General features: G+C 36.2%; 1 protein-coding gene and 5 pseudogenes across 1 annotated transcript; 4 read left to right on the top strand and 2 right to left on the bottom strand.

Annotated features, from left to right (window-relative positions):
- Window positions 1-2,605: 2,605 nt before the first annotated feature.
- LOC118729683 (eukaryotic translation initiation factor 1-like) lies at window positions 2,606-3,469 on the bottom strand. Its single transcript, XM_036457102.1, has 2 exons — window positions 3,381-3,469; window positions 2,606-2,858 (listed from the first exon to the last, which is right to left on the bottom strand). Exons 1-2 carry the CDS (start codon window positions 3,467-3,469, stop codon window positions 2,606-2,608), a joined length of 342 nt encoding a protein of 113 aa, XP_036312995.1.
- Window positions 3,470-133,658: 130,189 nt separating this feature from the next.
- Window positions 133,659-144,184, bottom strand: LOC118729682 (annotated as a pseudogene).
- A 308,753-nt stretch (window positions 144,185-452,937) lies between these two features.
- On the top strand, window positions 452,938-453,452 carry LOC118729325 (annotated as a pseudogene).
- A 283,769-nt stretch (window positions 453,453-737,221) lies between these two features.
- LOC118729681 lies at window positions 737,222-738,361 on the top strand (annotated as a pseudogene).
- Window positions 738,362-1,053,753: 315,392 nt separating this feature from the next.
- LOC118729369 lies at window positions 1,053,754-1,054,451 on the top strand (annotated as a pseudogene).
- Window positions 1,054,452-1,128,382: 73,931 nt separating this feature from the next.
- On the top strand, window positions 1,128,383-1,130,601 carry LOC118729680 (annotated as a pseudogene).
- Window positions 1,130,602-1,153,433: the final 22,832 nt, after the last annotated feature.

Raw genomic sequence — 1,153,433 nt, 5'->3', positions numbered from 1 at the left:
ATTATACTAAGTGACATAAGTCAGGGAAGAAAGACAAATACCATGTGGTTTTGTCTCCTTAGTACTCAGTATCTGTCAATATCTCTACTCAGTTCTCTCAGCCTTCAAGCTATTGCTATTCTCACTTATATTTGAATTTCTGAAAGGATTGGTAGTTGGTTGCCAGAACAAGGGGATTTGGAGGTGGAGGAAGTGTGTGAAGGGAATCAAAACCATGAACTTCCAGTTATAAAATAAGAGTCCTGGGGAAGTAATATACAGCATGGTAACTATATATATATATATATATATATATATATATATATATATATATATATATATATATATAAAAGCATAAACAACCGGTCAACCAGTAGCTATGACATGCACTGACCACCAGGAGGCAGATGCTCAATGCAGAAGCTGCCCTCTGGTGATCAGTGCGTTCCCACAGTGAGAGTGCCACTCCGCTGACCAATAGGTGCCAGATGCCAGGCTCATGGATGAAGAGTGATGCTGAGGCATGCTCCCGAGGACACTCCCCGCTCCCCATCTGGACCTGGACAGAATTGTGACTGGACCAGGATAGGCATTGGGACTAACTGGGCACAAGCTTTGGCTGCTTCTCGGTTGTGGGCACAACAGTATCGCCCAAAGAGGGCACACAGAGACTGCAGCGGAGCGGAGGCAGCGAACCTACTGAGCCCTAGAGGCAGCAGGCATAGCAGGGCTGGGGTGTGCTGTAACGGCACAGGGCCCGATTCTGGCTCCTCCCCTGATGCCTGCTGCTTCAGCACTACTACATTCCTTGAGAGATCTAGGACTGCTGGTTTTGACCCATCCCTGCAGGCCAAGCCAAGGGACCCCACCCATGCACTGGCCTCTATTAGTTAATAATACTGTATTGCATATTTGAAAGTTGCTAAGACAGTAAATCTTAAAAATTCTCTTTACAAAGAAAAAAAAACAAACACATTTCATAACTATGTATGGGGACAGACATTAACTAGAATTATTATGGTGATCATTTCAAAATATATAAATATTGAATCATTATGTTATATATCTGAAACTAATACAATGTTGACCAATTATACCTTAAAAAAATGTACTGGAAAAAATAACATAAAAGAAGTAATCAGTTTGGGGCCAAATTTGCATACAAACTCTCTCCCAAACTCTTTACACACACACACACACACACACACACACACACACACACACACATATATATTATTTTTTACATAGAGGAAGGGAGAGAGATAGAGAGCTAGAAACGTCAATGGGAGAGAAACATCAACCAGCTGCCTCTTGCACACCCCCTACCAGGGATGTGCCCACAACCAATGTACATGCCCTTGACCGGAATCGAATCTGGGACCTTTCAGTCCGCAGACGGACGCTCTACCACTGAGCCAAACCGGTTTCGGCTCTTTACTTTTTCTTGAGCCAAGTATGCATCGGATGAGATGCCCACCAATAGCTTGAAGGCTGAGAAGACTGAGTAGAACTATCAACAGATATTGAGTACTAAGGAGACAGAATAAAGTACAATTCCTGCAAGTTAAAAGTCTACTTGAAAAAATTAAGAAGATGATTCTAAAATTTCTATGGACATGCATACAATTAGAATAGAAAAAACTATCTAGAAAAAAATAGATCAAATAGAAAAAATGTTTGCCTCTTGGGTGAGGGATATAAACAATAGGGGCACAAGAGAATTTCTAAGGTGATGGGAATGTTCTATATCTTGATATGATAGATGGTTCCATGAGGGTATAACTCTTTCAAAATTCATTGAACTCTATTCGATAATAGGTACATTATGTTTTTTCCCCCTTAAAACAAGTTTTATTTAAATAAAGGTTTAAAGACATAGCATAATATTAAAACTGAAAAAGAGGAAAAAATGCCCCAAAAATCTTTTTTTTTTTTACTTCACATGGCATTGAGCAGCTGTTGCTAGTAAATTGCAAGCTCTATAGCTAGTGACGGACACTTTAGTTGAAATTTGATCCATTGTCAAAAATTTAACTTTGATAGAAGGTTGGCCTCAAATTATGGACTTTGGACAACAATTAGCTAGGATGTGTCTGGTCAAAAAGATCTTGGTGGAAAGCCAGAAGTGCTTACATCTCACCGGAGGGAAGGTGGCAGACGGCTCTAAGCTCCATCCACTGGGCCAGCTGCGGATCTTTGACTACAGAAGGCTCCCTCTAGTGGTACATATGCCACTGCTGCCTTAGCCTTCTCCTCCAAGCTTCAGGGAAGGCGGCTGTTCAGGTGGTGACATTCTCAGAGGGCAGGGAACTCTGGTGAGGAGTTTCTGGCCAGGAGCAATAATGTACAAACATTACGTTATTGCTCTGTTTCAAGCTGGACACTGACAGGCGCCTATAGCTTGACCTCTGTTTAAATGAGGGACTTCCAGACCAGACGACATGGCTCTTTCCAGTTTATTGCATGAAGGATAAACTGTTGTGACTGGACCAGGATAGGCATTGGGACTGACTGGGCACAAGTTAAAAGCAGACCCCAAGTGGTTACATTATACAAGCTGTGGGGTTTTTTAACTTGTTTTTACTCATTGCAAAGAAATCCTTAAACTTCAGTGAGCCAAAAGCACTTAACACCCATGAACCTTTAGCTGGTCATTCTTAGACAGTCCAATCTCTATGAGGAACTGGCATATATTCTTGCACTGGTCACCCTGCAGCTGAATTACTTCTCCATATTCCAGATACTCAATTATACTACCATTGCAGGCAAATTTCTTCTTAAAGGCCTTCACTAGTTTCTTTTTATTGTAAACATCGGCGATCTCTTGGACAGTGGTAAGGGTTTTCCTGTTGTTTCTCTGTTGAATTCTTATATGGATACTAGAGGCCTGGTGCATGAAAATTCATGCACTGGAGGGGAGGGTTCCTCAGTCTGGCCTACCCCTCTCACAGTCCGGGGGTCCTCAGAGGTGGTAGGTGTTCCCTGAGATCAGGGAAAGGTGATGTCCCATCACACCTCTGTTGCTGCCACTGCCCGCAGCACAAGCTTCGGTCAGCCCTGGTTACATGAGCCTCGGGCGGCCCTGGGTGACTGGGCAGCCACCACCCAAGGCTTGCCTGCACCTTGGGCTGGCCCTGGGTAGCTGAGGGGGCTAGGGTGCTCCGGAGGCAGGTGTGCAGTGGGCTGAAGGGACTGGGCACCACCATTTTCTGGCTATGGGCACCAACATCTTTGAGGGCAGGGCAGTTAATTAGCATATCCCCTCCTCATTGTCTGTGGACACTGCCATATTTGAGAGTGGGGCAGTTAGTTAGCATATTCCCTCTTTATTAGCTGTGGGAGCTGCCATCTTTGTGATGGCATGAGGGTCAATTAGCACATTTCCTCTTAATTAGATAGGATAATCCTCAGTGCCAGTGGGAAGCAAATCATCATCCTTACTTGCATCAGCAAAGGGGTTGAAAGAGTGGGGGTACTGGATAGTGGACATACAATATGATTCCTTTTCCTTGGTGGAAACTGCCTGCAGAAGGCTGAGGTAGGAGAAGATGAGCAGTGGGGACAGAGCATTGGGAAGCAAGGGGGGGGGGGGTTAAGGGGAGGTTGCTGAGTCTTTGGCTGCAGCTCAGTCACTGGGGCTACATTATGTTTTTTATAATTCATCTTCAATTAAATAGAATATTATAATATAATAAGATAATTTCAAAACATTCCTTGTCCTTAGAGGAACCCACACAAATTAGGAGCCTTGAACCTTAACCTTTGATACTTTCATGAAAAAAAAACACACAAAAAAAACCAACCACATCTTTATGGTTATCCCACTTGGTTCTCTGATTTCTGTCCATATGATTACTGCTGGGGACATCTCAGATTTGGTCAGCTCTTGGTTAGTTTCATTATTTCCTCTTCCCTTCCTCCCCACCTTAGAGGCCCTGAGAAAATCTGGCTGATTTTGAGATCTGGAGCTCTGAGAAATTTAGCAGGGTTGTTAATGCTCCATCTCTGTGCTTTTCTATGGACCAAGAAAAATCGTTTGACTTTACTCGTAATGCTTGGGCACATGAATATGGCATTAGATTAACAAGCTGCACTTTGGCCATTTGATCAATGATTTTTAACCAGTGTGCTGCAAGAATTTTAAAACATGCAACACCTGACTACTTAGTCAGGGGCACTGACCTGTTTTCCCTTTGATTGTCAAATTAAAAAATGACAAGATCCAGCACAATAGCCATTCAATTTTAATGATTTAAAAATTATGCCTGTTTTTGTCAGATCAGCAAAAAATACTTTGTGTGTGTGTGTGTGTGTGTGTGTGTGCTGCAGAATTTTAGTAATTACTTTGGCAAACAGTTGAAAATTGCTGCTCTAGATGTACCATATTAACAGCTCTTTCTACCCTGGTTTGATGAGGGTGGGCTTAGGGGAACTCTGGGCTCTTGCAATTTCTCCAGTGTCTAAACCCATTTTTAAGTCCCAGGTGCATGATATCCTTGGATTTTTCAAATCTACTACTTTTCTAAAAAATACTTCCTCTTTAATTGAGGGAGGTCATCTAAAAGGAAGAACAGTAGAAAGCAAAAGAATTCCTGTAGTCTCTCAGGTCTTCCCTTGGGGTGAAGCTTAGAGAGCTTTGAAGCCTCATTCTCCCTCTTAATATTGATGTGTCCTGGAAAAAATACCTTATTTCAATCTGTGTAAGGATCTATAAACTGTGTATGTGTATAACACATATCTCCTAGGACTTTTCAGAGGACTTGATGAAATAATGTAAGATATATTCAAACTTTCTGTTGTATAGTAAGAAATTAAAATAAAATTAACTACTATTAGTTACTCATTGGACTATAGTTTGAGAAAGAAATTGGAATTTGTTATCAGAAATTGTAAAATTCAGTGGTATCTTATTATTCCTGGAGCACTGGGCATAAAATACTCTAGGTACAGATGAATGAGGAACAAGAAATATATGGAGGAAAGCAAACTAGTATAATGTATAAACCTATTACCCTGATTCACTTCTCTAGGTCATAATTTCCTATGTAGAGAAAATAACATCCTTATAAGGTTATTGTAAGCTTTGCAAAGGAAAATAATGCATTCAAATTTCTTAGCTCAATGCATTCAGTAACTAACGTTAAGTGAACTGACTTAAATAGTCATCGTTTTTCATGAACTCAGGGGAGAGGAACAGATATAGGAAAACATTTAACTGGTATAAAATGAAACAATGGCCAATTGCATAATTATTCCTAAAAGTACTGACCTGAGTAAATGAGCAGCTAATAAAAATATTGAGCCATTATTTTTCTAACTTAATGATAATTTACACAAACATAAATTTCTATTATACTAATTATCTGAGATAATCCTGAAACCTAAAAGATAAACATTATTTCTCTTTAATGAGAGGTCACAAGTCCAGTGGAGGTGACACACAGCTAAGTGTCAGAGTTGGAATGAAAACCCATGAAATTCCGACTCAAAAATCTCTGGACTCTTCCATCAATCCCGAACTTTTTCATATGCTAAAATAGAGCAAGCTGTTTTCAACCCTAACCAGCTTTTCCAATTAGGACTCCCCTGAGCCCTCTCGCTTATCCAAGTTCTTTCTGGCTTATTCTCCCATGAAACCTTTTTGCTTTTTATCTTTTTCTAATTAGTTTTGAAACAATGCTTTCGTGCATTCTTTTCACTGGGTCTGAGTTACTGCAGAGACTGAAAGAAAGGTGACAATGTGTTGTGGGGATGGGAGGTATAAGCACTTAAGAGAGAAAAATGAATGGAATTTAAATGAGTATGTCAGTTAAGAATGGGCAAGAAAGAACCAAGAAAATGGTTTTCACTTATCTTCCTTCTAATCAAAGCCTGCAGCTGAGCAGATGAGGTCCATCCCTCAAGTCAGAAGGCTAAGGACTCTGTAATCACCAGCTATTAATGTATGGTAGAACACACTCTACTGTCCATGTTGTTGATAAAATGGAGAGAATTCATCTTTTAGAGACACATTTTTTTTTTTGTTTTCCTCTGGATAGATGAAATTTTATATGTAGTAACTCTGATACTAATTTGATCAGGACTCATATTTTTCCAGTGTTTCTTTGTTTCTTTGTATGCAAATATTGTAAAATAACCAAGACATTAACTGATAATGAAACTTTTTATTAAAATAAAGAGCTTGTGTACCACAATAAGTAAAGCACTTAATAGCTAAGAAAGTGTTTCAGTATTAGTGCTGGTATATGAAAAGTTAAAAATTATCCTTCCATCATTACTTCATTGAATTTAAATGTTTTGATCAACTCATTATGATATTGCAATTTTGGGTGAATGCTAATAAGTGCAAATATTTATTGAGAAGACACAGGAAGCTATGTAGTCAGGAATTGGGACCATGGGAAGAAATAAAACTGGAGAACCCAACTAAGGCACCCTAACTGGGTGGGGAAGGAAGGACACACGGGAGAGGCATGAACTTTAAAATGTATGGATATTGCCAGGACAGAGGCAGTAAGGTGTATAAATCAATCCTATGATGTTGCTAAGGCAGAATTATTTGAAAAGATCAATTAGGAGCTAGCAAGGCTGTCTCCATTGCCCAAGTTAAAAGGTGTATTTCTTCTCGCTCTCTCTGACATGCTAGATTCTTAGGGTGACAGCTGGAGATGTGGCCCCCTGTACCCATGTGACTTAAGGCTATATGGACCGCCACACATGGACTGGTAGACTTTAATTCACTTAGATACTGAATAACTCTTTACTGTAACATGGAAAGGAAGCTCTGTACACTGGCCTGCTCTTGTAAACACAGGTGCACCTTTTCCTGGACTGGCTTCTCTCCGTAAACTTGCTTTCCCTAATTGTTTTTGTCTACAACTTCTTTCTCCGATTTCACAAGACAAAGAACTCAAACACCCTACATTTTGTTTCATTAAGATACAATCCTATATAATAAAGAGGTAATGTGCAAATTAACTCTTATGCCCTCACAAGATGGCTGTCTACGACCAGGTTGGCAGGGGGTTTAGTGAGGGAAGACCAAACAACTGAACAAGCTGGCTGTGTGTGGTGACCAGGCTAGTGGGGGATTTTGGATGACAGAGGTTACAGAATAGACTCCTTTCTAAAAAATATGTAGATATTCAACTTATAGCAGTTTAATTGTACTACTAACAGATTAAGAGTATTGATAATGACAAATAAGCTTGAGTGTATATATCATTAAATCAGAGTGTACTGGAATAGTGAGATAGTAAGTCTATAGTTGTACACATGGTTTCCAGATTTTTTTTAATACCTCTCTCTTCATATCAGTGTCATCCTCCCACTCAAACCTCCTCTATGGCTCACATATGAACCACTATTTGAAGAGGATCTATCTGTCAGTCACTCACAAAATTAACAATCCTATGAATATGAATAAATGTCACTTTAAGAATGGTTGATTTTTCTATTCTTTCCTCAAAGCATAATTTCCTCATTCCCACAGCAGACATTTTAAAAGTTACTATTATTTCATACTTATCTCTCTCACAAGATAAAAAAAAAATGGCTTAGTTTATGGTAAACAACAGTTATAATTTGAAGAATCAAGAACTGGCTTCTTTTCCCTAAATCGAGATAGGATACTCTTACAAATTACTAAGGAGAAAGAAGTTGGCATTTTTAAAAGACAAAGAAGAGCATTTTGTTTTTTCTTTTCAAGGAGTCATTTCAATATCTTAAGTGCTCATTTGCAATCCTACAAAAAGTTTTCTTTCTCTTTAAATGTCAAGGTGATTAATGTAAAATTAAGCTCACAACTCATTCTTTGCACCTTAAGTGACATTAATAGGTGGGAGACAAACAATTATAAGTAGGTTTTCCTGAGGCTAAACACCTTTACCGCTGAACTTAACTTATTACATAATTCAAACACATTTTTTGCTCTAAATATTTTTAAGGCATTAAGCAAACACTAAAGTACCAAAAACGCAAAAATGTACTCACAACAAATTTAATTGCATATCCAGCAGAGAAGCAGCTGTATTTAAGTATGACTATCATTACTCAAATAATCAGATTTATTTTAACTACTAAAATTACACCAACAATAATAGATCTTATATTTTGTCATTCACAGTATTTCCAAATTACTGCATTACCAGAGTCATTTTGCTCACAACAACCCTAGGAAATATGGAAATTAAGTATTATTGTCCTAATAAAAATTATGAGACAGAGAGAATGACAGGGCTCAGCTGAAAATCACATAGATGAATAATGATGAAGATAGAACTAGAATAAAAAGAATTTCATTCTCTGCCAAGTTTTTGTCTACCTAGAGCAGTGATCAGCAAATTGCAGCTTGTGAGCCACGTGCAGCTCTTTGGTGCCTTGAGTGTGGCTCTTCTACAAAATACCATGGCCTGGGCAAGTCTATTTTGAAGAAGTGATGTTAGAAGAAGTTTAACTTTAAAAAATTTGGCTCTCAAAAAATTTTTTTCTATCATTGTACTATTGATATTTGCTCTGTTGACTAATGAGTTTGCTGACCACTGACCTAGAGTAAGCCCTCTATTCACAATAATTGTTTTGGAATATTTAATATTTATAAAGTAAGTCTTAATTCTATAATTCTATGTAAAAAAGTGAAAAAATTATAGATTTTGAACACTGTTGCTAGGGAAATAATATCCTATCAATATCGATATAAATTATAACATTCATCTGAGCGGGGATTGTAGTGCTGTGACTACAGGCATTTCCATTTCCATGCTTCAGTCTCAGACCCACTGGCCTCATGTGGTGGTCCCAATGATATCTGAATTACCTTCAGGGGCATTCTCTCCTTCTCTAGAAGCATTAACACACATTTACAGCAGAACAATTTTATGTTCATAGAATCAAAGAAGTTCTTCCAACAGCTTCCCTCACTCCATCCCATTTTCTCTCTTCTCTTCAGGCCCACCTACAGTATTTCTGCTGGTCTAATCTCATCTCCATTCCTGGCTTCTATTGTATGGCTGATTAGGTCCATGGTTTATACCCACTCCAGTCACCTCATCAAAATGCTTGGTCTGTCACACCCTCCCTCAGTGATCGCTTCAGAACATGCTCTCTTTTTTTTGCAATATGGACAGGTTGAGAATTTTTAAAATCTTTAAGTTCTAGTTTCTTTTTTACTTATTGCTTACCAATTTTTTCTTCAATGTATTTATCTTTTCATTTGTAAACAGTCAGGATGAAATAAGCCACTCCTTCAACACTTTGTTTAGAAATCTTCTCAACTAAATACGCAATTTATAACTCCCAAGTTCTACCTTCCTCAAAACAGTAGAACATGAACACAATTCAGCCAAGTTCTTGGCCACTTTATGACAAGCATATCTTTTCTCTAGTGTCCAATAACATATTCCTCCTTTATTCCTGAAACCTCCTGAGCATGGCCTTTATCATGCATATTTTTACCAAATTCTGCACATGATTATTTATGTATCAATATTTGCCCTGAAGTGTTTATGCAGGTTTCCTTTTGTTACATAACTCTCTCCAGGATCGCTTTTAACAGTTCATAGACTTTTTGTATTATGTTCCTCAAAACTCTTCCAGCCTCTATTACACATTCCTAACGCCACTTCCACATTTACAGGTATATGTTTTTGTAACAGTGGTGTTCTGCTTCTCAGTACCAAAACATATCTTAGTTTAGGCTGCTATACTAAAGTACAATAGACTGGGTGGCTTAAACAGTAAACATTTACCATATCAATATTGATATAAATGGTAATTATCATGTTAATATTGACTTGAATGATATAGTTGCCTATAAAATAACATATGTTATATTATACAATGAAGTATCTAATGGTGGCTCAAACTAATAAGAAAAAACTTATTTAAAAAGCATGTTTATATGGTAGCACATATATAAAAATTGGAATGAGTCAGAGAAGATTAGTTGGCTCCTTTCAAAGTATGACACACATTTTTAAAGCACTTTATGTATACTTTGTACATCATGTGCTCTTGAGAAAGAGTTTCTGCAAGATATTCAATGCTGGATAATAGGCAACTTTACTAAAATATGTTAAAAAATTTTAAGCTTGTAATTTCAAAGTTACTTTTAAAGATGAAATTTTAAATATTAAGTGCTAAAGGTGGCCTACATTGTTTTCTGAATTAATACTATATTCCCAGTATTTTACTTTATTCTCATGAAGTAGATTTAAAATAATAATTATATTTTAAAATGCTATGACAGTGTAGTATTTGGATATTATTTATGATTCACCAACTCATTTGTGCTCTACCAGAAATTTTCAATTCTAAAGGGAATAAAACAATTTAGAGATGATAAACTACATTTTAATATTGCAAAAACACAATACATTTTACAAGTAAATTATAGTAATCTGTAGTGTGAAATAAGAGATGCATTGATCATAACAACTTATTTTGCTTTTCAATTATTTTCACCTACTGCATCTAATTTTTCTATATATGTCCACATTTAGTGACACAAAATTATGTACATTTTATAATGAATTAAAACAATTTTTATCCTTAGATGTTTATTGAAGCTTGAGAATTCCTTTTGAGAAAACAGCACTGTAAAGGTATTTAAGTAAAAGGAAAAGGTGAGAAGGAAAATGGTAATTTTAGAAATAGAAAAATGTACAATACATTGGAATGCCAGTTTGGAAAACTATATACAGCATAGTAATTAGAGTAATAAAAGACTATATAAGAAAATATGTCAAAAATTCAGATTAATATTTAAGTGATCTGCAGTTAAAGAAATGTCAAAAAACATATTGTAAGAATAGATAAATTATTTTATTGTAGAAAATCACTTATTACTGTACATCTAATTATGATTATATATTTCTTAAACTGTCATTTGTGAAATCTAAAAATGTTTTTAATTAAGGGTTTGCATTTGATTTGGTCTGTACCAAAATAACCTTTAGCATCCATTTTGTGATTATGAAGTATTAAAAACAATTAGTAGAATTATCATTATCCTATTTAATAAAAGAGCAATATGCAAATTAACCACAACTCAGCTACATCCACAAGCCATACCCACCAGCCAATCAGGAGCAAGTATGCAAATTAATCCCAACCAAGATGGCTGCAGTCACAGAACAAGCAGGAGGGAGGCTTGGTTTCCCTGGCAATAGAGGAAGCCAAGCTTTCCACACACCCTGGTAGGCCAGGCCTCCACTCAAGGCTACAAACTTTCAATTATTGAAGATAAATAAATTTCAACAGAAGTGGTGGCAGCCACTGAGCTGCAGAGAGCAGGAGGCTAGCGTTGCTTCCAACAATGGAAGAAGCCAAGTTTCTGTAGCCCTGGCCTACCTTGGTCTCCACTCAAGGCTACAAAGTTTAAATTATAGAAGATAAATAAATCCCAACAGAAACATCTGCAGCCAGAGTGAGCAGGAAGTTTGGCTCTGCTCCATGCTACAAAGTATTAATTGTAGAAGATAAATAAATCCCTGATACCAGGGCCTCCACTTGGGTAGTCAGGGGGTGTGGCCAGCCTGCAAACTACCACAGGCCCTTCGCCCAGGCCTCCCCATTCCTCAAGGGAACCCCACTCTGATCCAGGACACTCAAACCAGCTGGCCACCACCCATGCACCAGGCCCCTATCCTATCTAATAAAAGAATAATATGCAGACTGACCAGAACTCCAACACACTAGATGGCCACCACAAGATGACCAGCAGGGGAAGACAGTTGGGAGGGACCAGGTCTGCAAGGGAGGGCAGTTGGGGATGGTCAAGCCTACAGAAGAGGGCAATTAGGGGTGACCAGGCTGCCAGGGGAACAGTTAGGTGTCAATCAGACTGGCAGGGGAGTGGTTAGGAGATGATCAGGCTGGCAGTCAGGAGCTGTTAGGGGCAATCAGACAGGCAGGCAGGTGAGTAGTTGGGAGCCAGCAGTCTTGGATTGTGAAAGGGATATCTGACTGCCCATTTAGGCCTGATCCCACTGGGGTCCCTGACTGGAGAGGGTGCAGGCTGGGCTGAGGGATGCCTCACCCGCATGAATTTCATGCACCGAGCCTCTAGTTTCATAATAATGAAGGGTAATGGAGTTACTCAAGTAACTTATACTTCAAAATTTTATAAATAAAATATAAATATTAATATTTTAAATTTGATTACAGTAAAAAAATAATATAATATAATTTATTTTATAATAGAAACTGTTCATTCATTTGAAGCATTTGTGTGTGTTTTTTACTAATGCCATTTATTTCATCCAAACAAAAATGTATCTGATGAATCCATTTCTTCTTCTTATAATAGATAAGTTTATTCAGATGCCTATTCATAAAAATCATACTAGTCTATCTTGTGTACATTTCACTTGGTGGCCGTATTATTTACCACTTATGGTCCTACACCCCTTAGATACAGCTGATTAATCCAGAGCAAATACTTTACCCAAGGACAATGAATCCCATATCTGGTCAAGTGTTTTTAATTTATTTATATTTTTTAGTATGTTTTTATTTATTTTAGAGATATAAGAAGGGAGTGGGGAGAGAGAGAGAGAAACATGATCAGCTGTCTCCTGCATGCTGCCTACTAGGAATTGGGCCTATATCCCAGGCATGTTTCCTGACTGGGAATCAAACCAGTGACCTCTTGGTGCATGGGACAACCCTCAATCCACTGAGCCATATCACCTGGACTGGTCAAGTGTTTTTAAATAAAAAGTTAACAAACAAATCACTCTCAATAAAATCTGAACTACCATGTTTCCCCGAAAATAAAACATCCTCCGAAAATAAGACCTAGTGCATGGAAAGATAAGACATCCCCTGAAAATAAGACCTAGCGCAACTTTGGGAGAAAAAAATTAATATAAGACACTGTCTTATTTTTGAGGAAACAGGGTAATTAAATCTGAGAAATAAGTTACATAAGGTTATCAGTTGAATGTCATGAGAAAAAAGATTAAAAATACATACTGGAATGTGTTCATGTCAGTTATACAGAAAATATATTATTCTTAAGTAAAAGAATGTTGTTGGTAAAGCGACATGGATAGCCACAAAAATATGCAATGAGAGAGAAAACTGATGACACACTAAGGCACAACCCCATAGGTTTTGGAAGATTGGTATATCTATTCTATATGTATTATCTTCACAATAACATTTTTTTCTTCAACTCAGCATATTTCCCCTAACAAAATAGTTCTGTACTAGATATACTAGTAAAGAACCAGAGACTGATTTTTAAAACTATATAGGGGAAAAAAATTCTTCCATTCCAATAAAAATTCTCTAAAGAATTTTTCTAAGAACTTTTTTTCTCTACAGGTTGGCAAATTGGGCTGTTAAAAAACAAAATTCAACTAAGTAAATTTAAAGATCAAATCAGCTTTACTCAATGATACATGAAACTGGCAGCATCCCATTTAGCAAATAGAAAGAAGTTCCTAAGAGCTGCACAAAATAAAAGGCTTTTATAGACAGAAGGGGGTGGGAAAATGTAAGTTCTAGGAACCAGTATATTGTTTCAAACAAGGTCACTTTTCTATGGAGAAAGCAAAGGGTCTATCAGGCAGGTGACCTCACTAGCACTGACCAAGTAATTCCAGATTGGACTGGTTAAAGGCTACATCCCTGGGAGAGGCTAAAACTGCAATTGGCTTGCTGAACTGGAGATTAGCACAGGAGACTCCATTTTGGGCTTCTTATCTTTTTTTAATATTTCTAAAAGTTATTTTATAAGTATACACAGAATCATATATTGCCCACTTTTTAGGTTAAGAGTCCTTATAGTTAGTGAAATTATTCTCACAATTTTCAATAAAACTAAGTTTTCATGGCTGAAGCCACTAAAGAATCTAGTATTTTGGTGAAAATATATACTGATAAAAATAGATATTAACCTGCATTTGTATATTAAAATAAAGACATCTTAATGAGACAAAGTATAAAGATAACTGGTAGATACAGTTGGACAAACTTGAATATTGAATGTCCTAAATATTAGAACTTCTAAGTCTTTGAATGGTACTTTCTCCTTATTCAAACCCTCAGGATTTGAATGTTAAAAATAAGAAGCAGAAATCCCATTGTCACATTTATACATTAATAAATGATAGCACAATTCATTTTATTTTCACTCAATAAATTGTTAAAAATAATCATTATGCACACCATGGATTCTTTACTGAGTAAAGCTATTATGCTCATTCCAATGTACTTTGTAATCTGTTGCATTTTAATTCTTCCTTTGAGATAGTGAATGTTGAATAAAATTTAAATACCTTAATATATTATTTTAAGCTGCTGTTCAAAAAAACTTTTAAAGAAGTAAAAGGGTCATCTATGATAGGATTGCATATACTTAAAAGGTAGTGTCAATCTAGTCCAGATGCACAGAAAGACAAAGAAACACAATTTAAAATAAATTAATATTTTATTTTTAAATTACCCTATTCTATTTAGATTTTACATTTATAAGTGACTTATGCTAATATAGGAGGACAATATATATGCATTAAAATTCACTTGAGAAAGAACAAGTTATACAAAGAAATTTAAATACTTTTTTTTGGAGAGAGAGAGAGAGAGAGAGAGAGAGAGAGAGAGAGAGAGAGAGAGAGAGAGAGAGAGAGAGAGAGAGAGAGAGAAATGTAAGAGAGAAATGTAAGAGAGAAACAGAGCCACAATTGCCAGGGCACAAAATTTATTTATTTACTTATTTATTTATTTTTCTAAAGGAGAACAATATTTATTGCACAGACTACTTGTAAGAGTTTTTTTCTTTGTAGTTAAAGAATTGTAACTGAAAAGAAATATCAATTATACCTTTTTGCTATTCCCTTGACTCCTGTGACAGGATTAGCTTTGGGGAAACTTGGGGCTACCTTGAATATGAGCTTCTCAGGGGAGAAAAGCAAGTCAAACTTAACCTTCAAAAGTTTCTTTATGGTATTGGCTGTCTGGGAGGCTGTCAAATTGTCCTGTGTCTTTTGGGCATGAAAACCTTTGCAATTTTTTATCTGAATATGACTACTTTATATTAATGTCTTAGGACATCACAGTGATTTTTGGACTATGGGAAAATTATTTGGGCATTATCACATGCATTATTATTATAAAAAATGATTTCATAATTCTAATTTTTCTCCAGCTTGGAATCAGATAAAATCTGTGTTTGATACTTGGTATTTTCAAAGAAATTTAACAAAACATTACTGCAGTACTTCTTGCTGATCTCATTATTTACAAGGTTGCAAGCATGCCAGCCCTTAATTATTCAAGCCAGTGGGTAACTGTCAATGAGCAGAGGGCACTTTCATTTTAATCAATTGATACAATTTCTCCTTCCAACTCATCTAAAATATCAGGCACTTCCTGGAAATATATTTGAACTATTTAATTTATTTTCCTTTTATTCGCCTTTTATGCCTCTTGGTACAACTCCCACAGTGAAATTGCTTCTGCGTAAATCACCAATAATTTTCATGCTACGAAAGCAAATGGATACTATTTGGTGTTGTGTGCAATAGAAAAAAAAATTATCAATTCTTCTAGGTTGGTTTAGGTGTTCTAATAGTTAAATTGATATAAAACTATGCCAATTTAACTATTAGAAACATGATAAAATAATCAAAAGTAATTATATGCATTATATGAGAACCACACATACATTAGAGATTCAGAGACAGAAAGGTAATATGAGGTATATATGACATCCTGAGCTAAGGAATGAAGTAAGATGCCTTGAAGCTTCCAGGAGCAGTGGGTCATTCATAGGATGATGCTCAGTCATTGCAGTTTTCCCTTCCATATAGATAGGTCATAAAAAGTTATTTCTGATGACACTCTTGTTATAGGCAACACCCCAAATTTAAATTCTTAAGTGCAAGATAAAAGTTTCTCCTGTACTCTCAGGGTTTCAGTGGCTTTCAGCTCAATATAATCGACATGTCAAAGTAGCCCAATTTGAGGAAGGCCTTCAATGATTATTTTGTTTAATCTGTTTTCATTCATTCTTTAATGAATTGTTAAACATTTGTCATTGCCAGGCACTGGGCTAATAGAGGTACAGAAGATAGACTCAGCATATGTCTTTTCTTATCTTTCTTTCTTTCTTTCTTTCTTTCTTTCTTTCTTTCTTTCTTTCTTTCTTTCTTTCTTCCTTCCTTCCTTCCTTCCTTCCTTCCTTCCTTCCTTCCTTCCTTCTTTCTTTCTTCCTTTCTTTCTTTCTTTCTTTCTTTCTTTCTTTCTTTCTTTCTTTCTTTCCTTGCATCCTTCCCAGCACTAAGTATTTTTTAACTTTATTTTATTATTGACACTTTTACAGATGTTTCTATCTCCCACCTCCTTTGTCCATCTCCACCCACCCTCCTCTCTCTATTTATTTTTATTACTGCAGTCCTTTAGAATTTCTTGCAATGATATTTTGGTGGTAATAATAGCCTTGCTGGATAATATAGCTATGGATGCAGGTCCTTGATTTTTACTACTTTGAATACATCATTCCATTCCCTTCTGAACTATAGTCTTTCTTTTGAGATATCAGCTGACAGCCTTATGGGAACTCTCTTGTAGGTAACAAACTGTTTTTCTCTTTCTACCTTTAATATTCTTTTTGTCCTTAACCTTTGCCATTTTAATTATGATGTGTCTTGGTGTGATTCTCTTTGGGTTCATCTTGATCAGGACTCTGTGCTTCCTCAATTTGTGTGACTTTTTCCTTTACCAGTTTAGTGAAGTTTTTTTTTTTCTTTTTGTTTGTTTATTTCTTTTGTCATTACTTCTTCAAACAGGTATTATATCCCTTACTCTCTTCTCTTTCTGGTACCACTATTTTATGGATGTTGTTATATTTTATGATGTCCAAAATTTCCTTAACCTATCTTGATCCTTTTAAATCATTTTGTTTTTTTGTTGCTCTGACTAGGTGGTTTTTATATCTTTTTTTATATCTTATCTTCTAAATCACTGATTCTGTCCTCTACTTCATCCAACCTACTATTTATTCCTCCTAGTGTATTCTTTATTAATGTATGGTATTCTTCATTTCTAACTTTTTTAATGGCTTCTATGTATTTTTTATGCTGTTGAGTATCCTTATAATTATTACTTTGAACTGTTTAGATAAATTGCTTTCCTTTATTTAACTTAGCTCTTTTTCTGGAGATTCCTCCTGTTCTTTCATTGGTTCTTCGCCTCCCAATTTTCTGTCTCTTTGTGTGTTTTTTTCTTTTTTCTATGTGTTAGAACTTATATGGCTCCAAGTCTTGGTGGGGTTACCATCTGTAGTAGTTGTCCTGTGGGACCCAGTGGTGCAGTTTTCTTGATCTCCTAAGCTGGATACTATAGGAATGCTTCAACCCCTTCTCTCTGGCAACCATCACACTGCTGTTAGTGACCATGGGTTTCAGTTTTATATCCTACATATGAGTGAAATCATATGGTTCTTAGCTTTTTCTGACTGATTTACTTCACTTAGCATAATATATACCAGAAGAATTTAGAAGGATAGAAGGAAAATTATTTTCTGATTCTACAGAATGCAGAGTTAGGGGAGGCTCTCTTAACCAGGAATGGTCATTGGAGTTTTTTATATTATAAATGGGATTTTAAAAATGGTGGCCTTTTATAAGTAAGGAGAAAATATGATAATCCAGGAAAAAATGAATAAAACTCATCATTTACTCATTAAAGCTAATAATTTTTCTTTCATTTCTGGCCAAATATATAATTATTGGACTCTATCTTAGCTCCAGAGTGGAGTCTGCTTCCTAGAAGTGAAAATAATAATAAAGTAGACAGGAAAGTCCCTAAATTATTATCAACTATAGTCAGTCCAGAGGGAATTTTAACATCCACCATACCCTCAAATCCAGCTTTCATGATGTGTTTATAATTTGTTCATATTACCTAGAATTATTTATATATGTGATTATCAAGAATTTATGAAATGGCAAAATGGATCTAAAATCATTTTCAGTCTAACATAAATAATGTTGAGGAAACTCATCTTAGAAACAAAACCAAAGTGGAAAAATCTGAGACACCTAATAGGAAAAATAAGATTAGACTTACACTCCCAGACCTTGCTTTGTCTTCCTTTCCATGAAACCTAAGTTGGTCTTATCTATTTATACCATGTTTACCTCTGCTAATTCTTGTTCCCATCAGGACTGTTCTATAAATTTGTCTATTTCCCATGCCAATTGACAAAGGGCATAGCACAGGTTCTGCCAGCAAACTTGCTTTGTGAGATCTCATCACTTCTCTAAATCTTGCCTGCTCCATGACACTGGTTTTCCAGACAAATTTTGGGTTCCTATTAGCATAATCCCCTGATCTCACACACAGTCATTTAACAAGGCAATGTCTCTTAATTAAAACATATGATTAGCTTTATCAATTTAAATAAAAATGACTCTAATTTGGACATAGACATGGAACTTTAAAATTAGAAGGTGCCTTGGAGATCACTGGTAAATGAATGGTTTTAGCAATTGTTCTCCCTGCTGTGTGCATTAGCATCTGCTTGCATTCAGTGCTGTCAAATACAAACTTTTAAAAGGAATAATCTGACCTTAGGAATATAGAAAGTTTCTAATAGTTGTATTTTTTTTTTTTAACAATCTTGCTAATGTCCTCTGACCTTACAGTTCATGAAATAATTACCTATTAGGTTAGGGAATCATTTATGGCTTAGAGTAGATAATATAAAGAATTACTACCAAGGCAGTTTCTTCCCTAAACTGACAGTTTTCTTAAGCTCTTTCCCTGTGGCAACAGAGCAATTACTTTCCAGTATGTTGATTCCTTTATACTTTAAATATAGATAAATGTAATCATGCTGAAAACCTGGGGCTACCTAATACTTCTGAATTGAAATCCCAAACTGCAGAAAAGCATTGATTCATAGATTAGTTTTCTACAGAACCTGGTTACAAATGTACTAGTATGTGAAGGAACAGATGGCTCTCAAGTCAGTCCATAATTATCATAGTTGTGAAGAATAAAATCTAATATGTAGAGCTTGAAAGGAATGTGTGGAAAAGGTGAACAGGCTGAGTTGAGAATTTTTTTTTTCCTTAGAGTGTGGTTGTGGTAGCCCAGGAAACAAATATAAAGGGAAGACAAAGATGAAATTCTTGGAAACATTGCCTTTAGGTTGAGAACCAATGTGGAAAGAAACTGGGGAGCAAAAGGTAGATAATCGACAAAGACTGTTACACAAGTAGCCAAATTTCAAGAGTTTCCTATCTAATAAAAATGTAACATGCAAATTAACTGTCACTCAGTCACAAAGATGATGGCGCCCATAGCCACAAGATGGTGACACCCAGTCCCCTCAGCTTTGCTAGAGTCCCCCAGTCCTGGGGGGCTGCTGCTGAGAGTGGGCAGTGTGAACTGCCTGGTGGAATGCTTGCTTCTTTGCGTCAGCAATGGAGGGCACAGAGAGACCAGGGCACATGCTTGCTTTGTTGCTGCAGCAACTCCCAGGGCATGGAGGGCCTCTGGGGACAGGGAGGCTGGCTGACAGCTTCCTTGGCTAAGCACAGGCCCAGAGAGGAGCCTGGGGCCCAGCCTCCCACAGAAGCAGCATGGTTCCCAGTGGCATGCTTCAGTTCCTGGACTATTGCACTCAATATCGTACGATGGGCTACTAGTTTTTTATAAAAATAAAATAATGAATAGTGTAAAATCTAATGCCAAGACAAAAAAAGAGGGATGAAAAGAAGTCATTTGATTCTCACACTAAGATGCCATTAAGCTTATCCTAAATTCATACCCTTGATCCATAAATGTTATTAGGAAAAAGATGGAATTCACCTGGAAATATTTTAAAATTGAAAGTTAATTTCTAGAACCAGAGAAGTTCTATAAAGCAGAAGGCTTCAAATTTTGATGACAGATACTTATTAATTAACAAAAACAGAGCCCACTGCTCATATAAGTAAAACTAATTATAAATCTTATACATTCACTACTCTAATGTAATTATATTATAAAACATACAACATGATTAAAATTTTAGTGATTAAAGTTGAAATTACAAAAATATTTAAAATAATTATATGTCAGTTAATATAATTATCTTATGAACATGCTTGCCTTCAGTAAAAATTGTGGAGAAGGAAACTAAGAACACTGTTGAACAGGCCTCTCTGATGGTGTGAAAATTAAAATTATGGTGTGAAAATTAAATTAATTGGTAAGAAAAACCTTGCCAAAAATGTCAGCCAGGAAATTTTGCTTTCCTCAAAGATTAGCTCCAAGTTTGTAGGCGTCCATTCTCTCTAATGTGAAAGCTTTTATTCTAAATACAAAAGAAAGCATTTTATTCTCATACGAAAGAAAAATCATGCTGTGTGTTATTATTCATATTATTTTGATCAAAACATCTGCTGTTTTTCACTGAATAGGAAGCAGATTTCTGAAGTGAATTCATATCCTGAGAGGGGAAAAATTTCATTACAATTATCTCTCTACTTCCCAGCATCCCCATCATGTCCCAAGGACAAAGAAATGAAAAACATTTCAAAAGCTTTCAGTGGCAAGCTGATCATCCTGATGATACAAGACAGGAGTACTGTACATTCTGAGTATCAACCACTTCCAGAGAGCATTACAATCATTTCGCTGAAGCAATTTGCCATTAGGATTAGTTTTGTTTTTTTTTGTTTTTTTCATAGACTATTAAATAATCTTTTTAAGACGTATGCATTCTTCTTTAAAAAAAAAAAAAAAGACTTTCATTTGCTATCTAGTGTAGCATGTAGACACGCCATCTGGGAAACACACCATGCCACTAAATAACAGTTCTTACCTGAAAAGGTTATTAGCTTTCCTCTTTACTATTAGTTAATTATAGGGGTACTTCATTTTTTTTTTTTTACATTCACTACTCTAATATGTAATTATGTTATAAAACATACAGCTGAAGGGATGTGAACTACTTCTTCCTATATTGTCTATTGGTATTTTAGTTTTTCAACATGTTTGTCAGATATTTATTTCATAACAAATCCACCATGTAATTTTAGGTAGGAAAATTATGTGAATTTTTAAAATCAAATTTAGAAGAAATATAGGGGTCTTCATTCAAAGATAAATATGTAATTTACTAAAGGATGCAAAAGATAGAAAATAAACTGAGCAGTGAAATATGCCTAACATTGTTAATCCTGTATTCAAAAGGATGCTACTCTGGCCTTGACTCATCAGTTCTGTTAATCAGCCTTATCCTGAAAAGTGAAGCAAATTTAGCTTTATCTCATAGGGACTTTAATTAATTACTGATTACAACATATTCTGAAGAAACACTCATTAAGTACCAAGCTGCTGGCAAGGTGCTATCTCCTCACCTCACTAGTGAATGCTGAGTGAGCTTGAAAAAAAAAAATCACATAAAGACTTGGTTCTCCAGTTTCATCAGTATGACATGGTGGGATAAATTATGTTGATTCCATCAATTTCAAATCAAAGTTATAACTTTTTATTATCTTCTGCATGCATTCTTAATCTTATTTTTTTATTAATAGGGAAAAAGTACCCAAATCTCTTGTTAACAGAAGCCATTCAAAAGTTACTCTAAATTATGGGCATATTTACAGTTTTGATGGTTGATAACTTATTATTACAATATTAATTTTCATCCAAATCAGCAGTTCATTGTGAGCTTTTAAAAGCTAAAATATAGTAAAGAGGATGGCTTAGGCACAACAGGACTCAAAAATGTTTTCCCCTCTATTAAACTAATTATAGTTATAATTGCTGTAAATGGATCTATTTAAGATGAGCTAAAAACTAACTTTGAATGGCTAATGCTTAGAAAAGAAGCTTAGTTTTGTTTATAGTTTGCTAAGAAATGATCATATTAAGTTTTGGGTTAAACAAAGATTGCATTTCCAAAATATCAGGGCTTCAAAAACTGCTCTATAGGCAGATCATATTTTTCAATTTGGGAAGAACTTTCAGGACTAGAGGAGAAGAATTGCATGTAATGAGTCTTCAAGAGGGAGAAATTAATGATGGTGTGAAAGCTTTACAATGCAAAGATCTTGTCTGCAAGTATTTAAATTTTATCCTTCAAGCAGCCAGACAAAAGATGAGTAGTCATCGCCGCGGCATTTTGATTTTTGCTCTCTCTGTGGATCTCTTTATTTTCATTAACTTTCAGGGTCATCATATTTCAAAATTGGGAAGGAGTGAGAGGACTCACTCCTCCTGCCTTGTAACAAATTAGTATCTCACAGTGTTCAATAACTGCATCCAATTGCAAATGTCACCAAACAGCTATTAGATAGCAAGTCCTATGCTCAAAACTCAATGATGCATGACACCTCTGATTAGGTACAGTTTCTTTTTTTTTTTTTTTTTAGGATGATTATTTTTAGAAGGAATATACCATTACTCTGAGTCCAGTTTATGCAACCATAACCCAAAGCCTCATAAAGATATGTAACTAAACCTCCATATCAATCTATCAGTGCTTGTGGGTTGTTTTGGTGAACCATCTGTATGATTGAAGTGCACTATTCCAAGTTATGTGTCAGGGCTTATTAAAACTCTAATCAATTGCATTGTTGAAATTTTAAAAAGGTTCTATCATTTCAATGCATGATTTATATTATCCTTCACTTGAAACAAAGCAGTGTTCTCTGCAGTTTCCAAGCAACACATCTTTTTCAATTACTAGTTAGCATTGAAATCTGCACCTAGATTTCTATTGCACTTACCTTTGTCACCATGTGTATATTTAGTCTTGCAGAAGAATAAAACTATTGTATTACTTTGACCAACTCTGCCACACATCATGTGTAAATTTTCTATAAACAAGATCAATATATAAGGGTATTCAAAACTGAATGACATCAGTTGAATTTTCTTTTACCAAAGAAAGAATTCAATTTAGTTAAAGCTTTATTCAAAATGCATTATTACCAACAGGAGTTTTTATCTTATTTAAGAAGGAAATAGAGTAAAAATTCTGAACTCTTAAATTATAAATTGCCTAAGATAAGATTATAACTACATATCAGAAATGCTGATTCATTAACATAGGCTTAAAAATATAATGATGATGATGATGATGATGATAGGTACACATCAATGCTTTTCATGTGTGGTTGGCCTTGGTCTTAGCCTTTAACATATATTAGTTGTCTAATGCTCAAATTAATGCTTAAATTGATAATAAGTCTTGCATTAGTCTTAGTTTTTATATTGATAGATGAGGTAACCAAGATAGAGGGAGTTCATATAATACTCCCAAGGTAAAAAAAAATAAAAAAAAAATCAATAATTGGCAAAGACAGCATTTGAAAAAAGATAGTCTAACTTTGAACTATGAAATAAAATAATTAGTAGATGTTCTAAAATTAACTAAGTGTCAATTTATAATTCTATTTAAAGTTAAATTCAAAGGTATACCAAAAGAAATTATCAAAGTGTTTCAGTACATCCAGTTAGTTCTGAGTTTTCTGACAAAAGTTGTATAGCAATTGTTTGTTCAAAAAGCAATCATGACTCCATGACAAATCTTATTGTGAAAAGTATTACCAGAAGTAAAATAAAATGAGATACATTTTATTCCCCATGCAGTGAAGCTCCATACCTATTGTAGACACCCAACTTCTTTATCTAGATTGTTTCCTGTTGTCAGGGTGATTTTCTCTGGAAAAATAATTAGGTCATGGAAAAGGCTTTGCAAAGTGGCTGTTGTTTCAGACAAGAGTTTCTCTATTGACTGGCATTGGAAGAAAAGTTATTGGGCAAGGAGATTTCTCTCTGTGGATTTCTCTGTAAATCTCTCTATGTTATTGATATTTTCCAGGCTAGAGGGAAGATAAAGTTTTTAAAAAAATACATCAATTCATCAAGTAGCATATTCTACTCATTTGCTTTAACAGATATGGTTTGGTTTTTCCATGCACACAGTGTAATTTATAAACTTCTTAGCTTTTTAGGAAGTCTTCTGTTATACATTTTGATAAAGTACCACTATTCAAAAGACAAAAATTAGTGTCTAAAAAAAAGTATCTTAATGTTTTGTAGGCTTTCTTGGATAATAGACGGAATTCACATATAATAAAATGAGGCCTGACCAGTGTGGCTCAGGGTTCGAGCATTGACCTATAAACCAAGAGGCCATGGGTTTGATTTCTGATCATGGCACATGCCCAGGTTGAAGATTTAATCTCCAGTAGGGGGCGTGCAGGTGGTAATTGATTGATGATGTTTCTCTCTCATTGATGTTTCTATCACTCTATTCCTTTCCCTTCCTCTCTCTAAAAATCAATAATAACATTTTAAAAATAATAATGTACAAGAGACTTAACAGTTTTTATATAATTATCCAGCACAGCAATGTAAACTGCTTAGCCACATACACATGTAGCCAAAATAAAGAAAAAAGTTTACTGTGGGTATATAAAAATAGTTGCAGGTGGCTAAATATTTTATATGCATTTGGAATTGAATAAGTATTCTATGCCCCACTGTTCCAAAGTTTAAAATAATTGAACAATTCTCAATTTTTACCTGTGGTACCATAAAGCTAAAGGTATAAAAGGGCTCAAGTTCTCCCCTAATTCTAATGGAGTAACATGTTATTCAATTTTTTTTTTCTGTTCTAAGCAGTCATGGATTATTTACTCTATGGTTATAATCTAACACATACTGAATCAATAGAAATAATTTAAGTGATCAGGCACCGCTATCCATATGTCTCAGTGGCCATGTCTACTTGAAGGAATAGTGGTTTGGATAAGCTTTTCATTTTGGATCATGAAGAACCATTGTGCCAACCTCATTCCCTGGCACAGAATGAGCAGAGCATGTGATGGGATATGTTGAATAAAGAAAAGAATTCCTAATGGTATACTGGTCCAGCCAACCATAATGGGCTGCTTACATGGTAGCATAAGAAGAAGGATGAGACAGCTATTGTTAACAACATCGTGACTCAGACACAAGACCAAACCTGGCATGGGTTTTCCTAGCCAATGAGAAGGAAAGACATGTGGAACCTTGTGTGAGGTGTGTAGTGGCGATGGTCAGAGGCAAAGAAAGGTTAGTGGTAAGCAGGGAGAACAAAACCAAGAATATCAGTAACATTTTTATGAAGACAATTATTCCAGTTTTGCTTTACTTCCAAATTTGCCACCTTAAATCTATTTTCTCTGTTATAGCCAGAGGAATCATTCTAAAACAAATATTTCTTCTGTGTCCTCTTCCCCACATAAATTTCTTTCATTTTTATCCCATATTCTAACATTTTAAGCATTGTCTTTCTCATTACTTTTATAGTCCAGCAATACTAAAGAAGATTATGTGTTTACTAGAGAGCCGGTACACAAATTTATGCACCAATGAGGTCCCTCAGCCTGGCCTGCAGGGATTGAGCTGAAATGGCTCTCTGATATCACCACCTGAGGGGTCCCGGATTGAAAGAGTGCACAGGCCAGGCTAATGGACCAGGTTGGGATGCTGGAAGTTGGCCAGCCTGGGAGGGACTGTGGGACAGGGCATGAGAGCTGCCAGACCCCAACAGCAAGCTAACCTACCAGTCGGAGCATCTGCCTCCTAGTGGTCAGTGCACATCATAGCAACTGGTTGACTGGTTGACTGCCTGCCCCCTGGTGGTTAGTGCACATCATAGCAAGGGGTTGAGCAACCTTAGCATATCATTAGCATATTGCACTTTGATTGGTTGAATGGCCAACCAGACACTTAGCATATTAGGCTTTTATTATATAAGATAGGGAAAATCATTAAAAAAATCAGAAATATTAAATATATAAACCTACCATCAATATCTATTTTTATTCATGTTCCTTCAGATTCACTGTAGAAAGTATTTTTTTTCTCATAAAACATACTAATTTGAAATGTACTTTTTTGTTTATCCTATCTACTTTCATTCATCCTTTGCTCCCTTCTTACGAACCATACTCACTGTTGACATAAAAAATGTCCAAACCTGTAGAGAATTTCTATGTTTATTTGAGCCAAACTGGACATATGCTGGAGAGCAAGATCTAAAATGCTTCTAAGAATAACTGTTTTGTAGTGTGTGTTTTTTTAATGCATTTGAAATTAAGGAGGGAGTGTAATTAAAGTTTCATGAAGGTGGGAGAAAGCAAGGCAGCGATCTGATTACAGGATAGTTAAGATTATGCTTTAGGAAAATTGGAAAGGGGAGCATTTAAAAGGTGTGCTAACCAAGATGCACAGAAACAATGATCATGCTTACTTAAGACAAATAAGTATTTTACTAAAGAAGTTATACACCTAAGATGTGACTATTTACTGTGGCCTGCCCAGTTAGGAATTTATGATCAGATCGCTCTGCAGGTTATTTCTCATAGAATTCATATTGTCCACCATACTATAAAATGTACCTTGAACCTCCTTTAATCTTTAAACTTTCTCTTCGGTGCATCCTTCTAATTAAAATCTAAATCTAATTCAGTGTTTTTCATAAAAATTCCTTTTAAAGCCCATGTCCTATTTTCAATACTCTTTCTTCATTTCTTCTCTTTTCACACAGACTCCACAATTCAACTTATAGGCCGAGGGAATGAATGTGACTGCTCCTGCTCAATTCACCAATGCCTTCAATCATGCAAAATCAGGAACCTGATTCTGTTGACTGCTCCTTCCATTATAAAAAACTTTGGCTTCTTAAGTTACTGACCTTTTCATAGTTTATTTATATAGCTTTATTTATATCTCTCTGATTATTCTTTCTTTGTTATTCTTTGGGGCATAAAGAGAAAACTACAGGCCCAAAATGGCATCACATACTCTAAATCTCATGATACCAACCTGGATTCAATACCTGACCTCCTTGTTATTTCAACCTTCTTTGACATATATCCTTAATAAACAGCTTGGAATTTTCTGGTCAATACCTAGGATGTATTCTATCAAGTAGACTCCCTTTACCACCTGCACCCCTGATTCATAGGAAGAAGAGGCAGTCTGCATGATAAAAACCCTCTGACTCCCTGACTCTCAAAAGATAATTCTTTATTTTATTTTCATAATAGCTCCCCATCATCCTATACAATATAAGGCCATAATGGCATAATGACCAGAATGACTGATCCACTAGTTGCTGTGAGGTTCATTGACTCTTGGTTCCCCCTCCTCCCCCCATCCCACAGGCTCCGATAGATCACCAGATGGTGAACAAGGAGTCAGAGTGGGTGTCGACAGCGGGACAGGACTGGAAACTGGACAGTACATATAAAGGCTGACCTCTTGGTGCCTTCAACAACCCCTCCCCCCACTCCCGCCCTGCATGCAGGCTTCGAGAGATCACCAGATGGCAAATAGGGAACCAGAATGTGTGTTGGTGGCGGGGAAGGACTGAGGACTGGTGAAAGTGTGAAAGATGGCCCTGATCACAGGCTAGGCCTAAGGACCGTACCTGTGCATGATTTCATGCACTAGGCCTCTAGTTCTTTCTATAAAAGCCTTCCATCTTGCACAAGTCCTCCCAGGGCCCTTTCTAGTTGCTAGATGGGATGCTGCTGGATTCATTAATTGCTTATTAAAGTTAATTAGATCTTTAAATTTGCTCAGTTGACTTTTGTTCTTTAACACTATTTTCTCCATTTTTGCTAAAACTAAATACATGAGTTCCATAAGGATTTGTCCTACACTCTTCCCTTTTCAAAGTATACTATTCTTATATAGGAAATCTCCTCTCCTCCCATAGAATCAAAAAAGCATCTATATGTTGAAAGGTAGCCAAATAGGCTACCCCAAAAGCTACCAGTTTGGATATTGATTATTTTGAGCTGCAGGCACTTGAAAAATAGAAAATACAGGAAGACTTTTTTGAACTTTCTTTATCTACCTAAAGTTAAATCTTCCAAAAGAAATTCAATTGTCATAGATCTCTTTCAGGAGAGTGAGTTTTATCAACCAAGGAAGATTGACTCATCACTGGAAAGGTGACTAGAAGTCAACACCAGATCCAAACTATCATACTTTCAATCTATTCTTCTAAGGACCAATTCATCTTTCCTAAAAATCATTTTTACCTCCCTAAAATCTATATTTTTTCCTCATTTTCCCCTATTAACATGGTATTTAACCCTGAATTCTAAAGCCACCTTTTTGAGTTATTTATTTTCCCCTGGTTATATTACGTGTATATGTGAAATAAACATGTTACGAAAATCTTGTTTGTTTTTCTCTTGTTTTTACTCCTTTTTATTGAATTTTTTAGGTTGCACTAGTTAACAGAATTTTACAGGTTTCAGGTATACAATTCTACAACACATCATTTGTTACTGTACTGTATGTTAATCACCTGTTTTTCTCTTATTAATCTGTTTTTTATTATTGGGAGCCTGGCCAAGAACTCAGAAGAGTAGAGAAAAATTATTTTTTATCTTTTACCATGTCAACAAACTCCAAATTTATAACTGTAGGTGATAATTTATTACTGTCTATTTAACATATCCACTTGGTAACTCTCAGGCATCTCACAATATGTCCAAATTTTTAAATGTAATTATTCTCTTTCATTTTCTTTCCCTCTCTATTTATTTTGCCTTCAATGTTTTCTTTTATCCGTTAGGATAGCCTCATTTCTGGGCATTATTTTTGATATTCTTGATAGCTGATTCCTTCCTATACCTAATGATTCAATGAATACCACTCTTTATCTGATTATACATCAAATCTATCTGCTTCTTTCCCTTTGCATAATAAGCAGGCCAGGCTAACAATACTGTTGCCCATATGACAACTGTGGCCTCTGATTTTGCTTCACACATCTTCTTTTACTTTGGTTTAACCCATTGTCCATAGAGAAATTAGAACAACCTTGTGAGGAAAAATCTGCAAATTTGATTAAGCCGGTTCTCTTCTCAATATGCTATGACACCCCATTGATTTTAGGATAGCATTCAAAGCATATTGTATTCACTACTGCCTAGCTCCCTGGTTTTATTTTACTGAATTCTTATAACACTGTGTTTTAGCCTTCATTTCTTTACTTAAAGTGAACCCTCATCTTCCCTCTTCAAAACATGGTTTATACATATTTTTCTGTCAAAAAGCGTTTCCCATTCCTTTCAGCCTTGACATTTTTGAACCACTGTTAAGGTCTGAGATTAAATCCCATCATTCTGAAATCTGTCCCTCACTCTCCAAGCTAATTTTTATTGCTGTTGTTATTATTATAGCATTTTATTGCAGGATAGTAAAAAGCTAAGAAAATTTGGGGGTAAAGTGGAAGGGGAAGTTGAGAGAAGAAAATTAAACAAGGCCAAACAGTTTGGACAACTTGCAGCCAGCTTGTGAATCAAGTACTTTATCTTTCCCAACCAACGACACTTGAGAGCAAACGATTAATACCTCTCTTTTCTAACTAGAGAATATAGGAAAAAGAGTAGGAGGAAATAATGGGGAGTTTTATCTCTCCCAGTGAACAAAGAAGACAGAACTTTTGGGACTTGCCAAGATAAAATTGCCAGATGTTCTCACAAACTTTGGGAAAAACCACAGCAAAGAAAAAGGAAGACCTTGTAATCTATATCTGGCAGGATCTATATGAAAAAGGATATAAAACCCTTTGAACCCCCACCAATTGTGTGCTCAGACTAGCTGAGTGTCCTCTTTTACATTTGCCAAGAGTATTTTTAATAAATTTGCTTGTTTTCCTTCCTTAATAAATCTGCTTGCTTTGCTATAATGCTGTTGTCTGTTACTCATCTGAAAACTTTCTTATGAGATTTACAAGAGCCAAGGAGGGGACAGCCCTTATCCTCTGGCTCAGAGAACTGTCTATTAAGAATGTTATCTTTTCTTTACATAACTTGGAACAATTTTAATGAAATAATTTGTATAACTATATCTTAAATATGTGTATAACCTACCAGCTACAAATTCCATGAAGCCTCAAACCTTGTCTTTTTCCTTAGCATCATTTCCACCATATAATAAACACTAAATAAAATTCTGTGAAATGAATAAATAATGAATAAATTATTCAATCATATTACTCAAGTACTTTTTTCTCTAGCTATTCCTTTGTTTTAGCAGAATTTGAAGAACTTAGCAGAAAACAGATAGAAAATCAACTGTAGAGTTTAGTGAAGTTCTCTTCTGATCTTTAATTTTATATTCTTCTGTGTCCCACAGGTTTAAAGATTTAATATTAATGGGTTACTAGACTAGTGACACTTCCTATTATTTAGTATACCAAATATCTTATCAGATGTTGTTTTGAACTTGGAAAATTAAATAAGATTAGCAAAAAATGGTGAAAGTTGACATCCTTGTCTTGACCTGACCTTAAAAATAGTTTTTGCCCATTGCTTATGATGCTAACTGTAGGTTTTCATTACTTGACTTAAATTTTTTCTTTTATACCTATTTGTAGAGTAATTTATGCAAAAAAAGATTATTTTAAGAATTTCCACTTTGAAAAAAGTTCATAATGCATTTATCAAATAAACTATTCCATAAAATTTCAGATTACTTTATTTGATATTTGCTCACAAAATGCATTTCTGATATTCTATTTGTATTAATGTCCATTACTATTAAAATTTTAACTGTAAAGTAGCATTTAAAAAACTTTAAATCTTTAAAAAACATAGATTCATTATATAAAATTTAAATAGCTTATATTAGAAACATAGGGTTATAATTTTGAAATTAAGAGGAATGTTTTATGTAGATTTTAATTAATTTAGTATAACACATCTTATAACACTTAGTTTATATTATAACAAACTAGAAAGTCAGGGTAATATATACCTCCTTCATGTGTAAATATTTTTAATCCCTACTTTATTCAAAATTTCAGTAAACTAATTTAGAATCATTAGCACGATTGTCAGTTGAGCATAAACAAACAAATAAGAAAAAATAAACACACAGCAAGGGATAGGAAGACTGGTAGTATTACAGTCTTTACCATTGCAAAAAATACTCCGCAATATTATGCTCACAAATATACAACATGTAGTCACAGAAACTCAAATAGATCAAAAGCACTTACAGTGAATCATAGTACACTTGACATACATGGCAATATGGCTGCCTGAAGATATTTATCAACCACAATTTGTCCACTAAATGGCTACGTATTGAAAATAAATGTTTATACTCAGAAAGGCAAGATATTATAGAGCCAAAATGCTGTGTAGAGATTAGGAGTCAATATTTAGAAAGGTGTTTAACCCATGTAACTTGTCTAAATCAATCTGTTCCTTCAAAGATAGTGTGGAATTGGCAAATGCAATATTTTACTGAGTGGGGTTGAAGCATTTTGCTCTATTTATACAGCAATTATAACACCACCATTTGATCTCAGTTAGAGATTGTTTAAGTACTGCTTAAGTATTTGCAAGATAAGCAATTTAAAATGGAAAAATTCAGTTATATTCACAATCTTAAAAACATGAAGTCTTACCAATTTGTAGTAACGTAGTCAAATAAATGATTGCATTTATCCCGATTTCATTCAGTGTTTTGTCTCATAGGTGCCCCGCTTTCATCTAACACAATGCACATTGAATGCAGTGAGGCATGGAGAAATGACTCCTAAATGTGAATCTTATTTTTATAATTTTGAGCTCTCTTTATAGGACAAGTCATTTAACAATTGAGATAATTATGTCTACCTTGAAGACAGGAGATAATATAAATTGATCAATCATGCTTGGCTATATTAGATACATAATAAAGGATGTATGTTTTTACTGAATTCAAAAAAACATTCCTATAGCCCTTGAGAATAGAATAAGAATTAAAGAATAAGAACAGAAATACATGGCAGGATTATGAAAGAATAGATAATCTTCCTTAGATAAGAAAGTGAAGTAGTAAGAGGAAATAATTAATAAATATTTAAATAGTACCAATTTTGTGTTGGGTACTTTACATATTTATATTGTATCATATAATTCTCTTTTTAAATATCCCTTAAAGTATATATTTTAAACTCCAGATCTCTTAAGATGGTACTGTGGCTCCTAGAGGTCAATGCAACTTTCTTACTGATGCCAAAGCTTATGCTTGTCCATGTTGCCTCAGAGGCTGGGTTCTCCCTAAATGTAGGCCATGATTCAGGAAAGGCACTCACCAGGAGCCTCGACCTGTCTTCTGGTGAAGGGCAGAGGACAGGTTCCAGGTAGAGGAAATCTGGGTCTGAAGTGCACAGGGGAGCTTGCCTATAGCTACATGAAACTGAAGGCTCTATGACTTCCTGCTTAAATCTTTAATGGAGCACAAGATGCAAAGGGTGTTCTGTTAATATTATGATTGTTTTGTTTTAATATTCAAACTATCTTTTATTTTTAAATATATTTTATTGATATTTACAGAAAGGAAGGGAGAGAATACAGTGTTAGAAACACTGATGAGAGAGAAACATCAACTGCCTCTTGCCCGCCCATTACTAGGGATTGAGTCCACAACCAAGTTACATGCCAATTACTAGATTTAGAACATGGGACCCTTCAGGCCACAGTCTGATACTCTGAGGCAAACCAGTTAGAGCTAATATTCTGATTGTTGATCTGATGGTTGCTGGAATACAAATGTGGTAATTTCCAGATATATGAATCTGTATACCTTTAATTTTTATATACATATGCACATATATTTATATATGCATGCATATCTATAATAATAAATGCATAATATGCTAATTACACCATATTCCTTTCTTCCTGACAAAGCCTTGGCAGGAGGGGGCCAACGCAGAGGCAGTGGAGGCCAAGCTCTTGCACAAATTTCGTGCACCGGACCTCTAGTATAAGTATATACGTATGTCTATATATCTGCTTCAATAAAGCTAACAAAAATATCAATGCCAAGTGTGAACTTGTAAAAAAGAAATCTGGCCATAGCCTAAAAGGGTCAGAGAGCTCACACAAATTACATTTAAGCTTTGACTTGAAAGATAAGAGAATCTAGCCAGAGTTACATGACAAAAGCCATTAAAATGTGTACCAAATGTTATTGAGGTCAAAGAAGCATTCACAAGTGGACACATATATTAGGAGATTAGCCAGAGAATCACTAGAGTAACCTGGACAGAACAGCTGATTCTTAAAGGTGAGTGCAATAAGAACATTTACTAAAAACATACGAAGCAGTAACTTTTACGAGGACATAAATGTTAAAATCTCACATCTTAAGTTAATATTAGTCATGACACACCTCTTTGCAGGAGTACAAGGTATTCTTTCTGATTAGAATGCTTAATGGGTGATCTTGCTGTGAGAAAAGTTTTTTAATTGGTTGTTTTTCTACATTCTGTGAAATGCACTAAGAACTTGCTCCTTAGCAGTAAAAGTGACATTTTGCAATGCACATGGAGTCTCTATTATAATGAGACATGGACTTTTTTCAGGAATAGGGCAAACCAGCCTGTTGAAGATTTATATTCCATATTCCTAATAATTAAATAAGAACAGAATATCTCAAGTTAGCTTAAGATATTGTCCACCTAGCAGGCATCTTCAAACTACGGCCCGCGGGCCACATGCGGCCCGCAGAGGAATCTGATCAGGCCCGCCAGGTTTTTTGGGCAGTGAGCGCAGCCGAGGTGTTACAGTAGGAATTAGTAGTTCATATAGTCTGGCCCTCCAGCTCTCTGAGGGACCGTGATCTGGCCCCCACTTTAAAAAGTTTGAGGACCCCTGACCTAGAGGATCTACTTCACTTTGATAATTCCAGTGAGTTCCTTGTTAATGAGTGTCAAATCGTGATTTAAAACTTCATGATTGTTTACCTGTTTATTGTCTACCCCCAGTAGAATTCAATCTCCTTTAGGAAGATGATCCTTCTCTGTGTTGTTATATCTGTAGCATTTGCACAGATCAGTTGCTCAAAACTTTTTTAAAATAACTGGTTCTCATTCTCCATCTTGTGCATCTTTGAAGCACTTTGCAAAGTTAGCAAACTTAATTAAACCAACATTCAAAACCATATATTCACCTTTCATTCCAAAAGTACTTCAGTCTTCTTTCTTCATATGATTCTCAGTCTTCTTTTTAAATTCTCATTTGTTAGAGATTCTTTTTATTTTCTTGTTTGTCTTTGGGCTATCTCCTTCATTCATAGAGAGGCAAAACATGATAGTAATAAAAGAAGACAAACTCCAAAATCATATCCTAGGCAAATTATACTCTATTAGCCTCGCTTTTTGAATCTACAAATTGGTGTCCTAATATTGTTTATTCTGTAGTATTATTCTGAATACTAGATGAAATAAAATTTGTAAATTATAGCAACTGACCTGTACTATATTTTTTGTTATTATTTTCCCTCTGCAAATAATAGAAATCACAAACTTCCAACTTTAATGTGTTTCATATTACATTTTCAAGTTTCTGATGGCTATCAACAGAGGTATCATTTTAAAACTTTCAATTCAACTTGTCTAACACCAAGCTAATTTTCCTCCTAATTCAGATAACTTGATATCCAATGATTTTTTTCTCCTCTTCAATACCCAATCAATAAATTGTTTAGTAATTCTTTTTAAGTTATATAATTACCTTTTCACATTAAAAATGTTCTTCTATTTCTAGGGCTACCTTAATGATACAAAATCTATTGATGTTCCTATTACAATAGCCTGCAAATGCTACCTGCATTCTTTCCTTCTTGACTCAGTTATTTTACAATGCTACATCTAGAAAACGTCTCAAATACAGCTATATGAAAATATCATTGCCTTCTCACTTTTTATTAGCAAAAATGAGGCGTCAGTGATCCCAATTCCAGTGAGATCCGGGAGTTTCAACTTTGTTTTGTGCAATCCCAATCCTCTAATCTACAGGCGGCTTTCCTCCCTGAAAAAGCATGCTAGGGATACTGGGTACAGATGCTCTCGGATGGCAGTAAGGTATAAGTGGAAATGGTCATGAAACTCCCAGGGTCTGGATGAAAATCACCATATTGGGTCCTGATATGAGATCTTAAGCATGAGGCTTTAGAAGACCTCATGCAGATACATTTTGCAAGTTCAACCTCTTTCCTTTTGGGTCCTCTCATTTTTCGGATTATTTTCTTATTTTATTTTCCATAATATCCCCTATCCTCTGTCAATTCTAGGCTTCCTGGGTCCATATCTTCCTTACTTTTTCAATGGATAAGGGAAAATAAGGAGGCAGAAAAAATAATCACAAAAACTTTATATATTTTTATTTGGTGTTCCTTTAATATCAGAATATGAATTTTTCCCCCTGACATAAAGGACAGAATGTAAGGGAAAATATTTGCCCTGGTATATCTTTCTTATGCACACAAAAAAATATAAACCCACTTGAGGGTGATTAAATGTCCCAGTGTATAAATGTCCCACAGCTTTTTTACACATCTGCTGATGGACACTTGGGTTGCTTCCAAATCTTGGCTATTGTAACACAGCAATAAAGGTAGGGATGTACATATTCTTTTGAGTTAATGTTTTGGATATTTTGGAATATACTCTCAGAAGCAGAGTTGCTAGGTTATAAAGCAGTTTTATTTTTTGAGGAACCTCTACCCTGTTTTCCACAGTGATTGCTCCAATCTTCATTCCCACCAGCAATGTGCTCATGTTCCTTTTTCTCCACAACCTTGTGACCATTTGTTTGTTGATTTATTGATGATAACCATTCTGACAGGTAAGAGGAAATGTCACATTGTGATTTTAATATTTATTTATATGATGATTAGTGATGAGCAACTTCTAATCTTGAGAGTGATTACATGAAATTTCAGATACTCCATTGATGCTCTGCTTTCTGGCCTATGGACATTCATTGTATTATTTTTATTCCTGGTATAAACATTATATACTTTATGAGTCCTATTTTTTTTCTTTAAAAAAGGGGAAACATTGTAGAGAATTGGAAAAGAGAGCTGGAAATCAACTTTAGAGAAATGTTTAGATTTTGATAGGATAATTTAAGAATTTGGACACTATTTGAAAGTATATGAAAGAGAAATTGATTCTTTTGAAAAACTGTCTACACTCTAGGTTGCTTCTATGCTCATTTGTATTATGTAAAGACTGCACTAATTCATTATGTAAAACACAGAAGAAAGCATGAATACTGAGAACAAAAGTACAATACATTTAAGTTTCTTTCTGGTGATTTATTGTTTAAAAATACTAGCTGCGGAGAAGAAAATGTCCAGTAATGAAAGTTGTGGAAGTGAAAAACAAGCTGGAGTCCTGGGTAACAAGACAAAAACAAGGTGAGATATAAGGAGAAAAAATGAGTTTATGATAACTTTTAGATTTCTAAGCTCCATAATTGATATAAAGACAAGCTAGCCTTGCATACAGTAAAAGAGGCAAAGTCAGTTTACTATATTAACACCTAGTTCCATATCCCAATAAGGAAAGCAATAGCCTGTTTGGGAAATTACTTTGATATAATGTCTAAGTTGTTACTGATGTCAAGTGTACCTTATAGAATCCTTGCTATGGTAATATGGTAATTTTAATAGGGGCAATCTGCTAAGTAAAGCTTGTGTTCTACTAGAATTGAATATGATACTTAATCCTGAGCTAGATAAGAGTCATGCGAAAGCAAAATTATTCCACTGTTGCCATACTCAAATGTCCTAATTTCTTTTTTTCTAAAGAGTCCAATTATCTAGAATTGGTTTTCAGATAGGGAATAAAATCTCAGAACAAGATAGACCAAATTTATGTAATCCACAGATATGCTATCTACTGGGATTGTTAGTTTGCATTAATTTGGTAAATTTGAATTCAAAACATTATGGCTCTGCTTGAGATGGGAAATATTTGTCAGTTGATTAATTACATGCAGAGAGAGGATTAAATAGTTATGAAAATGTAAAAGATTATGAGAGAACGATTATAATTTATTTATATTTTACCTGACATTAAAACGTATCAACTGTCAACTCTAATATTTTTTTCTAAAGGGCATAAATCTATGATTAAAATGTTTTTAATAAAATTTACATTACTCTAAAATGTGCCATATCCCATTTAGTGCACTGTATTCTAGAGCTATCAGTCTTACAAAGCAATGAATTTCTGTTGTATACTCCATAAGTTCCTGTGATAACACTTTATATTGCTTGTCTGCTACCTGAGGAGAAGAGTAAAATATTATTTCAAGGTGCTTTATAATTCTAAGGAGACTATATATGTTTACTTTAATTGTCCCGTTTTTGCAATAGGACAGTGGTTATCAGATATAAAGAGAAAATAAAAAGGATTTGTTCTGTCTAGCTTGTGTGGTTCAATGGTTGAGCATTGACCTATGAAACAGTAGGTTATGGTTTTGTTTCTGATCAGGGCACATGCCTCGGTTTCATGCTTGATCCCCAGTGTGGACATGCAGAAGGCAGCTAATCAATGATTCTCTCTCATCATTGGTGTTTCTATCTCTATCTCTCTCCCGCTTCTTCTCTAAAATCAATAAAAATACACTTTAAAAAAATAGGGGGGGAAAGGATTTTTTTTTTCCTCAAGGAAAGATGGAAAAATTTGGAAGAGGAGAAAAAAAATAGAAGGAGGTAATAAACCAATGAGATCTTGGGTTGTGGATACTAAATTGGTGATTGCCTATTGAGGAAATCTAGCCCTTTGAGTTGGTTGCCTGGAATGCTTTAAGAATATTAAACAAACCCTACTTAGTTTGGCTCAATGGATAGAGCATCAACCTACCAACTGAAGGGTCCCAGGTTCTATTCTGGCCAATGGCACATGCCTGGGTTGTGGGCTCAATCCCCAGTAGGGGGCATGCAGGAGGCAGCCAATCGATGGTTCTCTCTCATCATTGATGTTTTTCTCTCTCCCTCTCCCTTCCTCTCTAAAATCAATAAAATATATTTAAAAAATGAATGTTAAACAAGTGACCATACATTTTGCTCCGTAGTAAATATTATAAGTCAAACCATGCAACCCTTAAATATTCACTATTGCTTATTGGGGTTAATTTTTGTTTGTTTCAGTGTTTTGGGTTGAATTGTGTCCCCTCAAAATTAATGTTAAACTTTTATCCTGTTTGTTTTTATGGTTTTTATGTCCTTTTTAATGCTTGTTATCTCTTTTTTAAAGTTCTCACTGAGTTCCTTGAGCATTCTTAATGACATTTTAAAAAAATATATTTTATTGATTTTTTTACAGAGAGGAAGAGAGAGGGATGGAGAGTTAGAAACATCGATGAGAGAGAGTCATCGATCAGCTGCCTCTTACACATCTCCACTGGGGATATGCCTGCAACCAAGGTACATGCCCTTGACCAGAATCGAACCCAGGACCTTTCAGTCCACAGGCCGATGCTCTATCCATTGAACCAAACCGGTTTCGGCAAGACATTATTTTTTTGAATTCCACATCTTGTTGTTTGCTTGTCTTTAGTAAATTTAGTTTTTGTTTTGTTTGCTCCTGTTCTTTCATTTGGGTTGTATTTCTTTGTCTCACCATTTTGGCTTGCTCTCTATTTATTAGGTATATCTGCTATGTGTCCCAGTCTTGGTAAGGTGGCCTTATATAGTAGGTGTCCTATAGGGCCCAATGGCACAACCTCTCTGGCCATCCAAGCCAAGTGCTCCAGGTGCACCCTGTATGGCCTGTGTGCATCCTTCTGTTGTCCTTGAGCCTTGATTACTGTTGGTACATCAATAAGATGTATTGACCCCAGGCCAATAAACTATAAATATTGGCTGTGATGATAATTCAGGAGCTCCTGTGCAAGAACAAATTCCATGAAACAGAATTACTTCAGCAGAACTCTGGTGCCTGCTGAGTCTGGTGTGGCCCTCATAGAGGTGGTCGGGTGGGGCAGCTCTGGCAAGGTCTGAAGCTGGCCACAGGGTGCATTGGTTCTGGGGCTTTCCAGGAGGTACAGGCTAACATAACCTGCTGCTTGTGTCCTGAGGGGCCATCTGGCATGAGTTACAAAATGATCTGTAAATGGATGCTATGATACTTGGGTTGGCTTGGAGAAACCAATCAATGAACCAAAGCCAGTTCATTGATTGGTTTCTCAGGGTTTGGGACCTCTTTAGCAAGAGGTAAGGAATGCATGGAGGCCAGATCCTGCTGGTTTGAGATTTTAGGGAAGTTCACAGCATGAGTCATGACAAGCCATTTACATGGAAGAGCCACTGAAAGTGGCTTGGGTGGGACCAGACGTTGGGTGGTATGGGTTCTCAGAGAATCACCAGGGTGGGTAAACAGTGTTATCTGGGTTGATGGAGAGTCAGACATGGTGCCCACCTGTACCTGCAGAGGGAGGTGCTCAGCAAAGAAACCATGCCTTCTGCCAGCACTTTTGTCTGGGAGAAAGCTTCCCCTTCAGCGCTTGCCCGAAGCCTGACAGTTCAGTTCTTCCTTGTATGTCCCTGGCACCCTTCAAGCTGATGCCCTGTCACTGGAGCTCAGAAGGAGTGACTTCAAGTAAGTCCATGTGTGGGCCCTTTAAGAGGAATGTCTGGGACTCCAACAACCCTCCATCTCATTCAACCACAATCTCCACTGTTTTCCACAGTGGGCATTCATTAGAATATCTCTTCCTGGCACTGAAACCTTGGGCTTCAGGACCTGGTCTGGAGCTGGGACCTCTCACTACACAGGGGAGATCTCCACAGCTGAGGTATTCCACCCTACTTTTAACTACCACATAGAGTGTGGGACCAACTTATTTCATGTTTCCACCCCTCATACCAGTCTCTCTGTAGTCCTATGGTATATACTTAGAGGACTTCTGTTCAGATAGATTTCAGGTGGTTCTAAATAATGCTTGTTCTGTAGTTTGGTTGTGATTTTGATGTGTCATGGGATGTCAATATTGCATTTACCTACTCTGCCATCTTGACTGGAATCCCAATATAATTTTATTTTTAAATATACCTTTCAGTCTCCTGCATTTACTTTTTAATGTTCACCTTATGAACACAAGTAAGTTATTTTTCACCTCAGAAATTTTAATTTTTCATCTAAAGTACAATAGTAGTAAATAACAGTAGGTATCAGATTACCCAATATGTATTATACTTTCCAACTTTAAAACAATGATTCCATGTGTAATTTTTTCTTCATAAGTATTTCTGCTCTTTCAAAATCTTATGAAAGTTAGCAAGAGCTGAATATTTCCCAGTTCACGCTGTTTACATTTTGCCTGATAATGTTGAAAAAATTAGGTAAGAACTCAGTTCCATTGCTGAGTTCCCATCCAATGGCCATATATTTGCTTTTTAGAACTAAGTATATTAAATATGTATTTTTATTATTTTGTTTTAAATATTAACAGGTATTAAAGAATGTAACTATTTTTAATTTATACATTGACACTATCTTTTTATAGATTTCCATACCTTTTGGGAATACTAAGTGGAACAGAATGTGAAGAAATGTTAATATAAATATGCTGAAACATTTTCAACCAATATGGTCTCTTGTACATATGACAAGACATATAATCCAAGGAGTGAAGTCCAACTATTTTATATTATATTTTGTTATACTATTAGGGTCATGGAAGATCTATGTGTAGAGTCATTGATGCTATTTTTATCCAAATGGCATAGTTAATCCTTTTGAGAAACAAAAACAAAAAGATTAGTTGTGAAAAATGAAAGTTTAGAGACACAGATTTAATTTTGAACCATATGCCACTTAGTAGCTCTGAAACTTTGGAATATCAATTAATATTACTGAATTTTTATTTTATTTTCAAAAAAGAAATAATATTTACCACATAAATTTGTGGTAATGATTAAGTAAAGTAAGCATGCAAACAGTTTGTGATAATTGATAATTATTGTTATTTCATAATGACCTAGATACATTTTCCCTCTGATTGCAAACTCCAAAGGTATCCTTCCACAAAATGCAAAACATTTTTTTTTTATGTATGGCTAGATTCACTTTTGTTTAAAATTCTTCCTTTTCTCTTGACTCTATACTTTTCAAAAATAACAATTTTCTTTTGTCCCTTTGTTCCTTTCTTCATTTCTTTCGCTTCGCCTTTTCCTAACTTTACTTTTTGTTGCTAACCTATATAATACAGATGTAATATGCAAATGGTTGTTATGCTGTGAAGTGTAATGACGGACCATGTAACAACCAGAGCATAGATCAGCAGGAGGTGGGCATCCAGCTACAAGCAGGCAGCAGCTGAGAGCTACAGGAGTGGGCAGAGCAGTAAGCTACTGGGGAGGCGTGGCGTGGGTGGGTGGAGGGAGCTCCAATAGGGTGGGCAGTGGAAAGAGAGCTACAGGAGGGCAGCAGCAAGCTACTGGCTACAAGCGGGCAGTGGAGAGCAGCAAGCTATGAAGAGAGGGGTGTGGGATGGGGGCAGAAGGAGCTACAGGGTGTGGGATGGGGGCAGAAGGAGCTACAGGAGGACAGGGCAGCTAGCGGAGAGCTACTGGAGGGCAGCAGTGAGCTACTGGTTAGCTACTGGTGCACAGATTCATGCACAGGGCTACTAGTGTTTTATAAAGTATTTGGAGCTACTCTTTATAGTAATCAGTGTTGTCCACTGAAAGCAAAACCAATAAGATGTGTGTGTGTGTGTGTGTGTGTGCATGTGTGCATGTATGTGTGTGTTTGTGTATATTTGTGTGTGTATTTTGCCTGAGGGAGGCTAGTCTTTTGTTCTGTTCAGGCCTTCAGTTGATTGGTTGAGGCCCACCCACATAACAGAGAATAATCTGTTTTATTAAAAGTCTCCCAATTTAAGTGTTAATTTAATTCAAAAACACTCTCACAGAAACATACTCAATAATGTTTGACTACATGTCTAGATAGTATGTCCCAACCAAACTGACAGTTAAAACTAACCACTCCCCTCTCTTAATTGTTATCCTTTGAAAACAATAACTCTGAACTTACCTTTTAGACTGTGGCACAGAAAAACACATTAAATGGAACCAAATTATTAATTTTCAGATGGTACCTAATCATATGTGTTAAAAAATAACATGAAATAAATGCGAGGGGTTAATCATTTTGGAAGATACAGATTTATGAAACTGTAATAGCCAGACAATAATTCATCACAGCCTTGTATTTTAAAATGGAATTATAGTTTTATTAAATTTGTAATATAATGGCTTTATAGTTCTCCACATCAATGAGAATATTCTTTTAAATATTAAAGTTTCATCTATTTGTTCATTATAATTAATAAAATGATTAACGTTCAGAAATAATAAAAGTTATATGTATTAAAATACATTTATACAATATTTAATCTAATTGCCAATATTATATCTAGAATTACTAGTTAAAATATTAGACCTATACTTTAGGGTAGTAAATGATGCATGCTAGTAATTTATATAGTTAGCTTTATAGCTTGAGAAGTTTTTAAAAAAATACTCATCCAAGGATATGTTTTTATTGATTTTCAGAGAGAGAGGGAGATAAAAACATAGATGTGAGAAACATCAATCAATTACCTCCACCTTATAGACCGACCAGGCTTGAACCTGTAACCTGGGTATTTGCTCTGATGGGGTATCAAACCCACAACCTTTTGGTGTACAGGACTACGCCAGGGCTGGAAAAGCTTTTGATAACTGAAATTTAATTTTTTACAATTGCATTTCAAAAGAAACACCTTCAACACCTCCTATCACATAGAAATATGATCACTTTGTTAACAGCAAGAACAATATTTTGAAGGAAATATTATTTCAGTGTCTAGTTTTAGGAATTGTAACTAATGATGTATTTTCCAGGTAAAGATTTCACATTAGACTTCATTTATGCACTAACTCTGTGGCCTTGCCTAACTCCCAAGCTGTTGGGCCTGCATCCATCAGGCAGTTCCTGTGGCTGCAGGTGTGATACAGGACATGATTTGATCCAATTAAGTGGGAGAATAGATTCCAGTTTCCAGTTTGGATGAATTCCAAACAGGAAAGAACTTTAAAATTGTTTTTGTCATTTCAGGCTAAAGAAAATGCCAATGCTGATGGAGTGAAATTAGCAAGTGAAGGAACAGAATGCAAAACAACTTCACACATTGTAGGGAAAGTTGCTTCACCAGGACTGCATTTAGCAAAAATGACTCAGAACTTTCTACAAAGAGTTTAAAACTTGAGAAAACAGACATCAACACTCCAGGGCAGTGCAGAGAAGAGCAATGTGGAACCCAGGGACTTGAGTAGAAAATAGAGCTTCTTATCTTAGCCACAATGATGGCTTACCAGGTTACTAAAAGGTAAACAGGATTAATAATATGGCCTGAACTATATCCCCCTCCAATTCAAATGTTGAAATTCTAGCCCCCAGGACCTCATAATGTGACTGTATTTAAACACAAGGCCTTTAAAGAGGCAATGAAGGTAAAATGAGGTCCAGTGGGTGAGCCAGCCCCACATACTGGTGTCCTTCACACCAAGAACAGCGGCCTGGAAAGAAACCAAACCTGCCAGCATATTGATCTTAGACTTTTAGCCTCCAGAACTGTGAAAAAAATTAATTTCTGATGTTTAAGCCACCCAGTCTGTGGTATGGTGTCATGGCTGCCCTAGCATATTATCTACTTGGTGACAACTTACTAGAGCCATGACATAGGATTAAATAATTTATTTCATTTTCTGTGAGTACAGTCCACTTAAGTTAGTTTTCCTTACAAAATGTGTGTTCTCATATTTTCATTTTATTTTCATCAAGGGACAAGTTAAATAGAAGGAATTCTACAAATGTATAGATTTTGCATTGCATGATTAATTTTAAGAATTGTTTTAAGGTTTTAATATAAATAAAGTAGGTAACATGGGTTTTTGGAGGTCCTATTCATATGTCACTCTTTGTTTTACACATGTAAATTTTTAAATTTCAAAAGTACTAGTATACATATTCAATATAAAACATGCATTAGGAAATACATTAAATAAATATTCTAGAAAATTAATTTTATTGATATAATAATATACTTATGAGGAAAATAAAAATTGTTACAAACTAAAAATACGTTGTAAGAAAGAGTAGCATAATTGTAATAATTATACCATTACTAGAGGCCCAGTGCACAAAATTTGTGCAGAGGGGTTGTCCCTCAGCCCAGCCTGCACCCTCTTCAATCTGGGACTCCTTGAGGGATGTCCAACTGCCAAATCAGGCCTAAAAGAGCAGTTTGACATCCCTCTCACAATCTAGGACTGCTGGATCCTAACCACTTGCCTGCCTGCCTCATAGCCCCCTAACCACTTCCCTGCTGGCCTGAATAATGCCTAACTGCTCCACTGTCAGCATAATCGTCCCAAACTGCCTTTATCTGCTGGCCCGATTGCCCCCAACTGCTTTCCCCTGCAGGGCTGAGAAGAGTGGGGGCCACCATCTTGTGGCTGTGGGCACCACCATCTTGTGAGGGCGTGTCAGTCAATTAGCATATCACCTCTTTATTGGCTGTAGGTGCCTCCATCTTGTGAGGGAGTGATGGTCAATTATAATATTCCCTCTTTATTAGATAGGATCACATTGTAGGCATTCTAACCAGAGCCCGAGTTTGCCATATATTCATCCATTCAATTTGCTTATATATTCTAAACATATCATTTGTAGTTGAATTGTAAGTAATAGGCAAAAAGGCCTAATTCCAATATCATTATTTGGTTTTCATCACAGATGAAATAAGTAACTATTTCTGGAGTAATCATAGACTTCAATTCCTTTTTTTTCCACTTAGGAATACAGTTCACAGGGTCCCATTTAAAAATATTTATGTATAAATATTAAACTATTATTTTTATATTACATGTTTAATTCCACAAATCCTTTATTTGAACAGCATAGTACATGCACTCACAAAAGCTGTGCTTTCACAGGAACTATTTTGCAAGTTACGGGAGAGTCCAGCACACCTTGGCATATATGAATTATATGGATCTTACTGAGCACCTAGTAGATAACAGGCCTAATGGTAGATTCTGTGGTGGGGAATTATTTGAGCCATTTTGCAGTTTTTAATTTGTGCACACATTCTTTAAAAATTCATAAATTATGTGATTGACAGGAATTTTTAAAGAAAACCCTCTAATGTAGGCGAGATAGAGGCACAATTCTTATGAATGACTTGCAAAGCAGAAACAAAGATTGTATTAACATGTGTACATCAGTGAACCACCTGAAGTAATGAACAAAAATAAACATCTAAAACAGTCCCACTCTTGACCTTGCTTATATACTTTATGTACAAAAACAAAACAAAACACAAAAACAACTACCATTGGATCCCAAGCATATACTTTCAAAGGCTTGTTTCTTATAAATATGTGTATAGTTCCTATTACTAAAATTTTTCACTTTGCACAAATTATTACAGTGTTTTAAATGATCATATGTAGACTTTTTTATTGAGAAATTTTTATCTCACATGCATTTCTGATTCTTTCTTATCAAAGTTATAATATGCATTTAGAACATACAAAGAAACTTAATTTGAAAGTTCTGAGCCACTTCAAGTATAGAAGATATGTTATATTGAAACTGATCTCATTACCTAGGAAACAAAATGTGCCAAAGGAATTATTTCAAGGTTATTTGCCATTCTGAAGAGAGTTTTTGAGTTACTGACCTGCCGATATATGTCAGATTTAATTTTACTTATAGACTTATGGGAATATATTTCAGAAGTGTAATTAGATAGAGAAATATAGGTATTATAGTTTCTATTTCTATGCCTAGAATATTCATTACATATAAATATTATTAAATTAATTAGAAATATAGTATTACTACAGGACATCAAGGAGAGTCAAGAATTCCATTTTAGGCTCAAAAATAATCAAATACAACTTAAGCTAACATCCTTTTTATAATAGAATACATTTTTTAATAGATCACACTTTATGACAACTTTAAACACAATCATATTTAAACAATTTCATTTCTCTTATTTCTGTCATACAATATCTTTCCAAATTTTTTGTCTTTGTAAAAATCCATTGGTAATTTTATAAACAAATGAAACTACATCAAAATAAAAAGCTTTTTTACAGCAAAAGAAACCATCAAAAAAACAACAAGAAAGCCCATGGTGTGGGAGAACATGTTTGCAAATAATACCACTGATAAAGGTTTAATCTCCAACATCTACAGACAGCTGATACAACTAAATAAAAGGAAGATGAATGATCCAATTAAGAAATGGGCAATGGACCTAAATAGAATATTTTCAAAAGAAGACAGAAGAAAGGCCAAAAGGCACATGAAAACATGCTCAAAGTCACTAATTATCCGAGAGATGCAAATCAAAACAACAATGTGGTACCATCTCACACCTGTCAGAATGGCCAACATCAACAAATCAACAAACGACAAGTGTTGGCAAGATTGTGGAGAAAAAGGAACCCTCGTGCACTGCTGGTGGGAATGCAGACTGGTGCAACCACTGTGGAGAACAGTGTGGAATTTCCTCAAAAAACTGAAAATGGATCTCCCATTTGATCCATTAATCCCACTCCTAGGAATATATCCCAAGAAACTAGAAACACCAATCAGAAAGGATATATGCACCCCCATGTTCATAGCAGCACAATCTACAATAGCCAGAATTTGGAAACAGCCTAGGTGCCCGTCAACAGATGATTGGATCAAAAAACCATGGTACATCTACACAATGGAATACTATGCTGCCATAAAAAAGATGGAATTCTCATCATTTGCAGCAACCTGGATGGAATTGGAGAGCATCATGCTGAATGAAATAAGCCAATCAGTGAAAGAGAAACACCACATGACCTCACTCATTTATGGATAATAAAGGATAATAAACTGATGGACCAAAAGATAGATATAGAGACAGTAAAGCAACAAGCAGACTGTCAATTTACAGTAGGGAGGGGAGAGAGATCTGGGGGAGATAATAGATTAACCAAAGGTCTTGTATACATGCATATAAGTACAACCAATGGGCATAAAACTCTGGGGAGGGAGGATATGTATGGGAGGGAGGGAGGGGGGCAAAAAAAATCGATAAAATATATTTAAAAAATAAATAAATAAAAATCCATTGGTAATTTTATATTGTAGAATTACATCCTTATAAAGACTTTGGAGTAAATTTTTCACTTAAATTCTAATCACTGATCTAAATACACATTAAATTGTTTTGTACTTATTGACCTAAGAATAAGTTTAATTTTTTAAAAAACTAGATGTTTAAGGTCAAGAAATACAAAGATTCACTTTCCCAAAAGTGAGGAGACAGAAGAAAGCTAGGTAGATAGGGTGAGACTATAGGAAGGGAAAGTAAAACTCAAGAAGCAACTAGGCAGAGTTACCAAGACACCTCAACTGGGTTGGGAAGGAAGGGTGCAGGAGTGAGAGAGGCATGCACTTTAAAATGTATGGTTATTCCAATGGACACAAAACTCTGGGGAGGGAGGGTATGTATGGGAGGGGGGGACAGTGTTAAAATATGTACACAGATAATAATTTAATAAAAAATATTAAAAAAAATAAAAATAAAAGAGGCATCCCAATAAAAAATAAAATAAAATAAAATAAAATAAAATAAAATGTATGGTTTTTGCCAGGTCAGACAGTGTACAGATAACCAAGCACAAGATAGTAAAACATATAAACCCATCCCCAGGATATTGCTAAGGCAAAATACTTTGAAAAGACCAATTAGGAGCTAGGAAGGCTTCTCCACCTCCTAAATTAAAAGGTGTGTGTTTCTTTTCATTCTCTTCTCTGCACACAAACTCTTCTGGATAACAAAGTGAAAAAAAAACAAACACTTCTAAACTCTTTTTATAAACTCAGCATTAATCTGGTAGAAAAACAGACAAAGATGCTATAAGAAAAGAAAATTATTGGCCAATATTGCTCATAAACACTTATATAAAAATCCTCAACAAAATATTAACAATTTGAATTCAACAACACATTAAAAATACCTTATAATCTAGTGGAATTTATCTAAAGATGCAAAGATGGTCCAATATCCACAGATCAATGTGATACACCACATAAAAAAGTCAAGATAAATGTAATCATATTAACAGATGTGGAAAAACCATTTGACCAATTCAACATAATTTTTTTAAAATAAAAACTTACAACAAAGTGGATATAAAGGATATAATGGGTAAAAGAAGGGGGCATCTGTAAAATTTTCAACAATAAAGATAAATTTAAATAACAAAGGATATGTATCTCAACATAATAAATGCTATGTTTGACAAGCACACAGCTAATATAATCATACTCGGTGGTGAAATCAGGAAAAGGCAACTGAAAGGCTTTAGATACAGAAGACCACGCTAGGAATGCATACAAGATGGACAGACAGAGGGAGGCAGCTCCAAACTGCCAGATTGTTTATTTTACATACACAAAGGACAGAAGAATGTTATAAGGTAAAGGAGGAGAAGGAAAGAAAAGGGAGGGCGGTATAAAGCAACAAATTCAGTAAAAGATCAATGTACAAACATCTATTGCAATTCTATACACTAATAAACTATAAGGAAGAGTAAGAAAACAATTCCATTTACAATGCTGCCATAAGAATAAAATACCTAGTAATATCCAGGAGATCAAAGATCTGTCTACTAAAAACTATAAAACATTGATGAAAGAAGCTGAACACACAAATAAATGGAAAGCTAGTCCATGCTCATAGATTGGAAGTATATTTTGAAATATTCATAATACCCCAAGCAAACTACATAGTCAATGCAATCCCTATCAAAATTTCAATAAAATTCTTTTGCTTTTTTACAGAAATGGAACAAAAATTTTCAGAAATATTTAATTAATGAAGACCTCGAATTGCCCAAGTAATCTTGAGATAGAAGAAAATATACTAAATTATGCTTCCTGATTTCATACTAAATTATATGGCTATGGTCACCAAAACAGCATGATATTGGCATAAAAACATACATAGATCAATAAAACAGAATAGAGAGCCCAGAAATAAACCCATGCATATGGGAGCAATTAGGTAGTGAGAAAGGGTTCTCACTACATAATTGTAAAAAAAAAAAAAAATTTTTTTTAATTCAATTCAATGGTAAAAAAAAAAAAAATTCAATAGGCAAAGGACAGTCTCTTTAATAAATGGTGTTGGAAAACTGGACAGCCACATGCAAAAGTGAAACTGGACCACTATCTGACACAGTGTGATTTAAAATCCTAGTAATATTTATAATGGATTTCCAAAATGTATGTCAAAGTGCAATGAACAAAGGAAACTGTAGACTCTTGTAGAATAATAAGATATAAAATTTTGTCTCTCAGAAACCAAGAGATATTTTTTTAAAGGACAGTTTATTGATTTTTAGAGAGGGAGGAAAGGAGAAGAAACATGAATGTGAGAGTATAACATCAATCAGCTGCTTCCTACACACCCTCTATTGGGGATCGAGCCAGAACCCAGGCTGTGTCCTGACCAGAAATTGAACCAGCAAACTCTCTGTGCACAGGATGATGCCCAACCAATTGAGCTACACTGGCCAAGACACCAGTAAATATTTTAAACTGACTGGCATTACTACAGAATGAAATGGGCACAAAGGCTATCAAAGAGACTAATGAAACAGAGGAGAGATACACATGAATGCTGGGTTTATGACAGGACTGGTATTTAAGGCAAAATGTCCTTTTAAATAAAATATTATTAATATATTTTTATTGATTTCAGAGAGGAAGGGAGAGGGAGAGAGAGAGAGAAACATCAATGATGAGAATCATTGATCGGTTGCCTCCTGCATGCCCCACAATGAGGGCTGAGCCTGCAAACCAGGAATATGCCGCCACCAAGAATCAAACCCTGGACTCTTCTGTCCATAAGTCAAAGCTCTATCCACTGAGAAAAATGGCTAAGGCTGGAATCTTTTTGGTATTTAATTTTTTTACTTAGCTGATCAAGATATCAGAGATATGTTCACTTTGGGGGATTCATTAAACAGTCTAGTTTTGTTGTTAATCCTCACCCAAGGACATTTTTCCATTGATTTTTAGAGAGAGAGTGGAAGGGATGGGGAGAGACAGTGACAGAGAAACATCAATGTCAGAGACACACATCAGTTGGTTGCCTCCTGTGCATCCCCTAAACAGGGCAAGGGATAAAGCCTGCAACTGAGGTACATGTTCTTGACCAAAATCAAACCAGCCACCGTTTAGTCCCACGGCTGACACTCTATCCATTAAGCCAACCCAGCTAGGATGAATAGTGTGGTTTTCATATATATATATATATATATATATATATATATATAATCTCCACTTATTTGTTGCACTTCAATTGACTAGGAAAAAAAAAGGAAGAGCAAAAAAAGAAAAGGAAGTAAAGGAGAAAAAGAAAATTAGACTGAATAAATGATTTAAATCAAAGGTATTCAGAAACTGGCCAGCAAAAAAATTGAAGACTCACATATAGGATTACTTTCTGAATTTTCACATATAGAACTACTTTCTGAATTTTAGTGCAATATAAGTAAGGAGAAGCTCTCACAAATGTCAAGACTGAAGAGGAAAAGAAGGTCAGTTACAAAACAAGGGTAAGACCTGCCTTTTTAAAGAAAATCAATTTTGGATTACAAAAGATAGAGGCAGAATAACCTCACATTTTAAAGGGAAGACAGTATTCAACCTTGAATTCTACATTGAGACAAACTGTCGAGCATAAATGTAAAGCAAATACATTTTCATAAATCATAGCATAGTGATCAACTCTCTTTGTGCACTGTTTCAGGGGCAGTTACTCAGTGCAGAGGTAACGACAAACAGAAACAGAGGCTATGAAATTGCAGAAACAGTAGCATGACTGAAAAGCTCAAGGAAATAAAGTCCTGGGATGAAGGTTCTGCAGCAGGCCTTGTGTCTGAGACTGGTGGCTACAGCAGAATAACATAGGCTGGATGACTTCCTATCTAATAAAAAGAAAATATGCAAGTTGACCGTCATTCCACTACAAAGATGGTGGCACCCATAACCACAAGATGGTGATACCCAGTCCTCTCAACCCTGCTGGAGTCCCCCAGTCTCGGGGGTGGGGAGGGGGAGGCACGGGGGAGGGGGAGAGACAGCTGCTGAGAGCAGTAAGCATGAGTGGCCTGGCAGAATGCTTGCTTCGTTACTGTGGCTACGAGGCAAGCTTTCCACTCTGGTCTCAGAGGGCCTCTGGGCAGCAGGCACAGGATGGTGGGGGTGGGGTGGGGGGAGGAAATGCTTGTGTCAATGCCCTGGCAACAAGGCAAGTGTTCTGTACACGACCTGGGAGAGCAGTTGGGGGCAATCAGGCCAGCTGGGGAGGGCAGTTGGGGTGATCAGGCCTGCAGGGGGTCAGTTGGGGGTGAGTAGGCTGGCAGGCAGGGTAGTTAGGGGCAATCGGGCAGGCAGGCAGGTGAGCGGTTAGGAGTCAGAGGTCCTGGATTGTGAGAGGGATGTTGGACTGCCGGTTTAGGCCCAATCCCACAGGGACATCCCCTGAAGTTGGACATCCCCCAAGGGGTCCCAGATTGAAGAGGGTGCAGGGGCCAAACTGAGGGACACCCAGCCCCGTGTGCAAATTTCATGGTCCAGGCCACTAGTATGAACAATAAACATTTATTTTTCACAGTTCTGGGAGTCTGGGAAGTCTAAGATCAAGGCACCAGCAGATTTGGAGTCTGGCTATAACCCACTTTCTGGTTCATTGATGACCATCTCTCTTGGTAACCTCACATGGCAGAAAGAGAAAGGGAGTGCTTTTATAATGGCACCAATTCCTTTCAGGAGGGTAGATCTGATTTACTCCCAAGGCCTCACTTCCAACTACTATCACTTTGAGGAAATAGGTTTCCGCATATGAGTTGTGAAGGGGACACAAAGCCTAGCTGGTGTGGGCTCAGTGGATAGAGTGACAGTCTGCCAACTGAAGGGTCCCAGCTTCGATTCTGGTCAAAGGCATAAGCCCAGGCTAGGGACGTGCAGAAGGCAGCTGATCAGTCAATGATTCTTTCTCATTATTTTTGTTTTTTTTCTCTCTCTCCCTCTCCCTGCCTCTCTGAAATCAATACACACACACACACACACACACACACACACACACACACACACACACATATATATATATATATATATTATTGATTTTTTTATAGAGAGGAAGAGAGAGGGACAGAGAGTTAGAAACATCAATGAGAGAGAGTCATCAATCAGCTGCCTCCTGCCCACCTCCTACTGGGGATGTAACCACAACCAAGGTACATGCCCTTGACTGGAAATGAACCTGGGACCCTTCAGTCCGCAAGTCAGTGCTCTATCCACTGAGCCAAACCGGTTTCAGCATATACATATATTTTAAAGCAATGCAAATAATCAATCTATAATCCTTGAAAGTAGTTATAGTAGGTCTGAATTTTAGTGGCTCCAGAATTGTTAACTGAAAAGACATTGGCTAGTGAACATTCAAATTATTGAATGGAAAATAAAAGCTGGAAGGTGATAATTACATATAAAATGAATTACCTATTTTTTTAACCACAGAATAAAATAATTAAAAATTAGAAAATTCAAGAAAAGCAAAACAATAAATATAAGCAGTCTAAAGTCAAGATGTACATATGAAGAGATATAAAATGTCTTTCTCATTATTTGGAACAATTAATGGAATATGAGAAATAGAACTTGTCCTTGATATTAGGAACATTCTTCTGTGTTCATCTTGTCCTGACACTGGGCCTTAGAGAAACTAGTTAAAGAAGAAAATGGTTTTGACTTCTGCTGTATATTTTACAATGAAACACACTTATCTAGTCATATTCATGCAAATGCTTGCTTGTTTTTAACCATTAGAAATTATCTGTAGACAAAGAACTAAATACATAGTTTAAAATGTAATTGATACAATATTCCATTAGTCTCAGGTGTACATAATACTGATTTGATATTTATATAGATTATAAAATGATCCCCATGATAAGTCTAACTGATGTATGTCACATAGAAAATTATTACAATATTATTGACTATATTCCTTATTTTGGGCTTTTATTTTATAAGAGGTATTTTTATACCTCTTAATTCCTTTCACCTATTTTTCCTCAACCTCTTCCTTCTATGGTAACAACTAGTTTGCTTCCTGTATCAAAGAGTCTGTTTCTGTTTCTGTTTTTTTTTTAATTTATATATAAGTGGAATCATATGGTATTTGTCTTTCTGTCTGACTTATGCACTTAGCATAATACCTTCCATGTCCATTCATGTTGTTGTTAATAGCAAGATTTCATTCTTTTTATAGCTTAGTAATATTTCATTACCACATCTTCTTTATCTATCCATCTATCAATAGACACTTAGGTGGCTTCCAATATAATTTTTTTAAAGAAAAATGTATTTACTCTAATAATATAAAAATATAGGGACTTTCAAATTTGAAAAAAAAATGGAGTAGGGAAAAGATGTGTAGTGAATGTAGAAATACAAATATTTACACTCAGTAACTAAGAGAGAGAACATCTAAAGGAGAATAAACAATACATAGAAAATATAAATTATGTAAAATAATCAATTAAAAAACTAAAGCTGATTTAAAAATTTGATTGAGTGAGCCTAAGGAAAGAGAAGTGCAAATAAAATAGGTTTCACCCTTGTCTTTCATAGTAGGTGTCAAACATAATTGAAAAAAAAGAATATATTTTGAAAGAGTTCTACATATATATATATGTGTGTGTATATATATATATATATATATATATATATATATCTTAAAATTACAGTCATTACCATAAGTATAACCAATAATAAATATGCTTATATATAGTTGTCTCTGGAATTTGACAAAGTTATGGAGTGAGGGGGACCTATTGAAATTGAAAGTAAATTGTTGGATACTATTATTTTACATTTTTAAAAATAATGAAAACTTAAACAATTTGCCTTCATTTTGATTTGCAACATTTAATAATACTTTAAATTCTTTCTTTGTGTTTTCTCCTTTGAAATGAAAAATCTTCACTCTTAGGTTAATATGGAGGTCATGTGCTTAGCTGACCATAACGGCATAAACTTCTGTAGTTCCCTTTCTGAATTTGCTACTTAACCATCTTCATGCTTTAGGAAATTTTTTTTATCCTTTAGTATTCTTAATGCTGTTTAGACTCAACCAGCATCCACTCTCACTCATCCCTAATGAAGGAGGCAGAGAAGAATGAAGCAGAGTCAAAAGCTAGGACACATGAGTTTGCCAATTCTTGTTTCAGCCAAATTATTATAATTTGATTCTCTGCTCCTGCCTGCTGTGATGGCCATTTTTACTAAATGTAATCAGTCAAACCCATCAAGACTTGTTGATGTGCACAAGAGGAACTGACGTAGACTATTTGGGACCTACTCAGGTCCCAAACTTCTATTCACTATATGCTGCTTCCTCCCCACCGTCTCCAATGGCATTCCATAAAGAATGAAATGATCTCTGTTCCTCCCTTTACCAGTGAAGTCAAGCAAAAAAACAAACAAACAAAAAAAACACACAAAAAACACAACAAATCAATCAATATGCATTAAATAAGTTATAATTTAGAAGAAGCCAGATATATTTTACAGAATTAAGCGCACAACAATGTACATAGCAGTTTCCTAAATGAATGCCTGGCATATCCAAAAGATAAAGCAACATAATTTACCAAAATGGTTGCTTTCTCTCATATGACAGGAGACAGTTTATTGGCATATTGCTTCAAAGAAACATTGACATTTTCCCTTTGAAGTAATAGTTGTTTTGCTGTTTTAAACATGGGTTTTACGTGAAATGTTCACATATCATTTGTCTTAGGCACTGCAAGGTAGTCCTGGGGTCAAAAACAGTGTGATGCCGATCAATCAATAGTGTTTTTACCTAATGTTGTGAAGTGCATTTCTGACACATTTCCAGTTGTTTCCAGTTCATATAGTAGCATCATGCTCATTCAGGTGTTGAAGAAATTGAATCCATAATGATGCAATCTCCCAATTGTTGCTTTTCCCCTCCCTGTAGTGCTGCTAGTTTTAATATTGGCAAGCAGAATTCAATTTGCGTTGTCCAGATAGTACCTTACAAGTTAGGATCCCTAAAATTAAGGAAATCTCATATACTATGTTTTTTATAGATTGATGTAGGGCTCAATGAAAGATTTTAATATTTCCTATTAATGTTCATTTTATTAAGATTTCATTTAAAGAATCACAATGCAACACATAATAGGAAAATTGATTGGAGATACTAAATATTTCATAGAAAATGCCTGGTAAATGTTTTTTAAAATATGTAGTTCCAATCATTCATTTATTGAGCTTAACTCATTTATAGCACAGTAGGCAATAGAAATAAATTGCTACAAAGTGTCTGGAATTGAATATTGACTCTGTGATTTGTTAACAATATGGCAGTTGATTTGTTTCATTTATAGTAAGGGGATAATCACTTACCTACATCATAGGTTGATATAAATGCTAAAACATATCTAACCAACCATGTAGAATAGATCATACAAATTATACATGTGTATGTTATTATTATTTTTTCATTATACATGATATTTATCCAGCAGTTATTGGGTGTCAACTGTGTTTCAGTAGGTACTCAATACTTCCTAAAAATGTCAGTACCTATTTTGCATTAAAAGCTGTTCTGTTTATGGGACATGTAAAAATATACAAGAGGTATTACTGCTAAAGAGAAATGTACAATTTATTATATTAGATAGATGGATAGCAAATGTGAAAAGAGAGGTTAAGGAGGAAAAGTAACACAACACTTCAAGAAAATATGGACATTTAGTTGAGATGTTTAAGTTACTACACAGACCTAAAAGTTCAAATAGAAAGAAAGATGATACTCATGAGAATTCCAAATAATCTTACAATCATTTGATGCAGATATTTTTAAGTAGACAAGGGGTTGAACCTGACTTCCACTATACCCATGAAGTGGATGTTCGCTCTGGGGCCATCATGTTTCAGCCAGTTCACGCTTCAAGTTGGAAGAGGACATGTACTAGTAAAACAAGCCCTGCATTCTGTTTATTTCTGGGTACATTGCTTTAACCGTCTACCAAGTCTACTGAGTATTTTCCTCATACATTCCCATCTTGCAGAGTACCCAACCCATCATTCTCATCCACTCAAATTATATTCTATTCTTCAAGTAGTTTAATTATATATTTTTTTCAAAACCTCACTCAAGGATATGTTTTCATTGATTAGGGAGAGGTGGAGTAGGGGGGGGCGGGGAACAAAGGGGTCTGGATATCAATCAGTTGCCTTCCTTATGGCCCCATCTAGGGATCAAATTTGTAACCTGGGTATGGGCCCTGACCTTAAATTGAACCTGCGATCTTTTGGTGTATCCAATGACACTCAAGCCAACTGAGCCAGGGCTAGTTTAATTATTTTAACTCCCCCAAAGACTTTCTTAAACACCTTCACTTGAGATAAGATCCAACTGCACTATGCTTCTAAAGTGTAGTTACTATAGTAACTAGTATCTTTATGATCACTAAAGCATGCCTTTATTATCTCATTTGCATCTTTGTTGTGTAACTTGTATCACTTCTGTGTCTTATTTCTCAAGCAGACTATAGGATGTTTTGGGGGACTGAATTGACTAGATCAAAAACTGTAATGTATTGCCCCCCAAAAAACCCACTGGCTTTGAAACTGGAGACATGTGATTTACTCACTGAATCACATTTACATGTGATTAAATTTCTGAGTGTCAGTCATTTTCCCCTTATTTATAAAAACCAGTAGGACATTTGTCTTTATATTTAAAAGGCTTAATGCAGTGCAGATTGAAAGGTTTTAAGATTTGTCAATCTCCTTTTTTTGAGATCCATGACCATATCTTGAATTTCTTCTATATTTTGCAGTATTCAGATTAGTTTCTTAACATTTTCTTTGAAACCTAAATGTGTGGAATTGATTCTGCTTAGTAAAAACAAAAGAAATGTGTCTCACTAAAGTATGGCAACAGAACTATGTGAGCATATATATATATATATGTATATAATGTGTTGCAATGTCCCATCGCTATTGATTGTAAGCACACAGCATGGGCAGCAAGATTTTGATGGTGCCTATCAATAAAAAACGGACTGAATTGACTAGATCAAAAACATTAGGCAGCCAATGAGGAAAAAGGCAGAACATTAAACAAATTTAGGTTTTGCTAGCTTTATTTCGAGTCTCCAACCCGAGGACAAATTACAAGTACTGGTGAAAGCACTTTAAGTCATGTAGTTATCTTTTAAGCCTCATTTATTCATCCAAGTCCCACAATGATAATATCATTGTAGGAAGAAAAATGTAGAGCTTCAAAAGCTGAAATACATTCAAATGCAAGCTAAAATGCAGCTTTGCCTTATGCAAAATAGCTCTTTAGATTTAGATCATGCTTCCTTTCATTCCCATTTTAGATTGTATTTTCTTGTGCTTGAGATCATCAACTGGGAGAAACTTGATGCTGGAGACACTGAGAACTGGTATAGTAGTAATTAGGATGTGGAGGGAAGTTATTTTGTTGTAGGGTTCAGTTATTCCAAGCAGGAGGACTTGTCTTGGATGCAAACACAAGAGATTTTTCTCCTCCACTTCACCCACATTGCCTGGGAAAATCAATTATTTGACATTAAAAGTGGAGCCCACTGCTGATCAGCAGCAGGGATTGACAGGTTGTGATGAGACACCCTCAACTACTGCTGTTCTCCTCCCTTTTATAGCACCGATTGCAGTGGAATTTGATTTAGATACTTGGAATACAGAAAATTATATGTTAGGTTGGAAAATAAATGTGAACTATTCTTTTGTATTTTTGTGGTGAATTAAAAAATAAACATACATAAGATCATAATCTACATTGCAAGTTCCTCATATTCTTCTCAACCATCCCTGAAGCAAAGCAGTTAGAATATGTTCTTTAGGAAAGATGCTATTTTTTTTAAAGGTATTCTATGTATCATACATTTCTCTGATGTATATATTTAGCCTTAAAATCAATAGGGGGAACAATTTTCATGGGGCTGCTGAAAAGGTTAATGTGGTCTTGGACTAGTGAATGCTGTGGCACAATTGATGGTGGATGAACCAGGTGACCTCTGGAGCCTGTGATTTCATGGCTGGAGAAGGATGGACTGACATCATGGTTATTAATAGTGTAGGACTGGCTAAAATACCAATGTTCTCTAAGCTGTGAAGGAGTAAAGAATTTCTTTGTTCAGCAAAACTGCGGTGTGCAGCCAGGGTGGTTAAAAGTGCATCACACTGAGATTCTGGAAACCTAGGTTCTGCCAGGGGTCTTCAAACTACGGCCCGCGGGCCACATGCGGCCCACAGAGGAGTCTGATCTGGCCCGCCAGGTTTTTTGGGCAGTGAGCGCAGCCGAGGTGTTACAGTAGGAATTAGTAGTTCATATAGTCCGGCCCTCCAGCTCTCTGAGGGACCGTGATCTGGCCCCCACTTTAAAAAGTTTGAGGACCCCTGTCCGGTTCTCTAGCAATGTGACCTCAGCCAGCTCAATTAACCTCTCTGCATTCCTTTTCTTGCATATGAAACAGACAGAACAATACCTGCCTTTTCTAACTTTCAGGATTGTTTTCCAATTCAACTGAGATAAAACATGTGGAAGTGTTTTAGAATGCCTCGTGCAGCATACAAATGGAAGTTAATAGTCATTGCCAACTCTGTTTATGCATCTTTTCCTTTCAAAGACTGTCCTTACTCAAAATGAGTCATTCCTCTTCCTGCAATTACTTCAAACTGATTATGTGTTCATTTTGCCCCCCCTGGTATTCGACAGTAACACCAAATGCACTGTAAGTCTCTATTTTTTTTTTCCTTTTGTATACTGCTTTATGTCTTCCCAATCAAACTTAACTGACATTCTGAAGTTGTTTGGGAAAATAGATATTACCCATTAAGTATGTTTTCTCCTCTCAGTAGAATTAAGTTTTGGTAAATGAGTTATCTACATTTGACAATGCACTATGTTTTCAGACCTTGTTCTTAGCCATATGGTGTTGTAAATTCAATGAGTTATACACGGCTTATAGGTGATATTAATAAAATGGGATGCGGTTGCTATAAGAATGCTGAGTCTAAGAAACTTTAGCCCTATAGTAACTGGTGAGTGTGTTTTATGATCAGAATCTTGATGCCCTATACATATCCATCTCTATATGGTTACTTTTTCATACTTGGTCCCCAGAAAACCAGGCCGAGAAACATACATCACTATTTATTATTCTGGATTCGTTGAGCCTCAAATCATGTCTCCATACCCTTTCTGTATATCTGACCACTGCTCTTGTATCCAGTACATTAGCTGGAAACAGCAGGGTTGTCAGAATTTACCTATGTACCTTAAGACACTAAACGTTTATAACATTCACAGCAAACTGATGGCATGTTGCCCAAGGGGCATCTAGCAGGCTATCTATGCATAAGCAGGATTTGGGGTCAAGCTGCTCACACCTTTTCAAGTCCATTTCTAAGTATTTTGGGATTCTGTCCACTACTTGCCAAGGTATTGTTCTACCGAATCAAATATCTGGATCCAACTTGAGTGGCAGGTCAAGAATGATGGAAGCAGCCACTAAGTGGCTGTAGGAACGGAACAGATCCCGTGAATGGAAATGAGATAGGGGAAGCACATGAACCTGCTGCTGCTATCAGTCATTCACTAACTTTGTTTCTCACCAAACTGTAAACTTCTCCGCAACAGACCCATGTTTTTTTGATAAGGGGTTTTCAACTTTTCCTCCTCACCTACCATGCCCTAGAAAATATGAGAACAGGGAATTTATTTTGTGCTAAGATGATCATGGCCAAAATTGCTGAGTATAAGGAATTTCTACTAGCTTATTTTTCAAAGCTTATTATTTTATCTAGGCTTGGGGAAAAACAGATATACAAAAAAAGATTTCAGAAAGTCTTCAATTTCATTTGAAGACACTGAGACCATTACTACATTACAGACCTTGCAATGGAAAGTCTGACTGAGATGTGATCTTGAAACTGTAAAATACCTAAGATATTAAAAAATCCAAGGAGCCATATTTTCTGTGACTGACTGAGTACCTTGACAACAAAAAGCTCTCTCTGAGATTGGTTTCACATAGCCAAATATTTGGATGGCTCTAGATCCAACTGCAGGAATGGCATCTCTGGACATTACAGAACATTTTGTTTATAAGTCCAAAAGCTGAGTTCCAAGATTTTTGGTGACCAGAATATTGACTATATATAAACAGAGATATTATTAACAGAGATAAAATTTTTCTTAGAAGTTGCATCACTGGGCTATGATGGGTGTATAGCTATTTTTTCCCATTTCATTGATAGCTATCACATAGAGTTGACAGTATTTTTATAGACTGTATTGATATCCTAAAGAATGGGAGAGGGTTTGTCTTAAACATAGATATACCCAAAGTATATCTACTCCCTTCTTAGTTGTCAACTGGGAGATGAGAGAATTCTCCCATTTCAAAACTCATGAGGTGATTTAAAAAAAACAAAAAAACACAACAATAATTTATAATTTCTGGTATGCTGTCAGTCTTCATTTTATTGCTCTCCTACCTCTCTTTTAAAAAAAAATATATTGTATTGAATGTTTACAGAGAGGAAGAGAAAGGGATAGAGAGTTAGAAACATTGATGAGAGAGAAACATCCATCAGCTGCCTCTTGCACATGCCTCAATGGGAATGTGCCTGCAACCAAGGTACATGCCCTTGACTGGAATTGAACCGGGACCTTTCAGTCCGCAGGCCAATGCTCTATCCACTGAGCCAAACCGGTTTCAGCTCCTACCCCTCTTTTAATGGTCCCATTCTGCACATTAAACTGGCTTATTCCATTTCTCAATGTAAGTTTGGAAAAAAGTGGGCAGGGTACCCTTCCTTGGCCACCCTTTTCTTGAACCCACCACCAGAGATCAAATTATTATAATAAGAATTAGATTGATACATTTTGAGGGGGAAAAATGTCAGTGTGATGGGTAATGTTATTTGTCAAGTTGGTTAGAATGTGGTATCCAGATATTTGGTCAAACATTGCTTTAAATGTTTCTGTGAAGTGTTTTTAGATGAGATTAACATTAAAATTAGCAGGCTTTGAGTAAAGCAGATTACTCTTTATAATGTGGGTGGGTCTCATCCAATCAATTGAGGGGATTGATTAAAAAAAAAAAAAAAAAAAAAAAAGACTGAATTCCCTGGAAGAATAGGGAATTCTGTCAGCAAATGTCCTTTGGCTTTGAACTGAAATGTGGACTCTTTTACAGATTGCTAGCCTACCCTGCAAAGTTTGGACTTGCTAGCCTCCATAAATACATGAGCCAATTCCTTAAAATAAACCTCTCTTGCTTTTTAGGCCTATTAGTTCTGTTTCTCTAAAGAACCCTAATTTCAGTGTTATCCACACATAAGGAAACTACTTGTAGTTTCAGTTCTTTCACCTCCCCTCCCCCTGCATATTGGAAGTGAAGAATAAGTCTTTCAGAAGGAGTGTGTCCTCCTGGAAGCTTCTCCACTCTTAACATGGCCCTGTCCCTCTTCGGTGTGCATTTGTCATTATGGACAGAACTTCATTATTATCATTAGTGACCAAAGCCCAACTATCTCCTTGGTAAAATACTCACAAGTTCCACAGAAAGGAATTATATTTCTTGGATCCTTCTGGGTGTGTGATTTCAAAGGTTATCTTCTCAATTCTTATTACAAAACTCTAGAAGGATAATGAGTTCTAAGCCATAAGCAATTTGACAATGAGTCATTGAATTCTAATGATAAGAGCTCTGAACATGCCAGTCCTTTTTCTAAATGACCTTTTCTGAAAACACATCTGTGCAAATGCATTTTTATTTTTTTGGTGGGTAATATAGCCTAATTTTGTACTGACAAAAGACTATTTATGAAATTAACAAGCTCTGATTAACCATATAGAGCTTTCTCCCTATAATATTTCATTTATCTTTATAATATCTCTCTGCATATGTAAACATTTATTTTTACTTAAAAGACATCATATGTAGTGATATTTTAATCTTTTGGGGGAACCTCTATTGGATTACTCATAATGATTATATCAATTTGCATTTCCACTGAAAGTGTGCAAGGGTTCCCTTTTCTTCACATCCTCTCCAACTTGTTTTCTCACCACACACACACACACACACACACACACACACACACACAATAGTAATTATGTGAGGTGATAGATATGTTAATTAGCCTGATTATGGTAATTATTACATGGGTATATTTATACCAAGGCACACTGAACACTATATATATATTAGAGGCCCGTTGCATGAAGAGATTTGTGCAATAGGCCTTCCTTCCCTTGACTTCCAGTACCAGCTTTCCTCTGGCTCATGGGACCCAGGCCTTCGCTTCTGCAGGTGTCTCCCGCCTTTCCTGCAAGCTCAGGCCTGAGTCTGACCTCTTTATTTTCACTGTGGCCAGAGTGCTGCTCCTGTAGATCCCTTTGTGCACCCACCCACACACCCCCCAACTTTCCTCTCATATCAGAGTTCCTTCCAGCTCACTTGGAGCAACTGGGCAGCTGTTATATTTCTTCTTCTAATTTGCATATTCTCTCCTGATTGGCTGGTGAGCATAGCAGGGTGATGGTTAATTTGCATGTTTCTCTTTAATTAGTGTAGATATATATACATATATATAGATATAGATAGATAGATATAATCATTTATACCTCAATAGAGTTAGATAAAATAAAAAGTAAAAAAATAAATTAAAAGATGGGTGAGATGAGATTACATCAGAATTTTATAAGTGTACTAATCAAGTACTTTCTCACTTTAAGTATTAAAATTATATTGTGTTTTTTTGTTTGTTTGTTTGTTTTTTAGCATGAATCTAGACACAGAAGTCAACAGTTGAGATGCACCTTCTATTTTCTTTCACCTAGTAAATTCTGTCAAATAACATGGGACTGTTTTCAGCTTTATTGATCTTTTCCTAGGTTTTAACCTTGAGAGACCACTAATAGCTAAGTTGCTTGGTGTCACTAGAGATCACATATAAATTGATGCCAAAAAGACCTTAAAGCCCCCAGGGCATTCAAGGTCAATAGCGACAATCTCATGGCAGGCCACATAAATTTTGAGAGGTCAAAAAATTTATTTTTAAACTTGTATCTTCATGATTTCATAATTCTAGATAATGTAGAGGTATAAATAAATGTTTTTTATATATATATACACATATACATTTACACATTTTCTTTTTCAAAACTGACAAAAATAAAAGTATATCTTTATGTTTTTCTATTCATTTTTATAACTTAATCTTGTTTCAACTATTAGTTCCATCCTTTAAATATTTATAGGGACATATAACTCATAAGATATTTTTATGTTACATTTTTTATATAATCCTCCAAAAGTTAATTGGCCTTTAATAGAAATTATAGTATGTCAAGTCAACCAATTTACTGCATATACATATGTATATAAGCACAACCAGATAAAAACTCCCTTGTTTTGTGGAGTCTTCATTGAATCTATGTTTTTTCATTTTATGACCATATTTGACAATTAGTGTCACCTGTTTTTAAATTTCCAAAGGCCCAAATTTCATGGCTCAAAATCATGGTACCTTTTTGACTCATGCTTTTGTACATTGATGAACATGAAATAAGTTCTTTTAATGAAAGTTTTGAAATCATGCAGAATTCCTATTCAGCCAAATGTTCTTGTTAGTTCCTAAATATATTTGATAATTGTCAACTCAAACCTCTGCTTTGTTTAATTTTAAAACATGCACATTTACTCAATCAGCAAAATGGCATCTCTGCACTTGTTTATTGCAGCTGAATATGATTTCAAGGTCCCCAGAGTTCATTTACTGTCAAAAGCTGACATCTGAGAAATAAGGATACACATTCCCTCTGTTCCTACATATCAGTGTTTATCGTGTGTTAACAGGGACAATTTCATTTTACAAAGATAGATTTAGAGGCCCTGCTGTCACACAGAATCAGACACTCTTGGATCAAAACCTTGGAAATATTACCTTTCGTAATCACTTCATGTAATTCTTATGCATACTAAATTTTGGAAATTTCTGCCTTGGGTAATCCAAATTCTGTCCTTAGATCAAATTAGATGATGAGAAAGCTGTGCACTGGGGTTGCTCTCTTTAGCCTCCGCATACGTCTGCTGTGCTGAATAGAGACAATTTGACAAGGTACCACCTGCTTCTATTGGAAGAAGTTAGGCCTTATGAAACTCCCCATTATAATCAACCTGGGCATATCACAGATAGCACAGACATGCGGTTCCTTGGAAAATATTTCTCTTAGGTCTCATAAGATTTAAGAGGCCTTCTGTACATTTTAGATTTGGTGCATAATATTTAATCATTCATTCCAAAAATCCCTTTTCTAAATATATATTGTGGTCAGGCACCATGTTACTTGAAATTTAAGATTCTTAACATTGTTACCAACTATGATTAAAATGCTCAATAACTGATTCCATCCAGCCTTTCTCTCAGTACTTCTCACATCGTATTGGGTCAATGGGGTTCTAATGTGTCACTGCAAACTCTGGGATTTTTTTTTTCAATACAGAGATGCAGCGATGCAGCGAACTATTAGAAAACCATGTTTTTAGCCCTATGGTGAACCTATAAGCACTGCATTATAAGTAGGAATGATACATTTTATTGAAAAATTTTCATAGCCTTATGAGGTTTTCTACAAATCCAACACAGCTATACAGACAAACATTGATCAAATTGTCTGTTCTTTTTTTTTTTCCCCCCCCACTTTAGCCACTGCTGATGTGGCTACTTAAGAGTCTGATTTTCAAGGATATACAAATCAGATCTGTTTGAAGTTGTTTATATCTATCTATAATGTCTGCAAGTGTGTAAAGGCATGTGCACACTCAAATGCACATGCATAATCATGCATACATATTTTATACTCATTTTTCAAAACTGCATAATGTACATTTCAAGCATAAAGTAGAAAACAGATCTCATTGTGTGGGAGAGACAAATTCCAATCTTAGGTAGTGACCTTAAGACTTTGAATAAAGCACACGCACATACCACACCTAAATTTTTAGCACAGGAGACCCAGTTATCTTACTAGGGAAGAAGCTGAGTTATTCACAGCTTATCAAAAATTATCTTGTGTTTGTTTATCTTGTTCATTCATTTGTTGCTTTCAATTCTATATCCTACATATGAGTAAAATCATATGGTTCTTGACATTTTCTATCTGTCTTTTTTCACTTAGCATGATATTCTCAAGATTAATCTATTTGCAAATGGCAGTATTTTCTCTTTTCCTATTGCTGAGTAGTATTCCATTGTATATGTACCATATCTTCTTTTTTCAATCATCTATTAAGATACGCTTTGGTTGTTTTCATGTTTTGCCTACTGAGAATAATGGTGCAATGAGTATAGAGTTTCATATATCTTTGGGAAATAAATGTTTTAAAATTTTCAGGTACAAACCAAAACTCATAAGCATAGACAAAAGTATGGTGGTTATCAGAGGGATGATGGTAAGGTAGTAAAGGGTAAAGTGGGTCAAATATATGGTGATGGAAGGAGATATGACTTTGGGTGATAAACATAATGCAGTATACAGATGATGTACCATAGAATTGTACACTTGAAACCTATATACTTTTATTAATCAATAATCACCCCAATAAATTTAATAAAAAAGTACATTGTGTTTAAAAACTAATATCCCTTACTGGACAACTCATTTCATGAACTTCAAATTGGAACTGAGTTTCCTTTAGCATACTTCTTTTTAGAAGTCTAAAATGCTAAGTCTTTTTCACTTTTGGTAAATCTATTATTTTCTACCTTATGAGAATTTTTTTTTAATTGTGATATTTAGCTATCATCTTGAGATAAAACTTGACCATAGACATAGTGTCAGGAAAAAATTACATATGCTCATTTATGATAGTCTATCTTTCTTTGTTTCATATATATTTATAAATATGTATGTGTATTTATATGTGTACTTAAAGTTTATTTATTTAAGATCAGACATTAGTCATTTAGAACTTTCACACTGTGATGAGAGGATAAACCTCCTGGTGTTACTAAAGAAGAACATCCTAAGGTGATCTGATTTATTCTCTTCTGGAAGACATAATCCCTCCCCCACAAGAAGAGCCTCAAGACACACATAGATTTTAGAGTTATAGCATAAGTACCGCTTCTCTGTAGACCTTTTGTTGGATATTAACACCTAAGGAAAATATAAAACACAGCTCTCTTACAGAATACATTTGGAATGTTTGCCTTGAATTTGAAAATAATTTTGTTCTTAATGAACTCAGGTTCTCTAAGGGTATATCATTTCCATTTCATTCCAATTATGTTACAACTTGTGCAGATAGTAGTATTTTATACTTTGAAGTTGAAACAATACACAAAACAATGTTAACACTTAACTGTCAGTAAGAAAAATTAATAGTTTTAATTTAATTACCTGAACTTTGTAGGTTCTCTCTTTTTCTTAAGAGCTGTCATAATTTAGTTATACCTGACATGTGGTAAGATATTCTAGGCTGCATTGAGTATATATTACTCTAGTGATTATAATAGATTTTAATGTTCTTGTAAAAGACTTTGCTTAATCTGCCTTTGTGGGTTTGACAAGGGTCATAGTGTTACAGAAAACCATAGAAAAACCAAGCAATGTTTAGAGATGGAGTTACATTTATTATTATTATTACATGCGGGCCCAGAAGAAAATGCCTCTCAAATTCTGGGCAAAGTCACAGAGGAAGTTTCCTGTATTTATACTTTTTTACCCTCTTCGTCTTCCAAATATGGGGATTTCCAGTCCCCTTTGCAGTTCTTGAAGAGCCTCCATGTGCTGGGGCTTTGAGACAGCAACCAAAAAGTTAGCCTGGTGCCGGGACTGATAACTTCGTCTGGGGAAGGTTTAATGGTCTCTTTGAGATGGGAGGAGTCTTATTTTCTTTATTATTTAAGCAAGCAAACATTTACAGAAGCCAAAATACCAGGGTTAAAATTTCAAACAGCAGTTTTTGCATAAGATGGATGCTTCAACAGGTCCTGGACTATTTAATTTTGGACCATTCCCTTTTCCAGACAACAGTGTAGTAGAAGTAATGACTGCCAGTGTAATAGAAGACTCTATTGATTTACTCGAGGTCCCTTCTACCAGTTACTAAGCATATTTAATATGCCATACCTCACTGGTTGCCAACATGAGTAACAGAGAATTCCTGCTGTGTTAAAAAAGTCTGATGTCTAAGAGGCTGCACTAGGACTGCTGGGGACTTCCCAAATTCATTATCCCTGGCTGCTTCATCTTTGTCTGTAGCTACAAATGAGCAATTTGCTGTAAGAAAAAGTCATAGAACCTGAAATACAGGAAATGTCTTTAAGAAGCAGACTTGACAGGGAAGGCATCTTTCTGCTTCCTGCTCTTTCCTTTCCTCTTTCATGGAATGTAGGACTTGAACATATATAACAGCATCCATCTTGTTACCTTAAGGATGAAAGGCATATTCTAAGAACAACTGAACAGAAAGAAACAATGACTTGTGTATACATTGCATACGCACTGGACTAACTACCTATGGACTTTTTTTAAGTGAACAAATAAACCCTTAATTTGTTTAAGACACCATAACAAGTCTTTGTTAGTTGCACTCAATGCAATTTCTAAGGAACACGGTGGTTAATATGTAAACAAGTGCATTGCAATGGATCATACATATTGCTACTTTAAATGTGCAAAGTGTATTCATTATATTTATCCCCACCACAATGCATATTACATAGGATAAATTGTGATTATTTATTTACTTTAAAAATACTTTCATTGGTTTTTTAGAGAAAGAGAAAGAGAGATCAATATGAGCAGAAAACATCAATCTGCTGCCACCTGCATGCCCCCCACGGGGGGTCAAGCCTGCAACCCGGACATATCCCTGCAACCCGGGCAACACCCAGCCAACAGAGCCACGCTGGCCAGGGCAGTTGTAATTATTTATTTGATTTACTCTATTGTCTGTATTCACCTACTGTACCCCTCCCCTCTAGAACAAACATCCCACAAGAGAGTAGAAACTTGGTTTTGTTTACTAATACATCTCCAATATCTATCATAGAACAATGCCTGATATATAGCCAACATTAAGAAAATATTTGTCAAATGAATTAATTTATGGCTACATGGACAGGATGGTTGGATAAGCACATGGAGCTTACTCAAAAGACATCACTTTTATCTGTCAGGGCAGTAAATGATATCAGAGAAAGGTCCATTTGTGCTTCGGCAGGTCAATTTTGGTAGGATACACTTTCTGGCTGCTGAATAAAGGTTTCCTTGTTTTTCAGACTAATGCTTTATTGTATTATTTTGTAAATTAAAGAATAAATGGAAAAATAACCAAAACTCTGGCCTAGTTTTACTCTATAAGACATTTAGCAGTTAGGTTTGGCAAAGTAATAGCCAAGTGGTACTTAGGAAAGTGTAACGACAGGTAAGTGTATATATTACATAAATTATTTTTACCCCTATCAAACATTTATCAAATCTTCTTTTCTACGTAACTAAGCATACTTTTAATTATTTTTTAGCATTCTTAATAATACCTTATTACATCTATTCTTATACAAATTCCTACATTTATATATATTATGATATATTAGTTACCAAAAAAAGAAAGAAAGAATATTACTTGCTTGGTACATTAAGAGCCATGTTATATCAGTGAATATGAGCCATGTGGTCCCAAACATCAACAGAGTTGAGTTTGAGAAGCCTTGCATTAGTGTGATTGATACCAAATAAAACTTAATTGAGAATTATAAATAAATATCTTTTATGAAATTTTATTTAAGATGAAAATATTTAAAGTGTAATTTTGTTGTGATATGAAAGATATTTTATTAGAAAACATAAAGTACAGATCCAAATTTTTCTTGATATTCATACCAGAATTTATATAGAAAATACAGCATAAGAATAAATCACTTCAACAATATACTCTGTAAAGATTATCAGACATATTTCACTTGGGAACTTGGTTGGTATAAAGGAATGAGGTAGACCTTTTCCTAGTAAATCCTGGGAAAAGAGCTCCCACTTTTCTCCCTCCCCTGCAAATATCCTATATAATAAAACTCTAATATGCAAATTGACCAAACAAAGGAATGACCATTCGCTATGATGCACACTGACCACCAGGGGGAAAATGCTCAATGCAGGAGCTGTCCCTTGGTGGTCACTGCGCACCTACAGGAGAAGCGCAGCTCAGTCAGAAGTCGGGCTCATGGCTAGCGAGTGCAGTGGCAGTGGCAGGAGCCTCTCCTGCTCCTACAGCAGTGCTAAGGACCCCTCGGGGGATGTCTGCCTGCCAGCTTAGGCTCACTCCCCTTGAAGGTACAGGTCAAGCTGAGGGACTCCTCCCCCTTACCCCCATGCACAAATGTCTGGCCTCTAGTTATCAAAATTTTTTTTTTAAAAGTGCATATTCCTCTATGTGGCCCAAGGGTTTTGGTTTATTTGTTTGTCTTGTTTTGTTTTGTTTTGTTTTTAACAAAGCTGTTATTTATAAAAATATATTATTTTAATTAATCACATCTTCACATAATTTTATGGAGTAAAATCCCAGTGGTTTACAAAATAGACATCTTCTAAATTGATAACGCTTAAGAAATGTTTAAATTATTAATATAGCTCTGGCTGGGTGGCTAGGCTGTTTGGAACATTATCCCATACATCAAAAGGATGTGGGTTCTATCCCCAGTCAGGGCATGTGCCAGAGACAACTGATAGATGTTTCTTTCTAACATAGATGCTTTTCTCTTTCTCTGTCTCCCTCCCTCCCTCTCTAAAATCAATAAATACATATCTTTGGATAAAGATTAAAAATATTATCGAATTTAAATTGCCAATGACCCTGACAAAGAGAGAGAAAAATATTTGTTCAATTTTTTTTAGACAAATAACTTTGAAATTAGCTGATCATTATTTAATAGAAGACATTAAACCTCAGGAGAGAAAGGAGAAGATATGTTCATGAAACTACTTTTCTATTAATTATTTTAAATATGTTTGTAAGATTAGATATGAAATTTAAGACTCTAAGATTTGAATCACTAATATCAAATAAAAAATAATAACTGACCTTGTCATACAATTTTTTTAATTGAATAACAAAAAATAAGTAAAAGCAAAAATACAAAATGGGACTATGTCAAACTTAAAAAACTTCCACGCAGCAAAATAAACCATCAACCAAATGAAAAGGCAACCTACTGAATGGGAGAAAATATTTGTAAAATATATCTAATTAGGGGCTAATATCTAAAATACATAAATATCTGACACAACTCAATAGCAAAAGTAAAATAATCTGATTTAAAAATGAGAAAAATATCAGAATAAACATTTTTCAAAGAAGACATAAAGCTACATAAAATGACATTCAACATAACTAAATCATCAGGGAAATGTAAATCTGAACTACTAGTACAGTGAAATATCTCACACCTGTGGAATGACTATTATAAAAAGGGCAACAAATAGCAAGTATTACCAAGGATGTAGAGAAAAAAGAATCCTTGTGCACTATTGGTGGGAACATAAATTATAGCTTCTCTATGAAAACAGTATGGTGGTTATTCAAAAAAGTAAAAATATAATTACCATATGATTCTAGCAATTCACTTCTTAGGTATTTATCTGAAGGAAATGAAAACAGTAACTCTTAAAGGTATTGGCACTCCAGTATGCATTGCAGCATCTAGCCTATATAATAAAGAGGTGATATGCAAATTAACCCTCACTTCATAATGTCATCATAAGATGACTGCCTAGGAGGCAGAGCTTTTGACACTGACTGGCATAGAAACCGACCAATCAGAACTAAATCTGGATAAACTGCAAGGAGTTGATGGCTGCCTAGGAGGCAGAGCTTTTGATGCTAACTGGCATAGAAAATGAGCAGTTAGGGGTGAGATCAGGCTGGCAGGGAAGGGCAGTTAGGGACAATTAGGCAGGCCGGCAGAGAGGTTAAGGGTGATCAGGCAGGCAGGTAAAGAGGTTAGGGGTGATCATGCAGGCAGGCAGGTAAGCAGTTAATTGCCAGCAGTCCCAGATTTTGAGAGGAGAAGTCCAACTGCCAGTTTAGACCCATTAGGGATCAGGCCTAAACCGGCAGTCTGACATCCCTTGAGAAGTCCTGATTCGAGAGGGTGCAGGCTGGGATGAGAATACTCCTCCAGTACACAATTTTGTGCACCAGGCCTCTTGTGTGTGTGTGTGTGTGTGTGTGTGTGTGTGTGTGTGTGTGTGTGTATGCCTAAGTGACAATTACAACCAGATGACCAGAGGGAGGACCAGACAACCAGACAGTAGCTATGACATGCACTGACTACCAGGGGGCAGACACCCAATGTAGCAGCTACTCCCTAATGGTCAGTGTGATCCCTCAGTCAACCTCCCACATTCCTCACCCCTACCCCCAGCCAACCAGCCTGATTGGCACCGATCTCCAGCCAGGCCAAGGGACACCACCTTGAATTCATGCACCAGGCCTCTATTTATAATAGCCAAGATATGGAAACAATATAAGTTTTCATTAAGGGATGAGTGGAAAAATAAATTGTGGTATAAGAATATACAATGGAATATTATTCAGCTATAAAAAAGAAAAAAATCTTGTCATTAGCGGTAACAAGTTTAGATAAAAAGCCCATTCTAAGTGAAGTAAGTCAGAGAAAGACGAATACCATATGATCCTTCTTATAGAGAGGTGGGCAAAAGTAGGTTTACAGTTGTTAGCAGGGAAAATAATACAATCGTTAAGAAATTATAACCCAAGAATAAACACTGTTTATTGTACTGACAACTATAAACCTATTTTTTCTGCCTCCTGTGGAATGTAAAAAACAAAAATCAAAAGGACAAATATATAATACTTAATCAATAAAGAAATTTAAAAAAAACCCTCTCAAACAATAAAAACAAAAACAAACAAACAAAAAAAACTTACAGATACAAAAAAACTGAATGATGATTGCCAGAGGCTGAGGTGGGTAGGTTGGGTGAGGGATAGGAGAAATGGGTGAAGGGGTTCAAAAATATATATTTTTAAACTTGAAAAAAAATATCCTAGGCCTTTTGTAAAAAGAAATAATGCAAAAATAATTACTATAGCAGTAAGAAGTTGCAGCCAAATCATTTGTATGGTAACAAATGAATAGCTTTATCTCTAAAAATTTCTGATATTGCTTTGATCTTAATTATTCACATTTTCTCAAAATTCAATCAAGAACTATTATGGCATCACATAAATCATATTATATTAACTATAATATTTACATCTTCACAATTATATAGCCAGTTTCACAGTATTGTAAACTTTATCATTTCAGAAGGAAGAATGCATCTTATTAGTTAATATTTATCATACAATCAAAATGTGTTCCTTTGGCTGTTATGTCTTTTGTCTAAATGGAATCAAAATCCAAATGTGATATTTTGATTTTGTAAGTGGAATTTCCTGGTGCCAGTATAAAACTCCATTAAATAATTTCTCTTAACTAAACTGATATGATTTCTTCAAAGGAATATTACTTTAAATTACTTCTACATCAGAATAGGATATTTTATTCTCTTTCTTTTTTTATTTTTGATTAGTGTAACAACAGAGAAAACAGTAAGAACTTTACACTGCATTGTAATAGTCAATTTGTATATCTCTCACTGGATTACATTTAGCTGAGTAAGTGGAATTTTAATACTATTTGTCAAAGTAACATAATTGAAAAATGTAAATTTCTATTGAGAATTATAACTACAACCATAGGTAGTTGACAGAAATTTATCTGAATGTGTATCAAAGCTAAGTTTAAAATTAATTCTTATTGCAAAGAAATGTTGCTTCCTCTTAGCATTATAATCTGCTTAATGATTGGTTTTAACTTTTTTTTTTTTTTTGAAAGCAGGGTAATGCTTTAATCAAATGAAATCATCCTGAAGTCTCAGTGTATAAACTGGCTGATCAAAGATGCTATGGTAAAAATAGTGTCCCAAAGACATGCCATATCAATCTTCCTCAACCCTTCTTTCCACCAATCAGAACATCTGAAGATGGCTTGAATATCACCCTTCTAAACCAGTTTCAGAGAATTGGTGCAAATGTAATTGTCATTATAAGAGTTTTTGAGACAAAACAAACACAGAGCTATTAAAGTCTACATATGAGAGTTTCTTATGGTCTAGTCCTTATATTCACCTTATATTTCTTTTTTTTCTTGAACTAATGTAATTGTTACATCAAATTGTTGTAATTTTTTTTTCTATCAGAAGATAAGTCTTGCATATATTGGACAATACTATATATTTTTGAGGGGTGTTACAATATTAATTCTATGTTCAATAATCTTTATAATTCTTACTCTAACCTCAATCTCAGAATTGAAATATGTTACTCTAGTAACATATTTGGGTTTTTAATCTCAGAATTTCTATTTCCATGCATTTTTTTATATTATTCTTTAAAACTTGAGATTTTTTTTTATTATTATAAACACAAATACATATTCACACATAAGTGCCTCTGTAATGCATAAGTTAATATACATATATGGGAATATGCACAATGGGAAATGATAGTAATCTTGGGAATGCTGATATAAATATTCAAATCCAAACACTTTAGTTCAAATTCAAATTATTCATGAAGTAACCCCAAGTCTGTTCAGCACTCTCCTGAATAAATTCCCAGAGTCTCTGAACACATGCTACACTCCAAAACCTGTGATTTTGCGAAAGCTGTTCCCTCAACTTGGATTGCCTTTACTTTCATCCTTTCCTGCCAATTTCCTCAATCCATTTTTCAAAGCTTACCTCAAACCATATGTAATTCCTGTGAGGAAATAGAAATAGCCTCAGAGAACCGTGATAAAAATAAACATTTTAGCACAAAGATCCACTGCAAGTTACATTTCACTGTGATTAGTCAAAGGGATTGACTTTAGCGATGGGTACTGGAGAATGGCTGGCAAGGGAAGTTTACTGTGTGCAGTTCTTGCTCTCCCTGGTTCCTTGCTAGACATATGCTGAGTTTTTTCACCGTGGAATTGTGTCTTTCCCTGATGAACTCCTGTCAATGTGAGTAATGGGTGTGAGCAAAAAAAAAAAAAAAAACTTTATTAAATTAAAGTAAATGTTTTAGGAAGGGGGAGAGAGAGAAAGAGAGAGACAGGGAGAGAAAGAGAGAGAAAGAGAGGATGGGGGGGGGGTCAGGGGAGAGAAATGTGGAAGCAGAACTTTGATCAGCTGCCTCCTTCATATTCCCCACTTAGGGGATTGATTCTACAACCTAGGCATATGCTCTTACCTAGAATTGAATCGGTAACCTCTCAATGCATAGACAATGCAAAAATACATGAGCCACACTAGACATGGCACAAACTAAACCTTTTTATGCATTTCTGAAATATGACTTACAAAGCCACATCAGGTAGACCTAACAATGAATTTTGGATTCAGTTTCTTACCTAATCATTAATGGATGATTGTACAATATGTATAAAAGCCTATGCACAACTGTTATGACTGAATGAACAGAATGACCAGAATGGCCAGTTGACCAGTCGCTATGAGGTGCGCTGACCACCAGGTGGCAGATGCTCAATGCAGGAGCTACTCCCTGGTTGTCAGTAGTGTGTTCCCACAGCCAACCTCCCATGGCAGCCTTCTCCCCCACCCTCCCCTCTCCCCTCAGCCATTAGTGCTGCAGAACGGCAAGAGAGTGGCAGGACACAGCCATCAGTGCTGGTTGGGCATTGATTTGGCCCTGTGACTGACATCCAGGTGCAGTTACACTGCATGTTTACGTTTGTAGGGAAGCAGGGCAGCCAGTTCCTGCCTCCCACATCACCTTCTAGGCTAAGAAAGGCCTGCTGGTCTCTATATTTCTCCTTTTGTCCGGAATCAAAATCTCTTGGGGATGAATGATTCTAGCAATGGCCCCAACATTATGCTCGGTGTCATGGTCACAGACATTCCCAGTCATTATAGCCTGTTCCTCAGCCTGCAGGGCCCTGCTCCACCCACTGCCACTCCTTACCTGTCACCCTTTGAGGACTGCCCTATGTTATCCTATCTGAAATGTGAGCAAGGTCTCAAATGTTCCCCTGTCAATAGCTCCCTTGCCCTACCTTTCTTCCTCTAAAATCCTTGCATTTTAAAAATATATATTTGATTGATTTCAGAGAGGGAATAAAGATAGAAACATCAATGATGATAGAGAATCATTGATTGGCTACCTCCTGCACATTCCAAACTGGGTATCAAAACCTTTCCTGGTGCCTCCACCAATCCCTCCCCCAGCCAGCAGGCCCCTGGTAATGGCACAGCACTGATGGAAGGAGAGGGAGGAGGTGGGGAACTGTGGGCTGATGGGGTTCCAAAGGCAGTGTCAGCATCTGGCATCTGTTCCTTCTGCACCAGGCGGGGCCACCATCACCTCCTCTCTTAACCCTCCAGGGCATTCAGGCCCTGATCATCCTGGCCCTGATCGGCCCTGATGGCCTTCTAGGCCTAGGGACCCTACACGTGCACGAATTTCATTTACTGGGCCTCTAGTTTGCATACAGATTCTTTGGTTAATCTCTCCCCCATGATTCTCCACCTTCTTTCTGAAATCCATCAGTCTGTTCCACGCTTCTATGTCTCTGGGTCTATTTTGTTAATCAATGTATTTTGTTCATTAGATTCCACATATGCGTGAGATCATGTGATACTTATCTTTCTCTGACTAGTAGCTTATTTCACTTAGCATAATACTCTCTTGATCTGTCCATGTTGTCTCAAATAGTAGGATATCCTTCTTCTTTATAGCTGCATAGTATTCCATGATGTATATGTACCATGTATTTTTTTTTTTTTTATCCACTCATATACTAGTGGACACTTGGGCTGTTTCCAGATCTTAGCTATTGTTAAAAGCACTGCTATGAACATAGAAATACATATATTCTTTCTGATTGGTGGTTAGGGTTTCTTAGGATATATTCCCAGAAGTGTTATCACTGGGAGGAAAAAGGGGGGTGGGCATCTGTAATACATTCAACAATAAAGATAAATTTAAAAATACAATATAAATCATATTCCTAAAGAAAAAATTATTTTCTTGATTTCAAAACTACCAAATTAATTGAGTCCTATTAGTATTTAAACAATCATGTCACAGATTTTTCAGCAACTAAATATAATCTCAATCTCATCCAGATACTGGCTCAGTGCAATTATACCTAGGTGAATTGGAGTTCTCCCTCCTCTAATAAGTTGATGTTAAGTTGAGAACTATAATGGATCTCAGATGTTACTCTCTTAAATAGTTAGATAGCCAGACTGATAAGGCAGATATGTCCTAGGAATTTTTCAAATGTCTAAAGTGGTGCATTTTAATAAAAAATAAACTTTTCAGAGAAATCACACAGAAAATCTAAAAGATTTTAAAAGAAAGACCTGGAAAGTTATAACTTGCCTTTAAAAGTAGGACAAGAAACTATTTAAATAAGATTGGAGGCTTTAGGGTGCAGTGAACATTTTAATTGCATATTTAATTAGAAATATGCTAGAGAAGTATTGTTTAGATTAGCTGAGGCTCATGGGCCTTGACAAAACATTTTTTTCTAACCAATATTTTATTTTTAAGTAGATTGAGCTGAATAGAATTTAATTTTGTAGCTATTCATTATAAAAGGATTAGAACCTTTTACTTTCATATGGAAAATAAGTTGACAGGTTTATTGGCTTTCTTTTCTCTTTTAATTATCCTTGAAACTTATTTAGCACCTCAACATTTGCTCACTTGACAGTTCAGGAACATTTAAACTAGCATCTAAATTGTATAAAATCCACTGTCTTTTACATGTTTTACCACTTAACCCAAAGCTTCAATACCTGGATGACTATTGCCAGTAAGAATTTGGAAAAGGTACAAGACAAAATTAGCCAGAGTGCATTGTTCCATGTGAAGACATTGCATTAACATTGTAAGCAAGGGAAAAGTAAAGACTCATAAGTATATACTAGAGGCCTGATTCATGAAGATTTGTGCAAGAATGGGCCTTTCTTCCCCTGGCTGCTGGCACATCCTTTGTTCTGGCCCAGAGCCACCTTTCCGCCTTCCCATGCTGCCCAGAGGTGAAGAATGCCTGTGTTGTTCCCTGGCCCCTAGTTGCCTGTGTATACAAATTAACCCTTCATATTTGTTGGGTTAATTTGCATACTCAGTCCTGATTGGCTAGTGGGTGTTGTGAAAGCATGGTCAATTTGCGTCTTTTTCTTTTATTAGTGTAAATTACACTGTACTTAAGAAAGATATTCTTTTCTATGACTTAACAGGATTGAGAGGAAGGTTATACAACCAGTGCAGAAAAAGGGGGTTGGATTTTGATGGTTCTGATGATATATGTCACAAAGACAAGAAGCAGATTATTTAAATGGTGAACAACAGAAGCTGAAGTAGAGTTCATCTCTGATTAAAGAGTTTTTACTGTCACAGCATTTTACATTCTGGGCAGAGTAAGTTGAAAGCATGCAATTACTCATGGGGCTCAGATTGAACCCTGATGGCATCCTGAGACTTAATCATTCACAGAGGCACCTGTGAGTATCAACTCTTATCTTGATGGTCTCTCCGGAGGTGTTATCTCTTCAAATGCATTTCTCATTGTCAGGAGATACTGATAGGAAGCTGAGTGTATGAGGGGATACAGTTTGCTTCTATTATTATTGGCATTGCTCTGTGTCTAAAAATGATAAATGTACTCCTGAAAGGTAAAGGAAGCTACATGGAACTGGGACACATAAGACAGGAAATTCAAGAGATAGAATCAAGAGTTAGAACGTATATCATGGCAGAAATTTAAAAATTATCTCATCCTAATGGATTAAGATAATTATGTGGACTTGTGGATTGTTGAAAAATGTATGTTTATGGGGCAGGGGTCATTGATAATCACAATGAGTAATGTATTGGTTTTCCATTGTCACAGACATAGCAGTTTAAAACAAAGCCTGTTAATTGACTCATAATTCTGTAGGTCATAAGTAAAGGTGTGTGTGTGGTTCTCTACCTAGGGTGTCCTAAAACTAAAATCAAGGTGTGAACTACATTATCTTCTAGCAAAACCTTTCTTCTTCCAAGCTTACATGGTTGTGAAGAAATTCTGTTTCTCAAGTAGGTGGGACTAAAGTTACATTACTTGCCCTGTGGACCCCTCCTTTTTTTAAGACAGCAATAAAGATCTCCCTTGCATCTTCTTATGCTTAGCCAAAATCCCTCACATATTTAGAACCTGTCTTCAAAAAGAACTCAGTCCCTTTTAAGGTCAGGTCCAATCAAGATATATTTTCTTTTTTAAAAAATATATTTGTTATTGATTTTTTACAGAGAGGAAGAGAGAGGGATAGAGGGTTAGAAACATCAATGAGAGAGAAACATTGATCAGCTGCCTCTTGCACATCTCCTCCTGGGGATCAAGCCTGCACAATCAAGGTATATGCCATCAACTGTAATTGAACCTGGTACCTTTCAGTCCATGGCCCGATGTTCTACCCACTGAGGCAAACAGTCAGGATGACCTATTACTTTCTTAAAGTCAATTGCAACTTACATCCCAACTACAGAAGTGCAACTTATCATGTTTATAGTCCTGGAGATTATATAGGACATACAAAGCAAGGGTAGGAATCTCAAAGCCATTTTTAGAATTTTGCTTACTAAAGATAGGTTCTGTATATTCTTTGTACTCAATGAAAATACTTAAAATGAATACATAAGTATAAAACTGTGAGAATAGTTAAAAACTCCTAAAGACATAGTAGAAATCAAATTAAAAAAAAATGTTTTCTAAGGCCCATGAGTTTTAGCTAAACTAAACCCTACCATTCTAAAATATCTCTAATTAAATACAGTATTAAAATTATTTTACACTTATTACCAAGTTGTGATAATTATGAACATGTAGAAATTAATAATATAACTTTATTGAGAACCTAGGATCAGATTCATAAAAATAAATAATTCCATATGAATGGTAGCACTATAGATCAGTGAGAAAAAACGAACACTTACAATTACTTATATATATCAAACATATCAATAAATAAGCATGTATTGAGCTCCTTTGGAGTGCCTAAAACTGTGCTAATACTGTGATGATAAAAGGGAGGCCAAGGCCTGACTTTTAAGGTTGAACTATGACTAGGCTAATTAATTACCAGTGTTTCCCAAACTTTTGACATATGTGTACCCCTTGTATAATTTTCCTAATGCTGAGTACCCTTCGTACTCATGAGAATGTAGAATTAGGCGCAGCTAACCATATCCCCACCAAATGCCGGTGCAACGCGTAACCCCACCAAACTCTTCCTGTACCTCTGGGGGTAAGCATACCACATTTTGGGAAACACTGAATATTAAGATGCAAATGGACCATACCTTCACACCAGGAATGAGTATGCAGGTGCCCAACAGCCGGGGGGCAGGGCAGGATGCTGTGTCATCAATGGCACAGGTGTTCTGCACTGTCTCTGGCTGCTCTGGGCAGAAAGGTGGCTCCTGCCAGAGCTAAGGCGGTGCTGGCAGCCAGGGGAAGGAAGGCCCATTCTTGCATGAATCGTCATGGATCTGGCCTCTAGTTTACTATAAAAGTCAATAGTGCCCAAACATACAATAATCACTCTGTTGTAGTGCAAAACAACAACAGTAAACAACACAAAAAGGAGAATAGAATAGTAAGAATATGAGATAATTTCATGTCAGAGGCTCTATACTATAGGGAAGAGTGATTTGGGCTTTAAAGGATGACCCAGACATGAACAAACACAATGGAAAAAGGACAATCTCTCTGTTGTGGGTTTGAGTCTGGAAATGGAAGTAGAAGTTTCAGAAATGGTGATTAAACAAAAGTTGTATGTTGTGGAAAAGTATATTTGAACAAGTGATGGGATGATTTATTGGATGCTATAAAGATTGCACAAAGTCCTGTGTACCATAAAGAGCAGCTGGAGAGCAATATAATGAAAGTGGTGTTTCATAAAGATTAATTATGTAGGTTATAGAATATTGTGGAAATGCCAAAGTCATTTTTCATAGACAAGTTCAAAGGTCTCTACTCAGGTATTGACCTTGGAACCAAAGGAGATAGTGCAAGTCTTGGTGATGTTTCAAAGAAGAAACCATTGTAATTGGAGACAGCTTGTCTTTAACCAGGTAAAGCTTACCACCTTTACTTGTCCTCAGTGTCTTTGTAGCTTCCAATCTGGTTGGTCAGAAGATGGTTAGCACCACAACTAAACTGATGACCTCTCACTGGGATACAATTTATCAGTGATATAGAGTGACCCAATAAACTTTAAAATAGTACTTTTTTTAAAAAAAGAGAAAAATAAGAACCATATTTCTTCTATATATTCATTGAGTTTCCACAAAGTGGCAGGTACTATATCATTCTAAATTTAAACCATTATGTCCTTCTAATTGGCTTTTGTCCTTCCATCCACTCCAGCAGTTACACAATGAAAACACATTATTCAACTCTATCTCAGAGTCTTTGATCTGAAGATGCAACTGCCAAAATGTTACTATTGCTGCATGCCTTCAGGTACAGAGAAAAGCCCTTGGGGGCATTCTCATTTCCAAAACCACACACTAGGTTAGCTAACTCAGATTAAGCCTAACAAGGTGATTTCCTTCAGGTAATCATTAGGGGATTCTGTATCCTGAGTAAATAATGACATAATTCAACACTTTTAAAACTGGAGTTGATTTTATTTTCCAGAGATACACTTAAAGTAAGTCATGGAATGGCATTAAATGGCATTTTTTAAAAGCCACAAGGGTATGTCTGTTGGAAAAAATAATGACTGTTTTGTTGTTTGCATTTGAGCATTCTACTCTTTCACTGCCCATCACGTTAATAAATATTTTTAAACTAGTGTTATTATTTTGTTACAGGAAATATAAATGTTACCATTTAATTTATTATGTACTTCAAAGCTAAGTATTATTTTTTAAAGTTTTACTAGTATATCATGAAGCATCCAAGCACAAATAGCTAAAAGTGTGAGGTCCTTTAACTTGACTTTCCAAGTTGCAATACTATTGCGGTAATCCTTGGATCGTTCTCTGACAGTGGTCATGCTGACAAGTTCTCCTTCTGAGATAATCATTGTCTAGATAGCTAACTTAAGTTACTTGTCCTAAACTAGCAGAAACAGGAGCTCTCATTTTATTATTTAAAAAAAAATTTTTAATCTAGTACATAGAACAGACACTTATGTGCCTTATTTTTAAAATATATTTTTATTGATTACAGAGAGGAAGGGAGAGGAAGAGAGACATAGAAACATCAGTGATGAGAGAGAATCATCAATTGGCCTTCTAGTGCATTGACTCCCATCAGGGACTGAGCCTGAAACCTGGGCATGTACCGGGACTAGGAATCAAACAGTGACCTCTTGGGACATAGGTCTTATCTGCTTATCTGCTGAATTACACTGGCCAGTCCAGGAGCTGTCATTTTCAATCAGACTGATCAACTACCACTTATTTTGCAAGGCAAGACACACAGACAGATGAGCCCACACACAGCAAATGTTGCTACAGTGAAGCTAGTGTGGGATATATAAATGTCCTCTGGCTGTACTGACTGAAAAGTTGCAGTCAGGAGAGTTTTGTGACAGTTCTGTGAAAAAGTATAAAAGAATCCAAATTAAGCCAATTCTTAGGTTTCGAATGGCCACAGAGAAACCATTTTCTTTACTTACTGGTAAAATTTAAAAACATAAAAAAGATAGGATGTAAAGTAAATCTTCAACAATCTAACGTTCAGAAAACTTTTTTGAGACAACAAAAAAATCACACCTTTAAATAACAAGTATTGGAAAATAATATTGACTATGTTATATGTAAAACAGTTTTGAGGTGAAGAATTACAGAAGATGAGAAAAAAAGAGACATAAAAGTGAAACTCATACATCAAGTCTCTGTTGAATGTTGCTTATCCATTAAAGGCTCTAGTGATTTGTTTATAGGTTGGCTTTCTACTACATTTGATTCCGGGACAGAGTAGGCACTTTATAATAAACCTTTGACCGTAAGGTTTCATCCTGCATTTTCCAGTTTTGTTAAAAACCCTACAAAATAAAAAGCTGACATTCATCACCTTTGTGTGTTACATTAAAAAGGAAATACTTGAAATATTTGCTGCCAGCAGCTCTGAAACTTTTCCTGTGGTCCTTGGCAATTTGCCTGTGTTCATAATGAAGATAAAGAATTAACTGGTCAGTTGAATATGGAGGAAGAAAGTCTGGTTTAGAGACCTTTCCAGCAGAAGAGATTTAGCATCATTGTTCCTGTATATGGCCTTCCACAACAGATCTTCTAATTGTACTTCCAAATTAGAACTAATACCTTCTGAAGACAACATTGTGACTTAAGACTCTTCAGTTCTATGGCAAAGCGGGCATTCATTGTAGTTAGATCTTATGGGATTTGCAAAGGCAACCTTTTGAATGTACCAATTCCCCTTGTGGCAGTAATTATGGACCACATTCTCAGCCAAGTTCAGAAAGAAAAAAAATCACCATCAGGACTTCTGGCTTTGGTATTTTCTCTTTAGTATCAGGACAATGAGTTTGTTCAAAAGTCATCTAAAGAACAAGATGATATGTTTAACAAATTTCAAGCTTCTGTATGGTTTATACTAACTTGCTCTTTCTAAAAGGAAAAGGAAAGACACTATTATTTAATTAATTATTGTTAGTTTAGTTTGTTTATTAAAACAGCTATGGTACATTTACACAATGGAATATTACTCCGCCATAAAAAAGGAAGGGCATCTTACCTTTGTGACAGCCTGGATCACCTGGAGAACATTATGCCAAGTGAAATAAGCCAGCCAGAGAAAGACAACTGCCATGTGATTTCACTCACATGTGGAATTTGATGAACAAAATACTACACATTTTATTTTTATTATTATTATTGTTATTTTTAATTTGAGATTTCCTTCCTTCTTATGGCAGAATAGTATTCCATTTTGTAAATGTATCATAGCTGTTTTAATAAACAAACTGAACTAACAAGCAAAATAGAGACAGAATAATATATAGAAAGCAGGCAGACATCTCTTATGGAGGGGAAACTGGGGTGGTGATGGAGGAATTAAGCACAAAAAAAGAAAGAAAAAGAAAGAATTCATGGATACGATTGTGGTGAATTAAACTTTTAAATATGTGAATAGATTCTTTTCAACCTAAAATAAATGGTGATTGCAGAAGAGAGGGGGGCGGAGGGTGAATGGGGGTGAAAGAGTGTATAGTGGGAATAAATGGTGATAGAAAAAAGAAAAGAAAAATGTAAAAAAAAAATATAAACTGTTCAAGACAGAGAAAAAAATGATAAAATTAAGTAATAAAATAAAATGCCTGGTGCTTTCGGTTGGTAAGGTGCTTTACTAGTAGCTTATGGACAGCTACAGCTCTTTGGGGTTTCAAAAGTTCCAAGGAAAAGTCATACGATGCGATGTAGTAGAAGAGTCTTCTGAAGAAATTGCCATTTATTTTAGGTTGAAAAGAATCTATTCACATATTTATATGTTTAAATCTACTAAATATAAAAGTAGGTAAACATGAGTGCAGGAAACCACCTACTGCCCATATTATCATGAGCGTGCACCAAGGAATGGAAGGCCGGTGGATCTTGGGTGTGAGCAGGGCTAACACCAAGCACTATTGTTCTGAGATAGCAGTGGTTCAAAGCAATTTCCTGACCTAATAGCCTCAAAGTAAATGTTTACAGAACCTTACTGATCTTTACTGATCTTCATTGACCTTAGAGAGGGTCTGTCTGCTACCTGTTTGCTGTGCTTTACTGAGGGCAAGATGTATATCTAAAGTTGAACAAAAAGGAGGCCAGGCTTTGGTGTGCCTCTCCAAGATAGAGGTCTCCACCTGGCCCCCCATGACTTCTAAATTCTTATTTCTTACCTAGTGTTTCCCTTTGTGCGTTGGCCCCTTCCTCATATCCTGAACCTCTGCCACAAAAGGTTGAGGCACATGGAGTTCTTGAAGTTTTCTAAGTTTTCCAATATTCAAAATAGTGGGATTCAGAACAACATCTCTGAGGATAACTATGGAGTGTTTAGCCCTTTTTGGATTATAATATGCATCTTGGGATCTTGAGGATGTCAGGCAGCCAGAATAAAATTGACCCAGGACCCACTTCTTTTTTACTCATATAGTAGATCAACATTCATAAGTCAGGGGATAGGTCCCTATCTAATTAAAGTAAGAAGCTAAAAATAAGACAAAACAAAATAGGAAGCAACTGAGGCAGAAAGGCAAGGGACTAAAAATCACAAAGAGAGGGTATATTAATAGCTGTGCTTTCTCTCTGGTCCCCTGGCAGCCTCTTGGGCTCTAATCTGCTTACCCTGAGGAAAGATTAGGACCATTGCCTGGGCCAACTTTTTTTTAATAACAATAAATAACAAATGTAATAAAATTTAAACCGTTTGCCCTGGCTGGTGTGGCTTAGTTGGCTGAGCATCATCTTGTGCACTGAAAGGTCGCTGGTTCTATTCCTGGTCAGGGCACATGCCCAGGTTGTGGGCTTGATTCCCAGTAAGAAAATGCAGGAGGCAGCCAATCCGTGCTTCTCTCTCACACAGATCTCACACAGATGTTTCTCTCTCTTGTCTTCTTCTTCTCTCTCTCCCTTCTTCTCTCTAATTAAAATCAATTAAAATATATTTAAAAAATAAAACATGTTTAATTATTTAGGATACCAGTTCTTTTAGAAGGGTTGCTTTAGAATTAATGTTAACATGCACTTATTTAATTCTCAGTGGTCTTTTGAGATTGGTATCATTTTTTTAGCAATAAAAAAATACAAAGATTAAGTTAGATAAAATTGGAGAGAAAAGCCATATCTGTCTGATTCTAACTTTCATGATCCTTCTATTTTTAAGAGTTGAACATTTTTAGAACAGTGACTGGAAAAAAAGGGAAAAAATTATATATCGTATTTTTCGGACCATAAGACGCACTTTTTTCCCCCCAGAAGTGGGGGGGGAAAGTCCCTGCGTCTTATGGTCCAAATATAGCCTACACATATACTTTAAAAAAAAAGTTTTTTTACTTGCCCGGCTCTGTGTGGTCTCTGTGTGCTTGCCCGGCTCTAAAATGGTTCTAAATGCTGCTGTTTACTTTACAGGGTTGATTACATGTGTTTATGACTGTGATGTTGGGTTTTAATGCACATAAAATATTTTAGGACACTATTTGTTTCAGAATCTTTTTTTCTTCATTTCCCTTCTCTAAAAACTGGTGCATCTTATGGTCCGGAGCGTCTTATGGTCTGAAAAATACAGTATATGTATGTGTTAGTCTGCTATCCAGAAGTATTAAAAAAGAATGTATGCTTGAGCATGATTCAGGAGTATTGAACACATTTTATTTCTCAGAAATATTGATGACTTAGACTTCCCACTCCTATCTCTGCTGCCTGCACTGTAGGTTGTCATTTTAGCAGGTTTTACAAGTATTCTTCATATCTGTCTTTGATTTTTCTTAAGAAAGGGATGGTAAGCTATTACTTAAGAAATTATTTAATTATAATAAAAGGAACTGCTTCATCTCTTTATTTTTTTATAGATATTATTCATATACTAGAGATCTGGTGCATGAATTTGTGCACTAGTGGAGTCCCTCAGCCTGGCCTGTGCGATCAGGCTGAAACCAGCTCTCAGACATCCCTCAAGGGGTCCTGGATTGCAAAAGGATGCAGGGCAGGCTAGGGACCCCACTGGTGCACGATTGGAGCTGGGGAGGTACATGGGAGGTTAACCAGCTAGGGAGGGGCCCTGGGAGTGCTCCAGGGCATCTGTGGCCTGTCTTGCTCAATCCCAATTGCCTGGACCCCAGCAGCCAGCTAATCTACTGGTTGAAGCCTCTGACCCCTTGTGGTCAGTGCACATCATAGTGAGCAGTTGAGCGGCCTTAGCATATTACTAGCATATTATGCTTTGATTGGTTGAAAGGACAACTGGGCCACTGGACACTTAGCATTTTAGGCTTTTATTACATAGGATTCTTTTATTTTGAATTTTAAATATTTAAAATCCAGAACCCTTCCTTTTTCTATTTTAATAGTTAACAAATATAAGTAATTCATTTTTTAAAAAAATGATCATTTAGATAATATGAAAATAGTTTGAGATGTCTCAATGGAGGAAATATAAATAAATATAGCCTTTAAGATAATGTGAATTGGCTGTTTGAATATGTACTATCAATCTTAACTTGGACATACTACAATATATTCTCCAGAAAAAAGAAAAAGTTTATCCTGCTGATCAGCAAATGTTATGAGTTGTAATAATAGCATGCAAAACTCTTGTACAAAAAAAAGTTAAATTAAGAATATATTTAAAATTCGATATTGTTATCTATTTTTATTTATTTATTTATTTATTTATTTATTTATTTATAAAAATATATTTTATTGATTTTGTACAGAGAGGAAGGAGAGAGATAGAGAGTTAGAAACATCGATGAGAGATAGACATCGATCAGCTGCCTCTTGAGCACCCCCTACTGGGGATATGCCCGCAACCAAGGTACATGCCCTTGACCAGAATTGAACCCGGGACCTTTCAGTCCCCAAGCCGACACTCTATCCATTGAGCCAAACCGGTCTTGGCATAAAATTCGATATTGTTATTTAAATAGAATAATAATATATTTTAAGAAAGTAAAGCAAAATGTTCTTTATAAAATCAGAAATGACACACATTGTTTTTAATTCACATTAGCATTCTATTTTATTATTTCTTCTCTGTGATGATGCTCCTCACTTCCTAATAATCTATTTGTTTTTGAGTTTATAAAAATGAAAAACAATGCCATTGAGGGTTTTATTCCTGTTTATTTTCATTCTGAGAGAGAAGACAAAGCTAATCAAAATTTTATTTAGCAATTTTCAATTGTTAGATGATTTTAAAACAATGTTTCCCTCATTATGCAAGTTGACAGATTTTTGTGTTTTCTTAACGCAGAAACAGTTTTCTTTCACACACTGATAAAATTTGTAACTGTTATGAAAGGTATGTCTCTAAATACATCAGAAAAATGTTGGATGGGAACAAAAAACTTTAAAATACAAATATTTAAAAATAATTTTCTGTTATGTTAGCAATATAAATTCTCAGATATACAGATTAATAAAAGTATAAATAATGTGCTCAAGAAAGAAAATAGATGAGGACAAAATAAAGAAGATATTATTTTATGCTCTGTTTTAAAATTGCATTTCTTTTACTGATAGCAAGCTTTGAAAATACTTAGAAATAATTTAAAAAAAAAACTCCTATGCAAAGATCACAGAAATTTAATAGATTATTTCTTACATTGAGAGGATAATTTGTGTTTGTGTGTATGTGTGTGTGCACATAACACCTTATGACACTGACATCAACACTGAAGATATGTGATAGAGATATTGCCCAAACTTCAATGACATCACTGAAGAATCTGGTTATTGATGATATTCAAATTTAAGCAAAATCAACCAGGATAAAGTTTTCTTAAAAGAGTTAGATTTTTAATTAATTGAATTTATTACAAATAACTTTTATGGAACACACATCCATTCACCCACTTACCTGTCGTAAAGCTTGAGTATAGTATAATACAGTGACTCAGAGTTTTTCTACTAGAAGTATGGCCTATGACCAGCCACAGCGCCATCACCTGGGAGACATAAAATGCAGAATCTGAGGTGCCACCCTTGACCTGGATCTTTCAAAACTTTTAAATAATTTGTACACATATTGAAGCATGAGAAACACTGATATTGTTTATTAGTGAAAGATTGAAAGCTTTTCCTCTAAGATTTAGAATAATAAGATTTAGAAAATGTAGGGGAATTACATTTCTCTTCATTCCTTCTCCTGAAAGGTGCCTACTCTCATCTTTCATCACTGCTGAAATTACCTGCATTGGAGTAGAATTCTTAAATATTGACTTTCTCTTAGATAAAACACCTGATTTTTTCTTTGATTATAATGTTTAGAATTTTCCCAGCAAATGGGAGAAATTAGCATAAAGCAATTCTTATAACTTGTAAGTTCTTTTCTTTTCCTCCAGCAAGAGTGCATTGCATGTCTCTCCATCATGTGTACTGTGCATTAGCCATTTTTTTTTTTTCAGTTCTGAGGTTGGGGATAGTCTCATAATTGCTATTTTGGGTAAGCAATTGCAAGTCTTTTCATGATGGGACAGACTCTCTTTTTTATTAGTAGATCACTAAAGTTCTTAGAGTCTACTGTTCAACAAAATATTTAACCAATCACTATTTTAATATTCAGTGTATATTACTCTACTATTTCACTCTGAGAAATAAAATATTTTTATGCAGACTTCCACTTTGGCCAGGTAGGTATAAGAGGGAACATATTTACTCTTTTGCGTGGAACAACCACAAAATTAGGGGGAAAAAATATTTGAAGCAATGACTTTCAAAGTCCTGGACATTAAGCAACAAAAGACAGTGACCTCCGGGCAATGGAATTCATTTTTCCCAAGCTAGATAGTGCCATGAGACAGATATTTTACTTGAAATACAATAAAACCACACTCTGAATGAACCATATGAATTAATCCATTTATTGGGCCGTGTAAGGACTCCTGTTTATGTGCTCATGTGGTTGCAGGTGCATGCGTTTGTGTTGGTGTGTATGGCTATGTGTGTGTATTCCGAAAAAGAGAAAGAAAGAGAGAGAGAAACCTTTACCCGGTGCTGTGCTAGCACTGAGTGGTAAACAGGTAAGCAAGATAGACATGGCCCTAGCCCTCAGAGAACTTAGAAACTAACAGGGAATACTGATACTAAACAATAATAAAATTAAAATCATAATAATATAATGATGGGATATATGGAATTAAAAAGTCATAAGTCAGAAAGATACATTTTTCTGGGATATGTCTATTTTGATGAAATTTGAAATGTAAGGATTAGTGAAACAAACCAGAAAAATATGTATGAGAATGTTGGAGATGGAATGGAAGGTTACATGTAGAAGGAACAGTATTTTCATGAGAAACAGCCTGGGATCTTTGAGAAATAAACTCTTCAATATAGATTGAAGATGATTCTGGAAATATGATATGAAGAAGTAGGTATAAGCCACATTCAGAATGCTAAATTCATTGTGAACCATTGTAATAGAGTTTAGTCTTACTATTTTTTAATCCTCTCCCAAGGATATGTTTTTTATTGATTTTTTAGAGAGAGAGGAAGGGGGGAGAGTGAGAGAGCGAGAATGAGAGTGAGTGAGAAAGAGAGAGAGAGAGAGATGTGAGAAAGAAATGTTATTTAGTGGCCTCCCTTATGTGATCTGATTGGAGATCAAACCCACAAACCAGATATGTGATCCTACCAGGAATCAAAACCACAACCTTTTGGTGTACAGGACAATGTTATAACCAACTAGCCACCTGGCCAGGGTGATTTCAGTTTTATTTTAAGGGCCATTAGAAAGATCTTTGAATGATTTTATGTAAGAAGAAATATAATTACACTTACATTTTAAACAATGTTGATTGAGATGTAGAGAATGGACTGGAAAGGCGCAAAATTTGAGTAATGGGTCATTAGTAAAAACTCAAGAAGATAGTGACTTAGACGGGGCTATTGACAGTGGCCATACATTAAAGAGGTTGGATTCAAGAATAATTCAGTAGATTTTTTGAGTAACAGTGATTAGCCTCTAAGAGACAGAATTCTCCTGCCATTGTTTCTATTTGAGCTTTACCATTTTCTAGCTATGAGGAGATAGGCAAGTTGCCTTAATTCATTATTTGAATACTAGAGATAAAGATAGTGCCTAATTTATTATTTTTTTATAATCCTTAAAGCTGATTGGTATAAAGAATTTAGGACAGTATCAGCCATAGAGCAAGTGCTTTAAAACAGCATTTTTCTGCACGTCATTGATGAGATTTTAGAAGATGAGGGAAGAGCCATATAAAAGACTTTGTTTTTTGGTCATGCACTGTATGGAAGATTGTTATATATTGGAATGGGAAATGCTAGAGAAGGGGTATTTGGGGAGAAATTACATCAGTGAAATTCAAAGAATGTAGAGTTTGATACAGTAGATAGATATCTATTGGAATGTTAACCAGTCTGTAAGATATGAATTTATAATCCAGAGTAGAAATCAGTAGTACATACATATATTAGGTATTATGAGCATGCATCCTACCTAATAAAAGAGAGTAATATGCAAATTGACCATTACTCCAACACACAAGATGGCTGCCCCCACATGGACACAAAATGGCCACCACAAGATGGCCAGCAGGGGAGGGCAGTTATGAGTGATCAGGCTGGCAGGAGAGCAGTTAAGTGTCTATCAGGCTGTCAGGGGAGTGGTTAGGGGTGATCAGGCTTGCAGGCAGGTGAGCAGTTGGGAGCCGGCAGTCTTGGATTGTGAGAGGGCTGTCCAACATGGGATTGGGCCTAAACAGGCAGTCAGACATCCCTCAAGGGGTCTCAGATTAGAGAGGATACAGGCTGGGCTGAGGGACACCCCCCAGACCGTACATGAATTTTATGTACTGGGCCTCTTAGTTTCCAATATAAAGAGTAAGTGGGTAAACATGCACATTAAAATCAAAGAGACCTGGATACACATCCTAGCTCTATTACTTTATAGTTGTCCTGGGAAATGCTTTCAGGCATGATTTCCTTATTTCAAAGTGTGAACAACGTAGTTTCAGATAATACAAATTACTTGAAGTGGTATGTAGCAGTTAATATCAGAGGTAATGAAATTTTAGAGAGTTTGCCTGTTTCCTTGCTCCAACAGCTTCTGCATTCACTACCACTGCTTTGACACCAGCCAGTTGCCTGCAAGCAGACGTCAATAATGCATTGTCTCATGTCTCAACTAGGCTTACCTGCCTCTAACTCCAGTCCCTGAGATTTTGAGACTTAGTGAGACTTGCCTGCATACAAAACTATAAAGTGCAGGGGGATTACATTTATCTTCATTCCTTCTCCTGATACCTATCCTGCTATATAAACTATTAATTTATAACATGTACAGACATTGAATCATTAAGCTGCATAGCTCTTTGAACCTCACATCTGGCAATACAATTTTTATAACCTCTGCCAGAGAACCAAGACTCCAAACACTGAGCTGTAAAAAGCAAACAAGGCTTATGTCCATAAGGGCCGTAAGGACAGAGAAACATTTTTAAAGGGCTTGTTCAGGCTCACCCATAAAAGAGCTTAGCAAAAACGCAACCAACTGAAAAGTGTCCAGTCTGTAAGACACTTTATTTTGTTTATCTTAAAACTTTGGCCTAAAGGGCAGAGATCTAATTGAACACCTATCTAGGGACTATGGTCAGAAGTTAAAAACAAGGAAAGAATTTTGAAAGCAGCAAGACAAAAACAACTTGTTGCATAAAAGGGAATTCCTTTAAATCTATCACCAGATTTTTCAGCAGAAACTTTGCAGGACAGGAAAAAGAAGTAATGAATGTTAACTAGAGTTATGATGGTGATCATTTAATATATAAAGCAATATTGAATCATTATGTTGTACACCTGAAACTAATATATCAATTATATCTCAAGAGAATAATCACTTGCAATACCTTTCCATGTGCTAAACCATGCTGCCCTCAGGGAAAATGACAAAAACAAACAAACAAACAAACAAATAAAAAACCCAATAACCTTCTTCCTTCTGCTACAGCTCCAGCCTTCTCTCGTCTGCCGTCTCCCATAGCACCAGCCTTCTCACCTTCTCCCTTCTCCTGTGGCGCCTCCTCTCATGGCCTCTGCAAAAGGGATCATGGTGCTCAACTGGCCCCCGGCCCTTTCAGCACTGTGTCTTTGTCTGGAAGGACATCAGGAAGATGTCTGGCCTAATTAGCATATTACCCTTTTATTAGTATAGATTTTGTATTTCTTTTTTGGTATTCTTTACCTTTAACTTATTCAAAAATTTATTAATACTTCCTTTGTTTTATATCTTTACTCAGTGAACAAATATTTAAAATACATTTAAAAGCCATGACACTTACAATTGTAGATATGCAAATATGATAAGCAAATATCATTTTACTCACAACCACTAAAAACACATAATTTATATAACTTATAATAAGCTGTTTTTCTTTTTGTACTTAGAGGTATTAATGTTTTACAGGCAGGTGAGAAGTAAAAGGGAAGAATGATATTGTTTTAAAATAGTAAAACAAAAATCTGATATACTTTCACACCCACAAGCTGTACCACTTAATACTAATAAATTCACTGCAATAATAACTGTACTAAATGAAAGATGAAACAGAGAGGGCCAGAGACCAGGATGCCAGAACACAGGCTTTATTGAAGAGAAGAGTACCACTGCCGGCTGCTTCCAGAGAAAGAGAGCGAGGGCCGGGGTTCATTCACCTTTTAAGGGGAGGAAAGAGAGGGGATGGGGCTTAGGGCACTCAGCACACACTGATTGGTGGTTTCGTGTAAGACCTGTGATTAGGGACCTAGGTACTTAGGAATCAGGGGCTTAGGGTATTTGGCAGGTGCTGATAGGTGGTTCAGTGCTCAGGGATGTCTGGCTGCAGGTGGAGTTTACCTCAGTCTAGGGGAGTCGAACTCAATCAGAGAAGGGGCCAAAATCTAAAATCCAGCCTAAATCGCGGGCTGAATGGTTTACTGAACAGTCATAAACTGTCATTGTGATGGAAACGCAGCGGAGTGCAGTGATGACAGCGCGGTGCGGGCCACATTGCAAGGCCTGGCAGGACAGATTTGGCCCGCGGGCCTTGTGTTTGACACATGTGCCTCAGTCCATCAATTGGAGGAAGGGAGAATCTATTATTTTGTGAATTTCTTAAACATGCACATGATAGATAATTCCAGAATATCATGGCATTTTTTGACTATCCAAAATGTTAATGCTTTAACTCCTTGAATATTGTTTATAAATCATTTTTTGTGAACAATGGAGGAAAAAAGACAATTTAGTATAGTAAGATATTATTACATATAATTTATTTCTCCAGAATAATAAATAATAATCCCTTACAGTTGTTAAATTTACAGAGTGTCTGGGTGACAGGAAAGGGGTGAAATCATTTGCGTGCATTCCCTTTGAAACTTTGGAGCTCTGTGCCATCAGCATGCATTATGTAAGCATGTCCACTTCTGAAACTAGAGCTGAGATTCTATGATAGGGAGAAAAAAACAATTGCATTGTATTTTGCAAAGTAATTTAGCCCTTGCATTTTCCATTTTCTAACTATCCAGCTCACAAGTAAACCACCTGACCTCTTCAAATGCATCCTTTCTTTAAAAAAAAAAAGATAAAATTGGCCAGTATGAGAAGAAGACATGAACCTGACCCCTCAACCACCCCCACACCCCACCCTCGGTTAACGGTGGAAGGTTTCTGCTGAGTCACTGAATTCTCTAATTAATTCCACCTTATGAATTTTGGCCCAGGTAGAAACCCAGTGGGCAGTCATGGGATAATATATTTCTACGCATAAAGCTAATTGGCATGTATGCTGCTTTGCTCTGTGACCCTGGACTCATTAGAACCAATCTCAAACCACCTTAGCAGCTTGGATACTGCTTATCAAGTGGATTTCTGCCTTTCAGTGCAGAGAAGTAAGACAAAGAAAACAACATTTCTTGACTTTCAGATGGGGAAAAAATGTAAATAAGAATAGGTTTTCACAATTTAAAAACCCTTTCCCATAAACAGCTTGATCAGATACTGGAAAAAGAAAAGTTAGATCTCTAAAGGCTGCTCAGGAGTGACACAGGACATCTGTACTCTGGTTCCTGCCCACCCCAGTGACAAACGAGGGTCCAGCTAGAGGGTTTGAACTTCAGCTTTCCTTTCTGGATACCGTATTAATCTAGATTAACTCTGTTTCTAATCAACCGGCTCAATATCTGCTTAAATAGATGTTGTAAATAAACTGCTGCCAACAATAGAGATAAAATGTCAAGCTAACAGATTATGTTCTCTGAGAACTTGGATAACCACATGTCATCACCCTTTCTAACGACAGTATTTTTGCAGAGGCCGAGCCAGCTCTCTCACACATACCGTAAATTCACCAAAATAAATGGCTCAGTTGTCATGCGTATCACAGACAACATAAAAAGGTTTGTGGATGCCGGGACTGGTTTGGCTCAATGGATAGAGCGTCGGCTTGGGGACAGGAGGGTCCCGAGTTCGATTCCGGTCAGGGGCATGTACCTTGGTTGCGGGCATATCCCTAGTGGGGGGTGTGCAGGAGGCAGCTGATCGATGACTCTCTCTCATTGATGTTTCTAACTCTCTGTCTCTCTCTCTTCCTCTCTGTATAAAATCAATAAAATATATTTAAAAAAAAAAAAGTTTTGTGGAGCTCAGACAGAGAATTTAGAGACCACTTTTTTCCATATTTGCACATCAGAGTTTGAACTCATTAAGACTTTACAAAAGACTGAGAGCTGTAATTGAGAACATGAAAAAAATCATTGCAGTGATATTAGTATTTGGGAGTATTTTATCTAGTCCTTCTTCCATCTGTCCATACATTTTTCAGTGGCAGTGGTGTTGGTGGTGGTAGCTGTGTTGGTGGTGGGAGTGGCAGTAGTAATTCTGGTAGTGTATTATTTTGGCAAGACACAATTCATCTCAGTAGTATTAAGCACTTATTGTTGGCACTTATAATGCTAAGCGTGTGGGGAAAGAGCAGTGGACAATACTTGCCATCACAGAGCTTATAATGTTGTCTTTTATTGAAACAAAACATCCTTATAAGAGTTACAGGTCTCTAAACTGATCCATTATTAAAAAAAATATCCTATATACAATGGCAATGAAATAAAGAAATCAGAAGGACAAGACTCAGTCTGGTGCCTCATATGATACAGTATCAATTCCAAAGCAGCCTTGGGTTTGAGTCTTAGTACTGAGCTGATTTATTAGTTTAAAATATTTTTTTTTTGGTGTTAAATCTACTCGATTTTCTATGGGGGAGTGTGACTATGTCACTGAAGAAAATGACACTGTCTTTCAGTCTTTATGTTTTATATCTGTTCCAGGGATAACTCCAGGATTATTTCATTATCTGTAATAATAAAAGGGTAATATTCTAATTAGACTAGGTGTCTTCAGGGCATCATTCTGGACATCCGTCCTGATGAAGCTGGGGCTGGAAGGAAGCCAGCCCAGGTCCCAGGGTCTTGCAGGCAGCTGGAGGAGAGAAGCAGCCTGGGTGTCTGGGTGGCTGGAGGAGGGAAGACCAGGTCCCAGGTGCCAGAGGGAAGCTGGTGCTGGCAGCCAGGAAAAGGAAGGCCTACTCTTGCATGAATTTTCATGCATCGGGTCTCTAGTTATTATATCATTTTGCTATCCTTTTTAAAAAATGTATTTTTTTTTAATTTTTTACAGAGAAGAAGAGAGAGGGATAGAGAGTTAGAAACATCAATGAGAGAGAAACATCGATTAGCTGCCTCTTGCACAACCCCTACTGGGGATGTGCCCACAACCAAGGTACATGCCCTTTACTGGAATCAAACCTGGGACTTTTCGGTCCGTAGGCCAACGCTCTATCCATTGAGCCAAACTGGTTTTGGCAATTTTGCTATCCTTTGATAATTAGTATTTGATTTAGTATCACAGCATTTTCATTTCTATATTAGAGGCCCGGTGTCCCATATTTGTGCACTGGATGGGGGAGTCCCTCATCCTAGCCTGCACCATCTCACAGTCCTGGACCCCTTGGGGGATGTCTCCCTGCCAGCTTAGGCCACTCCCCACTGGCAGGCAGAGATCCCCTGAGGGGTCCTTAGCACAGCCACAGAGGCAGGAGAGGATCCCGCCAGCACATGAACCTGACTTCTGTCTGAGCAGTGCTCACCCTGTGGGAGCATATTGACCACCAGGGGGCAGCTCCTGTGTTAAGCATCTGCCCCCTGGTGGTCAGTGCATGTCATAGCAACCGTTTTTCTCTCCGTTCAGTCCATTTTCATGTTAGGATTTTATTACATAGGATACAAGAGGTCCAGTGCACAAATTTGTGCACCTGAGGGATCAGGCTGAAACCAGCTCTCTGACTTCCCCTGAGGGGACCTTGATTGTGAGAGGGTGCAGGCCAGGCTGAGGGACCCCACTGGTGCACAACTGGGACTGGGGAGAAAAGTGAAAGGTTAGCCATCCGGGGAGAGAATGTGGGAGGGCTCCAGGGTATATTCAGCCTGTTTCACCCAGTCCTGATCAACTGGACCCCAGCAGCAAGCTAACCTACCTATTGAAGCATCTACCCCCTGGTGGTCAGTGTGTGTCATAGCAATTGGTCAACCAATTGACTGTCTGCCCTCTGGTGGTCAGTGCATGTCATAGTGAGTGGTTGAGCAGCCTTAGCATATAATTAGCATATTATGCATTGATTGGTTTAAAGGATGACTGGATGACCAGACACTTAGCACATTAAGCTTTTATTATGTAGGATGGTTAATAAGACTGTAAACTTACTTTGTTATACCATTTTTATTTAGCACGAGAATCATGATCATAAAAATCACATAAAATTAAAGTGATGGTGGCTTAGTGTGGGTTCCCCAAAAAGAAAAGCCTGAGATAGGAAAGTGGGTTTAGTTAGTCCTTTTGAGAAATTATGGGGAGAGAGAGACAAGGAAGAAAGAGAAGGCAAAAAGCGGGTTTGTTTCAAAGCTACTGATGTTGGAAATGGGGTCCAAATTCTGCTCTAGGACTCCTGAGATTGTAGTGGTATGCCTTTTATAAATCTGTGGGAAGATCAGGTGAGTGTCAGTTTGCCAGATCCCCTTACTGATGAATTGAGGCTTGAGACTTAAGTCCCATATATTTCAAAACTGTATTGGTAAGTGGATCCAATAGGCACTTAATGCCTTGGTGAAAGTCCCATGTCAGAAAGCAAAAAACTGGTCAGTAGGAAGGTAGAAGGTGGGTCTGAGCTTGAATAAGACTATCTGATACTGATACCAGAATGAGCTGAGGGGATGTGATATGGGGTACAAAAGATTTTTGCTACAAATCCTTCCTTTTCTACTCAGATCTACTTGTGTTCTCTTTGGTCTGTTTTGTTACTGAGTCTTTAAGCTTGAAGTCAGCCTTAATATCTATTAAAGCCAAAATGAAACCCAATTTGTATCAAGCTACAATCAATACTTCTGCAACTGACCTGAGGCTATTGATTATATTGATCATCTTTCTCTTTTACTACCCATTTTAGACTTCTTACCCATCATTAGCATTTCTGCTGGTCTAGGTAAATTTTCAAGTTGAGGTTGTTTTGGTCTGAACACTTACTCTTATTAGTTCATGGTTAATGCAAGTAACCTATTTGTCATTATCACCAGGGAAAAAAGTACCATGATGCCCCATAGTTTCTTTATAAAACAAAGTATAAAAATATTTACAAAGTAAAACAAAACAGCTGCATTGCCAATAGATTATCAGTGTTGCAACTCCGTATACCTCATATATTATTTTTCCAACTTGATTGTACTTAATGTGCCAGGAAAATTTTCTTGGGAAATTTTACAAAAATGTGGTTAATATCTGCTTATTATATCACTAGAGGACCGGTGCACGAAATTAATGCATGGGTGGGAGGGCGATGTCCCCCAGCCCAGCTTACACCCTCTCAAATCTGACATCCCTCTCACAATCCAGGACTGCTGGCTCTGAATCGCTTTCCTGCCTGCCTTGCTGATTGCCTCTAACCGCTTCTGTCTGCCAGCCTGATAACCCCCTAACCACTTCCCTGCCAGCCTGATCAACACCTAACTGCTCCCCTGCCGGTCTGTTTGCCCCTAACTGCCAACCTTTGCCAGCCAGGTTGCCCCCAACTGCCCTCATCTGCCAGCCCAGTTCCCCCTAACTGCCCTCCCCTGCAGGCCTGGTCCCCCCCAACTACCATCCCCTGCAGGCCTAATTGCCCCCAACTGCCCTCTCTTGTAGACCTGTCTCTCCCAACTTCCCTCCCCTGCCGGCCATCTTTTGGAGGCCATCTTATGTCCACATGGGGGCAGCCATCTTGTGTATTGGAGTGATGGTCAATTTTCATATTACCTCTTTATCATATAGGACCTCTATGAACCATAATTTACTAAATTGTATAATCTTAGAAATTTAATTTTTTTCTATCAGTATTATAACATTTTGATAAAGTATTTATTCTATATATTTCTTTAAAATAAATATTTTTGTTGTGAAAGTACTAGAGCAAAAATAATAGACATTTTTACAATTTCTAATACTGTCTGTCTATTTTGTATACAGGGGTGGGTAAAAATAGGCTAGCAATAATAAATAACATAATAATTACTAAATGATAATACAAAAACTGTATTTCGTATCCTCACAACTGTAAACATACTTTTGCACATCCCTGTATATAGCCTTTCAGGATAAGAAGGATCTTTGGATATTTGCGTGCTTTGAAGAAAAAAATGTAATAAAGTTGATAAGTCTGGTCAAAGAAAAATGGTATACATTGTGAATATTTAATGATCCAAATTTCTCAACATATATAAAGCCAGTTTGTTGTTGTTTGTTTGTTTGTTTGTTTTCTTTTTAACAGTAGGCGGTGGGCACAGACCTCAGTTCTGAAAGCTAGTTAGATATTAGTCTGGTCAGGCCTTGACTTAACACCAATATGAACCTGTGTTGATGCACATCACTACACTGATTTGCCATTAGGTTAATTTTACTCTTTTACCACTCTGTATAAATCTTTATGAATACAATCTTAGTTAAAATGACAAAAAAAATTATAATATTTTATCTTATTAAGTTTCCAGGTCTAGATGTTATTTCATGTTTTCTCTTAATTTCAGACCTATTCTATGGGTGAAACAAAACGCTACAAAGAAAACAAAGTACTGATAAAGCGGAAGTTTTCCAGAAGAGTCAGTGCTCTAGTTTGCACCCTTTTCAATTCACTCCCTAAGAACATTCCTATTGCATATTCAAATAAAACATGGGGAAATATCAATGTTTCCACATATTTCTATTTATTGATTGCTTTTCCATTTTTATTGTAAAACTTTGGAAAATCAGAGGTACAGAGTTACAGAACTAGCCGGTTCCAACTTCAATCTAAATTTCAATACTACTTTGATAAATGGTCTCTTTACATTTTACAGTTGATTGAAGATCAATCCCTCAAGGTCTTTTCAAAAGATACCAGTGTTCCTTTCTGTCTCATTTAGTAAATCAATACTTACTGTCACTTGTAAAATATAAACCGTTTTAAAAAGTGTTTTCCCAATATTTCCTAAGAATTGTTACCACCCACAACAATTGTTAAATGACATGAGTATTTTCATAAAGCTGGGTAGATAGTGAAACAAGACTAAAAGTATGATCTTCTGGTATCTTACCACATTGTTCAGGCAATTGTTAAACTTTAATATGAACATGGCTACTCAGCTATCTACAAAAGTATTTTTTTAAGGGGGGGGGATTGATATTCAGGATATTCTAAGGGGCATAAAAATTAATTCTTTAGATTTTCTAAAATTTAAACTCACTTCATTCTTATAGAAAAGTTATATTTAATAATTCAGTTTAAAATGCAGTATCAATTTAAATGTTTGAAGGTTAATTACTATAACTTGATTTTTCTGAAGGTCTGTAAAAAAATCTTGTCAATATTTTATATATTCTCTAATCTACTTTTGAAAAGAGTAATTATATACAATATGTGTATTTTAAGGATCAACATGAAAAGTTCATGAATAATTTAATGAATTAAGCATTAACCTAGAAAATATTTCCATCTTGCAATTAACAAATTTTCTGGAATATATACTAGAGGCCTAATGCACGGATTTGCGCACCAGTGGGGTCCTTTGGCCTGGCCTATACCCTCTTGCAATTTGGAACACCTCAGGGGGTGTCAGAGAGCTGGTTTTGGCCCAATCCCCTCAAGCCAGGCCAAGGGACCCCACCAGTGCACAGGGACTCTAGTATGCATATAAGATTTTTGGTTAATCTCTTCTCTCCCTTCCCATTTCCCTCTGAGATTTGTCAGTCTGTTCTGTTTCCATGCCTGTGGTTTCAACTCCTGTGTTGAGTGTCTGCCCTCTAGTGGTCAGTGCACATTATAGCTACCAGATGGTTTAGGCTTTTATATAGAGAGATTTTTCCTTTTTCTTGACTTACAGGAAGTAATAATAGAAGCTTGAACTCCTATCACACCCCCACCACCAAGTGTCCAAGTAGATTTTTTCCTTAAGCATAGGGGATGAAACTATGGCTCTAAAGTCAAATCCTGCCTTCTGTTTTTGTAAATAAAGTTTTATTGAAACACAGTAATATCATTTTATGTACTGTCATTGCTGTTTTTGTGATACCATTGCAGAGTAGAATGATTGAGACAGATTGCGTGGCTGGAAAAGCTGAACATGTTTAGGTTTTATTCTTTTACAGAAAAGGTTCATCAACCACCGCTCTTTTACATTTGGCTCATACCTGGAGATATTATTTCATTTTGTCATACGTTTATGATGGTATTTTTAAGCTAAAGTCTACCTTAAATATCTTTATATAATAGATACAGCTGGATTTTAAGAAAATTAATTAGAAGAACTGATTATGTTGGATTACCTGTTGTCAACTTGGTATCAATACCTCCTCCCTTTAAGGTTTTCTGTGGGTCACAGAGAGAAAAAACTGTAATTTTATTTTGCATAATTATCTCTCCCGTGTGGCTCCAAGTTGGACTTTCCCATTGAAACATACTCACACAAAAATGGAAGAAGAAGGAGGAGATTTTAATCTAGAGACAGGTGTGGCTAGATGTGTGAACATACTTGAGATTCATAGATTAATTAGTATATTTGTGGAAACTGCCTGCTTTACTGCTACAGACAAAATAAGTAGTGAGAGCTCTCTAAAGACTGAGATTCACTGCAGCTTCCTAATGAGAACCTGTGAGACCATCTTCACTGATGCTTCAAACTAAGGAATTGTTACTGACCTTTGTTTTCCTAATGTCTGTTTAAGCTTCTGATTCATATATTAAAGCACCTGGAATATATCAAGTGGCATCTATTTTCTTGACCTAGCTTTTAGTAAAAGACAAATATTTAGGGGGGAAAAAAGGTTATTTAAAAATGGAAACTGGAATTAGTTTGCTAATATGATTAGATTTGAAGGTAAGCATAATGTTACAACCAGCATAAAATATGACACTGGGAGTTCAGAGCACACAGTAGCAAACAGTAATTAAATGACCACTTATAGTTGCAGGAGCTCAAATGCATAAACAAAGGACTTGAAAGGTTAAGTAGCTGCTGCAGTAGAATAGCAAACATAAAGCATACAAGACTGTGGGGTGTGCTGACTAAGCCTTCATACACAGCAGAAGTTGAAGGGAAAAAACAATTGCCATCATCTGGGCTTTAAATTCTCAGCTCTATTTCCAAGTAGAAAATTAGAGAATTTCTATGAGAGAAAAAAAGTTTTATTTACTGTGACTCTCAACTTTTAAATAAAGGATTAAATATTCTTCCTTTTACAGCAGAGTAATATTTTATTGTGTAAATGTACCAGAGCATTTTTATCCACTCATCTACTGATAAACACTTAGGTAGCTTCCAAGTCTTGGCTATTGTAAATAACTCTGCGATGAACATAGAGGTACATACATTCTTTTGAATCAGTTTTTATCCTTTGAAACAAACAACATGCATGGACCTGGAGAACATTATCCTAAGTGAAATAAGCCAATCAGAGAAAGACAAGTACCCTATGATTTCACTCATTGGTGGAACTTAGTGAACAAATTGAACAACCAAGCAAAACAGAGACATATTCATAGATAGAGAGCAGGCAGACAACTTTATGAGAGGTGTGGGGCAGGGTGTGTTAGGGGGATGGAGGGATTGAGCAAAAATGAAAAGAAAGAGAGAGAGAGAGAGAGAGAGAGAGAGAGAGAGAGAGAGAGAGAGAGAGAGAGAGAGGGAACTCATGGACATGCACAAGTGTGATGATGATGGTGGGGGAGCAGGGTGTGGGTGGAGGTGGAAGAAGGCATAGAGGGGATAAATGGTGATGAAAAATAAAATAAAATATAATGAAAAATAATACATAAAATAATAAATAAATAAATGAAGGAAGGTCCTACCTATGGGTGGCTGAATTATAATGTACTCAACGCTTTGTCAGTTGTCTGTGAGAACATTAATTTATTATTGAGGAAAGAGTGAAACTATGGGGGTTGGAAAGGAATAAGGCATTTTCCAATGAATCTGAGTAGTTTGATGCTCTAAATATGGATGAACTATCATTGCTGGCAAAAACAATCTCTCCCCTTCTGAAGATGGCCACCGTTGCCCCTAAATCTGTTGAAATCTGGCAGGGAATACTCATTCTTCTCAAGACCCACATGCACTCCTCCGCCTTGGTTTGAGATATTTAGCAAAACTCACATTCAAGCTGCTGCCAGGTAGACATGTCTAGCCTGGTGGGATGTTCATACATACAAAATGCAAGGTTTATGCTGCAGCATCCATTGTCAACTTGGCATTAGCACTACCTCCTTTTAAAGTTTTCTTTGGGTCACAGAAAGAAAAGTGTAACTCTGTTTTGTAAAATAATGGATGTGTGAGAATGGATTTTAAGAGTACCAGACTAGGGCATAAGAGCCATAACATAGGACTGAACCAAATGCTTTGATACAAGTACACCAAACAAAAGGCTAGATTTATTCTTTTAGCTCAGGTGTCTGGAAATGGGTTCAAAATTGCTTGCCAGATTGACTGAAACCTTTCTCATTAGTATGCTACCTTAGATGAAGTTGAAGTAACAGGCAACTCGAGTGCAATGTAGAGTTAGGAACCCAAAGTCTCAAAGAAATAGATATATTGAATTTGATTCACTATTTAAGATTTGCTTAAATCCTCTTTAATTATGTTTCCTAAGACATTGAAAGGATGCCCTTTCCATCACTACTAATTGGAACAGCAGCTTATGTGAGAGAAACCTGAGCAGCTACCCTGCCCAGGTCAAGAATGGCTGCTGGAGACGTCAGCTTTGAAACAACTAGTCTGAAGCCAACTCTAGCGATGGGATCCTTGCACTCCAGAGACCTAGGGAGAAGGGGTCACTTCTTTTTGTTGTCAGGGCTCTTACACAGCTCAGCTGCTCCACATATTTCTCTCTCTTAAAGTTTACCTCATTTCTTTTAGTTCTTGATATGTCTCTGTTCATATACCAAATATTGATAATATACACCAAACCACAGTTCTTCTCTCTTCTTCCATAAGTCTTAGCAAAAAGTAAGAAAGTATTATGTTAAGTTTAATGAAGTATTCAGGACGCTGGGGAGTTTTTATGTTTTAAATCCCTTTTAAAGTAGTTTTTGCCTTCTAGCCAGACAGAGTGCTGGCCCTTGGACTGATGGGTCCCAGGCTTGATTCTGGTCAAGGGCATGTACTTGGGTTGCAGGCTTGATCCACAACCCTAACTGGGGCAAGTGTGGGAGACTCCTAATTGATGTGTCTTTCTCACATCAATGTTTCTCTCTCTGTTTCTCCCTCTCCCTTTCCCTTCCACTCTGTTTCTAAATAAAATAAAATAGTTTTGTTTAATTTATTTTTTAATATATTTTATTGATTTTTTACAGAGAGGGATAAGAATAGAGAGTTAGAAATAGCGATCAGCAGCTTCTTGTTCACCCCCTACTGGGGATGTGCCCACAACCAAGGTACATGCCCTTGACCAGAATCAAACGTGGGCCCCTCAGTCCACAGGCCGATGCTCTATCCACTGAGCCAAATCGGTTAGTGCTTGTTTAATTTCTTATGAGAATATTAGATTACTGCAAAAACAGTAAAACCTTTTACTCCAAACTACAATTAGACTCTATAAAGACTTACTTTGTTTTATTCAAATGAATCAATGCTAACTATTCCAATTGACTACTGCCACAAATATTAATATCCTTGGAATAATATCACAAAGGTAATATTCATGCTACACTGTACTGGCTAGATATTCCAGTCATATGCTTAATGAGTAGTGGCAACAGTGAAAATCTTTGCTTTGGTCAGAATCTTATGAAGAAAGAATTCTCCTTTTTCTTTCTTTCTTTCTTTTAACCATAAGTAGAATATTAGCTGTAGTTTTTCTGTATATGCTCCTAATCAGTTTGAGGAAGTTCCCATTCATTCCTGTTCATTGAGAGGTTTTAACAGCTCATGTTTAATTTTGTTAAATGTGTTTTTCTGTATATAATATTGTCAAGTATTGTTTCCTCCCCCCTCTTATAATTAGTCAATGTGGTTAATTACACTGAAGGTTTTAAAAAATCATGTCAGGTTTATATTTTTTTTATAAACACCTCTTGTTATTGGTTTTATATACTTTTGAATCCATTTTATTAAGATTTTGAAGAGTTCTGCATCTTTATTAATGAATTAATGTATTTTTTTTTTATATTTTTTTACTTTTGGTATCAATATACTGGCATCAGTAGGTATTTTGGAAGCAATCACTATTTTTCTATTAGTATATCATTGAACTATGTAGAAATGTTTGCTTTTTCTTTAAGTTTTTGGTATAACCTACCAGTAAAACCTTTTGGATCTAGAGTTTTCTTTGCTTGAATATTTCTAACTCTGAATAGAATTTTATTAATAGGAACAGGATTATTGAGGTTATCCCTTTTTGGGTAAGATATAATGGTTTGAATATTCTAAACTATTTCTCTAATTCATCCAAACTATCAAATTTATGGGTATGAAATCGTTTATAATATTCCACTATCATATCTTAAATGTCAGTAAGTCCATAGTGATGATGTCACTTATATTTCAGACACTTGTTGTCTGTCTTCTCACTGTTTTTCTTCATCGCTCCAGCTGCAAATTAATTAATTATACTGAAACTAGAAGCCCAGTACATCAAATTTGTGCACAGGTAGGGTCTCTAGAGTTGGTTGGTGATCAGGGCCTATCTGTGGGGAGACCAGTGGGACAATTGGGGGGACTCTGCTGGCACTCACCTTGGCCAGCCTGGCACTGTTACAGAAAACCAAAGAAGAACAAAGCAATACCAGAGAGATGGAGTTACATTTATTTATTACGCACAGGTCCAGAGAAAAATGTCTCTCAAATTCTGGGCCTCCGCATGCAGGAATTCTCCCTATTTATATGGTTATACCTTCTTTGTCCCCCAAATATGGAATGTTTCTGGCCCCTTTTGCAAGTTCTTAAAGAGTCTGTATGTGCTAGGCCTTGAGATCTCAACCAGAGGCCTAGCCTGGTGTCAGCACTGATAACCTTGTCAGGGGAAGGGTTAATGGCCTCACTGAAGTGGAGCAAGGTTAAAATTTCAAACAGTAGTTTTTACATAAGATAGATGCTTCAGCACCACTCACTTGCCGGCCCCACCCCCCATTGCCACCACCAGTCACCTCTCCTGGCAGAGTGACCAGCAGGGTGATCAGGGCCTACAGGCTGGGGACAGCTCCTGCATTGAGCATCTGCACTTTGGTGGTCAGTGCACATCATAGCAACCCATCATTTCTGTTCATTACTCTACTGTTTGGTCAATTTGTATATTAGGCTTTTATTATATGGGATATATTTTCACCAAATTCAAAATAAAATGAGGCCTCTATTTATTCACATCCTTAAACAATAAAACCAGATTAGCAGGTAGTTATGGAAACCTTAGATAGTTTTCTTGGTCTTTAATTATGAATCTGAAGTTTGAAAATGTTAATGTGTATCAGTGGATGACTACATCTTAAAAGAGCACTGTTGTGTGTGTGTGTGTGTGTGTGTGTGTGTGTGTGTGTGTGTTTTCATTTTATTGCCTGATGATTTCAGTTTGTAAAGAAGTGGGATAATACTTGAAAATACTAATGGCAGTGGAGAACTTGCATTAATTCCAATGTGATAGTTACATTCTCCAATCATTTCTGATGAGCCAAGAGGAAATGTAAAATATCTATGTTTATCACAATTTAGCTTACTGATTATTGGGACTTGCATCCTATTTACATATTTTCTTTTCAAAGCTAAATTGATACCAACATAAACTGTATAAGAATTTTTGATAATTATATTAGAAATAATTAGCCCATTCCCTCTTATCTAATGTGTTAGTATGTGTTCTTCCCAATAACCTGAGGAGACTAGGTATTTTGCAGTTTACAATATTGTATCCTCAAGAGGACTCTCAATGAAGCTGAAGATAAAGTGGGGAAAATAACAATAACCATGCCCTTGGTCCTCAGCAGAGAGCAAATATATATGGTTAGAAATCGTCTTCCTATATTATGGCAACATCTCTGTACTATACTATTTATTTTATAATCAAATGCATTCTCTATTTATTTTATGTAAGTAACAAGTGCAATAACACATTAAGCCCATTTAGAATTATATCAAAGCCATGATCCTAGAAAGGAGAGGACTCCTCAGAGGACCAGGTCCAGCCCATCTCTCCCATCTATCCAAGCAAAGCTTGCATCCTCAGTTTTGTTGTTGGCCGCATCCTAAAACCCTGTCGCATAGGCTGTGCTTATTTATTTTTAAACATTTTTAGCATAATGTAACGGATTATCCACCTCTGAAGACTTCTAATATGATTACTGTAACACATATTTGATTGTGAGCCTGAATATCATAAAGTGCATCATTCTTTACACTAAACTGAAATTTGTCTCCTCAAACTCTGTGCTATTTCTGCCTCCTACAGATGAGTAAGTCTATATAGTCTCTTTTCTTTTTTAATTTTATTGGGGTGACAGTGATATTCAATATGAACATATATCATATCATCATACCTAATAATAGACAAACATGTAAATTGACCATACCTCTGCTACAGCCACAGCCAGAGTGAATATGCAAATTAACCCAATTTGCATACACAGGCACCCAACAGCCTGGGTCCTGGGAACTTTCTCAGCACCCAGGTCACTCTAAGGTAGGCCCTGCATAGATCCTGAGCAACCTGGGAAGGGCCTGAGCCAGTGGCAGAGTCTGTGATTGGAGGGATCTATGGGTTCTCTGCCCAGGACCCAAGCCTCTGGCTGAGGCTTGGGTCCTGGGCAGGGGTGGAGCAGGCAATTGGAAGGAGTTTGGGGCCCTTCGCAGGCTCAGAGGCTTTAGGCTTTGCAAAGGGTAGAGCCAGAGATCAGAGGCAATAGGTGTGAACTATAGAGGAAGCACCTTTTCTGACTGCTCATTGGCTAAGCTCCCTGTTTACCACTGATAATATTCTTAGTAACTTGAGTATAAGAATCCAAAAAGATGATCTAGGGTTTTTTCACTACACTCCTGGAAAAAAACAAAAACAAAACAAAACAAAGGTCTGCTGCTGGAGGGCTAAGAAATGTCACATCCTGCTTGGCTCAGTGGATAATGTCTAGGCTTGCTGACCACAGGGTCCAGGTTCCATTCTGATCAAGGGCATGAACCTAGGTTGTAGGCTTCTCCCTGGCTGGGGCCCAGGTCAGGGCTCATGTAGCAGGCAACCAATCAAAGTGTTTTTCTCATTGTGATGTTTCTCTCTGTCTTTCCCTTTCTCTTCCACATTCTCTAAAAATCAATGGAAACATATCCTCAGGTAAGGATAAAAAAATAAAGAAATGTCATATCCTATGAAAGACACATCTTGAAAATGTCTAAAGAAAGTTGTCATTTTTTTATGGTGAAGGGACTGGAGTCTGTGTTAATGAAAACACCTTGGTGGCTGTGGTGACTGGCAGTGACTGCAGCAGTGGGGTGATGGGGCTGGTGCCTTCCCCTGATCAGCCTTGTTGCCTCCACAAAGGGAGGCCAGACTGCAGCTTAGGCCCACTCCCCCTGGAAGGACATCCTCTGAGGGCTTCCAATATGTGAGAGGGTTCAGGCTGGGCCGAGGGACATACCCCACTCTCACAGTGCACAAATTTCATGCACTGGGCCCCTAGTAATAAATATTACTCTAGCAACAGACTATGGGATATTTGGGAGGAAAGATACACTAGAATCAAAGAAAAGAATTCAAGAATTGTTGTGGCAAGACTAACAATGTGAAGTTAGAACCATAATCTACAGGAAAGAAAAAAATTGGCTATTCAATTTCCAGAGAACACTAAGTACTGATGTTACAGAAGACCAAAGAAATACCAAGCATGCTTCCCAGAAAAAGGGAAGGACCCTGTTTATTAACACTAGTGGACTAGGGGAATAATTTCCAAATCAGAGTGAAGAAACATGCAGAGAGCCTGTCTATATATATCCTGCTGGGGTCTTTGTCTTGCAGATATGCCCCCTGTCCCCTTTGTGGCCCTGCAGGAAGGCCCCCAGGTGTCAGGCCACATTCAATGGTCAGTCCTGGAACCAGCAGAACAACATCACCCCCTCCCCCTCTCCAAGGCAGTGCATTGTTCACAGTTCCATGGCCTCTGCATTTAGATAACAAGTTCTATAAGACCAGTTTCCTCCTCACTGAGGATCCATGAACTCTTTTTAATATTTTAAGAAGAAAAAAAAAGGTGCTTAATATTTACTCAGAATACAACTGCTGCACTTCTTTAAAAGTTTTCAGGTTTATTTGGTTTTGCTTAAATGAAATAAAGATAGTTTTAAACCTTGAATAAGAAATGGAAAAATAAAATACTTGAATACCTATTCATTTTTAAGGAGCAAACTGTGTTAGGGGAAAATTACATAAAGGGTTTTTTATGGTAGCAGCTCAGGGTCATTGCCTTAGACCCGGTTCATTCTCCACACTGTGTACTCAGGGGTGGCCTGATACCCTGCTGTCTGCTCAATCAGCATCTCAATTAGATGAAGAAATAGAACCAAGGTTATTTCTTTTTGCTTCAGAATTAAGAAAAATTTTGTTTCAGAAAAATAAATAGGCTGTTACTCTAAATTTTATAAGGATGTGTGCATATGAGCTCAGAGAATTGCAAAAGTGATGTACTCTATTTATTGCCAACATATGAAGCTAATTTATATTCATTTATACTGAAAGTAGGACACACTTGACAGCTATTAATCCATACAGTAATTAACATTAGCTTTGCAAGCTGAAGATAATATAAAAAGCTTATGCTGCGATATAAAATTTTTCAATGGATCATAATTAATACACAACTTCAGTTTCTGATTAATCATTTTTTCTTAGATTGTTCATAGTGAAACTGGAATTTTTAGAGTTGAAAAAGGCAAGTTTAGGACATTTTGGATATTTTAGAAATTAGGGGGACAATGAAGGAAGCACAGGGCTGCAGAACAGCAGAAGGTAAATTTCCATAGAATGGGGGAGCTGGAAAGCTGCAACAGGTACATTTCCATAGAATGAGGGGCTGGGAACAGCAAAAGGTCTATATTTACAAAATAAAGAGAAGGAACCCCTTCATCCAGAAGGAGAAGAAAGCCCAAAGGGTATAGAAAAATAATAGAGAAGGAGGTGAGAGAGAACCTCATGTGTCCCATATGAGGTTTGACTTTTGAGCTCAGGAGTTACTATAGTAACCAGTCTAAGGGAATAGTGACCAATCAGAGGGGATATCAAGGCACAAAGATATGCAGGCTTTGAAATATGGTGGCAACCATACTTTGGTAAAAAGAAAAGAAAAAAAAAAGAAAAAAACCTGCTGTTTGCTGTTTGAATGTTAACCCTTCTAGTTTGGTTCTTGCACCTGATTAAACACAGGGAGGGCGGGGGGGGGGGGGGGGGGGGAGCTGTTTACCTTAGGTTTCAGGTGGAGACTTGGAGGCTAAGGCAATTTTCCCTTGCCTAGGACCAGGAGGACAGGAGAGTAATTCCCACTGACTCAGTAACCTTCAGAGATAGAAGCTGTAGATAACCTCTGAGCATAACCTCTGAGGTCTGCTTCTGTGTTATCGGTTATCACAAGATATGGCCACATTTCAATGTCCAGCAGAATGTGACTAGCAAGGACCCTGCGGGTTGACCCCAGTCTTTAGAATGTAGTCTTTAGGATTTAGAATTTAGAACAAAGGAAAATTCTTGTAGTTTGACCCACCCCTGAAACTGTGCAGTCGTGTGGAGTCCACCTGCGTGTGGTGCTCTTGCAACTGTCCTGGCCAGTATTTATTTCAATAAATCTTTGCCTCCTTTTTTTAATCAATCATCAGCCTCTGGTGGTCTTATTCTGAACCCAGGGTTTGACCTCACAACAGCTTTATAAGCCATAGGGCAGCGGTCAGCAAACTGCAGCTCCTGAGCCACATGCAGCTCTTTGGAACCTTGAGTGTAGCTGTTCCACAAAATACCACATGCAGCCCATGCCCAGAAGTCAGTTTTTGGCTCTCAAAAGAAATTTCAATAGCTGAGACCGGTTATGTACCTTGGTTGTGGGCACATCCCCAGTGGGGGGTGTGCAGCAGGCAGCTGATTGATGTTTCTCTCTCATCAATGTTTCTGGCCCTCTATCCCTCTCTCTTCCTCTCTGTAAAAAATCAGTAAAATAAAATAAAAATTAAAAAAAAGAAATTTCAATAGTTGTACTGTTGACTAATGAGTTTGCCGACCACTGCCAATGGGACTCTTCCCCTCTCCCCATGTGCGAGTCTGTACTTGTTCTTTAATAAATCTCCACTTTTGCCATACCATCTTCTGTCTGGATTCATTCTTCGACTCTGGTGGACAAACAATCCGGGACATCCTGCCCATTTCAAAGCTTATGCTTCAATAGGTTATGCCTAATTAATGAAAATAGATATAAAAGTTTGGTCCAAAGTATTGGAAGTCCAAAAAAAGTTATAATTTTACTTTGCTAATACTCTTTAAATATTGACTAAAGTTTAGATTGTTTCACATGAGATTATAATTACCAAAAATTTTTATTTCACTAAAAATAAAACCAGTGCTTTTTACTCTTTCTGGAACTTTAAAAAATACAGTAAGATAAGAATTTTGCTATAGAAAAATTTATTTTTAAAATCAGACTTAAGAACAACTAAATATCTGCAGGATTGTCAGTCATTCTCTTATTTCTTGTTTTATACAAAATATTTTTAATATTCTCCATTCAAACTTATGTCAGTATTTAAAAAAAACATTAAAAATTTAGTGGCAATGAAAATAATATATATACTGTATAAAATTAAAATCATTAAATAAATAATTGGTGTGTTTTTTCTAAATGAAAGATATTTGACTATTACCAAAATTGCTAAAATATTGTTTTCGGATCCAGAATCCCCATTTATAATACCAAATAGGAACTGATTATTTTTGTTTCAAGTTATGAATGTTGGCCAAATTTCTTTTGAATGTTATGCTTCTGTAACAATGAAGATGGTGTCTGTGGAAAGGTGACTCCAGTTCCTTTACTTGTGGTTTCACAGATGATAATAAGCCAAGGTCTGGATTCCTTTCCTACATGGATGTTATCCTATAGTCAGCACCTCCCCAGTGGACACGTATAGCCAGGAAGGTCAGTGGGCAGTGGGCAGGCACTAACCGGCAGTCTTTCTTGCCCTACAGAGGAGGAACCTAACAAGGTGGTGTTGGTTGCCACTTTGTTTTTGTGTTTTTTTGTCTTTTCAGATGGGGAACCTGTGTGCCACCAAGGTCAATACCCCCTAGATTCCACAAACCCTGAAGAGAAAGTGTGCTCAAATTGTGGCCACTTTTTGTGACCACAGGGAAGTGGTCTGAGGTCCCATATGTTTTGGCCTCCTTTGCTTTAAGAAACAATCAGAAATTGTGTCAGCAATACAAAATTGGCCCCTCATTCTTGGCAGCATTGACCCAAAGAATTCCAGGAAGTCAAAAGCCCTTAAGAAGATGACAAGGCCTAGTGGCCCACCGAATACACCTAAACCATCCTGTCCTCCTTATCTAGTACTCATGAAAGGACAAGTCCTTCCTAGACCCAAGGGGAGTTGGCCACCCAGGTTCCTGGCTACCCTTTGCACTCCAAGCAGTGGCAAGGGAAGAGTCCAGACCCATCAGGGTCCTGGTATTATTTTCCCTACAGGAATTAAGACAAATTAAGATGAATTTAGAAATGTTTTCCGATAACCCAAACAAGTAAATAGATGTTTTTCAGGAACAGACACAATCCTTTAATTTATCATGGAAGGATATAGTGCTCCTTTTCAGTCAGACACTCTCAGGATCTGAGAAATGGCCAATCTTAAATACAACCCAACAGGCTGGGGGGACGAATGCTTCTTAGCAAATGCCAACAGGGTTCCCCATGATCAGATTGAACTGTTTTTACCGCAGGGCTTTAGAAAGAGCCCCACTTGTTTTGTCAAGCCTCATGTCAATTTAACCACCTGCAGAGCAAAGTACACTACAGAGGTCACTAGATTCACTGACTCAGGTGTTCCAGATCCTAAAATGACCTTTCCTACTATCTATATAGTGCCCTTGGTGGAACGTAGGTAGGTTCTCTCTCTCTCTCTCTCTCTCTCTCTCTCTCTCTCTCTCTCTCTCTATATATATATATATATATATATATATATATATATATACACACACACACACACACACACACCGTATTTTTCGGACCATAAGACACACTTTTTTCCCCCAGAAGTGGGGGGAAAAAGTCCCTGCGTCTTATGGTCCAAACATAGCCTACACATATACTTTAAAAAAAAAGTTTTTTTACTTGCCCTGCTCTGTGTGGTCTCTGTGTGCTTGCCCGGCTCTAAAATGGTTCTAAATGCTGCTGTTTACTTTACAGGGTTGATTACATGTGTTTATGACTGTGATGTTGGGTTTTAATGCACATAAAATATTTTAGGACACTATTTGTTTCAGAATCTTTTTTTCTTCATTTCCCTTCTCTAAAAACTGGTGCGTCTTATGGTCCGGTGCGTCTTATGGTCCGAAAAATATCGGGGGGGTGTGTGTGTGTGTGTGTGTGTGTGTGTGTGTGTGTGTGTGCGTGTGTGTGTGTGTGTGTGTGTGTGCGTGTGTGCGTGCGTGCGCTATGACCCTCTTCAGCTGGAAGAATCCAGAGCGGTTGTTGCCCTCATTCCTAACAGCAGTTGGAGATTCCAAATCGGAAGGGCAAATGAGGAAACAGAGGGAAGCTAGGTAGACAGGGACAGGAACTGTTGGGAGGGAGGAAGTAAAATGAGGTGGAGTTACTAAGACACCTCAATGGGACAGGGAAGGAAGGGCACTTGTGGGAGATGAACTTTAAAATGTATGAATGTTGCTACTACAGACAGCTTGCAGATAACCAATCACAAGGCAGTGAGGCATATAACTAATCCCAAGAATGTTATTAAGGCAGAATCTTTAAAAGGACCAATCAGGAACTAAGAAGCATATATACAAAAACATGTAGGCACTTCCTTTCCGCTCTCCCAGCTGGCTAGGTTAATGGCAGGAGATGCACTCCCCATGGCTCACGTAGCTTATGACCATGTGGGACTCTACACATGGGCAAATGGATGCACTCAATAAACTTTGCTCTGCTAACTGTTTTTGTCCACAGCTTCATTCTTCCTTTTCATGAGACAATGTACTCGGACTCAACACCCTATATTTTGATTTCATTATTTTATGGGGACAGATTATATCCCTTATGTTTTTAATTGTGTTAAATGAATATTATTATTTCAAACGAGAATTTATATAAAGTTATAAATTACCACAAGACAGCTAAAAACCCTATAAAACTCTATTGATTAGCAATGAATTTGAGCTATCAAATATTTTTTTCTTTTTAATTATATCAATTTTTGAAGTTCTCAATGATCTATTCATAGCTCTCTATCATAGCTAATTTATACATTGGAGTTAATAAATCTCTTATGAAATCACATGAACATCTGTAAGTCAACAAGTCGTTAAATGTATTTTAGCTCAGAGTTAGGGGCTACTGCTAAAAGAACAAATGCCCCTCTGAGTTGAATTTATATCTGGATTTTAAACTCTGTATTAATACAAATATTTAGATTGAAACATGAATTTAGTCTTTTCATGATAAAAAGCAATTCTAATTTGGCTGCTTGGTTAGATGTTGAGGACTGAGTTTACTATTTAGTTTATAGGATGAACTTTTTTATATTAACTGAGCTAAACCTCTAGCTCTAAAATTTTTCTGAAAATATACTTAAAACATGTAATAATATGTATGCTTTAATAAAAATGTAGACTTAGAAAATGTCTATTGACATTAAAAACAATTTGTTTTTGCAAAATTATCTAAATGTTTTAGTCTAAAGAAAAAAATTCCTCTGAGGGGGGGAAATGAACAGGTATATTAAATTTGTAAGAGACTGAAAATGTGATGGACTCTACTAATTGAAGAATAAATATTTTCACATTTCTTTACATTAATAAAATTGAATGGTATGGCAAGCGGAATTATCAGACAATAAATCAATAAAAATGAACTTTAATGATTGATCATTATATGATTTCTAGCTTATAACTAATGGAATTTAAATTCTTGAATGAAATATTATAATAAAACACATTTTATTTTCATTTACATAAAAAAGTTTTTTTCAGTGCCGATATCTAAAAAATATATTGCTATAAAAGGAATTATATACTCTGATCATACTCCAGCAATAAATATGTGTTTCCTCTTTCATTAAGAACAAGATGTTCACCAGGAAAATTTGTAGCATTTTACTTTTTTATTTATTTATTATCTACTGTTAATAATTGAAATAAAAACCATCTGAATATTTTCTTTTAATTTAGAGACTTCTAAGAGAAATAAAAATTAAATTTCAAGTGTGTTCTAGATTATGTATGAAGGGTTATTCATTTCAAGGATGTAAAATTCAAGGATTAGTGAAAGATGCTGGCAAAAAATTCTGTTGGATAAATCAAGTAAAGGTTTTAAATAAAAAGGAGACATAAAATAACCACCTATTAAAGAAATGCTTGTTCATATTTTTTAAATGAATAATTATCATCAATATATCACTATGTCATTACATCATATTTGTGAAAAATAAATGTAACTTTTAACTGTTCATAATATAATATGTTGGGAATTGTGTATGTTATGATAATTGAAGCTCATGATTGAATATTTTAGATGGAAATGTAAATTGTATAATGGTGTTTATATATATGTTTTTGCACAATTGCTTGTCAACCACTGTGAAGTTCCATGTATTTACCTTGCTGGTTAGAGCTGTGGAGGAAGAACGATTGTTAAGGGTGGCCTGTTCTTCCCTCCTTCTGAACTTAGTCCCTTCCTCATTCTTTTGCTCCCTCATTTCTTTCTTGTTTCTGTTTTATTTTTCCACAGCTTACCATACCTTAGAAAAATTAAAATCAGATTCATTTTCCAACAAATAACTACCACAGGATATACATGCAAGTTTCATAATCCATCGTGCTTCATAATAATTATTGAACCTTTTTGTCATGTAAAATGACAAATCTTTCTCCTTGATTTTAAGTTAAATTACAGGATCACTTTCAATTTAGTCCTAGGAGATGTTATAAAAATTACCAATCCTCTCCTTCTCCCTTCCTTATTTTTTGCACTTCTTGAGTCTTTATTTTTAAATTTTATTGAGATACAATTGACATGTAACATTATATTAGTTTCAGATATACAACATAATAATTTGAGATGTATACATTGCAGAAGGATCACAATAAGCCTAGATAATATCTATCACTGCAAATATTTACTTTTTCTTATGAGAATTTTTAAGATTTTCTCAACTAGCAACTTTCAAGTATACAATAGTATTAATTACTAGAGGTCTGGTGCACAAAATTAGTGTATTGGGGGTGGGGTGGGGAGGTTTCTCAGCCTGGCCTGCACCATTTCACAATCTGAGACCCATCAGGGGATGTCTGACTGCTGATTTAGATCTGATTCTGAAGTTTGACATCCCTCTCACAATCTGGGACTGCTGGCTACTAACTGTTTGCCTACCTGCCTGCCTGATAGCCCCTAACCACTCTACCTGCTTTCCTGATCACTCCTAACCACTTGCCTGCCTGCCTGCTCTCCCCTAACTGCTCACCTGCCTGCCTGATCACCCCTACCCTGTCTGCATGCTTGTCTGGTTGCCCCAACTGTCTCTGCCTCAGCCCCCACCATGGTGGTTCTGTCCAGAAGGACATCCAGAATGATGTCTGGAAAGGTCATTTGACTGTCTAGTCTAATTAGCATATTACACTTTTATTATTATAGATTGTCCAAGGACTTATATACAATTGGATGCTGATACCTTGTGACCCCATTTCCCCATTTCCCCACCTCTCCATAAACCCAACCAGACCACTTTTCACCATACTAGCAACCACCAATGTGTTTTTTGTATATGTGAGGGGTTTTTTTGTTAAAAAAAAAAAAAAAAATATATATATATATATATATATATATATATATATATATATATATATATATTATTTTACTAGTAGTATTTTTTTAATCCTCACTTGAGAAGTGAGAATATTCTTTCCATTGATTTTTTTTTTTTTCAGAGAGAGTGGAAGGGAGCAGGGAGAGAGAAGAGAGCAACATGAATGTGAAAGAGACAAATGGATTGGTTACCTCCCACACATGTCTAGAACCAGGGTTGTGGATTGAACCTGCAACCTAGGTACTTGCCCTTGACCAGGAATCAAAACCATAACCCTCTGGTATGCAGTTCACTGAAGCTCTAACTGCCGAGACAAGCTGGATAAGGCTAAAAAAATTAATATTATATTACTATAATATTACTAAAACATTAATATGATTTTATTTTTAGGTTCCACATATAAGTGAGCTAATAGATATTTTTCTTTTCCTGTCTGAATTATTTCACTCTTGACCACAGGGAGGGGTGTTTTTTTTCTCTCTTTCTTCTCTCTCTCTTCACCTCCCTTCCTTTCTCTCCCTTTATGAGTGAGACTCAGCATTAAAAATGTATAAAGGGTCTACAGACCATTTTTATCTTTTCTTAATCTTTCTTATAATTCAGAGCAAGTTGATTAGCCATTTATTAGTCTGGATTTCTTTAATTACACTAACAGAATTAAAATGTGCAGTAGAGAGTTATTTCCTGGGGTTCTACTTTATGGAAATGTGGCTTTTTGTGCTGTTGGTTGGATTAAACTTAATTGTGATGCTGGATTCTGTGCTTAGGCATTTTCCAAACTCTTTAGAAGGAAAGTTTAACATAGAAAGAAAAGCAGTAATTATTTGTTCTGAAAGCAGATTTGTATCTGTACTTTGTACTTTATTAGAAGAGATTAGCTTGCCAAGGTGATAACTTGCATGATTATTATACTTTGAATGCACCCTCCTAACCTCATTTACTGTATGCCAAGGAGGTGTTTGTAATGAAGCAATAGATAGACCTTTAATATTTATAATTATTTCATATTATGTAAATGTGAGCTAATTTAAGAGCCATATTAGGATAATTCATCTTAATAGAACCATCTAATAAGCATTGCTTAATTACTCATTGCCCTGATTTATAATTTAGATTTAAACTTTTAAGTCTGTAGGATGGCTTTATCTTGATTTTATTCCATGTTTTAAATAAGTAGAAGTGAAGTAATGTTTTAATTTTTAACAATTCTTTTGAGAAATTTACATTTTATTTATAAGTCAAAATATTTAAAGGTAAGAATAGTTGACATTTTTGCACACAATTTTTTCTCAACACTTTTTTGGAGGCTATTCTATTTTTTTATTTCTTGTTATCAGTTGATTGAATTTAATTACAACAACAAAAAGTCAAACAGATAGTATACAATACTAAAGGAAAAATAAATGTAAAATATTTTCATTGTGACCTTACACAATGGTTTTCATCTTATTAGAGCTTCTTGCAAATATCATTGGAATAATCCTATATAATAAAAGTCTAATACGCTAAGTGTCTGGTCGTCTAGTGGTCAGTTCAACCGATCAAAGCATAATATGCTAATGATATGCTAAGGCCTCTAAACCACTTGGTATGAAGTGCTTTGACTACAAGGGGCCAGACGGTTGACCAGTCACTATGATGTGCACTGACCACCAGGGGGCAGATGCTCCGACAGGTAGGTTAGCTTGATGCTGGGGTCTGGCCAATCAGGATTGAGTGAGATGGGCCAGACACCCCCTGGAGCCCTCCTATAATTCCTTCCCAGCTGGCCAACCTCCTGCATCCCTCCCTGATCCCAATCATGCACTGGGTCCCTCAGCCTGGTCTGTGCCCTCAACTTCCCCTGGGACACTTCAGGGGATGTCGGAGAGCCGGTTTTGGCCTGATCCTGCTCAATACAATAACTGCCTTGTGGAAGTCAGTACATGCCTACAGGAGCTGGGCTGCTGTTTGGTCAGCACAGCACTGGTGGTAGGAGCCTCTCCCACCTCTGTGATAGAACTAAGGATGTCCGACTACTAACTTATGCCCACTCCATTGGACATCCTCTAAGGGCTCCTGGACCCTTGGCCCCCTCACCCTCCCAGAGTGCATGGATATTGTGCACTGGGCCTCTAGTTATTAATAATAATGTTTGCCAAGTATATAGCTAAGCACTTTATATGCAGTTTTGTCATTTACTAGTAATCAAAACAGTATTCCATGAGTTTCTCTCATATTAAATTTAAGCAAATTGTTCAATGCTACACCACATATAAAAGGCATATCCACAATATAAATAAGTGCCTGAATACTAGTACACTAAAGAGTAGCTAACCTTCTCGGTTTTATTATAATTAACTAGAGGCATTCGTGTATGGGTGGGATAAGGCCTGTGATAAGGGCCAATCAGGTTACCCACCTCCCTACCTCCTCTTTCCCTTGCCACCCATGTTTGTTGCCACCCAACCCCGGTTCCCCATCCCAGCCTGGGGCCCGGCCCTGATCTGGCGATCGGGACTTGCTGGCTGAGAGGAGAGACCAGGAGGTTGGCCAGCAGACCCCGTGGATGATTGAGGCCTGCAGGCTGGTGGCAGCTCCTGTGTTCAGCGTCTGCCCCTGGTAGACATTGCGCTTCATAGTGACCAGTCATTCCGGTTGTTCTGGTCTTTCTGTCATAATAGCCACTTAGGCTTTTATGTATGTAGATAATCTGAGTTTAAGGTCATTTATTTATAAAGTCAACAACTTAAAGATAGATGATTTGTAATCTCCTGTTACTTTTCACATATTTAGTGCTTTAAAGTGGAGGTTGTATTCTAGGTTGTTTTCTTAAAATTATGAATGGCTAAAATATATAGAAAATGATTTAATAAAATTGGTAAGTGTTCCCTTATCACTCCGTTTTTTATATGGCAGTGCAAACAGCCTTTATTTTTATTTTTTTAAATAGTTCAGAGAGAGTTGAAAAGTAAAGAAGTATTTTTACAGCCATCCTACCTCAATTCACCCAATAAATATTATAGTTTATGTACAGAAATTGATTCAACATGTGTCAAAATATTATAATTTAATTTAACCCGAGGAATGAAATACAATAGAATACAATAGAATACAATAGAATAGGCGAGACAAACACTGTAATACAAGTTTTAATCACTATGAGAAAAGGTCAGTCAAAACTGTTCACGTTCCCTTTAGTTTCCTTCAAATGAGCAGATAAGCATAATTCAGATATCTCCTGTAATCTGTTCAGCCCAATGGCCACCACCAATGTCTCTGTGCCACAGAATTAGGTTTTTACTTAATGACTGGAGCTGCATAGTAAAATGTTACTGTCTTCTGATGAAGTTAACAAGCTAGAAAGTGTGAGAGAGATTATTCTAATTCTATTTAATAACACTTTCTCTGGCAGAATCTAATCTAAGTTGAAGTCCAATTACATATCCCTTCTGTTTTTCAGGAAACAAAATACATCTTTTCCTCGTTGTTTTTTTTGTTTTTTTTTTTTTAATGGAATACCACTGGACAAAATTCTCATATAAAAGGGAAATTATCTGGGAGAAAATAAATATTATTAATTTTACTATAATACAGATTAACAAAAAATAGTCACAAGATCTTGATGAAACCAATTTAATAAAGACAGTGTAAGGTGTTCTTTTCAAAGGGAAGATACCATAATTACTTTGAGGAATGATTTTCCTTTCTTATCACACAAATCCTTCAGTTTACAATTTCTTGAAGATTGTGGGAAGCTTTATTTTTTATTTTAATATTTATTCTTTTAGGCATAGGAGATCATAAAGAATTTCAAGCATTGTTGGGAATTCCTTAGTGAAGCTAAAAAAATAAAAACTGCTGATGATATAAGAGATAAAACAAAAGAAAGAGAAAATAATTTTAGGTATAAAAACTTTGAGAGGTTTTGCCAAAACCGGTTTGGCTCAGTGGTAGAGTGTTGATCTGTGGACTGAAAGGTCCCGGGTTTGATTCCGGTCAGGGGCATGTACATTGGTTGTGGGCACATCCCCGGTAGGGGGTGTGCAGGAGGCAGCTGGTCGATGTTTCTCTCTCAATTGACATTTCTGGCCCTCTATCCCTCTCTCTTCCTCTCTGTAAAAAATCAACAAAATATATTAAAAAAGAAAAAAGAAAAAAAACTTTGAGAGGTTTGGAGTTGGTAGAATTCAGTACAGAAAACAGGCTGACCCATTCATAGGTTTAAGAAGTAGACAGAAGATTTAAGCTTTGGGGTAATATTGAAAAGTAGAATTAAAGAGAAAAAGATATTAGTGCTGATAGTATAAAGAAATGCATGTTTACTAGGTGAATTTTCATTTACATTGAAGACTGAATTACTTAATGTTATAATCTATTGTATAGGCTTATTTACATAATTTTAACACTAGCAGCCCAGTGCACAAAAATTCATGCATGGGGGAATGAGGAGGTTCCCCTCAGCCCAGCTTGCACCCTCTCCAATCTGGGACTCCTTGGGGGATGTCTGACTGCTGCTTACACCAAACAGCTATTGTCCTTAAGACCCCTCCTCAGCCCCCACCTTAGCTTCTGCCTTAGCAGTTCAACCAGATTAGGTTCTCATTGGTTGGTTTCTATGTCAGTCAGCATCTAAAGCTCTGCCTCCTAGGCAGCCATTGGCTCCTGGCACTTCACCCAGATTTGGTTCTGATGGTAGGTTTCTATGACAGTCAGTGTCTTCAGGCCCATCTTGGGGCCTGATCAGAGAGGTGGGGCTGATCAGCTGCCTGGAGGAGGCCCAATCAGAAAGAGGAGAGAAAGAGAGAGGCAAGGGCTGATCAGTAGCTGTCTCAGAGGCTAATGATTAGACCCTGCTTCTTTCTTCAAGCCTTTCTCAGGGCTTGATTCACAGCCCCCTCAGCAGTTAGTTCTGGGTCACCATGGCAACCCAGCACTGACTATAGGATTGACTTCCCATCAGACAAGGCTTTGATCATTACAGACCCTGGGTTTTTATATATATTAGAATATTAATTTATTAGTTTTAATTAAAATATACATTTTTTTATATATTTGAAAGTTTTTTGAGAGACCACAAATCTGATATGCTTTATTTACACCATCCTCAAATGCATTCTGTTAATCTGATCATTGGCATTTCTTCTTACTTCCTATGTTTTATATGTGCATACTGAAGGCCTGGTGCATGAAATTTGTGCATTAAGGGGGGATCCCTCAGCCAGGCCTGCACCCTCTCACATTCTGGGAGCCTTTGGGGGATGTCTGACTGACAGGAAGCAGGCCTAAGCCATCAGTTGGACATCCTTAGCACTGCTGTGAAGGCGAGAGAGGCTCCCACCACCGCCACTGCACTAGCCAGTGGTGAGCCTGGCTCATGGCTTCTGGCTAAGTGGTGCTCCACTATGGGAGCACCCTGACCACCAGGGGGCAGCTTCTATGTTGAGCATCTGCCTCCTGGTGGTCAGTGTGCATCAGAGTGACTGGTCATTTGCCAGTTGATTTGCCTTTTATTACATAAATTTATTTATACTATTTTAGAATTTTTGATGTTTTCTAATAGTGCTTCAGAACTCTGAATTTCTCTTTGTAGGCTTCCTGTTTTGTGTGACTATTCCTGATGGTGATTAATCCACAAGTAGTAACATTCAAGCTATTCTTAAAAATAACCATTAAAATACCCAGCAATTTTACACATATTGACAGAGCTGTTATGGCCCAAGCTTTCAAGTTTTCAGTCATTCTAATCAGCTCCTTTCATGTTGTTTCATTGTCCCTCTGCAGAGACAAACTATACTTACTTGACTGCACATTCAAAAGTTAAACAATTAACAGTTTTTCTTAGTTACTGGAAAAAATAGCTAAACTTGTTGCAATACAAAGCTGCATCAGAATGATTTGGTAAAAATCTTTAGAGAAGAATAAATAAACAGAACTTTGATGTCTTCATTCAGAAATTCTGTTAAATCTGAGGGCTTTTATCTTTATAACTCTTTGTTCCAGTTAATACCAATTAATAGCATCTCTTATGGTGAAAATCTGGAATGCTTTCTCTAGAGAGGGCTTTAGTAAGTCCATAATAGCCTTGATAGGTATAAACAACATAATTTACATGCTAACCCGTTTTCCTGGCTTAGGATTTGGGGAGTTTCCTGGAATCATAAATTTTAGTGCTAACACTAGACAGTCCTCAGCCAACTGAGATGGTTGTCAATGAATTAATAATTGTGGGTGTTAAGTGTTTTAAAGGTGTCAGAGGTAATGTTGGCTGCAGCAAGAATGGCACCAAATATTAGACCTGTGGAGTTGGACCGACTTGAGTTCAGCAACTTCGGTACTTGAGTTCTGGCTAAGAAAGAATTCAGAGCTAAGATTCAAACTATAGGAGAAGTCACAGACGTAGCAGTGAGCAATAAAAGAAATGGGATCAGGAGCTAACACCCAGGGGGAAATAGGAGGGTGCTGGAGAGGAAGGACATGTTCCCAGGAGGGAGAGCTCACTGGGTTCTGGGTTCTAGGGCTTTTAAAGGTGTTGGGTTTGGAGAAGGTCCCAGAGAATGATCTCAATAGATCTAATCAGTTTCCCAGTTATGTCTTTCAGGGTCATGGTGTCCACTGATTGGTCTGTGACAGGATAGGGGGTCATTAACCATCACAGTTGGACCTTATGTCAGCCCTGATGTGGCTTATCAGGTTTTGCTGCTTTTCTGGGCCTGGAGCTGAAACACAACTGAGGCCTAGATGTATCTGATACAGGTCAGAACCTCATTGTTCTGGGGGCTTAATGCTTAAAAGTTATTCTCCAACACCCTTGTTTATTTCTCTCTATAAGGGGATATAACCTGCATGACTAGCAACATGCCAAAGAAGAAATATCGATATCATGGGAGAATCCAAACTGTATGATCAGCGATATGCTGGGGGAAGAAGAGATATCCTTTGGGTGAGTTCCTTGTATTCCCATTTTTGCTAAGCGCCTGGTGACCTGTACCTGGCTCATCATCCTTGCTCTGCCCATGTCTGTCTGCCTACCGCAGTAATCTTCAATAATCAATGTGCTTGAATATTGATATAATAATATATATTTACAATTGGAAAACTTGTACATCCTTCTATACTACTTGAATTTACATCTGATAAGGCCTTAAGGTTTTGAATAATTCACAAAGAACTCCACTAGGAGAACTAGACCTTACCAAAAAAGGACAGTCAAAATCCTAAAGACACCTAGTCCTTGTAGTGTCTCTTTACACAATAAAACTTCTTTCTTAGCACTGGGCCACTAGTGCAGGTAATAATGACCTTGTACTTTTAGCCTGTACTGAGGTTGAGATTCATATATTATATATCCCATTGCCTTTTTTTGGCAGATCAACCTGGAAGATCAGTCATCAATATCAATCAAATAACATTCAAGCTATTCTTAAAAATAACCATTAAGACACCCACCAATTTTACACATACTGGCAGAATGAAGCAGTTGAGTCATCTCCTACAAACTATTCCTATCTTGTTAAATGGCACCCTATGCATCAATCACTCAGACCCCAACATAGAAGATACACTAGATCCCTTTTGCTCAAACTCTATATCCAGTTCTTCAGTATGTTCTGGTCCTCAGCCCAATTTTCAAAATGATATATATTTTAAAATAAATATTTCATCACTACTTCCCTAAAGGCTTGATCTATGGTCATAACTTTCTTGCCTAGTTAAAATAACTGCCCCCTATATAATCTCTTTGCTTCAATTTTTCTATTTCCTCCTGGAGCACTCACTATGCAATATTTCTAAAGTATCACTAAGTCACATCACACCTCTGCTTGAAGGTGCAAAGGGCTTGTCATTAATCTTAGAATAAAAAAGCACATTCTACAATCTGTTATTGTTATCTACTACCTATTATTCACCTCTGCTAATCTCTACAATTATCTCCCTTCATGACACCTTTTTTCCCCTACCCTCCCAATGTTTGGTCCTTTTCCTGGTCTCCAAAAACAATGGGCTAGTTTGAATCTCAGGGCTCTGATTCTGGCTATTTCTTTTACTTGGGACACCGTTTCTCAGGTCTTTCTCAGTCATATGCCAAGTCGAATGTTAATTTCTTAAAGCTGTCTCCTGAAAATTTCACCTTATACAATATGCTTCTTAGTACGAGTAGCTTTAATCATATTACATTATTTTTACTCCCTGTATATTACTTCTTAATACCCAAAATTGCCTTATTTATTTGTTTGTTTAAGTGTTTATTCTCTGCCTACTGAAATTAGAATATAAGTTTTGATGGCAGGAATCCTGCCTCTCTTACATGCTGCTGTACTAGGCTCTGTAAGCAGTGCTTGTTACAGATCACATACTCAGTGGTGACTGAGTTCTGTAATAAGGGCTTCCCAATGGAGTGTATCATGAGCTATTGTTTTTCAAGGTGTGAAGACTTTATTTTTCTATGTACAGTATTATTGGTGTGTGCGTGTGTGTGTGTGTGTGTGTGTGTAAACACATGTGTTCTGCAAAAGTTTTTATGATGTTCTTCAGATCTGGCATCCCTCAGCCTCTTTTAATGAAATTTCCACATGAATGAGCCCCTTCCAGAGAGTTGCATTTAGTAATTCTTTAAACTTGGGCAGAATCTAATAACCTTAGCCTCCGCTGATGATGCAGGAGTGGACATCTCCAACAGAAGATAACCTGTAATCTGATTTGTGCCATTTGATGTGTCCTGGTTCAAAAACTTGACAGTTGTGTGGAAATTCATTTTAGGTGATGACTGGAAGAAATGACCTTGTCCATTCTCTTATGGAGTTTGAAGATGAGAAATATCAAGGAAGTGATCAGTTGTCTAGGAGATCAACTAAAATAAATAAACTTTTAGAGTTAATCATATAATATTGTGTGAGCATTCTTGTCTCAGATAGATATACAATAGAAAGAGTATAAAATAATATATTTATAATATAAAACAATAAATAATACTAGAAAACAATTTTGCTGAGCAGTGTAAAAACTGATTCTTCAGAAGGAATTCACATTGCAGTATGATTCTTTGTATGTAGTCCCTTTAGGAAAAAACATTAACTATCATAGAAACACAAATTGAGAATTAACATATCAAACTCATGCTTAATCAAATCTTGTTAGTATCTTTCTTATTGTTTATGTTGTATTTATAAATCTTATGTATAAAATGCTTTTTAAGAAAGACAGTTTCCTTAAATTCTAAACATCAAATAACACTTTAAAAGACCAGAGTTGGTTATATACTACTGGTCATACATTTTCTCAGCTTCAAACAAATTCATTTTAGTATTGATCTGGATAAGTGTTTAATTCATGTATTCTTCAAATAAAATTAACTCTACCTCTCAAAGGCCTCTTCTCCAAATACAATCATGATAGAGCTTCAACATATGAATTTTGGGAGGACACAAACATTCATTCCACAACAATTTCTTTCCTGTATGCCACCAGAAGTGGCCTCTTCCAGTCCACAAATATCCCTGCTCTCCATTCCCAAATTTTCCAACAAGTCATACTATAATAATAATAATAATAAGCAACTTCCTCATATAAAATTTAATTAACCTCCAATGTTCTTATCTTAAAACTAAAGGCCTGATGCATGAAATTCTTGAAAGGGCTTTTCTGCAGCCCCCTCCCACTGAGGCTTTGTCTGGAAGGAAGGATGTCTGGTCTAATTAACATATTTTGCTTTTACTATTATAGATTAGCCTTTAAAAAAAATCAATAAATCTCTTGTGGTAGAAAGTAAAATCACAAACTTAGAATTAGTTTTAAAATGCCTTTATAAAAGACCTTCATCATATTCCAAGATACATCACAGAAAAGAAGGATGAGAAGTCTCACATGCTAGAGGCTGGGACCATATCCCAGTTCCTTTTTATAGCCTAAGTCTATTTTCATCTCCTAGTACTCAAGATAATCCAAAAGAGTACTGGTGAAATACACTTTAAACACTCATAGTATTTTGGCCATATGGAAACTTTTTCTGATCAATACGTATTTCTGTTTTATTATAGAGATATTGACTTCTTAATTTTCTCCTCATTTGTGGTTATATCTTTAACAAATCCCCATATTATTGTAGCCCATCTTTATTTCTGGGGGATACATCCTAAGATATCCAGTAGATTCCTGAAGTCACAGATAGTGCTTGAACCCTACAAACACTGTATTTTTCTATATATACTTCTGATAATATTTAATTTATAAATTAAGAACAGTAAGAGATAAACAAAAATAACTAATAAAGTAGAACACTTATAATAATACACTTCAATAAAAGTTACATTGATGTAATCTGTCTGTGTCTCAAAATAGCTTATTGTACTGTACCTACCTTTCTTTTTCTTGTAATGAAGATGTTAAAATGACAAAACCTATTCCTGAATCTGTGTAACCATCTCTTATTTGGAGCAAATGCTTTCTGTCACTCATTTCAGGGGATTCTTCCTAAAGTCTGTATAGGCTTAGTGCTTTCAGACCAGAGACCTTATTTTCAATTGGAACATGTTTTATGCTCATGTCTCCACCCAAAATTTAATGCCTTTACCATTTTAACTAAGCACTTATCACACACTATGGCTATAACTTTTGCAGTTTGAGGTGTGACAGAAAAACTAGTACATTTTTTTCTCCTTCACAAATTTAAATAGGAGAGTCATTCTAATCATAGATCTTAGCACTTCAGCACAGAATTTCTTTTTATGTCCTTAAGTCGAGAACTTCCAGCTTTTCAATCAAGGGAAACACTTATGGCTTCTCTTTGGCTTATCTGAATTGTGAGCTTCACTAGTTCTGTGCTTTGGGGACATTATGAAGTAAAATAATGATTACTTGAACACAAGAACTACGATCAGTAGACAGTCATAAGATAATCAAGATAACTGAGATGGCTACTAAGTGAATCATGGGCCGGCAGTGTCTACAGTGTACAGATACATGGCAAAGGGGTGACTCACTTCCCAGGCAGGATAGAGTGGGACTCTCAAGATTTCTGTTCAAAGCAATGCAAAATTTAAAATGTATGAATTATTTATTTTTCCATTTAATATTTCAGATCATGGTTGACTATGATAACTGAAACCAGGGAAAGTGAAACTTCAGATAAGGGCACTGTGCTGTATTACTATGTTAAAGTGCTTTCTAGAAATCTCCCTGCATCAACTGTTTTTGTTTTGTTTTGCTATTAATATTTTTAGCTTTTGTTTTTCAATTACACTTCACCTCTAACATCACTTCGTATTGGTCTCAGGTGTACAGTGGCCAGACAATTATACACTTTGCAGTGTTCTTCCCAGTATTCCCAGCACCCACTTGGCACCATACATAGTCACTAAAATATTATTGACTATACTAGAGGCCCAGTGCATGAAATTTGTGGATGAGGGGGTGTCCCTCAGCCCAGCCTGCACCCTTTCCAATCTGGGACCCTTCTAGGGATGTTCAACTGCCCATTTAGGCATGATCCCTAAACAGGCATTCAGACATCCCTCTCACAATCCAAGACTGCTGGCTTCCAACTGCTTGCCTGTCTGCCTTCCTGATTTCCCATAACCACTTCTGCCTGCCAGCCTGATCACCCCCTAACCACTCCCTTGCCAGCCTGATTGCCTGTAACTGTCCTCCCCTGCATGCTTGGTTGCCTCCAACTGCCCTACCCTGAAGGCCTGGTCCCCCCAAAACTGCTCTCCTCTGCAGGCCTGGTCCCTCTCAATTGCACTCCCCTGCTGGCCATCTTGTGGTAGCCATCTTGTGTCCACCTAGGAGCAGCCATCTTTGACCACATGGGGGCAGCCATCTTGTGTGTTAGAGTAACAGTCAATTTGCATATTACTCTTTTATTAGATAGGATTCTCAATGGTGTACTTCGTATATCTGTGACTATTTTGTAACTACCAATTAGTACTTGTTTTAGAAAAATATATTTTTATTGATTTTCAGAGAGAGAGGAAGAGAGAGGGAGAAGGAGAGACACATTGATATGAGAAAGAAGCATTGATGTGAGAGTGAAATGTTGATGTTTCCTCCTGCATGCCCTCTACAAGGGATCAAGATGACAACTGGTGCACTTGTCCTGATCAGGAACCAAACCAGTAACCTTTTGGTGCATGGAGATGACACCCAACCAACTGAGCCACACTGGCTAGGGCAGTTTTTATTTTTTAATCCCTTCACCTCTTTAATTCCATCCACCACCTCCCTCTTCTCTTGCAACCATTAGTCTACTCTCTATTAGTCTGTTTCTATTTTATTTGTTAATTTATTTTGTTCTTTAGATTCCATATATAAGTTAAATCCTATGGTGTTTGTCTTTCTCTAATTTATTTCACTTAGCTTTATACCCTCTAGATCAGGCGTCTTCAAACTACGGCCCGCGGGCCACATGTGGCCTGCAGAGGAGTCTGATCCGGCCAGCCAGGTTTTTTGGGCAGTGAGCGCAGCCGAGGTGTTACAGTAGGAATTAGTAGTTCATATAGTCCGGCCCTCCAGCTCTCTGAGGGACCGTGATCTGGCCCCCACTTTAAAAAGTTTGAGGACGCCTGCTCTAGATCAATCTACACTGACAAAAATGCTAAGATTATACTCTTTTTTTGGCCAAGTAACATTCCATTACATAAATATATGAACTTTTTATCCATTCATCTATTGATGAACACTTGGGTTGCTTACAGATCATGGTTATTGTAAGTAACACTTCATTGCAACAACTATGGTAAGACATGAAAAAGAATGCACTACTACAAAAGGAATAAGCTTAGTGACGTCCATGTCTCTATCCTAATTGCTGAGAACAGTTCATGTACATATGTTCTGTAAAGATTTAATGGTGGTCTTCAATTTGTTGTAACATATCCTATATAACAATCCTATATAATAAAAGTGTAATATACAAATAGACCAAACTGTGGAATGAACAGTAGGTGGTGGACAGGGTTGGCGTAGGCAGTGCCAGGCCAGCCAAGGTGCATGCTATCAGACAGAGGGAGAGGATGGTGACTGGGGGGCAGTGGCAACCAGCAGCAGCAGAGGGGCAATGGGGGGGGGGGGGGGCCCAAGGCTGGCCACTTGCTGGCTGGTGCTGTCCCAAGATGGGCCTGTCTAGTCACCTCCCACAGAGGGAGGTGTCACTTGGACATCCCCTGAGGGCTTTCAGACTGTGCAAGGGTGCAGGCTGGGCTGAGGGATCACCCTGAGTGCACAAATTTTTATGCACTGGGCCTCTAGTACAGGATAAAAAGCACTTTCCTCTCAGGGCTAAATTTTCCACAAGATGATAACTTTGACATTTAGCTTGCAAGTCTGATTTTTCTATCAATTTTCTTTATATATTTATATCTTCCAAATTATAGTTGCAATACTACCACTCTAAAAAAGCCAAAGCATTTTCTGCATTGCAAGCATATAAATTAGAAAATATGCACAACTTTCTTCTTAACACAGAAATGTGAATACTATGAGCTTGATTCTCATAAATATTTCTCTGCTTAGTCCTAAGTCTGCTTGGGTTGAAGAACACTCACCCATTAAGGAAGAAGTTTATTGTCATCCCAATTAATTGAGGGTCCTTAGACTAGATATAGTAACTGGATGGGACACTTTAAACCACAGTTTTAGTGGTTAGGTGAATGATTTTATTACTTCAGAAAGTATATAATTACTTAGAACACATTGTTATATTTAAGCTACATTAATTACTTAATCATCTGTGTATTTACAGAAATTTGCAGTTCTAACTTTGGTTGACACATTAGGTTAAATAAGTATCTTTCTCCTAAAGACTTTAGAACTTAATAGAATCTTTAGCTATATAGATTTAAGTTAAAGACTTTTAGTCTTGACTAGGTTTTGCATTCTTTCTTATTCTTAGGCTTATAAACTATTTAAAGGTAATTAAAATAATATTTAATATTTAATATTTCAGATATTTTGCATGGTTTTATCTGGCTTAATGACATGTAATTATTAAACTGATAATCTTCCTTGTATATTGTGTTTACTCTTTTAAATACTCTATCAATAAAATAAATGAGTTAATGATACCACATACGTAACAGGGCACAAAACAATAATGTTTTTCTTATTTTAACCTTGGTTGATTATTATGGACTTTTCATAGATTCTATATCTTATATAATAAAACCCCAATATGCGAATCTACTGAACAGTGATACGACTGGTCACTGTGACGTGCACTGACCACCAGTAACAATGCTCAATACGTGAGCTGCCCCTTAGTGGTCAGTGAGCTCCCACAGGGGGAGCACCATTCAGCCAGCAGCCAGGCCCATGGCTAGCAAGCACAGTGGTGGTGGCTGGAGCCTCTCCCACCTCTGCTGCAGATGGGCAGTGAAGAGCCAGGGGTCCCAAACTATGAGAGCCCTGGACTGCAAGAGGGACTAAGACAGCAGGCCGACATCCCTGGAGGGGTCCTGGACTCAAAAGGATGCAGGCCAGGCTGAGGGACCCCACCCCTGCATGAATTCATACACTGGGCCTCTAGTATTTTAATGAAGTACAACCATTATCTTCCTTTTGATGCTTAAATTTTCCCTTCTTTGGTTGGTTTTTATGTGGGTTTGGCATGACTCTATTATTATTTAGAAGCATTATTCTTTTCAGACTCAATAATTCTCAGTGTAATTTTTTAAAAACCTTAATATTTTTATTAATTAAAATTTAAACATTAAAATATTAATGTGCAGGTTTTGTTTGTATAGCCCTGATCCAGAAATAAAATAAATCAGTTCTCCAAAGATCACTGGTTACTTTCAATTTAAAAATATTGGAGAACAGGATCTCCACATATGATTAATTGATGTGACATATAGATAGAAAATTTATAAATGAGAGATGATAAATAGATAAACTGATAGATACATATATATTAATACGTACAATGAAGTACAAATTCAAAGTGCTCCTTCTTTCTTTTTTTTCTAATCCTTTTTTTCCCTATCTCCTCTCATATTGGATAACTTGGTTCCTAGTAAAAATGACATACTTAGTTATTTGCTTTATGTGAGAAGGAGTTAGAAGACAACAATTCAACATTAATGTGATTAGTGAGCCTGTGGAATAAAACTAAGATTCTGTTTCCTCTGGTTCTTTGATGCACTTGACCATTTATGCACAGTTGTTTTATTTTTTCTAAGATATCTTATTAACCATCATTGTATGTGACTTCATAATTACATACCTGATGGACAATTTCATCAATCGTCTTGGTTTTCTTTCTGTTTGAGAGCATTGTTATTGTAATATTTTATAGTTCTAGCTTGGTGGAGACTCTAAGATAATTATCTTTTATTGGTGATCAATGGAAGAAAAAGCAAAGATACACGTACTTGTCTAGTTTGAGACAATAAGAAAATTCTAGGATAGCCGAAACCAGTTTTGTTCAGTGGATAGAGCATCAGTCTGAGGACTGAAAGGTCCCAGGTTCGATTCTGGTCAAGGGCATGTACATTGGTAGCGGGACATCCCCAGTAGGGGGTGTGCAGAAGGCAGCTGGTAGATGTTTCTCTCTCATGGACGTTTCTAGCTCTCTATTCCTCTCCCTTCCTCTCTGTGGAAAATCAATAAAATATATTAAAAAAGAGAAAAAGAAAGAAAATTCTAGAATATTAATTCCCAAAGTTCTGTATAAAATTTTATTTTGAACCTGTCTGGTTTATCTACACTATGACTTGATTCAGAGTTAATAGAGTTATAAATACTTATATATAATCTCTAACTAGACTAAGTTATATATTTATGTTCTAATTAGACAAACTATGTCTGTATATAACTATTTAATATTTAATAATGTATGACATTTGTATTTCCACATTTTCCATTAAATTTTAATCTGATCAAATTTCATTCTGAATTAAAACTTTTTAATTTATCATGCTCCCTTCTCTGATCTTCAAGCTCTTCTTCTTTTTCACAATACACTATATTCACTTATCAGTGTAATATATTCTGTAGTGTTATGATAATATCAAGATTTGTTTTGAATTAGCACATTTGATTTTCTTAACCATATTAACTTATGTGCTATCAATTTGAGCCTTAATTTTACTCTGTAAGTAAGAGGATCAAGTAATTTTCTAATGTTTTGCTATTGTATATTATTATCTAAGAAAAACTTGTAAATACAGGTTTTGTATTAAATCCTTTTTTACCACGAGGATAAAAATATACTTTATTTCATACAACTGTCTGTAGTATTTCCAGTTTGTACTCACAGACAACCTTATGGTGTAACTCCCAATTTCTAGAAAGTGTGAGTAATACAAATTCATTCTTTCAACCTATGGCATATCAAACCTTCCAACATCCAACTGAGAATGTTTAAAACAACCAAAGTATATGAAAAGAAAATATTATAATTGCCAAGAATTTCCAGAAACAACCAATATTCTATAGTTATTTTATCTAGGAAGTGTGTCAGAACTTTTGTTCTCATTCATATTTGTTTCTGATTACCTAAAAACAAATTAATACACAGTAGTTTTAACATTGCTAGCATATTTTAGTTTACTATGTTTTTGAAATTCAGTGATCTGTAGGCTTGGGTAAGGTGACCAGACATCCCGATTTTTAACAATTTGTCCTGTGTCCCTCGGCGTTTTTAAAAAAGTCCCTATTTTTGGAAAGAATGCACGGCAAGCTAGGGAACAGTGGGAGAACAGGAAGGGAATATATGTTTTTTGGCGGCCCTGTGGCTATTTAGCCAGAATATGAATTTTATATGATTTTTGTTCATTTTATAATGTTAAACTCTAATAATAACAAATAATTGTTGAGAACTGATTATCAAAGATCGTATTGTTGATCAGTTGTTAGAAATGTGGAATACACGCTGTCCTTACCAGGAACCAGTGCTGTGACTGAACGCGTTTTTCCTATGGTAACTAAAGTGTGGACATCAGAAAAATCACCATAAAGTGTTGAGACTTTGAAAGCCATTTTATGTGTGACATATAATTTAACAAATCTTTGTGTGAAAAATTTCATGACCTTTTGAACAACGACAGCGATCTACTAAAAAATAAAAATAAAAAAAATTCACTCAAATGAGAAACATGCCAAAGAATAAAATACTATAAAAATAATATTTATTTATTTATATTTGTAAACAGTACTTATGTTGACATTTAAAAAATACATATTACAATACTATTTTTGCGTCCTATGACATTTTTTGTTGCTCCATATAGACCAAATTTTTAATCAAGAACACCCCCGCCTCCCCCAAAACCCCCCATCAATGGTGTCCGGATTAACCAATGTTACAATCTGGTCACCTTAGACTTGGGGACCCCTTCCGGGGCCTCCACGCCACGGAGATGGTACCAAAGGCCTCGGGGACCTGGATCTGGGTGTCCTCCTCCTCCTCCGGCTCCTGGCAGCACCTGCTGCAGCGGCAGCAGCAGCTCCTCACGGGGCCGGGGAGAGGGCGGCGTCCCAGGGCTGCGGGGAGCGCAGGCCCGGGGCAGGCAGCTCCAGGGCCGCAGCGCCGCGGGCAGGACGGGGGCAGCGGGCCTGCAGGAGCGGGAGCAGCAGCACCAGAAGGATGGCGAGGACCACGGGCGCCCCCACGCCCACCAGCGCCGGCCAGCCCGCCAGCGAGAGGCCGAACACGGCCAGCGGGAACAGGAGGAACAAGGTGACCAGGTAGAAGGCGGCAAACCAGCGGTGCTTGGCGGAGAGGTCGCCCCGGCCCTTGGCCAGGCGGACGGGCAGGCGGCTGAACGGGACTGGCTACCACAGAAGGATCCCCGTGATGTTGAAGAAAAAGTGGCCCAGGGCCATCTGGAGCGAGCTCTTCAAGGTCTTGCCCGGACTGGCCAGGGCGGCCAGGAGGGCGGTGGTGGTGGTGCCCAGGTTGGCCCCCAGCGTGAGCGGGGAGGCCCTCTCCACGCTGATCACCCCACACCGACCAGCGGGGTCAGGGTGGACGTGAACACCGAGCTGCTCTGCACCACGAAGGTCACGCCTGCCCCCACCAAGATGGCCAGGTAGCCGGCCAGCCAGGAGAAGGGGGAAGGGAAATCCGTGTTGATGGTCTTCTTGATGACAAGGGCCACTTGCCCCTGAAGCACAGAGGACAGGAGCTTGACGATCATGAGCAGACAGCCACAGAGCACCAGCAGGGAGGTGGCCAGCAGGAGGATGCCCACCACCACGTCCGGGAGGCTGGCATTCACGAAGAGGTGCTGGCACTGGGCGATGTCCTCCCGGCGGGTCACGTTCTCGATGGTCCAGGTGTGAAGGCCGTCTGTCCAACAGAGGCCGGGCGAGGTGCAGTTCTGGATGGAGGGGGCGGTGACGTTCATCTGGGTCACGCGGGTCAGCGTTTTGCACCAAATCTTGATCAGGCTCTTGTTCTCAGCTGCCGGGTCGTTCATGGCGATCCGGTTGATCACCTTCTTATCCAGCTGGATGATGAGCTTTGTGAGGGGTTTGGTGATAACCTTCAGCAGTTCCGGGGCTTCCTCTCCACTTTGGAAATGGAAGGACTCCACCACCAGGTGGGTCAGGGCCTCCAGGTAGTGGGTGGAGACCTCCACGGGCAGGAGCACCAGCACGGAGAGCCAGTTGAAGAAGTCGTGGACCGTGGCCCCTGCGAAAGCCCTTCTGAACACCTCCTGGTCTCCGACCTGCATGAGCGCCACGAGGGTGTTGGTGATGGAGGTCCCGATGTTGGCGCCCATGACGAAGGGGATGGCGGTCCGCACCGACAGCAGTGAGGAGGCCACCATGCTGACGAGGATGGAGGTGGAGGTGCTGGAGCTCTGCGCCAAGGCGGTCACCAGCACCCCGATCATCAGGCCCGCCAGGGGGTTGGACATGACGGAGTTGTTGCTGAAGAACGTCCCGGCCATTTTCCCGCCAACCAGCTGGAAGGCGCTGCTGAGAACATCCAGGGAGCACACGAACAGGTAGAGGAAGCCCAGGAGCAGAAGGAGCCTCCCGACCCCTTTCAGGATGGACAGAATCTTCCCTTTGGCGTCTCTCTCCGACCACTTGGTCCCCTCGGGCTGAAGCTCCGGCAGGTCCCAGAGGTCTTCAGCGTGGGTGGGCTCCTCCCTCTGGGTGGCGGTGGAGTGGTATGGCTGAAGCTCGGTCTTGGTTTCAGTGGTCCCTGCGACACCTGGCCAAACAAACAACAAAGGTCAAGGAGAAAGGTGGGGGATCAGCCCTGCGTCTCTTGGGGTGCCCCTAGGACCCACTGTCCTCCCTGTGAATTTCAGCAGAGGAGCAGCAGCGTTCTGCTCTCCTGAAGGTGCCGTGGCTTCTGCCACTCCCGCACCCACACACGTGCTCCGGACGGGTTTGCTGCTGCCACCCTGGTCTTCAGCCACTCTGGGCAGGGGTTGCCATTAGGAACCCATGTAGGGTGACGAGGAACAGGATTAACCCAGCAGTCCTGGGGCAGCCAGGAAGCCACTCACAGGCATTAGCCAAAGCAGGAGCAGTGATGTTTTATAAAGTTAGTCCGGTAGTCTGAACTAGCCACAGAACTGGTTTCTGAATCACATGCCACTGGCTTCCTCCTTGACCAGCCTGTACCCTTGAAGCACACATGCCCTCCTAAAGGGACGTAAAACCTATCCCTGTTGGGGGCAAATGCTCTTTAGTCATGTTTGCGAGCACTTACATGAAGGATAGCTGTCCGACTAGTAATCCTAGTAATTCTTAAAAAAAAAAAAAATTGATTTCTTACAGAGAGGAAGGGAGAGGGATAGAGAGCTAGAAACATTGATTCAGCTGCCTCCTGCACACTCCCTCCTGGGGATGTGCCCACAACCAAGGTACACGCCTTTGACCGGAATTGAATCTGGGACCCTTCAGTCCGCAGGCCGCGCTCTATCCACTGAGCCAAACCAAACCGCTGAGGGCATCCTGATAATTCATGCCTTTTTCTCAATGTTCCTGTTTCTTTTAAAGGATTTACTGTTTTTTATATTGGGATGATGTAAAGACCCAATTTAAATAAAAGAAAGATAGTTTTGTTTTTAATCATGAATTGCAACCCTCCTGGAAGGTTAAAGGAAACCAGCAAAGAAATTGAGTGATGGGAAAAGTAAAATACAGGAATGTAAACCTCTTTTCTTGGCGATTGTGTTAGGTAAGCAATGTAGTGACCTTTTTAACAGAGTCCTATGCAGGTTTCATCTATTAATAACTAGCTCAGGCTCTTTATAGCTTAAGCATCATGCTCATGGGATGGGGTGGCCCAGCCTTTTCTTTGTCGTCAAGCTTCTACCTAGTGCAAACTTTCCTCCGCACTCAGATGTGTGACACACAGCCAGGATGTGGGCTTTGGGTCTGTGACCCGTTTGGGTTTTAGAGCTCATGGGTGGGGACTTTCAAAGGTGGACATACTGTGTGTGTCGCTGGCTGGCGGCTGCCATTGCCGTAGGCATTGGTCCATCCATCTGTTTTATCTCTGTCTCCCTTTCTTTCTCTTTTTTTTTTTTTTTTTTTTTCCCCCTCCAGACATCTCAGAAGTGCTTGGATTCCTGTAATAAGATTATTCACAAAAAGGAAAAGAAAATCATTTAGATCCGATAGTAATAGTACTGGTTGTTAGTTTCCAGGAGGTTCTTATGCTTCCTTCACAAAGCTCTGAAATTCAGGAATTTATGATTGAGCAATTAAAAATGAGGACGGCAACAAAAACCAAACAAATGTATTGTATGAATTTTCTCTCCTATCCACAATTTCATGATTAAAATTCAGCAAACAAAAATGTTTCTTATTGGTTCTATGTTAGGTTGACTTAATTGACTTCCCAGCCGTTGTTGTGCTGCAGTTTGTACCATCAGTGTGCATGGCTGGCTTGGCTGGGTGAGGAGAGGGGCTGGTTGGCTGGTGTTCAACCTGCTGGCTAGTGAGTCCTGCTTTGAATTAATCCTTAGGGGGATATACTGATGTCTTTATCAAAATAATAAGTTTACTGTACATACACATAAAAATATACCTGCACTTCTCCCTTTATTTTTGGTGTTTCAAATCAGAACCAGAGCTTATTTTAATTGAGCCCGGTATTTGCAATTATTCTTCCAATGTAGTTTACATAAAAAAAAAAAAAAAAAAAATCATGTGGCTTTTGTTCCCCCACTTCCCCTGGAATTTTTAAAAGTTAGACAAATTTATTATTTCAGAAGTAGAATCAGTTCATTCAGTGTTGCTAATTTGGTAAATTTAATCGTGTTTTTATAGAAATGAGACTTTCTGCGTATTATGCTTTACGGGAAACATCGACTTGGTTATCTTTTTGGGGGGGGAGGGGGGAGTTTGATCATCTTTATTTTTCCCTTCCCACAACCAGTTAAAAAAAATACAATCAATACAGGTATAAGGATCCAATCTGTAGAGTGCAAAGAGGGCCGCCTCCCCATGCAGGCTTAGCTTTCGTATTTCCAGGGAGGCACGGGCAGGGCTAACAGAGGCCTGTTGAACAGCCAGCATCACAAAATACAGAGAATCTTGTTTCCCTTGACATTTGCAAATGAGAGCCCCACACAAGTCCTGCTACGATTACTATATAAATTATAAAAATGCTGTATAGGTGCACGACTATAAATACAGCATAGAAACAGCTGTTCATTAGGGAATTGGTATCTGCACGGGGGAAGGCCAGGAGAGGGCTTGGTGTGCTGTCCCGGCCTGTCATGACAGATGTGCTGTGGCATAGTTCCCCCCTCCCTGGACTCGGCTGAACTTCCTCTCCAGGAAGAGCTAAAGGTGAGGAGTGTAAAGGGCAAAGAGGTAAATACAGCTGGAGCTCTAGAAGGCACAGACAGCATGTGGGGCAAGAGGAGCACATCCCTTGGACACACACACACACACACACACACACACACACACACACACACGGATCCTGATGCCACCTGATCAAGAGGCAACAGGTGGGTCAAAGTGCATCCTGACTCCTGGAAACTCAAAAGACTCAGCAGGTAAAATGCTTGGACTAGCCAGACCTACCCAGGGGAGGGGGCCTTGGGGGGCACTGGGAAGAGAGCAAAGCCAATGCCTGTGTCCTCCAAGGCCCCTTGCCCTGAACTGGCCTGCTCTGGGGAGAGGACGCCTGGGAGGCAGCCGCTCTGGGTTGCAGCCAGACTTTGATGAAGGAGAATTTTATCACAATGAGAAAAGTGTATCTGTGGGCATTTTTGAGAAACTTCCATAAATGCTCCCCCCCCCCCCCCATGACTTCAGGAGATGGTTACGCCTGAGAATATGTCCCATTGTGTACAGGAGTGGGTGGTGGGTGGAGGGGATCCGTTATCTAGCATTCACATTCAGTTTGGGTGTAAAATTTTTCTGTCTTTTATGAACTTAAATACACGGTTGCTCAAGCTCTTAGTAAATAGCTCCATCTAAAATCTCCATGCCATTATATACATTAAAATTAAGATAATATTGCAGCCCAGCCGCTGTGGCTCAGTAGTTGAATGTCAATTTATCCACCAGGAGGTCAGGTTTCTTTGCTTGGTCAGGGCACATGCCAGGGTTTTGGGCTTCATCCCCAGTGGGGGGCATGCGGGAGGCAGCAGATTGAAGATTCTCTCTCATTATTAATGTTTCTATCTCTCTCTTCCTCTCTGAAATCAATAAAAATATATTTTAAAATGGAATTTTCCATTTTTTCCTATAATAATATTATTTATTAATCTTTGAAAATATAAAATGTATTTGTCAAGAAATTCCCCCTTTTTACGATAAATGCTGCAGAAAAACAGCAACATTCATATCTGAGTCTTTTAACAAGAAGATTGGAGACTATTTGTTCAAATCTGAACACCTAGAACCAGGACTTGCAGATCCTACCCAAAGGAAAAATCTCTTATCTGTCTCAGTCAGTGGTTTGTTTTTATCTTTGAATATTTAAGTTTCTCTCTCGTTATAGTTTGCTTCACAAAGTACTTTTTGCAGACCTTGTTTTCCTACTAAAAATCTTCCAGCATAGGCACACTATTTTTTGAACAAAATATTCTCACAAAATTTTTCACACTTCTCTCAAGTTTTATGCTCTATGAATTTTATTTTATTATTTATTTATTTATTTTATTATTATTATTATTATTTTTGGTCAATGGTAGTGGTAGAAGGTACTAGTTTTTGTGCCTTTTTAAACCCCTCACAAAGTATGTTCATAGAGTAATTTAAGAAGATTGTACAACCTCTTCTGGCTTTCCTTGATGAAGGGTTTGGTCTTTCTCATATTCCCAAAGACATTTTGATTTTACCTACAATTCTGTTTCTATCAGTTATTCCAGAATGTCATGGTCTGAGGACTCAACAAGGAAAATCGTCAATTTGGAGTCATTAATGGTAATAAAAAATGTACAATTTAATTTGCAATTAGAGAACCATAAACTAAAACAACAATGATTGATTTAAAACTAAGAAATCAGACAATACAGAGGATCTGAGGAGTGGTTCAGAGAGGTCTCTGCCTACATACAGTTATTAGGAAATTTAATGGGTACCACTGCTTTGGGAAAGGTGTTTCTATTTTCTTGTAAATTTGACCATTTTCACACCTTATTGCTCAGGAGCTTAGCCCCTAGATACACAGGGCCCACCTGAAAAAAAAGAAAAGAAAAGAAAAAATATCTGATACACATGTGGCAGGAGCTTACTAAGGGAGGAAGGGTTTAAACAGCCACATGGAAAACTCCTGTTATTAACACAAACACAAAAGATTGCTTTTGAAACAGCAATATGTCTTGAGTTGACCTTGAACATGAAATCAATGTTATGTATCTCCAAGTCTCCTGGTAAGTATATTTAATGAACAAGAGCAGAGCTTAAGTTGGGGCCAATGGAAACTGGAGGGCTAGTGAGGAAGATGAGGACCCAGTTAACTCATCACACTAAGATTTGGGAATAGTGATCCAAACAGGAAGGAGTTCATTTTTAAAGGAACTGGGCAGCAAGATGACATTCCTTTTTACTGAAAACATTTGAAGAAATGAAATTAAATCCTCATAAATGCATGGGACACCAGAAATAGGAATGAAGACACTCTATGAATGGAAGAAGAGAAAAGTGAGAGAGCAAAGAGGCTGTTTTTGACAATTCCTGATATAAACCAGTAAAGGGTTTTCCATTGACTGAACATTATCATTTTCTTTGTTACCTTCATAAAGGGGCAAATCATTGCTTGTAATAAGTATTTAAAATTTGTTTATTTACATGAACAAATTAACTTGTACTCAAAAGTCAGGCAAGGTTGAGGATCAATTGCTCTGCCGGGCAATCTGTTTGACTATTAAATGGTAGTAATCTGCAACCCAAAGATTGATGCTATATAATCACCAATGAATGACTGAGCATTGAACTGCGTAGTATCATAAATCGATTTTTAGACTACAGGTGTCATTCAAGTGTGTTTTTAATCTAAATTTAGAGCATGACTTTAATAGTGTGTGAAGAAAAGCAAAGACAAATCCTTTTTCACAGTAGCGTATTATATTTTCTTTTTATAATATGAAAAATGTTTTTACTTTATGCCTCAAAAATATGGTGTCTCTCAAAAAAACTAAAATGAATATTAAAAAGGAAATTTATTATCTTCATTCAGCTAATGCCAAGAGGAATAATACGTGTGAGAATTTTAGGAAAAGAAAACAGGGTAAACATCTTAATTTACCACTGTTTTAGCTCTCATTCAAGATTTTAAATATATTAATAAAATAATAAACTTTCAAAACTAGATTTTAAAAATGTTTATAAGTGGTAATTTTAGTAATAAAGACCTACTTAATGCTAAGTGGACCAATCATAATACATGCTATTAAAATAAACAATAGTTACATAATCACAGTAGAAAAGGTGGTTATCAGTTTTCATGATCAATAGCCAGAATAAAACAAAAAAGATAATTATAATTGCAAATCATAATGCAAATATGATTAACATACACATAATTATATACATTTTAGGGGGAGAGCAAGTAGAGTGACACAGAAAACATATAAGCATCTGTTTGTTTTCATTGTTCATATCAGTAATTCAGTCAATATTGCTTAAATTGATTATATCAGAAAATGAGGAACAAACATTTTTAGAGTCTTAAAATTTTATAGTTATAGAAGTGTCTATTAAAAGAACTGAAAATAATAGTAAAATCAAGCAGAATAAGAAGGAAAAGGAATTTAATTTAATGAGAAAATAATAAAATGAAGATTGTCATCAATGATATAAAATGTCAAAAATAATATTTATAAGCAATCTATGCAAAACTATATTAATAATACATAAGTGAGAAAAGAAGAAAGGATCTCCAGTTATACTGTTAAGCAATAAATAAGTAGATTTTGAGTAATCCTCTAAAATGTTATAATATAAATAATCTTATATAACAAAAGCCTAATATGCAAATTGATAGAATGAAAGAATGACCGGTTGCTATGATGCGCACTGACCACCAGGGGGCAAAAGCAGGAGCTGCTCCCTGGTGGTCAGTGTGCTCCCACAGGGGGAGCACTGCTCAGCCAGAAGCTGGGTTCACAGCTGGTGAGTGCAGCAGCAGTGGTGGGAGCTTTCCTGGCTCTGCTGCAGGCAGGCAGTAAGGATAGAGGGGTCCAGACTGTGAGAGAGATGTCAGGGGGATCAGACCTATGCTGGCAGGTGAACATGCCTCGAGGGGTCCTAGACTGTGAGAGGGTGCAGGCTGGGCTGAGGGCCTCCCTGTCCAGTGCATGAATCTTGTGCACTGGGCCTCTAATATTAGAAATAAATTAAAAACATAATTTTGGTAGAACTTCCTTTGCTAGTAAAAGTGAAGTAGAAAAGGCCAAATATATTTTCCTAACTGAAACAATTAAAAACATGAGCAAAGTATAGGTAGAATGATTTTCATACATTGTATATTAGGCAGTTCAAGACTGTGATACCCGCTGGGACCGGTTTGGCTCAGTGGTAGAGCGTCGGCCTGCGGATTGAAAGGTCCTGGGTTCGATTCCAATCAAGGGCATGGTCAAGGGCATGTACCTTGGTTGAGGGCACATCCCCAGTGGGGGGTGTGCAGGAGGCAGCTGATCGATGATTCTCTCTCATTGATGTTTCTAGCTCTCTATCCTTCTCTCTTTCTCTCTGTGAAAAATCAATAAAATATATTTAAAAAAAAAAAAGACTATGATACCCAAGAAAAGGAAACACAGAAATGAGTTGTAAGATTGACACAGCTCTGAGAAGAGTAAAGCTGCTCTCCTGCTAATTTAGGAGGGAAAATCTGGAATCCCTCTGAGTTGAAATCTGGGATTGAGAGTCTGGAAGAACCAAGGTAATTAGTTTGTAGAACATATTACCATAGAGGACAGATCTATCCAGAGGAGGAACTAGGACATATATAACTCATATATATATGAATTCTCTATTTATTTAATTATTTATCAGATTTCTGAACATAAAAATGTATTTTACAAGATGAAAAATACATAGACGTGCTAAACCAAACATTAAACAGTACAGAAGAAAAGACTTATAACCTGGATGCATAATAGTAAAAACTATTCAAAATTAAATGCAAGATCAAAATAGACCCAGAAACATAGAAGCTTGGGGATTGCTGTCTTCTGCTGGACCCCCCTGGGGATTGAGCCTGAAACCCAGGCAGGTGCCCTGACTGAGAATCAAACCATAGCCCCCTGGTTTACAGGTCGATGCTCAACCACTGAGGCACGCCTGCTGAGTTTGTCAACATTTTTAAAGACAGTATTGTGTTTTAGTTTCCCAACACGTCTACAAAATATCTATGTGTGTCTTGTGCTTCCGGTGAGAAGAAGAGAAAGCCAAGTATTCTTGAGATGAAACTCAAGTAACTGCCAAACTGTAGGCTAATATAAGTGTTCTGAGCACATTTAAGATAGTGGATCTAAACAATACAGTAATCTCAAACTCCAATTCCCAGGATCTATTGACATGATAAGGGGAAAGGTGCTAAGCAGTTGTTTAAAGAAGAGTATAAGAGTATTCCAATGAGAAAGGTGTTATAAGTCATTTTTGTTACTCTCCACTATTGAACAAATGTTTCATATTTGATGTGGAACAGGTCTTCACAATTAGAGTATTAATTCTCTTTCATAAATGCATCCATTTGCATGCGTTTGCCATTAAAATTAGTTTTCATAAGAGGAACAGAATAATTTGGTACTATCAATATAAAGAGGAAAAATAAAATATGATGTTGAGAGAAGTATAGTTAAAACATTGACTCTTTCTCCTGATCCCAAGTTAGCAGTGGAATCAACTACCTCAGTTGGGGTAGTTGGGGAGGGGGAGAAAGCTGATAAATGCATAATGGATAGATTTTGAAGTCAAGAAAAGCTTAAAAGAAAAAAAAAATTAGAATATTCTGGGTCAAAGATTTAGGACATTCCCCAAAGATGATTAAATTTTGCCAAATTACAAAGCGAATAGAACTCACTAATGGGGTGTTATACTAATTAGTAACCTGCAGTTCATTTCACTAATGGAGTACTATATTAATTGGTGACTGCAAAAAGAGAGGAAATAATGAATGTTTCTCAGTGAATAGCAAAGCCTGGTTTTGAGAACACCACATAATCAATGTATTCCTATTACAAAAGAAATGGTTCTGAAAAACTGATCTTGGCCTAATTTATCTGGACCCAGATAGCATAAGAAGTCAAACCTAAATTTGAGGCTTTTTTTTCTGTAGTATCTGCTTACCTAGATGCTCTTTAGTAGTCCCTGGAATTAGGATATATGGACAATCCCTCCTTAGAACTCTGTGGTCAGAAATACAGGAAATATTGTGTTTGTATCCAGTCATGTTTCCTTATACTCAGGCTTAACTCACCAGTAACAAAATGTCATACTAGTTGCTTATTTGCTTGGAGAAATAAAGAATGCATATCACATTCTTATATACCTTTAATGCCACCATAAATAACGTCACTGACATTTAAACTTGTTCCTTGGAATTTGAAAAGGAAAAAAGAAAAAAGAAAAGGAACAAAGAATATAATCTTACCTACCATTGCTTTCCTTTTGTGGATAGAGGTACAGGAAGTGAGGGGAGGCACTGAAAAAGTTATATGGAAAAACCCTAGGAATTTGACCAGTAGTAGGGGCTAAATTAAACTAGTTCTAGAGACCTTAGCAAAGAGAATGTTTAATCATACCTCACTGTTTAGAATTTAGAGATTTTGATAAATAATTCAAAGTGATTTTTGAAAAGAGATAATGCAATAGAAAACACTGTCTATGAACAAGCTGGTTTTTATTACTTAAGATATCTATCATCACCGGAACCGGTTTGGGTCAGTGGATAGAACGTTGGTCTGCGGACTGAAGGGTCCCAGGTTCAATTCTGGTCAAGGGCATGTACATTGGTTGAGGGCACATCCCCGGCAGAGGGTGTGCAGGAGGCAGCTGTTCGATGTTTTTCTCTCATTGACATTTCTTGCTCTCTATCCCTCTTCCTTCCTCTGTGTGGAAAAATCAATAAAACATATTTTTAAAAAATATATCATTTTTATATCAGGAATTCTTCTGTAGATATTGATGTATTTATTCAATATTTAATTATTTTCCTTATGTCAAAGAAACTGCAGAGAAACTAATTTATATGTGAGCTTGTGTGTGAATAGTTATATAAACAGACACATATATATATTACATTCTACCTATCTAGTTCTAAAAACACAACATGATTTTAAAGGATATAATTGCACATTCTTTAATATGCAACATTTACTTCAAGGGCATGTTATTGTATGCATGCTTTACTATTTACTGGTATAACTAAAAATATACAATAAAACAATGTACTTTCTTTACACAGTGACACCACAGAACAAAATATCAAAGTGCTAGGGAAATCGTACCTTTGTAAGATAAAATAGTTTGAAGTTAAAAGTTTTAATGCTGTACATTGAGCAGAAATTCTGTTTCAAATCTTCTCTTCCAAAATTATCCTATTTCCTAGGATAACTGGCACAGCAAAGCAAGTAAAATCTGACAAGCTCCAAGCCTCTGAACTAAATTACTAATCATTAGAATCTAAAGTAAAAAAAGGGGCAGAAAAAATTATAAATGAAGCATAACCATGTGTAGACCATATTTCAAGTGTGAACTGACATTTCCAAGAATTACTATTCAGGCAGAAAGAAAGGAATGCATAGCGGTGTGGGATGCCATAGAATTGTGTCTACCTGCTTGTAATTGTCTAAGAATCCTGTTACATTCCATTTCTCACTTATTTTTTAGAAACCAACTTGGAAAGATGTCCTTTGGCTTCCAAAATGGAGCAATTTCTATAGCTACTAAAATTCTGCATTAAAAATCAAAACAATCTTCTTGTCAGAAAGAGAACAAATACGTGACCTCTAAACAACACAGCTTATTTTAGAGACAGCTGGAATGAGCTCGCAGTGATTCTTTCACATTCACTGGAGAAAAGCCTGCTTATTTGCTAGACTTCATTTTCATCCCCAAATGATTCAAGTTTAAAGTTTTCAAGTGCTTTACTAGAGATAGGTATGTAGTACTATGTGAGTAAGGTGAAGTGGCACATAACTCTATCTACACTAATAAAAGAGTTAGATGCAAATTGACCACACTTCATGATGCCCACCAGCCAATCATGAATGAGTATGCAAATCAACCCAACAAAAATGGTGGGTTAATTTCCATACAAGGGGCCAAGCAGCCAGGGGTGGGGCAGGACACTTGCATCATCACAGGCATGTGCACCTCCCCAGCCGCTTTGGGCCTCTGGGCAGCATGGGAAGGTGGAAAGGTGGCTGCTGGCAGCCAGGGGAAGGAAGGCCCATTCCTTCACTAATCTTTGTGCATTGGGCCTCTAGTCTGCAATAATTTTAGAAATCTAATAGAGGTGACACAAATAATTGAAGAGAATTCCCATCCAACTTGAATTATTTCATATATCTATAAACTGTAGAGAACAACTTCAGGAAAATGTTGCATCAAGGGAAAGTCAATGCATAGTAAACAACTACAAAAACAAAAGATATGTTGAGTTATTGGATAACTACCTAAGTAATTGTTGCCATTGCCTGTAATCATTGAAGTGGAATGAAAACAACCTAGATCTTGAAAGAAGTCCCTTGTTTCTTCTATTAAAAGATAAAGTATAATTGACTGTGGTATATCATAAATATCTGGCTAAAAATATAGTGTATAAAAGTTTCAATGACCTAATTCCTAATAAGTCAAAATTTGGTAGCATCTTTATATTAACCATCATACTTAATTTTGTTTGCCTTCTTTTGCATGCATGTATACTAGTAAATGTGGGAAGCCGTGTTCCGTGGGGCCCGAGGGCAAGGATGGAGCATAGGGTAGGAATGCCTACCTGCTCTCCTGCAGGGGATTGAGCACAGGGTAGGGACGCCTACCTGCTCTCCCCTAAGCTTTCAGGGTCAACCAAGGACAAGGCAGACCATAGCCCCATTGTTAGAGAGTGCGCGTGATGCACGACTTATCTGGATGTTCTCAGCTAGGCTGTTCTCAGTGATATCTAGCCAGATGCTTGCTCTACGTATCTTTTCCAAGAATGTCTTGAGGAGCTGTTGGGAGGCCTTGTCTTGGGAAAGGGGCACTTGGAGAAATGCCCAGAAAAGCCTCATAAATGTATGCTTGCAACTAATAAAGTTGCTGCAGTCTCATCATGGACTAGCAGTCCTCCTGAAGTTCCGCTTTCTCTTGTCTTTATTTCTCTTAAAACCTCCTAGCCCTACCTCCAGGACCTGTGATGCCGGCTGGATCCAGTAAGTAAATTATTTTTATTTAGTATTGAAAGGATTGTTAAAGATGTCCTTCAGTTTAGTCACACAGACCAGTGCCAGCAGCTAGGCACATGTAAGAGGATCTTGAAATAACAAAAATGCTAAGTTAGTACATCTGCTAATAGACAATTTAATAATTTGCAGTAGCAGGATGAGAAACAAAAAGCCCTATTTCTCATGAATATTAAAGTGCTTTGACTTTCTCAGGACTTTTAATATTGAATTAAGAGAAGGAAATAATATTCCTAGTTTTCTGAGTGTAAGAACATAAATTTAACCTAGCCAGCATGGCTCAGTGATTGGGCATCAACCTATGAACCAGGAGGTCACGGTTCAATTCCTGGTCAGGGCACATGCCCCAGTTGTGGGCTCAGTTCCCCATGTGGGTATGCAGGAGGCAGCAGATTAATGATTTTCTCTCATCATTGATGCTTCTATCTCTCACTCTCTCCCTTCCTCTCTAAAATGAATAAAAAATACTTAAAAAAAAAGAATATGAGTTTAACAAAGCTTGTTTGCTTACATAAGGTGGTTAAATAGACCACCTTATGTAAGCAAACCCCACATTTCATTTTTCTTCTTGTAAATTCAGATGATTTTTAAAAAATGTTTGATTATCAATTCATGGTTATTGTTGTCTAGAAAAAAGAGTAATTTTCAATATCTAAAATTGTATTTTAAATCATGGCAAAATAGGCCAGCAAGACTATCTGTCTATTCTATAACCAAGTTACATTTAAAAAAAATGGAAATAGTAAAAAAGAAAAGTAATTTTAACCTCTTAAGTTATTTTAGGAAGACAAATTGGTTTAAAGAGACCATGTGCTACTTTTCCTAAATTTCTAAAATAAACCAGGACATTGACACATTATTAGCAGTAGTAATCAACAGATCTCAGGTTTCTTTTTTTGTTTGTTTGTTTGTTTTTGTGTGTGTTTTTTTAATTTAATTTAATATTTTTCAATAATGTCTTATAATGTTCTTCATAGAATTCATGCAAATCTTTTTTTTACATTTAAACTGAGAACCTTGTAATGCTCTTTTATAATTATTTTAATGTTATGATGTGTGTAGATATGAAATTGAGATTTTTATATATCCTTTAAAAATTAAATAATGTTGCTATACTTAACTAGATCCTTTGGGATTTCCCATGTTGACAAGTATCACCTGCATATAAAAGTTTTTGTGTTTTTTTTTCTAATTTCATGTCTTTGATTTCCCTATTTTGCCTTACTCAGCTGCCTTTGCTGGAAGAATTATAGGAGCCTTTGTCTTGAACCTGACATTAAGAGGATTACTTTTAAATTTTAAACAGTAATAATAGTTTCTGTAAATTTTTTATAGATACAACTTATAAGCTTAAAGGACTTACATAAGCGTTACACAATACAAGCTTGACAATGGTAAAGTGCTTAATCTAAGTAATTTTAATAATGATAAATATTAATATTATTATACATACTTTAAAAATATGTTTAAATTAAATTTTTGAGGTGGCATTGGTTAGTAAAAATATATAAATTTCAAGTGTACACTTCTATGAGACACAATCTGCATATTGCATTTTGTGCCCACTGCCCAAAGTCAAATAATTTTCTGTCACCATATGTTTGACCCCTTTACCCTTTACTAACCACCCCTCTTCTTCCTTTTGGTAACCAACATGCCATTGTCCGTGTCTATGAGGTTTTGTTTGTTTGTTTTTCTTATTTCTTCATTTGCTGCTTTTAGTTTTATATCCCACATATGAGTGAAATCATAGGGTTCTTAACTTTTTCTGTCTGACTTATTTTGCTTAGTGTGATATTCTCAAAGCCCGCCCATGTTGTCATAATGGCAGTATCTATTCTTTTCTTGTGGCTGAGTAGTACTTGATTTTATATATATATATATATATATATATATATATATATATATATATATATATGTATTGGTGACCCAATTCACAGATTCATGCACATTGAAAAAAAATTAATTAGAAGAAATATCTTCAAATTGTTATTCTCCTTCTATAATAGAAGTGTCAGAGATGAAAATTAGTAAAATGTATATAAAAACAATATATAAATTGATTAATAAATAAACTATAACATAATATAACAACAAAAACATGATATAAAAACAACATTGATAAAATCAATGGCTGATAAATTGATTAAACTTATTCTACCATCTCCCTGTATACCACATTAAGAGTGAAAACACTCAATACATTATTTCAACGATACTGGCTTTTTTCGGCTTCAGAACTACATTGTGCCAATAGTTGGTCTTCAGACATATTCTGTCGATGACACTGCTTTTTTCAGCTTCAGAATGTCAACAAAACAACCAAATTCATACTCAACAGTGACAGATTGAAACACACGTGTGTGATTGACGCCAGGGAGAGCTTTATATGTATCACACACACACAAGTCAATGTTTGTTTTTAAATTGCCAGTGCGCATCATATGTAATAGCCCCATGGCTGGCAAACTGCAGCTCACATGTGGCTCTTTGGCCCCTTGAGTGTGGCTCTTCCACAAAATATCATGGCCTGGGCAAGTCTATTTTGAAGAAGTGACGTTAGAAGAAGTTTAAGATTAAAAAATTTGGCTCTCAAAAGAAATTTCAATCCTTGTCCAGTTGATATTTGGCTCTGTTGAATAATGAGTTTGTCAACCACTGGCCTAGCTGGTTGGTCGGACATATGTATAGGTCAGTGACTTAACATTTTATATATATATATATATATATATATATATATATATATATATATATATATATATATATATATATTAGAGGCCCAGTGCACAAAATCCATGCCCAGCAAGGGGTCACTCAGCCCAACTTGCTCTTTCTCACAATCTGGGACCCCTCAGAGGATGTTGGGCATAAACTGGCAGTCAGACATCCCTCTTGCAATCAGGACACTGCATGCACCAGTGACCATACTTTTCATACAGGAGAAAGGAATCTTGCCCTGATTATCAAAAGTAGTATATAACATGATCCTTCTGAGGCAGTAGTACCATTTCCCCCATCTTATGGTTGAAAAACTGAAGCAGAGAGAAGTTAAGTAATTGGCTTTGTCACACAGTTATAAGTGTCAAATGAGGGCTGACCACAAAATGTGCAAGCCAGAGTCCATGCATGTCATGGCTGCATCGTCCTGCTTTTTTTAGTGTTAGAGTAGCCAGGTTTTAATTTTCAAATCTAAGAGACTATTTCCAATATAGAGGGTAGGGTCCCTAGGCCTGGCCAGAGATCAGGACCAATCTGTGGGGAGATGGGCAGGGCAATCATGGGGCCCCTGGTGGCACTGCCTGCTCAAGGGCTCCAACCAGGGGGCAGCTCCTGTGTTTAGTGTCTGCTCCCTGGTGGTCAGTACATATCATAGTGACAGGTAATCCCACTGATCTTTCTGCCGTTTGCATATTATGCTTTTATTATGTAGGACTAGAGGCCTGGTGTACAATCGCTGAGAGCTGACCTGGGAGAGGGGCTGAGCAGGCCAGGGGGAGAGACTGTGGAAGGCTGGATGGCCACAGGAGGTTGGCTGTGGGAGTGCACTGACCACCACGGGCAGCTCCTGTGTTGAGTGCCTGCCCTCGCATGGTCAGTGCTTGTCATAGCTACTGGCCAGTTGTCCAGTCATTATACATATAGACTATGCCCTGGTGCACAGATTTGTGCACATTGAATGGGAATTAATTAGAAGGTGACCAGCAGGGTGGGACTGGGTGAGACGAGCCAGACACACCCTGGAGCCAACGTCCTACATCTCCTTCCTGGTTGGCTGCAGTGGCTCAAAGGGCATCTGCAAAGTGAGCTGGGTCCAGCAGGTGGGGCCCGTTGTCCTGGACTACAGGGATTGTGCTGAAACTGGCTCTTTAATGCCCCCTGTAGGGTCCCAGATTGTGAGAGGGTGGTTCTTGGGTGATACACCCAGAAACTGGGCTCCCTCTTCTCTGGTTCCAGGGTGCAACACCCAAAAACTGCTACTGCCAAGTCACTGCAGTTCGGCAGCTCCTACATTGAGTGTCTGCCGTCTGGTGGTCAGTGTGCATTATAGCTATTGGTTGAATGGTTGGACACGGTCACTTAGCCTTTTATATAGATAGATATATATCACATCTTCTTTATCCAATAATTCCAAGGTTGGCAAACATGCAGTTCTTTGGACCCTTAAGTGTGGATCTTCCACAAAATACCACAGCCTGGGCGAGTCTATTTTGAAGAAGTGGCATTAGAAGAAGTTTAAATTTAAAAAATGTGGCTCTCAAAAGAAATTCCAATCGTTGTACTGTTGATATTTGGCTCTGTTAAATAATGAGTTTGCAGACCATTGCAATAATCCATCCAAGGACACTTTATTTCCATATCTTGGAAACACAGTAGTGAAAATATCTTTTCAAATAAATGTTTTCCAATTTTGAGGGTAGATACCCGTAAGAGGGGTTGCTGGGTCATATGGTAATTCTATTCTTAACATTTTTAAGAACCTTGTACTATTTTCCATTGTGGCTGTACAAGTCTATATTCCCACCAGGGGTAAATTGGAAAGCTACATGCAAAACATTTAAACTAGACTACAGTTTGCCCACATATACAAACATTTACTCAAAATGTATCAAAGTTCTAAATATCAGACCTGAAAATATAAATTACATAGACAAAACATAGATACTAAACTTTTGGACCTTGGTCTTAGAGAAAATTTTATGAATATGACCCTAAATGTAAGGGAAGTAAGGGCAAAAATAAATGAATAGGACTACATCAAACTAAAAAGCTTTATATAGAAAAAGAAACTGCCAACAAAACAAAAAGGCAACAAACCAAATGGGAGAAAATATTTGCAAACAACATTTCTGACAGAGGTTAATATCCAAAATTATAAAGAACTTGTGCAACTCTGGCCAGTGCGGCTCAGTTGGTCGGAGTATTGCCCCATATACCAGGTTCACTTCCAAGTCAGGGCACATACCTGGCTTATGGGTTTGAACCCTGGTATTGGGGGAATGGAGGGTGGGAAGGTAGCAGCAGCCAATACATGTTTCTCTCACATAGATGTGTTGTTGTTTTTTCCCCCCTCTTTCTTCCTCTCTTTAAAATCAATTTAAAAATTGAATTCATACAACTCAAAACAAAACAAACAATCCAATTAAAAAATGGGCTGAGTCCCAGCAGGCATGGCTCAGTGGTTGAGTGTCAACCTATGAACCATGAATTCATGGTTTAATTCCGGTCAGGGCACACTCCCGGGTTTTGAGTTTGATCTTCAGCAAGGGGGATCAGTGATTGAGGCAGCTGATTAGTGATTCTCTCTCATCATTGATGTTTTTATCTTTCTCTCTCCCTTCATCTCTGAAATCAATAAGCATATATTTTTTAAAAAATGGGCTGAGGACCTGAACAGACACTTCTCCCAAGGAGACATACAAATGGCCAACAGTTATATGAAAAGCTGCTCAACTTCAGCTATTACTGCAAATGCAAATCAAAACTATAATGAGATACCACATTATACATGTTAGAGTAGCTATTATCAAAAAGAAAAGTAATAACAAGTGTTGGAGAGGTTATGGAGGAAAAGAAATCTATATATACTTTTAAATAATGCTTCTTTAGATGTAGTTCAAAGTGAATCAGAGCACACACATTTCTTTACCCCTGTTTTTTTAATTCTCCATGGTTTCCACTAAACTCTTTGCTGAGGCAAACCATAGTTTTTACTTTATTGTACCCTCTGAATTTGTTGGTGGGGCCTACTAATGTTGAGATCAGTCCTCTTCATTTACCAAGGCTTTTTTCTTTTCTTCCTGTCATCTGCAGAATGAACAAGGCTAACTTACCCTCAACCTTAGTATTCTTGAAAATACTGTGGTAGAGGGCTTGCCCCAGTCAACCTCAGCAACTCATTGTTGGTGCCTTGCCTTGTACCTTAGCATCCAATTAAGAGTGTTTCACACCATAATGCTATTCTCCATTAGCTAATCCTTGCATCAAATTTTTTATCCTTCTCTTCAGCAAGTCTGATCATGTCTTAATCTCTCCCTTTTCTGCTATCTGTGTATCCTCCATTACTCATTCCCTTATCTGCTTAGGTTAATCTCCTTGTTTCATGACTCTAACCAGTTTTCTAGTTGCAAACTCAATGTACTCATTCTTTTCCCACTTATTTCCTCTATATGTATCTTCTTCACAACACATATATTAAGACTTTGCCAGTTTAAAAATATATATATTTGTTTGAATTTATTTAAACTAGTGTTTCTTAAATGTTTCCCAAGCCCTTTAATAATTCTCAAATATTTCTCAACCAACTTTGCAATGGATTTTTGACCTTGCTTGGGTTGCTATTTACTTTTAAATAACACTTTAATCTTTTCAGTTTTAGTTTTGAGCACAGTTTGAAAACATATCCCCAGCCAGCTTTCATTTTTTATTCATTACAGGAGTCAATTAAGCTTTACATTACACTTCTCTCCCTTTTAAACACTCTTTGACGAGATAACCTTGCCTCCTACTACGGGGAAGTAATTGAGGCTATCTGTCATGAACTCCCTTAACAACCTACTTTCTCCACCAATAAACATCCTCTTTCTTCTTTCTCTTCAGTTTAAGTGGGATTGATGTATCCCTTATAATCCACATTTAATTGTTTTACATCTGTTCATAGCTCCATTCTTTCCTATGATTTCCAAGTGGGCCTACCTTTATCAGCTCCCTTTCTTTAGTGGCATCAACTTTTTTTTCTCATGAGTCTTTGTTATAAATATATATAATAATACATCTCTTCCACCTTAAAAAACTAATAAAGGACAACACCAAACTCTCCATTGAGAGTTAAATTTTAGGCAATGATAAATCTCTCTTCTAACTTTAACAAGTACATTTCTAGAAATAATGCTTTATGCTTACTGACTTTACTTTCTCACTCTTTGCATATTCATCCATCTGGCTTCAAAATTTATTTCACTCTGAAACTGCTCTTACGTAGGCCAACAGGCCAGATGGTCCTGAAAACATATACTGTGAGCTGGTAATGGTGAGAAAAATCTATTAGAGAATTTTACATTTTTAAGAGTCATGAAGACTTTCAGAATCAGAAATACTACATAAGATTTCTATTTCACAGGCAAGACTGGCAAAACTCAAATTCTCCAAAGTGTGTCAATCTCATGAACCCAATAGCCATTCCATGAAATTTTGTTTATTTTTTGTTCATCTAGCTACATGGTAGAGATAGAACTAAGTGGGTAGAGATAGAACTAAACTATAGCATTGCTTAAAATAATTAGCAAATATATAGATTGCCCATAATTCCCTGATCTAAAGTTTAAGAGTGTTATAATGAATGAAATTGTAATGCAAGGAGATATGGTTATTTATTGTAGGAAAGCTGCACTGATATCGTTAAAAGAACACTTAATCGATGTAGGTCTTATTTCAATGATGAGATATAAATATATGTTTATATGTAACTTTTTTACGTGTAAATTTAGAAAATATTTTAAGGATAATTCTGAGTATGCGAAAATATGACATAAATTTCTAATAGCATTATAATATGGTACCACAGTTTTTTTTTTTTTGGAAAAAGTGTTATTATAAAGCTTCTTACTATTTAGTTTTGAAACCATACTATTTTGAGAAGTTAATGTGTATATGGTGAAAAACTGAAAGTCTAAAATCCACCAGTAGGTGGTGTACTAAAATAATCATACTTATATATAATGGCATACTTGGAAGCCATTAAATATTCTACAGTAACAAAGTATATACTACTTAGAATATGTCCATCATGGGAGATTTAAATGACATGTGGGTTATAAAATAGTATCTATCATAGAATTCTAATTCTGTAACTCAAACATAAATGTGTATTTGTATATACAGAAAAGAGATTGGAAAAATTTGCAGTTGTTGATCTTGCTTAATTTTTGGTTGTGAGATTACAAATAATTTTTGCTTTGGGTATAGCTAAATATTCTAATTCTAAAATGAAATACAATATAATAATATTATGCATTATATGAGGAAATGATAGAATTGTTACTTCTATTCAATTTCCTGAACCTACCTAAGCAACTGATTGAAAGATTTAATTTAATAAAGGAGTGTATTCTACATATAACCATGTCTTCAAATAAAATTTATTAAACTATCTATTATACTTTATGAGTATTGATACATAAATTATGTTAGAGGCCATAACAAGTTTCTAATGCAGATGTTATTCAAAATGTGTGATTCACTCTATGACTCTAACTCTTTGGGCCACGAATTCCAGTAATCAGGGCTCAGATCTCTTCTATTCTTGAAGAGTTACTAATACCCAAACAGGGCCTTTCCAAGATCTTAAAACTGCTCTGCATATACATAAAATAATATATGTTCTTTTCATATGTATATGGAAAAATCCCAGCATACCTTTAGTTTAAACAAATGGACTGCTATTGAATTGTATGTCTTGAACTCTTACATTTATCCACTCATACTTTACTCAAGTTGAGAATGAATGACTACCTACTTTGTATTTTCATTCTTGGCAGTGAAGTTTACGACCACAGTGTGTGCATGAGATTGCATTTACGTGGCTAATAAATGCCTTCCTGTGCTTGAATCATAAATGGCCAAAATTTTAGTTTTTCAATTGAATAATTAATGTGATAGAATAACATTTTTATTAGAAAAATATTTACTGAACTTTTATCCAAGTTTCTTACATTAAACATTTAATCATAACAAATTACATTTTAATACACATGTCTAATTAAGATAATTTGAACATTTATTCTCATAACCTGGGCATACTTTCTGTCTCTTCTATAGAGGTTAAATATATGTTTTATTGATGTTGACACATTACACACATTCACATTCATAAGTTTTACCATATAGATATAATTTAAGCAACATATTAAAATAATATCTCCATTTCCAGGGTTCATTATCAAATTCCATTAAAGATGATCAAATTCCATTAAACCAAATTAAATTAAACTCTTTGGAAATAGGTGTTAGTTCTAGGAAAATTAAGAAGACATTATCAGGTGCGGGATTTAAGACTCAAAAAGCATTATATATTTTTCAAATTATGCATGACTTGTTTAGAAAAAAATGTGTCAGGAATACATTGTATTTTGTTTACCTATAGACAATTTTCACCATTTCTCATAAATTTCCCCCTTTTTCATGAACATGACAGTAGAGCAAGAATACCATATTAAGTATGACAGATACATAAATGCATTTTAGTTCTTCAACTGTAATTTATATTTAGCTTTCTTCATGAATTTCCATATATTTTATCTTTATATTATGCTCACAGAAGTTGCTTCCTCTTACATAGATGCTTTCTTTTGCATTTATCTTCTGTAATATTCATTTCTTTAATTTTGTCATAATGGGAACAAGAATCAAAGCCTATGTTTAAGTATGCAATTCTCCTGAACTATGTAAACATAGTTTCTTGCATATTTATCTCTAATGTATCACGTAAGTTAACTCAACAAAATGACTTTTGGTGTCTATTTTTATTATTTATATATTTATATGTATATTCCTAATGTAGAATTGGGAAGATATTCCTTTGATAGGCTCAGAGTAAAAAAAAAAATTCAATCAAAGCCATATCTTCCTCCCTGTAAAATGTATATGATAATTTGGTCAATTTAATCAATTTCATAAAAAAAAACTCATTTTAATATTTAAAAATACGACACTATATCCAGTTGCTTTGCACTCAACCAGTTTACTTCATTTGTTTTGTTAACACTTATAGCAATAGTGAAGTGTAGATACTGAGGACACCAGTCAGAATCTTTTTCAAAATTGAACTAATGTTTATGATCCCAGCAAAGAAGTGTCAGAAATGAAATGAAAGTATATAATTATAATGTATCTAAAACTTGCTTTGTAACTATTGTTCTGATGGATACATTGCATCTATTATATTTATCTCTTGGCATGGAATTCTTTTGAATAATACCCACAAAAATATCAAGTTATTACACGTCTTAATCAACATATATATATATATATTTTTTTTTTACAAAGTCAGGTTCTAAATTAAAATTGAAAAAAAAGAGAAAGTATTGCAAGGTCAGAAAAGGTTGGATAATTTATTTGTTTTATTTGTTTTATGTCATGTTTTGGGGGATGTGTACTTTAAAAGGCAGTGTTATCAATTTACACACTTTAAAATCTTGAAGATACATTAACCTACTCAAGTTAGAGGTTTGTTGTGTTTTGTTTTTTTCTATTTTGAGCTGGATAGAACTAAATGACACAATATTATCATGCTTATTTTGTCATTTTAATAAATTATTTTCAATAATATTAACAGTGAATCTATAATACATATTGGCAGAAATCCAAATTCAAATTCCGCATATGAAGAAATGATTGGTCTTTAAGCAGGAAAATGTATCTAAAAGTTAAGAGAAACACATTTTTTAATTAGAGTATGTAGCCTACTTAGGACTCCAATGATAAGCATTAAAAGAAAGTGAGCAACACAAAGCTGTCAAGTCTCCCAAACAGTTCAAGATCCTTGTTACTTTTACATCTGACCCTTGAGTTTAAACTTCAGAATGACACTCACTTTTGAAAGGTCACATTGCAGATAGATTCATGAATGAAGTACCCATTCAAATACACTGCTAATTTAGAAGTGAAAGAAAATTAATTGAAATGATCCAACACTTTGCACAGTTCAGTGTCTTCAATGGGAAGACTTGCAAACTGTTCTATGTTAACAACTTGTCTTGTTTCTAAAATTAATTGCCTTCAGCTGTATTAACAATAGAGCATGATCAAGTAACATAAAAGCTTTGGACAGATCACTAATAAAGGCATCCTAATTTATCCTTTGTTCACCATCACCACCACAAGATTTATAATTTTCAAAAGGGCCAATTGAATGAAGTCGTCAGCCTAAAAATGCTGCAAAAACATTGCCCAAATACAAAGTACAAAACAGTTCCTCAGAGTCAGGCAAAACTAACAAAGTAGGGGGAGGAGGCATTTGAAAATACTGACACATTTTTTAAACATCTGCTACAAAATGCCATAATCCATAAGAGGAAGAACTGTCTTTTTTCATATGCAAGGCTCAAGGGAGGAAAAAAAATCGAGAAATGAATGACTTGATGGCCAAAAGAGTTTGTTGCAGAAAGCCATACTGCTTTACCTTTATTTTTGTCCTTCTTATGTAGAACACACACATGTGAAAAGTTTGATAATGAAAATCTTACATAAGAAAAACAACCAACGGAACTAGACTGGCCAGGGCTGATCTCTTACACTGCTTGTGCTCAATTGTATCAGTGTGGTGGACAATAAATGTGGACCTTTAGCCTGCATAATTACATGATCAATATCAGCTTAAGAAGAAGGTATGGGGGTATAAATGGTGACTTGGTATGGGGAACACACAGCAACATACAGGTCATGTATTATAGAATTGTACATCATAACATGTAATTTGATTAACCAAAGTCACCACATTAAATTAATATGTTTAAATATTTTAAAAAATAAAGGAATTTAAAGTTTCAAAATTTAAATTAAAAAAATAAAGAACGCTATTCTTAAAGATGTTAGTTTCCTTGGTTCTGGGAAAGATGAGGAAAGGAGGACTGGATTTTTAATTGTCTTTGAGATTTAAATACATATTAGAACTCAGTTCACTACTCATGAGTCTCTCACACACTACTATAGGGACAATGGTAGAAGATGAAAAGTATAAATTGGAGATATGCCAAACCCATTATATGCTAATTAAATTATTGATAATAATTTTTAACAACAAATCAGAGTAAACCACTGGGTCTCAGGGACAATAAGTGTAGTAACATGCGTTTCTCCCAGAACTGTGTCTCAGGCAGGTGGCAGTTAGTTGGTCATCTATGATATTGAAAATGCCTTCCTATAGAATCACATTTGAAATTGTCACCTCATTAAAGTTCTGTTGTTTATCCCTATTATTCTGGGAAAATTCCATTTTAATCTTTAGAAACTTAGAAACAGATATAAAGATTGAAGTTCCAGTAAGGAAAAAAATTCAGAGCCTGGTAGTTACAAATATTGAGCTTAAGTATCAAGACTGAATTGCCAGTCAAGATAAAATGTTAAATAAACTCATTATTAATCCAGTTACATTTATGTGTGTTGAGTCTACTTAATAAATTTAATCTAGAATTACAGTTGTACAATACTAGAGGCCCAGTGCATGAATTCATGCACCAGTGGAGTCCCTTGGCCTGGCTTGTGGGATTAGGCTGAAACCAACTCTCCAACATCCCCCAGGGGTCCCAGATTGTGAGAGGGCACAGGCCAGGCCAAGGAATCCCACTGTTGCACAGTTGGGGCTGGGGAGGGACACGGGAGGTTGGCCAGCTGGGGAGGGACTACAGGAGGATTCTAGGGCATGTCTGGCCCGTCTCACTCAGTCCCAGTTGCCAGACCCCAGCAGCAAACTCACCTAACAGTAGGAGCGACTGCCCCCTGGTTTTTTAGTGCATGTCATAGCGACTGGTCAACTGGTTGGCTGTCTGCCCCCTGGTGGTCAGTGGACATCATAGCAAGCTTTTGAGAGGTCTTAGTATATCATTATCATATTATGCTTTGGTTGAACAGACAACTGGACACTTGTACACTTAGCATATTAGGCTTTTATTATATAGGATTCTAATTATGTACCAATAAAAAGGTTATATTTTGAATCTATTTTAAAGAAAGCACATTGGATTAAAGAATGCTTGAAAATGGAAAACTATGACCAATAACACAGAGGTTCTTTTGCTATTAGCATCTGTCATAGGCATGTTTATTAATATTGTAACCATTTTCCAGAGCAGGAATTGTTTCACCTTCCATTTTATATTGCAACAAATAATTTGGGAAATGATTAATGAGGTTTTTAATTATAGATTGAGTTTACCTTAAAACAGTCTGTGCCATTACAGATGTAAAGGATTAGGCTGTAATTACATCCAGTAAAAAGTCCACAGTGAATCAAAAACAACTGTTTCAGGGTGCCTAGACCTTTTCTATCCCTGGTTCACCTTCACACTTGGCTGCTTAGCTCCATTATGTAGCACATGGTGCTAACGAGGCCATGGTCATGTTTTACTCCTCATATGTGCCAGTCAGCTTCTGTTTCAGTGACACAGATTCTTTTCTTAAAGTTGAGCTGCCAACTCAAAGATTCCTCCACTCATTCACCTAAGAGATCGGGGGGTGGGGGGGGATTTACAGTAAAATTAATAAATTAATACTACTTCTGATTGCATGGGATGGTGGTAAAAATACTTATTTAGAAAAATCAGTGTCATCACATTCTTCAAAATAGCATGCTTATCCAGAGGCTTCCTCTGACTTAATTGCTTTTAGTTTTACTTTTAACAATAATGACTCAAGGGTGGCAGCACAGAAAAAAATGACACTAGACTAGGATTTGGATGCCTAGATTTTATTTGAATCACTTTTCCAGATTAACTGCATGCCCTTTAACTGTTATCTTATTAACCTATGCTCATTATCCTATTCTGGAAAGTCTGAGTATTGTCTCTTATGATTGCCCACCAGGTGAGCTCTCAGTGCTTATAATTCCATGACTCAAGATGTCAAGTGTTGGAAGCATTATTATGCATGAGGCTGGAGGTGGAGGAGACCTGATGCATCTTAAAGACTCAAACTGTGTCTCAGGCAGATGGTAGTTAGTTGTCAGGATCTCTTGTTGAGCAAAAATGTGCTCCCATTGACTTACAGGTGCTTCTGTTTGTAGCACTTGTTTTATAGTTTTGTAGCTTGCAGGAAGTGTGCAACATCAGCCATCAGGCCACGGGGGAGAAACCCATGATACTGGTCTTGATGCATTTGCTCACTAACTATCCTTTTTTCTCTTTGTCTTCTGCCTTAGGCTTGGAATGAATACATTCTTTTCTATCAAGTCCTGGGAATTCTTTTTCATCATAAGCCAAGAGCCCCTTTCAGCTATGCATCATGAAATAACTGTCAGAGGCAAGTGCCATGACAAGAAAGGTCCCTCCTTAAAATGATTTATTTCTTTCTACCCAAAAACGTCTTGTTGAGGAAAAGGTTGACATAAAGTTGTCCTGCTTCATACAAAAAACAACTAAAAAATAAGGAATGTTCTTATTTCCTGGTATAAAGGTGAATTACATTATATTTAACATAAGTATCTATAATAAGGAGTAATTTTTTAAAATATAGGCTGAATAAAAATGACAAATCAAATCTTATTGAGGTATATACATTATTATACCTAATATATCTAAGAAACAGTACCCATTTTTAGTTTATTCAGATTCACTATGAGGGAGTGCCAGGGCTAACCAGCAGACCCTGAGCAATGAATGAATAGATTACTCTGACACAATGTTTCCTGTGTAAGAGAGGGCTAAGGGAGAGCCTGCCTAAAGGAATCAGGCACCCTCAATTGCCTGCCTCAATAAACTTTTATAGTAACAGCAGTTTGAGATGAAGTTTATCTTTTAGATACAATCAATAGGGTAAGTAATTTTGGCAGGACAATGTGTTTGTAATGTCCTTTAAGCAAGGACACCCAAAGATTTAAGCATAAGGATTCTTGTAAACACCTGGGGGTCTGCTCATGCACAGACTTGTTTGGAAAGGTCAAGAAACTATAAAAGGCACTACCTTCAGCACTCCCCTAAATCAGAATTCCAGTATACAGAGTAGGCAGCCTTCTGCACACTTCCCTTTTCTCAGAATGTCCTCCTAACAAACATCTCAACCAAGTCTCATGCTTCTGCCCAGGGAGAAAGATAGACTGGGAATGTTTTAATTTACGAATGAATGGATTTCCATTGCTGGGTCTTTGTGGGACATAGCTTTGAGTATTGTTTCATAGAAACATATATATGTGTACAATACAGATACTTCAGTCACTTTCAATCATTCATACACACACACACATGCATAAGCACACATACACAGAACATTTGGGGTCATTTATTCCATTTCCTTAATTCTTGCATATATATATGCAAGAATTAAGGAAATGGAATATATATATATATATATATATATATATATATATATATATATATATATATAAATGGAATAAATATATATAATATTTATATAAATATATAAATAAATATATATATAATCCTTCTGATTCTGAGTCTTCTATTATCCTTTATATTTCAACCTGGTTCTATTTGTGGGAGGGAATAATTCACATTTATAGTCTGGTGGCAGAAATTTTACAAGGATCCAGTATATTCATCTTGGATAAATTTGTAGATAATGTTGTAAAATAATTAAAGGGGCTATACCCTCCTTGATCACATCCAATTAGGGACCACACCATTATATTCCCTGCTGTTGAAATTCACTGCATATTAATTTCTGTTAGAAAAATAATTTTATATTTATAGGAAACATACAAATACATTAATTAATTTTAATTGAGGATAATTGTTTTACATTTTCATGTTGATATGGACTATAGGTCATTGAGCCTCAGTTTTTACCCTTTATATAGAGTAGGATAAGGAGAGCTAATGCTTCATGTAGTAGTGTATACTGATGATTAATTAGAATTATTATAGCACTCATATTTTGGAAAGAAATAGGTTTTTGGGAAACTGTGAATTCTAAGTTGTCAGAACAATCACTGTAAAAGAATGTTAAGATTTTCCCTCCCCAACCCTAAATCCTTTGCAGTTTCCTTTTTATGGGGTCACATAGTGAATAAGAGAATATTTATGAGAAACATATCAAATAATAATAAAATATTTTATGTTAAAACACTGAAAGCAGTCTGGCCTGTATAGCTCAGTGGTTGAGCATCCACCTGTAAACCAGGAGATCACCATTCAATTCCCGATCAGGACATATGCCCAGGGTTGCAGACTTGATTCCCAGTAGGGGTGTGCAGGAGGCAGACAATCAGTAGTTCTCTCTCATTACTGATGTTTCTTTGTCTTTCTCCATCTCGCTTCCTCTCTGAAATCAATAAAAATACATTTTAAAAAAACAACACACTGAAAGCACTCTAAGATTAGGAGACATACAGGAATGTAAAAGTAACTTATTATTATCATTGCTCTGGAACTCAGAGAGAATGCCAAACAAAAAGCAAGAGATCTTCTATAATAAAGAGGTAATATGTAAATTGACCATCACTCCAACATACAAGATGGTCACCCCCATGTTGTAAAAGATGGCTGCCTCCATGTGGACACAAGATGGCTACCACAGGGTGACCAGCAGGGGCCAGCAGTTGGAAGGGACCAGGCCTGTAAAGGAGGACAGTTGGGGGCAATCAGGCTTTCAGGGGAAGGCAGTTGGGGGGATCAGGCTGGCAGAGGAGGGAAGTTAGGGGCAACCAAGCTTGAAGGGGAAGACAGCTGAACAGGGACCCAGGCCTGCAGGGGAGGGCAGTTGAGGGTGACCAGGCCTGCGGGGGAGGGCAGTTAGAAGCAATCAGACTGGCAGGGGGTGTGGCTGTCCTGCAAACCACCCTCACCCAGGCTGACCCACATCCCAAAGGAACCCCTACCCTGATCTGGGACACCCTTCAGGGCAAACCAGCTGGCCCCATCCATGTACCAAGCCTCTATCCCACCTAATAAAAGAGTAATATGCAGATTGACCATCACTCCAACACACAATATGGCTGCCCCATGTGGTCAAAGATCCTGCCCCTATGTGGATACAAGATGGCCACCACAAGATGATATCTGGAATTTATTTATCTTCTACAATTGAAACTTTGTAGCCTGGAATGGAGGCCTGGGCTGGCCAGGGTGTGTGGAAAGCTTTGCTTCCTCCATTGCCAGGGGCAACCCTAGCCTCCCACTCTTTCCAGCTCTGTGGCTACTGTGATTTCTGTTTGGATTTGTTTACCTTCTATAATTGAAACTTTGTAGCCTTTAGTGGAGTCTTAGGCCAGCAAGGGTAGGCAGAAAGCTTGGCTTCCTCCATTGCCTGGGAAACCCAAGCTTTCCTCCTGCTCTCTGTGGGCTGTAACCATTTTGGTTGGGTTTATTTGCATACTTGCTCTGACTGGCTGGTGGGCATGGCTGGTGGGCATGGCTTGTGGGTATAGTGAAATGATGGTTAATTTGCATATTACTTTTTTATTAGGTAGGATAGTAATTATGTAAAAGAATTGAGAACACATGTGAAAAGTCCTCTGTGCTGACATGAGTCTCTCCTCATCTCTCACCCATGCCTTCATGGTCATTGTAAAGCAGGAAGCAGCAGTGGCAAAAAAGAAATACATATCAAGACTAACCATCCTCACTATCACCCAATACAGTTAACCTTTTTCTTGATATATAGGGAAATATGAAAACTTAACCTTCAATGTCAGTGTAAACATTCATATGTACTTTAAAAAAAAAAAAAAGGACTAGAAGTAATATGCTTTAAAATTAACTCAGTTAACCAGAATTTTGATAAGTGTAAAACCAAAATTAGAGAATGGAAGGTAGAGTAAAACTATTGGGAAAAGCACAGTAGGGAATGTAAGTGGAGTGTGAAAACTGCTGTGGAACAAATTGCGGTTATAATTAGAGACAATATTTCACTCTCCTTTAAATACAAGGCTTTGGAAATTGCTCTGAGTGGAAGACGGGGAGGTACAGCTGTTTCCGTGTACAACTGGTGGGAATCACAAGGACCACAGTCAGATGTAAACTAGCTAAAAAATAAACCAGCTAACTAAGTAAGAGTAACACCAAGCTTGACCCTTAGATGCAAATATACACTGTTTTTAAGAAAATAAAATATAGTAAGTCCACCTGAGAATTTTTATGATAGGAAAATGCTCACCTGATATGAAATAATATATTACCTATATTTAATGATTTCAAGTTTTCATTATACAAAAATGTTAAAAGCCTAAATCTAGAAAACATGGTATTTATAAATAATGATTAATATGGATAATTACAGAATGCGTATTAAATTATATTTTTCTATAAATCTTGAAGAGAATTATTTAAATACTTGGTAACTATTCAAGAGTCTCCTCCATTTTCAGTGAAAAGACTATTGAAAGGATGTTCAGGGAAGATATTTCACACACCCAATGAATGGGCTCACCAGACCTTTGTGTGTTCTTTGGAGAACCACAGAGCTTTGACCCCCTTCTCTTATTTTGTCTTGCTACAAAAGTGCTAGACAGAAAAAAAGAAAAAGAAAAAAAAAAACCTAAATACTTACTCTTTGGGCTGAGAGTTGACCCAAATCTCAGCAGTAGCAGGATTGCTTATTTTGTTCCCTCATCTTTGAATGTTATCAAATAATGACATATATCAGAATTTTCTTTCTTCTTTTTTTTTTCTATAGCATACAGAGAAGAACAGTTCTTACCAATGTGTTTGCTGCAAAATTGTATAAGCAGACCTACCCTTTAGATTTTCTTTGGAAGGCTATTATGATATTTGTCAAAAAAGAATGATCTTGTGAGTGAGAGGATTGTCAGAGGTGATAAGTGACTCTGCAAAGTGGTCTGTAAGAACTCACAGGCTGTCTGTATTTAACCTTCCTAGATCATATTCAAATGCAACCCAGGAGGCCTGATGGTACTTGCCTTTACAACACAGACAATTTTCACTTTTCTGCATTCTACCAGGGAAGAAAGGGATGTGAAGAGGGGCAAGCTCTGACGGGAATCCAAATATTCAACCAGCATTTCTTTTGTGTGTATCTCTTCCTCTCTGACTGCTGTTTCATGGAATAGTTGTACTTTAGCAAATGACTAAAATTCTTCCTTGTAAGGAAAATTTTTAGTCATATTTCATGCTACATTCTTCTGTATTTCGCTTAATCTGCAGCAGTTGATAAATTTATTGTAGAGAAGTTAAAGGTATAACATTTCTAATCTAATCTACCCTTCCTTGCAATATAGTAAATATTTGCCATATTCAAATTTTGTCTTTTAAGCCATTCACTTGTAAGTGTGTCTTGATTACCATTTCTAAGCAATAAGAGTATTCCCCTTTTATTTTGAAGAATATGGGGCACACAAGAAAGAATGAGGACAAGAGACTGATTTAAAAAAATGATGTGGAATACAGTATAAAATCACATAAAGTCAACAAAAGAAGGTGACTCAAACAACTTTTGAAAACAAAATGCTTTGTTTGAACTTCTTAGATATCCTTCTCACAATCCAGAACCACTGGCTCATAACCGCTTACCTGCCTACCTGCCTGATTGTTCCTAACTGCCTCTGCTTGCCACCCTGATGTCCCTAACTGTTCTCCCTGCTGGCCTGATCACCCCTAACTACCTCTGCCTCAGCCCCGACACTATAGCTTTGTCCAGAAGGACATTAGGAAGGTCACCTTGAAGATTTCCAGTCTAAATAGCATATTACCCTTTTATTAGTATATTGTAGATACCTATAATGATAAGAATCACATTAGGCAATGTATGAAAGTAGATTAAAATTGTGGGCTAAGAATAGGTGTGATGTATTCATCCTCTCCCACTAAATATTCCTTAAAGTTAGCAAAATATTTTTACTCACCTATAAGGATAGAATGCACGCTCAACTTCTTAGCTGAAATTCTCTGAAACAGATAATGTGATATTATATTCTTTAATAATGCCCCATCTTGTTTTATATTTATTTATTATATTCATAATAATTTTTTTCCTGCATGGAGGACAGATAAAATATCTACCCCCAGTGCTCTGAACAAAATCTGGCACATACTAAATACTAATTGCTCACTGAATTATTAATTATTCATTCTCTTAAGTCTACAGATACTTTTGTGCATTTGCCCTTGTGGACTACATTCTACAAGAAGGAATTTTAGACAATAAAAAGATGTAAGTAAGTCATTCATTTTCTTAGAAAGATAGGAATGTTATGGGAAAAAGGAATAATATAATAGCATAAGAAGGATTAAGGGTGCTGGCATAGGGAGTAAGGTAAAAGAGGCCTCATAAAGAAAATGTGTTTAAAAAAAAAAAAAGTGAGCTTGATTTTAAATGTAATTTCTAATAGAAAACTGCTCCAGGCAGAGAGAAAAGACACACAAATATCTAGCATCTTCAAGGAACAAAAGTTATTTCTGTTGAAATGTTATAAAAAACACACATGTATTTTTATTTTTGTCCCTTCTTCATAAATAGTCTTTGTATTTGTATTTTATTAGGATGGCTTTACAGAATTCCCATGTATTATTTTCACAGTTAGCATGATGGGAATCCAAATACTGTCTTTTGACACCACCGATCTGTTTTCCAACAGAGACATTCACTCCTTCTATCTGAAACAACCATGGAGAAATAGAGTTGAAGTGTAATGGAGCTTAAAATCAACTTTATTAAATTGAATTTCTCTGGAATTGAGAAGACATCTCACTTTTTCTATAGCCTTCAGGTAAACACTTCCAAAGAGGTATTTTAATAACATTTAAGCACACAAGGACAGCTGTTCAAGTGGTCTCAGAGAGGATGAAAAATTGCCTATGTCATCTGCCAGAGCAGATACTAAATTACCTTGGTCTTCGGAAACTTTTTATTTGCCTAGAAGGTATTTATTTTCCCACTTGAGGTGTTGGAAAAACAATAGCCTAAACTTCCTGTGACAGAAAATATATCAACCAAAACTCAGCATTACTTTAATTTTTTATAACATACTTTGTTACTATGGTCTAAACTTTCTATGACAGAATATCAATAAAACAGCATCACTTTCCTCTCTTACTATAATATATCCTCTGTTACTATATTTTATGCTTATTAAGAACACATGCCAAGGACTTGATCATTTTTTTAATGTTCATTTCTTTAATATTTCATATAATATATTTAATCAAAAGAATACATGGTTCACATAGATTAAATTATTGTCTTTCTGAGGATTGCTAAATTTGTATATCACATGCTGCCTTCCTAAGGACTTTCTTTTGGGAGATATTTCAATAAAATAAATCTCTAGATCATTGTTAATGTACTTAAAAAAGTTAAATTAATTGAAAAAAAATTCATTGCTACATGTAACATTGAATATCTATATATTTTTACCTTGTGAAATTTGTGGTAATTTATGCCAACATGGATAAAAGGATGAATATAACAAATATAACTATTTTTGTTAATTGCTAAAATAATTTTCATTGTTAATTCTTAGGTTTCATTATTTATATAAAGCAAACTTTTAATTTTACAAAAAATATTAATTCATATAGTGAATTTTTAATTTAAGAATGAGGAGAGAACACTCACCATCATTAGTATGACTACTTTTAAAATAACAAGTATTGGTGAGGGTATGGGGAAACTAACAAAGTTGTGCAAAATTGGCAGGGATATAAAATAGTTTAGCTTCTGTGGGAAACAGTATGGCATGACTCAGCAATTCCACTTCTAGGTATATATCTAAATACTTGACAATGGAGTATCAGTATATTTGTACAACTATCTTTATAACAGCATTATTCGCAGTTGCTAAAATCTAGAAGCAACCCAAGCATCTATATTTTTTAAAATATATTTTATTGATTTTTTTACAGAGAGGAAGGGAGAGGGATAGAGAATTAGAAATATCAATGAGAGAGAAATGCCAATCAGCTGCCTCCTGCACACACCCCACTGGGATGTGCCCACAACCAAGGTACATGCCCTTGACCAGAATCGAACCTGGGACCCTTCAGTCTGCAGGCCGATGTTCTATCCACTGAGCCAAACTGGTAGGGTCTAAGCATCCATTGAAGGATGAATGGATAAGCAGATGTATATATACAAAATTTATATGCACATAGTGGAATATTATTCATCTTTAAAAAGTAAAGAAATTTTGATAAATACTATAACATGGATGAAATGGAAGGCAATTATGTTCAGTGAATTAAGCCAGTCACAAAAAGACATATACAACATGATTCCACTTGTAGGAGAAACATGGGGGCATCAAAATCATAGAAAGTAGAATGGTGGTTTCCTGGGGATTGGGAAAGAAACAAAGGGGAGTAATTTTTTTAATGGATATAGAGTTGCAGTTTTATAAAACAAAAGATTTCTGAAGATGTATAATGGTGATGGTAGCCAGCATTATGAATATACTTAATATAACTAAACTGAACTTAAAAATGATTAAGATGGTAAATTTTATGTTGTGTGTATTTTACCACAGTGAAAAAAATTGAAAAAAAATAATAGAAAGATTTCATATAAATTTTTATCAAATTGTATGTAAGTTCATTGAGCAATGTTACCATATCATCACATGGGCAAGTTATCATAGAATCCACACATAACAAAAAAGTGAGACTATTAACAGTGTGAATATGCGTGTGTCTAACTTATCCAAACTTCATTGTGGAATTGTAAGTCATGGTCAAATTTAATAAGCAATCTGATAAAAAAAAGAAAGAAAAATAAGGTAGTTATAAGCACCCAAACAATTTCAAATAGATTGCTGAATTTTTCATTTTTAATGGTGAAGAAAGAAATGTTACATAGAGTGTATGTTCCTAAATTGTTCCTTTTTGTCTCATAAATCAAAGTCTGCTTGGGAGGAAAAAAAAGGGGTATGGTTATGGTCTTATTTACATATGTTCAGGGTTATGGCTTTTTTGCTTGTGGTGACTCTCATTTAATAGGCATGCAGGAGGTGGCCACCAAGAGGATATGACCGTCTGTTGACCCTTGATCTGGACCCGGGAAATCAGAGGTTCTCACTCCTTCCCTGTTCTTGGAAAACACTGTGCATTCTGTCCACAGTTTCCACAGGAGTCATTTTAGGGACACAGCCTTGAGTGAGAGATGTGTTGTTGAGACCATCTGGATGATATATGTGACTGACATTTTTAAGAATCTGGTGGGGCCAGGACCGGTTTGGCTCAATGGATAGAGCGTCGGCTTGGGGACTGAAGGGTCCCGGGTTCGGTTCCGGTCAAGGGCATGTACCTTGGCTGTGGGCATATCCCCAGTAGGGGGTGTGCAAGAGGCAGCTGATCGATGACTCTCTCTCATCGATGTTTCTGACTCTCTATTTCTCTCCCTTCCTCTCTGTACAAAATCAATAAAATATATTTAAAAAAAAAAAAAAAAAAAAAAAAAAAAAAAAAAAAGAATCTGCTGGGGAGGTGCAGAGATCTATCTATTCAGCTTGTGGTCACCCAGACAAGCCTCATACTTCCAGTTCCCAGCCCAGTCCCTTGCTTGTTAAACTTGACACCTACCTATCTGAAGTGATCTGACACTTTCCTAGGTCTCTCCCTTTTCTCCGTGCAGGGAGCTTATTTCTAATTCACCCTGGGAACTCCTTGGGTTGCTAACCAACAAAGCATGAGCAAAATGTTTCTATAAAGCTTGCAAATGTAAATATTAACTGGAGGACCTGTAACAGTTTACTAAACCTTTAAAATAGATGATCATATTTGCCCACTTCTGTTATAAAACCTAAGAATGGACAAGTTGTATAATGTAACTGTACAAATCCTGCTTGTCTTCTTTTGTCATCTGAATGTATGTGACTGCTTTGTGCTTCCGTCCTCCTATTGGGGCTGCATTGCAAGAATTAGGTGGCGCTGTGCAAATCCAATTCAAATGCCACACACAGAACCTTTATGCCACAACACATTCACATACATTGCAAAATTTCAGGAGTTAGGTCGGGTGATAGTCATAGAATAAACTATGTTAAAAATCCACATAAATATTTAAGGTAACAATCTATTAATACTGTATTAATATTTATGGTAACAATATATTAAGACTAATTGTTGAAAATAATCTCACCCTGAACACGCCCAATCTCATCTGAATAGACTAACTGAATCATGACCAATAACCAGGTGGTCCTCTTTAAGTGACTATAGACTAAAATGAACATGGAAATGTAATTTACCATATTCTAGATTCATTTAATGAATGATATTGCTTCTTTCATCTCAGAAAAACTATATTTATGTGTTACTGTAATTTACATAATTGAAAAAATCAGCTAATTTTTGCTAAATGTGCTTAAATTATTTTATTAAGTAAAATATTATTTTAGTAATATAATAGTTTTTTAGTTTGGGAATTTGGTAGTTATTTGTGGCAATGAGGAAAAGTAGAACAACTATAAACTTATAGCTCATTTTACATGTCTTTTTCTTTACCTCAATTTCTTACTTCTGCAATAAATCAATGAGTATCTGCAGTTGCCTTATCAGTGAGAAATAACTAGGCTGTCTGAACTAATTTGACTTCATCAAATAGTGATTTATTTCTGTTATAAAAGCAATATAAAGGAGAGTCCTTCCAACCAGTATGGCAGCTCCATGTGTCTTCAGTGACCCTTACCACTTTTAGCCTTTTTTTCCTCCTCCCTCCTGAGGTAGCTTCATCCTCATTCTTGCAAAACAGCTTCTGCATCTCTAGGTATCATTATACTGTGTCACAAAGTTGAAGATAGAGGAAAGAGAAAAGGTAAGAGTCAAAAGGTACAAGTGTATTCTAGAGATAGGCCAACTCTTACAAGCTAAAAGCAAGAGATAAAGCAGATTTTATTATTATGGGAGAAAATATAATAATACATATTTTAATTTGCTTTCCTTAAGCATACCAGATTGGAATTGGGAGTCAAATGGGTCATGGGAAGGTAAAACCTTCTTAAGTATGAACAGTGTTAAAACACCAAAGATAAAAGAATAGGCAAGATACATATTATCCAGAATCAGAACTAAGGCAAAGAATTAGAAGCAAAGAATAAACCAAGAGGAATTGATGGGAGAGAATAAAATACATAGAAATGCAGACTTTAAGAAATCAAGTTCATCATACGTGTGGCTTGGTGCAGTGACTGGAATGAATGAAAACATAAGATAGAAAGATATTTATTTATCTTTTATACACCTTTTAATTGACATTTTGGTTAGAGGTTAGAAACTAGATATGAGTGATTCACAGCTGTTCAGAGAAAGTGATAGCAATTTGTTGCCAATAACAGGTTTGCTGTAACATTTTATTTTCACCTTGGCTGGAGTGAATGTGGGAGTTATAGAATTACAATATCTTTAACAGATACTGCCTAGCATTCAATGCACTTCATAAGAAAGCATAAACTTGGTGACAGACTTTTCTGATGAGAAGATTTCACTGGGGTAAATACGTAGGGGAATATTACATTGATTCCACTACTGTTTCAACCCTAATGTAAAAAGGCTTTCATGGATTAGTATAGATAAGTTTGTGTGACTGAGTGAAAATTAAGTGGCAAAAACAAAACTATTCCAAGAGGTTTTAAAACATAAAAGTGAGTTTTTAAGTGGCTATACATATATTTATATTTAAAAAGAATAATTGAAGTATTGATTAAATAGTTTTTAAAAAAGTGCTAGCAAAATATTTTATAATAAACACTGGATAAGGAGAATCTTATATTAAAAAATATAAATCATTTTCTTACACAGTAAAATGTATATATGTTCACATATTTTCTGTTCTGCATAAATTTATTATGTACCCTGTTTCCCCTAAAATAAGACAGTGTCTTATATTAATTTTTTCTCCCAAAGTTGCGCTAGGTATTATTTTTAGGGGATGTCTTATTTTTGGGGAAACACGGTACATGAATATATACAATTACAATATTATACATGCAATCAGCATAATTCTATGTTGCTATTTTCCCCTAATATTATGTTCCAAATAGTCAAACTGATTTGGAAACTTATCTAAAATGACTGTACACTTAATTGCCTTATATTGGTATCAGACCTATTCATATGCAAATATCATTTCTGTGAAATACTTTATGTAATTTTAGAAAAAACTAAGCATCTCATACAGCTACATATTCCTCATTTGTGAAACAAAACAAATGTTTAATTTTGAGATATAATAATTAAATGAAATAAAATATACATTACTTATGCATATATTTGTTATGTAAAATGCATATATGTGTTATTATTAAAATATTATAATCATATTTATATATCAGTTCTTGGCTATTATTTTCAAAATTTTTCATATTCCTGTTACAAAGCTGCTACCCAATATATATTTCTGACTAAATTTTATCTTATTACTGGTATGAACTTTAATTTATTGAACTAATTATAAATTTTGGGATACTTAGCTTTTTCTTATTATAATTTATAACAAATGTTTTAGAAATGATTTTTATTCATATACTAGTGACCTGGTACATGAATTAGTGCACAATGAAAGGAAATTAATTAAAAAAAATATTTTAATATCACTATTTTCCTTGTCTCTATAATAGAAGTATCAACCAAATTCAACTTGACAATGACAGATCAAAACACACAAGTGCAATTGGTGCCAGTGAGAACTTTATATGTATCGTGCCTATGTGAGTCAACTTAGCTATTGATAGCTATAGAATAAGCTTGCTTAATTAAACCTGCTTTCTGATTTAGCTAAACTTTTTCCAGCCCAGTGAAGCATCCAAACTTCTCTTTCAGGTAATTGTCAGCAATACTGCAATAAATATCAACACAAAGCAGATTATTGTTGTAGATCATGCAGGGAGAACAAAGGGTAAAATATTTTGACTGCAGCAGTGTTTGATTACATTCTATGCAGTGAGAAAAACATGAAGTCATTTTCAAAGTCCACCATTTTTTACTTCTTTTCAGTTTCTAAGCTTTCTAAATCTCCATATTCCAGCTAATGAAAAGAAAATAGGATTCCAGGGAGTCTCCTATCAACCTACTCTAGGACTTCTGTGAGGATCAAATGGGATGAGGCACGGGAAAATGCTTCACAGACATTTGGTTAAAGTGTAAAATATTTCCACTTGGCTATAAAGCAAGTTGTGTTCCTGGGCTGAAGAAACTCCAAGAGGCTAGTCTCTAGGGAGAGTAAGCAGGGAGTTGCTATGTGATATCATTACCTGGGCAGACATTTAGCATATTTGCCTTTTATATACATAAATTTAGATTGGAACAGCAACCTTTTCCTTAATTATTCTCCAATATCAGCCCCAGTTTTATTATTGCACATTTACATAATGTTCTTTTCCTAGACAGAGCATAGCTTTTAGATTGTATGTACTTAAAAGCATTTTATGGAGCCAATTTCTTGAGACTATAAGATATACTAGAGGCCTGATTCATGAAAATTCATGCACTGGAGGGGGGTCCCTCAGCCCAGCCTGCTCCCTCTCACAGTCCTGGAGTCCTCAGGGGCAGGAAGTGACCTAATGATCAAGAGAAGACTACACCCCCATCACACTTCTACTGCTGCCACTGCCAGTAGTGCAAGCCTTGGTCAGTCCTGGTTATCTGTGCCTTAGGCCGGCTCTGGGTGGCTTGGGGGCTGAAGGGACTGGGGGGACGCTGGAGGCAGGTGCGCAGAGCTGCCAGGCCTGCCTAGGGGTGGGCCCAGCTTTGCCATGCGTCTGCCACCTTGGTGGGATTGAGGGGACTGGGCACCACCATCATGTGGTTGTGAGCACCACCATCTTTGAGGGTGGGGCAGTCAATTAGCACATTCCCTCCTTATTGGCTATGGGCACCTCCATCTTTACGATGGCATAGGGGTCAATTAGCATATTCTCTCTTTATTAAATATGATACTGCATACTGAACTAAAGCTCAATATCATAAAAAGATATGCTTCTTTCAGATAAATATTATCACCAGAGTCTAATCTTATTCTCCTCTTTTTTCTCTCACCATCCCATGCTGCCCAGGTGGTTTGAAAATACTATGCAGGGCTTGCTGGAAAGTCCCTGTGATTGATGTAGGACTAGGCATTGAATTTTGAGCAGGCAAGACTGGTAAGCATCTTGAGTCTACATAAAAATATCTAACTTTTCTAAAATGGCTAAACCAATTCCATTTAAAACACTAGGAGGCTGATACATAATATCCATATGGGATTACAATACATTTAAGAGTTCCAAATTTGGAACATCAAATTATAGCAAACAATAGTAACAGAATCATGCCCATTTTGTTTAAAGACAATTTATCTAAAAATAGGTTAAATTTGTTGTGGATTCTTGTTATATTATCTTGTCTAATATAACTACAGATCATACTGAAGATATGGTAAATTTATCTAACCCTTTTTAATATTTTTTCACCCTTTTTATGTTTCATAGATTTTTGTTTTCGTCAGAAATTTCAAATAAAAATGTTCAATAATAAAAGTAGATAGTTGTTATTTTTGTCATTTCTGGTAATGGTTGAAAAAAAATAGAAATTCTAGCAATGTTTTCTGTTCTTTTAATGTTTTAATATGTCACATTTTATTAAGACTTTATTTTAAAAATTATCAGCTGACATCTTTCTTAGGTTTTAAATTGTTTTGTCTATAATAATTAAAATAATAATTAAAATAATATAACTCCAATCTTTATTTTCTTAGTTTCATAAAAATTTAAATGATAGATGTTTTAGGCTTTAAAAAGGAATCATGCTTGTCTTTAAAATTTAACTGAGAATATAAACTCATTCTTTCAAATAATAACCACTGTTATGATATATGTTTCTATTATATATATTTTAATTTATCATTTTTACAAATCTTCAATTCATAAATTTTGGCTGGCAGATTCTTCAGTCATCTAATACTTTTTAAAGAAAAATCATTGCTGTTCTTAAGAGATGTCTTCCTCTTTTATTTTATTACAGCTGTTTTGATGGCCTCCAGTGATTTGTTGATTTATGCACTCAAATCCACACTGTATTCTTTTTCAAACTATTTCAAGTTTTCATCCAATTCCATGTGGTCAATCTAACCAAGTTGACCATTTACCTTATGCTTGATCTGCTTATTCTCTACTTAATACCACTGAAAGAGTACTATGATGCCCAGTAGGTGTCTCCAACCTCTAACTACAACTACCTTCAGGCTGTAAAGACCATCCAAATCACATATTCTAGAGGCATTTTCTTACACTGGACTTGCTTGCATTTGACTTCAAGAAACGATCTTACTCCATAAACCTCAAGTTTTTGGACAATGTTATCTTCATAGCAACATTAATAAATGTTATTAACACAGATGTTTATAAACACTTCTCTAAATGCATTACAGAAATTATCACATCCCTTTTTCTGAGAACATTCTTCTCAAAGTATTCTACACATAAAACTCATTTTAATTGAAATATAGTTGACATATAACATTGTGAAAACTTAAGGTGTACATGTTGATTTGATACATTTACGTGTTATATTATGATTGACATAGTAGCAATAGTTAGCACCTCTATCATATTACATAGTTAATTTTGTGGTGAGAATAATTGAGATCTAATCTCTTAGCAAGTTTAATTATTATAATGAACTATTTTCTATATTTACCATACTCTGCATAAATCTCAATTCTTCATACTCATATTTATCACTGTTTCCTAAATTTGGATGGTCTGTTTCCAACTCTTAGAGCTGTATTACCTAATCTCTCTAAACATCAGATCAGATAAAGAAAAAGTACAGATATTTACTGATATAATTTTGAGCAATATTAAGTAAAGTATTTTTTAAAATATATTTTTATTGATTTCAATAAAAGGCAAGGAGAGAGCGAAAAAAACAGAATCATTGATTATGAGAGAGTACCATTGATCACCTGGCTCCTGCATGCCCCACACCGGGGGATCAACACCACAACCTGGGCATGTGCCTTGTCTAGGAATTGAACTGTGATCTCATGATTCATAGGTATTTAAATAAAATCTTTAACAGTGTGCCTGGTAAATAAAGAATGTTCAGTAAATGTTAACAATTATTATTATATAATCATCATATTCACCAAATCTTGAAATGATTTTATTCTAATGTCAGTGAATACTAGTGGTAGTATAAAATCCTTTATAAAAATTTTATTTAAAAATTAATATTACAAGTTACAGGGAATGTATTATAAGGAACATTCTATTTACTTAAAATTAAACTCATAAATAAAATATTCTATTTATTGTGCATTAAATCAGACTGTACAAATTAAGAGATGAAAAGTATTTAAGATTTCTCCATTTTAAGAACTGCATTTAATAGGGAAGACAGAAAGAGTGTGATTTGCAGTAAAATTTCCCATCAAAACCTCACTGAAGTAATCAATGTTAGAGAAAAATAGATTTGGCATATTATAATTAATTTTCAGCCCAGTCAGTGTGGCTCAGTTGTTTAGACTAGACCTATGAACCAGGTAATCTAAGTTCAATTCCAGGTCTAGATACATGTGTGGGTTGCTGGCTCGAACCCCAGTAGGGGGCATGCAGGAGGCAGCCAATCAATGATTTTCTCTCATTGATGTTTCCCATTCTCTCCCCTTTTTCCTTCCTCTCTGAAATCAATAAAAATATATTTTAAAATGTTTTTTAATAAGAAAAGAATTAATTTTCATGTTAAGTCATATTTTATGAGATTGTCAGAAACTACAGAATATCAAAAAGTCCCTTATTTCAGTTCTAATATAATTTTAATGTATGTTTAAAACTGTAATTTTAACTTGGGGGATTCAACATCATTGATTAATTTATTTTATTCATATTTTTAAAGGTGCCTAATATGCAATATCACTATGCTAATTATTTTATAAATGTATTTAACAAACTGACTCTTCATATAACCTTATCAAGTAGGTACTCCTATTATTGTCATTTCAGAGAGGAGAGATAGACAAGATAAATTGGCTCTCTCAGACAAACATTGATTCCACCTTTTTGTAAGGAGTATTTGTACATACCTTGTAATTTTCCAATAAGACTATTTATTTGGCTTATCAAACCTTCTATTTCTGAGAGTAATCTAGTACAATGAGATGAAATTAGGTTAATGAATTTATAACCATTTTCCTATAATTTGCCTTCTACATCTTCCAAAATCCTATATAATAAATAGGTAATATTTAAATTGACCCTCACACCTTGGCACAAGATGGCCACCCCCATATGGTCAAAGCTGGCCTCCAAAAGATGGCCGGCAGGGGAGGTTAGTTGGGGGCAATAGGGCTGGTAGGGGAGCAGTTAGGCATCGATCAGGCTGGCAGAGGAGTGGTTAGGGGGTGATCAGCCAAGCAGGCAGGCAAGCAGTTGGGAGCCAGCAGTTCTGGATTGTGAGAAGGATCCCAAATTGAAGAGGATTCAGGCTGGGCTGAGGGACACTCCCCACTAGTGCATGAATTTTGTGCACTGGGCCTCTAGTCTATATATATTTGCCTAAGCAACCCAACAACTGAATGACTGAATGACTGATCAACCGGTCGCTATGATGTGTGCTGACCACCAGGGAGCAAAAACTCAATGCAGGTGCTGATCCTTAGTGGTCAGTGTGTTCCATAGTGGGAGCACTGCTCAGCTGATCAACAGTCGCCAGAGGCAGGGCTCACGGCTGTGGTGGTGTAAGCCACCCCTGTCTCCTTGGCAGCATGCTACTGAACAGTGGTGCAGCAGGGCTGGGATGAGCAGGAGCAGTGCGGCACCCAGCCACCTACCTCTGTGCACACTACTACATCCCTGAGGGGTCCCGGATTGTGAGAAGGCACAGGCCAGGCTGAGGGACCCCACCATTGCACAAATCCGTGCAATGGGCCTCTAGTAGCTATATAAATATGTTTATACAAAGTACTTGTCAAATGATTCTTCACCAGGTTCCACAATTCTTTCCTTATCAGGTAATGTATTAAAGGAAACCTCGTGTATACCTAATAATTTCACAAATTTGAGAATTATTGAGCTACCATGAGTTAAAAGAGTGCTTCATTAATACTATGATTTCTTTTTAAAATATATATATTATTGATTTTTTTATAGACAGGAAGGAAGAGGGATAGTGAGTTATAAACATCAATGAGAGAGAATCATTGGTCAGCTGCCTCTTGCACACCTCCTACTGGGGTTATGCCCACAACCAAAGTTCATGCCCTTGACTGGAATCGAATCGGACATTTCAGTCTGCAGGTCAATGCTCTATGCACTGAATAAAAACCAGTTAGGGCTACTCTGATTTCTTAATATAATACCATGTATTACAGTACCTATGTGTATGTATGTACATATATATATATATATATATATATATATATATATATATATATGACTAATATGCAATGTGTCCCCTTGGGAGTTTGATCAAATGTGAATTCAATAACTTGCTATGATGTGCACTGACCACCAGGGGGTGGCGCAGAATGAAGGAAGGCCTTGGCAGGCAGCTGGCAACTGCCAAGGACCTCACCCGTGCACAAATTTCATGCACTGGGCCTCCAGTAAACATATAATCCTTTCATCTAATTTTCTGGTAAACTTTAAACATTTAAAGTTGCCAATTAGCATAATTGAGGTATAACTTGCATGATTCTCAATCAGACTTTGGTTTCTCTTTTTACATTTTTCAGTATCCTTTTTCAATTGATTGCTTTTACCAGAAAGTGTTTGCTCAGTTTTTGAAATATGCAAAAGATTAAGATTGCTGAGTAACTGATTATCACTTTATTGTAGGATTTTGCAACAGGAATGTTCTGGATATATACATCCCAAATTATAGCTTCTGTGAACCACCTCAGATTTAGATTTGCATTTCAAAAGGAGAATTTTAAGCTTTCTATAAGAATAAAGATACCTATTTGATGCTTTCATGGAAAAATAATGTTTAAATTTTATTTTAATCTCCAAGATTAACCCTGGATCTAGCATTTTCATTATACAAATTTGTTCGGTATTGATTTTATGCTTACCTCTTTCTATCTTATGTACACTGATAATGCAGAAGTAATAATAGGTTCAAAAAGAGTATTCTGTAAAATTTTTGAAATAGGTATAATGGAAAAACACTGTGTTGCATTAGAGTAAATGGATAACTGAGACGCACAGGCTGGGATGAAAGCAGCCACAGGAAGGAATTACCATATTCTTTATTGAGTTTACATCATTTAGATCTCTTTGTGTCCTTGGCTATGTAATAAAATCAGGTTTCCTAACTTATCCTGCTTGTTTCAGTTTTAGGATGGAACAGTGATTTTTTTTCAAATTGATTTATTTACTAATGCAAATACCTACAAACCTCAAGTCTCCTGCTAATTGTTGGGAATACAAATAACCACCTATTTGCATTCAATAAGGATCATAGAAGAAATTCATCACATAACATATATATATAGAGAAAGTGAAATTGAATTCAGCTCTACCTAGAAAAACAAAATATGGCTTTTCAAAGTCTGCTCTTAGCCATTCTATATAATAGGTATGCAATAGTATCATGTTGTGATTTTAATTTGCATTTCTTTAATGATTAAATATGTTGGGCATAATTATGCTTATTTCATTTTTTGATGAAGCAGCTATTCAGAGTTTGTCCATTTTTTTTTTAAATTGGGTAGTTGGTTTTATAATTGAATTTTAACTTATTTTAATATTATAGATACAAGTATTTTATCAGCTATATTATTTGTAAATATTTTTCATACAAATTGTATCTTATATTTTCCTCTTAGTAGCATATTTCAAAGAGAAGATGTTCTTAATATTTATCAAACAAATTTATCATTGTTTTCATTGATAGACTGTGTATCAAAGAAATTGTTGACTAACCTAAGTTCACAAAATATTTTTATTATCTTTTCTTCAAGAAATTCAATAGTTTCAGATTTTACATTTGTGTCTATGATTCATTTTGAGTTAATTTAATATTCTGTGGCATTTGGAAACAACATTCATGTATAAATTCATGACATCTTCAAATAAACATGATTATATTGTTTTTTTATTTAAATTGAACATTTACATAAAAGGATAAGACCAAACTGCAATTAATCTCATCCCATCCAAACTGATTCTTAAATATTTCCGAAATCTCTAAAATCTCCTGAAGAAAATTTCCACCAGGAAACTTCCAGAAGAATGGACACTCTAAAGTTTTATTCTTATTTTATCTTTGACACTTTTACTGTTGAACCTCACACTACCAAATTGTCCATATGCATTTTTTCCTCAGTGAGTGCATACTCCAAGAATAATGATTGGCTCTTGTCCATTAGCAATTTGGATGCAATGGTAGGTGCAATGGTGTGCTTAGCTTTCAAGTAAGGGTACTGATTATTGCACCACAGTTCAACAACTGCAGGTGACAGTTTCATCCATGGCATTTGGCAGGGTGCACAGATGCAGAAAGGCCATTAGCAGAAGGAACCCATTACTATTCATAGTTGATCTTGAGCACTCAGACTCCAGGATTTGTAACAAAACATCACTTTCCTCTTTAATCCTGCCTCCTTCCAGTCTACACACAATCTCCTTTAAGTGGGTTCCTGGAATCTCCTCATTTATTGGATTCTCCTTCTTCTCTTTTATCTCTCTGGATTCTGTAGAGAATCCCAGCTCCATCCTGGTTAAGGTTACTTTAGTTTATTTATTTAGGTTTAGCCCTATGACTGAAACCAGGGATATCAGCTAATCCTCAGGGCCCAGATTAGAGAGAAACATTTGACTTTTGTCATGTGATCACCTTTGTAGTCAAGAAATTACTAGGGAAGAAAATTATCTTCCACAAATACTGAATACCACTTTGTTCTCATGGCAAAAATTTTGATGTATTTTTATGTTTAAAAAAACCTCAGAGTTTAAGAGTAAAGGAGAAAGAATAGTGCTCTGGCCAAAACCGGTTTGGCTCAGTGGATAGAGCGTCTGCCTGTGGACTGAAAGGTCCTGGGTTCAATTCCGGTCAAGGGCAAGTAGCATGATTACGGGCACATCCCCAGTACGGGGTGTGCAAGAGATGGCTGATCGATGATTCTCTCTCATCGATGTTTCTAATTCTCTGTCCCTCTCTCTTCCTCTCTGTAAAAAATCAATAAAATATATTTAAAAAAACGAATAGTGCTCTGATGTATATATATTTTCTTATTGCTATGTATCTGCTCTCTTATTTGTAAGCCGAGAACATACTTCTGTTTATATGAACACTTACGTATGTATGGTATATATAATACACATAAATGCACATATGGCAAGAGACATTTTAGAGTATACTGCACATTTTATTTCCTCATTCTTCACAGCTCAGAATGTTTTTCCTGCAATATTAAATGTATATATGTCTAACCTACTAGCTTAAGCATATTGATCTTTTTGAGATTAGGGGATGTAACCATTTGCTTTATATTATCTCACTATATGTAAGATATTTGAGCACTCTGTTTTGATCTATGGAACCATTAGTATTAACTGAAAACTTATTAGAAATGCAAATTCTCAGGATTGCACCTCTGGAGATGGTTGCCAACAGTTTGGGTTTTTAACAAGTCCTGTGGGTGTTTTTGAAGCATACGCAAGTTTGAGAAGCACTGCCTTGAAGAATAAGAAAATGAAAAGCAAATATTAGTTTAGTAATTGGGAATTGTGGATTAATGCTATTATATTTTATGCTTGAGAAAAATAAATACCTTATAAAGATAATTTAAAGTTCTGATAGGAATATATCTATGAAAACAATGAATGATAGACATATATCTTTACTAGTCATTTCATCTAACCAGAGAAATGTTTGTTGATTTCTACTAAAATGTATTCCTTGTTTTAAATAAAACAGTTGATTTATGAATAGTAATGTTTAGTTTGAGAGGGATACATTTACCTTTAGTGAATTTGACAAACTACTTTTTTTTCCTCATTTGTCTCAATGCCAATTATGTATAAATAAACAATGCAAATATGTCCCTGCTTCAGTTGTAACAGATTAGACTGCCTACAGGAGTGAGAACTAGTGAAGGTTAAGCTTATTTCTGACAAAAAGGAGTTGTACAGAGATGCCGAAGGAGAATAAATTGCACACATTATTCAAGTTTATCTTGGAAAACCAGCTAGATTGCTTATTATGTCTCCCACAAAAGGAAGTAAAGCAACAGTGGTGTGGATCAAGCAGTAGTCAATTCTTCTGACCCATCAATAATCCTAGATAATAAAAACCCAGTGACCAAATAGCAGAATGACCAGAGCAACCTGTTGACCAGTCACTATGATATCCACTGACCACCAGGGGGCAGATGCTTAATGCAGGAGCTGCCCCTGGTGGTCAGTGCACTACCACAGTGGGAGTACCACTTGGCTGACTGGAATGAGCGATGGCTGCTTCCACTGAGAACCCTGGGCCTACAGGCAGGAACCCAGGTTGTAATTGCTGCCTCTTCAGCCCAGGCTCCTCCTCCTCACTCCCTGCTGCTTCCTGCACAGAGCTGATCCCAGAGGCTGGGAGGCAAGTTCATGGATGCCATGGGACTGAGGCCTACTCTGTCACCTCTCAGTGCTATTGTACCAGGTCCCCTGGAGAGGCAAGTGCTCCAGCTCCACAGGAGATGCCACACAAGGGAACAGCCACCCAGGGGGCAGGTCCACAACCACTTGGCTGACCAGGATGAGCAGCGCTTCCACAGCAGGCTGATCCCCCAGGCCATGCCCCCCACCAGTGCAGGAATCCCATGCAATAGGCCTCTAGTTGTGAGATAATAAAGTTGTGTTGTTTTAAGTCAAGTTTGTGGTAATTTGTTATGCCAGCAATAGAAAACTCATACACTTCTTACTCAACATTTCAAAAATGTATCTCTAACGTTCTCTCTAAAACAGATTATCCTCCAAGTTTTCTTATCTCTACACATACATCTATGTGCATGATCTTCCCCCTGCTTATAGGACTATCTGTTCAGAGGACAAATGCTTCTTCTAATGCTTTCTTTCTCAGAATGATGAGTGGAAATGGGTGCTGAGCAGATCACTGGCTATCTGCTGCAGACAGAATACAAGAAACAGCCCAATGATGAGAGATGTGCAGCCCAAGCACAGGTATGAACAGAGGTCCATACACTCACTACATGTCTGCATAAATTACTGTTACAAATCAGTGTAACAAAGTCTAATGTGCTCTACCTTCTAACTTGTTAAATACATCTTCTTAAAGTCCAGATAGGCCAGATTTGAATTTAGAATTCTCGAACTCCTGGGGATTCTATGTCTGTTTGTATCAGTGCAAGGAGAGCCAGCATCCACACAGGCCCTAAAGCATGGGGCTCATGGAGGGCTCCTCCAGCATGGATCAAAGATAGGTACAAAGAATAAAACAAGCAAAAATGCCCAGACCTCATGAATCATATACTCTGGTGGGAAAACAGAAAATAAATAAGAAACATAAATAAAGTAGATAGTGGATTATAGAATATGTCCATATCCATATCCAATTTCAGTAGGAATTATCAATTTTTACTAACATATCTTTATTATTTTTCCATTGCTGTGTAACATAGCTCCACAAATGTAGTAATTTAAAACAGTGTACACTTGTTATTTCAGTTTCTGCATCTCAGAAATGTGGGCACTGTTTGCCTCAATTTTCTTAGCTGCATCTCCCAAGGCCCCAATCAGGTTACAGCTCTTATCCAGAAGATCAACAGAAGAAGAATCTGATTTCAAGCTTTCTGTTGGCATAATTCATTTTCTTGTGCAAGTATGGTGGGGGATCTGGATTGGAGAGAGAGAGAGAGAGAGAGAGAGAGAGAGAGAGAGAGAGAGACCTCATCAAGACTGGTAGGAGGGGTGGAGATGCAGAAAATTCTGGTTTTATATTCACCTCTGGTGGTTAAAAATTGGGAGCAAAATCTTGGCTGCTGTGGTGTCCCCTCCCACCCCCCAATAAGGAGCAAGGGGTCTCAGCCCCACACCAGGCCCCCCAATCCAGAGTTCCAGTGCTAGGAAAAGAAGTCCTTATAACTTCTGGCTGTGAACACCAGCAAAAAATGTGACTGAATGAGACAGAGGGCTCTGGAGTACCAGGTATTCCTCTTAAAGGGCCTGCTCACAAACTTACTCTGACTCACTTGTTTTAAACTCCTGCACCTGGAACAACACCAGGGATATAAAGTAATGAACTGAATTGTCTGACATGAGGGTGAGGGCTCAAGGGGCAGCTTTCTCCCAGACAGAAGTTCAGCAGAGGCTTTTGTTACTTTACTGAGCCTGCCCCCACAGAGCCAGAAGGTGGATGCCAAATCTGAGTCTAGCATCAACATGGCTAATGCTGTTCATTTTACTCTGGTAATTCCCTGAGATCCTGCCCCAACCAGCTTGTGAGCCCACCAAAGTCCTTTCCAGTAGCTTTCCCGTACACATTGCCTGTCTTGGCTCATGCTTCAGACTTTTCTGGAATCTCTCTAACAAGCAGCATGTGGACTTGCTGTGCCCCCACATCTCATGTGAAAAGTGGCCCCAGGCCATGACTAATAGCAGCTGGAGTTGGTTTGCAGCTTGGCCTTTCCTGGAACTTCTAAGCCTTATACTCTGTCGCTCATGCCAGACTGGGCACAGATGGCAGCTGACCTTGGCCTGCACCACCTAGGAGGTCTCAGAGGCAATGTGCCCAGTGGACCCTTCAGATCACCCTGTAGTACCACCCAACTACCCTGATGAGTGACACACTTAAGGGGTAGCCTCAGCAAGTACTCTGTGGTTACAGATCCTGCACAACAGATCCTTTGCCAGGCACTGCAGCTGATTGGCCTGAAGGTAAAGCCCTTCTATCAAGAGCAATGAAGGCTCAGTTGCAACAGGAGGATGTGCACAGTTCACATAGGGGAGTGCATCTTGAGTGCCCAGCTTGGGTGAGCATGGAGGGTGCACACTGTGTCCTTCAGGATATCTACTACAAAAGGCCACTCTACCAAGAATGGAAGACATAGTAGTAGCTCTCTCTAATACATAGATATAAACACAGGGAGACAGCTAAAATGAAAAACACACACAACAACAACAACAAAGAAACATGTCCTAAATGAAAGAACAAATAAAAAAAAACAGAAACAACAAAAACTAAGCAAAAGAGAGACTAGAAGTCTACCAGATGCAGAGTTCAAAACACTGGTTGTCAGGAAACTCACTGAACTTAGGGTAAGAGTAGAGGATCTTAGTGAGAACTTCAACAAAGAGATGGGAAACAAAAATGGAGATAGAAAACATAAAAGAACTAGTCATATGTGAATAATACACTAACTGAAATAAAGAACACATTATAGGGAATCAAAAGTAGAGTAGATAAAATATAGAATAAAATTAGTAATTTGGAAGATAAGGAAGCAGAAAACACCAAATTAGAACAGCAAAAAAATAAATTAAAAAAATAATAAATAATGTGGATAGTGTAAGGAGCCTTTAGAACCATTTCAAGCATACCAACATTCACATCATAGGAGTGTAGGAAGAAGAAGAGAGAGCACAAAAAATGAAAAATCTATTTGAAAAAATAATGATAAAAAAGTTCCCAGACATGGTGAAGGAAATAGACATGCAAACCCAGGAAGTGCAGAAAGTACCAAATAAGATGAATTCTAAGAGGACCTCCCAAGACATATGAAAATTAAAATGCCAAAGAAACTTTTAAGAAAAATATAGTAAGTTACCTACAAGGGAGTTTCTATAAGACTTTCAGCTGATTTCTCATCAGAGATTTTGTAGACCATAAGGGATAGTAATGCAAAGCAAGGACCAACGAACTTGGTAGTCTCCAGCCAAGACTATTCCACCCAGCAATGCCATCCTTTAAAAATCTAAGGACATATAAAGAGCTTTCCAGACAAGAAAAAGTTAAAGGTGTTCATCACCACCAAACCAGAATTACAGGAAATTTTAGAGTCTTCTTTAAGAAAATGAAAAAAAAAGATAAAAGTATGAATAATAAATACAAATCTAGCAAAAATTGCAGTAAATGCAAATGGATTATATGCTCCAGTCAAAAAATCTACAGCAGCTGCATGAATAACAAAACAAGACCTTTGCTTATGCTATCTACAAGAGACTCACTTTAGATAAAAAGACACACAGAATTAAAATAAAGGGAGGGAAATAGTTTATGAAAATGAAAAACCCCCCAAAATGCTAGGGTAGAAATAATTATACTAGAAAGAATGGCTTTATAACAAAGGTTATAACAGCAGCCAAAGATAGACCCAGCAATTCCACTTCTGGGTATTTATCCATAGAAAGCCAAAATACTAAATTGAAAAGACATTATGAGTCCATATGTTTATTGCAACATTACATTACAATAGTCAAGATGTGAAAGCAGCATAAGCATATATCAATAGTGAATAGATAAAAAAAAATATGTGGTGCACATGTGCATTGAAATGTGATTCAGCTATAAAAAAATAATAAAATTTTGCCATCTGTAACAACATGGATGAATTTAGAGGGCATTATGCTGAGTGAAAAAGTCAGACCAAGAAAGACAAATGCTAGATGATTATGTGATAATTATGAAATCTAAACAAAATAAACGAAGAAGCTGAACAGAGATTTCTATATAGAGAGAACATTTTGATGGTTGCCAAGTGGGAGGTGGATTGGGGGATGGGTGGAAAAGGTGAAGGTTTTAAGAAGTATAAATTGGTAGTTACAAAATAATCATTAGGGTATAAACTATAGCATAGGGAGTCAAGACTATTTTATTAACTAAGTATGTTGTCAGAAGGGTACTATATTTATATAAATGTCTAATTATGTGGTTATATACCTGCAACCAATATAATATTATATATCAACTATACTCTAAAATTTTTTAAATGTTTAAAAGAAAAAGAAAGAAAATCATGCATTGTCTGTCAGAATTTAGTGTCTACACTTTTGGTAATTATATGTACTACTCATCATGGTTAAACATTGTCAAAACACTAGAGGCCCAGTGCACAAAATTTGTACATAGGTACGCTCCCTAGCAGCTGCTGGCTGCCTTCCCTTGACTGTTGGCCACCACTGCTGGCCTAGGGCCACCTTTTTCACCCACCATGGCCTGGCACTGCCAGTTCACCTGCTCCACCATCCCGCTGTGGTCCAGCTCTCATCTCTCCCTGGGGCTCATCGGAGCTGGAGTTCCTCTACTACTGCCCATTGCCAGTATTTTGTCACTGATGCCTGCCATGTTTTGCGCTGTTCCCTGGTGGTCAGTGCAGGTCTAACTCCAGGTAAGTCAAACTCCTGCCTGAGGAAACAATTTGCATATTAGCCTTTTATTATATAGCATTATTTTAATACCTAAAATCCTAGCTACATGAAATTTTTATTATTTTACTTTATTATTTGCACTTTTTTCATGTGTTTGTGAGTATTTAGTACATTGAAGCACTGAATATGCATAGCATATTAAATAAACTATGCTTACATGTCCAGTTATAAAATGACTTAAATGGCATAATTAGAAAAATATGCCAACATAATTTATAATTTCTTAACTTGTAAAAAGCATTAGACATACTAATTTAATAAAAAGTGGATAAGCTATGCATAACTTCCTGTCATCACAGCAATTAATAAATTAATTTTATACAATAAGTCATAACAATGGCCAGATGTTTGTATATTATTTAGGGTCCATTAGAAAATTTAAGAGAGCTATTGGGTAAAAAATTTGAAAATCCGTATATCAACTTTTTATTTTAAGGCAAGGAAAATTTCTAAAATGTTCCATAAAATTATTCTACTATACTAAATCAGATTATCTAAATTGATCAAAATGGAAATTTTTTTTTACTAAAAATTATTTTTAAAAACCCAAGCTGTTAAAGTCAGCTGTTCTGATATAAATAAAACAAGTTAAACCATAACAGAATCTTAGAAATTTGAAAACTTAATCATGCCATCTAGAAATATATAGATTAATTGGAGAATGCAAATTTAGAGAAAAATAAAACTATAAATATCTTGAACTACAATAACAAAAATATGTTACATTTAGCCTCTTATTTGCTTACCACTTGCAGGGGTCCTCAAACTTTTTAAAGTGGGGGCCAGATCACGGTCCCTCAGAGAGCTGGAGGGCCGGACTATATGAACTACTAATTTCTACTGTAACACCTCGGCTGCACTCACTGCCCAAAAAACCTGGCGGGCAGGATCAGACTCCTCTGCGGGCCGCATGTGACCCGCGGGCAGTAGTTTGAAGACGCCTGAAGAGGATTACTATATATCTTTACTTCTATTGTAGTATAGTAAATACTATATTTCTATTGGTAGTAAAATTTAAATTTTTTAATAACCATATGATAATTTTAGGCTTTATTTTCCATGAATAAATTGTTACATTTCAGTATGCAACATAGGTTAATTGTCTGTAAATTAACTCACAGAAATAAAGATGCTTAGAGAAGATGGATTTGAAGATGGTAGCAAAGTAGAAGGAAGCTACATTCATCACCTATCAGGACCAAACTGGAATTACAAGTATAGAATAATCATCCTGAACAACCAACTGAAGAAAACCTGAAGAGAAGTTCTATAAACAAGGATTTAGAAAAAAAAAACTACATTGAGATGGATAGGAAATGTGGAGGTGCAAAGAGGCCCTGCTCCCACTAGCAATGGTTAAGGTTCTGCAGGGATATCTCATCTGTGGGGTGTTCACCCTGAGAAACGTTTGTCTGAACCCTAAGCCAGACTCCATAGACCAGAGCACCAGAGCCAATAGAGGTGCTCACATAACATATGGCTGTGAAAAGCAGAGGGGTTCCCTCCACCAGGGAGAGATGAGAATCTGTCAGAGACACAGGAACCCTCTTAAAGGGCCACTGGTGAAGTTTCTCCAACAGTCAAAGAAAAACTAACACCCATCCTTCTCAAAGTAAATAAACAAAAGAAAAAATTCAAGAGGAAGGGGAACTGCCAAGCTCATTTTACCAGGCCAACATGATTCCCAAATCTAAAACCATATACACTGCAAAGAAAGAAAGTTATAGGCCAATATTCCAGATGAACAAAGATGCTAAATTCCTCAACAAAATATTAGCAAACTGCATCCAGAAATAAATTAAAAAGAACATACATCATGAGCAAGATGGATTTATTCCAAGAATGTAAGGTTGGTATAATGTCCACAAATCAATAAATGTGATACACCATATAAACAAATGAAGGATAAAAAAAACACATGATCATATCAGTAGATATAGAGAAAGCATTTGATACAATACAGCACCCATGTGCTGTATGATTTAAAAAACTCAATACTGTGGGAATACAGGAAATATATCTCAACATAATAAAAGTCATATATGACAAACCCACAGCCAGAATCTTATTCCATGGGCAAAAATGCTACTATTCCCCTTAAGATTGGAAATAAGACATGGATGGCTACTTTCACCACTCTGGAAGTAATAGATATAGCAAACATACAAGAAGAAGAAATAAAAGGCAACCAAATTAGAGAGAAAGAAATAAAACTGTCATTATTTGCAGATGACATGATACTGTATTTAAAGTAATCTAAAGATTCTACCAAAAAATTACTAAAACTGATAAATAAATTCAGGAAAGCAACAGGATACAGAACAAATATCCAGAAATTAGTTGCATTTTTATACACCAATGATGAACTATCACAATAGGAAATAAGAAACCAATACCATTCACAACTGACTCAAAATAATTTCTAAAAATAAGTGTAACCAAGAATGGAAAAGACCCTCATGCACTTTTGGTGGGAATGCAGACTGGTGCAGCCACTGTGGAAAGCAATATGGATTTACCACAAAAAAAATTAAATGGAACTGCCTTATGACCCAATGATTCCACTTCTGGGAACTTATCTGAAAAAATACAAAACACTAATTAAAAAACAATATATGCACATTGCAGCATTATTTTCAATAAAGAATTTGGAAGCACCTTAAGTGTCCTTTAGTAAATAAGTGGATAAAAAACATTGGTACCTTTATGCAATGAAATACTATTTAATGGAATACATTTTAATACTAGGTCATTAAAATGAAGTAAATAGTACTCTTTTTGACAATATGGATGGACCTGGAGAGTAATATGCAAAGTGAAATAAAATAGTCAGAGAAAGAAAAGTACATGTAATTTCACTCAAATTTGTAATCTAATGAACAAAATGAACTGACAAAGAAAATAAAGAACCCATAGATAAAGAACAGGCTGTTGGGGTGAGGGGACTGGGTTGGAGGCTGGAGGAATTGAGCAAAAAAGATATAAAAGAAAAATTCATGGGCATAGACAACTGTGGTGATTGATGGGGGAAGGGATAAATAGTGATGGACAGGTACTTGACTTGGGGTGGTGAACACAGAATGCAGTGTACAGATGATGTGTTGTAGAATTGCACACTTGAAATCTGTATATTTTTGTTAACCTGTGTCACCCTAATAAATTCAATGAAAAGGAAGAAGAAAAATGCTTAGAAAAATTCTATACAAAGATCAGAATGTGGTGTGTGTTTGTGTGTTTGAGTAGAGAGAGACAGACAGACAGAGAGACAGAAAGAAACAGGAAGAGAGCACAATCTATATTCTTCAAAAGGATTTTTTAAAATTTTGAACTTTAGTAACATTGTTAAGTGGGAAAATGTCCAAGAAATTATGAAGATAATTGTCCCTAATGCAACAAGCAAACATATCTCATAAAAGTAATACTGTGCCTTTAAACTATTTATATCTCTGTGTGTATGTGTATAATAACCTGCTAAGAATTGATTGTCCAAATCACCCTACCTGTAGCAGCTACTGATGCACTGTCCAAGCTCTCCAACCCTTTCTACACTCTTTACCTGGGGCAGAATTGAGTGTTGTGAAAAATTATCATTGAATCATAATAAAAGTTGTATAATTGTCTGTTTCATAAACTTAATTTTGTACACTATTCATATTTTGGTAACCTATTATTTTCTATTGAACAATTAGAACATTCCACTGGTAAAAACATAGAGGATATATGGGTAAGTCTTCTAAATTCCCTGGGTAGGAAAATAAAATTTTCTTTTCATCAATCATCAACATTTCTCTTATATTAATACTGACAAAATTAAATACGGCATACTGCATAATTTATGGCTAGAGTAAATATGACTTCAGTCCACCTGAGAGAATTAAGAATGCATGAAATTTTGACATTCTTATAAATATTGATTACATGCCTTTATGACTAGAAATATACATGATGTTCTGGTTACACATACACTGAAATTTGAAATTACATTTTGTGTTTATATGACAAAGTTTGTCATTTGCAAGATGGAGAAATGTAGACAAAGAAATAAAAATTAGAAATAAAGAAGAGGAGTAGTTAGGTTTAAATATGATATCTAACATATTGATCAGAAAAAAGGACTGCCAAAATGACATAGAGATATTTTCTACTCTGTATTAAACCAATGACAATTTTTCTCTAGTAATTTAGACTCCCAATAAATCCCTTTCTATGCGTTCTTATAATTCAACTTTTATAAAATTAAATAGAGATTAGTATTTTAATGTGGGAGAAATGCTATTATGTATTTTCATTTGAGGAATGTAGTAAATAAGGCTTATACACATGAGATCTTCCAGATAAACCTTTCAGATCTCCTGATGAACAGTCTAGTATTATCAATATTGTTGCTCATCTAATTATAATATTTTAATCTCCTTTGAAAGAAAAAAAAATAAAAACTTAAATAAATAAAAATTTCTCTAGAAGGTATCTATGTCTCAAATAATTTACCCATGTTGTAACATTGACATATGCTACTAAATTTAATTCAAGTAAATATTGCTTTAGTAGACACTCAATTGATTTATTTCGGCCTTCTAGCCTAGATAGATCATACATATTTAAGCAGAATCATAGAAAATAAATTGAGTAGGAAAAATCCTTGATCAAAATGATCAAAGTACTGTTTGTTCTCTGGGAAAGCTACTCAAGGTTAGTTCCCAATTTTATAAAGTGTGAAATTTATAAAGTGTGAATCTTATTCTGTAAACATTCTGGAATGATTTAAGTTCAGCTGTTGGACTGGATAACTGGTAATTATATCATATGCACATTATTAGTTAGTGTACCAGATAGTTCAAAAAAGGTAAAATATGATGTTAAATACAGCAATATAGTGATATAACCTCCGTGTCATAAAGGCAATGCTGAAAAAATAAAAGAAACCAGGCATTTGAGAGGGTTTACTTATTTACTAATGGGGGGGGAAAAAAGTAGGATTGTGTCTATAAAAGTGAGCTGCATGTGCAGAAAATTTAAATTTTAGTTAAATATTTATTGATCTAGGTATCATGATTACACCACTGGAGTTGTGTGCTTACTTGAGTTTCATCCTCACAATAACTATCAGAGTGTGAGTGAAATGTCATAGAAGAGAACATTGAAGTGTAACAGAGAACTGTAGTCTAAGAAAGTCCTTTGGCCAGACTTTGGTTCAGGTGTCCAAGGTATGAAACCCAAGAAGCTAACCACAACCCTAGTACCTATCCTAGGAAAGCAGCTTTGCATCACTTTGAATAGTTGACTTTTTTTTTTTTTTTAAATAGATTTCAGTTTTAGGAGAGTTAGTTGGTTCTTTACAGCAACAGCAAACACTAGTGGAATAACTATCGAGTACTTCTCAAGAGGCACATGGGGAATTTAGTTTTACTTCAGTGGTGTTCAGATCAAAGGAGTGCCTGGGGCCACAACAACACTTCCCTCAGGAGGTTGCAGTGAGCTCCTCTCCCCCGCAGGAGGGCTTTGAGGAGAGGGGGTCCTCATGCTGGTACTTTTGGTACAGTGACTACTTGAAATTTTCTTCTGATTCTACAGAACTTCTTATGAAATACTTATCCACAGACCAATGCTTCAGGATAAATAAAGCCTTTATCAGTCACTTCAAAGATGATCAGAAAACTAACAAAGTCATCCTTAGATTTTTGAAAAGGGTGACCAGACATGGTAATTCAGTATTGCTTATCAGATTAACATCAATAAGATGATTTAATTTTTTAAAAATTATAGAAGGTGAACACTGGGTCCAGAAGTCTACACTATTGGTAGATCAAAAGGTGGGATTTAAAAAAAATAAAAATAAAAAGATGGAATTTAAAATTTAGTTATTTCATACTGCACATTCAAGGACATGAAGTGGGTAGTAAAATTATGCCCAGAAGCAATTTTTCTAATAAATTACAACATAGTGAGGACTTGCATGCTGCATAAATTTTGTTACAGGCAATACCCACAGCCTGGAATGAACATTTTTTTTAACAGCATGTGCTTGCTTCAAAGACCTTCCAAAACAATGTAACAAAAAAGCATGAAATTAAAGTTGTTTTCCAAATAAAAGCACACAGTTTACAGTTGGCATCTGTTTCAGATTCTTTGGCATTTTGAAGCTATACCTATACAATAGTTAATTACAGATGGAAAAACTCAGTCACTAAGCCAGCTGTTTTCATTGCACTGTTTCAGGTAGCTGTTTTCACTGATTTGTGTTTCCTTAATTTTTAAAATATATATTTTTATTGATTTCAGAGAGAAAGTGAAATGGAAAGAGAGATAAAAACAATGATGAGGGAGATTCATTGATCGGCTGCCTCTTGCATGCCCCACATTGGGGATGGAGCCTATAATACAGGCATGTCACCCAGCCTAGGAATTGAACCCTGACCTCCCAGTTCATAGGTCAGTGCTCAACTACTGAGCCCATGCCAGCTGTTCTGTGTTCACTTAATTTTAAAGACTTAGAATGTGTTTTCTTTTTGTTGAGTGCTAATGTGTGTGTGTGTGTGTGTGTGTGTGTGTGTGTTAGTCTGACAAGTGACAAAGAGTAGTATCACAATCTGAAACTATACAATTTGTTTCAAAAATAAAAAATGTAGACATATTTCTTAACTTATATATTCATAAAAAATAATCTGATTGATTTCTTATGATTCTCTTAGTACTATTCATTAGTTGACTTAAGTAGTGTTGGAAATATTGTTAAACACAGTTACTGGCTGACTTTGGAGTTATGTTGCTTATATAATTTAAGAAAAGGGAGAAGATTATTTATTTATAATCCCAATTCATTTCTCAAAGTGAAAAATGTGAACAATTTACTATACATCAAAGATACATTAACTGAGGCAGTAAAATATTATAGCTATATATATATATATATATATATATAACTACATATATTTATATATATAACTACATATATTTCTATGTAAATACAAAATATATTTAAAATTTTATAAAATACATTAAACACAATAATGAATCAAGATAAAAAAGAGATAAAGGCAATTGTAGACTTCTAACAGCGTGTAAATATGTAATTCTATCACATTGGCTTTTAAACATTATTGAAGCCAAAGCCTTTCACCATTTTATGGGCTTATTTTTTTTTTTAAAACTAAGGCTGTGTTATTCTCTGAATCTGACAAGAAACATTTTATTTTGTCTCTAAATTCTGAAAGAAATTTCTCAACTAAGGCTTACTATAAAGAGGTTGAACAATTAATTTCATGGAACTCTATAGATAAATGACCTGACAAAATCTGATTGGATAACATTGGAATTTATGAGTTTACTTTTATATTCAAAATTAAACAAAATACAGCAAACATTTTAAGAAATAAATTTAGTTCAGTGGTTTTCTTGAATGTATCATGCTATAAGGGCTGAATAATATATAGTATCCAGATTTAGAAGCCCCAAATTCTGCACCTTTTCCCCATTCTATGTGTAAGACAGTTTATAATCTCACAACAACTGCAGTCTCTGACAGACAAAGTAGAAATGAAACCACCATCATACCACTTGATTGTATGTAACATTTACCTGTTTTTGAGTCTGTTTTCTCTTAAAAGAATTTAGTAACTTCTATCTCATAGGAGTTTTTGTAATGATTAAATGAGGTAGTTTTCACAAAAGCCTAGCATGTGCCTTATGAGAGGCGCTATTATTACTAAACAAAGAAATAAAATATTTAATAGATTGAGAGAGATGGATAAAGTAGGATCAAGATATATATATATATATATATATATATATATATATATATATATATAAAATTCCATATTATATCTGGATTTTATACATGTTTTTCATCCTAGTAAAATGCTCCTTTCACTTCAATCACATGCTTGATTTTTGTTTCCATTCAATCATAAATGCTCTGTTTTTGTACAAGGATAATATGGAGATTGCTCTCCAAGATGATGCAGAAATCATTTTCATTATGGGACCAGCCCATTACTTCATTGAAATAAAGGGAGGAAGGGAGGGAGGGAGGGAGTGAGGGAGGGAGGGAGACACAGAGAGAAAGGATTTTCTTAGTTTGGTTTCTTAGTTTATACTTCTCAGTCTTCTGTCTTCCTGGCCAGATTGTTTAATGGGCCACAGTAGGTTCTTAGCTTACAAATACAATCAAAATTATTTTACCCAGGCATGGATTATTAAGGATCCTATACACCTATATGAAATATTATATGAAATAACCATTGAAAAAGCAACTTGGAATGATGTATCTGCATTGATAGCAATCATGCAAAATCATATCCTCAGATATGTTTGGAAGAAATTATATTTTTCCTTTTGGCTTATTTGTGGTATCTAAACATTTCTTTTAACTTTGGTTGCCTAATTAAATATACCCAAAGGCAACAAATATTTTTAAAAATCTAAAGCAAACTATTTACCTTCTTGGTACCATCCCTATGATAATTCTCCTGCTTAATATTTGGCTAGCCTTCTGTGTCCAGCAAATGAATACAAAGGTCTTATATTTTATATTTCAAAGGTCTCTTTAAATTGCATAGACTATAATCAGATAACCACTTTCCTGGCTTTATATGAAAATGGATACTTGATCATTATTCTTGAATATATTTCCTCTTCATTCACATAGGTATGGGCTGTGGAAATTTTGTAAATATGAGTTTATATTTAATATTTGTTTGAAAGTAATTGCATTTTGGTATGTTATCTTTTCCTGCAAATCAAGTTGTCTCACTAAATCAGTGGTTTATAAGAGCAAATGCTTATTTTCTCACAGTTTCCATGAGCAGCTTGGTTGGGAATTCTTGTTCATTGTCTCCCATGGGCTTTCTATCAAGCTGTTGACAAGACCTGCAATCTTTTCAGGGCTCCACTGGGAAGACCTGCTTCCAGTGACTTGTGAATCCTGACAAGCCTCAGTTTCTTGTTATGTGCACTTCTCCATAAGCTCCTAGAGTAGTTTCATAATATGGACCAAGCTTCCATCAAAGCAAGCAATTCAATGGAGTGTGTGTGTGAGTGAGAGAGAGAGAGAGAGAAAAAAAGAGAGAGAATCAAGAGAACTCAAGATGAGAAGATGAGAAGTACAGGGTTTTTTTTTTAAATCTAACTCTGAAGTGGCATCCTATCACTTCTGCTATGCTTTATTCTCTAGAAATGAGTTATTAAAACCAGCCTACCCTCAAGTGCAGAGAAATTAAGTCCACCTCTTGAGGGGAGCAGTATATAAGACTTGGTGGATATAGATTTGAAACTATCACAGTGCACTTGTCTAAAACTAGAGGTCCGGTGCATGAATTTGTTAGTGGGTGGGATGGTCCCTTGGCCTGGCTGGCGATCAGAGCAGATCAAGGTCATCTTGCCCAGTCCCAATCAGGGCCAATGGGGGACGGCTGGCCAGGGTCCATGGGCCCTGGACTGGAATCGAACCTGGGACCTTTCAGTCCATAGGCCGACACTCTATCCACTGAGCCAAACCAGTTTTGGCATTAAGCTTTTATTATATAGGATAGCTATTCAACTGGATATTTACACAAAGCAAATAATAATTATGTAGCTGATAATTTCAAAACCTACAAAAATTTTAAAAATACACTGCTTTCATATATAGTATTGCAAGGAATTAACCAGAATTCAACAGGTGTGATTGTGTAATGATTTTGTGCTGACCTATTTGTTTGCATTATCCATCTTGCCGTCCATATAATGAAGATTGGGCATTCTGAGTTTTATAGATAATTCAGATATTATGTTTGCTATTTGCATATATGTAGTGTGTCTAAGAATGTCTGGCCCACAACTTCTCCCTTCCCACCTCAATTTCCGAGAACTTTGTTCTTTAAAGCAGTAATTTCCCTCTGGCTTTGTGGTATGAAAAATTTCACTGTTTATATAGTAGAACAACCCATTCAACATCCACCTGGGCCTTAGGTACCTATGATATGCTTATTTTAGGAACACAAATTGTGGAAGTATGAGAGACCATTTCTCCTTTCCTTGGAGAAAATATTCAGGACTAATAGGGTAATACACTTAGTGGCCAGATTATTATGGTCTCTGAATGTATAATAATCTGGCCACTCAATGTATATCCTATATAATAAAAGTATAGTATGCAAATTGTTCCCTTGACCAGGCAGGCTGGCCAATCGCCCATGTCCCCTCCCCTTGGTCAGGCTGGTTGGACCCCACCATGCATGAATTCATGCACCAGGCCTCTAATCTATCTATCTATCTATCTATCTATCTATCTATCTATCTATCTATCATCTATCTATCTATATACATATAAACTGAGTGGCCAGATTATTATGCATTCAAAGATCATAATAATCTGGCCACTCAGTGTAGACACACAGTAGCCAAATATATTCTGAAAACCTTCTGCCTTATGTCTTATTTTTTATTTCATTCTTCATGATGTTTTTATATTTTTGCTACATTCAGATGTTTATGTAGAAGAAAAACACTTGGATCTGTTCTATTTACAACTTATTAGACTTTATTTCTGTGAGTAGCTGTATTCTGTTTGGCACAAAAGACTGGTTAATGCTTCTTTTAATGGTTGAGTAAGGCTAAAAGTATTCACATCCATTTTCCATTGCCACAAAATGATCTGGGTCATGACAATCCACAAGCCAAGTTACTAGACCATTACTAAACTACCATGGCATAAGGATAAGTTAGCAAGTTTGACCTTTTAAACCAAACTGCAAAATGCTCTATTGATTAAAGTCTACAATAGTCCCTGGAAATCTCCAGGGCTGAAAGTTAGGAATTTAACATAACACTGAGATCTTGGCAGATAAATGTAACTTTACTCATAAGCCTTTCAACTCACACAAAGATTTAAATTCCCTTGCTCTATAGTATTACCATTCTGTGCTTAGTTTTATTCTAAAGCCAGCTGCATTGGTTTCCAAGGTAAGAACTCATGACTAGGAAGCCAATTTAACCCAAGCAAGTAAAAACTTTATTCTTTCTGAGAAAATTGGATATTTAACAATAAATACTCTAATTAGTCCTTACAACCTAGGCTTATGGGTAATTGCTGGCCACTTTTGAAGACTTTTTTAAATTTGTCACTTCAATATTTCTCTAGCCTTTTCAGCATTTTTATTTATTCTTAATCGCTAAATCAACTACATAGAATATTAGGTCTAGTACTAATTAATGTCGTTTTCTAATACTTTTTTAAATCAAATTTATTTAAACAATACAACAAAATTTAATCAACAATATAGTTGCCATTGTTTTCTACTACTTGTGCCCAATGCTCAGGAAGCATTTTAATCCCTCTGTTGTAAAATTCTTGTGATTTTGATGCAAAAAATTCGGTCAATGCATTTTTGAGGCATTCTTCATTATTAAATTTTTTTCCAAGAAGAAAGTTTTGCAAAGAACGAAACAAATGATAATCAGAAGGGGCAATATCAGGAGAATATGCAGGTTGAGGGAGAACTTCCCATTCCAACTGGCGCAGTTTTTCAGCAGTGATTCTTGCAGTATGCGGTCGTGCGTTATCGTGGTGAAGAATTACGCCCTTCCGATTAATCAGCGCGGGTTCTTTTTCTCTTAAAGCTTGGGCTAACCTTTCCAATTGGGCACTATACACTGCACTTGTAATGGTTTGGTTAGATGGTAAAAGTTCATAATGAAGAATTCCTTTAAAATTCCACCAAACACACAACATCACTTTTTTCGCATGCAAGTCAGGTTTTGGCGTGGGCTGTGGAGCCTCATTTTTGTCCAACCATTGAGGCCACCTTTTCAAATTAACATACAGCACCCATTCTTCATCTCTGATAACAATTTGCTCTAAAAACGGCAAACAGTTTTGACGAGAGAGGAGCGAACTGCAAAAATTGTGACTCTTTACGGTTGTTGTTGGTCAACTCATGAGGAACCCATTTTCCAAACATTTTCCAAGTGCACACAATTGATTGGAAATTGTTTTTTGTGAACAATTTAAAGTTGTCGCAAGCTCTTGTTGGGTAATTTGAGGATTTTGCACCAAAAGAGCTTGAAGAGCTTCTTGATCAAAATTGAACACACGGCCTCGACCACTCTTGTCATCTAAAGAAAAATTTCCCTGGCGAAATTTTTCAAACCAACGCTGGCATTTTCTGGCGCTAACTGCATCTTGACCAAGAGCACTACAGATGTTTTTTGCAGCCTCACTTGCTTTTCTTCCTAATTGGAACTCGTAAAGCATGCAGTGCTGAATATGCTCTTCATCCGCCATCTTCTTAGCCCTAGTTTTGCAACAAAAACCAAACCAAACACAAACTTTTTCAAGCAAAACTTGTTAATTGCACTTCACACGTTCTGTAGATACCACGTGTTTGAAGGTTATGTCAATACAAGTCAATGCCAAGCAAGATTTTAAACGAATGTTTAAAAACGACATTAATTATTACTAGATCCGATAGTAGGTGAGTAAACCTTTTATCGTTTTAATTTTTGCACACTTAATATTTATTTGCATTTTTTGTTAATCCTCACTTAAGAATATTTTTTCTCATTGATTTTTTAGAGAGAGTGGAAGGAAGGGAGGAAGAGAGAGAAACATCAATGTGGGAGAGATACATTGATCAGTTGCATCCCACACACACTCCAACTGGGGTGGGGATCCTGCAATCCAGGTATATGCCCTTGTTTTGAAATTGAACCCAAGACCTCTTGGTCCAGGGGGCCAATGCTCTAGCCACTGAGCAAAACCAACCAGAACCCTAATATTTATTTGTAACCTGGCCCATGCATTTCTTTTCTTTTTAATCTTCATTGTTGAGATTGTTACAGATGTCTCCCCCCCCCCCCCACTCCCCATTGCCTCCCTTCACCTGCTTCCCACCCCACCCCAGGCCTTCCCCACCTTATTGTCTAGTCCTATAGGTAATTGCATATATGGATAAGATCTTTGTCTAATCTCTTCCTGCCCCCACCACACTTATCTCTGAGAGTCATCAGTCTGTTCCATTTACATGCCTGTGATTCTATTTTATTTACTATCAATAGTTTATTCTGTTCATTAGATTTCTTATTAATTTATTTTTATTTTTAGATTCAATTGTTAATAGGTATGTATTTGTTGACATTTTATTTTTCATATATATTTTTTTCTTCTTCTTTTTCTTCTTAAAGAATACCCTTCAACATTTTTATATAATACTGGTTTGGTGGTGATTAACTTATTTAACTTTTTTCAGTCTGTGAAGCTCTTTACCTGACCTTAGATTCTAAATGATAGCTTTGCTGAACAGAGTAATCTTGGTTATAGGATTTTGGTATTCATCAATTTGAATATTGCTTGCCACTCCCTTCTGGCCTGCATAGTTTCTGTTGAAAAATTAGATGACAGTCATATGGGAATTCCCTTGTAGGTAACTAACTATTTTTCTCTTGCTGCTTTTAGGATTCTCTCTTTATCTTTAGCCTTGGCATTTTAATTGTGATATGTGTTGGTGTGGTCCTCTTGAGTTCCTCTTGTTTGGGACTATCCATGCTTTCTGGACTTTTAAGTCTATTTCTTTAACTAGGTAGGAGAAGTTTTCTATCATTACTAGATCCCCAGTGCATGAAATTTATGTCTCTCAACTTGGCCTACACCGTCTCCAACCTGGAACTCCTTAGTGGATATCTAACTGTTGGTTTAGGCCCAATCTCAGGCCTAAACCACAGTCGGACATCCCTGTCACAATCCAGGACCACTGACTCCTAAATGCTCACCTGCCTGCCTACCTGATTGCCCTTAACTGTTTCTGCCTGCCAGCTTGATCACCCCCAACTGTCCTCCCCTGCTGGCCTGATTGTTAACAACTGCCCTTCTGTGCTGTAGCCCACCTCCTCTGCCAGGACCCACCTTCTCTGTGCAAGGCAGCGGAGACACTGAGACTGGCCTCCTTTACACTGCACAGAACAATGGGACCCCCAGGCCTACCACATGAAGCGGCCACTCGGCCCTGCTTCCACTGTGCATGTGGCCATCTTGTGGCAGCCATCTTGTGATGACATTGCACAAGGGCATGGCACTAGCTAGGCTTTTTTTTATATAGTATTTGTTCAACTAGGTTTTCAATATCTTACTCTCTCTTTTTCTGAAACCCCCATAAAATAAATGTTAGTATGCTTAAAGTTGTCCCAGAGGCTCCTTACACTATGTTCATATTTTTTTAATTCTTTTTTCTTTTTGCTCTTCTCATTGGGTGTTTTGTGGTTTTTTGTGTGTGTGTTTTTGTTGTTGTTGTTGTTGTTGTTTGTTTCCTCATATTTCAAATTGTTGACTTGATTCTCAGAATCCTCTACTCTACTATTGAATCCCTATATATTATAATTTATTTCAGTCACTGTATGCTTAATTTCTGACTAGACTTTTTCCATGTGTTTGACATTCTCACTAAGATCCTTACATGTCTCACTAAGTTCCTTGGAGGTTTCTAGAAGATTCTTGAGTAACCTTGTATCTGTGATTTTTAACTCTATATCCAGTACTTTGCTTTCTCCCATTTCTGACATGTTTCTTTGTCTCTGCATTTTGGCTGTCCCCTGTGTTTGTTTCTATGTGTTGGGTAGAGCTGCTATGTCTCTTTGAGTTGGTAGAGTGGCCTTGTGTGGTAGGTGTCCTAAAGGGCCTAGTGGCTCAGATTCTCCAGTCACCTAAGCTGGGCATTCTAGGTGTACCTTTTGTATGTTATGTGCACAATCTTGTTGTAGTTGAGCCTTGATTGCTGTGGGTGTCACTGGGAGGAATTGACCTCCAGGCCAATTGGCTATTGGTATCCACTGTGACTGTAGTTAGAGAGCTGCTATGCAGGAAACACCCTTATGGAGCAGGACTTGCTTCAGTGGGGCTTTGGTGCTCACTGAGTCTTCCCCTTGAGTGTGTCATTTATAGATGTGTAGAATTGTAATCTGGTAATGGTTTGACACTCACCACTGTGTACACTGGCTCTTGGGTTTTCAGGGTGGTACAAAGTCAACCACTGCCTGGGGCTACCTAGTAGAAGCTACAGAGAGATTTGCAGATTTGTCCTTTTTGTAGCAGGTTTGGAAGTGGCCAGCTATGAGGCAAGGTGGGCTGGTGCTAGATCTTGGGCTTTTTTAAAAAAAAAAAATAGGTTTGGGGCTCCCTGACCTAGCTGCAGCTTGTTTGAGATTTCTTAAGGTCAGGCCATTCATTTGCAAAAGCCTCTGCAGGTAGCATAGGTGGGGCTATAAATTGAATGAAGTGGGGTCTTAGGAAATCACCAGGATGGAGCAAACAGAAATGGCTGTAAGTCACCCCTGTGACCAAGGAGGTCCCAACATAGGAACTATGATACCTGCAAGCACCTCTGTCTAGGAGAAAGCTTTCCCCAAGTTTCTGCCCTGATCCCAGATAAATGTATACCCCAGGGCCTGGAGCTCAGAGGAAGCAGGACCACGTAAGCTCAGCTTATGGTGCTGCCCTTTTAAGAGAAACATTTAGGTCTCCAGCAGCCTCTGGGTCACTGAGCTCCAATCCACACTTGTTTTTAGAGCCCATAGTTACGGGGACTTCTTTACCCATTTCTGAAACCCTGGGCTGGGGGTCTGGTGTGTTGCTGGGACCCCTTGCTCCTCCAGGCAGCCTCTACAGAGATACTCTTTCTTCCAATTAAAAAAGCAGCCCCCATGGGTGCTAGACCAGACTGTTCCCACGCCTCCACACTTCCTACCAGTCTCAGCGCGCTTTCTTCTTTACTGCTCTAGTTGTCGTACTTCCACTCAGCCAGTTCTGAGTGATAGTTCTGTATTTTAGTTGTAATTTTGATGTGATTGTGGGAGGCGGTGAGTACAGGCTTTTACAGTCCCTACCATCTGGCCCATACATTTCTATCCATATTTTCTACGTGCTGACTTTAACATAAATCTACACTATACTTTGTCAATAGTAGTTTTATTCTTCATGCACATGAATATTTTCGTTTTCACATTTTCATGTTTCCTGGCTTAGAAAATATATTAGAGAGCTAGAAAGTCCATATATGTAGACTTTTCATTATTTGTCTTCCACAGAAACAACATAGATTTTGAATAAAAGTCATTTTTCTCATTTTAACTTGGGTAACTAAGTCTTCTTAGTGTCTCTTTGGCTTTGAATATTATTAGTTATTCAGAATTAATTTAAAAACTTCCAGGGGCTTTTCATTGGTGTGTGGGAAAAATTATATTACACTTTATTATCCTGTGTTGTTTTCTTGTATAAAGTTAAGTTTGTTTAAATGTATTTATATCAAAGAAAATTATTTTAATATAAGACAATATTATTAATATATTAAGAACCAGTAGATATTTATTGAGTTTGCATTTTTTTATTGATACAAATAATATTTTGTTTTCTTTTAAATTCTAATAGACTTTTGTGATTTATGCTTTTTCCAAATTGACTTTATTATTCTTTATAATTAGTTCATTTTATCTCAGGAGTCTTTCTGCTTCACTAAACTTTTTAAATTTTTAGTCTGTTACTTAATATCTCAGGAGAGCCTCAGAATTTCTTCTGTAGTCATCTCCATGAATAGGAAAAAGAAATAAGCAAGTAAATATACACATTATAGGATCATATCCTAAAATGAATCTTAATTTTTCTCTTTTCTCTTTTTTATGTATGGGTACTGGCACAGATTTTCATTTGATATGGAAGGCAATGACTATTTTTGGTAACCATTGCTTAAAGGTATTATTTGGTTTTGAATATTACTTTTCAAAGTCACATTATGCCTGTCCTATATTTTAACGATTTTGTCATTTGCTTCCCCCTTGCTACCTACAGATCTCTAACATTAGCACGTTTACCTTGGCCCTCCATTTCCTCATGTTTTATAAAATATTCTAATGTCACAACTTTCAAAACATGGGCATATCTCTATCATCTAGCTCTCTTTTAGACAAAATTTTGTCAAATAAGCATGCAACTTACACCACATACGCTTGTCATATACATTAGCCGAGGCTGCATTTATCTTTTTAAAAAAATATGTTTCTCCTGATTTCAGAGAGAGGAAGGGAAAGGGAGAAAGAGAGAAACATCAATGATGAGAGAGAATTGTTGATTGGCTGCTTCCTGCACCTTCCTGCTGCCCCCACTAGGGAATTGAACCTGAAACTCAAACTGTGACCTCCTGGTTCAAGGCTCGACACTCAACTACAGAGCCACACCTGCTCGGTGATTGCATTTATCTTTCTAATTTAACAATTTAGCTCTGATTAATAATCTACTCCTGATCATTTTGGTGATACATTTCCTAGCTAAAAACAAATCAGAATAGTCCTAATAGTTCCTTAACTGTGAAAGAAAGGGGAAAAATTACACATTTTTACAAGATGTGGCCTTGGAAGATCACCTAAAGGGATTATTATTACTGAGATGGTTTCATGCTTGGCTGCTGCCCTGAAAACATACACAAAAAATTGCTGTTCATTGTTTTAAATTTTTTTTAAATAAATTGCTTCTATAATTAATAAGTGCTATTTTTTGACAAATCTTACAATAAATAGTGATGTTAGTAAGTACATAGTATAGCTATCTATTTTGTGAGTAAACATTACTATTGCTCAGTTCTTTGATATGTTCACATTTAAAATTTCCTGGAAATATGCACATATAAAGGTATAACTAGAAATACAAGGTAATTCATCATAAGTTTCATATGCATAGTACTGATTATTACATATTCAGGCTTTTGGATGAACTTGAGATCTCCAGCTCAAATAAAAAGGTTTTCATAAACCCAGATGTAATGTTGAGTGATGGAGAGTGAGATTTTTATTGGTGGCCGCTCAACATCTATTTCCCTTTATTTATTTTTTTCTCCTTAAAAGCTCCCAATTCTGTTTCAGTGCCCACCTTTTTCCAAGGGAGATTAGCTCATTGCAAAGCAAACCCTACAATGTGAGTCTTGGTTATTTTAATAAAATAAAGGCTTTGCATTTTCCTTGCTGTGACCGATTTAACTATAACCGTATGATTATTTGTGGCCAATAAGATGTCAGGAGAATTCAAGGAATCTTTTAGAGGCTTCCTCACATTTGATATAAAAGAAAATAAATAAAAGGATAGGCAATCTCTTTTAGCATGTTTATCTCCAGGAACTGGCTTACACATTTTGTCAAAATAAGAGTATGTGGGTAAAAGAAAAGCTCTTGCCCTCGCTGGCGGCTCAGTTGGCGGGAGCATCGTCCAGGGCACCAAGAAGGTGGTGAGTGTGATTCCTGGTCAGAACACATACCTAGTTTTTGGGTTCGATACCCAGTCACGACATGTATGGGAAGCAACAGATCAATGTTTCTTTCTCACATCAATGATTCTCTCTCTCTCCCTCTACTTTCCTCTCTCCCTCTACTTTCCTCTCTCCCTAACATCAATAAACATATCCTCAAATGAGAATTACAAAAAGAAAGAGGAAAAGAAAGAAAAAGAAGGAAATCTCTTATGTTATTAAAGGGGGGAAAAAAAAACCTTGCATGACTGCAAATGTTTTAAACAACTGAATATTCTAACTCCAAAGAGCTAAATGTGGAGTATTGATTAAGAAAGTCAATAATTACCTTCACTGGTATTACTTGAGCCAGACATTTCCGTTGCTTACATTTAGCAATATAGGCCATGCTGGAGAGAAGAAAAGAGCATTCATACTCAGTATAATTTGTTTGTTTTTATTGAATTTATTGGTGTGATACTAGTTCACAACATATCATCTGTACAATAGATTTTAAATGGGCTTGGGAAGATACTTAGCATTTAAGAATATGGGTAATCATCAGTTATAAAAATCATCCAATATGTAAATACCTTCTTAAATAAGCAAGAACTGATAGAAATTGATGGAGCTTACATATTTGAACCTACATAGTTATTATTTACGAAGTATTGTGTTAGAGAAGCTTGAAATATCATTTCAGCTAAAATAGAGGACAGCACAGGTGTTGGAAGAAGGGAAGTCCAAGATTCAGCAAGTGACATGGGCAGTTCTCAAAGAGGTCCATGGCCAAAGCATATTAAAAATTGAGTTAAAGGACGTAATGAGTGCTGAAAGTGATCCATTTAAGTAGGAGGTCTTCAATGGATTGATTCTATTTACATTATTTCTAATGGGGAAAATGATTTTTTTTAATAAATCACTTCTCAAATAACATTATGAAAATAAGTTAAGTTTGAGAACTGATGTTCTATAATACTATAGTAGTTTCATTCATTTAGTTCCTCATGAATCATCCTTTCCATCACTGGTCATTTTTAAAATTTTATTTTATTAATTTATTCTATTTCATTTTTTTTGAGAGAGAGAGGAAAAGAAAGGGAGAGAGATAAGCATCAATGTGAGAGTGAAGAATCAATCAGCTGTCTTCTGCATACCCCCTACCAGGAATTGAGAGACAATTTGGGCTTATGCCCTGACTGGGAACTGAACCCACAACTCCTCAGTGCACAAGATGATACCCAACCAACTGAGCTGCACTGACCAGGGCTTGGTAATTTTTATTATTCCTTCTGAACATAAAAAAAATTAGTTCTTTAGTTTTCTATAGTGTCTTAAAATTTCTAAATTTGTGTAGCAACTACATATATTTAATCATCACACAAGAATCTTCATGTGATAAAGTAAATGGTACTTTTATTAATTTTAATATTTTAATAGCACTGGAGTTTCCAGAGAGGACATTATTCATAAAAATGCTCTAAAAAGCAACCAAAAGCAAATACCTATAATTCCAATTCCAATGAAAGGAAGTGATTTTTATAGTTCTGAATCTATTTTGGTAAAGAAAACAATATGCTAAATGGCTAATTTGATAGCAATTATTCCTTTCACTTATATGGTGTTTTATAATAATATTTGAAATGTTTTAATTTGAACAATCTTATTTTAACCTCTAAATGTTAACTAAATTCTCAGCAGATAGAGAAAATGGCAGATATAAATCTAACTTGGGCATTATTTTATCCAGGCACATTTTAACTAAATAAAACTAAGACCACGCCTATTATGTATTTCCTTGCATCAGCATAGTAACAATGCCTTTAACTCAATTTAGATCCTCCTGTGACAATTTCCACAGGAGGAATCACAATGTGTTCAGGTTATATTACTCTGTCATAACACACCCGATATTCCTGTTTTTTTATTTAAGAATAATGGGAATTGAAGAGCGATTTGCAAGCTCTAATAACGGATGAAAAATAAACTGCATTCAATTTTTTAAATCTTACATAATGCTAATGTGCCTCTCATCTCTTTAAGGACAGAGCTGTGCTGGAACAAGGCAAGGACCATTAATCACAGCAGCACAGTTAAGGCATAGACCTTTTCTCAGAGAACGTATTTGGGTCATCTCAATTGATCTCTTCTTATCATTAGTAATAGTGATTCCTCTTGTGATAACTAATGGAATGTTTCTGCTGCGCTGTATTCTAAGCAGTGCCCCAGTTCTGCACTATTCTTAGCAAGCCAGTCTTTCTGAAAAGAACACTGCCAGCTTGCACACAAGCAGCCTGCCTGATAAACTATACCTGCAACATTATTTGTCTTGTGCTGTCCTCAAAATGTTTAGATCAGTAACATTTTGCCATGATGAGTTTATTTTCTTCCCATCTAAATGCATCTTAGAACTTTTCTTCCCCAAAAAGATAAGAAAAAGCACAGCAAACAACTTTATGCGAGATTGTCCTTAACTGAATAATTAATTCTGTCTACAGATGCCATAGTAGTGTGTATCGCCTATGCCAACCATTGTGTGAACATCATTGAAGGGTAAGAAACAAGAGATGGGCTTTAAAAGCAGACAGACATGGTCCCTAATCAGGTTATTAGCCACTATCTCTGAAGCTATGTCTGAACTCAGTAAACCCCAATTTTCTCAAACAAGAAAGCAAATAGCAAAAATACTTATACATCTACAGAGTTATTATAAGGATCAGTGGAATTGAATGTATTCAGTATGCCTTTATAATTTGTGTGTAATGAAAATGTTGGCATAGCTTTCAAGATATGTATATAACTACTTCATTGTAATAAATTTCTGTTCTGTACAACAAATCCCTAAACTCTGTGGTTTGAAACAATGTACTTTTATTACCTCATACTTTCTATGGGTCAGAAGTCAGAGCTGATTAAGCTGACTTCTCCATTCAAATCTCACAAAGCTGAAATCAAGGTGTTAGCTGGGCTTCAGTCTCACCCGGAAATGTGTCTGGGAAAGGATTTGCTTCTAAGCCCCCTTAGGTTGTTGATAGAATTTAACTCCTTGTGACTATGGAATTCATAGCAGTAGGCTTCTTTAATAACTGGGCATAGAGAGAAAGCTCTTGTTACTTTGATCCTATAACTAGACAAAAAAACTGAGCTCTCTTTTAAGAGGACATCCTGACCTGATTAGGACGATCTTTCTTTTGATCAACTCCAAGACTATTGATTGGAGATTTTAATTACCTCTGCAAATCTTTTCATTCTTTTTTATTCCCCCCCCCCCCCCATATTACATTAGTTAGAAGCAATTCATAGTGCTGCCCATATTCAGGACAGGGAGTTAGACAAAGGAGTGACTTACAGAGGATCAGCTTAGAGTGTGTACAGCACATTCCCTTTTAGTAAAAAATATGTACATCATTGTGCTGCACCAGCACGATCAAGGGTAAACCTGAGTGGGGGTGGTTGAAAGGCATAGAAAAGACAGACAAGAGAATGAAATCTGTGTCTCCGTGGGTCGCTGCTTCTCTAAGAGACAGTGACGACACCCACAAGGTGTGTCTTATTTTGGGATACATCTCCATTGACAGGCACCAATAAAGCTCAAGATTATGCTGTATCATCTCTACTCACCAAAGAAAGGAAAATGAAGCCTACATAAGGAGTTATATTTCATTCAAACTGTGACACTGAGAATGTTATGAGACAAAGTCAGCTTCATCAAGGAAACAGAACCAAATACTGCCAAACAGTGCATCACATCTCCCTAGCCATAGCAACAGTGGTTGTTTCATGAGTGGCACACCACTTACTGTATTTTCCGGCGTATAAGATGACTTTTGAAACAAAAACAGTCAACCGAAAATCGGGGATCGTCTTATACACCGAGTATACCCCGAAAAACGTCTCGATATGCCGCTAAATGAATTTTCCAACTCGATCCCGAAAATTGTCAGGAAACATGCGTGCGCCACAATTGGATGTTTTATGTAGCTTTGTCATAAAAGCCTGGAATGATATTACTGAAGAAACAGTAAAAAAAAGAACTGGTGTTGCCTCAGAAGTGGGGGGTAGTCTTATACAGCGAATATAGGCCTAAACCTATGTTTTAACTGTAAAATTAGGGGGTCGTCTTATACGCCGGAAAATACTGTAAGCTTATACAAAGTGTATCCTAGGAAATTTGTAGAAAATACAAAGAAATATCCTTTACCTCACTTGAACCTGGGAAGGTGTAGAGACAAAGCTGTTGAGCTGTTGAAATGTCAGTTGCACATGGTATTAAATGAATCAAATGTCAAAATTAAAGGATTTTCATTTTGGGTGAATTACATGACTCTGAAAATAAAGGTCTTAATCCAGCTTTATTCCTGTTCTTGGAGGTTGTGATTTAATATATTTTTCTATAACTTAAACTCATTTAATTGAGTATTTTTATCACACATAAGCAATATATATAGCTTAAGGCTGTGCTAGCATTATTGCTTTTGATCTTGCTTTTGTTGGCATACTCAAGGTACACTGACCTTTAAATGCTTTCAATCTGGAGAGTGATCATGTTCAATGATTCTGAGCCTCTAAAACAAAGTCTCTGAGATTGTTGTACAATAGAACCAGAATATGATTCTCATCCTCTGTGGATAAGATAATACTAGTTAGAATATTCACTTGAACTGTTGGTGAACTTAAGAACTTAGATTTAAATTCTAGGTTTTAAATTTAAAATCTAAGTTGTTCATGCAACATTGGCTATAATATTGGAGGGCCCTAGCCATATAACTCCTCATCACCGCTCCCCCACCCCCACTCTCTACCTCAACCCCCTGTGATAATAAACATTACCCATTAGATATGATGAAGTGGTAGCACATTGAAAACCTGAAAACCTGGTATATGAACATAATAATAATAATATACAGAAATAGAAAACAATAGCTATTGAAACTCTTATAGTCTGAAAGTTGTACCTTTTCAGGTAGTTCTTTGGACAATGAGTGAACTACATACTACTTTAAGGAAACATCCTCAATTACCCTTTATAACAAAAAGCAGAATCAGAAAAATATTTCTTTCACTTCCTGCTGAATCATATAAGAGAGCTAGTGCAGCAAACCACAAAAAGCTAACTCAGGGTTGTTGATAATTTGTGTTCCAACTTAACACCTAAAAGAAAGATTCAAAAGAAACTGGGTCATCAGAGAAGAGGAACAAGGAGAAATTCAGGCCAACACTGGATATTGAATTATTTTCTGCTGAAAATAATTAAAGAGGAAAAATAAAAGAATTATTATGGATCTTGCACTAAGATTGCTCACCAGTTTATCCCAAATTAAGAGGACATTAATGGTTTAGAAGACTACAGGGTGGGGCAAAAGGAGGTTTACAGTTGTTTGTATGAAAAATAATACAATAATGAATAAATAATAATACAAAAATAAACTGTGTTACACATACTTTCAAGTTTAGTACCACACTATAGATGCAGAAAGAACTTTATTTAAGTCATCTGCCTTTGTTCTCAATAAGAAATTAGGAAAAGATATGTCATGAAAAGGCTACAGCTGAAAGTAGAACTGGATGAGACAAAATATGATTATGTAAAAAATAGAATGTAAAAATGTATTTTATATAGATAAGAACAGAAATGACAATGAAGACAATATAATCACTAATCTGAAGCATAACCTAAAATACTCTTCTAGAATGCAAAAAATTTAAAAATGAGATTTAATGTGAGTGCTATGCAACAGAAAAACTAGCAAAAGCCAGAACTAAAAGAGATACTAAAGCAATTCCCACACTCCAATGGAAGGTACTTTTATTTTTAAGACATAACTGGAATTATTAATAAATTAAGTGAGATTGTGATGTGTTTTTTAGATTAAAAAAGAAAAAGAAAAAAACCCTGCAGACCCAGACTTTTCCAAAATAATAAATAGAATAAAATAGTCATATCATTTACTGAGTATAGAAGAAGAAATTGCTTGTAATCTATGTTTACTACCAAGTTGTTTATTTCCAAAAACAATTGAAAATAATCAGATATTTAAGACTCTGAAATAAAAATCAAATTCTCTGAAATAAAAATCAAGTTCTGAAAATTATTCAAGGCCATCTTCAAGTCATCTGATAAAAGCATCAAATAAAATCAGGAACATAAAGCAGTACCTTTCTTTATAGGTCTTCCATTCTATGTTTAAAAAAACCATAAAAGTAGTTATTTAAAATTTTTAAATATAGTGCTATGCCTTAATCCAATCTTAAAATATCACTCCAACAAAAAATATATAATTTATGTTTTAATTATTTCTTTGTCTTTCACCTCAGTGAGTTTTAATCTCCCATTTTCACTCACATGATGCCCTTCTTTATGACTTATGATGTACTTTATTATTTCCCTAGGAGAATAAAAGTAAATTTTCTAAATTTATTGGTATGCAATGACAAGATGAAATAATTTAAGGTGTTATTTATTAATGAAATACAAATCAATTGTTAATTTGACTGGGAATTGCTCAATGAAATTGAAATTTAATGTAGAAGTCATTAGTAACTGGGTAGATGATTACAAAAAGTATATTGTTAAATTTGTCAAAGTTTTAATAAAATAAGTAGCTGATTTAATGGTTTTGTTCTCATTGGTAGAGTTGAGATCAGTAATTTCAGATTAGTTAATTAATCCATTAATCTATTTTATCTTCTGCAGTACATGTTACATAGTTAACTCTCTAGGGTGTCTACCAGGTGACCCGATTGTTATGATTTATTCACTAACTGCAAGAGAACACTGTTAATTGCATTATATTCATTATCTTTTGGCTTCAGCATTATCTGCATAACTAGTGTGTGATTATTTTTCTTGAATAGCTAACTAAATGAACTAGGAGTTCTAAGTAATTTGAAGAGGAATTATGAATCTATGAAAAGCCCTCATAATTATAAGACTTATAACCCTGGGCAAATCACTTAACCTTTTAGACTTATTTCCTTTCAACCAATAAAATAGGTTTATGGAGGTAGTTCTGTTTAATTAATGAATTTTGTCAGTAATATATATTAGAATATGCATGAAATTGTTTTATAAACTTAATATACTGTTATTGTTATTATAATTGCACTGATATAAATTTCTTGCTATGCTCTCATAAATTTCAAAATGATATTGTAGATCAAAGGCTAGTTCTGTGATTATTGAAAAGTTAGTTGGCAGAGTTCCTCTATTATTTTTGAGTAAGAAGAGATTGTGGTTAGATATATTAACTTCACGATTGGATTAATAGTGTATAGGTCATATATAGAACAAAAATGGACAGAATCCTATATAATAAAGAACTAATATGCGAATTATACTGAACAGCAGAACGACCATCTGGACGACCTTCTAGAATGAAGCTGGGGCTGCAAGGGCCAAGACCTTTGCAAGAATTTCATGCATTGTGCCTCTAGCTTATCTATAAAAAGCAAGATAGCAACATTATAGACTTTCCAGGCCAAGAGGCAAATTTAGGATATAAGTACTTATTTACCATTTAAAGTATTTAAAAAATACACTTTATCTGGTAGATCATTCAAAGCAGTGAAAATTATATACATTTTTAAAAATCAACCCTATACATGAAAGATTGTTTCCAAATGGTTCTATTTTAAACAATTCTGCAAAGATTTTTTTTTTATTGTAAATTTCTCCTATTGCTCATATAGGAAAGTTTTTCTGGTGTCTACACAGAATTAGGATCATATAGTTTTATGTATGTACATCTTCAATTAACTAATAATGCCAAAATTTTCTTTTAAGTATTCATACCCATTTTTATTTGCAAAGGAAGCCTATGACTATTTCTGTTTTTGCCTATTTTGTCAGATTTTACAATTTTTTTTTCATCTGGTGCCTAGGAAATGTATTCTAGTGTTTGTTATATTTCCTTGCTGTATGCATATGCATGTGTTTGTATGTATGTATATAGTGTATATATACACGTATGTGTGTTTGTATATGTAAGTGTATCCAAATAAAACCAAATTAATTAAACTAATCAACATCAAATTCAAATGAGTGTTTAGCTATCATGGAGATGAAAGAGTGTGACTCGGGACATAGAGTGCTTAGAAGTATATATTATATATATGTAATATTTTTCTTCATTTAATTATATGTCTAAAAAGTGCATTAGTATTATATTATTAATGCAATCCATTGCATTAATTCATGTATTTTAATATTCTGAGATATTTAAATTTAAATTTTATTTAAACATTTCATGCATGATTATTATGGCAGACATGCTTGGTCAACCTTGTCAAAGTCAGATAATTTGTTTTCCAGCCTCTTTTGATGCTATAGAGCAGTGATTTTCAAGGTGCACAGAGGCACATTGGTGTGCCACAAATATTTTAAAATATGCAATACCAATTATTTAGTCTGGGGCACTGACCCCTTTTTCCTTACCTTGTCAAATTAAAAAATGACAACAGCCAACACACAATAATAGCTATCTGGTGTGAATGAATCAAAATAATACCTATATTTTTTTTATCAGATCAGCAAAATTATAATGTATTTTTTGATGTACTGCAGAAATTGTGTAATTCATTTATGTGTGACATGGCATGAAAAAGCTTAAAGATCTCTCCAATAGAGGGTCACATAACTATGCTCTAACAGTATCAGTTTAGGAAGTCTGCTGGAAGATTCTGGGAGATAATTTCTTTGCTAATGAAAGAAATGAGCCTTGGGATAGAGTTTGTGTCACCCCAATGGGCTTTTCCTACTTCCTTGCTGTGAATATAGTTAATACATGCTATATAATCCTATATAATAAAGCCTAATATGCTAAGTGTCTGGTCATCCAGTGATCCACTCAACCAAATAAAGTGCAATGACATGCTAAGGCCACTCAACCACTCACTGTGATGTGCACTGGCCATCAGGAAGTAGACACTCTGACCAATAGGTTAGCTTGCTGCTGGGCTCTGGCCAATCAGGACTGAGTGAGATGGGTTAGACATGCCCTGGAGCCCTCCAGTGGTCCCTCCTCAGCTGGCCAAACTCCTGCATCCCTCCCAGCCCTGATTGTGCACCACTGGGGTCCCTTGGCCTGGCCCGCACCCTCTTGCAAACCAGGACCCTTTGGGGGATGTTAGAGAGCCAATTTGCAGATTAGCCTTTTATCCCACAGGCATAAAAGGCTAATCTGCAAATCAACCAAATGGTAGAACAACCAAGTCACTGTGTTGCACACTGACCACCAGGGGCAGACGCTAAACACGAGAGCTACCTTCTGCTGGCATTATTGATTTGCAGGATATTATTCATTTCATTTTTTTCATTTCCAGAAATATTTTTAGAAATATTTTTAGAAATATTTAAGTATTTTCCAAAAAAAATGAGTTTAGATAGTTTCAAACTTATTTTACTGTCGGTGAGTTTTTAATCATTGAACAAAATAATTGTTATTTTAATTATTGCAAAATTATAGCTAAAGGCAAGTGATCAAAATAATAAAAGTATTTTCAAGTGTATTTTATTCATTCTTGATCAAATGTTTTATTGCTTAAAAATAGGTCTGTGTATTATTTGTAAAATAAACAAATGATCATTTTGGATATAACTACATATTGCTTTTGATATATGTTACCATATTTCTTATCTTGTAATGGATAGTAAATTTATATACACATTCTTAATACAGCCAATGCAAAAATAAATTTTTTTTATTGATTTTTTACAGAGAGGAAGGGAGAGAGATAGAGAGCTAGAAACGTCGATGAGAGAGAAACATTGACCAGCTGCCTCTTGCACACCCCCTTCCGGGGATGTGCCCACAACCAATGTACATGCCCTTGACCAGAATCGAACCCGGGACCTTTCAGTCTGCAGACCGACACTCTACCACTGAGCCAAACCGGTTTTGGCAATAAAATTATTTTTAAATAAGCTAGCAACTACTGTTTGCACAAGTTATTGAAAATTTAATAATTCATAATGATTTGGGAGATTTATGAGAAGTGATTTAATTAAAAATATTATTGCTGACATACTTGTGTGCTCAGTTGACTTCCATAATATGCATAAAATCTGTTTGTTTTGGACATTCCTGATTTGTTATCTTAATCAATACATGATTCTAATTCAACTGTTCTGTAACTAGAGAAAAAAGAAAAAAACAAATTCTAACCAAAGATTAGGGTGGAAATGGGGACATCTGTAATACTTGCAACAATAAAAATTAAAAATTAAAAAATAAGTTCAGTTACTTTTATATAATGTTCAATAATAATATAATTTCTAAAACTTAAGTGCAATGCTTTTGTCATCATGTTTACAGTATTTTATGTTGCATATATTGCTCACACTTTTAAAAAACTAGAGACTTTAAATGCTAATTGAAAAAATTCCTAAGCTCCAATATATACATTATTCCTATAAATTTTGCTTCTTTTTTATACAGTGAATTGTGTAAATGTGCTATTAGTTGTTTTTTCATTCATGGGTTTAAAGGTGTAAGTGGTAATGTGCACTTATCGCTATAACTAAAAAACTCAGTTTTAAGAATTTATGTCATATAACACTAGATTCTCATTTTACATTTGTTAAGGACCAATTTAATCAATTTTATCAACTCATATCCATGTAACGATTTTCACTAGGCATATCGATAGTCCCAGGCTGGGTAGTTCAGAGAACATGCATCAGTAAGGTGACCAGACGTCCCACTTTTGGCAGGACACTCCCGATTTTTAACAATTTGTCTGTGGCATTTTAAAAAAGTCCCAAATTTTGGAAAGGATGCACGATAAGCTAAGGAACAGCGGGAGAACGGGAAGGGAATATATGGTTTTTGGCAGTCATGTGGCTATTTATGACCACATGAGTTTTATATTATTTTTGATAATTTTATAATGTTAAACTTTAATAATAACAAATAATTGTTGAGAATGATTATCGAGAACTGCTTATCAAAGTTCGCATTAGCCACATGACCACCGAAAACAATATATTCCCTTCCCATTCTCCTGCCGTTCCCTAGCTTGTCTTGCATTCTTTCAAAAAATCGGGACTTTTTAAAAATGCAGCAGGACATGGGACAAAAACTGGACATTTGGTCACCTTATGCATCCGCCACATGTAGCGCTCAGAATTACCTTCCTCAGGCTTTTCACATGCTGGTGTGATTACGGAAAAACAGATTTTACCTTTGGACTCAAGAAATAATTTCTCTATAATGAAATTCAGGATCCAGTATCCCTTACTATATTTTTACACCATTGAAGTAATAAAGATGTGCAAAAAGTTTGGATCGAAAGAGTAAATATCTTGTTCACTTAACAAATACTAGAGGCCCAGCACACGAAATTGTGCTCAGGTAGTGTCCTCAGGCCTAGCCAGCAATCAGGGCCATCTTCTACCCACTGGCCAGTCCCCAGTCCAACCCCGACACCGCCACCCACCTGGCTCCTCGTTCACCATCAGGCAATCAAAAGAGCAGTCCACTCTGCCTTAGGTGCCTTGTGCCATCAAAGGGCACCTGGCCCTTTGCTCCCTTTAAAGAAGTACAATAAACGCCCTCTCTCTGCACCTGTCTCTTCTCTCCCTTGTGAATCCTTTCACAGCCAGCATCACCAGTCAAAACCCTAACAAGGACTTGGGTAACTCAACCAGAAAGGGCTATGCCTGTGGGAGGTGGTGCAGGGAACCAGGGCTGCCCCCTTGCTCCTGTTCTCCCCTTCCTCCCTCCTTCCCTCTGTCCTTGCACTGGCCCAGACACCTGGCTAGTCCCTGCCCCATTGCAGAAATGCTCTGGCCCCATCAATCCCACAGGGAGGAGTACCATATGTGCAGTTTCTTGCAGACCCAGAAGCATCTGTGGAGTAGGGAGGTGGTGGATTGTTCCAGAGAAGGGTGTTTGTGCTTTAAAGCTGATGCTCTCCATCCACCTCCCAGCAGTGAAGGCTCTGAGGGTCGCTGCAGGCACTGAAGTCCTTTTTGAAGTACCTGCTCCAGAGCCTCTCACAGCGGTGAGTCCATATCCCTGGAGGTTGCCAGTGGAGGCACCATGTTCCTTTCAGAAGAAACTGAGGATCCATTGGAGCCTGTGGGCTGCAGGGAAAGACCAAGAGGCCTGCCTTCCACCTGTTCACCAGTCCCCAGTCCTGCACACCTCCTGGTTCCCCATGGTTCCCGTTGGCTATCCAGTGATCGGAGCTTGTGCACTGGGGGTGGTTAATGCACCTCATAGCAACTGGCCACTGTTCTGGTCGTTACACCTTTATGGTCGCTGGCCTTTTATATAGGATTACTAGGAAGTTTAGTAGCAATTAATCATTGCAAATAGAAATGAGTGGACTAGCAGTGCATACCATCACAGACCAACAGTCTTTTTCTTTGAAAAGTTCTCTTTTCCAAAAATATAAATTCAAGTATGCCCTCCCCTATATAAGATGGGTGAATAATAAAAGGTTGCAAGTTGGTTGATTGCCCATATGGACTAATATGATATCCATACTTCCTGATTCCAAACTTACACACATGGCCTTAGACAATTTAAACTTAGAAGTTTAAAATGGAAAACCCCATACATGTAGGAGATTCTCTATATATCGTATCATATATATAATCTAAACTTGGTATTTTTAACATTATAAATGTATATATTTGTGTGTATATCTATAGGTATACATATTTATCTCACTTAGGATGAGTTTTTCTTGTGTGTAAATAAGCAAATATCAGTAGCATCTTTGCATTTTAGATGGAGTCAGGACACTTTTTGTCCTCATAATTAAAAGTAAACTTTGTCTACTTGAAAACAAAAGCAGGAAGGTGATTACAAACTATTTCTTGGTTACTAAAAGACATCCAAATTAGAGACAGCATAATTTATTAGTTACAACTACTTTAGACACTGATGAACATTAAATATTTTTGTATAAATAGTGCCTAAAATTATATATATACTTTTCATTTATTTTTAGCACTTTTCTCCCACATAGACCAAATGCTTAGGTTAATTAGAATTACACTGAATAAAAGTTTTTTGTGGGGTTGAAGAAAAAATTAAAATTTAAGATCAGATGTGAGAAAATGCAACAAGAATAATGGGGAAAGTAAGAGAAGTGGGAAGGCCTTATTAGCAGTTGATTGTCAGCATGTCTGGGTGAATCATTAATTATAATTTTGATATCCACTTCCTATTGCTGCTATAATAAATTACCTGATTTGATGGCTAAGAAAACCCCACTGATTTACCATGTTATAGTTCTGGGTGTCAAAAGTTCTAAATGGATCTCTCTGGGCTCAAATCAAAGTTTGGCAGATTATGCTCCTCCAGGATGCCCTAGAGGAGAAGCCACATCCTCCCTTCCCCCTCACTTTTTAAACCTTATGACCAGTTTCCCATACAGGCAGGAATGGCTTGATGGGACTTATTCATGCAGCTTGTCTATAGCACTGTAACTACCGCCTCCCTCTTTGACTTATAAGACCCTTTTATAATGGGATCCTCCCACATAATTAAGGATAATCTCCCCATTTTAATGTCTGCTGATTAGCACCCTCAATTCCATTTTCAACCTAATTCTCTTTTCCATGTAGCATAATGCAATCACAGATTCCCAGATTAAGACATGGATAACTTTGAGAGGCCAACATGTTGTCTTAAAGGAGACATATTGTATAAGAAGTTATTATATTAAATATAATATTTGGCCATTGATTTAAAAGATTTTCATGGTGAGCCGAAGCCGGTTTGGCTCAGTGGTAGAGCATCAGTCTGTGGACTGAAAGGTCCCAGGTTCGATTCCGGTCAGGGGCATGTACCTTGGTTGCAGGCACATCCCCAGTGCGGGGTGTGCAGGAGGCAGCTGGTCGGTGTTTCTCTCATCGACATTTCTAGCTCTCTTTCTCTCTTCCTTCCTCTCTGTAAAAAATCAATAAAATATATTTTAAAAAAATAAAAAAATAAAAAAATAAAAGATTTTCATGGTGAAAGAATCAGCTAGAGTAGGGAGATGAAAAATAATGAGTAAGGCATGAGGGATGAAAACAATAATTGCTATAGCACATCACCTTCTCTAATAAGCCTTGTTGTTTCATATGAAAAGATATCAGTTGAGTATCTCAGAAAAAATGTTTAATAATTTCCTTATAAGTAGAAGGTGAAGATTTGTAGATACTTAAGAAGCAGTTAAACATAAGAACATTTCAGTCCAATTTCTAGAAATATACCTAAGATATGGCAATAATACCAATAAATAAAATCCTATATGATAAAGAGGTAATTTGAAAATTGGCCCTCATGCATTCACAGGATGGTTGCCTACAACCAGACCAGCAGGGGGGTTAGTGAGGGACAACCAAACAACTGAACAAGCAGGCTGCATGGGGAGATCAAGCCAGTTTGGGGGGGGGGGGAGTTAGGGGCAACCAGGCCAGCTGGAAGGTGTAGCTGTGGGCAACCAGGCTGGTGGGGGGAGGGGTGCAGTTGGGGGCAATTAGGCTGGTGGTGGGACAGTTCGGGGCAACCAGGTCATCAGAGGTGGGCAGTAAGGGGTGACCAGGCCAATAGGGGGTCAATTAGGAGCAACCAGGCCAGCAGGGAGGTGGCATTTGGGGGCAACCAGACTGGCAGTGGTGGGGGAAGTTAGGGGCTATCAGGCTAGCTTGCAGAGGCAGTGAGGGGAGATCAGACTGGGGGGTGGGCAGTTAGGGTGACCAGGCAGGCAAGTCAGTGATTAGGAGCCAGTGGTCCAGGATTGTAAGATGAATGTCCAACTGGGGCCTAAGCCAGCAGTTGGACATCCCCTAAAGTGTCCTGGATTGGAGAGGGTGCAGGCTAGGCTGAGGGTACCCTCCCATGCATGGATTTCATGAACTGGCCTCTAGTAGCCTATAATAAAAAAATGAGGCATTTCAAATTTATTGGATCTGCAAAACTCTGAAAACTTTTTGCAAAATAATTCTATAGACTAAGCTCAAATAATTTCATGCTTTATAATGGCAGGCACTTATTTTAGGATGCTTTATTGAACTACAGATATTAGAAAGTTAAAAAGTCTCTTTACTCATTAATAATTATTTATCTATTTGAATTATAGCTCTACAAAAACCATAATTTTACATACTAAGACTTAGAACTCTAGGATGGGAAATACATGTTTACTTTTTGTATTTTGTGTTTTAATGGCATCATTTAAACTCTAATTATGCATGAAATTATATTGGATTTCTGACTAAATTCAGAGGAAGAAATATTTTAATGAATCATTCTTTCTTTGGTAAACATTTCTAAAACTATATTGCTGATACAGCTCATCAACTAAACCTTATGAGAAATGAAATGTATGGAATGAAAACACTAATTAGCAAGATTTTCTATTCCACATACACATGTGAAATTCCCATTAATGTCAATCACCAGGAAATGGCTTTCTCCAGAATCCCCCTGGGTAAGGATGTACATCTTCCCTTGCCTTTCCAATTAGAAACACATTTTATTTTCCTTCAAATTGTCAACAAGCAGCATTACATTTTAGATCTAAAACTTTGGTTTCCATAAAAGGAGAATGTTACTTAAATGTTCAGATGAGATATTCTGTATAAGAAAGAGCTAATATGCTAATTAGACCAAACAGCAGGACTGTCCAGATGACCTTCTGGATGAAGCTGAGGCTGCAAGGGCTGGCTGAGGCAGTGAGGGGCTGTGAGGGCTGGCTGGGGTTGGGAGGGCCAAACCCCTTGCTCGAATTTCATGCATCAGGCCTTGAGTATATTATAAAATGTAGTTTTTGAAGGTGATTTTAAATTAATTTGTTTATAGTTGTTTTATATTCACTATTCTGCATCATCTCTATAAATGAATTTTCCGTTGAATAGTAGCCAAGATTTAGCATTAGTTTCATGTAATAGCAGCCTATTTGATTCTTTATATGCTATTTTAAGTGATTATGTTAGAACTGAGTACTGCAATATAAATTATACAAGTGCTCCCCATAACCTAGAAACACTACAATGCACTAATTTAATATATAATGTATTAAATACTGAGGCATTTCACCATGCTGTGGTGATGTGTAAAATTGTTTTCAATAGTACAAAACATAACAATATTCTTGCTCAGGAAAAATAAGAAGTATCAAAAATAAGCACTGTATTCTATCAAAATACACATAATTCTGCTTACCAGCTAACACTTAAATATGTAAAAAATAGATAACATTTTTGTCAACAAAGATTAATTTCTCTATAGACAGTAAAAAATATTTCCTAGATTCATATAAACTGTTTTATGTATTTCAGGGGGGTATATTAGTCAGTGTTCCCCAAAGAAACTGGACTCCCCAGAGAAAATATATGGAGCGAGAGAACTGACTTTTTATAGGAATAAGACTGAGAAGTAGCCAGCCATCTGTAAAATGGAGAAACTGAACAACAGCATAAAATTCAACCTGAGTCCAAAATCCCAAGAACCAGAAGCTGCCCTTTCCAAAGGCAGAAGATAGGTGGGCATGCCAGCACAATTAGAGATAGAATTTGCCTTTTTTTCTCTCTTAATTTTGTTCTATTCAGGCCCCCAATAGATTGGATGATTGTCGCTCACATTAGCGAGAGTGGATCCGCTTTACCTTGTCTACTGGTTCACATGTTAGTCTATTCTGGAAACACTCTCACAGACATACCCCAAAATAATGCTTTATCAACTATCTGGATATTTCTTACTCAGACAATTTGACATATAAAATTAACCATAAAAATGGCTCCTACAAAATATTACGGGCTCATAAATTATACAACATGTAAGGCAACAATAATATCATCCATGGCTTATATTGATTATTGGGACAATGGCTTACTAATTTGGATAACAGATTGAATCACCATTGCAGGAGATGGGATTTGAAGATAAACTTTTAGAGTGAATATTTCTTTCCCATTATGTTCCAAGCACAAGCAGTGTAACATCATTTTATCTGGTTTTAGTAAACCACTGAGTTAAGTTACTCACCTAGTACATAAAAGTACTGTGTAGACATTTTATCCTATTATCTGTAACTCACCAACATTGTGTTTAACAAATTGTGTATCTTTACAGTAGAACCAAGCAGAACCTCCTGGTTAAAAGTAAAGAAATATTACCTCATTACTTGTGGGAGGCAGGAGAAGTAATCTTTGTAAAATAGGAGCAGAACCTATTCCACAAACTTCATCAGAACCTTGTCCCAGAGTTTGAGAGAAGGACAATCCTCTCACTCAGTTAACAAACAGTAAAAGGATAAAGAGTTAATATGCTAACACCTGTCAAAATAAAACTGGAGCCAAAACTGGTTTGGCTCAATGGATAGAGCATCGGCTTGGGGACTGAAAGGTTCCAGGTTCGATTCCGGTCAAGGGCATGTACCTTGGTTGCGGGCATTTCCCCAGTAGGGGGTGTGTCAAGAGGCAGCTGATCGATGACTCTCTCTCATCGATGTTTCTAACTCTCTATCTCTCTCCCTTCCTCTCTGTACAAAATCAATAAAATATATTTTAAATAAATAAATAAGTAAATAAAATAAAAATAAAACTGGAGTGGCTACATTAAGAGAAACAAAATGTTTAGAGCAAAAACAGAACCTTTTATCAGAGATTAAAAAAAAGGGGGAGTACTACATACTAATAATATAATATGTAGTCTACACAATAAGAATTCTATGTTCATTAAATTCTATGTTACATTAATTCTATGTTCACTAAACAAAAGACTCAATATTCAAATGTCAGTTCTTCATAAACAGTGCTGGGACAAGTGAGCATCTGCATGGAAAAAAACAAAAAGAGAGAAACTTGACACAGACCTTATATCTTTCAGAAAGTTTAACTCAGAATGATTACAGACCTAAATGTAAAATGTACAACATTACAATTAAAATCTTTAAAAATAGCAAAATTCTACATTATTTTGAGTTTGACCATGATTCATAGATATAAAACTAATATCATAAAACATGAAGGAACAATTGATAAGCTGGATTTTATTAAAATTTTAAACTTCTGCTCTGTAAAAGCTACTATTTAAAAGAATGGAAAAAGTTGCAAACTTGGGAGAAAATATCCTGTGAAACAGGCCAATAAAGAACATATATTGCCTGGCTGGCATGGCTCAGTGGTTGAGCATCAATCTATAAACCAGGAGGTCACAGTTTGATTTCCCATCAAGGCACATGCCTAGGTTGAGGGCTCAATCCCCAGTGTGAGGCATACAGGAGGCAGCTAATCAATGATTCTCTCTCATCATTAATGTTCCTATCTTTCTCTCCCTCTCCCTTATTTTCTGAAATAAATAAAAATATATTCTTAAAAAAGAACATATGTTAATAATATTCAAATATATTAAAAAAAAAAAACAATAATAAAACATCTTAATAAAATGCCCATGGCATTAATAGAGGATATAATGAATGTATGGTATATGAGGTCTCTCTGAGAATATTTTCACAATAATTCTATAACTCTGTAACTATTTAAAAATTTAAAAAACTTATTACAAAAAAAAAAATAGTAATTGAAGAGGCTTAAAGACAAATTAAGTACTTTACTCTTCCTAAATTCTTGCCAGAAGTCATAGCAGAATTAGGGCCTGCCATGGAGAAGATACTTGAGGGGGCATTATCCAACAAGTCAAGGGTAATGAAGCAAACAGCTTTGTCATAATTGAACCATAATTATGCTTCAAGCACTTACATGAATCTATTCATGGGCAAGTAGCTATAAACATACAGATTGATGAATATTCTGGGCTCTATGTAAAGATTCTGAGGTTTGGAATGGGCAGTCAAGACTAGGTCAAATTCAAATCTTACCTCTAAATAAAGCAGGTTTTGTTTTAAGAAAGCTACTTATTAACCATAATGTGAAAACAGAATGTAGAAAATTAGTCAGGAAGGGCACTTAACAACATTGATGGAATGAATAAAAATAAAAATCCTTACTTGTGAATCCAGTTTGACAATATTGTCTACAAATTATTGAGATGTTAATGCAAAGAGATTTAAGTTGGAAAAGTTTGTTTTAATTTATTTTCTTTAAATTAGCACATTTTTACTGGATAAGGGAGGCTAAGGCATAAGGAGAAAACTAGAAGGATTTTTGGACTCAATCCAAATGTATGAATAATGATTTTTGTTGTGGGGTCGAACCCTGGGTTCAAAATAAGACCACCGGATGCTGATGATTGATTAAAACAGCAGGCAAGGATTTATTGAAAAACTGGCCAGGACAGCCGCAAGAGCACCACACGCAGGTGTACTCCACACGACTGCACAGCTTCAGGTGTAGGCAGTCCCTTTTAAAGGCTCAAACCACAGGAATTTTCCTTTGTTTTAAATTCTAAATCCTAAAGATTACATTCTAAAGACTGCGGTCAGCCTGCAGGGCTGTTCCCAGTCACATCCTGCTGGACATTGGAATGTGGCCCTATCTTGCAATAGCTGATAACACAGAAGCAGAGCTCAGAGGTTATCTACAGTTTCTATCTCTGAAGGTTACTGAGTCAGTGGGAATCAATCTCCTGTGGTCCTGGTCCCAGGCAAGGGAAAATTGCCTTAGCCTCCAGGTCTCCACCTGAAAGCTGAGGTAAATATCCTGTGTTTAATCAGGTGCAGGAGCCAGATGTAAGGGTTAAAATTCAAACAGAAGTTTTTACCAAAGTATGGTTGCTACTATATTTCAATTTTCAGAAGCAGAAACAAAGACAATAGAAAAGAGGAAAATTATGGTCAACATTTATTAACTTAGTAAATATGTGAGTGGAGAGTGAGAGAAACAGTAAAATTAAGAATTGGATTTTCTGCCTTTAACTCTATCCTGACAGGCTTTCTCTGTAGAAAGCAAGGCTGGTGGATCATAAATCAGATGTTTAAATTATGTTACACGTTAAACTTAATGAGATTGGACCAGAGAGAAATTCAGGGGATCTTTATGTTGTGGAAGAGTATATATTAGCCATGGTAATAGCTGATTTTAGAGATCATTTGTTTTTGTGAAAAGGATAAAAAGTGTACAATGTGTTTAAATGGTTGTGCTGATGTTCCATTTTGACAATAATGACAACACAATTATGAAGGGGAATTGCTCATTTACAAACTGTAATGACAAATCTTAATCCAGCAATGACTGAAAATGTACTCCATTACACATGTAATTGGCAGTAATCTGTATCTAAGCACTGGTCCAGAAAGACAACAGTTGAGGACAAAATTCTCATTTCCTGGATGTATTGTGTTCCTTGAAATAAATAGCCTAATAACTGTTGTTATTGAGGCATACATTATTTTCTAACAATATTAATATGAATTTTTTTACAAGTTCACATTTATATTCAACTATCTGAAAACACTAGGCATTTGGCTTAATGAAATTCTAGTCATTTATCTGAAGGTTAAGGATATATACTGCTTTGTAACTCTAAAAAAAGTTTATATTGGTCTGAGTTTAATTTAACATCATCTTTTACTGGAATGCTTTACCTTTAAGTCGGTGTAATGTAATGAATGCTTCATAAATATTAAACTCATTGCCCACAATAGGTCAGTGTTATAACCAACTTCAGGAGCATTAAAGAAAATTGCTACAGTTATGAGAAACACTACAAGGAACAGGAAAATTAATGGAGACTATTTATGGTGGCTACCATTTAGTCATGATTAGTCATTCTCTTTCTCTTAAAATTGGCAAGTCTTTGCCACATATGATCACAATAGCAGCAGTTTTATTTTCAGTGGTGTTTGTTTTCCTTTAAGATTATAGATGCTTGTATTGTAATAACTATGCATGGTGACAGGTGAGTACTGGAAATATCAAGGGAAACACTGCAGATTTAAATATTGCCTAACCACTATGCAATACACTTGAAATGAATACAAAATAATATTTAAATAAACTGTAAACAATAAATAATTAAATAAAAGAAAAATTACAGATGCTTAAAGATACATTTTTTTAAAACTATTTCACAAATAACACATTCATGCACAAGCTTGTAATTATTCTTTCTATGCAAGACCAGCATTCCTTTTATCACCTCCTTAATATAATCCCCTGCCCACTTACCCTGAGATAATCACATTCATTATTTTAGTGACTATCTTTTCACTTGTTTCTAAAATTTTAAACACACACACACACACCACACACACACACACACACCTTTTAAATACTTTTTAAAGTTAAAATGTATGTATTTAAAAATACTAAGTATTTAATTGGAAAAACCTAAATGCCTATGGTTAAGGAAATGGCTGAAATATTGAATATTTGTAGTTATATTCATATTACAAAATAGTATATAAAATTGATAACATTTAATAACTATTCAATGAAAAGAAAGTTTTTGTGTCACTGCTAACGTAGAAAATATTTGTTATATTCTTTAAAAATAGCTTTACAATTCCTTTATGTTTTATATATTCCTTAATGAATGCAAATATTACTAAGAGATACCCATGCATAATTAGGTAGAGAGTTTGTGTTGAGGCAATGGCTATATGGTAGGAAAGGAGACCAGATAATAAGTTTGAGTCAAATAATAACATGCTCAATACCTTTGTAAAATGATTTTTCTCTCTCCTCCCTCCCCTCTTTCTCTTTTTATTTTCCTTTTTTACAGTAGATATTCTCTGGGAGTTTGAATTAAGGGACAGGTATGGTTATATATAGCTACTTAAAAAATAAATTTGGTTTCCATGTTGGAGTTAGATCACGTGACAGGGAAACAAGTTAGAAAATCATTGCAATAATATATGTGAGACATGGTGAGGAACCAGTTCAGCTCCTGGCATAGTAACGCTAAAAAAAGTTTAGATTGGTCTGGTGAAAGTCAAAATGTTATGTCAATAATATGTATAACAATAATAGTAGAAATTAATCTGTGGGTTTCACCTAAAATGTATAGATACTTTGAATGATTATACAATTAGTGTCTATTAACCTGCAGTTCATTTTCAAAACTTAAAAGATTCTACAGAAATGATTTTTTTTTTTTTTTGTCAACACCCATTTTCAAACTGAGGTTCTTTCTGGTCCAGGCACTGCTGATAACATGAAGGAAAGGAATCAGAAACATCAAGAATCATTCCTTTCAGTATTTGTGCACTCTCAATTTTTTTTTTATTATTATTTCTGGTTTTGTACCATAAACTTTATCTTTTATGTATCCTTACAAAAAGTCTAGTGAATACATTTTCTTTGTTCAAAACTTAGTGTGGCTTCACCCATTATTTCAAATCAGTTAAACCCGAAAAGGAGTGAGTTAGCTGTTAAGTGAATTATCAGCTGTTATAGTGTATATACACACTTTGAATAATTATAAAGGCAATATTTGTACTATAACTGTGTTGTCAAACTTCCAGTAACATTTTAGGATTGATTTCCTTTGTTCAAAACTTAGTCTGGCTGAAAAGAAGCTATCAGCTGTTAAAAGTGTGTATACATGTTTTTGGGACACTCTGTATCATTGCAAGGTGCCTGGAACTTTACAAATCAACTTCAAATGCATTATACTAATTGAATATCTCATAATTAATGAGTTTGAGATAGAATATAATTGATAAACTAACATTTATACTATCCAAACACGACTTTTGGACAAAGATTATTATTACTTGAATAATAACCTTACCAACTCCATTTGATGAAATAATCATAGTTTGGTAAGTGTGGTGAGGGTTTAGTACTTTAGAGCAGGATATGTTGTCATGATAATTCAAATGGTACAGTTAAATATAATTAATTAAAAATTTTAACTAGAGGTTTTATAGCAAATACATAAACAAAATACATCTAGTTATGCAGTTTGAAAGGAAAGATAAAGCTTTATTTGCAGAAGACATGATCTAGTTGTTACAAAATTGCAAAGAAGTACACATACATAAGAACACACATTCCTACTGCAACTAAACATGAGAAAGCAAGATTACAGAAGAAATCATCTCATGAATTGGAAAACTCATTACTGTCAAGATGATAATTCTCGAATTCACCCATGAATTCAAAACTTTATCTATGAAAATTCTAGAAGAATCTTTTGTAGAAATCGCCAAGCTCATCTTCAAATGTACATAGTAATTTAAATGACATATAATAGCCTATATTATTTTGAAAAATAAGAACAAAGTTGCAGGAGTTAATATTACACAATTGCAAACCTTCTATGCAGCTATCATACCTAGATATTAAGGTATTGCCACAAGATAGGCTTATGGCTTATTGAAACAGAATTGACAATTCAGAAATCTATAATAATAAAAGCATAATATGCTAATTAGACAAGATAGCCAAACAACCTTCTGGACGTCATTCTGGACATCCTTCCATGATGGGGGCCAAGGCAGAGGCAGTTAGGGGATAGCAGGCAGGAAGGCAAGTGGTTAGGGGTGATCAGGCAGGCGGGTGAGTTAAGAGTATCAGACGGGTAGGCAGAGGTAGTTAGGGGCAATCAGCAGGCAGGCAGAGTGAGGGACAATTAGGCAGGCAGGTGAGTGGTTAGGATTGACCATGCAGGCAGGCAGAGGGGTTATGGGTGATAAGGCAGTCAGGTGGATGAGTGACCAGGAGCTAGTGGTCCAGGATTTCGAGGGGGATCCAACTGCAGTTTCAGGCCTGATCTGCATGAGATAGGACCAAACTGGCAGTCAGACATCCCTCAAGGGGTCCTGAATTGTGAGAGGGTGCAGGCCAGCCTCCCTTAACCCCCCTTCCCTGGTGCATGAATTTCATGCACTGGTCCTCTAATATGTATATGCCTAAGTGCCTGTTACAACCTGTGCCTGTTACGACCAGACAATCAGACAACTGGGTGACCAGCCAGTAGCTATCATGTGCACTGACCATCAGGAGGCAGGTGCTCAATGCAGGAGCTGTCCTCTGGTGGTCAGTGTGCTTCCACAGCCAACCTTCTGTGGCTGGCCAACCTCCCATGGTCCCTCACTCAGGCTGCCCGGACCTGATTGCCCTGATTGGGATTAAGTGAGATGGCCCTGATCTGTGGGGAGGGAACCCACCTGTGCACAAATTTGTGCACTGGGCCTCTAGTAAACTCATATTTGCCAATGTTGCCATGATAATTTGATGGATAAAAAAATAGTTTTTTTTGTGTTTGTTTGTTTTTTCCTACAAAAGATGCTGTGAAAATTGGATATCCACATTAGTCTATTAGTTCAGAAGCTTATCCAAGTTATATATACAAACTCTCATTTACTAATTTACAGACTATGGGTTGACCATGTTTGGGATGGGGAATATGATGAGCATGATATTAAACTTGGTAGTTTTGAGGTGCTAAATATTTAGCTTTGTAAAAATGATGACTAAGAAACTGGATACATGAGTCTGGAATCTGTCCCAGCTTTTTCTTGGACTGGTTTCAAGCACCTGCAAAATTTGAATCAATTGATAGAATTGTTTTTCAAGAGGGAATTCAAACTTAGAAAAAAAAAAAAATAACAGAAGAAGGAAAACTAAACAACACTAGTGAAATGCAAAACAAAGCTATAGAAAAGAACCCATGTTTTGGCACAAAAAAAGATAACTCAATGAAATTAAATGGAGTGATAAAATAACAATAATATAAAGAGACACAAACTCATCTATATATAAAAGCCTAATATGCTAAGTGTCCAACCATTCTGTCAACCATTCCATCAGTAGCTATGATGCACACTGACCACCAGGGGGCAGATGCTTCTACTAGTGGGTTAGCCTGAGGCTGGGGTTTGGCCTGGGTGATACAGGCCAGACATGCCCTGGAGCCAGTCTCCTGCAGTCCCTTCCCAGCCTCTAAAATATTTCTTCTAATTAATTTCCTTTCAATGTGCATGGATTTTGCAGAGGGCCTATACTTAGTAAATAATGAAATGAAGATGATCAGTCTACACCTATTAAACTGGTAATGATTAGAAATCTAGGAAATGGTAGATGTTAGTAAGAGTCTGGCAGAGATATAAATGCTGAGCATACAGCCATTCTACAGAACACTTTGATACAACTCAGTCAAATTAAGAACAAGCATATCTGTTGCTTTTCCCAGAGAAAATGTCCCATAGCTATGAGTTGAGACCTAAGCAAGGACATGGGGTGTTGTATGTAAGGCTGGTATCTTATCCCTGGGGTAGAGTAGGGGAGGAGCTCCAATGTGGCGCCATTTTCTTGAGCTTGCATGTCTCCACACAAGTGGTGTTGACAAGCTTATCCCCAGTCTGACTCAAGCCTTAGCAGAATGCCCCTTGGCTTTACCCAGGACATGGAGAAATAGGTAGTATTGTGAGTAGCTGTCACAAGACCCTTGTGTGAGCTAGAGAAGTACCCTATTTTGCAGATGGCCATTTCTTATGCATTCCCTTAGTTTTAGGAGAGTAAGGGGTATATCACCTTGTCAATGTCCCTTAAGTACATCTGTAGGCTACGAAGTCACCTAACTAAAGCATAGAATTTGATCTTCCATAACTGAGTGACCCATTGCTTATGACATCTGTTTGGTCAATCCACTTCATTCATTTCTGTGGTCCACAGGTAACTGAAATCCTGCTTATCTTGCTTCTGCTGTGTGTGTTTGGTCTTATTGTGGCCTGTCCTTACTGAACAAAGCTATGGCAGACCGGTAGGCCAACTGATTAGTCACTTCTGCTTATGGAATGTTTGATTCCTTGACAGATGATGGACAGGTAAAAAATGGTAGATACACACTAAAAAAATATAAAGCAGTTAGAAGCAATATGTTATATATACACAGAGCAACATTAATAGATCTTAAAATACAGAATCTCAAGTAAAATAAACAAAATATAGAATGAAATAAATGAGAGTAAAAAATAGGGCTATGAGTAATAATTAAATTAAAATTCTGAGGGTTTAAATTTACCCTTGTAAATTAAATGAGAGAGGAGCCCAGTATGCACATCGCTTTGGAAATTGATTTACTCCGTCTTCTACATTTGAAATTTATAAAACCAAAATAAAGTACAAACAATAGCAACAAGAACTGAACAAATGCTGAAATAAATATCATTACTAGACAGAAAGTATTTTGTGGTGCTTTTAGGAAAAGAAAATTAGCCCTAGTTATTAACTCTTAGTACTGTAATCAAGAGTCAGGTCTTTATGTCTCATTTATCCATAACCTTAAGCAATAAAGTTCTTAGAAATTAAATATTTTAATTTACAAGTCTAGTTACCTTGTGGGTTAATAGGTTAGTTGACTACTGGGTTCTCTGGTGAGTGCTTATTCCTTATAGGGGAGATTTCTTCTCTTTTTAAAACCTTAAAATGCATCATACTCATCCCATATTCCTTTACTGCCAGGTTGTTTACCTGAAATCCTTACAACAGAGTCTTCAAGGAAGATTCTAAAATGATTTGCCTTTCCGAAGAAAGCTATCCTTGGTTCTGTCCAGGCTGAATTCCTGTCTTGGACTATGTTGTACATTAGCTGGTACGTATCTGCTATGGGAGATGAAAGAACACACAAGCACAGAACTCACTGATAGTGCAACCACCTACACAGTCAAGGATCTGAAAAAAAAAAAAAAAAAGGTTAATTTATTCATTTAGAGAAATACTACCTTAAAAACAACGTAAGCAATGAAAGTGCTGTGTTTTATTGCCAGAGATGAAAGATTTGCTCAAAAAAGCTTAGGTTTAAATTCTGAGGCTGGCATTTTCAAGTTGTTTGGCTTGATTAAAATTTGAGCAAGTAAATTTAAACTCTCTGAATTTTAGTTTCCTCAGCTTTGAGAAATGGGTAATAACGTATGAATCACAGGACCATTCTAAGCAACAAATGAGAAAATAAGTGTAAAATATTTTTTCATAAATTGGAATAAGTTTTACACAGATTAGATACATATATGAATATATAATATATTAAAATATTCATTGTGTGTGTGTGTAGGAGAACAATGAAATAAGAATAAGCACTTTGAAAGGCAACAGCATGTTTTTTATAAAACCAAAGTCTGTTATAGGCTAAATAAGGACAAATGCATAAAACACTAGGAAAGTGGTATTTTCCCTCTACAAAGAAAATAAGCATGAGCAAATAAGCAGGAATTGATTTCACACTGTGTCAAATTTTCAGTAACTCTTAAATTTAATTTTGTATTTCTTATAAGATTTCAAAGGACAGAGAATGTGTGGGATAAAGGGGCATAAGTAAACAAAGTTATTTAAAAAAAATAATTCAATCATTTAATTGCCCTAGAAAATGCAAATTATATTTAAGCTGGTCACTTTATTAATGCAGTTTTCCTAGATTAAAAGCAGCACTTATTGAATGTATCTCGAATAGAAACAAAGGTCTTCTCATCCCTTGCCTAGCTGTCAAGAGTATAGGTATGTCTTAGTATTTGCTTTATTTCCATTCAATTTTTCTCTTTCTTCTCTATATAGACTCATAGAAAACAAAAGTACAATCCTACCCATCTGTCATTTAAACAGATCAGTGAAAGATTCTAGTATATAAATATACACATTCACAATGGCTAAAAAAAAAGCTTTTGTGTGGTAGGTGTGTGTGTGTGTGTGTGTGTGTGTGTGTGTGTGTGTGTGTGTGTGTGTGTGAGAGAGAGAGCTGTTTTCAGCACCTTGTCCTTCCCAAATCTCACATGAACCACTTGAAAAACTCCTGGCTCATAACTAAGGTCATAAATGCCAGAAATGTGTGAGGGCAAAAGCTTTTGCAAAGAAAAACAATTTGATGGGTGACTGGATAAGATTCCAAATGAGAAAGAACAACTTCCCTAGCAAAAACAATAGGGGGAGCATATAAAAAGAAGTAGTTTTAAAGCACATGAAATGATTGAGATTGACCTTGTCACTTTCAGAATATTGGAGAGGAATCCCAGTTCAGACAACTCAAAATTAAAATATATTTATTTCATTAACAAGAGTTTGAAATATTAATCCCCTAAGGATATTTTTTTATTGATTTTTGGAGAGGAAAGAAACAGAAACGAGTAAGAGAAACAACTGATTGTCTGTCATTTGCACCTGACAGGGGATCAAACTTGCAACTTAAGTATGTGCCTTTACCATGAAATGAATCCACAACTTTTCTGTATGGATGATGCTCCAACCAACTGAACCACCTGGCTGAACTATTTTTTTAAAAACGTATTTAAGTGTTGCCTTTGTCTTTATTCTCTTACTATACTACCACAGCTATTGGTATTTAAAATCTTCAATAAATCCATACAGTCCTTAAAGACTGACTTATAGTAACAGAAATAGTCTAGTTTAGATGTGTTATCCTTCAGAGAAAGAAGGGCAGAGGAGAGAAATCTGCTTGCACTTGACTCCTGGGCTGGTTTTTCCTGTTGTGGAGTGAAAGAGATCAGACAGAACTGTGTTCATGAGGCACTTGCTGTGAGGCTGAGCCAAAATGTGTTTTCTTCAGAGGCTCTGAGAACAGCACATGCCATCGCTGTGGAGGGGGATGGCTGCCTCTCCATAGACTGAGCACTCCAGCCTGTGAGCCTCCTGGGTGCCCATCTCCAGGCCACAGGCATTCTTATGAGACAGTTTGAAGATATGAAGCTTCTCTGAGGAACTTCGTTACCGACATATCAGAAGAAAGAGCCTGTGTAGACAACAGCCTGCGTTAGAATAACATGTAGACATTTCTTTGATTGATTTCTACAAACATGTGGGTTGGAGATGTATTCGCTGGGTTTCCAGTTGCTCAGTTACAGAGACCACTTTATTTGCAATTTTATGTGCTTTTAAATGTGATCCTGTGGTCCATTTACTACAATAAACTCAATTTTGTTCTTTCTCCAAACTATTATTTTTCTAGTATTTGTAGAATACTTGAAAAATAACAGAAAATGGTAAAGGAACAAAACAATTTATAATGCAATGAAAGGTACAAAATTGCAAATTCGGTTCTCAGTTACTATAATATCAAGCTTTTGAGTTTTTTCCCTCTGTTTTTTAATATATCCAAGGTGCCAGAATGCATTGAAAATTATTATATCTGTTAATACCTGCTTTTGCAGCAAAGCTCCCTGATGCTCATGCTATGTGTGCTCCTGCAACCTGCAGCCTGCAGTTCACACCACCACTCCATAGTCTCTGTGCTGCTCAACGTGTTCTCCAGTTTTGATTGAAAGGCTTCCATTTTTGTTGTTGTTGCTAATCCTTACCGGAGGGGATTGATTTTTAGAGAGAGTGGAAAGGAGGGAGAGAGACACAGAGAGAAGCATTGATGTGAGAGAGACACATGTATTGGTTGCCTTCCTGCACGCATCACAAAGGCATGGGTGACGGGGTGATCTACTCTGCAATCAAGGTTTGTGACTTTGGGACTCTTCAGTACACAGGCCATCACTCTATCCACTGACCCAAGCCAGCTAGGGCAAAAGGAACCTAATTTGATTCCTTTCATATTGCTCACCCTCCCACACCACCACATACCATTAGTCATTGCATTTGATTGCCAGAGTGTTGCTTTCAGTTCTCCTCGCCATGTTTTTTTATTCTGATCTCAGTAGTTTGTGGGGTGATTCTTTCTGTTTGTATGTCCTGTACTAAAATCAGGTAAAATAGTATTTATTAATAGTTCACCTCGGCCTTTTATCAAGTATATTGCAAGTATTTGAAGATAAAATGTTCATGTAGCTCAGAGGTAACTGTAGGCTTCTCTCACCAAATATTGGATAATTCTTAGGTGGAGTGTGGCTAGAATAGTGTGGTCTCAACCTAGGATGGATTATATTTTACTTCATTTTCCTAGTTCCAGATGCTAGGGCAGCACTGTATATTCTGGATCCTATCTGTACTAATAAAAGTTTAATATGCTAATTAGACCAGGAGACCTTCCAGATGTCCTTCCAGACAAAGAATGGTGGAGGGGCCTAGGCACAGGCAGATAGGGGTAATGAGACGAGGAGGGGAGGGCAGTTGGGGGTAATCAGGCTGGGGGGGGGGGCAGTTTGGAGCAAGTAGGCAGGCAGCGGGAGGCAATTGGGGTGAGCAGGCCAGCAAGCAAGGTGCTTAGGGCAATCAGGCAGGCAGGCAGGAGAGCAGTTAGGAGCCAGCAGTCCTGGATTGTGAGACGGATGTCTGACTGCCAGAAGTCAAACATTCCACCAGGCGACCCATATTGGAGAGGGTGCGGGCCAAGGTGAACCCCCCCTTACCCTCCCCCCTGCCCCCGTACACAAATTTTGTGCACCAGGCCACTAGTGTTTGTATAAATGAGAAGAGTTACTTCCTAGTATCAGTACTTTGCTTTCCATCATGTACTGTCAGTGTACGCTTAGAGAAATTTCAGCTCCAGTCAGGAAGAAAAGATACATGCATTATTCTGAAAAATATGAAAACCCTTCTCTCATTTCTATCAATTTGAGTTTCACCCAATTGATTCTTACCTCTCAAAGTCATCCTTAGAAGGCATCACTCTTTCTTCCAATCTCTACCCCATATCTTCTTTGGGTTCTTCTTTTAACCATCTTCTTCCTTAGCTGCAAATAAATATTACCTGTCCTTTGTGTTATCCAAGAGCATGTTTCCTATCAATCTTATAATGACTGCATTGAAATTAAACAAGTGGCTTCTCCCATGCAATATACTTCATTTGAGTTAAAAAAAAAATAGAGTGATAACATCTGTAGATGATATATTTGGGGGATAGTCTTGCAATTTATTACCCATAGAAAAGTACTTGTGCTTAGAAAGATTGTATATGTAGAAGGCAGGGGAGTGATGAAAGAGTAATGTGGAATCTGTGGGAAGAAAGGAAGGGCAGATGCATGGAGATAAGCTTTTTTCTGTGATCAGTAAAAGGTGACACACAAGAGCAGCTGGAAGGTTACAATAGAAGGTTAATATGCAAATTGACCAAACAGCAGAATCACCAGTTGCTATGATACACACTGATCACTAGGGGCAGATGCTCAATGCAGGAGTTGCCCCCAATAGTCAGTGAGCTCCCAGAGGGAAAGCACTGCTCAACTAGAAGCCGGGCTCACAGTTGGCAAGCACAGCGACTGTCCGCTGCAGGTGGGTGGTAAAAAGCCAGGGGTCCTGGACTGTGAGAGCCATGGACTGTGAGAGGGATGTCTGACTACCAGCTTAGGCCCATTCCCAGGGGGTCCCCCAAGGGGTCCCGGACTGTGAGAGGGCACACACCGGGCTGAAGGAACCTTCTCCCTTCCTCCCTCCTCCCCTCCCCGTGCATGAATCCCATGTACCAGGCTTCTAGTATGTCTATATATGGAGAGGGGACATAAAGAGCTCTAAACACATTAACTTTATCTTTAGCATTCTCCTATCTCAATTATACTGTATTCGAGTTTTCTGAAATTTTCAACTGTTAAATGTATATTAAACATAAATATTATAGAAAAAGAATAGTATAATTCATGGATACGTTTAGATATTCAGCAGATAATCGAATTCTTTTTGTTCCCACATTAATATTTTTATTTTTATTTTTATTTATTGATTTTAACAGAGAGTGGGAGAAAGAGAAAAAAACACTGATTTTGTTGTTCCACTTATTTATGCATTTATTGGTTGTTTGTTGTTTGTGCCCTGACTGGGGATGAACTCACAACTTTGGCACATCAGGACAATGCCCTAACCAACTGAGCCAACCAGTCGGGTGCTCCCACACTAATTCTTAAAAACTATTCAGAAAACACCTGGCTGGTGTGGCTCACTGGACTGAGTGTCATGCACCAAAATGTTGCAAGCTCCATTCCCATTAGGAGGTGTGTAGGAGGCAACCGGCAACCGATTGATAATGTTTCTATCTCTCCCTTCATCTTCTCTCTCTCTCTCTCTCCCTCTCCCTCTCTCTCAAAAATAATAATGAAAATATTTTTTAAAAATAATTCAGAAAACTATTGAGTATTTTACACTACATAATAAGTTACTCCTTAATACTGAGATTGATTACATTATATGTTTATTGCATTTTATTCTTATTGTGCCGGATACATTTTAAGTGTTCAATTGTAAAGATTAAATTAGAAATGTTAATTTTCATTTAAAATGTTATAATTCAAATATCCATATTGGTATAGCTTCTTGTTTCACTTTTTTTTCAAGATACAAGATTATTGATTTTTAAGATATCTGACACTATATATCCATTTTGATGAGCTCTATTATGAAGTGACTTTTTTAAAGACATGATAGTCTTAGACATTGCATATTCAAATATTGCCTATTATCTTAGATATTTTTTATTTGGAACTAAATACTACTTTTAAAACATGAGCTTAGAAATGCATAGTTTTATTCATATATGTTACCAATAATAGAACATCAACATTATAACATACAATTGTTGAGTAAATAAAAAAGCAAGAAACTAGAAATGTAGACATTAATCTTTTACTATTCAAGTCACTAAATTAAAATGTATAAGTAATCATCTGAATACTATCTTATTTTTTTCTATTTTCTTGTGGAGTTAATGTATTTAAGTTACTTTTAACTTATGTTAATAGATGTGTTATCACCTATAAAATAGCCTCTAGCTGTTTCCAAGTAAATCACGTCACACTCCAAAACATCTGGGGACTTTAGTTAGTCCCAAACAATATGCTCAAACAGACATCGTGTGCAGGGGCACCACTTTCAAATGTAACTAGCCAATCCTAAGCCCCTTTACCCTGCCTCACCCTTCCTTCCTGTAGAAACCAGAAGAAAGACACATGCCCACAGTCCCATTTTCTCCGCTCTGTAACTGACCACAGTGCTGCCCTGAGTGACTCTGTATTGCAATACTGTACTCACCCCAGGAAACTGTGAGTATAATAAACCTTTGAAACCTTTTCCAATTTCTCTGCCTTGGTCTTCATCTGGCCTACTGTATTTCAATCATTATGATTTATTGTTCAAACACTTAACCACAAGCTCTAACTATCATTTGAAAAGATATGCATTTAAATGGTCAACATAGAAATAAAATTAAATGATCCTGTGTGGAATCATAATATTTTTCTGAGAAGATAGTGATAATTACCTTCTCTTTCTTTCCAGTAAATTAGGATAATATAACATCAAATAGAGCTCAAAATGATTTGTTCCATAGGCAATGACCTCTCTGTGTACTACATCCTGTGGAGTGAGAGGGCAGGGCGGGGTGAGGATGAGCTCCCAACTCCGCCCCGTAGGGCGGAGTTATTCCTAGCCTTCAAAACCTCTGGACTGGGAGAAATTCGCTCTCTTCCGCCATGCTGCCTGCGTGAGTGGGGGAGCCTATGCTAGCATGGTGAAGGCTCTTTTGCTTATTGCATCGGACTCGGCTCCCTGGTGGTCCTTGGGGATCACGAAGTCTGGGCATAACAAATGGGGGAATTCGTCCGGGTTCCCCAGCCAAGACCATTAGGGAAACCCCGATCCGGAGAGCCTGACTGGCCGCGGTAGGTGTGTGCGGGCTCTGGAGGGACATAAAACCCCTCATGGAATTGATGCCCGAAGACGCCTGGTGGATGCACCATGAAGGCTACGGGCAGGAGGATCAGAAGACATTCTGATCTCCCTGGAGGGCCCTAGAGGGACCCTCATGTGGGGAGAGGGATAAGCCTCTCCCAGGACGAGGTGAGTGGCGTGAGCCGTTGCCTCACCTGCGGAAAGTGAGCCTTTCCCAGGTCTGAGTTTGGTATCTGTGGGCGGCATGGCGCCCCGGGATGGAGTCGGCGAAGTGTGGCCGGCATGGTGGTGCGGGGCCCCCTGGAGGCGTTGGGTCAGAGGGGGGGCTCCCGCTGGGCTCAGTCTGCGCATTGGAGCGCAGCTGGGCAGTGGTGGCCTCGCTCGGGGAGCAGGCACTTGGGTTAATTTGCTGGCTGCCTGGGGAAGGGGAGGCGGAGCCAGGAAGCCGCTGGGGCAACCGCGCTTTCTCCTCGGGCTGCCTGAGTAGCGTGGCTGGGGCTGCGGCCAAAGCAGCCTCACTCAGGGGGCCTGGGCCCGAGGGGCCTGGGCCTGGTGAAGGCATCTGGCGTGAAGACAACTGGTAAAGGAGAAGAGCTCAAGGGCGAATCTCTGTGCTCAGTAAAGTGAAAGGCCAGTTCAAAACGAGTGCGCATGGTTTTGGGCTATGCTTAAAAACACTTTTCTGGGTACAGAATAAGTTTTAAAAGTGGTCGAGATAACTGGGAGATAAATTAAAACTGGTTTCCCAAGTCATTGTAAGCAGCTTTTGAAATTCCCCGCCATGAGGCGGAAACTAGATGGTAATGGCTGAGAGTCTTCAGCTAAGAATGTGTTCATTTGCATTTGAATGCTACTCCAGCAGCAGGGAGTGGCAGGTGATTGGTGGTGAAGCAGCCCACAATGGTTAGTCTTTCTTGTCATTGGTATCAGCTAAGCAGAGTCATATAGCTACTTAAGTATGAATTGTGATTGACCTATGATTTTCTGACATTGTCTTAAATCCTAGTAAACTGCCTCTGGTGTGGAGAGGTCTAGGGGAGGCCAGAGAGCGCAAGACTATTAGTTCTCCTACAAAGAGATTATTCAGTGCTTTGTTTGAACTTCAGAAAAAAAATTTTTGAGATCTGAAAAAACTATGATTAGATGTATTGCTGAAACTTTACCCTAAGTAAGTAGGATGTATTAAAAATGTAATGTTATTAATCTAAGAAATGCCAAATTTATTTGACTTGCCAGCTTTAAAAGTTCAAAGTATAAGTTGAATTAGGAAAAGTTAATTGCAGTAACTAGATGCCTAGAATATGGCAGGCTAAACTGTATTATATATGTTAAGAATAAGCAGTAATGATCAAAGATCTCAAGGATTGATTTATTCTCATTTGTCAGATGAAAAAGTATGTAATGCTTACACTTAAAAAATTATTTTAAGTCAGTGATGCAGTATTTTTTTTAAGTCAGTTTTTCTAAAGTAATGTTTTATATTTGATTTGTTTTGCTTTGCTTTTCTCATATGCCATTGTTGTTGAATTTAGGCTTGTACCTGCATCTTGAATTTTGTTTAAACTTTGGGAATCATTTTTGGTTTCAGTCATGTATATCTACTTTATAGGTTTAAGTAGACTTCATCACAAAGGTTTATAATTTATTTAGAATTGTGTTAAAACAATGTGAAAACAATTATTTGTATGATTTAACCCCCTGCGACTGCTTGGACAATTTTCACCGATGTTCTGCAGGGGGGAGTAGAGGGGCTTAGAAATGTAGATAGATCTGTATCTGTAGGAAAAATGTGACATTTTAAAATTCAAGCTGTTAGAGGCCTGGGAACAGGTACTGGACCTTCTCCCTCCTCCCTTGCCTTTTCTTTAAAATTTGAAGCATGGTTATGTATTTTTGGAAGATAAGATTTTTATAAAAGTTACAAAGAGTATATCCTGACAGGTTAGCTAGGAGAGGCAAGCCTGTTAGTTTCCTGATGGGCATGGGGGCACCCTATTTAGTCTTGAGAGAGCCAATAGGACCCGTACATCAGCCCAGGAAGCCATCGGACAAACTGCCTGTTTTCCTTGGACATCAAGAAGGACTGTGGTCCTAAGAAGGAACACGTACTGGGGGAATGCAGCTGTTGAACTGGTCCAAAGTGGAACAACGGATCTTTGAGGAGCTAAAGAAGGCTCTCATCTCAGCAGCTGCCCTAGCCTTGCCGGACGACGCAGAGCCTTTCCACCTCTACGTGAGTGAGGTAAGAGACATTGCCAAAGGGGTTCTCACTCAGACTCTAGGTCCCTGGAAGGGACCTGTTGCCTATCTGTCTAAGAGACTGGACCCTGTGGCAGCAGGGTGGCCAGCGTGCTTCCAGGCAGTGGCTACCACAGCATTGCTGGTGAAGGAGGCAGATAAGCGGACTCTGGACCAGGAGGTAAGCTGGATGGGCCAGGCTTTTCTCCTGGACCAGCCCGGTGTCCAGATTCATAAAACTCTGGCCATCAACCCTGCCAGCCTGCTTCCAGATGATGATGAGGAACCCATTCATGACTGCACAGAGGTAACAGACGACAAGGTACTGTTCACGGATGGGAGCAGTTACGTTCAGGATGGGACCTGATATGCAGGGGCAGTGGTAGTCACCTTGGACCACACCATTTGGGCACAGTTCCAGAACTTTTGGCCTTAATCCAGGCCCTTTGATGGAGACACTGTGCCATCCACAAAGAAAAGAGGGTTACCAACTGCAGCCAGAAGGAATTGGCTGACCAGAAGCAAGCCACTGAAGGACCAGATGGTTGATGGACCCTCCAGATGACAAGACTGTTGGTCCCAGAGGCTCTAGGTCAGAGTTGCCCAGTGACACCAGGTTAAGTGTCACCAAGACTTCTGAACTTCTGTGAGGCAGAGTTGCTAGAAATACTGTCTGTGCACAGGTAAATGCTAAGCAAGGTAAGAGGATCCCCCCTGGGAATTTGGGTCCCAGGGAACCTCCCCAGGAGAGCATTGGTAGGTAGATTTCAGAGATTAAACACCAGCATTAAGGTCTAGTTTTTATAGACACTTCAGATTAGGTTGAGGTATACCCCACTATCAGATAACAGCCTTGGTAGCTAAGGTATCTCATAGCTCTAGCCTTAGGACAGGTGAGACTCTGGAAAAGGGGGTTTAACTAAATGTGTCTTAGAATCAGTGAAAATTGGACCAACCCCCTGTCCTTTGCCCTCTTGAGGGCCAGGTGTACCCCTTACTGGGACAAGTTTCCCCTTTTTGGGAGGGGATCATGTATGGTAACCATTTCCTTGCTCAAGTCCTTACAGGCTCTGCAGTTTGCTTGTTCCAAGTGCACTGCCAGTGCCCACCGCAGACCCTGTAGCCCCGGAACTCAATATGGGTAAGGAAATTTGCTGCTCAAGGACTCAAAGGGATGCTGCACTGTTATCCTGAGCATGCCCACTGCTGTTGAAGTAGATGGCACCCAGACCTGACTACATGACTCCCAGCTCCTGCGTGTCCTGGATCCTGGCAACTAGAGGCCAGGAGGAGAACTGATGCCTGAGGAGGGGAATTGGACTTCAGTGAGGACAATACTGATGGGAACTGTGGTACCAAGGGTCTGGGTAACTATTTGTTGTTTATGATGAAAGGAAGTAGGCTGAGTCAATGATTTGACTAGGCACATTAGACAAGGGGGGAATGAGAGGGCAGGGCGGGGTGAGGATGAGCTCCCAACTCCGCCCCGTAGGGCGGAGTTATCCCTAGCCCTCAAAACCCCTGCACTGGGAGAAATTCGCTCTCTTCCGCCATGCTGCCGGCGTGAGTGGGGGAGCCTATGCTAGCATGGTGAAGGCTCTTTTGCTTATTGCATCGGACTCGGCTCCCTGGTGGTCCTTGGGGATCATGAAGTCTGGGCCTAACAGGAGCATATACACGCATGGTAAATGGAAGGAAAGAAGTTCGTTTGTAATAATTATGAGGTTCATTTCCTCACACTTTGAACAATGAAGACAACTTTTACTTGCCAATTTTCAGATAGGAACCAGTTAAAAGGCAGGGTGTACTGAAAAAAGTCCAAAATCACAAGGGCATTTCAGGTACCTGTGTCATTAATTTAAATCAAATTGACTGTATCTTTGTTTGTATAACTGACTGTATATACAATGTATAACTGACTATACTGATCCTCGTATTATAACACCTTTATTATATAAATAAAATTTTGAAAATAACATAATTAAAATGATAAAAATAAAGTATCTACCCTAATAAAAGAGAAATATGCAAATTGACCATAACTTTGTGATGCCTTATGTTAGGTCGAGGCAGGGGGGAAGCCCAGAGCTGATACAAGCATTTGCAAGGTAGATGGTGACAAAGATAGTTGGCTAGCTGGTGCCTTCCTAGGGCCTTCCTAGACCCCTGGCCAGAGGTAGGAATTCCACACCTCTCATGTCCTCTACCCTCCCCTCCTTAAACAGCTGTATAAAAGAAATACCTATGCCGCTTTTTGACGCCAACTTTCCTGGCCCACCCAGGACCAGCGAGCTTCTCCTGGGAGCTCAGATTAAAACCTCCCTCCCCCCACCCCCCCCTTAATCACCTGGATTCCATGTCTTGCTTCTGCGGTTGCAAACTTCTCAGCTGGGACCTTACACCTACCAGCCATTCAGAAGTGAGTATACAAATTATTGATTGTGGTTAAATAAATTGAAAATGACAATGCATCTTCATATTATGTATCAGCAACATCAGTAAAATTATGCTCAGTACTTTGACTATTACATTGATAGAAAACAATAAAGCCTAACTCAAAACTTTCCTCTTTGACAAAGTGACATGGTGTTGCTGAAATTAAAAGAAAAAACTGGAATATTTACTAACTTCCTTTCCATATAGATAGATAGATAGATAGATAGATAGATAGATAGATAGATAGATATAGATATATATAGAGAGATTATATATATATATATATATATATATATATATATATATAGAGAGAGAGAGAGAGAGAGAGAGAGAGAGAGAGAGAGAGAGAGATCAGAGAGGAAGAGGAAGATAGAAACATCAATGATAAGAGAATCACTGATTAGCTGCCTCCAGCACAATCCCTCTTCCCCGACTGGGGATTGAGCCTCAATCAGGGCGTGTGCCCTGATCTAGAATCAAACTGTGATCTCCTGGTTCATAGGCACTCAAGCACTGAGCCATATTAGTGGAGGCCCCTTCCTTATCTTTTGAAAATTGCCCCCAGCAATGTTAACTTTGTGCTTTGAAGGGTTTTTGGTCCTTTCTTAAACTTTAGGAAAAAAATCAGAGGCAGAAAAGTGAACAATGTGGAGGGCACTTGATCTGGGATGTTAGCTAAAGTGTTCAAAGGTCTTCACTAGAGTGCTGCTGAAATTTTAGTGATCTGAGAGGCTGGGACATAGAACATAAAAGGTGTTTGCTGCAAATCTAAATCTTCAGTTGCAAAAAATCCAGAGTAAACAAAAGGTCAAAAGGCTGGGACATAGAACATAAAAGGTGTTTGCTGCAAATCTAAATCTTCAGTTGCAAAAAATCCAGAGTAAACAAAAGGTCAAAAGAGGAAATGGCCCACTGGGAACTGCTTTTGGCAGGCAGATTAATTACAGTCACCTGTTATTGGGCTGGGAGATGAAAGGGCAAAAGGTGGAGAAACCTACAGCAAAAAAGGTTCATTGTACTTTAATAGATGCTCTTCAATGACATGGAAAGTCAGAACACCAGGGAGACCAGACACAAACACACTTTCTTCCTGGAATGGATTTGAGGTCAAGCACAAAGCAAGAAATAGAATACATTCCTGTTGTACAACCTTTCACCAAAGAGGCAGAGCAATATTATATCCAATAATCTATAAATGGGCAACAATTAAGTTTCTTTTCAACTTACCTTTTGCATCAATAAATAACAAAAAGCAGTGATGTCAGAATTGAAGTTTTCAAGGAGTAAAATTTTCATGCAATACTTTTATATTACTTAGTTATTTTTCATGTGCTAGTGGTAAGGGCAGAAATAGGATATTGAGAACCAACTACAATGATAAGAAATATAAAACATGCTCTGTTCACCATGATGGTTCTGTTCTGATTAGGGAAAGGACATTCTAGCCTGGAGAAGAGTCCTATATCCTGGCACAGGGGAGCTAACATTGAAATGCAGTCCATCCTCCTTTCCAGAGTCCTGCCCATCATTATGGAAAGTTTTACAACCTGGTGGCTGAAACAATCCAATCTGGGAGGTACCCAATCTTTATAAACCCTAGCCCTTATTGCCTATAATCTGGTGGGGGTGCCCAGAGGCACCCGCCTTTTGTTTAATTGACCCAAGTAGTGACAGGCAGCCCAGATCCCATGGTTGGTTGGTTATACTAGATCATACACATATGGTAAATTTGTCTAAAAATAATGACTAATTAGCAATACAAACAAGATATATACACATGGCTACTTTAATTTAATCACAAAACACACTTCAACAAGGAAATTTAAAAGGTGTAATATAAAACAATACCATTATAATTATAGGTAGCGACTTCTGGATTATATTAGAAAGTGAAAATTGAGGAGAAACAGCGAGGAATAAAATATTGAATTCAAGGTAGTGGACAGAGCTGAATAATTAATAAAAATACATAACATGGAAATCATGAAAGCTAACATACAAGTATAAAGCCTAAATAATTAGAAATTAGAGATGATAAGTGAATATCACAGAATTAGTACATTAAAATAATACAGGAATGTGAAGATTAACATACACAAGTAGAAGCAAATATGTGAAACATTATGGAAACATATAAAAATCTCTTTATTAATATGTTATATTTCAGCGTGAAAAATTGGCAGTCATACTTCCTTCTGAACCATAGAATTTAGCCATAAAGTATGTAACTAATAATTTTCAGGAATAAAAAAGAAAATAAAACAAAACATACAATCATAGGTTTTAGCATTCCAGTCTAAAACTTCAGCATGTCAACATATTAAAATTTAATTATATAATCATAAATAAAATTATATCTATGATCAAATAATAATAATAAGCAAGTATTTCTAAGTACTTGTTAGGTGCCAAGAGAAGTTTTGATGCAGAAAGAAAATCTATTGTTTGATTACAGATTATATTCCTCTCTTTTATTATTATACTTTAATCAATTAGGGAGTTTACGTCTTTTTTTTTAGATTCTATGTGACAAGATCAAGTTTGTTGGAAAAAACCCATGAGCTTAAACTGAAGCCTAGTAACCTCAAACATATTGTTAGATAGTAAAATAGAAAACATATACATTTATTTGAAGAATGAGTAACAGTGATAAAGGTAAACGTCATGAAAATAAAAGTCAATTTTTTATCTGAAGACTCTCATGTTAAACAAAGGAAAATATTATTTTAAAGGAGTTAATATGTTGACATTTAGGAGTGGTAGACATTTGCTTTTACTTAGCACACTTTACACATTTGGTACTCTTGGCAACCGCATAAAATAAGCATATTATTATTCTCATTTTACAGATGAATGAACTGAGGCACAAGAGATAAATTAACCTGTCAATTTCACATAGCCAGCAAGTGGCAACAGTAGACATAAAGTCTGGGCTCTGGATCCTTGCTATATACTCATAACAAATCCACTGGAATTAATACTTTTCATGCAAAATAACATAATGTAATTTAAGAAAAAAATGTCAAAATAAATATATGTTAATGTTATGTCTATAAAGTACCCAATCTAAATACAGAATATACTTAATTTACCCACAATATTTTTGGAGAAAGTTATTGATTTTGGAGAAAGTAATTTCTAAATGTATGGTTGACTTTCAAGAAGCTTTTTCATCATTAAGTCTATAATTACATATATTCAGATACCCCTGCTTTCAAAATAATATCTGGTCTTAGCAATGATTGTTTTTTTTTAATGCTGCAAACCAAAATAAAATAACTTGTCTTATTGCGCCTTTTAAGTGTGGCTAATGCTCTGGTTTCCTAAATATCAAACTCTATAGTATTCTTTAGTTATTACAAAATGTTTATACGTAAGATTTCTTGAAGGTTCTAAAAACAAGAAGCATATATATATATTTTAAATTAGCTAAGAGATGAATGTTTAAATCCAACAATATTTTCCAAAATAGTGTCAATTCTGTCTCTACTGATGTTTGCTATTTGGATAAGGCTGGCAATTGCAATGAGTTGAATACAATATTAAAACTGGTATGTTTCTTCCCACTGATGATTTATAGGCCTTTGTATCCCTGTGTAAAAGGTCTGATGAACATATGGGCAACAGTTGTTTTTTGGTTATTCTGAAATGTTTGGTTCATCTCATTAAGAAGGAATGACGTCAAGAGTTATAATTTTTGCTAATTGTGAGTTTTTGAAAAACAATGACTTGATCAAACTTCAGATGTTAGGTCATGAAAATTTTGTCAATTTTATAACATTTTCTTCAAAGAGTCTTTAGCTTGTTCATTTGGAATAATCTAAATAAAACCTCTTTGGATTTCCATTTTTGGCTCAATTCCATTTCTCATTCTCTCCTATACCATAGCCTCATAGCTAGCCTCTTGGCTTATGAATTTAGATTCTTACATTGCTTTATTTCATGGTCCAACTCTACCTTTGCCAGTCCTGATCTGGGTATTGTCCTGGTCCTGAAAATCAGAAAACTGTAATTCAATGCAATTGACCTGTTATGAAGTATCGGTTGTCTTACTTGTTTCAAGCAACTTCCACAAAAGCTTTATCCTGGGAAGAGTTCAGGTTGCTGGTTTCAGAAGACACATGCTCTTTAAATTAAGATTATTGTCTAAAATGTTGACAGTTTTATGAATTCACATTGAGGTGATTACTTAAACTGTAGTTTATAATAGAGAACACTTCCCCACAGAAAATGATTGAAGAACTAAAGGTTAAAATTGCTGTTATTTTAAAATTTATTTCAGTAACATACATTAGCATGGAACCAGAAAAAGTATTTTGTCACATTCAGAACTTTAGGAAGATTTCTTTCTGAACAAAGTGTTGGATGAACTTTCTTATGCTAACTGCTGACAGTTTTAAAGCTGATGATAAAGCTTGGGCACTCATTCCTTTAGCAAAAGCCAGCAGTTTAAACTATGCAAACCATGGTACTATGAGAAGAAATTCTTGCTTTGACCACACCTAAGAATAAAATTCAATTTCTTTTACCTTTTTTTGCTTTCTTTTCATACCTACTGAAAGAGTCCTTCTTGCTTATTCTAGAAAACCTTACTAGATGAGTAAAAAAAAAAAAAAATTGGTATTATGAGCCTTGGCATTTGAAATTTTCATAGAATTCCAAAATTTATCTATCTATCTATCTATCTATCTATCTATCTATCTACCTACCTACCTATCATCTATCATCTCTATCTATCATTTATCTTTCATCTATCTATCATCTATCTATCATCTATCTATCATCTATCTATCACACATACCTCTCCAACTAAAGAGAGGCACTTCAGCTAAGAGTCTGTCACATCACTCTGATATTTGTCTCAGATTTATCCCCTACTATGTACAGTGGGTCAAAAATAGGTTTAGAATTATAAATATGGGAAACACATACTGTATTTTCTGGCATATTAGGCGACTTTTGAAACGAAAAAAAGCCTGCTCAGATTGGCCAGAATCAGAGAGGCGGTCTATTAAAAAAAGAACTGGTGTTGCCTCGGAAGTGGGGGGTAGTCTTATACAGCGAATATAGGCCTAAACCTATGTTTTAACTGTAAAATTAGGGGGGGTCGTCTTATACGCCCGTCATCTTATATGCCGGAAAATACGGTAATTTATTCTTATATTATTAGTCATTATATTATTTTCCATACAAACAATGATAAACCTACCTTTACTCCATCTTTCATATATGCTTGTACAACATAAATAGGTTTTAAAAAATAGAATTTTTTCACTAAATAATATCGTATCCCTAAATGTTTGTCTTTCTTTCTTCAAGGGATACTCTCTGAGATTCCTGGTCATATTTTGATAATTTTTAACTTTTTATTTGAGTATTAACTCCAGAGACTTGAGTGTGTAGATCAGTAACCAGAATAAAGGGGAAGGGGGAGTAGAATTCAATGAAGACTAGGAAATTTATTTTATATGTTCTACTGTGAAATTCATGTACAGGGGGTGGTGTCTCTTAGCCCAACCTGCACCCTCTCCAATCTGGGACAGACCCTTCGAGGGATGTCTGACTACCCGGTTAGGCCCGATTCTACTAGGATCAGGCAGTCGGACATTCTTCTCATAATCCAGGACTCCTGGCTCCCAACTGTTTACCTGTCTGCCTTCTTGATTTCCCCTAACCACTTCTGCCTGCCAGCCTGATCACCCCCTAACCACTCCCCTGCCAGCCTAAGAGATGCCTAACTGCTCCCCTACCAGCCTGTTTGCTCCTAACTCCCTCCCCTGTAGGCCTGGTCCCCCTCAACTACCCTCCCCTGCAAGCTTGATCACCCCCAACTGCCCTCCCTTGCAGGCTTGGTCCCTCCCAAATGCCCTTCCCTGCTGGCCATCTTGTGGTGGCCATCTTACATCCACATGGGGGCAGCCATTTTGACCACGTGGTGGCAGCCATCTTGAGTGTTGGAGTAATGGTTAAGTTGCATATTACTCTTTTATTAGATAGGATTGTCTAATGCCAATGGGTCCCTCTATTTTCTAACATAACCAAACTCCTTGGACAGTAGTTTGCATTCAGTCTTCAAATCCTACTTTTTAATCACTCACTTTGGCTTTTACCCACACTGCTCCCTGATCATAATCTTACCAAAGCTATTATTGAACTGTGGTAAGCTCCTTGTATATGCAAGCAGTGTCTTTTCTGTTAAGTACTGCACTTCCTCTCTCAGCCCACCAGCCCACCAGCCCACCAGCTTTGCTCTGCTGACTCTGATTATTCCATGTCTCTGCTCTCTATTTGTTCCCAACGTTGCACCAGAAGCCCTTTCTATTGCTTCCATAGCCTCCTTTACTTCATCTGCTAAAGAATTCACTACATTTTATTGCTATGCCCTGCTTACTTTTCTGAATCCTATCAGACATGAATACTATGAGTCCTGGGCTTAGAGCAATTTCTTCAATGGTAAGGTTTTCAGAAGTATAAAAGTTCTAGTCAATAATTATATGTTGAATTAGTGACTCATCAATTTTAATGGAACATTAGTCATCAAATTAATTGTTAAAACAAATGGATCTGGAAAGAGAAAATATGATTAATTCATCTTTGAAATTTTCACAGTTTACCTCTCCTTTCTCAACAGGAATAGAAGTAGAGTGTTTTCCCAAAATGGAAGGAAAATATACTTGACCTTAGTGTCCTATCAAGGAGAAGCTAGGGATTGGCTTTCAAGATTGAATTTTCTCTAACATAAGCCCTTCTTTTTCCATCATACAAAGAATAATAGCCTGTCTGCCAGTTTCTCATCCAAATCCTAAAAGTAAGCATATCATTTGTGCTCCTATCCCAATGCCATAATATTAAATAGAGAATTCTTTTATTCCTGGGAAAGCTGACAGAAACAGAAAATTCATTCTGGCAATGCTAATCAGTTGACTTAGATTTCATTCCTAAAAGTGAAATGTCATCCTGGGATCATCAAATATTCAAAGAACATTAGTAGAAAAAACAAACAAACAAACAAACAAACAAAAACAAAACCATAAATGAACATTTAGAATGACAGAAGAGAAAATAATGAAAATTTTAGAAATAAAATTTTAATGATTTTAGAAAAATAAAATATCACTGATAGAAGAAAGAAGAGAATTTCAGAAGCAACTATTTTTGCTCCTAATAATTTAACATTTAATATAAACTCAAAAATATAAATTATTAAGAATAAACAACCTGTCAGTGCAAATAGGAGGGAGAGAAAGAACTATTTATGAGAGAGTACCATACCCAGAGACCCTTTGAAAATCCCACATCTTACGACAAAGATATTGGATATTTTCCATATATGAGTCTTTCTAGCAGCTGGAAGATGTAAAACCTATAAACCCAGAATTAATTTTCCCAAAACGTGTTACTACAGAATCTGAGCCATCCAAATCCCTAAAATAATTTATATTGTTTGTAAGAAAGGATTTGACAAAACCATGAGATATTCTTCCATAAATGGTATATATGTCTCAAAGAAATAAATCATATTTCTTATTTATTAATATTTCTATTAGAAATTATTTTTTAAAAAGCCTAAGTATCATTAACTCAAATGAAGGGGGAGGTAGTTATACTTTCTTTCATTGGGAAACAACCAAAAACATGTTAATAATTCAGATAGTGAACTAGTCAGAACTCCTTGTTTGTTCAGGCAATGTTCCAAAATAGTACTCAGCAATACATAATTTCACCTTTGAGTAGAAGCTGACCAACCTACCACTCCATTCATGGGAGCCAGAATGCTATTCCTCAAAAGGCCATTACCACCACATTAATCCATCATCAGAAAAAAAAAAAAGAAAGAAAGAAAAACCTAATCTCTATCTTTTAAACCTTATTATTAGGAGTAGGAGTATAGAGAGTTAAGACCTTGTTTTCTCCTTAAAACATATGTTTAGTTTTACTCACAATGCTTAAATTTACAGTTGTCCTTTCTTTTTCTGGGTGTCCAAAATGGAGATTTCTTAATTCATTTGGACCTTGCGAGTGACTAAAATTTTGATGTTTTTAATTTATCTAGTTAAATAGCTGTCCCTCACCCACAAATATACACTCCCTGTACGTGAACACACTCTCATTTTGTTCTTTCACTCACTCACTGTCTTGCAGTCTCTTTTTCCCTCAGCCACCATCTTCAGTCTCCTCACTTAATACTTTTAAGTGTATCTGGCTGCCTTAATTGCGAATCTATACATCTGATAACTATTTGTCAGTTAGATGGCAGATCTAATTTATATAGGAATAGACTGTTTAAAGTAAGAAAAAAAATAACAAATAGTAAGAGAAAACATAAACGTTTAAAAGAATCTGAAAACTGAAACACTCTAATAACAGAGATTATCTGATGCAATTATGTCATACTTCACAAAAGCCTAAAAGCATAAAAAAATCAAAGAAAATAAAATTATTTCAAACTAAAAATTATTAGATGTCAAAAGCAATTCAAAATGATGAATCCACCCTGAATATCTCTAAATAACTTGGCTGTTGATTTCCTGAAGCATTGTCTCTTTCTATTTCTTCAACGCAGACAGAATAATTAAACCACTTAGAACCTTTGCTCTCTAGTATGTTTCATTTGTGAATTTGGAAGTTTTGAAAAAGGAAAAGATGGATGAAGATACATTTGCAAATTTACAGACTTTCAAAATATCTCTAATGACTTAACTGGTAAGATTTCACTTTAGAACATTTTAACAGCATACTTCAGCTCCAATTAGAGACCACAATGTGCATTGATTAGGAATGTCATAGCATCCATAGGAAGCTTGGATTTGTAAATCAATTACATTGATTTGTAATGATTTGTAATGATTTCCAACTGCCTGGATAGATAAAGCAGTATTTTTTAAGAAGGAAGGAGTTCTGTTGCATTTTGCAGTTTGGGTCTGTGATTTATTTATGCTTATGAAGTTGTGCTCATAAAGAAGTAAGCATTGCAGCCCAATCAATGTGTCTCTCTCACATCAATATTTCTCTGTCTATCCCCCTTCCTTCCACTCTCTAAAAATCAATTGGAAAAAAAAAATTCTTCAGTGAGTATTTAAAAAAAAATAAAGAAGAAAGAAAGAAGCATTGCATGCATATGTGTCTTGTACAAGCAGCATCATTAAATGTCAATTATGTTTGTTTACACAATTACTCAAATAGGTCTTGTCAGCAACTGGGGAGAAAAAATGCCATGCAGATGAAATGAAGACTGTTATTTAAGAATTGCTATTCTAAGGCAGATTTGCCTTCCAAAGGATAATGTACCTATTCCCCAGTTGATTGTCCCCAAACCAATGTGTTACCATTCTCTGTAAGCATACCAATGTTATGTTTCAAGTAACACTGTTTGGGGAGCCTCTCTATACCTGATGAAAGTAAGCTAGACCTCCTTGGGTATAAAGTCAAGTCAGGGGAAGTATGGCTCTTTAAAAGAATGCAAGGAAAATAAAGCAATCCTCTGAGTAAAAATTGCACTGAACCCAGTTAGACAGGCAGGGAAAGTCTATTCAAGACCATTGCAATTGAAGAAATAGTCTGAAATGAACTCCTTGAAACAAAGGCCTGGAAAGTTTTTAATAACTGAGGTAGTAGCGGTGTGAACATAGACTAACTGGTTTTAACCAAAGGAAAAATACACTTCCTTCTATCTTCATGACAAGAGGTGGTTTCACAACTTGAAGCAAGGCTTCTCTTGAAGACTAGAGGCCTGGTGCATGGATTCGTGCACCAATGGGGTCCCTCAGTGTGGCCTGTGGGGATTGGCTGAAACTGGCAGCCCAATACTGCCTACCAACTCCTGCCTGCTGCTCCTGCTCTTCCCCGGAGCTGCTGCGCCTGATACTGCCACGTGATAGGCTTGCTACAGCTCCGCTGTGGTCTCCTGGCTACAGCAGCAAACTATGAGCCCTGTGTCTGGAGCCCATCAGTCAGCTGAGTGGTGCTTCCACTGTGGGAGTGCACTGACCACCAGATGGCAGCTCCTCCATTGAGTATCTGCCCCCTGGTGGTCAGTATGCAGCATAATTACCAGTTGACCAGTCAACTGGTCGTTTAGGCTTTTATATATATATATGGATATACTCTCTCATAGACACCAAGAGATAGGGAATGCAATGCTGCATTTCAAAGACATGGTTCTCAAGTTTTTAAGAAAGGTTTGCCTGGGTCTTAAAGCCTGCAAGAGACTTTAGATTGGTTTATACACAGTTCAAGGTGTTAATAAAAGAATTTGCAATGACAAGTGTTCTGAAGTAAATGTTCTAAGAAAAGGGACCACAAGGTCCTATAGTCAGGAAGAAAACTGTCTAAAATTTAATCAAACACAGATGAACATTAAGACTGTTTTGGCCATAGTACATCTGAGTAGTTTTATAGTTGCTTTGACCTAAGTCATTTCTCCACAAAAGTGTATTTTTCTTTCTGTCCTTATGTTTCCACCATCTAAATAAGATGCCTTTTTTCAGTATTTTAGCTAAGTGAATTTCAGTTTTGCTTCTACCTGATTGTTTTCATGTTCACTAATCATTTTTCTTCAATATTCAATCATCGAATGAGAACATCTAGTGAACCATTTTTTCCCCAACATTCCACTATTAATTTCTATAATTTTAATTTTCTTCTATTTTCCTCTTTAAGCCCCTCTATTTTTTTTCTCATTATGTTTATCATTTTCTTTAAATTATTGAGTGCTTTTATACCTGCTTTTCAAAATACCATTTTTGATAATTCCAACATCTGGTTTATCTTTAGGTATTTTTCTATTGACAATTTTCTCAGGGTTATGTATACATTTTTATAAATTTTGCATATCTAGTAATTTTTTAAATAATGGATTTGTGCATGCAATTTTATTGAGCCAGCTTGTTGTTATCTTTCTTTAAAGGATCAGGCAGTTAATATATTAACTATTGTGATTGATCTTGCTCAGGTTTGGCTTTAGGCTTTATTAATTCATGTTGTATATGCAGATTAAGCTGTGGATAGATGGAGGCTTGAGTTTTCTGGTATTTCTACTCAAATACTTAGCATGTTCAGCAAGTTCTCTCCAGTGCTTCTGGCTGGAACTACACTCTCCTCCAGATCTGGATGTTCTAAATCATGTCCGATAAAGTTATAGCACCGCAATCATTCTTTGACACCATTTCACAGAATCTTACCACATGCATGCCGGGCTTATCATTTAGTCAGAATCTCAAGGTAACTCCTCTTCAGCTTTCCTGAACTCATTATCTGTAGAACTTTATCTTCTCTAGCAATTAGCCTAAATTCCAGCCACATCAGCAGACCACTCTGATCTCTATTCCCTCCATCCAGTGAGAATTCTGCTTCTTGTTTGAGCTTAGTATCTTTATGCTGTGGATTAGAAAGTACCAGTTAGATTATTGGAAAGTATTTGAAGTTTGCCTTATTTAATTTCTTATATAACACATGACATCCTGGAGGTGTTCAACACCTTAACATATTAGTTCCTATATATTTTCTTGTTCTGCAATTTTTTGTGCTACAAGGCTAAGTCAGATACATATTAGTCATGGCTTTACTGTAAGTGAAGTATCTTTTATTCACTCCACATTATATTCTCTTTTTTATAGCAATTTAAGAAAGATGAAAAAGCTATGTGAGAGAGTGGATGTTTCTGTCTGTTTCCAAAACTCACAAAACCCAAATTTTTTTTATGATTTTGATCTTTATTTTACATTTGTACTGTTATGATTTGAGAACTATTTCCCATTTGTGTGTTGTTGTTTTAAGATTCCTCTTAAAATGAATAAGGTAATATGTTTGGATTCAATGTAAAAAGGGTTACTTAAAGTGCAGTGTGTTATGATGGTAATTATTTTCATAACCTTTATAAAATATTTTTCTGAATCAAGAACTAAATAAAGGTGTTACATAAGCTTGTGTAGTGTTTACTGCTTATGTGTCTGGTCTTGCTTTGGGATTATCCCTTAATTACAAGTTTAGCCTTGGCAGCCAAGATGAATATAAATCATGTTAAAACTCCAATCTGCCATTTCCCTTGTTCTTTTGCCAGTCAGGGAAATAAATTTACAGTACCTTCATGCAGATACCTTATTGGAATAATTGCTGTAAATGCAAAATTTACAAAAAGATAAGTGGTACCAAGTAGCTAAAAGAAAATGAAGTAATTCATTTTATGAGACTTCAGAATTAGAAATGAGATGGCTTTTTTTTTTTTTTTTTTTTTTTTTTAGCATTAATTATGCTTTGGTTAAACAACACACAGATGGTAGTGGGAATCTGACAAATACCAATATTTTGAATAAGGATCAAAGGGTACATACAATATGAACTCATTTTTAACATAAACAAATATTGACAATATTTGATAGCCTCACTTCACAAATTTTCAGTGAAAGTCTATAGTTTCCATTAGTTCATTTCCTTTAAAAATTAGAAACATTTCAACATGACACATTATGCTGATTCTATCTGTAATCATCATTAAATGATTCACTTGGTTAGTTGAAATTTACTTTTTGCATAACAAGGTTGGAAGCATGAATTTAGAAGTACTAATTTAATGTTACACACAATTCTATTTTCAGAATAATAAAATAATTTTACATATAACTTTATAATCAAAATATTTACTCTACACTCACCTTGTATAAATGTTATTTCAATGTGATCATATTTTAAATTGTGATATTTTTGTTTATGAACTTAGAATTTTTATCTAAAAGAAAAGCTTTTGTGAATCACTGCTGGAAGGTTATGAACAAACTGACCAAATTCCAATGAAACATGAAGACATTCTGACCCTTCAAAGATAGTGCAAATTTGGCAAATAGGAAAAAAGTTATATAAATGTGTCATTTCAGGAAGACATAGTAAGCTGTCAAATTCAAAAATAATATTTTATATTAAGATTTATTAAGACAGACCTTCAAAATCTTTGCCTATAAAACAAAAACAAGGGTGTTTTTTTCCTGTACAAAATGGTTTTAATTCAACAATGAAGTATGATATTGGTTATATTTTTAGTTACATTTTTCCTGCTTGTAATCATATAAATATAGAAAGACATACAGGTAGATACATCATGCATAGATAACTTCATAAGTTGATAGAGAGATTAATAGTCTGATGTCTATTATATTTATGTCATAAATGGCATTTTATTTCAGAATATATTACATTAGAAATAAAAATTTGATATTTTCCAATTGAAGGCCACTATTATGGAGGGACTGTGATCATTTGATGCACCTAGATTTTCTAAAATCATATATTATTTAACACTTGTCCTAATATAGTTGAAAAGTTAAAATTGCCTATTAAACTCTGCCATACCGATATTTAATTATAGTTAAATTGTATAAAAATAACTCCCTATGAATCCCCACCAAACATTTTCACTTCAGGCATAACATTAGACTTCTTATAATAGTTAGATTTCAGAATAGTGCTTAATGTTTAAAAGTTAAAGAAAATGAAAAATCATTAAGTTTTACATTTCCCTTTATTTTGGATGTGATCAAAGAAGCTCAGAAAGATCAATATGCTTACCTAAGCTCATGTACTGTATTGAATCCATGTGAGCCATGCTTGAACCAGATCTCTTAACTACTAATTTGTTGTGCTTTTCACACAAGCACACTGTCACCTATAACTCTCAGGTGTATTTCTTTTCTTTTCATAAAAGATTCCATTAATCCTCAGTGACTGATTGTGTATTCATTGAGATTTCTAGATTGACTTTCTATCTTAGGAACTTATTACTTCAGAGAAGCAATGTGGTTGATTTTCCCCCCCTACTATCGATAAATTTACTTGATGGTTATAATTTAATTGTCTATACTAATTTTCATTTCGGTATATGTTAATAAAAATATATTGCCAAAATTCATGACATGACCTGCTGTTTTCTGTAATTTAAATGTAATAAGTACGATTTTAAAATTTAGCCTATATGTATTTAAAATTTATAACTACTTCACTAAAAGAATCTTCATTGATTCTGACTCAATCATTTCAGGGATATAAAAAGCAAAATACTAAGATGTAAAATTATGTTAATACATTTAAATAGTTATTCATAGCATTGAGTTATTTTGTTTTTACAATTTTTAATTTAATTTTCAAGTATTTTGTCTCATGTTTTGTTCACCATTTTATTTTATTCACTTGAATCTTGTATTTTCAAACACATTAGATCAATGTAGTCCAACTTATGTTCACTAAAGCAAATTTAGGGAATATTGTATGTAATTTCTCTCCATTTAGTTACTCATCCTATCTAATAAAAGAGTAATATGCAAATTGACCATCACTCCAACACACAAGATGGCTGTCCCCATGAGGTCAAAGATGGCTGCCCCCCTGTGGACACAAGATGGCCACCACAAGATGGCCAGCAGGGGAGGGCAGTTGAGAGGGACCAGGCCTGCAAGGGAGATCAGTTGGGGGGAACTAGGGCTGTAGTCAGGCAATCGGGCTGGCAGGGGAGCAGTTAGGCATCAATCAGGCTGGCATGGGAGTGGTTAGGGGGTGATCAGGCTGGCAGGCAGAATCGGTTAGGGGCAATCATGAAGGCAGGCAGGTGAGCAGTTAGGCATCAGCAGTCCTGGATTGTGAGAGGGATTTCCAACTGCCTGTTTAGACCCGATCCTACTAGTCAGACATCCCTCGAGGGTTCCCAGATTGCAGAGGGTGCAGGCTGGGCTGAAGACACCCCTCCCCTCGTGAATGAATTTCATGCACCGGGCCTCAAGTAGTGTATATAATCAAGTTTATAGTTCTGAAAAGTACTGTAGTAAACAATTCCATTTAGCAAACCTTTATTCCTATGTGTATTGGCTTAATATCAAGCAACTGGTTGTTTTAACAGGACTTGCTAATGAAGGAATAGTCTCAGACACCTTCTCTACACATTGATGTCCCTTTTAAAAATTTGGAATGATCCCCATCTGCTGACTCATGTTGATGTATATTGATTGATAAATTTCTTTGCCTCACTTTGTGTTCCTGTAAAAACCAGTTTTTAATATTTCTACTCTTGATTCTGGAGGTATGTGGAGATTTCTATTTTTCACACAACACAGACTCTAGAAAATGGTTCTTGTTTGGTCCTCTCTCTGTGCCCCATAATATGTTATATATTCATGACCAGGAGAGCAAGTCTTTCTCTTTACAACTGCCCAGTAGTTTTGAATAATTGTCTCCTGGATTAAGGAAAGGAGTCTGTTACCTTCTACTTTCCCTGTGGGAAAAGATGAGGGGAAAGGCTGGCTTTTATTTAAAAAAAAAAAAAAAAAATGCCTACCCTCCAATAAAGGTTTACCTTTTTTCACAGTAGTAGAAAAGGTAAACCTTTTGTTAAAATGATACCTCTTAGTAAATGCAGGCAGTTGGTTGCCCTCAGCATATGGTGAGTCTCTGAACTTAGAATTTGGGATATTTACTTTTTGTTTTTAGTTGTGGTTCTCAAATATCAGTTCTGAAAATAAAAGGGATGGGAGATGCTCTTTAGCATCTAATGCCATCTGGTTTGTATCTGTGTTTTCACATATCTTTTTTGGATTTTTGGTATTATATAATTCTAATGAACTTCCTACATGCACATATCACCTCATATATCTCAATTACTTTTGCTCTTTACTATAATACATATACGCAGTAGCTATTGTTAAAGTCCATTACTTCCTTGGATTTTGCAGATTACTAAAATAATCTACATTTGCAAGCATATTGATTGACAAAAGATTTTGCAAATGTAAAACATAGGTTAAATCTAATCAATTTTAAGTAGAGGAGAAGCAATATATAAGTTGAGCTTTCAAACCTAGTTCCTACATGAGTCCCAAGTCAACTACAGGCAATTTTTTTTTCATAATAAAAGAACAATTGCTTTAAAGCTTCTTTTTATCTAAAAATATAGACAACTTATAGGGAAAAAGTCAAATATAACATAAAGACAGGTTTTCAATACTCATTTTGATCAATAATCCAAAATATAAATGTAAAACATAAATATAAATGTAAAACATAAATATGACCTAGGTTTACTTTATTCTGTCCAACAGTAACTTTTCTTAAATACATGCAGAATATTTGATCTTTATTTCAAGGGTTCTTAGATACAAATAGGGCAGAAGCTTTTATTTAAAATAGATTTTCATTTTTATTCATCAAATAATTCATGTATAAGTCTCAAATTTATTCTACCTTTTAAAGTACAAAAATATATTTTAACCATAATATTTGAAAACACTTTAGATGTGGGAAATTGACATTAATATATTTTTTTTCTGAATTCATTTTGCTGCCTGACTTTCACATAAAAAGTTTGGTTTATGGGTTTGCATTTAACATCTTTGAGTAGAAATATTGTGAAAATGATACAAAATGTTATGACGTTATGTGAGAAGCAGGCAAACTAAGGCTCTCAAAGCAAATCTGGACTTCAGCTGTTTTTGTACATTTTTATTGGAACACAGTCATACCTATTCATTACAAATCTTTATGACCATTTTCATGCTATAATAGCAGAGTGGAGTAGTTGCGACAGAGACTTATGGTTTATTAGGCCTGAAATGTTTACTACCTCTTTCTTTATAGGAAGATGTTGCTGACCTGGCTCTATGAGAATATTATAACTACCCCCATTTTACACAAGAGATAACAGAATTGCAGAGAATTAAACACAGGCTCTGGAGCACAAAGCTGGTAAAAATTGAAAACTGTGTTTCTTGTTTAGGTGAGTTTGATTTCAAAAAAACACATAAGGATTAGAAGAAAAAACATATCTGATGCAATTGATTTAAACTGATCAACTTTCTTATGTGATCTAATCCCTAAAATGATGAAGCCCCTTTCATGTGGGTAGGGGATGGGGAGGGGAGGAGGATGGGGTGGAGTAGGAGTGTGTCAGGAGTGGTGGTGATATGTTTTATACATTGGAGAGGCCCAGAATATGGGATTAGAGCAGAAAGCAAGAACAGATTACAAATAAATAGCTCTGTGACTAAGCTAATAAGTTTAATCTCAATGCTGCAATATTAATAAATGAGCAACATGGTCAGATTTGTTTTTTTAGGGGTATCAATATAGTAACATTATGGGAGAAGATGTGGAGCTAGGCCACTCTAAAAATGGTATGATTGTTGAAGGGATATTAGCAAGACTTTAGTAGAGCATTACATAATAGTTGGGGAAGAAAGATCAAGGCACTGTGCATGAATGAGTTGGAGTGAGAATGACAAGTAGAGAGTGACTACAGGCATGTGGTTTAAATGACACATTGATGGCTGTGCCTCATGCTATGACAGATATTGTAATTTGAAGGCAACATAAGAGGAGTTCCAGTTTCAGGAGGGGGACAGGGTGAATTCTCTTTTGGAAAAGTTGGGTTCGATTGTTCATTGGTTTCGAAATGAAGATATCTTGTAGTTAATTGGTGGTTGGTTATGCAGATCTGTCGCTTTGGTGACTGTGTGAGCAGACTGCAGGTATCCACCAAGTGTTTAAAGCAGGATTGGTAGTGTGAGATGGGCAGAGTGATCAGAGGGACATTGTAGCCATTAAAGGGCAAGCAGAAATAAAAGAGCCCATGATTATCATCAAGCAGGTGAAGCTAAAAATTACAAAGAAAGACTATGAACCATATTGCTGGGCAGCTTTGAAGAATTGTTTCAGAATTTCACAAGCAGAAAGCCAACACAGCACCAGGCATTCTATCACAAAAATGTTATAATTTATCTCATTTCTCAGATGTTTGCATCTGGTATAATGCTTGTTTCCCATAACCATAGCTCCCTCTTCTAACACAATGTTTATATGTGCACGTATACAATCACACACATGCATTCACAACCAATAGCAAGTAGACCAAACTATGTTCTAAGATGAATTGGGATAACATGAACAGATCATTCAAAACAACCCTTAATAGTTGGATTATCATTCCTTAACTTTCTTCTTCACCTCTCTGGCTCCTCCCCCACCCTCGTTTTCCTCCTGCTCTTCCTTCTCCTCTACCTGTCCTTTTTTCCTTTTTCACCTCCTCTCCATACCCCTCCTTATCATTGGAAGAAACAAAGAACTGAAGTATAAATATTTATAAGCTGAAGCTTGGATATTTAAGTATTAAAACAAAGCTCAAATGACAGGGACTGCCTATAAAGAAACTTAATGTTCTCTAAAGAGTACTCCCCCCATCCCCAATCTCTCTGTCCTAAGATTCTGAAACTCTTAGTGCCCCGATGCAGGTTTTGTGTGTAAAACTAAATCAAAGCAACTTCAGAAACCAGAAAGGTCAAGGCCCTCCTATCAAACCATCCTTATGTATACACTAAAGCTTCATTATTGCACACACAGCATCAGAGGCCTTCGAAAATGTATCAGATTATTCATATTCATAAGTGCTATATACTAAAAGCTTAATATGCTAAGTGTCTGGTCATCCATTCAACCAATCAAAACATGCTATGCTAATGATATGCTAAGGCCACTCAACTGCTCACTATTAGGTGCACCAGGGGGCAGATACTCTGATAGGTTAGCTTGCTATTGGGGTCCAGCCAATCAGACTGAGTGAGATGGCCAGACACATCCTGGAGCCCCCCTGCATCCCACCCTAGCCCTGATCATGCACCAGTGGGATCCCTCAATGTGGCCTATACCCTCTCGCAATCTGGGCTGAGGGGAACTTCCCTCCTGGAATGCACGATTTCATGCACCGTGCCTCTAATATATAATAAACTTACTGCTTATTTATTATCATATTTATTTAATAATAGATTATAACACTACATTACACAATAAAATTTTTGTTTTAATAAATACTCAGTATAAATAAAATATCTTCTAATCCCTACATTTTAAAAGAAACTTTTTTTGCCCAAAGATCTTGTTTCAGAAATTCCATAGGTCAACTTTTTTTTTTAATCAAAAAGTTAATATTGCATCTCACTAATTTCATTGTGGTGAAATTCTGATTACTATATTACCAAAACAGTTACTCTAAAACTTTGGCTAATGATAAAACATTTCTTTTCTTTTCTTTTCTTTTCTTTTTTTGACTCGCTGTTAATATATTTACCTTTCAATTTTCTGATTTTCAAGACAATGCCTCAAATCTTAATAAATTATTCAGCTTTATGTCTTCTGGTAACAAATATTGCTACCACTATTTTCCTAAATATATGGTAGTCTCTCAAGTATTCACTCAAATATAAAGATCAGTGAGGTGTCTAATGCAATGTTGTAGTTAATATTAAAACCCAGACTCTGAAAACTTTTTCATTTATATTTAATCTGTTGTATTGTCAATCATCGAATGAGATACAAAACACCTTAATGAGCCAATTAATTAGGTGTCATTTATTGCATGTGGCCCAGAGGCAGGTGTTTCTTCCAAATCTCTGAGCAACTCATATCAGAAATTTTTCCATATTTATACTCTTCGAGCCTCTTTGTTTGCAGATATTACAAAGGGCTCTGTGTGAGTTATTGTTACAGAGAGTTGTAGCCTTGAATTCATAATGAGTTTGTACGTGGCATAATTATTATCAGTATTAGACTATTACATTAGGTGGCTAGCTTGCAAAGTCAGACAGTTAAGTTTATCTTTTTCTATTATTTGAACTAAAAACAAAGTCATTTTATAGAATAATAGACCATCTTAAAGTGACAGAGTTTAGAAATACAGAATTTACAGGACTAGGGACTACCTAACAAAAGCAGAGAAATTAAAAAGCAGTTTTATACAAGATGGAGGCTGCTATGCTTCAAAACTGGAGGCCCAGTGCACAAAAGTTGGGCCAGGGGCTCTGGCCTTGCAGCCAAGGCAGCTTGCCTAGGCCCTCGCAGCTCCAGCCTCCTCCAGAAGGGAAGGTCATCTGCAAGGACATCCAGTCTAGTCAGCATATTACCATTTTAGTATTACAGATATGTATCTGTGTCTGTTTCTGCATGTTCACACTACACACACACACACAATAACAGGTAAAGTAATCCACACTGAAGACCTCATAGAAAATTTACTACACTCTATCCAGTTTCCTGTTGTCTCCTTTACTCAGCTCCAAACAGAATGTGACTGTTCACAGGAAGTGAGCTGTTATCTCTGTCTAGTGCAATGTGTTCTGTTTAACATGTTCTCTAGAGGTAGTTATAAAGAGCTTTTAAGTTTAGGAAGTAACCAGCAAGTCAAAAAGTCAAGATGTTTTCACTGCTTTTAGTGAGTAACAGAGATATAAATAAATTCAATATTTCAGTAGAGTTGCTTTGTCATCCTTGTAAATATGTATCCCATTTTTCTAAATGTATAAAATCCACATAGAAAGTTAACTCCACATTTTAAGATTATTTCAATAGGCAAACTATGGGGAATATGCTACATAGTTTCAAAAGCAAAGTGCATTTAGTGTTAAAATCTAATGAGATTCAATTCTATTATATAGAAGATATGGAGCACACAACACAAACACACACACACACACACACACACACACACTCATACACACACACACCCAAAGTATTCTACATTTCATAGTTGTTTTTCCTAAAATAGGTTGTTTTTCCTAAAATAGTTTGCTTCAATTATGTGTCCACTCTGCTGCATCTATAAAAGTCTGCCAGCAGGGCTCTCCCTTGCATTGTAATTTAGAAACAAATGCTATAATTTTTATTTTAATGTTCTTGGAAGAAAATGTTAACCCTGAAATCTCTACCAAAACTAAACACAGGCACACCATACCTCAGAAATATTGTGGGTTAAGTTCCAGACCACCCCAATGAAGCAAATATGTCAATGAAGAGAATCTTTTTGTTTTCCTGTGCATAGAACAATTATGTTTACACTATACTGACATCTATTAAGTGTACAATATAGCATTGTGTCCAAAGGAACAATGAACATTCTTAGTTAAAAATTTAACCATCATTGAGCCCTCGGGAAGTCAGAATGTTTTTGCTGATGAAGGATCTTGCCTTGATGTTGATGGCTGCTGACTGAGCAAGGTGATGGTTGCTAAAGATAGGAGTGGCAATAGGAAAGGGCTGGGAGGATATTTACTCTTGGCTATTTAATTTTTCTTATTTAACTGAGCCCAGTGACAGCTGCTTCTCTGAGCACAATGCCAGCTGGCTCAGGGCTAGCCATACCTGGAAGGCAAGCAGCAGAGCTGACCTCGGTAGGTGGGCAGTTCCCTAAGACTCTAGGCCCCTCCCAGCTCCTCACTCCAGCTCCCTGCTCTCCCCCTTTCGCCCATAGGTTCCACTGGTGTGGTGAGCTCCAAGGCTTGGTGTCCAGACACCTGGGTTGCAGGTTCAAGACGCTCTGCCTCCTTTGGACACTTTGAGCTATAAGCACCAGCAGGGACTTTTCCACTGGATCTTGGTCTTTGGTCACTGCTAAGAGTTTCTGGACTCTCTAGGCCAGGGACAGCTAGGACCTTTGCCTCTGACCAATGCTGTGCTTGCAGCCTGACTGCAGTACCCCCAGCCCCGGGAAAGCATTTAGGTGTAGCTGGCCTGGGTGAAGTGCCTTGGGGGGTGGGAGGATTGACTAGCCTCAATTGGGGTAGGAGAGGCTGATCAAGGAAGGGGTCAGGGGAGGGGCTGGGCAGGGCAGCTATTGTGTGATGGCATTACAGTATGAATGTCAATTTGCATATTACCTCTTTATTATATAAGATGGGTATAGATCACTCTGTAGTACATGGTTATAAGATCATATAATGAATACCTGAATTATAAAATAAATCTGTTATTGAACACAAAATAACCTTGTAACTCAACTCTGCTATATTATTTTATTGGAATCATTCTACATGCACAAAGTTGAGTAGCCTTACATAGGATCTTATTCTTTCCTAAGGTATCAGAGAGCTTTTCTTTGCAAGGAATTTTACCCTTTTTGAGCCCAATCACTTGGTTGGCTTTTTAGATATTATAACTACTTCCTAGAATAGAAAATATTTATTTGGTCACTGAATCATATAGAATCATTTCTACATTTTACCTAGCCAGTGAATTGTAAATTGGTCTCAAAGAGCCCTAGTTGAATATACTTTTATGGCTATATACTGTCATGAAAAAAAACAGATAGATTTATTTTCCTAAAATTTATGTGGCTGCTTGAGATCTTATGCAGTATGAACATATCATGATAAGGGAGCCTAAGAGGCTATGGACCTATGACCAGACATTTATAGGGCATCAATATATCTGGTTAATGAAAGATACTATCAACACTGGGAAAAGGGTGAAGAGAAGTCGTGGCTTTTCAGGGCAGATGGATGGTGTTATTTAGGATACATATGATTAGAAATGACCCTGGCGCAGGGACTTTCATGTGGTGGAAATATACGGTGACAAATCAATGTGTCTTTGTTTTTAATCTGTGTTGTCTCTGGACTATTTATCAACTCTGCCACTGAGGGCCTAATCACATCTAGGAAAATGAGCCTATAGTAAAAAATGTCCCCTTTTATGTGGGCAATATGTTTTCTGCACTACAGATTCAGAAGATGCTACAAAAGAGCTTGATTGAAAAAAATAACACATCTTCAAAATTCAGACAATTACATTTACATACATCCTTTCAATTAAAAGAGGAAAAATACATTTAAATAAATATACTCAAATGATAGATAATAAATGGACAATGATTAATACATTTAAATAAACTTATTTAAAACTAGAGGCCAGGTGCACAAATTCATGCACCAGTGGGGTCTCTTGGCATGGCTTGTGGGATCAGGCCGAAACTGGCTCTCTGACATCCCCCAAGGGGTCCTGGACTGCAAGAGGGCACTGCTAGGCTGTGGTACTCCACAGGTGCATGATCAGGGCAGGGAGGGATGCGGGAGATTGGCCAGCTGTGAAGGGGACATGGGAGGGCTCCAGGGCATGTCTGGCCTTTCTTGCTCAGACTCCATCAGTTGTACCCCAGCAGCAAGCTAACTTACCGGTCGGAGGGTCTTCACCATGGTGGTCAGTGCATGTCATAGGACTGGTCAACTGGTTGACTGTCTGCCCCCTGGTAGTCAGTGCACATCATAGCAAGCAGTTGAGCAGCCTTAGCATATCATTGGCATATTATCCTTTGGTTAAATGGATGATCAGACAATAGGACACTTAGCATATTAGGCTTTTATTATATTGGATAATAATGTACAGACTTTCTTCAGAGATTAAATTTTTAAATTTTGTGTGAATGAAATAATTTAAAGTTGTGTACTTGTGTACAGTGTTTGGGATAGGTATCCACAAAGCAGTCATGTATTTGGATGGGCCTTGCAGTGCTCTTCTTTGGTGTATAGACTGAACCCATGTACCAGAAAATAGATGGAAGACAATGTTCCAGAGGGCTGTATATGAACATTGTAGACACCTCCTCTCCCTTCACCACAAAGGTTTTAAGCTCTACACTGTAACAATGATAGTACACCCATTTACCCAACCACTGAATTCTTCTGCCTCAAAATTTCATTGCGATTGGGTTAATGTCCATGTGAAGATAAATTAACATATAAAAATGATAGCAATTCAAACAAGAACCCAATATTTCAATAGTTAGTTTCTCATAATACACACACCACAGCATGTGGAGAGATTTAGATTTATGTATGAAGGTTATGTGTTATCTTTTCAGACATTACCCCCCATTGCCTAGGAATGTCTACCTTAATATAAGCCAATATCTAAATTTCTACTTTTTCTGTTCTTGTTAATACTCACCTGAAGATATTTTTCCATTGATTTTTAGAGGGAATGGAAAGGAAGGGGAGGGCTAGAGAGAGAAAAACATTAATGTGAAGAGACACATTGATTGGTTGCCTTCCACCTGGGATTGAGCCTGCAACTGAGGTATGTGCTCTTGATTGGAATTGACCCAGGACCTTTCAGTAAACAGGTTGATAATCCATCCACTGGGTCCAAACCTCGCTAGGGCTAAATTTGTACTTCTTTGAATCATATGTATCTAAATATGTTCATATAATAGCACCTAGCTATAATACATGTTGCTATTTTATTTAAATAAATCAAAACAACATAAAATTAAAAATTCTGTTTCTTGGTCATACTGTAAGGCTACTTTCAATATGGGAGCTATTGGATACCATATTGAGGGTTGGTGACATGGAGGAATGATTTTTTTTTGTATTAAGGTTTTTCACACTGTTATTGTTGTTCCCTTTCAGCTTTTCTTTTCCACTTTAAGCCCCATGAATTCTTTTCAGCTATTTCTTTTCCCCCCAAATATCAAACATTCTCTTGTGAATATAATCCTCATAAACTACTGACAACTTGAATGCCTCAAAGAGAGTTCATAAACACATCTACAACCCTTCTAATATCAGTTACCTTAGTCAAAGGAAACATTATTTACATAATTACTCTACCAAAATCTTCAGTGTCTTTCTTAACTGCTTATTCTCCCTCACATTGAGAAGTAGTAACATTTCTAGTCTAAAAATACAACTCATGGGTCCATCCTTCTCCTTGTCTATATCAACATGGACTCCCATCTAATACAAGTCACCTCTAGGTTTGAATAAACACAACAGCTTCATTTTTTTTAATCTCCCTGCTGATATTCTGTTTTTTACACAATTTTCTTGTACATTAACTCTGATAAACATTAAAGATAAAAGAGTTATAAGTCACATCACCCTGTGTTCTATTGGGTCTATTTATTACCATTGAAGCATATCACATTATTTCTTTAATAAATACTATGCAGTCTACTTATTGCAAGAAGTATATCATAGAGGTTAAGAAGGAAGGCTCTTTATCAGCCTGATTTGTGAAGAATCCTGACTCACAGACTTACTGGCAATGTGGTTTTGAGCAATTATATTAATTGTCAAATGCAGGTAGGATTAGTTCCTTTCTCAAAAGATAGTTGTGAGGGATACAAGAGTTAATTCACATACAGCATTTACAATAGTACCTGGTACAGAGTAATTGCCCAGTAAATATTCAATTTATTCTTTTAGGGCCCCAAACAGTATGATTTAGACTCTACCTTCTCTGCTTCCTCTTATTCTCCTAATCACTCATACTAGGCTCAATACCTAGCCTCTGATCAATTTCTCTAGCCTACCAAGTTTTTCTTTTTCTTTTTTTCTTTTCTAGCTCTGAATTTTCATTCTGAAACTGAAATACTCTTCTCCATTTTTCCTATGCTGTCTTATTCTCAGCCTTGCTTGGTTCATTGTCACCTTTTCAGCAAACTCTCCCCCAAATCTCTATTTCCATCTGACAGACTATATAATTTTATTTCAATCGATTGTTTCCTAATCATCATAAATATGTTTAATTACTTAATTGTCTATTTTATGTTTGTCTGCTGTTCTCACTTGTTCAAATTTATTTTGCAATGCCTCTTAGATAAAAGATCTCAATAAAAATGCATTGACCTGATCAATGCTAACGTAAATTAATGACAGCATTATAAACCCAATACATTAGGTGTACTATGGCAGAACACAAGATAACGGAACTAAAAATGCACTCATTCTACATATTATTTTTCTACTATAATATTTAAAATAGCACTTTTTCAGTATTTACTCAGTGAGTTGATTCTGAATCAAAATTCCTGATTGTTACTGTTGGTCCCCGCCCCCATATGTGAATCAGTAGTTTTAGACCTTTATAGGAAACCGCTAAAGATTATCTCATGAGTTTTAAACTATAGATTTAATGTATAAAACTAGCAATTATCTTCAATACTTTATATTGTCCCACCTCTTTGTATAACATAATGATTGCCAAGTAAGTGCAATGTTGGTTCAACTGTTAGGCAAGCAATAACCTTCAAATATGAGTGCCTTGTAATAAACAAATAGTATTGGCATGTAAAGACTTATTCTCCCACCTTGGATTGATGTTATCTGGGTTCATAAGATAGTGTAAACCTATCCACAGTCATGCAGAAAGCTAGAATCAGGAGATACTAGAAAGTGAACCACACTGAATAGCTACAGAATAACTACCCATAAGGTTGGTCACCACATAAAGAAAAAAGAGTTCCATATCCTTGGGCTTAACCAAGTCTAGGAAGTAATATAATCAAGACTGATGCATTAGTGACCTTTGCCTTCTTAACTTCAACTGTGGTAAAATATTTCTTTAAATTGTCAGGTTGTGTGAAGTTTTCTCTCATGTGGACACTAGAGTAAGTGATAGATGTGTTTATAATCATCCTGGTCTTTTCAGGGAATGGGACAGAATGGCAGAGGAGAAAGAATTAAAGCTTCTCTTCTTGCATCATGTAAAGTCATTCTTCAATATCTCCTTTAATAAAAAAAAAATGATGTCCCTCTCTTATTACAGGTTACCTTATCATTTTTTTCCTCTGAAATTTATTCTTTCAGATATCCACATGAGAATTAAAGGTCTTTATCTGAGATCATTTTTTAAAAACCAAGGGATTGTGTATAGGTTGAGAATAGCTAAAGATAAACAACCCTTGGAAAATTAAAAAAAAACAAAAAACCTTTGGGTATACAGTGAAAGAGTTTCTAAATAAAGAGAGATGTGGAAGGAGATTAATGACTGTGGATTCAGACTGGTGGCGATTAAGCTAGTTGGTGGAGAGGGGGCCACAGCTGAGTAGTGAACTTGGTAACCCAGATATACGAAGATACTTTCAACTACACTACACTACTAATAAAAATGAGCATTGGCTTTGGTTGTTGTTTTCTTATAAAAAATAATTATCAGCCATGAAATCGAACATACATTTTATTTTGTATAGTGAAGTAATCTTAGGGCATTTTTTTCAACTTTTCATTGTAAAGGAAAAACAACAACCAAAAAAACCAAATAAACCACTAATTTGTAACTGAAGTTGTAAGTGAAGTTATCTGTATTTGTTTTGTTTTGGTAAATATAAGAGGTAAAGAGGGATTCATTAAATAATTCTCTATCATATATTGTAAAACATGAAAAAAGTAAAATAGATAAAATTTTACTAGATAAAGTGGCACATCAAAAATGACAAGTTAAATAATTTTCATTCTAAATCAAATATAAACAGTTAAAGTGGATTCAGATTTTAAAGTTCTTAACATATGTATGTTCTGTGCCTATAAAACTAAATTGTCCATTAAAATTCATACTGTTGTAGAGGATATCAAAACTTTTATTGGAGTTCTTATTTAATATTTAAGATAGCATATAAGTATCAAACTTAATTAAGTCAAAGAACAAGAAATATCAAAGATTGACAAAATAAATATCAGATAAACTTCATCATGGCATATGATTACAAATAGCTATTACAAAATGCTTTCAAAATGTTTATACATTATATTCAATTCATTTTCTCTGTATAATATCAACATTACCTTACACAGTATCATTTTGTAACCAAAGGATATAATGCTTTATGTTGTTCCTCTGAAATAATCTGTTAAATGTATTTAAATAAGTAGTTATTGAAAAGTATTTATAAATGTTGTACTATAAACAGTGTGAAAGATATGAAGATGGATAAAACATGTCCCCAAATTCAATAAGCCAACTTTAATAAGTGAGTATAGGAACATAACCAGAACCATCTCATTATATTTCATGTTAAATATATATAATATTTATTATTCTAATCATAGATGATAAAAATTAACCTCAGATAAAGTAATTGACTGATTTAAAATCCCTGTTGCACATAATATTGGCCATATTAAAAAAAAACACACACACACACACAATGGCTAACATCATATTAAAGGAGGAAAAACTGAAAGTGTTTCCCTTAAGATCATAAACAAGGCAGAGATGTTCACTTTCACCACTCTTATTCCACAGGTGTACTGGAAGTCCTAGCCACAAAAACCAGACAAAAAGAATAAATAAAAGGCATCCAAATTGGAAAGCAAGATGTAAAACTGTCATTATTTATACATTACATGATACTATACATAGAGAATTTTAATAATTCCAGCTACTAGAACTGATAAACAAATTCAGTAAAGTAGTAAGATACAAAATAAATATTCAAAAATAGGTTGCATTTTTATATACCAATAAAGAACTATTAGAAAGGGTAACTAAGAAAACAATCCCATTTTATGATTGCATCATAAAATGAAATATCTAGGAATAAATTTAACAAAGGAAATAAAAGACATGTAGTCAGAAAATTATTAGATGTTGAAGGAAGAAACTGAAGAAGATACTAATAAATGGAAGCATATACCATGTTTTTAGACAGGAAAAATTCATATTATTCAGGTGTCCATACTGACCAAAGCAATCTATAGATTCAATGTAGTTTGTATCAAAATACCAATAGTGTTTTTCACAAAACCAGAACAAATAAAATATTTATGTGAAACCACAAAGGATCCTGAATAGCCATAGAAATCTTCAGAAAAAAAGCAAAATTGGATGTATCATGCTACATGATATCAAACTATACTACAAGGCTACAGTAATCAAAACAGCATATTATTGGCATAAGAATAGACACCTAGATCAGTGGAACAAAAAAAAAAAAAAGTGTGGGAATAAACCCACACCTGTATGATCAGTTAATATGTGACAAAACATAGAATGTAGTAAAGATAATCCACTCAATAAATGGGGTTGGGAAAGTGGTACACATACATGAACTTTGGCCCTGGCTGGGTAGCTCAATTGGTTGGATGACTATTCTAATACAGGAAGGTTGTGGGTTGATCCCTGGTCAGGCACATACAGGAAGTAACCAATGAATGCATGGATGAGTGGAGCAATAAATATCTCCTCTCTCTCTCTCTCTCTCTCTCTCTCTCTCTCTCTCTCTCTCTCTCTCTCTCTCTCAATAAATGAAGGTTTTTAAAAATATATATATTTTATTTATTTTTTACAGACAGGAGGAGAGAGGGATAGAGAGCTAGAAACGTCGATGAGAGAGAAACATTAACCAGCTGCCTCTTGCACACCCGCTATCAGGAATGTGCCCTCAACCAATGTACATGCGCTTGACTAGAATTGAACCTGGGACCTTTCAGTCAGCAGACAGACGCTCTACCACTGAGCTAAACTGGTTTTGGCTAAAGGGTTTTTTTTTTTTTTTTTTTTAATGCTAAAATAAAAGAAGTAAGATCACCTTCTTACACCGTATACAAGAATAAACTCAAATTGGATTAAAGTCTTAAAATGTAAAACTTTAAAACCATAAATCTCCTAAAAGAGGCAGTATAATTTTTTTAACAATATTTTTTTCCTAACATATCTCTTTCAGCAAGGGAAACAAACAAACAAACAAATAAGGAAATGGGACTACATCAAGATTTTGCACAGCAAAGGCAACCATCAACAAAATGAAAAGGCAAACTACTGAATGGCAGAAGATATTCGCCAATGATGCACCCAACAAGTGGTTAATTAACAAAATTTCTAAAGAACCCATAAAATTCAAAACCAAAACAACAACAAACAATCCAATTTATAAAATGCAACTAAGACTTTAATCAACACTTCTTCAAAGTTTATTTGGTGAATAAACATGAAAAGACACCTCATGTCACATCATTAATCATCACAGCAATGCAAATTAAAACCACAATGAGATATCACCTCGCACCTGTCAGAATGAGTACCATCGATAAATCAACAAACAGCAAGTCTTGGTGAGGATGTTGAGAAAAGGTAACCTTTGTACATTGTGGGAATGCAGACTGGTGTAGACACTACGGAAAACAGCATGGAGGGTCCTCAAAAAATAAAAAGTGGGTATCATCACTCGTTAAAATGTTTGCACTCTTATGACTGAAAGATAAACTATATTGTGTGTGCATTATAATATGCATATTGAAGCTTTTAGAGAAATTTAATATTTTTCCATTTTTCATAATGTGGGGTGGACATTTGTGTTCTGTAAATTGTACATATGTATTTTACATTGTTTATTGAGTGGTCTGTGTTTTTTGTATTAATGTTTAAAACTACTTTGAGTTTCAGTGTTATTAAATTATTATAGTGTGTGTATGTATATATATATATATATATATATATATATATATATATATATACACACACACACATACATATAAAGAGTAATATGCTAATTGATCTGTTATGGTGTCCCAGTCACAACCAGTCTGTGGGCGGGGATGGGGTGGGGACTTCTGCTCCCAGTGATAACATCAAGCTGCCTGCCTGCATCCCCACCCAGCACTGAGGTGAAGCAGTCTGCCTGCATCCCCAGATAGGGATGTGACACTACCTGTATGTGTCCCTGTTCAGCTCTGAGGAGACTCTGCAGAAGGGAGGGGGTGGTGGTGGAAGGAAATGGGATTCACAGGGAACCTCACCCAGTGGGGCTTGGTGGGAGACCTCAGGCCATACCCTCCAGCCCAGTGTCCTGCAGGGACACCTCAGGCTGCACCCCCAACCCCAGTGCTGGTCGAGGGGACTGCAGGCTGTGTCCCCCGCCTGGTAGGGCTTAACAGAGGACCTCAGGCTGCACTTCCCATGTGGACACAAGATGGCTGCCACAAGATGGCTAGCAGGGGAGGACAGTTGTGGGTGATCAGGCCAGGAGGGGAAGAGAGTTGGGAGGGACCCAGGCCTGCAGGGGATGGCAGTTGCTAGGGAATAGACCTGCAGGGAAGGGCAGTTGGGAGAAACAAGGCCTGCAGAGAAGGGCAGGTGTGGGTGACAAGGCTGGCAAGGGATGGCAGTTTGGAGCAATTGGGTCAGCAGAGGAGCAGTTAGGCACTGATCAGGCTGGCAGGGGAGTGGTTAAGGGGTGATCAGGTTGGCAGACAAAAGCAGTTAGGGGGAATCAGGCAGGCAGGTAGGCGATTCGTTGGAAGCCAGCAGTCCTGGATTGTGAGAGGAATGTCCAGTGTGATTGGGCCTAAACAGGCAGTAGGGGGTCCCAGATTGGAGAGGGTGCAGGCTAGGCTGAGGGACTACCCCATCTACCTGTGCATGAATTTCATGCACTGGGCCTCTAGTCTTAATATAATCTTTTAAATTTTAAATGAAGTGAAATATTTCTAGAATATTGTACTTCTGATAATTTTTAATGCTTCTGTAAGTTTTTGCTTTTTGTGGAAACAAACCTTGTTATAATATTTATTGGCATGTAACATGTGATGGCTGCTTTCATGCTCTGTGTATGGTGGTTTTATATATATATATATTTGTTTTTTCACAGAGAGAAAGGGAGAGAGATAGAGAGTTAGAAACATCGATAAGAGAGTCATTGATCAGCTGCCTCTTGCACGCCCCCTACGGGGGATGTGCCCGCAACCAAGGTACATGACCTTGACCAGAATGGAACCTGGGACCCTTCAGTCTGCTGATGCTCTATCTACTGAGCCAAACCGGTCTCGGCAATGCCTGCTTTTTTACTGCTTATTTAAATTGACATGGGATTCTACTTGGTCAGATATGAATGTATTTTTGTCATCTTATTTTAATTAGTTTATTTTAATACTTTTTTTTTTTTTTAGTTTTAGTCTTTCTTCTCTATGCATATATATTTTAGATATATATATATTTTTTTCTGGTTCACATTGTGGAGCAAAAAGGAAGGAGGCAAAAAAGCCAAATTTCAATCTTTCTGTGGAGGTGTTTAACTGCACACTTTACAAGCTGTTGCCTGGGGTCTGGCTTCCAAAGAGCACACATCTGGGTGCTGACTGTGTGATCCTCCCAGAGCTCAAAAAAGCTGCTTTCTCCCTTTGCCTTGCTACATCAATAAAAGCACGTTGTCAATATCTTTCCCAAAGGAACTTACGCACACCTGTAGTGCCTAAACATGTACCGTTGCCACACAAGGGAATCAAATCAGCTAGCTCTAATAGCCAATGGAACTTGCACTTACGAGTTTCACGGGACTTTAGCCAACAAGCAGACAGCTTTTTAAAGGACACAGGAGAAACCCCTGTAGCTATACACCTGGACTCTGAGCAGAGGGAGCGGGAACGCATCCACCTCCAGCTGCGCCCTGGAAGGAGTCTGACTGCACGCTTCATAAGCTGCTGCTGAGGATCCAGCTTTTAAGCAGGATGCATCTAGGTGCTGGCTGGTACGCTCGCCTTTGAAACTCTGCCAGGTCTTGGACACATCACCAACCATTAGCGCCATAAGGACAAATGTAGTATTTTGGACAGTCACAGAGGTTTGAGAGCCAAACAGGAGCTTGGGCCAGGCTATTGACGTGGTTCACTTCCTACATGGGTACAGTCTTGCAATACTGGGAATACTGAGAGAATGCTGTTTCCCTATGCCCAGAAATCAAGACAGAGTCAACAAAATAAAGGAATTAGGGAGTATATTCCAAGCAAATAACAAGACAAATTCCCTAAAACAAGCATTACTAAAATGAAAGTGGGTGATTTGTCTGACAAAAAGCTCAAAATAATAGGCAAATCACAGATGTTAGGAGAACATAGAATGCAGGAACACAGTAAGAACTTCAATAGAGATATAGAAAATATTTTAAAGACTAAAACAGAAATAATAGAAATGAAGAATAAAATAACTATACTGAAAAATGAAATAGAAAGAAATAAAATAATGTGATTATCTCAATAGACACAGAAAAAGCATTTGACAAAATTCAACATTTTGCTATGATAAAAAGTTTGAAAAACCCGGGTATTAAGAAATATATCTCAACATAATAAAGGCCATGAATTATAAACTCAGAGCAAATGTCATCTTTAATGATGAAAAGCTGAAAGCATTTTTCCCCCTGAAGTTTAGGTGTAAGACCAGGGTCCCACAGTCATTGCTTTTATTCAACATTGTGCTGGAAGTTATAACAATAGCAATGGACAAGAAAATAAATAAAAGTCATCCAAATTGGAAAGAAAGAAGAAGAAGAAGAAGAAGAAGAAGAAGAAGAAGAAGAAGGAGGAGGAGGAGGAGGAGGAGGAGGAGGAGGAGGAGGAGGAGGAGGAGGAGAAGGAGAAGGAGAAGGAGAAGGAGAAGGAGAAGGAGAAGGAGAAGGAGAAGGAGAAGGAGAAGGAGAAGGAGAAGGAGAAGAGGAAGAAGAAACTGTTGGAACTAATAAACCATTTTAGTAAAGTTTCTTATTACAAAATTAGTATACAAAGCCAGTTGTGTTTATCATTTACAAAAACATCATAAAGAATAAAATACTTAGAAATAAATTTAACCAAGGAAGCAAAAAAAAACAATGCACTGAAAACTATAGAACACTGAAAAAGACACAAATGGAAATAATTCTATGTTCATTATTGGAAGAATTAATATTGTTAAGATGACAATTTCATTTATCTGTAGATCCAGGAAAATTTTTTATTAAAATTCCAATGCCTTTTTTTTCTCATCAATAGGAAAAACACAAACAAAATTCACATAAAATCACAAAATGCACCAATAGCCAAAAAAATCCTGAGAAATAAGAGCAAAGCTGAAATCATTACAATTCTTGATTTCAAACTACATTGCAAAGCTAGAGTAATCAAAACAGAAGGGTTGGTATTGGTATTAAAAAGAAATACATAGACCATTGAAACAAAATACAAAACCCAGAAATAAACCATGCATATATGGTAAATTGATTTTTTTTATAAAGACACCAAGAATGTACAATGGAGAAAAGATCACACTTGAAATAAATAGTGGTGGAAAAACTGGACAGCCACATGCAAAAGAATGAACCTGACTTCTCTCATATACCTTACTAAAAATTCAACTCAAAATTGATTAAATGACTTGAATGTAAGGCATGGCACTGTAAAAGCCATGGAGGGCAAACTACGAAACATAGGTTCTGAATTTTTTTTATTTTTATTTGACATCGAAAGCAAAGCAACAAAACCAAAATAAACAAGTGCGGCTAAATAAAACTTAAAAGTGTCTTCACAGTTAAGGAAACCATCAACAAAATGAAAAGGCAATATAATGAATGGCAAAATATATTTGCAAATCACATATTCGATAAGGGATTAATACCTGAAATATATAAGTAGCATACAATTAGTAGCAAAAACATTTAAAAATGGGCAAAGGTTCTGAATAGATATTTCTCAAAAGAAGTCATAAGATGGAAGTTACCTTCCTATTCATCAGGGAAATGTTAATAAACCTTATACCTGTTAATATATTTCAATAGCTATTATAGAAAAGATAGATAAAAATTCCTGAGGAGGAGGTAGAGAAAAATCAATATTATATTCTCACCAACCATATTGTATATCATTGGAGAGAATATAAACCAGTACAGTCACAATGTAGGTTCCTCAAAAAATTAAAATTGACTGCAATATGATTCATTAATCCCAGCTATTAGTGTATATATTCAAAGGTAATGAAATCATTAGGATATATCTCAAATGAAAGTGATTTTCATAGACTTAATGCAATTCCTTTTGAAATATCAATGACATATTTCACAGATATAGAAAAAATTTTTCAAAAAATTATGGAACATAAAAAGACCCTAAATAGCCCCAGTGATCTAGAACAGTGTTTTTCAACTTTTTTTGGGCAAAGGCACACTTGTTTCATGAAAAAAATCACGAGGCACACCACCATTAGAAAATGTTAAAAAATTTAACTCTGTGCCTATATTGACTATATATAAAGTAATTCTCTTGAATAGGAATCAAATAAACACAAAGAAAGTATTTTATAATTACTTTATTATGAAATATTAAGTAAACAAAATAGTGAAAAATTATAAAATTCTTGTCTTGTCTGCACCTACGGCACACCAGGCAACATCTTGCGGCACACTAGTGTGCCGCGGAACAGCGGTTGAAAAACGCTGATCTAGAAAAAGAAGAAAGTTATAGGGATCACAGTACCAGATAAGTTTTACTACAAGCCATTGTAATCAAAACAGCCTGGTACTGGTATACAGATCAAAGAAAGAGAAGAGAGACCAGAAATCAATTTATGTCCCAATAGTCAATTAATATTTGACAAAATAAGTAAAAGCATACAATGGAGTGAAGACAGTCTCTTCAATAAATGATGTTGAGAAAATTGGACATGTACATGCAAAAAAAAAAAAAATGAGAAGAGACCACCAACTTAAACATTACATAAGAAAAAACTCAAAGTGGATAATAGGTTTAAATGTAAGTCACAAAACCATAAAAATCATAGAAAAAACATAGGAGGTGAAATCTTAGATATTTCTCATAGCAATATGTTTGCTGAAACATCTCCTAGGGAAATGGAGAACAAGGAAAAGATTAACAAGTGGGACTACAACAAAATACAAAGCTTTTGCACAGCAAAGGAAACCATCAACAAAATGAGAAGGGAACCCACTATATGGTAGAACATATTTGCCAGTGATATATCTGGTAAGGAGTTAATTGCCAAAATATATAAATAACTTGAACTACTTAACACCAGGAAGAAAAACAATTCAATAGAAAATGGGCAAGGGACCTGAGTAGACACTTCTCCAAAGAGGACATATATAAAACTTTTGAAAAAATATTCCATGTTACAAATCATCAGAGAGATACAAACTAAAACCATAATGAAATATCACCTGTCAGTCAGAATGGCTGCAATCAAAAATGAAAAAAAATAAGTGCTGGTGAAGATGTGGAGAAAAGTGAATCCTTGTGCACTGTAGGTTGGAATGCAGACTTGTGCAGCCACTGAAAACAGTATAGATTTTCTTCAAATAATTAAAAAAAAAAAGGAGTTGGCTAGACCCAGCCATCCTACTTCTGGTGGGATATCTGAAGAATCCCTAAATACCTATCAGAAAGAATAAATGCATCCCTATGTTCATAGCAGCTTTATTTACAATAGCCAAGATCTGGAAATGGCCCAAATACCAATGTATAGATTAGTTTATATAAAAGCTGTGGTACACCTACATAATAGTATACTACTCAGCTGTAAAAAAAGAAGAAACTCTTTGTGACAGCATAGATAGACCTGGAGAATATTATGCTAAGTGAAGTAAGCCAGACAAGCACAAATACCATATGATCTCACTTTTAAGTGGAATCTAATAAACAGGCATGGATACATGGAACAGATTGAGAGAGGTCAGTGGGGAAAGGGTGGGATACTGGATGAAAGGTGAAGAAATTAGCCAAAGAATATATATGAATAACTCATAGACACAACAACAGTGTGGTGATGGCCAGAGGGAGGGGAGGTGGATGCTTGATGGAGGGGGGGCAAAGGGAGGAAAATGACAGACATCTGTAATAGTGTCAAACAGCAAATAAATACATAAATAAATACATAAATGAATAAATAAAATGGAACTGTGAGAATCAGAAAAACATAGAAAGATGATGATAGGAAAGAATTTTATTATTTAATTAGTCAAATATTTACATGAAAACTACAATCACCTCTATTTTATTAAAAATAGAATATAGCAAGGGTGGTGCCAAACATATATATCAGAGTTAAATATTCATTTGTGAAAGTTTCTAAACAGTAAAACATATACAATGAATATAGAGGATGAGACAAAATGAAGAGGAAAATGGGTTTTAAACCATTTGAAATTATTTTTTTCGTGGCATAGTGTGTTCTCACCCTGATGAAATAAGTTTGTCTAGTAAAATATCCTTCAGTTCCATTCTTCCAACATTCACAGAACTATCATACATTGCATACATTGCATGTCAGCATTCCTTATCTCCTCTTGTATACTAGGCTCAGATTTTCATTTCTGAGCTCCTGAAAGAACAGATTGAGCTATTTATTTACATGATGCTTCTTGCTGCCTGTTGGCTCTAAAAATTCAGTCTGATGAAAGTGATCAGTTTATGTGTGTTTTTGAATGATTTATTTCATTATCTTATACTCTATAAAGTGAGCATAAAATGAAGCCAATTATAAAAGTTATATATCATTTTTAAAAGCATGGCTTATTTATCTTTGATTAAAGTAGAGCAAAATTGAAAATAATTAAACATGTCTAAAATTGTTAGCCTCAAATGAACAATTTTTAGACTTATACTAGTCAACTATTGGTTCAACTGTGAAAAAAATAGTGAAATTAAAGAAAGTATGTGAAGTTCTATAAAATGGCATTAAAATACTTTTTAAAGCTGCTGGTATAATAATGAAGCTTGTTGTTTGTATCTCTTTTGTGTACTCTCTGGAAATAGAATCATACTTAGGATATCCCTTTAATGTGCTGAATTATTCATTTTTTCTCCTGAATTTATGGTTAAACAAAATGGGGAGCTGTGAATGTCTTGCCTTCATGAGAAGTCTCATCTGTCCCTTATAGCATGATTTCCTTTCATCATGCCAAGATTGACAACATTTTTATACAGTCATCGGACGGAGTTCACTATGGGATTACTCTTATGGCCAAGTAGACTTCCCAGGGACATTTCAGTCAGTCCTCTGCTATAGATCTGTACAACCATAGCCTTTTGCATCTGTAGCACCCAATCTTTGGATATTTTTTTAACTTTATCTATACATATAAAAGCCCAGCGAACAGAATGGTGGAACTACCAGAACAACTGGAATGACCAGTGGCTATGATGTGCACTGCGGTGGCCAACCAGCCTGACCCAGGCCCCAATTGGCCCCCAACACCCTGATAAGGGGTGGGACCATCTGTCCATTCCCCTGCAGCACCCCATTGCTGACCTGGCTCGATGAGTACCCATCAGGTACTCACCCATGTACAAATTCATGCACTGGGCCTCTAGTTGAAGTATAAGAAGATAAGTGACAAGGAATATCATTTCTAACAATTCTAGCAAAAAAAAAAAAAAAACAATGCAAAGTATGAGAGATTGCATTTAAAGAATTAATTATCTTTGTTTTCACAATCTATTAAACACAGAAGGAATTAACACAAAAAGTCTTTAATTAAGAATATGACAGACATAAAAATAAACAGGTTAAATAAAAATATGTATTATATAAGAGACTAAGTATTTTCACCAGAATCAAAATGATAACTTTCTCTATAGTATACTATATTTTTATTTTCCCATGTTTATTTAGCAATTGCAAAGCAATCTCCTGTGCCATCTGAATATATTTATATCTACCTATGTCTGTATTTATATGTCCATATCTATATTTATATCTATATCTATATATTTTTATAACTATATCTAATCTTTATACTTATTTTTGGAGCTCTTAAATTATCTAAAAGCTTAAATTATACCTTTAGCTTTAAGAATTTGTGAAAGAAAAATAATAACATTTAGATACAATAGCTAATTTGCAAAATAAATTTTCCAGATATTAAATGAACATTCAGGAATTATTCTTGATTACTTATTATTTACATTACTCTATGCAATTGTTCATCTCTCCACATTTCCATAGTGCACAAGATTTTTTTTTAAATAAACACTTGCACCATAGCAGGTTTGACTCAATAGCTAGAGAGTCAGCCTGTGGACTGAAGGGTTCTAGGTTCTAAATATTTAGTCAAAGGCACATGCCTGGGTTGTGGGCTTGATCCCCAGTAGGGGATTCTCTCTCATCATTGATGTTTCTATCTGTTTCTCCCTCTTTCTTCCTCTCTAAAATCAACAAAATATATTTAAAAAAAAATAAAATAAACACTTGCACCCTAACTGGTTTGGCTCAGTGGACAGAATGTCGGCCTGCAGATTAAAGGGTCTCAGGTTCGATTCTGGTCAAGGTCATATACCTTGTCTGTGGGAATATCCCCAGTGGGGGGTATGCAGGAGGCAGCTGATCAATGTTTCTAACTCTCTATCCCTCTCTTTTCCTCTCTGTAAAAAATCAATAAACTATATTTAAAAAAATAAACACTTGCTTTTAAATATTTTAAGACCTGAATAAATTAATTTCTTTAACAATTTAAGCATAGTTTTAATCTTTGGGATTGTCAAAAAAACAATTTCATAAGGAAATATTTCTACACATGATATTGTATTTTTATGACATTTGTTTTTACCTTTGAATTTAGAGAAATCTAATTTGCTTGTCTTTTGACTGAGTGCTTTCTAATTAACTAAATATCAGCATAGCCAAACTTGCATGTTATGCTTTATACTTTCAAAGATTTTTATATAACCTAGTCAGTCATCTGAACATTCTATTACTATGTAATCAAAGGCATTTTAATACTGCTGAGCGCCCATAACTATATATTTGCCAACACTGAAAGTCCCTTATGACCTTTGTGAAAATTATAAAAATGATTAGAAATGTCTGAGCAGCTAGACAAAACAAATAGCACTAGGTATTCCAGGAGTGTGAAGCATAAGCCACAGAACATCTGTGCTGTGAATGTTTAAATCCATATCAAATCTGCCTTTGTGCAGCAAGCACCTAGTAACACTAAGCACATAATGGTGGTTTTTGCAAAATACTTTAGTTCTAGTGCAAGGAATTTTATCATAATATAATAGGAGTAATGACAGAACTACAAAGCCCTGAGAGGTATATGATGGCATTTGGATCCCAATCATATAGTTTAATTTGTTAAGGTCCCCAGGTGGAGATAATTGTGTCCAAAACAAACAAAAAATCATCAGTATATAGGTTGATCTCAAGTAGTGTATTTTTACCTCATATTAAAGAATCATAAGTATGTAATTTTCATGATATGTGAAGTCTTCTCATTGTTAATTGTTTTCCCTATCTGTTTCTTGTAAGTCACCTATTTGAATAAATTAGCATATCCATATATTAAGAAATAAACTTCTAAAAAGTAGGAAATTTTTCTGTGCTTCCCTTTCCTCCTTTTAAAAACTACAATTTAGTATTTTTTAGTTGTTAAATAGATAGCATAACACACACACACACACACACACACACACACACACATAATACTGGACCTTAAAGTTAGAAAATAATTTTTCATATAAACAGTTATTATTGAGAAAGAATGATTTTGCTACTCAAATTTAAATATTTTTCAATGTTGTGAATAAAATTGTATTTGATTTCCAAAGGTGCCTGATTCTTTCTTAAGGGAATGTTGAGTGAACTAATGATTAATAATCATCTTTTGTAACAAATAACTATTGGATAGCAATATACAAGCATTATATACCAGTTCACTTAAATAAATAGCCATAGCTAGTAATGAACATTGCTAAAATAAAAGTGTAAATAAATGTTTTTTTCTCTAATTTTCATGAAAGCAAGTTAGAGCTAATATTAATTACTATATGCCAAGTCCAGTGCTAACCATATTACATAATTTATATCTGTAACAAATTTCTAAGACAAAATTATCTCATTTTTGCCAAAACTGGTTTGACCCAATGGATAGAACGTTGGTCTGTGGACAGAAAGGTCCCAGGTTTGATTCCGGTCAAGGGCATGTACATTGGTTGCATTGCAGTCACATCCCTGGTTGGGGGTGTGCAGGAGGCAGCTGGTCGATGTTTCTCTCTCATGGATATTTCTAGCTTTCTATCCCTCTCCCTTCCTCTCTGTAAAAAATCAATAAAATATATTTTAAAAATTATCTCATTTTTATACATCATAAAACAGAGACTTAAAAAGGTAAGTAACATGCTGAAAGTGGCACAGGTAGAAAGTGGTGAGGCTGTGGCTGGAATCCAGGCCATCTGACCAAAAAGGCTTCATCTCGTATCCATGAATTTGTTCTACTGAACATTACGCTGCTAATAATACCAGCTCTCCTTTCAATTTCTGTTTTTCTTTCAACACATTTTCATACATAGAAAATGTTGTCCTGTTGTTCTCTGATTTTTAATAGAAGCATGCATAACATGGAAGAAAATGTTCACACCATTTCCAAATGTACTTCTCACATAGAGTCTGGCAGAAGGAAGACATTTTATCACATTATGATCAGTCACACTTGCAAATACCATGTGAAGTGTCAAAGTGAAAAAGTCTGCTCTTTCTGCTGTTTTCTTAGCTCTGTGATTTAATTTAAAAAACCAAACATCTTGACCTATACTGACATTTCTGTTTATACTTGAGGCCCAGTGCACGAATTCATGTACTGGTGGGGTCTGGCTGGCCCACCCTGATCAGCCGGGCAGACCTGCCCCGACCCCTGGTCAAACTCCTGGTCAAGGGGACAATTTGCATATTACCTTTTTATTATATAAGATATGTGCATAACAGAAAATATCAAGAGTTAACATTTTCTCTCTCTCACATGATTAAAATCATACTGTCCTCAATTAAAGACTTTAAAACCTGCCAAACTGCACTGAATTTGTATCATTTAGATCACATGTGTCAAACACAAGGCCCGCGGGCCAAATCCGTCCCGCCAGGCCTTGCAATGTGGCCCGCACCGCACTGTCATCACTGCACTCCGCTGCGTTTCCATCACAATGACAGTTTATGACTGTTCAGTAAACCATTTGGCCCGCAATTTAGGCTGGATTTTAGATTTTGGCCCCTTCTCTGATTGAGTTCGACACCCCTAATTTAGATCCTTTAATTAATTTTGAAGTGCAACTTTCTCTTTTATCTGTATGAGTGAAACAAAAGAAAGATCTGGGGCCTGGGGAGTAGGAGATGGATTCTAAAAAGACGCAACTATATCTCTATTTAATTTCTTTCTTTTTAAAAAAATATATTTTATTGATTTTTTACAGAGAGGAAGGGAGAGAGATAGAGAGCTAGAAACGTTGATGAGAGAGAAACATCGACCAGCTGCCTCTTGCACACCCCCTACTGGGGATGTGCCCACAACCAATGTACATGCCCTTGACCAGAATCGAACCTGAGATCTTTCAGTCAGCAGACCGAAGCTCTACCACTGAGCCAAACCAGTTTCAGCTATTTAATTTCTTGGTAAAGATATTTTGGAAACATTTCCCATGGAACAAAAATGTGCACAAACACTCAAAAGTATTAGCATTATTTCAATAACACCTAGATTTTTGATACCAGGGAAAGTTTTTACATTACTGCAAGTTCATGAATCTCAGAAACCTTATTAAGACCCTGTAATATTTTTGGAAGCAAATAATAGACAAGTAGGATCATACATCAAATTACACTAATTGTTCTGTGGGTTTTGGGTGGCTTAGATACATTTTATGGGCTTTCTTTAAATTTCACCAATTCTTACTGTTACTGTGTATGTGTACCCCAGTGCATATGCATTTTGTCTGCTGAGAACACAGCAGCTTCTCTGAGCCACATTCCTCTTTTCATTCCAAGTGTTTCGTAAATTCACTTGGACTCCTTAACGGGTGCAATGATATTCTTATGAAGACTGGAAGTTTCCAGTTGTACAGGTGGTTGCATTGTTTTTCACTTCTTAAAGTAAAAAGAGAAAGCTGTAGTTAACACAGGACTAAATCATTGTGTTGAAGAATGAAACTACCTCCAACATGTTTTCATTATTATTAATAAGGTATTCTTCCTTTAATTCACAACATTCATTGGTTCAATATGTTTCAGTTTAACAAATCTACAGTCTTTTGTGTGCAAAGAGAGCATGTGATTATAGGATTGTTTGTTCCACATAAGTAATGAATTCTAAAATACATCTGAATGTCACCTTGATACTCTGTAAGTAAGCATTTTAGTATACTGTATTAGATTAAGCATTTTTTCAATAAAATGTATGTTGCATATTGGATTATAATTCTATGCTATCTTCCAAAATTTTTATTCATTTTTTCAACTTCTCTCTGGTACTAAATTGTCTCTCTTGTCACATCCTATATCCTATATCATAAAGAATCCTATATAATAAAGAAGTAATATGCAAATTGGCCATCAGAAGATGGTTGTCCCCATGTGGTCAAAGATGGCCACCTCCATGTGGACACAAGATGGCCAACAGGTGAGGGCAGTTGTGGGAGATCAGGCCAGCAGGGGAGGGCAGATGAGAGGGAACAGGCAAGCAGGGGAAGGCAGTTGGGGGCAATTGGCCTGTCAGTGGAGCAGTTAGGCATCAATCAGGCTGGGAATGGAGTGTTAGGGGGTGATCAGGCTGGCAGGCAGAAGCAGCTACAGGCAATCAGGCAGGCAAGCAGTTGGGAGCCAGCAGTCCTGGAGTGTGACAAAGATGTCCCAGATTGGAGAGGGTGCAGTCTGGGCTGAGGGACAAGCCTACCCCGCTAACACTCACATCCCCCCCCCCCCCCCCCCCCCGCAAAGCAGGAATTTTGTGCACCTGGCCTCTAGTTTTAATTATGTTTACATAAAGAAGCAAATACAAATTGGATATTGGACTAAATTGATTTTTTCAGTTTTAGGGAACCCTATCCTTATTTCAAGTAATTTTTGCTTCCTAATTGTAGATGCAATCACCTATTTTGTAGGACTCAAGAATAACCTGGAAAAGCCTCATATCTTGATCAACTTTATATCCACTGTATACACATATTTCTATACATTTTCCCCTCAAACCCAAACATAGCTCCCCATTTCTTGCCATGTTCTTTCAATTTAGACAATTATTTTTGTGTAAATTATGTGCCAAGTCATGGAAATAATTTCACTTCTATGTGGGCAAGAACTAAAGGTAATTTGTTAGACACTAGGTCAATCTTAGTGGAGTAAGTTTTCTGTAATAATTGTCTATAGAACCAGGCTTACCTGGTACTCTTGTCACACTTCTGCAAAGAGTACGAGTAATTGGGGAAATAGAAACTACTAGTGAGATTAATGAGCACACAATGTAAAAATTGAAGACACTTGTATTTGGTAAAGAATGGAACCACTGGGCAGAAAATATTGAGATATTAGATCTCACTATGACTCCCAATACCTGTCACTTTGAACAATTCACAAAACCCCTCTGACTATATTACACAGCGAATTTGTGGATCTAAACTTTAATGTCCCTTCCAACTCAGCAATTCTTAACATTTTATTTCTAAAAATATTTCCATTCTTATTTCATTCTTAGAAGTAATAAAGGAAGGCAGAAAAAGGAGGAACTTCTCCATCGTTGATCCTAGTTACACTCTAACTTCTAGGATTGAGTTTTAATAATAATAATTTAAAAAATCACAGCAGATGCTGTGGCAGAAATAAAGGAGACAAAAAAGGAAGTTCCCTAATACTCAAACATAAACTTATTGCTTTATCTCAAGGCACCACCAATGGCGTCTTCCGTTTAAATATCATCATGGGGAGACTCTCATAGCTTTCTACTTTTCTACACAGCTGGTGATTGTAGAGAAAAATTTATTTCGACAAAGTTAATTCTACACATGTAATACCACCTGCTGTCTGTACTATATATATATATTTTTTTCATTCTGAAATGGCTCTGATGTTATCATTGTTACTTCAGGTACAGAAGGAAATAAACTACCCCCTACACTCCTCTCCTTCATTTGCCCTCCTCCTTAAAAAACACAGAACCATAAAAACATGATTTTCAGAACTGGAATGAGAGATCAGAGTGTTATTTTTTTATTAGGATGCCAGAAACATGCCTGCAAGGCACACACTGGCTGCCACTATCATTCTTTGTTATGTACAGTCCAGGGCCTAATAATCAGCACTGAGTTCTTCCTGGGATTATTCATCTGCTCCTTCTTTACTGCCTCTTCCACTCCTAAAACCCTTAGGAAGATCCTAATAGATATTAATTTTATGTGGTGACTTTAGTGGGATGGCCAGATAGCTGGTAGGATATGGTTTCTGGATGTGTCTGTAAGGGTGTTTCTGGAAGAAACATTTGATTCAGAGATGGCGAAAAGAGATCCTCCCTTCCAGTGTGTCACCCAAACTGCTGGTGGACTAGTAGGTAGAGGAAGGGTGAAATTTTTCTCTCCTTGAGCTGGGACATCTATCTTCTCCTGCCCTCAGAATTGGAGCTCCTTCCATCAGATATTGCAGCTCCTCATTCTCTGGCCCCTGAACTCTGGACTTACACCAGCAATCCTGATTCTCAGGCCTTTTGAAGTCTAGTGGATTATAGTATCTAGTATCATGTGTCCTAATTCTTAGCTTGTAGGTGGAGACATGGGGCTTCTAGAGACCCAAAACTGTGTAAGCTAATTCTTATAATGAATCTCCTGAATAATAAAAGTATAATATGCTAATTAGACTGGACAGCCAAATGACCTTCTGGACATAATTCCAGATAAAGCTGTAGCAGCAGGGGCCAAGGCAGAGGCAGTTAGGGGCAATCAGGTAAGCAGGTGAGCAGTTAGGGGTGATCAGGCAAGCAGGTGAGTGGTTAGGGGCAATCAGGAAGGCAGGCAGGCAAGCAGTTAAGGGCTATCAGGCAGGCAGGCAGAGTGGTTTGGGGCAATCCTACAGGGCAGGGATGGGGCCTAAACTGGTAGTCAGACATTTCCTGAGGGGTCCAGAATTGCGAGAGGGTACAGGCTGGGCTAAGGGACCCCCATCCCTGTGCACGAATTTCATGCGCTGGGCCTCTAATATATTTATAATAATAAAAGCATAATATGCTAATTAGAGCGGATGTCTTCCAGAGGACCTTCTAGATGAAGCTGGGGTTGTGAGGGAAGCGGGGGACTCTGGTGCCAGAGGGAAACCTGTGCAAAAGGATGGTCTATTCTCCAGGAGGCATTAGCAGGTACAAACATGAGCTCTGCTGCACTTAGATTAAAACAATAAAGTGGATAGATAAAGAACATCAATTTAAAAAAAAAAAGAAAAGAAAAAGGGAAGAGAAAAAAGTGGAGTACTTTCTGCAGAGTTTCCTGCATCCTACTCTTCCATGACTGTGGCTGACTCTTCTGTCTGTCAATTCTGGGCTTCCTGAGATGCACATGGGTGCTAACCACTGTCAGAAGCTGTCTTGCTTTAGCTTTCAGGAACCTGCGTGAAGCTCCAAGCAATCCACAGCTGTGTCTGTCTCCACAGGATATGCAAGCAGGAGGGGCCAACCTGCCCTCTAAAGCAGGTTTGTTAGCAGCATGGGGCCAGGGCTGGGTCAATTAATTCCTGTTGTTCCCGGACTCTACCTCAGCCCACCTTCACCTTCCAGGAGCTCTCAACCTTAATCACTCAAAAGTCTGTTCCTGCAATGGACGTAGGCAGAATCAGGAGTCTAGACCTCTGGGTTACCTGAGAAGGGGAGGTGGTGTTCAGATTGTAGGGAAAGTTCTGGGTGTGTTTTCCTGTCCTAGAGCTGCCCCTCTGTGAGGGCCCAGGCTATTACTCTGTGCCAGGCTCGGCAGAGATCCTTATATGCAGTCCAGAGAGATCAGCTGGAAATCTGAAATTTCTATCAGCTCTACTGTGCGGGAGAAGCACCAGTCGGGTTCCTGGGAGAGTGGGGAAGACAGGCCCACCCCCAACCCAGTCCCTGATGCTTCCTGAGACTGGTCAAACCCCCAGGATTGGTCTCTACTGTTGTCTCCTATGAAAAGGTCAAATGCAGGGTGTGGCAGGCAGGGCTCCTGAGGGTGGGTGGGCTGTATCACCTAGGTCAGTGGCCAGCAATCTCATTAGTCAACAGAGCCAAATATGAACAGTACAACCATTGGAATTTCTTTTGAGAGCTCAAGTTTTTTAAACTTAAATTTCTTCTAATGCCACTTCTTCAAAATAGACTGGCCCAGACCATGGTATTTTGTGGAAGAGCCACACTCAAGAGGCCAAAGAGCCACGTGTGACTTGCGAACTGCAGTTTGCTGACCACAGACCTAGGGTGTTTTTTAATTTTTAATTTTTATTATTCCTGAGCTGTGGCTTCTGTGAGCAGCTAGCTCCTCACAGGAGGAATTGCCATTTTAGTTTGGAGGAATACAACCGAGTGCCTGACTCCCAGTTGCTGCTTTTCCACCCCAGCCTCTCCATAGGCCCCTCAAGTCTGCACTGCCCTCCCTGCACGGATGAATAGCTGCAAATAAAACTCCTACGCTCTGGGTATTTTTTTTTTTTTTTAATAAAACAGAAACCCTTTCTCTCCAACCAGCTCCAGTCCACTGGCTCCAGACTCCCCATTGGTCAGCAGCTGATCTAGGCTCTGGCACTCTGGGCTGTGCAGCCAGCCTGGGTTCCAGGCCTTCATCTTCTGAGGGAAAAGACCTCCTGTATCCAGGGGCTCCCTCCTCACTCTCAGTGTCACCCCTGGAAGCTGGGTGGGCCCCTCTGTCAATCTCACCTTCCTTCAGTCTCCAGGTGTCTTCTCACCTTCCTTGATGTAAGTCTCCTCCTCACCTGGGCCTCAGATGGTGCTTGCAGGAGTCTGTTCCCCACTTTAGTTTCATTTCCAGGCTGACACTGTGAGGAGGTGCAAGAAAGGTCTGCCTATTCGGCTGCCATTTTCTCTCCCCCTTCCCTTTTCCAAGTGCATGCAGAGCTCTGCCTCCCCATCCCATGAATCTCCTGTCGCTAGGTTTTCTCCTCTTAGTCTCTCAGGGACTGTGGAAAAAAAGAACACGGGGACCCTCTACTTTAGGTTTCAATCATATGGAACAGGAAGGCAGCAAGGCCAATCAATGTGTTGTTTAGTGGGACAAGAAATTTACCATTCGCCATTTTACACCAGATCCTTAATGTATTATGGCCTATGAGGGTAAAATGAGGGAGGAATGTTCTCATAAATTTTATCCCCCATCTGCTGAATTTGCTTAAGATAAGAGAAGCAAATACCACTGTAATTTTTTAGAATTATTTATGGCCTTGCTTGGAAGAAGGCTCCATTTACTATATAACCTTATTTTTATACTTTTGACATTTGGTGTTCAAGGATAGATTCATTCAGGGGTACTTTCATTGCAAATGAGGGAGAGTCTTAATCTGCTTGAGATCATTTTATTTGTTTCACTTTATTCGGCATCCGTGTTCCTGAAACATGCTTGCCAGTGAGCCCGATAGCAGCTTATCTATCATTTTCATTGGTATCTTCCTACTCAAACTTTCCCTGTTACTTTAATCAAACTAATTCATCATCTAACTTTCCCTTGATGTTCCTGGAGATTTGTATCCTATATATGAGCATTACATCTTTTCAGATTGATTTTTCTCCGTGTTCAGTATAAATAGTATAACCTCGCTTGGTCTGATCAAGCAACATTCCATGTCTTAAATTGAATTTTCAGTTATTTCTAGAGGAATTGAGATTTCACACTGATCAGCACTGCTGAGAGCAAAATGAAAGAAATGTACCAAAGAAGTATTATAATTTGATATATTCATGGGCTTTATTGATTACTGAAAGAGTATTCCATTAAATTTTATTCTACTATTATGACTTATAGGCCAACTTGCACATTTAATAAAGTATAGCCATAATTCAGGATTTATCAGTTATAAGAAGCAGCTAATTTATATATGGTGGCTGGGGTTGGGAGTGTGTTAATAGTGTTCTAAGATCAGTGTTGAGACATCCTGCATAAAAGAGCAGGATAGATGCTAAGGAAACCACCTAGACCTAAGGCGGTAGGGATAGGTTACAGTTGGGGAGCAGACTACAAAGCAACAAAGGACACAACATGAAGATGTCCGACATCATAGAATCGGACACAAGTTAGTGGCATCTCAATAGGCAGATAGTACATAAAGAGAGACAACTTTAAGTGCAGAGTAAATATTTGTCACTTATTTTATCTTTTTATTTAAAATATATTTTATTTATTTTTTACAGAGAGGAAGGGAGAGAGATAGAGAGCTAGAAACATCGATGAGAGAAATCATCGACCAGCTGCCTCTTGCACAATCCCCATCGGGGATGTGCCCGCAACCAATGTACATGCCCTTGACCGGAATCGAACCTGGGACCTTTCAGTCCGCAGACCAATGCTCTACCACTGAGCCAAACCGGCTTCAGCACTTATTTTATCTTTTAGAGATTAACTTTCTACAAACTAGCTTTTGGGAATGAGCTTCCATTTCTAGAAAATGAACTGGAAAGAGCCAGAGAGGAAACCAATTCTGAGAAAAGACTGGGGAACAAGACAGGTTACTAGAATCAGAGCAGAGAATCAGGCCACCCCTGCGGACCTGGGCATGTGATGGAGAATTGTGCATTGTAATAGGTGAAACTGCTTGGCCAGCATAATACATTTAATAAGATAATGAAGAACCCAGTGCTTAGACTAGCCGTCCTCATGTTGGATCAGAGTTTTCTGACAAGGGCACAATTGGGTCCAACTGCAGAATGCTGTAAATTGCCTCAGGAAATGGATTTGCTGTAATGAGCTGAACAAGGAAACTTGCTTAAGAACAATCCTGTACCTAGCACTAAAGTTCTTAGTAGTAAGTTTAGGGGTTTCCAACACCACCCTCAGTTTTGGTAATTTTCTAGAAGGACTCACTGGAATCTGTTATATTCATGGCAACAATTTACTAAAATGAAAATACACACATCAAAATTAATCAGTGGAAAAGATGCATGGGCCAGAGTGCTGGAGGACTCCAAATGCATCCAATTTTGCTCTTTCTGTAGCCAAAGACAGCATTACCTCCTCCTAGCAATGGTACATGACCATACGCAGGGAGCACTGCCAACCAGGGACGTTCTCTCAAGTCTTAGGTTTGGGGGGACAAGCCCATTCATAGACCACTCACTGTGTTATTTGCCAGGTAGAAAATGATCAAGTTTTTACTGGGCCCTGTCAGATAGACAGGGTGAACTGCCACATAACAGACCTCTGCCTCCAGCCCATCTGGAGGCACTGAGTTGATACCTTGTCTCCTCAAATCTCTCACTATAAATCACTCTGATAGATTCGTTGGCATGGGCTAAGGACCCCAACAAATAAAGACACTTTCATCAGGCAGGACATTCCCAGGGCTTAAGAGATCACTTCCCAGGAGCCAAGGGCAAGCTGAAATTCTTTACTAAACACTAAGAAATGTGTGTTTTATGTGGGTTTTTTTTTTTTTTTTAAGTTTTCTTATGTGAAAAGTCACATAAGCTGGTTTCAAAATTAAGGAAAAATATAAACCTCAAAATCCTAGAATAGACACATGACTAAGGATAAACATTTTAGGTTATCAAAATGATTTTGAATTTTGTAGCTTTAATTAATTGCCTGGGTGCAGAAATTTTTCTGTCCTCTTGTGTTAGAAAATCAAGGATCCTCAAACAAAGAAAGGAGTGAACAACAAAGGCAGGTTCAAAACATCTAGACAGCTAGCAAACAACCTAGAACCAAGGTTTTGAAGAATTAGAGTTGATACAGGCAACTAAGAGAAAAAATTAGACACTAAGTAACCCCCATTCTCATTGTTTCACCCATCTTAGAAGCTCTTTTCAATTCCATACACTATTTATTCTCTTCCTCAAGTTAAAAATAAAATTGCTATAGGAAAGCCCTGCCTGATTCTCAAATATGTCAGGTAATCTTATTATAACACACATGCACACACACACTAACACAGTGTCCTTCAATAAACATGATATATATATATGTTAATGTACACACACGTGTGTGTGCATACACACCTGCATGCACAGATATATGCATACACATATGCATTCATACACACATATATACCTACCTACATACATAGAATTGTCTTGTGTATGTGTGTACATGTCTGTCACCTCTAATTTGCACTGTGCTTTAGCTTTTTTAGTCCTTGTTGCAAAGTAGAGTTTAATAATTATTGATATTATTGTTTTTTCATAAAACCCACAGGGGCAGAACCCTATTAATCTTGATCATTTTCTACCTGCACAAATAAAGCAATGAATGGTCCATGAATGGGCTTTGAAGCATTATTCATTACTGTTAATATTTGTTGAAAAAATAAATAGCTATTATACAATAGAGTGGTAACAAATAAAATCATTGAAATCAGTTAAAAACCTAGAACACTAATATGTATAAGATAAACAAGGAATCAATTATCAGAGAGGACAATTATAGACTCAGGAAGTTTGGTAAACACATAAGAGAAAATGCAGATAAAATGTCATTGGATGTAGGCATTATAAGCTTATACTAAGTGATCTTTTAAAAAAAAAAAACTGTAAATATAATTAGAAGGGTATTGTTATGGCAGTGTAACCACAGGAACCAAAACACAATAGGTTTAAACTATAGTCTTTTAGCACCAATCTCAGCCTTCTATACTGGCTCTGTGATGCTGGGGCTAGAATCCTGAGCACCACATATTAGGATAGGCTAACAGCATTGGCTGGAGGAGGAAGAAGGGATTTATTTGCTCATTCTTCTCTTCTTATCTGGCGGGATATGGGGGTGGGGGGCACTTCTCACTTGCTATTCATGGGGAGTTGCCTGTTCACACTTGAAGCAAGTACTCCTTTATTGTAGCAGCAGCTAAATCCAGTTCCTAGTTTCCCCTAAATGTGCCATCCCAGCTTTATGGTAACTGCCTCTCTAGAACAAACAACTGGGCAGGGCCCCATCCCACTGGGCCCTCCTCCAAGCACAGGTTCATTTATCTGCACAGCTACTCCCTCCTCAGGAGTCTTGCTTTCATCTTTGCAGAGCCCTCTTCTAAGTTTTTAAGATTTAATAATTCTAACCCATTTCCCTGGTTCCCAGTCCCAGAGATGATAGTTACTTTCTGCAGAAGCTACCTCCATGCTGTGCTGTAGTTTTCCGTCTACCTTTCTAGTAACAAACACCTTTATACCTACATAGGAGCCTTTATAGCATTTTCTTTGTAACAATAACTGGGTGAATTCTGTTTTCTGACTGAACACTAACTCATGCAGCAGGGAGCACATATTGAGGAAATAAGGAAATAAGTAGAGACTGAATATAGTTTGATAGTGGTGACTTGGCAATAAAGAGAAGAGTGACAGCAATGGTTTAAAAGAATTGATGTAGGGCATTGGGAGGATCTGAGGCTGTTTGGGGATAGATAGGAAATGCTGGTGGAATGAGAAGGCTTGAGAACTGATGAAATGAAGAGAGCGAATGAGGCTAAAGTTCCCAGAGGCAATAGAAGTCATTTAGTTTAATGGATAAAGGAGATGTCATTAGTTTGGAACTGAGGAAAGTGACATCTTCTCTATAAGCAGGAAAAAAAAAAGGAACAGGTAAAAAGCAGTTTAATGTTACAGGGAAGTTTTCAAGGGAGAAATGAAAAACACAGGGATAAAAGAGACTGAGAAATTTAACTCCCATTGAAGAAGGTAGTGAATATCTATCAAAATGAATAAAAGAAAGGGATTTGAAAGAGTAGTAAACATTTAGACTTCTGGCTATGTAGGTTTTAGTCATGGTAATCAATGGACAGGACTCTAATAGTTTAAATTGTATTAGCCAGAACACTTTTTTTTTTTTTTCAAATCACAGAGGCTCAATTTGATAAAAAGCAACAACAAAAACGAATTTAATGGATGTATATAAAAGTAGCTTATAAGTTAAAGGGGAAGATAATCAGGTCTTGATAACTTATGAACCAGGAAAATATAGTAACAGACACAACCATTGTACTTTTTATGTCTTTTATACTTCTTTCTGGCAATTGGCTCCATTAATGCTTTCTCTGGGATAGCTTTGCTCACCCAGCAGAAAACATGGCCATAGCAAGCTCCAAGGTCATATATCTTTTTACAAGTTGAGAGAAAGAGAGAGAGAGAGATCAAATTCAGCATAAGAAACCCAAGTAAAAAATTCTAGATAGCCAGCCTGCTTGAGCAATTTCTATGCCTGTGGTGAGATTTATTGATGACCCAATGTGGGTTAATGGCCCATGATGTGGAAATATAGGAAAATTGCAATTCCCATTCAAAATACTCATTGAGAGTGCATTATTTTTCAATGGTTGTGTGAGCCCTCTTGCAGGTGTGAAATCATCGGCCCTGTCCTTTTTGTGTCTGTCAGCTGGGGACTGCTCTTCACTTCCAGAGGCCAGCATCAGGTGTTGGACTTGTGGCCTTTCCAGAAGGCAATTTACAATAAGGTTGTTTGCTTGTTTGGGGGTTAGCAAGAAAATATGTTCATGATGCTTCACCTTTTTTTAAAGAGCTCACCAAATAAGTTTAGGCATACTTACAGTGATCTTTCATTTGGCCACTTCAAAGTCAACTGTCTAGGGATCTTGATTATATATATATATATATATATATATATATATATATATATATATATATATATCTTTTCTGTAGATTAATCAGGAGAGTGATATTCCATCATTTTCATTGGTTCTATCCACAATGAAAGGGAGGACCTAGAGAACATATAGATCAGGGTGTGGGAAACTTGAGAACCATCTTAGAATTCTGCTTACCAGGATCCAGTTCCTGGCTCTCAGTGATTCATGTCTATCCCATATGAATATTCATTAAACACTATCCTAAAAACTTCCAAGAGTCTCATTCTGACATAGCATCAGCTTGACATCTAAATTCTCATATGGAAATCATGTAAATCTCGTATGTACAATGATTCTGTGTGTAATTCAATAAGTATAACTACTGGACACAATTCCTCCCCATCTGTAGAAATATGATACTAAATACATAGGTTACATATCCTCCATATTCCCAATGTACAATAGTTGGATAGACATAAACAGTCATGCATAGTCTGACAAAAGATAACAAGTGTTTATGAGGATGTGGAGCAAATACAACTCTTGTGCACTATTGATAAGAATATACATAGGTGCTACTGAGCCAGGTTAGTAAGAAACTAAAAAAAAAAAAAAAAAAATTCTGGCAAGTAGAATGAGGAAACTGAGATAAATAGTTGAACTAACTGTAGGAACCACAGAGCAATTAGCAGTCAGCTAATAGATCACAAGACCCTACCTTGCTAAGTGAAGATGCCTAAAAGCATATGTTTCAAATCACCAGAGTCAGGGAGGTTGATAAACTAGTTAGAGCCAGACTACTCCAAGATGGAGGAAAAAAAATGACCAGAGAATGGCCTTAAAGTTAATTATTCCATTATTATAATGAAATGGACACCACAAGTAGAAAGGGAGGTCAAGGGGAACAAATGCTCTGACACTTCCAGAAGGGTCCATATTAGGAACAAGATTCCTCCCCACCAGAAGGTGAGTCAGAATTTGAAGCCACAAAGCTTGGAGACACCCTGCCCAACCCTTCCCACCACCCCTACCTTGGAAACATAAAATTCCAAGAACTAACTGACCATGTGCATAACTCACTGGTATGTTAGCCAGCAACCACTCAGATGCTTACTTGCTGCTTTCACAGGGGTGCTTACACACTGGCCTCACTTGTTTTCTTTACCTGTGTAAAACTTGCTTTGTTCTCACTTTGACTTATCTTTGAAATTTTTCCTGGGTGAGTCAAAAATAGAGAGGTCGCCGGACATGCAAAAGTTCCTGCATTGTGCTGGGGCAGGGTCAAACCTCCAGCATGGAAATGGTGTGGAACCACAACCACTATGGGAAACAGTATGGATGGTCCTCAAATAAATAAACAAAAAACTGCCATAGGATCCAGCATCTTGGTATACTAGTATATTCAAAGGAAACAAAAACAGGATATTGACAAGATGTCTGCATTTCTTGTATGATTCACAATAGCCAAGATAGGGAAACAACCTAAGTGTCCATCAATGGATGGATAAGGAAGGTTTACCAGTATAGCGTAATTTCATCTTAACTCAGTCTCTTTCAGTCTGAGTTGGCATTGTTTGTGCTGAAGCAATCTTTTTAAGAATTTTCTGGATCTTTTGTGAATTTTAGTAGGTTTCACTTATAAGATTTTTTGAGATAATTCTTTATCTTTGGCTTTTTGTGGATAGGTTTTGGACAACATCCTTAAGCTTCCCAGAGACTCTCTAGTTTCATTGAAACAATAATGAAGCATAACCTTACCCCTCCTTTAAAAAAATGTTTTATTGATTTTTTACATAGAGGAAGAGAGGGATAGAGAGTTAGAAATATTGATGACAGAGAAACATCAATCAGCTGCCTCTTGCACACCCCCTACTGGGGATGTGCCCGAAACCAAGGTACATGCCCTTGACAGGAATCAAACCTGGGACCTTTCAGTCTGAAAGACAATGCTCTATCCACTGATCTAAACCAGTTTCGGCTACCTTTATCCTTTTGAAAAGGTTCTTTGTGTTATTGAACACTGATTTTTGATTTCTCCGAGATTTTAGCAAAAAGTTATGTAGTGACACACTACCTTTTTCTCTGTGCCAAGTTCCCAGCAACCATTTCCCAATTTGAGAATCTACGTATTGCTGTCTCTAAGAGTTGAAGGTTTTCTAAATTATCCATTCTTGGTTACTCTTTGTTTAGCATCTCTTTTCTCATGTAGGAAGAAACTAGGTAATACCTTTAATACTTTGGTTAGAAATTTCTTTTTTTAACTTAAAATTTATTTATTTTATGACATTTAATTTCTGATCTTGATGAAAGTTTATTTTTTTTTTTTACTTTTATTAAGATATAATTGACATTCAGCACTGCATCAGTTTGTGGTGTACAGCATAATGATTTTATTTATATACTGGAGGCCCAATGCATGAAAATTCATGCACAGGAGTGGGAGGGGGTCCCTCAGCCCAGCCTGCCCCCTCTCACAGTCCTGGAGCCCTCAGGGGCAGGAGGCAACCTGGCAATCAGGGAAAGGCAACACTCCCATCACACCTCTTCTGCTGCCACTGTGAGCAGCGCAAGCCTCGGCCTGTCCTAGTTACCTGAGCCTTAGGCATCCCTGGGCGGCTGGGCAGCTGCCATCTAAGGCTTGCCTGCACCTCGGGCCAGCCCTGGGTGGCTGGGGGTTGATGGAACTGGAGGACTCTGAAGTTTGGTGCATGGAGCTGCTGGGTCCGCCCTCAGGCTGAGGGGACTCGGCACCACCATCTTGTGGCTGTGGGCACCATCATCTTTGAGGGCATGACATTTAATTAGCATATTTCCTTCTTATTGGCTGTGGGTGCCACCATCTTTGTAAAGTTGTGATGGTCAATTTGCATATTCCATCTTTGTTAAATAGAATATTATGAAATGATTACAACAGTAAGTTTAGTTAACATCCATAATCTCATAGACAAAAAAAAAAAAAAAAAATTCATTGTGATGAGAACTCTTAGGATTTACTTTCTTAATGATGTTCAAACATTCCTTAAGCCATGTTGCCTATAGCTATCATGTTGTATTTTGCATAATGTGCCTTACATCTCAAGCAGAAATCTCTTTACCTACCTAACTCAACACTTTAAAATTCTGTTTTCTACATAAGTACAATTTTGCTAAGTTTTCTGCCACACATGATATAGATTCCCGTTCCTCCAAATCCCAGTAACATGTTCTTGACTTCATTTTGAGCACTTCAGGCAGCTTCCTTAAAGTTCCAGTATCTACTTGTGGTCTGTTCAAAAACAATTCAGGCTTTCTCTCTCATGCTCTTCAAAATTATTCTAACCTCTGCTCATTGCCTGATTCCAGTGTGGCTTCCAGATTTTTGGTGTTTGTTTCATAAGTACCCCATTTTCAAATACCAATATTTGTGTTAGTTTTCTTTTACTTCCTGTGACAAATTACATCATCATGACCAGGTTAAGATAAGAGAAAATTATCATCTCACAGTTTCTGTAGATTAGGAGTTCCAAGAATAACATCATGGTAGTCTTTTGGGGCCTTTAAAAACAGAAAATCAAAGTACCATCTGGGGCACTGTTTCATTTGGGGTCCTCATCTAAGCCCATTCAGATCATTGGCAGAATTCTGTTCCTTATGGTTGTAAGACTGAGATCACATTTTTCCTGTTGGCTTTTCCTATTGGCTTCTAAAGGCTTCCTGCAGGTTTTGCAATGTGGCTTTCTTCACAGGTCATATATAACATACATGACTATTTACTTTCTTTCAGGGATCCAGGAGACCTGTTCAATGATAATTCACCTTCTTTTAAAGATATTTCTTGATTAGTCTCACCCCTAATTCAGTGGCTTAGCAACCTAATCATGAAAGTGATGTCCCATCAAATTCACTGTTCTTACATGTAATTTGAGAGAATGTTATAGAATGTGAATCCTTAGAAGTCATTTTTACCACCACAGGTAAAGACGGTAACAATTCTTCACCCCCTGCCTTTGCTGCTTCTTTACGTGTTGAGTCTACTATAAAGACTATATTATTTATATCTATTAAGTGTACATTTCTTGCCTCAGTCATTTTCAAATAAACAAATGACACTCTCCAGCTAATTGGCCAAGATCAAAAGGAAGTCATTCTTAATTCCTCTTTTTTTCTTACACCTATAGTGTAGTTTATTAGCAGACCCTGTCTTCAACTCCAAATCCAAACAGCATCATCTCTACCACTTTTACTCTTACTCCTTACAATCTACTTTCCATATTGTAGTCAGTGCTAGCTTATGAAAATACATCAGCAACATCTTGAAATATAATCCAATCATGTAAATAAAATAAGTAAAAATTAAAATATTCAATACTTGCTCATTAGACTTAGAATAAAATCCAAACTGTTTATGATGTTCCACATCATATAGTCTAACCCCTACCTAAATCATCTACAGCATCAGCTATTATTATCCTATGCACCCAACTCATCCACTCATTTCCAGCCACATTTCAAAATTTTGTTAATTAGGATTATTATACTGCCTTGTTTTATTTACATGTGAGACTCATCATCTTGATATTGGCAAACTATTTCTTCATTCTACCACATTCCTTGACCATTCCATCCAAATTGTGATCTCTTATTTATACTCTTTCTCATCCAGCTGACTAGCATTTACTTTATTTTGCCTCCTTAAAAAAAAAGAAAAGAAAAATGATTATCTACAAGTCTATAACTTCTATCCCCACTTTTGAACTGCCATTTCTATCCCTATGGAAGGGCTCAGTTCACTCCTGTACCCTAGTGTCTCACCGTATCTCCAGGAGGCAGTGTTTGCTTCAACTATGGCTCTGAAGACTTCAATCCACACAGTGCACTGTTAGCATGCATTGAACTATCCAGTATCCTTTGAGGTGAAGGAGACAATGATGAAAGTGGTGATCTGATAATAGTAACAGGAACTTCAGGTTTAGATATCATTGTTAGAACCTTAGATAATTAATATTAATGCGATATCTTTACCATGCAAACTAATCTGCAGATATACGTAAATGAAAGTTGTTAAATTCTCTCTGTTATTTCTACGATTTTGTGACTCAGAATTAATTTTACTTTTAGCTTATTACTGAATGTCAAACCATTTAATTTTAGGACTTATTTTATGTTACATGTGTTTAAATGCTCATATTTTACTTATATTGGTAAAATTTTTAATCTGAGCTAGTTTTAATACGTAATACTAAATGTTTAGATGTAAATACAGTAAAATGTTTACTAAGTTTTTAAGGTAAACATACTTAAAAAAACTAAGTAAAATAATTTACATTTATTTAAATATTTATTGCAGGATATATTTTTATTCAAATGAAGCACTATAATAAAATAGCTGATTCACATTCCACAAAACACTATTAACTTACTTAGGATTTTTAAAAATGCATTTATGGAGATGCAATAGGTATGTGTGGTTATGTAGGGGAGTGTGGATACATAAATAAATAAATATAGGTCATAGTGGTTTAAAAATAATCTGATTGAAAGCCCTATTTTTTAATACTAGTCATAGAATTCTCCAGCTGTTCAACTTTTAGAAAATTACTTTTTTCTTTTTAAATTTCTGTTTTCTTATCTGTGAAATGGAAATAATATCTAAAACAAGACTTTTATGAAAATTAGAGTTATGGAAAGTTCTTCACATAATAAATTCATAGTAAGCATATAATCAGATCTATAAATAAGCATATTAACAGTTTGGAATATATTAGTTTTTATTGATGCTATAAAAACTTTTCATTCATTTAACATCTTAAAATAACACAAAATTGTTACCTTTCAGTTCTGTATTTCAGAAGCCCAAGACAAGATTCTCTGGACTAAAATATAAATGTTGGCAAAATAGAGTTACTTTCTGTAGGGGAGAATGTTTCCTTACTTATTTGAGTTGTTGGCAGAATTCAGTTTCTTGCTGCTGTAGGACTGAGGTCCTATCTTCTTGTCAGCTGAGGGCTGCCTACATTCCTTGGTTGCTCCATCTTCAAAGGTAGAAGCAACTGGTTAGGTTCCTCTCACACTGAATCTCTCCTCCCTCTTCTTCTGCCACATCTCTCTGACTCACTCTTATGCCTTCCTCTCCCACTTCTAAAGGTCCACATAATTACATTGGTCCCTCTTAGAGAGTCTGGAATATGCTAATGTTTTTTACTATCAGTAACCTTAATTCAATTTGCAATACATCCTTTTGTCTTATATTAACAAGTTCCAGTGATTAGAATGTAGACATCTTTAGGGGGACACTATTCGGCCTATCGAGACTATGTTTGTTAAGAGTTGCTGTACACCTTTTTATATAAAATATGACTGAAAATATCAGATAAATATATTTTCCAACTTTCCATATCTTTAATAGGATGTATTCCTCTATCTTTGTACTCACCTATATAGAATCAAATATGCAAAAGCCTTAATGGAGAATGACTGCATTAACACCAAGCAATGAACAATATACAATTTCATATCAGAACTAGAGGCAGGGTGCACAAATTCGTGTACCAGCGGGGTCCCTGAGCTGGCCTGTGCCCTCTCACAATCCAGAACCCCTCAGAGGATGTTGAAGAGATGGTTTTGGCATGATCCCCACAGACCAGGCCAAGAAACAGGCCTCTAGTATGCATATAAGATCTTTGGTTAATCTCCTCTTGCCCTCCTTTCTTCTCCTCTCCCTCTGTGATTCATCATTCTGTTTTATGTTTCCATGACTGGGTGTCGCGCATCTGCCCCTGGTGGTCAGTGTGCATCATAGCTACTGGTCGAATAGTCGCTTAGGCTTTTATATATATAGATATACAAAGATGAAGATTCATATAAATACACCTCTATTTAAATCCATCCACCTCTGCCTAAAATCAATATGCAGATCTAAGTACAATGTGATTTTTATTTTAAGTCTTTCAGCAGCACCTGAGAATTGACATTCCTCTTCTTGAGAATTTGAGCAAGGGAAACTTCACAGTTATATTTGCATCTGATGTTTATTGTTCTCTTTTGTTTTCTGGCTCTCATTGAAAAACTCATTTGTCTGAAATCAGTCTTTGTTGGGAATCACTTCATTTTTACAGCATATTTTTCACCAAGCTTTCTCAATTTATTTGCCAATAATTTTAAGAAATTCAGGTGCAAAGTACAGGTTCTTCGTCATCTGATTTTTGAGAGCTGTTTATATCCTTTTTTTCCCCCCTATTACCTGCTGCACAATCTCCAACCATATGAAAACTTAAAATGACTATTTCTCTCCTCCAGTTTTGATAAAAATATGCCTGTCACAAGTGCCTTTTGACCTCAAAGGAACAATTTCACTTTTGGGCTCCAATGCAAGGAGGGTAGTTATAAAGACTGACCTAGTTTTAGTGGAAAGAAAACAACATCTAGTCTGAGTCACACCTGGAAAGTATTCTCTAAGGTGAAAACACACACACACACACACACACACACACACACACAAACACATAAAACACATTTATTCTATCTATTCATAATTCTTTTGTTTCAGAACCCAACATTCCTTGCCAACCACAGCCACCTGGGTATTGCTGGTTCATTGTCCCATACACACTTCTGTGTACTGCTGCCCATCATGGTTCTATATTTTTACAAATGTAATCCTGGCCTAGAGAAGTATTTCATTTCACACTAAAGGCCCAGTCCACAAATCTGTGCACCTTGAAAGGAACTGTGTGCCAAGAGGCTGCAGTGGGTGCAGGGTGGGGGGTGTTGGCCCATCCTCTGTGCTCCTGCCCAGCCCCTCCCCACCTGCTCCCTTCTCTGCCAGCATCTTCAGAGGGTGTAAGTGGCAGTTGCTGCCCTGAACACCTCGCATGAGCAGGGAGAGGTGGAGAAGCCCTCAGGGGTGGTTGGGTCAGCAATTACTGCTCACACCCACTGATGGTTCTGAGCAGCTGGGACCAGCACCAGGCGCCAGTAGCAGGTGCCAGCAGTGGCTCTGGCTGCAAATGTGAGTGGGGGCCGTCACTGGCAGCAGGTGCGAGAGGCAGCTGCCATCTCCGATTGCCCCTCAGGAGCAGGGAGAGGTGAAGCCATGAGAGGCGATCAGAGCTGGCAGCTGCCACTTGCATCCACTGATCGCTCCAAGCAATCAGGTCCAGCACCAGGGACCAATAGCGGGTGTCAGGGGCAGCTCTGGCACTAGCAGTGGGTGTGAGTGGAGCTGGTGCCAGCAGTAGGTGTGGGTGCTGGGTGAGATTATGGTGCACAGGAGCAAAGAATTTTCCATAATCACCAGAGGTTCACCCCAATGGCAGTGACCAGTTTCCCACCATGGCCAATGCCCACTGTGTTTTGTGCTCTGCTGCCTGTTGCTGACACCTGCCATATTCAGCATGTGCCCTCTGGTGGTCAGCACAGGTCATAGCAAACGGTTGTTCAGTTGTTCTGCCATTCGGTCAATTTGCATATTAGGGTTGTATAGATATAGATTTAATCTTATATAACAGCTGTCAATACCTAACGATTAGAGGGATAAATCTCATGAGCCAATGTTACAATTTTTTAATCACTTCACTATTTACACATCTTGTTTTATTGCATAAGGGTTAGAGTGTATGCATTCAATTAAAGCATTAATTTAATATTCATCTCAGTTTTTTATGGGTCTGTGATTAACTCAGAACTTGTTCTTTTTCCCCTTTCTTTTGTAAATTCCAAAATTGCCATAAGCATTTTTTTTTTTAAAGAACATTGTTGAAAAACTTGCCCTAATTCTAACCCTGTTTCTTAGAAATAATGATATATGATGATTTCTGTTCTTATTTCTTCTGGTAGTCAGCTCTTTAATTGCAAGCAATATGTTTCTACATTGCTTCCTATTTATCAACCTAGACCCTATCTTTTTACTCCCTCCTACAAGCACTGAGATAGATAGCTGACTCACATTATCTTTCCTTTTCACTTTCCCATTTCTCCTAATCTTTGTTAGACTTATTATTTCTTTTTTTCTTTTTATAACACTTATAAATCTGAATACCATGTTAAAATGTAATTTTGATCCATCAGGTTTAGATAGTATACTTTGACATCTTTTTATATTAAATGCTTGAACTGTACTGGTCTATCTCTCTCCCTCAGCTCCGTAAGGATATCTCCTTCCACAGTGTTAGTATTTAGTTTTATTAAATAGCTATAATGTTTTCATGCTTTGTCTTTGATTGATTCTGAAGAGTAAATGTCATAAACACTTTTTATTACAGAAGTCATATAAGCATTACCTTCTGAACAGCCATCGTTTTAGACCTGTGAAGGAAATGAAATCAGCTTTCTCTAAAACTTATTCTTCCTAAGGAGATTAGCTTAACAGTCAAGACTAATCAGAATCAGATTTTTAATATTCCATAATTGCATAAAGTCATGTCACCTTTTCATGTCCTTTACATTTGGGCCAGAAGTGACATATCAGTTATTTTTTTCCATAAAATGTTTTCATTTCTATTGTTGACCAAAGATTGTAAGGCTTTTTCTCCACATCTGTGAGATGGTCAAGTATTTTTACTCTGAACTGAAGATTTATGCAAAATGTCATCCAAAGATTTGTTTTGAAGAAAAGGCTGGGTGAGATCCATGGTTTCTTCCATGTAAATAGTAAAAAGCTTTTTTAGTTGCTTGCTTGGTTGCGTGTTTACTTTTAAACTTTTGTTGATTTGAAATCTTTTTTTTTCCTCCTTGTAGGTTAGCATGATGTCATAAAGAACCAGAAGATGGGCTGATTTTACATTTATAAAGCTGAATGACAAATGACACAGTGTACTCTAGAACTAGTCCTCAAGCATGCAGTCCAATTATCCAAGGAGAGCTCCTGAGGGTTAAGTGCATCTGGGTACCTGAACAGGCTGTGATTTTAGGGGGAGAAGTTGCTCACCTAGTTTCATGATAGGCATAGAAACTGAGCTTCTTAGTGGATAGAAAATGGTAAATATTTCAAATGCCCAAATTGTGAGCTAATACTTGAAATTTTGAGAATAACACCAGTCATTTATGATTAGAAATTAGAAATTATTCCGATTCCACCAATAGTTTTATTTGCTGTTCATCTAAATTTTTAATGTGTTTTCTGAGCTATAGGTTTTCTTTGAGTTGTCATAGATATATTAGTGACACTTTGGGAAAAAACACATTAAAGGCTGCTATACACATGTTACATTTCCATTTAAAAATGTGTCCATTTAAAAAAATGTTTTTTATTTATATCAAAATATGGTGGATGTCTTAACATTTTATAGGGATTATTCTTCTCTGGTATGAGGTGCATAGTTGAAAATGAGACTCCTCATTATTTAAACTTGGCAAGGCCAATCATGGTCCATCCCTTTAAGATAATCTAAAAGAGTAGCAAAGTGTTTGATGCAAAACTGAAATTCATGCTTTTGTATTTCTAATTTTAACTAAGCTAAAAGTAGAAATATACCTAAGGCCAGAAACTATGATTTCAAAAGAACTATTTCTTGTGCAGAATGATGTTTGAAGTTTATAACAAAATTTATACTCATAATGCTCCTTGATTTGGGGTACTTTAGGTATTGCCTATTGTATTTAAATTTTTCATTTAATACATGAAAGAGTGTTCAAAGTATTATGCTTTTTACTAATTTGTTATATTAGGATTAACTTCCTGCAATGCTTAGTTTTTCTAGATAAGTAGCTTCCAAAATACCCACACAGCTGTGTTAGACAGAATTTGGGTTCTTAAGTAAATATGCAAAGCCACTATGTCTCCTATTGACTATATTAAAATGAAAAAAAAATAAGTAGAAATGAACACACAATTCTTTTGTAATAAATGATTGCTTTTAATTAATACATATTGAGAAGGCATTTATGAAATATGCCTAACAGAAGTTCAGGAAGAGAGTTAGTGCTTAATAAAGGTCTGTTCGGTCACCTTATGCTATTACTAGCTATAATAAAAAGAAGAAACAATGTTAATCAGAGCATTTATAAAATTTATACTAGGAAAATACCTGTTCCATTCAGTCAGAGTTTTTAGTCTCAGGAAAAGTAAATCTATATATATAAAAGCATAAGCAATAATTCCACCATTCTACTCTTTGACCAGTCTCTATGATGCATACTGACCACCAGGAGGCAGATGCTCAATGCAGCTTCTCCCTCGTGGTCAGTGCGCTCCCACAGCAGACTAAAGGAAGACAAATGGCATTGGAGTTGACTGAGAACAAGCCTACAGCTGCTTTTCAGTCATGGGTGTGCCAGTATTACCCTAGGATGGGCACATGGAGACCGCAGTGGAGCAGCAGTGAACCTACTGAGCTGCAGGGACCTGGATGAGTAGGGGTGGTTCAGAGCCTGCCCAGGGCTCAGGTTCCTGCCTGGCCACCAACCACTTCATGCACTACTGCATCCTTTTGGGGATGTTGGGCTGCTGTTTGTGGCCTGATCCCTGCAGGCCATGCTGAGAGACCCTGCTGGTGCACAAATCTGTTCACCAGGCCTCTAGTATAATAATAAATCTTTATCTAGCTCACCTAACTACGAAAACAAAGTATTCTGTATCTAATAGTTCTTAGAAGAAAATTCCCAATGATTTAACAAATGGTAGCATGTTTTCTGGGCTGAATCATAAATAATTAATTGTGGAGAATTATAAAGTCTGAAATTACATGCCAAAGTTTTCTTGAGATAAGAGTAAATTGAATAGAACCGTGGTAATCTATCAGTTATATTCTTCTATTTACAACGTATTCTATGCTACATTTATGAGTTAGAGATTATTTTTTCTGATGCTCTTCACTCCAATGAGTTATAACCATTTTCCAAAACAAACTGAAGTGAGATAATGAGTTTGTTATTTGTACCTTTCAGTATAATACCTGTGAAATCAAAATAAGAAGGGTTTCTTGCTCACTGGATGTAAATTTTAAGAATATATATAAATGTTTTTGTGAAATTTAAGACCATTTATTGGATTGCATGGATAAAAACACAATTTAAAAATAAATTTTCTTGAGGTAAATGATTAGCATTTTTTGAAGCATGTAATGAGATTGCACCTCTGTCTTATTTTTATGATTAATACATAAGTTATTCAATATTTAGAGTAAATACACAAATAGCTTGTTTATGAGCTAAACAGTTCAGTAATTCTTTATAAGTGAAGGATATTTTCCAAGTAATACATCGAAATGTTTCAGAGAACTCATATCCTAAATTGTGGAAGAAGCTTCAGATAAATTCAAAGAAAAAGAATTTCAATTTATAAGGTTGATTACTCTTTTCAATTTTAGTTCTAACAAAATAGGGGGGAAAAACTTTTTTGAAGCAAAACAGATGTTTTAAACCAAAAAGTTCTAAGTATGTATATTTTAACCAATTAACATGTATACATATTTATGAATATGCTGACCATAGTAAACTATGAATTATAGCTTTTTAAATTGGTAGAATATAACAGTTTTAAAAATGAAAGTTCTATAAAATGTAAAATTGTTATCAAATTTCAAAATAATAATTTTAGAAATAGTGTACATTGTGATATTGTTTATTTAATTTTCTAATTCACCCTAATTTGTGGATTTGTAGAAAATAAAATAAAATAAATGAATATATAAATAAAATACATAATGGCACTAAATTTTTCTTTATAACCTTTTCTAAAGAATTACAAGGAACACATCAAAATGAACCATAGTTCAACTGTATTTCTTTCTCGTAATCACGACATTAAGAGAATATCTAAATGATACAGCTGGATTCATGAAGTTGGATTTTTTTTTGTCATTTAGAATTAAATGTAACTAGTTGAGACAGTTCTGTTTTGTTTTTTTTAATAATTACAAATTTAAGAAGTTTAGTTGCAGGAAGGTCATAGAAAAATTATGACAAGTTATTACTTCTAAATGATATCGTGGATATTTTCATTTATTTTCTTTTTTGTCATTGTGTATTCTAATATTTCTATAGTGACTGTGACAAAGCTGATAATATGAAAAATAATTTATTATTATTTTTGAGTTATCCACTTTCCCTCAGACAACCCTGAGTGTTAGTGAATTTCAAATACAGAAATCAAGTTTCAGTAGAACTGTATGCCTTTAACCAAGTATCATTCTTAAGAGGAAATATTAAGGAAACAAATGAATCAAACTAAATTGATTAATAAAAAGAATTCCATACCTTTTTATTTCATCCTCACCCTAGGATATATTTATTGAATTTAGAAAGTGAGAAAAGGAAAGTGAGAGGGAGAAAAACACTGATTGGTTGCCTCCCACATACACACCAACCCAGTTAGAAACTGAAACCTAGGTATGTGCCTTGACCTGAAATCAAACCTGCAACCTTTTCGGTGTGGGAGGACTCTCCAACCGAGCAACCTGGCCAGGACAGAATCTCATGCATCTTAAAAGATGTATGGAAACACATTTTTGCACTGACAATAAGCAGACTTTCTCTAGCCCCAATATAAAGGGAACTACCTATTGGTCTGTAAGGTAGATGATACTAACAAGATAGGGTTTAAGGCATCCTGATCACTGGGCTCAGAGAAATCATGTTTTATACCCCCTAGAGGCCTGGTGTATGGATTCATGCACAGGTGGGGTCCCTTGGCCTGGCCGGGGATCAGGACCAATCGGGACCAGCCAGCCAGAGGGAGGGGCCTCTAGGGATTGGCTGATAATGGGAGGTTGGCTGTGGGAGCACACTGACCACCAGGGGGCAGCTCCTGCATCGTGTCTGCCCCCTGATGGTCAGTGTGTCATCATAGTGACTGGTGGACCGGTTGTTCTGTCAACCAGTCATAACTATTGCTTAGGTTTTTATATATATAGATTCCCCCCAAATAAGTAAGTTTGAGACTGCAAACCAGTCATTTCGTATCTCTGAAACTCAAATTACTCTTCCCATAAAATAAAAAATAGTAATAGTTGTTTTAAAACCACTTTAACATTTTATATTATTTATTCCTTTCCCTCCTCTTTGTAGAACAAACAATTTTTAAAAGGTAATGATATTAATCTCTTCCTATTTGTTTCTTGATTTTACTTTTACTTCTGTATGCACTGTTCCTGAATCTGTAAATGTAAATAACTCCAGTGTTTAAAATTATGTTTTTTTTGCCTACCTTTTACTGATTGTACTAGTTGAATTAAATTACACTGAGTGGCCAGATTATTATGATCTCTGAATGCATAATAATCTGGCCACTCAGTATATATCCTATATAATAAAAGGCTAATATGCAAATTGTCCCCTCAACTAGGAATTTGACCAGCAGGTAAGCTGGCTAACCACCCATGTTCCTTCCCCCTAGCCAGTCTGGTGACCTCACCTTTGCATGAATTCATGCACCAGGCCTCTAATACACACACACACACACACACACACACACACACACACACACACTGCACAGTGTGGCCAGATTATTATGCATTCAGAGATCAATGTATTTTCACACAGAAAGCTAAGCTATCCATTTCTAACTTCCTCAGAAAATACTAAAAATGTAATAAACTTTTACATATGAGAATTATTCTTTTGCTTTAATGATTGTTAACTTTAAGATGAAATTTGCTGTATCTGGATCAGGTAACAATAAAATAGTTTATGTTGGAGTAGCCTTCTCATAGGTAACAAACCCTAAACATGATGTAAAAAAAAAAAAAAAATTACTGTTTGAAGGGTCTGCAGAGTGATCACACACAGAGAAGAACTAGAGAAAAATTCAGCACTTGAATGAAGAGCTGCTCAGGTGATTGCACTGCAAGGTCATTGCAAGAGTAACATGATAACAGAAAATAAAAAGGAACTTGTTCAGAGCTGAAAACACAGTTAAGGAAAACAAATTCCTTATAATGTTCTTGAAAATTTCTCATACGTTTGAGATTCTTTCAAGTAAAAATATTTTTTTAAAAAGTTAAGTAAATATAAAGGCAATTTAAAAATTAATTGAAGACAATTTACCATGAAAAACTAAGCATTGGAAAGCTAGTGTATGTCTATTATCATACAATAAGGTAAAGTAGATTAAAAAACAACAGCACTATCGGTGATAGAGACATGCTAATAACTGATGCAAGGAGAAGTTTTGAAAGTTAGTTTTAGAAATGAATCACTACATTTAGTGAATTAAGTTGTATGGTATATAAATCCAGCCAGAGCCATCGAGTCAAAAGCTTGGCATCAAATTCGATTAGCTATAAAATCCTATAACAGTGGATCCTACCAGTAAATACACAAATAAACTCAGATTTTATTCTAGAGCATCTTTGTATTTCTGTGAAACAATAAGGATGTAGTATAAACATTCCATTCTGACATGACTCACAGTGTTACAAAACCAATTTTAACTTTAAAAGCTATACTGGAAGTTGTTGAAGTTATATTTTAAAAAAATTATTTGGTATTGTTCTGTATACACAGAAATACAACGAACAGAGTTTTCCTAAGGTTGGGTGAAATGAGAGAACTTTTATATTTGACAAGAATTGTGGCTGAAAAATCTTACATTGTGGTGGCAATTATTAAAATATAACTGTTGCTCTGTTTGTTCCTATTAGTGATCATATACTTGGCAATGAAATATGACATGGAAATGTTGCATTTTACTGTATGTTATAAAGCATATATTTTTAAATATACAACATCTTCCTTTTTTCATACTCAAAATATCTGAAAATATGCCTTCTTTTAAGTTCCTTTGTTAAAATATGAGAAAGGGAAATACTAGACTTTATGGATAAAGTAAAAATAACACAGAATCACAACTCATTTTTGAAAATGGCTTTAAGGAATTAGCAACTTGAGCATTTTTAACTTGCCTCAGCCTTTGTTTCATGAGAAGCTTTTACAAGGAAAACATGAGGGACATTTCAGTTAAGAAAAACTCTCCCGATTTTCTTACCATCAGTAGCAACTTAATCTTAAAGTTTTTTTTTTCTTCCATCTTTGTGACTATAATTCTTGAATTTACTTTTGCTCCTTATTCAGCATGGTTCCATGGACTTCCATGTATCTCTCCCAACCCCACTCCCCTATCCCATCCAGAGATCACTCTTCTAGGCAAGTAACTATCTGGTGTATACAGAAATGATATCAGATTTTATTATGGTGTGGAAAATCTCAAGTCACAGCCATGGTTATAGAGGTCATCTCTGAACAGCTTTGTCATTAACTTCTCCATTCAGTATTTTTTTGCAGTATTCTCAGTTGCTACCAGATCCAATCCTTGATAAAGTGCTCATCTTTCCAGAGTTCCCTCAATTTATTTTTCAATGAAATATTTCCGAGTAAGAAGTAGAATTTTCTCCAATGTCAGTTTCAAATAACCCAAGGTTGTAGCTACATTTCATGTCCTGGAAAACCAGAAAGCACATAAGCCTGACTGTATCAATCATGTATCTCCTCCTCAATGTATTATATTCTCTTATAATTCTGATTGCAATAATTTCTTTCTAGTTACATAAGCCTGGTTTTCAACTGCATCCCTGACATTAATATCCCTGACATTTTTCATAGTATATCTCTATTCATTAGGAGTTAAGTTATATTCACATACAGTGATATGATACAATTATGGAGAAAGCACAAAATATTTTTTGTAATATAAAGGATACACAGGATATAAACAATTGAAAACATTTTGCTAAATATCACTGTAAAAAATTCTACAAATCTCTACCCTTGATAGCATCCTTCATTAATATGACATCATAAGAATATTCTGGGCTTGCTGCCTAAAGGTGCCCTCTATGCAGAGCTGGATGAACTCCAGGTAGTTTATATGCTGCCATTGCCACAATGTATAGAATTATACATCATTTTTTATTTTGACAGGGTACTGACATGGAGTTAAGCCAAAGTACAAGACCTTACATTATACATGTAGCTCTGTCTCATGAAGGGCTGAAACAGTTTTTGCCACAAAACAAAACAAACAAAAAATGCAATAGAGAAAATCGTAGAAGTTATAAGATTTGTTCTGGATTTTAAAAAAGCAGACTAGTGATTCTATTGCATCGGGGTCTTCATTTGAATGGCTTGAGGTCAAGCCTGACTTCAGCATAACTCCTGGTGAGATATACTTGAATAACACAGCTTTTCCTTCATCTCAGTTTCCTGTTACCTTGTTTGTCCAGCGTACCCCTGATTGCCAGCCACACTTCAGCAACATGCAGAATGTTTGCTGTTTCTCACAGCAATTCATCTTAAATGCTCAGCTACTAAGCCAGAGAAAGATTGGTCTAAAACTCTTAAGAAGCTTCTTACTTCTTACTATGATAATCAGTTTTCTAAAGAGTAACATATACCTTTAAAAAAAACCATGAATTAAATAATTTATAGAATATTTTATGCAGTGCAGTCTATAGCACGTACATTTTCACTACCCACAACTATAATGACCTTTAAGATGCAAATTCTTTAAAAGGACAAATTTCCAAGCCTAACAATAGGATTACAGAACTCTGTGTAAGCTTGGAAAAAACAAAAGGATAAAAATTATACTAAATCTATATGGATAGTATAATAACTATAATTAATGTAAAACTATTTTAAATTCAGTTAGGATTTGTACCATGAAAATTTAACTATCCATCTATTTATAAAAGACTAATATGCTAAGTGTCCCTCTGACCATCTGGCCAGTTGCTATGATATGCACTGACCACTAGGGGCAGATGCTCAACACAGGAGCTACTGTGACATGCATGGCCATTTACAAAGAAATGGCACCATGGACCTGGAGCTGACAAAGCAACCCTTTGCTTCCCCCAAGTGGGACAACCCACCAAAGCAACAACCCACCAAAACACAGGCAACACTGCTGAGACCCCATGGTGCAAAATGTGGCCCATAGCCCAGCCCAGCCCTGGAAACAACAAAAGTTGATTTAAATTTATGTTGAACCCTTCTCTACTGTAAGAGTATATAGCATATACTAACTAAAATTTGTCCTTACCATTTTAACTAGAGTCTAGCTTTGTTTATCTTTGTTATGGTCAATATCAACTCCAGGAAAGTGATAATGGTACAATTCAAGACTTTATTCAGATTTCAACAGTTTTACTTGTACGTGTGTGTGTGTGTGTGTGTGTGTGTGTGTGTGTGTGTTTGTGTGATTTTATACAATTTAATCATGTGTTTAAAACCATATAACTACTAATACAATTAAGATGCTGGCTATTCCATCACTACAAGATCCCTTTTGCTATCTCCTTATAGTTATACATTTCTCACACATCTCCTCCCATTCTATCACTATAATTTTGTGATACATACAATCACAAAAGATACATACAATCATCCAGTATATTCTTTGAAGCAAACTATAATTCCATTGCACATACTATAAGTTGTCCTCTGTATAAATAGTCTGTTCCTGCTTCTTGTCAAGTAGTGCCCATCAGAGGGATATAACATAGTGTGTTTAACCATTAATCTACACAGGGACATCTGGATTGTTTTTAGTTTGGGCTATTACAAATAAAGTGCCACATATACATTTTTGTATCAACAAAAGTTTATTTTTCCTATGGGATAAATGGCTAGAAGTGAGATTGCTGAGTTATGCAATAAGGGTATTTTGTTCTGTTTTGTTTTTATTAAAAACCTGCCAAAATATTTTACAGAGCAGCTATGTCATTTTACATTCTCAATATCATAGGAGAAATTGCTTCTCTGTATCTTTGCCAACAACTGGTAACCTAGTACATTTTATCATGGAGTAATTAGCTTCATCATGGTGAGACAGGTCATATTATAATACATTTGTAAGATATTATTTAAGTAATTACATAAATTTTAAATACAGAAATATAAAAGCAAAATATAGTATATTTAAGTGAAAAATGTGTTATTCTTCAGATGGCAATGTGTTGCTGCATATGCTTTTAACATAATTTCCACTACATAGAAAAATTTTGCAAAATTGCATTAGAAGAAATAAAATTGCTGGTATTTGGAAAGTTTATAATAACATTTCATAGTCTCATAAATTGAAAAATACCAAACTAACTGCTATTATTGAAGTAAGTTATGAAGTTGGATCAAGTAGCTGCAGAGCTGTCTAAACAACACAAAGTGAAGCAAGCATTTCACAATTATTCAATTTTGACAATTTAAGTATTTTGTAGCTAAAAGTCACAGTGAATTATGCAGCTCACAATGTGCTTTTCTCAGTGTACTTTTCTCGTCCATTTTGACTTTTGGAAGCTGACAAGCCTTACTGTTGCTTAAATACTTAATTAAATTTAACATTTTGTGTGTTCAGTTACCATGAAATGCTAAAGTACAACTCTATATTGGAATATACTTTTTTCATTAACTTTTATGTAAAAAGGGAGTTTCTCCACATGTTATATAAGATAGCATTTATGTGTGTATACTTACAACTGTGTGTAATACATGCACACATCTTTACATCCCATATGTATGTGTGTGTGTGCTTTCCTCAATATAGTCAAGATGTATTGAGCATTTTTATGTGCCAAGCATTATTATACAATGCAATATGTATATTATCTCATTAATTATGAAACCATCATGTAATATATTTTAAGGTGAAGACTCAAAGTAGTTACATTTTTTATCTACAGGCCACATTAATACCTACTACCCTATATTTTATTAACTTTCACAGAGAATCAGATTTGAATAAGTTAGTCACCACGTTCAAGCATGAGTTACATTGACTTACTTGAGCAATTTTGCAGCTCTGATGGACTGGTTGGCATCCCCCCCACCTCAAACTCATATACACATTGACTAATTTTCTGAGCAAAATTGAAAAGATTGTTTCCTAGTGTGCTTTGAAAGCATTTATACTTGTAGTTACTTTATGATTTGCTGATTATTATAGATTTTGGTGATTTATAAAAACTCGATAAAAATCTACTGCCAAGAAATCTGCTTTGAAGCTTTCTTAACTTCTTTGAATACATCCTGACTGGATGTACATCAAGTAATTATTTTTCATTGAATTTATATGAAAGCTTCCGATTTTCCATATTCAACTCTACTGACTCTCCTGATGAAAACTTATACATGAACATGCACTCCTCTATGTGAAAGATTAGTGGTACCTGCTGTTTCCCATCAAAACACCGTGGGTTGTTACCTGCCCTGAGTTGGAAATTGGTTTGCATTTAGAGTTGTCAATTTATTCATCCTTTTCATTTATGTAAGGTTTTTGGACACAACTCTCAATTCTTGTAGAGAGAGCAACACATTGTGCTTTTCTACTGTGACCGGGAGCACGAGGCTCCAGGGATGCATCTCTGCAGGAGAGACTCTGATGGCTTGTGGCCTGGAGATGATGTTAGACCTGGAGGCAAAGGGCAGCGGGAGAGGGGACTGCAGAGGCAGGAGCGGACGGCCTGCGTGAGCCTTGACAGGAGCAGCATGTGCAGGGCCAGCGATGCTCTCCTCTCGGCCTCCTGAGGGCAGAGCCTGGTGCAGGGCTGTGTCTGTCTCAGCTCCTCCTCAGAACTGACGGGCCCGCAGTGGGGTTGGCAGAGGCTGTGGTGGCGGATATGGAAGCCAGATTGCTGCAGGGTGAGACCTAGCAAGAGCAGCTCCCCTGCAGGCCTGCTCTGCCTCGGGGACCTGGCCTGGGAAATTGACTTGATGGTTTGGGGGAAGGGGCCTCGCAGTGAGCAGAGTGTGGCGTCCTGTTGCTCCCAGGCCAGCCTGGCCTGTCCATGTGCCCTGGGAGGCGCCAGGCCAGACCAGGCTTAAAGCCGCCCATCATGACTGCGGGGTGTTCTTCCCTGCCATGGGCTTGGGAAGCGGTGGATGCCATTTCTGGAATATGCCCAGTGAGATGCATCTTGCTAGATGACTGCTCCGGGGACCTTGGCTGGCTCACAGGAGCCAGAGCCGTGTGTGAAGGCTGCATGGCCAGGAACTGTGCACAGAATTTGGAAATTAACTGCAGGCAGCCACGGGAGCTCAGTGGCTTCCAGAAGCTAAGGTGCTTCGAGTCAATAGCCAGCAAGGAGCTGGGGCCCTCAGTCCACCAACTGCATGGGAATGGATTCTGCTAACAGTCTCGAAAATCTATAATAATCAGCAAATCACAAAGTAACTAGTCTTGGGAGTGAGCCCTCTCTCCAGTCAAGCCAGCACCTTGATTGCAGTTTTGTGAGATGCTGAGCAGAGGACACAGATCAGCCAGGCCCAGACTAGGGCCTGCAGGCATTGTAAAATAGCAGGCCTGCTGTTTTAAGTTGATCTGTTTTTGGTAATTGTTTAGTATAACACAATAAGAAAACTGGTATTAGGTCAAACTGACTGAATTCCCAAATTTATTGAGATTAAATTTCCACCAATGTAATGATTAAACCTAATTACAGAGAATATTTTAAAAGTTATATTTTTGAACACTTGAGAATGAAGTAAAGATTTGTATTCACTCTACAACACACTTGATTTTTCTTATACATGTTGAGTCTGGTATTCATATCACTTGTTTCCTCCCCGCCCCCCCACTAAATTTATGTTCTATTTCCATTTTAGTACATTTGGATTTGCCTCATTCATTTGAAATGCTTCAAAGTATTTTATAGCACAGATAAGAGTAAAATTTATCCAACTATCTTCTTAAGGATGGGTTCTGTTTTTGTTCATTTTCTGGTTTTGTTATCACAATATTATGAGATGCTTAGTAATTGCTCTTTTTATTTTTATTAAAAAAAGTGAGCTACTGGTCTGAAATCTAATTGTAATATGAACAGAAACAACATTTGAAAAGATAATATAATACAATTTTTTTTCCAAACCATTTAGGTTCACTTGCAATAAATGCAGTTACTATGGCAGAGAAAGAACAACCTCGCATTAAGATGAAACAGGCCATGCTTCCTTTGATTTCAGAAAATACACCTCAAGTTGCATAAGAATTAAACCTGCTGTCATGCAGCATTCTATGAGATTAAGAGTGCATGAATAGTAGTAATGACAGGCAGTAAAAAAGTTCTGATTCTTATACCAATCAAACTTGTTGTTGTTGTTTTTTTTTGTGTGTGTGTGTGTTTTGGTGTGTGTGTGTGTGTGTGTGTGTGTTGGTGATAGATTAATTTCTATATCAGTAAAACAAGAGGAACACTCCCCATTTATTGTACAGTGCTATCACATTCTCTTAGCTTATGTGGCTGCTATGTAAAATGTTGTGAATGATTATAAAATACTTGGTACTTGTCTTGGAGGGGATTGGGATAAAACGTGGGACTTCTTAGGATTGTCTCTGCGGAACTCTTGATTAAAGGACTGTCGTTGAAATCCCAGTATGACCACTGCAAGGCTAATATGTTTTTCATGTGAATAGGATATTGCCTGTGTTTCCTAGAGTAGTTCATTTTAGTCTCAGATTGGAAGGAAAACAGAGTGAAGAAAAACATTCAAAACTTGTAAGTCGGACAATGAAATAAAGAAGGGAGTTGAAAGATAAACTTAAGGACAGGAAGTTATTTTTATTAAAGTTATAAAAGTTAAGAGCAGAACTTTTTGTTTCAGATTCCATTATTACCAGAAAAGGACAGACCATGCAGGCAGTGCACCAGAACATGCGAGGAGAAGTGTCATGATGAACTCATTTCTATGGAAATGACCGTCACAAAGTATTTAGCTCAGAGAGGAAGGTTCTGAAAAAATTAGCACGTCAAGACTGAAGACCCGGGGAGAACCAAAGCCTGAAGCTATCTTTTAATTCTTTCTCATTTTCCTTTCTTCAGTTTTACTTCATTATCCCTTCACCTGTGCAAAAATCACTTGCTATCTTCTCTCTGAGCTAGAACGTCAGGTCTTAGAAATGCTTAAAGCTTCCAGACTCACAAAAATAAATGTATAAAAATTGAACTTAATAAAAAAACATAATGAAAATTATGTGTCTGGCATATTTTCTGAGCTTTTTAATAAGGAAAATAAGTGAGGTGAACAAGATTGAGACCCTGCAAAGAAAAAGGCTTTAATATTTCACCACCATTTTACCGCAGGATCGAGATACTGTGAAAGACAAAATGCCCTGCATGATTAGGGGGTGGTTTTCTTTAGCTGATTTCTCAGGAAGAGAAATCGTTAGTGACCGAGGTCTCAAAGAAAAGGAAGTGGGCTTGTGATTGTATAGATGCAGATAAAGAGTCATCCCTGAATCATACAAGAGTCGTGAGAAATGAGGGACAACAAAGCATAATGAAAAGGGGTGGTTCTTTTAAGGTTAGCTCTCTCTGGAATACATGTGGCAGGAGACATTCTTAACCATCACTATTCGCTGGGAGCATGTAGCCCAGGTCAAATTCAACATTCACCAGTTTATATGACCACTAATTCTCTGTTCTGTTGAGAACTACTTTTTGCCCTGGCTGGTTTTCTCAGTGGTTACAGTGTCAGCCTGTGGACAGAACATTCTTGGTTTCCATTCCCAGTCAAGGGCACCTGTCTGATCCCTATCCCAAATGCATAAGACAACCAATGGATGTGTCTCTTTCACATGGAGGGGAGAGCGCGAGCTCTGATCGCGAGCGCGCGCTCGCGCGCGCGAGGTAGCGCGGTACGCAACGCTCTTTCTCTCGCTCTCTCTACTCTCGCCTCTCTCTCCGCTAGCTCTCTCTCTCTCTCTCTCTCTCTCTCTCTCTCTCTCTCTCTCTCTCTCTCTCTCTCTCTCTCTCTCTCTCTCTCTCTCTCTCTCTCTCTCTCTCTCCTCCTCCCTCCTTTCCTTGTACTGTCCCTAAAAAATAAAAATCAATGGAAAAATATCTTTGGGTAAAGATTAAAAAAAATACTTTAAACTGCATTGTCTATTGTTTTGTTCAATATCTAGTGAATAAGGGTGTGCAGGAGGCAGCTGATCAATGAATTCTCTCTCATCATTGTTATTTCTCTCTCTCTCCCTTTCTTCCCTCCTCTCTGAAATCAATAAATATATGTTTATTATATATTTATATTATATTATATTAACATTACATTTCTAAGAAAGAATACTAATTATCTTGAGAATAATTGATTTTTTCTTTTATTATATAGTGAGATTTATATAAAATAATTATTATATAAAAATAATAATTGTTCAGTACTACCTATACTGAAAGTCAAAATAAACTCTCTCTGTCTTTATATATACATACGTATGAATATATATGTTTTATGGTTTGTATGATTGTACATTATTTCTATAATATTGTTTATAAGCATTCTATATTAACAGATTTATTGTTTGAATGTATTTTTTTTAAAGCACCGAAGTCTTTTTGACAGGAAGCAATATAGACACAATACAATTAGTTCAATGAAACAAGGTCTATTTAGCTTCTTTTGTTGTTTCTTTAAAGCTCACTTTTTAAAATTATTTATGAACTATAAAGAATTTTAAATTGAGTCTCTGGAGACAATGGTAGCAGGACAAGAATGATGTGCCTACTGGTGAAAATGGTTATATAGGAATTATTATAGAGATTATAAAGATATATTTGGCAAAGTAATTATAAAATAAATGGTTATGGAGTAAAAGAGAATAATCTCAATGATATGCAAATCTGAGATTATATAAAAACTCAGAAATATTTGTGAAGTTTATTTTTGCACTATTGTCTTATTCTGGATTTTCATCACTTGACTAAGAGGGATTGAGCATGTCAACATGAAGAACTTAGAAATGCCTAAGAAGCAACTTACTTGGGTAATTGTTATTCTTTCTACTAAGATTGTTATTAAAATTCTTCACAGTTTTACACTTAAACTGTTCAGATAACTGCAACAAGTATTCTTGAGAAAAGTAAAGTAAGTGATATTTGACTGTCTGCTATATACAAAGTAACATTTATATACCTTATCTCATTAGATTATAATATATTTGATGTCACAATATCCATAGCCATGCTACTCAAAAAGGTGGCCTGGCATTATTTGGAAACTGTTTGAAAGTACATATTCTCCAGACCTATCCTAGACTTTTAAAAATCAGAAATTCTGGAATCTCTATCTTAATAAGCTACCCAAGTAATTCTTTAAAAAAGTAAAATTGAGAAGCACTGGGTTATGCCATTGTACTAAACAGAAAAAGTGCCAGAAATATTAAGCAATCAGCCCAAATTCATGCAGCTATAGGGAGTTGCAAAATGAGAATGAGCATTGAAATAAACGACCTCTCTTTTTTCAGCACCAGCTCTTATATCTTTAATTCACTATCTCTCAAATAATTTCTGTAACCAGCCTGCCTGCTCAGTCTCTCCTGTTCCCCTTGTTCTATGACCTCATCAGATCCATCAAGATATTGATTTCCCACTTTCTGTTTAGTGAATAACACTTGTAATTTTATTGCTTTCTCTCTAACATGAGATTCATGGTGAATCATTTAAAATGCTTTACTTTTAATATCCTAAACTTACTAGATTTCCCTTGTATTACATTTTATTGGTGAAACTCTCAGGTAATATGTACCTGGATATCAGCTGCTGCTGTGATAGCAGCTTGGCAGTGCTGGGAGTAAGTAATACAACTTGGAGCTTTGGATCCACGGAGATCATCTATCTTAGCTGGATCTTAGCGATGTGTCAAATGTTATTTCATTTTTTTTCCCTTCTTGACTCTCTGTCATATTTCTCACAATGTCTATTTTAATTTTCTGTACTGTCTCTTACTGTGCTAATTTTGCTACCTCTTTTCTCTTTCTCAAGACGTGACATTGCCTTCTGCTTAGAAGATGAAATAGAGGCAATTATGTAGGAGCAACTCCATCAAGTCACCATCTAAATATACCAACCTAAATAAATTTGTATGCTAAACTCTTAAAAAGAGATACAATCTCTTCACTCTGGTCACTGTATCTTATTAATGTTCTTCTACTTTATTGGGCTGAATATTCTTTCTTTATTCTTTATCTTCATCTTTTCTCTTTATTATATGTTATCAACATTTAAGCATATTTTAGGCTTTCTCATATGATAAACATTATCTGAGTAAATGGCACCAGCTATCACCAAGATATAATCCAGAGTTCTATGAGTCACTTTGAATTCTACATTCTACAATCATTCATTTAATAAATTTATTCAACATATATTGAATTTTATGTTGAAATGCTGTTTTATAAATATATGTGTAATATTTCTTTGTTATTTGTACTTAATCAGTTTCCACCTTGCTACCATTAAATTTATCGTATTTTCCTACCAACAGGTAGATTGAATAAAACAATAAAATTCATCATCACATTCCTATCTTAAATTTGTTTAGTATCATTCTATTACCCTTAAGAAGAAGTAGATGCCCTTAGAAGAACTTGTGTGTTTGGTTCCAAAGGCCTCTATATTTGAAACTCTCCTTGCCTTCTTTGGACCAACTTGGAATCAACTCTTTAAATTTAACATTTTTTTTATTTGCCTCTAGGTTCTTAAACTTCCTGTTTCTTCCCTTTAACTTTCCTATTATTCACCCAGTTGCTACTTAACCTCATCATAGTCTTTGTAATGTCTCCTGAGAAAGGCAGAGGCCAGTGTAACTATGACACACTATCAAATTAGACTTATGGTTCATTTCAAAGGATACTTCTTATTGTCAATGCATATTCGATGTTCATATCCTCCATATTAAAAGGTGATTTACAAAATAAGGTGTTAGAGAGATATAAACATTTTTTATATTTAACTCATTATTAATATGATGTTTTAAGCAGGTTAATGGAGAATCCAAAGACCAGAGATTTATTATTTGGAATTTTTAAATTAGTGCGTGCAAATGGAGGCAAAGAATGCTTACTTGGTGTGCTGGGAGGAAGGCAATTGAGCAGACTGAATTGGACATAACCTTGCATCTCTATTGACAGTAATTATTTTTCACTGTTATCAGATACCTAAAACTTACAGAATTGTAAAATAGTTCTAATGAAAGGAAAAGTTACACCTGTCACATCTGATACAATTAGAAATCCTATTGACCTGTTAAGCCCCATCTCAGTACTTTCCTCTATGAAGATTCTCTTAATTGTCAACCCTAGTCTAGTTCACCCTCCTCCTCCTTCCACATTAATAACTGTTTATCTCAATATTTGTGCTGCTGCTATATTTGGCACTTGGTACATTCTTCTGCTTAGCAGGCTTCATGGAATTATTTTGATTAAAAGTATATACCCTTCCCTACGAGACAGAAGATAGAAAACTTTTACTTTTATCTTTGAAACTCAGTGTGCAAACATTAAATAAATTTTAAAAATGAATAATAAAATGGTGATAATATGGCAATTCTTCTTACTTTTTATGAAGAGAACTACCTAGAATAACATTTTGTCAGAGAGTAAAACAGTCTCCTTTAGGATGAAATACCAGGGGGGAAAATAAAAGTTGAAATAAATGTTTTGAGGTTTTAAAGTATTTTCAATTTCAAAAGTCATAACGATGAAAGAAATACATACATGGAGTTCAAGGTTGTAACTGGTGCCAAACCATGACCAACAGCTTTCCGCTCAAAATGGATATTGTCCACATTTCAGCCACTGTGGAATAGAAGACATCAAAGGAGATGTTATCTCAAAATGCTACTTTCGAAACAGCACAGTCATATAATTTGTTTTTCTTTTTCAGCAAAGTAGTGTCAAATTGCAGTGTAATAGCATAGCGTGGAGACAGCGCTGATGGTGAGTCCCAGCAAGGGCATAAAGTCAGCGCTATAAGGGTTAGCTATGACTTTGGCTCCTCCTAACCCTCTTCTCTTAGAGATTGCGGGAAGGGTGTAAAGTATAAACAGATTTTACAGAAAATTAGATGTTTTGCGAAGCAGAATGGCAGAGAACATTTTTGTATTATATATAAAAAAAGAAATTAGCCTTTTCTAAGAAGTTGGCTTTTTCCCATAGCTCTGACGACTAACATAAAGCACAGCTTGACTGATTGTGTTCTTTGTGTCTTTTACTCCATTATCTTTGTGTCACAACCAAGTTCCCCTGATAGTCATTCGAGTTTTACACAGCAGTGTAGGCTTTGTACATTTAGAAACTTATTAGCATGTTCGGTTAGAGATGAACTGAGAAATACTACTTCAGGATAGTTTAGCATTTTATGCAGTGCATAGTAGAAAACATCAGTATTGTTTGGGTACAATTTCAATAATGGTGTGGGGTATTTCAAATAAAATTAAGCCAGTTCCTTGGGTACAATTTCAATAATGGTCTGGGGTATTTCAAATAAAATTAAGCCAGTTCCTTTTTCATAAAGATTTTTTTATGTCACTTATTTAATATAATGTGCTTTTTCAAGAGGGCAACATGCACAACTCCCTTTTCAATTTTTGAATGATGTAACCTTTTTCTTAAGAAGAAATTTCAGATACTTTATAGCATGTAACTCTACCCATATAATCTTGTTTTGGAAACAAACAAAACGCATCTTATCTTCTAGTATATAAATAATATTGTTGGTTTTATCTCATTGTTTCACCTGTAATTTTTTACTTTTGGAAATACGACCAACAAAAGGATAAAATCATAGGCAGCCCTTTACACCCAGAGATGCACAGTAGGTGAGTTTTTCAGTTGTTTATTTGGTTGTTGTTAATGTTGGCCAGACTTATTTTCTTGTGGATTTGCCAGAGACTTTGGATTTGCTTTTCATGTTATTTGAGCAAGAATTCACAATTGTTCAGTGATCAAATATAAACTACACGTTACTGAACATTAGGTAAATGTATATGGATTTCTTTTTAATATAGACAATAGAAAAAGAGAAAATAAGAGGGCAGACAATATTAATAGCTTTTAATTTATTGCTTCCTCTGTGCTGTTGGCTATGCTAAGTGCAATACTTACATGATCTAATTTATACGTCACAAAAACCCTAGGGTAAGATACCACCATTACCTTGATGTCATATATGAGGAGAATTAAAAAACTATAGGTTAGGTGATTTGATCGTGGCTTCCTAACCAGCAATAAGGCAGGATCCAGACTGAGGCAAACTGACTTTAGAGTGTACATTTTTAGTGATCAGTGCTTGTATGCTCCTCCCCTCCCCTCATTATGCAGTGCACTGAGGCAGGAGTGAATAGGTTAGGACCTCAGCAATGAGTGAGATTTCTAGATTTCTAAAGCAACATGCTTGATTTCCAAGAGTTAAAATTTTGGATATATAAATTATATACATTTTGAGTCTTTGTTGATGTCTCCATTTTTTTTTTTATACTGGTATTTGCAAAATGTTCTCCTTCCACAGTCAATCTACAGAGATTAAACTCATCTCAGATTAAATGTCACCACCCTAGTCATAGGAAAACCATAGAAGGGAGACTATGCCTCCTGTTCAATTTATTGCTACAATCCTTGATATGAGGTAATGATCTCCTGAGTGGCCAGTTTGCTCTTCCATGCCCTACCCATGAGGAACACTTGGTATGTGGAGTGGAACTAAGGTGCGATGAGATCAATATAGAGAATCCATTGCATAAAACTTGGGGTGGCCCTTTTACAAACCCAGGTGTCAAGTCATTGGTCATTGTGAGCATGATGGGAGCTCTCATTTTTTCATCCATACCAACCCAATACACTCACAGAGATTTAAGGGGTACTGCTACCAACCATCAGCATGGATGGATAAGGTTAAGACAGACATCTTAACCAGTCCTAGAGTTTGATTAGGGTTTGGACATACGAACAAGTTCCAAGAAAAACTCAGAGCAATATTCAAAATATTTTGTACACACTCTCTCCAACAAATATACACAAATTATCTAACTATCCTAGAAGAGGAGTTGATTTTTACACAAATTGTGCCTCTATAATTTTCTAAAAGTTAAGCTTTTTTAAAATATATATATATGGTTCATTAGTCATGAATATTAAACATTCTCAAATCTGATTTCTTAAAATTTCATTTTATGAAATCAGTATTTTCTTAATCTTTATTTTCTCTTTCAATTTATTCACCAGTAAAAAAATCATCAGAATAGTACCTTTGTCTTTTTCTTCCAGCCTCAATATAACACTTTGTTATTTTTCCTCCTACCAATTTGCTAAAACTACAGTTTGAGAGCTCAATTCACCAGCGACCTGCTAATTAACAAATTCAATGGTCTCTTCTAAGTCCTTACTCAACTAGACCTCTTCACAGCAATCAAAAATCACAGCCCACTTGATCCTTCTTGAAAAGCTCTTATAAAAGAAAGAAGAAAATGACTGTATCTTTCCCATAGGAGATAAAGGAAAAGAATGGCCCTTGGCTAAGAATTTAATCAAGTACTTATGTGAAGTACATAATTTCAAAGCCTCCACCTGGTCTTGGTGTAGCTACTATAGCAAGCTGTATAAGATGTGTGGATCAGCATTCCCCCAGTTAATATTCCAAGTTGACCTGAAATCACATATTTAAAAAGAAGGTGTGGAGCCCGGCTGGCATGGCTCAGTGGTTGAGCATCAACCTATGAACCAGGAGGTCATGGTTGGATTCTTGGTCAGAATACAAGCCCGGATTGTGGGATAGATCCCCAGGGGGAATTTGTAGGAGGCAGGAGATCAATGATTCTCTCTCATTGATGTTTCTCTCTCTCTCTTTCTCTATTCCTTTCTCTCTGAAATCAATAATATAGATAGATAGATAGATAGATAGATAGAGATAGATAGATAGATATTTTTAAAAAAAGATGAGGATGCTGAAACCAGTTTGGCTCAGTGGATAGAGTGTCGATCTGCGGACTGAAGGGTCCCAGGTTTGATTCCAGTCAAGGGCATGTACCTTGGTTGCAGGCACATTCCAGGTAGGGAGTGTGCAGGAGGCAGCTGGTGGATATTTCTCTCTCATGATGTTTCTAGCTCTCTATCCCTCTCTCTTCCTCTCTGTAAAAAAATCAATAAAATATATTAAATAAAAATAAATAAAAACAGGGTGAGAGGAAGCATCAGGACACTGCATAATAATGAGAATATGCTAACTCCACTACAGTTATGTGAACTTGTGGGTTTTGAGGCAATTAGGAAAGTGTTCATTTTTTCCACTGAGAGTTGACATTATTCTATGAGACTACTAGATGCCGCTTGCAGGAAGATTCCTACAATAGGGCTTCCTGCTGTGGTCTCCACTGCCCCGCCTGCTTCCCTTCCTTCTCTGCTGCTCTGCTTGCTTGCTTCTCCTCAGCTTTGCTCCCTTCTGCAGTGCTTGGCTTCTTTCTATGCTGTCTTCAGTCTTTGCTCTGGCCTGGATATGGAAAGTAACTGCCATCTTGGTTGGGTTAATTTGCATACTTGCTCTGATTGGTTGGTGGGTGTGGCTTGTGGGTATAGCGAAGGTGCAGTCAATTTGTATGTTTCTCTTTTATTAGAGAGGCTATAAGTGTATAGATACATATCAGTGGGGGTGGAGAGAGATATTTCAACATAAAGCAATTGGAAAATTAGAGGAACAGAATATTTGTGGTGCTATTTTGCTGTTGCTATCTTTACTTTGGGAAACAAATGAAGAATGCACACTTAAGCCAGTCCTCAAAAATTTAAAAATGGACTTCCATTTGACCCAGTTACCCCACTTCTAGGAATATATCCTAAAAAATCAGTAACGCCAATCAGAAAGAATATATGCATCCCTATGTTCATAGTAGCACAATTTACAATAGCTAAGATTTGAAAACAGCCTAAGTGCCCAACAGCAGATGAGTAGATAATAAAGTTGTGGTACATTTACATGATGGAATAATACACAGCTGTAAAACAGAAAGAACTCTTACCATTTGCAAGAGCATGGATGGACCTGGAGAATATTATGCTAAGTGAAATAAGCCAGTGAAAGAAAGTTAAGCATCACATCATCTCACTTATATGTGGAATCTAATGAACAAAATAGATCCAGAGACATAGAAGCATGGAACAGATTGTCCATTCTCAGAGGGAAGGCAGGGGTGGGAGGATGGGTGGGAAGAGATCAATTAAATAACTGTATATGTATATGCATAACCCATGGACATATGACAGGGTGGTGAAGTGGGGAGAGGATGGGAGTGAGCTAGAAGAGGTGGATAGGGGTAAAAGGGGACATCTGTAATACTTTCAACAATACAGATTTTAAAAATAATAAAATAAAATAGTGCACAGGGTCACTCCTATGTTCCAGGAAGGAACTCTATGAATCATAGGCAGTTTCTGATTATTTCTTTAAAGCCCACATGTTATCTAGTTTTAATATAACTAGGGTAGTGACATTTAATCTGAGATGTGATGAATCTCTGTAGATTGACTGTGGCAGGAGAACATTTTGCTAAAACCAGTATAGAAAACCATGGAAACATCAACAAAGACTCAAAATGTATGTAATTTATGTATGCGTGTCTCCTCTCTCAATATTTTAACTCTTGGAAATCAAGCATGTTGCCTTAGTCTTCTTATACCATCACTTTCTTTCCCAGGAAGCTTTGTACGTTTACAGAATTTTAGAATTTAATTGTTGAACAACTACATATATGTGGTAAATTAGTCATTCACTACATGTCATAGTAACCTTAATTTAATTGTGTAAAATGAAGTAAATGTAAATAGTAGATGGTGGGAAATTTACTGATATTAAACATACAAACACATAGTAAGCTGGTGGGAACAATGAGATATAATAATATGAGTAGCTATATTTTATTTTGTTGATGGTAGAGGGAGAAAGTATGGCCTAAGTCGGTGGTTGGCAAACTGTGGCTCGCGAGCCACATGCGGCTCTTTGGCCCCTTGAGGTTTTAGCAAAGGCCAGCTTAGAGTACCCTAAGTAAGTTAATAACAATGTACCTACCTAGTTTAAGTTTAAACAATGTGGCCCTCAAAAGAAATTTCAATCGTTGTACTGTTGATATTTGTCTCTGTTGACTAATGAGTTTGCCGACCACTGGCCCAAGTTAACATTTATAAAGTGACTATAAATGTGAGGTACATTGCATACATAATTTTATGAAATATAAATATTATAAATACTTTGAGATATAGGTATTTTAATTTCAGTTTACCACTGAAAAATAAAAATAAAATTGAGCATGCCAAATATGAGTTCAGGTGAGAAAAGTAAGTTTCAACTTCCTTGCAACTGCCTATCAATTCATTCTGGCTACAGAAAAAGGATGGAAGGAAATCTTTGGTTGTATCATTATTGCATAAGAAAGAAACTTCATGGGTCGGCAATATCTGTTTTTATCTCAGAAGGGATAAGAGGCTATTCACTGGCAAGAATTGCTATCAGCCCTCTCTGTCTTGCCTCAGTAGATAGAGTGTCAGCCTATGGACTAAAGGGTCCTGGGTTCAATTCCAGTCAAGGGCACATGCCCGGGTTGCAGAAATGATCCCCAGTGTGGGGTGTGCAAAAGTCAGCTGATCAATGATTCTCTCACCCTTAATGTTTCTGTCTCTATCTCCCTCTCCTTTCCTCTCTGAAATCAATAAAAATATATTTAAATGAAAGAATTGCTATCATTGCCAAAGCCCAAAGTCAGAAATCACAACGCATTCACATAAAATGATGTTATCTTATTAATACTGAAGATGTTCCTCAAATATAATTGAAATATCTGAATATTTGAACAATAAGCTATTTTTGTAGTTTAAGTTTTCTCAAATATTAATGTGTAATTTTGCTCTGTGTCAAACAGTATTTCATCATCTCATAATACTGAAATTTTCTTGAATCAGTGGACTCTTTTTTAGATGTGAAATAAAATCAATCCCCTTTTTACTGAGTTTGCTGTATTTCTTTGCTACTCTCAGGGATAAAGGTTGATAGTGAAACAGTTAAGCACAAAGTTTATAAGAAGAATCACTGAAGTGAACATGATCTAACATAATGTGCTTCACAGAAACTATAAATTGGATTAATACTGCTTGCTCATGCTTGAAGCAAAGAAAATTGTTCAAAGGCAGATGGATGGAGAGTGAAAATCTAAAAATAAAATTCCCAGTGGAAATGAGGATTTTCACAGTTCAGATTAGTTTCTCCTAGGATATAGGTCTTGAGACACTGAAGAAAATATTACAATCAGGGAATTAATATATTTCTTTAATTGGGGGGATGGAAGGAAGAGGGAGAGAAAGGAGAGAGTAGCAAACAGATATGCCAATAAGAATCAAATATTTAATAAGCTAAAAAAATAAAAAGTATTCTCTATTTGTAGCCAAGTATCATTATTTATCCATCATTCATATGATTTCTTATAAACCTTATTCAGACTTTTAAAATTCAAAAGTATTTTTTTAATTGAAAAATGCAATGGACCTTGACATCACTTTTGTTGTTTTGTTTTAATAAGATCTAAATGATTTATACTTAAGTTTTATACTTATTAACTTCTGAAAAGCTCAGGTGTCTAACTGCTGCAGTTATAACAGATGCCTACAGATATATCTGTTCAACTGCACATAATTTGATAAATTATCATAGTAATTATGAAAATATGTATGAATTCTGAATGAAAAATAATGCGCTGTGCATTGCATTTGCATAAATTCCTAACCAGAAAATGTGTTCAGTCCAGATTTAAGACATATGTTATACCATAAGGAAAATATATAAAACAAGTGGCTTTTGTTGTAAGCATAATCACATACTATCTAGTAATTTAGGGTAAATACAAGGTGTTAAATATGCTCATTTGTTAAGAATGCATTCATTAGTCTATTCTCTTTAATTTTAGAAATTCTGTTCAGTGGCTAATATTATTACTAATGATAAGACATTTGGTTTGTCTCATTTTCTTTACTGGAAAAGGAGACAGTGTTTTAAAATAATAATGTCTCCTCCATTACCAACCCCAACCTACATTAAGTATAAAAATGACTCAATAACTTCCTGCTAATTTATTATATAATTGTTTATATAAATAAACATAGAATACATAAAGTATAATATCAATGCAAAGTTTTTATTCTGGAATAGATTCTTGGACTCTTAAATGATATTCCCCTATTACACTTAATGGATGAGGTAATCTACTTATAAGAAGTTAAGCTTTATTCTATAACATTTTAAATAGTTTGAGTACTGGCTATCTGTCCAATGCTTTTATAAACGGAGCTTTAAAAAAAATCATAAAATGATTTTATTTCTGGAAAGGAAAAAGCTCTGAGTTACCCCCAAAACATGTGTAAGCTTTAAGTTTGAAGAGTGGAGAGGACACAGGTTTGTCAAAAGACTGCTCCTTCAGTCCCAGCCTTCCCAGGGGTTTGTTGGGTGACCTTCACTGTTATCCAGCAGCTGGAGAGATCAATTATCCCAAAAGCCCTTCTTGGGCTATAAATACTTTTTTTCTTTTTGAGGGAGGATTGTGACAGCTGTTCATATTTACTAGTAACAAGGCAAACATATGAGAGACAAAGAAAAAGAAAAAGAAAAGAAAGAAAAAGAAAATTGACTTTAAATTTCAGGAAGAATTAGTACATCAAGAAAGACCTTGAATGAACCCTAATAATAGATAATGGCAATGGCCTAATCTTATAGATGATGGAATAATGGCATGTTCTTTTGGCAAAAATGAACTTTTAAAAACATTTATTATATGCCCACTTAACTGAGTTTACAATCAATTTGTTTCTGTCCAAGATAAATAGTAAAAATAATTAATATTTCAAATTTTATGAAAATAATATAAAGGTATGTTAAGTGACATATGTTAGGGAGGAGTTGTCTTTACTCCCAGTGTTATGACTTCATTACAGTTTTTCAGGGAATAATAATCCTATTTGTTTTCAAGTCTGGCGAGAATCTCTGTACACCAATAAATGAAAGCTGTCCACCAATAAATATATCTTGCAGAGAATATAGCCCATTTTCAACATGTTTTCCCATTTGCAATTAAAATATTTGCATGATGATCTCCTAATTCTAACATCTGCCCAAAGTTGTCACTTAAATATGACTAACAAATCTGAATATAGTGCTATAATTTGATTGCTCAACATTTCACTATGAATGAGTGATCTTATTCTTTTTTTAGGAATTCGCACTTCTCTTCCATTTTTAGAAGTGAAAATATTTTTGCTTAAGCAAAGAAATATTTTAAACACAGGAAAATGTATAGCTTATTTTAAAGATATGAATAATTTCTTTGAAATACCCAGTGAGTTCCAGGCAAACCATTTCAGTCTGACCACTACCAGAGGAGAGGGTTTGTGAGGCTGGATGAAAACGGTGAAGGAACTCAAAAAGAGAAAGAGGGGGGGAAAGACAAACCACTTTAATTTTGAAATACAAATAACTTTACAACTAAGAAGGAATTATATAAATTTGAAATAAGTTGTAAATGTGAATGTTCCTAGTGTGTTTCCTTGAATCAAATTATTCTGAATTGAATCCATTGAGTCTGATTGAAGGATACAATAAATCACTTCAAAAAAGATTTAAAGAGCCAAAACCGATTTGGCTCAGTGGGGGCTTGTGGACTGAAAGGTCCCAGGTTCGATTCTGGTCAAAGGCATGTACCTTGGTTGCGGGCACATCCCCAGTGGGGGGTGTGCAAGAGGCAGCTGATCGATGATTCTCTCTCATCAATGTTTCTAACTCTCTATCCCTCTCTCTTTCTCTCTGTAAAAAAAAAACAATAAAATATATATTTTAAAAAGATTTAAAGAAAAATTAGTATTCTTTCAAAAATACATATATTTAAAACAAATTTTCTTAATGTATTTAGGATTTAAAAACAATATATTCTTGAAGCATTACCAGTGATGTTTGTTATGATAATATGATTAGTATTCTGTATCTATTTTAACTATATCTGTCTTAGTTGTGTTATTATTTTGGATTCCAGAATTCTATTTATCCAAAGTTCTGGAAGACAATTACAAATTCTCACAAGTATAAAATTGTTAGTGGGGGAAAAAAATCCCAGTACTGTCATAAGTTTTTACTTCAATATCAGTACAATGCTTTGCATACTTTAAATTGCCCAATTGGAAAGATTTTTGCTTTTGCTCATTTGAAAGAATAAAGCAGTGCCTACGGCTCAACCAAAAGCAAGATTTCCTTCAAAATCAGTATTTAGAGCATAGGTAGATGGCCAGGATTAAGGAAAAGTGACCTTGTAGGGCATTGATTGCCCCACAGTTTACACACTTAACTCAAAGGGAGAATGAAAGAACTGCCTTTCAGATATATGGGATTTTAGAATTTTTTCTCAATTAAGTGTATTGATTTAAGTAAATTGATTAGAAGGGGCAGTAGATAAGAACCTCACATGGAATCAATCAGGCTGGAGAGAGGGAGAACACTGCAGTTATAACTTGAATTCTTATCTGTAGATTTTTCTGGAAGAATAGAAATTTATATAGACAACAAAATATAGAGCTTAGGTAGTAATTTAATGCAGGAAGAAGACAATGTTTACCAATAATATCCTCTGGGAATCAGTTTAAACCGGTTTCAGATTAAAAAAAATCCAAGAAAGTATAAAAATTTGGAAACATTTCTTTGATATTTAGTAAAAAACAGATTCCTAAGGAATAATGCAAAACACACACACAAAAAACAACAAAACAAAAAAACCCACATGTACTTAAGTGGAAAATTTTGTTCCCCACTTACTCCAAATGGATAGATGCATGCAATTTGATTTAGGTTGGTTTCTTAGTTGTGTTAATTTTATAGGATTTTTATGCTCCATGTTTAATACTAATAAAGTAAGGTCTAATAACAATAATTTTAATAGTCTGTTAAAATAACATTATAAACAAAAATCAGGTTAAACAAAAAAGAATAAGCATGTTAAAAAATAAATTAGTTCATGGAATTCTAACATATGTCAATTAATGTGGAATATAATGAGAAACATAAACTGATGAGCAAAAATAGATCCAGAGGCAGAGAAGCATTGATCAAACCATCACACCTCAGAGGGAAGATAGGAGAGGGTGGGGTTAAGGAGGAGAGATCAACAGAAGGACTTGTATGCATGCATATGAGCATAACCATTGAACAGAGACACCAGGGGGATGAGGGCATTAATGCAAAGTGAAAGAAATATACGTATTCACCCAAACAATTTATGAAACGCCTACTATGCAAAGACATTTCCAGAGTAGAAGAGTTATGGTTGCAGGGTCAGTTTTAATGAAATACGATGATTTAAAGTTTTCCAAAAATTTTAATATAATCTCTAAGTTGTTGCTGTTCTCAAGTTTTCTTTTACTTCACTACTAATATGAGGCTTTCTCCTAGAAAAAAAGATTTCAATTTAATATTGCTAAATGAATACAAAGGCATGTCCAATTAGTTGCTTAACAACTTCCTTTATTTTATTCCTTTATTTCATAGCTGTGTGTGTGTGTGTGTGTGTCTATATAACTATAAAAGCCTAAGCAACCATCACAACCGAACCTATGACCAAACAGGCTGTAAGAGATGACCAGACTCATGGGGGGGACAGTTGGGGTGATCTTTAATAGTCTTTAAAAGGCATGGGGGGACTGTTAGGGGCAATCAGGCAGGCAGGCAGGTGAGCAGTTAGGACCCAGTGATCCCAGATTGTGAGAGGGATGTCCAACTGTCAGTTTAGGCCTGATCAGACATCCCCCAAGGAGTCCTGGATTGGAGAGGATGCAAGCTGGGCTGAGGGGACCACCTCCCCCATGCAGGAGTTTCATGCACCGGGTCTCTAGTATATGATAGGATTCGACAATTTTTTAAATTATTTTCTTTATTGACTAAGGTATTGCACATGTGTATTTATCCCCCCTCTTACCCAACTCCCACTCATGCCCTCATCCCCCTGGTGTCTCTGTTCAATGGTTATGCTCATATGCATGCATACAAGTCCTTCTGTTGATTTCTCCTCCTTAACCCCACCCTCTCCTATCTTCCCTCTGAGGTGTGATGGTTTGATCAATGCTTCTCTGCCTCTGGATCTATTTTTGCTCATCAGTTTATGTTTCTCATTATATTCCACAAATAAGTGAGATGATATGATATTTATCTTTCTCTGACTGACTTATTTTGCTTAGGATAAAGCTCTCCAAGTACATCCATGCTGTTGCAAATAGTAGGAGTTCCTTCCTTTTTACAGCAGTGTAGACTTAATAAATGAATTTGGCGATGTAGTAGGATACAAAATTAATTCCCAGAAAATTCACCAATTTAAATGTACAGTTGATGATTATTAATATTTTCAAAGTTGCAACCATCATCACAATTTAATTTTAGAATATTTTTATCCCTCCATCAGAATTTCATAAACATTAACTGCCACATCCCATTCTGCCTTCCTACCTTACACCCTCACCATCCCACTTCCACTCCCCTCCTCAGCTCCAGGCAACCACTGATATAAATTTCTATCTTTGGATTTGCTTAATCTGACATTTCACATAAATTGAATCATTCAATATGTTGTCTTTGTAACTAGCTTCTTTCATTTAGCATATGATTTCAAAGTTTATCCATATTAAAGCATGTGTTAGTACACCACTCTTTTCTATTGCCAAATAATATTTCATTGTATGATTATACCAGATCGTGTTTATCCTTATTAGATAATGGGCATTTCAGTTGTTTCTAGATTTTGGCTATGAATAATGCTCCTATGAATGTTTGTTTACAAGATTTTCTGTGGATTTGGGTTCTTATTTTTGGTATGTATCCAGAAGAATTGCTGGGTAAGATGATAACTCTATGTTCAACATTTTAAGGGTCTGGCAAACAATTTCCCAAAGTGTCTGTGTATGTACCAGCAATGTATGAGTGTCGCGACCTGCATGGCTGGGTTCAGGATCTGAAGGAAAGGCTGATACACCAGTGAAAATACTATGTAAGAAATATGAATTTAGAAGCATTGGGGGCCAAGGAGTGTCTCTTGTGAAGAGCACACTGACCTCTGGCTGATTTGCTTTTTATTTACTTGAATACACATTTTCCCTTTAGCAATGCATACAGGCACAGAGGCAAAGTCTGATAAACCATAAAAGGATTATCAGGTTAGGGAATTGCCTTGAGCCACTACTGTCTTAACACTTGGTGCTTAGCATCAGCTCTGCTGCTGCCCAAGGTCCATTGGCCTTCCACATTCCTCGGTGCACTGTCCTGACAGCATCAACAAGTGGTGGCTTCCCACATATGAGGGTTCCAATTTCTCCACATCTTCATCTACATTTGTTATAGGCTGTCTCTTATATTTTAGGCATCATATCGCATGCAAAGTAGTATATCTGAGTTTTGCATTTAATTTCCTTTAGATTTTTTAAAGTTTATTTTTATTGGTTTTAGAGAGAGGAAGGGAGGGACAGAGGCAGAAGGAAATACAGAGAGGCAGATACCAATGTGGGAAAGAAACATCAATTAGCTGCCTCTCAGACATGTCTGGATTGGGGAATCAAAACTGCAACTTGGATATGTGCCTTGACAGGGAATCAAACTAGCAACACCATGGTGCATGGGAGGACACTCAACCAACAGAGTCACACTGGCCTTAGCTCATTCCATTTTTTTTTAAAATTAAGGTATTGAAACCTCCAGCTATTATTGTGGAATGTTTTATTCTCATCTGCCACTACAGATAAGATTCTAAAAATCACCACAGTCTGAGAATAGAGATTTTGTAGTACATTGTAAGTTAGGGTGAATGATTAACTGTGTTCTGGGAGTGGAGTTTTTTGTTGTTGCTTTTTTTAAATATATTTTATTGAGTTTTTACAGAGAGAAAGGAAGAGGGACAGAAAGTCAGAAACATCGATGAGAGAGAAACATCAACCGGCTGCCTCCTGCACACCCCCCATTGGGGATGTGCTAGTAAACAAGATACATGCCCCTGACTGGAATTGAATCCAGGACCCTTCAGTCCAAAGGCCTACGTTCTGTCCACTGAGCCAAACCTGTTCTGGCAAGGGTGTGGAGTTTTTAAGGTAGCTTCTGAGGAAGTCAAATCTCTGTATTGTCTTCAGTGATGCTGATTTCTAGCTACTGTGCTGGAGAAGCAAAGTGATAGGACTAGCCCTAAGTTAGAATATCACCACCTGTGCTGACTGATACTTAGTATTTTCACCAACATAGTTTATTCTAAAGCTTTTTTTTTTTTTTTAATTATTATTACTAGAGTTCTAAAATGGCTGGTTTTTGTTGTCTTGCTCATATTTTCATTGTTTTTAGAGAAAAAGTGAAGTCCACTTAGGTCATATGTCTGCCTTACCAGAACAATATGTATGATTATTACACAACTAGAGGCCAAGTTCACAAAAATGAGGTGTGCGGGGGGGGGTGCCTCAGCCCAGCCTGTGCCCTCTTGCAGTCTGAGACCCCTTGGGGGATGACTGTCTGATGGCTTGGGCCTGCTCCCCAGGGATCAGGCCTAAGGTGGAAGTCGGATATTCCTCTGGCAGCAGGAAACAGGCAACAGGCCTAACCCAGTAGTCAGACATCCTTACTGCTGCTGCAGAGGCAGGAGAGGCTCCCACCACTACCTCCACACTGGCCAGCCATGAGCTGGCTTATGGATGAGCATTGCTCCTCCTGTGGAAGCACACTGACCACCATTGGGCAGCTCCTGTGTTGAGCATCTGTCCTCTGATGGTCAGTACACGCCATAGCAACCGGCCACTCTGCAGTTAGGGTCAATTTGCACATTTCCCTTTTATTATATAGAATACTATTATTTATGAGAAGAAAGTTATTTTAGTTCTTAATGGAGCTGAGTCTTGGTTCCATTACTTTCTAGAATTATCTAGAAGAGTAATGATCATTATAGTTGCATAGGAAGCAATAAAACAAATGCATTTTTTGAAAAAGCTATTATTTTTATTTATTTATTTATTTATTTATTTATTTATTTATTTATTTATTTTACAGAACTAAACTCTCAAGGTGATATGGTACCTTGGAGTCAGCTTAGTCCATCTTAGTTAGCTTCAACTAAATAGTTTGTTGAAAATTCAAATTGAGCAAAATAAGGATAGTTAGTTCAACTCAGAAGTACTGATTCAAACTAACAAAAATAAAAGAATATGCCCTAACCAGTTTGGCTCTGTGGGTTTGACTCTGGTCAAGGGCATGTACCTTGATTGCAGGCACATCTCCAGTAGGGGACGTGCAATAGGTAGCTGATCAATGTTTCTCTATCATTGATGTTTCTAACTATCTCTCTCCTTTCTTCTATGTAAAAAATCAATAAAATATGCTTTTAAAAAATAAAGGAATATATAAACCAAAATGCAAATATAACTGTAATTTACATTGATCAGTATACCTTATGAAAATCCCAAATATCTATGCTTTTAATACAACTTGTAAGTTGACAAAGAGTTAGAAACATCTATGAGGGAGAAACATCTACCAGCTGCCTCCTGCATACCCCTTACTGGAGTTGTGCCTGCAACCAAGGTACATGCCCTTGACCATAATCAAACCTGGGACCTTTCAGCCCACAGGCCAATACTCTACCCACTGAGCCAAACCAGTTTCGGAAAGACTACAACTTGTTAAGATGTTCCATTCTGCTACCAATGGATTAATAGTTCTTGGTCAGAACTTGCTTTCTACCCTGGATTCCATTCAAGATTTTAACATTTGATTTATAGAAAGTGTGGTAATGAAAATAATTAGTTCCACATTTTACTGTCCTACAAATGCTTAAGATAGTATCATATTTTTATAAATACTATAAAGCAAAAGTCTAGTTATTTTATTACACAAAGTAAGCTAAAATTTGTGCCTTCTAGAGAGTGGGAAGATGTATTCTTTTCATAAAAAAAATTAAACTAAGAGCCAATAAATCATATACTGCTAAAATTACTTATAATATCTTCAATTAAATGATAATGAATAAAACTTAATGCAAAGTGCTCTTTTATTGATAGTATACATTCTAAGACTAAGTTTTAATATGACTATTTTCTGACACACAGAAAGAGAGACATTCCTCCCATTTCTGTCTTTTTAATTATGTAGAGATTATAACATGTTATTTCTGGATATTTTGGATAAATTGTGTAGGAATAAATGTAAAAGTTATGGGAAATATATAATTTAATTGTAGTGATTTGAATTTAAAATATTTTTTTCTTACAGCTATAAAATTATGTTAGCCATAACATGTTGAACCATTTTTTTTAACAAATATATCTGTAAATGTCAAACATACCTATTTTTTAAATTCTAATGTCAAATTCAGAATATTGATGAAAGTCCTTATTAGCTATGTTAGCTTTTACATTTTAAACTTATTAAAAAATGTATAATAACTAAATAGAATAATATTACTTAAAATGGATATAAATTTGAGAAAACATGTGATAAAGGATTCACCTCAATCTGCATTTACTATGATGGCACTTGAGCCTAAATGCCAAGTTACATTCAATCCTTTAACATAGTTAGCGTGTCCACCAAAAATGTATACACACTTTAACAGCTTTTAGCTTAATTTTGAAAATGGAATAATAAACAATGACTTCATAATTATTCAAATCTAATTTCTCATTGAAAATTATAAATCTAACTTCTTAGTAAAACTTTAATTTTGGAGAGAAAAAGAAATACTTTTCAGTTGTTAAGTTTAGCAATTGAGCATCAAATTTTATCACTGTAAGTATAAAATCACTATTTCAAGAGACACATATTAAATTTAATAAGAGGGCTGGGCCCTAACTAGTTTGGCTCGGTGGATAGAGCGTTGGCCTATGGACTGAAGGGTCCCAGGTTGGATTCCGGTCAAGTGCATGTGCCTTGGTTGCAGGCACAACCCCAGTAAGGGGGTATGCAGGAGGTAGCTGATGGATGTTTCTCTCTCATCCATGTTTCAAACTCTCTATCCCTCTCCCTTCTTCTCTGTAAAAAAATCAATTAAAAAAAAAAAAGAGGGCTGGGAAATAAAATGGAGGCCATTTTCCAGAAAATGGGACAATAGTAGAACATTTTTTTAAAAAAGAAAAAGAAAAATAGGGGGGAAAATGAACTATAGTAATAACATCAAAACCCTTGGATAGAAGTTGTCCTGCCAATGACAAAAAAGAAAGAATGAGAAAGAAAAGACAGATTAAAGGATGAAAATCATTTGTCAAAGAAATAGTGCCAAAATAAAACAAAACACATAAACAAAAATTAGCTGCTCAAGTCCCTGCTGTCATTTTCATACTCCATGCATGAAAGAGAAAGCAGTGGAGTTCTGTGTGCTCGCATCCACTTCCACTACTTGCATTTCACCAAAGTTGCTGACATAATTGATTTGAACTGGCTCAGTTGGAGTCATGGACAAGTCTAGTGACAAAGGAGGCAATGCCCATGTATTTATTTAACAATAAAATTCTTAATATTAAGTAACCACTTGACACCATACTTATTTATTACAGCATTGTTGACTACATTGCCTATGCTTTACTTTATATCCCTGTGGCTGTTTTGTGACTACCAATTAGTACTTAATCGCTTCACCTTTTTCAACCAGTCCCCCAAGTCTCTTCCCATATGCCAACCATCAGTCTGTTCTCTCCAAAATTCAACATAGGCTTGGTTTGATTTCACCTTAAAAAAAAAAAAATGAGAACTATCGATACTATAGTTTCTTAATTATAACTAACTCAGAGGGAACGTTGCTGACTAAAATGTTCATATTTCAATAAATTCTTTTGAATAAACAGTGCTGTGTTCAAAGGCTGATGAAAATTATGTAGGAATATTAAGTGTAGCCGCTGGTTTTCTTAGGAGATTCTTCTCACATAGCTCTATTTAGACAGAATGTTACCTACTTCAATCACTTTTAAACCATCTTGAGAAAATAAAGTCAAGGAGAGTTACAGAGGTTCTTAACTGTTTGATGAGAACTTTATCACCTCTCCTTGGATGTGTAACTTTCTCTTGAGAGGCTGAGGGCAACTCTGATGGAGATTGGCAAGTGAAGGAGCTGAGTGCTGTAACTTCGTGATCCTTTCATTATACGTATTTGTGAGTAAATAGTTCAGAAAAGCCTTCAAAAAGAAAACTTCTCGAGCCATGGCTTTTAAAATTCTCTCTGGTTTAAAAGTTCCCTTTCTTCCCTTGTCTTATTAGGATAGATAAAGGAAGTACTTTTTAAAATTCAAAGTCAGTGAGACATTTCAAACAAAGCTATTTATTAGTTAACAGAAAATTTTAGTGTAATTTGTTCTTATTGATATTTAATTAGAATCATTGTGTTAATAAACTTGATAGTGTTTGATCAGTTTTAAAATTTTAATAGAGATGGGCGCTCATGTGAATTAATATGACCTATAACTGAAAATGGTTTCTCTCTCGTACTATATAAAAATCATACACTTTAAATTTCAATTGTTATAGGATGCATCTTTTAGATGGAAGACAATACAATGTAACAACATTATGTAAGAAAACAGATCCATCAGAAAAATCTTGAAGTCAAACAACATTTTTTCAGTAGATTTTAGCACATAATTTCTTTTAAAACTAATGCTGTTCTGACATATAAGGAAATAACACAAGGTTCAAATACACACTCAGGAATAAGTAGAAATAAAGAGAAAATACAAAAAAAATATATTTCACTGTGATATTTAATGTGGAACTACTTAAACACAACTATTTTAAAATATTTGATAGTATTATTTATAATAATATATCATGATTATGGGATAAATGTACAAACCAGTTAAAAGATAATCAAATGTTGATGAAACTTTGATGCTACCCAAAACAAGTATAAATGAACTTCACAATATTGTGACTTCTGAAAAACAAACTTTATTTTAACTAATTACCAATATCTTCTAATTCATGTATACTTTTTAAATGAATACTAGAGGCCAGTTGCACAAAAATTTGGCAGTAGACCTTCCTTCCCCTGGCTTCTGGCATTGGTTTTCCTCTGGCACCTGAGACCCAAGCTTTGCTCTGGCCAGAACCTTCAGTCTTCATTCTGCACCTACGTATGCAAATCACTTTATCATCTTTGTTGGGTTAATTTGCATACTCACTCCTGATTGGCTGGTGAGTGTCGCAGAGGTATGATAAATTTGTATATTTCTCTTTTATTAGTGTAGATGTTTTTGTGCTTGTATGGATGTGTATCATATGTACTTTAAATTTTAATTTTATGTTGGGAAAACATGGTTATGAAGCCATAAACTCAGGACAAAATTTAGTCTTGTAAAAACCTAATGCTATTTTTGAAATGTCCATTGAAAATTATTTAAGGATTAGAGACCTGGTGCAAGAATTTGTGCACAGGTGGGATCAAGCTGGCCCACTCCAATTGGGGCCAGTCGGGCCAGGCCAACTGGAGGGAGGGGCCACAGATGGTTGGCCAGCTAGCCTCACCCGCTGGTTGAACTCCTGGTCAAACTCCCAGTTGAGAGGACAATTTGCATAGTAACCTTTTATTATATAGGACTAGAGGCCTGATGCATGAAATTGTGCAAGGTGCTCGGCCCTTGCCTCTATGGCAGGTGCCTACCTTGGCCCCCACCTGCCACAGTGGTGCCTTTACCTTGGCCCCTGTCACTGTGGCTTTGTCCAGAAGGCCATCTGGAAGGATGTCTGGTCCAATTAGCATATTACCCTTTTATTATTATAAATACCACCCACCATCTCTAAGTTTATTTTACAGCTCCAGCACATTTCATCCTTTGTTTTAGTGTCTTCATAATACAAAATGTATGCTTCCTTTCTGATACTTTCCATATTGTATTGTCAGATTTTATAATACTGTGGCTATTAAAGGCTGAATTAATGTTCAGCCTAAAACAGGTTCTTTATTACTGTTGATACTTTTTTTTTTATCATTTCATTACCTGAACAGAACATAGAAATGTATATTTTTAAAATAAATAATTAAATGTGTAAACAGTGTGAATCTCTGCATACGTATGCTTTGCTATAGAAAATAAGTTAATCTATCATTCCTTACTATTGAAAGGGAATATGCAAATTAATGCCCAAGTGGTTAAAATTAATTTCAATGTATTTAAGTAGATTGGGTTGAAAAGCAGTTACATTATACTTTAACTCAAAACTTTCCCTGGAATTGCATTAGCTGAGTTCTGTGAAGGATATTCTTCTTATACTTCCTTCTAAGTTTGATTTTGTAACTTGCAAGGTTCCTGGATATATACCACTGAAGGGATCCTGACAGGAGTATAGTAGTTCCCCACTCTTGTCTGTGGTTTTGTTTTCTATGGTTTCAGTTATCCATTGTCATCTGTAGTCTGAAAATATTAGATGGGAAAATTCAGAAATAAAAAATTCATAAGTTTTAAATTGCATGTCATTCTGAATAGTGTGTTGAAATTTCACTCTGTCCTGCTCCATCCTACCCAGGATGTGAATCAGCCCTTTGTCCAGCATACCTACCCATTAATCACTCCGTAGCCTTCTTGATTATCCAACTGTCACAGTATCTCAGTGCTTGTGTTCAAGTAGTTTTTATATTACTTCATGGCTCCAAAGTGTAAGCGTAGTGATGCTGGCAATTCAGATATGCCAAAGAGAAGCCATAAAGTGCTGCCTTCAAATAAATAAGTATGTATGTACAGGGAAAAACAGTGAGCATGGGCTTCTATACTATCCTCAGTTTCAGGCCTCCACTGATGATCTTGGAACATAGACCCCTGCTATTACTGATATTACAGTAGCCTCCTTGTGTAAAGGGGGGGGGGGGTACTGTAATATCAGTAATAGCAGAATGAGCCCATCTACAACATCAATAACAAAGAATAAAATATCCAGTCATGTAATGACCAGAAAGAACATTATGAATAATTGGTTGGATGAAAGAATCTGGATAAAAGAGTATATAATATACTAAAGGTCTGGTTCATGATATTGTGCACTGAAAAGGGATCCCCTCAGCCCAGCCTGAGCCCTCTCACAGTCTAGGACACATGCGTCAAACACAAGGCCCGCGGGCCAAATCCGTCCCGCCAGGCCTTGCAATGTGGCCCGCACCGCACTGTCATCACTGCACTCCGCTGCGTTTCCATCACAATGACAGTTTATGACTGTTCAGTAAACCATTCGGCCCGTGATTTAGGCTGGATTTTAGATTTTGGCCCCTTCTCTGATTGAGTTCGACACCCCTAGTCTAGGACCTCTCAGGGGATGTCTGCCTGCCGGTTTAGGCAGAGTGGGTCTTTAGCCACCACTGCTATGCTTACCAGCTGTGAGCCCAGTTTCTCACTGAGTGGTGCGCCCCCTGTGGGAGCCCACTGACCACCAGGGGGCAAGTCCTGCATTGAGCATCTGCCCCGTGGTTAGTGGTTAGTGTGTATCATAGAGACCAGACGCTCAGCCATTTGGTTGCTTTGCATATTAGGGTTTTTATATATATGATTCTATGATATGAAGTTCAAGAACAAGTTATCTGAATCAATGTTAACATTTATTAAAGGAATGTTACTTGTAGAGGAAGAAACTATAAAATAAGAAGAAGGAGAAAGCCATCTTGGAAGTAGTAATTTATGTAGGGTTACACAGGTATAAGCCTAGTTTAAAAATGAGTGGGTTGTACTGTTAATATTAGTACATTTTGTGCATTTTTTTAACTCAGTAGTTATTCATCAACATTTTTTTAAGACTCATCTATATAGAGATTTACATAGGTACAGGGAGAAAGGAGAAAGTGGAAAAGAATGAGGAAGCAGAGGTGTGGTCAATTTGCATGCTTCTATTTTATTAGATAGGATGTGTAGATACAGTTCCCAATTTTGTGTTAGATTACATGTTAAAATATATAACTTATGAAGTGATCAGATAAGTCGGACACCATATATAATTATTACAGTATTATTGACTATATTTCCTATGCTCCACTTTACATACCAATGACTATTTTTATGACTGGCAACTTACACTCCTTAATGCCTTTCACCTTTTCATCCATTCCTCTAATGCACCCCCGCCCCCCCAAATGGCAGCCATCAGTTTTTTCTCTTGATCTATGAGTTTGTTTCTGTTTTGTTCCTTTATTAATTTTGCGTTTTAGATTTCGCATATAAGTGAAATCATATGGCATTTATCTTTCTATGACTTATTTCACTTAGCATAATACCTTCTAGCTCTATCCAGGTTGCACAAGTGGCAAGATCTCTCTTTTTTTTTGCCCAAACAGATATTGATAATCAACCTGACACATTGTCCTAAAGAAGAAATAAGCTAAACCATCCTCTTAGCAAGGTCAGAGATAGACTGCCCTGACCTTTTCTAGAACTCTTTAACCACTTACAGCAATTCTACAAGAGAGAATTTGGGAGTGCATCAAAGACAAACTTGAAATTGGGTTAACCCCTTTGTTCTCAGTGTCTGCCAAATGGCATCCACTAACTCTATAAAGGAAGGATAAACTTGGAGCATCCCTTATGACCTGATTTCAAAGAAAGTAACTGAAATTCCTAGGGAAATATGTGGTCATTTTATGCAATTTATTTTATTTAAAAATTAATTAGTGGAAACTGTTTTGCCTCTTGCACTAGTTAAGCTCTTGTTACAGTAATTTGTTGGGAACACTTTAATTTATATATATATATATATATATATATATATATATATATATTTCACTTCAAAAGGAGCAGTTTAATTCCACATCAATTGCCTTGCCATCTATTTCTCCAATTTAATTTCAGATTCATTTACATTATGTGAACATGACTTGTTCAGAATAAGAAAATTGCTTTGTGAAGGATACTATTTTAAATGGAAAACAAAAATAGGACATTTCTGTATATACCCTTAAATATACAATAAACTATTGGTCTTAACTAGGTCACAGTATCTATGGTATTAGATCATTCAAATCTAACCTAGCATTTTTCTAGTTGGAGATATTTGTGATCTACGAACTATATTTGGCATACTAGTTTGCACTTCCATTTTCAGTCCTAAATGGAATCTGTTTTTATAATTAGATTGCCTTGCACAGGAGTTGGCTATTATCCACCCTGTTCTTTTCTAAGTGAGTTTGGAAAAACAGAATTTTCTGTGCTTTTGGGATACGCAAAATTGGCAGCATCAGTAGCAACAGTGGTTCAGTGGCAACTCCTGCATCACATCCTTCTCGCCCTTGCCTTAGATCCATGCTGTCCATTCTCCAGGTGGAAGAAGCAGTTGCTTTGATAGCATTAGGAACCATTGTGACTTTTTTTTTTTAATTAAAAAAATTTTAATCCTCACTTAAACATGCTTTTTTCATTGATTCTAGAGAGAGTAGAAGGGAGAGGGAGGGAGAGAGAGAGAGGAATATTGATCAGTTGCCTCCCAGGCACACCCCAACCAGAGATTAAACCACAACTGGGCATGTGCCCTGTGCAGGAATTGAACTGTCACCTTTTGGTGCAAGGAACAATACTCTAACCATTTAGTTATACTAGCCAGGCCCCCTGGTGACTTCTTGATTCCAGTACATCACTCACAGTGGACCAAGCTCTATGGTTTCTGATAAATATTTCTTGAGACTCCACCAAGGATCTGGTTCTTCAAACTTTCCACAACTATTATAGGCACCAACCTCTTATAATAAACCTCTTACTGGTTAAAATGACTAGTATTGTGGAAAACAACAACAAGAATATATAAAAAAATTTAGTCTTGCTGTTTTTGTGAACTAGATATTGACTGATCTAGGAGCAAAAACAGAGCTAGGATTAACATATGTTTATATAGTTTTTATTTTCATTTTTCACCCTCAAATATCTATTTGAGGGTTATTTTAATTTCTACCAGAGGGTGTATGTTAAAATAAAGTTAAATTTTCAACAAATCTCTATTGCTTTAGGAATGGTGCTGTGTTCCATATTTTTTCCTATTTTTAAGTGTTTATAAAAAATGAAATAAGAGAGATAATATAATAGAAAACAGTGTGCCAAAGTAAGAATCGGACTTTATTATCTATTTATCTATCATCTATCTATCTATCTATCATCTATCTATCTATCATCTTATCTATTATGTTTCAGTAAATTATAAATAGCAATTACAATAAGTGTATAATAATTTGGTACCATTTTGTGACATAAAGTAAAGAGTTTTATATCTACTTATTCAACAGCCTTGGAGTAAAGCACCACAGAGTGGAATCACAAAGAGAAAGTCTGTATTCATCTAGCAGGAGGGTCATTGTGAAAGAAAGACTTCTTTGCCTTCTGGCCATAAGCAAAGGTTTTATATGACTCAGGGAAGCTGGTTGATCTAGAGAGTAAAAGGAACAAGGAAACAAAAATGTGATGTGCCAAGCAAGGCAGTTCTCAAAAGCAAATGGCCTAAGGGAAAGCAAGGCTGGGAAAGGAAATTCCACATGATCCGGTTTAATAAGGACCTCTGACAGCTTAAGCAAGTCTTGGTTATAGCAAGTAGTTTTAGGCTAGGTGCATGTTGATGTAGAGTTTATGAAAAATATCTTAATTTTTATACAAACATAAAACAATTTGCCAAAGGAAAAAAATATTTAAAATGATGAACTCTGATAATATGCATGCTACTTGAGAAAAACTATGCTGACATTTGAAATTTAATTTATAATATATCAAAAATAAAATGGAACGACAGGTGCATACATCAAAGAATGGATTTACATGTAGTAAACGAAGTATAGTAACATGTCAATGGTGGAATTTTTATGGATACATGGATGGAAATCATCAAATTTTTTTTAACTCAGTCATTTGTACATTTGAAAATTTCCATAAAATATTTGTACAGATATTGAAAAAAAGCACAGAAGCTTAAATAAGAGTTTTATGAATATTATGAAGTGTGAAATTTAAAAAGGCATAAATGAGTATTTATATTTTCTTAGGAAGCAAGGCAGACAGATGAGAAGCATGTTGTGGGGGTATTATATAAAAAGAGGTTGATTCCAGAATCAGTTTTACTATTATCCTTTAAATAGCCTTGGTAAAATCAAATAAGTGATAAAACGAAGGTAGTATTATGTCCCATAACTTCTCACAATTGTATTGTGAAGACTAATGCTCAAATGACTATGCAAATATAATTCTGTATTATTCAAACTAAGGACTCCATTTAATAATACTTCAGGAACACTCAAATCCAAAGGCTGCCTTTTACACACAGATTGGAAGGTCAAAAAGTGAGGTTTTCATCTGTAATCCTTGGAGGTTTCTTTCTCTTCTATTTTCAGCTGCTGTTAATTGCTGATAAATGGTAGCAATTTGTTAAAATCAGACAGGATTGCATCTAGTCACTGAGGCAGAGGAAAGCATTGTCAAGAAAAACTGTGAGATCTCATGGAGACCAGTACAAACAGCATTGAGGTCAGTATCCATTAGAAAAAAAAAAAAAAAAAAGAGAGAGATCATACAATAATTCTAAAATGTGTTTCACTTTTAACAAAGAAATGTGGAAGTTAGGTACAATGCTAGCAATGTCCATAGGGTTACTAACATAAATGAGGAACAGTGCATTTTTTTCCTATGGTGGCGTAACAAGCTAGACATACATTGCAGCATAGGCCACACACCTTTACTATTAATATATGAGTTTCATAGTTCAGGAGTTCAGATATAGGCTCTTTGGGACTTTTGCTCAGGGTCATACCAATGGAATTCAACATGCTCACAGAGACTACTATCTCCTGTAAAATCCAGGGTCTGTTTCTAAGTTCACATGTTTTTTTGTGTGCATCTGTGTGTTTGACAGAGCTCAGTTTTGTTTTTTTTTAAATATATGTTTTTATTGATTCAGAGAGGAAGGGAGAGGGAACAAGAGTTAGAAACATCAATGATGAGAGAGAATCATTGATTGGCTGCTTGCTGCACTCCCCTTACTGGGGACAGAGCCCACAACATGGGTATGTGCCCGTGGCCGAAATTGAACCAAGGACCCTTCAGTCCACAGGCCGACACTCTATCCACTGAGCCAAACCAGCCAGGGCAGAATTCAGTTTATTTTGGTAATATAGAACCAAGGTCCCTGTTTTGTTTTTTTTTATGATTGTTGGTCAGCAGCTATTCTCAGCCTTTGAAGGTTATCCTTCAGATCCAAGTCATGTTCCTCTCTCGCAACATGGAAACTTGCTTCCATGACAGATGGAATTTTGTATAACATAACCAGAGGGGTGAGTATTCCATTATATTTAGAGGTCCTATCTGTAAGGAAAGCAAAAGGACCTCTCCCCCCCCCCCACTTGTTGTAGCTTTCCACAATCAAGGAGAAGCAGCTGGTAATTAAACTGCAAGATTGTTAGCTCCTCTGATTCAACATCCCCTCTGTTCAAATTGCAAGACAAGATAAGCTACTCTCAAGACTACATTCTTGTATCTACCTCCTCCCTGCTGTTTTTGCAACTCAGAGATAATTCACACAAATGCCTCTGAAGTTAGTAGAAAGTTCCCTTCCTGCCTCCCCTTCAAAAAAAGCCTCTTTCGAATTCTTCATAACTTTTGTGCCAAGCATGTTTTATAGGCTTGGGAAAAATACTGATAAGACACCTCCCTAGGACAACTGCTGGACTGTCTCCTGGGAAACAAACAAACTGTAACTTTTCAAGACAGACCCTGGTATCTGCTCAACCTCAGCCCCAAATCCCTTTCTTGTCACCTAGCAACAGCAGCCATTACTCTTTAAAAGATGAAGCCACCTTTTGTTTCTTGCCCTGTATTGACTAGCATTGCACTGGCCCCGTCCCTTCATCCTTCATGGAAAGTAAGATAAACTTCCTCCCTGCAACTATCTCTTCTCTCAGTGGTGAATTCTTTCACAACCTGAGAATCACCAGCCAAACCCTGACACTACTCACACTCAAGAAGAAAAGATTGTATCGAAAGCATAGACCAGAATCTTAGGGAATTCTGCTGATCATGTGGAGCTATGTTGTCAACAAAATTAATATTTCCTTGATCGAAAAAACAAAACAAAAAAATACATTTATCCTGCTTACCAAAGAAGGTGGATAACTCTCAAGTAGAATGAAAGAACATATTAGGACATTAATAATTCTTATAAAATCAGAAGGCCTTAAAGTGAGAAGGGGAGGTAGAATTAAGATCCAAAGAAAAAAGATATAACCAAACTGCAGCTCTGGAGTTCTACAATATATATCAAAACTTAAACAAAAGTAGTGAAGCTGCCAAAACCGGTTTGGGTCAGTGGATAGAGCGTCGGCCTGTGGACTCAAGGGTCCCAGGTTCAATTCCAGTCAAGGGCATGTACCTGGGTTGCGGGCACATCCCCAGTGGGGGGTGTACAGGAGGCAGCTGATCGATGTTTCTCTCTCATCGATGTTCCTAGCTCTCTATCCCTCTCTCTTCCTCACTGTAAAAAAAATCAATAAAATATTAAAAAAAAAAAGTAGTGAGGCCTTCATAAAAAGAGCTTCATGATCCAAACACATATCACTTGTCCTTGATGGACATTATCACTAGTCCACCTGGTAACTTGGAGATTAAGAGCTCAGTATGGTCTGAACAACATTAAAATACATTAAGCCTTAATTTTCAATTACTCAATAATGTGTTTTATCTGTTTCTAGATGTCTGGCACCATTTGTCATCTTCTGGTGCTGTAAAAAAATGAAAAAAAGTTCTTCTCAAGGAGTTCCCTTTGTACGATAGAAAATATTCAAGAAGGAAAACAATGACAAAAGTTGGGGTAAGTTTTTTTTATGGTGATGTTCATAGCATTCTCCCAGTGCATAGAAGAGAGGTGCCTGACACAGACACAGTCTAGAGAAGGTTTTAAGAGATGGATACTCTCACTGCCCTAAATACACATTAAATTGGGACAAGAAAATAATCCATAATTACTGTTGCAATTAGAGTGAAGAATACATTTAAATAATGAAATTATGACAGGGTTATGTAAGAAAAGCAAAAAGATACATTGGTTAAACTAGAATATAGGTTGCATGACAGACATTGGAAAGGATATTAAAAAAAATAGGAAGATCCATATATGAATAAGTGACTAAGGGAGACTTGAGTATGAATCCTATCTCCATTAGTGACAATGTAGGTAACTTGGGACATTCAGTCAAGCTCAATTTTCTTATCTTAGAATAGGGTAATGTATGTCTCAGGTATTATAGATAAAGAGATAAAAGATATAAAGCCTATACATATCAGTTATCATTAGCTAGGTAATTACTTAAATACCAAGCAAAGGAACAAACAAAACAAAACAAAAAACACATTTTTTTTATATGATCCAATAAAGGATTTTATAAGTGGAAGGAGAGTAGTAAGATATGATTTTATAATCATGGCTCTGTTAAGAGATAAAACCATTACAGCATGGGAAATTTGGACTGGAAATGCACAGTGTTCCCCTGAGCAGGATGGTTTCCAGGGCTCTTTGCCTATTGAAGTCAAAGAATGAAACCATGGTAGGAGGATGTTATAGCAAAGGTGGAAATGTATTGAGAAACAAGCACAGATTCCCATGTGGGGAGGGGGAAGAGTACCACCCAGCACCTTTTTCCATGGTTTATGAAGGCTGCAGTGTTTTTGTGCTTTGCTGTCCTCTCAGATTGGTCACTATTCCCCTATGATTTGGTCACTATAGCAACTCCTGAGCTCAGGTTTCACATGAAGTATGCAAGGTTCCCTCCTTCTCCTCCCTTATTATTCTCCTGTTCCCTCTGGGCTTTCCTTCTTCCCTCTTTGAATGAAGGACTTCCTTTCCTTTATTCTGTAAATAATAAATTGTTGCTACCTTTGCTACTCTTAGCTCCCTTGTCTTATGGAAATGTACCTTCTGCAGCTCTATAGCCCTGTGCTTTTTCCATGGACCCCTTAATTTCTAAAATTTCCTAAACCTGCCTATTTCACCACTAAAAACTCTTCTCAATTGTTTGGAGTTGAGGCAGGAGACACTGAGACTAATAAAGGAAAAATAATAGGGGTTTATGCTAAGGTAGGGTCAATGAAGCCAGTTAGTTAGGAATGCGTTTCAGAGACATCTAGAAATAGAGTCAGCAATAATTGATTAATTGATGATAACATGAGAGGGAAGAACCTGAATGATCTTTATGTCCCACACCTGGTTGAATAAATTAAGAGCTGTGTCATATACTGATCAGACAAAGTGAGTTATAAAGAAAATTATTAACAAGATGGCATGTCGTTTCTTATTCTCCTACGTTAACTCCAAATGGTTGAGGAGAGGAGATCATGTGGAATTTCAGAGTTAGATCTGTTAGAAAATTATTGACAATAGAGTTCTTAGACTGCTGTCCAAATTTTTCTATGTCAGGTTAAGAGTATTCTTCCCTATCATCACATTTCTTTGGCACAGGATATCTACCATAGCTGAATATTTAGTTTTCCTATCTTTACATTTGATTCTAGGCTGATTTTCAGCACACTCTGTCCTGAGGCTGCATGGGGATTTCTGAAATATTATTAGGAACTTTTTTGACTTTCAGAGTGTAATAAACTTAATAGTTGGCATTTCCTTTTCTTAAAGCTTCCAAAGTGGTCAAATATAGCCAAGCAACTTCATAGTTTTTATACTCATTATTTCCCAGATGATGTTCAAGTGTCATATATGTTACATAAACCAAATTGATTTCCAGAGAGGGGTCTTTGTCTCAGTGAATAGAGAATTGTCCTGTGGACTGAAGGGTCCTGGGTTGATTCCAGCCAAAGGTACATACCAGGGTTGCTGGTCTATTCCTAGTGGGGGTGTACAGGAGGCAACTGACCAATTATTCTCTCTCATTAATGTTTCTATCTCTCTCTGCCTCCTTCTTCCTCTCTGAAATTAATAAAAATATATAAAAGAGAGAGGGGTCATAAATTTGGAATATAAGTAATAAAAGGAATATAAAAGGGACTATCATAGATATTATACTAGAGATGATAAGAAAATATTAAGACAAATTTCAAAGCAACTGGTTATATTATTTTTTCCTCATTTTTGTAGATTAAAAAATATTAAGGAATGGTTTAAATATAGCAAAATATACCCTTTTACATGTACAGTTCTGAGATGAGAAAATTAGACTGGAACACGTGATAATTCTCTAGGCAGGATGGTTCCCGGGCTCTTGTCCATTGGAGTTGAAGAATGAAACCACAGATGAAAGGTAATATAGTCAAAAGTGGAAATTTATGAGAAACAAGCATAGGCTCCCTCAGAGGGAGGGAGAAAGAGTACCACTGAGTCACTTTTCCTTTGGTTTATAAAGGCTGCAGATCTTTGTGCCTTCATATTCCCTCTGATTGGTCACTGTCCCCCTTAGATTGGTTACTATAGCAACTCTAGAGCTCAAACCTCATGTGAAGTGAGGTTCCCTCCTTCTTCTTCCTTATTATTTCCCTACTAGAGACCTGGTGCACAAATTCATTTACTCAGGTGGGGTCCCTCGGCCTGGCTGACAATCAAGGGCTATCAATGGGTGGCTGGCCAGGGGCGGGGACCCCAGAAGGTTAGCCAGCCAGCCCCTGAATCAGAACCTATCAGGGTTGGGGGGACATCCAGCAGGGGTGAGAGATTGTGGGAGGTTGGCCAGCAGGGGGAGGAGCTACAGAAGGTTGGCTGACCTGGGGGGAGGGGCCACAGAAGGTGGGTTGGCAGAGGGAAGGGGCTGTGGGAGGCTGGTTGGACAAGGGGGAGGGACCACAGGAAGTTGGCTGTGGGAGCACACTGACCAGGGGGAAGTTCCTGCATTGAGAGTCATAGCAACTGGTTGACCGGTCATTCTGGTTGTTCGGTCCTAGTTGTTGCTTAGGCTTTCCATATATATATATGGATTCCCTTTGAGCTTTCTTTCCTCTTTAAATGAGGGGCTTCCTTCCTTTTGTTCTATAAATGTATACTTTTCTGCTACTCTCAGTTCCCTTATCTTATGGAAATGTATTTTCTGCTACTCCCAGCTCCCTTATCTTACAGAAATGTGCCCTTCGTAGCTCTGTGCTTTTTCCATGGACCTAAAGTTTCCTAAACCTGCCTACAGTATTTCACCCCTAAAAACTCCTTTCAGTTCCATGAGTTTTAGCAATTCATCATGACCAAAATCACACATAGAAAAATTTTATCAGTCTCTGAAATTTTTCATACTCCTAGCCCAGTCCTAACCCCTAACAGACACTGTCCCTGCAGTTGTGACTTTCCCAGAATGTCATATAAATGAAAGCATACAGTATGTATCCTAGTAGTTTATTTTACTTATCATAATGCAGTTGAAATTCACCCATGTTATTACAATTTCAATGTTTATCTCTATATTTCTGAGTAGAGTTCCACGTATTAATATACCTCAGTTTATTAATTAATTCATCAGATTAGGAATATTTGAGTTGCTTTCATTTTTATGATAATGTTTTCCAAGTTATATGAAATGAACAAATTCTTGGAAAACATGCTCAGTCAAAAATAAAAAAAATAATCTGAATAGTTCTAAATAGTTCAATTTATTTTAATTTCATAAAGAAAACTTCAGTTCACTAGTGACTTTATATAAAATTGTTAAGGAAAAAATAATATCAATCTCATACAACTTTCCTAAGGAAAAGAAGAGAGCAAATATTTCTAGTTCATTAGATGAGACAGCAAAATCAGACAAAGATATTAAAATACAGGAAAGTTAAAGGCCAATATCTTTCATGAACAAAATGTAAACAATATTTTAAAATATAAGAAACACATTAACCTAACAGTTCCAACAATGTATAAAGGAAATAATATATAATGGTCAAGTGGAATTTATTCTAAAGATGTAAAATTTTAACATTTAAAATTTAGTAAGTATGATTTGCCTCATTGAGACATATTAATATGGTAATACCAATGCATTTATGTGTTTTAATATAACTAAAATATGTTAATGCATTTTAAATATATTAATGTGTTAAAACCAAAGAAAGGCTTTTGTTCATCTCACAGATACAGGAAAAGTCTCCTGACAAATTCAACCCCTGTTTATGATTTGTAAGAAAAATCTCATCAAAATTAAAATACAAGAATGATTGTATCTGTCTTTTCCTATTAGTTCAAATATAAGGAGCCCATTACTATTTGAATTAATATTATACTGACATTCCTACCTAGTGAAATAAGGCTTTAAAAATAATTACAATGTCTAACCATCAGAAAGAAAAAATATAATTAATGTTATTTGCAGGGATATGATGTCATAAAATACAAATGAATCTACAAACATTTTGAATAATTTAGCAAGTTTGCTGGATGTGAGCTCAGTATAATATTAAAAAATCAACTGAATTTCTTCTATGAGCAACAAACAACTAGAAAATACACATAAAATATAATTTTTGAATATAATATACAGCATTGTTAAGTAGAGTCATCAATTATATCTCAATAAAATTAGAAAACTATATATAATTTTCAATATCACAAAAAATATTGAACCGAATTTTAAGTAACAAAAAAAATATCTAAGGTTTCCTGAGGCACATACTTACTGATACTCTTCAAAAAATACAGCATCAGTATACTGCACTGTTTCTTTTCCACATGTGATATTCCTTTATGTCATTTGCTTATTCAAAAAACTTAATTAAATTTTAGTAAGTATCATAGGTGTATTAATATTAGGCACCACGTGGTTGTATGGGATAAACTTGCCTATAAGTTGAAGAGACTACAGTCATTGATAGAATTCATAAACATTTAAAAAAGTGGAACTTATTATTTAGAGCCGCTTTTAATGTGAAGTCATTGCCTATTCTAAAAGAGGTGTTGGGAGTTGAATGGGATTTGGACAAGCTTAGTGTCTCTGAAGACAAAAGGTGGTTTCTATTATTAGAATACTAAGAATCAGACTGACATTAGCATAGCTATACTTATGTTTGAGAGTATAAACTTCAAGAAGTTAAGTGTTGGCAATTTCATCTCAAAATTGGAAAACATAAAGAAGATATTGTTGGTTTGAATAATAATAAGTATTCATTTATGGTGAGAATCATCTGTAAAATAAATTTAAAAATGGAATTAATGGACTAAAATATACTTTTTACTTTAATTTTATTATTTTTTTGCTGTTGGCCCTCGGACATATGTCCTCATTTTCCTCCCCTTTGCCCACTTCCATCTAGACCCCACACCCCTTCCCTCTGGTTATCACTACACTGTTTCTGTATCTATAGGTTATGCCTATGTTTTTTTGCTAATCCCCTCACCTTCTTTCATCAAGTTCTCACCTTCCCCCTCCTCTCTGGTAGAAAACCAACAAAATGAAGAATGGTTGACTCCTCATTAGAAACAATGGGAATTAGAAATTAATGGGAAGACATATTTAAAGCGTTGAGTAATAAAACAAACAAAAAAACATCAACTCAGTATCTTATATTTAATAAAAATATCCACCAAAAATGAAAGTAAATATATATAATTATTTTCATATAAACCTAATCTGAGATTTGAGGACATTAGATTTATGCTGCAATCAATGGTGTAAGAATTTTTTCAAGATGGTGGGAAACGGAATCCAGAAAGAATTGATGGTAAATACATGCAAATATAAAATAATTTCATTTTTAATTTCTTTAAAAGACATCTGCCCATTTAAGACCAAAAAAAAAGTAATGTGGGGTTTATAATACATGTAGAAGTAAAATGTATTAATTTATAGCTAAAATACAGTAATACTTAGAATTGTAGGATTGTAGATTTTATATTTTTCTCAGTTGTAGCATTAATTCTAATTAGAATGTTATAATTAGTGACTATTGTAATCTCTACAGTAATCTTTCTTAAGTAAGTTGTTTGAAACAAAATGAAGTTCTATAGGATATTATTTGTTTTATTGAAGTTCTATAGGATATTATTTGTTTTATTTTTTATATTCTCATAAGGTTGGTCATAACTAATACTGTTACTTAGGGACAAAACCAACTCATTATTTACAGTCAATGTCTTAAGCTTTGGGACTACTTCTGTCACAGAAACCAAAAGAGAAAAATTGAGCTAAGTGAAAGGCAAACAAAAATTATATATTTACTCTATACAATCTTTCTGAATAATCTCATTTATTTCTACAATTTTAACTATGCATTCATTCATATCTCATAAATTAAACAGCACACACCTGCCTTTAAAACTTCACACTACTGTAGCCACTAGCCTATTAAATATTTATCTTTGCACATTTCCTCTCAAAGCCTACATTGTAAAGCACACCATGCCATTTTCTTCTCTAAATATGTCCTAGGTTTCTTATCTCAAGAAATGACAACACTGTCTATGAAATTTCACAAGCCAGGTGCTTATGCAGAATTATTTGCTTATCCCTTACCTATCCCTCACCTGGGATCTCATTATAGTAGCAAGACCTAAGCCACCTATAAATATTTGAGGAGCAATATTCTAAAATCTAAATAGTTGTCCTAGCTGGTTTGGGTCAGTGGATAGAATGTTGGCCTGTGGACTAAAGGGTTTGATTTCAGTCAAGGGCACATGCCCAAGTTGTGGGCTCCATCCCCAGTAGGGGATGTACAAGAGGCAGCTAAACAATGATTCTCTCTCATTGTTGATGTGTCCATCTCCCTCTATACCTCCCTCTTCCTCTCTGAAATCAATAAAAATATATTTTAAAAATAAAAATAAAATCTAAATAGCCTTTTGAGGACAGAGAGCTTCAGTGCAGGTGCATAGCTGTGCAATGTAAAATTATTATAGAACAAAATTCAGTTTACCTGTTTGACCCCGAATCATTATTAGAAAAGTGCTACTAACAATGTGAAACTACTTTTAGAAGTCCGATGAGCTACCCTCTACACTACAGAGCCAGACTGTGATATATTTTCAAATAGCTAGTAGAAGGAATCTGATTGAAACATGTTGCAGTATGCTTGCCTCCACCCTAACTCTGCTTGTGATACTGAGGGAAACTGACATGTCTTTACTGGGACAATAAGAGAAATTGCTCTCTAATGGTACATCCCAGTATGCCATAGTTTTCTTCAATATATTATTGTTGGTTTTTAAATCTTATATCACAAACATACTTGGGATTGTTTTAATGTCCCACGACATTTAATTCATCAAGAAAGTTACAAATTGATATTAGACTAGATGTTGAAATATCTGATGCCCAATTTATGAGAAAGAACATTCCAGGGTGGGCATAAAGGAAAAGTATACATTCCTCAGCCAAATCAATTAACTTAATGGATACTCTATGTGAAAGAATTTATTGCCATAGTAAGGGAAAATTTACTGTGGGACAGAAATACTTTACCCATATTTCTTGTCCAATTATCTAAATGAATACCCTGTGAGTAAGAATGAACTAGGGATACACAAACTTCACTTATCATACCGTGATTTTACTCTTTTTCTTCTAATGCCATCTGATGTAAATGTGCCTGGAATCCCCAGAGTAAAAAGATATTATGTGCCCTATAAATACCAATGAACCCAAAGAAAAATATAATTGATTAGGGAATTGAAAAGACATTCATACTCATTAGATAATACAAGTCCTGGTGATCACAGATACATCTGTCTATTTACTATGTTAAATTGAGTAATTAAGGTTCATGTGGATGGATTGTAAATATAAATATCTATCCTTTCTCTAAGGACAAACTTGTCCTTGCATTACATTGTGACCTTTGATTTGTAAATTTCAACTGGACAAAAAAGAGAAAATGAAGATATGTTGATGCCCTAGTGGGGAGTTCAAACAAACTATAGTGGTCTGTTGGCAACACCCTATGAATGAGACAGGGGGGTAAATCTCTTCCTTGTTGTGACAAATTAAGGACTGAGAGAGTTAAGCTTCTTCTTCTTTTTAAAAATATATTTTATTGATTTTTTTAACACAGAGGAAGGGAGAGGGAGAGAGAGTGAGAAACTTTGATGAGAGAGAAACATGCATCAGCTGCCTCCTGCACAACCCTTACTGGGGATGTGCCTGCAACCAAGGTACATGCCCTTGACCAGAATCGAACCTGGGACCCTTCAGTTCCCAGGTTGACGCTCTATCCATTGAGCCAAACCGGTTAGGGCTGAGTTAAGCTTCTTGCCAACAGAGTCTCTTGCCCAGAGATTCTCTGTGACTGAATAAAAGAGAATGGGACCGCTGACTTGGCTCTCCTTAAGGCTGCGATCCTCTCAGAGGAGTGCTGGAGGAGAGTGCAGAACAGGTGAGCTGCTACAATCTGGTCAGCAAGGCCATAGGAGCCTACAGAGAGGCCTGATTTTCAAAGCGGCTGTAGCACATTGACAAAGAGCCTATCACCTCAGAGGAATGTTTAGTACAGACTTTCAAACTCTTTGATTGAAGACAAGCAGCATGAAAATCCACTGTCTATACATCTGCACCCATCACGCTGGCAGGTTGAACCCTGCACTGGATCTGAGCAGTGCTCTCATCACAATCCAGTGACCACTTACAACATGAGATGTAAAAAATCCCAAGCGCCTACAAAAGACCGCTATTGGAAAGACTAAAAAGGAATAAATGACTGCTTGCTTAGAAAGCCTAGCCTCAAAACACAAAACCTTTTTCTGATTTGAAAAAGCCTCTGATATCTTCATTACATATCATTTATCATATTTACATGTAAGAAACTTTCTAATGGGAATAAAAATGATATAGCACTCTGATATGTTAAGCCCCATATCAACTAGAGGTGATTAAGAATGTCATGGGGTGATGTTATCTTGCTAAATTAATGATGGGAGATCCAAGCACCTTGTTCAAAAATAATAACCCCTCATGTAAAGTGGGACATAGGTAATCTCAGTATCTTTCTCATGTGAAACCTGACTTATGGCATTATTTTCACTGTTCTTTCCATCACCAGGATAGCAGGTGATGTATTGCATGCAACATAAAGTAAAATGTATCTCTAAATCATGTCTTAGGCTAGCTAATGCACTGATGAATAAAGAATGGAAAGATCTTAAAGATAATGTAATTGTGAATAGAATAGACATGGATTATCAGTTATTTACAGCAGAGTCATATTTTTATTTGATAGTTAAAACTGAGTGACTGTAAGTATTGTAAAAAAAAATGGGCTTTTTAAAATCGCTGATAATCAAGTAGCAAGACAGTATAGCATTGGTTCTAATAGCCATTTGAGAGTAGAGAGTGGCAAACTGATACAACAACAACAACAAAAATAACCTAAGAATGCTGTATATTTGCAGAGGCAGGAAATATTAGAAAAAATGTTCAGAACAATGGGCCATGATGTGTTCACACACACCTGATAATTGATAAGGTAGACCTTGCGACTTTCAGACTTTCAGGAAAGCCCTTTTGTGCTACCCTGATTTGGATGGCTTAGGGATTGTGAATTTATGTGCTCTTTAATAGGGAAAAACACATTTATGTTGTGTTTCTGGATCTCTCACAATATTTTGTATTATTTTCTGTCAAGTGCACACATTTCACATAGATTTTTATAGAAGATGGGGAAACAGCTAACAGAGATGAGAACGTAAAAGGAGGTACTTTGGGAACACTGCAGTGAGGGCATGGAAGAGAGGTCAACAGAAGGCAAGAAGCTATAGCACTGGAGGGACACTTGTGAAGTGTCCCAAGTATAAAATACTGAGTTGTAATCATGAGATTATAGCCCGCTTCCTTATACCTTACCTCCAACACCAACAAAGCTCCAGTTTAATAATAGTGGATTACAGGTAAAGGGCTACAAGAGACAAACTCTGAGGAGGAATACTTAGAAAGCTCAAAGTGCAGAGAGACCAAAACAAGCACACTAGAGGAATGTGAAGGCTCTGGCTTTACAGCTAGGGAAAATTTTAAACAAACCCAGGTTTTAGCCAGATTAACAAATTTTACTTAACTGAATGCCATTTACCTCAGTCTCTATCATCCAATACATCCCATGCAGCTTTTACCCAAAATTGCAAAGCATGATAAAAGACAAGAAAAAACAAAAAATAACACACATTGGTTGTACTTATATGCATGTATACAAGTCCTTTGGTAGATCTCTTATCTGCCCCAGATCTCCCTACCTCCCGGCTGTAATTTGACAGTCTGCTGAGGTAAGGCATGTATGGGGAGGGGGAAGAGCAATGGTATATGTACACAGATAATAATTTAATTTAAAAAATTAAAAAAAACACCCCACAATCTGAAGAGAAAAAACACATATGTTATGCATGACCCAGATATTGGAATTATCATACAGAATTTAAAACAACTATAATTATTCTTTTAAGTAATCTAATTTAAAAAATAGGTAGGATTAATAAATTTATCAACATACTGCAACCTCACTTATGTAGAATAATATAATATACTCATACATCATTATACTTTTAAGGGGGAAAACTGAAATTTATTGAAAAATTCTGCCAGTGAATCAGATATTTTGAGGTATGATTCTGTTAAATATTGATTCTAATAAATATTTATACTTACAATCCATCCACATAAACCTTGATTACTCAATTTAACATAGTAAATAGACAAACTGATGTATCTGTGATCACCAGGACTTGTATTATTTAATGAGTATGAATGTCTTGCTCACATCCAATCCAGCTGTCAATTGTGTTGTATAATGCACATTTGTTCGTTACAATTTTTACAGTATAAATTATTAGTATTATGTTATCTTTGCATTTCAGATTGGAAAGTTTCTCTTCATGTATCTTCTGGCTCTCTGATTCTCTCCTTAGCCATGGCAGGTCTACTGATCAGCTTATTAAAAGTATCCTTCATTCTGTTACTATATGTCTGACTTCTAGGGTTTCCTTTACTATTGTTATATTTTTTAAAATAATTTCTATATGTTTGCTTACATTACACATGTGATTTTCAATCCTACTTATTAAGCATTATTTAGAATCATTTTATTGCATTTACATTTAATGAAACATAAGTATTAAAGGTGCTTTTATATTTTTTTCTTTCCTTGTTTCTGTTTTTTTCTGAACACATACAACATATGAGATCACTTATCAGAGATAGTAACTTTATTTATTTTTTTCAGGATCCTGAAATCCTTTAAAATTGGACTTACTGACAGAAAAGGAAGGTAATGCCCATGATCTCTGATTCATTTTCTCCTGGTTACCCAAGGGCTGGGGCCAGTGTGCTGCCAGGAAGGGAGGAGACAAATGGCCAACCTAGTTTCTTTAAAACTTGCTATTGATCATCCTCCTGTAAACAGGGGGAAAAAGTTTTTTCTATAAGGAAGCATTGTTATGAAAGATTTGAGCAGAATGTCGTTGGATGAGCATCCCTTATGTCAGACAAACCTGGGATCTGTGTATTTATGATGTATGACTCTCTATAGAATATAATGTATGCTACATAATATCTAAGATATAAAATAGAGCTGTTTTTCAATCTATATGCTCCCTATTCTGTGAACTCATGCACCTCCTTAGAGACCCCATTCGTTACCCCAGGCCAAAGATCACATGTCTGACATGTGAAGGAGGAATGACTCAGGTCTCTCTCTGTTTCACCTGTGACTCTTTACTGTTTGGATAATTAAAACTATCATTAAAGCTTGATAATGGACAAGATATATAATTTGTTAGAGTATAATTTGACAATTCAGTTCTTAGCATTGTTAAAAAAAAATGTGCATTTAAATGCAAGTATTAATAAAGGTATCTCAGGCCCTGTTAAGCAGCCTACCCAATACAATTTTTGAATTTTGAAACAATGCTATTTGAGATGAAGCCATTTGCCTAGGGAAAAAAAAGGAAAGAGAAACTCTTGATGTTGATGCACATAATTATAAGCGCTGCAAACCTTTTAGAAGCTGTCAACTGCTTGGTCCATCAACCTCAACAGCGACCTATAAAAATGTTCTTGTTTGGTACATCCTTAATTTGGAGAGCAGAGAAGCATGTTGTTCTGCAGCTTCTGTCGCATCTGTCACTCACACCAGGGACATAGTTTGTTTCCATAGAGCATCTTATCTGCATTGAAGTTTTTGTCATAAACCTTGATCTTTAATAGGTAAATTCATAAAGTTTATAATTGGCACAGAAGCTTATAATTGGCATACGATTGTAAAATATAGCCTGGTAACATCTTTTAACATTGATTTCACTTAATCTTTAACCTGACACATTGCAGGTTTTACAGTAGCAGTTCTCACATCGAGACTCCATCTGTTAATGGCAGGAAGCAACACTGCTATCCTCCAGGAGGCTGCCAAAAAGTGTAAATGATTTGATATGCAGCTAACAGGAGTTTTAGCATCCTCAGCAATGCTTTTGCTGTATTTCCCATTCACACAGGAATAACCTTTGAGCACAATGACTGATAGAATTCCTGTAGCTCCAACTTTTCAAGACACCATAGGAACAATAATAGTTATCATTACTGTTGATGTGCAAACATGCTTGCAGCATCAGTCAGAGTGGTACCTAGGCATTCTGACAGAACTATTAAACCTATTAGTTCACATCAGTGAGCAAAGTTGAGGTTGCCAAATGCTTCCTTGAGCCCTAACCGTCAGGACATCCTTTAAGTCACACTACCTTGATTATATTAGTTACAGAGCTTCAGAAATCCTCCTAGGCATGCCAAAATGGAATAATGTGTGCATTCACAAGTAATTTATTTCTTGGAAAGTCCTTGAAAAAAGCAAAAGACAGTTGCCCATAGATTAAACAGGGCAGTGCTTCTTGACAAATAGTCTTTTCCAGGTCAGATTAATAAATTTTCATTTGGCAACTACTGTGTGCCAGGAAATTTGCTAAGTGCTGGATGTTGAGATACTACAAAATATATTTTCTGGCTTCAAACAGCACACCAATTAGTTACTGAAAAAGATATATAGGCATATGACTAGAAAGTAATCCATTAAACATAAATGGTGGGGGTGGGGTAACATAACAGTTTAGGATAACAAAAAGAGCTCAGAATTTTAAAGCTACTTGAAATAAAAGCTTCAATATACATTTTGGTTACATGGCATTGAGAAAGTTATATAACATCTACAATTTTGTTTTCTCATCTGTAAAATAGGAGATATTTATGCATACTAAGTAGTTTTATTGCAGGGATTAAATGAGATGTGTGAATTTATAAAATTTCACAGGAGAAAGAAACTTAATGAACTCAGAAATGTTCACATGAAACTTCACGAGAATGCATGTTGTTCAGGCTGCTTGTCATTGAATGCGGGATCCACTCCTATCTGGAACTGTCAATTTAATCACATTTATCTGTTCTCAGAATAATTGAGGGTACTTTCAACTTATCTGACTTTATGGGATAGCCACACCTTGTTCTCCTCCACTAAGCAATTTTGCTCAATTAATATAATTTACTTGATTCTGCACACTCAGGCTTTGAGGCATCTTTAAAGCTTTTGATGTCAAGTATATTGATCATTCTCTTAATTTGATTTTTGACACAAGGATGAGTTTTAACGTGCTTTATTAATCAACTTTTTTTTCAATTTTACTTTTAACTAGTTGGGGATGAGAAAGATGACAAAGTTGTCTTCTCCAACACTTGAAGTTCTATAATTTTGGACTGTCTCTATCCCTTTGTTTTTTGCTACGAAAGTATTTAGTTATTTTCTGATGTCTTCCCTGCAATGCCTTGACAAATAGAGCACATTGATATAAAAATATTTAGTGAACAAACTAATGTATATCTTTTAACAAATGCTTTAGTAAACAACTCTATTACAAATGACTATTTTCATTTCCTTATTCCATGCTCCAGACATTTGTAAGTGAAGAAGGAAAAATACATAAAAATAGAAGAAAAAGGAACAAAAAGCTTCAACAAAAAAAGACTCAAATTGAAATAGTACCCTCAATGTTTTGTGCTTATTTTAATATCTTGAAGTATGACATTTTGATCTGTACTATAACATGGGATTTCATAAACATCTTAATTGTTATTAATGTCAAAACTTAATGCACTTATCATGATAAGTAAATACTAATCAGATGGTAAAATGAGGCAGAGAGTGTGAGCAATATATACCATCTCAGAAATGATAAATAGCAGAGCTAGTATTAGAAACCAGGAAGTATTAAATATGTTCAGATATTTAACCATCAATTTCTACTTCTGTGTCATAAAAGCTAAGAGTTGTTTTTCATGTGATCCTATTGTCTTGAAAAGCCTGATGTGATCTTTTTGATATCAACATGCAGATAAAAGAAACATTTAACCATGTCACTAAGACTCATATAAAATGTCCCATACTTTTCATATAGTGGTGGAAAGCTATAATGAAACACTGAGGGTCCAACTGGATTTAAAAGAATGTTCAAATCTAAAGACATAAATCAATGGCCAAAACATTGCTTTCTCGCTTAAATCTAGTCATCATGCAAAGAAACCATTAGTGTCAGACATATTTCATGAGGTCATATCTGTAAGTAAAAAGGTAAGAAATTATCTATTACTAGTGGCCCAGTACTTGAAATTCGTGCACAGGATGGGGATGTCCCTCAGCCTGGCCTGTACCCTCTCCCACAGGGATGGAGCCTAAACCAACAGTCAGACATCCTTATCACAATCCGGGACTGCTGGCTTCTAACCGCTCACTTGCCTGCCTGCTTGATCACCCCTAACCACTCTGCCTGCTGGCCTGTTCACCCCCAATTGCCCCCCTGCAGTCCTGATCACCCCCAATTTCCCTCCTTCTGGCCTGCTCACTGCTATCTACCCCCCATTGTCAGCCTGCTCACCCCCCAACTACCCACACCTGCTGGCCTGCTTGCCCCCAACTGCCACCCCTTGCTGGCCTGATCACCCCAAACTGCCCTCTCTTCCTGACCTGATTTCCCCTAACTGCCTCTGCCTTAGCCTTGCCACCATGGCTTTGTCCAGGAGGACATCTGGAAGGTCTCCTAGTCTAATTAGCATGTTATCCTTTTATTGGTATAGATAGAGGCCTGGTGCACATATGGGCCAACTGTTCTGCCCTGAAGGGTGTCCCAAATCAAAGTGGGGGTCTTCTGGGGGGTGGCGGGGCCTGGGGAAGTTTGCAGGCTGGCCACACCCGGTCAGGCTGGGGTCCATACTGGGGGCAGTGCCTGCCTGGGTGAGGGGCTGAGAGCTGTTTTCAGGCTGGCCACACCCCCTTCAGGGTGGGGGTCCCCACACTGGGGGGCGGTGCCAGCCGGGGCAATGGGCAGATGGCCCTTTGCAGGCTGGCCACCGCCCCATCAGGGTGAGAGTCCCTGCTGGAGGGAGTGTCCGGCCTGGGCGAGGAGCTGAGGGCTGTTAAGGGGTGGTTTGCAGGCCACCCAAGCTCCCAGCTTTGTCTAGAATAGGGGTGTCGAACTCAATCAGAGAAGGGGCCAAAATCTAAAATCCAGCCTAAATCGCGGGCAGAATGGTTTACTGAACAGTCATAAACTGTCATTGTGATGGAAACGCAGCGGAGTGCAGTGATGACAGTGCGGTGCGGGCCACATTGCAAGGCCTAGTGGGACGGATTTGGCCCGCGCGCCTTGTGTTTGACACATGTGGTCTAGAAGGACATCTGAAAGGTCTCCAGGTGGTCTCCCCATCTAATTAGCATATTATTCTTTTATTAGTATAGATGGTGCTGCACTGTAAGATTCCGTTAAGTTCTTTCTACTCTAAGAAAATTGGTAACAGGCTATTGGCTTACTCTGTCTTTTTATGCATATTCCTTATGTAAACGACATATTAATCTTTAGATTGAAAGGAGAAACAGAGTTAACTATTTTGGGAAAAACCTGAAATAGTTATGCTACCTGTGCAAAATGAAATGTAAGAAATAACATTTTTAACAAAGACTTGTATATGAGAACTAGTCTTTACTAACAGGAGAAGTGTCAGACTTTTATTATCAATATTTGGAAAAGTTCATGTAGCTTTGCACAATTTGCAGAGCAATTTTTTCATATATTACTGTATTTAATCCTCATAACTACCTTAAGAGAGACCAGCCGAGCATATTTCAATAACAAACTAGAACAGTTCTTTTATAAAAATCCAAACAATAGTCCTCTCTACCTCTTCATAAACCCAACGTGGTAAAACTAAGCCAAGTCCTGATTCCAAACAGCATTAGGAAATGGTGGCTTTTCATAGTCAGATGCCAAATTTACCAACATGAATATTTAATATTGTAAATTTATATCTTCTATGTATTACATTGACAATATGAAGTGTTTAAAATAAACATTTCACAATGACCAAACAGGTAAGTAATAGTAAACATTTTAAAATTTATGTTGTATTTGTATTACTTAAAATTGAGTTAAAAACATTTTATTTGAAACAATTATGTATTTACAGGAAAGCATAAAAAAATTTAAGGTGCCTTCACTCAGCCTTTTCCAGTGGTAGCATGAAATTGACCTTTGTTTAAAAATTATTAAGATTTCATCAATTATACATGCACTTTGTATGTTCTGTGTGTGTATGTATTTTTATGCAACTTTATTACTGTAACTGCCAACACTATCAAGAGACAGAAAAACATTGATCAAAACTTCAAACCTCAGAGGGAAGGTTGGGGAGTGGGGGTAAAGGAGAGAGATCAACCTAAGAACTTGTATGCATGAATATAAGCCTAACCAATGGACACAGATATCAGGAGGGTGAGGACATGAGTGTGTGTGGGGGGATGAGGGGTAATGGGGGAATAAAAACACATATGTAATACCTTAATCAATAAAGAAAAAAGATACAGAACTGTGCCATCACTGTAAGAGAGCCCTACTACCTTGGGTGGTCAAACTCACCCTACCTCTCTACATCCCTTACCTCTGGCAACCACCAATATGCTTTTTATTGCCACAATTATGCTATTTAATGAATGTTATATGGAATTATGCAACATATGTGCTTTTGTGATAGACTTTTAGCCATTCAAAAATGTCCTTAAAGTTTACATAATTTTTTTTGTATCAATAAATTGCTCCTCAACAATATTTTGAGTCATAGTCCATTGTATGCATATATCATAATGTGTTTAACCATTCAAACATTGAAGTTTTGGCTATTATGGATAAAAGTGCTATGAATATTCACATACAAGCTTTTGTTTGAAAATCAGTTCTGTTCCCCTTTTTCTGCCCCCAGGATATATGCCTAAGAGTAGAATGACTGGGTTGTACAGTATGTATGGCACTAACTCTAGGTTGTTTATAGATGCTTTTTATGAGATAAAGTATTTCCCCTCTACCAGTCTTTTTAAAGGTATTTATAATGAATGCGTTTTGATTTTATGGAATACATTTATTGCTTTTCAAATATTAACTCAATCTTGCTTATTTGTGATAAATCCGGTTTGGTTATTATATTACTATTTTTATATATTATTTGACTCAATTGGTGAAATTTTGTTGAGGATTTTTCCATCTAAATTCATGAGAGATATTGGTCTGCAGTTTTTCCACTGTCTTGATTTGATTTTCATATCAAGGTAATATACTGGCCTCATAAAATTAGATGTGATAAAATTGACTTTTAAGTCACTTGATTTACTTTTCTGAATCACCCAAAGAATAGATTGTATTGAATTCAGAACTGCTGTCTTTTTTGTATTTACCTTATTCTTTTATTTAGAATTACATATTTCATACATTTATAGTTTTCTGATTTTAAATAGTGTACTTAATATACTTAATAGTATGTTTACTCAGATTCTATAATTAATGAATATAACTTTTATTCTGTATTCTACATTCTGAACTATGCATAAAGTGATTAATATATTCTTACCTTGAAATAAATAGGAAGTGTTTTTGTATAGGAGAATGATCTCTATGGCCTCTGTGGGGCAGTATTAGTTGCTAGAGTGAATCTGATCTGAATTGTCAGTAAGTGTCCACCTCATCTCCATGTCTTGATAGTCCATATGTTGCACTGTTAGTCATATCTATTATTTTTCAATAGATACTAGTAATTTAAAACCTCATTGCAAGTTATGCTAACTAAAATTTAAGATGATATTGCTTGCTTCTCATCAGTTTTTCAATGTATTTTAAGTTAAAATATTAACAATCACCATTTTAACTGTGTAGAGTCTGTAGACACACACACACACACACACACACACACACACACACACACACACACACTAGAGGCTTGGTGCATGAATTCATGCACGGAGGAGGGTGTGTCCCTCAACCCAGCCTGCACCCCCTCCAATCTGGGACCCCTTAAGGGATGTTCGACTGCCCCTTCAGGTATCAGACATGAAGGGACATGAATGGGCAGTTGGACATTGCTCTCACAATCCAGGACTACTGGCTTCAAACCACTCACCTCCCTGCCTGCTTGCCTGCCTGATTGCCCCTAACTACTTCTGCATGAAAGCTTGATCACCCCCTAATCACTCTCCTGCCAGCCTGATTGATGCCTAACTCCTCCCCTGCCAGCCCAATTGCCCCTAAATGTCCTCCTCTGCCAGCTTGGTCACCCTTAACTTCCCTCCCTGTTCGCTGGATTGCCCCAACTGCTCTTCGCTGCAGGCCTGGTACCCCTCAACTGCCCTCCTCTGCAGGCCATCTTGTGGCGGCCATCTTGTATACACATGGGGGCAGCCATATTGTGTGTTGGAGTGGCAGTCAATTTGCATATTACTATTTTATTAGAAAAAATATATACTCTTACATAGTACATAATTATTTATATGTTAAATAGACATAATCATTAGAAGAATACAACTGTGAGCAGTGAAAAAACAAAAGAAAATATTTCATAAATACTTATCAGCTCTTTTATTTTTTAAAAATTATTTGGGTAGTGATAAAATATACTTATTTTAATAATTTTACTTTGAGTTACACTTCATCTTTTTTTAAAATATATTTTATTGATTTACACAGAGAGGAATTGAGAGGGATAGAGAGTTAGAAACATCAATGAGAGAGAAACATCGATCAGCTGCCTCTTGCACACCCCCCACTGGGGATGTGCCCAAAACTAAGGTACATGCCCTTGACCTGAATCGAACCCAGGTCCTTTCAGTCCACAGGCCAACGCTCTATCAGCTGAGCCAAACTGGTTTCAGCATACTACATCTTTATATATTGAAATACAGAAACTAAACTGAAATGCATGGTTTTCCTCTGGGCAGAATGCAAAGCTGATTTCCCAGTTCCTTGTCCAGGTGGATTCGAAGAATGAAGCCATGGCCAAAAGGTGGTATAGAAAAAGGCAGAAATTTATTTAAAAATAAGCACAGACTCCCATGTGGGGAGGGGGAGAGACCCACTAAATCCCTCTTTCTAAGATTTATAAAGGTTGCAGTTCTTTGTGTGCTGTTATCTCCTCTGATTGGTCACTACAGCAGCTCCAAGTCTCAAACCCATGTGGGGTCTTTCTGTTTTCTCCTGCTCTGGTGGTAGAATTCTCTATTCCCTGTGAAGGTCTGTTTGCCTCTTTCTCCCTTTGTTTTTCTATTCCCTGTGGCTTTCTCCTTATCTTCTGTGAATGAATGTATTCTTCTCCCTTTACTCCGTGAATGTCTTCCCCTCCCTTATTCTATGGACATATGCTTTTTGTTAGCTCCCAGCACCCCAGGTTTGCAGCCTTCCCTTTATTTCTAGAACTCCCCAAACCTGCCTATTTTACTTCTAAAACCACATTTCAATATTCTGATGCCTGTATAGGTTTGTAAATAAAATTATCTTTGAGAGACTATCCTTTGTAATAAAAATATGTTAAGTTTCCAGTCAGTCAGTTGGCCTTTCAAACAATCAAAGCGTAATATGCTAATGATATGCCAAGACCACTCAATGGCTTGCCATGGCATGCACTGACCACCAGGGGCAGATGCTCCAACCAGTAGGTTAGCTTGCTGCTGGAGTCTGGCAGATCAGGACTAAGTAAGACAGGCTGGTCATCCCCTGGAGCCCTCCCATGGTCACTCCCCCGCTGGCCAACCTCCCGCATTCCTCCCTGGCCCCAATCTTGACCCGGTGGGTTCCCTGGATCTGACCTGTTCCCTTTCACAATCTGGGACAAGTCAGGGGACGTGGAAGAGCCAGTTTTGGTCCAATCCTGCAGGCCAGGCCCAGGGGCCCCACTGGTGCATGAATTCGTGTACCAGGCCTCTACTATTTAAATAAGAGTGAGTATATCAGGCAAATTAGACATTTTAAATGTTCCTCACATAAATATCAGCTTCACTGAAATTCTTGCAAGCAGTTTTTCCCCCCACTTAGTTTTAATTTGTTGGCAGGCAATACATTCAGAAAGGTGATATTTTAAGTATTCCCCAACTCTTTTGACCTCAAACTCTGTTATCAGTACTATTTTCACAGGCTTAAGTGCTATCATATTATTTTCTGGGAAACATGGCTCTAGATAATATAGTTTTAATCCCTGGAATTTGTTGGACAGTATGGGCAGAAAAGACATTCTCACTAATACAGGTTTAGCCAGTCATTTCTGAACTTTAGCAGAACAGAGTGGTAAATACAAACACATTTTTTGTTAGGGCAGTAGTCAGCAAACTGCAGCTCACAAGCCACATGCAGCTTTTTGGCCCCTTGAGTGTGGCTCTTCCACAAAATGCCACATGTGGGTGTGCACTTACAGTGCAATTGCAGAAGTCGGTTTTCGGCTCTCAAAAGAAATTTTAATCATTGTACTGTTGATATTTGGCTCTACTAACTAATCAGTTTGCCGACCACTGTGTTAAGGTGACATCTCCTTGTTGAGCCACTCACCTGAAATTGAGGAGAATTGAGGAGAATTCTGATCTGAGGTTCATCGTTAGGTATGTTACTTGCCTTTGAGTTGACTCCGACTCCTAGCAACCTTGTGAATGTCTACAATGTCCAGCCCTCAACACCCTGATCAGCTCCTATAGGCTTATGTCTATGAGTCATTTATGGAGTTAGTCATACTCATATTCAGCCTTCCTCTTTTCCTGCTGCCTTCTGTTTTTCTCAGCATTATTGCCTTTTCCAGAGAACGTGGCTTTCTCTTGATGTGCCTGAAGCAAGACAGCTTCAGTTTTGTCATGTTTTTTTTTTTTTTTTTTTTCCTCCAGCAATGTTTCAGTTTAATTTGCTCTAGGACCTACTTTTCATCTTTCTGTCAATCCAGGGAATCCATAGAGTTCTCTCCTAACATATTTTATATTTAAAATGAATCCATTGTTCCTAATAATACTGTTGTAATTAATCTGGTGATTAATAACAGGAAAGGAGCAAAGAGAAGGCCAAATATTACAGGCTTGTCACTTGGGAAGCATTGCCAGGAAGCTGCAGTTTAACACTCCCCAGGGAGCCACAGGTCTATTCCTGCAGATCACTGGAGGAAGGAACTAGACTGGGAGAATAAATGCATGCTCAATAAAGTCTGGGTACATTGGGAAGGTGATTGCTGTCAAACAGAGCTGGAAATAGGTCAGCGGCCAGAGAAGGTATGGCCACTGTGAGTGCAGAAAGCTTTGAGATATTGAATCTCCTAGAAATAGAAGTTTGCTCTCTTTCTCTTGATTGATCTCTCTTGGTTCCTCTTGGTTGGTTCCTGGCTTGTGGGGCTCTTACACTCCTGCCCTCCTGCATTTGCCCTCATAGCCCACAGCCACGTGGACCCCATACAATGGACTAATGGACTGCAACTAGCCTAATGCTAAATTGGACCCAATTCCAACATCGAACAGAAACTCTGGACACTGGGTTTGCTTTTAGCTCTTCTGGATCCCCAACTGCACATCTTCCAGGACTGGATTAAGGGGAATGGGACTTTGGAAACCCAGGGATATAATTTCATGAAAATAAAAATCACTCGTCCTCCCATGCCAGTCTCAGAAAATGCTTTTTCTCAAGATATCATAAGCACTCCACCCCCAGTGCTCAGTGGGAAAAAGGATACACCCCTTCCACTGAGGACACTATAAGCCTGTTCAACTTTCACATCTGTACATAGTAGTTGGGAAGTGAGAGTGCTGATGATCTTAGCCTTGGTCTCTAGTGACACATCTTTGCTCTTGAAGAGCTTTACTAATCTTCCATTGCTGTCATTCTGAGTCCAAGCCTTTTCTTGATTTTTTTTCCCCCTGCAGTCTCTCTTTGAACTGATGACTGAACTAAGATAAGCAAAATCTTTAAAAATTTTATGTTTTCATTGTCTATCTTGTTTTATATTACTTATTCTCAGTCAGGCATTGAAACATCCCCTAGTTCAGACAATTCATCATGTATATTTATCTCTGCCTGTTGGTTATGGGCAATTTGGGACTCCCAGAAACTGAGATGCTTTCAAAAGCCGATCCACTCAGACCACAGAGCACATCCTCACACTCTCTCTTACCCTTCTATACTGTGGCAGCACAAGACACCCTAACTGCATGGTCTAGATCTACCCTTGTGCCTGATTTTGTTGCCATCCTCCACTGACTCTTTCTTTAGCTCAGCAGAAGATGCTGGAAGGGTGAAGAAAGGACATTACTTCTTTTTTTAAAATTTATTTATTTATTATTAATTTTATTTATCTTTTTTTTTTTTTTAAATCTTCACAAGGACATGCTTATTGGTATTAGAAAAAGGGGGAGGGGAGAGAGAAACATAGGTGTGAGAGAGAAGCATAGATCAGTTGCCTTTCCATATGCACCCTGACTAATTAGGTGATCTGACTGGGAATCAAATCTGCACCTTTCAGTGTAGAGGGCCATCTGAGAAGGCTCATGGACATTCTTTAAATTGTCAACTGAGCCTGAGGCATTGGCGGAGTACCTTTCTCCAAGTTTCAGCAGGGGCGGATCTAGATATGTAAATCCAGTAATATTAGGGCCTAGTTAAGAATACAAATACCAAAAGCTCCTTTAACCCTATAAAATAAACCTGCTACTTGGCTTGGGGGGTCGCTTGCATGCCTCTCATCAGAAAAAGATGGTGCAACACTAGAACCCATCTGGATGAATCTCGGGTGTATGTAGCGTTAGTTGTCTGATGTCTTGCGTTATGTCTTTCTTGGTAGTTGCTTTGCTCTTCTTGCTTTTATCTTATCTCTCGCGCTATATCTCTCTTCTCGTCTATCTCCTTCGACTCTCACCCCACCTCACCTCCCTCACCCACTCCTCCCTCCCTCCCTCCTCCTTCTTCTTTCTTTCTTTCTTTCTTTCTTTCTTTCTTTCTTTCTTTCTTTCTTCTTTCTTCCTTTCTTTCTTTCTTTCTATCCCCAGCTCCTCCACTCAGGAGCCTGTTGATTTCCAAGATGGACACAGAAAACAGAGAAACTGTCGTGTGTATGTATGTATGTGTGTGTGTGTGTGTGTGTGTATCCGTCCCCCCACCCCACCCCACCCCTCCAGCATTTTGGTGCGCTGAACAGGGACTGAGTATAGAGGGAAGGAAGCAAGGGGATCACTCCCATGAGGTGTGCACATGACAGATTAAGAAGCAGCAATGCAGCCAATTCGGGTGCCAGAGTGTTAAGCTCGTCACCACATGGACTCAGAGAAGCTCCTGTGTCTCTTCACTCAAAAGGACTAAGTACTGCCCAAGATGACAGCAAAGTGGAAGAAGAAAACTGAAAACTACACAACATGGAGTCATCTGAAGAAGTTAAAGATTGATGTGGAAGCTACTTCTTCAACCATGTACCTGCTCATGCTAGCTTCTGTTAAGTCTTCTGCAAAGTCTTGTGCAGCCAGTCCAAGGACTCTGAGTAAATATACACCAGCAGCAAAAAAGACTCTCATTTAATAGCTAAAAATGTTAATATGGCCATAGTTATGATTTCTCATATTGTTTTGCATTGGCATTGTTTTGTTATTATTTAATAGCCAGAGTTTTGCTCTTGACATTCAAGTTTTGAAAATTATAACATGTATATAGTTTAGTTTTTGCGTTGGCATTGTTTGCAATTGTTTTAATTTTAGAGTCCTATTATTAATGTTTAAATTTTATTTTTATTATAGTAGCTTAAAAACAAAACAGAAAAAAGGGTGAGATGTAGAGGGACGCCTGAAAAGGCACATGGACATTCTTTAAGTTGTCAACTGAGCCAAGGCACTGGCAGAGTACCTTTGTCCAGGTGTCAGCAGGGGCGGGTCTAGATATGTAAATCCAGTAATGCTAGGGCCAAGTTAAGAATGCAAATAAGCTCCTTTAACCCTATAAAATAAACCTGCTGCTTGGTTTGGGGGGTCGCTTGCTGCCTCTCCCTCAGAGAAGATGGCACCCACCTAGCACCCAGCTTATTGAATCTATTTCTCTTTCTTTCTTTTTCTTTCTTTCTTTCTTTCTTTCTTTCTTTCTTTCTTTCTTTCTTTCTTTCTTTCTTTCTTTCTTTCTTTCTTTCTTTCTTAATTTCCAGCTCCTCCACTCAGGAACCTGTCATTTTCCATGATGGACATGGAAAACAGAGAAACAGCCCCCACATTTCAGTGTACTGGACAACACTCCAACGAACTGAGCCACACCCAGCAAGGGTTATTATTATTTTTAAATCACCACTCAAGGAAATGTTGCCTTGTTTATTGAATTTATAGAGGGAGGGAACAGAGAAACATTGATGTGGGAGAGAAATTTCTATCAGTTGCCTCCTGCTCATGCCCCCAACCAGTAATCGAACCTGAAATCTTTTGGTCTAGGAAACAACATTCCAATCAACAGAGTCTCCCAGCCAGAACAAGAACATGACTTATTTTATAGTGCACTTTTACTCATCTATCATGTATCTGTTATTTGATAAAGTGGGGAGCCTTTCCCCTGACTGGTTCTCTCAGTGAGGTCCTTGCAATATCTCAAGAAAAAAAAAAAAAAAGAATTTTCTGAGACTCCTATGGTAGAGTGAGTGATTTTCATTTGGATGGAACTACATCCCTAGGTTTCCAAAGTCCCACTTCCCTTATTCCAGTCATAGAAGTATAGCTGGGCTTTCAGGAAAACTAGAAGCAAAGCCAGTGTCCAGAGTCTCCTTTCCATGTTGGAGCCAGGTCCAGTATGGCATCAGACTAGCTGCAGTGCATTAGTCCATTGTGTGTAGGGTCTACATGGCCACAGGAAGGCAAGGGAGCCTCACACACCCAGGGTCACAAAAGTCCCAAGAGGCTCAAAAGCAGTAAGAGCACACAAAAGCACAAGCTAGCAAACTCCTTTGTTCAGGGTACTAAACATCCCAAATTTCCTCATGCTTGCAGTGGCCATGCCCATCCTGGCCAATCACCTTTGTCCTCTGGTGTGATTGACAGCAAACACCTTCCCGAGTCATTCCAACTTTACTGGGTATGCATCCATCTTCTCTTTGCTGGACCCCTAGAGAATAAACGTGTAGCCTTTGCTCCTTTACTGTTATTAAAAACTAGTTAATTACAGTGGTATTATGTCTATATATGTCTACCTCTCTGAATATCTTTCTATCTCATTCCCTTCTTCACACTTATTCTCTTTCCCTCTTTCTTGTTTTCTTTTTAAATTAATATTATACCTGAGCTGCATGATATATATGTATATATATAGTCTGGAAAATTTACAGCACTTTCCTTCCCTCCTTTTTTGATATGAACTTTTTCTTTTGGTGTAATAGATGTTTCCTATCTAGAGGCACAAATCCTGTAGATGTGTATATGTGTGCCTGTGTGTGAGACCAAGAAAGAGAGAGAAAGCAAGGGAGAGGAGAGAGACAGACAGAGAGAGAGAGAGAGAGAGAGAGAGAGAGAGAGAGAGAGAGGCTCAATGAACCATACACATTAAAGTGTCTGCAATTAATTTTGTAAGCATACAGGATATACTGCTTAAGATTATGTTGTGGATAACATTAGAGGCATATCAATGTACTCTCAGTTATTATCTTATCTTAGCATTTTTAAATCAAAGTAGTTAATAATTAATTGTGATAAACTAATCCTATGGAATAAAATCGTGATCATTCAGAGATTAAACACCATTGTATACAGTAATTTTTGTTGCGATAAGACAGTTACCTTTTTTATTCCTTGTTTTCATTATTTGTATTGATAAAATCTATTTATATTTTACTTCCTAACTTTCTGGTAGAGATTAAATATATCTATATACTTAAAAACTATCTTAAACAAAATCTCAATATATTGAAAATGTTATCACCATAGGGAATGTAAACCTGAAGTCAGTTACTGAATTGTATAGAAAAGTCATTTTACTTCATTTAAAAAAAAATCAAATTAAATCTAAATTTAAATGGATACTGTTGTGATAATATGGTTATCATTTTACAGGAAAGGAATAAAGGGAAGACTAGATAATATAGTCGTGGCATTTATACAGCTTTGCCAGGAAGCTGTAGTTAACATTCTGAGTGATGTAGGAAGGTGGCTGTTTGTCAATCACACCTGGAAGCAAGTCAGTGGCCAGAATAGGGCATGGAACCTGAACATTTAAGCTCCTAGACAAAGAGAACTTTTCCTCTCCTGGCTCCTGGCTCACCTGCTTGCTATGTGAGCCTGTCTTCTGTTGCAGGGGACATATTTTCCTACATTTTCCCATGGGGCCCATGGCCATGTGGGCTGCTCACAATGGACTATTGGACTTCAATTGGCCTGATGTTCTGCTGGACTCAGCAACAACATGAAACTGAAGCTATGGACACTAACTCTGCTTTTGGCTTTGCTGAATCCATAACTACCCCTTTTTTGGGACTAGGTTAAAAGGTAGTATGGGACTTTACAACCCGAGGAATGTAACTCAACACAAAAATGTACTTTACTACATCTCATCCTCTTGTGGAGGCTCATAAAAATGTTTATTTCAGTGATGTCCCAAGGACCCTAGTGACAGGGATATCTGGCCCACTGATTTCTCCAGCAACAGAACCACTATTCTGCCAAGAATGTGAAAAATATAACCTTACACATTGAGGTTTCTTCCTTTACTGAAGTACTATGCAAACATCCTAAGAAGAAGCATCTTAATGCAAAAATAGAAATAGTTCTTTTTTGTCTTTGGTGCACATTTTGATACCAGGAATGTGCATTGCTTAAGATCATATACTGCCTGGACAATGTCAGTGTGCTCTTGTTTCTGTACTAGGTTGGTCTCATGGGATTATTTGACATCAATCACTAGGCATCCTGGAATAAAACTTTTTTTGGCTATTTTTTTAATTGGCTCTTCCAATTTGCATAACATTTTCTAGGTCTTGTCATTTTGTTGTAGAAGACCGGATAGAAAAACAAGCAACGCTTTAGCAAAATGGAGTTACACAGTTTTAGCACACCGCCGGACTCAGCGGGATAATTTATCAAATCTGAGCAAACTAACATGCAGGGAGCTTCTCCTTTTTATGTTTCTGGTGGCTTGAGTATGCTTTTGGTCCTTTTGTGGGATTTGCAAAACAGGCCCAAGGTGTTGAAGGTCTTGAGAACAAATATAATATTCATCCCCCCACCCCACGCCCTCCCCCTGGGTTGTGCACTGTTCATACTTTATGACCCCTGTAAGATGTGAGCATTTAGGTAACAGGTCTTGCAAGACAAGTTCTGGGAAAGAGGCAGTGACTTAATTATAGGTTATCAAGAATATACACTGGACTTGCTGGCACAGATTCAGATTGCTAGCTCCCCCCCCAAAAAAAAAAAAAATATCAGGGTTACATTGGGATTAGCCTTTTTAGCCTTCTCAATTTTACTGGAGGACATTAAAATACCCAAGGTCTACTCATCGTTCTTTACTGAGCCCCAAACTTCATTTTTTACATAGTGTAGGGATCTCTATATCTTCTACTTAGTGTAGGAGAATCTTAACCTTCCCTTCTTTCCCTCTCTGCTTCTGAACTCTCTTCTAAAATGGCTTAGTTTTCCCCACCCCACCTCCTTGCACCTAGTATATCCATGGATAGTTCAGGGTTTGAGGGAACAAAAGCTGAGAAGTGGTTGTTTTTTCATGGGGATTCTGCACTGGGACATTCAGGATTAATTCTTGAGGCATTGGCACTAGTAGTTTCCATGGGGAAGACTGGGATGAATAAGGAAACATTGCAGTAATTAGACATCAGTTATTACCTCAAGAAATTAACTTTTCCTATTTTAATTATCATCATTACATAATAGAGAGAGGACTAGCAGCCTTTCCTCCCCCCCCCCCTTTCTTTTTCTTTCTCCTTTCTAACAAAGGACTAGCAAAGGAAATTGCACCCAAGTTAAACAGTCAAGGAAGCTTTTGTGAGGCTTTTGCAGTAGGGAATAAACAGAGACCAGACACAGCCTAAATGTAACTGCTGAAACAAAGGTGGTGAGAGAGTTACAAAGAATTGAGGTACCAGGATCACAAACCATCAGTTTTTGCTACTTGGCTTTCCCCAAAGAAAAGTAAACTTTCTTCTATTTTCATGAAGTAGTTTCACAAATTGGGAGATAAGGCCCTTATCTTCTTTCATGTTTACATTTCAAAGAAATGACTCCCAGGTCCTTGACAAACACATTCTTGGGTTCTAAAACTGCAAGGTTTTTTTTGTTTTGTTTTGTTTTTAAGATTGACAACTCCAAGAAGAGAAAGAATTTACAGCTCCAGGTATACTAAAGAAAATGCACTAAGAAAAGTGGAGAAAACAGGAACCCTCTCTTCTGCACTGCTGGAGGGAATGCAGTTAAGCTGAGGGAATTTTTTTTTTTTTCCATAATGCTTAAACATTTTATTTTTTTCTACTTTAAAATTTTTTTTTATTGTCTAAAGTTTTATTTATGTCTCCTTTTTCCCCAATTGACCCCCCCAAGTCATTCCAACCCCATGCAAGCCCCCACTGCCACAGTGTCTGTGTCCATTGGTTATGTTAATATACATGCATACAAGTCCTTTGGTTGCTCTCTAACACCCTCCCCCTTACCATGTGTCTCTGAGTCTATTCTTGCTCATCAAATTACGTTGATCATTACACTGAGTGACCAGACTATTATGATCTCCGAACACATAATAATCTGGCCACCCAGTAAGTGTGTGTGTGTGTGTGTGTGTGTGTGTGTGTGTGTGTGTGTGGCCTGGTATAGGTAGAACTCTGGTTGAGGGGACAATTTGCATATTAACATTTTATTATATAGCGTATACACTGAGTTGCCAGATTATTATGCGTTCAGAGATCATAATAATCTGGTCACTCAGTGTATATCCCACATATGAGTGAGATCATGTAATATTTATCTTTCTCCAACTAGCTTATTTCACTTAGCATAATGTTCTCCAGTTCCATCCATGCTGCTGCAAATGGGAAAAGTTCCTTCTTTTTTTTTTAGTTGCATAGTATTCCATTGTGTAGATGTACCACAGTTTTTTAACCCACTCATCTGCCAGTGGGTACTTAGGCTGTTTCCAAATCTTAGCTATTGTAAATTGAGCTGCTATGACCATAGGGGTGCATATATTCTTTCTGATTGGTGTTGCTGGTTTCATGGGATGTAGTCCTAGAAGTGGGATCACTGGGTGAAATGGCAGTTGCATATATAGCTTTTTGAGGAAACTCCATACTGTTCTCCACAGTGTTTGCACCAGTCTGCATTTCCACTAGCAGTGCAGAAGGGAGGGGTCCTTTTTCTCCACATTCTAGAGAGCACTTGTCCTTTGTTCATTCTTTGATGATAGTCATTCAGACAGATGTGAGATGCTCTCATTGTTGTTTTGATTTGCATCTCTTGGATCAGGGGTCCTCAAACTTTTTAAAGTGGGGACCAGATCACGGTCCCTCAGAGAGCTGGAGGGCCGGACTATATGAACTACTAATTCCTACTGTAACACCTCGGCTGCACTCACTGCCCAAAAAACCTAGCGGGCCAGATCAGACTCCTCTGTGGGCCGCATGTGGCCCGCCGGCCGTAGTTTGAAGACGCCTGTGACTTGGATGATCAGTGACTTTGAGCATGTTTCATATGACTCAGGACTTCTGTATGTCCTCCTTGAAAGTGTCTATTTGCCCATATTTTGATTGGATTGTTTATCTTTCTTTTGTTAAGTTGTATGAGTTCTCTGTAAATTTTGGAAATTTAACCCTTATCAGAAATATCATTGGCAAATATATTCTCCCATGTAGTGGTCTTTCTTGTTGTTTTGTTAATGGTTTCTTTTGCTATGCAGAAGCTTTTTGTTTTGATATAGTCCCATTTGTTTACTTCTCCTTAATCTCCATTGCCCTAGGGGCTGTGTCCGTTAAAGATATTGCTATAACATATGTCTGCAGTTTTGCTGCCTATGGAGTCTTGTAGGACTTTTATGGTTTCCTGTCTTACATTCAAGTCCTTGAGCCACTTTGAACTTTTTTGTGTGTTTGCTTGTTTGTGGTGTAAGTTGGTGATCTAATTTCATTTTTTGGATATATCTGTCCAAATTTCCAAGTACCATTTATTAAAGAGACTGTTTTGACTCCATGTGTATGTTCGTACCTCCTTTGTCAAATATCAATTGAGAATAATGGCTTGGGTAAATTTCTGGATTCTCTGTTCTGTCCCATCGGTCTGTATATCTGTCCTTGTGCCAGTACCAGGCAGTTTAGAGAATAGTGGCTTGATAATATAGCTTGATATCTGGTAATGTGATATCTCCAACTTTGTTCTTCTTTCTCAGGATTGTTGTGGTTATTCAGGTCTTTTTTTTTATTCCAGATGAATTTTTGGAGATTTTTTTCTAGATCTTTAAAATATGCCATTGGTATTTGAATAGGTATTACATTGAATCTATAGATTGTTTTGGGTAGTACGGACATTTTAATGATGTTGATTCTACCAGTCCACGAACATAGTATATTCTTCTATTTGTTTTTGTCTTCATCTATCTCTTTTTTCAATGTCTTGTAGTTTTCTGAGTATAGGTCTTTTACATCCTTAAGTAAGTTTATTCTTAGGTATCTTAATTTTTGGGGTTCAATGCTAAATGGGATTTTTTTTTTCATTTCTCTTTCTGCAAGTTCATTATCAGTGCATAAAAAGGCCATAGATTTCTGGGTTTTAATTTTGTATCCTGCTGCATTGCCAAATTCATTTACTAGGTCTAATAGTTCTTTGATAGAATCTTTGGGGTTTTTCTATGTATAGTATCATGTCATCTGTGAATAAAGACAGTTTTACATATTTTTTTTTTTCTAATTTGGATGCCTTTTTATTTTTTCTTCTTGTCTGATCATGATGGCTAGCACTTTCAGTACTATATTGAACAGGAGTGGTTAAAATTGGCATCCCTGTTTTGTTCCTGTTCTGAGGGGAGATGAGTTTAGTTTTGCCCATTGAGTATGATGTTGGCTATAGGTTTGTCATATAAGGCTTTTATTATGTTGAGGTATGATCCCTTTATTTACACTTTGCTGAGAGCTTTATTTAGGGTGTTGGATTTTTTCTGCATCAATTGATATGATTATATGATTTTTGTCTCTCTGTTAATGTGATTCATCACATGTTTTGATTTGCAGATATAGTACCATCCTTGCATACCTGGAATAAATCCCACTTGGTAATGGTGTATGATCTTTCCAATGCTAAATTAGAATCTAATTTGTTGAGGATTTTAGCAACTATATTCATCAAGAATATTATTTCTTTCTTTTTTTTTTTTTGTGGGATATGTGTGGTGTCTTTATCTAGTTTTGGGATTAGGGTAATGCTGGCTTTTTAGAAAGAGCTTGAAAGTGTGCCTTCCTCTTGAAGTTTTTGGAATAGTTTGAGATGGGTAGGTTTTAGTTATTCTTTGAATGTTTAGTAGAACTCCTCTGTAAAGCCATCCAGATCAGGGCTTTTATTTGATGAAAGATTTTTGATAGCTATTTCAATTTCTTTGGTAGTTATCAGCCTATTCATATTTTTTGAATCTTCTTGATTGAGTTTTGGGAGTTCATATTTTTCTAAGAATATGTCCATTTAATCTAGGTTGTCCATTTTGTTGGAATAGAGTTGTTGATCAAATTTTTTGATAATTGTTTTTATTTCTGTGACATTGATTGTTACTTCACCTCTTACAATTCTGATTTTGTTTATTTAGGTCCTCTCTCTTGCCGAAACCAGTTTGGCTCAATGGATAGAGCGTCGGCTTGGGGACTGAAAGGTCCCGGGTTCGATTCCGGTCAAGGGCATGTACCTTGGTTGCGGGCGCATCCCCAGTGGGGGGTGTGCAAGAGGCAACTGATCGATGACTCTCTCTCATCGATGTTTCTAACTTTCTATCTCTCTCCCTTCTTCTCTGTACAAAATCAATAAAATATATTAAAAAAATATATATTTAGGTCCTCTCTCTCTGCTTCTTGGTGAGCCTGGCTAGAGGTTCATCAATCTTCTTTATCCTTTCAAAGAACCAGCTCTTGGTTTTGTTGATCTTTTGTATTGATTTTTGGTCTCTCTGTTGTTTATCTCTGCTGTGATCTTTATTATTTCCTTCTTTCTGCTTTCACTGAGCTGCTCTTGTTACTCTCTTTCAAACTCTTTGAACTGTAGGGTTATATAATTTATTACCATTTTCCTTTTTTTTTTTTTTTTTTTTTTTTTTTTTTTTTGCAGTAGCCTTATAGAGCTATGAACTTCCCTCTCAAGAGTGCTTTCATTGTCATTTGTTACCATGATGTTTTTTAGTTCTTCTTTGATCTCTTTGGTAACCCAATCACTGTTTAATAGCATGCTATTTAGCCTCTCATTGTTTAATTTTTTATTGTTTTTATTATATTGATAGTTGATTTCTAGTTTTATGCCACTGTGATCTGAAAAGATGCTTCATATGATGTATATCTTCTTAAATTTAAAGAGGCTTTGCCTGTGTCCCAATATGTGGTCTATCTTTGAAAATGATCCATGTGCACTTGAAAAGAATGTATATTCTATGGCTTTGGAGTGAAATGTGCTGAAGATATCAATTAATTCCATCTGGTCTAGTGAGTCATTTAGAATTTGCAGATTTTTTTGTTTAGAGGATTTGTCCAATGGTGATAGTGGGGTATTAAAGTCTCCTACTATGATTATATTGCTATCAATCTCTCTTTTGATATCCTCCAGGAGTTTTTTGTTGTTGTTGTTTGTTTGTTTGTTTGTTTTGTTTTTTTTGTTTGTTTTGTTTTGTTTTATGTATTTGGGTGCTCCTGTATTGGGTGCATATATGTTTACCAGAGTATTTCTTCTTGTTGGATTGCTCTCTTTAGTATCATGAAGTGGTCTTCCTTATGTCTTATTACGCCTTTCTCTTTGAGATCTAATTTGTTAGATATAAGTATTGCTAACCCAGCTTTTTTTGTTTTGTTTTTCATTTCCATTCACCTGTAAAATCTTTTTCCTTCCCTTCACCATCAGTCTGTGTATGCCTTTTTTTCTGAGGTGGGTTTCCTGTAGACAACAGATATATGGTTCATTTTTTTTTTTTTATTCCACTCAGCTATCCTATGTCTTTTGATTGGTAATAAATGACAATGAAAGCACTCTTAAGAGGGAAGTTTATAGCTCTGAAGGGCCAAATTGTGTGGTTTTAAAAGTGTTATAATACCCTGCCTATTAATAACAGAAAAAGAGCAAAGGGGAGACTAGATAATATAGACACATCATTTATATAGCTTTGTTTGGAGCTGCAGTTAACATTCTCAAGTCTGGCCGAAACCAGTTTGGCTCAGTGGAAAGAGCATCGGTCTGTGGACTGAAAAGTCCCAGGTTTGATTCTGGTCAAGGGCATGTACATTGGTTGTGGGCACATCCCTGGTAGGGGTTGTGCAGGAGGCACAGGGCTATGTTTCTCTACCATCGATGTTTCTAGTTCTCTATCCCTCTTCTTTCCTCTCTGTAAAAAATAAATTTTATATATATATATATATATATATATATATATATATATATATATATATATATCAGAAAAAAAAGTCTCCCACCCATGAAACATTTAGTAAATAATCACTCTAATACAGCCAAACACTACAGAAACAACTATTGCCCTGCTTCCCACTCATACCAACAAAGGTAATAGGGGATATAAGACTTCACCCTTTTGAAATTGGATGTGTCCAAATAGATTGAATATGCATTAAATGGTTCCAGTATCTCTTGAAGAAAACACCATTATTGTTGTAATGATAAAGGTAGATTTCAATTAGATGATGAGATGGATCAAAGATGGGAATCACTGTGGGAATGGACTGGACTAGAAACATGTCCAATAAGGCCAGGGTAAGTTGGGAAGATGCTTATCTGTCAGTCACACCTGGGGCGAGTCAGTACCAGAATAGGCATGGCCATTGCAAAGGTGCAGAATCTGAGGTACTTAATTCCTAAACAAAAAAAAAGTTCCCTGTTTTGAGCTCTTGAAACTCTTGCGTACTTGGTGCTCCTGTTGCAAGGGGTTCACTCCCCTGCCTTTGCCCACATGGCTCACAACCACATGGGACTCACACAATGGACTGGTGGACAGTGATTAGCCTATGCTACATTGGACTCAGCTCCACTAGGAAGTGGAAACTCTGGACTCTGGCTTTGCTTTTGGCTGTGCTAGAGCTCCAGCTGCACCTTTTCCAGGACCGGCTTAAAGGGCATGGGACTCTGCAAACTGAGACATATAGTTCCGCACAAATAAAAACCACTCATTCTCCCATGCGAGTCTTAGAAAATTCCTTTTCTCAAGCTATCACTAGCACCCCACTCCCAGTTCTGACAGCAGTTTGATCCCTATCACCACCACCCTTCTGCTAATTCTTCTCATGACCTAAGTCTTTGTTTCTCTTCCTTTTCTAAACAAATCTTCCCCATCTTTGATCCATCTCATCATCTAATTGAAATCTGCCTTTATCATTACAACAATAATGGTGTTTTCTTCAAGAGATACTGGAACCATTTAATGCATATTCAATCTATTTGGACACACCCAGTTTCAAAAGGCTGAAGTCTTATATCCCCTATTACCTTTGTTGGTATGAGTGGGAAGCGGGGCAATAGTTGTTTCTGTGGTGTTTGGCTGGATTAGAGTGGTTATTTACTAAATGTTTCATGGGTGGGAGACCTTTTTTTCTGCCAAGGGCCATACAAAATTATCAATTTAAAAATTAGCCTGCTATAATGTGTTCAAATATTTAATTAACTCACTCCTAATGCCTTGGAAGGGCCAGACCAAATAATTTTGTGGATTGGTTATTCCCTACCCCTTTTAAGCTGTTCCTTTTCTGGTTCTTTGGATATAAAGAGAAAGCTTTTGTTTGAGTTTTTATAATTGACAATTATTGGTGTCAACAAGTTGCCATGTTCTTTAGCAATTTGGGATACATATATTGCACTCATAGTTTCGTTTATGTTCTTAAAGTATGTTTTTATCCTAATTCTTCCTGATTACAAATATTGCAATCAGAAACCATTCTATTTGACTATAGCTGCTTTCAACACTTTTCAATTTTTATTATAAAACTAGGGACCTGTTGCAGGAATGTTCCTGCAAGATTTCCAGCAGGCTCCTTTCCCGCCACCACCACCTCTCCTGCCCCACCACTTCTCCCACTGCGGTGGGTGGGGCATGGCAGGTGGGATGGAGGAGATGTTCCCTGCCCATCCCTCCCACCCACCTCACCAGTGGCCACTTCCACCCCACCACTGGCACTGCTTCTCTCCACTCCCTGCCCCCCCCCCCCCCCCCGCACAGGCCACCAGAGCTTCCCTCCAGCTGCAACCTTGCTTTCCATTTCCCTCCCTCTTCCTTCTATGCTGTCTTTAGTTTTCACTCCTCCCTTCCTCCATATATGCAAATTAACCACCACTTTTTTTGGGTTAATTTGCATACTTTCTCTGATTGGCTGTGGGCATAGGGAAGGTACTGTCAATTAGCATTTTTATCTTTTATTAGTGTATATATATATTTTAGTATACATCAGTTAGTTTAGTGTACACAGTCTAGTAAACTGTGGAATTTATGAGCATGGATGTTACTTTCACACCTCTTTTGACACTCCATATTATTAATTCCAGCAATGGGCTTCAAGATGGAATATGTTCATTACTAGTTAACTGCTTAATTTTACTTAATATTAAGCTCTATATTTTCCTACTGAATCTCTTAACCTTAAAACATTCCCCTCTGTATTTTTGTTTAACTAATTATTATAAATTGTGTCTTAGAGATAAAATTAGACCATATTTAAAAAATCACACCATGCAATATTTATCAGTGTTGATAGCTATTATGTTGAAGGGTCAAAAATCATTTTGCACTTTTAAAAATTATTTAATTTAAATATTATGTTGTACTTTATATTTTGGTTAATCAACTGGTGATTCATGTTTATTTGTTTTTAATGAATGCATTCGCTTCAGATCCTTATATTAAAGAATGGTCCACCTGCTCTGGACTCCATTAGCTGATCTATGTGTTAGTTTATATATGTATTTTATTCTCACAGCTATTAAGAAAATCCTGACTCTCATACAAATTAATTGCCTTATAGCGTCAAACAAATTTACTAAAAGGTTTTTCACTATTTTGTACATATAACAATATTTACACTACCAAATATTCTTTACTATCACTGTATTTTTATCAAAGACAGGTGGTTTTGCTGATTTAAGTACTTTCATGATACATCCAATACAGTTGATTAGCAAATTCTGTTACTTTTTTTTTTTATAGCAGCAACATTTTATGTTGCACACTTTATCTCTTTCTTCTTGTCTTCCATATGAGGAAAAGGTAGCAGAGAGGGAGGACTCTGAAATTATCCTAGCATATTTCATTTAGTTTTAGGCTACATTAAATTTGTTTTTATGTTGTGGCTGAATTATGTCTCCCTAAGTTCATATGATGAAGCCATAATCCCCTGTATCTCAGACTGTGACTGTGCTTGGAGATGATTAAGTTAAAATGAAGCCATTGGAATGGGCCTTAATGCAATCTGACTGGCATCTTTATAAGAAGAGGAGATTTGAATAGAAAGAAACATTAGGGATGTGTGAGCAATGAAACAACCATGTGCTTACAAAGAAAAAAAAGCAACCATCTATCTGCAAGCCAAGGAGGGAGGCCTAAGAAGTAATAAAACCCGATGACACCTGGGTCTTGAACTTCCAACTTCCAGAAATGTGAGAAATTATATTTCTGTTGTTTAAACCACATAGTGTATGCTATTTTGCTACGATAGCTCTAGCACCGTGGTTGGCAAATTGTGGCTCCTGAGCCACATGCTGCTCTTTGGCCCCTTGAGTGTGGCTCTTCCACAAAATACCATGGCCTGGGAGTGTCTATTTTGAAGAAGTGGCATTAGAAGAAGTTTAAGTTTAAAAAATTTGACTCTAAAAATAAATTTCAATCATTGTACTGTTGATATTTGTCTCTGTTGACTGAGTTTGACGATCACTGCCCCAGTAGACTAATATACTTTATTACATTAGATGCAATGCCTCAACAAGTACTTTTTTATTTGGTTACATGTTTTGGTAACACCTCATATATGGATTTACTTTCAGAATTAGCCATGCATTTTTGTTTGTTTTTATGGCTTGCTAGGCATTCTGTTCTGGGTCTGGAAAACCTTTTGCCTTAAGATTGACTTGGTTTACCTTTTTTTTTTTTACTTATAATATCTGTTTAAAAAGCTGACCTGTCTTGTTTTCAGTCTTTAACCTCTCCTAATATCTCTAAGAACAAAATTTTCTTTCTTTTGTGTAATTTTGCCACAAACATTTATAATACACATTTCCCTGTGTGATTGTTTGCTTTAGTGTATATATCTTACTGACTATAATTTCCATAGAACATATTAGTGTCTATTATATTCCTTTATACCCTCACCCAGTGATCTTAATACCCTGTTTTCCCGAAAATAAGACAGTGTCTTATATTAGTTTTTGCTCCCAAAGATGCGCTAGGTCTTATTTTCAGGGGATGTTTTATCTTTCTATGTGCTAAGTCTTAATTTTGGAGGATGTCTTATTTTCAGGGAAACACGGCAGGTAGCTATCCAATAAATATTTGTTCAATGAGTGTATGAATAAATAGATGCACTTTATACTATGAAATTTAATTCCCTACATTTGTCCATATTAAATCTACAGAGAGACTGGATTATTCATAATTGACCACATTTGTTTTTACAAGTCAAAAGAAGATGGAGACAGAAGAGCATAACCTACCATAATTTTAGTTTAATTTGTATTTAGAAGGAAGTTCATTGTTAACCAAACAAAATGTTAGTTATTTGTTTTTTTAACAGATGTTAGGAAGAATTAAGAATGTATTTCTGAGACCATAAAATATATCAGACAAATATATTATAAAAATTAGAGATTTAGTTATTTTTTGCCAAGACCTTGATACTAACAGTTAAGTGTAATTTAAATGTCTTACTTTTCAACTTATAAATCTGGTAAAACCAGTGATGACTTTATCTTATTCAGTATGAAGTGTGTGGTGACTCGTAGAACAACAGTCCCAGTATCTGCCTGCTGTGTGTATGTTCACTCCTGTTCATCCGATGGGTGCTTGTTTGTGTGAATTGTCTGACAGTAACTTAGAGTCCCAAACGTGATCAGAGGACTGACTGTTCGTGAAAGAGCAGAGCTGTGCAAAAGGGCCCAAATAGACAAAGAATGATCAGAAGATAAAATGAAGGCTGGCCAATGCTTTCGTACCTTAACTGTTTTATGTGTTTAAGAAATCAATAAGCAGGCTTACTTTTCACTTTCTTATCAATAAGGGATGAAGGAACATCTGGCTCATTTTTAAAATACATTATTTATTGATTTCAGGGAGGAAGGAAGAGGGAGAGAGAGAGAGAGAGAGAGAGAGAGAGAGAGAGAGAGAGAGAGAGAGAGAGAGAGAAAGAGAGAGAGAGAGAGAGAGATGAAAACATCAATGATGAGAGAGAATAATTAATAAGCTGCCTCCTGCATGTTCCCCACCAGGGATTGAGCCTGAAACCCAGGCATGTGCCCTTGACCAGAATCAAATCCACAAGCTGACGCTCTAACCACTAAGACAAACCAGCTAGGGCTGGCGTATTTTTAATTGATTGTGCTTTTATGGTTCTCTTTTTCTTTAAGTACTACATTTATTTTCACAACTGCTGTTTTCTCTTTAAACTGGAACTGATAAATAACTGCTATTTAAAATAGATCACATAATGCCATCTTGGTACTAGCAAATGATTGGGTTCTTGTCCTTTTGAAGAAAAAATAAATTATATTTAACTTTGAAAGATCCTGTCAAAGAAGTCATATGTAATCTGATATGTTAATTATATGGTATTAAATATTTTATATATCTTGTTAGTTTTATCACATGGATGTATGCATATTTTATGTGCTTATGTGTTACATAGTTTATATAGTAATATTTACCTCTTTATCAAGAGAAATAAAACCCAGCTTAGATTTTTCAGATTATAATTTTGTTTCAGATAAAATAAATTACTTTTATCAAGTTACTATAGTTGAGCCTTGAACAACGTGGGTCTTAACTGCACAGGTCCACTTACAGGATATTTTTTTCAATCAATATTTGTACTGTTTCCATCCATGGTTGGGAGTCTACAGATGTGGAGGACTGACTGCCTGCATTGATCTAAGACATTTTATATAGGAGACTTAAGCATTAAGTGATTTTGGTATCCACTGGGGTCCTGAAACCATAGCCTTGAGTATACCAAGAGACAATGTAAGTCTTGCGGAGACAAAAGTCATGCATGCATTTGCAATTGTTCAGGGGTTGGCACCTCTCAGCCCCTCATTGTTCAAGGATTAACTGCACATTGTATCAGAAAATATTTTGTTATTTTTAACAGAACCTAGTTTTACCATAGTGTGCATTATAAAAAATAACTTTATTTTTTGTGTGCAATTTCTATTCTTGTTTTCTCTTCCCAGTTGTCATTGCTCCTCTTTTAGATAAACTTAATCTTTTTTAATGCAAGAGTCCCATTTACCTTCACCAAGAGATATAGACATTCATTGTATATATATATTTTTTAAATCCTCACCAAAGGATATGTTTTTAGTGATTTTTAGAGAGAGAGAAGACAGAGAGAGAGAGAGAGAGAGAGAGAGAGAGAGAGAGAGAGAGAGAGAGAGAGAGAGAAATATGGATTTTTTGCCTCCTGTATGTGCCCTGATTGAGGATGAACCTGCAACCTAGGTTAGGGCCCTGACTGGGAATCATACCTTCAACCTTTTGGTGTACTCCAACCAATTGAGTTACCAAGCCAGGACCCATTGTATTTTGACCTCAATCATTCTGTTGACTGTGTGAAGCTCTCATCCCTTTAATATTTTTTGTGGAAATTATATAGACATAAAAAAACAATAGAAATCAATAAAATTATGCAGTTTAAAAGAATAGTTCTATTTAGCTAGCCATCGAATTGTTCATTAATAAAATGATTTGTGTGATTGCTTAATTGGTCTACATATTTACTGAGCATCTATTATATACCCATCACAGTTCAGATGCCACACCATAGGAAAAATATACTTTGTGTTTGTTTGTGGAGCACAGACTTCCAATTTCTGCTGTATAATAGTTTACAAAGTTCCTTTTAGTTTTATTTAAATTCCAACCCATCGTGAAGCTATTCTTTAATTTTAATATGATTTACTCTTTATTGCAATTACTTACTTTCTCTGTTGTGATATCTCACTGTGAGATTGTAGAAAAAAGTATTTTACAGGTCTACAGAAAGTACATTGCCAATTAGAGTTCTGAAAAGACAATTTATCAAGTGTATAATGGGTGACTAAAATAGCCCAAACACTTTAATGCTATTTTTTCTAACAGAATTATTCATATAATTTTTCTTTTTTACTTAAAATGATGACAATAAACAAACTTCACTTTTTTAAAGAAAATTGGATTATTGCCGGGACCGGTTTGGCTCAATGGATAGAGCGTCGGCTTGGGGACTGAAGGGTCCTGGGTTCGAATCCGGTCAAGGGCATGTGCCTTGGTTGCGGGCATGTCCCCGGTAGGGGGTGTGCAAGAGGCAGCTGATCGATGACTCTCTCTCATCGATGTTTCTAACTCTCTATCTCTCTCCCTTCCTCTCTGTACAAAATCAATAAAATATATTTTTAAAAAAAAAAAAAAAAAAAAAAAAAAAAAAAAAAAAAAAAAGAAAATTGGATTATTTACTGTAAGTGATAGTTTTTGCAGTGGCATACCTCTGTTGTGACTTCAGGAAGAAATTTGGAAAATTGATTGCTTTTCCAGATATTTTTGGAATAAAACCCAAAAACGAGAATCCCAATAACTAGAGATGCACAAGAAATATAAAAGCAAACAGACTGAAAACATGGTATTTATTATTTTTTTTATTTTCATGAATATTTATCACTACCTGACTATTAAATAAAAATGTCCAAGATAGTTAATATCATGCATAAAATCAATAAAATTTTGATTTGAGGAAAAACAAAAAACATAATTCACATTATAAGTAAAAAAATGAATTTGTAGTAATGCTTGACAAAAACAAATTATGGGCAAAAAAGCTAATCTTTCTGAAGATACTTGGATAAATAGGCAAAATTGGAACAATTCAAGTTCTCTTTAATGTACAAACAAGGCTGACCCAGGCAAGAATGTCAAGGGGGTGCTCACTGCCCTTGACATCTGTTTTTCAGGTACCCAGTCCCAATAAGCACTTTTTTCCTGGATCCAAGCATCTAGGAGTACCTGGCCACAGACAGGAATTGTGAAAAAAAAAATGATTTTTAAGACATGATAAATAATAATTTGGAGAGCTATATAATGCTGGCCTCAGTTTTCATTCAAATTTCATTAATATAGAGTCTACTAAGAAGAAGGTCATCATTGGGTCTCTATTATTTCAAAAAGGGTGGACGTTAGGTGTTTCAGATACATACTAATGATAATCAAAACAATAGGTGTGATAGAGGTATATAGTGTCATGTACATATGTGCATGAAAACAGTTTTACTTGGTTTTAAATTTCATCTATTTATGATTAAACTAAATATAGAGATGAGAATCTTGTACATGTTTATGACATTTAGTGCAGAAACGTGTATTAAAATCTTTTATATTTATGGTATATTTTTAATTATTTAATTTAAATATATTTTTATTGATTTCAGATAGGAAGGGATGGGGGAAAGAGATAGGACTATCAATGATGAGAGAGAATACTTGATCAGCTGCCTCCAGCACCACCATCCCTAGTGGGGATGGTGCCAGTAACCTGGGCATATGCCATGACTGGGAGTTGAACTGTGACCTCCAGGTTCATAGGTTGATGCTCAACCACTGAGCCATGCCAGCCAGGCCTTAAAGTCTCTTACATGAGCACAAGCTCATAGCCATGCTTCAAATATATAAAATACTTTTTTTTAACAGTACAATTATATACAAAAAAAAGTACATGATTGATGGGCTTTTGTTTAGATATTCTTTCTCTACAATATTATTTTGAAAGAGTAAAATATATAGATCATGAAACCTGCTGAGAAGCTTGTGTTGTGCTGAATGTATAACAGCATATTTAACACACTACAGCTTCAGTGCCATTAATTGTACTCTAGAGTATGTATGACTTAGAGTGTCTTCTTAAGTCCTTAACTTACTAACGGGCAGTGCCTCAGGCCACAAGGAGAGTTCCCTCAATGTGATACTTCAAAGGTCAGCAGAGCTATCATAGTTTAGAAAATGTACTATAAAGTTCCAGATACTTAAAATGAAAATGATAAGAAGGGGAATCAAAGAAAGTAAATAACAATTTTGGATGCCTTTGGCTGACCTTATGTAATAGCACACAATACAACAAAATACTATCAAGTAAAAGGTTGAAAATCAGAAATTATAAACAAAGAAGGAAATTGAGGTAAAACTGAGAATAATGTCCAGAAGTAAAAGACATGCCATTAAGACCAACCAAATGTGGAAAATGGGTAAGGGAAGAAGGAAGAGATTAGCTAAATAACTCATATGCATATATGCATAAACATGGACACAGATAATAGTGAGGTGAAGGCCTGGGGTGGGGTGGGAGCCTAATGCAGGGGAGTAATGGGGAAAAATTAGAACATCTGCAATACTCGTAATAATAAAGATAAAATTTAAAAATGAGATAACAATTTGATTCTGGTATTATCAAGACAAAAACAAAAAAAGGTAGTGTGAATAGTTAGATAATTTGTCATGTTCATGATAATTTATCAAGAAATACTTGAGGCCCGTTGCATGTATTCATGCACCTGTGGGGTTTCTTGTCCTGGCCTGTGCCTTCTTGTAATTTTGGACCCTACTAGTGCACAATCATGTTGGCCAGCCAGGGTGGGACCATGGGAGGGCTCCAGGGCATGTCTGGCCAAACTTCACCAGTCTTGATTGGCCAGATCCCAGCAGCAAGCTAATCTATCTATTGGAGTATCTGTCCCCTGGTGTTCAGTAAGTGTCATAGCTACCGGTTGATCAGTTTACTGGTCTACCAGTTGCTCAGACTTTTATTTATATAGTTCTGGCCTTGTGCACAAAATTTGTGCATGGAGCGGGGGTTCTCTCAGCCCAGCCTGCATCCTCTCCAATCAGGGACATCCCTCTCACAATCTGGGACCACTTGCTCTTAATTGCTCACCTGCCTGCCTTCCTCCTCACCCCTAACCACTCTGCCTGCCTGCCTATTTGTCCCTAACCCCTCTGTCTGCCTGACTGATCACCACTAACCTCTCAGCCTGCCTGTCTGATCACCCCTAACTGCCCTCCCCTGCCAGCCTGATTTCACCTCCAAGTGCCCTCACCTGCCAGTCAATTTGGTTCTGATTATTTGGCTTCTATGCCAGTCAGCTCCATGCCTATCGCCAGGCCTGATTAGAGAGACAGGGCTGATCAGCAGCTCCCACTGAGGCCTAGAGAGAAAGAGAAAGAGGTGCAGCTGCTGGTGAAGCCTGGAGAGAAAAAGAGAGGCAATGGCTGATGAACAGCTGCCACAGAGGCTGGGGATCAGACACTGCCTCTCTTTCCTGGCCTCTCTCCCAGCCTGATCCACAGCTCCCCCGGAAGTCTGTGCTAGGTCACCACGGCAACCCAGCACTGATTGCAGGACTGACTTTCAGTGTTCGGTTGAGACTTCGTTAGGTCATTATGGATCCTGGGATTTTATATATTAGGGTAGATTGCTGCTGTAACAAATGACCACAAACTTAATGCTTTAAAAATATTACAAAATATTGGTTTATAATTATGGGAGTCAGAAGTACAAAGAGGGTCCACTAGTGAAAAACTAACTGGGCTGTACTACTTTTGGATGCTCTAAGAAAGAATCGGCTTCTTTGTCATTTCCAGTTTCTAGGGCTGCAGTCATTGCTCTTAGCCATTTTCTTCATCTTCAAAGTCAACAAATCTCCTTCTTCCCTTTGCTTGTGTGGTCATGTCTCTTTCTCCTTTTCTGTTATCAATTTTTTTCTCTGTTTCTCTCTTATAAGCACACATATAATTGCATTATATAGTTCAGGATTATCGTCTCATCTCAAAATTCTTATTCAAAACTTCAAAATCCTCTGATATATCAAGTAATATGTGTAGGTTCTAGGAAGTAGAATCCAGACATCTTTGGAGGCAATTATTCAACTTACCATGCTTCCAAAATGAAGTCACTTACTCAAGAGAAAATAAATTATAGTATTGAAATTAAGGAGAACATTTTTGTCATTCCACCTAAAGAAGAAATGATAAAAAAAATGAAATGATCTTTGACTTGGAAGTCATCCAAATTGTGATATACAAATGATATAATTGACCCCTTTCTTCAAATAGAGAATATACAAGAAAATTATAATGTTTCTTTTTCTGACTCAGGTATGTGAAAATAGTATATGTATTGTAACATTGTAAAAGTGAAAGATCAAAAAAGAATGGACAAAAATATTTAGTAACCTAAAATATAATGATATATTATACACTAGAGGCTTGGTGCATGAAATTTGTGCATGGTGGTGGCGAGTATGGCCCTGAGCCCAGCCTGCACCCTCTCCAATCTGGGACTCTGGTGGGATTGGTCCTAAACAGGCAGTCAGACATCCCTCTTTCAATCCAGGACTGCTGGCTCCCAACCACTTGGCTGCCTGCCTTCCTGATTGCCCCTAACCACTTCTGTCTGCCAGCCTGATCATCCCCTATCCATCCCCTTGCCAGCCTGATTGACACCTAACTGCTCCCCTGCTGGCTGGATTGACCCTAACTGTTCTCCCTTGCATGCCTGATCACCCATAATTGCCCTCCCCTGCCCACCATCTTGTGGTGGCCATCTTGTGTCCACAAGGAGGCAGCCATCTTTTACCACATGGGGGCAGCCATCTTGTGTGTTGGAGAGATGATCAATTTGTATATTACCTGTTTATTAGATAGGATTATGAATGTAAATAGATTTTTTCTGTAAAAATCTGATTACAATGCTTAGGAGAGTAATGAACATGGAAAATATGTCACAAGATATTTGATTTATTTGTTCTGCTTTAATTATGCTTTGACTTCATATAAGGTATATTTTCCCATGTTTGATAGGTAAAAATCTCTTAGGAATAATACATCCTTAAAATTAAGTTCTATTTTTCAAAGAAATATCTAGAATAATATTACAATATATCCAAAATTCCAGATTTTTCAGGCACCCTATTGAATTATACTTTCCACGCAGATATGTTTTTTTGAAGATATTTTCATTTTTATCATTTTCCAATGGAATAAAAATGTCACGTTGTAAATGACACAATGTACATGACCTTGTTTCAGAAAAGATTATGTAGAAGAACATCAGTCATTAAAGCTATCCTTAAGGAAAATGCTTATGTCTTCCATATAAAGATGGACAAATGAGTATAAAATAGTACCACTTCATTCATTGGGTCATCCTTGTTCTAAAATCTTGTTACAAAAAAAATGAATCTGATTTTATTGATGAGAAATATTTCCTCATTTCTGTAGTTTATATTCTACTGAGACAGAGAAAATAAAGAAAAATAAACAATGGGCTAATAAAAAAAAAAGTCAAGAAAAAGAATGGGTCAGGAATATAACTTTGAGGTTGAAATTTAAAACACTATTGAGATGGAAGATTTTGTTGAAAAGGTGATTTGAACAAAATCACTTCAGATGACCTGGAATTGTTAGCAGAAAGTGTCTCAGGGAACAACCAAGGCCAACTTAGGGACTCATCTGGTGTGCTTGAGAAATAGCAAGGGGGCCAGTTCTGCTGGAGCTGAGTGAGTGAAGATTATAAGAGGTTATTTAAGTTAAAATATAAGTTTTAAGCTATTTCTATTTCTTTTCAATTTGCTTTCTGAATAGTATTATCCTTGAACCTGCAAGCCATTCAGTTTTAAGTACTATTTCTCTGATTCTCAGCTTAGTTACTTTCAGTTAGGCAAAAGGAGTTGTGCTCTAAACATTTTAATATCCCCAAGAGGTAGCATCACACCCAAGGGAAAACAGATCTTCAAAAAATAAGTGTTAATGGATGAATGGATGAAAATATAAAAACCTATCTCTAAAAATTTGGATCAAGGTAAAGGATTTTTCAATTTGGTTTTCAGCAATAGTTTATTTAGTGAGAATAGCAGTTTACTTTCTACATTAAAAGTTAAGCAGAGCCCATTAAATTATTCTTATTTTCACTGAAATAAAATTTATATAAACGTGGGATCACTTAAATGTTTAATTTATTGGGACAGTTCTAAGAAGAAAGGTACAATTGGCTGGATCAATAAGGGTTAGTAATTATATTTTTACATCGAAGTATTTTCTGCCATGGTTCATCAAATTAAAAGCCAAGTTGAGTAACTCATAGGAAAATGTTATCCAGCAAAGCTATCACTCAGAATCGAAGGTCAGATAAAGAGCTTCACTAATAAAAAAAGCTAAAGGAGTTCATCACCACCAAACCAGAATTATATGAATTGCTGAAGGGGGTTCTTTCAGAAGAGAAAGTAAATAAAGATAAAAATTATGAACAACAAATACGTAACTATCAACAACTGAATCTAAAAACCAAGGAAATTAAAAAAAAATCTGATGAACAATATTAACTGTTGAATATAATAGAATCAGAGGTATGGAAAGGGAGTGAACTGACGATTCTTGGGGAAAAGGGGAGAGGGGGATGTGGGACTGAACATAAACTGTGCACCTATGGATGAGGACAATGGGGGGTGGGGAAAGGGCAGAGGGTGAGGTGGGAACCTGGTGGAGGAGAGCAATGGAGGGGGGGATGAAAGAAAGGAACATTTGTAATAATATGAACAATAAAAATTTATTAAAAAAAAAAGAAGAAGAAAATGTTACCCCTTTTTAAGCTAATTTCTTTTGACGTTTTATAGGAAAGATAACATGTGTCTCCTTTTACCCATTGTCAAATGCTAATTCTATATTTGTATTCAGTGAGTTTGTTCTTTTTATAACGTATTTTATATCAACTATGACATTAGTTATAATATATATATATATATATATATATATATATATATATATATATATATAATGAATTTATTTTTGGGTGGAGTATGCAGAAAACTAAGCATTTGTTAGATAGTGCTTTCTGGACAATAATGATTGACCAACTAAAAAGTAAACATATTGAGTTATATTGTGTGAGTTCATGTGTTAAACCAGGCTTTCATAGTAAAATTATGAAAATTTTCATGATAGAGTACATTTCAATAGAACAGTGATTTTGCTTAACGTACTTATTTTATTTTTACCTTTCATTTCTGTTATTAACAATTAATCAAAACAGCTGTGTTATATTGTAATACTGATATGTGGAGTTCAGGGCATGGATTCTTCCTGTGGGTTCCTGTCTTATGAAGTTTGAAGAATAAAATTTGTGGGCTAAAATATTTTAAAATAGAAATGTGGAAGTTATTGGAAGCATATACAAAATCCCCATGGGGAGGAGTTACCCAAAAGGAAAAGCCTGCACACTCTCTCTAAAATGGAAAAAAATCTAAATCTTCCTCAAGTTTCTTTGTCTTCGGGTTTATATATTCTGGTAGCTCTTTGTCTCTTCATGACCCTTTCTAATTGGACCCTGAATTTATGTTCCCCTCTCCCTGCTTTTCTAATTGGTCATTCTCCTGCATAGTATCAGGTCAAAGTTCACCCAGTGCCCCCCTCTTCCTCTTATCTTATCCTCTGTCCTCTAAAAGTAAGATAAGAATTTGGCAGTTCCAAGCCCTCAGCTATGCATTCCTCTCCTATGGATCCCCCTTAATCCATAACTGCCTATCCTGTCTCTAAAATTCCTTTCAATACCACCTGTAGATATATGAATACAACTCTATAATAATGTTTCAAAATAGTAATTTCAGGAAATTACAAATATAAAATAGTCACTCAAAAAAAGGCATTATCATTTCACAATATTGCAAAACATTTCTTTGTGCTGAGAAAACAGACACACACACAGACAGAAAAACAAAAACAGATGGAATCCATAAATAGTGGCAACAAAACATTTCCCATGCATTTGGTTGCTTATCAAATGACCACTTCTCCCATTTCACTTACATTTTAATTCCATTTAACCAAATCACCTCCCCAAATTTAATGTTGGGTAAATCTCCATTTCATGTATTTTGTCAGAAACCATATATTCTTTAAGCAAACACTTACAAAGCACTTTCTTTATGTCAAGTTCTATACTAAACTCAGAAGATCAAGAGTATACACAATGAATATCACTTTGTTTTTCCTGAAACTGCAGAATAGAGGTAACTTGGGAATGTTGTGAAGAGGATGCTCTCAATTCTGCGGGCACACGTTAGTGCTTATAACTGAGATTTGAGAGGTGATAGAGAGTTTAAAAAACAAAACATCATAAAACAGATCCTTCTTGGAAGGAGAAGAAGGAGTTAACCAGTTAACATAAGGCAAGGGGAAAACATCAGTGAGATATGGAGCATGTACAAAGCAGTGAAGCAAGTGAATGCCATTGTGTGTGGGGAACTGTCAGTAGTTTTGGTGCTGGGTTATAAAAGGCAAGAAGTGACAGGGTGCTAGATGAAGTCAGAGAGGGAAAAAAGGGCTAGATCCGGAAAGAGGATTGGGTGACACTTATCAGGAAATTTGAGTTTCAACATACCAATTCATATTATAAGATAAAGTTAGGTAAACATGTTGAAGTGGCTTTTACAGTAGTGATTTTAGGTATAAGTAAACATTCTAAGTGAAGAATTAGGGGATTTCTGTGTGGTGAACAAAGCTACATTTACAAAATGTGAAATTTAGGGATTTAATTTTGCATATTTTGATAAGGGACAATCTCTGAAAATATTAAGATATGTGTACAGTTTGCAATTAAGTTAAAACCAAATTTTAGTTGCAAGCAGAGGTTAAACAGTGGATTTCTAGGGGGATTTTCTGATGATTTTTTATGCTTTTAAAGCCAGAGTCTAAAGGCAGGAAAACTACCATTGCCTCTTGAAATATTAAAAAGAGATAACAACTTTCCAAACTTTTAATTCATACACACCTCCCTTTTCTTAAAAATTCCAAGAAAGTTCTTGATTATGGGACATTAAATTCATATACTGGTATTTTTAGGAAATCATGGGAGTAAGATTTTCTTTTCATAATTGATAATTATTGTCTTGTTCACTGACTTTACCATCTGTCCTTCTTTTGACCTACTCTGTGGGTCATTTGGGCCCTGTTGAGAATCTTTCAGAAGGCATCATACTCCTATACAAATGGGGTCATCTTGAAAATCCCAATTGCAGCTGTTTTCAAACAGACCATGAGGCATACTGTTGACAACTCTTCTCATTTACAAATTTCATGGCATTTTGATAACTATGACAAGAGCTACTGCTCTTTGGTTTATACTTGTCATGAAAGATGTGTTTCACATTGTCATAAGGTGAAAGTATTACTCTAATGTTCTAAATACTCTTATAAATCAGGCATTTAAATTTCTTCACTGACGACTTCCAGTCTTATTTTCTAAACATGTGCGTCTTATATATTTTAGTATATAACTTTTGATAATTGAAAGTTAACAGGATGTGCCCAAAAATGATATTGTCATTTATATGTGAGATTCAATACTCTTTGATTTCTGAATGTTTACTTAATATTTAATGGTGGCATTCTCCTGTTATGAAAACTTGGTTCCAAAGAATAAACTATATATCTTGTAGCATTAAGTTGAGATAATCAACAAACACTTATTAAACCTTTCATAGTTATCTTGCACCATTGTAGGTATACAGTTAAGTTAAAGGTTTCACATTATTTGTAACTTAGGGAAGAAAGGGGAAATAACTCTTTAAGCAGCATGGCTCCAAATTGTGTGGTACAAAAAGTAGAAGTATAATATTACTAATTAGAAAGCATGGCAATGTAATTTCTAAGAATGTGCCTTTTTAAATTCTGCCATGTTTAGTTTAACAGTTACCTTTATTATTAAACGGAATATTTTATAGGATGGAACATTTACTTTTTTGCCATTTTGTGGATTTTGCCCTTAAATTTATTGGGGTGACATCCTATATAATCCTATATAATAAAAGCATAATATGCAAATTAACCAAACAACAGAATGACTGGTTGGCAGGGAGGTGGAGCTGGCGAGCAGGTGGAGCCAGGCCAGCCAAGGTGGGTGCCAGTGGGGCAGAGGGAGGGGATGGTGAGGGGTGGTGGTGACCAGTGGTGGAGTGGTGGGAGCTGGCTCCATCCCTCCATCACTTGCCCAGTTGCCTCCCTCAGAGGCATGGGCAGCAGCATTGGGGGGCAATTCAGGGCAGGGTTGGCCACTCGGAGTTCCCTGATTGGCCCACTGGTCATCTCCAACAGAGGAAGGCCAGACTGCGGCTTAGGCCTGCTCCCCAAGGAGAGCGGGCCTAAGCCATCACTTGGACATCCCCTGAGGACTCCTGGACTGCAAGAGGAGTCAGGCCAGGCTGAGGACCCATGAGTGCATGAATTTTTGTGTACTGAGCCTCTAGTTAGTTAATATAATTATATAGGTTTCAATGTATAATTCTATGATACATCCTCTGTATATTGTGTGCCCACCATACAAAGTCAAATATTCTGTCACCATATATTTTGACTCCTTTGACCCTTTTTCATCATAGCTAATATCCCAAGTGATATGTAGAAGCTGAATGTCCATCATGCCTTCTACTGCTTTTAATAGAATTTCATAGGATGGTGGCATAATGCAGCCATGGAAATGAGCATCAGAGCCAAGATGAGGAATGAGGAGTAAGGGGTCAGTCCATTCAAAGTATGAAAACTAAGTAAACACAGGCAGATTGGTGCCAAATGTTAAAACAGGGAGCAGACACTGCACAGATAGGGGAATTATAGATTCCAACAAAAGATGGAGAATATCCAAGATGAGTAAGAATTAGAGGAGGTAAAAAACAAGACATTTCGCATGTACCTAAGAATGAATCCATAGTGCATTTAATCTCTGCTTTACTTCTTCTCAGCATTCAGGAAGTCAATTCTTGACATGTTTGCCCATTGCTAAATAAGATAATAAAACTCTTTATCAAATGGGTTTGTGTGAGAATTAAATATATCATGGGCAAAGAACAAAAAAGTCATATATTTTGATTAAGGCATCACATATTTGTCCTCATCCCCCTCCATTCCCATCCTATACCCCTCTCCACGAATGCCCCTACCCCCCTGTTGTCCATGACCACTAGTTAGATTTATATGTATGCTATTTTGAACATACTACACATTTAATTAGAAATTAAAAAGTAAAATGCAAATTGCAATAGAATGTGACTCTGTTGTAAATATCATTGAGAGTTACTTTTTAAAAAGTCCTTGTGATCAGCAGGCCCATGAAGAAAACACTGAATAAACCCATGCATGGCACTTGATAGTTGTTCTATAAATATTTATTAAATAATATGTTGAAGCCAAAACCAGTTTGGCTCAGTGGATAGAGCATTGGTCTGCAGACTGAGGGGTCCCAGGTTTGATTCCAGTCAAGGGCATGTACTTCGGTTGTGGGCACATCCCCTATGGGAGGTGTGCAGGAGGCAGCTGATCGATGTTTCTCTCTCATTGATGTTTCTGACTTTCTATTCCTCTCCCTTCCTCTCTGTAAAAAATCAACAAAATATTTCAAAAAATAATATGTTGAACAAATGAATAGCAGTGACTGGTTGCCATAACAGTCTTCATAAAAAATAGAACAAAAAAATAGGTAAAAAGGTATTTTATGCCTCTCCTACTATTTGTCCACTGACTCTAATATTTAGTCTATCTTCTGTGTAGAAAACCTGGCCTCCGCCATCATTGCTGTATGGTGCAGAGAACTACTTTATTCACCACCTCAAATGCTCACACAATATTTACTAATCAAAATGTTGTTGTAATAAAAGAAAATGACTTTGCCTAATCAGTTAATGCAAAACTGATTAAAATTGTGCATTAGGGAATATATAGCAATAAACTGCAATGTGTAGCGTATAAGTTTATTTTTTTAAGGCAAGGGACTGTAGACAGCTTATGATTTAAGGATTATAGAAGAGTGACTCAACAGCAGTAGATGTGCCAGTATTTTCTACATGTTTTGCTTATGTAGAGCGTAAAAGACCCATGAAGTGAGGATAGAAACAAGGCACAAGTGAATGGAACAGTGATTGAAAACTGCTATGTAATAGACATTACACTAAGAGCTACTGCATTCAAGGTAAGAAAATGATTTACTAGTAAGTAATATTCCAGACAGAGTTGAGCTAAGCTGTTTCTCCTATACTGACTTAAATGTACAAGTCACGTATAATATGAAAATATGAATTTTATGATACAAAGAGGTAAGTACAGATTTTCTTTTCTACATGCACCTTCTATCTTGTACACATTTGTCAGTGTAATCCCAGCTTTATATTACTGTCTTGTATTACATGCCTTATAATTCATAATGAATTGTGGTATAATTACTTGGATATATCTTACTGTTTTACAGTAAGTAATGAGATTAGAAGAAAGTTAATTAGAAAAATGTAATACATAAAAGCTAAGAGTAAATGAATATAAGAGATGCAGAAGAACATATTTCTAAAACAGGATCATTTGGATGAAGGATTGCAAGGTGAAATTTCAGGAGACTGTCATACTCAGATCAGTATAAAATAATTTTGCCGCTGTGAAAAGACAATAAGCTGAGGAAGCAATAAGGAAAGCTTGCAAATGAACTGAGACATAGTAAAAGTCAAGGGAAACATTAGAACTGAGAAAACTAGTCTTTGGTTGAATTTTTTAAAAAAGATGGATTCTAATTAAATAAAATACCTATTACTAAACATTAAAGCTTACTCACCCTTCTAATTATGCTCTAATTTCATGGATTAATTTAAAGCATATAACTGTAAGAATAAGTTACCATTCTTATCTTTAAAAAATAAAATGTCTCCAGAATAGATTATGAATGTGTGTTTTGTATATTGATTTAAAAAAATATATTGGTGAAATAGAAGTCATTTACTGCATAGTCTAGTTTACTAATCACTTATATATTAATTTTTTAAACTAGCTGATTTTAATAGGTTATTTATTAATATGCAGTCATATCTTCAATCCAGTTATGATTTTCTTTTATAGCCTCTTGCAAAACCAGTTAATCAAATCCTATCTAATAAAACAGTAATATGCTAATTGACTGTCACTCCAAGATACAAGATGGCTGCCACCATGTGGTCAAAGATGGCTGCCTCCATGTAGACACAAGATGGCCTGCAGGGGAGGTCAATTGTGAGCAGTTAAGGGTGACCAGGCAAGCAAGGGAGGGCAGTTTGAAGGACCCAGGCCTGCAGGGTAGGGCAGTTGTGAGTGATCAGGCAAGTAGGGGAGGGCAGTTGGGAGGCACTAGGCTTGCAAGGAAGGGCAGTTGAGAGGGACCAGGCCTGCAAGGGAGGACAGTTGGATGAACAAGTCCTACAGGGGAGGGCAGTTGGAGGATGGTGCAGGCCTGTAGGGGAGAGCAGTTGAGGGGAATAGGTCTGCAGGGGGAGATCAGGCCTGCAGGGGAAATCAATTAGAGGGGACCCAGGCTTGCAGGGGAGGGAGTTGGAAGGTGCCAGGCCAGCAGGGAGGTTAGTGGTAACCAGGATGGCAGAGGAGGAAAACTGGGGGAGACCAGGTTTGCAGGGAGGTCAGTAGGGGATGACCCAGGCCTGAAGGGGAGAGCAGTTGGGGGTGGGGGGGAGCCCAGGCCTGCAAGGGAGGGCAGTTAGGGGTGACCAAGACTGCAGGGGAGGGCAGTTAAGGGTGACTAGGACAACAGGGGAGGGCAGTGAGGGATGACTGGGCCAGCAGGGGAGGGCAGTTAGGGTGATGAGGCCTACTGGGAGGATAGTTGGGTGTGCCAGTCCTGTAGGCAAGGGCAGTTAGGGGTAACCAAGTCAGCAGGGGAGGGCCATTGTGGGTGACCAGGCCAGCAGTGGAGGGCAGTTAGGAGTAATCAGTCTGGCCAGGGAGCAGTTAGGCGTCTATCAGGCTGGTAGGGGAGTGGTTAGGGGTGATCAGGCTGGCAGGCAGAAGGTGTTAGGGACAATCAGGCAGAGGTAGGTAAGAGGTTGGTAGCCAGCAGTCCTGAATTGTGAGAAGGATGTCTAACTGCCTGTTTAGGCCCACCGGGATCGGACCTAAATGGGCAGTAGGAAATCCCTCCAGGGGTCCCAGATTGGAGAGGTGCAGGCTGGGCTGAGGAACATCTCCAATGCACAAATTTTGTGCACCAGGCCTCTAGTATTCAATAAAGGTGGAAAACATACAATGTTTAATGAATCATCATGATCCTGTAAAGGTTTTATTATTGAATTTAAGGATTTCTAGAAATTTTGCTCTTAAGTAGAACAGAAAATTATTTCATAATTTGAAACAACATGTTGCTAACAATTATTATACATATAGACACTTTTTCTGTGGGTTGTAAGCATTAAAAGAGTTTTTAAAACAGTGCTACTAAGAGTTCTAAATAAATATGAATTATATTTCTCAAGCTTCATTGACCAAGGAATGTTTTTCTAGGAAAATTTAATGAGTTTTGTATTTATTAAAGTTTCCTTTTGGGAAAATTAGTTTACAAACATTTTTCTTCTTACTTACTCTGAAAATGTTATAGAACATACTTGATTTACTTTCTGACCAATGATGTACAAATAAATCGTTCAATGATGACATATTTTGTAGTTCTAGTTTGTTTTTTGTTTGTTTTTTTTTATATATATCTTAGCTCTTTGAAATGTGTGAATACTTAATTTGAGCTCATATTCTAAAGTCAAAACATCTGACATTCAATAGGTTTTAGAATCTCAAGTAATATAGCTTTCCTTCAAGGTATTCCAAGAATAACATTTGACATTTTAAAAGAGCATTATAAAATATTTCCTCTTTTAAGTTTTAGATATTGCTTTGTGAGGGAATGATGTCTGACACTGTTGCACATTATCTTGTGATAATGAGAATGGTAAGAAGACAAGGTCATAAAGAAAGATGGAGAAAGAGAAGAAGAAAAATATAGGACACAATAAAACTGTTTTCTTTTCTCATTTGTAAGTGAGGTAAATAGGCTGTGTATAACCAGGATTTTTTGCTCACAGGGCTGTAACAAATGTCTGATAATCTTGACGTAGGACTCCTATGGGGCCTGTGTGTGGGTATGTGTATGTGTGTGTGTGTGTGTGTATAATTTTTTTTAAGTTAAGTCATATCATTGTGTTGTGGGCAGTGATATCTAACTATTGTTTCTCTACATTTATCAGCAAAAATATTAGCTTCTAAAAACAAGCTTTAGGAGTTTTTGCTAATTCTACTATTAAATTTATGCTCATTAAGTTTGTCCTAGTCAATAGTACCATGCTTTTATTATTTTTTAAATTGAATTCATTGGGTGACATTGGTTAATAAAATTATACAGGTGTCAGGTATACCACCTTGAGTCAGATCTCCTCCTTAGTATTTTACCTACTCTTTTTAACCAGCTAAATCCTTTGCACAATATTATCAGCATTATTCTTCACTCACATAGTCTACGGTTAAAGAAGGTAATTTAATGCCATTATCTGTTGCTCTTTCATAATTCTATGGAAGTCGACCTGTGAATTATCATCAAATCTTCTAAAATTGCCTGTTGTAAAGTACAATGTATTGATTAAAATTTCCCACTTTTACCGATTATATTATGTGTTTTTATATACTTAAAATATAGAATAAAAGGGCTCCATATGTGACTTTAAAGTTTTGCAGTGCTTAGTTCATTGACTGAAGGCTTTTCACTATATGCTTGTGATGTTAATTGTACATTCAGGCTTATTCTTATCAAAATTGACAGTTTTTTCTTTATTTTTAACTCAAAATATTCATACAAAGTATTGGCAAAGGAACATGTGCAAAAATAACAATGCTGTATTTATTGAAATCATCTCCATTCTTAGGTTTTTCAGCTCAACATGATATCCTGAATACAGGGTTTGACATCTGAGTGCAACAGAGGGTTGCATTTTTAAGTAGGGTGAATCTCATCAGTAGAATGAATGAGTTCATTTCATATTCATCAGTAGGATACCAAAATTAAAATTTTAATCAATAAATTATACTTTACTGCAGGCACCCACTTTGCAAATTTAAAGAGTGTTTGGATGATAATTCACAGGTTGGTTTTCATTGTATGATGATAGAGCAACAAATAATGGCACTAATTGTTATGTGGAGAAGGCAGAAGGAATTTACCACTTTGAAACAAAAACCAAAATACATAATGAGTTTCAGCTAAGAGTTCAAAGTTGCTTGTTTTCTTCTTGAAGAATGCAATCTGTTATTTTACAATAGGAAAATCAAATTTCAATAGTTTACTGTTTTAATTTTATATATTTAAATGTTAAAGACATTTGAAATGGTAAAATGTAGGGGAATACCAAAGCTCAGTGAGAATTGTATCTGTATACTGCATACTTAGCTTTGGCATCCTATCAGCATAAATTAACTAAGCCACTTTCAGGAAAATTACAAAAGGGTTAGATCATATCGTATTCATATAACATACAAATGGTCAAACTCATTTAGTTCTATTTAAAAGTGTAATAGCTTTTCCTGACCTTTAAGATGGTCTCCTGAAAAATTTTGTTTCATTCCTTGACTTCATGTTTACGGTATTTCTTCAGCTCAGAACCACATATCTTTTGTATGAATAAAAAGCAAAAAAACAAAAACCTGCTGGTATGTTTTGAGAAACTACTCTGACCAGGTTTTAGAATATCTTTCCTGTATACATTAGGTCTGAAGAAATGAGGAGTTGTTAACTTATGTCTTAAATAGCCTGACCTATGATCCTATTTGTAACACAGAATGCCCAGATTCAGGTTTTTCCAAATCAGGATACAAATAAAATTAAAGGTTTTATGAAGCAAAATCCTTAAGGAATATTCTTTTTTAAATGTCTTTTTTTAGGCCTAGCTGGTTTGGCTCAGTGGATAGAGCATTGGCCCACAGACTGAAGGGTACTGGGTTTGATTCCTCTCAGGGGTAAGCACTCTGGTTGCAGGCTCCATCTCCAGCCCCTATATGCTCATGTCATCTAACCATAAACTACTAATTGTGCCCAAAATTGAAATGTAGATATTAGAAAAAAAATTATCTTGTTAATCTTGTTCCTAGAAACTTTGCACAAGTAGTGAATGAGGTTTAATTTATATTTAATTGTGACTGTGTTACTCTTGTAATCAGGGACTTTTAAAACCTTTACTAAGCACCATAAGACATATCTATATCTATATCTATATCTATATCTATATCTATATCTATATCTATATCTATATCTATATCTATCTATAATCTATATCTATCTATATATACGTTTTGCCTCAGCTTTGTAAAGCATGATAACCTCACGTAGAATTCTAACAAAACTAATTGAGGAAAGCAAAGATAAACTATTAATACTATTTGGAAATAGCACCTCTGACTATTGGTAGCATCGACCCTGAACTTGGTATAGATACTTTAGAAATGATGCTTCAATATGTAAGCAAGGTTAATATAAAATAAATCTATAGAGAAGTGAAACTTACCATTTGTTCATTTGACTTAGATTCATTGACTGTCTTCAGAGTATCGGGTGTTCAAAATGTATGGAATATTTTAATGAATGAAATTGGAAATAATTTATTGAAAAAACAAACTATTCATTAATTGATTGATTTTATTTATTGTTTTGTTTGTATACACTGACATACAACACTCATACAAAAGCAAAGAGACAATTCATACAACACCAGATACAGAGACATCACACACATCATTTCCCCCTAAATCAGGTGCCCTTGTTTCATTTTGAAAACATATTCCCAGATTGGCTTTTTATACATTCATAAGAGATAAGTCCAATATAATTTTTGTTTTTCCACAATGTACAGGAATATTTACTAGGTCAGCTATACTTATTTTATCTCCTTCTAATTGGATTTATTTCCTGCTTGCAGTCTTTCCACAAAGGAAGTAAAGTTCTGATAATTGTAGTGTCACAGTATTTTCAGTTTAAATTTTATGTAGGCTAAGCAGGCTGCATATCTTATATTTTACTTCCAGATAATTATAAACAGCTATGCTATTACAAACAAAATGCAGCTTACCTCTTATATATGTATAAGGACATTGTCCAGTTCTGAGAAGATTCTCTTTAAAAAATCAATTCTAATAAAATATCATTAAGTACACTCAGAATTTTTCTTGTAAATTTCTGTTGCATTATGACAAGCCATGTTTTCTAACTTTTCACATTACAAAGTGCATTGAGCTGCACTAATGTGCTTCTTGTGTGCGGAAACAGATCCATAAGTGTTGACAAGCAAGTGGCAATAATTTATTTTCTGGAAACTGTGAAACGATTTGGTACTTAGAACTCATGTTGCAATGAATTTAAAGTGTTTATTTTGTATTTCAGAGGAAAAGGGAAGTGAAGGAAGATAGAAGAGTTCATGAAAATGTTCATGGGAGGAGACTTACTTGATTTGGGGTGGTTAAAAAAATATTCTCCCCACCTTTTCTTTAGGCAATTGCTTGACTTTTCAAATCTGCCAGTGTAGTTCTATATCTTTGTCATTTTAATTTGTCATCCCTTAATTTTTTTTATAAGTGTTATGTTGTTGTACCTGCATCATTGGTAAACATTTAGACTTTCTTGTTACCCTGAGTACATTTACATTTTATGATTAAGATTTGAAATTATGGCCCATATAGAATTATCACCCAATAGTAGCATGCTCAATTTATGAATGACCATTATCTACTTATCAAAATTAAGTTTTTTTTTCTCTTAAGTGAAAAAAAAAATTATATTGAGATACTTTCATATCTGGCAGTCAAAGCGTAGTATTTACCCATGCCAAATAGTAATTTTTTTTTCCATTTTCTGAGCACCAATTCTTTAACAAATTTTTTATTTTTTATTTTAGATGTCAATATGTTACACCTTATTACTGTTGGTGCTATTATCACTTGTTTGATTAGTTGTTTATATAGCTAACTACTTATTTACTGAATGAAATTTATGTATTTTGAAAAATATAAAAAATATTAATTTAAAAATTTTATATTGAGATAATTTGAGACTTACAGAGACTTATAAAAATAGTAATAGGAATTTCCACATACATTTCACCCAATTCCCCTTTTGTTATCATCTTACATAGACATAGAACATTTATCAAAATTAAGAAATTACATTTTGTATATATGTATTTGTTTATATTTTACCACTCTTTATCCATTAATAGGCTTTTATGTGATAGGGTAAAATTCAGAATTCTATATTGCATTTAGTTATGTTTTATCAGTCTAATTTTTAAAGTTTTCATTCTTATCTTACATGATCTTAAGACTTTTAAAATATATCAACCAGTTGTTTTATAGAATGTCTTTAATTTTGATTTATCTGATTATTTTACCATTTTTGTATCAATTTACTTATTCGTTATTTATTTGTTTGTTTGTTTTGTTAATCCTCTCCCATGGAACCATGATATCCCTCCATATTTGAAAAAATGCCACACATGGGTGTCTGACCAGCTCCTTCTATGCCTCCACCCCTCCTACCCTTTCTTCTTTACTTCTCTAGTTGTAGAACTTTTATTAAGCCAGATTCCAGGTGGTTCTGAATGATGGTAGTTCTGTATTTTAGTTGTAATTTTGATTTTGTTGTGGAAAGCACTGAGTACTAGTGTGTACCTATGTCACCATCTTGGTTACCCCTATTTTATCATTATTAAATTTAGGTTATACATTATTTATTTATTTTAAAAATATATTTTATTGATTTTTTTTACAGAGAGGAAGGGAGAGGTATAGAGAGTTAGAAACATCAATGAGCGAGAAACACTCATCAACTGCCTGCTGCATACCCACTACTGGGAATGTGCCCACAACCAAAGTACATAACCTTGACCAGAATTGAACCTGGGACCCTTCAGTCTGCAGGCCAATGCTCTAGCCTAGGGGTGTCGAACTCAATCAGAGAAGGGGCCAAAATCTAAAATCCAGCCTAAATCGAGGGCCGAATGGTTTACTGAACAGTCATAAACTGTCATTGTGATGGAAACGCAGCGGAGTGCAGTGATGACAGCGTGGTGCGGGCCACATTGCAAGGCCTGGCGGGACGGATTTGGCCCGCGGGCCTTGTGTTTGACACATGTGCTCTAGCCACTGAGCAAAACCAGTTACGGCAGGCTATACATTATTTAACAGGGTACAATAGAGGTGTATTTCCTCATATCTAGGCGTACACTATGTTTATATATATATATATTACTGATTATATTAACCTTGATCATTTGCTTAAGTGGACATCTGCCAGGATGAACATTTATTATTTGTTTCCCTTGGAAATTATTGAAAGATTTTGGGACTATGCAAATACTGTTTCTAATTAAATATTTACCCTCTAAATATATTATCCAACATCACTACTAGGTTTATTTTAACATCTCTCCCCTTTCTGATTTTCTATTCTCTTTTTTCTAGCAGTGGATTTCATTTGCTAAAATACATAATTTTTCTTTCCCAAGACTAGAACATAAATAGTTTCAGAATTGCTTATGCATACACTTGTAAGGAAAATTAAATTGGCAAATGAAATACAATATTTTTGTAAAATTCTTTTTGTATTTAGACCTACGATATTCAGTTGAAAGCTGTTTTCCAAATTTACCTAAGCCAGCTCCTGTCTTCTCTATCCCTTTCAGGGTGGTTATGTGATTCATTTATAATACAGCCAGATTCATTTATCATAGTCTGCATTTCCTAACCCCCTACATCTTAATGCATTTTTAAAAAGTGAACTTTGGTAAATTCCACACTTTGAGGTGGACTGTTTATGCATTTTGAAAAATACAAACAGTTGATTATACACAACCGCATCTCTATAAAACATATAATATTATCCACAAAATTATCTCATGCTATTCCTTTACATTGAACTCGTCCTTCCAGTCCCTTTAATCCTGACAAGAACTAATATTTTATCAATTCCTATACTTTTGCTTTTACTGAGTGTTATATAAAGAAAACATGTCTTGGGTTAAGATTTTTTTTTTTTTATAAAAACGTATTTATTATTCATCCTTGATGTTGCAGCAATGGTTAGTTTGCTACATTTTATTGCTGAGTAATATTCAATTGCATGGATGTATAGTTGGTATATCCATTCCATTGGTTTTCTCTGGTCCTCTTGGATTTGTGATTTTATGTGTATCATTAATTTTAAGAAAATTTTAGCCATTGTTTTCTTCAAATACTTCTTCCATACCATTGTCTCTCTGTTCTTTTTTTTTTTTTTTTTTTCTATGTACTATTTTTTAAATTTTTATTTGGGTGATACTGGTCAATAACATTTTAAAATTTTTATGTGTACAGTTCTATAATACATCATCTGTGTATTCCATTGTGTACTCACCACCCAAAGTCTGATCTCCTTCCATCACCAAATACTTGGCCTTTAAATTCAAATTACACATATATTAGACAGAGAATGTCCACTAACTTTGGGAAAATCATTCCTGGTATTTTTTCACTCTTTTTTCTTTGAATAATTTCTGACCTATCTTCAAGTTTATTGAATCTTTTCTTAACTATGTTTACGGTACAGATGAGTACATCCAAAGAATTTTTCATTTTTAAAAATCTGCTTATTAATATTATATCAGGTCTAGTAATAATTAATGTCGTTTTTAAACATTCGTTTAAAATCTTGCTTGGCATTGACTTGTATTGACATAACCTTCAAACACGTGGTATCTACAGAACGTGTGAAGTGCAATTAACAAGTTTTGCTCAAAAAAGTTTGTGTTTGGTTTGGTTTTTGTTGCAAAACTAGGGCTAAGAAGATGGCGGATGAAGAGCATATTCGGCACTGCATGCTTTACGAGTTCCAATTAGGAAGAAAAACAAGTGAGGCTGCAAAAAACATCTGTAGTCCTCTTGGTCAAGATGCAGTTAGCGCCAGAAAATGTCCGCGTTGGTTTGAGAAATTTCGCGAGGGAAATTTTTCGTTAGATGACAAGAGTGGTCGAGGCCGTGTGTCCAATTTTGATCAAGAAGCTCTTCAAGCTCTTTTGGTGCAAAATCCTCAAATTACCCAACAAGAGCTTGCGACAACTTTAAATTATTCACAAAAAACAATTTCCAATCAATTGCGTGCACTTGGCAAAGTCCAAAAGTTTGGAAAATGGGTTCCTCATGAGTTGACCGACAACAACCGTAATCAAAGAGTCACAATTTGCAGTTCGCTCCTCTCTCGTCAAAACCGTTTGCCGTTTTTAGAGCAAATTGTTACCGGAGATGAACAATGGGTGCTGTATGTTAATTTGAAAAGGCGGCCTCAATGGTTGGACAAAAATGAGGCTCCGCAGCCCACGCCAAAACCTGACTTGCATGTGAAAAAAGTGATGTTGTGTGTTTGGTGGAATTTTAAAGGAATTCTTCATTATGAACTTTTACCATCTAACCAAACCATTACAAGTGCAGTGTATAGTGCCCAATTGGAAAGGTTAGCCCAAGCTTTAAGAGAAAAAGAACCCGCGCTGATTAATCAGAAGGGCGTAATTCTTCACCACGATAACGCACGACCGCATACTGCAAGAATCACTGCTGAAAAACTGCACCAGTTGGAATGGGAAGTTCTCCCTCAACCTGCATATTCTCCTGATATTGCCCCTTTTGATTACCATTTGTTTCGTTCTTTGCAAAACTTTCTTCTTGGAAAAAGATTTAATAATGAAGAATGCCTCAAAAATGCATTGACCGAATTTTTTGCATCAAAATCACAAGAATTTTACAACAGAGGGATTAAAATGCTTTCTGAGTGTTGGGCACAAGTAGTAGAAAACAATGGCAACTATATTGTTGATTAAATTTTGTTGTATTGTTTAAATAAATTCGATTTAAAAAAATATTAGAAAACGACATTAATTATTACTAGACATGATATCTAGAATTTCCATCTCATTCTTGCTTAAAAATTTTATGTTTCTGGTGGAATTGTCCATTTGAATCTGCATATTGGTCACCTTTTCCAGTAGAACGTGTAACACATAGTTGATAATATCAATAGTATTTTATATTCTTTTTCAGACAGTTTCTAAAATATTACCATAATTAAATTAAGTATGGTTTTGTAGATTGCCTTATCTCTTTGGAGTTTGTCTTTCCTTGTCTTTTCATATGTCTTTGATTTTCTTGATTCCAGACATCCTATTTAGGATAGTAGAAATAAATTTAGATGCTTTTATGTCCGATAATGGACATAGCTTTACCTTTGAAAGGTCTTCATTGTGGGAGATTGAGGTAGAAATTAGTCTAAGTCTTTGTGGTTGCTGTGGTTACCATCATTATGGCCTGGGTTCAATATCTGTGTTTTTGTTTTTGTTGTTGTTTTGTTTTTATTTTTTGCTTTTTAAAACAAATCATTATTTGTCAAATTTTCTTATTCATAAAAGTGAAAAAATGCAATTGTTTTCATTGGCAAGAATAATGTGGTTGATAATTCACAGAATTATTTTCTTTCTTCTTAACAGATTTTGGTAAAGAACTGGTGTTCTAGAAATGGAAAAGAATACTTATTGGCATGCATAAAAATACTGGAAATATGGCTTCAAGCTTAAGTTTTAGTATACATATTGATTTAAATAAGGAAGGACAAACTGAAAGCATTCCTTCCATGGTAGATGTTTAGTTATTTATTTGTTGTAAATACATTTAAAAAGTCTTCATAAAATAGACTTTAAAAAAGAATAATCATTACAGAATAAGTAAAATGGAGAATATATATTATAGATTCTACTAACTTAAATTATTAAATTTGGTTACATAATCTGTATAAATATTTTTACTGTGCTCAAATTGAACATAAGATATCTCAAATAGTATCAAATGGGACTACATCAAATTTTAACACTTTGTGCATCAAAGGCAACATTATAAAGAATAGAAAGGCAATGTAAGAATAGGAGAACAAAAAAAAAAAGAATGAGAGAACACATTTTAAATAATTACATATTTAATAAGGGACTAATACCCAGAATATATAAGTAATATCTATAACTCACCAGAAAAACAATACATGTAACTGCATTTTGAAAAGGGCAAAGAACTTGAATATACATATCTCCAGGGAAGATATACAAATAGCTAAAAGCTTATGAATACATGCTCAAAGCCATTAATCACTAGAGACTTGTAAATCAAAATCACAATCATATATCACCTCATACCCATTAGGATGACCACTGTAAAATAAAAAAAAAAAAGAAGAAGAAGAAAAAGTACTGGCCAGGATGTGGAGAAATTGGAACAGTTTTGCATTACTAATCAGAATGTAAAATGGTTAACTGTTACAGAAAATGATGTTTTTCAAGAAATCAAAAGTAATATCCAGCGATGTTATTTCCATGTATATAATTACAATAATTGAAAGCAGATTCTTTTTTTTTTTTTTTTTTTTTTTTTGACTTTTTATTTTTTTTATTTTTTTTTTTAATTTAATTATTTTTTTTTTTTTTACATATTTTAATGATTTTTTTTTTGCCCCCCTCCCTCCCTCCCCCATAGCCCCTCCCTCCCCATAGTTTTATGTCCATTGGTTGTACTTATATGCATGTATACAAGTCCTTCGGTTGATCTATTATCTCCCCCAGATCCTCCTCCCCTCCCCGCTGTAATTTGACAATCTGCTTGTTGCTTTACTGTCTCTATATCTATCTTTTGGTTCATCAGTTTATAATGCTCTTTATTATCCACAAATGAGTGAGGTCATGTGGTGTTTCTCTTTCATTGATTGGCTTATTTCACTCAGCATGATGTTCTCCAATTCCATCCAGGTTGCTGCAAATGATGAGAATTCCTTCTTCTTTATGGCAGCATAGTATTCCATTGTGTAGATGTACCATAGTTTTTTGATCCAATCATCTGCTGACGGGCACCTAGGCTGTTTCCAAATTCTGGCTATTGTAGATTGTGCTGCTATGAACATAGGGGTGCATATATCCTTTCTGATTGGTGTTTCTAGTTTCTTGGGATATATTCCTAGGAGTGGGATTACTGGGTCAAATGGGAGTTCCATTTTCAGTTTTTTGAGGAAACTCCACACTGTTCTCCACAGTGGTTGCACCAGTCTGCATTCCCACCAGCAGTGCACGAGGGTTCCTTTTTCTCCGCAACCTCGCCAACACTTGTCGTTTGTCGATTTGTTGATGTTGGCCATTCTGACAGGTGTGAGATGGTACCGCATTGTTGTTTTGATTTGCATCTCTCGTATAATTAGTGACTTTGAGCATGTTTTCATGTGCCTTTTGGCCTTCCTTCTGTCTTCTTTTGAAAATATTCTATTTAGGTCCCTTGCCCATTTCTTAATTGGATCATTCATCTTCCTTTTATTTAGTTGTATCAGCTGTCTGTAGATGTTAGAGATTAAACCTTTATCAGTGGTGTTATTTGCAAATATGTTCTCCCACACCGTGGGCTTTCTTGTTGTTTTGTTGATGGTTTCTTTTGCTGTAAAAAAGCTTTTTATTTTGATGTAGTCCCATTTGTTTATTTTCTCTTTAGCTTCCATTGCCCTAGGGGCAGTATCAGTGAAGAAGTTCTTTTGGCATACGTCTGAGATTTTGCTGCCTGAAGATGCTTCTAGTATTTTTATGGTTTCCCGTCTGATGTTTAAGTCCTGTATCCATTTTGAGTTTATTTTTGTGTATGGTGTAAGTTGGTGATCTAGTTTCATTCTTTTGCATGTGTCTACCCAATTTTCCCAACACCATTTATTGAAGAAACTGTCTTGACTCCATTGTATATTCTTTCCTCCTTTGTCAAATATTAATTGAGCATATTGATTTGGGTTGATATCTGGGTTCTCAATTCTATTCCATTGATCTATATGTCTGTTCTTGTGCCAGTACCAGGCTGTTTTGAGAACAGTGGCTTTGTAATACAGTTTGAAGTCCGGTATTGAGATCCCTCCTACTTTACCCTTCTTTCTCAGGATTGCTGTGGCTATTCGGGGTCTTTTATTGTTCCAAATGAACTGTTGGAGAGTTCTTTCTAGGTCAGTGAAATATGCCCTTGGTATTTTAATGGGGAGTGCATTGAACCTATAGATTGCTTTAGGAAGTATGGACATTTTGATGATGTTGATTCTACCAATCCATGAACATGGTATGTTCTTCCATCTCCTTACATCATCCTCTATCTCTTTTTTCAGTGTCGTGTAATTTTCTGCATATAGATCCTTTACTTCCTTAGTTAAATTTATTCCTAGGTATCTTAATTTTTTTGGTGCGATGGTAAATGGAATTGCTTTTTTAGTCTCTGTTTCTGTAGTTTCACTGTTGGTGTATAGAAATGCCATGGATTTCTTGGCATTAATTTTGTATCCTGCTACATTGCCAAATTCATTTATTAAGTCAATTAGTTTCTTAATGGAGTCTTTTGGGTTCTTTATGTACAATATCATGTCATCTGCAAATAAGGATAACTTTACTTCTTCTTTTCCAATTTGGATGCCTTTTATTTCGTCCTCTTGTCTAATTGCAATGGCTAGTACTTCCAGTACTATGTCAAACAGGAGTGGCGAAAGTGGGCATCCCTGTCTTGTTCCTGTTCTTAGAGGGAATGGTTTTAGTTTTTGCCCATTGAGTATAATGTTGGCTGTGGGTTTATCATATATAGCTTTTATTATGTTGAGGTATGATCCTTGTACTCCCACTTTGTTAAGAGTTTTTATCAGGAAAGGGTGTTGGATTTTATCGAATGCTTTTTCTGCATCAATTGATATGACTATATGATTTTTATCTTTCAATTTGTTTATGTGATGTATCACGTTTATTGATTTGCGGATATTGTACCATCCTTGCATTCCTGGAATAAATCCTACTTGGTCATGGTGTATGATCTTTGTGATGCTCTGCTGGAGCCGATTTGCTAGGATTTTGTTGAGGATTTTGGCATCTATGTTCATGAGGGATATTGGCCTGTAATTCTCTTTCATTGAGTTGTCTTTATCTGGTTTTGGTATTAGGGTGATGCTGGCTTCATAGAAGGAGTTTGGAAGTGTTCCTTCCTCTTGAATTTTTTGGAAAAGTCTGAGGAGGATAGGTTTTAGTTCTTCCTTGAATGTTTGGTAAAACTCTCCTGTGAAGCCATCTGGCCCTGGGCTTTTGTTTGCTGGAAGCTTTCTGATGACTGTTTCAATTTCTTCCCAAGTCACTGGTCTATTGAGATTTTTAGATTCTTCCTGATCGAGTTTTGGAAGTTTGTATTTTTCTAGGAATATGTCCATTTCCTCCAGGTTGTTCAGTTTGTTGGAATAGAGTTGTTCGTAGTATTTTGTAACAATCCGTTGTATTTCGTTGGGGTCTGTTGTTATTTCACCTCTTTCATTTCTGATTTTGTTTATTTGGGTCCTCTCTCTTTGTTTCTTAGTTAGCCTGGCTAGAGGTTCATCTATCTTGTTTATTCTTTCAAAGAACCAGCTCTTGGTTTTGTTGATCTTATGTATTGTTTTTTTGGTCTCTATGTCGTTTATCTGTGCTCTGATTTTTGTTATTTCCTTCCTTCTGCTTACACTGGGCTTTTCTTGTTGCTCCTTTTCTAACTCTTTGAGTTGTAGAGTTAGATCATCTGTTACCCCTTTTTCTAGTTTTTTGCAATAGGCTTGTAAGGATATGAACTTCCCTCTCAAGACTGCTTTTGCTGTGTCCCATAGATTTTGGATTGTTGTGTTTTCATTGTCATTTGTTTCCAGGATGTTTTTAATTTCTTCCTTGATTTCTCTGGTAACCCAGTCCTTGTTTAATAGCGTGCTGTTTAGTCTCCATGTGTTTGATTTCTTTGGATTATTTTTATTGTAGTTAATTTCCAGTTTTATGCCATTATGGTCTGAGAAGATACTTGATATGATTTCTATCTTCTTGAATTTGAAGAGACTTTGCCTATGACCCAAAATGTGGTCTATCTTTGAGAATGTCCCATGTGCACTTGAGAAGAATGTATATTCTGTGGCTTTGGGGTGGAGTGTTCTGAAGATGTCAATTAATTCCATCTGGTCTAGTGAGTCACTTAGGATCGATATTTCTTTGCTGTTTTTTTGTTTAGATGATTTGTCGAAGGGTGACAGTGGGGTATTAAAATCTCCTACTATGATTGTATTGCTATTAATCTCTCTCTTAATGTCCTCCAGCAGTTTTTTTATGTATTTGGTTGCTCCTGTATTGGGTGCATATATATTTACCAGGGTTATTTCTTCTTGTTGGATTGTTCCCTTTAGTATTATGAAATGGCCTTCATTATCTCTTATTATGTCCTTCACTCTGAGATCTAATTTGTCAGATATAAGTATTGCTACCCCAGCTTTTTTTTCATTTCCATTTGCCTGGAAAACTTTTTTCCATCCCTTCACCCTCAGTCTGTGTGCATCTTTTTTTCTGAGGTGGGTTTCTTGTAGACAACAGATGTATGGGTCTTGTTTTCTTATCCAATCTGTTACCCTATGTCTTTTGATTGGAGCATTTAATCCATTTACATTTAAGGTTATTATTGATAGGTACACATTTGACGCCATTTTTATTCTATACCCGTGTTCCTTCTTCACTTCCTATTTCTTTATTTTTACAGTAGACCCTTTAGCATTTCTTGCATTACTGGTTTGGTGGAGATAAATTCCTTCAGTCTTTTTTTGTCTGTGAAGCTCCTGATTTCCCCTTCAATTTTGATTGATAGCCTTGCTGGGTACAGTATTCTTGGATTCAGACCCTTCCTTTGCATGACTTTGTAAATTTCATCCCATTCCCTTCTGGCCTGGTAAGTTTCTGTTGAGAAATCAGTTGCTAGTCTGATGGGGGTTCCTTTGTATGTAACTTTCTGTCTCTCTCTGGCTGCTTTTAAGATTCTTACTTTGTCATTGTTGTTTGCCAATTTGATTATAATGTGCCTTGGAGTCTGTCTTCTGGGATTCATTTTGCTTGGGACTCTGCGAGCATCTTGGATTTGTGTGGGTTTTTTCTTCTCTATTTCAGGAAAGTTTTCTGTCATTATTTCTTGAAATACTTTTTCCATGTCTACCTCAGTTTCCTTTCCTTCTGGAACCCCTATTATTCGAATATTATTTTGCTTTGTAATGTCCCAAAGCTCCCGTAGGCTCTCCTCCTGCTTTTTAATCTTTTTTTCTAGAAGCTGCTCTACTTGGGTATTTTTTTCCATCTTATCTTCTAGCTCACTGATGCGGTCCTCTGCTTCCTCTAGTCTACTCTTGATGCTTTCTATTGAGTTCTTCATGGTAGCGATGTCATTTTTTATTTCTTCTTGGTTCTTCTTCAATTCCTCATGGTTCTTCCTCATTTCTTCTTGGTTATTGTCAAATTTCTCTTCCATTCTTTTTAGCCAGCCTATGATCATTATTCTGAATTCTTGCTCTGGTAGGCTGCTTACCTCGGGCTCGTTTACTTCCTTTTCTGGTGATGCCTGCTTTTCTTTCATGTGCGGACTATGTTTTTGTCTCCCCATGGCCTCTCTTCTCAGGATGTCTGGTTATGTGGTGTTCCTTCTCCTGCGTTGATTTAAAATTTGAAAATACAAACACTACCTGGTACAACACAAGAGGCACTTAACAGGAATGTACTTACAATATTAATAACCTTTAGTAAAGGTGACCACTAGAGAACGGCAACTTAGGGGATAGGAGAGAAGGAAGAAAGGTAAAAATAAAATAAAGAAAAATTTTAAAAAGTAAAAATTAAAATTAAAAAAAATTAAGTAAATAAAATAAAAAAAGAGGGATAAAGAGATATAAAAAGAGGAAAAAAAGTAATGACAAAATAAAGTTGGAAAACAGGGAAAAAAAGAAAGGAGAGGAAAGAGAAAGAGAGAGAAGAAGCAAACTAAAAGAGAAATGGGAAACAAACTATATATATGTGGAGAAAACTGCCATAGAACAACCACTGAACCCAGCTAATGCCAGTAACAATACTTGGAGATTAATACAAACTACAATATCCCCTATTATTAAGTAAGGCTATGATATACAGAAGTAAAAGATACAAACAAAAACAGAGTATTTTTTAAAAAAAAAAATACAAAGCAACAATAACAACACAGTAATAATCATAACAATTTCACTAACAAGCCTAAAAATTCACAATAATCAACCTTCACACAAACAATGCGAAAAGGATAGAGGGGAGAACAGTTTTTCTTTCTTTTTTTTTTTTTTTTTTTTTTTAACTAGTTAATATAGTGCAGAGATTGGTATTTATACACTTGGATCAGGGGTTGGAACATAGGTCTATAAGTATAGTGAGAGTTTTAGCAGGGGGTATACAGAAAGAATGGAGGAAAAACTAAAGCCGGAAAGGGATAGGATAAACCATAGACTAAAAGGGTAAAGTTTAGCAAGAGAGTGATGGTGTAAAGGTCGAGTTGAGATAGGGTTGAATGATGCTATAGTAGAGATTAAAATAGAATGAAGGTTACTCCCAAGAAAAAATAAAATGGTACTGAAGAGGGAAAAAAAAAAAAAATTGCAAAATAGCAGTAGTAATAGTGATGATAGAGATTGAAAAATGTAATAATTAAAAAGGTAAAATCAAGTAAGGAAAAAAATCGTTTCTTAAGTAAAAGATATAAAAAATGAAGATTAAATAGAAGAGGTAAAAAATGAAAATAAAATAATAGTAAAATTAGCATAAAAATGTCCAGTAGTGGTCATTCACTTCCTCTGTTAATGTATTTGGCACTCCTGATTCTCGGCCCAAAAAGTCTTGCAGTTCCCAGCATTCCACTGCACCTCAGATTTGTAAGGTAATCCTTAATTTTAAGTAGACTATATCTTAGTTATTTGTGTCCATTTATTTTTGATTAATTAAAAGATAAAAGAAAAGAAAAGAGAAGGAAAAAAAAAAAAAAAAAAAAAAAAAAAAAAGGGGGGGGCAGTTTGTAATTCAGCTCTTAGGTGTCAGTGTTACTGGTTTGACCTTCCAGTCTTTTTGGTTGCTCTGGTCTTCTTTCTCAATGGCTCTAGCTGGCAGGGTGCCAGCTGGCTCCCAGACTATCTCTTCTGGTACAGATCCCTTGTTTCCAGGAAGGCAATTTCCCCCTGCAATTTCCCCGGATATGTCCAACTGGGCAGTCCTTCCCTAGTATTCAGAAGCAAGGGGGTGAAGGGGATCAGGCACCAAGGTGTCCAGATGTTCCGCCCTTGGCGAAACAGCCGAGATTCTTAACGCTCTGTCCAGTGACCTGTGGCGTTTTAAAAAAGTCCCGCTTCTGGGGAGGATTACGTCAAACCCAGCACTAGGTGTCGCTGCAGCCTTCTTTGAGTGCTGCTCGGCGGCCGGTAGTGCGCGCTCCCGGCTACCCTGAGGGAGGGGTTGGAGCTCCCCGGCTACCGTAGCCGCCTGGGCCGCGGGACCCCGGTCCCCTAGGCTGTCCCCGCAAACTCTGACCTTTCCGTGGGTGACCGAAGAACTCCCTGGATTCCACGCGCCCGTGCCGATTCGGGCTTCTCAGCTGCTTGATGTACCTCCCCGCTGTGTGTTTTTCCAGGCCTCAGGGATGCTCCTCCTTTCCTGGTAAGATGGCGCTGCCTTCTCTCCGCGAGAGCTCGCTGGGAGAGCCGCTGCAGCCGCGGCAGTGCTGGCCTCTTGGTCAGGAAATCTTGTCCAACGGACCTTTCCTTACCTTCCTAGAGAATTCCGAAGCCCCTTAGCTGCCAATCAACATTCCCTGAGCGACTCAGACGCTGTTTCTATCTGTTCTGGGACCAGAGTCAGAACAAGTCCGACTGTTCGGTCGCCATCTTCAAGCTCCGCCCCCTGAAAGCAGATTCTTAAAGAGATATTTATATACCCATATAGACCATTAGGAATTCCAGTTAACTCCACCACTAAAATACATCTTAGGCCAACACATTTCTCATCACCTTCACTCCTACTACCATGGTCATGTCTTCATCATTTAAGGCATCTGCCCCAGCCTCCATCTCACACAGTTACCTGAGGTATGAAAATATGTTTGTATATATGTATGCATGTATTTATTTATTTTGTGGGTATAAAGATGGCTGTAAGTAACAACTAAAAAATTTCACATTAGCGAGTGTTAAAATATCTATTCTTATTTATCTTATGTGATACATACTCTTATGGTATGCATTACATAAGACTAAGGGAAGACAACATATAAGTTTTTTTTTATGAACTTAGTTACTAAAATCCTCAACAAAATATTAGAAAACTGGATTTAGCAATACATTAAAAAGATCATACAACATGACCAAGTGGGATTTAGTCTGGGGATACAAAGTTGGTACAATATCCACTAATCTATAAATGATGGATGAAAATTATATGATCATTGATGCAAAAAAAAAACACACATTTTATAAAATCCAGCAATGATATTCTATAAACTCTCTCAGCAATGTGAAAATAGAGGTAACATACCTTAATATATTAAATGTAATATATGACAAATCCACAACCAATATCATACTTAATGGGCAAACACTAAAATTATTCCCCTTACGGTCAGGAATAAGACAGGATGTCCACTTTCACCAATGTTACTCAGCATAGTATCGGAAGTCCTAGCCACAGCAGTAAACAAGAAGAAAAAATGAAAGCCATAAAAATTGGAAAAGAAGAAGTAAAACTGTCGTTATTTGTAGATGACATGATAGTGTATATAGAGAACCCTAAATATTCTACCCCCAAAATTCTAGAACTGATAAATGAATTAAATAAGTAACAGGAAACAGAATATATACCCAAAATTCAATTGATTAGTATACACCAATAATGAACTATTAGAAAAAGAAATTAAGAAAACATCTAATTTTTAACTGCATTAAAAAATAAAATACCTTGAGCTGGATGGTTCAATTGATTGGAGTGTAGTCCCATACACAAAAATATTGTGGCTTTGACTCCCAGTCTGGGCACATATGTGAGACAACTGAATGATGTTTCTCTCTCACGTTGATATTTCTCTCTCTCTCTCTAAATATTCATAAACACATAGTCAGAGGTGAGGATTAAATAAAATAAAATACCTTGGAAAAAGCTTAAAGAAGTATTTACACAGAAAAATATAAGACGTTGAACAAAGAAATTGAAGAAGATACAAATAATGGACATCTTTGTTGGGTTAATTTGCATATTTGTTCCTGATTGGCTGGTGGGCATAGCTTGTGGGCATAGAAGAGGTATGGTCGATTTGCATGTTTCTCTTTTATTAGTGTAGATTACTCTCTTTCTAATTCTGGATCAAGACACAATTAATTTTATAGTACAGAATACTAGCTAAGTGAAAATATGATAACTGGGTGGAGAAATTTGAACTAGTCTCTTGTTTGTTTCTTTGTTTGTTTATTTATTTTTGTCCTAGTATTATACATCTTTCATATATTAGTCCTAGATAGTCTGGTGTTAAAATATTTGTCACATTCTCAAATATCTCTACACCCTTTTTAAGGAGATCATTTGTCATGCTGATATTTCAAAAATATTTTTAATAAAATGATGCTTATTTTATGCACTCTATAACACATAAGAAATTGTTTCATCTTGTAAGACTAGCCTACCAAACAATCACTTAAAAATATTATATTGACTTCTTTCTAATCAGTTTTTCAAATATTCTTAGAGCTATGAAGGAAGTCACTGCACAGGGGTGGACAAAGGTAGGTATACAGTTTTTCATATGGCAAAAGATAACAATACAAACAAATAATACAATAATGAATAAATAAATAATATTTCATAACTGTAAACTTACTTTTGCCCACTCATGTATTGTTTATACTGCTTTTGTTTAATGTCAAAACAAACTCTTTAAGATTTTCTTTTTAATTGTTTTATATATTAGAGATGGAAAAATTAATTTTTTATTATTTTAATTGTATTTAGTTTTTATATATGGACCAAAATTATAATGTGAAATTAAAAGAGAAACTTGCAAACAAACCTCTTAAATTATCTTTTGCAATCTCAGTTATATTTCTGAAGGAATAGGTGATTGCAAAGTTGTGTATAAATCTTATTTCTCATACTTATGAAGGTGAATGATAAAAAGAAGCATCTTGCAGATTATAGTACTTGAAATTGAAATTTCTTTTTTAAAATATTCATTTTAAAATTATGAATATAAACTACTATAATATTGTTTAAATTTTTATAAAATTAATAACTATTCTTATTTTTATGCATTTCTAAATTGTGAAGGGTTACACATGAATACATTTTTCTGTTAGTCACATCTTTCCCCTGCAGTTCTACTACAGACACACAACTAAGGACAGTGTTAATAACAGAAGGTTGAACAGATGGCCATTTTCAATTTTATTTTTTCAGAAAATGAAAGAGCTTTCTTTGTGCTAACCTCTGAAGTTGACTCAAAAAGATGCTTACCATGACAGACAAAAGAAAAAGAAAGAAAATAACATATTAACTACTCAAGAAGCATTGTATTTTCTGATGGAAATTTTCTCCAATTGCTTGAATCAAAAGAAATATTAAACCAACTTTATATAACTTTTCAGAAACCTGCCTTTGGCTCAGAAAAATATTTCTTTTTCACATATGGCACTTAAGGGGAAAAAATTCACAAATGGAAAAAATAAAGACATTTGGAAAAGGGCAGACAAAAAAAAATGATGTCTAGAATATGAAATATTAGATTTAGTTTTCTTTTTCAACATGTAATAATTTATGGGAAATATAAATCTATCCTACTTGCTGAAATCAAGGTTTTACAATGTTGGGAAAGAGCATTAAGCATGCAGTCTTTGGAAGCTCATTCAGTTGCATAAGAATAGGTCTTGGGCCTGAATACTTTTTAACCAAGAGACAAAGAACCCACACTGCCTGTATTGATTTGTATGGGGATATCTTTCTCTGTTTGGGGTTCAATGAATGCTCTTTGACTCTGTTTGGAGCATGTGCACCATATGGTACCTGGCCAACTCCATTGTTATATTTGTCTTTGATGGAGAAGACAGGGTCATTCTACTTAAGCACAAGAGATTTGCATAGATAAATTGCCTTGTGTGGCTTACAGGAAAAGATGCCCTGGCTCTGGGGGATTAACACCTATTATTGAAGCTGATCTCCCTCTATCTCTTCTTTACATGAGCAAAGCTTTGATTATTCTTGATGAAGCTGATATTAAAGTGTAGTGGATAGAAGTGTTTAGAGTCTTTCCTTGGAATTTGTACTATGCTCAACTTGTAAATTTTATTCTCATTCTTCTTCTTTTAAAAAAGAAAATATTTTTATTGAATTCAGAGAGGAAGTGAGAGGGAGAGGGTAATAAAAACATCAATGATGAGAGAGAAGCATTGATCAGCTGCCTCCTACATATCCCCTCTGGGGATTGAACCCACAACCCAGGAATTTGCCTTGACTGGTAATGGAACCATGAACTGCTGGTTCATAGGTTGTTGCTCAACCATTGAATGATAGCAGCTGAGTATTATTTTTCTTTCTTTTTTAAAGTTTGTTTTGTTAGCATTTTGTGTTAAATCAGAGGTTAACATGCACAGATTTTATATGTAAAATTTAATTCCATTCCTTTGAAAATTGGTTAGTATTGCTTATGATAGATAAAATATGATGAAATCAAACATGATATTTAGGGTGAGATCACTTTTATCAACAGATTATATATGGTACTCTGAGTAGAAGCATAAAACAGGATGAATGTAAGTGATACTCCAAAATAATTCAGTCATAAGGTATGAACACCACAGTTATGTGAAATAAATAATTGGGTAGTTAAGATCCAAATGTAATGCAAAGAACTAAGAAAACTGTTAGGCTCTGTATTTGTGCAATGGCTAGGTGAAGAGGCAATGAGATATGGTGTTTAATGACCATGGTCACTTGGTTGGGATTCAAGTTCATACCCTGACTTTTCCCCTTAATAGTTATAATGCTCTGAGTCAGCTACTAAGTTGTTAGTGTATACCTGGTGGGATTTTCCTAGAATTAAAGGGGAAAATGCACATCTAAGGTGTTTGCCTCCTATTTTTGCTTCACAATGAGAACTCAGTATATGCAAGCAGCTATAATAATGTTGTTTCCCTCAATAAAATTCTGTAATTTAAAAATAGAATAATTTTATACAAAATATAAGCAGGGAAGAATAAAGGTTGTGAGAGTTTAGGTGACTTGAAGAAGATTATTCCTTTCTTGTGTGTTTATTATGGTAAATAAGTGGACAACATATCTAAGGTAATAGGTCTATTTCTTAACAGCTAAATTGAGGTCTAATTTTGTTGTTGCATAAACACAAGTACAGGAGAAACATTTATAGTATGGGTTGAGATTTCTAGCAATCAGTTTAAAGGCATATTAAATGTTCAAGAAAAAAAGCAGTTAGTATTATTCTTACTACAATACCATGCTGGAGGTGCCAGATAGCTATCATATGTACAGCTGTTCTAATATATGTTTCTCCCTAACACTGGAGCAGGAAGACTGCAAACTACCTCTCTCAGATCCCAAGTCCTATATTCTTTCCATAGAATTACTTATTGTAGAAGGATGAGGCTATGAAAGCCATTTTCAGAACAAAAAGTACTGCACTTAAATGGCCTCACAAGTAGCAATAGCAACTACAGTGGCCAGTAAGTATTGCTAGCTTGAATGTAATAGCAGCTCAAGCAGGTTTTCCCCATTGAATATATCTTTCCCTTTTCACTTTTTCAGTCCTTCAATCAAGATTCCTCCAAGGATGTCTTACATTCACAGTATAAAATTCCTTTTCCTCTAAAAGGCTTGCCTTTCTTTAAGACACTACTTAGTAGACAACACGTTTACCGATAATAACCATAAGTAATAACAGATATGAAATCCAAGAACCTTAGATATAATATGACATTCAAATAAGAACTTCATAACTGTTACTTGAATCACTGAATCGCCACCATTCATTATCAGCTGTTTATCTTATATAATTGCTAGACTTTAACACTAAAAATTATTTATAGTACAATAGTAGTAAACTTGTGATAGTGTAGCTAACAATGTGTCAGAATCACATTAAATTATTTCAAAGTTCATTGCTGGTTAAAATTTTCTTTATTTTTTTCAATCAGAAGTGTTTTATTAAAAACAAAACAAAAATAAAATTTCCATTTTTAAATAACTCATTTGGCCTTTGCAATGATTAAAATATAAGGGAACCAAGATTAATAAATATGAAACTATATGATTTGAGTGGATTTCATTAGTTCTAAGTGGTTCTCTTCATGCAGTACATATATTATTAAAGCTGATAGAAGCAAAGTTTACTCATTAAATTAAATATTTTGTAAAATAGATTCTGATACTTTAGATATTTAAAATTGCTGTCACATTTTATATCATTAAGTAGTCTCATTTTCATAAAAACACACTAGAAGGGATTTCCATTAGCTAGATATGCATAAAATATTCATTTATTTAACATTTAAATGAATATTTTATGTACATTTATATATACACATATGTGTATATTGACATACACATACAAATGCATAGAAAGAGTATGTTTTATTTTACCAGTTTTGTCTATTTCAATTATTTTATTTTATTCATTTATTTTTTTAATTTAATTTTTGGGGTGACTGGTTTGCAAAACTATACAAGTTTCAAGTATACAACTCAACATAACATTATTTGCACACTGCATTGTGTGCCCATTGACCAAAGCAAAATCTCTTTCCATCTTCCTCCAATTATTCCCACCCTCCTCTTCCTCTATTACCTCACTGTGTCTATGTCTATGATAACATGTAATATACATGAGTATGTGTGTATTTAATCTCTTCACCTTATTTCATCCAGTTTCCCACTCCTCTCACCTCTGAAGGTTGTCAGTCTGTTTCACATACCCATGTGTCTGCTTCCATTTTGTTAATCAGTTGGTATTGGTCATCAGAGTCCACATATAAGTGAGATCATATAGTATTTATCATTCTCTAACTGGCTTACTTTACTTCCCATAATAATTTCCAGGTCCATCCATGTTGTCTCAAAAGGTAAGATATCCTCTTTATACAGTTGAGTAGTATTCCATTGTGCCTTACAGGACACTTACTACATAAGACTATTCTCCTACTAAACTGGGAAATGTACAATGCTACATAATGCATAGGAAGAAACACAGGGAAGCATGAAAAATGTGAGACAAAGAAATGTCTCAATGAGAGAACAGAACACAACTTCAGAAAAAAAATAAACAAACCTTTTACCAAAAGAATCCATAAATAACATACAATAGGCAAGCAATCTACCAGATACTGAATTTATAACACTGGATGCTCATTGAACTTAGAGGAAGAGAACGTCAATAAAAAGATAGAAAATATAAAATAGAGATAGAAAACATAAGAAAGAACCAGTCATAAATCAAGAATATAATAACTGAAGTGAAGGATAATATTTGAATATTTACACAGAATACTTTTGAACCTCATACAAAAAAATAAAGAATATGATGCCATTTGAAAAGTTATCATAATGATAAAAGTTTTATAAATCTAAATAAAATTATTATTAATATCAAGTCTGTTGCAATGAATTCAGTTTTTTATCCAACAAATATGCTAATAAACATAATTGTCTGGTGTTATGAAGGGTATGAGTAGTTGTAATGTTAATTGTTTTAAATGTAGAAATTTGAAAGACAATCCCATCTATATAAAACATAATAGAAATTTCCACATTCCACAAGGCATATAATAGCTGTGAGTCTTTTTTGAATGTTGTATAGTACATAATGGCCAAAACTAATTACATTACTTCTATTTTCTCAGCATTGCATTTATTCAGTAAATAGACTGGTAATTAGGAACATAATTGCTTATTTGATTTGATAATATAGGCTATGTCCACTTAATGTAGTGCTCTCTCCCAGATAGAACTTTTAGTAAAACACCTGGGAAATGTGCATCCTCTTAACAAAAGAATCCATAAATAACATACAATAGGCCATTGTATGCAGACTGATAATCACAGTTTGATTCAGTGGCTATATATGATTTTAATGGTTTTGCTGCCAGATGTGCTCACAACAGCCATAATGTACTCTGCTTCACTGAATGCCCAAGACAGTTTTATTCTGGAAATGTAATAGAGTACTATTAAAAAGGCAGAACAAAATAGAACAATAGTAGTCATTCAGTAAATTGAAGATATTGTGCAAGCAGGGCCATAGTGGCCTTGTATCTCCCATGCTTAGCATAGTACTTTTCACATTCTAGTTAAATCCATGTTTTAAAAAAAACAAACAACACAAAAATTTTAATTTAGGTAAATAATTTAATGTACTATTTTTATCATATTTTTATTATTGAGACTATTTCCATGAGGCAGCTCTGTCTATGGAGCATGCCCACATCTTTCCTGTCTCTTCAAGTTCATTTCCTGTCTTTCCTGTCTCTTCAAAGGCCCTTCTTTCCCCCCTGTAGCTTGTTTCCTGACACCATTTCTTCTATGAGTCACTTATACCTCTGTGACTTTCTAAACAAACTTTCTTGTGTAGTTTAAAAAAAAAAAAAAAGACTATATCCATTAAAGGGTTTTAGAGACAGGAGATGCAGTTAGGGAAAAGAAGGGAGACCGATGCATAACTGATGGGTAGAGACAAGGCCAAGCCTCCAGATTGTTTACAAGAATGGTGCAAGATAATGGGAAGGAGTGGGGGCCACTGGGTGAGCTTTGAAACTGTTACTAAGCAGGGAAAAGGGGGAAAGTGGAAAATTAGGAAAGCATGGGAACATAAAATAAGGAAGGCTCCAATTAGAAAGTAGGATGAATAGACAAAGGAGCTACCAGCATTTATACTCATAGACAAAGAGACTCACTGGACTGTTGTTTTCCTATTTTAGAGAGAGAGGACTTTTTCCCATTTTGGGGACCTCTCCTCAAGGTGCTCCCTTTGGAGGACCCCTTCCCATGGGGAGTTTGTATACACATACAATGAACTTCCACACTTTTGTTTAAAATCTTTTAATTTGCAAATTTATACTTCAAACTATGTGAGACAAGAACATGCAAGGAGAGTCCCAGCTTGCCATTTGGAGTATCACCATGAAATACCAAATGTCTATATTTTTTTATTTGTTAAGGGTGTTGTAAATTATTTTCTTGTACATTAATTTGATTTGACCTGATAACTGATTGCATATAATTTCAAGGTATTGGAATAATTTAGCAAGCATGTTATATTGGGGGAAAATCATGATAATGTCTTCTAAATAAAGATTGAAATTATTATTATTTTCTATTATTCTGTAGCTAAGTTTTTATCTCATGTATTAATTAAGCAAAAAATGAAAATTAGTAATATGTTTTAAAAGTCATATTGTATACATTCATTAAATAAAATTACCTTTATTGAGACATGTATTTTCAAGTACACACATTGAGTAGTCAAAAATGATGTTATGTATTTTAAATAAATTTTATCTCTCTGCACACAACCCAGTAGAAAACATTAATATATTACGTGTATTATATATAATACATAAATATATTTCCCATGAAACCTAGTAATCAAAATCGCCAAAATATATAGAGAAAAATGTACTTATACATGTTCTAAAACAATGTAAATTCCAATTAATAATAAAAATGTCAACTGAATTGGTTGGGCAAGAGATGATGTTGTAGATTATTTGCAAAAATGATCCTATGTGTGCTGCTTTGCAATGTGATTTGGCTTCCCCTCTCATCAATGGTAGAGATTATTTCCTCATTCATGTATTCTGGATTGATCTTATGACTTGTCTTGATAAATGGAATGTGGAAGAAGTGAGGTTTCCTAAGTTCAAAACCACGGCTTCAAAAAGCTTTTTGGCTTCCAATTTGCCCTCTTGGAACACAATCCTAATGTGACCATTTAAAGAAGTGCAGTCTAGCCTACTGAAGGATTTGAAGTTCAGGGAGAACTGAGGTTTGCAAGCCAACAGACAGTGGCACTTCCAGGCATGTGAGTGAGACCATCTTGCATCATCAAGTTCAAGTCTCAAAGCACTATATAGATCCATAGTCATGAGTAATTTGAGAGAAGATTAGCAGACATAGTGCCCAGCTAACCCAAGCTCAAATTTTGAATGACCAGCAACTAGTTTTAACATACTAAGTTTGAGGACAATTTGTTACACCAATAGATAACTAATACAGAGGGTTTTTTTTGAGGAAGAAATGTCTTCTAAATTTGGCAATGCTTGACAAAGTAGTGTGGAAAGTTACTAAGGACAGAGGGGAGACCAGATATCTCAAAGATACTGTGGGTTGTATATTGGAAGCTGCAAGCATTTTATTAATTCTGGAGCAAAACCAGGTGTGTGAAGAATCATGGCCCTGGATTTTGGCAGAGACTTTATATGCTTTACAATATTTTGGATTTTATAAAGAAGCGGATAAGCATAATTGAAACATATTAAAGCATGGGTATAATATTGTTTTACTGTTTAATTGAACAGTCCAGTAACTAAGCTTGCATTCTTTAAGAAAGAATATTGGCTAGTGGGACAAATAGTTCAGTGCTTTTCAAGGGGTTATAGGGAAGTAAAAGAGGGGTTAATAATAATAAGCTGTTGAAAGAGAAATTTAAAATTCAATCAAGGAGTAGTCCAGTTGGTATGAAAGACATTTCATATGTGAGAAATAATTATAACTATGAACTGCATAAAATTGTACAGTATTCTCATTTTGAAAGAAAATATTAAATAAAAGACCAGAGGCCATATCACATTTCTTATAAAAAATAAACTAATAAATTAAAATAAGATAAACAAAAGCATACAATAAGTTTAATTTGTTAATGTTTTGAAATACAGATAACTCAGTGAAAAAGGAAATGTGATATCATATCAAAACTAATAATCTGAAAGTCTTAATTTCCTGTTTAAACAGGTGGTAGATTTTGTCACTTAATGAAGAACAATGTTACCACAAAAGGAAAAATATATAAAAATCACCAGGAGCAAAAGCAAGTAGATATTGAATTTTTTTCTATTAAGTAGACAGAACTCTGTGCAATATTTCTTTTTAAATAAAGAGCTGGAAATGGAGCATCAAATATGATCATCCTGATCTACACACAAATGTAAAATAAAGGATGTTGAGATACATTCAAAGGGATTAAAAATTGCAGCACATGATAAGTAAATGTAACAACCTGGAGTCTGTGGTATTTGTCAGACATATTTGTAATATCTAATATTTAAATATGTGTTATCACTACCTGAAATGGGGAAAATAGCATATTTTTCAGTAAATATTCTAAAATGCATTGTTCTTCCTATTTTCATGCACTCAATCAAGTAAAATCAAGGAATAGACATAATTACTCTCCATAAGTGGGTTTTCATTTTGTGTTGTCAGAATATTGTCAGGGTCTGAGTATAGCTGACATCTCTTGTATGGATATTAACATGAATCTCTGAACAACTATTTCTTGATGTGGTCTGACACATTTAAACAAGTAGAAACTAATTATGAATAAAATCATTTTATTCATAACAAAAAATATAAAATGTATTATCTCTTCGTGATGGATTTTACCATAGTATTTCATTTGAAAACAAAATAAGATTTCAGGATGAATTTTCTTTATTGATTTTTAGAGAGAGAAAAAGGGAGAGGGATAGAGAAATAGAAACATTGATGAGAGAAAAACATCATTGATTGGCTGCCCCTTACTGGGGATCAAGCTTGTAACCCAGGCATGTGCCCATACCAGGAACTGAACCAGTGACCTCTTGGCTAAACCACTGAGCCACATTGGCACCCAAGTTTTATTTTGTTTTGTTTTTTTAATTAAACTAGATGTCTGATGCATAAAGATTCATGCAAGAATGGGCTTTCCTTCCCCTGGCTACCAGCACCACCTTCGATCTGGCCCAGATCCGCCTTTGTGCCTTCCCATGCTGCCCAGAGGCCTGGAGGAGCTGGGAAGGTGTGGAACTCCTGCGTCATCATTTCGGCAATGCAAGCATTCCACCCCACTGCCCACTCAGCACCTGAATATGCAAATTAGCCCATCATTTTTGTTGGATTAATTTGCATACTCACTCCTGATTGGCTGGTGGGCATCAAGAAGGTACAGTCAATTTGCATCTTTCTCTTTTATTAGTATAGATAATAAGTCAGTTTTCTCTTATCCTGATTTCTCAGGTTGGCTATAAGAGACTTATGGAAATGATTTATACAAGTGAGAATTTTTTTATAAAAGGTGTAGATAATGAAAAATTCTTCCAAAATACACCCCCACCAAAAAACAACAACAACAAACAAACAAACAAACAAAAAAAACCCCACCATGGGTATAACCTATATGTATTTCTTCTAGTTTAAACACTTTAACTCAGAATCCCTGAAAATATCAATAAAAAATAAACTATTTCTTATAAGAAAGAGCCAACATAATGAACTGGCCTTCAATATTGAACTAGGTTTTAGAATAGCTGCATTATCTTCTTGACTCCAACTTGGTAAGTGATTGAGCAGCTAACTTAATCATTTTAATTGTGAGCTTCCTTTGAATTAAACATTATTAAGACTACCTGTATGATGTGCTTTCCGGGGGGGAAAAGAAATGCAAACTTCCCTGAAGAACAATTCCATGCTGATGCAGCCTCAGGAATTGAAAAGCAAGTTATGGGTTCAATGCTATTTGTGAGAGGGCAACACCCGAATGCATTATCATCAAATAAAACATTTCTTCTAATACTTGCTCAGTTTATTCAGTCATACTTATGAATATTAAGATAAACCCCTGGCAAAAACTCCTGAGTTTAGTATATAAAGAGATTCACAGAATGAAACACTGATTGTAGATCCAAATTGAACTGCTGGAGTTAGGATCGGAGTGTGTGTGTGTATAAAAAGAAAAAGAAAATTGCTGCAAAGAAACTCAGTTCTACATAATTAGGTTTTTATAACTTAAAGACAGGATGCTTGAACTCTATCTCTTTATTCACTGTTTTTCTTAATGTCTGCCCCAAGATATGTTGTCTCTATCTGTCTTTTCCTCTCTACATACATACACACACACACACACACACACACACACACACTACTATTTTAAATAGGAAGAATTTAGAAAAAGACACAAAATATAAGTAAAAATTAATAAAAAATAAAAATACTTTTTTGAGGTATATGTCAGAAGATGAAAAAAATTATCCTTCAAACATGCTTCAATCCTTTTTATAGATATAATGATTAATCAAGTTGTAATGAATATTGCTCAATAAATATTCCTTAAATGGAAATCTTCTAAAATTACCCTTAACCAGCTGGTGTTAATCAGTGGTTGAGCAGTGATCCATGAACCAGGAGGTCACAGCTCAATTCCTGGTCAAGGCACCTGCCTAGGTTGAAGGCTTCATCCCAGTAGAGGGCAAGCAGAAGGCAGCTGATCACTGATTCTCTCATTTCATGTTTTCATCTCTTTCTCCTCCCCCCTTCCTCTCCCTAAAATTAGTGAAAAAACAAATTTAAAAATACCTTTAATGTTATTACATGCATTGTTTTTATAGTCTTAAATTTATTCCTTTAATACTCTCTTCATGCAGCAATAAGATTTACTTCATGAAGATAAGATAATGAAGGTGCATTTGAGATAAAATAAGTATATTGACTGACACCTCCCATGACATTCCTCATTAATATTATTGTTAAACTAGAGATTTGTCATTATTTTCTTTGCTCTTTAGGAGATATATTTTAAACAGATTTATTTTAAACAGAGATATCAGCACAATGTATTTCTTTCTCCTGACATACTAGATATTATACCTGGATCAAGCTGTAGCATCAGTGAGCTGAATAGTTGAATAAGGTTATTTGCCCTTTTATAAAATCTATCATATGATTTGTTCTATTGTTTTTATACAAATGAATCATTAAGGTCTGCTTCATTTCAAATATATCCTGGAATGAGCTAGCGGTAGAACTAAGGGCAAGAAAAATTATTTTCATTACATTCTCATTAGTCGACAGAAATTGTATGAATTTTATGGTCTTACCTTTTCTGTAGTTTTCTCTCCCCTCCCACTTCAACAAGTTGTTGTTCTTAATTCATTTTTAATCTGTTGCATTACATACAATCTGTTGCATTATGTATATATCTATTTACTTATAAGCTACTTATAAAAGATAAATATCTGTAACTGTATTTATAAATAATTTTAAACAATTAATAATGAAATGCATAGCAATAGTGTTATCATATCATATATATTAATGTATAATTTTCATTTAGAATATCATAAGGAAATTTCAATTATGATATAATTTAGATATATATAACTTTTAAAAAAATACATTTTATTGATTTTTTACAGAGAGGAAGGGAGAGGGATAGTGTTAGAAACATCAATTAGCTGCCTCCTGCACACCCCCGACTGGAGATGTGCCCATCACCAAGGTATATGCCCTTGACCAGAATCTAACCTGGGACCCTTCAGTCTGCAAGCTGACACTCTATCCACTGAACCAAACCAGTTAGGGTGGATATATGTAACGTTTGACACCTGAATCTACCATCAAATCTGTACCACAGTTAATTGTTTCTGACCAGTAAAAACATCTTTCAGAACTCATACCATGCTCATTGCTGGTTAGTGCAGCTGTGGCAGCAGCAGGCACAGCAGGGGCTGAAATGAGCAGGAGCAGCACAGTGCCCGGCCAGGGCTCAGGCTCCTTCCCGACCATCTGCCACTTGGTGCACTACTGCATCCCTCAGGGGTTGTAGGACTGCCAGTTCCAGCCAATCCCCCCGGCCACGCTGAGGGACCCTGCTGGTGCAAGAATCCATGGACAGGGCCTCCAGTTTAATCACATTTTCCCAATTTAAAAAAATGTCCTTCATAAGATTCCCCCCACAGAAGGGTAATATGGATAAAGTGAAGCTGTTCCTCTTACCCTCTCCAATGTGTCCAAACTCAGATTTTCTTTTTCCCTCGCCAGTGTGCTGGATGGAAACTGTTCAGAACACCTGCATTCCCACAAAAGTACTTTTTCCACAGCTGATTGTCAGAATTGGTGTTCTTTGGGGTACATTGACAAACTTTTATTTGACAATTTTGCTAATGTTGCTTTGTAAGTATGTGTGATTTATCTCTCTTTTGTATCCTGCTTGTTATGCTCATTAAATGTATTTATTGCTGTTCTTAAGACATTACATGTGTATGTGTTAAATTTATTGTTTTTTCTTGTTTCTAATTAAAATAATTCATCTTTAATTAAATAATTAATTTACCCTTTAAGTGTATTGCACTGTAAACATTTAATATAACAGTAGTGAGTGAATTGATTAAATGAATGAATGACCTGACATACTATTTTACTTAGTCTAGTGCATATTTCTTAGAATATTTATCACTATATATGAATATGATAATTTTTCATAGAATTTTATATACATACATATTAATTTTTTAAAATCATATATTTATATATATACACTCATTCAATATTACATTACTTTTGTCAAGGAAATTGCCTAGTAAGTAAAATCTAACCAATAAATATTGATTGAGTTATATTTTTTAATTTTTCATTTATTTATATTTTAAATGTTACAAGCAATGGCAAAAGAATGGATGTAGTTTATTTTTTACAGAGAGGAAGAGAGAGGGATAGAGAGTTAGAAACATCAATGAGAGAGAATTATGGATCAGCTGCCTCTTGCACACCCCCTACTGAGGATGTGCCTGCAACCAAGGTACATGCCCTTGACCAGAATCTAACCCAGGACCTTTCAGTCTGCAGGCTGACACACTATCCACTGAGCCAAACTGATTTCGGCTGGATGTAGTTTATTAATTATATGCCCTTGCTTATGATTTTTTCTTATGGAGATATGTTAAAAGACCAGTTACAAATATGTCTTTTCTTTGGCTTATACTAGTATTTCTACTAACATAGCACTTTCAATATATAATAACTAGTGTATGATTATTAGTAACTTATTCTTTTGCTATTATTATCTTCTAATAGCTACTTAATTTTTTGCTTAGAAAATGTTGTTTCTTTCTTCTTGTTATTAGAAAAACCCATCTCATGTCAATTCCCCATCTTAATCATGGACCTGTAATCAAGAGTTCTTTCCTAGTAATGTAAATCTCCAGTACAGATGCCCAGCAATACAGTTTTAATAGAGTTCTGTTCATCCACCTGATGGCAGTGCCCTAGTGACTTGCTTTCCAACAGTAAAAGTTACGCACTACCGTCAACAAATAATTATGAGAACATACCCCATAAACATGTACATTTATTTGTAAATGTATACATTTTAATCCATTCATAAAGAAGAAGCAAGGGTTACATTTTCCTAAGTCTCATTAAAGTATTCATGATTACATATTAATTTTTTGAATGCTTATGTACAACTTTTGTGTTTGCTTGTGATTAAGCTTTTTAATTTTTATTATAGCAATGTATACAAAAACAGGAAATAAGTGTTTATGCAAAAAGTTAAGGTAAATAATAGAATAAGACAAGAAATGTTGAAACAAGTATTTTGATAGCAAACAATTGAATTAAAAATGTGCATTAGCTTACAAATGTATTCCACATCACATTAAGTATAGAAAGGTCTAAGATGTGTGTAGAAGGGAATGATGAATTTTGGTCAGGGTATAGATGCTGTTTTTATTTATGTAATTAGCTCTTTATATTTGACTAATTACTAAATGATGAAATGCACTTGCCATGATTGTCTACCTATAGTTAATTCTAAGTTAATTCAGCCACTAATTGAAAAGTACAGTCAAATTTAGCTTCTCTCTACAGAATTGTAACAAAATACTGTATATTTACATAAAGCTTTAACATGTAAGAAAATGGAGCTACTTTATTTTGTTTATAATTGACTAGAGGCCTGGTGCACGAAATTCATGCATGGAGGGGGGATGATCCTCAGCCCAGCCTGCATGCTTTCCAATCTAGGACCCCTCAAGGGATCTCTGACTGTTCATTTAGGCCCGATCTCAGTGGGATCAGAACTAAATGGGCAGTCAGACATCTCTCTCACAATCCAGGACTGTTGGCTCCCAACTTCTTGCCTGCATGCCTGCCTGATTTCCCCTAACCCCTAATCACTCCACTGCCAGCCTGATTGATACCTAATTGCTCCCCTGCCAACCTGGCCACCCCCAACTGTCCTCTCCTGCTGGCCTGCTGACCCCTAACTATCCTCCCTTGCAGGTCTGGTTGCCCCCAACTGCCCTCCCCTGCTGGCCCAGTCACTCCTAACTACCCTCCCTTGCCAGCCTGGTCACCCCTAACTGCCCTCCCCTGCAGGCCTGGGTCCCCCACAATTGTCCTACCCTGCAGGCATGAACTTCCCCAATTGCCCTTCCTTGAAGGCCTGGTCCTTCCCAACTGTCCTCCCATGTTGGCCGTCTTGTGTTGGCCATCTTGTTTCCACATAGAGCAGCAATCTTGTGTATTGGAGTAACAGTCAATTTGCATATTACTCTTTTATTAGATAGGATTTGTCCTTCAAAAATTATCAACAACAGGAAAGCAATTTAATTCAGTGTAGTCCATTAACACAGTTATATGTGAAACCCTTCAAGGAACAAAAGCCCTCACTTTCTCACAGTCTCAGACCACCACTGTCCATGGAGCTTTACAGTCTCTTGATGATATAATAAGAATTTATATTGCCTCATGGTTTAGGGAAGATACCTTTGGATCTACATAGTGCCATGTGGTTCTGAATGGTTTATCTGAATCTTCTGCTTTTCTGGTGTTGACCAGACCAGGTGCTCATGAAGTTAATGATGGGGGTGAACTATGATCGGTTTCACTAAGCTTGGTCAGAGGGTAGTAATGCTTCCTGGTTGATCAAAACTAGTTTAATTGCTCTTAAGTTTGGGCTATCGTGCTCCTAAAACTGGTTCCCTTATTCTAAGCCCTGGTAGCTCACTGTGTTACCTTTGCTGAGGGCTACTTCTGCTTTCACACTCTGGAACACCACACAGCGGTTTTTCAGTTGTTTGTGGGATCTGTACATCACACAGAGATAGAGGGCAGTTCAGTAAAGCAGAACATTAATCCCTAAAATTGTACTCTGGTGTGACTGAAATGTTGGCTGGGCAGGAGCTTACAGTACATGTTATAAAAGTTAATTTGATAAACTTGAAGACTTTTTTTGTTGTTATTTATTTTTGTCTCCCACATTAAGTTTCATTGCACAACTATCTAAAGAATGAGTGAGAAAGCTAAGGCCAGGGAGAAATGAAATGGAAAAAAAATTAACTGAAACCAATTTGGCTCAGTGGATAGAGCGTCGGCCTGTGGACTGAAAGGTCCTGGGTTCGATTTCCGTTGAGGGCATGTGCCTTGGTTGGGGGCACATCCCCAGTGGGGGGTGTTCAGGAGGCAGCTGGTGGATGTCTCTCTCTCATTGATGTTTCTAGCTCTCTCTCTCCCTTCCTCTCTGTAAAAAATCAATAAAATATAGTTTTTAAAAATTCATAGAAAAGAAAATTAAAAGAATATCTATATTTAAAATTACTCTTCAATGAACAATAAAAACATTTAGATAATCTATTGCCCTGAGGATTTTTAGTGGTTAATAATGTTAATCTATTTAATTGAGTTTATTGCAATTACTGAAAATACATGATTATATCGATATTACTGTTCTGTCTCTTAGGTGCACTTTAAAATAAAGCAAAATTTTTTTGGTCCATTTACTATACTTTACTAATATGGGGATTTAAAATTTCACGCAGAGTAGTAGCTTCTCTAGATGCATTCAACCATTGTAAGGGATGGTTTAATAAAGTATATTCATTTGCAATTCAAAATTTTCTAAGTTGACATATACCAAACATATTACAGATAAACAGTGAAGTAAAAGTCATAGTTTGCTTTTCATTAGTTATCTACTGCTTTATCATTTTTGTTGGTAATTGATTATATATACACACAAGGCAGGCAAAAGTAGGCTTACATTTGTGAGTATGCAAAACAGAGGTTATTCTTGTATTATTATTTATTAATCACTGTATTATTTTCCATAGACAACTGTAAGCATATTTTTGCCTCATCCTCTATATATTTTAGTTTGGTTATTTATGCCATTAATTAATTTGGAAGAAATTAGATGGTTAGGGATTAAAAATCTTTATTAATCAAATTATTATGATCATCAAATTAACAACTAAAAAAAAATGTGATTTGAGGGAAAATTTTAGAACTCTCATCTAGAAACCATTTTTATTGTAATTTACATATTTTAGGAATTGTATCGATAAGTTTCCAGCTTTCATTTGAAATGTAGGTATGACAGGAAGAGAGAAATATAAAATCCTTATATTTGACTAGTGGCCTGATGTACAAATTTGTGAACATTGAAAGAAAATTAATTAGAAGAAATATTTTAATTTTACTATTCGCCTATTCTCTATAATGAAAGTGTCAACCAAATTCATGTTCAAAACACATGCGTGTGTTTGGCACTAGCAAGAGCTTTATATGTATTGTACATGTGTGAGTCAACTTAGCCTTTTGTATATATAGAATAAAATTGCTTAATTAGACATGCTTTCTGATTTAGCTAAACTTTTCCCAGCCCAGTGAAGCACCCCAACTTCTCTTTCAAGTAATTGTGAGCAACACAGCAGTAAATATCAACACAAAGCAGATTATTATTGCAAATCACACAGGCAGAACAAAGGGTAAAATATTTAACTGCAGCAGTGTTTGACTATATTCTGCACAGTGAGAAAACCTGAAGTCATTTTCAAGGTCTACCATTTATTCTTTTCAGTCCGGTGTAGTTTCTAAGCTTTCTATCTCTCCTTTTTCAGGCTAATGAAAAGAAAATAGGATTCCATCGAGTCTCTCATCTACCTACTCCAGGACTTCTGTGAGGATCAAATGAGATGAGGCATGGGAAAATGCTTCACAGACATTTGGTTCAAGTGTCAAATGTTTCTGGCTATAAAGCTAGTTGAGTTCTTGGGCTGAAGAAACTGTAAGGAGACTAGTGCTAGGGAGAAGAAGCCGGGTATTGCTATGTGACATTATTACCCTGCATCCACAGCCACTGTTTCCAGGCTGGGCTGGGCTGTGGGCTCCATTCTGTGCCATGGGATCTTGGCAGCATCAGCTGCGATTTGGTGGGCTGTCACTCTGGGGTGGTGGCAGGGCTTGTGTCCCCCTTGGGGGAAGCCAAATGGTGCTTTGTGGGCACCAGGTCCACAGTGCCATTTGTCTGTGTGTGTCATGGCAGCTCCTGAATTGAGTATCTTCCCCCTGGTGTTCAGTGTGCATCATAGTGACAGTTGGAAGGTGGGAAGGACACTTAGCATATTATCCTTTTACATATATAGATTGTATTGTGCTGCTCATTGTGTATCAATTTAAAATATGTTTTACAACATAAGCCTACTAAGAGTGGAGGATTAAGGTAAGCAGGGAAAAAATTTTATATAAATGATATTTTTATACAATATCTGGGATAATCAAATGGCCAAGAAGAATTACAAATAAGATAGTTATATAAGTTATTTGGAAAATATGTAGAACAGAATTTAAGTACTTTAATTTAGTTTCAGATAATTTTTATTATTATTTGGTCATTATCTTAATCAGTAACTGACAAATTTAACATTAATTAGTCCTCATACAAAAACACAGGAACAAATAATTATCAAAAAGACTAAGAAAATTGAATATCTGGCTTCATATTTACAAGTGTGAATTAGATGATTTGGTACTAATGTTCTCCTTGGATTCTGGCTCAGGATTGAAAATGCCAGCAGGCATTTATCCATTTGGCCTGGGTTGCTTGCTGCACTTTAAATTCCTTCACTTAACAGGAATCTTTAATATTCTCTACACTAACTCCTATTATTTACATTCTGAAACAATGGAAATACTGATATGCTCCACCATTCTACTGGATATTAATTCATTACACTTGTTATACATGTATTTCTCTAAAGAATATTAAGGAAACAAAAAAATGAATTAATATACTTTTAAACAAAAATTTTAAATTAAAAAAATCTATTTTTTTATTAGAAAATTGCATTCATGTGACTACCTTTGATTCATTGTCTACTTTTATCAAGGTCAAATTTGATTTGTAGCAATCAATGACTAATCATTCTAGCAATAGATTATGTTGAATAACTACAGATAAATCCTTTTAAAATGGTTTTATATTTTTTCTAGAGGCCCAGCATATGGAATCGTGTGCGGTTAGGATCCCTAGGCCTAGCCTGCTGTCAGGGCCATGTTCTACCCATTTGCCAGTTCCCAGTTCTGCCCCACCACTGCCACCAATTGATTGGAGCCTGAGGGCTGGAGGAGGGACCAAGAGGTTTGCTTTCCCCCTGTTCATTAGTGCCTGCTGCATCACTCATCCCCTGTTAGCCTTCCATCCCCTGATTAATTGGAAACTGAGGGCCAGGGGAGGTACCAAGAGGTCTGCCTTCCACCCACTCGCCAGCTGCTGCTGCCATCAATTGATCAGAGCCTGGCTACCCTGATCGGGATGTTGGAGGCAATGCAGCCCGGATCAGGCCAGTTTGCTGTCTGCAGAGGTTGTCATAACAACTGATTATTAGGTTGTTATGGTCATGATGGCATTACAGTGTCTGGCTTTTTATATGTAAATATTATTAAACAGAATTTTTTTTTAAAGTTGTGTTCCCCCCTTGATTTTTCACTGGTTGGTTCCTAACAGAGATTTCCACCTAATAATCTCTGCTTTCCCCCAGAACCACCACACTTAGCTTTCAAGCGTTCGTGTGTTTTTTTGAGCAATTCAGATTAGCTCAATGACACTGAGATTTGGGCAGTTTTCACACGAGTTCCTCAGGACACCAGACAAATTCTGTGTGAGGTTATTCCTCACTGCTGTGGTTTCCAGGCCTTGTCAGGTGCGTGTCCCTCTCTTTCACACAGGAACACAAGAAACACATACCCAGCCACTCATAGACCAACAGGTTTAATGTTATATTGCAGTTTCCAATGATGCGAAATACAGCTGCAATTGTGTTTCAAGGAGAAGCCTGTGATGAGGGCAATCACTGCAGCACTGCCCTGCCCTGGGCCCATCGCAGCCTCAGTAGCCATTCTTCCATAGTGGGGAGGTCCTGGCTCCACGTCTAATTACTCTGTATTGTCCACTTCATTACACTTCAATGTGCAAGACTTCCTTTCTCCTCAAACGCCTCTCTGCTCAACGCTCTGCAGCATGGTCTATGCTCTTTGACTTGTCCTTTATCATGGGATTTGTCCAGTCACTCATGAAAGTAACTCCCCAAGCAACAGAAATACTCACTCTACTGACCTGGTGCTGTGGTATGTTAAAAGGCACAAGGACATTGTGGCTTCACTTTCCCCCCCCCCCCCCCTGAATCCCATGAGGTGCACATGATGTTAAAGTGATGCAGCACAGATATCAGAATTATCATCTTGGGATGGTTAGGCTGGGATTTATTAATTCTTCACTATCTGGAACTTCACAATTGGCCTTTAGAAGCTTACTTTTTACAGTGACTTGTCTAATAAGTGCTGCCACAGGTAGTTGAAGTATGTCAGTATAGATCAGACATGTACCCCTCTAATGTTTGGTCTCACATTAGCCATTAGCCCAGTGTGCAATATAGAAAGGCATTTTCAAGTATTTAGCCATATGTTTTCACATCCATCATAATCGATAAAGAAAAGATTCTTTCTGACTCTGGTATCAAATTATAAGTAAATCCTGATGTCATAAAGAACATTTGAGAAGCTGTTTGTTGCCTGGGATTTGTAGAGAAACGATGGTTTTGAAATTTGGAATTTCCCCATTGGCTTTTCTGGCATTTCCTCATATCCCGCAAATGGAATCTTGTGCTCTTTGCTCTTTGATTCCTGGCAGAGCACAGTGGCTTCAGTTTTTCTTCAAAGGGAAAATTGTGTTCTTGACCCAGTATTCAATTTGTCAACTTTAATCTTGAGGCTCTTAAAATTTAAAGGAGGGTTAATAAAGAGTCTGTTCCACTTGCTAAACAGCTAAGGTCAAATTTGTAATAAAGTAGATTATAATGCTCCTACACTGTGGGGAAGTGTGCTGTTTATATATTATACATTATAAATACACCTGAAGCATCACAGAGCAAGGCCACCAAAACTCGGCTCTTGAGGTGAAGTCACTACTGCTGTAACGTCATCCTTAGGAAGATCTCAAGTTCAGGAGCTTGCTGGTTTTTAAATAATAAACAGACTGAGCTTCTGTGATTAAAGAAAAACTTCACACTAACTATAGTTTATAAAATTTCAATTATAGCCATTAATTAACCTAAAACCTTAGGGCATAAAGAACTGAACCACAAAATGGTTTTGTGCCAGCATCTGCCTTTCAGACTCCACTGCAGAGCACAGATTATCAAAACTTGTCCAGTTCAAAGGCCTATCACCACCACTCACTAGACTCCACTCAGGCACTTGGGAATGAGGGGCCCAGTCAATTCTGTAAGCCTCCTCTTCCTCACAAGGTCATTGTTGTTCATCATGGCTTTGGACACCACAGCCAGGGCCCCCACTGGGTAAAGTGGTAGTCAAATTTAAGAAGCATTGTGTTTGCCCTGGCTGATTTGGCTCAGAGCATCGGTCTGGAGACTGAATGGTCCCAGGTTCTATTCCAGTCAAGGGTACATGCCCAAGTAGTGAACTCAATCCCCAATGGGGGGAGGCGTGCAGGAGGCAGCCAATCAATGATTCTCTCTCATCATTGATGTTTCTATTTCTCTCTCCATCTCCCCCCCCCCTTTTTTTTTAAAGCATTATGTTTTATTCCAACATGCTCACGATCTCCATTTGTAGTCCAGGGGCTGACTCTTTGGTCAAGAAACAACAATAGTCACCACTCCATTTGTGCATGGCCAAATCTATTAATTAATTTATTTATTTAATCTTTATTATTGAATGTATTACAAATATCCCCCCCACCCCTCATTGACCCCCTTCTAGCCCACACCTGCTCCCACTCACAGCCTTTTCCACCTTATTGTCTGTTTAGTACCTAATTCTTTAAAACACATTTTTGTTAAATAAGAGAATGAAGGCAATATACAGAGGAATATGAGTGCAATTAGCACATAATTTATATTATGAAGTTTGTCAGATTACAGCATCCTTCCATTATTTAAGAGGCTTGTTACACAGCTGGGGAAAGCAAGCAGTCATAAATTTCAGGAAACAAGCTTCCATGAAAGCCATGTCTTGTATCTTTCCTATGTTTGTATAATCACAGCATATCATATTATAATTACAAATGCAATAATGGATTGGAAGGTAACTGCATTGATTCATTTCTTTAGGTACTCAATCATTTATTCCCATTATGATAGCAAGTGCTTTTTAGAATTTCAACAATACTGCTCCCAGAATGAAAACAGGAATTAATGCAGAGCATATAGGTTTTGCAGAAACATAAATTATCATTAAAGATTAGGTGATTTATATATCTTTCCATTCTAGAGCTCTGTCATATTTACCCTTAATTTTGAAGACCCTAGGACTCTACCTAGCCATGATTCATTAACACAGTTTTATATCAAGTCCAATAAATCACTTTAAGTTCAAGCAAGGCCTTGAATAATATGTTTTACCATGAAACTCTATAAATCATGTTCTGAATGGAGGGCTCTTCTCCTTGTTAACAAAAACAGGCAAGGCAGAGCTTAGTTTATTTTCAAAAGGACAACCCTACATTTCTCCCAATTACAGACCGTTTCCTTTGTTGGTTATGTTTTCAAAAATAACTTCACTCTCTCTTTTCATTAAAAACTCAATGCATATCTCTAATAGCTGACATGGAGGCAAGGTATCTTTCAGAATAGTTCCCTATTAAACATTATTTTCTGTTTTTCAACAAATGCAAGGAAGTACATTTGAACAATTCAATTTTTATGCATCATCACATCTGTGGATATATAACCAGGCTATTATTGTATATTCTGTTATTTTTGGAGATGAACACCTACTGAAACACATTTAAATATACAGGCAATGATATAGAAAAACATGATAGCAATTTAACAAGAAACAAAGATATTCTGTAAAATATATTAGGAAATATGCATGTGTTCTCACATGTGTGTATGTGTAAACACATATATTTAGAAATATATTAATATTTAACTAGAGGCCTGATGCACAAAATGTGTGGAAGGGGCTGGCCCTTTGCAACCCCAGCTTCTTAGAGAAGGTCATCCAGAAGGACGTCCAGAAGGTAGTTCAGCTGTCCAGTCTAATGAGCAATTACACTTTTATTATAGATGATAATTTAACATGCTTTTTTGTCTTATACAAGTGCAACTAAACTACTTATGATTTGAATGCCTATTTACATGAATCATTACAAGGAACACAGGTTTCTCAAATCATTCCTTCCACCATATTCCATTCCTCCTTGTAATTCTGTATCAACTTTTCTAATCCCACTTTCTATCCCTCTCCAGCCCCTGAAATCTTCCCAATGTAACCTCTAGAAATGATCACTATTTGACACATATCTTTTCATGCTTTCCAATGCTTCTTCCCTCTTCACTCTAACTGAAACCAGGATTCCCCCTAATATGCTGCATCCCTGGCAGATATCTCATGTGATAACTGGTTTATCGCAACTGGATTTCTTCTTACAACATCTAAATCATTCAATCTCCTTTTCTCCAAAAACACACAGCACTGAGTATCTTAAGAATTTACTAGGCAATACTCCCTCTAATTACTTCAAGAATTTAGCTCTTGGCTCACCATTGTTATGTGCAAGAGTTAGTCCTATTATAATTATTGGTGAATTTAATAATCACTTAATTCTTTCTTGCAATACCATGGCATCCTACCCATTAATCTCTTTTCTGTGAATATTTTTGTCTATTTAATCAAAGTATTGATTTTTCCATGGCCATTGCCATCTTTCTAGCTCTTGTTATTTCCTGAAAAATCAACTCCTCCATAATCATAATTTCAAGCATTGATTCACTACTGTCAATTTATTTCAGTGCTACACATAATTTAATATCCTATGACTTCACTAAAACCTGAAATTGTACTTTTGTCCAATGTATTTTATACCCCTTGTCCTAGTTTGCTAGGGGTGCCATAAAAGATACTACAGACTGGTGGTTTAAAAAAAACAAAACCCAGAAATTTATTTTCTCACAGTTCTGGAGGTAAGAAGTCTAAGATCAAGGTGTTTGTAGGGTTGATTCCTTCAAGAAACTGAAAGGAAAAGATCTGTTCCAAGCTTCTTCCTTGGTTTGCAGATGGTCATGCCCTGCCTATGACTTCACATCATCTTTTCTGTTTGTGTATCTATGTCCAGATTGCCTCTTCTTCTTAGGATACTAGTCATAAAAACCTGGTCACCCTCTGAGATTCTGAAGGATAAAACTTCAACATATGCATTTGGGAGGGTGGGGTGCACAATTTAGCCATTAAAACCCTCATTACCTCCCATCCTTCCTTCCCATTTTGGATTCTAGTGAGTTTTAATTTTAATTCATTGTCTACTCTCCTTTGCTCTTTTTCCATTACTCATACAAGCCTAGCCAAGCTTAATGTTTGCTAAATTCACTCTTAACCTACTAGGTACCAACGACATAAAAGCAATAGGATGGAAAAACACCCCCCACAAACTTGCTGACCAGTCTCACTTTAAAAATATGGACCACTTACCCCTCAATGGCCCCTTCTCTATAATGTATCACTATACAGAACACAGACCAGACTTTCTCAGAATAGTGATTATCATTCGTATGTGTCCATTAAAATCACCTATGATATTTTTAAAATTGTGATGCAAAGACACATTCCAGAGCTATTAATTCAGAATTGTATAGTTGCACAATTCTGCTTTTTTAAAGCTTCACAGATGGTTCCACTGTGCAGCCAAGTTTGAGAACTACTAATCTAGGCCATTTATCGATATCTAAGTACACTCTTAGATTAATATTTCATATCTTCTCTACTCTCTTTAAATTTTCAACAGCTCTTCCTTCCTCTTCATATCTAGAAGCAACCATTGGGGAAATTCCATAGTCATCTCTCCATGTGAACCCACTTATTAATCCTTATCTATCCTTGTCTTTCTTTCTAAGGATACCACTGGTGTTTTTCCTTAAACCGTCTCTTCCAACTACCCCCCATATTCATCTGACTGACACCCCAGCATTTTTTTTTTCAATCTAGAAATTTTCTTCTCTCTGCATCATCAGTTTTCTACCTCTTCATAATCATTTCTACCAGCATATGAATAATGTAGAAATGTATCCCTTCTCAAAACCAAAACAAACCAACAAACAGATATTTGCTCTTGAATATGCATCTGTCCTCAAATTCAGTTCCTTTGACTTTTCCATACATTGACACACCAGCCTTATTGTTCCTTCAACATGCCAAGCATGCTCTCATCTCAGAACCTTCCATTTGCTATATATGCCACCTGGAGTGCTCTTTCCACAGATGTTCTCATGGCATGCTGTTACAATTCTTTCATATGTCTGCTCGAATGACTAAACTATAACCCTGTTTCCCCTGTTTGTGTTATGTTTCTCTATGGTAGCAATTTTCAACTTTTTTTTTTTTTAATCTCATGGCACATGTAAGCTAATTACTAAGATCCTACAGCATATCAAAAATATTTTTTTGACAATCTTAAAAACAGTATGTACAATGTTGATCCATTCACACTGGATAGCTGTTGTCATTTTTATATTTGAAAATCTAATGGAACAGTGGCCAGTGCCTTCGACTAAACAGTAATGCATTGCATGTCTTAAACAGTCTTGCAGCACTTCAGTCGGAAATCATTGCTCTATAGTAATTGTTGCCATGGAACATAGCTTATACTTTGCATCAATTTTGGATGTACTTCTAATTTTTTTTTTAACCTTTAGATTCTTAGCAACTACCACTTCCCCTGCTGCCTCTTTTGTCCATGTCACTATCATATTTTGTAACAGTTTCTAATTGCCGTCCTTGTGTGTTCATTCTTCTTCTCTTTTCAGCCAGTTCACAACTTAGCCATGAAGGTGTCTTTAAATTATAAGTTACATTATATTTCTGGTTAGTAACTAGCCACAGTCTTCCATCTATCCCTGAGTCTACAAGTCTCGAAACACCCTCATCTTTTGCTTTTTCATTGTGGTCTTTGAGTTTTTGAAACTGCAGTGAGGTCTTGTTTTATTAAGTCAGGGCAATCTATTTAGTTATAACTTTATTTGCTCTGTAATAAAATTTGTCCTAGGATGTTCTTTTATTTCTTTCTATTCTTCTACTTTTCTCTTTTTTTTTCTTATAGTATCTTTATAAAGTTCTTATATGTTTGAAAAAATCATTATTTATTCTGAAATGTCACTTGTGAAAGCAATCATACTAGCTTTATCATATGAGCTTCTCTGCAATGGACACTACCTTCTCCTAAAAGGTTATTTATTTTCAAATATTTCCTATTTTAATTAAATGTAGAACTTGGATTTCTTCTTTGTGTTCTCTCTGATGTATTCACATGTTTTATGAGAAGACAGAGAAGAAACCACCATCTTTACTAAATCATTTAAAATATAAAATTTCAAAAATGACAAGGAAGTGGCTTCTTTTTTTTTAAATATATTTTATTGATTTTGTACAGAGGGGAAGGGAGAGAGATAGAAAGCTAGAAACATCGATGAGAGAGAGTCATCGATCAGCTGCCTCTTGCACACCCACTACTGGGGATATGCCCGCAACCAAGGTACATGCCCTTGACCGGAATCGAACCTGGGTCCTTTCAGTCCCCAAGCGACGCTCTATCCATTGAGCCAAACCGGTGTCGGCAAGGAAGTGGCTTCTTGATGGAGAAATTTTTTTTTCATAAAAAAGTAAATTCTGTAAGTTTCAGCTCGAGTTTTCTCATGCCTTTTTTCACTAACATTTTCACATTTAATAGCATAAAAGTGTTTTCTGTTTATTTGCGTATGAGTTATTATGCTAATGCTTCTAAATATAGCATTGAAGTTGCATTTTACTTATGCTCCTTAATGATTCAGGTAGAGAGAGAGGCACATAGATTTTAAATCTAAAAGCCAGATTTTCCTTTCTTTCTAAGAGGAGACTGAGCTCTGCATTAGTTTTAGGATATCTATACTAATAAAAGGGTAACATATTAATTAGACTGGAGGTCTTTCAGATGTCATTCAGGAAGTCCTTCTAAGTCGCCATGGTGTGGGCGAGGCAGAAGCAGTTAGGAGGATCAGGCAGGTAGGCAGGCCAGCGGTTAGGGGCAATCAGGTAGGCAGGTGAGTGGTTAGGGGTGATGAGCCTCAAAGAGGGAAACCCAGGCTTCCAGCCAAGGCCTGTGGGAGGGACTCTCAGAGTCTGCAATGGGAGGCACTGGCCGTGATGGTGGTGGACGACACAGGGCAGGGCTGGCGTCATGGTGATCCTGAGCCTGAGCGGGCAGGGTGACTGCAGCCTGGCCCCCGCCCCAGGGTCACAGCCTCCCCGCCCTGCCTCTGCAGGGCTGGGCTGCCACTCCTCCTGCTCTGATGCCGGGGCAGATCCCAGGCCCTCCCATGACCGGGGCTCTCTGCCAGGGCTCGGCCCCCTGCCCGGACGCCCCAGCCCAGCCCTGACTGCAGAGGGGCTGACATACACTGACACCCACACATTGGGGCCAAGACCGGCCCTTTGCACTTCCTGGAGGGGAACCTGGGCAAGAGGCCCCAACCTGTGAGGAGTGAGCTAGAGGAGGAAGAGGAGCGGAGGGAAGGGCGCCGGAAGAGAGCAAAGTGGGGGCAGCCTAATGCCCAGCAGGAAGAAGGAGCGGAAGGCGTGTCCGCAGCGGGAATCTGAGTGGCTGGAGCTGATGGGCGCGGAGCTGAAAACCCAGATGGCGGAGCTGAAGCAGGAGCCGCAGCAGCTCATCCTGATGCTCAACCAGCATCGCCCCACCTGCATCGTCAGGACCCACAGCGTTAAGACCCCCGACTCAGAAGGCAACCCTCTGCTGGAGCCGCTGGAGAAGAAGTGACCATGGGCTGGGGGGAGGAGGAGGGAGGAGGAAGAGGAGGAGCAGGAGGAGGAGGAAGAGGAGGAGCAGGAGGAGGAGGAGGAGGAGGAGGAAGAGCAGGAGGAGGAGGAGGACGAAGAGGAGGAGGAGGAGGAGGAGGACAAAGAGGAGGAGAAGGAGGAGGAGGACGAAGAGGAGGAGGAGGAGGAGGAGGACGAAGAGGAGGAGAAGGAGGAGGAGGAGAAGGAGGAGGAGGAGGAGGAGGAGGAGGAAGAGCAGGAGGAGGAGGAGGACGAAGAGGAGGAGAAGGAGGAGGAGGAGGAGGAGGAGGAGGAGGAGGAGGAGGAGGAGGAAGAGCATTAGGAGGAGGACGAGGAGGAGGAGGAGGAAAATGAGGAGGAGGAGGAAAATGAGGAGGAGGAGGATGAGGAGGAGGAGGACGAGGACGAGGAGGAGGAGGATGAGCAGGAGGAGGAGCAGGAGGAGGAGGAGGAGCAGGAGGAGGAGGAGGAGCAGGAGGAGGAGGAGGAGGACAAGGAGGAGGAAGATACCAGAGGGCTCTTCTTTGCTGCATGAAAAACTCTTCAATGAGGCTCAGCACAGCCAGCATCAGCCCAGCTTTTTTGTGAAACTCAGACTAGCCACTCCAGGAAGCAACCCAGGCTGATGAAACCCGGGACCAAGCACTGAGACCAAGGTAGTCCTGAGGGGGGCTTGTTCTGCCTGGGGCCAGGCTTGCAGGAGGCAAGACAGAGGCTCTGGGCCAGAGAGACGCCCAACCAGGCAGCTGTGGGCACTTCTCCGGCCTCTCTGACAGAGCACACACCCAAAGGACCTCAGAGCAGCCAGGAAAAGCCATGAGTTACAACCGAAGTTAGGCTGAGTATGGAACTCAGAGTAAAACCGCAATCTGCCTGCCCCCAGCCCTGACCTGGATCCGGACCCTGATCCTGATGCAAGGCTGGAGAAGGGCACAGTGCCAGGCCCTGCTGTACCCGCCCACTGTGGTCCAGCTCAGTCCTGCCCGGAGCGGCCGCCAGGGCTCACCTTCCCTGGCCCTGCTGGAGGTGCTGTGGGCACCAGGCACGGGTGCCCTTCCAAAGCACATACTGAACGTTTACAGACTGGCTGTCCTGGCAGGGCTTTCAACTGCACATGCTTTTTATACTTTCTTTTAATAATTAATAAGCCATAACTACTGCAAGAACATCCATCTCTCTCTCTCTCTCTCTCTCTCTCTCTCTATATATATATATATATATATATATATATATATATATATTTTTTTTTTTTTTACTAAAAAAAAGATTTTTATATAAGCATTTATATAAATGAATTTCTATAATCACTCGATATGGTACAGTATAAATATGTTATGGTTTGTTTGTTACGAACAGATATTTAGCTATTATAGCTGTTGGGTGTAGCTGCTAAGTACTGTAGTCTCTGGGTGTTGGTGGTGGCAGGGGTGGGGTGCAGTGCATTTCCATCCTGGTGAACCCTTCATAGTACTCAGTCCTGTACTGCTCAGTAAATATTACTCTTACTTAAAAAAAAGAAGAGGGCCGGAACCAGTTTGGCTCAGTGGCTAGAGCGTCCGCTTGGGGACTGAAAGGTCCCAGGTTCGATTCCGGTCAAGGGCATGTACCTTGGTTGCGGGCATATCCCCAGTAGGGCGTGTGCAAGAGGCAGCTGATCAATGACTCTCTCTCATGGATATTTCTAACTCTGTATCTTTCTCCCTTCCACTCTGTACAAAATCAATAAAATATATATAAAAGAAGAAGAAGAAGAAGAAGAAGAAGAAGAAGAAGAAGAAGAAGAAGAAGAAGAAAAAGAAGAGGGAGGTCCAGGCTACCAGGCCCCTGGCCCTGCAGCGGTGGGCGGGGCCTCCCTCTGCAGGGTGATCAATCTGTGGCTCCCTCCATTAATCCCCTGTAGAGGGAGGCCCAGACCAGTCAAGAGATCACACCCCATGCCTGTCACCGGCAAAGGGAGGCGACTGGTGGGGTGGGGGCAGTGGTGCATGGATGGCAAGAAGTTGCAGCCACTGGGCAGGGCCAGCTGCCAGCAGCTGAAAGAAGGAAAACCCTGATAGGCACTGATCTCAGGGTAGGTCTAGGGACCCCACCCAAGGATCCCAGGTGATGCAGGCCGGGCTGAGGGACACCCCCCTGAGTGCACAAATTGTCGTGCACCAGGCCTCTAGTGTAATATAAAGAACATACCAGAGTTTCTCTAATATTATGTTAATGAGCACCATGTTGTAGTACAGATCAATTCATTCCATTCTATGCCTAGAGCATTAGTGAAACTTGGAGAGGCAATGTAATGACCTAGATACCAAAATTTATTAATGTTATTGCCATAGATTTTTAAATCACTTGGAATTTAACAAAGCAATTCACAAAGTTTTTCATATATGATATTAAAACTTTAATAATTAATAAGCCATAACTACTGCAAGAACATCCATAGCTCATATTAGAGCATGATTTTCCTCATAATAGGATATAAATATTTTACTCTTATTGAATATTATAAGCATTTAAAAATCATTTTACAGTGCTTTAGGTAATTATTTTTTAAACACAGGGTGAGAGTAATCTGATATTTTCACATATGATTATGAGTTCTCTTCACAGAAATTTCATGGAATATGAAATTTATTTGTATCTTAGAATTTTTCATTACATATCAAAGTAATTGCAATTGGGATTTATAGGAGTAAGCCTTTGAAAGGAGACTTCTTTCTTTTTTCTAGAAAGAAAGTGTAGCGAGGCAAAGTTGACACAGTCAAAAACAGTTTTGGTCATAGGAAGTTGATGAATTTTGAGCACATCAACATTTTTACATCCAGAAAGATCTATGAATATAATTATGCCTATGTCCAGTTAAGGACAAGTTGAAATTGGAGGCCGTTTATTTAAAAATTAAAAACATTTAAGTCTTTAAGGTATAAAATTATTGCTATTTTCATATAGTTTCTCTCATAAAAATATGCATAATACAGCCAAGATTTTGTTTTGGTAATATTTTTTTACTGGCATGGGAGAAAGTTAATGGAAAGTAAAACCTGTGGGGCTTAAAAAAGGAATATGATCCATAAAGGACCAACGGAAGCACACAATGAAAGAGAAAATGGCACCCAGCTGAAGTAGCACTCCCTTGAGACCGGAAGAGGGAATGTGCAGCCCTGATATTGGTGACTGGAGATCGTGAAGTCTGTTGGCCCGCATCTTTCTATATTCACCACTCCACTAGGAATAATGAAGGGTAAGTAAAGTTGAATCAGGAAGAGCACCTCTTCCCTGGAGAGCTCTTTCATGGTACTGGCAATAATTGCCTCTGTCTCTGAATGCAATTGTGAACTTCAGTCCTGGAGGTCACTGGAGTCTTGCTGATCCACTCTTTGTTGGTCTAAAATTTCCCCAACTCTCATAGGAAAAATTTTATTTCTTAAACCTCAAGTAACTTCTGCAGCATGCTAAATTATTAAACACTAATATAAGAGAAAAAAATGCTATAGGGGAACAAATCGATAGACAAATGCTTCATAAGAAGAGGATGCTAGTCATGTAGTATTAACAAAATAAATTCATTGTTATGGGAAATGAAAGAAAACTGAATTAAGAAATGTCCCAAGAAGTATTAATGTCTAAATTGATGTGAAATTTTAAGAAAATGCTTTATAACACTAATAGAATATTGTAGTTGTTGATATATTTGAACTCTGTGGATCCCATTTAGAAAGCATAAACTCACTTACCAAAGTAGATTAGGGAGATTCATATCCTTGTATTTCTTCTCATCCCTTGCCCATATAGATTTCTGATGCTTTTATACCTAAACGGTTTATAATGTTTGTAATTTGTTCTGTGAATATAATTTTCTCTTCATTATATCTTACTCTATATGTTAAAAGATTTAATAATCATCATGATTCTATTTGCCACATGGCTTCTCCTTACTCAACTTTTTATTTTGATTATTCATTTATGTGACCAGATAATGAATTACTAGCATATTCGGTTTGTAAAATTAATTCAAGAAATAGAAGAGGCATTAAAGGCTTATAGCTAAACATAAAATAGTGTGCATTTTGTAATTGTAGAGAAGTAAGATTTGTCATCAGATACTAATATAAAAAGCTCTGGTCATTAAATATTTTTAATTTGCAAATTCATTTTTATCATAAGAGGGATTATGACAGATAGTCTTAGTTCCCAATGATATGTCTTTTGTTTCATAGATATTGGCAAAGAGGTGCAAGCAGCTTATCATCATATCACCATCAACCAAGGGAACATATCTTAAAACTGAAAAAAAACAAAACAAACAAACAAAAAAACTTAAGCCAGTTTTGTTTTGTTTTTTCTAAGAAATTGCACTGATAGGAGCTTAATAAACTTTGAAATTTAAGGCAAAATTAATGTCATATTCTGCAAAGTTAAATGTCAACCCATAACCCAGACAAAGCACAAAAAATGAAATAATAAATACCAGAGTAGAAAACAATGAAAATGAAGACAGAAAAAGAGTAGAAAATCAAGAAAATCAAACACTACTTCAGTTCTTGAAGAATCAACAAAACTGATAAATCTTAGCCAGTCTAACCAAGAAAAAAAGAAAAAAAATACAATTTGCCAATATTAGGAACAAAAGAAGGACTATCATCTCAGTCTTTATAGACCCCACCGGTGTGGCACAGTGGATTGAAAGTTAGCCCATGATCAAGAGATCACCAGTTCAATTCCCAGATGCCCAGGTTTTGGGCTCAGCTGATTGATGTTCTCCCTCCCTCCCTCTTCCTCTCCCTAAAAAAACAATAAAAAAACATTTTAAAAAATAATATTGAATAAGACAAACATAAATTAAAAACAGTAAAATTGACAAATTTATTTAAAGACATAATCTCACAAAATAAATAACCCAATAGAAACTGAATTTTTATTTAAAACTGCAAAAAATCACAGACTCATGTGATTTCACTAGTGAGTATAAGGAAGAAATAATACTGATGCTATAGTTTTCTTCAGAAAACTGAAGAGAAGAAAGCATTCTCAAATTACTCTTGAGGCCATCTTTATTGTAATATGAAAAACAAACAGACATTATAGAATGAAAAAAAACCTAAAGCAAGATTATTCATAAACATAGGTGAACAATTTTTTAATAAAATATTAGCAAATTGAATAAATAAAAAGCTCTTGTCATTAAATATTTTTAATTTGCAAATCCAATATATGGAAAAGAATAATACATGAATACAAATACTAAGTAGAGGTCCACCTCAAGAATGCAAGACTTTATTACAATTTGGAAATCAGTTCATATGTTTCACAATAATAATAAATTAAGTAAGAAAAAAGTTAGATTTGCTCAATAATGCAGAAAAAGTGTTTGGCAAAATTTAACGTCCATTCATAATAAAATATTTCAGCAAGTAGGATTGATGAGATGAAAGGCCTGTATAAGAAACCAGTGTTTAATGGCAACAGACCCAATGTGTTGACCCTAAGCTTGGGTAAAGGCAGAGGCTGTCTTTTCTTACCACTTTACGTTACTAGAACTCCTAGCCAGAGTATAAGAAAAGCAAAATACAGATTGGATGCTACATACTGAACATTAGGGTGCGCCCCAAAATTAATGCATTACCATGCTAACCCCCAAAGTGATGGAATGAGGAAGTGGAGTTTTGGGAGGTGATTAAGCCATGACAGTGGAACCCTCATGAATGAGGTTAGTGCTCTTATAAAGGAGACTGCTTATAGCTTTGGCCATATGAGGATATAGCAGGAAGTCCATCCTGCAACATGGAAGAGGGTTTTCATCAGAAATGGACCATGCTGGCACCCTGATCTTGAACTTCTACCTCTGAACTATGATAAATAAATTTCTGTTGTTATAACCAAGTAATCTATAGCATTTTTGCTATCGCAACACAAATAGACTAAGACCCTGGATAAGACAAAATAAACTTATTTCTATTTGCAAGTGGAATAACTGTTTGTATAGAAACACTAAAAATAATCCTACCAGTATGCTGTAAGAACTAACAAAAAAGTTTATAAGTATCATTGGAGACAAAGCCAACATACAAATATCACTGCATTTCAAAAACTGTGGTAAATAACATGTTTAAGTGTAGAGTGGAATATTAAAGCACAATGCTAAACAGCAGTTCTCCAAAGCTTTTTCAACATGATGACTAAAAGTCTATACCAGTTGAACAGCTACAGCTCATTTCCAGATTTGGTCAGCCTCTGGCAACCACATTTCTACATTCTGCTTTGATGAGTTTAACTACTTTAAATATCTATCTATATATAAAAGCCTAAGTGACCAGAAAGATTGGTTAATATTAATACAATGCATACTGACCACCAGGGGGCAGACACTCAATGCAGGAGCTGCCCTCTGGTCCTCGGTGCTCTCCCACAGCCAACCTTACCCACTGGGCAACCTTCCGTGGTCCCACTCCCCCCTGGCTGGCCAACCTCCTGTGGTCCCCGACTAGCAGGCCCTGATCATTTTATGGAACTGGCACTCAGACTGGGACAGGGAACTGAGGGTGGGTGCTGGCAGATGTGGCCCCTTTCTCAGGGGGGCCAAAGCCGGCTCCCTCCCCAGGGCCAGTGGCCAACCTCCTGTGCCCCATCCCTCCCCTTTGCCAGCAGACCCCGAATGGCCCACCAGCTGCCCACAGGGTGGCAGTGGAGATATGGCAGTGAGGGAAGGAGGTGGGGGAGAAGCGGGGAACTTTGCAGTGGCAGGATGCCAACAATGATGGTGTTAATGTCTGGCATCCGTTCCTTCTACGCCTGACCCGGTGACTATCACCTCCTTTCTGGCCCGGCCCTGATCTGCCTGGCCCCAATTTTCCCTGATCACCAACCAGGCCTAGGGACCCCATCTGTGCACAAATATCATGCACTGGGCTTCTAGTCTCATATAAGTGGGTTCATTTGGTTGTTTCCCTTCTGTGACTGGCTTATTTCACCTAGCATAAGTTTCCCAAAGTTCATCTATTTTGCAGTATATGACGTCATTATTATTATTATTTTTTTAATAACTGAACTAGTGACCTGGTGCTTGGATTCGTGCACATTGAAAGGAAATTAAATAGAATGTGGCCAGGGGAGTGGGACTGGGCAAGATGGGCCAAACACACCCTGGAGCCAACCTTTGTGGTCCTGCCCCAGTGTCTGTGAAGTGAGCAGGGTCCCTCCAGCAGGTGGGGATCCCTCGGCCTTGCCTGCAGGGATCAGTCCAAAGCTAGCTCTCCAACATTTCCCCAGGGATCCCAGAGTATGATGGGACACTCTGCAAAGTTGCTGTTGTACAGAATGTAGAACACAAATGCAAGTATACAGTAAACAAGATTTGGGGTCAACAGTGACCTAGCAACAACATAACCCTCAACTGAAGGTGGAATCGCATGCACCATGAGGAACTAGATTCCCTTCTCTCTGGTTTTGTGGTGCATCACCCAAGAATCACTGCTCCCAAGTCCCTGCAGCTCACCAGCTCCTACATTGAGCATCTGCCCCCTGGTGGTCAGTATGCATCATAGCAACCAGTCAAGTGGTCATACATGTAGCATATTAGCCTTTTATATATATAGATAATATTCTGTGTGTATATATGCCACATTTTCTTTATTTATCATTAATGGACATTAGGCAATTTTAACTTCTAGGGTATTATGACTAATGCTGTAATGAATATGAAAGTACAATACAAATATCTCTCTGAGATTCTTTCAATTATTTTGGATAAATAACTAGAAGTAGGATTACTGGATCATACTGTAGTTCTACTTTTAATTTTTTGAGGAACCTCCTCCAGCAGTGCACATGATTCCAAATTCTTCACATTTGCACCAACATTTTTTTATTTTTTGTACTTCAGTTTATAGCATTATTGCAAGGTTAATTTTCTAATTCTCACAGATGTTAATATAGGATAGCTGGGTGAAGAGCATACAACAACTTTCTGTATTATCCTTATGTAACTTTTTCTAAGTTGAAAATCAGGGGATAAAAGGTGATGGGAAAATTAAATTACATTAAAAAAAAAAAAACCTTCCTGCTAAAACTGCTGACTTTGAGGAATAAAATCAATACACTCCAAATAGCTTAGATCTATTCTCTCTCTAGATTACATCACTTAAACATGACTTTCAAGAGATCCATAATACTATTGTATAAAAGACAGCAGTAAATATAAAAGTAGAAATATATTAGTGCTTCTCTAATGTCTAAGTGTATTTTTGCAATATTTTAGGATAGCTGATTCTCCTCAGGAAGTGATAAAAACTGAATTATTGATGAAACTACTATGTTTTTTCTCACAATTTCTCTCTAGCTTAACTTATAATTAAGACTCTATACAAACTGCCAAAACCGGTGTGGCTCAATGGATAGAGCGTCAATCTGTGGACTGAAGGGTCCCGGGTTGGATTCCGGTCAGGGGCATGTACCTTGGCTGTAGGCTTATCCCCAGTAAGGGGTGTGCAGGAGACGGCTGACTGGTGTTTCTTTCTCATGAATGTTTCTAACTCTCTATCCTTCTCCCTTCCTCTCTGTAAAAAATCAATAAAATATATTTTTAAAAAAGACTCTATATAAAGTAATATAATCATATAGGGAAAGAAAGATAGATATCAGCTTTAATAATGGAGGCCAAAGGGAAAACAGATGACTCATAGCCAATGGCAAGTAGGTCCTAATGATTTTTCTTTCATATCATTTATTAGACATTTAATTTCCTGATCAAGCCATTCAGCTTAGTTTATGGAATGTATGACCACAATGGAAGCCTCACAGTTGGATCTCACAAATAATCAACACACATTGTTCAAAAATAATACTTGTTTGACATTTTTCATGAGGTGCCATTAGGTTTTCATTTAATTGTAGCATTTCTATCTAATCTACATGTGACACCTATGCAATAACACAGGTAAGATGAAGAGTTAGGAGAATTAGGTCCTTTCAGCCAGAACAGTTTATTCCTACAAGCCGGCTCCCTAAAAGCAAAGCTATCTTTTAGAATTGAAGGTCAGCTGAAACCAGTTTGGCTCAGCAGTAGAGAGTTGGTCTGTGTACTGAAAGGTCCCAGGTTCGATTCTAGTCAAGGGCATGTACGTTGGTTGCAGGCACATCCCCGTTAGGGGGTGTGCAAGAGGCAGCTGGTCGATGTTTCTCTCTCATCGAGGTTTCTAGCTCTCTATCCCTCTCCCTTCTTCTCTGTAAAAACTCAATAAAATATATATATATATATATATATATATATATATATATATATATATATATATATAAAGAATTGAAGGTCAGATAAAGAGCTTCACGGATAAGAAAAAGCTAAAGGAGTTCATCACCACTAAACCAGTATTATATGAAATGCTGAAAGGTATTCTTTAAGAAGAGGAAGAAAAAAGTAAAGATAAAAATTATGATCAACAAATACATATATTTCAACAAGTGAATCTAAAAATCAAGTGAATTAAAAATATGAGAAACAGAATAAATTGGTGAATCTAATAGAATCAGGGGCTAAGAAAGGGAGTGGATTGATAATTATCAGGGGGAATTGGGTGTGGGGGATACAGGAAGAGATTGGACTAAAATCGTATACCTATGGATGAGGACAATGGGGGTGGGGGAAATAAGGGCAGAGGGTGGGGTGGAAACTGGGTGAAATGGGGGGTGGGGGAGAGAGGAGAAACAATTGTAATAATCTGTGCAACTGAAAATGCCAAGGAGACAGATTTGGCCTTGAGAAAAGGAAGTCTGAATCTGATCTGGCTCTGTCTCTCTTAACAATGTGCTTGAAAGTGACATAACACTTTTCAAGTTTGAAGAAATACCATTAAAAAAAAAAAGTAAAATATATTTGCCCCCTCACTGAATGCTTTAAGTCTCTTCTCATGAGGGGGGAAAGGGCAGATTTAAAGGAAAATATAACCCCTGCATTATTGAAAATGCATCAGTCTCCCTGGGCTTCTTTGTCAGTTCCTGCCATTGTGTGTGAGAGACAGTCCTGTCAGGTTGGAGTCTGTGGTTAGCTGGGAGAGCTGATGCAATTGAAAATGCCAAAATGCCATTTTGATGGAGAGTGGACAGATATAAACTCTTCCTATTTGAAGGAAATCAAGCTCAGTCATCAAGGGGCTTTAACAATTTTATTTAATTATAAGTTCCAGATAAGTGATTAATGTTGTGAATGAAACATTGATGTTATTTTACTCAAAAGAAATACATTCACTCAGCTTATGTTATAGGGCAATGTTTAACTGAATTAAATGTATAGGGTTAAATTCGATTACAAGGTAAATAACAATTCCTTGGGAGGGCTGAGCTATGTGGTAGATCACCAGAATACTACTCTCCAATGCATATAGCCTCACCTAACTTTGTGTAGTCCCTTACCACTTTAATTCCTGGGTTGGCCATGTGACTGTTATGGCCAACAGAGCAATAGCTGGTATGATGTAAGTAGAAAGGTGAAAACTGCACAGGGGACCTCTTGCTCCCTTGAGGACCCTTCAGCCGCGTCCATGTGAAGAAGCCTGAGCTTGTATGTATCGATATAATGAGAAACACACATGGCTCCCTTTTCCCTATCATCCTGGCTACTGTCCAGTCACAGTTCAAAAGTCTAGATGAGTGGATAGTCACATGATTGAGCAAGCCAAAACCAAAAGGCCAGAGGTCCAGCTGAGCCCAGGCAAAATGGTTTACCCTCTTAATTATAAGCTAAATAAATGCTTATTGTTTTCAGTCAAAAAAAATGTTGGTGTGTTTTTGATTATGCTGCTAAATATAATAGATATAGTATGAGATACTTAGGAATTCCTTGCAAAGTCTGTATCATAATGACATCACTCTGAGGTATGCAAAAGAATAACTATAGGGTGGGTAGCACATCACATCCAGAGCAGAGTATACAACCGGACCCTCTGTACTTGAATCATCCAAAAGCAAAATTTTCAGAGAATCTTGGAAGTAATATTCAAGAGAGCAAAATATCCATGTTTCTGTGAGATAGTAGACCACCGATGCAATGAGAATTGGTTGTATAATTCAGGTGGAATGGTTTAGGCCAATCTTAAATAATTTTAATATGAAACAGCACAAAGCAATAACATTAATGAGATTATCTCATTTAGATCTTGATTAGAACAAAATGATTGTCAAGACATCTTTTAGTCAATCATAAAAATATTGAAGTAGAATAGGCAGTAGTGATATTAAGTTAATTTTATATTATTAAGTTGGATGCCAGTATGGCTAACATTTGTAAGTGTTATATTACTAAAAGTTATTATCTACTAAAGATGTGTAGTGAGGCATTTAATAGTGAAATGGTTTTATGTCTTGGCTGTACTTTAAAATACTCGACCCAACTCCCTCCCCTAAGCAGGGGTGGAGATAAATGAAACAAGCACGGCAGACTTTAGATGACTATTAAAACAGAATTATGATGCACATAAGCTCATTAAAATATTCTTCTTTCTTTTATATATGTTTTTAAAATGTGGAAGTTTTAAAGTAATAGTAAAGTAATAAAACAAAATATTATAATCCTCTCATTATTTTTTAAAATTCATGACATTATCAACCTGATGAAACTTCTGTTTCTTTTCACTTAGAGGTGGAAAAACACCTCTGGAAGATTCTGACGATACTCTGAACATTTTAAGCCCCTGGCATTCTTGAGATATTGGAAGACTTTATAGCACAAGAGGGATAAGTTATATTTCCTGGTAATGGGGCAGGTGGAAGCACAAGCAATTAACTAGGGGGGAAATGATGCTACAATATTTTATTTGATATTTTGAGCAGTTCAAGCTGGTTATATTTCATTGTAATTTTTTTCTCTCTGAATGATTTCCTCTAAAAATACTTGATGTCATTCCAATATTAAATCAGAATTGATATTTTGCCTTATTCCATAGCTCTACATCATAGAATTCACTTAATAGCTTTACATGACAAGAATGCAGGAGTGTGTGAAAAAGAACCTAGTAAATTGAAAATAATTTTGATAAGAAAACACAAAATAAGACTATTTTAAAAATATAAAATAAAGAAATATTTATTTTTAAAAAATATATTTTATTGAGTTTTTACAGAGAGAAAGAGGGCGGGATAGAGAGTTAGAAACATCAATGAGAGAGAAACATTGATCAACTGTCTCCTGCACATCCCCCACTGGGGATGTGGGGATGTGTCCACAACCAAGGTACCTTTCAGTCTGCAGGGCAACGATCTATCCACTGAGCCAAACTGGTTTCGGCAAAATAAAAAAATGTTTAAATGCCATGATATCAGTTCTTTCCCATTCAACTACTAGGTGTAAGTATAAACTACATGGCAGGAACAGTTGAGTCTTTTTTTTTTTTTTTTTTTTAATTGAGCATGTATAAACTAGGAAAAGCCCCAGGCATCATGGTGATTGTCTATCATGAAACACAGACATTAAAACCATAAAGATGGCACATAGAAATGTAAAACAGAGGATCTAGGAGTACTTTCGTTCTTTTTTTTTTTTCTTTTCTTTTCTTCTTCTTAATATATTTTATTGATTATTTACAGAGAGGAAGGGAGAGCGAGAGAGCTAGCAACATCGATGAGAGAAACATTGATCAGCTGCCTCCTGCATACCCCCTACTGGGGATATGTGCCAGCAACCAAAGTACATGCCAGTGGCCGGAATTGAACCTGGGACCTTTCAGTCCACAGGCTTGTGCTCTATCCATTGAGCCAAACCAGTTTCCACTTAGTTCTTAATGACATAAGATTTTATCAGAATGGCTGAAGTTTATAAAGGTCATTGTAAGCCATGTTGTAAAACTTGCGAAGTCAATAATAAATATTAAGTGGAAGTAAATTTAGCTGTTTTTTGTATTTAAATTATATTTTGGCTGCAGTCAATATGTGATAAAAATAAAACGCAATGTTTAAATATGAGTAAGGAAGTACTTTTCAATCAAAGAAAGGATACATTCAAGAAATATAAAGTTGTAAATCTATGTAGTTTTTATACTGAAGGTACATAATTAGATTTAATACATTATAGAAACTTAAAACATCATAGTCATAAAAATCCAAAATTGAGTTAAAAGGCATGAGTATTTATTCATTCACTTTAAAGACAAATTTTCTAACTAGGGGAGTAGTAATATTTTAGTTTTATAATTATGTGAAATGTTTAAAATATCTAATGTACTTGATCAATATTTCTAAATATTTACATATTTTGACAAAACTGTTGCTTCAAAATATATATTTCAAATTATAAATAATTAGATATATTTAAATTATTTGTTAGGGCATAACCAAGTCTCTCAGCTGAAAACAGAGAGCATTATAAGTATAATTAGAATTTATCTGAAAATGTATTGTTTTTAAATGTGTAATCAGTATGTTAGTAAAACTTCAAATTCTCATAGATAAAAGTATTTGAATATTTTGAAAATTTTGATTAGCTCAATTTTACATTTTCAAAAAGCTATTTTTTTTTTTAAAAAAGCACTACATTTTATATATAATGTTGTGACTTTTCATTATAGAAGAATTTAATAATGGATTCTTATGCAATATTTCAAAATCACATAAACTAATAAATCTTTGTCAGGAACAAGTAACTCAATGACAATAGCTTGCAGGCATTAGGCCTTATTGAAATAACAAGTAGGGAATTCACTTTACATCATACAAAAATAGGAATATCTGCAATATGACTAAAGCAATTGATAGTAGATAGGAGCTATGAAAGCTGCAGACACATTAAATCCAGCTGCCAGTCAGGACAAAGAAGGGATATATGAGTCAAAATCCATGGTTAGGAGGAACACTTCTGGAATAGCAGAGTAAGGGCCTCTGAAAATCTGATGTTCCATAAAAAACACTGTAAAAAAATTGAAAAAATAATTTCCTTTAACTTTGGAAATTAACCAAAGACTTGGAAAAAGACAGACAAGTATTTGTTCAGGGAAAATGGCCAATATTTTTAAGACTAGTGGGATTTGTGACAATTTACCTCGCCTTACTCCATTACCCCTCTCTCTGACTCCACCATTGTCTTACCCATCAGCCTCAAACCATAACATTGTGGAAACCAGTCACTGGAGGGAGCAGATTGAGTTGGGAATTTCCCATAAACTCCACTGACAGCTTTCTCTATGTGAGATGTCTTGAAACTTCATGGGACTGCTCGGCAGGGGCCTGATTTGGCAGGGGCCAGACATGGCAGGGATCTCCCTTTTCATGTCCCACATGGAAAGACAGATGAACAAACCGGTTCTAAGTGGAGGCGTCCAGGGATTGAGAAATATTAGAAATAAAGAGAGAAGACAGATTTTAAGCTGGGAGCTGGGTGGGCAGCCATTCTGTCTGCTGGCAGGAAGACAACAACAACCCCTCCCAGCACATTTATTTTATACCCCCAATACCAGGAAGTAACACCAACTTATTTGCATTCTTAAGTAGGCCCTAGCATGCCTGGAAATACATATCTAGTCCAACCCCTGATGACCCCTGGGCTGATATGAAGGCCAAGCTGACAACATGTTGCTCATCTTGAGGAAATATGCTCCCAAGGCATGGCTCTGTCTACGCCCCCAGTTCAGCTGACAATAATTAAGGAAAATTGCCCATGTGCCTTCCCAGGCAGCCCTCTATACAGCCCCATTTACAAGACTTACCTTTCAGTGGGAAGTCTTATACCCATAGTACTGGTTAAAAATAGAAGAATTGTTTAACCTTGTAGGCTGATGCTATAATATAGTTAGATCAGAGAATAAATAAGCCAAAATTTAAAAGAAAAATCTGGAAATTATATGTCCACAGAGAGTGTTGGAAAGTTTCAACATATGTCTGCATACCTTGAAGGCCACACACGTGCAGAAATATGTGTGAAATGGTATGCCTAAGCTGTTACCTCTGACTGATTATTTGCAAAAACAGGAATTCAAGGTTAAGACAGAGTAGTGAACTGCCATAGAATTAAGGCATCCATATACTAGTAGAGGGAGGGGACTTATTGAATTAAGTCCTTTAAGGAAATATCAGTGCAAGAATTAGTTGATCATTGACTAACATAGTAGCAACTTCAGTGCCACATATTACAAACATTCCTCTGCCCAACACACTGGCATTAACCAAATGTTAATAGATCTTAAGAGAGAAGTAGGCAAGGATGCAAAAATGGTAAGGGACTTTAATATCCCACTATCAAAAAAGGACAGAACATCCTGACAGTAAAATTAATAAGAAAATATTGGAATTGAACCACACTTTAGGACAAATTAACTTATATAGACTATTTCACTCAGCAAGAGTAGAATACACATTCTCCTCAAGTGAATATGGGATATTCTTCAGGAGAGATCATATGATAGACCACAAAACCAACCTCAGCAGCTTTAAGAAGATTGAAATTATGCCAATTACTTTTTTCTGACCATATTGACATGAAATTTGAAATCAGTAACAAGAGGAAATCGATTAAATCTTCAAATGTGTGGAAACTAACAACATTTCTTATCAAAATAGGTCAAAGAGAAAATCAAAAGGAAGTAAAAAATTATGTCAAAATAAATGAAAATTAAAATGCAACATATCAATTGTTGTGATACAGTGAAAGCAATTATGAGAAGCTTATAGTGGCAAGCATAAGAAGATCTCAAATAAAGAATCTAATTTTACAACCCAAGAAACTAAAATAAAAGGAATGAATTAAGCCCAAAGTTACCAGAAAGAAGGAAATAACAGAAATCAGAGTGGACATAGTGAAATAGAAACCAGAAAAATAATAAAAATAATAAGAATGATCAATAAAACTTAAAGAGTTTAGTCTAGTTAAGAAAAAAAAGTCTCAACTAAATAACATAAAAAAGAAGGGGATAATACAACTGATGCTAAAAAATTACAGAGAATTATTAGACTATAGACTGTCTCTGATTTATAATAGTTTGAATTAATTATTTTTATACTTTATGATGATTTTAAAGCTATGGGCACTCAATAGAAACCAGCTATGCTAAGCTATGATATTCAGTAGGTTAGGTGCATTAAATGCATTTTTAACTTAAGATATTTTATAATATAAATCGCAATGGGTTTAACCCCATTGTAAGTCAAGGAGTGTCTGAACTATTAATAGTTATATGACAACAAATTACCAAGCCTAGAAGAAATTGATACATTTCTAGAAACACGCATATCAAGATTGAATCACGAAGCAATAGAAAATGTAAATAGACTAATAATGCATTAAGTAACCGAGTCAGTAGTTTAAAAACTCTTAACGCAGTAAACTCCAGTGCCAGACAGCTCCACTGGTGAAGTCTAAAAACACTTAAAGAAGAAGTAACACCAATATTCCTCAAACTCTTCTGAAATATTGAGGAAGTAGGAACACTTCCAAACTCATTCTTTGAAGCCAACATTACCTTGATATCAAAACCAGATTAGGGCACCACAAGAAAACTATATACCTATATCTCTGATGAAAATAGATGTAAAGATTCACAGCAAAATATTAGCAAACTGCATTCAAGAAAAAATTAAAAGGATTATACAACCCAGCCGGTGTTGCTCAGTGGTTGAACATGGATCTATGAAGCTGGAGGTTGTGGTTAGATTTCCAGTCAGAGCACATGCCCGGGTTGCAGGCTCAATTCCTAGTGTGGGGCATGCAGAAGGCAGATGATTGATCAATGATTCTCTTTCATTATTGATGTTTATATTCGCCCCCTACCTCTCTGAAACCAATAAAAATATGTTTAAAAAAAGGATTATACAGCATGATCAAGTGGGATTTACCCCTGGCATGCAGGATATTTTGATATATCTGAACCAATCAATGTAATTCATCAATAAAATGGAAGATAAAAATCACAGGACCTCCCAAATAGATGCAGAAAAAGCATTTGACAAAACACTTTCATGAAGCCTTTATGAAAGAGACAGCTAGAGCCCTGCCAGAGCTCTGGTTCTCTGAATCAGATGTTCTTCTAAATCCTACTCAACCATGCCAAGCACCAGGGCAGGTTCCTTGTCAAACCCTGACCATTGTACCAACTGTTAAACAAGCCTGTCTCTCTGCGGTTGGACCTTCTTAGATGCTGGTGGTAGATGAGAAAGCCATAAGAAGTTGTGGGTATATAAGAAAGCCTTTATTGTAGAAGCCAGACAAAACAGTCCTTCATAAGAGTGTCAGGCAGCTGCACACCTTTTTTGTTGTTGTTGTTGTTTAATATGTACATCTTTCCCACAAGGTGGCATTAGTCTCTGTACCCACAGCTATTATCTGAGAAGCCACATGCTGCCCCTAGACTCACCACCTCACATAGTGGCAGCACCTGAGCTCTCTGCCTCAGCAGCTTCTCCAGCCTCTCCAGCCTTACATAGTAGCTACAGCCTCTATGCCTACCTCAGCTTCTCCAGAACAGTCCTCTGCCCAGCACACTGGTTGGTCTCTGTAGCCTCACATAGTAACTACCTCTGAGCTTCTCTCTCAGCACACTGGCTGGTTAATTACATGATTTATACCACTTAGACAAAGGAGGTCTCATATTGCTGTCTACAGAAGAGCACAGTGTACCACATGTCCTTGCACCTGCGTATGGTATCTTAGCCTTGAACAACAAGAATCTCATGTTCAGAGTGGTGTTGGACATTCTGGTGTACTAACGACAAAGCTTCTGTGCTCAAATTAGCTTTGGTTATCCAGCGACTCTGGCATGGTTCCCACAAAACCCTTAACAGATTGAGTATAGAAGGAACATACCTTGACATACTAAAGGCAAAATATTACAAACCAACAGCTAATATTTTCCTATATAATAAAAGCCTAATGTGTAAATCGATGGAATGGTGGAATGATTGGGTTGCTATGATGTACACCACATGTGTCAAACACAAGGCCCGCGGTCCAAATCCGTCCCGCCAGGCCTTGCAATGTGGCCCGCACTGCGGTGTCATCACTGCACTCCGCTGCGTTTCCATCACAATGACAGTTTATGACTGTTCAGTAAACAATTCGGCCCGCGATTTAGGCTGGATTTTAGATTTTGGCCCCTTCTCTGATTGAGTTCGACACCCCTAATGTACACTGACCATCAGGGCAGACACTCAACACAGGAGCTTCCTCCTGGTGGTCAATGTGTTCCCACAGGGGGTTTACTGCTCAGCTAGAAGCGGGGTTCATGGCTGGCGAGCACAACAGTGGTGGCAGGAACCTCTCCCGCCTCTGCTGCAGGTGGATGGTAAGGAACAAGGGGTCCCAGACTGCAAGAGGGTGCAGCCCTGGTTGAGGAATCCCCCCTTCCCCAGTGCATGAATGCCATTCACTGGGCCTCTAGTATTTTTATAAAGAAAAATTGGAAGAGTTTCTCTAATATCAGAAACAAGGTAAGGTTGCCCATTCTCATCACTTCTATCCAATATGGTACTGAACATTTCAGCTAGAGTAATTTGGCAAGACAAAAAATAAAAGGTATTCAAATCAATAAGAGAGAATAAAATTGTTGGTATTTTCAAATGATATGATCTTATATATCCCAAAGAATCCATCTAAATGGGAGCAGGGGGGAGGGATAAATGGGGAGGGGGGGAGAGAGAGGGGCATCTGTAATACTTTCAACATTAAAGATATATTTAAAAAGAGAAATATCTGTTGGAATTAATAATTTCAGTTAAATGGTAGGTTAAAATCTATTACAGAAATCAGTGACATTGTTTTAGACTAATGATGAAACATTGGGGAAAAATAAAGCAATTCCAATTACAGTAGCATCAAAAACAATAAAATACATAAAAGTAAACTTAAATCAAGAAAATGAAAGATCTGTATAATCAAACCTATAAATGATGTTGAAAGAAACTGAAGACACAAGCATCTAGGGGGGTGGGGGGGAAATGAAGGTGGAGCCCAGCCAGTGTTGTTCAATTGTTAAGCATCAACCCATGTACCAGGAAGTCATGGTTCCATTCCCAGTCAGGGCACATACTTGGGTTGCAGGCTAGATCCCCATTGGGGGGAAAATGAGTGCAGGAGGCACTTGATCAATAATTCTCTCTCATCATTAATGTTTCTGTCTCTCCCTCTCCCTTCCTCTCTCTGAAATCAATAAAAAATAAAATAAAATAAAGAGATGCTGCTAATCCTACTTTTGTTAAAAAAAAAAATTAGTGTCATATTCAAAAAGCAAGTCACATCCTACATAATCTTATATAATAAAGAAGTAATATGCAAATTGATCATCAGGCCCTCACACAAGATGGTCACCCCATGTGGTCACAAGATGGCTGCCACAAGATGGCTGGCAGGAGTGGGCAGTTGGGGGCAACCAGTCTGGTAAGGAAGGCCATTGGGGGCGATCAGACTGGCAGGGGAGCAGTTAAGCGTTCATCAGGCTGACAGGGGAGTAGTTAGGGGGTGATCAGGCTGCCTGGCAGAAGCAGTTAAAGGCAATTAGGCGGGTAGACAAGCAGAAAAGCAGTTGGGAGCCAGCAGTGCTGGATTGTGAGAGGGATGTCCAACTGCTGATTTAGGCCAGATCCCACAGGAGTCCCAGATTGGAGAGGGTGCAGGCTGGGATGAAGGGCAACCTCCCCCTCCTCCTCCCCAAGTACACAAATTTTGTGCACCAGGTCTCTAGTATATTAATAATACTTGATATTATTAAATTCTATAATCAGACCTTTTTTCCTCTCTTAGGAATTCACTTTTAAATTTAGCCTCTTTTGGGCTCAAATGCAATTGACTTCCCTTATTATTTCTTACCCTGAAATGTTGTCTTTTTAAGAGTTGCCTCAGTTCCTTATAAAACTAAATTTTCTGTTGCTAGAAAGTATAGTTGTTGTGATGTATTTGGATATATCTAAATAACATCTGGGGCCATAATTTATGCTAGCAAACTCTTATACATTATTAGGTTTGGGGGCATGACATTTTAATGGATGGATGGCAGTAGGAAAAAATGATCAATGCCAGGATGTGGCTGATTTATTTTTCAAAAGAATTATTAATTTAAAAAAATTTTAAGATACCTAAAAACTGATAGATTCTCATTTTAATTGATATGAGGGCATTTATTATTTTTCTTTAAACTTAAAATATTTTAGAAATTAAATTTTTTTTGTTTCATATAATTTAGTACCATTTTCTGTTTCTTCAAAATTATTTGTAGGAATCAGGTATTTATATGTGCACATCTGATTCAAAATGAAAATAAAAAGTTGCCTTGGCAATTTCATCTTTATTAATTTTTTAAAATATATTTTATTGATTTTTGTACAGAGAGGAAGGGAGAGAGACAGAGAGTTAGAAACATCGATGAGAGAGAGTCATCGATCAGCTGCCTCTTGCACATCCCCTACTGGGTATATGCCCGCAACCAAGGTACATGCCCTTGACTGGAATCGAACCTGGGTCCCTTCAGTCCCCAAGCCGACGCTCTATCCATTGAGCCAAACCGGATTCGGTCATCTTTATTAATTTTAATGAAAGTCCAATTACTTTAACATGAGATGACTGTTAAAATTATGTATCAATGAATGAAGGCATAGATGAAAATTAATTATTTTGGAAGTTGAATTGATGGATAGAGATATTATTTTGATAGATTCAGTTTGTGTAATATTTTAGCATCTAAAATTAATCCAATCGAATTGTGATGCCTATTTCTGTTACTATTTCCCCATTTACTATTTTATGTAATATTTAAAGTTAAGTAATGCATATGAACATTTTTTAACATACTGTTAAGGTATTATATATCATTAGCATGCTATGAGAGCCAGAAGAAAGATTCTTAGCAAATCAAATTATCATTTCAAAGACAGAATTAAAATTCTAAGAATTCTTTTATCTACTAAGAAGAATAGTGGTTTTGGGAAACAGCAATAATCACATCTGAACATCACAAAGAGTCAAAATTCATGTTTGGAAATTAAAGTTTTAATATAATTTTTAAAGTAGTTCCAAAAACTTTCAATTGTAAGAAATATTCAGATTTAAATGTTAAATATCCATTAATATACACTTGATACACTTTTCTATAAATGCAGTTTCAATTCCTTTAAAGTATGTAATTTTTCTGTACAGGAGTGATCCTTAGCTTTTCATATTGCACCAGTTCTCACTATTATGCTTATAATTACAATTATAATATCTTATTAATTATAACCTTATTATTATTAAATATTAAAGCAAACCCAATGAGATATTTATTATATGGTAAATGCAACTTACTTTTAAAATCAAAATCATGCTTGTTTTAATCCTGGAAAATGAAGCAGTTCTCATTGAGAGCATTGTAATTGTGTCATTAACTGGTATTTTCAAATGTTCTGTGCTCTTTTATGTGCTTCCCTTTAAGCATTTTAACGTGCTACACATTTTGGGAGCAAAAAATATTCCTGATTGGTAAGCAATATTGTCATCTTTGGGAATTTATTAAGAGAGTAATGCAAAAAAGAAAGACAAACCAATATAGTTTTACATTGACAATGGAATTTATAGTTTGGCCAGAAGTGTCACTGACTAAATGGTCAAAAGTGATAGTCACAGGACTAAAGAAATATATGAGGAGACAGGAAATTGTAAGGGTCAAAGAGGACATCACAACGTCAAATATAAAGTGAGTTTCAGCATATAAGTTTCCATCTGTTGACACCTTATCCTTGTCATATTGCAGTCACCTACCACTGCTGCTCACACAATTCTTCTCTAGTTGATATTATAACTACCTCCATCAATCTGCTCTTGGAAAGAATCCTCATTTAACCTTTCTTCACTTGCTAACTGCTTCTTTTTTTCTACCATTACTCTTCACTCTGAACATTTCTGAAGGAAAATGAACTGATAGGAAAAAATATCTCACTCTTAGCACATATTTTCAAAATCAGAAAGGAAAATTACTTTGAAACATGGTGCTGTTGTTTTCTGTTTATTTTGTGTATGTTCTGGTGTGAATATCAGTGCCTAAAAATTATTTCATGTATTTTAAATTTTTCTTCATGGATTTCTAAAATTTTTATTTTGAAATGAACTGTATATCTACTATCTCCAAAATGGTAAAAACCACGTAAGTCAATAATTTTTTATTCATTCTGTACACATCTGAATTAAATTTGTGAGTGTTTATGAAAATTTATAAAATAATAATGTAGAATTTTGTACAGTTAATCGTATCTTTCCTGAGTTATCTTTATTTTATAATTAATAAAATTTGTTTATAACCTTAAATTTCCATATAATTGATAAAACAAAACTTAATTTGGCTGAAGTTTTCACAAATAACACTCAGAAGTAAACACATAATTTTAGTTACTTTTATTATATATATTTGAATTGTTTTTCTTTAAAAGCACCCATTCAACATATGATGAGGAGCTACAGTATATTACTTTCTTCAAGATAAATGTCTAGATCTTTCCAAATCCCTCCCTCTTTCTGATTTCTTCTGTTCTAACATGGCATCTGGAATTTTGGGAGGGATCTTACACTATATCTTATTATAGCAGAAAAGGACCCTAAAATATATATGTAAGATCTGTATTCCTCAGGTCCTCTAGCTTCCACTGAGATATTCTTTCTCTGCTTTGTTGCTGATTGCATGATTTTCAACAGAGAGGATCTCTATCTGATACACTCTAACTCAACCCCACCTAAATTCTTACTAATTCTCTGTATATGCTGAGCTAGTTTCATGGGTGTATGTAGTCACATGGGGCTCATACTCAGAAAGGCCTTACTTTGGTTTAATTTTCTGCAGCCACCATCTTAAAATTATTTTTAAAAATTAGCAAGAGGAAACCACATCACTTTCATGTTGCATTTAGCCACGTGAATGTTCTAGTCCTGGGTACATCCCGGTATTGTCTCTCAGTTTGAGGAACTTGTTCTAGAATTCCCAGTCACCGAATGCTTCAGATTTTACTTCAATTTACCCATATTCTTCTTATATTGTAGCACCATAAACAGTATTATTTTTCATTCTGTGGAGACAGTGTGGTCTCTCTGGATACTTTTCAAGCCACCAGAGAATCGAAGTTGTCTCAGAAGGACTTACTCGGGTAAGTCTCTCAGCCTCTGTGTGCAGTTGATGATCCTCAGTGTTCTCCTCACCTTGTCTTCTGAGCCTCTCACTTTTACACTTAATCCATGTACAGGATCCCAGGCAGCCTGGTAATCGGTTCTGCGTCTTTTTTCCTGCCCACAATTCTGCAATAATAAGCACTAATTCTGAAATAATAGGCATTCTGTGTCATTTTTATTTTAATGACTCTACTTCAGTGTAGAATTCACACTCTGTGGTACGATTGCCTCTCGTCTTGGTATACAGGATCTAGGAGAATTCAAATATAATTATTCTCTCTTAATAAAGGGAACATTTTCAGAACACGAAAGTTGTTCAAAGTTACTACTTTAGTAGTAAAAGAGTAAACACTGAACAATCTTTGTGTTCATATTTCAACAATCCAAAAGCAATCTTTTATCTCTACATACCCGTGAATGGAGACAATGGCTAGAATAAGCAGGAGAGGGGATTGTTTTAACTGAAATGTACAAGAGAAGAAAATATTTATTGTTGTTATTTTGTAATATGGTTCTTTTTTTGTAGTTAGTTAAATGTTTTGAAACCATAAACTAATAAGAATGAAATCATTCAAATATTTTTTAAACTCAAATATCTAGATTATTAAGGCTTTACTTTTCAGACTTTTCACAAATATTCTATTGCTCAGTGATATAAAATTATTTTATAAAATATACTGTCATTAAATTCCAATAATTGTCCAGTAAAATAAAATTTTCTTCTCCTATTCTATTTTGAGAAATGACTTTATAAAAGAAAATTATTTTAATGTTCTACCTACATCTTACTACTATTCAACTTATGCTTTTTATTAACTACTAGAAGCCTGGTGCATGAAATTTGTGCAAGGGTTGGGGATGTCCTTCAGCCCAGCCTGCACCCTCTATGGGCCTTAAGGGGCAGTCAGACATCTCTCTCACAATCCAGGACTGCTGGCTCCCAACCACTTGCTTGCCTGCCTGATTTCCCCAAATCACTTCTGCCTGCCAGCCTGATCACACCCTAACCACTCTCCTACCAGCCTGATTGGTGCCCAACTGCTCCCCTACCGGTCCTATTGCCCCTAACTGCCTTCTTCTGTCAGCCTGGCCACCCCTAACAGTCTTACACTGCAGGCCCGGTCGCTCCTAACTGCCCTCACCTGTATGTCTGGTTCCCCCCAACTGCTCTCCCCTGAAGGCCTGGTTGTTCCCTACTGCCCTCCCCTGCAGGCTTGGGAACTGTCTTCCCCTGCTGGCCTGATCACCCACAACTGCCCTCCCTTGCCAGTCATCTTTAACCACATGCAGGCAGCATTATTGTGTGTTGGAGTGGTGGTCAATTTGCATATTACCTCTTTATTATATAGGATTAGACTCCACATGTTAGACAAATCAGGCCAATTGAAAAATGTAAGTGACAATGAAGGAACTACCAATTCTATCAGAGTTAGAGCAAATCAAAGAGAGGAGTTTATATTTTTCAAATTCAATGCTGCTCAGCTCTTTCAAATTGTTCACATTCTAGTTACTTGGTAGAAATAAGTTATTTTCCATCTTGTTAGAGTTGATTTCCATAAGCACAAGTTCTCTAATTAGAGGTAAGAAATTAACCATTTGGTAATCTTGAACATTATATTATGTTTTTAAAGAGCTTTATTAACATGATATTACATGTCATAATATATTATATATTAATACATATATAACTATTTCCACAAAGTAAAATGAATGAAATCAAATTAATAAATTTGATTAATAAATTTGATTTCAGAATTTTATATTGAATAAGTCTAATTAAAAGATAAATAAAACAAAGGACACTTATATAAAAATGAGCACCAGTGGATCAGAAAAATAAAAACAATTATGAAGAGGAAAGGATATATGATTAAAAATATTCCTGGAGCAAATACATAACTATATATTCCTTATAAATATAGCATATTACATTTTTAATATTCAAATAAACAGATTCACCATAACCTGTTTATGGAACTTATAACTATGAATCAAAAGAAATTACCTCTGATCCTTACTAATGAAAGGCTTAGTAGTCAACATGCCCTTATGCATGATGCCTTCATGCCATCACAAGATGGCTTCATGCACAGTGGGCATGTGCAGGTGGGCGGGGCTGGGCTTGATGCTGCACATACAGCATGGAACCTGTCTGGGAATCCAGCCTCTTTCCAGCTCTGCAAGTGGCCAGGCCTGGGGGTTCAGAAGCTCTGCATGGCCCCGGGAGGAGGTGCATCTGGTCCCCATGGAGTGCAGAGGCCTGGGGATCCACAGCTCGGCCTACCTCTTTGGGACAATCAATTAAGGAGCCCCAGATAGGTGGATGGGACTTACCTCTTTGGGGCAATTGATTGTGGGGCTCTTGCACTGTGACATGACAGGGCACAGGCCAGGCTGCCCCCGCTCCAGTGCACAAATTTCATGCACTGAGCCACTAGTATTATATAAAATGGCCTCAATTTATAAATACCATGGAAACATCAATATATTTTGACTTTTCACTACCATCACCCCAACCCTGTACTTTTCCTTTTCAATGAGCTATTAAGTCCTGCAAAAATAAATTAGAAATACTAATGCCAGGCTATCAAATATTTTTGTTTTTAAAACTTTCACTATAGATGTTTTTATTCCAAGAATCTGAAATTAATATCAATAGTAAATATTAATACTCATAATTGTCTTCTCTTCATACATTTAGTTGTAACTAAATATTGCAAAGATTCCTTATTAATTAATTTAATCTTCCCTATGTCTCCTCCTGCCTATAAATTTCGTTTGGACATAGACCAGAACCATCATGAGTCTGCTGGATGGGTCTGAAATGAGTTCCTTCCAGGTATCATAGGAAAAGCATTTTAAGGATCCACACACAGCGGCAGGATTTAATGGAAGGGTGTGCTGGGCACAGATGCCCCTGAAGAGGCTGCCATACTGCTTCATCCACTACCAGCTGGCTCAGCTCCATCTTGATGCCGAAGAAGTAAAGTTCTGTGTCTTCAGGTTCGCACTTGTCCTCAACATGGCATCCAAATCTTCAGTAGTCTAGCTTAATTTTTCTTCCCTTTCTGCCCACTTTTAACAGGCTTTGGCTGTGTGGCTGCCATACCCAAGCCCATACAGGTGCTATAGAGAGAGAGAGTACCAATACCTCAGATCATCATTAAGCTTTGATTTTATTTCCTTGGGCTTTGAGAGCAGACTTTCTTTCACACTAGTCAATCTCCTGCTGAATGCTTTGTGGGTTTGTGCTGGCCCTCACCTGTCTTAAGTCTTTCCTGGATCTTTGAGGGTCTTGTGCCCTTATTTTATCTGATTCTTTTTCCAGATTTCACTAGGATATATTCTGCCATTTATGTAGCCCATTTGGTTCCTACTATGCATAATTCATAGTTTTGCTTAGTCATCTGACTTCTACTGTGCAGGTGCCCAGCAGAGGAATTTCCCCCTTGCTGGTTATCCCTCCCTGTTCCCTGTACCCCCTCCCTGGAGTTCCCCAGGGAGATTGGAAAGCCGGTCTTCCTTGCCCTTTTAGGGATTGGCAACCCTTTGACAGATTTGGCTGTCCCTGGGGTTTGTGTGATGTAGCTTCCTACTTAATTCAGCTTAATTAGATGCCTGACTCCCTTCTCTTTTGTTAATATATAACTAACTGCCTTCTATAACACTACCATCTGAGTCATTAAACTCTGAACTTGTCTTCTTTGTTCTTCTCCAAATAGGTCATATGATTCTTAACTCACAATTAATTTTCTTTCAACTATCTGTAAGTGGTGTTCAAATGCCTTTTAGTTTCTGGTGTTGAAATGAAAGGCCAGTAATTATCAGTCTGTTTTACCTAGACAAGTAAGCTATTTTATATAGAGAAAGTATTAGATTTTCTATATGTGACATAACTCACCCTTTTCTACTTAAAATGCCAGGCATTTGGAGGACTATTTCAATTATAACACTCAAATATTTATTTAGCTAAAATATATTTTCTTCTATTAAAAAGATCCATTAGTCTAACATCTGTTTGTTTTCTCACTTTAAATTCCTACTTGCTCAGTAGATCTCTAAGATCTTTCCTTCAAATGTGTTTCATTTTATTTTGGCTTTATTTTGGATTCTGTTAGAATATATTCTTGCTTTGTTGTGGGATATTTTATCTTTTTTATATACATAGCCTTAATTAATTTTAAGAAATTATTATTTTTCATTGCTTATATTTAAAATTTTAAATATGATGTTACATAATTTTTAGTTTCACAGAGTCATTTTAGCTTGAAATAGTCTTCTCTCATATTTAACATAATTTCCTGGTTGCCTCATTAACAATATTAAAGGATTTGAATTACCAATGTCACAATCTCAAAGAGGAATTATTCTAACCACCTTATCTACCAAAGCACTCTCTATATAAGTCACCCATTCTCACTTCTGAAATTTAAAACTTCATCCCTCCCCTCATCCTTACTCCAAAAATGTCTTGTATACCCAGTAAATTATTTCAATACTAGAGGCCCAGTGCCTGGTCCCAACTGGGACAGATCAGGGCCAGGCCAGTCAGGAGGAGGACATGGCGGGAGGATGGCTGGCCGGCCTCACAACCCCCGCCCCCCCACCAAGATTAGGTAGGTTCGCTGGCCAGAGTGGGCATCAGAGTGACAGGTCATTATGGTTGTTTTGGCATTCTGGTCATTAGCCATATATATATATATATATATATATATATATATATATATATATATATATATATAAATTTTATTTGTAGCATATATATATTTCATACTTACTATATCAAATAGTTATTGGTTTGTTTTTCCTCCTTCGACTAACAAAACATAAGCTACCTATGACAGGAAGTTTTTCAGTTACGTTGCAAACAGTATCATGGATCGTTCAGGAAATAAATAACTTAAATCTTCTCATTATTTTTGAAATTATAATTATTTTGCTTCTTATTTACTTCCCCACAACAAATGCAGGGAAAATAAATATTGCCAATATACAAAGGGTAAGTTCACTCAAAATTAAAATCTCCTTCTGATGTAAGGGTTTTGTAAGTTAGGCCTCAAATATTCTCCTAAAGCCAATAGGCAAGTACTACCCTCACCAACACATCATCAAAGGGATTCAGTACACCTATGACCAGATAAATCTATGTTTTTTCCACACTCATTTCTCAGGTCATGAAAAATCTCCTGGACTCATCTCTAGATAACTTGTTCACAAGCTTCAATTCCATTTCACCTAAAATAGAATTCTTAATTTATTTGTGGATTTTTAAAAGAAATTAGAAAAGAGAGAGAAGGCTACTATATTTAACCTCTCTTCTTGTTGCATTCTACATCATTATATTTTATTAGCAAAGTTTTAAAAATCACTTAAAAGAGTATGTTGTCTACTCTTGCTATTGTTTTTACTTGGAAGAACTATCACCAAAAGTTAATTGTTTAAATTTTGTTTTGATAACATTTGGAATATTACTCCAGATAAGTTTTAAGACATTCAGTTTGAAGGGATCAAATTTCTGCCACCCTGACGCTGCTGTTTGGGCTTTGATTTTAAGCTGTTTACTAATAAGAAGACTCAGAAAGAACCTTGGACCCTTCCCATTCCTACTTAAGAGATTCAGACCAGGAAATCTGCTCAGGAAGGATCTTTGGATGTTCACTTTAGCCTGATTTGAACTTAAGTTTGCTAAACAAGAGCTTCCTGTTAGCTAGATACACCTGGCTTTCATTGTTTTTGAGTCACTATCAAGGATTGTTCACTCTTGTTCAATTCCATGTATAAATCACCCATTCTCATTTCTAAAATCTAATACCCCATTTCCCTTTCTCCCCTTTGTCCAAAAATGTCTTGAATATCCAGTGTTGCTTCATTGTCTTGGGACTGTCCATGAATTTATTATGTCTATGAGAATTCCCCAAGAATATGTATTAAGCTTTGATTTCCCTCTGTTAATCTGTTATTGTTAATTTGGTGATTGACCCAGTCAAATTATTTAGAAGATGGGAAGAAAATATTAATATTTTTTAACTCCCACATAATGCAATATCCTTACTGATGAAGAAACTAAATTGTGAGAGGTTAAGATACTATTGCTAGTCTATGGCAGATATGAAATCACTGACCAGAACACCTTTTATCCAGTCTTATACTCTGTTCAACACACTAAGTTGAATTACAATAAAATAAATTACTGTAGATATACTGACAACATGTAGAGTTATTTCTCACCTTAAAAGTTTAGAATAATACTTAAAGGTGTAATTAAAATATGTGTAATTGCATAAATAATAAAAACTTACTTTTGATACTTTTAGGACAATTATTCCAGAAAATACTGTGTGTGTGTGTGTGTGTGTGTGTGTGTGTGTGTGTAACACAAAATAGCACTGTAATCTTTGTCATTTATAATTTACAGAAATTTCAAAACAGTTAAGTTGACTCATTCTACTTTGTCACAATTGAGTTAGGGTATACATATTTCATCCTTTTAATTTCTCATTGTAAGTCTCACTTCATAGCTCTTTAATCATACTTCTTGAGTTTTCTTCAAAGCCTTTTCCATTTGTCAGCATCTTTATGACACTGAAGCGTCTCACACTGAAAACAGTATTACAGGTGTGTGACCTTACCAGGTTTTTGTTTATTGCTTATTTTTCATCTGTCACAAAAACATAATTGAAACCTGCTATGGCAGGGCATTTTCAGTGTATGGGATGGCATTGCTGTATTTAAATAGAGGGACTCTATTTCCTCAGGGAATATGCAATTATAATACATCTTTAAAAATTATCATCACCTATTCCATGAAACAAATCTGTGACATTTTATGTAAATTGATTGTTTTAGTTAACATAGACTGGGTACTATCAGTTATTTAAGGCCCAACTCTACAAAGTTCAGTTCTGCAAGATTTCTCAAAAGGTTTTCAAACGTAAAAGCACAGAAATACAACCTTTTCTGTTTGAAAATAATTGACTCTTAAAAAAAATCTGAGAGTTATCCAGAATATAGCTTGGGTGATTTTGCACCCCTTCTTCAGAGGGAGGGAAAGGAAAAGACTGAGAGAGGGAGAGAGTGTTCAGGAAGGTAGTTTTCTCTTCCTAAAAGCAAAGGAAGAGGAGTACAGCAGTTTATAAGCTTACTTTTTTTTAGAAGGTTATGGAAATGGCAGACTGGCTTACTTGTGTAAGAAGAGAGGGCCTGGAAACTTCTGTAGTGCACACAAGAATAGGTAAACAATGGCATATGCAAGAGGGTGTGTTGACAAAGAATCTCAGAAAGTACCTGCCTGGAGTGGAAGGGCCGCATGGAAACAGGTAAGGCATGCCTATGACTGGCAGGTAGTGGAAAACAATATTATTTTTTAAATTACGTCAGCCCTAAGGTTTTTTTCACTGTTTGATGGACTGAGTCATTGTACCCTTCTCTCCGAAAATGTATATGTATTATATAATATTTTACTTAAAATTTTAAATACTTTTATAAAATTTAAAACAAATACCATAAATTTAAAAGTAATTTAGATTTTGGTCTTAGTTAAAATACCTACCATTAGCACTAAGGGAAATGATGAGGACTAATTGCTTAGCACAGAGCCTGTCAGAGGTAGTAAATGGGTCTCTAGTCATCCCACTGACAGCTTAATTAGTTTGGGATATTCATTGATTTTCTTCAGCCACCTTCTAAAGGCTCATGGGGGTGGAATTAAAATAAGTATGTCTGGACTTTGGATTCAGAATGCTGCATGAAGACAGAAGTTGACAGTATTGGAAAATTTCAAAGAGACTACGTTCTCAGTATCTTTAAATTCATTGGAAGTTTCTGATTTTGGTAGACCACATGCCTCTAATTTGCACTTTGGTCATTAGGCTCACTCTCAGGTTTATTAAAAGGCTTGAATTCAAAGGTATGTTTCTTTTTTTTTCTTCTTTTTTTTCCTTTTTTTTTCCAATATATTTTTTATTGATTTTACACAGAGAGGAATTGAGAGGGACAGAGAGTTAGAAACATCGGTGAGAGAGAAACATCGACCAGCCACCTCCTGCCCACCCCCGACTGGAGATCGCAACCAATGCACATGCCCCTGACCGGAATCGAACCCGGGACCCCTCAGTCCACAGGCCGACGCTCCATCCACTGAGCCAAACTGGTTTCGGCCAAAGGTATGTTTCTGTCCTGGCCTGTGTGGCTCAGTTGGTTGGGCACCATCTCATGCACCTAAAGGTTGCTGTTTCCATCCCAGTCAGGGCACATGCCTAGGGTGCAGGCTCAATCCCTTGTAGGCATGCAGGAAGCAGTCCATTGATGTTTTGCTCTCACATAGATGTTTCTCTCTCCCTCTCCATACCTCTCTTTCTTAAGAACTAAATAAAAATAATAAAAAAACTACAAAGGTATGCTTCTCATCATCATTTGCCTCTTGACCATAGATATGTGATCTAAAAGTGACGGTAGATTCTTAGAGCTTAGCTGAGGTATACACGCAGGTGGTAAGTAGCCACCTACAACATTCCTACTAACCTTGCACATTGACTGCTGTTTCTCCATTAAATTCACCCTTTGGTCCAACCCCTACCTTCCTAAACTAGAGTATTTGCATTGAGTTCTAGTCAATCACATGCCAATGTCATCATTTTATCAGTTTATGGACTCTAATCACATACCTGGAACAGGTATAGGACAAAATAGATTATTTTTAAAGGTGACTTCAAAATTACGGCACTAGCTGACTGTGAGAAGTATGACTATAGATTCAAAGGTAGCATATTCATCAATTTGTGTTGTCATAACAGAATTATGGCTTAAACAATAAATATTTATTCCTCATAGATTTTCTAGAATTTGGTTTCTCAATATTAATTTCCACTAAAAGAAATTAAGAATCTTTAGGGGAAAAAAATTTTCATTCCAGGCTTTGGGCAGGGAAAGTACAGAATAAGCCTAAATACTTAAATTTTAAAAGTTTAATTATTTGCCAGAAAGTAAGGCAGAAGTCAAAGAGTGACTAGGGATATATAAAAAATAGAGAAGCTAGCTTGATGGATTATAAAAAATTTAATAAAACAAGAAAACATAAGTGTATATTGAGAGAAAAAAAATGAACATATTGAAATATTGATATGGATCTTGGTTGGCATGGCTCAGTTGGTTGGAGCATTGCCCAGTATAGCAGAAGGTGGGGGTCCAATTCCCAGTCAAAGGGCACATGCCCAGGTTTCAGTTGGTTTGATCCCTCTCTGGGGCACCTGCAGGGAACAGCTGATTGAACAGGATGTTTACATAGTTTCAAAGTATTTCAACATCATATTTCCAATTAATTCCAAAGGAAAAGAGAAAAACTTGTGTCAAAGAAGCCTAGTAGGAACTACCTAAATCAAGTGATCAGTTAACTTTATCAATAACAGGACAAACGAAATGTTGTGTCAACTGAGAACAACAATGAGAACACACCAGCATTTCAGTAATACAATTGCCAAATAGGCATCGATGTACAATCATGAGGAAACATCATACAAACCCAACTTAATGAGCACTATACAATGTAATTGTCCCATAGTTTTCAAAATTGGTTAAGTTCATAAAAAATAAAAGAAAGCCTGGCAAACTTTTATTTACTTATTTATTTTACATTTTTATTTATTTATTTATTTATTTATTTATTTATTTTAAATAATTTATTTATTTATTTTATTGATTATGTTCTCACATAATTGTCCTTATACCCCCATTCCCATCCCAAACCCCTTCCCACATATGCCCTCACCCTCCTGTTGACCATGGCCACTGGCTAGGCCCATATGCATGCACACAAGTCCTTTGGTTGATCTCTTCCCCTTACCCCCACCCTCCCCTACTTTTCCTCTGAGGTTTGAGAGTCTGGTCACTGCTTCTCTTCTCTGGGTCTATTTTTGTTCATCAGTTTATGTTGTTCATTATTTCCTCAAGATGTGTGAGATCATGTGATCCAAGAAGTACCCTTTTAGGTTGAAGAACACTGACTAAAGAGACATGACAACTGAACAACAACAGGATATTCTAAATTGGAAACTTTTGCTATACAAGTTATAGCCATCAATAACAATTTTTTAATCTTAAAAAAATGTTCTGAGATGTACATGATAGTAATTTGTCAATTTCCTGACTGATGGTTGAATTTTTTTAATAAAGAATGTCTCTCAAATAAGGATATACACACAGTCTTTATGAGTATGATCGTGTAAATTAGTTCCATGAAAAGGTTTCCTTTGGGTATCTATTTCAAGAAACTGGCTTACATAATTGTGAGGACTGGCAAGCCCAAAATCAGCAGGCTGAAAACTATAGGACAAAAGTCAATGTTGCATATTAAGGTAGAATTTTTTCTTCCTCAGGGAAAATTTGGTTTTGCTTACCATCTTCCACTGATTGGCTGAGGCTCACCATGATTAAAGAGGATAATCTCCTTCACATAAAGGTGAGTGATTATAGATATTGACTACATCTACCTATTTCCTTCAAAGCAATGCCTAGATTAGTGTTTCATTATAGAACTGGGTACTAAAGCCTTGTCAAGTTGATACACAAAACCAGTCATCACTGTCCATGTTTGACAATTTGGCACCCATACACATTTTCTTACTTCATACTTAATCCTCAAAGAAAGACAATTACAAATTACACTTAACCTAACATGATACAATAACTCTGATGAAACTGAAAACATGTTAATATTTTTTCCAAGCGAAGATTTAAAGTCCTGAGTTTTGTTCACTCTTTCCTTGATGTCCTGTAACTTTAAATACTGTAATTTTTTTAGATGAACCAATAGATTGTCACAGAAGTTAATTTGTTTCATTAATTTCAAACTAGTGCTACTGCTGATGTGAGGAAAGAAATGTATGGTTATAAAACTAGAGAAAGGCCTATTTCCTGATAACAATGCTGTGTTTGTATTTTGGTTTACTCATAATTGGAAATGTATATTCATAATTTTATATGTACATATTTATATATACTGTAGATAATTAATATTAAAATAAGTTTCTAGACCAAAATATTTTTGCATTATTTTTATGGGACAAACAAATTATTTTTTAACATACTTAAAGCTAATTATATTAACTCTCAACCCATAATATTTTTTAATCTGGAAAGTGGGATTGTGCTGGTTATTTACCTATTTCCTCTCAGCTAAAAATTCCTCCTTTTATGTTCTGCTCTGTCATGTTGGGACTGGGATCTGAGTACCTATTATAAAGACAACTTTGTTGTCATACAAATCATTTGTGAGCAAGTGGTAGGCAAGAAGAGGAAATATGAGACCTTATTTACTTATTTTTAAAAATATATATTTTATTTATTTTTCACAGAGAGGAAGGGAGAGAGATAGAGAGCTAGAAAGATCAATGAGAGAGAAACATTGACCAGCTGCCTCCTGAACACCCCCTACCAGGGATATGCCTGCAACCAAGGTACATGCCCTTGATAGGAATTGAACCTGGGACCCTGTGTCTGCAGGCCGACGCTCTATCCAGTGAGCCAAACCAGTTTTGGCAGGCCTTATTTTTTTCTGATTCTTTGTTAGCGCTCCTCCAGACTCCAGGATTTCTGGTGTTCATTTAAGCTTGTTGCCCCTGCATCATCGACTCTTAAACTCCCCCAGAGAGACCTCGGCATGAGCCAGCTGCTCCTATTCAGCAGTCTGAGTCAAAGACAGACCCTGGGGCCCTTCCTCCATGCTCCTCATTGTTGGTACCCTCTCTTCTTCCCCTGAGGTGTTCACACTGTGGATGGGAGTTGCTTGTCACTTTAATGTTCTATCTTACTTTGAACTTTCCAACAAAAGGGAAACCACACCCCTGTATTCTAGTAATCAAAAAGGAAACCATACCAGTACAATGTTTTGAAACAGCAATAGTTTTGTCATCCATACATTTTTTGGTAAATTACAGATATTTATATACTAGAGGCCCGATGCTTGTCAATCATTCTAACATATTATAGCATGGGTCGTTCATGTTATGCAGGTCATGTACTTAGCATGTTTCCACATTTTTTACTATCTTCAATGGTTGTAATATAGTTTTAATTTTCAGAATTAAAAGTGAAACTTGGGGGATGAAAACTTAAATATGCAATATTTGTGATTGATTTTCAAAAAGTTTTTAAGACAGCGATTGTTATTGATTATTTTGCAAAGATAATATCTTCTTGTTGTTAATGTAACCTCTACAAGATAATACACAAAACCATAGACAGGAAAAAAAGAAAGAAAAAAAAAGATGATGTTTTCCAGTCTTCTTAAATAATTAATTTTCATTCCTAGGATTTTGCTATACCAAAATTTTGCTTGTGCTTACATACTTCCAGATTTGAATCATATATTATTCATGTAGGCCTTAAGGGAAAACTGCTCCATTAACATAAAAGTGAAATCCATAAAACCTAATTAGAAAATAATTACCAAGAATGCAAAGAAATAAAAAATATTTCAGGTTTTGAAAAATGTTTCTTTTAGATAATCTTCTATTTGTTATGACTATTTAGTATAGTTTTACTACATCTAATAAAGTTATGAAGTTAATTTTTTTTTTTAGATGTCACCACCTCCAATTGTGTTCACTAGGGAGTGTGCCCACATTCATATTTCACTGGAGAAACAAGGAAGTCCCTCAGAGAGAATCTCTTAGTTCTTCTTTGTAAAATCCTATCCATTTTGATAATAAACTGGACAAGCATTTAATGTTAACAAGTTAAATTTATCTCAATTGCAAAGGACAATTTAGCTTTATTAATGAGGATAACATTATGGAAAACAAATTATACCAGACAAGAATACATGTAAAAAGAAACATTGTTGTTTAACTTATGAAACATAAAGTAGCTATCTTTGTTTAGGTATATCAGCAAATTCAGGAACATGGCAATGTAAAATTATGAATATTTTCTAATGACTATCTTATATTTAGCCTTAAGCCAAAAAGTGAAAAAACAATTTTGACATTTCAAATTTGTTTCAATGTGAAAAGAATGAGTTTTTAATAATTTATTCAGTTTGTGATTGTTTTACATATGGCAATGATGATAAAATAATAAACGGGTAATATGCTAATTAGACCAAAAGTCTTCTGAACATCCTTCCTGACAAAGCCAGAGCTGAGGGGAAGCCAGCCAGGATTTCAGGTGCCTGCAGGTGACCTGGTGGAAACCAGTCCGGGTCCCAGGTGCCTGCTGGCGGCCAGAGGAGGAAATCTTGGGTCCTGGTGGCAGAACGAAGCCGGTGCAGGCAGCTGGGGGAAGGAAGACTTACTCTTGCACAAATTTTTGTGTATTGGGCCTCTAGTGATAAAATAATCTGGCTTCACTTGACCTTTTCTTGGTGACTAGGCATAGTATGGGGGTAAGAGAAAGAGATTTCTAGCTTCTTCTTTACATAAGGCCACTAACCTCAACAAGAGAGCCCTAACTTTATGACCAAATTTTACCCAATTGCCTCCCAAAGACTTAATCTTAAAATACTGTCACACTGGAGATTAGGGATTCAATATGAGAATAGGGAATTACACAAACACTCAATCCATAACAAGCCGTCAAAAGTTTGAGATGTGGGGAAGACGTGTGGCAAGTATTTCTGTATTCTATATTAACATACTAAGTGTCCTTTAGGGAATTAAGAAAAAAAATGGTCAAACTTTTTGTTTATTTATACTTAAGTATTATTTCCATCCTTAGCCTACCTCCCTCTGAGCATATAAAGACATTAACGTTAATGAGGAAAGAAGAGAACATTTGGAAGGAAAAGTGAAAGATTCCCTGTCATTTTTTTTAAAGATTGTATAATCTATATGTGTGTGTGTGTGTGTGTGTGTGCATATATATATATATATATATATATATATATATATATATATAATTGATTATCCACAGAAAGGAAGGAAGAGGGATAGAGAGCTAGAAATGCCAATGAGAGAGAAACATCGACCAGCTGCCTCCTGCACATCCCCTACTAGGGATGTGCCCGCAACCAAGGTACATACCCCTGACCAGAATCGACCTAGGACCTTTCACTCCGCAGACTGCAGACCTGACGCTCTATCCACTGAGCCAAACCGGTTTCAGCTCCCTGTCATTTCACTTCCCATCTCTATGGAGGGGATTGGGGGGCAATGGAGCATCTTTCCTTATGCTCACAGAGCCCCCTGGATGTAAAATAATATCCAACTCATGCCTGAAGTTTTCTTACCTTCTGAGATGACAAATTGGGAAAAGAGAAAAGACCTCACTGGCAGCTAGTCACACTGTGCAATTTCGGATTGTTCCTCTTGTATTAGGTGTGGGCCATGCAGAGAAGGCGCCAAGGTGATGCCACATCTGCTGCTCCAAAGAGCTACTTGGAGGAGTCACCAGGCAGGGCCTCTGGGTGTCCAGATACCAGGAAACCAGGCGTGTCATTGGCAGCCAGCCCGAACAAATGCATTGCCTCTGTCAAGAAAATGGAATTCAATATTCTCTAAGCAGCCACATTTTAGCTTAAAAAACTTAAAATGTACCTACTAAAGAGTTAACTTCAGCTGGACTCCAAGCCCCGAGATAGCAAAAATCAAATCATTATACAACCGGGGAAGTAAAAATGTTTCCAGCCTTTGAACTTTCTTCTTAGCCACTTCTCTCACTGTTTCCCCAGGGAGCTCATATTCCATGCTTAAAAGTAGGGGAGAAAAGTAACAGAGTGAGGCCGGGAAAGAGAGAGGTCTCCCAATTCTCCCTCCCCCACTCTGGTGTCCGGCCTAAAGTAGCCCAGTGTCCATGAAATGGAGAATCTTTAAATGAAATTTAGTTTCACCATTACACAGGATGATTTAATTACCGATTAAATAAACTTTTAGTGAGACTGAAAGCAACTGAGGAATTGTTGTTGTTGCGTTGAGTAACCACAGAAGTAATGAAACATTTCTTTAATTTTATCCAACAGTAGGGAAAGATTTAGCCCCTTAAAACGGGTTTATTTAAGAAGAGACCAAAAAACAAAACATGTTTTCCTCTTGCATTCCATGGAGCGGACTCCACTCTGTCTAAATCTTGGCTCAGCATAAAGTGAAGAATGTTGCATAGCATTTCTGATACAATAAGACCTAAATACTGTAAATTATAATGCATCTAAGGAATAAATGGTGGTCTCTGGGAATTATAAATAATTTGAGTAAATAAGAGCTAAATTTTAGTGCTGTCCTCTTTTTCCTAGGAGCCTGGAGCTAATTACTGAACTTGGCTTTAGGCTTTCCACAAGCCTAGCAATGTTTTAAAATGTGCATACATATTAACTGGTTTAATCTTTATAGCAATGGTTATATTTGAGGAAACAGACAAGAGAATTGAAATAGATGAGAAAATTTGAAGTGATGAATACCAGAGCCAGGATTTTTAGCTAAAGACATGCAGATTCACAACTGTGTCTTAAATACTTTGCTTTGCTATGTAATTTGTGGTAGGAGATAATCTGGATTGGTTGAACAACAAATTCCCAAGGACCAAATTTTTAATGTCCTTCTATGGAAATTCAGTCTTTCAACCTCTTTCCTTAAACTCATCATGCAATTTGAATTCAATTGAAGCCTCCTCCTCAGATTCCACATGGTTTAGGGCTGCTTCCTTGCTAAGCTTCAATGCACATCTTAGTCTGTGTGAAGGCAGCATCTAGGGCAGGAGAGCACAAAGTGTGTGTCTGTGCACAGTGACCTGTGGTTGCTCCCATCCTGAAGGCTTTGAGCAGAAGAATACCCTGGGTATGCAAGCCAATGCAAGGCAGACTGCATAATTCTCGGAAACCCCAGTTCTTCTATTTAGTACTGGTTTGAGTGCAGCAGTACATTTAATCTCTACAGCTCAGTTTATTCACTTTCAAAAAGGGAATAAAATTAGTGTAATATGACATAGTATTCTTGTATATTACATTGCAAAATAAATGACTAGGTTTTTTGGAGTGATATCAATTTTAAAACATACTTAATCCTACTACCTATTAGATGATTATAACCAAGAGAAATGTGACCTTAGTGAACTCAAACAAATGATTGATGTGCAAGCCAAAGAAAAATACATTGATTAAAAAATACCATTTTCTATACTTAGATTTTAAAGATTATGCTTGCTTTTTGGCACAGAGAACATAAACATATTTAAAAATATATTTTTATTGATTTCAGAGAGTAGGGGAGAGGGAGAGAAAAATAGAAATATCAGTGATGAGAGGGAATCATTGATTGGCTGCCTCTTGTATGCCCCCTACTGGGTATCCAGCCTGCAACCCGGCCATGTGACACAGAATTAAACCCGGGACCCTTCAGTCTGAAGTCCAGTACTCTACCCACTGAACCAAACCAGCTAGGGCCATAAACAGGTTTTTAAAAGGTCTTCACTCCATCAAGCCTAAGCAGTCTAAAATTTTCTACAGTGCTGCAGAGAAAACCCAGGTTTGAAGGAAAAATATGTATTCCTTACAGCATTCATAGTTCACTCCAGGGAAAGTTCAACTCTTTTTAATGCAAGGAAAGTAGAATTGGGGAAAAAAATTAATTGTCAGAGTCACTAAGATTACCTGAAGCTATAATAGAAGGGAGGTTAGTAAGCAGAGGAGGGAAAAGAAAAAAAAAGAAAAAGAAATTGAGAAAACACTAGGGAGAACAGATTTTTTATGAAATATTGAAAATGATCTACTATACAGAGAATATAAATATCCCTCGCTAACGGTGATATATTATATTTTCCCTGAGGAAATTGAATTTTATATACCAAAATTTCTTTTGAGCAATTATTGTTATAATCCAACTAATTAGAGGTAAAGGTACAAAAATAGAGTTGGGCATTTTAATTCTGAATGAATTTCACTGGTAATGCTATACACGTTTTCTTTTAAACTAAATTAGATTTTTTTTTAAATCTCAGCTTTATCCACCTTAGTATCTCAACATATTTCTTCAGTGTTATTTCATAGTCAAGCATCCTGGCAATTGAAAATAAATATTGGCAAATGCAGAAAGTATTTATTCATTTATCTTTATTAATTTAACATATAATTATTGAACACTCATTGTACTAGATACGAGGAATACAGTGATGAAGAAAGCATGGCCTTTCATAAAGCTTATGTTTTACCAAAGGAGATTGAAAGTAATTTAAATAAATCTGTGAAATGTTCAACATATTATATAGTCTTAAAAGCAAAAGAGAGTTGGAGACATTGGGTGTGTATTGCAGAAGCTGGAAGTTTGAGACCTGAGCTTCTAGATCAGGTTTACCAATTAGAAAACTGTGGAAGAATCTGGAAAGAGCGGCTGAAGGGGTCATATCAGGATATCACCTCTGGGCGCATTATATTTTTGATGCTCGCTCGTTTGACATTTTTTAGGATTCATGAGTCTATTGTTCAAAAGAGAGATCTAGGCTAAAAATAAAAATTTGTGACTAAGTTTAAGTATGTGTATGCCATTTAAAACCAGGGAAAGATGAAATTGTATGACATTACCAAAGGAGTAAATATAGATAGAAAAAGACTCAGTTCAAGGACAGAACAGACTCAAATATTAAGGTATTGTAATATTTAGATGAGGGGAATGCAGCAGAACTTATTAAGGAATATTGTGTAGAGATAGAGAGGAGGGAAACAAACTGGAAACTAAATAAAGGAGTGATTTCCAATGAGAAGATGAGTTCATAAAAAGATAAACATAATTATATGTATACATACATATATAGCATGTGAAATATGACTATATGTGTGTATACTTCTGAAAAGTTAACTCATGGACGTGCTCAGCAAAACATTAACAAAAAATAATTTACAAATATTGTGACAAAAACATCAGCCTGTTCTGGTGATAATTAGGGACTGGTTATAATTGGTCACGACTGTAGAGTAACTGGAATATCTTGGTGGTGGTTAGGGTACATATATGAAGACCTATGTACAGGAAATTCAAAATTAAATATATCTGCTTGCAAGCAGTGAAGCTCAGATTATGGTCTTATATTCAGTATCATTAAGACATGGGATAAAAAAGAAAGATGGGAAAAATATAAGCCTTTAGTCTCCTGAAGATTCCTCTTTAGTTTTTAATATTTTGTAGCGGTCATAAAAACATTTGGTTTCCTCAGAATACCATTCCAATTTATATTTCATACTATCATACAACTTTGTTAAAAACATCAAAATAAGATAAAAACTAAATAAAAATTCTTCTTATTAATTACAAAGTAACAATATACTAGCAAAACAAACCTACTTCCAATTCCACTTTTACACAGTATTAAATACAAAAGCTAATTGGTGATGTAGATTGGGTTCCATTTAACTTTATAATGAATAAGACTATTGAATTATGAGATAATATTTCTTTTTTTGATATTACTTTAACCTGTAAATCTACTGGCATGCTCTATGTTTCTTCACTTTTTCTTTTTAATTCTCACCTGAAAATATGTGTGTGTGTTTTTTTTATTGATTTTTAGAGAGAGAGGAAGGGCAAGAAAGAGAGAGACACATCGATGTGAGAGAGAAACATTGATCTTGCTTCCTGTATGCACCTGATGGAACCTGCAACCCAAGTGTGTGCCCTAACCAGGAATCAAATCTGTAACCATTTGGTTTACGAGATGACACCCCAACCGACGGAGCCACCCATTCATGGTGTATGTTTCTTAACTTTTGAACAAGTTTGTGGGCACAAGGAATGCAAAAAAAAAATTTTTTTTAAAATATATGCAATGATAAGGAAGATAATGATGGAAGCAAGAACTGTGGTAGATGGAAGGAGAGGGAGGCTGGGAGGAGGATAAAGATGAAGAAGAAGAGGTAGAAGAAGAGAAGAAGAGGAAGGAGGTAAAGTCTATAAGACAGTTTAATATTTTATCAGACCAAAAGGAAATTGCCAGTAAATACTCCAGAACCTTATAGGACTGTTCCCTGGTTGTCAGCTGCCCTCTGATTACCTGGCAGGATCTCAAAGAGTGTTTGTGGTACCGGGAGGGTCTTCGCATGCTGAGCTCTGTCAAACAGTCTGATAAACCAAATGTACAACAGCAACAGATCTGAAGGAAGCATGGGCTGGAATACGGGGGACTTTATCAGTAAGTATTAAACCCACAACTGGAGGGGACCCTCACACACTTTGGCCCCAACAGATCATATTCTGCCCTCATGGCTAAACAAGACGAATGTTATTGGGACAGATTAAATCTCCCATTCCTCTTTTGGAATAAATGCTTAAACTCAAGATCAATTTAATTTATCAAAATTATTACAAGGAAATATTACTTGCTTTTAGGGTTTATACACTAAAGTTCATAGCAGTTTCATTGACTGCCTTTTTTTTTCTTCAGGCATTGAGTCATAGAAGTGGAAAAAAATAGAATTGGAGATATACTGGCAAAAAATTATTCCAATTTGAAAGCATCTTGAGCTGATTTGCTTCAACCTCTGCTGTGACTGCAGTGAAGAATGGAATGAATTAAATGCTGCTGACTGAACCATGTCTGTGGGTCATGACTAAATGGCCTAAGTAAAGATGTAGGAAGTGTTGTAAAATAATAGTAAGGAGATATGGGTGTGTTTTATCTTGTTATTTATTTATTTATTTATTTACTTACTTACTTACTTACTTACTTACTTACTTATTTATATTTGAACTCATTTAGACAGATATTTCAGTTTCCCTAGATTCAAATATTTGAATGCAAGTAGTTTATTTGAGTGGTGATCCAGGAAACATTGGGAAGGAATATGAAAATGAGGCAGAGAAGAGAAGAGAGCCAGCCATCAGGTGCATTAACAAGTCAGCTATTGAAGTAGGTGCCTAATTTTGCTGATGAATTCTAAGAGCAAAAATAAAACAGGCACCTCAGAATTATACCTCCCACAAGATAAGGAGCTGGAATATTGGTAGGTAAATGCTCACCATTCCTTGGTTGAGGGATTTTCCATGGGTAGCTTAATCTTTGCACATCTGGTTGACTACTGCATGCTAAACAAACAAACAAAAAATACAAACACTGGTATTTGGAAGGCCAGCTAAAATACAGTGAAGTCACTGAAGTGAGGGTAGAGAAGAAGATTGTGGACAATATTTTTATCACAGAACCCACCCATCCCTATTCTCTGATGTCTGACAGCTTGATTTACTTATTTAGTTACTGCATGGCCTTTATAAGTCTATGGATTCATAATTTCTGACATTACCAACTCCTTCAGTGCTACGATTTCAAATTTCTTACAGTCATAAACAGTGCTAGAAATTGTAAGAGTTTTAAGGGGAAATCACATCCAAATGAACCTATGCTCAATTAGCATTTTCTAAGAATAGGCATGCAAATCTAAATTCACATGTGAGGGGGAAATGTCACAGAAATGTTCTCAGGAAGGTGAATAAATAATTGATAGCATAGAGAGAAACCTAACAACATTTCTGTGCTCTGACATAATGAAGTTATTTGTTTACTTAATAGAAAGCCTTTATTTTGTACTGGAAGCCTGATGCACAAAATTCTCAGCCCTGGCAAGCTGCCTCTCTGCCTGCCCCCCACTCTCACCCACTGTGGTGCTGCTTTTGTCTGCAGCCACACACCCCAGTTCCCTGGTTCTGTGGAGCCCCCCAATCGATAGCCTCACAGAGGGTGGCCTGGGCCTCTCTCCTTGGGGCTACTACAGAACCCCCACATGGATCTCCTCCAGCCCAGCCTAGGCCTGCCTCTGTGGAGTGATGGTGGGGCAAAGGCATGTCCCCTGGCCAATTGCATCGCACCCACCTTGGCTGGCCTGGCGCCAATGTGTGTCATAGCATGGTCTTCCAGAAGGTTGCCAGGAGGGCTGTTGTGCTATTCGATTGTTCGGTCAGTTTGCATATTATGCTTTTATTATAATAGATTTTTCTATATTTAAGATATTTTCTGCTTATATAATTAAATCAAAATTATAGGTATTCAGAAAGTTAATAAGATATGAATGTGTACAAGTCCTTGATTTTTGTTGTTGTTGTTGTTGTTTTTTAATATGCTTTATTGACTTTTTACAGAGAGGATGGGAGAAGGAAAGAGAGCTAGAAACATCTATGAGAGAGAAACATCCATCAGCTGCCTCCTGCACACCAACTACTGGGGATGAGCCCTCAACCAAGGTACATGTCCTTGACCGGAATCGAACCTGAGACCATTGAGTCTGCAGGCTGATGCTCTATCCACTGAGCCAAACGTGTTAGGTAGGGCTAGTCCTTGTTTTGATAGGGAATTGACTTGGAACACTATACAGCTGTGGAAAATATATAGTCCTAAAGTCCTATGATTCTTTTAGTTCCACCTGATGGAATTAATATTTATATAGCAAAAGAAATTTGAGTCAAATCTTTTGATTTTTAAAATCTTGAGAAACCAACAAAAATAAATCAAAGCATTAAGATGCATTATGGGTCAATGTAAATATATTGACCGTTATCCATCCATGTATTTATTCAAAACTCATACATGCTTACAAAATCAGAGATCTTAATAATATTTTACACATCACATTTGTTGTATCAATAGTAGCAGAGCCTTTGTTTGTTTGTTTTGTTTTTTTGGCTAGGTCATCTGAGTGTAAATACAGGCATTTATACTTTAAAAAAATCTCTATGAGGTAACAAATGGTTTCTAGTATTTAAAAAATAGCCCTGGTTATCTACTTATTAATTTTTGCTTGTGTGTATATAAGCCAATGCTAGAAATTTTGGCACATAAATGATAATGAATGGTTATATGGTGGCATTTTCAGCCTTACTGGTTTAAAAAAACAGCTGGAGATAAATTAAGATGACCATTTGAAGCAAAAGGTTTGTTTGTAACTCTTGATATTAAACTTGATAAAAAAGATAAAATATATAACATGTTTAATTTAATTATATAGTGTTCTACAACATTTATTAAAGTACACATTGAACATTCAAAGAAAAGATAATTAGAAACAAGTAACTCATTTTATAATATTAAATTTAAGACACATTAAATTTCAGCATTTGAGTGCATTTTAGAAATAATATTTTTGGAATTATCTTTCTTGCAGGTGAAAAAAATGACACTCAGCTCAGTAATGTGCCCAAGTTGAAATAGTGGGGCACAACATTTTAGCACAGATTCCCTCCCTCTTAGGATTATGCACAATGTATCATTGTTTCTGTTAAGAGTAGGCAAAGGGTCCATTCTTCCACAAACATCCTTAATTATGTTCTTTGCCTATGAGAAAGTTAACACATCCTTACTCCCTTAAATGTAAAACGCTGGTAATTCAGCATCCATAGGTCTTAATATAGTCCTACTGTAAGTGAAGCATAGATGTTAAATGTTCGTTGTGAGCACAGCAGGGATTTAAACTGTTTGTGGATATGTACGCTCTAGAATAAATAAATCCTTGCATAGCACAACATGGCAATGTTGCAACACGCAGCCCTACCAGTGACCTTAAATGAAAAGCCCCCCAAAACTAAAAATGGAGCTCCCATTTGACCCAGTGATCCCACTTCTAGGAATATATCCCAAGAAACTAGAAACACTAGTTAGAAAGGATATATGCACCCCTATGTTCATAGCAGCACAATTTACCATAGCTAAGATTTGGAAACAGCCTAAGAACCCATCAGTAGATGGGCGGATTAAAAACAAAACAAAACAAAACAAAAAAAAACAACTGTAGTGCATCTACACAATGGAATACTATAATATGCTGTGGTAAAAAAAAAAAAAAAAAAAAAAGAGTTCTTACCATTTGTAACAGCATGAATGAAACTGGAGAGCATTAATGCTAAGTGAAATAAGCCAGTCAGAGAAATATAAATGTCACATGATCTCACTTATTTATGGAAAATAATTAACAACATAAACTGATGAACAAAACAGATCCAGAGTCAGAGAAACATTGATCAGACCGTCAAACCTCAGAGGGAAGATAGGGGAGGGTGGGGGTAAGGGAGAGAGATCAACCAAAAGACTAAAGGACTTGTATGCATTCATATTGATCTAACCAATGGACACAGACAACAGGGGGTGAGGGGTGATGGGGGGTAATGGAGGAATAAGGACACATATGTAACAACTTAATCAATAAAGAATTTTTTTTAAAGCCCCAAACATCTTTACCAGCCACTTTCATATTCCATTTGATAGCATTTTGGATAATAGGACAAGAGAGGAAAATATTCTAGTTATATCAGTCACTGTAATGGTGTAAGTGAAAAGTAGGTGAGGTATGGCTGTACTGATTATGAAATAATAGTGGATGATCCTTCCACTGAAAATAGTAATACTTCCTTTCCCAAGAGAATTATCTATCAGGCTACATTATCAAATATCACAAAATAATATCAGATAGAGTTAGTTATTTTCCTAAATTCAAGCTACTTCCTAAGTTTCTTAATCATCCCTTAAACTTATGTACCAGCCAGGTAAGAGTTTAATTTGTTAAATCAAGACCTTGTTATTTTAAATTTAGATTACTCAAGTCACTAGACAGTGACTTTGGTACTACACAGTCATTATATTCTAAACGAAAAAGTTTTAGAATTTTATCCTCACAAATGTATAACAATGTAACTATACATTATGTATGTATGCAGTGAATGTTTTATATATATTTACTTTTACCATATCAAATTTGACATCATATTCAGTTTAACTCAGAATATTATAATATAATTAAAATTAGATAAAATATGTGAGAGCATTTTAAAAATGAACATCAGTCTATAAATATTGGTTCTGGTAAAGTGTTTAAGACAGCTATTTAAAAAACAATCAATCATAAAACTTAAAAAGAGTTACTATAAAATATTGCATATTAATAATAATATACAATAAAACAATGCATATTAATGATAAGTGTTTCAATTAATTTTATATAGAAAATGATTTTTAACTCTGCACAAAGCTAACTATATAATACCTGTTTTGAACTGTAAAGGTACATTATTAGTCATAGTCTTCAAATACTGAGCTATCTTTCAACACGAAAAAATCATATCAGATTTTATTAATTTTTTGAGAGGAGTTTGCCAGGAACTGTAAGACACAGTTTTAATCTAAAGGTATTTCACTAAACAGTAGTGAATATTGTACATATATTCTCTTGAGCATATCAAATTTGCCACTATGTTCAGTTTAACTCAGAGTATTATAATAGAATAAAATTAGATAAAATATGTGAGAGCAGTTTGGAAATGAACAACAGTCTATAAATATTAGCTCTAGTAATATGTCTGGAATATATATATATATATATATATATATATATATATATATATATATATATATAACTGTAAGTGTAAAAAGAAAAATAAGCAAATCCTCACTGAAAAAAAATGCTTTTTAGAAAAGTATATGAAGTGCTTTTTGTTGTTGATCATTTATTCTCAATTTTAGTAACATAACTATACACCTGAGCTCTGAAAATTGATTGCTTTGTGCCTCTAGGTCCCTTTACTTCTTATTGGACTCTGATTCATTGATCTTGTTAGAACTTTCTACACCATAAATGAATATAACTTATGCTATTACCTATCTCAAAAACCTTGATTTTAACATCGTTTTGATAATGTATGTAAACAAAGAGAAATAAAAAAAAAATCAGTGTCATTTTTAGTATTTTTCCAGAGTTAATAATGACATTGAAATCAGCTAAACAGGTTTTTCATATCAACTGAAATTACAATTTAGAATAATTTCCCCCATATTATTATAAATATGAAATTGCAGAAGCAGACTAACAAAGAGCTATGTGAGAACCATGATGGGTGCAAGAGTCAAAAAGGAGTTTGACTCAAGGCTCTGCCATTAATTTGTTTTATGACTTAGGGTCTTTCCAATTTATTACCCTCTTCCTCAGATTCTGCTCATGCAGGCCTTTACCACATTATTGTCTGTGTCTATGGGTTATGCATTTTTAATTAAAATAAATTTTTGAAGAATCCTAGGGAATAAATGTACTTGTCATCATTTTAATTTTTGTTTGAGTCTCAGACTTTATTGCTTGTCATTCCTTAGTCCAGTCCACAATAGGTTACTTAAAAGTTTAACTCTTCCAATATCTATGTGGTAGACATTTAACATCTATTAATTAAAATTTCCCATTCACTTCTGTTAAAATGTATCTACTTGTATGTTTTAAAATGTGTAGCTTATTGCACGTCAATTCCACCTCAATAAAACTGTTAAAGTTTTGTTTTTTTTTAATTCCCATTCATTCTACAACTTGTATTTTCTCAAGTAGAGGGCAATGGATTAAAATAGTTGTAAAAAGACCAAAAGGCTAGTTATCTAAACTGTCAACACCAATTCTGTCCTACAGAATTATTAGCTTCCTCAAATTTCTCTGCATATAGTTCTTTCAGTTTCCAGAACATGGTTTCTAATATGATGTTACCTGCTCACTCATCCTTGGAAATTTGCCATCATAAAGCTCCTGCTTTTGTAGCCCAGAGGGGATGTCTGTTTCAAGAGCACCTGCAACCAGATAGTGAGATAAGCCTGTAAATATCATTGCTTATCATAACTGAAAGTATCATATATAAAAAAGAGGTAATATGCAAATTGAGCATCACAACATCACAAACGATGGCTGCCCCAATGTGGTCACAAGATGGCTGCCACAAGATGGCTGGCAAGGGAGGGCAGTTGTAGGCAATCAGGGGAGAGGGCAGTTAGGGGTGACCAGGCCGGCAGAGGAGGGCAGTTGGGGGCGACTGGGGTGGCAGGGGAAGGCAGTAGGCAGCAATCAGGCTGGCAGGAGAGCAGTTAGGTGTCAATCAGGCTGGCAGGGGAATGGTTAGGGGGTGATCAGTGTGGCAGGTAGAGAGGTTAAGGGCAATCTGGAAGGCAGGCAACGTGGTTGGACGTCCACCAAGGGGTCCCAGATTGGCGAGGGTTTAGGCTGGGCTGAGGGACACCACCTCAGTGAACAAATTTCATGCACTGGGCCTCTAGTCTACAAATAAAAGAGTAACATGCTAATTGACCTTACCTTTGTAATGTCCACCAGCCAATCAGGAGTGAGTATGCAAATTAACCCAACAAAGATGGCAGGTTAATTTGCATCCACAGGTGCTGAGCAGCTGGGGATGAGATGGGACACTTATGTCATCACCATGGTGATGATACAGGCATTCTGTACCACCCCAGCTGCTCCAGACCTCTGGGCAGCATGGGAAGGCAGAAAGATGGTTCTGGGCTATGGGGACAGGCTGCTCCAGCCAGAGTGAAGGCAGTGCCAGCAGCCAGGGGAGAGAAGGCCCATTGTTGCATAAATCTTTGTACATCAAGCCTCTAGTTGTTATACAAGCATTGAAAAATCTGCTTATACAACTGCTGAAATGTTGAAATATTTTTAGGTTTTATTCATATTTTCATTTCAGTACTATTTCTCTTGGACATGGATATGAGCCCAGGGTAGAAGTGTGATAAATTCAGTGACAGACATTGTACCCAAAGGTTGAGCTTTCTCAGTACGATTTACTAAATCCTTCACACAGAGAGAGCCCTTCTGTCTAAGATCATTACCTACATGCATGTCATATATGTGGAAATATTCAACTTCTTAAACTATTTTAATCCACTTAATATTTATTATGAGCCCACTACAGAACTTCAAGATTATAGCTATAAGTAGCTTGTGAAGTGATATGTGCAGGAGATGGTGCAGGTACAGATTTCGAGTCAAGTGTCCAAACTACTACTGTGTGACCATGGACAAATTATTCAGCTTTACTAAATATAAGTTTATTAATGAGGTTGACAATGAAACTTAATTCATATGCTTAAGGTCGGGACTCAATCACATTTTGCATATGGAATATTTAATAAATGTGAACCTAACAAATAAAATAAATATTACTATTATTATATGTGTTTTATTTCCATTAATTTTCAAATCTAGAAGGTGATATTTTGTTGTAGAAAAAATACTTGAATTTAGAAAAAAAGTAGATATAAAGTGTGAGTGACTATATATAGAGAGTCAATGAGGGTAGAAGCAACAGCATTGGCAAAACAACATTTAATTAATAGAGAAAAAAACTTAGAAAGGAAATCAGCTTCCTCTCTAATTTTGCCTCAACAACCCAGAGTTCCTCAAAAGAGGAAAAATGGAGAGGGAAAATATTTAGATACAAAATAAGAAAAACACCATTTAAAATTAGAAGATCATTCTAAAACTTTAATGTAATCCAGTTAACCTTATGATTATGGCATAAAATATTATTTCTAAACAGAATATTCTAGAAAATAATAAAGCATACCTTTTATATTTATATAAACCATGTGAAAAAAATGGGATTTTAAATGAGCTCAGAGCAATTATACATGGAAAGATTGTTAATTGAACATATGGCTATTGTCACTGTTTTATCATAGCTATATTCCAGCAAACATGCCTATGTCTACAGAATCAATGTGCCTTTCACATGAAAATTGGAATTTTCTTGATTTGTATAAACATTATTATGATTGTTAGAACAATACAAAACAAATGTACATTATATGATGATACCAAATATAACATTTTGGTCAAAAGTGCATTTAGAGCACCATAGAAGATACTGCTTTTTGAAGCAAATGAAAGGTTTTATGTGGAGCCTTTCTCATGCAAAAATGCTTGGTGCAATATTTCTATGCTTCTGAAATCTGAATAAATTATGGCATATTTTCATTTGGGCAGTTGCACACTTAAACAATATTACATCGCTATCAATTTAGTTACAAAGAGCCATCATTTGGAATTTGCATGTTTCCGATGCCATCCTTGTCAATTAACTCTGGCAAGCAAACCTATCAGGTAACAAGGATGGACAGTTGAGAAGAGAAAAATGGTTTTGCTTCCTCCCAGAACTTAATCCTTACATTAATGAAATGAAATCCTTACATTAATGACAAAAAAATAAAATGATGTCAGGATGACCTCCAACTTAATTATGTACCCATTTTAACCCTCTTTTAATTTTTTTAGCATGTGGTCTTTAATATTATTTAAAATGAATTAGGAAAACCATTAATTTTAAAAAATATTTAAATACTTTTAATGTTAAGATAATGGTTATTCCTTATTAAATTTATGAAATTGAACAAAATTGGAAAAACTAAGTAGAAACAGGGTGTCCAAGGTTTTCTTTTGCTATAGTTTATCTAATTAATATAACAGTATATATAGTTTTATGGATATTAATACATATTTGATCAATAAAACAAGAAATCCAATACTTTCCCCAAGAGTATATATATTCTGATAGAGAAAGAAAGGTATACCAAGTAACATACATATACCTGTATATCACAAATATAGACCACATTCACATTCTTGTAACTCATTTCAGCCAAATCAATGATGACATTTATCTTGATCATGAATATTTAATTTGGGCAAAGCTTAGCATATCCCATCTTTACTCAACTTGTCCCAAAGGCTAGGTCTAGAGTTATTCACAGGCTACCTCACATCTTCACAATGGGTAATGGCTCTGAGCTGATAACGGGGGCTTTCAGTCAGAATATCTACATGTGGCCTCACAATGTTACTCCATTTGTTACAACGTGGTAAATGCATTCTATGAGCAAGTTTCCTAAACCAGATGGAGCCAGGATAAATAGTAATTACTTTCTTATGACTTTACATTATACATTATATTATTTATTTCAACCAAATTTTGTTTTTAATGCATTCACAAATTCCCAGGCAACTGCACACAGAAGGAAAGTAGACTCCACTTCCTAATGGGCATGGCACATTTTTAAAAGAGCATGCAGCAACACAAATATTGCTTATGAACATTTTTCAAAATATAATATACTTTAATAGTGAAATAAGTTATTTTATTTTATTTTTTAAATTATATTTTATTGATTTTTTTATAGAGAGGAAGGGAGAGAGATAGAGAGTTAGAAACATCGATGAGAGACAAACATCGACCAGCTGCCTCTTGCACACCCCCTACCGGGGATGTGCCCGCAACCAACGTACATGCCCCTGACCGGAATCGAACCTGAGACTTTCCATTCCGCAGACCGATGCTCTACCACTGAGCCAAATCAGTTTCGGCAAGAGGAATTAGTTTTCTTAATTTTTGTGCATTGTAAATTTTCGAGCACATAATTTTGATGTAACTTGGGCATAACTAGATAAATAGTGTTATAACTGAAAAGACGGTTGTTTAGGTATCTTATAATGTAATGAGTATTATCAAAGATACATTATGAAGGAACTCTGGAATAATCCACTACTTCTGAAAAAGTTGGAAATCTTCTCTCCTCACATAGGGGTCTGTTGCCTCTGTTGTCTATTTGTGGTTTGTCGCATCTAACATATATTGCTTCCAAGCCCCAAATGGCTTTTCCCAGCTCCTATCTGCCTAACTGCCTGCTCTAACAGGTTCCTTTGGCTGAAATTTGGCTAACTGATGCACACTTTGTTTTGTACATATGGGAGAACTCTACTCTATTAGAACATGTACAATGTTTTGTTTTTGTTTTTTAAATCTTACCATAAGAAAAAACACTAAAATTACTCTGTGTTAGTAAATAAAATGTTTTAGGTGAGGAGGAGTTGTATGCCATGTATACATTGTGAAGTGAAAGTAGAATTAATTACAAGCTTACTACTTTTATGGTAATTTGATCACCTCTTGACTTGGCTCCTAAACCGGAAAGCGAAAATTGTGATGACAAATAGCAGACCTTGCATGTCTAAGCTCCCATGGAGCATTCAGTTGCTTAACCTTTATTACTCAGGAGAGACACTATTTTAAACATATTTATTCGAACATACAACTGAGCTGTGGATTCTGTAACCTGGTCTTTTTGGACAGCGTTACAGATGCACAATGTTCCTGGAACAGTTTCAAGCACTCGCCTGTAATTATGTATCTCCAGGAGTCACCATTCCGAGCTCATGACAGCCGCTCCAGGAGTATGTTTGAGAAATTGTTGCTGAATTTAGCACTTAGTAATTAGATTATGCTATTAGAGGAGTGCTAAATTCCAGTCATTGAAATTTAACAGATTTCAGAAACCTCTTGCTGAGGGTACTTGATCCATTCCCATGGAAACTGTGGCTGCCATGACAAATAACCTGTAAGTAGCTTTTGAAAAAAATGAGTGTTAGTTTTTTTTATACCTTTGCTGTTGGTGAAAAATGTCAGCATAGTAATATACTTCAGGTGGTAGTTCCCTTCCTATGCTATTTTTTTTGTATTGCAACTAGTAGAAGCTAGGCTTTATATTATATAAAAATAGTTTTTAAAAACCTAATTTTTAAATAAATACTTCGTACTTTACACTGTATGTGAAATGGTATAACGTCAATTGCAGGCACACTATAATATTGAAAATATATTATTTTTCAAACCTTAGTGCAATAAAGACATAAAAATAAATTTCAAATGAGTCAATTGTATACATAAAATGGAACAATAATATTTCATTAATGCAAAAGCAAGAAGAAAAAAACAGGAGAAAGGGATAAAAGAACACATGGATCAAATAGAAAACAATTAGCAAGGTGATACACTTTAAGTTAAATATACCAAACAGTATTAACATTATATTAAAATATTCTAAATGCTCCAAAGAAGAGATATAGTGCCAAAATATATAGAGATACAATACCTAATTGCATGATGCTATAAGAAATCACTTTAAATATAAAGGCACAAAATATTAACCATTAACCGATATAAAAATATGCTATTATAAGTGTCTCAAAGCTATGGAAGATAGAGCATTTATTCATGGAGATACCTATAAAAATATCGCATCAGAAAGGTCCCAGAATTTAAGTAACACCTTAAAAAGATCAATTGAAGCTTGTTATAGTTAAATAGGATTCCAACTTTTCTATCATTTTGGGATGAATTAGCAAGTTAGAATGAATTATGATATGATTGTCATATTATGTTTTAGATTCTGTTAGGAATAGGGCTGGTTAAGATTTCAAATTGATTTTTAGAGAGAGTGTGGAAGGGAGAGGGAAAGACAGAGAGAAACATGGATGTGAAAGGGAGACATCTTTCAGTTGCCTCCTACACGCCCCCTACTAGGGATCAAGCCCACAACCTGGGCATGTGCCATTACCAGGAATCAAACCCACACCTTCAGTGTATGGGACAACACCCAACCAATTGAGGGACATTGGCCAGGGCCATTCGTTTTTATCATCTAAATTTTGTGTATGTGTGTGCATGTTTGTGTATGTGCTTAACATATTTTTACTAGAGGACCAATGCACAAAATTTGTGCATTGTGCAAAAATTGTGCATGCAAAATTTGTGCATTCCTCTTGCAGTCTGGAAGCCCTTGGGGGCAGTCGGACATCCTTAGAGCTGCTGCGGAGGCAGGAGAGGCTTCCGCCACTGCCCTCTGTGCTAGCCAACAGTGAGCCTGGCTTCTGGCTGAGCAGTGCTTCCCTTGTGGGAGTGCAATGACCATCCAGGGGCAGCTCCTGTGTTGAGTGTCTGCCTCCTGGTGTTCAGTGCATGTCATAGCAAGTGGTTTAGTTTTCTTAGCATATCATTAGCATATTACGATTTGATTAGCTGAATGGACAACCAGACACTTAGCATATTATGCTTTTATTATATAGGATTGATCTTAGAAAGGAAGATGGAGGGAGAGAGAGCAAAACATCAATGATGAGAGAGAATCATGGATCAGCTGCCTCCTGCACATCCCACATGGGATTGAATCTATAACCCAGGCATGTGCCCTGACTGGGAATTGAATCATAAACTCCTATCATAGGTGAACTCTCAACCACTGAGTCATGCTGGCTGAGCATCATCCAAGTTTTAAAAGATATTTAATGCTACATATTTTCTCTCCAAGGTAACAGAGTATGAATTAAGATAACTATTTCTATATCTCTATAAAGATAACTATTTCTATATACTGGTAATGATAATGGCAAAAGTTAGGTGAGTAGAATCCGATTCTTAATTGTAAATCTTCAGAAGTGTAAATATAGAGAAAAAAACAGTTATGTGATGGGATATCAGGCAAGATATTATTTTACAAAACTAATAGGCTTATGTTAGCAGCTAACAGATTTAATCAAGTATCTTGTATTTTAGTTATATAAAAAAATGCAGCCCATTTCTGAAAGTATATGAATAATATAATTATTTTGCTAACCTGAAGTTGCTCAGGTGGAAACTACTGTTTTGATTATGAGGCTTCTATTTTCCAATGGGATTTCTCAGGCTCCCAGTAAAATGTAGTATGCTTTCTCTTGCTATCTAGTTTAAGAATATATAAAGTATATATTTAAAATCACACATAATGAAAAGGCTCTTCACTATTTGGGTTCTGGTTTAATTTTGTACACTAATACAATAATATCCTATATAATAAAAGACTAAAATGCAAATAAACCGAACAGCAGAATAATCAAACAACTGAACAACCAGTTGCTAAGACATGCACGGACCACCGGGGAGAGGGGGATGAAGAACATGGTGGCTGTTGGCTATGGAGGGATGGTGGAGCAGGTGAGCAGGGGTGTGAGACCAAGGTGGGGTGCCAGTCACTGTCATTGGGGTGAGCCTCTGGTGGTTACTGAAAATTCTTTGCTCCTGTGCACTGCAGTCCCACCCCGCTCTAGAACCTGCTGCTGGCTCTGGCCCCACTCACACCCTCAGCCAGTGCTGGAGCCACCTCTCACATCTGCTGCTGGTGCCCAGTGCCAATACCAATTACTTGGCACTATCAGCAGGTGTGAGAGACAACTGAAGGCCCCAGTCACCCCTGAGGGCTTCTCCACCTCCTCTTGCTCCTGAGGGGTGATCAGGGCAGCAGCCACCACTTGTACCCACTGATGGCTCTGGCCCCAAATCACTTTGCACCATCGTCAGTGGGAGTGGGGCTGACAGCAGACAAGGAACCAGAGGCCGCTGCAGGAGGGACTAGGCAGGGGCATGGAAAATGGGTTGAGATCCACCCCTGTGCCTACCACAGCCTCATTGCCCAGTTTCTTTCAAGGTGCACAGATTCATGCACTGGACACCTAGTTTAAATATAAAAAAAGGAGTAGCATTTATTGCAGGCCCATATATTTCAGCATCTCAAAAGTGACTAGCACAGTTAGAAAACACATATAAATGAGGCCATTTAACTGTTAGCAGGCAGTAGGATATCCACTGAGTCCCACTAATCTTACCTTGAAGTCTTCCCTAATGGTTATATGGCTAATGAGGAAATTCAGCCCTGTTCAAAGATGCATAAATGGGAGCAGAATATTATGCCAACTTTTGAAGCCTATAGTTTAACACAAATATTTATGCAACACTGGAAGAGTGAAACTTGCTAGAACATATATTCTATGAGTCTATTAGTCATTGCTTTATCCCAAATGCCTAGCATACTATTATACAAAGCAGATTCAGAGACAGAGAAGCATTGATCAGATCATCAAACCACAGAGGGAAGGTAGGAGAGGGGGGTAAGTGGGAGTGTTCAACCAAAGGACTTATATGCAGGCATATAAGTCTAACCAATGGCTACAGATACCAGGGGTGGGGGGTGAGGGCATGAGTGTGGGGATGGGGGGCAATGAGGGGATAAGGACACATATGTAATACCTTAATCAATAAAGAAAAAATTGTTAAAGAAATGAAAGTAAATAGACTAATACATCAAGGGAAAATAATTAAGCAAATAAATATAGGAATGGCTCCCCTTCCATCACTGTCCAATGCATGTGAGGTGAAAGGTGCTGAATACTAATCAGATCATTCTTATCTTCCTTCTGAATCTCAGACCCCTATAAAGATCTGGAAAAACATACACATATTTCCAATGTAGATCTTAGGAATAAAATAGTATTAAGAAATCACCGACACATAATAGCATGACCTCATGAATTTAGAAGACATCAACTTGAAGCTTAGTTCAACTTGTAATTTTCATTAACTACAGTGCAATCTAACTGATAAAATTAGGTCCACTATCTCTTCAGCAATTGTATTTGCACATATCACACCCATTGCTTTAATTTTCCTGATATACTGTGAACACATAAAATAATGTATGACTAAGTGAGAATCATGACTTCATAATTTTTTAATTTTTTATGTCCCATGTTTAGCAAAAAAAAAAAAAAAAGGATGTATTTCGTAAATAATAACTATAATGATGGTTTGAGTGTTGCAAATTCTCTAATGCACCATTTGTTGTTCATAGGCAACTACCTGAAATTCGGTGATTTTAGCAGCCTAAAAAGATTTAAAGGAGCCTAAAATATGGTAGTTAAAGGAGTTTAGAAGCACAATTTTCAGCTTTTATCACATTTTATAGTGGGTATGTGTAGAGGGGAAGAGTGTTGCTGCAGAATTCAGTGTTCAAGGATCTACATTTTTGTCAGAAGTAAGATGAATTTCATTCTTTTTATACCACCCTATGTGGACATAACTTCTGGGTTCCAGGATCATATATTTTTTCTGAACCAGAGCTACTTGATCTAGCTGTATTTAATGCTAAAAGTTCATGCTATATAACACAGATTCTATTGTTTTACTTTTTGCTGAACCATGGCCTGCATTCAGTTGGAGAAGTAAATGGCAATAACTTAAAGCCACATCTATTTCTGATTATGTAAATGTATGCAGCTACCTTTCTAATCTGGAAAAAATACACCTGCATTACACATTCTAAAATTTTAACAGCATTTCTTAAAGACGATTATGTTAAAAAGCCTGCCTCGATCTCTTTTGATAGATTTAGGTATTCATGTTTGTCTCTAAAAATAAATCCAGGTGCAATGGCTGAGGAGAAAGAAAATTATATTAATAAATGGATTCTTCCTTCCTTCTTTCCTTCCTTCCTTCCTTCCTTCCTTCCTTCCTTCCTTCCTTCCTTCCTTCCTTCCTTCCTTCCTTCCTTCCTTCCTTCTTTTTTTCTCTCTCTCTCTCTCTCTCTCTCTCTCTCTCTCTCTCTCTCTCTCTCTCTCTCTCTCTTTCTCTCTCTCTCTCTCTCTCGCCATCTTCTCCTGCTCTTTTCTTCCTTAAGGAGAAGCAAGGAAATGGGATTCCAAGGTGCAGGTTGACCTACCAAAAGGGCTTCTCTCATCCACTGGTCAAACCTCTTTAAGTTGTTTGACTTCTCAGTTGTTCCCATCTATAAAAAAGTTTGTCCCAGAGAAAATACCACTAAGTTGAGTTGCAATATCATGAAAATATATAATTAAAAATAATAGTGATATGAATAATATAAACATGCTCTCAGTTTTTAAATCCTACATTAGTTAATAGAAAGTAAATTGAACATACTTCAAGACCTAGGCAATGCAAGCCACTATATTTTTGGTAAAGAAAAGAAAAAAAAACCCTGCAAGGTAAATAAAAACCACAAGGGCAAAAATAATTACATCTTATTTCAAATATTGCAAAATATTGTCTAAATTTCAATCTGAATGTTTTTTTTCCTGACATTTAAGTCAGTTATGTCATTGATATTTTAGAAGCACTAACCTCAATAATATATAACACTTATAATATAATTGTATATGTAAACACTAAGATAAAACATATTCATAATTATAATTAAATAGGCATATGTTAATTTCAGCTGCATTAAAAAAATACACTAGGAGTCAATTTTCTGTAATGTCATAAAGGTTGTAAAGTCAACAATTGCTCTCATAATCCTCTGGTGGAAAATTATTATTCTTAACATGTAATACAGGTGAAGAAACTTACAGGTTTAATGCATCAGCTAATGATATACAGAAAGACATTTATGGCAAGGGTCAACAATCAGAATTTGTTTGGAGATGTCACTTTCAGACTGCTGTTTCACATTGACCTCTGAAAGAAAATCAATGATAGAGAGCCTACTGGCGAATGTCAAAGCAATGCAGTTGAATTCATCATTAAACCTGTACTGTCTATTTTAGCAGTCTGTTGTTCACTGTGAATAGCAATGTGGAATAAAATCACATCTGGAGAATAAGGAAATATTTATTTATTGGGATGTTTACTAGATATTAGTAACATTCCTACCAATGTAACATTCCCTGTCACACGGAATACATTTTTTTAAAGGTTTAAGTGTATTGAATGACACTGAAGCAGAAAGTAGCAGAGATCATCATTCTATCAGATCAGACTTAGAGTGCTATTGTTATAGCTCCTGAAATTGCATTAAAATACTCAGGGAAATGAGCTTTCTCAAAGAATAATGGATTCAAAGGATAGCTGGAGTGACAGAAAGAGATAATCTTCCCAATACCAGACAATATAGTGTCTGATAAAGAAAAGGCTCTCTATATATTTGGGGGGCAGAGAATTTCTTTCTTCTGGAACTGCATACCGAGAGACAGAGGGATGCATTGTGTAAATCTTCTGATAAAGAAGGAAATATGACAACTAAAAATATTGGCTAAAGACAAAAATTGTTCTCAATCCAATACTTATTTTCTGAATTAAAAACAACAAAGTTGAAAGCTTAATGTCAATTTGTAATTTACTGAAACTTTTTTAAAACATTAAAAATATGACTAAGAATTTGTATAATGAGTTCTAAGATAAAATTCTTAAGCAGGTATTTTGTAGCAGCTGGATTGGAATCACTTTATAATTGGCCTTGATAACATATTAATGGTGCAAAAATTATAGCCTTTCGGTTAAAATAAACTGACATATGTAAGAAATAACTTATGAGAGAGAAAGTGGAAGAGGAGTCCTCTACGTAAATCACTTAGGCCATGTTATGGAATCATTTATATGTGCTGGAGTCTGGAATGTGGCCATAGGGTTTGCATATCATGGCCCCAGAAAGGAGGGTTATCGTGTTTTCTCTATTGCATCATGGTGTAAGAGCTCCAGTGCCTCTGTACTTACTGAAATCCTACAGAATCTTCTGTCCATCTTCCTGTGCCTTGTTTTAACATATATATACATATATGTGTATGTATATATATATATATATATATATATATATACACACACACACACTTGCCAGTAATCTTGAAATCTCTATTCTAAAATGTGCTTGCATTCTCCATTGATTTTTTTAAATTTTCATTTAAAAACCACAATAAATATTCTAGCTGTTCTATTTATAACTTTTATAAATTTGACCCTTAATTTTTTTCTTTCCTTTGTTTTGTTTTATTTTTTAATGATCTGACTATATAAAGTAGATGCAAATAACATTATAGACTTTTTAGATTGTTCTATCACTATAAGGTGTTACATTGTTAATGGTTCAAATTGGTTATTTCTGTTGGGTCCCCTAGTGTATCATTGATATCTGTGTCTTTTATAATTTTAATAATGAGATTATCTTCAGCTGTTTTGGATGTGTTTTGTTTTTCTATTTTTACTCTTGAAGTCTCTGATTTTCTTCCAGAGTAGCAAGTTGCTATTGTAGACATTTTATTTTTATTTGTTTGTTTTTGTTTTGTTTTGTTTTTTGGTGAGGAAAGGTGGTGGAGGGCTAGGGTAACTTTACTATAAATGGACCAAATGTTGCCTTTTTTCCCCTCCTCCCTGAATTCGTACAACATGTAGACAGCAGAACATTGGATATCTCAATTGTACATGGGACACATTAAGGGGTTACATTTTTCCTTAGGAGATATTTCTCCCACCCACAAAATCAGGGGATTGGACAGACTTGCTGGTACTTTCCCAGTTCCATGTACAGATTTTTTCTACTGAAATTCTAATGGCAGAAAACCTGTCCTTGATTATGTTTTCTAGCAGTGATGTGGGTTCTAATTTATAGCTTTTATTTAGGCCAAGATCACACTGCTTGCCATCTATAGGTACTTTATTAAACTTCAGCTCCTGCAAATAAATCATAAGGCTTATTCATCCTTTCTTTTAATGAATTCCTGAACTATCCTCTCCTACTTTGAATTGTTGTATTTTTTCTAGCATTTTTTAGGATTTATTTACATCCTGGCAGTACATTATAAAATAACTGAGAGTGTGTAGCTGCATATAATAGGTTAAGCATGTTTACAGTATATAAATAGCATAACTTTTGGAATATATCTTGAAGACAATCTATTTGACTTTCTCCCTGGATCACACATTCCTATTTAGTCTATTGAATTTTCCTTCCTTTCTATGTTATAGTCACCTAGTTATGTTTCCACATTTATATAGGTATTTATATTGAATATTTTTGCTGAAACTAAAGCATCATTGCCTTCTGTTGTAAGGGATAATAGAGAACATATCTTGCAGCTTATTCCTATTGCTTAGAATAAAGAAACTCAGTCTTTTAAAAGTTGATGTCATTCAGCATGATATTCTGGCATGACCTCTCAAAAATACCTTTTGATTTTGCAAATAAAAATGTGTAGATTATGTAGAAAATATAGTTATACAATTTGAAAATTTTATATTGCTCTATTGAAGTGGCATCAGAATTCCTGTGCTCCCCAAATAGAAAGAGGTCTTCTTTAAATTGAACTAAGTTCATGGATTAGCCTCTCCTACTTTGAATTATCACATAAGAAGAGGTATGAAGATGTTTTAAATTACTGTAGAACAGTAACTGGATTTCTGTTCCCATCCATGGCTTTTATAAAGTTCTGAGAATATTAGAGAGTGGTTGCGTAATTTTTTCCAGTTTTCCTTTACTAAATGGTTCTGGTTGTATTGACTTAAAAGTAAATATATATTTCTTAGGCTTTCATATGTAAATATTAAGCTGAAACCGGTTTGGCTCAGTGGTAGAGCATTGGTCTGTGGACTGAAAGGCCCCAGGTTCGATTCCGGTCAGGGGCATGTACGTTGGTTGCGGGCACATCCCTGGTAAGGGGTGTGCAAGAGGCAGCTGGTCAGTGTTTTTCTCTCATCAATGTTTCTAGCTCTCTATCTCTTTCTCTTCCTCTCTGTAAAAAAATCAATAAAAATATATTTTAAAAATATGTATGTAAATATTAAAAGAGTCTTTAGAACTAAAGCTTAGTTTTAACATATGACAGAATTAGGTATGATTTTATGATGAAAACATTTAAGATATAGTTTCATAGTTATTCTGAGGTGTATAATACAGTATTGTTATTAATTACAACCATGATGCTGTGTCTTAAATATTTCTAAATTATATATATATGTTAAATATAATTTAAAAATATAGCAATATAAAAGTCTTCTTGAAAGCACAAACTGAAGATAAACTTTACCAAAATACTTATGAAATGTGTGTTCTAGGTAGTATTGTCTATGAATTTATCTTTTTAAAATTAAATTTGTTGAGGCAACATTGGTTAATAACATTATATACATTTCAATTGTATAACTATACAATACATCATCTGTATATTACATTGTGTTCTCACCACCCAAGGTCTAATCTCCTTTTTTCATTGTATATTTGACCTCCTTCACTCTCTTAGACAATAGGATAGCTATTACCAGGTGGGAGATGGAAGTGGGAAGGACAAACAGAGTGAAATTATCTTCTACAATTCGTAACACAATTGCTTACTGATACACTATTTATAAAAGAAAAGAAAAAAAAAGAAAGAAAATTCAAACCATCTAAAAGACCATCAATAGAGGTTTTCTGAAAAGAAAAAAAAAAATCTTAACTCTATTCCAATTCTACCTCCTAAAGCTAACTATTCTTAATAGTGTCATAGGTATTCATCCAAGATTTATATCTGTGCTAATACCATTAAAAGATATTTTAACAAAATGGAATCCTATTATGAATGTTACTCTTTAACTTACTTTTTCACTTAATAATACAACAATGCAAGCTATATTTTATGCTATTCCACTGCAAAGTGCTCCATTATGTTATTTTAAGAGACACTTAATGTTTAATACATTATTTTACAAATTTTCAAAATACTAATTCCATTTGTTAGGGCAAATTTATTTTATGATGCCTTATTTTATATTTTATTATGCCTCAAACATATAGAAATATTGAGTACCAAAGCAATTTTAATATATAGATAAGCTTAAAAACAAGAGAGGGAGATATCTAAGTGCTAACCAAAAAGAGAACTCAAAGCTACAGTGGAAAGCTGGAATTAAAGTTGTGTTAGCTTTTGGGTATATTTCAACTGGATGTACGGTATATGCTTGGATGCATACAGATAAGCCTAACCAATGGACACAGACACCAGGGGGGTGAGGGTATGAGTGGGGGAGTGGGAGGCAATGGGGGGATAAGGACACATATGTAATACCTTAATCAATAAAGAAAGAAAAAAAAAACTAGTAATAAGATAGAACCCATGCATGATTATAATTAAAACTTATATCCCTCTCTGTTGCCTTAGCCAGGCACAGAAGATCCACCTAGACCCAGCTTATTCTCTTTGTCTTTTCTAAATTCTTTGCCACACCCCTGCAGGCTCACTGAACCCTTGGCTGTGCTGGCAAGGCACATGTGGCGCCCAGTGTGGAGCATGAGTTAGAGGTAAATGCAGCTTTCAGATGAAAGGATGCTCCAGTGAAGCACGTGCAGAAAGCAAATAGGAACGTAAGAAGCAAAGTTAATGATAGTTAGGTGTAAAGGAAAATCCAGGATCGCAGGAAAATAATTTATACATATCCATGCTTAAGGATTTGCTTTAAGCAGGGGGCTGTGGTGTGAGGTATCAACAGCTTTTTGATTTATTGGATTTTGTAATAAATCTGCCCATGGTTTTCTGAGGAAGTAAAGGTAAATGTAGAGGCTTGAGGGTAGGTAGAAAAACAATTTAGCGATTATTATATAGCTGAAGGTCCAGGGAATATTCCTCTCTCTACTTTTCAGTATGTGGTCTCTGATTCAGGACTGCCTAGAGCCATCCTGAAAGGGAAAAGGATGAATGTGGCAGAGGAACTCAGATGGGTAGCGGAAGGTTACCAGAGGCTAAATATTGTCACAAAGGCTTGTCTCTTACCTGGAGTCTACATATTATGGAAATATTTTATTCATATTTGTGCCGACATTGGACCAGCCTATGTTCAAGGAATGGTATTACCTGCCACATTAAAGGAGATGTTACTCACTGATCAACAGAAAAGGAAAGGGGGCTGCTTTAACTGTGGTAAACTAAGGCATTTTGCTAAAGACTACAATGCTAGAAATGAAAGTCAAAGGGCTACAGGGAATTGAAACAAGCATCCTCTTCAGGATGCAGGCGAGGAAAGCATTGGATTAATGAATGCTTCTCCAAGACTGATATTGATGATAATCCAATGCCCCCTAGGCAGGGAAACTTCAGGCAGGGCCAGCCCCAGTCCCACTAGACAGTAGGGTCCTATCCTTGACCCCACTACAGCCTTTCAAGCTAGCTCAGTAAACCCTTATCATGCCATCCAGGAAGCACAGGATTGGCAAGCTCTCCCTGGGGTGATAGAGCAGGACCCAAGCAATAGTGGAAAGAGCCAATTATACTCTTAAAAAGCAACTATAAAAACAAAAAAGGGGAGAAGGCTGTTATGAGTTACATTTTTTAAATTAAAATGGCATCGGGTCTCCTGTACGGGTTAGCCCGGTGAAAGGATGCACAAACCAGACAAGAGTTTTACCGGATTCAGTAATAATGAGGGGAATAGGTTGTGGTTTTTTATATTTCCAGAAGGTGCAGTGTAGCTAATTTGGGTGCCAGATCATTACATATATCACCATCACGGACCCAGAGAAGCTCCTTGTCCCATCGTTCAAAAGACTGAGAGTTGCCCTGGTTATAGCAATATGCCAGAGGAAGATGATGAAGACCACGCAAGGGACCAAGGTGCCAACATGGATCAGCTCAAGAAGTTAACTAATGAGATCCAGCAGATAGTGGAAAAGCAAGAAGTGGAAGCTACTCTCTCAACCATGTTTCTGGCCATGTTAGTTCCCAGTCTTCTGTAAAGTCTTGCACAGCCAATTACAAGGACTGTGAATAAATTCGCAAAAGAAACTTTCATTTAGTAGAAAAGTGTTGCTGTAGTTTGATTTCTCTCTTATTGCCGTGTTGCATTGGCATTATTTTGTTAATAGCCATGTCTGCGTTTTGCATTGGCATTTTTTTTTTATTGTTTTAATAGTCAGAGCTTTGTCTTTTATGTTTAAGTTTTACTTTCATTATAGTAGCTTAAAAATAAAAGAAGGGTGAGATGTAGGTAGCAGCTATAGGTTAAGCCTCAGACTGACCTGTTGGCAAAGCCACAAACAATTCCCAGCTGAGAGGGCACAGCCTCTTAGCATAATTAAGTTTGTCCTATGATGCCCCCTAGATCCTATCTGGATAAATAATGGGCTGTGGGAGGTGCAGCAAGTGCTGCCAAAACAAGTGAAACTCACAAGAACATTTTAACCATGGTGATCACTACCTTGTTTATTTCTGGCTATAAAATAAAGGCTTAGCTTGCCATCTGGACCTCCCTCTATGGCCTCAATCAGGCACAGGAGTTCCGCCAAGACCCAGCTATATTATATGTCTTTTCTTCAATTTTTTCACTGCCCTCCTTCAGGCTCACTGAAACCTTGGCTGATCTGGTGTGGCACACTTATAAACTTCACAAATCTGATATCTAAGCAAAGCTGTTATAACTATGAAAAGAGAATCCTTGTTAGTGAGCTAATCACAAAGCATACACAGGGATTTATTGCAGACTGTCAAGTAAAAAAAGCAAAACCAAAGTTAGGTAAGGAGAGATTTTATTTAAAAATATAATTTCAATAGAAAGGACACTGTAATCTTAGTACCTGAAATGTCTCAAAATTAAATAGAAAATGTTTTACTTTTAGGTGGTTGTAAATTGAAATAAAATGAATCTTGTGGGGAAATGAGGTAAACAGATAGGAGTGAACATCAATGGAGTGATTTGACAGAAAAGATAACTGTGATCGGTCAATTCTGAGAATCAGTTTTATTTTTGGACATTTATTTTTATTGTAGACACTATTACAGATATCCCAATTTCCCACCTCCTTTGCCCACCCTCACCCAGTCCCTGTCCCCTCTTCCCTCTGACCATCACCACACTGCTGTCTGTGTCTAAGAAAGAAAGAAAGAAAGAAAGAAAGAAAGAAAGAAAGAAAGAAAGAAAGAAAGAAAGAAAGAAAGAAAGAAAGAAAGGAAGGAAGGAAGGAAGGAAGGAAGGAAGGAAGGAAGGAAGGAAGGAAGGAAGGAAGGAAGGTTGGAAGAAAGAAAGAAAGAAAGAAAAAAAAGAAAGAAAGAAAGAAAGAAAGAAAGAGAGAGAGAGAGAGAGGCGCGAGCGGAGGAAGCGCGCGAGAGAGGCGAGCCGGCCGTAAGATGCCGGAAGGCCGGAGGCAAGGAAGAAGTAAAGGAAGAAGAAGAAGGAAAGAAAAAGAAATTTGTTGTCTTACAATTCTGGAAACTCTCCAAAAACAGAGTCTGAGATGAGACTCTGGGTAGAAGCCTTTCTTGCCTCTTGTAGCTTCTGGTCATGGATATCAATTTTTGAAATTCCCTGGTTTATAACAGCATCATTCAAATCTCTGGCAGTGTTGTCACAGGTCATTTTCCCTGTGATTCTCTGCCTTTCTTCACAAGGTATTTTCCTCTTCTCTTACAAATCATATTGGATTTGGGTTCATCGAAATGACTCATCTTAACTTGATGACATCTGCAAAGACCCTGTTTCTAAACTGTACACATATTCACAGGTACTGGGTGTTAGACCTCAACATGTTTTGGGAAAGAGAAACAATCTATAATAATAAAAACATAATATATTATTTAGACCAGATGTCCTTCCAGGTGACCTTCCAGATGAAGCTTGGGCTGAGAGGGAAGCCCAGGTCCCAGGTGCCTGTCAGCAGCCGAAGGAAGGAAGACCTACTCTTGCACAAATTTTGTGCTTCAGGCTTCTAGGTCAATCTATAATAGTAGTTTGCAGAGTGCTGAGAGTATCCCAAATCATGAGTCTGAATAGAAAGCATGTAGAAAAAAAAATTTAGGAAACAAAGAAATGTGGTCCAAAGATTCTCATTTCAAAAAGACTGAGAAATAATGGTCATTAGGTAGGACAGTGCATTATCTTCCTATTGCTGCTTATAACAGCTTCCACAAATTAGTGGCTAAAACAATACAGCATTATTATTTTGTAATTCTGGAGGTCAGAAGTCCAAACTAAATCTAATGGACTAAAATCAATGTTTTCTTAGAACTGCATTTTGTTTTGGCAGTTCTGAGGCAGATTCTGTTTCCTTGACTGTTCAGCTTTTATAGGTTGAATCCCTTGGCTCATACTCTTCTTTGAAGGTAGTAATGTCCAGTCAAGTTTTTTCCCACTTGTTATCACTCTGACCTTGACTTCTCTGCCTTACCATCACTCATTAAAATGACCCTGTGCTTTCAGTGAGCCTATATTGACAATCCAGGCTTACCTCTCTATTTTAAGGTTCAATTATTAGCAAACTTCATTCTATTTGCAACCATAATTCCACTTTTTCATGTAACATAACATAACACAGGTACTGTGGATCAGGGTATGGCTATCTTTGGGGGACCATTATTCTGCTTACCACAGAGTGAAGCTGAAGAGTGTGGTGTTCATAGGTGCAAACGCTGGGAAGTTGGTAAAGTGACCTACCTAGGTGAATCTTCCTGGCCATCTTAATTAGGTTAACTTGGTCACTTGCTGATGGGTCCATAGGTTGAAAAATGAAAACTGAGCATGAATTTATCATCAGGGAGGACATGGTAACACAACAAGAGAGCATTTCCCATGTTTGGTTTAAGTGAAAATCTAGTGCAATAATAAAGGTAACAAATGGTAAAAGAAAATATAGAACCAGCAAGTCCTGACAACTCTAATATTTATAAGAGGTCAATAATGAATATAGCGTATTATTTCTGAATATTTATATAATGTTCACAAAAACTGTATTTAATAAAGTGGAGACTTTTATAACATGTTATAGAAATATTGATCATGATACGATTAATTTATGTTATTAATATAAATTTAATATACAAAATAATTTTAAAAGGAACATTTTATGGTATTAAACTAAAATATTATGATAATGGATCTAGTATTATAATTTTGCATATTTTTTGGTTTACTATAGTTTTGGAATGGGGACTGAAGTATTAAACTTCCCTTTTACTTCTAGGAGATTCTTTTAACAGAGATTATATTTCTTTTAGTACAGTATTAGGAAATAACTAAAAATATATTTTTACTTTCAAGATTGCCTATTCTTAACAGGAATTAAAAGCCAAATATATATGATGATGGAAGGTTTCTGACAGCACTATTAAACTGTAGTATTAGCATTTTATGAGTCTTATTATGTTGAATATTTACTGTTTTAAGTCATACTTTCTGATAAGATTATTTCTGCCAATTGCGTGCTATTTCTAGTAATTAGATGCTATTTTATTTTAGTTTTATAATATACCTAAACAGCTTGGTCCTTCAGTTTACTTATCTGTAAGGAAATTGTATGCATATTGATTAATCGTATTATTGAATTAATGTAAAACTTAAAATGATTTGTATAAACTATGAAAATAGCTTTAAGTGGGGACTCATTTTAGCATTTGTTCATACAATAGACTTTACCTTATAATAGTTGCATAAATCACCAAACATTTTCTGTTATCCCTTTCCCTTTTTTGTTGCAACAACATAAGCAAATAGAATTTTGTATTTAATTTAAAAGTTGCAAATAACAAATTCAGGTGATATTGATGCATAGCAACAAGAAATAACAATATTTGGGAGGGGGTTGTTGGGGTAGCAGAATCAGATATTTCATTGTATCTGCAGAATCTTATAATGTTTCCTACTAAGGTAATACTAAAGATGTCATAGAAAGAAATATTGTGTATACTTATTACCTTTACTTTGATATAAATAAATATTTGGAAAAGCCAATTAATGGCAAATAAAAATTAAGCAGATCATTTAAAAGGAAAAATGTTGATTATATCTTATGTTTTAGTAGTAATACATTGTTGTTCTTGTTGAGTTATACTTTTTCTAATGAATATTTATGTTATAAAATATATTTTTCTATACCTGAGTATTCAACTTGGCTTAAACAGAATAAAACGTTCTTGAATTTTTAGAAAAATTAGATTTTAACATTTTCTTGTCCCCAAAATATTTATTGTGTATTTAATATGTGCAAAGCACTATTGTAAGGGCTAGGTTTATAGCAATTAAAACACAAACAGAGAGAGAAAACCTTGCCCTTACCCTGCTTACATTTTGTGAGGGGAAATAAATTTTGAGTACAGGTTAAAATATGTCTTTACATAATAGCATTTAGCACTAATATTATATAATAATATTTACATGTATAAACTTTTTATAGATTTTTAAAATTGATGCTGAATCTGAAACTTTAAGCCCTTCACAAGACCATATGGATTTCACTTTTTATTTTACTTTTTAATTGAATTTATTGGAATGACTTCTTAAGAATCTAATTTTTCTATGTTTGAACTTCATGACTGAGCTGATCAAAAATGTGTCAAAAATTGTGACACCTTTCTCTTTATGCACATTGAAAAGTTTTGTATTTTATATACATTTCATTAAAATTATAAAAGTATGATCACAGAGGATACATTTAAACTGCCCTGAAATTTACAAATAAAAGAAGTGCTAATGTTTAAGTAAAAATTTATATTCTGAAGAGATATCACATTTTTTTGTTTTGTTTAGGTTTTTTGAAATATAATAATTATCATGCTTTCAAGATATTAATGTTTTTTCTTAAATATGTTTAAAGACTTTATAAAGTATTCTCTGAAATGTATCACTTAGCTGTCTCCTTTACATTGAATTCCTTTGAATATAAATGAATGCTTTCTTATTAATATTTATTTAATATTTATACTAGAAGCCCGATGCACAAAGATTAGTGCAAGGATGGGCCTTCCTTTCCCTGGCTGCCGGCACCACCTTTCCACTCCAGCCTGGAACCACCTCTTTCCACTCCAGCCCCACCTTCCCACAATGCCCAGAAGCCCTGAGAGGCTGGGGTGATGCCAAAAGCCTGTATTATTGCCTTGGCAACAGCACAAACATTCCGCCTCTCCCCAAGCCAGTTGGGGCCTGTGTATGCAAATTAACCTGCCATCTTTTTGCTAATTTGCATACCCACTCCTGATTGGCTGGGGGGATTATGAAGGTATGGTCAATTTGCATCTTTCTCTTTTACTAGTATAGATGATGTACTGTAGAAGCAATATTATCATGAGCTTTTAAACTACCTTACATGACTATTTATAGATAAACTAGAGGCCTGAATCAGAAATTCATGCAAAAGTAGGCTTTCCTTTCCCCATCTGCTGACACCGGTGGTTTCCCTCTGGCACCTGGTTCCTGGGCTTCCCTCACAGCCTCGGTTTCATGCAGGAGGAAGGAAGGACATCCAAAAGGACATCCAGTCTAATTAGCATGTTACACTTTTATTATTATAGATTTGTATGCATATAGTGGTGATACTAGAATAGAATGTGCAATTAACCAATGTTCAAAATTTCTTTTTCTCTCTGGACATAGTAATGGGATACAAAGCATTTTGCTGCAGAAATTATCTAAAGATTGTTCTGCCATATTAATTGAATACACTAGGACTCCAGGAATTTTTAGCAAGAATCTGAATTAATTCCCACCCAGCTTGAATTAGACTTATAGTAGGAACCCTGAAGGACTCTGCACTCTTAAGTTCCCTTCCCCTCTTTCTAGATATAGAACTCCCCTGTTGATGAGCAACTGAAAGAAAATCCATCACTGAGGCACTCTTAAACTTTATAATCATTACCAGTGACCTTTCCATGAACTTCAGCTGAAGAACATGTGAAAGAAAAGTGGGAAAGTACCTGAACAACATTTCAGAAACTAAATTAAGACAATACATTTTAAAATGACCAAGTTGTTTGGCATAAAGTGCCATTCTTACTAGATGACCTGTCAGCATATGGAAAAACAATTCTGATTTTGTATTTTATTCTTAAACTTAATCTCAGCAGATTCATATATTAATATATATATTGTATATAATTTATTTTGTACTCAATATGCGTCAAGCATATATATGAGGTAATTTTATTTTAAGATATTTGAGCATAAAAGGAAAGGAAAATAAGTAAATTCATGGACACAGACAACTATGTTGTGATTGCCTTGGGGAAGGGTGCCTGGGTTAAGTAGAGGAGGATGGCATAATAATAAAAAGCCAGAGGCGTCACCACTGAATCAACCAAATGACAGGTCACCATGAAGTACATGGAATATCTCAGCGCCTCCCCCGCAGCACACAGGCTCCACTTGCAGCAAGGCTGGTGACCAGCGGGCAGGGTAGCAGGTGGGTAGGTGTGGTGAGGCGAGTGTGGCAAAGCTCATGTGTGAGTGGGCGGGACTGTGAGTGCAAAAGGGCAGGCGCCAGCCAGGTGGGCGGGGCACAAGCGCAGCAAGGCAGGCATGGGTGGGCGGGGCCACGTGACTTCACAGGTAGGGCCTCTAGTAAGGAAAATCAATGGTGATGGACAGAAGCTGTCCTTGGGGTGGTGAACATACAACACAGTGTACAGATGATGTGCTGTAGAATTATTCACCGGAATCCTGTTTATTTTTATTAACCAGTGTCACCCCAATTTAAAAAAAATCACAATACCCTTAAATTTACTTTAAGTAAAAATCAACTTTTAAAAATATTTTTGAGATTTTAATATGAACGCTTTATTTTAAAAGTATCATAGTGTTTGATAACTATTCACAAATTTAAGCAATTTAAGTATAGTTGTCTTATCTTCACCCTAACTCTTCTTAATTCATTTTATTTCTAGAATGACTTTAAAAACTGACAATGTAGTAATTTCTAAGAACCTTAAAATGATGACATGGCGATAGACTTCATATCATATAGCCCAGGCATCATTTAAGTAAAAAAAAAGAAAAATTCTTTGTCATACTTTATATTACAACCAATTAATTTACACCCAAAAGTTTTTAAATACATTTATGATTTTAAATTCATTTACATTGAGCTTTAAAGGTTTAGTTTTTCTAGTTTGGGTTATATCCTTATTTCTATATTTACTTCCTGCTTTCATCTACAATGAAGCAGGTTTGTTTTTTTTGTTTTTTATAAAGATAATTCTTGGAGAATTACTTGGAACATAGAAAATCAGGAGAGAGAGAAGAAGACAGAGAGAGGTTGTGGACCAGCTGAAAAGTCTTTGCCAGAAATAGCCCTGATGAAAATTGAGCAGCACCTTTTAAAGCTGCATTGGCAGAATCAATACCATCAGTTGTCAGAAAAACACTCAGTACTGATATGTCTCAATTTGAGAGAATTAGCACGGACTATTTCATGCCTTATTAGAGGACTTAAAATATATACAATTATTCTAATTTTACAGAAATACATGGCATGACCATTAAGCCACATACCTGGAATATTTATACAACTAGAATGCTCAAGGATATATAAAGGATATATATATATATATATATATATATATATATATATATATATGAAAATGACACTTATTAAAGATGTTAGGCAGGAGTAAAACACATCAAAACTGAGTTTTTATTTTGATTCATAGGTTATTTCTTTATTGGTACCTACTATTTTCTGAGAAGAAATTATAAAAGATAGTTTTAAAAATTGACAATTTGGTACACCTGGATTATAAATATACAAGAGGCCCAGTGCACAAAATTCATGCATGGGGAGGGTGGTCCCTAGCTCAACTTGCACCCTCTAGAAATCTGGAACCCCTCAGGAAATGTCTGACTACAGGTTTAGGCCCAATTCTGTCAGACATCCCTTTGGCAATCCAGGTCACTGACTAACTACTCACCTGCCTGCCTGATCACCCCTAACCACTCTACCTGCCCGCCTCATCACCCTTAGCTGCCTCTGCCTGCCTGCCTGATTGCCTCTAACCACTCTGCCTGCCTGCCTGATCACCCCTAACTGTCTTTGTATTGGCCCCGCTATTGTGGCTTTGTACAGAAAGACGTCCAGACAGTCATTTGGCTGTCTAATCTAATTAGCATACTGTGCTTTTATTATTATAATAGATTATTTACAATGAAGAGATTTCCAAGAGAGCATAAAAAGGAGCATGTTGTAGCAATAAATGACATAAATTTAAAATGTAAATCAGGATTTGACTTTATGCCAAAGAAGTAGGAATCTGGAAAGTTTTACTTATGCCATTGCAACAAGAAAAAAGTAAGATATTCTTTTGAAAAAGAAAGAAAAATAGTTTCTTAAAGCCATTAAATATTTTGAAGCTAGAGAGCCATGGACTAGCCTAAAATCTAAAGAAAGACAAATGAATGTAAGGAGACACAGAGGCCAAGGACTGGCTTACATATGGCAGAAGGTGAGGGGAAGATAGTACTTTCTTATATAAGTGAGTAAAAAGAAATTAGCTACAGTTCTCAGTTCATTGCTGAGCGCTCATGTGGCTCACCAACGGGAGTCTCAGGCATACTGGAGATTTTGCAGCCACACTTGGGCTCTTCCCTATGAGACGTCATGTGGAACACACAAGAGAGTGCAAGGAAGGAAGGCTGGATCAAGGCACCTACATCGTAGGAGACTTGAAGAAGGGAGAGAAGTAGAAAGGGGATTGCAAGACAAAATAGAAATCTAAACACCAAAAATTAGAGCCAATTCTAAATGTGTTTTCACTTAAAAGACTCATGCATAATACATAAAACAAAATTTATAGAATCTAAGGGCAATGTCGAGAATTAAAATTAGGGACGTCAATTTGTTTCTCCCACTGCCAAAAAAAAAAAAAAATCAGAAAAGATTTAAATAAGAAAAAATACAACCAGCTTTACATAATTGATACTATGCAGAATGCTTGACACAAAGCTGTGTAATAAATACTATTTTCAAGGTCAATGGAATATTCAACAATATAGATTATATTTAGGTATATACAAACTATCAAAATATTTCAAAATGAAAATCACAAATAAAATGTGCCTAACTACAAGTGATGTAAACTAGAAATCAATACAAGAATGTATTAGAAAATCCCCACATATTTTCAAATTAAACAACACACTTCTAAATTGCCTATGAATCAAAGAGAAAAATCAACACAGGAAATTACAATACATATATTTTAATGAATGATAAAGTAGTACATATTAGGAAATTAATAACATGCAGATATGACACAAATAAATAACCTAATATTTCACATTAAAAAAATAATGAAATGAGACAAAAAATTAAGCTAAATTAATCAGAATGAATGAAATAACAGAGAAAAGAACCAAAATCAGGTAAGTTGAAATCAGACAAATAATAAAGAAAATCAATAAAATAAAATAAAAAACAGTCCTTTAAATGACCGATAACTTGAAAAATTATTAGTCTAGATTAATCAAGTAAAAACAAACAAACAACAACAAAAAAAACCCACAACAACATTCCCAAATAGTCAAGATAGAATGGATACCTCTACATATGATATAGAAATTTAAAAATAAGAATGAATTATTTAAAAAATAAACTAAATCAATTTATACTTTGGTTGAAAATGGACAAATTTTTTTAGAGGCTACTTCTAAAGTTCACTCAAGAAAAATTTTAGCAAGAAACCTGCTTAGTAGTCCAGGGACAATAATTTCTAAGGATGTTGCTCTCCTCCATTTAGCCCTCAGCAGCCAGGTTTCCAAGTGGTTCTGCAGTTTTCTGGGGATTTGGTTATTACAGCAGGTCAGGAAGAGGTAAAAGAGAGGTTCAGGAGGCACACCACATTTTAAAGTTTTGTTCTTTAAGTGGAACACATCACTTCTACTCACATATCACTGGTTTACATGCCCTAAAAATATAGTTCAGAGAAAGAGTGAATGATTTTGGTAAAGAGCAAGCAATTTCTGCCATGAGATAGTTAGTTAGAGTCAGTTTCCTTTTAGCTCACCACTGAATAATGGTGGCTACTTTTCTTAGGAAGAGTACCCTGGAGTGAAATTAAAAAAAAAAAAAAAAAAAAAAGTGAATATGCTAAGATCAGAAGTCAGGTAAGAGTTTGGGATATTTCATATTTGAATGAATACTGGTATACCCCAAATGGAGACTAGTAAGAATAAGTGTTGAAAAATTATGCAAAGTATTTACACAAACTAAAGTGTATTTTTATATTTTATAAAGGTTTAAAATTGTATTTGTGTTGCAGTGAGAAGTGATTAATAGATGTTAACCAGACGAAAAGGGGAATTGATTTAGCATTATTTCAGGAGCCACTGACCCTGTAGAAAGTAGAATTAACAGGAAGCTATGGTATATGCAAGGAAAACCAGGGAGCTTTGTCTAAGAATGACAGTGAAGATAGATATATATATACATATGTGAATAAATACATTGCAGTGATGTGTAGGAGGTAAAGTCAATAGAAGACGGTTGACACACACTTGCAATTTTAGCCTGAAAAAACGTTAGGTATAAGTCCTCAAAATATTTGAAAAGAGATGTTGTAATGGTCTGTGTTATCATTACAGGTTTTCTTTGTACAGTACAATACCTTGCGTCTGAAAGAATGAGTGCTTTTAAGTACAGAAAAGGTATAACATTAGGAGCAGAAAATAATAACTTCTGTGTATAAAATACATTCAGCTCAATAAAAGAAAGAATGGCCTGAAAATAAGAAAATGTCCTTATATTAAGATGCCTAGGAAGCCAATGCCCTTTTCATAAAAGTGGTTGAATTATCTGAGGTTAGACACTGAGTCACAGTGGAACAACTACCTAAGTATAAGGGGCACTGAGAAACTACTCAAATTTAAAGGACAATTACACTTTGTTATGAAATGAGGATTGAAAGCATTGCTGGAAAAACCAAAGTCCAACACAGGAGCAGATGCTTGCAGGCCATCTTTCTCTTGGTGTTCACCTGGCTTAGTGTTCAGACCACAATGGCAGAGTATTAGTTAGCAAAACAGGTGACTTGCAATATCAGATGAGGTGCCTATGGCAAAAAATATAGAACATATAAATTTGCATCCTATAGATTTCATTCATAATTCTCTTTAACATTTAATATGCAAATACTATGAAAAGACAGTGTTCAGATTCCTCTAATATGATTCCCTTGATAAGGAATATATTTTTCACTTTAAAATAATAACAGTTTTCTGCTTAAATCAACCCAAAAATTGATACTTGGTATAAAAACACATTTATGTTTTAGTAATTGTCTTAATTGAAACTATTACCTAGAGTAAAAATGAGAAAAAAATTTAAATTAGTTTTATTCAAGTTCATTAGATAGTGATAAATAATGACAATCCTTTTTATTTTTGCTTTTTATATTATTAAGGTTAGAGGCCTGGTGCACAAAATTTGTGCATGGAAGTGGGGAGGGGTTCCCTCACTCTCAGCCCAGCCTGCACCCTCTCCAATCCAGGACCCCTTAAGGGATGTCCATCAGGCCTAAACCAACAGTCATATATCCGTCTCACAATCCTGGACTGCTGGCTCCTAATGATTCATCTGCCTGCCTGCCTCGTCACCCCTAACTGCCCCCCCCACCTACTTGAACAGCCCTCACTGCCTCTGTGTGCCAGCCTGATCACCCCTAACTTGCCCCCCTGCTGGCCTGTTCACCCCTAACTGGCCCCCACTGCCAGTCAGGTCACCCCCTACTGCCCCCTCTGCTGGCCTAGTTGCTTCCAGCTCCCCCCCACCCCCCAGTCAACCTGGTTACCCCTCAGGACCCCCCATTGGCCTGGTTGCCCCACACAGCCTGCTTGTTCAGTCCTTTGGTTGTCCCTCACTAACCCCCCTCCCAGCCTGGTGGGTAGGCAGCCATCTTGTGAGGGTGTGAGGGTTAATTTTCATATTCCCTCTTTATTATATGGAATTTGTTTAATGGCATTCAGTATAGCAAGTTCACCTCAATTGTTTAATTTTCAAAGTATATTTTACTAAAGTATACTTAATTAGAAAAAAGTTCTACTTTCAAGTTGAAAAATCCCCTCAAATTCAAATGGCAATTAAATAAAATAGGTCAGGTTTATTCTCTGCCTCAAGGGACAGGAAGAGTGGGTCTGAATCAAAATATAATGGGAAAGAAGGAGAAGTGATATAGGCTGAAAAATGTGACATATGCTGTAAGGGTTTCATTAAAAACTTAAAAAAGTAAATGTCTTTACACAGGGGCTTAAAGATATTGGCATTTGTTCAAACAGTAGGATTTACATTCCAGTAGTTGCATAAATCATCAAATGGCACCATTTTTATTATGTTATTTCATTTCCCTTTCCTGTTGTACCAACATAATTAAATTGAGATTTTATGGGCATTGTCTGTTGGGATCAATAGCATGTGTGTGACAACTGTCAAAGCATCAAGCCCAGGAGGCTGACGTTTTAGTTAGAGAGAACAGGACAGCAAACTGAAACAGGGACACAAAAAAAGTAGTGTTTTAGTATCTGCTGATAATGCATTTTTGAGGGAAATGGTTTTCAGTCAAAGTGTGTGATTTGAGTCAATCGCCATCATTACTTTTCTCCCTACTCCATTTACACTTTTGTACAGAACCCCCCAAACAAACACATTCACGGGCAATGATTCCTCCCACCTGGAACTTTTAGGGGGCGTGGGGTGGATTTCGACTCCTGGCTAGTTATTACATAGCCATTGTAATGGCTGGTTCTGTATCTTCTGGTTCCAGTCAAGCTGTTTGGCCCACTTTTAACTTCGTTGCTCAACATATCCTACCTTATCGTTATTTTTCTCCATTGTTCTGATGTTTCCATCCATCTGCCAGCCATATTGAAGAGTTGATTACCAAAGTTGAGCTTCTCTAGAATGCCACCACCTTTAACCTGTTCTAGATAGTAGCCTTTCAGAGAAAAGTTGATCATATTGTTGAGAGTTTTGGCATTATTCAAAACATGGTACAATTCTTCTTTCTTTCTACAATAGTTGCTTAAGTACAGTTAGCTCTGCTATCACTAGGCTCTTGGCCTATAACTGCATATCTTTAAATAATCAGTTGACCTGCTAAACAGTTTGAGTCTTTGGCTTCTGGGTTCTACTCTGAGCAATAAACTATGGATATTGTGTGTTATGACATATCTGAACTGACATTATCATCAATGTCTTTGATATATTCACTTTAGCTCACAATCAGAGAAATTCTACATCTGTGTGCGTGTGTGTATACATACATATACAGATACGTATATATGAATATATACATATCTGTGTATAATTATATATGTATATATGTATATATTGATATATATGTGTGTATGTATACACTCATATACATTTCCATTAACCTTTGCATGTAAAGCAAGAACATGTATTAAAAGTATTAACTTTGGATCTCAAAAAATTGAAAATATATTTTCAAGTTTTATCCTGAAATCTTCAGTATTATCTCACACAAAACACTAAATCCTCTTTTGATTGCACAAGTAGTGTATTTCAGAAGCAGATGGCATTCTTAAGCATCCTTAAATTGTGCTTAAAGCAGTAAACCAGCAGTTTTAAACTGACAGTATCTAATGGGTAAGGGCAAGGAATGCTGCTAACACCCACCCAACAGTGCGCAGGATGGAACTCCACAACAAGAATTATCCAGCCCAAAAATGTCAATAGTGCTGAGGTAGAGAAAACTTACTATAACTAACAAAAGCATCCACTGTGTGAGATGATGATCCAGTGCAAAGTATTCACAACCTTCAAGTATTGTTTATTTCTATAAAATGATAGTGGTCAAATAAGGATTATGTAATTAAGAATACCTTGTATATGTATAACAGCTTAAGGATTAACTTTTATATTTTAAATTTTTCTTAAAAACTTCTCAAAATAGCTCTGGCTGGTGTGGCTTAGTTATATTTCTAGTATCACATGAGCTCACTCATCTAGAGGAAATAATGAACATAGACTGATGAACAAGAACAGAAGCAGAGAGAGGGAAGAATCAATCAGACTGTCGGACCTCAGAGGGAAGGTAGGGGAGAGTGGGGATAAGGGGGAGATATCAACCAAAGGAATTGTGTGTATGCATATGAGCCTAACCAGTGGTCACGGACAACAGGGGGATGAGGGCATGTGGGGGAGGGTTTTGGGATGGGAATGGGCGGATGAGGACAAATATGTGATACCTTAATCAACTAATAAATCCAACACCATCATTATTGATTCCATGCCAAAATAGTCAACATTTTTGCTACACATCTCTGTATTTCAATATATATTTGAATTTCAATGTACCTTTCATCTAATTGATACTAGTAGTTGGATTCTGTTGGCCCATTATATATTCACTAGAGGCCTGGTGCATGAATTCATGCACTGGTGGGGTCTCTTGGCCTGGCTTGCAGGGACCAGGTTGAAACTGGCTCTTCGACATCCCCCAAGGGATCCTAGATTGTGAGAGGGCACAGGCCAAGCTGAGGGACCCCACTGATGCACTATTGTGTCTGGGGAGGGACCACAGAAGGGCTCCAGGACATGTCCATCCCCTCTCACCAAGCAGCAAACTAACCTACTGGTCAGAGCATCTACTATCTCCTGGTGGTTAGTGCATATCATAGTGACCAGCAGAATGGTCAAACAAATGGTCAGACACTTAGCTTAATTGATTTTTATTATACAGAACTGCCTCCCTTTTACAAATTTCTCTTTATACATGTCTCCTCAGAATTTGATTAATGCCTAACTTTCAATTCCATTCAACGTGCATATGAAACATGAACATTTTGAAAATATGTCCAGTAATTATCAAATATGTATTACTAAATAACAAAATACAGAGGATTTAAGCAATGGTTCTATTTCCAAAGAATATGCAAAGTTTAGCATTGCGTTATTAAAACTAAACTTGTTCTTGGGTTATTATAAAATATGTTTTCACCTTGAACAAAGTTAATTAAAAGATCCTGCCCATTCTAAAAATATAAGATCCTACCTGACCCAGGATTAAATTCTTACAGCTGAGTTGTGAGTTTATTGATGGGCACCACATCCTAGAGGAACATTGATAAATTTGGGTATATCCAGAGGAATGTGTTAAGACAGTTAATCATGTGTTTTCAAGAAAAATTGAAGAAAATGGCAGGGTTTAATTTGGAAAAGAGAAATACTATAGGAACTTGTAATAATTATACTGAAGTGTTTGATTATATTTCCTTGAAAAATTAGACCATGTTCCTTAGTGAGAGGAATTAATAATCATAATTGAAGTCATGAGAAGATAGAAATTAATTCACCACTTGAAAGGACTGTTAGTTGTCCATAATTGAAATTGGCCAGCTCAGAAGTTATCAGGTCTCTTATTAGTGGAAACACTAAAAGGCTAGATGGTCATTTGTTGAGATAATACAAGCATAATGGGTGATTGATCCATGCAGGTCTTTTCCAATCCTAAAATATCAAGAGTCTATAAAATGTCTTTAATCTCTTATTATTATTGGTCTTCTCATATATTAGTTTTTGAAGTTGCTATAGATTTATAATAGAATTATAGCATTCTAATCATATATCCTCATAAAACAGAATATTAAACTGAAGGCAGAAATGCAGATAACTTGCATAAAGATCCACTAGGAGATTCAGTAATGGAAATTATGGTAGATTATGAATTTAAACTAAATCAAGGATGATTAAATTTATTGGAGATTCACAAATCTAAGCATAAATATGATAAAATTGAAAATTAATTTCTTCATTAAAGAAGTAGCAATTTTTATTTATGGAAAAGAAAGTAATTGCAAAAAGAGTAAACATTATTATTTAAGGATTTAGTTAAGGGTCAACATGCCTCAGCACCTTGTGAGATAATATTTCTAGGTTATTTTGTTACTATTTTTAGAAAGATAAGATTAAGTTTAGGTTTACAGTTATTCTTAAGTTGATAAATGAAATAGTTGGATAGATAAACATTCAATGTTATGTCATTCAAACAAAGTATGACATTGATAAGATGGTCCATTGTTTATTTTAACAGTGTACTAAGGAAGGAATTACTATTCTATGAATATGAGCAAGACTTTTATCTGTCAGAAATTGTCCATTAATGATTTTTATACAGAAAGTAATAAAGGCAATAAAATATGAAACATTCAAGCTATATATATACACACACACACACACACACACACACATACACACACACACACACACACACAAGAAAATGAGATGATGGGAGAAAACTTGTTTTAGGGGGTAATTTAGATCAGGCAGTAAGCAGGGACAAATTTCATTCCAATATTTGGACAGTCATTATGATATGGGAAGCTAAGGGAAGTGGTTAAGAAAAGAAAGGTGTAACTGAAGGAGTTACAAGAATAGAAGAGATCAAGTGATGATAGTTGAATTCATAATTGAGAGAGTCAAGACAGTTTGGAGCTTTCTGAGAAATGTGCTCAATAAAATTCCATTAGAGGCCCTTTTAGGGAAGACTTAATTTTTAAAAAATATATTATTACTCATTGTCACTGTAGTAAGATTGTGTTTATCTTATATTAAATGTATATGAATTTATATGATTTTAGAATATGCATAGTCTCTACAAAAGAGAAACCCAACATTTTACAAGTGATTTTCTTTAAATATCACACTAATTATAAATCCAAATTATTCCCAAGGACTTTATGTTATAATTTGTTTTCATATGGATGTTCCCACAATTCTCCCAAATAATTATACTTAATATAATGGGGAATTTTTTACCTTTGGGCCAGCAAAAACAATGATTTTATTCTATAACACATAAAATGATTAAAACTCTATTATAAAAAGCACTAAAATTTAAGTTAAGAATCATGGCCTATCATTTAATTTAAGAAACATAACTAGTTGTGGGTAATCAGTCTCTATTTGAGAATTATCCCCTTCCTCACACAAAAGAATGTGCAGATATGAAAATAGTATTCTTGTTTTTTTTGGTAGTGCACTGACTCCCTGCTATTATGTTCAACTAAAGTAGCATTTTAGAACAATTAGTGACTGTAAGGATGATTATAATGTCACAAATGTGGGATTATGACTTTAGCTAAAGAATAAATATAAAGAGGAGAGAAAGCCTATTAAGGAGTAAATATCCTATTTCCAGAGAAAAAATGGTTTGCAATTATAAAGAATGGGAACAAGAGAGAAAAGAAAAAACCAGTTTTAAATATGTATGAGTTTTTATATTACTGTTAGATTTTTATCAAGAAATAGTTCTATTAAATAAATAATCCACTGATATTAGAAAGGTTGAACACTCTAATTTTTATGTGTTATCTTTTCTCTTGGGAAAAAGAATCAATTTTTTTCAGAATGGCAAAAATAAAGATCAAAGAAGGATAACATTGCTTATCAAGCTTGAAAAATATTAAATATATATATATATATATATATATATATATCAGTAATTTTGAATAACTAAACATATTTAATAACCTAAATGAAAACTGCTAAACTATATAGAAAGCAAATGATCATGTTTCTTTAGATATCTAACTCATCCATTTCATAATATAAGACAGATAAACAAGGAGTGATTAGAATCAAGACTTAGACTGTGTAAATATTTCTTTTTTAACTTATGTTATTATTATTTTCCAAGTGATGTTGCCAACAACAGAATAGGTAGAAGATAGATAATAGATAGACACACAAAATATGCTGAATAAAAGTTTGATACAAAAAGTAAGGGAATCAATTAACATCATATATAATATTTTTAAGAAGTTTCAAAATGCAAATTTCTTCTAAAATTTCATTTCTTTAATTATATATGTAAATATATTCTCAAAATATTAAAGAGAAAATATTAAAATGTCTAAAGGACATGAAGAATTATTAATAGAAAGAAAGGAGAAAATATGAAATTCCTAACTCTCTCTCAAAGTAAATCCTACTTGCAATAGAATTTTTAACTGGCAGTTAGTTTTCAGGGCAAAATAAAAATGGAGTTCTAAAAGACACAGAATAATATAGTACAACAATGATCATATTAGGAACCAGAACAATGGAGAAGAAAAAAATACAACCAGTTCTAGCTCAAGAATGTTAAATCCAAGTCAGTTGTACCAAAGGAAGGCTCTGCATGGGAGAGGGTAGGGGAAAATGAGATTAAAGAGAACATAACATTTGGATTATTGTATCAGACAGATTCTCCAGGGAAACAGAACCAAGTGTAAGGAATTTGCAGTTTATTCTAAACTCGTGAGGACCCTTTGATGGATATATACCAGTGGTGGGCAAACTCATTAGTCAATAGACCCAAATATCAACAATACAACGATTGAAATTTCATTTTGAGAGCCAAAATTTTTAAACTTAAACTTCTTCTAATGCCACTTCTTCAAAATAGACTCTCCCAGGCCGTGGTATTTTTGTAGAAGAGCCACACTCAAGGGGCCAAAGAACTGCATGTGCTCACAGCCACAGTTTGCTGACCACTGATACAGACAGATGGAAAGAAATGACAGGATTATAAACCTGGAGTCTAAGAAGACATTTACATCATGTACTTACTAGAATCCCAATTCATAAAAATTCATGCACTGAAGGGAGGGGTCCCTCATCCCAGCCTTCCTCCTCTCACAGTCCAGGAGCCCTCAGGGGCAGGAGTCAACCAAGTGGTCAGGGGAAGACAACATCCCCATCACACCTCCGCTGCTGCCACTGTCGGCAGCGAAAGCCTCAGCCGGCCCTGGTTACCTGAGCCTTGGGTGGCCCTGGGTGGCTGGGCATCCACCATTTGAGGCTTGCCTGCACCTCAGGCCAGCCCTGGGCGACTGGGAGTGCTGAGGGGACTGGGGGATTCTGGAGGCAGCTCACGAGGCTGAGGGGACTGGGCGCTGCCATCCTGTGACTGTGGGCTCCACTATCTTTGAGGGCAGGACAGTCAATTAGCATATTCCCTCCTTATTAGCTATGGGTGCTGCCATCTTTGCACTGCTGTGAGGGTCAATTTGCATATTAACTGTTTATTAGATAAGATAATGATTTGAAATAGGGATGGGCATATTCAAGTATTTGATGAAGTAATTAGAATATAAAATCATTTACTTGGAGAACACTTCCCAAGCATCTCAAGAAAAATTCTCATTCTCAATAGCAAGGCTCCCAAAGAGGATAAAGCATTCATTTCTAAAAGTGGTTATGAAGATAATTTACCAAAACACTTAAGGGAAAATGCAGGGACATGTCTTTATACTGCATTTTTGCTTTGTTGGGTTTTTCTTAGATGTTCAAATGATTTTTAAAAAGAAATTCAGGTATACTAAACATGTTACATTTTTTAAAAAATATTTGCATTGATTTTTTTCAGTAAAATCAGATTTACTATAGTTTCTGATTAGTGCAAGATTCTATATATATAATTTTAATAGCTAAAACATAAATTGTAGTTTACTGATATCAGGAGAACATTAATTATATCCCAAGTCAATTTATATGATGGATCATCGACACTGGCCAACTAAACAATTATGGAACACAGAGACAGAATAACAATGTAGTTGCTTTAAACTATTTTTTGCTTTTATGACATTTCTATACTATATTATTTCTCTTAAGCTAAAAACATTATCTCTCTTTTCTAATAAACATAATTAACATTTTATCCATTTCTAGCTATTCTGAAATTATGTATTACTATCACCACTGTAATTTTAAGTCATAAAATATTATTTGACCCATATAAATTATTTTCTTAATATGAGTTTTCTAACTTATAAAAATCATAGCTCGTTCCATTCATATTGAATGCGTTAAGAACTCAGAAAAATTTAGTCATTAACTAATTGGCTTCCCTTCTCTTTTTGGATACTAAATCTTTATTGGAATTAGAAATCTGATATTGTGATAATATCTGTTTTTATTATTTGGGATGCCATAATTAAAAGTAACTCATTTGATTCATTACATTTATAAAAAATAGTATATTCTATTATAAAGAAAACACAAGTCTTGTTTCTAGGTTCAGACCTGCCATTAACACCAGACTTTTATTTTTTATTCACAGTCATGGTTCTATTGTAGGCAATTACATTTCCTGCAAGAACCTGTGGAAATAGGCAGGGCAGAATGATAAAAAGCAAGTGTGATCCCTTGCAAAGGTTATAAGTCCATCATAACCAGTGAACTTTCTTTTGGAATAGATTGGTAACTATATCAATGCATTCAATCATTATGAAGAACTCATAATTGACTGCTTTCACGGGAACATGAATCGCTGCTGAAGTTACAGGGGAACTTGGTTTGTATGGATGGTTGTTTGACATTAACACTGTACTCCAACCTGACCCAAAGAGACTGTCTTCAAAGCTGGTTTCTATGGCATAATTCAACTCATTCTGTGTAGTTGGTTCCCTACAGAGTCCATCCACAGCTTCTATCTTTGCTTTAGGAGACCTTTGACTTCGGAAGGCACTCTGAAGAAAAATCACAAAGGTTCTAAGAGTGTTAGATGCTTCATAGCCTCTGCTTTAAAAACACATACTTGTGATAACATTACCAAAGGAAGACTCATTGGTGATACAGACCAAAGTAAAAAAAGTCCTATTCATAGAAGTCACAATAAATAATAATTTAAATCAATGAAGTTCTGTTATTTTTAACATGTTTTTCAAAGCATAATTGTAGGCCAAGTTGTAAAAATATATGAGTAATCTGAAAATTATTTCTGTATTTCCTATAATATTTAAGGATTATCCTGTATTTAGAAACTACAATATTTTAATGCTGCCCATAAAATCCATAAAGAATTTTTAAAATTTTATATATTTTGATTTTGACAATTCAATTATCTTTTTTAAGATTTATTTTTTTTGTTTATACCATTAAAGCTATTCCCATTTTCCCCTCCACCCAAGTTCCACCCATCCCCCCCGCTTCCCTCTGCCAGCACCACACTGCTGTCTGTGTCTGTGGCTTATGTATATACGAGAAGCCTGGTGCATGAAATTTGTGCACAGGTGTGGTCCCTCGGTCTGGCTGGTGATCGAAGCCCTAGCATCTGACATGGAAGGGCAGGGCACAGCTGACCTCTGGGCCATAGCCCCCATGCGCCCCCCTTCCACCTGAGTCATTGGTCCTACTCCTGGCTTCCTCTGGGCCCCGTTCCCCTCCGTTGCCACTGGTCACCATCTGTGGAGCGATCTGCAGGACAATTGGGCCCTGCTCACACTGATCTCAACCTGGTGCTGCCCGCTTACCTGCTCCACCATCCTGCTGTAGTCATATTCTCATCTGAGCCCATCGGGGCTGGCAGCATATCCTAATTCATCCACTGCCTGCACTGCATCCCTATGTTCTGTGTCACCCCGTGGTGGTCAGTGCACATCATAGTGAGTGGTCGACTTCCCAGTTGAACTCCCAGTGGAACTCCAGGTCAGGGGGAAATTTGCATATTAAGCTTTTATTATATAGGATCCTCTTTGGCTGCTCCCTTCACCTTCTTTCACCCAGTCTCCCTCTTCTCCCTCTCTGGTAGTAGCTGTCAGTCTGCTCCATGTATCCATGACTCTGTTTCTATTTTGTCCATCAGTTTATTTTGTTCATTAGATTCCACATATAAATGAGAGCATTTCACATTTGTCTTTCTCTGACTGACTTACTTCATTTAGCACAATAATCTCCAGGTCTATTCATTCTGTCACAAATTGTTAGATTTTTTTCTTTTTTAATAGCCTCATAGTATCCCATTGTGTAAATATGCCATAGTTTTTTTGTTTGTTTGTTTGATGTGTGTGTGTGTGTGTGTGTGTGTGTGTGTGTGTGTGTTTATCTACTAACCTACTAATGGGCACTTGGACTGTTTCCAAATTTTAGCTATTGTAAATAACATTGCTATGAATTTATAGGGGTGCATATATTCAAAGAGTATTGCTGGGTCAAAAGGCTGTTTCAGTTTTAATTTTTGAAGAAATTCCATACTGTTTACCACAGTGGCTGTACCAGTCTACATTCCTATCAATGGTGCCTAAATGTTCCCCTTTTTCCACATCCTCTCCAGCACTAGCTGTTTGTTGATTTATTGATGATAGCCATTGTGGCAGGTGTGAGGTAATACTTCATTGTAGTTTTATTTTTTCATTATAGCTTTAATTTGCATCTCTCTGATGATTAGTGACATTGAGCATTTCTTCATATGTCACTTGGCTATCTGTATGTTCTTTTATTGTAGAAAAGGGCATGCTTACACCCTTTGCCCATTTTAAAAGTTGGACTATTTGTCTTCCTGGTGTTGAGTTGTATAAGTTCTTTATATATTTTGGAAATTAACTTGTTTCCAGGTGTATCTTTGGCAAATATGTTCTCCTATACAGTAGGTTCCCTTTTCATTTTGTTGATGGTTTCTTTTAATGGGTGGAAGCTTTTTCATCTGATGTAGAACTAATTGTTTATTTTTTTCCTTTATTTTCCTTACTCAAGAGATACATTGACAAAAGCATTGCTGTAAAAGATGTCTGATATTTTACTGCCTCAGTTTTCTTTTATGATTTTTATGGTTTTGTGACTTACATTTAAGTCTTCTATCTAGTTTGTGTTGATTCTGGTGTGCATTGTAAGTTGACACCATTTATTGTAGAGACTGTCTTTACTCCATTGTATGCTCATACCTCTTTTGTCAAATATTAATTGATCAGATGCTGTCTGTGCCTGGCCCTCAGCATTCTGTTTGAATTTACAAGTGATCCACAGATTGTGGCTGCCTCTGCCAGACTTGCTTGCTTACATGAAGGACTAAGCAATTCTTCAAATCTGACTTTTACCAGCACTTGGCTCCAAGGGTAGGTTGGCAAAAATCCCCATATACCCCTAGATCCACCTCCACCTGCCTCTGTCTGCTGGCTGCCTCTTTGTCTGTCACTGAAAGAGCCTCTGACAGGGTCATGAGGATGAGGCTAGTAGATCTCTTGTGATGGCGAGATAATGTTTAGGCTTCAGAGAAGATGAGTGAGTCCAGAGCCTAGGGTAATTGCTTTCTCCCAGGCTAATGCTATTCAGAGGGCAGTGCTTTACCCAAGAAAGGCGGTGACTGTGGTTTGGAGAATGACTCAGCGCAGGGAACCTGGCAGTTCCCCACACAGCCTCCCCCTCAGTGCCACCAACCCTAGACTCTCCTTAGGCTGCTCTCGTCTGCTCCAGGCTCCTTCTGCTGGAGCCCAAGCTGAACGGCTGTGAGCACAGTCTTATGCATTTTCCCTGTAAGAGGGTGTCTGTGGCTCCAGCATATTCCATCTCTCTTGGGTGGACAGAAACCCTGCTGCTTTTCACAGCCAGATGTTACGTGGACACCTCTGACCAGCTCTGGTGCTCTGGGCCGCAGACCCTGGAGCCTCAGCTGCCAGGGGAAGTGGAGTAGGTCCTATTCATGCCCCTGCCCTTCCTACCAGTCTTGATGTGGCTTCTTCTGTAAGTCCTTGGGTATAAGACTTCTCTTTAGCCAGTCTTTAATTGGAGAGTCAAGATAATTCTTCTTTATTTCTTTATTTTTTATTGATTACGGTCTCACATAATTGTCCTTATTCCCCCATTCCCACCGCAAACCCCTCCCTAGATATGCCCCACCTCCACCCCCACCCCCCGTTGTCCATGGCCACTGGCTAGGCCCATATGTATGCACACAAGTCCTTTGGTTGATCTCTTCCCCTTACCCCCACCCTCCCTTACTTTCCCTCTGAGGTTTGAGAATCTGATCGCTGGTTCTCTTTCTCTGGGTCTGTTTGTGTTGTTCATTATAAGATAATTCTTCTTTAATTTAGTTAACTCCAATTTGGTCCTGGGAGGAGGTGAGTGTAGCTTCTACTCCACCACCATCTTGAAAGTCCTCACTATTTGTTTTAAAGCCACATATTATCGGATGTTTACAAACAAAATTTTGAACCAAGCTGGGATTTGAATAATCACCATACATTTTTGTCCAACCTATGTCCATGTTTGGACTATAAACAGGTGGTAAAAGCTGCAGAAATATTGAGGAGTGTGCACATCCTCTCCAGAACAGCTACCTGATAAAGCTGGGGGCTCCAGTGAATGGGCCAGGCCAGAGAAGGAGACAGGTTATCTCTTAATTTTATAGGAACAATTGTATTCCCAATTAAACTAGAGATTGTCAAGGGGAAGTTAAGAACATTTTTCAAATGGTTTTAATAAAATTTGCAGAATAGATGAATCTCTGCAAATTTTATAAAAAACAAATATTACATGATTTCCTACTATGTATCAGGAATGCTGGGAGATGCTGATAATTAAACAATGAGTGAAAAGAAATACAGCTTTGCTGCTATGGAACTTTTGGTCTAAAGGATACACCAGCACTAGAAAAAATAAATAACAAATATACAGCCAGAGATTTGCTGAGAATTATTTTAAAAATCCTGATTTTTGAATGGGTATGAAGAAAAGCATCTTAGGGAAATCTATAGTTGCTTTAATTTTCCATGCTTGTGTACAGTTAGAAAATGTAACGTTGGTTATCAAAGAATTGGCTGTAAAAGGAAGAAGTAATACCGAAAGAAGGGAAACAATGTTCAAAGAAAACATGGGTCATAAAGCAAAGTCAGTATGACTTGAGCAAATTAGTTGCAAATCATGGTAAAGAGGTAACTACTGGGCCTTCAAACCATGTTAAGCAATAAAGTCTTTATCCCAATAGCAAATAAAATTAAATAGAAATGTTAAACAGGGAAGTAAAATCATAAGTTTACATTGCTTTGGTCTTTCATGTAGAGCAGTGTTTCCCAAAATGTGGTACACGTACCCCCAGGGGTATGGGAAGAGTTTGGTGGGGGTACATGTTGCACTGGAGTTTGGTGGGATATGCACTGCACCATGCTTAGCTGCGCCTAACTCTATGTTCTCATGAGTATGAGGGGTACTCAGCGTTACAAAAATTATAGAAGGGGTACACATATGTCAAAAGTTTGTGAAACACTGATGTAGAGAATGGTTTGGAGAAGACCAGAGTAGATTCACTGAGCCAAACCGGTTTCGGCTCGAGACCAGACTAGATTCAGAGACTAGCAGAAGGAGCACAAAGAGGTGAGCCATAGAAATGATAAAGTAAATCTAAGATTTTGTACTTTGTATATTGACTATGGCTTGTGAGGAAGAGGAATGGATGAATAGACTTCAAATCGTCTGGCTTGTGCTTCAGGATGAATAATTTAGTTCTTTGTGTGTGGCTGAGTACTTTCATAGCAATGATTGGAATTTAGATTTAGAAATCCTTTGAGGTATTATTGAGGCATTCAGATGGGTATATCTGGAAGCTAGTTAGGTATACGACTGATAGCCTAGGAAGAGGTATTGGCAAATAACTGTGAATGTCATCCACCAATAAGAATCACTGACGCTCTGGGGATTTTCACAAAACAAAAGTAGAAGACAATATAAGAGAGCCTGAGCAGCTGCCATTAAATATCAATGCTTAAATGCCAAAACAGTAGCCTTAGGGAGGCAAGATGTTCAAACTTGGAAACACAGATTGTAGGCAGAAACACAGTTTTCAGCAAGTTTATTGCAGAAAAAAATAAAGGTATGAAAAGTGGAGTCTCCTTGTTGTGGAAAGGATAAACTCATTAATTCTACCTGCTGGACTAAAACATTATTAGCCAAATATGTTCCCCCACATGTTCGCTCTTAGAATTCCTCTTACTCAGTTTTTATCTTTCTTATTGACCTTTATCTTTCTTTTAGTACAGTATATTTTTCTGGTTTATCATATTAACTTTCTATATTCTCTGATAGCAATGTAAGCTCCAAAAAAGAAAGTTTTTCTTTAGTTTAGTTTTTATTTTGTGTTTTTTCCTGTGACAAAAACATATAGCTATGGTTCAATTAATATGTACTGAATGAATAAATGAAGGAGTATGTGAATGAGAAATAAATAGTGAGAGATAGAGAACAGTTATATATATATATTTATTTTTTAATCCTCACCTGAGGATAGTTTTCCACTGAATTTTAGAGAGAATGGAAGGGAGGAAGGAGGTGAAGGGAGAGAAGAGAGAGAGAAACATTAATGTGAGAGTGACACATTAATGGTTGACTCCTAGTCCCAGATGCACCTTGACCCAGGCCAAGGATGGAGCCTACAACTGAGATAAGTGCCCTTTACTGAGAATCAAACCCATGACCCTTTGATTCATGGGCCGACATTCTAACCACTGAACCAAACTGCCTAGGGCAACAATAACATATTTTAAGCCATTTAAGATATGAGGTCATTTTATTTTTTATTGGAGAAGAAGTTGGAAATGGTGTCTAAGTTTGAGTTATTATAGGAGCTTAAAGAGTCTGTTAGTATTTCAGAGCAGAGTTTTTCAACCTTATTTATATCATGGCACACATAAACTAATTACTAAAATCATGTGCGGCACAGCAAAAATATATTTTGCCTCTCTGACAAAAAATATTGATATGCATTTGATTCATTCACAAGGAATGGCTATTGTTGTGTTGGCTGTTGTCACTTTTTTCATTTGACAATATAGGGAAAATTGGTCAGTGCCCCTGACTAAGTAGTCAGGTATTGCATGTTTAAAAAATTATTTCAGCACACCAGTTGAAAATCATTGATCTAGATATTTGGAAGCTAATAAAACTTTAAAAAAATAAATGACAGAAGAGTACTATTCTAAAATGGTATTTGTTATAAAACAACTTTATTAGATTATAGTAAAACAGTTCTAAAAATGACTTAGAAATCTGTCCTATACCACAAATGTTTTGAAAGGTAATAGCATTTATAAAGAACGTATGTAAGTCTAATTAATGCAGTTTGATAAAGCAAGCAGTGAGTAATGAATGAATAGCAAATTTCTTTACTTTTGTTTTTATTGTGTTTTAGAATAAGGAAGGAACTCAGTACTATGGCCAACATAATGTTTTGTTGTATGTGGGTGTATTTGTGTGTTTACAAAAGGGCCATTTAGACTAGACTTTAGGAATTAAAATATGTTGTTCAAGAATTTTTTTATGAATTTCAAATGCACATTTCTGGAATTCTGGTGATTTATTCCTAGCCTAGTTTTTTCTTGTCCCCAAAAATTCAGCTAGTGAGTATAGGACACTCTTATTTTTCTGCCCTTATATATAGTGTGGGTATATAAGCAACTGTTTATCAATTTTATCTTCTGATCAGTATTTGAGCATATCTATCCTATAAATCTAAACTCAGAGCACCTGAATACTTGTATTATGAGGAGTCCACTGAACAATTTTGTTTTCATCTTGAAAAGAAAAAAATGAGGAAAGAAAATTGTACTCCCTTTCTTCAATCAATGGAATAATTTGGGCTTTTACCTGTTTTCATAGGAGAATATAACCTCATTTACTGGGGAATAGTTCTTGTAATAATTTTAAATTTTCTTCCTAAAATCTGAGTAAAATGTGCCTCATTCTATGCTACAAAGTAGATTTATCACTCAGCCAAATCACCAGTGTATTGAGTTCAGAGTATATAACAAGGAAAGGGAAAGAGCAATATAAATGTCCATTCACACTTAGCTAGGGGTATAGTCATAAACTAATGCTAATAAAATCAGGCACTGAAAACTGGAAATAAGTCATGATATGAATAATATACTTTCTTATGTCTAATGAAAAATAAAACCTCCATGGTACCCGAGACAAAATCAAGTGATTCTGTTTCTATTCTACTCTTCTATTTACTTGTAGTTGCGAAAAGCCCAACCCCCAACTTTCCAACCCAACCCAAGCAATCTGGGATCCTAGTTAGCAAATAGCAAACGAAAGTGAATTTGATGGTCCTAATTTGGCATCGTCTTTTAATTGCTTATATAACTACAATTTTCATGTACTTTATCATATTTATTTGATTGACAATATCTCATAGCACTAAAACATCATTGAGTTTGTAGGTATTGTTGTAAAATGACAAAACCATTCCTCTCTTTCATTATCTCCATGCACAGTTTTCTAAATGTTGAGCTTTCCATATATAGCACTGTGCCTATTCCTATGGCAATGGCTTATGACTTAAATGTAGATGCATTATGTAGGTTAAGAGTATGACCTTTGGAGTCACAGTTGAGTATGTTTTAAACTTATACCAGCCACTTACTTTCTAATTACCTCACTTTGAAAATATAGATACCACCTATTGAGTAGAGTGCATTTTAGGAGTCAAGGACATACTCCATGTCATTTAACATGATGCTCAATTTGTAAAAAGCCCACAAAACGGTATGATATCGTTAATATTAGCATGGGCCATGCTTATTTTAGGTCATACTACATCGCAAAGGTATCACTAAATGGAAGTCAGTGTGTAATCACCAGCCATGATGCAGGCAAAGGAGGGTTCAAATAACACTTTTCACTGCTTCTTTATTCACCATTTCTAGAAAATGTTTCCCTCATATGAGGTATATTTAAGCATGTCTATGTTTTGCCATAATAAATATTCTGCATTTGGTTTGCCACAATCCTAGTATTCCTTCCACTCTTTAAGTGTGTATATTCTCTCCAAAAACTCTGAAGATACAATGGTAATCTGTTCTATGTAATAGATAAAGATTCTAAAAATCATTTTTGTTCATTGGTTTCCTAGAAAAATGCAAGGAACTAAGGAAGTGAAGGGGAGAAGTTTTGCTGTAAGGACAGGAGAAAACAAACAAACAAACAGCAACAACAGCAACAAAACAGAAGAAAATGACCTTGAGCAGTGGCTTGTTTTTTAAATACATGAAAGGAGACCCAATCATGAAGCACAAAGATAGTATAAAAACAGATAAGAGGAACAAACTCAGAGTCTGACAGTTTAGCCCAAGATAGGATCAGGCACATATCTCCAGTGGCAGATTCAATGAAAGTAAATGAAAACTAAGAAGCAGCCAGGCTGGCATTGCTCAGTGTTTGAGCATGGACCCATGAACTTAGGTCAAGATTAGATTCCTGGTCAGGGTACATGCCCAGGTTGTGGGATCAATCCCCAGTAACGGGCATGCAGAAGGCAGCCAATCAATGATTCTCTCTAATCCTGGATATTTCTCTCTCTCTGTCTCCCTTCCTCTTTGAAATAAATAAAAATATTTTCTAAAAATAAACAAAAAACTAAGAAAGAAATAGTGTTTACATTAGATCATGTATTTATTAATATTTTATAATTAGTTTACTGGAGATCATAATAATTCTTGAATGATTGTTAAAAGGTCTCTATAATAAAATATCAGTGAGTTATTATGCACATAACAAGGCTATATTTTGATAAGTAATTATATTATTAGTTGTAAATTGCTGACAAGAAATATATTTGAATCATTTCATTTAAAAAAGTGTTTAAAAGTACATGTGAGTTTATGTACAGAAATACCAGCATTCAATGAAGAATAAGATTATTGGATACTTAAGAAGTAGGAAAATTACAATTATATTTCTCTCTTTTTACCTGATTAAGAAAGGTGTAGACACTATAACATATATATTATTCAGTTGTATCCTGATAAGAAATAGTTTAATACATACAAAACAAAATTTAGAAGACAAACTATGTAAAGATAACTGAATGCAAACATTTTTTTTTAAACAAAAGAGTAATTGGCCTCAGATTATCCAGAAATCCATATATTCACTTTTAAATTTTCACCTATATGTATGTCCTTATTTGTATCCAGATTATTATTACTATTAAGATTTTATAAGATACTAGATGCCTAGTGCATGTAATTTGTGCACTGGTAGGGTCTCTAGGCTTGGCCAGCAATCAGGGCCTATCAGGGCTTTCCTTCATTCCACGCTACCCCCTGTTGGTCAACACACATCATAGCAAGTGATAGAATTGGTCTCATAGTCAAACTCCAGCAGGGACACTTTGCTTCTAAAAAACGCCCATTGTAATACAAATTTTATTTTCAATATATTCTTTAAAAGATACCAGGGTTTTTTATTTTTATTCAATTTTATCACTATTTCTTTACTCAATAGCTTTTATATCATGTTGTTGTTGTTTTCATTTTCTCCTTTCTTTCCTTTTCCTAAAAAAAAAAAAAAATGATTTCTTCTCTGTTTCATGATTTATTCCCTCAACTTTAGTTTAAATGAAGAACAATAAAATTATTTTTTTTAAAAAACAACATAAATATTCATGTGACTATAACATGATCTCTTCTAGAAAAACCTTTACTAACTCCCCCCCAATCTAAAGTAGCATTTCTTGTCATTATTTTATTTTTATTTAGCTAAATATTCTTCCTAATACATTATCTCATCCTAATATTTACATATGTGAAAAATTTACATATATTTGAATATGCATATATTTCAGGTTTTTAAATCAATTTATATAATCCTCACTAATACTTATTAATTAAATAAATTACCTCAGTCCCTTTTTTTTTTTACTACAAGCCATTTGTATTTTGTTTTTCAACTTTAAAATCTATCAGCTATAAGTAACAAAAATCTAATGAATAGGAGCTTAATTATGCAGATATTTATTGCCCCATATACCAAGAAGTAAGAAAGGAGTGGTTGCTGGCATCAATTTGCTCAACAAAATCATTGGGATCTGTGTGGGGTTTTTTATTATTATTTTATTTTCATCTACAACCATGGCCTTTGGTGTTTTGTCTTTTTGTCCCTTATAATTACGGTAGGACTACCACAAACTTTAGCATCAAATCTATATTTCAGATAAGGGTAGTAAGATAAAGACATTTTTTTCCATCTTTGTAAAGCAGTAAAAGTTTTGCCAAAAGTTTCCTAGTAGACTTACACTTAAGTTTTGCTGGCAGAAACTAGACACTCCTTCTCCTTGAACAAAGAGAGGGGAGAACCCATTAGAAACCCATTTGGCCCGACAATAGACTTTGCCACAATGGTGTCTTCCACGCCTTGCTCATATTCCCAGCTCCTGGCCTCTGGGAGGACTTTGGCACTTTAATTTGTCTTCGTATCACTGTGCCAAGTACTTCTGAATAGTTTGAAATGGAATTAAATTGGATCATCTTTTTTTGTGCTTTATCTTAAAAACGACCCTCCCGTTTCCCCTTGGCACTAACAATGATTGATTTAGAACAAAGGAACAAGGAAACCATACCATCAGTCCTTCTTAGCAGTGGTTCTGAATCCTTTGTTGAGCTAAACAATATCTAACAATCTTTTCATTTGTCAAGCTTTCCTTACAAATGTAGCCACTGATAACAAAATTCTTTTTTTATGACCTATGTATTCTTTTCAACTTTTAATTCTGCCAAAGACACTGAATAAAACACCAAATATTTACCAGATTTTTAAAAAGTATTGAAAGTGATGAAGTATATGAAACCGACTTCTTTTGCAAATAAAATAATTATAGCGCATCTGGCATCGTTTCTGCTGGCCCTGCCCTGCTGATTTTTCTCAGTAGGAACCTGGGATTCCAGATGTTGCCGATGCAGTTGGATGGTCACCCACAGTCTATCACCCTAAGGCACAAGGACCAGAGCCAAAATTGACTCAAAATTTCTGATGCCAAAAATTTTCAGAACAGCTGTGGTACCTTGAAAACTGATCAGGTCCCAAATTATCAAAAGTCAACTTTACAGAAATTGTTTTATTTATAAAAATATGAAAAGAGGCTATAAAGTGTTTAATTTGTTTATATAAATTACCTATAAATGTTTATTATGAAATGTTTTACTCACCATAAACTAGTGTCATAAGTTTTATCTCTCAAGTTATTCTCTAGATACAACATTATTTTATTTGAAACAGAATATTATGTATATACTAGGTACTTTTGTGAATCCAGAAGGTAAGATTGCTCAAGGTATTATGGAAAACATTCTATTTTCCTCTGACTTGAGAGTTTTATTTAAATAAATAAATATATTTAAATAAATAAATATATAATATATGCATTTTCTGTGTATGATGCTACTTTCACTGTATCATGCTTCTTCTCTGACAACCAGAATAAAATACATAAATAGCTTTTTTTTCCCCCCATAAAACCCAAGGTTTAGCCTTGTTAGTGCCCCTTTTCCTACTTCATCAAAATACCATTTGAGCCATTTTCTTTTCTTGAAACCAGAACCTAAGATACTACACTTCTCTTTCTATTTCCTTAATTTCCGTCTATGTTGACTTCCCCGCTAATTTCTTATCATAATAGTAGTGATGAAAATAAATCAATTAGACTATTAATTTAATTACTTATTATCAAAAGGTATGATTAAAAATGACATAATTTTGTGGCATGTTTATATATAATATATAATTCATTTAGTTTTTACTTCACACATAACTTGTGTGTTAGTTTTCCATTGCTGCTAGAACAAATTACCACAAACTTAAAGTAACACAAAGATATTATTTTACTCTTCGGGAGTTCTGAAGTCCTAAAATCAGTCAGTCAAGAAGGGTGCATTTATTTTGGAAGCTTCCTCTCTTTTTACCCACAACTTCCCTTACTTCTATCATCACATATTTTTGTTGTTGTTGTTGTTGTTGTTATTCTCTCCCTCCTGGCTATCTCTTTTTATAAGGATCCTTGTGATTATATTAGACCCTCATAGATAATCTCCTCATCTCAAACTCATTAACCCAATTATATCTGATAAACCCCATTACTATGAAAAATTACATATTCACAGATTTTGTGGGATCAGGGTGCAGACATCTTTTGACCTCCATTAATCTATCTACCCAGCCTTTCTTTTTAATTATTATTTATAATTTAATTATTTATAATTTAATTATTATTATAATTATACATAAAGTTATTATATAAAAAGACCACCTCACATAACTAGCTATCACCAACTAGATACTAACTACCTAGAAATGAACCAAAAATGTGAACATAGAGAAAAAAAAATAAAGAAGTAAAATATATATAGTCAATTTTGCATCATTTGTTATAGAATAACATATTGATCCTTCTTTAATCATTCTTCGTTGTTTGATTTTCTTTAATCACAGAGATTTAGATGGACAAGATTATAAGAAGAAAGTGCTGATGCAGGAGGAGTTGTGACAGAAACTAAGAGCCTGGTAATCTTTCTGGGGCCAAGGTGTAAATTCCAAAGAATCAACTTCCTCGGGTCATATGCAAAATTTTAGTACTTATGCATAAACCCTATAGTCTTTTTAAAGTATCTGCAAAGAATATGGATTATCAAAACACACTCTATAACATAAAAAAGATAAAACTATCATAAAAGTCAAAATGTATTTATTATACCCCATTTAAGAAATTTAGCAGGATGATTTACTTATTTCATTTGATCCTCACAGAAGTCCTGGAGTAGATAGATAGGAGACTCAGTGGAATCCTATTTTCTTTTCATTAGCCAGAAAAAGGATTTTTAAAAAGCTTAGAAACTTCACCCAGTTGAAAATAACTTCAAGTTTTCTCACTGTGCAGAATATAGTCAAACACTGCTGTAGTTAAATATTTTACCCTTTGTTCTCCCTGCATGACCTACAGTAATAATCTGCTTCATGTTGGTATTTACTGCTGTGTTGCTAACAATTAACCTGTTAACCGAGGGGGACCTATAAATACGTCAAACATAAACAATATCGGGAACAGGTAAGACATATGAATACGTCCTTGAAATAAATGTTGTGCCCTGAAAGGGACGGTATATATTTTTTGTAATCTTTATAATTGTTTGTAAAATTTATAATTTTTTAATTCGATGTTTCCATTTTTTTGTTGGTATTCTTTTCTGTTTGTTTATAATTTTGTATTTTCCTTTGTGCTTCATATATAAATAAACAAAAAGATAGATATATTTCATTTATTTTAATTAAGTATAAATTTTAAAAAATAATAATATGAAATTACGTCCTCCAGGCGTGACGTACTGACACGTCCTAGTGAAAGAGTACACGCCCATTACAGGTTGCATAATTAAAAAGGGAACTCCCCGGTTAACAGGTTAACTGAAAGAGAAGTTGGGGTGCTTCACTGGACTGGAAAAAGTTTAGCTAAATCAGAAAGCAGGTCTAATTAAGTAAGTGTGTTCTATATCTATAAAAGGCTAAGTTGACTCATACATGCACGTTTCATATAAAGCTCTTGCTGGTGCCAATCGCATGTGTGTGTTTCAATCTTTCATTGTCGATCTTGAATGTGGTTGACACTTCTATTATAGAGAAAAGGTGAATAGCAATATTAAAATATTTCTTTTAATTAATTTACTTTCAGTGTGCATTAATTCATGCACCAAGCCACTATTTTAATAATAAAGGTCTAAATTTTCATCAGCTCTAATTATTTTAACATTTACTTCTGATAAATAGTGTAGACTTAGTTGTAAACATCATTTTAACTCTTGATTTCATTTTAAATAAATTATTTGGGGTTTACTTTTTTATTTTGCCTTTCATGAACTTCTAGTTATCTTTATCAATTTACTTTTGTTTATAGTTATGTTATGAAAAGTTTAATTTGACTATATATTATTCTTTCTCATAAATTTATGATATAAGGAATAAATCTTTTTTAAAATATATTTTATTGATTTTGTACAGAGAGGAAGGGAGAGAGAGAGAGCTAGAAACATCAATGAGAGAGAGTCATTGATCAGCTGCCTCTTGCACACCCCCTACTTGGAATATGCCCCCAACCAAGGTACATGCCCTTGACCAGAATGGAACCCGGGACCTTTCAGTCCCCAAGCCGACACTCTATCCATTGAGCCAAACCGGTTTCAGCTAAGCAATAAATCTTTACCCTCTATCATGCTGCCATAAATTACATTAGTTGTCAAGTGAAAAGAATATCAGTTCAAATGCTTGATTGTGCAATATGCACATTATAATAGAAGAGTTACTTTAGTTGCTGTTTATCATTTTCTTTTTTTAATATATTTTATTGATAGTTTACAGAGAAGAAGGTAGAGGGATAGAGAGTTAGAAACATCAATCAGCTGCCTCCTGCACACCTCCTACTGGGCATGTGCCCGCAACCATGGTAAATGCCCTTGAGTGGAATTGAACCTAGGACCCTTCAGTCCACAGGCCGACACTCTACCCACTGAGCCAAACCAATCAGGGCTTATCTATTATTTTCAAACAGCCTTTTAAAAAGACATAAACAGATATCAAACATCTGCTAGTTTCAGATGACAAGTCATTTTAAGAGAAATAATTTAAACATTTAAGGTAAAAATAAAAATGCTTAGTTACTTTATGCTAACATAGAACTATAAACATTGTTAAAATAAGAATTTCTTTTTAAAGGTTTTTATATGTTTTGGACACACAGATCTATGTTTTATAGGCTTTATATGCACAACAAGGATAAAGAGAATGGATAATAGAAAGTAAGAATGAACTATTTGAATTTTAACCATGTATATTATCCTCAATGACTATTCTAAAATTTTTGAGACAATGTAACTAACACCCAGGTTCAGCTGCCTGCCCCAGTGAAAGCCAAACTCATGATACAGTGGTGGTGAGAAAGGAAAGAGGTTTATTTAAGTGTCAGCCACCTGAGAAGATGGAGGACACTTATTCTAAAGCCCATCTCCCCATGTCAATGTAGGCAGAGGTTTTTATAAGGAGAAAGAGTAAAATTACAACAAAGAAATCAAGGGGGAGGAAGTTGAAAAGTTCTTTCTCTACATGTAGGCCAGCACAGTCTATTCTGATAAGGACCTTGACACTGGGGTGTGTCATCCTGGTTTTTGTTTGAAAGTCAGAAAAGCAACTGGAGCAGGAATGCCTGACAGTCAGACTCTGTACCTTCTAAAGTTTCCCCCCCCCACCTCCCAGTAATCTTATACAAACACACTGTTTATCTGCAAGCTACATTACTGTCAGAGTCAGCATTTACAGAAACAATGTGAAAATAATGGTGGGGTGGTTTACAATTCCCCACTAGATTACTAGACCTCAATGCATTGATGTGAGTAGAAGATATGCACACAAGGAAGCATAATATTTGTTTCTCTATAAATGATAGGTAAGGACAATATTATGTATGTTTGAAGCAGGGGACCAGAAAGAGAGATAAAGTAAGTCAGGCTAACGTTTATTAACTGAGTTAAATGTTTTATATGGTTTATCCTATATAATTCCTTTTCAATGCTGTAATACTAGACTGTAGCATTATTTAAATTTCAATAGTAATATTACTGGGGCTATGGATGGTAAATACTATATAAGCAATCATAGTGTTATTGGAGGGACACTTTCAAAGGAGAAATTTAACAAGAGTGGCAAGATTTATCAGTGTCAAGTGTCAAATGACAGTAGTACACTATTGGAGATGCAGAGAGAGTGGGCGGACTGTCGGGTAGCAGCTGTCCTGAAGTCCTTGCTAAGCCTCCCTGTATTTCCTTGGGTTTAGAAAAGAGTAGGCTTTCTTTTAAACTATCCACTCTCTTTTCTGGATTTTTCAGGGACTTGTGCCTTTCTCCAATCTAATCCCTTTCCAAGATTTTCTCAGGCTAATTTCCTCCCCCTTTATGACATCACTTTGGTTCTTAAGGCACATGCCTCACAGCTCTGCCTCTCATTTGTCTTTTATTATGCACATACTCAGTGGAAGGAATTCCATCTTGCTGTTTTCTCCCTCCCCTTGCTAATACAGCAAAACAGTGTCAGACTCCTCCAAAGTGACTGAAAGGCTGTCTTTCTTGCCTCGGCAGGATGATGTCTGGAAAGAGGTAAGTCACTCTCTGGGGTGACTGTGAAAGTGCTGTTTCCCCAACTTAATAAGGCTTAGTTTGCTCTCATCTTTTTCATTAATAAGTAACTGGCTCTTTAATCTGACAATATAGCTAGTAAGCACCAGAGATTTGGGACTTGAACCTATTTATTTATTGAACAAATGAATTAAACTGGTGCCAGGACACAAAGGATACAAAGTCTTACCATCATTGATTATATATATACTCTGTAGGAACCTTAGAGTAAACTAATGCATGGTTAATATATCAAGTGTGGTAGATAGCCGGAAGAAAAGCAATGAGTAAAGACAGGGTAAGGAATTAAAGGAATAAGCCAACAGATACCCAAAGGAGGGACATTTCAGAGAAATTAGCAATTGTGTTCAAGGAAAAGCTAGAGGGCAAAAGGCCAGCATTAAGACTCTGATGGAGATAAGTGTATAAACTGATTTGATGAAGCCCATGATAATATATGGTCTGGTCTTACAGACCATAGCAGGTACTGATATAGGAGCACACTGAACAATTTTGATCAAAGAAGAGTCATTCCATGGCTTATATATAGAAAGAATCACTCTGCTGAGTGTTGGTGGAAGCCATACTAAAGAAGGGGTGAAAGTATTAAAAGGAAGATCAGGTAAAAGGCTAACTGTCTGGGACACAAAATATGTCTGCATGAATGAAAATTAGTGGTGGAGCTGTTCAAAACTTTACAACTATTTTGAAAGAATCTCTACAAGTTTTTCTGGTATTTTTATTTTGGACATTGCTGAAAAGAAAATAGAGATGCCAAGTTAAGACTTTGATATTGAAGTCTGGAGGACACTAACATGAAAATCCTGATAAGATCAGAGATTATAATTGGAAAGACCGCTGCTCTGGATATGGAGGATATGCCTGGAGAAGGAGTTCATGGATAGCAGGGATAGGATAGAGCCACAGTCAAGACATTGGAGGATGCTGACAATCAGTATCAAGCAGGAAAGGAAGGGGCTGGAAAAGGAAGTGAAGATAGAGTGAGCACTGAGTTCAAAAAGAAACAAGTAGGAAATACTAGCTTAAAATCAAAAAAAGATGACTGAGTTTAGTCTATTTTAGTTTAATATCATGAAATAATTGGTGAATTTTGTTGACTAACATGAAATAGTATCAACAGAAAAGTGGGGAGCACAAGTCAATCTGATGTGAGTGAGAGTAAGTGGTCAAGAAAGAAGAGAAATAGCATATACAGATAGCCCTTGCAAAGCTTAAAGCAACAGTAGCTGATAAGCAGTGTGTGGGTGAGTTTTGTTATTGGTATTGGCATTTTTGGGGGGAGAGTTATTTTTATATCCAATATTGTAAGTGGTGGACTAAATTGAATAAAACAATGATCAGTGTTACAAGCAAAATGAGAGTGAATAGAGAGCAACACTATTCTGAAAGCTGGAGGTAATATGATTCAAGAAACAGAGCACAAGAGACAAAAGGAACAATGGCGTTTGATAAGTAAAGACGCTTTTTCCTTCCTATTCAAATAGAAGGGAAGAAGGAGCAGTGGGGATCACGCAGGTGTGTAAGCAGGATTGATTGTAGATATATAGGCTGTATAATGCCCTCCCTCCCTAAATCTCCTTATTCTAATCCCTCAAATTTGTGACTGTTACTTTACATATGAAAAGGGTCTTTGGAGGTGTGATTACTAAGATTGCTGAAATGGAGCGCTAACCTGGATTATTCTGGTGGGCTAAAATGTGATCAGAGGGCATTTAAAGGGGGCAGGATGGTCAAGATAAAGAAGGAAATAGGAAAATGGAAGTCTAGATCCCAGTAATGCCAATGCTGGCAGGATCCCATGAACCAAGGAATGCAGGTAGCCCCTAGTAGTGAAAAAGTCAAGAAAACAGACTCTTCCCTACAGTCTCCAGAAAGAGTGCAGCGTTGTTGACATCTTAATTTTAGTCCCTTAAGCCACACTTATGAATTCTAACTTCCAGAGCCTCAAGAATCTAATCTTACATCGTTTTAAGCCACAGTGGTAATTTGTTAGCTAGAGGAAACTAGGTTTGATTGTGGGAAGGTAAGAAAACCAAAAACTAAGCACTTGTTTCCTAGAGAAGATGATATCTTCTGAGGAGAAATAGAGGAGAGAGAATGGGAGATATGAGTACAGAAGAGCAATCCAAAAAAATTTCATATAAAAAAAACTGGAAAACATAGCTAAAAAAGAAAAGTAATCGAGTCTCTCATGAAATGAAAGAGAAAATAGCCTGACCTATTGTGTTGTTTTTCCTACCCAATATTCAAAAGCTTGAATGCAGAAGAGAGGCATTTGTTATGACTCATCCAGAATTTTTTTCAATGGAGTAAGATACACAAGTGATTTGAGGACACTGCCTGGAGAGTGAGTTTCATGATGAGCAATCAATCAAGTCTAGACAAGAAATGCTGGAGCTAGAAAGGGTTGATGAATAGTGCTCACAAAGGTGACATCAAATGGTTTAGTACAAAACAGGTTGATGGTTTATTGGAAGGAGGGGGCTGGATGAATGCACAATCATAGGAAACAGTAATCAGAGAGTAGGTAGCAGTGATGAGCAAAGAAACAGAATTCAGAATTTGGGATGATTTACTTAGTGTAAATGAAATCACTACTAGTAATGCCTAATTAGAGAAAAAAGAAAAAGATTTTAGTCAAGAACAAAATTTATCATTCAAGGAGAGTAAATCACTACAAAATCAACACAGGGCAGCAAGAAAAGGGTGGATAAGGTGGTGTAGTGGCATTTTTTCAGGTAGAGCAGATGTTTTTATAAAGGAGTAATTTTTCTAAAAGCAGGAATTAATGATTTGGAAATTATCTATGAGAAACAAGGATGATATTATTGCTATCTATTTAAATGAGAATGTGTGTGTGTGTGTGTGTGTGTGTGTGTGTGGTTTTTAAAAAGTGTACAAAAGCAGCTGTTAAAAATAATAAGTTGTAAGATAATGATTTAAAAAAAACTTCTTTTCGTAAACTGGACATGCCAGAACAATAAAGCACAGCAACATAATATTACTCAGAAAGTCTATGTACCAATCATTTATTTTTATTAGAAATTTTCAAAGAGAGATAGAATTAGGAAATTATTATGCATAATAGGGGTCCAGTGCACGAATTCATGCACCTTGAAAGGAACTGTGGGCCATGATGCTGTAGTAGGTACGAGGGAGGGTCTCCAACCGCTCTCCCAGCTGCTCCTGCTGAGGCCTCCCGTCCCCTGTCCACCAGCAGCCCCACTCCTGCCACTGTCACTCCCAAGTGCTGACAACACTGGCCCTGCTTATACCTGCTGATGGTGCAGAGCAATTGGGGCCAGTGCCAACAGCGGGTGCTAGTGGGGCTGGTGGGAGCAGGGGGAGGTGAAGAAGCCTTCAGGGGCTATCAGGATTCTGATGGTGCTGAGTGATCGGGACCAGAGCCAAGCACCAGCAGTAGGTGTAAGCGGTGACTCCAGCACTGGCTGCAAGTGCATGTGGGGCTGGCACTGGCAGTGGGTATGAGCAGGGTCAGTGCCTGCAGCAGGTGTGAGTGCCAGGTGGGACTGCCGCATGCAGGAGCAGAGAATTTTCAGTAACCACCGGAGGCTCGCCCCAATGACAGTGAACGCCACCCTGCCTTGGTCTGGTGCCCCCTCTCACCTGCGCCACCATCTCACCGGGGCCAATGCCCACCATGTTCTGCACACGCCCCCTGGTGGTCAGTGCACATCACAGTGACCAATTGTCAGTTGTTTGGTTGTTCCGGTTGTTCTGCTAATTGGTCTATTTGCATATTAGCCTTTTATTATAGAGGACAATCTGACAAGGATCTGCTTCAATTCATTCAATATATAAAACTTTCTAAAGGTGTGCTTACAAATAGATGCTGAAGTAAGCTTGATCATCTGTTTCAATTTCTATACTATCTCGTAAGAGATCAGTGTGCTTCTACTACTTGCAATACTGAAATTGATGCTAAAGTAATAAAACACACCAGAGGAATAAATCAAAGCATGCAATGGAGTCTTTATCACACCCTTAGGTACAACAGTTTTGGACAGATATAGACCCTAAATAATTAATGGAATCCTCAGGCGCAGGCCCTTCACAAAATATTCACTTCCATTACATTTTGGCAGCCCAGAATTTGAATCTTGGGGATTTTTATTAGACTATAAACCCTCAATTAATTATGTTAATTAAAGAATTTTAACTGCAGCAATCATTAATCCTTGATTAAACGTAAATCAATGTCTCATTTGTAAACAGGGGGGCTATTTACATTGCGAGAGGGGATAACTTCATCAAGTAAGATGGGACAGATTTTAACAAGAAAAATGTAGTTCCACAACTAAAATGCAGCTACTTTAAATGTGCTGCAACTTTTTAAATTGTAATTTTGTCAGTTGGCATTATTACATGATTGACATATCTAAGCATGTTTCCCTCGTGTGGCATTGCTGCAGTCTCCATGGGAAATTAGTTATATTATAATTATTCTTCTGTTTAAATTGCACATGTCATTTAGCCAGTGTCATGTCAGCAAATATAATTTCCAAGCTTATTTCAGAATAACATATTAAAATTAATTCCTTTCAAAGTAAGAAGTATTCGTTAAATTAGTTACAAATTTTATTTAGTGTGTTTAGGGGCGAAATGGCTCAAAGACAATTTCAAGGGTCATATGCCATTTAGCAGAAGTACTGCTTTCTCTTACTTGGAATTGGGTTAAACAGAGACACCATTATGAAATTCTAAATAAGAAATTTTAAACTTATAATCTATTTTTTAAAAATCAGATAATAGATTTGCAAAAATTAGCAGAAGAGAATACAATGGCAACAGACTTAAATGTACCTACGTTTTACTCTATCCACTGCCTGATTGTACTGGTTTCTCTGAAGTCTCCCAGAAGTCCTAAGGCATCTATTTACATATATATTTTTTTATTCCATAGCTGTGAAAAAGATAAGAGGAAGGCTAATAGAAATGCTGTATGTGACTCTTCACTTTATCTTTCTGAAAATCTATATATCAATAATAAAAGCCTAAACGACTGTTATGGTGGAATGACCAGAACGACTGGTCACTATGGTGTGCACTGACCCCAGGGGCCAGATGCTCAACGCAGGAGCTGCCCCCTGGTGGTTACTGTGCTCCCACGTGGGGAGCACTGCTCATCCAGAAGCCCAGCTCACAGCTGGCAAGCTCAGTAGAACAGCCTCTCTCTCCCTCCTCCATGGCAGTGCTGAGGTGCAGTGAGCCTAGCAGTATGGAGCAGTGAGCATATGGGCAGTAAGGAGAGAGGAGTCTTTGACTGTAAAAGGGATGTCCACCTGCAAGCTTAGGCCTGTTCCATGGGGAGTGGGCCTAAGCCAGCAGGCAGACATCCTCTGTGGGATCCTGGACTGCTAGAGGGCACAGGCCAGGCTGTGGGACACTCCACACACACACACACACACACACACACACACACACGCACACGCGCGCGCCCTTGTGTATAAATTTGGTGCACCAGGCCTCTAGTTAGGTATAAAATTCCAAGATTCAAAGATCAGAGTCTTTCCTAGTTTGGGTACCAGCACTGTACACACCTGCTAAGCATCCTTATCTTAGAGTGTTGTCAGAGTGTAGGTCTTTTTGCATTGACTGTGTTGCAATAACCAGGTGAAGATGATATATGCTAACACCCAACAGAATGAGTTGAAGAGAGGAAGTTGCTGTGTCACATCTCTATGTTATACTGGGAACAGCGTTTTATTAGTTGTTATTTTATCTGAATTGTGATTTTGACATTTTTACTTTTTGAATAAGGCAACTATGATTTTTGGATAGTATGACACTGTTATCTGCAAACATCCCTATCCCTTGATGACTTTATCTCAGTTTAAAATTGATTGCTTCCTAAAGAAATATTACTTCCCTGCTGTCTGCTCTACGAGATCCCCAACTCTCCAACACATAAAGCTCCTGGAATTATGAAATGCTGTCACTCCATAGTCACCTCTCTGCTATAAGCATGCCAACTTCTCTGACACAAGTACTGCTTGCTTTGTAGTCTCCTCATCATCACTCTTCCATCTAGTGAGTTCCTCATTTCTCACCCCTACCTTCAACAATTGATGATTTCAGCTTTCCTACTTAAAGTCCTTCAGTGGCTTCCATTAAGTACTAAACCTAACTGCTGGCATGATCAGTCCCCGGCCTACTTTTCAACCTTCGTCTGTGCCTCCTCTTGCTCACCAAGCGTTGGACACACTCATTATCTTCCAAAACCTCAAATATGCCATTTTGTTTCACCTATGACTTTATGCTTCCCTTTTTTCTACTTCTCATCTCAGGACAGCTACTTCTCTTTTACTGTATCTCAAATGCAATGCCATTTTCTGAGAACTGAAATGTAAGGGAGTCCATTGGTTCACTTCAAAAAGATTGACCTTTTTTCTAATACTAATATGATTTTGATAACACTGAGAAGTGAAGGGCTTCTCAGTTCTTTCAGCAAAACTCAGTTTCTGTTATAAAGCCCAGTTCAAACTGCTCTCAGAATTCAATTACTCATAGTCAGACTGTTTTACCATATCATATGGAAAAGAATTTTATCTGTTGTTCGTTGTAAAATGATGTCTAATCTCCTATATTCAGAGTTTCTCCTAAGTGTAGTTTCATGGTCAAAACATTGACTTCCTCCTTTCCATAGCAGAGAAGACTCCTTTATTTTTATGAGGCAATCTGCCAGGGTTCGGAGCAATAGGCAACCTCGATACAACAACATTTAACTACCAGCGGCAGAACCAGAAACTCTTTATCAATCTCTTTCGTCCACGATTTTGCCTCCAGGAGTGAAACTCCTCTGCTGGTGCATGTTGAACGAGATTTAAAACTCTCCTCCTATTCCCTGACATTGTACTTTCCAAGAATACGGCTAGCTTCTGACATATTGTAGCCTCTGGAGATGGAGCAGTGTTTGTGTAATCAGCACTCACAGAGTGGGGTCCGGATCTCCAGGCAATTTTACCTTGGCACTTGAAGCAAGTGGGACATGCAAACCAGCCCGTGCTTATCTGATACGCACTTCATTTGTGCTTCAACGAAATGTTGAAAACGTACACTTTGATGCATCTTGGAATAGTAATGTTTAAAAATTGCTTCCAGATTAAGGATAACTTTTGTCTAAAACAAACTCCCCAACTGTGCATAGCCCACATATGTGTATGCTGACAGGTTTATATCACATGTATCCATGTACAAACACTTAACCGTAAGCCAATTAAACTAATCCAAAAGCAGATTGTAAAAATGTCTTCAGACTTAAAATGATCATCAGCCTCTGTGTCCATGAGTGCTAGGGTTTTGATTTAGTTTGATGTGTGGGTGGTACTTGCACCTTTGTTCAACTGATTCAGGATCAACCAAGGGGATGGATAGCCCAGATATAAACTTGGCCTAGAAACCCAAAGTGAAATTGATGTTAATACCATGCAATACCACAGGATCAGAGAGTCCAGAGTTTTGGAAACTTCCTGAGGGGCATCTATCTATTTTATCTGACTCTGAAGCAAGTCTTTTTGAACTGAAATCCCCACGCAGGCTCACCAAGCTTTAAAAATTCTCTACATTTTTTGGTTTCTTGTAGTTCTACAAGCACCCAAACCCTTGAGGTTTCATTTTGTATCTCAAGTAATTAATTGCAATTTTCTTTTTAAAGAGCAATTTAGTGTCACCTGTTAACATAATAAATATGCCTCCAAATTATATTTTAATAGTTATATTAAAAATAACAGACTAGCCAATACCAGTTTGGCTCAATGGATAGAGCATCGGCTTGGGACTGAAGGGTCCCGGGTTCGATTCCGGTCAAGGGCATGTACCTTGGTTGTGGGCACATCCCCAGTAGGGGGTGTGCAAGAGGCAGCTGGTCGATGACTCTCTCTCATCGATGTTTCTAACTCTCTATCTCTCTCCCTTCCTCTCTGTACCAAATAAATAAAATATATTTTTAAAAAATAAATAAATAAAATAGACTAGCCTAACCGGTTTGGCTCTGTGAATAGAGCTTTGGCCTGCTGATAGAGCTTTGACCTCAGTGGATAGAGCTATGGCCTCAAGGGTCCCAGGTTTGATTCAGATCAAGGGCATGTGAGTTTGGTTGTGGGCACATACCCAGTAGGAAGTGTGCAGGAGGCAGCTAATCAATGTTTCTCTCTCATTGAAGTTTCAAACTCTCTATTCCTCTCCCTTTCTCTCTGTAAAAAAAAAAAAAAAAAAAAATCAATTAAAAAATAACAAACCATATTATTGTATCATGACCAGATTTTTAACATAAATCATACATTATCAGATTTTATTAATTTGTTGTCATGTTTAATTTAGTAGTACTTTATTTATTTTGTACTGTGGGATATACATTTTAGTAAATAACCTGTGTGAAATATGTTCATAAATTTGTGTGAGATCACTTATATGTGCTTTCAGTTCCTGCTTTTTATAAACACAGTACCTGCCTGAGCAAAAAGCAAGAGAGAAAATCCATGATTTTTTTCTCTTTCTCCCTCTTTCAATCACACATGAATGACTCCCATGGGCAGAACCTAACTCAAAACTAACAGCAATAGAAGGATGAATGTGAGTCTGAGACTTACAGAGCAAGGGAAAAATTATGGGTACCTAACTGCCCTTATTTCTTTACCTTGTCACTAAACTGTAGTTAAATGAGTAAAAACCTTCCTCCATCACTCTTCTCATATTCATTTTTCCTATGCTTACATATCTTGTGTTCTCAGCTGTTCCTGTTGATTACCAGATGCACCTTGGGTTGCAAATGTTTTATACCTTGTAGCATAGCTCATATCCTCATTTAGGATAATATTAGACTTCAGTGATCTTGCTTACATTGGGTTGTTATAAATTTTTATTAACTTTGTGACTAGAATGACAGTACTATGAGGATGAGCAAAGTATCCCCACAAATTCCTGGCATAATCTTCTTCACACCCACAATATAACTAATTAAAAAAATCTTTATTGATTAAGATATTACATATGTGTCCTTATCTCTCCATTGCCCCCAACCCTTATACCTTCACCCCCCTGGTGACTGTGTCCACTGGTTAGGCTTATATGCATGCATAAAGTTCTTTGTTGATCTCTCCTCCTTACCCCACCCTCCCCTGCATTCCCTCTGAGGTTTGATGATCTGATGTAACTAATTTTTATAACAAAACAACCACCATTACAGTCCTCATCATCTTTCCATATTTGTCTGTTGTTCCTGTAACATAAGACTAATTAATGGTTGATAGGGTAGCTAAGCTTTTAGGACAAAGCAAGCATTGTTTAATCTCCTATCAAAACAAAATTTATATTAAATAAAGTAAACAAATGAGGAGTACTTTATTCAAGATTATTGCAATAGGGAAAAGGGCCAGAATTCAACCTAAGCTTAACTCCACTAAATAAAAAGGATTAGAAAAATTTTAAGAGCTGGAGTAGGGGCAGTCATAGGCTATCTGCACTTGCTAACTAGCTACATGCAAAAGAAAAGTAAGCTCTCTGGTATCCACATTACAGAACATAGTTTTACAAGTTGGGGCAAGGTTCCTGTCCTATAGTGTCACAGAAATGGAAAGATAAGGCTATCACCCTTAATGATTATATATCAAAGACATGACTCCCATGCCCTGGAGAAAGACATTCCTGGGTTAGATGCTCAAATTCACTAGCAATTAGGGAACTACAAATAAACTTACAATGAGATACCATTTCATACTTGTTAGAATGTCTATTATGAACAAGACAAGTATTAGCAAGTTTTGGAGAGGTTGTGGAAAGGCTGTGACATTCACTACTGGTCAGACTATAATCTGGTACAGCCACTATGGAAAACGGTATGGGTGTCCTCAAAAATTAAGAATGCAGTTACCTATATGACCCAGCAACCCCTCTATTGGATATCTACCTGAAAAATTTGAAAGCATTTGTTTGTCAATATATATGCACCCTTGTGTTCACTGCAGCATTATTCATAGTGTTCAAGACATGGAAACAACTGAAGTGTCCTCTGATAGATGACTGGATACAGAAGATGGAGTACATATATACAAGAAACTATTATTCAGCCATAAGAGAAGATGAAATACTGCCATTTGCAACAATGTGGATGGACCATGCTATGTGAAATGTCAGTCAGAAAAAGTTAAGAATGATTTGTTTTACTCATATTAGGAATATAAAACTGAAATAACAAATAAACGAACAAGAGAAAACAAAAATTCAAAGGCATCGAAAACAGTATGGTGGTCACCAAAGGGAAGGAGGGTGGAAAGAAGAAAAGGGTAAAAGGGGTCAAATATAAGGTGACAGAAGATGATTTGAATTTGGGCGGTAGGCACACAATACGATATGTATGTCATGTGTCATAGAAATGTACACTTTAAACCTATATAATCTTATTTAACTATAGTTCTATTATCGAATGTTGGTTTAATCATCATCACCTTTAAACCTAAAGGAAGTCAGACAGAGCCAATTCCAAAATTCATCCTTGATGCTTAGCTATTTGTAACAATGTCTGGTACTGATTACTAAGTCACTCATGTATCACCTGTAATTCAAAGCATTTTAATAAAAAAGAAATTTAATACAATGGAATCTTAGAAAATGGAAACCCAAAATATTTGATCTACTCAAGAGGGAAGTACAAACTAATTATATGTAGTATAGTATAATTTTGTGATAAGCAGATTTCCACTGGCATTTCTATTTAGTGCTTTAATATTTTATTATTAACAATACATTCTAATTTTAAACCAATATTATTATATTTATTAAGTACAATATTTTCAATGTGCCATGAATCTTGAGATTGAGAAGTGCTTTATTTGCATTTATTTCATGAACCACACAGAAACCATACAAGATTTATCTTAATACAATGAGTTATTTGCCAGTAAAGAGAGTTATGATGGTGAGGTAACCTGGCCAAATAATATATATCCATTGCCACCCTCTGCATCGCCAATGCCCACCATATCCTGCACCACTCCCCGATGTTCAGCGCACGTCATAGCAAGTGGTCAAACTCCCAGAGGAACTCCCATTTGAGGGGACAGTTTGCATATTTGGCTTTTATTATATAGGATATGGGAGGGGGAAAGATAAATTGAGAGAATAACTGTTGAGCTAAAAAAAATAAATCAATCAATCAAACAGAGGAAGACTTGATGATTTGAGAAATTCCAAACCTACCCAGATGGCAAAATGTGATAAAATTAAGACACTGTTTCTAAAAGTGTGGTATAGGAAAAAAAAAAAAATCAGGTGTATTCCTGTACAAACTGAAACTACTGAAAGGTAAAAATAAGATCACAGTCCATTCACAAGAGATGAAGGATGTGCCTCAGATCTTCTCACTCAAATTAGAGGACTTCTAGGAAGCTGAAAGGTGGTGTTTGTGTGTGTGTGTGTGTGGTTGTTGTGGTTGTTGTTTGTTTGCTGTTTTGTTCATCTAGCATAAAAAGCCTAAAATAAAGGAGGTATTATTTTAGAAATAGCTTTAGGTAAGATTTTTTTTTCCTTTCTGATTTTGGTTCAAACCCACATGAAATCTATGCACACCTGACAAGATTCTTGTGAACATTGTATCACTATAAGCTGACTTGGTCTGAAAAGGTCAGAGTGAGTATAAAATAAAAGAAACATTCAAACTCCCACCCCTAGCATCTACTGTCAGGATGCAAAGAGTATGCATTGTTATTCCTACCGTAAACAAAGTACCTCAAATTTCATGGCTTCAAAACAACAGAAAAATTTTATCTTACTGTTTGGATATGAAAGCCCTAAAATCAAGGTGGGGAGAGGACCGTGTCTGTTCCAGAGGTTTATATGATTCCCTGCTTTTTCAGTTTAGAAGACACCAGCGTTCCACTAACCAGAGTTCTGCCTGCTGTCTTCAGAGCCAGCAGTGTAACACGTTTAAATGACACCCTCTCTCCGACCTCTGCTTCTGATGATCATTTGCCTTCTCTCTGAACTCTGACCCTCCTATGCCCTTTTGTATGGACTCTGGTGATTACATTGGGTCCATAAGGCTTATCCAGAATAATCGCCCATTCAAAAGCACTTAACTTAATTGAATCTGCATTGCCCATTTTCCCATGTGAGGTAACATATTAATTTCCAGAGATTAAAACTTGGACATATTTTGTGGCTGGAGGTGTTAGGCAGCCTACAAACAATCTCCTTTCTGGCCCCTAAAGATTCACATCCATCCCAAATACAAAGTACATTCTCCCTATCCCCAAATCCCTCAAGTCTCAGCCCCATGAGGCTATCAATGTCCCAAATCTCATTTAAATTTTTATCAGTTCAAAGGTTCCAAATTTTATCATCTAAACACATGAATTCGTGTTTGGAGAAAGGCCTCGGTGTAATCCATCTGGAGGTTAAATTTTCTGTATCTGTTGACCTGTTAACCTAAAAAACAAGTCATTAACTTTAAATATACAGTGGAACATAGGACAATAACTATGGAAAGACCCATTAAAAATAGGAGAAAATTGGTTGGAGCATTTGATCCCTGGCCTGGGTATGTAACAGAGGCAACTGATGGATTTTTTTTTTCTTTCACATCAATGTTTTTCTCTCATTTTTTTTCTCCTTCCTCTGTCTCTAAAAGTCAATTAAAACATATCCTCGGGTAAGGGTTTAAAAAAAGAAAAATGATAAAATGGAAAGACAAAAGAGTCACCACTCCTGAGCAGTTTTGAAATTCAGCTGAGCAAAATCTATTCTTTTATTTTTCTAGCATTATTGAAGTTTAATTGACAGCAACTCTTTGGCTTTAAGCCTGTGAACTCCTAATCAAAGTACTCAGCTTAGCCCAACAGAATTCTGATCTAAACAATTGTTAGAAAATGAAATGGTGTTTTTTTAGACCCCTTGGTTAGAAATTAAAAATTAGTATATGGTAATAAACCACTTGATTCAATGAAATCTAAAGTGCCATGGTCAAGTAGTACCAACATTGTCTATTCTCCTCATAGAACATACAGCATTATTTTGTAAATCATAATTAAGTTTGGGGAGAACTATGAAAACCTGAGCCCAAAAATTTTGGAGTGTCTTTAATTCAGTATCTGGCATCCTATAAAATAAAAGGCTAATTGCAAATGGACCGAACAGTGGAATGACCAGTCGCTATGACACGCACTGACCACCAGCGGGTAGACACTCAATGCAGGAGCTGCCCCCTGGTGATCAGTGTGCTCCCACAAGGGGAGCACCGCTCAGGGAGAAGCAGGGCTCATGGCTGTCAAGGGCCTCTCCCGCCTCTGTGGCAACGCTAAGGATGTCTGGCTGATGGATTAGGCCCTCTCCTTCAGGGCTCCCAGACTGTGAGAGGGAACAGGCCAGGCTGAGGGAACCCTCTGCTGAGTGCACAAATTCCACACACGAGGCCTCTGGTTGTTATATAATTGTATAACCAGTTTGTTGTCCAATGTTGTGGTAAGAGGCAGGGTATAATGTCATTGAAAACGATAGAAATATGCAATATCAGTAAAATAGATACTAGTAATTCTTAGAATAGTTATGCTCACCCTCCATTATAAAATGATGATTCATTAGTTCAGAAGTTTTGAATATATTACTACTTAATGAAAACCAAGAGAGAATGTCAGCTCATAAGATATACAAAAAGTAATTGTGTAATGATGTATCATTATAACCTAATATATAATGACAATTGTGTTTCGTGTAAAAATATTTGAGACAGAAACTTGGATAGCAATAACCATGGACCAAAATTTATCTTAAGGAATAATTTTAAATTTCTCTAAGTACAATTTTATAAAATGTATTTTAGGTCCAAGAATGAGCCTTAACTTCTATCAAAGTAAAAATCAAATGTCTTTTTATATATGTAGAGAAATATAGTGCTTGAATGCAAATTTGGTATAGTTACAAAAGATTCTGATAAACCATTAAGATTCATATTACTAGGGCTCCACATTACATACAAGAAATTTCTGAGCTTAACCAGTGGTGAAGTTTTATTATTTTTCTTTAAAATCTATTAGGGGATATATAGATTCTTTTTTAAAATTGTATTTATTGATTACAGTGTTGCATACGTATTCTTATTCCCCCATTACTCCCTATCATACCCTCACCCCCTTGGTGTCTGTGTCCATTAATTAGGCTTATATGCATGCATACAAGTCCTTTGGCTGATCTCTCTCTCTCACCCTCTACCTTCTCCTACCTTCCCTTTGAGGTTTGATGTTCTGATCAAGATTCTTTTATTTAGTTATTTTTTCAGGAAGTTAATTAAAATAACCTAACACTTGCCAAAACCGGTTTGACTCAGTGGTAGAGCTTCAGTCTGAGGACTGAAAGGTCCCAGGTTCGATTCTGGTCAAGGGCATATACATTGGTTGTGGGCACATCCCTGGTAGGGGGTGTGCAGGAGGCGGCTGGTCAATGTTTCTCTCTCATCAACGTTTCTAGCTCTCTATCTCTCTCCCCTCCTCTCTGTAAAAAATCAATAAAATATATTTTTTAAAAATAAAAATTAAGCCGGGACCGGTTTGGCTCAATGGAAAGAGCGTCGGCTTGGGGACTGAAGGGTCCCGGGTTCGATTCTGGTCAAGGGCATGTACCTTGGTTGCGGGCATATCCCCAGTAGGGGGTGTGCAAGAGGCAGCTGATCGATGACTCTCTCTCATCGATGTTTCTAACTCTCTATCTCTCTCCCTTCCTGTCTGTATAAAATCAATAAAATAAATTAAAAAAATAATAATAAATTTAAAAAAATAAAATAACCTAACACTTTAAAACCACAATCTTTACTTAGAATATAATATCCCACACTTCTAAAACATACTATATTCTTGAATTCTAAAGGAAAAATGAATAAATGATTTATAGTATGTTAAAGTTTTAAAAAGTCACTAAGAGTTTATATTTTATGTTCTTTTATCATCCCAGTTTAAAATAAAATAATAATAAAAATACTTCCTAAAAATAAAGGCTAATAATATAGCCTCCAAACACTAAACTTAATTCAGTGAAATTGAAAAAAATTAAATCAGTGGATTAAAGGAATTTGAAATTAGCAATTTATAATAAAAAATCAACAGATATCTAGTCAATTAAGATGTTCAATAATTCTAATTAAAATTTAATATAGTTTTTCTTAATATATATCATAAGTGTAAGACATAATTTCACTTCTTATTATCTTTAAAATAAATCTCTGGTTAAACTATAATTTTACATGCTATGGTGGTATCCTGCATGAAAAATTGTTTTATAGTTAAATTCTGCTTTGGGTCTATTGACAGTGGTTCAAATTTACACATATTTGACTGGCTTAACTATGTTCCTTAGTGAAACACATGAATAGTTAGACTTTTTCATAGGTAATATATCAGCTAGATAGCATATAAAAGAAACTAGAATATTTCATTTCTATCAGCTTTGAATATCACATTTATACATTTTCCTTCTTTGTAAATAAGAGGAATCCATAGTATTTCTGTATTTTTTAATATATACTGTCAAGTTAGATATTTCATATTTGAATAAATAAACAGGTATATTTTCACACACCCTCTTTCTTTCTCTATTTGTATATTTTACTGTTTCTTTTTGTTTTGCCCTTAATTTGTTACACAGCAATATTGTGTATGTGTAAGATTTTAGATTTAATATACTGTATTGAAATAATATAGTACATACAAATGCTATGCACCTAAATTTCTTAAGTTTTGTGTAAAAATATGAAAAGTGAAATGCCACTAACTATAATTAAGACAGAGTTACCACATTTCTCATACCTTAATGTTTAGAGTATCCAAGAACTTTTAATGTCTTCCTTATTAAAAGACATTGTTACAGCAATCCATTTAAAGTTTCTTTTCTTGGAAACTTTAAATTAAAAAAACCAAGTGTTTCAAAATGTCAGTGAGGTCAGATGTTAAAGCAGAGAGATAATGATTCGCCACAATTATGTATAGAAATAGAACAGCAGGAATAAATGCTATGTGAATGTCTAAATCCAGAAGGGAAAGAAAATCTTGGAAGATGTAGGAGATTCTGTAGCAGCATGACAAAAATAAGTAGACAGAAAGCAATCGTGCAACATTAGTAGAAAGATTTATTATCTGTTTCAGTTATTTATTGGTCTAGAACTGCCTTAAATCTTCTAGGGCCCATGACTTGGATATACTGACTATGGACTGTGAAAATGTTATCCGCCAACAAAGCTTTGAAATAGAAATATAAAAAAGTCACATATACAATTTCAATTTTTCCAGTCATGTTAAATAAAATAAATAAAAACAAGTACAATTTATTCCAATAATATATTTTATTTAACCTATTTATCCAAAATATTATCACTTCAATATGTAATTATAATAAAATGTATAGAAATATTTTACATTTCCTTGTTTCTTTTGAAAAATCAAGGGTATATTAGCTTACTGCACATCTCACTCCAAACTTGCTGTAATTGAAGAGCTCAGTATTAACTAGTACATGTGGCTAGTGGTTAGCACAGCTCAGCCCCTACACCATTTCTGTGATCATAAAAACATTATTTATTTTGACTGAGGATTGTTTTTTGCAAACAAAAGAGCCTACCAAAAATATAAATTAATTATACCAGATTAAATTAATAGAGATTATCATTTTAAAATATATTTTTATTGATTTCAGAGAGGAAGAAAGATGGAAAGATACAAACATCAATGAGAGAGGATCATTGATCAGCTGCCTTCTGCATACCCCCAAGTAGGGATCGAGCACATAACCTGAGCATGTGCCCCTGACTGGAATCAAACCCAAGACCCTCCTGTCTGCAGGCCGATGCTCTATCCACTGAGACAAACCAGTCAGGGCAAATATCCTAATATATAAAAACCCAGGGTCCGTAGCAACTGATCAAAGGCTGCAACAAACACTGGAAGTCAGTTCTGCAGTCAGTACTGGGTTCTGGGAAAAATAAAAAGAAACTGTTAAGATTATTAAAAGGTAAGAATGAACTATGAGAATATAGCTGACAGAGGACTTGTATCCAAAGTATGAAAAGAATTCCTAAGACAAAATAAGGAAATAAACAATCCAACTTAAAAATGGGCATATCATGTGACTAAATATCTCACCAAAAAACATGGATTAAAGGCAAATTAGTAAATGAAAAAATGTTTAACATTATATATCCTGAGAGATTTATAAATTAAAACAAAGAGATAACCCTATGTACCTATTAGAATGACTACAACATAAGCCACTGATAATACCAAATCCTAGCAAGAATGTGAAACAGGAACTCTCATTCATTGCTCCTGGAATGCAGCAGTTGCTTTATGAGGTAAACTGGTAGTTTCTTATAAAATAACTTTGCCTTACCAAATGATCCAACAAGTACACTTCAGATGTTTCTAGGAATCACTAACAAATGTATTAAAATCAATGAGCACACATAACTTGCACATGAATGTTTATGTCTGCTTTATCCTTACCTGCCCCAAATTGGAGGCAACCAATAAGTAAGTGGATAAACAAATTGTGATACATCCAGATAATGTCATTTATTCAGCAATAGAAAGCATTAAGCTACCAAGCTATAAAAACACATATTAGAACTTTATATGCATATTGATAAGTGAAAAACGCTAAGATGAAAAGGTTGCTTACTGTCTGACTCCAACTACTTGACATTCTGGATAAGGGAAATGTATAGAGACAATTTTAAAAATCATTTGTTGCCAGGATTTGGGGGCAGTGGAGTAGAAAAGATGTACAGTTGGAGGACAGGGTACATTTAAGGCAATGAAGCTTTTCTGTATAACATTATAATGAAGGCATGACATTATGCTTCTGTCAAAATACAATGAATACAACACTGTAGAGAGTATGAATTACTAAAGTCCAAAATTGGGGTTTACACTCCATGTTGCGTAGAGAGTGCCTGGGAAGACACATGGGCATTTCCTTAATTATTGTCAGCTGAATCCAGTGGCCTCCACAAAGCCACATCCTGGAAAACAGGCCTTGCGGATGCCAAGTTGGGAGCGCCAGATGTAAATATTTTCTCTTTTCCATGTCCAGCACAGCTAGAGGGCAATCCAGTTCCTGAGTAGGGGTGGCTGGGGCTTGAGAAAATGAAAGACACAGATACAGAGATAGAAGGAAAAAGCTGGGGCCAGGTGGGACCACCGTCCTCTGACAGGGACAGGGACGGGGACAATGTGTTTATTTTATACAGCAAAAAAACAAGACGTTTTACTAACAGTCAAGACAAAGAAGATTATGTGCATTCTTGGGTGGGCCCAAGTCCTATTCATTCCTGGTGCTTGGCTGGATTTAAATAACAAAACCCACCCCCTGGCACCTGGGCTGAAGGTCAAGCTGACAACACTCCTGCCTTTTGGCAAAGTGTGTTTCCAGGAAGTGGCTTTGTGGACACCACTGGATTCAGCTCACAATAATTAAAGAAATGCCATGTGTCTTCCCAGGCACTCTCTACATAACATAGAGTGTAAACCCCAATTTTTGACTTTAGTTCATAATATATATAATTGATAATAACAAATATGTCACACTAATACAAAATGTTACTAATAGAGGAAACTATGTGGAATGAGAGAGGAGTTACATGGGAACTCCTTATTCTTTTTGCTCATTATTTCTATAAACCTAAAACTGCTCTGAAAAATAAGGTCCATTAACTGTTTTTAAATGGTATTCACCATAATATAGGTTTGACCATGTTACTGTGGATCTTCACAGGAGAGAAGGTTCACCCTCAAGTATCCATGACCCTTTTGGTTGTGCTGGCCAATGCTCTAACCACTGAGTAACAAAGGCCAGGGCTGGAAATCATTTTGAGTTTTGTTTTGTTTTTCCCTTTTGTTCTTCTGGCTTTTTCTTTTCCCTTTCCTTTCTGCTACATTGGACCTTTTGGGGCCTTCCTCCCATGCCATCCCCCTAGGAAGGCACCTGCCAACCTCTGACTGACAGGAGCACTTATCCAAGGCCAGAGTTCAGGTCTGCAGACTGGGTTGCAGCCTCCTCCGCCTCAGGGATGTGGGAGCTGAGGAAGAGGCTTTTAAAAAATAATAATAAAAGGGGGAAAAGTGAAGTCCTTCTCAGATCCCTGAAGGATGCAATGTTTTGCTGATCTAGATTCATTAGAAATGCCTTTTCATCCACTGGGACCCACACCCAGGCCTGCTGAAAGCACAGACCCTCACAGTCCCCAGGTGGCCTCCACCACCGAGGCCTGGTCAGAGAGCCAGGCCAGAGGCTGCAGAAACCTGAGCAGCCACGTGGGGGAAGTTCTTCTCAGGGGCCAGAACTCCTTTGCCAACTGACTTTGAGTCCTTAAGCTGGGACTGCACAACAAAAGCAACTGTAGTTTTTATTTTTTAAGTTTTGTGTGTGTGTTTTTTCCCCTTCAAATGATTTGTAGCTGTGTGTGCAGCACTTTGTCATAATATGTGGGCTTACCATAGAAGCAAATCTAATATGTTTTGAAGAGGGGAAAAAGCAGCTAACAGGATTGCTGCCAAAAAGAAAAAGAAAAAAGCTAGTGGCTTTCAGCAATAGATTTGTATATCCAATTTATTATTTCAGAGCACAGATAAGTTTACAAAGGCCTCTGACTAATTGCTAAGGACACTCATTTTTACCTTTAAGAAACACATATTATTATGTGGATATGTCATACCACTTCATAACATTAGTGGCTTTTCCCCAAAATGCATGAAAATGAAGATGTAAGCATTCAGTTTCATTATGATGCTGAGTAATACTTGGAAAAATACATAAATATTAATAATTTCACTATACAAAGCTAAAATATCCAAAAGCATATACTACAGAGTGAATGAATTGCATTTATAATAGAAAATACATTAAGCACCTAGTTTTTATTTAAATTTTATGTATCTGCTTAATATAATGTTCAGTTTTATGCTTTATTTTTAATTTAAGGAAATAAATTAGATCACTAGAAATAGGAAAGAATAGGGGTATTTTGTTGCCTTCTAGAATCATAGAAGAACTATTTAATCATCAATGTTTGTTTTTACAAGATTAACTGTTAATTTGAACCCAACTCTGGTATCAAAATAGAGTCATCATTATCTAAGTTAAAGAGGTGAACTTTTGAATTTTCACATAAGAATATGAACATTTTGAATTACTGAAAGAATCGAGAATATATTCATTCTTGATAATCTGGGATTAATTATTCAATAATGACATTAGAAACTTTTTCTATGATCAAATGATTTTTATGTAAATAATTGCTTTGAGACATGATTTGAGACTCTGCCTCTCCCTCAGGCCAGTGGGTACCATGTCAGTACCAACGAGGGCCATGGCCCCAGCCCTTGATTGTGAATTGGCGACTAAAGTGCTAAACTCTGCCCTGGCCCTGATAGTGGTGGCCCTGGCAGCCTCTGTCCCCTTCTTGGGATGCCCTCCAGTGATGTGGCAGGAGACGGAAGCCAGAGGGATCACCACAGGCAGAGACTCACACCGGCTTGATTCCTTCCTAGCCAAAGGTATTGGGAGATGCTGTGCTAAAACAACAGTTGCTTCTTTGGATTGAGTAAAAGCTTTACTATAAGCTCACAGTCATCATTATAAACATTTAGGAGTATTTTTTGCATTGCCTGCTGTTCCCAAAAGGAGGGATACAATGGTAATGTTGCAAAGGTAAGGTTGCAATGATGATTCAATTTTTTTCAAATACATTTTTATTGATCTCAGAGCAGAAGAGAGAAGGAGAGATAGATAGAAACATCAATGATGAAAGAGAATCATTGATTGGCTGCCTTCTGCACGCCCATTACTGGGGATTGAGCCTGCATGCTGGGCATATGCCCTGAGAAGGAATCTAACTGTGACCTCACAATTCCTGTGTCGATGCTGAACTATTGAGCCACACCAGCTGAGCATGATTCAAATTTTTGATGGTGCTATCCAGTGTATGGTATTTGAGTATTATAAAACATTAATTACTACAAAGCTGGGAATTTCTGATCATGTGGGCAGATTAATGGTTGGATCATGGCAGGTATAATAGTGGTTGTCTGTACTTACCCTCTTGACATGCAATTAGGAACTGTTCTTCCAGAATTTGCAAAGAGTAACCTTGCGTTTGTAAGCTAGTTTCTAAAGGCCAAATTCTGTAAAGGCCATGTGTTAACATAAAATTTTGTAGTTACATCAATATTGAGTAAATTTGTTGGTATGTCAAATTTTAGTTTTCCAGTTTTACTGGAATGTGAATTCCCATTTACAAATGTTGAGGTAGTTTAAGAACCTTAAGTGAGGTTTGAATAGTATTGCTGCAGTTATTGCATCCAAATTCTAGGAAAAATAAATTGATGCTGGAAGTTGGGAAAAAAAAAAAAAAAAAAGAAAAAGAAAAAAGAAAAAGAAAAAGAAAAGAAAAGTTCCTTACCATACAGGAAACTATGAAGTATGTCTATGGACATCATGGAATTGGAAAAGCAGTATATAGTGGTTTATCTCTGAACTACATTTATTACATTCCCTTTCAAGCATTGGCTTATAGCATATAAACTTATGAAGCAGTTTTTTCACCTTAACAGAAAAAATAAATTGTGATTTCCTTTCTTTAATAAACTCTCAGAGAAAGAAGTAAAATGTTACTTTAATTTTGGGGAGAACATTACTTAAATAAGGATATTTACCCTGTTACAGGAACCACTGGTATTTTAGTACTTTTTTTTTTTTTTTAATTCATCACAAAGCAAAAGTGCTTTCTATCCTTTTTGATGCCAAAAGTTACTTAGCAGAACACTGAAAAAAGTTCCTAGACTGATGCTGGCTAATGAGTTACATTATTTGAAACCATTTAAAAGTGTTATTTGAAAATAGAACTAACTTAAAATGGGATTCAAGAGGTTGCCATTAGCTTTATTTATCATGCTGGTCCAAACTTGTAATTGTAATCATGATTTTCAAAGACTCTAGTATTGGTTATTATTATAATAACAAATAAGATTTGTAGCTTAGAAACCAGCAATGAAATATTATCCTTGTTACTTCTCATCTTAAAATTCTGCTCCGCTGGACAAAAGGACAAACACCTTTTCTATTTATTAAAAAATGTGTTTAAAAATAGTCATGTAGAGACTCAACAGTCAATGAAGAATTTTCATGTATTCCTCAAATGTTATTACCAAGTAATATGACTAATTTGACTATTTAAAACAGTTAATGTATTTCCAAAAGGTAGTAATAGTAAATACTATCTGTTCTCAAAACAGATTAGCATTATAGATTTGTTTTGTTAGATAATTGGGTGCATACTAGAAAATTTATTTAAGTAAACTGTGAAATGTCCATTAATGTAGATGTCAAAGACTGCTCCTCAAGAATTGTTATGATACATCAACTAGTCCTTTCATGTAAAATAATTCCAGTACAATATAAACTTAAATAGAAATGTAAAAGTGATTTGAATTGCTACCCTTTATATTAAAATGGCTTAAAATGTATGAATTGCATTTATTGTTTTTAGAGTATTTTTTATATTTTATTGTAAGCATAATAGAAATGGGAGGGGAACAGTTATAGTTTTGTTCTCAAAAGTAGTGATTTGTAAAATTGATGTGATTTTTAAGACATTAGAAAACTAAGTTGAAAGTGTTATTTCTACTTCAATTTTTTGTTTTTGTCTGAAAGGTTTCTTGTCACACCTTGGTAATATTTAGATGAAATGGTTTCATTTTTAAAGCCTTTATTTCAAAATAAATATGTATATTTGTATGATTTATAAGTGTATGTGCAAGTAGAAATACATGTGTTTCTAAAACTATTTTGTATAGTTTTATTTCTGGATTACACAATAGCTAAATATTATTACCAAATCTCAAGATAATTTAATAGTATAAAATAAGTTTATACTATTAGTTATGTTTTACCAATAAAAGAACTGCAAATATTTTTTAAAGAAGTAATTTGTGGCCCTTACCTTAGTTCCTTGATGTAACTATCTTGCTACAAGAAATAACTTTATGAAAACTACTTCACTTTTTACCTTAAAGCTACATTGCCAATATCAATTCTGATATTCAATGAACTCAGTAGGAAAGTGTGCTCAAAAATAATTTTTAAAACTAAATATCATTATGACTATATTTCATTTAAAGCAATATTATGGTATCTTTGTTCAAATTATATATCTTGTCAACTAGTTGACAGTTGACATTTTATTAACTTATGAGCAAAAACATGAGAAGGTTATCAGATATGGAGTAAATTAGATAGAAATAAATAAAAATTAATTTACAGTGTTACCCAACATAGATAATATTTTGTGTAACTCTTTATAAAGGAACCATTCTGAAATTTTATGTTACTTAAAATGATAGAAAGAAAATCTCCTGAATTTTAAAAATAAAGTTGTTCTTGTAACTCCAAATTTTTTCATAGATCTAAATGTGTCAGTGTTCTCTCCTCTTTTATGATAACTGTGGAGAGACTGGTTCAGCACTGATGGAGTCTTTTGATTGCCTAGGGCTAACAGAAATTAGTTTTCACACTTATAAAGATAAAGTGAAACTTGCAAGCTGAGTTATACTGGAATATTGAGGTCAAAAGGATAACAATTCAAAATAAAGTATTTAAATTGAGAGAAATGATTGTTTGTTTTACTCTGCAGATAGCAGCTTTTTAGTTTTATGCTAGTGGCCTGGTGTGTGAATTTGTGCACATTGAAAGGAAATTAATTAGAAGAAATATTTTAATATTGCTATTCAATCTTTCTTTATAATGAAAGTGTCAACCAAGCCGAAACCGGTTTGGCTCAATGGATAGAGCGTCGGCTTGAGGACTGAAAGGTCCCGGGTTCGATTCCGGTCAAGGGCATGTACCTTGGTTGTGGGCATATCCCCAGTAGGGGGTGTGCAAGAGGCAGCTGATTGATGACTCTCTCTCATCAATGTTTCTAACTCTCTATCTCTCTCCCTTCCTCTCTGTACAAAATCAATAAAATATATTTTAAAAAAAAAGAAAGTGTCAACCAAATTCAAGATCAACAATGACAGATTGAAACACACACATGTGATTGGCACCAGCAAGAGCTTTATATGTGTCATGCGTGTGCAAATCAACTTAGCCTTTTATAGGTATAGAATAAACTTGCTTAATTAGACCTGCTTTCTGATTTAGCTAAACTTTTTCCAGCCCAGTGAAGCACCCCAACTTCTCTTTCAGGTAAATGTTAGCAACACAGCAGTAAATATCAACATGAAGCAGATTATTATTGTAGATTAGGGGTGTCGAACTCAATCAGAGAAGGGGCCAAAATCTAAAATCCAGCCTAAATCGCAGGCCGAATGGTTTACTGAACAGTCATAAACTGTCATTGTGATGGAAACGCAGCGGAGTGCAGTGATGACAGCGCGGTGCGGGCCACATTGCAAGGCCTGGCGGGACGGATTTGGCCAGCGGGCCTTGTGTTTGACACATGTGTTGTAGATCATGCAGGGAGAACAAAGCGTAAAATATTTAACTGTAGCAATGTTTGACTATATTCTACACAATGAGAAAAACCTGAAGTCATTTTCAAGGTCTAGCATTTCTTCTTTTCAGTTGAGTCAAGTTTCTAATCTTTCTTAACCTTTGTTTTCCAGACTATGAAAAGAAAATAAGATTCCACTGGGTCTCCTATCTACCTACTTCAGGACTTCTGTGAGGATCAATTGAGATAAGTCAGGGGAAAATGCTTCACAGACATTTGGTTAAAGTGTGAAACGTTTGGCCGAAACCGGTTTGGCTCAGTAGATAGAGCATCAGCCTGTGGACTGAAAGGTCCCAGGTTCAATTTGGGTCAAGGGCATGTACCTTGGTTGTGGCACCTCCCCACTAGGGGGTGTGCAAGAGGCAGCTGATCTATATTTCTCTCTCATCAATGTTTCTAACTCTCTATCCCTCTCTCTTCCTCTCTGTAAAAAAAAATATATATATATTTTTAAAGTGTGAAATGTTTGCATCTGGCTAAAAAGCAAGTCATGTTCCTAGGCTAAAGAAACACTCGAGAGAGGAAGCCAAGCATTGCTACGTGACATCATTACCCTGGTGCCCACAACCACCATTTCTGGCTGGATGGGCTCTGGGCCGCATTTTGTGCCATGGGTTCTCAGAAGCATCAGCTGCAATTTGGTGGGCTGTCACTCTGGGGTGGTGATGGGGCCTGTGTGTGTCCCACTTGGGGGAAGCCAAGTGATGCTGTGTAGGCACCAGTTCTGTGGTGCCATTTCTCTATAAATGGCCAGTGTGGGTAATGGTAGCTCCTGTGTTGAGCATCTTCCCCTGGTGGTCAGTGCATGTCATAGTGACTGGTCAGACAGACACTTAGCATATTAGCCTTTTATATATGTACTAATAAAAGTATAATATGCTAATTAGAACAGAAGTCCTTCTGGGCCACCTTCCAGATGAAGCCAGGGCTGCGAGGGGAGTCCAGGTCCTGGGTGCCTGCTGGTAGCCAGAGGGAAGCATGGATCCCGGGTGCTGGAGGAAAGCCGGTGTCAGCAGCCAGGTTAAGGAAGGCCAAATTTTGTGCATCAGGCCTCTAGTATATAGATAATCCCACTTGTCTATTTATGCTTTTGTTTTCTGTGCTTTGGTGTCATAGTCAAGAAATAATTGATAAGAGCAATATCAAGATTTTATTCTATTTTTTTCTAGTATTTTTGTAGTTTTCAGTCTTATGTTTGAGTTTTTAATCCATCTTAACTTTATTTTTGTATAAGGTGTAAGGCAAGGGTACAATTTTTTTTTTTTCTTTTTCTTCTGGAAATCCAATTTTTCCAACATAATTTGCTGAATAGATTTTCCTTTCTCCATTATGTCTTCTTGGTATCCTTGTCAAAGATCAGTTAATTATCCATGCATGGACATATTTTTGTATTCTGTTTCAATTGTCTATATGTCTATCTTTATGCCAGTGTCAAAGTGTTTTAATTACCATAGCTTTGTCACATTTTTAATTCTGAAAGTATGATGTGTCTCACTTTGTTGTGCTTTCTAAAAATCAATTTGGCCATTCTGGGTCTTTTGTGGCCTAATATAAATTTTAAGACTTTTTTTATTTTTTTACAAAATGTCATTGGGATTTTAATAGAGATAACATTGACACTAAAGGTAGTTTTGGGTGGTATGAAGATTTTAACAATATTAAGCTTTTTTTGATATATGAACATGGGGCGTCTTTTCAATTATTTGTCTTCTTTTATTTCTTTCATCAATATATTGTAGTTTTCAGTATACACACTTTTCATTTATTTGGTTAACCTTATGTTCACATATTTTATTATGTTTGATGCCATTGTATATAGCATTGTTTTCTAATTTTTTTTTGAGGGGGTAATTCATTGATAATGTATACAAATGCAACTAATTTTATTTTGTTAAATAAACTTCACTGAATATCATTTATAACAATTTTTCCCCAAGTCTGTATGAATCAGTATATGTAAAATGTCATCTATGATAGTTTTATATCTTACTTTCTGATTTGGATTCCTTTTTTTTTTTCTCTCTCCTAATTACTCTGTTTAGAATTTTTAGTACCACGTTGAATAGAAGTGGCAACTTCTGTTAATTAAGGATTGAATGAAACACTATTTCAGCCTTCAAGGAGCTCCAACTTAGCATAAGAGCCAGATAAATTAATTAAACTTATATATAATTACTATAATAAACATGCATTAAGGTGGGAACTATAACAACAAAAAATGCATAATAAAATTTCATTATGCCTTGGGGGAAGTATTAATAACCTGAAAACTCAAGAAAGCAAATGTATGTGTAAGGATAAGTAGAAGGTAGTAAAAGGCAGCAAAATAAGAAGCTGAAAAAATAGGCAGAGGCTACATCATGACTATAATATCCCACATTTCTTCAGATAAGATACAATTACTTTAGACAATAAATGCACAATAAACTCTGGTTGCTCAGCTATTATTAATATTTCTTTTGAACTATAAGAATAGCCTGGCCTTCATTGATGATACCCTGACTCTAGTCTTCCAGGTTCACCTTGAAAATGGACTCCTACCAAATACATAGACACAAATTGTGTAATTCAGTCAGGATTCTTTGTGTATGCATTAAAAAAAAAAAAAAGTAAGTTAGAATATAAAAGAAAGAAAATACATTGAATTAGTGAATTTGGGGAAAATAAGTTAATAACATTCTTTAAAGTACAAATGTCTTATAGTTCTTATAGGGTTTCTGAAAACTAATGTAAATCATTAGGGAAGAGTGTTTTTCTATTAATATGAATTGTAAGTGTCCTATTCGCTTTTGCTCCATTACTATGATCCTCTTTAGAATGTCAAGCAAAAGGTAGGATTAGGCTCAGGACCAGGGGTGATGCTTACCTGGGCATTGTGAACAAGTGGGGACCTGACACCATCTAGCTTCTCGGAAAAAAATAAATAAATAAAAGGAAGAGGAGCTGCACTAAGCATTGGTCAAATGTGTGTGATTTTTTTTTTTTCAGAAGTGACTATGGAAAGAAATTGGATATTGAAGATATCAGAAAGGAATTAGAAAATATAGTAAGAAAATAGGATAAGTTAATATTCTTCAGTTTTAGCCTTTGAAAATCTTCAGTATACCCTTGTTTGAAGCTAGTCATTACATAGGACAGCCATTTTTAAGATCAGTTCTTACACGATATATTTAGAGGCCTCAGGAGAATACAGATCTATTAAGTTATGAGCTCTTTGAGCAGGGATTCTGCCTCATTTATCATTTTAGTTTTTTAGTTTCACAATGTCTAGCATTACTAATTTCAGATGATAACAATACCCATTAACTAATTTCCTTAACAGTAAAGCAATGCATCAGTAAGCCAAGAAGTATAAGAACTAGAGAATTTTTCATCAAATACCAACTTTTTTCTACAAGGTCTAAACAACTTCTAATAAGAGAAAAAAGAAGAAATATATTAGCTACTCTAAATTATGGTAGTAATTGTTCTTACAGTGGAACTTCAATCACATAGAATGACTTACTTACAGTGATATAGTGCATCTTATATTCTAGAGGAAGTATTTTGACATTTAAGCATATTTCTACTCACCTGCCAAATAAGCATCACAAACATTCATTTTAATATAAGGGTTTTGGCCTTGAACTAAAATAAATGGCTATTTAAAGATGCCTTATAATAGAGCATACATACTAGAAGATTTGCCTGAGCACATATTGGAGCTCTGAAAAAATACAAACTATTTTTATTTTCCAGGGTTATAGCTGACAACATCTCATGGTTGACAGGTCAATCCTAATAAAACTATATATCTGACAATCGAGATGGCAAGAGGAGGGTACAGATCAATCTTCACCTAGAAAAGTTGATGTAATTTGTCATAAAAAAAGACACAATAATATTTTGACCTTGTATTTAATAAGTAAATGACCCTTAAATTTTAGTAACTTAAATCAGTTCCACAATATTAAATATATTTGCCTGTACTTTGGATGGAATAATGTGAAAATATTTAAATGTACCAGAATAAAAAGCCTATAAAATACAATATAAACACTCTGTTTTAAGGACAAGAAAATAGCAAAATATTTTTTTTATTTTACATGTATTTAATACATAAATAAAAATGAACCTCAGGGAATCCTTACATATCTTTAAAACTTATTGAACAATCAACAAATTAAATAGTGATACCTCATAAAATTACAATTGAAGTAATTTTCTATTGGAATTAAAAATTTAGATGAGATTTTTGTTGTTATTTTGTTTCGTAGGAGTCAACATTTTAATAGCTTCTATTAAAGAGGGTAGCTCAACTATTTATGCCCTGATAACTATACAACATTTTCTTGTCAACACTAAATCTTTATTTGCACTTGCCTGTGTCAGGTATAATTGATTTATTTATGTTGATAATTAAGCAATTATCCCTAACTTTGGGTGCAGTGAAGAACAAAACAAGTTAGTTTTGATATAGCACAGCTCTAGAACAGCTCTGTGGCCAGAATAAATAAATATATATAAACACACACACACACACAATCGCAAAAAGCCATCTATGTCTTTAAAATTTAAGTCAAATTGAAATTAAATAAAATTTAAAATTCAGTTTTGGTCACATAAGCCATGTTTTAACTGCTTAATAGCTTAATATGCCTAGAGACTATAGTACTGAACAGCACAGATTATGAAGTATTTCATCAATGTAAAAAGTTGTGTTGGACAAAAGGTACTTTGAAAAGGTCTGTATTGGCCCCTGCCTTTCTACTAGTGAATTAAATAATTAACCAATTGCATAGAATATCAAAATTGGGCATGTCATATTTTAACCTAGTAATTCTCCAGTTGAGCCCCTCAAAAAATTGACTCAAGCAAAACAATCTCCCTATTTCAAGAATGTGCATGTCTACTTCAACACCATTCTATACATCATTTATGTTGTGTTTGTCATTGCAGAATAACTTTTCAGTTGACTAGAAAAATACAAATCAAGTTGAACAAGAGCAGCATTTAATTAAGAGAAGTATGTTTTTGGGGGCCGGGTTAAGGAGTACAGTTCACTTCAAGTTCAGAAGTGTAGTCAGAGAGTAGGTTTCAGGTATTTTCCAAACAGGATAAATATAAGGCAACCATAGCAGCTCAACTTTGTGTTGATAACTCAGAATGTTTAACATCTGCCTGCTCCAGACTCTTGTCCATGAGGATGAGACAAAATTCCCAGTGATCTCATTCTCCCAAGAATCTTACTTCAGAAGTAGGATCTGGCAACTCATTTCTCTTTCAAGGAATAATTTGTAGGACTGACATATAATTATTATCAGTTCAGTTCATTTAATTTTCTTTGAATAACTATGCTAGTAGAAACTAATACATTAAAAATAAAAAAACAGAATTCTTGACCACAGCAGCCAGCATTTCTATTTACTGAAAATTAGCAACTTTCGAATACATTTTCTCTCACTAATTCTTCCATTAGGTGATGAAATATAATTTATGTAGGAAAATTATGCACAAGTAGTTGATCGTGCTTATTGCTTTATCCTCTAAGAATGAGATAATCACTAATACAAGTTTAAAAATTCCACATATACCAGCTACTTACATGTGCTCTTTGCCAAATGAATGAATAAGAATATACTAATCTAATTAATAAGGACTAGATGAGTCAAGATGTATTTAAAATAAATATATAGTGCATTTTGCAAGAAGAGCAATTTTTGCTTTTATTCATTTAAATATAATGTAATAGGAATATAAACTATTTTTACTGGAATAGCACAGCCTTTTCATGTACATATATATTTAATTAGATTGTGTCTGTCATGTCTTATATATTCATGGGACTTAAATTCATTGTGAGTTATACAGTCAATATTTAAATCTTTATATAAAAGTAGAGTTAAACGGGCAATATATTTAATCTAACAGCCACATTTTAATTATTCAGAATATACTAGTAGGATGTTGATTTTATTTGGTTTGTAATTATTGTTCTGTTTTAAATATAGAATATAATCATCATTTCTCTATTTTTCCCATTTCTGTTTACCTAAAAGGAAAAAGAGTATAAACTGTTACATATTCTGGTCACAATTCTTGGCTGACATGATTCATTTATGTTCAATAATTCACCTCTCTGTGTCACTCAGATCAACTTTGTATTCATATCTCTGAGTTACTTGACATTCATCAGGGCCTTGTTCTCTTCTTGGTCAGAAATTGAGGAAAGAAAAATAGTCGTAAATACATGAGGCTCTGGCATGAATACACAAAGAACACTATTCATGGCAAAAATACTCTGTGTCTGGAATATGAGATGCAAGGTTCTCACACAAAGCCTGGAGAGAGAGGAGGAGAGCAGAGAAAGATTGTGAACAGAGAAAGATTGAAACTTCAATTTGGGGCTAAACATTGACCATGTGAAGTGGCTTAAACAAAGGACTAGTGACAAATGTGACTAACTAAGAAGTCATTTTCCTTATAATTCCCTTTTTCACAGTGTCCTCCATCTCATCTCTGACGATCAGGGAGAAATGAAAGCCCCTGTTTATTGTGTAAAAAGAGTCTCACATCTTCCTTCTTGGTGGAAGGTAACACCATGGTGACATAGGCAGGGGAAAGTTTTCATAACCTTTATCCTCACTTCCAGATGATATTTAAAAAGTAACAGTAAGGCTCTCACACAATGACGAAAGGAATATTATCTTCCAATTAACAATTATATATTCTAATAAAGCAAACTTATCTCTAATAAATAAAGATAATGTTTAAATAACCCTTAGCATTAATAATACAAATGAAAACATAGCATTCCTTAAAAAATGTTTAGCCCTGTGAACCATTTACTGACATAAAAACTTTCATCACTTCATTAAATATTGAAGACATCCTTGTGAATAAGATATATTATGATTAGACATTTTACAGATAAAGAAACTGAATCTCAATGTAATATAGTTAATAACTGATAAAGGCCACTTTCAATATATTTCTGTCTGATCTCAAAATCCAATTTAGTAATCTGATTGCACCACTGCTTTCATAGTCTTTTAAAATGGTATCACTACTTTTATTTCCTCTCATAAGAGCACGATAAAAATGAAAAAGAAACTCATTAGAACAAATTTCATATCATGAATTACCTGGGGAAATGTTTCATAAAATTTATGAATTCCTCATATTGTAATACCAGTATATTCCACTATACATTTTCTGGCAAAGACTTAAATGAAGATCTGAACAAAAGTCAGCATAACTTATTAAGACCATTATTATATAGGGCAGGTTAATAAAACGGGGATCTACCTGACAAGACACATTTCAGTATATTATGGTCCTTCTTGTAAAAAAAAATTCATTTGAGGGGAAGAAAAGCCTGATATAGAAAGGTGCTTGTTTGTGAAATATACTTTTATCAACTAATTGGACTTTTTATTTCTATACAATACATTTTATTTGTATTTTTTTCTAAGTATAGTGTCTATTCTCTATGCATTTCTCACTTTACTAAAATGAATTATTTTTAACACGTTGAATTTCAAAATTATATTGGTCACCTAAGTTTTTTCCTTATCTTCATTATGTTATATTTTACTTCCTCAATATAGGAGATTGTCATTTTTTAACCTACTTTTTCATCAGTTAATTTGATGTGTCTTTTTATTTAATAAGATATACAGGATTAAATTGTATAAATATATAAAGTACCTTAATTTAATAATTCAAGATGTGAGCAAGTGTGAGAGAGAGAGAAAGAGAACAAGAGAGAGAACACTAACTTCAGGTTTAAAACAAGGAAAAAATGAGAGGCTACTTTTATTTAACATAGAATATGCATTAATTAGAGAAGTGAAAGATAATCAAAGAGTCAAAGTGAGCTGAATGCAAGAGGAAAGAATAAATTTAGAAAATTTAAAATCATTTAATATATAACGTGTGGCACAAAGAGAAAAAGCAATATTTTCCATTGAAAAGTATAAAATATTTCTAGGTATTATTGAATTTCATAACAAGTTGTGAAGGTAGTCATTTTATAAGATTATTTTTTTCCAAAACATTCCTAATGCCTGGATCAAGTTTTATGAATAGAAAGGGAATCAGAAGACCCTATGGGTTCTTCCAAAATGCAATATGCTAATATCAGTGATTATGGCAATATTTCATAATAGAGAGAAAGAAGAAAGAAACAACATTCATAAAGAGATACAATCAAATGCCCTTTACTTATTCAAACCTGTGGAATTAAATGGTCACATGTTTCTCAATGACCAAAAGTGGACTTCACATTTCATAAAAATACACATGTTTTTTTATTGCTGAGTAATATCCCAACATATGTATTTACATAATATCACATATTCTTTATCAAAAATAGAGTCTCTGGGAATGTAATGTGCCACACAGGTAATAGAGTCATTAATATCAAAATAGCTTTTTACATTGACAGATGGCTTCTAGTGATCATGTAGCAAGTATATAAATGTTGAATGACTATGTTATACACCAGAAACTAATAGTATATTGTATGGCAGTTATACCCAAATAAAAATTAAAGAAAAAATTAGGATGCATATGCTTCAATAGTAAGTTTAGTGGCCTGATAAAAAATAATTTACTTTCTAAGACTTGCTTTGATTATTTAATCCCTTAATTCAACAGTTAATAAATTTAAATAAGGATTTACATTATATAATAAACAAACATGAGCAATATTTAAGAAAAGGAAGGTAAACCACTTGAGCTATATTGTAATGTAATGTATTGATTTGTTATGAGGTATTTGACATTTCTTTGGATACGCTATGTGTTTATATTATGGACTACAAGATTTACAGCAAAATCCATACTCGACTGAGACATACACTTAGTAATACAGATAGCTTGTCTCAATCCTACATTTGTCCCTAAACACCCAGATGTCTTAGTAATTAAGAATTCTCAAGTGATTTTTAAATGATTGATGTGGCAAAGGATTTCTACATATTTTTTATTTAAAATGTGATTTTCAATATATTTTAGTGCATTGTTTTTTGTTCATTACTAAACCCTTTTCTGCACTAAAATCCCTCTTTATCTTTATTCTTTGTTAGGATGCCAGATGTTTGAGGGGATAATGGTTGAAAACAAGCAGAGCAGTGAGAAATGTCTTTCAGAGGGAATGCCTGCATCTTCTGCTCGATAATACTTCTGTGGCAGAGACTATTGATTATCTAATTGTGATATGTTAAATTAAATCCAAATACCTCAAAGGGAATGTGATCACTTGTGAAGTAATGTGTTTTCTATATTTCTAATTAAACCATGTCTGATGTTTTAAATCTGTTGTCTAAATGGTACTCCTAAGGAAAGATTCAATGTCTTCACAAAATAAGCATGCTTTTATAGCCTCACATTTGACAGCCTAACACATTTTCCAAATGGTCTCACACCTTGCTTCATCATTTAGGATCTTTAAAAAAAATAAGTGCAGCTTCTTCGTCTTCAATTAGATCTTACCATGTGCCTAATAGAGACTTTCTGCAACTGTTCTTTTCTTATTGAAAACTCTTATCATCCCTATTTAAAACCCAATCCACTCTGATTTTAAAATCCAAGTTATTCTGTTCTACATGTAACCTTCTGAAGTTTTCTATATAATACGTTTTCTACATAATACGTTTATTTTGTGTATTCTTTATTGCCTATTGGCAAAAACTTCTTTGTCTGATTTGCTTCTCTATATATTCCAAGCACACAGAAATGTGCCTAGAATACAGCACTATATAAATACTCATCCCCACCTTCCCTCTGAGATGCCACAGTCTATTCTATGTTTCTATGTTTCTGGATCTATTTTGTTCATCTTTTTTTTTCTCCCCCCTATAGATGGTTTCTTTAAGTTTCTAGGGGAGGAATCCTTCCTGGCCAAATCCAGCTTCTGGTTGTTGTCAGGGAACTTTGTCATCCTTTGCCTGGTAGATGGATCATCCAATGTCTACCTCCATGTTCACATGTCTTTCTCACCTGAGAATCTGTGTACAGATTTTCATTTTGTTATAAAGACAACAATAATTGGAGTAGGACCACTCTAATTTATTATGACCTCATCTTAACTTTATTACTTCTGCAAAGATCCTATCCTATTCTATATAATAAAAGCCTAAGATGCTAAGTGTCTGGTCAACCAGTTGTCCGTTCAACCAATCAAAGTGTAGTATGCTAATGATATGCTAAGGCCACTCAGCTATTCTCTATGACGTGCACTGACCACCAGGGGGCAGATTGATTGGGACTGAGTGAAATTGGCTAAACAGGCCCTGGAGCCCTCCCAGAGTCCCTCTCTGACTGGCCTACCTCCTGTGTCTTTCCCCAACTCCTATCATGCACCAGTTGGTTTCCTCGGCCTAGCCTGCACCCTCTCTCAATCTAGGACCCCTCAGAGAATGTTGGAGAGCTCATTTTGGCCTGATCCTGCAGGCCAGGCTGAGGGACCCCACTGGTACATGAATTCATGCACTGGGCCTCTAGTTTTCAAATAATGTCACAGCTTCTGTGGATTAGGACTTCTACATATTTTCTTGGCAGGAAACACAATTCAATACATGCTAATCATCTATGACTGAGTCTCAGCAATTTTTTTCTGTGAGAGGATTTGTAGCTATATTAATATTTTAGATATAACTACATTTTATCTCGACAGCACTCTCTATTTGTAAAGGTTGATCAGTGTTGGTCCAAGGTGAGAAGGAAAGGGAGAGAGATGAACTAGGGATTCTGGCTGAATTTGATGACTCTGCTGAAACCTCAGGATAAAGTAGAGTTGTTGCATAGAGAGGGTACAAGCTAACTCAAGGCTATGTTTAAAGCAATAACCAGGGGAAATTCTCAATGCTCAAAATCAGTCAATCTTTTTAGTTGTCCAAGAGTACACTGTGGGATAGGGGAAAAACAAGACAAAAAAAGACAAAAAAAGAAAAAGAAAAGTTATATATTGATAATTGAGGGAAAAAATGGGTACATTTTAGAAAGTAATGTACTTGTGTGAATGAAGTAATTTTGTCTGTGACCTGGGCTGTCAGGCTCTTGCTTTGTAAAGGTATTGTCAGGTAGGTGTTGATCTTCGTAGTCCTCATTTAAATCAGGCAGTGCTCAACCTATGTGAATATTTTGAATATTTTTACCTAGATGAGTACACTGGCATCTGAAAACCAAAATACATGTCACAACTATGACATAAACATGAAAACCTTTGCTAAATGATTATTCATTTACCAGTTAAAAATGAAACCATACATTCTCTTACTCTCTTCCAACTCCTTATTTTCCAATTAATTGTTAAATTATTTGGTTTCTTTCATGACCTCCTACTGTCACCCTCCTAAATTAGCTTTTTCGTGCCTCTCACTTTGTTACAAAGACTACATAATTGGCTTGAAGACACCAGTTTCCTTCTTTTTCTGTTTATGATCTATTTCATCCTTTAGAGTTCCACTTACAGATTGATATCTCTAAAACAGATCTATGATAAAAGTCCCCCATCCAATTAAGAAAACTTCCCATAGTGTTTTAAAATATGACCCAAATTCTTTTCCATTCATAGAATCCACTTACTATTTATAAACTTTGTGAAAATAAACATCTCTTTTTTACTCCTGCATTTTCTCCTATAATTACCCCTGCTTGAAACAATGTTTTCTACATTTCCATTTGTTAAAATACTTCCTTTTATCTAGAGTTTGGCCAAAGAATAATAATATTTTATTCACTAAAATGCAGAGGAAATTTTCATCAAAAACCCATGTATTAATCTACCCTTTTAAATCAATTCAATTTATTCCTGCTACAAAAAAAAATCAATGCATAGTACTCTACAAGTGTTATTTCACATGCCGGCTACATAGACAGTGTTCTGTGGTCATGAACTTCTCAACCTAAGGCTTGTCCAATCCTAGGTATAACTCAATTTCCACTATTAGCCTTAATACAATGGGTTTCTCAAAGCATGTTTTGTTAAGCATGAAACTTATGTCTTCTCATTGTTAAATAAGATGAAATTTCTCATGATTAACCAAAAAAAAAAAGCAGTCCTTAGACAAAAAAAGTGGGACATACTTCTTGATTTTATGCTTTAAGTTAATGTGCCAAAGGTTTTAATATTTGGCGAGCCACTTTCTTACATTTATGCAATGTAATATATCCATATAATGACAATGACAAATGATAGAACATAGTTTAGTGAGAAAGCAAGGATCTCAACATAATATTCTTTTTTGGAGTAATGGGAACTATTAAAATTTTAAAAAGGATGGAACAATTTGGACTGATATTTGGAAGCAAGGAAATGCTGATGACCCTTTTTCATCTTAAGACAGATAAAATGTAAGTGAATAAATAGGATTTACTTGATTGATTGAAAGGAAGGCTAGGATTTAGATGAATTTTTATTTAAATAAACTTTCTGGGCTTAGAGTTGTAGATGGTAAGGAAAAAAGGGTGCAGGGTGAATGGGAGTGTAAAGGATTTGGTTGCTGATGAAGACATGCAGAAGATTTTTTAAATGAGAGTTGAGATAAGGAATGATACTGTAAAACTTTTCTGATAATTCAGGAAAATAGGTATTTAGTCCATAGTGAAATTATTCATAGGGTAGCATCAAAGGCAGTATAATAGAGATGAACTTCCTGGAAATGGGGAAAACATTTATTTGTTAATCAGTAATAGAGAAGACAGGCAAAGATATTCTTTGGGTTGTGTGCACCTTCCCAACATCTCATATCCTTTCAAAGGATATCCAATATTCATTTTTATTAGATTTCTTCATATAGTCACTATCAAATGATAACATTTAAAAAAATATTTAGCTTTTTCATCTAGCAATTTTGTCCAGACCTTATCTCAAATATGGTATTTTACACATTTGAAATAAGGTATTATAAACTGAAGAGAATAAAAAGGAATAAAAATCAGGTACAATGTGCATATACAGTAAATACAATAAATACATTTGGATAAGTCCAAGTTGATTAGATTTGAATGTTTTAAAGAGTATTTTTCCAGTAGGAGGCCTGGAAAATGTTATCTTAAAAAAAATTAGCACAACTCTTTTTGTTTGTTTTTTAATCCTTACCCAAAGATATTTTTCCATTGATTTTTAGGGAGAATGAAAGAGGGAGGGACAAAGAATCACATCGATGTGAGGGAAACACACCAATCAGTTGCCTCCTGCAGTAGCCCTGACCAGGGTCCGAGCCGGGAAGGAGCATGCAACCAAATATGTGCCCTTGTCCAGAATTCAACCTGAGACCCTTTTGTCCACAGGCCACCATTCTATCCACTGAGACAAACCAGCTAGGGCTAAAAATAAGAGCAACTCTTTTCAGCATTCTTCTTCTATTCTCCACCAACACCATCACCTTCTAATACTATCGATTAAATTTTAGGTCAGATGTTCTATAAAAATATAGCCATGAGAGAGATAAAATAGCAGCAATGTCATCGCTACCACTAATTAGCTTTGAGTTGCACAAAGATGACAAAGTAATTTCTCATCTCAAATTCAATCTCAATTTTAATTCATTAAAAAATGTTTCTTCAACAGCTGATAAAATATTTTGTAAAATAACTCAAAAGGAAATTATAATAATACTAAGAATGTATGTCTTGTTTCTGGAAACAAGATACAGAACATAGACTCTGGTTTGTCAATAGGCTCCTCCAACGAAAACGCCAAACCAATCTGTTGAACGATTAAAAGGGAAAATTTGTTGATTTAGGAAAAACCAGTAAGAAAGAAATTAGAGAGGAGAATATGAATTGGCTGAGTGATTTTGCAGTGGCACTGCAAGGTGGGAAACTAGTTGGAATTGGGTTGTTATGGCTGCTCGCTTTGGATTCCTGGAAACAAGGAAGACTGTTGATAGAAAAGCTCTAAGTCTTGACAAAGCATGTATTCCAGTTGGTTCACAGTCTTCCAGGAACAAGCACATTCTGGAGCTAACAGCTAGGTTATTTTTGCTTCTTCTAAGTTTGTTTTGTTTTGTTTTGTTTCTGTCAAAGGGCAGGGAGTTATATTTGTTCCCGTTCCTAGTATTCAGAACAAACCAGAATTAAGTATGCAGTAATTTATGGAAAAGAATGGACAATTTTCTTATATGCAAAATGAATGTAAAGCTGTCTATCCAAATATTTTTATAACGAGAATAATAAGTATTATAAAAATATTATCATGGTCACTTATTATTTCAATATCCAACATATTATTTTTATTTTTATCCTCACCCTAGGATATTTTTCTATTGATTTTTAGAGAGAGTGGAAGAGAGAAGGAAAGACAGAAAGAAATATCAATGTGCGAGAAACTGAGAGAAACACATTGATTGGCTACATCCCGCATGAGCCCCAACCAGGGGCTGGGTGGGAAGAGCCTACAACCCAGTGTGTGCCTTTAACCAGAAAAGAACCTGGGACCTTTGGGTTAGAAAGCTGACACTACCCACTGAGCCAAATGGGGTAGAGCCCAATATATTCTTTAATAGCTGGTTTGTAGTCCTTCATCTACATCTCTGTCTAAATTTATATGTAACACTTATATGAATATTGATCAAAACATGATATTTTGTGTCATGACTCTATTTCTATTAAATTCCATTTTTCTAGTATAATACATATCTCAAACTCATTTGATTTTAATGTGTAGCTCAATTCATTCATTATCATTGCTGATGAAAGTTTAGAGTTTTTGTTTTAATACAAAAAGTGAAGCTATGACAATTATTTTGCCTTTAATTTTGGTAGAGATCTAGAAAATTTAAAAGAAATTTGAGTTAAATTCAGTCACAGAGCATGTACATTATCAATTTTACTAAAATTTGTCAAAACTATTTCACCTTGAAACCAGTGAACTGATAGACTGGTGTGTGTCATCTTGGTTTTCATCTTCCTGGTTTTCCATCATCCTCGTTTTACAGTTGAAGTTCTCTTGGAGTTGGAATGCGTGGAGTTCAGAATCTGCATCTTTTGCAGTTAGTTTCTAGAATTATTACACAAACATGCTGTTTATCTACAAGTTACATATTAGTCAGAATCACTATTTACAGAAACAATGTCAAAAGAATGGTGTGGTGGGTTACAATCTCTCTGATCCTTAAGTGTGTTAATAACATATATATTACACATTTTGTTATGCTTTAAATGCACACTTCAAAAGCACTTTTCCCTGCTGTAATGTGGAAAAGTAGTTCTTTATTCTCAGCTACAATAATGCACACATACAATAAGTTATTAATTAGTGGACTTCTATAATGCTTGATATCTTAGACCACAAAATTAAGCAACAGATTTTCAACATGGTAAGTAAGGGCAAACTGACTTTTTTTTTTTTTTTTTTCCCAAGTGCCTTTTGTGTGTATTTAAACCATGTGGGACAGACTGTTTATCTGGCACACAATTGTCTAAATTTATTAATTTAAAATTGAAATTCTAACACCTGGGTGCTAAAAAATATACAATAAAATAACATTTAACACATTACAGTTTCTTACTATGCAAAATGAAGACATTTTAATATCTAAAAGTAATGAGAGACAATTTCCAGATCTATTGTAAATTGTGCTGCTATGAGCATTGGGATGCATATATTTTTTTCTAACTGGTGTTTCGAGTTTCTTAGGATATATATAAATCTTTATTATTGAAAGTATTACATATGTCCATTTTTCCTCCCATTTCCCTCTCCTACCCACCTCCCTCCAAACTTTCATATTATTTGAAGTGGGATCACTGGATCAAATGGTAATTCCATATTTATTTTTCTGAGGAAACTCCAAAATGTTTTCCATGGTGGCTGCACCAGTCTGCATTCCCACCAGCAGTGTATTCCACATCCTCACCAACATTTGTCATTTGTTTATTTGTTAATGGTAGCCATTCTGACAGATGTGAGGTAATACCTCAATGTCATTTTAATTTGCATCTCTCTGATGATTAGTGACTTTGGGAGTTTTTTCATATGCTTCTTGGCTTTCTGTATGTCCACTTTAGAGAAGTGTCTGTTTAGGTCCTTTGCCCATTTTTAATTGGATTGTTTGTCTTCCTTTTTTGTTACATTGTATGAGTTCCCTATATATTGTATTTTGGATATTAACCCCTTATCAGATATATCATTGTCAAATATGTTCTCCCATGCAGTGGGTTCCCTTTTTATTTGTTGATGGTTTCTTTTGTTGTGCAAAAGCTTTTTATTTTTATGTAATCCTATATGTTTATATTTTTTCTTTGTCTTCCTTGCCCTAGGAAATGTATCAACAAACACATGGCTATGAGAGATGTCTGAGATTTTGCTGCCTGTAGCCCAAGTGCACATCAGTATATGAACAGTACTTTTACACTACGAAATACTGCGCAGCAGTAAAAGACAAGGATCTCTCACCTTTTGAGACAGTACAGAGGGACCTAAAAATAAAAAAATAAATAAAAAAAAACACTTTCACCATTTTCAACAGCATGCTTGGAACTGGAGAGTTATTATTCTACACAAAATAAGCCAGTCAAAGAAAGAAAAGTATCACATGATCTCACTCATATATATGCAATCTGATGAGTAAAATAAACTGATGAACAAAATACATCCTGAGACATAGTAGCATGGAAAAAAACTGTTGAATCTCTGAAGGAAGGTGGGAGTGGGTGGATGTGTGGAAAGAGATCAATCAAAGAACTTATGTGTATATATTCATAACCCATGGTCACAGACAATGGTGTGGTAAAGGCCTGGGGCTAGAGGGGGTCAGTGGAGAAAAAATGGGACATATGTAATACTTTCAACAATAAAGATAATTTTAAAAACAAACAAACAAATAAATAAACAAATAAAAGTTATGAAAGGCAGATGGCAAAATATGGCAAGTGGACTGAGGAAAGTGGTGAGAGTAACTGCCAAACAGATAAACTAGTGCATAGTTTATTGTATAGTTTGATGGCAAAATCATCAAAACCTTAAACTTAATATGCTCTACAGATGTGTTATTACAATTCAGTGTCTTCTCACAATGTTATACCTGTATTATTTCTGATTGATTTCAAGGTAAATAATTTAAAAACTTAAAATGGCCTCCCAGTGGGTATCTTTCCAAATAGAAGGAGGCTCTTTATCTTCTCTAACCTAAATAACACCTCCAATGATTCAGTCAACTCCTCTGTATTTTGTCAGTGAGAGAGTTGAATAACAGATCACTATCTTTCTATAAAGTAATTGGAACTGAAGTTAGATATGATCTTAAGATTGTTATAAAGTTGAGAGGTTGAAAGTGATAAAATTCCCACTGACATATATAGAAGCTAGAGTTCCTGCATCAATATAGATTTATTTGAAGATATAACAACAGAGAAATATGAAGTAAATGAAAGGGTAGCAAAATGTCTGCTACAGTGCAGAGATCTTTGAGAAACATTTTCTGGTTACCAATTTTTTCATTTTCAATATTCACTTTTAAAATTGATAGTAATAAACTAAGTCTGTGGTTTAATGATAATATCACTTTTGACCACAAAGTCATGCATGGGTAGTTACTCTTAATTATGCTTCTGTTTAATATTAAAAATATATAAAATTAACCATTTATAAATTATAATTTGCTATAGAAAATTTGACAACTGAACCAATCAATTTTTTAAAGCTAGAGTTAGTATTTTCCATGTTGTTAAAAAGTATTGATAAAGGGTGAGGTCTCAGTACAAGAGGTGCATTCTTTTTTCCCTTCTCCTTTTTGAATGAAGCCCAATGAACTTGAAGAGCAGATGAGTGAATGAGGGAACAGGTTCATTTCACTGGCTGTAGAATAGGAAGGTTGTCTTTGCCCTCCATCAAAGTTGTATTCTCCAAACCAGTCTTTATAATAATAATATGTTAAATCTTTTATCCTGCACATGTAAAGCATTCACATTCTATGGAATGTTAGTCAAGCAGAATAAAAATGCCCCAAATTAGCCACTTTTTAATCTCCTTCCCTGTGTAACTTCCTTCTAACCAATAGAACATGGTAATGTTGTGGGATTATGATTTTCATGTTAGATTACAAAAGACTGATTTCCATCTTGCTAGCCATCACTCTCTAAAGAACAATTTCATAATTAATATTGACTGTATATTATGAGTAATCACTTGAAGAATGTGCAGGTTGTAAGGGAATCTAACATGCTGTAGATGATGTTCTGGTTTCTAGCTTGGGTCACTGGCTTGCTGTTGGTGCAATTTTCAGAGATGGGGGATGCAGAAAGTAGTTCAAATTTGGGGAAACTTTAACAATTTTGGCTTTACGATTATTTAGTGTGATATAGCTTCAGGATTTTCAAGTATACACATTAAAGCAAGAGACATGTGTTTGTAAGGTAACTGTATGTTAAAAGGATAAGAATATGTAGGATCTCTACAGGAGAGTGAAACGAAGAAGCATGAGAATAAATTTGCAAGTGTTGGTACTAGAAAATAGACCCACATAGGTACTCAATATGTTGCGGTAAGAAAGAAAAAAAATAAAGAGTAATACCATGGAAGAAAAGAAAGTAAGGTAGCATGACTCAAGCTGTGGAAACAAGATGTACTGTGTATCTTTCAAAAATCTATACTAATAATAGAGAAATTTGCAAGTTGTCTGGGATGCCATCACAGTAACAGTAATGACCAGCAGGCTGCCTGGAGCAACAAGGCCAGCAGGGACAACCAAATGACTGAACACGAGGCTTCGTGGGGCAACCAGGCAGTTCGGGGAAACAGGCCAGCAGGCAGACACGGTTAGGAGTGATCAGGCTGGCAGGGAGCAACAGTTAGGGACAAGTGAGCAGTTAGGAGCCAGTGGTCCCATATTGTGAGAGGCAAGTCCAACTGCCAGTTTAGCCTAATACCTGGGTTCGAGCCTAACCTGGCAGTACAATAACCCCTGAGGGTTCCCAGATAGGAGAAGGTACAAGCTGGGCAGAGGAGACTCTGTCTTATGCACAAATTTCGTGCACTGAACCTCTATTCTAAATGATAAAAGCCCAGCGACCTTTATGGCATAATGACTAGAAAGACCAGTTGCTATGTGGTGCCAGCCACAGGGGCCACCACCAGTGCCACTGCAAAGCGTGAGGGACTCGGGGCCAGTTGTGTGGGGCCAGTTGCCTGGCCACCGTCAAGGCACCAGTAAAACGGGTGGCCAGCTTGAGCCTGCAACTTGAGATGAAGGCTCTGTGGGACAAATTCACTCAGCTGGGTACTGACATGACCATCACCAGGCCTAGCAGATCAGGGCACCCCTCTCCCTGCTGTGACCCTCTGCACGTGGCACCGGTCTCAGGCAGCAGGCTTTGGCCCAATTCATGAGAGTGAGACTGAGAAGTGGGGTGGAGGGTGTGGCCTGGCCACCTGCGCGCCAGCTCCTTCACTCTCAGAGGCCCTGCTCTTGCAACAGCTGCCTGGCATGCCAGGCTGGAGGATACTGCTCAGGAGGCCAGGAAGGCGGCGAAGAGAAACCCTGTGTACCTGCCACCTGACCAGCAACCCGACACCACTAGAAATGGACTGGTTCAGAGCACACCAAGCTTGGGGTGAAGGCAGCTGCCTGTTGCCGGGTCTTGCCACCATATTTTTTATATGAAAATTTACCTAAGTTTATTTTATAAATGATCTCCAATTTACTGGAGCATGATACTGAGTTCATAAATACAATCTAAAAAGTAACATTCTTTGAAACAATATTACCTGGGCTGGGGTGTCTTGTTTAAAGTAGAATATCAGTGATTAAACATATAAGACTGAACATGTAATATGCTCAATGGAGCATAAATATCTAATAATAAAAGGATTTTATACACATACTAGTGGCCCAATGCACAAAATTTGGACACATTAAAAGGGAATTAGAGGGAATATTTTAATATTGCTATTTGCCCTTTCTCTATAATAGAAGTGTCAGAGATGAAAGAAAATTAGTAAAATGTATATGAAAATCTTCCTCCTATCAGAGTTTGGGGCACGATGCAGGCAGCCCCACCCCTGTCAAGCCCTCTGGGCACAGGGCATAGCTTCAGGTCCCCTGTCAAGCCCCACTTGGCATGGGCACAGTCTCATGGTCCCTGGCCTGGTTCCAGGTTGGGGGCACAGCCTCAGGTCCCCTGGCCCAGCACCAGCCCAGGGGTGTGCCCTCAGGTTCCCCTTTAAGCCCCACCAAGCATGGGGCACTGCCTGAGGTACCCAGTCAAGACCCAGCGGGGAGGGGGTGCAGCTTCAGGTTCCTTGCCCTAGCCTGGCACCACACAGTCTCAGGACCCTGCTGATTGCTTGTTACGGCTCGTTATGGGAATGCTGCCTCTGCTGTGGGCACAGCAATCTATGTGATGGCATGATGGAGTTAGGGTCAATTTGCATATTACTTATATAAGATACTAGAGACCTTGTGCACAAAATTCGTGCACAGAGTATGGATTCCCCTAACCCAGCCTGTACCCACTCCAATTGGGGACCCCTCAGAGGATGTCTGATTGTTGATCCCACAGAGGCCTAAACTGGCAGTTGGACACCCCTCTCACAATCTGGAACCCCTGGCTCCTAACCACTCACCTGCATGCCTGCCTGATTGCCCCTAACCCATCTTCCTGTCTGCCTGTGAGTCCCTAACCTCTCTGACTGCCTGCTGGATTGCCCATAACTGCCTTCTTCTGCTGGCCTGATCAAGCCCCAACTTCTCTTCTCTGCCAATCTGATTAGATCCCCAACTGCCCTCCTTTGCTGGCCAATGTGGTTCTGATTGTTCAGTTTCTATGCCAGTCAGTCTCAAAAGCTCCGCCTCCTAGGCAGCCATTGGCTCCTTACATTCACCCAGACTTTGTTCTGATTGTCAGTTTCTATGCCAGTCAGTGTCTCTGGGCCTATCATCATGGCCTGATCAGAAAAGCGGGGCTGATTAGCAGCCATGATGGAGGCCTGGAGAGAAATGGAGGCAGGGCTGTTGGCCAGGTCAGGAGAGAAAGAGAGGCAAGTTCTGATCAACAGCTGCCACAGAGACTATGGATCAGGGCCTGACTCTCTCTTGCAGGCCTCTCTCTGGGCCTGATTCTCAGCCCCCTAGTTGCTGTGACTTCCCAGCACTGACTTCCTGTCTGGTTGAGCCTTTGGTCATAACCTTATAACCCTGGCTTTTATATATATATATATATATATATATATATATATATATATATATATATATGATTTAATTTCATCCTATCTAATAAAAGAGTAATATGCAAATTAACCACTACTCCATGAAAAAAAATGGCGGTCTCCATAGCCACAAGATGGTGGCACCCAGTCCTCTAAGCCCCGCCAGAGTCCTGGCAGAGTAAGTGGTCTGGCAGAATGCTGCCCAGAGGCCCTCCTGATCCTTAAAATAAAAAAAATAAAAAAAATAATGTATTCCCTATGGAGCAATCCTGTCCCAGCTAGAGCCTGGGGTCTCAGCCTGGGAGGGGCACACAGACCCATGAAGCAATTCCCTCCCAGCACCAGCCTGGGGTCTCAGCCACTGAGTCACACCAGCCAGGCAGATATGGAGGAATCTTAAATGTTTCTTTTATATATATATATATATATATATATATATATATACACACACACACACACACACATATATATATATATAATTGATTTTTTACAGAGAGGAAGGGAAAGGGATAGAAAGTTAGAAACATCTATGATAGAGAAACATCAATCAGCTGCCTCCTGCACATTTCCCACTGAGTATGTGCCCCCAGCCAAGGTATATGGCCTTGACTGGAATTGAACCTAGGACCCTTAAGTTTGCAGGCCGTCACTCCATCCACTGACCCAAAGCAGTTAGGGCTGTCCAATATATTAAAGAAAAAACCCTATCTATAAAGATGTAATATGCAGGGAGGGCATTTGGGGGTGATCGAGCTGTCAGGGGGGAGCAGTTGGAGGTGATCAGCTTGGCAGGTGAGCAGTTAGGAATTGATCAGGATGGCAGAGGAGTGGTTAGGGGGTGATCATGCTGGCAGACAGAAGCAGTTAGGGGCAATCAGGCAGGCAGGCAAGCAGTTGGGAGTCAGCAGTCCCACATTGTGAAAGAGATGTCTGACTACCTGTTTAGGCCTGGCAGTCGGACATCTCCCGAGGGGTCCCAGATTGGAGAGGGTACAGGTTGGGCTGAGGGACACACCCTCATGCACAAATTTCATGTACTGGGCCTCTAATAATATATGTATATATAAAAGATGTTGGCTTCCTTTAACTAGAAAATTTCACTAAAGAGAGAAGACAAAATTTAGATTATACAAAAGCAGACAGCTAACTAGAAATTAATAAATAATGGCATCAGAAGAAATTGAGTTCCACAATTTAAAGAAAATTGCAGAGATATAATGTTAAAGCAAAATGAATGGTCATGCAGGGCTTTTATAAAATAGGAGAAACTTGAGCTATTTATTCAGGTATAAAGGATCACAGACACTACACACAATAAAAAGAATCAACAGAAAAAGAATCCAATAGATGTAGAAAATACATCAGATAACAGAGACAACAGACTCCAGAAATTAATGGCAAGAATATTTTCAAGGTCACTGGCAGAGGGCATTGATTTGACAAAGTGAAGGAAACTGAAGAAAATGCAATAAACACACTGAAACTGAAGGAAAATAATAAGCACAGTTTGTGATGCTGGACAGATACAGATTCATTCTTCTTAAACCTAAGGCAAATTAATAAACATAATGTAATTAATTCAATTTCTTGCACAAACAAAATATGCATATAATATTTTTAAAGCCATAGAACATATAGTGTAAGCAAAAATTAAATTAAAAAAATGCTAAACATTTAGGCAGAAGTTAATGCAAGAGCCCATTGAATTAAACCATTTTAAATCTGGTTTATCTCATTTGTAATAGGAGACACATCAGTCTCTTTGTCTTTCAGTGAAGGGGAAAAAACAAAAACCGTGAATGTTCCTAATTACCTGTCAACAGAGAAGAGAGAATATAAAGATAAGAAAGGAAATGTAACTTTATTTTCAACCTTATTTTCTCCTTCAGTTGACAAGAGGCTGTTCACAATTACTTGATTTCAGTGGAAACCGCTTTGTCACTATTGATTCAAATTAGCCCACCCCATATTTGAAGATAAACCAGTATTATTCACCAAGATCTAAATGTCCTCCAATTTTCATATTAGCCATACGTTTGCATCTGTGTTATTTATAGAAATTTTCTGGAACATTAAACATAATAAACCCTTCAAGCAAATTTGTGGTTATTCCATATTGATTTAGAAGAGAGATGAAAATAATAGTGCCTAACTCAGAGAAATTGACATAAGTACTCGATAATTGTTAAACTTCAGCTTTTGGCCAAAAATTAGAAACGGGGACAACATAGTCTCCCACCTGAATCAAATAAAAAACATGAACAAAATAAATAAGATAGTTTTTTGTTGGTGATGCTTAAGATATTAAGCATCAGGCAACAACAATCAGCTATTCCTGAGAAACGGGAAACAAATGAGATAAGCTTTATAATGACATCAGCACATTGCCAGGAAAGAGTATGTAGGCCAAGGCTAAGGTAAGAGAAACCTAAGAGGAGTCCTCTAGTTTAGTTTAATGCTGAGAGAACCAGGCCCAGTGACCCAAAATGAAAGGTGAGCCTGGTGGATGGTGCATGTAGGCAGCTAAAAAGCCATCTCAGACAGTAAGTAAAGAGCATTGAATTTATTTAAGGGAAAAGGATGGGGTTGGAATATTTGAAAGGAAAGGCTGCACAGCACTGAGCCAAGGGTACAGTGGGTTGATGTTGGCAGCAACCAAGGGGCTTGAGTTCCATCCTGATATGCAGTTGCTGACAGGAAACTTGTCCTCAGTGGGTTTGGGGGCTGAGTCACTGGGCTTGGGATGTGGATGGAATGCAGGTGTGTGGTCAGGTGCCTTCAGGACAGTTTCCATTCCTTATATGGTCTGACTCCTATTGTCCAGGGAGCTGATCCTTGTCTTTTGTTCTCCTATGGCAGGAAGTTTATAAATGGCCATTCCTAGACATTTGCATTAGATGATTGTATACACAATTAATCTTAAATGTCCCCTTCCTAACTAACAACACAAAGGATTACACAAATAAGTAAAAAAAATAATAAGAAAAATAAAATAAAATCCTATGTAATAAAATATTAATATTCAAATTAACCATCACTCTGCTACACCCACAAGCCAATCAGAAAAAATATGCAAATTAACCCAACCAAGATGGCTACAGCCACAGAGAAAGCAGGAGGCAAACTTGGGTTTCCCAGACAATGGATAAAGCCAAGCTTTCCCCACACCCTGACTGGCCTAGGCCTCTACTTCAGGCTACAAAGTTTCAATATAAAAAATAAAACATAAACTCCAGTTACCAGGGCCTTCACTTGGGTCACCGGAGGCATGGCCAGCCTGCAAACCAACACAGGCCCCTCGCTCAGGCCACCCTATGCCCCAAGGGAATCCCCACCCTGATCCGAGACACCCTTTAGGGCAAACTAGCTGGCCTCCATCCATGCACCAGGCCTCTATCCTATCAAATAAAAGAGTAATATGTAGATTGACTATCACTCCAACACACAGTATGGCTGCCCCCTTGTGGTCAAATATCCTGCCCCCATGTGGACACAAGATGGACACCACAAGATGGCCAGCAGAGGAGGGCGGTTGGAAGGGACCAGGCCTGCTGGGGACGGCAGTTGTGGGAAATCAGGAAAGCAAGGGAGGGCAGTTGGAAGGGACCAGGCCTGCAAGGGAGGGCAGTTGGGAGCAATCAAGCCTTCAGGGGAGGACAGTTAGGAGTGGCCAGGCCTGCAGAGGAGGGAAGTTGGGGGCAAACAGGCTGGCAGGGGAGTTGTTAGGGAGTGATCAGGCTGGCAGTCAGAAGGAGTTAGGGACAATCAGGAAGGCAGGCAGGCGAGCAGTTGGGAGCCAGCAGTCCTGGATTGAGACAGGGATGTCCACTGGGATCGGGCCTAAATGGGCAGTAGGACATCCCTCAAGGATCCCAGATTGGTGAGGGTGCGGGTGCAGGCTGGGCTGAGAGACAACCCCCCCCCCCCCCCCCGCTTCGTGCACAAATTTCATGCACTGGGCCTCTAGTAGAATCATAAAATAGCAAATATTAAAGTGATAGATTGAAACCTATATCAATAATCATAATTGCAAATGATTAAAACACCTTAAACACAGATTTTTTAAAAGACAAAGAAAAGCAATCCAATAATATATTTCCTACAAGAGATATATGTTAATTATAATGGTACAAATAAATTCAAGTAAAAGGGTATTAAAAGATGCACCATAGTAATGAAACATGGAATGCAGGGAGCAGATCTACTCCTTGCTGCTGCTTGCCTTACAAAATTTGAAGAATAAAATTCACAGACTAAAAGGACTTGTTAGTAAAAGGATAGAAATTTATCGGAACCAAATACAGACCCCCATGGAGGGAGAGGTTCCCAAGGGGGTAGCCCACTAAGCTCCTTTTTTCTAAGATTTTTAAAGGCTGTAGTTATTTGTCTCTTCATGCTCCCTTCTAATTGGACCCTTTCCCCATTTTATGACCTGTACTTTGCTAATTGGTCACTCTTCTGCAGAATATCAGCTTCAAATTCCAAAACCCACATGGTGTCCCCTTTCTCTCTCCCCCTTATCTTGCAGCATTTCTCTATCTCCTGTGAACATATGTTTCCCTCTCTCCAGCATCTGTCAATATTTCTCTGTCCTCTGTGAAAGTATGTTCCCTTTTTCCCCACACTGTGACTTTTCTTTATCCTCTGTGAATGCACGCCTTCCTCTCCCCTTATCCTGTGGCACTTTTCTATTCTCTGTGAATGGATGCCTTCTGGGGGCTCCAAGCTTCACCTGTGCATTCCTCTCCCATAGACCCTCTTTATTCCTAAGACTCCCTAAACCTGCCTATTTATCACTAAAATTCCTTTCAGTAACACTAGTAAAAATATATTTGTGAAGCAAAAGTGATTCAAAAACAAGGAATACTTCTGGATATAAAAATGAAAATTTCTTAAAAACAAAGATGTCAATTAATTAATAGTATAATAATCCCAAGCAATATGTACCTAACAAGAGAGTTTAAAAATGCATGGTGCAAAAACTGATAGCATTTCTAGGAGAGTAAATCCAGAATGCATTAGAAATTTCAACATTCTTCTGTCAATAATTGATCGAGCAAATAGAAATATTAACGAAGATGTAATAGATTTGACCAACACTACTAACACAAACATAATATTTATATAACACTCCACCCAACACTAGAAAACATATATTGTTTTGAATACACATGTAATTAATTATTAAGCAAGTAGACTAAATTCTGGATCATAAATAAACTCTTAATAAATGAAAAAGGGTTGAAGTAAAATAAATGATATTGTCTGAGCTCATGAAATTAATTAGAAACTAATAAAATAAAATCCTCTGAAATGATCCCATTTCCTGCCCACCATCAATATGTGGAAACGGAATATCCTACTTTACATAACACATGGGTCAAAAAGAAATCAAAGAGGAAATTGTAAAGTATTTTGAAATAGACTTAAATAGGTAATAAGTAGTAGTAAGTAGTGGAAAATCTATAGCTCTAAATGTGAAAAAACAAGGAAAACTCTAAATCAGTGATGCATGCTCCATCTTTAGGAACTAGAAACTGAAAAACAAGATATAGGCATAGTAATCAGAAGAAAAGAATAAATAAAGATCTATGAGGAAATCTATGAATTAGAAATAAACACAATAAGATAATCTAAATCAGAACCTGGATCTTTGAGAAGACCAATCAAATTAATTAATAAATAAGGAAAAACAAAAGGTGGTTATGTATAATTGACCAGAAATCCAAGACAAATCATCCCTATGGAGTTGATAGATAATAAAGGAATAATAAGAATTCCTTCTGAACAACATTATTTCTAACAATTTGACAACATAGATGAAAGATTCCTTGATGATGAAAATACCAAATCTCACTAAGGAGGAATATATTCAAAAAGACAAATAAAATAATAAAAGGCACCTCAGACACTGGGGAAAATATGTGTAAATCATATGTCTGATAAGGGGTTTGAATATAGAATATATAAAGAACACTTACAACTGAAAATAAAGAAGACGAACACACCAGTTTTAAATATGGGCAAATAATTTTAACAGACACTTCTCTAAGGAGGTTGTACAAATGGCCAGTAAGTACATGAATAAATGTTCAATGTCATTAGTCATTAGAACAGTGCAAAAAAAAAAAATTTTACATCCATGAGAATAGCTCTGATCAAAATAACAGACAATAATCTGTATTGGTGAGGATGTAGAGAAACTAGAATCCTTATATTGCTGGTAGTAATATAAAATGATGTAGTAGCTTGGGAAAATTAGTTGGGCAGTTTTGAAAAATGCTAAAGATAAAGTTATTATACAACCCAGAAATGTATTGGTAGGTTTATACCTAAGAAAAATGAAAACACATTACCATACAAAAACTGGTAGAGGGATGTTCATAGCAGCATTACTAATAATAGACAAATGTGGAACCAATCCAAATGTCAATCAACTACTTAATGCTCAAATAATGAATTATTACTCAACAAGAGGAAAGAGTAAAGTACCAATTTATGTTAGAACATGATACACCTCAAGAGAATTATAAGTGAAAAATATTATACAGAAAAGATCAAAAATGCCCAAGACCCTCACCATTACAAGATCCAATGATTCCACTCTAAGGGCTGTTCAGCATTCCTTTACATGCTTACAGTATATTTCTTATATGTGAATTTCCCTTAGCTTCCATAAGCTCAGTTCTGTATTAAATATTTTACCTTTTTATCCTATTAATTAGGAAAAAAATCGTAATCTTGCTTATGCAATTTGTTAGAGCTGAAGTGAAAGTAGTTTAAATTTCTCAGAGTTTAGTTTCTGAACAGATAACCTGTATCTGAAATCTGCCATGACAGACCTCTGTAGATAGGCCTCTTCCTGTCTGTGCCTTGTAGGCACTAGGGCACCAGCTACCTGCCTTTCCTCCTAGGATATTCAGTTCCCAACTTTGTCTTTGGCATATTTTTATGAGCATTTGGTTAGACTATTAATATACCAGTCTTAAAAGATCATTTAGAGTAAAAAAAAGGTTCCCACCTATGAAGATTTTTTACCTTGCATCTGCATCTACCAGGTGTGGTATTTTTTTCTTCCTCTTCCACCAGGTGAGGAATAGGTCTTGGTTTTTACCAGATACCTTTGTTATTCAAAAATAGCAAGTGAGCCAGATGGTAATGAAATAAATGCATGAATCAGGTTACAAAACACCAGCTTCCCCTTGCAGGATTGAACCACTTCTATTTGGATCCAATAAGACAATTTGCACTGTGGCTTTTCATGTTATGCAAGAGACCTATAAGAGATTGTGTCATGGGCTAAATTTGGGCTGTTAATTTTTCAAATATATTTAGAATGAAATGTCAATGTTTCCCACCACTGTAAGTAATAACAAACTTTCAATAAAATATCTCATTTTCTGTAGTCTATTTGAAATAGGTTATAATGCTTAAATGACTGATCTAGAGAGATTGAGCAACATACTGAAGTCTCAGGACTTTAATTTCCCATATTTGGGACCAATTTTCAACTGATTCTAATACAAGATGGCTAGTTCCACTAATTGTCTCCTTTCCTATCAATGTGTGGGAAAAGCTTTGACCTTCATTAAGGTCATGGTATTGGCGACGGTTCTTGAAAATAGTTAAATAGTTCAACAGGATTCAACTCTATCTCCAGGATCCTGGAAGGACAAAAATACCTTCTCAAGACTGATTTTTGTAGACTTTGGTTTTAAATGGCTCAAAAACACTTGACCTCTGCCTCCTACTTTCTTATTTGTGACATAAATTTAATGTTTCTTTTATAGTCTCTGCAACTTCCCAAGTTTGTTTTGGTTCCAGGGCAATTGATCCATTTTTTTTTCTTTACTAATGCACAGAAGATGACAAATTGATTTTATGGTGGTGCCTGCGTATAGTGAAAGTCAAGACTGCTGATTCCAAGAAAAACTGTCACAACTTCTGTTTCCTCAAACTATCTCTGTAATTTACCCTTATATAACTTTCATCCAGTTTCTTCTCTTTTTTTTTCTTTCCTTTTTTTTTTTTTAGAATGAAAGTCACTAACTATAAAGTCTTAATTCGCATCTTTTGGGATAGAGATGGTTTTTCTAAAAGTACAAACTGAATTAAAACATTGTGGGGCCCTGTAGAGGCCTTCTCTTGGTTTCCCCTTTGAAGAGTGTAATGAAGAAACAGATTCATAATGCATCTTGTTCTTAAAGAAGGGTTCTGTGTGAACCAGCCTTTCACTTGACTATGTGAAATTATTTGTCAGGATGGATTTTAAATTGTAAGCAAGTCATTCTATTGTCTGTCCATCCCCAACACTTTTAGAAAGTGAGTTGCTGACTTTTTGAGCTCAGGGTAGGACTATCATGGCTCTGATTTCTTCATTATGCACTACAGGAGAAGTGACTACTGTGCTCCTTAAAAAATAATAATAATGATAACACCACAAATGAGAAACTTTTAAAAAGCCACTCTTTTGAAATAAAGCATATTATCATTTGATAAAGTAACCACATAAAAAGTTCAGATTTGCATTTATTATTAAAAGGAGGGGATTGTTATTCTACCACCTGTTGATGTCATAGGCAGAAATATCTACCTCCTTGTGAAGATCATTTTGATCAGATCCAAGATGCAAACTCGGAGTAGCTCAGTGTTGTTTGTCAGAAGCACATACATGACTTAAACCTACTTTTTTTTTTTTTTTTGATAAGTATTCTTTCCTTGTCCTCTCTGTTAACAAATCTATTGTATCAATGTTATCTGGAATTGTCAGGCCTTCTTAAGGCATCTACTGAACTAAGATTTAGGTTCAGTCTTTTCCAAAAAATTATTTATAGATACTTGAGAGAGAGAAACAGAATATGTTATAAATAAACTTTTACATGAATTGGAATTTGGTTCTTTTTTAAAAATATATATATATATTTTATTGATTTTTTTACAGAGAGGAAGGGAGAGAAATAGAGAGAAACATCCATCAGCTACCTCCTGCACACCCCCTACTGGGGATGTGCCTGCAGCCAAGGTACATGCCCTTGACTGGAATCAAACCCGGGGCCCTTCAGTCCGCAGGCCAACACTGGCTCCAGCTGGAATTTGGTTCTTTTTGAAGAGTTGAATCTTATTTTAATATTTGACATACAGTTTTAGGTATTGATATGCCAGTCGCCTGTATTTTGTCATTTAGTTGGCTATCTGCTATAACTTGGGAAACAATTTTAATAAATACTGGATTACTTCCCAATTTTGAAACTGGGACTATTATCCCCTTCTTTCTCTGGTCTCATAGCAAAGTCAGTGAGAGGGTACAGGGTAGTAACCTCACACAATTTTCTCAAGGATAGTAAGTTTCATGAGCTATTTGTGAGTCATATATTACAGCACAAAATGTAAGAATGTAAATGGAGTCAGAGTCTATGAAGCCAGTGTAACACCATGAAAGAGCTATGATCAATTCTATAATCCAGCCTCCCATTTAATGAAAGGGCTGTTAATTCACATAGGAAAGACACTCCTGAAAGACCTAGCTTGAGTGGAAGGAAATCATTTTGTAGAGCTCTCATTGCCATTTCTCATGTTTGTAGCATGATAGGCTTATAGTAGTTATTATGGGTCCTAGGAAATTTAGTGCCTTTGTGTACTTCACCATAGAGACTCAAACTTCCCTCTGAGCGGAATTGTGAGCACCACAATTTTAGTACTAGAATAGCTGTAAACCTCGACATTGTTGAACAAGAAATCAAACTTTCTAAACTATATTCACATATTCAATGGGAGATATAACCTTAATATATCGATAGTTCTGTGGTTTTGATGTGAATTTGTTTATTCCAGAGGAAGGCACAGTTCTAACATCAGACTTGGAGCATAACTGAGAGTAATTTTAAGCCTGTGCTTTTAGTTGGTGTGAAAAGTAGCATGTAAAAATACTACTTCCTAATGCCTGTCATCTCTGTGAATATCATGAACTTGTTTCAGCACTGCCTTCTTTAATGTGTCCCGCTAACAAGACATCATGTCATGTCAACATCTTTACTTTAAAAGGTGCCATGCATATGAACATGCTCACAGAGAGCAACTGATAGCCCTGTTCCCCCTCAGCTACAGTTCTTCCCATTTTCTTCATTTCATTTAAAACAATCAAGCCTGGTCACGGAAAAGGCTAGAATGATCTCTCTCAATGTTCTTTTCGATACGGCACAAAAGCAATCAGTTCACTCTTTAATGTAATGCCCGGTGTCTTTCCCAGCATCTAGAAGGGTTCTGGAATCTGGAGAAGGGGCTATCGCATAAATTAATAAAGAGACTAGAAATATAATATAATATAAATCTGTAATCAATCGGGGAGCCAGAGGAGGGCTTAGCTTCAGTAACCAAGTTCTCCCTATCTCCTGATCAGGGCTCATTTTATTCCCACATTTTTCCCTATAGCAAAGTAGATATACCTATCAAAGGTAAGGTTTAGTACACAGTAGGCATTGTCAGATTTGGGGGAACTGCATTGGGCTGTTTAGATGTTTGGCCAGTAGGAGGCAATAACCAGTAGATTAAAATGCCCTCAGCTGTCTGGCAGCAAGCAATGATTTATGTAAATTCAGCTTTGGGGAAATGCTTTAGGCCACTCAAGTAGGCAGTAATCAGATCTTCAGTCCTTGCTGGAGGCTCAAGGTACACCAACCTTTTGATGAACTTCTTACATTTATGACCTGCTGGAATTAGCCTCCAGCATTAATGTCTTTAAAGTCACCTAGAATATTTTTAAGCATCTCTATTATTCTGATGAAAATAAATGTCCGGACAAATTTCAGTGGTTATTATAAGGAGATATATATATATATATATATATATATATATATATATATATATATAATCCTTTTTAAAATGTTTGATTCCTTATTTATAGTTTCAGAATGTCTAAGGATAATATGTTTGGAAGTGATGTAATTTAGTACAATGCATCAGAATATGAGGTTGGTACTTGATTTCCTTTGTTTTCCATTAACCTTCTATGTGTCTGCAACTCTGTAACTTAGAGAAGTGAAAGCTTCAGAGATTCTTTCAGGGTTCTGGATCAGGCATTGGGGAAAGCAAAGTCCTTCAGAAGAATTATAAACATCAATCCTATCAACCTAGCCAGACCATTGCTCCAAGTAATTTTCCTTCGAACTTGAGACATATTGTCTTATGGTTGCCAAGTGACCACTTTGACTAGGATTGTCACCATTATCTTTGAACCATCAAGTTGCTAATAGCCTCTGTAACCTTGTTATTATATGTAGGGGGGAGGGGGCAGGAAGTACCTTTATTTTTGCAGATTTGGGTGAAATATTTTAATAGCCATTAGTTTCACTGAGTCTTTTAAAGCCTTTCATTTTATTGCCATTAATAGTGTTTTTAAAATATGATTCAAGTTCCAAATTTTTATTTTTAGTTGTATAAAGTCTTCAGGAAAGAAGCTATGGAGTTCACAGATTGTATAGAAATTAAAATATGCTGGTTTTCTAGGTATATTTAAATTATTTCAGGTTTCTGCCGAGACCAGTTTAGCTCAATGGATAGAGCGTCGGCTTGGGGACTGATGAGACCCGGGTTTGATTCCGGTATAGGGCATGTACCTTGGTTGCAGGCATATCCCCAGTGGGGGGGTGTGCAAGAGGCAACTGATCAATGACTCTCTCTCATCGATGTTTCTGACTCTCTATCTCTCTCCCTTCCTCTCTGTACAAAATCAATAAAATATATTTAAAATAAATAAATAAATAAATAAATAAATAAATAAATAAATAAAATAAATTATTTCAGGTTTCTTAGATACCAATTTAATTGTGTATTTTTTTCTAAAATGTATTTTTATTGTGCTAATCTAATATAAAATTGATCTTTCTTTATATATGAGTGAAGAACATTTTTTAAAAAGTGAGACACACTTTTTGAGCACTATTTAAATTTAAATAATGACAAAACCATAGTAACTTCATGAAAAAAAATTCTGTAGTGTAGTAAGAAAGATAAACACATGAATGAATGGGGAAAATCTATACTAAGAGCAAAATTAAAGTAAGAAAGGATTGTATCCATGTAGTTATAGACAGAGTCATTTTTAGACTTACTAATTACTCATAGCAAAGGTCATAACACTCGCTATCCTGCTGAATAAAAAATGGGATGAAATACATCAAATCCTATTTCTAGACTCTATTTAATTCCATATTAATATTCAATTTTATATGTTAAGTAAAACATTATTTGTATATAGAAGCATTCAATTACTAATATTAGTTCTCTCTGGGTGACAGAATTAAATGCTATATATTTTTTTCACTCAAACATTTCTTTTGAAGGAAAAAAAAACTACTTTTCCTCAGAAATATGTTTAGTGAACCCATTTGTCAGAAAATAACTAATACCTCAATAAGAGAACTAACATATGCATAACTTCCTCAAAATGAAAGAGTATTAACTGGATTATGGGCAGATATTTTCATCACAGTTTTAGGTATAACAATGAAAAAACAAAAAAAATTTAGGACTTGCTACCAGAAGACTCAGTAAATAAATAACATAAATTTATACAAAGAAAAATTTATACAAATTAAAATTATTTTAAAATAATAATGTGGAGAATATTTATAGTACAATGTTCAATTAAAATGTATAAGCAAGCATAACTGCATCTAAATATTATAGGCCACCTTTTGTTAGTGAGATAAAGCATAATTTGATTTTGCTACTTAAACCTTTTTTTCTTGCAAATTCTTTATACTTTTAATAAGAAATGAAAAGTATTTTAGTTGCAAAAATAGATGATTAAATAATCCAGAACCCAGGTGATTTCCTGTCATTGAAAAATAATGGGCTTTTCTTTTCCTTCCCAGCTCTCTCCTTTCCTCCTCTCCAATAATTTATTTGATTCACAACTGGCCATACTGTGATATATAAAATTATTCAGAATTACTATAATAAAAATATTTAAAATGAGAGCAGTGAGGTAATCACATTATAAATTTAAAGACACTATATTAAAAATAGATTTTAACAGGAAAATGTAGTGATTTACAATTAGTTAAGAGATTTGATGTTTGGGCAGATGTTGCTTTTCACAAGGTATCCTAAATTATAAAATGCAATTTCTGTTCTTGAAATGGGAATTTTTTATGGACAAAAGCTTTGCCATTAATACCTTATTTTCTCTCACCATGTCCTTACATAATAGATATAAAAAATAAAGAAAACACCTTATTTTTTCCCAGCATATTTGGTGTTTTGTTATCATCAGAATTGGAGGAATTTACTGTTCTCTCAGTCCATATTTCTAACCTATTTTTCCATTCTTTATTGAGAATGCACTTTTTTTGTGTGTGAAACTTTTACTTTTATTCACTGTATGCTTAGATTATTTATTTTAAATTGCTTTTTTAAACTGGATTCAAGCATTAAGTAAGTAAAAATCACAGAATTACTACTTGTTTTCATTAAATGACTATCTTATTTTCTATAGTAAGAGACAAATAACTAAATCCTATAGTTGTCATTACTGTATAATTTTCTAGCAAAAAGTAAAAACTATAAATTTTATATATTGGGGTGCAATGATTTAATACAGTGATTAAGATAGAATGCACCATAAAGCAAATTCATCTCCTCCATTTTCCACAATATTTTAATTATGCTAGTGTTTGCAGATATATGGCACTTGCCCAGATCCTCATCCATTTCTTACCACGCAACTTGAAAATTCTTATCTTCAGAATGTTTTGGCAATCCCAATCAATATGTGAGTTGGCTTCTAAATGAACGTTAACACGGGGCTGCACAAAAGTAGGTTTACAGTTGTGAGTACGGTAAACAGAGAGTTTATTCTTGAATTGTTATTTATTAATTATTGTATTATTTTCCATATGAACAACTGTAAACCTATTTCTGCCCCACCCTGAATAATCCTATTACTTCTCATAGAAAGGATATGGAATTTAGTGTCTTTTTCGTTTATACAGCTTGAAAATCAAATTTTAAGGAGGCATTATGCCCACTTCACTAGAATTCAATTTCTCTGTGATCCTCCCTGACCTTGGTAAGTGACAAGTGCCTCCTTAGTACTGACGAGATCCAGTCTATGCAAAATAGTGTTAATTGCTTGTTCAACTGCTCTCGCAGCAACTATAAAGATTAGTAATCAAAGAGATTGAGATACATTTACAGTACAGTAATATTGGGACTTTTTTCATCTCAGGTCAAGCTATGAAAATTGTAGCAATAACCTTGTTAAGCTCGTGTTCAATAAATATTTACTGAGCATCTGCAATGTACCGGGACACTTTCTGAGGCTTTGAGAACTCAGCAGTCAATAAGAAAGACAAGGTTTCAGCTCTTCTATTGTTTCTATAATGAGAGAGAGAGAGAAAGAGAGAAAGAGAGAGAGACAGAAGTAAATGGTGTTTTTTGTTGTTATTGTTTGTTTTGTGTTGTCGTTAATCCTCATCAGATGTGAAAGAGATCAGTTGGTTGCCTCCCACATGTGCTCCAACCAGGGCCACAGTTAAGCCTGCAGCTGGGGTGCCTGCCCTTGACCAGAATCAAACCTGGGCCTCTTAAGTCCACAGGGCCAGTGCTCTATCCACTGAGCCAAACCGGCTAGGGCAAAAGGAGCAAAGGTTTGAATATGTGTTATATGTTAAATAAAGAGAGTGATAAGCCATGCTTTACTTGAGATGGAGATACTGCTTTTAAAATGGTTGTTAGAAGAAAACATTCGAGATGAAATCTGAGCAAGATCAGGAAGCAGCCATGTAAATAGAAAAATGTATTTTTCTTATAGTAAGTACTGCCAATAACACAGTCAATAACAAGACCAACAGCAGCATTTCAAGAACTTTTTGTACTTAATACATTATTTAAATTATCATTATTACTAGAGGCCTGGTGCATGAATTCATGCATGGGTGAGGCTCTGTTGGCCTGTCCTGATGGGGACCAATGGGGCGAGGGCAGTTGGCAGGTCAGTCCCACCCCTGATTAGGGGGCAGAGGCTCATCAGGGGTGGAGTCAGCCATGGGAGGGGCCACAGGCTGTTGGCTGGCTAGCCCCACCACCTGGTCAAACTCCCAGTCAAGGAGACAGTTTGCATACTAGCCTTTTGTTATATAGGACTGGAAGCCTAGTACACAAAAATCCTGCACAGGAAGGTGGTGTGTCTCTCAGCCTATCCTGTACCCTCTCCAATCTGGTTACTCCTTCAGGCCTGATCCCAACGGGCAATCAGACATCCCTCTCACAATCGAGGACTGCTGGCTCCCAAACACTCACCTGCCTGCCTGCCTGATTGCCTCTGTTTCTGCCTGCCAGCCTGATTACCCCTTAACCACTCCCCGGACAGCCTGATTAAGGCCTAACTGCTCCCCTGCTGGCCTGGTCACCCCTAACTGCCCTCCCCTGAAAACCTGGGTTCCCCCCAAGTGTCCTCCCCTGCAGGTCTGGTCACTAATAACTCCCCTCCCCTGCTGGCCATCTGTGGTGGCCATCTTGTGTCCACATGGGTACAGCCATCTTGGACCACATGGGGGGCACCATCTTGTGTGTTGGCGTGAACATCAATTTGCATATTACTCTTTTATTAGATAGGATTATTTTGCATTTAATACATTATTTTGTGACTGTAGAATAATGTTAGAAAACTTGACTTTTGATGACCATACATTAGGTAAAAGGCATATTTGAGAAAATAAGCACAGATCTAATAGCTTTGAAAGCTCAAATTCCTAATTGCCCCTTCTTAACTCTGAATAGAAATTAGAATCCCTCAGAGAATTAAAATAAAACACTAATGCTCTTTTTTTCCACACAACTGACTTACAAATGGACAATTATATCTCAGAGGGTTCTGGGCAATAGTATACTATAAAAATTTCCTAAGTAATTATTACATACCATTAAAATGGAAAAACCATTGATTTACTCATTTCCTTATTTTAGCATTACATTGGAATTAATGAAAAAAATACATATTGATCTTAAGTCACATACATAATCTAGCAGAAAGAACTTTAAAATCAACACAGAATTTATAACTTTATTCATTCTTAAATAGTTATTAAGCATAACCTATTTTTCTGATTCTGGTGTAGTCTGGGAATAAATGTATAAATAATACATTTTCTTAATTATTTCTATATTTTAATGGAAACTCTTGCTCATAAGCATAGATCAATGATTCATTTTCAAGTACTATAACTGACAATAATTTTGGTTATATGGATAATAATTACATCAATCACTTTTGGAAATACAATCTATAGGTCTATTATTCCTGTATATGCAACTGCTTAAAGTTAAGGAAGATGAAGTATGTTTCTAATCGCCTCGATGATACTGACTTCCTCATAAAAAATTGGATATAATCGTATGTTTTATCTTATTACAAGAATATCTATAAAAACTGAATAGTTCTAAGAACTGACTTTGAAGTTTACTGGAAGTGTTTCTCTCATAAATCCCTATAATAGTACTTTAATTAAGAAGAGACACAAAGCACACAACCTGTGTGTGGGGTATATTTCCCTTAATCCTCCCGCTTTTATTCCCCCTCCAGAGGCTATTTTCCCAGATACTTATATGTAGTTTGAAATATTATTGATTTTGTCAGATTTCCCTTTTGGGTTTCAAGATATAATTTACTTTTTTGTATTTAGTGTTTCCAATCTAACACCTTCCAGTCTTATGTGATTAACTATTTCAGAATAAAGTACTCTGTCAGCAACATTAATTTCCAAACAAAAAATGAATTAGAATTTGATTCAATAAGTAATTATACTTTAAAATTATTTTGAGTAATTATACATGTCATACCAAAATCATGGCCTATTATTAACCTTATATCATTGCAAAGAATTAAGAATTGATGACTCTGCTTTTCAATCCTTGGACTATATTAGGCATTGAATATAAAATGGCCCAATATTTTCTGACTAAGAACACATTTTTAAACCACATTTTGGATCTCCTGGAGTACATAGAAATATGGTTATGTGGAAAGTAATTTTATTATAAGTGAGAATTCACAAGCCATGAGACCACATAGGAAAGTTTCAACTGTTTGATATTTGTTAATTAATCATGATGTAGTATTAGATCAACTAACATATCCAAATCTTAGTTTACCTTTGAGTGTATAGGGAATTATAATTCTTACCTTTTAGGGCGGGGGGGGGCAAGGTTGATATGTTACTTTTTTTTTTTCTTACTCTAGATTTTATTTGGCAATTACATCAGTAAATGATTTATCTGCTACACATGTATAAATCTTTAGACATTCATCTCTTAAGTTCCAGATGCTGTACAGAACATACCCTCCATGGCAACTAGCTGGCAGTCTACTTCAGTGAAGAGGTATCTACCCTAAAAGGCAAGGGGAATGATTGCATATTGTGTAGAAACAGTTGACGAGAATTCTACACACATCTCTCCCCCAAGATAATCTAGAATGTACATATGTAATTATTTTTAAATGCGTTATCTGGTACAGAAATTATTCAATCATATTTTTATTTGGATTATCTTGGTTGCAAAAGCAGAAAGTAATCTCAAGCTATCATAGAAGAAAAAAAAAGTTTAAAAAGCGAAACCATGGCAAAAGATTATTCATTTGTAGTTTAAGAACAATAGGAAGCAGACCTTTCTCCACTTGCTCATTTCCGGTATGGTCTTTGTTTGTTTGTTTGTTTGTTTGTTTGATCTTCCCCATAATGGCTTCATTTTCATTTTCATTTCATGCTGATATGCTTTTATTTTATATCTTGAGGTACAAGAGAGCAATTTCCCTCTACCTCTTTCTGTCTGGAAAAGATGAAGGAACTTCTTCATCGAACATGTGTTAGAAGCCAAGAAGTTGAGGATTATGGTAAACCACATATATATAGGCAAATCATACATTCAGTTTCGCCTGGGATAATTGCCTATTTCATCATGTTATTCATTAATAGCATTCCTTACACTCTCAAAAATACCAGGTTTGAACAATTAAATATAAGGTCACTCTACATATTTACCACATGCATGGGAAGTGAAAACTGAGAAAGAGGCACTCTGCTGACCACTGAGATAATTTAATGGAACGATCAATTGTTAAGCAGCTGCTGTATTCAGTACTTCAAAAATTCCTGTTGACTTTTCTCTCCCAATATATTTTACTTTGCAGAGTCTTTTAATTACCATCCTTCGCCTTACCTCACTTTGCCTATCACACTCAGTGCTTCAAAGAGCACTGAAATCATCAAATATCAAGGAGCAACAAAGCTTCTACTCTGACTAATGAGGTCTACCAGATGCCACAGAACTTTCTTTTTTATTTATTTTTTAACAGTGTTGTCATCCTTTAACATAGCTTAGAACAGGAAATGGCATTATTTGACATAATTGTGCTGCAGCTTATTGGATTAAGGCTTACTGGAAAAATACATACGGTATATATACTTTCATAAAAAGTGCTGGTTTAAATGAGTATGGAATAAGAAAAGCAACACGTTAATGGTAAGTTTCATTTTTCATGGCATTACGATGACAGACTTGCTCAGGAGTTGTTGATATATAACTGGAATAATGGCTGAAACTCTCTTCTCCAGCTACTTACTCTAATTTCCTCCCCATTTATAATTGCCGTCCTTTTCCTGCAAGGCTATAGTAATTACAGTTCTAAGTGTCTCTAAGTGGCATGAATGTGCAGCCATGAGATGGAAAACTCTTTAGAAGGGTCAGTAACTGGGGTTTAACAGTAGTGATGGCTGAAAGTGAAGCAATGGAAGCCACACAGGAAAATGACCAGCAAACAGATCAGGTTTCTGCTAGGGATGAAGCTTCATTGCAGCCCCTCAAAGCTAACGTCAAAAGTGTCTAAAGAGCAATTGGATAACAAGGAGTAATTGTAGATTAAAATTGCCAGTGTCATTCTGCCATCATGAACATGTCAGCAAGGAAAATACACAAACAGCAAACATACTGCCAAACAGCAAGTAGATAGCTTGTAACCCAAGTTGCAGCTTGTAAGAGATTTTTTTTTTTTTAAGCTGGATATAGGAATACTTTTCAAGTTCACAAAATAAAATCCCATGAGTGGATTATGTAATTCTGTGTTGATTACTGGGCATCAGGCAAGTGATTACTAGCAGCTTAATGGAAAAAAAAATGCTGTTAGAACTTTCTTTAACAAATAATATACCCTTTGTGGTAGATTGTAAAATGACTACAAATCCATCCCATCTTCTCGCATCCTCCTTTGCATTGTGACTTTTCATCTCCTCTCATCAAGAGATGGAGTAGCCTTCCAATCAACTTGGATCTATTCTGTCTAATGGAATATTTGGGTATGTAACATAAGCTGAGGCTAGACAATGCTTGTGCATTGAGGCTCTCCATCTTCCATTGAGCTTGAAATATGAGGCCACCATCTGTCCTACACTGGCTAAGCTGCTGAAAAATTAGAGGTGCGATGGAGAAGAATCAAGCTCCCAAAGTGACAGTTTCTAGGCCCAGACATACAAATGAGGCTATCCCAAAAGAGATGAGAGATTCTAGACCAGAATGCTGAGCTAAATAATGACTGTTGTTTTTAGCCAACGAAACCAGAGGCATTTGTTGAATAGCAAAAGTTAACTTATACATCATTTCTTATTAATTATTAGTAAACGGCAATATTTTTCATTATGGTATCGACTCAAGCTTTTTAACTCAATATTGATTTGTACATTTGAAATATAACGTCAAATAGTCTGTTACTTACCCTCAAATGTTATGTGTATTTTTGCATTGATTGATTAATTCAATATTAAAATTTAATCAAATGTGATTTATATATTCTTTTGAACACTATAAAAAATACTTTCCTGAACCACCATGATTATTCACAGTACAGATTATTGTCTGAATGTTATAGCACATAATAAACAGATTAGAAGTGGTACTTACATAACAACTAGAGTCTCAGTGTACGAAATTCTTGCACCAGGGGGAGAGTCTCCTCAGCCCAGCCTGCACCCTCTCCCATCCAGGATCCCTAGGGGGGATGTCTTGACTGCCAGTTTATGGTCAGAAACACAATGTGACTGCAAACCAAGGATCAGGCCTAAACCGGTAGCTGGACATCTTTCTCACAATCCTGGCTCACTGGCTCCTAACCACTCACCTGCCTGCCTGCCTGATAGCCCCTAACATCCCCTGATGCCAGGCTGGTCACCCTTTGCTAACCCCCATGCCAACCTGGTTGCCCCACGCAGCCTGCAGTTCAGTCGTTTGGTCATTCTTCACTAACCCTCTACTGGCCTGGTCACCCCATGCCGCTTATTTGGTCATCTGTCCAGTTGTTTTGTTTGTGACAGCCCCTGGTGTTATATATATATATATATATATATATATATATATATATATATATATATATATATAAAATCAATATTACCTAGGAGATTTATTTCTGTTTTTATATTGCCAAAAAATAAGTAATCTTTAAGCAGTATATAACACATAGGAATATGGTATTAATGTGATTCCTTTAATAAGTTTTTATATTATTATATTTGTTCCTCTTCTTTTCTTGGAAATTAAAATAAACGGTAAGATTCTCAAAATTCTGACATTAGAGATAAACCACATAAGTTACAATGATTTATCAGTTGCTTTCTTGAAATATGTACTTTTAATAAAATATATGAATAACCACATGACAAAGTTTTAGGAGAAAATGGGGGAAGATTGAGTTGATCTCAAGAACTTTAACAATAATAACAAATATGGTTTTCAAATGAGTTGAACTGTAAGCTATACACATTTTGGATCAGAGTGGTAATATATCCAGCCAGTATAAACCTTAAGACTTGACTATAACCTAAAGTGAAGGTATTAATACTTTTTTTTTTTTCAAATCTCACTCAGATTTGAAAGGCTGCTCTCTTGCAGAGAAGGAAAATAGAGCCACACAGGGAAATATCAAGCACGTCTATGCAGACATGCAAAGGGGCCAGTGTACCTTGGCCTAAGAATAAAGACTTTCATGCTACAGTGGCAGATGTGTTGATAATGTGGAGATGGGTGTGCGAGGCTGCCTTGGCCTAATGCCAGAATACAGGATAGCACTCTAACACGGCTAGTTTTCATATCACGCTGACATAGCTCTGGTGATCATCTGACTTCCCATGTAGCATATTCACAGCAGGTGATGCTACTCCAGAAACAGTGAGTGTCCAGGCTTTGGGGCAGTATTATTTATACTTTAAATTAAAAACAAAAATGGTTGTTCTGATGAGAACTGAACTTTTGATAGAAATCTGTTATTTATATAACAGCATACTAATTTGACGGGTTTCTTTTTCATTTTAAATACACATCTGTTTATATTGATATTGTGACTTTATACTTGATATTGATGTTATGACCCCCCCTCCCGACCAGGAGATGAGGAAATGCTGTTTTTGCAGTCACATTGTGTTTCGGACCATATATGATTGACATTTCAAGCTGTACTGATTTGCCGTAGTAATGTCACACCAGGAGACAAGCATCCTCCTCTCTGTAACATCCCAGGGTCTGCTTTTGCCTGTTCCCTCCAAATTCTTACAGAAGTGAATTAAGATAATTCCAAACTTGGAGTTTTAAGAAATAATTTTACTGTTCACTTCAGAAACTCTTTAAATGGCTACCTACGGAGGCTTTCTGATTCAGAAGTAGGGTTAAGGAGGTATTTAAAATTTTAAATGCTGCACAGTTTGTTCTAATAGGATAAAGACCAGTTGTTTGTATGGCATGAAGTAATTAAGCACTACCAAAAAATTTAGTATGAATGTCTCAATAAAAATTTGCAAACTGATCTACATGAAAATGTTCTGAACTCTTATGAGTATGACAAGCTAGAAATCAAATACTGAGTTCAGGAGAGAGGGAAGTAGCTTATGCTGATACTTTGGTTTCTTTTAAATGTTACTTTCACAGCATGTTTACCAAGATTCGTATCCAATGCTCCAAGTGGCTGCTGTGTCTCCTGGGAGACATTCTCAGTATAAGAAACATTAAATTTATCAGGATGTTGCATCTTTGTTTCCCTGAGAAGCAACAGCGGCAAAGCTACATGTCTACTTAAAATAAGAAATAGCTACAGGGAACCTTCAGGGAAAGGTGATCGTTGAGGGCAAAGTAATTTTGTTGTTTTATCTTGAATTTTACCTTTGTTGTAATTTAAAATGCAGGCTTCTAAAATGCAGCTTCAAATGTACCCAAACCTGTACAATAGATTCTTTTTGTTTTGTTGGAGAAATAGAGCATCTATCTCTCTTTTAAATTCAACCTTAAAAAGGGCTATAATCTTAAGAAAGTTATTTTTACTGTTTAATTATAAAATAATTTTCATTTTTAGGTATTTAAGATATTAAACTTCCAATGTATAAAACCAACAGAATCTAATATAAAGTAATAAATAAGCACCTTTCTGTATTATGTTCGCAGGTTAATAGATTACTAAGTACAATGTGGCACATGCTACGTCTGAATGTGCAGAAGTACATGGGGGGATTCACAAGGACTCAGGGTATTACTGTAATGTACAGTGTAACGATTTTTGACTTTGAGGTCATTTAGTGTGGGTCCAACATATAGATTTCACACCTCCAACTTGTATGACATTGGATAATTTACTTAACCTCAGAACATTCATTTTTCTTACTTGCAATTTGGAAATAATACATCTGCATTTATAATAGGCTAAGCAACCATCTGACCATCCGACTGTCAGATCAGCTAGTAGGTATGACGTGCACTGACCACCAGGGGGCAGATGCTCAGTGAAGGTGACTTGACAGCAGCAGTTCTTAGGTGACGCACCCAGGAACCAGAGAGCAGAGCCTGGTGATTCCACCTTCAGCTATGGGTTATATTGTTGCTGGGCACTGTTGACCTCAACTCTGGTTTATTGCTGTACTGCGGTGAATGCAGATTCTCGCTGCCCCAGGTGTGGCTGGCTGGGAAGGGACCATGGGAGATTGGCTCCAGGGCTTGTCTGGCCATCTCGCCCAGCCCCACCCCGCTGGCCATCTTCTAATTAATTTTCTTTCAATGTGCACAAATCAGTGCACCAGACCACTAGTATATCCATAATATTTTGTGAAATTAAATGAGTATATGGCTTATGCTATATTAGACTCAATAAAGGTTTGCTTGCTATTATTATTATTATTGCTAAAACATGATATAGGTAGGAGAAAATGAAATTATATGTGCAGAGGTGAGTGGAAGAAGTTTTCTGTATACAAAGCTGAGACATTTTTATTTTTGGTGAAGGGTGTACAGAAACATTTTTGGGCACAATTATGAGAAGGCTGATCAGATTTATGAGATATTGTAGAAAGATCATTTTATTATCTATACCAATAAAAGGATAATATGCTAATTAGATCAGACATCTTCCAGACATCCTCTGGAGGTCTTTTCAGACAAAGCTACAGTGGCGGGGGCCAAGGCAGAGGTGGTTAGGGGTAATCAGGCAGGCAGGGAGGTTAGCAGTTAGGAGTCAGCAGTCCCAGATTGTGAAAGGGATGTCTGGCTGCCAGTTTAGGTCTGATCCCTGCCAGCAGTCAGACATCCCTCAAGGGGTCCCAGATTGGAGAGGGTGCAGGCCCGGTGGAGGGACACACACCCACTGTGCATGAATTTTGTGCACTGGGCCTCTAGTTTCTAGATAAAAGACTTGAACTATGACTACTAATGTTTGAATTGTTTAAACTAGCAGTGGAAATAGGTACAGGTCTTAGCCATAAGCCAGAAAAATTGTGAAACCTCACTTAAAAATTAGAGGGTGATTTAAATTGAAAGAAAGCAATACAGTCACTTGCAAATACCCTTTTGTTTCAAATACAGGGGATTCAGGTGGACACTATTATAATCAGGTATCCAGTGGCAAGTTTAAGAATTACCATAATTTTTTAGCAGAGAAGAGCATAAAAAACATTTGTAAGTATCCTTTAATGACCATAATATGATTGGTGTTAGAGTAAAACATAGGCCCCAAATGGCATCACTTGTGCTAAAGCCATGGATACCAAACCTAGATTTAATACCACCCCTAACTGTTGTTTCAGTTTTTTCTAGAAATATAATCTTAATCAACCAGTAGAATTTCCTAGTCATGCACCAGTAAGGTAACCTGTTACCTGGACCCACTCCAACTCCCAGAGAAAGAAGGAACAATTTAAAAACCCATGACATTCTCTTCTCAGAAAAAGATGTCTTAAGTCTAAAAATAATCCTTTCTTCTTTTTCTTCGTAATAGCTCCTTGGCCCCACTGTTCTTTCTATAACAACTTTCATTTTGTACACTCCATTAGAGTACCTTCTAGTTGATAGATGGGATGATGCCTGATTAATTAATTGTTTAATAAAGCCAATTAGGTCTTTTTCTTTTTTACTCTTTAGTCATTGAATATTTTTCTTTATCATAGGAAATTATTTTTATTTTTATTCATGATAAATCACAGGTACTACTCATATTACTCAACATTGTTGCCTGCATTCATAATTAGATGAAATGCTAAATTGTAGAGGCATTTTAAAAAAGCATTTTTTTCCCATTCAAATTTCTCAATCCACAGAATTTTATCCACAGAACCCTTCACAAGATGAACAGATAACACGTTATTAAACTTCATGGAACAAAGGGCAGATAACTCTCCACATAACAGTCATTCTAACTCTTCAGTTTGATTGTGATATATTTTTGAGGGTTTTTTAAAAATATATTTTTATTCATTTCAGAGAGAAGAGGGAGAAAGAGATAGAACCATCAATGATGAGAATCATTGATCAGCTGCCTCCTATAGGCCCCCAACTTGAGATGGAGCATGCAACCTGGGCATGTGCCCTTACCCAGAATTAAACCTGGGACCCTTCAGTCCCCAGGCCGACGTTATATCCAGTGAGCCAAACTGGCTAGGGTTGATTGTGATGCTTTTAACAAACATACTTTTATTTACTTTATTATAGTAGTATTTTATTCCTGCCCTGAGGACATCTTTTTTATTGATTTTTAGAGGGAGAGAAAGGGAGAGAGTGAGAAACAGAGAAACATTGATGTGTGAGAGAAACATCAATGGGTTGCCTCCCATACATCCTCTGTCTAGGGATCAAATGTTCCAATCAACTGAGCCATCCAACCAGATTTTTATTTTATTTAAAGTCAATTAAATTTTAGAATTATTTCAGCAATTTGTGCCTACCTAATTTATTCATTCTTTATATATTTAGTTTTCCTGGTCTCTTAGAGAGAAGGAATTAAAATCAACAGTGGGTCTTCTAATGCTTCATCAGAAATAGATTAAGGTTATTTAGCAAAAATACTACATAAGGGATGATGTGCACTTCTATGGGCATCACATTACAAGGATCATTATGCCAATTTCATAGTCATCAATACAAATTTTGATTTCTTGATTAAGATATTGTCTGAGTTTTCCACATTTCATTCACATCTTATTTAATGAGAAAATTATCCTCTACTTCATCAAATTTCACCTAATAGTTTGCATTCATTGATAAACTTGTCTCAAATAATTATTGCAGTGATTGTTATAAATTTTGACTTTTCTAATTTTATCATTCCTTTATTATTTTTTTCATCCTTTCAATATTTATCAATTGGCATCCCCATGTATGTATGTATGTATGTATGTATATATGTACTGTCATTGTGAAATCAGTTTAATTTTCTTCAGTGAATTACAAGTCATTATTATCATTATTGATTTTAATGCTCTAAATTTTTTTAAATTCGACAGCGAAATTTTCTTCTACCTGCCTACTACATCTCTTTGTATTATCTCAAGATTTTTAGTTAATTTCCTTATTTTTCAGACATAAGAAGTTTCAGGCTCTTCTGAAGAATTCCCTGACCCAAGCCCAAATTAGGTTAACCACTACTCCAAGGATCTTTACTTTCATTTAGTGAGATATTCAGAAACCAACACTTGGAGTTTTAGTACCCACTGCTACAGAAATACCTTAAAAATATTTGTTTGCATATGTATACTTATGTGTGTCTGTGCAAACTAAGAATGATTGATACCTCTAAATTTTAATTCAGTAGTCCAGGATTCTTTCTTACCCCCCTGATCTGTCTCTCCTCACACCATTGGAACTCTGTCTCTGAACATCAAACATTCATTTATTTGTTGGTTCGACAGCACTCAGAAAGTTGCAACATTGGTGAAACAATACAACTAGAAATAACAGATCCAATACTAATTGGATTTGTATCTCGTTTTTCTTCTGAGCCATTATTTTATTTACTTAAAAAGCAAGTTCATTTTATTCTTTCTTTTTAGAATATAAATGTTATGCTTAATCATTTTAATTTGAAATAAAACATTAGAATGTTCAATACTTAACATATAATTTAAAATGGTAACTTTATATACATATGCATGTGTCCCATAATCTATACTAATAAAAGCCTATGTGGTCATCACAGCCTCGCGCCCTCACGCTGTGACACATGCCCTCACGCCTCCATGAGCGATCACCAGGAGGCTGAGTGCGCAGCGAGCACACACGGATGGGCGGGGATGCATCAGCTGTGAGGTGCATACCAGTGCGCAAGGACTTGATGCTGTGTCCCTGATGCACCTCCTAGTCAAGTTCCAGCCAAGTGTGGCTGCTGCCCAGGGCCAAACTGAGGCTCAGGCAAGACGTGGATGGTGGCTGCCACTACTCAGGCATGGTCTTAGGCTCAGACAAGCTGCAGTGGCTGTGAGGGAAGAGGCTCAGGCAGCCTAGTGTCGGGCAGTGACAGCAGCAGAAGCATGATGGGGATGCTGCCTTCCCCTGATTGCTGGGTCGCCTCCTGCAGAGGGAGACCAGAGGCAGCAGCAGCAAGGGGGTTATGGGAGTGGTACCTTTCCCTGATCAGCAGTCACTTCCCGCAGAGGGAGGCCATACTATGGCTTAAGCGGGGAGTGGGCCTAAGCCATCAGTAGGATATACCTGATGGCTCTGGACTGTGACAGGGACAGGCCAGGTGAGGGACCAACCCTCCCCCCCAGTGCATGAATTTTACTGGTCCTCTAGTTTTAAAACATATTTATACTGTAATATGTTATTAACAGTCAAATATGACAAAAAAATTAGTACAACTTTCTAAGATCAGTTTTTATAGTTCTCTGGAATGAACTAAATATACAAATGATAGACTCTTAATTTTAGAATTTGTTACTCTTTCACCCTACAACACATTTCAGGAAAAGAAATTTTACTTGTACCAAACTGACTTTTGCAACATTTAGATCTTACAAAATATAGATATTGTAAGTTAAGACAAAATACTTCTGTATAGCTGAAGAAGAACAGATGCATCTGATGAATACAACAAAAACAGAAAACAGATGGTATACTTCATGTATAATATCTCAGTTCATCCTTTTTTTTATGTAACCCAGCACATACACTATATTTACCTGGTTTACTTAGAATATGCCAGGTCCCTAAAGAAACAAAAAAGCTTTTTAAATGTACTGCATACATATAAATATACACAATGGTTTGTCACTATTGTTATTGGGATGTGCTAGCTTCCCCCAAAACACACACACATTATATTTTTAAAATTTAAGTGAGGCAATACAGTTACTGATCTTCAACTGATTAATGCAATCAGTTATTTAATGTTAAATAAAGTTTCATGGAAATATGTTCTCCTAATGCAAATTTTAAAAGAGAGGTTTATCTCCTTATCATTCTAAAAGGAGTTTAGAAAATCCCTTCGCTCTTTTACTATCTACCTTCACGTACATGAGCGCATTTTAATTTTTAAATATATTTTTTATTGATTTTATAGAGAAAAGAAGGAAGAGGGAAAGAGAAACATCGATCTGCTGTCTCACGTCCGCACCCCAACCAGAGATCAAACCTGTAACCTGGGTATGTGCCCTGACTGGGAATAGAACTGGGAACCTTTCGGTGCATAGACAACACTCAACCAACAGAGCCACATTGGCAGCGGCTCATGCATATGATTTGAAAGTATTAAGTTCACCACTTATTCCATGTCAGAACACGTAGTTACATACGTTTAAAGAGCAAATTTCAATGCAAGATAAGTTTGGCTTTGAATGTGAAGAAAAAGTTAAAGAATGAAGGCAATTATGTGAAAAATACAGATATTAAAAATCCTCTCAGGCAATTGAAGATCAAGAAGGATTTAGCCTTGGATCATCCAGATTGATGAAATTGACTAAATAACTCCTTTATTCTTGATTTGATTATTCTTGTGTGATTACAGACTTCAATTAGTGTTCGTGCCAAGGCTGGCTAATTTGGGTTGCCAAATCCTCTTTTCATCCGTTTACATTTTGTCAGTTTCTTCAAGTTGATTTTCCACATTTCTTGTTCTAAAGTATAAACACATGGATCACTTTGTAATACAGTTAAATAACTTTTTCCTACATAAAGTATATGAAGCCTTGCCTTGAGAAAACCTAAATTATTTTCAACTTTTCATCAAGTTCACTGTCACATTATTGAGTAACTTATAGTTCCCTCATTTAAGTAAAGTTAACCTGTTTGTATTTAAACTTAAAAAATATAGATACTTTTAGTGGTATCATGATTATGGAATCTCACTAATGTAAATATTGTAAAAACATGCTCTTCAAACCACTCTATGTATCTATTTATAGATCTATGTAAACAATATCATTCATGACCTGGCCTGTGTTGCTAAGTGCTCAGGGCATTGGCTTGCTCACCTAAGAGTTCATGGTTTGATTCCCTGTCAGGGACATGGGGAACTGGTTTGCAGGCTCTATTCCCTGTTATGATCAGGGCATGTGTGGGAGGCAGCCAGTAGATGTTTCTCTCTCACACCGATGTTCTTACCTTTTTCTCTCTTCCCCCTCCTTTCCACTCTCTACATGTCAATGAGAAACATATCATTGGGTGAGGGTTAACGAGAGAGAGAGAGAGAGAGAGAGAGAGAGAGGCCCAGTGCATGAAATTTGTGCACAGGGTGGGAGTGGGGGTATCCCTCAGCCCAACCTGCACCCTTTCCAGTCTGGGAGCCTTCGAGGAATGTTCAACTGTCCGTTTAGACCTGATTTCAGTGGATATTCCTCTCACAATCCAGGACTGCTGGCTCCCAACTGCTCAACTGCCTACCTTCTTGATTGCCCCTAACCACTCCTGCCTGCCAGCCTGATCACCCCCTAACCACTCCCATGCCAGCCTGATTGATGTCTAACTGCTCCCCTGCCAGCCTGTTTGCCCCCAACTTCCCTCCTCTGTCAGCCTGGTCACTCCTAACTGCCCTCCCCTGCAGGACTGATCGCCTCCAACTGCCCTTTCTTGCAGGCCTGGTGCCTCCCAACTGCCCTCCCTGATGGCCATCTTGTGTCCACACGGGGGCAGGATCTTTGACCACATGGGAGGAGCCATATTGTGTGTTGGAGTGATGGTCAATTTGCATATTACCCACTTATTAGTACAGATAGAGGCCTTGTGCACAGGTTGGGCCAGCTGGTTTGCCCTGAAGGGTGTCCCAGATCAGGGTAGGGGTTCCCTTGGGGTGTGAGGTGGCCTGGGCAAGGGACCTGTGGTGGTTTGCAGGGCCCCTGACAATCCAAGCGGAGGCCCTGGTATCTGGAATTTATTTACCTCTACAATTGAAACTTTGTAGCCTGGAGCAGAGCCAAGCCTCCTGTTCCCTCAGTGCCTGCTGCCATTTCCGTTGGGTTTTATGTATCTTCTATAATTGAAACTTTGTAGCCTTGAACGGAGGCCTAGGCCGGCCAGGACTGCAGAAGCTTGGCTTCCTCTATTGCCAGGGAAACCCAAGCCTCTGTCATGCTCTCTGTGGCCACAGCATTCTTGGTTGGAGTTAATTTGCATACTCGCTCTGATTGGCTGGTGGACATGGTTTGTGGGTGTAACAGAGTGAGGGTTAATTTGCATGCTACTCTTTTATTAGGTAGGATATCATTCATTCTTCCTACTATGAGTAGATTAAAATGTATAAGTAGATGAATGTATAAGAAAATATAATTTAGTACAAAGTAGTTATATTTTCCTGAAAGTATTATAGATTGGGTTATTAAAAGGAAAAAAATTGAGTAGTAAGATTTTTTTTACATGGAGAAACATACAAAATTATTGCAATTATAAAATAATATCTGGGGAAATTTTTATGTAGTTAGATTTAATGCTTGGGAAATATGTTTAATATTTTGGTCATTTTAATTAAAGTTTACCATAAAAATTTAAATTATGATATGTGCCCAGGCAGAGAAGGCTGTTGAGCCAGATTAAAAAGCAATCTAACTAATAATTATATTATCTGCCTAGTATTATCTGTTTTAATAAGAGTATTTCTTTAAATGTTCACTGACTAATGTTAATAGCTCTCCCACTACACTGACACTTGCAATTACAGATATGCTCTGCAAACAGGACTGTACACTCCAGTAAAGTCTTTAACCAGAAATGATGTGTTATTATCATTTTGCTTATGAATATGGGTGTCATTAATTTAGTATTAATTTTAAGATATAAGAGTGATTGATTAGTTAGAACAACCTGGTAAATGAAATATAATTATAAAGACATCCAGCAAGCCAGTCTTTATCATGTTTGTACAATGCTTTTCTAAATTTAAATACAGGGTGGGCAAAAGTAGGTCTACAGTTGTGAATATGCAAAGCCCAGTTTATTCTTGTATTATTATATATTAATTATTGCCTTGTTTTCCATATGAAAATCTGTAAATCTACTCTTGCCCCCACCCTGCATCATGGTTTTGGAGACGTGACTACGATAACACAGGGAAAACAACAAACATACACACACAAACAGTATTATTTGTGGCTAAAGAATTCTCAATTTTAAAATGACAGAATATAATTGTTTATAGAAACACTGTATTTAAGATAAAATGTTATGTCTGGTATGCTGTCTGCACTCATGGCAGAGTCGGAGATGAAGCAATGCAAAATAAATTTCTCTGAGATAAAATGAATGTGTTTGAATAAATTATTTAATCATACAAATTCAAATCAAATTATATTTTGTTTTGAGAACTAACTACTATAAGGAATTATGCTGAAGCTCTGATATACATTATCTAATTAAATGGGGGAATTCAGTCAGAGCCGGGAATTCAAATAAGCATGACAGTTGGGAAGAAAATAATGACATTCCTTTACTCATCAAATATTTATTGGGCCCTGCTTGGTGCATGGCACTGAGCTCCATACCATGTACGTTACAGTGAGATCAGAGATAATTAAAACGGAAACTGTCCCTGGGAAAGAATTTTATAGGTGACTAAAATGAGGCACATGCGAAGCAATTTGGGACAACAGAGGAGATGACTATAATTAAGGATTGGAAGGGATGAAGGGGAATCAGAGGGGAGGCAAGCAGGAAAATTTGTATTAAGGTGAGAACATTTCTCTACTTTAAGATAGGAGGTGTTGGTATATTTGAGTGAAGATGAAGGAGAAATGGGATATGCACAAAAGAAAATATAAAAGTTAAGATGCAGAGGTTAAAAAAAGAAGGCATACAATTTATAAAAAAATAAATAATATTTTGTATTATTATTGATTAAAGTTTGTTTTAAAAATATGGGGTTTTGTCCTGGTCAGTGTCTTTTAATGGTTAGAGCATCTGACCTCACACCAAAGGGTTGCAGGTTCAATCCCCAGCCCAGATTGAAGTGTGCAACTAATTGATGTATTTCTCTCATCTCTCTCATCTCTCTCTCTCTCTCTCTCTCTCTCTCTCTCTCTCTCTCTCTCTCTCTCTCTCTCTCTCTCCTCCCTTCTTCCTTCTCTCCCTCTCTCCCTCCCTCCCTCCCTTCTACTCTCTTGCTCTAAAAAAAAAATAATAATTTTCAGATGAGCATTAACAAAAAATGTTTAAATAAAAAATAAATATGGTTCTATGGGCACATGGCCTGAGTAGCACAAGGCCCCGTGCTTGGAGTAGCACAAGAGCTTTGTGCTTGGTTGAATGCTCTGTTGTCGCTGTCTTGAAAACCATATTTTTTGAACAAAGGAATCTGTGATTTCATTTTACAATGGATACTACTAATTGTGTAACTATTCCTGACAGGACACAACTTTTCAGCAGGCCCTGACGTAACTGGGGCTGCCAGCATAGTCCCAGTCCCTCTGCATTAGGGATCCAAGGGAACATCAGTGTGAATCACGGCAGTGAAAGGCCACAGATGATTGTTGAACTCTTCAGTGTTCTGAGACTTCTGAGGTTTCTCTTCTCCATTGAATGAGAAGCGAAGCGGATGTTAGCTAGAACCAGTTGTCTTGAAGTCACTGTGTAAAAGCCTGTCCGCGATGCATGCCGGCCCAGAAAGGAAAGCAGAGCTCAGTTGAATCTTGCGCTGCTTCCTGATGCAGCCTGTGAGGCCCCAGAGGTGCTGCGTTTGAAGCCTGTCACATTTCTGTACAGATTAAATTGAGATAACGAACTTTCTTTTCTATTCAGCAAAGTCCGATTGAATTTCTCTGACTTTTGCAATGGGAAGAATCCTTATAAAAATGGATTAAACAGACATATGATAGACCAAAGTTCCTTTTTTATTGTAATTTTTTACAAAAAAAAAAAAAAATTCAACCTACACATTAGAATCACAGCCACTAAAAAAAAAAAAAAAAAAAAAAAAAAAAAAAAAAAAAATCTCACTAATTAAAATACAACATGAAAAAGAGCTGCTGTGGTTAATGGGGAGTGTCCACACTGAATCTTCTCACTCACTGGTCTCAAGAATATACCTTGGCTCTGGTAGGCAACCACAGAGCACAGTTATGAAAATTTCCATTCACCCATGATGTTTGTATCAAGTAAGGTACATAAAATTTTATAAGCTAGAAATCTATTCAAATTTTCTCTCTACCTTTTTTTTTAATACTTTATAATATTGTTTTTTTTTCTTCTGACAGATATAAAGATTATGTTTTTTAATTGTTTAATCATCTGTGTGCTTACTCCCTTACAAAATGCAATATTTATTATATCCTTGCTAGATTGACAGTGATTTATTGTGGCCATTTATAAGTATAGTATTATAGTTTGGACACCTATTTAATAATTGTCTTTACTAGGCTAAGCATAATTGATTTGTTGATTGATTAACATCATAAAAATATAAGAGGAAAAAAAAGTTTTACTACAATAGAGGGGTAACATTCATCACTTTTCAATACAAGATGTCAATCATTCCTGAAAGGCCAGTATTTTTTTATTTCATATCATGCCTGTAGTTATCTTATCCTATTTACATTTTTACTGATATGATTATTGTAGTTTGTCAAAAATGGCATGTACTTGAAGGTGGAACAAAAAGTACTGTGACTTAAAATTCATATATCTTCAAATTTATTGCCAAATTAGGACTTCCAGTACTATGTTGAATAAGAATTGTGAAAGCAGACATTTCTGTCTTGTTCCTGTTCTTAGGGAAAATTATAAATGCTACCTTTACTTTCCCAGCCCATAGGGATCCTTGAAATCTGTTTACGTGACAGGTTGGTTTGCAAACTGCCAGTTCTAGCCTGGATCTCAGCCCTCCCAGGAATGCGGGAGCCTTTCCCTGAGGACAGCTGTTTAATTCTCAAGATGCTACAGGGAACCATGTGAGTGCTTTCTGCGTCTTCAACACCTTTCCTCTCTGTTGGATTCCACAGTCTTTCCTCTTTGCTGTCCTCAGGCTCTATATTTTCTATTCTACACAGTGTCCCCAATGCTGATTGTCACTAGCACAATCACATTAGTGAACATAGGTTTTATGCATAGGGCTATAGGCCCGATGCATGAAGATTTGTGCAAAGATAGGCCTTCCTTCCCCAGGCTGCTGGCACTGCCTTCACTCAGGCCCAGAGCCGCCTTTCTGCCTCTCATTGTGCCAGTTTGCACATTCCCTCCTTATTGGCTGTGGGCACAGCCACCTTTTGTCATGGAGTTACGGTCAACTTGCATATACCTTCTTTATTATACAGTATTTTCTAAACTACCTATTTTAAGTAATTGCTGTCTTGTTTTTGTTTTTGCCAAAGGTACAGTAGGGAAGGAGGGGCTTGAAAGAAGACTTCTTATAAATCACATGGTTTTTATGGAACATAGATTTGTATCTTAAACTGTATTAACCCATTTGTAATAGATATCTTTTTTTGGTAAAGGGACAAGGGGATTGAGATATGAATCATCTGTGTCTCCCAGTTGCCAAGACATGTGCTCAGGTTCACACATATATATTCATCTGCTAAATTAGTTTCTTATTCTTACTGTAACAAATTACCACAAACATATTAACTCAAAATGCATTACCTTATATTTCTAGAGGTCAATAAGCCACGATCAGTCTCACTGGGTTAAAATTGAGTTGGTAGTAGAGCTGGCTCCTTCTAGAACAATCTTTAGAAGCTTTCTGTATTCCCTGGTTCATGGCTCCTTCCTTGTTTTACACTAACCTTTGCTTCTATTGTCACACCTCTTTCTAATCCTCTGACCTCCTGTCTCACTCTTATAAGAATAATGTGGCAACATCCGGGTTACCCAGATAATACAAAATAATATACCCATCCTAAGATCTTTAGCATAACCTCATCTGCAAATTCTCTTTTATGGTATAAAATATCTTTCACATGTGCTGAGGGTTAGGGCATAGATATTTTTGGAGGATCATCATTTGGCTTACCACAACTGACTATTAAATATAACTATTTGCACAACACATTGGAATTAGAAAAAAAAAAAAGTTTAATTTTAATATTCTTGTGGATTCTCCTTTCATATATCTCAGTTGATGGAAGCAGTTTGCTCAATTATATGCCTATTAATCATTCTATATTCTCCTATTTTCCCTATGTCCAATAATTTTCTAAATCAGTTGTTATTTTTAATTAAATATTTTGGTGAAGCCACCCCTTATTTTAATTCTTGAGTTTTATTTTTAATTTTTGTCTTACCTCTCAATCATTTCCCATATGTTTTTAGTCTCTCTGCCATCAGATTTACCTTCCCCAATCATTTAACCCAACAGCCATTCAAAAGCCTTCTCTAAAGTCTCATAATCTGATCACTTCACTTCTCTTCCCAACAGAAAATCTTAAAATATAAAATTGAATTATGTGACAGCTTCCTGTTGTTTACAGGATAGAAGCTAAGTTCCTGTAATTGGTTGGCAAGGCCTTGCCTAGACTCTATGCAGGTGATGGTGTGATTAAACTTCGGCTTCCCCACAGGACTGAATGCTCCACAACACAGACATCATAGCTTGTTTTGCTTACTATTAAATTTCTAATGGCTGGCACAGTATGTGACAAGCACATGCTCAATTTGTTGGCTAAAGAATCAAAGGCCTTTTCTATTTTGGGACTTCTCTTTTAAGTGTGGCACACACACACACACACACACACACACTCATCCAAAAGTCATGTTGTACTGAAATGATTGTTGTTTCACAACCAATTTCCCACCGCTTTTCTTATTCTCCGGTTTCTTTTCCGTCTTTGCTGGAGGTTTCTAATAATTGAAGTCTGAAGAGTCACTTCTTTTTCAAAATTAAATTAAAAATGAGTATTTTTCAAAATTTGCATCTATTGTCTTCAAATTATTGTTTCATCTGCCCACAATCTCCTATTTTGTTGAATGAATGAATAGAATGAATGAACAATTATATTTATATCTACAAATAATTAAGTTTAGTAGGCATGGCTTAGGGGCTCAAATAGTTTACAGAGAGTAACTGTAGGAATTTGATACCTGCATTGAACTTACATTGCTACCATAAAAAAATGACCACTAACTTTGTGCCTTCAAATAACACATATATTATTTAAGAATTATGTAAGTCAGATATACAGGTTGGTAAGGTGGTTTCTCGCTCTGGGTTTCACAAAGCTGGAATCCAGGTAGCAGTGGGCTGTGCTTTTACCAGAAGACACTGAAGAGAATTTGTTCCTGAACTCATTCAAATAATGGACCAGATTGTGGTTGACCTTGCAGTTATAAGTGAGGTTTCCATTTTCAGCTGAGGCTTGCTACAAAAGATTGGCTGCTTTCCTTCTCATGTTTTCCATGTGTGTACCTTCACCAACTGTATCTTCCCTTCTAAATCATCCCCAGGCATCTTCAATGTCCCACTTCAAACTGACTCTCCAGACCTGCTGCTCTGCTTTACAAAGGCACTTCTGATTACACTAAATTCTCCCAGATTATTTGAAATAATCTCCCCATTTCATTGTCAGCTAATAATCTTAATTCCATCTGCACAATCACTTTCTAACAGTATTTAGATTAGTGTTTGCTTGAATAACAAAGACACAGCAATCTTGTAAAGAGGGGGATATCATTTTTTAATATATTTTACTGATTTTTTTTACAGAAAGGAAGGGAGAGGGATAGTTAGAAATATTGATGAGAGAGAAACATCGATCAGCTGCCTCCTGCACACCACCACCCTCATCCCCCACTGGGGATGTGCTCACAACCAAAGTACATGCCCTTGACCAGAATCTAACCTGGGACTCCTCATTCTGCAGGCTGATGCTCTATCCACTGAGCCAAACCAGTTAGAGCAACAGGGGGATAGCTTTATAATTCTGCTTGCATAGTACTGAGGAGGGAGAAAGAAATTCTAACCTATTTTTATGGAATAGTCTCAGGAAATGTTTTAAACTTTCAGGATACTCTCTATAAAAGGGAGTGAGGGGCTAGATGCTACAGAAATAAGCAGATTGTGCTATACATTAGGGGCTTTTAAAATGTCCTTCTATACCTTTTATTCTTTAAGCTAGTTTATCTCCTCTTGGGAATTAATGGTAAACTAGTTTTAACTAAAAGTGTCTGTGTGTTATCTGTACAAACCAACAATAAATGGAAAAGCTGAAGAAACAGCATTCTAGTCTGCTGGAGGCTTAAGCAAAACAGGAAGCCAGGTGGGAGCAGCGTGATTCGTGGGCTGAGGAGAAAGAAGACAGCAGATGTGTGCCTGAGGCCGGCAGGAACAGAGTGAGCGCTTCGCTGGCAGGCCAGACACTAAAAATATATTCAAGGGTAGGAGCAATATTTTCTTTTTAGGATTTAATGATCTCTAACCAAAAATTTCAAGTTGTGATATCAGTTCTCTAGTATTTTTTTTTTAATGTTCTGCTTTGTTTTCTCACAAGCGCACTGTATAGAAATCTGAACGTTGCTTGGTTTTTATACAGATGAGTGGATTTAGATAGCAATAGGGTGTTTAACATTTCTTTTAAGCATTATCTGAAAATTGGCATTTATGTGTGAAAAGGAAACAGAAGTTTTAAAGCTGCTTTTTCTTTTTGTTTGAAATTTCTAAATTTTCATCATTAGGATTTATGATAATAAAATATTAAAAGAAAGATTGATTTAAATGAATCATTAACTATGAAAATGTTACCTTTTTGCATTCTTGGTAGAGCCTATTATTATTTTTCCTTTTCCTATTTCATTTTGTACCTCATCCTCTCATTCAAGGAAAAGTATATCCGGAGGCCCTAAAATTTGCCACATGCTGCAATATAAAAATGAATGAGGCAGTCCCAGGCTTTAAAAAGATCAATCGTTGTGAAAAGTCGGGCAAAAAAAAAAAAAAAAAAAAAAAAATCAATTCACTGAGTACAAAAAAAGTGCTACAAATGGGGAAGCTTCTAAGAGATAAGGAGTGTTTCAGAATGTGAAGTAACTGCCCAGCAGGTGGACTGGCTGGTGGGAGAGGGTGTATTTTATAGATCACCCTTTGAAGGGTAATTTATACATTTTTGAGGTTGAATTTTGACACATTCTCTTTGGAAAGATTCATTCTGCTTTGCTACCCAATTCTTGCAATTTCACATAGGTTTGCCCCAGCAGAGGAAGCGCTCCCTCCTTGACGCAGGTTATTTACCCAGCTGACCGGGACCAACCTATTGTCCAAGAATACTTTCTCGTGGTGTTTATTTTATTTTTTTGCTCGTGATAAGAGTAGCCAAAATAGCATAGATTAATCCAGTAACCTAAATAAGTAATATAAATAAGTATATTGCTCTTGGAAATAAGTAATATAAATAAAAGCATTGTGGTCGTTGGGCAAGAATGGATTCACATACGGTAGGTCATCTTCTCTCCCATCACAACATACCAACATGCATAGTCCAAACTAACATAAGGATTTCATGCAAACATCTTCCCTGCCCTCCCTGCCCCCTTTAATGATAATACTGAACTCCATAGAGAAGTTATGAGCAGCCATGACTATTACAGAAGATTGAACAATATTCCTAGACTTAAGTGGGATGACCCTGAATTTATTTTTGTTGAGGGTGCCGATTTGGGGTTACTCTGATATGCAAAGTGCTAAACTGTCAGTGCTTTTAGATGTTCATTTCCTTTTTCTTCTTAAATGGTGATAGAAGAGGATGGAGAGGAATATACAAAGAGATTTATCTTTTAAAAAAACGTTTCTAGTCATAACTGTAGTGATGGGTTTCATCCATTATGTGGTTTTGAAACGTGCATCTATTATCAAAATGATAAAGTTTGACCCATCACTCACAGTGAGATTTTTGAATAAGATAGTTCTGAGTGATGTTGCCTTAAGAACACTGTAGTTAAACCCATAATAATTTATGATACAAATTCTATAATTTAAATGATACCATGTCAAATAAATTGTTCCATTATGAATTGAAGGGATTTTATCATAAAAAATACAAATTGGACACACAGCTCAAAGATAACTGAACCAAATATTGAATAACTGTGGTTGTCGTTTAAGGAATAGATAGAGGACAGAAGTGAATTTGTAATAGTCTTTGGAGGTTGATGACAGTGGGAAGAATGAGTGGCATTTCCTTAGTTTCACTTTTCCTTTGAACTAGTTCATATCTGTTTATTCAGATTTTAAAGGTAGTACATATTCTGACTATAGAATGGTTGTTTAACCTATCAATTTGAGGAGTAAAAACAAGTATTGAGCCATTCACGAACAAGTTAAAGAAACATATAATTTTCTCTTTATCACCATATGACAATGAGGTCTGAAAAGTAATGTATATCTAGATCAGGAGGAATATCTTGAAGTACCTGAAATCTGAAACACTATTTGTATGAAATATGAAATGGCCTGTTGGAAAATTTACCTGACTTTGTCTCGTGCTCTGTGTCCAATCCTGTGATTAAAGTCTTTTTTTACTTGTCTGAAGGGCAGAATGGCCCTCATCTATGTTTTCCATTTGCATTCTGAAACACTATGCATTACCTTTGTATATAGGGCTATTGTAATCTTATAATTATGATGCTTTGAAAAAGGAAAGAAGAAAATTCCCTCTCTCATTCAACTTTCACAAATTTTCACGTGTGGGTAAATAGATACGAAGAGGAATACCACAAACACTTAACAGGTCATTCTGGCCATTCCAGAACTGCATGCATAACTAAAAGCTTCATGAATTTTATAATCAGATAGAGATCATGTCACACTTGCTAGAGGGCTTGCTGTATACCAAATAGAAATAATTTTGAGAAAATATTAAAAATTATTATAAGAAACAACATGACTGGTTTGAGTTTTTTGTCTCTCAGAATCACACAGAAGGTGGCTTTTTCAAAATCATACTATTCAGACATCATAATATAACTGATTACAGACCTTAGCCATTTGTCACTATGAGGCAGAAAAACAGGACTGGGGAATAAAGGCCTCAAGTTGTCCCTCACCCCTTCTCCATCTTGGCTGGAACATCACAGAAATGACCTTCACTAATCACCTATTTTCTTGTTTTCCCATCTCCAATTTCCTATAAAAATTTCCAAAACATAGTAGCTATATGGGGAGGAGAGACATAGGCAAGTCACTGTCACTCACTCAACCAGCATCAGAAGCAGAGGACCTTGCCCATGTGGTTAGTAAAAACCATCCACTCAGACCACACTGACACATCTCATTCTCCCAGGTCATCTGCTCTCACTTCTCAAGTGGGTGCTATCACTTTAATAACGTATTGTGCTTAGCTAAATCTTTATAACACTCTTGGATTTCTTGTTCTGTGAAGAGGGCATGGTTGGGGTGTAGGACTCCCGTGGCCTTCTCAGCACTGCCTGACATCAAATTCTTGAGAATTTGACTTTTTAATATATTTATTAGATGTCTGCAGTAGTTCTTAAATACAAGCAGATGTAAAGAATTAAATGACTCTTGACTTGGTGTTACTAAACTATCTGAGCCTCATTTTACTCTTCTGTGAGACAGAGATAATAAGAACTGAATGTTCCAAAGTTTAAGCACAAAGATACATCACAAAACTTAGCAAATGACTTATGTGTGGTATTTGATTATTAGCCATAATGATGAGAAGATGGCCATGATTGTCATTGATATAGAAAGCACAAGAAAAACTCTCACTGATATATCTCTAGCATTTGTGCAAGAAACAATGTGTTTTCTTGTTATTCCTGTGTATGAACAATATATTGATTAGGTTATTATTATTATTGATGTTAATATTTCTTCTCTATAACTCTCAAGACTTTATTACCGTAAAAGAGATAATTTGTGTCATTGTGCCTTCTAGGCTCTCTTAGCAAATAGGTCTTGGAAATAGATGTAAATAAACATACAGGCTTCCCCCACTTTCCGAAAGATCACACACCAGGCCATTTTGCTTTTACAAAAGCCCTACATTTGTACCCGTTTTCTAAACTGAAAGAAATCCAAAGGGGACTTTTCACCATTCGGAAAAAAGGCACAAAGTGAAAATAGAATTCAGCATTTGCTTTGCAGTGAGCCTTTCTAGAAGTGGAATGCAGCCCATGTAGCGAGTGTGGCACCACCACGCTCCTTCCTGCAGAACTGCATTCAGCATCTCGGGCATCAAGCAGCCAAGCTCTGAACTGTGTGTGAGCATCTGTGCTTTAGCTCTATTTATTTTGTATATTCCTGCTTTTACTATGTGTCAATATCACTTTAGATTTTATGTGACTTGGTATGGCTTAAGCTATTTTTTGGTCTGGGAACACTCCAATTTTCCTACATACATTAATAGCAATTGTTTCTGCCCTAACAGGTTTGGCTCAGTGGATAGAGCGTCGGCCTGCAGACTGAAGGGTCCCAGGTTCCATTCCAGTCAAAGGCATCTACCTTGGTTGTGGGCACATCCCCAGTAGGGGGTGTGCAGGAGGCAGCTGATCAATGTTTCTCTCATCGATGTTTCTAACTCTCTATCTCTCTCCCTTCCTCTCTGTAAAAAAAAATCAATAAAATTTATTTTAAAAATAGTAATTGCTTTTCACCATTTTGACTTATGAAAGTTTTCATAGGAACACTTATGCATAGTGTGGGAAATGCACTAATATGTGTGTATTAATATATATGTATATTAAACTCTACTCGTGTTCCCAACTGTTCACCTTTAGTGTTGCTGCTAACTGCCATATTATTATTATTTTTTAAATATATTTTATTTATTTTTTACAGAGAGGAAGGGAGAAGGTAGCAAGTTAAAAACATTGATGAGAGAGAAACATCGATCAGCTGCCTCCTACACACATCCTACTGAGGATGTGCCCACATCCAAGGTACATGCCCTTGACAGGAATCGAACCTGGGACCTTACAGTCCACAGGCCAATGCTCTATCCAGTGAGCCAAACCACTTTCGGCTAACTGCCATATTATTAATGAATGTATACTAGAGAGTAAATGCTATTACTTATTTATTCTACCACTGATGACTATCTTCATTGTCCCCACAATTACAAATCCAACAAATAGGGCAATGGTGAATATTCTGGTAAATATTCCCTTAGTTACTTGTGTAAAATTTATTTTGGTATTTACCTAGGGTAAGAACTGCTAGTTATAGAAAAACTTACTTAATTTTACTTATTACTAACAGTCTGTTCTCCAGAATATCTAAATCAATCCTACAATCATTTCAGTAACCATGGGATTCAGCATCCTATATTCTCATCAAAATTATTTACCCTGTGAAATTTTACTTCTGCCCATTGTGATTTGCATTAAAGCTTCTATAATTTATTTATTTTTTAAAATATATTTTTATTGATTTTGTACAGAGAGGAAGGGAGAGAGATAGAGAGCCAGAAACATCTATGAGAGAGAGTCATCGATCAGCTGCCTCTTGCACACCCCCCACTGGGGATGTGCCCACAACCAAGGTACATGCCCCTGACCGGAATCGAACCTGGGTTCCCTCAGTCCCCAAGCCGATGCTCTATCCACTGAGCCAAACCGGTTTCGGCTAAAGCTTCTATAATTTAAACTAAGCATTCTTTTCCCTAACAATGAGAAAAGTGTGCATATTCAAACTATATTCCAAAAAAAGACTTCAATATGGATACTAACAACCATTTAGAAGCCACATAGCCTACTGAAAAATTATTGTAATTAAATTTAAAAAGGATCCAAAACATATTTAATGATTTATGAGCACAGAAAACAAATCAGAAAGTTTCTATACACGGAGGAATTTTGGTAATAACAATAACAAACAAAACAAAACTGTGTTATGAACCTATAACAATAAGCATTCACATTGCTCAATGAGTCTACGGATCATTTGAGTACTTTTCCAATTTGGGATGGACTCACCCATATGTTTGCATTTGGCTATGGATCAAGTAAACAACTCTGCTATATTTGTTTGGCTGTTTAGTTTGTTTATTTTTTATCCCCTTGAGACTTGGCTGGTTGTAGGCTGGTCTAGAATGTCCTCGGCTCAAACAAACGGGCTCTTCTCCAAGTGGCCTCTCATTTTCCTTCAGACTAGATTACTTTCTTCTCCATAGGAAAACAGGTACCAATGAGAGATAACAGAAGTGAGCAATGCACTGAGGCATAGCTTCAAAAGTTCCACACCATCACTTCAGACATATTTTAAGGCAAAGGAAATCCCAGGACCTGTCCAGATGCAAGGTGTGGAGAAATAGTGTTTGCTTCTCAGAGAGAGAAGCTGCAGTCACATTGCAAAGAGTAGGAATGCAGTGTTGAGCACAGAACATGGATCAATTTTGCAAACAAGACAAACCTAAGCTCATGTGTGTGTTTAATATATATACACCGTGCCCCCCAAAAGGTATACATACTTTAATTTAAAATTTTTAATTTTGAAAATGAAATATATTTTAGTAAACACTGCTTTTATAATTATTCAGTGTGTGTATACATTTTGGGGGGATACCCTTTATATCATATGAAAGACCACAGTTATGGTATGAAGAGCAGGAAAATGTTTGAAAGATAACAGAAGTCTAATGGCACAGAATTTGTGGGCTGTTGTCATACTTTAAGGCTTTTAATTGCAGTAAAATGGAAAACCATTGGAGGATTTTGAATAAAAGAGTGATATCTACCTGGAATAAGAAGGAAGCAATTAAGAACAAAAATTTGAAGTCAAAGGAGAGGTCTAAGCTGGAATACACATATATTATATTTAAAATTGGAAGTATATATTCTTATATTACATGTAAATATAATTATATAATTGAATTGTATATAATATTATTATGAATCATCAAATAATATGGAAATCTGATTTTTATAAAAATATGGGAGGAAATTATACCATTTACAAATTAGATAAATATGTTTTTAGACATATACCCAAGATTAGCTTGTAAAAAATGAGCTCAATTATTTGTTTTTTTCATCTCTTAATCAGTGGTTATTTGAAAACTAGTAAGTTTTAATCTTAATTATTTTTTCTGTGTTATTATATAGCTTGAGTGTTGCCTCCTTTTGGCATTTCCATGATTCTTTAGATTGGACCATTTCTCACCAACCGCAATAGTAATGGCATCAATCAATAAGTTTTTTTATCTTTTAGAAAAGAACATATACATATCAGTAATTAAGTAAAATCATGCAATTCAGGGAGAGTTGAGGTAGAACTTAAAAAAAAAAAAAAGCTATGACTTTCAAAAGAAAGGTTGTGATCTTATTGATAAGAAGCCAGCACAACTGGCCCAACTCTGAGAAATTCCAATTAACTATTAGACATCTGTTGAAAACACAGCAGAACAGAATACAATCTGTTTCAAATATTTTTGTATAATGTGTCTGACAGACAATTAAATAAAGCAAACAATAAGAGGAATAAGGTTAGTACTTTATTAAGAATTAAGTATTAGTAGTTGATACTTATAAGGAAAGGCAATTCAGGAAATTAATCATGAAAAACAGTAGGATTTTAGAATTTTAATGAAAAAAACAAAAAGTAATAATTTACTTCAGGGAAATATAGCATTCAATTAATAACATTAAGAAATGTTTATTAATATATAACATAAGGGAGTTGCAAAAATCAATCAATATGGTTATTTAAAATGATGATATAATAAGAATATCTTATATAATAAAAGGCTAATATGCAAATTGACCAAATGGTGGAACAACCAGTTGCTATGATGCACACTGATCAGCAAGGGCAGACGCTCAATGCAGGAGCTGCTCCTTGGTGGTCAATGCACTCCCAAATATATTTTTATTTATATTTAATATAAATATAATAAACATAATTGACTTATATGTCATATTGTTACGAATCAGCCAGAAGCCCTGAGTTGTACTCATGGCTGGCAAGTGCAGCGGCGATGGCAGGACCCTCTTCAGCCTCCATAGCAGAGTTAAGGATGTCTGACTGCTGGCTTAGGCTTGCTTCCCTGAGGACATCCCCCAAGGGCTCCTGGACTGTGAGAGGGCACAGGCCAGGCTGAGGGACCCCAGCCATATGCACATTAGGGGTGACCAGGCAGGCAGGCAGGCAGAGGCAGTTAGGGTGATCAGGCAAGCAGGGGAGCAGTTAGGGGCATTAGGCAGGCAGGCAGGTGAATGGTTAGGAGTCAGTATTCCTGGATTGGGAGAGGGATGTCTGAATGCGGTCCCAGATTGGAGAGGGAGCAGGCCAGGCTGAGGGACCCCCCACCCCATGCACAAATTTCATGCACTGAGCCTCTAGTGTGTGTATATATATATATTAAATATATATATATATCCTATATAATAATGAGGTAATATGCACATTGAGCATCACTCCAACACACAAGAGGGCCACCTCCATGTGAAAACATGATGGTTGCCACAAGATGGCCAGCACCAGAGGGCAGTTTGAAGGAATCAGGCCTACAAAGGAGGGCAGTTGAGGGTGATCAGGCCTTCAGGAGAGGGCATTTAGGGGTGATGGGGCCAGCAGAGTAGGGAAGTTGGGGGTGACCAGGCCTGAAGGGAAGGGCAATTTGGGGAAACCAGGCCAGCAGGGAAGGGCAGTTAAGGGCAATCAGGCCAGCAGGCGAGCAGTTAGGTGTCAATCAGGCTGGCAGGGGAGTGGTTAGGAGCAATTATTCAGTCAGGTAGGTGAGAGGTTGGAAGTCAGCAGTCCCGGATTGTTAGAGAGATGTGCAACTGAGCATTGGACTTGCCTCAAAGGATCCCAGATTGAAGAGGATTCAGACTGGGCTGAGGGACAGCCCCATGCATGAATTTCGTGCACCAGGCCTCCTCTGGTATAGTATAGTATATATACTGAGTAGCCAGATTATTATGATCTCTGAACTCATAATAATCTTGCCACTCAGTGAGTATGTGTGTGTGTGTGTGTGTGTGTGTGTGTGTGTAAAATATATATATATTATATTTATATCTGATATATATATCTTGCCACTCAGTGAGTGTGTGTGTGTGTAAAATATATATATTATATTTATATCTGATATATATATCTTGCCACTCAGTGAGTGTGTGTGTGTGTGTGTGTAAAATATATATATTATATTTATATCTGATATATATATATATCTTGCCATTCAGTGAGTGTGTGTGTGTGTGTGTGTGTGTGTGTGTGTAAAATATATATATTAGAGGCCCAGTGCATGAATTAATGCATGGGTGAGGTCATGCACCAGGCCAGGGGGAGGGGACATGGGCGGTTGGCCGGCCTGCCTGCTGGTTGAACTCCTGGTAGAGAAGACAATTTACATGTTAACCTTTTATTATATAGGACAGGGGTGTCGAACTCAATCAGAGAAGGGGCCAAAATCTAAAATCCAGCCTAAATCGCGGGCCGAATGGTTTACTGAACAGTCATAAACTGACAATGTTAACCAGAAATGTGAATTTAAAATGAGTGGAACAACCTTTTCCTTAACAGTGCTGTTAACCAACTCACATGCTATCAAGCAAAACAGTAATATTGGTATCAAGCAAAACAGTAATATTGGAATGCACCTAAAATGCTCATTGTTTTGTTTTCTGGCTAGATGTCTGACACCGTTTTCCCCGGATCAATGAGTCAATGTTCGGTTTTATTTCTTGGGCTGTAGCAACCCGCAAAACAGCATGGAGGTTGACATCGGTAATGCGTGATCTGTGCTTGTTTTTGTTCAGATTCATTATTGAAAACATCTGTTCACAAAGATAGGTGCTCCCGAACATGAATAGAATACGGGCAGCATGAAGTGGAGCTCTGGCATTGAGTCAGGGGCCAGTAGAGGGTAGAAGTCCTCAATTTCAACATCCTGAAACCTTGATTTCAGGCCACTGTCAGACTGAAGCTCGATTATCCCATCTGAAGGTGATGGGGCACATTGTTGACATCAACTGTAAAAGGATTGGCAAAGATGTCAAAGCCTGAGTGCTGTGTTCTAAAGTCAGAGAAGCGCCGCTCAAATTCACTTACTAAACGGCTAACTTTGGTAGCCAGCCGACTGTAAGGAAAAGTACCAGAAATAGTGGTTGAGATACTCAAACAAATGGGAAAGTGGGCAAGATTGTCCTGTTCCAGTTGGGACTTCCATAGTTGAAGTTTACGCTGGAATGCTGTGATCATGTCAGACATCTTCGTGATGACTTGTTTGCGTCCCTGCAGCTTCAGATTCAGTTGGGCGAGATGCTCGCATATGTCACACATCATAGCAAAATCACATAGCCAGGTGGGATCCGACAGTTCAGGCAAGGGCTTTCCTTTACTTTCCATGAAAAGAGCAATTTTTTCTCTGAGCTCAAAAAATCTTTTGAGGACTGTGCTCTTGCTCAGCCATCTTACTTCTGTGTGGTATGGCACGTCTCCATGCTCTGCACCCACCTCCTGTAAAAACTGCTGGAACTGGCGATGATTCAGGCCACGTGCCCGTATAAAGTTAATAGTTTTAATGACTGTGGTCATTATGTCATTCATGTCCAGAACTTTTCCACACATAGCCTCTTGGTCGATAATGCAATGATAAGTAATCAAGGGTGTGTGGCAGTGACTTTTTTGCATTCTTTCCTTCATTAGTCCAACCAAGCCTTTCTTTTCTCCGCACATTGAAGGTGCGCCATCGGTAGTTAGCCCCACCAACTTTTCCCAGGGTAATTTAAAATTATTTATAGATTTCTCCACAGCCTCAAATATATCTCTACCAGTCGTCGTCCCATGCATGGCAGCTACATCCACAAGTTCCTCAGTGACAGAGAGGTCGGTCTTCGTAGCACGTATAAAGATGGACAGCTGCGCTGTATCAGTGTTGTCTGTGCTTTCATCGATAGCAAGTGAAAAAGCGAGATAACTGCATGTCTGTTCGGCCAGCTGTGATGATAGATTTCCTGAGAGTTCTTGAACTGTATCTGCAATGGTGTTTCTTGACAAACTGACATTTTGAAAACTCTGTATCTGGTCTGGGCATACTTGCTCACACACTTTTAGAATGCATTGCTTCAAAAAGGCACCCTCTGAAAAACACCTTGAAGTACGGGCAATTTCTTCAGCCACTATAAAGCTTGCTTTCACTGCAGCATCATTTTTCGCTGTAGCCTTTGTAAACATTTGCTGCTGTGATTGTAGTTTGCCTTTTAGTTCTTTAACAATTTTATGCTTTTCTTCCAAAGTATATTGGCCATACTTAACATTATGTTTGGTGTCAAAATGACGACATATATTGTACTTTTTCATCACTGACACTGTCTCATAACACAATATACACACTGGTTTGCCCTCTCTAAGCACAAATATGTATTCATTTTCCCATTTGTCATTAAATTGTCTGCCTTCACCGTCAACTTTTCTTTTCCTGGACATTTTGGGATCAATATTGGCAGTAAAAGATGTAGTTTATTGGAAATCTGCGTTAGAAGGAAAAAGTTGAAAACTGCACAGGGATAGCTTGATTTGGCAGATGGAGTGGAGAAAAAAAAAGTCAGTCAATAAATGCCTGCTGGGTACAGATAGCAGATTCTGTTGCGATTTTTATGCCTGCACTTCATGCCAGGAACTGGCAGCTTCCGCTGTGTATTTTTTATGCCCCCACACTCACTCTCTCCTCTGCTCTGCCACCAGCACAACCACATCGGATGCCGGACTATAGGTCACGCCTCCTGAATCTCGCGTGACTTGTTATCTATGCGCATGCGTAATAGATAGCAAGTACGGCGGGCCGGCGAGGCGGCCGGCGAGATCACAAGCCTCCTATGTCACCGCGCGTCATTGTGATGGAACGCAGCGGAGTGTAGTGATGACAGCGCGGTGCGGGCCACATTGCAAGGCCTGGCGAGCCGGATTTGGCCCGCGGGCTTTGTGTTTGATATGTGTGATATAGGATATACACTGAGTGGCCAGAGTATTATGCATTCAGAGATGATAATAATCTGGCCACTCAGTGTATTTATTACATAAAACACCTACAAAATAAGCACAGATTCAGCAAGGAAATGGATTGGCTTATGCTTATCTTATTTAAGATATTATGATTGATGTGTTATTTTATTTTGTTTGTCTTATCAGGCAAGAATATTTTACTTGTGAGACACTTAAATGGGACATTTATTAATGAGTCTTCTTTGATAGAATATTCTGAAGTTTCTCAGTGTAATCATCTTTAAAATTCAAAACAATCCACATGACTCACTGTTAGTAATTATTTATCTTTAAGGTTTCACTTACATAGCAAAAATAAGTTCTGGGTATATACAAAATGGTTATGATAGTTAATAACATTGTATTAAATATTTGAGATTTCACAAGAGAATTTTTCTATGTAAATCCAATGATGGATTTTAATGATATTATTAAATATTATGACTTACTTTGTTGTGGTGGTTATTGTTTTTAACAATTTAATTGAGGTATAATATACATATGACAGAATGTTTCCATTTATGAGTAGAGCTTATTAGGTTTTAGTTTAGAAAGTTATATAATTACCACTACAATGCAATCTATATTTGGAATATACTTGGAATACTTCCATCATCCCTATGCCTTTCCTGTTGCCTATTTTTAGTCAATACCTGTTCCTATATCTTGCCCTGAGAAAACACTGATCTATTTTTGTATCTGTAAGCTTATTGTTTAATTGAGTAATTCAATGTCTTTTGTCTTTGGCTTCTTTCCTTTATCATAATGTTTTGAGATGCATCATGTGTTAGTATTTCATTTTTTTATTGATGAATAGTAGTCCAATTTTTTCATAGATACATAGGAAGAATAAGATAGATAGACCAAAAAGTCTCAAGAGTTAAGTCTTACTCTCAAATTTTACAAATAAGGTATTTGATATTTCAAAAAGTTAAGTGTCTAGACAAAATGCAAAGAGCCAAAATGCAAAGAAGTCAATTTTTCTAAGTTTTCAATAAATGTTGCTAAGACACCCTTCCTTTTTTATTTCTTCCTTCCTGTGTCCTGAATCTTATGTTTTCACCATCTTTCTTTGAATCAATTTCTTAGTTATTGAAAATAAGTTTACTAAAACTGTTATATCAGTGTTTATGTGACTCAATTCTTTCTTTCTTTCTTTTGTTTTATGTTTACTCTATTTTGTATTCCCAGCAGCCCCCAGAAAATATATATTTTTAACATGTCCAACTTTCCCAAAAACTATGATGATTTTCATTATATATTTCTCATAATTTTTACTTAAGTTTCTGATTTATTTTGCTGTTTTACTATCATTTATATTTTAAATCCTCATGCTCTACTTACTATCTTTATTGATGAAATTTATTTTCTCTTCATCTATTAACTTTGGCCTGTCACTCTTTATCATTTAAACCCTCTACTTTATCTTCATAATCTTCATTTTACAGACTAAATCTTTTTCTTCAAGGATATACTCTTTGTCAAAATATCTACTGACATCAATAACTCTCGATATACCATTAATACACAAATCACAACTGGCAACTGGTAGTCTGAAATAAAGATGCTGACAGGTTTGATTCATCTATACGGTGTTCTTATTTTATTAAAGCAAACATATAAAAGATGGATATATTGCCTGTGTTAATAACAAATCTGACAGTACTTGGAGAAAAAATACTACGCAACAAGTGTCATAGTGCCTAGCTTCAGTGTTTAATGTTTGGGTGCTGTCAGTTGTCAAGCTTCACCATCCCTCTCCCCCTACTGCTCTACATTTGAGCTGGCTGAGAATCTAGGAGACAGAGCCTCACTTGATGCTGTCTAAGGTTCAAACCCCTGCAACACAAGAAAAATCCCAAACCAGCCTCCTTTCTCTACTCTTTCAAACAATTTCAGAGCAACTTGTAAGGCCTACTGTGCTCTCCCCTGAACCTCATCTTTTTGTGACTAACAAACTTTTCCGATTTTTTGTTGATGTGTGTCTGGTACCATCATTTTTGAGACACAAACAAAACTTTAATTGGATTCTATCTGACTCTGCAGAATGTTGCCAAGAGCAAAATACTAGGAGCCTGCAGAAACTGGCAGACTGTTCCTTTAGTGCAATGGATTCATGTGTACTGATGAGTCTTCTCTTTTATTTATTGTTTGCAGACCACCATGGATATTTAATTTTACAGCAGACTATCTGGAAAGCTGTAGTAGGTACCTTTTTAATATTATATCTGTCGTGACTTATTGAAAATGACCCATGTATTTTGCAATGATATCAAATGGAACTACAATTCTTTAATCAAAATGTAATGTGTGGGAGAGATGATGGTGGTAGTGATTAAAATTAAGTGAAACAAAAAATTGTTCCCTAAATTGATGAGTATAATTGATATTTTGTTTTTAAAATATTTGAGGGCTCTGGGTTTTGTTTTAGTTAGGTTTGTTTTGTTGTTGTTGTTTTGCTTTGCTTTTTGTTATTGAAAGTCTAACACATTGAGAAAGGCCCAGTTCAGATTTTATATAACATTTTAATTTATAATTGGCATATTTTACATCAGTATTTCCTACTCTAATTCTTCAAAAGAACTAAGAACCTTTTCATTGAAGCATGTGTACTTTTAAAACCAGGAGAGGATAATCCAATATTCTAGTGCTGTGGTTGGCAAACTGCAGCTCGCAAGCCACATGTGGCTCTTTGGACCCTTGAATGTGGCTCTTCCACAAAATACCACGGGCGAGGCTATTTTGAAGAAGTGACGTTAGAAAAAGTTTCAGTTTAAAAAAAATTGGCTCTCAAAAGAAATTTCAATTGTTGCACTGTTGATATTTGGCTCTGTTGACTAATGAGTTTGCCACCCACTGTTCTAGTGTATCAAAGTGGTTGAAGAGTAAGTATTTGAAAGATTGGATAGACTTAAACTCCAAGTATTTTTCTGAATAAAAATTATAAATATTTCAGCGCTGCATAATTTTTTAGTTATTCACCTTTTATGAATTGTGATATATCTGAGGGTTTTTTTCCTCTTAAAAGAGATGGGATGAAAATATAAAGTAATTATAAAGAAAACATATTAACATAAGAACAGAATGAAATATGGACCAAATAGAAGATCTCATGCTATCCTAGGTTATTATGAGAATGAACTAAGGATACAGAATAGTACCTGGCCCATAATAATCATTCAATGTTGCCTAATATTATTAGCATTGTTATTGCTATTATTGCTGAAAGCATGGGAATAGGCATCATACACCTAATATTCCAGTGCTATTGTTCAGTTCGATTTGAAATGTGGGGAAAGGCTTTTTACATTTTCTGGATTAGTTAAAATTTAAAAAATACACAATCTTACCAGTGTTACTTTAATAAATTTAATTCAGTAAATAAATATATTTTAAAAATAAAATATCAACAAATTGTTATTGAGATATAAAGCAATATTCACTGACAATTTTTGTGCAAGCTAAAATTTTCCAGGCTATTTATTTGCTTCTGCCTAGAGCTACTAATTATACATTTAAAGTCATGACATTGTACACAGAAATGAAATGAATAATCTCAAGTCTTGTTTTGATACTTGGCAGGCTGTCATAAATAGCAACTTTCCCCAGTCTTTAAAGTAAATTACTGCATAAATACTTCGCAAAAGTCCTTTTCTATCTTTCACATCAAAAATCACTTTCATTCACCAATATTTATGAGACTAGACATGTATTTAACCTGTACTACCAGGTGCTTTTTTGAACTTTATAAATATGTGTATTAATTCCTGCATCATCTCTATGAGATATTATTTCTGTGCCTGTTTTCCAGATAAAGTCATAGAGGCAAAAGAAGATGAAGCGTAGCACAGCTGGGAGTAGAATCGTGGAAGTCTGGCTAGAAATCCTGTATTCTTGCCCACTCCACAGTCCTGGCCTCTTTAAGACTTAAGTTGAATCATATGATGAAATTATAATCACAGACAACAACCACTGTCATTTTATTTATGCGTTTACATTATGGCATTTTAATTTAATAATCACAGTTATTTGCAGAGACCAATCATACACATTTCTTTCTGGAACGAAGAGATCTGATACTTGTCAGATGATTCTTGTGCCATCACTCGAGACCTGAAGTTTAAGTTATGACATATTTAAAAGTAATGTTGAGCATTTCCACGTAGACAAACAACACAATCTTCACATAATTCATATCCAGACACTTCCCTTATATCTCTTTTCTTCCCTCTGCTTCCCTTGCATGACTCATTGAGCATCATCACACTAGCCATCTCAAAGCCCACTCATATAGCATTCTGTGTCCTCAGCGCTTCGTAGGGTATATTTCATGCCTGATAACTTTTCCAACACTCTGACACAAAAGTACCTCCACATCACTGCAGTGCCCTCCAATACCTACTGGCTAGCATTGCTTTTTGAGTTCTTTTTAAGGCACATTTCATAGCAGATACACCTCTCTCTCTCTCTCTATCTCTATCTCTCCCTCTCTCTCTCTCCCTCTCTCTCTCTCTCTCTCTCTCTCTCTCTCTCTCTCTCTCTCTCTCTTTCTCTCTCTCTCTCTCTCTCTCTCTCACACACACACATACACACACACACACACACACGAAAAGGATGTCTTGAATTTCATTATTGGTGGTTTTTTTCTCTGAATTCAAGTTACTCTCCAATTCTTTTTTGTTTGTTTGTTAAGATGTAAACTCATTCTCTGTTCATAAATGTCTCAGAAGCGTGCACCCTGATTTAGAATGTAATTCTTAGTTTCTACTCATTCCATGCCCTTTACTGGTGAACAAATTCAACAAGTCTTGGGTTCCCAAACTATAGATTATATCATAATTCATGTAGTTTTATTTAATGAGTTTTATTTAATGACCATTTTTATGGGGGGTATCTATGAAAACAAGAACTTCTGAGTATTTTAAGTATTTATTAGGTTCTATGTCTTTATCAGAAGTATTATTAACCAAATATTAACCAAATTCAAGTACTAAAAATGAAACTTTTACAGAAATAATATTTGTTTCTAATTCATTCTTGTGGCATATAATAAATATGAGATTATTAAATAATCTGCTTAAATTCAATCCACCAAGTGTTTTCCCAGGTTAAAAAAGTCAAAGGAAAATAAAAATTTCACATTAAAAACAATGTGAATATTACAAGCAATTTAAATACTCTATTTTCTCAAAAAAAATGTTAAATAAGTACATTTACATTAAAACTTTTATATATCATTGCCTTATTTTATGTACCATAAAAGCAGAATTATTACTTTTGCAATTGCATAAACATTGAATTTAATATTCAACATAAATGTATGTCTGTGAATTATGTTATTTCTAAAAATCTAGGAGAATCAAAACTGCTACATGAAGATTTTTATTCTATTATTCTCTTGTTAGTTACTAAAATATTTCATGAATGTATTATTTAAATCCAATCACATTCTTATAAAATTGGTGTGTAAATTCAGTTTTTTTAAATTATACTTTGATATACTACTATCTTTAAAAATTAAATTAAAGATGCAAAACAAATGGCATATTACAAAAATGATAACATAAAAGTTTCTTCTTATTATTATTTTTTGCCTGTAATAAGCAATATGGCATTCTTATCAAATACCTGTTGATTTAAATGTATGGATTTATTCAGGGGCACTATATTCTGTTTCATTAGTCTGTATGCCTATTTTCTACAACAGTAATCTCTTGATTACTATAGCTGTGTAATATATTTTGAGTCAAGTACTGTGCTGTCTCCAGCTCTGTTCTTGCTCACTAAGCTTCTTTAACATTATTTAAAATGTCATTGTCAGGTAATTTTTAAGATTATTATTGCTTTGAGGTTTGTCACTAGAAATTTATTGTGTTTCTTTAATGATGCCTTATTGCCTGTGGTTTTTTTTTGTTGTTGTTGTTTTGTGTGGTTTTGTAGTCTTGCATTAATGTCTGTATATTTGAGGCAGCCATTACTTCTTCCAGTCTTTACAGATGGTTTCTGTGGGAAAGAACGTCACCTATGTGTGGATGGACAGATCTTCACTATGTGTGTGGGGGGGTATAATGGTTCAAGTCTGGGGAGCATGCAGTGGCATATCTTCATGTGGCCCCTTCAGCAGACGTCAGCATTGGGGACCCTCAGTGTCCAAAAATGCAGATGTCCAAGGTGAGGGCTACTGAGGCCTTCAGTGGTGAAGGCTGCTGAGGTCCTTTTGTTCTCTTTATCGAACGCTGGGGAAAGTCAGGGCTACGGGGATCCCTCTTGGCTTGGTATGCAGACAAGCTCACTATTGCAGGCAGCTAAGGTGTTCAGTGAGCAGAGGGGCCACTGTGGCAGAGGGATCGGCATGTAAGGCAAGGGCGTCAAGAGCAGCCTTGGGCCTGGGGTGCAGAAAGCTGGCCTGCACTGAATGACCGTGGTTCCAACGTCTGAGCACGGACCACCTGCTGCATCAGTGGCACCAGTATCCAGGATGCAGGCATGCCTCTGTGGTGATGTTCAAGGATTCAACACCAGCAAAGCGGTGATGTAGCGGGGGTCCAAAGCATAGCTGTATGGGGAGAGACTAGGGCTCCAGGTTTCAAGGCACAGGCCTGTGCAGAGTGGGAGTATCTCTAGTGTCTGAAGCACAGGTGTGCCCTCTGAGGCAGAAGCACCTGCTTCTGAGGCATGGGCGCTTCTGGAGCAGCTGTGGAACTGGAGTCTGGAGCACAGACATCCCTAGAGAAGTTGGGAGCAATGGGGGAAATTCAGGGTGACCCAAGATGGCACAGCAGCAGTTCCTTCTCCTGAGACACGCCGTGTGTCTCATTCTTTGGGAGCCTGTGGCAGCTGTGATGACTGTTGAGGTCCCCAGCAGTGAGGGCCGCTGGAGCCATCTGTCAGGCAGGCTCCTGATGTGTCATTGTGAGCCCCCACCTTCTTCTTTGTTCCCAGCAGTCTCCGTGTCTGTCAGCTGTGGGAATCTCCCCAGCAATTTAAGTGAAGAGAAGTTAAAGTGGGTCCTTCATGCCTGGGAAGCTGGTTGCTCCCCCTGATCTCCTTCTCCTCATACAGGGTTCTCATGTGTTGGGGAGTTCCTCTGGGCATTGAGCTGTGCTGGCCTGGGGGATGGGATGATGCAGGCCAAATAAAACTCTTCTCCCTACCCTTTCTGTGCATTTATTTGCTGTCCCTCCTCCCCGTCTTTGTTGTTGCAGCTTTCTAACCAGATGGCTGAGCTCTCCCAGAGCCATTTTCATGTGTGGATAGCTGTTGAATTGTTAATTTTTGTGAGGGCATAACGGATGGGACCTCTTACTCCAGTGCTTTGTTGATGTCACCATCCAGTGAATATATTTATTATTCAAAATCAGCATACATGTTATTGGGTGAAAAGAGGATTTTTAAGATCGTTGTATAAGGAATGCAAACCTATTATCCTCAATGGCAGTATATATATATATATATATATATATATATATATATATATATATATATTTTTTTTATTTTTGAATGAGTCTCTGCTGTTTGGTACTACTAACAGCAGGCATGTGTGAGGTGATTATGAGACATTAACAAGATATGTTTTACTGGCTTAACTATTTTGTACAAAGCAATATCTTTTAATAAAATTATTTCACTCTATAATCAAAATTTGATAGCTTTTCTCTGACTAGCACATTATAATTTTTGTATAATATTAGTGATGGAAAAATGTATACTTTACAAGTTGTACTTATATATAGGAAAAAAAGGATGAAAACCCAGTGTTAATTTTATCATAGGGAAGAAATAGCCATCACAAGATTGGTATCCCTTGCCCAGGGAAACTCAGAAACTTTGTAAGTTTTAAAATAGGTAATATTTTGGGGTAATCATAACCTATATTGTCCTAATTTTATACATTGAAAAGTTTAGTTTCTGAGTATTTAACAGATATATAATGTTGCAGAAGTTAACAAAGCAATAAATATTATCACAGTTCTTAGTTATATATTTTTAATCTTGCTTCTGTTAAATTGAGCAGCATAGAATAAAAAAAATTTACTAGAATTATCTGTCAATAGATTTTATTATACCTTTTTTTTTCATTACCTCTATCCTGTATCAATTCACACAATTTAAACTATGTAAGTTAGTAGCAGGCATGGTATCATTATGCTTATCTAGGCACTGCGGCATATAATAGAATGAATAACATCTGGTGATAACATCCTGGATGAGAAACTTCTCTGGCACAGCACTGGTAGAATATTGGCTGCTAGGTTAAATGATATTCAGCGAGACTATGTTTTAAATGCCCTGTCAGTGAATTGAATATTGCAGCACAACATCACATTTGGCCTTATTAAGATTTGCTAATACAGAACGCTGGAGGGCATTGACCATACCTGGCATATACTGAAAGCCGGTCAACTTAGCTTTTACTATTCTATTACACAGAACTTTTATGAAAATCATTGTTATAGTTGGTTGGATTCCAATTACTCATAATATCTATGAAATAGATAGGACAACTTTCTGCCTAACTTTCTTCAGAATAATAGCAATCTAGACAGCATAACTATAATTTTCTTTAGAAAGTAATTTCAAGATAGTTATTATTCAAGGATAATGTATTCCTTGAATCCATTAAAGTAAACATGCACTCATACATGCAATGTAGAGATCAATTCTTAGAAACCACAGAGAAATTGCTAAATATGAAATAATTTTGTATAATAAAATATGAATTCTCATCTATTATTAAATACAAGCAGTTCTCACTTTGCATGATTTGGTATTAACGAAACCTCATGCCCCTCACACCTGTGTCCTCACTTTTCACAATTCTGTGGAAACAAATCCTATATAATATAACCCTAATATTCAAATCAACTGAACAGCTGAATGACCAGCTGGAACAACCTGTTGCTATGATGCACAATGTCCATCAGGGGGCAGACGTTCAATGCTCCTGCATTGAGTGTCTGCCCCACAAGAGGGAGGTGACCAGCTGCAGAGATTGGAGGGTGGGGCTAACCAGAAGGCAGCGCCAGGCCACCAGCCAATGTGGGTGCCAGCAGAGGAGCCCCTTCATCACCCCATTGGTCTCCCCACAGATTAATCCCTGATCACCAACCAAGCCTAGGAACCCTACCCTATATTATGGGAACAGTTATTTAGATTTAAAAATTAAAACCTGGCAAGACTACTTTAACACTGAAAAAAAAACGGATGATGCAGTGATGACACACATGGACTCAGGCTTGCACATTTTGTGGCCAGCCCTGATTCTGACACATAACTATGTGACAAATCCAATTACTTAATTTCTCTCTGCTTCAATTTTTCACCCATAAAATGGATGATATGGTACTAATGCCTTAGAAGGATCATGTTATGTACAACTTTTTATAATCAAGGCAAAAAAAAAAAAAATGCAGCTGCCCATATAGCAGCAAGATGTATGAAAAGTATTGTCATGGGTACATGCAGCATCCTGGATTGAGAAAGGGATGTCCGATTGGATTGTGAGAGGGATGCTCATGCCTAAACCAGTAGTTGAACACCCCCTGAGGGTGCAGGCCAGGCTGAGGGATACCCTCTTCCCCTGTGCACATATTTTGTGCACCAGGCATCTAGTTACTGTAATATATTGCCTGGAACATGTTAGGCCTATGTCTTATTTAATTCAATGGCGTGGCTGGTTTAGGATGAACAAACTCTTGGGTAATGAATTTATGTAAATCAAATTTATATCCACGCATTTATAAACACTCACTTATTCAAGAGGTTTTTTTTTTTAAACACCCAAGATGTTTTGTATTCCATCCTCTAAATTATTTTAGCATGCTTACATTGTTTTCTCTAATTGTCACAGTGATTCTAGTTTTCATCATCTGTCATCTGCTTCTTCTACACGACAAGTATTATAGATGAAAAAATCCTTTAAATTCAGGATATTTGTCTTATTCCTTTTCAATTAGAATATAGTGCCTTTATACATTTATATCATGATATATACCTTTGAGCTTTGCTGTAATATTTTCTCTAAGTAAAATTGCCAAATAGTTTGTTCTATATAGTTCATCATTTTTAAATTTATTTTTGTTCATCCTCATCTGAAGGATATTTTATCCATTGATGTTTTAGAAAGAGTGGGAGAGAAGGAGAGAGGGAGAGAGAGAGAAACATCAATGTGTGAAAGACACATTGATTGGTTGCCTCTCACATGTGCCCTAACAGGGGCAGGGATTTAACCTGCAACTGGGAATCAAGCCCAAGACCCTTAGGTGTGCAAGTAGGTGGTCTAATCACTGAGAAAAATTGGCCAGGGCTATTTTATTATTTTGACTATATATTATAAATTTAGACATAATTAAAGCATCATTAATTACTCACATGTATACGTAAATAATTATTTATAATCGTATTACCATTGCATTGTATGTAATTTTAATAAAATATTTATTATATTTTAACCAAACGTCATGTCTTATCTATTGGTTTTTAAAATATCCTATATAAATAAAAGGCTAATATTTAAGTCAACCAAACAACAGAATGACCATTTGCACTAACCACTAGGGGGCAGATGCTCAATGCAGGACCTGCTCCCTGGTAGTCAGTGCGCTCCCACAGGGAAGCACTACTCAGCCAGAAGCCAGGCTCAAGGTTGGCCAGTGCAGCTGTGGTGGCAGCAGCGCTAAGAATGTCTGACTACCAGCTTAAGCCCACTCTCCATGGGAAGCAGGCCTAAGACATCAGTCAGACATCCCCTGAGGGCTCTTGGACTGTGAAAGGACATACCTCCCCCAAGTGCACAAATTTCATGCACTGGGCCTCTAGTTTATAATAAAAATTATTGATTTCTATGTGTTTTTTTTTCTATTACTTTTCAAGTATATTGTGATTATATAAACTGGCAATATTTCGCTCATTGAAGCAATAAAAATAAACAAGTAGGACTATGTCAAACTTAAGAATTTTGGCATAGCAAAGAAAACCATCAACAAAGTCAAAAGGCAATCTGTTATATAAGATAAAATATTTGCAAATAATATATCTGATAGAAGGTTAATATCCAAAATATATAAAAACTCATACAACACAATAGCAACCAAATAAAGGAAAAGAAAAAAAGAAAGAAAAGGAAATGAAAAGTCTGGAAGAGAAAGACAAATACTATGCGATCTAATTTATATCAAACTAAAAAACAAGTTAAAAAAACACACACACAAAAAAACAACAACAACACAATAACTGATTGGGGTTTAGCAGAGGCAGGAGTGGGGATGGGTGAAAGGGGTCAAAGGAACAAACTTCTAGTTATAACATAACTAGGATCTAAGGAACATCAATGTGATTATAGTTAACTTGAATTTTTAAAAGTTACTAAGACAGAGTAGCGAGTGAAAGAGCCAGTGAGAATCTGAATTGTGTCTGACCTCATTTCTCAAATGATGCACTAAGGATCAAGTAATATATGATAAGAGCCTAATCTGCTTATCTACAATGAATCAAGACAGATCTAGAAATACTTTTTAAGGCATGTATGAAACTTGTAGCTCAGGGTAGTGTACTGAATATTTTTTGCCCACCCAAATTCATATATTGAAAGTCTAATATAAATTGGATGATACTTGGAGGTGAGGCAAGAAGAAGTTGGTAGAAACAATGCAGTGGCAATTATATTGCAATTTCAAATCAACAAGTTGTACACCTTAAACTTACCAAATTTTCATTTGTCAATTAAGTCTCAGTAAAGCTGAAGGGGAAAATGAGGAAGCCAGAGAGCATCATCCCTCTCTGTCATGTGAGGATGCTCAGCACTTTACCTCTGGATGAGGCCTTTCGGAGAATCCTATCATACTAGCATCCTGATCGCAGATGTTCAGCACCAGAAAAACAACAAAAGGTTCTTGTCCAGGCCTCACTGACTTTGATGTTTTCAGTTGAGTAAAACAAATGCTGCAGGAGCCAGTTTTTACTTTGATATTGAATTATTTTTAATTTAGTATAAATAGAAAAAATATTTATATTGATTGTTATAAATACATTTCTGAAAAGCTGAAAAAGTAAAAATATAACCCACACTTCTATTTTCTAAGCACAATATTATTACTATATAAATATTTGGAATTCTCTCTGTCTCTCTGATATATATCAAACACAACTATATTTCCTGGCTTAAATTGCTGCATGTTTCAATTATGCATGAAATTACTTCGTCTGCATTTATGTTTCTTTACTGGAGTCACTACTATATTTTTATGGAACAATTTTATGGAAAAGCAGAGCATTATTATATTCTTTGCTTAGTTCATTCTTGATTGGTATAAAGAGACCTTACACTACCAACATTTCCACTTGATTTATTTATACAAACACAGAAATTGTTCGATGCGGGACTGACAAAAGACTAGGAGTCAGCATAACAGTAAGCAGGCGTCCTTCCACTCATTGCTCCCTAGGGAAACACAAAACTATTGGTGACATTTTCTCTGCAGCATAAGGTATTGCCAAATGAAGAAAATGCCATATCATTTATGTACTTGATTCACATAACTACTTGTACTTAAAGTTTATATATTCATTAAAGACATTTAAAATATGAAAAATACTGTATATTTTTAATAACAAACCAAACTGAGTAACAACGTAGACAACACTCCATTGTAAAATGAAGAAAATAATCTATACTAATAAAAAGATATTATGCTAGTAGAGTAGACATCAGACGTCCTTCCACACAGTGGGTGCGAGGGCTGAGGCTCAGGCAGCCCCAGGTGGCTGCAAAGGGCCAGGCTCAGGCCAGCAATGGCAACAGCTGTGGGGTAATGGGACTGGCACCTTCCCCTGATCTGCTAGGTCGCCTCCCGACATGGGAGGCCAGACTGTGGCTCAGGCCAGGGGCCAAGGAAGAGGTGGTTAGGTGTGATCAGGCTGCCATGGTGTCAAGTTAGGGACATCATGACTGCAAGAAGGCAAGTTAGGATAGATCAGGCTGGCTGGCAGGGGAGCAAGGTAGGAGTGACCAGGAAGGCAGGGGAAAAAGTTAGGGTTGATCAGGCCAACAGGGGGCAAAGCAAACAGATTTCAAATAGTTTAATTTAACTAAAAAATAAATATTATTCAGCTACTTGAGAAAATATTATGAAACTATTCATATAAAATAGCATGAAACATGTTTAATAATAATTCTATTTTAAATGTTTTCAATGCTCAATAAGATTAACAATATCTAAAATGTGTTCTTTGCGGTTTTTGTTTTTCAGAGTTCCTAATTAAGGTTATATTATTTTTATATAAGCTATTTATTGTGAACAATTTTTATTTTGCAATCTTTTAAAAGAAGTGTATTATAATGAAGTGGTATAGAAAGTAAGTACTTTTTCTCACACAGAGGAACGACATCCACCACTCAAGTTACACAGTACGCCGATAAGATCCTTAGTGTAATGTCTCATAGACCTTCAGCGATTCAGTTTGAAAAGAGAATTTTATGTCAGTACATAAATTTCTTGTCAGTGAAAAAATGAAATTGTGTGTCAATGGGTTCTTATTCCAGATGGCTGAGCAAGTTGCTAGCTGTATCACTTTAATATCTTATCTTCATTACTTGAGTTTTAAACTGGAGAGCGAGAAGACGATAATCTGTAAAATTTCTATTACTGGATTCTCAAGATAGCTAGTAGGAGAGAGAAACTTTCCAGGTTTTAGACACTTTAAATTGTGCTCTAGTAAGTATCTTTCTACATAGATTTCTGAATACCAGGATTCTTTTCTCTATAGGATACTTCCCATATGTGGAATTTTCATGTCTCAGACTATTATATATACACACTCAGAGACATTAAATATCACATGTAATATGATACTATATAATGTTATCAATGATGTAGTATAATTTTATCAATAAGTTAACATTATTAAATATTTAATAAAAGTTAACAGACTTCCTTCTAAAAAAGCTAGCAACCTGCCCAAATTCTTTCAGAGAATACAAAAGTATCTTCTTTCTCACAGAGATGACAGTATCATGTTAAATTAATATTTCTAATTAGTTCTACTATGAAAAATATAACATTATATTGATTTCTTACATTTGCTGCTTGAGTAATGGTTTTTAAAGTACTTTTAACTTTTTTTTTGTCCAGCTCTTCTCTGAACTGTCTAGTTTTACCTCCTCTTAACTTTCAATTAAAGACTATAAAACATTTTCTTTAAAATGAAAAAGTTCTTATTTATTTATTAATTCATTTACTTTATTTTTAATTAAATTTATTAGGGTAACATCAGTAAAAAATTACATAGGTTTCCAGGGTACAATTCTATAATACATCATCTGTATGTTGCCTTGTGTGCCACCACCCAGAGTCAAATCTTCTGTCACCATATATTTGACCCCCTTCCCTTTTACCTCTCACAGCCCACTTCCCTCTAGTAACCACCATTCTTTTATCTAATTCTGAGATTTTGTTTGTTTTTCTTTTTTTTTCATTTGTTACTTTCAGTTTTATATCCCACATGAGTGAAATCATATGGTTCTTAACAATTTCACTTAGTATGACATTCTCAAGATCTATTAATGATAATATTGCCACAAAAGACATTATCTTTTTTATGGTTAAGTAATATTCCAGTGTGTATATGTAACCACATCTTCTTTATTCTGTCATCTACTGGAGAACACTTATGTGTTTCCATGTATTGGCCACTGTGAATAATACTGCAATGAAGATATCTTTGTGAATAAATGTTTTCAAATTTTTAGATAGATATCTAGAAGCGGGATTAAAATGCACCCAACTTCATTAACTATTAGGGAAACGCAAATCAAAACTATAATGAGATGTTACCCCACACTGTAAAAATGCCTATTGTCAACAAGACATATAATAACAAGTGCTGGAGAGAATATAGATTAAAGGGAAACCTTATAAACTGCTGGTGAGAAGTAAACTGTACAACCACTAGGGAAACAGTATAGAGGCTCCTCAAAAATTAAAAATAGAGTTTCTATATGAACAGCAAACCCTTGTCTGAGTATCTATCAGAACTGGAAGAGTTCTGATGGTAATTGAAGATCCTGATTCAAATTTACAGACCAATATATTAGGAGTAGGTCTTTAAACTCAAATATAATTATTTTCCATACACACAGACAACCACATAAAACATAATTTAAGAAGCTTTTATTGTAGTTTATTTTAGATATAAACTGTATGCAATGTTAACTCTATTTTACTGGGTTATTGGGAAAGCATGGGAAAGTGAGCATGTTAAAGAACTAGAACTTGAAGAAAAATATGGCTTTAGACCATTTCCCAGTTGCAGAGTTCTAATTGACTACTAAGGAAGATAAGAACTACAACAAAGTCTTCAAGAACATAGGAAACGGCAGATAGCAACAGTTAAAATGTATGTGCTATGGTGGTGTGGAGATGACCACAGACTGAAGAGAGGGGAGAAGGAGGAAAAACAAATCAAGGAAAATATTATAAAAGAGAAGATGATAGAATGAAAGAACATGGTGAGATAAATGAAACTGGACAAAAAAAAAATATGTCTAGAAATCATTTCCTAGTTTTTGCAAAGTTTCTGTCTCCTAAGATCAGAGTTTTCTATAGAACTATTACATTTTAAGAGTTTCTTACTGTTCCAACATATCCTTCTTTGGTGCATGTGACTTGGGGAAGAAATAACAGAAAGAACCTTTGTTGTGTGTCTGAGTCAAAATTAAGGAGAAAGAGCAACTATAGGAGTCCAGAGTGAACGTGACGTCAGTACAAGCAGAAAATTGAGACAGAAATGGCTAAATGAATTTAAGATCTAAAAAATCTTGAATATCTTGAGGAAGACATTGAAGTTCTTATAAGACATTTTCTCAAAAGACTGGGGCAGCACCAAAATCTAACATAGAATTTCACACTTGTCTTTGAATATGCCATTTATTTTTAATACCAGCCTTTTCATGTTCATCTCTTAATTCTGCTTTTTTTCACCTGTTGAATTTTGTTTTGCTTCTCCTCCACTTTGCTGTATCATTTTTGGTCTTTAAAGTTCAACTTAAAAATAACATATTTGATTGACCTCCCTGATTGAGAATATATTTTATGGAAAAATAAATTTAGACTATTCATGTTATATTTTAGTTATAAGGATTCTTGGCAGTTAGAAATTCAGGACAGGCTTGTAATAAAAATCAAGACAAAATATATTGAGTGAAAAGATTTTACACAGAGGTGACAGTGGAAACTGCTCATGTGCAAAAGATCTCTAAAAAACTAAGACTTTCAGAAAATATCCAGAATAGGAAGTTGATATTAAAAGAATAGTTTTGAGAAAAGCACCTTTGAAATCATTAAAAATAAAAAATCAGTGTATCAATATCTAATATTTAATATACTTCCTAGCATTAAAGTTTTTGAAAATTAAGAATATGCATGTGGTAACTAGAAAAGAAAACTATCAATATTCAAAAACTACCTTGCTCTAACATACTAGCTAACAAATATAATGCATTATTTTCAACTGGGTTGTAATTTTGTTGATTACCATAGGAGCCAAAATAAGAACAATCATAAAAGGACATCTGGAACATTTCTATATGGAGAAAAACTATTATTCATAATGTCTTTGCAGAAATAAACTTATCTAAATATTTCATAAAAACAAGGTTTTCAAATGTATATCATTTGTGTATTAAATAATGAACTCAAATATAGAAATAATTATATTTTAAGTAACTGATATAAACATATATCCAGTGGTGCCTATTACCATTGTTTTATTAGCATATTAGTTTTAATGCTATTTTAAAATAGTATTCATTTGTATTTTCAATCTTATCTTTTACATTTTTATTTTTTATTTTGTTCATAAGTAGAGAGAGTAGTCATGCATATTATTCACAATCCATAAGGCATACTAGGAGATTGCAGAGTCCTGGTACATGCTTTGTTAAAGCTAACATTGCTATGTGCTCCACTTCTACAAGTTGTAATTTTTATTTTTACAATGCTACCTGTTAATTTCCATGAAAGGAAATAAATCATTGCAATATATTATGTCAATACTTTTAATGCCAAAAGGGCTATGACTGTTTTTTCTGTTTTATTCAGCAATACCTTTATTGTTTTCCAGAGAGTATATTACATTAGAAATAATTACATTTGTAGTAAAAGAAATACTTTTCTCTTAATGCAATTTCATAAAGAATAAATCTCAACTAATAAACACAATGTGCTACTCTATACTTTTTATTTCCAAATTTATAAAATAAACTAAGGATATTACATGATGTACTATTCTAAAAATGCCAACTTTGAAGTTCATTTTGAATACTTTTTCTCCAAAATTGTTAGGCATTTAAATAAATAAAGCTATTAGCAATTCTAATAATTTTTATCACTAATATAATAAACTATTAGAATTCAATATTGTCCTATAATGCTATTTAATATATACTAAATATAATATAAAAATAATAATACTATCAACAGGTAACATTTTACTTAATAAATTAATAGCACCCTATCTAATAAAAGAGTAATATGCAAATTAACCATCACTCCACTACACCCACAAACCACACCCAACAGCCAATCAGGAGTAAGTATGCAAATTAACCCAACCAAGATGACTGAGGCCATGGAGAGAGAAGGAGGCTTGAGTTTCCCTGGAAATGGAGGAAGCCCAGCTTTCTGCAAACCCTGGCCAGTCCAGGCCTCCACCAAAGGCTACAAAGTTTCAATTATAGGAGTTAGATAAATCCCAACAAAAATGGCTGTGGCCAAGCAGAGTGAGCAGAAGGCTTGGCTTCACTCCAGGCTACAAAGTTTCAATTATTGAAGATAAATAAAGCCCAGGTACCAGGGCTTTCATTTGGGTGGCTGGGGGGCATGCCAACCTGCAAACCACCGCAGGCCCCTTGCCCAGGCCACCACATACTCGACAGGAACCCTCACCCTGATCCCAGACACCCTTAAGGGCAAACCAGCTGGCCCCCACCCATGCACCAGGTCTCTATCCTATCTAATAAAAGTAATATGCAAATTGACAATCATTCCAACACACAAGATGGCTGCCCCATGTGGACATAAGATGGCCACCACAAGATAGCCAGCAGGGGAGGGCATTTGGAAGGGACCAGGCCTTCAAGGAGGGCAGTTGGGGGTGATCAAGTCTGCAGGGGAGGGCAGTTAAAGGTGACCAGGCCAGCAGAGGAGGGAAGATGTGGGTGACTGGGCCTGTAGGGGAGGGTAGTTAGGGGCAAACAGGCTTGCAGGGTAGCAGTTAGGCATTAACCAGACTGACAGGGGAGTAGTCAGGGGGTGATCAGGCTGGCAGACAGAAGTGATAAAGGAAAATCGGGAAGGAAGACAGGCAAGCAGTTGGGAGCCAACAGTCCTGGATTATGAGAGAGAGATATCCAACTGCCCATTTAGGCCCAATCCTAACAGCATTGGGCCTTAACAGGTCGCTAGACATCCTTCAAAGTGTCCCAGATTGGAGAGGGTGCAGGCAGGGCTGAGGGACACACACCCCATGCACAAGTTTTATGCACCAGGCCTCTAGTTGATAAATACTAGTGTCATGTAAATATACTATCATTAAAATATTAGTAAAATGATTCAGATCAATATATTCTCATTATCCATACTAATAAAAGGGTAATATGCTAATTAGAACAGATAGATCGGACATCCTTCTTGACAAAGCTGGGGCCCTGTTGGAAGATTCTCAGACGTCCCAGCACTGTAGCCCCTTCCACAGAGGCCTATATGGTCCCACTCCTCCAGCAGAGGCAGCCACAGAGGCAGTGGGGCCACACCTCCACAGAGGCTGGATGGGGTGTGACCACAGTTCCTCAACATCCCTCAGCCCCTCCCCCAGCTGGCTTGGCCCCAGATTGCCACCCCACCAGTGGGCAGGGGACAGGGCCAGTGCTAAGCAGCAGTGAGCCTGGTTTCTGGTTGAGCCACACTCTCTCTCCCCTGCCCATACTCAGACAGAAGCCGGGCTCACTGCTGGTAAGCACCGTGGAAGTGGTGTGAGCCTCCCTGGCCTTCATGGCAGGCTGGCATTAAGGAGCAAGGGGTCCTGGGCTGCAAGAGCCCAGGACTGAGAGAGGGATGTCTGAGTTCCAGCTTAGGCCCAATCCCTGGGGGGTCCTGAAGTGTGAGAGGGCAAAGGCCGGGCTGAGGCCCCTCCCCCAAGAGCACAAATGTTATGCACTGGGCCACTAGTGTAATATAAACCATTTAAAAAGCAGAATAATATGAAACAACACTTAGTTTACATTTTGCAACTATAACCAAGAAAATTGCTTTTTTTAAAATTATGGACTAGTTTCTATTCCTTTGTTAAGAAAATGAGCCAATCAAGTGAGAAATGTTAAGACATCAAGCAAATTCCTTTAACTTTTAAGGTGATTTATGAGCAATGATTTGTTCTGTGATCACTATTAAATAGTCCTCTTTCAACAGCTATAAAACACCTCTATTGCACAAGCTTTTGCTCTAAGCACAATCCTAAGTCAAAGATTGTTTTTGATGTTGAAGAAGGGCTCTAAAGAAAGGGGCATAAAATAATTAAAGCAAGTGTTAAAGATTATAGTTATTATTGATGTTATATAATTAAACATGTATATTTCATATGGTTTTAAATATAAATATATTTTTATTCTAAAGAATTGATATAAATTATTGATATATTTTTGCTCTTTAATTTATTTTTAGTTTAATTTATTAGGATTACATTAGCTAATAAAATTATATCATCTTTAAGCATATAATTGTCCAATAAGCTATATATATATATATATATATATATATATATATAGTCATGAATTGCAAGTATATAGTAAACATGTATTTTTACTATGTATATTATGTATTTTAAAAATGTATTGAAATATATAAAAAGGTCAGTATTTTGAGTCTCTGGATCTCTAATTTATCTATCTACCTGTGCAAGCAATAGTAGATCCTCAATAATGCCTATTGTTGTTACTTATCATGCTACATTTCCATTAACAAAAATGAACTAGAACTCAAATTGAAAATGTTTTGAGTTATTACAATATTTTATTCTTTCAGTGAAAATGACAATGATTCTTTGCAATGCAATTAATGGCATAGCAACATTTACATCAATAACAAAAAATGTGTATTCCCAATAGCCCTCAGAATTATAATTATAATAAATTCATATGTGTTTTCTAGAAAATATAATATTTCACTTATTAATTATGTTACTTAGGCTCTAAAATTTTCTTATAGTGACATATGTGCAGAGATATAAATGTATGCATTTATAATCTTTAAACAAAATATGTAGATTTATATGACCAGGGTGAGCAATTCATATATATATATATATATATATATATATATATATATATATACACACAAAACCTTAATATACAAATAGACCAAACAGTGGAACAGCCAAAGACCAAACAACTGGTTGCTAAGACATGTATTGACCACCAGGGGACACACATGCAACATGGCAGGCATGGGCTGTAGCAGGATGGTGGAGCAGGTGAGTGGGGACGCCAGACCAAGGGCGGGGGGAGGGGCACTTGTCACTGTCATTGGGGCAAACCTCTGATGATTACTAAAATTCTTTGCTTCCATGTGAAGTGATCCCACTTGGCGCTAGCATCTGCTGCTGGCACTGGCCCCACTCATACCCGCTGCTGGAGCCCAGCACTGGCTCCAATCACCCCTCATGGCTTTTCCACCACCACCACCCCCTGCTCCTCAAGGTCTATTGGGGCAGCAGTTGCTGCTCACACCTGCTGCTGACACCAGCCCAAATTGCTCCATGCTGTCAGTGGATGTGAGCGGAGCCAGTGCCATCAGCCTGTGAGAGCAGCAGCAGCAGGAGCAGGGCTACCAACAGACACTTGATGGGGGGCTGTGGTGGGAGGAGCTGGGCAGAGGCAGAGGAAGGGCTGAGATTTTCCCTGTGCGCACAGCAGCCTCATGGCCCACAGTTTCTTTCAAAGTGCATGAATTTGTGCCCTGGGCCTCTAGTCTTGGTATAAATGTCATGCTACTTTTATTACATATAATAAAAACATAGATAAATACTAAATCCACAAATGTGATTTTAATTTGACTAAACTGTACAAGTTTCCATGATAAGGGATGAAATAAGAATGTGTCCTGAAAGTTTATATCATGTATTTTTTAATATATATTTTTATTGATTTTTTTTTTTAACAGAGAGGAAGGGAAAAGGATAGAGAGTAAGAAACATGAATGAGAGCCGAAACCGGTTTGGCTCAGTGGATAGAGCATCGACCTGCAGACTGAAAGGTCCTGGGTTCAATTCTGGTCAAGGGCATGTACCTTGGTTGTGGGCACATCCCTAGTAGGGGGTGTGCAAGAGGCAGCTGATCGATGATTCTATCTCATTCATGTTTCTGATTCTCTATCCCTCTCTCTTTCTCTCTGTAAAAAAAAAAAAAAAAACAATAAAATATTAAAGAAAGAAAGAAAAGTAAAGAAAAGAAAAAAGAAAAGAAAAGTAAAGAAAAGAAAAAAAGAAAAGAAAAGAAAAGAAAAGAAAGAAAAGAAAAGAAAAGAAAAGAAAGAAAAGAAAAGAAAAGAAAAGAAAACATGGATGAGAGAGAAACATTGATCAGCTGTCTCCTGCATACCCCCCACTGGGGATGTGCCTGCAACCAAGGTACATGCCCTTGACTGGAATCAAACCTGGGACCATCCAGTCCACAGGCCGATGCTTTATTCACTGAGCCAAAGCAGTCTGGGCAATATAACATGTATTTTTAAGAAATCACAAAGAATGCAAAGTAGGAAGACAGGTGGGAGATGTTCAAGTTACTTTTGCTTCTCAAAATTATTAGGTTGCATGCTTAGAAAGGTTTTAACCTCTTCATAAAATGTGATTTCAGGCCAATCCATGCTCCAATCATACAACATATACAGTGAAATAAGGACAAGAAGAAATCATTAAAATATGATTAAGGTCATCATTCAGCTTTGCATAAGTGGTTTGAGTATTGAATTTTGCTAATGCTCAGAATTTTTCTCTGTGTGAAATGCAGTTCAATGGAGGAATAAAAGCTTCTGTTAAGACAAATTCTTATAGTTGGTAGGGATTTCTTTTTGCTTATTCTTCCTGCTGTGAACAAGATTTTTAACTGCGAGTTCTACCTGTGCTGATGCATAACTATGGCAACTATTTGAGTGTTCTTTAAGTGCCTAATTGAAGAAAGTTATACAAGTAAGCACTGATCATGGTTTGTATGGAGAGGCGGTCTACCCTGGGTTTTGAGCATCTCTGCACATGCTTGCTGAGTGTGTCTGATGGCCAGACTTCTCTTTCTTCTTACACTGAGCAGATTCTGTGGCTAGTCACACAGGAAACCAATAGGTCAAGGCAATTACAATGGGACTTCCACATAGCTGCTTGTTCACCAGGGGAAGGCAGACAGTTTATTTGCTGTCTGCTCCAACCTTAGATGCTTGGTCAAAAACAAGTGGGTCTTTGACCCCGTGTTTCTCAACTATTTCACAACTCACAGTTTTGGGAGTATTACTGAGGACCATCCAATCACTCCATAGACATTACGGGCAGGGTAACCAGACAAGTTGATTGTCTGACTATAGCTTTTTCTGTGAGCAATTACACCCTTCATTTCTAATGCAAGAGTTTCATGAATATCCATGAATTGTACCGGTTTCACATGTTAGCTTAGTAGGATAAAATCTCAAACCTTTTATAAGTCTTAATATAATTCAATTCTTGCTCTTATATTTTATCAAAATTGAATTTGAGCATAAAATACACATACATGTCATTGTACAATGCTGAGCACAATGCCAAATACATCTTTAACAAGTTTTCATGGACAGCATTTCTATCACCCAGTGGTGCTAAGGCTCAAAAATATCCTCACAGCTCAAAAATGCAGTCATCTGGATGGTACTATTTTCCTCATTATTCTAATTCTGTCAATCATTCTGTCCTTGATCCTTATCTTTTCCCATAGCTAGCCCCGTGGAATTTTACTTTGCTCCAAAATTTCTAAACTTTCAGACTTTTTACCTGCAAATACTTAAAAATTTATTTTTGCTATTCTGTACTACTTTTCTCCAAATCAACTCTTCTATATGTTACTCTTCACATCTATAATATATATCCTAAAACGTATTTATTACTTGCTTATTCCTATAGCTTCCCTCTTTTGAATTTACTTTTCCCCCCTGGGTCTCTGATTTATGTTGTACTGTGTGAGCTACTTGGTTGTGTTCTCTCTTTCATGGTTAGTCTTTTCTTCCTTGAAGGCAAAGCTAAAATCGAATCCACTATTTTGTAGAACCATGATCAAATTACCCCTCCCACATAAGATCCAATATGGGAGTTGCTATTTTCAAGTACTAAGATATTAAAATATCATAATAATTGTATATAACATGCATGTGGTTCTTACAGTGTATATTTTTATTCTTATTGACTAAATAGCATGTCCTTAATAGTCCCCAAACATTATTAGGTGACTTTTCCAAGATTAAGAAGATGGAGTTTGGCACAATTGTGATTTAAACTGATCAGACTGGCTTGAATATTTGATCTTTTAGTTATTAAGCTAAGTGATTCTCATTTGTATAGGAACATGTTCAAAAGTTAAATTCCAAGGTCAGTACCAAATTTTCTTACTACTCCTTTGTTAGCAGCATCCAAATTAATAGTTTCAAATTTGGGAACCTATCTCCATATTTCCCTAACATGTTACCAACAAAATCACTATCAGCAATTTTTTACTTACTATATATTTAAAAATAGTTCTCATTATTATCTCTTGTGGCGGCATCTTAGAAAATAGCATTCCCCTTTTAAATGAAATAGGAAGGTATAGCGGATAGACATTGACATCCAATAGATGACAGAAATTTACATTCACCTTGGCATTTCTTAAGGACCATGAACTGAGTTGCATTCCTTGGGTTTTAGTTTCTCTACTGAAAATTTGAGAAAATAATGTTCTCTTTACAGGGTTGTTGTGGACTTTTTAATAACACTACTATTTGTATGACACAGTGTAAGCATTCAATAATATTATTTCTTTTCCTTCTCTGCAAAGTATATCATGGATTGTCTTCAATATCCAACATCTGTTCAATTTCACACACCACTGCACTTTTGTGTATAAAACGAGAGACCATAGTACATATTTATTAAATTACCACAAAAAAGATTAAATTAAAGGCAAGATCCTATATTCCAGTGAATTTATAGGTGAATTCTTATGAATCAAACATTATTTTCTGACAAGAGAAAACTTCTCTTTCCTGTTCTATTTTTTAAATTATTGAGAGAACTTTAGCAGAAGAAAGGCATACATACCAATAATAAATTTTCAATATTTAAAATTGAATTAATGAAAGTAACTTGTTTACCAATAAATCAAATATATTGTTCAAGTAAAATACATAACTAAAATAAAGAATATGTTCTCTATTCTTATTAACCTCTTATAGAAATGTTTCATCCTCTTCCACTAGACAATTTTCATGGTAACCTCTAAATGTCCTAAAACAAAAAATTATGTTTTTGTTTTTGTTTTTTTAACCTTGGGTTTTCTATTGAAATTAGAGTAATCAAATAGACCAATAAAATTGGGATTTCACAACGTAGAGCCAAATTAAGTCTCTATTACACAGGCCAAATTATAGTGTTGTAGACTGTTAGATAAATATGTCCTCATGCTATGATTCTCCACTCCCCAAATTTACAAAATGACTTCTTTATTATCAAGGTCTACTATATCAAGGAAGTATTAGTCTGGGCTTATTTGGGGGGGAAAATAGTCTGTGAAGTCAACTGAGTCTTATATAACCAGCATATCTCAATTCAAAATAGGAAATTAATTTTCAGTAGGTCACAGAATAACAACTTTCCTCCAGCACAGATATTTTTCTTAGGACTGAGATCTTAAATTCTGTATAAGATAAGAATTAGTGTATTGCCTAGAAGGGTGAATTGGACATTCCCAAACTAGATATCCATGTGTTAATGCCAAACTGACATCAACAGGTGGCAGAATCTCTTAGAACTGCTGTCTCCTGCTTCATGGCTGTCACTAGGTAATCGGTTAAGGTAATTAGCTTCAGACGTTTTCATTTATCCATTGCCATGGACCGTGGGGAAAGAAGGAGTACAGACATGTTCCCAAGAGATGTGAGAAAACTGTGTTAATCCAACAGAATGTTGATGAAGAGTGAAAGGGCTCAGGGTCTTGTGCCATCTATATATATAAAAGCCTAAGTGACCGCACAACTGTTCACCTGGTAGATATGATGCACACTGACCACCAGGGGGCAGATGCTCAATGTACAGGCCTGGAAACATGGAACAGACTGATGAATCTCAGAGGGAAAGAGGGAGGGGGGAAAGACAGGAAGAGATTAACCAAAGACCTTACATGTATACTAGTTGCCTGGTGCACAAAATTCATGCAAAGGGGGTGGGAAGTGTTCCTCAACCCGGCCTGCACCCTCTCCACTCTGGGACCCCTCAAAGGATGCCATACTACTGTTTTATAAGTATAGTGCCTAAACTAGCAGCCAGACATCCCTAACACAATCCAAAACTGCTGCCTCCAGAGGCTCATCTGCCTGCTTGCCTGCCTCATCGCCCCTAACCACTCTCCTTGCCGTCCTGCTCGCTCCCAATTGTCCCTGCCTCCAGCCTTCTCACCCCCAACTGCCACCCCTTCTGGCCTGCTCACCCCCACTTTCCCTCTCCACTGGCCTGCTCACCCTCACCTGACCTCCACTAATAGCCTGCTCACCCTCAACTGGCTCCCCTGCTGGTCTGCTTACCCCCAATAGCCCCCACCATCCCTTCCTGGCCTGATCACCCCTCGATGACCCAAGATCACAGCCCCTCCATTTTTTTCTTTTTCTTTTTTTTTCAGCACCTCCTTGAGCGGAGGCCAGGACTGGCTATAAGCAAGTATTTAGGCTGAAAGCAAGTATCTAGGATTTATTTATCTTCTATAATTTAATCTTTGTAGCTTTGAGTGGAGGCCACAGCTGGCCAGGGCAGGAAGCTTGGCTTCCTCCATTGGCAGGACAACCCTAGCTCCTGCTTGCTCCAGCACCATGGACAGCTGCCATCTTGGTGGGTTAATTTGCATATTAGCTCCTGATTGGCTGGTGGGCGTGGCTTGTGGGTGTAGTGGAGGCACAGTCGATTTGCATGTTTTTCTTTTATTAGTGTAGACTAGAAGCCTGGCCTGTGGGGATCCGGATGAAACCAGCTCTCCAACATTCTCTGAGGGGTCCTGAGTTGCAAGAGAGCACAGGCCAGGCCAAGGGACCCCACTGTTATATGACCTCTAGTTTTATAATATTGAGCTTCCATTTGGGCCCTTTAGCTGAACAGGAAAGTTGCAATAATATCACTAGGTTTCCATGTTAAGATGCCCCAAATCTCCATTATCTAGTGGGTCACTGAATCTATCACTAGTAATATACAGCTCTTTTGGACATCTCCCAAGAAAAAGTCAAAGAAGGAAAAAGCACATTTTCACAGCTCATGATAGTAATATTATAAATGATGTATTACATATTATGAATATTGCATATATAATACTTTGTATGTAACTGTCATAAATTTTATAATTACATATAAATATATACTATGTATTATGCTTTTAATATATATATCATATTTCACATTACATACAATATGTTATGTTATACAGTTCATACTATATATACTGAACCCCTAGGTAAGCATTTTTATTCTTACTATAATCTTATGTTAGAAAATATTATCCAAATCTTACAAAAGAATATTAAAACAAGCTATTCAAAGTATACTCTTCTTATTTCTTATTCTAAAGAAAGCTTAGAATTAAAACTCTAAGATAAGGCATATTGAAATGGAAAATACTATTAGATAACCTGTACATTTTTGTGATATTAGTTGTGGCAGGAGCAAGTGCTGCTAAGGTGCTAGTAGCACAGGTGACTTTGGCAGGAGGTGAGTTTTAGTGCCATTCATCTTAATTTTCTGCCTCTTGGAGGCACTCTTGCACCGTAAGGACAGAACTTTCAGGCTTTGAACTTGGCTTCTTAAAAGCTTTAAAGCTTAGGACTGAAGCTTAAACCATAATCCATAAAATTTTCAAATGGCTCCTGGGTATACCTGAATCAATGATGTTGTTGACCAGAACCTGAATTTTCTGGATTGGTGTCACTACTTCAACTGCGTCCTAAACACAGAAACAAGCAAAAGATCCTAAGCTCATCAGGTTAAAGGAATCCTACCCACCTTTCTCTTCCATACAGGTATAGGTTGCATAGGCTCTGGACACAGGGACTTGGACTGAGTTTTGGATTTGGTGGAACCTGCCTTCAGACTGTAGAGCCTGGAGTTTGGATGTCTCTGCATGTTAGAATGAAGAAAAGCAGATTTAAAAGACCAAACAAGGAATCAATCAGAAGGACCTGGTCTTAAATGCAGAAGCAATACTAAAGAAAGAGGTCAGCAATCACTCATCTTAGGGAGTTTTATGAGAGAGGGAGGAACTAAACCTTGTGAGCATCCTGGGAGGACTAAAGCTGTATGACGTTTGATCAGGTCTCCCTAGCTACAGATGAAGAGGTGGCAGTCAAAAGAGCTAACCTACCAGAAACTGGATTAGAACTATGACCTAGAATTGAGAAAATGACCTAAAACATTACCTACATGTATATTATACAAAGTAATAATTTTAAAATATTATTCCTTATATGAATTCACTTTATATTTATATATAATTAACACCAAATATTACATGAAGATGCACTCTTATTTTTTGAAAAAAGTTTTCTTATTAAAATTCATGTGAAATATCTAAGTGTAATCTGCATGAACACACTAAATAAGGTTCTTGTCTTCCTTATCTTGTTATCATTTGCCTGTGTGACCTTGAGTGACCTCATTTGCCCCATTTTTGTACTATACTAACTCTAGGGGCACTCAAAGATCTCTAACATACCTGCCTCTTCTAACATACCTACACATCACAAAATATATTTTTAAGTGAAGTGAGGCTGTATCTCCTCTAAATGAAATATAAGGAAGAGCGTTATTCTTAAATGTTTGATATAGTGATTTCTCTTAATTGCTTTTACTCCTGCTGTAAGAACATAGCTTAACAACTGTGATGTTTCATGAAAACTGATGATTTTTTTAAGTCAAAAATAAATAACTTGGAGTATATATTCAGAATTGCAACATCTGTGTTTTGATGTTTACAACCACAGATGCTAGACATTTCCAGATGGAAACAAGGTTGGCACTCTTCAATTTCCTTGAGAGAAAACTATGTAATGATGGGTAGTTAAAAAACAGTTTGATAGTTTTTCAATATGCTAGTCATGAAAATCTATAGTTTGGTTGAAATATACATTTAATGTTGGTTCAACCATTGAAAACATTCTTCTTATTTAATTTTATTCCAATACTGGCAAAAATGTTCATTACTGTAGTTCAATTCAAGGTTATCATTTTTAAAAATCTTGAATATTACCTAATTACTATGGCTAAGGACTCTTAAAATGTTGTCAATTAGCATAGTGAAACTATGAAAAATAAAATAAAGTTGTGCTTCTGAGTGATTATGTCATTCTATAAATAGGATGTTATAATAAATGATAATAATGCCTAGTGCACATTTACTCTATGTCTGACACTATGCTAAATACTTCTTACAAATTTCTACTTCTTATATAAACCTTGCAACAATTCTATGAAGACTTGACTGTTATTAACTTTATTTTACAGGTGAATAATTGAGGCCTAGAGAAGTTACATAACTTGCCAAATTTTACACAACCCAGGAAATAATAAAGTCATGATTCAAGTCCAGAAACCCATTATTAAGCAATAAGTGAAGTGACTCTTTAATCTAGTCTGAGTATCATGAGTATCAAAAGCTGAAAATGTTCTAGGAAAAGCTTAAATATTCAACATTTGAAGCTAATTCTATTCTTGTAATAAATAATTTTTCAGTAACAATGGACACATATTTGAGGATATTTGAACTCACAGGGAAACTAGTCACCTCATAGTCTAAGTAAATAGCATCCACTAGAATTGTTCCATTTCCTGGCTACACAGCTTGATGTGGCACCTTCAAATGTAGAAATGTCAGGATAAATTAGATATTTGTGCTTGCCTGAAGCACTAAGAGAGAATGAAAAGAAAACTTTCCTTTTGTAGTAAAGTGAAAGGCATTGTAACAGAAAATGGGATAAAAAGAAAGGATGGTTCAAGAAAGCATTAACCAAGAACAATAGTCTTATAAATCACACTTTATTAAAAACCAGTTACCTGGCCATAGACCCCCTTTATGCTATTCATATTACAGAAAAAAAAAATAAGAAACACAAGCCAGAAAAGCTAAGATGACAACATAGGAGCTTTGATAATTTCTGAAAATATGGGATCAGAAAATTGGTATTTCTTGCTCACATGTAAGTGCATATGTGTGTGCACCTGTGTGTGTTTATGTATTTTGTCTCATATTATTTCCATTTTCCATTTCTTATTCTTATTTAAATTTCTTATTGTTAAAAATCACCAACCAACTTCCCAGAATCAGGAGTTAAATTACCCAAACCAGGATACCTGATTCATTCTTCAAAATATCAACAGCTACAATTCGTGGGGAAGGTTTTCTGGACATTCTATGAAATTGTTAGTGTGGATCCAGAACAACTGGCCATGTGTACCTGGTGTAGATAGTTCTGACTGCCTTAGAATATAACTAAAATAATCTAGAAAGAAATCAGAAAAGACTGATGTAGAGACAATTCTGGAGACATTTAGTTTCCTGGTTCCACTCAACCCATTTCACTTTTGCTCTGTGGACCAATAAACCCCATTTTAAGCTAGAGCTAGTTAGAATTGACTTTCTGTCATGTATTACTAGAGAATCATGACTATTACAGGGGACCTTTTACAGCAGTTGTAAACAGTAACCATGACTCTACAGGTTTTCAAGTAAAATAGGTGTGTGTGTGTGTGTGTGTGTGTGTGTGTGTGTGTGTGTGTGGTTCATGGCAAGTTTGGGAGGGGTGGGGGTTGCCAGTTTCCAGGCACAGAAAGCTGGAAAAACGTGGCTCAGAGAACTAAAAGACTATATGCAAAAATATTAGAGACAAAAAGTAAACTGACAAACTCCAGTCATTGCAGAAAATTACTGAAAGCTCATATAAAGGTAAAGGGGCTTGGTGCTCACAAGAATAAATTTATGGCAGGTGAATGAAACAACCCTTTGGCCACATGGTTTGGTGAATCACATGGCAATAGTGTCTAATAATTTTATGAATAGATATTAATTGGTTTGAGTGGAGAAAACTGTATATTTCTTGCTTACATATTTATAAATTTGAAATTTTGTGATCACTATCATAAATATAAATATATGAATATAAAGGAGCCCACACCTCACCCAAGATCAGAACCAGGATTTGATTCCAGACCCCAGTAAAATAAAATGGGTGACTGCTCTTATAGCACAGCCCTAATATGTGTAAATGATTAGTTCAAACAAGTAGACATGAAATTGGGACAGATTTTCTTAATCCACATATTTCATGTGGAAATGAAAATAGTGGTAGAGCACATTACCTATGTATTACATAGCCCTGAAATTGTTCTAACTAGTTGCTAATAAAAGTTAGAGTGCCAACACTTCTAGAAGTCTCTCCAAATTATGTGGGACCTAAAATATTCTACATAAAAGAAAGAAAGAGCAATTCTGAAATTCTCTCCCGCTCTCAAGAGTCATCAACTTGATAATTAAAAACATTGTCTTTAGTTCAGTGCTTATCATCTGAAAATGTGCTGCAGGGTTGCAAAGCCTTATAATGATTCTACTAAATATTTGTTGAGCATATATATCTGACTGAAGACTGAGGGAAAGACAACATTCTAAGAATTAAAGGCTGAGAAATTTTCAAAATTGAACAAAGACATGGCTTCTCAGATTGAAGTCACATATGGGATCTGGAGCAGAAACAATGAGCCAGGCTAACGTAAAAGCAAAAAAAATTCTAAAGCATAAAATTACAAACACATATATTTACTTAAAATTAAATAAGTATCTATCTATCTATCTATCTATCTATCTATCTATCTATATATATATATATATATATATATATATATATACATATATATTGAGGTATATATATATATTGGGTCGGCAGCTAAGTAATTGCGGATTTTTTAAAGAAAATCAAAGACAATTTTTTCATGGAACTAAATAACTTTATTCTGTAATGTATTGCCCATTTTGATCAATGACCTTTTGCCATCTTTCAGGCAGCATCATAATCCCACGTTCAAAAAACTTCTGGTTTTTATTAGCAAAAAACTGAATCAGGTACGATTTGACATCATCATCATTATTGAAATTTTTACCATTCAAGGAGTTTTGTAAAGATCGAAACAAAAAGTAATCAGATGGTGCAAGGTCAGGACTATATGGTGGATGTGGCAAAACATCCCAACCAAGCTCCATTAATTTTTGCCGAGTGACCAAAGATGTGTGTGGCCTTGCATTGTCATGATGGAATACAACACCTTTTTGATTTGTCAATTCGGGCCGCTTTTCTTCAACTGCATTGTTTAATTTCGTTAGTTGTTCAATGTAGACATCAGAATTGATCGTTCGGTTGGGTGGTAAGAGTTCAAAGTAGACAATTCCTTTGTAATCCCACCAAACTGATAACAAAACCTTCTTTTGATGAATATCAGCTTTTGATGTTGTTTGAGTTGGTTCACCTGGCCTGCTCCACGATCTTTTCCGCTTGATATTGTTGTAAACAACCCATTTTTCATCGCCAGTTATCAGTCGTTTTAAAAATGGATCATTTTCATTACGTTTACTTAGCAAATCGCAGCTGCTAATGCGTTGCGTTAACTGTGATTCTTTCAGTTCGTGAGGAACCCATGTATCGAGTTTTTGAACATAGCCAAGTTGTTTTAAGTGATTTTCAATGCATGTATGTGATACATGAAGCTTCTCTGCAATCTCACGTGTTGTACTGTGACAGTCCGAATTGATTATTGCTTTGATTAGAGCGTCATCAACTTCAACTGGACGACCAGAGCGTTTTTCATCTTTGAATGAAAAATCACCAGAACGAAATTTGGCAAACCAATTTTGACACTGCCGTTCTTTTAAGGCTTCGTCACCATAAACAGCACATAACTTTTTATGAGCTTGCGATGCGTTTTTCCCTTTGCGGAAATAAAAAAGCAAAATATGACGAAAATGTTCCTTTTGATTTTCCATTTTTCAACAAACGCCAAACGAAAACTACAAAACAGATCAAAAAACTTTTTTTACTGATTAACAGCTGAATAGCCAACTATCAAATAACAAAATGTGTTTTACATTTGTACTACATCTGCAAACCTAAAAATTCAACTGAAGCCATATATGTGTGAAGCCCGCAATTACTTAGCTGCCGACCCAATATATATATATAGGTATATATATATTGAGATATATATATATATATATATATATATATATATATATATACACACACACACACAAATAAAAGAGAAACATGCAAATTAACTATCACTTCACTACGCCCACTGGGCAATCAGAGATAGTATGCAAATTAACCCAACAAAGATGGCAGTTAATTTGCATAGGTAAACACAGAATGAAGACTGAAGACAGCATAGAAGGAAGAGGGAGGGAAAGCAGAAAATGAGGCAGTGGTGGTGGAGGGAGGGAAAGCGCGGGGCGAGGGGGGAGGCAGGGGGGCACACAGAGACAGGAGGGAAGGGAAAGCACGAGGGCGGGGGTGGGGCAGGTGGGAAGCCCGCCGGAAGCCCTGTTCTTGCAGGAATCTTCCTGCCACAGGCCTCTGGTATATATCTATAGCTATGTATTATAGATAGCCTCATATATTTAGACAATTCTGCCCTTCCCACATCCAGCCACATATCTAGTTTTCAAATATTTCTTTCTATTATCTTAGTTCAAATTATCATCAGCCTTTGTCCAGTTTTCTACAACTGGTCTCTCTGCCTACACTCTTGCTAATCATAAACCTGCTTTCTACTCTACAACAAGAGTGATCGAGCTGATACACAAACATAAAAAAGCTCACTACTGTGATCCTAAATATCCTTGGAAAAATATGGTCCCAACTCTCTACACAGCCTATTGAATCATCCATGCTTGTCCGTACTCAGGCCCTTATTTTTACTATTTATACTTGATATCTAGACCTTGTAATCTATAGCTGCTTACTATTTTCAAGTACTTTTGCCTTTTCCAGAAACATATCTCTATACTTTAACCTATACACACACACAGCTGACTCTGCTCAGATATAAAAATAAGCAAGATGCCAGTGGCAGCCTTTGGAGGGGCAACTTTTGATGCTACCATATGAACATATTATTATAACATTTATGAAAAACTTGGCAGGACCTATGCCTTTGTCTATCTGCCTCTCTAATTTAAAGGCCTCTGGGTAAAGAAATGTTATCATATATATTCTTATTATTTTTAATATTTTTAGCACATTCTATTATATGATCAAAAATCATTTATTGCATGGAGTGAACAAAAATGAGCATACTTTGTATGTTTATGCACCCATATCATCCTAAACATCTTAAAAGTGTAATATGAAAATGATCTATATTAAGGTTAGATCTGATATAGCAATATAAAAATATTTCAAATGATTTGTGAAAACTCATATGTTACAGCTCTTATAATATTATGTTGATATTTCTGCTGATAACATATTACATATGGAATATTTACTTAGCATTCTAAGTCTCAATTTATTGAAATGCAAAATACATATGCTGATAGATATTCCACTTATTATTCTGTGAATTAAATGTGAAACATATATAGAAGTTACTATGTTATTGGCTGCCAGATTCTAGGTGCAAATAAATGACATTCTTCTTTCTTGGTTGAAATACTCATAGCCACCATCTTTCTCCTCTCAGAAAAATAAAATGTGAAGGAATGTGATGAAGTGGCGTGGTAGCACATTCCTATCAAAGTCTATAGCAGTAGACCAGCCTTACTGACCCTTAAAATCTGACTTACTCAATTATTTTATTCACATTTTATATTAATTTCAAAGGAATGTAGAATAACATCAAAAATATTTAACACAGAAAGCCATCAGTTTCTTCTAAATTTTTTTTTTAATTAATTTGTGGTAAACACTTGTCATTGCTCTCTTGCATCCCTTGCCAAGAATGTTAGAGAGCTGGGGGAGAACCTTGGTTAGAGCCACTAAGTGCTTGGAGCTAATTGTGATAAACCCACGCTGCTCTGTCAGAAACTCACATTTCCAGTTTCCATCATAGTCAGGGGTGGCAATTTGTTGATGTTCGGGCCAATACAGTATAGAGGGAAGTCTTCAGGGCATACAGAGTCCTTAGTAGGAGACTTTTTGGTTTCTATAGCAGATATATCATGAAGGTAACTAACTTCTACTGCCAAGTTTGTTTCTCCTCTTTGAACACAATTTAAGGATCTGATATCAGCAGGTAATTATAGCATTCGTGTGATTATGAAATGACAGCACAAACTGCCAAGTTTCCAAGGATTTCAGAATAAATGCATAGAGAATATCTGGTAGCTTTATTACTTCATGGAACAGCTGCATCCAAACTAGAAAACACCTACTTGTAAACTTCACATGAGTGAAAAGTAGCATAATATGCCACTCAAAATATGCCAGTTGGTATATTGTTTTGAGCTATAGGCACTGGGAAAGCAGCACGTGCAAGAAGTGGCTGTCTCTGAACTCCCCTTATCTGCTTTATCTGCCTTATCCATCTAAGGACAGATACTCTCCCCTCTGGGGTCTATATCCCATCCCTTTCCTTGTTAAGATGGTATTTAGAGCTGAATTTTAAGCCACCCAGGGGAATTAATCATTTTCTCCTGGGTATATCTAATTAATATAATGGATTTACATGTCAATAAGATTCCTTTTAAATATGTTTTTATTTTTATTTTAAAGAGAGAGGAAGGGAAGGACTAGAGAGAAACATTCATGAGAGCAACATCTATCAATAGGCAGCCTCCTGTATGCCCCCTATTAGGGATGGAGCCTGCAATCTGGGCATGTGCCCTGACCAGGAATCTAATCAGCCACCTCTAGGTGCATGGGACCAAACTCAACCAACTGAGCAACACCAGCCAGGGCTTTTACTTTATTTTATTAATCTGTCTTTTATTACAGGAACCCCAGCTAAGAACTCAGAAATGGTAGAGGGCAAAAAACATGAGCAAAGCTTAAGTTTCTCTTCACCAGTCTTTCTGTGACTTTAAGGCCTTCCTACTTGAGGTAACACTTAAATATAGAAAATGCTGATGTAAAAAAAAAAGTGGGTATGAAATCAACATTACAATACTGTTCTGAAGAATGCAGAGGTAACATGGATTGTAAACTCTATGACATCTTAAAAATATTGCATGTGTATGGATTAAATTGGCATTCAAATTCTATTGTATGTTTTATATTCTGCTTTTTTTCTCCAGTGTTGACTTTTTCATTGCTCTAAAAACATTGGATTCTGGAGTGTTAGGGGAACTAGAAAACTTTAATAAAACAATAATGATATTATCAAAATATTGTTCTTCATTACCCTGCTTAAGCTTTTCAGTCATTTCAATTAATTTCTTATAGATTATGTTATTGACCTATTGGCAGGTCAATTTTCAAAGGCACACTTAACCTGAAAATAACTTCCAACCCCATTCCCCACATGTGCAGGGCCTTGAGATTCTTACAAAAGATACATTTTCAGGAGAAGAAGGAAAAAAGCCTCGCCCATCCTCGTGGACAAATGTGCCCATCAGTCTTCATTTTTAGCTGTGTTTAACTTGAGTAAATGATTTAATGGAATCTAAGTACTTGTCACAAGGCAAGGCATGGTTTGTGCTCTTAAATGAGAGTGGCTTGTCTGTTAGCTTTCAAGTAATTCCTAGGTGGCAGGTTACTCATAAGAAAAGCAATGCCTGGAGCAGGTGTCTAACTACGTGATAAAGGATCTGTCACGGCAGGAGGATGAAAGATGGAAACGACTGAGCATTTTGGATAATGAGTCAAAAATATGAAAAAGGACAGATAATCCCAAAACATGAATCTTCTGAAAATAGTTTTAAAATGTATGAAACTGTAGCCTCTGCATAATTTCAACACCTTGTGAAGTAATACAATCAAAGGAACACAGTTCTTCTAGATGAAACATATTTTATTGATTTTTATCTTCAATGGAGAGAATGCTATTGAGCTTTCATTCATACAAGCTTGAAACACTTGATTTTAAATTACGTCTTGGCACTGAACTTCCAAGCATATATTGATCAAGTAATTTTTTCTTCTTTTGATTTGCTCTTTTTTAAAAAATAAAAAAATCAGTCTTTAATATGAGCCCTATAAAAAAAAGTAGATTATTTCTTTTTGGCTTACATCCTCAATAATAAAATTTATCATGAATTTAAATAAAGTGAGTTAACCCAAAGAAAAATGTGAAAAACCCAGATTTGACTGTAATGACAGGTTGAGGACTATAATGTCATAAAAAAGAAACTAACAGTCATGTGAGTCCAGTCTCATTTCTGGCTGCATATCATACATATACATATATCTTGAATAAATTCCTAGATGCATCTAAAAATGCTACTTTCCCATATGTAAAGTGAAAATAACATGATCATAACTGAACTCTTTCTGGATAATAAAATGACAAAAATATTATTTCTTAAATATGTTTTAATAATTCTAGTTAAATCCCTTTCAATAAGACTCCTGTCTTCTTATTTTAGAGAGAGAGAAGGGAAGGATGAAAGAAAAACATCCATTAGAGAAACGTCTATCAATTTTCTTCTTTGGTTGAAATGTCTTTAAATGTCTAAATAACCTTTTACCTACTAGTTTTATTTAAAACTGAGATATTTAACTAATCACATCAATATTTTAAAAGCTTTATTCTATTTTGATCTTCCAATGATTCTCCCTCCTCTTCTTCCTCCCTTATTTTCTTCTGCTTTTTAAATTTTGAGTCACAGAAATCCAATATGAAATTTATAAAATCTTTGTATCCTCTTTCTAATGAAATACTTTCATTCAGCCGAAACCGGTTTGGCTCAGTGGTAGAGCGTCGGTCTGCGAACTGAAGGGTCCCGGGTTCGATTCCGGTCAGGGGCATGTACATTGGTTGCGGGCACATCCCCGGTAGGGGGTGTGCAAGAGGCAGCTGGTCGATGTTTCTCTCTCATCGACGTTTCTGGCTCTCTATCTCTCTCCCTTCCTCTCTGTAAAAAATCAATAAAAATATATTTTAAAAAAAAAAGAAAAAGAAATACTTTCATTCATTTCTATGCATCTTTTAGTGCTCATGGACTATCTGTAACCTGCCCATAGAGAAAAGATAAATCAGGTATTTTTTTCCTTCAAAAGTTAAAAAAAAGAAAAAGAAAGAAAGAGGTCCATAACCAAAGGGAATGCAATGGAGCATCTGATTCCAAATTGTATTGCTCCTAATGGCTCTACTTCTATTGCTTCTCTTTCTTCCTGATGCTCACAAGAACATTTTCCAGAGTAATTGAACTTAATAAAAATAAGAAAAGAAAACAATCTTTGTAAATGGTTATAGTTAGAGTATGTAGCCAAACATGGTAAGCAGTGGCACTATTAAGCCATAAGGAAAAAAAGTCAATGCCAGGGTATGAGCTCCAGGGATTACTGTGGGGATGCCACACTATGGGAAACAGTAAGTGTCCATATAGACAGCAACATCCTGAACATCAGACCATATCAGGGACTCATCAATATCCACCAAGATCTTAGAAGCCTTCATTGGGTTTATTATGTAGCAGTTTCTCCTTCATCCTTTGGGTATATTTTCCAAGAACCCAAGTGGATGCCTAAAACTACAAATAGTACCAGACTCTATAGATTATATGTTTTTCCTATATTGACCCACCTATGATAAAATTAAATTATAAATTAAGCAGAATGAGAGATTAACAGCATTAATAGAACATAACAATTGTAACAATATACTGTAATAAAAGTTGTATGAAGGTGGTTTCTCTCTCTTAGCAAACTAGCATGGATTTATTTTTTCTTCTTCACAATTTCACATAGAAGATTCGTTCTTACAATGGAATCTAACATCTCAGCATAGGATATATATTTTTTTTTCCTTATTAAGTGTAGAACTTTCACCTTTTCACTGAAGAAATTTTAAAATATATTTTTATTGATTTTGTATAGAGAGGACGGGAGAGAGATAGAGAGTTAGAAACATCGATAAGAGAGATACATTGATCAGCCGCCTCTTGCACACCTCCTACTGGGGATATGTCTGCAACCAAGGTACATGCCCTTGACTGGAATAGAACCCGGGACCCTTCAGTCCTCAAGCCAACGCTCTATCCATTGAGCCAAACTGGTTTCGGCTCACTGAAGAAATTTATGGCTTCTTTTTGGCACATCTTAATTGCCAGCATAATTACTCTTGGGCTTTGGGCCATTATTAAGTAAAGTAAGGGTTACTTGAACACAAGTACTGCAATACATCAACAGTCAATCTGATAACCCAGGTGGTTACTAAGTTCCTAACTGTCAGGGTATGTGGGTATGCGGGGCGGAGTAGGGTGGCATGAGATTTTATTGTGCTACTCAGAATGGTGCACAATTTAAAACTCCTGAATTTTCTACTTCTGAAATGTTCCTAATAGTTTCAGACTCTGATTGATCATGGGTAACTGACACCATGGAAAGTAAGCCTGTGGCTAATGAGAACTACAAAAGATGATCAAACAGTGCCTCTTGTATCCATTTCTAACCATACTATTACTCCTTAGAATGGCATTTTAGGTCTGGTAACATAATATAGCCTTAATATATCCATTTTAATGAATTTTACTGTAAATCCACAATATGCAAGTTATGAGCATGCCCTGGAGGTTCAGTGTTGATCAAACAGATCATGCTTCCTGTAGGCCTTTGCATATATCTTTGTAGCTCAGACTCTGGTATAATTATTATTCCATAAGTCTGCTTTCTTCAGATCATGAACTCCATAGGTTTCCAGGCTTTTTTGTTCATTTTAAAGAAGTATGCCTCTCATAATTGCTTCTATATAGAATGCATGCAATGGAAATTAAGTTACTTAGCTAAAAACCTCTTGACTTTGATTCAGAGAACATGATATGTCATCAAAATCAGAATGTCCCCTAATTATATGTACTAATTTTCTGCATTTTTTGATCCTACATAGTAACTTAAATATTATCCTTAAATGAGCTCTACCTCCTTAATTCACTGAAAATCATATCTCAAATTCATGCAGCTGGCTTTGACTCTTAAAGCAGTGCTCCCAGTCAATTAGTCTGCAAGCAAAGCCCTGGAACAGTGAGAACTGTTCTGATAAGAGACTGAACTGTCTCAGGGACTCCTCAGAACCTGTCCCTGTTCCCTGGACTTCAATCATGCCCTGTCGATCTAAACTCAGCCCAGGAGAACCCATCTCAAGCCTGTACTTTTTCTTCATCAGAAGAACTTGAGAGTGCACAGACCCTTAGGAGACAGCCCTGTTCCTTACATGAAGGGAGTTTGGAGAAGATGAAAAATGACTCCATATTCCCTATTAGGGCCATGCCATTGCATTAAATAAATTCCTGCTTAAAGAGACTATTTGTCACCAAGGATAATTTAATCAACCTCATACAGGGTGAGGAGAAAACTAGGAATTAGAACAAGTGCTGAGAACATGAATCAATTTTTTTCTTCATCCAGATGCAAATGTGCTTCGAGCTATTTCTGTCTTCTTACCTAACTACTGTAGTTACTAAAAACCTATTTGCAGTCATTTGCATCCATTAGCTAAAGTAATTTATTATATTTAGACTTTCATGGTTATAAAATAATAATTTTTACATTTCTGGCTGGGTTATTCTAAAATAATAGCAAGTGAATTATTTTCAAAAGTTATGTTTCCCAGTAGTGTGTTTTTCTTATTGAAATTCCTAAATAAAAAACATGCAAGTATTATAAAATAATCTTATTCACAAATTACTCAAATTTTAATTTTATTTTATTCATACTTAATGAGTTGAAATTCTTTATGACTAAAATAAAACATTGTGATAAAATAATGGCTATCTGTATCATTAATGGGTACATGAAATAGAGAACTAATATTTTAATTTTCATTATTAAACATATAAACTCTACATGTAATCCTAAAGAATATAACTGTCAAACAGGCAACAAACCATTCAACAGAAAATCTTAAGAGAAAAAGTAAGTGGACCACTTACCACGAAATGTATGTTTTCTGCAAATAACTATTCATAAATAAAGTACATATACCGGTACAATGTCCATGTTTCAGGAACAAGAATTGATTTCAAAAATAAAAAGAATAAAAATTTTGTGATGTAAAATTAGTGGTGCACATGTTGAGTGGATGAGTTAATTACTGAATAAATAAGGTCTGTCTAGTGGTTATTATCATGGAACTATTTTGTTAATAAGTGGTGTAGATTCACAATCCAGAATGTATTTTCAAAGACCACTTCTATTAGTGAAATACCAAATTTGGGAAGTTTTATTTTATTTTGCCTCTGAGGATGTAAGAATTTAATATTTTTGTGAAGTGTTGTAATCTTTTCAAAGATTTACAAAATAAGCATATTTTTAAATGGATTGTTTTTACAGAGTTTGGATAAAGTAATTTCAATTAAAACTGAGGAAGAAAATTGTATACTACCTTAAAAGAAACACCTGTGGTTATTTGCATTCCAAAGTAAGAATCAATATAAATCATCATTTAGATGCCACTTTTCTAAGAGAACTTTCCCTGCAACTGAGACTAAGCCAGCTTTTACTTATATCCATTTTCTAAGAAGTTTTGTACTTGTTCTTTATAGAACACATTTTAATTCCAACTGATTGCTTAAGTAGTTGCCTTTTTTATTTTATTTATTTATTTATTTGTTTGTTTGTTTATTTATTTATTTTTGCTTTCAATAGAAACTTTGGGTTAAAATTTAGGTTAGGGAACAAGTTTCTTTCATTCATTGCTGTATTCTAGCAGTTATCCATGTGCCTAATTTAAAGAAGATATGCAACAAATATAACTATCAGTCTATTTATTTATTTTGCTTACTTTTTTTAATTTATTTTTATTGCTAGGAGAATTATTGATGATGCAACAAATATATTTAAATGAATGATTATTAAATGAACATTATATTTTAGCCAACATGCAGTAATGAAACCCCCTCCAAGAAATCCACCATTAAGAGGAAGGGGAAGATGTACTCTGATTGATGAACCTATGGCTTCATTGAGATATAGATAATATTACAATGTAGACATTTATTTGTCCTTGCATTGAGCTCCCATACAAGCATGCTTAAATTTAAAAATATGTATATATCTAATAAAGAGGGATATGCTAATTAACTGCCACATCCTCACAAAGATGGCAGCACCCACAGCAAATAAGGAGGGAATATGCTAATTGATGTCCATGCCCTCAAAGATGGCAGCACCCACGGCCATAAGATGGTGGTGCCCAGTCCCCGCAGCCCTGCCGGGATGGCAGGCAGGTGACATGGTTGGGCCCACCCTCAGGCAGGTCCGGACATGCTGTGTGCTTATCTCTGGGGTCCCCGTCCCCTCAGCCCTCCAGCTGCTCAGGGAGGCCTCAGATGGCAGATGCCCAGCTGCCCAGGGATGGCCCAAGGCACAGGCAAGCTGAAAATGGCAGCTGCCTAGCCACCCAGAACCACCCAAGGCTCAGGTTACAGGGCCGGCCAAGGCTTGCACTACTGGCAGCAGCAGCAAAGGTGTGATGGGGCATTGCCTTCCCCTGATCACCAGGTCACCTCCCACCCCTGAGAGCTCCCAGACTGTGAGAGGGGACAGGCTGGGCTGAGGTGCCCTCCAGTGCATACATTTTCATGCACCGGGCCTCTAGTAATGTTAACAAGTTTAAGAAGTGTGACAGCCTTGCCGAAACGGGTTTGGCTCAGTGGTAGAGCGTCGGTCTGTGGACTGAAAGGTCCCGGGCTCGATTCCGGTCAAGGACATGTACATTGGTTGCGGGCAAATCCCCAGTAGGGGGTGTGCAAGAGGCAGCTGGTCGGTGTTTCTCTCTCATCGACGTTTCTAGCTCTCTATCTCTCTCCCTTCTTCTTTGTAAAATATCAATAAAATATATTTAAAAAAAAAAAAAAAGTGTGACAGCCTTGTAAAGCCAAACAGGGTAACATGCACAGGAGAAAACTACAGTTCTATGTGAAGAACTTTAATTTTCATAAAGACATCTTTTAATAAAAAGAATAAATTGGGCCATAACCAGTTTGGCTCAGTGGATACAGTGTTGGCCTGTGGACTGAAAGGTCTCAGGTTCGATTGCAATCAAGGGCATGTATCTTGGTTGCGAGCACATCCCCAATAGGAGGTGTGCAGGAGGCAACTGATCAATGTTTCTCTTTCATCAATGCTTCTAATTCTCTAACCCTCTCCATCCCTCTCTGTAAAAAAAATTAATAAAATACATGTTTTTTTAAAAAAAGAATAAGTTTGGGGCTGAATGCAAAAGGTAAAAGAATCAGAAGTCCAAATTGACAGATACAAAATAGTAAAGTGGATGTAAAGCAATGAATAGGGAATATAGTCAATAATATTTAACAACTATTTATGGTGTCAGGTGGGTACTAGACTTATGTGGGAGATTATTTTGTAAATTACATAAATGTCTAACCACTATGCTGTACACCTGAAACTAATATAATAATGAATGTCAAAAGTGATTGAAAATTTTTTCATTAAAATAAATAGGAAAATAATTGTTTGTCTCTACTTATGTAAAAAAAATTGTCTAAGTAAAATCACAAATAAAAAGTTAAGCAGATTATTTCAGGAACTACAATGTTAGATTGCTTACAAAATGTACTAAATAATAACTTGGCAGAGTCATAATACTATAATTGATGTGGAATTATTAAAACTATAGATAATGCCATCAAATTTATCACAGCCACGGTGATGAGAAATGTGGGGGAAAATATGAAATTAATTAGTTTAAAAATTGCCTTTGAACCTCAGGCACACATTCAAAGAGCTGCCTAACAAGCATATTTTTATAAATAACTATATCCAGAAATATACCAGGAAACATAGTTGGTAAACAATTTTTAAACAATAATTTTAAAAGAAAATTTATAAAATATATAAAAATAATTATTCTATTCAATGATCAATTAAGATTTTTAATTTTTTTATTTTAAGCTTCATTTTTAAGGGTACTCAAATTGAGTATTTTCTCTCAGTTTTCAGAGCTTTATGTTAATAAAGGAACTTTATACATATGTCTGTTGAAACAGGATAGACAGGTTAAAATTTTAAAAAGTAATGAGCTACATTTTAGAAATGAAGAAAGTTAAATTCAAATCACTATGTGAGTTGCCCAATGTCACACAGTTAATAATTTTTCAGGAGTGAAACCATCCTAATTCTTCTTTTTTTAATTTTCTTTCTATTTTTACATAATGATATATCTCTCAAATGAACTCTCTAGAGTAGGGGAGTCGAACTCAATCAGAGAAGGGGCCAAAATCTAAAATCCAGCCTAAATCACGGGCCGAATGGTTTACTGAACAGTCATAAACTGTCATTGTGATGGAAACGCAGCAGAGTGCAGTGATGACAGCGCGGTGCGGGCCACATTGCAAGGCCTGGCGGGACGGATTTGGCCCGCGGGCCTTGTGTTTGACACATGTGCTCTAGAGGAAAGAATGGAAAATTTAATGCACAGAATAATCTTTACAGATTTGAAAATATGTTTGTAATACTTTATAAAGTCAACCAATAAAATAATGCCTTCACAGAAGTTATAGACTAGTATTTAAGTAAAGTATTTATATTAGGATTACATGAATAAGTTCTAAATAGTAAACACTTTTAGAAACATAATCTAGAATGCACATTTGAATTTGAAAGAGATAAATATGTCTCAGAGTGGTAAATATATATATATTATATATTCTATATAATAAAAGCATAATATACTAGTGATATACTAAGGCCACTAAACTGCTCACTATTACATGCACTGAGCACCAGGGAGAAGATGCTCTGACCTGTAGGTTAGCTTACTTCTGGGGTCTGGCCAATCAGAACTGAGCAAGATGGGCTGGGCATGCCCTGGAGCCCTCTATCCATCCCTCCCCAGCTGGCCAACCTCCCACATCCCTCCCTGGCCCTGATTGAGCACCGATGAGGTCCTGCAGCCTGGCCTGCACCCTCTTGCAATCCAGGCTGAGGAACCCCTTCTCCCCCCAAGTGCACAGATTTTGCGCACCAGGCATATCCTATCTAATAAAAGAGTAATATGCAAATTAACTATCACTTCGAAATAAAGATGGCAGCACACAGAATCAATAAGGAGCGATTATAAAAATTGACTTGATAAAGATGGCCAGGCTGGTTGGAGCCACAGAGCTGGCCAGAGAGCAGACAGGAAGGTTTTGTGTCCTGGGTCACTAGGGAGACCCAGGATGCCAATCCTCGCTGGACAGCAGAGCAGGAGAGTGGGCTGGGGTTCCCAGTCATTTTGGTTTCTGCAGTCCCAGGACCAGAAAGGAAACCAAGAGCATGCGAAGCACCGGGAATTCTGGGAATTGTAGTTCTGGTGGCAGATGCCTTGCAGGATCTCCTAGACACTGGAGCAAAGTGAACCTGGAGCAAGTTACTGTTGTGGGTGGGAAATGGAGAGAAAGCAAAGGTGAGAGACATAAGGACAGTCAGAGTTGTTGAAGAAAAATTAAAAGGAAAATATCCTGCAACTTCTAGGAAATCTCCACCTGTGGAACAAAGAAAAAAGAAAAGAGCTCCATTATTCTCTGAGCACCAAACCAGACTGGGCTGGGGTCTCAGACAATCCACTCAAATGGTTGCAAAGACACACAGAAACTTTACTCTTTCATGTAGCCAGGCAGATATAATGAACTGCATGCACATTTTCGCAGAAGAGCACTTAACAGCACTGTTTGCTATATACCCTTTGATAAGTCATATTTGGTTGCCATCTGTTAGTTAATTGCCATAATCAAGAGTAAAAATTAAAACTTTTCTGTCTCTATGACAAGCAGGTCCGTCCTTACAGCAAGGCAACTATCTATAATAATAAAAGTGTAATATGCTAATTAGACCGAATAGCTAAAAAAAACCTTCTGGACATCATTCCAAACGTCCTTCCTGATGAAACTGTGATGGTGGGGCCGAGGCAGAGGCTGTTAGGGGCAACCAGGCAGGCAGGTGAGCAGTTGGGGCAATCAGGCAGTCAGAGTGGTTAGGGGCAATCAGGAAGACTGACAGTCAAGTGTCCCAAATTGTGAGAGGGTGCAAGCAAAAGCAAAGCTGAAGGACTGACCCCCCCCCCACCCCATGCACAAATTTTGTGCACTAGGTCTTTAGTGTGTGTGTGTGTGTGTGTGTGTGTGTGTGTGTATGTGTGCGCGCTCGTGTATTCTCTCTATGTTTTATTTTCTTTGCTCAATCCCTTCACTTGCTCCGAACATCACCCTTCACCCCCGTGATCAGAAGTATCTGTCTTACAAATATATTTTAAGTCACTTCTCTTGCCTTATGTAACAAAATATATACACACAGTATTTTATATTTAATGCAATCTATTTGCTGTTGCTATTTAGAGTAAGAATGCTTTCACAATAAGTTTTGCTGATATATGATGAAATAGACATTTATTTTTGTTATTCTTTATTTTTAAATGCATACTTCATTTATTTAATTTTAATATATTCTTTAACTTCTATATTCTTATTATTGCTTTAATTCTTTAATATTTAAAGTATTACATAAGTCTCCTTTTTTTCTCCATTGACCTCTCCCAGGCTGCCCCCACCACCCAGCACATGCTCTCAACTGCCTACTGTCTGTGTCCATTGATTACTCTCATATACATGCATACAAGTATTTTAGTTGATCTCTTACCCCCACCCTCCACCTTCCCTCATATGTTGGACAGTCTGTTCGATGCTTCTATGACTCTGATTCCATTTTTGTTTATCAGTTTATGTTGTTCATTATATTCCATAAATAAGTGATCATGAGATATTTATCTTTCTCTGACTGGCTTATTTTGCTTAATATAATGCTTTCCAATTCCATCCATGCTGTTGCAAATGGTAAGAATTCCTTCTTTTTATAGCAGCACAGTATTCCATTGTGTAGATGTACCACAGTTTTCTATTCTACTCATCTGCTGATGGGCACTTAGGCTATTTCCAAATCTTAGCTATTGTAAATTGTGTTGCTATGAACATAGGGGTGCATATATCCTTTCTGATTGGTATTGCTGGTTTCTTGGGATATATTCCTAGAAGTGGGATCACTGGGTCAAATTGGAGTTCCATTTTTAATTTTTGAGGAAACACCATACTGTTCTCCACAGTGGCTGCACTAGTCTGCATTCCTACCAGCAGTTCAAGAGGGTGCTTGTTTTCTCTACATCCTTGTCATTTGTTGATTTGTTGATGATGACCATTCTGACAGGTGTGAGATAGTACCTCATTATTGTTTTGATTTGCATCTCTCTGATGTCAGTGACTTTGAGCATGTTTTCATGTGTCTGGACCTTCAGTATGTCCTCTTTCAATAAGTGTCTATTTATGTCCTTTGCCCATTTTTTATTGGATTTGTTATCTTCTTTTTGTTAGTTTTAATATATTTTTATTTATTTCAGAAAGAAAGTGAGAGGGAAAGAAAGATAGAAACATCAATGATGAGAAAGAATCATTGATCAGCTGCCTCCTGCCTGCTCCCTTTTAAGAACTGAGCCCACAACCTGGGTATGTGCCCATGACCGAAATCAAACTCAGGACCCTTCAGTCCACAGGCCAACAGTCTATCCACTGATCCAAACCAGCAAGGTTCATTTTTGTTATTCTTATTTTCCCCTCTGCCTCTCTCCCTAAGTATATATGATGGTGTTGCCATTAACAACTTATTAATAACAGGAAGGGAGCAAAGGGAAGGCCAAGTAATATAGGCATGGCCTTGTGCAGCTTACCAGGTTGCTGCAGCTTAACACTCCCCAAGAAGCTACTCATCTATTCCCCATGGATCTTTGGAGGAAGGGTGTGGACTGTGGGAGAACAAACACATGCCCCGTAGAGTCTGGGTGGCCTAGGCAAGGTACTTGACTGCCATTCACACCTGGGAACAAGTCATTGGCCAGAGTAGGTGTGGCCATTGTAAGCACATGGAAATCTCAGATACTTAATGCCCTGAACAAAGAAGTTCACACTCTTGTGCTCTTGGGACTGTTATGCTTTTGGGACTCTTACTGCTAGGGGTGTGCTCTCTTGCATTCACCCACAGCAATGTAGACCCCCAACACACACAATGGATTAATGGACTACTGCTAGCCCTACACTGAACCCGATCCAACATGGGAAGTAAACTCTGGATACTGGTTTTGCTTCTAGCTCTACTGAAATCCCAGCTACACTTCTTCTGTAACTGGACTAAAAAAAAAAAAAAAAAAAAAAAAAAAAAAAAAATGGGGCTTTGGAATCCCAGAAATATAATTCCACACAGATAAAAATCACTCATCCTCCTGTGAGAGTCTCAGAAAATGCTCTTTCCTAAGATAGTATAAGGACCCCATCCCTTCAGTCAGTGGGGGAAAGGACTCCTCAGTTTCTCTGATAACAGTTATAGTTTTATGCCTTTTACAATTAAAACATTATTTTGCTTTTCCTTTAGAAAAAAAAATTTAGTGAATATACCTTCCTTCTGATTGTTTAAAATATAGATGATCAATATATTTGATAAAGATCAAAAATAATTTTACATCATATACATTCCTTAGAATAAGTTATATTGTAATATAGTTAGGGTAAAGATCTAAATGTGTTTATTCATTACAGGTTTTGCTTGTGGGGAGGAAGAAACCCTTCTAAGGTTCTTTTGGCTGGTCTACATGAGACAAAATAACAAGAGAAAATAACCAAATTTAATTACTTATGTACATATAAGAACCCCATAGACATGAGAGAGTCAGAGACACCACAGGAGTTTCAGAGACAGAGAGGGGCAATGGGGTTTGTGACAAAGGCACCTTGGGGCTTTAGAGAGTCACTACCGCACGATAAAGAACATCTGTTCAGTATGTAGTAGTATGCCCTCCCATATTAAATAAGTCAAAAAAGATTATCTCTGAAAATCTCTTACTATGAATAAGACTCCTAATACAAATTTATATTAGTAGTTAAGGAGGTGTTGGGTGGGTGGACAGAAATTTCTCTTGAGCCAACGTTGTCTTTAGCTAAAAATAATCTGCAGCCCTAACCAGTTTGGCTCAGTGGATAAAGCGTCAACCTGTGGACTGGTTGGGTCCCAACCAGTTCGATTCCGGTCAATGGCATGTACCTTTGGGTCCCAGTTCGATTCCAGTCAATGGCATGTACCTTGGTTGCGGGCACATCCCCAATGAGGGGTGTGCAGGAGGCAGCTGATCAATGTTTCTCTCTCATCGATGTTTCTAACTCTCTATCCCTTCCCCTTCCTCTCTGTAAAAAAAATCAATAAAATATATATATTTTAAAATAATAATAATTTGCATACCACACCACATAGGTGCTTTTGGGGGTGACTTGTTTTGAACCCCTACATACTCATATTTTAGAATTTAAAAAAGAGATATATTTGTTATCGAAACTTAAAAGAAAACCCAGAAAATGCCTACTTTACTGAAAAAAAATTATCTTGTGGCTGACAGTAACTAGGTATTAATTTTTTTTTAAATTAATTATGCTTGCCAGTGCAGGCTAACAATCTTTTCAGAGTAGATTCACTAGGCACTAGGTCATTTATAATGCTCTCCATTAGGTATCCAAAGGGCAATTTTCTGATATCTTTCATATGCCTTCGTCTCTCTAACATAGCTGACCCTTTGGAAGGCAACTCCCTCCATCTATGTGTGAAAAGGGCTGAATGTTTCCTTCAGTGAGATTTAAATTGCTTTTAGCAGTCCAGGTCATCTCATTTAATGGTTTCACATTACTTTATTCAGCTTGCAACTCTCAGAAACACAAAAGTGTTTCACTCCAATTCTGCTTTTTAATGGAACTCAATACTGTGTGTGTATAGTTAAAAAAAAAAATGCTCTTTGGCATATGTGTCTCCTCATATTCTTCACTGTCCCACACTGAATAAAATTTTAGAATTTTAGGTTTTAAATATAATTGATGGTGTAGACGAGATATAATTCTCCCTCTATCTTTCTGAGCTCTCAACATTTGTTTTGCAGGGAGCCATTGTAGAGGCAGAGTGCACCCTGAGCAGCTAGTGTGGTACCAATAGGCTCTGTCCCTGGGAACCACACCCAACAGCTCAACATCAAGTTGCCATAGTTTTGAACTATGTCTCTGAGCACCTGAGCATTGTTTCCATTTATGTTGTTCATCCTTTAGCAAGATGTTTTTCCGAATAGCCTAACAGTGGTTGGCAAACTGCGGCTCAAGAGCCACATGCAGCTCTCAAGCCATGGTTTGCTGCTATGTTGACTAATGAGTTTGTCCACCACTGACCTAGACTCTCCATCCCAATAATTACAGGCTGTTATTGTTGCTTGTGATTAAGCCTTTATGATAGGCCCTTAGGCCCTAACAGAACTTGGAATGGTATAATAGTATAAAACTAGACACAATTAAGCATTTTGATTGCAATGAACAAAATAAAAACTTTGCACATGTGTTGAATTTTGGATCTATGAACACCCAAAATTTTTCTGTATAAATGCATGGTAACTGTTTCTTTACCAATTCAACTTTCGAAGTTTCATAGGAACATTCTACTCTTGGGTGGTAGGGGAAATCTGTAAATGATTTTCATGAAAAAAAAAATGAATGGGCTCTGAGAAGAAGAGATGAATTATGATAGATGATGTAGTCTTCTAGTCCTCCCTAGAAGAGCTCATCTTCCCTGGGTGATGTGCTAAGCAAAAACAAACAAACAGGCAGTACCAAAAAGTAAAATAACTTATTTGAGAGAGAAAAGTAAAGAAGTGGTGAAAGATTGGAGTCCAGGAGGCACAGATTCAGGTAGCATTTTAAATTGTGCAGCAGACAGAACAAAGAGAGGCAGGGTTTATAAGGGCAAAAACCACAGGTGCAGTTCTCATTTAGGCCCTTTATGCAAATAACTATAGTGACTAGGTTAATTGGGATTTTTAGATCCATTGTGCAAACAAAGGAGGCAAAAAACTACAGCTACCGTTCCATTAGGAAGAAGTATAGATGGTCTGGTTGCAATAAGAGGAGGTAAACTCCATAGAAAGCAGTTGTTGATAAAAGGTGTTTATGGTTCCGCTATAAGCTGGGTTGAGTAACAGGTCAGCGACTTCCTAGTAGTAGCAGCTCTGAGAATTGAGGCCTGCCACTTGCATGGGCCCCACTTCTTCAGTGACCTCTTAGTTCATTTTAAGAGTCTCTTCTAGCAATGCATATTCTTTTCTTTTTTTTTCCTCCATTATCATATGAAAGTGGTGGGGAGGGAATTTTTGACAACTGAATTCATTTGGGAGCATGTGTCTTTAGGCAAGTAAGGAGAGTTTGGAAAAAACCATTCCCTATGTGTGCTGCTTTTCAAGTAAATATAGCTCAACATAATCCTCAAAATATACCTAAATGGCACATTTTAGATCGCATGCCTTGAACTCGCACAGTTATATAGAGGTATCACTTTGGTGTGGCTTATTCTGCTACCCTTTGATGGCCAGATACCTCTTACCTTTTTCCTATATGTCGTGATACCCTAGAGATGCTTTGGAATTCAATTATTGTAATTTAATTTGAAGCATATAGTAAACAATAATCATGGCAGATTGTCTTGAATACCTTTAAAGTTTGAATTTCTTTACTGCCATCCACTTTGCCAACATTGGTTCCTGTATTTTTACCTCTCCCATAGGGGTTTAGGGGCATTTGAGCTAAATGCCTAACACTTTTGGCTTTTAAACACTGTTAAATTTCATAGGGAATTCCTTTGGGGAAGTACCACAGATCTGATATAAAAGCTATTTCTAGAGACTCTCAACCTGAGCCTGCCAATATTAAATTACATTTTCTGAAATCTCTCACTTTATGCATTGTTTGGACCTGACCTCAAGCACTCTGTTTACTTTCAACTTCCTATATTTATTGTCATCCTGAATCTTATCTGCTACTACAAGATGGTGAGGCTTCTGCTATTAAAATCACCTTTTTATTTTATTAAGAAAAAGAAAGTGAATAATAATGTAATAATAATAGAATAGAATAAGTCATCTTTCGTAATTTTATATTAACTGAATGTGACATTTAAACTTTTTTTTGAAATTTGAACAATTCCTTTATATATTTGTGTGTGAAATTTTTATCTGGTTTATATTAAAAGAAAATTAGTAAGCATCTACCACACACATTCTGAAAATGTGTTGCACATTTCATGACAATTTTTATTAATAAATATGTAGAGTAAAATTCTATAATTGCGGCAGTGATTGGAATTTTTATTATTTCTATTGCTTTAAAAATAGTTTGTTCTTTCATATTTAAAGACTTTGTTTTTTACAACAGTCTCGTGTTCAAAGCAAAATTGAAGGCATGGTAGAGATTCCCCATGTACACCAGCCATCACATGTTGTACAGCCTCTTTTATTATCAACATGTCCCACCAGAGTGGTGGATTTGTTATAATAGATAAACCTGCATTAACACTTAATTATCATCCAAGTTCATAGTCTACATTAGAGTTTACTCCCATTGTTTTACATTCTCTGTGTTTGGACAACTGTATAATAACAGACATCCATCATTATAAATATACAATGTGGTTATACTACCCTAAATATTATCTTTGCTGCCTATTCATACCAGCCTCCACACTAACCTCTGGCAATCCAATCTTTCTATTGTCTCCATAATGTTCCTTTCCCATAATGTCATATAGTTGGAATCATGTAGAACAGCTTTTTAAAATTGGCTTACTTCACTTAGTAATATTCGTTTAAAATTCCTCCATGTTTTTCATTACTTGATAGCTCATTTCTTTGAATAATATTCCATTATCCGGTGTAACACAATTTATGCATAAACCTGACTGACTGACATCTTGGCTGCTCCCAAGTTTTGGTAGTTATGAATAAAACTGCTGTAAACATCTGTGTTCAGAGAGTGTGTAGAAATTATTTTCCAAGAGCTTTTGGCAAATAGTAAAAAGCGTGATTGCTGCTTCACAAAGGAAGAATACATTTAGTTTTGTAAGAAACCACCTAACTGACTTCCAAAGCCAATGTACCAATTTCCATTTCCACCAGAAAAATTGTTTTTATACTTCTACTATTTATGTGAAAAATAATACCAAAAATATGTCCTTAAAAAAGGAAAAAGTGAAGTGCTATGATATGGTAACATAGAAAATATAGTTGAGGAGGAAGATAACATTGACATGAAGTATGTGTGGAAATGAAAAGATCTAAGGCTGAGAAAGAGGACAGTGTATAAAAGGGATGAAGAATTGTCCAGAAAAGCAGCTAGAAAAGAAGACCTATCAGATAAGTCCTAGAAAATGATATTTGTATTCAGAAATAGGAGAAATTTATAACTTTGTAATTAAAAGATGGGCTTGACCATCCATGCTACTGCAAAGGTAAAAATTTTCTTCTTTTTTACAGCAGAATAATATTCCATTGTGTAAATGCACCAAAGTATTTTTTATACATCTATCTACTGATGGACACTTTGTATGTTTCCAAATCTTGGCTATGGTGAGTAATGCTGCAATGAATACAGGGGTGCATATATTCTTTTGAATTAATATTTTGGGTTTCTTCGGATTCTACTAAATCAAATAAGCCAGTCAGAGAAAGAAAAGTAGCATATGATTTCACTCATATTTGGAATTTAATGAACAAACTGAACTACCATGCAAAACAGAGACAGATTCATAGATAGCAGGCCGGTAGCTCTGTTGTATGTTTGTGTTGGGGAGGATATTGGGAAAGGAATGGAGGAATTGAGAAACGGGAAAAAAGATAAAGAACTCATGGTCACGAACAACTGTGTCGTGATGGCGTGATGGCAGGGTTGATGGGGGTGGGTTTGAGGTGGAAGAGGGCATACAGAGCAAACATATTGTTGGAAAGAATAAAGTAGATTTAAAAAAATGGATGGATATGGGCTTGTCATATACTTGGTAAAAAACTCAACAAAAAAAAATCCTTCAGGTTACATTATTTTAAACAAGTAAAACTCTTTTCATGTTTAACAAAAGTAAAACTCCATATTTGTTTACCTTTATTCCCCATCTATATTATTAGTGGTGTTTTGTTTTGTTTTGTTTTTTGTTTTGTTTTGTTTTTCTTTTAAGAGAGCCCTTTGCCATTTTATTGTTTGTGATTACAAGATCCTATGAAATTACTGGTAAAAAATCAATTCTATCCTGGTGTGGCTTATCAAGTTTATTTTTGTTCTTAATTGATAATTTGGGAAAGTGTCTTTTGATTTTATAACATGTAATTAGTCATGCCATGTAAGTTGTTGTGAATATGATTTGATGGGAAAAACTTGTCAAGTTTCTTTCATATTATCTCTCGCAGAGGAATAGCAAGTGCAAAGACCCCGAAACAAGGTTCACATTCAGTGGTGAGAGAGGAGGAGAGGGTTGAATCCTCCTGGCATGTTGACGGCAAGGAACATGTCAGAGAAGATGAGGTTAGAGATGCAGAGGTCATGTGGGGCCTTGCAGACCACCACTGAGTAATTGTTTTCATCTGAGCCAAATGCGAAGTCAGTGGAGGATTTTGAGCCAAGGCCACTCAGACACTTTTGCTTGACATTTTAACATTGCTACCTGCTGTGTTTCAAAGCACCATAAAGGCCATGAGAGGAACAGGAAGAACAGTCTAAAGGTAAGGACAAATAAATAATGGCAACACCCAAAAATATTATAAACATTTGGACTAGTTCTTTTGGGAACACAGTATAGGGAATATTTTAAATACAACACCAAATAAAAACGTTTTACTGACTGAAAATTATATCTGATCTTTGTCCATCTCCTTATCCTATAAAAGTAATCTCTATACCATCACTAACTTGATACCTTGAATATTCTACACCTTATGGTGATAATGGAAGACATAACACTATTTCAATATCTCCGTAGAAATTTAGAGCTAACTTATCAGAAATGCAATAGTTGGATTTTCTTAGAGGAGAACAAAATACTCAGCTTGATACAATAAAATTATTGTCTGAAACAGAAGCAAAAAAAAATGATCATTTTATTTACTACAAAATTTGCTAATTTAAATTTTGGAAATAGAAAAATTTATTTGCATAGAATAAACCTTAAGTATTTATTGTATATTGTCCATATCACTGGAATTATTTGTCTGCTCTAACCTACAGACTGTGAAACCCTTAAGCAGAGAACCATGTTCATTTCACTATATTATTTTCAGTTTTCAGTAGAGTTGCTGCTTATAGAAAATGTTTAATAGATGTTTTAAACAAAGAGAGGAAGAGGTGATTTAGTCAAACATCTATCATTTATCAGAAAAATGGAGGGAATGGACCCACTGTGAGTGACATCAACCTCTCAGATAACTAACAAATTTCCCAAATTTTTTACCCTTTCATCCTGCTGGACATATCTCAGAGGGATTATACTTTTAAGCAGAAAAAGTAACGTAACATAAATTAACATAAGTATCTTTCCCTACTTCTTACCACTCAAAAGGGAAACTTTACGATCAATGAAAACTACTATATTCCAAGTTCTTCAAGCAAGTAGTTCATGCCAAAATGAGTCTAATAAGCTGAATAGTTCATTTAATAATGGTCTCCAGAGCATTCCAGTGGGAGGCAAAAAGCAAAAACATTTCAGATTTCTTTACTATGCTCCTGAGAGGTTGTAGGGAATAATAATTTGGAGCATTGGGTTTAGATTTAGATTGACTTCTATTTGAATCCTGGCTCTGCCACTGACAAACAACTCACTAATTGCTTTAAGTATTATGGAAGAAACAAAATTAGTCAGTCAATGTTTATCTTAGATATGGAAGATCGTCCAGGTACCAGAAACTCTGAAAGATTAGGAAATTTTCTTGGTCTTAAGAAACATTTTTATTATGTCAAATTTTAATATTATGAATAATAATTATTAAGGCATATGCTTATTAAAGTAAAAAAAGTTTGTTCTAAGTGTTTTATGGAGACCAGTCTTTAGATTCTAAAGTTCTACAATAGAAGATGAAACTCTATGAAGAGATTTTAAAAATAACTGAATGAATCAGTAACAAAATAAACTTATTAAACAAATAAATAAAATGTGAAAAACAATCATATAAAAAATTCCTCCATATATCCCGTTAACATTGAAACTTCTTTTCCCCTTACAGGGAAATGGGGAGTTAAACCATCTATGCAGAAACAACCTATGATTAAGATGAATAGAGCAATAGGAATAAACACCTGAATTCGCTTCTCATGTGTTCATTCAATTGAACCAGATCCTATTTAAGAGCATAAATACTAATAAGAAATAAAACAAAACAAAAATCAATGGCACATCTTCATAGACAAATGTTAGAGAACTATACACCCAAGGATTTAATTCTCAAAAACATAGTGATGAAAATAGAATAAAAATACTCTCCACTGATTTATCTTATATGAGTAAATATGGCAAGAACAGTATAAGATCATATAGAAGCCGATAACTGTGAAAAGAGTTATTAACTTAATAGAGTGACGATAGTCATAATTAATATAATTAATTATTAGTTATGAAGAATCCTTAAAAATTTCAAATTGGACTAGCTTAGCTGAATTCTAATTAAAATAAGAGCCATTTCTTTTATTGGAATACTAATAAGCTAACACTTTCAAGCTGAGCATAGGTGTTGAGTTTTTACAAATTAGAAATATATCGGGAAGGGATAATTGATTTATATAAACCGTTATCAGCATAGGTAATGTTAATAAAATTAGAAATTATAACCTTTACTAGAGGCCTGGTGCACGAAATTCATACACTAGAGTAGGGGTGTCGAACTCAATCAGAGAAGGGGCCAAAATCTAAAATCCAGCCTAAATCGCGGGCCGAATGGTTTACTGAACAGTCATAAACTGTCATTGTGATGGAAATGCAGCGGAGTGCAGTGATGACAGCGCGGTGCAGGCCACATTGCAAGGCTTGGCGGGACGGATTTGGCCCGCGGGCCTTGTGTTTGACACATGTGCACTAGAGGGTCCCTCAGCCTGGCCTGCTCCCTCTTACAGTCTGGGAGACCTTGGGAGGTGTCTGACTGAGGACATCCTTAGTGCTACCACAAAAGCAGGAGATGCTCCCACCACCACCCCTGTGCTTGCCAACAGTGAGCCCAGATTCTGGCTGAGCGGTGCTCCCGCTGTGGGAGAGCACTGATCACCAGGGGGTAGCTCCTACATTGAGTATCTGCCTCCTGGTGGTCAGTGCTTGTCATAGCAACTGATCATTCTGCCCTTTGGTCGATTAGCATATTAGCCTTTCATTATATAGGAGAGGCTTTAAGCCAAAATATAAAACAGTAAAAACAGCCGAAACCGGTTTGGCTCAAGGGACCCGGGTTCAATTACGGTCAAGGGCATGTACCTTGGTTGCGGGCATATCCCCAGTTGGGGGTGTGCAAGAGGTAGCTGATCGATGACTCTCTCTCATCGATGTTTCTAACTCTCTATCTCTCTCCCTTCTTCTCTGTATAAAATCAATAAAATATATTTAAAAAAAACAGTAAAAACAATCTTTGTTTGGAATTTTAAATGTACAAGATGTGAAAATTTTATCTCAAAATCTCTCTCTCTCTCTCTCTCTCTCTCTCTCTCTCTCTCTCTCTCTCTCTCTCACACACACACACACACACACACACACACACACACACACACACACACACACCAGACCCTGGCCACCCTATTGACTGTGTCCATAGGTACTGCATACATCCATATAAGATCTTTGTCTAATCTCTTCCCGTACCCCCCCACACCCATTTTCCTCTAAGAATTGTCAGTCTTTTCCATTTCCATGCCCCTGATTCTATTCCATTCACCAGTTTATTCTGTTCATCAGATTTTTTATTCATTTGATTTTTAGATTCACATATTGATAGATATGTATTTGTTGTCACTTTGTTGTTCATAATTTTTTATCTTTTCCTTCTTTTCCTTCTTCTTCGTCTTCTTTTCCTTCTTCGTCTTCTTTTCCTTCTTCTTCTTCTTCTTCTTCTTCTTCTTCTTCTTCTTCTTCTTCTTCTTTCTTTCTTTCCTTCCTCTTCTTAAAGAATACCGTTAGTATTTCATATAATACTGGTTTGGTGGTGATGAACTACTTCAGCTTTTTCTTATCTGTTAAGCTCTTTATCTCACCTTCAATTCTAAATGATAGCTTTGCTGGGTAGAATATTCTTTGTTATAGTTTCTTGCTATTCATCACTTTGTATACATTTTGCCACTCCCTTCTGGCCTGTATAATTTCTGTTGAATAATCAGCTAACTGTCATATGGGTACTCCCTTGTAGGTAACTAACTGTTGTTGTTTTTCTTGCTGCTTTTAAGGTTCTCTATTTGTCTTTTGCCCTAGGCATTTTAATTATGATATGTTTTGGATTCCTCTTTGTAGGGTTTCTCTATTCCTGGACTTGTAAGTCTATTTCTTTCATCAGGTAGGGGAAGTTTTCTGTCATTATTTCTTCAAATAGGTTTTCAGTATCTTGCTCTCTCGTTTCTTCTGGTACCCTCATAATTTGGATGTTGATATACTTGAAATTGTCCCACACCAGCCCCCAGCCAAGGATTCCAGAGCTGGGGGAAAAACTTCCTATGGGAAATAAGAACTATGGTCTGTAAAAACAAGTGCATATTGGGGCTGAGTGACACACAAGCTACTAGAGACCCAGCTGTTCCTCTTAAAAGGCTGGAACTGCACAGTGATTTTACAAGCTCCTGCTTTCTAGGGGCTCTAGTGCCAGGCAAGGCTCTGGGGGACCCAAATAGATACAGGGAGAAACTGGACTGGCTGGCATTGGGTAAAGAATATGGGAGTGGCTTTTTTCCAGAATGAGGTGCTCTCCATAGTCATTGTTCCCCCATCTCAGGCCTGACTGGCAGACATTTCTGTTCATTCTGTGAGATTCCCTGAGACCTTGCCCCACTCAATTTATAACCTCACCCAAACACCAGGACAAGCCTACCTTGCTTCACAGCTGGGCCTCATCTGGGTCCTTCCAAACCTGATACAAAGAGGAGGAATCTGCAGATCTCTCTGTAGCTCCTGCTGGGTGGCTCCAGGTAGTGGCTGACTTTGCACCTCCTTGGAGACCCAAGAGCCAGTGTACCCAGTGGTCAATGTGAGACCACACCAGGTTAAAACTCTTCACATCAATAAGTGACACACTCATGGGGCAGACTCAGTGAGCACCAAAGCCCCACTGAAGCAAGTCCTGCTCCATAAAGGTACCTCCTGCATAGCAGCTCTTCCACTGTAGTAGCAGCTAATCCCCACAAACAATTTGCCTGGAGGTCAATTCCTTCCAATTATACCAACAGCTATCAAGGCTCAACTACAACAAGACTATGCACACAGCCCACAAAGAGATGCACCAAGAGGGTCCACTTCAGGTGATTGGGAAGGCTGAGCCACTGGGCCCTATAAGACACTGACTCTATCAACTCAAAGAGACTTAGCAGCTACTCAATACATAGAAGCAAGCAAAGGGAAGGAGCCAAAATGAGGAGACAAAGAAACATGACACAAATGAAAGAAAGCAAACTACTGGATATAGAATTCAAAACCACAGTTATAAGGTTGTTTAATAATTTTCTAGAAACCTCTGAGGAACTTAGTGAGAACTTCAAGGATCTTAGTGAGAATGCCAAAAAATAAAAAATAAAAGAAAAAGGATGTGTTAGAAATTAAGAATACACTGATTGAAATATAGAATAATATACAGGGATTCAACAGTAGACTAGAAGATCCAAAGAATCAAGTCAATGATTTGAAATATGAGGAAGTAAAAAATACCCAACCCAAAGAGCAAAAAGAAAAACAATCCAACCTCGACTTTTTCTTTACTTTAAACTACATCATAATGTTCTAGATCTGATATTTGCAAATACTTAAAAATAACACTTATGGGAAATTTATTTATACACACTTCAAATAATTTTAAAAGCAGTGTTTATTAAAATACATTTCATTTAAAAGTGTAATAGAATCACTGTTAAAGTGTGTATAAATTTTGGGGGGACACTGTATAACTACAAACAATAAATATAAATAATTCTCACAGAAAGTTAATCTCCACTTATATACTTTTTAAGTCAAAATGTAAAAGTTATTTTTAACTTAATGTGATGATTTAATCTTTGTTAAGTCACATTAGCTGTCAGAGCTTTGAGTTATCCAATTATGTAGAGAAAATCCTTAGTTAATAAAAGTTTAATACAATTTAAGCTTACCAAGACTATTAAATCTCACAACCATAATGAATTAAAGTACATGTCACTGTTAGATATTCAAAGGTAATCTGTAGGCATTCTACAGTAATAATGAATGCAAATCCCTGTAGGCATAGAAGGTATTATAATACAAAAATCAGGGACAGCACATCATACGTCAGGATGTGCAAAGTTTATCTTCACAGAGCAGCTTCACTGCAACTAAAATAATACCAAAAAAATAAATTAAATGGACATAATGTCTAAGCACTCGCTTCCAAATGGGTGATAACAAGGAGCGTATCCAGATAAAATAGGCATATGCTAAAAGTATTGTTGGGCAATTTGAATAGTTGGCAAAATGTCTCTACTGTAATTTTAGGATGTGTTTGAAGATAAATTTGGTTATTCCTATTTGAATATGCATTGACAATGACATAATAGAAATTTGATGCATTGTATTAAATGTCATTAAGTAAAAATAAAGTGTAATCTACTTAAACCATATAATGGTTTTATCATTGATTAAATTTCTGGAAAAAAAATGTATTCATTCATCTTATAAAATATTTACATTCTTTAAGAGCAAAGTGTTGATAAGATGAATAAATTAATATTAGGAGTCTCAAACATATTTTTTTAAATATGTTTTATTGATTTTTTACAGAGAGGAAGGGAGAGGGATAGAGAGCTAGAAACGTCAATGAGAGAGAAACATTGACCAGCTGCCTCTTGCACACCCCCTACTGGGGATGTGCCCGCAACCAATGTATGTGCCCTTAACCGGAATCGAACCTGGGACTTTTCAGTCCGCAGATGGACGCTCTACCACTGAGCCAAACCGGCTTCAGCGGGAGTCTTAAACATATTTTGATGTTAGAAAAGTTATAGAAATTTCAAAATATAACCTATGGCATAGTCATATAACAAACAGAATAACAAATTTGTAAGAATTTATAATACATATATTAATTGAAAACGTTCTTGAGATGTGATGTACTGAAATATTTAATTTAAAGTTTCAGATATTTCATTATGTTGTAGACAGTTAATGGTAAAGTCATTTGACATAAATGAAGAGGGATTTAATATGCCTTTTGATTAAATTTAAAAAATAATGAAAATTCTTAGGATATATTCCTAGAAGTGGGAACGCTGATTCATTTTTATTTATTTGAGGAAACTCCATACTATTTTACACAGTTACCAGTCTGCATTCCCACCAGCCTCATATGAGGGTTCCTATATCTCCACATCCTCACCAGCACTTGTTGTTTCTTAATTTATTGATGGTAGCCATTCTGGCAGATATGAGGTAATAGTTCATTGTAATTTTAATTTGCATCTCTCTAATGATTAGTGATGTTGATCATTTTTTCATATGTCTATTGGTCATCTGTTTGTCCTTTTTAGAGAATTGTCTATTCAGTTCCTTTGCCAAATTTTTAATTGGATTGTTTGACTTCCTGGTGTTGAGTTGCATGAATTATTTGTATACTTTGAAAATTAACCCCTAATCAGATTAATATATGCATCCCTATGTTCATCCCATCCTTATTTATAATAGCTAATATCTGAAAACAGCCCAAGTGCCCATCAGTAAATGAATGGAATAAAAAGCTATGGTACATTTACACAATGGAATACTGTGGACTGTAAAAAAAGGAGCTCTTACCTTTTGCAATACCATGGATGGAATCAGAGTGGAGATTATTATGGTAAACAGAATAAGTCAGTGAGAGAGAAATAAATATTATATTATCTCATTTATATGTCTAATCTAATGAACAAAATAAATTGACAAATAAAATAGGTCCAGAGACATGAATGCATGGAACCAAATGACAGTTTTCAGAGGGAAGAGGTGTGGAAAGAGAACAGAAAGAGATTAACCTAATGCCAGGGTGATATCCAGCATCTAGAAGGATTCATGAATCTAGAGAAGGTTCTGCATGTAAATTAAAAAAGAGACTGGAAATATAATATAAATTTGTAATCCATGGGGGAGCCAGAGGAGGGCTTAGCTTCAGTAACCAAGTTCTTCAACTCTCTGGACCCCTTGCTCTTTATCAACACTAATTGCCCTAAAACAAAGCAGATATACATATTAAAAGGTAAGTTTTAGTATACAGTAGGGGGACTGTCTTCGGCTGTTCAGGTGTTTGGACAGCAGGAGGCAATAACATATAAACTGAAATGCCCTCAGCTGTCTGGCAGTAAGCAATCATTTATGTAAAATTCATCTTAGGGGAAATGCTTTCAGCCACTCCAGTAAGCAAAAATATACTTAGCCCTTGCTGAAGGCTCAAGGTCCACCAACCTTTTGATGAACTTCTTGCATTTATGACCTGCTCAAATTAACCTCCATCATTAACCAAAGAAAATACAGTATATACATAAACATATAGCCCAAGGGCATAGACAATAGTATCAGGAATTCCTGGATGGGGTGGGGCTTGGTAGAGAGGAACAAAGGAGGGGAAGTGGAGGACATCTGTAATACAGTATACAATAAAAAAGTGTAAAAAACAATGAAAATTGCAGTATTGCTACTACAGTATACCTACACTTCTAAAGAGATTATATTTAATAATAATTTGAAGATGTAAATGTTTTTCAGTCTTTAAAAAAAAAGGGCTGAGGCAGAAGTTGAGAGTGAAGGAAGAGGAGAGGAAGGAAGGAATGAAAGAAGGAAGGAAGGTGATAAGGGAATGGGAAGAAGAAAGTGAAAGCAAATTTTAATACTGCTATGTAACATTGTTATAAACAAAGCCTTTGGAAAAAATATAAACTTGAATTTGAATTTTATATAGGCCAGCATTACTCCATGTGACTTAACAAAGAAACAAACAAAAACACTTTCCTCATGTAAAAAAGCTGCAAGGTGTTTGTGAGAATTTTAAAATAGTATACAAATAGATACATGTAGCATATAACACTATCTCAAGAAGTGGAAGAAGTAATACTGATAGTAATACAATTTTTATAACTGGAAAGTTGTGTTTCAGAAGTGTAAAATAAAGACAAAAATCTTTGTTCACAAAGATCTTATACTGTATTATTGGTTTCTTAGGCCTGTTAAAAGAAGGTACTATAAATTGTGTAGCTTAAAACAATGAACATATATTCTTTCATAGCTCTGGAGGGCAGAAATATGAAATCAAGATGTTGGCAGAATCGATTCTTTTTGGGGGTCTCAGAGGAATACTGTGTTCCATTCCTCTTTCCTAGCTTCTCGTGCTTGTCAGCCTTTAGCAAGGCGTTGGCCTATGGCAGTATAACTCCAGTCTCTGCCTCCTTCTTTGCATGGTGTTCTACCTGTGTCTTTTCTCTCCTTCTTATAATGATATTGGAATAATGATCCAGCTTACTAAAGTGTAAACTAATCTTGACTTAACTAATTACTTCTATTATGATGCTATCTATTGTATAATAATAAAAGGGCAATATGCTAATTAGACCAGAGAGCTTGACAATCTTCTGGACTTCATTCTGGATGACCTTCTGGATGAAGCCGTGATGGTGGGCATTGAGGCAGAGGTTTAGGGGCAATCAGGCAGGCAGGCGAGTGGTTAGGTATAGTCAGGTAGGCAGACAGGTGAGCAGTTAGGAGCCAGCAGTCCCGAATTGCAAGAGGGATGTCCAAATCCCTGGCAGTTAGACATCTGCCAATGGGTCCTGGATTGCGAGAGGTTACAGGCCAGGCTGAGAGACACCCCCTTCTCATGCACATATTTCATACACCGGGCCACTAGTTTCTAAAAAATTTCATACTCTAATGTTTCAAGAAGGATATAAATTTCAGAGGGTGCTATGCAACCCACAAAAACTCTGTAGTGAATGTAAAGAAAGATATTTAGTATTTGAAATTTATAATATATTATATAATTCCAATTACTGTGAAGAGTATAAAGTATGGAAGGGTAAGGTTTGTCATCTTTTAAATAGAGTGATGAGGCAAATTATACTTAAGGAAAGCCATACAGGATGTGGGAAATGTTTTGATACCTTTCAAAATGGAATTATTCACCTGCATACATCAAATCCCAATCAAATACAAACAGGAGTTTGTAGCATAGAGAGTAAACATTCATTAATTAAGGAAATGGTACCATGGCCAGAGGTGAGCTTATGCTCAAAGATCTTGTCTTTAATGGCTTCTGGGGGAGGGCCTGTTGTATTGGGGATGAAGGGAGTTAGGGCCACAGTTAGGGTTGTGGTCTTTATTGACTGGTCAGCATTGGGATAGGGAATAGTTATTCATTGTATCTGATTCAGATGTCAGCCATGGCTCATTCCCTCTAGTTTTGCAAGGGTATGACTAGTGGGGTTCTTCAGCTTTTCTAGGTTTATAGCTGAGGCACAACTGAGGCCTAGGTGTCATCTCTAGTTTGACTGAACTAGGTGTTATCTCTAGTTTGTGGTGAACAGACCCAAGGCTTTGTACTAAGATTCTTTGATGTTGACCAGAACCTCACTATACTGAGAGCTTAAGGATTAAGTGAGGGGACATGCAAGGGAGAGGAAAGTGAGTGTGCCAGGATCCTAGAAGATATTTAAATCAAAAGAAAAGAAAGGAGTAAAGGGCCCATTAAAGCAATAAACTTTTGTGTGGTTATAGTCTGTATACAGTGAATCAATATAAAAACCACATGGCATATCAATTAATAAATGTTAGAAATCAAACTGTTGCTGCCATGTTCATAATAGCAAAACCCTAGCTATCCTAGACTAATCATTTTGCCTTTGCAATTTAATCACCTAAATATTTGAAGAGGAAAATGATACTGAAAATCAGGCTTACTTCTCTGCATTCTGTTACCTTCAGTATATTGGTCAATCAAGGTACTGGTTGCTCTGGTAAATTTAAACTGTAACTTTTATATCCCCATGGATGGCCTAAAACTTTTGTCTTCCAGAAGCCTTATATGTCTAGAGTCTCATCGGAGAAGAAACAGCAAATACCCATGAGGAAGAGCACCATGGGGAAAAAAAAATTGCTTGGCTTAATAAGCTTCTGTTCTCATTGGCATCTGGCTGCCTTGAAGCTGTCTGTTGTATTCGAATAGTGTGTTCTCTATTTAAATTCTGTTTCCATGGTTGAAACTTTAGTCTTCTCTGACTTTCCTATTAAGTAAAAGCTGAAGTGTTAATGAACTTCAAAAAGGTCCAATATAATGGTTTTGTTATCATTTGAGTCTAATTCTTCTTACTAACCTTCATGATTATCTCCAACTGATAAAAAAAAAAAAAAGTCCTTGAAAAGAAGTCCAGCCCTAACCTGTTTGGCTCAGTAGATAGAGTGTCAGCCTGCGGACTCAAGGGTCCCAGGTTCAATTCTGGTCAAGGAAATGTACTTGGTTGAAAGTATACATCCCCAGTAGGGAGTGTACAGGAGGCAGTTGATCAATGTTTCCCTCTCATTGATGTTTCTAACTCTCTATCCCTCTCCCTTCCTTTTTGTAAAATATCAATAAAATATATTTTAAAAAAGAGAAAAAGTCTAACAATATTTCATGATAAAAACACTCGGAAACCTAAGCATATAGGAAACTCTCCCACAATATCCTGGTTTTACCACTAACACTCTAGCCATGGTTCTTTTGTGTTCTTTGCTTGATTCCCTTTCGTTTCCCAAAGAATAGCTTTTTGCATAGCCTAAAGCTCTGTACTTAGACATTTTGTATTTTCTACTTACATTCAGTTCCTAGTGGATATCATTCACTTCCATTGCTCTAATAGTATCTCAACAGTAGTGAGATATGTTAACATGGAGCCGCAATCTCTTTTCTAGATGCAGAAAAAGATACCTGATTTCCAAATCTCCATTTGGAAATTCTTAAAAGTGTCAGCCTAAAAGTAAAAGGTTGAAATGAGAGGCAATAAGTGTTCATTTGGAATCAAAGAATTGCAATTTTGGAGCACATATTGAGGTGGAAACTTAAATATCATCCTAATCACAAAATTAAGGGCTAGGGATTCTTATAAGAAAAAAAAAAAAAAAAGAATAAGCACATAAATAATAGGAAAAAAATTCTTATTGGTGCTAACAGGCTGAATTACTCTTCAACTATATATGGCAGGTTACTGATTCTATCTTCAGATAAAGAACCCATAATTACCAGTCATTGTGGCACAGGAGTGGGCTTTACAAATAGTTGTTTGAAAGAAAATATTGGTTTGGCCCAGTCCAAAGGCTTAGTAGAGATTAAACAGCCTGAACTTTCAAGAAGCAAGACTTACAAGACAGCTCCTCTCATTTTGAAATGGCTCCACTTATGTCAACTTTCGCAAAAGTGTATCAAAATTAACCTGTCCAAAGAAAACTCTTGATTTCAACCACCTCCAAGCCTGCCAGCAATACACATATTCATTTTTAAGTATTGTTGTCTTAGTTATGACACTATTTATGGAATTGTTTGAACTCTTACTATTTCTTTACAACTCTCATATTCATATGCAATTTATTTGTAACTGTTTTTGAACTCTACCTTTAAAATCTATCAGCAGTATGACTTCTCATCACTTTTATCATCAGTATAGTCCACGTAGGTAAGCCCCAGTCATCTGTCATCTAAACTACTGCCATAACTTTCTTGTTAGTCTTTCAGTTTTATCCTTATCTCCTAAAATCTATATTCCTTACCACAACAAATAAACATGTTTTCATTTCTTGAATTAAACTTTTCATGACTTCTTACTGTATTCAAAATTAAAATTGTTTGTAACACAAGGTTTTACAAATCTAACTCTTTAGGTAATTTTACAACTTTATTTTCCTCATTCTGTTGTAATAAAAATTATATTAATATTAACAACTGCTTGTGTGTGTGTGTGTGTGTGTGTGTGTGGTGTGTGTGTGTGTGTGTGTTTTCTCCCTTAGAACATCTACATGTGCTGATCTCTCTGCCGAGAAGGTGTTTCCACTAGTCATTCACAGAGCTAACACTCTCCTTTTACGCTGGTTTTGACTCAAATGCCACCTCTTTAAAGATACCTAACCTGAATAAGCCACATAAAAGAAAAGTGACTCGCCAATATTTATCCTCTTAACTGCTTCATTTATAATCACTTTTAAAAAATATATTTTATTCATTTCAGAGAGGAAGGGAGAGGGGGAGAGAGATAGAAACATCAATGATGAGAGAGAACCATTGATTGGCTGCCTCCTGCATGACCCCCTTCCCATCCTACCCTGTTTCCCCCCCCCCCCCCCCCCCGCCCTCTCCTGCCACAGGGGATCAAGCCCACAACCCAGGCATGTAGCCTTGACTGGAATCAAAGCCAGGATCCTTCAGTCAACAGGCTGATGTTCTATCCACTGAGCCAAACCAGACAAGGCTGATCACTTTCAACTTATTGAAAATTCATTTTTTTATTTCAATTTGTTTAGTGTACATCTTCTGCAATAAAATGTGTATTCTGAAATGGGAGAGAATTCTCTTGATGCTACTATAGCTCCAGTATCTTCAAAAAAGGCTGGCAAGTATTTAGCATGCAATACATTTGTTTTTGTATACTACAATTGGTATCTTTCAGTGTATCCAAAGCATAAATAAAGATAATAAAAGAATTTAGGCATTTATTATGTACATAAAGAGTTTTAAAAATCAGAGCTCATATCCTATATTAACTCCTTTAGTAACTATTGATAATACAAACAATTTGTAACTATTTAATTTTTTACTAAAAAAAATGCATTGGTACTTTTAAGTATTCATTTAGTCAATTTGGGTGACTATAAGGACAATAAACACATAAATATAATTAATCTAACAATATGTACTTAATAATATTAGTGTCCAGAAGTATGAATGGCTTATTCAATAACTATTTATTCAATATTTCTCATCTTTAGATACCATTCTAGGCAAAGAAACACAGCAGGGATCACAACTCAAGAATTTGCCCTAAGGACCTTATGTTCTATTGGGAGTGAAAAGACAAAAGCCCAGTTAAAACAGTGAGTATATCCGGTACTTTAGACTGTGATAAGAAGAAGAAAAGTAAATAACTTTGGAGAAAAATCAAACAAGGAAGGGAGGTGAAGTGTGCCCGGGGAATTGAGAGAAAATGTCAGTTGTATATCTGGGGGAAGGGATTATTATGGGTCCTTAACTAAAAGAGTCAATATACTCAGCACCATCTAATTTTATGTGATAGACCTCATAATTATCTTACTATATACTCATTTCTATTTCAGCTTGCATATGAGATTACTGAAGCTTAGTGAAATCAGAGGTCTGGTTCAAAGTCACATTTTCTATATAACAGAGCAATGTGCAATAGTAATTGGCCTAAATTCAAATCCTATGTGAGATCACTTTTTAAATCTGTGCAATATTTAGTGAGACTATGAAATATATAGTTTATGTGAAAAGTTATTTCATAGAACGCCATAAAATATTCACAATGATAAAATTGACTTTTTTATATTAATAGACAATCTTTCTTTACTGACTTAAGTTAAAGTAATCCATAACAAGAATGCATATTGATAAATATCCTATATAATAAAAGGCTAATATGCGAATCGGCTAAACAGCAGAATGACTGGTTGCTATGATGTGCATTGACCACTAGGGGGCAGATGCTCAACACAGAAGCTGCCCCTTGATGGTTAATGCACTCCCTCTGTGGCAGCACTAAGGATGTCTGACTTCCCGGGAGTGGGCCTAAGCTGTCAGTCAGACATCCCCCGAGGGCTCCCTGACTGTGAGGGGGTGTAGGCTGGGCTGAGGGAACGCCCCCCCCCCCCAAGTGCACGAAGGTCATGCACTGAGTCTCTAGTACAATAATAATACTAGTTGACACTTATTTTACATTTTAAATAGACATGTTTCTAAATGTGGTAGGTGCATTATCCTATACAATAAAAGAATAATGTGCAAATTGACCTTAACAGCAGAATGTCTGGTCGTTAGGATGCATACACCCTGACGACCAGGGTGCATATGCTCAATGTGCTTCCACACCCGGCTGACTCATGAAGCTGGCTCATGGCTGACCAGTGCAGCAGTGGTGGTGGGAGCCTCTCCCACCTCCACAGCAGTGCTAAATATGTCTAACTAATGGCTTAAGCTGGTAATTGGACATCCCCTGAACGCTCCTGGGCTGCCAGAGAAATGTCTGACTGCCTTTGTAGGCCCAATCCCCTGGGAGGGAGCCTAAGTTGATAGGTGTACATCCCCTTAGGGGTCCCGGACTGCGAGAGGGTGCAGGCCAGGCTGAGGGACCCACCCCCTCCCTCAGAGTGCACGTATTTGTGCACCGGGCCTCTAGTCTGATATAAATCACTTAATGCATTATAAAGAAGTACAGCTAATGTGACTTGCTGGACATCTTATGTTTGTTCACAGCCCGGTGAATTCCCTTTATTGCAATATGTATAGATAATTATGAGCAGCAGCATGAGATTTGGTTGATGGGTTTCTGAAAATGTCACTGTACCAATTGTCAGACGAGGATTCTCTTTTATACAAGTCTAATTCTTAACGTTAAACAGAAGGGATAACAGAATTAAATTTAAAAATGCAATGCAACAGATTGGCTGATTTTCAAAAAGAGCCATTCTCTCAATGCACCATTAGGAGTATACACTTCAGGTCTCCCTACTAAAACTGGTATTAGAGGAAATTGGAATTTGTGGAGCTTGCTGGCTCTGAGCTGCCTAACAGCTTTGCAGGAATGGTAAATTATGACTATGAGTAGCAAAGAAACTACAATTAGCAAATTAATAAAGTGATTTTTTTCTCCTCTTTAAACAGAGACAGAATGACTTAGAAAAATCTCAAAACATTGTTTTTAGTATTAGAAATGTGCCTTAGCTCTTGGCATCAATAAAAACATTTCCTTGGAATGGTAATTGGATGTTTTCCCTTTTGCAGCAATCCTGTGACCAAAATACCTATTGTTTGACTATTGCTGTGCTAAGAGATAGCAGATAAACATGCCTGACAGAGCACTGACTTCAAAGTGAACTGTACTAGGCTGCCACTAATTTGATCGTATAAACACATCTTATGGAACTCCATGCCTAGTGTTCAAACTCAAAAAATTTATCTCAATGCATTTTCAATCTAGTTCATTTTTTCAAGAAAATATTAGACAAAAAACTAAAACATTAGCATCATCCAACTTATTAGTCAGGTAGGACACTATGACATGTGCGTATTGCTGATAAGAATGACACAGTAATTGGATATGGTGAGATATAAAAAAGTGTTTTATTGTGGGTTTGCTTCATTGTTTTGTAAGTTCTTGTTAGCTACAGAAAGGTGGTGTTTATTACCAAAGGTAGGTCTCTCGGAGTGTGAGGGCAGTGATTATGGTTTTTACGGAGCATCATAGAGACTATAAATGAATTCAGAACACCCTAGAAGACACTGCTAGAAATGATTTCTGAACTATGATTTTTTGCATCATTATTAATGTGGCTCGGTTACTCTTGCCTAATATCCCAGTACTATTTAGTAGTTTCTTTCATTATATCTTAATTAAAATTTCCAAGAAGGAGATATTTTCTGCTTATTTTTTGTTTTTGTGTATGTGAGGTTATATAGATTTTTAAAGCAATATTTTTCATAAATCACAGGCTAATCTCATGGCTGTCAATCTAACTCACACATTATGGAAGATAAGTTTAAGTAAACTGAAAGATGCAAAAAAAATTTGTAACTGAAGGAGATAGTTACAAATAATTGGTCTTTAGAGTTCAAATTGCCACTCAGTATATCATTTTGAACCAAAAACAGCCTTTTAAATTAACGATTTAAAGAATAACATATCAGAAAATAATTAATTCACTGATTCAAAAATATGTGAAATTTATTTACATCATATATAATGTAATATACATTAATGTGCAAAAGTTATTATTACTGTAGGTTTTATATTAATAAGGTAACTACCTAAGGGATAACCATTTAATATCTCACTGTGTTGTTAGTTGAGATTCCTCCAAGAAATTAAATATTAAGATATAATTTGATGAAGTTACCACCATCCTTAGAAAAATATCGAAACATTCTCAATGGGGCCAATACTTTATAAAAAATGGAAGAAATAACCTGAAGGAAATTCAGAAAGTTCTCCTGGACAAAGCTATCTTTTACCTCGTGTAGCGTCTGAAAATTCTTGCTCAACAATATATTTGTGTTTTAAAAGTCAACACCTTTCCATTCCTAAGAGATGGTTATGGTTAATGTATAAGATATAATTTTGCATTCAAATGTCATGACTCACCATATGTAGCCTGCTTTTCCTAAGAGGCCAATCTGGAGCTCTGGATTATATGTAAAAAACACATATTTGATTATTAAAAACAAATCATTACTTTTCATTAGACCCTTAGCTCCACCAAAAGGAAATTCAGTCATTGACAAATGTTCTGAATTTAAACACAAATAAAAATTATCAATGACCTGTTTGTTGCTTCTGTTAAAAAAAAATAAATCAGACTGTCAAATACTTTATAAAACCTAAGAAAAAAATAATACATAGAGTTGAAAATCATTTATATGTGCTTCAATTTTAGGGTTGACTGGACATAATTATAGCTGTAAAATTGATCTGATTTTTCCATAACAACTTGTAATTGCTACCCATTCTTCTTCTAGTTCTTTTATACCTTTTTCAGTATTTGAATTTTTCTTTCGTTTTCATTAAGTTTACTGAGGTGACTGGTTAATATGATTTTATAGGTTCCAAGTGTACATTTCTATGATACATGATCTTCATATTGCATTGTGAGTGTCCACCATACAAAGTCATATTATTTTCTGTTACCACATATTTGACTTCCTTTACACTTTATTACTTTCCTCTGGTAAATAGCTTATTGTTATCTGTATCTATGACTTTTTTTTAAAAAGATTTTCTTATTTGTTCATTTCTTACTTTCAGTTTTATATCCCACACTTGAGTGAAATCATATTGTTCTTAAGTTTTTCTGACTTATTTTCATTTAACATGATATTCTCAAGATCCATCCATATTGTCACAAATGGCAGTATTTCATCTTAAGGCATATCTATCAAAGGACACTTCAGTTGTTTTCATGTCTTGGCCATGTTGAATAATACTGCAATGAACATAGGGCTACAGATATCTTCGTGAATAATTTTTTATCTATTTTTTTTTCAGGTAGATACCCAGAAGAAAGGTTGCTAGATAACATGGTAACTCTATTCTTAATTTTTTGAGGAGCCTCCATACTGTTTTCCACAGTAGCTGTACAAGTTTACATTCCTACCAGTAGGAATGAGGGTTCCTCTCTAACATTTGATATTACTTATTTTGTTGGTAATAATAATTCAAGGGGGTGGGAAGCAGAATCTCATTGTAGTTTTGATTTGCATTTTCCTGATAGCTAGTGAAGTTGAGCATCTTTTCACATATCTGTTGGGCATTTGAATGTTTTCTTGGAAGAATTATCTGTTCAGGTACTCTGCCCATTTTTTAATGGATTGTTTGTTTGGTGTTGAGTTGTATGAGCTCTTTATATGTTTTTATATTAAGCATTTGTTGGAGCTGTTGTCTAAAAATATCTTCTCTAATTCAGTTGGTTGACTTTTTGTTTTATTGGCATTTTCTTTTGCTATGCAAAAGCTTTTTAGTTTGATATATATAGTCTCATTCATTTCTTTCTTTTTATTTTATTTTTTTGCCTTTGCAATACAAAGGTACTAATTTTATGCACCTTGGTCTTAGAAAAGATTTTATGAATTTGACCTAAAATGCAAGGGAAGTAAAAGTAATTGTTCTATTAATATTTTGACTCTTCACAAAACATCATGATGTAATAATTAATTCTATTTAGCCATATTATAATACATTTATGATTCTTATCTACTTAAGTGAAAAAAAATCTCAGATATATCAAAACTCAGAAAGGTTTAATATTATTAAATCAAGTAAATGAAGATATCATACTATCTGTTATATGCATAGACTTTGAGCTGGATTTTTCCATTTTAGGCCTACTTTACACAATAGCTAAAACAGTATATTTTATTGAATTCTCTATTTTAATCCAAAATTTTTAAAATATTCTGTTGCATTATAAGAATGCTATTGTATGAATATTTAGATTAATCTTCAACATCTATCTATCTATGTGTGAAAATACCTTGAATTATCTTTTTATAATCAATATTTTAAAATCTACATGTCATATCTTAATTGGATATAGATGGCCTTCATTAAATGTCACCAAATAAAAAGGTATATAGTTTTTGTTGTTGTTGTTTGTATTGTTAACACTCACCATAAGCTATTTGTTTTCCCATTGATATTTAGATAAAGTGGAAGGGAGGTGGGGGGGGGGGCGTGAAAGAGACACATTGATTGGTTGCCTCCTGCATGCACCTCAACCAGGCCAGGGATGAAACCTGCAACCCAGGTATGTTCCCTTGACTGGGAATTGAACCTTTGACCCTTCAGTGGATGGACCAACATTCTAATTACTGAACCACACTCTCCAGGGCTATATACTTTTTTTATAGATTAAATGACCATGATAATGAAATTGTCTTGTTGGTTTTGTATTGAATTAGGCAAACAATATAATATAATTTTTAAAATATTTGCTAGAAATTTTTGAAAGAAGTAGTTATATACTTATCTAGAAAAGGATTCTCCAGAAGTATTTTGAGAAATTATGTCTATATGGAATATTAAGAATTCTCTTAGAAAGCTTAACCTAGTCAATTAAGTTTGAGATACTAATATTCATAGTAGGTCATCCTTCTTTAGGCCTAGCCATAGAGAGAGAGTGGAAGAGAGAGAGAGAGAGATCTAAAGCAAGCTGGTTAACAAGATGGTGTTCTATATAACATAGTGATGGTAGTGATATGCCCTGAACTTTGATATGCAATGTTATTTAATCCCAGGAGTGACAGATCATCACTGCTGCTACATTCTGATAGTTAGATGACAGTCACAAATCCAAAGTCTTCCCATACACAAAGGCAGAAATTATACAAATAAGTAAAAGAAAATTCCAAAGGCTTCTTTGAAGCACCAAGATGTCAGAAAAGAAGATTCTCAAGGAATGAACAAGTCTATTTCCCCTAGCCCCTCTTTCCTGATTTGGGAAAACAAGAATTCTGGTTTGAAGGTGGGGGTAAAGGTGACAGATTAACCAAAGGACTTGTATGCATGCATATAAGCCTAACTAATGGACACAGACAACAGGGGGTGAAGGCATGAGTGGGAGGGATAGGGAACAGTAATGGGGGAATAAGGACACATATGTAACACCTTAATCAATAAAGAAATTAAAAATACTAAATAAATTGTATTTCTAGTTCTCTCACAGAAACACACACACGCGCGCGCGGGCGCACACACACACACACACACACACACACACACAATGCAAAAACATAAAGATTAAATGTCTCATCACCCTCTGTCCAGGATCCTGATAAAGTGGGTTAGATGTTCAAATTTTCACTGTCCTCTTTAAAGGGAAAAGAGTTCATATAAAGTTGAAGAGGGCAATTGGAAGACATGACACAAGAACACATTCTCTGACTTTATCCCAGTCTCTTCACCTGGACAGTGGACACCAGCAGTAACTTGTGGATCGGTAAAATTCTTGCTCTACTAGTCATTGTCTACTGACACTAGCATTCCTTCCCACCACTCTCCCCCACTCTCACCATATCACAAGGGCTGAAGGAGTGAAAAACCACATCCCCAGACTCCTTTCCCTCTGAAGTTTGAGATGTGATTTAGATTGTTTCAAGGAAATGAGTCCATGACAGATTGGAAAGGTAGAGAAAGGCAGGATCTATTTATCCCTAAACTGTAGTAGAGGCTGATGTTATTTTGGACAACAGAAAGCCATTATGTTTCAATGTGTAAGAACAACTTTATGGGTAGAGGAGCCATGAAATCAGCAATGGTTTCCTGCAGATTTCTGAACGCTGAGTGGTTGCCACACCTGTTTGCCGATTTCTAGATTGCAGCAGTACCTGCAGTGGCAGAAACTTGAAACCGAAGGATGGTGTCCTGGCTTAAATCCAGATCTTCATCAATTATAATGTGTTTGAAATGCCTGTAGTAGTGTGTTTTTTTGTTGTTGTTGTTGTTGTTGTTCGTTCGTTTTCTGCATTATAAATAGTACCAGTATCTTCAAAAAGTCTAGCCTAGCCTGCCATAAATTATCTGTCTTGCTTTCTTGCTTCTTGGTTTATGAGTAAATATGAGTGTCAGATTTCTCTTCTTTTCCTCGTTCCATGGAACAAGCAGGGGATTTCTTTTGAACCTCATACATACACATTTAAGCATAACATCTTTGATTATACTTACTTTTGAATAGAGCAAAATGTAACACTCTTACTGTATTCCAAGCATAGATTCATAATGTGTGACGATTTCTGTAGACAGTTGAAAAGAATTTCATAAGCATGTGATTATATTGTGTATGTTGTTAGTGATTTAATATTTTTAATAAAAAGCTCATTTTAAAAGGTTTTTTAAAAAATAATTTTAGCACCTGATTATGACCAAAAATGGTTGTAATACCTAAAATTCTTCTGCAATGCAGTGTTTAGGAAATAAAAGGCTACAAGAAGAGGTAAATTAGTTTCAATAAGAGTACCAGAAATGATTGTATGGCACTTTCAACTAAACATAGATATATCGCAGTACATTTAAATTTGCTGAAGAAAAATTACTTGTGCAAAGGAGAGTCTAGTCCCTTGACAAGGAGAAGAAAGCTGTAAGCATATAGCATCACTTATGTTATTAATCTGAATGACAAGGAGGAAAGGAAAAAAAGATAACAATACATGCTGACAATGCAGAGTGAGCCATGAATTAATTTGTTCTGACAATGACACCTTTCAAAGGACACTCTTTAGCCACAAGTGGTAGCATTTTGCTCAGAATAGAAAATGCAAATATAACAGAACCGTTTATTAAAAAAAAATACACAGGATGTCAGATATTTCTTTTTCTATTGTTTAGTAATATATGTGACATTGTTGATAACTACAATTTCCAATTCCTTATTTTCTTACTGGTATAGATTAAAAAGATCTAGTTACACTGTCCTCTAAAAGTGGGATGCAATTCTAAGAAAACCATGACTATAAAACAGAGTCTGGACAGTTTTATTTGTTGTTTGTTTAAAATAAAAAAAATAAAAAACTTTAAGAAATTACCCAAGGATGAAAGGAGATTCTATACTTATAATGCAGAATGTAACTATGTAGATAAACATAATGGACTCAGGAACAAATGTGTATTAAATATATTAGAACATTGCTTATAAAATAATCTAACCCTTAGAATCATTATCTGTAAAACGGGGATGATAATAATCTTACCTACCTTGTAAGGTATCTTTGAGAATTTCATAAGATATTGAATCCATGTTTCCATGCCTGTGCGTTAGCGTCTGCCCCGTGTTGGTCAGTGCGTTTCATATCTAATGGTCGACCGGTCGCTTAGGCATTTACAAATAATTTGCCAATTTGCATCACAGAGTTTTTTAAATATATGAAGGCTCTAAATGATCAGTAATTTCTAAAATGTGTGAAGTTTAAGAAAACTTTTTAATTTAATTTGCAAAAATTCAATAAAGCTGTACATGCAATGTATAACATGTGTTCTTAATGCAATGTTGTACCCAGAATATAAGTAATGAAGCAGTCTTCATCTTCCCCACGTTATTTCATTATCTTCTAAACTATATATTTTTTTCAATGTTTTCTCATGTGGAATCATTATATAATGTGAGACATATTATAGATTCTGGTTGTATAGTATATTCTTAAAAATATTGATAAGGCTGAAACCGGCTTGGCTCAGTGGATAGAGCGTTGGCCTGCGGACTGAAGATTCCTGAGTTCGATTCAGGTCAAGAGCATGTACATTGGTTGCAGGCACATCCCTGGTGGGGGGTATGCAGGAAGCAGCTGGTCGATGTTTGTCTCTCATCGATATTTCTAAATCTCTATCTCTCTCCCTTCCTCTCTGAGAAAAATCAATAAAATATATATTTTTTAAAAACTTAAATATATATTGATAAGGCTTAAAGGATATTTCTCCAAATGTTAAAACACTAAGAAAAAATATTCTATAAACTACCTAAGTGATGGTTTTTAAGAGTTTTGAACAAAGTGGTTGGCTTATGATAGTTATCATTAAGCTAAAATCTGGCCTCAGGATGTGATTACCAGATAAAATAAATAGTTAAGTGGGTGTGCATGTGTAATGTGTGTGTGTGTGTGTGTGTGTACACTTTTGCACACACAAATGGACTTGAATTTCTAGAACTTTATGTTTTTGTTAAAACAATAATTACTCTGATGTGTTTTATTTTCTATTACTTATTTTAGAAAACTTAAGTGCATTTTTGTTTCTTTTTTAAATAATCAACAGTAAATATTTGATAAAGAAGTGAAGGTTACAAACTTGTGATTTGATCAAATATGATCCATAGTACATCAAATAAGTAGTGTTTCCTAGTTACTGTATTAATTGATTTAAAAATATCAAGCTTATAAATGGTAATTTAAAACATATAATCATGTATACTGAACCCATATGAATCAAGTTCACTATTTCTTTTGCCTGAACATAATTTTATGTCCCTTCATCACTATGACTCTTTGAACAATAAGTGATAATTTTGATTTCAGAATATTCTACATTTTAATGGAGTGGTTCACAAAAACGAATAACCTTTTATTTTTCAAACATCACTAATTTCTTATATATTATAATTTTTGGATAGTTTTGAGATGAGTTATTAGACCAGATATTTTGGTATTGTTAACAAAGATCAAAATTAATGTTTCTTTGAAGTGATTTTTAAGCACATACAAGAAATACAATTATATCTAAATTGCTCATAGAAATTTGAATTTCAAAAGTATTAATAATATAAATGATCTATTTTAATTTACCATCTTATTCATAAATAACTTCAGCTCAGAGAGAATAAGATTATAAAAGTCATTAATGTCAAAACCAAAAACTGAACCCTGGAATATTTAATCTATTAAATAGAATGAGAGTTTTGCAGATTTTTTTAGCAATAAATTGTGGTTGATTTAGTTATAACCACTTAAAAGTAATAAAACATTATGAAAATGCTGAAAATATATAATTAAGACACATTATGGGCAACTATACATCTAACTTTACAATATCCAATTTATTTTACATTCTTATAACTCCTAAAATCACAGGGTTAATGCAGTACTTAAAATCTATTTTAAATATATATATATTTCTCCCTTTGTACAAAACAATGGATTTTTTAAATGGAGATTTATTTTATAATAAAATTCATATTGTATATTCATTCCATTTAGTGTATATTTTATACCTCCAAATCCAATTGTAAACATATTTAGTATATATTTCAATAATATGCCATTTCTGTCTAATATGTTTACTAAACAAATCATTTCAGGGTAAATTTCAATTGAATTAGGATAAAATATTAATTTTCAAGTTAAATTTCCTTGAATTATAAAAATATACACATAAAAATTCTTATGCTTTATAAATTATTCTGATTTTGAACAAATTCATGTTATTGACTATATTTATTTTGTTAAATATTCATAAGCTTAATGTATCTAAATCAAAATATATTTGTTTCTATCACGGGGTTTTTATTTAAGTACACAACTCAAAATCTAGTCTCTCACATTATTCAAAATAGTTATTGCATCATTATTACAGGGGCTAATTTTCCAAAGTATTTTAGTTCTACATTTTTCTTTTTTTAAAAAATATTTTTTTCATTGATTTCGGAGAGGAGGAAAAGGGAGAGAGAGATTGAAGCTTCGAGGACGAGAATCGTTGATTGGCTCCTCCTGCACACACCCTCCTGGGGAGCTAGCCTACAGACAGAGCACATACCGTGACCTGGAATCAAACCTCGGCCTCCTGGCTCCTAGGTCAACACTCAACCACTGAGCCACCATGCCTGGGTTGTCCTGAATTTTTCTTAATGAAAAACCATGTTCTCCATATAAAAGTAGGTAGCATTATGTTATAGATATTATTATTTGAAAATTGAAGAAATCTTATTTCTATTCTTCACAAAATTGTATTTTTAGTTTACATATTCCATGATCTCTAACAAGTTGCCAGACAATCCTAATTGAACTTTAGTTTTTAAAATTTTCAAAAAATTAAAGACATAATTTCATTACTTAGTAAAGACTGATTCTAGTTTATTGTTGGTTTCTTTTCTTAATTCATTCATGTAGGTGAAACATTTAATGTTAAAACACTCAGCCTCTTGAGCTTCTCTTTTACAATGATCTTCATTTCTATCCTTCCTTACTTTCAATTTCCCATGGTCTACCTTCTCATTATCAATACTTCAGAACCTCCATAGCTTCAAATGGCAAAAAGCCCACTCTTTTTTTCACTGCCTTCTCTTATACTTCAACTTTGACAATACTTTGACTTTCAATGGGTTCTTTAATCCACTGATCTTGCTGTTTTCACTCTCAATCAACCTGAGCTTAAATCCTTTGATAAATTATTGGAATAATTCTATTGCATACAGTACTTTGCTATCATATCATCCCACATAAAGTTAAAATTTTCACTGAATCCATGCCTACAACAATGCTGCTGAAGGTCACTGAAGACATACTTGAAATATAGATGACCATCATGCATGAACCTTTCCTGCTCTCATGCCCTGATCTTAATACCCCCTAGCTCAATCTTTTCTGCTTGCATAACTGCTTTATTTTTTTCTCACTGAAACTTCCATACTGCTACCCTATTCTTCACCTTGAAATGGCAGCCTTACTTTTTTTTCCTCCACTGAGGATTTTTAGTAATCTGAATTCCTGTGATTATGTGACATAGACCTTCTGCTATGCAATGAGAATTGAAGAATGTCTAAAACCAGTTTATTTACTAATCAATATTTTCATGTGTAAAATTTAAAAAATGATTTATTTTACACTTGCAAAATACCTATAATATCATCACTTTTGTTTTTTATTCAATCCATTTTTATTTTTGTTGTTATTTTGATTGTTTATTATCTCCTATGCTCAATATTGTGCTGGATGTAAGCGATTTAAAATACCACTTCAAATTCAAAAAGTTTACTTTAATTAGAAGATAATTGGCCTTAAATATAATTTATTTTAGTAGCTTTGACAGAAATGATGTGTAAATATATATCTATGTATCTAGGTATGTTTGTTTTTTGGGGAGACAGGTGCATAATCTCTACCTATCTATCTAACTATATGTATCTCTATGCATCTATCTATCTATCTATCTATCTATCTATCTATCTATCTATCTGTATGTATCTCTCTATCATCTATCTATCTATTTCTATCTATCATCATTGTTGTCTCTATATAGCCAATATATCTAGTCCTCTATTCAAAAAAGAATTTGAGACAGGTGTTAACAAAAGAGAAGGGGAGTTAGCAATACAAATTATTTTAACCTTCATAAGATGCATAAAAGTTTAATGGGCTCTGGAAATTCCCTGGGGGTTAGGACATCTGTTAGGGCTGAATGCCAGTGGTTTCTGAAATATGGAACCAACAGAAAATACAAATCAAAACTTTTCAAAGAATATTTTTTTTCTTATTGCCACTTACCAGGAGTTTTACAGAATATTTAGTGGCTATTACGTCTGATATGCAATGGGAAAGTAGAAGTTGCTTTCTATCCACATCTGGTGATAGCTAAGGTCATAATGCAGTACAGATGCCATTTGTTGCTTCTTATTTCTAAGAGCTCATTTTGTCTGACATCTGCAACTAGTTCAATATGACACAACACATAGAAAAAAGGAAGAGAGGGTAAGAAAGTATTGCCGCCAGGTTGAATAAAGTAAAACAATCTATTTTCAATCAAATAAACATTTCCTACTATCTGAAAAAGTGAGCACACTCCGTTCCTCTCCCTAATCTACCCGAAATTTGGCTGAATTTCCTTTATTGTGCCCTAAAGAATAAATCAGTGATTTGACATTCATTTCTGATAGTCCATGAAGGCCTTTTAAAAAGATATTCTAAAGTTAGCAAGACCATTACTAGATTTAGTAATTCAAGTGGATATTAGCTAATTTCTAAAACAGCGTTTCTCCTGTCTTTTTAAAAACATTAACATTTTAGCAATTTGATTCTTACTTGCCTTTTAAATGTAGATATACATTTTGCAAAAGACTTTTATAATTCACTAGAGGCCAGACGCACAAAGATTCATGCAAGAATAGGCCTTCCTTCCCCTGGCTGCCAGCACCAGCTTCCCTCTGACACCCTGGACCCAGGCCTTCGCTCTGGCCACTGCCTCCCGCCTTCACTCTGGCCCTGCTTCCCTCCTGTAGCTCCCTCCACCCCCCGCCCTCACCCACAACATGCTTCCCCCCTGGCCCCAGCCACTCTGTGCCTATGCACATGTGCTGCCAGAGGCCCCGCCCTGGCCGCTGCTATCTTTGTCACATCAATTTGCCTATTCCCTCCTTATTGACTGTGGGCACCGCCATCTTTTGTTGTGGAGTGATGGTTAATTTGCATATCATCATTTATTAGATAGGATTCTTAAATAATAGCATAAATCTCACTTGTTAGAGTATATATTTCCCTACAAAGTCCAATTCGTATGTCTTGTTGTTTCCTGCAGCATGCCCTTCAGTATTTATAAGCTTTTAATCTTCTGTATTTTACAAAATTAATATTCGATTTTTTTCTGATTTTTTTCAGAGTATACTGTGAACACATTTTCATTTTCTTCCTGATTAAAACAAACAAACAAACAAACAAAAAGCAAAACCAAACCCAAAGGGAAATTTGCTTTTGATGCTTCTCTATCTCTTCTTTCCTTGGAAATACTTGTATGTGGCATGAAGCTTGGAGCTTACAGTTTCTTGAATCCATGAGAAAAATACTAAGGACAATAAGCAAATGTACTACAGGAAGTGGTAGGGAAGGTTAGCTAGAGACTGAGCCTGTCAGTATGAAATAAAATTTGAGCAGGGGTTGGAGGGGTAATGGTGGGATAAGAGCACATGTAATATCTTACTACAGAAAATAAATAAATAAATAAATAAATAAATAAATAAATAAATAAATGAATAAATAAATAAATTTCATCATCACAGACTTGTTTGATGTGACCTACTATGAGTCATGTTAGTTATTAACTGCAGTAAAAACAATATTAATGTAAGAAATATTAAACTAAATGAAGGCTGAAATGTTAAAATTTGGAAGAGGGTGTTCCTAAAGGTCTGACTATAAACATTGCTGTCATTACTTAAAATGTGGACGCTAAGTTATTCTCACATATGTAATACAGTGATAGGTTTCAAAATGTACAATAAATAATTATTACTTATATATGCATAACATTGGTTACCCAGGCCATACTCATGTCTACTGCCATCTACCCTTGTATTTTTACGTAAGTTTAATTCACTCGAACTTGAACTTCCCCTTTCCCTCTCCCCCATTTTTCACTAACATCCCCTTCTTTTAACTCCTTTGACATTGATAATGAATTTAAAATTAACAAAATGGCTATTTTAAGAAGGGGGCTGGAGGATAAAACAGATTTCCACACATTCTTCTCTCTTATTAGGAAGTAACTATTACTCAGCGTATTCAGCCTGTACTCAGGCAATAGTAACAGAGTAACGTTAACTTGTAAACAGGGTACAATGACATTTCAGAACCTTCAGTCTTAACAGTTTTGGAAGAACACACAAGATTTATGGGCCAGAGATATAGGCCTTTTAACTCAGGGCACAGCTAGTGCAGGAGCATCAGAACTTGCACTGATCCTCTTTGCCCAAGACCCATGAATGAGGCAGTGCAGACCTTGATGAATGCTACTCATGCTTGGTGTTTGCCTGAAAACTGAAGATCAGCACGAGTTTAGAAAAGCAAGCTCTCTATTACCTCATCCATCAAGATTTGTTTCTTAAAAAAAAATAATAAAAAAACAAAACCTGAAAAATGGCCCAAGTGCACTCAAAGCCCTTGATGTTTTGCCTGACATGGTAAAAACTGGTCTCTCCTATAAGTATTGGTCTGTATTGGCTAACCTATGCTGCTCTGACTTATAGACTTGGGTCAACTATAAGTCATAGAATGGAGGGCCATATTGCTGTTTAAAAAATACTGTGGTTCCATTAGCAAAGAAGTTGGAAAAAGTAACTACAAATGTCCCAATTCATTCAGAGAGTGAGATGGTTTTAGGTTTTTTGTGTTTTTGTGGGTTTGTTGTTGTTTTTTTAAATCAGAAAGTTACTAATTGCAATGAAGTTTATTTTATTAAAATATATGAGTGCATAAAATGCAAATAGTCATCAGTGGGCTTAAGTTGGAGTCAGTTTTCTTAATCAGATAGTTTTTTTCTTAATCTTTAGCCTTGACCATTTATATTAAAAAAGTTTTATTGATTGAGTAGGGAGACATGAGCAGGGAGCTTGAAGGAGGACTGGCTTGGTTGAAGGCAAGAATGTAAGAAAGAGAAATGTGTGATTTAAAAAATTATAAAGAGTATAAGAGAAAAAAGAAAAAATGAGTATGACACTGATGAGAGCAACTTCATCATGTAATATACTTTTATAACCCATATTTAATTCCTAATATCAGCCACTTAATGGGCTTTTTATCTGTATATATTCAATTATATGATTTTTAAGTGGGCAATATTAAAAGAAATATTGAAAAATAAAGAAACAAAATTGGAATTTAATGTATTAAAATCTGTAGCATATGGTTTAATAAACCACAAAAGGGAATCATTACTGAGAGAAAATTTCCAAGTAATATAATCACTAAGCATATAACTGGTATCCAGATGACTGCTTCTGGAGAAAAAGGATGGGTAAGCTGATTGTTTGTGTAATGTCCATCGGAGGCACAGAATGATCAATTTATTTTATGTCTGTTGTGGAGCATGATGACATATTTTGTCATACTGGATTTTACTAGTTTTGCAATTCAGAGGAATTTGGGGGCATTACTTTGCTTAATTTTGATACTAAACAAGTATAACATTCAAAGACTGAAATGTTTATAGTAGTGATGAGGGACCCAGATTCCTTAAGATTGAGAATTCTGAGTCTCCCCACCTGGCAAGTCTCTTACCTGATGACAGAAATTATAATGATTAAAAGAAGAGACATTGAGCATCAGTTGCAGCCTCTAGTTTGTTTGTACTAACTGACCTTGTATAAGTTTCTTCTCAGACTTAAAAAGGGATACAGAGTAAAGCAGAGAGGAGTGGATTAGAGAGCATGTTGCATGCAGCGTGCTATTAAGATCCACTCCTGAAAACTGAAGCACTTCCACTGCTGGGAGCAATGCCAGCCGAGAGCTCAGCTGAGATCTCCAGGAGTCGCTTTTGGCTAAAGAGTCCCCTTATGCAAACTTATCCTATGGCCCTGGGACCGCGCACATTCAAAGAGCAGATGCTTTTTCTGAAAGGTAACACCAACTCAGAGCATCCCATGGGATTAACCGCCTGGCTCTTCTGTTGTGACCTCATTGCCCTTCAAGTCTTCCCTTTGAGCAATTCTAGGTCCCTCATGCTCCAATGAACTACCTAAAAGCAAATTTCCCTCCCAGACTCTGTTTTTGGGGAAGCCAAACTCAGACAACTAACATTAAATAATATTAAATTAGGTGATTTGGTTAGTTTTAATTCAGAAGTCTTATCTATATATCTAAAAGCCTAAGTGACCATCGCAACCAAATGGACAACCGAACAAGCTGTGTGGGGTGACCAGGCTGGCAGGGGTGTTAGTGAGGGGTGACCAAATGACCAAGCAGCAGGCTGTGCAGGGTGACCAGGCTGGCAGGGGGGACAGTTGGGAGCAAACAGGCTGGGGGGCAGGGGGGTAGGCAGTGAGTGGTGACCAGGCCAGCAGAGGTGGGCAGTGAGTGGTGACCAGGCTGGTAGAGGGGGGCAGTGAAGGGTGACCAGGCTGGCAACAGAGAAGTTGGGATGAACAGGTCAGCATGGGGCAGTTAGGGGTGACCAGGTTGGTGGAGTGGGTGAAGCTGGGGGCGACTAGAGCAGCAGGGGGAAATGTAGGGGGTGACCAGGCCAGCAGGGGAGGGGGCAGTTAATGGCAATCAGGCAGGCAGGTAGGTGAGCAGTTAGGAACTAGTAGTCCTGGACTGTGAGAGGAATGTCTGAGTGCCAGTTTGGACCCAATCCTGGGAATCTATCCAAACTGGCAGTCGGACATCCCTAGGGGTCCCAAATTAGAGAGGGTGCAGGCTGGACTGAGGTACCCCCCCCCCCCCAATGCATGAATTTCATGCACCGGGCCTCTAGTTACATGTAATAATTATTTGTAGTTTCTTGCTATTGTAAATTTCTTCTGCAAAATGTTTTTATGTAGAAAATATATAAAATATATTATCCTTTATGTTTTAGGACCAATGCTAGTTCTATGGCATTTGTTCTGCATTGCTATTTACATAATTAATGGTTAACCTGACTTTGGGGATATAGTACACTTTATCTCAATTTCTGTTCCACTGCTCAGTTTAAATTCTAATTGTGATTCCAATGGATAAATGAAATTGGTTGATTGAAAGTAAAGATTGCTGTATTTCTTATTAATTTTACCCTTTCCAGAAATAGACAGGATGAATTATACTTGACTTTAAGTTGATCGCTTAATTACTCTTCCAGATGTTCATATTATGGTATACTGTGGATACAGAGCAAGGGATTCTTGAAAAGTATATATCAGTTTGGGATCCTACTCACAAGAAAAGAAAATAGCTTTGCACAAATAATCAGAAAGGGGATTATTCAGAAAGTATCAAACACCAAACACGCGCGCACACACACACACACACACACACACACACACACACCAGAACATGAATCAATTGCATATTCTTCAGTCACCATTAATGTCTCTTTTTTGTAGGAATTTTAAAATATTTACATAGTACCCTCCATTTGTCTTGATAAAGCTTCTTCAATAAAATAATTGTTCCCTGAGTTTCTGTGGGGGTGTGAGCTGGGGCCCAGTCTCCACAGGGCACCACTCGTGGATGAATTCATGCACCAGGCCTCTAGTTCATTTACTAGTAATAGTTCCCATGTGTTATTGAACAATTGACAAGAAGACCTTAGTATTTCTTAAAATTAACCTTTAGACAGGCTTCTTCTTAACAGAATATTCTATTATGTATATTATCCAAAATACTCCATGGCTCTTGATGTATAAATGCATTCATTTTTACTGTATAAATACCATTGCTTGTTTTTTCATAACTTCTTGTTTAAGAGAGACTTACCCTTTTACTAGTGTATAACATTAGAAAAGGGTAATTTTCTCTTTGGAGGAATAGGCACTTTTCTTTTCTACTCTTCATTTATTAGAAACAAAAACCCACAACAACCACCTATACTAATGAGAATACATGAATTCAGAATACGTTTCCAATAGGATTGCTACACTTGTTAAATCAAGTGGAAAAAAGCAGCATCATTATTTAATTGGGAACACTTTAGTATTTTTTTTAATGTAGCTTTTTCATGGGGGCTGTTCAGAATAAGACGTGTGACATATCAATTGCTCAGTACCTGCTGTTACTTGTGATTAAGAGACAGACACTGTTCAAAGGAAATTGTCTTGTAATTACTACAAAAAGCAGGCAATCAACACAAGTATTGTTTTTTTTTATATTTTAAAGAGAGAGAAGACTAAATTTAACCAGAATGTTTATTTGAAGAGCACAACTCATTTAGCTTAAAACTGTTTTCACAATATATCTACCACCCATAGTGATGTCTCTTAGCTCTTATTGTGTTTATGAGTATCCAACTTGACCTTTTAAAACTTACATTCTGAAAAATTGCCAGAAAAAAAATAAGGGGGATTTAAGACCTTATCATCAATTGCAGGATTAATATGTTTTTCACTAATTAGCATATTAGTAGATTTAATAATATTCAGTATTGAGTTTTTAATTCTTGCCTTTGTTTTCCTAAATCTGCTAAATTTTTATCTATAGAGTTAAATAGTTGAAAGAGTGGTAGAAACCACTCTCAGAATCCATACATAATTATATGAAAATAAAGAAAAATAATTATGATAATTATTTTATATAGTTTTATATGCTAACAGAGAGAAATTGGGTTAGTAAAGCTCACCCAATGGGAAACTGTCATAACTTAGTCAATGAGAAGTCAGAATATTTCAAACTTTTAGTTTCTTGACAATATCCATAAAAGAGTGTCTCTCCTTTGTTTTTCTCAACATGGCATTTTTGCTATTAGACCACATGTCCTGAACTGCAGTTCTTTGTTGTTTAAAAAAAAAAAAGAAGAAGAAGAAAAGAAAAAGAAAGAAAGAAAAACCCCATTTTGCTGGGAAAAAAGTGAAATAAGCCAATCGGAGAAAGACATGTACCATTTGATTTCACTCATATGTGGAATCCAAGGAACAGATGAACTAACAAGCAAAATTATCAACTCTATAGATAGAGAGAAACTGACAGCTCTTGGAGGGTAGGTTGGGGAGCGAATGACCTGGAAGGATTAAGCAAAAGAAGAAGAAAAAAAAAAGAGTAAGAATTCATGGACATGGATAACAGTGTGGTGAGAGGGTATAAGGGGATAAATGGTGTTGGAAAAAATAATACAGTCAACATTATTTATACATATTATGTACAATATTGTGGAATCCACGATATTCTAGATGCCTTTAAAATATGTATATTTGAAAAAAAGATTAATTATCTTGAAAATGTCATGCAAACCGAAAGTGGAAAGTTGGGATGTAAATTTTTCTAACTCTAGACTTAATTGTGATAATAATTGCAACAACAATTTATATTTTTGGTAAGTCCTAACTAATGACTTCTCTTTTTTCATTGGAACTGTATATGGGAATGTAACTGTGCAGGAGGTATTTGCAGAGCAGTTGATGAGGGGGAAAAAATGAATCAGGATGATGTGTAGGTTTTTAGCTTAAGGAGCAAGTTGGATGGTGGTGACACTTCCTGAGATGGCGGAGACCAAGAGAGGAAAAGTTTTGATGGGTGGGACTCAAGAGTTACATTTTCTAAGTGAGAGAAGGTTTGGTCGGCCTTATGTCTATGAGTCAGGAACTCAGGGGAGATGATAGGCTAGGAAGGTGCAGCTCCTAGCAACTATAGTGTGAAAGGCAGAGGCCTTCACAAATGTGATGTTTGTGTGGTGGGTCCCCAGCCAAAAAGAAAAAGTCCTGAGAGAAGGCACTTTCTCCTCTGGGTGACAGAGACGGAAGCCTCGCCACTCAATGGTCAAAGTGAAGCAAGAGCATGAGGACCCCCTGACCGGGGAAGAACGGGAGGACTGGCAGCACTGGGAGGCACCAGTAGGAAAAAGGGCAGACTAGGAATAGTGACCTGAACAGGCTCAGGGGCGGCTCCCCTCAGAGGAGAAGCTCTAATGAGAGGAGAAGCTCTAATGGGAACGGGCAAGCTCAGAGACCTGATGGGAGACCTTCTGCACCTGCAGGCTCAGGAGGCAGAGCGGGAGCTTTATAATGCCCCCATGGGGGTGGGAGGGAAGCATGGCCAAAGGAATGAAGTCAGTACCAGAGGGAATGAGTCCCAGGAGTTGGTTTCTCCATCTGGTGGCAACAACAAAAACAAAGAGGTGCCTGTTAAGGAGCAGCCAAGCTTCGAACTTTCTGGGGGCATTTCTTGAGGACACGAATCTTCTGGGATGTAGTCATTAAATATAGCGACTCCCCGAAGCACCTACCCCTATAACACGGTGGCGTCTCTACCCCTTTAAAAAGGAAGAGGTGCTTCTCCATCATGCACAGCCGTGGACAAAGCGCTTACCTCCTGGGACCGCATGACTCTATCACAGACATTCCAGTCCATCACCCCCTGGTTCACACCAGCAGGCAGTTCTGAAGTGGAGGCTTGTGGATACACCTGTGCTGACGGATCAGGTGGCCGCAGGGTGAACCCCTACATTATTGGCCTTGGCTCAATGGAACGTTCTTGAATAACAAGTGCATTGGACCAAAGAGATACTATGAACTGGAGGATGTGCTTAAATGTGGGTTTAGCAGCAGAGAGAGTATGTTCTGTTTCATGAGTCCTCTGACACCTCTGAAGTAGAGAGCAAAGGGAGAAGGAGATGGAGAAGGAGATGGAGATGGAGAAGGAGATGGAGATGGAGATGGAGATGGAGATGGAGATGGAGATGGAGATGGAGAAGGAGGAGAGGGAGGAGAAAGAGAAGAGGAGGAGGAGGAGGAGAGAAGAGGAAGAGGAGGAGGAGGAGGATAAGAAGGGAAGAGGAGGAGGAGGAGGAGAGAAGAGGAGGAGGAGGAGGAGGAGGAGGAGGAGGAGGGAGGAGGAGGAGGGAAGGAGGTATTTGAAACCTAACAAACTAATTAACAACCAAAGTCTTGAGAGACCTTTCCTTCATGCGGAAGGTTTTGTGATTGACACAAGAGCTCCCTGGGGCTCTCTGTAATGTCTCTTACTGCTTTAAGTCTTTCCTGGGTTGCTGGCCAGCTTATGTGAAAATGTAAGAAAACTGACTTGTGCTTGTTTGAATTTTTTTTTCTGTGGCACATTTGCCACTTGCCTGTGGGCAAGTGTTTTCAGAGCAGCCTCACCAGCACCCCGTGTTCTCCTGGAAGCACTGTGGCTTTAGCTGGCGCTTTCAGAGCTGCTGCCTAGGAAACTACAAGCCCTTGTCTGGAGGGGAACTGTGGCTTGTTCTCTTTGTTTACAGGCTTTATGGACTGGGTTTGTTTTGCTTTTGTTTCTGGGGCAAATCCCTTAACAGAGAATCTTTCTAAGCTTTGGTTATCATGAAAACAGCCTCCTGTATATGACAAAGCTTTGACCTGCTTGAGCTTTGGAGTCACAGAATTTGATTTTGTACTTCTTTTTGGGGGAGTGGGAATTTACCACATGATCTCATTATTGACTGTTGGAATTAAACAGATGCTGCATGGAGCCTGCTTAAGCATTTGACAGTACGGGGAGATCATGACTACTGCCAGTGAGGGCTGATTTAATGTCAGGAGAGGCTGAGAAGCATCAAGGACCTCTTTCCTGTGAGAGAATTCTGATTTCTCCATAGAACATGCACATAACAACTTCGATCATTTTATCTGTTTTTCAACTTTGCATTTTTATTCAAATGCGACCTCTTTCTCTTTTGAGAAACACTATCATTTATGAGGCAGGCTCCTTGCTTTCTTCTAACAACATGTGTACATGTCTAAAGAAGGATGTGTCATTTACATGTTTCATTTTTTTAAAAACATTTAGAGAAGTTGTATTTACCTTCTCAAGACTAAAAAGTATGGGGATTGATCAATTTCTTAATTTTCCAGTTCAGGAATCTTAGTAAGTAGACAATTCATAACTACTTACATATATAGTGTGTGTGTGTGTGTATCTAATTGTGTGTGAAAGAGCTGCATGCTGATTTTCATAGGAGAATGTTTTGTGATGTAAATGTAATGCTGCATTATAGGCAGAGCCTCCCTGCTTTTGAAGAGCAGGTTTTCATTTATATTTATTTTGGTGATGAAAAATAAAATTTATAAATATAGCCCCTTCCCCCAAAAGAACCCTGTATTATTAAAAATTATATATATATAAATGTTTTACATATAAGCCAATTCCTAGATAAAATTAAGTTGATGCTAGGTCAATGCAATTTGTGCTGATTAAAAAGAACAGCATTTTCAACTTTTCTGTCTTGCTTTTTTTCTCTTAGCATGATATTCTCAAGATCAATCCATGCTCTTACAAAAGATGGCATTTCTTTTTTTCATGGCTGATTAGTATTCCATTGTATACATGGACCTCATCTTGCTTATCCAATTATTTATCAAAGCACACTTCAGTTTTTTCTATGTCTATGCTGCAACAAACCTGGGTACATATATTTTTGCAAATAAATGTTTTCAAATGTTTCAGGTGGATACTCAGAAAAAGAGTGATTATTTCCTATGCTTACTCTATTCTTAATTTTTTGAGGAGCCTCCACACTGTTTTTCACATTGCTGTACCAGTTTACATCCCCACCAGCAGTGACTGAGTGTTCCTTTATCTCTAAAGCCTCTACAACACTATTTATTACTTCTCTGGTTGCTAATAGCCATTTTAACAGGTGTGAGGTAGTATCTCATTGCAGTTTTGATTTGCATTTTCCTAATAGCTGGTAAAGTTGAGCATCTTTTCATATATCCGTTGGCCATTTATATGTATTCTTGGGAGAAGTATCTGGTTTGGTATTTTTGTTGTTGTTGTTGTTGTTGTTTTAATTAGAGTGGTTGGTGTTGAATTCCATGAGTTCTTATGATTTTGCTCATGTGTGGGCTATAAAACTGAAGGCAACAAATGAACAAATAAGAAAACAAACAAAAACTCATAGACACAGGGGAGAAACCAAGATGGCAGCATAGGGTAGATACAATGGTGCCTCACACAACGAACTTAATTCGTTCCAGGAGCAAGTTTGTTATGTGAAAAGTTCGTTATGTGAAACGCGTTTTCCCATAACAATACATGTTAAAAAAAATAATTCGTTCTGTAGCATAAAATATGCTAAGATGACATAAAAAAAGATAAATTTTTTGTTATTATTTTTATTTAGATACATCTAAAAACATAATTTAAAAAAAAAAAAACACACATTTTTTTTAATTTTAAGACAGACTAAGTAGAGTCTACAGAATCTTGCACATCTTCATCCATTTTCTGCTTTTTGGCCGATGGTTTCATGAAAAACCTGTCCAAAGTCGTTTGTTTTTCTCTTTTCTCCAACATCTGCCGGAAATAACGGACAAGAGTATCGGAGTAAAGATCGTGGATCCTGTTTGCTTCAGCTGAATCCGGATAGTGGGCATTGGTAAACTCCTGAACTGCTTTCCATTTGACCAGGATGTTCTTGATGTCAGCAGTTGGGATTGGTTGATTGTTTGATTGTTGCTCCTCGTTATCAGATGACGCTTCCCTTTGAGCATTGTCCTGTTTTATTTCAACAGAAATCACCTTCCTGCTTTTTTTAGAAGCCATGATATAAAAAAAATATTGAGTTTAACTTAAAAGGACGACTGCCGTGATACGTGCGTGATTTAATTCGTAATGAAGAACGATTGCCACGATACGTGCTTAAGTTAAGCGCAGTGACTAACGACTGCCTGCAGTGCCTGCGTGGAAGGATGCAATACATCGGCAGCGATCGTGGAAGCTCGGGCGAAGCAGTCGTGGAAGCTCGGGCAAAGCGGTCGTGGAAGCTCGGGCGACTTCGTTGTGTGAAACGAAGTTCGTTGTATGAATCATGAAATGAAGTTCGTTGTGTGCAGTGTTCTCTGTGCGAGGCGTTCTTTATGCGAGGCACCACTGTACTCAAATGCAGCCTACCACAACAAATTTGAATTTAGAACTGGAAAACTGGGGAGGCATTGCCCTGAAGCACCAGACAGCTGGCTGAGAGGAGGCTCTGCCATCTGGGAAGGAGAGAGAAGGCACGCTGAACCTCAGGAACTGTGAAGGTACGAAGAACTGTGCCCACGAAAAGGCACTGGCTTAATCCCGGTGCGCAAAGAGGCCAGGCCGGGCCGAGTGAGTTTGCTACTGGCTTACTCCCAGCACTCGGAGAGGGCAGACAGTTAACGCGCGGCTGGCTTTCTTGTTCGAGAGGAAAACAGAATCACCCTATTGCTCTGATAGACAGCCCCAGTCAGGGAGAGGCCAGAATGGGCAGAGATCTCTCGGAGGTGTGTGAAGCCAGAGGCCATTACTGCGGGACTTGGGGAGGAGCCACTTGGGGAGGAGCTGATGGGAAAACAAAGCTTGTCTGCACCACCCCAAGACTCTGCCCCATCCAAGCTGAGCACAGAAGCTCTCCCAGAGGCTGGCTTTCTCTAAGGAGGGATTGGCAGGAATCTAAAGCTTCTCTGCGCCTTTACAAAAGAGGTGCGAGAGCCTGCAACCAATCTGGTGAGACTCACCACAAACAGGACTTTTCTAAGGCGAGACTGACAGGGAACCAAAGATTGCCTATACCACCCCAGGGCTCCACCCATCCAAGCGGAGTACAGAAGCCTTCCTGAGACACTGCTGATCCTCACAGCCAATTGGCTTGGAGATCAATGCTTCCCAGTGATACCAACAATAAGCAAGGCTTAACAACAAGACTGCACACACAGCCCACAAAGGGCTACACCAAGACTGTCCACTGCAGGTAACTGGGAAAGTTGTGCTACTGGGCTCTACCAGAACACCTAGCACACAAAACTAATCCATCAAATCAAAGAAACAACTAAAATGCAGACAAGGCACAGGACACAAAGGAAGGAGATGGAGGAAAAGAAAAGAATAGACATTGAGTTCAAAACCACTGTTATAAGGCTTTTCAATAATATCGTAAAAAAGGCAGATAAAATAAATGAGACCTATGAGGATATGAAAAGGGATCAACTAGAAATACAGAAAACATTGTCTGAAATAAAAAACATTACACAGGGTCCTAAAAACAGACTGGAAGATCACAAGAATCAAGACAAAGAGTTAGAACACAAAGAGCCAGAGGACACTCCTCTGCAGAAGCAAGAAGAGAATAGAATTCAGAAAGTTGAAGATAGTGTAAGAAACCTCTGGAACAATTTCAAGTGAACCAACATCAGAATTATGGGGGTCCCAGAAGAAGAGAGAGAGCAAAATACAGAAAGAATACTGGAAGGAATAGTGAAAGAAAACTTCCCCCATCTGGGGAAAGAAATAGACTTACAAGTCCAAGAAGTCTGCAGAACCCCAAACAAAAGGAATCCAAAGAGGACCACACCAAAACACATCATAATTAAAATCCCAAGAGCAAAAGACAAAGAGAAAATATTAAAAGCAGCAAGAGAAAAGCAGGTAGTTACCTATAAAGGAGCAGCCATATGATTGTCAGCTGATTTCTCAATAGAATCCATGCAGGCCAGATGGGAATGGCAAGAAATATTCAAGGTGATGACTAGCAAGAACCTACAGCCAAAAATACTCTACCCAGCAAAGCTATCACTCAGAATCTAAGGCCAGATAAAGAGCTTCACAAAAAAAAAAAAGCTAAAGGAGTTCACTGCCGCCAAACCAGAATTATATGAATTGCTGAAGGGGGTTATTTAGGAAGAGGAAGAAAATAAAGATAAAAATTATGAACAACAAATATTTAACTATCAACAAGTGAAACTAAAAACCAAGGGAATTTAAAAAATCTGATGAACAATATTAACTGGTGAATATAATAGAATCAGAGGTATGGAAGGGGAGTGGACTGACGATTCTCAAGGAAAAGGGGAGTGGGGGTGCGGGAAGAGACTGAACAAAAACTGTGCACCTATGGATGAGGACAATGGGGGATGGGGAAAGGACAGAGGGTGGGGTGGGAACCTGGTGGAGGGGCGCAATTGGGGGGGGGGAAGAGGAACACATTTGTAATAATCTGAACAATAAAGATTTATTTTAAAAAATAATAATAAAATAAAATAAAAATAAAAATAAAAAATAAAAACTCATAGACACAGAGGAATATGGTGCTAACCAGAAGGAAAAAAGATGTATTGCACAATTGTACCCATGAAACCTGTATAATTTTCTTAACCAATGCCATCCCAATAAATTCAATAAAACATTTTTAAAAGCATTTTTAGTTAAAATATAGAGTGAATTAAGCAAAAGTAAACAAAAATAACCTGACACATGAAGGAAAGAAAGAAAAAAACTATAATTAAGAAAACTGGAAACATATTTTATTATGTAAGAAGTATATGGTTTACCATAAAAATGTAATTTAGACCATGATACTAATTTTGATCCAAAATCATTAGCTAGTTTGCAAGAAAAAGTTAGCTGAAATGTTTGAAAAGTGGATTTGCAACCGACATTTAACTTAGATGGAGTGAAGATTGAATGCTCAAGTAGAGGATGAATCTTCCTCTCCTATAGTATTCACCATTTAAAGACATTATATCCAAAGAATCCTGAAACACCAATCAGAAAGAATATATACACCCATATATTCATAGCAGCACTATTTTCAATAGCTAAGATTTGGAAACAGCCCAAGTGCCCATCAATAGATGAGTGGATTAAAATGATGTGGTACATTTATACATTGGGATAGTGCACAGCAGTAAAAAAGAAAGACCTCTTACCCATTTGAGACAGATTGGGGAAATAAGCAAATATTCTTTCTTTTTATATAATTATGCTAAGTGAAATAAGCCAGTCAGAGAAGGACAAGTATTACATCATCTCATTCATATGTGGAATCTAATGAACAAAATAAACTGAAGAACAAAATAGATCCAGAGACATAGAAGACAAAGAACAGACTGATGAATATCAAAGGAAAAGGGAGAGAAGGGTGGGAAGATACTAACTGAATAACTTATCTAGATATGTGCATAACCCATGAACATAGACCACATGTGTCAAACACAAGGCCCGCGGGCCAAATCCGTCCCGCCAGGCCTTGCAATGTGGCCCGCACTGCGCTGTCATCACTGCACTCCGCTGCGTTTCCATCACAATGACAGTTTATGACTGTTCAGTAAACCATTCGGCCCGCGATTTAGGCTGGATTTTAGATTTTGGCCCCTTCCCTGATTGAGTTCAACACCCCTAACATAGACAATAGTGAGTGAAGGCCTGGAAGAGGGATAAGTGCCACATGGAGGTGATCAATGGGGAAAGGGAGACATCTGTATTATTTTCAACAATAAAGAGAAATTTTAAAAAATGAAGACATTCAGAAGCATTTTTAACACATTTTGCATTGTCAGATAATCCAAATTTTGAATTTTTTAATATGTTTTATTTTAAAAAATCAAGAATGTCAATGTTTAAGAAACACTAACAGGAAAAAAATTATAATTTCAAACTCTTTAGACTTATACTTTAAAATATCTTCTGCAGAGAATTCACCCAATATAAACTGCTATGGTGCATTGTTTATATTCTGTTTAGACATGTTAAATATTTGTTTTAAAATTATCTATTTAAATTTACTTTCTTTTACATGATGTTTATGAACAAAACTTGGTCTTTGATGTATAAAATGCATTTTTAGATTTGAAAGCCTGGTTTATGATGTATTTTTTATTGGTTCAATAATATTCATTATTAAAAACTAAGACAAAAGGACCATTAGGACCAAATGACCAGAAAGACTGGTCAACCAATAGCTATGATGCACACTGACCACCAGGGGGGCAGACGCTCAACACATAAGTTGCTCCCTGGCAGTCAGTGCACTTCCACAGCCAACTCTCATGGCTGGCCAACCTCCCGTAGTCCCTCCCCATAGCTGTCTGCAGTCCCTCCCTCAGCTGGCCTCTCACCCATCGTCAGTGGACAAACTCCCTTGGTCCCTTCCACACACACCCTCCACTGGCTTCAGGGCAAATCAAGGGACCCCACCTGTGTATGAATTCATGAAAAGGACCTCTAGTATTATAATAAAAAGCAATATTACACATAAAATAAAATAAAAGTTATTCTGAAAAGTTGCAAATCAGAAATATTTAAGCAAAAAAGTTAGTCAATTTTAGAAATAATTTTAAAAAGCAAGCACTTATACTGCCGCATAACAACTAAAAAAATTCAAAGCAAAGAAACTTTTCAAAAAGGCATTCTTATATACAGAGCTAAAAGTTTATTTTCTAGCATTTCAGCCATTCATGTGTAAAATAATTTTCTTAAAGTGCTTCAAATATTGAAAATAGATGAATATATTTCACGAAATAAGGTTCTCTCTTTATCATTTCCCCCCTTCCTCTGAGGGAGGTGTTGTAGGACTACAAGAGTGTTTTCCAGTTCAGCTTGAATATCATGCATTGAAATGAGCAGATCTGAATTAATGAGGTCATGAGGTCTAAGTAAAATATAAGTTTTTCTATGAATTTAAAACTGTATATGTAAATTTTTCCTCTTAACACACATTTGCTGGCATAAGCTTGTAAAATCTAGATGGTTGTGTTTTTTTTTTAAACAGACCTTATTTTTTTGGAGCAGTTTTAGGTTCACAGAAAAATTGAGTATAAGTTACAAAGGTTTTCCCTATGCCCCCGTTACCCACTTTTCCCACCCAGCCTGCCTTACTGTCAATGTCCTACACCAGAGTGGAACATTTGTTTCAACTGACGAATCTACGTGATGTGTAATTATCATAAAAGTCCATAGTTTACATTAAAGTTCACTCTTGGTGTGGTACATTCTATGGGTTTTGGCAAAAGTGTAATGACATGTATCCTCCATTATAGCATCATGCAAACAGGTTTTACTGCCCTAAAAATCCTCTGTGCTATGTCTACTCTTATCTCCCTCCAACTAATCCCTGGCAACCAATACTTTTTATATTGTTTCTGTAGTTCCACTTTTTCCAGAATGTCACCTAGTTGGAATCACATAGCATGTAGCCTTTTCAGATTGGTTTATTTCTACTTAATAATATGCATTTGAGGTTTTTCTGTGTCTTTTCATTGCTTGATAGTTCATGTCTTTGAGCACTGAATAATATTCTAATTTCTGATGTACAATAATAGTTCATTTATCCATTTTTCTGCTGAAAGACATCTTTGTAGTTATGAATAAAGCTGTTACAAACATTCATGTGCAGATTTTCTTGTAGATATAAATGTACAACTCATTTGTATAAAATTAAGGAGCATGGTTGCTGGGTCTTATGGCAAGACTATGTCTAGTTTTGTAAGAAACTGCCAAAAGTTTTCAAATGTGGCTGTACTATTTTACATTCCTACCAGCCATGCATGAGAATTGCTGTTGCTCCACATCCTTACCAGCATTTTGTCAGTGTTTTGGAGTTTGGTCATTCTTGTAGGTATGTAATAATATCTCATTGTTCTAATTTGCATTTCTCTGATAAAATATGTAGAGCATCTTTCCATTTGCTTATTTGCCAGAAGTATACTAGTATTTTCATTGTTGAGGTCTTTTGCCCATTTTTTAAAAATATGTTTTTATTTTTAAATAAAAAAATAAGAGAGGAAGGAAGAGGGAGAGAGAGAGGATCAGAGAGGAGAGAATAATCAATCAGCTGCCTCCTACATGCCATCTACTGGGGATCAAGCCTAAAAGCCTCGCATGTGCACTGACCGGATTTGAAGCTGTGACCTCCCAGTGCATGGGATGATGTTCAACCAGATGAGCCACACCAGCCAGGACTCTTTTGTCCACTTTTTAAATTGAGCTGTTCATTTTCTTGTTTCAGAGTTTGGATATTTGGATAGCAGTCCTTTATTAGATCTGTCTTTTGCAAATAGTTTCTCCCTGGTTGTCAACCCTTCATTTTTAACAGAAACAAAGCTGCATAAACTGACGTTCGCTCTCTGTAGACAGTTCATTCTAGCTCTGGGCATTACATATGTTACATGTCACAGCATCTAACTCCTTAACCTATTCCAAACACAAATCTATGTGCATTATGAGGACCACAGTTATTATTGTGGCAATTCCTTTATGTTTTACAAGTTCTATTTGTTAATGTTCTTAACAGTGGCCTGTGGAAGTTCTAGGGCCATTAATAAGTTCTCATTTGAGCATTAAGTGAAGATCTTTCTCTAGGTGGGGATTGGAATTGTCAATAGGTTAAAAAAAACATGTGACCCGTTCTTTAGTGAAACTAATGGATTGTTAAACTAGGTAATCTGCACTAAATTTCTAAATATCTACTGAAAAACAAATCCTGTAATATTTACTATGGGCATGTCAAAATGTGCCACAGAAACTGTCGCTCATTTGACACTATCCCCTATTCAAAGACCCAAAGGCAGGTTTTGTTTTTTATTTATTTATTTTTTATTTCAGAGAGGAAGGGAGAGAAAGAAAGAGAGATTGAAACATCAGCAATGAGAGATAATCATTGACCAACCATTTCTTCCACGGCCCTCTTCCTCCCTGTGCCCCTGAACCAGAATCAAACCCAGGACCCTCCAGTCTGCAGGATGATGCTCTATCCACTGAGCCAAACCAGTGAGGACAGTATTTTTTATTAAAGTCTTTGTGTCTTGGCCAGGAAAGAAAAAATCTCTTCAGCATAGTACCCCAGGAAGTGTCTATCAGGAGTGAAGACAGCATGACAAAAATAACATCTGTCATTTTTGCTTGGCCCTCAAAATTTCTATGCTCTCTTTAATTAAAATCCTTTTTCACCTTATAAACCTATACAAGCAAAAGGGGGCAGTTACTATAAAATTAGATTTAGATTTAATAACAAAATTAGATTTAGATTTAATAACCATTTAATAACAAAAATTATCATCCATATAGCATTTATTTATTTATGAAAAAAATCAAACACTTACTCTGTCATTGACACTACTGTAGACATTGGGTTCTGATAATGAACAAATACCTAAAAATGTACACATTTCATGGAGTTTACATTCAAATTGGAGAGACAGCAAATGCAGTGAATAAATTAAATATCAATATGCTATAGAGAAGCAAATTCTAAAATAACAAGAAATAATGAAAGGAAAGGAGGATAGTGTGTGTGTGGTGGGGGGTGGGGGGGAGGGGAGAGGGGGAATAAAAATCTTAGAGTGACCAAGTAAATTACTTGGAGAAAAGAGGTCTTTACTCCAAATGTGTGGGATGAACATTTTTTTAAAGGCAGACAGGAAAAATAAGTGCCAAAGCCCTATTGTCTGTTGTCTGGGATATTCAAGGTACACTAAAGAGAGCAGTGTGATTGGAGAAGAGTAAACAAGAAAATGGCTTGAAATATAGGATGTAGCATTTTGAATTTCCTGCATGCCTTATATAATAATTGTATTGATTTTTTTCAATAGTCTTTCAGCACAATAGATATTAATACATTCTTTTACACAGGTAAAGACAGAATCAAAAAGTTATATGATTTACCTAATGTCTACTCTTTAGTAAATTGCGCCATTCTCCCTGAGATCCAGTTTTCTGAATTTCAAATACATCACAAATTCTGTTAATTAAAGAAATAGCTAATGTTTGAAATGCAAACGATCCTGCCACAGAGTATCCTTGGCACCTGACGCAAAACAGCGTGCAGACCATGTCTTGCCAGTAAAATCACTATTTCAGCAGCTTAAATCAAGCTGGGTATCTTATCTGTGGTTTGTTCATCCATGACAATGCTCTGCTTGATATGTATTTCAATGTACTAGAGGCAAAATTTTACTTGCGTTCACAAGATATTGCTAACCATACATTTAAAAATGGAATGTATGCTTGTCAGATTGTAGATGTCCTTTCTCTAAGGTAGGGGTGTCGAACTCAATCAGAGAAGGGGCCAAAATCTAAAATCCAGCCTAAATCGCGGGCCAAATGGTTTACTGAACAGTCATAAACTGTCATTGTGATGGAAACGCAGCGGAGTGCAGTGATGACAGCGCGGTGCGGGCCACATTGCAAGGCCTGGCGGGACAGATTTGGCCCGCGGGCCTTGTGTTTGACACATGTGCTCTAAGGGATCTTTGAATCAAGGAGAGTCACCATTACAAAAGTAATCATTGGAATTTACTGTTTAGGTATCATCTTTTATTTTTGTCTTTCTTAATAATTGAACATAAAGCAGATGAGCTGATGTCCCAGGCATACCTCATTTGAAGGTATCATTTCACAGCTATTTTTTACATTTAATTATTTACAAATTTGTTTCAACTCAATTAGATAGTTAATCCTTATTTTCTCTTCAACAGAATCAATAATTTTAATTTTCTACTTATTTAAACAAAGTAGCTGTGTATCCTTCTTTAGGATTTCCATTCTGGAATTGGCAGGGCTGACCAGCAACCCCTGAGTGACAGAGGCACAGGTTACAGAGGCACAGTTTGGGGAGGGCTCAGGGGCTCCTGGCTCTAGTAGCCAGAGCAGCCTTGAATACCTGCCTTGTTAGCCTCTTATAGCAGTTTTTACCAAGATACAATCCTTGGTGTGAGTAATCTTGGGAGGACACACGTGTTTACATTGTCCTCTAGGCAAGGGCATCCAGGGATTGAGCATAAGGACTCCAGTAAACACCCGGGGATCTGCACATGCACAGACTTGTTTGGAAAGGTCAAGGAACAATTAGGGGCTTTGCCTTCAACACTCCCCTAAGTCTTCCGTAAGTCAAAATTCTAGTAATCAGGGCAGGCAGCCTTCCACACACTTCCCTTTTATCAAAATGTCCACCTTACAACTTTCCAACCAAGTCAGGTGTGCTCCCCAACCAGGAATAATTACCCACAGATAAACATATAAATGCCAGTAACTATGAATCTTAGAAAATGCTTCAGTGCAGTCCCCTATGGAGAAGCACCTATAAAAGTTCATCTGTAGTTTATATGCACCCCTATGTTCATAGCAGCACAATCTACAATAGCCAGAATTTGGAAACAGCCTAGGTGCCCGTCAGCAGATGATTGGATCAAAAACTATGGTACATCTATACAATGGAATACTATGCTGCCTTAAAAAAGAAGGAATTCTCATCATTTGCAGCAACCTGGATGGAATTGGAGAACATCATGCTGAGTGAAATAAGCCAATCAATGAAAGAGAAACACCACATGACCTCACTCATTTGTGGATGATAAATAACATTATAAATTGATGAACCAAGAGACAGATATAGAGACAGTAAAGCAACAGGCAGACTGTCAAATTACAGTGGGGAGGGGAGGAAGATCTGGGGGAGAAAATAGATCAACCGAAGGACTTGTGTACATGCATATAAGTACAACCAATGGACATAAAACTCTGGGGAAGGAGGGTATGTATGGGAGGGAGGGAGGGAGGCAAAAAAAATCAATAAAATATATTAAATAAATAAATAAATAAAAATAAAAGTTCATCTGTAGCTGCAGTCTAGAGAAATCAGTGCTTGCTTTTCTTGATTCATGACCCATATTGCAAAAACAATGTTGATTTTCTCTGTCTACTTACTTAGTACATATAATGAATCTCTTAATTATTTGACACATGAATCTTTTGAGTAGTTATTTAGGATGACTACCTCTACCTTTGGGCTGCAACATGAAGCACCGACATTAAATATTCATAGTCTCAAAGCATATATCTAAGTGGCATCACTCAAAATATATTGCCCAATCATAATGAAAATATACCTAGGCTTTTTCAGTGATGAGCAAATGAAAAACAGATATAAGGTTCAGTTGTTTTATAAGCTTCAGCAAAGGGCAATAGATTATTAAAACAATTCCTACATTCTGAGTTTCAACTGTCTTTGAAAACAAAACACACACACACACACACACAAAAAAAATACTGCACCAACAACAACTACTTTGTTCTGCACACAAAACAAATCATAAACTTTGTTCTGCACACCATCCCAGAGCTTAAATATTTGATTTAGGTATGGAATAGTGAGAGAAAGTCTCAGCGTATTATTGCATAAAAGCAGCAAATTTATTGTCAGTCAATATGAATAATTCTAGGATTGCATCTACCTTGTTTTGATTATTTTTTTTTTTTTTTTTTACAAAATTTGGATCAAGAGTCATTGGGTAAAGTATTTTTTAAAGTAGATTATTTTTACATTAGATATTTAATTGTGAAATTGACAAAATTGTTTTTATTTTACAGTCTCACAGATATCATTCTGCACCATTTTTTTTTCAATATAAGATGTCAAGGAATAATATTGACAGTAGTTTTATTTGGTTTAATAAGACAATTAGACAATTTAGACATTTTGTTGACTGACCGTAATTTAGAATATAGGTAAGTTAATAAATAAAAAATAAACTTCTCATAATTCCATGAAATACATAATTATATCTTAGCTCTGAGTTTCTGTGATTTTATCCACCTGGGAGTTTCATTTGTCCTTGTCTGGCTTTCTTCAGTCATAGCTTAGAAGGTAGTTTTGTATGATATCTTAAAAAAAAATTCCTAGGATTGGGTTAGTTATCACTCTGTGTATTCCTTTAAGAAACTGTGGGCAAGCACACATCAAAGCAGACATCTGATTAAAAATTATTGATTTTCTGATTCAACCACCAGAGTTTTGTAACTGGTTTCTTATTCAATAAGAGTCCTATTCAAAAACAATCTTTAATATGTAGTAGGTTATTAAAGACATTTTTAACTAAATAACAAATAAAAAGCTATGCTATCTTGGCAGATGATTTGAAGTGAAACCCTATATAATAAAATCCTAATATGCAAATTGACCAAGCAATCAGCAGAACAACTGGTCACAGGAGTGATCACTATGACACACACTGACCATCAGGGGGTACACTGACCACCAGGGGGCAGATGCTCAACATGTCTGGAGAAAAAAGAGACTTGCAGTTGCCATTGTAGGGTGAGGATGGCCAGCAGGCAACACCAGGCTGCCAGCCAAGGTGGGTGCCAGTGGGGCACCCCCAATTGTCCTGCTTGCCAGGCCCCCCATAGGTGGCCCTGATCACTAGCCATGCCTAGGGATCCTACCCTCTATATTGGGAACAGTCTCTAGGTTTAAAAATTAAAACCTGGCAAGGCTGGTCTAACACTAAAAAAGCAGGATGATGCAGCACTGACATGCATGGACTCTGGCTTGCACATTTTGTAGTCAGCCCTGATTCTGACACGTATAACTGTGTGACAAAGTCAATTACTTAACTTCTCTCTGCTCCTGTTTTTCCACCCATAAGATGGGATAAATGGTACCACTGCCTCAGAAGGATCATGTTATGTACTACTTTATAATCAGACCAAAAAAATGTAGCTGCCCATACAACAGCAAGATGCCTTTCACCTGTATGAAAAGTATGCTCACTGGTGCACGCAGCATCCCGGATTGTGAGAGGGATGTCAGACTGCTGGTTTAGGCCCAACATCCCCAGAGGGGTACCAGATTGCAAGAGGATACAGGCCAGGCTGAGGGACCCCCACTCTGTGCTCAAATCTCATGCACCATGCCTCTAGTAAATAAATAAAATGCCTTTTATGGATTTGACACTATAAAATGTCATCAGTAATACACCATATTGCTTGGTACTTTGCAGCATACAAAAACATTGATGTAAAAATGGACCACATTTCTTAATTGTTTTTAAAATACAATTGAATGCATACATTTAAATGGATTTTTGTTTTCTTATTTAAAATAATTTAAAATAGTTTAAGAATGCAAATTATAATAATTCCTCTATACATCTTCCTAAATGGTAGAAATGCATGTTGATATTTATTTTTATCCAATTATAATTACATTAAATGTATGATTTATTATAGATTCATTTAAACACATGCTACATGACAGGCAATCTTCTTAAAGATCTATTATTTTTTTTCTGGCCAATGTAGCCCAGAGCATTATCCCAATATGCCAAGTTTGGGGTTGGATTTCCAGTAAAGGCACACAAGAATCAACCAATGAATGCATAAATAAGTGGAACAATAAATCTCTCTCTATATTTTTTCTCTCTTTCTCTCTCACCCTTCATTGCTCTCTCTCAAAATAAATCAATAAATAAAAAAATAAAAAGAATTTATTATATCTATAACTGCAACAATTGAATGAGATCCATTTATAATTAATGTTTTTATGCTTGTCATTTGTTAAAAATTTAAACTATCAATAGAATTTCTTATCATTATTAAACTTAACAATTAGTGGTCAGTAAGGCAAAATTCTAATCATATGATTGAGCTCCTGTGATTACTGTGACAATTGAGAATCAGACAAATTCAAAAGAAACTAAGGAAGATTCCTGATCAATCCTTTTATAAATATTTTCCTTGAGAACAGAGAATGTTCTATGTTCAGCCTTAAATTTATACCCTTATGATATTTCCCATCACAATGAAGATACTCAATTCATATTTGTTAAAATAATTAATAGCATTATTAATGTTACTGGAGGCTCGGTGCATGAAAATCGTTCATTCAGGGGGGATGTCCCTCAGCCCAGCCAGAACCCTCGCCAATCTGGGATCCCTTGGGGGATGTCAAACTGCTGGTTTAGGCCACATCCCCAGAAACATCCCTCTCACAATCCGGGACTGATGGCTCCCAACTGCTCACCTGCCTGCCTGCCTGATGGCCCCTAACCACTCCCCTGCCATCCTGATCAATGCCTAGCTGCTTTCCTGCCAGGGCAATTGCCCCCAACTTCCCTCCCCTGCTGGCCTGGTTGCATTCTGCTCAAATTATTCCCTCATATGTCAATCATGTTGGAACAAGTCCACATTTTCAAAACAGGCTTTAAGCTGAACTGACAGCAGTATGTCTTTACTTTCAGAAAAGTAATTTTGAACTCCTGTTATATCTCTTGAGCATATACTTTATTTGTCTTAGTAGACATATATTTGATATACTATATATTTAGTATATTATATATATACTTAGAGATACTTTATCTATCACTCATAATTATGCCTCTCATGGCCTTTAGACTTTTAGGTAGCTATGGAAGTTCCTTTATTTGAAGTTGCTTGCTCTTATTCCATGAGCCACAATACAATTTTCATCTATATTTAAAAATGCCCAGAATAATTACTTCACATAAGTATTTCTAAAAAGATAAATAAATGAAAATGACAATCCATATGTGCTATGGTAACTTTGATTCTTTAAGGATAATAATACTATAAAAAAGTAGAGAGCGACCCTTACCAACTCCCCCTCCCCCCGCAACATGGCAGGCGCCTGAACCTTCTCCCATTCTGAGGGAGGTCTCCTGCCCCCATGGCTGCTTTGCTTCTCATGCACAGCTCAAATTGGGACCCAGGTAACAGACAGAGACTTGGCTGACAGCAGCTGCCCTCTCACTGCAACAAGACTTGTTTGAGAGGTCTCATACCCATGGTGTGGGCAAGTGGGTTTTTAATATCCAAGTCCAGCCTAGTAGCAGGTATGCTCAGGCCCTTCTCAAGAAGGGAAATAATCAATTCCACTAATAAACACATGGTAAATAAGATTGTTGCTGGAGTGTTGAGTTTGACAGATGAATAGTAGCCAATTTCTCAGAGGAAATTAATGTGGCTAATGGAAATAAATGAATATTCTAGAAAAACTGATTGTACTGTTCAAAAAGCTGTTCCTAAAGTGTTAAGAAAAATTTTTATTGGCAGAGTGTCCCATGGTAAAATTGCACAACAAGTTATGAACCTAAAGTAGTCATAGTGTAGCGCAAATAATTTAAAATGTAAAAGCTATCAAGACTACACTATATAATTTCCAAAAGTCTCCTATTATTTAATGTAAAAAAAGGGGGGGTGACAGTAGAAGAATATCATGTAAGGAAATATATCCTGAGAATAATTTACATCTAAAAAATTTGTACTTTAGAAAATTAACCTTCATTCGAAATGTTAATAGCAAGATACCCATGAAAATACACACACGGTGACAAAACAAGCCAGGGGGAAATTATTTGGGGGGGTAGGGATGAAAAAGAATCCCAAATCAAATTTAAAGAAAATATCCCTTTATTAACTTTTGGTCAAGAATATGTTTGTATATTTTCAGAAAACAACTCCAAGACCATCTGGAATCCTGTAACAGAGAGGAATAGACAGAAGTGCTCCAGCCATGAAGACAGAAAAGACACAATTCAGAGATGGAAGATGCTGACGACACCTCACATACCAGCAGACAGCAGCTGCGTGTTGCTGAAGGATGCCCAGAACCAAACCAGAGACGTTCAGACCTGCATCACCACCATTTGTCCACCAACCAGATCTGAAATATCATGGCTGACATATACACATAAAGAACTATTTGACATTGAAATTGGGACTCAAAAGAATTGTTGGACCAGAAAGGAACTCACTACAGACTGATTCATTTGCCTCTCAGCATAATTATTATGGCTTATTGCAGTTTAGGTTCTTACAATGGTATTTCTTGGATCACATGATCTCACATATCTAGAGGAAATAATGAACAACATAAACAGATCCAGAGAAAGAGAAGCAGCGATCAGACTCTCAAACCTCAGAGGGAAAGTAAGGGAGAATGGGGGTAAGGGGAAGAGATCAACCAAAGGACTTGTGTCGATGCATATAGGCCTAGCCAGTGGCCATGGACAACAGGGCGGTGGGGGCACATGTAGGGAGGGGTTTGGGATGGGAATGGGGAGATAAGGACAATTATGTGAGACCATATCAATAAAATAAATTTTAAAAAGTAGAGAGCATCTAAATAAAATCATTATATAAATTCCCAAACTTTTTATTTTACATATTTAAGAACTCTTAATCAAAAGGTGTCTTTTGTATTCTTGGCTGGCCATAATTTGCTCATTCTTATTCTAAGGATATTTTTCAGTAGATCTTGTGCTTCTTTTATCCCAAATCATTCTCATTTGTGTCACTTTCTTAGGCTAAAAGCCTGTTAAAAACTAAAGATTCTTAACCTATGCATAAGATCAAGTTAAAGATCATTTTCTCTCCCAGGTCTTTGTTGATGAAGGTTTCTCAAGGAAATGTTTTCCTCCAACATGGTCGTCAACCTTCTTACAAATTGTAAATATCATCTCCCTTTATTTTCTTGGCACTGCTGACTTTTTTTTTTCTTCCTGAATTCAAAAAACAAGTGAGTATTATTGCTATAATTGAACTAATTATTTTGAGAGAGGAGTATGAGAAAGCAAAAAAATAAATACCGTATTTTCCAGCATATAAGACGACCCCCTAATTTTACAGTTAAAACATAGGTTTAGGCCTATATTCACTGTATAAGACTACCCCCCACTTCAAAGAAAAGACTTACTTTGCTGTCAAGATATGCAGGTAATTTTTGTGCAATTTTGGTCTTTTGCCCCCGATTTTCGGGTGACTTTTTTTTGTTTCAAAGGTCGTCTTATACGCCAGAAAATACAGTATCTTTAAAGATCTACAATGTACAAGGTGTGGGCTAACTGACTATATATTTTTGGCCAATCAATTTCCCCCAAAATTTCTCTAGGCAGGGATTTTTGTCTAATTTTTAATGTCGTATTTTAGAATAATGCTTTGTTACAGTATGGCAAAAGTCAGGTAGATTTAGTTCCTGAATAACTCACTTAGGTTCTCTTCTATCCTCTAACTGTGTCAGCTAAAAATATAATTTATATACTTATTATCTAGACGTTGTTTTTTTTAGAAAATTGATACAATTATAAAACATGAATGCTTACATTCTTTTTGGCATTAGGTTTAGTTAATTCATAAATCTTAATAAGTGAAGTCTACTAATAAATTATAGAAATTACTATATCTTCTTAAGTCAACAATGCTGGATTGTTTTATGAATTTTGAAACTCATCTTCACATTCGGAAGTGCATTAGTCAACAAAGCATCCACTTCTCAAGATACCTTAGGTTTGCAAGAAGTGTTCATTATTTACATTTCTAAGTGCTCAGCTTCTTTGAAAGTTCCTGACAAACCAGATAAGGCAGCTATTCCTCATGCAGGAGAGTTTGCAAGCATGGCTTTTGTTCTTTCAATTGCAAGAGATAAATGGAAAAAATGAAGAATTCTTAAAAGCTTTGTTGAGGTACAGGTTTTATTTGATAATCAGACAGCATCTTAGCTGAATAGAAAGAAACTGTACAGCACTTCATATTCTTTATGCAATGAAAATAGTTTTGCCTTCCTAATCTTGAAATGGCTAGTCAAATTAATTAAGGAATTCATAAAGTTAGTTAAGGAATTTATAAAGATTGAATTACATTAGCCCTTTCATTTTATCTCTTTTAAATTCTATTGTAATAAATAATTCTAACCATGCTGAACAATATTTTAGTGGTGATCACTATTGGTACTTATGTATGTTCTCATAGTTTATTCTTTTTCATGTTTGTTGGCTAGTTTATAGGGCATGTTTTTGTCAGTAATCATAAATTTATAGAGTGCTGGGGACGAGGCGATATATTTTGGTTTATGGAATGCCAGTATGGTATCACATGTTTATAGAAGCTCCATGTGCTATTGCATTGGCAGATATTACAATGGTGGTTGATGGCTTTTTCATTATCTGTATAGCAATAATCATCTCTTACTGCTTTGATTTCTCAATACAACAAAATGAATTTAACAGAAAACCATATGTAATATATGCACTTGCTCAACATGAATGTTTATTATATTTTGTAGCTTATAAGCAAGAATATTTATTAATTATATTCAGGAACTAAATATTATCATATAACACATTACTTTGGCAATATATCAAAAAGCCTGAACTTTATGTTTTTAAATATATTTATTAACAGAATATCTGTCTCTTGGTTCACAGAGAATCTGCTTTGATTAAATATTAAGTGAAAGAAACTGAGTAGCATGTAATTAACTTTTTTCAAATAAACCTAATTAGAAATAAAATAGCCACAAATTGATGCATATGAACATTGTAATTAAGAAAAAATAGCGCAGATAATCCTACAAAAGTGGCAGAGAGATTTATTCTTGATGAAATCATGGGCAGCTGTGGCTAATTTCAATTTCTGAGTCTAATAACAGAATAATAATTATATACAAAATATATTTTTTTATTTTTAGAATTTAAAAATCATTGCACAAATATGTACATTAAATGCTTAATGGTTCCAAAAATATATATAATGAAATTATTAATAATTTTATCTACTTGAGTAAGCATTCAAAATTATATTTATTAATAAAAAACAAAACAGATCAGAAAGTGGTTTTTCAAAACAACTAATATCATACCTAAGCTAATATCCACATTTTATACAATGAATACTTACAAATATTAATTCTCAGCTTTTTGACTCTGCAGTACTGATAGCCTTTGGCCAACTTGGAAATGTATATGAAGAGATAAAACATAAAGATCTATTCCCCCAGAACCTCTAAACTGAGGACCTTATTTTCTAAAGGTTTATTTTTGATAATTTAGGAAGAAAGTATAGGGAAGTAACTGTTTCACCTACAGAAACCTCCTGATTTTTATGCCAGAAGTAGTTTAGACTTTGCATTGCTGTCTGTATCTGTGACTTCATCCATTTCAGAGCTCCCTGAATCTGATCTGTAAATGTGTAAGGAACTTTCAAAGAAGCTGAGCACTTAGAAATGTAAATAACTGTAGGTAATATATTAAACATAATCCTTTTCTTACATATGCATATATCTAATGCTTTCTAGTAATTTTGCACTTCTAGATCAACCTGTAATATTTTCTCTGATTATTTTGTCTTTTATTGATAGTTTACACTTTTATATTACTATTATTATTAATATTTTATTGATTAAGGAAGAGAGAGATAGAAACATGAATGATGAGAGAGAATCATCCATCAGCTGCCTCCTGCAGGTCATACACCAGGGATTGGGCCCACAACCAGAGCATTGACCTGACTGGGGATTGTACAGACTGAGCCAAGCCAACTGGGCTATATTTTTATATTATTTACTAGAGGCCCAGTGCACGAATTTGTGCACAGGTGAGGTCCCTCGGCCTGGCAGGTGATCAAGGCATCTTGGGCCTGGCAAGCAAGGGGGAGGGGAGGGTCCGTGGGAGGTTGGCCAACCTTCTACCCCATCAGGGACAATCTATGGGTCGACCAGGGGGCGGGGCCACAGGAGTTTGGCTGTGGGAGTGCACTGACCATCACGGGGCAGCTCCTCATTGAGTGTCTCGCCCCTGGTGGTCAGTGCACATATTAGCAACTGGTCGACCAGTTGTTTTGGTTGTTCCATTGTGACGGTCTCTTAGGCTTTTATATATGAAGATTGTGGATTCATATATATTTAAATACATTGAATATTCAACTTAATTAGTGAGAAAATTGATTCAATTCAGATGGACTCTCTTAGCAAATAAAAAGAGGCCATAATACAAGAAAAATAGTACATATTGCACATGAGAGAAAGATCGCACCTGCTCTGGGCCTATTCCTAGCCATAAAGCATCTTTCCATAAACTAGGAAGAAGACTTCTCTTTCTGGATGGATGCAGCCCTACAGTTAGCTGACTTGGTGAATAGAAAGTACTCTGTCAGGAAAATTGTCCTGAAGGCATGACTTATAGTGCAGAGCACCAACTTCTTCTATTTCTTATATCCCCTTTTGCCTGGAATCTCTGTATAATACACAAATGGCATAAACTGCATGAACCTTCTGCTTGCAGCACTTCATTTATCCACTATCACAAAATAAATTTCTTTCTCAGAGACACCTCCCTCCCTGTCAAGCATAATCTAAAAGTATAGTCCGGCAATGATGTTATTTGATGTTATTAAATCACATAAACTTCAAAATACATTAGTTTATAGGGTTAAAATTTCTACCCAAATTCAAATTCTATACATGCCTTCCAGAGAGTTTCCTTTAAAATTGCAAGATAACTATGCTTCTCTTGGTAGTAGTACCTATGAATCTGTTTTTTTCAAAATACTGAACATTATGTTTTCAAATATTTGAACCCTCTTTGTGTGGAATCCGAGGGAAAATGCTGGAGCATAACATAGTGGAAACTAAGATTTTTGTCTCTAATTTGAAAAATTCCCCTTCTTCTGGGCCCTTCCCTTTTACTAATGAAAATTTTGACTCGTTTTTAACAAAACAAATTGAGAGAAAAAAATCCCCTAGATTTTGCCTCATGTTGGCCTATAAATCATTTCCAAAACCTAAGACATCTCCTATGTGTAGGCTTTAACTTACATGTTGTCCCGCTTGGAATTCCATAGCTTTCTATAATCCTCACTATTAATATAAACTCAATACATCCCTCTTATATTGTTAGCCTTTTCTCAGACTTCCAAAGAACTCGCAACACATTCTGTTCCTACTCTTCTAAGAATATGCTGCATCATTTGTCCTGACTCCATTGATACACTTTGAAATTTCCTTCTTTGTAGATGCCTTCTGCCAGAATGTAATATTAGTAGAACAACATTTATGGAGAACTTACAATGTAGAGGCTTTATGATAAATTATTTTCCATCTTTAACAACAAAAACAACCTCAACAATACAGGGTGAGTCAAAAGTAGGTTTATAGTTGTTTGAATTGAAAATAATACAATAATGATTAAATAATCCAAAAATAAACTCTGTATTTCACATACTCACAGCTATAAGCCTAGTTCTGCTCCATCCTGTAAATATCATTGTTTACTTTTATTCCTCTTCTCAGTAATGTTCTTGTTGAAAGAGAAATTAACTCTGCCCAAGTCCAGTTCCTTTCTACCCTCAGTACTACATGTAAAATCCACAAATGGCTAATGCTCATATCCAAAAGTCATATTTCATTCTATTTGCTTCAATTGTTTGGAAAATTAAAATAAAATTCCTCTTTTTTTTGCAATGATTGTCTTCATTATGTTTCAAGAGGCCAATCTCTCCCTCAGTCTTTTTATAATATGCCTTTACCACCTTACTCTCCAATAGACTACTATACTTTCCTTTGTCCACCAATAAGTCATTTGTGCATTAGGTTTTCTCTGAGACTTTCTTCTTTTCAAACTCTGTGTTGTTTCCTTGCACACTCTGAAAAGTGTCAATAGTTATGAAGCAGAGAAAACTCTGAATTCTTATTTGTACATTTCAAAAGGCAAAAATAATCATAGCTAATACAACACAGTAATCTTTACCTTCATGATTATATTTGAAATGTGTAATAAGAACCATTTAAAATTATACCACACATCTTATGCCTTTGAGACTATATATAGGAATAAAACTAACTTAGAAGGCTTAATAAAAGGATTGCATTTCTCTAATTTTTAATGAGTTCATGTCTTTCCTGTCAGTTCTACTGGCAGTAACTAATTTGAATTCCCATATTAAATACAGAGTGAGCATTCAAAAAGAAAATTCTTAGTATCTCAAATATTGGCCACTGACCCTTAGGCTCTCATTTATTGTCTGCTTCTGCAGATTACTGAATTGGCTAATTATCTACCAAACATTGTGTCAAGAATTCATTTCTGTTAAAAACTGATAATGTCCAAGTAGGAATAAAATATTTATCTACAACATGTATTTGTAGAATAAAATTGCCCTGTGTTGTGTTGTGTGTGTGTGTTTTCATAATAAACACACACACACACAAAATAATCCTAAAACAAACAGAAACAAAAAAACAAAAACCTCTTAGTGACAGTATGAGTTTCTTCTGTCCACAAGTGGCCTTGCTAATGACAGCATGGGTTTACAATCACCAAAGTGAATTGCATCTGTTGAAATAAAATGAGTTGGTTTGTGAATATAATACGTACATTAATTGAATGGATGGCATTTTCTAGATAAGAGTCAACATTTTTACTGTTTCTTTGCTTCTAGAAAAAGTAAAAAGTAAATTACCTTAAAACAATCCTGCAAAACACTGACATTAGCAAAAGACATGATTGCTTGGAAACGGGGTGACATGTATGTCAATGGCTTCATTATAAGTTTAATTAATGCTTGTATAAAGTTTGAAGTTCACTTATAGATGGCACTCTCACAAGTGTATCTGAAGCCTCTGAGAGTCAAAAGAACTGTCATACACTGCTGTCTGTGGCTTTTGTTGTCTTTTTTAACTACGCAGGGGTAAGAACATATGGTCTGTTATAGTTTATGCACTATAATAAGAAATACATGGGTGTGAGGAGGGGAGGAGACATTTGGAAAATTTGGTATTTTTTTATCAACATTAAGAACTGATACTATTGGAATATTTATTTCTAAATGCAATTTAAGGAGTATATATATTCTACATAGTAAGGGATTGATTGAAATACAGTTAAACAAAAGAACAAAGCAAAATAAATCAATAAGAAATAATACTGTTTTACTAATGAAGTCACAATATTCTCTTATTTTTGAGTGAAAAAGTCCAATATGTTTTACCTACACAGTTAATTCTTTCACTTTGTTACTTCAGATGAAGCTCATAGCATTAGTATTATTTCATAATATATATAACTAGTTAAATCTCCCACTTTATTTTAAGCCAGGCTTTGAGTCAGTAAGAGAGTAATATGCTGTGGTGTCATGCAATATGATATGACCTATAATAATAAAAGGGTAATATGCTAATTAGACCAGATATCCTTCTGGAGGTGGTTCTAGATGACCTGGCAAAGCCGGGGCTATGAGAGAAGCAGGGTCCTGGGCATCAAAGGGAAGCAGTGCTGGCCGCCAGGGGAAGGAAGGCCTACTCTTGCAGGAATTTCATGCATTGGGCCTCTAGTATAACATAACATAACATAACATAACATAATATTGATAATGTTATAACAACCATGATCCATCTTTTGGATTAATTATGGAATTCTATCTTAGAAGAAAAGAATATTAAATCTGTGTTGCATTGTTTGGAACAGAGGTATATGATTCAGTAAAAAAAGAAAGGTAAACAAAATTCAAGGCAATTTCAGGCATCCTATGATGAAAAACTATTGATATGATTAAATAAAAACAGGATTTATGACATGATCAAATTAAACAAACATAAAGGCATACATGTTATAATGTTTATGCATATTATCCTGAAATCCTGTATGTTTAATTTGAAAAAAAAATCAAATGTACACAGTGAACATGCACATACGAGGCTTTTGATTTATCCCCCATAACATCCACTATGGTACTTTTTGCTGAGCCTGAAACTATCCAGGATTCCACGGGGCACACAAAGTATGTATTGACTAAGTCAGTACAATAAGCTTGGCACCTAGATGTAAGCACTAATGCACATAGTAAGGCAGAAGTTCATAGAGAGGGGGGGGGGAAAAAGAAAAAACAGGGAATACAGTATTTGACATTATGTAGATTTAAATCTGATTTGGCTCACCAGTTACTAATTTTATGCTTTCTATATCTGTAATATTGGGACTAGAGGCCCGATGAATGAATGAAAATTCATGCACGAATGGGCCTTCGTTCCCCTGGCTGATGGGAAGGCCTTCACTCTGGCCAGAGCAGGCTTCCACTCCATCCCAGGGCTGCCTCTCTGCCTTCCCACACTGCCCAGAGGCCCTGAGCAGCTGGGATGGTGCAGAACGCCCACATCATCACCATGGCCATCCCTGGCCGCTCAGCACCTGCATACACAAATTAACCCCCAATTTTTATTGTGTTAATTTGCATACTCACTCCTGATTGGCTGGTGGGCATTGTGAAAGTAAGGTCAATTATTTAGCATGTTACTCTTTTATTAAATAGACTAGAGGCCCAGTGCATGAAATTCATGCCCAGGGGTGTGTCCCTCAGCCCAGCCTGCACCCTCTCCAATCTGGGACCCCTAGAGGGACCCCTATTCCGGACCTAAATGGGAAGTCAGACATCCCTTTCACAACCCAGGACTTCTGGCTCCCAAACTGCTTGCCTGACTGCCTTCCTGATTTCTCCTAACCACCTCTGCCTGCCAGCCTGATCACCCCATAAGCATTCCCCTGCCAGCCTGATTGCCCCTATCTGCCTTCCCCTGCAGGCCTGGTCGTCCCCAACTGTACTCCCCAGCAGGCCTGATCCTCCCCCAACTGCTCTCCTCTGTTTGTCTGGTCACCCCCAACTGTCCTCCCCTGTAGGCTTGATCACCTCCAACTAACCTCTCTTGCAGGCATGGTCCTTCCCAGATGCCTTCCCCTGCTGGCCATCTTGTGGTAGCCATCTTGTTTCCACATAGGGGCACCCATCTTGTGTGTTTGTCAATTGGCATATTACTCTTTTATTAGATAGGATAGAGGCCTGGTGCATAAGTGGTTGCCCTAAAGAGTGTCCTGGATCATGGTGGGTGTTCCCTTGGGGTGTAGGGTAGCCTGGGTGAGGGGCCTGTGGTGGTTTGCAGGCCTGCCACACCCCCAGCTACCCAAGCAGAGGCCATGGTATCTGGGATTTATTTATCTTCTATAATTAAAATGTTGTACCCTTGAACGAGGCCAGAGCAGGCCAGGCTGGGTGGGAAGCTTGGCTTTCTCCATCACCTGGGGCAACCTGCTCTCTCCAACTCCATGGCTGCCACTATTTTTGTTGGGATTATTTATCTTCAATAATTGAAACTTTGTAGCCTTGAGTGGAGGCTAGGGCCGGCCAGGGAGGGAAGCTTGGCTTCCTCCATTGCCAGGGAAACCCAAGACTCCTACTTGCTCCATGGCTGCAGCCATCTTGGTTGAGTTAATTTGCATACTCTATTGTAATTTCCTGGTGGGTGTAATGGAGTACAGTCAATTTGCATGTTTTTTTTATTAGTGTAGATTCTATTATCCATACAATTTTTAAATATCAAGTATAAAGTCCTACACAAGGTAGAAATTTAATATTTTAAAATATTAAATGCATTTGTCCAAATAAACTTGGAGCAATGACCATTCATTGTGGTGACTAATATGAGCTTTGTTCAGGGGAGGTATACCATAGTTCTAACAAAAATGGAAGGAAACACAAAAGTCTATCTTGGAAAAGCATTTCCAGATGTTGCCATCATTATACCAGCTTCCTTTAATGACTCCCAACCTGAATTCCAAAGATGTAAAAATATCATTAGTTTTAATGTGCTCAGAATCATCAATGAGCCTAGTAACACTAATATCCTTTATAGCTTGGTGCTTAAAAAATGTGTGCTATATTTGATATGCTACTATTGAAGAACATTTTAGGTCAAAACTACAGCTGGAGATATCCACACTAGTGTAGAAAAACATTGATAAATAAAGCTCCTTATTTCTCAAAATATAAAATGTGACATCTGTTAGAACAATAGGACTGTCCATCTTCTCTATATTGCCTGGGAATTTGCTAAACTCACTGTTTCTTATAGCATCTAATCCAGAATTTCTATTGAGTCCCTCCATGAAAGGATTTACTTTTAAATAATTATCCTTCTACCCTATCCACGCCTATGTAATTATCCCACTTTCTCTGGGTATCTACTAAACTATGCTTGCTTTGGTAGCAATTTCACTGAAGAAATACTATATTTCGCATTCCTCACATTCTAAATATAGGTTGCATGAAAATAACTTCATATAAAAGAATAAAATAGAGATTCATTTTCTCTTTGAATTAGCCAGTTATTTTCTAAGGCTAGCAATTAATAATGTTGAGAAATACGAAGTTTAATAAATTAAGTATCCATAAGAAAGTGCAATATATTGTACTCACAAAAATACACTGTTCCCCAAATTATTATATAGTGTGGACATCCTATATAATAAACTGGTAATATGCAAATTGACCTGCATGCCCTCACATCACAATACAGCCACCCCCATATTATCACAAGGTAGCCATCCCACATCCTAATAAGATGGCCACCACCATGTCATCACAACATGGCTGCCCCATGTCATCACAAGATGGCTGTCACAAAATGGCCTCCCACACATTGTCACAAGATGGCTGCCCCTACATTGTCACAAGATGGTCAGCAAGGGAAGGCATTTGGGGGCAATCAGACCTGCATTGGGGGGCAGTTAGTAATAATCAGGCCTGCAGGAGAGGGCAGTTGGGGGTTATTGGGCTGGCAGGGGAAAGTTAAGGTGACCAGATCATCCCACTTTTGGCGGGACAGTCCAGATTTTCAACAATTTTCCCCCCATCCCGCAGAGTTTTAAAAAAGTCCCAATTTTTGGAAAGAATCTTTCCAATCTTTGAATTAAAAACAATATCCCATTGGCCAGATGAATGTGTTTATTCACTTTCCTAAAATGTAAGTATCTTATCATCTGAAACTAAACTATCTTGCTACTAAGCAATCTAGGGCATTTTGTACACAACAGAATTTATTTTAATTGTTTTTTTGTAATCATCTTCACACATATTAATTTTCTCTGATTTCTTCTGCTTTACAACAATGCACAATTAACATGGGCTTGAGATAATGTTATTAATTAGTAATTTTAATCAAGTCCTTCAAATAATTGACTTTCCTTGACAAAAAATAATTATAGTAGAACATTGCCAAATTATTCTGGGACCTGGCAAATATTAGATGTAACTATCATTCTAGCATAGTTTACATCAGATCACAATAATGAAGGATAAAAATGGCTCTCAGCTAAAATTTTGTAGGCACTGAAAAATCTTAAGTGTTAAAGCTGTTCAAATCAGCACCATTGTGTTTTACCTGGGAGGCTTAATCAGCTAGTGTAAGGGTAAATTTGTCTCATTCTGGCCTGCAGCCTCTTATCTCTTGGTTTTCTGGCATGTACTGAATGTGTAGCTCAATTTGAAGTAGTTACCAATCTCTGGTTTATAGCACATAATATTGGAATAAAACTTTAGTTAAATTGATGGTATAGTACCATTAAATCTGAATACTTTTGGTATGCCTGTAAGATTGAGTCATCAAATAGTGTACTGTCCACAAATTTCTCACCTATAAAACCACTCTAGGGAATTCCAAGTTTACCATAACCTGGGCTGTGAATAGATGAGCCTGTTTTTAAAAAACATGTGTGTTCCCAATTCTATCAGATTACACAATGTAATGTATGCACATTTCATTTTTATTGAGCTCCAGAAAGCAGTCTTGCAAGGTGGTAGTAGGAATCCTTTCACTGTAGTTCACTGGGGAAAACCTAGACCACACTAACTCCTCGTCTCTAAAAAAAAATTTACTTCTTCGGAACTTTTGAAGTCCTGTACCTTCAGATAATACCCCATTTGGATTTTTTCTCCTTTACAAATCTTATTTCTTCACTCACTCTACACAGTTCTATCCCACCCCCCCTATTCTGTTACCCTGCTATCCTGTATAAAAGAGGTAATATGCAAATTGACTGACACTCCAACACACAAGATGTCCACCCCTATATGGTCAAAGATGGCCATACCCATGTGGACACAAGATGGCCATCATAAGATGGCCAGCAGGGGAGGGCAGTTGTGGGCGATCAGTCCAGCAAGAGAGGATAGTTGGGAGGCACCAGATCTGAAAGGGAGGGCATTTGGGGGAACAAAGCCTGCAGGGGAGGGCAGTTGGGGGCAATTGTGCTGGCAGGGCTGCAGTTAGGCATCGATCAGGCTGGCAGGGGAGTGCTTAGGGGCAATCAGGCAGGCAAGCGAGCTGTTGGGAGCCAGCAGTCAGACATCCCTCGAGGGATCCCAGAAAGAAAAGGGTGTAGGCTGGGCTGAGGGACACCCCCCCCCCCATGCACAAATTTTCTACACTGGGCCTTTAGTTAAAATAATATAAAAATAAAAACCAAATCCCAAACAAAATGTGCTAGGTATCATCAGAACTCAGCAATTTCCAAGATTCCTTCTTGGTCTTATAAATTATATGGGACTGGCCATCTTTCATGAATTTCTTCTTAACAGATTCTGTTCCAAGAAAAAAGAGGAAATAGTAAGTTTAGGTTCCAGAGGTGTAAAAAACAAGAAAACTCTTAGTTGCAGTTTGCCATTTTTCCCAAAACACTAAGTCAAATACAGTTATCACTATTAAGATATTTTTGGGATCAAGTTCTTTAATGCTTCACACACACACACACACACACACACACACACACAAAATGACTGATATTTCTTTTTAAGATTATACCTAATTTTAAAGTTATACCCTCCCCCCCAAAAAAAGCTATCACCCTTTCTACCAAGATCCCATTGAAGAATGGTGTCCTAATTGGCCCTCTCCAGTTACAAAATTTACCTTTGAATTTCAAGGTCAGGGAAAAGATCAGGGAAGTTCAGTTCATCACTAAAAATGAGAGGGGCATTAGTGATTGTGGGAAATGTTATTGGGATGAAAACTTGTCTTTATTTATAGGTGTCTGATATGTCAGTATTTTGCACTTACTAAAATAAAAAGAAATTCCCAACAACTAAAGTTCAGATTTTTTTTCAGATGAGTGATTTTTTTCATTTTCTTTGACTCTGTCTAGCTTATTTATTATATTGTGTTTTCATTTCTATCCTGCTGTGTGGAAGGACTCAAAACTAATAGACTTCCTCAAATGTATTTTCTCTGACTAGAGAGTAGACATAAGATTTTAGTTTACGCAAGAATTCTGTACTGTAAGATTTAAAAACAATAAAAATGTGATATAGGCAGTTTCTAAATGGGATATATTGAATTCAGTCATTGGATTCTATCCACACTAAGGATAAAGTCATTAACCAACTAACAGATTCCTTAAGTGAGATGAGGCTCATAAGCAGTTATAAGCTGTACAAGAGCATAATTAGTTGTGTTTTTAATTAAACTGTTTAATTTCTCCTAAGAATTATTTTCATTACATATATATTATTTTAAGCTGTTTCAATCTCCTGTGAATGCTAGTGAGTCAAGACTAAAATATTTTGTTTTCTAGAATTAAGCTCATCATAGTAAAAAAAAAACAAGAAGTACAAACATAGTAGGTTATTTTTAGTTAAAAACAAAAATATAAACATTTTAATATATATTCTAAGCTAAAAGTATAAATGTGTAACTATAATAATAATTCATATGCTTTTTGTCTATTTGTTTTTTATCATCATAGATGCATTATATACACATTGACTTCCATCTGCTAGCTTCCTTGTATGTTTCTGTGATAATAAGAATATATTCTGGAAGTAAACAATTAAATAAATGAATGGCAGATGGTGTGAATCAGAATTTTTCACTATGGAGTTGGAGATTTGGTCAAGGCACATGTCTGGCTTTCAGGCTCAATCCCAGTAAGAGGGTGTGCAAGAGGCAGCCAATCATGATTATCTCTCATTATTGATGTTTATCGCTTTACCACTCCCTTTCTCCATATTAAAAATAAATGCTTAATTCCTGTGTGTCTGGTTGGAATTTTTAGTATGAATGTGAAATTTTTCTTCTGATATAAGCAAGAATAAAAAAATAAAAAAAACTGTGAACTATAATTTAAAAAAAAACACAAATTGCACATTATCAAGAAATAAGACTCAAACAAATAATTAGACATATCTAGATGTAATTTTTCATAACTACTAGAGGCCTGGTGTACTGAATTAGTGCATGTGTGTTGGGGGAGGGGGGTCCCCTCAGCCTAGCCTGCAGCCTCTCCAATCCGGGATTCCTCGGGGGATGTCTGACTGCTGGGGATCAGGCCTAAACTGGCAGTCAGACATCCCTCTCACAATCCTGGATCGCTGGCTCCTAACTGCTCACCTGCCTGCCAGCCTGATCACCCCTAACTGCCTCCCGCTGCTGGCCTGGTTGCTCCTAACTGCTCCCCCCATGGCCTGCCTGGTCACCCTCAACTGTCCTCCCCCTACCAGTCTGGTCACCTCCAACTGTCTTCCCATGCTGGCCTAGTCACCCCTCACTGCCCCCACTGCCAGCCTAATTGCCACTAATTCCCCACCCCTGCTGGCCTAGTTACCCCAAACTGCCCCACTGGCCTGGTCACCTCTTACCACCCCCTCTGCCAGCCTGGTCACAGTTAGGGACAACCATGACTGCAGGGGAGGGCAGTTAGGGATGACAAGGACTGCCGGGGAGGGAAGTTAGGGTTGACCAGGCCATCAGGGGAGAGCAGTTGGAGGGGACCAGGCCTACAGTGGAGGTCCCAGATTAGAGAGGGTGCAGGCTGGGCTGAGGGACACCACCTGTGCACAAATTTTGTGCACCAGACCTCTAGTTGTATATAAGACACATTCACCTAATCCCAAAGTCTCCAAAAGTCTCATCCCATTACAGCAAAGTTCAAAATCTCAGGTTCATATTCAGATGGAATTCCTAAATGTAATATATCACTTGCAACTCCTGGAACACTATCTCACCATATTTTAACTCATGAAATTAAGGTTATGTACTTCCACCCCACCCAACATACGATGGTGGGACAGGAATAGTTTAATTGCTATAGACCTTTTGATTCAAAAAGCAAGAAATATCATTGGTACAAGGCAGTTCTAGCTTCCTATTAAGGTGAACTTCAATCAATCAGGAGAAATCCAGCTGGGCAAACTCCAGCCAGATCTTGATTTGGTTTCAAGGTTTGGCAATAATACCCTGTGACTTCCTGTTCTACCCTGTGGTCTATTGGTTTAGATCACTGAGTCATCCTTTTTCTTTTCTTTTTTTCTTTTTTTATCAAATAAGCTATCACATGTTTATATCTGAGTAGTTTTCTCAGCCTAGTTTATTTTTATTCATTTATTTACTTTAATAAAATTTTTTAATATTGATATAATGGCAGGTGTTCCCCTTTTCCCTACCCTTTTCCTACCTCCATCCACTTATTTTTCTGCTGGTAGAATGTTGAAGGTCTAACAGACTTCTTTCATTTTGAATTCTTTCTAATATATATAGCTTTCCTGATAATATATTGCATTATATCCTTATCTCTACTATATTCTATAATCTTTGCAAAAAATAAATTTATTTGGAGATGATACTGATGGAGGCATATTCTTAAACTCTTCCATCAAGAAGATGCACTCTAGAATTTTATATTCATTTTCATTTTTTTAGATTTGAGAGTACTTTTCTACATGCAATTAATAAGCAAATGTATAGAAGATAAAATGAATAAAGCCCATATATCAGCTATCAGCTTCAGTATTTTTATTTATAACACCTGTATATGATCCTTCATGGAGTATTTTTCCAAAAACATATTCTTTAACTTAGGTTTTACATGCTATCTTTAGAACCAAATGGAGAATATATGTACTTTACTATTCAGTTTTCCAGACCATATAGCTTAAATATAATGAGGAAGTTTATAATAGGACATTACATCACACTGTCAGAAATGAAAAATAACAGCTGACAGACTGATAGCCGAGAAAGAGAATGACAAATACCCTCAAAAACTCAACGAAGAAGTTGAGAAAATTTAGCATAGTGAGCTATCTTTATACTTACTTAGGTTTTAAGGATGTATTATATCAAAGGAGGTTGTAAAACTGACATTCTCAACAGTTATATAAAATTATAACAAATCTATTTTGAATATTGTCTTACATCATTATGAATTTTGCCCTTGCCTATTTTTTATCCTGGATCAGCTATTGCAATTGATCATTTGTAATCCAAAAGGTAAAAAATAAATAAATAAATAAATAATCACTTTATTAAAGGACATTATTCATTGATACTATGCATTCCATTAAATAATAATAATAGGAGAGTATGCATTCAATAGAGTACAGCATCCTTCTTTGCCTTAACTCCCATAAAGAAACATAATTGATTTATTAGGTATATTTAGACAAGTTTTCTAATGCAAGGGGTCTTACACACAGGCAGTTCACTAATTTTAGATTTATTATTTATATAATCCTATATAATAAAGAGGAAATATGCAAATTGACCCCCATGCCCTCACACAGGATGACTGCCTCCGTGTGGTCAAAGATGGCCACCAGAAGATGGCCTGCAGGGGAGGGTAGTTGTGGGCTATCAGTCCAATAGGGGAAAGCAGTGGGAGTGACCAGGCCTGCAGGGGAGGGCAGTTGGGGGAGATCAGGGAAGCAGTTAGGCATCAATCTGGCTGACAGGGCAGTGGGTAGGGGATGATCAGGCTGGCAGGCAGGTGAGTGGTCAAGAGCCAGCAGTCCTGGATTGTGAGAGAGATGTCTGAGATTGGAGAGAGTGCCGGCTGGGCTGAGGGACAACCTCCACCCCCGTGCACAAATTTCATGCACCAGGCCTCTAGTTAGATAGAAGAAGATTGTAACCGTGAAACTTGATCGTTATTTCTTAAGAATATATAAATTTGTCAGCCTATAGTAAAATATATTTATTCCTCAGATAATTCTCTATTTAATATATCTTTTTGGATATAATATATATCAATAGGAAGGTCTCTCCCATATATTTTATGATGGATCATGTTTAAAACCAATATAATTGCATCATCTTTGTAACTGCTATTAGTAGCTGGGAAGAACAAATCTATTATGTAAAAATCAAGAAGGTAATAAATATAAGATCATTGTATTGTATAAGAGGTGAAATTAACAGCAACTAACATATTGGTCTTGACTTGCTCGTGCCATAATTGAAACTATTACATATTTCCTTGTTAGACCCTGTAAAAGGGATTCATAAGACTAAATTAATAATTTAATAATAGTAACAAATGATGCATAAACTAACAACTACTTCCATTATAAGTGGTATGACTGAAACATAAAAAATATGGGACTTGTGGCTTGGAATGGAAGAATAAGGATCCAGAAATACAGTAAATACCTATTTTTTTCTTTTAATTTTCTTCATCCTTCTATTAGAATAACATGCTAAACATAATTAGCCCATGCAAATGCATAAGGTAGAAATAAAATTGCATTGCTACAGTTCTTCAATTCACTAAAAGCAATGTAGAAGGCAAAAGAGATTAGACAAATAATATTTTTTAATTTTTAAGTGTTTTTAACTATTACATTTCTATCAAGTTAAATCTCCTAAAGCAATACATCTTATTTAGTAATCTCTAGAATCCTATAGCAATTTGTTGGCATAGTTATGACTCCATATATGTTATATGGTATTGAATTGATGGAATACATTATAAAGCAAGTCTATTTTATTTATGCACTGCAAAAACAAAGATAAGAAGCATTTCTCATTATGTTGTTTATGACTTTTATAAAGTGGCCATTGTACTACATTTTTTTATAAGAATATAATGCTAAGAAAAATTTTGTGTCTACAGAAAAACAAAACAAATTAAAAACACAGTTAAAATATTAAAACATTGTTCTTTATAACAAAACTCAACATATTTTCTAGTTTGTTTTTAATATCTTGGCTTTTGTAAAACTGAAACAAAATAAAGCTTCTAACTTGATTTGCTATGACAGATTTTACCTGTTAAATAAATTATTTATATAATTATGACTCTATGCTTTATATTTATTAAATATATACATCTGTGTATTTTATGTTATTTTGCCTAATGTTTCATGAGCCAGAGAACCTTGATTTATACATATGTAATCTGTATTTCTATGGAAATATGAATCTTTTCATCAAACAACAAACATGTATTAGCTATCATAGCCATATTTTATATTCTTGGATTTTTACATTGCTTTAATAGCTTGTTCAATGACCCACAGCCATTCCTTAGTAGGCTTCTTTTTTTACTACTTGGCTCCTTTATCTTTATTTTAATATTTTCTTGTTTGTAGAAATACAATTTGAAGGTATTACTGTATACTGAAACATTTTAAGCATATTTTAAGAATCCAGTTATTTATTTATTCATTTAAGAAATATTCTATTTGTTCTAAAAAAATATAGTTCATTCCATATCTCACATGATACTTAAAAATTTACATCTTTATTGACCAAAAAAGATTTTGCTTTGAATTTGTTTAGATAAATTAGAGGCAACTTATCTTTTACTATATGTGTACAAGATAGCCATCCGAACTTGGATACACACACACACACACACACACACACACACACACACACAGAGTTTTATTTGCAGAAAATAGTGCAATTATTTAAATTTTAAGTAAGAAACTTCCCCTACTTTAAACAAATGTATTTTATAGAAAGTTTTTAAAACTAAAAATGCAATCACTTGATTGAAACCTATTACATTATCAATTTGATAGAAAATAGTTGATATATGAAATTTCAATTGACCCAATATAATATAAAATCTTTGCACAGCTAGATTTTGGCTTTCTTGCTGATAAGGGTTGCATAACTAGGACATTAAATAAAAATCTCCAGTTAATCTGAAATATTAAAGAGCTCAACTGTAATTAAGAAAGAAAACTCTTAAGCACTTAATCTTAAATAATGCCTTTATTCCAGCTGAGTGGTTCTTTTGTTCACACCCCTCCTGTGACCATTGAAATAGTTCTTAACCTTCTGTGCTTTATGTATTCGAGGATAGTTTCATCACAGCAATAAATTATTTGAACAAAAAGATTATTATTGTAGATATTTTATAAAATACAATTTTAATAGATTCATACTTTGAGATTAGAAAAAAATAAAGTCTGATTTTTTATTTGTAGCAACCATTTCTATACCTACCAAGACATTCACATACATAATCCAACAATGCATTGCTTCCTTCAAGGTGTGCTACTATATTTTAAAGAGAGCAATAAAGTAAATAAATCAATGCTAGAATTCATCCATTCCCAAATAAAATTGACAATAGGAGGCAATTCAACTTCAAGAATTTTGAGGAGGATGAACTTTGGGGAAATTCTCTTACTGAAGCATAAGCTTAGAAGTTTATCTGGTTTTTTTGTTTGTTTGTTTTTGTTTTTTTGTGATGGTGTTTTGTTCTGGACACCTCGTTCCTTGCAACTCCGGGGTTTTTGGTGTCAACATTAAGTGGACCACACAACACATCTGCCGTCTTGACATGTTTTGTTTGTTACATCTTACATTATGAGGAATTATTTTTGTACAAATTGTTTAAAAGTTATTTATGCAAGGTTTGAATGCATACCAGTGTTTTCATTGTTTTATGATTGCCAACTTTCCCTGGTTTCCTTAAGGTAGGAGAGAACTTACCCTGGACTTCATCGGCCCAAATAATCCATCTATACATGTGCCCAGACCTGGCAGAGCAGTCTGAGCCTTCCGGTTTAAAGCTGTTTACCTAGAAGCCAAGAGCCTGCTTTGGGCGTTAAGAAATTGCATGAGCATGTTGTGCATAAATGTAAAGTATAGTGGACGTAAGACACGTTGCCAAGGTTCCCCTGTATAGAATTCACCCTTTTCTCAAAAATTTTAAAATTGAACTTCAGCCTTTGCACTCAGGAGGGTTTGCTCCAGCATGAGCTCTTGGATTCTACATAGACCTAATTTATACGGCGAGTCAATAAGTAAATGACCCAACATAGCCTTTCTTTTCCTCTTCTTTCTCCTTTGAAGTGTGAGCAGAGTTCTCCTTTCAGGTTTATAACATGGCTGTTCCCCAGTTATAAAGATATGCATTCATAAGTGCCATTGTTGTTTGGTGGTGTTTTCCTAGACCTTCCCGACTCTATTCTCTGTTGAATTTGTATAAACAATTGCACAAAAAAAAAGAATTTTAAAATAAAGATTATTTTGGGTTTTGTTTAGCTCCCACAACTCAAATGTTCAGGGCAAGTGTGGATTATTCTATTTTTGTGACCAAAATCAATTACTTGATTCTATAATTTTGTTTCATACCCAGATTCTACACTGAGAGCTCACAAGTGGCAAATATTCTCTCTTCTGTTTGCAAGAATTTTGGGCCTCATAATCTCATAATATCATTTACATGTCTCATAATTAAGTGATGTAAAGTCTGTACAAGTGATTGAAAGCTATAAAAATAATTATAGATCATTGATTTTTTTTCTGCTTGTATTAATTTGGAAAAACCACACTCCCTTATTTCATAATTATGGTCCTACTTGAATTAACACATGATAAATATATAACATATATGCAAATAAGCTTCAGTATTACTATGACCATGCTTTCATAATGGTTATTAAAAACAGACCATGAATAGTCCTGGCCAGTTTGGTTCAGTGGATAAAACATCGGCCTGAGGACTGAAGGGTCCTGTGTTCAATTCTGGTCAAGGGCACATCCCTGAGTTGTGGGTTTGATCCCCAATAAGGGGCATGCAAGAGGCAGCCGATCAATCATTTTTTCTCATCGTTAATCTTTCCATCTCTCTGTCACTCTCCCTTTCTCTCTGAAATCAATAAAAATATATTTTTTAAAAATAAACCACAAATATATTTCCAATTTATATCCTATATAATAAAAGCCTAATATGCTAACTATCTAATCTTTCATTTGACCCTTTGACCAGCCGCTATGATGTGCACTGACCACCAGGGGACACACAGTCAACCAACCGGTCAACCAGTGACTGTGACGTGCACTGACCACCAGCGGGCAGATGCTCCGACCAGTTGGTTAGCTTGCTGCTGGGGTCCAGCTGATTAGGAAAATTATTGTATCAAGTTTTTCCATTAGAATTTTGGTAAGCTGGATTTATTTTAGTTAAATGGGATCATTACAGTGCTTTTTCTCTGCAATTTAGAAAGTGTACCCCTCTCTGTTTAGAGAAATAATCCCTCAAGATGAAATATTCCTCAAAGAAAAGTCATCCTAAATTTAGGCTTTTATTTTGATTAATTTCTTCTCATGTTAAGCACAGGTGATTCTAAGCTGGCACAAAAGTATTTATAAATGGAGGAAGCATTTTTCTCAGTCTGTTGAGATCTTGCTAACAGGTATATTCTTTGTTTGGCTCAAATAAATTCTTATTTTAAAAAAGTATTTGCAAGTGGAAAATTTTTAGTTGCTCTTTAGTCATTGTTCCTTTTTCACAGCACTTCTGATGGTAAAAGTATCTTTCATGGCCTGAGAATCAGGTGAGGAAACTCCTGGCACACCCAGAAACTTTGCTTGATGTGGGTTGTTGGATCTCTTGGGCCCAGAGTCAAGTCACAGTGCTGAATGCTATTGACATGAAGCAGCATAAGTGAGTCCAATTTAAAATATCTCTGTTTTCCCAATAGCCTTATTATCTTCAACCCTTACAACTCCAAAAATATATAAATTCACTGTCCTTAGTCAGAATTGCCTAAAATTATTCCCACAGCATTATATTAATATTTGTGAAGGGAAATTAGTCAGACATTGCTGCTTTCTTTACATCAGGATGGTTCTGCATCTAAATTAAAACCCTGAAACCTTCTTAAGACTTAAAGGTTTCCAATATTATATTCCATTATGTCACTAGCTTTATTTCCTACTGCCAATTCTTTCTCATTTACTTGAGCTGTATTGGCCAATTATTATGCAAAGTATATTCCATCTTAGGACACTTTCACTTATTCTCTCAGGCAAATTTGTCCATCAGTTGTTCACAAAAGTTGTTTCTTCACTTTAAGTGAAGTCTCATCAACCTGAAATGTCACTCCAGTTCTCCTTACCTTATTTTAATTTTATGCACATCACTCAACACTAGCCAACACTTTATATATGGGTATATTTATATATGAGTGTTTGCTACCATGTGCACGTATACATATATCATACATGTATATGTGTGTGAGTCTTTTCCTTTTATTCAAAGAGAATGTAAAATTCGCCTATGTACAATAATATTATCTATCCCTCCTGTTGGTCTTGTCCTTCACTTCATCCTTAATATACATAACAGTAACTAGACTGTAATTAGACTTTGATAAGTATTCTTTTAATAAATGAACTATAGATTGAATGGGTCTGTATCCATTAAATATTTCTCATAAGTTCTGAAAAGTGTTTAGCATCATCCTCAGCTTGATAAAATGATGTAGGTTGTTCAGTCTTGCTTATTTTCATAAACTCCTTGATTTCTGTTTGGTTGTTCTACTACCATTGTTTCAGTATTCTTCAGATACACTAAAATATCAATTAGTGTTAATAGCATTTCTATGACATGTGTAATTACATAGACCTTAAATATATCTATTACAGTATATTTAACTTTACATGATATATTTCATATTTGTGTTCAAATATTTTAATAATATAGAGACAAAATATAAAGGATAGAATAGCTTTTACTCTTAAAATTCTTTTAATTAATTCCTTCCATTTAAAAGGTGCCAAACAGACCCAGTTTTTCCTGTCCTAAACTTAGTATTCTCCCTCTGTGTTTGTGTGCATCCAAGGAATCTGTATATACATATATGTACATATGAAATGGAAAATTATGTTTAGTGTTGAGGGTAATAGAAGTACCATCACTGTTTTTGCAGGATACAAATTACATTTAATCATCATTGTACCATTTCCATAATTATATTTCTACTAAAGTTACACCACTGCTTTGTCGACTAAAAAATTCCATTGTTTAATCTGGAATAATCATTAAAAGAGAAAGAGAATGAGAGAGAGAGAGAGAGAGAGAGAGAGAGAGAGAGAGAGAGAGAGAGAGAGAATGCTAAATTCTGATTAGTCCTTTTCATGGCCTTTTTAATGAAAAACAAAAATATTACATTTTGAACTGTATATTATAGTTTTATTAATAAGACATATGTACAAATGTGAGTCTTTTGAATAATATTTAACATATAATAAATATAAAATAAATTAAAGGCAACAGGCTATACTTGATCATAAACATAACCTGCAAACTATTAAAGTATTTTTATGGTCAAATCAGATGCTATTTAAAGAACAGGAAATAATTTTTTTTTGTTACTGTAAAAGTTGTTTATTCCACATGTTATCTTCTTTGTTGGATGTTTGGGTTTCTGCTCTGCATTTGCTTTATGGGACATGATTGGCCTGACCTAGGCTCTTTGTTAAGTTACTGAGGTTAGATTTGCATTCTAAGAAAATGGAAGAGGACTAGATGAACCATACAAGGGTTTGCTCAGGAAATATTTCCTATCCCATAAACCAGACAGAGTTACAGAATCAAAGAACCTGGACTGCAATGAGGTCGAATAAAAAATGGCTTGGGTACAGATAGTAAATGCAGGATACCCTGTGGGACTTGTCTGAGTATGCACAGACCCACATGAGTCTACTGTCATTTCAAGATTGAAGACTTACAGGTGGCACTTGAGTGTACAGCATTTTCTAAGTAATGTTTCATTATATTCTGTAGAGTTTTATCAATCTAATTTGAAATAATTCCAAATATAAATGCAAATGCTATTTGGTTAACTAACCACATTATTAACTAGTGTTATCAATTATTATAATTGCTTTTGAAACAGTAAAATAAAATTAGTGAGAAGAAGAATAATGATAATAGTAAATGCTATGCTTCCTGTGTGATATTCACTATTCTGAATGTTTTATATTCAGTTTAATTTTTTTCATTTGCAAAGCAATCACACAGATGAGAAAAATTTTCATTTTTATAGACATAGAAGGTGTGACGTAGTGAGTTCAATACCTGCCTAGTAAGTGATGAAACTGTGTTCATATTCATGTTTATAGTTCTTGGAAACACACATTTTTCACAAATACACTGTAATTCTTTAAATAATAGATTTTATTTTTATTAAAATATACTCTCTGATAAAACAATGATTGACCTTTGCAACACAAACTGAGAATATAGTCTATTAAGATCTTAAAATTAGCTTAAATTATTCTAATATGTTATATTTATGAATTTTTAATTACCAGGGTGCTTCTTTAAATTGCTTTCATGTTCCGAATTGAGCATTTTTAATAGTTTTGTATATATATTCAAACTTAGTGCTTTGTTTTTTATTTTCTTTACTTGTTTTAAATTTCTTTAAAGTTTACTACTAATCAAAACTAAATATATTTTGGCTTGATATCTAGATTTAGCCACCTACCAATTGATATTCTAGCTATTTCAACATTTCTTAACCACCTTCTTAAAAATACTGAAAGATGAGTGTATCTTTTTAGGAATAACTCTCATCTTGTTTTCTAACAGTTACAATTTAATAAACATTTCTTCCATATGACCCAGAACCTTGAATCTGCTCCCTTTTTGCTTCAAATAATGTTGTCATTTCCTAAACCGTTATTGTTTTTTTCAAGGAAAACCAATGAAGAAAGTATGGATTCTTCCCACAGGCACTGAAATTCCCAACTTGGTTATCTCTACCGGCAATTGTAATTCTTAAGATAATTTGCTTAACCTTATTTCTGCCTTTTCAGGGTATCCCTGGAGCTGACAAAATATAAATTTTATTAAAGATATAATATTCTCTTTCTCACTTTTTTTCAGAGGTAAAGTTGTTTTTAGATCCCTTCTGGGTATAGAATTAAAATTGGAAAGAGTCAAATGTCAACACTACTATACAGTAGGGAATAACACACCTGAGCTATCAGACTGTCCATAGGTAAAGTGTAGAAAACAGTGCCTGTGTGATTCTTTTATGACATATTGTCTGAATTTTTAAAAATATTTTATATACTTCAGATAGGAAGGAAGAGGAAAAGAGAAGTAGAAACATCAATGATGAGAAAGAATCATTTATTGGCTGCCTCCTGCACAGCCCCAACTGGGAACTGAGCCAGGAACCCAGGCATGTGACCTGACCAGGAGTCAAACTGTGACCTCCTGGTTCATAGGTCAATGCTCAACCATTGAGACACACTGGCCAAGCTGCATTTTTTGATAGTCTTTTATCTAGGCAAGGGGATAAGTCTTATATCTAGACAAGAAAATAAGATTGACTTCATGTACCATGCTAATAGGTGTATACATTTCAACATTGTCTTTCTGACACTCAGAAGATTATTAACATGAAAATTAGGGCATTTTTTTCACATGTATATAAACTGGTGTCTAGGATTCTGTTCAAGGTGATTATCTTTTTTTTCAATTCACTTGAAAGCCTTTTTAATTATTTTAAATTTAGGTAAAATTGATATATAAGTTTATATTAGTTTTAGGTGTACAACATGTTATTTTGATGTTTGGATTCACTGAGAAGTAATGACAATAAATTAGCTACCCTCATCACCATACAAAGTTATGATTTTTTTTCCATCCTGTGTTGAGGACTTTTAAAATGTATCATCTTGCCAACTTTCAAATATGTAACGTGGTATGATCTATAGTGTCATGCTCTACATCCCATGTTCTACATTTCATGCACATTGTTTATTTATTTTACACTGTCATGTGCTACACAACGTTCCAGTCAACAGCGGGATCATGAGATTATCATGGAGGTGAAAAATTCCAATCACCTGGTGATATTTTACACTGTCATGTGCTACACAACGTTTCAGTCAACAGCGGGATCATGAGATTATCATGGAGCTGAAAAATTCCAATCACCTGGTGAAGCTGTAGCCCTCCTAATGTTGTAGTGCAATGCAGAAACAGCACTACACCACTATCAATGGCATAAAAGTATACATGCAGTTATGTATGATTTGTAATACCTTATAATAAGCAGCTATGTTACTGGTTTATGTATTTGCTATACTATGCTTTTCACCATTTTAGAGAAGACACTCATTTATTTAAAAAAAAAAAGAAACATTTGCTGTAAATGTAACACAGTATGCTGTGTTACACCAGCAGCATCCTCATACATCTCCTGTCTACTTGGTCTTCTTTTGATTTTGTGATTAAATCTCATGTTGTTTGGCACAGTAACATGTTTTATAGGCTTGTAGCCTGGGAACAATAGGCTGCATCATATAGCCCAGATGTGTAGTAGTCAATACCACCTATATCTGTGTAAGGATAGTACATGATGCTTGCACAATAACATGATCATCTAACAAGGCATTTCCCAGAAAGTATCCCCGCCATGAAGCAGAGCAGGGCATGTCTGGAAGTTTACCTCGTGACACCCTTCCCCCATTTCGCCTACCCTCAACATTCTTCCCTCCTGCCAAATTCCAATATGCTCTCTGTATCTGTGAGTTCTGTTTGTTTTGTTTTGTTACTGTGTCCGCAAATTGCTGACCACTGTCATGTACTACCCTTCACCTCTTGGCACACAATAGGCCACAAGTGACTAATCCTCACAGCTTCCAACTACATGGTAATAACATTCAGTCCACCAGTGACCGGCAAACTCATTAGTCAACAGAGCGGCAAAGCGCAGCTCACCAGCAGCATGTGGCTTGTGAGCCACAGTTTGCCAGAGTTGCCTAATAGTATATCATCATACAGACATTTATCCATGCAGTTCAAACTTAGGTTGTTCAAGGATCGACTGCATTTGTAAAAAGGAAATTCAAACACTCACAGAATGAAGGGTTAAGAAATCTTTATATTTTGGAAATAAAATATTTTAAAGTTAGATGATAAAAAAAGAAGCTTGATACAATTGTCACAATAAACATAAGCAAACAAAATAGAAAACCCAGGTGCCTTAAATGTTTGTGGAAGGTTTTAATATTTAGCTGCTCAAAGTATTAAATATTGGTAACATTGGCATTTTTTCTACAAAACTAGTTTTTCAGAGAGAATTTTGAAGTTTAAAAAAAAATCAATGAATTAAGGAATTTCACGTGCCTAGCCTTAAGGTTTGATAGTAGTGACAATAAAATCTCAGCCTCCAACTAAACAAAGTCTGGGGTCTTGTTGCAGGTAAATAAAGTAGCTATTATCCTCTGGATAGCTGCTTTGGTTGAATGGTTTTGTGCTTCATTTATCATAATAATGATGATAAGACTAATAAAAAGTTGGTACTGCTAATGGTGGTGATAAGAAAAGACAAGACATTTCTCTTGAGTAAATCTAGATATAATCAAATTCTAGAGTGGCTCATTGTTGCCAGGTAAGCTGTCCACTTTAAGCACAATGAAAGATAAAAGGAAAACAAACCCTTAATATGGAATATATTTAGAGAAAATGACTTGAGAGTCTGAAAATCTCTAGTTCCTTATCTACTTTTTTTACATTGAACCATTATTTTAAATATGTGATTTTTATCATTTAAGTTTTTTCTTGTGAAGCTGACAGTAAATATTTACTGATCACCTTGTGTTTATGTGCAAATGCAAAGGACTTTGCATAGAAGCAAAGACATCAGACATCATGGAGCAAGTAAATATTATCATGGGGATATTCTAACAACATAAATAAAGTGCTGGTTGAGTGCAAAGAATCACATGTTCAAACAGGAGCTGATATTTGAAGACTGAGTAGATTCACTAGATAGGCAACCTAAGAATATTCCAGTGAAGGAAACAGAAACACCAAGGCAGGTGTGAAAAAGAATGGTGTATGAGTGAACTGCAAACTAAAGGTTACATACGTGGAAGGTTGGGGTACAGGTTGGAAATGGTAACTCTTGGATAGATTACATTAAGTTCTAGTGGATGATGTGGAAGTAAGTTTCTTTTTTTAAAATTTTTTCTTTATTGATTGAGGTATTACATTTGTGTCCTTATCACCCCAATGCCCCCCACCTCCCCACCCATGCCCTCACCCCCCTGTGTCTGTGTCCATTGGTTAGGCTTACATGCATGCATACCTCCACCCTCCCCTACCTTCCCTCTGAGGTTTGATGGTTTGATCAATGCTTTTCTGTCTCTGGGTGTGTTTTTGTTCATCTGTTTATGTTGTTCATTATATTATCACATCATCTCACTCATTTATGGAATATAATGAACAATATAAGTCTCTTTTATTAAAAAATATATTTGTATTAATTTCAGAGAGGAAGGGAGAGGGAGAAAGAGATAAAAACATCAGTGATGAGTGAAAATCATAGGTCAGCTCCTTCCTGCACGTTTCCTACTGGGGATTGAGCCTGCAATCCAGGCATGTGCCCTGACAGAAATCAAAGCAGGACCTCCTGGTTCATAGGTTGACCCTCAACCATCTGAGCAATACCAGCCTGGCTGGAAATAAGTCTTAATACCAGAATTTTATATCCTGTAGTCTACAGAACACCTGCATCAGAGACCCCTAAGGGACTTGTTAAATTTTCAGAATCTAAGTGTGCCAGAGCTTTACTGCATCACAATCCCTCTGGGTGTAGTAAAGAAATCTGCACTTTAGTAAAGCCCTTGATCTATACCCAATAAACTTGGAGATCAATTTTCTATTGATAAAATGTAAGGTTAAATGATATAATGGTGAGTGACAAGAACATGTAAAAAATTTGTTATTGTTTATCGAGAAAAGGAGTTGAGAAAGAGATGATTTATTGGTGAGTCTAATGTGTGTGTCGTTAGAGTATTTTTTATTTGGCCTATATATCACAGTTTTGTGTCTAAGATATCTTCAAACAAGAGATTACCCTCCCACATCTACGTGCTTTCTGTGTGCTAGAATATGTTGTATTTTAGGAATGCTGGGTTAAATTGTTTTATTTACTTATTTTTTTAAAATCTCAGTTTAACAGAACCTACAGTCAAGCCTATATTGTTAAGTCTTCCATTTGAAACCACATGTATTGTAAATTGTTTCTTTATGAAATAAGCATAAAGAGAATTGAATTGACTTTAGCACTCCTTCAAATTGCTTTAAAAAAAAAAAGTAACTCTAAACAGATACATATGTTTATACTAGAGGCCTGGTGCACAAAATTCATGTACTCGGAGGGTTCCCTCAGCCTGGCCAGCACCCTCTTGCAGTCCAGGAGCCTTTGGGGGTTGTCAGATTGCTGGCTTAGATCCACTTTGTGGGAAGTGGCCTACGTAGGCAGTCGGACATCCTTAGCACTGCCGTGGAGATGGGAGGAATTCCTCCCTCCACCGCTGCTCTCACCAGCCATAAGCCCAACTCTGGGCTTCTGGCTGAGAGTCGCTTCCCCTGTGGGAGTGCATTGAACACCAAGGAGCAGCTCCTGCATTGCATATCTGCGCCTTGGTGGTCAGTGTGAGTCATAGTGACCAGTTGTTCTGCTGTCCAGTCGATTTGCATATTAGCCTTTTATTATATAGGACTATTACTACATATATGAAAATTAAAATGATGGAACTATATCCTACTATTATTTGAGGGTTGATAGAGCTTTCTTTTTGTAAAGAAAATGTTGTAGCCAACAAAAATGAAAGCATAGAAAATAACTTTCAATGCAGATAATTCTAAAATACGTATTATCATCTTGCTTAAGAATTTTAATATCTCCCATTACTTGTGACAGTGACCTTCAATTCTTTTAAAATCATAAAACTTTTCATGAATAATTTTGAACACAAACCTAGTGATTGTCTATTTTTATTTCTGTAATGTTCCATCCTATATAGTTCTATTATAAATGGTACACATATTTCAAAAATAGAAATGAAGAAATAAAGACAATAAGATCAATGTTTTAAAACAATGCTGGTAGTATTAATTTCTTAAGTTTATGTTAAATATTAAATAGGCCTTACATATTAAAAATCAGGGCAATTGATGGAATACGGTAATCACTTAATAAAAGTTACACCACATTATCATTGCTGCTATCAGTGTTGAAGTTCTTACTGTCTCAAATGTCTCTTTGGTGTAGTTGCATGACCTGGGGAATTTTATTTTTCATTCTCAAAATTTCTCAATCCTGGGCTTCTGATTCTGTGACCAAGTAATGGCTATTATAAAATAATTTCATACATTAAATACTATATTTAATGTAGAGTATAGTTTTATCCTAATGGATATATTTAATGTAAGTCAATGGCACAGATGAATAAGTATCAGATTGCTTTGGATATTCTGTGCTTATTTTGTTATCAAATACTTTGTATTCGAATGCAGTTTTCCTTAGCTCAGTACTTCATTTCAAAATATAAAAGGAAGTTCTGATTCTGTCAGGTTCACTATACATGAATTTAGGTCTTAAAGCCACAAAGTAGTTTAAGCTGCACCTGTCATTTTTCTTGTATTTAATGAAAGAAAGTTATGTTGTGTATACTTCTTTCCCTAAGGTTGCATTTAATGTCACTGATATTTAAAAAGTTTGTATTTGTTTGTTTGTTTTTTTAAAAAAGGCAGAGATATTTTTTTTTCTTCTTTGACAGTTTAACTTGTCTTTACTAAATAATAAAATAATGGTGAGATAAATATAATTTTTACAATAAATCTTTACATGTATAGACATGTCTATAATACTGCATAAGTATACAGTATAATTACTCAATATAGTTTTGTATTTCATTTATAAATTCATGTGCGTGCATTCCGAGAGAGCAGGTTAACATCGTATTATTTATATTTTATAGCAATATATGTGTGTGTATATAAGCATATATTCAGATATTGAGTTTGCACACCCTTTACTTACTTTAAAAAATATCAATTAATACTTGAAAAATAAGTAAAACAATTTATTTTTCTGATGATTAGTGATAAGATGAGTATCCATTCGTATGCCGATTGACCATCTGTATGTCCTCTTTGGAGAAGTGTCTATTCAGTTCACTTACCCATTTCTTAATTTGGATTGTTTGTTGGCTTTTGATGTTTAGTTTTATAAGTGCCTTTAAATTTTGGATATTAAGCCCTTATATTCTCCCATTCAGTAGGTTATCTTTTCATTTGTTGATGGTTTTCTTTGCTGTGCAAAATCTTTTCAGTGTGATACAGTCCCACTTGTTTATTTATTTACTTATTTTTGTTTCCTTTGCCTAAGGTGATATATCGGGGGGGGGGGGGGAAATAGCTAGGAGAAACATCTCAGATTTTGTTGCCTATGTTTTCTTCTAGAATTTTTAAGGTTTCTCCATTTAAGTCTTTAATCCATTTTGAGTTTATTTTTGTGTGCAGAGTAAGAAAGTGGTCTAGTTATTTATTTTATAAATATTTAATTATCTTATAAAATTTATTAAGACTTACAAAATATTTATTTTATAAACTTTTTATAAATATTTATACTAATTATTATATAAATAAGTAGAAAAAAGTTTGAAGCAAAAATATAATTTATTTCTGGGTTATTTTTCAGAAACCTTTGATTGTAATAGTCAACCTTTAAGTGTTATGAATAATGCTACTATAAACATTATTGTACAGGTCCTTTAATGTAAATGCCTTTGCAACCATTTATAACCATAATTAGAGTTGTTAATATGTTGTTTAGAATAGTTTTGCTTAATTTTCAGGAATGAGATCAATATATACTTTGTGCTTTGTAAGGTAACTGTTTCATTTTATTCAAGATAATGTTGAGTTCATTAACAGTAGGTATTCTCTGGAAGAGCACAAGTTTCCAACCATCTCTCTTGTCTTTTTACTCCCTTATTTGTTTCATGTGTGAATCTGTATCTCTTGTTAGTTGTTGTTTTTTATTTTTAGTTTTATGGTCCTTGCATACCTAGTAATTGTTGAATTAATGCTATATATTATTTATGAGGAGATATGAATTATTAGTATTTTATTTTCTTCAAAGAGGATTTGATGTCTTTATGGCTAGCAGTTACAGAATGGCAAACCTCAATTTTGTCCAGTTTTGTCATGTTTCAAGGCTATTCTTCACTATGATGAACTCAGACCCAGTGGAGAAATGGTTGATTTGATGGCTGAGGCAGTGAGAATAAATTGTGCCAGAAAGAAATGCAGTGCTTAAAAATATGATTTTATTTTATTCGCAGATCAACTCTATAAAAGTGTTTTTCCCATTAATGGAAACTGAGGGTCCAGTGCCTCCCCTAATGACTGGTTTAATCCCTGGTCTGATTTAAAATTTAGCTTTTTTCCTCCATCCATTTACTCATCCATTTATTCAATAACATTTTTTGAATATTTTTAGCTTGTTAGGAATGATATTGTACTTTGAAAATGTAGAAGGTTAGGCTGCTCTAGAGATATTTAGAGACAATTTATTCATTTTGAGATTTCTTACAACATATTACCATGAGTAATTCTGGCTTTGGACAGGACACAAGGCATCCATCATATCAGGATAGTAAAAAACAGAGTTAGATATTATCTGGAACGTTATGGGGCTATTTTATCTTGAGTTTTTACTGGGTAGGTGGTATTCTATTAGAGAATGCATGCTGAATCAAAGAAGTCTGTTATGTTTGATGTGGGTATCAATAAACCACCACACTGGAAGGTCTCACCCCTCAAAGCCTGGCTGGGAGACAAGGGGCAGGGCCTTGTCCCTGGGACCCCTCAGGTGGATCTGACCTGTTGGACTGCCTGAGGCGGTCAGGAGGTATGCACTAGGTGCCCCAGTCGGCATCCACTAGTAGTGGACCTTGTGCGAGCCTTGCCCACTGGGGGGCTGGGTTCCTGTGTCCGCGTGTAAAGAATTGCTGGCTTTGGTTGCCTCTGGGTAGGATAAAAAAAAAAAAATCACCACAAAAGGTTATTGTAATAAAAATACTTAGAAACATCGGACTTAAGTTAGCTATTTTTGTTTTTTGTTTTTAGAGATATAACTTAGATGTGTCTTATGGGCTTATGTTACCTATTAGTAAGCATTTAGATGATTTTAAAATATGTTGTTCAGCCTCTAAAAGGTTTTATGATGAATTCTATAGGAGGTTAAAAAGTGTACTTATATTTAGCTAGAAATAAGAGGTAAACTGGCAACACTTTAGGAATTAGTATATATTCTGTCAACTGTAGAATTCATTAAGCATTAAAAAATATATATATATATTGCTGAAACCGGTTTGACTCAGTGGATTAGAGCGTCGGCCTGCGGACTAAAGGGTCCTGGGTTTGATTCCGGTCAAGGGCATGTACCTTAGTTGCGGGCACATCCCAGTAGGGGTGTGCAAAAGGCAGCTGATCAATGATTCTCTCTCATCAATGTTTCTGGCTCTCTATCCCTCTCACTTCCTCTCTGTAAAAAATCAATAAAATATATTAAAATATATATATAATATATATTATATATATAGTACTGTTGAAATCACATTCTATCTGAAATAATTATAGACTCCAACAAAAGCAATTCGAATAACATCCAATTATGAACATTAAAATATCAGTTTACTATAATCACCAAAATTGTATCTTTATTTTATACTCTTTAAAGTTAACAGTGCCAGTTCAACATTGTTGAGGAAGTATTTCTAATAAACATAAATATTTCAACAGTTTAACTTATCAGAGATAATTTGTTCATTCCATGCATGTTTTATACTTTCTGAGGCAAGTTACTAGCCTGTGACTTCTGCTTTCCTGATGTCATACTTGTCTACACTCTGACTCACCCATTTACATATATTATAGGATCCAAACCCCAGACCAAAGATGACTGCACCATAAATGGACATTGTTCTAAGTCAGAAATATCAGATTTTTTTTTTTGTCAGGATTTGGAATTGGAAAAAATAATTAATTTTAATTGTTTAGATTTACTTGAATTAAGGATTTAGAATTTTTTATAGTTGTTCATAACAGCTTTACTTATAATTGTTGAAAACTGGAAGCAATCCAAATGTCCATTAATTACTGAGGAGAAAAACATTCTATGGAATATCCATGGGATGGAATGCTGCTCAGCAAAAAAAAAAGTTGAAACATTATATATGCAGCAAGAAGTTAAACAAACAAACAAAACAGAGCATACTGTATTTTTTTGTTATAGGTGGTTTACTTATTCTTTTAAAATTATATTTCACTTTTATTGTTAACATTATTATAGATGTCCCCCATTCATTCCCTTCCCCCCCAGCACCACCACCAAGCCCTCACTGTCCTTCTATCTTGCTCTCATCACATTATTGTCTGTGTACATGAACTATGCATATATGTTCTTTGGCTAATAACCTTCACCTTCTGACTATCAAATGAGAGACTAGTAAAGGAAATGAAAGGAATGTTATCCTAAAATAACATTTAGGATAAAGAATCCTAAAATAATGAGTATATTCTTAGCATGGATAATAATGGATTAAAAGTACTCTAAATAATTTTTATTTTAATCAAATTATATTGTTTGAAGTTGGACATTGTACTCTATCACTTAATTTCAAAATCATCATTTAGGTAGTTTTGGTTACATTTCTCTGATAACTAGTGACCACAAGCATCCTTTCATATGCTGATTGGCCATATGTATGTTATCTTCAGAGAAATGTTAGTTCTTTTACCCATTTCTTAATTTGATTGTTTGGTTAGTGTTAAGTTTTATAATTTTCTTATATGTTTTAAATATTAAACACTTATCAGATATATTGGCAAATACATTCTTCCATTCAATAGATTGTCTTTTGATCTTGTTGACTATTTTCTTTCCTGTGTAAGAAATTCTAAGTTTGATGTAGTCAAATTTGTTTCTTTTTTTTGTTTCCTTGCCCAAAATGGTGCATAAGAAAAAAAATATGGCTATAAGAAATGGCTGAGATATTTTATTCTCCAATATTTTTTATTAAGTATTTTTAATGTTGACATCCCCTCCCCCGAACACACCTTTTTGCCCACCTCTACCCTCCCCGGCCTCTCCCTTCCTTAGCCTTTACCAAATTACTGTCCGTGTCCATGGGGTATGCATATATGTTCTTTAGCTATTTCCTTCACCTTTTTTTTTACCTAGCCCCCTCCAGACCATCTTTCCTTGGGCATTGGCCAATCTGTTCCATATATTCATACTGAGATTTTACTGCCTATGTTTTCTTCTAGGAGTTTTATGGTTTCTAGTCTAATGTTTAAGTCTTTCATCCATTTTGAGTCTATTCTTGTGTGTGGGGTAAGAGGGTGGTATACTTTCATTTCTTTTTTTTTGCACACATCTATCAAATTTTCACAACACCATTTATTGAATTGACTATCTTTATCCCGTTGTATATTTTTGCCTCCTTTGCCAAATATTAATTGACTATAAAGTTGTGGGTTTATTTTGTGGCTCTATTTTCTGTTCCATTGATCTATATGTCTGTTTTAATGTCAATACCATGCTGTTTTGATTACTATGGCCATATACTATAAGTAGTTTGATATTAAGTACATTGTTCTTTCAACTTATTCTTCTTTCTCACTATCACTATGGCTATTCAGGATCTTCTGTGGTTTCATATATATTTTTGAAATATTTTTCTAGTTATGTGAAATATGCTTTTGGTATCTTGATAAGAATTGTATTAAATCTATTGATTGCTTTCGGTAGTATGGACATTTTAATGATGTTAATGTTTCCTATATGACATCACCTTATACCTTACAAGTGTTGACGAGAATTTGGAGAAAAGGGAACATTTGTGTACTGTTGATGAGAATGCAGATTGATGCAGTCACTGAGGAAAAGAGTATGTAATTACCTCAAAAAATTAAATATGGAACTGTTTATGACCCAGCAGTTCCATTTATGGGAATATATAAAAATAAACACCCAAAACAAAAAATCGAAAGATTCTATGCACCACTCATTTCCTTGCAGCATTATTTACAATAGCCAAGCTTTGAAAGCAACCTTAATTCACATTAGTATAAGAGTGGGTAAAAAAACTGTGGTACATTTATACAATGGAGTACTACTCAGCCATGAAAAAGAAAATATTACCCACTGGGACAGCACATGTGAGCCTGGACAGCATTATGCTAAGTGAAATAAGCCAGTCAGGGAAAGACAAATAACATATGATTTTAGTTATAAGAGGAATATAATGAACAAAATACAGTAACAAACAGAATGGAGACAGACTCATGAATACAGAGGACAGACTGAGAGCTGTCAGAGAGGAGAGTGTTGGGGGCTGGGTGAGAAGGGTGAAGTTCTTAAAGGAAGGAAAAAAAGAAAGCCTCATGGACACAGACAACTGTGGTGATTACAAGAGGGGTTAGTAGGAGGGTGAAGGGGGGATAAATAGTGATAGAAGGAGACTAAATTTGGGGTGGTAAATACACAATACAATAGATATTTGAGTTGTTATAGAATTATATACCTAAAGCCTATAATTTTATTGACGAATGTCACCCAAGTAAATTCAATAATAGCATAAATAAAATAAAAATAATGCATAAATAAATAAACATATAAATCATTTTGATTACAGCAATTCTTTACAGATAAGGACATTTTCAAAATAAAATTATCCAGATAAATTATTAAAGCAGTGATACATGTATAGTGAAAATTTATGTTCAAATAAGTGAAATTATGAATTAAATTCCAGATGAAAAAAATTGGGGGCAGTAACATAAAAGATACATTTTCATTTCTTTGTAAAACCAATAAAATCTAACTATAAGAAAAGATGAATTACATAACTTCCAAGATATAAAAGTATAATAGAACATGTATTCAGAAGGGAACAATATATACTAATCCTCATGAGAAATATTATAATGATTAAATGAAGTATATGATTTTTATATATTTCCTTTAATATTTTGAATAAAGCTTCTGTTTATTATTTTTTAATAAAATCATTGCATGAATAATTTCTTCACACTTTGGTACTTTCTCAAACCCTCCATTTTAATTAGAGTTCTATAACCATTAATACTACATCCTAATTAAGAAATCCATTAAGTCCCTATAATAGTTGCTTTAGAAATAATGTTAAATTCACTAGAGTTTTAAATAATAAATTCATGTGATGGGATTTTAATGTGCAATTTAAGAAGTTATTAATATTTGAAAAAAGCAGTCATTGCTTCTATGTTCAATCAATACTAAATTTTTGTCATATACTTAGTTATCGATTTTACCATTTCTAATATCTCATAAATATCTTTAAGTGTTCTTCATGGAAATGGATATCTTACTTTAGTTAAATTTCTTTGCTTAGAAATTAAGTATTTTTATTCATTTATCTCGATAAAAAAAATGTGCCTGATATAAGTTAGTTCTACTTCATTTGACCTCCTATGATTTTTTCTTTGTCAATACTTCTTCATGCCTTGGGCCCCAAGTGCAAAATTTGCATAATGTATAGCTCATACTTATAAAGAAGATGATATTTAAAAGAAACAGGAAACCTGTGAATTACACACTATCTTGACAATTGAGAAAGCTAAACATAAGTCCTGAGACTACTGCAAACTGCCTGTGTTATATTATTTATTCCTGCCATAAGCTCTCCTTGGGAATCTGTTTTTTTCATCTGTAAAATAAAGAGCTGCCATAGACTGAACTACCTTTCATCAATTAAAATATTAAAATTTCAAATAAGCTACTTGAGTAAAATTTTAAATTGTTCTAAAGGCACAAATTCAGTTCAATCATGTTCTGAATTAAGTTTGTAAGCTATCACAAACACATATTTAACATTAAAATTTAAAAATATTTTAATTACATTGATTATATACTAATTTTGGAGTGCAAATAACAAGTTAGGCAGGGAAATTGAATATTGATATGTAAAAAATTCAATTGATTTTAAAAGTTCAGTTGGTTCATTTGTAATTTTATTACTTAAAAGACATTTGCCAGGAAAAAAGAAAAAGGGGGGGGGGGGCATTTGTAATACTTTCAACAATAAAGATAAATTTAAAAATACATAAAAACAAGAAACTATGCTGAAGGATTGGGGAAGAAGATATATAGATGTTGTCATAAGGCAGAGGACTCAGCAGATAATTTCTATTCAATAAATTTCTATGTAAGAAAGTCCTTACAACTAATGTAAGCAAGGAAAGGATCTAAATTTGATAATACCAGGGCCCAGAAACTAATGCCAAATGGTCAAAAAAAGAAAGTTGGAAGTCATTATGTATGTAATGGGGGAGTTTTTAAAGAGAGCATTGTTATTATTAATATTATTTTAATTTTGTATTTGATCTACCGAAAAGTTATATAGTAGAGGAAGTTCTATATACCCTTCACTCAGTTTCTCCTAATAACATCTTATTAATAAAAACCTCGGTGGTCCTCATACCGTCATGCTGTGATGTCCTCACACTGTCACAAGAAGGCTGTGTGCACAACAGTGGCAGAGTTCCTGTGGCCCCACACGTGTGACCTACCTCTTTGGGACAATCCATCAAGGATCCCTGGATGGGTGGGTGGGGCCTACCTCTTGTGGCAATCAATTGTGGTCTCCCACACTGTGAGAGGGCACAGGCCAGGCTGGAGGACCCTACCCCAAGTGCAAGGATCTCATGCACTGAGCCTCTAGTCTTATGTAATGATGCTACGTTTGAAAAAATAAACATAGCTGCCATGTTATTCAATGATAGCTTAAGATTCAATAATTTTTCCACTTCTGACTTTTTCTGTTCAAATTTCCAATTCAACTTCATGTCTCCTAAGTTTTCTTCAGTCTGATAACAGTTCTTAGTCTTCTCTTGATGTACATGACTGGTTAGGTATTACATGAAATGTTTCTTAGTTTAAGTTTGCTTGATATTTTATCATGATTGGACTGGGTTTATTGATTTAGCACGTGTCAAACACAAGGCCCGCGGGCCAAATCCGTCCCGCCAGGCCTTGCAATGTGGCCCGCACCGTGCTGTCATCACTGCACTCCACTGCGTTTCCATCACAATGACAGTTTATGACTGTTCAGTAAACCATTCGGCCCGAGATTTAGGCTGGATTTTAGATTTTGGCCCCTTCTCTGATTGAGTTCGACACCCCTAATGTTTCTTAGTTTAAGTTTGCTTGATATTTTATCATGATTGGACTGGGTTTATTGATTTAGGGGAAGTATACCAGAGAAATAACATGTTCTTTTTATTAGATCAAATGGAGAGAAATGCCATTTATCAGCATGACTTACTATTGGTGATGTTAACCCTGATTACATGGATAAGCTGGTGTTGGGTTTCTCCACCAGAATTTCTCCCATTTTAATACTATAGTTAGTATTATATACAGTTAATAGAAGCAAGTTACTAAGACCAGGCCATTGTAAAAGGCAATATAATTGGATTCCACATCTCTGGAGGAGGAATATCAATGAATGTTCAGTATATAAATACCACTACAGTATTAAATGAATATTTTGGGGTGATATATTTGGCTGTGTAAATATCCTGTTTTTCCTTAAAGCTTTGCCTACTGATATTAGCATTTACCAGTGGGTATTGCCTATAGCAATCACTACTGTATTGTTATAGCTCCATGTATATACAAAGATAGTTATAATTCTTTCTAATTCTATCTATTTATATTTGTATCAATATAAACATAATTTTACAGTGATAGCTCCATCCATAACCCAGTACCTTTACTAAGTAACCAAGTATCATAGGGTTTGTTTACTGTATCATAACTTCTCTCTCAGACAATGCAAAACTTGGTTCTCATTATCAACCATTTATTTATTTGTGTAATTCCAATATTCAGATAAAGCAATTTGAGAATTGCTAACCCCTATTCCAGTGAGAAATATCTTAAACAATTATAGTCTTTACTAAAGGCCCGGTGCATGAAATTTGTGCACTGGGGGGTGTCCCTCAGCCCAACCTGCATCCTCTCCAATCTGGGACCTCTGTGGGATTGGGCTTAAACAGGCAATCAGACTGTTTCAGAATCCAGGACTGCTGGCTCTCAACTGCTCACCTGCCAGCCTGATCACCTCCTAACCACTCCCCTGTAGCTTTATTGATGCCTAGCTGCTCCCCTGCCACCTGATCATCTCCAACTGCCCTTTCCTGACAGCCCGGTCTTCCCTAAATGCCCTCAATAAAAAATATTTTTTATAAAAAGAACCATTTAAGATTCCTCCATATCTGCCTGGCTGGTGTGACTCAGTGGTCGAGATCCCAGGCTGCTGCCACTGGCATGGACCACGTGGTGCACCCCTCTCAGGCTCTATCACCCAGCGATGGATCAGGTGAAGAGAGGTATAAATGACTATAGTTTTAAAGTTTTGGAGTGCTGAGAAAATGGTTTGATGTCAGTAAATTAAATTAGTAGCTAAAGGTTAACACTCAGTTAATGTAAATAAAGTCTGCACAGATCCTTTTGAAATAAAAATCATGAGAGAATTTTTCATGATAAACATATATCTCTGGATTAGTATAGAAATCACTTCTCATCATCATCATTTGTGAGGAAAGAGGTTCAAATTTTGAAAGAATAATAAGTTGTTCTAAATAAGAGAATCATGCCATAGTAAATGTATTGGAGAAAACAGGAAATATCGAAACTAAAGAGGATTTTTTTTTAAATTATCCTATGCTAGAAACAGGAGCATTCTAAATGTCACTTTTAAGAGGAATATTCCTCCTTTTAATTAAGTACAAAACAGAGATATGTTCCTAAAAAATAAGTTGAATTTGCCACTAATTCAATTAAAATACAGCACTTTTAATGGAAAAAACTAAAGGTAAGATGAGGATATACCTAGTATATTATTCTTATGATTATTTATATTCAAACTAGAAAATATATGTATTCTATATTTCATTAATTCCCTCATGAAATTAAAACATAATTGTTTGAAAGAGAATATAATATTAACCATATGAAAATCCAGAAATTAATAAACATAAGAAGTTTTCAAATAAATTATTAGTTTATAAATAAATGCCTCCAAGAATAATTCATCAGGGTAGAAAATTTCTATTTTTCCTTACTGCTTTATTCTAGTCATAAAGATTTTTTTAGAAAATAAAATAACACACGATATATTTAAACACAGCATTATGATTTTATATTTCAAATTCATGTTTAATGAACTAAATTATCTAGTAAAAATTTTCCCATATACTTTGAAAACAAAATGACTCATGAGTATTTGTAATAGAGCATTTATTCATCTTAAAATTTACATTAATTACTGTAATTTTTTACACATTAAAAAATGTGGTCTCTGTTTTGCCTTAACATACTACAAGAAAGAGAAATATGAAAAATAAGAATGCCTTGGGATAGTAAAAATGGAGAGAAATTCAAATTCTGCCCCAGATTCAAAATGTTTCTAATTTAATGTAAATTTTAAAAATTATCTATAATTTTTATATGCAACATACTTTAAACATTTGAAATATACATTCAAACTATGATATGTGGAGGATATTTTAAGTTTGCATTAACTAATTACGTTTTTTGTCCATAATGTCCCATGCTGTACTAATATTCTACACATTTATTGACTTATTAAATTTGTAGGAAAAAAACTTTTGGCATAGATATTATGTTTTTTAAATTGACATATTTATAAGTTAAGTTGATTAAATATTTATATCTGAAGATAAAGCAGACAATGAATAAATTATCAAGCCAGAACAGCAAAACAAAACAAATCAGATGGTGCATTTTCAACTAAGTCAGTACTGCCTCCAAGTGAAAACCAATTAGTGTATCTGGAAGGATTTAAAGCCATACAGAGAGTGCGGTGTTCTGCAGGCCAAGAATGGCCATTCCAGGCGGATGGTGTCCGTGTAATCCTTAGGGGAGCACAACACTGCCAACAAGTGAAGGGGCTTCATCAAAAACCTGAGTCTGCCATGCTATTCTCTTGGGATTGTAGACATATTAAAAATCACGAGGAGAGAAACACAGAAACAACTAGAGTTTTGAAAGCTGAGTTGGATTTTTAGCTTAATTAGGTGTTGAACGTTTCCCTCCTTCACTCCAACTTCTTAGTGGTGCTAACTTCTCTATTAGCACAGAAGCTGGTTTGCAATTCAAGCCAATTCAATATTTGGAGACTGAAACCTGTTCTGCAGCACAAGCTTGTTTTAAGTTTTGTGCAAGGATAACAAAAATGTGGTCTCTGTTTTGCCTTAACATATTACAAGAAAGAGAAATATGAAAAATAAGAATGCCTTGGGATAGTAAAAATGGAGAGAAATTCAAAATGCAATTGAAGGTTCAAAGAGAGCAGAGCTTAACTCACCTAAATATTTATAAGAAAGTTGGACAAGGCAGGTTACACATATGCTGAATCTTGAATCATGAGCAGACAGCTTGCAGGTGGCACAGTACAAATGGACATAGTAGTTAACATAAAAGATGTCTTTGTGGGGCAAATAAACAGACAAAAAAGAACACTCAACATTTGCAACAGCATGGATGGACCTAGAGAGCATTATACTAGGTAAAATAAGCCAGTCAGAGAAAGTATTACATGATCTCACTCATATGTGAAATCCAATGATCAACATAAACTGATGAACTAAAATAGACCCAGAGACACAGAAGCATCGAATAGCTTGTCAAATCTCAGAGAGAAGGCAGGGCAAGATGGACCAGGAGAACAGATCAACCAATGAACTCATATGTGTATATGCATAATCCATAAAGAGACAATGGGGTGGTGAAGGCTTAGGGGGAGAGGTGGGAGAGAACACGGGTTAAAAAGGGACATATGTAATACTTTGAACAATAAAGATTGTTTAAAAAAGGGAAAAAAAAAGAGGTAACCAGAGTTCAAATATTATGTGATAGTCAAAACTATCAAAGGAGTTTGGTTATTACTCAATCTCAATTTATTAAACAGTATTAAATAGTGGAATAATGAAATCAGGTTTATGTTTAACTATAGTATTTTAAAAAATCACTTTTACTAACTAATATTGGTTGACTGACTATAATATTGGTCATAAAAATATTGGAAACCTTTGTTACCTTTTTTTATTGCCTAAAGTTTTACATATGTCTTCCTTTTCCCCAATTGACCCCCTGCCCTAGCCATTCCCACCCCAGCAAGCCCCCACCACCCAGTGGCTGTGTCCACAGGTTATGCTAATATGCATGCATACAAGTCCTTTGATTGCTCTCTAAATCCCCCCCCCCCCCCCTGCCATTTATCTCTGGATCTATTCTTGTTCCTCAAATTACATTGATCATTATATCCCACAAATGAGTGAGATCATGTGATATTAATCTCTCTCAGACTGGCTTATTTCGATTAGCATGAAAGCCTTTGTTATTTATTTCCTATCTAACATCTACATAAGTCTCCTAGTTAAACAACTTTTAATAAAAAGTTTGATATTGTAAGAAACACACAATCATATTCAAACAGTGCTGGGTCATAATTGCCAACAGAATAGATTCATTGCACCCAAATAAGAAAGGATAAAATTATTTGTTTGCTTTTCATTTCTGGCTAATTTTGTTTTTCTGCCTCTAGAGTTCTGCCCCAGATTCAAAATGTTTCTAAATTGTTTCTTTCCTAATGGCTCATCTCCTTTTACATATGAAAGAGAGATATATTTTACAATATAACATATATTGTAAAGTACCAAGGAAATGCTTAACATCTCTTTATTTTTCTCTTACTTATTCAACATTGTGGAAACTAGATTTAGTGCTCCTCACTCTGGGTCATATAAATAAGCAGGACAGATGGATACCTGCCATAGAGGAATTATACTTTAGTGTAGGAAACAGAAAATAATACAACAAACGACTCAAATAAATACAGAGTGTTTAAATGCTATGAAGACACAGTTGTGATTCTGTGATGCGGAATAACAGGGAGAATGGCTTCCGGAAGGATGACATTTCCACTGAGACCTGCAGGATGCTCAGGGCCAGGAGTGCCAGGTGGCAGGGGGGAGAAAAAATGCAAAGGCTTTGAAATGCAAAGGCTTTGAAACAGGGAGAATGTGGCATGTGTGTTCTTGGAGTTGCCAAAAGCTATTGTATTCATAAGAGAATGAAGGTGTCAGGGAGTTTCTAAGAGATGAAATCAACCAAGTGGGCTAGCTCATGTCAGGACTGATAGGTTATGGGAAAAAGGCTTTCATTGCTTTCTAAGTAGAATGAGAACTCATTGACTTTACGCTGGGAATAGCATACTTCGGTTTTTTTAAAAAAAGGATTCTTCCACCTGCTAAATGGGGAGGCTGCAGAAAGAAAGCAGGGGAACCAGAGAGGAAGCCAGTGCACTCACCTAAACAATAAAGACACTGTGGCTATAGAAAAATGAGGATGCGTCACAGATGTAGTTTGGAGATGATAGGAACAAGATTTGAACATTAATGGAACATGAGTGTCTGTGAATTTGAGGATGAGTTCTAAGAGGTCTGGTTATACTGATTTCAAGGACAGAATCCTCTTTTCCCTAAATTATATAAGTAAACTTACTAGATCCACCATGTAGGTTTTTCTGGGAAGACAACAACAATAGCATAAAAAAAATTCATCCCCATGTTGTTGTTTTGCTACTAACTTGTATGTGTTTCTTTATATTTTTTGTATATTAACCCATTTTCAGAGATATGGGTTGGGGCAAAAGTAGGTTCAATGCAAATCTCCATAAAATAAATGTGAATGTTTGATGTATATTTGAAATAAACCATGCTGTACCTAGTAACCATTTTTGAAGACTATAGGATGTATTAGTTGGAAAATTAATTATGATACAATTAAATTTTTTAAAATAATGCTCTAGTGGCACTATTTGAATTCATACTCATATTTCATAAGCAAAAGACTTGTCCATTTGTTAATACTCTGGTTAAATGTACCCACATGATTGTTCTTGGTTTACTCCATTCTAATAACTAACCTTCTAGGGTTTTACATTTAATTTTAACTATTGATATGAAAAATAATATTTAGAATAGATTTTAATATTAAAATTCAATAAAATGTTTCTATAAATAAAATGTTAATATAGAAAGCTCTGATATTTAAATATTTGAATATAAAATATAAAAATAGAACAAGTAAAACCTAGAAATATTCAGCAATAGAAAGCACAAATATGTGAGACCAGTAACAATTGACAACTAATTGGGAATTTTTTTTTCTATGTATCCATTAGATGTTCTCACAGACAGTTTACAGGCTGAACAATTTCAAGCACTAAAAGAATTGATGGTCAAATTTTTAATATATAGTCACTAATGTTTCAGAAGGATCTCAGCTGATACAATCCAATATCTTAAATTACAATAAAACCATCATTGCTAAAAATCACTGCCACAATCACAAAACCTTTTTTGGTAGTGTAGGGTGTTTAATTTGTGCCTGTGGTCTTGTAAGTGCCTTCATATTTTCCTGCGCTCTATACCAAGAGGCTCAGAAATTTCTGGCTACATTCTCAATGCATTTGTCCTAAACCAGAGGTCAGCAAACTTATTAGTCAACAGAGCCAAATATCAACAGAACAACAATTGAAATTTCTTTTGAGAGCTAAATTTTTTAAACTTCTTCTAACACCACTTCTTCAAAATAGACTCACCCAGGCCGTGGTATTTTGTAGAAAAGCCGCAGTCAAGGGGCCAAAGAGCCACATGTGGCTTGCGAACAGCAGTTTGCCAACCACAGCCCTAGACAACTGTCTTGTATTAATAGGTTTGTACTTGCTTATGTTACTGTCTCTCATGCCTTCCATCCCTGATCTCTGTGCAGTTTTTAAATTCCAATTTTAAAATTTATATACATATCCACAAGTGTGTGTATATATGTGTATACATATGTATAGATATAAATATATGTATACACATATATACACACACTTGTGGATATAAATATATCTATACATATCTACATACATATATATGTAGATGCATGTATATATATGTAAATAAAGTACTCTAACTTATTTATGAAGGAAAATTTAACTTTATATATCCCAGACACACAAAAATTGTTTTGGGTTGTCATTACTTTTTAAATGTTTAAAGGGGTTCTAAGACCAAGCTTGAGAACAGATACTGTACTGCATATGTCCTGCTTGTAAGTCTTACAAAATTTATAAGTTGTGTTTTATTCCCTTCGTCAGTTTAGGTGTCAGGAATGATATATGTAGTAATTTGTAGAGTAGTAGACCAAACATTGATGAGCTGACAGGTGTTAGATATATGCTACCTTTTTAAAGATGCTGTATTGCATCTGATTAAATTCACATTTCTGCTTTAGCAGGTATCTGTCTATACAAACAGAAATGGGGGGGGGGAGATGTTTGTAATAAGAATGTTAAGTCTGTGTACCCTGAAGCTGTCGCTGAAGAGCCGGAGTAAGATTGGTTTTTAAAAAAAAATAGCTTACAAATATCTGAGCTTCTAATCAGCAGTGCCATAGTTACAAAGTTTAATGCTGGTACATGTAAATCAGAACATAATATATATTATTTTCCACTCTTCCAGTAAAAATCACTGACATGTTATTTACTGTAAGAATTATCTGTGAATAAATCAGGATGTGGAAGGTACTCAAGGCAATTTTAATTTACTATGGATCAGTGCTCTCCTGATGCCTTCAGCTGGTGCCCTCCGCACAGAACCCCATCTCCCTTTCTAGGTAATGGCATGACAGACAACTAATTCTTATAAGTAAACTAGAGGCCCGGTGCACAAAATTCCATGCACAGGTAGGGTTCCTAGGCCTGGCAAGAGATCAGGGCTGATCTGTAGGGCGACCGGTGAAGCAATTGAGGAACCCCCTCACTGGCACCCATCTTGGCCAACCTGGCACAGCCCACTCAACAGCCCCAACCCCAGATGCTACCGCCAGTCGCCTCCCTCTGCGGGCAATTAGTGGGTCAATCAGCCCCCCCACACACACACTGGCACCTGCCTTGGATGGCCTGGGGCCTGCAGGCTGGAGGAAGCCTCAGCATTGAGCATCTGCCCCCCAGTGGTCAGTGCATCATTTTCATAGTAGGCTGTTCAGCAATTTTTATATTAGGCTTTTATTATATAAGATGAAATGATTTTATCCCTCACTGCCCAAGTTTCAGAAACTTCTCTCTCTTACTGCACACTGCTTATTGTGCTAAGAACTCCCTCACATCTTGTGTTTGAAAATTGGAATTGGAATCTGCTCACTAATATCTCCCATTATAATACATTCAGGCTTGCAGTTTTTTAGTGTGATGTGAGCATTGATTACCAGATGGTCAGAGGGACCCCAGGGATGGAATTAGGATTATTAATTTGGTGTAAACAATAAATATATTTTTAAAACATGAATATGAAACACAAACTTTTTGAGTTTTTGTTTCATCAGTTAGATATAGATTCCTTGGTGAATGATTAAAATTCATATATTTCTCTTCTATTAGATGATGTTAACAGTATTTAATGGTTTTAAGTATTTAAACGTTTCTTGGATTTATTTAATGTTATGGATTTGTGAGTTTTCATGAAGTTTTGTCCTTAAATAGGTGGTAAGCATGGAAATAAAATATACCTTAATTTGTGCAGATAGATATAAATATATATGGTTAGTTAGTTAGTTAGTTAATTCAGTATTTAGAAAAACAATGGCCTACTTTCAACTTTAGATACATCTTCCTGGAGTTCTTAATAGCTTTATTATCATTATTTAACTTCCAGATTCAACTTCTAAGCCAGACCCCAGATTTTTTTTAAAAATTGCTCAAAAAGCCCTAACAGAACATAAGTATTTTATTTTTGTTACAGTTCAACAGAAATGATGTGTCCCCTTTATTAAATATATCTCCTATATATTGATAGCATTATTAATACATGCATATTATCCCCTTATGTTGTATTACAAAATTGTTTACCTATACCAACCATTTCATTTGGACACTTTCAATTTTAAATAATACATAAGAATTGTAAAAGATATCCATTTTAGGCATTTTCCCTAGAGTTAACTTACAGTTGCAGAATTACAGGTTGTAAATTATTTCTTCAGACTCAATCCATACAAGTGAAATTCTTTTGTAAAAAAAAACAAAAAAAACTTAAATTGTAAAACTGTCCTCAAAAAAAGTTATGTCAATTTATACCTGTGAAAGAGCAATATTAGAACCTTAGTATAGTAATATGATTTAAGGCATATTCAATAATTATTACTATTTTGTTGAATTTTTTACTTTTGGTTTATTGAGTATTTATCTCTGCAGACATCTTGAATTATATATTGTTACTTCTGATATTTTCCATCATATATATCCTCCTCATTTATATTTAATGTGTCATAAAAAAACAACCCAGATCAAAAATGACATATTTCTTATATTTATAACATATAATTTTTTGATACATGTGATAATAGCAAATATATCAAATGAAAAACTAACAATAATCTTTATATTTATACACAAAGTATTCTGACTAGTTCAATGACAAGTAACCAAAATAACTCTTAGTGTATTATTTTAAATACAGGAAAAGTCCAAACCATATTGTATGCAGTAAGTTACATGCAGTAAAAAATTTGTATCACATGCAGCAATTTGAATGTAATAACAGTCCACAAAATAATTTAAATGTAGCAATTTAATAAAGTAAAATTAAATTAAATTAAAAAGGGTTGATAGGAAAAATATGACCAGACTCCAAATAAGAGAAGAGGACAAGTAGAGAAGAGACACAAAAGATTAAGAAAGGAATTTGGGATAATGAGCTCCATCGTCCCAGGAGTTCTATTTTTCCATAAGGGGCTTTAACTTTTACATGAGAAAAAAAAAATAAATGAGAACAGGCTCACACGGGCCACATTCCATCCACTGATGCAAACTTGCTAGGGCTCAAGAGTACACATTTTAAGTAACAAAATTAATTCAGATAAATGAATATGTACATTTAAACGTTATTTTTGCTAAAAATGGGGGAAAGAGGCAGTGAGGAATGGGTATCGTAATATAGAGGGAAAATGTTGAACTTAAAGATAATTTTTAATAATAATTTTTCTAAAAAATATATTACTTAAAAGTTGTTAACCATAACTGAAATGAACAGTATATTATTTATATTTTCATTGTTAATATACACATACAGAGAGAGAGAGAGAGAGAGAGAAAGAGAGAGAGAAAGAGAGAGAGAGAGAAAGAGAGAGAGAAACAGAGAGCTTAATAACCATTCTGATTATGGATCACAATATCTCCTTTTTTATTGTTGACAGTATTATAGATGTCCCCCAATATCTCCTCATTGCCCCCCAGAACCCCACTACTGTCCGAGGCCTTCACCGCACTATTGTCTTGTCCATGGGCAATGCATATATTCATATAAGGTCTTTGAGTAATCTCTGCCTTCATGTCCTCCTTCCAACCCCCACTTCCATCTAAGATCTGTCAGTCTGTTCCATGATTCCATATCTTTGAATCTGTTTTGTCCCTCCATTTATTTGATCATCAGATTCCACATATAAGTAAGATCATGTATTATTTGTCTTTCTCTGACTGGCAGTATCTTCTTCAGAAATAATTATATTCCTTACTCACAGCATGAGCTTCTTGCTCATATTGAGCTGCTCAGTCTGAGGCACCAGCAAGACTGCATGGGATGTCGGAAGGTCTCACTTCTCCTCAGGAGGGAGTCATGCTTTACTGCTTCCCACTGTGCTTCACTGTGTCCTCGATACTTTTCTTTAGGCTCCATATTTGCATCAGTCTCACTTTCATCTTTCTGTGGTTTTTCACTTTTACTATTCCTTCCCCACACTCAAGCCAGATCAACTGCTTCAAAGGCTTCTTTTTCACCAATCCATTGAATATGATAGAAACAATCTAAAGGTAGCCTTTTACATTCATTCGTTAATAGAAATGAGCATAACACTTTCAGAAAACGTTGGGGTTTTAATAATATCCTCAAAGGACTATGATGAAAACAAGATAAGCTTACTCTGTCATTTCATCCGTGACCGTTTTCAGTTCTACCAGTTTTACTTCCTAATTTTGTTTTGCATGCGGCTCCTTCCTAAAGCATTTTTAAGAGGTTGTAACAAGTGGCCAGAACAGGAAGAGAACGTAAAAACGTGTTTCCTGGAGCTGTTGGGTTCGGGACTTGTCTACTAACCTGCCTCCAGCTTTTGTCCCCACAGGAGCCGCTCGAGGTGGGCTGGACATTTGACCTGCCCGCCCGTCGTGAATACAATATTCATGTGAAGGTGGAAAATGAGCATCTCTGTAAGCAAGGCATATTTCACTCATCTCTCTCTTCCGTTACAAGATAAAATTATTACTATCCCAGGCCCTCAGTACTCAAATAGCTTCTATTTGCATTAAATTATTGGCTTGTGTGATCTTCGGCAAGTGATTTAATGTCTTATTTTCTCAAACTGATCATTTTCAAATGCATCAGATAAGACTAGTGATAATAGTAAGAACACAATTGATAGTATGAAGTTGGAGTACAAATTTACTTTAAATAACTTACTTAAAATCCTGACATATGGTTAGTGCTCCAGAAATGACACAACGCTTACTGCATCCTTTTCCTCTGCTGGTAGCATCAACATGTCTTCACCTTTTAGCCATTCTTCCTCGTTAGACCAACATCCTGGTTTTCTGCTTTCCTCAAAAAGCATATATCTTGAAATAACTTTCTACATTCTATTTTCTTAACTCTGGATATTCTTCATAAACACTTTCAAGATGGTTTCAACATGTAAGCTAAAAATCAAACTTGACAAAATATTTGAAGTGTTTGATAAAGCCTTTTACCTAACCCTTACTAGCATATAAACACTGTCACCTCGGACTTCATCCTCCAGGCAGGTAAAATTGCCTGATGAGACGTGACAGGCCAGGAGGCATACTTCCTTTCAGAAAGGGGAGGTGGTTGAGCTCCCCCGCTGATGAAGTGAGACCTCATATGAGATTTCACACAGAAGCGGTAACATGCACTGCCTGTCTAAAAATGTGTTTCCAACAAGGTGAAACTCTTTACCTCCCCGACACACCCTGACAAACAAAACAAAACAAAACAACAAGGGAAAATGCTGCATGGGACAAAGAAAACCACGTAGGCTGGTCATTTGGGATGATGACTAGACCTGTGCTGTTTTCCATGTTACCACAGGGCAGGAGAGTTACAATAAAATAATGTCTTCAGGATGGCAGAGCACATAATCTGCACAGAGATATGGAGGAGAATGGTCAAAGGACAAAGATGGTAAAAGAGAAATTCAAATTAAAATAAGCTTATCAAACAGGAAACAAAATGTAAATAAGAGGTGAATAAAAATTAAATCCATCTTCAGATGGATTTATTCCAGATGAAGTAAAAATAATTGACTTGCAAAATGACTATAAATGATGCCATGTAGAATATTGAAGAAGATAAGGAGAGAAGCAATGTCCCATTTCAAAATTATTTTTGAGACCCACACGAGTTTTTCTTCCTGACTGCTTGCCCCACAGGTTTCAAGGTTCCAGCATCATATAAACTACAACAGTCTTAGAAACGGCCTGTATCTCGCTTTGTTTTTCTCATTGAACACAAACTCATAGATAATTTGCTACCAAAAATGTCTCCAGAAAAGAGAACCTTGGTGAATAAGTTCTGTTAATTGTTTCTTAGTTATCTGGAGTTGTTTCTCTAATCTTATTAGATTTAAAGGTGTTGCTGTTTTGTGGTATGTTTTTTTTTTCTATTCAGAAACTCCAACACAATCATTTTGTTTATTCAGTTTTGTCAATAGGGAAACAAGTCAAAACAACAGATTGATTTTATTTAATCTTGATTTTACATTTGAACTACTGGGGAGCTTTTATAAGTCATAGTGCCCAGACCACCCCTTCAATGAATTATATAAGACTCTCTGGAGGTGAAGTCCACAAAGCAGTATTTTTAAAGCTCTCCTAGCAAGACCCAGATCCTGCCTACAAGTCCATAGTTTACACTTTATTATACATGCAGGGCCCGCATCTGGTGAGCACTCAGGTGCTACTCTGAGAAGCTGGACATGCCTTGGCCTTGAGTTAGAGACTTTTCTGCTTTACAATAAAACTTTTTAATGGGGCATAGAGTGGCAATATATTTATACAGATAAATGTTAATCAACTGAGAAAAATTTTATTTTCCTACTCCTGCAATGTTGGGCTCTGGTAATGTAAGAGTTATTAATTTCAAATTATGGGTGCTTTCATGTAAATGTGAGACTACCACATAAATACTACAGGTTCCTCATGTCAGTGAGTCAACTGAGAAGGAAACAGGTTATTGTACTGGTGATTGATTTTGATAATTGGAGCAGAGTTGGGGCTGCTCCTATGCAGTAGGGGTAATGAGGAATGTGTTTGGGAGTACTTAGTATTCACATGTCCTATGATTAAAGTCAATAGAAAACTAAAATGAAGCAGACAGAGTGCGGCTCATGCTCAGCCAGCCGAGGTGCTTTCTAAAGGCAAAGACACATAGAGTGGACAGTGAGAGAAGGTAGCTATAAATACTAACTACGAGAACAGTTGCAGAAACAAAAACTGCAATATTTACCAGTAGTTTCTTCTTACTAGTATATTGATAGGAATACATTTGCTTGTGGCTGTATGTGTTACAGATTTGTTAAATTAACATTTGTTAAGTACAGCCCTGGGTTGTTGGTTGGTGAGCCATGGATTAACAAAAGACCCAAGAGAAATTGAAATGGAGACATTTACTGCTCACGGGTTCTGAAGGAATTATGTGGGGCATCTCAAGAGGTTACACAGGGAGTTCAAGGCAGGATCCAGGCAGAACGAGAGAAAGGACCTAGGAAAAACACCTCTATGAGGGCCCATGGGTGCAGTGTTTTGAGGTTCTCATGCTAAGGTCATACCCATCAATTCAAGTCAAAAAGAGTAGAGCTTTTCTATAAACTCCATGAGGGTCTTATCTCAGAGATATCCCAAGGGAAAACCCTGAGAGGTGGGGAATACTATTGATCACAAGGGCTATTGGGAAAGTCGTTTTGAGAATTTACGTTTAATTGTGACTCGGTGGGTTTCTGTGTAGGGCATGTGCTTGCATGATGGGACCAATATCTGCTTAAGATGCAACAAGCCACTTGGCCAAACAAAACGGATGCTGAGGTGCCAATATCATGGAGTAATTTAGCTAAATGCTCAACAGTATGTATAAGAACTTCTCCCATGCCAAAACCAGTTTGGATCAGTGGATAGAGCGTCAGCCTGCAGACTGAAGGGTCCCAGGTTCGATTCCGGTCAAGAGCATGTACCTTGGTTGCAAGCACATCCCCAGTGGGAGGTGTGCAGGAGGCAGCTGATCAATGTTTCTCTCTCACCCATGTTTCTAACTATCTATCCCTCTCTCTTCCTCTCTGTAAAAAATCAATAAAATATTTTTTTTAAAGAACTTCTCCCCAAATTTTATCTCCAACTATAATGAATTATGCTTATAGGAGTTAACTTCGTATCTCAGCATTTAAATTATAGAGTAGTGATATTCAGTTAGAAAAATAATGAATTTCAACTAAAAGTGAAAGAGAACTTTAGAATCTTCTTTGGGAGAAAGAGTAAGTTTGTTTTCAGTTGCATGTGGAAAAGTTACAGTAGGCTTGGTGTAACATAACTCCCTTCTTATTTTATTTAGAAGCTGTATATGGTTTTAGGAGTTCTGCTTGCATGCTGAGTTTATGAGTTGTACTGTGGTGGCTTTATTATACATCCCTGTGGCTCTGCTAAATTATATTTCCAAAATTTCCTTCCCTATATATCTGGTTAGGGTATGCCACTAGAGATACTTTGTGTGCAATTTGATGTAGCATCCATATTGCTTCCATAGTCAGAGGCCTGTGAAGAAGCACCAGGTGCTATTTCAGTGCACACATCTTGATATTTATCTGCTGGCTCACCTCATTGGCATTGGGCAGCTGCTTGCCAAAAAGCTACTCCATCTTCCCCCAATTCTTGAGCTAGATACATATTTAGGTCTGTGATGACGTTTGCCAACTTTTTCTGCAGGAAATCAGCATCATCAAATTTTGAAGTGGTGGGAGACTAACACAGTTAGTTTCCAGTTTATTGGCAGTTTGTTGCAATTTGCCTTGTTCTTACCCACTTTACATCCATCTTCTCTACTTGACTGCCTGCCCTTTTACTTCAAGGTCCAGCACTGAATGAAAGGATAAAAGACTTACAGAGTCTTTTCACCCATCTCCCCCATTTACATGCAGTCAAGGATAAAGGACTTACAGAGTCTTTTCACCCATCTCCCCCATTTACATTACATTCTGCCACATTGAATATAAAAATTCTGCTTCCTTGATATAATCCTGACTGATATACAAGTCTACCAGATATTAAACCTTATTATAAAACTTTTATACCTTATAATAATTTGTTGGAATATTTATAGACATCCTATCTAATAAAGAAGAGATATGCTAATTGACCATCATGCCCTCACAAGATGGCAGTGCCCACACACAGCCAATAAAGAGGTATATGGGATATGTTAATTGACTGCCAATCCCTTACAAGGTGGTGGCACCCAAAGCCACAAGTTGGTGGTGCCCAGTTCCTTCAGCCCCACAAGGGAAGGCAGTTGGGAGTGATCAGGCCAGCAGGGGAGCAGTTAGGCATCAATCAGGCTGACAGAGGAGTAGATAGGAAGCTATCAGGCTGGCAGTAAGAATGGTTAGGGGCTATCAAGCAGGCAGGCAGGTAAGTGGTTAGAAGCCAGCAGTCCTGGATTGTGAGAGGGATGTCCAACTGCTGGATTGGAGAGGGTGCAGGCTGGGCTGAGGGGCACCCCCTCCCCCATACACTAATTTTGTGCACCAGGCCTCTAGTCAGTACATAATAGAAAATTTAGATATGGACTCATTTTATAGGGGAATTTAATATAGGCTAAAAGTGACATATATAGAAAACTCATAAAGCTCAACATCGAATAAACAACCCAATCAAAAAGTGGGCAGAGGACCTGAAAATACACCTCTCCCAAGAAGACATATGAAGAGCCAATAGATATATGAAAAGATATTCAACTTCAGTAGCAACTAGGGAAATGCAAATCAAAACTACAATGAGATAGCATCTCAAACTTATTAGAGTGGCCATTATCAACAAGACAAACAACAAGTATTGGAGAGGCTGTAAAGAAAAGGGGAAATGTGGACTGGTATAGCCACTATGGAAAGCAGTCTGGCAATTCCTCAAAAAGTTAAGAGATCAAACAAAGGACTTGTATGCATGCGTACAAGCACAACTAATGGACATAAGACACTGGGGATGGGAGTGAGATGAGGGCATGTGCCAGGGGGTAGGGGAAGATAGAGTAGGGTGAATAGGGGGAAAATGAGATATATGTACTACTATTTTTATTACTTCAAACAATAAAATACATTTTTTTTAAAGTTAAGAATAGAGCAGCCGAAACCGGTTTGGCTCAGTGGATAGAGCATCAGCCTGTGGACTAAAAGGTCCCAGGTTCGATTCCGGTCAAGGGCATGTACCTTGGTTGCGGGCACATCCCCAGTAGGGGACGTGCAAGAGGCAGCTGATCGATGATTCTCTCTCATTGATGTTTCTAACTCTCCATCCTTCTCTCTTTCTCTCTGTAAAAAATCAATAAAATCTATTAAAAAAAAAAAAAAAAGAATAGAGTTACCATACAACCCAGTAATCTCTCTCCTGAGTATATATACTGAAAAAACTCGAAATCATGTACTCACAAAGATATATTCATCCCTACGTTCATTGCAGCATTATTCACAATAGCCAAGACATGGAAATGGAAACAAGCAAAGTGTCCTGTGATAGATGATTGGATAAGGAAGATGAATTACATATATACAATGGAATACTACTCAGCCCTTAGAAAGAATGAAATAGCACCATTTGTAACAGCATGGATAGACCTTGAGAATATTATGCTAAGTGAAATAAGTCAGTCAGAAAAAGCTAAGAACCATTTGATTTCATTCATATGTGGGATATAAAACTGAAACTGTTGAACACAGCAGCACTGGTGGTTGCCAAAGGGAAGGGGGTGGGGGATATGGGGACCCTAATATAAGGTGACAGGAGAAGATTTGACTTTGGGTGGTTGGCACACAGTACAATTTACAGATCTTGTAACATAGAAACCCACACGTAAAACAGATATGATCATGTTGACCAATGTCACCCCAATAAATGTAATAAAATATAAATATATAAATATATAAATAAAGCATGACCAGAGAAAGAATGTAAAATGCATTACTACTATTCTGATTAGTATTATTAATGGTAGTATTAATAGCGGCACCATTAGCATTAGCATGGGTACAAATACCAGTAATAGATTATGCTATTGGAGGTTTAAAACAATTTTACTTAAGGAGAATTAATGACTGAGACCATGAATAAATACATGGAAAGATATGGCTTAAAAACATGACTGAAATATATAAACATTTCTGAGGTAGAAGTTGAGCACTATCTAATTCGTCTGGGTGGCTTGTCAAATAAAATTCAAAAGATGTAAAAGAAACTGTGATAACATTTTTAAAGACACATTGAACAGTTTTTATGAAAAGTGAGTAATTAAAAGCACTCTTAATGGAAGACACAAAATTTTAAAAACATTATTAAAATTCTGTAGTAATAGCTCAGATACTAATTAAAGCACCAGAGACATAAAAATCATTTTTGTATTTAACTCTCCTAACTGTTTAAAAGAAGCCAAACATAATTTTCCTCTACTAATTACAAAAGTTTCATACCCATAGCAAAACAAGTTAATATGCTTTACTGCTTTTCCTTCTAGCCTAACAATATGCTTACAAATTTGAGATCATCGTGCTCTCCTCAGCAGTCTTTAATGAAGATATATCGCTGCTAATCTCACAAGCAGCTGTCTTCCATGTCATAAAATTGTGTCAAAGACTGATACATGAGGCTTTGTCATTAAAGATGCTTGCATAGCTATAGTCTGTTTCTCCCAAACATACCAATTATTATAGACAAAATAAAGATGCCTTATTTGATGAAATAATTTATGAATTAAGTAAAATTTAGTTAAGAGCTGTAACAAAATGTGGGAAAATGGCACTTTGAATTAAGTTCAAAGTCTGGGTAAACAAATATTCTGATGCTATACTGAGGCACCGGATATAAAACTACATTTATGGTCATCTTAGTTTAGCTAAAATATGTTTTACTTAGATTCTTATGATTCATATTTTTTTAATAAAGGTATGTAATTTACTAGAACATACAATATTATTAGTGTTTATTCTTTGGGGTTGTATCTTCTATGAAATATCAAACATTCCTGTGCATCAGAGAAAACTAGCATAAATTGAGTGGTGAGTTCAGGTCTTTGAATTTCTGTACTGGGGCACTTTTCTCTTTGTGTCATGCTATAGGATAAAAGGCTAATATTCAAACTGACTGAACAGTGGAACGATCAATTGCTATAATGCGCAATGGCTACCAGGGAGCAGATGCTCAATACAGGAGCTGCACCCTGGTAATCAGTGCACTCCCACAGGGGGAACACCACTCAGTCAGAAGCCAGGTTCATGGCTGGTGAGCACAGCAGCGGTGGCAGGAACCTCTCCTGCTTCCATAGCAGTTGGACATCACTCAAGGGCTCCTGGACTGTAAGAGGGTACAAGCCTGGCTGAGGGATGCCCCCCCACAGTGCACAAATTTTATCCACTGGGCCTCTAGTGTGTGTATACACACACACACACACACAAATATGTATACACACACACACACACACACACACACACACACACACATATATATATATATATATATATATATATATATATATATATACAGTATATATAAAATACTGAGTGGCTAAATTATTATGACCACCTGACGTTTGTAGGCAAATTAGCTGTACATTGCATCATATGGGAAATGGAAGCCGAATGCCTATTCAAACATCTTTGCTTTTTGCAGTTACCAAGATAAAACGTTTCCAACTCGCAAAAGAACACAAGGATTGGACAGTTGAGCATTGGGAAAAAGTCACGTGGTACAATGAATCACGTTTCCATGTGCATCATGCAGATGGCAGAGTGAGAATTTCACAGAAACAGCATGAAAGCATGTGCCCCACATGCATGATGGTGGGGGCAGTGTTATGGTTTGGGGCATGTTTTCCTGGCATGATTTGGGCCCTTTAATTCATGTGGGACAACATCTGAATAGCACAACATACCTAAGTATCATTTCTGATTAAGTTCATCCTATCATGTTGATGGCATATCCCAATGGAGATGGCTTCTTCCAACAAGACAATGTGCCATGGTACAGGATTGGTTTTAAGAACATGAGGGAGACATTTCCTTGCTTAGTTGGCCCCCACAACAATTACCAGATCTCAATCCATTTGAGCTTTTGTGGGATGAAGTTAAAAGAGCCATCAGGCAGCTGGTTCCACAACCATCCAATCTCACAGAACTGGACAGTGCTATTCATCAGGCATGGTGTCAGATTCCTCCCATCACCTTTCAACATCTCGTGGAGTCAATGCCAAGAAGAATCCCGCAGTACTGAAGGCAAAAGGTGGCCCAACAAAGTCCTGGTGGGTTGGTCATAATAATCTGGCCACTCAGTGTTTATGTATATACTATATATTTAATTGATTTCAGAGAGGAAGGGAGAGAGAGATATAAATATCAATGATGAGAGAGAATCATTGATTGAATGCTTCCTGCACGCCCCCCTACTGGCATATGCCCTGACCAAGAATCATGACCTCCTGATTCATAGGTCAAGGCTCAAACCTTGAACCGCACTGGTTGGGCTCTTTGTGGTGTTTTTAAAATAGGATAAGCCTTGTCTGTGGGGAACAAACAGGCAGCTTGACATTATGTTGTCTAGAATTGGTATGCCAGCTCTTTGTGCCTGATCTGGGGGAGCCAGCTACCTTATAGCTGGAGAACTTGAGAAGCATGTGAATATGTAGATTTCCCTGATGGAGGAAGAATTTTGTCATTTTGGTAGGTAATTGAGATCAGGTGCAATCCTCCCTCTCAAAGATGGAGAAAGCAAGTGCCAAATAGATCATTGTCCAGGAAAATCTGGGTGAGTGAATGTTTTCCAGATAATCATGCTTCCTCCCCCATTGTCTATCCCAATCAACTCTGACCCATACTGCATGCCCTTCACAAAATAGTGCAATTATTTATCTTATGCTCTTTGTTGTATGGACCAATTTCTATTCTCCCATTGCTCGTAAGATTTCTGTATGCATTGAAAAGCAGTGATTCTCCTAAAAGCAAGGAAGCAAGGATGAGGGTGACTGGTGTATGTAACAGTCTTCATAGAAGGAGTGTACATAGAAATATGTCATTACTTAGACTCTACCGAATAGATTATTGTTATCATTTAATCCCACTCTCATCAGTAGTATCTTCCTAAACTATTATTTGCACACTGTTAGAAAGATATCATTAATCCTTGTCTCATCATCACTTTATCTTATAGTAAATATCTCAATTGTCATCCTTCAAAAACAGAATATTGTTATTTTATTTTTTTTAATATATTTTATTGATTTTTTTTGCCCCCCTCCCTCCCTCCCACACATCCCCTCCCTCCCCAGAGTTTTGTGTCCATTGGTTGTACTTATATGCATGTATAAAAGTCCTTCGGTTGATCTATTATCTCCCCCAGATCTTCCTCCCCTCCCCGCTGTAATTTGACAGTCTACTTGTTGATATACTGTCTCTATATCTATTGTATCTTTTGGTTCATCAGTTTATAATGCTCCTTATTATCCACAAATGAGTGAGGTCATGTGGTGTTTCTCTTTCATTGATTGGCTTATTTCACTCAGCATGATGTTCTCCAATTCCATCCAGGTTGCTGCAAATGATGAGAATTCCTTCTTTTTTATGGCAGCATAGTATTCCATTGTGTAGATGTATTATACCATAGTTTTTTTATCCAATCATCTGCTGACAGACACTTAGGCTGTTTCCAAATTCTGGCTATTGTAGATTGTGCTGCTATGAACATAGGGGTGCATATATCCTTTCTGATTGGTGTTTCTAGTTTCTTGGGATATAGAATATTGTTATTTTAAAAAATGGAGTTTGAGGTATATAACATGAAGGAACACAAACATTTATAAATTTAATTGTATTGATTATGAATTGAATACCTGTTGGAGATTAAAGTAGTTAATGCATATTATAACATTTTCTAATTTGAAAACATGCCAATTGTGTTGTAATCTCGTGATGTTTCTTTTTTTTCTGGTTAGTTTGTACATTTGTTTTATAAATGACAAGAAATGGTCAATTACATGTTCTTTTTAATGCATCTCTGAATATTTTAGAGTATTTAAAATCTAATACTATTGATTTTAGAGAGAAGGGAGAGAGAAAAAGAAAGAAAAATATCAATGATGAGAGAGAATCATTGATCAGCTGCATCCTGCATGCCCCCTACTGGGGATTAAGCCCACAGCCCTGGCATGTGCCCTGACCTGGAATTGAACTGTGACATCCTGGTTCATGTATTGATGCTCAAGCACTGAATCACACTGGCCGGGCAAAATATTCTTATTTTACTATATCTTTTCCAAATGCACATCTCATTCTCCAAACTATTTTATTTATTTTTCTTATCCTGTAATAAGCATAAACTATATGAATTAAGATTTATATGTTATTATCTAAAATAAGAAACAGAGGCTTTGCTTATTTATATAATCTAAACATCTCCAGATGTTTTATGTCAGATGAAACCATAATACTAAGCCTTGCTAAATATAGAACATCCATTTGATTATAATCACTTCTTTCTAATAGTTCCACCACTGTTAAAAATAAAAACAAAGCTGAAAACTAAAACACCTAAGAGCCATCATTTAAATTTACAAACATTCAATTAAAAACAGTATATAATCTCTCTCATTTATATAAGTTTAAGCAAATACAATTTAATTAAAATAGGAAATATAGTTTATACATTCTCTTTAAACATAAATTATTTTGCCTATAGTTTTAAAAACTCTTAAATTTTGATTTATGTTTTATTTTCTTCAAATGTTTTCCTAATGTATCCTAGCTTCTTTTTAATATTTTTATCTAATATATAGCTGCAGAAGTATTTCTTTTTGTTGGTTTATTTTGTGACACATAAATAATTTGTATTATATTGTCTCCCCTAAGTAAAAGATTTATTGATTTTATGAGAACAACAATTATGCAATTATAATTTTAGATAAATACAGAAAATTATGGTTAAATTGGTGAAAATATTTACTATTTCCCCAGGTCACATTAGCATGAGTTGATGATTACCTAATATGTGTAGAATTTAAAGTATTAGTGGACAATCTTTCAGACTTGTTCAGAATTCAGGATGGATATTCTTGCTGTCTCCCCTCCTCTCCCTCCCCCAGTTCTCCCTATTAAACTGGTTTGCTCACATTTTAGTTTATTGCTCACATGGAGCTACTACCAGGCGTCCTCAAACTTTTTAAAGTGGGGGCCAGATCACGGTCCCTCAGAGAGCTGGAGGGCCAGATTATATGAACTACTAATTCCTACTGTAACACCTCGGCTGCGCTCACTGCCCAAAAAACCTGGCGGGCTGGATCAGACTCCTCTGCGGGCCGCATGTGGCCCGCGGGCCGTAGTTTGAAGACTCCTGTCTAGACTCTTCATTGCTTGTCACCAAAATTTCCATTGCCTTTGAGAGCATCCTTAAATTGGAATTTCCCCATGAACTGTCCTAAATCAAGTCAGGTTCACTTGGAACAGCTTCAGTACCTCTCTGTTGTAATGGCCTGCCTGTCCCCTGGGGGAAATCTCTGAGGCATTACTCAGGAGCTGGGTGCAATGACAAGGGTCCACTTACCCATAGTGGCGTCCCAACTTTGTGAGCAAGGAGTTGGTTAGGAGTGGTGGTCTCTGTTCAGGGCTTGCACCTCTGTCCTACAAATGAGTTGAGGGAAAATAATTGGGATTTCAGTTTCATGGCCTGCTGTATCTGGTGTAGAATTTCCATTCTCTGAGTGGGAGCTGAATGGAGGAAAAAAGTCTTTGAACCTTAGCTGCTCTTGCCTGTTATCTAGCATGGAGTTGGGCAGATTAGAAATGCAGATTCCCTGCCTTGCCTGGGCAGATAATGCTCTCATTGCTTGGTTCCCTTCTGTCTGAAGAGAGAGTCTTTTAGTTACTCCCTTAGAATGTAGCTTCCACCATATTGCATGGTGGAGGGGTCATGCCTCAAATATCACAGACTCTTAGTTTTACTAGATTTAGTAAATTTTTCTTCAATACATGAGTCTTAATCCTGGTATGCCCTTAGGTCAATTTATAGGACTTTAAAAGGTTGTTTGTTTGCTTCTTTGTCTAATTTCACCAGATAAAACTGTTTCACTGGGGCAGAGGTCCGCAGAGTTCTCCAAGCCACAATTCCAGAGGTCAACTGTTCCAAAGACTTTGGGAAAACATATTTTAAGTAAGTTTCAGAACTTAGGTAAAATAAAGGAGACTGGAAAGACACTGCAGGCAGAGTAATAGCATAAAGCTAGCCCAGTTTTGTAGCAGCATTAGATATATAGGAGAGTATTGAAAGAAGAGATCAAGGAGAATATTGGGATCACAGTTTCTGCTGAGTTGTATAGAGAGATGTATATTTAATTTTGCAGACAATGTAGTGCTATTTATTACTTTAACATAATAGATTAACATTTTACCAGTCAAGACATTGATAATCCCCATAAGAGATAGAAGAAATAAACTCCTTATTCTTTTAAAATATTAACATATATAAACATATACATGTATACACATATAAACATGCATATGTATACATATATGTACCTATATAAACACATATGTATATATGTATATATAATATTATGTATTCTATGAATCTATCCATAAATTACTACAAGAAATCACCTTCTTTACAGCTGGGTGAGAATTTCAGTGTTATTTAAAGTTTGAAATGAAATGGGTTAGAAACCTAGTACTCAAAGAGAACTCATATTAGTGATATGAATTAAATTCTCTAGTGAACAATATTCTTTTAATTTTTTCTCATCAGAGGTCTCAATTAACACATATGGGTGTAGTGTGTGCATGTGTAGCAGGGGATCCCTTGGGAAGAAGTATGCCTGTGGATGTCAGCTTAATCCAGGTGTAGAAAAACTAATATCTGCACTATCAATATATTCAGCTCAATCCCTTCCAGTTCTCGTAAAGGAAGACTCCAGTAAACTAAGTCCAAACGGGTCTATCAGAGTAGACATCTGCCTAAGTCCATAGCCTAAGTGTCTGTGAACTGATATTAAATGAGAAAGACAATAAAACAGGGATTTTTCCCATAGAAAAACACGATTAGCAATTAGAGATGCCTAAATTTCAGCAGCACATAGTTAAAATTGAACACTATGGTTGAGAGTGATGCAAATGTTCTCAAGAATAGTTATTTATTCTGTTCATACCCTTTTGGACTTGGCCCTCTTGTGAAGGACTGATGACATTCCTACTGATAAAAATTTTACAACTTTATATGGTAGCATAGGAAAAAAAGAACAAATAAATGTCAGATTGTCTGCTGTGCTGTCACTGTTGTCTTGCCTTGCCGTGGTTGCTGACAGCCCAAATTGAAAAGGTGCTGAGTACCCTGCAGCACCTGATGTTCCGCGGATACTGCTCGTCATAGGCAGAGATGCTGTGACAGGTTAGGAGATCTTGGCGAGGGAAATAGAAGGGTACAGAAACATCTGAGGCCAAGGCCACTTGTCTACTGCCAGGAAAATTGAGAAAACAGTGCTTAAGATTACTCCTCTCCCCTCTGTTAATACAGCATGGCCTCAGAATGCCTCCCAATTACTGTCATATCATATAGGAGTAAAGAACTTTAAAGCATGAGGAATTTAGATTTCTAATGTGGACTAGTTACTTCATTGTAAACTTATTGTAAATAATAATAACAATAAACCCCAAGAAGATTTTTATAGACCATGAGTGATTCTATATTTATGAAGACATGAGATAGACATGATGTTTTCAGTGAATGTACATTAATTAATACATTATTTTTGTTTACTTTAAAAACAAATTACAATTTTTGGAAATATTTTGTGGCTCTTGAATTTTTATTATTAAACACACACAATAAAATAAATTCTGCTTAGTAAGGGTATTTGTTTATTGGGGTGATGGGAAGTCTTGAACTGCAACTGAAAAAAACTCATTAACCAATATACTTTATTGGGTCTTGACTGACACAAGGTGGCACCAGGTATAAATATATCTTCAAACAAAGAATAGAATGAAGCCCTGGTTTGGCTCAATGGATAGAGCATGGACTTATGGACTGAAGGGTCCCAGGTTTGATTCCTGTCAAGGGCATGCACCTTGCTTGTGTGCACATACCCAGTAGGGAGTGTGTAGGAGGCAGTTGATCAATGTTTCTCTCTCATTGGTGTTTCTAACTCTCTATCCTTCTCCCTTCTTCTCTGTAAAAAAAAAAAAAAAAAAAAAAAAAAAAAAAAAAAAAAAAAAAAAAAATCAATAAAACATACAATTTTAAAAATAGGATGAAGATAGAAAAGAGCAGAATAAAAAAAGAGCATAACAGGAGATAAACTGAAAAGAATATAGCCAATCCCATGTTCCTGAACTTACTTAAAACAAAAGTTGCCTTTTTTCCTTTTTTTTTTTTTTTTTCAGTCAGGGAAAACAGGAATTAAGATCAGTGACGGTGTGACAGTTTGGAACTGGAAATATCCTTCAATATTCAAATTTGTCTATCCAGATTGTTTAATCTATTATACTTCTGTTTATTCTCTTTATGTATATATACTTGATTGTTTGTATATTCTCATTGTAAAGGTTTTTAAGGTCAGATTGAAATTTCATTAGCAAAAATTGCTTTTTTCCCCTATTTTAAAACACAAAAAGTCAGCACATTTAATACCAACTTTTATAAGCTCTATTTTAATTTGAATTCACATACATTTTATTCACTTCTCACATTCATTACTTATCCAAACAAGTTTTAGTGAATCTTTTTTATAGAATAATTTATCAAGTTTAAAAGGAAAATAATTCATAATTCACCTTAGATATTATAAACAATTAAAAAGTCAAATATTTACTGTTATCATGTGTACTTAACTCAATATTTGCAATAAAAGTGATTTTTATCTTTTGAAGGCCACCTCTTTTAATATGTCCTCAGTAAATCAATAAAAACAGGATTATAAAAAATGAAAGGATTTAAAATGGAATAATACTAAAGAATAAATGAAGTTTTGAGGCCTCTTGTTTTAGTAATTAACCTACCTTTGCTAGATATAGTAAAAGTTCTCACTCCCCACTAATCCTATACTTAACTTCTTACAGATTCCTAATCATATTTTCCAGCTACTATCCTTCATGGTAGTGGGTGAACATTTGTGGTTGGTGAATCTAGAATCTGGGTAAAGCAATATTTAGTCCACAGAATAAATGTGGCCAATCAGATGTTTTCAGATGGCCCTTAAGCTAGGGAATTATTCTTTTACATTTTAAAACAATTAAAAGAAGAAAAAATATCACCTCATGTGATGCACAAAATATTAGTATCTGGTCCTTGACCAAAAAAGTTTTCAATACTTGGCTTAGACTTCTGGCTGTCCTAGTCACTTGGTTTTCTGCTTCATGAGGACAATCAAGGAAAACAGTGCTGTACTCTCTCCATATGCTCCCTGCATCCCCACATTTCTCCATTTACTATATTAAATTGTTTTTTCTATTTTAGAGTATGCTTTATAGCATGCATAATCTGTAATGACTATATCTATATGTATATATGACATGCATAAACCATACTGACAATATGTATCTATGTAAAAATACATGCATGAATAATTTTAAGTAAGTGGAATTTTATAGGCCTCTGAGATCAATTTCACTTCTCTACTACATGATCAAATATTGTTTGAAGATTAAAGAGCACAGGTTATTTAGTAAATGTACAAGAAGAGTGTTCTTTCAAAATCATTCCATATATGCAAATGACATTTAGTGTTCTTCACATAATAATGGTAATTTGGAATATTATAAATTAATTAGGGACCCATTGCACAAATTTGTGTACCTTGAAAGGAACTGTGAGCTTCAAGGCTGCGGTCGGCACAGGAGCAGGTCTTGGCCCATCCTCTGCACCCCCGCCTGGCCCCTTCAGCCATGGCCTCTGGTCCCCTGTCTGCCAGCAACTCTGTTCCCACTGCGCTGCTCTCTGCTTACGCCACTAATGGTGCACAGTGACTAGGGCTGGCACAAACAGTGGGTGTTAGTGAGGCTGGTGCCATTAGCAGCTGCAAGTGTTATCTGCTGCCCGGATCACCCCTCAGGAGCAGGGGGAGATGGAGAAGTCCTCATGGGCGATTGGGGCCAGCAGCTGCTGCCAGCACCCACTGACTGCGCCAAGTGATAGGGACCAGCCGGTATGAGCAGCAGCTCCAGTGCTGGCTATGGGTGCAAGTGGAGCTGGCACTGGCTGTGGTTTCAAGCAGCGGCACTGGCAGCAGGTGCCAGTGGCAGCTGCCAGCCCCAATTGACCCTCAGGAGCAGGGGGAGGTGGAGAAGCCCTAGGGGTGATAGGGGCTGGCAGACCCCACTAGCACCTGCTAACCGCACCGAGTGATCAGGATGTAAGAGGGGTCAGTGCCAGCAGCAGGTGTGAGTGCCCAGCGGAACCACAACGCATGAGAGCAATGAATTTTTAGTAACTACCAGAGGCTTGCCCCGATGACAGTGACCTTCACCCCACCTTGTTCTGGCACCTCTGCTCATCTGCTCCACCATCCCACCATAGGTGATGCCTGCGATGTTCCACACGTGCCCCCTAGTGGTCAGCACACATCATGGCAACCAGTTGTTTGGTTGTTCTGCTATTCAGTCTATTTGCATGTTAGGATTTTATATATATAGATAAGTTCCTTACCTCCCCTTCCCCAAAGCTTTGTAATATAATTCCTTCTTTTGTTACCATCTGAAAAGATGGTTGATTTTGCCAAAACAAACTCTGGAATAGTTTCTTTTGTATTTAGTAATTTTTTTTACATTCTGAAACTTTTCTCTCTTTATTTAGAAAAAAGAAAACAATCCAACATATGTCCAACTGTAATAATTTTTCATAATATTTTCTCAAATATGACAACCTGTCTAAAGGGCCAGAATGGTAAAATGAAGAATGAAATATGAAATACATTTTGTAATATAAAATAGAAAGATGTAAATTTTGATTAGTTTCTTAACAATCTGATATATTTTTATTGTATAAAAAATTCCTACTGATAAAAATTAGGAAAACTTATAATAAATATCAATTTTAATTAGAGGTCATTATATTGTAGAGATTGTTCAAGTTGTTGTTTTTTTAAAAAAAACTATCTCTAATCCTCAAAAATAAAGATTTGACATTATCTATTATATGATGGGTATTCAAATTCACACAATTAATATATTTTTAAAATATATTTTATTGATTTTTCACAGAGAGGAAGGGAGAGAGATAGAGAGAGAGCTAGAAACATCTATGAGAGAGATACATCGATCAGCTGCCTCCTGCACAACCCCTACTAGGGATGTGCCCACAACCAATGTACATGCCCTTGACTGGAATCGAACCTGGCACCTTTTAGTCTGCAGGCCGATGCTCTATCCACTGAGCCAAACCGGTTTCAGCATATTCACACAATTAATATATTTAATATCCAGACCTTTTGTCCCTGGAAAACCATGTACTCCTCCTAAAGCTTTATTGAGATACAACTGGCAATAAAATTGTGAAAGTGTGAGGTATAAAATATGTTGATTTGATCCACATATATTGCAAAATGATTATGACCATAGCATTAGACAGCACCTCTACTATTTAATTTTTGTATTTAGAACATTTGACATCTACTCTCTAAGCAGCTTTCAAACATAGAGAACACTATTTTTAACAATAAGAAGTATCATTCTGTATATTAGATACTTAGAACTTATTCATCTAATAATTAGAAATTTGTACCCTTTGAAAATCATCTGCTCCATTCCCAAGCTCCTGGCAACCTCCATTTTACTCTATTACTTTGTGTGTGTGTGTGTGTGTGTGTTTTTGTTTTTAAGATTTTTACATAAAAGATCATACAATATTTATCTTTCTCTGACTGACTTACTTTATTTAGCACTAGAGTCCTGGTGCATGAAAATTCATGCACTGGAGTGGGGGGTTCCCTCAGCCTGGCCTGCCCTCTCACTCCTCAGGGGTGGGAGGTGATCCAGCAATCAGGAGAAGGCGATGTCCCCATCACACCTCTGCTGCTGCCACTGCCAGCAGAGCAAGCCTCAACCAGCCCTGGTTACCTGAGCCTCAGGCAGCCCTGGGTGGCTGAGCAGCCAACATTGAGGCTTGCCTGAGCCTTGGGCCAATCCTGGGCTGCTGGGGAGGCTGAGAGGACTGGCACCACCATCTTGTAGCTGTGGTTGCTTCCATCTTTGTGGGCGGGGCAGTCAATTAGCATATTCCCTCCTTATTGGCTGTGGGTGCCACCATCTTTGTGAGCAAGCGATGGTCAATTAGCATATCCCTCTTTATTAGATAGGATAATATCATCAAGGTCCATCCATGTTGTTGTAAATGTCAGGATTTCCTTATTTCTTGTGGAAGTTACATTTCATCTTCTTTATCCATTCACCTACAGATGGACATTTGGATTACTTCCATATCTTGGCTATTGTAATAGTGCTGTAAAGAACATGACAGTACAGAGATACTGCTTTCATTACCTTTGGACATGTATTCAGATTGGGATTGCTAAATTATATGGTGATTTTATCTTTAATTTTTGAGGACCTCCATATGGTTTTCCACAATGATTGTACCAATCTACAGTCCCATCAACAGTGCACAAGGGTTGACTTTTCTCCACATCTGAATTGGTATGAGGTGATATTTGCATTTTCCTGATGATTAGTTATGGTGAAAATCTTTTCAAGTATTTGTTGGCCATTTAGACATCTTCCTCAGAAAAGTATCTACTCAGTTCCTCTGCTACTTTTTAAATAGAATTTTTTGTTTGTTGAATATATATATATATATATATATATATATATATATATATATATATATATATATATATATCAATGTAAAAGCTGCCCCCTGGTAGTAAGTGCACTCTCACAACCAGCCTCCCATGACCAGCCAACCTCCTGCAGTTCCTTCCCCCAGGTTGGCCGGACCTCCTGATTGGCCCCCATCACTGGCCAGCCTGAGGGACTCCATCTGTGCATGAAATTCGTGCACTGGGCCTCTAGATAAGTATAAATTTCTTATATGTTTTGGATAGCAATCTCCTTTTATATAGACTATAACTTTCTATTTCATCAATATTATCAAATAGTCAATGTTAAATTATTATCTCTACCATCTCTACCACTACACAAATACTTCCTTTCTTCATTTCAACTTTTATTTTTCACTCACCCTCCCATCCTCCATCCCTCTCTCCAATAAATATTCACAGAACATTTATTTCTATACATTATAATATAGTAGCTAATGGTCACATGTGTCAACTTAACACTTGAAGTGTGGCTAGTCCAAATTTTGAGGTGCCATAAATGTAATATACACATTATATTTCCAGGACTTAATATTAAAAAGAATATGGAGTATAGCATAAATACTTTTAAATACTAAGATTCAAGTCAATTATTTTCCTGATAGATGTGACAGTTTTTCCTTTGTCACCTCTGCTTCCTCCATATATTTCAACTTTTTAAAAAATAAACTGGTCAGCCTTGACCAGCTAGCTCAGTTGATTAGAGCATCATCTTCATACAGCAAGGTTGTGGGTTCAATCTCTAATCTGGGGGCATACAAGAATCAACCAATGAATACATAAATAAATGTAAATAGAATAATAAATCATTGTTTCTTCTCTGTCTCTCTCTTCTTCCCTCCCTCTCTCAAATCAATCAATAAATTAAAATTTTAAAAATAAAAATAATCTGGTAAGGCAGCATAAGAAAAAATATAGACAGATCCTATGTACACTTTATCCAGATTTCCATAATGCTAAGATATTAATAAACTTTAATGTAATATCAAAATTAGGTTATTGATTTTAACACAGTCAAGATACTATGCTACCATAAGCTTTTGCCTTTTTAAAGTTACATCTATTTCTCTTTTCACACTTCTCTTACTTAATTCCTGACAACTACTAGAATTGTATTGCTATAATTTATCATTTCAAGATGATTGGCTTTTTTTCACTCAGCATAATTCTTTGGAGATTTTTCCAGGTGGTTGGAACTATCAATAAATCATTCATTTTTATTATTAAGCAGTACTCCATGCTATGGATATATCAGTTTATCTAATGATTAACTCGGTCAAGTACATCAGAGATACTTTCAAGGTTTGCTCTTACCGTATAACTGCTATAAACATTTGTGAACAGGTTTTCATTTGAATATAGTCTTCATTTATCTGAGATAAATGCTCAGGAGTACAGTTGCTGTGCTATATGGTAAGTCCATGTTTAGATTAATGAACAAAGAAAGAAATCCTATAAAATTATTTTTGGAATGGGCTATCCCAGTTTTACATTCCATACTATAAGATATGAGTGATCCAATTTTGAAAATATCTACTCAAAAGCAATTAGAGCCCAAACCGGTTTGGCTTAATGGATAGAGCGTTGGCCTGCAGACTAAAAGATTCCAGGTGCAATTCCGGTCAACAGCATGTACCTTGGTTGCAGGCACATCCCCATTAGGGGTTGTGCAGGAGGCAGCTTATCCATGTTTCTCTCTCATAGATGTTTCTAACTCTCTATCCCTCTCCCTTCCTCTTTGTAAAAAAATCAATAAAATATATTTTTTAAAGCTATTAGAGGTGTCAGGACTTTTTACATTTTGCCATACACATAGGAATATAATGCTAATTCATTGTGGCTCTAATTTGTATTTCCAAAATGGTTAATGATGTAGAAGATTTTTTTTTCCTGAGTGAGTTTGCCATCTGTTTATTCTATTCAGTAAGATGTATACCTTTTGCTCATTTTCAAATTGATTTTTTTTTCACTATTGGGTTTTGAGAATCCCAAATTATATAATTTAGATACAAATATATTGTTGGATATGTGATTTGCTTTCTCCCACTCTGTAACTTGTTGTGCTTTTTTCTTTTTAAATCCTATCTGAGTATATTTTTTCCATTGATTTTTAGAAAGAATGGAACAGAGAGGGAAAGACAGAGAGAAATGTCGATGTGAGAGAAACACATCAATTGGTTCCTCTTACATGCATCATGACCAGGGCCTGGGCTGGTGAGGAACCTGTAACCAGACTGGAATCAAATTCAGGACCCTTTGGTCCACAGGCCAATGCTCTATTCATTGAGCCACTTAGGACAACCATCTTGTGACAAACATCTTTTGTGACAGTCATCTTGTGATGATATTAGGGCATGATTCATGAGGGTGTGATGCCACCTAGACTATTATTAATATAGATAATGTTCCTCTTTGTTTTTAGTAATTTTATTTGCTTTGAAGTTTATCTTATCTACTAGAGGCCCAGTGCACGAAATTTGTGCATGAGATGGGGGGTGTCCCTCAGCCCAGCCTGCTCCATCTCCAATGCGAGACCCCTCAAGGGATGTCCAACAGCCCTCCCACAATCCAGGATTGCTAGCTCCCAACTGCTTGCCTTCCTGCCTTCCTGATTGCCCCTAAAGGCTTCTGCCCGCCAGCCTGATCACCCCCTAACCACTCCCCTACCAGCCTGATTGATGCCTAACTACTCCCCTGCCAGCCTGTTTGCCCCTAACTGCAGTCCCCTGCAGGCCTGGTCACCCCTAATTGCTCTTCACTGCAGGCCTGGATCCCCCTCTCCAAGGGCCCTACCCTGAAGGCCTGGTCACCTCCAACTTCTCTCCCCTGCTGGCCATCTTGTAGTGGCCATTTTGTGTCCACATAGGGGTAGAATATTTTACCACAAGGGGGCAGCCATCTTGTGTGTGGGAGTGATGGTTAATCTGCATATTACTCTTTTATTAGATAGGATAGAGGCCTGGTGCACAGGTGGGAGCTGTCTGGTTTGCCCTGAAGGATGTCGTGGATCAGGGTGAGGGTTCCCTTAGGGCATGGGGTGATCTGGGATAGGGCCCTGTGGTGGTTTGCAGGCCAGCCATGCCCCCGGGCTACCCAAGTGGAGGCCCTGGTGTCTGGAATTTATTTACCTCTGTAATTGAAACTTTGTATCCTGGAGTGAAGCCAAGCCTCCTGCTCTCTCCCTGGCTGGCAGCCATTTCTATTGGGATTTATGTGTCTTTGGGGGGTTTTTTGTTTTGTTTTGTTTTTTAATATATTTTATTGATTTTTTACAAAGAGGAAGAGAGAGGAATAGAGAGTTAGAAACCTCAATGAGAGAAAAACATCGATCAACTGCCTCCTGCAGACCCCCTACTGGGGATGTGCATACAACCAAAGTACATGCCCTTGACCGGAATTGAACCCTGGACCTTTCAGTTCACAGGCCAATGCTCTATCCACTGAGCCAAACTGGTTTTGGCAATCTTTTATAATTGAAATTTTGTAGCCTTAAGTGGAGGCCTAGGTTGGCTAGGATGTGTGGGAAAACTTTGCTTCTTCCATTGCCAGGGGCAACCCCAGCCTCCAGCTCTTTCCACCTTTGTGGCTGCCGCCACTTACGTTTGGATTTGTTTACCTTCTATAATTGAAACTTTGTAGTCTTGAGTGGAGGCTTAGGCTGACAAGGATAGGCAGAAAGCTAGGCTTCCTCAGTTGCCTGGGAAAACCAAGCCTCCCTCCTGCTTTCTGTGGCTATAGCCATCTTGGTTGAGTTTAATTTGCATACTCACTCTACTGGCTGGTGGGCATGGCTTATGGGCGTGGCTTGTGGGTGTTGCGGAGTGATTGTTAATTTGCATATTACTCTTTTATTAGGTAGGATAATATATCAACTTCTAATTTACTTAATTTTTTGTGATTTTTATTTTTCCATTTTTTTACTTTCAAACTGTTTATATCACTATTTTGAAGTGAGTTTCTTATAAACAGCATATAATTGGGTCATGATTCTTAATTTCTTCTGCCAATTTCTGTCTTTTAATTACATATACACTAAGGCATTTAACAATCATTTAAGGCTTAAATCTCCAATTTATTTTTGTCCTTTGTGTGTTCTCAATATAAATTTTTTTTTCTGTTTTTATTTTCCTGCCTTCTTGGGGTTACTCAAGCATATTTAGGATTTAATTTTACTTACTTATAGGGTTTTCTGTGGTTATTCTAAGTGTGAATTACACATATAACTTACCTACTGGTGTCACCATGTTATCAGGGTATAGAAATGTTATTTTATATCACTTTAGTCTCCTTTCCATTTTAGAATATAATTGTCTTAAATGTTTCTACATATATTTAAAACTACATCACATGGTATTAAAATTTTACCTCAACTGTCAACAATAATTTAGAACCTTAAGAGAGGGAAATCTTATTGCACTTACCCACATTTTTGCTTTCCATGTTTGCTTTCTCATTCGGACATGCCAATGTACTTAAAAACAATAAAAAAAAAAAAAACTACAACCATTTCATTTTGTTTTAGAGAACTTCTGCTGTAAGCCATCCTTTTGGGGGTAGATCCGCTGATGACAAATTCTTCATCTGCAGAGATATGGATTTTCTCTTCGTTTCTGCAGTACATTTTTGCTGAGTATGAGGTTCTTGGTGTACAGTTCTTATTCTTCAGCCCTTAAAAGAGTTTGTCCCTAGTCCTTCTGGCTTTCTCGATTTCTAATGAGCGATCTGCTGTCATTCAAATAGTAAGGTGTCGTTTTGCACCAGCTGCTTTCCAGATTTTTTCCTTTGTCTTTAGATTTCAAGTTTGACTAAAATGCATCTTGATATAATTTATGTGATTTTCATCATTGGGATTCTCTTAGTTTCTTGAATATGTAGGTTTATACCATTTCCAAATTTGAGGAGATTTTGGCCTTTATTTCTTCAAGTACTTTTTAAACTTTCCCCTTTTCTATTCCCTTTCTGGGAATCCAGTAACATGAACCTGGCCAGGTCTTTTGTTATATTCTCACAGATTTCTGAGGCTGTATTTATGTATTTTCATTCTCTTTCACCCAGTTATTCATATTGTGTAATTTATTATATTCTCTTTTCCCATTCACCAATTCCTTTCTCTGTGCCTGCTCACTAGTCCCATTCATGGAGGTTTTTAAAATAATAATTATTATTAATAATAATTTGATCATTAGAGCCTTCAGTTTGAAACTTTCTACTTGGTATTACTAAATATCCTTTATTTCTTTACCGATAATTTTTAATTTTTGCTGTTTCAAGTATCTACATAATTGCTCATTGAAGCATTTTTACCATGACTACTTTAATTTTCTAGCAAGTCTGTCATCTCAGGTTTTGCATATATTAATTGTCCTTTTTCATTTTCTCATTTGGTTTGAGATCTCCCTGGTACTTGGTATGACAAATGATTTTAATTTAAACCTGGACATCTTCATGTTATGTCATGCAGACACTGGATCTTATTTAAAGCTTCTGTTTCAGCTGGTTTTCTCTGTTGCCATTTCTTCAGAGGAGATGGGCAGTTTGCTGCCTCGCTAATGCCAAGTGGAGGGGAAATCTTCGGTCCACTCCTAGGAAAGAAAGTGGTGGTGGGGATTCTGGTTGCCTGCATCATCGTAACTGTCACCATAGTAGGGCTTGCCTTATTGTTCAATAATAAAATTATTGACTGTCTACTGAGCTTCCTCTGACTATAAGCCACTGGGAAAAGGAGAGTCATAGAGGGACCTCATTATTGTGGGATGGGGGATAAGTCTAGGCTGCCCTTGAGGTTTGCATTGGTGCAAAAATAGGACTTGTCAGTAGCTTGACCTTCTTTTTTTTTTTAAATATATTTTATTGATTTTTTACAGAGAGGAAGGGAGAGGCATAGAGAGCTAGAAACATCGATGAGAGAGAAACATCAACCAGCTGCCTCCTGCACACCCCCTACTGGGGATGTGCCCACAATCAATGTACATGCCCTTGACTGGACTCGAACCTGGGACCTTTCAGTCCACAGACCAACGCTCTATCCATTGAGCCAAACCAGTTTCGGTAGATTGGCCTTTTCAACACTAACATGATAGGGGTGTTGGAGGGAATGTTACAGTTTTGCAAGGGTGAATCCCAAGACTCCCCTACATGGCCTTTGCTGACATGATTAAGAATGGGACCAATGATGTTTCTGTGGTTTTGGGCTGTAGTAGGTGATGTATTGGAGTGTGAGGATAATGATAAAGTCTATGTATCAAATGAGATAACTTTTCAAATTATTGTGTGAGAAGGAAAGTCCAAAATGGAACAGTAGCTACAATAAAGGTAGATGTTTTTACCATGCAGTTTAAAATGTGTTTGTGAATAGAATTAACTGAGAGTGTTAAATATAAGACAAGGTAGGAGAAATCTAATTTCAAGCACTTAGAAACACAAGCTTTTGGCAGGTCAGACCCTTTTTCCTGCTTTAATAGGAAGGAATTAGAAGATAACATAGAAATATTGTATATTTAATTATGGTAAAATATAGTTTTCCAATTGATATATTTTGTTTTCCAAACAAATAATAAGAAAGTTCATTTCCTAAAATAAAGAGCAAAGTAGTGAGTATATTAGAAGTAGTGATTAAAATTTAAAACAAGTATGAAATGGAGCATACAGATAAATGAAAATGAGGTTATTAAACAAACACTAAGATATAGTGAGGTCCATTTTTATCTCAAACTTTTGGGAAAAGTTACTGACTATTCTTTATGAATCTTATAGTCAGGGCTTATATATATTTTAAACTTATTTTTATTATATGCTTTTTTTTATTTCCTGCCTCTTTTTTGTTGAAGGTATTCTGGCCATATAAAGGAAGATCAGAAAATAGTACATGAATTCCTTATTTCAATATTCAAACATAGTTACAGTTTTATATGTTTGGAACAGATACAAGTAAGTATCAAAATATCTGAATGAGATCTTTAAAAAAAAAACAAAACAAAAAAAACCTTTACTCAGCTTGAGATTATTACAGCATCTGATTCATGATTCATAAACATTATCAATAGAAAATAAAAATAACATGCTGCTTTGAACTATAATTTGTATTTAGTGTGTCTCTAAATATCAGTTTAGAAATCTTTATAAGCATAAAATTATTCTACCATAAAAAATTTTCTCCTTTCTTGGAGAGCAATAACATGTTCTAAGATTTATTTTTAAAAATCTGAATTAGATTTAAAAAATTTGTTGTTTTAAGATCTTGCTTGACCACCTACAACATGTGTTTGTAAACATCAGTATACAGCTTTGTGTTTTTCACAAGGCCTTCTATTCCAGCAAGAGCAGCTGGTGAAATTAAGGTTACTATCCTAAATTTCAATCAGAAGCCATTGGTGAAAGCTATTTTCAGGATCATTTACTTGGTTCTGGAATAAACTCCTTTTAGTGGTTAGAAAAGGAATTTCATATCCCTAATGTTCAAATCAGGATGGAGATCATCACAAAGTTCTGAGAAACCAGTTTGAATGGCAGATAAAATGTATGTACAGAGTAGTAAATTTTTAAAAGTTAATTAATTTTTAAATACCTACTGAGGATATTTTTCCATTGATTTTTAGAGAGAGAGGAAGGAAGAAAGGGGAGAGAGAGAGAGAGAGAGAGAGAGAGAGATGTGAGTGAGACACATCAATTGGGAATGGACTGGCAACCCAAGTAAATGCCCTTGACCTTTGACAGGGAATGGAACCCACATCCCTTCCGTGTGAGGGCTGAAGATCTACCACTGAGCACACCAGTCATGGCCAGTGCAGTAGATTTTTATAAATTAATTTGGCTCATACAATTTATTCCATCAAAAACTTCGGTGGTATTATCTGTTTAAATATAGACATTTAAAAAAATTATTATAATGTGTTTATTTATTTACTTTTATTTGCAGTGTGTATTTGTTTTTGTGAGTTGTTTTTTTTTAAGAAATACTATATTGAGATTTATATTTTTTATTTTATAAAACCTAAGGTCAGCTGATCCAACCCCATCATTTTACAAATAAATTCATCATATACATAATAATGATAAAACATAAATACTATGTGCCAAGTGATAGCATGCCAAATAACAGACCGACATTTTTTAATACTTGATATTTGCCTTTTCCAATATTTCTATGCCTTTATTGTTTTCTAGTGGGATTATATTAAGTGGTTGTATATTCTCACAGCAGAAGGAACAAGATAACTAATTTTTTTTTTGTTCTAAAATTAAATATCATCTGTTTGCATTTTGAGGGTTCAGTAAATAACTTCTACCTCCTTTTTCTCCCACCAGGTTTTAAGTTGAATGATAACTAGAAAAAACAGTTGGGAATGGAAATGGCACCTTATGATAATAAAATATTTAGAAAATATGTCTTGGATTTATGGATATCATCAAATTAAAATTATACCCCCTATTATTGATTACATTTGTTTGGTGACTGCAAAATTGTTTGCAGAAGACAAATTTCAAAGAGAATCAGAAGGGCTTGAACATTAAGTCTCTGTTCATCTGACCAAAAGCATCTATCAGATAATTTATTTCCTCTTTTTGCGAGTCAGGGAAGAGGCATGGCAACACCAGACATAATACTATAGAGCACATGTGTCAAACACAAGACCCGTGGGCCAAATCCGTCCCGCCAGGCCTTGCAATGTGGCCCGCACCGCGCTGTCATCACTGCACTCCGCTGCGTTTCCATCACAATGACAGTTTATGACTGTTCAGTAAACCATTCGGCCCTCGATTTAGGCTGGATTTTAGATTTTGGCCCCTTCTCTGATTGAGTTCGACACCCCTACTATAGAGGAAGCTCCTATCCATGCTCAAGAGAGCAGTAGGAAAGAAATAACCCAGAAAAACATAACAGATATTATGAAAAAATGATATTAATTGAGCCCCCTTAACTCCCAATAATATTGTCCTAAGGATGTTTGTGGCTATTGTTGAATAATTTAGAAATATATCTTCTCTATCACTAGATTCTGGGAAACTATTAAGCCAGAAAGTTGAAAATTAAAGAAATCATCATATTCCCCCCAAATCTCTTTCATCTCCCATTTTTATAAAAATAAAATTTATTTTACACATGATGGAAATTACTCACAGATTAAAAATCTGTCAATATCAACTAACAATTTATTAATTAACAAATATGAGCACCTTAAAACAATAATAATAAATAACAACTAATATTGTTATTTTAATTTGAAAATATTCCAAACAATTAGCCGAAACCGGTTTGGCTCAATGGATAGAGCGTCGGCTTGGGGACTGAAAGGTCCTGGGTTCGATTCCGGTCAAAGGGCATGTACCTTGGTTGCGGGCATATCCCCAGTGGGGGATGTGCAAGAGGCAGCTGATCGATGACCCTCTCTCATCGATGTTTCCAACTCTCTATCTCTCTCCCTTCCTCTCTGTACAAAATCAATAAAATATATTTTAAAAAAAAAAAAAAAAAAAAAAAAAAAAAAAAAAGAAAATATTCCAAACAATTAAATCACGGACTGATTCTAAAATACATTTTAAGATTAAAATTTGGGGGGAAAAATCACTGACCAGTTTTAACCAATGATTAGTTATTTAATCAGTGATTAACTCAAAATAAACCTGTAGCTTTCGAAGAATAATTGAAAAATTTGTAACCAGAATTTAGTTTGTTTTTTCAACTTCTAGATATGTTTACTTTGTATAACCATCACCAAAGGGAAGGATGATTCAAACCTTCATAATCCATAAATTGTTCTTTCTTTTGATATAATTTATGAACTTCATAGCTTTCCAAAGAGGGTTTTAGAGTTATATTCATGAACACTTTTTCTTAGAAAATAAATATGCTATGAACTGAATATTTGTGTATTTGTTTTTTTACTATTCCTCATCCGAGGATATTTTTCCATTGACTCTAGAGAGAGTGGAATAGAGAGGGAAAGACAGAGAGAAACATCGATTGGTAACCTGCTGCATGCACCCTGACCAGGGCCAGGGCAGGGGAGGAGCCTGCACTTGAAGTACCAGAATCGAACTTGGGACTCTTTGGTCCACAGGGCAACCCTCTCTCTATCCACTGAGCCAAACTGGTTAGGGCTGGACTCAGTATCTCTATGCTGTATTCAATTCATATATTAAAACCCTATCCTCCAATATTAGGTGGAGGAGCCTTTGGGGAGGGGTGAGGGGGAGGGGAGGGAGTGAGTAGTTAAGATAGATAAGATCAAGATCATATGGGTGGAGCCCTCCAGAGTTGGATTATAGCCCTTGTAAGAAAGGTTGCTTCTTCTCTTGGCTTCCTCCATGTGAGGACATTGGGAGAAGTCCACAGGATGCAACCCAGAATAGGGCTCTCTCCACGTGGCACTCTGATTCAGGCATTCAGCTTCCAGAATGTGAAAAATACATTTCTGCTGTTTAAAGCCACCCAATCTATGGTAGTTTGTTATAGCAACCTAAATTAAGACATATCACTAGTGGTTAAATAATAGGATATTGAAATTATATAGGTTTTTATAATTTAATCCTACATATAATTTAGTTTAAAAACAAAACAAAACACAAAAACATGTTATTAAAAAATTTCTGGTCCTAGCCAGTTTGCCTCTGTGGATAGAGCATTAGCCTGTGGACTGAAAGGTTCCAGGTTCAATTCTGGTCAAGGGAATATGCCTAGGTTGCAGGCTTGATCCCCAGTGGAGGGTTTGGGGGAGAGGCATGCAGGAGGCAATGATTCTCTATCATCATTGATGTTTCTATCTTTCTCTCCCTCTCCCTACCTCTCTGAGATCAATAAAAAAAACATATATTTAAAAAAGAGCATTTCTGCCTTTTCTCATATTAAATGAATCACACAGTTCTACTAATACCTAATTCATTTTCTTCTATTTCTCACAACCACTGTCTTAGTATCTTCCGCATTAACTCAATATGGCCAACAGAATTTTCTACCTGTGTTGTTTCCATTATTCAATCTACCAGAATCAGAATTTTGCCTATAATATTTCTGAAAGTGGACTGGAAATCATTTTTCACATTTAAAAATCTTCAAAGACTTTAACTTGAGCAGTAGCCAATAGCAACAACTAAATTGATCCAAATAATTCACGACAATTGATGCATGTACTTTTCTGGGGGCTGTACTGCTAGAGATTATCCTCACGTGGTCATTCAAGTAAGTGCCACCTGAGTTGAGATTGTTTGGGTTATAAATTGAAGACAGCTAGTCATTAAGAAGGTAACATGGGAGCTTTAAATTAAGCACATACCATCATATCCTGACAAGATAGAAGATGTGAGAAAAAATATACACAAAAACATTTAGACCAGAAACTAAAATAAGAAAGTGAAAAAGAGAAGAAAAAAAAAGCCTCCAGTACCCAATTAATAGAGAGCAAAGCAATACAAAATAATGAAAAATATTATTTTGCTTTGTCTAATGCTATGATATATAGTAAGCTCAAAAATAAAAAATCACATAGCCTGGAAAACTAAGCCATCATATCATCTCTACTCAATCTCTCTACTCAAAGATGTAGGTCCTAAACCAGAAAATTAGATACTGGTCTTTCTGAAAACATCCAATGGAGAGTGAAGGAATGGGGGAAGCAGTTGTTTTAGCTGAGATTTCTGATTTGGAAGATGAAGTCCCCATGAAAAACACAGGTAGTAATAGGAAAAGAAAGACAAAACCTTTCAGTAGAACATGCTGTCATTTTTTTTATTCATGTTCTCCAATAGTTAAAATTGCTTGATAACAAAGCACTGAGTTTAAAAGGTCATTTCCACACACACACACCCCATTTTTGTGAGGAGGTACAGGGGTAAAGGCCTCTGGAAGTTAAGACTTTGAATGGAAGTTTTAGGCATCAATCTAACATCCACTTCAACTGGAAATGTTAAATACGAAACCATATGAAGTGTCAGGGCAGGATAATCCTGGGCAGAGTAATGGACAAGTCATTACAAAAAACTTGAAGTTGGACAAATATTAAAGATTATAAGATGGTGGTTAAGGAGACAAATTAAACATAAGACATATGCTTGTTGAACTGAACACAGGAAAAGCCAATAGAGGAAAGACAGAAATATGAATGCAATCAAACAAAAGTATACATCTAAAAAGATGCAGAAGAAAATTTTACAAATCTTAAGCTTCAGCCATAGAATGTGAAAACAGTTGGTTACTATAAAACAGGCATAAGAACAATGGTCAGATAACAACAACAACAACAACAACAACAAAAATAGAATTATATAAAAAAAGAATACAGTTTACAATGAAAATAAAGTCAAAGATCAATTAGTATGGTATGGTAGGCATGCAAGGAAATTATATTTGCATGACACTGATTTAGTGAAATATACTATGGTTTTAATTATTCTTAGGGAAAGGCAAAGGAATAAAAAATATTAAATGTGAACTATTAGTAGAGATGACTGATAATAAAAAAAAAAAAATAGGCCTCAAACTAGTTTTCTTGAAAAGAGCAAAAAAGTAGATCTGAAGCAAGAATTACATAAGGAGGAAACTTCTGAGGGATTAAATACCAATATGTATATAGAGAGAAAGCAATTGCCACACTGATGACAAAATTTAATTTTTCTAAATTGAGCTTATGAGGTTTTAAGGAAAGGTATTAGAAACTAAGAATAATATTTCTATTATTAGTAGTAATAAAAGTTTTCCTTAGAGATTTACCTATTTTTTTAATTGAAATCTACTTGCCTCTAACAGACAAAAAATTCTGGTGGAGCATAATCTTAAAAGTTAAGTAAGTACAACTCTGAGCAGGACACAGGGAGATGCACAAATCTCTGTAAGAGATTACAAGCATTTTCATTGGTTTAGAATTTGTTAATTATATCAGAATTATTGTATTTGGATATACATTACATTATAGAAAACCTATAAATGATTAACTGTGTAGTTCTTTATGAATATCAATGGAATAAGAAATATGGCACCTTTAAAATAAAACATTTCTAAAAGTAATTAAGATTATTAAGTTAAATAAAAATATATTTTGTTAAAATAAATTTAATTTATAAGTAATATTATTTTCCTGTCTGATTTCAGGTTACATTAAGATCATTTGTTGGATTATTTTTTTTCTACTGTTCTAGGCAAGGCTTACTCATAGGCATGCAACTTATTCAATCACTTAGGATTCAATTTTCTGTGGCTGGCATTGTGCAGTTCTTAATAAATTGGGGCCCTTCATTTTCACTGTGCACTCACTGGCCTTGTAAGTTATGTCATTAGTGCTTGTGCTGCATTTCGGTATTCTCTAATTATGTTTATTTTATTTGTCTTCCTCCCTCTATCCCTTCTTTCCTTCCTTTCTTTAATGATAAAATTATCATAGTTATCAGGGAACACCAATATTTCAATCAACTGGAAAACTGTAGCCAATAATAAGATGAACACCCATATACCTGTGAGTGTTAAATAAACACCCATATACCTGTGAGTGTTAAATAACCACATACTCTAATGAAAGAACAACCTAAGTAGAAAGGTAGTAAATAGGTTCTTATAAAAGACTAGAGGCCTGGTGCATGCAATTTGTGCAGAGGTAGGGCCCTTAAGCCTAGCTGGGATCAGAGCCAATCTGTGGGGTGACTGACTGGGCAATTGGAGGGCCCCTGCTGGCAACTGCCTTGGCTGACCAGGGACATGTGGGCTGGGGCAGCTCCTGCATTGAGTGTCTGCCCCCTGGTGATCAGTGGGTGTCATAGCAACCGGTCTTTTCACCATTTGATCATTTTGCATATCAGGCTTTTATTATATAGGATTCTAATGTGAGAAATCCTTCAAAAACTATATGACAGAAATTCTTCAATTTCTGTTCAAAATGCTGTGTATATCTACCCACTTTACCATAATACAGAGAAGCTTTCCTCACCTCAAGCCCAGGAATGGTGCTAGGAGATAAGTGGTTATAGAGTTTGACTGTGTCTACGGCACTTGAAAGACACAAATGTGGTGTCTTAACCTCATCTGAAAGGACAAGAAACGAGACTGGCCTGAGCAGCCCTGTAACCACAAGCAGAGAGGAAAGCATGCATTTGAGGTAAGTAGAGGTTTTTCTGTATGTTTAGTGATTCTGTAAAATAACTTCACCCCAAATTTTTCTGTCAGTGCTGAAATTACCCAACCAACACGGTACATAACACTGGAAAGGCAGCACAGGACACAGTGGAGGGGGTAGCTTGGTGGGAGCAGATCGCCTCACCATTCCCAGGGGCTCAGCAGTGGCCCCCCGCAGAAAGAGATCTCTGAGGAATCTGTAAACGTGTTCCCCTCTTTAGTGGATATTTGAATATCTCTCCAAATGTCTTCCTGTTCTTGCAACTTTTTGTGAGCAGACAGTGGTCAGCAACACCATTTCCCTTATCTTCCTTTATTCTTAACTTATGTCTTTACTTACCCATGTTGTGCTGTTGTTAATGAGTTTGGGAGGGAGAAACTCTTTGCCATCCCAGGCCCTGGCTTATAGCCCTCATTCCGCTCTCATGGAGAACAATATTGAAAACTTTACTCTGCAGCCCTAAAATCCTAGCAGCAAATGCCTAACCTGGGACAGTCGCATTTACTGCACATTACAGGGAAGGGGAAAGACCAGTTACCTGAATGGCTGGCTATAAGAAAAGAAGAAAAATAAAATAAAAAGACCAGGACATAAATGGATTTCAAGTGCACTGTTTTGATGTCCTAAAATCAAACTATTTTTTTAAATTTATCTTTATTGTTGAAAGTATTATGAATGTACCCTTGTGTTTCCCTCCCCCACCCCATTAATCCCATCCACCCTGAACCCACCCCTCCCGCTATTGTCTGTGTCCTGTGTCCGTGGATTATGCAGATGTGCACGTAAATTCCTCTGGTTAATCACTCCCCACCCACTCACCCACCCTTGCCTTCCCTCTGAAATGTGTCTGTCTGTCCCAAGCTTCTGTCTCTGAATCTATTATGTTCATCATTTTATTTTGTTCATTAGATTCCCCATATGAGTGAGATCATGTGATACTTATCTTTCTCTGACTGGTTTCTTTTGCTTGGAATAATACTCTCCAGGTCTATCTATGCTGTTGCAAATGGTTAAGAGTTGTGTTTTGTTTTGTTTTGTTTTGTTTCATTCTCCTGAGGCAAACAATTGAAGGGCAAGGTTATGTATGCTTTCTAGACTGCATACATGAGTATGTTTTTCAAGACTGTAGAGTCACAGTTCACCTCCCCTCTAAACTACTATGTGGTGAAGGTGATGATGATGATGATGATGATGATGATGCATGTTAAATTCAGTGGTTCCATGCCATCCCTCTCCCAGCCCTGAAATTACATTTTGTTTCACATCTTTCAACCTATTTCTCAAAAGGTCTGTCTTCACCATCACTATGTTCTCTCTCCTGGCGTCACTCTTCTGCTACCATTACATGGCCTCTAGCTTCTCCTCTGGTGTTCGAGGGGTCTACATTTTTTGAAGGAGGGTATACTTTGAACAGTGCTTGTTGCTGAGTCAGTTCACCAAATCGAAAAGGATCAGAGTAACATACCAAGTTGCTAAGTTCAGTAAACTTGAACCTAAGGGAGCTGATGCATGCCTGAATAAAGATGACGTAAGGCTATTACTTTGTGGGTGTGTTTGTTTGTTTGTTTGTGAACTAGGCATCCTAGGTTAAAAGTTACAAGGAGAAGTAAACAATACCTACCAAATCTCCACTCCTCAGCCTTAATTCTTATGCATATTGCTTTTATGCTTTTATTTTTTAAATCACAGAAACATATTACATCGTATTTTCATTTTCTAAGTAAAGTACTTTCTTCTCCAAAACAATTAAGTTTGCAAAGGTGATATTTATACACATCTAAAAAGGTATTTTATTAAGACTGGATAACATGTTTCAATAGAAATATCTTATTACAAATACTCCAGTAAAAAAAAAAAAAAAGAAATCTTAAACTCAGTGATTCTCATTTATTGCTCACTTTGCAGCTGGCAACCTATTAAAGAAAAATTATTCTGACACTTGTTAAAGATTCTCAAACCTTATTTGGGATGGCTTCTACAGGGAGGGGGATTGTAGTAGGAGAGTAGAACTGAATGTTTCCTTTGTGATAAAATCTGATTGTTGGAATCTTTATAAAGGGCAGGGTAGCCGCCTTTGGCCTAGAAACACATTAGAGGGGACTTTCAAATCAGTAAGTCAAGAGCCTTTCAGTCCTCAATTTTTAAAAATCCACAGGATTTAAAGATCTTATGATTTTAAAGAAATTAGTCTCTGTTCTTTTTTTAAAGGTAGGAGATATTTCAAGATGGATTCTGGCCTGAACATCAAGATTTGTCATAATATCATTTCATTGTTCCTCCTTTTATATTCAGCAGTTTTAAAATTATTATCATGAGGATAATTTTTACTGTCCCTTTTACAGTAGACAGTATTTTCTTATGCAACAATTATTACTATGAATGCTATCTAATACCACTTTACAGTTACTACTCGTCATTATTATCCAAATTTTAGATTACAAAATGTAATGTTTGGAGGCACCAAGAAATATTTTCTATACTAATAAAAGGGTAACATGCTAATTAGACCAGATGGACCGGATGTCTTCTGGACCTCCTTCCAGACAAAGCCGCAGTGTGTGTGAGGCCTGAGGGCTGGAGGCTCGGGGTGGGAGGCAGTGCGGCTGGTCCAATGCTGTGGCCCCTTCCAAAGAGTTGGCAGCGGGGCCAGTCCAGCGCCAAGGCCCCTTTCCCAGAGGCAGCGGGAGAGAGGACTGCAAAGTCCCAGTCCCAGTGCTGCTTCCTCCTTAGAGGCAGCCACAGAGGCAGCGGACACAGGCCTGGTCCTGGCACCAAACCTCTGCAGAGGCTGGATGGGGTGCCACCTGCTGCGCCTCAACCTCCCCTGGACCCTCCCCCAGCCGCCTTTATATAGTCTTGCAAGCTCTTCTAAAACTTTGTGATGCACACATATTTTGTACATGAGTAAGTATAAATCTGTGTCTATGCCTTTGTCTTTCTAGACCCGATGAACTGTTGCTTTATCATAATAGTTCTAACTAAGCTCTAGCCAGTTTGGTTCAGTGGTAAGAGTATTGGCCCTCAGACTGAAGGGCCTTGGGCACACACCTTAGTTACAGGCTCAGTTCCCAGCCATGGCCAGAGCACATGTTGGAGGCAACCAATTGATGTGTCTCTCTCTCACATTGATATTTCTCTCTCTGAATATCCCCTACCCTTCCAACTCTCTAAAAATCAATGGGAAAAAAAATTCTCAGTTGAGGATTAACAACAACAAAAATTTAAACACTTTATATTAACCATATCAATATTTTTCCTTTGTGGACAGTTCTATAGAGATTCTCCTAGATTCTTCTTTTTCTTCATATGTTTTAACTTACAAACATTGTCTTCTCATTTGCTCCCTTCTTATTTTCCTGTGTTTTTTTTTTTTTTTCAGGAATGTATTATTTTAATAGTTAAGTATTAGAAAATGTGCATTTTTTTAAATCAAAGCAAACAAATGATTACTATGATTATAAAGCATGACATAAATTTAAAAAATTATGAAGCAAGTGTGAGTTTCTATTTTTATTTTTTAACTTGAAGTTTTGTAAAATTTATCAGCCAATGCATATGCTGTGACTCCAAAGTGTGTTTAATAATTATCAATGTCCAAGTAGCCCAGAGTTGAGGATGCTTTAAAAAGAAAAAAAAAGGCATTATCATTTCACCCCTGATGCACTAAGGAAAAGTGTTCGGCACTCTTACTTATAGGATTATCTCAGAAGGCAGTAAACCAATGTATTTTGTTAAAGACATAAAATCAATAATTTCCTTTTTATTCATATATTGTCATTGGTTTGTGCCTAGTATTCAGTTAATGAACTAAAAATATTCAGCTAAACTCTTCATAAATTTTTCAATTTATTTAGAGGTCACCAGATGAAAGAAATATAATTGATATATGTTTCCCCCCTCGATTTTTCCTTCCCCTTTCCCCTCCCTTCTTCCCTTCAATGTTATTAATGACAGCATTCACACACTGTGTTCATAATTGGGCCAAGTGTAATTAAACAAGTAATTGGTACAACTTCACTGCTGAATCTAAAAGATCTTCCTGCCTGTGAGGACTTATTTCACCTGTTAATGAGAGAGTTAAATTACTTAAAAAATCATGTCTTTCCCACATAAAATGTCAAAGGTAGGTTCCTCTACCAGCTGCCAGAGTACTTCAAGGTCTAAGGTGACTGCTCCAACTCCAGATTCCTTATCTACATCCCGAACAGCGTAGTCAGAAAGTCACACACTTTCCTTTTAATGGCAACTCCCACAAATGGCACTCGGCACTTTGTTCATATTCCAATGGCGAGGGTCACACTAAGCTTCCACAGTGTGTGCAGATGAGACAATTACTGTGTATTACCAAGTTCCCAACGACACATTCGCTCTTCTCATTCTCTAGAAACATGTAGTACAGATTTTTATTGCTTCGCCCTATATCTACCACAAAATCAAACTGGTTAATGGATACTAGTAAATAAAATTGTTATAGGCTTTACTTAATGTTGATTTACAGTTTAGATTGTTCAAGTCCTAAGGTTGTAACAGTCATTTGTTTTATATTCTTAGCTACAAGATGAATTTTCTAGGTGTGTATTTGTTGTGCAACAAGGGGGGAAAAAGAAAAAAGAAAAAAAGGAACCCCCCCCAAAAAAAAGTGTTGCTTAAAAATTATCAGTTATTTCAATAAACTAGAGTATTAGCTGACAATCTTTACATTTTTGGTTTAGAATTTTATGTCAGCAATTAATCTTTAAGGCCACAAATGTATTCATTTTACACAAATGGTAATTCATTTGTAAATTGTACAAATATTTATTTTAAAAGTGATTTATCACTAGCCACTTAATCTACTGAGAAGATTGTACTGTGATTTCAAAAACCTTAAAAAAGAATACACAAATCAATACAATTACCATCCAGAGGACTAATAAAAATTAATATAATGATTCATCATACTTTCCTACCACACTTTCTAGCTGATCTGTAGTTATTCTGGATTTTACCATGCATTGAGTCAAAATGACTAAAGCAAACATATATTATAAATGGCATCCTAATGCACAAGATGGAAAATTAGATTTGCATTGTCAGTGTAATCATTTAATATGAGGATTAACCTCAACATGAAAATTGGTTTGTTACTATATAAATGGATATTAAAAATATTTTTCTCTAAATTTTTACTAGTTCATTAGAATTATAATGCATTTATATCACATTTTCCAAAGTAAATAAAATATCATGAGAAAAATAATTAAAATAGGGAGCTATAACACCTTATATTTTAAAATATATTAAGTATTTATAAAACCAATCTCCTTATATCATGTGAAATATTATATATGAATATTAATAAAATTAAATTTATTTTAATCCCCCATGAGCTTAAGAATACCTGGTTGTTATTACTGAGGTACAATTCTTCTGGTCCTGGTATGGTATAATTTTTGTAGTAATCCTGCCTGAGAAGGAATTTACATTTTAAATATTATTATAAATTCTAGGAGCCTGTACTTTAGTCTTGCTGCTGCTCCACTTTTGGGATAAACATTAGTTCCCACACATACCTAAGGATTAGCAGCCAACAGTGGATAAACCTATTCAACACAGTCTATATGCTGTTCTTTATCTTAGAACATAGTCCCATTTACAGTTGTGTTTCATTCCCTATGCTACAAAATCATAGCCAAGAGAATGTGGCATATGTTATATGAAATATGCAGGCCAATGTGGTTGAAGAAGCTATAAATGTTCTCTTCCTTTCTCTGAACTGATAAATCTGAGAGCAAATCCACAGTGATTGACAGAGCCATAAAATGAAGACAGCCTCAATACCTGATCCCCCCAACCACCCCCTCGTGAAGAACTCCACCAGCTAACCTACAACATGATTAACTATCAAGTGAAGTGAAATACGCTTCATCATTTTTAACATTTAGACTATTTAGACCTCTTTGTCACTGAGCCTATTTTACTCTAGCTATGCACAGCCAAATGCACTTCCTTTAAGGTTAAACTTTAATTTTTTTTAATATCCCAAATGTATTGCTCACTTTAATGGACCACAGTGTGTTTTTCTGAGATTATATTTAAACTAAGTAAAAATACAGTATTAAGTAATAAATATTTTTATCTTCCAATTGCATAAAATTGTGAACATATGTTAATACTGTTAACTTAATGTGAGAAAAAGAGTCTGGCTCCATTTTGATGTTTGATTGTTGACAGCTTTAAAATCTACCCTAATCTTTTCTCTGTTGCTCCACATTTGGGCAAGCCAATGAGAGTCTATGTCCTCCCTGCTTTGACACTGGAAGTTCAAACCACACAGCCATGGCCAGCTGGTTAATTATCACCATAGCCTTACTCCATAAACACAATAGAAGCCAAAGCCAGTTGCTCCTCTCAAGTCTTTCCAGCCTTTATAGACGCTCTTGAGTTCTGCCTTGACTTTTCCAGAAAAATCTCATGATCTCAGTCATACAAAATTCTATTGTGTTTGTGTACTGTTATTGGCCTCAAATCCTATGTACTGATTGAAAGGAGGTCCATTTCACATCCCTGGGGAAACCACAAAACAGTGTGTTTCATTTATTCATAAAAACAGGTCCCCATATGTAAAATAACCCCTAAATCAATTGCACCTTTTGGCTATTAGCTTACATGGCATCCCCAAATCTCCTTACTCTCATTTTGCCTGTTCTCTTAATAACATAAAATTTCACCCACCAGCTTGTACAACATACGTAAAATATAACTTATTTTGAAATTACTAAGCACAATATTTAAATTTTATTATTGTGTCTATTTATTATCAATTTTCTAAGTATGTTAAAAGGCTACACCAAATTAGACATACTTTTTCTGTCATAGAAAAAAATTGGCACCTCCAGCTCACCTACTCTTAAGTAATGAATGACCTGTATCCGTCAGCTCTCTTAAGGTCTCCATGAAGTAGATCTAATAGTTTCAAGGATCTCGATGCATTTTTTAAGCCATTTCACAAAGAAAATCTTTCCATATAAATGAAACTCAAAGCAAGACTTATTGCTTTATCAAAGAAAAAACAAAAACAGACAAATGATAGTTTTTTTTTTACTACTATTACTCTGGCTAAAGTGTTGTACTTTGGATAAGAAACAATCTTAATGTCTTATTAGTTGGATGATGGTATTTTTCTTTCTCTAAAATAGGACAGTTTGAATAGTGAAATGTAACATTAACTTTCATGTCAAGATTATATATATAAACTAGGACTTTTACTTTTTACAAAATATAACCCCCTATGTTCATTTTATGTATAGTAACAGTAAGTACAAAATTGCCAGCAGATCTGCAGCTAGATCTAAATATAAAAGCTACCATAATAAGCTTCTAGGAAAAATAATCAAAAATTCAAACCCATCAATAGGAAATGGAATAAATACAAGATATATTTATATGATGGAATAAATCACTTTCTTCAGATGAATAAAGAGAGCTAAATGTATCTTCATAGATCTTTAAAAAAAACGTAACATTAAGTGAAAAGAAGTGAATTAGCAGGTTGAGTAATGACAGTACATATACTTTATGGCATCATAACCTAAAATTTTTAAAGTATCTGAAAAATAAGTATATAAATTTGTTCAGAGAACATGAATTTTGGTAATTGTAAAAAATAAGTTGAGAGATAATCACCACCAGCCTGAGTTACACTGGTTCATGTTGACAGCCTCTGCCTGGTTAGTTGGAGGGAAAAAGATTTTACTACATGACTTGCAAAATAAAGATCAATATTAGTTGGAAATTAGTTTCATGACCTTGTGGTAGACTCACTTTCCCACATAGACTTTAAATATCTTCGTAATTATTTGAACATGAACACCCTGTGTTTATGTATCAGAGAATTTGCACTTAATTTTATCCAGCCTAGAAACACATTCACAGTCTTAATCACCTGATAAAATAGATGAGGCAACTAACATACCTCATCTGTTAATATTTCTAAAATCTTTGCTGACGATCTTCCTAGCATCTGTAATATTTGATGCATTGTAATTACTCAGATTTCCTTCCAAAACTGGGGATCTTTTAGAGAAGAATAGCCTTGTCTATAAGCTCGCTCAATATGTAGAACAGAGAAGTCTATTGATAAGAACTGAAAATAATAAATTACAGTTTTTAATGAGATAAATCTGAGAGTGATCCTGATGAAAGACTTTATGTACATCTCAACCACTAGATCCTAGTAAAATTAGACAGTCAGAATCAGAAGGGCACCAGAATCATGCTTCAATATACTGGTAATTTTTTGTTGAAAATGCTCGTTAAGTAAACTGTAAATTAGCTGTCAATGTTTTTCCATTGTAAAACTTATAATTCTCTATGTACTATTAAAAAGAGGATCCAAAATGCCCAGATAAGGCAGCCAAGAATGCATATTCTATGAAGCTGAAAAAAAAAAGGAAATGTTTCTTTCTTTTTTAAAAATTTATGTAACTTTATAACTGTTCACATAGTACAACTGCGGGACAGAATATTTGCAATAGGAACCACATTGCTTGCACAGCCTAAAATGTCAGTGCTATGGAGAAATAAGTTTCCTAAAACTACTCTAAACTATGAACATGCATAGTTGATTAAAAAGAATTAGAAACCTGGTAGTAAATACATGGTAAACAGTGAATTCTTCTGTGCACTAGAATGATGAGTTAAGCAAAATTGAGGGTGTTAAAAAGAGGGTGTTATTAAGTTTCTTTCTGAGGATGTAAAATTTTACCATTTCAGGAAATGGTCTATCTACTCATCTTTATAATAACTAAATGAATAGAGCTTCTTCCAAACTTCAATTATCTTCTTAAATACTGAAAGTAGTTAAAGTAATATTTCTCCTAAATTACATGTGTAGAAAGTGAGGTCCAGAAAGATTCAGTCCTGCCCCCAACTACATGTTAATAGATGTACATGAGACTAAGAAACAGGGTGAATGATTTTAATTAGGTTCAGTTTGTGTTTCAAATATGTAGCATTGCTTCTGTTACTTTAATACAGCAAATGTAAATGTGTACACGATAGTTCATATGCGTGCTTAAAAACTGAATAATAATAATACTGATAGTTATTGAGCAATTGACATGTGGCAGTGCACAACATACATTCAGTTCTTTCTAAAACTATATAGACAGAACCATAGATATGTAATTTAACCAATAGCTACTGTCTGCAACTCTCTTCTGAGTTGCCTATATTTTATTCACTGAAGATAGCATCATAGAACCTTAATATTGTATTTAGCATAGAGCCTAGTTTTTAGTTCCCTGATTTTGTTTATTAAAAAAGAGCGCAGATGAGGGCTTATTTGGTCTCTAGTTGAGGTAAGGAAGATGCACATGTGGGAAATCCCTGTCTTCCTATGGAATTTAGAGTTCTCGTTTCTCCTTTACTTTTGCTCTTTTGGCCAACATGACCTCTGAGCATAAGGCGCAAGGGCTATTGGTAAGAGTCATCAGTGGAAGACAATTAAGCAAGAGAAAGCCAAATAGCAGTCTAGAGATTTGCTAATGCTTTCTTGTGCAAGTGCATGCCCTGTTGCTAATTATCATAGTGGTTTTGCCTTATAATGTCATAGTACAGTAATTTCTCTTTCATCTATAGGAGGATATCATTACAGCACCCACTTTGCCTACACATTTACTTATGCACAATGTGTGCTGTTTTGGATCAGGTTGCTCAAATAGGAAGAAGGGAAAACTTCAAGGAGTCAGAGTGTTATACTCCTGCTGATACCGCAAGTAGTGAATTGAGTATAGGTCCTTTGGAATTCTTGCAATCGTGACAGCATTAAGGTTAAGTAAGTCAGAGTGTATAAAACAGCTCCACAATTTGCTTTGTCTAATGCATATATTCATTGGTATGTTAAATTAAATGTGTGTAAAGCAAAACATCAAGTGTTCAAAGAAGATAACACAAGAATCAAGTTATATATCCTAGGACCATAATAAAAATGTAGGGCAAATAAAGTAGAAAATTCTAAAATCAACGTGGTACTTATGACTTTAATTTTCACTTCCATATTGATTTATGATTTTATCACCTTAACATAAATTCATATCAAAATAAAAAGCTTCTGCACAGCAAAAGAAACCATCAACAAAACAAGAAAGCAAACTTCATAGGAGAACATATTTGCTAATATTATCTCTGATACAGATTTAATCTCCAACATTTACAGGGAACTCATACACTTTAACAAAAGATAAACAATTCAATCATAAAATAGGCAACAGACCTAAATAAGTACTTTTCGAAAGAAGACATGAGGAAGGCCAAGAGACATATGAAAACATTCTCAACGTAACTAATCATCCAAGATATGCAAATCAAAATGACAATGAAGTACCATCTCACGGCTATCATCAACAAATCAACAAATGACAAGTGCTGGTGAAGATGCAGAGAAAAAGGAAACCTCGTGCACTGCTGGTGGGAATGCAGACTGGTGCAGCCACTGTGGAGAACAGTATGGAGTTTCTTCAAAAAACTAAAAATGGAACTCCCGTTTGACCCAGTACCCACTTCTAGGAATATGTCCCAAGAAACTAGAAACATTGTGTTTTTAATATTTTATATATGATAATTGGCTTATCTCCTTTTTCTACCACCTGTATTAGAGATAAATAAAAGAATTAAACTATGTTTATGGATTAATTATTCCATAATTATATTACATTTTGCATCATATAATTTCAAGTTATTTTTTAAGTACAACATTTTAGGATTGTGAATATTCTAGTTGAACTGAGTTTTTTTTTTTTTTAATTTATTAATACCATATAGCTACACTTATCCATGGCCAAAAGTTTGCTGTGTTTTTTTGCCATACAAATGTTTCCAATTATGTTGTACGTATTTTGAAACAGAAAAGAAAATGACAAAACCTGGTCAATACTGATGAACTCCTCGTACTGAGTCAGTCATGTAAGGTGCTTTAAATAAGAGAGAGATTGGGCCTTGATATAATATGCAACAAGTATTCAATATGTTTTACATTGGAAATGTTTATTGCTTATATTAACTAGTAGCTGAGAGTAATCTACATTTATTTTTGAACTGATTTTTACCCTGTAGAGCTCTATTGTATATGCAGAGGGAAATGAAGCTGGGCAGGCTTCATATTAATTTAAACAGGGAGCTTTAATTTTGAAAGTATAAATGTGAATTTCATATCTAGGTCAAGCAATTCAAACACAAAGTAGAGCACTGGTGGAAAAAGGGCAATGTGCAATCTCAACAGTTACGTTTAAGTGATGTAAAAACACCACACACAAAAAAAATGTACTCCCGTTTGCATCTGCCAGCAGTTAAGCTTAAATTGTCACAAGTTTTAAAAAATGCACAAAAGGGAATAAAATGTTCGCTGGAGAATAAGTAAATAGGAAAAATTCTACATTTTCATTTGGAAACTCGGCGTCTTTATCTATGTTTATCTTTAGCCATGTACAATAGGCAGGTACTGGTTCAAAGGAGGTAATTTTGTACTCTCTAAGTGAATAGCCAATGAGGAAAAATATAGGCTAGAAATGTTTGTTCAGTGTTTTTAAATTAGATTGGAGGAGAACTCTGGCTTTTATCGGTGTTCATGTGAATTATCATCTTATTCAAAATAATCAGTACTATACCATTCACTTTGAATGTTTCATTTTTCTTCTTTTGGAAACATACTAGAAAAATAAATTCTCTATTCTCAATATTTTGTAGATCCCATACAAAAATTTAATCTTAATAAGGAAAGTAAAGCCTCTGAAATTAATTGGGTTAGAATTCCAAATAGCTGGTTATATAATTAACCTATTTTATGGGACTTGAGACAAAATCAACTCATTTTAAATATCTCCATCTTAAATATTTGTTGTATTTAACACAATTGATAAGTGTCAAGTATTTACCCTTCTCTCTTTAAAAGAGAAATAGAAACAGTTGTATACTTTTAAGCATTTAGTCTGCTTAAAACCACTTCAATAGTCTATAACATTTGAAGAATTTCTAAAATGTATTGTGGAGTTTATTGATCAGATCATCCATTAAAGGAGATCTTAAAAGAATCTGTAAAGAGAATTAGCTGCCATTTCAGCTGCTATGCCTTTGTGGTTCATTGTAGCACTCAAGCCAAAGCCATGCCATCCCCTGCATGCTCCAAGTCAATGACTTTCAATGGCATAGGCTCCAGAACTGAGTCCTTCCTATCCAACAGGAGACTCTGCAAATAGGTCATCTTTGTTTGGGACTTCCCCCATTAGCCTGGCTAAACTTCAGCACTACACTGTCATCTGAACTTCTCCATAAGTTCTTCTTCTTCCTTTCCAATTTCTCTTCAATGAAGCCAGGCCTGAATCACATTCAGAGGCTCTCCTGGCCAATCTAATTTACACATTACAGGAATGCCCAATAGACCTTTTATAATCCTATTTCAGCCTTGGCACCTGTTTTCTGGAGAACCCAAGCTCTCACATACACACGTATATTAAATTTAAATCAAAATTGGGAAGAACTGAAAAGCTCACAATGGACTCAGTCATAAGACAGAACCACCACCAACAACAACAACAACAAAGCACTAGCAGGTTTTGCTAAGTGAATAGACCATTGGCCTGCAGACTTAAGGTTCCAGGTTCAATTCCCATCAAGGGCACATGCCTGAGTTGCAAGCTCGATCGCCCCAGTAGAGGGCATGTAGGAGGCAGCCAATCAAAGATTCTATCTCATCATTGGTGTTTCTATGTCTCTTTCTCTCTCCCTTCTTCTCTGAAATTATATATATATATATATATATGATTAACAACAATGAAAAACTTATATGGAAGCTGTGAGTGAGGAATCTAAATCAGAGACAAGCAGGTCAATGAATAAACATGGCTAACAGTATCTACAAGTGCAAGATCAATTAGTTTTAAGAGGTGTGGGATATTCTTATGTTTCAATTCCTCAGTTGAAAATTGTTTGGTTTGTGCATTTAAACTTGGACTAATACTCTGAGAACAATTTGATAAACAAATAGGACAATTAATTGTCCTGGATGCTGTCAAGTGAATTTTCAATTCTGCAGGAGAACTAGGAGAGAGTTCTTAAGTAAGGTTTAACTGCCATGATAGACGAGGAGCCATCTCTTCCAAAATCATAGTTCCCTGCGTAAATTAATACAAACCATACCCAGCTTTATTTCCCTCTGAATTCTCATTTTAGGTCAGACACTTTATTTTATTTATATTTATATATATATTTATATATATATATATATATATATATATATTTTTTTTTTTTTTTATTGATTTTATACAGAGAGGAAGAGAGAGAGAGAGTTAGAAACATTGATGAGAGAGAGTCATGGATCAGCTGCCTCTTGCACACCCCCTACTGGAGATATGCCCTCAACCAAGGTACATACCCTTGACCGGAATCGAACCCGGGACCCTTCAGTCCCCAAGCCGACGCTCTATCCATTGAGCCAAACCGGTTTCAGCTAGGTCAGACACTTTAAAACATAATTCTCTCCCAAGACAACAGTGGTTTTTCATTTAAACTGACAACCAAGAATTTAAAAATATCTCAGGCCGAGACCGGTTTGGCTTAGTGAATAGAGAGTTGGCCTGCAGACTTAAAGGTCCCAGGATGGATTCTGGTCAAGGGCATGTGCCTTGGTTGTAGGCACATCCCCAGTAGGGAGGGTGCAGGAGACAGTTGATCGTTGTTTCTCTTTCATTGATGTTTCTAACTCTATCCCTCTCTCTTCTTCTCTGTAAAACATCAATAAAATGTATATATTTTTTTTAATCTCAGAAAACTACAACAAAAGAAAACAAAACAAACCTGGGTAAATAAAGGCAAAGGAATTTAAAGATAGATAAGGTCAAATTATGTGTGCGTGTATGTATAAGTTTATATGTCTGTACTATAGAAGTTAATATTTGATATAATCATGTGTCTTCAGAGATATAAGATATTGTATCTATTAACCTTAGCAAGATTCTTTTGAGGTAAAAATACTGGAAGCTAAAGTATACACTATTTTATGTATATAACAACACCAAGACTTGAATGGAATAAAACTATTTATCTTTTCTAATATATCCAGATTTCTCTAGAATGTTTAAATGATTCCCAAATTAAGAAGTGGCTTCTAGGAAAAAAATCATCTTCCGTTTGCTGTCAGGAAAACTTAGTATATGGAAATCAAGGGTGTGACTCTAAAATCCTTGGTTAGGTTCTCAGAAAACTTTACAATGGTATTTCATAAACCATTCAAACGACAAAGATCTGAGTCCTGAAGCAGAAAGACTAAAGTGCTTGCCACCTAGTAGGCAAATAATAATCATTTTCTGGATAAATCAATGGATTCATGCTTGATAAAGACATAAGGGCATTGGAGGTATAAGTTTATACAAATAACAAATGAACTGTGAATGCTTATGCCAGTGGTTGGCAAACTCATTAGTCAACAGAGCCAAGTATCAACAGTACAACGATTGAAATTTCTTTTAAGAGCCAAATTTTTTAAATTTAAACTATATAGGTAGGTACATTGTTATTAATTTAATTAGGGTACTCCTAAGCTGGCATTTGCTAAAAACTCAAGGGGCCAAAGAGCCGCATGTGTCTCTCAAGCCGCAGTTTGCCGACCACTGGCCTATGCCATGTAAAATTCAGAAGAAATTAATATTTTATAATGTAAAATTTGAGTTTTTCTCTTATATTTTCCTTTTTATTATGTTGATTAACAAATTAAAGCACAAGAATAGAATCAGAATGTGCTACTAACATTAACATTTATTCGACTGATACATTTTAACTTAAACTAAAAGAATAGATTTATAAATATTATGCAAAATGTTGGATCTAATACCACAAAGTATAAATAAGTAAATGTTATTTAGCCAAAAGGCTTAAATAAATAATAAAGGAATGGCTTTTTTTTTTCATTTCGATCTTTTTACATATTCTTCTTATCCCATTCCTCCACAAAATGGTGATACGTCATAATTCAGAACAGCCAGCAAACCACAGGTTTGTCTGAGCATCTCCCATAAATCATTATATTTGCAGCTGGAGATATCATGAACAAAAGGTCTTAAATGAAGTACATAATATCTGCACACACAAAGAAAATATAATTGGTTGTTTAGCTCACAAGCTTCTAATTCTGACCAAGATTCAATATAAACAAATAAAGAGTGCTTTCTTTTGAACTATATAAAAATCCAATAAAATGAGCAAACCTGTATAAATGCCCATTTTATGTGTTAATGTTCTCAAATGGGAACTGATTTCTCCAGTTTTTATTGTTTACCATTACACAGAGAAAGAATACTACTGAGAAATGAAAAGATTTCTAGCACAAAGCACACGGCATGAGTCCATTCAGCTGGCCAGGGCATGCTGCTACCTCTCTGCTGGATTGGAACTTCAAAGCCATTAAACTGGGATGAAGCACTATAACTTGCGAAGTCAAAAGTTCAGCAGGGAGTGTTCCAGGATGCTTCCCACCTCTAATTTTCTCTAATAACCCAGATACCGTTGTCATCTCTTAGGGCACAGTGGTCAATAATTACCGTGATTCTCAGTGCATAGCTGGTCAGATAAGAACCTATTTTCTCTATTAATTGGTGGAAACAGCGGTGACTCTTAGGGGAAAAAAACAAGAAGAAGAAGAAGAAAAGAATAAAAACTGCTTGACAGTATACTGTGATAAGTTTTCTCTCTAAAGTCAGAAAATATTATGTTGGAGAGCCTGTGCATGATGCTCTGCCTTTCAGCCCTTGCAGTCCCCTGCTGATTACCGAGGGCTGTGAGGCAGGACAAAATGAATCAGGCCTATTCGTGGACTGAGGCTTTTTTCTCTTGCCATAAAGGAGAGCTGAAGAACTAAGTAGGAAATGCTTTCTAATCCCCTATCTGTGGATCTAGCAAGCAATTTTCCAAATGCAAAAATCTTCAAAGACCATATAATGATCACATTTTCTAATAACGATTGCAGACACAATACTTAGAAAAACAAGTATTTATCTATGTCCCCATAAATTAGCCTTAATTTTAATATCCCTATAATAATTTATGTATGTGTGTATACTATCTACCCAATCTAATAAAATCTCATTGATTCATTGATTATTAATTTCTGGTAATCTTCTGCCTAGTCCCTAGGCTTCCCATAGTTGAATTACTCAAGCAGTTTTTGGCAATAGACTTATACGTAAATATATAGATTGTTGGTAGATGATAGATAGGTAGATAGATAGATGCATTTTAGTGAATTCTGGCCCCAAAATGTGAAAATAATTTCTTGTTTTTATTTATATAAAATATTATATAAAATAAAAATATTCATTAGATTAAATTAGAACTAATACATATACATATATATTGTGTATATATATATATATATATATATATATATATATATCCATAATACATTTTCTTTTCCTCTTTTCTGTGGCACATTATCTGTTTTACTGATTTGTCATCTTTCCCTTTCTCAAATATAATAAATATAACATATCCAATAAGTTAACTATATAAATGGAGTGTGAAATGTACATATATATGATTCTAATAAGTTTTAGAAACATTTAAAAATAAAAGCTATCTTTTTCTCTGGACAGTGAACATATTTGCTAATAAAATGAAATTAATTTCATGCAGTAGTTGAGTGCAAATTTTGGAAACAAAGTGTTGGTGGTTATGTAAAACTGTATTTTCTTGAATTTTACATTTAGGTTAAAAAGTTGTTTTTCTCAAGTACTATATACAAATAAGATACCAATCATAATTAAAGGATACTATGCTAATAAAAAACATGGTTTCCTTCTCATCCTTCATTATGTTTCAAAATATTTTCCAGATATAAATTCAGCTTTTTATTTTTAAATGCACAAACTGGCACAACTCTTTATTGATTTATCAATTTTAGCTTTTTTAATATGGAACAGCTCCAATAAAATTTAAAAAGTTACCTACCTGAAACCAGTGCTCTGCTACTCCTCATATTTCACATTACAGTTTTTTATTAAGCTAATAGTCAGATTGTATATAAGTTAGGTTAAATTGAAGTAGTGAACTATGAGCTGGAATGTTTCTAAATAATCTTTTGTTTACCCTGGAGTTAATATTTTATGTATTTTAAATTTTATTCCTAGTATACCACGTATTTTAGTTTCCTACTCATTTTCTCTAAAGCATCAACACTTAATCACATAGTAACAACAAAAACGTTTTTACAAATGTACACATTGCTTCTATAATTCTCCAGGGAAGATGCCTTCTGGAACCTTCCAGCTTCCTTGTCATACATTTTTTCTCTCTTATCTTTTTTCCAAATAGTTATTTTGGCATTTTCTTTTCTTCTTTCTGTGGCATATTATCTGTTTTACTGATTTGCCATCCTTCCCTTTCTCAAATATAATACATATAATCTTACCTAATAATAGACAAACATAGGACATTTTGTATTTCTGCTACGCCCACAGCCAATCAGGAGTGAATATGCAAATTAACCCAACACAGATGGCAGGTTAATTTGCATATTCAGGCTGGACGGGACACCTGCTATGAGGGGGATTTAGGGTAGAGGGAATCACAGGAGCCATGCTCCGGCCAGGAACAGGGACTTGGTGGCTCCCGGGAAACCTGGAGCAGGGACTTGCAGGCTCCTGGGCAGCTGGGAGTGAAGCCAGGGAAAGGAAGGCCTATTCTTGCATGAATATTGTGCAACGAGCCTCATATAATAACTCACTATATAAAAGGAGTGTGAAATGTACATTTTTTTGAATAGTGATTCAAAAATATTTTTATGATATTCTTACACTTGATTGACATTTGCGATTAGTATAAATTGCTGACATGAAAATCATTTTTACCCAAGAAATTTAGATATGTATTAGGTTGTATTTTAGCTTTTATTGTTAAGCTATTTTAACAAATTTTAATTTTTGGTATTTGTTTGTGACTTAGAAGATATCAAGGTCTGCACACTTAACTTCTCTCTCTTTTCTGGCCCCTCAAAACCCTGGCTTCCTTGAATACCCCTATTTCCGATTGTTTGCCTCTACAACCTTGTGATATTGACTAAAATTTTATTGGATTCCTTGGCCTTTGCCAGCAACTTGCACTTATATATACATCAAGAAACAGGAAATGCCCTATGAGAAATCAAAGCTACACCAGCAAACCTTTAGACATTGATCAATGATGGAACAAGTGTAACACAATCAAATCCATTCACTCTGACACAAACTAACTTCCAGGATAAATTTATTTAATTATATATATTAATGTACCAAATGGAACTTAGGCAGATTTCATATAAAACTTTTATTTCATTTCACTATTTACTTAGTTTCTCCAAATACAGTTTTTAAAGGTCCACATGGCATTACTGTATAAAAAAATGCATTTTTATCTATAAAACCAGGACATAAAGTATTTGAGTTACTCTACAAATCGGTCTTTGAAAATCTGAATAAATTTACATAACTTATGACAGAAGAATATATGACAAAACTTGAAATCTATTTTCTTTTTGTCAAATTAATCAGTGTGTAAAAATAATGCCATTTTTGAGGGTATAATGGCAGATGATTAAGTCATACCACCATTAGGCACAATACAATGAATTGTTTGTGCCAAATATTTCTCAGAATTTATTATATATCCTCTCAATCACAGTATGTGATTCTCATACTGTTCCTACAGATTGAATAAAGTGAAATGCACAATAGGTAAAATATATTTTCAAAGTAATTACATGCATTTTTTATTTATGGAAAAAAATGTTTTTCTAGCAAATTCAACCACCTTTTATAATGCTTAAATAGTGTCAAAATTGAACCTTTTGTTACAATTTTGTTCTCAAAAAATCACACCATTGAGTTTTCAAACCACCTAAATGTTCATATTATGTAAATCTATATACATATACATTATAAATACATAATATTATATATGTATACACGCTAGCTATTTCAATTCAGAAATCAACAAATGCACATTTGTAATAGAGCACTTAATAAAAGTCCTTAAACTGAAATTGGCTCCAATAAATAAATTCTATTTATTGTCATTTTAGGAATATTTCTGTTATAATTTCCCATGAGGTTTTCTTCCAATGAATTATAATATCAATGTATTGAAAAGTAAAATTCCAGTTTCCCCATATAAAAACCATAGGAAACCAACAACACTTTCAAATTATTTTCAAAACTAATATAAATAATTCATCAGGTTTTACCACTTCCTAATTCTGATAACTTAATTATATTTACTTTCTCATCTGCAGGAGAAAGTAACACTACCGCACAGTAGTACCTTTTTAATATACTGTTTTTATATGAAATTTAAAGAAAACACTGATAATAAATTAAAAGTGCACAAAAATCTCCAGTAGGGCTCAGCAAAATATAAACAAAGTTTTATATTAAATAGATGCACCCATGTGTACCTTTTTATATTCTCTGAAAGTACACTAAATCTATAAGAAAAGATACAAAAGAATATATGATGTCCAAGGACAGATACCATGAGGCATACTATAATAATGCATTAGTAAGACTGGCAATTTTCTGAAAGAAGCAAATAAGCAAAATTAGGCAAATCACTCCACAAAATGTAGAACATAGCTAGGAGGAGTATATAAGCGTATATAAATCACAACATGAGTAACAGTCTAAACAAGAACATGGTTAAAGTCATATGAGCAGTCAGGATCCTCAAGTTTGTATTACATCCTCCTTAACCCGAAAAGATAAGAGTATTTTTCTCTGAAGATCCTCCCACTCGGTTTAGAGCACAGTGAAAAGTGAGTGAAGCTGTATGTGCTTCATAGAAATGCCATATATCACTCTGTTTCTCTTCGGTCTTGAACTCAACTTGTGTAAACAGCCAAGTTTACACAAGTGCTTGTGCACACCCACTTTGTGTAAACACATGTCTAGGAATAAATGGGACTACTTCCTCACCCAGGAAGAATCTGAATTATTCCTGAAAAAATACCCAGAACTACTGGCATTAAGTTCCTTCCAGCAATTAAAGCAGCTTGCTGTAACTCCCAATATAATACATAAACTTCCCAATCTCCTTTTAATGAATTTCCTTTACTATGTACTGGTAACAGAGGATCATCAAATATTACAGTACAGACTAACACTTGAAAAGGAGAACACAATAAGTAAACAAAATACAAATGTGACAGAAACATAGATGATTCGGGTAGTAGGCAAAAATATCTTTCAAAATTTTATGAGTAAACCAGAGATATGAAAGAAGGTGCATACATGAAACAGGAACATAAACCTATATTTCTTATTAAAAATCCCACTTGTACAATTTAAATGAGATAAAAATGGAGGTAGAAAGTGAAGCTAAGAAAATTTCTTTCACCTAGAAAGTAGAACAAAATATCAAAGAACAAAGAAAAGTTTAGAAAAGAACACAAACAGAAAATTAAATGATTTATTCAAAAATTTCAAAATATCAAGAGCTAAAGTTTAAGTCCAGGAAATGGTTAGATAAATAATTTTTCTCAGGTGAAAGCATGAGTTTCAAAAGTGAAATGGCACAAGTCCCCAGCATGGTGAAAGAAATTGACGTAAAAAGAGGTGTATCAGTGCAACGGGCATTGCTTGTGTCAGCCCTCCCTGCAGGACTGAACTGTGCATTCACCCTTGGCTGTGCGCTTTGACAGCTGACCGTTTCTATAATCTCAGCTTCTGGCAATAGCTTTTGGCAGCAGAGAGCAGCCATGCCGAAGTCTACACTCTTCCCACTTTGGGTCGCTTTCTTGGAGGCAGCTTGCATTCAATCAATATCGGGGTTACACCTGGCCCTATTGCCTCAAAGTGGGTCCAATGGCCTTCAAGATAATGTCTTTCTCTTTTTTCTATTTCTTTCCTTTCCCAGCAGGGGTTGAATCAGAGAGTGTTGCACATTTTAGCTCTGCATACAAATCCTTTAATCCTTCTCTCAGAGTTCATTTCCTAAATAATTTATCATGTGAAAATCATCCTCTGATTTTAGCAATGTCTGGCAGATATTGGTGTGGGTTTTTTTGTTGTTGTTTGTTTGCTTTGTTTTTTGTTTGTTGTTGTTGCTGTTGCTGTTGTTTTTACTTAAAATGTGACTTTAACACTTAGAAAAAGATCAGGTTTCTTACCACTAGAAACTAGAAAAATATCCAAAAAAGAAAACCTCCCAAAATTCCTTTAAAATGACTCTCAAGCTAGAAATGTAAAACCAGTCTATATATAAACTCAGTGAAAGAACAGAGTAAAAATATTTTAATTAATATTTAAAAATTTACATTCCATACATATTAGAAAATTATTTGTGTATGTATATTCACACATACATATCAATAAAATAAAGAGGAAGATAGAAAATCTAAATAACAAAGAATCTACCATCGGAGAGTAGAAAATCTATATTGAGCAGCTTTCCTATACAGGCATTGCTGAATTTTTTAAGATGTAGAGAGCTGGAAGGCTTGATGACATCAAGCGGGAAAATCAAAACATAACCAAAAACACAAATAAACAAACAATCTCAATACCTAACTAGCTTTCAGATATGCTTCTTATTATAAGAATGAAAAGACAAGATGCAGAATGGGAGAAATTATTTGTACATGAAGATGTAACAGGGACTGGTGTCTGCAAATTATATAGGGTATCCTTCAAAAATGTATATCCACACTTTAAATAATTATAAAGGTAATGTTCATTAGAATACCTTTCATTTTCAAAATTGAACTATCAGCTATTAAAGTGTGTATACATTTTGGGGAAATGCCCTGCATATATGATGACCACTCAGATCTCAACAGTAAGAAAACAAATAACACAATAAAAAAAAAAATGGGCAAAAGAAAGTGACACTTCATCAAAGAGAATATAAGGTTAGCAAATACGCACATAAAATTTTTTCAGGAAGAAATAAAGATGAGCCGAAACTAGTTTGGCTCAGTGGATAGAGCGTTAGCCTGTGGACTGAAGGGGGGGTCGGGGGGGAGCAGCAAAAGACAGCTGGTCGATGTTTCTCTCTCATCGATGTTTCTAGCTCTCTATCTCTCTCAATTCCTCTCTGTGTAAAATCAATAAAATTTATTTTTTTAAAAATAAATAAATAATAAAATTAAAATACTGAGGATGTGGAGTCACTGAATTTCTGGCATAAATGTAAAAAGCTATTCTTTAAAAAGATTGACACTTTCTTATAAAATAAATACTTAATTAAAATTAATATATAATCCACTCCTGGTTATTTACTTTAGAGTCTGGGTCAGCAAACTGCGTTTTGGGAGCCACATGCGGCTCTTTGGCCCCTTGAGTGTGACTCTTCCACAAAATACTATGGCCTGGGCCTATTTTGAAGAAGTGGCATTAGAAGTTTAAGTTTAAAAAATTTGGCACTCAAAAGAAATTTCAATCGTTGTACTGTTGATATTTGGCTCTGTTGACTAATGAGTTTGCCGACCACTGCCCTAGAGAGACAAGAATTTATTTTCAGTAAGAACTGATACAAAGATATTTGAGCAGCTATTCATAATCTCCCCCAAATGGAAACAACCCAGATGTTCCTCAACAGATGAGTAGATAAATGTTGTTAATTCATTCAGTGAAATACCACTCAGCATCAAAAAGGAATGAACTTTTTTTTTATCATTATTATTGATTTCAGAGAAGAAGGGAGAACAGAGAGAAACGTCAATGATGAGAGAATTATTGATCTGCTGCCTCTTTCACACTCCCTACTGGAGATCGAATCAAGGCCAAAACCCTAGGCATCGAACCATGAGCCATTTCTTCGGGGCAGGAATGAACTATTGATGCACACAGCAACTTAAATGTATCTTGAAGGCATTATACAGAATAAAAGAAGGCAGTATAAAAAGTTACAAATCGATGGTCCCATTTACATGACAGTCTCAGCATTCTCAACAAACAAAATGGGGTGAAGAAGAACAGACCAGTGGTTTTGCTTGGATTCGGGGCTGGGGGAAGTATCTGACTATAAAGTTGGGATGCGACAGGGTTTTGTGGAATTATGAAATTGTTGTGTGTTCTGATTGCGTCAGTGGTTACATACATTGACTTAGATGCTAAAATGTACAGAATTGTAAACTAAAAAGTCAACTTCAGCCCTAGCTGGTTTGGCTCACTGGATAGAGTGCCAGCCTGTGAACTGAAGGGTCCCAGGTCTGATTCCATTCAAGGGAAGATGCCTGGATTGTTTGTTATTTGTGATTAAAATAAAACTTATAGCATTGAATGCCTATAACAGAAAAAAGATAGATAGAATTAGCTCTGCAGGTTAAATAACTGGAAAGGTGTGCAGCCATGTGTGAGGTTAGAAGTTTTATAATTTAGACTTGTGTTCTGTATATGTGAGTTATTTGTGAATCTGTACAATTAGAGTATATATATATATATATATATATATATATATATATATATTCCATACTTTGATCGTATGTATTTTATAATTCAATCCTACTTAAAGTAAAAAACATATCAATGTTTGTCACTATTGTTATGAATAAATACTTGCTGCTCTGAAGTACGCCTCATGGCCTCCTCAAATAAATTTTGCATGTGTCTGCGACTTTATTTTAAGGCAGACAATATCAAATCTTCCAAAGGTGGGGGGAAATCTAGCTATTTTTTCATAATAATAAAAAGCAGAAACTTACTGGTGTTATGGGGGCTATTCATGTAGTAGTGCAAGAAAAAAAATGACTATATGTAATATTACTAAACTACATTAGAATGAAATTACAGAGTATACCAATATGGTCAATTTCCAATTAGATCCAAAACTACCAATTAAATTGATTAGTCCTGGTAATGTGGAAAACATACAGAAAATTTCTGAGATTCAGGTCATTTCTCTCTAGTAAGAGAATCAGTACTGTTTCAAGGGAAGGAAAGCACCCAACAATTCTCTAACACTTCATGCCAAAAATAAAAAATAAAAAGGTATAAAACATATCTTTGCCTAAGAGTACGCACCCTTTCAAGGGCCACACAGCAGGCTATCTCATCATCCATCGCCTTTGCTTTGGCAGCCTTTGTGGGTCAAGTAAGTGAAGCATGCTGTTTGCACTGGTGTGTCCTTTCATCAAGAGGGGCGGTTTCCAGCTGATGTGTTTGATTGCTTTTCAGTATATGATTTAAACCCTGGAATTTTGTAGCTTTTAAATAGCGACTTAAATAGATTATGTCCTCCAATTTCAGTTCTTTTGAGATGATAAGAGGTTAAGAGATAGGGGTGAGAAGCAAGGGAAATCATCAAAGGAATGGTAAAGAGAGTCAAGGCGCAGAAATAAGAGTGAAAAATAGAGATCACAGGGAGCATATTGTTGTCATACATCAGCTGTTTCCAAAGTGGGTATGTTTTCAACTCCAAATTGTGTATTGACTCAATACTCTTCCCAGAGCTCTGTTTCCTGCTGATGATATCCTGCTCCACGCTTCTATTCCTGCTGAGTAAAGTTTTGCATTTTTATAAGGTCTGATTGTAAAATGAGTGACCTTAAATCCATTACTACCAAGGGATTCCTGCTCCTGGGTTTAGTCTGAATGATAATAGTAATAAGACATATCCACTCAACAATGTGTTTATACCTTTCTCCATTTCATTTTGCATCTTATTGATAAAATTGAATTAAATTGTCAAGGTACACAGGAAATGATCTGGTAATCAGTTCCCTCTAGTCCTAAATATTTATACCCCACATTTCAGAAACAAACTATTTCTCAGGCTAAGTGAAATATGTTTAAAAGCTTGGGGAATTTCAGAAAACATGGAATTATTTCTCCCTAAAGTTCTCAGATAAAATATTTTAATGCTTTTCATTGTTGATATGTCCTGTTAAACCTGCCCTTTATTTTTACAGAAAGTGCCACTTGTCACAGTGATAGGTGTTGAGATGCTAACTATATTATAATTCAGAGACTGAAAAAAATACTTAAACAAAGTAGTAAAAGGTACACAGTGAACTAGGTGAGGTTTAAGGTAAGTAATGAAACAATTTAGATCATTTTTGAGTGGTGGCCACATATGCCAATCTCTTGTTTCTCTGTTTGTTTGTTTATTGTCATCAGTATATTGTTATTCAAGGATGTTTATTTCAATTTGATGGTGGAGGAACATCGGTCACATCCTGCTAGATGAGTGTTATGACACCCTTTATGAAAAATGAATGGATATTCTAGCACCTTCCTTTCCTCGGGTCTCAGTAGATAAAATCTCATGTTGCCCACCATAGACTAGTAGACTAAACATTCTTTCTAGCTTTCTAGATTTAAAATCTTCATATGAAAAATCACTTTCTGGCAATGTATTAGTACTTAACACTTTTCTTAAAGTCTATGTCCTTCACCATAGTATCAGACTTTGACTATTTGTTGTTGTTTTTTTACATTTTATTCTTATTTCCAGTTACCTGCTACAAAGCCTACTCTCTGTTCACATTCTAGAACATTTCCCAAACTCCCCTACCTCTGTGTTCTCTCGCCCTGGTAAATTCCTCTACTCACTCTTACAGACTGAGCTCACGTGTATCCTTCTGTGTAAATAAAGCCCTCATATCTTTTTATTTATCACTAGAGGCCTGGTGCACGAATTCATGCACCAGTGGGTCCCTCAGCCTGGCCTGCAGGATCGGCCCAAAACCAGCTCTCCAAAATCCCCTGAGGGGTCCCAGATGCGAGAGGATGCAGGCCAGGCTGAAGGACCACTGGTGCACAATCAGGGATGAGGAAGGAAGCAGGAGGTTGGCCAGCCAGGGAGGGACTGCAGGAGAGTTCCAGTTTGTGTCTGGCCCATCTCGCTCAGTCCCGAATAGCTAGACCATAGCAGCAAGCTAACCTACCAGTCGGAGTATCTGTCATCTGGTCATCAGTGCACATCATAGCGAGTGGTTGAGCTGCCTTAGCATATCATTAACTTATTACCTTTTGATTGGTTGAATGGACAACCAGATGACTAAACTTACCATATTAGGTTTTTATTATATAGGATTTCTATTTGCCCTAAAAATTATATTGTTTTCATTAGTTTCCAGACTGGCCTTTCTTGACTACCCTTTACTGATATTAGCATAAATTGCCTATGTTTGTGAGTAAATACTTTGTAAATTTATTTATTGCTCCATTGGTGCATTTGATTGAACTTATAACTATACTGTATTTTATGACAAATACTTTTATCTGATAGAATAAACTTTCCAACTTTGCTATTCTTTATGATATCCATGACTCTTCTTTGCTGGACCTTTGCATTTCTATATATTTTTAGAAAGTGTTTCAATTTTCCTATACTATATTTTTACATTTTCTTTGGGATTACATTAAATCTCTAGATTAATTTGAATAAAAATTATGTCTTTACAGTATTGTATCTTTTTCATTATTAATGTAGAAAAGTTATCTTTCTATTTGAAATTTCCATTATTCCACTTAATAAAACTGTATAAATTTGGTATAGTGGTCTGCATACTTATTAGGATTATTTTATGATTTGTTTTTTTTATTTCTAGCCTTTTAAAAAATTTTCTATCCAAAGCTGGTTCTATGATAGAATTCTACTATATTTTATTTACTGTAGATATGGAATAATTTTTCATTTAACAATGAAATGTTCAGTATTCTTACATTTAAAATTTGTTGCTGCCCTGGCTTGTGGATGGAGCATTGGCCTGAGGATTGAAGGGTTCTGGATTCAATTTTACTCAAGAGCACATGCCTGGGTTGTGGGATTAATCCCCAGTGGGGGGGAGGGGAGCATGCAGGAGGCAGTCAATCAATGATTCTCTCTATCATTGATGTTTCTATCTCTCTCTCTCTCAATTCCTCTCTGAAATCAATAAAAATATATTAAAATAAATAAATAAACAAAAAAATTGTTACTTATATTCAGAACATATATATATATATTAGAGGCCCGTTGCATGAAGAGATTCATGCAATAGGCCTTCCTTCCCTTGGCTTCCAGCACCAGTTTTCCTCTGGCACCTGGGACCCAGGCCTTCACTCCTGCCAGAGTTTGCCTTCTTCTTATTTGCTACAGACTCCTACAGGAGTCTGCCATCTTCGCTGTAGACTCCAGTCTTCATCTTTGCTGCAGACTTCAAAGTCTGCAGTCTTCATCTTTGCTGTGGCCTGAATGCCATAACCTCCTGCCCTCCTTCTCATAGCAGGCATCCTGCCCTGCCTGGCCACTCTGCACCTGGAGCAGCTGGGCAGCCACCATATTTGCCTTTCTAATTTGCATATTCCCTCCTGATTGGCTAGTGGGTATAGCAGAGTGATGGTCAATTTTTAAGTCTTTCTTTTAGTAGTGTAGATATATTTAAAGCCTCGAAAAACAACAAGTGTTGGCAAGGACATGGGAAAAAGGGAATGCTCATGAGTGTTGGAGGGAATGCAGCCACTGTAGAAAACAGTGTATAGTTTCTTCAAAAAATTAAAAATTGAACTGCCTTTTGACTCACTGATCTCACTTTTGGGAATATAATGAGAGAAACTCAAAATACTAATTTGAAAGAATGTATGCATTCCTATGGTCATACAGGGTTATTTACAATAGCCAAGATCTGGAAACAGCCCAAGTGTCCATCAATAAATGAGTGGGTAAAAAAGCTGTGGTACTTTCAACCAGGGAATATTATACAGCTATAAAAAGGAGTAAATCTTATCTTCTACAACAGCATGGAAGCACCTAGATATTTTATGCTAAGTGAAATAAGTAAGTCAGAGAAAATACAAATACCATATGATCTCATGTATATGTGGAATCTAATGAACAAAATTAACTGACAAACAAAATAGAAACAGAGGCATGGATATATGGAATAGACTGATGACTGTCAGAGGGAAGGTGGTTGGGGATTTGGATGAAAGAGGTGAAAGGATTACACATACATACACATGTACAATAACACAGTGGTGATAGCCAGAGGGGAAGGGGCTTGGGCAGTAAGCAAAGTGGTGGGAAAGGGACATAGAAAGATACTTTGGTTGGGGCAATAGACCCACAACATAATATGCAGATGATGTTTTATTGAGTTGTACAACTAAAATCTGTATGGTTTTGCCAACCAATGCCATCTTGAGAATGAAAAGAAAGTGCACACAAATGCACTATTGCCACAGTATCTTTGCAGCAAGGGTTCTGGAATCTGGAAAAGGGCTGTGCAAAATGGATAGGGACTACACAAGAAATATAAATTTAGAAGGTATTTAGGGGAAGCAGGTGTAAACTTAGCTCTAGTGACTAAGCTCCCGGAATCTCTGGACTCACAGCTTTTTATTTACTGAAAAACACATTGGCCCTTTAGGAATGCAAATAGGCATATCAAAGGTAAAGTTTGGCAAACAGGAAAAGATTATCAGGTTAGGGGAAATGCCTACAGCTATTCAGCAGCAGGAAATAATATGCAGATTTTCAGCCCTGCTGAAAATGTCCATCAGCCTTCTGACAAATTTCTTGTGTTTATTATGCTAACTACTGTCTTTAGCCTCCCACATATTTCCCTTTTTTGATTTAATAAATTTAACAAAAATGAATGCCATATGAAGAGCTCAGGTCCTTTTAAGATTTTTAAATTCAATAGAAAGGGTTGGGTTCTTTCATGTCCTTTGAAACTGCTGCCAGTCATCAAAGGAATCAGTCTGCAATAAGCTCCTTTCTGGGCCATCAGTTCTTTGAGGCCCCTTTCTAATCACTGCCCAACAGTTTTTATGGGTTCCCTTCTCAATCACTGTTCCCTGTGACATGACAGCAATGATATTCCAGTTCTGGATGGTGAACAAATGGTGAATAATGGCAATGCAGGTCCAACATTCTTTGGCCTGGTCCTGAGCAACCTGCAGCAATGCACAGCAGATGATTGCTATCATGGCAAGGAGTCTTCACCATCCCCCATCTCTGCACTGTTTCTCCTCTGTCTTGTCAGCATGCTGCTTGGGGCCACTGCTATCTGGGGGTGGAGTAGTCTGGTCAGTTCCTCTCTCAGATCCATTGTTGCAGGAATCCACACAAGCCCAGAGGAGTTTCCTGGAAATATATAAGCATATCCTCGACCTTTCTATAAACTAGATCTTTTCATTTTTTTGATAAAAAGAGATCTTTTCATTCTGCCAAACTATTTTCCTTTGGCTTATTCTGACACCATGGGTGTCTTGCCATCAGCATTACAAGTGAAAAAATTTTTAAATTGAAAAATGGAAAGTAATTAAGGCTTAAGGTAGTTTACTTACAGCAGGTTACTCCGCTATCCCCCCTTTTTTGTTTTAAATAATATCAACAGTCTTTTGGAAATTCTGCAGTGCAGCCTTGATAGCTTTAATTCAGTTCTTAGTACAGAAGTATGACTGCTCTGGATCTATTATGTGATAAGCAGCTTTTACTATGAGATGAACCATCAGTAAAAAATAGTTAATGCTCCAGGAATAGGTTCCCAACTAGTGCAACTAAGTTCCCCTGAATACTCACTTATTTTAATTTGCCAATTTAAATCAATCTGAAATAAGACTATTTTCTAACTTGATTTGCCCTTGGGTGTGGACAGAACATGATACTAATTGAATTTCTGCTATCAGTCTTTGAGTATATTTATATAAATAAGCTTTGTGAGGGTGGCACAATGAAAACCATTTACTTCTCTTTTTGAGGCCAAAACATCGACTTTTAACTACAGTTCTCCAGATGTTTGAGGAGAACCTCCTGATTTCTCTCAGAGGACTTTCACCTGTCAAAAGTACCAAACGGAGACTTTGTCCCCTCGCCCTTCCCTGAGAGGGCGGTAGTGCTATATAATCCTTCTAAAGAGATATTTCTGAGTTTCTCGGTTTTTCAAGGGTCTAAGTTTCTACTACCATTAGAAACTGTAATATACTGTATGGAGATGACTTAGGAGATATACTACAAATTCACATAACCTGAACTTGAGTTAGACTTCCTAGTTTTGACTTTGACAGGATGTTTCCTGATCAGTGGCAGCTGCCAAGGCCCTAACACTTGTGCAATTAAAACTTAACTGAGAAGCCTCTTCATTAAAAGGCGTATTTGTAATTCTCTACAATGAATTCCTATTGTTATAATAAAAAAGAACAAATTTTTTTAAAAGAACCTTTAAAAAACTTAATTATGGCCCTGCCGGTGTGTCCAGTGGTTGAGCCGTGGACCTATGAACCAGGAGATCACAGTTTGATTCTGGTCAGGGTACATGCCAGGGTTGCAGGCTCAATCCCTAGTGTGGGGCATGTAGGAGGTGGCTGATCAGTGGTTCCTTGTCATCATTGATGTTTCTACCTCTCTCTCCTTCTCCCTTCCTCTCTAAAATCAATACAAACATATTCTTTTAAAAACGTTAATTATGTCACTAAAATGCAATATCTTGGATGGAGGAGTTATTATCTACATCAGGTTTTTTTCCCCTCTCTCTTTGAATGTGGCATAGAGTCTCTTTTGTTTTCTGCATATTTTTAACTTTTCAGTCTTTTTTTAATTTTATTGATTTTTTACAGAGAGGAAGGGAGAGAGATAGATAGAAACATCGATGACAGAGAAACACCGATCAGCTGCCTCCTGCACACCCCCCACTGAGGATGTGCCCGCAACCAAGGTACATGCCCTTGACCAGAATTGAATCTGGGGCCTTTCAGTCCTCAAGCTGACGCTCTATCCACTGAACCAAACTGGTTTTGGTTTAACTTTTCAGTCTTGCCACTTCTAAACATTAGGCATTCCTGAATACTCTCTCCTGTATTGCACATTACCAGTATTTGAAACTTGTTGATTTCTCTTTCTAATCTGTATGTTCTAGTAATCCTTTGCTGAGTTGAATACGTGCTTACTCTCTGCAGAAGTGTGATGGCATCCCCAATATTTCCTCTGAACACAACTTAAGATTTAAAAAACAAACAACTATCTATGCTATATTTATGTGTATGCAGTGTCACTCTACCTTTTTGAATCTCTGTATTTTTCACTCCCAGTAAGAGCTCAATGTTTGCTTAGCTCTGAGGAGTTGGGACTGGAGCTTGCCACATTTCTTTTCCATGTACCCAATAAAAAGTAATATATTCTTAGCCCAGTGCATATCCAAATAACTTCACCTCCTCTTAGATTTTGAAATACTGCAAATGCAAAGCATATATACCCCTTTCTGCCATCCCCTTTCTTACTCCATGAGGAAATAGCTCTTATATCTGAATTAGTATGTTAGTCACTCTGCCCAAGATGAGAAACATGATCAAGTGGAACTGTCCCTGGGAAAACATATTCAATACTTTTTAGTAGTTTAAAAGAGGCATGTTACCACTCTGTCTAGGTTACGGTGAACTTCATATCATTTCTAAAATGTTTTCTTTATCCCCACTAAAACTGGATCCTCCTTGCTTCACTTTGCCTAACAGGCGTATAAATACATTTATGAATTGTGATCTTGACTGATACTTGACTAAGAACCATGACATCTAAAATTAAAAAAGCACATTCCTTCCAGATGGAATATTCTCTGTATATGAAACATTTGCTTGTGAGTTGAGAATATTACCACTAGAGGACCTTGTACAATGCCTTTGAACTGACCTCTTTCTATGTTGGAATAGAAATTGAATACTGTAGTTATACTTTCTTTTTTTTTTTAAATCAATCTTTATTGTTCATATTATTACAAAGGTTCCTCATTTCTTCCCCCCTCCACCAGGTTCCCACTCCACCCTCTGCCCCCTCCCCACCCCCCATTGTCCTCATCCATAGGTGCACAGTTTATGTTCAGTCTCTTCCTGCATCCACCAGCCCCCTTTTCCCGAGAACAATCAGTCCACTCCCTCCCGTATCTTCAACTCTACTACAATCAACAGCTAATATTGTTCATCAGGTTTTTCAATCTCCTTTTGTTGTTGTTGTTGTTTAATTAATAAACTTTTACACTTCTAAGAATAAATTTTAAAATCTAATAATTTTAAACCTTGTTTTTTCTGCCCTGGGAATTGAGAAGCAAACTTGTTTACTTGTAAACTTGCCCTTAGGCTATCAAAAGGTGTAGCCATTCAAATGTAAATGGACACATTGTTTAAAGGTAGCTGCTGGTTGGAATTGGATTACCTGTTCTGGGTGGGAAGGGCTTGTCATTCCCTTTCTCCATTACAATTAAGGTGTTAGCTTTAAAACCTCTTTTTGGCAAGAGACCTTAAACTTTCAGAACTTTAAATTTTTCAGATAGTAAATCAGTTACTTAGCATTTTCTCAAATCAATAATACCTCCGCATGCCCAAGGATACACTTCACACAAAAGACATTTACAAATAGATCAACCAACCTCATCCAGGCACCACACAAGGCACTCACAGATCAACACCCCAGCACTATACTAACCCAACACATCCAGATCTAAGCCTCATCACTTGATTCAGCAGACCCTCAGGTTCCCCCAAAAGTTTCCAGCCACGTCTGAGAGGCAGCCCTGGGGAGTGGGCAGGCGAGGAGTGAGCTGTTTAAGGCCTGGCTGCTCCGGGCCTGGCCTCTGTTGCTCTAGTCCGCTCCACAACCAGCTGCTCCGGGTCTGGCCACTGCCGTTCCTGACCTGGCTGCTGCTGCTCCGGGCCTGGCCGCTCCCAACCTGGCTGCTCCGGGCTTGGTTGCTGCTGCTTTGGGCCCAGCTGCTTCAGGCTTGGGTGCTCCTGATCTGGCCACCCTGGGCTTGGCCGCCTCCGCCCCAGGCCTGGCTGCCACTGCCCCAGGTCTGGCTGCTCTGGGCCTGGATGCTGCTGCTCTGGAGCCTGGCTGCTGCTGCTCCGGGCGTGGCTGCCACTGCCTTGGGCATGGCCACTCTGGGCCTGGCTGCCGCCGTTCCAACACTCTGTCCTTTTTTTTTTTTTTTTTTTTTTTACCCATTTATGTTGCAATGTTGGCTGCTGAGTTGAGTTCTGACTTAGTCTTCAAATTTTCAAGATCTTTGTATTCTTTCTTAAGTAATTTTACTATCTTTTGCTATAACTTGATTTCTTCACATTGAAAACTTCTTCGGTTTCTTCCTCCGTGTCCTGGAAGCTCAGCAGGCTGGCCTGCGGCGCCCCTTTGTTCTCGGCGGCCTCCTGCACGGCTTTAGCCTGTTGTTGGGGACGGCACCACCCAGGAAGCAGCCTCCTGCCTCTGCTCTGTGGCCTGCGCTCAGCGGTTGAGGGCCCAGCGGTACTCCCCCACCCCTTTGGGGCCCCGTGGCCCAGCTCCTTGCTGGCGCCCGGCTGGCCGGTATCCGGCAGGGGCTCCTGCTCCTCATCGCGTTCATCTCAGTCTGGAGCTTTTTTCTCCTTCCTGCTAGGGGAGTCTAGCATCAGAGTCAACAGACTGTCTTCTGAACGCAATGTGCGCGACTCCGGGGCTAGGCCTTTTGCCGCTCCCCTGAGATTCCGTCTCACAGCCCCGTCTCCCCCTGCCGGAGCCTGGGTCCCCAGGGTCTGGCCCAGAACTGGGGGTCAGCGCTGCCGGTTCTGGGGTTCAGCCCAGTCCAGGGCTTTTATTTCCTTCCTGCTAGGGAATGCCAGGCAGCACCCAGCCCTCTCCTCCTCTCCGACTGCATCCTCTCCTCGCACGTGTGCGTGCGCACAGTATGTCTCCGTACCTTAGGCTTTTTCAGCTCCTCTGATTTTCCTTCTGGTTTTCTCTTTCCTTCTTGTTGTAGAATTTTCAGTCAGTCGACTACCTGTAGCTCTGGGCAATGTCTTTTTATATTTTAGTTGTATTCCATTGAAATTGCTGTGTGCGGCTGCGGTTAGGTGTTTACCTTGTAGTTATACTTTCATTTATATTGTCCTGAATGAATTTGCCTCCATGATTTAAAAATTTTCCTTTTTACAAAATGCAATAAAATGCTAGATGTGAAACTGATATAAACAAATTTAAATCAAGATTCTGAATCCTTGATTTACATATTTCCAACCAGCTAGCTAGATAGCCTCAATGAAAATGGAAAATTCTGTCCAATTTAAAGTAATATAAATGTAATTTAAAATGAACAAAATAAATGCAATTTAAAATAATATATTCTTCAAAATTTAGAATGTAGTATATTTAGAAATTTTTAATCAGTATTTAGAAAACTGAAATTTTAGAAACAAGAAACTGATTTTGTATTAACAATTATTCCTTTACATTAAGTATACAATGTTACATATTCTGAGAAGAATATTTAAATTTTATTTTTAATTTCTCAATTTTTCTTTCCTTAATAAATGGAATGTGTTAATCACACTCACACAAAAAAATATATAATCTATGTGGAAATAAATGAACAGTCATTTTAAGAAGATATTCACTAGGGCTGACTCATGACAGTTTACCATCATTTTTAGTTCTTGTTCTCTTCTTATTTTTATATTGTGATACACTATCTAGAAATATGCCTATTTAGAATCCAAATACTAGTAAATCTAGAAATCCAAATACTATAGTAATTTATGCATCATACACTCCTCTGACTTCAGTTGATGGTAGATTTGTGGTACATATTGTACCTATGGTATGTACAGGTTGAAAAAAAAATAGAGAAATAGACTTCTATTTACTGGAAATGTTGCCTTCATTTACACCTGAGGTCTAGCCTAGTTGGTGGAAAGTGTGCCATTGAATTTTCCTCTCAGGAGCAACTTGTGAAACCCTGAGCTTATCAGCACTGTGTGTGTAAAGTTTTCAGGTGAAGCACAGATTGCATTCTGGGTAGCTGCCTGGCTACCTGCCCTGGACTCCGCATTGGTATCCTAGCACTGCCTGCCCTGCTGGTCTTCAAGCATGACTTCTTCCTGTGAATAGCCCAGTCACTCTGCAAATGCCTGTTTGATTTTCTGCTTCACGAGCCCAGCTGGCTGTTAGAAGTTAAAATAAATCATTTTACGTAAATTAACAGCAGTCCTGACCATCTGTTTTGTGATTTTTACCCTTGAATCCCACTACACCATACAAATTGGAGAAGACTCGTTTCCTGTAGGGGAGACCTTTGGGATGTCCCCGTGATGGCTTAGGCCCGTCAGGTGGACATCCTTAGCACTGCCATCGTGGTGGGAGAGGCTCCTGCCACTGCTGCTGAGCTCACAATTGTGAGCTCAGCTTCTGGACTTTTTGGCTTCTGGCTGAGTAGCACTCCCTCTGTGCTCCTGCATTGAGCGTCTGCTCCCTGATGGTCAGTGCACGCCATAGCAACCAGTTGTTCCTCTGTTCAGTTGATTTGCATATTACCCTTTTATTATATGGGATAAGCTAACCATGGACTTTGAAGTACAAGTCTCAGACACTAGAACTAGAAAATCAGAAACTTAGAGACTGCCTTTGAAGGACTACGTTGTTTCTCTTATCTTTAATTATTTACCAGTTTTGTATACTGCCCAATAATGCACCATATTTTTCCATGTATAAGATGATCCCCCCTTTTCCAAACAAAAATTAAGAAATAAATATGTTAGCCGAAACCGGTTTAGCTCAGTGGATAGAGCGTTGGCCTGCAGACTGAAAGGTCCCAGGTTCAATTCTGGTCAAGGGCATGTACCTTGGTTGCAGGCACATCCCCGGTAGAAGGTGTGCAGGAGGCAGCTGATTGATGATTCTCTCTCATTGATGCTTCTCATTTTCTATCCCTCTCCCTTCCTCTGTAAAAATCAATAAAATATATTTTTTAAAAAGAAATAAATATTTTAAAAATAAAATAGAACAATTTTTTATTTAGTAATTACTGCTGGTAATGTTTACATACAATACTATGATAGTATGCAGTATATCACTTTATTTAGCCTTTGTTGCATCACTATTCTCTTCTTCATCATTATTAGTTCTAGACACACCAATTTCTTCAACTTCTATTGTACCACTGCTGTCTTCTGAATCTCTGTCTATGTATGTGAGATCATCCTCATAAACTGGCAGCATTTTTTGAGCTAACTTTCTTTGTGTTCTCATGGCCAACCCTTCTCTCCTCATGAAACTGAAGCACCATTTTTCCTTTCCTATAAAATCAACAATGTTAATTTCACTTGCAAACATCCTTGCCTGACGTTGAATAAGCATGGTTGACACACATAAGCCACTCTGACACTGCTCCATAATCCAAGTCTTAAGCCTCTGCTCCAAGTTTGCCCATCTTGCTGGTTTTCCTCTTAAGGCCTTCTTCCTTTTTGGCATCTTCAGGAGTTGTTCTTCCTGTTTTCTCCACTGTCTGATCCTACACTCAGAAGGAGGAAGTCCTAATTGTCTCTCTGCAGCTCTATTTTCATAGTCTTTTGCATAGTTGATTACATTCAGTTTGAATTTTGAGAGTAAGAAGACAATTGCTTACTGATATTTATCTTTTTATTTTTTGAAATGTTTCTGGGAACAGAAAGCACTGGTCCCTGTTGCATCTGCACACTCTCCACCTCCATCTCCAATTACTGCATCAATGATAATAAGACTCATGATTGGATGAAACCTGTTTGACAAGGTATGGCCCGCTACACTGCTGCTCAGCTGATTTCTGTTTATAAGATGCCCCTCGATTTTCAGTCTAACAATTTTAGGGGGAAAAAATAGTTCTAATGCATGGTATTTTGTCCTGACTTTATATAATCCAATGCCTCCAAAAGTCATGATCTATTATTAGTCATTTCTGACTCAGTACAAATATTGAAGAATGAAAAATATGTTTTGACCACCCTAACAGTCACCTTTTGTATCAGGTGGGCTGGAAACATAGATTTGGCTACATATCCTTAGTGTTACTTGAATAATTTCTTTCCACCTTCTCCATTCCTAAGGTTTGAAAGATTGCTTTTCATCAGCAATCACACAAAGCAATAGATTCATTTCTGAGCCAGAAAGAACTGAAAGACACATCTAGCTATTGATTTCAAAGTAAGATTTAAAAAGCCAATTATTCCTTATATAAGGACCAACTGCAGTTTTCCATACTGTGTCCTTTTATATTTCAATTTTAAAATAATTTTAGAATTATAGAGAATTATACAATAAAATTTTATAAAACGTTAAAATGCTTCCTTTTCTTTTTTTTAAAGAAAGTATTGTAAGAATTCTAATTCCTTAAAAATCCCACATATATCTCTTCTATTCCATCTAAGGAGAGAAAATCATCTTAACAGCCAGGTGAATATATTTTCAGATTTTGTTTATGTTCATGCACACACACACAATCTAACCAATATGAAATTATGCTATACATATTTTATGAATATTCAGAGAACTACGTAATTTTTTACATTGTTGCTTAATAAGATATTCATGAATATGATACTATTGCAACTAGCTAGTTATTAATAACCAGAGGCTCAGTACACGAATTTGTGCATGGGTGGGGGCGATTGGGGATAATCAGGCTGGCCAGGTGCTGGTAGGGACTGCAAGAGATTGGCAGGCTATAGGAAGTTGGCTGAGGGAGCACACTGACTACTGGGGGGCAGCTCCTGTGTTGACTATCTGTCTCCTGGTGGTCAGGGCCCATCATAGCAACTGGTTAACTGATCATTTGGCATTTCAGTCATTCGGTCACTTAGGCTTTTATATATATAGGTAGGAAAGGAGCAAAGGAGAGGCCAGACATTATAGCCATGTCATTTGGGCAGTTTCACCAGGAAGCTGCAACTTTGCACCCCCCTGGGAACTGCCAACCTATTCCCTGCAAAACATTGGTGGAAGGGATCCAACAAAAGGAACAGAGATGCATGCCAAGTAAAGCTGGATGCAGGAAATGTGCTTTCTTGTCAGTCACAACTGAGAACAGAGATCATTGGCCAGAATAGGTGAGTATAAAAATGTGGGAATACATAATTTTCTATCTGGGATAGGGAATGTTTGGCCCACATGCCATATAAGGCCCATGAAATCATTGGTTTTGCCCTGCCAAACATTAGGGGTGAGTTAATTAAAAGTTTGACCAAATATAGCAGGTTAATTTTTAAGTTGACAATTTTGTATGGCCCACAAATTATGTTATAAATATTTAAATGGGCCTTGGTAGTAAAAAGGTTCCTCATCCTATAGGAGTTCTCTCTCTTTTGTGCTCTTGGCTAGCTCTTGGCTTCCTTGTATTCACCCATTCCTCCAGAGCTATGTGTACCTGTGGGTCCCACATGCAATGGACTGATGGACTCCAGCAGAGAAAAGCAAATTAAGCTAGCCTGGTGCTTTATTGGACTGTGCAAACATAAGAAGAAAATTCTGGATAATAACTTTACTGTTAGCCCCACTAAAGGCAAAATAAGACTTCTTCCTTGGAAGGACTGAGAAAAATGAAACCTGGAAAGTCACAGGTTTGATTCCATAGAAATAATGCTTTCTATAATATTAGTACTTTTCCCCCATGCAAGTCTCAGAAAATTATTTTTCTCCAGATATCTCAAAACTCCACTCCCATAGGCAACAGCTAGGAACAAGGCAATCTCTTCCTGTGTAACAGATATGAATTATTTTATTTAGCCTATACTCTAAATAGGGATAGTATAGTTATTTTACTATTTTTATTGAAACAAGTCATAAAATTATATATTTGTACATGCATGTTTACCCTTTAAAATGATTGTTTTCTTATAATAATTTTTTTGAAAATGAAGAGCAGGATTGTAGATAATTCTTATATTTAATATTGGATAAATCAGAAATTTTATATTGACAGAAAAACTCAATCTAAATGTATAAATTTGTACACCAACCAACAGTGAACAGTGACTAGGAGCCACTCCCCAATATTTTCTCTAACACTAGAAATCATAATTTTTATATTTTACATACATTGTAGGCAGCTATGGTATTTCATTTATTTGATTTCCTGATAGTAGTGCAGTTTATTAATTTTCACAAGGAATCTATTAAATCTATAATTATTTGAAAAATGCTCATGCCAATTTTCCCACTAGATTTATGTTTATTTATGATGTACGGAAGCTCCTGTCTCTTAAAAATTGGAGAGAAACTAAATCTATCATTTATATTATTAATGTCAATTATTTTTCCATACAGATAATTCAAGAATGATTTTTTATATGTAATTAGTAAAATTTTGATAATTAACTTCTTAGCCCCTTATTTTGGTAAGAAACTTAGTATTTACATTTGTATTTTCTAGAATAATTTTCATAATTTTGTAATTATCATTGCTTTCAAGGTTGCATATTAAAATTTGTTATTGTTTTATTTATTGATTTTTGGAAACATTTATATTTTTTCTCCTGTTGAGATATCTTGGGCATAATCAGTTTTTTAAAGTATTCTTTTTATTTAGAATTCCTAATTTTGAGGCCTAATATTTCACATTTCTTTATAAATCACCCCACTATGCAAAATTGTCAAATAAAACCACTAGCTCCTGGCAATAGTAAGGTTGAGGGAGAATATAAAACAAAATATTTTTAACTTAAAAAGCTTATGCATATTACTAATGCTATCATTGCATTACTTTAGTATTGGTTTAGCTATTTTCAAAAACATCAACTTAACAGTGGCTTAAAGAAGTTAGTCTATTTTCATGTTTTAAAAGCTGGAATGTAGGAGGTAGAGTTCTTAAGGAACAAGGATACTGAGAGCTTTTTGGTACCAAGTCACTCAGGGACCCATTCTCCTCCCTCTTAAGAGTTTTGTCATCCCTTATAATGCCATATAGTAGATGTTTACAGTGTATGCCTGTGTGCCTATTTTATGTATTCTTATGATTCTCAATTCTGACAGGTGCATTTGTTACATTAATTCAATGTTTACATGCATGAAATCATGCATAAGCACACTTTACTATTTTTAAATTGTTCCCTAATTATCAATTGCCTTCTAACAAATTAACATTTTCAAAAGAAGCATTATAAAGAAACTTACTGTATTTTTTCTGCAGTAGGTATATAGGATGCATAAAGGCATATTTGTGTTGCCAAATTGTTTATTGTGAGCAGAACATGAAAAAATACAGCTAATGTAAGATTTAGAGTAAGAGAATATGTGGTAGGAATTTTCAGTGTTCATGGTCTGTCATTGAGAGACAATTAACATAATTATGCAGGGCATAAATGATGATGAGCTTATTTATGCTAAAGGCATGAATTTATGAGGAAACAACCAAATGCACAGTGCATATTATGATAGGAGGTTTCTGCTATTAGAGCTTTGAGTTCATTGGTAAAGAAACTAAAATGATTGATAAGGATGTTAGCAGGCCAGAAAAGTTCTTCCTGTCTCTCCCTTGTCTTCGATAATACTAAATTATGCACTGATCTACAACTGCAATGAACAAAGTGGTTCATTTAAAAAAAAAAAGTAATATTTTCAAAATATCAGTTTTATCTAGTAAATACTACTACACAAGGCTATGGAAGTAAATATACTCTCAGTTTTCAAAATATATCTGTGTTCCCTATAAAATTACAGACAATGTTGCTGAGAACTTTATATTTTAAAATTTGTGTGTGCTATTGGAAAAGGGTATAACTGAACATTTTGGAGATGGCAAAATTCAGTTTTAGATATGCTAAAAGATATGACGTTGAATAAAAACTTGTGGTGAGGCCAATAAGAAGAACAACTGACTTCCCACAAAATTATTATAATAATAAGTTACCAATTTAGAGATGAACTGACAAATGACTGCAACTTGGAATTTTAGAATGAATTAAATTATCAACTACTTTTGGCCATTTGGGGAAACATTTCCAGCTTGAATAAAATTAGTATCACTTTATTACTGCTGCCATGTTCAAATTTTTGCTTGTTCTTCATAAAGTGATCATGTATGAATTTAATTCTGCTAATGCAAAAACCAGGTGTCACATATCTATCAGAAACATTCAAGTTGAGTTTCTTATCATTTAGGGCAGAATGATTCAGTTTACTGAATTTGCTTTATATTTTAAATTCTCATATTGAACACTCAGCATTTAGTATCAGTGCATTAAATTCTTCAACTTCATTGAGAACCAAAGAACTTTCACTATAGTAGACTTCCATATGTACCTGTATCATCTCAGTCTGAAGGAAGGTAAGGATGCATCTGGACAAGAGATTGCAATTATATCAAGCATCTACTCAGATCACAATGGCATAAAATTAGAAATCAACTACAATAAAAACAATAAAAAACTATCAAACACATGGAAACTAAATAACATGTTACTAAACAATGAATGGGTTATCAAAGAGATCAAAGAATAGAAACAAAAGAAACACATAATATAAAAGCTCAATAGAAACAAAGCTGGTTATTTGAAAGGATTAACAAGATTGATGAGTCTCTAGCCAGACTCAACAAGAAACAAAGAGAGAGGATCCAAATAAACAAAATCAGAAATGAAAGAGGTGAAATAACAACCAACACCACAGAAATACAAAGGATTGCAAAAACAAATAATAATAATAAAACAACTTTACTCCAAGAAACTGGACAACATCATCGAAATGGACATATTCCTAGAAAAATACAATATTGCAAAACTCAATCAGAAAGAATAAGAAAACCTGAATAGGCAGATTACTACTAATGAAATTGAAGCAATAATCAAAAAAACTTCCACAAAAAAAAAAAAAAAAACCCTGGTCTGTATAGCTTCATGAGGGAATTTTACCAAACATTCTAAAAAGAATTAACAAGCAATCCTCCTCAAACTATTCCAAAAAGTTCAAGAGGAAGGCACTCTTCCAACTCTTTCTATGAAGCCAGAATTACCCTAATCCCAAAACCAGATAAAGATACTACAAAGAAAGAGAATTACAGCCGAAACCGGTTTGGCTCAGCGGTAGAGCGTTGGTCTGCGGACTGAAAGGTCCCGTGTTCGATTCTGGTCAAGGGCATGTACATTGGTTGCGGGCACATCCCTGGTAGGGGATGTGCAAGAGGCAGCTGGTCGATGTTTCTCTCTCATCGACGTTTCTAGCTCTCTATCTCTCTCCCTTCCTCTCTGTAAAAAATCAATAAAATATATATTTTAAAAAAAAGAGAGAGAGAGAATTACAGGCCAATATCCCTGATGAACATAGATACTAAAATCCTCAACAAAATAAGAGCAAGTCACATCCTGCAATATTTTTAAAAGATCATAGACCATGACCAAGTAAGATTTATTTGAGAAATGCAAGGCTGATACAATATCCACAAATCAATAAATGCAATACATCAAATAAACAAATTGAGAGGGGGGAAAATACATGATCATAATAATTGATGCAGAAAAAGCATTTTACGAAATTCAACACCTTTTTTTAATAAAATCTCTCAGAACCTTAACATAATAAAGGCCTTATATGACAAATCTACAACCAACATCATACTCAATGGGAAAATACTAAAATCATTTCCCCTTAGAATAGGAACAAGACAGACATGCCCACTTCCATCACTCCTGTTCCAATTAGTACTGGAAGTGCTAGCCAAGGTATCAGATAAGAAGAAGAAATAAAAGCTATCCAAATTGGAAAAGAAGAAGTAAAACTGTCATTATTAGCAAATGACATGATATTGTACATAGAAAACCCTAAAAGACTCCATAAAAAAACTACTAAACAATAAATGAATTTGGCAATGTAGCAGGATACAAAATTAGCACCCAGAAATCTATGGCTTTTGTATACACATAATGAACTCACAGAAAAAGAAACAAACAAAAAAAAAATCCCATTTATTGCAAGAGAAAGAATATACCATGTTCATGGACTGGTAGAATCAATGTCATTAAGAAGTCCATACTCTCTATAGAATCAATGCATTCACCATTAAAATACCAATGGCATGCTTGAAAGACCTTGAACAAACTCTCCAAAAATTCATCTAGAATAAAATAAAATAAAAAATCCCAAATAGCTGCAACAATCTTAAGAAAGAACTAAGTTGGAGGGATCACAATACCAGATATCAAGCTATATTACAAAGCCACTATTCTCAAAACTGCTTGGAACTGACACAAGAATGGACATATAGACCAAAGGAAAAGGACAGAGAATTCAGAAATTGACCCAAGCCATTATGCTCAATTAATATTTGAGAAAGGAAGCAAGAGTATACAATGGAGTCAAGACAGTCTCTTCAATAAATGGTGTTGGGAAAATTGGACAGATACATTCAAAAGAAAAAAAATGAAATTAAACCACCAACTTACACCATACATAAAAATAAATTCAAAGTGGATAAAGGACTTAAACATAAGACAGGAAACCATAAATATCTTAGAAGACTCCATAGGCAGCAAAATTGCAGACATATGTAGTAGCAATATCTTTACCAATACAGCTTCTAGGACAATGAAAACTAAGGAGAAGATAAACAAATGGGGCTACATTAAAATAAAAAGCTTTTGTGCAGCAAAAGAAACCATCAACAAAGCAAAAAAGCCCACTGCATGGGAGAACATATTTACCAATGTTATCTCTGATAAGGGTTCAATCTCCAAAATGTATAGGGAACTCCTACATCTTAACAAAAGGAAGATAAACAATCCAATAAAAAAAAAATGGGCAAAGGACCTAAATAGACACTTTTCAAAAGAGGACATACAGAAAGCCAAGAGACATATATGAAAAAATGTCTCAAAGTCACTAATCATCTAAGAGATGTAAATCAAAATGACAATGAGTTACCATCTCACATCTATCAGACTTGCTATCATCAACAAATCAACAAAGAACAAGTGCTGGAGAGAGTGTGGAGATAAAGGAACCCTTGTGCACTGCTGGTAGGAATGCAGACTGGTACAGCCACTGTGAAGTTTCCTCAAAAAATTAAAAATGGAACTCCAGTAATCCTACTTCTGGGATTATATCCAAGAAATCAGAAACACCTAAATTCATAGCAGCACAATTTACCATAGCTAAGATTTGGAAACAGCCTAACTGCCCATCAGTAAATGAGTGGATTAGAAAACTGTGGTACATTTACACAATGGAATATTTTTTATGCTCTGTAAAAAAGAAAAAGCTCTTACCATTTGCAACAGCATGGATGGACCTACAAAGCAGTATGCTAAGTGAAATAAGCCAGTCAGAGAAAAATAAATATCACATGATCTCACTCATTTGTGGAATATAACGAATAACATTAACTGATGAACAGAAATAGATTCAGAGACACAGAAGGCAGGAGAGGGTGGTAGGTAAGGGATCAATCAAAGGACTAGTATACTAGTACATGTATATAAGCATAACCAATGGACACAAACAGTAGGGGTGGCTGGGACATGTGCTGGGGTGTTGGGAATGGCTGGGGAGAGGTCAACGGGACATATTAATTTCAACAATAAAGAATTTAAATTAAGAAAAAATGTATCTTAAATTTTTTAGGGAAATTCCAATGGATTGCATACATAAGGTATAATTGAAATACTAATGAGGATTTTTTTTTATATATATATATTTTTGTTATAATGTCAAAAGACATGAATTGACACCACCTCCTCCCCCCCAGTTCTGCTGAGGTTTAAATGACAAAAAAAGTGTAAATGTGATTATTTGATATATGTATACATTGTGTAGCAAAGCGAGCCATTAACAAAATGAAAAAGCAACCTATTGAGTGGGGAAAATAATTGATGTGCATTTTTTAAAAGGATTTATGCCATTATCTCTCAGAAATGTGTGGACATTTTTAGCTGTTTTTTCAAATTTAAATGTTTTATTTGGATAATAAGATTTCCTTGAAGTGGACTTTAATCATGTCTTGTTAATTAAATCTAGGTTTGCTGATTTCATTTACAAGTGAATATACAGCCACATAAAGATCAGTGTGTTTTCATTGTTGTTGTTAGAAAGCTACTTCTTCATTTGTCTCAAATTTTTCTTCAGAAGATGGAGTTACGTAAGAAGAATATTTTTAATTGCATATATTTTTTCTTTTTTTTTCTTTTTTTTTCTTTTTTTTTAGTATATCAACTGACATAATAAATGCCTGAAAAATAAGACTGTTTGTCTTCTTTCTTGCTAAAATGGGATAGAATCATGTTGCTTTTTTGGTACAGAACCAGATTCAATAGTGTTCACTTTGTAAGGGTTTCAACTTAATGATAAATTCAAATAAAGAAATATTATTTCCAGAGAAAGCATTTTAATTCAATGAAATAAATGATCATGTATTCTTTGGTAATCAACATAATTCAAATTATCTCTCCTTTATGGGACTAAAAAAATGTGTTGAGAGCAATATTTCACAAATGGAAATTTGGATAAACGCCTATTTTAATCCTAGCCAATATCTTGTATTTTAGAGGATATATGGCTTTGGTGACTGTTGGCTATTTTCTTCCTTGTAAATTTTCATTCAGGTGTGACCTTAATGATATATTTTAGGCATGCTGAAATATTGATCTTTTTATGTACAATTTTAATGGAATTTGCAATGCTCTTTTAACTATTTCTAATTAGTAATGATTTTTTCCCCCTGCAATTTATACAAAACAGTGGCTAAGTGACTACTTGCTATTTCTCTGAAGGGAAAACCTTGCTGATTAAATGGGGGCCGGGGGAATCTACCTCTCCTACAGCAGAGTGAAAAGTTTTCTTTTATATTTAAATATTTACTTACTAGGCAGGTTTCATAAGATTGTGAAGTTGTATAAAGCCAAATGCCTCAGAGAACTATACAGTTGGGAATTTCTCAGATTCTATTTATATTGGGATATAAACACAGACTATATATTGAATTCTCTGAAAGTCATGATGTCGCTCAGATGAAGAATATATGTTACTGCTGTTTTTTCCCCCCTGAGTCCGTCTCTATTGAAATTTCAACAAGATGTTCTACTAGCCTCTGTATAGAACTTGGCAGGAGTTAAGCTTGCAGCGGCGGCCACTGAAGCCATTTCTCTTTGACAGAATCCATAAAGCCAAACACTGTAATAACTTCCCTGATGGAATTTTAGTGGGGAAGCTCTTTGTCTTGTTACCATTGCCATTCACACTCCAGCGGGGCCTTCACCTGCAGGGAATGATTATGATGCCCCGTGGTCTCCGCTTCCACCTGTGACCCCGGATCCACAGGAAAGTGGCAATTCTTCCTCAAAATGAATTTGATACTGGGCAAAGAACGCTGTCAGAGAGAGTTCTCGTACCCGAGGGACTTCTCTGAGTTGCCGCAGTGGCCATGTAATGTAACAGAGGCGAACTCATAAGCTACTGGGTACTTTCTTTCCCTCTAACCTTTAACGTAGACAATTGGGAAGGATTGTCTAGAGTGGCCACCTGCAACTTCAGGCCAAGATACGTACTTTGCATTTTCATCCTACTTCGAGCTGAAACTTGCTAAGAAAGAATGATGAAAAGGAAAAAAAAAAATAGTGATAATGCAAATCTCTCTCCCTCTATGATCATTTCTATACCCCTGTTTCATGACTTCCCACCACCTTCCGCCTTAAAACGCCCTGTATTTTGATATTAATATCCCATTCCACTCTTCTAATATTTATCGTATACATGTAATATTTTTGTCTAGATATTTTTCAACTATCTGTGCCTTTATATTAAGCTGCATCTCTTATAAATAGCATACAGTTGGGTCTTACTGATTTGTTCATTCTGATACTACCTATTAATTCAAGTGTATAATCAAGTAATATTTAATGTAATTATTTACATATTTCCATTTAGGTATACTTTTTTACCTTTTTTGTGTGAGTTTGTTTCCTCTAATTTTCATTATTCTATAGTTTTTTTCTATGTCAACATGGATTTTATTTAAATATGTTTTTAAATTCCTTTTAATTGTTGTATTAGCTTTGTAGTTACATTTCTTTGAACTATTTTCAGGAATAGCACTAAAGTTTATATCATGCAATCTTAACTCATGATAATATAATACAATTATTGTTATAAATAGAAATTTTTTTTCTCTAAGAATGTCAGGAATATTGTAGTGAAATAATTTTGGGTTGCATCATATTGATTTATGTTTTTAAATGAATATGAAAATTTGTGATATGTAGAAAATAAGTAATTAATATGACTTTAAAGATTTTTAAAAATAGAGTAAAGATAGAAATTTATTACTAGGTCAAAATTATTACAATGTAAGTTAGGGTAGCAATAGTATTTTCAAAAAATTGTATTCTTGATTTGGGGATATTTTACTTAACTATTTTTAAACTATATTAATTATCTGTTAACTTCTATGAATAATGTATTAATAGTGTTTAGTTATTCACATAATAATGGATTATAATTTTTAATATCACACAATTTAATAAAATTTAATATACTAATTATTATCCTTTTGAAAGTTAGCCATCGATAAATTTTGTATACCTTATTATACAATAAAAAACCAGTTAGTTTTAAACATTTGAAGTTAAAAATAAAATATGTATTAATCAAATATTTAATTTAACAAAATAATCTTAGACTAGCAACTATCTCATGTTCTTTATTGGGTGTTAAAAAAATAAAATGCCAATGAAGAATTTTTTAGACTAAAGAGTTTTTTAATATAGTAGGGAACATAAATAATTAATTTTAAAATAGAAAAAGGCTACACACTGAAAGCTATGTAAGCTACACTGGAGAAATAGGAAAAGATAATTTCATATTATCTTTAAAACTTTTGTAAGTACATATGACAAGTTGAATAAAATTACATGAACAAATATTAATCTCATGTCCTGCATAATGAACTCTCAGCAGATGGAGACATTTTCCAAAGTTTCTCTGTCTTCGTATTAATATTCAGTGAGACTCTAGACCTCAACAGCTTCATCATTTCTCTTTAAAAAAATGTGCAGAAAATATACTTTTATTTTTAAAAATAAACAAGAAAATTATTTCTTATTTGGATTATACATGAAAATTGGAGAAAAATATATTATTAATATAAATAGAAAAAACAGAATGCATTTTTGTGTTTATATTTAATTTAAGACTCATTTTGAGAAATATGCTTATTCTGATTTGTTTTGAAAATAGATCTAAAGTGTGAACTAAAATAGTGCATATTAGCATAACATTAATATTTACCAACATATTTCCCCTTAGGGATAATGTTTTATTATGCTGAGAGATTTAATTTTTTACTTCTTTTTTTAGTTGTTGAAGTTTGAAATTGAGTTTTTATTGCTGCTATTTGCTATCTTTGTTCATTTTGTTTTATTGATACTTATTAAGAGGCATTTCAAATCAGCTACTCTTGCATCTCTCATCTCTTTCTTAACTAGAAAATTTATTTTGAAATAAATTATATTCTCAAAACTTGGGTCAAGTTTGAAAGTCATTTTGTCAGATTCACATGCCTATGGACCCTATCCATGATCTGATAGTACCTACATATCTTTGTTTCAAAAACTTGCTAGGCTGTTTCCTGAAAATAAAAATTAAAAAAATGATATTTTCTAGTAGCTGAATATAACAGGGTTTAGATTATTATCCAATCGTAATCAATTCCTACAAAACTGCTTTTACCAGTGCATCTCAATCCCTCTGAACCAACATTGCCTAGTAATTATAAACATTGTATAACTTTTCTTTTTACTTTTTTAAGTTAAATGTACTGTTAATGACATTGGTTAATAAAATTGTATAGCTTTAAAGTGTATAATTCTATGATATATCATGTGTATATTGCACGGTATTTACCATCCAAAATCAAATCTTCCATCACCATATAGTTGACTGCCTTTACCCTTTAATATGCCCTCATCTTCTTTTCCTATGTTAAGCACCATACTGTTGTCCTTGCCTATTATTTTTTCTTCGTGTTTCTTCTTCATTTATTGCTTTCAGTTGTATAGGCCACAGATGAGTCAGTTGTATATGCCACAGATGAGTCAAATCATATGGTTCTTAATTTTTACTTTCTAACTAATTTCAATTAGCATGATATTCTCAAGATCCATCCATGTTGTTGCAACAATTCATTTTTTTCTTATGGCTGAGTGGTATTCCCTGGTATGTTTGCACCATATCTTCATCCAATCACCTATTTAAGAACACTTGGTTGTTTCCATATCTTGGCACCACAAATAATGCTGCAATGAATGTCACTAGCATCAGGGAAACGCAAATCAGGACCATCTCAACCTGTCTGAAGGGCTAATATCATCAAGACAAATAATAACAAGTATGGAAGAGGTTGTTGAAAAAAGGAACCTTTATTCACTGCTGGAGTAAACTGACATAGTTACTATGGAAAACAGTATGGAAGTTCCTTAAAAAATTAAGAGTATGCTCTGCCAGTGTTGCTCAATGGTTGGACATCAATCTATTAATCAGGAGATCACAGTTCGGTCCTCTGTCAGGGCACATGTCCAGATTTCAGGCTTGATCCCCAGTAGGGGGCATGCAGAAGGCAGCCAATCAATGATTCTCATCATTGATGTTCCTACCTCCTTCTCTGAAATAAATAAGTTTTTTAAATTAAGAGTAGAGCTCTAGCTGGTTTGGTTCAGTGGATAGAGTGTCGGCCTGCGGACTGAAGGATCCCAGGTTCGATTCCAGTCAAGGGCATATGCCTTGGTTGAGGGCACATCCCAAGTAGAGGGTGTGCAGGAGGCAGCTGATTGATGTTTCTCTCTCATCAATGTTTCTAACTTTCTATCCCTCTCTCTTCCTGTCTGTAAAAATCAATAAAATATATTCTTTTAAAAAATTAAGAGTAGAGTTACCATATGACTCAGCAAACCCTCTTCTGGGTATTTACCCAAAAAAATTTAAAACATATAGAGGTGCATATAGATATTCGATTAACACATATTTTATTTTTAACTTCAGATATTTAACTTCAGATATATATACCTCTATACTCTGCAGCATTATTCATGGTGGCCAAGACTAGTAGATATTATATAATTTTATTTAGTGAAATGAAATTTATATTTTGCACTAAAAGAGTAAAAAAATATTAAAGAATTCTATTCAATAGGGTCACAGGCAAACATTTCACTAGAGTCCTGAAGTTTTTAAATCCTGCCCTAATAATATGATTTGATATAAAATTCATGATATATAATAATATTAAAATTTCATTTACCAGACAACTTTTGTGGCATCGTTTACCTCTTCCACTGCATAATCTAAATTTCTATCATAAATAAATTTACTTCAGTTGTCAAAACATGCAGGGTAGTTTCATTGTTTTGTTTGTTTTTGTTTTTTTGGTAGGATTTTTTGTTTTTATTTTTGTTTTTTGCCTTATTCCCCACATGCCTTTTTATCTAGTGAAAATCTATTCATGTTTTAATCCTCTGCTCAATGGTGAAATTCTTCATATGGTTGATTTACAATTAAACCAGAATTTGCATGTGCATTATTTTGTAATTTTTCTAATTTCTTACACAATGCAATTTAGAAGGGCCAATAGCACCCCTTAATTTATCTGTGTCATGCACATCTAGCTGTGAGGGGAAAACAAACAAACAAACAAACAAACAAAAAATGAGAAATATATACATATTCTTTAATACTGATTAAGCAAATTGACAATATTGCTTTGTATAGGAAGCCAATGAACTGGCTAATATATTTCTTTAGTGTGACACATTCTTTCAAAGTGTCACTGGCAAAGCTAGACATGTGCAATCCCTTTTTAATGGAGAGTTGCCATGGTAAACTTGACAGAAAGGGTAAGCTAATATGTTCTACTTTTATCTGCAGGCAGCTGGATCTAAAAGACAAAGGTCTTAAGGGGCTGGCCCAAGTAAACTCCTTTCCTTTTCCTAAAGCAACAATCAGGTGAGTAAAAGTAAAGGAATAAGTACTGATTCAAAAAGACACCAGTGGAAATTAGGAAGTATAAAGAATGGGGAAAGGAGGTTAGTACTAACATACAGCACCTTTGATAAGATCTACTAGGTAGATCTTAAAAGGACTAAAGGGAATTTAGAACTAGAGCTGGTTATGATCAATCTTCTGCAAGGTCTGTGGCTTGAGATAAGTCAATGTTTCAACCACTAAGAGAGTCCAGTGCAGCCTATAATAGCTGAGGAGGTTGTGCAGGACAATTCTTTGGGGAAACAAAGCTGAGCTTAGCAGGGAAGAGTGAGGTGGATCTTGCCACAGAGCATCATTTCATCCTTGTAAGCCTCAATGGAGCCTCTTTGTGCCTTTCCTGAAAGACATTGCTAAATCCTGTTTAGTTTATTCACTTCCCAGTCTTGTTAAATTGTGTAATAACTGATCAAGAACTTGGGCCTGGGTACTATGGAATTTGTCTAGTATATTCACTATACCACCTAAAACTCAATAACACACACACACACACACACACACACACACACACACACACACACCTTATTTCTATCACAGGGACTCCCTGTATCTAATCTATCTTGGGACTACCAAATATCTATATATATAAAAGTCTAAGCTACCGTCACAACAGAAACAACCGAACAAACTACTTAACAGGCTCCATGGGGTGACCAGGTCGGCAGGGGGGTTAGTGAGGGACTACCAAATGACTGAGCAGTGGGCTGCATGGGGTGACCAGGCCATCAAGGGGGGCACTAAGGAGCAACCAGGCTGGCAAGGGGGCAGTAAGGGGTGACCAGACCATTGGGGGTGGGGGGAGTTAGGGGCAACTAAGCTGGAAGGGCAGTTGGGGACAACCAGGCTGGGGGGGGGGGGCAATTGGGGGTGATCAGGCCATCAAAAGGAGGCAGTTAGGGGTGATAAGTCAGGCAGGCAGGTGAGCAGTTAGGAGCCAGTGGGCCAAATTGTGGCAGGGATGTCCGCCTGCCAGTTTAGACAGGGATCAGGCCTAAACTGGCAGTCAGACATCCCCCAAGAGGTCCTGGTTTGGAGAGGGTGCAGGCTAGTCTGCAAATTTTGTGCACCGGGCCTCTAGTCATAGATATAAAACTGTAGATGCTGGTAGGATATTCTGGTCTACATTAGAAACTCACTGGCAAATGAGGCAGGTAAGTAAGAGAGCAGCATAGAGATGAGTGTTTCCCGAGTAGAATATTTGGACATAGAGAGTTATTTTGCAATATTAATGCAATCAAAAGAGGGTAAATATATGAGGTCCTGGTAATTTGGTGTCTTACAAGAGTCATAGGACTTATGTAAATGGCACTGATGAAATGGACATTCTGCATTCAATATTTGAGATCACAAAATATGAAATTTCAGATGTTACATGCATATGTATGGGTGATATGCTTAAGTTCCTTCATGGTTCAACATTTGTAAATCATTTAGTTTGTTACTATTTCAGGTATGTGTATGATAGAAAGAGCTTTGTCAATTTTGAAAATTTTGAAAGCAGAAAAAAGTTAAGCATTTTTTATCAATAATATTAGAATTTAGATAGGCTTACTTGGAAACATGTATTTCAAAAAGAATGGAAAAAAGCATTTGTTTTAATTATTTGTAGCAATAGTCTTAAACACTGGACATATTCTAGGCTCTGTGCTGGACATGGACACACTATAGTGAACAAAACAAGAGTGAAACAAACACAAAGTGCTAAGAACTGAATGCTTGTTCTTTTTAATTTTATTTTCTTGATTAAGTTATTACATATGTGTCCTAATCTCCCCATTTCCCCCCAAGTTTCCCCCCGACACACATGCCCTCAGCCCCCTGTTGTCTGTGTCCATTGGTTAGGCTTATATGCCTGCATACAAGTCCTTTTGTTAATTTCTCTCCCTTTACCCCCATCCTCCCCTACCTACTCTCTGAGGTTTGATGGCCTGAAAGATGCTTCTCTGTCTCTGGATCTGTTTTTGTTTATTTTCCTCCAAAGCTCTATATTAAAACCAAATGCCCAGTATCATGGTATTAGGAGGAGGGTCTTTGAAAGTTAATTAGGTCATAGGGATGGTGCTCTCATGAGTGGGATTAGTGTCTCTATCAAAGATATCCTCAAAGGGCTCAATTTCCCCTTCTGCCATAAGAGGATGCTGCAAGAAGCTTTCTACGACCCAGGAAGCAGGCCCTAACCAGACACCAAATCTGACAGAACCTTGATGTTGAACTTCACAGCCTCCAGGATTGTGAGAAAATATTTGTTTTGTTTATAAGCCTCTCAGTTTTGTGGCATTCTGCTATTGCAGCCTGAACAGACCAAGACTCATACTGAATAAAATGTCTGCCCTTACGGAGTTTATAGAAAGTGGGGGGAACTCAATATTTTTTTAAATCTCTCTCTGTCAGTGGTGTTAAATGGCTGAAAATGTAAAGTGATATGAAAGAATATGATGAATAGAACTCATCATTTAGTTTTGAATTCATAGAAGACCACTCTGAAAAATCATTTTTTTTTTAATGTTGAGACTTGAGACATTAAAGGAATTTAGTCAATCTATGATAGAGCTGTTTCACTCCAGAACAGCTCTTTTCTAGAGATCTGAGACACAGCTCACGGATGCATTTGTGAAAAACACTTAAGACAAGTGCCAGCTGTCTTAGTAGGCTACTTTAAATAACAGTCACAAAACTCCAATTACACTTTACTGAGCTATAAATTGCTCCAAAGATCTGCAGAAGCTTACGCAGGGCAAAGAATTAAAAGTAGGACAACCAAAGACAATGTGTGGTCCAGAATAAGAATGTACAAAGTTAGATGCCTTATAAAAATCTCGAGTGTAGAAAATGAAAGTAAAAGGCATTACCCAAATAAATACTTGAGAGGCATGTGCTCAAAGGGATTGAAAATGTGTGGTGTAAAGCAAAATGATATTTTTAAAGCTACTGGATCTAACCTACATTGAAAATTCTATAAACATTAAGTCAAACATTTTCAATCATTAGTTCTATACTTTAGGCAAAGTCTTCTGTCAAAAAAGTGGCCCCCAAAAGTAGTAGTAATATGAGATTGTGGGGGTTATATTCAAAATATTATTGTAGAAATAATGAATTTTAGGTTTCAGACACCAAAACAAATGCAAGGGTAGTAGAAAATCTAACAAGGCTTCTGAGGACAGAGTTTTCCTAAAAGAGTTGATCTTAGTATTGAATTTTTATGAAGCAAATGCATTGATTGTTTATATAAGCTTTGGCTAGTTTTTCTATGCAAATTTAAAGAGAAAGGAAACACAAATATCTGTTAAGTAAACACAAAAGAGAATTAGGTTGAAATTATTGAGTTGCTTTGGCAGTATAATTTTAAAAAACAAACACATCAGCAACTAAAATTTGACACACCTTTTATTTTCTTGCATTTATTGGCACAAATTTAATACCAATTATATTGCTGAGGATTGATTATCAAACTTCTTGGGGAAGTTCTTGAGAAAACAACTCATCATCTCTGTGATCTATCAAGGCCATCAGCTTAGAGAACAAATTTAATTATGCTCATATAAAAAAATAAAAGTCCCTAATGTCTCAGACTATATATATATATATATGATGTTAGACACGTGGGAAAATATAAAATTTTTGAGGGTGGAACTAACCCTTGTTTTTGGTGGATGGTAAAATCTGAAAACCCTGTGACGTTAACATAATCAGTAGCAAAAAAAGCATACCTTTACATCATATTGAAACAGAGAGATTTAGGAACAATAATATAACTTTAAATATTGCTTTGGGAGGAGATTTTTTTTTCTTTCCCCATAAGTTTCAGAATAGGAATAAAAGCCTTGTGACCCAGAAATGGCATAGAAATCAGCACCATACTAATTCCTGCTAGTTAACTGCTGCAAAGTATTGTCTCCAGGCCTCAAGGAGGTGAAGAAATAAATTAATATGAGATCTATTATCCTTTCTCCAATTTCTCAGAATTGATAAGAAATAGTTAAAATATGTTCCATGTCACAATCGAAAGTACCACTTAAGCTTGTTAGGGAATGTTAATGTTCAGGAAAGAACTTCATATGTGTAATCAAAAAAGTATGCAAGCGCCCTAATCGGTTTGGCTCAGTGGATAGAGTGTCGGCCTGTGGACTGAAGGGCCCCAGGTTTGATTCCGGTCAAGGGCATGTACCTTAGTTGTGCGCACATACCCAGTAGGGAGTGTGCAGGGGGCAGCTGATCAATGTTTCTCTCTCATCCATGTTTCTAACTCTCTATCTCTCTCCCTTCCTTTCTGTAAAAAATCAATAAAATATATTTTTTAAAAAGTATACACGTATCTTACATAATAATAGATAAACATATAAATTGACCATACCTCTACTACTATATACTCACAGCCAATCAGAATGAGTATGAAAATTAACCCAACAAAGATGGCAGTTAATTTGCATGCATACCTGGGTCCCAGGAACCTCCTTGGCACACAGGTCACTCCCAGCCATTCATTGGGCTGAGGCTTTAGAGTTGGGAACATGCCAAGCCTGGGATCAGAGGTAGTGGGGGGGCAGGGGAGACCCCTTCCCAAGCCTAAAACCTGGGGCAGAGACTTTAGACTTGGCCAGAGGCCAAGGCTGGGGTCAGAGAAAAGGGGGGAAAAATCAATGGAAACATATCCTCAGGTGAGGATAAAAAGAAAAAGAAAGAAAGAAATATCATATCCTATGAAAGACACATCTTAAAATGCTTAAAGAAAGTTGTCATTTTTTTATGGTGAAGGGACTGGAGTCCGTGTTGATGAAAATACCTTGGTGGCTGCAGTGACTGGCAGTGGCTGCAGCAGTGGGGTGATGGGTCTGGTGCCTTCCCCTGATCAGCCTGGTCGCCTCCCCCAAAGGGAGGCCAGACTGTGACTTAGGTCTGCTTCTAATGGGGATCGGGCCTAAGCCATCAGTAGGACATCCCCTGAGGGTTCCCAGTATGTGAGAGGGGGCAGGCTGGGCTGAGGGATCCCTCCACAGTGCACAAATTTCATGCACCAGGCCCCTAGTATATGTGTGTGTGTGGGGGAGGGGGGAGATCTATCTTCTTATTTGTGAATTTCCTATTATTTAATTTGTCTACTCACTATAATTTTTATGTGACCCACAAATTAGTACTCATGGCACTTTGGGAGCATTTATAGACATTTTTATAGCTGCAAAATTTGTTTTGCCCAACAGATCCTTCCCCAGATGAGTCACCACAATGTCACACTCTGCTTTTTTGTTTTCATGCTCCCATTTAAAGTGTCATGTTTGCATTCTATTTAGTGCCTCATGTTTCACATTTTGAGCTTCTTGCTGGTTATTCTGCTGTTTAAAAATGCCTCCTGGCAGTAGTGCCGAGGTGCTATCTAATTTTCCTAAGTACAGGAAGACAGAGCTTATATTCTAGGGGTGTGCATATATACAATATTTTGTAAATATTGCCAAGAAGTTTTCCAATTTACCATCCTGGCAGAAATGCATAAGATTTTGCATTGCTCCATGCCAACCTTGTTAGTATCAGTCTTTCCCATTCCAGCATTTGCCATGGGTGGTTAGCTGTAATGCATTTTGATTTGAAATTTTATTTCACTGATGGCTAATGAAGTTGCAGGCATTTTTGTATATTTTCAGCATTGCCCACTTGAGTAGCATCTCTTCTTATTGATCTCTAAAGTACCCAAAATGTCAATCTACTGTCAAATGAGATTTCTCTTCTCTGGCATCTTTGTCTGCCTTCTTAACTCTCTTCTCATTCAAATATATTTTTTTTTCCTTTTTGGGAACTCACTTCAATTTCTATATAAATTTACTCTGAAATAAGCTAACCCAGAATTAACTCACAGCATTTCTTCTCTTCTCTCCTCCCTGCTCCCCTCTGGTTTCTGAGGAGTGATGTTCAAGTTCTCCTCCTCATGTTGAAAAAATTTTTTTAAGTTGGTCATAATTTCCCGAGGAAAATTTTAATTATACACATATCGTGTTATCTTTTGTATATTGGAAGAAAAAAATAGAACAATGGTCCTAGCTGGTTTGGCTCAGTGGACAGAGCATCAGCCTGCAGACTGAAATGTCCTAGGTTTGATTTCAGTCCAAGGCATATGCTTGGGCTTTATCCCCAGTGTGAGGTGTGCAAGAGGCAGCCAAATCAATGATTCTCCCTCATCATTGATGTTCCTATCTCTCTCTCCCTTCCTTTCTAAAATAAATAAAAATATATATTTTTTAAAATAAATAGAAAAATAGAATAATGATGGTGATAAAACCTACACAGAAAATTAAGGAACTGTCAAGAAAATTGGTGCAGATTTAGCATAAAAGATAAAGCTTGATAAAAATATTCACATGGGGAAAGCTAATCAGCAAATTGATACTAAAATAACATTCAAAGGAGAAAGATCAATTAAATGCAATTAATTGCTCTTATCACTCATTTGAAAGCATTTTTTAAAATGCTCCAGTTCCATACAAAATTAGAGGCTATTGTTTAGAATCTGAGAATCTCACACATGGAATTTGTTTATATAAATGGCACTTATTATAACAAACATGATTGCTACATTTTATATTAAATAGGAAAATTGCAGTAGAAAGGGAAAGAAAGCAGAATCAACATTTTATTATTAATAAGAATGGATCAAATTGATCCTCCAGAAGAAATTCTCAATAGGATCCTGAATGCATAGACTATAACATTCTATAAAACCTAAAAAAAAAAAAAAAAAAACATTGAATAACCTGTATAATTTGTCTAACCAGTGTCACCTCATAAATTCAATTTAAAAAGACAAATATTTTATCATGTATCTATATAGAATCAGTTTATCTAATATGAAAGACATTTACTACTTGAGATGTATAGGATATTTCTATTTTAATCAGAATTCTTCCTTATATGAAAATTGCCTTTGAATTCCATGATACTACATATGCAAATCACATAATATATTATCTCTTTAAAATATTGAGACTTTGCCGAAACCGGTTTGGCTCAGTGGTAGAGCATCAGTCTGCGGACTGAAAGGTCCTGGGTTCGATTCCGGTCAAGGGCATGTACTTGGTTGTGGGCACATCCTCAGTAGGGGGTGTGCAAGAGGCAGCTGGTGGATGTTTCTCTCTCATCGATGTTTCTAGCTCTCTATCTCTCTCCCTTCCTCTCTATAAAAAAATCAATAAAGTATGTTTTAAAATAATAATAATAAAAAATAAAATAAAATAAAATAGCGAGACTTTTACTTTCTTATTATTTTTAGCATGTTCTGTAAAATATTTGTACTTATGTTGGATATGTTATGTTACAATTTTTTAAGAGGCCTATTTAACATTTTCATTAGCCCTCAAAATTAAGTAATATTCTGTGTACTCATTATCAAGATATTGGCAAATATTATTCATATAAGTTTCAATGCAAATACCTAATAAATACTCATTATGTAAACTTTTTCATATTTAATTCAGATTAATTAAAATGCTATCAGATATTAATATATTATCAATGTATTAATAAAAGAATGTTTATTGTATATATGAAATGATAGTTATTTTTCGCCTATATATTGATAGTTAATTTTCAAATAATTTTTTAAATTTTTTTATTGATCTCCAAAACCGGTTTGGCTCAGCGGTAGAGCGTCGGTCTGCGGACTGATAGGTCCCAGGTTCGATTCCAGTCAAGGGCATGTACATTGGTTGCAGGCACATCCCCGGTAGCGGGTGTGCAGGAGGCAGCTGGTCAATGTTTCTCTCTCATCGACGTTTCTAGCTCTCTATCTCTCTCCCTTCCTCTCTGTAAAAAATCAATACAATATATTTTTTAAAAATTTTGTTATTAAGGTATCACATATTTGTCCTAATCCCCCATGCTCATACCAAACCCTTCCCCACACATGCCCCCAGCCCCCTATTGTCCGTGACCACTGGTTAGGCTTATATGCATGCACACAAGTCCTTTGGTTGATTTTTCCCCTTAATCCCCATCATCCCCTACCTTCCCTCTGAGGTTTGATAGTCTGATTGATGCTTCCCTGTCTCCGGGTGTCTTTTTGTTCGTCAGTTTATGTTGTTCATTATTCCCCTCCATTGTATACTCTTGTCTTCTTTGTCAAATATTAATTGATCATAATGACTCGGATAGATCTCTGGGTTCTCTGTTCTGTTCCACTGGTCTGCGTATATGTCCATTCTTGTGCCAGTACCAGGCAGTTTTGAGAACAGTGGCTTTGTAATATAGCTTGATATCTGGTATTGTGATCCCTCCAACTTTGTTCTTCTTTCTCAAGATTGCCTCAGCTATTTAGGGTCTTTTTTTATTCCATATGAATTTTTGGAAGAGTTTGTTCAAAGTTGTTAGTATTTTAATGGAGATTGCATTGCATTTATAGATCGCTTTGGGTGATATGGACATTTTCGTAACAAACAAGAAAACTCTTCCCCAGGGAAATACCTATGAATTTTTTTGTTGTTTTGATTTCTTTTGTGTTTCAAGGATTCTAGAACAATGATGTGGTATTTGAAGTTTAACTGAAATCTTCCTAAAGGTGAAAGCTTTATAAATATATCTCATTGTTGCTAATCTTCAAAGAAGCCTGGAGTGCCAGAGCAGACAGAAGGAGATGGTGTCCACAGTGTCCCAAAAAGTTGTATTGTGCCCTGAAATAAGGCTGAAGCCATCGGCATCTACTAAAAATGACTGCAACACAAGTAGCAGTCCGAGTCAGCAAAATCACGAAGAAGTTAACACCATTCATGCACAGGGGGAGGAGGGATGTGTGCCCTTCAGCCCAGCCTGCATCCTCTCCAATTTGGGACCCTTCAAGGGATATCTGACTGCTCTTTACCCTGATCCCAGTGGGATTGGGCCTAAAAAGACAGTCAGACATCCCTCTTACATCCAGGACTGTTGGCTCACAATCACTCACCTGTCTGTCTGCCTGATTGCCCCTAACTGCTTCTGCCTGCCAGCCTGATCACTCACTAACCACTCCCATGCCAGCCTTATTGATGCCTAACTGCTCCCCTGCCATCCTGTTTGCCCCCAACTTCCCTCCCCTGCCAACCTGGTCATCCCCCCAACTGCCCTCCTTGCTGGCCCAGTCACCCCTAACTGCCCTCCTCTTCAAGCCTGTGTCCTTCCCAACTTCCTTCCCCTGCTGGCCTGATCACCATAACTTTCCTCCCCTGCTGTTCATCTTGTGGTGGCCATCTTGTGTTCACATGGAGGCGGCTATCTTTGACCAGATGGTAGCGACCATCATGTGAGTTGGAGTGATGGTCAATTTGCATATTACCCTTTTATTTGATAGGGTAGATTAAGCAAAAACTGAAAATATAATCAATGCATTCTATGTATTCTATATAATTAGTACTTAGTGGATATTCTCCAGACAAAAATAGTCAGTTACTCATGAGATACAGATAGCCACTCTCCTGGAGAAAATAATCTTTTAAAATATTTTATGTATTTGCTAAGATAGCTGTTCAATACATCACTCAAACGTGAAGACATTACAAACATGAAAGAGTTTATTTCAGTTAATGGATAGGTATTTATATGTGACTTACTAGAATAATGTGTTTAAAAAAAGAGTGATGAGACATAAGACATGGGACTTTACAAAATGCTATAATGCAGATATGAGTGTGCACACACACATGTGCATTTTTAGGGAATAAAAGCTGAACAAAGACCACATTATGTATGCATGTATAAGTATTCATAAATTTTTTACCTCTACATAATTATGTACTTAAGAATCTTGTATAAGAATATGTGCTTATTTCCAATTAAAACCTGAATGTTATAAAGGAAAAGCGTGTTTTGACTATCAACCCCAAGTCAGTTATGGCCAAGCTTTTTTGTTGTTGTTCCAACATATCACTGTATACACAGTAGATGTTCATTTGATATATTTTCAAATATAGTAAATGGGTTTTAAGAAGAGAAACTATAGGAAAAAACCAAGTAGGTCTTTCACAAAACTTCTATTGTCCTTTATTTTGTATTTTATTTAGTTCAGTTAAAATTCTACACTAACCTCACTCAGCAGAGACTAAGAGGCAACATAATCACATACAAAATCACTTACTGCAAACCCTACGATCCCTGCCTTCCTTGCATGCATAATGATCTTCCTCACTTTGCAAATCTAATCATTCCATCAGCATGGATTCATTTCAAAATTACACTAGTGGCTACTGAGCTACAAAGGGCACGTTCTGTGGTGGTGACCCTTTCGTCCTCACAGCCAAAGAGGAAAACTCATTGAGAGCGATGGCACTAGAGGGAACGGATGAATGCTGGTTCAGACACCCTGGGAACATCAACAGCATGATGCTACTTATTAGATAAACCCCATGACATCAATAACGACACTAATAATAGCGCTGACCTATATAGAGCTTTGTCTTTCCAAAATTGATATGAGTGCATTATAGAAAGGATGGTTAGATTCATATTAAATTTATTGGTTACATTAAGTTTTCATCACCTGCTGTTTTCCTCTTGCTTTCCACTCTCTCACTCTAACTCCTGCCCTGATGCATCTTCCCATCCTAACCCACAGTCATATGCCAGCTCTAAGATGCAAAGAAAGAGACTACCAACTGAGCTTTGGAGAAACAAATGCTGGTCTGTTTTCAAAAGCATCCTTTGTTTCAGACAGCAGATATGACTTCACTTGAAAAACAAAGAGGAGTTTTTGAAGAGTGAATCAGACTGGATAGAAAATGTGGTGCGTCAGGAGGTTGTATGGAGCTGATACCTAAAGGAGCTGATGTGTATGGATGAGCTCCCCTTAGCCAGTGGACCAGGCCTGCCACCACCCGATACCCGGCAGATCCCTGAAGAAGTCTTGGGTATAATCATCAGACATGCTGGCGGGCCTCAGCCCTCTCCCTCTGTAAGTAATATTCATGAACAATAAGGACGGGCTGCTGTTCTAAAGGGAACCAAAGGAAGTGTCCTGTATGCAATAGAAAAGAGAATAACTGAAGCATAATGAAGAAACTATAACATTTGGGGGGGGGGGGGGAATAAAGCCCTAGCCGGTTTTTCTCAGTGGACAGAGCATTGCCCTTGTACTGAAGAGTCCTGGGTTCGATTCCGGTAAAGGGCATGAACCTCCATTGAAGGCTCAATCCCAGCCCTGGTTGCGGTAACCAATTGATGTGTCTCCCTCACATTGATGTTTCTCCCTCTGTCTCTCTCCTTCTATTCTACTCTCTCTAAAAAGCAATGGGAAAATATCCTTGGATGAGGATTAACAACAACGATGAAAAAGAAAATATATATTTAAAAAAAGGATTGGTAAATCTAATGCCACAAAGAGAAAGCGAAGAATATAAGTGTGCAATATTAGAAATATCAAGGGAAAAGCAACTGCAGACACAAAGAAAATTCTTAAAAATTGTAAATATTTTTCACAATTCAAAATGATTACAATTAAAATGATAGTTTCTACAAAAAAAATATAACATTTTAAATCTCTGTGGGAGAAAAATAGCTCTGCTTTATAATAGTAAAAATCAAGTATATGTAGGTATTCAGATGAGAATATAAAGGAAACAAAATGATTAACTTAATATAGTAGTTAGAATTAATACCAAAACATTGCAGGAGACAAACTTTATCCTGCTAAATAACACAATTCACAATTAAAACACGTTATACTTATTTTGCAATATAAGGCAACATTTCCTTAAAGCAGAAGACATAAGATGCAATAAACAGAAACAAACAAACAAACAAAACCACAGGAGATTTCAGTGCATTTTATTCATCCAACATGAATCAAGAGGACAAGAACAAATATTAATAGAAAAAAAACTGAAAAGCTAAAGAACCTAATCAATAACGTAGAACTAAAAGATTGTTTGTGTACTACAATTGTCACTAAAAGAACACACGTATAAATAAATTTTATAGAGTAGTTATAATATAGCAATATGGGTTTTTTTCTTTTCTTTTTTTACTTTTTGTTTCACTCAAAGTATTTTTTCCCATTGATTTTTTTTTTTTAAAGAGATTGTAATGGAAGGAGGATAGGGGAGAGAGAGAGAGAGAGAGAGAGAGAGAAAAGGAGAAACATAGATGTGAGAGAGATACATCAATAGGTTGCTACCCACACCTGGCCAAACCAGGGCCAAGAATCAAACTGCAACCCCTTGGCTCATGGGTCTGAGAATGTAACCACTGAGTTACACTGGCCAGGGCAGCAATATGTTCTTAATTCATCAAAGTAGAATTAGAAATCAAATTTCAAAACTAAATAGAAGCTTCCATTAGGAATTTTTCTTTAAATCTTGTTTTTAAAGCAGCTGTTTTGTAATGTGAAAAGAGGAATACAAACTGCACATTAATGTTTCCTAGAAAAGAGTGATAATTAAAATACTAATATCAGAACCTTTGAAATAAAGACATAGTTATACTCAAAGAAAATTATATACCTTATATGATTATACCAATAAAAAGTAAACAATAAAATCATCTGGTAAAGTATGTAACTAAAATTATTGGAATAAGATCACAAATTAATGGATGGAAATAATAATAAAATAGTAAATATAAATATAGGAATTATTGAATTAGGAAATATAAAAATTGTAAGATAGCTGAAAATTAAAAATCTAGGTTGTTTGAAACATAAAATTAAGATACATCAGTACAACTAACTTAATCCTGAACAAGATCACAAATACACAAATCATGAAATATTCAGAAAAAATACCACAGAACTAAATAATTTTTAAAGCACAAACTATTTTGATAGAGTCTATTAACATTGAGAATATAATTTAATATCAATATGTTTGTTAGGTAATCATATATTATTCAGTGAGAGATTCAATATTAGGAGGTAACTATCAATGTCTTCAGAAAGAAAGAAACCTTGGAATGGAGTTCTAGCATATGAGATTTGATTTGAATAACTAAACCTTTGTTTTTATTTGTTTGTTTGTTTGTTGTTTGTTTTTAGTTTGCTGCTAGTTGAGCTATAGTAGGTAAAAAAAATGACTTTTACATACAAATGTAATATATAATATTATATTTAAATGCATTTCTCTTTTGGAATCCTATATAATAAAGAGGTGATATGCAAATTGACCCTGATGCCCTTGCACAAGATGGCCACTACAAGGTGACCAGCAGGGGAGGGCAGTTGTGGGCAATCAGGCCTGCAGGAGAGGGCAGTTAGGGGTGACTAGGCCAGCAGGGTGGGCACTTGGGGGTGACCAGCCCAGCAGGGAGGGTGACTTCTACTCTCTGAAAAGCAATAGAAAAAATATCCTCAGGTAAGGATTAACAAAACAAAAAAGTTTTTGTTCATTTTTCTTATGAATTTAAAAATTGCCTAATTTCAGAAAGATCAACCCTGGTAAATGTACTGGGTTACATTTAAATATATCCTCTTATCTAATAAAAGAGTAATATACAAATTGACTCTCACACCAAGACACAAGATGGCTGCCCCCATGTGGACAGAAGATGGCCACCACAAGATGACCTACAGGGGAGGGCAGTTATGGAAAGTTAGGGGAGACCAGGTCAGCAGAGGAGGGCGTTAGGTGGGAACAGGCTTGTAGGGGAGGGCAGTTGGGGGGGAATTTATTTATAGATGTTTTAGCTTTTTAAAAATAAATAGACATATGGTATTATCTTTCATTCATTTTCAAATTAAATTTATAGAGGGGAGCTATGATGTATATGTAATAATTTTAAATTCCACTAATTTATTCAACCTATTTATGGTAACAAATTTTAATTTATTATCTTGGATATATAAATAAAATTGTAATTTGGAGTATTAATAAATGTTTATATATTTTGATATTAATAAAGGAGAAATAAATGGAGACTTGACTTGAGGTGGTAAACCCATATACATATAAAATATATTGAAAATGTGTTATAGAATTATACACCTGAAATCTGTATAATTTTATCAACCAGTGTCACTCCAATAAATTCAATAATTAATTAATACACAAAAAAATAATTTAAAAGTTTGTACACATTGATACTTACACCACATCATTCTATTAGCTAAAAGTTTATAGGTCATTATCTTTTATATTTATTTTTCCTCCCATAAAATGTTGAGTATAGTTTGAGTCACTCAAGAATCATTTGTATTGCATTGCTTTTCCTATGAACTGTTTATTAATTTCTATAGTTTATGTCTTCAAACCACTTCACATTAGGTTAATGATATTTGCATGTCTACATTTAGAAGTTAAGTCTATAATAGGAATATTAGTTCTTGATTGTCATATGTTATAAAATGTCTTTCCCCAATTAGATTTCTCTTTACTATGCTTATAACCTATTTTGCCATGAACTTTTAACATTTTTAATGTTAGTTTATCAACTTTATATATTTTTCTTCCCCTTACTATTTCTGGAAGGTTTATTAATCATTTGTAAGTATAGCAACTTGTAAAGATGATCTATAATATTTTATTCCCTCATAATAGTAAAAAATGAAGTCCCTTTTACCCCACTTCAAGCTTAGTTGACCAACTGACTAGCAATAATAGCCAGTGAAGTATTAGCAAAGGTAACTGATATAAACAGAGGCTGAAAAATGCTTGCATTAGGACCCAGACAGGCCTGGGCTAGCTGGCTTGATGATGAGAGACATAGTGTCCCAGTATTCATATACTAAGGATAAGGACATCTGAAACCAGCTAACTGATCATCTGAGTGCAGGCATATGATCAAACCAAACTCAGATCAGGCCAAAGAAGATAAAACTGACTAGCAGAAGAAAATAAAACAAGCAAATGCTTGTTACTATAAGATTTGAAACTGCTTGTCACATAGCAACACAAAATTGGTATATGTTATTCTATATTTTAGAGGAATATTTTGACAGCTATTTTATGGTGTGTTTTTTTTTTTTGGGGGGGGGGGGATTGGTTTTTCTTTGCATTTAATCTTGACCCATTTGAAATTCATCCATACATTACAATGGGTTTATTTGTTTTTATGGCTTGTGACTAATCAGCTATCTCCACATCTAAATTGTTGACATTATTCCCACTGAGTGAAATGTCATTTTGCTCTGACAAAGACACAAAAAATTGAGAAAGTTTCTAAATTTTATCTTCTGTTCCACTCATTGATCAGTCTATACACATGTCAATAACACATCATTGTAACTATGTAAGCTTTAAAATACACGTTAATGTCTGGCAGGGTTTCTTTTCTTTCTCACTCTTATTTTTCAGTTTCTTTCTACTTTTTTTTTTTTTTGCATGTTCTTCCAAATAAGGTTTTTAATCAATGTATCTAACTTCAGAAAAGCTGTGGCTATTTAAATGGTTTGTTTTAATTATAAATTGCCTCAAGAAGAACTAATATATCTTGATCTTTATATTTAAGAAAATGAACTCTTTCTACTTGAGTCTCCTTTGTTTCAGATCTCTGGATAAGATACTTTTTTCCTTTTGTATAGGTCTGAGACATCTTATTATGGTCACCTTTATTTTTCTTTTTAATTTGACTCCATTTTTACCCAAGAAGATGTCCTATAGACACAAAATATATGAAAGAGACAAAAACTTTCAATATATATTTTTAATAAGATGAAAGGAAAATAAGATAAACCTAGGATAAGATGATTATTGAAAATTAAAAGAAAAAATAAATATACAAGCAATACTCAAATTTTTAAAATCTCATTTAACTTTAGGATGTTCTGATACTCACAATAGGATACATTATTTTGGATATCATATAGAATCAAAAATTATGTTGGAAATAGATATTTTTTTTGCTTCTTTTTAAGTGAGAGAACAAGCACTATTTACATAATATTTTCTTTAAAATGCTCAGCCCCAACTGTGTTTCTGCTCATTAGTTTGTGCTCATATAGTAAAAAAAAGTTATCAGATAGAATGAATGGCCTTATAATAATGGCTAGAATATATATTCTGCTTTAGAAAACTTAGATATAAACATTTGCATTCCATAGCAGATGGTATATCTCAGCCCCATGACAGTAATTATAGGCATTTTGTACCATTATGGGTAAGCAAACAAGTATTAAATAGCTTCAGTAATGCATTTGTAACAAAAATAAAACACAAAGCATTTCTGTCCTAATGTGTCAGTTATTACACATAAAACTCATTGCCATAGACAATAAAATTTTGGATTGATAGAACTCTATAATGTGACAATGCACATGGGAATTATACTACCCATTAATCATGTGTAATGTTTAAACAGAGCAATTTCACATTGAGTTTGTTCTGAATTACATGTTTCTAATGACGGTTTACTTTTACTATATTTCATGTGCCTAACAGAGAAGACAGCTATATTTTCTATTATACCTATTAACCACACGTTTCATCTGAAAAATCAATAATCAACTATATAAAAGGGCATCCTGATAAAATACACTGGCATAATATTATCAAATTTCAGAATTTTAGTCATGCATGATAAATCATAATGAATCATTCACACTTGAGTTTAAAATTACATAAATAAATAATGGCTGTATTTCCTTAGACGAATCATACATTGAAAACCATTATTAACCAATGTATTTTAATACACTGAATTATGTATTCATGGCCTTATTCTTTATTGTATATAACATTTTAATAATTAAACAGAAAATAGACTTCCTATAAATACAGAATCATTTAGAGTATGGGAACTTGCTCTTCCAACCTGATTATTAGATTATATGGCCTTTACTGTCAATGTTATGTAATTCTGAGAAATGTTTCTTGCTATCAGGTAAATATATTCTATTGATGAGAAAACATTTTTAAAGAAATATTTACTGTAAAAATAACAATTCCAATGAGGCGCCATACACAGTACATCACATCAAACATTCCATGTACAGCCTCACATTAGATCATATGTCGAAGTTAGACATGACCGTCTTAAGTTAGACATGGCCAAATAACTAATTCTGAACAATGATTTGCAAACAGATACTATGTCTTCTCATGCTGTGATAATTGGCAACATTCTAGAGTGGAGAGAGTGATTCAGCTGAGTGACACTGTAGAGCAACTTCTTTCGCACCAACCTGCCTTGGTTATGTCCCGTAAGAGATAAAATATTTATTGCGCTAAGGTGCTTCATTCTCAGTGTTGTTTTCAGTGGTAATCTATCCTGAATAATTCAATCAGGAAGACAAGGATGGTGCTATATTTTCCCTTTGATTTTTTTAAGCCACAGTGTAAAACCACCTGTGTGAAACAATTTTTGTAGGGCTTATTTATTTATTTACATATTCTTACCCAAGGACATTTTTCCATTGATTTTTTTTTTTTTTTTTTTTTTTTTTTTTTTTTTTTTTTTTAGAAAGAGTGAAAAGGGGGGGAGGGAGAGACAGGGAGGAAAAAAATCAATATAAGAAAGACACATTGATTGGTTGCCTCCTGCACTCATCCAGATGGGGGCTGGGGATCCAGCCTGCAACCAAAGTATGTGCCCTTGGCCAGAATCAAACCCAGGACCCTTCAGTTCATTGGCTGACATTCCATCCACTTTATGACACTCAGCCAAACTGGTTAGGGTGGGTTGTTGTTGTTTTTTATGTTTTGTTTTTGTTGTGTTTTGATGTGGCATTTTATAAAGAAATTTAAGCAGGTATACATACACATGAACCAATTTATGAAATCAGATATTTGGAGAGGTGTCTTGCTTCAAATCAAAATATGAATTGATGAAATAAAATAAAATAAAATTGACCATAGGTTTAGTCATAAACTATCAAGAAATCACTTTCCTTGTCACCTTTCTGAATGTATATTAGGTTTGGGACTGAAGAGTTAGAAAATAGAGTTGTGGACTGATTTATTAGATACTAGAGGCCTGGTTCACACAATTCATGCATTTGGTGGGGGAGCCCACCAAGCAGTCGGACATCCCCAGTGCTGCCATGGAGACAAGAGAGGCTCCCACCGCTGCCGATTTGCTCACCACCCATGAGCCTGGCTTCTGGTTGAGCAGAGCCCACCCCCATCCCATGGGAGTCCACTGACCACCAGAGGGCAGCTCCTCATTGAGCGTCTGCCCCCTGGTGGTCAGTGCACATCATAACAACCAGTCGTTCTGCTGTTCAGTAATTTGCATATTAGCTTTTATTATATAAGATTATATCAAATTCTTGTACATTTTCAACCTTATTAAATGTTTGCTAAACTAGAAAAATACAATGATTAATGATTCATCCTCTTTCTTGGGATGTTAGACATATTAGTTGCCTGAAGGTCAAATCCATGTCACATGAGTTTGGTTTGACTTGTAGCATTATAATCCAAACAATATTGATAAACAAACAAAAATATTGTTTTACATTTTTAAAATATCACTAATTTTTTTCTTCAAAGCTAAAAAGATCTGAGATTATATTTAACTGATCAGGATGTGCACCCATTGCAAAAAGTATAAACTATCTTTTTTACCCTTTTTTAATTGAATTTACTAGTTTTGGTGTGATACTGGTTAACAAATAATTCAATTTAAAAAATTGGCAAAAGACCTGAATAAACAGATGATCAATGGACATATTAAAGGAATCTCAACATCACTAATCATCAGAGAAATGCAAATTAAGACCATAATGAGAAATAACCTCATACCTGCCAAAATGGCTACCATCGTACCTTAGCTTTTCATTCTTAGATGCAACTTGCTTTACTTATTATATTTTTTCTACTGGACAATTAAAGATTGTCATCTCCTGAAATAGAACATAAATAATTTGAGAAGTAATGTATGCCCTTTGTTGTGACATCAACAATAACAACAATTTCATATTTACTGAATAATTGGATCATTTAGTCCAAAAAAACTGTTAAAAACTCTAGATATGGTTCAAACTAATAACTTATTTTGTGATTATACCTTTTGACTTAACAATATAAAGGAGATGCGGGTAGATAAGAACATACCCAAAATAAACTTTAATTAAGGGAGTGATAGTCAAAACTCAGGGATCTGATTCAGACCATAAATCCAGATAATTTAGCCTTTGGCATGATGAATGTTTAATAATTTAATTCGGTCTGCATGTGATATTTAGGTATATTATTCCTATGACTTTAAATAATTTTATCAAACAGTTTCTCAGGTCTTCAAGTTTTATGGTTTTAACAATAAGAGAGCAACATTAGTGCTGGAAACCAAATCAGTTTCAGCTGGGAAAGAGATGTTGACAGGAAGCCAGGAAGGCTGGTCAACAACCTCAATTGCTTTAACCTTTAGTTGAGATTATGTTAAGTTGAAGCAGCTGTTAAGCCTCAATAAAAGGGGATGGCAGGGCCAGAGCAATGGTAGTTCTCCCACTAGAGTTGGACTACCGCCTGGTCCCCCAAATCGCCAAATTGAATTTCTTCAAGTCTCTTTTCATTTGTGTGCGGCCCTTCTCCAGAAGCTGAACCCTGAATTGGAACTCTTTCTATGCGGGCCATGAAAGAGACTCCAATATCTGGCGCCTTCAACGCGGGACTTCTGGAGGAGAAGGTATTTTTCGCCTAGAGTGAAGGAGGAAAAATACACCGAGAAAAGGTGTGGAAGATTCACCAGGAAAAGGTGTGGAAAATTCACCAGAAAAAGGTGTGGAAGATTCACCAGAAAAAAGGTGAGGGAAATTCACCGCACTCAAAGCCCACGGCCAGCTGCAGCGTCGCGAACTGTAAGTAGAGTGGGAACGTCTTTTTACAGCCAGGCTAATGGGGAAGAATTAGGTTATAAATTTAAAGTAAACTTTATTATAGATTTTTGGTTTGTAAACTTAAAGAATGTGGTTTCTTGTTCAAATTAAAATCTTAGTTTGTATTTGGAATTTAAAATCTGTAATAAGAAATGAGACTCCACTGCTGAAACCGCCTCTGGTGCGGAGAAATTCAAAGGTGGCAGGAGAGGGCAGAGCCATCTGCTCTCCGAAAATGAGATTACTTAATGCTTTGTTTAAAAGTTATAAAAGAACCTGCAAACTAGGTGTTATCTTGGCCAAATTGGGTGATAGTTATTACTTCAGAAAGCAAAAGAGAAAAAAAAAATTTTTGAGATCTGTCTTTATCTATTAAGCATGAAAAAATGTGTGGCCAGATCTGTTGAAACTTCTCCCAAAGTAAGCTTGATGTGGGGGAAGGAAAGAGACACAAGGCAATCCTATAAGGAAGACCACTCTCTCAGTAAACTAAGGAATGTGGTAACTTGCATTTGAATGGCTACAAACTTCCTCCAAATTCCTGTGGCAACATTTTTGTGGAATTTTGCTTAATTATAAAAATTAAAAAGTAAAGTTTAAATTTGCCTCATAAAAAATCTAGAGGACAGAATTGAAGCTCTTAATTGATTATGTCTTGTATTTTTCTTAGAAATGTAGTGTCATTAATCTAGGACATGCAATATATATTTGATTTGCCAGCTTTAAAAGTTTAAAGTGCAAAATAAATTGGGAGAAATTATATAGTTGTGGTAATTAAAATATCTAAAGTATAACTTGTTTTTGAGAAATTAAAAGTGTGTTTTCTCTAATAATTAGGAATTAAAAATAAGTTACTTATTATTGGTCTAATTTAAAAAAGGATTAATTCTGTGATCTTAACCAAATATTTTCTATGCAAAAACTAGCCTAAATTTAATTGATATCTTAAGATAATAATAAAAGGTATTATAATATTTAAATCATATATGGATATAGGTATTTGTTTGATGGTTTTTTCCATGTTAAAATTTCAAGGCCTTAACAGAGATGATTCTTGGAAAGCTCCAAGGGCCCGGAGAAGTACAAGAAATTTATTCTCTTCTTAAATGATTTAAAACAGATTTAATAAACTTGAAATTGCATGGAAAGCCTTATCAAATAAAAATTAATAAATATATTGGGGTCGGCAACTACGTAATTGCGGGTTTTACACATATATGGCTTCAGTTGAATTTTTAGGTTTGCAGACATAGTACAAATGTAAAACACATTTTGTTATTTGATAGTTGGCTATTCAGCTGTTAATCAGTAAAAAAAGTTTTTTGATCTGTTTTGTAGTTTTCGTTTGGCTTTCGTTGAAAAATGGAAAATCAAAAGGAACATTTTCGTCATATTTTGCTTTTTTATTTCCGCAAAGGGAAAAACGCATCGCAAGCTCATAAAAAGTTATGTGCTGTTTATGGTGACGAAGCCTTAAAAGAACGGCAGTGTCAAAATTGGTTTGCCAAATTTCGTTCTGGTGATTTTTCACTCAAAGATGAAAAACGCTCTGGTCGTCCAGTTGAAGTTGATGACGCCCTAATCAAAGAAATAATCAATTCGGACTGTCACAGTACAACACGTGAGATTGCAGAGAAGCTTCATGTATCACATACATGCATTGAAAATCACTTAAAACAACTTGGCTATGTTCGAAAACTCGATACATGGGTTCCTCACAACTGAAAGAATCACAGTTAACGCAACGCATTAGCAGCTGCGATTTGCTAAAGAAACGTAATGAAAATGATCCATTTTTAAAACGACTGATAACTGGCGATGAAAAATGGGTTGTTTACAACAATATCAAGCGGAAAAGATCGTGGAGCAGGCCAGGTGACCAAGTCAAACAACGTCAAAAGCTGATATTCATCAAAAGAAGGTTTTGTTATCAGTTTGGTGGGATTACAAAGGAATTGTCTACTTTGAACTCTTACCACCCAACCGAACGATCAATTCTGATGTCTACATTGAACAACTAACGAAATTAAACAATGCAGTTGAAGAAAAGCGGCCTGAATTGACAAATCGAAACGGTGTTGTATTCCATCATGACAATGCAAGGCCACACACATCTTTGGTCACTCGGCAAAAATTAATGGAGCTTGGTTGGGATGTTTTGCCACATCCACCATATAGTCCTGACCTTGCACCATCTGATTACTTTTTGTTTCGATCTTTACAAAACTCCTTGAATGGTAAAAATTTCAATAATGATGATGATGTCAAATCGTACCTGATTCAGTTTTTTGCTAATAAAAACCAGAAGTTTTTTGAATGTGGGATTATGATGCTGCCGGAAAGATGGCAAAAGGTCATTGATCAAAATGGGCAATACATTACAGAATAAAGTTATTTAGTTCCATGAAAAAATTGTCTTTGATTGTCTTTAAAAAATCCGCAATTACCTAGTTGCCTACCCAATAAATATTTTAGGTTTATAGGCATGTATTGTTAATGGCAAAGGAAAGCAGTTAACTTTCCTGGCGCATGGTGAAGAAGACGGTACAGACGCCTGACACCTGAGAATGTCTTTCTTGCCATGTTAACAGTAATCATCTGTACGGTAATATTACCTGGGACAAATGTGGAAGTGTTTAGGACTTATGTTCCTGGCCCTTCATGGGTAAAAGCCCTTATGTGGGCTGATCCCTTGCCCAATGTAGTCACCAATAATACTAAACACCTTGGTCATCCAAGAGGAAAATGGGTGGGGCAAGGAAGTATAATTACACAGGTGTTGCCACCCAGCTTCCCTTTTTGTATGACACAAAATCAAACCAATGCTCCTTTGTATATAAAATTAAAGAGAGGTTTCTGGCTTGCACCAAAGTAGAGGAATATCACTACTTGCTCCTGGGAGAGGTGCAGAGAATGTAACTAAGATCTTGTCTATACAAAAAGAAATTGACAGCCAGTTTGAATTTGAATTGCCATTGGCTTAGAACAAAGAATATCCTTGCATGGTATTATTCTACAATGTCATTTATAATTTTTTATATTTTACAACAGCATATTGTACAATTATTCCAAACAAAATTAAAAATCTAATTTTCGAATGTTTGGCAGCAATTTAAAAGGACATGAAAGGATTTAATCCCTTCCACTGTGTGGAAAGCCTCACTGGGAAGGCACTTGAGCATTCTATATTGGCCTTTCTTGCCTTATTTGCAAAGAGGGACCCTCTCGTCACAATAATTGCCCACAGCTGTTGCTTGAGTTTTCAGTTCATGCTGAGGTTAAAACCTTATGGTGGCTGGTACCATGGATCCGTCTCTCAAACAATGGGGTGAGCTGGATCCTCCCTGGAGAAGAAACCTGGGTTCCCTAAGATCTGTGATCAATGCCGGGGCCCCGGCAGCAGGCGAGGGGATCCCAAGGCAGGTACTGGGCATGGAGGCCATAGGGGCATAGGCTACAAGGAGACAGAACTGAACCTCACATCACCCTGCTTGGCCCTGGAGGATGGCTGGTTAGCCAATGACGGGTAAGATTCCTCAAGGGAGGGACAACCTAAGACAGGCACAGCCACAGAGGGCCATCAGGAGAGGACCTGGGGGCCAATAGAGGTGGGGCACAGATCCTCACCCCCCCAACGCTGCAGAGGCTTGAACACTCGCCCTTTTGAGGGATGTCTCCTGCCCCATGCTGCTTCACGCTTCTCATACCCAGCTCAGATTGGGACCCAGGCAACAAACAGATTTGGTCCAGCTCAGATTGAGACCCAGCTACAAACAAGAGACTTGGCACAGCTCTTATTGAGACCTAAGCAACAGAAAAGTGGCTGATGGCAACTGTCCTAAATCTAGATCCAGCCTAAATCTACGAGTGCTCAGGGCTTTCTCAAGGATGCATATAATCTTTTCCATTAATATTTACAGAGTAAACTAAAAATGTTGTTAAAGTATTAAATTTGACAGTAAAATAGTCAAGTTTTCAAATTAAATTGGCTAAATGAAATGAGTTAATATTCAAGAAAATTAAATTGTACAACAGGCTGTTCCTAAAGTATTAACCAAAATTTCTATTGGTAGTCCATTTTATGGTAAAATTGTTTTACAATAAGCCCTAAAGCAGTCATAGTTTTTGTACAAACAATTAAAAGTTAAAAGTTATCAAAACAGCATTATAAAATTTTTCCAAAAGCCTCCTAATAATTAAATAGAAAAAAGGGGGATAGTGGAAAATACCATGTAAAAAAAAATGTCCTGTAAGTAAATTACATTTAGAAAAATTTTTCTTCTTTTGAAAACCAGTTTTCATTTGTAATGATAACAGTAAGACAGCCATGAAAAACACATAGTACCAAAATAAGTCAAAAAAAAAAAAAAATTGGGCAAAAAATTAAAAGTATCCCAAGTAAAATTTATAGAAAAGATTCCTTTATTAATTTTGGTTGAGATATGTTTGTATATTTTCAGAAAACAACTCTAAGACCATGTGGATTCCTGCAACAGAGAAGAATTGACAGGAATACTCCAGCCATAAAGACAGGAGGAAAAACAGACCAGAGATGGAAGATGCTGGCGACACCTTGCCATACTAGCAGTCAGCAGATGTGCGTCGCTGCAGGTTGTCCAGGACCAAACCAGAGGTCAGACCTGCATTGACACCATTTTTCCACCATCCGGATACCATTGCTGTCATGGACTCAGAACTGTTGGACATTAAAATTTGGACTCAAAAAATTGTGTGACACTGAATCTGGGATTCAAAAACTGTTGGCCCAGAAAGAAATGTACTGCAGACTGATTTCATTTGACTCTCAGCATAGCCATTGTTGCTTATTTCATTTTTTGTTTGTAGTCTGCATATGTAAAATTTTTTAGGGAAAGATAACGGGGGAGATGCTGGAAACCAAATCAGTTTCAGCTGGGAAAGAGATGTTGACAGGAAGCCAGAAAGGCTGGTCAACAACCTCAATTGCTTTAACCTTTAGTTGAGATTATGTTAAATTGAAGCAGCTGTTAAGCCTCAATAAAAGGGGATGGCAGGGCCAGAGCAGTGGTAGTTCTCCCACTAGAGTTGGACTACCGCCTGGCCCCCCAAATCACCAAATTAAATTTCTTCAAGTCTCTTTCCATTTGTGTGCGGCCCTTCTCCAGAACCTGAACCCTGAATTGGAACTCTTTCTACGCAGGCCGTGAAAGAGACTCCAATACATTAGTATAAAAGTATTTCTTACATTTGAGAAATAGACAGAATTCTCTGCTCATCATAAAAAGGAATGAAAATTGATAGCTGGTCTTTACTCATTACCTCAATTAATACTTTCATTCAGTCAAATGTTTTCATGTGCTTAGTTTGTGAAAGGCACTTTACTAAGTACCTGAGTATCAGTGAAAAAAGAGAAAATACTACATTTGAATATTTATTTCTATGAATCACAGCTAATTATATTATCTGTCTAAAGTTTTGAAAAATTATAAGGATGTCATAAAATTTAAAAATCAGCAGAATTTGAAAACGTGCAATGAATAGTGAGTGCAATGCAATTAAAAGCATCTTTTAATCATCTTTATTTTTTAAATAAATGCAAATGAATAGATGAATAAAAGGAAATCTTATGGACTATGACTTAAAGTAATGAATTGAGAGTAATAATATTAATAATGAGAAGAAAGAGAGAAAGAGGAATCCTTTTGATAGGTAGGTTAAAAGTCATTTTGTGATGTGTTTATTTTCCAACCTCCAAGTGCACAACTTCAAGCTAGAAAGTATTAACATTTCTGACATACAATGTGGAGCTAAATGAAGAAGAAATTAGATAGGAAATAGACTGACTATAAGCATTTTGAATAGTTAACATATTAGCACCACCTCTGAAAGTGGATTTGGTCTATGACTTTCATTATTTTATCTATTAAATATTTTCCCATTAAGTTAATTCAAATGTTATGCATAGTTAACTTCATTCATCAGTGGTTACTTAAGCAAGTAGAATTTGTATGGGCAGTACTTTGCTGCATATGGGAAGTGAGGGCCAAGAAATTTTCTCTTAATTCACATCCAGATCCATAAATCTCTTCCCAGTTCACCATTCACCAAATGAAAGGTCACCATAGATATATCATATGACCCATGTTTCTCTTCTCAAATAATATATTAGGTCAATAAATATTTATTACACAAGGACTTTCTGGAGAACACAGTATTAAACATGATACCAAATTAGATTGGTACATCCTGCCAAATAAATAAACATACCATCTGCTTTCAGAAATCTCTTTTAGTGCTTACAGGAAAGAAAAAATATTCAAGCGTGGCAAAACCTCTCTAGGCAAGTAGGAGCACTGTGCCTGATCGCCAATTATCTTGACCATTTATTCACATCACACAATCCATTACACACCAAGCATGTGCCAAGCACTGAGTTCAGCATTAGAATTGTAAAACTGAAAATACATCTCTCATGTACTGCTGTCAAGAAAAGCAGAACTTTCAGTGTTTGACTTTTAACAAATGAGGTAAAATTCTAATAAAAGAGTAATATGCAAATTAACCACCACTCTACCACACCCATAAGCCATGCCCACCAGCCAATCAGGACCAAATATGAAAAAAAAAAAAACAACAACCAAGATGGCTAAGGCCACAGAGAGTAGGAGGGAGGCTTGGGTTTCCTTGGCAAAGGAGGAAGCCAAGCTTTCTACCTGCCCTTGCTGGCCTTAGCCATCTTGGTTAAAGCTACAAAGTTTCAATGATAGAAGACACATAAATACAAACAGAAATGGCGTCAGCCACGAAGCTGGAAGAGCAGGAGGCTAAAATTGCCCCCAACAATGGAGGAAGCCAAGCTTTCTGCACACCCTGGCTGGCCCAGGCCTTTGCTTAAGGATACAAAGATTCAATTATAGAAGATAAATCCCAGCAGAAAGCTTAGCTCCACTCCAGGCTACAAAGTTTCAATTGTAGAAGGTAACTATATCCCAGATACCAGGGCCTCCTCTTGGGTCACCGGGGTGTGTGGCTGGCTTGCAAAGCTCCACAGGCCCCTCCTCACTCAGGCTGCCCCTCACTCCAAGGAAACCCCCACCCTGATCCAGGACATCTTTCAGGGCAAACCAGCTGGCCCTCACCCATGCACCAGGCCTCTATCCTATCTAATAAAAGAGTAATATGCAGATTGACCATCACTCCAACACACAAGATGGATGCCCCCATGTGGACACAAGATGGCCACCACAAGATGACCAGCAGAGGAGGGAAGTTAGGGGTGACCAGACCTGCAGGGGAAGACAGGGGCAAACAGACTGGTAGGGGAGCAGTTAGGCATCAATCATGCTGGCAGGGGAGTGGTTAAGAGGTGATTAGGCTGGCAGGCAAAAGAGGTTAGGGGCAATCAGGAAGGCAGGCAGGTGAGCAGTTGGGAGCCAGCAGTCCTGGTTTGTGAGAGGGATGTCCAGTGGGATTGGGCCTAAACAGGCAGTTGGACATCCCTCGAAAGGTCCCAGATTGGAGAAGATGCAGGCTGGGCTGAGGGACACCTCCCCTGTGCATGTATTTTGTGCACTGGAACTCTGGTAATGTAATAAATGGCCCAGTGATGTGGTTCAGAGGTTGAGCATCAACCTGTGAACCAGGAGATCTCAGTTTGATTCTCAGTCAGATCACATGCTTGGGTTGTGGGCTTGATCCTTAGTATGGGGCCTGTAGGAGGCAGCTGATCTATGATTCTCTCTCATCAATGATGTTTCTAACTCTCTCCCTCCCTCATCTCTGAAATCAATAAAAGTATATTTAAAAACAATAGCAATAATAAATAAATATATTTAATTCAGTAAAGATGTTTACATAATGCAGGGAGCCCATAGGAAAAGGACCTTATATATCAGTGAAGGAGTTAAAATAAATAAAACTTCACAAAGATAGTAACATTGGATTAAAACTTATAAAAAATAAAAGGGGTAGATTTATAAGAAAATGCAACAACATGCACTGAAGTGTAGAATATTAAAGTGCCTGGCAAGATTATAAAGAAATCAATTATGTATTATATTTTGAAAATATATTTAAGGAGAGAAGAGATAATTTCAGAACATTCAGAGCAAGATCCTGAGAATTTTGTATGTAAAAGCTCAGATAGTAGAAATTCTTGGTATATGAAAGAGGAAGAATTTGATATTTCCTTCAAAATTTTGCTTCAGTTTGTGTATTTTTTATATTAACATTGTCTGGGGCATGTTGACATACTGAGTAGAGTGAAAAGTGTTTTAAGAGTTAAATGCTATATTCATTCAGTTGGAAATGAATGATAAATTATTGCATATATCGGTCAATAACTAATTAGTGAGCTGTAAGCTAAAGACTAAAATTCAGGTCTCAGCTTACACATGCTAAAGAAATCATGAATGAGAACCATTACGGAGCATATGAAGGATACCTTTTCACTATATAAAAGACCAAGCAACCATACAACCATCTGACCATTTGACAAGTAGCTATGATGCCCAATAACCACAAGAGGGCACACACACAATACAGTAACTGCTGAGCTGCCGTGACTTGGCAGCTGTGCTTCTCAGGTGATGCACCTGGAACCAGGGAGGAGGGACCTGATTCCGGGGTGCATCACCCACCAGAGAACCGCCCTCTCGTAATCTGGGACCCCTCAAGGGGTGTTGGAAAACTGATTTTGGCCCAATCCCCATAGGCCAAACTGAGGGACCCCACAATGCAATGGGCTTCTAGCAATAATAATAAGCTGCACTTATTTAAGTATTTATAAAACTAATAATTTGACCTATATTTGTATATAAGTGAAACAATCATCCTAATAAAGAAAATAAATATCTTCATCAACCCAAATTTTTTTGTGAGTCTTTTAAATTCTTCCCACACCTTTCAGCCTTCTCCTTTCCATCCCTGGGAAAGCAAAAATTTGCTCTTTGTCACAGTATGGTAGTATAACTTTTCTAGAATTTTCTAGAATTGGAACCAAATAAAATGTATTACATTTTGTTAGCTTCTTTCATTCTGCATAGTTATTTGAGGTTCATTTACATTGTAATTTGTGTCATTGAGTAGAAAATAATTGAATATACCATTGTTTGTCTAGTTGATTGTTTTATCTATTTCAAATATTGCTCTTAGGAGCTGTAATGAGCAAACATTTGATTAAACATGTGTTTTATTTCTCTTGTATAAATTCCTAAAGTGTAATGAAAGTGTTATGTAGTTGGAGTATGTTTAATTTAAAGTATTGAACCTAAAAAAATTAATCAAGTAATTGTGACACTGATCTAACTGCACACGTGCACACACACACATAAATATATACATACATAAGAACCAATTGATCATTTTTATTTCATTGAAATTAAAACTTTCTGCTTTTCTAAAGATAATGTGAAGAGAATAAAAAGGCACATACTAGAAAAATATTCACAGATTATGCATATATATTAGATGCCTTTATCCAGAATACATAAAGAATTTTAAAAAATGAAAATGTTTTTCCCAATACAGACAGCTCAAGATTTCAATTGATACATCAATAAGAAGATATGACCACTTTGGTGACAATTATTGAACCAGTATGGTAAGGGATGTTGATATAGGGAGGTGATGGATGGGTGAAGGCAAGTGGGAAATTTGTGTTTCACCTCATGTGTTGGAAACCTGAAAGTCCTCTAAAATAAAAATTCCAAATACACATACATATACTAGTGGCCTGGTGCACTCACACACATACATATACTAGTGGCCTGGTGCACAAAATTCATGCACATTAAAAGGGAATTAATTAGAGGAAATATTTTAAGATTGCTATTTGTCCACTCTGGTCAGTAGATAGAGCATCAACCTGTGGACTGAGGGGTCCCAAGTTCAATTCTGAGTTCAATTCCAGTCAAGGGCATGTACCTTGGTTGTGGGAACATCCCCAGTAGAGGGTGTGCAAGAGGCAGCTGATCAATGATTCTCTCATCAATGTTTCTAACTCTCTATTCCACTATCTTCCTCTCTGTAAAAAAATCAATAAAATATATTTTAAAAAGGGCAGTTAACTTTGAAATTAAAAGTAATAGAATACCAGATTCCCAAACTCAGTGACCTTAGCTGAGTTCTGAAGAACTCCACTATTATTATAAGTATTATTACATTATATTAATTATGTTAAATAAGTTATGATAAATAAATTATATTCCATGTACAGAGAACAGAGTGGTGGTTCGCAGAGGGGAAGGGTTGGAAGGGTGGGGAAAATGGGTGAAGGGGTACAACTAATTGTATGGTGGCAAATGGTAACTAGACTTTTGGTGGAGATCACACTGTAGTGTACACACATGTCAAATTATAAGGTTGTATACCTGAAATTCATGTAAATTTGTTACATACCAATTTTACACCAACTAAAAATGAAAGTGAGTGTCAACAAATCAATGCCAACTTATTAAATTATTGACTTGCTTTGTTTTCTAAGCAAATAGCTTAATTTTTTCAGCCACTTGAAGCATTTTTTTTTCTGCTTATAAACTCAGCCTCACTCTCAGCTTTACAAAAGCATTTCTCACCAGTTCCCTAGGAAATTAATAGGCATGCTGTGAATAATATGTTCTTTAATTAACTATAGGCAGAGAAAATGGAGTTCAACAAAGCCGACTTCTTTATTGTCAAACATCAAACAGCTTTTAATCTGCTATCCTGTGTGATGACACTCCTAGGGTGAGAGACTAGTTTGGCAGTGTTTTATAAATTTATTTAAAAACAAACAAACAAATACAAATCTCTCATTGGATGAAGTAGCTCATACAAGTAACCCAAACTTTGTACCTGTTACCGTCCCTCCGAGAGGACTCAGATAGAACCTTCCTGTGGTGTCTCCAGCTCCAAACTTGTGATCCAAGTTTAGCTATTGGTCTCTAATTTTAAAGCCCTGCTTTTTTCCGAATATACGAAAATTGGTTTGTTGTCTAGAACCCCTGTCCTAAAGATTCAACCTGGATAAACAAATAACACCAACTCATTTAGAAGGGGAGTCTTGTCCCGTGTTTGCCATTTATTTACCCTAAAACCAAAACTGTGCAGTTTCTCAATATCTGAATACAGTGTAATCCTTAATTTTGCATGTCAATTTGACTAGACTAAGGAATGCCCAACATTATTTCTGGGAGTGTCTGTGGGGGTGCATCTGGAAGAGATTAGCATTGGAAACAATAAACTCAGTAAAGAAGAATGTCCTAGCCAATTCAGGTGGACACTGTCCGATCTGCTGAAGCCTTAATAGAATAAAAAGCAAGTGTACTCTCAACTTGAGCTGAGACATTGATCTTCTCCAGCTATATCTTGGTACTCGGGCCTTCAGACTTAGACTGGGACTTGAACCATTGGTTTCTTGGCCTTTGGGCTTGAACTGAAAGAACAGCACCAGCTTTCTGGGCCTCCAGCTTGTAGGTATCAGATGGTAGATCATCCCCACCTTCATAATTGCAAGAGACAATTCCTCCTAATAAATATTTTTCTATATATATCTCTCTATGCATCCCATCAGTTGTTTCCCTGGAAAACACTGGCTAATATAAAGACCTTCTTAATATATGTTATATTTCATAATATTGCCATCTTGGCCATTTTTCAAGACAACAATAATTATACTGGAGCCCAATTGTTCTCAGGATTCATCACCATATGATAGCTCTCCCCATGGATCTTGTTATCACCTCATATTATTTCATCTCTGGTTTTAAAATATCTAACTCTTTTTTTTTTTTTCAATTTTCTATCTTTGAAGAAACATCAACACCTCCTTCATATCTCATTTCCTCTCCACCTAGGCTAACAAACCTAATTCCTTTTTTCTCTCACCTCCCATAACATGCAAAATGTCCTTGCTTTAAAACAAATGGATTGGAATTAAAACTTTTGAAATAGTAGATTCTTTTTCATTTTCTCCCATATCAGTTACTGATCTGTTTAATAACTATTAATATAAAAATTACAAATTGCCAGGTATTTATCTAAGAGCAGGGAAAACAAGAGATTTATATTTCTGTACTCACAGAGCTGACATTTCAGTGGAGAAGAAAGATAATATAAGCAAGATAAGTACAGTATATTCAACATTTTATGTTCTAAAGAGAAATAACATAACAAGAGGGGATATGAAATGTGCAGGAGCAGGTGGAAATTTTAGGCAGAGTACTCGTCACAAAGATGGTTAGTTTACATATGAATTTGAAGGATATGAGGGAGCTTATCATGCTTATCTAAATAAAAACCAGTGAGAGCCGAAACCAGTTTGGCTCAGTGAATAGAGTGTCAGCCTGCAGACTGAAATGTCCCGGGTTCGATTCCGGTCAAGGGCATGTACCTTGGTTGCAGGCACATCCCAGTAGGGAGTGTGCAAGAGGCAGCTGATTAATGATTCTCTCTCATCAATGTTTCTAGCTCTCTATCCCTCTCTTCCTCTCTATAAAAAAATCAATAAAATATATTTAGGAAAAAAATCAGTGAGAGAGAAAAATAAATAAATAAAAGGAACACCCAGTACAGAGAAGAACTTGCCTAGTAAATAATGCCTTGTATCTTTCCCATGATATTTTAGTATAATAGTGATAGAAAGAAAACCCTGAATTTTTTTAGAGGAAATAAAAGGTTTGTTATGAAGGAAAAATCAAATTAGACTATATAGTTTTAAATTAAATTTTAAAATTTAAAATTTATTGGGGTGACATTGGTTAACAAGATTATATAGCTCTCAAATAGAGATTTCTATGATACATGATCTGTATATTGTATTGTGTGCCCACAACCAAAGCCAAATCATCTTCCATCACCATGCATTTGGCTCCCTTTACCCTTTACTGTACCTCAACCCTTCTTCCCCTGGTAACCTCCATATTGTCTGTGTCTATGAGTTTCAGTTTTAAATCTCACATATGAATGAAATCATATGGTGTTTAGTTTTTCTAACTTATTTCACTCAGCATAATATTTTCAAGGTTCATTCATGTTGTCACAAGGGCAGTACTTCAATTTTCATGGATTGGAAGAATCAACATAGTTATTATGGTCATTTTACCCAAAGCAATCTATATACATTTAATGCAAACCCCATCACAATCCTAATGTCATTTCCCGAGAAATAGAACAAAAACTCATCAGAATTGTATGAAACCAATAAAAGACCCCAAATACCCAAAGCAATCCTAAGAAAAATGAACAAAATTGGAGGTATTATACTACCTGACTTAAAAATTATACTAAGGTGCAATGATAATCAAAATAGCATTGTATTGGCAGAATAACAGACACACCGACCAATGGAATTGAATTGAGAGCCCAGACATAAATGCACAAGTATATGAGCACATAATTTTTAACAAAAATGCCAAATGCACACATGGAGGAAAGAAAACCTCTTCAATAAATACTACTAGGAAAATTAGAAAGTCAACATGCAAAAAACTAAATTACAATTTAACTCCATGCACACAAATCAATTCAAAATGGATCAAAGACCTAAATATAAGACCAGAAACAATAAGTTACATAGAAGAAAATATAAGTACTAAGACATGGACCTTGTTCTTAGAGGAAAATTATGAATTTGACCCCAAAGCCAAGGGAAATAAAGTTAAAATAAATAAATGAATGGGCTACAGCACACCAAAAGTTTCTGCCCTGCAAAAGAAACCACCAACAAAACAAAAAGGCAGCCAACCAAATGGGAGACAATATCTGCAAACAATAGACCATGTAATTTTTAAAATTATTCTTTCTGAACTATCACCCTTAATGTTGGTTGTTTTTGTTTTCTTGTTGTGTGTTGCTTTTGTTTTTACCTAGTTCTTCTCTTTCATGCTGTCAGTGTTCTTCAATAGCCTTGAGACTCTTATGAAATATTTTCCCTGAACTTCTGAACGAGGACAGCATACTTGGGGTTTGTTGATGGATTGACTACATCTTAGGATGAGTGAGGAAGAGTAAACAACTGTGCTGGACCCATCTACCTCTATTCTATTGCCAAATTCAGAAGGCTTTGCTCTGTTTTCTATGCCCACCATAAAAAACAACACACAAAACCCCAGCTCTCTCCAGAAATATCAGTAACTCATTTTGAGATATGTTTTCTTATTCTTTCCTACAAGCAATGATGCAAAACCCAGGAGAGAGAGAGAGAGAGAGAGAGAGAGAGAGAGAGAGAGAGAGAGAGAGAGAGAGAGAGAGAGAGAGAGAGAGAGAGAGAGAGACAGGGAGAGGAAGACAATGGTGCAACCATTTCACAAATTTGTTAGTAATTTTTTGTTTCAGACAACCCTGAAGAATTTCTCAGGAAGAATCACTCCTCTTTTCTCTATCTATATCTTTATGTCCTTTTTCCTTTTTCCTCATATTTTGAAAAAGGAAAAATGAGGGTAAAACTCACAGACTAAGGAAAGAGGATGATACCAAAAACAATGCAAGGATACACTACAAGTATTGCAAGAAGGAGCAGAGTGAAACAGAAGGAGCTGTGGAGGGGGATTTCTTAATACCAGGAAGGTGGTATACCCTCTGGTACTCACAGAAAAATGTGATTGATTTGCTTGAAGAGTTTCTTGGGGCCTCAGGAATGTTGAGGACCACCTGGGGTACAGGTGGTCCAGCTAATAGGGAGCTAGCTGACTGGGAGTCTTTCCTCTTTGGTGGGGCATATCTGTGCAGTGAAGGGGACTTACAATAAGCGCTGGGAGCCCCATAAAGCTCAGAGGTCAATGTAGCCCATGGAATTCTAGGTTTTAAATGCAGAGATAATCTATTTATTATATCTTATCTTTTTATCAATGTGTACAAACTCATAGATGCATTTGTAGTATTTGATGATATAGTTTTCATTATTTTGACTTGTGACTTAAAGCTGCCCATTCTTTCTCTTTATTATTTTATATGTAAAGGTTTTTTACTGTAAAAATACCAATTTTTTTGTTAAACGTGACAAGATATTTTTGTGTCTAAATTAAAACTTTTTTATCCCATTTTGTCTGTCTCCTGAATGACCTCTCTGCTTTTAAATATCTTCTGAATATTCTCTTCTCCAAGACTTTGCCTTTGATGCTCTCATCTTTTCACCCTATCTATTCTTTTGAACGTTTATTCTCTTTTTTTCTTATTTATTTTTTTAAATTATTAATTGGTTTTAAAGAAAGAGAGAAAGAAAGAGAAGCATCAATTTGTTGCTCCATTTTCTTATGCATTCATTAGTAGGTTCTTGCATGCACCCTGACCAGGAATGAAACCCTCAACCATCTACATCTGGATGACTCTCTAACCAACTGAGCTACCTGGCCAGGGCTCTTCATTAATTTCAGTTAACAATAATGCTGACAATTCTTAAATCTCTACTTTTCACAGGGTTACGCTCACCTGTGCACTAATACAGTTTGTCTCACAGGCCTGTCAAAAACATTTATAAAACTAAAATGATATTTTTTTTCCCAAACACTATTGATCACTGAGGAGTCAGGCTCCTGGTTAAAGGCTTAGGTTTGATTTTTTCCAACTCTGGTGAAGGACAATAAAAAAGGATTTACCTAGCAGGCCTCAAGGGAGACGATGCCCTCCCCGGGCTGAATGCTTAGCCAATGCATTGCAGTCATTGAAGGTAGTTTCAGTCAAGATCTCAGCCATCCCCTCGTCCTCCTATGTCCCTCTTCCAGCCCCCCAGAACTTTCATAGTGAGTGTTCCATCATTCCTAGGTCTTTATCTGAGACTTTGGGTAGAGCTTCTTTGCTGAGGCTTCCTTATAAAGGGACAAGGGGAGACCTTAAACTTGAAACCAGACACATTTCCCCACTCTGACTCAGTTCCCAGGACTCAGTTCTTAGGACTTTCCAGTCCTAGCCCCCTCCCTACCCTAGGGTCCATACAACTGCTACAACCTTGTTGTTCAAGCTCTATCAAAAGTGTGATAACCACCAAAACTGGTTTGGCTCAGTGGATAGAGCATCAGCCTGCGGAATGAAGGGCCCCGGGTTCCATTCTGGTCAAAGGAAGTACCTTGATTGTGGGCACATCCCCAGTAGGGGGCGTGCAAGAGGTAGCTGATTGATGATTCTCTCTCATCGATGTTTCTAACTCTCTATCCCTCTCCCTCTCTATAAAAAATCAATAAAATATATATATATTTTTAAGTGTGGCAACCCCCATATCTATTCTGACCCACCTGACCCTCCACCGGTGCACTGCTTCATGAGGAGAAATGGACAGGGGGAGTCAGTGCTTTCTCCAGTGTTAGGGTCTTGCTAATACCTTTGCAGTAAGTGATTAAAGACTTAATTCTTTTATTTTTTTGGCCTATTTTTTATTTTATGTTTTTGTTAATCCTCACTGGAGATATTTTTTCCATTGACTTTTTTTGTGAGGGTGGGATGGAGGGTAGCTGGGGAGAAAGAGAGAGAGAGGAGGGAGAGAAACATCAATGTGAGAGAGACATAGGAGTAGGTTGTCTTCCTCATGAACCCCAAGTGGGGCCGGAAATTGAACCTGAAACCCAGGTACACGCCCTTGACTGGGAATAAAACCTGTGATCTTCCAGTGCACAGATCAATGCTCGAACCACTGACCAAGCCTGGCCAGGGCTGGCCCATGGTTCTAATGATTATGCTGACAGCTGACAACTCAGCTTCCCTTCCCAGCTCAGCTGAGTCCCGGACACTCACCTATAGCCTTTACTATATTTTATGCATCAGCACACATTTTCACCCAAATTATACACTGGGAAATATACTTGACTCTGCTCCAAATACTTATTACTCACTACCAAGTGATCATGCCCTGTCTACTTGGCCTCCTAAATACTCTTTACTTGAAATATATCCTTTCCTCTTAAGCATTTTGAGGAAAACCTAATTTTCATCCAATCCTTGCCATTGATTGCCTGGCTACCTGAAAAGTATATTAAAATGTAGCCAGAATGATCTAGAAATCTATCTTCTTCACTGCAGCCACGCTCACAAAATTTAAAGTAAAAAACCAACCATCCCTTCTCCTACTCACCCAAATCACTGCAATTGGATAAAATCCCAGCTTATATTGTGATTTTGACATTTTTACTCCTTCTCTCTCATAACTCACCAGTCTCTTCCATTTGTTTTGTTCCTCAGAAGCAAGAAACTTCCTTCATAGCTATACTGTATACTTACATATTATTTATGTATTTACTTGTTTAATTTTATATCTGTGGCTATACTCATGCTCTTCTCATGGCTTAGGATATTTAACTGCCTCTTTAACCTGAAGACTTAATTTCATAAATCAAGTCTAGAAATAGCACTTTCCTCATTTCTCTGTGTAAAGCAAGACAGCATGATCACCAGTAAGAGGCTCTTGTTGCAACCTAGAACTTGGTGGCAGAGGATCAACAAGATAACATCAGGGGCCGCTGTGTCCAGGGGAATGTAAAGGGTTTGGAGCAGGTGGCAGCAGGGGCCAAAAGGTGGGAGGAGAAAGGGGCAGATTCTGCCCTGAAGCCTCTGGAGGGAGTGCAGCCCCATCAACATCATGAAATTTATTCTCAACTTTTGGCTTTTACAACTGAATGTATGTTGTTTTGAGCACCATGTTTGTGCTAATTTGCTATAATGGCAATGAGAAAATAATACAGATTTCTTGGCCAAATTTAGCTAAATATTCAGTTTTGTATAGCCAGCAAACTAAGCATTGTTTCTACATTGTAGTGTGTGTGTGTGTGTGTGTGTGTGTGTGTGCATATGTGTTTACACTTGAAGTGGTTTAAAAAAATCAAAAAAATCAAATAAAGAATAATATTCTGTGGCATATAAAAGTTTTATGAAATTTAAATTTGTGTGTGGACGTGTTAATTGGAGTACATCCATGCTCATTCGCTTACATATTGTCTCTGGCTGCTTTTGTGCTTAGCAGCAGAGCTAGGTAGTTCTCACTGAGGCCATATGGCCTGCAAAGCTGAAAATATTTATCAAGCCCTTAACAGAAAAATGTGCTGTCCCCTGTACTGAATTATTTCATAAATTTCATTTATTATGTCTGACTCCTCCATTAAATTATGAATTCCTTGAAAACCAAGATTTCGTATGTAGTCCAATTTAAATAAATATTTAAAAACTCACTAAAAAAATTGAACTTTTTGCTGTCTCAACTATAAAACACCTCATAACCATTATTCATGTACCAAAGTATCTACATATTACTTATTTATAATTTTTCACTACATTAAGGCTTTGTCATTTTTATTCTTCATAAATTATGGAAGTAATTAAAAATCAAAATCTTTCAACAAAAATATGTAATATCAAAATATTGACAAGAATATAAAATTATCCTGTAGTGGATAAATTTTGAGATTATTAAGAGGCATCATAATCATAAAGATAAAATAATAGAAACAAAAACTAAATGTGAAATCTTTAAAAGACAAGGTCAGTAAGAAAAGTGGCATTGTTTCTATGTTAAGAGAATTGTTAAAATATAAATTATGTTTAAAGACCACAACTAGGAATAAAATACTGATTTTTTTATTTGAATTGAGCATACTTGAGAGTTAAATATTTAAATTTTAAAATGTGAAGAGATACATGATAATTGAAAATAAAAGGGCATAAATATTAGCTAAGATACAATGTTATAATTTAATATATGATTAAAGAGTTCAAAGTTTCTATTTCTGATACACGTTGCTTTATCTCTAACTGACTTCTCCTAAGTGGCAAACTTATAATTGGTAGTTACTGAAGCACGTATTCTTGAAGGTCGTGAAACCCTAAGAATGCTGAGTGAGAAAACTTTCTCATAAAATACAGCTATTTCTGAAGTCAGCATAAAACCAAGCTTCATACTTTTACAACTTAGGGAGTTTAAAGGTTATGCTGCAAATGCAAGCTAGACATTTACTTTTTTATAAAAGACTTCTGGGGTGGGGGTGGGGTGAGGGGAGTTAAATCTTGGTCCATAAGAATAAATAATAAGAAATTTAAAAACTTTAAATAAATATCATCTTAGTAGTTCCTAAGTTTAAAATTAGCAGTAAACTGTTGAATTTAGAGAACTATAGCATAGTTTTGTTGCTCGTCTGCTCAAAGAGCAGAGTGGGCTGCGCGAAATTCCATAGGGGAATGGATATGCATTAAACTCACAATTTTGTATTATATTATGTTTTCCTTGACAAGAATATAAAATCATCTCTTATTACAGGAAAAATGAATTCTATTTGCACTTGGTAAGAGGAGGGATATTTTCTGTTTTTAGTCAAACCATTTGCTCAAGAATACTGGGAAATCAACTTTGGGCAGGATCACTGAGACGCTAGAAAAGACTCTAGCTGCGTCCCTCTGTACTCCCATTTTCTTCCTCATTTCTACCTAATCATAAGTTATTAATGCACAGTTAGTTTATACAAAACTAAATATGTTTATCCAATGCTACTTAGAGTATTAATCAATCTTAAAGATACAGCTTAGATTAAAAATAAGGGCATAGCTTATTGTGGGAAATAAGGACATGAATAAAGGTTTAGAGTAGAATGCAGTTTTTATAAAAATTATAAATATCTGTATGTTTTAGTAATGAATGGAACTGTGTAGTGCAATGGTTCAGCATTACTTGTGTAAGACAACCTGACTCAAATCCCAGCCAGAACAGTTCAAGTTATATGGACAGACAAGATAAATAAAATCAGATCTTCAAGAATCCTCACTGAATTCACAATCCATTCTACAAATTGAGAACACTAGTTGCCTACCTCACACTGTTATTATAAGGGTCGAAATTAAGTGGGCACTTAGCTTGCTGTCATATAAATTCCAAATGTTATTTACATGGGAAAATAAGCCTTAGCTTATTTATCACTTACATTGTTATAGTTGGTCTTTTTTGAAGGGTATGCAATTAACAACATTTTATTTTTGCCTATCTTGTTGTACTCTATGGAAAAATAGATCATCAAACTTACATTAAATAAACTCATACACACAATTTCTAGCATTTAGTAATAATTGCTGATTACTACTGAATGCTAATGAGGATAAAAATATGGCTTTAATTTTACTTTTTTGGCTTTTCAGGGAGAGTACTCATTTTATAAAAATAAATTTTCAGTTAAGCATTTATTTAAAAAACTAGAGGCCCAGTGCATGAATTTATGTACCAGTGGAGTCCCTCAGCCTAGCCTGCAGGATCAGACTGAAACTGGATCTCTGACATCCCCCAAGGGATCCTGGATTGCAAGAGGGTGCAGGCCAGGCCAAGGGACCCCACTGGTGCACGATGGGGGCCAGGGAGAGACATGGGAGATTGGCCAGCCAGGGAGGGACTGCAGGAGGGCTCTAGGGCATGTCTGGCCATCTTTATTAGTCCTGATCAGTCAGACCCCAGCAGCAAGCTAACCTACCAGTTGGAGAATCTGCCCCCTGGTGGTAGTGCACATCATAGCAACTGGTTGACTGGTTGACTATCTGCCCCCTGGTGGTCAGTGTCAGTGCACATCATAGCAAGTGGTTGAGCAGCCTTAGCTTATCTTGATTGGTTGAACAGACTGGATGACCAGACACTTAGCATATTAAGCTTTTATTATATAGGATATGTGCCTTCTGTTGCAAACACTGGGACAGAAAAATTAAAAGCACAAGTTGAATGTGGTTTTATTACTCTTTGTTACAATGGTGAATGCTTATTATAGGGAACTGCCACGTATCTCAGTAAGAAGGTCTTAGACAGAAACCATTAAAGGATTTGGGGATAGGTTGGGCGATTTTGCAGAAAATCTAAGCAAGGATTCATAGCTGTCAATTGTTTCTTGAGAGAGTGGCATATTGGCTATTTTGTGAGTGGCAGAGCAGCCCAGCTTTTGTTTGTATAGTTAGACAAATGTATAAAGTGTCCTTGCTGCTCTCATTTGGTCATGATCTTCGACTTTGTCAGAGGTCGCTATACTGGGAGACTGCTTTATGTAACAGGAGAATCACGCAGCTTGGGTATGAGAAGCTGATCATCAGGCAGCTTCTGATCTTCAAGAACAGCTCTCTGTTTTCTTTCTCTATATGGATAACATAAGGATAATGATTAAGGAACATGTCTATAAAGGGAGTTCTGGATAATGTTAAAATTCACAAAATTAATTTTTAATTATTAGGTCTTTTGAAAAAAATCAATAATTCCAAGTCCTTCAAATGACTTGAGAATGCTTTTCAAAAATGATTATGGAGACAAATCTATAAGAGGGAAATGTCACTTGAATTAGATTTTCCAGGAAGAAAAGACAAATCAAAGTAAAAACAATTACATATTTTCATTATATAAAAGGAAGATATATTGTGTTGATTATCTTCTGTTTTTCTTTCCAGAACTTTATCCTTGTCCACCCTGACCCATATTCCCAGGAGACAGGCTGGATTGTCACTCTAGGCACTTCGTCTTCCAGGTAATATTGTCAATGGGCAGTCCCAAAGGCAGATCAGCAGGAAGCAGAGTGAAGTCAGGCTGTTTTCTCCAGGTGCTGGGTGTGTCCCTGGACCAAACAGAACACCTTCTTGCAGACCAGCATGTGCTCGATCTGATTTCCTATATCTGCTCCCACCATTGGTCCCTTTTGGCCTGGAGTGTCACACACCCATTCTTCTTACCCAGGATATTACGTACAACGTTCTTTGTGGTTTTCCTGCACTTTGCTTTGCTTGTTCCTGTGCGTCTACTTTTCTCATTCACCTCTCTTCAAAGCATTCTATTTTAGGGTGACAGCTATTTCTGCTATAATGCAGACTGATACAAAAAAAAATACCATTTTATCACATATATTTCAAGGAAAGTTCTCACATGGATTTCAATTCATTGGTTGATATAAGTATATTTTTCAACAACAACAACAAAATGTGGAAGTTATTTGTGCTTTCCAAATTGAAATTTTGAATTGATTTCTTATTTATGACACCTATTATTTATATTATACTAGCATGGGTAATAGTATGTATTTCACCTTTATCTAGAACAATTATGGGAATTATTTATATAAAATATTTTACAAATAACTCTATTGTGCTTTGTTCTCTGCACCTCTGGTTTAACATTTGTCATATACTTTTCATTGTTTTACAACAGATTTCATTTACAGTTTGCATTAAAATAAGCAGGGAGGATTTTGCCACACCTCACATTTTTACTTTCAAATTTGAATAGTGTCGTCAATCAATGGATAAGAAGTACATGCAATTAAAATACTCTCATGCAATCCAACATTAAATCTGAAGCAAGGGAGCAAAAACCTCTCTTTTATCAACCTTCCCCAGAAGCATCAATATATACCATCTCTTTGCCTGGCAGACTGCAGGGTGCTCAGTGGTAAATAATGTGTACTCAAGCACAAGCCAATTGGGAAAGGTGACTGTTTCCAGTGGTTGATGGGGCCACAGAAGTTTGATGAGTATGCTATCCCTGTCAGGGACTTGTGAACACCGCTATTGGAGCTGAGAAAAGAAAAGAGCTGCCTGGTCTCCAGTCAGTGAGATCATTGGGAAACTGGGAAACTTAGAGGTCATGTGCCACTTAGAGGAAATGTGTGCAAGAAATGAAAGTAGAGCATCATTGTGTAGAACACACGGAGACCAGTCCAAAGGTTTAGATAGTAGTTTTGTCTTTTCTTATATAATGTAAATCAAAATCTTTTAATATAATTTATTTAATTGAGTTTTTTATAGACAACAATTATTTCTGGCACTAAAAAGTTCAAAAAATTAAATTGAAATAATAGATGTGAATTACAGCACAGAGAATATAGTCAATAATGTTTTAATAACTATGCATGGTTTCAGTTGGGTTCTAAAAATATCAAAGGGGGCACTTCATGAAGTAAGTGTGTGATTGTCTGACCACTATATGATACACCTGAAACTGACACAAAATAATATTGAATATAAAGTGAAGGTAAAAAACAAAATTTCAAAAATAATAAATGTGTGGTTGAATCCACCATTGAAGGAGGAAAAAAGGAAGCTAATGGAAATTAATTGAATACTTAAGTGCAAGTTTCCATTCACTTCACATGTTTTTTATGACTTTATAAATAAAAATAAATAAAAAATAAACACTTAGAAAAGGTGTCATTTGCTTTAAGAGCTGTACTAATAATCCTGGTAAGATAAAAACTAAGTGACACTAAACTAAGAAATGTCATAATCTATCCTCAAAAAAATTTTATTTTAAGAAAATATGCCCAAAGGTGATGAGTTAAGGTGTACAACTGCAGAAGATGCATTTCTTATTCTGTGAACCATGCCTTTTATCTAAATCCAATAACTGTTCTTCTGCATTAATATTGCTCATTTTCTAAGTATTCTTTCACATATATGCAAATTGAAGCAATTATTCTTAATGTATTGGATTCATTATCAGAAGAACTTCACAAATAGTGAAATGGTTCCAATCTTATATTAATACCAGAGGCCTGGTGCATGAAATTTGTGCACGGCTAGGATCCCTAGGCCTGGCTGGTGATCAGGGTTGATAGGGGCCTTCTGACTGCCAGCAGGGACCTTCCTTCATTCTTCACCACCCCCTGGTGGTCAGCACATGTCATAACAAGCAATCAAACTTCCAGTCTCCCAGTCAAGCTCCTAAGGGGACAATTTTCATATTATTTATATAGATAGATAGATAGATAGATAGATAGATAGATAGATAGATAGATAGATAGATAGATAGACTAGAGGCCCAGTGCACAAAATTCGTGCACAGGTTGGGTCCCTAGGCCTGGTCAGCAATCAGGGCCAGTTGGGGCTCTCCTTCAACCGGCTGCTTTCATTCCATGCTTCCCCCTGGTGGTCAGTGCACATCATAGCAAGCAGTCTAATTCCTGGTTGGTCAAACTCCCGAGGGAACAATTTGCATGTTAGCCTTTTATTATTCAGGATTATTAGAGACATCAAACTAAAAATTCTGATAGTACTTTGAGTTTGTCACCTGATTTATGAAATCAAAGTGATGTTTTTGAAAGTTTATTTTTCAAAGTTGAAAATATTCATTACTATGAATGTATTATACTTTAAATGTTAACAGAGCCTTTTAATAATGTCTACACATTATTGGTTTTGCAGTGATGATATGAATACAAATTTTGATATAGCACAGTATTGTGCTTAAAAAATTTCCCCAAACCTATGTTTTTAAATTAAAAAATCTACTGGGCAGAACTTTATGTGGAATTGGTTGTAAAGTGCCCTTCATTTATATATATTTACACCCCAAATTAAGGTTTATATGACATACTTTTAAAATTGACACTATAATTTGCAAAAAAATATTTATGCAGGTAATTTATATATCACACGTGAACACACATATATAATTTGTAAATAATGCATATATTAATTTTATATATGTGTGCATACATAGTCACAAATATGTAAACATGTATATAGAAATTAAACTGCAAAAGCTGCTATTGAAAATAAAAACAGCAGGGAATAGCTGGCATGGGACTGACTAACCAGCAGCTGAAAAGTACAAAAAAATGAATAAAATATATTTTTTTTAAATCACTGAAGGCATTTATAAAACAACAAAGGCAGACAGAACTTGAGGGTCAAAATCCTAGAGGGAGGCTGAGACATTGATGAGCCCTGAGCTCCCTGTTGTTTTTTTCCTTTTGAGCCTTTAGCTGATTTTCCACACAGAACACAGGGGCCAACAGAGAGCAGCAACCCCGAATTTACAGCAGCTCCTGGGCTAAGAAAGCAATCACGGATTTATGGCTTCCCGGCCGCCACGAAGGCAGGGCAATGTCCTTGGAGAAAAGAAAGCCACATAAAAACGACCCAAACATTCTGAGAGCGGTATTGCTATTAGGTATTTTTCAACTTTTACACTATTCAAGCATAGGTGATAACACAGATAAAGAAGGTATAAAATAGCTGCTAAGAACCTAAAAAGCTAAGCAGAAATTTAGCAGCCTCACAGCTCAGGGGAGACAAATACAACTTTCAGGGGTCACCCAGGAGAAGGGCCTTTATAAACACCCCTTTCAGATAGGAAACTTGAATGTCTTAAGCTCTATGTATAAGCACACAGTCAAGTAAGCTCCACAGCCAACTGGATAGAGAGCATTTTCCCTGTCTTCTCCTGATGATGGAAAAGGTAAATCTATAGAGGAAAATTACAATAGCCCGATGTTTCTTTCATGTACAAGTTCTGAGAATTTATTCAAATACAGAAAGCATGACAAGAGAGCCAAATGACAAAAACCAAAGTAGATGGATAAAATAATAACCCATAACCACAGCTACTACCCATATTGGGGTAATCAGAAGCAAGAGTTGAAAGTGACTATAATTTAAATATCTAAGAATATTGACAGAAAGAGAATTTTAGTATATAGCTGCCTGCATGACGTTATCCCTCCAGAAGGACTTAGTACCGTATTTTTCGGACCATAAGACGCACCGGACCATAAGACGCACCAGTTTTTAGAGAAGGGAAATGAAGAAAAAAAGATTCTGAAACAAAAAGTTCAGTGTTACCACTACAATGTGTAAACCCATAAATCATGCAGAGACTTTCTATGCTTTCTTTGCATAGTTTATGGGTATCTACACATTGTAGTGGTGAGAGAAGAGGCTGAGAGTGTTTTACATTATGGTAAATGTTATTGGTTTGGTATCACAGAAAGTCTCTGCATACAATATACCGGTATGAAGTTTGTTGCAGTACAAACATTTTGACAGTTACCGGTATAATAGTATGAAGAGAAATTCTGACGTAGCGGCGTTATCAATCAGGGCATCCAGCGGAGGGCGGAGTTTACTGGTGGGCGGAGATCTACAGTACGCCTACCCAGTAGTCAAGCACGGCAACAGAGGGCGGAGAGGAATGATTGGGGGAATAGACACGGCATTCTTCCGGGCACGGAGTACGGGCCAGCAAGGGGTACAGGCGATGATTACGGTTTGGATTACGCAGTTACCGTACACCGCACCTAGGCTGACATGGAGATATGGCTGCAGCGAGGGCATGGAAGCTGACTACCATACATGGGAACTCCTCTACCACTCGGGGTTTACAGAGCGGGGCAAACACTCTGGGCACTGAGGAATGGACAGTGGCTGCAGCAAGCACACAGAGCCGGGCAAGCACACAGAGACCACACAGAGCCGGGCAAGTAAAAAAACTTTTTTTTTTAAGTATATGTGTAGGCTATATTTGGACCATAAGACGCAGGGACTTTTTCCCCCCACTTCTGGGGGGGAAAAAGTGCGTCTTATGGTCCGAACAATACGGTATATAAAGGTTAATTCTCTAGTAGATCTTTAAAATGTTTGCACATTAATCCCAAGCATATTCTTTGGGGTAGTTTATAGAAAGTTTCTTTATATTTGAACACAAAATTTCTTTTCAGACCCATGTTTGACACAGAAAGTTTGATATTTAATATTCTTCTTTCAATATTTTAAAACTGAGAGAATATTTTGAGACCAAACATATTAGTATGGATTTCAGAGGGGGTGGAATGTCAGGTTTCCTTATGGGGGGAAAAAGAGATCAATGCCTTCTAGATGACAAAACAGGGCATCTTATCAGCTTACAGCCTACTGCTCTCTTTTGCTTGCAGGATAGATCTCCCCCTGGTTTGCATTCCCTCCCATTTTAATGTATTATTTAAAACTCTTTATTTTTCATAAAGTGAAAATACAAGGCTACTTAATAAGCTGTTTTAATTGTAAAAGGGATTGATTTTATGTATTGGTTTCAAGAAGGAATCTTTCTATAATATAGACACAGAACTCTAAGAAAATTATGCAGCTCACTCCAAATAAAGTTAAATATGTGCAACAACATGAATGGGTCTAGAAGGTATTATGCTAAGTGAAATAACTCAAAGAGAGAATGGCAGATACTGTATGATTTCACTTACATGTGAAATCTAAAAAGCTGAACAAATGAACAAGCGTCACTGTAGAGTCACACAAAGGAAAACACAGCTGTTGAGTCCGAAGCTACAGGCCCTTTACCGATGCTCGAGGTTAGCATAGCTCAGGGAATTTTCATTGCTCTGCTTCCCAATTGAAAATATCTTCCATTCATGCTTCTAGGTTACATTCATGAAAGAGAAACGAAAGCAAGAGTCACAGTAGGTCAGGCAATAAAACTCTAATTGTCTAGACACAATCTGGTTGCATTTGCATTTTTGATCAACTTGTTAAATTTCAATTTTATCCAAAATAAGGACAACCCTGCACAATTAGGAGGAGATATTGAATGAAAATGTGTAGCAGACTGTAAAACTGAATCTAAAAGGGCATTTTATACACATAATTAAATCAAAATAATATATTTTAATTTTACCAATCACTGGGTGTTTTAAAAATAATAGCTTTTTATTGAAATATAGAACACATGTATTTTATTTATAAAGATTTAAAAGGTACTTAATTGAAATTTGTTTTCAACTATTTTTTATGTATATCTACCATGGTTTTCTTTGTGGTATAGGAATTCATTGATTATAAATATTAAAGATTTTCATAGGCTTGTGAATATGAACATATTTATTTTCATTTTAATTTAAAATTTGGCAGATGTATAATAAATCTTCCCCCTTAAGTAATTAGAAAATATATAAGGAAATAACAAAAATTCTATTGAAAATATTTTCTTTCATTTTTATTTCATAAATCATTGAGGTTTTAAAACCAAAACCCAGAGGATTGCAAAAATTTATGGAAAACATGTAGCAGTAGATCAATTCATCTAGCGAGATAAACTTTAACCTTCAGGTTATCCAAATGGACATTATACATGATTTATAGCTTTGCTAAGCAGGAAATATATTTAGTTGACAAAATTGTTACCATACTTCTGTGTGAGCATAATTTACATTACTGGAGAAAATAAAGCAAATTAATTGTTTTTACCCCGTGGCATAGTTGTATTAGTCAGCATTTTGTAATTGTACTTCTCTTGTTAACAATATAATATTATAGTTTTAGTTGATGTTCATTCCAACAAATACTTTCTGAGGACATTACAGGAGATTCTTTGCTCTAAAATAATTTGCAATCAAAATTTGATAATGCAGGTAGCATTATAAGCATTTCTGGCAAGCATTCATCCTATATTGATACTGAAAAAATTTTAAGAGGATAAAGTTTTATGTATTGTGAACATTTAAAATGATATATATCATTATATATTAAATTATATATATATAAACACAATTGTGAAACAATTAAGTTAATACAATGTTGATAATTATATTGTGTTAACTATTAACTTATAATCATAGTAATTTTAAATTTTTAGAAAATTATCCTATTTAATAAAAGAGTAAATGCAAATTGATCCTTACGCCAAGACACCAATAGCAGGTGTGAGCAGTGACTGCCAGCCCCAATCTTCCCTCAGGGCTTCTCCCCTCCCCTTGCTCCTGAGGGAAGTTCAGGGTCAGCAGCCACCTCTCCTACCACTGCCAGCGACTGCCCTGCTTGCACCCGCTGATGGTACTGGAGCCAACACTCACATCCGCTGCTGTTCCCAATTGCTCAGCACCATCAGCAGGTGCAAGCAGCGGCTGCTGACCTTGATCACCCCTGAGAGTTTCTACACCTCCCCCTGCTCCTGAGGGGTGATCAGGAAAGCAGTTGCCACTCATACCACTGACGGTTCTGGTCCAACTCACATGCACTGCTGGTGCTGGCCCCAACTGCTTCACACCGTCAGTGCATGGGAGCAGTGATGGCGGGAGTAGGGCTGCAGGCAGACAGGTGACTGGGGCCGCGGTGAGAGAGGCCGGGCAGGAGCGTGGAGGATGGGCCTACTTCAGCCTCATGGCTCACAGTTCCTTTCAAGGTGCGCAAATTCATGTACTGGACTCCTAGTATTATTTAATGTAATAACATATATCATATTTATATTATAACTATCTACACTTACAATAACAAATTTAATTGATATGATTACAATAAGTATAATGAATAACATATGTATTAATAAACTGATGTATTTATTACTATAAATATGTACAATTATTATTATGTGTGCATGCATTTAAATTTTTCAATATCTATTTTTATATTGAGAGGCATTTAGGTTGTTTCCAAAATTTGTGCTCAAATAATGCTGATATATTTGTAGGTGTGTAGTAGAATTATAAAACCATTAATGAGAAAGTTACACAGCTTCCAGGAGTGATCCTCTCAAGGAAAGTGGAAGGGGATGTGAGAGGTCAGTTTCCCTTACTTCAATCAGTATAATATATTCATCATATATCATATATCAAATGCTCTTTCTCTCTCTCTCTCTCTCTCTCTCTCTCTCTCTCTCTCTCTCTCTCTCTCCACCCATACACACACACACACACACACACACACACACACACATATACACACCACATATTTTTGTAAGTGTGATTGCCTACTTGAACTTAATCTCTTCTCACCATTAATTATATTTAATGTATTCATAAAAAACATTTGTTCTAAGTACTTTAGATTTAACTTACTTTAATGCATTTTATATCTACTCTAAATTAATGAATCATGTGAACAAAAGTTGCTGTTAAAAATTGTGTTGTTATTTATGCATATTTTCATGAAACTAGATAGTTTTTCTTTTCCTGTGTTGCAAATAAAACAATCTTCTCCATAAGATGGGATTGTATCTAAAGTGGAAGAGGAGGACTTCAATTTAATGGCAAGTTTTATTCTTGACTGAGAGGTGCCTCATAACAGTAGACATGGTGAAGAAGAACAAAAAATGTATAACTGTATAACTTTTTTGTGAAAGGCCAAGTTTTAGAGACTAATATAGTGGAGCTTATTGTGCAACTCGTGAAATTTCATGATTTATTATGCAGTTCTTCAAAGCTTATTGAGTGTCCCTATTGACACACATTATGATTTACTGAGTAATACAGACAAGCTTATCACATAACTTGACAGTGAAATTCTGATTTGATGTGAAATAGTTGCTCCAATCTGTTTTTACAATGAAAAGAGTTTATCTAATGCTTCCTAATTATAGACAAGCCTCAGCAGACTCTTCATTTTCAAAGCAAGTAACATCTCCAAGAAAGCTTTGAATACTTATTTTGTAAGAGGAAAATTTCTCCCCCTAAAACTATCATTTATTCTAATTTCTAGGAGCTTTTGAATTGTAAGTTGGCCTTAAAATGAAAGGCTCTTACTACTTTATTTAATAATGTACCATGATAACAGATCAATTAATGGTAGTTATTTTTAAATGGACTAAAGCTCGATTTTCCTAAAAACAATGAAGTTATTATCTTTGAAAGCATGTTTCTAATTATGTTTACAAGTCTAGGCTTAGCTGTTTCTTCTTCTTTTATTTGTCATTAATAAAAGCCTTGAGAATTAATTCTACAGTTAGAATAATGATAAATTTACAATTTGCTACAAAAACTGTGACATACTATGATAGTAAGTATGTTGGTGTGCCTTTTTGCATCAAATACATGTAGAAATTAAATAACATGGAATGCTATTCTGATTTGTAAACTATTTATTTTAATTGAAATAATTTTTATTATTCAACTTTATATACAGTTCCTAGCTATTAATTAATGAGAAACATGTGAATTAACCTTGAAAGAATAAACAATTTTAGCCAAAACCGGTTTGAGCGTTGGTCTGCAGACTGAAAGGTCCCAGGTTTGATTCCGGTCAAGGGCATGTATGTTGGTTGAGGGCACATCCCCGGTGGGGGGTGTGCAGGAGGCAGCTGGTTGATGTTTCTCTCTCATTGACATTTCTGACACTCTATCTCTCTCCCTTCCTCTCTGTAAAAAATCAATAAAATATATATTTTTTTAAACAAACAATTTTAATGTTTAATTTTACTTATCAAAAAACTAACCTATGCAAATTTGCTTTATTTGATTTAATTTATGTATACACATTGATGTAAAAGTAATTAAATGTAGATAGAATCAAATTATGGAAATAATTAGAAATCCCATTTACCAATGCTACAAAACAATTAAGATACCTAGGAATAAATTTAACCAAGAAAGTAAAGAACCTATACTCAGAAAATTGCAAGACACTGAAAAAAAAAAAGAGGAAAACATAAACAAATGGAAGAATATACTGTGTTCATGGATTGGTAGAATAAACATCATTAAAATGTCCATACTACTAAAGCAATTTATAGATTCAATGCCATCTCCATTAAAATACCAGTGGCATACTTCAAATACATAGAACAAACTCTCCAAAACTTCATACGGAATATAAAAAGAGCCTGAATACCAGCAGCAATCTTGGGAAAGAAGAATAAAGTTGGAGGAATCACGATACCAGATATCAAGCTGTAAAACAAAGCCACTGTTCTCAAAACTGCCTGATACTGGCACAACAATAGACATATAGACTAATGGAACAGAACAGAGAACCCAAAGATTGACCCAAACTACTATGCTCAATTAATATTTGACAAAGGAGAAAAGAGCATACAAAGGAGCTAAGGAAGTCTCTTCAATAAATGGTGTTGGGAAAATTAGTCAGATACATGAAGAAAAAAAATGAAACTAGATCACTAAATTACACCATACACAAAAAATAAACTCAAGATGGAAAAAGGACTTAAACATAGACCATAAAAATCCTAGAAGAAGCCATAGGTGGCAAAATGTGAGACATATATTGTAGCAATATCTTTACTAATACAATTCCTAGGGCAATGGAAACTAAGGAGAAAGTAAACAAATGGGACTACATCAAAATAAAAAGCTTTTGCACAGCAAAAGAAACCATCAACAAAACAATAAGAAATCCCACTGCATGGGGAAACATATTTACCAATATTATTTCTGATAAAGGTTTAATCTCCAAAATGTATAGGGAACTCATATAACTTAACAAAAAGAAGTTAAACAATCTAATCAAAAAATGGGCAAAGGACCTAAATAGATACTTTTTAAAAGAAGACATACAGAAGGCCAAGAGACATATGAAAACATGCTCAAAGTCACTAATCATCTGAGAGATGCAAATCAAAACAACAATGAACTACCTACCTCACACCTGTCAGAATGGCTATCATCAACAAATCAACAAATGACAAGTACTGGAAAGGATTTGGAGAAAAAACCCTCATGCACTGCTGGTGGGAATGCAGACTGGTGCAGCCACTGTGGAGAACAGTATGAAGTCTCCTCAAAAAACTAAAAATGGCACTCCCATTTGACCCAGTGATCCCACTATTAGGAATATATCCCAAGAAAACAGAAACACCAATCAGAAAGGATATATGCACCTTTATGTTTCATAGCAGCACAATTTACAACACTAAGATTTGGAAACAGCCTAAGTGCCCATCAGCCAATGAGTGGATTAGAAAACAGTGGTACATCTACACAATGGAATAATACACTGCTATAAAAAAGAAGGAATTCTTACAACTTGCAACAGCAGGGATGGAACTGGAGAGCATTATGCTAAGCAAAATGAGCCAGTCAGAGAAAGATAACTATCACATGATCTCACTCATTTGTGGAACATAATGAACAATATATACTGATAAACAAAAATAGAACCAGAGTCATAGAAGCATCAAACAGACTGTCCAACCTATGAGGGAAGGCAGGGTGTGAGGGGGTAAGAGATGAACCAAAGGTCCTGGAGGTACGCATATGAGCATAACCAATGGACACAGACGGAGGAGTGGGGGGAGGGAAGGGATGTGATACCATGTGCTCGGGGGTGGGGGCTGCTGGGAGAGTTCACTGGGGGGAAAGGAGACTATTAATACTTGAAACAATAAAGAATTTAAATTAAAAAAAACTAGTGAAATAAGTATGTGCTAAATAGACCATGAAAGTCATTCATATTTTATGGAACGCCTCCCAGACACCACACAAAATACAGAGGCTTGTTTTTAAACATTAATATATGTATAGAGAGAAGGTATTAGATCTTTCTGCATTACAGAGGAAAGGGGGAGGGGAACATCTTTGGGGAGATTTTATGGCTAGGTATAAAAGAAGTAACTATTCAAAGAAGACAAATAATACCTAGGAATAAATTTATAGACCCAAGGGCAGAATCTAGAGGTAGAGTGTCTTTTGTCACCCTAAACGTGGGCTGAATTTAGCTGTTTCTGGTCCTTCTGGCAGTCCTGTTCTTTTCCTGGTAGCCAATGGGAAGTTTTATTCAAAGCTCAAAAATCATTATACAATAAAGCTAATTGTAAAAAAATAATAATAATTTGGGGGGGGAAATCAAAAAGCAAACCCAAAACAATCAGACCCAAAGAATAACATTAACAGCTAATGTTATATCTTCCCACGAATGCAGTCAGAAGCCTAATTACATAGACATAGTCAAGTGTCCAAGCAGGGTCAGATGGGCATGAATTTATGCTATTTAATTTCTATAAGCTATCTAAAGATGAAAGACTGATATACAGAATACACTCTACATACTTTTTGTTGTGTTTGATTTCAGTCTCATTTCGTTCTCCTATCCTTCACTGATTATTACAATTACCTAAATCATAGACTAATACAGATTAAAAGAATATTTTAGGAGAGCATTTTGAGGAAAGAGTTGCTAGAGCAGTCAACTTTTTTTTTTTACCCTCACTTGAGGATATGTTTTCCCTTGCTTTTCAGAGAGAGCGGAAGGTAGGGAAGGATGGGGGAGGAGAAGAAGGGGAAACATTGATGTGAGAGAGACACATGGACTGGTTGCCTTCCCACATGCACCCAGACCTGGGGGGTGGAGTTGTAACCCAGGTACATGCTCTTGACCCAGAATCAAACTGCAGACCCTTTGGTGTGTGGGTCGATGTTCTAACCACTGAGAAACACTGGCCTGGACCAAAGCCACATATTTTAAACCATTCTAACATATAAATCTTTTAGAACCAGAGCCTGCCCAGGTTCCATTTAATGCCTTATTTTATAGCATCACACCTAACAGATTCTATAAAAGAATACACCAATTCAATCTCAACATGTAATTCATACTTCACATACTGTGCACCAATGATATTACTCATTCAGAGCCAATTATAGAAAAATAGGCTTCAATATAGTCCAGCCTATATTGTTTTTTAATAAGGCTTTCAGAAATTATTTGTTTTATAATTTCAAATTATGATGAATGTAAAAGTAGGCTCAGTAGTATGTTTATAGTAAACATGAAGGCCTCAAGGGGGTCATATACTCAATAGCACTCAAATAAGTTCTTGAAAAAATAATTCTATTATTGCAATAAAAAAACATACCTATATTTTTATCTCATTTGGAATATGAGCATTATATCATGCATTATTTTATCTCACAGCACAGAAACCATCTAAAAAGCTAAGTTAAAACGTTAAAAGCTTTATTATGCTGCTATTGATAAATTATGTACTATTAGGTATGTGTTAGAGAAACATATTTTCATGAAGAGAAATAAGTATTCTATTCAGCAGAAATGTTCTCCTCAGACTATATAAAACATTTGGCTTCCTGTGGTAGGCTTTTTAGCGAATTTGTTGGAATATCTCCAAGGACAGTCAAAATGAAATTGGAGGTTGGAGCATTTTAATATTTCTTTGAACCTAAGCATGCAGAAGTATTCAGAAATCTGCAAAATCACCAGCTCTCTTGTGGGCTGTTGTAGAGTGTAGGTAGTTAATTAATTGTTCCCTAATAATCAATTTAGCAATACAATGGTGAATGTTTATATTAACAACTTTACCAAATGTTAAATGAAGTATTAAACTGCATTAAGATTCATTTTTAAATTTTTAACCAACTTTAGCAGGAAAAATATATATATACACCAATTGTTGAAAAGTCATTAGAGACCAATGTGTACATGTAAGACTAATGACTTTTTACCTTTTTTTTCTAGCATGACAGAGGTGCTGCACACCTATCTTATATTCACTTTTTACAAAAGAGAAAAAACAATATCTAAGAAAATAGTCAAAAGAAATATGAGGACTTCAGATAAGTGCTGATTTTGATCTCTTGCTTTTTAATCTATCTAAGTACTAAAGATATAAAAATCAGGGTAGCAAATTAGTACTAAAACTGAAAACAGCCCTAGTTGGTTTGGGTAAGTGGATAGATCATTGGCCTGCAGACTGATGAAGGGCCCAAGTTCAATTCTGATCAAGGGCACATGCCTGGGTTGTGTGCTTGATCCCTAGCAGGAGGTGTACAGGAGGCAGCCAATCAATGATTCTTTCTTATCATTGATGTTTCTATCTCTCTCTCCCTCTCCCTCCCTATATTTTTAATATACTTTAAAAAAAACAACTGTAAATGAATTTAAGCATCATCAAATATCATAAACTTCAACAAATGTAGTGCAAAAGTGACTGGGTAATGTGAATTACACAGTACCAATTGAAATGTTTCTATCCTGGGAAATAATTTTGTATCATATGCGTTTATTCATTAATTCCACTAATCTTCATTGATTGGTATTTTAGGCACTTTTCTAGGTACTATATTATAAGTAAATATCTGTTCCAAGGGATAGATAGTTGTAAATATAGGTATAAGGTAACTAGATGGACAGACAGATGGATATTGAGAAGGGATAGAAAAAAATGACTCAATAATTATAAGGGGAGCTAATCTAAATGCAATGTAAAAGAAAAAATAAATGTATTTGTAAGTTACAGTTGGCATACAATATTATATTAGTTTCAGGTAGAAAATAAAAGAAGCATGTTTGTTTTGTGAGTTTCAGTGGACACTCATTCTGAAAAAGATAATAGTGTTGGATTTCAAGTCAATTGACTTTAATTTTAATTTATGTTACAATAATGGTTTTAAATACATAATCTATACCATGATAAAAATATTAAATGTATGCTCAGGGAAAATATATAAAACCACTTATTGTAAGAAAATAATAACATGTCATCTTAAATTGTTCCAATAGTATATGTGTAACAAATTTAATGATGCATAAACACCTAAGATAATGAAGAAAAGTAACTTTGTTCCTAGAAAGTTCTCAAGTTGAATTATACTAAGCAGAAAACCATAAGCAATCACTAGTAACATCCATACATCTTTAACTACAAGGTATTGAAATTCCATATAAAATAGGTGATATAAGAATGTAATAAAACACAGCACTCAGAAATAAAAAAAAAATTGAAGAAAACTTCTAAAATCCTAGAACATAGTTGAAAGACATATTCAATATGTGGAGAGAAATTACGATGCTAACATCTTATAAATTTTGAAAAATATTTTATTTTTACATGTATTAGCTTTAAAATGTTCACAGTGTTTACATGAGGTTGGTATTTTTTCCCATCTTACAAGTAAAGAAATATGTTCAAAAGTCAAAACAAAATGCAAATTATTTGAATATGAACAATGGAAAAATCTAGAAATTCAGAAACCAAATCCAGGATTTGAATCTAATTTCATGTTGTCCTTTATTGCAGGTGCTATAATGTACTTAAAAAAAAAAAAACTCAGCACAATAATGAAACTTTATTTTTTTTTAAATATATTTCATCATCTGTGTATGGGATAATAAAACTTATTGCTTTTCTTAACATTTTTTTAAAATCTTGGATTTTAATTCCTCTGGTACGGAAATTTGGTTTTCACCTAAGAATATAGACTTGTAGCTGTTTTTTATCCTGAACTATTCACTTTTAGATCTAACAGCCCATGCACAGCTTTGTCGTTGAAGGGATGAAAAAGATAGAATGTTGTTTGAAAGAAGTTATGGACTTTCTACAGAAGGAATAACAATTTTAAACTCTCCAGAGTTTACTAATGTTAACTTCTATTTCCTGAGGTAATTCTGGTCCCATTATATATTCCTGAACTCCTCAGATGAGCAACATCTTACTTACTTTTCATGCTGGAAATAAAGTATTTCTTGCCTTTAGCAATAATAAAATCTTTACAGAGAATGTTACATCCCACAGACTCAAAGCAGCATTACAAAATATAATTCCTTTAACCATGAGTTAGTGCCTGTAGCGCTGGAAAAGACTTAGAACCAATATATAAATTGTGCTAAAGAAGAGACAGGAAGCAACACAAAGAAAGGCTAGAGCTCTCATTTTAGGTTTTGGAAAATGTTTCTACATTTAAAAAGACACTACGTTCAACAATTAAGACTCTCACATTGTTGTTATTAAACACTTGGGTATACCCAACACTCCTAAAAATCAAGCAAAATTAGTAAAAATAACAAAATCCATGACTCCAAAAGACTACATAAAAAAAACAGATAACAAAATTCAATTTAGAAAATAGATAAATTTCTAGCCATACTGGAACTACCTCTAGTCTAAAACACTGGTAATGCCAGATAATATCGATTTTTTTTTCTGGTCAAATTAAGTGGTATATCATATAGCATCTGTGCCATGGAAAGGTTATACATGAAGAAAAATATTGATCATTTATCTTTGGGATTGACGAAAATGTGCGGGGGAGGAAGGAACAGACCCCACTCATATCTAAAGTGTTCACTTCGTATGAACACAATCTTATTTTTTAACCCAAGTATACTTTCCTAATTCTGTTGGTTTCAATATACACCACAAGATGAAAACATTAGGAAAGAATTGTATTAACCTTTCTATGACCTGTTATGTGAAAAAGAATCCATAGAACACCTAAGTGAGAATAACACCTGAAACAAATGAAAGATTATGAAGAAAGCTGAAACATATGTTGCCATGTCTTATCTACCACAGTATGGTAATTACGAGTGCATGATTCAGATACAAATATAGACAAATAGGTCAATGGAACAAAATGAAGAGTTCAAAGACAGACCCATACATAGGTGTAATCCTAGATATCTGATAATGTGGCACTGTACGTTAGTGAGGAAAATATGGATTAAGCAAAAATTATTCTACACATGTAGTTAGTTATAGAAACATGTAAGAAAATAGACTCCTGCTTTATACTCTTATTAGAAATCAATTCAAAGGTAGAGTAAATACTAGAATGAGAAACATAAAACTATAAAAATATTAAAGAAAATAATATAAGAAAATAAATTTATATAATTTTGGGATAGGAAATGATTTCCTTGATTTTTCACAAATCATAGAGAGAATGAATAATTTTATTACATTAAAATTAATAATACAATTTTATAAGATACCTTAAAAAGAATGAAGGATAAACTAAAACCAGATGATAATATATAATGTGTGTATATATATATATATATATATATATATATATATATACACACACACACACAAACTGTAGTGTGTGTGTGTGTGTGTGCATATGTGTGTGCACACACACACACCAGTTTGTATGTGCACACACACACAATGACAATTGAGCAGCCATTTTTAAAAAGTGGAATAGGGAGTCAGTAAACATATAAACAGAATACGACAATTAATTTTACATATTAATCAGGAATCATTCACCTAGAAAATTGGTAAAATAAAATAAATGTAAAATCAGAAAATATCAAGTGTTGAAAAGAATGTGGAGCAAGTTAAGCAACTCATCCATTGCTGGTAAATACATAAATTGGTACAAATATTTTAGGAAAACAGTGTAACATTCACATTAAATTTAAGATATGCCCATTCTATGACCTACCAATCTCACTACTTTGCACTCAAAAAAAAAAAAAAAAAAGAAAAGAAAGAAAAAAAACTGTTGCCAATGTACATAGGAAAGGTTCATATAAACTTTTTTCAGAAGAGCAAACAACTCAAATGTCCAAGATTAGAACATTAAAAATATATTTACATATTTCGTTCAGTCTATACAATGAATATGGCTTTATTTGTAATATGTAGTAATGTTGATTTGCCCTGGCCAGTGTGGCTCAGTTGGTTGGTTGGTTGGTTGAAGCATTGTCTGGTATAACAAAAGGTCTCAGGTTCAATTCCCAGTCAGGGCACATATCTAGATTGCAGATTCAGTTCCTGGTTGGGGTGAGTGTGAGAGGAAGCCCATCAGTGATTCTCTCACATTGATTCTCTTCTTTCTCTCTCTTTCCTTATCTCTCTCTCCCTTCCTTCTTCTCTCTAAAATGAACAAACATATCCTAAGATGAAGATTAAAAAAATAAAATAATGCTGAGTTCAATGAAAACAAAGTATATAGAAAGATACATTTTTTATTTATATAATATTTTTAAAAGAAAAACATACTTTTATGTACAACTATGAAGAAAAGCAAAGAAATAATTTAACATAGTCCCAAATATCCCTTTTCTCTAGTTGGATTACTGGTGATAGTGAAAGGGATAAATAATTGCAAGGGCAAATAGCATTCCCAGAAGAGATGTATAATATTTATGACCAGTAGTTTGCAGCAAAAACAAAATCTCTCATGAGCAAAAGTCATTAATCAAATTGAGAAAGAAGTTTTGCATTCTAAACCTTTTTGCTACTGGGGTTAAAATATACAAATAAACACATTAATTCTTTTATGTGTAGATTTTTTGTAAATCTACTACAGTTTTCTGTCTTATTTTCTTCTTTTGAAAACTCCTCTACTAAGACTATTTAAGTTGATATCTGTTTGTAAAAAGCAATCTAATTTCTGAGTGTGTCAGTTAACTTGAAAACTGGAAGAGGAAGCTATCTTACCTAATAAAGAGTAATATGCAAATTAACCATCACTCCGCTATACCCACAAGCCATGCCCACCATCCACACCCACCAGTCAATCAGAGCGAGTATGCAAATTAACCCCAAACAAGATGGCTACTTGAGAGTGAGTACTTGAGAGGCTTGGGTTTCCCCTGCAATAGAGGAAGCCAAGCTTTCCATACACCCTGGCCAGCCTAGGCCTCTACTCAAGGATACAAAGTTTCAATTGTAGAAGGTAAATAAATTTCAGATACCAGGGCCCTCTGCTTGAGTTGCCAGGGGGCATGGCTGGCCTGCAAACCACCACAGGCCCCTCGCACAGGCCACCCCACACCCCAAGGGAATCCCCACCCTGATCCGAGACACCCTTCAGGGCAAACCAGCTGGCCCTCACCCATGCACCAGGCCTCTATCCAATCTAATGAAAGAGTAATATACAGATTGACCATCACTCTAACACACAAAATCAAGATAGCTGCCCCAATGTGGTCAAAGATTCTGCCCCCATGTGGACACCAGATGGCCACCACAAGATGGCCAGCAGGGAGGGACAATTGGGAGGCACCAAGCCTGCAAGGGAGGGCAGTTGAGAGAGACCAGGTCTGCAAGGGAGGGCAGTTGAGAGAGACCAGGTCTGCAAGGGAAGGCAGTTGAGAGAGACCAGGTCTGCAAGGGAGGGCAGTTATGGGTGACCAAGTCGGCAGAGGAGGGAAGTTGGGGGCAAACAGGCTGGCAGGGTAGCAGTTAGACATCAATCAGGCTGGCATGGGAGTGGTTAAGGGGTGATCAGGCTGGCTGGCAGAACCGGTTGGGGGCAATCAATGCAGGCAGGAGAGCAATTGGGAGCCAGTAGTCCTAGATTGTGAGAGGGATGTCCAACTGCCTGTTTAGATCCAATCCTGGTGAGATTACCTTCCTAAGCAAATACAAGTACAAGTCCAACTATCTTACTAGGAACCTCAAGGCAAAAGATTGTTCCATTGGAAGACGCTAAGCATTACAATTCATCCAGTTAGTTTCAAGTAGCAAATGAGTGGCTGGCTCTTCAAATTTTGAGTTGCACAATATTTACCAGATAAATAAGCAAATTCATTAGCTGCAAGCTATTAGAAGATATTTTATTAATCTAAGATGATGTCATGAAACCTGTCTTCACAACAAGCATATAACTTGAGTTCAATGCACCAACACTGGTCTACACCCACAGGACAAACATATGCCAGATATATTAGATACAAGAAGGCAGTGAGCAGTTTCAAAGCTGAGTGCAAGAGCTTCCTCACTTTTGCTTTTTGTTTTGGCATCGCTGGTTTTTTTATATATTTGGTTTGCCTGGTTCTGTAATCCTGATTAGTTCTGCTAAGTAGTCTTATCCCCATTTTTTGGCAACAGCAATCTAATTCTTCTGACATTGAAGTTTCTGATTTATACCTCAGGCCAAGATATAAGATGCTTCAGGAGGAGAATAAACAAGACACAGAAATTGTGGAATTAATTGAGGCTGTGAAATTTGAATTTAGCTACAAGATTAGAAAACCATGGAATTCTATGATTTTTGACAGTGTTAGATTCATTGAAACTATTCAGTGGTTGAGCACAGTGGTTAAGCTAAACTCTTAGTGTTATGAAAGTGCCTAAGGGGCAACGTTAAGTCTGATGTCATAAAGGATTCCCTTTTTAAAAAGGTTCGGTACATAAAATAGTAAATTCCAGTATTGATGAAAAGTACACTAAGAAAATACACTTTTTAAAGGTACCATTATATGCTAGAAATTTTATATAAATCACTTACTCTATACAAAATCTGGACAAAAGAAACTGAAAATGGTAAAGAAGACTATAATGTGTTTAATAATTAGTAATGATAATGCTTACATTAAGTTGATTTGACTACCATTTTTATGCAGTAGCTACTAACTACTGTGCTTTCCTGCCACACAATTCATTATGAAGCATTTTTTTTCCAGAGCTGAATCCAAATGTGGTACAGATTTTACTAAAATACTACATTAGGAAACATATAATAATATGCCTGAGATATGTGGGAAAATTACCTATTTTTTAATTTAATGTGACTTATAGTGAAGTAAAGAGTAGCTCTGGTCACAACAAAGGTTAAAGCTCCATACTTTTCTGAAAATATATGTCATTAAAGTTAATCTTTATTGAGTAATATCATGTATCAGGCTAAGTCACAATATAAGTTTAATATTTTATATACATTGGGTTACACTGTTCTAGAAATATTGCTTTGTATATATGTCTAAGAAAATGACTTTCAAACAGTATTCTGCTTAGAGTGAGTAGGAAAACTTATAAAAATAAATGGTCTTTTGCCCACAGTCATATTTCCTTTCATACACATGGCCTGAGGTGAGTTCCAGACATTTGGCTTTTTAACAAGAACCCTGGGTGATTTTGAACTAAGTGGTGAGTGAAAAGAACTTTAAGAAAACTGTTTTGTGACAGAAAAACTGTCAGTAGTTAACTATCATAAAATCTTAGAGCAGCCTTTGAAAACAAAGCATAAATATAGTTTAAATTATATTGTGCTGTTTATATTTATTAGGAAAGTTAACATCTCTCCTTTAAGAGGTAGATTTATTTTAAAGCTTTCAAAACTTTTAAGTTCCTCTTAGGATTTTGAAACAGAAATGTGCTGGCAGAAATATATATGTGATATTGTAAATTTGGAAGAACACATATCAAGGCTGTTAAATCTTTAATATCTTGCAGAGAAAAACTTTAAAGTTTTAAATTGTCTCTTGGTATTATTAAATTTGGCTTATACTACAAAGTATCTATTACTCTTTCTAGACACTCTTATGATTAATTGACATGTAATGTGCTTTTTAGTCCTTCTAATTTATGGTTAGGGAATATTATTGGCATGATTAATACATTAATCATCACAATAAATAATAAGCCCAACTAGGCAAATCTATGTCAAATTGCTAAATAACCAAAGATAAAAACTTCTTAAAATCTTCCCCCAAAGAGGGGGAAAAAATGACAGTGAAGTATTATTTTTTTAAAGCTGTTTTTTTATGGTCATATTTTATTTTATTTTATTTTATTTTATTAATTGTATTGGGGTGACATTGGTTAATAGGGTCATATAGGTTTCAAGTGTAGTTTCTGTGATACGTGATCACTAGGTTGCATGTGTGCCCAACACCTGAAGTCAAATAATCTCATCCCCATATATTTGCCCTCTTTACTACATTATACTCCCTTCCCTCTGGTAACCACCATAGTATTGTCTGTGTCGATGAGTTTCAGTTAGATATCTCACATATGAGTGAAATGGCATGGGTCTTAGTTTAGCTTTTTCTGACTGACTTACTTTGCTTAGCATAGTAATCTCACGGTCCATCTGATGGGGGGGGGGGGGGTCATGTAGAGCCACAGCTGTCTAGTAATTATTCACCTTACTAACTAAGATGAGATGTTTTCTTACAGACCCTGGGAAACTGGAGGGCGAAATAAGGCTGTAAAAAGATAAAATGCTTCCATGGGCCCGTTTCTCAGAAAAGAAATAGATTTTGAGAACAGACAAAGGACAGGTCCATACTTCCGATTTGGTTGCTGTGCTCGGACCCTGACCCCTCCCAGGAGTTTGCCTCAGGGAACACTCACCATTCTCCAGTCCCAGGAACGGTCTAAGCCAGGTGTTTGTAACATCATAGAAGATTAGCCCCCTTATTTTCGGACTTGGATCTTCTGAAGGCCGGACTGCAGACCCTCCCCTCGCCTTTCCCTGCGACACTTGCAGCTCTCAGCTGCACGTAGTTATATTCTCCCTCATGCGATGTAATCAGTCAACAGGCCAGGCGAGTGGAGCAGAATTCCCAGGGTGAACAACTGCTCTCCCACACTGCCAGTATTATTGGAATAAATGATCATATATGATTCAGCCCTCTCTCTGCTTAACTTGGCTCAAGTAGTGACAGGCAGCCTCAGATCCATTGTGTTCAGTATCACATCCATGTTGCTGCAAATGGAACTATTTCAGCTTTTCTTATTGCTGCGTAGTATTCTATCGTATATATGTACCATATCTCCTTTATCCAATCTTTCATCCAGGCTATCTTTTCAAAATAGAGTTTAAATAACAATGTAAAATAAACATATTTTTAAAGTGCAAAAATTTTAAAAATGAGTCTTGTAGCTTATATTCAGTGACAATATCCTTCAGAAATTAGAGCTAAATAAAAACTATATCAAATATATGAAAATTGAGAGACCGCACTTTCAACACGTTTGCACTGCAAGAAATGCTAGAAGAAATTCTTCCAGCTAAAGGAGTTACATTAAGATGAAAATTGGATCTATAACAAAGAATAAGGATCATCATAGAGGTAAATATTTGGATAAATATAAAATAGTGTGCATATGACTATGCATATCAACTCAAAACTACTGATATTTTAGAGCAAGTATTATAATATACTGCAAGTTTTATAACACATTTAGAAATAAAACATATGACAAAATAATTATAAAAAGTTTTGAAAAAGAAATAATTACACTATTGAAAAATTTAAATCACTATTGAAAAATTTAAATAACTTTTATGAATTAATATTACTTAAGGATAAGTTATGATAAATTAATAATGTAAATTTTAATCTCTACAGCAGCCACAAAAATCACAAAGATAGCTAAGATATCAGTAGAGGACATAAAATGGACTATTAAAAACACTCAGTTTACAAAAAATATATGCCAGAGAGAAAAAATAAGGAAATAAAAAATTTATATTTAGATAAAATGTAAATATCAAAAATTACATTAAATATAAACATATTAAGTACACTGATTAAAAAGGAAAGCTTCTCAGAATTAATAAAAAGGCAAATACTAATTATCTTAGTTATAAGAAATATTCTAAATATTTAAAGAACAGAAAAAAAAGGTTGAAAACAAATATGCAATGCAAACATTAGACAAAAATCTTATAGCTTCATTTATATCAGTAAAAATATACTTTTAAAATAATATTAGCAGAAATAAAAAGGGACATTTCATGAGAAGGAAATTTCATATACAAAGGGGACAATCATGAGAAAGACAACAATAACATATGTGTATGCACGTGATAAGATTTTAAAAATTCATAAAACAAAAAAAAGAAGGGATAAATACATAAATCTACAATCAACCTTGGTATTTTAACATTGCCCTTACAGTAATTTCAAAGTACTCCTAGAGAAAAATCAATAGGCAAGTAGAAGTGATGTCTGACAGTGGTTTGACTCAAATGATATTTTTAGAATATTTCATCTATTGTAGCAATAGCATTAAAAGTTATTTTCTTAAAAGTCATAATTTACTCAAGAAAAATAAAAACTTGAGTCCCCAAAAAAACAAAATTTTTTCACAATAATAAAAATTGGGAAAATGCCCAATATCCATCAAAATTGTTTTGGTGTATTCATATGATACAATACTGCTAAACAATAAGAGCAACAAAACACAGATATACTTGCAACAAAATATGCAATATTTTCTCTCTCCTTAGACAGATAAGTATATAAATAGATATAGATAAGTGATGGATTAGATGATAGATAGATAGATAGATAGATAGATAGATAGATAGATAGATAGATATAGATAATAGATAGACAGGTAGCTCAACACTATTTCCTGCCTTCTGTGTTCTCCTGGAATTCACATTTCTCAGAATCTTTGCCAACAGTGTTCAGTTTTTATATTTCATCAGTGAAAACCAATCACACATAATAATAGGATAGAAAGTAAGCAAATGTGAGCCACCACTCTAAACATAAATGAAAAATATCCAGTCTAGTTTCAGACCTTTTCCTTTTATTTTTTAAACTTCTAACTGCCTGAAAGAAGTGTTGAACTTGGAAAATAGAGGTGACTTTATTGGCCTTTTTTTCCTTCAGGTCTTCCAGTGGTTTTATAAATTCTGAAAAATCTTAATTATATTCATTTATGATTAAAGCAGTTAAAGTAGTTTCCATTTTGTTTTGTTTTGATTGGAGCTTAACAGATAAGACCGAAAAAATACTTATTTTTAATGTATAGATACAATTTTTAATGTTATCAACATTCAATTTACAAGTTATTTTCTTAAAAGTCATAATTTCATAGAAATCTTTTATTCAGAAGCATTACTTCAATCTAGAAGGTATGCACTGGGATATATAATTTATACTTTTATTCTTACACACTGGTCTTTGTTTTATTAGAAATGGAATGAGAACACTAGTCTTTTCCCGAATGTCTCAGTGAAAAAGCTCTGTTATAAATCCTACTATAACTGAGAAATAGAAGCTCCAGAGAGGCACACAGGAGGATTCTGGCTTTTCTAAAACCATTTCCAAGCGATAAGCCTAGAATAATAGAAATTCTACTTTTTCCTCAGGATGTTCTGATGGTTTTCCTTTTTTCCCCGTAGATGAAATTATTATACAAAAAAAAGTAATTTATAAAGAAGTATTAAAATTAGTAGCAAAGTTATCTTAATACTCACTTCTCACACTTTCATTTTCCCCTTATTGACTAAAAACAGCTAATTTTGAAGGAGCTCTTGCAGTTGAAAAGGCCTGAGAAACAGATGGAAAGAGAAAGACCCAAGGCTAGTATATTTATTATCAGGTCAGGTTAAGAGAGATGATCCTTTGAATATTTAAAGCCTACTCTTAGGTAGTTCAACACAGAGCAAAAAATGCCATATCATAGTGTTGAAAACACAAAATGCAAAAGAACCTCTTTAAAATGTAACTTAAGATCCCCATGCATCTCTGCAACCTCAAGTTAGTGTTTAGAACTGAGCTGTTAATTATTAGCAACTCTAAAAAGTAGCTTAGTTGAAAAATAATCAATTTTTCATAGATATGTATTTATTGTTATTTTGTTCATATTTCTAACTTTTTTTCTTTTTCTTCTTAAAAAAGACCCTTTAACATTTTATGTAATACTGGTTTGGTGGTGGTGAACGCTTTTAGCTTTTTCTTGTCCGTGAAGCTCTTTATCTGACCTTCAATTCTAAATGATAGCTTTGCTTGGTCGAGTAATCTTGGTTATAGAACCTTGCTTTTCATTACTTTGAATATTTCTTGCCAATCTTTTCTGGCTTGCAAAGTTTCTGTTGAGAAAACAGCAGACAGTCATATGGGCACTCCTTTGTAGATAGATAACTGCTTTTATCTTGTTGCTTTTTTAAAAATTTTTCTGTATTGATTAAGGTATACATATGTGTCTCTTGCTGTTTTTAAGATTCTCTCTTTGTATTTAATTATAGCATTTTAATTATGACATGTCATAATGTAGGCTATTTTAGGTTTATATTATTTGGGACACTGTACTTCCTGGTCTTGTAAGTCTATTTCTTTCACCAAGTAGGGGAAGTTTTCCATCATTATTTCTTCAAATTAGGGTTCTATTTCTCACTCCCTCTCTTCTTCTAGCATCCCCATGATGCAAATGTTGGTACGGTTGAAGTTGTCCCAGAGGCTCCTTACACTCTCTTTATATTTTGTGTCCTTTTTTTTCTTTTTGCTATTCTGATTAGGTGTTTTTTGCTTCCACATATTCCAAATCCCTGATTTAATACTTGGTGTTAAATCTATTGTTAATTCCCTGTAAATTATTCTTCATTTCAGTTAGTGTATTCTTCATTTCTGACTGTTCCTTTTTTAATATCTTTGATGTTCTCACTAACTTTCTTGAAATTCTCATTAAATTCCTTGAACATCCTTATAACCATTGTTTTGAACTCTGCATCTAGTAAACAGATATTTATCAACAACTGAATCTAAAATTCAAAAACAAGGAATCTAAAGAACAAAATAAATTGATGAATAAAATAGAATCAGAAACATGGAAACATGGCATGGACTGATGAATCTCTAAGGGAAGAGGGTAACCAGAAAATGTATATGCATAAATCACCTTATTGTCAATGGACACAGACAATAGGGTGGTGAAGGCCTGGGATGGAGAAGGATCTGGGTGGAGGAGAGCAATGGAAGGAATAAATGGGGTTATATCTGTAACACTCTCAACAATAAAGATTTCTTAAAAATTGATTCATTAGGGGGGGGAAATTGGTTCATCAGAATAAAAAAAGAATACACAATCAAATATAATCTCAAAAACTAGTTCCAAGTGAAAAAGAAGATATGATGTTGGCTTTTTATGTTTTCTACAATTAATTTTTTCCAAAATCTATGTGAAACCACTGGTAGTTTTCTAATGTATAGGGAAAATAATGCTGTAAAGGACATAACTTACTTAGTAAAATGACAACATCGAAGTATGATTAGTGGATTAGATAAAATATTGAATCCATTGTGAATTGATGAAGTTGATAATTGAACTGTAGTTACATTAAAAAAACACACATGCTAGTGTTTTGAAATATAAAGGTACAAGATACATGTAATGCATAAACAGGTCAAAAAAAATGTGTGTTTCTCTGTGCGTGTGTGTAAGAAAAAAAGAAGAAAACAATTGCTAAAAATAATTGCTAAAAGATAAAATTGCAATTTATATATCTGTATAAATTGTATACATGTACTCTTTTGTTATTTTACTTTTGTAACTCATATCTAGATATATTTAAGGTCATTTTCATGTAAAATAGTTTGAAAACTATATAATTAAATCTGCTTTATACAAGGGTAATATGTAAATTATTACTGTGAAATTCATAGAGTTTATTGACCATTGACACAAACTCCATGTCATTGGGTCCAAATAAAATTCCAAAACTCATTGGAGAAAGCCAGTAAAAATTGTCTGCTTGAGACGTATGCCAAAAGAACTTCTTCACTGATACTGCCCCTAGGTCATTGGAAGCTAAAGAGAAAATAAACAAATGGGACTACATCAAAATAAAAAGCTTTTTTACAGCAAAAGAAACCATCAACAAAACAACAAGAAAGCCCACGGTGTGGGAGAACATATTTGTAAATAATACCACTGATAAAGGTTTAATTTCCAACATTTACAGACAGCTTATACAACTAAATAAAAGGAAGACGAATGATCCAATTAAGAAATGGGCAATCAACCTAAATAGAATATTTTCAAAAGAAGACAGAAAGAAGGCCAAAAGGCACATGAAAACATGCTCAAAGTCACTAATTATCCGAGAGATGCAAATCAAAACAACAATGCGGTACCATCTCATGCCTGTCAGAATGGCCAACATCAACAAATCAACAAACGACAAGTGTTGGCGAGGTTGCAGAGAAAAAGGAACCCTCGTGCACTGCTGGTGGGAATGCAGACTGGTGCAACCACTGTGGAGAACAGTGTGGAGTTTCCTCAAAAAACTGAAAATGGAACTCCCAGTTGACCCAGTAATCCCACTCTTAGGAATATATCCCAAGAAACTAGAAACACCAATCAGAAAGGATATATGCACCCTTATGTTCATAGCAGCACAATCTACAATAGCCAGAATTTGGAAACAGCATAGGTGCCCGTCAGCAGATGATTGGATCCAAAAGCTATGGTACATCTACACAATGGAATACTATGCTGCCATAAAAAAGAAGGAATTCTCATCATTTGCAGCAACCTGGATGGAATTGGAGAACATCATGCTGAGTGAAATAAGCCAATCAATGAAAGAGAAACACCACATGACCTCACTCATTTATGGATAATAAAGAACATTATAAACTGATGAACCAAAAGATAGATATAGAGACAGTAAAGCAACAAGCAGACTGTCAAATTACAGTGGGGAGGGGAGGGAGATCTGGGGGAGATAATAGATCAACCGAAGGACTTGTATACATGCATATAAGTACAACCAATGGACATAAAACTCTGGGGAGGGAGGGTATGTATGGGAGGGAGGGGGGCAAAAAAAATCAATAAAATATATTAAAATATAAAAAATAATAATAATTTAAAAAATAAAAATAAAAATAAAAATTGTCTGCTTGAATCTCTACTTGAACAGTCCTCTTTGCAATAAAATACTTCCATTCACTGGCGTGAGGACAGCTGAATAGAAAAAAAAAAAAAAAAGAAAAGAAACTCATCAAGAGAAACAAATAAATTTGCTTGTTATTTTTATCTTTCACATTGCTCTGGGAATATTTTTTAAATGTATCCTGAACAATGGTGACTATACATTATATCAGAATATTTCATAATGCTATAAGCAAAATTAAAACATATCCAAGTTTTTAAATAGTCTTCATTCCTGGACAATAAACAAACAGATCTCTAGATGACAATAATAATTTTTAAAAATTTAAACTAAAACAGAAATGAAGAAATAAAATGTAGTCATTATACAAACATCTGGCCTTAAAGTAGTACTACTTTAAATTTCAGTTAGAGAACTTACCTGAATTTTCATTCCCTCTTCTACACTTCTAAAAAACGTAAAGTAATGAAACTCAATAGGGAGTAAAAACAAATAAAAACAGAGAACATTAGCCTATTGTGGCAAAACGTTGGTAAAAATACGACATAATTATATCTTGATTTTATTTTACCTTATGCCTCTTAAATATTAATATTATCAATGATAAAAACAGAAAACTTTTAATTATTTAATATGAGCTAATGTAATTGCTACTAAAATGTTCATTGAATGAACCCCATAAGTTGAAAGCTTACTCATGTACTAGGGTATTTATCAAGACTTCTCTTCGTCTGCTTGTGGCTGCTGCAGAGTGGCAGGTATCACCATGAAGCCCCGTATATATCAGTTTTATGACTCTACCTGCATATAGGAACATAATTTGAAAATGTGAATCATTTTCCCTCTGATAATCAAACTCCTCTTCCCACTTTGTAGTTTCTCTTCAGTCTCACTTTAAGAAAATTCTTCCAAAATGTATTTTCTAAAAGGAATTCAATGTGCACTTCTTGTCAAGGAAGTCAAATGGCATAGCCAATGGATGGGAAGTGATGTAGGTTTACACAGTAATGCCTTCAATACTTTGGACCTTAAGTGTCTGTAACAAAGACCAGGGGCCAGGGAATGCCTTCCTTAGAGTGATAACTGCAATGTGTAGCCCAGTTTCTTTATCATCATCTGTGTGACCTTTGCTGCCTAATCCTCTGGAGTTCTATCATCCTAATGTTTCTAAGAGACCCCAGTATTTTCCTACTACATCTTTTTTATTAAAATTACATAGAGGCTTCTGTTGTTTGCAGCCAATCGCTTCAGGAGATTTGAAACAAGGCCCTTATGGCCTTGACTAAATTTAGCTTTAAATCCTAGCTTTAGAAATCATTTCTCTTTCTCTCTATTGCTCCTGAGAGACCTATCCTTTCCCTTAAATAATTAGTAATCCCCAAGGCAGCAGCAGACAAGGCTACGTTTCACAAGGTCTGGGCCTCCGCTAAGTTAAAGGAAACATTTTGACCCAAGTTATGTTTCAGCTCCTGAACCTCAAGGGGAACAACACCCTGTCTACTTGCCATGAAAGCAGACGGGGACACCAGGATAGACCTCAGAACTGCCCCCAGGACCTGAACGAACGATTTTTTTACACTTCCAACCAGTCACCTCCCGAACTTCCTAACCCATGGTGTCTGGTGGTTTTGCCCTGTATAATCTGTAACCTGCCCATGCCATTGGGAAGTTCTGGCTTTTGAGTAGCAGCTTCCTGTTCTCCTGGGTGGTGCCATTCCTAATAAAATAGCCAATATTTATCCACTTGCAACTCTCAGTGTTCAGTGTCTGACTCTGCTAGCACCTCCTGGATGAACTATTTCTCTTCTGAGACAGGTTCTTTGTTCATCTTGTCTGAGAATATCACATAAGCAGAACCATTTTTAAATCCCCCATAAATGAAACACAGTGTAAAAGATGGCATTATGTCACATTTTTACTAATGGTATTTTGCAAGATGTTGATTCACTATGTTAGTCATCCTTTTTACTATCTATTGGTTTTATTATTTTACAACTTTAGTTGAGATTTTTTGGGGGGTAACTTTATTTAGCCTCAGCTATCAAATTTTTAAATGCAATTTAATGTATTTATGTATTTGTATTCAGTATTTAATTACTTTAACTTATAATCTCAAAAATGTCACAAAAAAAAGACATGAGGAGAACATAAAAATAATACCATAAGCTTTAAGCTCTTCTACTCTTACATATTTAACTTTGCAATTTTCCTTATATATTCCTAAATTAGATTTTTCATTAAGTAAACCACATTAAACTAAATCTCATATGTCACATTTATTATTTACGAGAGGTCCAGTGCACGAATTCATGCATGGGTGGGGTCCATCAGGGTGGCCTGTGGGGATCAGGCTGAAACTGGCAGTCCAACGCTGCCTGCCGCTCCCAGTCACACTGGCCCCTCTGTGTCTGCCACAGGCTCAAGCCTAGTCAGTCCTGATTGGGCACCCATCCAGCCCTGAGGAGTGTGAGGGGGTGTGGCAGGGAAGCCATCAGCCCTCCAGGCGGGTGATGGGATGCCCTTGCCAGCCCAGAATCCAGATCTATCTCATTGATATTCACGCCATTTGTCAGGAGCAACCCTGTGGCCCCTTTTATATCATTTCTTCCTTGTGGAACATCTAGGGAGGGGAAGCAGCCACAGTGCTTGAGGCTGAGTTCCAGGAGGCTTGGCGGTGTTGTCGTGATGGTGCCAGTTGTGCTGGTCCATCAGAGCTTGGCTAGTTCTCCAGAGATTGGACCTGCTAAACTACTGAGGGAATGAGTGGTTTCCACTGGGCTGGTGGGCGCACTGGGAAGAGTCAGTCAGCTGAGCAGTGCTCCCCGGAGGGAGCACACTGACCACCAGGGGGCAGACGCTCAACACAGGAGCTGCCCCCTGGTGGTCAGTGAACATCATAGTGACTGGTCAGCAGGTTGTTCAGTCGTTTAGTCACTTAGGCTTTTATATATATATATATATATATATATATATATATATATATATATATATATATATATATATCTCACATATTAAAATATATTACTATAAATATTACATTATCTGTTGTATTGCATTGTATGTATAATTTACATATTAGTAAAGCCATTATATATTTATGTTATATAATTTATATGTTATATATAATAGTAAAAACCATTGTGATGCTTGTAAAAATAATACACAAAGGAGAGAGAGCTTAGTAGCTTTGTCCTGAATACATTTAGATGATTGTACCTTTACACATCATATGTTATAATTGTCTATTTAAGTTTTATTTTAGTTTTGAGATATTATATACTAATTTCACTTAAAATGGACTAGTAGTCCAAAGATGATGGTGATACTTCTGTAGTGACACTACAGAATAACATTATCTTAAAGATGATATACAAATTTTTTTACCTGTACAGTGACAAATAAATCAGCAAGTGTGCCTCTTTCACATCAAGATCTGGAAAAAAAAAATGTCTTTTCAATTGTATTGGTTTAGGAATCCATTTTTCCTAATTTCTACGGTGGCCTCTGTTATCAGATTTTATCAAATTATTGTAATGAAGGCATCGAAACTTTAGTTTCTATACAAACACAGTGACAATAAAATTGTTAAAATATTTCCCCTGAATATATTAAATTTTTTTATTTTGAAAAACAAAATAAATTCTATTCTGTTTGGTTCAGTGTTAGAGCATTGGCCCACGAAATTTCGGGTTCAATTCCAGTCAAGGACACATACTTCAGTTCCAGGCTCGATCCCTGCCCCACTCAGGACTCATGTAGGAGGCAACGAATTGATGTGTCTCTCTCACACCAGTGTTTCTCCTTCTGTGTCTCTCCCCTTGCCTTCTACTCTCTCTGGAAATCAATGGAAAATAATATCCTTGGGTGAGGACTAACAAAACAAAAATAAGCTGAAGACAGACAATTAAATGAAACCAAAGAGACAGTATTCAAAGATGATGCACTTATGCAAGAAAGATGAGTAAATGTAATGCTATTGCCAAGATATTTATAATGTCAAACACAACATTAATGCCACACTGTATGCTATGAGAGAAAGAGCAATGTATGTTTACCAAAAATTCTTTTTCAAATGATACTGTAAGACATTTTATAATATAAATGATACAGAGTGAAGAGCAATTGCTGTCATTTGGTCATGGTAGTAGGCATTTTACTCTAGAGTTTAATAAATCTGCTGATGTACAGAATATGAATCGGCTCTTGGCAAGTGTGTATGTCATATATGAGGGAAACTACTCTACAAAGTTTTTATTTATCATCTAAACCCATCCTAGAGGAAGAGGTTTCTTTTTTGTGTTAGGCATTATTTTGAGTCATAGTTCAGCTTGAGATAAATGCTACAGGACAGAGCAGCAGCTGTGTGTGAGGCAAAGTGAGACATTCCTATATCAACAGAAGTCAGAACAGAATGCAAGTTCACACGCTATTTGATTATTCTAAGGCAGCAATTGGTGACCAACTGCATGCCTCATCTGGATCAGTGCTGAAGGCAACATTTAACATTCCTGATATAACCCAATCATGGCCACAGATTATATACACATAGGACACTGTGTCAAAATATATATATATATGACTTATGTTTCCATAATGAAGCACCATGTCACGGGAAAAAAGCGATCACATAGTTTTATGAGTAATACCAGTTCATGACTTTTCTTTGAGTTTAAGTGATTCTTCAAAAAAGTAATCTCACTGACCATTCTCCAAGTGAAATAAATATTCATTGGACTTATAGTAGACTAGAGGCCCTGTTCACAAAATTCGTGAACAGGTAGGGTCTTAAGCCTGGCCAGTGATCAGGACCAATCTGTGGGGTGTGACCTTCGGGGTAATCGGGGAGGGAGGGTGATAAGGGGGGGGGGGGGGAGAGAAGAGAGGCCACTAGCACCTGCCTTGGCCAACCTGGTGTTGCCCACTCACTGGCCCTGCCCACTGCCACCACCGCTGGTTGCCTCCCTCTTAGGGGTGATCAGGGCCTCACTCTCACCCACTTTGGCTGGCCTAGAGCCTGTGGGCTGGGGGAAGCTCCTGAATTGAGCATCTGCCCCCTGGTGGTCAATGCACATGATAGCAACCAGTTGTTCTGCCAGTTGTTCCGCTGTTTGGTTGATTTGAATATTAGGCTTTTATTATATAGGATTTGTTTTTAACAAAACATAAACATGCAATTGTATTCCTTTTAACTGCAATCTATGTTTGGCTATAAAAAATATTGAAATGAGTCTTCCTTAAGAAATGTTTTCAAACTCACTAGGTTCATTTCCTTTAAAAATATTTAAACTCTATGGGAAAAAAAAATTGATTTCATATTTGAAAATATAAAAATATAAAATAGGTAACCCTACTCTAGTAGTAATTTAGAGTGAGAAAGCTGACCTTCATTTTATCATCAAACACTTATAGTTTGAAAATATTATTGAAATATCAACTATTACCTGATAGAAATCAATTACCATGATAAATGCAAACATATTATATTGTATAATTTAAAAACTGCTTAGTAATGTATTTTTTCTAAAAATATTGATCCTATACATGATGAATACACATTTAATGGTTACTTAAGATTTTAGTAACAAAGTGATTAAGCTCACATAAATTATCACATAAATTATCTGGCCAATGTTTAATAATATGCAAAACTAGTCCTTTAAAGAATAGGCAACCTGAAAATGAAATGACATTAATAATGAAGCTAAATATTACAGGAGACAGTGTCAACTGTGATTTGAGAAATTGTGAGTAGCAATGTAGCTTATCTTCCTAAGCTACATAGTGATTTACATTTTGATTTACTTGACTAAATTACTTACCAAACGTTTGTCATCTCTAGAACTTTAACATTAAGTATTCCAAATAACACAATGGTTTGTCACAATAACTATATGGTGACAAGTAAGCAGTTAATAAGTTATTTTCCAAATGTTAAAAAAATAAATAAAACCTGACATGCTACCTTTTCTTCTTGACTAGGAAACTTAAAATAATCTGGAATTAAGAGGTAAAGTGTTTTTCAAAGATTTTAACATACTTTAATATTCTGAAGAAAAAAAAATGATGATTAATACAGCCTAGGATGCAAAGGAACAGATTTTGGAGGGAAAATGTTGTGGTTAACATACTGAATGTATCATTCATTAGCACTGTACTTTGTGAAATTTCATAACTTATTACATTTTTTTAAATTGGAATCATATAACAACAGTGTGATTATATCAAGGAAGTTGAAAAATTTGTGAAGATCCTGGTGGATTAGTCACTCAAATGTATTGCATAAAATCATATTTGAATAAGTACAAAGATCTGCTATGCTTTGGAATATAGTATTATCATATGGTAAAGACATTAGTTATTCTCAAATTAATATTTTATCTGGATTAAAGAAAACATCAATATTTTTTATTTTAAAATAGATATGGTACAATAATGGTTCTGAGGTCAACTGACAGCAAAAATGGAGATAAAGTTGAAACCGGTTTGGTTCAGTTGATAGAGCGTTGGCCTGCGGACTGAAAGGTCCCAGGTTCGATTCCGATGAAGGGAATGTACCTTAGTTGCAGGCACATCCCCAGTAGGGGGTGTGCAAGAGGCAGCTGATCCATGTTTCTCTCACATCGATGTTTCTAACTCTCTATCCTTCTCCCTTCCTCTCTGTAAAAAATCAATAAAATACTTTTTTTTTTTAATGGAGATCAGGTTAACAGATATATTAACATATACTACAAGGCCATAATGGATAAGAAAATCTTATAAAACAACAAGAAAAACTGGAATTCCTTCAGAAAAAAAGTGGGAAATCTATAATAATAAATGCATAATAAGAAGATTGACCCAACAGCTGAACAATGGAATGACCATCCGGACAACCACGCTATGATACCCACTGGCACCAAGCCAGCCAAGGCTGGTGTGATGCGATTGGTCAGGGGCCCCACATTGCCCCATGATCACCCTGCAGAGGGAGGCCCAGGCCACCAAACAGAGGGCTGCAGTGAATGGATAGGGCCTCCCTCTGCAGGGTATCCATCAAGGAACTCCGGCCAGGTGGGCAGGGCCTACCTCTTTGGGGCAATCAATTGCAGAGCCCTGTGATCAATCACCCCAAAGAGTGAGGCCCAGGCCAAAACCGGTTTGGCTCAGTGGATAGAACGTCGGTCTGCAGACTCAAAGGTCCCAGGTTCGATTCCTGTCAAGGGTATGTACCTTGGTTGTGGGCACAGCCCCAGGAGGGGATGTGCAGGAGGAAGCTGGTCAATGTTTCTCTCTCATTCATGTTTCTAGCTCTCTGTCCCTCTTCCTTCCTCTCTGTAAAAATTCAATAAAATATATATTAAAAAAAAAAAAAAAAAAAAAAGAGGGGGGCCCAGGCTACCCAGACACTGCAGCAGGTAGCCTGGGCATCCTTCTAGGGGCGATCACTCTTGGAACCCCGGTCAGGTGGGTGGAGCCTACCTCTTTGGGGTGATCGATCACAGGGCTCTCAGACAAGAGGGTGCAAGCCAGGCTGAGGCTCCGCCCCTCCCCGAGTGCACGAATTTTGTGCAGTTGGGCCTCTAGTAGTCTGTAAGTAAGCATATGAAAAGATGCTCACTTGTAGTTAGGAAAATAAAAAATGAAACAATAGTGGGTTCAGTTAATCTCCAATGTAATATAAAAACATCTAGACTAGACAATGCTTCATGTGATAGTGTTGCAGAAGACCAAAGAAAGCCAAGGACGCTTCAAAGAAACGGAGGGACACTGTTTAACACACCGGTGGATTCAGGGAACAGCCTTCCAAATCTGAGTGAAGGAGCATGCATGGGGCCCTCCCTTATGTCGCCCTGTGGTCCTTGTCCTACAAGCATGGATTATGCTTCTGGTCCTTTTTATGGGCCTTGCAGGAAGGCACCCAGGTATTGGGGGTCTCCAAGCCATATCTGAAGGTCTGGCCTGGCGCCAGCATTAATAACCCACCCTTTGGGGCAGTTACAGGTTCTGCAAGACCAGTATCTGGGAAGGAGATGGGACTTAATTATAGGTTATCAAGAATGTACACTGAGCTTGCTGGCGTGAATTCAGATCACTATTACCCCTTTTTAGCTTCTCAATAGAAAATATAGGAATATAAGCATTTATGTGCTGAGTGTGGAATTATGGACTACCTTAGGACAGACAAATATATCTATTACCAAAAAATGGTATTCCTACTTATATGTTTCTAGGAAAATTTCATTAAGAACATAAATGAGGATGCTCATCATAATGTTAATTTGTTGGCCAAGGATTGATGGCAACCTTGGATAATTAAAGGATTATAAGTGGATGCTATGATTACATAATCTCACAAATAGGAATACATTGAAAAAATGAGTAAAAAGATAAGTGTCAGTGAAAATACAACTTACCATTTCCATATAAGCAACTATTACTAAGATATTGAACATATGTGATAGCATATATATTATATGTGGAGTATAATAACTAAAATTTGGATGGAATTTCATATCCCAAAATGGAAAACTGATAATGAAAAGTGTACTATGATGAAAGATTATGATAGGAAATACTGATATGAAATAAGATTTAATATTATAATGAGAAATATTAGGATGAAGAAGAAAAATATCCTATAATAATGTATTTTGTTACCAAACATTTTTAAACATACTACTGTATTTACTCTTGTGCAAATTTATAACACTTTTAAACATACTGTAGTTACTCTTATATAAATTTATAATACTGTAGAATGTGCTTTATTAGGACACCCATTTTAATAGAACAAATTTAATTCCAAAAAAATAATAACACTTTCTGGTGTGATATATTAACTAATTTTAAGACATAATATAATAATATAGTAATATTCAAACTCTTACATTTATAATATAGTAATATTAAAATTCTTAAGCTTATTTTAGTTGCAAATAGATTTTTGAGCATTGGTTAATAAGTATATTTGTATTCTTATAACAGAAAAAGTTTGATTTCTTTCCCCTTTTTTTTTTTGCATTTCATGGAATGCCAAATTTCATTGAATTTTTTGGAGACTAAGATTTATTAAACTTCTTTGCTTTCAGACATCAAATCTACCAGGAAATGTATAGTATACATGATTACCTTAATCTTAGTAAAACATGTTGTTGTTTTAAGGCCATCTTATTGACTTTATTCTTTTCCCTTATTTTCATTCCTAAGTATGGCCATTTCATATATTTCTTCTCAAGTTTTCCTCAGAGTGAATGTCATAACTGACATCCTATTGTTTCCATAAATAATTTTATGCTAAGCTCTGTGTTTTACACAGATTTATCTTCAAAGGACTCTAATACTTTTCCCACTGTCAGTAGTCTGCTACTAGGCTTTTCTGTATATACCCGTGTAAATCTTCCATAAGCACTGGATCTTTACTTGAAGGATTTTTCTTTTTAAATTAACAGTGTAAAATTGTTTGTCATTGCATTAAGATTTTAAAAATTCAAATGAGGGACTAAATAATAGGGTTACAGAGGTAAAAAAAAAAAAAAAGTCTCTCTGAAAATAGTTTGACTAGAATATCCTCTAAATCCCTCATTACCCTACAGTGCTATGTCTACAAGGCAATTCTACCACAGAGGATTAAGTCTTACTTGTCTTCATTGTACTGTACCTACTGTGTAACCTTAGGAATGATTTAACCGATTTGAATATTAGTTTTATTTTCGGTAACTTAAAACTGTGATGGGGATTATCCTGAAAATATATGCAAACTACTGAGCACATTACATGTATTCATGACAGAATTTTCATTTTTTCATTTAAATTGAATGCTTCAAATTATATTTTGCATTTTTATATAATACACATAAAATTAAATAATACATTAAATTACAAAAACAATGCATACAATTAAATTCCTTTATCTACAGAGGTCAAGATAATATTATGCTACAAAAGTGCTTTTATTTTTTTAACTTATGATAGACAAAAGATATAAGCCAAGATTTTATCATCCCTGGTAAAAATAAAGAAGAGAAAAGTTTAGGAAATGTGACAAGCAAATAAATCAGCAAATAAATAACAAAAGTGGGAGCAAATGTCTAATTTATGTCTACCAGCTTCTTGTATTATTTGGTCTTGACTTTGTTGTTATTCACTTGTGAATAAATATGTAACCTAATAAATATGTTCTTTAATGTCTATACGTAGTGATGTTCACAAAGGAAAAATGAACTTCAAGAGTTTTTAAAATATGAATGGGGTCATGAGAGTTAGCCACGATGGAAGTTTGATTATAAAAGCAAATGAGTCATATTTATTAGAGTATGGCATTAAATTATATTTTGTAATAAAAAGGTAATATAAAAACCTAATCACTGTTTCAAGCTATTAATATTTCATTATTATCCTTTATTCAATTTCCTACTCTAATTTAGTTTTCCAACCACAGAAATTATTTTAGACTTAAAAAGCTTTCATTCCAAATCCCAATACAAGGGAGAAAAGAATCACAATAGCAAACTAAATGCAGTTTCTTTTTTACTTATGCCATTCTTCAGGGTGAATAAGTAGGATAATGTGAAATGACTATTTTTATGAAGAAGGCCAGGAAATGATATAGATGAAAAAATCAGACCATTCTCTTAGTCATAAAAGCATATCACAGATTGAGTAGTTTTGTCCTTAGCTCTCATATACTGTAGGGATATGTATTCATCTTACTAGTTTTATTGTATGACAAAGGCCAGTAAAATAAAAATTTCCTTATTATTTGTGCATTTTTTTGCTCCTTATACATTCTCACAAGATTATAACTGATTAAAGAAAAAAGTATTATTCTTTCTTCCTGCATCTGTATTTGATTTTTTTTAATGCTATTAAAACACATGTGGAAAAAAAGCTAATTTTCTGTAATATTTGCATTCTTTAGAATAACCGTAGAAAACCACTGCCATATTTTGAAAGATGATAAATGAAACTGAGTAAAGTTATATAACTTGCCTAAAGTCACAGAGTAAAGCTGTACCTACAACTTTTTTTATATACTGTAGTGAAAAATCCACTGCAAACTGCTTAGACAGAGCTGCAAACTAGGGCGGGCATCTAGGGAATCACTGGGGTGGGGAGAAGAGAGTGGGCCAGGTTGGTGGAGACTCAGATACATGCCTGTCTATTGGCTCTGTGGCAGTTGAAGCTCTGCCAGTACTTTCATTGGGAAGAAAGCTGCCCCCCAGCTCTTGCTCTTATGCCAGACAATTTAGTTCTTCCCCATATGTCCCTGATACTTTCAAGCTGCCGACCCAATGCTGGAGCTCAGAGGTAGTGGGTCCAAGTCAAGGTATGTGTGAGCCCTTTAAGAGGAACTGCCTGGGAATCTTAGCAGCCTTCCATCTCCCTCAGCCTTAATCCTCGCTGTTTTTTCCAGCTCAAAGACAGGCACTTTTCTTCTCGGCACTGGAGCCCTGGGCTGAGGAATCTGGTGTTTGGCTAGGATGCCTTGCTCCTCATGGGGGACCTCCACAGCCTAGATTAATATATATATATATATATATATATATATATATATATATATATATGCCACATATGAGTGACAAACCAGCCCAGCCTGTACCTCTGCCTCTCTATCAGTCTAAATGTGGATTATTCTTTAACTCTCTACTTGTGGGGACTTCATTTAACCATATTTCAAGCAGTTCTGAATGATGGTTGTTCTGTAATTCAGTTGTAATTTTGATGTGTTCGTGGAAGGAGGTGAGTACTATGTTTACTTACACTACATCTTGACCCTAAGTTGCAAACAAGAAGAAACCAAAAAAGGTCCACACCAACATAGATCATAATTAAAATGCAAAAAGTTAAAGACAAAGAGAGAACCTTAAAAGCAACAAGAGAAAAGCAGTTAGTTACCTACAAGGGCATACAAAATGACTGCCAGCTGATTTTTCAACTGATTTTTCAGGCCACAAGAGAGTAACAAAAAATATTCAAAGTTATGAAAAAGAAGGACCTACAATGAAGATTACTCTACCAAGAAAAGCTACAATTTAGAATCAAAGGACAGAAAAAGAGCTTTCCAGACAAGAAAAAGTTAAAGGAATTCCTCACCACCAAACCAGTATTGCATGAAATGCTGATGGGTCTTCTTTAAGAAGAACATGAAAAAGGAAAAGATTTTAAAAATATGAAAAATAAGCCCAGCTGGAAGGACTCAGTGATTGAGCATCGATCTATGGTTTGATTTCTGGTCAGGACACATGCCTGGGTCATGGGCTTGATCCCATTTGTGGGGTGTGCAGGAGGCAACCAATCAATGATTCTTTCTCATCATTGATGTTTCCATCTCTCTCTCCCTCATCTTTCCTCTATGAAATCAATAAAAATATATTTGAAAAAATAAGACAAATATGTGAACAATAAAATGGCAATAAATATATATATCAACAATTGTATCTTAAAAATCAAAATAAACAAAAAAATAATTTAATGAACAAAATAAACTGATAAATAAAATAGAACCAGAAGCATGGAAGCATAGAATAGACTGAGAATTGCAGAGGGAAGGGGGTTGGGGAGTTGGAAGAGATTCCCTAAAGAGCTTATGTGCATATATTCATTGCTCATGGACACAGACAATAAGGTGGTGAAGGCCTGAGTGAGGTAGAATCTGGGTTGAGGGGGGCAATGGGAGGAAAATAGGGAGGATGTCTATAATAGTCTCAACAATAACGTTTTTTAAAAAAGAATGATTCTATATTTTTGATCTGAACAACTAGACTGGAGAAATGGATATGTAGAATGCAAAAGAATAAAAACATTTGAAAGGGCACTATCTTGTGGCAATTTAGTAGCTTTGGTTTGAATTTATTAAGTTTAAAATGTCTATGTAAACAAATATATTAAGGAGACAGTTGGGTGGGGGTGTAGGCTCAGATAGATTTTTTAAAGACAAGGAGATAGATTGAGATCATTCAGAGAGAGTTTAAAATTCAGAAAAGATTAGAATTCATTATTAAACCTGGCTCACTCAATCATTTATTAGAGAAAACTGAGAAAAAGAGAAAGAAAAGTTGCGGCTAGTAAGAACAGAGGAAATGGCAGGGTAGTATTATGTCTTGGAAGATAAAACACTTCTCAGAAAAACAAATTTGTTAACTGTGTCAAATTCTGCTAAAAGCCACACAAGATTAAAATGTTTGTACTTACACTGGTAATATGAGGTTCTTTGGTAACCTGATGAGAGTACAATTGTAAAATAATGGTAATGAGAAGTTCAATTGGACACTGAAGTACAGCAAAGTTTTGTTGTGAGTACTAGTAAAAATTATCATCAGGTATTTTGACTTCATCAGGGGGTAAAAAAAATTTTTTTAATTAAAAAATGCTAAACTATAATTTTATACTGATAAAATTGATCTATCGATAAGAGAGAGAAGGAAAGATTATGCAGTAGAAAGAATAGTTGCAGAAGACAAATGCTAATTTCCTAAATTAGAAGTGAAATAAGCCTATCAAAGAATAGGGTACTGTGAGAATGTAAAACTCTACAAATTAGAGAATATTATTAAATACAGGTAGTGATGTATTAATACTGAAGATATGTAGATGATCTTATATAATTGATCCTATTTTTTCAACTTATTCTTTCATTTAGTCATTCAAGAAATATGTTTTGAATTAAAACATAGGAAGGCCGAAACTGGTTTGGCTCAGTGGATAGAGCGTCAGCCTGCAGCCTGAAGGGTCCGGTTCGATTCTGGTTGAGGGAATGTACCTTAGTTGTGGGGACATCCCCAGTAGAGGGCGTGCAAAAGGCAGCTGATAGATGACTCTCTTGATGTTTCTAACTCTCTATCTCTCTCCCTTCCTCTCTGTAAAAAAATCAATAAGATATATTAAAAAAAAAAAAAAAAAGCAAATCCATGTCATGTAGCCTACATTCTAATGGGAAAAGTTATGCAATAATACTATATAAGCTTGTGATAAATGTTGTGGAAAAAAATAAAGCTCAGTTAAGAGAATAGTGATGGAACAACTATTTTATTTTATATGTGACAGTTGAATGAAAGAAAGTGAAGGGATTAGCCAAAGAACATGTAACTACCTTGTTTCCCCGAAAATAAGACATCCTCCGAAAATAAGACCTACTTACAGGTTTCCTTCTGAGTGAAATATAAGGCATCCCCTGAAAATAAGGCCCCCCCCTAGGCTAAACATGAGAGATTTGGTCCACTGATTCTGAAAGAAATGAAGTCACAAGAAATTCACCAGGAAATTCAGGAATTGGATTGTTATGATGATGTTCCAGAAGATGATGACATGCTTGTCATTGAATAAATGAGTAAATTCTTGGTACCGTAGGATTCACAGTTTGTCTGGTTTGTGTTGATAACTACTGTACTACCGTACCTTATACAGGTAATAAATTTCCTTTATTTTCATTTAACAATAAATGTGTACCGTATTCTTCTTCATGGAAAAATAAGACATCCCTTGAAAATAAGACCTAGCACATCTTTGGGAGCAAAAATTAATATAAGACACTGTCTTATTTTCGGGGAAACAGGGTAGTATGAGTAGCCCTAGACCAAGACAACAGTGTGGTGATGGTCAGTGTGGTGAGCAGGAAGCGGGGAGGGAGTACTTTAATAGTATAAACAATGAAAATAAAGTTTTAAAAAGGCCTCTCAGTAGAGATTGCATTAACACAATAATGAATGAAATGAGAAAACATGCTGTGTGGTTTTCTGGAAGACAGCATTTAAAGCAACAAGTAAAAGATAATGAGATGCCCTTAGTGAAGCAAAGAGGCTGTTTTGGCTGAAATAGAAGTAGAAAGGAGAAGATTGCTTGGAAAAGAGGTTAGAAGTTGGCAAGGAAGAAGTTCATTCAAAGTTGTATAGGCCATGAAAATAAATGTATATTTTAGTGAACTTGAAATGGGGGGGAAAGGAAATTTTGAACAAAGTAGATAAACATCTACATGTACATTTTAAGAATATTTATATGACCCATAAATGAGAATATTCTTTAAGAAGGAAAATTCAATGCCAGGTGAATTGTTAAAGAATCTCAAGTAGGTAATTAACCAGGAAAAATAGCCATAAGTAGAGGAATTTATGAAATCTATTGTCTATATAAAGCAATTTGTGTTTGACAGGAATGACTCCTCATTGAGTCATACAGAACATAGGGAAGGAAAGGTGTATTTAGGCATATGTATTGTAAATTTGTAGGGTTTGAAGAGTTGCTATATACCCCAGTTTCACTGTTTTTCTAATGTAATTATTAGTAATGTCGCTTTTCATTTTCAAAAGTGTCTTGAATTTAAAAATTGATTATATAGTCATTCAAAGTTAAAAGTAGAGGCAGAAGTACACTGCTAATATCTGAAAATTATTTTTATGAATTGGGAATGAAAAAAAAGAGTAATAGTGTGACTTGTCTGCATTTGTGTGTGTGTATTGAGTGTATTTTGAAAGAAGTAATAGAAATCTATGGTAAAATTTTGAAATAACTTAGGATAAATGAAATATATATATATATATATATATATATATATATATATATATATATGGCTGTGTATAATTTTTAAAAATCCTTTAACTCAGCATATGATCATAATGAAATATAACTAAATATAATGCTCGTACATTTTAGAGTTAACCTTACTAGAGAAATACTAGTTTAAAATTATGGTAGAAAGTAAGTTCCCTCCAAAGTTGATACTTTTGTGCAATTCTAAATCAGGGTGGGACAAAAGTAGGTTTACAGTTGTAAGTATGCAAAACACAGAGTTTATGCTTGTATTATTATTTATTATTATTGTATTTTTCCTTATGAACAACTTTAAACCTACTTTTGCCCCACCCTGTACATATATATGTGTGTATATTCATGCAAATTGACCATCATTCCAGATGGCTGCCCCCATGTGGTCAAAGATCCTGCCCCCATGTGGACACAAGATGGCCACCACAAGATGGCCAGCAGGGGATGGTAGTTGGGAGGAACCAGGCCTGCAAGGGAGGGCAGTTGTGGACAATCAGGCCAGCAGGGGAGGGCAGTTGGGAAGGACCAGGCCTGTAAGGGAGGGCAGTTAGGGTGATCAAGCCTACAGGGGAGGTAAATTAGGGGTGACCTGCCCAGCAGAGAAGGGAAGTTGGGGGCAACTGGGCCTGCAGGGAAGGGCAGTTGTGGGAGGCCCAAGCCTGCAAGGGAGAGCAGTTGGGGGCAACCAGGCATGCAGGGGAGGGTAGTTAGGATCAAGCAGGCTGGCAGGGGAGTGATCAGGGGGTGATCAGGCTGGCAGGCAGAAGTGGTTAGGGGCAATCAGGAAGGCAGGTAGGCAAGCAGTTGGGAGCCAGCAGTCCTGAATTGTGAGAGGGTTGCCCAACTGCCCTTAAAAGGGCAGTTGGACATCCCTCTAGGGGTTCCAGATTGGAGAGGGTGCAAACTGGACTAAGGGACACACACTTCCGTGCATGAATTTTGTGCACTGGGCCTCTGGTATATAAATATATAAAGTAAATTTAGTGGCCTGATGACATGAATGAAGAATTCAATATCATTGAAGCAGGAATTTTAGGGGGACATAGGCAAGCTTAGGGATTTCTTAGAATTGGGGTCCATGGGAAAAGCAGGTGGCTGCAGACTGGGAGAAGGTACATTTCCATAACGCAAGGAAGCCAGGTGCAGTTGCATTTCCATAATATTAGGAAGCAGCAACAGGTATATTTCCATAAGACAAGGTAACTAGAAGTAGCCACATTTACAAAATAGAGAGAAGGAAGCCCTTCATTCAGAAGGAAGGAGTAGGGAAGAACCTCACACATCCCATGTGAGGTTTGACCTTTGAGCCCAGGAGTTACTATAGTAACCAGTCTAAGGGAATTGTGACCGATCAGAGGGGATATCAAGGCACCAGGATCTGCAGCCTTTACAAGCCATGGGGGAAAAGAACCCAGTGGGACTCTTCCCGCTCCCTATGTGGGAGTCTGTACTTGTTCTTCAATAAATATCTATCTTTGCTATACCACTCTTCTGTCCGTGGATTCATTCTTTGATTTCGGCAGAGAAAAGAATCCGGATTCAGTCCAAAAATTTGGTATCGTTGTCACAGATACAAAGACATATATTTCTAAAATTGTGTTTGTGTTTATTTTTAGATTATACCTGGAGCCCTTGTTTGTGAATGCATGAAATGTAAAAACTTACGGTGCTTCAATTATTAATTTAGGAAGATTCTCTAATGTTTGATCTATTTGTCTCTTATAGTAATCACAGTTCTAATGAACTCTAAAATCAAAATAAATCAACAATGGGATTAAATGCTTCCTATAATTTAGATGAGTAAGTTGACATACCAGTGTTGTGTGTATGAGATTATGCTTATGACCACTTTAGGAATGAAGAGTAAACATGATGAGATATTTAATAAAATTCTACTTGGTAGACAAGTTTAGATTTATTATTACATTCTTCAGATGCATGTAGTTGGCATCTGCTGGTACATGCACAGCTAATTCTGTGATAGCCGTGGAGTAGCTGGAGGGAAACAGTCTGTGAGCTCCCCCGCGCAGAAGAGAATGCCTTATAAGTATCAGACAGGAGTCAAACTCACATGAAGAATAAATAAGCCTCTCCCATAATTGGCTACATAATATTTCTACATTTTTGAGGCAGTGTTTCCTTAAATTAGTTAATATTTTTGCATGTATGTTTGCTTAAAGCTACTGCGTATCAAAATGCTCAGAATCTTAAGAGAGATTCTTATTCAAATGGGGAAAGACAAGTGATGTACAAAAGCAAAATACTTTTGGGAAAATATTTTTTGGGGAAAGAAGAAAATTAAATTTGGTATCCAAATAACAAAGGGAAGGATAGGTGTGGAAATGTATTAAAAACATTCATCATAATTATTATGAGGGATCTTATATAAATGTACCTCTTACGTTAATATTAAGTTGAATGTCATAGCTTGCTTGAATATTGGAAAATAAATTTTAAAATATATAAAACTTCAGTAGCATATCCTCCTAAAATTTCTATTTAAGAGATTTATTATTTATTAAGAAATCATAAAATGAAAAATGTATGTTCATAAGAGAAAACAAAAATGCTGGGATTTATAGCACTTTTTCTATAATAAAAAGTACAAAAGAGACATTCAAAATTATTGGACTCTATAAGGACATCATCTGACTCTGATGCCCATAATAACACTGATAATTAAATAAAAGGATTTCATTTTTGTATGTAATGACTATATTTAAATGCGGCAGAAACAATCTGGATATCATTCCAACTAAATTCATATTTTTTGTCTCTGTAATTACTTTCTATGACATAGAGCAGGTCTTCCAATAACATCATTTTGTTCAAAGTTGTTTTACTATGCCATTAATGAGATTCAGTAAGAACTGAACTCATTTATACCAATTAGCCTATAGTAAAACTGGTTTTGTTATATGCTGTTTCATTTAAAGTCAAAGAACTTAGCAACAATACTAAGCAAGGACTTAACTATACATGGGATGTTTTTTAACCTCTGATCTTAATATTACAATGAAAGAAGAGGATTTACTTGAGAACATGAATTTGGGGATTTTTGTAGTTGTCTTGTTTTGGAAGATATGTAAAACTTAAGCTCTTTTGATGGTAGGTGTCTATATCAAATTTAAATAGTTCATAAGTGAGAACATTATTATGTAGATGGGAAAACACTTCTGGAATGGTGGAACAAAAACCTAACATCTGTGCGACACAAGCAATGAGAACCCAGGCAAGCTCTCTAAATCAGCTTTTTCGTAACCGAAAATTAAGCAAAAGCTTGCAAAAGTGTGAGGAGCATTTTATTCAAGAAAAAAGAACAGTAAGCTGTGTTACTTTGTAGCTTGTTTACTCCCTCCTCCTCCTTCCAGTTCCAAGACACTTTCAATAGACGACACAACAATAGTAGCTGGGAAAGGCATACCTTCCACTGAAGGGAAATGGTATTCACAGTAGTTCTGGAGACTTCTCCAAAACCACAGTACCAGAGCAATGTCGATATATGATTTATATTTTTGTTCCCTGAAAAAGTCCCTTTTACAGATCTTCTTGTAAATAAATCTGAAACAGAGCTCAATAAGAAAAACTCAACATCCCTGTTATTTGTCAAAGGAATCGGTGGCTATTGTTAAACATCACAATTATCTACAATTGTGATAAGTCATTGGAACAAACAAGAGGTTAACCACAAGCTTAAAAGGAAAAGCTGGGAAATGATACAGCCACAGGCAGTGTTGTAAAGCCCTGACAGGATTCCTGACAGGGACCTAGAGGCCATGTGAACGTGGAAATGTGCAAATAACCAGAAGGTCCCAATTTCATACCTTTGGCTGATCAGCTTGTTCCATGTAAACAGGAAGTAAAGACTAAGGTAGAGATATGAACTTCTATTACTCGTACATTGAAAGTGAAAGTATGTCCCGAGACACACACACAAAGCAGCTCAGTACAGGAGGGGAGACTTAGTGCAATACCTTGAGAGACAGCTCTAACTATTACATCACCACTATGCTAACAGAGCAGAGACCATAGTGGCTTTCCACAACAAACAGTGCATGGTTTATTGATCTAGAGCAGGGAAATCTCTGAGCAAACAGCTATAACAACTTAGTGTGACAAGGAAATTTTCATGGTTGTCATATTTTATTATTGAAAACTAGTGGCCCGGTACACTGATTCATGCACTTTGAAAGGCAATTAATTAGAAGGTGGGCAGTGGGCAGGATTGTGTGACAGGCCGGACACGCCCTGCAGCCAACCTCCTAGAGTTCCTCCCCAGCCAGCTGCACCTAGGGCAGCTCCCTGGCTCAAAGGCTGTCTGCGGAGTGAGTGGAGTCCTTCAGCCTGGGCTGCAGGGATTGAGCTGAAAATGGCTATCTGCATCATAGCTATCAGTTGGAGCATCTGGCCCCGGATGGTCATTGTGCATTATAACTACCAGTTGGACAGGCAGGTGGGCAGATGCTCACTTAGCCTTTTATATATATATATAGATGTCTAGCTTTCAACTAAAATCTATGAAACAGAATTATGGCTTATACACAGGGGGGTGGGGGGGGGATAGACAATAGAAGCTCTTTCATAGAGAAAACCCAAAAGTTAGACTAATGAGATAAAACTTTAAATGTTACAAAAACTTTAAATGTTTCAAAGAACTAAAGGAAACTACATCTAAAGAAGTAAAAGGATGTAATGAGAATGATATTTTACTAAATAGAAAGTAACAATCAATAGATAAAAACTGGTAATAAATAAATAAATAAATAATAAATTAAAAAACGCAGATAAAAATTCTAAAGTTTAAAAATATAATAACAGACTTGAAAAATTCACTAGAAAGGTATAACAGACATTTGAGTAAGCAGAAGAAGGAATCAACATACTTAAAAGACAGGTATAATGGTATTAACCAGTTTAAATACTAGAAAGAAACAAAAGAAGAAAGTACCAACATACAAATGGCATATTAGACTAGAGGCCCAGTGCAATGAAATTTGTGCGTGGGGGGGGGGGGGAGGGGGGAGTGTCCCTCAGCCCAGCCTGCACCTTCTCCAAGGTGAAACCCTTGAAGGACTGCTGGCTTCCAACTGCTCACCTGCCTGCCTTCCTGATTGCCCCTAAAGGCTTCTACCTACCAACATGATCACCCCTAACCACTCCCCTGCCAACCTGATTGATGCCTAACTGTTCCCCTGCCAGCCTGTTTGCCCCTAACTCCCCTCCCCTGCAGGCTTGATCACTCCCAACTGCCCTCCCTTGCAGGCCTGGTCTCTCCCAACTGCTGGCCCCTGCTGGCCATCTTCTGGTGGCCATCTTGTGTCCACATAGGGGCAGAATCTTTGACCACATAGGGGCAGCCATCTTGTGTGTTGGAGTGATGGTCAATCTGCCTATTACTCTTTTATTAGATAGGATAGAGGCTGGGTGGGGGCCAGCTGGTTTGTCCTGTAGGGTGTCCCGGATCAGGGTGGGGGTTCCCTTGGGGTGAGGGGTAGCCTGAGTGAGAGGCCTGTGGTGGTTTGCAGAAGGGCCATGTCCCCTGGTGACCCAAGCAGAGGCCCTGGTATCTGGGATTTATTTACCTTCTACAATTGAAACTTTGTAGCCTGGAGCAGAGCCAAGTCTTTTGCTCACTCCTTGGTGGCAGCCATTTCTGTTGGGATTTATGTATCTTCTATAATTGAAATTTTGTAGCCTTAAGCGGAGGCCTGGGCCAGCCAGGGTGTGTGGAAAGCTTGACTTCCTCCATCCCCAAAACCCAAGCCTCCCTCCTCTCCAACTCTGTGTCTGCCCCTATTTCTGTTTGGATTTATGTATCTTCTATCATTGAAACTTTGTAGCTTTGAGTGGAGGCCTAGGCCAGCAAGGGCAGGTGGAAAGCTTGGCTTCCTTCATTGCCAGGGAATCCCAAGCCTCCCTCTTGTTCTCTGTGGCCATAGCCATCTTGGTTGGGTTTATTTGCATATTAGCTCCTAATTGGCTGGTGGGTGTGGCTGGTGGGTGTGGCTTGTGGGTGTAGCGGGGTGATGGTTAATTTGCATGTTACTCTTTTATTATATAGGATATGCACATTAGACCCTCAGAAAGAGACAATATTTGAAGTAATTTTGGCCAAAAACAATTCACAATTTATGAGAAACATTAACCTACACGTGCATGAGTCACAACAAAAACAAGTTTCTATATACTGAGTGAACACTGACCCAGAACTTCCTAAAGCTTTTAGATGACAAATATAATTTGTTTTCTTGCATTAGCCTCATTGTTTTATTAGATCTCCATACAATGAAATGAGAGCCTGATGCTTTTACTGAGGAAGGAATGTTCTTGTTTATTTACTTATTTCTCATTGGAGTCTTTTGGGATTGTATGATGGGTGCATTGTGTGATCTGGGGACAAGTTCTTCCTTCAGATCTTTATATTATTTACAGTCAAGTCTTCTATGTTTGAATTAGTAGCACTGATTACTTACAATTGATTCAGGAATGTGTTTATTTGTTAAATGAGTCCATATAAATATGACATGTCCTTGATGAAAACATCAGAATCACAAATGTGTAATGAATGAGAAACACAGAATTTAGTGGTCACATTAAAAAAAAATTAAAATAGCTTTGGAGTTCTCACTGAACTTTACTATCTGACTATATTTAGGCTTTTAAGTCTGGAATATTCAGGATCAGCAGAAAAGTTTAAAGCAAAGTCATGAAAATAGAGAGAATTCTGTGGTTTTATGTGCACTGAATGTATCTGATAAATTGAAGATAGTAATGTAATATATTAGAATAAGAGCATTGGTATTAGTAGTAAGAGATTAATTTACATATGACAATTAAATATTTGGTACAAAGTGTTACAAAGTAAAACAGGTAATATTACAAACATAAGTACTGTACTTAGTTTACTCCAGTCAGCAAGTTGAGGGAGAGGATAATACAGAACATTTGCATTCATAAATGCAGAGAGTAAGAAAGACAAGTCAATGAGTTCAGAGATAGGCTGGTGGGGAAGAGTTTTGACAATAAATAAATAATACATGCTGTGTTCATGGTTACTATTTTGTCAACCTCCCCTGGTTATTGACATTACAATGAGAGTAAGGGTAGAACTTAGGCTCACTTTTCCCACTCCTTAAGGGTCAAAGTAAAATCTTCCCAATATACAATACAATGAGTAAAATATGCATGTTTGTTTCTGGAAATATTGCCTAAGGAAAGACACATTTGACTTTTTCGTGATTCTTTTGGACAGAAAATTGTGTCACTTCTGATTATTATGCATTTATGTACTAATTACTCTGAAGATCTTTTCATTGTAGAAATTTATCCAATTTTATGTTGTCTATTGATGTCTTTTGTCTCTTATTTTTATTGTGCACCTTTATTGCTATAGAAGGTGTCTGTGCATATGAGTTACTGCCATTTTTGCAGTGTGACGTTTTTGTTTGTTTTGGAGATTTGGAATTCATTCTACTGCTAATACTCAGATATTACAATCTCTTCTTTAAACTTTGGTGTCAAAAATACAGTTGCATATAGGACATGAGTGTGAAAGATACTTATTTTCTACTATAAAATAGTCACATACAAGCCCTTGTTAAGTCCAAAGTATAAATTCTAAAAGTTTCTGATTAACATACACTACAGTTAGTGATAAAAGTAATTTCATGTAAATGTATGTATAAAATATTAATAACATATCAATTACTTGCTAACAATTTTATGCACATGAAAAACATAATATGCAATATGTTTCACCTTCAAAAACTCCATTTACCTATAACTCTAAATTTGAAATAACCAATTACCTTTAAAATGAAAATTGGCGTCATTTTATTTTGTCTAATAGAATAAATATATATAAACCTTTCTATTAGCATATTTTACAATTAAGAAAATATGATAAACAGCTTACAACTATTTTAATATCACCTAAATATTCCTAATATGTACTTAATGTCAATAATGAATGATTTTCAAAACATTAAATACTTATTCAAAACATTTATGATTTTAAATGTCTCCAACTTAACTTGAAAAATAACAAATTATATTTTATGTAAAAAAGACAAACAATTGACAATATATATCCTTACTTTGTTAGTTTTGTTTTATATATGTTACTATCTAAATTAATAAAAGAGTAATATACTAATTAAACCAGACATCTTCTGGACATGCTTCCAGACAAAGCCACGGTGGCAGGGGCCAAGGCAGAGGTGGTTAGAGGCAATCAGGCCAGCAGGGGAGGGCAGTTAGGAGTGATCAGACTGGAAGATAATCAGTTAGGGGCATCAGGCTGTCAGGCAGAGGCAATTAGGGGTGACCATATAGGCAGGTGAACAGTTAGGAGCCAGCAGTCCTGGATTTCAAGAGGGATGCCTGACTGCCGGTTTAGGCCCAATCCAACCTACGCCTGCAGTTGAACATCCCTTGAGGGGTTCCAGATGGGAAAGGGTGCAGACCAGGCTGAGGGATACCCCCCCATGCATGAATATCTTGCACCAGGCCTCTAGTTGTCTTATAAAGGTTGATGTTTAGCTCATATAGAGAGCATAATGGTTAGATGATATGTTATAGAATATGAAGTGCCCATAATTAAATCAAGTCTCTGTTATTCATTAATCTTTTGCCTGAATCAGTTAATATAACACTGATTTTCTTATCTAAAATTTGTGCATAATAATAGTTAATTAATAGGTTTCTAAAAGGAGTAATATTCTGTTTTTAAAATAGTATTAATAGTTTCTGATTCATAACAGATTATAAATATTATTATTCTGATGATGAGGATTATAAATTGTACTTATATCATATAATTCTTAAGGTTTATGATGCTTCATTACTATTTTATTAAATTTAATATTTATTTTTCTAGTTATTCAACAAATATTTACCACCATTGTTTTACCAGATATGACAAAGCATCTGCTTGGGATATATTTTAAAAATTTACTCTAATAATATAAGATCCATTTTCTACATGGCAAAGACAACCTGTTATAAGAGCCAAGAGGGTTTAGAAAGGGTGTCAGAGAGAAAGGAGTTAAAGCTATCTCAGAACTTCAAAGAATATGAGATTTTTACTTTACTTATCACAGCAAAGTTAGCTTTCCATTGTCTATGGTTGTTACCAGAAAATGTGTGACTCCTGGGTCAGAGAGAAAGTAAAATTTATTACAGCAATGTCAGTAGTCAGATTTCCAGCATTTGTGCCTATTTTCTGAACTCCAGTCTCCACAGAATTATCAAAGAAGTCCATGTGATATGTCCACATGTGGCAGTTGTTTTACAGAATAAAAACTCCAAGTTTATGTAGCTCGAAGCTTTTTTAATGTTGACTAAGTATGGCTGATATTTGTTTCTGAAGGAGACATTATATTTATTTTACTGCAAAATAAACAAACCTGACATTTGTTCCAGAGTAAGGTACTATCTCTTTTTCAAGGCTGTTCCTACACAAGTATCCTTGGAAAGATAGACAGGCTGAGACAAAGGCAGTCACTGGTATCTTTTCTCACAAGAGGTCCTCCTTTTGTTTGAAAATCAGAAGCAAAACATCCTGCAGATGACAAACATTGGAGGGAGTTTCATGACTTGCAAACTGATTTTATTGGTTATTTCCCAGCAGTCCCAGGGGTCTTCAAGTGGGTGGTCACTGGGATTAACACTCCTACTCCAAGTTTTTCTTATTTCATAACGAAGTCTACCTTAATTAGAACATATAAAATTTTGGAATGGTGAATTCTCAATTGTGAATTCAATGACCAAACATTTCACTCCTACCAACATAAGGAAATGAAAAATAAATATAAAATTACTTGGCTATAAATATCCAAGTTGACTTCTCTATTTTAAGTAATACTAGAGGCCTGATCCATTTCCTCTAATTAATCCCCTTTTAATGTGCACAAATTTCATGCACCAGGCCACTAGTCTATATATATATCCGATTAGAAATCATAATTGGCAACTGAAAGATATCTTATCTAATAAAGAGGGAATATGCAAATTGACTATCACACCATCACAAAGATACCAGTGCCCACAACTGAGGCAGGGTTTCCATAACACAAGATGGTTGCACCACTTAGGCCGAGTTCCCATAAGGAGCCTTAACGAGCAATCAGCAGAGACCTAAGGCTGCATGGCACTGGGTCAGGGCAGGGGACCTCAGGCTGCACCCCCTGCCTGGTGGGGCTAGATGGGGGACCTGAGGCTGTGCCCCCACACACACACCCAGCAGGGAATGACAAGGGTGGGGCTGGCCTGGTCTGGATCTTGCCCAATGGGGGTGTGGCCTGCTGGGTCGGGGTCTTGTGTGATTTTAAGGGGCCACAGGTGGGCGGGGACTTGACTCTGGGTCCTGTGGTGCACCCTAGACTCTGACAAGAGAAAGATTTTCATATACATTTTACTAATTTTCTTTCATCTCTGACACTTCTATTATAGAGAAATGGCAAATAGCAATATTAAAATATTTCCTCTAATTAATCCCCTTTTAATGTGCACAAATTTCATGCACCAGGCCACTAGTCTATAATAATAATAAGCATAATATGCTAATCAGGATGGACATCCTTCCAGACATCCTTCCCAATGACCTTCTGGAAGAAGCCAGGGTTGCAAAGGAAGCCCAGGTCCCAGGTGCTGAAGGGAAGCATGGGTCCTGAGTGACAGAGAGAAACCAGTGCCAGCAGCCAGGGGAAGGAAGGCCTGCCTACTCTTGCACGAATATCATGCATCGGGCCTCTAGTGTTTTTAAAATAGAGAAGTCAACTGAAGTGTGTAACTGCAAACATCCAAAATGAAGTCACTAATTTCAAGGGGCTCTACTTTGGAAACAGGCGGCCATATGCACATCCATAGTGGGCGAGATGCAGACTTGGGGACTTTCATGCTTGGTGTAGGAACAGTGCCTGAAACCTGCCTCCCTTTTTTCATGGACACGCTTACCTCAGAGTCTCACCACCCAGACCTGACCCATCCTTTTGGAACTAGTCATCACACCATGTTAGACAGCCAGTGGGAAATGTTTCCTTTGCAACAAGTTGTGTTTTTTGCCTTCAGGTGTCCTGGCTTCCTTTGTTTTTTCTAGAGCGCTCTTCAGGTTGCTACCAGATTCTGTGCCTCCCAGACTGCAATTCCTCCTTTGCTTAACTTAAGCAAACTTAATGCTTTTTATTTTTTTATAGCCTAAACCTTACTTTTTGTTAACAATGTTTTTACTTAATTAGTTAAATGGACATATCCTAAAATTGAATAGGAAAGAAACCCAGAGATTTCACTGGACCAGGAGATGAGATTAAGAATTTTCAGAAGATAAAAACAAGCAGTTGTATTGTTACCAAGGGGGTGCCTTCTGCATCCCCACCTGTTACCAGTGGAAGTGGAGTTCTTGCCACATGTCAAGGAAAGGAATTCCTGAGACTTGCATGGGAGGATGAGTGATATTTATTCCCATGGACTTCAAACCCAGGCTTTCCAATGCCCATTTCCCTTGCTTCTGCCATGGAAGAAATACAGCTGTGTCTTCATCAGGGCTAGAACTAAGGCCACTGCCTAGTTTCTGCTCCATGTCAGTCCAGCATCCTGCCTGTGGAGTCCACATGTCCCTAGGCCATGCTGCTGCTTAAGGCCACATGGCTATGATGAGAGGATAGGTGCATGTAAGTTATGGAGAAAGAGATGAGTAAGTGGGCAAGAGGGAAGCAGGAGAGCCAACAAGTAAGAGTGAAGCAAAAGAGAGAGAGAGAGAACTCCTTATTTTGGGATTATGTATTCTCAAATTTTTTGGGCTTGCATTGGGGTCCATACCCTTAGTCAAATATCTTTTTCTCAGCTAAAATGACATCCTGACTTCACTGCGCATGTTCCCATAAACCCCTTTCTTTGGTCCTTTCCCCCAGCCACCTGCAGAGAATGGACTAGTGGTTCCCTAGTGAGTGTGAAGCTGTAGCTTCCTGGTGAAGCTGCCGGATGGCCATGTCTGTAAGTCTGGGCTCCACATGGCTGGCTTCCTATTATTAATATTGGTGACTGGCTAATGATGATAATAACAGTCTTTTCTCTCTCCTGACAGAGGTTTTATTTTGCGTGTTCCAGTGGTGTTCAGCTTGGCTTTAAATTTACATATACCTGAGGTAGGTAAAATCTGTCTAGCCCTGTTAACCCATTGTACGCCACAAGCATCTGTAGCTGTAAGCGGTGGACCTTTCCCACACGACGTGTGTGGCATTTTTCATAAGAATTTTCAGTTGAAAACATTTAAGAACACCTGAATTGTGAGTAACATATTTATTTTTATTATATTCATTGCAATTTGATTTTTTTAATTAAAGTAAATTATCCAGGCGTTGGGAATGATTTCTGTTCTGGACACGTGGCAGTTAGCCAGATAAAGGTCCTAGATTTTACTCTACCATCCAACTGACAGCTGAACCAGCTATAGTTTTATGGGTGCTGGTAGAAGATACAAGATTCTTGGGTCGGGAATAAAGTACAGTTTATTTCTCATGAATAGCAGCAGCCAGAATATCAGCATTATCTTGGGCCAGTTGTCTAGACTCTAATACTCACAGGGGACCATAAAGGCAGCCAAATGAAAATTGCACACACAGTGGGTTGAGTTATAGAAGATGAAGTGCAAGTTTAGGAAATTCCAGTCTTTTGTAATGGGTGGCCAACAAACCTGACCAAATTTTCCCCTGGAGAAGATAGTTTCTTTACTTTATGGTAGAGCAAACAAACCCACTTACTGCTCTCTAGGGGACACTATCTCCAACTTTAATATCTATTTATTATGAAAACAACCTTAAGAATAAATGACCGCTGATGCCTTATGTGCCAGAGGTGCAGAAATAGGAGAGATCCGTGGGGATTATCTCCCAACAATACCAAGAGGCAGGACTCAGACTTGCCATCACTCAATTTAACTGTGTGTATTCCTAATGGTTCTTTTAGGTAGCATATAATTCCATCACATGTTAACTGCATCAGGACTAACTGTGGAAGTGGCTCCATTACAAGGTGGCAAGAACTAACCTTTGGTGGTCTTATTTGTCAAATTCTGTAAGCAAACACTAACTCTATAGAGTTGGAAATGTTGATTATGGGGGGAAAAAAGTTCTCTAAGGAGAAAAAGTTGTATAAGGGTCAAAACTAGTAACAAGTGAAAACAAATAATCTCACAGCAGAAAGACAGACAATGAGTAAGTGAATTTGAGTTTCAAAATGGTACCTAATTATTTTCATAGAAGTGATTTAGAGAAAGAGGATAAAATTATAAGCTCTTCCTAGGCTGGTGTTAACTAGTGGCCAGTACTGAGAGATGTCTTAACTTGTGTCTCTGAAGAAAGAATATTTTATTCCTACTAATCTGCAAGCTCTTTTTATCTAAAGATTCCTTGTGGATAACTTGGTTGAAAATAAAAGACAAAACATTCTCAGGTGACTCAGTTCATAGGTGGTCACTACAGTCATCATCAGCATGCATTTTATGAGCTGTTTGCATTCTATTTCTTTTTCATGTGCCCACAATGAATTATTAACAATTAATAATATAAGGCATAAAAATGGTAAACAAGAAGTTTCTGCATTTTCTTTGAACATAAATTAAGATGGAATATTGCTAGACAGCATCCTGTGTGTGACATAAAACAGATATGGCTATCTGCTGAATTATACCACAGCTTTATGTACTTCTTTGTGAAGTGTGAATGTGACTGGAATTCATTTAAGAAAATGAGATATGGAACCCAGTCATCCTTGAGTGGATCTAAGTGTAAATTGGTAGACTGAGTATTGCAGATTACACACTTCTGGCAGGGCACAGAGGACATTAATGTAAAGTACATGGCACAAGAAGATAGAGGTGCATTTAAGAGTAGAATACATTAAGTGAACAGTCTTATTGAACACATGTTCCAGAGTACAGTACATTTCCCAAAAGTCATGGCTTTCATTAACATTTAATAGCAAGATATATATAGTGGTTTGGTTGCACTAACCCCAAATTGCCAGTTTTTGGAGGTTAAAGACTGGTCTTGAAGTCCTGATTTAGGAAGAATAATAGTCCTACAGGCTTGCCATCCTAATTAAAAGAAAGAAAGAAAAGAAAAAAAAAGACTTGCAAAGTGAAATAATTCAGACACAGAAAGACAAATACAACATAATTTCACTTCTATGTAGAATCTGAAGAAGAAGAAAAAACAACAACAAAATAAATAAATAGACAGGACAGGAACACACTCACTCATAGATACCCTCCAGATGTGAGGAGCTTTGAGGGCTAGATAAAAAAAAGTAAAGGGATTAAGTACAAATTGGGGATAAACAAATCAATATTAAGTTGGTTGTTGTTGATCATTTAAAACCTGTTATTTTTTATCTACTTGTTACCATTTCTATATAAAAATATATAATCTTTTCCTAAAAATATGGAAAGCTTTATTATCAAAATCAATTTCGGTCCATCTCTAGTGCATGTCCAGCTTCACATATACCTTTTACTAAAAGTGGATATGGTTTTATTTCACCCCTCCAAACTCCTCACTGATAGTGTGCTCCATCAAAGGGGTGCTCTCTAATAGTCTGAGCCAGTGTTTCTAACTTAAAGCTTATCAGTATCATTGTACTATTACTTAGACATTAGTGTTTATCCACAAATGGAAATCAGGAAAGATGTTGAGATATTTTCTTTTACGGCTGCAGAGTTATAACTCTCCAACAATATCTGATCCTAGTTTTTAAACTTAAGGGTGCAGGTAGTAGTATTTCAAATCCAAAGTTGTTCCCCACTTCTGCTGTGAATGAGTAACTAGTAAACCTTGCAAAGGAATAATTCACAGTTACATTATTAGATAGCAAGGCATCTGTGCTTCTGAGATTTGTAATACTCAAAATTTAGGGACAATGTACTGGGACTTGGTGGAAGTAACCTAAAAAAATAGGACAGCAATATGTAATCTCTAGGATATGTAGTCACAGACATTGGCTGGCAAGCTACCAGGGAGTCATGAAATATATGCTGGTATTAACCACAGGGGTTCCAAGTAGTTATGAATCAGATAAGATAATCATGATCTCCTATATACTATATTTATATAAATTAGCTGCCTAGAGAACCATGCGTTATTTAGAACAACTAACACCTTATCTCCTTATGTTCTTTAAGTTTGGGATGCAAAACAGAAGGTTAAGTTAGGAATACGGAAGCTTAATGATTGACTTTGAGAGAATTTCTAGGAGCTGCTTTGCTGATATTTTATGTGGCAGTGGATTTTAAGAGCTAAATGTCATGTGAGATGGAATGAGTAAGGCTAAATATTGGAGTGTTCAAATTGTAAACCCCAACTGACAAATTGAGAAGTGATTTTGCTACCATTTTGTGATAAAGTCTCTCCAAAACATAGTAACAGACCATATACCAGTATATGAAAAATGCCATCTGAAATCTAATGTAATAAAACAGTAATAAAAATTATGTGAGAACACCAAATACCTAAGTTTAGAAATTCTTGGATTTTAATTTCAATGTGAACTTTAACTACATCACATGAGAACTTTAAATAACTTCTGCAGTTTGGATATAAAATACGTAAGTGTCTGGAAACCAAGTACAGAAAGGCTTCAGTATGAATTTGGACTAAAAGTTTAATTTCATTCACTTGAGAACCATAAATATGTTTTCTAGTTAACTTAGAAGTGATCATAGCTGAGTAAATAATAAAAGCTTTTGACCACTCAGCTATGATCACTTCTAAGTATTATAAAAAGAAAATACTATAAACAACTCTATTCCAACAAACTAGATATTCCTAGGTGAAAAGGACATATTCTTAGAAAAATACAAGATCCCAAAACTCAATCAGGAAGAATTTAAAAATCTGAATAGGCTGATAACTACCAAAGAAACTGAAGCAGTAATCAAAAATCTTCCAGCAAACAAAAGCCCTGTTCTGGACAGCTTTACAAGGGAGTTCTACCAAGCATTCAAAGAACTAAAACTTATCCTCCTCAGACTATTCCAAAAAATTCAAGAGGAAGGAATACTTCCAAGCTCTTTCTCTGAAGCCAGCATTACCCTGATTCTAAAACCAGATAAAGACACCAAAAAAAAAAAAGAGAGAACAGGCCAAAATCCTCGATGAGCATAGATCATAAAATCCTCAACAAAATTTTAGCAAATCAGATTCAGCATTACATTACAAAGATCATACACCATAACCAAGTGGGATTTATTCTGGGGATGCAAAGATGGTACTATATCAGCAAATCAATAAATGTGATAACATCACATAAACAAACTGAGAGACAAAAATCACATAATCATATCAATCGATGCAGAGAAAGCATTTGACAAAATCCAACACCCTTTCTTGATAAAAACTCTCAGCAAAGTGGGAATAGAGGGATCATACCTCAACATAACAAAAGCTCTGTATGACAAAGCTACAGCCAAAATCATACTCAATTGGGCAAAAATTAAATCAATTTCCCTTAAGAACAGGAGTAAGACAGGGATGCACTTTCACCACTCCTGTTTGATATAGTACTGTAAATGCTAGCCATAGAGATCAGACAAGAAGGAGAAATAAAAGGCATCCAAATTGGAAAAGAAGACATAAAACTGTCCTTATTCACAGATGACATGATACTGTACATAGACAACTCCAAAGACTCCATCAAAAAACTACTAGACCTAATAAATGAATTTGGCAATGTAGCAGGATACAAAATTAACACCCAGAAATATATGGCCTTTTTATATACCAATAATGAACTAACAGAAAGAGAAGAAAAAAAAAACCATTTACCATTGCACACACAGAAAAATAAATAAGATACCTAGGAATGAACTTAACTAAGGAGGTAAATGAGTGAGATCATGTGATATTTATCTTTCTCTGACTGGCTTATTTTGCTTAGTATGATGCTCTCCAGTTCCATCCATGCTATTGCAAATGGTAAGAATTCCTTCCTTTTTACTGCAGCATAATATTCCATTGTGTAGATGTACCACAGTTTTTTAATCCACTCATCTGCTGATGGGCACTTAGGCTGTTTCCAAATCTTTGCCATTATAAACATACTGGTGCATATGTCCTTTTTGGTAGGAAAGCCACTTTATCCTCGGAGAAAGTGTCACATGGCAATATATGAAAACCTTAAGAAAAAGAAAGAAACACCAATCTCTTTCTTTTTCATAAGGTTTCTATATATTGCCATGTGACACTTTCTCTGAAAATAAAGTGTCTTTCCTATTATCTTCTTTACCCAGAAACTGATTAATAAAACAAACAAAAAATACTTAAGCTCTATGCTGAACACTCACAGTTCTTTCCATCTTATATAATTTAAAGGCTCCATGGTATTAAATATCCTTTCCTTACTTTTCAGTTCAAATTGGTTGTGCCATTTATAAAATTTTAATTATTACTATATCCAGGGGCTTCAGTTGTTTTGTTATGTCCTCAAAGGTCTCTTTCAAATTCTACATTCACCTTTTAATTCAAGTCACCATCGCTTCTCGGCCTTTTGGCTAAGATCAAGTGTAATTCTAGTCACCTATGGTCAGGGGTCTACACATATGGCCCAAGGACCCTGGTTATCACCTGTAGTTTTATACAAAATTGCTTTTGTTGCTACAAAGTAGAAATGAAAATATAAGCCCTGTTATTTTTTATAAACTAAACACTGAAAGATAAGATTATGGGGCTTGCAGAGATTTCTGCTCTGTAAGTAGTCATTGTCAAAATGAATTCACACAATTTGTTACCTCAAGAATATAAAAATGCTAACTTATAAAATAGACACTTTGGTATATGCAATGATATGGAGGTCTACCTTGGCAAAGATGACCACTAGGTAGACACTCAGAGGCACAAGTTAATAGTATATGTTTCATTCCCATCTTGGGTCTTGGAAATTTCTAGTAATGGCTAAATTGAAGTTCTGGACAAAGTTCTGATGACAAGTTATTCATATGGAGAACTGGCCTCATCCTCCTCAAGTGATCACAGGGGATGGACCTGTGTCCAGGGATCTACACTAATAAAAGAGTAAGATGGAAATTGGCCATACCTTCACAATGCCCACCAGCCAATCAGAAGTGAGTATGCAAATTAACCCAACAAAGATGGTGAGTTAATTTGCATACGCAGGTCCTGAGAGGCTGGGGGCGGGACGGGACACTTGTGTTATGGCCATGGCAATGACGCAGGCATTCTGCCCTCCTCTCAGCGGTTCCATGCCTCTGGGTAGCGTGAGAAGGTGAAAAGGCGGCTCCCATCAGAGTGAAGGTGGTGCTGGCAGCCAGGGGAAGAAAGGCTCATTCTTGCACAAAGCTTTGTGCATTGGGCCTCTAGGCTATAGATAAGTGTCTAATCTGGATGGTTACATGTGCCTTGGACAAGTTATTGGCACACATGTTTGTATCCTGCAAATGCTAAACTTCTATTTATATGAAAGAAACATTAGTTTACATTTTCAAATATAGCATATGGTGTTTTTAAATATCAAACAGAAGGGAAACAAATGCTAACAATCTTGGGGTGAAATTAAGTGTTATGTATGTTGCACATATAAATTACGCAAATGCAGAAGAGAAAGCAACTACCTAAGCTCAACCAAACCTGGGAAGACTTTGGGAAAGCTTTACAAAGCATAAAGCCTTTCTTTAAGGATGATTTGTGAAGAAATAAGAACATTTATTCCACTAAAGTAAGCTGAATTTGACATTCTTGATGGTATTTAATTAGCATTTTTCTGAAAAGCTTGTATCTGAGGCTTGGGATTCTTCTTTAAGCTCACATGGTTTGGGACAGAAGTCGGGTACTTGAGGTTGTGAAAAGGAGGGCCCTGTGTTCTTGCCTGGTGTCACCAATGGGGTGCTCTCAGCAACCAGAGCCCCCTCTCCTACACCGTCCCCGATGTCACAAAGTTGCAGGTTACTTCATCAAAGGGAGCAGGAGAATCGCTCCCCCTTTGAATCTTTGACCATTTTAAAGGGCTCCCATGTAAATAAATCAAACCCACTTAAGATAATTTCCCCTTTGATTATTTCAAAATCAACTATTATGTCACCTTAATACCTTGACAAAATTCCTTCCCTTTTGCCATGTAATGTAAGCTAAACACAAGAATGGTTCCATCATATGCATAGTCCCACCCACATTCAAGGGAAGAAGACCACACAGGGTTTGTGCACAGGAGGGAGGGAGTCATCGTGACCATCTTAGAATTCTGCCTAGTAAGTCAGGTAATAAGCTCTTGTCCACATAATTATTTCCATCCCCATCAGTCTCTTTTGAGGACTAAAACTTGATTACATTAGGCTCTACTCTTGTTTTATACAAATGTCTATAACACAAAAACTAAGAAAGAAAAAGAGACCACAGGAAAACAACAGTGCAGCCCTAACTGGTTTGGCTCAGTGAATAGAGTGTCAGCCTGAGGACTAAAGGGTCCCAGGTTCAATTCCGGTCAAGGGCATATACCTTGGTTGCAGGCACATCTCCAGTAGGGTGTGTTCAGGAGGCATCCGATCAATGATTCTCCCTCATTGATGTTTTTAACTCTCTATCCTTTTCCCTTCCTCTCTGCAAATAATCAATAAAATATATTTTTTAAAAACAACAGTGCAAGCCATAATACGCACACACACGCGAGCGCGCGCGCACACACACACACACACACACCCGTCAAAAAAGGAGACAGTAACCTAGAAACTGAGATTTGTGGATAAGGACTTAAAAGTCACATTGTTAAATATTGTTAAGGAGCTACTGAGGAAAAGGGAGGGTGTACAAGAACAAATCGGGGGGTCAGAAAAGAGACAGAAAGTACAGTGCTAGAACAAGTTCCTTCTGAGTAAATTTGAAGATCTAGTTAGCTTTATCAAGCCATTCAAGACATTGTTAAATCGGGGAACATCTCATCTAGCAACTAGGTGGGACCTTAGGAGGGGTTGTAAAAAATGGAAGGTTTTTCATAGGATGGAAGTGGGACAAGGGAGCTATTAAGAAAACCAAGATTAGGAGTCAGGACCTCTTTAGGAGGAAGAGAATGGCAAATGTTTTTTATTATGCAGTTTTCTTCTTTCTTGGGGAGCTGTGGAAGGAGGGCCCAGGTGACAGATTACTTCATTGTGTTGACTAAGAAAGTACAGACTGGTTGATTAAGGTGATGTTTCTGGGAGAAGTTGAAACAATTAGGTCAAGTATTAAATTTAGGTTTGGTAGCAAGGGCTTTAGTACAACTTACACCATTTGGGGCCTGTGATTTTTTATTTAATAAGAGAAAGAAGGAAAATATACCCCAGAATTAGGTGTCCTGTTTGGCACTTTGAATGTAATCCTTACCTAAGTGGTTAGATCTTGGCCTAGGAAGGTTCTCATTCTTCTCCACTTCTACACTCTCTGCCTTCACTTCTTTTATGAAGAGTTAAAGGATTTAAAAATAAAGTTTAAATTACACATTTTCTTTACCAAGGAGTTGCTTATTTAATAAATGCTAAGTATCTGTGAAACACATTCTTAAAACTACTCCCATTGTCAGGAAGTCATTATTCTATTTTCCACCCCAAATTATACTCTCCCCCCCCCTTTGTCCAAGTTCACTAGACAGGGTTATAAAGTCAGTTCCATATAATAGCAAATATTTTATTGGCAATAATTTAATATGTCACAATATTAAGAATGAAAGCTACTTCCTATGTTTGAAGAAATTTCCTGAATAGTCCACTACTCTAGAAAAATAAATCTTAATGAGTTTACTCATTTTCTAAATAAAATTTAATTATTTTATATTTTCTCTCCTTTCATATGTCTTACCCAACCCAGGCTTGTGTATGTATCCCAGTTCCTGATGTAATTGATACAAGTCTATCATATTCTACTATAAGATCTTTTAACTTCCTAAAACTTTCAAAAAATCTTTTCAACTCAAATGCTCTTAACTATCTTACTTTTCCAAAGTTGCAATGAATCACAGAATATATTAAACTATTACATCATCAGCTTCACAGCTATAAAATTTACAAAGCATGAATAAAAGTCAAAACTAAATATAAGGATTTCTGCAGTTTATACTCTAAATATAAAAGTCTTACACTTTACTATTCCCAAGTGAAATTGACAGTTCAAAAACCCAGAACTAACCACATAGTCTGTCAACTATTTCTGTTTGCCAACTGAATTTTAATATACCCAGAGGAAAGAATGTGGACATAAAAAAGAGAGAGAGAGAGAAAGCAGAAATAGAAAATAAACACCTTTGTTTTAGTTCACTAAGTTAATTCATAACAGCTTTCATAGTGTAATATCATTAATGTCAACCAGGAGTAAATTTTTTCTATTAGATTAATTTTGATGCCATCTGACTATCTCCAAATAAAGAATAATAATCATAATTTTAAAAATCCAGAATACTGTATAGTCTTACTGTGTTGTTGATTTCTATGCTGAGCTCTCTGTGGGAAGCAATAAGATATCTGTCATAATGATAAGACCCAATGAGTAAAGAACAGGGTAGGGCAAAAGTAGGCTTACAGTTGCTCATATGGGAAATAATGAAACAATTAATAAATAATAAGAATAAACTCCGTGTTTTGTGTACTTACAACTGTAAACTGACTTTTGCCCTAACCTAAGTAATTATTACCTAAATAGTTTACCCACATTATATCCTGAGTTATAACGTGAGGGGAAAAAAGTCAAGTGAAAAAATGTGGCATGGAGATGTTATGCAGCTTTCCTAAATCATACAATTATTAAGTATCAAGATACAATATGGCTATACGGCTGCACTTCAAACTACCTGTTCTATTGCATTTTACCATAGTCCTCTTCTCTTATAATTTAATTGACATAAAAGTTCTTGACTCTGTCCCAACTTTAAAGAGTGTGAAGGGAAAGGAGACACTAAAGCTACTTCCAGCCAAATGGGAGTTCTATATTTACAAAATAATTTATTCAATTTGACAAGTATTTATTAGGTGCTTATTATGTGCTAGGCACCATTCCAGGCACATTAGTGAACAAAAAAATACAAAAAACAAAAAAACAAAAACAAAACACAACAACAAATGGTGATAATATAGTACAGATAAAATAATATGATACCTTACCTATTATGATAGCATATATAAATTCCTATTTAAAAAAATAGATGATTTAAAAAGGGATCCAGAGTACTGAATAAATTATTTGAATTGTAATATGTATGTGTTTGGTCATGGAGTTAAAGGGTCTGGACTGGTCTCACTGATATGGTATAATAAGAACTTCAATGTTTCTATTTAAAATCTTGACCCCTTGCTGGCTTAGAGCAGGGAAGTATAGCTCTTATTTTTATCAGCAACCACAGTGAAACTTGCCACCATTGGAAAATACCTAGAGGGAAGGAAATGAAAACAGAATTTTATTTCATTATATTCTTCCCACCTATATTACTAGCATTCCTGTTGTGAAAAAAAAAATATATCAAGAAATCTGAAATCAGCCAGGGAATTTCTCTATAGGCCATGTAGGAATAAAAGGGTTAGTCATCACAGCTGGAGCCTGGTAACAAGTCAGAAGAATGTGAGAGTTTCCATCTTCCGTGTTAAAGTGCTCCCAGTACAGAGAACTAATAATTTATAGAAATAATATCAGGAAGCACAAGGTGAAGGCTTCCCATAACACTCTCCAAAGTAATACATGTTCTTCTTATCACCTCAAGCTGAGTCATTGATGGTACCACCTTGTGCATTCTATTTCTTCTACTTCTATACCCTCCCGGCTATCCCATCACTTCTTAAATTGAACATTATTGTCAAAGTAAAATGAGAATAAGCAATTATTTTTAACCTATACATGTAAAAAAAAACTTTACTTACACCTGTATCCAAAGGCTTGGTTATGTAATTTGCTGTAAAAAAAATTACTGAACATAATGTATTACATATTCTTATCTAGATAGCAGTACCAACATGCTTAGATTACATACTATAAAATGAGTGAAAAAAGGATCCAATTTAACTTTATTTGTCATACAGAAACCTAAAGTTTAATATAATAATGAATGTTAATAAAAGTATTATCCACATAAATATTTCCTCCTTTTTAATGTATAGGTGTTATTGTTTTACTTAACCAGAAACAATAGGGACAGATTAAATTTTTATTTGTGATTAAGTGTTTGGGAAAATCTGTTGAAAAACGGAGTAAATTCACTTTGGTGCCATTTCTATACACCTATAATAAACTATCAGAAAAAGAAACTAAGAAAAAAAAATCTCATTTACTATTACAACAAAAACAACACAAAATAAGGTACCTAGGAATAAACTTAATCAAGGAGGTAAAATACCTGTAACTTAGAAAAATTATAGGACATTGAAGAGAGAAATTGAGGAAGATACAAATAAGTGGAAGCATATACCATGCTCATGGATGAGAAGATAAACATCATTGAAATGTCCACACTAGCCAAATCAATTTGTAGATTCAATGCAATTCCTATGGAAATAACAATAGCATATTTCACAGATTTAGAACAAATATCACAAAAATTTATGTGGAATAAAATAAAAAAATACCCTGAATAGCTTCAGCAATCTTAAGAAAGAAAAACAAAGTCGAAGGGGTCACAATACCTGATATCAAACTATACTACAAGGCCACTGTAATCAAACTATCCTGGTACTGGACTAAGAATAGCCATATATGTCAATGGAACAGAACCGAGAACCCAAAAATCAACCCAAGTTTATATGGTAAATTAATATTTGATAAAGGTGGCAAGAACATACAACAGGGTAATACATCAGGGTAAAGACAGTGAACGGTATCCAGCATGGCCAGGGTGAACCCCAGGAGAGGCAGTAAAGGATTAAAGGAGACCGACAAGAGAATACAGTTGGGACTAGGTGGATCACTGTGTCTGAATGAGGAAACAATGACACAGCATGTAAACTGAAGTGTTATCTTCTGGTCAGATCACACAAAGCAAAACGAGGGCAAGATGTTTACAATGTTCTTGCAAATTTCAAATCTGCTTTTTCCTTATTGTTGCCATGCTCTGAACTCAAGCCTTTTTTTGGCAGCACTTGCTGCACCCCCCAAGCCCACATCCCTTAGCTACCTAGGACTGCAGGGTCAGACTATAAGGTCAGGCTTACAACCATAGACTTTAGGCTATAATTGTGCTGGGAAGACTTTGCCTCCCAAGCTGGGACTTGTATGTGGCTTTGCCACAAGTCTGAATGCTGTAGCCACTCTCCACAGACAGTATCTTTAATAAATGGTGTTGGGGAAATTGGGCAAGAATATACAAGGAAATGAAACTAGACCACCAACTTATATCTCACCAATAAATCTTAAAGTGCAATATCTGCTGTTCAATATATCATAGGATTGTACAGATGCCACTCTTAAATTTGATGACTCTCAAATTTATAGTGACTCTCAACTGTGGTTAATCTATTGATATACAGTGAGTTTTATTTTTAGCTTAATAATAACTCTGAAATAAAAAAAATTGTTCTGCACTTTGTCTATTGCTAAGGTATTTTTTAATGGAAGGATATAAATCATGTCATATTTTTTTCACTCCCACACAATACTAGCCATGTGCTTATGTAACATTGCATATGTTGTAATATAAAGTAGCTATCCTAGACTGTTTTGAATTGCTGTGTTCTAGACTGTAGAATATAGCTTTTTTATCTCCACTGAGATGATATAAATGACAAGGATGTGGCTCATGTATAAAATCTAATCATATTAATTTTCTATATGGACATTATTTTATAAAGTAAAATTCAATGTCATTGCTGCCCTTGCTTGCTATATGGAAAATACAAGCACTATAATTAACAATAAGTTTATTTTCTAGCATACTAGGCAGAAATGTAGCCCCCATAGGAAGATAAAAATGGAAAGCAAATTAAAATGGATTTGCGCCAGTACAATGCTAAATCAATATCTGGCACTCATAGACCTGCTTAGCAAAGGTTCTGTAGCTATTCAGCAATCTTATTACTTCTACCAAGTGACCAAATGCTACCTATGCATATTTATAGATAAGGCAAAGAATAAAATCACAAAAGGAAAAGGCTAAAAGCAACTCTCAAAATTGTTAATATTAACAAGAAACAACTTTTCTATTAGGATTATAATTACATATCATCCTACATCATTATTCTTTTTAAACTAGAAACACTTTCCAGGATTTGTTATTTGTACACTTCAAAAATTAGTTTGCTTTCTAAAAATTGGAAATGACAGTGTCTTCAGCATTAAGGGTGGCACCTGATGTCTTATAAAAATTAAGTTATCTAATCCCATTTTCACAATATTTGGCTCAACTCTGCACTAATATATGTAGTCCAACTAAAATTTTCAGTGCATATAATTCTCCTTTCCATAGAAATAGGTTCAGGATTATGTGTGTGAAAGTAACCTATTTCTCTATTAAATGTAAATTGAAAGAAGTCTCTCCTGCCATATAGAAATTAGTGATATGACTGGTTGCTGGATAAAACCTTATTTGTAGCCTTCTCTATTTCTGAATTTTTCAATTATGTGAGCAAATAACTTTATCTTATTCTTTAGACCAGGGGAGAGGAATCTTTTTTCTGCCAAGTGCCGTTTAGATATATACATATAACATCATTCACAGGCCATACAAAACTGTCATAAGTTGAAAATTAGCCTGCTATATTTCGTCAAACATAATTAACCCCTAATGCCATGGCAAGGCCAGACCAAATGATGTTGCTGACCTTATTTAGCCAGTGGGCCAGACATTCCCCATCCCTGTTTCAGATAATTGGATGAGGGTCTTCTAACAAATGCAATTGAAAAATATATGTACCGTGTATTTTTTAATACCTGTTGTGATAAAATTATTTGAGATATGTACTAAATGTTTCAAAAGCTCCACCATCATTTTTTAGAATTGTTTTTAATTCTTAACCAAGAATATGCTTTATTGATTTTAAAGAGAGAAGTAAGAGGGAACTATCCATTGGTTGTCTCCTGCACATCACCTACCAGGGTTTGAATCTGAAACCTGGATATGTGCCCTGACCAGGAATCCAACCAGCATCCTTTCAGTGTATGAGACAATTCTCCAACCAACTGAGCCACATTGGCCAGGACTCCACCAACTTTTTAAGGACTCATTAAAGGTTGAAAATAATTATGGAAAAAAATTTATATAAGCTGTGATTTTTCAGCCTGGATTATCTCACTTTTGGCAGTACTTTAGCGTGTTTCTTAAAACTTTTAAGCATCTGGATATTGCTTTTGGACCTCATACTTCAGAGATGCTTCCACATGTGCCACAGATGGACATTTTATTTCTTAATCATTTGACAAAGGGAGGTGTAATTCTGCACCATTCTATTATATTAGATATTACTAGTGGTTTACCTCTGATTGATGTTTGCATTCATTTTTATATTCACCTGTTGTCCATGTGTTGTCACAGCTTTAAACTCTTATAAAACATTTAAACTATTCTAAGATTTTAAATTATTTAATATTTTGACCAGGCTTGTTTCTGCTGCTCTATCTTTAGGCTAATTACATAGGTTGGATTTGAGATTGAACTTGAATAAAATAGTGCCTTGGCATAGTTTTCTCAAAAGGAATAAGAATGATAGAAGAAACATTTTTCAGAACTTTACTTAAATTTGATGATTTCCCTCAGTTGAGCACCAAGATATGAGTTCAGACGTAGCTAATAAGAAGTGTCATAGTGTCAAAACCAGTTTGGCTCAGTGGATAGAGCATCGGCCTAAGGACTGAAGGGTCCCAGGTTTGATTCCGGTCGAAGGGCACATCCCCAGTAGGAAGTGTGCAGGAGACAGCTGATCGATGTTCCTCTCTCATCTATGTTTCTAACTCTCTATCCCTTTCCCTTCTCTCTGTAAAAAATCAATAAAATATATTTTAAAAAAGAAGAAGAAGTGCCAAAGTGGAGGCCAAGAAAAATCATTGGCAATTACTAGATTTTAATTTTTATGTTTTGACCTAGTTATTATATAAGAAAAAAAATTTCAAGAATTACAATTAGATTTCTGAGACTAGGTTGATGTGATCAGACTTAGGGATTGTGGACTAAAGGAAAAGGAATTACAGAATTGTAGAGCAGACAACCTACATGGGCATCATTCAAGACCTTTGAAAGGGAGACCTCCCAACCAGGACAGCCTCTAGTGTGTGTGTGTGTGTGTGTGTGTGTGTGTGTGTGTGTGTGTGTGTGTGTGTGTTTGTTTGTAAGAGAGAGTGTGTGTGTGAGAGAGAATCTGGAATAATGCATTCCATAGCCCAAGGTAAAAGTAGGAATAATGACATACAAGCAGGAGCTGCCTGTATGCTTTTCCTTTAATACCAAATATACAGAACAGCGTCTGAGAGGGGTATGGAGATGATGTCTTGCAAACCTGGAAAACATTTTTTCAGCAGAGAAGAGTATATGGCAGTCACTATATGAAACAATGGGTTTCAGAAATTTTCTGAATCTCTTGGTCTTCTCATCCTTCCATAATGATGTTCTTAGGTTGGATCTCCATAGTATATAAAAATACAAACAAAAGGCTGAAGAATAACCAGCCCTCATATTGAATTTGGCTTAGCAAAGAATGTGAGTAGGGAGAGAAAAGACAAAAATCAGTGTTGAATATTCTGTGCAAAATTTTAATATTGTAATATTATCACTGAAGAACACTAAGATATATGCCCATTAAACCAATTTGCTATGAGGTAAGGGAGATAAGATTGGTTCTCTGCAGTGGCAATGATTTTTGACCCAAAAGCAGTAATAAAATGGATCACCTTGTTGGTACCAAGTGTCTCTATGCCCATATTTTCCTCTAAAAAAGAATACAGATAATGGGGAAGGCAGAATACTCTAATTGTTAATATTGGTCTGGTTACACAGTAACAGAGATGCAGCAAAAACTTTAGGTACTGCAAATCTCCTAGTGCCTTATTTTAAAATGTCTTACTTTAAAATGTTCCAAGAAAAGAACTAGCCTGAAAAAAAGAAGGTTATCTGCTTCGCTAAGCATGTATTCTGATGAAGTTTCCAGGAACTTACAAGGTTCACAGAAGCCTTTTAGAGAACATTAGAGAAATAGATAAGATAATAACTGACATTCACTGAGGGTCTGGAAAGGCAGTGGAAAGGCCATAAGGCATAGTTAGGAAGAGACAGGACAGCACAGTAAGTAAGAGCAAGCACTCATGATTATGCTATTTGAGTCCAGGTCCTTAGTGGCTATGTGACCTTGAATCAATTACTTATATCCTCCTCTTACATTGTTTTGCATTGAACAGTGGCATACATATGAGAAGTGCTTAGGACTGTGTTTGCCACATAAAAGTGGGTAAAGATTTTAATCGTTAATATTTAAAATAATAGGATCAAAATTAGACATTTATATTTTGTGATTTAATAGTACTATGTACCTACCTTTCTAATCCTTATTCCATCTATTATGTCTAGGTAATAATTCAACAGATTTTTTCAATGTCTGATGTTTAAATTGCAAATTTAGTACATGACTCAAAAATTGCATATAATCAGAATACCCTGGAAGACATAAATTTATCTTAAAGTTCTCTATACATGTACTAACACACTGTACTTTGCCCCATCAATATTAAACTGAGTGCTTTAACTAATATTTTGAACTATTAATCATTAGCCCAGTAGTGTGTTGCATGAAGACATACTATACAACAATAGAAACACTTGTAAAAAAAAATAACCCTCACCCAAAAATATGTTTTTATGGATTTCAGAGAGAGAGAAACGTCCGTCAGGATCAAACCTGCAACCTAGATATGTGACCTGACTGGGAATCAAATCTTTAACCTTTTGGTGAACAAGGTGATGCTCCAACCAACAGAGCCACCAGGCCATGGCTCAGCAAAAAAAAAAAAAAAAAAAAAAAAAAAAAAAAAAAAAAAAAAAAAAAAAAAAAAAAAAAAAAAAAAAACTTGTAATGCTGAGAATACAGTCCTGAGACTCTATACTTAAATTTTTTATCATGTAAGTATGAGAACGATTGAGCAAGAAAAATCTAAAATGTTCCAGTTTATTGAGACTTCGAAGCAGTGCCTGACTTGCAATAAGAACACAGATACAGTGAAAGATTATATTTAGTCTTCAGTATGAGCCATCCCGAGGGGTGCCTCTGGTATGCAAATTACTTTGAGTTAAAGGAAGTTTTAACTTCAGGCTCAAGAAAAACTTCCGTAACTACTCCAAAGAACTTAAATTAGGATCCTGGTTCCTAATCGGAGATAATCTCTTTTGACCTACCTACAGCAGAGCAAACTCCTCATCACTAAATGCCTGTTCTTCCTGTCCTGCAATGGCCCTGGGAAGCCCTCAAAGTGCATCACCTCATCCTCAGCTCAGGATGTCTCAGTCCCCTTTCTACCCTGGAACTTCTCACGTATGCAGGGTTCCCACATGTATTAAATTTGGCTATTTTCTCTTGTTAATCTTTTTCATATTTATTTAATTTCTAGACCAGCCAGAAGAATCTTGAGAGTAGAGAAAGGTTTGTTTACCCTGCATATCAGAATTTATTGAAAAAATTCTAAAAATAGATGAGTCGCCGAAACCGGTTTGGCTCAGTGGTAGAGCGTCGGTCTGCGGACTGAAAGGTCTCAGGTTCGATTCTGGTCAAGGGCATGCACCTTGGTTGCAGGCACATCCCCGGTGGGCGGTGTGTAAGAAGCAGCTGGTCAATGTTTCTCTCTCAAAAAATCAATAAAATATATTTTAAAAAAATAAAATTAAAATAGATGAGTCATATATGTAGATTTGAGCAATAATAATCTCATCAAAAAAACTGATTAGCATAGAAAGGAGAATTTCCTATCAAATTTGAAATAGGATTTTTCCACACCACACTAAAATGATCACCAGTCAACTATACGTAGAAATAAATTGTTTTATTATATTCTAAAAAAATAAGTCAATATGAGTTTTCTTTTAGCTTATTTAACTGTACTAGAGATAAGTTGTAACTGATAAATATATTAGCTATATCCACAGAAAATAATATTTAAAAATTATTAAGACTTGTTTTTATGTTTTTATGATGAATATAGAATGTGGAAGTTACAAACTATTATTTAAAAAGATACTACACACTTGGCAAATTTGCCATTGTATACAATACTGTATATGTTAAGATATCCAATAGTAACTTAAAATTAAAATTTGCCAGTGTAGCTCAGTGGTTGAGCATTGGCCTATGAACCAGAAGGTCACAGTTCAATTCCAGGTCAGGGCACATGCTCAGATGGCAAGTTTGATCCCCAGCGTGGGACGTGCAGAAGGAGGCCAATTAATGATTCACTCTCATCATTGATTTCTATCCCTCTCTCCTTTTCCCTTCCTCTCAGAAATCAATAGAAAATATTTTGATTCCCATAACACCACCAAAAAATGTCTAAGTTCACCAATGCACTCTTTTATGTTATGTTCAGTGAACATTTGTAAAGAACTCATTTTATCAGGCACTTCAACATAACTGAATACTCTCTTCTTGGTTTTCATACCATAACAGCAGGTAGGCTTACTCCTACCTCTCTGGCAAATTTTCTTACTCTCTCTTACAGAATCAAATGATCACTAAATATTGGAGTTGTGCAATGCTCAAGCCACATGATATACTTAGGGATTTTATTACACCGTATTCCCTTGTGCCAATCCACAGCATCCCCACAGGATTTAGAGGCCAAGGAAAACCAACACAAATAGGAGGCTCCTGCTGGCTGCTGGGCAGCAAATAATCCTGTTGTCTATCTCTGACCTAGGAATCCATAATTTCTGTCACATCTATGACACCGGGCAATCTGTGATATTGGGATCTGTACTAAATAAGTATTTGGTCTTCGTCCGCATACCTGGAATAGTTCTCCTAAAACCCTTGGAATTTCCAAGAGCAATAAAAGTGACTGAATGTATAACAAGCCCCTTTCAACCACACCTGAGCGTAGGTTAATGAGGTGACCTTTACAGAGCCCCCAGGAAGGAGGCTGGTTGCCAGGGGAACCAACCTTGTGATTAGAGGATGAGAACTTCCTTTCCCAGTCCTTAATCTATAGAGTGACCAGAAATTCAGAAGGGAAGTAGTGCAGTACAATAAAAACCCTGGATTGTCTTCTCAGACAGCTGAGACCTCTGAGTTGTTGACAAGAACGTAGGCTCCTGGAACAAAGGACTAGGAAATCTGACCTATCTGTATGTAATTGCTGTGCATATTCTTCATAACTATGTGAAGAAAAAAAAAGATACACAGGATAACAAAATATTGTTTGATCTTCAAGTTAGGCAGAAGTAGCTATAGTAAGGAAAAGTTTTCCTCTTTTCCTTTAAAAATGTTGCTGAGGCCATAACAACCTAAATATAAATAGGAAATATTTATATTGTATATATACACATATATTTTTAATTTGCAAAGAATATTTGTTCTAAATGTTGTCTTTGAAATAAGAGTAGTAATTAATTAAAAGGCACTGTCAGCAAACAATATTATATCCAAAAATGTACATTATCCTATTTAATAAAAGAGTAATATGCAAATTGACCATCACTCCAACATACAAGATGGCCGCCCCATGGGGTCAAAGATGGTTGCCCCATGTGGACACAAGATGACCACCACAAGATGGCCAGCAGGGGAGGGCAGTTGGGAGGGACCAGGCCTGCAAGGGAGGGCAGTTGAGGGTGATCAAGCCTGAGGGGAGGGCAGTTAGAAGTGACCAGGCCAGGAGAGGAGGGCAATTGAGGGAGACCCAGGCCTGCAGGGGAGGGCAGTTAGGCATCAATCAGGCTGGCAGGGAAGTGGTTAGGGGGTGATCAGGCTGGCAGGCAGAAGCCTTTAGGGGCAGTCAGGAAGGCAGGCAGGTGAGCAGTTGGGAGCCAGCAGTCCCGGATTGTGAGAGGGATGTCCGACTGCCCAGTCCTGGAAAGGGTCTCAGATTGGAGAGGGTGCTGGCTGGACTGAGGGACACCCCCCCCCCCCCCCCCCGTGCACAAATTTTGTGCACCGGGCTTCTAGTTTTATATAATTATCAGAGGAAAACTTTCCTTTTCTCATCTTACAGTTTTGTTTGTTGATGTATATCACAAACACTAATGAAAAGGATAACCTTGTACCAAAATAGTCAGTTATATTACATGTATAGAGTAGGAAACATTTAAAATCAGTATTTTCTAGCCTGAATGTGGGTTTTGAAAGAATCTTGCTGAGCTGGACATGTTTGAATCACCTGACTGGTCCTCAGGCTGACCTGTGTTCATATGGGTACCTTTTCATCTATCCGAAGCTATGTTGGGTTACATAGATAAACATTAAAGATTTTCTTTATCTTCTTCCTGGCAATTTGTTTTTTTATTATTATTTTTTTTTTGCCCTGTCCTACTGTTATGCATGTTATATTGATAAAACATGACATGTTTGTTTAAACTGACATTGATTTTTAAATCAACACTGATTTTGAACAGAGCTACCCTCTCAAGCTTCAACTTAATTTATATTGATGTTTTTTTTACTTTGTTATGTACAGCAACCGGTATCATTCCTATTATAGACTAAGAACATAAATTGTATTCAATATAATAATGTGATTTGCAATTTAATTATGAATAATTTTTATTTCCCTAATTAATTCTTAACATTATGTAAAATTATGCTTTAGACTATGTCAAAATATTTATAAGTGTTTTTATTTTATTATGGGCACTGAACTTCTTCAGGACGGGAGCCTGGTAGTCTGGCATTTAAAGGGAATATTAGACTAAACAGAAACCCTATGAAGTTGTGGGTTTAAATTAAACTTATTTGAGAAGTATGTCTGTAAAGTTGTTTTTCTTAGAGATGAAATTCATAACTGATAATAAAAAAATAACATTAAAAGTGCATCCCATCGCTCTCCACACATTTGAAAACCCTAAATCCCATTATATATAAGGTTTCTACTCTCTTGCTTAACATGCCTGAGAATACCTATAAAAAAGATCTGTTGCTAGTAAAAAAAAAATGCTTATTTAAATATTTTCTATTTAATTGTATATTATTTAATATGTACAATTTTGTATATGCGAGACAATTTGTTATAAATGGTTAAATTAAAATGATGCCTGTTTTCTTAGAGTTTGCATTTAGGTGGTTGAGATTAATGCAAAACAACATTTTATTTATTAAGCAAAACAAAAATATAAAACCACAAGTGTAGTAAGTGCCAAGAAATAAAGTTAAATAACATTACATCATTATTTTGATTTACATCATAGATATAAGCCCAGATAGTTAGACTCCAGAACAATTTGCAACAACTTGTAGCTGTACTATCTCCTATGTTGGGTAGATATCAATGAAGAAGAGAGGGATATTGATTGAAGACAGAAGACATAGCATGGGGTATCATTTTAGTGTGTGCGAGGGGGGTCGTGAGTATGTCATGATCATTATGTCTCTATAGGTGAGAAGTCACTTGGAAGTGATCAAAAGTGGATGACCGAAGACCAATTTAAGGAGTATTTTGTGAATTAGGCAATGATAGCAGCTTGATTATAGGAAGTGGTGTGTAAGGATAAGGTGAAATTGATAGAAATTGATGGTGTGTGTGTGTGTACCCATGTCTGCATGCATCAGTATTTTTACTAAAACAAACTGGAAAATTGATCAAATACACATGAAAGGTAACAAAAAACAAATAAAATTTAATTTGTACATATATGGTTTACCACTGGAATGCTCAGTAATGCTGGTAACTGAGTTGAAGAAAGAAGATACATTGGGAGATAGATGATTATGAGTTTGTCTTTGAAAATTCTTGGTTTAGATATTTTAAAAAATATGAGATATACAAGGAGAGGTATGAGCCTACAATTTCTTATTTTACTGTTTGAAATTTAAAATTCCTTAAAAATAAAATGATTTGTTCTCCTAAATTTATAGTAACTTATTTTGGAAAAAAGCAATCTAAATTAATACGAAGCGATATAGTTGTTGCTTTTTAAATTAAGCTCACTTACTGTAAAATTTTACAAAATTTGGAAGTGTTCCATTTACTGGCTGTGATTTCCATAATATCCACTCTATACTCCTACATAAAATCTGAAAGCTATTTAATTTTACGTTCACAAAGTCCAATGATTTGAATAAGGCTTTTAAATCTATAATGTGTAGTAGTTGTATTCACAGGTCTGGAACATAAAGAAGAAAACAGGGTGACAGAAACAAACTTGTGATTTATTTGCTAAGTCACTAGAGAGAGAACATGGAGTAGGAAGGGAACAAGGTCTAGTGCCACAACATCTGAAGGAGTTCCTTATGTATTTTGTATGTTAACACTTTACTAGATTTATGTTTGCAAATATTTTCTCCCATTCCGTTGGTCGCCTTTTTAATCTGTTATTTCCTTTGCTACACAGAAATATTTTATTATGACATGACAAGATCAATGTCATAAAACTTTCCCCCTACGTGTTCCAACAGGCATATGAAAAGTTCCCCAATATCACTTTTTAATATGAAAATGCTAAACAAAACCACAATGAGATAGCACACAAGCCTGTTAGAATGGTGATGATCAAAAAACAACAAAGGGCAAGTGCTGGCAGGATGTGAAGAATTTGAAAACTATTGTACACTGTTGTTGAATGCAAAATAGTGCAGCTTCTATGGAAAAGAGTATGACAGTTCCTCAAAAAAATTAAGAATAGAACCACCACATCATCCACCAAATCACATCTGGATATATAATCCAAAAGATGGAAGTTAGGATCTTGAAGAGATTTAAGCACTCCCGTGTTCATTGAAGCACTGCTTATAATAGCCAAGATGTGGATACAATCTAAATGTCCATAGGCAGTTTAATAGGCAAAGAAAATGTGGTATATACTGCCGAAACCGATTTGGCTCAGTGGATAGAGCATCAGCCTGCGAACTGAAAGGTCCCAGGTTTGATTCCGATCAAGGGCATGTGCTTTGGTTGCAGGCACATCCCCAGTAGGGGGTGTGCAGGAGGCAGCTGGTTGATGTTTCTCTCTCATCGATGTTTCTAGCTCTCTATCCCTCTCTCTTCCACTCTGTAAAAATATCAACAAAATATTTTTTTAAAAAGAAAAGAAAAGAAAATGTGGTATATGAATACAGTAGAATAGTGTTTGGCCTGTAACATAAGACATTATAATTGGACTTTGGGAAAATTATGTTAACTTAAGCCAGTCACAGAAAGACAAATACTGCCTTTTTCCGTTTATGTGTAGTACCTAAAATTGTCATAGAAGCAGAAAGTATAATGATGGTTGCCAGGAATTGGGGGAATCATTAGGGAGTGACTAATCAACCGGTCTAGAATTTCAGTTATACAGGATAAGGAAGGCCTAGAGGTGTGCTGTGAAATAACGCCTGTCATTAACAGCAGTGTTGTACTCTTAAAAATCTGTTGAGAGAGTAAAATCTAATGTTAATTATTCTCATCAAAGTACCCGTATTTTCTGGCGTATAAGACGACTTTTGAAACAGAAAAAAAGTCAACCGAAAATCGGGGGCAAAAGACCAAAATTGCACAAAAATTACCTGCAGATCTTGACAGCAAAGTAAGTCTTTTTTTTTGAAGTGGGGGGTAGTCTTATACAGCGAATATAGGCCTAAACCTATGTTTTAACTGTAAAATTAGGGGGTCGTCTTATACACCGGAAAATACAGTAAAATAAAAGCAGAAAAAAAAGGAGTAATTAGCTGTGTTTAACACTGCTGAGAAGACAAGTTTAGGATTTTAAGATGTCTTTTTAAAATGTATGTTAAAGAAATTATTATTGGCTTGGTGAGAGATAAGGGGAGGGATGGAAAAAAGACAAATTGCAGGTGTGAACGGCAAGACAATAATAGGGTAATGTAAATTAAATCTATGCAGACTTCTCAATGTATTTCTTGTGTTTTGGGGGGAAAAATGTTACCTTGGAAATTATTTACACCATGATAAATACAATTAAATTGGGATAGAGTAACTAAATTGGGATAGAGCTAGGGTAGAGTAACAACATTTTGTCACATATAAATTTCAACTAAAGACATAAGGGATTTAAATGACTATTATCATTAGCATTGTGATTGCAGCAAACATCTTATATAACAAAACCCTAATATGCAAATCAATCAAAGGGCAGAATGACCAGCAGAACAACTAGTCATTCTGATGCTCACTGACCACCAGGGGCAGACGCTCATTGCAGGAGCTGCCCCCTGGCAGTCAGTGTGCTCCCACCGGGGAGCACTGCTCAGCCAGAAGCTGGAGGGATCCCAGTCTGTGAGAGAGATGTCTGACTGCCGGCTTAGGCCTGATCCCCAGGTGTATGAATTTCGTAAACCAGGCCTCTAGTTTTTAATAAGAACCTATATTAACTGAAATATTTTTAAATATACTTCATTGAACATATTCTACAATATTTATAATAAAGGTATTCTTATTTTAAAGATAAAGAAACTAATCTCAAAACTAATCATTAGCAAAAATAATAACAATAATAATTAGCTTTCCCACAATTGTAAGGCAAACATTTTTAAATTAAGATCTTCCTAAAATCTAAAATGAGCGTTCTCCTAATAAATGAGCTGCCTTCCTTTTAGACCTTACATATTTGTAGATATACATTAATTCCAAGTTATTGCATTACCATTTTGCAATGCATATTCTTTCTGTAATTTCTAATTCATATCATGATTTCAATAGTGCCAGAGGAGTTTATAACACTGCTGAGATGCAGGAGTGCATTCTAGATACCAGGAAATTGGAAGGACACCAGAGACAATCTTAATATATCTGAGTTTTTAATATCTGTTATCATAGGGAATAACCCAATGACTTTTTAATAACTATGCTAACATTAGCATTTCTGTAAAGAATTAAAAGCCAAGACACTAAATAATCAAATGTTTAAAGAAATTCTTTTTTTTTTTTTTTTACTACTAATAATGGTAGCTTTATTTTTAGTAGTTAGGAAAAGATAACTGAGAAACGTAAAGGTGATACCACTTTGTCTTTATTTTTATGTGTTTTACAGTTGTAAATATTAAAATTTAGAGTCAGGTGATATTTGTGGAACTATATTTTTGTGATTTTAAGGTATGGTCTACAACCCTTGCCCTCATTAGATATTTAAAATTCCATGCTATCTTGCTTGTCTAGCATAGCTCCAATTCCTGGTCAGGGCACATGCAGTGGAGGCATGCAGGAGGCAGCTGATCAATGATTCTCTCTCATCATTGGTGTTTCTCTCTCCCTCTTCCTTCCTCTTTGAAATCTATAAAAATATATATTATAAATAAATAATAATAAAATCCCATTCTATCTTGACAAAGACTTTTTGGTATCTTCCTGGAAATCATTATCAAAGCCAAAGCTTTTCTATGTGTAGCCAAGCTAAAGTGTTGTCTTCAATCTCCTTCTAAAAGGTTTATTTGAGGTCAATGGGAATTCTGCTCCGTGAAGGCAGGTGTTATGAATCATTCAGACGTCAGTGTGTTTCATCATAACTCCTGATGCGATCGACCCAAATGTCTCAATGTAATTGTACTAGACAATGAGGATTTTATTGCTGTGATATATTTATCTAAAAATTTAGGTAAAACCAAGATGACTAAGCAGCTTAGTAGCTTTGTCAGGACGAGAATTGCATAAATTATTAGTTTAGTATCCCTGAAAACAGGGTGCATGAGGTATAAGGGGCTGGTCAACCCTAAATTTACATAACAAAAGAATGAAGTCAGAAATTATATTTTTGATATGTGAAATAGAATATTAGCTCATTCAGATTATAAAATACTACTGAAGATAGTATATATAGGAATTACTATTTTCCTATTTTACATAGACTCTTAATACCAATACAAATGGTAGTGTTTCCACAACTGTGGATACATGTTTTCTATGGCATTATATTGCATTATCCACTTATTATAAATAATATCAGATAATTAATAAAAATTCTTAATAATAATTGTAATAAAGCATATCCTTATCTTATGAGTGTTCCACATATTCTTACCACCATTTGGTTGATTTGCATATTAAACTTTTATTATATAAGATCCCCTGAGTTCCAGACAGATTGCACTTATTTCCTCGTGCAACTGCAGTTCTATTTGCCTGGGATAATCAGAATCAGTTACCCAGTTGTAGAGAAATTTATTTTGCCTATTAAGTGATATGAACAACTGGAATGGGTCAGATAGCAGCAATTTTAACATCCAGTTCAATGGACTCATTCTTATATTTTGGTAAAATTATTTTTCTTTAAGAACTAATGCCTCTAAATCAGTTGAGTCCAAAATTTCAGGGAAATCAAAATATTTCCAAGCATCTTATTAATTTTAATAGGAAAATTTCCCTTTTCTCCTTACTCTAATTCTACTCCTTGTTTCCTAGTTTAAGAAATATTAATTATGTTTTTTTGTTGATTCAAAGGATGCATTGCATCTAATAATAATGTACACCATCCTTATAGGATAAATTCTCCCAGCCAGTGATATTATTATGTCTTCAGAAGGCCATTTCACAGTCTTTTATAACCTTGAGTTAAACATATGTGGTTAAGACTACAAATCCTAAAGATATGAGAACATTTCCTCATCATTCTTTCCTTGTAAAAGGGTCCTGTGATCAAGGAAGGCAAGACCACTTTCAAAATAAGTGTTTATTCCAAGACAGAAAGAGCATTGCCTTTGTCATGACATAAGAAAATAAATGTGATCACCCCACCTACAGGTGACTGGCTTTTGTTGTTTGTGGATGTGATCTGGTGCTAGACAAATCAGCCTTTGAAAGGTTGTTGAATTTGTTAGTAACTCTCATCTTAGCTACCATGGTCTTATTTCTTATGGGCCCATTTAGCATGTTCTAGAGTGGAACTCTGATGTGCATTGCCATTATAACAAAATTAATAACACACAAGCAAACAAGCAAAACCCTTGAAATATTTGTTCTTGTTTTAGTTATCTGTGTGGTGTAACACATGGAATCAAAACAAAAATCTTCAGAGTCCTATTACATATGACAGGTCATTTGTTATAAATTGCCAATAATCAGTTTGAATACAGTCCAAAGACCAACGGAGCCTGTAGTTGTAAGGTTGGGAAAACAAACATGCCTTGGTTACTAATGGCTGTTCTCATCAAGATATGAAAAGGAAGAGGCAAGTGTTTGCTGGTTTTAATCAGAAATCATAAGAAATGAGTTAAGTCAAAAAAAAAAAAAAAACTGAAGGAAAACTCACCTTTGGAAAACTCCCCTAGATCATAAAGGGGAAAAAAATAAGATCAAAATAAAAGCAAAACAGGAAAACACAACAAACAACAAACAAATAAACCCTCTGAGTGACAAAGGTCTATTAAAATTCAAACCTGTGGCAAAGATTATAAATTAATAAGATGATGAGTTAGAATATTTCTAACTTTCCATAAAGGCATTAAAGTAGAATACATTTATTCACAGAGGAGAATCAATTTGATAAAGGTCAGGTCTGATGCTCTGGAAGTCCTCTCTTTTGCCCATTTTGTGGCTTAGCAGGGACTGAGTCAATTTGCCGAGAGGCAGAATCATTTGGCTAATAGCATTACTCCTGGCAAGCCAGGCTATCACAGGGCCTTTCCTGTGCAGATCTCATTACTTGAAGAAACTATGGGCACCCTAGCTGTGTTCAGCCCTTTTCACACTAGCACATGTATATGGAATGTGATTTAGGGGAGGGATTCACTATCATGAAACGTTTTTGGAAGTAAGTCCAGCCTGCCGACTAAGGCAGCTCCTTTTCCTGGACCTTGAACATGGTGCAAAGAGTTGATCTAGACACACTCTCTTTTGTAGAATAATGATGAGTTTGGGCACTCATCAGTCTCTTCAACACTGTAGCTTATAATCACTTCTCCAATGTCTGCATTAAATTGTGCTAATGACAGAAGAGCCTAACCAGTGGTCAAGGACAATAGGGGGATGGGGGAATGAGTGGAGGAGGGTTGGGGGATTGGAATGGGAGGTTGAGGACAAATATGTGATACCTTAATCAATAAAGAAATTTTTTTAAATGTGCTAATGGTGTAAGTTCACAACACACTGCATAACTAATGATTACTCAGTTTTGTATAAATAAAATAGTCATTCCATACTTCTCTCTTCATGGTATCATCTCTTTTCCATTCTATTAACTTCTCTGGAGCTTCTGCCTCCTGCATACTGTAAGCTCGGCAGCTATATAAAAAACAGGGGGTGGGGGGGTTGGTGATTTCTGTCAATGTAGTTTGGTGAATCACCTAATAATTAACTAGATTAAGGTACAAATATACACTTACACTGAAATATACTTACATATCTTTACTCTTACAGGATACATGACTTAATGCCATATGGATGGTTTGTAAACCAGGTTATAGCACTTTACTCTGTGTAGACTTTGTATGACCTGCTCATATTTCACTCATTTTTATCTGGGCTTCTGGAATTCCCTTTATGCATCAATAATCTCAGCCAGATTGTACACATAGTAACTATAGTTAATATTAGAATTCATGGATTATCAGATACTGGAAGCCACTATTGTGTCTTTTGGCTTGTAATTTAAAGCTTATAGTATTGTCTAAACTAGAGTGGACACAGGTAAAATTAATAATCTAGTGAATAAAATTATATTTATAAATATTACTTTTAAATTTGTTTCCTGTCAAGACTTGAAATTACACAAATCAAATGACTGGTTAATGGAGGACAAAGCTAGTTCAAAATTTTTAAGAAGCCCTTTAAGCTTATTCTTATTAACTTGAAAACATGTCTGAATGATGTAATATATGACGTTTCACTTAAGGAAAATTTGGGGGAAATAGAGAAGAAAAACTTAACCAATAGTATCATTTCTAACTTTTCATTTTTGTGACTTAAGCATTGGTTGAGAAAGGTTCAAAGAGAGAACTAAGCATTACCTCAACCAAGCATCATAAAGTACATATGAATTTAGAAATTTGGAGAGGAAAACCTGAGTTCAAATATATTTTCTTTCACTTATTAGTATATATGACTTTTGAAAAAATTTTTAATCTCATGAAGAATCAGTCTCACATCTGTAATAAAAAGATTCCAATATGCAAGTCCTTTCATACAGGATTTTTGGGAGGATTTAAATCATGCGTGTTGAACTGCTATCACATTATACATAACATAAATAGTTTAATAAATGTTTGTTATAATTATTCTTCTAAAATTTTTCAAGGATACAAAAGTCATTCTCTGATATTCATTAGATGAAACCACTGAGCCCCAAAATTATCTTATGGAAAGGATATTTTAAAGGTAATTGTGAATTTCTTCTTTTACTTTTCTTAAAAACTAAGAGTGTTAAAAACATCTGTTAGGTTGCATGTACTTTAAAAATTAGAATGAAGAATGATTGAAGAAAGGTCTTTTCAGAACGTGAAGCTAGGTCTATAAACAGCAATGAAAACTAAAATTGAACTTGGCACATAAAAATAATTAAAGATTGAATAATAAGTTATTATTAATAAAATGAGAGGGGGCATTTTAAATATATATATACAATATAACATTTTCTTAAGCCTTATGAATTAAAATGGAAAAAGTTTAACATAAAATCTATATAATAAAGGCCTAAGTGACCATTATGGTGGAACAACCAGAACGACGGGTCGCTATGATGCCCACTCACCACCAGGGGGCAGATGCTCAGTGCAGGAGCTTCCCCACGCTGGTCAGTGATTTCCCACAGGGGGAAGGCTGCTCAACCAGAAGTCAGCGCTGGTGATGGGAGCCTCTCTCACCTCTGCAGTAGCACTAAGGAGCAGCGAGCTGAGCAGTAAGGTGCAGGGAGCAGGCGGGTGGTAAGGAGCAAGGTGTCCCGGACTGCGAGAGGGCGCGGGCCCGGCTGAGGGACTCCCTCTCCCCCAGTGCACGAATCTCATGCACGGGGCTTCTAGTTTATTAATAATAAATATTCCAAATTCCTGTAGGCACACACACACACACACACACGCCCAGATACAAAAACTAACGTCTGTATTTTATCCTTTATCTTTTTTGAAATATAGCAGTTACTGCCTCATCACAAACAGAAGGAAGAATATTATCATAATAAGCCCTTTTGCATGTAAAGTGAAGTTCCCATACAGAATTTAAAGCCAAATGAGATATAAAACATAGTTGATTAGCAAGGCAGGACCCCTGGGTCTTAGCTCCTTTTCCCAGCCCCAGGCTGCAATGGAGGCTGTTGATGTTCACATACAAACAGTACACCTGGTGCCGGGAGGCCTGGGCGTGGCTGGAACACATGATAGCCATGAAGTCCCTTTTAGAAATGTTCAAGTGGCACAAAGCGTATACTAAAGAAGAGCAAGTGGTCTCGTTAGGGGCTCTCTTCTGTGCCCATGTCACAATTTCTGCCTTCTACATGTTACTTGCTTCACCAAAAAAAGAAAAGCAAGATGAAATAATATAAAAGAAAGTCTAGTGAGAGAGAAAACATTTCCTCTGGAGTGTGTGTGTGTGTGTGATCCTCCCCCTAAACACCTTCTTCCCCCTATCCTCTCCTAGGTGCATCTTCGGAATCCCGTTTTCTCCTGCTTTGAGAATGAGAGAGCCAGTGACAGTCGAGTTACCTCCTTCTGCAGGACAAAATGTCTCTGCATTTTATTCTGTCTAGTTTCTAACCCAATGGATTGTTCATGTTTATTTTTCTAACTCACATCAGTTCACTGAGAAACAGCAAGGTAAAACATTCAGCTATACAGAGTCGTTGTGATAATAATGTCTCAGGAGTGTTTGAGGGAGTGAAACTGTTACCTTAGTGGGTTTCAACAGAAGTTAAAAAGTCATCCACATTCTAGCAGGCTGTCAAATTACAGCCAGGAGGGTAGGGAGATCTGGGCGACATAAGAGATCAACCGAAGGACTTGTATACATGCATATAAGTACAACCAATGGACACAAAACTCTGGGGATGGAGGGTATGTATGGGGGGGGGGGGCAATGTTAAAATATGTACACAAATAATAATTTAATTTTTAAAAAAGTCATCCACATTCTGCAACCAAATTATTAGAGGAGTATATTAATCAAAAATCATTATTTTACATGTTAAAATGTAAATATGTGTCTTTATTCCACGCTTTTGGTAACAAGAGATTTATTTTGGAGGAAAAGAGTCCTCAGTCCTGTGCATTAAGCCAGGGCTTAGATAATAGAACAAAGAAGTTAGCATTTTTTCTTATAAAGAATTTCAAAAAATTCTCTTGTTTTCACTGACAAAATGAACCCCTGATTTAAAAAGGTCATGGTGACTTAAATTTCTTAGATCTTTTGGGGATTTTGCCATAAAAGTAAATCTGATATATATATATATATATATACATATATTTGTTTTCTACTCTCCTGCAGACATTTAAATTTTATCTTCCCTTTTTCTGTTAATTTGAGTGCTACTACCGCTATGAATCACTTAACAGCAGGTATACATCCTGAGAAATGTGGCGTTCTGTGATTTTGTCATTGTGCAAACATCATCAAGCACCCTCACACAAACCAAGCTGGTATAGCCCATTGCTCCCAGGGCACACGCATGTACAGCATGTTCCTGTACTAAAAACTATAGGAAATGGTAGCATAATGGTAGGTATCTAAACATGTCTAAACGTAGAAGAGATACTTTAAAAGTACAGAATAAAAGATAAAAAAAATGGTACACCTGTATAGGGGGTAAGGCCTAGGAAATTACTGTACACTATTGTAGACTTTATAGACACTGTACACTTAGACTACACTAAATGTACAAAAAATATATTTTTCTTTTTATAATAATAAATTGTCTTAAGCTTACCATAACATTGTTACTTTATAAATTTTTGAATTTTTTAAAACTTTTCTACCTTTTTAATAACACATAGCTTAAAACACAAATGCATTGTACAGTTGTATAAATATTTTTTCTTTATATCCTTATTTTATATGAATAGCTGTGTGTGTGCCTTGCACTACAATGTTATGATGGCTATGAAGTCACTCGGCAATAGGGATGTTTCAGCTCCATGATGGTCTTATGGGATCAGAGTCCTATATGCGCTGCCATTGATTGAATCATCATTATGTAGTGAATGACTGTATTCCTTTACCCAATCGCACCTTAACACATTTTTTAACACATTTTCTTGGCTCTCTTTCTCTCTCTATCTCTCTCTCTCCCTCCCTCTCATCCTGTCTGTGAGTTCATGTCTTTTTCAATACTCTACTGTCACTTCAGGTGGTTTTGGAAAGAATGAAAAATAAATTACCTTTAGCCAATTACATTTAACCAAGTAAAACAGATTTAACATTCCACATTTGTTAAAGACTTTCTCCTCAATATTTACCAAATTGCCCTCATCCTTCCAAAATGGAAAACCAGAATACTCATCGTGTTGAAGAATATATGTGAGATTCCAAGGATATTATTTTTTAAAAAGCACACTTATAAATTGGGGCATCTTATCTTAGGAAAATAAAGTGTTCACAAGTAAGCATGGCAGACAATTTTATGTGATACACTTATCATTTTATTTTCTTAATTTAGTGTACTCTGGGAGCTTTTGAAGCAAGGCATAATATCCAAAATATTATCTTTCAAAATGTTGACATTTTAATTTTTCAGAAAACTAATACATTTAGATAACCCCAAAATTGAATATTAATTTAAATTTTCTCAGTAAGTTTTATGTTTTGACTTTCATTTTCCCAATTAAGATATATCATTTGTTATGATGAAAGATATGTTGATCTTAATTATATATTTTTTTTCTCTGTAAAACAATTTGCCATTGTTCAACAGTGGTCATTTTTATAATTCAATAACCCCCCTATTCTGCTTTTTTGTAGTGATTTTGCATAAATTTTTATCACATTATATTATAGAGTATATATTATCAATATGCCACCACTGTTTATGGTAAGCTTGATCATCTAGGTGAGGTAATTTTTAGAAAAACATTTGACCATTACAAAAAATAACACTTATCACTGAAACTGCTGATAAATCAAATATTTATTTTAAAGAGAGAATGCGGTAACTAGCCATAAACTCTGAGACATGATATCAAGTTTTCATCATTTAGTTGAAGAATTATCTTTATTTCAAATACCTCATAGCTTTATTTCATAGGTTTATTTTTTCTTCTTCACTTGTATCTAAATCACTTTCACATTATGATTATTGTTATTGAAAGAAAAATCAATCAAAAGAAATGTTGAAAATAAAGGACAGCTATAAAATTCCTATTAATAATTTAATTAATTAATTTATTTATTTATTTGTAACTTGTTTTGTTCATTTTGTTTTATGTATTTATTTTTATGGACCAGGTCTGTGACTATTTGGGGAAGGAATTATATTTAGAGCTAATGTCTCCTGAATTATGAGGTAAGCTCTCCATTTCACAGTCTCTTTTTCATATACATTTATATACAAGTGCCTTTTGAATTTGTCTACTGCTTTTTAACCCCATTGGCCTACTTCAAGTTGTCTTTATTTGGGAGCTTCCACAGTCACCTAACAAGTTATTGCACTGTTTTTCTTGCCTCACTGCAATACATTCTCCAGAATAGAGCCTGTACTATTGTTTTATGGTAAAAATTATAGCATATAATCGTCTTCTTCAATATCCTTCATTGTCTTTCAAGTGTAATAGCTTCTCATAGGCAACATTTTCCTTCATGGAGCAGCCTTCATTCTTAAAGAGAGCAAAACCCTTACAGGGAGTGGCGGGATCGAGTGACTTTCAAGGCCAATTATACACAATGCAGAAACTTTCTCTGGCACTCAAACCTGGCCAGCTGTCACCAGAGCTGTGCTTTGGAAACCACAGACTTATCAATATGTGTCTGCACTCTGGTTGTTAAAAGACTTTCATTTTTTCACATAGATTTCTCAGACCTCATACACATCACTTGCATGAAAACAGCTGCATAACCATTTCCTATGTTTCTTTTTTTTTCTTTATTGATTAAGGTTGATTATATATATGATCTTTATTGATTATATATATATGTCCTTATTCCCCCATGACCCCACCACCACCCTCACTCATGCCTTCACCCCCCGGTGTCTGTGTCCATTGGTTAGGCTTATATGCATGCATACAAGTCCTTTAGTTGCTACGTTTCTTAACATTTCTTAGCAGTGGAGAAATTTCTTGAGCCACCTTCAGACATGTAGAAACTTGTGTACAGGGAATATTATTAAAACCGCTAGGGGGCAGTGTTGCCTAACACCACTATGCTAAACAGTACCCCAGTTTTGACTAAGGCAGGAGACTTGTTATAGAATAATTGTCTTATGAATAGACTACTTTTAGTCTATTCAAAAGTGATTAGATGCCAATCACTTCAAAAACGTAATTAATAATCTCTGATTATAGCATATGTTTTTCTTGTATCTGAACCTACATGATCATTAACTCAGATATGTGAACACAAATTCCTCATTAATTCATATAATTTTTCAATATCTAATGCAAAGCTACACTAAACTTATAACTTATCTTGGCTTAGGATGTATGATTAGTTAATAATATATGTCTATAAGTTCTTGTGTTTTTTCCAATTTGTTTAAATATTTATTTATAAAATAACTTACATTATATAAAATATTTTTAAAACAAAAATTCTGATTTCAAAATTTTTATAGTTTTATTTTTTTCTTTTGTTCTTTTAAAAAAAAAACTTGCACACAGTTCTCAAAGCTTGTGGTTTGCATCCTCTATGATGTATTGTTTTGGGTGTGTGTTTTTTTAGTACATTTTATTGATTTTTTTTTTAAAGAAGAAGGAAGAGGTATAGAGAGTTAGTAACATCAATGAGAGAGAAACATCCATCAGCTGCTTCCCGCACACCTCCTATAGGGGATATGCCTGCAACCAAGGTACATGCCCTTGACCTGGAATCAAACCTGGGTCGGCAGGCTGACACTCTATCCACTAAGCCAAATTGGTTAGGGCAAAATTTTTATAGTTTTATTAATAATAAGTTCTCTGATACAAAATGTGTATATTCTAGAAAAATAAAGCAGGTATTTGAATGTGTTTAATCAATAAAATGTTAACTACATGAATGAACTAAATTAATAGTTTACAGCTCATATAATAATGTATTACAAATTTACATAATTATGTTATTAATTCATTTACATATGCATTCTTTTTAGTTTTAAGTCTATTTTTTAAGAAAATCGCAAACTACTATTTCTTTGAATTTTAAATATAATAAAAAGAAATTGAAATATATAATGTTATGCATGAAAAATAAATCAAAGAACAGAAAAACAGTGCTCAGACCTTTTTATATACTTTTGCCTTTATTGGTTTTTAGAGAGAGAGGAATGGAGAGGGATAGAAAGAAAGAAACATGGATGACAGAGAAACATCATCAATTCATCGGCTACCTCCCCACTCCAGGAATTGAGCTCCCACCCCGAGCATGTGCCCTGACTGGGAATCAAACCACGGACCTCTTAGTTCATGGGTCGATGCTCAACCATTGAATCACACCAGCCAGACTCCTCTGTTCTTATGTCAAATAGGATTATACCTATTCTACCTGTATAATTCTAGGCTGAATTTATTTATTTTACTGTTATCTGTTCTAGAGAGAAACAAAACCAAAGCACTCACTGATTCTCTCCTTCATAGTGATGTTGAGGAAATGCTCATCCATTAAATTCCTGCAATCAATTGTCTATCTCTTCTGAGTGTCTGCCTCTGAGGAACCTGACCTGAAACAATGCAGACACTAGGAGCATCTAAGTTGAATTAAATGAAGAGATGAAATAAGTATTTTTCGTGGTAGTTCCTGAACATTTTCTTTAAAAAAAAAAAAACTTTTTTTCTGTGCCCCCATAGGTGAGGGACTCTTTCAAGTTTCATCATATTTCAGATTGTATTGATAGTAACTAAAAGGCAATAAGTGCACAATAAATCAATGTTAGATTAATATATTTCATACAACATTAATGTAAATAATGTGTTATAACACATAATCATAAGAAATACGCTCCAGAGAATAGCAAACAAGGTTTCTTTTTTAACATTACATAGGTTTTGAACATAGTTCTAATTAATGAACAGAAAAAGTATCTATATTTTAAATATTGCCAATTCACAATTATCTGCATTTGTCAAGTTAACAAGAATTAAGACCTTGTTTTTCTTTTCTTTGTTCAGTCTTATTGAGGAAAAGTTAGGATGTGCCTTCCATTTGGCCACTGTGATATTTCCCTAGATAAAGTTTAGCAAGAAGTTTTATGATTGCTAATACCATAGTCTAACTAATAGCAAAGAAAAAAATATCTGCAGATAGTCTTTTGTATTTGAATGATATGATATTCTTTGAGACATAGGGCTTAAAATTTCTCCTATGTGCATTAATAGATTATGTAATATAAAAGTTTGACTGATGTCATCTGATATTTCCAAAGCTTGACTAATGATTAGAATAATCTAAAGAAATTTTTCAAAACCCACTCCCAAGCCTACTCAGAAAGACTCCTTTTTGATATGTGGAATTTAATTTATATTGACTTAAAGCTATTTCCTCCAAAATCTTCATGATGATGCGAATCGTCAACCATGTTGGGCAATTATAAATGTTGATGGGAATCATAAGCAATCAAAATTTCCCAAGTTGTTAAGAAACATTTACTTATTTTGGGTCCTCAAGAATTTTTGGCTCCTAACTGCAGTGGGAAAATTCTATAACAGAATAAAATCCAGTCGTCTGGTTTAGATTAAGCTGTTTGACAAATGAAAATAAGTATATAATAACATCATTTAAAAAGTCAAGTATATTTGTAAGACATAGATAAAGTTATCTTATGCTGGAAAGTAAAAGAATGTGCCTAACTATCTCTGAATTCATTTAATTACTCTCATATTTCACGGTGTTGAAATAGCCATCTGTTTACTTGATTTTAGAAAGGAAGAGAATGTTTATTTTAGCAACTTACACACTATCAGAATAAAAAGACAGAGCAGGAAAGACTAAGTAAATGTCTAAAAATGAAATGCTGCTGATTCAAATGGTAAGCGGGATAAAATAAAGTTATGCAGGATAAAACCTAGAAGTTAAATTAGAAGGAAATAATCAGTCGTTCATATCTGTGTGAACCTTGGTGAAAGAACTCACGGGCTAAGGGAAGATGACAGTGGTTTGCAGAGTGACATATCCTTGTGTGGTGGATCATGCTGTGACACATGTGGTCCATGCTGTGATAGCACTTCCAGCTGCCAGACTGAATCACTGTTCCCCTATGCACAAGAACTGGTGCCTGTCAATGACTCACAGCCAAATCTCTTTCTGGATATTGACTCAACTTGTATCCAGTGACTAACTGGTTCAAAGGCCACATCCTTCTTGCCTACATCCATGATAACTCTGTATTGTGGAACAATTTTTTATAGTGCTTTCTCTTTAATTCACATCAAATATGAGCACTCCTCTGGGTTATCCCTAACTTCCCCTTCTCCTGTCTGCCCTATCAATAACCATGGCCAAGCCACAGTATAAGATGGAGCTGCTAACAGAGAAAAATACTATCCATAGATATTATAATACTGTAGGATCTATCCAACAAGAATAGGACAGCGTCAGGATCCTGAAGATCCAAATGGATCAAGAAAAATGGGGTATGATGTTGAAAGTTAGAGCTTTTTCAAAATGGTATTATTGCCAATTATATATGAAGTAAAACCCCAGCAAAGACTGATGTGCTAGTTCTCAGCTCTATGAAGCATGGAAGAATAATGGCCCCACTAAATGAAATAGAAATGCTTGACCTGGCATTTGTGACTGGCATGGCAGATGGTGAAAGGAGAAACCAACAGGCTTAGAGACGTAGGCATGATCCATTGAAAATTCCACATCTGGCCTGACACACATTAGCACACTGTACTCAGGAGGATGACCTGCATAACACTCTCTTTACTAAATGGTGGGGAGGGGCAATAACACTGGTAAGAGGGGCATCAGCATTGTGAAAAAATCAGAGGTAGCTGTCAGCTTCAAGCTGGGGCTGTTACATAACAGATATATTAGAGCAATGATGATAATATAATCTCAAATTTATGGAGGCCAGGAGATAAGGTTTAAACCATCAGATGCAAAGTATGTTCAAACTCAGAGATAAGCACCAAGATCAGAGAGGCAGCCAGTGAGAGATTCCAGGAAACTTTGAAGGTGAGTATTAGAACATTTAAGTCTTAGGGACAAGAAAAGTAGATAGCCACCAAGAGGATCGCTCAAGCTAAACAACCTAAAATGATTAAGGATAAGATGGTTAAGTAGCTGAGAACAGAAGCCCTAATGAAAATTTAGAATCCTTAACATAATTCCTAGCCAGTTTCCTGACCCAGAATTCATTGATTAAGCAAGATACCAGATGCCCATGAGGAAAGTCTTTGCTACAACGATTTCCCCAAGTTCATCCTTTCCAAAGGGAACTACAACCATTTATTCATGTTGAATACTGTGGTAAAGATATTTAAGGCACTATTGAAAATAGTGTCCATCTCTATGTTTATACCTAGATATTCACAGTATCGTTACATCATGTTCCCAATTCCATTTGACTCAGGACAAATGGGCCATGCTAAGTAGAGTGCTAAACCAGGTACTGCTAATGGTTGGTCTACTCTATAATGGAATCACCCTGTAGTTATTTACCAGTGTTTAATTGTGTAATTAGAATTGTCATACTTGTTCAGTAACAGAGTCTTATATTGAAAAACTCTGAAATGGCCACCCTCCAAAAAAATCTCATGGAAAATGCTAAACTTAATGCAATATCAATCATATTTTGGGAATAGAAAAATTCACTGCCACCTTAAAGACTCAGAGCATACTGAGGTGATGGTTACTATGATATCACACTTACCTTTCTGACCTATAAAGAAATAAATTGTGGCAGATTATATTTGATTATACATACTCAAATTCAGTAGCCTAATTTTCAGCTTTGTGCAAGATTTTATATTCCAGAGCAAATGAACACAGCTTCATGTACATAGTATGTGGTCATTCATTTAGAAAATGTGGGGGGTTTTGAATCAGGGAGGTTTGGGGGTGTTTTTTTTTTTTTAATATATCCCTTTCACAAAGGAGGGTCAAAAGTACAATAGTTTACATTTATACAGGGTCAATACATTTCTGGCTTTGTTCCAGAATTATATTAACTCTATTGCCCTGTATCATAACGTATTCTGAAGAAATTGCATCCAACTTGAGAACCTTTACATTGGTTCATTATATTGATTGCATCATGTACATCAGAACATTTGTGCACGAAGTAGAAAGTATACTGGAGGCTTTAGGAGGACACATGCTCTCCAAAAAGTGGTAAATAAATTCTACAAAAGCCCAGACAATAGTAGAGACTACCACAAGGTGTCCAGGCAACAGTGCAAGCAGCACTCCACATGAGCCATCTGTGGTAGGAGAAGATGCTGTGTAAGGTATCCAGGGATAATCCAAGGAGAAACTTGCAATGCATGGTTAGAAAGAGAGCTTCTGGAGATTACTAGGCATCTCAGATATTGGGTATGTGATTATGAAAGAACCCTGACTATTCAGCCAGAACTGGTAATGAAGAGGACCCTCTTTGTCCCACATGCCATAATATTGGACTGTTGCTACAGAAACCCACTGTAACATTAAAGTGGTAGATCCCAGATCAAGCAAATGCAGGTCCAGAGGGCACAAGTGAGTTGCACAAACCAGTTGCCCAACAACATGTCATCCAAGCATGGTTAACTGATGTCTTGCCATCTGCTCACATCTGTAGGTATGCTGTTCTTTCATAATGAACTGAGGGAGGAGGAGACTTATTCTCAAATGGATGCAGTGCAGTTTCTATCTAATATCTTACATTGCTCTACAGACCTGCTCAGGAGTATAATGGAGGCTGAATAACATGAAACAGAGAAGTAAAGGAACACTGTCCCTGTGAACAGAACTTTGAGGAATCTACCTTCTCTTTCACTCCAAGTGAAAAGAGAGATGGGCCAGGATTTAAATACACACAGGTTTAAGAGTAATAAATATTTTGGTTGGTTGTTCAGAGCTAGTAAGGAGAAAGATTAAAAGGTAAAAGGCACAAAGAGGTTTGTAGAAGAGGTTTATGGATAGATTCGACCAACTGGGCCAAAGTAAGAAGAACTTTGTATTTCATGAGACCCTCAAATAAAGATGATCTACCGTATAAGAAGCATGAATCAACCAAGCCAACTGAAAGCCTCAATCAGATAATACCATCCAGATTCAGTTATCTGGCACTCATCATCCTATATAAATGGAGTAGCTATGGTGGCAGAGATTGGAGGTTATGCCTGGTTTCAGCAGCATAGATTCCTATGTCAAGGAATGACATAGCTACCAACCACTTATTGGTCCCGTCAAAAGTCCAACCTGCCAAGTGGAAATCGACCCTCGAGGAGACTGTCTAGACACGTGGTGGCAAGTTGATTGTGTCGGATTCTTTCCAATAAAGAAAGGACACTCATTTATCTTAAATGAAATCAATACACATATCGAGGTTATAGATTTACATTTCCAGCTGGTCCTGCTATCTGAGAACTTATAGTGTGTTTGATTCATCAACATGAAATACTGTTTAATATCACTTCAAAGCCAGGAACTCATTAAAGAGAAAAATGATTGTGACACATGTCTCTGGGTATACGACAAAGGAATTCACCTTTTTGCAAGGCTTTTTTGTACTACACAGAAACCGATAGTCTCATAGTGGGATAAAATGCTGAGAGCCTGATAGTAAGATGCTTATTTTAATTTTATTTTTCAATTATAGCTGACATTCAATATTATTTTATATTAGTTTCAGATGTACAGCAGAGTGGTTGGACGATTATATAATTTACAAACTGATACCCTTGACAATTTAAATACCCACCCGGCACCTCACATAGTTATTTCAATATTATTGACTATGTTCCCTATGCTGAACTTTGTAAAACCCATAACTATTTTGGAACTACCAATCTGTACTTCCTATGAGACACTTTTTGCAGATGGTTCTGAGTTGCATTGTGACTGCAAGCCATAGCTTCATCTTCTCCTTAGAGACATGTACTTACATACTGAAAAGTAAGGCCATAAGATCCTTCCTTTTTATGTTCTCAAGGATAACTCTATATAAAAAAGATTATGCTAAGTGTCCAGTCATCCAGTTGTCCATTCAACCAATCAAAGCATAATATATTAATGACTAGAGGTTCAATGCATTAGATTTGTGCAGGGGGTGAGGGGTGGGAGGGCTCAGCTAAACTTACAACCTCTCACAAACTGGGACCCCTTGGACATCCCTCTGACAATCTGGGACCACTGGCTCCTAACCACTGGCCTGCCTGCCTGCCTACCTGATAACCCATAACCATCTCTCCTTCAGCCCCTGCCACCACAGCTTTGTCCAGAAGGACATCTGGAAAGTCGTTCAACCTTTCAGTCTAATTAGCATGTTAGGGTTTTATTATTATAGATATGCTAAGGCTGCTCAACCGCTCACTATGATGACCTGGGGGCAGATGCTCCAACTGGTAGGTTAGCTTAGCTTGCTGCTGGAGTCTGGGCAATTGGAACTGAACAAGACGGGTTGGACACTCCTTGGAGCCCTCCCATGGTCCCTCCCCAGCTGGCCAACCTTCCACGTCCCTCCCCGGCTCCAATCGTGCACTAGTGGGGTTCCTTGGTCTGTCCTGTGCCCTCTTATAATCCAGGACCCCTCAGGGGAAGTTTGAGAGCCAGTTTCAGCCCAATCCCACAGGCCAAGTCGATGGGCCCACTGGTGCACAAATTCATGCACTGGGCCTCTAGTTATTATAGTTTATAGTAGAAAACTAAAGGTCTCTCTCTATCTCCCATAAGAGATGGGTGGGAGGCACTGGTGTCCCTCTTGTATATAACTGCCTAGATTTATATTCTTGCCTACTGTATAAACTGTACTGTGTAAAGGTAACATCTCATTTGGCTCTTACTGCTTCACCACAGGAGGTAAAAATTAAACATGGAGAAATCAAAATGTTTTGCCCTATAAGTAAATAATAATCTGCTATGCTCCAGATATCAAGTGTTCGCATTCAGAATAATGTAAATATATAGATATTAACAGAAAATATAAACATAGATTTTAAATATGAATAATATAATATATAGGGTATGGCAAAGGTATGTTTACAGTTGTTTATATGGAAACTAATATGATAATTAATAAATAATAATACAAGAATAAACTCTGTTTCTTATACAATTGTAAGCTTACTTTTGTCCCAACCTATAGTATATGTTATGTATACACTATTCTATCTAATAAAAGAGTGATATGCAAATTAACCATCACTCCACTATGCCCACAAGCCACACCCATAAGCCAATCAGGAGCAAATATGCAAATAAACCCAACCAAGATGGCTACAACCACAGAGAGCAGGAGAGAGGCTTGGGTTTCCCTGGCAATGGAGGAAGACAAGCTTCCCACTTGCCCTTGCCAGCCTAGGCCTCCACTCAAGGCTACCAAGTTTCAGTTATAGAAGGTAAATAAATTCCAACAGAAATGGCCGCAGCCACGGAGCTGGAAGAGCAGGAGTCTATGGTTGCCCCTGGTGATGAAGAAAGCCAAGCTTTCAGCATTCTCTGGCCGGCTCAGGCTTTCACTCCAGGCTACAAAGTTCAAATTATAAAAGATACATAAATCCCAAGAGAAATGGCTGCCACCACGGAGCAAGCAGGAGGCTTGGTTCCACTCCAGGCGGCAAAGTTTTAATTATAGAAGATAAATAAAACCATTACTAGGGCCTCCACTAGGGTCACCAGGGGGCACGGCCATCCTGCAAACCACCACAGGCCCCTCGCTCAGGCCACCCCACACCCCAAAAAAAACCCAACCTGATCCAGGACACCCTTCAGGGCAAACCAGCCTGCCCCCACCCATGCACCAGGCCTCTATCCTATCTAATAAAAGAGTAATATGGAGATTGACCATCACTCCAACACACAATATGGTTGCCCCTATGTGGATACAAGATGGCTGCCACAAGATTGCCAGTAGGGGAGGACAGTTGGGAGGGACCAGGCCTGCAAGGGAGGGCAGTTGGGGGAGATCAAGCCTGCAGGGGAGGGAAGTTGAGGGCAACCAGGCCTGTAGGAGATAGTAGTTGAGGGGAGGGCGGTGGGGGGGGGGGGGGGGGAGACCAGGCTTGCAGAGGAGGTCAGTTAGGGGTGACCAGGCCTGCAGTGGAGGTCAGTTAGGAGCAAACAGGCTGGCAGGGGATCAGTTAGGTACCAATCAGGCTGGCAGGGGAGTGGTTAGGGGATGATCAGGCAGGCAGGTGAGCAGTTGGGAGCCAGCAGTCCTGTATTGTGAGAAAGATGTCCAACTGCCCATTTAGGCCCAATAGGGATTGGGATCAGGGCTAAACGGACAGTCAGACATCCTTCGAAGGGTCCCAGATTGGAGAGGGTGCAGGCTGGGCTGAGGGACATCCCCCTTCTCCCCCACTACAACCAGGCTTCTAGTAATACCCTGTTTCCCTGAAAATAAGACAGTGTCTTATATTAATTTTTGCTCCCAGAGATGCGCTAGGTCTTATTTTCAGGGGATGTCTTATTTTTCCATGAAGAAGAATACGGTACACATTTATTGTTAAATGAAAATAAAGGAATTTATTTCAGTACGGTAGTTGTCAACACAAACCAGACAAACTGTGAATCCTACAGCATCAAGAATTTACTCATTTATTCAATGTCAATCATGTCATCATCTTCTGGAACATCATCATAACAATCCAATTCCTGAATTTCCTGGTGAATTTCTTGTGACTCCATTTCTTTCAGAATCAGTGGACCAAATCTCTCATGTTTAGCAATAGCACTGTCTTTAAATGAGTACTTCTTGTCAAGGCAGCCTGCTCGCAGGGCATTTGCAATGCAACTGTCAATGATTTTCTCCCATGAATTCTTCACCCAAGTCACAACTTCTTGCAGTTTAGGTTTCACAAAGTTTCCACGCTGATTTCTCTCCATTCTATTTTCAATGTAGTCATTAATTTCCATGCGCAAATTGTCTTTGAATGGCTTGTTTATTGCAATGTCAAGAGTCTGGAGATAGGCCTTATTTTCGGGGGGATGCCTTATATTTCACTCAGAAGGAAACCTGTAAGTAGGCCTTATTTTCGGAGGATGTTTTATTTTCGGGGAACACGGTATAACACACAAGTATATTAACACATTGCAGACCAGTAGTTTTATTGCTAGCTTTACCCAGTGGCCAGATAAGTCTCTATTGAAGGAGTACAAAAAAACATTTACTTAAATATTAAAGGCACGCTTTAAAATTACAATAAATACCCATTGCATTTTGAAGTTATTTATTACATGTTCTTATAAGCTAATATCTTTTTAAAGTATGATGCTTTGTAAAACACTGTAATATGAAGTGAGAATTCTCGAGATCCATCCACAATGTGTTAAAAATAAAAATATGAAAAAGATATATTAATGATAAAATAAGTATATAAAATATAAATAACGTAATATGAATATAGATATAAATATGACATATAAATATGTATAAAATGTACATATAAAAATTGGGAACTAACAATGCTCATGACTATATATTTAAAAGTGAAATATTAAAACAACTCTACTATGGATTTCTCTTTATTATTTTAGTTACTTATATGTTTAATTGCTTTCATTCATAATTTTCAGACATATTTCCAGTATTAATTTTCTAATATAGACATCTTATTTTTTTTACTTCCTTTCTTTAGGAAATCCTAATTAGATTTATATTACATATATAAGAAATTATTCCTCCATATATTTAACATCTGTTCCATATTTTATATCACTGTTAATCACTATGCTGTACTGTGTAAACATTTCTTCAAATATACATGTTTATCAATTATATCATCATTTAAAATTAAATTTCCCTGAAAGCCTATATTAATTTCTAACCTCAATTATTTAATATTTATTTCTAAAAGTTCTTCGTTTATTTTCTGTTTAATTCAATATAGTTTCTGCTTCTCCTCATGTATTTCAAAACATGTAACTATTGTCGTTGAAAATAATAATCATGTATTAGGACCCAGGAGATTTGACTTGGGGTGGTAAGCACACGAACAATATACAGATCTTATTACATTGAAACCTATATGTTCAGGTTGACCAATGTCAACCCAATAAATTTAACAGAAAATAAAATTTTTAAATACAATAAAAATAAAACAGTGGTTACAAAAATCAAAAATAACAATAATAATACTTATTTTTAATTTTGTATCTTCAAATCCTGGTATGCTAAGTCATTCTGCTGATTTTTATTTATAGTGGTTTTTTTCTTGCATGCTTAATAACTTTTACTGTGAGCTGTCAATTTTAATTGGAAATTTATTTGGGATATTAATTATAAACCTGACACAATATATAAAGGCTTCCATAAAGAACTGATCAACAAATGACTCTCTCAAATATAAACAACACCTCATTTTTTTGTTTGATATTATCAGACAATGACAAAGCTAAGTGAAGACTTTATGTTTACAGTTTTTTAGGGGTATAGTTTTGCTTTATACCCTGCTTTCTTATCAAGTGTAAAGTAATTTTCCTTAAACTCCCAAGGACACTGGGAGTTATTTTTGTTCACCTTTAACTTAGGCACAGTTTTATGGGGTAAATTCTCTTATTAAACGTATACGTGACTGGAGCTTGGATTCTATTTTTTGAATTATAAACTACAAAACTTGTCAAAAATGAAATTCTGATTTTTTTTAATGAGTTAGCAATGCCCTTATGACCAAAACTCTTTCAAGACTCCATTTACTTTTCTCAATTTCCAATTTCTGTTACAATCAACCTGAGAATTTTTTCAATTTTAGTGAGCCCATTTATTTTTATTTTTTAATATATTTTTATTTATTTCAGAGAGGAATGGAGAGGGAGAGAGAGATAGAAACGTCAATAAATAGAAATAATCATTCATCAACTACCTCCTGCATGTCCTGCACTGGGAATCGAGCCCACAAACAGGGCATGTGTCCTGAGCAGAATCAAACTGTGACCTCCTACTTCATAGGTTGATGCTCAACCACTGAACCACGCCAGCCTGGCTAGTGAGCCCATTTAAAATATTTTAAAATATATTTTCAGTTGTTTTCTCTTAAAGCTCTTGTAAAGGTATTTAGTTCATGTCCTTTAATCAACAATTACTCTAATCCACAATTTCTGCTTTTATAGTAAAGATTTGAATTTGTACTCACTCACCATTTAAGTAAGTTAGCTGCCCCTTCTATTGTGATCCTTAAATCTTAAAATAGTATACTCAAAACTATTTTTCTCATAATTTTTAAATCAATCGTTTATCAATGTGATATAAGGAATTTAAACCCCCTTTATTATATCAACTTCTACTGGATTCCCTTTCATCTTTAAACTGTTAAATGTATTACTACTTTAACATTGTCAAAGTTCATAGTTTTTAAGATTCTTTTCATTAGTATATTTCTCTTCTGTGTTTTTCTATATATTGAAGAAATTGCATACTCTTAGTAATACAGCTTTTTATTATTTTTATATCACTATTTTCATCTGCAGTACAAAATGGCAGTCATAAATTAAAGACCTAAAGTTGGTTAGCCTATAAAGTAAGAGTTTAACATTTAAGACCTTTAAGCCTCTGACTGCAAGGAACATATTGTACTTTGTCTTATAACTTGATTAATTCACAAAACATATATATGTTTTTTAGGATAATTCCATTCAACTTATTAAATAATTTGTGCTTCCAAAACAGGTTTGGCTCAGTGGATAGAGCATCGGTCTGCAGACTGAAAGGTCCCAGGTTAAATTCCGGTCAAGGGCATGTACCTTGGTTGCGGGCATATCCCCAGTAGGGGGTGTGCAAGAGGCAGCTGATCGATGAGTCTCTCTCTCATCATTGTTTCTAACGCTCTATCCCTCTCTCTTCCTCTCTGTAAAAAAAAAAAGAAAAAAAAATCAATAAAATATATTTTTTTAAAAAAATAAATAAATAATTTGAGCTTATCATTTGCATGTTAGACCCATAGAAAAGGGAAAGTAATCATGTGTCACTTTAGAACCCTGTCCCTGTAAGGAATCTACACCAATAAAAGAGAAAGATTCAAATTGACCATACCTCTGTGATGCCCACCAGCCAATCAGGAGAGAATATACAAATTACAAGGACAAAGATGGTGGTGGCCCGCTGCCCAGCCACTCCAGGTGCAGAGCTGCCAGGCAGGGCAGGACACCTGCTTATGAGAGGAAGCAGCCCTCTGACCACAGTGAGGATGAAGATGTCAGACATTGGCCAGAGTCAGCTGCAAAGAGGCAGACTCTGGCTGGAGCGAAGGTAGGTGGTAGTGGCCAGAGTGAAGGCCTAGGTCCAGGGTGCCAGAGAAAACCAGGGTAAGGAAGGCCTATTGCACGAATCTTCATGAAACAGGCCTCTAGTTGTTCTATAAAACAATACCAGATCAATTTTCTTCTTGTAAATCATATCAGTTTCTTTAATATTTTTTCAATTTGCTTTTATATTTCAAATTTGCTCTTTTAGGACAAATTTTGTTTGGTGTATTTGTATTTTAAGATTTTTAACATCTGTATTTTTCCTAATAGAAACAATATATGCTTACTTTTCCAAAACAATATAATTTTTGCCCTCCTAATCATATTTTTTTCTTTTATTAAATTTCTTGAGTTGACATTGGTTAATAGAAACCTGTATAGAGTCATACAGGTTTCAGGTTTGGAATTCTATGTTACAAAATCTGTATATTGCACTGTGTGCCACCACCAACTAATCATATTTTTTTAAATGAATCCACTTTCATTTTGAAAACATTTTCAAAGCCCTATGGATTTCTGTTATAATACAGATGGGTTGCTGCACAGATATCAACATTATATTTTTTTTATTGAATTTTGGCTGTAGAACCAATATTCACTCCTTCTTTTCTTTTAAAAAGATATTTATGGTGTTGTTTCTTTTTACACAGTGATGAATGACATAAACTTTCTGAGTCCTTGTTTTATTTTAAATGGATCTTTATGCTGTCAGGTAATTTAGAATTTTCATATGGTATTTGGGGGATAAATCTAAGCATAAATTACTTGAGTTCAAATCTTTAAAAAGGTTTTGCTATGTTGTATTTTAGCATTCAGTAGTGCTCATATGCACTTTTAATGCTTCTAATTATTGTGTATCATGGGAACCTTAAGGATTGTTTATTAGTGGAGTTATGCAATTTATTTTGGAAATGTCTGTCTGTACACTTTTAACTTCATGTATACTCTGTTCTAAACTAATATATTAGTATTCACATACTGAATATTTTCTCTTGTATTTACTTAATATTTTTATCCTCTCATTCTTTACGCTTTTGAAAACTTTCATTACATAGGTGATAAGCCACAGAATTGAGCTACATGATATAAACTTTATATATGCATTTATATATATACTAAAGGCCCGGTACATGAAAATCATGGACTTGCGGGGGTCCCTCAGCCCGGCCTGTGTCCTCTTGCAGTCAGGGAGCTCTCGGTGGATATTTGACTGCAGGCTTAATGCGGTTGCAGAGGCTCTTGCCAACCGTGAGCCCAGCTCAGGGCTTCTGACTGAGCGGCACTCCTCCTGGATTGAGCATCTGCCCCCTGGTGGTCAGTGTGCACCATAGCAACTGGTTGCTCCACCATATGATCAATTTGCATATTAGCCTTTTATTATATAGGATGGGAGGGACTGACATAGGTCAGAGGCTGTCAAGAAAGGGAAGTTAGAGGTGACCAGGCCAACAGGGGAGGATGGTTGGGGGAGACCATGCCTGCAGGGAAGAACAGTTAGGGGCAATCAGGCTGGCCAGGGAGTAGTTAGGCGTTGATCAGGCTGGCAGGGGAGTGGTTAAGGATGATCAGGCTAGTAGGCAGAAGTGGTTAAGGGCAATCAGGCAGCAGGCAGGCCAGAGGTTGGGAGGCAGCAGTCCTGGATTGTCAGAGGGATGTCCCAGATTGAAGAGGGTGCAGGTTGGGCTGAGGAACACACACCCCCATGCATGTGCACTGGGCCTCTATAATAATAATATATATAATAATCCTATATAATAAAAGCTCAGGGGGTGAACAGTGGAATGACTGGTTGACCAGTCACTATGATGTATATTGACTACCAAGGATCTGATGTTAAATGCAGGAGCTGCCCCCTAATGGTTAGTGTGCTCCCACAATGGTAATGCCTCTTGGCTGGCCAGGATGATCAGCTGCTCTTGCTGTAGCTGCTTGGATGACTAGGAAGAATAGTGCTCCCACAGCAGTCTTATCCCCACAGCCCACGCCCCCTCCCCACCAGTGCACGAATCCCATGCACCAGGCCTCGAGTCTATAATAATAAAAGTGTAATATGCAAATCAACTGAATGGCCAAACAGCAGAATGACCATCCGGACAACCTTCTGGATGACCACACTATGACATGCACTGGTGCCAGGCCACTCTCTGTGGGGCAATCAATGTGGGAAGGCTCCGTGGTCCATCACCTGCAGAGGGAGTCCCAGGCCACTGGCCAGGGGGCAATTGATTGGGGGGGAGGGGAGGGACTCCACAATTGCCACAAAGAGGGAGGCCAGGCTACCCTCTGCAGGATAATTGGTCAAGGGGCTCCATGGAACCAGGGAACTGGAGAGGTGTGGCAGTGGACATGGGCAGCACCAGGCCGACATGGGTGTCAGCAGGGGGCAGAGTGGGGCCACAAGGCAGCCAGGGCAGCAAGGGAGCTGGGGCCATGAGGGCTCCAGCAGCCAGATCTGTGAGGCGGCTGGGGCTGCAAGGGCCCCGGCAGTTGGAGTTGAGATGGCCCTGGCAGCCAGGGCTGTGAAGGCCTACCCTTGCATCAATTTCATGCATTGGGCCTCATATATATATATATATATATATATATATATATATATATATATATATATAAAATCCTATATAATAAAAGCCTAATATGCAAATAGACCAAACAGTGGAACAACAGATCGCTATGATGCTATGATACTCACTGACCACCAGGGGCAGATGCTCAATGCAGGAGCTGCCCGCAGCTGACTGGTGGCGGTGGCAGCAGTGGGGGTAGGGCCAGCAAGTGGACATGTGCCAGGCCAGCCAAAGCGGGTGCCAGTGGAGGCCCCTTGTTATATATAATTAGTGATGATTCTCGATAACATGCATAGATATATCACTATATATAGTCATCTATCATTTGAAGTCATAATTATAATAAAAGTATTATTTACATATTTTCTAACAGCCTTAAAATTGATTTCATATTTAACAGTTTTGAAGGAAATGATAAAACAAGAACTAACTTCATAAATATAATTACTGTGATTTATTATAATATCAAACTAATTATTGGTCACAATCAAACTAAATTTAATTACAAATTAGTTCACAGTATTATATATTTCATTCATAAATTATGTATCAAAATGACATTTCCAACTTCCCTTTTACATAACACTTCTACTCAAGAGTAAGCACTTAATTCAGATTATATATGTGAACACTTCCAGGAAAAATATTAAGAAATAAAATTTGTAGTGCTTCACTGAAGAATTCTTATAAATAGGTTCATTTTGAGTCGTTGCAATTACAGAAAAGGTAACAATTGAGGTATTTGTTATGCACAAATTACCTTAGTGCACAAGGCAATATTTTGCCAATGTCATTAGCACTGAATTGTTTTTAGGTTGAAGTAATTTTTCTGTGATGCAAATATATGATGTTTTATTATTATTGAACACGTAATATGCAAATTTTTTTCTTATTATGCACCCTTAAATATAATACATATAATTCAGGAAAGGAACAATTAGAGCAATATAAAATTATGCATATATTGTTCTTGACAACACACTAATCTATAGTTTGTTTAAATTTATGAATGTTCACTGCAGTCTTCTTAGCATCCATTGTTTTTCAATCCTCACCTAAGGATGAAACATCAGTGTGGGAGAGAAACATCAAAGAGCTGCCTCGTTTATGTTTCCTGATGGGGAATCAAACCTGCAACCTTTTGGCCTACGGGATGATGCTCCAACCAACTGAGCCACCCACCCAGAGCCTCATTGTTTACCTTTTCATTCTGAACCCTCTATCTGTAAGGGTAGAAAAGTTATTTTTGTCACTCCAGATGGAAATTATACCTCTATCCCAATCTGTTATGATTCTTCCGTGGTTTTCTGCATATGTTCTTTCCCTATTGACCACTGTGATTTTAAAACTCTTTTTGAATTAAAAGTACTTTTTAAACTTAAAGAAAAGCATCCTCTCCCTACATTCTCAACAAAATAACATCGAAAATTTCCTGGATAATATTTGAACAATCCATATTTATTAGGTATATTAGTAAAAATACATTAGTAAAGAAATCTCATTAGTTATTTCAACAGGGAAAATGTTAACATAAAATTACTAATTAGTAAGTCTCCTTCTTTTAGTGAAACCTCTAACCCTCTACTGACAAAGTCTAACACTTTTCCATCTGTCAAACAAGACATTTTTTATCAGCTAGAACTCCAATGTCACAAAGCAAGACACAAAAGAGTGAATTTGGAACATGCAGTCAATGAATTGATAAAAGAGTCTACCCTACTCAAAGGGAGGGTATTTCACAGGGATATGCACAGTAAAAATAGGGATTGTTAGGGCAATCTCTCCCAAAAACATGTATACACACTTAACTGATAGCTCAATTGGTGTTTCTTTTCAGTTAGACTAAACTTTGATCAAAGGAAATTCATCCTAAAATGCTACTAGAAGTTTAAAAATGCAGTTTGAAGTATGAACACTACCTTTATAATTATTCTAAGTGTGTATACATATTTTGGGAATAGATGATAGATAGATAGATAGATTAGATGATAGATAGATATAGATAGATATAGATATATAGATAGATATATAGATATGCCTATTAGATATCTAAGGAGATTTATTGAGTTGTCAGTGGAATATATGACTCTGGAATCCAAGGAATATTTCAAAGTTGGATACAGGAATTTTAGAGGCATAAGTAGATGGTATATACATTAGTCATATTGACTGTAAGAAATGTCAGAAAGGTGTGCAAATAGAGAAAGGCATGGATATGAAACAATGTTACCACAAAATTAGAGTTCTTGGAAAACTAGATGTTATGCAATAATGTTTTAAAAGGATCATCCAGTGAGAGAGAAAGAGAAGCAGAAAGGCTGTGACCTGAAAACGAAGAGAGAGAGTGGAGTGAGGAAGTAGAAAACACAAGCAGAAGCCAATTTTAAAGTACTTTTTCCATAAAGAAGAGCTAAGAAATCTGATATTTAAGGAGAGATATGAGACCCAAAATAAGCTTATTTGAATACTAATTAATATTCTCCTTTTTTGGTAATTTTGACTGATAATCAGAAGTTGAAAACAGCACACAATAATACCCATATCCTAGATAATAAAACTCAAATATGAAAATTGACCAAACAGCAGAATGCTATGACGTGCACTGACCACCAGGGGGCAACCAGCAGTGGTGATGGGGGGGGCGGGGCTGGCTGGCATGCACCCCGCCAGTTGACTCCTGCAGAAGGAGGCAACTGGCAGTGGTGATTGGGGAGTGGGACTGGCTAGTGGGCAGCGTCAGGCTGCCAGCCAAGGCAGGTGCCAGCAGCGCCCTCCCCCGCCCCTCATGGCCCTGATCACTGGCCAGGCCTAGGAACTCTACCCTCTATATTGGGAACAGTCTCTTAGATTTAAACATTAAAACCTGGTAAGGCTACTCTAACACTGAAAAAACAGGATGATGCAGCAATGACATGCATGGACTCTGGCTTACACATTTTGTGGTCAGCCCTGATTCTGACACGTATAACTGTGTGACAAAGCCAGTTACTTAACTTCTCTCTGCTTCAGTTTTTCCACCCATAAGATGGAGCAAATGGTACTACTGCCTCAGAAGGATCATGTTATGTACTACTTTTTATAATCAGGGCAAAAAAATGTAGCTGCCCATACAACAGCAAGATGCCTATCACTTGAAAAGTATGAAAAGTATGGTCGCTGTGCATGCAGAGTCCCAGATTGCAAGAGGGATGTCCTGCTGCTGGTTTAGGCCTGACATTCCCTGAGGGGTCCCGGATTGCCAGAAGAGGCAGGTCGGGCAAAAATTTCATGCACTGAGCCTCTAGTATTCTAAATAAAAGAGAATCTGCCACTACTTCTTATCTCTTTGAATGGTTTACTTGATTAAACCAGGCTACCCAGAACAATCTCCTATTTTCATTAACTTCGTCGTCACCTGATTGGGGATCATAATTACATCTGCAAAATCCCTTTCGTCATATAACTTAATAATCATGGGAGGTTCCTTCCTGGGTTTTGGCACTAAATAAATAAATAAATAAATAATCATAGGAAATATATCTCATACTATTCAGGGGCCCTAATCCTACTTATAGGCAGCATGAGAGACATTCGGGTTTATTTTAGAATTCCGTCTACCACAGAAACTAAAATGTTGAACTTAAAAAGGATCTATTTTAGGTTTATTCTGATGTAAAAAAAATATATGTATATATATGTATGTATGTATATATATATATCGATATATATATATATGTGTGTGTGTGTGTGTGTGTGTGTGTGTGTGTGTGCTAATGATATCTAAAGGAGAGAATCATTAAATGGATGATTCTTTCAACTTATGCTGGATAAGAAGAAAAGTAAGAACACGCAATGAAGTCGGATGGTGTAAAAATAGTTTTAATGGATTGATCTTCTTGGTGAGATCAAATCAGTATTCAAATGTGATACTAAAGAAAGTGGCTCAAGAGTTAGGATATGACCACCATTGAGCAGCTTGGGTGGCAAGAGATGCAGCAGTGGCCAGGCAGCCCAGGGCCACAGTGGCCCTCAGGCACCCAGCACGCACAGGCCCGCCACCATGATGCCCAGTCCCGCCTCATTCATTTACATGAGGCATGCAGCCAGCTGGTGGCAAGTTTGACATGCTTGCAAGGGACATCCAAGGAGGAGCTCAAGAGGAGGGGGCCAGGTTGTTGGCCAAGCGTGCTTCTGCAAAAGTACAAAAAAGCCAGGAAAAAAAAATGCAAGTGAAGGGGAAAGGGGGAGCAAAGGGAAAGCAGGCCAAAGAACCAAAAGAAGATCTACCTACAGAAAATGGAGAAACCAAAAATTAGGGGAGTCGGATGAAGCAGGAGAAAAAGAAGCCAAGTCTGATTAACATCATATACCATGTCTTATCAGTGCTCCCTCTCCCCCTTCTTGTACAATGCAGAGGAATATTTTTATCAACTATTTTGTAAATGAAAGTCTTTTAGTAGCTCTAGAAACATTTTTAAGAAGGAGGAAATTCCACCTCATCTCATTTTTAAGTGTATTTGCTTTATTTTTCCGCGGAAGTGAAATCATTTGCTGATTTTGTTGTTGTTGTTGTTGTTGTACAACCAGAAAATAGTGGGATATTAAATAGGGGAGGCTTTGTTTGTCTTGAGTGTCAGCTTAACATTCCACAGGTGGGGGTCGTTTTTATATCCTATAATACAAAGCATACTAAATGGCAATTCGGAGTCAGTCGTGTGTGTTCGCTACGTCTTGAACATTTTAAATTATTTAGATCCACTTTTTGGTAAAGTTGTTTCCTAAAGAAAACCGCTCCTTGCTCTTGGCTCTCCCTGTCAGAATTGTGTGCATCAGTAACATCTTTGGTGTGATAGTCCAGTTTTCCTAGTAACTTTGTCAATGCGCTGTGAGAGATTGAAAATTTGATTATGTAATATATATGATATTAAATTGTGAACTAGTGGGACTTTGATGTAACAACCTATCAACAGTTGAAGATATTGGTTCTTGACACTCTATTAAGGAAAGTTAGCCTCTAAATTTTAAGCTGGAAAGTCACTGGAATACTGTTTAGAAAAGAAACACAATTACATGACTTTATATTTTTGGGACGTATATTAAGAACTAGAGGCCCAGTGCATAAAATTCATACATGGAGGGAGGGTATCCCTCAGCCTGGACTGCACCCTCTCCAATCTGGGACCCTTTGGGGATGTTGACTGTCAGACATCCCTCTCACAATTCAGGATTGCTGGCTCCTAACCACTAGCCTGCTTGCCTGCCTGATTGCCCTATCTGCTTCTGCCTGCCAGCCTGATCACCCCCTAACCACTCCCCTGTCAGCCTAATTGACTCCTAACTGCTCCCTTGCTGGCCTGATTACCCCCTAGGCCCTCCCCTGCTGGCCTGGTCACCCCAAACTGCCCTCCCCTGCAGGCATGGTTGCCCCCAACTGCCCTCCCCTGCCAACCCAATTGCCCCAACTGCCCTCCCCTTTTGGCCTGATCTTGTCCCCAACTGCCCTTTCCTTCAGGCCTGATCTCACCCCCAACTGTCCTCCCCTGCAGGCCTGGTCCCCTCCAATGCCATCCCCTACCAGCCATCTTTGTGGCTGCCACCTTGTGGTGGCCATCTTGTTATGACATCATGCTGTCCATCTTCTGACTACATCCTGCAAAGCCACCTGGGCTTTTATTATATAGGATTGTGTACAAATTGAAATGTCTGTGTACTGATCCTCAAAACTAATAAAATCTCAGTTATGAAAGAATTGTTTGAGGCACATGAAAAAAAAAAGTTAAGATACATTGGGTTACAAGGTTGGGTATTGAAGGAGTTTATATGTCTCAGTAATCAATAATGAAATCTAGGTTGCATCCATGGAAGTGAGAAATGAAAAAGTCAAGAACAGTTTGTGTCAATGTGGAAATGATTAAGAATAAAGTCAGGAATATTAATGAAAAGAAAGATAGTGAGCCATATGCTAATTTTTTATTTTTTAAGAATGAGGGTATAGGTATGCCAAGCAAAATGGTAGAAAATTACAGAAAGGGAAGTAATGGCATTTAAAGTATTCTGTTGCCCATCACTCTTAGGTGGAAGGTTGATTAATTTGTTGGTAGTGATTTGAGTTATTTCTTTAAGGGAAGGAGTCAAAATCAGTTGGGAACATTAATTAGGAATAAATAGAACACTTATCTCAGGGTTCAATTTTTTATTGAAGAAAGAAAATACAGCTGTAGCTGGTTTGGCTCAGAGGATAAAGCATCAGCCTGCAGACTGAAGAGTCCCAGATTTGATTCCAATTAAGGGCACATGCCCCGGTTCTGGGCTCAATTCCCCAATAAGGGGCATGCAGAAGGCAGCCAATCAATGACTGTTTCTCATCATTGATGTTTCTAACTCTCTCTCCCTCTCCCTTCCTCTCTGAAATCATAAAAAATATTTTTAAAAAGAAAATACACACACACACACACACACACACACACACACACACACAAGAGTTCAAAGGAAGTCCTACTATCAGGAAACAGAATAGTCAAAAAACAAGATAAGAAAGTTATGAATAACTCTAAATTAGTCCTCAAATAATCATCTATTTATTGTTTCCCACAGAATGAGGATGTATCCTTATGTAGTAAAACCCATTGTTTAATTTTTAAATAATACAGACATCAACAATGGTACCCTAAGTATTATTTTTCTAAGGGTTGCATTTTGGAAGTCAGATACCACCAAATATAGCAAGCATAACATTTATTATTCAATATACCTGTTTTTAGTAAAAAAAAAAAAAAAAAAAAAAAAAAAAAGCTTTGTTCTTATAATTTTTGTTTCTAAATTTGCCATATTTCTGTTACCACATTCTCCAGTTCAACTTGAAGCAATTTGAGGATATTCTACCTTGCATACATGTGCATTTTGGTCTGTGTGTCTCAATCACAGATATTTGCATCAATTTCTATTTCATTGGGGGAGGATTTAATTAGTTCTATCAAATTTAATCAGTAAGTAGCATGGCATTTTATTAGATAAGTTATTACTGTTTTTCCAATGGATTGAGTTTTTAGCTATTCTTATTGACTAAGTTCACACGCTGAAATGAAATTTCACTAATTAAACCTCTAAAAATCTTAAGACTTTTTACTACTCTAGAAACTTTAATGCTCATATTTTGTCTAGCTCACATCTTTCCTTACTGATGGCTGAAAAGGTTGTCAACACTGGGTATCTATTGCTGCATCCCTTCCTTCAGGTGTTAAGGTTAAAAAGATAAATAACAAAAGATTCCTGCCCTCTAGGTTCTCACAGCCAAATATTGGCTTTTTTTTTTTTAAAAAAAAGAAAAAAGAAAGAGGAGGAGGATCTGGGGAAGATAATAGATCAACCGAAGGACTTGTATACATGCATATAAGTACAACCAATGGACATAAAACTATGGGGAGGGAGGGGATATGGGGGAGGGAGGGAGGGGGGCAAAAAAAAAAATCATTAAAATATGTAAAATAAATAAATAAATTAATTTAAAAAAAAAAGAAAAAAAAAAAGAAAAAAGAAAGAAACCCACTGTTATAGCAAATGTTAATAATAAAGAAAGTACTACAGAAATACCATCTAAAAACTAATTCATTTTGGCCTAGTTAATGATGGATATATAAAATTCAAGATTGCAGCTTTGAAAGTGACTAAGTGAAAGAAAAAATTATATTCCATATATAACAACCTGTAGTATCTAAAGGATATGTCATATGGTGCATTGCATCCCTTGAGAATAAAATATTCTGTATGAGATAGCTGTAAAACTTGTAGTGAGGCAATAAAGGGAGAGGTCAGAAAGATTATATCTTAGTTATTATGCCAAGTAGGCTCAATGTTACCTTGAAAGTAAACATTGATGTAAGATTTGCCCTCACTTCTCCTTTAACAGCCTCTCTTGGAGAAATACCCTCTTAGTCAACCCAATAAGAACCAATATAATGCTTTGTTTTCTTTTGTTTGCCTTCATGTCCTAGAAAAGAAGGTTTATGCTTATTCTCACAAAAATATCAACTACCATTTAGTCATATTGAACAACTTGAACAATTATTTTATTGCAAAATGTTTGTATGACTGTGCCTGCCTAATAATGTGAATTTTTTGTTTAGTTATTTCCCACTTCATCTTCAAACACCACTGAGTGCAGAAAATACCATTATGTACTAGTATTTAGATTAGACAAAACACTAAAAACAATTGATTTTACTTTCAGAAAACAAGATTGGTCACCATTCTAACCAGGGTTTCCAAGATAATCCTCTTATCGCTTATCAAGGAAATATTATATAGCAATAAGCTTTGTGTATTTTTTTAATATGGAAAGAAAAAATAGTAAAAAAAAAAAAGTCATGTGCAATTATTGAAAATATTAATACAAATATGTCTTTACTTAGTGATTTGTATTTTAATTTAGTAGGTTACTATTATTTCTGAAACATCATTTTATGATCAATTTTATCTACTTGTATTATAATTCCTTATATTAAGTGGAAATCATCCTGTATAGTTGCTACACATTTGAAAAGGCTATTAAAATTTTATTTTTAAACCCTACAATTTTCAAAAGAAATAAAAAGGTAGTTAGTATTACCATGATTCACAAATAACTGAACTAATAACAATAATGATTATAACAAAAATAACAAGAAGTGAGTGGAAAAATACACATGATCTCAAGCAACAATTTTGTTGTCAGTGTGAATGATAGTCAAATACTTTCAAAATCCATCTGGAGAAAACTTAAAATGGTAAGTTGAAAGAAGATCACACTATTTCAATCCATCCACCTTAAATGAGGTGTCATTGTGGGATACCCTCTCAGAATAAAAGACATTGTAAATTGTCTTTATGTTTCCAAATTATGGGTTAAATAAATCTAACTTTTCTAGTTACCTATTAGCACATCTATAATGATTTTACTATATTATGAGATTTGATATATAAGCATTATGAAAAAGATACCAGGAAAAAATGTGTGCAATTATTTTTTAAGGTAGTGGTAGAAAATTCTCTCAGATTTTTTCTAATCATATAATAAAATAATGAATAAGAAGGACAAAATATTTTAGTGCCTACCATGTATTCTATTTTTCAGCATTATCTCAACCCATTAAAAATTATTAATTTTTGTTTGTCATTGGAGTGATCTGTACCCTCAATATAGTATCTATAACTTAAATAAATTTTTTAAATTACTAAATATTTATGTATGAATATACAATGCATATAATTACTTTGTACATTTTCAAAGTTTTACATTACAGTGTATTTGTTATCTGACGCTAGTGCTAAATTATTCCCAAATTTAGCAGCTTAAAGCATGAAGGCATCCACAATCCAGAATTTGGGAGTAGCTTTGCTGTGTGGTTCTAACTCAAGATACATCACAAATTTCAGTCCAGTGGTTGATTAAGGCTTCAGTCATGCAAAAATATTTTAATTGGTTTTTACAGAGAGAAGGGAGGAAAGGGAAAGAGGAGATGTGAAAGCAAAACAGGGTTCAGAGAATGAAACATCTATCAGCTGCCTCCTGCATGCCTCCCACCAAAGATCAAGCCTGCAACCCCAGGCATGTGCCCTGACCAGGAATCAAACTGGCAACCCTTTGGTGCACAGGTTGATGCCCAACCAACTGAGCAACACTGGCCATGGCTAAGGGTACAGTTACCTTAAAGCATTGCTCTCAGGTTCACTTAACTGGTGACTGGCCACTTTTTGCATTCTTCTTTACCTTTCTTACCAGACTATTTACACAGAACATTAACCATAGTACTATAATGCAGAAAAAGAGGTGTTTGGTATAAAGTGATTGATAGAAATCCCTCGAAAAGGACAATGAGATTTATGGACAAAGGCCTCATGTGATACAAATATTAGTACTAATTACAATAACAAAGGTATTATGGTATATCATATTGCCTTTGAGAGAAATTATTATTATCATGTATGTTATAAATGGAAAAGAAAGACAAGATAATCATGTTAGACAATATAATGCAAAATAACTAAAAGTTATTTTTGTTATTTAGATATACTAATACTTTGGCAAGAAAGTATTGACTTTCATATTGACGCCATGACTGAAAAAAAGTGAGAGTCAGGGATCATGAAATGTATGAAAACAAAGGATGAATTAGAACACGTCAGTCAGTCCAAGTGTCAATATAATTTAATACTGAAGAGAAGTTATTTAATCACAAACTTATCTGACAAGAGCATTCATGGATAATCTCTGGGAACAAGAGACCTAAGTATTGTTTTTTTCCTCCCACCTTAACTCCATTTATCTGATTTTCCTGAATTAAAGTACTATTGAGACTAAGGGCAGCTGAGTACAAGTGAAAACTTGAAGCTCTGTGGGAGTAAGGGTCAGAATTGCCATGGAACTTCATCCACTGCAGAATTTCCAATGAAAATGTTTTTAAATGCTGGGTACTAAATTCAGCTTGCCCAGCAAAGAAATAACTGAGGAAAAGATCAAATTCAGCCTCATATGACTGTGTCAGATTTCTATTGATCCGAAATCCAAAAAGAAGTGCAGAAAGATATAAATACAGCACTAGTTATACAAATAGAGTTATTCTCTATGTATACAATAGAAATTTCTGAGTAGAATATGGACTGGATCCGTGATCGGCAAAATGCGGCTCGCGAGCCACATGTGCCTCTTTGGCCCCTTCAGTGTGGCTCTTCGGTAAAATACCACACGCTGGCGTGCACTTACAGTGTGATTGAAGCTTCGTGGTCCATGTGCAGAAGTTGGTTTTCGGCTCTCAAAAAAAATTTCAAACGCTGTTCTGTTGATATTTGGCTCTGTTGACTGAATGAGTTTGCCGACCACTGGACTAGATGAAGATAAGCTAGTAAGTAAATAAATAATTAAATAAATATGCACCTTAAGAATAATTATCTACTGCAACTAAAAATCTATTTCTAAATGTTGATATAACTTACCAAATCTAATTTTAGATTGTGATTAAATGAACCATAAAGAAATATCTCATATGCTGACATCATAAAGTTTCTTAGAAAAGAAAAAAAATCTATCAGGCAATAGAGTATTTATTGGAAGCTCAGAAATAGTAACGTGAAATGGAGATAGTTTCTGAATGCAATTTCTATTCATTCAATCCTTTGTCCAACTATTCAGAGTATCTACTGAACATGTATTATTTGCCAAGCACTCTAGACACTGGAGGTACAGCAATAAAATATAAGGACAACAAAATGCCCTGTTTTTATGGAGCTTACATTCTACTTTGATGACCAAATAATACACCCCAAAATGTATACGTATTACAGAGAAAATATGATTTATTAAGAAAAACATATTAGAGAAGGCTAGAAAAGGCTAAGGGTGTTATTGTCAATAATGGGGCAAGGCCACTGTCTATAGCCATGATGTTGCCACTAATAACTTCCCATTGACCCAAAAAGCAAAAAAGGTAATGTTGCCATAGGGATGCTCTATTATCATCATCACAGTTACTCTCAAAAAGTGTGGCCTAGAGACCAGTTATATTGATATTTTTTCAAAGCCTGTTATAAATGTAGCTCAAGCTGTGTCCAGACCTACCGAGTCAGGATTTACATTTTAGAGAGATCTCCAGATTATTTGTAAGCACATATAAAATTTACAGAATGCTTTCCTAACAAACTTAGCCACATATTCAGACAGAAATTCTTTTAAATACATCCCATTTTTATTCTTATCTCTCTCCAAGCTTCCATCTTTATTCTCCTTCTCAATTTATAGCTTCTGTCTGTTCATATTAAATAGCTAAGGAAGCCGAAACTGGTTTGGCTCAGTGGATAGAGAGTCGGCCTGCAGACTGAGGGGTCTCAGGTTCAATTCTGGTCGAGGGCATGTACCTTGGTTGCGGGCATATCCCCAGTGGGGGGTGTGCAAGAGGCAGCTGATCGATGATTCTCTCCCATCGATGTCTCTAACTCTATCCCTCTCTCTTCCTCTCTGTAAAAAAATAAATCATTTAAAAAAAATAAATAATAAATTGCTAAGGAAATGTGTGGGATGTTGGGAATTGCTGGATGTTGTCACCTAATGCTCTAAAGCCCACACTTCTATATCCCCAAAATGTTTGAATCAATGTACACGTATTTCTGTACATTAATTCAAAATTCAATTATTTGAAGCATTTCTTTTCAAGAGCCTTTCTTTTTCATTTATTTATTTTTAATTGAATTTATTGGGGGTAACATTGGTTAAAATTATATGCGTTTAATGTATATAATTCTACAATACTAAAGGCCAGTGCACAAAATTCGTGCATGAGGGTGTGTGTGTGTGTGTGTGTGTGTGTCCCTCAGCCCAGCATGCACCCTCTCCAATCTGGGACATCCCTCTCACAATCCAGGACTGCTGACTCCCAACCGCTCGCTTGCCAGCCTGCCTAATTGCGCCTAACCACTTCTGCCTTCCAGCCTGATGATCCCTAGCCACTACCTTGCCAGCCTGATAGATGCCTAACTGCTCCCTTGCCAGCCTGCTTGCCCCCAACTGCCCTCCCTTGCAGGCCTGGCCACCCCCAACTGCCCTCCCCTGCAGGTCTGATTCCCCCAAACTGCCCTCTCCTTCAGGCCTGGGTCCCCCCAACTATCCTCCCATGCAGGCCTGGTCACTCCCAACTGTCCTACTCTACTAGCCTGGTTACCCCTAACTGCCCCCCCTGCTGGCCTCATTACCCACAACTGCCCTCCCCTGCTGGCCATCTTGCAGTGGCCATCTTATGTCCACATTGGGACAGCCATCTTTTTTTTTGGGGGGGGGGGGTTAAAGTTTACAATTTATTTCAACTTTATTTTGCCTTTCATAAACATTGCTACTATCATATCTCATCAGCAGTGTATGATGGTGCCTGATCCTCACAGCTTGTTGAGTGTTTTAATTTTTTTTAATTTTTTATTTTATTTTTATTTTTTATATATATTTTATTGATTTTTTTTTGCCCCCCTCCCTCCCTCCCTCCCATACATCCCCTCCCTCCCCAGAGTTTTGTGTCCATTGGTTGTACTTATATGCATGTATACAAGTCCTTCGGTTGATCTATTATCTCCCCCAGATCTTCCTCCCCTCCCCGCTGTAATTTGACAGTCTACTTGTTGATATACTGTCTCTATATCTATCTTTTGGTTCATCAGTTTATAATGCTCTTTATTATCCACAAATGAGTGAGGTCATGTGGTGTTTCTCTTTCATTGATTGGCTTATTTCACTCAGCATGATGTTCTCCAATTCCATCCAGGTTGCTGCAAATGATGAGAATTCCTTCTTTTTTATGGCAGCATAGTATTCCATTGTGTAGATGTACCATGGTTTTTGGATCCAATCATCTGCTGACGGGCACCTAGGCTGTTTCCAAATTCTGGCTATTGTAGATTGTGCTGCTATGAACATAGGGGTGCATATATCCTTTCTGATTGGTGTTTCTAGTTTCTTGGGATATATTCCTAGAAGTGGGATTACTGGGTCAAATGGGAGTTCCATTTTCAGTTTTTTGAGGAAACTCCACACTGTTCTGGGACAGCCATCTTTGACCACCTGGGGGTCGCCATCTTGTGTGTTGGAGTGATGGTCAATTTGCATATTACTCTTTTAGTAGAAAGGATGTCATTTGTATATTATACCCTCTTCTATCACCATTTATTCCCCCCTTTGCCTTTTTCATAACTAAGCTAGTATTAAGGTTATCACTCAATGATTTGGGACATCCCAAATTAAAGAACTACCCAATATCCAAACATAGAATTAACTGAGCCTGACCAATGCACAAACATAGTACAGATTTGTGCAAGCAAGTATGCACGCTGAAGATTCTCTGAACAACTGAACCACACGGGTGACTGGTTCAGTTCCCGGCCAGAGCACATGCCTAGGTTCTGGGTTTGATCCCTAGTGGGGGCGCATACAGGAGGCCATGCATCAATGTTTCTGTCATACATTAATATTTCTCTCTCTCTCTCAATTTCACTCTCTCCTTCCCTCCTCTTCTCGCTAAAAAATCAGTAAAACATATCTTTGGGTGATGATTGAAAAAAAAAGTCTTGATTTGTGACTCCATCATCATAGTGTGTTAAATTATTTAATTGCTTATAAATACTATGCTATTAATGATTATACATAAATCTTGATTTGTTGAGCAACTTAAATTATTCATAATTCAAACATATGCTTGAGGATTATTAGACACATTGGACTATCAAGACAATTAAATTGTCAAGGAGAGTTAACTTTCCTGTATGAATCACAAGCTTTCCTTTATAAAAAGTGCTTAGAATAATGGCATGGTTTTCAAGAAAGCTCTTAGGTTTTCCATATAATTTATATCTAAAAGAATTTTGACTTAGTGCCTAGAAATCAATTTAGCACACAATTTCAGTTTTAAATGAAGTACTAAAGTTCTCCGATAGCTTTTCTTCTTAAGAAAGAAAAAAAAAAAAGGCTGAGAGGAATAGGTTATGGCCAGATTTATTTTATTATATTTTATTTGGTGAGAAGTACTTTCCAACACATTGAACTTTGAAAAACTAATTTACAGTGATCTTTATGTGATGCGAGAAATGTTCTAGTTATTGTACACTTAATATGTAGAACCAAGAAAAAAAGATCAAGCTCAATACTTATTATAGGAATGAAGGCTTTCATCCCAGTAGACTAAGTTCATAAAAGCCAGAATAAAACGTAATATTAAAATAATATTGACACATGCTTCTCCTTTAGACAATTTTAATTAGGCTATTTTTAATAAGTATATTTTAATTTATTCTAAATTTTAAACAGACCATAATTTCCCTTCATATCCAAAGTATGTAAATTTCATCTTACAAAAACATTATTACCTAAGGAAATAGCTTTGATTTGCTTCACTGGATACAGGAGACACTTATTTTGCATTGGTGAATAGCAATACAAATATTTTTCTGACTTATCTTTTGTGTATTTTTTTTTTCAACGTGAAAGTATATACTAGTATATTCCAATAGCATTTGCCCTGGTAATTGACATATTACACATATTATCTGATTAATTAGAAAATATTTTAGTCCTATTTTACTGATGAGTATATAGTGATTCAAAAGATTAGCTAATAGCCCAGACTCACAGGCCTGGCAACAATTAAAACAAAGTTCTGTCTTTAAAGTTCATATTCAAGCATGTCAAACTCACAGCCCCCAGGCCACATGCAGCACACATGGAATAGTTTTGTGGCACAGCCAATAAAACAGTATGTAAGAAACGTTTTAGTAAAATTTTGTAACTTAAGTTTTACAATATCCTGTTATACATAATTATTAATAACAAACTATGTTTGCTAATGACTGATTACTATAATCGTGTTGCATTCATTTCCCTTACACGCCTTACACACAGGCGCACCATTTCTCTCCACTAATACCAGCAGCAAATATTTTAGCAGCCGATTGCCACATCCTTAGTCTTGGACAGACTTGTTTGGTGTGCACAACAGGATATATCTCGCTTTCAGAGAACAAGAAAAATAGGATTATTTGCATTATTAATTTGTGCAGTAATTCAGTGTCTTGTAAGTTAATATTTAAGGGAAAAATATTAATTTTTATTAAAATGTTCTATTATTTTATGTTAAAGATTACTCATTTATTTCAGCCCTTTGTATTCTGTATGTCTCTACAGAAATAAACTTCTGTTTCTATGAAAATTGAAGCTTTTGTTGTTGTTGTTTTGAGGCCCACATAAACGTAAGCCTTGTTTATTTGCCCTGTGTTAGTCTTTGAGTTTGACATGCTTGTTCATATTCATGACACAGCAGGAAGCTACCTCACTGCCTGAATAGGAATTTCACATGCACTATCTCATTTCATCTTCCTAATAATATTTTTGAGCTGTGCCTTTCAGTATGTCACAGTATATAACACCGTATATAAAGGAAGTTATTCTTTTTCTAAGCTCATTTAAGACAGATAGCTGATATATTTGATGATAACAGAGAAATGATACTAACCTGTTCCACTGAAAAATGATACTGTAACACAGGCCACTACTATACAGACCACTTTTCCCCTAGCATTTATTTGTATGAATTTACAAATATTTTACATTTTGATTGTTTTTGTATTTTCATTTCCTTTCAGATATGAGCAAACTAGATGGTGGATACTAGATGGTAAGTAATTTTTTCCAAAATCACACAAATACAGGACCTAGAACCTGATTGTGAGTTAGTCTGGTTCCATAAAATAATATAGCAATTGTACTGTTAGTATGTATCTGATGACCAATGACTGTTTTGTTTTAAGCAAGGAAATTATCAGATTTTCAGAATACAAAAGTCAATTTAATTACAATGCAAATAATGAGTTTTAGGGAAAGAAAATTCAGTTAGACAGTTGTTTTGATAATATTGTTTAAGTCAATGCTTAGACTTCTGGTTTAGATAAGATAGCATGCTTCATCATGAACTTAAAAACTCGGTAGGAAAAATTTCTGTGGGAAGATGATGAGATGAGCTTGGAGCAATCAGACTATGATGTGTCTGTTAGGTAAGCATGAAGCACTGTTATGTGGGAATGGCTGAGCAGTTCTGGAGTTTTCCATCTGGCTGAAACAAACCGGGAAGTGATCATTTAAAAAGGTGATCACTGAGACTGAGTGATCAATGTGTGCAGGAGAAGTATTTCAATTTACTTTATGTAAAAATTACAAGCCGTGAGAAAGAACTGGGGTTTTAATCGCTAACAGTGACATAAAACATGATTTTTAAGCTACATAAAAATAACGATAGCCTTCAGTGGACTGAAGGGTCCCAGGTTCAATTCCAGTCAAGGGCATGTACCTTGGTTGTGGGGTGTGCCCAGTAGGGGGTGTGCAAGAGGCAGCTGATCGATGTTTCTCTCTCATCAATGTTTCTAACTCTATCCCTCTCCCTTCCTGTCTGTAAAAAAAAATCAATAAAATATATTTTTAAAAAAAATAACGATAGCCTTAATAAGTAAAACAATAAAGTCATCAATAATTATTTTTATGTCAAGTAGTTCCATTTATTTAACACGTATATCACAGTTTTCCCAACTTGCACTGCTATCTTTAAGTGGTGGTATTACAAGGGAAGTGCCCCTCATATTTCAGTAGCCCAGAAGAATTGCATTTAAAACTAAATGCTTTGTTGCACATAAGGAATTTATAATATCCGATTGGCAGAATACAAAAAAAAAAATTTAATTTAATTGCAATAAAAATAATGGGTTTTAGGGGGGATATGCCTGAGGAAGAAAATCTCTTCAGGTTACTTTGAATGGTTTTAAAATAACTGGTGTGTTTGGATTGACATTTTATACAGGCTCTCTGAAGTAAAGTAAACGCAGTCACGTGTGGCAAGTCTGGCTGGGGAAGCAAGATTTAAGAGATAAAGAAGCCGGCTGCAGGGTGCAGGTGTGTCAGCGTGCTCTGGCTCTCCGGCAAAGATGTCAGAGCGAGTTTATGGCCCTTCTTTGACTGCATTCAGCCTGTCTGGTGAATTAGTCCAGACTGTGTATGCTTCGGCTGCTGTCGCTGGAGGAGCCCCTTCAGAGCGAATCAAAGCTGTAAATGAGGTGGTATTAGCACCTCAGAAGGAACAGAAATCCATTTTGTGTGATGAGAGATGTGCACATAAACATCCAGGCTTGGTGCATAGTGGCATGGACCCACTTCAGAGTGCTTGTGCACAGAGCTGGAAAACGAGCTGAGCAATATTAGCTTGTTTACCAAGAGCCCATTCCCACAGCTCAGCTGGGATAGAGAGTAGTTTCTGTGAAGCAAGACTATATACCCAGCCAGGTGTTGTTTGTCCATTGGGAGTTGCTTTACTGATGTGTGGTTGGGATGAGGAGCCACCATTTTATTTTATTTTTCTTCAGTCAGATCCATCTGGAGCTTACGTTGCCTGGTCAGTAGTTGCCACAGCAGCAGGTCAGAACTATGTGAATGGGAAAACGTTCCTTGAGAAGAGCTAAAACAAAGGTCAGACTTGAAGATGCTATTAATACAGCCACATAAACCCTAAAGAAAAGCTCTGAAGTGTGAATGACAGAATATAACAGAAGTTGGAATCTGCCAAGAAGCTGGATGTAGGAGGCTTACTCCAACTGAAGTTATTGATTACTTGACTGCCATAGCATAATAAGGAAATGACTGAAAAATCCAGAATTCCAGTTAATCTTTATCCTTAATAATATTTGCAATATGTTTTGTTTGTAAAAATTTTTGCATACTTATTTCAACATGATTTAATGGACCATGTTTTTAAAATGACATAAGTAATAATAAACTGTTAAATACCCCCAAAAAAATTAAAGGATAAAATAATACAATCGTAGTTGAAATTATCAAGAAATAGTGTATTAAAAATAGAATAATGTATAAAATGAAATATCTATAAAGGTCACACTGGTTTCTTCTTTGGGTATCTAAAAAATGAGGAAATAAAAGTGCAGCCTATATTAAAGAACATGACCATGACTGTTTTGTAAGCATTATTTGTTTATGATTCCTGTGGGACTTTCAAAGGAAATGAAAAGCAAGAAAACAGGTATGTCTAATTTTAAAGAGATATCTCATGAATAAACTATAAATATTGGGGTTTTCAGAATAAGCATGTCTGTAAATTATGAGATTGGATTTCTGTGCTGGATGGAGATTCTGTAATATGTTTAAGGATTTGTTCCATAAAAATCAGTCACAGTGAGAATAGGATGGTTTTCTCACATTTCAGTGCTTCCTGAACCATTTTCAATTGAAATGGATCTAATTCTTCCAGCTATCTGATTATACTCATTAAAAACCACATAATAAATATTACCTTTGTCAATGAGATCTTAAAAATATAAAGAATTTATTTTATTTACTTATGCATGAGATGAAAATTATGAGATTAAGAATGAAATATCAAACACAATGAAAATTTTTTAAAAATTAAAAGTGGAGGATCAAAATAAAATTTAGTAAATTTCTACATTTATGTATAAGATTTAAAATGTAAAGCTACAGTAATTTCTATATTATTTTTATTAGATATATAAAATATTAAACATGACTATTGCATGAATATTAAATGTTCAACCAACATTTTTAGATTATAAAGAAATGCTGATTTTCTTTTTAGAGGAGGATTAGACAAGTCAGAGAGAATAAATTATAATCAAAATAATTTTATATGTCTGTAATGTTTAAAATTTAAAATAATATTAAAAATTTTAAATAATATTAAAATTTATTTATGCTTAATTACCAAGTAAAAATATACATAAAATTTCAAACTCAATTGCTCAGCTAAAAATATAGATGTTAGCTGAAACCAGTTTGGCTCAGTGGATAGAGCATCGCCCTTCAGACTCAAAGGTCCCAGGTTTGATTCTGGTCAATGGCATGTACCTTGGTTGCGGGCATGTCCCCAGTGGTGGGTGTACAGGAGGAAGCTGATCAGTGTTTCTCTCTCATCGATATTTCTAGCTCTCTATCCCTCTCCCTTTCTCTCTGTAAAAAATCAATTTAAAAAAATTAAAATAAATAAATAAATAAAAATAAAAATGTAGATGTTCAAAGAATATCACTAATAATAGGCTCCATCAATCTTTAACCCTCTCGTCCACTTTAAGAATATAAAGTGGTTTAAACAGACTTTGGGTAGAGAATTCTTTGAAGAAATGTATTCTCGTTCTATGAATCCCCATTGCCTCCGCCCCTCCCTATCTGTGAAGCTAATCAGGTGTAAAAGAGGAACACCTGGTTAGCTTCATGTCAGCGGAGTGATGGACAATTCTATGGAGCCAGTGAGAAGTGTTGGGTGAGTTTTCCATCGGTGGGAAAACGACATGATGATGCCTGACTCAGAACTCAACAGGATAAAGAGGCCCTTGGAGGCAATAAAGCCAGCACTGGAAGTACCTTGTGCCCCTGGAGATCACCCAGAAGAGGGTATGAATACTTCCCATGGAAGTATGGGTAAGGAGGTCGTTAGAGAGAGAGCAGCCCTTGAAACATATAAATTCTTGTTATGAAAAATTTTGCCAGTGGGCAGGAAGACTGAGAGAGAAACAAAAGTTATTGGATGGCAAGTTGGAAATGATTGGTGGGTAAAAATGGTCATTGCTTTTGTTGAGAGAGGCATTAAAAGAAGCCTAACAGCAAACTTCTGAAGAAGCCAGGAAAATGCCCAATTTGGAGTTGTTAAAATTAATAGCTTTGGAGGAATGTTCTGATTTCTTTCTCTTTTTTTTTTCCACTTTATTGTTGACACTATTACAGATGTCCTCTTTTTCCCCCTCTTTGCCCACTCCACCCAGCCCCCACCCCACCCCTTTTCTCTGGCCACCACCACAATGTTGTCTGTGTCTATGGGTTATACATATATGGTCTTCAAACATTCTGATTTCTGACTTTCAAAAAAATTGAAAAGAGATTCAAGGTAACTATGGGACCCTCTAAGAGTCAAGACTGAGCTGAAAAGACATGACCATTCCTAACTTTACATTTAGAGGCAGAGGAAAAATATACTATTAAATAGGTTTCAAAAGAACATTAGAGAGAAAGAGAGAGAAAAGGCAGGAAAGAAAAGTGAAAAATGACATTGCAGCTTCTTTGAATTATGTCTTTTCAATATAATGTTATATATATATTCTCTTCATAGATATAGATATAGTTATATATATATACCAATGAAGAGAATTAAAGTAAAATGTGCTTAAGAATATATATTATTTTATTATCCTCAAGTATATTAAGGACTTTGTTGTATCTATTTTCTTGAGAATGAATGTACAAATAATAAAGAAAAATTCAAGACAGATTTGACATAGGTATAATATGTGTAAAACATAATAAAATGTAAACCAACTAAGTAAAAAAGTAGTCCCTAAAAATCATACAGAATCAATTATCTGCTTTTCCTGAACCATCAACCTTCTGATTAAATGCTTTTTTACCACATGAAGTGCTTGAATATGATAACATCATCAGTTACCATTTGAAGCTAAATGTTAATACTATCAGACATAAGAAAGTTTTATTACTTTTATAAAAGATGTTTTCAAAACATAAATTCAGAAATTTGCCGGGACCGGTTTGGCTCAGTGGATAGAGCGTCGGCCTGCGAACTGAAAGGTCCCGGGTTCGATTCCGGTCAAGGGCATGTACCTTGGTTGTGGGCACATCCCCAGTAGGGGGTGTGCAAGAGGCAGTTGATCGATGATTCTCTCTCATCGATGTTTCTAACTCTCTATCCTTCTCTCTTCCTCACTGTAAAAAATCAATAAAATATATTTTTTAAAAGAAAAAAGAAAAAAAAGAAAAAGAACTGAATGATGTACATATGTGTGTCAAAAGGAAATCCACTATGAAGTAAAATGAATGTGTGCTGGTCTAATGCAAAGCTGTACTTCACTACTATAAGAAATACCTGGTCCAAAAAATGTCCAATTCAAAGCTGAATAACAATAATAATAGTGGTAATACCAAAAAATTAAATTGTAATAAAAATCTAACAAATAATAAAAGGAAGCAAAATGAAAGAAGAGATAGTAACTGATGACAATTAATAAAACTCAAGAGAACAAATGAAAATTATGAACAAACTGATAATTTATCTTAAAAAGTTAATGAGAGCTGCTATAAAACAGGACTTGAATCAATGATGCAAATAGTGAAAATTTACAAAGAAAATTAAAATCATTGTAAGAGTAATCAAATATAATGTTAAAAGTAACAGAATCAAAAGAGAGAATGAGAAAGTAGAGAAAACTGATTCAAATAAAATAAAATTAAATATAAGGCAAATAAAATGAAACTAAACAGAAAGTTAATAATAACTGGAGAAGAAAGGTCACATATGGAGGACACTACAAATAATTCACCTTATTTTACCTTTTGAATAGTATTTTCCTGAAGAGAATGGAATAATGGGAAATCAATGTATTTGTCATCAATCTATACATCAATTTACCTCAGTAAATGTATATGTGTATGCGTTTCAGAAATACATCAGGAAGTTTTGTGTGTGTATTTAAGAGACTTCAAAAGTATAGATTGGCCAGACCTGGCTCTGATGTTGAAATTTCATTTTATCCTGAGATGGCACATATGAGATGGCTTGGGGATCTGGATCACAGATAACCTGTTACTAATGGATAAAGCTCACTTTCTAACATAGTATGTTGTTTTCAAATCAGCAGGGAAGTCATAGTCTAAATCATATGTATGATTATTCCTCAGTTCATAAACACTATGTGAAATAGGGGTACTTTTCCTGGAGAATTACTGATACAAGGAACATGCGTTATATAACCTTGTCTATAGAAACAAATGACCTTGTGTGGCAGAGGTTGGTTCTCAACCATCTGAAAGATATCAAGCAGGGCAGAACTATGCGGCCATGTTGAATTTTCTCTCTGTCCAGGAAGGAAAAGAAGAGCAATGCCGTAATATACCTATAATTGGTTTTCTTTAATTAATTTTTATGTTGAATTTTGCTGAAGAATTTTAATCCTAGATCATATAATAAATGGGGAATGATAAGAAGCGATACCATATACTTGTTAGCAGAGCTACAGTGAAAATGCATAATGAATAAACTTCAAAATTATATGGAAACTGTACAAAAGGATAATTAGCTTAAGGGAAATTTTTCTGAATATATGTTAGAAAAATATTCAGGGAGTTTCAATTAAGCAAAAGTAATTTTTGCCCTCAACTATGAAATAGAGAAGGCAAAAAATTATTGGTCTAACTATTGGTCTAAGGTAAATTTTTTTTTTTTAAAGATGCAAAGTCCTATTGCTAGTTGTGTAATCTTATCTAACTGAAAGTGTATGCTCACAGATTATAAAGTCATACTGTTGATGTACATAACATAATAGTTAATGAGAATTATTAATATAAAGAAAATAAAAAGTAATTTTTATTCAAAATTGTGCATAGTATTTCAATCATGATCTTTATTTTTAAGATTCAAAATTGATTTAAAGTTTTTATGTCAGATAAGTGAAAAGAAAATGAAACTCTGAGTGGTTATTTTGTATGTTCCTTGAAAATATGTTAATAGGAATATATTTTATCCTGGAGAGTTCAGGAGTTTAATTATCCGAAATAGCGATCATTGTGATTTTACCAAAGAAAAAGAAGGATGAAGAGACAAAAGAGGTAAAGGTTCTCAAAAGTCTATGCTTATGTGAAAATTACAATTGTTCATTTTTGGGTAGTGAGGTTATGCTTTTTATGCAATTCTTTTACACAATTCTTCCAAAACATTTTCAAATTGTTTTTTTCAAATATTTTCTACAACAATTTCAAAAGAATACACTGAGTGTTATAAAGACCTGCTGTGTATAAAAACACCTTTGTGACCTTCGGGCCAACTTTAACACAGACATGATGTTTTGTAAATTTAAGAGTCAAAGTGCCACTGAGGTTTCAGACATGAAGTAGGTAATCCCATAATGATACCAAGTTTCCAGGCGGCATGGGGATTCTCTCTCACTTGCTTCTGTTAGCATTGCATTTAATGTCTCCTGCGGGTTCTGTGGCCCAAGGCTCATATTTACTTCAGGCTTTCATTTCAGTACGGGCCAAATGGAGGCACTTGCAGTGAATTGTGAACCTGTAGTAGTCAGACTGTGAGTTGCCAAAACTCTTGCTGGTGTGAGATACACAGTCATCAACATGTTGCACTAAGCCCATCCTCTGTGTAAAGATAGGCCTAGTGCAACATATCTCAGATAATCATACTTCCAGGCATAGCTCTCCATTGAGCACAAATAAGTAAAAGGATATTTTATGCTTTGGAAGCAATCAGACTTGTGCTAGAAAACACATGTAGATTAATATGTAAGAATAATGTTTAAACACTGTTTTATAATTTTTATTTCTTTTGACTTGTATATAAAAAAAAACCTTTAAAATTTTTATATCATGTATTCACTGTTTTTTCAAAAACTTTGGATCAACACTAGAGAGGGTAAAAGACATTGTTATAAGCTACATTAATTTATTTAACTGTGCATTTAAAGTAGAAAAGTAGCACATTTCAGCTCTGTGCATTGAAATCTGAAGAACAAATGAAACGTTTCACTAATCATTGCTAGAAGTTATGGCCAACAAATGTTCTGCTACTAATTTCCATTAGCAGTACTGGAATTTACACACAAAATTAACCATACATTTATTCATTTGCTGGAAAGAAAAGAAAAAAAAAAAAAAAAAAAAAAAAAAAAAAGAACAAAATGCTATAGAGATAGCACAAGGTCCCCAATAGAGACATTGAAAACTTATTCAAGCTAATAAGTGAAAACAATGAGCCAAAGAATGATCTTCATTCAAGTAAACTGAGTGACATGAGCTACACAATAGACTTGCTACATATGAACCACTTGATTTTAAAATTGCTAATATTGTAGCAAAAAAGTAACTTCTCTCTTATTTATATACTAGAGGCCCAGTACACAAAATTCATGCATGGGAGTGGGAGGTCCCTCAGCCCAGCCTGCACCCTCTCCAATCTGGGACCCCTCAGGGAATGTCTGGCTGATTGGGCCTAAACCAGCAGTCAGACATCCCTCTAATAAACCAGAACCACTGGCTCCTAACTGCTCACCTGCCTGCTGGCCTCATCACCCCTCACTGCCCCCCTTGCTGGCCTGGTCACCCTCAACTGCCCCCCTGCCATTCTGGTCACCCCTCACTAACCCTCCTACTGGCCTGGTCACCCCACGAAGCCTGCTGTTCAATTGTTTGGTCGCCCCTCGTTAACCCCCCTGCCGGCCTTGTCACCCCACACAGCCTGTGTTCGGGCATCCGTTCAGATGTTTTGGTCATCCGTCTGTTGTTTTGGTCATGACGGCCCCTGGCTTTTTATATATTAAGACTAAAGGCTCAGTGCAAGAAATTTGTGCATGCGGGGGGTGGGGGGCGCCTCATCCCAGCCTGCACCCTCTCCGATCTGAGACCCCTCTGGGGATATCTGACTGCCTTCCATAATCTTGGACTGCTGTCTCCTAACTGCTTGCCTGCCTGCCTGCCTGCCTGATCACCCCTAACCACTTCCGCCTGCCTGCCTGATCACCCCTAACTGCTGCCCTACTGGCCTGATCACCACTAACCACCTCTGCTTCACCCTGCACCCAGGGCCCTGGATTTCCTCCTCTGGCCAGTCACGGTCACCCAGGACCTGGGCTTCCCTCCTTCTGGCTGGCTGTAGGCACCCAGGACCTGGGCTGGCTTTGCTCAGGCCAGCTGCAGCTGCAGGGGACCATGGGAAGGCAGCTTCATCCAGGCCGCAGCCACAGGCACCTAGGACCTCAGGGCGGGTGGCTTGTCACTCTCCTAGGCCACAGTCTGTCTAGTGCTCTCTCATGAGCTCATTTGTGCCTGGCTAGTCCCCATTCCTCTCTCCCCAGTGTTGAGTGTCTGAGCAGTTCCAGCAGAAGGGCACGAGGGCACGAGGGCATGAGGGTGTGATGACCATTTGCATATTAGCTCTTTATTATATAGGATAAGTATGATCTACTCACATTGGAAACCATACTAAATTTTAACAAAAGAAAAAACCCACAAGGTGATATTTTTCCTGCTCGCTTTCATAACCAATTTTAATCAAGGGAATTAAAATTTCTCTTAAATTCATGTTAGTTGACAATTGGACATTGGAGCCTTAAAATGCAACCTACCAAATGTAAAACTGCCGATAGAGGTAGGTTTTATAGGGCAGAGTATACTATTGTAGAAAGCAATTTGTTATTTTAGAAACCCCACCCTTAGTGTTCTATTTTATCAGTAGGGAGAATATAGATATAGCACAAAGTAATGTTGAAGAATGATCTTCTATTTCTTAAATTATCTGTTAGAATCCAAGAAACAAATACAAGAAAAACATGGAATACGTTTCCCAAGAAATTTGTATTTCACAGTCAGACCTTGTTGTTTTCCTCTACTTAATTAGATAAGTGGAAGACCTTTGAAGTATTTAATAATCATTCATGGCTTTGTGCTTATATTTGGAGTAAAAACAGGTTGTTGCATTGCACAACTTCAAGGTGAGTTGTTGTTTTTTTGTGTTTTTTTTTTATAGCACTATCTATGTGATTGGCAAACTCTGAAATACATTACACAGTCAGCTTGCCACACACTGTGTGGCCTTGGACTCTGAAGTGAAATATGATGAATTCTTACGTTGTTCCACAATGATTTTTGTTCTTTCTCCTATGCTTTTCCCTTCTTTCTGGAGATATGAGTTATTGACCTCTATTACTTCCTTCTTCCTAAAGAACTAATTTTAACGCTTCTTGCAGGACAAGTCTGCTGACAGTGTATTCCCTCCATTATCTTGTGAGAAAAACCTCTAGTTATTTCTTATAACATATCTTTACACTCATCATTTCTTTTCTCAGCTATATCAAGTCTCTTGAAGATCTCAGCAAAAGTTTTAATCATTTATGACACAGTGTGGTGGTTTGTTGTTTGTTTGTTTTTTCCTTTCTATTTCCATCTCTGCTTTCATTACTCATCTCTTCTTAAATGTTGTCTACTTTGTCCACTGGAGCTCTTAGTATACTCATCAGTTATTTTAAATTTCCTATAGGCTAATTTCAAAATCTGTGTCATATCTGAGTTCTGGCTTCTTATGCTGGTTCACTTTCTACAGATTATAAACAAATAAACATTCTAGCATGCTTTGTACTTTTGTTAAACATTAGACATGGTGTATGAGGTAATGGGAATTGAGGTAAGTAGACCTTTAGAGAGGTATGTTGATCTAAGAGTCAGGCTGTTGTATTTTATTTTTAATATGTTTTTATGGGTTTTAGAGAGAGGGAAAGGGAGAAGGATAGAGAAATGGAAACATCAATTAGAGAGGAATAGCATCAATTGGCTGCCTCCTGCATACCCCCTACAGGAGATCGAGTCTGCCACCTGGGCATGTACCCTGACCCAGAATCAAACGAGAGACCTCCTGGTTCATGGGTCGAAGCACAATCACTGAGCCACACCACTGGGTGAGTCAGACTGTTTTAATCTTTGCTAAAGCTGTCAGTACTAGAGGCTTCAGATTCCTCTAGAGTCTTGAGCCAATTAAGCAGAGACAGGGTTGAACCATATATGAGCATTTATTCCAATAATGCCAGCAGAATGGGAAAGGATTAGGTCATCCACAAAAATCTACTCTGACCCTCACCCCTTGACAGTTGGTTGGTTATATACACACAGGGAAGATAGCTATGTGCAATTGCAAGCTACAAGTATAACATACAAAGGGGAGGGTAGAGTCTGCAGTCCAGCCTTCAGGAGCTTAAAATCTGATAACAAGGTGACTAATCTCTGATATTACAAACAGCTCAGCCCATTCCTGGGACCAGAGAATACTCAGCATTCCTGAGACAAACTCCTGGAGGGGGTCAGGGTCCAGGCACAGCAGCCAAATCAAAGCTTGTCCTGTCCTTGGTCTGTATTTCTTTCCTGAGTCATGGACCCATTGAGGCATCCTATCTTTTTACAGCTTTGTTTCATCCTCTGGTTTCCCAGAGACTATAAGAAAACTTTTCATCTATAGTTAGTAAGGTGAGTAATTATTAGACAGCTGTGGCTCTGTCCTCATTACATGTCCTTCCCCATTCTCACTTACATTTTTCTCTTCCCTGCATGGAGTCTGTGTTACTACTCTCTCAGCTGGAATTCACTGTTATCCTGGAGCTCACAGATGTGCTAGTAAATGGATGCCATCTACTTCTTTCCTAAATTACCTCTGTGAATGAGTTTTACTACTTCACACTTAATTTCTTTATACATAGGTTTATTTTCTTTAATTTCTATCCTAAAAGGGCCTTTTAAAAATCAGTCCTATATAATAAAAACTTAATATGCAAAGTGTCCAGTAGTCTGGTTGGACATTCAACCAATCAAAGCATATTATGCTAATGATACGCTAAGGCCGCTCAACCGCTCGCTATGACGTGCATTGACCACCAGGGGGCAGACAGTCGATCAGTCGCTATGATGTGCACTGACCACCAGGAGGCAGATGCTCTAACTGGTAGGTTAGCTTGATGCTGGGGTCCAGCCAGTCTGGATTGAGTGAAAGGGGTCAGACATGCCCTGGAGCCCTCCCATGGTCTCTCCCCAGCTGGCCAACCTCCCATGTCCCACCCCAGCCCAAATTTTGTGGGGTCCCTTGGCTTAGTCTGCCCCCTCTTGCAATCCTGGACCCATCGGGGGATGTCGGAAAGCCAGTTTCAGCCCAATACCACAGGCCAGGCCAAAGGGCCCCACTGGTGTAGGAATTCATACACCATGCCTCTAGGAGTGACATAAACTCAAAGAACCTAGCAATCCATTTATGTAAAGACATGCATAGGAGTGTTAGTCATCTGGAAATTCCTTGTTTGTTATGTCATTGTGTACACTAGGAATCTTGGAATCAAATCCTGAAATCAACATAAGGGAAACTTTAGTGTTTAAAAGGTATTCGTAAATTATTTTTTAATCCCTTTAAAAATAAATTAAATTTATGTTAACACAAAATAATTATTTCTTTATATTTACTTATCTATATATTCTTTCATTGGATATAACCAACTGAGCAATTTAAGTATTATTTACAATGAAGTTACAACAATTTAAAATGAATGAAATATTTCTTCCACTGGATTTCCTTAACTCAGCTGTAGACATTTGTTCAATTCTAGCTTGAAAGTCAGACTTCACTGTGGTTTTCTTTTTCCTTTACCACTCATTTCCCATTTTTTTAATCACCACATCTACTACTACATACTCAAAATTCTCTCCAATCTATTTTTCTTTTATCATCTTCTGTCATCATCATAGTCCTTAGCAATGTCATGTTAAAATAAATTTTGTTACAAACTGTCTGGTCTTCCAGACTTCCTTTTTTATCTCTTTCACATCATGTTTTGCAAAACCACTTGAGTGAAATTAATTATGTAATTTTTCCTCAAGGCTTTCCTTGGGGAAATTCAGTATTTGCTGTACAATGACCTTCATGTCCAAGACTTTGTGTAACTCTAACCTTCACCATCTTCAACCACTACTCAAAATTTCTTTTACATCTCCAATGTCATGTAATCTGTCCTTCTATGCATTTGTATATGTTGAATCTCCTTGCTAGTTCTACATATTATTCGGTTGTCAGCTTCTATATATCTACCAAGAGCTTATATCTCCTTACATTAATATATGTCCTATAGATACATTTCTATAAATTTTTCTGCTACCAGAGTAGTTATCACATTTTTTAACAGATACATAGTTTTTACCTGACTCCTGGGTATACTTAGACTCTCTAACATTTTTGGTTAACTGTTTTTCTTTAACAAATAGCCAATATCTGACCTGTAATAGGTGCTACATACAAGTTTATCTAAGTCATTGATTTAATGTTTAAATAGTATTTAGGTAATCTACAAAATAAATGTGTGTTTTTTTAAGTAATGGGTTAACTTAACATGCTTTTGTCATCTAAATCTAACTTGTATTTATTTTGAAATATGTTTACTTTAAATTAATTCTAGAATTGATATATTATGCAGTATTATAGTCACATATCATAATATATTCACCTTTAATTGCTAACTTTGTTAATATATCTGTGTTTATATTCACAATTTTAATATATACTTTCAATATATTTTATTATGTAAAATCAGACTTTTTTCCTTGTAGGACTGTCCTGTTTCCAAGACAAACAAAAATGCAGATATTTTTTACCACATTATAACGTGATTAATGATAAGTAGTCCATAACTAGAAGAGACATGAAAAATTAATTTTAAGATTTTTCAGAAGCAACAATTGCTATCAAAGGCAGAGTGTTAAGGTGGAAGAATTGGGGCTAAGGGCATTTTCTTGATTTTTGTATCAGGCTTTTTCAATTTGGGTTTCTTTATAGTTGATATAGATCTCATTAATAGTAACTATGCTATTAAACATTTCTTAAAACAAGTTATTAGCCAAAAATGAAACATTTAAATATTCTCACTTTAAAATTAGTTATAATCATTGTTTTCATTTTTAAAGTTAAGAATCAAATTTTTAAAATTAGAATAAGAATCTTGGCAAAGACTGGACACATCATTCACTGTTATCACATATTTCCTGAAAATGATTAATAGTGATATATTTATGAATTAGACTTTTGGGTGTATATTGGCTATAGTTCAGTTCCTGAGTATGGTATCCATACACTGTCACTTTCATTTTAATAGCTACTTATGCAAATGCAAAGGCTTTTAACACTTAAATGAATTGAGCTATAATGACCTTTTAATATATTAATAAGGATTTCCAGTTAAGACAGTTGCATAAAAATAAGAATGAAATATTTGCTAGAAGAATAGGGTATTATTCATGCTCCAAGCAACAATAATTTTCAGTACTTTTTATTAACACTCAAATTTTTGTTTCCCAAGACATTATTGTAGGTATAGAGTGCTGTTTCTGTTTCCTTGTGCCATAATACATTGTTACAGATTACTATTGAAAGTTCCCTACATGAGATTGCTTTAGAAGTTGAGTTAAGTGTAAACATTACACTGTCCCAGAAGTAATTAAAAAAATATAATATAGGCTTTTTGTTCACTCTACTCCAACCTCACTGGCCTCCTTGCTATCCCTTTGAAAGCTAGTTTTTCTGCCTGAATGCTCTTCCTTAAAATATCCATAAGACTAGCTTCCTTGCATCTTTCAAGATAGAATAACAGATTACATTACTCTTCCTAATGAAATAACTCCACCAAACTGAAAAAAAAATATATGAAACAATAGTTTTCTAAAACAGGATATTAGAAAATAAAGGACAATAATCTTTAAGAAATCTTAAACAAATGAAAAAAGTATTCGCTTGCCCAAACAAGACATTATAATGGCTATAACCAATTTGGCTCAGTGGATAGAGCGTTGGCCTGTGGACTCAAGAGTCTCGGGTTTGATTCCCATCAAGGACATGTACCTTGGTTGCAGGCAAGTCCCCTGGTAGGGGTGTGCAGGAGGCAGCCAATTGATGTTTCTGTCTCATCCATGTCTTTAGCTCTCTCTCCTTCTCCCTTCCTCTCAGTAAAAAAATCAATTATATATATATATTAAGATATTGTAATGGTGGTGCCTGGTTGGGGGCAGAGTGGAGAGATTGAGCCAAAAATAAAAAAGAGGAGAGAGACAGAGACAATTCATGAACGTAAGAACAGGGTGGGCTATTGAGTAAAGTGGAAGAGGGTTTAGGGTAGATAAATGGTGGTGAACAGAGATTTGACGTGGGGTGGTGAATGTACAATACAGTGTACAGATGATGTATTTATGCACCTGAAACCTATGTAATTTTGTTAACCAGTGAAACCCCAATAAATTCAATAAAAGGGGGGAAAGAAAATTTTCTAACTGAAAGAAGGTAAGCATTCAATTGTCCCACTTTACTGCCTCAAGGCAATTTCCTAAGATGGAGTCCCCAGAAATTCCCTGATCTGTATAGATAATGCTAAGAAATCAGGTAAACAGTGGCAGATTGAGAGAGAGCTGAACAACAAAATGTCCAGAAATATGCACAGAGACCCCCTAGAATATCAATCACAACATTGATTAGTACGTGTGTGTCAAGAAAAATATCCAAAACTAGCAAAAGAAATAACAATATTTAGTGTTCATGCAGGGCTGGAAATCATAACTAATCATAATTCCGACTAGCCATATTTCTAGTTCATGGAGAACTGAAAATATATATATATATATATATATATATATATATATATATATATATATTCTGCGTGGCCAGATTATTATGACCACCCCATCAGTACTTCATTGGGCCACCTTTTGCCTTCAATACTGCAGCAATTCTTCTTGGCATTGACTCCATGAGATGTTGAAAGGTGATGCGAAGAATCTGACACCATGCCTGATGAATAGCACTGTCCAGTTCTGTGAGATTTGATGGTTGTGGAACCAGCTGCTTGGTGACTCTTTTAACTTCGTCCCACAAATGCTCAATTGGATTGAGATCAGGTGATTGTGGGGGCCACCTAAGCAAGGTAAAGTCTCCCTCATGTTCTTGAAACCACTCCTGCACAATGTGAGCACCGTGGCATGGCGCATTGTCTTGTTGGAAGAAGTCATCACCATTGGGATACACCATCAACATGATAGGATGAACTTGATCAGCAATGATACTTAGGTATATTGTGCTATTCTGACGTTGTTCCACATAAATTAAAGGGCCCAAATCATGCCAGAAAAACATGCCCCAAACCATAACACTGCCCCCACCAGCTTGAAGGGTTGTACTCATGCATGTGGGTGCATGCATTCATGCTGTTTCCCCAAATTCCCACTTTGCTATCTGCATACTGCAACTGGAAACGTGATTCATCGGACCACATGACTTTTTCCAATGCTCAACTGTCCAATCCTTGTGTTCCTGTGTGAATTGGAGAAATTTTATCTTGGTAACTGCAGACAGCAAAGGTTTTCAAACAGGCCTTCGGCTTCCATATCTCATATGATGCAGTGTATGGCTAATTTGCCTACAAATGTCAGGTGGTCATAATAATCTGGCCACTCCATGTGTATATATATAAGGAGTTTAAGAGGGTCCCACTCTCTTCCATTTATTTTGTATAATTTCCAGTGACCTAAATTTGTGTTCATTAATTGTTTCCTCATCTGTGTTGCACCTAGTTAGTGATGAGTTTGATCATTCTTTTATATTATTTCTACTCATCTCTTTCCTTTTATTTTTATTCTTTTGGTTCAGATACAGCTTTTATTTGTGAACTTAGTCCATAATTACATGATCATACTTAGTAAAAAAAAAAATGAAGATTTACAATTATGTATATTCACTGTTTTTTAGTATTGCACTCGTACCATTCTGTTTTTACTTGATCCATGGTGCGGAGTATACAGGAGGCAGCAGATCAATGATTTTCTATCATCATTACTCATCTCTTTCTTTTCATTCTAACACTGTGTTGAAATTTCAACCTTTTCACTTAAGTAGTTCACTTTTCCCAGTCTGTTTTAGTAAATTTATCACAATTATTTCAATTTCCATATCCAAGGAAAGGTTCTAACAACTAAATAATCTCTCATTTTTGTTCCATTGACTGCTTTGTTTCTTGACAATTGAGTCTTATTACATTTTTAGTGTCTCAAATTTTGATTGTTTATCATGCATCTCAGGTTGAACAGGAGAAAGTTAATAAAGAAGTGTTTATACTTATAAATGGACATTGTCATCTAAGTCAATAAAAGAAAATAGAGTTAATCATTAAGGAGCAAGTTAAATTTTAATTTTAGTTGCTATTATTTTTGCAATAATTGTGTTCAGTGTATTGTAATTTTCAAATTCATCTGATGCTTCCATGTACTTTTGATGACTTCGCAAGGGGATTTTCTCAATGTTGGAGTCTTATTCCAACCTTTCTGTTGTTTCATTGGAATTTACTGACTATACCATAGAATACTACACAAGGATTGTATAAAAAGAAAAATTATAGTTCAAACCAACACATAAAAATGGTTGAAAATATTCTTAAGACAATATTACCAAAGTGAATACAATTTTTAAAAATATGTTACATGATGATAAATTTATTTTATTCCGTGCATACAAGTTTGGTTTACTACTACTAGCAAATCTACTATGGAATAACACTGTATTAAAAGATTATGTTAAAATACCATTTAATCTTTTTATTAGAGGAAGAAAGTACATTCAATAAAACACATTGTTGATTAATCATAAAAGCTCTTAATAAACCAAGAGTAACAGAAAATTTCTCTACACTAAATAATGAATACCTACTTCAAATCTAGTGTCATTATCATATTTAATGTTAGAATGTCAGAAGCATTCTTTATAAAATCAAGAGTACTAGAACATACCAACTCCATCCCATTTAATTCTCTATTGAAAAATGATTCTAGACAACTCAGAAAGACAGTAAAATGTAGTTAAAGCCTAAGAGCTGAAAAGAAAGAATTAGAAATATCATATTCTATTGGTGATTATGAGCTGTCACAATATACAAAATAATCTGATGTTGGGACAATTAATTTTCTATTGCATTTTTTTATTCTGTCACATGCAAAAATAACTTCAAAAAGAAAATTAAAAGCATAGATATGAAGAACAAAGATTTAAAATATTAAGAAATAATAAGATAGAATATATGTATTTATCATTAAGCAATATTTGAAAGTTATATATATATATGACTAAGGTGCAAAATGTCTCCTCAGGAGTTTGACCAGGAGACTGGGATTTCTGATCACTTGCTATGACATGTGGTGCGGAACAAAGGAAGGCCCCCACCAGCAGCTGGAAGGCCCCGACCAGCCCTGATCTCTGGCCAGGCCTAGGGATCCTACCAGTGCACAATTTCATGCATTTGTCTTCTAGTAAATAAAGAAAATAGCATTAAATAACATACTTAAAGATTTTTTAGGCAAATGTGTTCAGTGCATTTGTCCAAAAATAATATTTAATAAATAAAGCCTGAAAGTCAATTAAAAAAAAACACACACAAAATAATGAAATAGCAGGTGTTCTTTTGGACTAGAAACAAACAGGCATAAGAAAATGTGGACTATTTCATAAGTAATAGAAAAAATGCAAGTTAAAACCACATTGAGATGTTATTTTAAGCCATCAGTTATCTTATGGAATACTCATCAATTTGAATTTGATATTTCCTAGTGTTAGATGTCAAAATATTCTTTATGGAAAAATAAAACAAAAAAACAAAAGTGAATGTATTATTTTCTTTGCATCCTGACAAATGGTGCATGGTTTTAGTAATTCTTTTTTTATTATATTAACTTAGTTCACCTGATTAAGGTAGTGTCTGACAGGTCTTACTCAGTAGAGTAAGAAATTTCTCCCATTGTATTAATAACTAATTTGCAGATAGGTATTTGAATCAATGTAAGTGTTATATAGCTCAATAAAATAGCATCCATTGATTTACCATGCATTGAAGCATCTTTTATGAAATAAATAGAGGCCCAGTGCATGAATTTGTGCAAGGATGGGGACAAGCCAGCCCCAATTGGGATGGATTGGGACCAGGCCTGTCGAGAGAAGGAGATGGTGGGAGGTTGGCCAGCCAACCCACCCTGATCAGGGCCTGATCAGGGCTGGGCCAGCTGGGTGGAGGGGCCAAGATTGATTTGCCAGTGGATCCTGCCCCCAATTGGGGTGGGGGCTGATTAGAGGTGGGGCCGGCTGTGGGGAGGGGCTCTGGGCAATGGGCCAGCTGGCCCCAACCCTGAATGGGTGGGGAGGGCAAATTGTTGGTCAGTGGCTGGGGGAGGGTCTGTGGGAGGTTGGCTGGCCAGCCACACCCCTGTTTGGTGGGGGTTGGGGGGGAGGGCAATAGTGGGTGAAGCTGGCTGGAGGAAGGGGCTGCAGGCACTCAGCCCCAGGGTGGGGCCGAGTAGGAGGAGGAGCTGCAGGATGTTGTATCGCTGGCCCCACCCCCTATTGGAAGTGGGGGAGATCAGGGATGGGGCCGGTTAGGGGGAGGGGCTGCAAGAGGTTAGCCAGCCAGCCCCACCTCCTGATTGAACCAGTTTGCTGGCCACAGCAGGCATCATAGCAACTGGTCATTCCAGCATTACTGTCTCTGGCAATATATATATATATATATATATATATATATATATATATATATATATATATATATATATATATGTGTGTGTGTGTGTGTGTGTGTGTGTGTGTGTGTGTGTGTGTGTGTATGTATATATATATATATACACACACACACACACACACGCACACATATATACATATATTATTACAAAGATTACTTTTTTAAATGTATTTTATTAATTTTTTTACAGAGAGGAAAGGAGAGGGATAGAGAGTTAGAAACATCAATGAGAGAGAAATATCAATCAGCTGTCTCCTGCACACTCCCTACTGGGTATCTTCCCACAAACAATGTACATGCCCTTGACCAGAATCAAATCTGAGACCCTTTAGTCCACTGGCCAATGCTCTATCCACTGAGCCACACCAGTTAGGGCCAAAGATTACTTTTAAATCAACTTTTAAAATTCATCATTCTTTTTATATAATTTTTTAATTATATTAAAGCTTTTTTATACTACATTTGTGTACTCATTTACAGTACATCAATGATGAGTCATGAATTATTTTATTCTGGTTGTTATATGTAATCTTTAATTGTATTTATTTTAATTGAATGACAATTCTATCTGTCTCATTTATTGGTTGAATGTTTCACATCTTTTTCAACATATTCTTATTTTGTGGTACAATAAGATTTTACAGGCTCATCTTATATTTTTCTTGTCCAAACCTAGGATCACCAGCCATTATTAATTAGGAGAGCTAAAACGTTTTAGTAGCAATTGTCTCGGTATTTTTTATTGAAGATAAAATTGTACTATATACATATGTTCTCTACCTATATTTGCTTCCTTTTTGGAGTGTTGTGTTTATTTTCCTTCTTATTAGTGTCCCTTGAAAGGTTTTCAATTTACTAAAATGTTTTGATTATTTTCATTTTATAATGGATAGGGTTAGATTTTGAGTTCTCAAACTGCAATCAATGAGTCAAATTAGATGAGTTTTGGTTAACAAAGCTATTGGTATGAAATCGTGTCTATAATTTATGTATTATCTCTGGTTAATTTCACACTACAACAGCAGAGATAAGTAGATGTGAGACAAATTGTATTTTCCACAAAACTGAAGATATTTATTAACTAATCATTTACAGAAGACTTTAGCTAACTTTTGATATAGATATTAACCACTAGATTTTAGACTTGGCAGTTTCAAGTAGTTTAGGAGACTCTTAGATCAAGAGTTCCCTCTTTTGTTAATATAAGTGATGTAGCTTCCTTAAAGAATGGCATTTCCAGTTTTGAAAGTTGCTATTAATAGTAGTCCCACCTCATCAGTAACTTTACTTTCTGCAGTTTCATGTATCATCGTCAACTGCAGTATTTCATAAGTTTTATATCCCACATCGTTCTGAGTAGCATAATTAAATCTCGCACCATCTTGCTCTGTACCACACAAGACATGAAGGAATAAGGAACTTAGAGAGATTCACAAACTTATATTAAAACATATTGTTATAATGGTTCTGTTTTATTATTGTTGTTATTAATCTTACTGTGCCTAATTTATAAACTTTACCATAGGTATCTATGTATTGAAAATAGCATCCTATATAATAAAGAGGTAATATGCAAATTGACCCTCATGCCCACACACAAGATGGCCACCCCCATGTGATCAAAGATAGCCACCACAAGACAGGGGCAATCAGGCCTGCAGGGGAGGGTAGTTGTGGGAAATCAGGCCAGCAGGGGAGGGCAGTTGGGGGTGACCTGGCCTGCAGGGGATGATAGTTGTGGGTGACCAGGCCAGCAGGGGAGGGCAGTTAGAAGTGACCAGGCTAGGTTGAAACCGGTTTGGCTCAGTGGATAGAGTGTCGGCCTACAGACTGAAAGGTCCAGGGTTCGATTCCGGTCAAGGGCATGTACCTTGGTTGCGGGCACATCCCCAGTAGGGGGTGTGCAAGAGGCAGCTGGTCGATGTTTCTCTCTCATGGATGTTTCTAGCTCTCTATCCCTCTCCCTTTCTCTCTGTAAGAAATCAATAAAATATATTAATAAAAAAAATAAAAAAAGAAGTGACCAGAAAGAAACCAAGATGGCGGCATAGGGTAGACACCCGAATGCAGCCTACCACAACAAATTTGAATTTAGAACTGAAAAACAGGGGAGGCATTGCCCTGAAGCGCCAGACGGCTGGCTGAGAGGAGGCTCTGCCATCTGGGAAGGAGAGAGAAGGCACGCTGAACCTCAGGAACTGTGAAGGTAAGGAGAGCTGTGTGCGCAAAAAGGCGCTGGCTTAATCCCGGTGCAGAGAGGAAGGGCCGGACCGAGATTGCTGCTGGCTTACTCCCTGCACGCAGAGAGGGCGGGCCGGGCTGAGTTCGCTACTGGCTTACTCCTGGCGCGGAGAGGGCGAACAGCTAATGCAGCTGGCTTTCTTGTCCGAGAGGAAAACAGAATCAGCCTATTGCTCTGATAAACGGCCCCAGACAGGGAGAGGCCAGACTGTCAGGCAGTGGGCAGAGATCTCTTAGAGGTGTGTGAAGCCAGAGGCCATTACTGCAGGACTTGGGGAGGAGCTGAAGGGAAAACAAAGTTTGTCTGCACCAACCCGAGACTCCACCCTACCTGTGGCTGAGCACAGAAGCTCTCCCAGAGGCTGGCTTTCTCAAAGGAGGGACTGTCCGGAATCCAAAGCTTGTCTGCGCAATCCAAAGAGGTGCGCACACGCCTGCAACCAATCTTCCAAAACTCTCCACGAACAGGACTTTTCTAAGGCAAGACTGACAGGGAACCAAAGATTGTCTGCGCCACCCCGAGACCCCGCCCTATTCAAGCAGAGTACGGAAACCCTCCTAGCTGAGACACTGCTCATCCTCACAGCCAATTGGCTTGGAGATCAACGCTTCCCAGTGATACCAACAATAAGCAAGGCTTAACAACAAGACTGCACACACAGCCCACAAAGGGCTACACCAAGACTGTCCACTGCAGGTAACTGGGAAGGCTGTGCTACTGGGCTCTACCAGAACACCTAGCACACAAAGCTATTCCATCAAATCAGGGAAACAACTAAAATGCAGACAAGAAGAAGGACACAAAGGAAGGAGATGGAGGAAAAGAAAAGATTGGACATTGAGTTCAAAACTACAGTTATAAGGTTATTCAACAATATCCTAAAAAAGGCCTATAAAATAAATGAGACCTATGAGGATATGAAAAGGGAGCAACTAGAAATAATAAGGGATCAACAAGAAATGAAGAAAACATTGTCTGAAATAAAAAATATTATACAAAGTCCTAAAAACAGACTGGAAGATGGCAAGAATCAAGACAAAGATTTAGAACACAAAGAGCCAGAGGACACTCCTCTGCAGAAGGGAGAAGATAAGAGAATCCAGAAAGTTGAAGATAGTGTAAGAAACCTCTGGGACAATTTCAAGCGAACCAACATCAGAATTATGGGGATTCCAGAAGAGAGAGAGCAAGATACCGAAAGAGTACTAGAAGAAATAGTGACAGAAAACTTCCCCCACCTGGGGAAAGAAATAGACTTACAAGTCCAGGAAGCCCGCAGAACCCCAAACAAAAGGAATCCAAGGAGGACCACACCAAGACATATCATAATTAAAATTCCAAGAGCAAAAGACAAAGAGAGAATATTAAAAGCAGCAAGAAAAAAGCAGGTAGTGACCTATAAAGGAGCACCCATAAGATTGTCAGCTGATTTCTCAACAGAAACCATGCAGGCCAGACGGGAATGGCAAGAAATATTCAAGGTGATGAATAACAAGAACCTACAGCCAAAAATAATCTACCCAGCAAAGCTATCACTCAGAATCAAAGGACAGATAAAGAGCTTCACAAATAAAAAAAAGCTAAAAGAGTTCATCACCACCAAACCAGAATTATATGAATTGCTGAAGGAGGTTATTTAGGAAGAGGAAGAAGATAAAGATAAAAATTATGATCAACAAATACGTAGCTATCAACAAGTGAATCTAAAAACCAAGGGAATTTAAAAATCTGATGAACAATATTAACTGGTGAATATAATAGAATCAGAGGTATGGAAGGGGAGTGGACTGACGATTCTCAGGGAAAAGGGGAGTGGGGGTGCGGGAAGAGACTGAACAAAAACTGTGCACCTAGGATGAGGACAATGGGGGATGGGGAAAGGACAGAGGGTGGGGTGGGAACCTGGTGAAGGGGAGCAATTGAGGGGGGGAAGAGGATCACATTTGTAATAATCTGAACAATAAAGATTTATTTAAAAAAAAAAAAGTGACCAGGCTGGCAGGGGAGGGCAATTATGGGTGAACAGGTCTGCAAGGGGAAGGCAGTTGGTGGGGACCAGGCCTGCAGGGGAAGAGAAATGGGGAAACCAGGTCTGCAGGGGAGGACAGTCATGGGTGACCAACTCTGCAGGGGAGGGCAGTTGGGGGTTATCAGGCCTGCAGGGGAGGGCAGTTGGGAGCAACCGGGCTGGCAGGGGAGAAGTTAGGTGTTGGGTGATTAGGCTGGCAGGCAGGTGAGTAGTTGGGAGTTAGCAGTCCCAGATTGTGAGAGGGATGTCCGACTGCCCATGGGATTGGGCCTAAACTGGAGTCAGACATACCCCAAGGGATCCTGGATTACAGAGGGTGCAGACTGGGCTGAGGGACATCCATCCCCTAGTACACAAATTTTATGCACCAGGTCTCCAGTGTTATATATAAGGTTTGTTTCTTTACCTGATTTCAGGCATCCATTATGGGTCTTGGATGGTACTCTCTACAGATAAGGGGGAATTACTATAATTGTGTGTTTTTTAGTTATAGTTTTGTGGTTGTATTTATAGTAGTTCTCTATATAAATAAAATAGGCATACCTTTGTCCTACTGGGATCGGGCCTAAACAGGCAGTCAGACATCCCTCTCACAAACTCACTTGCCTGCCTGATTGCCCCTAACTGCTTCTACGTACCAGTCTGATCATCCCTAACCACTCCCCTTCCAGCCTGATTGACACCTAACTGCTCCCCTTCCTGCCTGATTGCCCCTAACTTCCCTCCCCTACTGGCCTGGTCACCTCTAACTGTCCTTCCCTGCAGACCTGCTTGCTCATAACTGCCCTCGTCTGCAGGCCAGGGTCCCTCCAAACTGTCCTCCCCTACAGGCCTAGTCATCCCAACTGCCCTCCTCTGCCAGCCTGGTCACCCCTAACTGCCCTCTCCTGCAGGTCTGATTGCCTACAATTCTCCTCCCCTGCTGGACATCTTGTGGCAGCCACCTTTGACCACATGAGGGTGGCCATGTTGTGTGTTGGAGTGATGGTCAATTTGCATATAATCTCTTTATTATATAGGATTTAACAAATATTACACTAGGGCTTTTCTTTTCTTTTTTTTCTTTTTTTTTAAGCTTTATTTTTTTTAATAAATCTTTATTGTTCATATTATTACAAATGTTCCTCATTCTCCCCCATTGCTCCCTTCCACCAGGTTCCCACCCCACCCTCTGCCCTTTCCCCACCCCCCATTGTCCTCATCCATAGGTGCACAGTTTATGTTCAGTCTCTTCCCACATCCCCCTCTCCCCTTTTCCCCGAGAATCGTCAGTTCACTCCCCTTCCATCCTCTGATTCTATTATATTCAGCAGTTAATATTGTTCATCATATTTTTTTTTAATTTCCTTGGTTTTTAGATTCACTTGTTGATAGTTAGGTATTTATTGTTCATAGTTTTTATCTTTATTTACTTTCTCTTCTGAAAGAACTCCCTTCAGCAATTCATATAATTCTGGTTTGGAGGTGATGAACTCCTTTAGCTTTTTTTTATTAGTGAAGCTCTTTATCTGGCCTTCGATTCTGAGTGATAGCTTTGCTGGATAGATTATTTTTGGCTGTAGGTTCTTACTATTCATCACCTTGAATATTCACCAATCTGACAATGCTTCTGTATGAAACCTTACCCTTTGAAGTGTATCTCCATCTTGCCTTAGGTCAAATTGTGTTAATAAAAAGCAAGGGGTCCTGAGACAAGGAGATCTTGGTTTCTTCAGCCAAGCTCCTCTGACCCCCCAGTGCCTTTCAAAATTATCTTTCATCTTTGGACTCTTATTTAATCTATGCACAGCCTTTCTCCAGATTCCTAAACCCTTCTTAATGTGAACAAGAACCCCAGCAAGAGTCCTTTTTTAAACTAATAGTATAATAAACATAGGCCTGTGAAAATCAAATAAGTGAAATGATATTTTAATTGAATTATTAAGTCAGAGAACACACAAGTTTTTGTGCTTGAATGTTTCAAAGTTGAAATTTTCTTTTACCTCTATATAGATTTTTGATTATATGAAAAGTAATAAACTTGGAAGTTACACAGAAGCAAGATTGAATTGGTTAAAGCATTATTTTGAACTCTTTGTAAAATGCAAGGCATGGGGGTTTTATATTTTTCCTTCTTGTTTACTATTATCTAAATATGTGCTGACTATATCAGAGAGCTGACTTTCTGATTAATTTCCATGGCGTTTCATATACTTCCCCACGTTGCTGAAAGGCACGTGTCATAGACATGTGGATTTCTGGGTCCAAATCCTTCTCCAAACAGAGATACTAAGGTTTTGTTTGCTTTCCATATTACCTTTACACATAGCACTACACTCAAAGAAAGGTTAGGCCATTAATAATCTAACACAGAACTAGTCTTATATGAATTAGTAAGTGAGGAGCATTTAAGGCCCACAAAGTCCAATGTTGCCTTGGCATGATACAGCTGGAAAAGGCACAAGCTAGAACACAAATGCAGCACATCCTCCATGATAATGTAATGTGGCAGTGGGAAATGTATTTAAGTATGAGTATTTCATACTACAGTAAACTTTTCTGACAGACTTTTTTTTTTAATGTCATGAATTTAAAGAGAGGCAGCTTTAGGAAATAATGCCCTTATGGCCTTAATGAGTTAAGGCTGTTTCCAAAGGGAAAAGGAAATGCATTAGGAAAATTTGACTCCACATTTATATTATGAAAATCCTTTTTTATAAATGTGAACTCTGCAGTGGGATCTCATTAGTATAATGATTTGGCATAGATAATGTGCAATTTGAAAACATGAGGCTTTTGATCCCTAACCTTTTGAATCCCTCTTAGAACTTCTGCAGCTTTTTAGAGTCTATTATTATATCATTTTCCCCCTGGATTTTTAAATTTTAGCTTTAGATGGCATGTAAAATATAAAATAGAAGCATGATATTTTGCACAGAAATGTTTTATATTAAAAGTTTATTGTTGGGAAAAAATAATTTGCCATTAAACTTGATTCGTGGGTTTGCCATAAATAATCTTTTGGATTTTATCAGATCTCTTAAAAATCACTAAGATTGGAAAGAAAATAATGTCTACCTCATAGCTTGCCGTGAACATATACAAGTAATGTTTATTGACCTTAATGTTTCCTTCAGCTTGACTAAAGCTTAGACATGCTGGTTTCCTCATTCTTAGCCCTGGACCTCTTTCTCAAAAGGCTGTTGCAGAATCTAGATGACCTAACCACAAAGGTCCTTCCTTCCTTTTCTTAGAGTATTTATTCTAGAAAACTTATAATCTGCCCCTTTAACGTGTGATCCTTTTTCAAAAGCCTCTTGGTAGTTTTGCAACACCAGATTGTCTTTCTCAAGGAACTGGGAATCATCCATTGAAACCATGATAAGCAAGGAAGAACCTCTCCTCCCCTTTTCTGAGGAAGGGCAGGTGCCTAAAATCAGAGGGGCTCTCGCTGTATGCTGTAAAATGACCTCCTGTCATGAAGAGAGCAGAAAGTTTGCTTTTCCTTTGAGTGAGGCCAGTTAGGACCCACAGATGGCCCACGGCCCTTCATCCCATCCTAGCTTTTAAAATCTCTACAGCCCCTTATTTCAGTGGAGTTGAATTCAGTCTGAGTTTTTGTTTCTCGCTCCTATTCAATAGCCTTTAATAAAGTCTTCCTTACTTGTTGAAATTTGTCCAATGAGATTTTTGCTTTGACAATACCTATAGTATTTCATGTCCATACTGATAGCTATTACAGTACTTGGAAGCCGTTGAACAAAAATCCTGGATCTTTCAGTTACTCCTAGAGGCATGCCTCAGAGTTTTGCCACAAAGTGTTTATCAACTTTTTACAGAAAGCATATTCTCTGACCAAATGGTAATCTAATGTAAAGGCAAAAAATATTTTTCAGAGAAGCAAAAAATGACAATGGCAATACATGACTGACAGAGCTGCACTAAATAAAATCCCTCTCCTGCCAATATACTTTTTTAATCCTTCTCAGAATAATCACATTCTCTTTTTATGGCAATGTCTTCCCTTACCAGAATGCCCTCTTTGGTTGTTCTTTTACAAGCATTCAAATTTTGGCTCAAAATGTCATATCCTGATATAGGTCTTATATCTCAGTAATCTATTGTAAGATGCTGTGTAATAAATCATCCAGGACTCAATGGCTTAAAAGGAATTTATTTAGCTCATGAGTTCATAGCTCACTGAATTATGCTATACCCAGCTAGTTGGATATAGTCACATATTTATTAATAAGCTATCTTTCAACTAAACCTTATAGGGATTACTGTTTTAACTCTAACTTAATATTAACATTAGACTAATTTAATAAAGTCATATGAAATCAATAATTTATAATTTATTAACTATATGTAAGGCATGAACTAGGGTCCAAATTAGTTTATATATACTCATTGGGAAAGTTATAAAATACACAACATTCAATCATAAAATTGGGCCATATATCTTTCATCTTCCAGGCAGGCTATTCTAAGCACACCCTCATGGTGGGATCTGAGGTTGAAAAATGTAAGTGAAAGCTATTGTGTGATCAGTAGTGCTGAAATCTCATTAGCTAAACAAGTGAAGTAGCCAAACTCATAATCAAGCAGTAGAGGAATTACATTCCACAACTCTAGTGAAATAACACATCAATGGACATAACGTACATAGAGAAATGAACAATTATATCCACCAATAAAATTAATGTACCGCAATTAATTTTGGCCACAATTATTCACATCCCTTTCACAGACAAAACAAACAAACAAAAAACACCCATTCCCTACCAAGACCAACAAAGATCTATTTAATCAGATCAAGTTCAAAGTATAGGATCTCATTACCAACATCAAGTCCAAATGGATCTCATCTTAATCTTGGGAAATCATAAACTAAAAAACAACACCCACAAAACAAAAGAATATAATAGTGAGAGAAAGAGGCAGAATAACAAAAAATACTTTGATTCTAAATAGAGATGAGTAATAGCAGGTACAGAGAGTAGGTTGACCATAGAAATATTTTTTTTGTTGTTAAACCTCACCCAAGGATATTTTTTTCCATTGATTTTTAGAGAGAATTGAAGGGAGTGGAGAGAGAGAGAAACATCAAGGTGTGAGGGATGCATCGTTCAATTGCCACCCATATGGGCTCTCTCCTGGGTAGGGAGTCAAACCCAGGCATATGAGCTTGACCAGGAATCAAACCTGAGACCTTTTGGTGCACAGGCTAATGCTCTAACCATGAAGCCACCATAGCAGCCATAGCAATGTTTCACCTTGCTGGGTTAATGTTGTCTGAGATGCCTACTGGGGGGGATGAAAAGTATCCTTTCAATAGAAATTGACTTTATCCCATGGGAGTGGGTCCTCAGTTCATTTTCCTCCATTTTATTTGTCTTTTCCTCCTTGGACCTCATTTGTTTTTCATTAAACTTCTTAGGCACTTCTTTAAAAGGCATAAGAAAATATTGCAGAATTTTCTCAGCCTGTTTCCTAGGGGGGGAAATGGAGGTTCAGAGAGGCTGTAGAAACTTGTTTCATTATTATTTCTTGACAATTCTTGTTAGTTTTACTACCAACTGATTATAATCCAACCCATGCAACAAAAGCCACTCTCCTAATTGCTTCCCTGCTCTGTCTTTCTCTCTGGACTTACTTTCTACTATTTTGAAGTGAGGCTCCTTTGTGCTATGAACTAAAGCTTTCTAGAAATTCTTTTGAGAGACCTGGAAGTGTCTAGGAATGACTGCTCTGACTTTTTATAAGGTCACGACGAAGAGTTTCACAAGTCCATGGCTGTGAGATCTACACTCTGAGGCCGTGTCTTACTTGAGAGTATTACATTGCCCCAGGGAAAGAATCAATGCTATTTTTCTAATCTAGGCAGTTCTAGCCCCTCTTGCAACTGTACTTTGTTTTTCTTTTCTTTTGACCACATCTCTTTCTTGCACTATCATACAGTATACAGTTAAGAGGTATGAACTGCCACTTTCAATAGTTAGCCTGGAGAGTTCTTTTTTACCCAAATCCAAAAGTTAATCATATAATTTTATGAAATAGTCCATCACTACATGTTATAGTTGCTTCTGTCTTTGTGTTTTTACAGCACCGAACATCTGACACCAAATGAGTGTGTGTGTGTGTGTGTGTGTGTGTGTGTGTGTGTGTTTATTTTCCCCACACAAACCAATTATTCAACTCTTCAGACACCAACTGGGTCTCCTACAGGTAAATTCAGTTCTGTTACTAACTTCCTGAAGTTACTGCAGACCCAACAGGTTAAGGGTTCAACATTACAAAACTGTCCCCCCTCCCACCCTCCTTCAAGCAACAATCTCAAGTCAGAGCCACCTGTACTTCTGATCAACTGGCTGTAAATTTCTCACAACCCCAGGTTTGATAATTGGCTAAAACTGCTCATAGAACTCAAGAAAGCACTGTACTCATATCTCTGGATTATGATAAAGGATACAACTCCCAAACAGCCAGATTCACAGGGAAAGGGATGTGGGAGGGGTGTGGAGCTCCCAGGTCCTCTGCAGCTGTGCCACACTCCCAGCACCTTGATGTGCTCACCATCCCGGAACACTTTGAATCCTCACGTTCAGTTTTTATGGGAGTTTCATTAAATCCCTGTCCCCTGGTGAACAACTCAATTTCTAGTCTCTCTTCCACTCTTTAGTTGGGAAGGTGAGGCTGCAAGTTCCAAACCTCTGATCATTTGATTGATTTCTCGGGCACTCAGCTTCCATCTTGAAGCTTGCTAGGGGCTCACCAAGTGTCATCTCGTCAGCATAAACTCAGGTATGCTTCAAAGGGGCTTATAGTAAATAACAAAGGATGTACCTCTCATACCTACCACTTAGGAAATTCCAAGGTTTTTAAACATTGTTATGACAGAATCATGGGATGAAGATCAATTATACAGTATATTTCTTAAATATTTCCCAATATCATAATAGGTCACAAGTTTTCCTAGATCCTTAGGGCAGCACAGTCATTTTGTAAGCTTCTGCTAACCAACATAATATATTTTGTTATGTCTTACTTTTAATATGCAGCACTCCGCTTTAAATACTAATTTCTGTATCAGATTTCTATTAGCATGGTTATGCTACATAACCAACCACTTCAAATATCAGTGGCTTAAAACAAAAAAAGCATGTGTTTCATCCTCAAAGGGTGTAGGATAGAAATTCTGCCTGTGTTCGGGTGTGCAGTTCTCCTTACTTTGAGCTTGGCTCACTCTTACATCTATCTATCAGGCAATCAGTTTGCTGTCAGGTTGGTGACAGGATGATTTTACTTATTTCTCATCTTTTAGCAGTGGGTCCAGGCATGTTATCTGGCAGTAACACATCTTCAAAAGCCTTTATTTATATGAGATTGTCTTTTATAACATTGGCCAAAACAAGTAAAACATCTAAATTCGCATTTCTCAAGACTCAAAAAGTAGCCTGTGAAGTCACATGGCGGGGGGGAAAATGGTTAAAGAAAGAGAACTGGGACCATTAATGCAATCAATCAATGACACTTTTCTGACTGAATAAATTTAAGTGCCTGACATTTCTTGTTATCATTCTCCTGTTTTATTTCCTCAGTATGTACTGCAATTCTGAACTGTTCTGGTTTTGGTCCTTAGGGTTCTTATTAAAATTAAAACTTTAGATCCAGGCGTTTCATTATTTCTGGACTATTATGGAAATTTATACTGCATAACCAGGAGGCCTTGTGGAATCGCTGGTGTTTAGATGTGAGGTTGTAAAAAGCAGCACCACAGTTTGCCAAGTGTGATAAGCACTGAACTATTTCTGCCAAATCTCCGCAGGCCAGCTAGAGCGACCCCACCAGTGCATGAATCTGTGCCTAATATGCATATAAGACCTTTGGTTAATCTCTTCCCACCCTCCCCCTTTCCCCTTTCCCTCTAAGATTCATCAGTCTGTTCCATGTTTCCATGCCTGTGCATTGAAAATCTGCAACCTGGTGGTCAGTGCACACCGTAGCAACCGGTCGAATGATCAGATGGTCTCTTAGGCTTTTATATATAGAGATAAATTGATATATAATGGAATCAAGATAAATTGACAGTCATCTCAGAAATTTCCAAACAAACAACTACAAAAAATTAAATTTAAAAGAGATGGCACAGCGATTTAAAACCAGTAAAAAGAAGCATGAATAAACCATTTAGAAAGATGAACTAATGAGGCAAGTTAAAGTCTTCTAAGATAGTCATGATATGTTTCTAGAATGTAGATGAAGCATTTGCCAGTAACAAAAGGATATTATATTTTGGGGAAAGGAATCATGACAATAAATACTTTATGTAGTGGAGCATTATACATTATGTAAATAAGGCTTGCCCTACCTAAATAATTCAAGGTAAAAATAAAGAAGAAAAAATGGGAGACAATTAAAAATCTGATCTTTGTTGAATACATTAGTAGGAGTTTAAAAGAGCCATATGAAAGTTGGGGATATATCTTCTAGGCAGTATTAAGAATTTAGTCAATTTTGCTGAAACCGGTTTGGCTCAGTGGATAGAGCGTCGGCCTGCGGACTGAAAGGTCCCAGGTTCGATTCCAGTCAAGGGCATGTACCTTGGTTGCAGGCACATCCCCAGTAGCGGGTGTGCAAGAGGCAGCTGACTGATGATTCTCTCTCATTGATGTTTCTAACTCTCTATCCCTCTCTCTTCCTCTCTGTAAAAAATCAATAAAATATATATATATATATATATATATATATATATATATATATTTTTTTTTTTTTTTTTTTTTTTTTTTAAAGAATGTAGTCAATTTTGTATATGGAAATTTAGGAATCGCTAAAACTGCCCAGAATCTGTGGACTGAAAAAGAAAAAATGGATAAAAAAGATAAAATCAGAGTTGTAATTGATTGAGATTCGTCAAAAGCATAATTTTTAATGAAAGAAGGAAGACGCTAAAGAGCATAAAATATGTAATTTCATTTAAATAAATTTAAAATATACAAGCACAATGGCATACTTCAAAGACCTAAAATAAACTCTCCAAAAATTCATCTGAAATTTAAAGGAAAAAAAAAAAAAAACTGAATAACTGCAGCATCCTTGAAAAAAAAAAAAAAAAAGAACAAAGTTGGAGGGATCGCAATACTGAATATCAAGCTGTACTACAAAGCCACTATTCTCAAAACAGCATAGTCCTGCACAAGAAAAGACATCTAGACCAGGGGAACAGAACAGAGAACCTAGAAATCAACCCAAGTCATTATGCTTAATTAATATTTGACAAAGGAGGCAAAAGCATACAATGGAATCAAGACAGTTTCTTCAATAAATGGTGTTGGGAAAAGTGGACAGATACATGCAAAAAAAAAAATGAAACTACCACCAACTTACACCATACACAAAAATAAATTCAAAATGGATAAAGTACTTAAACATAAGATGGAAAACCATAAAAATTCTAGAAGAAATCATAGGCAGCAAAACAGATATTTGTAACAATATCTTTACCAATACAGCTCCTAGGTCATAGTGGTCGGCAAACTCATCAGTCAACAGAGCCAAATATCAACAGTACAATGATTGAAATTTCTTTTGAGAGGCAAATTTTTTTTAACTTAAACTATATAGGCAGGTACATTGTTATTAACTTAATTAAAGTATGTGGTATTTTGTGGAAGAGCCACACTCAAGGGGCCAAAGAGCCGCATCTGGCTCATGAGCCGCCGTTTGCCAACCACTTTCCTAGGACAAAGAAAACTGAAGTGAAAATAAACAAATGGGAGAACATGTTTGCCAATGTTATTTCCAATAAGAGTTTACTATCCAAAATTTACAGGGAACTCATACAACTTAACAAAAGGAAAATAAAAACTCAAAAAATGGGCAAAGGACCTAAATAGACACTTTACAGAAAGTCAAAAGACATATGAAAACATGTTCGAAGTCACTAATCACCTGTCACAATGGCTATCATCAACAAATCAACAAATCAGAAGAGCTGGAGAGGATGTGAGAAAAAGGAACCTTCATGCACTGCTGGTGGGAATGCAGACTGGTGCAGCCACTGTGGAAAACAATATGGAGTTTCCTCAAAAAATTAAAAATGGAACTTCCATTTGACCCAGTAATCCCACTACTAGGAATATATCAAAGAAAAACAGAAACACCAATCAGAAAGGATATATGCACCCCTATTTTCATAGCAGCACAATTTACAATTGCTAAGATTTGGAAACAACCTAAGTGCCCATCAGCAGATGAGTGGATTAGAAAACTGTGGTACATCTACACAACGGATTACTACACTGCTATAAAAAAGAGGGAACTTTTCCCATTTGCAACATCATGGATGGAACTGGAGAGCATTATGCTAAGTGAAATAATTCAGTCAGAGAAAGATAAATATCACATAATCTCACTCATTTGTGGAATATAAAGAACATCATAAACTGATGAACAAAAATAGATACAGAGCATTGAACAGTCTGTCAAACTTCAGTGGGAAGGCAGGGAATGGCTGGGAGTATAAGAGATCAACCAAAGGACTTGTATGCATGCATATAAGCATAACCAATGGACATAGACACTAGGGGGGTGAGGACATGTTCCAGGGGGTGGGGTATTCAGGGGGAGGTCAATGGGGGAAAGGGAGACATAGGTACTATTATTTGTAATACTTTAAACAATTAGATAAAGTAATAAATAAATTAGTAAGCAATATTAATCCGTTGTATTAGAAGCTATTATAGATGTTACTAGAAGCCTGATGCACGAAGATTCGTGCAAGAATAGGCCTTCCTTCCCCCTCGCTCCAGCAGCCTGTGCAGGGGTGGCGGCGGTGGCAAGCCTTCCATGCTCGGGCTCCGCTTCCTCCACACCCTCCTTCTCCAGAGAGGTCCTCTGTGCAGTGCTGGCACTCCCCCTACCCCGGACGAGGAGGAAAAGAGGTGGGGGAAGTGAGGCAGGCGGAGAGGACTGGAGAGGTTGGAGGTACTACTGCATTTCACTTTCTCATTTCATGTGAAAGTGGGATGCAGCTGGCCCCCTTCCTCATCCTCTTCCTCCTCCGCCTTCTGCCTCCTGCCAGCCTGTTCTCCCTCCACGCCCATCGCCCCTCCCCTCTTGATTTGGTGAGAAAGGGAGGAGGGATATCTAATAGTTTGGGTTATTGTGTAGGTGGCCTCTTTCATCCATTCAAAACAAAGCTGAACTGCCTGCTGCTGCCACCAGGGCGGCCACCATCGCCCCTTGGTTGGCCCGGGGCTCCCAGGGTGTGCTAACTGTGCACTGAGCAAGCTCCCGCATGCGTCCACACCCAGGGGCTGCTCCAATGCTGCAGTTTTATTTACTAGAGCAGCGGGGCAGGCGTGGGGTATAGGGAGATCAGACCCCTGGAGCTACGACCTCAGGCACAAGAGGGTGCCTCTGAGGCCAGGGACTAGGCCTCAGGGAGGCTGCAAGGATGGCTGACAGGTGTGGAGTGCGGCGGGGAGGCCCTGAGGAGGCCCGGAGCAGCCAGGGAACCAGGCCGCCGCCATCTTTGTCGGGTTGATTTGCATCCTCGCTCCTGATTGGCTGTGGTCATCATGAAGTGATCGTCAATTTACATGTTTCTCTTTTATTAGTATAGATTCCTGGCTAGTAACGTACTAAGAAAAAGCAGCTGTAAGAGAACTTTTAGAAGCTTTTTATTTTCCATTTATTGGCATTGTTTCTGGTTTCCTGGGTGTGTGCACTTTGTAGAATTGATTTAGATGTATACTTTTGATTTTTATACTTTTTATAAGTATATAATATTTCTGGAAAACTGTTAATTACACAATCCCACAGTGAATTACCAACAGAAAGAAAGTTCTGGGAAGGCTCTGGAGTCAACTTAAGGCGTTTCAACAGCACAATTCTTTATATAGTTTAGAAATTAACCCCTTATTAGATATATCATTGACAAATATGTTCTCCCATATAGTGGGTTCCTTTTCAATTTTGTTAACAGTTTATTTTGCTATGCAGAAGCTGATTACTTTGGTGTACTCCCATTTGTTTATTTTTTTTTCTTTATTTCCCTTGCCCTAGGAGACATATGGCCAAAAATATTGCTCTGAGAGATGCCTGAGTACAATGTAATATTATTTAGACATAATAAAGAAAGGAAATCCTTCCATTTGCAACAACATAAATGGATCTCGGGGGCATTATGCTAAATGAAATATGGCAGGCAGAGATAGACAAATACTGTGTGAGCTCACTTACTCATAAACTCTAAAGTAGCCAAACTCATAGAACCAGAGAACAGAATCGTCATTACTAGTACCTGGTGTGTAGGGGAAGCATGAACAGTCAAAGGATATTGCATTGCACTATATAACTGCCCTTGTTTTATGGTAGTCACTACTAAGTTAGCCTGACTTTTCCTTCATGAGTGTATTTACTTCATGAGTGTATCATTTTAAGTTTTTCCTTCTGCATTCCCTATTAATAAAAGAATTAGGAACATGTCCATTTTTTTAATTTAGCATTTAGTGTGTAGAATGCACAGAGCTAAGTGTTTGAGATTTATAATTGAATTGATTATTGCTAATAATTATATGAAGAGAATACATTTCTTCTTACAATTTGATGAATAAACAGAAGCTTTGTGAGTTTAGGCAAATTGCCTAGATTACAGTTCATAATGAAAGTACAGAGACTTAAACTATGTTTAGTCTGACTCAAACACCCATGCGCATTTAAATTAAGTAGTCATTAAAATAAAGGATATTTAATAACCTTTCCTAATTTTACTCTTGGGCCCCTAGATATTATTTTGCCACCAAGGTCTCTGAAATGGAGGGGGGAGGGAGGGAAATAGCTAGCTTCTATAGTTATTACTTCCATTTCTCACATGAGGGAAATATTACATTAGGTAAAGAAACTGAAGAAATGAAAAAAGTGAATTATTTGTAGTCCCATTTTCATCTATATATTTTAATTAAATATATTGAGGTGACATTGGTCAATAAGATTATGTAAATTTCAAGTGTAAATTTTTATGACACATCGTAGGCATATAGCATATTCATTCCCTTGACATCCACCACCCAAAATCAAATCATCTTCTCTCACCATATATTTGACCTCATTTACCCTTTGCTACTTACACATCCCCTTCTCTCTGGTAACCACAGCACTGTTCTTAGTGCCTATGAGGTTTTGTTTGTTTTTATCCCATATATGAGTGAAATCATATGGTTCCTAACTTTTGTCTGACTTATTTCAATTACCATGATATTATCAAGATCCATCTATGTTGTCCCAAATGGCAGTAATCTATGTATTTTTATTTAGTTTGTTTAGCTACCATCCTATAAGAAATAATGTGAAAATAAACAGAAGAGTTATCAAGATTACTCTCTAAAACCAAAACATCTTTATAAATAGAGCTTAATATTTATGAAAATACTTTCATGTTATTGGTATAAAATGAATGGAATAAATTACGGAAGGAATAAAATGTTGCATTGTAAATATGGGTACTTAATAAAAATTTAATTAGCAAAAAATTTGACATGTTTTCCATAACAAGTTTTATTGCAGTTTGATAAAGTATCTTTCAGATTACCTTTACATAGGATGTGGAGTTCTTAAAGTGATATAAAATATATTGCTATGGCCAAAACCGGTTTGGCTCAATGGATAGAGCATTGGCCTGTGGACTGAAAGTTCCCAGGTTCGATTCCAGTCAAGGGCATGTACCTTGGTTGCAGGCACATCCCCAGAAGGGGGTGTGCAAGAGGCAGCTGATTGATGATTCTCTCTCATCAATGTTTCTAACTCTCTATCCCTCTCTCCTCCTCTCTGTAAAAAATCAATAAAATATATTTTAAAAAATATATATATATTGCAATGGAATTCACTATGGTTTAATTTTTTCACAATGCACATTGAAGAATTATCATGTATATGATGATCTCACCTGAAGCGGTGTTTTGTATGTTTTCTAATAATTTATATAGAAAAATATTTTAAAATTAAAAGGAATGTTTGTTTTTCATTCTGTGATTTAAGAATTCAGAGGATTGGAGAATCCAAAATGGCCGCACAGGTAAACACCTAGCCGCAGCCGCACACAACAATTTCAATGAAATACAACTAAAATATAAAATGGACATTACCCAGAACTATAGGAAAGTCGACTGACTGGAAATTCTACAACGAGAAGCAAGGAGAAAACCAGAAGGAAGAGTGGAGGAGCTGGAAAAGCCTAAGGTACAGAGACAAGCAGCGCTCGGAGAGGACAGAGCCAGAGAGGACAGAGCCGGAGAGGAGGGAGGCTGAGTGCCTGGCTGGCGTTCCCTAGCAGGAAGGAGAGAAAAGCTCTGACTGTTTTGGGCCCCAGTTCCGACTGCTCTGAACCCCAGTTCTAGGCCAGACCCCGGGGACTCAGGCTCATCCATAGGGAGCTGAGCTGTAAGGCGGAACTCCGGGGGAGCAGTGAAAGGAGGTCCGGGAGGCGCGCACATTGCGTGCAGAGAAGGGACGGTTGGCTGTGCCGCGGGACTGCCCTGGCGGGAAGGAGACAGGGGCTCCAGACTGCTCTGAACGCCACCTCCAATCCCACTTCCAACTGAACTGAACCCCAATACCGGGCTCATTGGGGAAGAGCCTAGACTGTTTGGTAGCAGGAAGGCACCTTTCTCTCAGAGGCGCTTGCAACGAGTACTGAAGGACCCTGAGACTCAGGAGCCGCATAGGGCAGGGCTGACAGAAGCCAAAGCTGTAGGCTCCACCCTGAAACCCCTCCCCATCAGGGAAGCTGCTAAAATGCCAAGACAAGGAAATAGATCACAAACGAAAGAAATGGAGGACAAAAAGCGACTGGATTTAGAGTTCAAATCTACACTTATAAGGTTTTTCAAGAATTTCCTAGAAAAGGCCGATAAGACCTATGAGGATATGAAAAGGGATCAACTAGAATTAATAAGGAATCAACAAGAAATAAAGAATACATTGTCTGAAATAAAAAATATTGTACAGAGTCCTAAAAACAGAATGGAAGATCGCAAGAATCAAATCAAAGAATTGAAACATAAAGAGCCAGAAGACACTCCTTCGCAGAAGCTAAAAGGCAAGAGAATCCAGAAAATTGGAGATAATGTAAGAAATCTCTGGGACAACTTCAAGCGAACCAACATCAGAATTATGGGGGTCCCAGAAGATGAGAGAGAGCAAGATATTGAAAACATACTGAAAGAAATAGTGACAGAAAACTTCCCCCATCTGGTGAAAGAATTAGACTTACAAGTCCAGGAAGTGCACAGAACTCCAAATAAAAGGAATCCAAAGAGGACCACATCAAGACACATCATAATTAAAATTCCAAGAGCAAAAGACAAAGAGAGAATATTAAAAGCAGCAAGAGCAAAGCAGGTAGTTACCTTTAAAGGAGCACCTATACATTTGTCAGCTGATTTCTCAACAGAAACCATGTAGGCCAGATGGGGATGGCAAGAAATATTCAAGGTAATGAATAGTAAGAACCTACAGCCAGCCAAAACCAGTTTGGCTCAATGGATAGAGTGTCGGCTTGGGGACTGAAGGGTCCCGGGTTAGATTCCAGTCAAGGGCATGTACCTTGGTTGCGGGCACATCCCCAGTGGGGGGGGTGCAAGAGGCAGCTGATCGATGACTCTCTCTCATCGATGTTTCTAACTCTCTATCTCTCTCCCTTCCTCTCTGTACAAAATCAATAAAATATATTTATAAAAAAAAAAAAGAACCTACAGCCAAAGATAATCTATCCAGCAAAGCTATCACTCAGCATCGAAGGTCAGATAAAGAGCTTCACTAATAAAAAAAAAAAAGCTAAAGGAGTTCATCACCACCAAACCAGAATTATATGAATTGCTGAAGGGGGTTCTTTCAGAAGAGAAAGTAAATAAAGATAAAAATTATGAACAACAAATACGTAACTATCAACAAGTGAATCTAAAAACCAAGGAAATTAAAAAAAAAATCTGATGAACAATATTAACTGTTGAATATAATAAAATCAGAGGTATGGAAGGGGTGTGAACTGACGATTCTTGGGGAAAAGGGAAGAGGGGGATGTGGGAAGAGACTGAACATAAACTGTGCACCTATGGATGAGGACAATGGGGGGTGGGGAAAGGGCAGAGGGTGGGGTGGGAACCTGGTGGAGGAGAGCAATGGGGTTGGGGGAGGGGGGGGGAAGGAACATTTGTAATAATATGAACAATAAAAACTTATTTTTAAAAAAAAAAAAAAAGACTTCCAAAAAAAAAAAAAAGAATTCAGAGGATTGAAAGCATGGTAAAATCATGCATGATTATTTCACTAGGTACTGCTTTTCCACTTATTAAATAGAAAATTTATAGTTTTTCACATTTCTATCCCTTTAGTATTTTGACAGTAGGCTTTATAATTTTTTACTGCTACCATTAGATCTTTAAGTTACATATCTATTTGTATACATACATCCTTAGGTACAAATTTATGTTAAAGTAGCTTTATCATTTGTTATATTTAATGTTCTACTTCTAGTAATATTAATTCTGTGTATTGTTTTGCAAGTTGTCACCCAGGAAATCCAATATTCACAAAGACTAAATCTAATGGACCAGTATTTTAAAACTGCTCACAGACAGGAAACAACAAACTAATTGTGCATACAAATTAGAACTATAAGATCTCAGCTTTTCTTTCAGTATGAAATGTAGAAATCTTATCCTATATAATAAAAGGCTAATATGCAAATTGTCCCCACAGGCAGGAGTTCAACCAACTGGGAGTTAGATGTGGGCTGATCAGCAGGGGACAGTGGTGGCAGGCAGCTGGGAGAGGGGAGGCCCCGGCCAGCAGCTGGCAATCACTAGGGACCCTACCATGCATGAATTTCATGCACTGGGCCTCTAGTATATGATATAAAATTGCTTAGAATTAGGAAAGAAAAGTGACATAGGGATCTGAGAATAACAAGTAATTTTAAAGTTAACAATCAGAAAGAATACAAATATATTAAATAGGGATGTTATTAATTCACCTCTGTCTTAAATGGTCCCAGAGTGGGAAGGTTATTACTTATCTTCTAAAATTCTATCTTTGTGGCCTCTCAAAATTTGTAAACACCTTTATCTGGTGGTCTCCATGGACATGGCATTTCACCATCCAGGGAAACTTGTTATAATCTTCACGCACCATAAATTCAATGGCTATTTCCTATTCACGATTATTTATAAAAATGCTAAATGAGACTATCTTTCTCTGTATTAATAGAAAATTGGTGCAAATAATCACAAACAGTAGGTAATCCATAAATCATTTATACCTGATTTTAGAATTTATTATGTAAATTGCATTCCACAGCAGAATTGTCATTCTAATACAATTTGCTTAGGATGATATTTAAATTAGTTTTCATTCCCTTGACATCCACAACTGAAGGTGAAATGAGTCAGCAAAGAAGTGACTTAGGTAAGGGGAAAAAATATGTTTGGAAATCAAAGTGTACTATGAAGAATTTTTAAAAAGCGCACACACACACACACACACACACACACACAGAAGAAATAGATAAAGAGGGGTTTCTGCCAAGGGCCATTTGGATATTTATTGTATAACATCATTCTCGGTCGGGCCTTTCAAAATTACCAACTTAAAAATTAGCCCGCTGTATTTGGTCAAACATTTAATTGACTCATCCCTAATGTCTTGGCAAGGCCAGACCAAATGATTTCATGGGCTTCATATGGCCCAAGGGCCAGGCATTCCATACCGCTTACTGAAATGTCTCGTGTCAATTATGTAACTTAGCATGCAAAGCTTAGATAGAAACATAAGATGACATTTTGGGGAGTTTACTCGTATCAATTTTATATCCCACGGATATCTCTACTTCAACATATCCCCAAATAAAATAATTTTCCAATACCATTCTTAAAGATATATGTTCTACCCTAAATTCATTTTCTAACATTTTGGGTTTGTTACGCATGTTCCTATATACTGGAATCCTGTTCTGGAGAAAATAAAAATATACCTCGCGTTCAAAAAAGATGGCGGTTAATTTGCAAACGTACTTAGGTCCTGGGAACCTCCTCGCCACCCAGGTCACTCCCAGCCAGCCATCGGGCGGAGGCTTTAGGCTTGGGCAGGGGCCGAGACTGGGATCAGAGGGAAGTGGATAAAATCAATGGGAACATATCCTCAGGTGAGGATAAAAAGAAAAAATAAAGAAAGAAATGTCAGCCTATGAAAGACACATCTTGAAAATGCCTAAAGAAAGTTGTCATTTTTTCATGGTGAAGGTACTGGGGTCAGTGTTGATGAAAACACCTTGGTGGCTGTGGTGACTGGCAGTGGCTGCAGCAAGTGGGGTGATGGGGCTGGCTCCTTCCCTTGATCGGCCCAGTCTCCCACAAAGAGACTGTGGCTTAGGTCCGCTCCCAATAGGGAGCGGGCCTAAGCCATCAGTAGTAGGACTTCCCCTGAGAGCTCCCAGTATGTGAGGAGGAGCAGGCTGGGCTGAGGGATCCTTCCCCAGGGCATGAATTTCATGCACTGGGCCCCTAGTATACATATAAGGGCCAGTGATTTTTTTCAGAGTCCAGAGTGCTTACCATTACACGATGGAACCAACTGCCAGTGATTTTTTTCAAACTATTTTTGTAAAGATTATTTTTCTTCTTGTCTGTGGTGACTGGGAAAGAGAAGTCTCTCTTTCAAAAGAGAGACTTCTCTTTCCTTTGCTTGCATTTTGACATGAGATTTCCTTGGACAGATAAAACTAAAAACAAAAATAAAAACAAAGCGATAACAAAAACAATAACTCTCCCTGTTTTTTGTAGATTTGCTCAGTCTTGGGGGAGTCTAAAATGTATCTGGTCTTGTGAAGAACTTAAGGATCAAGCTAAGGTGGTAGCTAAGGGTTTTCTGAAGTTTTTTCTAAGTGTGTTTTCTGAGTGTGTTTTTACCTTGGACATGATACGTGTTTCTAAATTCCTCGGTATACACAGACACTTTTGAATGTCCTAATTTTCCAAATAATCTTCTCCAGTTTACCTCCTTGGCCCTTGACTGTTTATGCTGTAACCATAATCTTTTATCTCCGATATATGTGCATTGTTATTTCCCCTGTAACATTTCTGAGCAATGCCTGCTACTCTTCCAACCTGACTTCTCAATTAGGCAAAATAGAAATGAGAGCTTTCTTACATTATGGAGTATCCAGAGTGCTTAGAACAGGCACACATGTTAATTTGCAAATAATTATTTCTGGTCTCTCCAAAACTAAGGATCATTGAACATAATGGTAAATGGGAGGGAAAATCATAAAATATAGGGTGTTCCAAAAACTGTATACACACACTTTGAATAATTTTAAAGGCAGTGTTTATTAAAATATATTTCATTTTCAATATTGAGCTAACAGCTATTAAAGTATGTATACATTTTTGGGACACCTTATACATGACTAAACAAATTAATCATGAAAAGCAAAGATAGTATTAATGAGTGTGTTTCAGTGAAAAAAATTATTTCCTAGTAAAGGCATTTAAAAATAGAATAAAAATCTAGTTCAAACAAACTCAGTATTAACATATTCATGATTTATTTTGTCAAAAGAAAATTTCCTTCTAAATGCAATACTTTTTCATTACTAAGTAAATATAAAGATACTTAACTTCTACACTTAATGTGTTCTGAATAAGTTTTAATATATATTTACAAGTATAATTGTTTTTAATGTTTTCCCCTAAGGGTAAATTAAAAGATAATGTAATTCATAGCAAGGAAATTTATCCTCCAAGCAAATTAATCTATGTATGTAATAGAATTAATAATACATTTTACTTTAAAATACACAAATAAACTTATTTCTCAAAATCCCTTTTTGTGGGTTGGAATTGTTGTCTTCCACAAATATAAATACTGTAGCTCAGTAGGTAATTTTACTGCAAGTTTATAGAGTTTTTTAGGGTTTGTCATTCTCCATTTTTATCTGGAAGCAAGTTGACTAATATGTTGTAAACTAATGTTTCTATCTAACATATAGAACTCTGAATTAACATAACTGCCATGTACAAATTTTCATTACTTGAATTCTAGGTTAAACACACAATATTAAGATTCATAGACAACAAGTTGACATAACTTTTTATACATTTTTTAACTTTTTATGACGGATTTGAGTTCTTTGCAAGTTGCAATTTATTCAAATCACTATTAATTGCCACATATTCAAGACACACTACTGTTATTAAATATAATATTACTGATCAACTTTCAGAAATCCTATATAGGTAAAAGCCTATTATGCTAAATGGCCAATCAACCTGCTGGCTGTTCAACCAATCAAAGCATAATATGCTAATGATATGCTAAGGCCTTTCAAGAGATCATTATGACATGCACTGACCACCAGGGTGCAGAAAGTTGACCAGTAAACCAGTTGCTATGACGTGCACTGACCACCAGGAGGCAGATGCTCCAACCAGTAGGTTAGCTTGCTGCTGGAGTCCAACAGATCAGGACTGAGCGAGATGGGCCAGATATGCCCTGTAGCCCTCCTACAGTCCCTCCCTGGCTGGCCAACCTCCCATGTCTCTCCCAGCCCCAATCATGCACCAGTGGGGTCCCTCAGCCTGGCCTGCACCCTCTCACAATCTGGGACCTCTTGGGGTATGTCGGAGAGCCAGTTTTAGCCCAATCCTGCAGGCCAGGCCGAGGGACCCCACAAATTTGTGCACTGGGCTTCTAGTCACTAATAATAATAAACTTATAGGAATGAAATGTTTTGCCCACTAGTGTTACTTACTCTCATTATTAATCTAATATGGAAACAGAAATTTTGTAGTTGAAATTTGTTACTATTTAATTGACTTTTAAATGGAGAGATTATGCCCTAGCTGGTGTTGCTCAATTGTTCAGAGCGTTGTCCAGACACTGAAGCATCACAAGTTCAATTCCCGGTCTTAGTCAAGGTGTATAACTAGGTTGTGTGTTTCCCCAGTCAGGGCATGTATGGGAGGCAACTGGTTGAAGTTTCTCTCTCTCTTCCTCTTTCCCTCCTTCTCTCTCTCAAGTAAGTAAAAACATATCTTCAATTACAAATTTTTAAAAATTAAAAATAAAATAGATTTTCTTAATGGACCTAACATACCATGAGTGCTCTTTCAATGGAGACTTTTCTTTGGTTGGTTGTAATAGAAGATAGATAGCTGAGAAATTCAAATAATGAAAGAGATTTAGCATGATGAAGGTTCTCTTTGTCTGAGATGGAGGAAGCCACAGGACAAGGACCTAAACATGGCCTCTGGATGCTGAAAGCAGTCCACAGCTGATAACCAAGATGTAAATAGGAATTCAGTCCTCAACTCTAAAGATATGGTTTCTGCCAATAACAGGAATAAGCTTGGAAGAGGGTGCTGAACTGCAAATAAGCATGCAACTAGCCCCCAGCTTTGATTTCACCTGAGCAGAGAACTCAAACACATCATTTTGATTTCTGATCTCTATACTGAGTTAAAAAATGAATGTTGTTTTAAGCCACTAAGATGGTTGCAATTGTCATGCATCAATAAACCTTCAACACAATTCCATAACTTTATCAAGCTGATTATAGAGAATTTGATAATCTATTATATTACCTTCAAATATATTTTGTATATATTATGATATAATAATTCAAATTTCTCTAATAACTAAATTATTTCTCTAATAAGTCACCTGCTGTTATAAGGGAAGTCAAATATTTCTTCCTGGTATCTCCAAATTTCTAAGAAATCTTAAAGTTCCCCTGTAAATAGCCAGTTCCCCTTTCTGTACACTAGACAGAACAATGTAGGGAATTGAATCAATCTGTTAGCACTATCAATAACTATTGTCACAATGGTCAAAGGTCATGCTCTAGCCAAAGCCACAACAGTTCCCCAGGCTGACTTCCAAGGTTATTTGTTTGTTTTTATTTTTGGTAATTTATATTCCTTTGCCTATTTATCATTACCTTCACACACTCACACACACACTCACACACACACACACACACACACACACACACGCACGCACACGCACACGCACACCAAGGTATGCCAGCTTTCTGAATGCAGATAGGTTTATCTTTTTCAGCTGTGCGTTTTGCAGGGACTAGGTATCACTGATGAAAACAGAAGACATTTCCACCACTCCCACCGGGAGCATTGGCATCTTGCCATCAGCCTAAGATCAGAGCATCACGGACTAATTTCAAATAATACCATGAAAAATGGGTAAGAATTTTTTGTTCATCCCCTACCAGAGGAGTCTGGGTACACTTGGGTTTATTACTTTACCAGAATACCTTACATATGGATAGACAGATTTTCCCAAGCCAACATGCACACACCCATACCTATGCATAAAATCTCTCTATCTCTCTGTGTCTCTCACACATGTACATACACACAACCACAAATTAACCACATTCTCTCAACTGGGCCACAGAAACACTTACAGAATATATGGGTTTTCTTCACACCCTTCCCGTTGGGCATCTATGAACATATGCCTTATAATTTAAAACTAAATGAGAAAGTTTCATTTAAAACTAAATGAGAAAACTTGGAAATCCCCGCTAAATGTAATTTAGGTCTAAAACTATAAAGTTTGTCAAAAAAGGCACCTTTGTTTTCTAACTAGATTCATTTAATTAATTTATTGTCCATGCACCAATTCCAAAAATATAGAAAACTTGTACATTATGCAAAGGATTATAAATAAAATCATGAAAAAGTGTCTATTTCTAAGGCATACATTCTACAAGGCAAAAATAAATTTAAAAGGAGCTAAGTACAAGCCCATTAAACATATTTTGTGTGATGGGAAAAGAGTGGTTCAATAATTTAAGGGATTGTGATAAATAAACACTACAATAAAAATTACACTATACCAAGTTCTAACATTGAATTAAAATTACCTATATAAATATGTGTGTAAAGGAAAAAGTAGCACAGGTAAAGTTCACAGCAACAAGAACACTTGCTAACTCAAGAGAAGGTCATGATTTAAAGAAAATAATATTAGTAGCATTTGTAGAAGATAAGATATATGAAGCACAAAAGACCAAAAAGGTGTGAGGACACATGGCCATGTTTAGCATTTTGACTCTTTTTTTAAAGGTAAAATTTCTCTTGTTGGTCAGAATTGTGATAATATTCATAATTCTGGGTCTCAATCTGGCCTAGGTGGTGAAGTGAACTAAAGTGAATAAAGGAGATGGTGATTATGTGGAGATCCCCTAATAATAAAGAAAGAAAATCCTTCCATTTCTGACAACATGAGGATATTATGCTAAGTGAAAAAAGACAGAAAAGGACAAATACCATATGATTTCACTTATACACGAAATCTAAAAAACAAAATAAATGAACAAACACAACAGAAACTAATTCATAGTTACAAAGAACAAATTAATGGGTGCCAGATGAAAGAGGACTAGGGGGATTAGGTGAAAATGATGAAGAAATTAATACAAATTGGTAGTTACAAAATACTCAAGAGGCCGAAACCGGTTTGGCTCAGTGGTAGAGCGTTGGTCTGCGGACTGAAAGGTCTCAGGTTCGATTCCGGCCAAGGGCATGTACCTGGGTTGCGGGCACATCCCCAGTAGGGGGTGTGCAAGAGGCAGCTGGTCGGTGTTTCTCTCTCATCGACATTTCTAGCTCTCTATATCTCTCCCTTCTTCTCTGTAAAAAAATCAATAAAATATATTTTTTTAAAAATACTCACGAGATGTAAACTACTGCATAGAAAATATAGTCAATAATATTGTAATAACCATGCATGGTATCAGATGGGTACTGGACTTATCAGGATGATCACTTCGATAAGTCATATAAATATCTAATCCTTTGCTATACACCTAGAAAGAATATCCTATTGTATGCCACTGTGATTGAAATTTTTTAATTTTTAAAAAAGATTGTTGCCCTAACCAAGTCATGCTGATTAGGTAATGATTAATTGGTTCATATGAAGGCTATATAGGAAATAATATCCTTAAATATTGTGATTAATTTTGTGTGTGTGTTATTAGTAAGATAACGGAGTGCGGTCAGGAATAAACTTAACCGCTGGCTTAACTGACAGAGCTATTCATATATGATAACTACATCCACCCACCTGGCAGCATCATATTTGTGGCCTATGTATTGGTGTCAACTGCTGGTAATGATTAATTTTAATCATTTACTTTAGATAATGTTCAGCCAGGTTTCTCCAGTTTAAAATTATTATTTTTTATATTTAGTAAATAATGTGTTTAGCAATACTTTGAGACTATGTAAAAGCCCTATATTTCATTATATATTGAGCTTTATATTTATCACTTACTAATGATTTTTGTGCTATTATTCTTTCTATAAATCACAGGACATTTAAAATCACTTTTATTTTCCTCTATATCTCTGTAGACTTGGTTTTTTGTTTTATTTGACATGTATAGCTTTGTTTGCATGATATTAGCAGTGATATCCCATTTCTTCTGCTATATTCTATTTCCATGTTTTATCTAGAAGAAATTTACAAGTCCTACCCTCAGTCTATGGGAGTATAATATACAATGACATGGCCATTAAGGATCATCATTGCTTACAACAGCAATTTTCAACCGGTGTGCTACAAGAATTTTTAAAACATGCAATAACTGATTAGTTAGTCCGGGGAACTGATCTCTTTTCCCTTAGATTGTCAGACAAAAAAAAAGATAATAGTCAGCACAACAATAGCCACCCAGTGTGAATGAATCAAAATTATTCCTATTTTTGTCAGATCAGCAAAAAATATATATAGTTCTTGGTGTGCTGCAGAATTTTAGTGATTAGTTTGTGTGCCATGAGCTAATAAAGGTTGAAAATTGTTGGCTTACAACAATGACCCAAGAGGTAATAAATTGGCTTTTGTGCAGTAATTTTTTAATTCAGTCATCCATATACATATTCAACAAAATTTTATAAAATAATTACTAAGTTAAGAATGTTTCCATTTGTGGCAGGTACTGCTGTGAACAAAGTGGATCAACTTTCTGCAATCACAGTCCACATCCTATTTTACATGGTATTATATAAGGTAAATGTATAAGATAAATCTACGCTTGACATTAAATCAGATAATAAAAAGAGGTTTGAAGAAAACGGAAACAGCGGATGTGATTACTGGTAGATAAGCATAGGTTTGATGTTATTTTAGTGAAGGACCAGAAGTACCTCTCTGGAAAGCAATTTTTAAGCACTGACTTGAAAGAAATAAAAGTGCATGGGCATGAAGCCACAAGCTTGACAGGTAGAGAAGAGAGCAATGCAAAGGCCACAGGTGAATAGTGCAGTTAGGAATAGTAAGGGTTCCATGGAAGCTGGGCCAAAATGAGCATGTAACATTCAGAAGATGAAGACAGAAATTCTTTTAGGGATATGATGATTAAAAAAAAAAAAATCATACCCGTAAGAGGACTCATTTATTTTGGGTGATTCACATTCCTGTGTGTGTGTGTGTGTGTGTGTGTGTGTGTGTGTATGTGTGTGTGTGTAGATGGTGATGAACAAGGGATTAAAAGGGAGTAACATTGTTTTTCATCTTTTAAATGAGTTCTGGATAATTTGTGAAAATAAAAGCATATTGGTATCAATTGCAATACTTCACAAATTATAGTATCTGTTACCCTATAAAATAAAAGGCTAATATGCAAATTGACCAAACAGTGGCATGATCAGTTGCAATGACATGCACTGACCACCAGGGGGCATATGCTCAACACAGAAGCTGCCCCCTGGTGGTCAGTGCACTTCCACAGGGGAAGGACCGCTCAGCAAGAATCAGGCTCATGGCTGGCGAGCACAGCTGTGGTGATGGGTGCCTCTCCCGCCTCCACAGCAGTGCTAAGGGTGTGTGACTAACAGGCTAGCTCCCCAGGAGAAGCCGATCTAAGCAGTCTGCTCCTTTATGACATTTCCCAAGGGCTCCCAGACTGCAAGAGGGCACAGGTCAAGCTGAGGGACACCCCTTCACCCCTCCCACCGAGTGCATGAATTTTATGCACTGGGCCTCTAGTCACAAATAATAAAGACACATATATTTATAACTTTTTGAACATCATTTACAAATTAATGGTTAATACTCTAGACTAGGGGTGTTGAACTCAATCAGAGAAGGGGCCAAAATCTAAAATCCAGCCTAAATCGCAGGCCGAATGGTTTACTGAACAGTCATAAACTGTCATTGTGATGGAAACGCAGCGGAGTGCAGTGATGACAGCGAGTGCGGGCCACATTGCAAGGCCTGGCGGGACGGATTTGGCCTGCGGGCCTTGTGTTTGACACATGTGCTCTAGACTCTAGAGTTTCTAAAACAGAAACATTTCTACTGGGCCACCTATGTTCTCTACCTTTCCACATCCCTGCATCCTAGAATGCCACCAATTTTTGTATTATGACTGGTCTCCATAGGGACACAGTTTAGTTTCTTTCCTTTGAGTGGGTCATTCTATATTTCTTTTCTTGATGGCTGGTAAGAGAATTATAGGTAGCATAAACTTAGATAAGGGAGAATATATTCATCAAGATTCAATAACATATATTTTAACATCATATACATAATGAAGGAAGATGAGAATAGAAAGGAAATTTTTGAAATTCATAAAACCGCAATGTATAACATTCATTATTGTGTACTTTGCTTCAGTTTTTTTTATGGGTTTTAAGCTCTTTTCTTCTTTAGAGAGTTTATAAATATTTAATGAATGTTCAGCAGAGAACTATTTTTAGTTTTGATATTGCTTTCACTTGATGGCCAGCTAGCAAATCCGACACTTCTCCCATAGTGAAACAATTCAAGTGACGTGAATCAAACAGTAGGATTTTGATTATAAGGGCAGTTTGTCTAGTTTTAAATAGATTTTCAAAAAAAAATTCTCAAATTACCAACTTTAGAAAATAATCAACGTACTTTGTGGAGAAAAAAAAATCATTTTCATACAATTTTAGGATTCAATGGAATATAAAACAATATGGATTGATTTTAAAGAAGCGCCCAGACAATGCTCTGTCCATGAATCAGCAAAGCCCATAATGTAAAAGAGCATTCCCTACACAGGATGTTTCTGAAGGAAATACCAGTAATGCAATTTAGAGAGTTTTATACCATAATTTGAACAGATGATGAATTAAACACTCGTATATGATCATTTATGTGTGGACACATATTCCAGATGCTCATTTTGAGCCTCGGGCATTTTGAGAAGATGCATGTGGGCTTTATTAGGGGATCTCAACAGCAATGCATGGTTGTGCCAGACCTTGTTTTAGACCAGGTCTTGTTACATTCTTTACTCCCGTGGAATTAAGCATTTTTATACTTCGGTTTTGGTCCTTGTATACAGCAGTTGTTGTTTTAGATTGGTGGGTGAATATCTGAATTGTGTAAAATCCAGACTTATATTTACAAGGTCTGAAATAGATTTAAGCCACAAGTCGCTTTAGTGAATTCACCTGACTTTTCCCAAATAACATATCTGACCATCGGCTAATTCTTCTAGGTTTTTGTGTCTAGCTAAACACCCTGATGCTTCCTGTGTGTATACATGCCTACTAAAAATCTCTATTTCTTACTATATTAAGTTTTAAAACACAGATAAGGTTAAATATTCTGGTAAAGCATATTAGATATTATTTGGCATGTTAATTTTTTACAACCCAAAGAAAGTGATGCTGAGTAACACATTTTAATATTTTTTAATGAAAGTAACACATTATATATATATATATATATATATATATATATATATATATATATATATTTAAATGCCTCTACAATCCAAATTGTAACTTGAAAAAAAAATTGTACTTGTACTTTGTTTTATCAAAATAATAATATGCATAGAAACTGCATGGCTTTTTGTTTTATAATTCTGGAGCTCAATTCTCTTAGCCTATAATTGCACCCTTTTATCAATGTAGCAATATCTGTGTTATTATCGGTTTCCTTAGGCAATTCACATTCAATGTGAGTATTGGTATGGTTTGATTAAAATCTACCATCTTACCAGATCTTCTCTATTTGTTTCATTTTCTTCTTTTCCCCTCTTCTCTGCCTTCATTTGTGCTAACAGACCTTTTCTTTTAGGATTCCATCTTATTTCCCTTTTTATGTATACATCTTGTTGTCCTTGTTGCTAATTCCTTAATGTGGCCCTAAGTTTATAATATGCATTATTAATAAATCAGAGCCTACCATCAAATAATATACTACTTCATATAGAGTGTAAGAATATTACAACTATATATTCCTAATTCTTTTATTCCATTTTTGTGCTATTATTGTTATACTCTCTTTTAAATATGGCATAAACACACAATATAGTACTAATATATTTTTTAGCTTTTTTGTTATAAGTTAGAAAAATAATTTATTTTACTATCATCTTTTCATTTACAGTGCTATTCATTTCATTAAATGTCCAAATTCTGATATGGTATTTCTACCTTAACAAACTTTATTTACTATTGTTTACAGAGTAGGTATGTTGAAAACTAATTCTTATAGTTATGGCTTTGCCTGAGAAAGTTGTTTCTCATACATTCAGACCACAAAAAGTTACTATTACAAATGATGGATGCTACAGTGAGCATTGTTTAACGTGTCTGTATAGCATAAGTGGGATAACTTTATCTAGCTTACATCCAGAGTGGAGTTTTGGGGTCATAAGATATATACAGCTTAAATTTTATTATTTTTGAATTGCTATTCAAATGAAGTTATACCTATTTACAAATGTACTAATTTTATTTTACAGCCCTTGTTTTTTCTGTTCTTCAATATTTGGAAGTGTCTAAATTTAATTAGTGTATAATATTTCTATCTATGAAACAATATATATGTACATTTATTGCCAAATTATGTATATCATTATCTAATATATTTAAGGCTTTATATAATTTAATTATTGTTTAGTTCATTGAAATACTTTTAATATACACCTTTGAAAGAAAAAAAAAGTCTAGATTTTGGAGATTGTTAAAAAGAGTGAGATGTTGAACTATTGGTTTGTATAATATCCTACAATCTACTGCTTCTCAATTTTTAGAGCATAAATCAATGTAACTTAATAGAAGTTGTATATTTTTCCAGAAAGCAATTTAAATGTTGTACTTATTAGTACCCCTAATTGGGGGCAATTTATAATTTTCTGTTTTAGATGAAGTTTCCAGTGGAAAAAATATACTAGACTGACAATGTATATTTAGTAAATTATAGCTGAAATTAGGCTACTATTAGTGTAAATGTAATCATTAGTAGAAGATAAATGATTGTTCTAATCAGTGATTAAAGACTTACTTTTGATGTATATATCATTAAAGTATAGAAAGGATTTAAAAACATAATTTGCCTTTTGGGGTTTCAGTTCCTTTCAAAATATAAAATTTAATATAATAATATATCATTTGTCAGGAAGTTATAATCCTTTATAATCTCAACTCTTCATCCAATTGAAAAGCCAACATAGAAGAAATCTTCACTGTTATCAGAACTCATATTGGCTAGGTTTTATTAGCTCTACTTGTGTTGATTTATATTAATAAGATTTTTTAGATTATAAACACTGTCCATTTTTATTCCTTTGAATATTGCTTAGATTGAACATATTTGCAATAATACTAAAAAATTTGAAGCTGTCATATGAAATACTCAGATGAGGTATACTATATAGTATTAAAACAATGAAAATACTTGAACTTTTTAAAGAATCAATAGTTAATTTAGATATACTCATGTTGCCATTAACATTCTGATATACCTAATATACTGGTATATTCTTATTAAAATAAAACTTAATTTTAAAAGTCACTATAATAAAACTATTTCTAGTCTCAGTCATGTTTCTTCTAATCTGACCTTCACTATACTAAATATTAAAATTCATATTTTCATAGATCAATATTCATAACCAGGAAATGGACAGTAACAAATACAGAATTAGTTTCTTGTTTTAAATTCTCACAGATCCAATTTCCTTTCTAATAATGGAGCAAAAATGTTTCTTTAAAACTACAATGAACAGCCTTCTTTTGTCATACACCCTTACCTCTATTTCTTCCTTAACAGAAAGAAAAGCAAATTTTCAAAGGTAGACAGAAACATAGAAAACAATTAAAATAATACTAGAGGTTCGGTGCATGGATTCATGCACCAGTGGGGTCCTTCAGCTTGGTCTGTGGGATCAGGCCAAAACCAGTTCTCCGTTCTCCCCTGGGGGGTCCTAGATTGAGAAAGGGCACAGGCTAGGCCCAGGGACCCCACTGGTGCACTATCAGCACTGGGGAGGGACTTCAGGAGGTTGGCCAGATGGGGCAGGACCATGGGAAGGCTCCAGGGCATGTCCAACCTACCTAGCTCAGTTCTGATCAGCCAGACCCCACCAGCAAGCTAACCTACCAGTCAAAGTGTCTTCCCCCTGGTGGTCACTGCACGTCATAGCAAGTGGTTGAGCTGCCTTAGAATATCATTAGCATTGAACAGACACTTAGCATATTAGGCTTTTATTACATACTAGAGGCCCAGTGCATGAAATCCATGCACAAAGGGCGTCCTCTCAGCCCAGCCTGCACCCTCTCCAATCTGGAACCTAATCGAGGAATGTCAACTGCTGGTTTAGGCCTGATCCCGGGGATCAGGGCTAAACCGGCAGTGAGATATCTCTCTAACAATCTGGAACTGCTGGCTCCTAACTGCTCATCTGCCTGCTGGCCTGATCACTCCTAACTGCCTCTCCTGGAGCCTGGTCACCCCTAACTGCCCCCCATCAGCCTGGTTGCCCCTAACTACCCCCAACCTTCTGGAATGGTCACCCTTCGCAGCCTACTGTTGAGTCATTCGGTTGTCCCTCACCAATTCCCTGCCGGCCTGGTTGCCCCATGCAACCTGTTGTTCAGTCACTTGGTCATCCCTCACTTACCCCCCTGCTGGCTTTGTTGCCCCAAGCAGCCTGCTGTTTGGTCATCCATCTGGTTGTTTCAGTTGTGACGGCCCCTGTATTTTTTATATATTAGGATAGGATAATGATTCCTGAATTCCCAGAAGCAAATAACAATGAAAGGGTTTTGGAGACAGAAGAGGCAGTTTTAGGGAAGGGTCCATGGCAGAGGCGTGCATACCTAGAGGGCAGAGGCAGCTCCAAGCCCCCAGACTGTTTACAAGAATGTTATAAGATAAAGGGAAGAAGAGGGGCCACTGGGTGAGCTTCGAAACTTTGAAACTGATACCATGCAGGTAAAAGGGAAAATAGGCCAAAAGCAGGAAGATGGGGGGGGGGGGGGGGGGTTGGGGCAAAAAACAAGGAAGGATCCATTTAGGAAATAGGATGAACAAAGAAGCTTCCAGCATTTATAAACCTGTAGACAAAGAGACTCATTGGACTAGATTTTACCCCATTTTTGATAGAGAAAGAGGGCTTTCCTATTTGGGGAACCCTTCCCCAAGGTGTTCCCCTTTGGGGACCTCTCCCCAGGGGAAGTTTGTATACACTTGAAATAAACCTCCACATATTTGCTTAAATGTTTTTAGTTCGTGAGTTTTATTCTTCAAGTTTCATAGGACAAGAACCTGTAAGGGGAGTCCCAGCTTTCTATTCGGGGTGTCAGAAACAGACAAAATAATTAAGATTTAATGTGTTTGAGGAGTGAGAATCAGGCTTCAGACATTTCAAGATTTATGGCTTGAGTGTTTGAATATTGTGTGTGTGTGTGTGTGTGTGTGTGTGTGTGTGTGTGTGTGTAGAACACATTTTTGTAACATAATGTTTGGAAAAGTGTATACCAGAGAATATAGAAATATATGGTAAATGAGAGAGAGGTACAAGAGAAGGAAGGAAGGAAGGAAGGAAGGAAGGAAGGAAGGAAGGAAGGAAGGAAGGAAGGAAAATGCAAGCATCCTATAAAATAATGCATTGTTTTTTCTAACATTCACTCCAAAAAATTCCTCCCCAAGGAAAATAAAGTAATTGGTACTATGATTCAAAAAATAAATCTTTTGTTATCTTTTATTTACCTAGAGGCCAGGATCATATGTCAAGGAAAACCTGCAAGTTTTTGGGCTATGAAACTAATATAAAATATATTAATATTTAATAAAGACTGAGGAGAGAAGGTTAAAAAAAAAGGGGGGGGGGCTGGCTTCTCTCTAGTCATTAAAATCCTGAGAGAGTTCTGTAAATGTTATGTGGGTTTGGAAATGTTTCTGAACTGCATCAAAGCTTGTAATATTGGAATAGGTTAAGGACCTACCATAAATTAATTGACTAAGTTTTTAAAAGAAATATAACATTTAGACTAAGGTAAGCTTTCTTAGAAAAACCCATTCTTTCTTCACCATGTACTATAAGTGGCAATGAAGATTTACAGTTAGTTCTTATTTAGCTAATTTAACCTAAACCTTAATATTTATTTTTTTTAATTAAGAACACTTAACATAAGATCTCTCCTCTTAACCAAAATTTAGATATATAGTACATAATTGCTGACTATAGGTATAAGCTGTATAGCAGAACTATAGAGCTTATTCATCTCCTTTAACTGGAATATTAGGCCCACTAATTAGTAATTCCACATTTCCCCCTCCTCACAGCATCTGGCAACCATCACTTCACTCCTTGGTTCCACGAACTTCACTATTCAGAGTCTTGATACAAGTGGAATCATATAGTATTTGTCTTTCAGTAACTGGCTTATTACACTGCATAGCATACTCCAGGTTTACCTATGTTTCCCCTTGAGACTCTTGTTGCAGGGGGTGCAATCTCTTGACTCCTCTACATTTGCCCACATGGCCCATGGCTATATGGACCGGACCCCACACACATAATGGACTAATAGGCAGTGCCTAGCCCAATGCTGACCTGGACCCAGCTGCAGCATGGAAGGGAAACTCTGGACACTGGCCTTGCTTTTAGCCCTACTGAATCCCCAGCTATACTTCTTCCAGAATTGTATTAAGGGAAATGGGACTTTGAAAACCCAGGGATATAATTCCATGCAAGTAAAAACTATCCATCCACCAAAACCAGTTTGGCTCAGTGGATAGAGCATCAGTCTGCGGACTGAAGGGTCCCAGGTTCGATTCTGGTTAAGGGCATGTACCTTCATTGCAGGCACATCCCCACTGGGGGGTATGCAGGAGGCAGCTGATCGATGTTACTCTCTCATTGATGTTTTTAACTCTCTCTCCCTCTTCCTTCCTCTCTGTAAAAAAAATCAATAAAATATATTTTTTAAATAAAAATAAATTTAAAAAATAAAGAATCATTCATCGTTCTGTGCAAGTTTCAGAAAATTATTTTTCTCGAGATATTGTAAGGACACCACCTCGACACTCAGTTGGAGAAGAGAGGCCTCACTTTCACCAATAAGATGTAACCTGCAAAAATAATTATTGGATTTAGAAATCTGAGTATTTACAAAGCTCTTAATATGCATTTTTGTATTTTTGAAATGACTCCACTATATTTTAATATTCAGCATAAAATATGTATAAGGTAAATATAGTAGTTTAAATGAATAAAGACTTTTAATAAATATTTTAAAGTTCTGCAGATAGTTACTGGAAAGAATATGTCTCTGATACTATCTAAAGTAAAAAAAATCAATATTTATATATTTGGGTGTGTCTAATTTTAGTTTTTATCTATAAAAGCGATTTCCTTGTATGGATTGGTGGTAGATGAGTGCATTGTAGGGTACACATGGAGTTTCTGAGAAGGCAATTAAATGGAAGAGTTGAAGCAATTATTTAGACAAATCAATGACAAAGTGAATACACCCATCATTTGCTAAATATTAGATACTAGAGACCCAGTGAAATTCTTATATGGGGTAGCGGGGGGGTCCCTCAGCCGGTCCTGCACCCTCTTGCAATCCCGGACCCCTGGATCCTAACTGCTTGCCTACCTGCCTACCTGATCACCCCTAACCGCTCTGCCTACCTGCCTGACCGCCCCTAATCACCTCTGCCTGCCTGATTGCTCCTAACCACTTGCCTGCCTGCCTGATTGCCCCTAACTGCCTCTGCCTTGGCCCCCGCCACCATGGCTTCGTCCAAAAGGACATCCAAAATAACATTCGGAAGGTTGTTCTGCTATCCAGTCTAATTAATATATTACATTTTTATTATTATAGATGGTGCTACATTACATAAATGTATTTTCTTTATTGATCACATTTGATATTTGATTCTTCTGCTTTTATTCCTGTTTGCACATGCAAAATATCTTCACTGAAGAGAGAGTAACCATATCATTTTCCTTCACTTACCCAAATCTATAACCTGTTTTTTTGTTGTTTGCTGTCAAGAAAATTGGCTAAAAAATAATTTTAAGTGTTTTAACTCTACTATGATTACATATAAAACAGGAAACCATAAAATGTACTATTTGTTGTTAATATTTTAAAAATTATGCTTACCATAAAATTTATATTTACCATAAATAAGTGACTCAAAATATATATTTACTTATCCATTTAAATCATGACTTCTGAGGTAAGGCATAAAGGTTTTTCAGAACAGATTTTCACATAATAGAAAAAAATAAGCAAAAATTATGTTTACCTACTTGCTTTCTTTTTTGATCCAATATGGAATTAGTAATCTTCAGTTATAAAAAGAAATCAGTATATACTTATTTGTCATATACTTTCAACCAAAACTTTAATTAAACTTTAAAATAAATATATGAATCCAGTCCAAATGTTACTTTTTTACTTAGAAAAATGTGTAGAATATGGGGGTGGGAGTGGGCTGAGAGGTCAATGGGGGGAAAAGAAGATATATATAATACTTTCAACAATAAAGAACTTTAAAAAGAGAGAGAAATGTGTAGAAGCTTCACTTTCTCAATTCTCCAAAGTAAATGCTTATAAAGAAAAAAAAATTTTGGCTCTATGGCTACAGGGCAATAATAAAAAGGAATTTAATCTAAAAGTTAAAAAAATAAAATAAAGAATTTTATTCTCATAAAACTTATTACTAAACTATAAAAATTTTAGAAATAAAAGATAAACTAGTCATAAATATATTCATTTCTTAAAGAGCAAGTGAATAATTGCAAATTCTGAGAATTATTCAGATTCTGTTCCATAAGAGAACATTTATCATGACTGAATTTTAGTTTGCACCTGGAGACTTCTCCCAAAATTTAAAGTATAACAAATAGCGATTAATTCATTAAATTTACTTAGCTACTAGATACACTACACTTAAGTAAATAATTTTATGCAATTTTGTTATTTACTGTGTTGTTTTTCATTTTCTTTGAATTAGATAGTATTTCTATTTTATTACTGAAAAATATTTCTTAAACCATTATAAACTACATGACTGAATTTTAATTACAATAATAATTTTAAGACATTTACTTGTACTTTATTAATTCATATTTTATAATATGAATATAAAATAATTAAAATAAATCACACAGCTAATACTATGCTAATTTGTTTATTTTTGTTATTTTTCACTGATTATTGGTAAGCTTAAGTATGGTTAATTTGGTGCTATTTTATTACAATTTTTTCTCTGAACCATTTGTTTACTTATCAAGCTTATTTGTATTTTGTTTTTAATACCTACAATTTTTTCAAACAAGGACAAATTGATTTTGTTTAGTTGTTTTGTTCTTACCATCATTTATAATGTTCTATTTTGTTTTATCTGCCTGTTACTAAGTTAATAGCATATAACTACCCAAGTACTAATATAATAGTATATAACTAACTGTATACATTCCGGACTATTTTTATTTTCAAAATTGTGTTTATAAAACAGGGCTAATATTTATGTATTGTTATTATTTTCAGCATTTCAGTTCATATTTATTTTCTGACAAAACAATTACATTTCATATTAAATTATATTTGATAGCATGTAAGCCAAATATAACTTCTGACATTTTATGTTGGTACTTTATTTTTTTTTCCTTTTAGCAGAATAAGTGACATGGGCAATAATGTGGGAACACAGAGAAAAAAGTAAATAAGAGGTCTGGCAGGGACTGTGGTGGCAAAATCTGAAGCCCTTCTCAGTGGGACACATCCATGCCCCAGTTTATGGGACTATTGCGGGCAGATGGCTCCTCCAAGCTGCATCTCTCATTGGGATTGGCCCCAGTGCACTGGGCCTGATGTTTAGTCCCGTGGTGTCCAGGAACCAGCTTCTGCTAAGAAGTCTAAATGTAGAAGACTAAATTCTGAAATATTGAGGAATGTTGCTGCTCTCTTGTTAAATGCATGGTAGCTTTAAATGAGCCATCAAAATCCGATCTCATTTACTGTTTTCATTCTTCTGAAGAGCTGTTTTAACAGCATACCACTAGGGATAAACCTCTTTTGGTGCAAGTTTGAATGACCAGTCTAGCTCAGTACACTGCCATTGGATCAGCCAACAACTCATTTACCACCAAGCCTCAGGTCAGTTTTTCCATCTGTCCAATCTTGCCTCCTCACTTCCTCACTGGGTATCTCTTGAGAGCATGCTCCAATATATTTTCTGTGAGAAAGTCCAGAATCTGTTTGCCAAGAAACCAATATTTTTGGTATCAGAACCTAAACTGAGAATAAGGAGATGGGGCTCTCTTTATGGCTCCATGGGCATGAAGATCTCCTTGCTGACGATAAGAGTTTCAGGTGACCTTTAACATCCTGGGGCTGGATGTCTTCCAGCTTTAATTATATTCTCATATTCTACAAGCATTTATTTTCTGTATCTGGAAGAGTTCTAAACTTTACCTCTATAATAGATAATTAATGTTCCAATCATTTTAATTCCATTTCTCAACACTTCCATTTTTATTTCAGCCATTTTTTTATTTCAAAGAGCTTTTCTGTATTATATGTGCATTTTCTTAATGTTGTCAAATATACTAGGTGTGATTTAAATGCTTTCATCTAATTTCTGAATTATTACATCTACATTAGTTGTTCAGTTTGGTTTAATTCTCACTTATGCTGTTGGTTCATTTATGCATCAAATATTATTTACCTAAGTAATGCCCTAGATGCTTTGACTCTACATGAATAAAAAAAAAAAAAAAAACATTAATTACTTCCCCTATTAAGGTGGCACTGTGATGTGAATTTGGATTTTTCTTTTATTAATTCTGTGTGAATAAAAGACTAAATTGATTGATAATATTAGCCCTAAGTGCTTGTTGTAATGTGTAGATTAAAAAAAAAAAAGTGCCTTCTTGGGAAGGCTGAGTGACAGCTGTCAGTAATTTGAGTAGCATGTCAGTGAACCAGGTTCACTAGAAGCTGATCGTTTTCTACTGTGAATTACTTGAGCTGTTCTCGCTGCAAATTTTGTTTAATCAATCCCATCAGCTTTCAATACATAGGGTACTTCACACTTGCTCATTTACAAAGCTCACTGTGTAATGGCAATATTATTAATTTATTCACATGTAACATAATGAATAATGCATATACCATCACATTTATGGATGTTAATGCCCTGACATTAATGTTTTTAAGAAACTTAAATATACTATGGTGATTTTCAGGAAGATAATTTTCAATAATACAACACATGTACACAACTACTTTATATTTTATATCACCTAGACTACCTTCAATTTAATGTATTGAGAAATGATGTCTCATGGTAATGTAAATATAAAAATAGGTGTTTCTGAAACATATTATGGACAAATAAAATTATATGTTACTTCTTCATTTGGTATTTATTTAACTATATTACTAGGTTCAAAAATTATATTGATGTACATAACAGCAATGTAACAAATTTAAAATTTAATTACCCAGTTTACCACTATTTAAATAATTACATAGCTATAGATATAAATATACATAATTAAAATTTTAAAACAATATATCTTAATTATTAAGTTTGATTCTCAAATCCATATGTAACAAATATTCTTTGAAATATTATATATAAAACATGACTATATATTAAGTAGAATCAATATAAATCAGAATAAGAATTTTTATACCTTGCTGAATGTACTAAAGGCCCAGTGCATGAAATTCATGCACTAGGGGGGTAGTGTCCCTCAGCCAAGACTGCCCCCTCTCACAGACTGGGAGCCCTCAGGAGACGTCCAACTGACGGGAGCGGGCCTAAGCCGCAGTCTGGCCTTCCTCTGTGGGAGGTGACTGGGCTGATCAGGGGAAGGCACCAGTCCCATCACCCCGCTGCTGCTGCCACTGTCACAGCCAACAAAGTGTTCTCATTACGGACTCCAGTCCCTTCACCATGAAAAAATGACAACTTTTTTTAGGCATTTTCAAGATGTGTCTTTCATAGGAGATGACATTTCTTTTCTTTCTTTTTTATCCTCACCTGACGATATGTTTCCATTGCTTTTTAGAGAGCTTGGAAGAGAGGGAAAGACAGAGAGAAACCTCAATGTGAGAGGAGCACTTTGATTGGTTGCCTTCTGCATGAGCCCTGGCCAGAGAGGAGCCTGCAACCTAGGTACATGACCCTGATCAAAATCAAACCCAAACCCTGTGACCGGCAGGCTGAGGCTCTATCCAAACTGGCTAGGGCAGGATCTGATATTTTTTAGCCCCTCCAGCAGCAGACCTTAGTTTTTCCTACAGGAGTGAGGCGGAAAAACCCTGGATCACCCTCCTGGATTCTTATTACTCAAGTTACCAAGGACACTGTGAGAGGCAGCTTACCGGGAGCTTAGCCAATGAGCCTTCAGAAAAGGTGTTTCCTCTGCACCTCCTGCACAGAGGACCCCCTGCATTGTGTCTGCAGGACTTCTGTCCACTGGGCTGGGGGCTGCTGGAGGCATTCCTCCAGCCCAGCGGCCCCACTTTCTGTCAGCTGGGCTTCTGTCTGCTGGGCCAGGGGCATGTTCCAAGTTGTGTGTCAGCGGCTCAGAGCATGTCCCCAGCCCAGCAGCCCAGCGTTCTGTCTGCAGCCCTTCCTCCCTCTGCGGCCTGGGAGCCGGAGTCTGGTGCTATGGGCTCCACCATCTTTGTAATGGAGTGATGGTTAATTTGCATATTGCTCTTTTATTAGATAGGCTTATTGATTTCTAGAAAGAATACTAAGAGTAAACTATATGTACAATAATATCATTTACAAGTGACATCTGTAAGAAAAGGAGAAAAATACATTGCTAAGTCAAAAAAGTAGTACTTTGGAGAACCACTATGGTGGCACATTTAAATACCTGTACTTGCTGCCTCCCACAACCACATCAAAATTACAACTAAAATACAGAAGAACTGTCATCCAGAATTGTCGGAAAACTGGCTGAGTGGAAATACTACAACTAAAGAGTCTAAATTTCTGTCAAACAAGCTGTAGCTTGGTCAGAGAGCCCCAAACCTGCCAATAAAAGGCCCCAAGACTGGCACAAGCACCAGCTTGGCTTGCTCCACAGCTGGGCCTCGTCTGGGCACTTCCAAACCCCATACAAAGAGGAGGAATCTGCAGATCTCTATGTAGCTCCTGCTGGGTGGCCTCAGGCAGTGGTTGATTTTGCACCTCCCTGGAAACCCAAGAGCCAGTGTACCCAGTGGTCAGTGTGAGACCATCCAGATTACAACTCTTCACATCCATAAGAGTCACACTCAGGGAGCAGACTCAGTGAGCACCAAAGCCCCACTTAAGCAAGTCCTGTTCTAAAAGGGTGTCTCCTGCACAGCAGCTCTCACATTGTAGTTGCAGCTGGTCCTCACTTGGCCTGGAGGTCAATTCCTCCCAGTGACACCAGCAGCAATCAAGGCTCAACTACAACAAAACTGTGCACACAGCCCACAAAGGGGTACACCAACAGTGTCCACCTCAGGTGATGAGGGAGGCTGAGCCACTGGGCACTTTGAGACACATACTACACAAAGCCACTCTATCAACTCAAGGAGACTTAGTATCTACCCAATACATAGAAACAAACACAGGGAAGCAGCCAAAATGTGGAGACAAAGAAACATGTCACAAATGAAAGAAATGGAAGAAAGCAAACTATTGTATATAGAGTTCAAGGCCACAGTTATAAGGTTACTCAAGAATCTTCTAGAAACCTGAGGAACTTAGTGAGACTTTGAAGAATTTTAGTGAGAATGCCAAAAAAATGGAAAAGGACCAGTCAAGAAATTAAGCCTACACTCACTGAAATAAAGAATAACATACAGGGATTCAACAGAAGATTAGAGGATCCTGGGAATCAAATCAATGATTTGAAATACAAAGAAGCAAAAAATAATCCAAAATATGAAGATAGTAGAAGGAGTCTATGGACTCCATAAAGCGTACCAATATCCGAATTATAGGGGTGTCAGAAGAAGAGAGTGAGCAAGATACTGAAAATCTAATTTGAAGAAATAATGACAGAAAACTTCCCCTACCTGGTGAAAGAAATAGACTTACAAGTCCAGGAAGTACAGAAAACCCCAAACAAGAGGAATCCAAAGAGGACCACACCAAGACACATCATAATTAAAATGCCAAAAGCAAAAGACAAACAGAGAATCTTAAAAGCAGCAAGAGAAAAACAGTTAGTTAACTGCAAGAAAGTGCCCATACGACTGTCAGGTGATTTATCAACAGAAACTATGAAGGCCAGAAAGCAATGGCAAGAAATATTCAAAGTGATGAACAGCAAGAACCTACAACCAAGAATACTCTATCCAGCAAAGCTATCATTTGGAATTGAAGGTCAGATAAACAGCTTCACAGACAAGAAAAAGCTAAATGAGTTCATCACTACTAAACCAGCATTATATTAAATGCTGAAGGGTATTCTTTAGGAAAAGAAGAAGAAAAAAGTGAAGATAAAAAAAATATGATCAACAAAGTGACAACAAATACATATCTATCAACAACTGAATCTAAAAATTAAATGAATAAAAAATCTGATGAGCAGAATAAATTGGTGAATGGAATAGAATCAGGGACATGGAAGTGGAACAAGCTGACGATTCTCAGAGGGAAAGAAGTATGGGGGATGTGGACGGGGTGCAGGAAGAGATTAGGCAAAGATCTGATATGCATGTATGCATTACCTATGAACATAGAAAACAGAGTGGTGAGGAACTGGGGTGAGGTGGGAACCTGGTGGAGGGGAGCTATAGGAGGAAAAAGGAGGGACATCTGTAGTAATCTCAACAATAAAGATTAATTTTTAAAAATGTAGTACTTTGAAACTAAACTCTGCTTTATTTTACCAACCACTACTTTTACTCCCAGTACTTCAAATGGTATTCATATCTGTTTCTACCCAAAATAGAAAACTACCCAGAAAAATAACATAGGTTTCAAATTTTCATATGGTTCAAAAATCCTAATTAAGAAAATAACTTCTGCCAGGCCTGTGAGGAATCTACTCCTATTTGGATAGTCAAACCAATTATTGCAGGTCACTGAAGTGCTGTTTGGCACGTTACAGCAGTAAGTGTGGGACCCTTATCTGAAAGCACTTAATGCTGCTTTCCAAATTGCTTAACTTTCATTCAACTAAAGGACAGGATAAAAAGATTGGCTGCATTTCTGTTTGTAACTTTTTTCCAAAAAATATTTTTGGTGTGATGTCTCAATCCACATTTTCACCTGATAGCAAATTTTTATAAAAAGGAAGGAAATAAAGAGGCATACATAGATCTTGTTATTAGAGGAACTGGGATAAAAATTCATATTTGATTCAAGTCCAATTATATGGCAATCACTCCTATCCCTAACAAATATTTCTTACACAATGGTTTCGCATAATTAAAAAAGAAAAACTTGCAGAAACCGGTTTGGCTCAGTGGTAGAGCATCGGTCTGCGGACTGAAGGGTCCCAGGTTCGATTCTGGTCAGGGGCATGTACATTAGTTGCGGACACATCCCCAGTAGGGGGTGTGCAAGAGGCAGATGTCGATGTTTCTCTCTCATCGATGTTTCTAGCTCTCTATCTCCCTCTTTTCCTCTCTGTAAAAAAACAATAAAATATATTTTAAAAAATAAAAATTAAAAAAAACAACAATTAAATTAAACAAATGTTAAACACCTCTGAATCCTAAGAGTTCTTATCACATGAAAGTTCTTTTTTTCTTTCATTTTTATTATATCTATATGAGATGATAGATATTAACTAATCCCATTGTAGAATATATATATATATATATATATATATATATATATATATATATATACCATCATGCTATAAACCTTAAACTTAGATAGTGATTTATGTCAATTATTTCTCAATAATGTTAAAGATCTCCACAGTTAAAACAATGTAATTGAAGTGACACTAGCATGTGACACCAAACAATAGAGCCCTCTTTAAATTATTATGTTTGGTAAATATTTCAATATTAAATTAGTTTTTTTATTTGTGTCAGGGTATATTTAAAATCCACTTTAATTGTATCACAGAGCAAAAGAACGTTAACATTAAAATTCCATGTTTATTTTAGGTAAAGGTTAGTTAACATTCTAATAAACTGATGACTGAAATAGAAACAGGGGATCGATGCATGGAACAGACTGACAGTTGTCTGAGGGAATGGGGGAGGGGGGATTGGATGAAAGAAGCTGAAGGAATTAGCCAAAGAGCACATATGCATAACCCATGGACATAGGTTATGTCCATATAGGACAGAGGGAAGGCGGGGGGCGGAGGGATAGGTGGAGGTGGGAGAGCAGGATAGTGAGAAGTGGGGACTTCTGTATTTTTAGTGTCAACAATAAAAATAAAATTAAAAAATTATAGTCTATTAGTCTTAATTTAATTTATTTTTAGGATTTACTCTTCCTGGTTACATTTTTTTTAAATATCACTTTATGAACTAAACTATTTCATGTGTAGGAGTTGCTCCACATGTGGTGATATAGCACCATCCATAGCAGCAGGTCACAGTGTGGTATCCATAGCAACACCTCTCACGACCATGTCCTTAGTGCTTATGATCATGTTCCAGGGCTGTTGATAAATCTCAGAACCATTATGCCTTGACACTCATGGCTTCATAACTTAAGCATTCCTTGATATTGCTATACGGCTTTGCAATATAATAAATTTGGAGGGCAAAACTACTGTCCAGATTTAATGCAACAGCAAACTACTGCCAAGGATTTAATGCAACGCCTGCAATATACACTGGTGAAGAATTTTAATAAATCGGGGCGTTGATCTTTCACCCCGTGTGGAGGAATCGTGTTGCCTTGGCATGCATGATTATTTTCCTCACCATTGCCCACCAAAAAAAAAGTATTTCTTTAAAAATTTTCTTACATTCCCTTTAATTTAAAATAATTTATCCAGCCGGGACCGGTTTGGCTCAATGGATAGAGCGTCGGCTTGGGGACTGAAGGGTCCCGGGTTCGATTCCGGTCAAGGGCATGTACCTTGGTTGCGGGCATATCCCCGGTAGGGGGTGTGCAGGAGGCAGCTGATCGATGACTCTCTCATCGATGTTTCTAACTCTCTATCTCTCTGTCTTCCTCTCTGTATAAAAATCAATAAAATATATATCTTTTTTTAAAAAACAAAAAAAATAAAATAATTTATCCATACCACAAAAAGTGAGGACCTTGATTTAAGTAAAGTGCAGTTTTTGTTTTGTTTTTGTAGGAAGGAACTAATAGAGTTCAGCAGCACACATGCAGGAGCTCCAGGCTTAAGCATGCAGGGCACCCACTGAAGGATCTGAAAGTGGAAGTGGTTCAAGCCCTGAGAGTTGCACATATCACATACTGAGCAATACTCCTGTGTGGTTTCCCAATCTGGCTCAGGGCTGGAGGAAGAATTTATGAGAGCCAATGTGGAGAGCACCTCTTATATTCATTTTTGGGACTGAATCAAGAATATGGGCCAGGTAATCAGAACTCTGCTGATTTGTTCAGCTGTCAAATCAGTGGGAGAACTGAGGTTGGCTTTTAGTTTTTGATCTGTACAAATCTAGGGAGTAGTCAGCCACATTTTTCTGAAGCACCATGCAAAGGAAGGAAAAGCACCATCTCCAAACAGCTGTTAATCTGTAATCCACAACTGGCTCATTGGCATAGTGCTTTGTCATTCCCTATGAATGAGTCTCCATGCAGGGATTTCTCTCTTGTCCCTGTTTTCTATTTCCCCATTTCTTACTCCTGTGTACTTTTTTTAATCTTTACCCAAGGACTGATGAGAGAGAGAGAAAGAGGGATTGTAGAAAGAAACATTGATTGGTTGTTGTCCATATAAGCCCTGACCTGGATCAAGCCAGCAACCTTTCTGTGCACAGGGCAACATTCAATCGAGTCACTCTGTCTGGGCATCCTATATAATTTTTGAAACTAAGAAACACTGATATTTTCCCTGGAAATCATGTATACATGTGATATAAATATATTATCATAAAAATATTTAAACAGTTTTTATATCTACCTTCTTTTCTTTTATTTTTATTTGTTCATTTATTATCTACACTAATAAAAGAAAAACATGCAAGTTGACCATCACTCTCCTATATACACCAGCCAATCAGAGAGAGTATGCAAATTAACCCAACCCAGATGGTGGCTGCCACAGAGCTAGAGTGAGCAGGAGGCTTGGGTTTCCCCCGGTGATGGAGGAAGCCAAGTTTCCCGCTTGCCCTGGCTGGCTCTGGCCTCCACTCAAGGCTATAAAGTTTCAATTATAGAAGATAAATAAATCCCAGGTACCAGGGCCTCCGCTTGGTTTGCTGGGGGATGTTGCTGGCCTGCAAACCACCACAGGCCCCTCACCCAGGCCTCCCCATGCCCCAAGGGAACCCCCACCTGATCCGGGACACCCTTCAGGGAAAACCAGCCAGGAAGGGCAGTTGGTAGGGACCGGGTCTTCAAGGGAGAGCAGTTAGGGGTGACCAGGCCAGCAGAGAAGGGAAACTGGGGGCGACCTGGACCTGCAGGGAAGGGCAGTTGGGAGTGACCAAGGCCTGCAGGGGAGGAAAGCTGGAGGGGGGATGGGGGGGATCAGGCCTGCAGGGGAGAGCAATTAGGGGCAAACAGGCTAGCAAGGAAGCAGTTAGGCATCAATCAGGCTGGCAGGGGAATGGTTAGGGGTTGATCAGGTTGGCAGGCTAAAGTGGTTAGGGGCAATCAGGAAGGCAGGCAGGCAGCTGTTGGGAGTCAGCAGTCCTGGATTGTAAAAGGTATGTCTGGCTGCTTGTTTAGGCCTGATTGGGACAGCAGGAGAGCAGTTAGGGGCAATCAGGTAGGCAGGCAGGTGAGCAGTTAGTAGCCAGCAGTCCCAGATTGTGAGAGGGATGTTGGACTGGGGGATTGGGCCTAAATGGGCAGTATAACATCTCTCAAGGAGTCCCAGATTGGAGAGGGTGCAGGCTGGCTGAGGGACACACATCCCCATGCATGAAATTCATGCACCAGGCCTCTAGTTATATATAAATACACTAGATCTTAGATTCATTAAAAATCTCTAGGAGAGATGGCTTCATAAATGCCTTTTCAGATTGCCTTGGCTTCCTGGTCTGAGAGCAATAATCTGCAGCTAAGGTCACTTTGTTAATGTGTTGTCACTTCAGCCACTTGGATTTTCCCAACTAAAAGTCAATGTCATGGTGTTTTCTCTATTTTCAAACTGCTGCAGGCTAAAATGCAAAATTATGCTAGTGGGTTAGGTAAAAGAGAACTCTGAGACAGCTTAGTGTGTAATCAGCAGAAGGTTTTAGGAACATATATAAGTATATTTGACTAGAGGAACAAGAAACATCTTGATAATGCTTAAGTGGTAAATCAGTAATATATAGGATGACAATAATTGGGTGGCACAGGGGGACAAGTGGAAAAGAGAAATTAGGAGGCAATGGATAAAATATAAATAATCAAATTTGAGTAATTATTTGAAGTAAATAAGAAAAAAACATAAAAAAATGAATGATAAATATTCTATTGTTGCACTCAAGAACCATGCCCTGCCAAAACCAGTTTGGCTCAGTGGATAGAGCGTCGGCTTGCAGACTGAAGGGTCCTGGGTTCAATTCCGGTCAAGGGCATATACCTTGGATTCGGGCACATACCCAGTGGGGGGGGGGGGGGGGGGTGCAGGAGGCAGCTGATTGATGTTTCTGACTCTCTGTCGCTCTCTCTTCCTCTCTGTAAAAAATCAATAAAATATATTTTAAAAGAAAGAAAGAAAGGAAGGAAGGAAGGAAGGAAAGAAGGAAGGAAGGAAGGAAGAAAAGAAAAAAGAACCACGCTCTCACCCCAGAGAAGTAGATCTCTACTTAGCATTGGAATGGGAAGTCTCAAGGTCATATTAAGGAATAAAAAGAGCATTTTTAGTATGTAAATACTTCACATATTGTAATAATTGAAGCAATGTTACTGACAGAGATCATAAATGGGAGACTTAAAAAATATTGGTGTAAGGAAGTTTTGAATACTTATACTTAGCAAGCTACATAATAAATTAGAGACTAAGAAGCTATTTAAAAAGTAATATCACACAGAGAAATAAGATAGACAAGTTGATGAATCAAAAAACTAAAATCTATAAATAATAGATGTAATCATTATGTTAAATCAATGCTCTTTCATGATTACAACTTTAATTTTGTTTCTCACTCTTTATTTTAACATTGAATCTTTCTTCTATTCTAACAGAAAAAAAAGCAAGTCAATGACTTTTCTATTCATCTATCCAAAGTGCTACTCCTATTTTAGATCTCAAATATATACAGTATAATCTCAATTTAAATGCCCATTTAGCTAACTATAATGAAAATCCTAAATTTGGCAATAACTGTTTTTCCTAGTCTTAGCATCTACACCACATGTGTCAAACACAAGGCCCGCGGGCCAAATCCGTCCCGCCAGGCCTTGCAATGTGGCCCGCACCGCGCTGTCATCACTGCACTCCGCTGCGTTTCCATCACAATGACAGTTTATGACTGTTCAGTAAACCATTCGGCCCGCGATTTAGGCTGGATTTTAGATTTTGGCCCCTTCTCTGATTGAGTTCGACACCCCTAATCTACACCAAAAGAAGAATCATTATCTTTATTGCCCCACTTTTCCTCAAATGTCCATCTTTTGCTATTTATTGTTGCCAGTCCCTGTAGAGTGGGGTCCAATGTACACAGACAACTAATTAAAAAGAAAGCTTAGTCTTACAGGAAATGTGGACCTGTCATACAATATTCGGGCTGTGTACACTATCGACTTTCTTTGGCATTTTTGTGGGAACATCACTCTTTCTGGGCTGAGTCCTTATGGCTACAAAGGATGTCGACTTATTTAGCCTGTTCCTCTTCCCTGACACCTGCAACTCCAGCCTGTCAATCTGCAGACTACTAAATGTGTGCGTTCTCTTTCTTCCCAGGTGGTCTTCTTGAGCAGAATTTAACGACTCTCATCCACTTGCTCTTGTGTTGATTCACTTCTTGTTCAAATGAAACACTCATTGCATTGTTTGATTGACAGTCAAACACAATAGCAACCCACCATGATTCTGTCCCCAAGAACCTCATAGTCCATTGAGTGATGTTTAACAGACTTCCCAGGGTAGTGGTCAGATCCAAAACTCTAAAATCCAAAAATATTCTTTAAATGATCCTAATAAAACCAACTCACCCAAAATTTAGGCTTGAGAAATAGGGGCAGAGAACCCCCAGCTCTCCCATGGGATATGAGTACGGTTTACAGCACAGCTTATTCCAAAGAAATATCCTCAGCCTCTTTCTCTCCCTCTCTCTCTCTCTCTCTCTCTCTCTCTCTCTCTCTCTCTCTCTCTCTATCTCTCTCTCTCTCTCTCTTTCTCTTTCTTTCTCATTGCAATAACACAACTCTTTTTATGCAAATGTCATAAGTATAGTCATAAAAGCCCCAAAACCAATGATTTTGATTTGACGTAGATTTAAAAATCTAAAAACATACATTTGTATCAATCATTTTATCAACCATAAACTCAAATTTAATATTGTTTACTACACTCGTTAAACCTAAGGTTCAATACACACCACATGAGCATGTGTATGCCACCACACACACACACACACACACACACACTTCTATTTGACTAGTTTTAGTCACAGTCCTTGGCAAAACATTGTCAAATACCAGTAACTGGAAACATTGTCAAATACCAAAATCATATTGTGAAGTATAAAAATAAAGGTTACTGGGTGGGTGGGAAGAGATCAAGCAACAAACTTAAATGCATATATGCAAACCGATGGATACTGACAATAGGGTGGTGGAGGCCTGGGGTGGGAGGCAGGGGCAGGCTGAAAAGGTCAATGGGGGGGGGGGGGGGGGGGAGAAACATATGTAATACTTTCAATAAAAAGGTTTTTTCAAAATAAAGAAAAGGTCACTGTACATTTTTTAAAAATCACACGTAAGAGTGTTGGCCTGTAGACCTAGAGGTCCCAGGTTCAAATAGGGCCAAGGGCATATACCTTGGCTGCATGCACATCCCCAGAAGGGAGTGTGCAGTGAAAGGGCAGGGCGGGGCGAGGATGAGCTCCCAACTCCGCCCCATAGGGCGGAGTTATCCCTAGCCCTCAAAACCCCTGCACTGGGAGAAATTCTCTCTCTTCCGCCATGCTGCCGGCATGAGTGGGAGGAGCCCATTGCTAGCATGGTACAGGCTCTTTTGTTTATTGCATCGGACTCGGCTCCCTGGTGGTCCTTGGGGATCACGAAGTCTGGGCATAACATGCAGGAGGCAGCTGAATCGATGTTTCTAACTTTCTATCCCTCTCCCTTCCTCTCTGTAAAAAATCAATAAAATGTATTTAAAAAAAAAAAAAGAATTACTAGGATTACTAGGACAGCTATCCTTCATGTAAGTGCCCGCAAACATGACTAAAGAGCATTTGCCCCCAACAGGGATAGGTTTTATGCCCCTTTAGGAGGGCATGTGTGCTTCAAGGGTACAGGCTGGTCAAGGAGGAAGCCAGTGGCATGTGATTCAGAAACCAGTTCTGTGGCTAGTTCAGACTACCGGGCTAACTTTATAAAACATCACTGCTCCTGCTTTGGCTAATGCCTGTGAGTGGCTTCCTGGCTGACCCAGGACTGCTGGGTTAATCCTGTTCCACATCACCCTAAATGGGTTCCTAATGGCAACCCCTGCCCAGAGTGGCTGAAGACCAGAGCGGCAGCACCAAACCCGTCCGGAGCCCGTGTGTGGGTGCGGGAGTGGCAGAAGCCACGGCACCTTCAGGAGAGCAGAACGCTGCTGCTCCTCTGCTGAAATTCACAGGGAGGACAGTGGTTCCTAGGGGCTGCCCCTGCCATGTCTCCCACCCACTCACACTCCTTCCTTCTCACCTGTTCTCTCACACACATCCACACACCCTCATGCACATTCACACTCGATGCACAGTCACACTCACTCACATAAGCTTTAAGGATAACCAAGCCAGCTCTTGACATTCAAGTTTTGAAAATAACATGTATGTAATTTAGTTTTTGCATTGGCATTGTTTGCAATTGTTTTTAACTTTAGAGCCCTATTATTAATGTTTAAATTTTATTTTAATTAGTAAAAAAGGGTGAGATGCAGAGAGCCACCTGAGAAGGCACATGGACATTCTTTTAATTCTTATCAGCTAAGCCCGAGGGCACTGGCAGAATCCTCTTATCAGTACTGATTTCTTAGTCCATGTGCTTGGAATGAGAAACAAATAGGACCTTGACTCATCTAGGTCTCAATATGCTAAATCTTGTACCAAAAAATAAGGAGCTTACCCAGATTTTGATGAATAGGATCTGGGCACACCTGAAACTCCTTTGGACCTTAAACTCCCCTTTGGAAGCCAATAAAAAATAAATAAATAAATAAATAAATAAATAAATAAATACCAAGGGTATTAAAAAACCTGATGAACAATAAAAAAATAAAATAAAATAAGGATAACCAAGTCAGCACAGAGAGAAAAGGGTGCTTGAATTCCCATTGGAAAGTATTTGCTCGTCTATGAAACAATAAGCTTTCTGGTTATCATCATATGTTATTAAAGCCTGAAAATATGATGAATATTTTATACAGGCATTTTAGATCTTTTCCTGATTTGGGTCTCTCTGTAAGTATAAGGACTAGGCCAAGGGTAAAAATAGTGTTGTGCTTCTTTTAAAAAAAAAAAAAAAATGATTTCACAGAGGAAGGAAGTGGGAGAGAGAGACAGAAACATCAATACTGAGAAAAATCATTGATCAGCTGCCTCCCACACCTGCAGCCTACAACCTGGACATGTGCCCTTAACTGGAATCGAACCTGGGACTCTTCAGTCCACAGGCCGATGCTCTATCCACTGAGCCAAACCAGCTAGGGCTGAGATGTCTTCTTTATGAAACTTTAGCAGGGACTGTTTCTGGGCTATTTTATTCAATTAATCCATCTTGTTGCTTTTAGGCTATTGTCTTACTGGGTTTTATTTGTCTCCTCACCTCCCCCCTACCCCTTTTTTCCTTTCTGTTCTCTTTTAGCATACTGTTTTGATAACTGTGTTCTTTTAGTATGTTTTAATATTTTTTAGGGCCTGTTCTATCTCAGTTCTTTCTTCTGAACTTTTCCCCTCATTGTTGCTTTTTCTATTCTGTGGGATCCCTTAACACGACCCGCATGGTTCAGGGCCCACTCGGGGTCCGGTTTCTGGAGAAGGCCGAACACTAAAATGAAGACAAACTGGAAAAGAGTTAATTTGGGGAAGTGGGGACCCTGGCGGGAGTCAACCTCTAGTGGGGAGATTACCATTAGGTTCTGGCCTTGCTATCCCTTTTATTGAGGCTATGGGATCCACCCATTACCCTTAAGCAGCTTTGGGAAACACCCTTAGCCCTTCGGCAGGTAATAAATGAATTATCATATCAGTAAGGATTTACATGATTACAAGATTGGGAAGTTGCCTCAGATACCCTTGTCTCAATTAGATAGGGAGTAGTTGGCTCTGACCTTTCAGAGCTTCAAGGTTGACCAGCCTTTTACATCTTTCTATTAGTGAGACAATGATTGGTTTCCAGCACTGTTCCTCCACATGAGTTTTAGAATTGTCTTGCCAATGTCCGTGACTTCCCCCCTGGTGGGGGATGTCCAGATGACCAAGTGGCCTAGGTCTTTAATTCCCCCATAGCTAAGGTGACCAGACGTCCCGCTTTTTAACAATTTGTCCTGGCTCCCTCTGCATTTTAAAAAAAGTCCTGATTTTTGGGAAGAATGCACAACAAGCTAGGAAACAGTGGGAGAATGGAAAGGGAATATACGGTTTTCAGCGGCCATGTGGCTATTTAGCCAGGATATGAGTTTTATATTATTTTTGTTAATTTTATAATGTTTAACTTTAATAATAACAAATAATTGTTGAGAACAGATTATTGAGAACTGCTTACCAAAGTTTGCATTGTTGACCAGTTGTTAAAATTAGACTTCCATTGTTTGGACTTAGTGAACAATGGCATTTTTGGGGATTGGCAAGAACGAAAACATTTTGTAACTGTCTCTCAGATGATACACCTTTTACTGCTTGCTAGTAAGCTAGTTAAACAAGTGATGTCATTACAAATCAGCTATTCAGATAATCTAGCTAAGTAATTTATTTATTTATTTATTTCATAAATACATAAATCTTCTTGAATTTAGCAGACTACTCGTATTACTTATATTTTATAGTGGCAGCAAAAAGTCTAGCTCCAGCCTTGAAAGTGACACAACTATACATAATTTTTTATTGATTTATTTTATTTGTAAATTGTACTTATGTTAAAATTTTAAAATATATATATTACAATACTATTTTTGCGTTCTATGAAAATTTTTGTTGCTCCAAATAGACCAAATTTTTCATCGAACCCCCCCCCCCCTCCCAGTCAATGGTGTCCCATTTTACCAATGTTAAAATCTGGTCACCTTACCCATAGCACATGTATGTGAACCAGACTAACCTGCTCAGATAGGGTCCTCAGAGCAAGGGGGGAGGGTATGAACAGCCCCAAAATAAGCCCCAAAGTCAGATTTCTAAGCCTGAGGAGAGGATCAAATCCGCCCTACGAGGGGGCTTCAGTAATAGGCTTAGGGAGTCCTGCCCTAAGGAGGAGCCGGGCTGACTAGATATAAAAAAGCTCACAAACTGCAGTCACCACTGTCTCCTGGCTCATTCTGGCTTCTCCTTCCTCAGAAAGCATCTCTCCCAGATCGCAGCCTCCCAAGGCCTGCTGGACCCAGACCCACGGAAAACAAAAGGGAGAGGATTTCAGCCTCTTGGAAGATGGTCAGAGCTACCATGGCTCCTTGGCCCGAGGTGGGAAAGGCCCAGCCCAACCCAGATGAATACATCGGAGGCACCACCAGCCGACAGCCCCCCACAGATGGAAAAGGAAAAGAGCCCAACAAAGGTAAGTGCCGCTCATCCAATCCCAAGGGGCCTCCTGTGGACACCCCAAGAGATGTCGGGCTGACCCCCCACCTTTCTCCTTGACCTTTGTTGTTTGTTTGGCCAGGTGTCGCAGGGACCACTGAAACCAAGACTGAGCTTCAGCCATACCACTCCACCGCCACCCAGAGGGAGGAGCCCACCCACGCTGAAGACCTCTGGGACCTGCCGGAGCTTCAGCCCGAGGGGACCAAGTGGTCGGAGAGAGACGCCAAAGGGAAGATTCTGTCCATCCTGAAAAGGGTCGGGAGGCTCCTTCTGCTCCTGGGCTTCCTCTACCTGTTCGTGTGCTCCTTGGATGTTCTCAGCAGCGCCTTCCAGCTGGTTGGCGGGAAAATGGCCGGGAGGTTCTTCAGCAACAACTCCGTCATGTCCAACCCCCTGGCGGGCCTGATGATCGGGGTGCTGGTGACCGCCTTGGTGCAGAGCTCCGGCACCTCCACCTCCATCCTCGTCAGCATGGTGGCCTCCTCACTGCTGTCGGTGCGGACCGCCATCCCCTTCGTCATGGGCGCCAACATCGGGACCTCCATCACCAACACCCTCGTGGCGCTCATGCAGGTCGGAGACCGGGAGGTGTTCAGAAGGGCTTTCGCAGGGGCCACGGTCCACGACTTCTTCAACTGGCTCTCCGTGCTGGTGCTCCTGCCCGTGGAGGTCTCCACCCACTACCTGGAGGCCCTGACCCACCTGGTGGTGGAGTCCTTCCATTTCCAAAGTGGAGAGGAAGCCCCGGAACTGCTGAAGGTTATCACCAAACCCCTCACAAAGCTCAGCATCCAGCTGGATAAGAAGGTGATCAACCGGATCGCCATGAACGACCCGGCAGCTGAGAACAAGAGCCTGATCAAGATTTGGTGCAAAACGCTGACCCGCGTGACCCAGGTGAACGTCACTGCCCCCTCCATCCAGAACTGCACCTCGCCCGGCCTCTGTTGGACAGACGGCCTTCACACCTGGACCATCGAGAACGTGACCCGCCGGGAGGACATCGCCCAGTGCCAGCACCTCTTCGTGAATGCCAGCCTCCCGGACGTGGTGGTGGGCATCCTCCTGCTGGTCGCCTCCCTGCTGGTGCTCTGTGGCTGTCTGCTCATGATCGTCAAGCTCCTGTCCTCTGTGCTTCAGGGGCAAGTCGCCCTTGTCATCAAGAAGACCATCAACACGGATTTCCCTTCCCCCTTCTCCTGGCTGGCCGGCTACCTGGCCATCTTGGTGGGGGCAGGCGTGACCTTCGTGGTGCAGAGCAGCTCGGTGTTCACGTCCACCCTGACCCCGCTGGTCGGTGTGGGGGTGATCAGCGTGGAGAGGGCCTCCCCGCTCACGCTGGGGGCCAACCTGGGCACCACCACCACCGCCCTCCTGGCCGCCCTGGCCAGTCCGGGCAAGACCTTGAAGAGCTCGCTCCAGATGGCCCTGGGCCACTTTTTCTTCAACATCACCGGGATCCTTCTGTGGTACCCAGTCCCGTTCAGCCGCCTGCCCGTCCGCCTGGCCAAGGGCCGGGGCGACCTCTCCGCCAAGCACCGCTGGTTTGCCGCCTTCTACCTGGTCACCTTGTTCCTCCTGTTCCCGCTGGCCGTGTTCGGCCTCTCGCTGGCGGGCTGGCCGGCGCTGGTGGGCGTGGGGGCGCCCGTGGTCCTCGCCATCCTTCTGGTGCTGCTGCTCCGGCTCCTGCAGGCCCGCTGCCCCCGCGTCCTGCCCGCGGCGCTGGAGCTGCCTGCCCCGGGGCCTGCGCTCCCCGCAGCCCTGGGACGCCGCCCTCTCCCCGGCTGCAGCGTGAGGAGCTGCTGCTGCCGCTGCCGCTGCAGCAGGTGTTGCCAGGAGCAGGAGGAGGAGGACACCCAGATCCAGGTCCCCGAGGCCTTTGGTACCATCTCCGTGGCCGTGGAGGCCCCGGAAGGGGTCCCCAAGTCTAAGGTGACCAGATTGTAACATTGGTAAATCCGGACACCATTGATTAGGGGGAGGAGGGGTGTTCTTGATTAAAAATTTGGTCTATATGGACAAAAATAGTATTGTAATATTTTTTTAAACCTCAACCTAAGTGCTGTTTACAAATGTAAATAAAAAATTTTTATTTTTATAGCATTTTATTCTTTGGCATGTTTCTCAATTGAGTGAATTTTTTTTTTTTTAAGCAGATTGCTGTCGTTGTTCAAAAGGTCATGAAATTTTTCACAAGAATTTGTTAAACTATATTTCACATATAAAATGGCTTTCAAAGTCTCAACACTTCATGGTGATTTTTCTGATGTCCACACTTTATTTACGCATTAGGAAAAACGCGTTCAGTCGCAGCACTCGTTCCTGGTAAGGATGGTGCGTATTCCACATTTCTAACAACTGATCAACAATACGATCTTTGATAATCAGTTCTCAACAATCATGAGTTTAACATTATAAAATGAACAAAAATTATATAAAACTCATATCCTGGCTAAATAGCCACAGGGCCGCCAAAAACCATATATTCCCTTCCCATTCTCCTGCCGTTCCCTGCTTGTCATGCCTTCTTTCCAAAAATAGGGACTTTTTTAAAAACGCTGAGGGACACAGGACAAATTGTTAAAAATCAGGATGTCTGGTCACCTTACCCAAGTCTACAGATCACTGAATTTCAAAAACATAGTAAACTAAAATATACTAGCAATGTTAAAACTACTGTGTATTAATTTGTTTTTAGGTAATCAGAAACAAATATGAATGAGAACAAAAGTTCTGACACACTTCCTAGATAAAATAACTATGGAATATTGATTGTTTCTGGAAATTATTGGCAATTATAACAATATTTTCTTTTCATATACTCTAGTTGTTTTAAACATTCTCAGTTGGATATTGGAAGGTTTAATATGCCATAGGTTGAAAGAATGAATTTGTATTACTCACACTTTCAAGAAATTGGGAGTTACACCATAAGGTTGTGAGTATAAACTGGAAATACTACAGACAATTGTGTGAAATAAAGTATATTTTTACCCTGGTGGTAAAATAGGATTTAATACAAAATTTGTATTTACAAGTTTTTCTTAGTTAATATACAGTAGCAAAATATTAGAAAATTACTTGATCCTCTTATTTACAGAGTAAAATTAAGGTTCAAATTGATAGCACATAAGTTAATATGGTTAAGAAAATCAAATGTGCTAATTCAAAACAAATCTTGATATTATCATAACACTACAGAATATATTACACTGATAAGTGAATATAGTGTATTGTGAAAAAGAAGAAGGGCTTGAAGATCAGAGAAGGGAGCATGATAAAAAGTTTTAATTCAGAATGAAATTTGATCAGATTAAAATTTAATGGAAAATGTGGAAATACAAATGTCATACATTATTAAATATTAAATAGTTATATACAGACATAGTTTGTCTAATTAGAACATATATTTATATAACTTTGTCTAGTTAGAGATTATATATAAGTATTTATAACTGTATTAACTCTGAATCAAGTCATAGTGTAGATAAACGAGACAGGTTCAAAATAAAATTTTATACAGAATTTTGGGAATTATAATATCCTAGAATTTTCTCTTTTTTTTAAATATATTTTATTGATTTTCTATAGAGAGGAAGGGAGAGAGATAGAGAGCTAGAAACATCCATGAGAGAGAAACATTGACCAGCTGCCTCCTGTACACCCCCTACCGGGCATGTGCCCGCTACCAATGTACATGTCCTTGACCAGAATCGAACCTGGGACCTTTCAGTCCACAGACCGACGCTCTATCCACTGAGCAAAACCGGTTTCTGCTATCCTAGAATTTTCTTATTGTCTCAAACTAGACAAGTAGGTGTACCTTTGCTTTTTCTTCCATTGATCACCAAAAAAAGATAATTATCTTAGAATCTCCACCAAGCTAGAACTATAAAATATTACAATAATAATGCTCTCAAACAGAAAGAAAACCAAAATGATTGATGAAATTGTCTATCAGGTATGTAATTATGAAGTCACATACAATGATGGTTAATAAGATATCTTAGAAAAAATAAAACAACTATGCATAGGTGGTCAAGTGCATCAAAGAACCAGAGGAAACAGAATCTTAAGTTTTATTCCACAGGCTCACTAATCACATTAATGTTGAATTGTTGTCTTCTAATTCCTTCTCACATAAAGCAAATAAGTAAGTATGCCATTTTTACTAGGAACCAAGTTATCCAATATGAGAGGAGATAGGGGAAAAAAAGGATAAAAAAAAAAAAAAGAAAGAAGGAGCACTTTGAAGTTGGACTACATTGTACATATTAATACATATGTATCTATCAGTCTATCTATTTATCATCTCTCATTTATAAATTCTCTATCTATATGTCACATCAATTAATCATATGTGGAGATCCTATTCTCCAATATTTTTAAATTGAAAGTAACCAGTGATCTTTGGAGAACTGATTTATTTTATTTCTGGATCAGGGCTATACAAACAAAACCTGAACATTAATATTTTAATGTTTAGTTAAATTTTAATTAATAAAAATATTAAGGTTTTTAAAAATTACACTGAAAATTATTGAGTCAGAAAGGAATAATGCTTCTAAATACTAATAGAGTCATGCCAAACCTACATAAAAACCAACCAAAGAAGGGAAAATTTAAGCATCAAAAGGAAGATGATGGCTGTACTTCATTAAAATACTAGAGGCCCAGTGTATGAATTCATGCAGGGGTGGGGTCCCTCAGCCTGTCCTGCATCCTCTTGAGTCCAGGACCCTCCAGGGATGTCGGCCTGCTGTCTTAGTCCCTCTTGCAGTCCAGGGCTCTCATAGTTTGGGACCCTGGCTCTTCACTGCCCATCTGAGGTGGGAGAGGCTCCAGCCACCACCACTGTGCTTGCTAGCCATGGGCCCGGCTGCTGGCTGAGTGATGCTCCCCCTGTGGGAGCTCACTGACCACTAAGGGGCAGCTCACGTATTGAGCATTGTTCCTGGTGGTCAGTGCACGTCACAGTGACCAGTAGTTCCACTGTTCAGTAGATTCGCATATTAGGGTTTTATTATATAGGATATAGAATCTATGAAAAGTCCATAATAATCAACCATGGTTAAAATAAGAAAAACATTATTGTTTTGTGCCCTGTTATTTATGTAGTATCATTAACTCATTTATTTTATTGATAGAGTATTTAAAAGAGTAAAAACAATATACAAGGAAGATTATCAGTTTAATAATTACATGTTATTAATATTAAGCCAGATAAAACCATGCAAAATATCTGAAACACTAAAAATTATTTTAATTACCTTTAAATAGTTTATAAGCCTAAGAATAAGAAAGAATGCAAGACCTAGTCAAAACTAAAAGTCTTTAACTTAAATCTATATAGCTAAAGATTCTATTAAGTTCTAAAGTCTTTAGGAGAAAGATACTTATTTAACCTAAAGTGTCAACCCGAAGTTAGAACTGCAAATTTCTGTAAATAGACAGATGATTAAGTAATGAATGTAGCTTAAATACAACAATATGTTCTAAGTAATTGTATACTTTCTGAAGTAATAAAATCATTCACCTAACCACTAAAACTAAAGTGTCCCATCCAGTTACTATATCTAGTCTAAGTACCCTCAATTAATTGGGATGACAATAAACTTCTTCCTTAATGGGTGAGTGTTCTTCAACCCAAGCAGACTTAGGACTAAGCAGAGAAATATTTATGAGAATCAAGCTCATAGTATTCACATTTCTGTGTTAAGAAAGTTGTGCATATTTTCTAATTTATATGCTTGCAATGCAGAAAATGCTTTGGCTATTTTAGAGTGGTAGTATTGCAACTATAATTTGGAAGATATAAATATATAAATAAAATTAATAGAAAAATCAGACTTGCAAGCTAAATGTCAAAGTTATCATCTTGTGGAAGATTTAGCCCTGAGAGGAAAGTGCTTTTTATCCTGTACTAGAGGCCCAGTGCACAAAAATTTGTAGTATCATTAAATTTGTGCACTCAGGGTGATCCTTCAGCCCAGCCTGCACCCTTGCACAGTCTGAAAGCCCTCAGGGGATGTCCAAGTGACATCTCCCTCTGTGGGAGGTGACTACACAGGCCCATCTTGGGACAGCACCAGCCAGCGAGTGGCTGGCCTTGCCCCCCCACCCCGTGCTATTGCCCCTCTGCTGCTGCTGGTTGCCACTGCCCCCCAGTCGCCATTCCCTCCCTCTGTCTGCTGGCGTGCACCTTGGCTGGCCTGGCACTGCCTACTCGCTGACCCTGCCCACCGCCTACTGTTCATTCCACAGTTTGGTCTATTTGTATATTACACTTTTATTATATAGGATTGTTATATAGGATATGCTACAACAAATTGAAGACCACCATTAAATCTTTACAGAGCATATGTACATGAACTATTCTCAGCAATTAGGATAGAGACATGGACGTCACTAAGCTTATTCCTTTTGTAGTAGTGCATTCTTTTTCATGTCTTACCATAGTTGTTGCAATGAAGTGTTACTGACAATAGCCATGATCTGTAAGCAACCCAAGTGTTCATCAATAGATGAATGGACAAAAAGTTCATATATTTATGTAATGGAATGTTACTTGGCCAAAAAAAGAGTATAATCTTAGCATTTTTGACAGTAGATTGATCTAGAGGGTATAAAGCGAAGTGAAATAAATTAGAGAAAGACAAACACCATAGGATTTCACTTATACACGGAATCTAATGAACAAAATAAATTAACAAATAAAATAGAAACAGACTAATAGAGAGTAGACTAATGGTTGCAAGAGAAGAGGGAGGTGGTGGACGGAATTAAAGAGGTGAAGGGATTAAGAAATAAAAACTGCCCTAGCAGGTGTGGCTCAGTTGGTTGGGTGTCATCTCCATGCACCAAAAGGTTACTGGTTTGGTTCCTGATCAGGACAAGTGCACCAGTTGTCATCTTGATCCCTTGTAGAGGGTATGCAGGAGGAAACCAACATTTCACTCTCACATCAATGCTTCTTTCTCATATCAATGTTTCTCTCCTTCTCTCTCTCCCTTCCTCTCTCTCTGAAAATCAATAAAAAATATTTTTTTCTAAAACAAGTACTAATTGGTAGTTACAAAATAGTCACAGATATATGAAGTACACCACTGAGAATCCTATCTAACAGAAGAGTAATATGCAAATTGACTGTTACTCTAACACACAAGATGGCTGCCCCCATGTGGTCAAAGATGGCTGCTCCTAGGTGGACACAAGATGGCCACCACAAGATGGCCAGCAGGGGAGTGCAATTGAGAGGGACCAGGCCTGCAGAGGAGAGCAGTTTTGGGGGGACCAGGCGTTCAGGGTAGGGCAGTTGGGGGCAACCAGGCCTGCAGGGGAGGGCAGTTACGGGCAATCAGGCTGGCAAGGGAGTGGTTAGGGGGTGATCAGGCTGGCAGGCAGAAGTGGTTAGGGAAATCGGGAAGGCAGACAGGCGAGCAGTTGGGAGCCAGCAGTCCTGGATTGTGAGAGGGATGTCCGACTGCCTGTTTAGGGATCATGCCTAAACAGGCAGTCGGACATCCCTCGAAGGGTTCCAGATTGAAAAGGGTGCAGGCTGGGCTGAGGGACACCCTCTCATGCACAAGTTTCATGCACTGGGCCTGTAGTATAGTCAATAATACTTTAGTGACTATGTATGGTGCCAGGTGGGTGCTGGGAAAACTGGGAAGAACACTACGAAGCGTATAATTGTCTGGCCACTGTACACCTGAGACCAATACGAAGTGATGTTGGAGGTGAACTGTAATTGAGAAATAAAAGTTAAAAATATTAATAGCAAAACAAAACAAAAACAGTTGATGCAGAGAGATTTCTAGAAAGCACTTTAACATAATACAGCACAGTGCCCTTATCTGAAGTTTCACTTTCCATGGTTTCAGTTATCACAGTCAACCATGATCTGAAATATTAAATGGAAAAATAAATAATTCATACATTTTAAATTTTGCATTGCTTTAAACAGAAATCTTGAGAGTCTCACTCTATCCCGCCTGGGAAGTGAGTCACCCCTTTGCCATGTATCTGTACACTGTAGACACTGCCAGCCTATTATATGATTAACTCTAAAAGTTTATTTATTTTAGTTGATCCCCTGGACAACTGATCACTTCCTTGATATTTCTCATCTTCAAACTCCATAAGAGAATGGACAAGATCATTTCTTCCAGTCATCACCTAAAATGAATTTCCACACAACTGTCAAGTTTTTGAACCAGGACACATCAAATGGCACAAATCAGATTACAGGTTATCTTCTGTTGGAGATGTCCACTCCTGCGTCATCAGCGGAGGCTAAGGTTATTAGATTCTGCCCAAGTTTAAAGAATTACTAAATGCAACTCTCTGGAAGGGGCTCATTCATGTGGAAATTTCATTAAAAGAGGCTGAGGGATGCCAGACCTGAAGAACTAAAGAACATCATAAAAACTTTTGCAGAACACCGTGTTTACACACACACACACACACACACACACACACACACACACACACATAATACTGTACATAGAAAGATAAAGTCTTCACAACTTGAAAAATAATAGCTCCATCGTACACTCCACTGGGAAGCCTGTATTGCAGAACTCACTCACCACTGAGTGCCTGATCTGTAACAAGCACTGCTATAGAGCCTAGTACAGCAGCATGTAAGAGAGACAAGATTCCTGCCATCAAAATTTTACATTCTAATTGCAGTAGGCAGGCAATAAACACTTAAACAAACAAATACATAAGGCAATTTCTGGTATTAAGAAGTAATATATAGGGAGTGAAAATAATGTAATATGATTAAAGCTACTGGTACTAAGAAGCATACTGCTTCTTAACATAAGTTAAAATTTTCAGGAGACAGCTTTAAGAAATTAACATTAGACTTGGCATATGATTGAGAAAGAGGCAGCTATGCAAAGACCTGAGAAATGGTGTCCCAAGTAGAAAGAATAGGAAGAATCAGAGCCCTGAAATTCCATTTAACCCAGTAACCCCACCTCTTGGAATATATCCCAAGAAAGCAGAAACACAAATCAGAAAGGATATATGCACCCTATGTTCATAGAGCACAATTTACAATAGCAAAGATTTGGAAACAGCCTAAGTGCCCACTAGCAGATGAGTGGATTAAAAAACTGTGGTACATCTACACAATGGAATACTATGATGATATAAAAAGGAAGGAACTGTTACCATTTGCAGCAGCATGGATGGAGCTGGAGAGCATTATGCTAAGAGAAATAAGTCAGTCAAAGAAAGATGAATATCACATGATCTCACTTATTTCTGGATTATAATGAACAACATAATCTGATAAAAACAGATCCATATACAGAGAAGCATTGATCAGATGCTCAAACCTCAGAGAGAACTTATGGGAGGGTGGGAATAAGGGGAGAGATCAACCAAAGGACTTGAATGCATGCATATAAGCATAACCAATGGACACACACACCAGGGGGATGAGGACATGAACGAGAGTGGGGTGTGGGAGCAATGGGGAGGATAAGAAAAAAAGAAAAAAAAACAACTGTGGTACATCTACACAATGGAATACTATGCTGCTATAAAAAAGAAGGAATTTTTACCATCGGCAACAGCAGGGATGGCACTTGAGAGCATTGTGCTAAGCAAAATAAGCCAGTCAGAAAAATATAAAATCACATGATCTCACTTGTATGTAGGATATATTAAACAACATAAACTGATGAACAAAAATAGATCCAGAGACAAGGTAACACTGAACAGACCATTCAACCTCAGAGAGAAGGCAGGGGAAGGGTTGGGGGAGTAAGATATCAACCAAAGGACTTGTATGCATGCATGTTAGCATAACCAATGGGCACAGACACTGGGCGGTGGGGGCTTGTCCTGAGGGGTGGGAAGGCAGCAGGGTCAATCAGGGGAAAAGGAGACCTATGTAATACTTTAAACAATAACAAATATATTATTTATTTTATTTGGCATAACTATAAAGACATTTACCATCCGGTGTCTAATTGAGTAAATATAAATAATACTACAATCCTGATGACATTTAAGGGGATGGTAGTAATATAATATTGGTGGATAGGGGAATTATGTTATGTCTGTAACACAGACACAACTACTATTTAAAACAGAAAGAACAAAAACAAAATATATTATCAAAGTATCAAATGCTAAGACAGCAGATTAACTCTCCATAATGACCTGAATTATCTGAAAAACAAGTTTGTACTTTTCCTCTTCTAACCTCATTTTTACAGCAGAATTTAATTATAGCGAGTTTGCTTTCTTCATTTCTCTCACACCTAATGGTTTGTTCCAAAAGCTATTAGAAAATTAGTCATGCCTCTCAGGGTGGCTCAGTAGTTGAGTGTTGACTCATAAACCAGGAGGTCACCCATTTGATTCTGGTCAGGTCACGTGTCTGGGTTGGTTTCGGGCTCGATCCCCAGTAGGGGGCATGCAGAAGGCAGCTAATTTATGTTTCTATCTCTCTACCTCTCTCTCTTCCTCTCTCTAAAATTAATAAAAAACAATTTTTAGTCATAATTTTTCATCTTGTTTAAAATTTTAAGTTTATTCTCAATATACTGGCTGATAATTTAATTTATTATTAACATTCTTAATAGCTACCAGCTATAATAAGTTAACTTCCCTTAACATTAAAAATAAGAAAAAATAGCACATTCTGGCTCAAGGTGCATTGTCCTAAGAAGTATGTAGGACCTACAATTATGTGGAAGTTGCAGATTGACTTTATTTTCTATTATTACTTTAAAACGTTTTTAAAGTCACAAATGTACTTAAACATGCATTTCATACATTCCCTTAAAAGACCTTCTGATCTTGGTATGTGTGATAAGTACTCTCATAAGGTAGAAACTAATTATGATGACTTAACATGACCGGCATCTGAAATCTAATAGCACCACCAGCTTCTTTTGCATATTGACTTAGAAAGTGACTCCTGGTTAATTTCTAAAGACCTCAATAAATTAGAAGCACTTTGTGGTGTGAAAGGAGAGCTTAGTTACACACAGTTCATTAATGCCACTAATGTGGTTACTTTTCCCACCGAATGTTGAATCTTGCATTAATTTGGTATAGTTTAAATGCTCCCGATGTGAATTAACTTTGTTAACCTCACATTTAATTTTTCCAATGCAATAGTTTCCATTTAATGGCATTGTGCATGGATAAACACTAATGTATTCACTAAGACTCATTTTGGGAGCAGAATAGAATCATGTCTAGCAAGTATCAGTTCAGTGTACTCGATTTCTCATTTGTACTTACAATCTCATTTTTTAAGTTAGATTATAATAGTCAATATATTAAAATAATCATTATTTAGCCCATCCTGGCTTTGAGAATGTAATTGGTGTAATCTAGGTCTAATTTGTTTTATTTTCTTATAATTCTGAATTGAATTTTAGTAGCTCACATCCTCCATCATGTCTTCTCAGCAGCTCTCTTGTCCTATGAAGGCATCAAGCAATTGTATTAAAGCTGATTGCACAACCCAACCTAGCGCTAGGTGAAACCAATCCTTTCATGTTCCTCTTTTACCACATCTTTTGTTTCAGTGGTGGGCAGTTATTCTATCTCAGGGTTTGTTCTGTGTATGCTAGGAAAATAAATTCTCAATCTCTCAAACATGAAGAATAAAGTATTATTCTGTGAACTACTAACAGAAATGAACTCATAAATTCTTAGGATACAGCAGTATGTGGAGATTAGAAAAAGGAAAAAAGATCCCTCATAGCACTATTGGTTTAATAATTGAAAGTTGCCTGCAGTAAGACTTTACCTCTATAATTTTCAACTGCATAAACCAAGTCAACCATGTTTTATTAGGTAAGCTACACATATATAAAAATATGTAAAATATAAGTGTGTATCACAATGAATTATCATCTATGGAAACACTATCCAGGTCAAGAAATGTAATGTCATCAGCACTCTCACAGATCACTGATGCCTACTGCCAATCACTATATTTTGTATACAAGCCAAACAATATAATGGATTTCCATAAGAGTGATTGTTTTTGCCTGTTTTTTTTAAAGTAATTGCTTAAACACAGACACTCTACATTCATTTGTGTTTAGATTCTTTCTGTTAAAATTATGCTTAGAAGAGTTATCCATAAGTAGCAATAATTAATTCATTTTCTCTTTTCTATACCTTGGCTATTGTAAATAATGCTGCAATAAACATGGGGGTGTATATATTCTTTCAAATTAGTGTATTGTTTTGTTTTGGAATACAAATATATATATATTTCTTTTGTTATTTTTAAATTAAACTTATTGGGGTGCAATTGGTTAACAAGATTATATAGGCTTGAAGTGTACAATCCTATGATACATGATCTGTATATTGTACTGTGTGTCTAACACCCAAAGCCAAATGTTCTTGCATCACCATATATTTGATCCCCTTTACCCTGTACTAACTTCTCATACCCGCTACCTCTCTTATAACCACCATACTATTGTCTGTTTCTATGAGTTTTTGTTTTTCTTTTTTTTTCACTAGTTACTTTTAGTTTTGTTCCATCATTCTTTTTGTTTCTTTTGGATTCAATATTACATTAGCTTAAATTAACTTTAACAACTATAACTTCATAGTAATCCCCAAAATCCAGTAGTATAAACCTCCTGATTTTTCTTTTTTTCAAGAGTACTTTTAATGTTAATAAACTTGTAAATTGCAAAAAAAATATTGCTATATTTCTTCCCATTCCAGTCCTTGATTGATCGAGTATCAGAATCTCTTACAGTCACCAGTCCTTGATTGATCGAGTATCAGAATCTCTTACAATTTACTGTCCAGGTAGAGTAGACACTTCTATTTAATCTCAGCACAGTGGCATCTCTGGGTAAGCACATGCCACTTATCAGGCTTCTGGCTCAGTACCTCTTCTCTCTAAGCAACTTATTGCAAGAGTGATCCAGAATTTTTAATAACAATCACTTGTAAGTGATATCAACCTGAATGAAAAAAGACAATTAAGAGATGCCAACAATGGTCACAGAAATGTTAAAATTATCAACACATATTTTAGAGCAGTCATTATAAACTTGCTCCAATGATCATGTTAGAAATAAATTTAAAAAGTAAAGAATTTCAGAAAAAATATAGTATGGTGATTACCAGAGGGAAGGATGGTGGTGGTGATGGCTGGTAAATGTGGATGAGAGGAGACTTTACTTGGCATGGTGAACCCACTATTCAATATAGAGATGATGAATTATAGAATTGTACCTCTGAAATCTATATAATTATATTAACCAATGTCATACCAATAAACTCAATAAAAATATTTTTATATTCCCACCATTTCTTAAGTTTTAATCATTTACAAATTCTATTTTCTCTTTTTGTTGTGCTCAACAATTAACATTTTTATATAGTTATTATAATTTTTAGTTATAAAATTTACATTGTTTTGTCTATCTTAGAGTATGTTTCTATAATGTTTGCTTATTTATTTTGTACATTAGATTTTGCATATAAGTGAAATTATATGATTCTTGTCTATTTCTGACTTGCTTAGTTCACTTGGCATAATACTCTCCAGATCCATCCATGCTGTCACAAAAGGTAAGATTTCCTTCTTTTCTGTAACTGAGCACTATTCCATTGTGTAAAAGTACCACAGCTTTTATATGTAGTCATTTACTCATGGGCGCTTGGGCTGCTACCAAAACTTGTCTGTTTTAAATAGCGCTGCAGTGAACATAGGAGTGCATATGTTCTTTTGAATTGTGTTTCAGGTTTCCTAGGATATATTCTCAGAAGTGGAATTACTGGTTCATAAAGCAGTTCCATTTTCATTTTTTTTTTTAGGAAACTGTATATTTTTCCACAGTGGCTGTACCAATCTGCATTCCTACCAAAGTACAGAAGTGTTGCCTTTTCTTTACATCCTCACTAACACTTATTATTTGTTGTTTTATTGATGGTAGCCATTCTGAAAATGTGAGATGATATCTCATTGTGGTTTAATTTGCATCTCTCTGTTGATTAGTGATATGGACCATTTTTTTATGTCTATTGGCCATCTGTCTGTCCTCTTTTGGAAATGTCTATTCAGGTCCTTTGTCCATTTTGTAATTGGATTGCTTGGTTTTTTTTGGTGTTGAGTTGTTCAAGTTCTTTCTAAATTTTGAATATTAATCCCTTATCAATGTATTATTGGCAAATGTGTTCTCATTCAGTGCATTGTCTTTCATATTATTGATGGTTTTATTTGCTATGCAAAAACATTTTAGTTTTATGTTTTCCCATTTGTTTATTTTCTCCTTTGTTTCTCTAGTCCAATGAGATATGTCAGGAAAAAAATATTGCTACGAGCAATGTCTAAGATTTTACTGCCTATGTAGTAACTCTTCTAGAGTTTTTATGGTTTTGAGTCTTACATTTATGTCTTTAATCCATTTTTAATTTATTCTTGTGTGTACTGTAATAAGGTGGTCTAATTTCAATTTTTGGATGTATCTGCCCAGTATTCCCAGTAACATTTATTGAATAGACTATCTTTACCCCATTGTATATTCTTACCTCCTTTGTCAAATATTAATTTACCATAAAGGCATGGGTATAATTCTGGGATTCCTATATGGTTCCATTGATTTATGTGTCTGTATTTATGCCAGTACCATGATGTTCTTATTTCTATGGCCTTGTATAATAGTATAGTTTGTTATCAGCTAACAAGATTCTTCCAACTTTGTTCTTTTTTCTTAAGATTGTAATGGCTATTTGGAATCTTTTGTATAAATTTTTGGAATATTTTTTCTATTTCTGTGAAATATGTCATTGTATCTTGATGTGAATTGTATTGAATCTATGGATTGCTTTGAGAAGTATGGATATTTTAATGATGTTAACTTCCTATCCATGAACATGTTTATGATAAAATATTTAATATCACATTGAAAAAAGAGAAGTAGGGTTGGCTTAAAGCCCTCAGAAAAATCCTATAAAATAAAAACCTAATATGTTAAGTTTCCAGTTGTCCAGTCATCCATTCAACCAATCAAAATGTAATATGCTAATGATATGCTAAAACTGATCAATCACTCACTATGATGTGCACTGACCACCAGGGAGCAGACACTCCAACTGCTAGGTTAGCTTGCTGCTGGGGTCCAGCTGATTGGAACCCTCCCACAGTTCCTTCCTCGCGGGTCAACCTCCCACGTCTCTCCCCGGCCCCGATCGTGCACCTGTGAGGTCCCTTGGCCTGGCCTGCACCCTCTCACAATCTGGGACCCCTTGGGGGATGTCAGAGAGCTGGTTTTGGTCTGATCCCATTCAATGCAGAAGCTTCCCCCTAGTGGTCAGTGCTCTCCCACAGAGGAACGCTGCTCAGCCAGAAGCTGGGCTCACAGCTGGTGAGCACAGTGGTGGTAGTAGGAGCCTCTCCCACCTCCACAGCAGTGCTAAGAATGTCCAACTGACAGATTGGGCCTAAGTTATCAATTGGACATCCCCCAAGGGCTTCTGGACTGCGAAAGGGTACCAGCCGGGCTGAGGTGGGGGCCGGGGGACCCTCCCTCTGAGTGCATGAATTTCATGCACTGTGTCTCTAGTAGTAGAATAAACTTCCCAAATTTGGGAGGAAAATACAAAGACCATAAATCTACTGCCCAAGAATTCCAATGAATGCCTAACCAAGGGGTGAGGAATATCCAGCGCAAAGGCCATATAAGACCTGCAAAATGATTTGATCCTGACAAGGCATTAGGAGTGAGTTAAGTAAATGTTTGCCCAAATACAGTAGGCTAATTTTTAAGTTGATAATTTTATATGGCCTGTGAATGATATTATAAATATTTACATGGCCCTTGGGAGAAAAAGGTTTCCCACCTTTGCCCTAACAGGATAAACCTTCAGAAATATAAACACATCATGTTCAAACATAAGAAAACTGAACACAAAGAAAATATCTGAAAAGCAGTGAGAGAGAAAAAGACATTATATCTATAGAGGAGAAAAATGAAATGACAATGGATTTCTCATAAGAAATCCATCTAGAGTATGTGGCAAACATTTTTCAAGTTCTGAGGGAAATAACAAAAAATGAATGAACAACAATAACAACAAAAACCCTGTCAATCCAGAATCCTATATTGGGTGAAAATATATTTCAAGAATGAAGAGGAAATAAACACATTCACATGTCAAAGAAAACTAAAGCAATTTAAAAGGAATTTATCAAAACAAAATAATGTATATTTTTTCCAAATTTAATTACTGCAGGGAAAAAATAAAGATACAAACAAACTATATATATATATATATATATATATATATATATATATATATATATATATTTAGAAAAGCAAAGTAACCTATATTACATGTAAATATGACATAGGTAAAAATATTTCAGTTACTATAAATAAATGATCCAACCATGCTACTTTCTAATATTTATGAAATAGGAACCTTCAAATATTATATTTTGATTTAATTATTTCCCATTAAAAAATAACTATTTCAGCTGGCTGACATAAGTCATATTGCTTTCTGCTGATTTTATAAAGACTGTTTATTTCACACAAAAACTTACATTTCCCAGGAGGAATTATGTCTAACAATTTGTAATGACATAAATTCCATTTAACTTGGCCTGAATCTTAAATTCAGAAAACAAAAGAGCTAATCTAATGTTTCAAGAAAAGCAAGTGTCATGAAAGTAGATTAACAACCCTGATGACTAAAGTATTTTACTTACCAATTGACTGAGAGAATTGAATAGTCAATAGAATGCAGGCAATTTAAAGCTCAGTCAACCCTAAACCTGAGGGACCAATCTGAAGAGTAACTGTTATTCTGTTTTAATGCTCACTCAGTCCTTGATCACTCTGCTGAGGGTGTGAAGTAGTCGCTAAACATTGTGAAATGGTGTTTTATTATTATGTTTAGAATTATCCAATGACTTGCCACAGAACTAGTTCCAGTGACTTCTTTCTTAGAGCTTAATTGTCAAAAATGAGTTCCTGAGAGATTAATATTTAAACCATAAAATTAAAATGAAGATCTTTATATATAAAATGTTTTTGGATTTATTTATGCTACTTTTGCATTAACTATTTGTTCTATTGATAGTGCATTTTATGTTTCTTTCTTAGGACAAGAAAATTTTCCTAATGATTCTTTTTCTTTTTCACCTCTACAAATCCAGAATATTTTTATACCTCAATCATTACACAATAAATTTTAGTTTTTATATTTAAAGTATGAAAATATAAGATACCTTATGAAGTTTTACCTCTACTTGTATAATACCATAAACTGAAAGTGCTTTAACTCAAATTATCTCTCAATTTACACAATATATGAACATCTACTAGTATACACCTAGATCTATAATATTCCCACCAGAATTATATAGTCACTAATTATTTGGATTTATTGATGGTTTTCATACTTTCTTGATCTACTGTTTTTCTAGCTTTTGGGGCTTTATGCTTTATTTCTGAAGTACATCTTTCAAAAGCCCTTTAATGAAGTTCTATTACTACTAAATGATCTCAGATTTTGTTTTTCTGAAAATGGCTCTTTTGGGGCCCTGCGTTTTCTGGGTGCAACATTCTAGTTTACAATTAAGTTTTAATAAAAATAACAAATCACTCTAGAAAATATTATTAGAAGCTTTGCTTATTAAAATACACCATAAATTCAAAGGCAAATCAAAAACTTCAAATGACATTTATAAAATATTTAATCTTTAAGCAGTGATGAAAAATTCAATAAGAAGGGAGAGCAACTTAATTGATAAGATGGGCAAAATATACACCACCAGCTATTTCACAGAAGATAAGTGACCATTATGCATATGAAAATCAGTTCAACCTCTAAATAATCAATGATATAAAAAATTAAATCACTCTACTTTAGAGTCACCATGTTGACAATATTTTTTAAATCTGTCAACTATACATTTTGTTAGGTTGTCTAGCAAATGGTAATTTATAAATGGCAGATGGGGCATAAATAATGCAACTACATTGGAAAACCATTTAATTTATTGGTACATGTCACTGTTTATAAATTAGGACCCTGCAAATCTACTACAAATGTTCATTTTGCACATGTTCCCTAAAATACATATACAGAGATGACCAATGCAACAGCTAAAGGTCCTAAAATAAAATTCAAATGTCTTTAGACAAAATTTAGGTGCACACAGTGATTTTATTAAAATAAAAAATAATAATAGTGAGGTTCACTGCCCTACCCTCCTGCAGATCCTTGATCTAGTCATTATGTGGTAGGTCATTACACTTCATGGCATAACAGATAATTAGCATATTCCTCTCTTGTTATATAGGATAAAGAATCCTGCTAATGGTTTTTAGTGTAAGCAAGTTATGTTTGTACATAAACAGGAGAACTGAGGGCATTTCAAATTATATTTTCTTATTTAATGTTGTTACAATTTTCAGTTTTGGAAATCAAGTTAATTCTCAACTTTATCTGCTTTGCCTATGGTATGTTATCTGTTTCATAACTTTTTAAAAAAATTTTTAAATATCTTATTGATTTTTTATAGAGAAGAAGAGAGAGGGATAGAGAGCTAGAAACATTGATGAGAGAGAAACATCGATCAGCTACCTCCTACACACCCCCGACAGGGGATGTGCCCGCAACCAAGGTGCATGCCCCTGCCTGGAATCGAACCCGGGACCCTTGAGTCCACAGGATGACTCTCTGTCCACTGAGCCAAACCATTTTCAGCCTGTTTCATATCTTTATATGATTAGTTAATGTTTATTTTTAAAGAAAAGCATTATTTCTCTATTCTCAAATGTATTTGCAAAAATTAAGCAAAATACTATATTTTACTCTTATAATTTGATTTATATATTAGAAGCCTGGTGCATGAATCCGTGCACCAGTGGGGTCCCTCTGCCTGGCCTGCGGGGACCAGTGGACCTCTGCACCACCACGGCCTGGCCTATCCACCAACTTGTCAGGCTCCAGCCCGCTGTCCTCATCGATCCCGCACAGCATGAAGTATCGATAGTACGTGGAGTACCAGGCAGTTGGGGAGGACCCAGGCCTGGGCTGGGCACACACCACTCCTGCTCATCCTGTCCTCACTGCACCTGCCACTGCCGCTATTCAGGCTTACAGGGGGAGTGTCCACAGGAGAGGCTCGGCCACTGCAATGGCGCTCACCAGCTGCTGTCAGCCCAGTGTCTGGTGCCCGACTGTCAGCTGAGCAGTGCTCCCACTGTGGGAGCACACTGACCACCAGAGGGAAGTTCCTGCATTGAGCGTCTGCCCCCCTGGTGGTCAGTGCACATCACAGCTACTGGTCAGTCATCCAGTTGTCCAGTTGTCCAGTCACTTAGGCTTTTATATATATATAGAATGTTCCTTTGAGCTTTTTTCTCCTTAAGAGTAATAGCTGATATATTATTTGTATTATTTTACCTTTTCTTCCAAAAAAGTAATGCTTAGAATTATTTATTATTTCTACCATACTTTTCTTTCAGGTTGTCTGGTTTGTTACATTTTTTATTTCATCTTTAGTAATTATTTCTTGTGTTTGACTTAAGTTTATTTACTTTCCTTTTTAAGCCTAACCATCATGCTACAATCAATTACACATACATAAAATGTACAGTTTGGCAAGTTTTGATGGAATACATATCCATGAAATTTTTATCCATGAAATTTTTAATCAAAATAATAAATTTGTATCATCCCAAATGTCTTTGTGTCTCTTTAAATTGCTCTTTCATGTCCCTTCCCATCCTCTTTATTCACAGACAACCATTCATGCTTTTTATTACAATATATTAGTTTGTCATAAGGTGCTATGATGAATAAAAAATTATTAGTTGCTAGCTTATCATTTACTTTTTTTATTCCTTTGTTATTTATCTTCCAATTATTTCATTAACACAGTTAAACTACTTTTTTTTTCTTTTTTCTTTTTTATTGAGCTGCATTTTAATTTACTTTTATATGGCAATTTACTTACCAGTATTAGAGATTTAATTTCCTTGGGAATTTTTATTTTTCTTATTAATGCTTATTAAACTCCATGAGCAATCAGAACAGGATTTTTTTCATTTGTTTGTTGTTGTATTTTTATATAAGTTAATTATCTGACTTATTAATTCTTTTGGAAATAGACAAAGAAATAACAATTTTCTCAAAATGTTACTAATAAACTATGGAACTTTAGGGCAAGGAGTTTATGAGATGATATTTCTCTTTATTATACTTATATATGACCAAACTTTATCACTTTAAAATATATTTTATTGCCGAGACCGGTTTGGCTCAATGGATAGAGTGTCGGCTTGGGGACTGAAGGGTCCCGGGTTTGATTCTGGTCAAGGGCATGTACCTTGGTTGCGGGCACATCCCCAGTAGGGGGTGTGCAAGAGGCAGCTGATCGATGACTCTCTCTCATCGATGTTTCTATCTCTCTCCCTTCCTCTCTGTACAAAATCAATAAAATATTTTTTTTAAAAAAATAAAATTAAATTAAAAAAATAAAATATATTTTATTGATTTTTTACAGGGAGAAAGGGAGAGAGATAGAGAGCTAGAAATGTCAATGAGAGAGAAACATTGACCAGCCGCCTCCTAAACACCCTCCACCGGGGATGTGCCTGCAACCAATGTACATGCCCCTGACCGGAATCGAACCTGGGACCTTTCAGTCCACAGACCGACACTCTACCACTGAGCCAAACCGGTTTCGGCCGAACTTTATCACTTTAAAAGTCACACTGTGATTTTGAATCAGAGCCCAAATCAAAGTATGTACTGTCAACACATAAAGTTCTTCTGCCCATCCAGAGTTAGTTGGTCCTGGGTGTATCACCATGTACACTGAGTGGCCAGATTATTATGATCTCTGAACACATAATAATCTGGCCACACAGTATATATTATGTGAGAAATATAAATAAAAAATTTTGTTTAAACCCTACACCTAAAAGCTTTTATTTATTAATTTATTTTTTGGATAGTAAGCAAGAGGGATTAAATATAATCCAGCTAAAATCAATCCTTTCCACTCCATCCATATTTCATTTTCATTCATAAAATCATAATACAGTAGTCCTCCTTTATCAATGAGAGATGGTTCCCAGACTCATAGTGGATACCTGAAACCATAATAGTACCTTAATATTATCATTCAAAATTAGATGTGTATCTTACAGATTAATTCTATTTAAGAGGAAAATGTCATTGACTTTGTGAATGCAACATCACATAAAAATCCCTGCTAAAATTTTCAATTTACCAGTATAAATTTATGTATTTTCAAGATTAGGATAAACTTAGCCCTAAAGATCTAGAAATAAATTTTTATTTATTACAAAGGAAGAAAGGCAAAGTGAATTATTTTAAAGACTAGTAGATACTCAGAGAATAGTTTTGAATGATGAAGAGAGAAAGCAAGGAAACTGAGACACCATGGATTTGTCTATCTCCTTAAATAAAGTTCTAATATAGAAAGTTTAAGGAAGATGTACCTTGAAATCCAATTTGAAAAAAGGAAAAGTGAAAAAATGTCACTGACACTATACAAAGCTATTAATAGTTGTTACTAGTGGTTTAAAATTTATAAAGTTATTCTTATTATACTTATGTTGGTTTATATACCAGGGTGGGCAAAACTAGATTTACATTTGTGAGTATGTGAAATACAAAGTTCATTCTTTATTATTACTTATTAATTATTGTGTTATTTTCCATATAAAGAACTGTAAACCTGTGTCTGAACATTTTTTACATTAATAAATATCAAAGATGGAACTGTAAATTTTACCATAACTATATGATATAACACATACATTTAGGGCGGGAAATAGTGATCATTGACCCAACCACATTGACTGAGTTAAAACTAATAACAGAGCAGATGTTACGAGCTCTTTATCAAGGTATCGTATCCCAAAGTAGCAAAGAGGTACAAGAATGTGCAAAATCTTTAGCACTCCTAATAGCTGTACTGAGAAATCTTGTCATCAGCAGTGAACTAATGGTCATTTTGTGTTTTAATTTAGCCTGCTGTAAGCATAATTCTTGCCAGCTTTGTCTTCTTTAATTTAGGTTTAATGACTACTTGTAGCTGGAAGCAAGCCATTACTAATTAGTGAAACTCAACAAAATTAACACCTGGCTTTTTAACCTGCATTATTTTTTTAACTTTCAAATGTAGCCAACTGCCTGGTAGTCACAATCACATATAAAAATCTTTCAAAATGGTTCTTAAAGAAAATATTTAGTCAGAATATTTAGGAAGTTTCACTACTTTCAGAAACAATGCGCCTTCATTTTGTATAAGATGTCACCAGAACTACTACTATTTCAACTAATAAAAGAGAAGTGATTTAAAATATTAATATTCAACAAGGATCATCTTTTATTTGCACAAGTTTATTACAATATTTCTTTTATGAAATTCATGTAATATTTAAAAGCTACTTCTACAGGAGAGTATATAAGTGTTTATTAATGGGAAAGCAATGTATATAAATTGCATTAGGGGATAAATTTTTTCAAGTAATACAAAATTGTTCATATATTACCAGCATGTTAATGGTAAAAAGTATTTTAAAAGCTTCAGATACTAAAGCAGAGAGAATGTTTACTAGTATTAGTGTTACTTGAGAAAGATCAGTGTATTGTTTTGCATCCAATAGAGATATGTTTTTCATATCAGTAACACTCTGAATATTTCCAAATGAGCAAAGTGTAACATATTTTTCTATTTGCTATCCTAGAACGTAAAGCAAAGTAGAAGGAGTAAGAGGAAGAGTTGGAAGAGGAGGAGAAATACAAAATAAAGTGATCATTTGCAAAGTAAAAATTGATAGAGAACATGAATTATTAGATACATGAATTTTTAAATCAATATATATTTTTACATTATTGTGTTCATACCTAAAATACATTTCACACACTGCATATCCAATAACAATGTATTTCCCACGTTAACAATAGCTATGAATAAAATTTAACAATCCTATTGATACATCGGGTTTAGGGTGAGTTGAATCTCCCCCTTGTGTGTTCTTGCCTCACGAAATTTGAAGAATAAACTCGAGGACTAAAAGGTTTCTTTAATAAAAATATGGAAGTTTATTGGAAGCATATATAAACTCCCCTGAGCAGGGGTCCCAAAGGGGACCTCACCTTGGCTGTACGCGCGCTCTATCTCTCTCTCCCTCTACTTGGGAAAATCATCTTTAAAACAAATCTGAATCTCTTGTCTCCAATTATAAAGGCTGCAGATCTTTGTCTGAACATGACCCTTTCTAATTGGATCCTTAATTTAGGACCCCTGTGCTTTCATCATAGGTCATGCTGCTGCACAGTATCAGTTTCAAATATCAAAGCCCACGTGGTGCCCTTTATCTCTCCCCTTTATCTTGCAACGTTCCTCTATCCTCTGTGAGAATATGTCTCCCTCTTGCCGTTTTTCTCTATCCTTTGTGGAAGTAAGATAAGCATTTTGGCAGCTTGGAGCTATTTCTGCCCTTCACGTATGCATTCCTCTCCCTTGGATTCCCCGTCCCCTTATTCCCTAAAACTGCCTGTCCTGTCTCTAAAATTCCTTTCACTATTAGATAGTAAATTATGCAAGAGCAAACAAGTTGATCAGTATAGAATACAGAGAAGCACATTATGTACATTTTATATTATATTACCAATTCTGAATGATTCCTTAAACTTATACACAAGAATCTTGCTATACATTATATGATATCAATTATATTATATTAATCTATAATGTATTCATGACTAAAATAAGTACAGTTGTTATTCCACTACAGGTCTCAAGTAATAACCAGGTTAAAGAATAAACACAATTTATTTAAGAATATGTACATTTTTAATATGTTTTTATTTATTTCAGAGAGGGAGAGGGAGAGGTTAAAACATCAATTATGAAAGAGAACCATGAATTGCCTGCCTCCTGCATGCCCTTTATAGGGCATGTGCCCTGATCAAGAATGGCACCATGACTCCTGGTTCATGGGTCATCATCACTCAACCACTGAGCACACTAAATGGCTAAGCAATATATTTTAATCAATAGGTGTAAAGTGGTGTAAAGTGTTTAGGTTAAAAAAAAGACTTTGTTATTCAGAATGGTTATCTCCTGAAACTCCAAGAATAATATAATATGAACCTTCCAGACAAAATGTTATCTAAGTGGATTTTTATTTTAAAATCTATTAGAGCCAAACAGATTTGGCTCAGTGGATAGAGAGTCAGCCTGCGGACTGAAAGGTCCCAGGTTCGATTCCGGTCAAGGACATGTACCTTGGTTGCGGGCACATCCCCAGTAGGGGGTGTGCAAGAGGCAGTTGATTGATGTTTCTCTCTCTTTGATGTTTCTAACTCTCTATCCCTCTCTCTTCCTCTCTGTAAAAAAATCAATAAAATATATAAAAAATAAATAAAATCTATTAGAAAAAAAAACGTTTTTTATTTACCTTGCTACTGCTTAAAAATGATGAGCTTTGTTTTTTCATGTATAATAAAAATTTATTCTATTAAAAATGAATGAAACTAGTTAAAAAGTGAAGGTGGTAAGCATAAAACATTCATTCAAGCCTTCCTTAAGCAATGAATTATTATAAAAAAAGAAGACACTAGGACACTAAGGGTCTTTTTGTTATCTAGAATCAAATAAAAATTTATTGAAGAATCAACCTCCTTTTTTCAAAGACTTATTTTAATCAAATTAAAAAATGATAATTATTTTTCTGAACATTGGAATATTTAGAAATAGCCCAGCCTATGTGGCTTCGTGTTTGAAAGTCAACCTATGAACCAGGACGTCATGGTTTGATTC

This window comes from Pipistrellus kuhlii, unplaced genomic scaffold (assembly GCF_014108245.1).
Source record: "Pipistrellus kuhlii isolate mPipKuh1 unplaced genomic scaffold, mPipKuh1.p scaffold_m20_p_3, whole genome shotgun sequence".
Taxonomy (NCBI): Eukaryota; Metazoa; Chordata; class Mammalia; order Chiroptera; family Vespertilionidae; genus Pipistrellus; species Pipistrellus kuhlii.
This window is presented reverse-complemented; position numbering and strand designations above follow the sequence as displayed.

What these genes read in the sequence shown, in the direction of transcription:
- LOC118729683 (XM_036457102.1), bottom strand. Translation starts at nt 3,469, where the DNA reads ATGTCCACTATCCAGTACCCCCACTCTTTCAACCCCTTTGCTGATGCA. An exon ending in CCCACTGGCACTGAGGATTA is followed by an intron (nt 2,859 to 3,380) that starts TCCTATCTAATT and finishes CCAGGCCTCTAG; the next exon opens with TATCCATATAAGAATTCAAC.